We start from the raw sequence: 1,064,724 nt of genomic DNA on the forward strand, positions 1-1,064,724 counted from the left end.
GGCTATAGCTCAGGAGATCTTAGGAGCACACAGGTCGGAAGCAGGTGGAACACTGGGGTGGAAGGTGCCATGTTGCTGCTCTCCAGTCCCAGGCTTGTCACTGGCTTCATCCAAGAATGCTCTCTGAGCCGGGTGTGCGTGGTGTCTGACACTGAAGCAAGAATGTTCGCTTCTCCCACTGCCGTCCCTGTCTTCACAGAGTGTCGTCCCGGCTACTGCCTTGTATTCACTTCCCATGTAAGGCAGAAGCCCCGAAAGAGGTGGCTTGTAAGGAATGATTTCATACCACGGAGCTGTCAAAACACTGTCTTTGTGGATTTTTTTTTTTTTAAATCCAGGAGACTTGCTGCACAAATTGCATGCCATCTGACCTGCTGCTCTCCTGGGTGAGGGGGGAGCGAGGAGCATGCAGGAGGAGACTGACACTGGGCAAGAAGGAGCCCACAGAGGGATTTGGGAAGGTGCTGGCCATGAGGTGGGGCAGGGGAGGGGGATGGGGGATTCTCAGCTGAATGCAGTTTTCCTTCTGTTTTTCTCTTTGTTTCCAAATTCTTCACATTGTCTGACATACACAGCACCCCCTCTAAGGCCTGTGATGACTATTTCTAAATGCTATTGTTTTTTGTCACCTTTCTTTCAGTGCAGTTCAACAGATTTTACCCAGCTCCACCCCCAATTCAGGAACTCTGCCAAGAATTGGAATTTAACTGGTGTTAGGTGGTATCTCAATGTTGTTTTAATTTGAATCTCCCTGATGGCTAGTGATGATGAACATTTTTTCATGTGTCTGATAGCCATTTGTATGTCTTCGTTGGAGAAGTGTCTATTCATATCTTCTGCCCATTTTTTGATATGATTATCTGTCAAGCAGAGAGAGTCAAGTATCATATGGTCTCACTTATTTGTGGAGCATAACAAATAACATGGAGGACATGGGGAGATGGAGAGGAGAGGGAGTTGAGGGAAACTGGAAGGGGAGATGAACCATGAGAGACTGTGGACTCTGAAAAACAACCAGAGGGTTATGAAGGGGCGGCGGGAGGGGGTGGGGTGTGGTGGGAGGTTGAGGAACCAGGTGGTGGGTAATAGGGAGGGCACGTACTGCATGGAGCACTGGGTGTGATGCCAGAACAATGAATACTGTTATGCTGTAAATAAGCAAATAAAAATAAATAAATTAATTAAAAAAAAAAAGAATTGGAATTTAAAAGAAAATGAACTACATTCTCATGGAACTCGTAACCTAAGGAGGAAGAATGTCACACAATGCAGCTTATTAATAAAGAACTGTGAGTACAACCGAAGAATTAAGCACAGCTGGACTTACCAAATCACTATGTTGTACACCTGAGAGTAATGTCACAGAGCAAGTCAATTCAACTTCAATTAAAAAAAAAAAAAGAATTCAGCACAGGGGGCTGAGCGATGTAGGAAAAGGGAGCCTGGGGGGCCAGGGCAAGGCTTCTGAGAGGAGGCACTTCCTGAATAGGATATTTAAAGATAAGTGGGAAGTATATTTAGTATTAATAGCATTATTGATAATGATAATTGCTCTCAATGGACATATCACAAAGTGTGTATGTTGAATAACACTGCATTAATAGGACTATAACAACTGCCGAAATATGAGGGGAAATTAATGGAGTCATAATCAAGTTAGGAAACCAAGCCAATTCTCTAAATCTTTAACACATCAAATAGACAGGAACAATGGATTTTAAGGGAACGGGATAGTACAGTAAATAAAACCAATTTGCTAGACGTATATACTTTGTGCTCCACAATCTTTTTAAATGATGATATGGTATTGGAAACAACATAAAACATAATCTTACACTCTAGACATACACAGAGCTTAAATACAGTGTAAAACCTGAAATTATATTAAAACGAAATCCAAATTAAAATGAACACCTTTACAAGCTTTTGTAAATATCAATAAAACAAACAACATTCTGACACATTCAACTAAGGGCTAAAGGAGAAAATGTTGGGAATGAGGAAGCAGGCCCAACTATGGATACAATTGGCTGATATTTTAAGGGTTTCGTATATAGGTTCAGGAGGGATATTCATCTTCGTTTTCATTCTGAATAATATATGTGCTTCGTTTTGGAATCAGGACAATGCTGAATTCGTAACATGACGCAGGCTTTGTGTAAGAGTTGCATATGACTGGGATTCATTCTTCCTTGAATGCTCGATAGAATTCATGGGTGAGACCACGTGGGCCTGGTATCCATTTCTCTTGTGGAGCGTAGAGTTGCATCTTGCTTCTCCCCCAACCCCAGTCTGAGAAGCTTTGACTTTGAGCTTTGGGTCCAATTACGTTCCTTATGACTGTTCCTGCGGTTGTTAAAGCCCATAGTCTTCCTCTCCGTTTGTCACTTGTACCTACTGTTTTTGTTTTATTGTTCTTTTGTTCTCTCCTTTTTGGGAGAAGTGGGGGGAATTCGTCCCATATAATAATCTGTTTTATTTTCTCTTAACTTCTTAGCCATATCTCTTTTGTTATCTTCCAATAGTGGCTATAGGGCAACAACATGTATTTTTCACTTTCACTATCTAGTTAAATGAATATTGTGCCACTTCACACCTGAGGCTTTCCATTTCTGATGTTACAACTTTTCACGTTACTCTTCACACCTCCTACTTATCACCTTTCAAATGGAATAACTAAAGGAAAGTGTAATTTTATGTACACAATCCTTTCTTTAGTGCTACTGGGCTTGTTTATTTCTCTAGACACAGTAAGTTCCTCCTTTTGATGTCACTATTTTCATTTTAAACAGTTAATATTTATAGTTGTTATAAGTAGAAAAAATGCACATTCTTTTGTGTTAACCTGCTTATTTTCAATTTCTGTTGCCTTTTTTACTTCCTAGATATCTGGGTTTCTCTCTGATATCATTTCCTTCTGGCTTTGGGGATCGTATTTAGAATTTCTTCTATTGCTGGTCAGCTGGTCCCAAATTCTCTCACCTTTTGCTTATCAGAGGATTTCTTTATTAAACCCTCATTTTTAAAAGATGTTTTAGTTTATATAGAATGCTTGGAAGACTGGCTCCAACCACCCCTCTCCCCCGTGCTTTAAAGATGACATTCCCCTGTATTCTGGCCTCTGATCCTCACCAGAAGTTAATAGACTCATCTTTTTCTCATCTACAGAATAAGACTTTTTAGCACTGAGCACCTTCAAGATTTTGTCTTTCTCTTTGGTTTTCAGCAATTTGACTAGGATATGCACATTTCTTTGTATTTATGCTACTTACAGATCACTGAGCTTCTTATAAGTCGATGTTTTTCATCACATTTTATAACCTTTCAGTTATTGTATTTCAAGTGGGTTTTTTTTTTCCTGTATTATATTACTCTCTTCTCCTTCTGGAAATCCTACTTATGTATGTGCTGGACGATATAATATTGACCCCACATATCCTTAAGTTTCTGTTGAATTTTTTCTAAACTTTATCTCTTCTTCTGATTAGATTATTTCTTTGGCTCTGTAATCCAGGTCACTGTCTCTTCCTGCTCCACCCCCTGCCTTCTCTCTAATTGGCTAATAGAACCATTCAATGAATTTTTCATCTTAGTCAATGCCCAAATTTGTATTTGATTAATTTTTATAGTTTTCATTTTTCTATGGAGATCCCTGATATCCTCACTCAGTAAGTAATTTCTTTAAATTCTTTGAAAATATTTTCACTAGTTTTTTTTTTTAACACTTTCATAGTAGCTGCTTTAAGCTTTGGTTGTTTGCTGCTAAATCCATGTTAATGGCCACTTTGTGGTCAGTCTCTATCAACAATTCCCCCTAACTCTGTGTCATACTTTCTTGGTTCTTTTCTGCAGTCAGCATTTTTGTTACTGTAGTCTAGATGTGGCTATTTTAAGTTGTATGGACTTTGGATTCTGTTATCTTCCTCTGAAGAGTGTCCTAGTATGTAGTCTGACTTTTGGCTGCTCACCTTGGGATTGAGGAGGTCTGGTTTAGATTTTATTATGGAAGATCTGTTGAAAGCCAAATCTGTTTCCCTAGCCTCTCTAATTTGGCAAGTCTCAACCTCCAAACTCTGTCTCTTCTCAGAATCTTATTAGAGTTTGCTTTTGGACTTTGTTAGAGTTATCTAAAGTAGGTCTTGCTTTAGAGGGCAATCCTTCCTTGGGAGACAAGGCCTTTCTGGTGTCTCTGCTGGATGCCTCCAGCATCCCTGAGCACTGCTTGAACTCCAGTGTCTGGTCCATTCTCCCTCCACCCTGTAGCAGCTACATCCCCTAAGTCTCACTTAGTGCTTACAAAACCATAGCTCTTCACCAAGGATTCATGGGAACTCATGAGGAAACCTGCTCAGGTTCTACCCTCTAGTGCCTGCCTCTCAAATTCCAACACTTTTAACTTCCTCCAACCTTAATATTTGCCTTCTCTGATCAGTGGAAATGCTGCTCCCTCTTGGGCTCTAGCTCACTGCACTGCCATTAGGAAATTATCCCCCAGAAGAGACCTGAAGCCACGATGGGGTTTGCCTAATGAATATTCCTTCTTTTCCAGGTGTGGTGTTGCCCTGACTGAAAAATTACTTCATATATTTTATCCAGTTTTACGTTTGTGGCAAAAGAGATAATCTAATGCCAGTTCCTCTGTCATAATCAGAAGCAGAAGTCCCATTATTTTTATTGTGGTAAAATATATATAACATAAAATTTACCATTTTAACCTTTTTTTAAAGTGTAAAGTTTAGAAGTATTAAATATATTCACATTTTTGTGCAACCGTCACCATCATCCATCTTCAGAATATTTCCATTTTCCCAAACTGACACTCTAGACCCATTAAACACTAGCTTCCCGTTCCCTTCTCTCTCTCACCCCTGGCAACCATTATTCTACTTTATGTCTCTATGAATTTCACTACTCTAGGCACCTCATATAAATGGAATCATATAATATTTTTCCTTTTGTGACTAGATTTATTGCACTTAACATAACATTAGCCTAATGACTTCAAGGCTCATTCATGTTATAGCATATGTCAAAATTTCCTTCCTTTTTAAGGCTAAATAATATTCTACTGTATGTATAGACAACATTTTGCTTAACCATATATCTGTGGCTGGAGATTTGTGTTGCTTCCACATTTTGGCTATTTTAAATAAAGCTGTCATTTATAATATCCCAAGTACCTTTGTAATTCCTTTGAATATATACTCAGAAATGGAATTGTTAGATCATATATTAATTCTATTTTTAATTTTTTAGTAAATACCATACTGTTTTTCCATAGCAGTTACACCATTTTATATCCCCACTAGCAAAGAATAAAGGTTCAAATTCTCCACATTCTCACCAACACTAGCCAGCCTAATAGATTTGAGGTGGTATTTCATTGTGGTTTTGATTTAAATTTCCTTAATCATTAGTGATGTTCAAAGCATCTTTTTATGTTAATTGGTCATTTGTGTGTCTTCTTTGGGGAAATGTCTGTTCAAGTTCTTTGTCCATTTTTGACTTAAGCTGTTTTTAGTGGTTGAGTTGTAGTTCTTTATATATTCTGGATATCAATCCCTTATCGGAAGAAGTGCTGATTTCACACAGTAACCAAATAAATGTTTTAAAGACATTAATTATATCCTACCCTTCCTTTGCTTAAAACACTTCAGAGTTTACCTGTTGTATGTAGCATGAAAAACTTGCCATTGACTGCTAGGTCATTGTCAGAACTCTGCCTCTCTAGCATCTTATGATGATTTCTAAAATTTGTAATTAGTCTATTTGCACCTGCCAGATTCCTGGATTTCAACTGTCTTGGTGTTTCATCTGATCCATTCTTTCTTGGTTTCTAGAAGTCAGCTTAAATATCACCTTCTCAGAAGTCTTCCAGTGATTACATTATAAATGTAGCAAAAACTCTTTCCTATTATCCTCTGTCACAGATGTTATCTATTCCCTTGGTGGAACTAATCACAGGGCTAAGTGTTGTATTTCTTTTTTCATGCATTATCTATTTCTCCTGCTACCAGGAGAGATATGGACCTCCCTCACAATAATGTATGATCCAGGAAGGAAGGATGGTACATCAGCCATTCACTCTCACATCACCTTGAATAAAATGCACAGAAGCTTCAATATCCACAAATTTATTGACATTATTAACTACATTTGCAGGGCAAAAGAATCCTAATGATTCCTAAGAAAGACTTTGATAAAATTAAGCATCTATGCTTTGAAATCTAAACTTTGAAATCTGAGACCAGGCAAGGCAATGTTCTATTGCCAGTGGTACTGAATGTCAACACAGAAGTGGAACCCAACATAATTGGTGTCAAAATAAGAGCCATAAATGTTAGAAAGCAGAAAACATACTAACCAAAATTACTTCACAGTGGGATTTAGTGTTTTTCTTAACAGAATAGGTTAGAAGTTAAATGCTGTACTCTAACATTAACACACCCTGATTAGAATCCCGGTTTGCCATTTACTTGCTCTACCACCTTAGTAACCCTATCTTTCAGTCTCAGCAGCAATGAGATGCGTAATTCACAGACAGCACTCTATGCAGAGCCTAGAAACCAAGCAGGAACTTAGTTGATATGAGTGGTTATTTTTCTAAATAATGTTTCTAACATGAGATTTTGTGTGTAAGAGAAAGTCTATTAAAAACAAATAATGCCAAAAAGGAATGAATGCAGAAGAATCCTGAAATTCAGAATTGGCTATAATCCTGCTGTTCCAGTCCCTGCTTTCTTGCTGGAACCTCCTCTTTTCATCAAGGTCTCACCCTTTCTTGATGTCATTGACTCTGAAAGGTAACAGTAATCACAGAGGGAATGCTGGGGTGGAGTAAGGAGAGGACATGCTCAGCGTTATTCTGAAGCTATGGCCAGAGCTCTGGTCTGCAGCTGGGTCCTTCTACACTGTCCCCTCTGCCACCTGGCCTGTGAACTAGGAGAAGGTATTGTTCTTGCTTATCTCCTTGTCTTCGGGACCTAGTTTGTGGCCTCATGCTCCACAGATTGTGTTTGAGAAAGGAAGAGGGAATGCATGGGACAAAGGGAAGGAGGAAGGGCAAGTAGAAATTTTCACAGACCCATTCTGTCATGTCACTAGTGTTATTATATTGGGTACCTTGCCTTTTCTTCTTTAACAGCGGTTCTTAAAATAACCTAAACCTATGATCCATGAAACTGAGAAAGAAATCAAATCAGAAGTAATCTTATTCTGCTCTGACTCCCTTTTTCTATCCTCTCTGAGGCAATTGGGAACAACTGAGAGACTGTTCCGAGTGGGGAAAATTAAGTGTGTTCTGTCAGATTTTACGTGTGTAGCTTCAGGATAGGTCTGTGTTTAAAGCAAGCCTTATGGAATTTTCTGGAAAGTATTTAGGTTCAAATTTTCTCTCAATCCTTCAACATCAGGGGAACTAACCCAGTGGGTTAGTTTCTTTATTCGTGCTCTTCATCATAGGTACCTCATGTGGCTGAGGAAACACTTTTCCATCAGTCAGAGAACTAAGCAATCAGCCAGAGTCTTTGAGTCTTCAGTGACAAAATAAGACTGACTTGTTTAGATAAATTAGGTCATGGGCAAAGCCTGAATTCACATTAGTGGAGATTCCTAAGAAGATGCTTCAAAGAAACTAGTCACAAGACTTTGCTGTGAAATGGGTCCAGTCCTGTGCTCTGTTTGCTAAGTATGAGGGTGTGTGTGAGTGTGTTAGTATGCATGCGAGGCAAGGGGGGAGAGCAGTAAAAAGAGGAACATCACAGCAGAAGATGCTAACCTCTCCCTCCCTTTCTCTTCTGTATTCTTTTTAAGTTTTATTTATTTATTTTAGAGAGAGAACCTGAGTGGGAGGAACAGAGAGAGAGGGAGAGAAAGAATCTCGACTGGACCCCAACTGAGTATGGGCCTGATGTGGGGCTCCATCCCATAACCCTGAGATCATGACCTGGGCTGAAACCAAGAGTCTGACACTTAACGTCCACCCAGACAGCCCTCTCTTTCATATTCTATGTGCTATCCTAAACTATTGTGGTCTGAGATCAGCTGGAGGGGCAGCAGGCCTAGAGCTGCTCTCGTGAACTGAGGCATGCACTCCACTGAGCTGAGAATGAAAGTTCTTCCCTTGAGGGCCTTATAATGCCTCAGAGAAAAGAGCTCTAACACTACCGGTGTACACCAAGCACTGGTTAGCACCATCAGTGGACTTTGACTATACAGCCAACAATAAAGAAGGCAGAGATCTTGGGCTTTGAACTGGTCAAATGGGTGTTCTCTGGCATTAGAAACAGTTTAAACAAGTAGAAACTGGTGGAAAGAGAGGACACCTGGAGACTGAATGTAACTAATGTGCCCTTTCAGGTGGGGAGGGGAGAGCGGGTGGGTGACAGCAGGAAGGAAGCAGGCAGAGAAAGCCTGCGAGAGAAGAGATGTATAGAGAGGACTTGATCTGGATCCCCATCTTCTTAGATTTTAGAATCACTCTGCAAGTTGGAACATTTTCTTTCTTTAAACTTTTATGGCACAGTGACAGATGGTTCAGAAATGTACTTTGATTTAATTCTTTCCATGGGCCTGGATGGCAGATATTATTATTCCCATTTTACAAATAAGGAAGCAGAGGAGTTTGAAAGATGTTAAGAAAAGTGTCTATGGTCTATTACAAAATTTCTTGGTTCCCCCCCCCTTCTAATATATCACCCTGGATCTGGAAAATCCCTCCTGCTGGTAATCAGCTTGTCACGTAAACAACCTGACCTTGGTTTCCCATTCTATGAAGCATGGATATTGACCTAGGGCATCTGTGAGACCTCATCTTATGACAAATTTTCTGACAGTTCAGGCAAGGACAAGGGGAGAGGGGCTAGTTAAAATGCATGACAAATATATTCAAAAATTGAGGTTCATTTTTGTGTCCCACAAAACTGATTTGTGGTGTTCTCTGTGTAAAAGCATGGTCACTTGAATTCAGATATTAGCCCTTCAAACCTCACTTGAATTGGTACTGTATGAGCTTGCAATTTCTTTAATGTGTCTGAGCTTCAGTTTCTTAATCAACCGAATGGGGATAACTGCACTGACTTATTAAGGATTAAGGATTAAGTATTAAGGATTGAGTAATATGATATTTTCATTGCTTTGCATAAAAAGGTTACAGCCCCTTCCTCCCTCTTCTTCATGAATCTGGGTCCGTCTGTTGTTAACAAGAAAGGAGCCCCACTCTGGTTGTTTCTGCTGGCCCAGTTCTCTGTGGAAGATGAGAAGGGGATTCACCCATGCCTGCCATTCCTCAAGTCTCCAAGAGAAAGATGAACAATTCTTGCAGATGCAATCCCAGTGAGATCTGATTAGTGAGGGCCGATTTGGAATACAGGGTCCCTCTTGGTTATTGGAGAGTGACCATGTGCCCTCGGGTTTGATGCCTGGTGGAAATGTGCCAGAACAGTGGGTACCATGCAGAGCAGAAATGTTCAGAATGCCCAGGTATTTACCTTTAAGGGAGGAAGCCAGGTTGATGATGTCACAGGCTCTCATATACCACTAGAAGCCAAGCACCACTGACTGAATTATAAATGAATCAGAAATGATCACTTAGAGTCACCAAAGGTGGCAACCTCTACCTACATTCTGCCCCAGGTCGGCCATACAGATCTTTGTCCAGGGTCAAAGGGGAACGTTAAAGACTGAATGTTGGTGTGCCCCCAAATTTATATGTTGACATCCTGCAGGCTTAGAGCTCATTTCTGTCCCTGCGTCTCAACTGCTCCCCTGAGTTGGCAGTCGTTATCATGTGCCCCCTGCCTCTCCTATGAGGGTCCATGCCCCATTGCACACCATACCCTTCCTGGGGTTCCCAGCACTATAGCCTGCCTTATGCCCAATACAGACAAGGCTCTACTCCAAAAATGACAATGCCAGGAAGACACAGGAAATAACCAGGTGATAGATACTGTCCCCTGTACAGCCCATGCTATGCTCACATCTTCCACAAGAAAGTGTGACTCATGTTTCCACAAGGAACTGTGTCATAAGATACATGACTTTGGACAAGCAAAACACAGCATCAAGGGTGGAGAAGAACCCACAAGCATATCATAGGCAATTTAATTGCAGTTAAATTTATCTACAGTTAGATGCCAGAAAATGAAGATAGACCAAAAAGACAATCTCATGTAGGCCTTTTTGCCTAAGCCCCTTCAGCGCATCTCACAGCCTACCAGGATGGAGAACACAGCTGGAGGCCCAGAGCTGAGCTTCCCACATCACTGGTTCCTTCCTCTGTTGGTTCGTTTTCATCTCCTTCCCCAAAGACACACAAACAGAATCCAAAACTACTGTGACCTGAATGTGTGACATACGGTGCAATTAGTAAGAGTGCATTAAGGATCAAATTGGTCCTGTACTGGCACTTTCCAGAAAATGAGAGGGAGGAAAGACTGGGAAAACAATCACAAAGCGAGTGGCTGGAGTCCTTTGTGAACTTCTGCAGGCGGAAGCCTCTGTGGGTGAGCTCAGTCTCAAGATGCAGGGTTACATCTCGAAGAAGACATCTGTAAAATGTCACCTCCAGAAAAGGCATTTTTGGAAGGCAACTTGGTGATATGCAACCAAAATCTTAATGTCTAAAACTATTACCCTACTAGTTCCCACTCCTAGGAGTTTATGATAAGGAAACCATAAAGAAACGTAAGCTGAGATTTATTTCAACATTGATCATAACAGTGAAAACTAAAAATAACTTGAAAGAATAGAAAGATGGGAATAGTTAAGGAAATCATGGTGGAAAATTATACAACCATCAAAAATGATGTTTACAAAGTATTCTTAATAACATAAGGAGATGTTCTAGCAGAATTTTAAACCTATTGCCACATGTAAATCTAACAGTGCTATGTCATCTCAACTGTTTTATCTACCAGTTGATGGCTACATCTAGCTTAAAAACTCACTGCCAATTACATAAAAATTATAAATGGCGGTTATTACTAGATTTTGAGCTCTGAGTAAGCTAAATAGTTCTTTTGTTATTTTAAGTATCTTGCAAATGATTTATAAAAGATACATGATGCTTTGATAAACTGAAGGGAAATGCATCATGTGGGAAAAAAATGTATTTGCTGCCTTGCCTCATCCTTCTGCTACACTAAGTAAGGCTGCTTTTGCGATAAAGGGCCCTAGACTTATTCTCTATAATCAATGCCTTCCCCAGCTCCCAGAAGGAGGCTCTGATGCCCCATCATGCAGATTCTCTGAGGTTCTCTAGAAATTGCTCTTTGCTTCTCAGAGGGCCACTGGGCTCAAAGGGGGGAGTGGTCAGAGCAAGCAAGATGAGGATCAGGCAGCACTTCCTCTGGAAGTGGTTTTTATCTCAAAAGGGAAGTGAAGACTTGGGTCACACTTTCAGGCTCCTAAAACCTTGCTACTCAAAGTGTGGTCCCTGGACCAGCAACAGCATCATCCAGGAGCTTGTGAGAAGTACACATTCATGGCCCTCATCCCAGATCTACTAACCTGGAATCTGCATTTTAACAAGATCCCAGGGGCTTCTGTGCACATTAAAGTTGAGAAGTATTGTTCTATAGGATATGTTTCAAGCAATGAGATTGTACAATAAAATAAGCACAAACTGATGAGATGGGATATCTGATCCTTGTACCAGCTACAGGCATGAAAAATGATATTTTTTCCCTCTGCCCTCTTAGGTTCACTGGTTGGGGCCCTATAACTTAGACTGAAAAATATAGGTGAACAAGAAAAACAGAAGTTTATAAGCACATGAGAGTATCAGTTATGAGTAACTCAATGGCATGGTTAAGACTTGAACTTATGTAGAATCTTCACAAAAAAACAACACATTTTTGGAGAAGTAGCATGACCAGAGAAAAGGACTTGGAGCTTCTAGGGGTGGCAAACCATGGAGAAGTAAATATATGGGGGAACTAATGGTAAATAGGGGCTGGTTTGAGCCAGGTTTGTTATCTCTATTCATCTGGTGCAGTTTCTGGCCTGATTAGGGTCTAGAGTTACCTCTGATGATTAACTTCTCTCCTTCCTGGTTGGGTAAGGACACCTTTACAAATGTCTATCCTACTTTTAGGCCACAGGGGGGAAGGCAGAGAGCTTTTCTTGTACCTGTTTCTTCTCAATTGCCTTCGGTTTAATATACCAAAGTGCCAAATTTGGGAGTGGTATATTCTTCCACCCTTAACTGCTCTGGAACCAAGAAGCAGCATGACCTTGAGAAACTGGACACTCTTGACTGAGCGTTATGATGAACTCAGATCTTCGTTGCCACATCTGAAAAATGGGGATAATAAAATCTCTTTTATTTTAGGGTTTAAGAGAACTTATAGGGTTTGAGAGAACTGGATTAGGGAGCATAAAACCTCTAGGATACCACTTGGAATAGATTCAGTATTCAATAATTTTCATCATCAGTATTATGATTATACATGACAGTTATAAGGATCAAATACGATAATGAATATCCAAGGTTGCTACAGATGTAAGAAATTCATACGCAGATGTAAAGAGAAATTATTTTACAGATGTGAGGAATCAGTCTTTTTTTTTAAAGGAAATTTTTAAAGATTTTATTTATTTATTTGACAGACAGAGATTACAAGTAGACAGAGAGGCAGGCAGAGAGAGGAAGGGAAGCAGGCTCCCTGCTGGGCAGAGGGCCCGATGTGGGGCTAGGTCCCAGGACCCTGGGATCATGACCTGAGCCGAAAGCAAAGGCTTTAACCCACTGAGCCACCCAGGCGCCCCGTGAGGAATCAGTCTTATCTAGAAAGCCAGCTGGGAAATGCTAGCTCGGGAGAAAGACAGAAAATATAGGTGCACTGGAGTCCCTGAGTTTCTGGGCACCAGATCTCACAGAGGGAATCAGCAGGAGCCGGGCGGAGCCCAGCAGAATGAAAGCGCCTTAGCCATAGGGCTTCCCTCACTGTTCTCCCAGGAGGAGGATTTTTCCTTTTAGATTTCCTTATGAGGAGAGTTTAAGGAAAATTATGGTGAATTTGTCCCTGCCCATCCCTGGGGACCGTTACCAGACAATTGGCTCATCCCCAAGGCTGTGGGTGAGTAATCTTTGCAAACCTTTTCCATTTTCCAATGTGAGGAGACTCTACCTTGATGCCCTTGAACAAGAAGGAAGAAAATGTCTAGGCATTACACAGGTCTCATCAGCGGTCAAGCAAAGTGGCCAACTGTCTTGGACAGAGAATTGATAAGGGAAAACCTTTCAGAAATGGTTCAGATCAGCTCAGCCTTGAAGAAAAACAATAGGAAGTTGTCCTAGGAAGGGGGGACCGGGCTTGAAGGTAAAGAATGGAATGGGTCCAAGTTGGGAAACGTGGACAAAGATAATCCAGTTCACCTGGGGAAGGCAGAGGCCAGAGGAGAAGGGACAGAAACCCATGGGGGAAATCGCTAATTAGGGGTCTCCCTCTAGACTTGGTTCTTGACAATTGAAATAAAATTTTGATTTTATTAATCGTAATTCTGGTGGAGAAATCAATAATGAAGTAACTTGACTCTCATAAACCTGATTCTTGAAATTTAATATTCCTGTCAATGCCATGGGGACCAATAGGATGGATTTGGTTTTGCTCAGTGCTGCACCCAGAGGAGGCTGCAGATAAGCGTCTTGCCTGATCATCCTCTGACACTGCACTTGTGGTTCTCACCTTTTCCTCTCCGCTAAGGGACCATGCTTTCTCCTGGCCTCTCTCATAATGCTCTCACTGCTTTCCCTCTGTCCCTTTTTATTTGGTGTTCCCCAAGCTGAGCCAGTGTCTCCTAGAGTTCCATTATCTGTTTTCCAGCAGAGGTCGTCAACTCTAGCACCTCAAGGATTGGGGAAGGAGAATGAAGGTGTTTATGAGGCAGGCTGAGAGCCAGAGGGCCCAGCAGGTGCAGCAGGAAGGCTGCCATGCAGCTGTGCAGCTCATCTTTCTCCACTTTCCTTGGACATCTGGCAGGACTGTTTCAGGCCTAAAAACAATTTTCAGGCCTGAAGATTCCCTGCTTTTATCTTGATATGAGCTGGGCCTTCTGGGCTTCCTGGCAGTGACTGATGATCCCAGAGAACCTAGTCCCAAATTCACATATACCAAGTACACGCAGAGGTGCCCCCAGTGCTCCCATCATGTGCTCCCGACCTGTCTCTCATTTCATCCCCAGCTGCAATGGACAGTTTCACATATGCTCAGGCTCACCTTGAGGGACAGCATTCCACTTCAAGCAGGAGCCAGGCATCAGTCAGCTTTGCTTCTCGGCCAGGTCCTTGCCGGACACCACAGTTATCTGCTCAGTCTGTGTGTAAGCACAGCCAGAAGTACAATGGGATTAGGCTAACCTTTCCATCTCCTTCTCTTGCTTTGTTCCTACACATCATTCAGCCATATCTGAGCTTCTCAATACATCCCTCAGAATATCATGCTCTCAAAAGCCTATGCTTTGTCCTTTGTTTCTTCCCTTCTCCACCTGGCTGATTGCTACTCATTTTTCACAATTCAACTCATTTTGTGACTTTTCTAGAAAGCTTTTTATCCTTCACCTCCCTACTTCTCTTAAGTCCCTTCTCTGTGTTCGCGTTCTTCTTTGAATCCCACCAGCATAGAAGTACTTACCAGTTTCTCTTGTCATCAGTAAGATCTTCTTTCTCTCACATATATATATAGAAAACCCCATAAAGGACAGAAGACGTGTCCGTCATCTCTATATTTGCATTGCTAGTGTGTGACAAACAGCTGGCACTTGATAAATATTTGTCGAATGAATGAGTGCTTTGCAGTTAGGCTCAGAATCCTATTGCTGCCAAATACACCATCTTGCCTACGACCAGTGCCAAAATTAGCAAAGACTTCATGAGAATGTATTTGCCACATAGAAATCATTCAATAAATGCTTAACTCTTATTTGAGCTAGAAAAATAAAAACAGACACAAAACCCTCAAGAGAGTGAGGTAAGTGAATATAAATGCAACAGAACTGATCATAAGAGCTTTAATTATTTAATGAGTCAGAGTGTGGGTGAGTGTATGAGCAACCGCTTCATGGAACCCAGCGGGTTTCAAGAAAGGGCCAGAATTAGCTAGAGACCAATAGTATTAATTTAAGAAATATTTATGGGATGCCTAGTTTATGCCAGGTGAAATGCTTAGTAGGACTGAGCTTTTATGACAAACTATCTCAGGATTCACCAAGCTGAGAGTAAAAGAATGTGCATATTTCGTTTGAATAAAGTTTTAAAAATTTACTATCTTGAAGGTAAAATTTGAGCTCAGGGCAGTAGGAGATCCTGCCCGTGACTCGTTCTAGTTCCACCACAGGTTTTAACTGACACAGGTCACTTGTGCTTGATGCTTGTCTGCTTCAACCTAACCCTGAGTCTAACCATTAAGGATAATTGTGAAAATAAACAGGACTAACCACAGTTACGTTAAATGCAGATAGAAGAAGGAAGTGTCAAAACACTTAGGAATCTTCAGACAAAATTCTTAATTTGTTGCTACCTGGCCAAGGTCCAAAGGTAGAATTGATGTTGCCCTAGTTTTGATTTTGTAACTTCTCTTCATCATCTGCAAATGTCTGGAGCCTCAAACAGGAACGGCAGGGGTTTAGGAACCAAATTGAGTCTGCCTTTTATTTACATGTTCGTAAATAAAAAGCAAACTTAAGCAAATTGGTTTTCCTCTTGGAACCTTGGTTTATTTACCTGAAATGTGAGATAAACCGAGGGGGTCTGGCCTGGTGACAAAGATTCTTTAGATGGCCAAACTTTAGTCAGGCTTCTGAACCTTCTCCTGGCCTCATGTATATGCACTTGCTTGTAAAATCCAGTTTTAACAAGAGCCTTGCTAAATCACTTTAGCAAGAATCCCTTACCCTCTGTAACTCATCAGCCTCAGCCTCTATATCCTATCCTGCACTGGCTGTTCCCCATATCTGATCCACCTGCCCTGCCTTCAGCAAGAGTCCTGTGAGGTCCAACTAGCCAGAAACCCCTTACTCCTGAAGTTTCTTTTAAGTAATTTTCCACTGACCTCAGCCTGTTCCTTGGCTATAAATTCCCCCTTGGACATCTGTATTCAGAGTTCTGTCCAACCTCTCTCCCCATCCCCCTGCTGTAAAATCCCATTACCGTGAGCCCATGGCAATGGTCCTAAATAAAGTCAGCCTTATCATTTTGGCAAATGTCATTAGATTTTTTTTCCTTACTGTCAGACCCTGGGAGTAAGGGACTGACAAAAGTTTCCCCTTTTCCTTTCCCCAGAAGCAAGATCCCTGCTATTGGGATTCTTGACTTCACCTTTTGAGATTCTTGTGCTTTTGCTTCCTACCTGCTCCTCCAACCAAAAGTTCCATGTTAGAAAGAATAAAGAGGCACAATAATTTGGAGCCAAGGACCCAAGGGCAAGTATTCCTTGTCTCCTCTTTGTCCTTTCAAGGTATTCAGAGAAGCAAAGTTTCTTTTTTTTTCTTTCTACACCTAAATTCTTTTTTTTTTAATTTGTTTATTTTCAGCATAACGGTGTTCATTGTTTTTGCACCACACCCAGTGCTCCATGCAGTACATGCCCTCCCTATTACCCACCACCTGGTTCCTCAACCCCCCCCCCCCTTCAAAACCCTCTGGTTGTTTTTCAGAGTCCATAGTCTCTCATGGTTCATCTCCCCTTCCAGTTTCCCTCAACTCCCTCTCCTCTCCATCTCCCCATGTCCTCCGTGTTCTTTGTTATGCTCCACAAATAAGTGAGAACATATGATACTTGACTCTCTCTGCTTGACTTATTTCACTCAGCATAATCTCTTCCAGTCCCGTCCATGTTGCTACAAAAGTTGGGTATTCATCCTTTCTGATGGAAGCATAATACTCCATTGTGTATATGTACCACATCTTCCTTATCCATTCATCCGTTGAAGGGCATCTTGGTTCTTTCCACAGTTTGGCAACCGTGGCCATTGCTGCAATAAACATTGGGGTACAGATGGCCCTTCTTTTCACTACATCTGTATCTTTGGGGTAAATACCCAGCAGTGCAATTGCAGGGTCATAGGGAAGCTCTATTCTTAATTTCTTGAGGAATCTCCACACTGCAGAGAAGCAAAGTTTCTTGAGGGTACTAGCTATGACTCGGATGAGAAGGACCAGTGTCCTAGAAAGAACTGGAGATGCTGGTATTTCTGCTTTCAGTTTTGCAGAGTGAAAATATTTGAAATGCGTGTGTAAATGTCCATGCATTATTATGATTTCATACTTTATCTTCATTTCTGATTGCTATTTAATCAGCAATAGCTTGGAACACGTCAGCTTTCTGTCTCTTCCCCTGTTAAGCAGGTAATGATCTGTAAACAAAGGCTTAAAGAAGTGCTACTTAGAGGGACTTCTTCATCTTTAGGTAATATAAAGAATGTTTCCCTCCTGCAAATGAGTCCACACCCACTAATTTAGCTTTTGCTTGCAGTATATTCAGGGGCCCCATTCACTCTTCTGTGTAGAGTTTAATTACACATGAAAGAGTATGTATGAGCTCTCCCTTGCCACTGTAATAAAATGCTGCAGATTCAGCATCATAAAACAAAATTTTGTTTATTGGCTCCTGCTTCTGTAGGTCAGAAGTCTAAGAGGGTTCCTCTACGCTCTAGGCTCTGGGTCTCACCAAGGGAAAGCAAGATAGGGGCTGGAAAAGGCCCTTCCTGGAGTCTCTGGGAAAGGATCTGTTCCCAAGCTCACAGAGACTGTTGACAGAAGTCCATCCTGGCTCTCAGTCGGGGCTGCTCTCTGCTTCTGGAAGCCACCAAGTTTCCTTCTCATGAGGTCTCCTACCTCTCACTCTTCACAGCTCTCTGAATTTTCTCTCTGCTGCCAGAGAAAGGTCTATGACTTAAGGCTCATATGATTAGATCAGGTCTACCTGAATAATCTCCATTTTGCTATGTGTAGGGGCCAAGGGCAGGCCTCCTCAAAATGTGCCATGTTTGTATATTGATTATTTTAAAGAAAAGTTGCTTAAGAGACAGCCTGGATGAGGACATCCAGAGCCTCCTCTATCTCCCTTCTGGAATTAGGAAAGAAATCTCCTATGGGAAAGGTACCCTTACTAGGAGGTAAAGACACACCCTATGGCCTGAGATAGGAAATTTAGAGCCAAGAAGTCTCTTATCAAAGACCTTGGTTATTTTTACTAATTTACTCCCCTAGCCCAACCTCTGTGTAAATTCCTTATTAAGTGAAACTCCCAAGTTTCTTTTGTCTTGTCAATTCCTTGAAGATTTGTTGTCTCTTTGTCTAAAAAATATTTTAAAATGCCTGCCTTGGTCATTTCTTTAGGTCTCAGTTTCATTATTGGGCCTCCGTGTGCAAGCAATGAAACTCCAATTTTTTCTCCTGTTAGTCTGTCTTATGTCAGTTTAATTCTTCGTTAAAGAAGATCTTGAAGGGTAGAGGAAGAATTTTTACTTCTCTACATAGGTCAAGTGTGCTATATAACACACCACAGCCATGGAAATATCTCTGCACATCCACAGGTTCCAGGGATTAGGGCTTGACTGCCCTTCCTAGAACTTCTGCCTACCAGTTTTCTATTTCTATTTTCTACCATGTTTCTACAGAAGGATGGTTTTCCTCCTTGCTTCCTTTTCCATGTTCTTAAATGTTCTCAAAGAGAATACCTCACATTGCTAGATAAGAAAGACCAGAAGATTGGAGCACCTGGGTGGCTCAATTGGGTAAGTGTCTGCCTTTGGCCTTGGTCATGATCCCAGGGTCCTGGGATGGAGTCCGGCAGTGGGCTCCCCACTCAGTGGGGAGTCCGCTTGTCCTTCTCCTTGTCTCTCCTCATGCTCTCTGTCTCTCTCAAATAAATACATAAAATATTTAGAAAGAAAGAAAGAAGGGAGGGAGGAGACAAAGAAAGAGAAAGAGAGAGAAAGAAAGAATGACTAGAAGATTGAATAAAAGTGAGCAGGGCAGAGTGAGAAATCAAATAAAAAGAGATTTGCAACAATTTCTTGAGTTAACATCACAAAAATCAGAACTGGTGTGATGGAGTCGACTCAGTTTCTGAAGTACCTGGCTAACATCGAGGAGAAACATATACAAAGTCCACGTTTCCTCGGGTTGGGAAGAATCTCATGGAACCTGATGACTTAGCTGGGTTGTCTGAGGTGCTAGATTATGTATATAATGACTGACAATGCCATTTAATAGGAGTAGGTAGTCAACATTTGTCTATCAACTATTCGATCAGTTAAACAGGACCAGAGCAAAGTAAGAAAGTTCTTAATTAAAACCAGAGGTTTATTTCTTTAGGACTTGATTTATACATTTATTTTAATTATCTATTTATTTATATTTAAATATATGCCACAGTGCGCTATCATCAAAGCTTTTGAAATAGTTTGTTATAATCTTCCGTGTGCTCTGGGCAGACAAAGCCTCCCTCATGCAGACAAAATATAGCATGAAAAGTATCTAGCCTATAATTCTGACCACATGCATTCATTTCTCAGTAAATGTCCAAGGTTTACAATATGCTAGACGGTGATGTGGTTTTGGGAGACACACTGATGTGGGTTTGGGAAAGTCACCAGTGTGGGTCTGAGAGAACAACATCCAGCCTAGTCCCTGTCCTCCTGGAACTTCTATTCTAGACTTTTGTGAATGAAGTAAGTGGCCACACCGGTGCAAAGTTCAGGCCTACAGAACAGTGGCAGCTGTCAGAACTGGGTCCAAAGTAGACATGTGTCAAGTACTAGTGATCCTGTGACAGGCCCAGAGTTTGGCCAGAAAGATATTTAAAGCCAAGGCAATGTCCTTGTTATGCATGAGGAGAGGAAACCCCTGGAAACTCCAAACTTCCCCCGACCCTGCCTGGGAAGGTGATGGAATCCCACAGGAAGAGTTAACTTAGAGGCATCAAGCAGCTTTATCCAGGAAATGTAGGCACATCATATCATTCAAAGTACATAACAAAATCCGGTCTTGCCTAGGACTTTGGGTAAGATAGTGATTAGAGCACAGGGAACTAAGTGCTTCTATTTCCATTAATTTCATTAGAATGATTGATACATAGTAAAAATATGGAAAATGTCTCATCAGATTTGAGTTGCAATCAAAAGTAAAAAATAAACTTCAGGGATCTCTAAATTATACCTTATTTCCAGGGAGAAATAAACAGGTGAGCCTGAATCCCCAGAGGGTCATTGAGCAGGCTTAGAAAGCAGAGTCAATGAGAGAATTGGTCCATAAACAAACTTCAAAAATTAAATTTGACAAATCTTGGCTGATTGGGACTTGCAGATGCCAGGTGAAAGACGGGGGAACAACAGGGAAATACTACCTTGAACCTAGCACAGGAGTGAGAAGGGAAAAAACCCGTTATACCCCCAAGGAGCACATGGCTGCCCTCCTGCGTTTGGTCCGTCCCTGTGAGGGAGGTGAGAAAACCCTAATGGAGTGTCACTCCCCTGTCAGGATGGGTCTCGGGCTGCTCTCCTCCTCCAGTCCTTTTGTCCTTGAAAGCAACTGCACTGAGTGCCCCAGTCTCAGAGCTTGGAGGAAGTGGCCACTGCAGCCAGCCTGGGCTCTGGCATGGGATCGTGAACAGCCACAGAGCAAAAGGAGCTTTTACCTACCTGGTGTACACTGCACCTTACAGAGAAGATGAGGATACACCACAAACCCTCCCAGGTGGTAGAGAGTCAGTGAGTTACAGAGCTAGGATTCTAAATGAGACAATCAGATCTCAGAGGCTGGGCTCTTCCTGACTACACTATGTTGCCTCTTTCACGAAGAACACCGAGCACTGCTACAAAGGGTAGCCAGGCACATGCCATGGCAGAAATTTGGCCCTGGTGTCACCTCACCAATGAAAAAGAAGAATCATAGGCATTATACCGGTCTAATGGGACTGTGGAAGCCATGGCTCCCGCCACACTCTGCTCAAGGCTGCAAAATTGCTGAATTTTTTTCATCAGGTATTAGAAAGAACACTTCTTCTTTTGTGTGCCTTAGAGCATTTGGTCAGAGATCATCATAATTCTCTAATAACTCACATCAGTTACTATTTCACTGAAGGACAATACTGGCTAATTGCAGGATTTAGGCTCTAAGAGTGAGCATATTGAGAGAAACCACACTTCTTGAAAAGAGAGCACTGAATCAGGAATAGAGAAAAGCCCTGCCTGTGGCTAGTGTCTTCATCAGGGAGGTGGCAATCCCCAGAGAGAAGCAAGTTCTCAGAGGGCCAGCCTCCCCTGGTCAGAGCACGTGTTCTCTGACAACCACCGTGGGCACCCTGGAGGGAGCTGGGAGTCTGTGCAAAAGGCAAAAAGTAGCTGGGAGCTCTAACCATGACAATGACAGAAACGCATCTTGTCCCCATTGCTCAAGGAAGGAACACAGGCAGAGAGGAGAATGCAGAGGCCCTGGCCTTCCTGGGCTCTCTGAAGCAAGGCAGCCACACTCGGGCTATGAATGGGATTCAAGGAGAGCTCTGAAATGAAGTAGACCTGGGTTCAAACCCCAGCTCGACTCTTCCTTACATGCGTGACCTGGACCAGGTTGCTGGACTTATTGCAGACTCTTCTGCGTGGGAAGACTATTACCTAGCTCCTGGGCTGGTATAGGAATCAAATGTTACAGGGATGTTAGCCTAGCAAGTGACTGTCACTCGCACACACACCCATTCTTACTTTTGTCCACTCTAGTTTATTTTCCACACATCAGGACGACACTCAAAGGGAACTTTTAAAGTCATGGACAGGACCATGCAGTTTTCCCATTCCAGCCCTTGCATGGTTCCTCATCACCCTGAAGCAAATCCACAGGCCTCCCTGTGGTCTGCATAGCCTGTGCACAGCTGCTATTCCAATCCCATCTCATCCCCCCTCCCCTTTGCCTGATGGGCTACCGCTCCACCTATGGAATCACTGCCCTTCCCCCCACTTGCCAAGTGTGCCCCAACTGAGGGCCTTTGCACGTGCTGTTCCTTCTTACTCAATACTTTTCCTCAGATATTTACATGGCTCACTCTTTTAGTTCATCAAGGTCTCTGCTCCAAGGTCAATCTTCAGAACACTTCAGTGACTAAGCTATCAAAAATAACTACCTGTCTATGCTTAATCACCTTGCCCAATTTCATCACTTTCTTAGACATCACATTATACATTTATTTTTCACCTATTGTCTCTTTTCTGTAACACACTGTGGGTTCTGTCTTCTGTACACCAATGTCTAGTCCAGTCCAGGCAGACAGAGATAATCTATAAATGTGGGTTAGCTTTGCTCTCCTTTTATCATTCCCCACCCTCTCTCACAATGCCCTAGCCCCTAGGATCTCATTTCAGAAGACAGGACAAGCAGACTTGCATTTTCATAATTGAAGAAGCCAAGCCATCCATGATAGGACAGGGACCACCACCTTTGCCTGTGAAAAATCTGCATCAAGATTTCTTGCAGTCTACTTCCTCCTGTGTGTCCTGGCCACACAGATCTTCCTGAGCTCTATGTCCATTTCCACCAACAAGAGGAGGCAGGATGACAAAGCTTAGTCCCAGGACTGCCTGCCTCATCTTTGGGCTTCCAGTTCCTTCTCCCCATTGAGTACCCAAATGTATCAGTAAGGTCTGTAGTCTCTGGTTCATATCATTCTAGGCAACTTGTGAGCTTTATGAAGCTTTATGACACTAGATACAGAATAAATAATAATATACTGTCTGATGGTCCCTGCATGACTGCTGCTATGATGAACCATTCGGGTTCCTGAGCAAATAGAAGGGTAAACAAAGAAACAATCTGTTGTGTTGTCCCTAAAAATAAATCCAGGAACACTGAGATTCATCAAGAGTTGAAATATTTTGTTGACAAAGCCACAGCGATAATAGGTGTGTTTAAATGTGCCTCTTTTTTCACAGCGTCAATGTGCGTGTTAGCATACCTTCCTCCAGTCCTCTCAGCCATATGAAGGCAGAGGAGCCACTTGGGGCTAGGGAGAGAGCAGGTTTGGACCCCAGGTCATAGTTTGTGAGCTGAGGCAATGACTCAGATGGATTATGTCCAGGAAACTGGTTTCCTTCTGACCCCCAAAGGCCAGCAGTTGGATGTTCAGAAATGGGCAGTAATGAGAGTTTGGTCCTTTAACAGACCCTAGTCACTTTATATATCCAGGGCTATAATTCCTTCTTTTTAAACTCTTGTACATTTTAAAGGGACTTGAGGAAAGGGAGCAATCTTTTGCAGTTTTTGTCCCAGTAAGCGTAAATTGCTGAATGTCTGAATGCCTAATAGCAGCAAAACACATGGTTCCCAAGATTGGATTCTATTAAAAAACTGATGGATCTACCATAAGATTCCATTTACAGAATAACCTTGAAATGACAAAATTATAGTGATGGAGAACAGATCAGTGGTTGCCCGGGGTTAGGTATGGGGAAAAGTATGACCATTCAGAGGTAACATGAAGGAGTTTCTTCGTAGGGATGGAAGAGTTCTGTTTTGACTGAGGTGTGTTGAAATTTCATAGTACTATATACCACCTCCTCCACCATCAAAAATGATGAAAACCAAATTGGGTTTATAGTTTAATCAATAGTACTGTGCCACTGCCAACTCCCTGGTTTTGAAAATGCACAACGGTATATAAAATACTATCCCTGGGGAAAGCAGGGTGAATACACAGACACTATTCTTTTAGCAACTTCTGTGAGTTAAACTAAAGTTAGTTTAAAATAAAAAATAAAAATAAAATAAAAAAGTTAAAAAGCTGGAAAAAAACACCTGATGGCAAGTCTTCAGTTGTGTTAAGTAGAGTCAGTATGCCCCCACATCTCTCACACTGCTGTGATTCAATACCTGGTAGAGCTATTTTATGACTCTGAAAAGTAAACAGGAGCAGGTGGATTGGGAAAGAAGACCAGAATTCAAAATGCCATCAAGATAGTAGTGAGTTTACATGTTTTTTTTCCTCCAAGATCCCTTGGCCTGCATGTGATTCAAGCCGAAACCTAGCAGTGGCCATCAGCACAGAGAGACCTCTAGGAAGAGCCCTCTGGTCCTCACTCCAAGAGCTGGAAAGGGAAGGTGGAAATTGCAAAGAGAATGGGAAAATCCTCTGGAGTTTTGCTGTTGTTTTGTTTGTTCATTTTCTTTTCTCTGCCGTCTCATGCCCAGCCCCCAAACAATAATATGGTGGAAGTGGCAGAGGCAGAGGCCCCTCCAGTCAGTGGGGTTGGGACCGCAGGAGTGTAGAGTGAACCACCACTGCTTTTTCCCCCCATGTCCTCTTTCCACTTGACCCCAGACATAGTGCAGGGCAAGGAGGGAGAATAAAGCCACAGCACTTTGTCTGGGGGATAAAAAGGAGGTGCTCCAGAGGGGCCCTTTGTAATCTGTTAAAAACTGATGGATATATTGGAACCAGGAGACTATGGAGAAGGAGGATATCAAGAAAACTACCCCACAAAGTGGTATTGGAACTCCTGGGCTCACTTCACACTACACACAGACATGGATCCCATTCAACAGAGTATAAGAAAGAGTTAGAGAACTGAACTAACAAATAGATCATTGTCCATGTCCCTGACTGAATACAGGGTGCCACATACCTGGCACAATTCTGAGTAGCACTGCAAGACATTAAACACTAAACTGAGATTGGGTGCACAGACCATGGAAGGAAAGTTGAAATTCATTGTCTGTACCAAGCCAGAGCAATTAACTACTAAAAGTATAAGACCAACATTTTCCATAGAATTTAAATAAGGTCCAGAAATATATACATCATATTCAAAATACCAGAAAACAGTCCAAAACTACTTGCCTTACAAAAAAATAAAAACAAAACAGGAAAAGTTCAACTTGTATGGGAAAAAATAACCAACAAATGTCAATATGACAGTGATGTTGGAATTACCTGGAAAAGAGTACAAAAGCAGGTATTACACAAGTGATCCAATAAACAAGAGTAGACACTCCAAAAAAGGGCAAAACAGAAAGTCAGCAACGAAATAGAATATATAAAGGAGATCCAAATAGAAATTTTGGAGCTGAAATGCATGATAACCAAAACTGAAAACTCATTGGATGGACTTCATAGCAACAACAGAAACAAAACAGATTGAAAAAACAATGAATAGAGCTCCAGAGACTGTGCGACAATAACAAGAGATTAACATTAACATCCATGTCGCTGGAATGCTAAAAGTAGAGAAGTACAGTGTTGGAAAAGCATTTGAAGAAGAAAAGACTGAAAATGTCCCAATTTTGGCAAAAGATATAAAAGTCTATAGATCCAAAGTCAGTAAAACCTAAGCAGGATAAACCCAAGGAAATCCATACCTAAACATTATAATCAAACTGCTGAAAATTAAAGCAAATTTAAAAAATTATGAACGTATTAGAAGAAAACAATGCATTATCACTAAAGAAGCAATGATTTCAAATGACTGTATATTTCTCAGAAATCATGAAGGCCAGAAAGAAGTAGCACTTTTTGAATTTTTTAAAAGATTTTATTTATTTATTTGACAGAGAGAGAGAGATCACAAGCAGGCAGAGAGGCAGTGGGCGGGAGGGGGGGAAGCAGGCTCCCTGCTGAGCAGAGAGCCAGATGTGGGGCTCCATCCCAGGACCCTGAGACCATGACCTGAGCCAAAGGCAGAGGCTTAATCCACTAAGCCACCCAGGCATCCCAATTTTTTTTGGGGGGGGGGGGGCAAGTGCAGTAGTGAGAAGAGGGGAAAGAGTAGAACAGGGAGTTTGATCTATAACTGACAATGAGCAATCAGTTGAGATAACTTAATACGTTTAGACCAGCCAGAAGTACCATATTTTTTTAAATGATGAAAGAAAAGTCCTATTGACCAAGAATTCTACCTACAGTGAAATTTTCCTCTGGAGTGAAGATAAAGACAGACCCACATGAAGAAAAATTAAGACAACTTTTGTTAGCACACTTGCTTAAAAAGAATTGCTGATTCTCCAGACGGAAGAGAATTGGGGGGGGAGGGGGAGAAGAGAATTGGTATCAGAAGGAAACTTCAAACATTAGGGATGAAGGAAGAGCAACAGAAATAGTAGATATCTTGGTCAATGCAACAGACTATTATCTTCTCAAGTTCTAAAAATATATCCAGTGGTTGAAAATGAAAAATTTTAACATTGTCTAATTAGGTTTTTAATGTAAATTGTAGTAAGTAATGCAAGACTCCTATAACATAAAAGGCAGAGAGTAAAGATTCTATATGAAGACAGATTTTACAAATTCCACTTGATGTGATAAAATACTTTGGAGTCAATAAAAAATAAAGTATGCATATTGTAAATGTAAGAATTGCCACTAAAAACCTATATAAACAGATAAAGTCAAAATCACAATAGATATATTAAAATGTAATTTAGAAAACAATATTCACCCAATGACAGGGGAATGAAAAATAGAGGAAACAGTCAGAACACAGACAATCAAATAGTAGACCTAAATCTAAACTTATCAATAATTATATTAAATGCCAACAGTCTAAATATAGCAATTCAAAAGTCCATTTCAAAATGGACTTTTTAAAATGACTCAACTATATGCTGCCTACAATAAACTCACTTTAAATATAAAAAAAAGGATAAAAAGAAAGACAGTTATGTTTCATGAAAACATTAATCCAAAGAGAGCTAGAATAGCTATATTAATATGAGATGGGGGCACCAGCATGTCTCAGGTCATCATCCCGGGGTCTGTGGATCAAGCCCCACGCTGGGCTTCCTGCTCAGCAGAGAGCCTGTTTCTCCCTCTTCCTTTGCTCCTCCCCCTCACGAGTGCACTTGCACTCTCTCTCTCTTTCTCTCTCAAATAAATAAATAAAATCTTTTTAAAAAAATCAGACAAAGAAGGGGCGGGGGTGGGAGGTTGGGGGAACCAGGTGGTGGGTAATAGGGAGGGCACGTATTTCATGGAGCACTGGGTGTTATGCAAAAACAATGAATACTGTTATGCTGAAAAAAATAAATAAATTAAAAAAAAATCAGACAAAGAAGACTTTGGAATAGAGAAAGTTTCCAGGGATGGTGAGGGTCATTGCATGCTGATCAAAGATTCAATTCATGAAAAAGAAACACAATCCTACACACATATGTACCCAAGAACAGAGTCCATATGCAAAACTGACAGAAATTAAAAGAGAAATGGGAACATTCACTGTTATATTTGGATTATTCAACACATGCCCCTAAGTAATAGAACTAGAAGTCAGACTATTAGCAAGGATTGTGAAGAATTAAGCAAACCCACTAACCAACTGGATCAAAATAATGTTTATAAAACACTCCACGAAACAATAGCAGAATACACATTCTTCTTGAGTCCACATAGAACAAGCTAGTCCATATTCTGGGTAATAAAAACAAATTTCAATACATTTAAAATAATGAAATCCTAAGTATGTTTTCAGATCTTAATGAAATTAAACTACAAATCAATAACAGATAACTGGAAAATCTCCAAACACCATCAAGTAGAACACTTCTAAATAATCCATAGGTCAAAGAGGAAATCCCAAGGTAAATTAGGGAAAAAAAGTGAATTAAAAAATTAAAATACAATATCTAGAGTTTGAGGTATATTTAAACAATGCTTGGGGTGAAATTCATAGCAACAAGCTTTTATTGGAGAAAAAAAAATGTCTTGAATCAATAATCTGTGCTTTCAACATAATAAGTGAGAAAAGGAAGAGTAAAAAAAAACCTCAAAACAAGCATAAAGAAGGAAATAATAAAGAATAACATTTAATAAACTTGAAAACAAAAAATAAATAATGAAAACAAAAGTTGATTCTCTGAAAGATTAATAAAATTGGTAAACCTCTTTCAAAACTACTGAGAAAAGAAAAAGACACAAGCTACCAATCATAGCAATGAAAGAAGAATTTTCACTAAAGATACTGTAGACATTTAAAAGGATAACAACTGAATATTCTGCCTAACTCTGCACTCTGGTCAAAAATTTGCTTAAGATGGTACAATTCTTGAAAACTGTAAATTACCCAATTCACACAAGTTAAATAGGTAGTCTTATAAATATTATAGAAATGGAATAAATATTAGAGAAATGGTATTTGTAGTTTAAAAATCTTCTGAAAAAGAAATCCTCAGGTCCAGATGGTTTTACAGGTGAATTACATTAAAGATTTAAAGAATTAACACCATGTCTCTCAGATAATGGAACAAAAGGAAACATTTCATAAATCATATTATGAAGCCCACATCTCTCTGTAGCAAAACTAGACAAAAACCATAGAAAAAAAAGACAACTATAGACCAATATCCTTCTCAAAAGACTGGGATGTCTGGGTGGCTTCAGCAAAAACTGGGACAAGTTGGTAGCTCAGTCAGTTAAGCATCTGACTGCTGGTTTTGGCTCAGGTCATGAACTTAGGATAGAGTCCACTGCAGGCTCAGTGCTCAGCTCAGAGCCTGCTTGTCCCTCTCTCTCTGTTCCTCCCCCAGCCTCATAAATAAATAAAATCTTTACCAAAAAAATGCAAAAACTATCAACACAATATTACCAGATTACATGAAGTAATGTATGCATAATCATAATATACCACAACCAAGTAGGATTTATCCCAAGAGAATAAGGCTGGTATTTTAAAAGCAATCAATGTGACACACCATATTCAAAGTCCAAAGAAGAAAAGATACATTATCAGATAAACTGATGAAGGAAACTAGTTTGAAGAAATTCGGTATTAATTCATGATAAAATGTAGGAATAGAAGAGAACTGGATAAACTGGTCTTCATTGAAATGTAAAACTTCCCCCCTAAGACAGACACTGTTAAGAGAATGCAAAAAGTAAAAGACTGGGACAAGATAGTTGCCAAATACATATCCAATAAAGGGCTATGAAGAACTCTTAAAACTTTAAAGCAAGGACACAAACAGCTCAATTAAAATGGGCAAAAGATCTGAACAGAGAATTCACCAAAGAAGAAAAACAGATGGCAAATAAACATGAAAAAATGTTCAAATCACATGTCCCTAAGTATGGCAAATTAAGATAACAATAATATACCACTGTACACCCTTTAGCATAGTCTACATCTAGAACACTTGACAACATGAAACACTAGTGAGTATTCAGAACAACAGGAACTCTCAAATCATTTCTTGTAGAAATGCAAAATGATACTTGGAAGATAGTCTAGCAGTATCTTACAAAGTAAACATGGTTTTACCATACATTCCAGCAATAACTCTCCTTCCTGGCCACACAAAAACCTACACATGAATTTAATAACTGCCAAATCATGGAAGGAACCAAGATGTCTTTCAGTGGATAAATGGGTAAGTAAACTTTGGTGCACCTGGATAATGGAATATTATTCAGCATTGAAAATGAATGAGTTATCAAGCCACAGATGAAAAGACATGGATGAAAAGAATTCTCAAAGACACGGATGAACCTTAAATGCCTATTATTACGTGAAAGAAATCAGTCTGAAAAGGCCACATCTGGTATGACTCCTACCATATGACATTATGAATTTTAGGTAAAACTGTAGAGAAAAAAAGATCAGTGGTTGCTAGGGACTAAGGTATGAATAGGTAGAGCACAGGAGATTTTTAAGACAGTAAAGCTATAGTGTATGGTGAATACAAGACATTTGCGTTGGTCAAAACCCATAGAGCTTTACAACTGAAAAAGTGAATCCTAATGTAAACTATAGGATTTCATTAGTTAAAATGTATCAATATCACTTTTCAAGTCAAACAAAACTACCACATTAATATAAGATGTTGATAACTATGTATGAGGGATGGGGTAGAAGAGGGTATATGGGTGACTCTGTACCATCTGTTGAATTTTCTGCAAGGCTAAAAGTGCTCTAAAATAGTCTCTTAATTAAAAAGTCATAGAACGGTACACTAAAATAAAATCCACTTTACTATATTGATCACTTAAAAAGCAAGTTGATAATGAAAGTCATGCATTCTTTCTCTTTCACTAATTAGTGTCAGTTGGTCTCCATCTTATAAGACTCACCAGTCCCATGGAGGTTTTTCCCTTCTTCCATAGTCATTTTAGATTTTCTAGTTGATCCTTTTATTTGCTTTCTTTTGCCAAACCCACCTGACAAGTGTGCAACTATTCAACTATCTTCCTTTACCACCTCCACACAGAGGACACTGAACAGTGCTGGAGAAAGCCTCCAAAGCAGATCCTTGGGATGGTAGCCATCGCAGCATCTCTGAATTCCAGGAGGTGCCCAGTGACCAGCACTATTCAGTGTTCCTATTATATGTTTCCCATGAGATCTTTGTCCACAATGGTGATTTTAAACCTCCATTTTTCTTAAATAACTGTCCCTACCATCTTGCTTTCACTCAGCAGTTGACGTTTCATCACAAATGTAGTAAGAGTCATCACATGAGATCCACTACCAATTCCCACTGTTGAGCTGACAAAGGAAGCCCTATCCAGAATCATTGTTTCTTGTTTCTGCCTATTAAAATGAAAAGTTTGTTCCTCCAGTTCTGTCTCCTCAAAACTTCAGTCTATTAATTACTCTTCCTTCTATTATCATTCTGCTATTTTCAAAGGACCCCTCTCTGCAAGATTTTTCCTGAAAGCATTTATACATCATAAAATTTTTTTCCACTTGGGGAAAAAATCCCTCTTCAGATTAACATTAGAGCTTTTATCTTATTCTCTCTTTTCCTTATTAATATCTACCTACTGTCATTATCTCTGATTTCTCACTTTCCATTCACAGCTCAATCCAAATTATCTGGTTCTTTTCCATAAAAACTGTACTCACAAAGGTGCCAATGAACAGTTTGATGCCAGACCTAATGGACACTTTTTCATCTTTATTTTTCTTGATCTCTTCTCAGCCCTTAAAATTTTCTCCCCTTAGTTTCTGTGACTAAATGATACTCTTATTCCATGGCTCATCTTTATTTGCTTGCCTCATCACAGACTCCATTGCCGATTTTTATTCTTTTATTCTTCACTTAAACATTGGTCCTCGTACCCTACACATGGTCTCCAGACAAACTCTTTCACCCTATACATTTAATTAAGAACATTAATTTCCCTGTAGGTCTCTCTCCTGAGTTTCAGTTTTACAATCTACCTCCTACCACTTTCCTCTGCTTATATTTCCAAAAGTACCTAAAAATTAAAATATAAATCTGAAGTCATTATTCACTCTTCTTCCCTAATCATTCCTGGAATAATTATCAATCAAATGATCCAACCTGGAATCCTGGGGGGCAATCCAAACATATTTCTCTCCCCAACTCTTCATATCTGGTCAATTCCTAAGCCCTGTTTGTTCTACCACAGAAATATCTCTTGAATACTACATGTTTGTCTCCAGAGTCAATCAAACACAAGTCCCCCCACCATCATACCTCATATGAATTGAGAAACTAGTTCCTTAACTGGGATGTTGCCTTCAAATTCTTCCCCCTGCATTTTTTTTTCCACACAGGAAACCAGATAAACCAGGTTTATCTTTCTCCAAAAAGGTTCTGATCATATCCCTTCTCTGATGAAAATATTCAATAATACTTCTTGTGTTTAAACTAAAAACTCCTTACCAGAACTAAAACTCTTTCACAGTTTGACTCATCAGAAGTCTCCCAACACACTCTATTTTCCAATCAATCTCAACCATGTGCAGTTTTCAGAGCTCACTGTTCTGTCTCATGCCTCTGGGGCTTTGAAAACAGTGCCCCATTCCAGAAGACTCTGAGGTTTTTTATTTACACTAGTGTCTATGTATCCTTTATTGCTCAGTCCAGATACCACCTTCTCTAAACATTTTGTGGGGGGGATAAGGGCTGCCACAATATTTATTTCTATCAGCCCTCATCACATTATGGTATAATGATTGGTTACTTGCCTGCTCTCACACTAGTGGAACTTAAGGGCAAATTTAAAATGTTGTGTCTTATTGATGTCCGTGTTCTTGGTATCTAGCCAAGTAGATAATCAAAAATGTTTAAATAAGTTAGAAAATTGGAGGGAGGGAGGGAAGAAAGGAGAAAGGAAGGAGGGAGTGTAAGGAAGGGAAAAGAAGGAAAGAAGGAAGGAGAGAGGGAGGGGGAACTATGGGGGGACTATTCAAGTACAATCCCTCTAAATTACAGCTATGTAAGACTGCATAAATACTAACAGATACTTTATTCCTGGCATGGGATTATGGGTGATTCCCCCCCTAGTTTTGAAGCACTGTTATTTACCATTGTCACATTCCTTCTAAAATTAAAACAAAATTGGGGTGCCTGGGTGGCTCAATCCATTAAGCAGACAATTCCTAGTCTCAGCTCAGATCATGATCTCATGGTCCTGGGATAGAGCCCCATGTTGGGCCCCACACTCAGTGGGGAGTCTGCTTCAGGATTCTCTCTCTCCCTCTGCCCCTCTCCCCACTCATCTGCACACTCTCTCACTCTGTAAATAAATAAATCTTTAAAAACTAAAAAAAAAAAATTAAAATTAAAACAAAACTAATTGTCTTCTGCAGATGCCTGGCGGGTACTCTTGTTGTGTCAGAGACTGCTCTGTCCTGGCCAAGAGAATGTGAACAGTAGTGATGTGTGCCACTTCAAAGCTTAGGCCAAGAATAGCTTCCTACAGTGAACTCTGTTCTCTTTGCTATCTGGAAGGTGACTAGCAAGAACTTCAAGAACCTTAAGAAGAGAAGAACCACAGATGGAAAAATCCCAGGTCCTTGAATGATGGCTTTCAAAGCTACCCAACTAGAAACACTTTAGTGTTCTTTAAATGGGTGAGACATTTGGGTGCCTGGGTGGCTCAGTCAGGTAAGTGCCCACTCTTGATTTCAGCTCAGGTCATGATCTCAGGGTCATGAGACCCAGCCTCGCTTTGGGCTCCATGTCAGTATGGAGTGTGCTTCGGGATTCTCTCTCTCTCTCCCTCTGCCTCTCCCCCCCCCCTCACATTCACTCTCTTTCTCAAAAATAAATTAAGTCTTTTTAAAAAATAAATAAGTAAATAAATGGATGAGACATTGGTTTCTATTGCAGTGAATTATTGAGGTTTGAGATTTGATATGTATGGCAGTTAAGCTAAAGTAATACACATTGTGAACAGTTTAATATGGTCTCACTTAGATTCTGAGATCACCTTGATTCATAAATGGCTTGGTCTAGGGCATGTGAAAAATTATCACCAAACTTGATTCCTGCAGCTCTGGAATGATGGAATTAATAAATTGTTTTAAAAAGTATCTATCATAGACTAAGGAGATAACAGAGATTTTACTGTCCATCCCTTTTCATACTATCCATGAGAACCCTGAGGTGCAGAAAGGGGAAGGCTGAGCCCAGTATGGCTGGGTTAGGTCTTGCTTTCAAGTATCTCACTCACAGGTGAGAATGCCCTCTCTGGAACAACTCATACTCCACTGAGTGTCCCAGACAGTTCATGTGCTCTGGTGTTCTAAATGCAGTCCTCTCCCCTTAAACTCTAGGGACATTCCTCCTGCAACTTCCCTTGTGGTTGAGAAGGATCATTTTCCCAGATATAGAACAGTTCTTGAACCAAGAACATTGAAAGAGCTACACTTCCCTGGTAGAATGATAGAACCTTTTGAACAACCTGTCCTCAACCCCAAATACCTTTCCAACCATGGGGTAGCCATGAACTTCCTAAATCAGATGCAAAAAAAAACAAAAACAAAACCAAGACAAAACAAACCAAAAAAACCCCACATAGTATGAGGTAAAGACGAATTAATTCTTCTACATCACATTTAAGAATTCCTGTTTGACAAAAGATGCTGTAGATTTTGTTAACCAATGATGGGCTAAAAGTTTGTGGGAAAATAGAAACCCTCACCCACTTCTGGTAGAAGTAAAAAATGAGATGTTATTTGGGACTATCTGATGTAGAGCTATCTGGGAATACCAAGTGAAACTACATACGTGAACCTTCTATGATCCAGCAATACACGAAGCAACCGCCTACACAGGTCTACAAGAGGACAGGCAAAAAGGTGGAAGGGAATTATCTGTCCCTTGCTGGAAGAATAAAAGTAAAATGCGAGCGATGGACACAGTACTCAGAGACATTTAGGAAGATCTACATAGAGCTTTACAGGTAATACTAAAAATGAAACAAAACAAATCACTTTGGAATAAAGTATAAAACAAAGCAGCGTGTGTCTATAAGTTTAAATACATAGGAAACAGCAAAAAATATATACTTTTTTTCCAAGAAAGTTTGGAGTATAGAAATGTTTATATAATACAACAAAAAACCCATATACCACCACTCAGCTTAAGGAATAAAACATTATTGGTAAAATTCAACCCACATGTAGCTGAAAATTAAACCTCTAAGAACACACTCCCTCCTCCCCTGACCAGAGTTTAAAGCAAGTCTGACCTTACTGATCATTTCCATTCATGCTTCTATATTTTTACCAAATGTGTATTTGTGCAGGAGTAACACATAGTATTACTTTCCATGTTTAAAGCTTTATAAAAAAGATATCATACTATGTATATCCTTTTGAAACTAGCTTGATGTATTCCACATTACATTTAAATTTTTTCTGTTGTTCCTGGCACATCAGGTATATTCATTTTGACTGTAGAGTATTTCATTGTATAAAGGCACATATATTATTTTTCCTTGTCTTGTTGATGGGCAGATTATTTCAATACTTCTGACTTACAAATAATGTTGAAATGAACTTTTTTTTTTACACATGGGCTCACCTATGGTATAAAACTAAAACTGGAATTCCTATGGCTTTGGTATTTACATTTCCCTAGATATTGCAAATGGTTATCCCAAGTGGTAATACTGATTTGCATTCTCAGCAGCCAGGCATGAATGTACCTGTTCCTCCACATCCTTGTCAACATGTGGCACATTCAGGGACTGTTAGCTGTTGTTTTAGAACTTCATTTATCTGATGAATATGAAGCATTATCTGAGGTTGAAAATCTTGTTTTTATTACTCTTTTGGATTTGCCTTTTCATATCTTTTGTCTATTTTTCCATTTTCATCTGTTTTCTCGCTGATTTATAGTAACTTTTATATATAGGAAAAACTAGTCCTTTGTCAGTTTTATATATTGCAAATAGCTTTCTTCATCTGCGGTTTATCTTTTTAATGTGTTTACACTTTAGATACAAAAACTTTTTTAATAGTAAAACTAATCCACATTTTCCTCTATTTGTACTTTTTTATGGATTAAATAACCAACTATATTCTTTTTTTTTTTTTTGCATTTTTTTGTTGTTGTTGTTGTTTTATTTTTTTTTATTTTTTTTTCCATTTTATTTATTTTTTCAGCGTAACAGTATTCATTCTTTTTGCACAACGCCCAGTGCTCCATGCAAAACGTGCCCTCCCCATTACCCACCACCTGTTCCCCCAACCTCCCACCCCTGACCCTTCAAAACCCTCAGGTTGTTTTTCAGAGTCCATAGTCTCTTATGGTTCGCCTCCCCTCCCCAATGTCCATAGCCCGCTCCCCCTCTCCCAATCCCACCTCCTCCCAGCAACCCCCAGTTTGTTTTGTGAGATTAAGAGTCATTTATGGTTTGTCTCCCTCCCAATTTCATTTTATTTATTTTTTTCAGTGTAACAGTATTCATTCTTTTTGCACAACACCCAGTGCTCCATGCAAAACGTGCCCTCCCCATTACCCACCACCTGTTCCCCCAACCTCCCACCCCTGACCCTTCAAAACCCTCAGGTTGCCCCAACCTCCCACCCCTGACCCTTCAAAACCCTCAGGTTGTTTTTCAGAGTACATAGTCTCTTATGGTTTGCCTCCCCTCCCCAATGTCCATAGCCCGCTCCCCCTCTCCCAATCCCACCTCCCCCCAGCAACCCCCAGTTTGTTTTGTGAGATTAAGAGTCATTTATGGTTTGTCTCCCTCCAACTATATTCTTATACCAAGATCATAAAGATATTTTGCTATATTTTCTGCTAAACATTTTTGAGTTTTACTTTTCACATTTAGATTTTTTAACTGACTGGGACTGATTTGTTTTTATAGTGTGAAGATGGGCTATAATATTTTTTTCACATAAACTATTGTTCCAGAAACATTTACTGAATTAGCCTTTCTTTCCCAACTTATTTGTAAGTCAATTCTATTACATATCAATTTTCCATTCATTCGGCATGTTTCTGTTACCTACCATGTGTTTGAATATGTTTGTATAACTATATATATATATATATATATATATATGCATATATGTGTATTCTCTATTCTGTTCCCTTATTTAAGTTGATACCCCTTTTCCTGAAAATCTCAGAGCTTTAAACCTCTCTTTAAATGATATAATATTTGCTTAATCATAACATCTATCAGAGAGGATCCCTCCTCTTGTTACTCTTTTCCAAATTATTCTGATTATTCTTGGTTCTTTTGTTTTATATGTATTATATATTAACATATATAATATATTTATATATAATATATGGTATAATATATTATATAATTAATATATTATATAATAATTTATATTTTATAATAAATCATATATTATATAACTTTGTATAAATATAATATTTGATATATTTAAAATTTACAGTTATTGTTCTATTTATAATATTTAGAGTATACTCAAATTACATATACACTTTAAACTTGTAAAACCTATAAATCATATAATATTTGCATTTATATATATGTGTGTGTGTATGTATGAATCACATTGTTAATTTCTAGACAAACCAGTGTCTTAGTTTAGATTCTCTAAAAGCAGAGCCTGAGAGACGGGTTCTTGTGAGGAAAGAATGATGGGAACAAACAGGGTAAGAGACAGGTATCCCATGCAGGTAAGAGCAATTCTCCAGACAAGGGACAACTGGGAGTATTATCAGTCAACATTCATGGAGTTTAGGGATTCATCAGGCTACCAATATTATCTACTACAATCTGATCATTTTAAGCATGAATATATGCTCCCAACCATGTGATGTTTTATATATTATGGTACCTGTTCTGGGAAAAAGAAATGGAGTTAGGAATCTGTGAAATAAAAACTCAAAGACATGTTACTAAGTGAATTAATTCAATCTAAGAGACTACATACAATACATTCCAAATATATGGCATTCTGGAAAAGGCAAAAGTGTTGAGGCAGAGAACAGATTTTTGAGGGAAGTGAAAATGCTTTCTATGATACTATAATGGTGGATCCATGTCATTATATGTTTGTCTAAACCCGTAGAATATACAACATCAAGAGTGAACCCTAATGTCAACTACAGACTTTGGTTGGTCTTTATGTGTCAGTGTAGGTTTATCAGTTTTAACAAATGAACCACTCTGGTGGAGAATGTTGATAACAAGGGATGCTATGCATGAGTGGAGGCAGGGGGCTTTGGGGGATTTTGCAGTAAACTCAAAACTGCTCCAAAATTTTGAAGAAAAAAAAGGAGGAGGTTTTATACTGGGTGATTGAGTGGCGGCATTCTAGTGATGCCCATCTCTGAGTCTGAGATAGAATAAAAGACTGTAAGCAATAAATACACAATCCCTTCCCCAACCACACACTTAACACTTTAAAAACATTGATTTGCCAAAATCAAGGGAGCCTGGTGAATAGCCAAGGTCTACAATTTAGGTGATTTTTCTAAAGCTTTTGTAACTCTGTACTAATGAGTCTGTGTTCAGCCACCGTTCAGTTGTAGCTTTTAATTGCAAACTTTATAACACTCTAAATTAGGGGTGAATGAAGCCAAGTTCACTAAAACCCAATACATGTTGAAAGGCTTAAATTTTTCGCAAGTGTAGACTTATATTAAACTTCAAATTCCACATAAATTTGCATTATGGAGAAGTATAATTCTTATGTTCTGATTTATTTATACTAATTCCACAGACACATTCTTTGCTAAGTCTTTTTATATCCAAGGTGTCTTGGGAGTGGCATTTTTCTATGTCGGCTATCTTGCCAAAAGAATAAAATCATGTTACGCAATTAATTCATTTTGTCTTGTTTTCTGATCATCCAAATGTAACCCTTCATTTCTATCATATCCTCATTGACATTGTCACTCCCCTCATTTGAAACATACAAAATAATCAGACTCCAGTTCAACTTTTATAACGGTAGCCCAGAATCAGAAGTCCAGCAATATGATGGATGACTTAGTACAACCCTCTATCCCAACGAAAGACCTATTCCAAAACTTAAGAGAAAACCCAGACACAAGGAGCAAAATTAAGTAGAATTAATAATAAGCCCTTAGATATCACTGCAGAAGCCTGCAGTAAAGCATAACAGATTGAAGCCTCAGAGGGAAGATCTGGCATTTTAGTACTGTCTTAGAAACAGAATACTTGTGGGGATGCCTGGGTGGCTCAGTTGGTTAAGCGGCTGCCTGTGGCTCAGGTCACGATCCCAGAGTCCCTGCTCAGCAGGGAGCCTGCTTCTCCCTCTGCCTCTGCCTGTCACTCTGTCTGCTTGTGCTCGCTCTCTCTCTGACAAATAAATAACTAAAATCCTAAAGTTTCTCTTAAGTTTTGGAATAGGTCTTTTGTTGGGATAGAGGGTTGTACTAAGTCATCCATCATATTGCTGGACTTCTGATTCTGGGATACCTTTATAAAAGTTGAACTGGAGTCTGATTATTTTGTATGTTTCAAATGAGGGGAGTGACAATGTCAATGAGGATATGATAGAAATGAAGGGATACATTTGGATGATCAGAAAACAAGACAAAATGAATTAATTGCGTAACATGATTTTATTCTTTTGGCAAATAAATAAATAAACCGAATACTTGGCTTTGGGTTCAAATGAGTCAAGGAAAGCAAATGAGGCCTATTTCAGAATCCAAATCATGGAAGTATTGTACCTGAATGACAAGAGAAAGAGAATACCTGCCTTTTTCCCTATGGCCCTGGGAAATGAGAAGTGAGCATGCTCCTGTCTGGAGCTTTGGGTGGGTAAAAATGTCCTCTGTCTTCTATGGAAATGAAACTCATGATAATTCACAAATGAGAAAAACAAAAGTAAAATGGAAATGCTTGGAAAACTATTGAAACTCTTTGGCAAAACCAAAAGCAAAACAATTCATTTTAAGTGCTATATAAATTAGAGGGTATAAGAGGTCTCCAAACAAAAATAGTTTGTGCTGAAGATATGCTTACATAAAATAAGAAATGAGTGACCATGGGCAAGAATCAGAGACAACAAAAGTAAATTAAACCCAAAAAGAAAACACAAAAGTTAACCTTACACCAAAAGGAACAGGAGAAAGAACAAGAAAGAAACCCTAAACCCAGCAGGAGAAGAGAAATCATAAAGATCAGAGCAGAAATCAATGAAATAGAAACCAAAAAAACAATAGAAAAAAATCAATGAAACTAGGAGCTGGTTCTTTGAAAGAATAAGATTGATAAACGCATGGGGGAGGAGTCAAGATGGCGGAGAAGTAGCAGCCTGAGACTACATCAGGTAGCAGGAGATCAGCTCGATAGCTTATCTAAACATTGCAAACACCTACAAATCCAACGGGAGAGCGAAGAGAAGAAGAACAGCAACTCTAGAAACAGAAAATCAACCACTTTCTGAAAGGTAGGACTGGCGGAGAAGTGAATCTAAAACGATGGGAAGATAGACCGCGGGGGGAGGGGCCGGCTCCCGGCAAGCGGCGGAGCAATGGAGCACAAAATCAGGACTTTTAAAAGTCTGTTCCACTGAGGGACATTGCTCCAGAGGCTAAACCAGGGTGAAGCCCACGCAGGGCCAGCGTGGCCCCAGGCCCCGCAGGGTCACAGAAGGATCGGGGGTGTCAGAGTGTCGGAGAGCTCGCAGGTATTAGAACGGAGAAGCCAGCTGCAGAGACAGAGCCGAGGACTGAACTCTCAGCTCGGGGTTACCTTGAACTGGTCGCGGGCTGGGTGAGCTCGGAGCGCGGCTAGAGGCTGGGGATACGGGAGTGATTGGGTGCTGTCCTCTGGGGGCGCACTGAGGAGTGGGGCCCCAGGCTCTCGGCTCCTCCGGGCCGGAGACTGGGAGGCCGCCATTTTCATTCCCGTCCTCCGGAACTCTACGGAAAGCATTCAGGGAACAGAAGCTCCCAAAAGTGAACCCGAGCCGATTACTTAGTTCCCCGGCCGGTAAGGGCGGTGCAATCCCGCCTGGGGCAAAGACACTTGAGAGTCACTACAACAGGCTCCTCCCCCAGAAGATCAACAAAATATCCAGCCAGGACGAAGTTCATCTATCAAGGAGAAAGCAGGTTCAATTCCTAAGACAGCAGAGCAATTCCAGAGGAGGAGAAAGCAAAGCACGGAACTCATGGCTTTCTCCCCATGATTCTTTAGTCTTGCAGCTACTTCAATTTTTTTTTCTTTTTTCAATTTTTTTTTCTTTTTTCAATTTTTTTTCCTTTTTCTTTTTTCTTCTTCTGCTAAATTTTTTAAAACTCTTACCCTTTTCTTTTTAATGTTTTTTGACTAGTTCATCTAAATATATATATTTTTTCTTTCTTTTTTATATTTTTTTATTTGTTTTATTTTTTAAATTTTTTTCTTTTTTCTTTTTTTTTTTTTTCAAAACCTGTTTTTATCCCCTTTCTCCCCCCCACAATTTGGGGTCTCTTCTGATTTGGTTACAGCGCATTTTTCCGGGGTCTTTGCCACCCTTTTAGTAGTTTATTTGCTCCTTCATATCCTCTTATCTGGAAAAATGACAAGGCAGAAAAAATCACCACAAACAAAAGAACAAGAGACAGTACCGAAGGCTAGGGACCTAATCAACACAGACATTGGTAATATGTCAGATCAAGAGTTCAGAATGACGATTCTGAACATTCTAGCCGGGCTCGAAAAAGGCATGGAAGATATTAGAGAAACCCTCTCTGGAGATATTAAAGCCCTTTCTGGAGAAATTAAAGAACTAAAATCTAACCAAGTTGAAATCAAAAAAGCTATTAATGAGGTGCAATCAAAAATGGAGGCTCTCACTGCTAGGATCAATGAGGCAGAAGAAAGAATTAGTGATATAGAAGACCAAATGACAGAGAATAAGGAAGCCGAGCAAAAGAGGGACAAACAGTTACTGGACCATGAGGGGAGAATTCGAGAGATAAGTGACACCATAAGACGAAACAACATTAGAATAATTGGGATTCCAGAAGAAGAAGAAACAGAGAGGGGAGCAGAAGGTCTATTGGAGAGAATCATTGGAGAGAATTTCCCTAATATGGCAAAGGGAACAAGCATCAAAATCCAGGAGGTGCAGAGAACCCCCCTCAAAGTCAACCACAATAGGTCCACACCCCGTCACCTAATAGTAAAATTTACAAGTCTTAGTGACAAAGAGAAAATCCTGAAAGCAGCCCGAGAAAAGAAGTCTGTAACCTACAATGTTAAAAATATTAGATTGGCGGCAGACTTATCCACAGAGACCTGGCAGGCCAGAAAGAGCTGGCATGATATATTCAGAGCACTAAACGAGAAAAACATGCAGCCAAGAATACTCTATCCAGCTAGGCTATCATTGAAAATAGAAGGAGAGATCAAAAGCTTCCAGGACAAACAGAAACTGAAAGAATTTGCAAACACCAAACCAGCTCTACAGGAAATATTGAAAGGAGTCCTCTAAGCAAAGAGAGAGCCTAAAAGTAGTAGATCAGAAAGGTACAGAGACAATATACAGTAACAGTCACCTTACAGGCTAATAATGGCACTAAATTCATATCTCTCAATAGTTACCCTGAATGTTAATGGGCTAAATGCCCCAATCAAAAGACACAGGGTATCAGAATGGATAAAAAAACAAAACCCATCTATATGTTGCCTACAAGAAACTCATTTTAGACGCGAAGACACCTCCAGATTTAAAGTGAGGGGGTGGAAAACAATTTACCATGCTAATGGGCATCAGAAGAAAGCTGGGGTGGCAATCCTTATATCAGATCAATTAGATTTTAAGCCAAAGACTATAATAAGAGATGAGGAAGGACACTATATCCTACTCAAAGGGTCTGTCCAACAAGAAGATCTAACCATTTTAAATATCTATGCCCCTAACGTGGGAGCAGCCAACTATATCAACCAATTAATAACAAAATCAAAGAAACACATCAATAATAATACAATAATAGTAGGGGACTTGAACACTCCCCTCACTGAAATGGACAGATCAGCCAAGCCAAAGATCAACAAGGAAATAAAGGCCTTAAATGACACACTGGACCAGATGGACATCACAGATATATTCAGAACATTTCATCCCAAAGCAACAGAATACACATTCTTCTCTAGTGCACATGGAACCTTCTCCAGAATAGATCACATCCTGGGTCACAAATCAGGTCTCAACCGGTATCAAAAGATTAGGATCATTCCCTGCATATTTTCAGACCACAATGCTCTGAAGCTAGAACTCAATCACAAGAGGAAAGCTGGAAAGAACCCAAATACATGGAGACTAAACAGCATCCTTCTAAAGAATGAATGGGTCAACCAGGAAATTAAAGAAGAATTGAAAAAATTCATGGAAACAAATGATAATGAAAACACAACGGTTCAAAATCTGTGGGACACAGCAAAGGCAGTCCTGAGAGGAAAATATATAGCGGTACAAGCCTTTCTCACGAAACAAGAAAGGTCTCAAGTACACAACCTAACCCTACACGTAAAGGAGCTGGAGAAAGAACAAGAAAGAAACCCTAAACCCAGCAGGAGAAGAGAAATCATAAAGATCAGAGCAGAAATCAATGAAATAGAAACCAAAAAAACAATAGAAAAAATCAATGAAACTAGGAGCTGGTTCTTTGAAAGAATCAATAAGATTGATAAACCCCTGGCCAGACTCATCAAAAAGAAAAGAGAAAGGACCCAAATAAATAAAATCATGAATGAAAGAGGAGAGATCACAACTAACACCAAAGAAATACAGACAATTATAAGAACATACTATGAGCAACTCTACGCCAACAAATTGGACAATCTGGAAGAAATGGATGCATTCCTAGAGACATATAAACTACCACAACTGAACCAGGAAGAAACAGAAAACCTGAACAGGCCCATAACCAGTAAGGAGATTGAAACAGTCATCAAAAATCTCCCAACAAACAAAAGCCCAGGGCCAGACGGCTTCCCAGGGGAATTCTACCAAACATTTAAAGAAGAACTCATTCCTATTCTCCTGAAACTGTTCCAAAAAATAGAAATGGAAGGAAAACTTCCAAACTCATTTTATGAGGGCAGCATCACCTTGATCCCAAAACCAGACAAGGATCCCACCAAAAAAGAGAACTACAGACCAATATCCTTGATGAACACAGACGCAAAAATTCTCGCCAAAATACTAGCCAATAGGATTCAACAGTACATTAAAAGGATTATTCACCACGATCAAGTGGGATTTATTCCAGGGCTGCAGGGTTGGTTCAACATCCGCAAATCAATCAATGTGATAGAACACATTAATAAAAGAAAGAACAAGAACCATATGATACTCTCAATAGATGCTAAAAAAGCATTTGACAAAGTACAGCATCCCTTCCTCAATATTATCAAAGCCATCTATGAAAACCCCACCGCAAATATCATTCTCAATGGAGAAAAACTGAAAGCTTTTCCGTTAAGGTCAGGAACACGGCAGGGATGTCCATTATCACCACTGCTATTCAACATAGTACTAGAAGTCCTAGCCTCAGCAATCAGACAACAAAAAGAAATTAAAGGCATCCAAATCGGTAAAGAAGAAGTCAAACTATCACTCTTCGCAGATGATATGATACTATATGTGGAAAACCCAAAAGACTCCACTCCAAAACTGCTAGAACTTGTACAGGAATTCAGTAAAGTGTCAGGATATAAAATCAATGCACAGAAATCAGTTGCATTTCTGTGCACCAACAACAAGACTGAAGAAAGAGAAATTAAGGAGTCAATCCCATTTACAATTGTACCCAAAACTATAAGATACCTAGGAATAAACCTAACCAAAGAGACTAAGAATCTATACACAGAAAATTATAAAGTAGTCATGAAAGAAATTGAGGAAGACACCAAAAAATGGAAAAATGTTCCATGCTCCTGGATTGGAAGAATAAATATTGTGAAAATGTCTATGCTACCTAAAGCAATCTACACATTTAATGCAATCCCTATCAAAATACCATCCATTTTTTTCAAAGAAATGGAACAAATAATCCTAAAATTTATATGGAACCAGAAAAGACCTCGAATAGCCAAAGGAATATTGAAGAACAAAGCCAAAGTTGGTGGCATCACAATTCCGGACTTCAAGCTCTATTACAAAGCTGTCATCATCAAGACAGCATGGTACTGGCACAAAAACAGACACATAGACCAGTGGAACAGAATAGAGAGCCCAGAAATCGACCCTCAACTCTATGGTCAACTAATCTTCGACAAAGCAGGAAAGAATGTCCAATGGAAAAAAAGACAGCCTCTTCAATAAATGGTGCTGGGAAAATTGGACAGCCACATGCAGAAAAATGAAATTGGACCACTTCCTTACACCACACACGAAAATAGACTCCAAATGGATGAAGGACCTCAATGTGAGAAAGGAATCCATCAAAATCCTTGAGGAGAATGCAGGCAGCAACCTCTTCGACCTCAGCCGTAGCAGCATCTTCCTAGGAACAACGGCAAAGGCAAGGGAAGCAAGGGCAAAAATGAACTCTTGGGATTTCATCAAGATCAAAAGCTTTTGCACAGCAAAGGAAACAGTTAACAAAACCAAAAGACAGCTGACAGAATGGGAGAAGATATTTGCAAATGACATATCAGATAAAGGGCTAGTATCCAAAATCTATAAGGAACTTAGCAAACTCAACACCCAAAGAACAAACAATCCAATCAAGAAATGGGCAGAGGACATGAACAGACATTTCTGCAAAGAAGACATCCAGATGGCCAACAGACACATGAAAAAGTGCTCCACATCACTCGGCATCAGGGAAATACAAATCAAAACCACAATGAGATATCACCTCATACCAGTCAGAATGGCTAAAATTAACAAGTCAGGAAATGACAGATGCTGGAGAGGATGTGGAGAAAGGGGAACCCTCCTCCACTGTTGGTGGGAATGCAAGCTGGTGCAACCACTCTGGAAAACAGCATGGAGGTTCCTCAAAATATTGAAAATAGAACTACCCTATGACCCAGCAATTGCACTGGGTATTTACCCTAAAGATACAAACATAGTGATCCGAAGGGGCACGTGTACCCGAATGTTTATAGCAGCAATGTCTACAATAGCCAGACTATGGAAAGAACCTAGATGTCCATCAACAGATGAATGGATAAAGAAGATGTGGTATATATACACAATGGAATACTATGCAGCCATCAAAAGAAATGAAATCTTGCCATTTGCGACAACGTGGATGGAACTAGAGCGTATCATGCTTAGTGAAATAAGTCAATCAGAGAAAGACAACTATCATATGATCTCCCTGATATGAGGACATGGAGAAGCAACATAGGGGGGTAGGGGGATAGGAGAAGAATAAATGAAACAAGATGGGATTGGGAGGGAGACAAACCATAAATGACTCTTAATCTCACAAAACAAACTGGGGGTTGCTGGGGGGAAGTGGGATTGGGAGAGGGGGAGCGGGCTATGGACATTGGGGAGGGGAGGCGAACCATAAGAGACTATGGACTCTGAAAACAACCTGAGGGTTTTGAAGGGTCAGGGGTGGGAGGTTGGGGCAACCTGAGGGTTTTGAAGGGTCAGGGGTGGGAGGTTGGGGGAACAGGTGGTGGGTAATGGGGAGGGCACGTTTTGCATGGAGCACTGGGTGTTGTGCAAAAAGAATGAATACTGTTATGCTGAAAAAATAAATAAAATGAAAAAAAAATGAATGAACTAAGGTTTTTCATAAAACCACTGTTGGCTCTTACAAATACATTGTTGAAAAAATAAGCCAGACACAAAGAAAGTCTGTACACTTTCACTTATAAAATTTCAAAGCTGGAAGGACTAATTAGTGATGGTAAAATCCTGGATATTTGATGTATTTGCGGCAAAGAAGAGTGTAATAATTTAGAGGGGACATGCAGGAGAGTTATGGGTTTCAATTAATTCTTTATTTCTTGGCAATTATAGTGATTACACAAATATGTTCATTTATTGTTATTCACTAGTCTCTATTCTTACCATTATTTTACTTTTCTATGTTATGATCATCTTTAATTTTTGTTGTTGTTTATTATACAACAAAGTAAAAAACAATTTTTAGAATGCTACTTTTATGTAAGAATGGATGTGAAATTAATCTAGCTACATTATCTATCTACATATCACACGCACATACACACACATTTATACTGAAAAATAGAAATACTAAAAAAGAGAAGCAAAACACAGATATTATTTTTAAAAGGAAAAAAGAATTAAAATAAAAAATCTCACATTATACTTTTTACATACTTCTGGTTTTGAACCAAGTAAATGTTTTACATATTCAAAAATAGACTTTAAAAAGTAATACCTAAAATGAAAAATCAACTGAAATAGACTTTCTCCTCCTGTTAGTATTTAGGAAATTGCACAAATCCATTGTTTCTACACTACCAACCAAAACAAGCTGGCTATGCAACAAAATTAAAGTTAAAAAAAAAATCAGAAACTTGAGAATGCAAATGTACTAAATTCCAGGAAAGGATAAACACATTATAGGATAAATGAAGCTGATGGCTCATGGAGAGTTATAAAGGGGAAAATATTCTATCATGGAGGAGGTTTAGGAGAATATACAGGAACTTCTAAATATTTATTTATCTGACAAAGAGAAAGAGTGAGAGGTAGGGAAAGGGGCAGAGGGAGAGAAAGAGAATCTCAAGCAGACCCCCGCTGGACACCGAGCCCATGTGGGGTTTGCTCTCAAAACCCTGAGATCAAGACTTGAGCTGAAACCAAGAGTCAAACACTCAACTGACTGAGACATTCAGGCCCCCCAGAATATACAAAAATTTTTGACATACTTGCTATGGTTGTGAGTGGACTTGCATGGTAATTTGAAGTTCTGATCCACCTTAGCCACCATCCCACCAACCAACTCTCTGAAACTGATCTTCACTGAAGGCTCAAGGATAGCATATGAAAGGTTGGATGCAGGACAAGTGCTGGGAGATACTGCAGTAAGGTACATGGGCCCTTCCCCTGCTGCGAGACAAATACCCTCCAAGAGCAGAGGTGGGTGGGAGGGGTGAAATTAAAGGATCAAGACCAGACTTTCAAATGAAAACTTAAGGGCAGAGCAGAAAGCTAAGAGAAACTACAGCTGGGTATTTTTAGACTCCTTTATGAGTAATTGATAGAATAAGTATACAAAAGCCAGTAAAAGACAAGATGTGGAAAATGCTATCATGAAACTTGACCTAATTGACATTTATAGAAATTCTCACCTCAAAAGTGCAGATATCCCTTATTTTCAGTTGTATATGGGACAATCACCAAGGTAGACCAATATTCTAGGTCATTAAATAAGTTTCAATTAATATAAAAGGATGGAATCACACAGAGCGTATTCTCTGGCCAAAAGGATTTTAAGTTAGAAATAAACAGCATTCAGAGATCCAGGAAATCCCCAATTATGTGGCAATTTAGTAATACCACCTTAAATAACTCATGAGTCAAACAAGTTATCAAAAGAAAATTGAAAAGTATTTCAAACTGAGTGATAATGAAAACATGACATTCCTAAATGTGTAGGTTATAGCTAAAGAGGTGCTTAGAGGAAATGAAATCGCTTTAAATGACTACAATAGACAAGAAAAAAAGGGTTGAAACCAATTACTTTAGCTTCACCTTCAGAAGCTAGAAAAAAAGCAAATTCTACCAAAAGTAAGTAGAAGGAAAAAAATAAATACTGGCAGCCACTAAAATAGAAAAAAAATTATAAATACAAAAATTGATAACTCAGTGCTTTGAAAATAGTAATAAAATTAGTCAAAAATCTAGCAAGAATGGTTAAGATAAAGAGAGAAAAGAAGGGATATCGTTATAGATCTATAAAGATTTAGAAGATAATAAGGGACAAGTGTTAAGAGACTTTATGACAGTGCAATTGCAGGGTCATAGGGAATCTCTATTTTTAATTTCTTGAGGAATCTCCACACTGTTCTCCAAAGTGGCTGCACTAACTTGCATTCCCACCAGTGTAAGAGGGTTCCCCTTTCTTCACATCCTCTCCAACACACGTTGTTTCCTGTCATGCTAATTTTGGCCATTCTAACTGGTGTCAGGTGGTATCTCAATGTAGCTTTAATTTGAATCTCCCTGATGGCTAGTGATGATGAACATTTTTTCATGTGCACTGCTGGGTGTTTACCCCAAAGATACAGATGTAGTGAAAAGAAGGACCATCTGTACCCCAATGTTTATTGCAGCAATGGCCACGGTCACCAAAGTATGGAAAGAACCAAGATGCCCTTCAACGAATGAATGGACAAGGAAGATGTGGTACATATACACAATGGAGTATTATGCCTCCATCAGAAAGGATGAATACCCAACTTTTGCAGCAACATGGACGGGACTGGAAGAGATTATGCTGAGCGAAATAAGTCAAGCAGAGAGAGTCAAGTATCATATGGTCTCACTTATTTGTGGAGCATAACAAATAACATGGAGGACATGGGGAGATGGAGAGGAGAGGGAGTTGAGGGAAACTGGAAGGGGAGATGAACCATGAGAGACTATGGACTCTGAAAACATCCAGAGGGTTTTGAAGGGGCGGGGGGCTGGGAGGTTGAGGAACCAGGTGGTGGGTAATAGGGAGGGCATGTACTGCATGGAGCACTGGGTGCAGTGCAAAAACAATGAACACTGTTATGCTGAAAATAAACAAATAAAAAAAAAATCTTAAAGGGCGCCTGGGTGGCTCAGTGGGTTAAGCCACTGCCTTCGGCTCAGGTCATGATCTCGGGGTCCTGGGATCGAGTCCCGCATCGGGCTCTCTGCTCAGCAGGGAGTCTGCTTCCCTCTCTCTCTCTCTGCCTGCCTCTCTATCTACTTGTGATCTCTGTCAAATAAATAAATAAAATCTTTAAAAAAAAATCTTAAAAAAAAAAAGAGACTTTATGACAATAGATTCCTTATCATAGTTTATGGTATGGTACAAACCTCTGGAAAGGAAAACTGACCAAGGTTAAAAACAAGTAGAAATAGAAAATCTAAAAATCTAGAAATCTAAAAATCTCAATATTTATTATAAAATTATTTTTTTCATTTTAATAATTTATAACTTTATAATAATAAAAAATCTTTCCACAAAAAACAATCCAGCCCCAGATAACTTCACAACAATTCAATGAAACATCATGAGAGAAAATGCAAATTCAACATAAAATTTTTCAAAGTGCAAAGGGCAATTCCTTATATGTTTTATAAAACTGACATAATACTGATACCAATACCCACCAAAGACATAAAAGAAAAACAATTGCAGATCAATATCCTTCATGAACATGGACATAAAATACTTAATAAAATATTAGTAAATCTTTCCAGCAGTCTTTAAAAAGGATAATAAATCATCAAGTGCAATTTATCTCAGGAGTGCAAGGTTGTTTTAACATTTGAAAATCAAGCAACACAATTCACATTAATAGAATGAAGAGTGGGGGAAATGATCATTTCAGTAAATGCAGAAAAGCATTTGCTTAAATTTACCACCTCTTCATGATAATAACTCCTAGGAAGCCAAGAACAGATGAGAAATTCTGCATTCTGATAAGGCACAATTAGGCAACAAAAATAAAAACAACAACAGCAAAAAACTCACTGTAGCTATCATCATGCTTAATTGTAAAATATTGAATGATTATCCACAAAGATCAGGAAGAAGGCAAAAATATCTGCTGTCCTAATTTGTATTTAACATTTTACTGGAAGTCCAATCTAGTGAAAATAAAGGGTAGGAGGAGGTGTTGAGAGGAAGAGGAAAAGGAAAGTAAGGATTGGAACAGAAAAGGTAATATTGTTGACTTGTTTGCAGAAAATGATTTACACAATTCTCTATGGAATCTACTAAAAAAGTACCACAAGTAAAAATTAAATTTAGCATGGTCCCAAAAGGCAATGTGAATATACAATTAATTCTAATCTAGCAAATAACAATGGACAAATAAAATTAATAAAATAACAATGCCACCAAAAATATCAAACATATGTAGGAAAACTTAAAATATGTAAATTTCCTATACTACATAATATGTAATATACATGTTTCCTATACTAAAGACTACAGAAATGCACGTGGGTGGCTCAGTCAGTTAAGCAGCAGCTGCCTTTGGTTTGGGTCATGATCCTGGGGTCCTGGGATCAAGCCCCACATCAGGCTCCTTGCTCAGCAGGGAACCTGCTTCTCTCCTGCCTGCCGTTCCCTTTGCTTGTGCTTGCTCTGTCTCTCTCTCTCTTGCTCACTCACTCTGTGTCAAATAAATAAAATCTTAAAAAAAGAAAACACTAGGAACTAGAGAACATTGCAGAAAAAAATTAAAGACAAAAAATTATAGTAGAGTGAGAGAAGGGTATCTATCATATTCATAGTTTAGAAAACTCAATGTGGTTGAGATGTCAACTCTTTCCAAATGACCTAAATTCAATGTAATCTCAGTCAAAATCACTTCAGGCTTTTACTATTTATTTACTTACTTATTTCAGAAATTGGTAGTATGATTCTAAAATCAACACGGGCCCAGAATAACTAAAACAATTTTGAGAAAGAATAAAAAAATTAGAGGACTTGCAATACTAAGTTTGAAAATTACAAAAATCATGGGAGTGTATTCTTGGGATAAAGATAGACAAATAGGTCAACAGAGAAACAGGAAATGGAGCCAATAAATCAGTTGATTTTTTTACAAAGTCACTGTATTGGGTATCTATTGTTGTATTGTAAATTACCACAAAACATAGTAACTCAAAACAACAAACATATATTATCTCACAATTTTTGTGGGTTAACAATCTTGGCACTGCTAAGCTGGTTCTGGAGTGGTTCTCTCTCTGGAGTGCCAGCAAGTGTAAGTGTATTTGCAGCCTTAGTCATCTGTAGATGTTAGTGGGAAAGGATGGGATTCAAGCTCACTCATTTGGTTGTGAGCAAGATTCAATTCTCATTGTGTTGTTGGACTGAGGATTTCAGTTCCTTCCATTGGCCTCTCCAAAGAGGAGTTCTGGACACTGCAGCTTTGCTTCATCAAAGCAATAGAGGAAGCGTACCTGGGTGACTCAGTCATTAAGCACCTGCATTCGTCTCAGGTCATGATCCCAGGGTCCTGGGATTGAGCCCAACATCAGGCTCCCTGCTCTGTGGGGATCCTGCTTTTCCCTCTTCCACTCCCTCTGCTTGTGTTCCCTCTCTCGTGGTCTCTCTCTCTCTCTCTGTGTCAAATAAATAAAATCTTTAAAAAAAAAAAAAGCAAAAGAGGAGTCTCAGAGGGAGGGAGGGAGAGACCAATGATGGGCAACACTCTTACATGGCCTTACTAATCATTCTGCTATCATTTTTTGATATTTTCATTTAATTATTGACTTTTTTCATGAAGTTGTTACTGTTCTTTATGTATACTGGGTGCAAGTCTTTGTCAGCTCTGTACTATAAATAGAAACAAAATATTTTCTACCTTTGGTTTGCCTTTACATTTTATTAAGAATGTTTTTAATCAGCAGAATTCTGATGAAGTACGATTTATCCATGCAGCTTCCTTTTACGGATTTTGTTATCTGTGCCCTTTCTAAGAAATGTGTGTATACATCCATATTGCAAAGATATTCTCTTTTCTACTAAATGCTTTTTATGATTAACTTTAACATGTAGATCCTTGATCCTTCTTGAAGTAAGTTTTATGAAGTAAGAGTTGATGTTAATTTGCTTTTCCTTTATGGACGTTTCTCTCAATGGTGTTCTCACGCCAATTTTTGAAAAGATTTTCTTTTCTGTATTCTATTGATTCCATGCCAACTCTGCATGTTATTACTTATATGTGGAATCTTTAAAAAAAAAAAAAACTGAACTCATAGAAACAGTGAATAGAAACGTGATTACCAGGCCCAAGCTGGAGGTGGAGGAAATAAGGAGATGTTGGTAAAAGGGGACAAACCTTCAATTACAAAATGAGTAAGGTCTGAGGATCTAATGTATAACTTGGTAACTATATTGGTAATACTGTATCAATAATTGAAATTTACTAAGAGAGCAGCAGACTCCTCACTGAGCACAGAGTCAGACTTGGGGTCAATCCCACAACCCTGAGAGCACACCCCAGTGGAAATGAAAGAGTTTGACATTCAACTGAATGAATCACTGAGGTGTCCCTTCATGAACATTTTTTAAAGACAATTTTCTCCTTTATTGATATCCTGTTTTGTTGCTCTGTTCTTTGCTTTCTGCTCTTATTATTTTAATAATGTTATTACTATTAGTTTATGATTGATGATGATTTCTAATGAGTTGATACTTTCTACTTATTTTATTTTATTATGGTGTTAGTCACCATACAGTACATCATTAGTTTTTGATGTAGTATTCCATGATTCATTGTTTGTGCATAACACCCAGTGCTCCATGCAATACGTGCTCTCCTTAATATCCATTACCGGGCTAACCCATTCCCCCACCTCCTCCCCTCTTATACCCTGTTTTTTCTCACAGTCCATAGTCTTTCATGGTTCATCTCCCTCTCTGATTTCCCGCCTTTCATTTTTCCCTTCCTTCTCCTCATGTCCTCCATGCTATTCCTAATGTTCCACATATAAGTGAAACATATGATAATTGTCTTTCTCTGTTTACCTTATTTCACTTAGCATAATCCTTTCCAGTTCCAAACATGTCAGTGCAAATCATGGGGATTCATCCTTTCTGATGGCTGAGTAATATTCCATTGTATATATGGACCACATATTCTTTATCCATTCATTTATTAAAGGGCATCTTGGCTCCTTCCACAGTTTGGCTATCATGGACATTGCTACTATAAACATTGGCATGCATATGGCCCTTCTTTTCATGACACCTGTGTCTTTGGGGTAAATACCCAGGAGTGAAATTGCTGCGTCACATGGTAGCTCTATTTTTAACTTTTTGAGGAAACTTCACACTGTTTTCCAAAGTGGCTGCACCAACTTGCAATTCTTTCACGATTATGAAATATTCTTCTTTCTCCATAACAAGTTCCCATAACTTGAAGCCTATTTTGTCTATGATGAATATTGTCACTATATTTTTCTCAGTTATTGGTTTCATGGTATTATTTTTTTATCAATTTTTACTCAACTATCTAAGTATATTTAAATTTCATCTTTTATAGATGGTATATAGCTAAACTTTGTTGTCATTTTTAAATAGCCTAACTTGATAGGCTGTGCCTTTTAATTAAAGTGTTTCTTCAGAGGAGGAGCAAGATGGCAGAGCAGTAAGAGACCTAAATATCCTTAGGGTCTAGGAGTTCAGCTAGATAGTTATCAAACCATTCTGAACACCTACAAACTCAAAAGGAGATCGAAGAGAAGAAAAGCAGCAATTCTAAGAACAGAAAAGTGATCACTTACTGGAAGGTAGGATGCATGGAGAAATGGAGAAGTAAATTTGAGGCGACATATGGGAAGAGAGCACACGGGGGGTGGGGGAGGCGGGGAAAGGGCCAGCTCCCAGCAAGTGGTACAGCAGCGGAGCACAAAACAGGAATCTTTACTGTCAGCTCCACTGAGGGACATCACTCCAGAGTTAGCTAAGCAGGAGAGGGGGGCCTGTGGAGCCCTTGCAGGGACAGTGTGGTCTCAGGACCCACAGGGTCACAAAAAGACTGGAAGTGTCTGAGTGTGGCAGAGCGCCTAGGTATCAGAGCGGGGAAGCCAGCTGCAGAGACAGAGCTGAGGAGGGGGCTCTCAGCTCAGGGTTACCTTAAATCATGATCCGAGGCACAGTCAGGCCACTGCTCCTCCATCAGGGATCCTACAAGTGGCAGTTCCAGGGAGACTCACCTTCTTTCCCTGGGGGGAGTGGCATGGACCACGGTGCAGGAATAGGCTGGGTTTGGAGACTCCAAATGGGGCCATGCACCAGAGATAGAAATGCTTGGTTACAGGCTGGGTGAGCATGGAGCGTGGCCAGAGACCAGAGAGATGGGAGGGACTGACTGCTTTTCTCTGAGGGTGCACTGAGGCTCCTCCAGGCAGGAGATTGGGAGGCCGCCACGTTCTGAAAGCATTCAGGGAACAAAAGCACCAAGAGTGAACCTGAGCAGATTAGTTAGCCTGGTCCCTGGCAAGGGCGGTGTAATTCTGCCTCAGACAAAGACATTTGACAATTACAGCAACAGGCCCATCCCGCAGATCAGCAAGAATATCGAGCCAAGACCAAGTTCACTGATCAATGAGAACTGCAGAACTCCAGAGTTAAGGAAATGAGGTATATAGAATTTGTGGTCCCCCCCCCCCCACCATGATTCTTTAGTCTTTCAAAGTTAATTTTTTTTTTATTTTATTTTTTCTTGTTCTATTTTCTTTAATTTTTCCTCTTTCCTATTTTAACCTTTTTGAACTATTTTATCATATAAATGGCTTTTTAAAAAATCTTTTAAAATTTTCATTGCTATAGGCATATTCTATCCTTTCATTGTATTTAACCTTATTTTTTGCATACACGTAGGTTTTTCTTTCTTTAGAATTTTGGGATACAGTTTCCTCTAACAGATCAAAATATACCCTAAATCTAGCACATGGCATTGTTCTAGTCTCCAGCCTGATCACATTCTTTCCTCTTTTTTTTTCTTTTTTCAAATAACTTCTTATTGATTTCTTTTTAAGAATCATTTTAATTTTCATCTTTACAGTCATACTCCATTGCTTCATCATTTACCCTTATTTTTATTTATATATGTTTTTCATTCTTTAAAATACACCCAAAACCAAGTGTGTGGTTCTGTTCTATTCACCAGTCTAAATATATACACATATGTGTATATATATACACACATATATATAAAATATATGAGATAACAAAATACTAAAAGGGTAGCAATGACCCCAGAAAAATATATGCTAATGAAATTGGAAGAGACCTGAGACCTAAAACCAGGAGGGGGAGAGGGGAGGATTGGGGAGGAGAAAGGAGGGGGAAAAAACTAAATAAAAATAAATAAATAAAATAAAATAAAAATAAAAATAGAAATATATATATATATATTTCCCCCTCCTTTCTTCTCCTCCAACCCCCGCCCCCACCCCGAGTTTTAGGTCTCAAAGCTGTGATAACCAAGACAGCGTGGTACTTGCATAAAAACAGACACATAGACCAGTGGAACAGAGTGGAGAGCCCAGATATGGACCCTCAACTCTATGGTGAAATAATCTTTGACAAAACAGGAAAAAATATTCAATGGAAAAAAGAGAGTCTCTTCAATAAATGGTGCTGGGAAAACTGGACAGCGATATGTAGAAGAATGAAACTCGACCATTCTCTTACACCGTACACAAAGATAAACTCGAAATGGATAAAAGACCTCAACATGAGACAGGAATCTATCAGAATCCGAGAGGAGAACATAGGCAGTAACCTCTTCGATATCAGCCACAGCAACTTCTTTCAAGATATGTCTCCAAAGGCCAAGGAAACAAAAGCGAAAATGAACTTTTGGGACTTCATCATGATCAAAAGCTTCTGCACAGCAAAGGAAACAGTCAACAAAACAAAGAGGCAACCCACGGAATGGGAGAAGATATTTGCAAATGACAGTACAGACAAAAGGTTGATATCCATGATCTATAAAGAACTTCTCAAACTCAACACACACAAAACCGATAATCATATCAAAAAATGGGCAGAAGATATGAACAGACACTTCTCCAACGAAGACATACAAATGGCTATCAGACACATGAAAAAATGTTCATCGGGGCGCCTGGGTGGCTCAGTGGGTTAAGCCGCTGCCTTCGGCTCAGGTCATGATCTCGGGGTCCTGGGATCGAGTCCCGCATCGGGCTCTCTGCTCGGCAGAGAGCCTGCTTCCCTTCCTCTCTCTCTGCCTGCCTCTCTTGTGGTTTCTCTCTGTCAAATAAATAAAATCTTTAAAAAAAAAATGTTCATCATCACTAGCCATCAGGGAGATTCAAATTAAAACCACATTGAGATACCACCTGACACCAGTTAGAATGGCCAAAATTAGCAAGACAGGAAACAACGTGTGTTGGAGAGGATGTGGAGAAAGTGGAACCCTCTTACACTGTTGGTGGGAATGCAAGTTAGTGCAGCCACTTTGGAGAACAGTGTGGAGATTCCTGAAGAAATTAAGAATAGAGCTTCCCTATGACCCTGCAATTGCACTGCTGGGTATTTACCCCAAAGATACAGATGTAGTGAAAAGAAGGGCCATCTGTACCCCAATGTTTATTGCAGCAATGGTCATGGTCGCCAAACTGTGGAAAGAACCAAGATGCCCTTCAACAGATGAATGGATAAGGAAGATGTGGTACATATACACAATGGAGTATTATGCCTCCATCAGAAAGGATGAATACCCAACTTTTGTAGCAACATGGACGGGACTGGAAGAGATTATGCTGAGCGAAATAAGTCAAGCAGAGAGAGTCAAGTATCATATGGTCTCACTTATTTGTGGAACATAACAAATAACATGGAGGACATGGGGAGATGGAGAGGAGAGGGAGTTGAGGGAAACTGGAAGGGGAGATGAACCATGAGAGACTATAGACTCTGAAAAACAACCAGAGGGTTTTGAAGGGGCGGGGGAGCGGGGTGGTGGGAGGTTGAGGAACCAGGTGGTGGGTAATAGGGAGGGCACGTACTGTATGGAGCACTGGGTGTGATGCCAAAACAATGAACACTGTTATGCTGTAAATAAACAAATAAAAAAAATAAAAAATAAATAAAATTTAAATTGAATAAATAAATAAATAAAATAAAAATAAAAATAGAAAAAATATATATATATATATTTTCCCCCTCCTTTCTTCTCCTCCACCCCCCCCCCCCCCAGTTTTAGGTCTCAGGTCTCTTCCAATTTCATTAACATATAATTTTCTGGGGTGATTGCTACCCTTTTACTATTTTGTTCTCTCATTCATCTATCCTTATCTGCATAAAATGACAAGGCAGAAAAACTCACCTCACAAAAAAGAACAAGAGACCGTACCAACTGTTAGGAACTTAATGAATATGGACATTGGTATGATGTCAGAATGTTCAGAATGATGATTATCAAGATTATAGCTGGGCTAGAAAAAAGCATGGAAGATACTAGTGAATCACTTTCTGGAGAAATAAAATTCCTTTCTGGAGAAATGAAGGAACTAAAATCTAACCAAGTTGAAATCAGAAAAGCTATTAATGAGGTGCAATCGAAAATGGAGGCTCTTACTGCTAGAATAAATTAGGTGGAAGAGAGAATTAGTGACATAGAAGACCAAATTATGGAAAATTTAAAGAAGCTGAGGAAGAGAGAGATAAACAACTACTGGACCACAGAGGAGAATTCAAGATTTAAGTGCTACCATAAGATGAAACAATATTAGAATAATTGGGATCCCAGGAGAAGAAGAAAGAGGGAAAGTGGCAGAAGGCATATTGGAGGAAATTATAGCAGAGAATTTCCCTAATTTGGCAAAGGAAACAAGCATCAAAATCCAGGAGTCATAGAGAACCCCCCACAAAATCAGTGAAAATAGATCAACACCCTGTCATCTAAGACTAAAACTTATAAGTCTCAGTGACAAAGAGAAAATCCTGAAAGCAGCTCAGGATAAGGGGTCTATAACATATAATGGTAGAAATATTAGATTGGTAACATACCTATCCACAGAGACCTGGCAGGCTAGAAAGGACTGGCATGATATATTCGAAGTACTAAATGAGAAAAATATGCACCCAAGAGTACTATCTCTAGGCATGCTCCTTAATTTCTTTCTTCTGTCTTGCTGTTAGTGTGTAGAAATGCAACTGATTTCTGTGCATTGATTTCATATCCTGAAGAGGATAAGTTCTAGCAGTTTTGGAGTGCAAGCTTTTGGGTTTTCCACAAAAAGTATCATATCATCTGCAAAGAGTGAGAGTTTGACTTCTTTGCCAATTTGGATGCCTTTTATTTCTTTTTGTTGTTTGATTGTTGAGGCTAGGACTTGTAGTACTATGTTGAATAGCAGTAGTGATAATGGACAGCCCTGCTGTGTACCTGACCTTAGGGGAAAAGCTCTCTGTTTTTCCCCACTGAGAATGATTTTGAGGTATGTACCCTGAAGCAAATAATACCTTATATGTTAATAAAATTTTAAAAATTGATTAAATAACTTTGAGTAAAGAAGAAAAAATGTATTCTTCCTTTTCTAATGATTGATTTTAATTTTTCTGTCAGAATTTCAGCTATACATCTTTGTATTACATTTAGTAATTGTTCTATAAATTATAGCAAGAAAAGTTAATATTAGGGGTGCCTATATGGCTCAGTCAGTTAAGCATCTGCCTTCAACTCAGGTCATAATCTTATGGTCCTGGGATTGAGCCCCACTTTGAGCTCTTGCTCAGTGGGGAAGCCTGTTTCTCCCTCTCCCTCTGCCTGATGCTCCCCCTGCTTGTGCTCTCTCTCTATATCAAATATATAAAATCTTAAAAAAATTAAAAATAAAGTAAATATTATACAACTTTGCCATGAATATAAGAAACTAGACATAGCATAGCTTTATTTTTCATTGTCCTTTGCACTTTTATTATCATATATGTGTAATATAATACTGTATTATATACCTACATCTATATAATTGGTAAATAACTGAGCAGTAATATTTGTCACTACATGAAATTCTTTTTTCTACAAGAATATTTTACCCAAAGGATTTTGCATCCATTTGCCAATATTTGCTTCAGTAAGTTTTATATTGGGGGTTGCGAATGGATAATTTTCAAATTCTATATTGACTAGCTGTCACTCTTCCCCCCCCAAGAAACATCTCTACAGAAATTAAAAGCTAATGAATAAAAATTAGAAGATTATCATTTCAAAGATCAACATTCGCAGGTCATGTGTTCTTTTTGAGATGTCCTGTAGTAATGTTGGAGTACTATGTGTAAAGGCCAGTCTGATTGGAATTTCCTTCCTCAAATCAGTGTGGCATCTCCAGGCCTCCATGAAGTTCCAAGAGCCATGACACAGAGATATCCCATGGAGCTCTGAAGTTCCCATGAGCTGGGTCTGGGAAGGTCCCTCACTTGTTAATTCAGTTAGAAATGATTAATTTCCCAATGGAAACACTCCCAGTGAGTGGGCTTCTGGATTGCAGTGGATTAAGGTATATGTATCTCCACCTGGTTAAATGCTTGCCAAACAGCTTCTGTAAAAAGATTTCAAACCCAAAGACATCTTCTCTTCTCTGAGCTGATTATCTTCTTTCAAGCTAAGAAGCAATAATCCGTGACAAACACTCATATGCATTACTGCAGGAGATCCTATTTCATTTTATCTCTGCCTTATTGCTTGGGATAGCCAACTCTTTCCTTAACAAAAATTCCAAAAGTGATTATTTCTCCTTTGAAAGAAATACAAAATTTCAGGTCAAAAAATTCAGCTCCTTTGAGATCCATCCATCACCCTATAGCTTAGACACTTCAAATGAGAGTAACATCATCCCCAGCCATTATTCCCAGTAGCAGGGCCTCACTGGGGTAGTGGGGTAACCAACTCTAGATTTTTCACAAGTCCTGCTGGCAAGTAAATTCTTTCAGCTATGTGTAATTCCCTGTCCCTACTATCTGGCTCTCAAATGTAACTCTACCACTTCCCAGTCATAGGACTTGGGATAAACTACTTAAGACCTTGATTCATTTAACTCATTTCTTTCTTATAAAACAAGGAAAATTGTAATAATAGTACAAGAGAGTGCAGAATGAGACTGTGTAGTGCCAGCATGGTTTTGAGTGTTCCATGATTTTAGTCCCTTGTCCCTTTTCTTCCAATCCTTTTTATACCCTTGACCTCACAGTAACCACACAAGAGAGGAATCCCTCTCTCTACTTTATGTTTAAGGATGCTGAAGCTTAGAGAGATGATCCATTATAGTGACAAGCTCTTAGCTGTGCTATCATCTCTCCCTACCTTTTCCCTGAGCCTTTCATGAAATCTACATTGATGACTCATTCCTGACTCATTCTGGAATGAGGGAATCCCAGAAGTAGGGTTTTCAGTGCAAAACCATGACAGTCCTAGGCAAACTAGATGGCTGAATACCCTCAAGTCCTGCTCTTGGACTTAATTGCCATTTCTGTTTTGTTTCCTTTCCCTGCTAAGGGGATATCTCATTGATTCTATCCATTAACCCAATGAAATACTTCTGCAGGAATCTCATGTACCTTCAAACATTATATCCTTATACCATCCCTGTGTCTTTCTGGTCTTTGTCTGTCTTCTTGATTTTTCTTAGGTTCTATAAAACAAAGAGAAAGATGGATGCTATACCTCCAGTGTGTCCATCTCCTGTTAAATTCAAGGATGGCAGACCTTGAACTTTGATTTTCTTGAAACATGCCAGGGGACTTCTTAGAAACTTTGTGAATAACTATCAGCCCCAGTGAGTCTCATCCTCACTCTTCCAATAGGCTTTTGACTCTTGGACATTGAGTACCCTGCTCTTACATGCCAGACTCTCACCTTGGCCCTGGATAATCCCCACATAGGCAGTCTTTCAATCTGTAAATACATAATACTTTATGTAATTTGTTCAAAGTGCCCAGTAAGCCCTGAAAAACAAAAACACACATATACACACAAAAGAAGAAAACACACTAGCAGTCCACGAAGCATATGTGCCTTAGATTCTGTAACACCTGGATTCATTTCCCAGTTTCACCACTTTGTGTAATCTTAGGCCAGGCAATTATTTCTTCAAGTCTAGTTCTCCTTGCTGTAGGACAGGGTAATGATTAAATGATTTTCTATCAGTAATGTACTTAAAGAGTACCTGTAAGCAGTAGGCACTTACTAACTGCTAGTTTTCTTTCTTCTCTTAAGCTAGGTACCAGGACTTATCTTCCCCAGGTCTTTCAGGGTATGCTCATCACCAAGATCTGTGGGCTTTAATGGGTTGTCAGCTGGACTATAGGGGTTCCACAGGTGCTGATTTGGTTGGTTTCTACAGAAGTAACAAAAGTGACATCTTGCAGGGGCCAGACTCTCTTCATCTTCTATGCAGGACACAAGGTGACCATGCTCCTGAGAAGTACCTGGAGTCACTCTCAGGCATACCTGGGTCCTCACTGACTAAACAGTGCTGAAGGCACATGTGGGCACTAATTGAATAAAGCTTTCTCAGAATCAATATGGCTTGACTCCAAGTTAGCCAACTATTTAAATAAGCAAAAGAAAATGCTACTCGCTGGCCTCTGCTGTTTGTCTCCTAATTATGAGCATATTTGGCTGACTCAGAACCAGTTTATGTGCAGAAACCAAACAATTAAAAAGGTCCCATTACTAAAACCTGGGCATCCTTTTATGCAAATGAAGCTCTGTGATCTATATGGAATGGCAATGAACAAGCAAAGCTGTACCTTCAGTGGCACATGTACAAGCACAAGTACCTTCAGTTGCAAGGAAGTCCCAGCTGGGTTGAACCTTGGGATGCCTTTGCTATTTTTTTTGTGTGTGTGTGTGTGACATGGGGGAAACATGAGGACCATCTCTAGTCTATAACTGTGACACTCATGTTAACCCTAGAGACAAAGCAAGGATACTGTTTTCTACCCATGTGAATCATCCTTCTGGTACTCCTGGTTTCAAGTCTTCTCCACTCCCAAATCTTGTACCTCTGCATATCTTCAACTACTCACTCACAGTCACACTCTGAGGTCACATTATGATCACCATATAGTAAGAGGAAAGATACCTACCTACTCCTACAAAGCTTACCATATCCTACACTTCACGTGCATTATCACATTCGATTCTCACCGCAGGCTTTGGACATAGGAACTAATGTTATTTCTACAGATTAAACAACTGAGTTCCAAATTCACATAGCTAATAACTAAGAGACAGGACTTATACCTAGGTGCATCTAATACCACAGTATATGTTTTTATCAGTTCCTCATTGCTTCTTTTCTGCAATCTCTGATTTAACATTGCAGAATCTACCTAAAGTCTCTCTCTTCACCTATCTCAGTAAAACTGCTCTAATTTAAGCCTCACGGAGAACTCCATTCCAATGTCCTGCTTTATCTTCCCAATCCACCAATCTCAGCCCAGCTTTACTTTCTTCCCTATCAACCTGGTTATGATGTCGGTCATTTCAACTGCATGTTTACCAACTCCCTCTACTCCTCTGATCCCTTAATCTTTCTCAGCACATACTCTAATGATGTCCAGACCTGAATTAATACAACCGTCTGTTTTTCCCTCAGTCACCCTGGGGATACAGAGTGCTATTGGATAAAATCCATGACAGATGTATGAATTTAGCCATTGTTAAGCTATCAGTTTCACTCAAAAATCCTTTACCCTGCTCATGTTGGATCCCTTTCCTATTCACCACAGGGGCAACACTTAGTCTTGTCTTTATCTTCAGGCACCCCACCAGGTTCCTGACCTCATTCTCTCAGTTGATGAATAAGTAGTATGTGTCACTGAGAAAATTGAGATCATTAAGCATGAATTCCTTCCACTTTCCTCTAAAATCCCTTTACTTTCTCTATTTATGTACCCACCTGTCCCCTAGATTTCAAATATCCTAGTCTTCAGTAGGACCTCATTTTGTCAAAGAGCTCCCTGGACCCTGCTATGCCATTAAGTGTCCACTGCAGACTTATGTTTACCATCAATCATTCCATTCACTTCAGAGTCTCCTGCCATCTCCCCATGGTCCCTCTGGAAAGATAAGTCTATAGTCCCCACTCCATTCCTCATCTTAATGGAAATTATAACTTTAATAGTGCTTATCATAGCCTCCTTTTGAAAATTCCTCCTTTTGTGACTTCTATGATGATTCAATTTTTTAATCTTAGGGCAGGCTTCTCAGGGTTGTATCTTTGACCCTCTTTTCTTCTCATTTTACCTGTTCTCTCTCCTCCACTGAATATATTTTATTTACATATATATCTGAAAATACCATATATAAGCTGATGATTCCAAACCAATTTCCCAAGCCCAGACCTCAATTTAAGACAGAGATCTTCACTTACATAGCAAAAATTGTATGCCAAAAATTTAGTTTCCTGTAATTTCTATTCTAGTTAATGGCATTAAAATTGATAAAATTGCTCAAGGTCAAAACTTAAGAAGGACATTTTACTTTTTTGTATTAGATACTCCCATACACATATGCAATCAATATTAAGTCCCATTGATTTACTCTCACTCATTCATTCATTCATTCCAAAGTATTTATTTGAAGCCCCCTGCATATGAAGTAAATAATTCCACCTGCAACAATGCACAGTTCAGGGGCATCATGCATTTTGTGTTTCTCAATGATTCTGTGAGATACTATGCTACACATAGGGAATATAAGGGCATGAAATAAATGCATTCTCTCCCTTCATAATTCTTAAAATCCAATAGAATAGCATAGGCATAAATAAGGTGGCTATCAAATAAATGAGACACTGCAATAATATAACAGGAAATGATGAGTGAGCCAGAAATTGAAGAATACAGAAAGATAAGGAGTTGAATAGAGAAGGATAAAATGCCTTGGGGCACAAACACTGTGAAGCATACTTGTCACTCAAAGGTTAGTGTGGCTAAAACAGAAATTTAAGAGCCAGAGCAATAGCTGAGCAAAATGTGCAACCAGGATTTGACTGTATTTAATGGAAAGGGCATGAACACAATTAAAATCCAATAGAAAAATCTAGTTAACAGGAGGAATCCATGTATAAGAGAAAAAGAAAAATAATCTGTTTTTTAATGTTCCTGGGAGGCAGGAGCAGATGGAATCTAGTGTTCTGTAGGAGGTTTGGTTTTTGGCTCCAAAGTGAGAAGTCTCCTCTGTTATAACAAGAAAAACAAAAGGAAGAGCAGTTTGGTGGGAGATATAAATCATTTTACAGGTTTGTAATTGAGAAGACAAGGGAATTCTTCTCTGGTAACTTCTAGTTGTTTCATTTTTCCTGTAAAGTGGACATGGAGTCAAATCAGTTGAGCAAGAACTTCTGCTTCAAGGAAGATAGAGTAGATATATTTTTCCCTATTGCTCCCTCTAAATTGTATTCTACACTATACAGAACGCAAATAGAAGAAGATTCTCAAGTATGAGGAGAAGGTGGCAGACTGGGCATTAGGATGAGAAGGAACAACATAGTAGTGAGTTCCCTGTGTCTTCTTTTTGTGTTATACATTCCAGACTTGTTGCTGAAGAAGCCTGCAACCTAGACACAAATACGAGCAGACCAAAAAAAAAAAAAAAAAGCTTTCAACAAAAGCCTACTCTTTCTGTCCAAAGAACCAAGAAGTAGGTAGCCTAGCAAGACAGAAAACTATAGATAATAACTGCTCTACTATAGTAAAACCAAACTAAACCAAACCAAATAAAACAACAGAATAAAAACCAACCCTCAAAACCATGGTTTTTCCTCAACCCTTGCCAGCGAAAGTCAAATGAGGATTCTAGACTTCTATTCTTGTCAGGTTGTCTTTGACTGTTGAGTGGGGGCATATTGGAGTCTACAACTTGATTTTAAAAATACAAAAAACTACATCTAACATTACACTTAATCATCAAAGAATGAATCAGGAACAAAGTACCTTATTTAACATTGTCCTCGGTGTTCTAGCCATGCAAGAAAAGGAAATAAAGGACATACAGATTGGAAAGGAAGAAATAAAACTATCTCTATTTGAAAGTGATATGACTGCCTACCCAGACAATTTCAAGAAATCTACAAAAAACCTTCTTAGAACTAATACATGAGTTCAGCAAGGTTGTGGGATATAAAATAAACATACAAAAATCATTTTTGTATAATAGCAATGAACACATGGATATGACAATTTGAGATATAATATTATTTATTTTAGACCTAAGACACTTCAGTGTAAATATAGTAAAATATGTATAGGACTTTATGCTAAAAAAAACTACAAACTGTCCATGAAATCACAGAAGAGATAAATAAAGGGAGATACATACCATGTTCATAGGTTGGAAATCAATAAAGTAAAAATGTCAGTTCTCTCCAGATTGATATACAAGGTTAATGCAATTACTATAACATTCACAGCAAGAATTTTGTGTATGAACAAGATTGTTCTTTTTTAAAGATTATTTCTTTTTTTAAGATTTTATTTATTTATTTGACAGACAGAGATCACAAGTAGGCAGAGAGGCAGGCAGAGAGAGAGAGAGAGGGAAGCAGGCTCCCTGCTGAGCAGAGAGCCTGATGCGGGACTCGATCCCAGGACCCTGGGATCATGACCTGAGCTGAAGGCAGAGGTTTTAACCCACTGAGCCACCCAGGCGCCCCTAAAGATTATTTATTTATTTATTTATTTATTTTGAAAGAGAGAGAGAGAGAGAGCACAAGTGGGGGGGGCAGAGGGAGAAGGAGAAGCAGACTCCCCGCTGAGCAGTGTGCCTGACGGGGATTCCCAGGACCCTGAGATCATGACCCAAGCCAAAATCTGAACCACCCAGGTGCCCCTGGACAAGATTGTTCTAAATGCAATGGAAAGGCAAAGAACTGGAATACCAAAATAATTTTGAAAAAGAATGAAGGGTAATAAATTCAGCTGTCTGATTTCAAGATTTATCATATAACTACAGTAACCAAGATTATGTGATAGTGATGGAGGAATGCACATAGAGATCAGTGGGACAGAATAGAGAACTCAGAAATCACTTATATAAATATGCCCAACTAGAATTTGACAAAAGAATGAAAGTAAGCCAACAGAGGAAAAGTAACCTTTTTAACAAATAGTGATGGAACAAGCGGACATCCTCGGGCAAAAAAACAAAACTCGGGCGCCTGGGTGGCTCAGTGGGTTAAGCCGCTGCCTTCAGCTCAGGTCATGATCTCAGGGTTCTGGGATCGAGTCCCGCATCGGGCTCTCTGCTCAGCGGCGAGCCTGCTTCCCTCTCTCTCTCTCTCTGCCTGCCTCTCTGTCTACTTGTGATCTCTCTCTGTCAAATAAATAAATAAAATCTTAAAAAAAAAAAACTCAACCAAAGTCTTATACCTTATGCAAAAAGTAAGTAAACATGGATCACAAACATAAGTGTAAAATATAAAACTACAAACTAACTCATTAAAAAGAGAAAATCTTTGAGATCTAAGGCAAGGCAAAGAGCTTTTAAACTTGACTTCAAAGCTCCATACATATAAGGAAAAACTGATAAATTATACTCCAACAAAATTTTTTTTTTTAAGATTTTATTTATTTATTTGACAGACAGAGATCACAAGTAGGCAGAGAGGCAGGCAGTTAGGGAGAGAGGAGGAAGCAGGCTCCCTGCCGAGCAGAGAGCCCGATGTGGGACTCGATCCCAGGACCCTGAGATCATGACCTGAGCCGAAGGCAGAGGCTTTAAACCACTGAGCCACCCAGGCGCCCTATACTCCAACAAAATTTAAAATGTTTGCCATATGATAGACCCCACAGAGAGGATGAAAAGATAAGTGACAGGCTGGAAGAAATATTTGCAAACCTGTTGATTCAAAACCCTTTTGGGAGCTTTCCGGGTGAAGTCTATCACTGAACCCCTTACATGAGGGGCAGGAAGAAACCAAGGAAAGAGGCAGGCCACTCCAGGTTGACAAGTGGCAGTTTTAACAAGAAAAGGGAACTTACATAGGATGCTGGTCTTGTGCTGCAGCCAGACTAATGGGTCCCTTCGCCTGCCCTCCAGAATCTCAGAGTTTATAGAGAGGCCTTAATCGGGCTCAGTCGTGTATACCTTGCAGATGTTTTCAATACCACATCACTATCTCTCAAGTCTGTGCTCTTGGAGAAGTCCCTGGCAGTGGGAAAGGTAAGCAGAACCCATAGCCCAAGGACAGGGGAGGAGTGAGGGGGCCTCTAAGTGCCCAGGTCCAGCTCACAAGTCACTAGGCAGTCATGTCTTTTCAAAAACCTCTCCCAGTGAAGCCACATATCTGACAAATGACTAGTATCTAGAATATAGAAAGAACTCTCAAAACTAAACAGTAAAATAATCCAATTAGAAAACAAGCAAAAGACACAGAAATATTTCAGTAAGAGGATAATCAGATGGGAAAAAAAAAAGATGTTCAACATAACTGGCTATTAGGGAAATAAAAAGTAAAATCACAACGAGCTTTCACTACAAACCACCTCAATGACTAAAATAAAAAATAATGGCAATACCAAATGCTAGAGAGGTTGTGGAGAAACTGGATCACCTCCATATTGATGGTGGGAATGTAAAATGGTGCAGTCACTCTGGAAAGCAATGTGGCAGTTTCTTATAAAACCGACAAGTAACCATCATAGCGATTGCAATCCAGCAATTGCACTCCTGGATTTTTATTCCATAAAATGAATGCTTATGGGGCACCTAGATGGCTCAGTGGGTTAAGCCTCTGCCTTTGGCTTAGGTCGTGATTTCAGGGCCCTGGGATCGAGCCCCGCATCGGGCTCTCTACTCAGCGGGGAGCCTGCTTCTTCCTCTCTCTCTCTGTCTACTTGTGATCTCTGTCAAACAAATAAATAAAATCTTAAATAAAATGAATGTTTATGTTCACATTAAAACCTGTGCATGTATTTCTGTAGCTTGTTTATTTGTGATAGGCAAAAACTGGAGGCAACCAAAATGTCCTTCAGTGGGTGAATGTTTAAAGCAAGAGTGGGATAGGCACATCACAAAATATTACTCAGCAACCAAAAGGATAAAACTATTAATACACATAACAACTTGGGAGAATCTTCAGAGAATTATCCCGGGTGATAAAAACCAATTCCCAAAAGTTATACAACACATGATTCCACATACATAATATTCTTGACAAAATTATGGAAATGAAGAATGGATTAGTGGTTGCCAGGAGTTAAGGAGTAGCACAAGGAATGGGTGTGGCTATAAAAAATAAAATAAAAAGTCTTGTGATGGCAATGACATTCTCTATCCTAGCTAGATCGATGCCAATATCCTATGGTGATACCTTGCTGTAGTTTTGCAAGACATTATCATTAGAGAAAACTGACCAAAGGGAACCTTGGATCTTTCTGTATTCTTTTTCACAACTCTGTGTGAATCTGTAATCATCTTTAAAAAATGTTTAAAGACTTCTTTGAGAGAGAGAGTGCATGTATGAGGGGCAGAGGGAGAGACTGCCCAAACAGACCCACACTGAGCAGGGAGCTGGACATGGGACTCAGTCTCAGGAGCCATGAGATCAAGACCTGAGCTGAACCCAAGAGCCACTCAGGTGTCTCTATCTTAAAAAAAAAATTTAAGCTTAGTTTTAAAAATGTTGAGTGAGGGAGAAAAGTCACATTCATGCATTTTAAAAATTTTAAAAATATGAACAGTTTCTGGAAGAAAGTGAAGATTGCCAGAAAGTCCTGGTAGAATTTTCAGGTCTCTTTGAGACTGGGGACCATTCATTTGTGAGGACAGCAATCTGCTCAGCTGTGCTGTTTTCAGCACCTGCACTCCACTGTCTGGATGTAGGAATAGAGAAAGCAGGTGATTGGGTTTATTCAGGATATAGGTGTCACCCAACAGGTGCCACAATACCAAGAAAGGAAGGACAACTTTTCTGAAATCTATCTCTGCCCTTTCCATGCTCACGGCTGCTGCCTCCACTCAGAATCATGATCTCACTCTCTGAGCTCTGGCCAGCACCCCTTCACTATCTCACTGTCATCCTTTTCTCCATCCCACCACCTGATCTGCTGCTAGAGAGAGCGTTAGGAAAAAGTAAACTGACCCAGGTTTTGCTCTGATTAACCCTCCTAGTAGTTCACTTTACCTGGGGGACCCTTTATCAGAAGTGCAAACTAGGCTTCGGTCCTTCGGAGTTTACACCTCACTTCCTCTTCCAGGGCCTGCCCACCAGTTACCAGGGACACAGAACTCCATAGAATCCCCAGGCTCTTCTATCAGCTATTCCCTCACCAGCCTTGTTATTTAGACAGCCTGCCCTTCAAATGCTTGAGTGTTGAAGGAACAAAGCCTCTTGCAATTATGTCCCCGAAGGCCCTGATAAGTAAGTCCATGGTATTAGTCAGGATGCTCCAGAGAAACAAAAATAGGGTGTGTGTGTTGGGGGGGGGTGTACTCAGGAAGAAAGAGAGATTTATTTTAAGGAATTGGCTCAAGCATTTATGGAGGAGGCTGACAAGTATGAAATCTACAGGACAAACTAGCAGGTTAGAGATGCAGAAGAGTGGATGTTGCAACTCGAGTATGAAGGCAGAAGGGAGGTAGAGTCCTTCTTCCCTGGGGACCTCAACTGATTAGATGGGGCCTATTCTCATTATGGAAGGTAACTGATTTTTCAAAGTTTATTGATTTAAATGTTGATCTGTTCTAAAACATACCTTCACAATGACATCTAGCCTGTGTTTGACTAAATAGCTGGGAGCTGTGTGCAGGACAAGTTGACCATGAAAGTAACAAATACATCCATGGTAGCTAGAGTAGCCAGGTAATTTGTTCTTCTAATTGAAGCTGGTAATAACTTCTGAAACAATAGGCATAATCTAGGACTGTCTCTGGCAGACTAGGATGCAAGGTCATTCCCATTATAGTCTCCCTACAGTATGCTTTGATATCTTCATGGGAGTTTCTATGCATCTCTGCATCCCCAGAAGAAGCTGATGCCCTGAATGTTGTTGTGTTTTATAAAAGTTGACCGAGTTTCTTGGCCCATCCTGCTTTTTATTTATTTCTGTGGTCAGAATGGACCATGCAGTCCCTTCAGGTACATTCTCCCCATCCATCTGAGATCTCCAAGACACATATAACAAAGAATGGATTCTGCTAAGCTCTGCTAAGTCACATGTGAAATGCATCCAATAGAATATTATTTAAAAACAAGGAGAGAAGACATAATTAACCCAATTTAAGCATACTCATGTCAAATGCTCAGGTTCAAGGATAGCTGCCATTGGACTGATGGCTATTGACTCAGGGCCCTGCTCTGCTGGTCTGAGTATTATACTGAGTCTATCAGACCCTTAAAGTGGGGTCCTCTTTTGGTGTTACTGCTAGGTTTGCCCAGTCTTTGGTATGTTCCAGCTCCTCTTCCCCAGCTCCCAGTTTTCTTGCAAGGGGATTCCCCACAACTAAGAATATTTGAAGAATCCTTATGAAAGGAATCCATATGAAAGGATGCTCAAATCATATGTCATCAGGGAATTGCAAATTAAAACAAGATACTACTACATTGACCATTTGGAATGGCCAAAATGCAAAGTGTTTGGTATATCTTGGTATAAGGAGCTAATAATCACTGATATTTCAACCCAAAAGAATTGAAAATTTATGTTCACACAAAAACCTGCACACAGATGTTCATTGCAATTTTAGTCATAACCAAGCAAACACGATGTCCTTCAATAGGTGAATGAGTAAATAAACTGTAATACATGCAGGCAATGGAATATTATTCAGTGCTAGGAAGAAATGAGCTATCACATCATAAAGAGACATTGAGAAAACTTACGTATTTATTACTAAGTGAAAGAAGCCAATCTGAGAAGATATGTACTGTATAATTCCAACTATATGGCATTCTGGAAAAGGCAAAGCTATGAAGACAAGGGTTAGGGGGTGAATAGTGGGAGCACAGTCTTTGAGAGCAGTGCAATGATTATGTGATACTTTAGTGGTGGGTACATGTTATTGAACGTTTATTAAACCAGAGAATATGATCAACCCTGTTGTAAGCAATGCACATTGGGTGACAGGATGTCTCAATGTATATTCATTGATTATGACAAATGTACCACTCTAGTGTGGAGTGTTGATAGTGGAGAAGTCTGTGCATATGTGGGAACGATGAATATATGGAAACTCTACTTTCCACCCCATTTTTCTGTGAACCTAAAAGTACTCTAAAAATATAGCCTATTAAAAATAGTAATACTTACTCTAATAAGGATGAATATGTAAATATGTGACAGGTAGGAAAAGTTTTTAGAATCATAAAACAAAAAAATCACATTAAAAACATAAAAATGAAAAATATAAATAATAAAATCAGACCCATAGGTGATCTAGGATTTAGACAAAGAAAAAAATTATAATCAGTCTTCAAGACTAGCTAAAGATGGTCATTTTAAAAAAATGAAAAATGCAGCAAAAAAAAGCCTAAGGGACCTATATAGCATGATTTCTTTAAAAAAAAAAAAAAGATACAGGTTCAGGGGCACCTGGGTGGCTCAGTGTGTTAAGCCTCTGCCTTCAGATTGGGTCATGATCTCAGGGTCATGGGATTGAGCCCTGAGTCAGGCTCTCTGCTCAGCAGAGAGCCTGCTTCCCCCTCTCTCTGCCTGCCTCTCTCTCTGCCTACTTGTGATCTCTCTTTCTGTCAAATAAATAAATTTTTAAAAAATAAATAAAAATTAAAACATACAAGTTTAAATACACATAGAGCCACAGACAGAAAAGAGGGGTTGAAGTTTTACTAAAATGGATGAATGACAATAACTCATAGATTCAAAAACTTCTAAACACCAAGCATAAGAAATTTATTAAAAACCACATCTAAGAATATCATAGTAACATTGCTAAAAACCAAACACAAATAAAAATCCTAAAAGCGGCCAGAAAAGAAGACATATTATGTTCAAAGAAAAACAACAGGTAATGAAAAGAGACTTCAGCAGAAAATCTGGAAGTCAGAGGAGGACAAAAGAGTGATATTCTTAAGGTGTCAAGAGAAAATAAGAACCAACCTAGAATTCTGTACTCAGTGAAAACATCCCCTAAAAGGAAAAATAAAAGATGGCTTTCCAGGCTTCTCCCAAAAAAGGGGGTCGATAATGTCATCAACAGACCAACTGCTAAAGAAAATCTTAAGGGAATTCTTGAGGCAGAAAAAAATTTCAGAAAGAAAAGGCACAGCAAAGATTAATATATTGATAAACTCAAATAATTCCTGAGTGTATATAGCAATGATTCCATCACATCTTGTTAAAAATAAATGGAAAAATACAATAACAAAAGCTGGGAAATAGAGTGATAAATGAATTTAAAGTATTTTTAAGGTCCCAGCCTTGTCTTGGGCATAGTAAAAATACTATATCTGTTTTTAGAATATTTAGAATATTTCCTCTAAGAAATTGGAGAATATAAGAACGCATAACCCACAAGTTAACAGAGGTACGATATTGAAAAACAAAGCTTATCTTAACTACAAAGAAGGCAAAAAGGGATATAATTAACCTAGAAAAAAAGAACAAATAGAAAAAAGTAGTAAGGTTATAGATCTAACCCAAATACATCATCGATTACATTGAATGTGAATGGACTAACCACTTCAATTAAGGATTTAAGAAACTATAATAAATTAAACATGCACACACACACTTCCATCTGCTTACAGATGCCAGACCTTAAGTACAAGAACACAGAAAAGTTGAAAAGTAGGGAATGGAAAGGTGTCCATTTTCTTCAAGTTTGTTTTTGGATTCAGAGCGGTCTCAGCTAAAATTTCAAGATGATTTCTGTGGAAATGAGATGTTGATTCTAAAATTTATGTGTGAGTGCAAAGGACGTGCTTACACGTCAGTATCAAGACTGACCTCATGGTAACTAAGATAGGCCCGTATCAGTGCCAAATGGATGTATGGGCCAACAGAACAGAATATGAAAAGGGGCCAATATGTACAAGATATTTGACTTAAGATGAATGTGACCCTGCGACATTGATGGCAAAGGGACTTTTTTTTCCCCTGTGGATGGTGCTGGAATAATCAAAGATCTATATTCTAAGAATGTTTTTAACCTCTATTTCACATCATACTCACAGATCAACTCCAGGAGGGTTATAGATGTAAATGAGGAAGGCAAAACAAAAGTCAACCAAGAAAAACAAAGAACACAGAGAGAATACCTCCCTGGCCTGCATTAAGCAAACTTTCAAAACAGCACACGTCAAGCATTGAGGATAAGGGAAAAGTTGATACGTGAAACTACATTACAATGAAGAATTTCTCTTCATCAGAAGATCGCAGAAAGAGAGTGAGAAGGCAAGCTGCGGTGTGGAAGAGACACATTTCCCAGAAGCATACCTAAGGGCTCAATCTCATTACTCATCAGGAAATGCAAGTTAAGGGCACAAATACGTTCCCGCTAGAAGAGCTGAAATTAAAATATTTGACAGCACTAGCAACAGTGAGGATATGGGAACAATTGCAGCTCTCAAACATCACAGATAAAGTACATAAATCATTACCACTATTTCTGAAAACTTTTTAGCAGTGTCTACCTAAGGTCACACAGACCCAAAACCATGGCCTGACACTCCAACGGAAAAGCATACATCAATTCACCCAAAATCATGCACAAAAAACGTTCATAGAAACACGACTTAAACTAATTCAAAATGAAAACGGACCCAAAGTCTGTCACCAGTAAAATATATACATTGTGATGTCCATACAGTGAAATCCTCAACAGCAATGAAAACGAACTGCATGCAGAAACATAGATAAGTCTCTAAAGCCAATGTGGAGTGAAAAAAAAAATAGACAAAAAGAGATAATTGATTCTAAGTATATGTATTTCAAATGTATATGAAACTAGTCAGTGATTATAGAACTGATGGTCATGATGACCATTGGGGTTCTGGAGGGTTCAATCAAGAAAGTGATAATTTTCTACTCTTATTTTCGTTGGTGGCTATACAGGAGCACTCAGCTTATTAAAATTAACTGAGCCATACAGCTATGATTTCTGCATTTTTCTGCATGTATTTTATGATTTTTTTTAAAGAAAGTATGTTTAAAAATTGTGATCATCAGGCCCTTTGCAACCCTGTTTCTTACCCTAGTCATGAACACTTGCTCTGAGCCAGCCACTGAAGCTGGCACGAGGGGCTTTATTCCAAGTTTTCTTATTTCATCCTTTGAAATGGGACTACTGCCCGTATTGTATAGATTTCAAAGATGCAGAAGCTGATGTTCAGAGGGGTTAAGTGACTTACTCTTGGTCATATAGCTGGAAACTAGAAGAACCTGACTTCAAAAGTATACCTTTCTGATTCCAACATACTGATTCCATCCACAGTGGGGCTGTGGATACCCGTCTGGTGAGTGACAAAAATCAGATTTTAGGGGCACCCGTTTGGCTCAGTTGGTTACGCATCTGCCTTCAGCTCAGGTCCTGGGATCGAGCCCAGTATCAGGCTCTCTGCTCAGCAGGAAACCTGCTTCTCCCCCTTGCTCATGCTTTCTCTCTCTCTCTCTCATAAATAAAATAAAATCTTAAAAAAAAACACAGATTTTAAGCAAGATCTGTCTCATCCCCAGTTTGCAGTTATATTTGGGGGGGATCTGTTCAGAAGACTGGCCAACAACCAAGTTAGTTGTGCAGGATACAGTCACTCTGCCCTCGTTGTGAAAAGGTAAATGAGTGTTTTCTCCACATGCTCCTTATTCCACTCTGCCTACCTTTCCCCACAGGCTCACAACCCTGGATGGCTGAGCCCCAGATCTTGGGAAGTGACCCTCTGTCTGATGATTTCTCACATCCATACCTCCTGAACACACAGGCCAATTCAGGGTAGAAAGAGCACAGATTTTATTTAGACTGACGGATGATTTGGATCACCTTGAGTAAACCACTTAGTTATTCTGAGTCTCATTTTCATTTGTCAGAAAGAGATTTCATAATTTTCCAATGTAAGAAATGAATTAATTCTCCTAGGACATGATAGGCATATAACCTATGTGAATCCCTTTGCTTTCCTCTCTGGAACCCCCCCCCCCCCGTATTAAATATCTTTGATCTCTCCATCTTTGCCATACCTCCATACTAATTTCCCATCCATTTCCACCCTGCTCTGTACCCCAAGTTGGTCAGGGCAACCTGCCTAAATGGGCTCCCTTTCCTCTGCTCTTGTGATTGGCAGGAGATTGGAGGTGGGGCCGGGAGACTTCAGAGGATGCGCTCCCCCAGCTCACTCCCTGTTGGATCACTGTCGATTGCTCATTCTTGGGAAAGGGACGGACAGCCCTTCCCAACCTCCTCTCTGGCAGTGAGAAGACACGCCCCCTCCGACCTTCCTTTTTGGCTGTGAGGACTTAAGGGACCCAGCTGTTTCTGTTCCCAGGCGTTTCCATTATCCTGCAGCTTTCCATGACCTGTGGCAAGAGCACATCTTTCTGAAGAGTCCCTCTCCCCAGATTCTTCCGTTTTAGTGTGCCCTCTCTAACTGGGCAGGCAAGACCCATGTTGATTCAGCTGCCTGCTCTGCCATTTCCTCCCAAATGTGAGAAGCATCTTCTCCACGAGATAACGTAGCTTGTCCAGGCCACAAGCTGCTGACTGAGGATGATATGGCTATTGTGTGCTTCAGACTGAAGAAAGTGGCAGCAGCTAAAAATGAGGCACAGAGAGAGTAAATGTAAAATCATCTCAGCATATATACTTTGGGTCACACTAAATTTATGCATTTAATTTTTGCACAAAATGTGAGGAAGTTGGGTCTTACCTCAGAAGCAAAATGCTGTCATGCCATGAGGCCCCCTGAAGGTCTGAGGCTTTATGGAACATATCCCCAAGCCTGCCTCATCAGGGGCTCTACTAACTCTGGAGCTTCTCTGGCCCCAGAGCCTGCTTCTCCTCCTCGGCATCTCATTAGGAGCACACCTGAAAGTCAGGTGCTGGGAGGGCACGGGCTGAAGAGTTTACAACCAAAGCATGCCTCTCCAGAATGCCAGGCTAGTTTTCATTTTTTTTCTGGGAGCACTCAGAATTATTATCTGAGTGGGTCTCAGGAACAGATGGGGGTGCTGCTGACACCGTCAGCTCCCTGGGGCAGGAGTGGGAGCACTCGGCCAACATCCACGTGCTAAGGGTAGAAGTGCAAACACTGTTTCTCTCTGCCCAGGCAGGTAATTCCACCTCCTGCCCAAGCTGGAAGGACGTGAACACTTCGGAGGACATGGAAGGTTAATAGAGCCTTGCGGTTCCCGCCGAAACATGCGGTGCTGTAGGTATGCTGATCATGCCCAGAGCTGCCGTGGGCGAGAGGATATTTGCACAGGCCCCTTTCCTGCATCAGCATGGATTCTCACCATGGCTCAGGATGCAAGACTCACCTGTGGGTGAGGGGACACAGTGGAGGTTTGGAAATGATCACGGTGGGACTGTGGATACCCGTCTGGTGAGTGACAAAAAATCAGATTTTAGGAGCGCCCGTTTGGCTCAGTTGGTTACGCATCTGCCTTCAGCTCCTGGGATCGAGCCCAGTATCAGGCTCTCTTCTCAGCAGGAAACCTGCTTCTCCCTCTGCCTCCCCCTTGCTCATGCTTTCTCTCTCTCTCTCTCTCATAAATAAAATAAAATCTTAAAAAAAAAAACAGATTTTAAGCAAGATCTGTCTCATCCCCAGTTTGCACCTATTGTATGAGCACAAGACTATACATTTGACTCTACCCGCATGCAGAAGAAAGTAATTTGACCTCCACAAAGCAAAGGTAAGTAAGCATAGCCTTGCTTGTCAGGAGCCAGTGCTGGCCTTTGGGATCTGTGTAGGTTTCACAAGAGGCTCAGATGTAAGAAGAGAGGAGCTTATAAACTGGGCAAACTTCACTCTATGGATCACAGATAGCACCTGCTCCTCATTTCAAATTCGAGGTCACACAGCTAGAAAATCAGAACCAAAATATAAACCAAGTTTCACTTATTTTATTGACACTCGGTGTTTGTCTAACTTGGGGTCTAGGAGACACCAATCCCTTCCTCCTGAGCCTGCCACCCCAGGAGCCAGACCCAAGAGAACAAAGCAAGTGCAGAGGACATTGGCACCGCACTAATGCTTGCAAAGAAAGGTGTTGATACCAGGTCACAAGGTGAAGCTCGGGCTCTGTGCAGACTTCCTCGACATCCTATCCCTTCTCCACCACAGAAGCACGTCATTACACTTACCTGAGTCTCGTCGTCCTCATCAGCTACTGTGGACAGGAATAGTAGGAGCAAATGTCATGCTACAGGGAAAGCTCTGGCACATGGTAAACACTCGAGCCCTTCCAGCTTTTGTTATCGTTATTAGTTATGAGATTCTCAAAAAAGACAGAGATAGAGTTTACTATCATCAATATCCGATTGAAGCAGTGAAATTCGAAAAAGTAAAAAAACAATGAGCTCACGGTACCCCGGCCAAAACATGCCCGAAGTAGGGCTCCAGCCCAGACCTGGCCAAGTTTCAGTATCCCTTGCCTCGTCAGGGCTACCTTTCTGCACGCTAAGACATCAGCATTGGCCCATTTCCCCTGCACCCTGCAGCTTCCCTAGTGCCCTGTCGGTGGGACTTCCCTGCTTCTAGGGCGGGGGGCTCACTTGCAAAGCATTTCCCATGCTCCCTTCTCTGGCTACTGTTCTTTAATTACTGCCTCCCCCAGATAAGCACTGAAACAGGAGTGCACCTAAATACTGGCATTGACAGAATGAGACAAAGTGGCCTGACTCCCAGCTCTTCGAGGCACTGGCTTAGAGTGCTTACAAGAGAGTTTTGTTTATTTGTTTTTTTTTTTAAGATTTTATTTATTTATTTGACAGAGATCACAAGTAGGCAGAGAGGCAGGCAGAGAGAGAGGAAGGGAAGCAGGCTCCCCGCTGAGCGGGGCTCCATCCCAGGATCCTGAGGTCATGACCTGAGCCAAAGGCAGAGGCTTTAACACACTGAGCCACCCTGGTGCCCTGAGAATTTTAAGAATATGTTGGAGGGGCGCCTGTGTGGCTCAGTGGATTAAGCCGCTGCCTTCGGCTCGGGTCATGATCTCAGGGTCCTGGGATCGAGCCCCGCGTCGGACTCTCTGCTCCGCGGGGAGCCTGCTTCCTCCTCTCTCTCTGCCTGTCTCTCTGCCTACTTGTGATCTCTCTCTCTGTCAAATAAATAAATAAAATCTTTAAAAAAAAAAGAATATATTGGAAAATATGGGATTTTATTCCTATATATTCCTACATGGGAATATATCAGAAGATTTCCCTGTTCTGGAAAAAATACATACTATATACTCAGCAATATGACAAGCAGTTTTAAAGATTTTATTTATTTATTTGAGAGAGAGAGAGTGAGTGTGTGCCCGCAAGCAGGTGGTGGGGGCAGAGAGAGAAGCGAAAGGAATCTCAAGCAGATTCCCCGCTGATCCCAGAGCCCTATACAGGGCTCCATCTCATGACCCTGAGATCATGACCTGAGCAGAAACCAAGAGTCCGATGCTTAACCAACTAAACCAACCCAGGCCCCCCTTGGCAAGTAATTTTAGGAGGTTCTCAAATACCTCTGAGATCTACCCAAGGACTTCAGGGCAGGCATTCCTGCTCTGAGGGAGAATCCTGAAGTCCTTTAGGGTACTCGTCAGCCCCAGAGCTTCCCTTGGCCTGATGCACAGTTTATTGTTGGCAGAAGGAGAGGCTCTGGGGAGAGACGAGGGGAAGAGAGACCCCCAGGAGAAGCAGTCCATCTTGCCGTCTTGAGTGAACCTCACAGACCTGGATGTCCTGCCTGGCTGAGGGCGATCGCTGGGGAGCAGGTGCCTGGTCCGGGTGCTGTGGTGAAGAATGACCCTGCCAGCCCAGGCTAGCCACAGCCGATGCGGGGGTGCAAAACCAGATACTCACCAGCATGCCCCAAGGCCGCCGGAGAGGACGTAGCAGACATGGAGGCCAGGGAAGGTGGCAGTGCTGGTGGCCTTCGCTGAGGGGCAGAGAAGGCCAGCACGTGCTGGGCGGCTGGGGCCGGCCATGCTCCTGACCCAGGAGAACCAGCAGCTCTGACAGGAACACGCACTACAGAGGCAGGCAGATGGGGAGGTGTGAATCCCAGCACTATCACTTACCAGCTTGGGGACCGTGCCTTTGTGAGTCTCATTTTTCCTTCCTATACGTTTAGGATCATACGTTCTTCCTCGCAGGGCTGGTCTGAGGATGAGAGAGGGATGTAAAGGGTGTAATACAATCCCTGCACCATTATCCTTGATCAATAAACAGCTGCTGATATGAATATGATAATGGGTGTTCTAATTTAGAAAACATTATGATGCCTTGGGGAATACTCGAGACTTCTTGGCATATTTGGGGATTTGAGTGGAAAATCGGGAGGATTTCAGAGCCAGTGTTTGGTGGCAGAGGGTGGCTCATGGTGCACACACTGGCCAGAGAGAGGCCACTTTGCGGGAGACACATGACCTTCCACAGCAGCTGATGGCACCGCATCACTTGGCTGACTGTTGCTATGAGATTATGCACTGGGAAGGGCAGCTTTGAAACAGCCTCTTTCTTCCCCTGGATTCTTTTTCCATGTCTGGCCAGCGGGACTTCCTCTGCTTGCATTGCCCAAGTGTGTGGCTGCATGCTTTCCAGAACTTTATATGCCTGTGATTGAACTAATGAGTGTGCAGGGAGGGACCCCAGTGTCTGCATGTGAGCAATGTACAGGCGTACATGTGCTTGGGTATACTTACTTTGTGGGTTTGAGAAGTCTTATTGTTGGTGAATATTTTGTTTTCCTCTGAGTTTGGACACCTGGTTGCCCTGGCAACTGTATGCTTGAATCTGCCAGCAGCTGACCCTCCTTGAGACATGTTTGCTCGCTCACCCTGGCGCCCCCTCTCCCAGATCCTAGCCTTTGGTCACTGTGAATTTCCATAGCAGGAGTTTTTCTTTCTGTGGAGAGAACCTCTCCTCTCCCTGGAGTTCAGTACCCAAAGTCAAGTTCGAGGTGAAAGAATGAAAGCTGTAGGGAGGGTCTGACTGATATCACTGATAATTTTCCCTTCCTCTTTTGTAGGAGTTTTTACCTGATCTATTTGCAATTTGTGCACTTTTCTTATAACTAACCTCTCTGACTACATACCATGCAGCAGGGGAAAAGACAATAATTAAAGATATTAACATAGAAAATTGTTACCTGTTTGAAGTTTCCTGGTATGAAGGGTGAGCATAATAAGAATCAAACTGATTTCATTTATTAAAAGCAACTAATGGGGTGAAATAAAATAATGTTTTAGATATGAGAAATGTTACATCAGGAACAGAAATGTTCTCTCTTTTATTGTGTCTCTAGCAAGGAAAGGTCAGTGAAGAATTCTTGGAGCCTTTATCTATCTTTTGTTGCCGAAGCCAGGAGCACAAAACAAGGCTTTTGCTGAGACAGGTGCTAATTCATGAGCATGTACCTACGGGAGTGGAAGGTGAGTTCTTCAAGAAAGGGAACTGAAAATGCAGGCAGACAGAGGCCCATGAGTAAATAACCCCTTTGTCTCAGAAGCATAGTTCACACAGGGCCCCCACATTATCTACCAGACTTTCTTCATCTCTCTGATTATTGAAGGAGAAGACATGAGCCAGAGGTACCAACTCTCCCTTCCATGCCATCGTGGCCTTCAGACTCAGTGATCTTGTCTTCCTTTGTGTCTTTGTTCTTCTCTCAGTGCTTGAGAAGACAAGATTAAGTATGGAATTAGTTCCACCTTGGCAAGATTTGGGAAGATTTAGAATTTAGGAACTGGGCAGTTCCTTAAGAAAATGTAGCCTTTGGGAGTTCTACCCAGCTCTGTCTATTCAGATAACGTGGGAACGTCTGCTGGCTCTCTGCTTCCCGGCCTCCTAGCCTTTAGAGTTTGTACTCAGCACTGGAGATGCCTCTTGTTGGTGTGGGACCACAAGAACCAGGACCAGACGCTCTCCTCTCAGTTCTTAGAAGTTGAGATCTTGATAGTGAAAACCAAACTCCTCTTTGACCCAAGGCTGACAGTAGAGTCATTTCTCCCTGGAAGGCCTAGAAGTCAGAGGAGAACCTTGTGATGCACAAGGTGGGGCTGGGGAGCATATGAATCTGGGGGTCCAGGGCCCAGGCTGGTGATTCCAGGCAGATGGATATTCATCGAAGAATGATAACCACAGAGCCTCTGAGGGTCTGATACTGAAAAGCCAAGCTGTGACTCCCCAAAGAATGACAGCCCCTTAGCCCTGAGGCTACAGAGAAACAACTTATCTGTGGTCAGAGTGTGTGTAGGGATGAGAAGAAACAAAGCCAACTGACACTTAAGAGGTTCTTCACTCCACGAGGCCAGGGGAACACTTCTCCATGCCGTATTCTCTCCTATCAGCTTTCTAGTAACTCATGTTATACAGGAAATTGTTAGATTCACTGAAAATTAGAGTTGCTTCTCAGTCTGTCCCTCACATTGCCCCCTGGTTGATATGGGGGACTCTGGACATAGACCAGATAAGGAGAGTGTGCCTCCACACCCCAGGCCTATCTGACATCCACTTGGTCAGAGAAATTTCCCTTATGACCACCCATGCCAATGGGACAGAACTCAGCTCATGACCACAGCATGCTGGGAACAAGCAGATAGCATTTCCTCATCCCAGAGAAGAAGAGGGTAGGGAGCAAAGTCAAGTTTTATTATTAAACAACTTTAATCCAAATGCTGATTATTATTTGCAGTGTCTGAAGGCACAAAATATACCTAAAATGTATGGAATAGTCTAAACAGAGTTATAAATCCAAAGAGCAAAGCATGAAAAAAAGATACATTCTGAGCTGACACAGAAATCCGAGTTGGGAATTTTTTTTTTTTCTGGAGAACTTACTTGAATATCAATCATTTCCCCTCATGCCAAGGGTAGGAAATTTTAAAAATAACATAAACATGGTGAAGAATAACACCATAAGATGTTAAGGGTTTTTTTTTTTTTAATATAAGCAGAATACCTTTTCCTCAAAGATGTGTGTGCTCTCTTTCTCACAGGCGCACACACGCACACGCACACACACACGCACGGACACGCACGCACACACACCTGCCCTCACTCTACTGTCCCTCACACCCATTCTAAGCAAAGCTATCCAAGAAGACATCCATGGTGTACCCCAGAAGACAGATCATTCTCAGCACAAAACAGACTTGGGAGTGAGATAAGGCAGTGAGACCAGAATTTGATTAAAAAAATAGATATATATGAAAAACTGACCATCCAGGGCAAGGCCCCCAAAGTGCTGATGGAAAGAAAACGAAGCCTGCCTTCCCTCGGGGAAACCGCCGCCCACCCAGGCTTCGCTGTGCGCATGCGCCCGGCTCCTGGCTCTCCACACTCTCATTGGAGAAATGTCAATGGATCGCCTTGGTAGCGCTAATATCAGGCCATTCTCAGTATCCAGAGATAAATAACATAATTATAAACACTCTTCTCCCCGGGGTGCTTTTAGCTATGTGATGCAGCCGTTCCTTTCTGCTCAATCATGTCAGTCAGGACTTCAGGAGAGAAATCAATCCGGGGCTAGTTATCACTCTCCTAAACACAACTCTGGACCAACTCTACAAGGCTAAAAGAGATGCAGTCAATAGTCTTTGTATTTCTCCATGACCACAGATGGGCTCTCAGCTCCCTGATTACCGTCTAACCCAGAGAGGGGGTGAGGGGCAGGGAGCCCAGTCCTCTGGGCCCCCGATATGGGCTGTGTTCACCACCCTGGCAGGTTAGGAGAACAGAATCACCTTTGTCTTCAGAAGAACTGAAGTGACACAGCTCTAATTACCGGATTACCGGGAACTGCTCTGCTTCTAATAGTTCTCTGTCTGGTTCTACAGTGTAATTACCCCAGGAAAGACGGAGTGGGGGGGCGTGGCTCTCTGGTTGTTCTGGCCTCAAGGAACAGAGCTTCCCAGCAGGTTGGCCAATTCAGGGATAGTTCTGGGAATCTCAGAGACCATGTGATGCTCCCAGCCAGAGGGACCCCTGCTATGGGCTGGCTCACTGCTTGAGGGCTTCTGGTCTGGAGAAGGGGGCAAGGCAGGTGGGGAGGACTGGGTTCTGGCCATTTGGCAGACTGCTTGCAGGATTTTAGACCTGAAGACACCCTCTTACTTTTGGGGCTGCTTCCCTGGGGGATGAGTTACTTGTCTTCACATCACACCAAGTTATGCTGCTCCTTCTCTAGGAGCCAAGGCTCCTTCCTATCTGAACAAACATGGTCCCTTTGATCTATGCCCAGCACTCACCATCACCTAGATCACTGGTCTGCTCACCAGGGTGCCTCCCTCCACTTCTCCAACAGAATCCTTTGACCTGAAACTACAGGTCGCAAACCCAAGGGGATATCCTCCCTCTCCCTGGCCTCACGTCTCACCACCTCACCTGGCCCTCACACCACACCTAGCCTTTCTCTATACCCATGGACAAGGACAAGCCCACCTCTGCCAAGCCTCCAGAGCCAATGATGGGGCCTGTCTGCCTTTTTCCATATTCTATCACTTGTTGATTCTTCTAATTGAGGAAAGAAAGTAAAAAACAAGGCCAATACTATGACCCCTCTGTATGTCAGCAGTAAAGCTCTCAGAGACGGTCACCTCACTGGGGGGTGCTTCTCTTGGGCCACAGCACATGGTGTCATGTGGTAAGTCACCTACTGTCCCCTGTCCCAGGATCCTCCTAAGTTCCAGGCTGACAGGAACAGCTGATCACCCTATAGCACAGTGGCCTGGGGTCATGCCAATGCTGGCTCACTGTTGGTCTACCCAAGAGGATTAAAGAGGAACAAAGGGTCAGGAGCAGAGGAACGTGGCAGGAAACCATGGGACATGGGAACAAGCAGCATTTGGGGCTCCTCTAAAGGGAATAGCTGCTCATCTTCCCCTCTCCCCCAGCAGGAAGGGGCTCCTTATCTGATCACCCCCTCCTGCCTTCAGAAAGGCCCAGGAATAGGGGGCTTCTTTGGCACTTCAGAATGATCACAAGTAATTTGCCTTTTTATTCATATAGAACAAAATTTACAAAGTCATTCATACAGTTTTTGTGTTTTTTTTTTTTTACTGACTTCGAAAATTGGGAATATTCAAAATACACTTTTACCCCACTCCATTCTGTCATTATTTACACGTATGTACAAGAAAAATGAAAGAGTCTCTGTGTGTGTGTGTGTGCGTGAGTGTGTGTGGTTTGTGTTGTGGTTTTCCTGTATTAAAAAGCTCTGCTGGTCGGGTGGGTGGGTGGACAGGCGGCGGGGCGGGCGGCGCGGTCAGATGGAGGTGCCGTGGGAGGTGTCCAAGGCCTCTGGAAGGACGCCTCCCGGCACAGGCTGGAAGGACATGGGGATGGGGGTCTTGACTGGGCTCTGGCGGAACAGCCCCCCGTTGGGCGACCTGTGTTTGCACTGCATGGACGGCATGGTGGCGGAGCTGCTCAGGGCCAGTGGCAGGCTGCTGCCTGGCCCTGACGACAGTGTCCGGCTGGTGCCGTGGCTGCTTTGCTCGGGTAAAAAAGTGCTGACGGAGAGCTGCGTGTTCTGGTACTCTCGCGTGGGCTCCAAGGCCTGGCTTGGAGCCAGGCCTCCCATCTCCAGGGCGGAAAGCTCAATGGACGCTGGGGAAATCTGCTTGTGGGCAATGTCTTCATCCATGAGGCTGTTCATGCGCCGGTGAACCTGCTCCAAATTCACTTCTTTGTCCTGGAGGGAAAGCACAGGAAGGTCAGGCTGAGCCCTGAGATGAGCCACAGTGGGCTTTCCACCAAATCTGGGAGGCCTGGAGACCCCAGGCCTTTTCAGCCTGCGGACACTGGGTGGGCATCCCCCCAATCCTCCCACCCCCTTCACCTGGATGGCCGGCTCTCTGTTTTCTGGGGAACCAGTAGCCTAGGATACTGGCCCTGGGTAGCATAGACCCAGCAAGCAGGCCTTGGCAATGCGTGCCTCCCCTCCTCACTCTGCTTAGAACCCCTGTCATACCCAGAGGCAACCCTGTGAGAAGATGCCTTGACGAACCAGCAGAGACAGAAGGAGAATAAAGGAGTTCCCGTGGGAATAAAGGGAACTAATCCTCGAGCCCCTGGTGGGCCCCATGTATTTGCCATAGAGTTCACAATGCTCAGAAAGCCTTGTGTGATCATCCCATCACCCACAAGAGGAAGCCTGGGTTCGGGAAGATCAGTGGTCTCCCTGGAATCACAACCCTGTGAGGGGCAGCCTGGGAAGCCTGGAGTAGACAGTGAAGCCCTGGCTGCCCCTGAAAATCCGTTCTCTCTGTGCACAATGTCCAGAGATGCCAGCAAGCAGGCACGCCCCTGCCTCCAAGGCTCATGGGGCTGGTTCCTGGATGAGGAAGATGGAGGAGATGGTGAGGAAGGGGACTTCTCAGGGTTCGGGTGACTTTCCTAGTATCAAGAGGGTTGAGACCGCCAAGATGGTGACCCTCACACTTGACTCTTTCTCCATATGGTAAATGGTAGCAAGGAAATGGTTTTTGTGTGCTTAACAAATATCATTCTTTTCAAAAACCTGATGTTTTTTCTACAACATTAAAATAAATCAAGGAGACCAAACTACTTGGAGGCTCCTAAAAGACAAAGAAGATGTACTCTAGCTGTTCAGTTCGCCCAAAGAGGTGGGGCATGAGACCGGGTGTCCACAGAGAAGCCACACCAGTTCCTCGATGAAGTGCTCAAAGTTTCACTCCTATTTTCAGATGGCATGAATGCCAACATGGTAGGCAAGTGCATAGATATTGCTATGCTTCTCTGAAGTCAGACTGCTAGAGAAATGCCATGTCAAAACTCCGGTCTGAGACAGAACACTGTGGGCTGTCTAATGGTAGCATCCATTTGGTAGGAACCTGTCTTGTAGCTTGGTTAGAAATACCACACAATGGAGAAGCCCTGAATGCTTTTTCAAAAGGCAAAAGAAGGAACCATACACATTTAAGGGCCATTCCAGTGGCTGCTCTGAGCTCCTAGGAGGCTGGTGGGAGATTTTCCCCAGGAAGAGGCCACCCTGAGTAGCTGGCGTGAACACCCTTCTCTCGTGGGTGGTTAACCCCCATGAAGTCTCAACCCAGCCTTCCTCGAGCAAGGAAATTGCTTCTGCACTTTGCTCCTTATTCCCAATGCCTCCTGGTGTGGTGAAGGCAGGGCCACTGCTCTCTCCACACCTTTGCCAAGTTCATGACTGATAGACAGAGGTTGGCTTCTGTGGGACACCTGCCATCTTTCCCAGAACCGTTCCCGGAATAAGAAAACTAACAACCCCCACAAGAGAGTAAAGAACTCATCCCAGGCCAACAGCAAAGCTGAGAATAAGAAAGCCAACTGATTTCAGGATGGAAGATACCATGGGGCTTGACACTGTGTCCCAGATGGAAACATCAGAAATTGCTGGCCGGGCCCCATGGGCAGAACTAACATTCCAGGGATCTGAAGCCCCACAAGCAGAGCTCAGCTCACTGATGCTGGGAAACCAGCTTCAAGTTGAGGACACCTCGGGGTAGCAAGTGTCGTGGGTGACACTGGAAAAAGTGGCTGGAGGGGACCAGACCTTTACTCAGCCTAATTAAATGTGATGCATGGGCTGTCTTTCACAGACTCTTTAAAGTTTGTAAAAAAGACAAGATGCCAAATTCAAGTTCTCTCAACTACCTTACAGCATATCGATCCAGGTCTGTGCAACCTTGCCTTTTTCTCTGTGTTTTATCTATTGGTTTTTATTCTTGCATATGAATCTATTTTTTAATGGTTTTCTAAACTGCTATATTAGCCCCTTGTTGTTTTAGGCCACCATGGATCAATTATCTCTTCCTAAGAAGACCATGGTTTGTGTGTTTTGGGGAATTACTTCTTCCTCACCAGATAACAGTTTGGCAGGTGCCCTGCCCCACCTGTAGCTAAGATGCAGGACCATGACCAAGCAAGGACAATAGGACTGAATCTGAATCCTGAACAAAGAGATAAAAAGAGACAGAAAAGAGTTGATTATCCTTCCAATACAGTAGGAATACTTCAACAAAATTTCTGCTCCATGACCATCATATAGCTTGTCTCCCAGCTCTGTAGACAAGCCTGACCCCTGCCCCCCACCCATCCTGCTTCTCCAGTCTTCTCATGGTTGCTATCTGCTCCAGAAAAACTGCTGATACAGCACTTTCATTTGCATTGGCCGAAGTCTGTGCCATGACTATGATGGTAAATCTCCATATCTATTGGTTATTTTCATTTCAAAGTATGGGAAGGATGAAAGAAAAGTATCAGAGATCCTGGAAGCTGGGGAATTTGAGAGAGAATTTCAGACACTTCTGGGGTTTACTTATATAATCCTCCCTTCTCTTCGCAGACAGCAAAGCTTGTAGAAGGTTGGAGGAGCTGAGTGTCGCTGTTGGCAGTGCCTTCAGTTTCTACTGAAGGAAAACCAATAGCCACTGGACTTGGGATCATGAGGAGAACTGCTTAGTTACATAATCTCATCTTTTCTTCCTTTCGATTTTCTTTCCAGGGCTTTAAGGATCCTTTTGGGGATGGAAAGAAGTCAAGTTTAGGAGTGGACTAATTTGGAGGGGAAGGCAAGCATCTTGGCCCCAGCCCTGTTCACTCTGGTGGTGAGAAGAAAGCGCATGATCCTTTTTATCAGAAAAGTGTTCAGGAGGTGCTCCCCATTTTTCTGGGGTCTAGAGAAAGAGAAAGGGGGAACTTCCTGCCCAAGAAGGGCACAAGAGTCAAGAGTGGAGACCGAGTGAAAGGAGCCCTCTCTACCTAATGCCACAGACACAAAACAGAAGGAGAGCTTTGGGAGAAGACCAACCACCCAAAATCTTCTGAAGAAAAATGTGAGCAAAAGAGGTCTCTGAGATGCAGTCATTCACCAGAGAAGTATGAGGGAGAAAAGGTTCGGAGAGTAGGATTCTCAAAGTGGTTGGGTATAGGTACCAATCTAGCATGATAATCACAGCTGTGAGGACTTGGTCTGGTAATACCAAAGCATTTAGAATAAAAGCAAGCCCAGAGTGTAGGTGTGGAAACAGCCCAACTAACCCCCAAATCAGTATTTTTGGAGGAAAGAGCTTGAATAGTTTCCTAAATCTAAATAATTTTTCTCACGCCTCAAGTTAAGTAGGACAGATTAAAAAACTTCAAGAAGAACTATAAAGCTGTGCTGTGGGGATCGACTTCCAGCTGAGGTCAGTCATGAGCCCGTAACCTCTCCAGGTCAGGACCCAGAGAAAATGTCCATACCAACTGAACAGACTTCCCAGGGAAACATTTCCGCCCCAAATGCAGTCAAGTAATTCACCCTCTCTGCCCCAGAGGAACCTCACTCTATTCAAATTCGATTACTGCCAGTAGATCCAACACAAACAAACTCTGGAGGAACAAGGTGCCATCGTGAGCTGCCCATATGTGATTGTTTATCTGGACAGCAAAATGAGGAGAACTAAAGAAAATGCCTCGTGCCCCCATGAAAACACAGGCAATCTGGCTCTGAGTCAGCCACGACATCCCTTGGCTGCCTGCTTCCTCCGCCGCTGTCTAGTCCAAGTGCAAGGTGGAGAAAACCACCTTGGGTGGTAAAGCCTGGAAGCATAATCTTGGGTCACCCAGGGCCACAGATTTAGCATACATGAAGTCATTTCCAGTGGCCCCTGGCCAAGGAACGAGGAGGCGGAAATAATCCACCCACTCAAGGAAAGAGGCGACTGATTTGAATAATTATCGATATTTTAGACAAAATGGGACATTCTATTATGTTATGCAAATTCAAATAATGGACTTTTTTATGTGAACTACATCAGTTTACATCCTCATTATCTCGAGGTTTTGGTGTTCAACTGCATGGAAACTTGCTGCTGTCTTCATTAATTTACTGTAGGTAACTGACCTAGTCAAACATCCCTGAATATGACATAAAATTTACAGACTGCATTTATCCCTGAATCAGCTGAATTCTGCATTTCTCCCCTCATATTAAACATGATGACAGATGCACCAACAGAGGTGACTGGGGATCCTCTCCCAGGCATTGTCTTGCAGAGAGATAAAGTTCTGTAATTGAGCCGCTGTTCACCAATGTGGAAATAATTCAGTGTACTGGAAAACGGTAATTAACTAAACTATCATCTATGTAACAGCCAGTTACACGTGGGACTTGTTAGAACAGACTTTGTTTAGTGTCCAACGGCTTTTACTTTAAGTTGGGATGAAACAAAAATGGGATGAGGGACTTCACACCTGACTGGGATGGTTGTAGAGGTATCCTTCTGTTACCACTGAGACCACCCCGGTTGTAAATGAGACCCAACAGCTGGAAGAAATACCATCTGTATGAGCTTCTTAAGAATTACTCCAGGGCACCTAGGTGGCTCTTTAGGTTAAGTGTCTGCCTTCAGCTGGGGTCATGATTATGGGGTCATGGGGTCGAGTCCTACATGGGGCTCCCTGCTCTACAGGGAGCTTGCTTCTCCCTCTCCTCCCTGCTTGTGCTCTCTCTCTTGCTATCTCTCTCTCTCTCTCTCAGATAAATAAATAAAATCTTAAAAAAAAAAAAAAAAGAATTGCTCCAAAGACTTGCCAGCCCCAAAGGCCTAGGCTGGAGTCTGAAACTAGTGGCTGGGTAAGAGCAAAGAAGTTCAACAGCTAATGAAGTGGTCTCAAGAGATGACGGGCAGTTTTCAGAGCATCACGAGAAAGTCTTCCATTAGGCTCACTCACACATTTCACATGGGAAGGTGAAAAGAAGAGAGAGCTATTGGACACCTTCCATCAGAGGTGGTAGCAGCAGGTGTACAAAGGGGTGAACTGATGCAGGGGTGACGAGATCTGTTCAAGGTCACACAACTGCATGGTAAGTGGAGTATAAGGATCAGAGTCCAATCTACCCTGCTCCCAAACCTGGGCTCTCTCCCACTGTGCAGGCTACATGTTCCCAATTTCCCTTTGGAAGGATGGTGTAGACCCGTGGTTTTCACCCTTGGCAGGATATCAGAAGCAGGCATGGGGCTTTTAGAAATTATGGTTGTCCAGATCCACCCAACCCTACCCTTTGGGGAATGGAGCCCAAGCATCTATATTTCTAAAAAGCTCTAGGATTAATCACCTCTGATGTGCAGCCAGAACTGAAAGCCATTGATCCAGCTGCAATGATTACACAACAATTTAACATTAATAACGTTTTCTTTATAGGAGCCCAGACTGGTTCATTCATTTGATAAACACTTTTGAGCTCCTACTACCAAATGAGCTAATGTTCTTGGTAAAGCATCCATCTCGGTCCCTGGCATATAGAAGGTACTCCATACTTCAGTTAGATCCGTCACCTCGTAATGAGAGGCTCCGCTGTTGCAGGGACTGGACTAAGTGATGGGAATGCAGAGGTGGAGAAGCGCCAGCAGACTCTGACCAGGCACAGGCAGGTAAACCATTCATAACAACTTGGAATCGCAGCCAGCCTGAGTGCATATGCATGGCGGTGGTGGGGCAGGGGGACAGCCCGTGGAGGTGAGCAGGGGAGATCAGATAGAGGGGAGTGATGTCTGAACAGGTTGTGAGGTCCACATTGGTGTATGATAAGCACTCACAGCCTTCCTGCTGGGAGGCCCTGGAATAAGGGCAGCAACATACACTCACTCTTCTCCCCCTCGTGCTAAGAGGTCTGATATCGGCAGTGTAGCCATTGGGCCAGGCTTGGTTTTCAGCAAAAGAGAGAAACTGGGGTTCAGAAGATGTCAACACCTAGCTAGGAGCCAGGGTCCTGGCTCAAGAAGAAGCCCAGCTTACACCTTTCATGTGCCAAATCATCCTGAAGATGTTAGGTAAGAACCCCTGCTCCTGCACATACCCCCCCCCCCTCGCAGGGGCAGACACATCCTTTTATTCCAGTTCTGTCCCTGTAACTTCTGCCTCCTCTTTCTCCAGGGCGAAGGATGACTTCCTCCAATGTTCTTGAAGAGAATCAGGACAGGTAAGAAGATAATATGTAGCTTTCCCAGCACAGACAAGGTGCCACACGATGTGACTTGTCTTCCCCTGTGCCCATGACTGCCCATCACAAGGTCCTTGGGAGGGAGGAGCCCCCGGGCTGCCATTCACCAACGGCCCGTGGGCGGGTGCTGTTTCTGGCACTTTGCACACCTCTGTTTGTTGAACCTCAGGGCAATGCTGTGAGGCTGGCATAAAGGAAGAGGGAAAAGGTACAGGAGAGAAAATTCTCTACGTGGAGTTGAAGAAGCGTCAGAGGAGTGGAGGCAGAGAAGGGCGTGCAGCCAGAGGGAGAGCCCCTTGAAACAAATCTCCCACGAGTGCAGCCACCTGCCATGGTGCCCGACCACCCGGGCCTCGGTCAGCTCCCGTCTGCGATGGAAGCAGGGCCTGGGGGAGGGCAGGCGAGGCAGGCAGTATGAGCATTCCAAGCTCCCAGCCCTGTGACAGATGATTCATCCCTCACTCTTCATGTCATCTCCCATTTGTGCGGTTCTCATCTTTATTTCATGAATATTTTATTCTCCGAGCAATGGCTCCACTTCCCCCATAAATCTAGAGGGTGGCTCTTTACAGCAAGCACAGAGTCTGCCGCAGTCACCTGCACTGGGTAACTACATAATAGTCTGATTCCTTAGAAAAAATATGAGCCCCAATCCACATGAATATTAAGGGGTTGAGCGCACATTACTATTCTTCCTCAAGTAGGTGTCTAAAGTCTGAATCAGGCATCTCAACACAAGCCATTAAACACAACTAGAACTACACCCAAAGACAGCTTTCTGGCTCTTAAGAAATATGGCCAAGGCCTCAGAATGAAGCATTCTAAGACTAACCAGACACTCTCACCTAACTGCAAACGCTGCTCCATAAAACACAGGTAACCAGTACCACAAAGTGGTTCTGGATTAAGGATCATTATTATTTGTGAAAGATATGCTTCTAATATTGTGTTGTGTTGCCTTCCTGGTTTCTGTGATGAGGTCCCAATCACTTGGCCTCGCACTCAGATCCGTCAAGAGAAAGCCCCTGCTCCCTGGTCCAGCCTTCTCCACTCACTTCCCCTTGCTGTTGCTGACCCTCCAGTCCCCAGAGCTCCAAGTGGGGGCCGGGGGACGGGAGGCCACTTAGGACTATTTACCTCAATGCTGTTCACCTTGCCTAAACTTCCGATCTCACCTCCAGCTCTATGATCTCTACCAACCCTTTAACATTGACTTCTAACAGCTCCAAGCCCCCAAGAACACTTCACTAACCAGTACCCCCGCCATGCCAAGGCTGGGACTGGACTAAGTCTCCTAAGTCCCCGCCATGCCAAGGCTGGGCTGGGTGCACCTCAGTACATACATGGTACCTTCTGCTCACTTGAGAATGGTCCTGACCAATGAAGACTGCTTTGGTCAACCTCTCTGCTTGACACATCTGCCCCGTGATGGTGAACGCCCTGAGGACATGGGCTGTGCCCCTATAGGCATATTTATGAAAGGAAAAAGAGGAGGGAGAAATTTCATTTGAAAATCAGAAACCCACAAAAACAAGAAAAGGGGGATATTTCCTTCTTCTACCAGAAGGAGCCGGCAGAAAGAAAGGCAGCTACTATGCTTTTTAACCTGCCTCTTCGTTGGTCCTCGTTCCTACCTGGAAGCAGGTTGGTGGCAGGGGCAGAATTTCCACGTTTTCTAGGTAGGACCAATGTACTTCATCCTCTTCTCTTGTGCCTAAGGTCCTGGGCTTATGTAGAAGCCAGAGAGAAGGTAGGATGCTTTACTGGCAAGAAGAGAGCTGTTCCTCGTAGCTAGGTCATTCTTTGGTTTCCTGGTCTTTTCTCTGTGTTTTTCTCTTTCACCTCTGCCTTCTATGTCTCTCCAACAATCGATCCAAATACTTGTCCTTCTGTCTCTCTCTCTGTCTCTGTCTCTCTCTCTCTCTCTCACACACACACAGACATACACACATGGTGATTATTCATTCTGGGATGCCTAGGCTAGCCTTATCACTAAACCCTAGACAGGGGATGTAAAGGGACATGAAGACTGGAAGCAGATGAGGACACCCAATCCAGAGGAAGAAAGGCCTCTCCCTGCAGCTGGCTCATAAGGGACATTCTAGAAGGCTAAGCCTGGGCACCTGCTCTGCCCATGCCATCCCAGGTCAGCCTCTCCATGATGGTGAGATGCTCACCCAACCAGAGAGCTTCTCCTGCTCCCCTGACCCAGGGACATTTGCACAAAGGAAATCAGGCTATGGCTGATTGGGTTTGGAAAAACACCAGACCCAAACCAAACAACATGGAGCCTGGATACAATGGGATCTGGTCCTCTCTGGTCCCACTTGGAGGTAACTCCAGGGCCACCCTTCCTTGGGTGTGTACACTGATGCCTCTGTGCATATAGCCTTGGTGGTGAGAAGCAGGTTGGTAGCGAGACAGATCTGTGACCTTTCCTTAAAACTACTCATCAACATAATTCACAGGTCCTCCCCATGACTTACACACACACACACACACACACACACACACACACACACACACAAATTTCTAGTAGCAAAAGAAGCTTGGGCAGAACCATTCACCATTCCTTTCAGTGCCTTTCCCTTAAATCTCCTCACTCCTGCTTGTGGCCCAGGGGTAACAAGGAGAAGCATGAGGCCATGGAAGACCTAGGCTTTGCACTTCCTCGCAGAGAGGCACACAGAATGCAGAAGAGGAAGACGGGTGTCCCCGGAACATTTCCAACACAGATTCAAACGGCAATGTCCTTCCAGCAAAAGCTAAGTGCAATGACAGAGAGCTGGATGCCTGGTATGAATGGAGAGTCTGTCCCCCTCCCCCACCCAGCCAAGGGTTCCATGACAGACTGATGTATGGGCTGTGGCCAAGCATCCCTCCAGGCTACAGAGACGGTGGCCATGACGACGCTGCCTCTTTGGATTTGGGGCTGGTTACTTTGCTGCATCGTGTTTGAAATGTACACCTGTTTATGTCAACATGATCTGTTGATGGTAATTCAGAAGAAGCTGAGCTGTATGTAGCACACAGTGGCAGGCCTACCATGGAGTGGCTGGGCTTACGCCTCCGCGCGGGTGTGGAGATTTCTGCTGGCAGAATATCAAATAGCCAAATGGCCTGCCTTGCCACCCTCCCTTAGGGGAACTGACTCCAGGGTGTGAAGCCTTCACATTAAAAAAACAAAAAAGAGCTTGAAGAAGAGCAAAACCCCAATGGAAGGAAGTGTCGTGGGCAGAATGAGTTCATGGTCACCACAGATAAGGTGGGGAATGTGCCAGAACACGGAGTCTGGCCAGAGCCGCCATGTTCCCTGTGCTGGGCGGACCTGGAGGGGCATAGGCAAGGCTGGGCCTTATCAAGATGAGGGAGGAGAGGGAGGAAGGGAGGATGGGAGAGGCAGGGGCCGGTCCCTACTTGCATGCCAGAAGAGCAGAGCCCTGTGGCCCTTGATGGGAAAGCAAAGAGAACCAGGAAGGAATGAGGTCTCCTCTCTTACCCTACAGTTGTTCTCTCCAGGTCAGGGTGGAGGCACATGGGCGGGGCAGGGTAGGGAAGGGCCCTCTGGCGCTGCTCATGCTGCACCCGCTCTACAGATAAATACAGGACTTTAGTGGCCACGGCTGGGGCCTTGGCCCTTCAGTCAAGCATCAAAACATCCCCTCCATTTGTTCTCTTGCTTTAAAAATTGAACATAAGCAATGACACCATCCCCCCACCACACCCCCCAGTAAAACATGGCTGTCTGCACACAGGTAACTCTGGTAAGTACTAACTGGAAGAAAGCCCACCCCAGGGGATTCTCCTGCCTCTGGGCTGCAGAAGGGAGAAGCAGGACATGGGGCACGGACCTCTTTGGGGGTCTCCTGGTGGCACCGGTTGCTGTTCCACCACAACTCCAGGGCGGCCACCAGGCAGGCGAGGAGGAGGCCAATGGCCAGGATGCAGAAGACCCCCGCGAAGCTGTGCAGCTTGAGGGCTTTGCCGTCGGCCTGGGCACTGGCAGGGCTGGTGAGGTCACAGCGGCCCAGGTGAGGCCACCACTTCTGCTTGAGCACGTCGAGGTCCCCGGTGTCCTGTAGCTCCAGGATCCTGCAAGATACCAGCCATGGGAGCCATGGCCCTGGCCTCCTCGGCGCGGTCCTGGGGACCCCGGCCCCTTCCGCAGCACACTGGCCCTCCCACAGAAAATACTGAGCCATGGCAGCTCTTCTTCTGCCCCAGCTGTCCCCTTCCCCAACCCACCCTCCCCTCCACAGGCAGAGTGCTCTTCCCCCCGCACACTCCAGGTTTCTTCTCTCTCCTCCTTTAAAAGCCTCAAAGCTCCCTCCCACCCTGTCTCATTGCCAGTGGATAAACTTCAGTGGCAAAGCACATAAGGACCCTTCACATGGGATCAGGGGCAACATACAGAACTGGCTGAGGCAACACTCAGACCACGGACTTAAAAAATGCTTCCTTTCAAACTTCGATAACCACATTCTAAGTCTCTCCTACTAGGATTCACTGAATCATTCATTCATTCATTCATTGAGCATCTGCCTTAGGCTATGTATGATGTTCAGCACCGCTGGGTGAGGTCCAGAGACTTATACACGGACTTTGAAACAATAATATACAGACAGAGGCTGTGATCAATACTGTGATACGAAGATAGAGGTGCTAAGAAATGGTGCATGGGGAGGGTGGTCCAGATGGGGGTATTACAGAGAGGACCTCATCAAGGAGGTGACAGGATGAGTGCACACCTGAAGGAAGGTTAGTATCAAATAGCTCCCACTTGTCTAACACATTCTAAGTGCCAGGATATAGCCTAAACGCTTGACAAATAGTGTTTCATTCTCATGTCAACCCTTTGAGATGGTTCCTTCCATTTTTCCAGAGAAGGAAAAGGAGGCACAGGGAGGTAAAGTATCTTGCCAAGGTCAATTTGTGGTTGGCAGGGATGGCATTGAATGAGGACAGACAACAGCCATGCTTGTAAGTTTGTTCTCAGCTATGTGATCTGTATGTCTGAGATGCTACAATATGGCCAATGAGGCTCCAGAGGGGCAGTGGGGAGGAGGAGGATGGTAGGAGATGAAGACAGTAAAACAGGAAGAGCTGGGAATGTGGGCTTAGAGAAGGTGTGAGAGGAATCTAGATTCTATCCTGTTCACCAAGGTAGGGCAACCCATGCTCTTCCCTTATTCCCCATGTAGGTGTCCGGATGGTGGTTTTCCTTTGTTGTGGGATGTGATGGACTCCCTCTCTAATCCAGGGGTCTGAACAGTGAGCAAGTAGTAGCTGGCAGTCCTAGGATCCTCATAACCAAGCTTTTCCTTCTGGGGTGGGGGGTGTTTTTTCAGCCTGGTTCATAATGATACCGCTATGTGATAACACCTGCAGTGACCGCTCTGAGCCCCCCAGGTGTGCACATTTCAAGGACAGTGGTTCTTTATAGCCAGGAGAAGTTCACTTCCAACTGGCCATTTGAGCAGTTTCTGTCCTGGGCCTGTGTTGCAGGCCAGCTATGACTACAGGCTGAGGCTGAGCTCTGTGACCATGCATGAACTGTGACTGGTGGAGAGGGAAGGTGACAGCCAGGGCGGGGGTGGGGGGGTTGTCCTCTGACCTGTCAGCATCATGGGCCCAGCAGAGCATGGCCTCTGACAGGCTGTGAACAGCCTGGCTCAGGGCAAAGAGCAGGCTATGAAGGTACCAGATCTCAGCTGAGTATCACAGGACAAATGACTTGCCCCTGTTAACCTTGGCTGTATCATCATTGCAAGACAGACCCACGAGCCTTCCAGGTGAGTAAATCCTTTGGGACAGGCGCTATGTATATGGTACTCTCCATGGTTTCTCCTGAGCAATCACAGTGGCAACCCAACTTGGGCCATCCATGAATTTTTGTTGCATCAACATACAAATGAATGTATTAACTGAATCGTGAAAACTAAACAAAAATTGGTCATGGTGAGATAAGGAGATGATGTCTGTTAAGGGCCAAGGACACAAGTCGGCACAAAAGACTTAAAATGCCGCTGTGCACGTAGAGGCTTGGTGATGACACAGATCCGTGATTGACGTGTGAATCTGTGTGGTTTGGGCTTGGGATCCATATGCTGCTGAGTGCCACAGACCTCTCACATGGCGCATCCCGTGACGGACTGGGCAGTAGCAGTGTCCCACCACCACTGTGTGGCTCTGGACATGTTAGGGAAGCTGTCCACTGGCTCAGGCTGAAAGGCCATCATCTAAGTCTCCATTGGTAGGTCCGAGGAAGCTGGGTCTCCTGGCAGTTAGAGGAACCCCAGGACTGGGTGGGCAGGATCTCTGGGCTGTGAGAAGCCTCGTGGGTAGTCTCCTGGCTCGCCAAGGAGAGACAGCAGAACTTTATATATGTATTCGTATAGATTCTGCACTGATGGTCCAAACCCAGACCTGCCATCACACCAACCATGTCAGGCAACCTCTCCACTTTAGCACGCTTATTACTAAATTCGGAGATCATAATGACTCCTACCACAGAATTATTGTGACAAAATGAAAAGACGGGACACATGGCCACCCCTCAGCTCAAGATCTGGCAAGTAATCAGAGTTCCCTAAAAGCCAGTTCCAGTGGCATGGTCTGATGGCCATGTGGACCAGCAGCCCTGTCCTGTCTGGTATTGACCGACGCTGCCCTTCACTGAGAACATAGAAGGGACTGATCATTTTCCATTGTCTTGATCCTCCTAACAGTCTATAAAGTCGTTCTTATAATGTCAGTTTCACATCTTGAAGAACTGAGGCAGAATGAACATCTAGATGACTGGCCCACAGTAGCAGTCAGAAAGTGGCAATGCTGCTCTTCAGAGCTGGGTCATGCTGACCCGGGAGGCCATGCTCTTTCCAGAACATCAGATTGCTAAGTGCAGTCAGCCTGCTCTTGGAGAGTCAGGCTCTGCTTTAGGGGACCATGAGACTCTGGCCAGAGGATGGCTGTAGGGTCTGATTCCTACTCCTCCACTCACTGACTGCCGCATTAGGCAGGCTGCTAAGTTCTGCTGATGCTTGCCTTCTTCCTGCTCCTTTTAATTGTATGTATTTTTATGCCTGATATTATTCCAGGAAGAATGGAAGGCAATTTATAGGAAAACAAAGAATAAAATAAAAACAAACAAATCAAAAGGAAAATTTAAATATGTAAGCAATGGAGGAAAGATAAAACAAGTCATGGGCACCAAATGAGTCCTAGAACAAGACTAAATTAATGCACACCAGAATAATCTATACTCCTGCTTACGAGTAAGCTGGAGTGATCATAGCCGCTTCCTGAAGCCAGTCATTCTATTTTTCCAGACAGATGTAATGGCAGGTGCTTTCTTCTGGTCAATAGTTGTGGAGCCCTGCTACACAGTAGGTGCTCCATAAATGGCTCTTAAGTTGTTAAACATTTATTGAATGCCTGCTCTGCACGCCATGGTTCACAAACAGGTTACAGCACTCAACCCCCACCATACACACTTATAAGGTGTAGCATATAGACCCCGTCCTCTGCCAAAGCAAGGGAGCATATCTGTGCACAAGGAAATAGCTTAATTCACAGGTCTAAGGGAAAGAAAGTTACTGCAGTTCCAGGTAAGACTGGGAGTCTATTTCTACAAGACCTTTTTTCTGTAAATGGCATGGAGCATTGCTTTCTGGATCTGTCCCCTTCCTGCTCTCAGGCAAGATGTCCCCAACTAGGGGTACCTCACAGTTCTGTATGCACCATACAACAGAACCTCTTGAAGAACCACTGGCCATAGTAAGTTGGCAACCCAAGGTCTGAGGGTTCCCTCCAAGTAGAGACCCATCTGCCCAGGTCAGGGAGGGAGGATGCTTCTAGTGTAAGAGGGGTTGCAACAAAGAGCCAGGTGATGATAATTCTGGAGGCCAGCACAGCCCACGGGGAACATTTACTTACAGTCACAGAGCACACGGACTTCTCATGAAAGCAAAGAGTAATAACCAGATTAACCAGGAAATTGGATTAGGCACTTTTGTTTCTGGTCTACTTCTGGTGTTGGGGGAGCAGCCAACAGAGTCTCAATTGGGAGAAATTTTGAAAAGACCCTCAGGGTCAGCACTTTGATAGATAATGAACAGGCCTGCTCAAGGGCAAGCCTGAATTTTGGGACACTACACCCCCACGCCGGTCCTGGTCGACTGCCCTGTAGGGCCATACAAAGGGCATGGAATTACTTCTGCACCCAGCAAGCAGTCACAATGTTGAAAGTGACCAACCACTCTCTCCCTGCTCATCTCCTGCTCTGGGTTGTGTATCCTTAGGTTTCCTCCTGATCTGATTTGGGACTGCTGAACAATCCAGCTGGGAAACAAGCTCTCTCCTCTCTTCTCTCCAGTGTGCCAACAGTCACTTCAGCAGACTTCGGAGCTCTGTAGACAGTTCAAGTACATGGGGACCCTATGCTTCCCTCACTGGGACCCTGGGCTTCCATGACTGTGATTTGGGGGCACGTTAGGTGTCTTGGTGCTGCTGCTGGATTGACCCCCCACCCCCAGCTCCCTTACCATCTGTTCCAGAAAGCACCAGAAAGGTGCTCACAGGTTGATTCCTGAGCCTCCTGTCTCAGAAAACCAACTGGAGTACACCTCAAGAACACCAATGCAATACACATCCTAGACAGAAGTCATTCCTTCTTCATGCCTTTAATTGTAATACTTGATAAAACTCTATCCCTTCTTCTCCCTGGTCATCTCTACTCCAGGGAGCAAAGGGAGGCACAGAATGTATACTTGATTAAATTCTAGGAAAAACAAAACAAAACAAAACAAAAAAAACCACAAAAGCCTCATTTAACTTAGATAGTTCTACCCTTTTCCCCAGTTTGCAAACAAGCTACTGAATGGATAGCTCACAGGGTACCCTCTTCAGCCTATCTCTGATGGGGTTTAGGCTCAAGTGCTCATGGTCACAAAGCCCTAACCCACACCTACAAGGTAGGAGATGGAAGGCAGTAGGGATTGGAGATCTGACAGCAATGTGGGTGAAGGAGTGGGACTCAGGGATTTGTATTGTCCTCTGGACTCTGCCAGGAGCTGGCTGAGTGACCCTCTGCAAGCTTCAAGGTGTTAAACGACGAATCTCTAACCACTCTTGACCCTCCAAATAGATCATCCTAAATGATGGGATATCTGTGTTTACCAGCCAACCGGTATTGCCCCTAAGCTTGGGTACCATGCCAGTTTTTTCACTTGGATACCATTTTGGATTTTGGTGGGCCAAGGCAGAGCCTGTCCTTAGGGATTCCTCTCTGGGCTTCTTAGTCCTGTGCTTTTTACTCACCAGGATGTCACTTCATAGACATGTGTCAGCAGTGGGCCAGAGGCACAGATGTCCTTGGGAAGAGGAGCCCAGGTAGCAGACTGGCTACTGGGAAAAGGCCACTGAGCTGACCCATGCCCTCACTTCCACCTTGTCTGGTAAGGACAATACACCTAGTCAAAGACTAAGGAAAGCTTCTCTGGCAGAAGAAGTGGGGTGGTGATGACAGATTATTTTTCACAAGGAATCTGGCCAGGTGTGCAGGCTGAGCACTTGGAAACTTGATCATGCCCCGGTGTCCTGAGAAGAATAGGCTCAACAAAGGATGGACTCCCACCAGCAAATTACATGGGAAGCTAAAAAAGCCAATACATGCTAGACATGCTATTTCATTTCTGCTGTAGGGTATCCATGTGCCTTTGCTTCGGGTAGAATACCCACCCCTATTCAGTCCTCCTCCCCCACTACCCCGCCCCTTACACCTAGCATTTGCTAGTATTAATTACCAGGAAGCTGTTTTGGGGAGTATGGGAAGGAGGCAGTCATAAGCCACTGTCCACTCTGCAGGGGAAGGCAGGTCCCTTGCCTGCCCCAGCAGGTGCCATCGGCCTCCTCAGCCCACGTGCCCATGAGGACAGGGTCAATATGCTTTTCTGACCACATTTCTTTTCAGGACTCCACCTTGACTCTTCCCACATTGACTTTTCCCACTGAAAGCCAATGTTGGAAGTTCCTATTATAGTAATAAGTAATTACTGCATCCTTGTTAGATCCAATTCATTATTCACTTAATTTCAAATAACTGGGCCTATCTGGCTAACTCATACTCATCCTTTAGGCCTCAGGTGTCACCTCCTTTGGAAAGTCCTCCCTGGCCTCGCTGGGGGGCTGGGCAGTTGCTTTCCTCTGCTCTCCTCCACCTCTAGAAAATCCTCTCCATTGTACTGAACACCCCAGGCCAGCATCCTTTGCCCACATCATGGCTCCGACCGAGACTGTGCATCTTCACGGGAAGGGACCACATACTTGCTCTTCTCTATCCTGGGCTGGCATGGGACTAGATGGGGTGGGGGAAGCCGTGCTGGGACACAGTCAGGGCTGAGGAAGGTTATAATAAGAAGGTTACCCGCCAAGTCCCCCATGGCTGGCGGTGCTTACCTCTGGGAGAAGAGGTCCCTGTAGGGGCTGCCATGCTGCAGGGCGATGCCATAGCCCTTGCTGCTGACGCTGTTGCCAATGACCGTCACGGAGCAGTCATCATCCGTTAGGGCCGCGTACTCCACCACCGCCACATCCCACAGGAAGGCGTAGTTCCCCTTCTTGGCCTGAAAGACCAAAATCACCATGAAGTCAGGCAGGCTTGCAGCAGGTTTGAGTGGTGAGGACTACAATTGTGGGATTTGCAGGGCCCTTCTACATGGCCCCCTGCCCGCCAGCCAGCACAGCAAGCTCTTCTCCTATTTTCTGGCAACAAATCCTGCTGCAAGCTGATGCCACCCACTGTGCTTAGACATAAAAGGCCATGATGCTGCCTCCAGGAGCCTCCAGGGCAGCTCACGTCACACGGAGAGGTGGGGAAGGGAAGCAACAGGTGGGCTCTCCCGATAGCCTCCAGCTTGCAGTGGCAGGGACCTCGTTCTCAGATTAGCAGGCTCACCTTGGAAAGTGCAGAAAGGCTGACCCTGGGAATTGAGGTTTTCTGATCAGAGATTTAGAGGGAAACATAATAGTCCCCATTTAGTATTTGTACTTAGAACCCAACTGAACCCTGCTCCGGGTGAACAAGAAAAGCCCTAGGTTTAGTGGCCCTGAGTGGCCATGACCTAATATCTAGGTCATGAACTTGCTATGCATATTGGAAGGATCCAGGACAGAGTCCTGATCATTATGGTGTCAGGCTGCATTTCTGCTATTTGCCTTTCCCTGCTCACACCAGAGTGTCCCCATGCATACAAACATGCACAAACACATACACACATGCATACACACATTTTAAATGTACACATATCTGCATGCATGCACAGACGCAAAGGCACACAAGCATACATATACATATGTGTGGGACTGCATGCACGCACACACACACACACACACACACACACACACACACAGGAGCAGGTTTCTCTATTAAGGCAATGACTGTGGATTACTCCATCAGGAATCTGCCCGTGGGCACACTGAAGTCCCACTCCATCACACCCATCCACAGCAGACTTTCTATTTTATCCTGAGCCTTAATTCTGACTTTGCCTGGAGTTTGGGCACAGAGAAGAAATGTAAGCTGCTTCGCTTCTTGGAAAGGGATGTAAACTAGACATTGTCACTTGACCAGCTTAAAATAGAGCATAATGTTCTTAATGTAGCCCTGCACCTAGTTTTAACTCTATAATGAGCACGCGGATGCCTCTTTGCCACTTCTTCCCTCCTCCCACAGCTCACACTAGGAGCTGGAAGCCCTGAGTCTGGGCTTGGAGGCAGGCCTGAAGCACAGCATTCAAGAGGCCAATCTGGCATGCTACAAGCTTCACCATATCGTCACGGGCATCGTTCCGATCTCTCACATCAGCTCAGTCTTCATGTCCGCTGAGACTTTCCACGGAGCGCCATAGTTGCTTAGATGAAGGTAGTTGAGATTTTACTTCTTTCAGGACCCAAAGCACACATGGGTCCAAACAGGTCATTTTCTCTTCAGAAGTTTTCCATCAAAGGGATTAGTAGGTAGAGCATGGCATCCCCCCGCCCGGCAGGAAGAGGCTGCTCCTAGCCATTCCCACAGTGTGGCCCAAGGACCCTGTAAGAATTGACCCACACACCAGTGCCACCCGTGGACTCTCACATCGGGGAGCAATCCAAATAGAACATCAAAGCCTCACTCCTTGGCCAAGCCAATTTCAGAGGTCCCTAAAGGACTTTGACCCTGGTTGCAAAATTACACTCATCTCTCTCTCTCCACACGGGAAGATAACAGTCTTTGAAATTTTTTCCTGCTGGCAAACAAGTTTTCCCATGAAAAGATATAAATTTTCAACCTCTTAGTATCCGAGTTTCTCAGCAAAATGTTGACTTATGACCTAATATTTGGCTTCGGTCTGACTTTGGAGCATTTCACATCTACACTCGCAATTCAACATGACAATCAGACATTGTTATTTGTACGATTTCAAAAGGGCATGTCATGTTGAAGGAAGAATTAAGATCATGTTCGTTTCCACCTTTCAAGGGATGTTCCCAGAAGGAAAAGAAAATAAGCTGGCCTTGACTGAGTGGAAACCGACTCTGACAAAAGCTTGGCACGGCCATTCTGAGGGGGTACTTTGTTTCCTTGAGTCACAAGCATGGGTGGCTCCATATGGGGCTCAGTGATAGGTGAGCGTGGTTCCATGAAGGAAGCATTTATTATCTCATTGGCCTAAGCTGAGAAGGCAGGAAAGACACAGAAGCAATGCCAACAATGTCTCAGCTGCAAATGCCTGCACACCAGGAAGGCAGTCAAGAAAAGTGGGGAAAGTGGTTCATGTTCTTGAGCTGCCAAGTGACCCCAGACATTCAGTCTTCCCATTTGCAAACAGGGACTAAATACACTATTATGTTTCCTGTCTGCTTCAAGAAGTATGTGGCCAGTCCCAGTCTACCAGGCAATGCCAGAACAAGGAGATCTGGAGAGGCCAGTGTGCCCCATCTTGCATGCAGGCCAGTATGAAGACCCAGCAGCAATGGTGCTCCATCTTTATGAAATACTTTCCCTTCCTCACACCCCTGCCCACTTCCTCAGCACCCAAGAGCTTCCTACATGCTCCTTTTAGCCCTACACCGAGTAAAATACAACACCATAACCTTCTCTAAGCTTCCGAGGGAAATTTTTTGGATCTTACAGATGTCTCCCCATCTTCCTTGTGGGTCAGAGACCCTGTGGGTCTGTGGATCACAGACCAAAGAAGCGTTCATTGGTCTGGCTATGCTCTCGGAACTTTTCAGCTGCCAGTTATAAGGAGCCCAAACATCCCACCCATCATGGCTATGTCCCCGATAGGGACCCTCTTATCCCCATGTAAAATGAGCTACGCAAGGCTCCCACCAAATTCTAAGATATACTTCTCCCTCGTAGGGTCAGAAACAGTTTTCCATGGTCCCTTATCTACCTTCTTATTCTGTGCTGCTTATCCACAAAGCTTGGGATATTTTTTGGTGTGTGCGTGTATGTATGTATGTATACAGAAACATATGTATATGCAGAAGCATACATATACAAAAGGAAAGTAGTAGAAAACCATAGGATGGATACAATATTATTACTGTTCTGCAGATATATGAAATGTAATATGCCAAAAGTTGGATAGGATTATTACCTAACGGAGTGCTATTAGTGATTCTTAGGGCAAACTGCTTAAAGGTTCTTCTTTAAACTTGTGACACAGTCTCTGTTACCACACACCACACTGGCACCAAGTATGATCTCTGTTCCCCTGTGTGCCCTTGTCCATCAATAGAACACAGAGGCCCGGCAGAGCTCTCCAATTTCCCAGACATTACCCAAATACAACCCTTATTTTCCTGGCCTGCATCTAAACATTTTGCTTTGTTTCATTTTCCCCTTTCCCTAAAAGGAAAAGGAAAGGCACAAGGTTCAGACATGAAATGAAAAGATGTGAAGACTCAGGGACAGGAGGAAAAGAAGAGCTTCCACATTAGAGAAAGTCAAAGGCCTCTGGACTTCCATCCCCGGGATGTCAGGATAGCAGGAGGTGAACTGGCCCACCCTGACCTGTCTCCCTGAAAGCCTCTTAGCAAACAGGATCCAAGCTCTTCCCTGAAGTCTGCTCTGCCCCGTCACACACACACTGGAACACTACAGCATGGAAAAGGATGGAGACATGAGGTGTCTGGTCCCAGCACCTCAAGCACCCTCCCCAATATTTGGGAGAAGGGGATCAGCCTCTATGGCTGGAGGAAGATTGGGGCACCACAAACAAGGCCAAGAGTGAGCTGGAATATGGGATGACTCACTCTCCATTGCTCCACACTGATAATAAAATGAGATTGCTTTGCCTTTTGCTGCACCACTGATTCCACCCTTCCCAGAAGTCCCTTGGAGCACCAGCTTTCAGAGACAACAGCCTCAGATGAAGAACTTCATTGTACTCTTCTCCGCCACTCTGACTGCTTTTGGAAAGGGACAAGCAACCACTTTGTTCCCCAAAACAAGGATGCTGGTACTGCAAACATCAAACACAGATGTTATGGGAAAGGAAGCGCTGAAGGAAATCAGGTGTCTGGTGTTTGCTGTGCCCGGGACGGGGGAGGTGGAGAGTCCCTGCTTGGTGCTGGGACCTTCAGAAACCCAATTCCTTTTCCATCCTTGGTGTAAGTGTGAAGGGCCAAACATTAATCCCCTTCTACAGACAAAGAAACTGAGATTCAGGGAAAGAAAGTGAATTGCACCAAACAAACCCAGGTTACGAATGGCAGAGCCAGGTCCAGGTGAGATCCCTGTGGCTCTGGCTCCAAAGAGGCCTGGGCTCTCCTCTCTGCCCTGCTTGGACTTGGGAAGAGGATGGCTGAGGAAATTGCTCCCAGTGTCCTTGCCTGCTGATCCCATCCCTGGGCAATGTTGCTGGTGACAGAGTGCTCAGAGCTGGCCTTCTCCAGCTTTGCAAACAGAGGTGGCTTGTGGAACTGCTGAAACTCTGTGAGATGGACCTCATAGGGATCCACACTATCTGTCCTTGGATGGGGTTGTCAGGATACTGGGGACTCCTTGGACTCTTGGTTCACCACCCAGGGGCACACCCAGTGCCTCTCTTTGCATCCACCTCTCATCCCAACAAAGCAGAGCTTGGTCCTCTCAAGAGTCCCAAGTCTTAGCTCCCACGGTCTCATTCACAACCTGGAAGTGCCTTGCCATGCACAGCCTGGACCCCGGTTACAGGGACACCTGCATTATGCACTGTAGCAACTCACAAGGAGCACAGTGAAAACCCAGATCATCTGGGCAGAAAAGGAGAATTTCACAGTCTGCTGGTGGGAATGTGGGCTGGCACGATGTTTCTGGAATGGCAATTTGGTGGGGAGATTCACTTTTAAAATGTGCATACACAGCAATTGTACCCCTAGGGATTTATCCTAAGGAATTATTCAGTTTCTGAAAAGTTGTTTGTACAAAGATTTTCAGAGTCACACCGTTTAAACTAGCAAGCATTGGAAATAATCTATATGTTCAACACTTCAGAATCAACTGGGTAAATGATGGTATCAAATGATGGAATATTACATCACTGTTACAACGGAGTTTTAAGAGAGCATTGGTTGCTAAGGGAAACGGCTGTCCATGGTAAACAAGGACCAGCCTGCGTTCTCAACTCCAACTGTATCGATGTGAATCCCAGCTCCAGTGCTTGCTGGCTGTGTGACCGCAGGCAAGTTGCCTAACATCTCTGCGCCTCGGTTCTTCTGGATGCAAAATGGTCTGTACCTCACAGAATTCCAATGAGGATTAAACCCCTCAATACATGTGACGTGCTTAGGGCCTTACCTGGCACGTAGTAGAAGCTAAATAAATGGCAACCAGTATTATGTGGCGTAGTGAAAAAGAATGTTACACTAGAGTATTTGTCTTGTATATCCTTTTTCAATCTTACATAAAAATAATATTTTTATGTTTAGGAAGAATCAAAACCAAGCACCAAATACCAACAATGGTCATCTGGGGTGAGGTCATCACAGGTGACTTCTGGCAGTTTCTTTCGTTCTGCTGTGTTACCTGTTTTCTGCAGCTCAGCAAGCATTTCTTCTGTGACTGCAGCTTTCCAACAGGGAAATTTTAACAATCTGGACTCCTTCCTTCAGCACAGTGTAGTGAACAGAGTTGAGTTCTAGACATGGACAAACACAGGGCCACATCCCAGCTCTTCAGTGAACCCACAATCTTGGGGACTAATTAACGGCTTCCTAGAGGACTACACTGAGTGTGACATTATAGGCACAATACACCATTTCCGGCAATAGTGAGGGCTCAGTGCAAGCTCCGTGTCCTCCTTTCTGCAGTCCTCAGCCTGACTCAGGAGACCAATCTGTCAGCTCTTAAGGGAACATCCTTCTTCCCATGCACTCCCCCTCATCCCCTGCCAGTCATTCCTGCACCTTGACCAAGTCATCAACATGCTCTGTGGGAGCGTGTGGGGTATGTGTGTGTCTGTGAGTGTGTGTGTGTGTGTGTGTATGAACACCACAGCCCATAGGAAAGAAGTAGAGAAGTGAACTCAGGTACCAAGTGCCTGGAGAACTACAAAGGGTTTACAATAAGTAGACTATCGGCCGGTAAGGAACCTGCCTCTCCTGGTCAGAAACATGGATAGGTTGTCCCAAATGACATGCCAATGCAGGGCAGACAATCAGTAGGACTCTCAGAGCTGTTCACAAGCCAACCTCAGAAGACTGGAAGGAAACATGCCACTCAAGGAATGAGTGATCATGACCATTTGCCTGGATCAGCCCCTGGACCAGCAAAAGCAGGCAAACCAAGAAGCCTCCATGGGAGGGGAGAGGACAACTGAACATTCCCACAATTAGCATTATGCCTGCTCTTCTGAAGTGTCGATGGGGCACACAGTCAATTTGGCTCCTGGCTTCAGACTAGCATGAACAGGATGGAGCTAGATGATGAGATAACACAACAGAAGAGGCGGCAAGGCCATCTGGTACAAGGATGTCGTGTGTGTGTGTGTGTGTGTGTGTGTGTGTGTGTGTGTGTACACAAGCTCAGGTAAGAGGGCAATGCTATAGGTTTGTCATGGTGGCCCCAGTGGTGTTGTCCATTACCTGTATGAGAGGACAGGGATAAGGAAAATGTCTTGAGGCCACAACAGCATAAAATGACTCCTGATAGCCAAGCATTATGCCTGCAAGATATCTGCAATGATGGCCTGTCCCATCCTGGTATTCCTGTATCCTAGAGTAACATAGTCAGTTGTGAGGAGCATGACAAGGGTACAGAGAATGAATGGCATGTAATTCCTCAAGCTACCAATGTCCTTACTCTTACATTATCTTCTCTTTGGTTCCTTAACTTCCTTTATAGAATCTTCAGCTCCATTTCACACGGAGCAAGGCATGTTATGTCAGTGAGAGCAAGGGTCTGGACACAGGTGGGCTATGCCTTTCCCTAGTGTCTTTGGCCAGCCACCCGAAACTCTAAGCCTACATGACCTCATCTACAAGGCAGGAATTGGAAGCCCACCTCACAGGCTCATCACAGGAGCAGACAGCATGGAAGGTGTCTGATGCATTGAAGGAACTCAAACAATAAGACACTGTCCTCATGATCATGATAATCATCACCAGCATCATCATTATAGCTCAGAGTTTGGACCCTCATTAAAATGCAAATGCCTTGGGGGAAATAAGACTTGAGATCATCCTCAGTCATCAGCCTGGTAAATTAGAAGCCTGGGTCACAGTCTTGGTCCAGCCACCAACTCACTATTGATTTGTAAAAATGGAAGATGAGCCGAGATTGTCCTTAAGGTCTTCTCCGGCTTTAACATCCTCAAAGTCTATGATATAGACCAGTGGTTCTCAAAGTGTGTTCCCTGGACCTATAGCATCAACATCACTGGAGAACTTGAAATGAAATATAAATTCTCAGGGTCTATACCAGACCCACTGAAGAAGAGACTCTGGGAGTAGAGCCCAACCATCTAATAATTTCTCCAGGCAGTGCTGATGTGTGGTAAAGCTGAGAGATCGTGTGGTATAGACCTCAGTGTCAATTAATTTCTGATCTTCTCTTGAGAGTAGGTTTGCAAAGGGGAGAGTATTATGGCTCTAGGGTCTCAGGTTGGGGCCCTAAACAGGAATGGAAGTTATAGAGTTGAAAGAGCAAGACTACTGAAAACAAACACTAAAGGTAATTTATACTTTATATCTCCTTCCTGCAAAGTACTCTACATGGTGCTTTACCAACCATTCTCTTCTTAGAAAGTCCGGGATAAACTTCCATAGCACAAACTGTCAATTTCCCAAGAGGACTAAGGCTCAAAAAGGACCATGCCCAAGACCACAGAATCAGCTATTGACAGAGACTGGATGTCTCCCCAGGTCGCCTTGACTGCAAATGGCCTTCCACTCTCCCACATGAAAAGTTCTACCTCAGGAGCCCTGAAGAGTGACACAGGGCCACCTGAGCAGCTGTCTCTGTCACCATACTGATTTTTTTTTCTCTTCTGTAGCCAGATTCTGGCCAAGGTTTTGTTAAAGATGTCTGCCTCCAGCACCCGAGTTTATGGAAGCTTTACAGCTGTGTTCCCTTTTTGGGCCTCTAATACTCTGGGAGAAATAGTCTTATTTAGTGAATCATGTATTGTCTTCGTGGGAGAAGGTTTCTCACATCTCCAAGGGAGAAGGAGCTGGTTCAGTACAAAGGAGGAAGAAAAGTCCTAACTTAGAAGGATCAATGGATCCTTCCTCAAAGTCTCAAACTGCATACCATCAGCAAAACCAGGGACTTCATAAACAACCTTCCCAGCAGGGCAAAGGGACACATTGATTTTCAATGATTTGTCAGAACTTTAAATTGTCCAAGGACCATGATAAACAACAATCTAATCTGAGTTTTTCCATGGGAAATATTAAGAATGATCTAAAAGAAAGATTGAATTGGTTCGCTTAGATACAGAATAGATCACATAGAGAAAAGAATACAGAATGAAAAATGTCATCTGAGAGACTCAAGAATACATGAATTTGGGGTGCCTGGGTGGCTCAGTGGGTTAAAGCCTCTGCCTTCGGCTCAGGTCATGATACCAGGGTCCTGGGATCAATCCCTGAGTTGGGCTCTCTGCTCAGCGGGCAGCCTGTTTCTCTTCCTCTCTCTCCGCCTGCTTCTCTGCCTACTTGTGATCTCTGTCTGTCAAATAAATAAATGAAATCTTTAAAAAACAAAAATAAACAAACAAACAAAAAACATGAATTCGGGCAACACAGAGGACAAGTATGCGGTTAAACATTCTATGGAGAAGCACTGGGCTAGGACCATGCAGATACTCCCGGTGTGCACATGCGTGGGTGCTCACACACCCACAAAGGAAGGTAAGTCCCATGGCCATGCATGTCCTGTTTGCTGCCCTAGCATGATGTCTGGTATACAGTTGGTGCTGAATAAATATGCCTAAAGTGATTAGTCAAGAACTGATGGCATGAATGCTAGGATCTGGGAAGCCTGGGGTCTTGAATCAAAGCAAGTTGGGCTGGATATATCCTGTACACACAACCAGGTTTGCCCCTCTCCATCCTGTTCACGCCTCCAGAGGGTGACCTTCAGGACAGCATCAAAGGCCACCCTCGGGCCTCTAAGAGTCACTTTCTAAGGTTCAGGAATAAATCAGATATTAATACTAATAAAACAACGATCATAACAATAAACATCCCTTGTTCAAATGCACGTTCTCAAACTGAAGAGGGCATAAGAATCCCTCAGAGGGTGTGTTCAAATACAGATTAGTAATCTCCACCCTGCTCCTCTCCCTCAGTGTCTGATTTGTTAGATCGAAAGTGGGGCTCGAGAATTTCACTTCTAACATGTTCTGGACAGTGCTGACATTACCGGTGCAACAACCACACTCTGAGAACTACGTGGTTAAAATACACTCTATTAGCCGTCGCCCCCATCCTTTCACATCACCTCTAAAGTTTGTGGTAACTGCAAGAAGACCCAGGATGACGATTCTTATTTTTCAGAGGAGCTAACTTTGTTTGGGGGTTAGTTAAGTTACCAAGGTCTCCCTCTGGCACCAGAAGAATGCAAGAACCAAACCCGGTTCTTGTTAACTGAGATCCCACACTCTACTCACCACACAAACGCGGCTTTAACTAGCATTTGACTTCATTGAGACAGAGTTCAAAGGAGACCCTTGAAACTAACCCCCTGAGGCCAGGTGGCTTTGCCATCTGCAAGCCACTTCCTCTCACTGTTTCTTTAGCCATAAACGGTGTTGGGCACTGGCGACTCAGACTGTGCCTGAAGGAGACAGAAGCAGTAAAATTGTGTGTGATCATAATTAATATTAAAGACAACCCCTAAGAGTGCTGGGAGGACCTCTCTGTGGGTTTTATGTAGAAGAGTCTCATTCTCCAACCCCATTTACAGCTGAGGTATTCCTTTATGGCCTCTGCTGAAATGTCAGCCCTGAGAGAAAAAGCTCACACAATAGCCTGAAAGCACTTTGAGGAGCTACAAAAGAGGTCACACTCTGACCAAAGAGATTGAAATGGACTCCCATGCCTCACAGAACAAACTCTGAGCTCCACCTGGCAGGACGTACAGCTTTGTAAAGTCAAAGAATCAGAAAGATTCGCCACCAGAGGGGTCCGGCAGGGGCACTGCCTAATATGAGCCTGTCACATTGCCCAGGGATGCTGAACCCTTACTAGAAAGCGCAGAGCTCACTTCTCATCACTCCCTGTGTAACTAAGCTGTGGTGTGAGATCTGGGCCATACAGAATGTGTCTGAGACCTCTTCCAGACAAAGGTTCAGGAATACTAGAGATACCAAATTTCTCTGCTCAGAGTTGTCTTTACCAGGCTTCACACCATTTCTGGTTGGTTCCTTTATCTGATCCTTGGAAGGCATGAGGCATGATCTTCAGAGTTTTTACTGTTCTTATTACCGTTCCTGATTTAAATTCATCTATCCCTCATTGTTCTTCTCTATTTCTGTGTGTGTGTGTGTGTGTGTGTGTGTCTCACACACATACATAAACACATACTAAAAGTTTAAAATGTCAGGTTCAAAGCCAATCTTAATATCTCTACATTGGAAGATAAAGAGATTCTTCATTAGAGCTCTACAACCAGTGGATACCACTACTTCTACTCAAATAGGTTTTTTTAAAAGATTTTATTTATTTATCCATCAGAGAGAGAGACAGCACACAAGCAGCAGGAGCAGGAGAAGCAGGCTCTCCACTGAGCAGGGAGTTCATTGTGGGACTCGATCCCAGGACCGTGGGATTATGACCTGACCAAAGGAGACACTAACCGACTGAGCTACCCAGGAGACCTTCAAATAGGTTTTATATTATTGACGATGATAATGATGATCGTGCTGGTAATAATAGTAGTAATAATAATGAACACGTGGATGGCAGAGAAAGAGTCTGATAATCTTTGAACAAACTGTTCAACCTTTTTGTGTTTTTGTATTCCTCATTTGCAAAATGGAAATATCACAAAATGACATCAATGGTGAAGATAGAGTACAGAAGCACAATGCCACATGGAATAATTTCTTTATGAATGCTATTTTCCGCCCTCCCTTTCTCTCTTTTTGTTTCTGCACGAACAACATTATACCAACAAAATGGAAATAAAAATAAGCTAAACAAAAACTGCCAACAATCTGACTGACACAATAAATCAAAACTGTTTTCATCAGCAATCGCTTCTTGATTTTAATGTAATCAAATAACAAAACAATTCAATTCAAAATGTAAAAACTTAAATCATAAAACCCAAAGCAATAATGCTCAGTGGAACAAACAGAACAGAATCAGCCCACATTTACAGCCAGCACTAAGGTGAAGCATATCAGACCTGGGTACAAAGCAAATTATGGGGCAGAGCAAATCTGAAAAAATAAAATCAGATTTAAGGGGAGTGAACATCCTCCCACCCCTCTAATGAGGAGTTTGAAAATAATCAAAGTTAGCATGATGGCACAGATATTGGTTTGATTCCAGAGCTTACCCTACCAAATTATTAAAATCGCAAAAGAAAGTAATTGAAGAATTCATAACGAGATTTGCTTGGCAATGCTCAAAACCCAAAGCAAAGTAATTTAATAAGAGAGGCACAGTGGGGGCTTTCCTTGATCTTTGGACTGTATTATCCCAAACCAATCATCATCAAACAGAATTAAGCAGTAGGGCATTATAAAGGAGCCAACTTACTCAATTGTATGGGAACCTGCTCCAGGAGACTGACTAAGCCTCCCCCCCACCCCGGGCCCTCCCTGCCCCTCCTCACCCCTTCTTGACTTCTCCGCAACTGGGTACCAGCAATCCTGCTCATCTGTATTGAAGAAAGATGCACATGCCCACATTTCTGCACACTCTCATTTGTTATTCACTGAGCATTTGTTTGATTTTAAAGAGGATAGAAGCATATGGATGTCCATGTGCTTTGTGGCTATGCCTAGGCCCTGAGGACAGACAGAAGATTAAGACACAGGCCTGACCCTAAGAAGCCTCTGAGTATAGTGGGGGCTGAGTCAGAGTAGGGCACTAAGGATGGGGTGGCATCTGATGAAGCTGTACCCTAGGCTACATGGAATGACAAGGGAGCCTCTCGCCCTGCCCCCCCCGGGGGGGTAGGAGGACCTGGTGTTGGGGGGGGGGGTGTTGGGGGGGCCTCTGGAAGTGTGAATGCTTCTGCTAAGGCTGGAGGAATAACTAGGAATCAGCCTGGCCAACCAAGAAAGGGAATGATGCTCCAAGCAGCAGGTACCATGGGGATGTATAAAGGAGGGGAAAGGGAAAGGAAGCACTCTGGCTTCCAGATGAGCCAAAGGAAGGCAGGAGCCAAAGTTTTACTCTGATCCTGCCTCTCCCTCCATTTCTGCAATGTGCCACAAATAATGAGACAGGAGCTGGAGTGAGAAAGGTACTGAGCTCAAACCCTGGGTCTCAAACTGACTTCAAGATTGATCTCCAGGTCCCTTGTCCTCCTCGAACTTCAGTTTCCTCATTAATGAACAGGTTGTGTTAAAACATACCTGAGCTAAAGCGTGGCAGAAGCCTAACACCGCACCTGAGCCATCCTAGGTCTCTCTAAGGGTAGCCATCATGTTATATTGATCTCCTGATTATCCAAACATGGCCCGTGGAAAGAAGGAAAGCCATGGATAAAGTAAGAAAGGAAACAAAAATCCTGGGTCCTGGGATCAGGCTCCCTGTTCTCCCACTCCCCCTGCTTGTGTTCCCTCTCTCTCTGTATCAAATAAATAAATAATAAAATCTTTAATTAAAAAAATAAAACTAAATAAATAAAAATTACACACACACATATATTTGAGAAAACTTAGAAATGAAGAAGAAAATACGTCAATTATTTTACATTGATTTGATGAAATATTAGTTAGCCACTAAAATAATTTATGCATTTTTATAATAGTACTAGAAAAACCCAGGATAAAATATCTTTTCTATAACACCATAATTCTATAAAATCTTTGTAGAGATTCAAAAAAGACTAGACATAAATATACACAAGAATCCCTGGAGCCTTATTTAGGTGATGAAAAGAAGTTTGGCTGGTTCTTTTCTGCTTATTTTTTTAGGACTATTTAAGTTTTTCTTAATGGTGATATATTACATTTAAATTATAAGTATGTAACCTAAGATTCCTCTTAAAAGCTCCTATTACTTTAAACATTGGCATGGATTGGGGTATTTAACCTTAAAGCACTTGGAGTTGGGTTGGGCCACAGAGTTAAAGCATGCAAAAGAAGACGGTTCAGGTATATTATTACATGGCCAAGACACTCAGAATTAAGCCCAAGACCCCAGGGAGGGCTCTGCAGACAACAACAGTTCAGCAGGGAAAGCCTACCTTCACTTTCCTTTGAGGACACTATGCATTCAATAGAAATAAAAATGGGTTTTGTTTGCATGCGTGCCATTCAACCTTTTTTTTTTTGCCTCTCTGGTTTCCTTTATTTTTCTCTGTATTTGATTTCCTGCTTGCTACTTTTCTCTCACCTTCTCACCCTTGCATCCTCAAAACTGAAAAGGAATTGAGGCGTTTGGTTTGTAAATGTGCATTTGACAGAAGTACCTTAAGAAGCTTTCCTTGACCTCACTAGACAGAATAAATACCCACTCTCTGTCCCCATAACCTCTTCCCACATTAAACCACAGCCATTTGCTCCCCTCCAGAACTCAACAGGGACACCATAAAGACAAAGACTGAGTCTGACACTTTATATAAGTCTTGAGCTTAATGATTATAAAAATACAACACATAAAAATCCATGGGATTCAGCTAAAACAGTGCACAGAAGCAAATTTATAGCTTTAAATGCTTATGTCAGGAAAGAGTAAAATCCAATAGTCAAATTTTCAACATTTAGAAGCAAGAAGAAGTAAGAGCAAATTAAAACCAAAGTGAACAGGAGAAAAAATTTAACAAAAAATCTGAAATCAATAAACTATATAACACAGGAAAATCAATAAAGTCAAAAGTTGATGTTTTGAAAGGAAATCGATTATTGGACTAATAGATTGTGGATTAGAAGACTTAATATTGTGAAGATATCAATTTCCCCCCAAATGACCTATAGATTCAGTGTAATAGCTATTGAAATCTCAAGGATTTTTTAAGAAATTTGACAACATGATTCTAAGATTCAAATGGAAATGATCTATAATTGCCCAAATACTCTTGTAAGAGAAAAACAAAGCTGGAGAACTTACACTACCTGATTTAAGGAATTAGAATTATTATAAAGCTACAGTAATCAAGACACTTTTATACTGGTATAAGAATAGATATATAGATCAATGGAACAGAATAAAGAATCCAGAAATAGACAAAAAAATACACGGTCAGCTAATTTTCAATCAATACATCTATTCTCTTTGTTAAGTAAACACATTATTATTTTTCATCTTTTTAATAAATGATGCTAGATCAATTGGATATATGTATGGGGGGAGAAAAAGAACATGGACCACTTCTTTATTCCATATACAAAAACTAATTTGATATGCAACATAAATACAAACATAAATAGATGACATAAATGTAAAAACCTTCCAGAAGAAAATGTGCAACTTTAAGGTAGGAAACTTTCTTACATAGGACACAAATAGCATTAAAACTGTAAAAGAAAAAAACCCCTGGTACATGGGGTTTTATCAAAATCTAAAAATTCTACTCTTTAAAAAAACACCATTAAGAAAATGAATGGGCAAATTACCGACTGGAAATTATAACTGCAGTACTTCTATTTGATCAAGGACTTATATCTAGAATATATTGAAAACTCATCTAAATCTATAATGAAAAGCTGCAGTGCCCAGTAAAAATTAACAAAAGACTTGAGCACACACTGCTTGAGAGAGGCTATGTGAAACTAATGATGTACTATATGTTGGCTAATTGAATTCAAATTAAAAAAAGAGAGAGAGAGAGAGGCTATGCAGATGGCCAATAAGCACATGAAAGAGTACTAGCCATCATTAGCCACCAAAAAAGTGCCAATTAAAAAATGGGATATCCTTCACCATGTTCTCATTTTTGCCATAAGCGTCTTTGCCATAGACATCTTTGCTGAAAGCATTTCTACCGCATAGCTAATTGGCTATAAGGGAATTTTGCTGTAAAAGATAAAATAATGAAAAAGAAAAGAGGGACATTAAAAAGGACATAATGAAACATGAAAAAATTATTAAAATTAATTTCTTCCTTCATTAAGACAGATATCGGTTTTCCAAATACTAGGATGCATATTTGTAACTGAGCTTTGCACTGCATGATGAGAGCCTTCTACACTATTGTTCCTTCTTGGCAGAGTCTCACATGTCCACTGACAGATGCTCCAAAGTTCTATGGAAAATGTGGAAGAAATGCTAAAGCTGTAATGCATTTGTAACTGAGCTTTGTGATCATTGTAACTGATCTGTCATCGTTTTCTAGTGTAGTCTAGAGTGCAATCTGGCTTTACACTCCCTTATTTCACACTTCCAGTAAGTTTTATCACTGTATTTTCTATCAAGTCAACATACGGATTTATCATCATACACTATTTTAAGACCATTATCTCTACATGTTGCTGTATAGACCATTACGAGGGCTAGCTGAGATTTATATAGATCATTACGAGGGCTAGCTAAGATTTATATAGTATAAAAAAGGAAAAATTTTCAACAGAGAAGTGAAACCAGACTGTCCACCAACTATTTTAACTTTTATGGCAAAACTGCCCAACAGCCAATTAGTTACATGGCGAAAAGGTTTGCAATGAAAATGCTTGCAGCAAGATATCTGTGGCAAAACTACCTAGAACCATCCTTCACATCCACTAAATTGTCTACAGTCAAAAACACTATGACACTAAATGTTGGTTAGGATGTTCAGCAACTGGAGCTTACGAGTATGTAAGTCAGGTATTACCAGTGGGAGTATAAAATAGAGTTGGAGGTGCCTGGGGAATTCCTTGTAGAGGTAAACACACATCTACCCCATGACCCAGGAATTCCACTCTTCTATATTTGGTAAAGAAAATTGTAAACATATCTCCACAAGAGATTTTGTATAAAAATGATCATACTCGGGGCGCCTGGGTGGCTCAGTGGGTTAAGACTGCCTTCGGCTCAGGTCATGATCTCCGGGTCTTGGGATCGAGCCTCACATCAGGCTCCTTGCTCAGTGGGGAGCCTGCTTCCCACCCCTCTCTGCCTGCCTCTCTGCCTATTTGTGATCTCTGTCTGTCAAATAAATAAATAAAATCTTTTTTAAAAAAAATTATCATACAGTCTTACTCTTATTAGCCCTAAATTGGCAACAGCTGAATGTATGTCAACTGGAAAATGGATAAAGACATTGAGATTTATTCATACAATGGAATGCTACTCAAAAGGAAGGAAGAAAAAGAAGTACTGATATCCACAATTTAAATCTCATTGGTGTTTCACTGGGTGAAAGAGACAGAACACAAATATATACATTTTATATTATTCCACTTACATGAATTACAAGAACAGGTCAACTTAATCTGTGTTACTAGAAAGTTGTAAGTGGTTGCTTCTCGGGATAGGGAGTAGTATCCAGAAAGTGACATGAGAAAACTTTCCAAAATGATGAACAGTTTCTATAGCTTGTTTTGGGTGTTGATTACACAGTTGTAGATAACTGTCTAAACCTATGAAACAAACACTTAATACATGTGCATTTCATTTTATGTCAATTACACTTCACGAAAGGATTATGTACTATTTGTCTTTATTTATTTTTTATCTTCATTTCCTAACAAACAGTAGGTGCTGAGGCAGTTTGCTGATGTCTACCAAAAGACAACCTCATGTTACCATACTGGAAACTGTCTGCTTAATGCATTGATAAGCTCACAGCTAATCTGGGAAGCCCTTCTCAGACTCAAAGATAGCTCAGAAAGGTGAATTCACTTGACCAAAGACAAGCCACAGATTAAATTAAGCCAAAAGTGAGACTTCAATTCACATCTCCAAACTCCTAGGCATTAAGCTATTCAAACTACCTTTCTTGAGTGGATGAGTAAGTAAATAAGTGAACATATAAAGAGAAGAGACTTTCCAATTTGACAAATGGATACAGTGCTTTTGAGCAAGTAGGAAAGATATAGAGAAGAATAGTTATCCAATATGAGTATCTCAGAAGGAAAGAGGCATACGGAATCCCTGGTCTGCATTGACTCAGAAGCAGAGAAAGAACAAAATATGTGCCTATAAGGACAACGGCTTCTGCCAAAAGAATGTTGCTCTTTTCCTCTGCACAGGGCTGCCTAGTTTGTACCAGTCTCTTTTCCAGGGGGCCAGACCCACATCAACATTCCTTTTGATCAACCTCCCCAAATCTTCCTGATCATTGCGCCTAGCATCCCCCAAATGCAAAGGACTACCATTCCACAGGAGCTTCTTCCCCCTCCTCAGTAGGAGCATACAGCAGGCCATGAAACCAGGATGCCTCCTCACCATGCTCCTTCCAAATGAAGAGTACTGTGGGGGACCAAAGTTCCTTGTCCTCCCATGGCAGGCTACAGTCCTTCTGGGGACCCCAAGAAGGACCTACCAGCCTCAGGGTATGGCCCCCAACCCTATCCTTTTCTGTCACACAGTACAGCCCCTGACATTCAGCAAAGGGTGCATGCGAAGGAAATAACCCTTGCCACAGAGAAGAGTGCAAGGGAAGGGACAAAATGCAAGGGCTGTTGGGTGATGCCCAGTCTGGTCCAGGGCAAGCATTAGATCAGTGTGGAAATAAATAAGATTTGTGGGCCTGCTTTCTTCCTGCATTTGCATTCACACTTTATGACTTCAGCGATATTTACTGAGTGGAAAAAAACCACCTTCTGTTAGGACTGCTGGACTCAAAAGCTACTTCCCTCTGAAAAATACTGTTTCTAAATAGTTCTAAAACAAGCTACTTGTCTATTTATTCAAAGAGCTCAATGAGCTGCGAAGATTGACATTTGAACTATTAACATTGTATTCTATTTGACAATGTTATTAAACATTAGGTCTGATTTATGGAAAGTCTTAATAAATTGGCAGGCCAGGTCAGCCCCAGCACTGCACAGAAATTGGGTTACACTGGATATTACTTGATAATGTTGATCAAACTCAAGAAAAAAATTTCCACCAACATTAAAGTCTGATTTCATGTGAAATCTATTATCATAGAAATCTGAGCCACTTGCTAGCCCAGTTCTGCATCTCAAAATTTCTTTGATATTTTCAGTAGTTTGGAAACCAAAAAATAAAATCAGACTTAAGAAACCTTTGCTAGGTCATGGAAGGGCAGGTAAGGTTTTTAAAAAGGGGCTCAGGTATGTGTCTCATTACTCCGGTGTAAAAGAGGAACAGAAATAAAAACATAAAGTAAAGAGTATGCAAGGGGCAGAGGTACCATGAGGCACAGAAATGGGAGGGTTATTCCATGCGAAGAGACAAGGTGGGAATGAGCTTCGGCTTGGACTGTGCCATGACTTACTCAGGTCCATGTGACCTTGAGCAAGCCTCTTCATTTCTCTGAGGCTCAGGCCCCATTTCTACATGATATAGATAATGATAATCAAGAGATTTGTTTAGGATGAAAAGCATAATATATGTATATCACCTGGCCCAGTGCCTGGAACACAGAGACTGCTCAGCAGATTTCAGTGGGGGGGGGGGGTCGGGGGGTCTAGGCCAGGCCAGGAGCAGAGCTGGGTCCCAGCATAGTGAGGGAGAAGTCCTGGGCCACTAGAGTTAGACCTGAACAGGACAAGAAAGGGCAGTGGGTAGGCAGAACCTGTAAGCTACTGGATGGTACAAAGCTAAGATGATACAGTACTAGATACGCCAACGTGCAACTCGGTGGCCTGGAGCTAAGAAACGTGTTACTGCATGTGTCTGTGGGCTATTAGATGATGCAGGACTATGAGACGGACTCCTTACTTGATGTGCTTATAGGCACTCTTGGATGGTACAGAGCCACCACAATGAGCAACTGGATAGGTGTATGTGCCTTTAGATGATATGGACCTAGGGGTAGGATCCCTGGACCACCCATTGCTCTGGACCAGGGATCCTGAAATTTGTTCTAAAAGGGCCATATATGTTTCAGGCTTTGGGGATGATATGGTCTCTGGTACAACTACTCAACACTGCTGAAGTAGTAGGAAATACACCATAGACAGTATGTAAATGAAAGTGTGTGTCTGTGTCCCAATAAAACTTTGTTTACAAAAACAGGCCGTGCACTGGATTTAGCCCATGGACCATATTCGCCGATACTTAGTCCACTCTTTCCTCATGGCTGACAGGAGCAGGTGGCTGAGAGAAAGGCAGGCAGCCTCTTTCCTCTTTCTGAGGACCAGCACGGTTTCTTTCTTAAGAGAAGGCTATGAAGAGACAAGCCTGCAAGGGACCCCAGAGTTACTTCCCTTACCCATCCCATCAAGGGATCCATGGAGGGTAACCTGCTAACTGGTGGTACCAACTATGGCTCAGATTTACGTGTCTCTGCTCAGTCAGAGAGCAAACAGACGACTCATTTAGGGACAACCCACTATTTATTGAGACTTACTGGGTGCCAGGCAGGTCTGTTGTAAAAACCGGATGTTGTGGGCTCTTAATAAATAAGTAAAACTTCCTTTGTCTCACGAATTCCTTCTGTTCTCCTCACCAGAGCCCAGAAAGGGCTGCCCCCCTCCTTGTCTGAGGGGCCACTAGCATGAAGGCATGGGTCACCGAGGTGGGACAACCATGACATAATCCCTTTCCCTGGTTCTGAGACTGTGGAAAAGTAGTCACCTCTTGCTAAGCAATTTCCCACCTAAATTGGTTTCAGGTCATTAAAAGCTGCAGCACTCCCTAGGAAAACATAACAGCTCTCTGAGGTTACCCTCTACACCAAGCTCCTTGACTTCAGGACCAATTAGACATTGCTCCACTACCAAGCACTCTCCAGAAATGGAGCCAGAGTCACCAAAGAGTAACTGGAAATTAGAAGTGAGGTCATCCTCCCCTTGCTAAGGAAGCTTCTGGCAACGCCCCTTGGGGGCGCCCCTCCTCACCTTTGCTGAGCTGCAGGCACTGCTTAAGCATTTTTTTTGTTTGTTTGTTTGTTTATTTACAGCATAACCGTGTTCATTGTTTTGGCATCACACCCAGTGCTCCATGCAGTACGTGCCCTCCCTATTACCCACCACCTGGTTCCTCAACCTCCCACCTGCCGCCCCTTCATAACCCTCTGGTTGTTTTTCAGAGTCCATAGTCTCTCATGGTTAAGCATTTATGGGCAGGAGCTACCCCCCACCCCCAGACAGGCCCATGAAGAGGATCTGAGAGTAAATCTGAGCTCTCCTTCCAGTAAAAAAATGCAGCACACTCCATTTTCTGACAATACCATAAACTCACTTTTATGACAGTAGTTATAAAACCCTTAACATTTGTCTAGTGCTGGCAGTCGGTTTTTTTCTTAGAGATCCAAATGCAAGAGGGAGATTTGTGAGCCCAAAGCTGGTTTGGGGTTTATAAAATGAAGGTGTCATAAAAGTAACACATCCTATGTACTGAAAAGGAGATTAGATTCTGCACCCCGAAGCTTTAGGCATTTCTGAGGACTCCTTTCTTTGCATCTTCCCCTACTTAACCTTTTTTACATGGTTTTCATCATATCGCTGGAGGGTGAATGATTTCTAATGTGCCAGCGATGGACGAGGGCTAAGTAGGATGACGAGGAGATATTTCCCCAATGACCCATCTCTAGATTTATCACCCTCCAGAGGGCTCCGTGGTGGTGTCTGTTCTCTTACGGTACACCAGGAACAAGACAAGCCAGGCACATGGGAGCTTGTAAGGACAAAAAGGGCCTGGCGTCTGTGGCAGTCAAACTCTGCCTGGCTTGGTCGGGACTTATGTATTTGGAAGAGCAGGTAGGTGCACTAAGTGGGATTAATTGCAACTCTGGGTTCAGGACACCCAACCTTTGTCCAGGAATGGCCCTCTTTTTAATTAACTCATTAGTTATTTATTACAATGAGAAATGAAAAAAAAAATTTAAACCCTATGAATCTAAAGCTAGCACTGACTTTGACCTACATTCAACTGTTTGCTTCTCTCCTCCCCGTTGCTCTGCCTCTCCCATCTGCATTAACCACAATCGTGAATTTTGTACTTCATCCTTACTTTGGCTGTGTGCATGCATGTGTTTCATACATTTTAAATGGGTCCTAAGTTGTATATTGTTTTTTATTAGTTGACCCATATAAAATTGCCTTCGATCCTTTTTCAGATTCAATGTTATTCTGCTAAGATTCATTCATGCTATTACATGAAGCTGTAGGCCATTCATTTCATTGCAGGTCATATTTTTTTCACCTTGTTAAGGCTCATCGGGATTGTTTCCAGGGTTCTGACTTTATAAGCGATACTACCCTGACCTTTCTCACTTCTGAAGTGCATGCAGGAGTTTCCTTTGGGTAGATATTCAGAGTGGCCTCGCTGGGTCATAGGGTATATGAATGTTACGTTTTATAAGAGAATAGCGTACTCATTTCCAAAGTGGTTGTACTGGGTACACTCCACCTGCAATTAACCACCTGTTACTCGCGTCCTCTCCACCACCTCTCATTTTATGCCAGTCTAATTGGTGTAAAATGATATACCTTTATGGTCTTGATTTGCATATCCTACATCACTAATGATTTTGAACATCTCTTCCTATGATATCCTGGCCATATGCATTGTCTCTTCTGTGAAAGGCCTATGCAAGTCTTTTGCTCATTTTTCTGTTGAATTGTTTGAATTTTTCTTACAGATTTATAAATATTCTTCCAATAATCTTGAAATTAATCGTATCTTGGTTATAACACACTGTAAATATCCCCTCTCAGTATGTGATTTGTCTTTTTTTTCTTTAAACTGTCTTACAATGAACAGAAGTTTAATAAAGTCAAAAGATGGCTATCTTTTCCTTTATTAGAAGAACTTTTCATAGCACTGTTGCACGGAATCATCACAAGAATCCCATGTGGATGGGAGTATCTGCTCTCCATGAGGACAAAGAAAGCAGAGAGCGGAAACTCAAAACCCATTTGGCCCAGGCCTTACACTTGTAAAATGCCTTAAGTCACCTTTATATTCATTATCACCTATAGCCCCAAAGATTCACTGTCAGGGATGGAAGAAGACCCAGCAGCTGGAGGCTAGAGCGCCATCCTTTGTAATTCACTAAAACAAAGGGATTTTAATAAATCTTGTCAGGACGGGAATAATGCATTTATATTGCATTCTGTTATTTTTGTGATCACTTGGTTGTGGTATCAACCGTAACGTGTACATCCGAGGCCTTTAAGTTTCTAAGGAGACCCCCAATAGACATCTCTCAACTCTGAGAAGTTCCAGACAGGAAGAGTGGTGTGTTCAAATTCACACAGCTGGCGAGTGTGGTGCTGGGATTCACGCCCACGTGTGTCAGGCTTCGGAGCCCAGACGCTTCCTGCAGCTCAGTGCGGCTAAACAGCAAGGACAGGCCATCCTGAGCTAACTGCTCTGTGAGAACGCAAGGGGAGGGAGGAGATGCCGAGGCAGGCTGGACTGCCTGTCTGCTCAAAGAGCACATCTTTCTCACACCATTCACTGGCGACCTGAGGGACAGCAGCTACCGCAGATAAGGGTCACTGGACAGGACACCACCACCAGTTGCTTCCTTATATGACACTTGCCTTCACCCCATCATCTTCCTCCTCCTTTAAGGGCTCTGCAAGCACAAGGTGGATAAATGCCAAACACAGCCCGGAACCCCAGGCATCAGACCCTAACTAGGAGTGTGACCCCATGTCTCTGATCCTCATCTGTATAATGGGATAGTATGATTAATTCAGGTCACTGTGGGCAATTCAGTGAAATAAATGAGCAAAGTCTAACCCGCTGTTGAAGCATGAGATGATGGGTTTTCTGCCTCCTCCTTCTCTCTGGCCCTGGCTTCCTCTCACCCTGCGCTCCTTTAGGTTCCCTCACTGTGGACTCCATCCTGGGGTTGCTGCCCCTCCCAGCACTCCCCAAGCACACCTCTCTGCTGAAGCACAGTCTCACAGATATGTCAGGTCAACTGACCAGCCCTTGCTCTGGACCTTCCACCCCTTAGGTGTGGTCTTCCCATTCTAACCCCTGGGTGCCCACTGTGTGCCCGCCCTCTCCTCAACCTTGTCCCCACAGTCCCTCCACCTCTCACCTGCTCCTCGGCTTCTGCTTTGGCTGAGTATTCTCACTTGGGATGGCAGGGCCCTCTGAACCTCCATCCTACGAGCCCATGAGGAGGGAGGTCCATGCCTCGGGCTTCATCGGCCTGCTCTTCACTGACTTTTTGGAAACTCAGAAGATACCTAATGAGCAGCCCTCTCTTTCTGTTGCCAAGAATAGGCATCTTACCTAAAGAACGTGTACATCTCCTATGGACACTCACAGGCCTGTGAGAAATTTCTGTCCAACTGGCTAAAGACGGATCACCCTGTAGGTGACAGGGTGACTCAAAGGAGATGCTCTGGGAAAGTGTCCCCTACCTTGGAGATGACAGTGCCCATAGTCAGTCACAGTGCACACGCAGCCAGGTGGCCACCCGCCTACCTTCCTGATGCCTTCCGAAGGACTGGACACACAGTTGTCGGCCCCTCCGTTCTTGCTGATGGTCCGCCAGAGCTCAGCAAACGTGCTGTCTTGTTCCAGGGGGTTGGTGCCCTTGGCTCGGAAGTACTCATACACAGCAGAGTCCCGGACGGTGCCATAAGATATATCAACTTGTTTGGAGAGGTCCTGGAACGTCCTGAAAATGCAAAAAGACAGTGAAACATGGGTACCTGATACCACTGCAGGGATAAAAATGGGTTGCAAGGTTCTCCTGAGGACCAAGCCCAGCTGTGGCCCACTCTCTCCATTCTGCACTCCAAACCCCGAGTAGCTCCAGTTCCTCGGCCCAGACTGTAACTTGCCAGGGCCTAATCCTAACACAGGTATATTTTCTCAGTGTAGATTAATTCAATAAGGTTACCAAACACCTAAAATCAGCTCCTGTGCTGAGGTCAAGGGACAAAAGGATCTGTTAAGACAACATTCCTGCCCTCAGGGAGCTTATAGTCTAGCCACAGACACATACAATCACAGTGTAAGAGAACAACACGGGCGGCTGGACACTAAAAGTCTCCAACTCCAACGCCTACAGCACCAGAAGGAAACACACGTTGGTAAGACTGATGACAATGTCTAGTCTCTGCCACTGAGAACTGGCGTGGGCAGAGACACGCACTCGGGTTATGCCCGTAAAGAGGTGGGTCTCCTCCAAAGTTTGTGGCTCTTCTAGATTTCGACCCAATTGTTGCATTTTGAGCACCTCCCTCTCAATCTGTCTTCCAATAAAGAAATCTGTGTTTTTAAATGAAGTGTCTTGATTTTTAGGTGTGGGCAATTATTAAAAGATGGTAAAGATAAAACAAAGCACTTCTGAGAGCCCGGGGTTGGTTTTATGCAAAGGAGAAGCAGGTAGCTCAAGCTACATGCATGTTGAAGGGAGGGAGCACATCCAGAAGGCTCCCAAGCAGATGTCTGAGCTGGGGGTGGAGAATGAGAGTCTTCCTTGGGGTAGGGGCACTAGTCACACTGGGAAGAACCACTTGGCACAAAGCCCTCACCTGCCTTTAACAGGTACCACCTAGTTCAGTGTGCTGAGAGGATGTTATATATACACAGTCAAATGGCAAAAAGAACAAAAATCCCCCAAATGCTCAGTGGTGAGCCAGGCTCTCCCTGTCCAGGCTCCAACTTAATCACTCTTTATTCTCTTCCAGAAATCTCTTTCTCCTTTGTACCAACCAGGATCATCATCTCAGTCACCCTTTCCAGGAGATCCAATCGTCTCAACCTGATCTACACAACCCTCCATCTTCTGGTCTCATCTCCAGCTACTGCTTCTGTCTCCACGCAGCCCCAAAGCCAAGGCTGAAATGAGAAATCCCACATAGTCCCCCCTCTATAGCACCAGATCATGGTGCTTCCTCTGCCTGGAACCCCTTTATCTCACTCATCTACTTGATGGTCTTCTGCAAACACCCAGAAGATCTCAGTGCCTCCCTTCCCCATGCAAAGCCATGGCCATCGCTTTCCTCCCCATGCCATCTACACCGTGTGGTTTCTATGGCAGCATAATAGCACTGTGATTTCCGAGCAAGCATACCAGGGTGAGCAGAAGCCACATCTCTGGAGTCCAACCACCTGCCTTACGTCGTAGCTCCCCCATCGCTGACAATGCAGGACTGGCAGGTTAGCTAAACTCTCTGTGCCTCAATTTCTGAATCTCTTAGGGCAAGAAGTAAAGCTTGTGGTAGGGGGCTACTGTTATGACTAACGGAGGGGATGGGTGTTAAGCAGCTGACTCAAACTCAAGGGCCAGTCACCAGGAACAATTATTCTGCATAGTAGACTGTAAGAAGCTGGAGGGCTGGACCCAAGGTTACTTCCGGTTTGCATTGTGGTGCTGGACCCAGGGCTGACAGCCATCTTCGCAGCATGCTCACGGAAGAACCAGTGATGGCTGCTTCCTCCTGCTTTGGAGAGACACTCCGTGGAGTTCCTTTAGGCCCTGCTACATGGCCCAGAAACGGAGCTCAGTATTTGTTTCAATACATTACAGATGAAAGGAAACATAAAATAAATTCGACGAAGAAATCTTTCTAATTATTGTTCATTATTTATATCTAATTGAAGCAAGATGTTCCTTTGCTTGAAGGGCCCCAAGGGTTGTAACTCTGTCGTAATTTGCCTGTAATGAAAGGCAGGGGGATCTTTTTTCCCCACGTTTTTTATTTTTCTCATGGTAATACAAACAAACACGAGGCTTTGATGAATGGGAAACATCAGGATGAATTACACAGTTGAGTCTAAACACTGAACTGTTCTAAATTACTGCAGTTTCCATGAGTCTGGCCTGAATGCCTAACTGCCAAGGAGCTCAGCACTCCTGTTCCATCCCCACGTTTGAAATGGAGATTTCCTCTCTCCTCCTAGTAGTTATTCATGACTGTGCCTCTGGCCAGAGGCTCAGGGATCATCTCTGACAAGTAGGCAGCCCGAATGTTTATGGCTTTATGTCCAAGTCTGTCCCAGTAGACCTCATTGTTCCCACCCCCAACACCACCTCCATTCGCTGAGCCGGCCTCACGGCTCAGCCCCACGGCCTCCATATATCACCTCGCAAAGCCACGAGTCATTGCAGATGGATCTCTCCCATCTCAGATGCACACATCCTCTTTCAAGGAAAGCTTGCAAGCTCACTAACATGCCCAGCACACACTAGGTACTGCCATCATATCTGAGAGTAGATAATGCTACTAAAGGACTTGGAGGTTCAAGCAGGAGGACCCAACTATTCATATGCCAAAGCCATCATCCCCTTGGGGCACTCATTCTCTCATCAGAGGGTACAGTTTTGGAAGGGACACCGGTGGAGGAATAAAAGGGACGAGGAGAGGCCAGCCAGCTAGGCTCCAAGCCAACTCTGGCAGGCAGGGGAAGACAGATGCACACACCAGATAGGACACCTGTCCAAACAAGCCAGAGATGCTTAGCTTGGAGAAGGGAGCACCAGAACACTTAAGTTAGCATGTTTCTCCAATTAATCTCTTCAGCAGCAAGTGCTAGGAAGCGTCCACGCACCCCCACCACAGAGAGATACAGATCTGTCCGTCACAGGGCTATCTCTATAAACCTCCACCAAGCAAGCTGCCTCTGGCTGAGGTCATTCAACCAGTTACTAGTTCCATCAACAGCTCCATCGAGCAGTCACTTGGTCAGAGAGCAAGGAAGGAATGATGGGCATCCTCGTGGGGTTCATGGGGGGGGTGGATGGTCAGAGAAGTAAACCGGCAGTAATGAAACAACATGAGCAAACTGCAGGAGAGCTCTGCCTGGGGGATCCTGGAAGCATGGAGGGGGAGCAGTGGGCTAGGGCCAGAGCTACAGAAGTGCTTTGTAGAAGAGGAAATGATAAGCGGAGCTGTGAAGGATGGGTGGAGGGAGCTGGATGGAGAATCAAGGGGGAAGGTGGGCCAGCAAGACAAGATATTACCCAAGAAGGCACTGGTGGTCCCTCTGGTACACACACCATGGGGCACTTCATATCAGCTCAAATGATGGAGGTTTTTGAATCATAGAGGCGTGGATGTGAATCCTGCCTGCGAATACCTTCACTATACGAGGCAGACCTATAGTTCTCAAAGTATGGCCCTCAGAGTCCTAGCATCAGCATCCCTCAGGACTCTCGAAGAAATGCAGATTCCTGGGCCACCCAGAACTACTGAGCCAGAAACTTTGGGGTGTCACTCAGCAATCTGTGCTTTCACAGCCCTCCAGGGGATCGTGATGTGCATACAGGTTTCAGAACCACCAACTGAGGCCTTAGTTCTCTTGACTCAGAACTTTCTCATAGGTGTGGTGAAGATTAAGGATCATAGACGTATGTCCACACATAGGCAATGTTTAAAGATGCTAGCCATTCTATTAGGCTGCCAGTAAGGAGTACAAATGGTCGAAGAAGAGAACAGTGTAGAGGAGTCATCAGTGATGGGGTGGTGATGGTCATGCTTGGATAGAATCAATCAAGGACAGGCAGCTTCTCTAGACTTTCCTAGGCTCATGAGATTGAAGCCTGTCTTGGTATCTGCCCAAATGCATCCCCAGTAGGGAGCTTGTTTCTTGTTTCCATATTGTTGTCAAGGTACATGCAGATGCCTCTTCATCCGCATGCAATGGGTCACCTTGCGAACAATACATGTTTTAGGTACCTGGGAGGCCTAAAGGGACAACCTGAGGAAGTCAGAACCCAGACCGAGCATGGAGACACCAACACACCATGGGCAGGCCGTATGGACCCTTGTTTTGGGGAACCACGATGGTAACTGCCCGGCAGAGGTTTTCCTGGAAAGCAGTGAGTGCCTGGGTGGCAGAAGCTTCCAGGGAAGGATGTCTTAATGTATTTACTTTTAGTGAAGTACAGTTGACACATACTGTTACATTGGTTTCAGGTGTATGACACAGTGACTCAACAAGTTCATACATGAGGCTATGCTCAGCGCAGGTGGAGCTACCATCTGTCACCATACAATGCTTTCATGACTCCATTGTCTGTATTAGGGAAGGAAGTCTTTAAAAGCATCTTCCTAGGCTGCCCTGTCTGGGTCTGCCTTCACTAATGAAGTGTCACTTTGCAAGAATATGCACTTTGCAGCTTACCCTGTGTCCCTATAGTCTGCTGTCTATCCCCGTGCTTTTTCATCTTCTGACAACGTTTAGTGTTGGAATCCTCTGAGGGCAAAGCTTGGCCCTATCTCTAAGCTTACTACTGAGCCAATATCTTTCACTTAGTTGTGCCCTACTGAAACTGGGTTTGAGACCAAGGGGAGCTGCTCCTCTCTATCTCCTGGCTCAGACAGGTAATTTTGGGGGTCTCTCCTAGCTGAAAGCATAGCCAACTCCCACGAACACAGCAGACTGTCTTGTAAAAGGATTTCCCAAACATCCTTTGCCTCTGAGAGCAGTTTCCTCCAATTATACATGCACCTTTGACATCCCATGATGTCTCCTTTGGCTGTGGCCAAGGACAGCCTACCCAGCTCAGCACCACCTCCCTCCCGCCCCATACCTTTCTCCATAAATCAGTCTTACTATTTCCTAGATACATTTTCATTAACAAAGAGATAAATGTGTTTGCAGCATGAGAAAAATCAATAACACAGAATTTATAAATACATCTTTGCATGTTACAGAACTATTTACATTGGCAATAGAGATAAATACACTTATAGCAGGAGCAAAATCAATATACAGTATATGTAAAAGAGATTTTAACAACTGTGGGGTGGCCATAATCACAGGCCTGATAAATCTAAATTTATATAAACCTATTACTGTGCCTTAAAAAGAAGAGAAAGTACTGGAGTGACCCAAAAGGCCCGGCAGGGTGGGGATACCCACCCTCATAACAGGAAGCTGTCTGAACTACAGCCCACAGATGCCTTGACTGGGATCCCAGCAGCCTCTCTTTTCCAGCACTCCCACCTGAGTCTCTCGGAGATGGCGCTGCATGACTCATTTGGGATTGCCTGGGTGGGTTTCCACAGGCTGCTTCTGGAATCTTCCAGCATCGGTGCTCCCAGCTCCCTATTTCCCTGCCCTTCCTTGGTTTCTTCCCTAGTGCTCCCCATTGTGCCTCCAGTCTCTCTGATTCTTCTCACATGTAGTGTTCCCTTACCCAGGGCTTTGCCACATTTCCGGTTCTCTCCTCTCCCAGACCCGGCTTCTTCAAGGTGGATAGGATCTCAGGTGAAGGCTGAGACACTCCCGAGATGGCTCTTAACCTCAGGCTCTGAAAGGCTCCACAGGTGCCTTCGTTCTTTCATTCGTTCATCCCAAAACACATTTTCCTAAGCATCTGCTCATGTCAAGCACTTCTGTAGAGATATAGCAGGAACAGCACAAAGTTCCCGCTATTGTGGAGGTAGGGGGACAGCGACAAAACCACAAACAACCACGGAATGCCAGGATCCGCAAGCTTTCCGGAAAGGGAAGCGTATGCAGATGCGGACTATAAGGGCCACCTACCACTCTGGGGCATACCCCTGGGTTTTGCGCTTTTGTTTTTTTTAGACCACTTTGAAAGGCTTCAGAAAAGAAAAACAGTCTTCATTTGTAGGCTGCTAATGTGGCTTGTGGGGGCGTAGTGGGCAGACCTCTTATGTCACAGTGCTAGTGATCTAAAGTGCTATGAAGATGAATAAAGCAGAGAAAGGACGTTAGAGAACAATGGAGGAAGTGATTAGATCAAATGTGCAGGGGGGTGTTTTAGCCACTGGACTTGACACTGAGGGCATGTCCTTCTTCAGCACCTGGACGGTGCCTCTGTGGGTGGGCCTGACACCTAGAGACACAGTGTTTTCCAAGGAGCAGAGGCGGGCAGGCTCCAAGCTTGTGAGCGTCTCCTTCCCTGGGACAGTCCCCTCAATACTCCCCAGGGCCCACTGGGGAAACCTGAGAGTAGGCGACGAGGGGGAGTGGTGGTGGAATTACACAAACTCCTTTGTAGCCATCTGGTTCTGAGAGTGGCCACAGGTCTGAATCCCAGCCCTGGACAACTGTCAGGTTAAAACCTTCTGGGGACACATACACTTAGTGACCCATCGGGATAAGGGTGACATGGCCCAGGACAAGAAGACACATCCTTGGAGCACCTGGGTGTCTCAGTCATTAAGCCTCTGCCTTCAGCTCAGCTCATGATCTCGGGGTCCTGGGATCGAGCCCCGCATCGGGCTCTCTGCTCAGCAAGAAGCCTGCTTCTCCCTCTCCCACTACCCCTGCTTGTGTTCCCTCTCTCACTATGTCTTTCTCTGTCAAATAAATAAGTAAAATCTTAAAAAATGAAAAAGAGGAAGACATATCCTTATAAGATATAGGAGACCACAAAGCCCTTCTTGAATCATGAGCCCCAAGGCTGCTGGTCACAGACGGCACTCACCTCCCTCCCCACCCACCCCTACATTGTTTTCTCTCTATATTTCATTTTTTTTAATGCAATGGAAATAAAAAGATGCCCAAAATAAACTCCTATTTTTAAAAAAAAACTGTTTTGTACATAGTATATTTGCATTCTGGTAAAAAAAGTAACCATTATTAAATGTAAATAAATATAGGAACAAAAACAAGGGGAATAAGAACAGTTGTGAGACTTCCACTCTTTACAAATGTGTTTCTGTAAAATTTGCATTTTTTAATTACATTGTAAACACAGCACAAATCCTTAAAATTGAAAATCCTTCTGCTGCCCAAGTGACAGCCAGCTCTGGGCTTTGAGATCCTAGCTCTGCAGGCTCCATGTTCTCCCAGTGTCCACCCCCTCTGCCAGGTGCCCAGTGCAGCTGTGATCCACAAGGAGGAGAAAGGCTCCTGTCCTACTCCATCAGACACCGGCACTGCTGGCTAGGAGGACCAGGCTCCGAGGGGCTGTGATAGTTCCATCTTCAGGCCCCAGAATAAGACAAAAATGTCCAGTGTAATCCAGAACAGCTTGAGCCATCCTGGGCATCCAGGGTCTTAGGACTGAGGCTCCCTCACCCAGGTAGGCTGGAGTTTCTCTCACTGGTGCACGTTCTGCCTGGACTGAGCCCAGGCCTGGTGCCCTGGTGGCTGAAGTTTCTGAAAGGTGGATGTATGTGGTCATCTGTTTCTGATTGCCGAACTCAGCCCAGACCCTGGAAGTCAGCAGGGCTCAGGAACAGGACTTGAGGGAGGGGGCCGGATCAGATGATGTTGGGCCAGGTCCCAAGTCGAATCTCTGGCATGGGTCAGAGGCTGAACGGCCACATCCTCCACTAAGGCAAAACCGCGGACCTCTAATACCACTGGCAAAGGGGATGCTCAGTCTCGAAGCCTCCTGCATTCCAGATCCATCTCCTCCAGTCTCTTCTCAGGTTACTCAGCTCTCAGGCCTCTGAGCCTTCCCTCATCTCGTTATCTGTCCACCATGCTGAGTCCTGCCTTCTGCACAGGACTAAAACCTGCCTGCCCTCCGGGCTCACCTCAGCCGATGTCTCCAGTATGAAGAGCAGATCCCCACTCCCTGAGATTCAGGCCCTGTCTTTGTGCTCCCAGTATAGCCAATCCTAACTTCTACTTCCTTGGAATTCATGTGACCAGTGACATGTTGGTCTCCCTTTCCTCAGGGCTGGACTCTGTCCAGGTCTGGATCTCTGTCACTCCACATAGGGTCTGACAGAAAATAGGGGAGGGCTTTGTGCCTTCTGCAAGAATCAACTCTGGTTTAAAACAGCTCTGTTTATAGCGAATATGGTGGGGGAAAAATCCAGGCTGGAGACCAGCACGGTGATGGGTCTACCTTTAGAATCACAACCATTAACTTCAGGGGGACTGTCAACTTGCCTCACACTTCCCAACTCCCCTCCTCCACTGATGCTCCCAGTCTCTTCGATGACTCTCAGACAGTAATCCTACTTCCCGTTTCTTAGGACACTAGAAGCAATCAATAGAGAATTTTGCCTCTCTATAAAGAACTTCTTTTCCTAAAACCATGGAATACCCACTGGTCCTACTTTTTAAACTGTGGTCTGCCATTGCTCCTACTGATGTCTCAGTCTGTCTCCCAGAGCCCAGACCTCCCTACCTTCTCAGATACACTGCTCTTCCGGGAATCTCCTCTGTCTCCTACATCAGGAAATCGCTTCCCTATACGGATCATTTCCATCAGCATGAAAACACATACATATTCTATCTTGTCAAAAAAAAAAAAAAAAAACCACAAACCTTCATTCTTTGGGATCATACCCTCCTCCAACCACTCTCCAGTTCTTCCATCCTCATTCCTCATGACCCTACCTTGATCAAGTTTTCATCCCCACACTGAACTGAAGCTGTTTTTGTCAAAGTCATTAAAGATCACTCCACACTCTGCCCCAACCAGTGGAATTTGACAAACTTGAGCACTTTGTCCTTCTTGAAGTCCTTCTTTCACTTGGCTTCTGGGATATCACTCTTTCTTAGTTCTCTAACCTTGTAGGTGCTTTTTTAATCCCTCTCCTTTCTACCTCTTCTCTTCCCAGACTCTGAATCTTGGGGTGTCCCAGATTCGACCCACAGATTCCCTCTCTTCTCTAGTGACATCCCTTTCACCATGATCTGGTCAAGTCAACTGGCTGTAAAAATATCCATATGCTGATGCCTCCAATGGACCACCTCAGTCCTGACCCACCCCACCAATTCCAGGCAACTGCCCCCCCTTGACATCTCCATTTGGATGGCAATAAGTCCCAATCTCTTGAATTGTGAGCCACAGAACCCATCACCAAACCTGTTCTTCCTCACCTTTGTCCATCTCAGACAAACATTGCTCTATTTCTTGAGATGCTGTGGACAAAAGCCTGGGTATCACTGCTGATTCCTCTCTTCCTTGTATCTCTCACGTACTACCTCTGCATATTTGCTCTTTCCCACCATTGAGGGAGCTCCAGAAGCAGACTGTTTCTCATCACCTTCACCATGTACCACTCTGTGTCTCAGGTGGATACTGAGACTGTCTCCCTAATGCCCTCCCTACCTCCACTTTTCACTTTATTCCTCAGGGGGACAGGAGGAATGATTGTTTCAAAGTCTAAGTGAAATTACATCACCTATTTCTCCAAAATCCTCCAGTTGCATCCTATCTCTCAAAGAAACATCCAAATCCTCACACGGGCTGAAGAGTCCCACATGATCAGAACCCGACACCTCTACTCTTACCATGCTGGCTGTCCCTGCCTTCCCACTTCAGAGTTTCTGGAGCTGTTTTCCCCTCTACTTGATATCCTCTTCCCTCTCATCTTTAATTGGCTCACTTCTTCAGCTGTCTTAGGTCTCTGATCAAATGTCACCTTCTCTATGAGGTCTTTGCTGACAACCCTATATAAAATACCATCCTTCTTAAATTATATGATAAAAGCAAAGAAATATATCACAGGCTTTTTAATGTCAGTTCTTCCCCTAGAACGGGACTTGGTCATTTGGTTTATTGCTACATCACCCATACCCACAACTGTGTGACCAATCATCCTGGTTTGCACAAGGTAGAGAAATTTCCTGGAACATAGGACATTCAGTGCTAAAACCAGGAAAGTTCTGGCCAAACAGGGATAATTCACCTCCTTACTTGCAACAGTGCCTGGCACATAGTAGACACTTGAATAAATATGGGTTATTATGTGCATGAATAGTGTATTCATGAATTGGCTTTTCTTCTCACTTTCCCAATGTCTAGGTTGGATATTGTGTTGGAAAAGTGTTGTCTTGAGTTGACTGGTCTCCTTTCAGGACAAATGTGGATCAGTCATCTGCAGAGAAGCAGCCATAATGATAGTGTGAGAGCTTGCATAGAAGACCTGTAGCCTTGAGCCAGGAAACACAGCACAGAGCTATGTGGTCAGGGCCAGCCCAGGCACCAATCACCAAGGAACTCAGGGATGGGGCCAGGTGCTCCCCAGGCTTCCTCCTCAGGGCACTGAAGCTTCAAGATCTGGTTTCTTTGTGGATCTAACAGAAATCAGCAATAGCTGAGAGAATCCTCTGGGCCTGAACCCTCCAAGCAGCAGCTGTCTGCTTCCCCAGCCCCCATGCCCCTTGCGCTCAGTGGGAGCACAAAACAGCCTCGCCAGCCCGCAGCAGCTCTACGCCAAGAATATGGCGGACGCCCCGCTCTCAACACCCGCAAATATTTGCTGCCACAAATCAATACAAAAGCAGGATGCACCATTAACCTTTAATATATCAGTGCTGGGGCTCTTAATCCATTATGAGGCTGTCATAAATGTGACTGAAATGCAAATCAGAGCAGCAGCCCTTCGGGAGGATGTGAAGGTGCCTTCATTGCCTCCTGGCACAGCCTGCGTCCCCCTCCGCTCCAGAGAAACAGCCTGAGCCTCTTCTGTCCCTGCTGGCTTTTGTTTTCACTGTCCTTCCCTCCCTCTTCTCCTTTCTAGATGTCTGCCTGAGCCCCTCCATTATGTCAGCTTCCCAGGCAGTCCGTCACTTGATATGCCAGAAGAAAGCCGTCATAATGCTGACTTACCAACACTGTGCTAATACTTCATTTGTGATTGTTCCTTAACCTTGGCCACACTCTTACCTCAAGTTCTTATCATCTCCCCATTTTAGAGATGAGGAAATCAAGGCTCAGGGAGATTAGTAACTTAGGGAAGGCTAGAGAAGCAGCAAGTAGAAGAACTGTCTTTCCACTCAGGACTGCTTGTTCCCAAACCCATACACTTGACTGTCACCCTGCAGTGTGTCAAGCAGCCCACAGCCAAGTGTACAGGATTAGCAAGCAAACAGACACTCAGAAATATCACACGAGACCCACCGTCTGAAGGAAACTCAGAGTTACTGGAACATGCCGTTGAACCAACCGCAGCTCAGCACAGGAGAGACAGAGGAGAGGGTGGGGAAAGGTGAGGCTGAAGCTTTGACTTCAGGAGAAAATGCAAACTGATGCATAGAGGAGAGCAATGAAAGATGTTCTGTGCAAAGGTGATATTTTCAAGCCATGGATCGTTGGAGAGAGGGAAACCTCTGGGAACTACCAATAGTTTACTGTAAGGGAGCAGAAATGGTACGGTCGGACCAAGGGCACAATTACTTATAAAATATTGAGGACAGTGTCATGGGATAGAAGTTCAAAAATGATGGGAGATGAAATGCTGACGTCCCCCCAGAAGATTATAGCACCCTAGAAGGTGTGAGAGGAACAGGTGGGCGCATTCTGTACACTGGGGAGTGGGAAGTTAGAGCAGGAAGCTTTCACATGTGTTCCACAAGGCAGGGCTGAGGAGCCATGGTCAACCCCTGTGCATGTGTTTGTGCATGCATGCTTGTGCTCACATGTGTAGGGCCTGGGTGTGTGCACATACGAGTGCACGTGGAAGGACCCAGGGCAGGAAGAAGACAGGGAAGATGGAAGGGGGAAACACTGGAGGGCTGGGACGCTCAGATTATGAGATGTTGTGCCCTGTGACAGACTTTCAAGGAAAGGAGCAGTTAGGGCTTCCTCAGTGGTGGCATGGTGACCCCTTGGGAGGCAGATTTGTGTGACAGAGAAACCACAAAATGCTGGGGGTCCCAGCAGGATCCCAGCACATGAGACATCTACCCCCGACCTTGTTGATGGGCCTTGTCACAGGGCAAGAAAGCAGGGACCCGGGCCCTCCCTGCATGGGAAAGTGGGAAAGAAAATGCTAGCACATGCCCATTACCGTACAACACAAAGCCGACTACAATTGCATGTGAAGCTACAAGATGCTGGCAGTTCTGAATCGGCGTGCAGAAAAATCACGTTAACAAGGTTGAAGACTGATGGAAAGGTTAGGGAAGGGAGCTGCAAGGAGGAAGGTATACTCTATTATTGATAAGGCTTGTTTGGGGGCAGTTATGGCAGGTGCCCCTCTCTGTGCCAAGTGCCGTAGAAGGGTTGGCTCGTTTCATCTTTAGAATCAACCTTCATGATGAATTATTCATCCCACCTGGTACATAAGGAAATGATAAGGTTTTAAGGGCAAAGCTGTGATGGGGCCAGGCTGAGTTTGCTGGTCTGCCTGACGTTGACCTTTTCAGGCCTGCACCTCACAGATGCCGGAGGGGGCTTCCTGTACCAGCTCCAATCAAGGATGGTGTCTGTGCCATGGACCATTCCATCCTAGCCAGTTGTCTCTTGGACAGAAGGCTCTTCAAGTGCCATGAACAATGCCAGGTGCCAGGCACAGCACCCCAGGAACCCCACAAGACTTGGGCTGGCACTCTCTCTGGCAGGCACCCCTGAGAGCAGTGGGTGCCTTGGTCAGAGAAACGGGGCCTACATGGCATCAGCTGGATGCTGGCAGAACAGAGCATGATTCTGCTTTTTGCTTGTGATAATTATCCATCCCATTAACTTCTTAGGGTTTAGGCAGGACACTTGGGACAACACTGCCTGTGTCCAACAGTAAGCTGTCTGATGGGAACAAAACCCCCAGCTGCAGAACACAAAATAAACCACCAAGGAGCAGTTGTGGGAAAAGTATGCTGTGGCTTCCACAGCCCAGAGGACAAAGAGAAGGACACTGGCATTGAGAGGGCAACCAGACCTAGCCATGCCTCATGCTCTTCCCTCCTTATTGGATCCTCCCGACAGCCCTGGAGAAAGCTATCACAGTCCTCATTCTCAGGACCCTGAGAGGTGAACGGACTCACCCAAGAGTTAGAGACTCACACCAACTTACCCAGGACCCTCCAGTCAGCCAGCACTAGAGCTGGGCACGCAAACTCCTCCACTATGACGGCAAAGCCTGGTTCTACCCTGGTTTGTTACACTCTTGAGAAGCAGGAGCAACATGGTCCAGTTTGGTGCTACCAGATTGGAGGTCTAGAACCTGGGTTCTGGCTCTGAGGGACATCCATGGCCATGTAAGGCTGGGGTCCAGAACTCTGACATCAGAGTCACTGTGGGTGTAAATTTCACCCTACCACTTGCTAGCCCCGTGGCCCGTATCCAAGTTCAACCTCTCTGTACATCAGTTTCCTTCTTTATGCAACAGGGATGTTCACAGATTGAGTGAATTCAGGCAGTGCACTGAGAACAGTGCTGGCCCATGGGAAACACTTACTATGTGGTCACCTCCATGATCCCAATTATTCAATGAGACATGTGTGTCGTATTATCGTTATAAAATGCCAGTCTTCGTCAAATGTCCAGAAATGGAGATTTGGCTAGCCAGGGTTTGTTTGCTTTGAATTTGAATGCTTTTAATACAAGCATGCGGTCTCTGGGTCATCGCAAACCCCAGCATCTCCTTGGTCTTAAGCCCACGCTGACTTCCTTGCCTTGCCGTGTTAACATGTGTGATTGAAACCCCTGGCCAAGATGAGCTCTCAGAGCTTCCCACTGTGATATTTCAAGATTCTATGGCCTGGGTTGGCACTAAATCCTTATCTTATTTAGGATTTCTTCTTCCACAAAGCAGCACTGTGGACTGTTTTCCCTGAAACATGGCTGTTTTTCTCTGAAAATTGGAATCTCATTTTGAAGCGTCTGTCAGGACTCAGAGCTACAGCGGGGAGGATCTCACAAAGAATAGACCTTTAGCAATTAAAATTCACTCTGTCTGTATACCAGGAGCTTTGCCCCTATGGAGGGCCTGCAGCTACCTCCCCAGAATCTGGGGCTGCCAGGGCTTGCCTCCAAGATACACCAAGGCCACAGCCATACCACACCCAACAGAACAAAGCCAATTAACTCCTTTTAAAGGTCTCTGTGGGCCTCCCTGACTCTTAGCAACATAATATTGTCCCCAGAGGGCCTCGGGATAAAGGACAGGACACCAAACCCAATAAACCCAAAGCAGACCCAATCCCTTCCTCAGTAGGGCAAGAGTGTCCTTTGGCAAGAAGACTTGACAGTGAGTATTAGGAAGAAGTGGCCTTCAATCTTCAAGAGAAATGAGCTTGCCATGGGATCCCTCAAAGGACTGTTATTCAAAGTCAGTGTGCTTTCTTTGTTCCTTCAGATAGCTGGGTCTCCCTGAAATGCCTCCCTCCTGCCACGTTCACGGGGCATGGGGCCAGGCAGGACAGAGGCGGCCTCCTGTTGTCCAGGATTTAGAGCCTGGAGCACCCGGACCGAACTGTATCTGGATGTTTATGCCCAGATCAGAGGAGTCACTCAATAAACAGCGCATCTCAATTTGTTTGAGTGGATGAACGATGTACAAACCACATACCTCTGCTGCCTCATGCATGTTTCCTGTGCACCTTCTCCTCCATTCTGGAAGCTCTGGTCAGATAAACAAACAGGGGATGCTTAAAGCTCTCTCTATAAAGGCTTTGCTGAAAATAACTGTTACGGGTCTGACCAGCCAGGCTGGAAAAAGCAAAAGTAAAGAGATCAGAGTGAGGCTGATGTGAGGAGACCACCGAGTAAGAGGGGGCTTGGATGCAAGGAGGAGAGACTTCACGTGCCATCCGATTCAGCAATGGCGCCATGGGAAGGGCAGGGCCATCCAGTGGAGCCCACCTCTTCAGCCCCGCACACGGTTTACTCATCATCCCTCTTCCAGGGCTCCTCCCTCCTGATGTGTCTAACGCCAACCAGAGGCAGTCTTCCAGCTCCCTGCACACAGCACTTGTCTCCAGTAAAGAGGCCACACTCCCCCCATGCCTGAAGGAGCCATGTACTGTGTTTTTCTGATGTAGGTCTGACGGGGGACTCGGTTGACCAGAACAGAGCTGCACCCTGAGTTGTAGGAGGCATGACTCCCCGCTGCATGCGTGACAATGTTCTGAGTGGGAGGCTATGATGAGTTCTGACTATGATGCTTTTCTGGACAATACTCCGTGGCTTCCCATTTCTTTCAGAACAAAGTAGACCCTCCTAACCATGACTCCCTAAGCCTTCCAGGAGTCATGTCTATCTGGCCAGCACCTCTATACTTTCTGTCCTGGCCACACTGTTCCCCAAGCCCCTTGGGCTTTCCCTCACCTCTCGTCCTTCCTCTCTGCCCTATGTATCACTTTTCCTTCCTAAACACACAGCTATCTCCTCAGACAGTCCAGGTCTTAGGCTACATATCACTACCTCCAGGATCCCATTTAAGACTCCCTCAGTGATGGACTGAATTGTATCCCCCAAAATAGATACGGAGTCCTAACCCTCAGTACTTCAGACTGTGATCTTCTTTGGAGTTTAGAGTCTTTACAGAGGTAGTCAATTTAAATGAGGTCATTAGAATGGGCCATACTCCAAAGACTGGCATCCTACGAAAAGAGAAATTTAGACACAGACAGTCACGCACCCTGGGAGAACGCTACATGAAAATGAAGCTGAGATCGGAGTAATGAACGCATCCACCAGCCAAGAAATTCCAAAGACTTCCAGCAACCCTCCAGATGCCAAGAGAGGCACAGGACACAGGTTCTCCATCACAGTTTGGGAAGGAACCAACCCTACCAACACCTCACTTGCAGACCGCCAGCCTCCAGAACTGGGAGGCAACGAATTTCTGTTCAGTCCCCCGGTTTACAGTATGGGCAGTATAGACATACATCGTCTTATCATGCTTCACTCTACAGCTCTTTGCAGACACTGTGTGTTTTATAAACAAAGGCTCCTGGCAGCCCTGCATCACACCGGACTGTCAGCACTGTTTTCCAGCAGCACTGGCTCACTTCGTGTCTCTGTCATGTTCTGGTAATTCTCACAACATTTCGAACTTCATTAGTATTATTTCTGTTGTGGTGATCTATGATCAGTGATTTCTGATTTACTATTATAATTGTTTTGGGGTGCCACAACTGCACCCTAGAAGATGACAAACGTAATCAATAAACATGTGTGTTCTTCTGCCCCACTGACCAGTCATTCCCCCATCTCTCTCCCTGTCCCTGGGTTCCCCCATCTCTCTCCCTGTCCATGGGCTTTCCTATTTCCTGAGACACAAGATTGAAATTAAGCCTTTTCATAATCCTACAATGGCCTCTATGTGCCCAAGTGAAAGGAAGAGTCACATGTCTCTCATTTTAAATCGAAAGCTAAAAATGATTCAGTCCAGTGAGGAGAATATGTTGAAAGCTGAGATAAGCCAAAAGCTAGGCCTTTTGCACCAAACAGCCAAGCTATGAAGGTAAAGGGAAAGTTCTCAAAGGAAATTAAAAGTGCTACTCCAGTGAACACCCAAATGATAAGAAAGTGAAATAGCCTTATTGCTGATAGGGAGAAAGTTTGAGTGGTCCAGATAGAAGATCAAACCAGCCACAACATTCCCTTAAGCCAAAGCCTAAACCAGAGCAAGGCCCTAGCTCTCTTCAATTCCGTGAAGGCTGGGAGAAGGGAGGAAGTTGCAGAAGAAAGCTGGAAGCCAGCAGAGGTTGGTTCAAGAGGTTTAGGGAAAGAGGCCATCTGCATAACATAGACATGCAAGGTGATGCCGCAGGTGTGGATGGAGAAGCCGCAGCAAGGTAGCCAGAGGACCCAGCTAAGCTAATTCACGAACGTGGCTGTACCCTCAACAATAGATTTCAGTGAAGACAAAACAGCCTTCTGTCAGTGAAGATGCCTTCCAGGACTTCTGTAGCTAGAAAGAAGTCAATTCCTGGCTTCAACGCTTCAAAGGATAGGCTGACTCTCTTGTTAGGGACTAACGCCGCTAGTGACTAAGTTGAAGCCAGTGCTTATTCACCATTCCAAAAATCCTAGGGCCCTTAAGAATGATGCTAAATTTACTCTGCTTGTGCTCAATAAACGGAACAAAGCCTGAATGACTGCACATCTGTTTACAGCTCAGTTTACTGAATATTTTAAAGCAACTGTTGAGACCTATTGCTCAGAAGAAAAGATTCCTTTCAAAATATTACTGCTCACGGACAATGCATCTGGTCACTCAAGAGCTCTAATGGAGATGCGCAATGAGATTAACGTTGTTTTCACACCTGCTAACACAACATCCATTCTGTGGCCCATGGATTGAGGGATCATTTGAACCTTTAAGACTTCTTATTTAAGAAATACATTCTGTAATACATCGCTGCCATAGATAATAATTCCTCTGACCGATCTCGGCAAAGTAAATGGAAAACCTTCTGGAAAGGATTCACCGTTCTAGAGGCCATTAAGAACATTCAGGATTCATGGGTAGAGGTCAAAATACCAACATGAACCGGAGTTTGAAAGACGTTGATTCCATCCCTCATGGATGGCTTTGAGGGATTCCAGACTTTGTGAAGGAAGTAAGGGCAGATGTGGTGGAAAGAACAAAAGAACTAGAATTGGAAATGGCACCTGAAGGTGTGTCTGAACTGCTGAAAGCTCATGATAAAACCTGAACGGGTGAGGAGTTGCTTCTTGTGGATGAGCAAAACCAAGGGATTTCTTAAGATGGAAATTGCTCCTGGTGAAGATGTTGTGAAGATGATTGAAATGACAACAAAGGATTGAGAGTATTCCACAAACTTAGCTGATGAAGCAGCAGCAGGGTTTAAGAGGACTGACCCCAATTTGGAAATAAGTTATGTGGATAAAATGCTATCACAGAGCATGGCACGCTATAGAGCTATTGTTCAGGAAAGAGTTAGCTGAAGCATCAAACTTCATTGTCTTGTTTTACGAAATTGCCCCAGCCACCCCAGCCTTCGGCAGCCACGACCCCAGTCAGTCGGCCGCCATCAACACGGAGGCAAGACCCTCCACCAGCAAAAAGATTCTGATTCACTGAAAGCTCAGATGATGGTAAGAATTTTATAACAATAAGGTGGCTGGGTTATGGACATTGGGGAGGGTAAGTGCCATGGTGACTGCTGTGAATTGTGTAAGACTGAGGATTCACAGATCTGTACCCCTGAAGCAAATAATGTATTATATGTTAATAAAATAAAATTTTTAAAAAAGTATTTTTAAATTAAGGTACACACACTGTCTTTTAAGGCATAATGCTATTGCACACTTAATAGACTACCACTGTAGTGTAAACATAATTTCATATGCACTGGGAACCCCCAAAACTCATTTGATTCACTTCATTGTCGTTTTATGACAGCCTGGAACAGAACCCCCGTATGTGTGAGGTGCGCTGGGACTCGGTTATGGCAGCCCTAGGAAATGTGTATCCCTCCTGCGTGCTCTGATAATCACCAACATTTCCTCTATCACAGCTCTTTCCTCACTGTACTGTACTGAGTCACTGGTCTGTTGGCTCCTCTGAATTGACCAGGGCCACTCTACAAAGGTGGACAGCATGTTTTTCTCATTCATGTTTTTTTCTCTAGAGCCTAACACAACGCCAGGCATACAATAGGAACGCATGATCTCTTTGTTGTAGGAACGTGTGAATGAAGGAATGAGTGAGTGAATTAACAAACGTACAGCAAAACCCCTGGCTACGTGCAACTCTTAGTTCATGGTCATTGTGTCAATTACGTGGTAATATCACCGCAGTATTACCACCCACTAATACCCAGCCCAATAACTGTGTGATGAACAAGTAAATGAACAACTGTGTCAACTAACGTGTGAAGAGACCTGGGCTTTCCTGGAATGTACAAAGCACAGTTTCCCCTCTAGGAGAAGTTCATTTCTGGTGTCACGCTTCTAGAGGCGAACCTAGCCATGTGGAATAGTTGCTCCATCTTGACATGTAGCAGAGCAGGAATGCAGAGATGTGTAGATGCCCAGTGGAGAGCTCCTCCCTGGGAGGCCAAGATCACAGCCCCCTTGCACAGTCAGTATGAGAGTGCACTGGGACAAGCCTTCAGCAAGTGGAATCACCTACTATGTGTCAGGCAACAGGTCAGATCCTCATGAATCTCAAGAGAGCCAAGCATGAGCATCTCCATTTTCCTACGAGGAACCCAAGGCAAATGGGATAAGTGCCTTGTCTGTGGTCCTGCAGCTGGCAAGGGTGTGAGCAAAGATTTCATAGCAGGGCCTGACTCCAAAATGCTCTTCCCTTGGACCTGGAGGATGACTCTGAGGCTAGACTTCCATCTCAGATTTCGCAGTGTATGTTTTCAATTTTTCATCTCTTGTAATGTCTGAATGCATTCGTGTTTTTTCCTTCCACATGGATTGATGCAGCATTTTCAAAGTCCCAGCCCACCTTGGGGAACCCAAGTGATGAGCTCCTTCTTTGCTGAGAGTAGAGGGAGCAGTCACAGCTATGGGCACCCTGGAGGAGATGGCAGTGGCAGCAATACCAGAATCAAAGAAAATGAAACTTAGGAGGGCGCAACAGGTCCCCTCTCAACTTGGAGAATTTCCTCTCAACTTTCAACGTGAATACTTTGTTGAGTGGTGTCCGTCAGGAAAAGCACTGACTTTGATGCAAACAAATAGACATTTGAATCCAGACTCGGCTACAAACCAGTTGGATGGACTGGTTCTCTGCCTTGGTTTCCTTCTCTGCCCTAATAGCTCAATGTAGTGAAAATTATATGATAAAAGGCATGCCGAGTACTTAGACAACTCATAGCACATATCCATATTGTATAATGTGTATTGGGTATATATGATGTACATATATACAGAGAGAATATACAGTATATCAGATAATATCGTAAAATAATAGTAATTCTTCGATAACTAATACCCATTGATGGGAATGGAGGTGGCTGATATTTCAGTAGCCCCTTTCTCCACTGGGACCATATACTTCAGTTCCCTTCCTGCATCAGCAAACCCCAGTAGCCCAGGGCCATGCGAAGGCAGTGACCAGCCCAGAGCATGTGCTCCAAGCTCTGGGGCTCAGGATAAAAGGCATCAACACATAGATCCAAAGGCCACTAAAGGACCACTCTGGCCACATTTCTCTCCTTCTTCCCGTGACTGTAAAGGGTTACCATGGTAATTAAAGTATGAGATCCTAATTCTTATGATATTAATTAAAGTGAAAACCGCAGATGGTGTTTAATAACAACTCAGTCCCAGCAGGTTCCAGACACTTTACCTAAATCAAACATATCATAAAGTTGGCATGAGAATCACAGAGCCTAGCCCTGCCACATCTGGCCGGGGACACACGTTCTCACCTAGACTGAAAGTAACAAACCATCTCTATTACTTATGCAGATGTGGCCTTAAATTGCTTGACAGTCTGATTCCAACCCACTACCTCCTGGAGCCAAAAATAAAGGAGTATTGATTGCAGAGATTAATAATGGAGCTTAAGAAGGAAAATGGTACAAAACACCTTTTTCTCTCCTTTCGTGATATAAAAGCCTGCCACCCCTGCAACCTAATTTTGTCACCCAGCACATGGGAGTGTATTAATTAAAGTGACACCAAGGACAGGAAAATCTGAGCTCTTGGGGTGATGACTAGAAATACATAAATATGCATCTCCAGGCTGTCTTGGGAAGGGAGGCACGTGGCCGGGCAGGATCAGCATAATTTTACCATGGGGAAGGTGGAGAGAAGAGCGCGCAGCTTACCCCTGGAAGTCATGGCTCTGGTGTTGGTGACAGCTTCCCTAGACTGGACAAAGTAACTAGACAAAGAGTAACTATCTGATAAGTCCCCTTTATTGTAAGAAACTAGACCATCACTTCTGTAAATGTCCCCTGATATGGCCCAGGAAGTAGCTAATATTTATTTATTTTTTTTAAGATTTTATTTATTTATTTGACAGAGAGATCACAAGTAGGCAGAGAGGCAGGCAGAGAGAGAGGAGGAAGCAGAGAGCCCAATGCGGGACTCGATCCCAGGACCCTGAGATCATGACCTGAGCCGAAGACAGAGGCTTAACCCTCTGAGCCACCCAGGCGCCCAGAAGTAGCTAATATTTAATGGATAGGTATTATATACTCAACTAATTGTCACAATACATTGACAGAGATAGAGTGGTACCATTTTATAGATGAAGAAAATGAGGCCTAGTACGGTTACTCAGTATCTCGGCTAGGATTCAAAAGCATGCTTGGCTAAGACCACTCCCCCACACTGCTGTGTTAAGACAGGAGACATGGGAGGCCAGTGTAGAATGAACAGGCTTTATCCAGGGGAGCAGTCCTGGAAGAAGGTCAGAGCTTCCCTCTACAAGACCATCACCTGCTGTTGTCCCTCCCACCAGCAGTGGGACTCTTACTTACCAGCCAAGGAGGCCCTTCTCTAGGGAGGGACAGATACCAGCTACCTTGGAGAAATTTTTAGAGAAATATTTAGAGAAATATTTAGAGAAATATTTAGAGAAATACCAGCTACCTTGGAGAAATTTTTAGAGAAATATTTAGAGAAATACAAGATTCAGTTGGTATTAACTTAGAAGACATCAGGAGATGATGGATGATTTTAGAGATTCTTGTGTTCGCATTGTTTTATTTAGGTCAATTTCATTCTGGTTACTGAATCAGTTTTCACAGCCCACTGTGCTGTGCACCCTGATTCCCTACACTGCAAGGGATGCAACCTCAGCTTATCCTGAGCTGAGTTGGGCATCTATAAGCATCCAAAACACCTGGTCCCAACTGGACCTCACTGTGCCCACCTGACCCTGCTCTTCCCCTGTACACCTCATGTCAGGTCCAGGCATCTCTACTCCCCCATCTCAGCCTCAAGTCTGCGTTGCCCTCCCTCCTCACTTCAGCCTCTCTCCCACCTGTCACATCCCAAAAATCACAACCAAGTCAACCTCCTCCATCTCTCTTAGGTCTCTCTCCTCCTCATAATGTCATTGCCCTAAGTGAGAAAAATACAGAGAACGTTCACAGGGCTGTAGGAGAGGAGAACCAAGGAGAGGCAGAGAGGAAAAGACAGATTGAGGAGAGATGTGTCTCATTAATACAGACCTCACCCCTCCGGTATCCTTCTATGACCCCAGGTGGAGACTGACGAACTGACAAGTACCATACTCTTCTTTAACCAAAGTCTTATATATAGTATATGCTCACATTTGCTTGATTCCTCCCCTAATAAGCTATTGTTTTAAAAAAGAAGAAGAGGGGCACCTGGGTGACTCAGTGAGTTAAACCTCTGCCATCGGCTCAGGTCATGATCTCAGGGTCCTGGGATCGAGCCCTGCATCGGGCTCTCTGCTCAGCGGAAAGCCTGCTTCCCCCCTGCCCCCCTGCCTGCCTCTATGCCTACCTGTGATCACTCTCTGTCAAATAAATAAATAAAATCTTTTAAATTTTTTTTTAAATTTAAAAAGAAGAAGAGTCCATAGTCTTTTATGACTCTGAAAAACAACCTGAGGGTTTTGAAGGGTCAGGGGTGGGAAGTTGGGGGAACAGGTGGTGGGTAATAGGGAGGGCACGTTTTGCATGGAGCACTGGGTGTTGTGCAAAAACAATGAATACTGTTACGCTGAAAAAAATAAATAAAATGGAAAAAAAAATAAAATAAAATAAAAAAAAGAAGAAGAAGAAAGACAAACAAGAGAAGATTATTACTGCACAGAGCACTAGACAGTACAGGACACTGTTCTGAATATTTGCAGAACAGGTTTTAGGTAAGGTTATTCTTCCCAATTTACAAAAGAGGAATTGGAGGCCCAGAAAGTTAAGTTTCCCAAAGTCACGCATCCATTAAACACTGGGTCCAGGATGTAAGATCAGGCCCCCTGGCTCCCTAGCCTGCATTCCTAGCCATGCTTCTGTGTTTTAAGCTCCATGAAAATATTTGACAGATCTGGTTGCTTCCCGACTGCACTCCCAAAACTGAGCAGGGTGCCTGGCACCGAGGTAATCAAAAGAGCCGTCCGTGGATGAAGGGGTGAGTCCAGCCTGCCCCACTACAGTGCACATCACTACATAAACCTGTGATGGGTCAGCAACATTTTGCTCCTGGCCCTGCTGCGTGACTAGCCTTCCTTCCACTACAAAACACGAAACATCCTCCCTCCTCACCTCTCCATCAACTCAGGCTGAGCCACTGTCCTCAGTGGGAGAGTACCACCGCCATGTCCAGGCAAAGCCCAGCCCTGCAGAGATCCCATACGTCTTGCCAGCTGAGTTCTCCCCATGCTCAGAGGAGAACCCTGTGCTAACGTGCTGTGTATTTTGAATGCCATTGTTATGATATAAGGCACATTAGCCATGTGAGGGTATCAGACGTACACATGCATCCCACAGCCCATCAGACACAGGAAATGCTCTGATGCAGAGGCCCCAAGTGAAGTCCTAGACAGAGAAGTTCAGCTCCAACCCTGTCCTTTGCAGCCAAAAGTGGAAAGGGAACTAAAAGAGGCAATGCACGGAGATTACATTCACTTCTGTGTATGAGCAACAGAGTATGTGTTTATGACATTTGTGTGTGTGTGTGTGTGTGTGTGGCCACTTCTGAGTCGGTGTGTGGGGGCTGATGTGTGTCCTCTCGATGCAGAGCTCTGCAGCAGAGGCAAGAAAATGTGTCTGTTCTTGACCCTAGACTGAGGCCGGATTTTCTTAGCGTGCTGAGCCAAGAGAAGCCAATTCTGAGAAGTTCTACAGAAACTTGTTTGTAAGACCAGAGTCAGAGCTGAGTTGTTGATCAGCCCACAAACTGTTGGAGTGGGAGGATACTTTAAGAATCTTGTAAAATCCCCTCATGGTACAGACCCAGAAAAGAATAGTCACTTTTTCAAGGACACATGGCTGGGGAGGATGCCCACACCCTCAGCCCCTATTCAGGAGACTTTGTACAATGTCTGAGGGGCAACTACGGAACCTGCCACAGCTAAAAGGTAGACTTTATCCCACACTTCTGCAATGTAGTAAGAGAAGGCTTCCAAAGGAAGGCCACCAGTATTCACACTCAATGTGGCACGTCAAAGAGTCACATGGGTCACTGTGTTCTCAACCACTCATGATCCTTTCTGTGAGTCCAGAAACCAACTCATGACAGTGGACTGTGGTCTAAGGGGTCCAGATCTCAGGAGGCCAGAGAGAAAAGACTGACTGAGGATGGGAACCACAGTGGATTTGTACCTGCAAAGTCAGCTGTTCGGAAAATACCTTGAGTTAGGAATCCTCTTGATTTCCATAGGGCAACACAGGGCTAATGATAGGATTCCTGGGTCCAGGCCTCAACAAGCCTGAGGTGCTAACCAAGCTTGACTTGACGTCCATGACCAGTAACTATTTCAGGCCATAACCCACAGCCATGACGTTGTCTTCTCTTCTGGCTTCACTAAGTCTACCGCAGGTTGGGCAGAGGGAGAGGTTGGTAAGGAGTTGGGGGGTCTCCTGTTTATTGAAGACTCCCCATATTCCAGGCACTGTAAAGAGCACTTTACAGACAGCATCTCTTTTCACAATCATGGCGCCATTGGGCAGATCCAGTTTTTTAATCTGGCTCAACATTAAAAATTGTTGACTCCTCTTTCCTGCATCTCTGTGTGTTCTACTTGCCACACCTGTTCCAGCTCAGAGGTAACTTCTTCTCTTTTCCTTTCCATCCACCTTTCCAGACTGAGTGTGTGAGCTTGCCCTTATCTCTGGGCCTCTTCTCTGGATCATGTGCCATGACTGGCCTATTAGTTACAAAGCTGTGGGCTGGTGGGCTCTCCCCTTGTATTACCGAAAGGAAAATGTCTGCATCTTTCTCCACTTGGGAACACCTTCAGCATATCCTGCTGCACAACTCAAACTCAGGAAAGACGAAATTATAAAAGTCCTATTTTAAAGATTGATAAATTATAAAGGCTTATGTTCTATCTCATGTGACATTTTATAATGTTCCAGGAATCTAGATGACACTGATTGATCAAGATGACTATCCTATGAGATCAACTACCATTAATTATCCCCATTTTTTCAAATGATAAGGAAATGAAAGTTCAGAGAGGTTAAGGGTTATTCTGGATCACAGAACTGGTACTTTGTGAAATCTGCCACCCCAGTTAACACAAAAGAAGTTAAGAGTTGGCACCGTACGTTTTTCAGGTGTTACACAAATCCATCCAGAGCAGAGACTAATGGATTACCTGCCACGGACAAACCCAGTGTATGTTAATAGGATGCTCGTTCATTATTAGTGCAAATCGTAACCCGGTGCACACCAGGTCTTTCACCCCAGGAGGAGTGATATATATAGGACAAACCCTGAGCGTGGAATGAAGAAAATGTAGAGAATCGTTCTGCCTTAACTGCTGATATATTCCATTGGCGCTTATTGAAAATTATTTTTTAGAGCTCATTTCTAGGTTCATGTTCAATGTTCTATCAATGGCTTTACAGCTGTTTCGGAGGAGATAAGAGACCATCCATCAGGCTCAGTGCTGCTGGTTTGTGTCATTTCCTCCTAGGAAAATTGCCCAGAAAAAAGAGAAACCTATCTCAGGAAAAGTTTCCAGAAATTATTCACACTGTTAGAGCGTCCAGGAGGAGTCTACTGCTCGTGTCTACCCTGGGGCAGTGCAGACATGGAGAGAAATGGCTGGGAGGGAGTGATGGGAACCAGCAGAGCCAGCAACTGACCCTGCATGGACAGTCTGGCATCTGAGTGCCTCCTCCCCTTTGCCCAGTTTCTCCCAGGTCAGGGGACAATAAAGAACTTGACCTGGGGCAAATGCGGGGGTGGGGGCCCTTAACCTGACTGTTGGAGACAAGGCTGCTTTAAGGAATGACACCCATATGCGTGTGACTTGAGGGACTGCCTGATCCAGTCTTGAAGACTATGGCTCAAAATCCTTAAGGGAGATGTCTGAGAGAAGGACAAAGTAAACTAATTAAAATGCATTTTAAATCAATAAATAAAATACAATAAAATGCATTTTATGTGATGGAGAGTGAATCCCTATCCCTCTCTCCATCTTTATCTCTCCCAAACAGAGGAAGATCATAAACACAATGAAGCCAGCATTCAAACTTCGGGGATTAGAGGAATGATGTCCTTTCACTGTACAGCAGGGCCCCTGTGTAAAAACACAGAGCCAAGTGGGCATTGACAGTACAGACAAAATTGGAGGGGTCCACTGCAGGTGTGCGCTCAAGAAAGGCAGGGTCTTGACTTATGACGCCAAGTCAGAGGCCAGGGTGTGGAGTCCAGGTCAGGTGGCCGGGGAGGCACTGTGAGCATTCCAGGTACCCTGTGAGGGCTGGGACCTGTACGTGAAGCCGTGACAGGAAGCTGAAGTTCCAGGGTCAGGCCCTGGGTGCAGAATCCTGGGCTTGGTCAAAACACAACTGTCAAATTCTGTCTCCTGCCTGTGGCCAGGAGGTTTCTGCTAAGAAGGCTTCAGTGCCACAGGGGACAGCTATAACAGGAGGATTTTCATGGCAGCAAAGAACATGGGTATATGCTGAGTCCCTGCTCAGGGAAGGAAGGGCAGTCAGACCTACAGGGGACACTGTTTTTGTCCTGCCTGGATCCCATTTTGCAAGGATGTACCCATCCTTGTGTGAGTGTTGGCTGCTAATGGTCAGAAGAACTGCCCTCCCTGGAGGGTTGCAGAGGAGGTGGGAGAGGGGGTAATTTCCCTAGAAACTACCTCCTTTCCCATCTCCTCTTCAGGGGGCAGCCCACAGCCAACAACTGAATGACTTGGGACTATAAAAGGCCAGCCTCTTTGCCTGACGGTAGGACCAACTCTGTGCTCTGTGGGGGTGACTCTCACATCAAAGCTCTTGTGGGATCTGTCTGGAGCTAGTTTCCAGCTATCAGAACATCCTTCTTAGCAAGGTTTTCCTGTCCGACCCTATTTCCCTAATTCTACTTCTCTTGAGACCCTACCCTCTGACTGTCCACCCCCAACCCACCCGCTTAAACCATTTGTGCAAGAGTCCTCAACCTGTAGGGGTCTGCTTGTAGGGGTCCCAATGAGAGACAAGAGGCCTGGGGCAATGGGGTCAAACACACCACAATGAAGAAGCAGACTCCAATGAGCTTCTCTCAGCCCCAGGAAGGCAGGTAGAAGCTAGGAAGGCATATACTTCCAAGCTATAAGGCACAGAATTGAGCATGTCATAAGCACCCATTAAATCCCAGAGGCCCGACTTGATTGATAAAACTCCATATTTTCATACTGTTGGCTCTCCTCACACCGACATCTCCATTCTCCCCCAAGTCCTCTGGAGCCAGGATCCACAATGAACAATTAACTTCATTTGCTCACCAGATTCAAGCACAATTAGTCACTGAGTTCGCCATTAGTTAATGGCAGGCAGAGTTATCGGAACCATCATTTGTCTGCTTGCGGAGAAATTAAATAAATAAATAAGGCCTAGGAGAAAACCTGGCTCCACCATGGATCCTGCTTTTAGACAAGCTGAAAAACCATTTCTAGTTCTCTCTTCTGTTTGTTTGCTTCAGAGGTAGAGCTCAGTGATTCATCAGTTGCATATAACACCCAGTGCTCATTACATCATATGTCCTCCTTAAGGCCCATCACCCAGTTACCCCATCCCTCCACGCCCCTCCCCTCCAGCAACCTTCAGTTTGTTCCCTACAGTTAAGAGGGTCCCCTATAGTTTGTCCCCTTCTCTGATTTTGTCTTATTTTTTTTCCCTCCCTTCCCCTATGATCCTCTTTTTGTTTCGAGAAACCAATTCTTTAGCCCTGTGTTTGCACTGTACGTGCTAAGCCGTCCTGATGATTCTGGACTGTGTGACAAGGTCGCCTCTGGTAATCTCAGAGCAGGGCTTCCTGACCCCCGGAATAGCAGAGTCACTTCAATGTTAAGCCTGGAATCTGTTTCTAAGGCAAAAATCTCAGGAGTCAAAGAATTCAATAGGACAAAAAATAAAGTGGGTCTAGGGCAGGGGTGACGGCTATAGATGGAGTCCCTATTGGGCACTATACCCAATACCAAGTAGCCAGTAAGCAGGAGGTGGGGGGGTGCAGCCTGAGTCACCCTTGTGATTTGGGATTCGGTGTAAGAGTAAGGTCAGAAGTCAATGAGTTCCTGGATGTGTCAAGAATTGGAAACTGAAAGGGGCGCCTTGGTGGCTCAGTGGATTAAGCCGCTGCCTTCGGCTCAGGTCATGATCCCAGGGTCCTGGGATCAAGCCCCGAATCGGGCTTTCTGCTCTGTGGGGAGCCTGCTTCCTCCTCTCTCTCTGCCTGCCTCTCTGCCTACTTGTGATCTGTCAAATAAATACATAAATAAATAAAAAAGAATTGGAAACTGAAGAAGAGGGGAAGAACAGAGAGGCATTAATTCTAATGAAGGACCTACCATGTGCTAGATGCGTTCACATAGTCATCTCTATTAAACTTTTCAGCCTTATAGAGAAGGGATTCATATTTCTGTCGAAGAAAAGGAAACAGATCTGAGAAGATATAAGCCTACATCAATCAAGGCGATTTTCATCCACCATAGTTCTGTACTCAATACTTTTCCGGAATATTAGTTGGATGGGAACTTCTCCGGAGAGAATGGAGTCTTAGCTCTGACCCTGAATCTTTCCTAGGAACTGGTGTTTATGAGCTGAGCTGTGAGTGAAAAGTAGAATATTAGAGGTACATAAGCTGCAAAGAACACACCAGGAAACAGGAGCAACATGAGCAATGATGGGGTAAAGGACATGATGTACTTGAAGACTGGTGAGATTTAGAGAAGTGAGTTGATTGGGCTGCATCTTGAGACACAAAATCAAGATGCTCCAAAGCATGGGGGTGCCAGGGCCCTTTCTGACACTAAGAGATCTGGAATCTGCAGAGGGATTTAACCTGTGCAAGCAGGTTGCTGTTTCTCATTCCTCAGTGACATGGCACTCAAAGGCCAAGAACTCATTTCTCCTGCTTCTCTACCCCACTCCTGCACCCAAACTTGAAGCTGGCCAGAAACGCAAGGCCTAAGGTAGGCTTCCTGGCAAGAATGGAGTCACCTCTAATGAACTTTCCAATTGAGGCTTCTGTGGAGCAGGAGGCTCAGGGCCTGCTGAGTGCCAGGAGGAATGACCACGTTCCTACTACCAATGTGCCCTGAGACGAAAGCTCAACTGGAATGATTCAGCAGAGAAGATGTCCTGAAGGAAAAGATCAAACAAAGGCTGGACAGAACACACTCATTTGATTTCTCCTCCAGCCTCCTTCAAACATGTTCAAAGATAGTTATGAATTTAGGCTTCCCTTCTACCCTTTCTCAGCTTAGGAGCAAAAATAGTGAATGTGGACTTCTAGAAGGATGAATATCCAAGGACAGTCTTGAAACTTGGCTTTTTCTGCAGCTCGTAGCCCATGGAGAGGGCTCATCTCCTCAGGTGGTCTTTGTACCTCTATTCTCTGGTTCCCTTCTCTGCCTGAATCTCACTGTTAATCTCATTTTATCTAGTCTTACAGATTTTGCCCCTTGATGAGCCAGTTCTTCTTTCTCCTACCTCTGGTTCCTCTCAATCTAAAAGCATGTTCAGGTCTGCCTCATCCAAAAACCATAACTACAATAGCCAAATGTCCCTGGACAGCTCCCCCTCCTTACCCCCCACCCTGCCACCACTACCCCTGCAAGCTACTGCCTCCTTTCCCCTGACTCTTACCACTTGAGGTCTCAATAATGAAATATCCTCACTTCTTCAACTTTGGTTTATACTCCTTGAAATTTAAATTACACCCTTAGTATGCAACTAAATTTCTCTCTCAATGGATAAAGGAGATCGAGCTACACTCAGCCAAGTCCCACGCTGCTGCTTAATGTGCCTCATTATAGGTAATCTACACCTGCCATAAGAGAAAACAGGCTCTCAAAGAATGCAGATGACTTCATTTGCTATTTAATCCAGCATTCTTTCTAGTTTCACATGCCCCATGACATCCAGGGAGAGAACATCCTCCTGTTGGCAGCAAGGCCTAACAATCATGGCACTGGTTCTTGTGGTGGAGGGAGCATAGTCTCAAAACCCCAGAGGTAAACAGTTATCAGCCCTAGACCAACTGCCTCAACTACCCCTGCTGCATCCCCACAAAGCCTGTCCCCTAGAACACCATGGTAATCCAGGTCCCTGGGCCTCTTCCCCTACCTCCCTAACCATAGACCTCCCTCCTCTTCCTCAGACATACCTTATGTTACTGCTGTCCAAGGTCCTGTCCAAGCCCCCACTGCTTTACAATGTATAGTATCTCCATTGGAAATTCATCAACTTCCATAATGATGAGTATATGTCTTAGCAGAAGACTCTGAAGGCTCTGGGTTTAGCAGTCTCTACTTCTCCCAGATCAACCGGTGCACATTTCTAGCTATTCCTCAATCCATCCAGGATGAATCTGGGATGGCCTTTTAGAGAAGGTTAACAACTGAACTGAGTCTTAAGAAACAGATATAGATCTCAGTGCCTTGGAGAAGCAGGAGAGCAGGGCCTTCCAGGCAAAAGGAAAAGGGTGATGAGCATTGGATATAAAGCCAGGGATCCTCTGGTCTTCTAGGCAAAATCTATTACTGGCAGGGGTAGGGAAGTACATGAGGCAAACATGTTTCTAGACAAACTGCTACCAGCTATCTGAAACGTGACTAAAAGACAATCTGGTGATACAATAAAGGCAGAAAGTATCTCTAAACTAATTTTAGGATACAATGGCCAATGACACCCAGGAGTCACAGCAGTGATATTAATTCATTCCAATCCCTGCCATTGAGGCAGCTCCAACCCGCTATAATGAACAGCCTGAGAGTGTTGAGCAGGTAATGACTGTGAAGGCCAAGGGAAGTGGAGTGGGTCAGTGTGGATGGTTATAGAGGTGACATGTGGTACTGGAAAGGCAGCTTGGGCTCCACTGTATCCATAACCTTGACCACATTGGACTACATGGTGGCCTGTACTACCAACCTGTTCTTCTTTTCTATGCCTAAGCCTGTTCCTCTGGTCATTCCAGAAAGGTCTTGGATCTCCCAACAATACTGAAGGGTCAAGGTGAGGATAAGTGAGCCGAAAGGGGTAGAAGGGTAGAAAAGGTGGCAACAGATCCAGACAGTAAGGATATCTGACAAGGGCAATCTTAACACCCTTCACCCTCCTCCTCCTTCCAGGCCACAACCAGCACTGAAATTCTACCAGTCATCCTCTGCTGCATCTTCTTCTACAGGCCCTTTTTCCATTAGGGCTGAACTTGGAGACCATACCCTCAACCCTTTCCTAGTCCAGTTCACAGCTTCTCAGTCCAGGCTAGTCACAAAAACTCATCTCCCAGATGGGCCACCATGATCATGGCCAACTCCTAAAGACACTTGAGAGTCACTACAACAGGCCCCTCCCCCAGAAGATCAACAAAATATCCAGCCAGGACGAAGTTCATCTATCAAGGAGAAAGCAGGTTCAATTCCTAAGACAGCAGAGCAATTCCAGAGGAGGAGAAAGCAAAGCACGGAACTCATGGCTTTCTCCCCATGATTCTTTAGTCTTGCAGCTACTTCAAATTTTTTTTTTCTTTTTTCAATTTTTTTTCTTTTTTCTTTTTTCTTCTTCTGCTAAATTTTTCAAAACTTCTACCCTTTTCTTTTTTAACGATTTTGACTAGTTCATCTAAATATATATATTTTTTTCTTTCTTTTTTATATTTTTTTATTTGTTTTATTTTTTAAACTTTTTTCTTTTTTTTTCCTTTTTTTTTTCAGAACCTGTTTTTATCCCCTTTCTTCCCCCCACAATTAGGGGTCTCTTCTGATTTGGTTACAGCGCATTTTTCTGGGGTCTTTGCCACCCTTTTAGTAGTTTATTTGCTCCTTCATATCCTCTTATCTGGACAAAATGACAAGGCGGAAAAAATCACCACAAACAAAAGAACAAGAGACAGTACCGAAGGCTAGGGACCTAATCAACACAGACATTGGTAATATGTCAGATCAAGAGTTCAGAATGACGATTCTGAACATTCTAGCCGGGCTCAAAAAAGGCATGGAAGATATTAGAGAAACCCTCTCTGGAGATATTAAAGCCCTTTCTGGAGAAATTAAAGAACTAAAATCTAACCAAGTTGAAATCAAAAAAGCTATTAATGAGGTGCAATCAAAAATGGAGGCTCTCACTGCTAGGATCAATGAGGCAGAAGAAAGAATTAGTGATATAGAAGACCAAATGACAGAGAATAAGGAAGCCGAGCAAAAGAGGGACAAACAGCTACTAGACCATGAGGGGAGAATTCGAGAGATAAGTGACACCATAAGACGAAACAACATTAGAATAATTGGGATTCCAGAAGAAGAAGAAACAGAGAGGGGAGCAGAAGGTCTATTGGAGAGAATCATTGGAGAAAATTTCCCTAATATGGCAAAGGGAACAAACATCAAAATCCAGGAGGTGCAGAGAACCCCCCTCAAAGTCAACAACAATAGGTCCACACCCCGTCACCTAATAGTAAAATTTACAAGTCTTAGTGACAAAGAGAAAATCCTGAAAGCAGCCCGAGAAAAGAAGTCTGTAACATACAATGGTAAAAATATTAGATTGGCGGAAGACTTATCCACAGAGACCTGGCAGGCCAGAAAGAGCTGGCGTGATATATTCAGAGCACTAAACGAGAAAAACATGCAGCCAAGAATACTCTATCCAGCTAGGCTATCATTGAAAATAGAAGGAGAGATAAAAAGCTTCCAGGACAAACAGAAACTGAAAGAATTTGCAAACACCAAACCAGCTCTACAGGAAATATTGAAAGGGGTCCTCTAAGCAAAGAGAGAGCCTAAAAGTAGTAGATCAGAAAGGTACAGAGACAATATACAGTAACAGTCACCTTACAGGCTAATAATGGCACTAAATTCATATCTCTCAATAGTTACCCTGAATGTTAATGGGCTAAATGCCCCAATCAAAAGACACAGGGTATCAGAATGGATAAAAAAACAAAACCCATCAGTATGTTGCCTACAAGAAACTCATTTTAGACGCGAAGACATCTCCAGATTTAAAGTGAGGGGGTGGAAAACAATTTACCATGCTAATGGGCATCAGAAGAAAGCTGGGGTGGCAATCCTTATATCAGATCAATTAGATTTCAAGCCAAAGACTATAATAAGAGATGAGGAAGGACACTATATCCTACTCAAAGGGTCTGTCCAACAAGAAGATCTAACCATTTTAAATATCTATGCCCCTAACGTGGGAGCAGCCAACTATATCAACCAATTAATAACAAAATCAAAGAAACACATCAATAATAATACAATAATAGTAGGGGACTTTAACACTCCCCTCACTGAAATGGACAGATCAGCCAAGCCAAAGATCAACAAGGAAATAAAGGCCTTAAATGACACACTGGACCAGATGGACATCACAGATATATTCAGAACATTTCATCCCAAAGCAACAGAATACACATTCTTCTCTAGTGCACATGGAACCTTCTCCAGAATAGATCACATCCTGGGTCACAAATCAGGTCTCAACCGGTATCAAAAGATTAGGATTATTCCCTGCATATTTTCAGACCACAATGCTCTGAAGCTAGAACTCAATCACAAGAGGAAAGCTGGAAAGAACCCAAATACATGGAGACTAAACAGCATCCTTCTAAAGAATGAATGGGTTAACCAGGAAATTAAAGAAGAATTGAAAAAATTCATGGAAACAAATGATAATGAAAACACAACAGTTCAAAATCTGTGGAACACAGCAAAGGCAGTCCTGAGAGGAAAATATATAGCGGTACAAGCCTTTCTCAAGAAACAAGAAAGGTCTCAAGTACACAACCTAACCCTACACGTAAAGGAGCTGGAGAAAGAACAAGAAAGAAACCCTAAACCCAGCAGGAGAAGAGAAATCATAAAGATCAGAGCAGAAATCAATGAAATAGAAACCAAAAAAACAATAGAAAAAATCAATGAAACTAGGAGCTGGTTCTTTGAAAGAATCAATAAGATTGATAAACCCCTGGCCAGACTCATCAAAAAGAAAAGAGAAAGGACCCAAATAAATAAAATCATGAATGAAAGAGGAGAGATCACAACTAACACCAAAGAAATACAGAGAATTATAAGAACATACTATGAGCAACTCTACGCCAACAAATTGGACAATCTGGAAGAAATGGATGCATTCCTAGAGACATATAAACTACCACAACTGAACCAGGAAGAAACAGAAAACCTGAACAGGCCCATAACCAGTAAGGAGATTGAAACAGTCATCAAAAATCTCCCAACAAACAAAAGCCCAGGGCCAGACGGCTTCCCAGGGGAATTCTACCAAACATTTAAAGAAGAACTCATTCCTATTCTCCTGAAACTGTTCCAAAAAATAGAAATGGAAGGAAAACTTCCAAACTCATTTTATGAGGCCAGCATCACCTTGATCCCAAAACCAGACAAGGATCCCACCAAAAAAGAGAACTACAGACCAATATCCTTGATGAACACAGACGCAAAAATTCTCGCCAAAATACTAGCCAATAGGATTCAACAGTACATTAAAAGGATTATTCACCACGATCAAGTGGGATTTATTCCAGGGCTGCAGGGTTGGTTCAACATCCGCAAATCAATCAATGTGATACAACACATTAATAAAAGAAAGAACAAGAACCATATGATACTCTCAATCGATGCTGAAAAAGCATTTGACAAAGTACAACATCCCTTCCTGATCAAAACTCTTCAAAGTGTGGGGATAGAGGGCACATACCTCAATATTATCAAAGCCATCTATGAAAACCCCACCGCAAATATCATTCTCAATGGAGAAAAACTGAAAGCTTTTCCGTTAAGGTCAGGAACATGGCAGGGATGTCCATTATCACCACTGCTATTCAACATAGTACTAGAAGTCCTAGCCTCAGCAATCAGACAACAAAAAGAAATTAAAGGCATCCAAATCGGTAAAGAAGAAGTCAAACTATCACTCTTCGCAGATGATATGATACTATATGTGGAAAACCCAAAAGACTCCACTCCAAAACTGCTAGAACTTGTACAGGAATTCAGTAAAGTGTCAGGATATAAAATCAATGCACAGAAATCAGTTGCATTTCTGTACACCAACAACAAGACTGAAGAAAGAGAAATTAAGGAGTCAATCCCATTTACAATTGTACCCAAAACTATAAGATACCTAGGAATAAACCTAACCAAAGAGACTAAGAATCTATACACAGAAAATTATAAAGTAGTCATGAAAGAAATTGAGGAAGACACAAAAAAATGGAAAAATGTTCCATGCTCCTGGATTGGAAGAATAAATATTGTGAAAATGTCTATGCTACCTAAAGCAATCTACACATTTAATGCAATCCCTATCAAAATACCATCCATTTTTTTCAAAGAAATGGAACAAATCATCCTCAAATTTATATGGAACCAGAAAAGACCTCGAATAGCCAAAGGAATATTGAAGAACAAAGCCAAAGTTGGTGGCATCACAATTCCGGACTTCAAGCTCTATTACAAAGCTGTCATCATCAAGACAGCATGGTACTGGCACAAAAACAGACACATAGATCAGTGGAACAGAATAGAGAGCCCAGAAATCGACCCTCAACTCTATGGTCAACTCATCTTCGACAAAGCAGGAAAGAATGTCCAATGGAAAAAAGACAGCCTCTTCAATAAATGGTGCTGGGAAAATTGGACAGCCACATGCAGAAAAATGAAATTGGACCACTTCCTTACACCACACACGAAAATAGACTCCAAATGGATGAAGGACCTCAATGTGAGAAAGGAATCCATCAAAATCCTTGAGGAGAATGCAGGCAGCAACCTCTTCGACCTCAGCCGTAGCAACATCTTCCTAGGAACAACGGCAAAGGCAAGGGAAGCAAGGGCAAAAATGAACTGTTGGGATTTCATCAAGATCAAAAGCTTTTGCACAGCAAAGGAAACAGTTAACAAAACCAAAAGACAACTGACAGAATGGGAGAAGATATTTGCAAACGACATATCAGATAAAGGGCTAGTATCCAAAATCTATAAGGAACTTAGCAAACTCAACACCCAAAGAACAAACAATCCAATCAAGAAATGGGCAGAGGACATGAACAGACATTTCTGCAAAGAAGACATCCAGATGGCCAACAGACACATGAAAAAGTGCTCCACGTCACTCGCCATCAGGGAAATACAAATCAAAACCACAATGAGATATCACCTCACACCAGTCAGAATGGCTAAAATGAACAAGTCAGGAAATGACAGATGCTGGAGAGGATGTGGAGAAAGGGGAACCCTCCTCCACTGTTGGTGGGAATGCAAGCTGGTGCAACCACTCTGGAAGACAGCATGGATGTTCCTCAAAATGTTGAAAATAGAACTACCCTATGACCCAGCAATTGCACTCCTGGGTATTTACCCTAAAGATACAAACATAGTGATCCGAAGGGGCACGTGTACCTGAATGTTTATAGCAGCAATGTCTACAATAGCCAAACTATGGAAAGAACCTAGATGTCCATCAACAGATGAATGGATAAAGAAGATGTGGTATATATACACAATGGAATACTATGCAGCCATCAAAAGAAATGAAATCTTGCCATTTGCGACGACGTGGATGGAACTAGAGCGTATCATGCTTAGTGAAATAAGTCAATCGGAGAAAGACAACTATCATATGATCTCCCTGATGTGAGGACATGGAGAAGCAACATGGGGGGGTAGGAGATAGGAGAAGAATAAATGAAACAAGATGGGATTGGGAGGGAGACAAACCATAAATGACTCTTAATCTCACAAAACAAACTGGGGGTTGCTGGGGGGAGGTGGGATTGGGAGAGGGGGAGGGGGCTATGGACATTGGGGAGGGTAAGTGCTATCGTGAGTGCTGTGAAGTGTGTAAACCTGGCGATTCACAGACCTGTACCCCTGGGGATAAAAATACATTATATGTTTATTAAAAAAAAAATTGGAAGGGGAGGCAAACCATAAGAGACTATGGACTCTGAAAAACAACCTGAGGGTTTTGAAGGGTCAGGGGTGGAAGGTTGGGGGAACAGGTGGTGGGTAATGGGGAGGGCACGTTTTGCATGGAGCACTGGGTGTTGTGCAAAAAGAATGAATACTGTTACGCTGAAAAAATAAATAAAATGGAAGAAAAAAAATGATCATGGCCAACTCCTGATTGAATCCCTCATTAGCTTAGTCATTAGAGTAGAAATCTTGGATCTTGTATGCAAGGCTCTTTGTCCAGGGGCCCAGTCCAACCTCATGTTCAAATTTATTCCTCAAGCTCCCCTGTAAGCCCTGGTCTTCACCTAATCTGAACCCAGGAAGAGAGAAAAGGAGCACTGAATAGATTCTCTGGCATCTCCTTGGGGTCCAGCACTACATCCAACACTTTTAAATGCATTAGCTTTCTTCCCAGTCCAAAAAACCCTCATAAAGCAGATATCAGCACTTCCATTTATTTGTAGAAAAAGAAAAAAGGAGGAAAAGCAAGATAAGAAAACTTTAATTTCACAGGGTTTATTAATTCTTAGGGCAGCAGCTCAGACCTTGGTCTGACAGTTTCCACATCTTTGTTCCTTTTAGTCCAACCTGATGCTTCCCCTGAATACACAGTGGATTCACCCCTGCTTTTACCCAACATGCATTGCCTCTACCTAGAATGCCCTGCTGCTCACCATCACTTTCTAAATCTTAAACCTCCTTCACGGCCCAGCTCCCTTCTTGCTACTTCAGCTGAGAATAATTATTTCCCCCACACTGCCTACGGCCCACGCACCTGACACATTATTCTGGGTTGTTCCACTGGCATTTCTGCTTCTCTCCTACTTCCCATGTCAAACAACTATCTCTCTGATGCAGGGTCCCTTCCAAGGATGACAGTGGATGCTCCAATCTCCTCACACATGCTCAGCGTAGTGTTTACACAAAGCTGATGCTCAACTAGAGCTGAATGAACATTGGGGCAGCTCAGGCAATTCATTCGGAAGTGTGCTCAGTAAAATCCCTGCAAGAGGTCCTGTACTAGCAGGCATGGGGAGGGCATCCCTTTCCCTTTCTCATCATGGTCTGAGGTGGGGATGCAGTACGGAGCAACAGCTGCTGGGTGATGGTGACTAGAAAGACCAACTTGCCCTCTCAGAATCAGCGGACTTCTCTGCAGCAAGAGACAAGGATCCCAACCAAGCGTACAAGGTGAATCCCAGGACCAGCGCATCCACAAGCGTCAGGTAACAGTGAGCAAGACTCCCAGTTTCCAATCTATATCCTCTGTTTCCTCTTCAGTGAAATGGGGGAAATAAAGTACAATCCTCCCAGAGAACTATGATGATGTGATTATATTTATAAGACATCTCCTAGTGAATCTAGCACATAGTAGGTGTGCAACAATTATGTTTTATGGTTGACAAGGGTGAATATTCAACAATAGACTCTCGAAAAGGAAAGAGGAAAATTATAAGAGGAAAATTAAAGGTACATTAGCAAACATAAAAGTAAATTAATTAGTTAATAAATAATAATAAATAAGAAGCCCTGAATCATAGAGTTCACCAATTTCTGTGGTAGAGACACTCCTACGATGACCAGTTCTAAGCTAACCAAATGATATAACAGAACTATAGCTAGCCACCTCCCACACAGCCCTGCTTGTGGCTCACAAAACAAAAACAACAACAAAAACAAACATTAATTCCATTTGCCACTCCCTCCACCACCCTGTAAACACAGACGGACTTCTTTGTTAGGTGGAAAAGAAATACCATGACATCCAATGGGGTGTAAAGAGGAGACTGAGACCTCAGGCACCCTTGCCAACAGGGCTGAGGCCTCCTTCCAGACAGCCTGCACCACCTCAGCAATCCAGAGACCAGACGGGATTAGTCCCTGTGTGGGGTGTAGCCAAGTTCACGGACTATAGGTGCCTAGAAAGAACCACAAGCCTGTCTGTTCTGAGAATTCTCTTTGAAGGCTTCTTCCGGCATCCTCCAAGGAAGATGGCTCACAGCTAGAAAGCCCTTCAGAAATTTCTCAACTCTCCAAGGATATGAACATCCTGCATTTTCCTTCACGATTCATTTCTACTTTTTTCTCAGTTTGTCTCAGCCAGTCTGAGACAGTCTGGTAAAGCATCTTCTTTCTACAATCAGTACTTAAGTGGCACTTAGTTCCCATAGCAACACGTTGGGCTAGTAGCCCTCACACACCCAGCTCACCATCACCCCAGAAAAACAATTTCAACAGATATTCCTCCCATCTTTAACTGAAACCTCCTCAACAAGAGAGACCTCACTTTATACAAAGTTCTAGAGGTTGTTGTAGACATCTAGAAAAAAAAATTGAAAAACAAAATTTCACTGGGCAAAAGTGAAAGTTATCTCTTGCCATATATTTTGAAGGACATATGAGTGTCAAAACAGGGTGAAAACCAAGTCTCTCTCAATGGCAATATACAAATACCATTGGAGAGAGAACCCCCAAACCTTAAGAGAGGAATTTTTTTAAAGTTTTGATCTGACAAAGACTATGAAGGGATCTTCACAATATTATTTCACAATATTATACTTTAATAAAGGTTTGATATAGGGCCTATGAGGTGTCCTGAGGACCAGAGCGCTGAGATGTGGTGCTATAGACCTGCAAAGGTCATGAAATCAACTCTAAGTCATATGTGTTTCCTCCTTTCCTCATTAGAGGCAGCAGAAACTTGTCATACAACCCTCAGGGCTATTGCTTTTCATGACAACAGTCCAGGAACAAATGCTTGAAACTATATTAAAGTTAAAATCTGGAAACTGCCCCTAGTAAAGTCTGATGTGAGAGAAAATAGAAAACTTGAATAGCCCTACAAGTATTAAAGAAACCAAATCCATATTTTGAAATCTTCTACATTGAAAACTTGTGGCCCAGACAGCTTCACTGTAGCGTGCTACCAAATATTTAAGAACTAAATAGCTCCAGTCTTCAACAAACACCTGTACATAATTGCCAATGAAGGTTTCTTCCTGTGATCAACAGTGGCTTATTAAACCCATTTCCTCTTACTGGACACAACCAAACAGTACATCCTCTACCACTCCTGGCAGTTAGGTTGGGAGTCATCGGATTAAATTCAAATTAATGGCCTATGGGCAGAATGTTGTATAATTCCCAGAAACCACACATATAAAATGAGAGTTTTGCAATATACACATATCATGGATCTCTTAGTCATCTCTATGTAGAAAGTCCCCTGAAATATACTGGATTTGAATGAAAGCCAGAATGAACTGTATTAAGACATTTTGGCATTTGATTACTACCCCAGTAGAGCCCAGAGTAACCTGACAGATATATATATACACCCCAACACAATTTATGAAACCAGCAGAACTTTGATAATAAAATCTGACAAAGATAGTAAGAAAAGGAAAAATTATAGGTCAAACTTGATCATAAATATAGATGTAAACATCTTAAGCAAAATACCAGGAAAATGAACACGGTAATATATATTTTTAAAGATAAACATTGTAACCTAATTGGGTTTCTTTCAGAAATACAAAGTTGGCAGAGTGTTAGAAATATCAATGTAATTTCCTATTTAACACATTAAAGCAGAAAAAGAAAACCCTATGATTATCTTCATGGAGGTAGAAAAAGGATTTCATAAAATATCTCCTCATCTTAAGAAAAACAAAACAGAAACTCTAACTTCATAGGAATGAAGGAAATGTAATAATCTTTATCTGTAAAACATAACACACATCATTCTAAATTCTAAATGGACAAACACTGAAAAAGCCTTCCATCTGAGACAAGAAACAAATGAACAGGCCCACTATATTAGTCAGCTTGGGCTGCCATAACAAAATACCATAGGCCGCCTGGCTTAAGCATCAGAAGTGTATTGTCTCACAGTCCTGGAGACTGGAAGTCTGAGACCATGGTTGGGTTCTGAAGGGACACAATTCCATTCCTGGCCTGCTAAAATGAATGTCCTTATCATATACCAAATATATGTACTCTATCCCCAGAACCCCAAAAGTCTTAACTCATTTCAGGATTAAGTCTAAAGTCTACAGCCCAAAGTCTCATCTCACATCTCAATATCACCTAAATCAGATATGGGTGAGACCAAGTATGATTCATCCTGGGGCAAAATTCCTCTCCTACTGTGAACCCATGAAACCAGACAAATTATGTGCTTCCAAAATATGTGGTATGGCAGGTATAGGATTGGCATACCCATTCTAAAGGGAAAACCTGGAAGAAAGGAAGGGATGATGGGTCTTGAGCAAGTCTAATATGTAGCAAGGTAAATTCCACTAGATCTTAAGGCTCTATGGTTCAGTCCTGTAGAATCCAAGAAGTCCAAAATGACTTCCTTCATTATACTCCATGTTCTCTGTACTCTTTAGCTCAAACTGGAAATGTTTTTGCTGGTATATTCCCAATCTATTCTTGGCTTCTGCTGAGATGGCTGATTAGGTCCATGAGTCACATTCCTGATCTCTTTATTAAATGGTTGCTCAGCCACATCCTTAGTGTTCTATGTAGAATAAGCTCTCTCATTTCTGGCAATATGGACAGCCTGATAATTTTCCAAATCTCTGCGTTTTGATTCCAACAATTTCTTCTTCAATTCATCTCTTCCTTCTTGTTTTACCATAATCAGTCAGGACAAACCAAGAGGCTCCTTCAACGCTTTGCTTAGAAATCTCAGCTGGGGGTGCCTAGGTGGCTCAGTGGGTTAAGCCTCTGCCTTTGGCTCAGGTCATGGTCTCAGGGTCCTGGGATTGAGCCCCACATGGGGCTCTCTGCTCAGTGGGGATCCTGCTTCCCCTCTATCTCTGCCTACTTGTGATCTCTCTCTCTCTCTCAAATAAATAAATAAATAAAATATTTTAAAAAAGAAAGAAATCTCCTCAGCTAAATATCTATTTCATTGCTCACAAGTTTTAGCTTCATAAAACACCAGAACACAGTTCAGGCAAGTTCTTTGCCAGTTTACAAGCTGCCTTTCCTCCAGCTTCCAATAACATATTCCTTATTTTCATCTGACATCTTACCAGAATTGTCCTTAACATCTACATTTCCAGCCTGAACCTCAAAATTCTTCCAGCCTGTAACTATTACCTAGTTCCAAAACTGCTTCCGTGTGCCTACGCATTTGTTACAGTAGTACCTCACTTCTCATACCAATATCTATATTAGTCAGCTCAGATTACCATAAGTATCGACTGAATGGCTTGAAAAACAGAAATTTACTTTCTCACAGTTCTGGAGTCTGGAAGTCCAAGCTCAGGGGGTTATCATGGTCACATTTTTTTGAGGGATCTCTTCTGGCTCGTAGATAGCCACCTTCTCACTGTGTCCTCACATGTCAGAGAGATAGAGAAAGAGAGATCTCTCTTCCTCCTTTTACAAGGCCACAATACTATCAGATTAGAGCCGCATCTTTATGACCTCATTGGACCTTAATTCCCTCCTAGAGACCCCACCTCTAGATATGGTCATAATCCAGTGTAGGGCTTCAACACACATACAAATTTTGAGACGACATCATTCAGTCTATAGCACCACTAACACTGCTTTTATTCAATATTATGCTGGAGGTCCTTTTGGTCCCTTAAAGGGAAGAGGGAATAAAACTCTAAAGAATGGAAAAAATAAAATTCTGATTTTTGCATAAGTGATATGATTATGTACATAGAAATTCCAAGATAATCTATAGTTAAATTATTAGCATTAATAAGACTGCCCCCAAAATAATTAGATTTAAAAATCAATATGTGAATGAATTATTTTTCTACATACCAGCAACATAAACATTCAAAATAAAGTGAAAAATTACAAGATATTACTTAAAATGTCATGAAAATTTCAGGTACCAAGTAATAACTCTTAAAAAAGTTGTCTGTCTTTATGGCAGAATTATTATTGAGAGAAATTAAGCTGAGGGAAAAATACTTAAATAGAAAGATTACCATTACATGGGTTGTAATATTCAATATTGAGGAAAATTATGATAAATAAGAAATGGAAAGACAGATATACTATGTTCATGAGTAGAAAGGCTCATGTCATAATGAGGCCAATTATCTTGAAATTTACCTGCAAGTGTATCTACTATTTTTTGTGAAATCTAAGAAGCTGATTTAAAAATGTATATGAAAGAATAATGCCTCAAGCAGTTCTGGAAAAGAAAAGCCAAGATGAGTGTGGCAATTACAAAGGTATTATGGTGCATAAGGATAGACAGAGATCACTGGAAGAGGAAACAAAGCCCAGCAACAATCTCTAGGACATACAAAAACTTCCTACACGATAGAACAGGCACTGGAAACTAGTGGGGTTTGTCAAAACCCCTAACACTTTATAGCACAAAAAGTGAACTTTAATGCATACAAGTTTTTAAAGATTGAGCAGGATTTGAGGGGAATCCAGAAAGGAATATAAATGGCAACACAGGAATCTAACTATAATACAAATGTGTGGCACGACCTCTGAAAAGCTAGGGGAAGAATGAGCTAACCTAAGTAACTTTGGAAAAAAGTGTTTTACTAGAAATTGTAAGGCTCAAGACAAAAGGAAGAGTCCAAAAACACTGTGTTCTAGTTGATAAATTTGTCTCTCATGGGAGTATGGGTTAATAATTCTGAAACTGGTATGCACACATACCAGAGTTCCACACATAAGTAAATGAATGGTGTATAGTTGGATCCATGTTTCTGACTATTAGAGAGAGAGATTACAGAGAAGCAAAGGGAGGAAACTAGAATGAACCATGTGATACCAGATTCAAGTCAGAGACAACATGTTTAGCCTAGTAAAGGTACAGATGAAACAACTACCGATATGTGAGTTAGCACACATACAGACACCTCCTAGCTCTAACCTCCGAAAGGGTCTAGAAGTAGTGATGCCTGATAGCAATGAGCACACCCAGAGCCCATATCTTAGTTCCTAATACCATTCTTAAATAAAGGTCCTTGGATAAATCCCTGATTCTGTGACTGAGGCCAAGAATATACCAGATGATTGTGGAGCACCCCCATAATGTCAGAAAGCAAAAAAGTGCTAAGAAATCACAAGAATAGGGGCATACCAGACACAAGAGCCAACCCAAAAGACCTCCCAATGGCCAAAGCTGAAATAATTTGAGCAACAACATAAATATAGTAGTACTGGATTGTAACTTGAAGGGTAAAATATTCATGAGCCCATACTAACACAAATTAATGATTGAATGAATATATACATGGGGAGAGAAGGAATTAATCTCCCTTAAAGAACTCCGAATAACTTACGCAGATATACCCTCCTCCAGGAAGTGGAAGTGAACTCTTTGTGCTTAATGACTTGCCTCTAATGGGTAGAGTGTGGAAGAGAAAGAAAAGTAACTCCATGTTGGAGAAACCTGGTGAACCCTACTTTTGCCAGAAGAACAAAACCAAGAGCACCAGTATTAAGTAATGTCCATAGAATGTAAACATGACACGAGGTGATGAGAAGGGTATTATTCCAAAAACCCATGAAAAAAGAAATTAGACAAATCCAAACTGAGGAACATTCTATAAAATATTTGACCAGCACTCCTCCAAACTGCAAGGTCATGAAAAACAAAGTTTGAGAAACTATAATAGACCAGAAAGACAAAGGACACATGAGAACTAAATGTAACGTGATCTCCTGCATGGGATCCCGGTGCAGAAGGAGGACCCTGGGGAAAACTGTGGTATGTAGTTAACAGTAATATACTAATGTTGGATTTCAGTTGTAAGAAAATAGCATCATAATGTAAGATGTTGCCTATGGGGGAAACTGGGTAAGGAGTACACAAAAATTCTCTGCACTAGTTACGCAATTTTTACATAAATGTTAATTACTCTAAAATATTTATTTAAAAGCATGAGGGGAAAGCTTGGTGTCTGCAATAAATCGTACATCAAAATTGTTTATTCATATGGATTAAAGGATAGTCTCCAAAATAAATTCAAGATGAATAAAAAACACATTTGTGAAAACTCGATAGTGAACAATTTTTAAAGCAAATTATATGATCTGGTGTTAGGAATGATATTTGTTAAATAGCACCCTAATAGAACAAACCCCAATGGGAATAACTGATGATAAAGTTGACTATATTACTATTAAATCTTGACAGTAAAAGACACTATAAGTAAAATAAAATATAAGCCACAGACAGGAAAAAAATATTTGCACAAATGTGACAGATAAATGTATGATTGATAAGATTAAAACAAATAATCTAATCGAACAAAAGCAAAAACTATGAACAAAAGATGTACAGAAGGATAAACCTAGTGAAAACAAACCTATGGAAAAACGTTTAGCCTCCCTTATAACCAGGCAACTGCAAATTAATATAGACATAAAATATCATGTCATACCCATCAGATTTTCAAAAGTTAAAAGTATGAAGTCATCAATTATTCACAAGGTTAATAAACAATGGGTACTATTACACAGCTATTAAGAATGTAAATTGGCAAAACTGCATTAGAGAGCAATTTGGCAATAGCTAATAAAATTAAATAGGCCTACATCAATGAGCCAGCAATTCTGTTTCAAAGTTTGGATCCATAGAAATACATCCACGTGCTCGCAAAACACATACAAAAATGCAAACAGCGGGGCTGTCAATTCTGGCAAAATACTGGAAATAATCCAAATGTTAGTAGGGAGACAGGTAACATAAATATAAATATATCATACACTTACATATTAAAATTACAGATTATATATTTACATACCGAAATACTGAGTATATTAAAGATATGAAAGAGCTAAGTATTGAATATATTAAGATACTAAAAATATACTCAATATATTAAATATAATCCTATTTTTTACAGATGCATAATACATATGGTACAATTTTATTTATACAGTATATATGTGATCTTGACAGAGTCTGAATTCATTTCAATAAATGCCTCTGGATAGAAAAAAAAATAAAACTGAAGATAAGTTTGAATGTGTGTTGAATTTTCTAAAATTTGTTTCAAAAGCATAATTTAAGGGAAATTGATTAAGTAACATTGGTCACATAAATATTTGTTATATTACTTTTAAATATATCTCACAATTTAAATGTTTTGTACAAAATCCAAGGTAAATAATGAGATGTGAACAGTGATAAAAATACAAATATTGAGCAAGTGCTGAATTCATTTACCCACAGAACCAATATTTGGCAATTCTCAGCTATTGTGGTTACAGAAAAGGAATGCAAATGTCATAATTTTTTTTACAATGTAAATATATTAACTAGCAAAAATGAAAAGTAATGTTAAGGGAAATGGGAGGCAACCTGTGTATGGTAATTTCCTAGTAGAGATTCAAATAATGGAAGCAGGCATTTAAAATGTACATGAATTTCTTCAGTTTTCAGGTTTAATTGTATAACCACAGAAGAATAATTTAGAAACTAATGTTTCCTGTGATAGAAAAAAAAAGCTATCAAATTTCAGTAGTACATTTAGTTTCACTTACATTGTTTTTCCTAAAAGTAATAATAAATGTAATCATTTTACTAAAAATAGATTTGATCATATGATCTTGTTTTTTCCTACATTACCTCTCTATATCCATCTATAAAAATGCAGAGCCAGATACCTAAAATTATTTTCTCCAAATAAAGATATTGAGGGGGCACCTGGGTGGCTCAGTGGGTTAAAGCCTCTGCCTTCGGCTCAGGTCATGATCCCAGAGTCCTGGGATCGAGCCCCACATCGGGCTCTCTGCTCGGCAGGGAACCTGCTTCCTCCTCTCTCTCTGCCTGCCTCTCTGCCTAGTTGTGATTTCTCTCTGTCAAATAAATTTTTAAAATATATTTAAAAAAAGATATTGAGTATTTGAGGCAGAGGTGAAATTTTTTTCATTTTTTATTTGAATTTTTATGATAAAAATAAAAAAATATATTAAAAATACAACCATTATTATTTTAAGGCTCATAAGGCAATGAGAATTAGGTTCAACCTGCAAGAACCAGACAGTACATGAAGAGGAATTTTAAGGAAGGGACTACTAACTCAACTGGAAAAGTTCAAGAACAATCCAAGGAAGAGCAAGCTGTACCCAGACTGAGAGGAACCATCAAGTCTCCCAAAGAACTGAAGGATGGAATGTGTGGTGGGAAGTGGAGGAAAGTGAGGAAAGCAAATCTGAAAATAACTGGTTCACAGGACAGTGAAACACTTACATTTAAGAGTGTAGAGATTAAATGTTTATAGCACCAATGTTCACAAAAGGCAAGCAAAACAATGGAAAGAGGCCAGATGTCCATTGACAGATGGATAAAGAAGTAGTGTGTGTGTGTGTGTGTGTGTGTGTGTGTGTGTGTGTAATGGAATATTACTCAACCATCAAAAAGAATGAAATCTGACCATGTGCAACAAGTGGATAGAACTAGAGGGTATTATGCTAAGTGAAATAAGTCAATCAGAGAAAGAAAGCTATCATATGATTTCACTCATATGTGGAATTTAAGAAACAAAACAGAGGAGCATAGGGGAAGGGAAGGAAAAATAAAGATAAAACTGCAGAGGGAGGCACACCATAAGAGACTCTTAACTATAAGAAACAAAGTGAGGGTTGCTGTAGAGGTCGGGGTATGGAGTAACTGGGATATGGGCATTAAGGAGGGCGTTTGATGTAATGAGACCTGGGTCTTATATGCAACTGATGAATCAATGAACTCTACCTCTGAAACTAATAACAACAACAACAAAAAAGGTGTAGAGATAGATTATAGCATGTTAATGACAGTTTCAATAGAGGAAGTTGGCTATTAATACTGTATGTGCAAAGTGCTGGGAAAGTGCAGGAAGATGGGATTGTTCACTGAGTCTGCCAGATCACAGAAAGATTCACAGAGGATACAATACTTGAGTAGCTCTTGAATGGAAAATGATGAGTTTTCCAGGAAGACGAGAGGAATAAAGTATTCCAAGATGTGTTTTAAAAAAAAAAGCACAGGAAATAGACAACTTGTTGGAATTATAATATCTGTGAGGAGGAATGGAGAAGGGCAGGGACTCAGAGGCAGCAAGGTTGTAAGGTTATTCCCCCCTCTGGGGCTTTCTGAAAGAGATTTGACTGCTAGCAGCGCAACCCTAACAGACTTTCTTGCGTGCTCGGAAATGACATGAACAAATTTGCCTTTTATAAAGATACTCAGGGAGCACCTGGGTGGCTCAGTGGGTTGAGCGTCTGACCCTTAATTGTGGTTCAGGTCATGATCTCAAGGTCATGGGACTGAGCCCCATCTCAGGCTCCATGCTAGACATGGAGCCTGCTTGGGATTCTCTCTCTCCATCTGCTCCTCCCACTGTTCATACTCTCTCTCTCTCTTTCCCTAAAATAAACAAATAAATCCTTTAAAAATAAATAAGTGAAACAATAAAAAGATACCTGGAATGTACTGGTAAGAGAAAAACAGAAAAGATGGATTTAAAACATCCAAAGGCAGGGAGCAACTCATCCAGTGTCTGAGCACCTGCACCCCAAGTACAATGAAGAAGGGGAGATTTTGAGAAATATTTATGAAGAATCTAAAGGTGGCAAATGATTGCCTGTGGGAAATTGGGGCAGACTTGGCTAGGGAAAACTCTGTGACCAGGTGGACGGCGATACTCTTCAACTAATGAATAGTGTTGGTGGGATGGTTTGAGGGTCAAGCTAATGAGCTCAGTGCTGAACATGTCAAGTTTAGGTGTCTGGCCTGGACCAGGGCCACAGATATCACATCTTCGGTATTTGCTGGTAATTGAAGCCTTCAGAGTAGATAACATTGCCCAGAAAGGGCAGGGGAGTGAGCTAAGCAGTGAGCTGAATGTGTAAGCTTGGAAATCTACCATGTCAGGCATCCTCCAGCCTGTCCTGTACTTAAGTGGCTGATTATTTTTAGGCAGCCTGTCAGATTACATTTATCCGTCTGGTTGGTTCTAGCACTTTGTTCCATCTTGTTGATATCATTTAGAGTCTTGATTCTATCAGTCAACAGATTAGCCATCCCAGACCTTCCAGTATAAAATGGTTTCTCACTGGCACACACTACACTCTCATTTTCCTAATAAAATAACAGGGGTAAAATGTCACACAATCACTCAATAATGCCACTTTTTTATATGTATTTTTGGAACTGGTACCTAGAGCCTAAGAAGATAAGAGCCAGAAGTGAAAGGTCAACAGGATGATGTGTAAAGGAAAATGATTAAAAAAATGAACTGCAGGGGGAAAAAAACCGTAGTTACTCAAATGGAAATCACACTGACAATAGAGAAAACAGAATAGATGGCATGAAGGAGAAGAACATACATCAAAAGCTGCCTCTGAATCCAGAATAAAAGAACAAAGAAATGGAAGGCAAGTGAAAGGAAAATGCTAAAATTACAGAGACGAGAGATCAGAACACCACCCTCAGAATATACCAATTGCAAAGACACATGTAAATTGTATTTATAATCAAAGTATGATTGTCATTGTAACTGAAGTTACAATTGTAGTTATAATTGAAGAAAATATCCCCGAGTACAATAAACCAACAAAATATAAAAGCATGAAAATGGGGTGTCTGGGTGGCTCGGTTGGTTAAGTGGCTGTCTTTAGCTCAGGTCATGATGCCGGAGTCCCAGGGTTCTGAATTGGGCTCCCTGCTCAGTGGGGACTCTGCTTCTCCCTCTGACCCTCCGCCCTTTCATGCTCTCTCTCACTCCCTTTCTCATTCTCTCTCTCAAATAAACAAATAACATCTTTTTTTAATAACAGGCATGAAAATTGGGAGGGCTCACCACATTCGAAGGAAATCCAATGCAAAGAAACACACTACTTGTAGGCACACTAACAAAAACTTATCAAAAATCAACTACAGAAATTCAAGCTTAAAATGGGAGAAGGGTACAGAGCCAAAGGAAGAAAAATAGAGCTGGTCATTCATACCCAGTGGAGTCCTGCATGGTAGAGAATATAAACTTAGATCCAACTGGTTATCATTCATACCTAAAGAACCAGAAACCAAACACGTCTGCAGAAAAGAAAGAGTTTAGGAGAGAAAATATTTATATTCTGTTGTTGAATCACCTACTGAAAACATACTTCAACCAACCAAGAGTTAAATTGACAGTAAGAACCTAAATATAGAAAAACTGGACACAGGATGATATTTAGATTTTAAAAAACCTACCAGCAGGAGCCACACCCAGCTAATCAAAATTATCTTAAGGAGAAAGATTTTTAAGATCCACACCTATTAGAACTAGTCATGAATTGAATCTGTCATAAAATAATTACACATTGAAATATACAGTCTCTAATTTTTCTGCCTTGATTTGTATATTTGCCTTTAAAAAGTACTTATATTGTCAATAAGATTTGTATAAAATGTATTTATAAGTCCTTTAAATTGTGTATCATCTGTGAAACTGACTAGCATGTATCTGTATCTTAATCTAAGTCCTTGATGATTGTTTAATGCTATAGCTCCAAGGTCAGAACTTTATGCTACTCAACTGGGCAATCATCTGCCAAGTTAAACCAAGTATTATTAATGCTCTGGGACCAATTTTAATCAATTGTAAATCTATTTGACTATAAACCACATTTTCCATCTTATTTACAAGATTACTATGTAAACCCATCAACTCTACTGCTGAAATCAAGATATACTATGTTTATAGAGTTACTCTAATTTGCCAGTCTCATAAGCCTATCAAAAATAAACAAAAACAAATCCAAAGAGGTCAGCCTAACCCAACATGATTTTTAACTGGGGAACTGGTACTACCTCCTAGGGATCTTTCCTAGATACTCACAACTCTCCTTTCAAATAGATCATTTATAACTTTTCCCATGGTTGCACATCAAATTCACTGGCCTATCAAGTAAAAAATTTAAAAATTCAACTGTTTTTCAAATATTTAACATCACAGATAATTTGACACCATTCCCATTTTCAAATATTACAAACAGTGTACTTGAATATATTTCTGTGAGTTTCCAATGCCTTGGAATAATTATCCAACTGCATCTAGAAGGAAGATTTTAAAAGGCATCAAGGGAAAGATGAATTTATTTATTGAGGACCAACGGAGTGCCATCATCATGGTGGATTTCACGAAGCTCACTTTAATCAATATAGCACACCACTGAACTGGCAGAATTGTGTATATTTTGGAGGTGAGAAAGCTAAGGCTCTGACCCATCAAATGACCACCTAAAATCATACAGAAAGCACACCGTCATGCTTAGAACACCATTTGAATTCAGTGATTTTTATATTACAGCAGAGATTCTACTCTACTTTACAATATTAACACCACACAGTCAGTATTCCTCACCTTCTCTTTCCTTGAGACACATTTTTAATCAAAATTAGGGCTTAGAAATTCATCCTATCAAAACTTTACAACTGTTTTCTTCAGCAGGCTCCCCTGCTGCTTCAGCAGGCCCTACCCTCAAGGACAGGATGTGCCTGTTTTGTTTTACAACCCCATGTATTGCCTTCCAACTTCTATACTTGTAGCCATCTGACTCCACAGGAGAGCCCCTGGGCTGTCCCTATCCCTCCTCACTGGGATAACTTGTGATTGGACTACTACCACTTCACTGTTTAAAGACCCTTCCCTCTGAAATTTCCTATAGTCTTAGTTAACATGCGTAGCTTCTTCCTTCTTTTTCATATGTCTGGTAGGATAAATTTCAGTAAGATAGTTTCTCTTCCTCCCAAACTTCCCATTTACTTGCATTATCAACAAATCACTTTCTTTTCATAATAATTAAATTGAGAACAGCTCCACATGGTGTCAAATTTGCCATAAATATCTTGGTTATTTTCCATGATACTTGACCTTGTCTTGTTAGACACCAAAAACACCTGGGTTGTTGGATGATAAATGATTCCATACTCACTGAACACCAACAGCAATGACCACTTCATTTAAACTACCTGTTTCCACTTTGGGGATATTGGACGTGGGTGTCTTTGCACACTGGGTGGTCTCACTTTAAGTTGTTACTGGGTCCTCTCCGTAGCTCTTGAGATAGCTTCTCTGACACCCCAGATGTCCTCCATCATAGAGCACAAGCCCAATGAGGAGCTTGTTCTCAGCAGAAAACATTGTCACTGGTTTCATCAGCAGCCCACTGCAGCCTCCTTTCTCTCCACACCCATCCATTTTGTCCTCCAACTTTCAGTGCTCTTTTTTAGTATTATTTATTCTCTCACTGACTCTAGGTTACCTGGGTCTGTCAAGTTCCCTTGTTTATTCACTCATGCATTTACCCCACGTCTATTAAATTCTAGCCCAGTGCCAAGTCCTTTGCTTACTATGGAGAATTCTAATATGAATGTGATATAGTGTCCACCCTCAAAGAGCTTGTGGTCTAATTAAGAGAATAACATATAATAAGTCCATTTAATAAATCAAAGGATAGAAACACAAAGAAAACAAATAAATGAGAGTTAAAACTGAATTTAAGGAGCTCTATATAGAAAACACCATAGGAAAAAAAAAAGAAAGAAAACCATATAAGATTTTAAAAAAACAAAAGAAAACAAAATTGCAACTTGAAAAATGCAACTCTTAAACTAGCTAAGTACAGGACATATACTAAGATACCCACCAAGGCTTAACCATTTGAGGCAGAACAGAACATGCATGTAGTTAAATAAAGGTAAAGCTGGAAAGGTGGCCAAGGCCAAGTGAAGATAACATGCTAAGAAAGCTGAATTTTAACCGGAAATGTATGTGGAGCTATTTGTATGTGGCTATTTAAACACAAGGTTTTGACCAGCACTTATTGTACAAAGGTGTTTCTGCTGGCTATATAAAGAAAGGGTTGAAGAAGTGAAAAAAGGACCAAAAAAAAGGAAATCAGAAGGCTGTCGTAATAAGCTCAGTAGTCATCAGGACCTGGATATGGTACAGAGAATATAGAAATAACAACTATTCGAGAGATTCAGGAGGCAGAATGGATATCATCTATCAACAGAGTAGTCCCAGAGAATATGGAGCAGGCTGGTATTTAGAGTAATCACAATTTATGTTTAGTTAAAAATAGTATTCAAGGAAAAAGAAAGGAGGGCCAATAGGTAGAGCAGAGGAAAGTTTTAGTACAGTGAAACTATGGTATATGTGGCTATAATGGACATATGTCATTACACATTTATCCAAATCTACGGACAGTACAGCACAAGGGATGAGCCTTAAGTAAACCATGACATTCAGTTGATACGAATGTATCTGGGCTGGCTCATCAAATGCACCACACTAGCAAAAAATGTTACTAATAGAGGAAATTGGTGGGAGATAGTACAAAGGAACCCTCCATACTTCCCATTCAATTTTCCTATAAACTTGAAACTGTTCAAGAAAATAGTCTACTGTTAAAAAACAAAATAGAGGGTACAGGAAGTACCAACTTGAGACCTCCCAGGACCATGGGCATGGCACATTAGGCACATCTTTTTTTTTTTTTTTTTTTTTTAAGGTTGAGGAACCAGGTGGTGGGTAATAGGGAGGGCACGTACTGCATGGAGCACTGGGTGTGATGCCAAAACAATGAACACTGTTATGCTGTAAATAAACAAATAAAAATAAATTAATTAAAAAATATATTTTATTTACTTATTTGTCAGAGAGAGAGAGAGAGCACAAGCAGGGGAAGCTGCAGGCAGAGGGATAAGCAGCCTTGCTCCACTGAGCAAGGAGCCCAATGTGGGACTTGATCTCAGGACCCTGGGATCAGGACCTGAGCAGAGGGCAGCTGCTTAACCAACTGAGCCACACAGGCATCCCAAGGCAGGTCATCTCTCGAGCACAGTCTACAGAGTAAGTCTGGGGAAGCCCTGTCTCCATAATTCCTTAGGAGCCCAGTGTCTGCTCAGAGGGTTGGACTCCATATCTTTGAAGTTCTTTAACAGGACGCTGCAGCTGTAGATGGGACAGGGGAGGACTAGGCATGCACTCCATCACAGGAGTGGCACAGTACATTTGCCCCCGAGGAAGCCAGCTCCCTTGAATCATCTGATTTTTGTACTTATAAGCTAGAGCGTGAACACCCAATTCTACAGCCAGTTTGTGTTTACAGATGACTTAGCACAGCTATAAAGTCTGGAGGTTTTCAATTCATGAATCTCATGGTTCAAATGTGAAACAGTACACAGACCGCAAACTGCATTTCACACAATGCTAATGGATCCATGAATATAGGAGCAAAGAGGAATAAGAAGGATGAAAAAAATGCAAAAGGTGTGGAAAATCTCCAATATAACCTTTAGAAAAAGGTGTTCTGTCAACACTTTGCCCAGCAGGAGACCGATATGTATACCAGGTATAAGCATTTGCCCTCAAGATAAAAATAGAGAAAAACAAAACGGACAAAGTCAGCTCCCTCATTGCATAGGTCTAATATGCACAAAAACACATAGTTACACAATGTGATAACTGCCTAGAACGAAAAGTACTGGAGTCTATGAAGAGAAAAACAGAAAAGGGTGATTTAATTTGAGGTGTATCCAGGAAGGCCCCTCAGAGGAGATGACATTTCAGCAGAAGCTTGAAAGATGAGTCAGAGCTGACCAGGTCAAAAAGCAGAGAACAGCATTCCAAAAACATGAATTAGCTTAAGTGAGAGCCAAAGCACGAAATGACCTGTGAGCTTTGATGAGCAGACAGAGGAGCCAGGGAAGCAAGAAGACTGAGAAATTATAGGAGATAAAGTTAGGGAGGGCATGCAGAATGCCCCTACAGCTTTGTAGACAGTCCTGAAATAGTGTTGGTCTTCCAACTTTGTTCCTCATCAAAATTCTTTCCACATTCTAGACCCTTTATGTGTGTGTGTGTGTTTATGTGTATATGTGTGTATGTGTATGTGTATGTACATGTGTGTATGTGTGTGTTGGACTTTTTTTTTCCATTTTATTTATTTTTTCAGCGTAACAGTATTCATTCTTTTTGCACAACACCCAGTGCTCCATGCAAAACGTGCCCTCCCCATTACCCACCACCTGTTCCCCCAACCTCCCACCCCTGACCCTTCAAAACCCTCAGGTTGCCCCAACCTCCCACCCCTGACCCTTCAAAACCCTCAGGTTGTTTTTCAGAGTCCATAGTCTCTTATGGTTCGCCTCCCCTCCCCAATGTCCATAGCCCGCTCCCCCTCTCCCAATCCCACCTCCCCCCAGCAACCCCCAGTTTGTTTTGTGAGATTAAGAGTCATTTATGGTTTGTCTCCCTCCCAATCCCATCTTGTTTCATTTATTCTTCTCCTATCCCCCTAACCCCCCATGTTGCTTCTCCATGTCCTCATATCAGGGAGATCATATGATAGTTGTCTTTCTCCGATTGACTTATTTCACTAAGCATGATACGCTCTAGTTCCATCCACGTCGTCGCAAATGGCAAGATTTCATTTCTTTTGATGGCTGCATAGTATTCCATTGTGTATATATACCACATCTTCTTGATCCATTCATCTGTTGATGGACATCTAGGTTCTTTCCATAGTCTGGCTATTGTAGACATTGCTGCTATAAACATTCGGGTACACGTGCCCCTTCGGATCACTATGTTTGTATCTTTAGGGTAAATACCCAGTAGTGCAATTGCTGGGTCATAGGGTAGTTCTATTTTCAACATTTTGAGGAACCTCCATGCTGTTTTCCAGAGTGGTTGGACCAGCTTGCATTCCCACCAACAGTGGAGGAGGGTTCCCCTTTCTCCACATCCTCTCCAGCATCTGTCATTTCCTGACTTGTTAATTTTAGCCATTCTGACTGGTGTGAGGTGATATCTCATTGTGGTTTTGATTTTGTGTTGGACTTTTGATGGTAGTTTCATTGAATCTATAGCTTAATTAGGAAGGCCTTCTATTGCCACATTTTTGAGTATTCCAATTCCATCCATGAATATTGGACATCTGTCCATTTGTTTTTAGATCTTTAATTTCTCTCGGCAATATCCTCCAGTAATTTTTCCACTAAGGATATAATTCTTTAACATCTTTTAAAATGTATCCCTAAAAAGTTTTTGGTTTTGATGATGCTGTAATTTTTAAAAATTTTTCTTTGCCAGTTTTCAGTTGTTAGTATATAAAAATATAATTGATTTTTGTATGGTGACTTTGTTTCTTGCAAATTATAAAGATTTATTTATTAGATTTAATTTTATTAGAAGATTGTTAACATTCTCTACAAAGACTTTCATGCCATCAGAAAACAAAGACAGGGCTACTTCTCCCTTTTAAGTCTGTATACTTTTTTTTGTATACATTTTTTAAAAAAGATATTATTTATTTAATTGAGAAAGAGAGAAAACAAGAGTGGGGGGGGGTAAAGGGAGAGGGAGAAACAGACTCCCTGCTAAACAGGGAGTCCAAAAGGGCCATATCCCAGGGTGCTGGGATCATGACTTGAGCCAAAGGCAGATAGACGCTTAAATGACTGAGCCACCCAGGAGCCCCAAGTCTGTACATTTGTTATTTCTTTTATTGCTCCCTGGTCAGGCAGGGACACACACCACAATGTTGGGAAGTACAATAAAAATGTCATCATTAAGTATATTATTAGCAATCAATTCCCTAGGCCTATCAGGGTGTGGAAGTTTCCTTTTATTTACTTATTCTTAAATGATGACTGGGTGTTAAATTTTGTCAAATGCTTATCTATATCACTTGAGGTGAAGATCACATTTTTGTCCTTTATACTTTGTTAATGTGATGAATCACATTGATTGTTTCTTAAATACTGAAACAAAACTGTATCCCCGTGGAAAAAACTTTACTTGAAAACGACGTACTCTGTTTATACATTGCTGGATTCAATATGCTCCTGTGTTGTTGAGTATGTTTGTATCTAAGTTTGTGGGGGATACTGGCCAATAATTTTCTTTTCTTGTCCTATCTTTTTCAGTTTTTGATATAGAGTGATGGCAGTTTCATTAAATGAATTTAAAAACATTTCCTGCTCTTTTATTTTCTGAAAGAGCTTACTATTAGTCTCAGTTCTTTGAATGCTGGATAGATCTCACCAGTGAAGCCATCTGGGCCTGGAATTTCTTTGTGGTGAGGCTTACAAATCCACTATCTTTGATATATAGATATTCAGATTCCTATCTCTTTTCAAATCAGTTTTTATACTTGTGTTTTTCAAAAAACTGTATCCATATTCATCTAAGTTGTTTAATTTATTGGCATAAAGTTGCTAAACAACTTTCAAAATATTGCCTTATTATCTTTTTTTTTTTTTTAGATTTTATTTATTTATTTGACAGAAAGAAATCACAAGAGAGGCAGGCAGAGAGAGAGGAAGGGAAGCAGGCTCTCCGCTGAGCAGAGAGCCCGAAGTGGGACTCGATCCCAGGATCCTGGGATCATGACCTGAGCTGAAGGCAGCAGCTTAACCCACTGAGCCACCCAGGCGCCCCCCGCCTTATTATCTTTTTAATGTCCACAAGTGAAATCCCCGCTTGCATTCCTGATATTGATCATTTCAGTTTTCTTTCATTTATTTTTCTTCTTTTTTTATTTATTTTTCTTGATTAGTCTTGCTTGGGGCTTACAAACATATTAAATTTATCAAAAAACCAACTTTCGTTTTCGCTTATTTTCTATATGATCGTACATATTCCATTTCTTTCTTTAAAATTATTTTAAGTTTAGCTTATTCTTTCTTTTCTATCCTTTTAAAGGGGGAACTAAGAATCATGAATTTAAGTACTCTTTGGCTTCTTTTTTTTATGATTTTATTTATTTATTTGACAGACAGAGATCACAAGTAGGCAAAGAGGCAGGCAGAGAGAGAGGAGGAAGCAGGCTTCCTGCTAAGCAGAGAGCCTGACGTGGGGCTCAATCCCAGGACACTGGGATCATGACCTGAGCTGAAGGCAGAGGCTTTAACCCACTGAGCCACCCAGGCGCCCCTATTCTTTGGCTTCTTAATAGGAATTTAAAACCATAAACTTTCCTTTAAGCACTATTTTAGCAGTATTACACAAATTTTGATATGTTTTATTTTCATTATTAGAAATATTGTTTATATTTCTTTTGTGATTTTTTTTTCTTTAACGCATAGGTTTAGAACTACGTTATTAAATTTCACTGGGGATTTTCTAGATTGCTTGTTTTTATTATTTTCTAATTTAACTTAATTATACTGGTAGAATATACTCTGTAAGATTTTACTTTTTTGAAATTGATTGAGATTTAATGTTATGGCCCAAGAAATTATCTGTCTTGCTGGATGCTCCCTGTATACTTGAAAGAAATGTGTATTCTGCAATTGTTAGGTGTAGTATTCTATAAATGTCAACCATGTCAAGTTAGTTGATAGTGTTGTTCAGATCTTCTACAGCCTTACTGGTCTTTTGTTTACTTGAGAGGTCAATTTCTAATAGAATGAAGTTAAATTTTGAACTATTTTAGATTTTTCTGTTTCTGCCATTAGACTTGTCAAATTTTACATCATAGACTTTTTGATGCTTCCTTATTAGATGCGTACATATTTAGAATTGTTTTCCTGGTACAATTGTTCTCTTTATCATCATATACTATCCCTCTTTATTCCTTATAATACTGTATGGTATACAGCTGACCCTTAGACAACATAGGTTTGAACTGCATGGGTCCACTTATCTATGGATTTTTTTTTATAAATACAGTATAGTACTGTAAATGTATTTTCTCTTCCTTATAATTTTCTTAATAACATTTTCTTTTCTCTAGCTTACTTTATTGTAGTAATATGACATATAATACACATAACATACACAAATATGTGTTAACTGACTATGTTATCAGTAAGGCTTCTGGTCAATGGTAGGCCATTAGTAGTTAAGTTTTTGGAGAGTCAAAAGTTATATGGTGAGCCTGGTGGTGTGTATTATGGAAGGCACGTATTGCATGGAGCACTGGGTGTGGTGCATAAACAATGAATTCTGGAACATTGAAAAGAAACTTAAAAAAATAAATAATTTTTAAAAGAGCTACATGCAAATTTTTGGCTGTGCAGTGGTCAACATCCCCAACACCACGTTGGTCAAGGGTCAACTATGAGGTCTACTTAAATACTGAGATATCCTCACCAACTTTCTTTTGCTTACTGTTTGCATGGTATATCTTTTCCCTTCCCTTTTAATCTACCTGTGCCTTTAAGTTTAAAACGCTTACAGACAGCAGTTTTTTTCCTCAGGTTTTATTGTTGTTGATGTTGGAAAGTTTAGTCAGATACCTGCTACTCCATCATGACAGGTAGAAGAAGTCCCACATTCTTTTTTATGAGTACCATTAATGTACACTCCCATCCTTTCCCAGTTTGTGGTGCCCCCAAGGCAGGAACTGATGTGTAGCTTTGCCAAAATGCATTTGTTAGATGCAGCCAATCCCTTCACCTTATTAGAATTTTACAGATCATTTTTTCTAATTAAAGGCAATGCTTTCCGAACTTTAATGTAAATAGAAATCACTTGGAGACTTAAATACAAATTTTGAATCAGGAGATCTGAGATGAGACCCAGTCTGTGGGACATGGTTTGAATAGCGAGAATGTATACAGGACTTGCTAACTGGCAAAAAGTCATTCAGATCTCTGTCACAGGTGACCAACTTGAGTAACTTGATGGTGGAATGTGGTATATGAGACTGAGAAACCAGAAACAAAACAGAAACAAAAACACAACAGGATGATGGGACCAGAGGGAACCAGAGGAGTGCTAGCACCACCACCATCATTGAAATTTAATATTTAAAACTTTATCCTCAGAATAATCTGCTGAGTGAAATAAGTCAAGCAGAGAGAGTCAATTATCATATGGTTTCACTTACTTGTGGAACATAAGGAATAACGTGGAGGATACTGGGAGTTGGAGAGGAGAAATGAGTTGGGGGGAACTGGAGAGGGAGACAAACCATGAGAGACTGTGGACCCTGAGAAACAAACTGAGGGTTTTAGAGGGGAGGGGGGTTAGGTGAGCCTGGTAGTAGGTATTGAAGAGGGCACATATTGCATGGAGCACTAGGTGTGGTGCATAAACAATGAATCTTGGAACACTGAAAAAATAAAATTAAATTAAAAAAAACACTATGCTGACATATTAAAAACAAACAAACAGCTTGTGAGGTAAACTCACACCATATCCAACTGTTTATGATTCCTGTTCAATGTCTTTAAACATATATTAATTTTTAAAATGTCAACTTCACATCCAAATTAACAATAATCCATATGTAAACAACCCTTAAGTTCACTTTGCAAACAGCTTGATCCACATTGAGCTTGACCATGACTTCTTAGCTACAACACCAAAAACGTGATCAATAAAAGAAAAACTGGTAAGTTGGCTTCATTTGGCCTAATTGACAACTAGCCTGGCCCTTCATATTTTATCCACAAATATATATAATATACTTCTCATTTTATCTACAAATATATATTAAATGTAAGATAGGTCTTAGTAAAACCCATATATATTTTTCTCTTTCTCTATATTTAAAAAATATACTTAATAATTTATCAATATACAAATAAATGTAATATTTATGTATAATTACATATAAATAATACCACAAATTAATATTATAGGTATAAATAATTTATAATTAGTAAGCATTTAAAGTTCTTCCATGTCTTTCCATAACTTGATAGCTCATTTTAGTATTGAAAAATATTTCATTGTGTGGATGTACCTGAATTTATCTATTCACTTCTGGCTTCCACATTTTGGTAATTACAAGTAAAGCTGTCATAAAAATTCATGTGCAAGTTTTTGTGTAGATATGTGACTTCAATTCCTTTGGGTAAATACCAGAGTGTGACTACTGGATCATATGATAAAGGTAGGTTTAGTTTTGTAAGAAACTGTCAAACTTTCTTCCAAAGTGGTTATTTTCCATTCCTACGAGCAACAAAAGAGAGTTCTTTTTGCTCCACATCCTCACCAGTATTTGGTGCTGTCAGCGTTTTGCACTGTGGCCATCCTAAAGTCGTGGTATCTCATTGCTATTTTATTTTTTCAGTTCCCTAATGATATATCACATTAGGCATGTTTTCATATGGCTGTTTGCCATATGAAAATCTTCTGGGTGAGATACTGTTCAGATCTTTTGCCTGTTTTTAAATGGGTTATTTATTCTATTATTGTTTAATTTTAAGAGTTCTTTATAGATTTTAGATACAAATCTTTTATTTTATATGATTTTGCCAAGATTTTCTCCCAATCTCTAGCTTATCTTCTCATTCTCTTACATATCTTTGTCACAGAAGTTTTAAATTTTAGTAAAGACCAACTGTTATCAATTTTTCTTTGATCGATTGTGCTTTTGGTGTTGTCCCTAAGAAGTCATCGCCACACCCAAGGTCATCGAATCTTCAGTTTATCGTAAGACTGCAAATAATAATAAAGATATATTTTTTAAAGATTTTATTTATTTATTTGACAGACAGAGATCACAGGTAAGCAGAGAGGCAGGCAGAGAGAGAGGAAGGAAAGCAGGCTCCCCGCGGAGCAGAGAGCCCGATGTGGGGCTCGATCCCAGGACCCTGGGATCATGACCTGAGTTGAAGGCAGAGGCTTTAACCCACTGAGCCACCCAGGTGTCCCAATAATAAAGATATTTATAATAAAAAGCTTACAGCAAGTTTGTGTGAATAAAGGTCATTTTTTATGTCAAGAAGATTAGAGGGAAAATCACCTTGGGATAAATTAGATTGCTGGGGTGTTCAATCTTTTTATTTTCCCTTCTGAAATTGTATAAATGTGTGGACACAAGACAAAGCTCTTATGGAATGCCTATCTTTCCCAAGCTTAGCACAAGAATTTTTCTGTAGGAAGCATTTTCTCATTTTAGTTTACAAATTATATGTTTCCAAATTCAATGGAAAGATGAACAAACATCTTAAATATCATGATGAGGCCATTTACAACAACCTCACCATTTTACAGATAGAGAAACTAAGAATGAGAAAGGACAAGTTACTAATGTCACCGAGCCAGATGGTGACATTCCCAAAACAGAGGTCTGTTTCCTAGACTAGCATCTTCTTGCCCACATCTCTCAGTCATGCTGCTTTTCCTCAGTCCAGGACTCCAAATCTCAGAGCTATTACTTTGACTACCAAGGTCCTTGTCAACAACAATCATATCTAGATTTACATGGTCTTTTCTACATACCAGGTAAATGTTCTAAATATATGTTTGTTAATCTCCCTCAATAGTCCTATGAGATAAATACTATTCTTACTCCTACATATAGATGGGAAAAGTGAAGTACACAGAGATTAGGTAATTGCCCAAGATCATAGTAAGTGGGAGAAAGGATTTGAAGGCTGGCAATCAAGCTTCAATGTCAATGCTCATTACAACTACACTCTGTTATATCTCTTAGTCATGCCACTGTGCTTCTGCCTGCCAACACGAGCCTCTAGGCCAAATTCAATCCTTCTAAATGTGAACCCTCTGAATTCTACTCACCTAGAAGTTTTAACCAAAGCATTTCCTAAATACAGGGCATTGATGCTTATAGTGTCAAACCACCTGCCAGTGCTACCTTTTTTCAAATGCCTGTTTTCATCATGATAACAGGTAAAGATTTTTTGTAATTGTAATGGAGATAAAAAGTAATTATAAGATATGCCCCCTTCCCTGAATGGACCTCATACCTACTCCAAACAAAAGAGCTAAAAATTGCTTAAGGCAATTGTTAAGTATATGTTTGTTCTCTAAAAAAATTCAGTCTCTCTTGGATACCAACTTTCCCTATGCCTTTAAAGGAATTTATAGGTTTTAAAGACTAGGGCACTTACATGGACAGTGAATATGAACATTTATAAGGCATATTATAATCATTATTGAATGGTTTTATGTTAGTTTGAAATGTATAGGCTGAAGACCATTTGGATTAATAAGAAAGATTCATCAGTAAAGAGAGGACAGATATCCATCTTTAAGCCTTCTAGATACCTACTGAAATGACCATGTAATTTTGTAAACTACAGGGGATCACATATCATGAACCTAGGAAAGGATGCCACCCACTTATCACATATTGTGGGGAAGCAAATTAGTGAGACACAGCAAGACTCAAATTCATCTTGTATTGAAAGTGCATCATCTCACTTTATATCTACATAGACAAAGCAGTTCAAGTTATTAATAATGGAAAACCCTTGAATTACTCTAGTCTCTGCAGAATACAGTATTCAGAAACGCCAGCTCACTGGCATTTGTCTCTGACAGAAAGAAGAGCACTGCCAGGAAAAAGGTTAAAAAATACAGTGGCCTTTCTTACTGTTGTAGGGGCTGCGTCAATCAGGATTCTAGAAACAGAAACCTTATCAGGGCAAACCTCTAAAAAAGAAGTTTTCCACTAAGGCACAGGGCTTGTAATGAGAATTTACATCACAGTCTCCAGCTAAACTCAGAAGACCAGGTGAAGATCTGAGAGGATGATTCTATTTGCATCCAGGTGAACTATTAGGAGACTCAGGGAGTCTATACCTACCTGTTTATGGAAAGAGTTCTCCAGAATCAAGGTAGAGCAAACTAAACATCAAAACAACAACATGGAAGAATAAGGAAACGATTTAGCATGAAAGAAATAATGTGTAAATATATTATATTGCATCAAAGACACTAAAAACAAATTGTTTGAAAAGTATATGCTAAAGGAAATGAAGTTTTAAAAATATTTGTTTTTCTATTGGCACAATTCACTATAGTAATGACTATAACAAAAAACTAAGAATTAATTCCATAAAGAGTGGTTGAGACATGAAAGATGTATTAATGGAGTGGCAGGGAGGAAAAACTAAGGAGAAACACAAATATACAAGGACAATTTATGTATTCATTAACATTGTTAAAAAACATATGAACACTGGAGAAAGTCTAATCAGAAATTTGAAAGACAAACTAAAGTACTCTCAAAATAAAAAGAAAAAGGATAATGAATGGAAAATTATCAAAGAGAGTACAACAGACATGGAGGACTCATAGAATTAACAAATGAAAAGTTAACATTCCCCATAAATAAAAATCTTAAAAAAAAAAAAAGAAAAGTTAACATTCCTGGAAACAAGATAAAGACAAATGCAAAAGATGTAATAGATAAGGAAAGATTCAATAGATGACAAAATTATTGAGTTAATGTTATCAGGTCGTTTTTACATGTAAAAAGAATTCAGGACTCTAATCATAATGAGATGTAAGCCAACTCATTATATATTGATGGCAGTTTTAAAATTCAAAGATATTAAGGTTAATTACAAAGAAGAAAGCATAAGAAAGGAGAAGTAAAGGAGGAAGAAAAGAAAAAGGAGGGAAGAAAAAAGAAAAGGGATCAGAAGCAGAGAGAATGGGAGAAGGAAGAAGATGAGCAGGGAGATAAGGAAAAAGTGGGAAATCGTGGGAGGACAACAGGAAAAGGAAGGAAGAAGGGGGAATAGTGGGGAAGAGGAGAGGGAGAATGAAGATTGGAGGAGGAGGAGGAGAAAGGAAAAAGGAAGAAGAAAGTGACATGGAGAAGGAGGAGGTGGAGAAGAAGGAAGAGGAGAAGAATTAAAATAGAGGGAGGAAGAGAAAAGCAAGAAGACGGGCATGAAAAGAAATTAAGAATAGAGCTTCCCTATGACCCTGCAATTGCACTGCTGGATATTTACCCCAAAGATACAGATGTAGTGAAAAGAAGGGCCATCTGTACCCCAATGTTTATTGCAGCAATGGCTACGGTCACCAAACTGTGGAAAGAACCAAGATGCCCTTCAACAGATGAATGGATAAGGAAGATGAGGTACATATACACAATGGAGTATTATGCCTCCATCAGAAAGGATGAATACCCAACTTTTGTAGCAACATGGACGGGACTGGAAGAAATTATGCTGAGCGAAATAAGTCAAGCAGAGAGAGTCAAGTATCATATGGTCTCACTTATTTGTGGAGCATAACAAATAACATGGAGGACATGGGGAGATGGAGAGGAGAGGGAGTTGAGGGAAACTGGAAGGGGAGATGAACCATGAGAGACTATGGACTCTGAAAAACAACCAGAGGGTTTTGAAGGGGGGGGGGGGTGGGAGGTTGAAGAACCAAGTGGTGGGTAATAGGGAGGGCACGTACTGCATGGAGCACTGGGTGTGATGCCAAAACAATGAACACTGTTATGCTGTAAATAAACAAATAAAAAAATAATAATAAAAGGGGCGCCTGGGTGGCTCAGTGGATTAAGCCACTGCCTTCGGCTCGGGTCATGATCTCGTGGTCCTGGGATCGAGCCCCGCGTCGGGCTCTCTGCTCCGCGGGGAGCCTGCTTCCTCCTCTCTCTCTGCCTGCCTCTCTGCCTAGTTGTGATTTCTCTCTGTTAAATAAATAAAATATAAAAAAAAATAATAATAATAATAAAATTTAAAAAAGAATCATTAAAAAAAAAGAAGAGGAGGAACAAGACAAAAGAAAGGGAAGGAGAAAGGAGAAGAGGAGGGAGAAAAAGGAGATGGAGAAAAAAGGGAAAAAATAGAGGAAAGAGTGAGAACAAAAGATAGGAAAGGGAAGAGGAGGGGAGAAGAAGGAGGTGAATGACGTATTCTCATGCTTCTCTGTAGCGTTACATACAGGAAGAACAATGGGGAAATTTTATAGAATTTACTCAATAGAGCAAATTCTATACAATATTAAGGGGGAAAGTTATAACACAAGAATATTATATCCAGATCAGTTTTAACTCATGAATAAATGTAACAGAAAAAGATTCTCAGATATATTGTCTCACAAAATATACCACTCCTGCTAGGTCTATTGCTCAAATAACTACTCTAGCTGAACAAAAATTCACCAAAATAAAGATATGAACAATTGCTAAATCACAGAATAGAGGGACTTTCAACAATCACTGAAATCCCTGGAACATAGACTTTAATCCAAGTAATGACTATATATGTAGATGCGATAAAACAGAAGAATGAAAATGCCAAATACATATATGAGAGAAATCATCAAATATTAGAAGGAGGAGAAGGAAAGGAATAATAATAGTAAACTGGGCCTAAAATCTCAGATTATAATACCAAAACATGATTGAGTAGGTGGAAGGAGGGGAGGACAAAAAGATATTCCAGTATCATCTTACGTAGGGAAAGATATAAATATATGGCTTCATGCTTGATTCTGAAAGAGAAACAGCAATGCCTATATTTTTAAGCCTAAAGCCTGTATTTTTAAGCCTAAAGGTTAAAAGAGGATGCTTAACTTCCAACTGTGGTGGTGGTGAGGAGTCACAGTAATAATGGTAATAGAATGCTGAACATCATGAAAATAATTTAGAATGCATAAGTAGACATGAGAGAAGATTAAATATATTTATATTATACTACCTATCAATTGTCTGCCAATATATTGGAAACCTTAATGAAATGAACAAATTCCTAGAAACATACAATCTATATTTAAAGAATGAATCGCAATCTTTCTCAAATTCTTATCCCAAAATTTAAGAGGACAGAACACTTCTTAACTCATTCTATGAGGTCAGCATTACCCTGACACCAAAACCCCAAAAATATACTACAGGAAAAGAAAACTGCAGACCAATATTCCTGAGTAATATGGATGAAACAATCTTCAACAAAATACTAGGAAACTGAATTCAACAGCATATTTTTTAAAAATTACACACCAAGACCAACCAGTATTTATTCTTGAAACATAAGAATGGTTCAACATACAAAGATCCATTAGTATAAAATACTTTGTTACCCAAATGAAGGGGAAAAAAGCCCACATCATCATCTCAGGGCAGGAAAAGCATTTGACAAAATGCAATACACTTTCATGGTAAAAACTCAATGGACTAGGAAGGAAAGGAAACAATGTTGATATAATAAAGGCCATATATGAGAAACTCAAAGCTAACATCTTACTCAAGGCTTTTCCTCCAACGTCAGGACTAAGACAAGAATGTCCACTTTTACCACTTCCATTCAACATCGTACTGGAAGCCATAGACAATTAGGCAAGAAAAAGAAATAAAATATTTTCAAATCAGAAAGAAAGGAGTAGGGCGCCTGGGTGGCTCAGTGGGTTAAGCCGCTGCCTTCGGCTCAGGTCATGATCTCGGGGTCCTGGGATCGAGTCCCGCATCGGGCTCTCTGCTCAGCAGGGGCCTGCTTCCCTCTCTCTCTCTCTGCCTGCCTCTCTATCTACTTGTGACCTCTCTCTGTCAAATAAATAAAATTTAAAAAAAAAAAAAAGAAAGAAAGAAAGGAGTAGATGTATACCTGCTGTCAGACATCATGACCTGATAAGTAGAAAACCTTAAAACTGGACACACAAAACAATGAGAACTAACAAATAAATCAGCGAAGTTGTAGGATTAAAACAAAAATCAATGCACTAAGATCAGTTGCATTTCTATACGATAATAATGAACAATCCAGAAGGGAAATACAAAACAATTCTAGTTATAATAATATCAAAAAAATAAAATACCTAAGAATAAACTTGACTAAAAAGGCAAAGACAAGTATACTGAAAACTAAAAAATGTTTCTGAAGGAAATTAAACACACAAATAAACGGAAAGACATCTTATGTTCCTATGTTCATGGATTGAAAGACTTCATACCGTTAAGATGTCAATACTACCTAAAGCAACCTACAAATTCAATGCAGTATCTATCAAAATTCCAATTATGTTTCAAGCAGAAATAGAAAAATCTATTCTAAAATCTCCCCTACTGGGTATGGTGCATAAACAATTAATTCTGGAACACTAAAAATAAATTTAAAAAATTAAAATTAAAATTAAAAAAATAATAAAATTCCCCTTCAAGGAACCCCAAATAGCCAAAACAATTTTTGAAAAAGTATAAAGTTGGTGATCTCAAATTTCCTGAATTCAAAATATACTACAAAGCTATAGTACTCAAAATTGTGTGGTACTGATATGAAGACAGACACATAGACCAATGGAATAGAATAAAAAGCTCAGTAATACTATCCCGTATATGCTCAAATGATTTCAAACAAAGATGTTGAAACCATTCGGTGAAGAGGGGGCAGTCTTTTTAACAAATGGTGCTGGGAAAACTGGGTATCCTCATGCAAAAGAATGGGCATCTGGGTGGCTCAGTCATTTAAGCATCTGCCTTTGGCTCAGGTCATGATCCCGGATTCTCAAGAAAAGAATGAAGCAGGACCCTTAACTTACACCACATACAAAAATTAACAAGATGAATCAAAGACCTAAATGTAAGACCTAAAACTATAAAACTCCTAGAAGAAAACATATGGGAAAGGCTTTACAACATTGGATCTGGCAATAATTTCTTAGATATAACAATAAAGGCAAAGGTGACAACAAAAAATAGATAATATGGACTTCATCAAAATTAAAAACTTCTCTGTACCCAAGGATACTACCAACAGAATTAAAAGCCTACCCTTAAAGTGAGAGAAGATATTTACAAATCAATATCTGATGAGAGATTAATTCTGGAATGTACATAAAAAACTATAACTCAGTAACAAAAACAACCAACTAAAAATGGGCAAAAGACTTATATAGACATTTCTCCAAGAAGATATGCAAGTGGCCAAAAACACACGAAAAGATGCTCAACATCACTAATTATTAGGGAAATGCCAATCAAAACCAAGATGAGATACCACTTACCACCCATTAGGACAGTTATTATAAAAACAAAACAAAACAAAATAAGTTTGGGTGAGAATGTGAAGGAACTGGAATCCTTGTGAGTTATTGGTGGGAATGTGAAATTGTGGAACTGCTGTAGAATATGATAAAGTAGTTCCTGATAAAACACTAAACATAGAATTACCTTATGATACAGCAATTCCACTTCTGAGTATTTACCCAAGAGTAGTGAAAGCAGGGACTTGAACATATATCTGCACTCGTGTTTATAGCAGCATTATTAAATAGCTAAAGGATGGAAGCAACACAAGTGTCTCTCCACAGATGAATGTATAAACAAAATGTGCTATATACATACAATGGAATGTTATTTAGCTTTAAAAGGAAGGAAATTCTGACAGATGCAACAACATGGATGAAATTTTAAGACATGCTAAATGAAATAAGCAAGTCATTAAAGGACAAAAACTGTATTATTTCACTTATATAAAGTACCTAGAGACAGAAAAAAGGATGGTGGTTTCCAGAGTCTGGGGAAGTGAGGAATGGGAAATATTATTTAGACTTTCAGTTTTGCAATATGAAGTGTTGTAGAGATGGATGGTGGTAATGTTTACAGAACAATGTGAATGTACTTAATGACATTAAACTGTACACTTAAATATGATTAAATGATAAAATTTATGTTATGCATATTTTATCACAATTCAAAAATTAAAGTTGAAAACCATAAACATGCATTTTAATAATACATTCTAATAGCTAAAGTTGTTTTAAAACAATAATGAAGCTCATTCAATAAGTAAAAAAAAATAAAAAATAACAATTTAAAAATTGAATATAGAAGACTATCCATTGAATAAATTGGAGAAAAAAATTTTAATTACTTCCTAAAAAGTAAGGGATCAGACTGCTTCAGAAAGGAGTTGTTGGGGGCAGAGGTGGAGTGGAACAGAGTAATACAGGAGAAACATTTTTTAATACTATTAAAATAAAGTTGGCTAATAAGATTGTTATAAATTAAGATGTTAATTGGCATGCCTAGGGCAACCACTAAAAATATAACTTAAATATATATATAGTAAAAGAAACAACAGGGGAATTAAAATAATATACAGAACGTATCTACTTAATATTAAAAAAAAGCAGTAATGGGGGAAATGAGGAACAAAATAGGTGTAAGACACAAAGAGAACAAACAACAACATGGCAGAAGTGAGTTCTTCCTTATCACTAATTACATTATATGTAAATGGGTTAAGTGCTCCAATTAAAACAGAGATGGATAGAACAGATTAAAAAACATAATTGAACTATATGTTGTATGGAAGTGACTCACTTTAGATTCCAAGATAAATAGATTGAAAATTAAAGAATAAAAAAATATTTTGTGCAAACAATAACCAAAAGAGAACTAACCAGCTAAAGTAATCATTAATGGAAGTTTTTATAAGAGAAAAAGAAGGACATTATACAATGATAAAAAGGTCATTTGATAAGAATATAAAACACAATTAGAAACATATATATACCTAACAATAGGGTACCAAAATATATGAGTCAAAATTGATAAAATTGAAGGGAGAAATGGGCAGTTCTGAAAAAATGACTGGAGACTTTAATATCCCACATTCAATAATTGATAAACAACAACAGAAGATTAGCAAGTAAATGGAAAACATGACAACACTATAAACCAAGTAGTCTTGAAGAAGAAATAGACAATATGAATTGCCCTATAGCTATGAAAATTTTAATTATTAATTTAAAAACTCCAAGAATATAAAATCTCCTAGATGGTTGCCCTGGAGAATTATACCAAACATTTGAAGATAAATTAACACCAACTTTCTATAATCTCTCCCAGAAAATAGAAAATGAGCAAAGACTTCCTAAATCATTTTATGAAGCCAGGGTTACCCTGAAACCAAAACTAGACAGAAACCAGCACAATAAATAAAAGTGCAAATGAATATCTCTCATAAACTTAGATGCAAAAATCCTCAATCAGAGTATCAGCAAACAGAATCCAAAATATATTAAAAGAATCATAGTTCATGACCAGGTGAGATTTATTCAAGGTACACAACATTTAAAAAACAATCAGTGTACCATAAGATACTATGGACTCTGAAAAACAACCTGAGGGTTTTGAAGGGGTGGGGGGGGGGGAGGTTGGGGGAACCAGGTGGTGGGTAATAGGGAGGGCACGTATTGTGCAAAAACAATGAATACTGTTACGCTGAAAAAATAATTTAAAAAAAAACAATCAATGTAGTCTATCATATTAGTAGGCTAAAGAGGAAAAATCATATGGCCATGTCAAGCAAAGCAAAAAAAAAAAAGCGCTTGAGAAAGCCAATACCCATTCATGATAGTCTCAGCAAGTTATGATCTATTGGTTTAATGCAATTTCAACTATAATTAATGTAATTCCTATCAAAACGATGGAAAATTATTTTTTGTAAACACAGACAAGCTTATTCTAAAATTTTTGTGGAAAGATGCAGGCCGTAGAATAGTTACAACAATCTGAACAAAGAAAAAAAAATGGGAGGAATCACTCTGCCCAATATTAAGGTTTACTGTGAAGCTATAGTAACCAAGACAATGTGGTATTGCTGAAGGGATAGGCACACGGATCAATGGAACTGAATGGAAAGCTCAGAAATGGACCACATATACCCAACTGATTTCTGACAAATTACAAAAGCATCTCAATGAAGGAATGATTGCTTTCCAATAAATGATGCGAAAGCAAATGCTGGCAAAGATGCAAAGAAACTGGATCATTCCCACATCACTAGCAGTAATACAAAATGGCAGAGTCAGTCTGGAATACAGTTTGATAGTTTTCTTAGAAAGCATATTTTTTTATAAAACATGCAATTACCACATGACCCAGCAATTGCACTCTTGGATATGTATCACAAACAAACGAAAACGTGTCTTCACACCAAAACCTACACACAAATATTCATTGTGGCTTTATTCATAATTGCATAAAAGGGAAACAACCTGGATGTCCTTCAGTGTGTGAACATTTAAACAAGCTGTGGTACATGGGATACTACTAAGCAGAAAAAAGCAATGAATGACTAAGACACACACCAACCTGGATGAACCTCCAGAGAATTATGCTAAATGAAAAAGGCAATCCAAGAGCTATAATTCCATCTATATAACATACTTAAAATGACATTTTAAAGATTTTATTTATTACTTATTGATTTTACAGAGATAGAGAGAGAGAGAATGAGTGAGCAGGGGGGAGGAGCAGAGGGAGAGGGACAAGCAGACTCTACACAGAACATGAGCCTGGAGCAGGGCTCTATCCCTACAACATGGGTTAGGACTGTGTAGAATCCAATGCGCGCATGCACACACACAGACACACACACACACACACACACACAGAGAAATAAGTACAAGAGAAGAAATCTGAATAGAATCAGTCAACTGTATTAATGTTGATACCCTGGTTGGGATAAAATACTATGGTTTTGCAAAATGTAACCATTGGGAGAAACCAGTTAAAGGATATTATGAGATCTCACTGCATTATTTCTTACAAATGCATGTGAATCTATAATTATCTCAATAAAAATGCCAACTAAAAAATAAAACTGGATAACATCATACTAAATATTGAATCCTGGCCAGAGTCTGAACTCCTTTAAATAGGCTATTGGGAGCCATAGAAGCTGGTTAAGTATGGATGACCAGTTAGGGCAGTAGATAGAAAGCATCCATGTAATGATAGTGAGTATGATAAAGGAGAAATTACACAACACTATAATCAGGGATCAAGTGAGAGGTGATATTGAAGCCAATATAGTACCCAATGAAATGTAAACTATATCTGTGCCTTTCATCACTTTAGTAACCACATTTCCAATACCCTTTCACTTTGCCCAAGTTCTCTTACAATTCACACAGTTTGTGGAAATCTGCTCCAAAAAACAAAGGCATTCCCCAGTTATTTCACTATGTTGAACTCATTCTTTCATGCCATATTTTTAACACTTTGGTAAAACAAAGAAATGTTTTTATTCCCTGGCTTCAGTAATTTTATACTTTTATGAATATAAGTAAAATAAGTCTTCTAATCACTGTGATAATGACATGTTTTTAAAAATAATTTTAAGGTGTTTGAAGATATGAAAAAATACCTTAGACTTGTGGTCTTAATTAATTTTAATTTAATGTTTAGAAAATTTTGATTAAATAAGTTTGTAATCAACATTTAAATGCCTGAGGAAATTTAATTTGTTAATTTTTAATGTTTTGATTTCTTAGTCTTATAAGCAGCATTTAAATGTTCAGAGAAGTATTATTTAATTCATTTATGCATTTATATAATTGTGTATGAAGTAAACTACAAGAGGAGTGGTGCTCTTCATGCATTTAAGAGGACGATAATCAAACTGCAAATCTGGGATCTAAGTCCGTCTGCCTCCATGACACTAGGCTGCATTCTGCCTTTACAGCTTTTCGGGGCTGAATGGTCCCACACCTGGAAGGAGGAATGGATCTTACCTTATGGGGTTGTCCATCCTGGACACTGTGAGGAATGCCGCAAGATTCGCCGTGTAGGAGGAGCACACAATGAGGGTGAAGAGCCACCAGCTCCCCATCACGATGCGCATGGCCATGGAGTTCACTGAGGATTCGCCACCTACAGGAGGCCAGCAAAATGGATTGGTCCTGGGCCTCTGCTCTCCCCTGCATCACCCCTGCCCCCCCATTGCCCCACCCCAGAAATGCTCCAGCAACTCCAACCCACCGCCTGGCTTAGGGAACCACCACTGGGGTTGGGCTGGGGAGCAGGGAAGTGAGTTTGTGGCTAGTTAGCGGGGATTGTGACAATTTGGGGAAAGATTCCAAAGACCACCAGTCTTTGAAAGGGATGGAAGACCACCAAATACGAAAAATCCAGAATTGGCCTTTTAGTGGTGTGATGTTTGCCAAACACCAAGGGTAGAGTTCTGAATATCAAAATCTTCCAGTTAGAAGATTCTATCTCCCTGTGTTGCTTACTTCCAGGGCTGCAATCTGATGTAAGATCCTTTTTCAGTTTCAAGTTCATAGAGAGTAGTCTCAGGAATTCTGTAAATATAGAATTACCTCCCACCTGGAGGATTCCCTAGCTTTCTTTTAAACCTCAGAAATGAGATCTCACTTTTATTAATATTCAGCCCTCACTGGATGACTTTTTTCCTAGGATTTTCAGAAACCATTGCCTGTGACTTGCAGTCAGTAGCTGCCCCATGGAGGCCAATTATTTCTCCTTGGTCCCTTAGGTGGTAGCAGAAGAAAGCATTTCACTGACTCTTCTTATATAACCTTGCAAACAGGCAATACATGTTTTGCCATGGTGCAAACAAGGCCAACACTCACGTTAGGAACTTTGCAATTTGTTGCTTGGGTCAAAACTGCAAGATCCTCTAACTTACAAAGTGCTCTCCAGACTTCACAGAGAAAGGAGAATTTGTATCTCAAGAATGGATGGAGGGCTGCTTAGATGATTGCAAAACAATTGTGACTTTTTTTTTTCTATTAAGATTTCAAATTTAAGCAAGATTCAATTTCATCTGACAACCCCATGTGCATAACAATCAACCTAATGTGGGAGGGGAGAAAAGTACAAAGCAGAACTCCAAAGTTAATTTTATCTAAAGCGGAGAATCAGGCTTTGAAGTTGAGTTCCTTGTCACTTCATTTAATTTCTATCTGATATTACTCAGAGAAATCGGGTACAGACTGATATTAGTACTGTCCTAGAGATTAAATAAAATTGCATTTAAAATGACTTTGCCAAAACGCATCTAAGAACTCTGCCAATGGACACGTTCCTCCAGGCCCCTGGGAAGATGTGACCGCAACATCAGGAAACCAGGAACGTACCTTGCTGTACGAAGGCTCCGTAGACAATCCAGATGGCACTGTGCAAGGTGGCCGAAGCAGACGGTCGGGGCTGGGCCACACTCTGAGCCCTCACGGCCTGGATCCGGTTCAACACAAATATCAGCACGCCCACCACAGGGATGGCGGCTGCAATGCAGGCCCACACGGCAAAATCAAACGGAGCAAAAAGAGAGAAGATGCTTATTTTCTCCTCTGGCTTCTTGATTAGGATCCCCACCGAATAGTCCATGTACCGCTTGCTGAAGTCCACAACGCTCTCCCTCTCCGGGGTGATCGTGATGGCGGAAATAGCCAGGTCTGCCCTCTGAAAGGCAAAACCAACTCATCAGACAGTAGTCCTCAGCTTCCTGCTGGGGCCCACCCTGGGGCAAGGGCTGCCCTCTACCCTTTGGGTTGTTCTGTCCAGAGGAAATGGATTCAAGAGGTGACAGCCTGCGACTGACCTTGAATACTGAAAAAAAAAAAATCAACATTGTCTGTTTGAATTGTAGTTTTCCTTTACTTTCTTGTTATCCTCATAAACTTTCACTCTCTTCTTTCTTTTGCCAGTATTTCCCTCTTCCCCATCACTGGCCCCAACCAAGAAGTCCCTTCTATCTTCCTTTAGGCTTATCTGCATCCTTCTATACTGCCATCAAGCCTCTCCAAACTCTCTTTAGCCCACATGGATGTCTCCCTTTCCTGAGATGCTTTGGAAGTTATATGGTGAGTTGTACAACTACTTGAAATCTCATGAATGTCACAGTCCCTGGTTATTTTATATGCAAACTCTATGCCAGAGAGTAATATCCTCCAAGAAAAAAAGGATTATCTACTTTTCTTGACCTTCCATGGCCCTTAATTCATGGCCTCTCAAACATATGGGTCAATTCTTCATATAGTAAAGCCATGTTGGGAGGGGACTCTCTGGGCATGCCTTACTTTGACCCCAAAAGTACCTTGTAAGACTTTTGCTTTCCAAGATGGGCTTAATTTTAAAAATAGACAAAGACTCCATTAAGATGGAACTAGACCATGAGATTAACGCGGTCAAGACTGGTGGAGGTTAGGATAATTAAGACTAGATGGATAATGGTGGCAATAATAGGCCAGCAGCCCCCCCTTCGACCACAAGAGAACCAAAATATGCAATGATTATCCTGATCTTTGACTCTTGGACTTCTAAGGAGGAGATACCATCAGAACTAAGTTTATTTTAGGGGCACCTGAGTGACTCAGTCGGTTAAGCAGCTGACTCTTGGTTTTAGCTCAGATCATGATCTTGCAGTCATGGGAAAGAGCACCAAGTCGGCCTCTGTGCTCAGCATAGGGTCTGCTTCAGATTCTCTCTCCCTCTCCCTCACACTGTATGTCTCTCTCTCTCTCAAATAAACAAAATCTTAAAAAAAAATAAATTGGGAAAACATACATAAAAAGATTTTATCAGGAAAATTTTTATCAGATTTAATATGTGGGCTAGAGGGGCAGATACATTGATGTTAACTATGAAATCCAAAAAAAATAAGATAATAAACGTGAAATCCAATGACATATCTAGAGTATAAAGAAAAAATGCTGGAGGTAATGATGGTGAAGCTCTCCTATAGAATTGTCACATTTGTATCTCTGGTTGTTGCCTCTCTTTTCAAAAACTCAAGATCCAGGGATTTCTTTTTAAAGATTTGGGTCATTCGGAGCATATGTAAGGACTCAGAAGAGATCTAGTGGAACAAGATAGCTTTACAACATAGGAAGAAGGGAAAGTAATTTATGAAGCCAGGTCCAGAAGAAGGACAAAGGGACTGACTTATGACACAGGAAGAGAGGTGACCTGTAACACCAGGAAAAACACTGCCACTTCTGAACCTGGAGTATGAGCAGGTGTCTGCAGATGTGAATTTTACAGGTAGTTGAAGTAGTTATTTCAAGCCCACAAATCTTCATTTCTTTGCCTAATATAAGAGCACTTTGTTTTAATTTAGGAGAGAAGACTTTTGGGTTGCTTGAAGTGAAAAACAAACTTTGAAATAGTCTCTAAGGGACACAGCCAAGGGGTCCAACAAAGGACAAGTTAAGGAACTCGGGCTGTCTTGAAGGCCTATCTGAGTTTGGAGCCCACACACTATTCATATATCCATCTGGGCAAATTTGTGATTTTCTTCTCTAATTGTATGTAGCAACTTGGAGGTCAAAGTCAGAGGGTAGATAATATAATCAAGTCAGAGTTTCAGTACAATAAGAAACTAAGAACAAAGAGAATCACAAAAGATGAAGGGAACAGGATTATCTGGTTGAACACCGAGGGTACACCAGGCAGGAAAGTATCCAGGCAGTATCCCAAGGTCACAGAAATCTTAAAGAAAGATGAACCTCAAATACATGTGCTAAGTGGAAAGGGCCAGACACAAAAGACCACATATTGTAGGACTCCATCTACATTAAATGTTCACAAAAGCAAATCTATGGAGATAGGAAATATAGGAGTTGGAATGGGATTTCACCGTAAATAAGTATGAGGGATCTCACTGGGTTGATGGACTTATTCTAAAAGTAGATGATGATGGTTGCATAACTCAGTAGATTTCCTAAAAGTCACTGAATTGTATATTCCAAAATGGGTGAATTTTTTATATAAAGTAGTACTGCAGGAAAATTTTTTTTAAAGCTTAGGAGAAATTGGAGAGATTGTGTCTGCCTTTATGGGTTTATAAAGCAAAGGACCTGTGTTCTAGGAGCAAAGGTTCAAAAGACTCAGGACAACAGGTCATAGTCATGGAGTGGTACAGTGATGGGTACGGTGGGGAGGGGTGGTTGAAGAAAAGAGAGCTCTGGTGAGTGAAGACTGGTAACCTGTGATCTCCTTAGCTAGTTCCAAGGTCCTAACTGCCTAATGGGCGAAATTTAGATATCACCCCAGAAGCAGACTAGGGTGCCCTTCCCCATGACCCTGCTTTTGGGACCTACCTTGCTGATGAGCTCCCCGATCATCCCGTTCCAGGAGGTGTTATGGAGCTGGTGACCATACCTGCCATCAGGGGCCTGGTAAATCTCATATTTGAAGCCCAGAGCCTTGGCCAGTGCATCCAGGACATCTATAGAGAACCCTTTGTAGCGCTTGGGCTGTCCAAGGATGTTCTCAGCCACCATCACGAAAGGCTCTTCCTGAGGACAACAGAATGGATGTTCTTCAATTAAATAACAGGTTATTAACACACATGTTTCCAGGGGATTGGTGGAGTGACTAATGTGATGAATCATAGCTCTAGAATGTTTGAGAGCACAGGCATGTATTTACCCAATTTTCTCCTGGAGTCTGAATATCTCTGCCCTTTTTTTTTTTTAAAGCAGTTTATGGACACTCAGCACAGCGGATAGGAAGATCCCTCCAATCAACATATTGATGGAGGAATGGAGATTTACTTGTTATGTATGATGCTATCCCAACCTCTGCTCAGAATCCTATAGCCAGAATGACGTGATTTGTTTTCATTCCTTTATTTGTGACATTCAGGACTCTGTCCTTAGGAAATACCATAATTCTTCAGGACCCACATAAGAAATGTGGTTACTTCTCATCCAGGATAAAGAACGACAGTAAAAGCTCTATAATATTAGATTGAGAGAAGACAGTATTACATCTATCAGATTGTACTAGAAAATGGATTCTGATTCATGGGAGAAGGTCACACCGTATGTCAAAGGACAGGACATAATTAAACCTCACAATTCCCAAGCCCAAAGCCACATTCACACATTTTGTGCTGTGTCTTGTGCACTCCTGTAGGGCATGTGGTTCTCTGGAAAACACCTCAGCCTTCCCCACCACAATCGTATAAAACTGAACAAGAAGGGGGCTTTTGGCAACCAGCCCCAGAGACTAGATCTCAGTTTAACCGGGGACGTGGGGGACTATGGCATAATGCTTCTTCTGTGATGTGCACACAGGGAATGCAGGAACACTGTGACCAAAGGGTTCTACAGCCAAGGAGATGACAATGCCTGATGTGACCGAGGGGACATTTGAACCAGGTCTGACCAGTTAATAAGAGGTAAATCGAAAATGTCGCCTAGGGCCCCGAAAAGGTGAAGGAAGAAATTGATAGAAGATGATTCTAAGGTCTCTTAAAGATGTAAAAATCCATGATGCCAGGACAACCATGCAGACAAATGGCAACAAAGGGTCTTTGTTATGAAGTTTGTGTCACATGGGGCCAACAGGGGAGCCGGAAGGGTGTGTTCGGCCAAGCAACTGTCTGGGCACACTGGCTATGAGCAAAGCTCTCCTAAGGACCAGCAGTAGGTGAAGATACTGGTTATATCCAGGAACGAGTAGAGCTGTGCCTGCTTGGAAGCTTAGCCATGGTTCCAGATTGGTAATCCTCCTCTAGAGCAGCCCAGTCACCTCCCGTGGAAGGCACTGGGGCAGAATCTCCAACATTACTCTTCCTTCGTTATTTGCAAAATTATTTGCCATAACGGCCTTATGAACACTCGAGCCATGACTCAAGATCCCCTTTTCTCCAAACCCCAGCATTAAGCCAAACAGAAGCCTCTGGCTCGAAAGCCTGACTGGTAAACTCCCCAATATGCCCATGATCCTACCAAGACAGTCACCACTTTGAGAGTCAGTCCTTGGAGGCGGCTGCCCATGGGCCTCTCTTGCAGGCTGCCATTCAGACCCTTCTCTGAGTCCCACGTCGCCAGCTGTGAAGGAAAAAGGGAGTATGAGGAACAGAATGGGCACCTGTGTGCACCTCAGGAACTCGCCTCTCAAACTGGGATCCTGAAACAGGCAGCTAGGAGGACAGCAGTCCCTTAAAACTTTCAAAAGAGTAAAGGTGTGGCAGAAAGCTCCACTTGCTCCATTAGCCTGTCTGGAACTTGAGGACTTGCCACATCTTTAAAATAAAACCAATTGGTAAGAACCTGTTTCTAGGATGAATATTTCTAGTTTTACCCTGTCTACCCACTGAAGTCATGTCACTGTGTCTTCTTTCTGTAATTACTCCTTTGACTTGCCCAGGCCAGATGGCCCCTTGGGTTCACCCATTGCTGCCACCAAGGCAGAATGGGGCTCAGCAGGGAAGCGGGTAACAAAGACCCCTTTCTGTGGCTTGTCTTGCACCCTGATGCCTGCTGCAAGTGGGGTCAAGAGCTCCCTGCCTGTCTTCGCTGTAGGGCAAATTTCATAATTTTTCCTTGATATGCAGGTAAGGCCAAGACCATGCGTGCTGTGCCATATGCTCCCAGGCCTGCAGAGTCTCTCCCAGAGCCTGACGCATCTCTGAGAAGGCCCCCCAGGCTGGTTATGGAGCCCCTCTGCTAGCTCAGGAACAACAGGAGACACACATTCTCCAGACTGCTTCCCCTCGCTGCATCTCTGCAGGGCCCGGGGGGAACCACAATGAACTCCTCTGATCAATGATTCTCGATCACTAATTGGTGAAATGGAAAAAGAAAAAAAAATGCAGATATGAGCCCCCAACTCAACTTAATCAGGATCTCAGCACTTAGGCATGGAGAATTGTAATGCTTCCCCAGCGGTCCTCATTGAGAAACCCTGTTCTTCTAGGTTACTGCATATTAGATTCTCGTAGGAAGGCTTTTAAAGCATATTGGAGGTGGGGCCTCGCCCCCAGAGGTTTGAATTTAATTGGTCTATAGTGGGCTAGATAGGAATATTTCAGCTCCCCAGGTGATTCTAATGCACAGCCAGGACTGTAAACCTCTGCTATAGATTAAAGCGGGGGATCCTCAAACTGTAATATGCACACAAATTATCCAGAGATTTTATACGTACTTTCTGATTCTGGGGCCTATGATTATTCCTGTCTAACAAGCTCCCAAGTGAGGCTGCTGCTGCAGATCCAGGACCACCACTGAAGCAGACCACTGTGGGCAGCATCTACTTTTCATCGGAGAAAACCCACAATTGTCCTGCTTAGGCTGAGCAGAACTATCCCTCTGTTGGAGAAATGTCACCAGGTGCCCTAAAGAAGCCACCAATAGTGCTACCTAAGGACCAATGGCTCTTCCAGCATTGATCCCTAAGCCTTGACATCTGCAGCAAGCTCTAGGCTCTGAGCTTTGACTACCTGGAAGGTACTAGAACCCTCAGGCCTAAGGCAGGACTATCAGAATGAGGTATAAGGTTGTAGAAGCAGTTTAAAAGGAACCTAGAAACTCCAGCTATCACTTTGGATACAATACCAACTAAGACCCACTCCATCCTAAGTAATAGGATGCCTGGCAGTGATGAATGAATCATTTAGTTAAGAGCATGGCCGTGTGCTCTGAGGAGCTCCTCACAGCCACCACCAATTAATTGGAAGGGCACTGCAGGAAAGGGCAAAGTTAAAATCTGCCCAAAGTCCTGTTCAAGGACATCAAAGATGCCACACTCTGGGAACTGGCGTAGTGAGAAGGAAAGCTCATGGCTCTTTCCCCTCTGGGTCTCGGAAACAGCACTGGGACCCAGGATCAAGTCCTGCATCAGATTAAAATGCTGGTCAAAGGGAAGAGACAAACCAAGACAAAAGGTGTTGATTCCTTGTATTTTTTGGACCCTGTGACATGGACCAAGGGACTCATGTTGTGTGTTTGGGCTGCTTGCATCTTATCCCTTTAATTGGTTAGCCCAGGCATTGGAACTGCTTAACCGTGATGGGTAATCCACCACAACCCCCTGGTGGGGTGGTGTTGAAAAGGTCCCTGAACCATCCCGATGATTGACAAAGTCAAAATGAAGGCGCTCTTGTCCTCATGATGACACGCTGTTTCAGGTACCAGATATTCTGCCCTGTAGCACAGCTTGAATTCCTAACATGTGCTGCTTTAAACCTCTGTGGTGCAGGTGAAGCGGCATCTCCACTCTGTGCCAGCACCTGCCTGAGTAAGACCCAGGATGGGGCTCTGCCTGGCCCTGACCAAACAAACTTTACCCACTGTCTGTCACTGACTGTGATTGTAGTCAGTCGTGGCAATGGAGAATGGAGGCAGGAAAAACCAGTTGGGATGAAGCCCTGTCCTTGTAGAGTTTTAAGCTCAGCTGTGACACAGGCTCTGTCTCTCAACGCCTTCCCACACAACCCTCTTCTTCTTGCTCATTGCCTGGCTCAAGGCAGCAGCCCCCATGCCCCATTGATCTCATTATTCCCAGCCTCTCTCTTACAGCCTCTTCCATTGTGTTGACTTGGACCTTTATAATAAATAAACTCAAACAAGAAGGTGTTAATGAACATCTTTGAATGACTTCCCATTTCCTGCAGAATAAATCTTAACACTCTGAAGCTTGGCCTAAAAGAAAGGTCTTCCTTATGGAGATCCAAACCTGATGATCAGCCTCACTTAAGTTTACGTAGGCCCAGTCCACTCCAACCCCACCAAATCCCTCACCTCCCTCACGCACCTCACACAGCACACTTTCTCCAGTTCCCTCCAGCCTGTAATACCATCCCTCTTTGGTTGGGTCTGGTATACTTTTATTCATGTTTTGTTTAAATAAGCTTTCAATTTAGAATAGTTTTAGATTTACAGAAGAGTTGTAGAGGTTGTGCAGAATTTGCCCAATTTGGTCTACCCCCAGTTTTCTCCATTTAAGATGGTACATTGACATAATGCATTCCTCACAGCTAATGCAGTGTTTATTAGTCCCATGGCCACCATTTATACAGAGCTGAGGTAAAAATAACCTCCACTCTCTTCTATACTGGACCTTAGTCTGTGACCCTACTGTGTGTGCTACTTGGGTTTGTCACCCTGTCCCCTGAGATCAAAACCCTTCATAAACTGTCTAGAACTTCTCCCTCTTGGACTAGACCTTGCCTTGAGTATTCCCAGCTCAGGGTTTCTAACCTTGCTTTGAATACCATGTTCTCCTCTTGAAGATCAACTTACTATACCTGGTAAAGATCTGGGGAAAAAGAGAGGAACTTGAGGGTATGAAAATAGCATAAGTTTTGTAGTCAACCAACCTGTATTCTAGTTGTGTTTCCATCACTTACCTGGGTGACCTCAGAAAGCACGTTTGACCATGGTGCTTAAAATTTTGAATAAACTTGACTCCACTGAGATTCCATTTTCTTATCTAAAAAGTAAAATAAGAATACCTTCCCTGCCTACCGAACAATTAGGGGGCTATTCAAAAGAAAAAATTGCTTTGAAATAATCTGCTATAAAGCAATAATCACAGACTAAAGAAACAGGATATAAACCCATGTGTGCAATAAAAGCCTAATTATGTTTTTTTAAAAGGGTGGTGGTAAACATGGGAGGAGCTTTGTTAAAATGTAATATGTGAATATAGCCAGGTGGTGGAATTATGAATAATCATTGCAACTTCTTGACACTGTTCTGTGTTTTCAACAGGTTTTTCACTACTGTCACAGAAAGGAAAATAAGCTTTTGATGAAAATAACTAGCAGGGGTGACAAAATCCTGTCACATGCTTTGTAGGACTAAGGACTGAATAAAGGGGAGTGATCAGAGTTAAATAATCTGTTCATGTGTCATGACCAGTCTGAGAGTAAGAATCCCCAAAAATTCAGTCCTCTGGCTGCCAAGAGCTATGGCCACAGCATCCCCATCTCCTAGAAGAGCCAAATTACAGGTTCATCTAGCATGGCGTGTCCCATTCTATGATGTCTCCAGGATGATATGGGTCCCGGTACACCTGTTGGGTTTGGAGACAGGGAAGTGGCCACTGCTGAGGTCCAGCTCCATGAAGACAGGACAGTCTTTCTCCACTAATAAAGAAGAACAGTAATCCTAAGGCAAAAACCATTTAAATCAAAGTGCAAGTACATGAGAGGGGGAAAAGAAAAAATTCCTCCAAGCCTGTAATTACCTCTTTTTTTCTGGTCTGAAAGTATTGAGGACTTAAAGGTTTTTATTTTTGTGTGTTTTTGTTTTTTAATACAGACCTCTCTCCCTGGCCTTCAGGGCATCCTGTACTCTGACAGAGAAAGAAAAAATACTTCAAAGTGAAACCAAAATTCTGCCTTCAAACACATCAAAGTGCAACCATGTTCCAGGAACCAGGATCCTTGAGTTGGGCAGGGAAGTTTATTATTCCCTCACATCAGCCTCAAGCTGAGCGCCGCAGGCTGAGTGAATCCCCCCCATTTCCACAAAGCCTTGTGTTCTTGCCCAAATCTTAAGACCAGAGTAGTAACCCTTCATTTCTGAGTGAGACCATCCCTCTGAACACCTGATACATAAGACCAGAACACAGAAAAAGCACAGTCTAATAGACTCCAGTGGACATTTCTTTTCTTTCTTTCTTCTTCTCCTTTTGCTTTTTAAATGAAATAAAGCCTTTAAATGGATTCCCAAACTTGCAGCTGACCCAGATTAGGAGAGACTGTATTTGCCTTCCCTCCTGAGGGTGCCTGGTTCTCCTGGTTCGGAATGCCAAGGAAAAAGTTTCAGTCAATGAACGCCACATGAGGCTGATGGGCTTGACAAATGGGAAGCCAGAAAAACCTTTCCCCCATACGAGTCCTGACACTCAGTCATACAGCTGTAGACCATTTCATTTATATATGAGGGCGTCGATTCTGACTTCTCCTTGTATTTTGTAGACAGAATGTTGTTTATGGGATCGATGAATTTTATGACCACAGACACCCACTTTTGACAGCTGACCTGTCAAGATCAGTGCCTGAAAAACTAATTTCCAGCACGGTTAAACAAAACAAGAACTGCCACAATTTGATAAGACAGCTCTGGTTCTCATTCATCCAGGAGGTCTGCTCGACCCAGACCAGAAGCCTGGATGGAGCCAGAGGTTACAGCACAATCATCCCTAGAAAGGAGATCTATGGTTTCAAAATCTGATTATGACAAACAACTATTCAAGGGATCAGCCAATTGAAGAATAAATTTCATAAACCACTGGTCTCAGGAAAATACATTTCCCAAGTCAATCGCGATGTTCTTCATGTTAGCGTTTGAGTTGTGAGATGTGGGGATTTGGGACTCTGTGGCCCTGTCTTTAATAAATGCGGGGCCATTAACCATCAATGGGATAGATAGGCCTCCTTTGGCAGAATGGCCTTTGTGGTCTATGATCTAGTGACAGAGGTCTCTTAAACTGTCATCTCTTTTCATGGGAAGGGGGAAGGAGAGGAGAGGCAATCCAACTGCTTTACAGCCCAGAGACAGAATACGACCAGTTTCATCCATAGAGCCTCGCCAGTTTCTGGGGAGGGAGTGAGGGAACGAAAGAAGGTAAGTTTATTTAACCCCAAATCTCATATTTAACTATATCCAGCAAGACAAAAGATCAATAACCTATAGTCACATTTCACAACTAAGTGACCAACCACTTCAGTGATGAGCTTACCTCAAGAGAGCACTAAAGGCAGGAAGTGAAGTTTTGATGACCATGTCTGTCATACCTCACAGCCTTTGCTAGAGTCCAATTTGAGCCATACCCTCACTGACCAGTGACCACATTCATCTGGGCACACAAGACTTGGCTGGGATGTGGGCTTCAGTAGTGAAAGCCACAGTGGGTTTATCATCACGGCAGTGCATGGACTTTTCTAAAACAATAATCCCTCTATTAGCTTTTGTTCCATTGTCCATTTCTATAGAATAGATGGGTTCAGGGTATGTTTCAAAGGATCACATTCCTGGCTGGTTTTGGAGCCAAGGGGGCACCCACATCTTGAACCAGCCTGAGTTGGGGCATTCAGCCAGCACTGGTTTCAGATAATCAATTGCACATTTTAAGCTTTGGCTAAATGCAGAGACAACATGTTTAGACACAAAAGAGCATCTTGGAAACAGAATGTAAGAATCTGAACATAGAATATTATTTATAGCCGGGATTGCTAAAGTAAGGTCTAATTTAAAAGTTCATTTACTTGTAGCATGAACTATTTAATTGATTTTTATGTAATTGAGAATGCTGTGATATATTAATAACAATTAAAAGTTACTGATACTCATTTATTCTTCTCCTATCCCCCTACCCCCCCATGTTGCTTCTCCATGTCCTCATATCAGGGAGATCATATGATAGTTGTCTTTCTCCGATTGACTTATTTCACTAAGCATGATACGCTCTAGTTCCATCCACGTCGTCGCAAATGGCAAGATTTCATTTCTTTTGATGGCTGCATAGTATTCCATTGTGTATATATACCACATCTTCTTGATCCATTCATCTGTTGATGGACATCTAGGTTCTTTCCATAGTCTGGCTATTGTAGACATTGCTGCTATAAACATTCGGGTACACGTGCCCCTTCGGATCACTATGTTTGTATCTTTAGGGTAAATACCCAGTAGTGCAATTGCTGGGTCATAGGGTAGTTCTATTTTCAACATTTTGAGGAACCTCCATGCTGTTTTCCAGAGTGGTTGCACCAGCTTGCATTCCCACCAACAGTGGAGGAGGGTTCCCCTTTCTCCACATCCTCTCCAGCATCTGTCATTTCCTGACTTGTTAATTTTAGCCATTCTGACTGGTGTGAGGTGATATCTCATTGTGGTTTTGATTTGTATTTCCCTGATGCCGAGTTCTGTGGAGCACTTTTTCATGTGTCTGTTGGCCATCTGGATGTCTTCTTTGCAGAAATGTCTGTTCATGTCCTCTGCCCATTTCTTGATTGGGTTGTTTGTTCTTTGGGTGTTGAGTTTGCTAAGTTCCTTATAGATTTTGGATACTAGCCCTTTATCTGATATGTCGTTTGCAAATATCTTCTCCCATTCTGTCAGCTGTCTTTTGGTTTTGTTAACTGTTTCCTTTGCTGTGCAAAAGCTTTTGATCTTGATGAAATCCCAATAGTTCATTTTCGCCCTTGCTTCCCTTGCCTTTGCCGTTGTTCCTAGGAAGATGTTGCTGCGGCTGAGGTCGAAGAGGTTGCTGCCTGCGTTCTCCTCAAGGATTTTGATGGATTCCTTTCTCACATTGAGGTCCTTCATCCATTTGGAGTCTATTTTCGTGTGTGGTGTAAGGAAGTGGTCCAATTTCATTTTTCTGCATGTGGCTGTCCAATTTTCCCAGCACCATTTATTGAAGAGGCTGTCTTTTTTCCATTGGACATTCTTTCCTGCTTTGTCGAAGATTAGTTGACCATAGAGTTGAGGGTCGATTTCTGGGCTCTCTATTCTGTTCCACTGGTCTATGTGTCTGTTTTTGTGCCAGTACCATGCTGTCTTGATGATGACAGCTTTGTAATAGAGCTTGAAGTCCGGAATTGTGATGCCACCAACTTTGGCTTTCTTTTTCAATATTCCTTTGGCTATTCGAGGTCTTTTCTGGTTCCATATAAATTTTAGGATTATTTGTTCCATTTCTTTGAAAAAAATGGATGGTATTTTGATAGGGATTGCATTAAATGTGTAGATTGCTTTAGGTAGCATAGACATTTTCACAATATTTATTCTTCCAATCCAGGAGCATGGAACATTTTTCCATTTTTTTGTGTCTTCCTCAATTTCTTTCATGAGTACTTTATAATTTTCTGTGTATAGATTCTTAGTCTCTTTGGTTAGGTTTATTCCTAGGTATAGTTTTGGGTGCAATTGTAAATGGGATTGACTCCTTAATTTCTCTTTCTTCAGTCTTGTTGTTGGTGTACAGAAATGCAACTGATTTCTGTGCATTGATTTTATATCCTGACACTTTACTGAATTCCTGTCCAAGTTCTAGCAGTTTTGGAGTGGAGTCTTTTGGGTTTTCCACATATAGTATCATATCATCTGCGAAGAGTGATAGTTTGACTTCTTCTTTACCGATCTGGATGCCTTTAATTTCTTTTTGTTGTCTGATTGCTGAGGCTAGGACTTCTAGTACTATGTTGAATAGCAGTGGTGATAATGGACATCCCTGCCGTGTTCCTGACCTTAACGGAAAAGCTTTCAGTTTTTCTCCATTGAGAATGATATTTGCGGTGGGGTTTTCATAGATGGCTTTGATAATATTGAGGTATGTGCCCTCTATCCCTACACTTTGAAGAGTTTTGATCAGGAAGGGATGTTGTACTTTGTCAAATGCTTTTTCAGCATCTATTGAGAGTATCATATGGTTCTTGTTCTTTCTTTTATTAATGTGTTCTATCACATTGATTGATTTGCGGATGTTGAACCAACCCTGCAGCCCTGGAATAAATCCCACTTGATCGTGGTGAATAATCCTTTTAATGTACTGTTGAATCCTATTGGCTAGTATTTTGGCGAGAATTTTTGCGTCTGTGTTCATCAAGGATATTGGTCTGTAGTTCTCTTTTTTGGTGGGATCCTTGTCTGGTTTTGGGATCAAGGTGATGCTGGCCTCATAAAATGAGTTTGGAAGTTTTCCTTCCATTTCTATTTTTTGGAACAGTTTCAGGAGAATAGGAATGAGTTCTTCTTTAAATGTTTGGTAGAATTCCCCTGGGAAGCCGTCTGGCCCTGGGCTTTTGTTTGTTGGGAGATTTTTGATGACTGTTTCAATCTCCTTACTGGCTGTGGGCCTGTTCAGGTTTTCTATTTCTTCCTGGTTCAATTGTGGTAGTTTATATGTCTCTAGGAATGCATCCATTTCTTCCAGATTGTCAAATTTGTTGGCGTAGAGTTGCTCATAGTATGTTCTTATAATTGTCTGTATTTCTTTGGTGTTAGTTGTGATCTCTCCTCTTTCATTCATGATTTTATTTATTTGGGTCCTTTCTCTTTTCTTTTTGATGATAAACCCTAGGGGTTTATCAATCTTATTGATTCTTTCAAAGAACCAGCTCCTAGTTTCATTGATTTTTTCTATTGTTTTTTTGGTTTCTATTTCATTGATTTCTGCTCTGATCTTTATGATTTCTCTTCTCCTGCTGGGTTTAGGGTTTCTTTCTTGTTCTTTCTCCAGCTCCTTTACGTGTAGGGTTAGGTTGTGTACTTGAGGCCTTTCTTGTTTCTTGAGAAAGGCTTGTACCGCTATGTATTTTCCTCTCAGGACTGCCTTTGCTGTGTCCCACAGATTTTGAACTGTTGTGTTTTCATTATCATTTGTTTCCATGAATTTTTTCAATTCTTCTTTAATTTCCTGGTTAACCCATTCATTCTTTAGAAGGATGCTGTTTAGTCTCCATGTATTTGGGTTCTTTCCAGCTTTCCTCTTGTGATTGAGTTCTAGCTTCAGAGCATTGTGGTCTGAAAATATGCAGGGAATAATCCTAATCTTTTGATACCGGTTGAGACCTGATTTGTGACCCAGGATGTGATCTATTCTGGAGAAGGTTCCATGTGCACTAGAGAAGAATGTGTATTCTGTTGCTTTGGGATGAAATGTTCTGAATATATCTGTGATGTCCATCTGGTCCAGTGTGTCATTTAAGGCCTTTATTTCCTTGTTGATCTTTGGCTTGGATGATCTGTCCATTTCAGTGAGGGGAGTGTTAAAGTCCCCTACTATTATTGTATTATTATTGATGTGTTTCTTTGATTTTGTTATTAATTGGTTGATATAGTTGGCTGCTCCCACGTTAGGGGCATAGATATTTAAAATGGTTAGATCTTCTTGTTGGACAGACCCTTTGAGTAGGATATAGTGTCCTTCCTCATCTCTTATTATAGTCTTTGGCTTGAAATCTAATTGATCTGATATAAGGATTGCCACCCCAGCTTTCTTCTGATGCCCATTAGCATGGTAAATGGTTTTCCACCCCCTCACTTTAAATCTGGAGGTGTCTTCTCATCTAAAATGAGTTTCTTGTAGGCAACATATAGATGGGTTTTGTTTTTTTATCCATTCTGATACCCTGTGTCTTTTGATTGGGGCATTTAGCCCATTAACATTCAGGGTAACTATTGAGAGATATGAATTTAGTGCCATTATTAGCCTGTAAGGTGACTGTTACTGTATATTGTCTCTGTACCTTTCTGATCTACTACTTTTAGGCTCTCTCTTTGCTTAGAGGACCCCTTTCAATATTTCCTGTAGAGCTGGTTTGGTGTTTGCAAATTCTTTCAGTTTTTGTTTGTCCTGGAAGCTTTTGATCTCTCCTTCTATTTTCAATGATAGCCTAGCTGGATAGAGTATTCTTGGCTGCATGTTTTTCTCGTTTAGTGCTCTGAATATATCATGCTGTCCTCTGGGGGCGCACTGAGGAGTGGGGCCCCAGGCTCTCGGCTCCTCCGGGCCGGAGACTGGGAGGCTGCCATTTTCATTCCCGTCCTCCGGAACTCTACGGAAAGCGTTCAGGGAACAGAAGCTCCCAAAAGCAAACCCGAGCCGTTTACTTAGTCCGGCCACCGGTAAGGGCGGTGCAATCCCGCCTCGGGCAAAGACACTTGAGAGTCACTACAACAGGCCCCTCCCCCAGAAGATCAACAAAATATCTAGCCAGGACAAAGTTCATCTATCAAGGAGAAAGTAGGTTCAATTCCTAAGACAGCAGAGCAATTCCAGAGGAGGAGAAAGCAAAGCACGGAACTCATGGCTTTCTCCCCATGATTCTTTAGTCTTGCGGCTACTTCAATTTTTTTTTCTCTTTTTTCAATTTTTTTTTCTTTTTTCTTTTTTCTTCTTCTGCTAAATTTTTTAAAACTTTTACCCTTTTCTTTTTTAATGTTTTTTGACTAGTTCATCTAAATATATATATTTTTTCTTTCTTTTTTATATTTTTTTTATTTGTTTTATTTTTTAATTTTTTTTCTTTTTTTTTTTCCTTTTTTTTTTTTCAGAACCTGTTTTTATCCCCTTTCTCGCCCCCACAATTAGGGGTCTCTTCTGATTTGGCTACAGAGCATTTTTCTGGGGTCTTTGCCACCCTTTTAGTAGTTTATTTGCTCCTTCATATCCTCTTATCTGGACAAAATGACAAGGTGGAAAAAATCACCACAAACAAAAGAACAAGAGACAGTACCGAAGGCTAGGGACCTAATCAACACAGACATGGGTAATATGTCAGATCAAGAGTTCAGAATGACGATTCTGAACATTCTAGCCCGGCTCGAAAAAGGCATGGAAGATATTAGAGAAACCCTCTCTGGAGATATTAAAGCCCTTTCTGGAGAAATTAAAGAACTAAAATCTAACCAAGTTGAAATCAAAAAAGCTATTAATGAGGTGCAATCAAAAATGGAGGCTCTCACTGCTAGGATCAATGAGGCAGAAGAAAGAATTAGTGATATAGAAGACCAAATGACAGAGAATAAGGAAGCCAAGCAAAAGAGGGACAAACAGCTACTGGACCATGAGGGGAGAATTCGAGAGATAAGTGACACCATAAGACGAAACAACATTAGAATAATTGGGATTCCAGAAGAAGAAGAAACAGAGAGGGGAGCAGAAGGTCTATTGGAGAGAATCATTGGAGAGAATTTCCCTAATATGGCAAAGGGAACAAGCATCAAAATCCAGGAGATGCAGAGAACCCCCCTCAAAGTCAACAAGAATAGGTCCACACCCCGTCACCTAATAGTAAAATTTACAAGTCTTAGTGACAAAGAGAAAATCCTGAAAGCAGCCCGAGAAAAGAAGTCTGTAACATACAATGGTAAAAATATTAGATTGGCGGCAGACTTATCCACAGAGACCTGGCAGGCCAGAAAGAAAAATATCTCTTAAGAGCTTGTACAAGATGGCGGGGAAGTAGGAGGAGGCGCCGTTTCAACCTGTACTGTAAAGTGAGCTGATTACCTACCAAAGAACTCTGATCACCCATGAAATCATCCTGAGATCAGAATTATACATGTCTGGATCTCTACGGGGACAGAAGACACCAGTGGGCAGGTAAAGCGGAGTGGGAACGTCAAAAGATGAGAAGCCTCTCCAAGGACAGACAGGACACAAGAAATGTTCTATCCTCAATAGAGCATGGAAGAAAAGAAGTCGTAGTTATAACAGTGGATAACAAGAAAAAAAGACCGAAATTTTACCAGACTTTTAAAGGCCAAGTGATGGTAAGTTTCCCTGGGGGCCCAGACGCAAGGGAGGCCATATCCATTCATCAGTTCTTCCTCCGAATCTCCAAGGGGGTGGAATGGGAGAAACCAAAACAGCACAGAGGAACAGGGCAACCAAAAGTTATAGGACAATATGAGATATAGGTGTATCTATTATAGGACTTATATCTGCTATACCTGAATAAATCTTATAACTCAATTATAAGAAGAAGTTGCAATTTTTAAAAATAGAGAAAGGACTTATTTTTCCAAGAAATATGTGAAAGGATAATATGAACATGAAACTATAGAAGTTCAACATCATAAGTCATCAGAGAAATTCAAAATAAGACCACAAGACATACCACTAAACCTCACTAGAGTGGCGAATCAAAGACTAACCTTACCAACTGTGGGTAAAAACCTGGAATACAAAAGGTGCAGTCACACTAGAAGACAGTTTGTCAATTTCCTCTCAAGTTAAACACACACTCTACCACCCAGCAGTTCCACTCCTAGTTTCTTCCCTAGGGGAAATATAAAGTATGTCCATACGAAGGTCAGTAAGTGGGTGTCCTAGAGGCTTTATTTTTTAATGCCCCCCAAATGGAAACACTCCAAATGTGGATCATGGTGATCAGTGACTGGAGAGACAAAACGTAGCATATTTATGCCACACGTGACTACTGTTCAGCAGTAAAAAGCAACAAGCTACTGACCCACGCAACAGCATGGACACACATCACACCAAGTGAATGAAGCCAGCCACCATGATCCCATCTCCATGACTTTCTAAAAAGTCAATATTATTGGTCCTGAAAATAGATCGGCCATTGCCTGGGGCCAGGAATGGGAGGAAGGAGTTGAACCCAAAGGGGAAGAAGGGCTATGCAGAGGTAAATAAGTAGTCTATGTTGTGGTGATTATGCCACTGCATGCATTTGTCAGAGCTGATCGAATAGTGTACGTCTCCAGTGAGTGAGTTTACTGCACATAATCGCACCCAAATAGACCTGACTGACTTGTTTTATACAAATACATGTACATGCACAGGACATACACACATTGCCAGTGATTTGGAAAGGGATGAAGCCACGTGCTGGAGAGCCTAAGTCGTGGCATTACGGCGTTCATGTCCTAAGGGCATCCCCTATGATCTGCCAGCAAGGATGTGACTTTTAAAGTAAGGACGGATGGGAGGGGGATACAAACCATAAGAAACAAACTGAGAGTTTTGGGGGGGGGGAGGTTAGGTGAGCCTGATGGTGGGTATTATGGAGGGCACATATTGCATGGAGCACTGGGACTGGTGCATAAGCAATGAATTTTGGAACACTGAAAAAAAATAAAATAAAATAAATAAAGCAAGGATGGTGATAAGATACTATGACTGATGTTAGTACACTTGTGTCATCATTCTCGAACTAGCTGAAGCTAAGTAGGTATCAAGCAGGCAAGAAATTACCCATCAATCTAGAAGAACTGAATGTATCTTTATAAGGATTTAGGAAGAACAGAAGTGCAGTTTTGCCTTTGGATAGCTTCTTAGCATGTGGGGAAAAACAGATTTCCTAACATTATATGTAGTGTGATACACCTTTTTTTTTTTTTTCTCATTTTATTTATTTTTTCAGCGTAACAGTATTCATTCTTTTTGCACAACACCCAGTGCTCCATGCAAAACGTGCCCTCTCCATTACCCACCACCTGTTCCCCCAACCTCCCACCCCTGACCCTTCAAAACCCTCAGGTTGCCCCAACCTCCCACCCCTGACCCTTCAAAAGTGATACACCTTTTTAATGCTTATTTCTTTTTGTGCGATGGTATAAAAGCACGCCCAAGACAAAAAGGTGGGTTTAAGTAGCTACTTCTGGCCTTAGGTAGAGCAACGGGACTGTGGGAATGTTCATCTCTTGCACTATACTCTCCAGTAATGTTTGAAATGTTTTACAGATAGGAAGCATTGTTTGTATAATCAGAGGAAAAACAATAAGGCTACTTCCCTTTTGAAATGGCACTGCCAACTAGCTTATAACTATAATGTTGATTTTGTATCTTTAACTATTTTAGATGTATTGGTTTTGTCTCTCAAAATAAATAGTACATTCTAGCAAAGGCAGTGTCTGCAGCAAGACAAGCCAGGCTGAAATTCTGGTTCTTCCACCTTGGGTGCTGAACGTCTCTGGCAAGTGACTTGAACTGGCCATACTCTATCTCTGGCCTAAGTGTCCTCATCTGTTATTAGTTACTAATAGACATTAGTTATTGTCACTGGCAATACGTTCTTTGCTCTTGGGTTTCTACTAGGCACAGGCCCATACTAGCAGCTTAAAGAACTCTTGCCCATTAGAATTGACTAGAATCAATGGCAATATACACACTAGCTACACTATACATCATTCTGAAAGCTGACAAGATACCTTCTGACAGCCCGCGCTAGGAGACCTTGCAATATAAAAGCAGGTGTCTCTCATTATACTCTCTGGAAACTTTTAGCTCTTCCTCTCCCTACAACATTCTCTTCTTTCTTTGTTCTCTGACTCTGAATCACCCTTTAAGGGTCCTGCCTTGCACCCTACACTGAGAGTAAGTGGCTCCCTTGCTGGTAGAAATGTTTTTCATGGTACATTAAATTCGATGGCTATCTATTCACAAGTATACTATATCTCTTGTACGGCAGAGATGATCTGTTCTTCATGTCAACTCACTCAATAAAATGTTACTGGAAAAATTAATAAAATTGATCATGACCTGGGCACTCCCTCATTAACTGGTTGGAATGTCATGCTTTTCTCAAACTCAAGCTTCCAGGTATATCATATCTCTTAAGCCCTGAAAAAGGTTTTCTTAGCACTGGTTTATTTATGATGGTTGAATGTGCCTGGGCTGGATTTTTTCTTTTGCATGGTTTTGTTCTGCAAACTTACTTTAAGACTTTGAGTCATGAAAAAGTGTTAGTAAAATGAATGATTCAAGAAAACATTTTCTAAAACCCACTTTTTGTCTTCACCTCTAGACCCTTGTTACACAATGTGTGGTCCATGCCAAGTCACCCGGGAACTTGTTTAAATCCAAGAATCTTGGCACCACCCCATGTCTACTGGGTCAGTGTCTGCATTTTGATAAGAATCTTAGGTCATGCATAGGCACAGTAAAGTTTGAGAAACACAGTTTCTAGATCTTGCCATCATTATTTCTTACCTGGAATCATTATAAGCTGCTTTTTACCTAGCTCACCATTCCTCCCTGATCTGTGTGAAACTCCACACAGCAGCCAGAGTTTCCCTTTCTTTTCTTCTTTTAATTCTCCTTCTTAAAATTCTCAAGTGGTTCCCTGTTAAACTCAGAGTAAAAGCATATATCCTTTTCATGGCCTAGAAGAGTCTCTGAGACGTGGCCCATACCTGGTCTTCGTGGCCCATACCTGGTCTTCAACTTCATTTCAGGCCATGAGTCCCACTTTGCTCACTGCACCCCATAGATGGTGACCACTCTGTAATTACTCTCTCAAGCTAACATCTTTTCTGCCCCCAGAATTCTGTGTACATCCTTCGCTTCTCTGATAACTCTTTTTTTTTAATATTTATTTTTATTTGTTTATTTACAGCATAACAGTGTTCATTGTTTTGGCATCACACCCAGTGCTCCATGCAGTACGTGCCCTCCCTATTACCCACCACCTGGTTCCTCAACCTCCCACCCCCCCACTTCTCTGATAACTCTTATCTCCATCCTTCACATCCTGTAGTTGGCTCTTTCCCACCTGGCAGGTCTTATCCACTGAGTTATCCTCTCAATAAAGCCTCCCAGATCACTCTTCCTAAATTCTCAAGTGTTCAACTCTTTGCTATTTTCTTTATCACTCTCAAATGTCGTAATTTCTGAAATCACCCTCCACAATAGAAATTATGTTTGTTTTGCCTGTTTTTGCTCAGCATCACCATTAAACATCTGATACAATTTCTGGCCTACAGCGGGCTCTTGACAAGTTTTTGTTGTATAAACAAATCAATTAATAAACTAGGTTAGAGGTCAGCAAACTTTTCCAGAAAGGGCCAGACAGGAAATATTTTAATCTTCTTGGGCGATATGGTCTCTGTGGTCCATCACCCAATGGGGTGTGGTTGGAGTCCAATAATCAAAAGAAGGGGCAGGCTGGATTTGGCCAAAAAGGCTATATATACTTTACTAATCCCTAATAATTGACACCTCTATTTCTCTTATTCCCTCTATCTAGAATGTTTTCCCCTGCAACTGAACTTTTAAAAACACTATCCTTCTTTCAAGATTTAATTTATCACTTAAAAAATGTGCAATTGTCATGTTTTAATGTTTTCCCTCCAATCAAAAGTGGCAGATCCTCCTGCATCCTTAAAGCCTTACGCCTGTCCCTTTTTCACAGCACTGACTGCATTCAGGTTTCCTTGACAGTTCCTGTAGCACACTGTATTTTCTAAAGATGGTTGTGACAACATTTCCCATCCCACCCACTCTTCTACATTGTGACTTTACCACCTCCTATCAAGAAGTGAAGTTTAATTCCTCTCTTGACGTCTGGTCTGTATCTAATGCTACTCTTTGAGGTGAGGTTAAAAAAAGGCCATGAGGGGTGCCTGGGTGGCTCAGTGGGTTAAGCCGCTGCCTTCGGCTCAGGTCATGATCTCAGGGTCCTGGGATCGAGTCCCACATCGGGCTCTCTGCTCAGCGGGGAGCCTGCTTCCCTCTCTCTCTCTCTCTGCCTGCCTCTCTGTCTACTTGTGATCTCTCTCTGTCAAATAAATAAATAAAATCTTTAAAAAAAAAAAAAAAAGGCCATGAAGCTTCTACCTGCCTCTTGAGTTGCTTGCTGTAAGAAAAGGCTTTTCCACCTTGATGTTATTTACATTTGGGGCCAGATAGTTCTTTGTTGGGGGAAAGGGGATGTCCTGCGCATTTTAGGACTTTTTTAAGAAACATTCCTGACCTCTACAAACCAGATGTCACTAGTCTCTCTCCTCGTCCCAGAATAACAACCAGAAATATCTCCAGATATTGCCAAATATCCCCTGGGGGACATAACTGTCTCCCATTTAGAACCATTTATCTAGGAGAAGCCAGCTGCCATGGAAAAAGTTCAACACCCTGAAAACACATGGAGAAACCACTTGAAAAATCACATGTAGGTATTCTGGGCAACAGTTCCAAATGAATTCAGCCTTCCGGCTACCACTGCCAAAGTGCTAGACATGTGAGTGAAGCCATTTTGAACCCTTAAGATCAGCCCATCAGCCAGATAAGTAGCATCAGGTGATCTCCATTAATGTTAAAAAATAATTGCTAAGCCAAGCATTGAACAAATGTCTGACATGCAGAATACATAAGAATTTTTTTGTTTATAAAAGTAAATTTGAGGACATCTGTTATGCAGCAATAATAACTTGAACAGAATTTGGTACCCAGAAACGTGGTGTCACTACAACACACATATAAAGTATACGGAATTGGTTTTGGGGCCACATAGCAGAGGAAACCTAGAAGTGCCTTGAGGAGACTTTTAGTTGGAAACAAAATGAGCCCCACGGGGACAGATTATGAGAGTTTAAAGGAACACAAGGAAAATATTATTGGAAGCTGCAGGAAAGAATACCGTTGTAATATAGTGGCAAATATTTAGCAAAACCGTCATCCTCAAGAATAAGAAAAACAGAATATCTACTTAATAAGCTAGTAGATCTGGCTAAGAAAGTATCAGGCAAAATTTTAGAGTATTCTCTTTTCTCTTAGATGCATATAATCCTGTAAGCATAGATGCGTAGATGATTCCTAGATGAATTGGAGAAGGAATTCTGTTTTTTTTTAATTAATTAATAATTTTTTTATTTATTTCTTTTCAGTGTAACAGAATTCATTGTTTATGCACCACACCTAGTGCTCCATGCAATATGTGCCCTCTGTAATACCCACCACCTGGATCCCCCAACCTCCCACCCCCCCACCCCTTCAAAACCCTCAGATTGTTTTTCAGAGTCCATAGTCTCTCATGGTTCATCTCCCCTTCCAATTTCCCCCAACTCCCTTCTCCTCTCCATCTACTATGGAGTATTATGCCTCCATCAGAAAGGATGAATACCCAACTTTTGTATCAACATGGACAGGACTGGAAGAGATTATGCTGAGTGAAATAAGTCAAACCGAGAGAGTCCATTATCATATGGTTTCACTTATTTGTGGAGGAATTCTGTTTTCAAGCAAAATTTAGGGTAAATAGATAGAAGCCATGATTTGTTGGATTCAGAAATGGAACTTTCTCAACCCTGGGCTCTTCTAGCAGAAAATTCTAGAATAACAGAGGTGCTTGAAACAAAGAACAAATCCCAGAAAATGTGACCCCAGGAAATCAAGGGTATGACTACAATGCCCTTTCTTAAGGTCTTAGAATTACAGGAGAGCGTCTTGTAGACCTTTCTGAGAGATCAGTCTCTACAATCTGCAAGGTGTGTATCTCAGACCTTCTGTTAGACAACAGAGCTTCTGAAGCCTCATAGTAGACCATTAGGGAGCTCCAGATAGAGACTGGCCTAACTCCAAGTTGTGAGCATGGTTTTCATCTCATGTAGTGAACAGACAATAAACTTCATAAGAAGCCACATGATTTTTAAAAGAAGTGTAATGGCAGAAGCACAGGCAGCTCAGACCAAGTGGGACAGAGGGGATGCAAAAGGAAGAGAGACTGGGGTAGGAAGCAGCTATGAAAACTATACTGCTACAAACACAGTATACATTTTATGGAAATGTAAGGATGACTTAGGAGGCAGAATCAAGATTCAAAGGAGATCAAACAAAGAATCACTTCCAGGAAGTAGTCACAGGCCCTAATTAAGGAGCTAATGACATAAGCCCAGGTGGATGAGAATGGCTATGGACCAGTGAACACTCTGTGCCTCCTTTCTCCTCCCTCTCTTATGAATGGGAACGTTTATTTCAGTTATACTAATATATATAGTATATACTGATATTTCAGTTTATACTATCATGGTCTTATCTTTACATATACTGAGTGTGCAGGGTCAGATAACTTGTCTCTTTAGACTGAGGTCTTCAGATTGTGATGAACTATACTCAGAGAGCCAAATCCACGAATCTGTACCAAGGAACGTCATCCTTACTTTGACCTGATCTAGATGATAGGATCCTGGGTTTTGAGCCAATGACACAATGGAGCAAGGCTCTGGGGTCTTGAGGAAAGGAATGAGAGTATTTTTCATATAAAGGGGTGTGGATCATTGTGGCCAGAGGAAGGAATGAATCTTCCAGATGGTGTGTCCCCAGAGGAACAACCAAATCATCTTTATCATATGCTTTTCTGGAACATGGCTTCACCATTTCCTCATAAACATGTGGAGCCTAAACCCTTTCCTCTCCCTTGAGTCTTGACTTATTTCATGTGTAATTATGGTGGAACTAACACTGTGTGATTTCAGAGGCTACATTCTAAATGGCCATGCAGTAACTACTTGGTTCTGTTGTGACACTTGTGCTGGGGGAAGTCAGCTACCATGTAAGAAGTCAAGCAGCCCTGAGCACCATACAGTGAAGAGTCCACACGTAGGTGCCCTGGCAGATAGTTCTAGATGAGCTCAGCCTTCCATCATCCCCGCCACAGTGTTATATATGTGACTGAAGCCCTCTTAAGCTCCCCAACCTGGTCCATCAGCAGGCTGTGTCCAACTAAATGATCTCAGTTAATGCACAAGGAGCAAAAAGTCACACAGCCAAATTCTACCCGAAGTCTTGACCTGCAAAATCTGTGAGATACAATAGAATGATTGTTGCTTGAAGCCGCTAAATTTTGAGGTAGTTTGTTAGGCATCAATAATAACAGTTTCCCAAGCATTGTCCTCATGATCATCCTACAGGAATGGCTGGATAGCTGCTTTCTGCATTTTTACAACATCCAACAGATGGACTAATGGCATAAGGCAGGTAAACTTGCTTATACTCCACAAAGCACTGCCATGCATAATCATTCGAGGGCTACCAACACTTTCTGAGTGAAGGAGAACAGGAATTATTATCCTTGGTGTTGCCAGTGGAGAAACTGAGGCTCAGAGAAGTTACATGACTTGTTGTGGGTCTCTTAAGTAGTCTGGGGAGGCTGTAAACTCTAGACTTCTGAACCCAAGTCTACCGGACTTCTTTTGTAAAATGCTTCCTTTGTACACAGTAGGGTCTACACAAGCATTAGTCGTTTCATAAAGATAGAAAGAAAGAATGAATGTGCCCATGGCTGTTAACTTTGATGGTAATGGAATCTCATCTGGACTCTAAAGTTACTGATGAGGCACTGAACCCAGGCTTACAAAGGCTGACATCCTTGAGGTCAGCATTTTGCCAACTTCCATTCTCCTAAAAGTTTATTTGATGTTCTGGGAACCAGATCATTACACTGGATAGCCTAGAAACCTCACTGGCCTCAGACCTCGTTTTTCCTGCTCCTGGCTCTTAGCCCCATACTTTAGAGGTCTCTCCCACTGCACAGAAGGCAAATGGACTCTCATTCCATTAGCACTAGAGTCAAACAATTATTCATACCCAGAAAATGTATATTAAGAGTAGCAAGAAGAAAGCTAAAACCTACCCCTGAAAGTGACTGTATATATAACCTAGGGGTGATATTAGGAAATAGGTACCAAGAGATGGAGATTTCATGTTATGGGGGATAGTGAAAGCCTGGAGCTGCTACAAAAACCAAGCAGGGGAAGAAAGATGACTCTTTCCATTTCTAATTTTCCCTTTCATAGCCCATAATCAGAAAGTAAAATGATACTGGCTTCTATACCAATGATTCTTATTTAGATTATACATGTAACTCAGATCTGACGGTAGCCAAATAAAGAATCTTTACTTCTACAACAGTGAAAACAGAAGATGATCAGTACTTGACTTTGTAATTTGGAGGGAGCTTTGCATTTGATGAACTTCAAGGCTACATACAGGGAAATAAGTCACAGGAGTGAAAGACATCTGGCCATCTTGGCTGTGTGTGGCTGAAGGCTGCAACTGAGGGCACCTCTTTCCAGCCTCCACAGCCTCTGGACTCACAGCAAATAACTTGGTAAGGACATTTCAGAAAGGACATTTATAACTGAACTAAAAAGAATAGAATGGTATAGAATGTTCTCATGACTCCTTATTGATGGAAAGGCAGTATAGTGGATTATACTGTGGTATGGTTGAAAAACTTGCAAATCAAAGGTATGATTGCCTAGAAAATATTATATGACCTTAGTCAATAACCTTGCATACCCTCTGTCTCCTTGTCATCACCTGAAAATTGGGGGTAGGAATTTTTTTTTTTTAAAGATTTTTTTTATTTATCAGAGAGAGATCACAAGTAGGCAGAGAGGCAGGCAGAGAGAGTGAGAGGGAAGCAGGCTCCCTTCAGAGCAGAGAGCCCGACGTGGGACTCGATCCCAGGACCCTGAGATCATGACCTGAGCTGAAGGCAGCGGCTTAAACCACCGAGCCACCCAGGCACCCCGGGGGTAGGAATTTTTTATATCTACTCTCTCTCTACTAGTGAAACCATGTATGAAAAAGAGAGTTAAGAGCTATAAAATGGAACAAAAAGTTGATACTATATTAATAATACTAAAGCAATCATTATCATTAGCAGAATGAATATGGACAGACTTGAATTTGAATCCTACCTCAATCATATGCTAATTAAGATCATGAGCAAGCTACTTAACCCTTTTTAGCCTCAAGCTTTATTTTTTAAAAAAGATTTTACTTATTTATTTCAGAAAGAGAGAGTGCACAAACAGTTGGAGAGACAGACCAAGGGACAGGGAAAAGCAGGCTCTCTGTTGATTAGGGAGCTGGATGTGGGGCTCGATCCCAGGACTCTGAGATCATGACCTGAGCCGAAGGCAGAGGCTTAACCCACTGAGCCACCCAGGCGCCCCAAGCTTTACTTCTTTAAAGCTGAGGTTATAATAGCACTGATGGTAGGTTTTTATGAGTTTTAAAATCCACCAATGTCTGATCACTTCCATATTTCTATCCCTAGATCAGCATTCCTGGACTCCAGACTGCAGTGCTCAGATTTCCACTTGACATCTCCACTTAGTACCTAAGAGACAACTCAGAGTCAAAAATCTCCAAAACATAACTTTTGATCCTCAAACTCCCCAAATAAACAGCATGAGCTCATCTTTTGCTTTCTTCCTTGTGTCTGTGACAAGCACCATCATCCACCCAGTTGCTTATGCCAAAGGTGGCAGCGTCATCTTTGATTCTACTTCCCATGAAAAAGCCATCTGCTTTTGACTCTGCTTCTAAACTATATCCCAAAATTGAACCATCTCTACCGCCACCTCACAAATCTCAACCACCATTATCATTTAGATCAGTGAAAGCACTTTGTAAAATGACTGGAATCCCTATTATTCCTTAAGTTCATGGTTAGGCTCATGACCTGTTCTTATTTATCAAATATCAGTATGTTCCCCTAAATTTCTCAGTTTCATTTCAGTGAAGTCTCTGGGCCACCTCTAGGGAACATCTTCTCTATGCAGTGACTCAGGGACCCATGCATCATCTATCCTGTGATTGTACCTTCTTGGCATGTGACCTCCATGACACCAATAAAGAGATGGAAAGATAAACACACAAACAGTTATACATGCTGGACCAAAAGTAAGAATCTTTTTTGCAAACATTTCATTTGTTAGAACTCGGGCACAGAACCTCGTGACTCATGCCCGGCTTTCTGTAAGAGGCAAAATCAAGGATGACTGAAGACTGCTTAAGCAACCAACTTTGCATGACCAAGAAATAAACTTAAGATATCAAGCATCTCACAGTAACACACTCCAGCTTACCCCAACCAGAGCCCATCCTCCGCATAACAGGCAGAGTGACATTTCAGAGACATAAATGATTTCATATCACCCCTTCATTTAAAAGGCTCCCTGAGCTCCCAACTAAAATAAGATCCAAGCACCTAAGCATGACCTATTCTCCAAGATCTTGTCCTGGCTTAGTTCTCCCATAGCATCCTACCACTTCCTCCTCGTTATCTAAAACTGCCATGCTGGCCTTCTTTCTGTTTCTCAAACATTCCAAAACTATTTCTAGTTTAGAGCCTTTGTACATGTTCTTCTTCTAGAAGCATTTTTACCCTGAACTATTCTGAGTTGGCTTCTGTGCATTATTTAGTCCTCATTTCCTTGGAAGGGATTCCTTGCCACTTCTGTCCAAGCAGACTCCCCTACGAAGTCCCTCTCTATCCTGTTTTCCTAGTTCATTGCCAAAGAGTATGGATGGCTATATTGTATTATCCAACTTACCTTATTATTTAATCACTAAAATTTATATGAACGTATATAGCATATCTCCCCTTGCTCGGATATAAGCTGCATGAGGACAGAATACTTTTGCAGCAGTAGGCTCAGCACTTATTAAAGTGCTGAGCACAGAGCAGGCACTCAATAAAAGCTAATGATTATTACTAGCATTATAACAAACAACGCAGAAACATGTGCCTACTTTTATAGTTAGTTGAATTCCAACAGGAACATCTCTCCCAGTGCAGACAGGTGACTGGAGTGTGGACGTGGAAGAATCCTAACATAAGGTCATGTGCAGCCTTCCCTCACCTAAAATTCAGAGAAGGTTTGGCTCTGCTCAGAAGGACATGACTCTTGTGACCCAGTATCAAGTTTGGGCATCTCATCATCCATCATGATTGTTTGAAAGGCATGATACTCTTATGTCAAAAAAACAGGGCTTATGCCCTGGTCTTGCGGACAATGCCTTGCAACATTATTAAGAACTGAAAAGAAAGGAAGCCAGTAATTTTATGGGGGTAAAAACCCCCAATAAATAAATATTTCCACAAAAGACAATATGCAGTTACTTAATAAGCATGGGAATGTGTCCAATTTAATATCCCCCAAAAAAACCAAGTTGTAGTGATATGTTATTTCTTGCTTATAAAAACATTTTTAAATAGTAAACGAGCTGGTGCCGTTATGGTAAAATGAGTACAATCGTAATACAAGCTACATTGACACTGTGTGAAGGGTACTTGGCAGTATTCATCAAGAGCCGAACAAACATACCTCTCCACCAGTCATTTCAATTCTAGGGGACTTTCGTAGGGAAGGAGTTCTATATACGAGTGACAAGAAAAAAAAAATCCACAAACATGATCCTCAGAGAAATAAATATAATAGTGAAAATAAATAAAAATGAAAACTTTAAAAGTCCATTATATGAAGACTGTGAAGTAGTTATGGTCTGCCCCCAGGTGTAATATTATGTGGCATTAAAAGTGATTATTAGAGATTGTAATAACACTAGAAAATATGATCCTAAATGTTGGGTAGTCGTAATGAGAGAGGAAATCTTGTCACTGTTGAAGAAATATGTAGTCCGTAGAAATAGAATGTTCTGTGTCAGTGGGTTGAGGGGAAGCCCTGAGAGATAAAGGACAGGAGATGAAGCAAGGCTCTGGGTGTTTACATTCTTAGACTCTCAAGAGAGAAGGGAGCCAAGAGTGGACCAGAATCCAATTAAATGGAGCAGAAAGTCTGAATTGCAAAACCACCTCTTCTGGTTGCCGGGGTTACAGGCCTCCTTCTCTGGATAATGACATTATAAATGGGCCAAATCACATGCAAATGAAGCGAGCAGATACTGGGGAAGAGAGAGGTTGGCTCCAGGAAGCTCTGCTTTGGGACAGGTCTGGGGAAGTTTGGGAAGGGTTTGTGCAGGACACGAAAGGTGATGTTGAGAAGACACAATGGCTCATTCCACCTATGAATATGCTGCTATCCCAAAGCTGGAGAACACCAGATCTGCTGTCACTCCCACCAAGGTGGTCCCATCACAGCCTCGGTCCACACACACCTGTTGAGTCTGGTGCCTTTTGTTACAGGGAAAGGAAACCTCATCTCCTCAGAATGGTACAGCTCACTGTCCCCAGTGGTCATTGTAGATAAAGATGGGGAATCACAATTATATGATTTCAAAAGAAACAGAAAAAAGTCAGTGATGAGTTTATATTCTTATTACAACAATATATATTTAATTATATATATATGGTATGTCATATGGGGATATATATTACATAGAGAGACAGATACTGATACAAAAGTTAATAATGATTCCTTCAAGTAATGAAATTATTGCTGATTTTGTTTCTTTAGAATTCAATGCATTTTTGAAACTTTCTGTAATGAGCTTGACCGGCTTTTACAATAAGAAAAATAAACTGTAATTTTAAATTGGGCCCTGCTTTTATGGAAGAAAGCTCAGCGTTCATTGGCAGAAAAGCCCAGGAATAGCGCCATGCCAGTGACCAGCTGAAAGCTATCATCCTCACACTGACACTAGCCAGCCCACTCTGGCCGGGACTGAGCCACAGCAGCCCTCCTAAAACAGCCTTTCTTTAATTCACATTCTTTAATGAAGCTTGGAATAGACAAACTGTAGAAAGAGTCGATGTGCCCCTTGAGTGTATCTTTATGATCCTTATAATTGGTACAAGACCAAAGCACACACAATCCCAGCACTCAGGCCCTTTATGAGCTAGGATTGTTGGGAAACACAACCCAGGGCCAGCACTGAGCTCCTGCTCTTGGAGACGTACTCCAACTGGAGAAAGTCCAGAAATCTCGACCTGCAGGTGCAGGGTAAAGGTTGAGACATTTCTAACCACCTTTTCCAACGTTGGAAAGGCCCTGAAGGTAACTTCATGTCAGGGTCTCCATACTTCCTGGATGCTACTCCTTCAGTGAAAGAATGTTAACCTCAAAACAATATATGAATACTTAATTATGATGTATAAATATAATATGTATAATATACATATGTACAAACATATTGTATATATTATAAACTATATATAAAGTAGAATTCCACAAGTAGAGTTACAGATGTAATATTTATTGTCAAATGTCTTGCTGGACTTGATAGGTCATGTTATCATTAGGGAATATTTCAAGAGTCAATAAACACTTAAGGCGATGCCCATTATTAACCACTATAAATTTAATTTGTTATCATAAATACACAACTTGGAATTTTTTAAAGCCATTTCCTGTAATATCAGAATGTGCTGTCATTGTTTTCCCTTCCCATTATGGCTGACGGCAAGCTCAGCTTTAGATCTGGAAAAACAGCCACTCTGCCATTTTCATATTGTTAGCTGTGTTTGCCATATTAGTATTATCCTTAATCTGTAAATTATTAACAGGTAACTTTTAAGCCATTTTGCCCTCATTCTCTAAGGAGTGTTTTAGTTCTAAATTTGGTGTTATCCATAAATCCCTTAATGGGCAAATATGAATGACAGTATGTTATAATTTACTGAAATCAAATAAAAACTTGGGCATTCTGGCATAAACCATCTGTGTTCTGAAATCCCTCCTTTCCCCTTGGGGTTCCCCCCATTCCACAAATGAGTGTTGCTTGAAGTGTCATCCATGGAACAGCTCAGGTTCAAATGCTAGTGCCCTTCCCCCACTTACACACGTGTGATCTTGGGCAAGTAACTTAGTCTCTCTGTTCCTTCATCTGCAAAATAATCAAATAGCTAGAAGAGTGACTTAGAGGATTAAGGTCAGCTGCATATAAAATAACTGGCATATAGGAGGTACTAAACTTCTTTTTAGCACTGTTAACGATTTTTCTCAAACTGCTTGGCTGTTTCGGAATCAATCCAGTTTTCCTGGCACAGGACGGCCCTGCTGGTATTTGAAACGGCCTGATCGTGCACCTGGGAGGTTTCAGGCTTTTCTCCCCGGCAGCTCCCATGGGTCCTCATGAGGCATGTATCAGAGTGGCCCTTTGCCAAACACAATCCAATTTTACTTCACCCGTTGGTAGAGGAGCACCTAGCAAAGGACCTAGACTCCAAATCTGGTCCGATCTGGGTAGGTGTTTCATTTACATACCGCAGCCAAATAACCACCCAAAACCTGGTGGCCTAAAGCAGCTACAAATGTATTATTTCTTTTTTTTTTTTTTTTTGTAAGACTTTTTTTTTTTTTTTTCTTTAGAGCAGTTCTAGGTTCACAGCTAAATTAAAAGGGAGGCACAGAAATTTCTCATATACCCCTTGCTCCCACACATGCATACCCTCCCCCCTTATTCACATCCCCCATCAGAGCAGTGCATATGTTACAACGGATGGATCTACATCAACACATCATAAACACCCAAAGTCTGTAGTTTACTTTCGGGTTCACTCTTGGTGTTGTATATTCTGTGGGCTTGGAATGAATGTATAAAGACATTCATCCACCATTATAGTATGATATGATGGTATTTTCACTATCCTAAAAATCCTGTGTGCTCCATCGACTCTTCCCCCCCGCCCAACAATCACTGAAAACCAGTGATTTTTTTGTTTGTTTGTTTCCATACTTTGCCTTTTTCAGATCTCATATTATTTCTAACAAGTCAGTGGGCTAACAAGGCTCATTGGCTGTGTTCAGCTGGGGAACAATAGGGGGCTGGGAGCAGTGGGCCCTGCTCTCCTGTCGTTCCAACCCGGGCTCCTCCAGGGGTGGCCCACTCAGGGCAGCACCCAGGTGCACTAAGAAGCCAAGTAGCCTCCTGAGACTCTGAAACTTCTGCAATGTCACTTGAACGACTTTCTATGGGTCTCAGCATGTCACTGGCCAGTCTCGTCTCCTACGGGAGAATAAGAGACTCCCTGTCTGGAAGGGGCAGCCAAGGGCAAATGCCAAGGGCATACATACTGAACTGAGGAACCTGCCACCCTTAGCCTAACCCAGCAGGGGACGGTGACATTCTTACCCTTCAGGCTCTGGCATGTTTCTTCTGTACAGGCCCACCTGGGCACCTACTGCAGGAAGCTCAAGGCACAGCAGACCCCAAAACACACATGATGGGGGTTCTGACCCCCAGATCCCTCCAAGGACCCATCCTGGTGACCTGGACAGGGAAATTTCTGACATGACCTCACTCCAAATAATACAGGCCTCTCCCCTGGCCTGGGGCCTAGCCCCTCATCCTAAACAAGGGGATGGCATCCAGACTTCTCAGAGTCCTTCCATGCCAATGCAAGGACATACCTTCTGAGCTGGATATGCCTGGCAGAAGCTCTGAACTTCCCTTACTGTGTTGTTCTCCCTCCCACCCACTCCATCCCACTTGCCCTCGCCCCCAGCTCCGTGTACACATAAGCATCAGCCATTTGTCCATCTGTCCTATACACTGGGCTGTCTATCCCTTCTTAACTGATTGAACCAGCAAATATATAGGTTATGCCAGGCGCTGCTGATCACTGCACAAACATGAACCCCCGACTCCTCGGGACAATCTAAGGAGGTGGGTGCCACCACCAACTCCAGGTACTGTGGGGAGATGGAGGCATAAGGGGGGTGACTGCACCTTTTTGATCAAAATGTGCTCGTGGTCTTCTGGCTACTGGCACACAAACCCTTCCTGACCTCAGAGCAGGAGCTGAGGTATGAGAAACAGACGAAGCCAACAGAGGAGAAGTCTGGGGACTCTGGTTCCCCCTTCGGCAGGTGCTCCTTCACTGGCCTCCAGCCCAAAAGCCCTCTCATTCCCCTGGAGGCTTTGCTGCCCTCCTCCCTAGGAAGAACCAGACCTTCACTTAAGAGCACTTCCCTGCTCGGGACGCCTGGGTGGCTCAGTTGGTTAAGTGGCTGCCTTCGGCTCAGGTCATGATCCCAGCGTCCTGGGATCGAGTCCCACATCCGGCTCCGTGCTCGGCAGGGAGCCTGCTTCTCTCTCTGTCTCTGCCACTCTGTCTGCCTGTGCTCGCTCTTGCTCTCTCTCTCTCTGACAAATAAATAAATAAAAATCTTTTAAAAAAATAAATAAATAAAACTTAAAAAAAAAAAAAGAGCACTTCCCTGCTCATTCTCTGAAGGAAAGAGTTCATGGCCCAGCCAGAGCCCCATCCTGACACAGCCCTGCTGAGCTCTATTGATGCTGAGTGGAGCTGATGTGCATAGGTAGGGTGAGGGCAGGAAATCCTCCATCTGTCCTCTGAGGGAGCTGGCATTCACAGGAAAACAGACACAACAGTGTCTGATTAGGGAGGTGAGGAGAGGTACCAAGTCCGGGCAGTCTCACAAACTTGCAAAAGCTTCTCCAGGGTGTAGTTGCCCTTGATGTTGTAGGAAGTGGGGAGGAAGCTGAATTTGGATGCTGGTGAGATGGTGTGTCAGCCTGCCCGGGGACACAGAAGAGTGGGTACAGGAGGCAAGGCTGGGCCATGTATTATGAATGGAGGTAGAGCTGAACCAGGTTCCAATTCTAGCAGCACTCCAAACATACTGTGTTAACTTAACAAATTCTTAACTCTCCAAGCCTCAGTTTCCCTGCCTGCAAGGTGGGAGCAATCATCTCATCTGCTCTCAGATTATATGATAAGAGTGCTAAAAAGTACATCCTTGCCATTCAGGAAAGCCCATAGCACACCCCTATGCTGGGAATTATTCTAAGGGGGAATGTCAGCTCCAACCAGACCAAGAAGGCCCAGAAGGCAGGAGCTGGGGCCACTTATCACAGCGCTCCCTGCACAGCCTCATACAGACCAGTCTCCTAGGCACAGAGGAAATCCTGGAAGACGCACTCACAGAAGAAGCAGAGAATACAGTCAGAGCATATCTCTGCACCCATTCTCCTTGATTCAACTTGTGTGCATGCCACATCATTTTGGGCAAGTTCCATAACCTCTTTGTACCTCAGATTTTTTTCATCTGTAAAGTGAAGTTAATAGGTGCTTCAATTTTCTGCTGCATTGGTGAACAGTTGTAAAATCTAGTGACTTCAGACAAAAATTGTGTTCAGTTTTTGATTTGCTCATGCTTTTGCAATTTGGACAGTGTCCGGCAATAGTTCATCTCTGCTTCATGTGGCATCTGCCAGGAAAGCTCGCCGGGGTGTCAGGATCCACATCTGAGGTGGCCTTTCTCATGGGCTGCAACATGGTGGGCTTATTGGCTGGGAGCTCAGCAGGAGCTGCTGGCTGGGGCCTCAGTTTACCTCCATAGAGCCCTCCACAGAGCTTCTCCTCACTGCTGAGCACGGCGGCTCTCAGGGATGATCAGATTTCTGACAGGGCCATTGGCTTCTGCCAGAACACAGAGTAGAGGCTGATGAGTGTCATAAGGAGGCCCAGAATTGTCCCAGTGTCAGTTTTGCCATCTATTGATTAAAGCAGGTCAGAGGTCAGTTCAAGTTCAAAGGGAAGGGACAACAAAAAGGCATGAGTACCAGGAGGTGTGATTCATCAAGGACCACCAGCGTAACAGCTCACCAGAGTCCCATCTCCCTCACTGAGAGCATTAAGTGTACACCTGAACGTACAGTTCTTGGCAAGTCACAAGTGACCTGCTCGTACTGAGAGGTGGGACAGTGGAGTGTCAAAGCTAAAGAGCACAGCCAAATGGCTGGAGTCCCACTGCCCACCAGCAAGGTGACCCAAGACGTATACTTACCCCCTGGGTACCCCGAAGTCCTTATCCATAACATGTAGACAAAAACAGCACTTGCTTCCAGAACTGCTGTGAGGACTAAGTAAGTGGGTGTTTGCAAAGTGTTTAAGATGCATTTTCACACTAAAATGAACAAGCACTAGTGTTTAACAACCCTGGGGTGCTTTCCACACAGAGTGTGCACACGATAGAAGTGCTTGCTGTTATTATAATCCTGATCAGAGCCAGCTCTAATCTCAGAATCTTCCCCTGGATCAAGTCACTAGCATCAGTACCTCCCACCAAGCAAAGTGATATCCACAGATGTCTGAAGGTCAGTCAAGGTCACTGAGTGCTATTCCTGTCCTCCTGCCCACTATCCTAGTGCTCCCTGCCAGGCAGTCCAGGTTGATGGGACTTGCCCCTGGCCTGCTGCATCCTTACAACCCCAGGGCCTGGCCGAATGGCTGAATTCACCTGTTCCCGGGGAAGGACATGGAGCCCCACCCCCAGCCTGTCCCCATCACTCCGTCTTCCTCAGAAGGAATGCACTTGCTGTGTTTCTTCTTCTTCAAGAACAAGCAGCTCCCTCCTGGAATACATCTCCCTGACTTCTTCTTCACTAATCACAGCATGGAAACAACTCTGGAAAACCAGAGAGAACTGTCCTCCTGGGTGGTAAAAGGCGATTTGCTCAGTGATAGAAAAATAACATTTTTATCCAATCCATAATTAGGTCTAGGAGAAACAAATTAAATGAAGGCAAAATTATGTTTCTTTAAAGCATGAATACTGATCTGCATAATGATGTACATTTAATGGTTTTAATTTCCTAGGGAAACTATTTTTAAAATGAGTTTGCAAAATGTATTTTTCCCTTCAATTCTGTGTCTATAAAGTTAAGTCCCCAGGCCTGGTGTTGTATCTCTCCAGCCTGCAATCCTAGCTAATTAGTGATGACATTTTAAACTTAATACAACAAAACCATCTTTCACCTCTGAGGGCACCCGGCCATGCCAGGTGGAGAATTAGTGGAAGAAATTGGTCCCTAAAGCATGGTGCCTGAGGACGTGCTCTCATGCCCCAGATCCCCCACCCCTGGTCTCCTTTGGTCCCCAGGCGGTCCCCTTCTCCATGGGGGCCTTAAGAATAGCATTGGTGGTGATTATGAATCCATAAAATGCCCGGATGACATCCGGTTCTCTTAGTAGCTCTGTAGTTTACCTCTCTGGGAAGGGCTGTCCTAATAGAAAACTTAGAGACCACTGGCCCTCTCTGCCCTGCTAGTTCAGCCACAGATGAGAAACATGAACGTGTTGACCATCAACTGTTTTTGACCTACACACAAGGCAATTTTACAGGGCTCAGCTCTACCAAATGCCTACCTATGGCAAGTACTTGATACATGTCAGCTATTTTTCGTATTCTTCTTCTTATGAACTGTGTGATCTGGGAAACTCACTTATAAATTGAGACAGTAGCACCTACTTCTCAGGTTGTCGGGAGAATCAAATGAAAGTATAAGAGGTAATGTACTTAGCACTCTGCCTGACACACCAGCCAATTTCCAAGTAATTTCTTTCCCCCGCTTTGCCAATTTGGGGTTGGCTTTACTTGCTTGCTGTCAGCAAAATGGGATTAACTCCACAGAAGTCACAGCAGACTTGCATCCCTCTACCTTTAAGCCTGCTGGTGTCCCTGAAGAGCAGTTGCAACTGGTCACACCCATTGTATTAGCTAGTGAGGCAAAGGTTGATGATGATGTGTATTTGCAACGCTCTCCATGATTTCTCAAGAACCCCCTTCATAACCTTCCCACTATATCTCTCCTAAGGGCTCCACGAGGGAGGCTGTACTCCTGGGTTTCCAGTGGGGCAGCATTCTGCTTGGCTGTAGCAATTTGAGGATCATGGGCCTTGGTCAAAGACCCTACCAGGGAAAGTTGCATCTTGTGGATACCAAACCACAGCAGTGCCATCAAATCCTACCTGTGGCAGTGAGGTTCTCAGCCCAAAGCAGAGGCCGAAATTCTTTCTACAATATGGACATGTGTTTCCACTGACCACTCACATCCATGACACATGGCTTCAGCCCCACGGCATTGATAAGCTACTAAAAACACTTCTACGCTGAAGCTAAAGGTGCTCGCTTTGAGGTCCCTAATAAACTTTTGGCCAACTCTTCAAAAGATAATAGAGATTCTGAGCTCAGCTGAGCAAATAAAAAGTAACTTTTCATGAGTACCCCAGGAAGGCCAGAGCACCTGTCCTATGCTATTTTGGTTTGTCCTCTTAAGAATGTCTATGGCCAATGTTATAATCCCCACTGAGCCCCAGAGAGGCTAACCCATTAGCTCCTGTCACACATCAAGTGGAAGATCCATGTTCCAAACCCTAATAGTTTTGTCTCGAGTGTTCTAGATCACACCCCTAAAAGCTCGTTTAGGCTTCAGCACAGTTATGGATGTGTACAGAGGAAGAACTAACTTCTGTTCCTTACAGTTTTGATCATCCATTCAAACATATTTACTGAGCCCTTTCTATGAAAGTGTGGTGCTGGGGGTTTGGGGGGCTGGTGTTGAGCAAAGGGTGTGGTCACTTCCCTGACTGGGGACACCCACAGGGAACAGAAGTAAGAGGCATATGAGTTAGCAGAGGTACTGGCTATGTGGTGCGGGTCAGGGCATGGTATCCAAGCCAACCAAAAGCCATCAGGGGAAGCCCTCTGAACAAGGGACCGTGAGAGTAGGTTCTAAAGAATAACTGCTAGCTAGCTGAAGGGAAGAAACTGGGACGGGGGCCAGGAGACAGATAGGTCAGCCTCCGATACCACAAACTCTGAGAACTCTGGGACCCACACGGCCCTGGTCCGTCTGTCCTCCACGTTAGCAGCTCACTTGACTATTCCAAACTGAATTTTGCAATTCAGAAGAGGTGAGGCTACCACAAGAACACAGAACAAAAGAAATGCTTAAGACAGGGAAACATTTCTATCAGCCTACTTGAAATGTGGTTTGCTCCTCTCCAGCATGTTGAAATCATTGAAAAGCCTTTACAAATATCTCAAACATCTGCTGAGTGGGCCAAACGCCCCCTCCCCTTCACTCCACCCACCATCTCCGCATCCATCAAGCTTCACATTACATGACGTTCCATTACGACGTGCATAATTTTGCACCACGTTCCTCAATCAAGGGCCCGAGCTGGGGCAGTCTTTCCCCGACCGTCCTCTGGGCGTGCACCGTGATGCTGATGAAATGCACGTGCCTGATAATTAAATTTGGCATAATTACTTTTCCAAATGATCACTGACACTCCATTGTTCCAAAAGGATTAATCCTCAGAGCCTTCCAAACACAGTTTGTTTCCTGGATCTAAATGAGATTTCAAAGAATTTATAATAACCACCATCCCTAATGCACACTTTAATATATCCTTTATTTGATACAGTCATTTGCTGGTAAAATCCAGCTGAATTAGAATCCTCCTAGGGTGGTGAGCTACCTGTCCGCCGACGCCAGCTTCTCTGTCACAGACATTCCACCCATGAAGAGCTTCTTCACTCAAGTCACTCCCATTTCCATCCTGACGCAGGGACTGTGCCTCATTTGGCCTCTTCCTTTCTGTCTAAGCCCTGGACTGCTCCACCGGCCAGCAAGAAAGAGAACAGACTGCTTGCTCCCTTCCTTCTGGCCAAAAAAAGTTGGCTGGGCTTTGCTAGGACAGAGGGAGGGCAGAGGGGAGGAGAAGAGGACCCTCCACCCTGAGGCTATACAAACACCTGACACCAACATTGGAGCCACGTGGGAGGAGTGAGTGCCAACTATGAAACAGTGACTTGCCAGGTGCCTGAGACCCATTAGCTCACTGACGAAGCAGCACGGTCTCAGGAGACAGATCTCTCTACTCCCTCTCTAACGCATGAGGCTCCCGAGCAGCCTCACTGTTAAAACGCAGCCTAAAGTCACACACCTACTGCAGGGCAGGCTAGAATTTGCCCCTGTGCCTATGGGGCTGGAAATCACACACTCTTTCTGGAAACTGGGAAACCGCAGCAGAATGGAGAGCGTCTGAGGAGAGGGGAGTGGGTGGGCAGCAAGCTGGCAAAGCCCTCTTATGGCCAGAGCAAGAGGTGCCACCCTTCCTCACAAATTGAGACTTGACTCTCAGAGGACAGGCAAAGGGCATTGGAGTCTTGGTCTCCGTTTGCCAGTCACCCTGAGCCAGCTGCCTGTCCATAGCCCTCATCCCTCTTCCTCTGCATTCCTCCCCTCGTGTTCTCTGTGTTCTACTCCTTAAAAGAAAGGATGCTATGGTCATCTGCCCCAGGATGCCCACTGAGACAGCAGTCAGCTACCTTTTGTCTTACAAAGAGGAGAAGACACAACAATAGCTCTTTATGAGGCTGTGAGAAGGGAGGATATGGCGAGGCCCCTGGCATAGTGACATCCAACACTCCACTCTCCCATCACATCCGACAACACACCGCGATCCCCCCCACCTTCTGATTTCCATACTGCGACATATCTCACAAAACAGCTCCCAAATGCTAGGTCGATTTTTCCTAACAGTACCCATTTATCTGGTTAAGAAAACTCCAAGTGACAAAACATCACTGGCAGATACCACCAACACGGGTCTCGTTTATAATACACATTTGTAACTTCTTCACTGAAAATGGAGAGCGCAAATGGCATTCACAAGGAGATTGGGGTATTCCCGCAATTTTAAATAGCATTCCCCCGCTTCAGTCAGAATCTTCAGTATTTAGACAGATTTGAATATGTATAACATTTATTAACTGTAACATTAGCTCTGACATTTCAATTTAATCAGTGTTACTACAGACAAGTAAAGTAATTCTCTCGTACTCGTACATAAACAGTATTATCTTTTCATTTCCAAAAGGTACCATTTCGTGATCTAAGATGCTTGGGGAATAATTTCATCTCTGTGTGAGAAGGTAGATGAGGAAAATCCCGCAGTCTCTATGAGGCTGCATTTGAAGATTAAATCATACATAAATTACAGAGGAGGCCACAGAGAAGACCTCTGGAGACTGTCAGATGCTCCCACATTAGCTCTTAATAAAAGTTAAATAAATATGTTTTTTGCCCGCAGAAATCCACTGTGTTCAGGAAAAGGATGACAGGCCTCTCAAATGGGGACCCTTTCCATGAAGGGTGACAAGAGGTGATCCAAAATGCTCAATAAATCTTTCCTAGGCCAAGGGGCAGCCACATTTAATAATCAGAGAACTCGAGTGTCTCTCTACACTGCTGGGTGTCGTCCTGCCAAGTCACTGTTCTAAAGGGCAACACAGAGTCCCCTGATGAGCACTGTTCTTAGCAGGGGTCTGTCTGGCAAAACAACCCATCAAAAGGCCGAAAACAGATGCAAGGCCTTTGCCTGGCCCCACATGGCACTTTTGGGCAGCATTCACAAGCCCTCAGTAAGATCCTCCAGCGACAGAGAGAGCAAACCCAGGTGGGGAAGGCTTTCGTGGTCCCCTGAGGAGCCAGCCTTCACGGTGGAGAAACTCAGTCTCTGGGCTGCGGTAGTGATCCACAGGCATCCTAGGGCCCAGAGCAAACTAGGGTCCATGATATGGTGGGGAGAAAGAGGCAGATGAATACCCAGCCTGTGCTAAGGGGTTGCCCAAAGCCTTTGAAAATGCACTTGGGACTTGATTTCTGAATCTGCTCTAAGTTGGTAAACCTGTGCCCTCAGCTTGGCCCTCCTCCTTCTCACACTAGGTTAGTAACTTCCCTTCCCTCCCAAAAAGCAGCTGGAGTTGGGTCTTATTTTAACTGACACTTCTGGTTAATGTTAAATGTTAGGGACATAAAGGTAATTCAAGGAAAAGGGAAGAAGATTGAAAACAAAAATCAGGATTGGGGCGCCTGGGTGGCTCAGTGGATTAAGCCGCTGCCTTCGGGTCAGGTCATGATCTCAGGGTCCTGAGATCGAGCCCTGCGTCAGGCTCTCTGCTCCGCAGGGAGCCTGCTTCCTCCTCTCTCTCTGCCTGCCTCTCTGCCTACTTGTGATCTCTCTCTCTGTCAAATAAATAAAATAAAATCTTAAAAAAAAATCAGGATCTACTTGTCTGAAGGCAAGACCTTTATGGTTCTAAAATATCAAGAACAGTTTGACTATATAGCAAGCACAGATGGAGCAGGGTTTTTCTTGGTCCCACAGAGGACAAAGTAGTGGTTCAATGGTCTCTTTCAAAATGCCTGGTGTATCTTCATACGCGGTGTTTATTTAAAGCTTGTGATGTTCTGGATGCTGAACAAAGCAACGGATTTATATCTCATTAACCTGCAACCCCGTGCATTCATATTATGATGAGGCTCTCAATGTTCAAGCCGATGAGCAGAGGATCACAGATATTAAATGAGTATGGCATGGTCACACCGCCATAAATTGGGATGTGGTATCTGCTCAAATCCCCTATGGTAAAGCCCACAGAGGCATGGGGAATGATCATGGCAACCCCGTGGGAATTCTGCATGCATCAGGCTCCTCAATTAAAGGGGATTCCGTAGGCCCATGGTCCTTCTATTGCTCTGGCTATGTGCTCCCACGCCCCTTTGGTTTTATAAAATGTGCAAAAGTAAGATACTTCACTGAAATCAATTCAGACCACTTCTCCACTCCAACTCTTTTTAACCACATGTTCTTACATCTACTGCTGGTGGAGTGGCTAGGAGAAATTTAGGGAAGCCACATTTTGGTACATTTAGTTTGAGTTTAGTGGGACACATTTTTGTGGTCTAACATCACTGCTATGCAGAGTTAACTTACTATCCTCAGTCTCAGGGTGGCAATCCAGGATTTCTGGATTTCACCTGCTCTCCGACCACCAAGGTGCCCAGGTAAGGCCATGTCATAGCCATGTGTGCCTTGCAGCCCCTGCCCACTGGATGAACATGGGCATGGTAGACAAACTGGGTTTGAAATAAATCAAGTCAAAAGCTAGCCATGGAAAAATGCTCCAGATCTTATAACTCACATATAAAAACCCAAACTGGACAATAATATGACTCATGCCATACTCTGAAATGTACAGAACCACAACAATGAGATGCTACATAAAACCTTTTTTTAAAAAGTGGGAAAAGGATTATAGAACCGTGCACAAGGCAGTGTGTGTATATGGTTTTGTCATGTTTGTCAACTTTTTCATGTTTTTATAATCTGTGTGATGATTTATATTCTCAGTGTATAAATATTCAATTTCACCCTGGATTTTATCTTCATAATTTCGTGTTCTTTTCCTAAAAAAGATCCTTTGAAATGACATACCTTTCACGTCTCACATAACAGGGATCTACCCAGTCCGCAAACCTAACTAGACGTAAAGGATCTTTCCTCCACAGGTTAAGGATACATTTATGCTCCTCCTGTTTCCTGTAATCAAATCCACACATGTAACTGTCAATCCCATGAGTTCTAGGATTTCTTGATAAAGAGTATTTGGACCTTAGGGAGAACTAGGCCCTAGGTTGTGACATCAAGTCAATCTGGGCTTCTCATGCACAGTTCTTTATCTTACTGTAAAGGTTGTGACTAGTATTTCCATTTTTGGTTTGCTGTACAAATGTACAGCAAATGTACAGCCAAATTTGAAAGGTAGCTGTTGACCTCTTTTTTTTATTTTATATATGTGTCTGAGTAAAATTTATTTTACTTTAGGATAACAGTAGGAGAAATTTGCTTATTATCTAATCACTTTCATTTCTTGAACTGTACCTTGGTTTTATTTTTATTTATTTATTTTAGCAATCAGACAACAAAAAGAAAAAAAAAGGTATTCAAATTGGCAAAGCAGAAGTCAAACTCTCTCTCTTTGCAGATGACATGAAACTTTATAGGGAAAACCCAAAAGATTCCACCCCAAACTACTAGAACTCATACAGCAATTCAGTAATGTGGCAGGATACAAAATCAATGTACAGAAATCAGTTACTTTCTTATACATTAACAATGAAAATACAGAAAGGGAAATTAGAGAATCGGTTCTATTTACTGTAGCACCAAGAACCATAAGATACCTGGGAATAAACCTAACCAAAGAGGTAAAGGATCTGTACTCGAGGAACTACAGAACACTCATGAAAGAAATTGAAGAAGACACAGAAAGATGAAAAAGCATACCATGCTCATGGATTGGAAGAATAAACATTGTTAAAATGTCTATACTGCCTAGACCTAACTCTTTTAATTTACATTTCTGTGAGCCCATCCTCCTCCCCCACTACCATCCCCCACCCGCAGGCTTTAGTAATCTCTTTTCCTTCATTATGTAGGCTCATTCTTTAGCTGCTTCCTATTCTTTATTGACTGAGATTCACTAAAAGGGCAAAGAAGTTAAAAAGCATATCTATACACAATAAGCACGCTTATTTTTACAAGGGGAAATAAACTTTACATAGAAATACATCAATAGACAAACAGGACCCAGAAGTCCCGAGTCATGTACATTTTGCTGGAGTTTTCAGCTCCATGTCAATCATTCCATCAGCCAGAGTTTGGGATGGGGGATGGGAAGGGGAGGAGGTAGAGTTCCGGGACAGGACTGCTCATTCCATCCCCTGTCTTTTCATATGCTTGACAGCTGACATTTTCCTGCACCTTTATGCTCTCACTTCCCCAGTGTAGCCCTCATTCCACCTGCAAATATTTCTTTTGGCTGGCAGGACCCATTTTGTCCCAAGGCAGAATCATTTGGTAGAAATTAGCAAGTCTAGCAAGCCTGGCAAGCCACGGGTATTTGTTGAAAGTTTTCTGCTTGCAAATGGCCCTGGCTGGTACTGGTGTTGTAGGCACTGTGAAGGCACATCACACCCATAGAGCCTTTGAGTTGCTTTTCTGTAGGAAAAGAGTCTTGTTGCCAAGGGAGGCAGCCACGAAGCCTTGGAAATCCAGCAGGTGCTGGAGTTAAGAAACAAAGAACATGGAGGACATGGGGAGATGGAGAGGAGAGGGAGTTGAGGGAAACTGGAAGGGGAGATGAACCATGAGAGACTATGTACTCTGAAAAACAACCAGAGGGTTTTGAAGGGGGGGGGGGGTGGGAGGTTGGGGAACCAGGTGGTGGGTAATAGGGAGGGCACGTACTGCATGGAGCACTGGGTGTGATGCCAAAACAATGAACACTGTTATGCTGTAAACAAACAAACAAACAAAACTAATTGTCAAGAAGCACAAAGTAATCCCGGACAGAGCAGGAATGGCAAACACCAGAGACCCTAACAAAGAGATTTATCACCTTCCCAGGAAATCCTAGGCTAAAATCCATTAAGGCAGAATGAAAGCTGAGACTGTTTTGCCCTTAACCAAACCCTAAGAAAAGTGCAGAAAATATGATTATTCAATAAATGGTATTGGGACAACTGGGTGACCATCTAGAAAAATATTAAGTGGGATCCATTCTTCTCACGAGGCATGCAACACACCAGGATGAATTCCAAAAGAACCAAAGCTTTATGGAAGCTCCATTTTTAATTTCTTGAGGAATCTCCACACTGTTCTCCAGAGTGGCTGTACCAACTTGCATTCCCACCAACAGTGTAAGAGGGTTCCCCTTTCTCCACAACCTCTCCAACACACGTTGTTTCCTGTCTTGCTAATTTTGGCCATTCTAACTGGTGAAAGGTGATATCTCAATGTGGTTTTAATTTGAATCTCCCTGATGGCTAGTGATGATGAGCATTTTTTCATGTGTCTGATAGCCATTTGTATGTCTTAGTTGGAGAAGTGTCTGTTCATATCTTCTGCCCATTTTTTGATATGATTATCTGTTTTGTGTGTGTTGAGTTTGAGAAGTTCTTTATAGATCCTGGATATTAACCTTTTGTCTGTACTGTCATTTGCAAATATCTTCTCCCATTCCATGGGTTGCCTTTTTGTTTTGTTGACTGTTTCCTTTGCTGTGCAGAAGCTTTTGATCTTGATGAAGTCCCAAAAGTTAATTTTTGCTTTTGTTTCCTTGGCCTTTGGAGACATATCTTGGAAGAAGTTGCTGTGGCTGATATCGAAGAGGTTACTGCCTATGTTCTCCTCTAGGGTTCTGATAGATTCCTGTCTCACGTTGAGGTCTTTTATCCATTTCGAGTTTATCTTTGTGTACGGTATAAGAGAATGGTTGAGTTCCCTATGACCCTGCAATTGCACTACTGGGTATTTACCCCAAAGATACAGATGTAGTGAAAAGAAGAGCCATTGGTACCCCAATGTTTATAGCAGCAATGGCCACAGTCGCCAAACTGTGGAAAGAACCAAGATGCCCTTCAATGGACAAATGGATAAGGAAGATGTGGTCCATATACACAATGGAGTATTATGCCTCCATCAGAAAGGATGAATACCCAACTTTTGTAGCAACATGGACGGGACTGGAAGAGATTATGCTGAGTGAAATAAGTCAAGCAGAGAGAGTCAAGTATCATATGGTCTCACTTATTTGTGGAGCATAACAAAGAACATGGAGGACATGGGGAGATGGAGAGGAGAAGGGAGTTGTGGGAAATTGGAAGGGGAGTTGAACCATGAGAGATATGGACTCTGAAAAACAACCTGAGGGTTTTGAAGGGGCGGGGGGTGTGAGGTTGGGGAACCAGGTGGAGGGTAATAGAGAGGGCACGTATTGCATGGAGCACTGGGTGTGGTGCAAAAACAATGAGTACTGTTATGCTGGAAATAAATAAGTTAATTTTAAAAATAAATAAATAAAAGAACCAAAGCTTTAAATGTAGCAAATTGGGGCACCTGGGTGGCTCAGTCTTTAAGCGTCTACCTTTGGCTCAGGTCATGTTCCTGGGGTCCTGGGATTGAGCCTAGCATCAGGCTCCCTCCTCAGCGGGAAGCCTGCTTCTCCCTCTCCCACTCCCCCTGCTTGTGTCTCCTCTCTCGCCATGTCTCTCTGTGTCAAATGAATAAATAAAATCTTAAAAAAAAAACTAGCAAATTAAAACTGTAAAAATACTAGAAAAAAACACAGAAAATTATTTAAACCTGGATTCTATAAAGAGAAAAAAATGATAATTGGGCTACATAAAAGCCTTCCATGTGGTATGAAAGTAATAATAACAACAATAATGATGGTAATAAGTAAACTACCAATATTCCGGAGAAAATACTGGCAAAGCACAACACAAAAGGTAATCTCCTGATATATCAAAACACCTACAAATGAACAAGAATGAGACACATCAAAACCCCAATTTTTAACATGGGAAAGTGTATGAATAGCAGTTAACAGAAAATGGTACTAAAATAGTTGGAAAGATACACAGCCTTGTGGAGGATAATAAAAAACATAAATTCTAAATATTCTATGTTACAATGTTTTGCCTACCACAGTGGCAAACATCTCAGTGTTCAGTAAGGCTCTGTGTGAACAAGACTGTGAGAAAATCACTGCTTCCGTTTATTGTTGGTGGGTGGAGAATATTGACTTGACCGCTATGGAAGGCAAGTTGGCCATCTTTAGTAAAACTGCACGCATAAAAACTCTTTTCACCAGCAATCCTGTTTCCAGGTACTTCTCTTAAAGTTATTCTCACACGCTTGTGAATTAATATACGTGCAGTGTTGTTCATTCAGTGATGTTTCCAGTAGCAAAAAGATTGGAAATAGCTTAAATGTCCCTCTATTGAGTACTGGTAAAATAAATCATGCTCCATTCACTCACAGGAAAGTACTGCAGTGGTAAATAGACAAACAAAAAATTTGCTGTAAGGCCCCTACAGAAATAAATCGAGAAGTTCTTTCTGAACTAGTATGAAGAAAATTTTCACTACGTACCTTTCTAACTCCTAAAAAAAAAAAAAAAAGGATTTTTTCAGCCATGTAAATAGATGACTAATCAAATTATCTACAAAAGAAATTCTAACCTGATAAACTTTTAAAACAATATGTGCCTGAGTTCTATATCATCAGAAAAACAGTCAAATACTTTCTGTTGGTGGTGGTGTCAGTGAGGTGGCTAATTAGAACTACGGACAGAGAGCCTGAGGCGCCCCTCCTAACCTTAAGACCTCCTCGTTCCTGACCTGCTCACTCGACACTCCTGGGCCTCCCATGTTGGAGGAGCTGGTGGGTAAGGCCTTTGCTGCTCTGAGGAAGGCTGTAAAGATTTAGCAAGCAGCTCTTGACAGTACAGGCCAAGAATGAGCACTTAGCATGTATGTATGTGAAGTAAAAATTTATATTCAAAGCAATCCTGTATTATAAATAAGAAAACTGAAGCTCAGTTCAACTACGTGATTTCCTCAATAAAGGACATGGGAGACAACTGAGAGAAGATAAAATAAACAAGGTTGATAAATAAATAAGAAAAGCTTCCTCACTCTCTCCACTTAGGGGGAAAACAGAAACACGCTTTTACAAGATGAGGTCCTGGCTGTCCTGGCTGTCCTGGCTGGGACAGAAGGTCACCTCAGTAAAGCATGGGCATGAGCTGGCATGGCCTGTGCTGGGACTTTACCATACCCAGGGCCCAAGGGAAGCTGCAGAGCCACAGATGGAGGGTTTCCACCCAACAGGATGGCCACAGTCCCAACTCAGGCTGTCACACTTGGATGTGACAAGAAGAGCTAGAGGTGACTGGAGTGCCCAACACCAGGGTTCCACAGTGTCCGGGCACCTCTTTTCTCCCAGCCAGCCAACAATCTTGTTACCACTACTACCAGAAGTGCTTTGTCTACCTTCCACCTACAGTCCACTCATCATCAAACCCATTCACAGTTGTGTCTTCACAACTCCACCTGGATCCTATTGCTGTCTAATTTTATTTCTTTAAAGGTGTCATTCTCTGTCTTCATGGTTATTATAAACAGACAGAGGCACCAAAGATTGTTACAGCAGCAAATACCCAGCCTTTCATCTACTAAAGAGACTTCTTAATTGGCCGAAGCTCAGGAGAGAAGGACAAACCAACCCTAGGACTCTGCCAGTTTCAGCACTTTTTAAACCCTATCTTGCAGGCAAACTGGGGAAGCTGGTCACCATAGCACAGGGTATCACACCAGTCAGCAGTCACAGGCAGACATTTAACATCATCAGACACATGTACATGCAGAAATTTATACCTGAAATCATGGGGAATGTACTGAGGAAAGAACAAATCCATGCCCCAAATGTATTTCTGTCCACGGTCTGTCACCACCTGGGGACTCATTCATTTAACCAATTCTTGGGTGTCTACGTGCCAGGTCCGTGTTGCCCACGGGATCTACAGGAAGAGGCCATGCCTCCCGTGGAATGTCAGAGATGGGTAGACAGAGGATGAAAGCAGGCAACAATGGGATAAGGGTGATCACAGAGGAGGGAGGGGGTTTTGAGGAGCGCAGGAAACCCCAGCTCCAGCAGGAGGGGTCCGAAAGGCATGAGAATAGCTGTAAGCTCAGGCTCCTGAGATGAGCACATTTTTTAAAATTATTTACTTGTTTATTTTTAATTTGGGGGGGTGAGCACATCTGACACGCTGTTCCATCCTGTGAGGCAGGGGAACCTAGTGGGGCTCATGGGTGCGGAAGCGGGGACATGGAGTGACGGGGTGATGAGCTGATGGCTCAGGGAGGGAAGACAGGGGCACCAAGGGAATCCAAGGCAGGATGGTGGTGATAAAACCTGGCAAGGTGACTCCAGGGCCAGGTCATCAAGAATGATGTCGTTATGCACTCTTCGTATGTATCGACACACATACACGTACATACATACTTCTATACATGTGTTGCTTCTCACAGCTCGTCACTATAGGCCCTTGAGACACTGTGATGGGCAAAAATGGTACGATTTCTGACCTAAGAAAGCTCACTTTCTAGAGGATGGGAAGAACCCATAAGAAATAATTTCTGGGCACGGGGACAAGTATGCCACACGTGCCATGCTGATATTTTGGATTTTAACTTATAATCAGTAGGAAACCAAGAATTCCAAGCAAAAAGAAAGACCTTTCTTAGCATTGACCTATGTAAAGAGTCCTGAGCTGGAGACAAAGAACATGAAAGCTCCCCAAAGCTGGGGTGTGACAGGCACTAACTGGGAAGCGTGTGGAACAATCCACTATCCCCAGGGAATGGCAATATTTGGAAGGATGTGAAGGGGAAGAAAGCATCGAAGTCTGACAAGGAGCTGACTATTTAAACAGAAATGTTTTTAAGCTGTCATTCTTCAAAATGTTTTTGGCAAAGTAAGATACCTTTCTTGCTTCCTGCTGTTCCTGTAGCTGAGTTGCTGCTGGAGAAAAAGTTGGGTGGGAGAGCTCCAACACCTTTCACGTGAGGGAAACCGTTGGCTCGCCATCCGCTGGCCCAGGAGCGCCTTGTCTTGTTTGCTGCCTGGGGCAGGCATGCAAAACACATAAATGGAAACGAGTCTCGATTTCTGTTTCCCTGCTCTACTCTTTCAGAAAAATCCAAAGCCTGCCTTGGGAAAGTGCAAATGGCCTTGCCCAGTGGGAGCCTTCCTGCTTCTGCCAGGGTTTCATCCCTGTCACTGGGCTCAGGCGCTTACTCGCCATCTACCCTGTGCCAGGCCCAGCACTCCCAGCAGACACTACTCCCAGATGTTCCAGAAGGACAGAGATCAGAGATCAATAGGACAATAAACTCCCGGGGAAGTCCAGAAGGACGGGCTCAACCACTCCTCTCCCGGTCCTGCCCGCACTTTTCTGTTTTAATTAAAACATGTTGAATACCAGAAAGATTGGACAGCATTTGACAGCATTATCTGATCTATAAGCAGAAATGTGATGAGGTTAAATCAGGCCATCTAAAGAGGTCCTAACTGCCCCTTCCAGGCCTGTTCCCCTATCAGCTTGTCCTCAAGTGAGCAGACATCACCTGCAGAGATGAGGATGGAAAGGTGGGGGAAAAGTTAAATGCCAAAATGATGGGTGGCTCCATGATGCCATGGTATTCAAAGAGGTGGCCGTTTGCATCGGGACCTGCTTGGCTTTGCACACTGGAGTCTGGGGGTGATGGAAAGATGCCTGCCGGGAAGGGCAGGCTGCAGCCTTATGCAGATTCTGATTTTTATCTACCCTCTACAGGCACCAGCCCAGACTGTGTGCTCTGTTACAACTTAGATAATACCAGGTCAAGCCAAACTGGGGGAAATAAAAGGAGCAAAGCATGCTCCACCTCGTGGCATGGCACAGAATTGGGAGAGCCTCATGGGTCCCTCACCTAACCCCATCCCAAGGTCTCAGAGCACCTATGCTATTCGGGAAAGGAGAGTCTGCTAGACCCCCTCCATTCATGCTTTGTTCCCATGGGCACAGTAGCCCAAATGGACTCAAAGGCAAGGACACCAATAGCTAGGATTCTGGAACACACTGACCTTCGACTTCCAATGGATCCCTTCAGACCCAGAAACCAAGTGTGCTTGCAGGAGATGGCGGGTGAGGGCTGGAGGGAGGAGAACTACCGAGAATCAGTGTTACAGAGGGAGCAAGAGCCTGGTTCTCATGCTTCCCCACTCGGTGAAGGTCCAGTCCTTCCCAGCTACTGCTCCTTGACCCCGAGCGCATCATTTAAACTCAGCCGGTCTCAGTTCCCCCAGCAGTAAAATGCAGATGATAATCCATCCTGGGGGTAGCTGCCAGGACTGAGAGGTGGTATGTATAACGTGCCCGGCACACAGCAGGCCTGACAGGAGATTAGATGTTTCAGTGACACGCACGTGCCAACTTCCTTAACGCCCCATCTGGAGACAGACCATCTGGGTCCAGCCCCATGTGCATGCCTTTCTGAGCTGTGTGATCCTGGGAGAGCTACACCTCCCTGTGTCTCTTTTTATACAAGTGGAGGGAAGCATCAGTTCCTCCATCACAAGAGTATTGGGAAGACTCAATCAGTCGTAAAGATATAAAGTCCTTCAAAGAACTTCTGGTACTTGGTAAAGGCTTAGGAAAGGTTTGGTACTGGTATGATCTCCAGAGTATGTGGTCTTGTCTAGAGAGACCAGGATGCCCAGGATGCCCAGAGGGTGGTTCCACATGGGGACATATGTGCTCGGAACCCCAGGCAGCAAGGGAAATAAAGGATGCTCTGTATCCCAGGAAACGTTTCCTCCAGTCCCTGTGGCGTGCTGGGAGCCTCTTCTTAACACCCCAACCAGACGGGGAGATGAAAAGGTAGGTGTGCCCAGGATTAAGAGCTGGCATCCAAAACTCTCTTCTCAGATTGAGTGTGAAGGCAGCAGAACCCAATTTTACAAAATCAGTATCAGATCAAGGATGATTCTTCCTCATCTAGGAAGAAACAAAAGCTAATGCCCTTGGACTCCTAAGTCCTAGTATCATTTGGAGAACATTTTCCTCCAAATATCGAGATACCTCCACCTGCTTCTGCTACACTATGTGCACACTTCCAGCACTTCCAGAAATTAATTCTTTGTCCTCCGAAATCCATACTGTTATTTTTTTTATAGTGTGTCTCTGACAAGTGAATAATCTTTGCTTTTTTAAAATGTGGTATTACTGGAGCACTTGGGTGGCTCAGTCAGTTGAGCAGCTGTTTCTTGATTTCAGCTCAGGTTGTGATCTCAGGATCATGAGATTGAGCCCCAGGTCAGAGTTCACATTCAATGGGGAGTCCGCTTGGGATTCTCTCTCTCTCTCTCTCTCTCTGCCCTTCTCCCCACTCACGCGCTCTCTCTTTCTCCCTCAAATAAATAAATAAATCTTTAAAAAAATAAAATGTGGCATTGTTGATGACACAAGCTATAATACAGTGCTGATCAACCAGCATAAACATGTAGTTCAGATGAGAAAATGCCTACATGATGTAGTTAGTTAAGAGGCATGTTACCGAGGTATACTTTCCAACCCAGAGGGCTTGGCTCATGAAATGCTAACTCATCCCTTTCAGCCCCTTAATAAAACTCATACTGAATGAACACACACTACAAGACTGGCCTCGTAGCAGGCATTTTACACCAAGAATCATATTCCATAAGACTGTTAAGTAAATACCACTTTCTCCAATTTGCAGCAAAGAAACAGAGATTTATTGTGCATCTTAAAGAAAAAAAAAAAGCAGTGCAGACTAGTTTTCACGCAGTCAGTGACTGATCAGGCTGAGATTTGAACCCTGAAATGCCTGGTCTCAGAAGCCCTGACAAGGTCTTACAGACCTTCCTCCTCATGCTAGAGGCTAGGAATTCTCAATGGTTTAGAATGGGTTTGACCTATTTTTGTTAGTCTTTTGTCTCAAAATTAATCTTCCTCAGGGCATAAATTAGAAGTTTAATTATAATAAATCCAAATTAATATTCTTTTAAGAATTTCATGACATTTCTAAGTTAAAAAGCCAGCCAGGTCTGGGAGTCACTAGAGTGAACACAAAATGATAATGACAGCAACAATACTAATTATAACACTTAACAATTAACCTTCAGATCCGAAAGGTGCACGAACACAGTAGTCTGAATCTATATCATCACGCCAAGAAAATGCTGGAATTGTTGGCAACCAGTGTCTTTCATGAGATCTCTGTGGGATGGACTGTATTATTGTCTGCTGTCAGCTTGAAAACAGAACCTCTTCATTTGAAAAATGTTGATTAAGCCAACCAGGCTTTGTTTTAAACCTAAACAAAGCAAGCAAAAATCATAGCTTCCCTGTACACTACAATCTAGTGGAGGAAGTGAGACCAAAAATCCAGCAAAGAAATAAATAAAGAGTGTGGTAGAGGGACACCTGCATGGCTCAGTTGGTTGAGCGGCTGCCTAAGGCTCAGGTCATGATCCCAGTGTCCTGGGATCAAGTCCCACATCGGGTTCCTTGCTTGGCAGGGAGCCTGCTTCTCCCTCTGCCTGTGCTCACTCTCACTCTTCTCTCTTTCTGACAAATAAATAAATAAAATCTTTAAAAAAAAAAAAAGAGTGTGGTAGAGAGCAGGACATTTAATTTTATGTGTCAATTTGATGGGTCCACAGGGTGGCCAAATATTATTCTGGGTGTTTCTGTGGGGGTGTTTTTGGATGAGGTTCACATTTACATCTACACACTGAGTAAAGTACATTGCTCTCCCCAGTGAGATGGGCCTCATTCAATCAGTTGAAGGCCTGAATGGAACAAAAGGCCTGACCCTTCCCAGGAAGGAGAGAAGTCCTCCTGAAGCCAGACTGCCTTCAGACTGGGTCACTGGCTTTCTCCTGCCTTTGAGCTCAAAGTAAAACAGCAGCTTCTCCTGGGTCTTGAGCCTGCAAGCCTTCAGAATGCAATTATACCTTCAGGCCTCCTGACTCTCCTGCTTGCCAACTCACCCTGCAGATTTTGGGATTTGTCAGCCTCCATAATCATGTGAGCTAATTCGTGCATATAATTTGTACATATATATATATATATTTAGTAACATTTATATTTAAGATATTTAATAATTATATATATTTATATTTCTCCTATTGCTTCTGATTCTCCAGAGAGCTCTAGCAGACTAATGCAAATGGTTATATGGGAAGAGGGATAGGTAATGTTCAGGTATTAAAATTTAAAGTCAAGTGGACAAAAAAGGACCCATTGAAAAGGAGATATTTGGGGCACCCGGGTGGCTCAGTCATTTAAGCATCTGCCTTTAGCTCAAGTCATAATCTCCAGGTTGTGGGATGGAGCCCCACATCAGGCTCCCTGCTCAGCGGGGAGTCCGTTTCTCCTTCTCTCTCTCTCTGCCCCTCCCCGCCACTCATGCACGCTCTCTCTCTCAAATAAATAAAATCTTTAAAAATAAATAAATAGAAGGAAAGGAGATATTTAAGTAAAACTCTAAAGAATTTGAGGAAGGAAGCCCAATGAATATCAGAAGGAGAGCATTCCAGGCTAAAGGAACAGCAGTGCAAAAACCCTGAGGAAGTGTGTGCCCAGTGGAAGGGGCAGCAAGGAAGGGAGGGCAGCTGTAACAGAGTCAGGGAGGTCAGGGGGACAAGTCACATTGGCCTTGGGGGCCGTTCTAGATGAGATTCACATGCAAGATTCTGTGTGTGTGTGTATATGAGTGTGTGTACAGATGTAGAAACCTTTTTCCAGGAGGGACTTTGGGCAGCCTACAAAGCTAACTGCAACAGCATACATTTTCATGGGATCAAAAGAAGAAAGGAAGGAAGGATGGAAATAACCTGGAGCCAGCACCTGACCAGAAATCAAAGATGGTCTGTACCTCTCCAACATGTGAGCCCCAAATTTGCTCCCTACCTCCTAGGAAGCAGCCCAAACATGGGAATGCTGTTAGTCACCCCCCACCTCATGTCCAGAAGATATGAGGTGTGGGGTGTAATATCCAGAAGATATTGCAAACAAACTGCTCTGAGGATTATGACTATTTTTGGCATGATAATCAGGAAGAATTTCCTGGGGATCATAAGCCCAGACTCTGTGGAGAAAAAGTGGCCAGCAGCAGCAGCAGCCTCCTTGCAACGAATGTGGTGAAAGGCTTTCCAGATCCTGTTGCTCAGGTGGCAGACTACAAGGCACCCACGCCACTTCCGCCAAGTGTGGGGGGGGGGGGGCATTTAAGGGTATCACCTGCAGATGCCCGGACTGACTTCAGAGTGGATTTTATAGTATCAAGAAGAGAGGACAGACCTCTTGTCTTCATGCCATCCTGAGTGGGGATTCTTACATCTGGTTTACAGACAGAAAAAGTGAGTGTGACCTCTGGACTGGCTTGGTACTGCCCAGCAATCTTCAGGAGGACAGCTCTCTCTTGCCACTCTAGGAGCAACCTCAAAGCCTTCACAGGAAATGGAGCCAGGGAGAGATGACATCCTTCTATAGAAACCATGGGTGCTACTAGGAACAGATCTCACCTGTGCCATGAGGCAAGCCAAGGATTATCACTGGTGGGACCAGGAGTCACCTCAGGAAACTGCTGGGAATCTGCTTCAGACAAATGGGCACTCAGGGACTGATGAATGCTCCTTTCAACTAGCATGGCCAGAATCATTGCATTCAAAAAATATAAAGTCACTGCCACCAGAGACTTGTGTGAGTCGAAAGAAACCACCCCCCACCCCTGAAAAGCAGGCAGAGAGGTGCAGCCTTAGAGAAAGGACAGCCAGACCAGGACACACAGGAGACCACATTATGTGGAAGGGATTGGCTGGTTCAGGTCAGGGGTGGCCCAGCATGGAGGGGTAGGTGAGGACATTTTAAGGACAAGAACATGCAATGTTGAATTTCTGGGTGGTTTCCTGCATGGGACTGTAATGTTTCCATCATGTCTGACCTTCCCCCAAATCTGCTCCAGATGAAAAAGAGCAGGAGAACAGGTAGCAAAGAAAATAACATAAATTTTAGGAAAGTTGAAGATACATGACCTTGTCTCAGGAGGACTCTTTTGGAGGGTTTATTGTCTGACCAAGTATCTCATGGTTCAAGATGTTAACAGCATGTCAGCTCCCCGGAGCACCTGGGTGGCTCGATCACTTAAGTGTCTGACTCTTGGTTTCGGCTCAGGTTATGATAGCAGGATCCTTGGATCGAGCCCTGTGTCAGGCTTCACACATCCGCTTGAGATGCTCTCTCTCCCTCTCCCCCCGCCCCTCCCTCTGCTCTCTCTCTCTCTCACTAAAACAAGTAAAGCTTTAAGATAAAAAAATAAAATAAAATCATGTCAGGGGGCGCCTGGGTGGCTCAGTGGGTTAAGCCTCTGCCTTTGGCTCAGGTCATGATCTCAGGGTCTTGGGATCAAGCCCCACATCAGGCTCTCTGCTTAGTGGGGAGCCTGCTTCCCCCTCTCTCTGCCTGCCTCTCTGCCTACTTGTGATCTCTCTCTCTGTCAAATAAATAAATAAAATTCTTTTAAAAAAATCATGTCAGCTCCATGTTAAAGAACTCTTTGACCCTCATCTCAATAGCAGAGTTCCAGCTTCCCTATTAGTCAAACACAAGCTCTGACCTTGGTTTATATAAACCAATCCTCAAGCCCATAATCACACACCCATACCCCACAGCACCCACCTTGGATGGGGCCATGGAGGCTGATGGGAAAAGGACAGACCTCCAGAGAGAGAATCAGGCTCCCAGTGCTGGTTAGGCACCTACCCTGTGCCAGACGGCACGTGAGGCATTTGAGAAACCAGGTGTAGAGGAAGGAATCCCCATCCTCTGCAGACTTTGTGACTAGAGTGTAGCGGCCACCTCCCAGGAGCTGGAGCCAGGGGTCACTCCAGCTCTCAGGTCCAAGAGTACCCTGTCCCTGGGTTGTCACTCCTAGAGTTGATGTGACAGTCCTGCCTCTTGGCCAATGGCTCGCTGGCTCACCTAACTGCAGGTCGCTGGACTCCAGGGGTGTCCTGGGAGGGTTGTGAGGAGCTCAGAAAGGCCAAGACAGTCAGTCACCATGAGCTGTGAGGCAGCCTTGTCCCCCCTCGCCCCTCCCCACCCTCCCACCTCCCCCAGGGGCTTATTTCTATTGGCAATCTCAGTGGTGCACAGCCACATTTAGCTAAGTGGCACTAAAATAAAATGGACTGTAATTATTGTTATAGATTACAGTAATTACAGAGGGGAAAGGGCCGATTAGATTAGCACGCCCACCCCCACCAGGACCCGGCTGACAGAAAGCAGACTTGTGCATGGGGCAATGAACCTGCTGTGAGCGTTGGATGTCACTCCAGCCTCCCAGGGCCCAGGCTGCAAAGGGTAGGGAGTCTGAGGAGGGGCAGTGGGAGGGAGACGTTCTCAACCTGGACATGAACAAGCTGTTAGTGAATGAGGTCTCTCACCAGCCTGCCTACGGGACTCACCCAGCCAACAACTGCAGCCTATGTAAGGGGCAGAGCCATGGCTGGGCTTCCCTGCCCTTCTCTCCCATGGAGAGACTTTCGCCTCTGCCTCTCAGCTCTGGTCTGCCCTCTCCCATCAGGGCCACAGAGGTCTGCCTGGAGCACCAGGCCTACCAAGGGTGACTGAGAAACTAGCAAGTGACTTAGACTCTCTCTGAGCCTGCTCTTTGGTCAACGCAAAGACCATTCCCATTCATGTAATGTTGTAGTGAGATCACAGACATATAGTGTCTAGGAAAGACTGGGCCTGGCAAGGAGAAGAGCCTGGTAAATGTGACAAGTCCTTCCCATGTTCCGGCCAATGCTGAGTCCATTGGATTTACTGGTGCTGTCATCCTTGGGGCAGCCTGGCCCCCTGATCTGAACAATGCTGACCTTGGGTGGAAGACCATAGCCTACAGTGGCCTTGGCTATGAAATCGGCATTTCCCTCTGAGTAATGGCTCTACTGTCTACTTGGAGCCCATTCATAAAAGGTACTGTGGGTATGGCTACCCCTGAGAAGCTCCTGGCTTGTTTGTGGGTTCGGTACCCCCATAGGAGCTAGGATCCTGTGTTTCCCCCTTACTCATCTCTCCTATAGGAATTACAGCCTTATTTTGAATCCTGGGGTGGGATAACTGGGAGCTCATGTCATAGCTATCTCCAGCCCAATCAACCCTGATGCTCTGTCCTACTGACACCCATCCACTGATGGCCTGTGCTTCCAGGTACTTCCCACCAGAATTTCTTTCTATGCATGATACTTCTGCTTCCAGATCTGAGAAGGGGCCTTATGGCTCAGAGAATCCATTCCAAAATCACTCCCTAGGGTTTGCTCCTGCTTATGCTCTCTGGTCTCATCTCCTACTACCCCTGCAAAATACTTATCACATCATAAGTATCTGCTTACTCATCGGTCACCCTCAGGAGGCTATAAACTTCATGGAAAAAAAGTTATTTTGCCTTTAATTACCCCTTAGCAGAGTGTCTGACACACAGTAGTCTCCAATTAAGAGTTGATGAATGAATGAAAAAAAAATAAGAAAGTATTAATGCCTAGAGCTTGCCAGCCTTTAACTTTCTTCATTTACTCCTCTGTGGGGGGAAAGTTTCCTTCTGGAACACAGTCAGGAGTAGGGAGGTGCAGTGAGCCTCGCCACAACAGGCAGGTGCTCCTAGGCATTGCTACACAGTGCCCTGGCAGACACTGACCTGGGCCCAGCAGGGAAGGAAGGAAGGAGGGTGTGACAGATTACAAAGACCAGAAAGAACAAAACCAAACGGAGCTGGAAAGCACTTGAAAATCTTGGCTATGGAAGGCTTATCATAAGCCCTGGAGATGAGGTCTTAATCGATATAAGTAAACTGGCAGATCTGAGATTCCACGTGGCCTCCTCTTCCCTGTTAAGGGTGAAAACCCCAGGCTTGACATAGGGCTTGTACAAGCCTGGCTCGTGTTGCTTATCACCTCCGCTCCTTAACATTCAGCAAGAAGAACTGGATCCAACTTAAAGGCTTTCCTGAAAATCTGTAAGTTGCGACCAAGCCAGTTTCTGTTTTCAGGCTCAGTGGTTTACCTGTTGGTCTCTGCCATTGGGAGAGAAAACCAAAGTACTGCTGTGTCCATGAACTGAGACAATCCATTGTCCATGGTCACCTTGACATTCAAGCTCCCACCTGTTTCCCACTGCCACACATCTGATGGCTAGTGCTTCCAACATATTCAGCCAACCTTGACCCGGGAGCATCTGCAGCGATATAGAGCCTCAGAAGGTTAACTGCTCAGTGGAAAATCTTGGGACCCTGCCTCCCATGGAACAGATCCCACCCAAGGCGGCCTCTCTGTTTGCCCTTCACATTCTCCTGATGTCCCTGTTGGCCTCTCTCAAAGATAATATGTGAAAAGGTAAGACGGACATGGGCCTTTCTATATGATGTGATGCCCATGATCAGATCTCACTGGCAGGGGGAAGAGGCAAAGTCACTTTCTTTCATGTCCTAAATAGACTGCTGAGTTTGACCCCTTGTTCTCTATCTTGGGGACCGGGTGTCTCCCAGTAATGGGTAAGCGGACACAGTGAACTGCATGCAGTTTCTCGTCATGCAATCCTCAGAGAGACCATGAGTTAGAAACTGCTTACCATGGATACTTCTAGAACAAACCCCCTGATCACTAGGTATGACACACCTCTTAGAGGATGCCTGATTTCCTGGCCTTGGTTCTCTACTCTAATCCTTATCCCCAAATCCTCAAGTGCCCCCTTGGGCATCCAGGCTCCAATTCTAGCACCTTCCTCTTCTCCTCAGGTAGAGCCAATCCTGACCAGAGAAGATGAAGTCCTCCTGCTGAAGCATAGCTGTCCTAACCCAGCATCCATCCAGCCTGATGAGTTCCCTCTGCTTTAAGAGGCAGAACTGTTGAATCCTCCTGAGCCCCCCATGCCTCCAAGAGGACCCAAACTCTCACCTGGACTAGTCTCAGAGTCAGGCCCTCCAGCAGAAGCCCTTAGAGCCCTAGAGTCAAAACGGAAGTTGTGAAGTCAAAGACATCACTGAAGCCATACAACTTGCATCAATCCCTAGAACTCTCCAAGACTTGTCACACCTTAGACTTTTGCCTCCCCTTTCCTCTGCCTGCAGCACATTCCCCTGGCTCTTTGTGTGGTTTCCCCCTGCTCAATGTTGAGGCTTCTGTTCATATATTATATCCTCAGAAAGAACCCTGCAGAGCATGGCCCTACAACCAGCACTGCCCCATCACCACCAGAACCCCTCCCGTTTCCTTCTTAGCATTTACCACAACCTTCCATTCTTACAGTTAGGGTGCTCTTGCTATGGTTTGTCTCCCTGCTGTCCTCTCTGCAGCACCTGGCTAGCCCAGAGGAAGGTCCGTGAACATTTGTTGGCAGGTCACATGAATTTATTCTCCGATGGAAGGCAAACACTAAATGTTTCTAAATATAAGTCACTGGGGTTCCTGGGTGGCCCAGTCAGTTAAGTGACCGACTCCTGGTTTCGGCTCAGGTCCTGATCTCAGGGACGTGAGATCAAGCCCTGTGTTGGGCTCCACTCAGCATGGAGTCTACTTGAGATTCTCTCCCCTTCTCCCTCAGCCCCTTCCACTCGCGCGTGCGTTCTCTCTCTCAAATAAATAAATAAATCTTTAAAAAATAACAAAATAGGGGTGCCTGGGTGGCTCAGTGGGTTAAAGTCTCTGCCTTCAGCTCAGGTCATGATTCCAGGGTCCTAGGATCGAGTCCTGCATCGGACTCTCTGCTCTGTAGGAAGCCTGCTTCCTCCTCTCTCTCTGCCTGCTTCTCTGCCTACTTGTGATCTCTGTCTGTCAAATAAATAAATAAATAGATAAATAAATAAATAAATATCATCAACTGAAGATTTTTTAGGTCCTGAGTATCTGAGAAGGCTCATCTCCCCGGGTACCCGGTTTATTTTTGCTATAGAATCACCTGGCCCTCTGCCCAGAACTTGTTTCCTTCTTCAGTGTGGCTAGCGGCAGGCTCCCAGGTATATAAGGGGTATCTGGAGGCAAACTCTAATAACTCAACCAGCTGGGAGGGTCTGGGCTGCTTTAAAGTCTTCAGCTCAAGCCAGAACTTGCCCAGGAAATACAGCTGGACTGGAGAACGTGGGAAGTGGCAGGCAGAGGGGGCGGGGCACATGGCTTCATCTCACATTCCTGCCCTCATTTCTCTTTGCCCTGATTTCCCCCCTCCAGTTCTTGAATGGGGTGGGGGGCAGGAGGAACCAACTGCCAGTTGTACATTAATATTTCCGTAAGCTGCCACTAATCCTTTTTTGGCATGAGGCAGGATATAAATAAATAAATAAAAATACATAAATCAGCTTCATCTTCCCCCCAAAGTGCCCCCACTCCACTTGGATTTAGGTCATCCACATGCCTATGATCTATTTTCGACTTTCAGGATTCTGGCTGTGTAAGCAAGAGCCACGGAGCTGGCTCTGGGACCGAGACACCTGCCAAAGCCGACACTCGGCCGGTTCCTGCTGCTAGCACGCAGGCTGAGACCGGGGAAGTGCCAGTGTAGCCAGAGGGACAGAAAGCACACTGGGAATGGCAGCACAGCAAAGCCAGAGGAATAATCAAGGGTCACCTCTCTCCCTGGACTGGAAGAGTGGGGTTGGGATAAAGACCATCTCTGAGGGCGAGGAAGGATGGATGGCACAGCTCCTGGTGCAGCGTCTGGGACAAGGCATGGCCCCTGGTACCAAACACCTCATCTGGCGGTACGGTTGTGTTCCAGCCACCACCCTCTGAGCACGGCCTGATGGATCCCTTTGCCACAGCTAAAGCTGCAAGCACTCGGGAGTTTCACAACAGAGAGGGAGGGTGGGCGGACTTCAGACCTGCCCACCGAGTGACAGTCCCCGAGGCCCTCATGCGATCTCAGCGCCTCACAAGCAGCCAGGCACCCCGAGCTCCAGCCTCAGCCCATCCTAAACAACCCCACCCTGTGGCAGAACGAGCTGAAATGCAAAGCTTTCCTCCACCGCAGGAATACAGTCCATGTGCACAAGCGTGGTTTCCAAGAGTCCGAGTGGTCTGGGTAGGCTGCTCTGCCGCCTCACCCACCCCAACGAGCCGCTGGTTCTGTGAGGCGGCACCCACCTGCCTTGTGCCTCTTGGGCATTCATACCTGCTCTGCCATCTGTACAGAGGCCTCTCCCTCCGGCAGAACCTTGCCTGAATCTGCACCAGGACTCTTGGCTTAGATGTTACTTTGTCCAGAAGCTTTTCCTGAGGCCACCCCCCACCTCACCCCCCAGCCAGGCTAGGACCACTGTTGTGTGTTTGGTCCTCCCTGCCCTCCTGCAGCCACAGCCTTCAGAGCACCACTGAAAATGTCCCCTGGATGGGGGAAGGACCACCCCCTAAATGTGGGAGGGTAAGGCTCTGTCTCCTTTTGTCCCCTGTCATTTCCCCAGCAGCTAACCCCATGACTGGCACATAGCAGGAACTCAATAAAAATACATGGGGCAGAAGAATGATGGAATGAGGTGACAGTCCGCCAAGCACCAGCACTTTGTCACTAGGCAATTGTCCTCAAGAGACCCGGCTCTACATTCACGGGCCATTTCAGGCCTTCAAAGGGGGAAACTGGCAAGAAACAAACAAGGTCTATGTCTATGAGGAAACAGCAAGACGGAGAAATTACGGGGGAGAAGACCTGGGAAGAATGGAAGCTCTGTCAGAAGGAATGGACTAGCTGGCCAGAGGGGAGGGCAGCAGGTGAGACCAGGTGGGGAGGGTCCAAACGCCCTGAGGAAGAGGACCAGGACACGCTGGATGCTCCTGTCTGAACCTATCACCTGAGACCAGGAGACACCCTGCAGGAGTGGCCAGGTGCTTCGTCCAACCCGCCTTCTGGCTTGGTCAGGCACACACAGGGACACAATGCCCTGCCCAATGACTAGACATCCAGAGGCTGAGAATGGAGGTGGCTGCAGAGAGACACCCAGCTTTAAAGGAGTCAGGCACCTTGTCACTTTAAGGGGCACCTGGCTTGTCATTTCTCCTCCTCAAATCCCTCCTTCCTCCCCCTACCTACTGCCCTGAACCAAGCCCTCATCATGGCCTGGACAGAGCCTTCCACCACCCAGTTCCTGTTCTCCTGTTAGGGAAGCCTTCTGAGGTGTCAGCCACATCCTAGCATGTCTTAAGCACCAGTGAGAAGCTCACTTGGCTGTGGCCCTGGTCTTCCTGAGGGCCTGGGGGAAGTGGGGGAAACATGCTTTATTGCCCTCATAATCTGCTTCCCTTCTAACCCTGCCTTTCTCAGACACAATGAGGGACCTTCACCTCCAGAAACTCCAAACCACAGTGACCAGACAATACCTGCTGGGTGGTGGCCTCTGAGTAAAGAGACAGGCATTAATGAGCAGAACATGGGTTTCCCCACACAAGGGCTACATCACTGAAGAGGTCAGACCACACACAACACAACAGGGCACAAGCAGGGGAACAGCCATGCTGTGGTCTCTCCCAGCCTCAGCCAGGACAGACGCCTCAAGATGAGGTGGGACGAAGGAGTTGAGGGCAGAGAGCTCAAGTCCTACCAAGGAGAATGTAGACTGGAAAGCAATTTTCTGAAAGTCCCTTCAAATTCTGAATCCTGAAAACGGTGGAGAAACACATGCCTTGGACAAGTGAGCCCAAAGTCTATGAGAGGGATCACCAGTTCCCATGGAGATGGAGGACTGCCCCCTTCCTCTCTCCCCAGCCCTGATCCCTCCCCTCACTCCCTACAGGGAGCCAGCGCTCCTCAAAGATGGGCAACAACCAGAAAGAAAGATGCACAGAATTTCCCCTGACGTGGGTAGAGGGGCAGGCATGGGGAAGAAAGGAACACCTAAAAGAGCAGACGATGAAAATGTGCAATCCACCAGAAGGGATATCCCTTAGAGAGAGGGAAAAAAGATGAAGGGTTCAGACAGATATTCTCCCAGTCTCTGAAAGGGAAAGAAATCTGAGAGACAAGATTTCAAAGAAGAGAGATTCTAAAACAACGGACAAAGACAATGAAAAATGGTGGGGCTGGAGAAAGAGAAGGTGGGAGACCCTGGGTCCTCTGTGCAGGGGCCGCAGACAGAAAGCTGGCATGGTGGGGGGGCGGCAGCACCAGGCAGGAGGGGCGCTGGGGGGTCCCGGACAAGCTTGCCGGCCAGTCAGAGAGGACAAGCACATTCACGGACAAGGGTGTAACTCAAATTCTCTGTGGTCTTCCGGCCGAGCCGCAGAGCGTGCCTTTCCCCAAGCCATCCTTCCTCGGGCCTGGGCCCTCGGCCTCTCTGGAACGGCTGCCCGGCCCACCGGATGACCCTGTCCCCACCGTCAGTGCCACGTTGACGTGCAAAGCTCCTGAGGGCTGCCGTGGGAGAAACACGCCTTCTCTGTCAGTTCTGAAATGCAGACAGTGTTGTCCCTGTCTCTGGATGATGCCACAAGACTCCGGGCCTCAAATAAATCTTGTATTGATATTTCCACCAGTGGAGGGAGCCCTGGCGAGGTGCCTTTCAATATTTTTTAAATGATTTTTCCTCTTGGCTGTACTTCATAGTAAGTCATCAGACACTGAAAGCCAGAATCCTCTTTCTTGCTGAAATGATTTGTTCTCTGGCAGGATGCAGGGTTTATTAGTCTGGAATACAGCTCACGATCCAAGCTGAGAGTTGCCGAAGGCCTTGGGCGCCGTCTCCCCCTGCCCTCCTCCCGGTGCAGTCCAAGCACAGCGACTGCGACAGCTCTGTCTGGGCACCCAGATCCGTGGGGCAGGGTCCGAGGCAGGGTCACCCCAGTGCCTCCTCCATGGAAGTCGCCCTTTTCCACTCAAAATGGAAGCTCCTCCCCATGACACCCAAACGGCATGGCAGGAAAGAACACCCCAGAGTTCCACAGGGGGAGCTACAGCAATGTACCTAATGTACCTTCTACAAAATCACACCAGAGTGGGGGCTCCTGAGGGAGCAGCCCAGCAAAGCACAGAGCAATTCAGGTCCTACCTACAACCTGATTTAGTCAGATGCCTACCTGGGGGCTCCACTACAATTCTGGGTCTCATAGTGGCCCCACTTAAGGCAGGCATCCAGCAGGAAGAACTACTTGTGGACAGGGGTGTTTCCCATAGGTCAGGATGTTCAGGTTTCTGGGAGCCCTGGCACCGCCGAGTCCTACACCCCCGAGGATGGTCAAGGTGCTCCCTTTCTTTCCACCACCTTCAAACAAGGTAAGTGTGGATGGGTTGCGTGCCTGATGCTCAGACGTACTAAGAAGGAACTCCGTGTTGGCATCTTCTGGGTGATGCAGGAGGAAAGCCCATTGTGCCTCACTCCTGGCTTTAACAGGCACTGAATTGAGCACCTTACCCTGAGTGGGAGCCACCAAGCACCCACATGGCCTGACACAGGTGTTAAGAGGCTTCCAAAAGGCTTTCAAGATCAAGGATATGAGATTGTCCAGCTTGGATCCAAATATGCAAATCCCTCTATCGTGACAGAAAGGAAAATGCTGTGTTGTGTGTTATTTGTGTGGTGCAGTCTTAAATCTGCCCTCATCTTTATTACTGGTTTTAGAAACCAGTGACTACTTTAAAATCCGGTTAAGGCTCAGAATTACAGAAACTTAGAACTGGAAGGCCCTTTGGATGACAGAGAGTCAAAAATCCCATGGGCAACAAAAATCCCCTCCATAGCATCTGGACTCCACTTGAATCACCCCAGTGATGGGGCACACTCACTACTTCACAAGGCAGCCTATGATATCTATCTTCTGACAGCTCTGTTAGAAACTTACTTTAGTTGAAAGCTGTCTTCCTACAAGCTCTTCCTTCTGGAACAACACAGAGCACACCCCCACTCTTCTAGAAGACATACTGTCCTGACTACTTCTAGGGTCCTGTGTGCTTTTAGGAGGCAAGGTCTCAATTATCCAAGGTCACTAGTCCTCCCAAGCAGCCCTCAAGTGCCACCTCCCTTCTTGGATTCCTTCAAACCTTTCAAGGTTTTCCAGTCTCCCCTGCTAGAGCTTTCCTCTGTACTCAAAACATCTCTCTCTCAGACTATCTCAGTGGCCACCTTCCCTCCCCTCATGACTCCAGGCCCTCTTCTCCTGACCCCTCACTGCACAGAGTGATCTTTCCACAATGAAACCTAGCTATTATATAGCAGGTAATCTGCACAGAGCTCAGAAGATATGCCAGGCACTGGGCTAGGCCCACACAACCTTAGGTACACCTTACAAATAGTCCCCATTTAACAAGTGAAGAAAAGGACCTTTACCACATCTCTAAGAGGCTTTCTCAAGTTTAAACGTCTGGCAAATGCCAGATATTAGAGCTCAGCTCAAGTGTCCCTGGCACAGAGTGGCCACTTTCTTTCTTTTTCTTTTTTTTTTTTTTTTTTTGTGACAGAGTGGCCACTTTCTGTATGTAGTTCTGTATGTAGTTCAGCCCCCAGAAGATGGGCCTTCACAGCCCCTCCAGATCCATTTTCCATCTTTGGGCTTCCTTTCCTCAAGGTTCTGGGTCTGGCCACTCTGAGTGCACTGACCCCCAGAAGAACCAACTATCAGCACTTGCTTTGTGTCACGAGCTGTCTCCTCCTGGTCTCTCCTCCCCCGGCCGGGAATCCGCAGCCTGCCACCAGCTGGCAACTCCTGTCCAGCCAGCAGTGCAGCGGTGTGCTCTTCAATCTGATCTGCACCTTGACTAATCACTTCCTCTTCCGGGGTCTCCTACCCCAGACCCCAGCCACATGCCAGCCCACTGTCTGTTCGCTTAGCTGTCCCCATTCCAGATGTTGGGCCCTTGGAGTCAACATCTCTATCTTATTGGTAACATCACTCACAGAATCTAGCATGGGCCCAGAAGGTCTGTGAAGAAGCCAGGGAAGGAATCTAGTCCTGCTTCTAGACCGCCAGTGGTCACAGACATTCTCCAACCCTAGTGCCGGACCCTAGTGCAGGGTGCCATAGTCCAGCTTTCCGGTTTTACCAATCGATATGAACTTTGTCCCAGGTGCAACATGTTCTAGACACCCCGCAGGTGGGAACTACTGCTACTATTGCCAAGAAAACAAAGTTCCAGGCAGATAAGGACGAACCTATGAAAAATCAGAGCATGATTACACTGGGAGACAACCCATGGTATGAGGAAAAACCCAGGGGTCCTAGGTTGGAAGACTGAAACCAGCATTTGCCAAGCAAACTCTACAGAGCAGTCCTCAAACAGTACTAGATTCGATGGCGAAGGGTGGCGGCGGCAGCAGTAACAAAGAAAGTCCTCTAATAAATCAACTTGGGAAGAAAAAAAAATGGCTCCAGCAAAAATTAAACAGATTTCTTTACTACAGACTTTTAATATGCTAACGTGTGCTGTGAATCATCATAAGATAGATCTAACATATAGCATTCCTCATACTCCGTTTTCCCTGGAGCCCCCTCCTTTGGGAAGCATCTTCTTGAAGTACTGTTGCTCAGAACAGACTCTTGGAAATGACGTATTAATCTCTCTGTCAGGACAGGTGTTTCAATGGATTGTTTTTATCCAAATGAAGGCTGTAGATTTTTCCCCTGCTGAGGTTATTTCGTTAGCCTCCCCGAGTCTGCCATAATGATTTGAATATCAGCTCTGTCACCCATCATTTTAGGTACTTAACGTGATCAGTAACTTAATCATTTACATGATTTATAATATCGTAGGACAAGAACAAGCATAGCTATTCCATCCCTGAGACGGAATCTCAGAGTGTCAGTGCTTATGGAAGAAAACCCATGTCAGGCAGAGAGTGTTTTCAAGCTCATGCCTACAATAAAGTCAATCATGAGTTTCTTAATTCTTTTTTTTTTAAAGATTTTATTTATTTATTTGACAGAGAGATCACAAGTAGGCAGAGAGGCAGGTGGGGTGAGGGATGGGAAGCAGGCTCCCTGCTGAGCAGAGAGCCCTACTCAGGGCTCGATCCCAGGACCCTGAGATCATGACCTAAGCCGAAAGCAGAGGCTTAACCCACTGAGCCACCCAGGAGTCCCGAGTTTCTTAATTCTTAAGCATGCTTTTAACCCTGCCCCTCAATGACAGCCAATGACATCACACCAGAAATACTCAACAGAGGAGGCATCCTCGATGCCCAGCCTTCCCAGAGCATAAGCATTAGAGTACCTAAAGGATGGATACATTGAAGAACTTTCAGATAATCTACTAAATGTGCTGGTTCTCTAATGGGGCTTAAGTAGTGGCAAGTTCAAAGTTTTATTTCTAAACAAGTGTCTGGGGTGCAGTCAGTCCTTGCCACTGGGTGCCAATAGAACCCCGTGCTGTGAAAGCAGCTGAGCCAGAGATAAGACCGTGCATTTGCCTGCTGTAATCATGAGGCAACATAGCCGTGCCCTTGAGGTCAGACACTCATGGAGATGCATAAAGCTAGCGTACTTCCAACTGATTGCCTGCCCTGCCCCCAAAGAGACAGCAAATTCAATGTGGATTATTTACCAACCTCTTGCACTATTTCGGTAGGTCTCTGATTTAAAATGGCAGATGGCATATTCTCCCCCAACTTCTAACTAAAATATTTATAAAGATACAAGAATGATTTTTTAAGAAATCAAGGAAAAAAGAGGAGGACAATACTGGCAACCATCCTATTGTAAATACTGGGGAAATTGCCATTGAATATAAGGTTGTGGGATATGAATGGGGAAATAATAATCAGTGCACCACCTGTACTCTTCTGCAAAAGATAGGACAGCCTCACCTTTCTGAAACATCATCAGCGGATATTCTTTTTTAAAATTTTTTTAAATTTATTTCTTATTTTTTTGTAAACATATAATGTGTTTTTATCTCCAGGGGATATTCTAACGTTACCCTCCCCTTCTGCACTTGCCCTTGAGATTGGAGCCCAGGGTCTATGCTAACTTGAAGAGTATGCATCAGTTCCCAGTGCTTCCTGCTCCTGGGCAGCCAGATGACTTCCTGGATCTCCCCCCACTTGTGACAGCAAAGGTTCCCAAAAAGTATTCTACAGAACATCCATCGTATAAGGTACAGCTCAAAGAGCTTCAGCTAGCCCCATCCCAAGGAGCTACAGTGCCATTAAAGACTCTCAGAAGTCATTCAGTAAAAAATCTTTTATAGTTTTGTTTCATTCAATATTTCTTAAATACATTTGGATACATGACATTTTTACTTTTCACATAACGTCTATACACATTCAGAAGAACTACTGTCCCCCAAACATACTTTCAGAAAATGCTCTAAATTCATTCAGGAAAAACAACTGCCAGAGAACTACAGGGCAAGAAGTGGAGAAGAAATGGAACAGGTGAGGATACACTGAATCCTGGGAAATGTAGTCCCCACTAGCAAAGCTCATTTGGCCAAGACACTTTCAGAAAGAATCTTAACATCTTACAGCAGGCATTATAGTAGTTTCCTGAGTAATCTATTTCCACCGCTGGAGAAAATAGCCATAGACAGAACAATGTACAATGTAGCAAACAACATTTGCAAAATAATTCAGAGGATATTTCTCTTTTTATGAAACTGTTAGAAAGAACTAAAAAAAGAAAATGAGCTAAGACAAAAAAGTCACAGGAAGAGACACAAATATAAAACCTGAGCTTAAGAAGGGAGTTGGTGAATTAAAGAAGGAAGGGCTGCAAATAAAACCAAACCTCTAATTTCCAAGTTCAAGTCTACATTGGGATCAATGAAGCAAAGACAGAGTTGGTGAGGTGACACCTCGTCTTCCTGGCAATGTGAGAGACAGCAATGACAAGGGCTCAAATGAAAAGTATGGGAGGACAGAGAATGGGGAGCAACACCAGAATTGCAGAAGACTCTTGGGAAATAGATGTACAAGCCAGCAAACACACACACAACTTAACAAAACCAAAGAAGACACAAAGAAATGGTTTCTGAGTTTTAAGTGAATCAACAGTAAATCAAAGGAACTTATAATGTTCAAAACAAAATCATTTCAAATAAATCAAGATATATTCTGGTAAAAAAATACTTTAATTGAAGAAAGGATATATGCTACAACAAACTTACAGAAAAAAATTACACTGACTAAAATCAGTGTGATTTCAGACTTCTCCTTTCTTACATTATAAACGAAAAAAGAAGTGTTGTCTTCAGCTTGTGTAATAACACAAGAAGTGCGTTATAGGTTAAGAAGGGCAGTGCCAGATAGTAAAGGCTCAGAAATTAATAAAAAGGGACATACTTGGAAAAATCACATGAATATATAATCCAGCCACCTGAGAGAGATAACATAGTACAGAAATCAAGCACAGTAGAGAAATCAAGACTGGCAAATCACAGACGAAAAATGATGACACTGCACACTGAAATTACTTAAGCACATAGTTTATCTACTTTAAATTGAATCTTTGCATTTCTGATAGTTACATGCCAATCTGCAGCTTTCCTCCCCCATGTAGGTAGAATATCAAAAAACAACAAACAACCGCTATTAAGTGCCCTCTTTGGGAAACAGGAAAGCAGGGTCTAGGATGGTAGTAGAAGCCCCGTGAGCCGGGCGTCTGCCTTTGGCTCAGGTCATGATTCTGGCTTCCTGGAATCGAGTCCCACACAGGGCTCCCTGCTCAACGGGAAGCCTGCTTCTCCCTCTCCCACTCCCCAAGCTTGTGTCCCCTCTCTGTCTTTCTCTGCCAAATAAATAGATAAAATCTTTAAGAAAAGAAGGAGGAGGAAGAAGAAGCACCACCACCACCACCCTGGGTCACACTGGGCACCCCAGAAAAGGCAAGGAGAAGAGCAAAGGAAGAAACAGAAAAAAAGTCTGTGGGTGAGAACATGAAGTATGTGGAGGAGGAAATAATGAAGAAACTCTGGAGACACATTTTCTAAGACTTTAATAAAGATCCTGAATGACCCTGGAGTGAAAGCACCACAGGATGGCATATATGAAAATAAGAAAATGTAAGAATAGATATTATAATGAAATTGAAGAATACCCAAAACAAAGGAAAATCTTCAAATTGTTTCCTGAAAGAACAGATAACCTATGAGAACCACTAGACATCAGAATTCTCGGCAGCAACACTGGCTCATGAGACAATAGAGTCTCTTTTTCGAGGCTTTGAAACAATGGAACATTAAATCTCGAATTTTATATCCAGCCAAATTGCCTTTCAAATGTCATAAAGTAACTGTCAGACATACAAAGCTTCATTAGGCTTGTCACACAAAGGGACATTTTTAAAAGACTGTGAGAAAGTATTCAAACAAGAAAAGAAACACATCTAGCATGTTCTAAGAGATTCATAAAGAAGGGGAGAAAAATACCTATAAAGTTGCCTTTTGTATTCAAAGGACTAAGAGTACCCCCAAAAGAAAAAAACAAAGTAGATTCATAAGAAACCAAAATGAAAATTCTAGAAAATAACAAGATGATGTGGGCAATGGGAGAAAGTAATGGTACATTTTTATCATTTGGGAAAGGCAGAAGATATATTAAAAGGCAGAAAAAGATGGATAATTTAAATCAAATCTTCAAATGATAGGAAAATTCAAAAGACACAGAGAGGTTAAAAGAAAAAGGATGAGAAAAAAATATACCATGCAATATTAATTAAGAAAAAATATAAAAATAATATCAGACGCAAAAACATTAAGGCAGAAATATAAAGAATACAGAGAATCACTACAAAATGTTAAAGACCTTAATCAAGAAGATCTGTCTACATAAATATGTACCTAATAATTAGCCTCAAAATGTATAAAGTGAACATACACAGGACTGCAAAGAGAAATGTAAAAGTCTAGTAACATAGTGATTAATTTCTAAGAAGCTACTTCAATCACTGGTCAAGCGGACCAAATAATTACCAAAGATATAGAAGATGTGAACAGTATGATTTAATAAACATATAATTATGCACTGGATAATTTAAAAATACATTCTTCTCAGATACATTATGGGACATTGTAAAAACCAACTACATAACATGAACAAATTATGTTTTTTGCTAAAAGTTACAAATAATAAAAACATAAGATATTCCTGTATGTGTATGTGCATATATGTACACACATATGTGTGTATGTGTGTGTGTGTATAAAATTTAAATACTTCTAAGTAACTCAGAGATCATAAAAAATTTATAATGGATAGCTCAAAACCACAGAGCACTAAATATTAATAAAATAACCATCAGCACTACCACATAACAAAATTTATAGAATGTAGCAAAAGTGGTAATTTGAGGAAAATATATAGTTTCCAATTCTTATATTAGAAGGGGAACAAGACCTAAACATTAAGAAAGAGGATAACAATAATTCTCAAAATACATAAGAAAGGAGATAAAGGTAAGAACAGAAAAGGACAAAAGATTTGCTTACTAAAAAATTATTTTTATATAACTATTTGCCACATACTGTTTTAAGTGTCTTACATTTTAGTAACTCATCCTTATAACAGCCATATTATTTAGGAAAAGATGGAAACTGAAGCACAGAGAGCTTAAGTAATTTACACAAAACCACACAATTAATAATCACTGTAGCTAGAATCTGACTATAAATTTTGGGCTATTTGCTTTGTTAAAATAGAGAGAATGAAATCAAGGATGAAATCTATTTTTTTAAGGAGTAACAAAACAGGATTCTTGGATTATTAATTTTTAGAGAAAAAGTTACAAATAAAAAATATCATGAATGAGGGGCACCTGGGTGGCTCAGTTAGTTAAGTGTCCAGCTCTTGATTTCTGCTCAGATTATGATCCAGGGTCATGAGATCAAGCCCCATGTCAGGCTTGGTGTGGAGTCTGCTTAAAATTCTCTCTCTTCTTCTGTCCCTCCCCCCACCCACATACATGCACACACTCTCTCAATTACTAATATAGCAGAGATTTAAAATATGAGAATATTAACTCTTTTACACTAATAACTTCTAAAAATTTTAGAAATATATTTGTTAAACTAAATAACTAATAACTAAAATATATTAAAACTAATACATAAATGAGCCAAGAAGAAATAATACATGATAATTTCTATAGCTTTTCAAGAAATTTTAAAGCAGTAATTTATATTTTACCCACAAATAATCTCTTGGCATCTTTACAAGCAACCTATAGTAAATTTATAGAGAATATATTCTTTAAAGAATCCTAAGAAGGAGGAGCAGACCTAAATCACCTTCTGGTCCACTATAATTCTGATCCCCAAATATACAAAAATAGTACTAGAAAATGTCACCAAACCATTTCATTCATAAACATAGGTGCAAAAAATCTAAACAAAAATATCTGAAACAAAGTTCTAAACAGCTAATGGAAAAAACCCATGTTCTTACCTCACAGAGGCAGAAAAAGCTCTCCATAATACTCAATATCTATTCATGACGAAAATCATGATATATTAAGAAAAGTTCTTTAATCTGATAAAAGGTATCTGCAAAGTACATTTAATAAACATAATCCCAAATGGGGAAATAGTAAAGCAATTACTTTAAAATCAGAAAGACAAGAGGATACTCACTATTACCAAATCCATTCAACATTATACTAGAGGTTATAGAATATACAATAAGAGAAATTTGGAAAAAAAAAAAAAAAAGACTTAAGGATTATAGAGGAGGAAATAAGAGTCATTATTTTTAGATTACATGTTCATATATATATAAAACAAAATAATCTTGAGAAAAATTACTAGCTATAATAGATGGGTTTAGCAAGAAGAATGATTATAAAATCTATTCATCTAAAGTCAATTGTATGTCTATGCACCAAACAATTAGAAAAAAATATCTTTAAAGGACAGCATTTATAATAGCAGATAATTCTAACAAAATATTTACATGATCCATATGAAGAAAATTATAAAAAATTACTGAAGGTCATTAAGGAACTGAAAAAATGAACAGTTAACCCATGTTGAAGGAAAGACAGACATAAAATGGTGAAGATATCAATTCTCCCCAGGTTGATCCATACAGGCAAAGAAATGCTAACCAAAAAAGCAGTATTTTCCAAGGTACTTGAAAGAATAAAGAGCTAAGAATACCTAAGAAATTTCTCAAGAACTGAGAGAAAGGACCCAACTTAACAGATAGTATAATCCATGTAACATATTATTAGGCCATAGAAATTATGAGAGCTCAGTATTAGCGCAAGGATAAATTAATTGGCCAATGGAATAGTATAGAAAGCCCAGAAACAGACCCACATATATATGGAAATTTGTCATGGGGGAAGAGCAGGCATGATAATTCATTAAGGAAAGTACTAGTCAATAAATGGAACTGGGGTAAGTGATTGTCCATAACTTAAAAAAAATTATATCTAACTTACATTATGCACAAAAATCACTTCCTGATAGATTCAGACCTTAAGTTTAAAAGAAAAACATCTGAACTTTAATAAGAAGTGCTGTTAATCCCAGTCATAACAGAGTAATCAGTATCACGATAGCCCTAGAAGCTCAGACTTAACAGGGTCAGGGTTTGGTTCATACCACTAACTTCACGTTAGTTAGGAATAAATAACTAAAAAATTGCACTAAATAATAGGAAACAACTATTTTAAGTCTTTAGTAAGAGGCAGTGCAGGACTGTGACCCTTGAGAGAAAAGAGAAAGATGAAGAGAGCTTTATAGCCTCACCAGAATCCCAAGCAGGGTAAATACACACACACACACACACACACACACACACACACACACCACCAAGGCACATTATAATCCAACTACTAAAATAAAGAGAAAAGCTGCAAAAAGAATGAATACTGTTACACTGAAAAAATAAATAAAATGAAAAAAAAATAAGAAAAAAAATAAAGAGAAAAGCTTAAAAATCAGGCAGAGAAAAAATACTGTTTAGAGTAGAAAAAAAAACATATAAAATGTACTACAGACTTTTTACCAACTATAATATGAGCCAAAAGATAATGAAACAAAACGGTGAAAAATTTTTTTTAATTATCAATACGCAGCAAAAACAAAATCCTTTTAGAAAAAAGAAAACATATTTACAGACGATGAAATTCCCAACAAAAACTTTTAAAGGAAGATTTTCAGGCTGCTGGAAAGTAATATCACAAGGAAACGTAGATCTATCCAATCAATAAAGAGTGAAGGAAATTGTATATATAAAATGGATTTTTAAATTTTTTTCATTTTTAAGAAACATTTTTAAAAAAGACATTTGAGTGTGTAAAACAAAATTAATAACACTAAACTGTGGCCTTAAAATGTAAGTAAAAACAAAATCAGTGATAATAAAATATGGGATACTGGAAGTTGAAAGTATACTATCCTAAGATTCTTATTTACACATGACTTGGTATATTATTTGAAGGTAGAAGGTGATAAAATAAAAAATAGTTATGATAAACCTTATAACAAGCACTAAAATACATTTAAAAATTAAAGACATGGGGTGCCTGGGTGGCTCAGTGGGTTAAAGCCTCTGCCTTCAGCTCAGGTCATGATCCAGGCATCCTGGGATCCAGCCAGCCCTGCATCTGGCTCTCTGCTCAGCAGGGATCCTGCTTCCTCCTCTCTCTCTGTCTGCCTCTCTGCCCACTTGTGATCTCTGTCTGTCAAATAAATAAATAAAATCTTTAAAAGATATTAAAGACATGTATCTAATAAACCAATAGAGAAGATAAAAGGGAATACTAGACATAATACAAAAGAAGATAGTAAAAGAGAAAGAAACAACAAAAAATCCAGATGATACAAATAGACAAAGAGCAGACTTACAGACCTAGATCTAAGCATATAAATACTTACAGCAAATGCAAACAAAATACAAACACACATAACAGGTAAAGATTATTGTAACGGATATTTTTAAGCCAAGTTCGTTGTCTATGTGTTTACCTGTAAAGAAACAGGTTAAAAATAAAAGGATGAAAAAAGACAGGCACAGAAACTCTAGCCACACACAGAAACGGTGTGGTGGCTATATTAATATCTGAACAAGTATTCTGAAAGCAAGAAATAAAGACTCCTTTTCTTCCTTCCCCTCCTTTTCCCTTCCCTTTCCTTCCTTCCTTTTTTGCTTACTTTCCTTCCTTCTCTTTAACTCTTTGTGTCCAAGGACCAGCAAGGGAAAAGAGAAGACAGGAAGCTTACTGGGAGGGTATAACCCTATTTACATAGTCGGGGCTGGGAGAAAAGCCTGTGTTCTATCTGGGTGTCTCTTGGTGCTGCCTTGATCAAGTAAGAATGAATTACAAAGTACAGTTACCCAGCCTGAGAAGTATTATCCCTAGAAGCTCACACTTACCAGGGTCAGTGTTTGGTTCATACCACTAGATAAACGAGGAAGCCCAGCAGAGGTGATATCTGAGGGCAATGAGAATTAGAGTGGATCAAGAAGTCAGGGGATGAGCACCAGTGTATAAGGTCTTTTATAATAATATAAGAAGGGCATCTGGGTGGTTCAGTCCAAATCTTGATTTCAGCTCAGGTCATGATCTCAGGGTTGAGAGATCCAGCCCCACAGTGGATGCCGGGTGTGGCACCTGCTCCAAGAGTCTCTCTCCCTCACCCTCTGCCCCTCCCCCCTCCAAAAATAAAATAAAAGTAATAATTCATCTATGTATGTACCAAAAATGACAGAAAATTCTAATATTCTTTTCTCAGCAATTGATATGTAAAAAATATCAGTAACTATACAGAAGGCTGGAACATCACTATGTACAAACTTCACCTAACCGGCATTTATGGAACACACATCTAACCACTACAGTACAAAAGAAGTACTACTCACCTACATGAACTCTTATTCTTCCATCAGACAAGTTTCAATAAGTTTAAAAGGAAGAAAATCATACACACAATATTCCATAACCGAAACAAAATCAGTTAAAAAATTAGTAACAAAATATTCGAAATATGTTCTAAATAATGAAAATGTTCAAATACACAAATAAATAAATGATGGGTCAAAAAATAATGGTGAAAATTAGAAAACATTTTGAACTAAAACACAATGCACACCCAAATATATCAAAGTTTACGGGAAACTTAGCAAAAAATGACAGTCCTAAGTACACATTTCTAAAAAGAAAAAGGCATACGACCCAAGCTTTTGTTTAGGAGATGAAAAGAAGATCAAATTAAAATAAAGCAGAATAGAATTAAGAGAATATTAAAAGGGGAAATACATGAAATTGAAAAAATGGGGAAAATAGTGATGTCATAAATTGGTTCTTGAAAATGTCAATGAAAAGTGACAAAACACTTTTTGGACTGATCAAGTGGAAAAAGAAAATGAAGGAAAGCATAAGTTACCAATTTAGGGAGCAAAGGAGGGGACACGACTACCGATACTACAGAGAGAAAAAGAGTGGAGAAATGTTAAAAATGAGATATGTCAATAAGTCTGAAAGCCTATATGAAATGGAAAAAAAAAAAAGATTTGAGATTGAAATGACCAAAGCTGACACTAGAAGAAAGGGGAATTCTAAATAGGCCTATAACTATTAAAGAAATTGAATTCATAATTTGAAAGTTTCCCACAAAGAAAACTGCAGAACTAGATGGTTTTATCAAACACCCATTTGAAGAAGAAGAAAAAAATACCAATCTCACACAAACAATTTTAGACAACAAGAGGATACTTTCTAGCTCATTTCATATGGTCAGCATTATTCTTATTTTAATACTAAAGACATTACAAGATATAAAAATGATAGATCCACATCGCTCATAAAAGTAAATCAAATCCACTTTAAAAGGGTACATCGTGACCATGGGGGAATTTATCTTAGAAGTGCAAGGTTGTCTTACCATTCAAAATCAATCCATATAATCCATCACATTAATAGAATAAAGCCACAAATTAACATAATAATCACAATAGTTTCATTAAAAAACTTGATTACATTCAAAGCTTATTTACGATAAAATCTCAGCAAAGTAGGAAGTGGATAAGAGCATGTTCAAAAAATTTTCATCTCACCAAAAAAAAAAAAAAAAAAATTTTCATCTCACATTTTACTTTATGGTAAGAGTCTGAATGCTTCCCCACTAAGATCACGACAAGGAAAAGATATCAACTTTCACCAAGTCTTTTCTTTCTTCTTTTCTTTTTTTTAAAGATTTTATTTATTTGACAGAGAGAGAGAGAGAGAGAGAGAGAACACACAAGTGGGGGTGAGGGTGTGGAGGGAGAGAGGGAGAGGGAGAAGTAGGCTCCGGGCTGAGCATGGAGCCTGATGGAGGACTCAATCCCAGGACCCTGGGGTCATGATCTGAGCCAAAAGCAGATGCTTAACCCACTGAGCCACCCAAGTGCCCCTCACCATGTCTTTTCAACATATTATTAGAGGTATAAAAGGAAAAGTGGAGAAAAAAAGAATGAAAAGAGGAAAAAGAGAGGAGGGAGGAGGAAGGGAGGTAGAAAGAAGAAGACTTCCTTTTTTGGTCATGTATATAGAAATCTAGGAAAAAACTATTTGATCTAAGATATAATTTTAATAAGATCTTTGGGTACAATGTCAAAATGTAAAAATCTAGTGTATTTCTACATACCAGCAATTACAAATCAGAAAATGAAATTTAAACATAACATTTGAAACTGTACAACATATAAAATACATAATGATATGTTAAATAAAATATATGCAAGACCTATACATTAAAAATTATACAATATTGCTGAGAGAAATAAAACCTAAGTTAATGGAAAGGTTGCTATGTTCACGGATGAAATACTCAACATTGTTAAGATGTCTAATAAACCTCATATGGATCAAAAGTTTTGACAGTCCTTCAAAATATCCCAGCAGGTAGTTTGAGAAATTGACAGTATAATTCTAAAGAAATTATGTGATTCTAAGAATTTACTTTTTTTTTTAAGAGAGAGAGAGAGCATGCACAAGTGTGGGAAGGGACAAAGGGAGTAGAAGAGAGAGAATCTCAAGCAGTCTCCATGCTCAGTGTGGAACCCAAGATGGGACTCTATCCCATAATCCTGAGATCACAACCTGAGCAGATCACAAGACTTTGACACTCCACAAACTGAGCTATCCAGGCACCCCTGTGATTCTAAAAATTAAAAGGACCTAAAATAGAAAAAGTAATTTTTACCTAGGAGAACAAAAGTAGACAATTTTTTATTACTTAATTTCAAGATTTACTATAAAGTTTCAGTAATGAAGTGTGATATTAGCATAGAGACAGATATAGAGAAAATGAAGCAGAAGAGAGAGTACAGAAAAAAGATCCCATATACATGCTCAACTGATTTGCAACAGAGATGCCAAAGTAATTCATTAGGGCAGCTTTCAACTGTTAGATAGCATATGTAAATAAATAACAAACTTGATGCCTACCTCACACCATATGCAAAACAATAATTCAAAATGGATCACAGACAGAAGAGTAAGACCTAAAACCATAAATCCTCTAGATGAAAATCCAGGGGACAATACTTGTAGTTTTGTGGCAGGCAAAGATTTGTTTATATATATATCAAACAAAAGATACTGGTCATTTAAAAAAAAAGATAACTTGGATTGCGTAACTATTAAACACTTACAGCCTTTAAAGAACACCATTAAGGAAATAAAAAGAGAATATATTGATTAGAATATATCTATATTTATATCTATATCAACAAATGACTGGTATCCAGAATATTAGAGAAATCATACAACACAACAAAAGGAGACAAGCAACCCAATATTCTAAACGGGCAAAAAATATGAATAGATACTTCAGAAAAGAACACATTAGGAATTGCAAAGAAGTACATAAAAAGGTGCTCAACATCATTGGTTATTACAGAAGAGGAATTTGAAAAGAGAGGTACCGGGGCACCTGAGTGGCTCAGTGGGTTAAAGCCTCTGCCTTCGGCTCAGGTCATGATCTCAGGGTCCTGGGATCGAGCCCCGCATCGGGCTCTCTGCTCCGCAGGGAGCCTGCTTCCTCCTCTCTCTCTGCCTGCCTCTCTGCCTGCTTGTGATTTCTCTCTGTCAAATAAATAAAATAAAATAAAAAAAAAAAAGAAAAGAGAGGTACCACCGCACAACTGCTAGAATGACAAAAATTTAGTAGCCATACGAAGTTTTAGCAAAATGAGGAGCAATTTGAACTTTCACACATTGTCATGGTATTGCAAAATGGTATAATCAATTTGGAAAACAGTTTGGTAGTTTCTTATAAAGCTAGACACACAATTGCCATACCCCTAGATATTTACATAAGAGAAATAAAAGTTTAAGTTCACATCCATGTGATAAATTGTATGTGAATGTTCTTAGTAGCTGTATTCATGATCCAAAATTGGAAAGACTCTGAATGTCCATTAAATTGTGCTTATATTCATATGATGAAACGCAATTCATCAATAAAAAGGAACAAACTACTCATATACAAAACTACATAGAAAAACTCAAAAACATTAGGCTAAGAACATTGATAAAAATGATGACTATGCACTTTATTTACATGTTCCAGAATAGACACAACTATTCTGTAGTGACAGACATGAGATCAACATTTGTATTCAACAGAGGCGGACACTGAATTCAAAGGGGCATGGGACTGTTCCACTCCTTCAACAGAGTGGTGAATATCTGGATGAACACTTCTATCATCCCTCATCCAACTGTCCAACTAAAATGGGTGCATTTTATTGTTTGCAAATTGTATCTCAATAAAATTTAAAAAGCTTTTTCTTGAAAATACCTTTTTACCTTCGATTTAGACAAAAAGTACTAATTTTAGGGCCGCCTGCATGGCACAGTTAGTTAAGCATGAGACTTTTGGTTTCTGCTCAGGTCAAGATCTCAGGGTTGTGAGATCAAGCCCTGCATGGAGCTCCGCACTCAACATGAAGTCTGCTTGAGATCTCTCTCTCCCTTTGCCCCTCCCTTCCATGTGTGAATGCACACTCTCTCTCTCTTTCAAATAAATAAATACATATATATTTTTTTTATTTTTAATTTTAAATTTAAATTTTAAATTTTAAAAGTAAAGAGAAATCAATCTCACTAAGAATTTATTATTTTAAAGATACCTTAAAGAGGTGGAGGAAAATGTGGCACCTGAGAGGAGCAATCGGTCAAGCATGCCTGACTCTTGGTTTCGGCTCAGGTCATCATCTCATGGTCAGGGGATCAAGCCTGATGTTGTGCTCCTGGCCCCAGCATGAAGTCAGCTTGAGATTCTCTCTCCCTCTCCCTCCTGCTCATGCTCTCTCTCTTAAATAAATAAATCTTTTTTTTTTTTTTTAAGAGAGGATGGAGGGAAAAAAACCCTGATACAAATCATGGATGATAGGTGCATGACTGAAAGCCAGAAAGTTGTAAGCTCCAGGAACAACTGAAAAACACTGGAGAACAAGGTACTTAATAGTGAGAAAGTCAGAAATAATCCAATAATCTATAATAAAGAGAAAAAATGAGAAATAAACATTAATAGGAAATATGAATGCTAAATAAATGTGATGAGATGCTCATTCTTTACAGTGATCCGCAATATACAAATCAAGATCAAAATATGCCCCTATTTTACAGTCTTAACTGGCAAAAGTAAGAAGTCAAAAAAATAGTAAGGGGTGAAGAAGATGTGGATCAAAGGGCTATCATATACATTGCCGGTGGTATAAATTAATACAACAACTTTGGAAAATAAACTATTGTCATAAGTTGGTTTTTAAGTTGATCATTCATAACCCAGCAATTCCATGTCTATACACAGTCAAGGGAAGCTCTTACATCTAAACACATGCATGCCAAATAATGCTCCTAACAGTAAGGTTTATAAGAAGGAACAAAAACAACTAGAAATAAATCAAGAGTCCATGTTCAGGAAAATAGATAAAAAAAAATCATATACCCAGAAAATAAAATATTAGACATCCCTAAAAAGTAAACAACTTGGCTACATATAACAAACTTCATTACCATAATGTTGAATTTAAAAGTTAAGTTGTATACAACAGGAAACCATATAGACAACAAGGTATAAAACACCATACCCTTATTGGAAAGTTCAAAACTATTGAAGCTGAACAACCTGTCAAGTTGGGGTGGGGGGGCATGAGTAAATATGTGGAAGAATCATAAAATAACATAACTTACCATAGTAAGCAACTATAAAACTTATTCGAATGTATAAAATAATTGTTTTTAGGCCTTTATATATCAACCAATACGAGACTGCATTTGAGATAATGAAAAAAACATGAGAAGAGCCTGATAGTCACACTAGATCTACTTACCTGAAGACACTGTTAATCCATTTTCCGTGGAAATCAAACAACAGCATGGAACGGCAGCCTCACCAGATGGAGGGAACACTTTGTGGTACGGAGGTAAAATAAAATTCTCAAGTGTGTTAAGAGAGGGAAAGAAGCTGAAGTGAGAAAGTACAAAATATCTCTGTAAAGGTTATCCACAAGTTCTTAGATCACTCCTAAAATGTGTATCTAGCTTGCAAAGAAGCAAAGAGGATGTGATTGACCCACTGGGAGGATGGAGAAATGAGCAGATATTTCAGAGGATATAAAATGCTAGAGATGGGGTGCCTGGGTGGCTCAGTGAGTTAAGCCTCTGCCTTTGGCTCAGGTCATGGTCTCAGGGTCCTGGGATCAAGCCCTGCACTGGGCCCTCTGCTCGGCAGAGGAAGAGCCTGCTTCCCCCTCTCTCTCTGCCTGCCTCTCTGCCTACTTGTGATCTCTGTCTGTCAAATAAATAAATAAAATATTAAAAATAAAATAAAATAAAATGCTAGAGACGTGTTAAACTGTAGGCTAAAAACTTGAGTTTCAGTATCTTGATGAATACCAGTCACTTTCAACTGAAACCCCAGGAGGCCATGTCCTAAGTTTAAGAATCCTGTTACAAGAGTGAGGGAAAGACCTCCAATAGAATCACTGTAACTCAGTCACTCAGGCATCTGCCTGCAACTCAGGTCATGATACCAAGGTCCTGGGATGGATCCCCGCATCAGGATCCCTGCTCAGTGGAGAGTCTGTTTTTCCTTCTCCCTTCCCCTACTCATGCTTGCTTTCTCTCTCTCTCACTCTTTATCTCAAATAAATAAGTAAAATCTAAAAAAGAACCACTGTAACAAATTCTAAAACCAAACCTCAATAGTATCAAGATGATTTGTTAGTAACTCAGATGTTCTTGAGCACAGCACTTCACAATCATCAGAGAAACATAATATAAACTACACCCTACAAATATCTCCCACAGCTGAGGATAAAACAAAAATTATTACTATACATGTCTAATTTTTTTAAAAAAATTAATCGAGGGATAAAACAGCTAATAAAATTAAATCATTAGTAGATGAATATTGGTGATAACAGACCAAGATTTAAAAATGAACAGTAAATCTAGGTCACATCTATATGTTAAGAAAAACAGAAGAAATGAGAAAGAACCTGGATATAAATTTGAAATTTTTTGCATGGATAATTTGAACCCATAAAAAAGAATTATAAAGACAGTCATGAACTGTAAAACAAAAATGTAAAATTAGACATTCACTGAATCAGTGTAAAAACAGGACCCAAGAGAAGATGGGACTATTTAACTCAGAGACATGTTTATACCCAATATTCAAATGAAGCTCAGAGAGTGGAAAAAAAGAGGGAAATATAGTACAGAAGATGTGGGTTCTTGTTAACCATGTCTAATAAATGTTTAATTGTCTGAAAAAGGGAGCCAAAGTGTCACAAGCAATATTAAAAGAAATAAAGGCTGAGAATTTCCCAAATCTAATGAAATACATCAAACCATTGACTCAACAAATAGAGCAGGATAAAGTGGGGGGGGGGGAACTATACCTACCTAGATGCATTACACTCAAACTTCTGAAAATCGAAGACAGAGAAAATCTTAAAAGCAACTTGGAGGGTGCCTGGGTGGCTCAGTGGTTTAAGCCGCTGCCTTCGGCTCGGGTCATGATCTCAGGGTCCTGGGATCGAGTCCCGCGTCGGGCTCTCTCTGCTCAGCAGGGAGCCTGCTTCCCTCTCACTCTCTCTGCCTGCCTCTCTGCCTACTTGTATCTCTCTCTGTCAAATAAATAAATAAAATCTTTAAAAAAAAAAAAAAAAAAAGCAACTTGGAAATACACACACACACATGCACGCACACACACGCACACACATGCACGCACGCACACACACATACACACGCGCACACACACACACACACTCTCCCTGAAGAGGTGTAAGACTGATGACTGACTTTTCAAAATAAAATCTAGGTAGAAAAAAGACTAATGAGATTACATTTGTAAAGTATTTTTTAAAATAACTGGAAACTTGAATTTGGTACCCAGTGAAAATACACTTCAAGAAATGATGGCGAGGTACTTTGTGATAATGGCCATGAAATAAAGTGGTTGTAGAAACCCTCTTATAGATAGCAATTTGAAGCATTTTTATTTTTTATTTTCTTTTCTTAATTTATTTAAAATACATATGACTGGAGTTCTAGTTCTGCAATGTTGCCATAAATCTACTATAGCCCATAACTCCTGCTTGATGGAACTCTAATTTCTAGAGAAAATGCAGAAAACAATTACCTGAGGACTCCAACGGGTGACAAAATATGTAGGCAGAATGTGAACGGGAATAAAAACTTAGAGAAGCAAACTATACACAGATGAATTTCCCTCCCCCCACCCCATACAGACATAGACAAACATGTAGCCTAGACACAGATAGAGATATATGTTATATTAATTGCATGTGTATGCATGTGCATAAAATTATATATATTTCTCTCCCCTCTATTCCTGCTCCATTTTACCCCTAAGAGAGTCCTTACTATGATCAGTGTGGTGGTGACAGCAGTGATACCTAAAGGCAGCATGGAAACCCATCACTGCTCTAGAGTTAGTGAACCTGAACATAGACGAAACAAAAATTATTCAACCCGAAAAACAAATAGGGGCAGAAAAGGTTGAAAAGGAAAGAGCCTGGAAACCTGTTGGACATTAGAAATATCCATATTGATATATGTGCTGTTGGAACCCTAGAAGGAAAGAAAAAGTTTTTCTCCCAACACATACACAAAATATCTAAAGTAATAACTGCAGAAAATTTCCTAATATTGGTAAAAGAGACAGTTACAATTTCAAGACACTCAATAAACTCCTAAAAAGCATATACACAAAGAAAACTGCTTAGATGCATCTTAAACAGGTTCCTGAAAACAAAAGGAAAAAAAAATTGAAAGCAGCCAGAGGAAAACAGCACATTATATACAAGGGAATCAGGAGTGGGATGACCATGGATTTCTCCCAGAGAATGCAGAGGCCAGGATAAAAAAACTATCAACTTAAAATTCTTTACAAAGTTAAAATATCCTTCAGGAATAAAGAAGAATTAAAATCTCAGAAAAAGAAAGACTAGGAGAATTTTTTGCCAGCAGACCTGCACTACATATAAACAATGCTAAAGGAATCATTTCAGGCTAAAAGAAAACAATTTCAAAGGGAAACATGGCTCTTTGGGGGTAAAGGAGAATAAAACAAGTGGTAAATATCTCAAGACTTTTTTCCCCCACCTGAAGTACTCTTAAATGTGTATGGCTGCTAAAATTCAAAAGTCATTATATTGTATGGGAGGGTTACCAACGTATGCAAATATATGTGACACCTGTAACACAAAGTAAACTAAAGATAAACTGAGAGAGTCATAGGAACCTATATGTTACAACCTATATGTTACAGTTTATGTAACACAGAACAGTATTAACTCAAAAAGTAAACTGTGAGATACAGATAGATACAGATACAGACCTATAGATATATAGAGCAATATATCCCTAAATAAGGCCCCTAAATATTGATACAAAGAGCTAACCCCCAGAATCAAATAAATAAACTAAAATGGAACATTAAAAATATTCAAATATATAATCCAAAAGAAGGGAAGAAAGGGGGCACAAAATACCAAGATAAAACGAGAATAAAATAACTAACAAACTTGTAGACATAAATCCAATTCTATCAATAATTAGCTAAGGTGGAAATGGTCTGAAAACGTCAATTTAACAGCAGATATTGACAGGGTGGACAAAAAGTAAGACTCTACGATGAGCTCCCCATAGAAGTTATAATTAAAACAAAAATGCTAGACAAATTGAAAATAAATGGATGGATAATGGCAAAACTTATCAAGTTTTATGGAAGGTAGCCAAAGCAGTGCTTATGGGGAAATATATAGCATTAAAAGCTCGTAGTAGAGAAAGACTAAAGACATAAAATAGGTAATCTAATTTTTCACCTTAGAGGAGAAGAGCAAATTAAACCCAAAACAAACAAAAGAAGGTAAATAATAAATATAAGAGAAATAATCATTGAATTTGAAAAACAGAAAAACAATAGAGAGAAATCAATGAAACCCAAAGTAGGCTTTTGAAAAACTCAGGCTTTTGATAAAATTAGTCAGACTGAAGAAGAAATAATGACACAAATCACCAATATCCTCAGTGAAAATGAGCTATCACTACAGACTTTAAAATAACAAGTAAATATTATAAATAATTATATGCTCATAAATTAAACAACTTAAGTAGGGAGGACCAGTTCCTTGAAAGGCATAAACTACCCTAATCCACTCATGAAGGAATAGATAACCAGAATATCCTGAATATCAATATATATTTCAAAGATTTTATTTACTTATTCGAGAGTGAGAGAGCAGAGGGGAGCAGAGGGAGAGGGAGAAGCAGACTCCCCGCTGAGCTGGGAGCCCAACACAGGGCTTGATCCCAGAACCCCAAGATCATGACCTAAGACGAAGGCAGAAACTTACCTGAGCCATCCAGGAACCCTTTGAAAGGATTTTTAATGACAAATTTTATGTGTTTAATATATATTTGGGGGGGTACCTGGTGGCTCAGTCAGTTAAGCATCTGCCTTTGGCTTAGGTCATGATCCCAGGGTACTAGGATCTAGCCCCACCTCCAGTATTCTGTTTAGCAGGGAGCCTGCTTCTCCCCTCTCCCTGTCTGCTGCTCCCCCTACTTGTGCCCATTCTTTTTCTGTCAAATAAATAAATAAAATCTTTAACGAAAAGGAAAAAAAAAAACTTTCAAAAAAGAAAATTTCAGGCATCGATGATTTCATTGATGAAATCCACCAAACACTTCAGGAAGAAATAATCACTACTTTACACAATCTCTTCCAGAAAATAGGAGGGAGCACTTACGTGTATATAATATAAAAATATCGATTGTACAAACTGAATAGTAATAACTTACGGGGTTTAAAAACTACACGTAGATTCAACAGTTATAAAATAGAAAATAAAATAATATTTTTAAAATAAACCACATAAACGTTTTTTAAAAATTAAAAATAAAAATAAACCAGATCAAGGCAAAAAAAGAGAGAGAGAGAAGAGAAAAAAAAGAATATGAAGCATGTGGATCGAATAGAAAATGAATAGGAAAATGATGACCATACACGCAAAGAGATTAGCCATTACTTGGAATGTAAACAGACAAAATATCACCCATCAAAAACCTAGATTGTAGTGTACTAAGAAGGTTATTAGTAGCTTTAAACGAAAAGAAGAAAACCAAAAAATACTTTATGTAACCAAACATATCAAGAAGCCACTGAAAAGAATAGCATATCACAGTAACATAAGTACAACTAGAAGCCTTGGACATGATGCAGGAGAACACAAAAGGAGACCTCTGAAAGATGGAGAGATGAAGGCACATGGGCTAGGGAACTCAGGACTGGAAGCACAGAGTGGCAGAGGGTCTTTTGGTCCCCAACCAACAGAAGAAAGCATCTCAGGCCTGGAATTGGGAACTCCTAATCTAGCAATTGGAGGTAGCCCAAGGATGTTCATGCTTCCCCAGCCAGTCCAATCCAGAAACACTGGCCAGGGAACCCCCCAGGAGCTCCTCAGCAACAAATGGCATAGCCTAGACAATCCTTCTCTTCCACGTTAGCCTGAGCCTCCCCTGAAGCACTGTGAGACACAGTTGGGCAGTTGGGCAAAAGTAACAGGGGTGATTCCACCAGTGCCTGTTCCATGAGGCATCTTTGTCCCTATAGGCCTGAGAATGCCCTCCTCCACTGACAGCCACCAGGTGGCATCAAAAGGGTAAATCCTCCCACAGTCAGGGCTCAACCAGGGAGGCACCCTCATTTCCCCAGAGGCAGGGCAATCTGACCACAAATGTCTAGCCTGAGAAGTGGTCCTCAGCTTCATAGGCCAGAGACTCCCTTCCTTCAACAAGAGGTACCAGGTGACTCATCCAGAGAAACCCATTCGCTTTCCCCCAAAAGCACCAGATAAATTAAGTAGACCAAATACTATCAACTCTTAAAATTAAGTAGTCATTGGAAGCATAGGAGAGAAAAGTAGGACAGACGTTTGTGCCAAAACTGAAGAGGGGGACTCCTTAGTAAAATAAAAGATTTAAATGGAACATGGCCTTGTAAGATAATTACCACAATGTTCAAAATATAATAAAAAAAAATTATCCATCATACCAAGAACCATGAAAATCACAAATTGGATGAGAAAAAAATAACTAATGCTAAGACCAAGATGATGAGATGTTAGAATTATTTGATAAGGATTTTAAATGTCATCATAAAAATGTTGCAACAAGCAATTACAAATTCTCTTGAAACAAATGAAAAAAAAAGTAGAAAAGCTCAGCAAAGAGAATACAAAATAGAATGAAAAAGAAATCATGGAACTGAAACAAATATAATAAAAATTTAAAAACCCATTGGATGGAATCAATCATTGAATTTAAATGACAGAAAACAGAATCAGCAACTGGAGAACAGAGCAATGAAATTTCCTCAGCATGAGTGGCAGAGAGAACACCGACTGCAAAAGAGATGAATAGGACCTCTGCTAGGGACTTGAGGGACAAAAGACCTCAACTTCATTCCACTGGAATCCTGGAAGGAGAAAAGAAAGAATGGGGCTGAAGAAGTATTGTTAGTAATTTCTTGAATTTCATGAAAGACATATAAACCTATAAATTCAAGAACACAGAAACTGCCAAGAGAATGAATTCAAAGAAATCTACATCAAGAGGCATCATAATAAAACTTCTGAAAACTAAAGATGAAAAAAAATTTTTTTTTACGCATCCAGAGAAAAACCATCCAGAAGAAAAGCAATTAAATGACATTGACTTTCTCGTCTGAAATCACGGAGGCCAATAGAGGATGGCACAACATTTCTCCACTTCTCAGTTCTCGGGAGGGAAAAAAAGAACTCTCATCCACAAATTACGTTTCTGGCAAAACTACCCTTCGAGGATGAAGAGGGAAATAAAGATATGATCCAATGAAGGGAAACTAAAAGATGTATGGCTAGCAGATCCTTAAAGATTGCCAAAGGAAGTTTATTTTAGAATTACAGAATATTCAGAATTACAGAATTTAGAATTTAGAATATTTAGAATTACAGAATAATTCTTGCATCGGAAATATGAGAGAAGAGGAAAAAAAGAGCAATCATAGGAATATATACAATAGACTGTCTTCCCCATGAGTTTTATAAATCATATTTGATGATTAAAGGATAAATTACAACACCAGCTAAGAAGCAAAACAATGATATTTATAAGTGAAGAAGGAGCCTACTTGTGATCTCTGTCTGTCAAATAAATAAATAAAATCTTTAAAAAAAGAAAAAAAAGTGAAGAAGGAAAAGCCATTTAAATGAAAGTCAGATTTCCAGACATCACTTGATGTGACAAAATGTTGATATGCGTAGACTCTGATAAGTCACATATGTTTATCATAACTCCCAGAGCAAACACACACAGATATAAGTACAAATGAAATTGAGGAAATCTAAAACTGAATCAGATTCATTAACTCTATCAGTATCAATATCCTCATTGTGTTACTGTACACAAGTATTATAAGGCGCCGCCACTGCGAGAAACTTAATAAAGGCTGTCCTGGATCTCTGGATTTTTCTCTATTATTTCTTACAAGGGATGGTGAATTATTGCTAATCTCTGAATAAAAGTTTAATTTAAAGAATATTCTGAAAAAAAAAAGAGAAATCAGAAGGTATCAACCTTTCCGAATACTGGAACATATTGTAAAATAGTACGAATCAAAACAGCAAGGTGTAGAACTGATCCAGAGAAGAGAAATAATGAGTGGCCTCAAAAAGTCAAAAAAAGCTCTTGGGGCTCAGACCTAGGTTGAGGCGACATGGCTAAACGCACCAAGAAGGTCGGAATACCCAACTTTTGTAGCAACATGGACGGGACTGGAAGACATTATGCTGAGCGAAATAAGTCAAGCAGAGAGAGTCAAGTATCATATGGTCTCACTTATTTGTGGAGCATAACAAATAACATGGAGGACATGGGGAGATGGAGAGGAGAGGGAGTTGAGGGAAACTGGAAGGGGAGATGAACCATGAGAGACTATAGACTCTGAAAAACAACCAGAGGGTTTTGAAGGGGCGGGGGAGCGGGGTGGTGGGAGGTTGAGGAACCAGGTGGTGGGTAATAGGGAGGGCACGTACTGTATGGAGCACTGGGTGTGATGCCAAAACAATGAACACTGTTATGCTGTAAATAAACAAATAAAAAAAAAAAAAAAAAAGAAGGTCGGAATCGTGGGCAAATGCAGGACCCGTTATGGTGCCTCCCTCAGGAAGATGGTGAAGAAGGTTGAGATAAGCCAGCACGCCAGGTACACTTGCTCCTTCTGTGGCAAAACCAAGATGAAAAGACGAGCTGTGGGGATCTGGCACTGTGGCTCCTGCATGAAAACCGTCGCTGGTGGCTCCTGGACCTACAACACCACTTCTCCCGTCACAGTAAAGTCTGCCATCAGAAGACTGAAGGAGTTGAAAGACCAGTAGAAGCGCCATCATTTGAAACATTGCTAGCTTATAACAAATGGGTTAATTTGTGTAACAAAATTATTTTGGCTTGTTAAATTTATTAATTAGATCTTTCAATTTATGTTGCATTAATTTTGCATTCTCAGAACACTTGGAAATTAAAAATCCTTCTAATTTTTGTTGGGGAAAAAAAAGTAAAAAAAAAAAATCAGTCAGTGTAACTTACCACATTTACAGGAGAAAGTTAAAATAGAAATTATATAATTATCTTGACAGTTGCAAAAGAACCTTTGACTGAATTAATATTCCTTTTTTTTAAAAGATTTTATTTATTTATTCAAGAGATCACAAACAGACAGAGAAGCAGGCAGAGAGAGAGGGGGAAGCAGGCTCCCCGCTGAGCAGAGAGCCGGACTTGGGGCTCGATCCCAGGACCCTGGGATCATGACCTGAGCCGAAGGCAGAGGCTTAACCCACTGAGCCACCCAGGTGCCTCTTAATACTCCTTTTTGACAAAACTGTTAGCAAAGCATGAACTCGGGAATTTTCTCAATATTAAAACAAGCGCATACCAAAAATATGTAGCAAACATAATGCAAAATTGTGCATTATAAAAAGGCTGTCCTCTGAGATCAAGAAAAGGACAAGAATGCCCACTATCACTACATTTATTCAACTTGAATTAAAGACCCTAAGTAGTGCAATAAGGAAAGAGAAAGGAATAAAAGGCATAAAAATGGGAAAGAAAAAATCAAACTCCCATTCTTCATATATGATATGACTATGTATGTAGAAAATCTTAAGAATCTACAGGTGAACTATTAGAATAAATCAGTGAATAGTTCACTAAAAGCAAGTTTAATATGCAAAACCAATAACAGTTCTATATACATACAACAAACAAGTAAAAAATATTTTGAATATATACTATTTGTAATATAATCACAAATAATAACGTATTGGGGGAAAAAATCAAACAAAAGTTACTCAAGATCTCTAAGTAAAAACCACAAAATTTCCTGTGAGCAACTGAAGAAGATCTAAATAAATTGAGGGGTATAGTATGTTCACACACTCAATGTTGGTAAGATGTTAATTCTCCCTAAATTGATCTGAAGTCCATGCAATCTCAATCAAAATTTCAGGGTTTCTTTGCAGAAAATAAAAATCGAATTTTAGAATGTATGAAGAAATTCAAAGGGCCAAGAATAGTCAAGTCTATCTTGAAAAAAAAGAGAAAGCTAGAGGACTTCCATTATCAGCACTCAAGAGCTATTATAAAACTATGATTGTTGGGGCACTTGGATTGCTCGGCCAGTTACATGTCCAACTCTTGATTTCAGCTCAGGTCAAGATCTCAGGATCATGGGATTGAGCCCCACATTGGGCTCAGTGCTGGGCATGGAGTCATGCTTAAGATTCTCTCCCTCTGCCTCCTCCACCCCTTCCCACCCTTGCTTGCATGCTCTCTCTCTCAAAAGCAAAACAAAACAAAAAGAAAAAACGTTGATTGTTAGAATGGTATGATACTGGTACACATACAAATGGCCAAATGAAATGGAAGAGGATGTCCAAAACCAGACCCACAACATACAGTTACCTGACCTCTGAGAAAGGGAGTATGATAAAGCAGTAGGGAAAAGAGTTTATTCTTTCAATAAATAGTATTGGGTCAATCAAATACCTATATTTTTTTAATGCATCTTGCCTCCAAACACACATTACACAGAGATCACTTCCAGATGTTATGCAGACACAAATGAGCAGTGTAAAACAAGAAAACATAGGATGACAGCTTCGTGTTCTTAAATAGGTACACACTTTTTTTAAACAGCACACCAAATTTAATAAACAAATAGATTTTTAAGTGGTAAATTGGATAAAATGAACTACATTAAAATTCAGGATTTCTGTTCATTAGAAGATGTCATTAAGAGCAAGAAAGATACAAGGCACAGTGTGTGAGAACAATGCCAATATATATATATATATATATACATATATTTGCGGAGGACATATATCTGGTTCACCTACAAATTACTAAGAAAAAGGCCAAAAGCCAAATTTTTTTTAAAAAGTCATTTAGACTTAAACAGGCACCTCACAAAGATCTCCAAATGACCAAGAAAAACATGAAAAGGAGCTCCACATCATTAACCATCATGGAAATGAAACCACCACAGTGAGAAACCATTACCCACCCACCAGTATGGCCAGCCTGTAAAAAGACTAACAACCCGTGTTAGTTCGCGGAGGGTCAGTGAAGCACAACCACAGCTTTTAGGAACCACCTCCAGGAATAAAACTGCTAACGAGCCCTTTAGATAAATGTTTGCGGGATCTGTTAATCATACGCATGCCTTCTGGCCTAGTAATTCCACTCTCAGGGATATACCCAACAGAAAGACATATATATGTCCCCCTAAAAGATGTATCTAAGAATGTTTGTAGCCATGTTATTGGTGAGAGACAAAATCTGCAAACAGCTCCAGTGCCTTCAACAACAGAATTCCTAAACCCAGCGTGAAATAGTCTTAGGAGGCATATTATACATCAACATATATTAATCATGTCTTTTTAGTTTCTGTATTTCTGAAGCTTTGCCACCTAGGGTCCTGCTAATCCTTGAAGAGAAACTGCTCCTCCCAGGGCTGACCAATACCCAGGGAACATAAATGACTCTCCCGCAGGAGTGCCTTTCATATGCAAACTAACCAATCCAGAGCCCGCCACCCCCCCACCCCCAACCACCTGCTTTATGGAGCTCTTCCACTCTGAGCTACTATTCCTCTGCCCGCATCCTTGGGGGAGATAGCTGACAACCAGGAGCAGCCCCTACACCCCAGAGCCCACTGACATTGTGTCAGTTCAAACTACCAATCCTGAGCCTGCTTCCTCTGCCTCACCTATTTGTTCCTGCAAGAACCACAATAAAAGCTCTTTCTCCTGCCTGCTCTGGGGCCTGACTCACTCTGGTGCTTCTCTTTGCAGCCCTGTGTGGTATGTGGGGCAAGCGCCCAACTCTTGGGAACTGTAACAAACTGTCTTTTCAGTGGTAGGCATCTCTCTGGATCTGTTGTCCTCACCATACCGGGATAATAATAAAACCTACATTTTAGAACACAGTAAGAATGAATGAACTAAAGTACATACAACAGTAATCATGAATATCACAAACATGATGTTGAGCAAAAGAAAGCAGATACAACAGTGTGTGTAGTGCGTGCATTAGAGGTCAACAGTGTTTCTGCTGGTGGGTGTCGTGACGGGAAGAGGGCACAGGGGTGACCCCTGGAGTCACTTATGATGCCTTGTTTCTCGATGTGGGTGTAGATTTGCATGGGTGGGTTCTCTTTTTGAAAATGCACTGTGAGGGGCGCCTGGGTGGCTCAGTGGGTTAATGCCTCTGCCTTCAGCTCAGGTCATGATCTAGGTGTCCTGGGGTGGAGCCCCTCATTGGACTCTCTGCTCAGCAGGGAGCGTGCTTCCCTTCCTCTCTCTATTCCTGCCTCTCTGCCTACTTGTGATCTCTGTCAAATAAATAAATAAAGTCTAAAAAAAAAATGAAAGAAAAGAAAATATAGGGGCGCCTGGGTGGCTCAGTGGATTAAGCCGCTGCCTTCGGCTCAGGTCATGATCTCAGGGTCCTGGGATCGAGCCCCACATCGGGCTCTCTGCTCGGCAGGGAGCCTGCTTCCTCCTCTCTCTCTGCCTGCCTCTCTGCCTACTTGTGATCTCTCTCTGTCAAATAAATCTTAAAAAAAAAAAAAAAAAAAGAAAAGAAAATATACCGATTTACTGACAGTTTAGGCACTTTTCTGTACAAGTGTTACATGTCAGTTTACATTAGAAAAACCACCAAGATTCAGCAGCAACTATATTCAGGATAAAATAGAGAGCATTCCAAAATGGGAAAGAATAAATTATCTGATGCCTCCTATAATAAGTTTAAAAATTAACAATAAAACAAACACTAGGCAGCAGGGAGACAGAAAGAAAAACAAATCAATTAATTACAGAAACATAAAATACAACAAAATTGATTAAGCAAATTAGACCTAGTTCTTTGAAAAAAATCAATAAAAAAAAAAACTTCTGTCTAGTCTAATCAAGCAATAAAGGGAGACAACACAAATACACAAGAGTAGCAATGAAAAGAGAAATATTTCAACGGACAGATACTTTGAAAATTTGCAAAAACGATACAGAGCTTTAGTCATGAATTTGAAAATGCCAGGGTTATACAAGATTTTCTATAAAGTAGATTACAAAAAATTACTCAAGGAAATGTAGAAACCAGGAAAGAGAATTTCCAAGATATCAAAGTAATAGCTCCAAGACCAACAACCAGCCCAGGCAATTTTACAAGTTAAATTATTTCCAACTTTCAAGAGCTCTGTCCCTACAAGTACAAAAGAATGAGTGATTCTCTATCCATGGTAAGCAGGGAGTACAAGCCTCATACAACTTGAACACAAGCATCCGAGAGGGAAGCTATAGGTCAATGTCACATATATGTAGGTGGAAAACCTCAACTGTCACAATAAAAAAGCAAAAGCATGGCTCCGTAAAAACGAGCAGCCAGGCTCAACTCCCAGGAAAGGTCTCCTCGTTTGTAAAAAGGAAGAAACGCACAGCAAGAGACGACCTTCTTCTCTCACTTGCTACTGTCTTTCTGGGTATGATGGCTAGAATCACCACAGCCATCCTGAAATTAGAAGAGAGCTCAGACTATGCCCTGAGCACAGCCAAGTAGGAAGATTAAAAAGACCCAAGCCTTTGATCTAAGCACAGAATTCTGCCTTGGCCAACTCTGGAACCATCCTAGCTCCAGACTTCTTTTCATGTGAGATAATAAGACTTCTTTATTGTTTAATCCACTCAAGATGAACATTCTGTTACTTGCAGATGAGTACATTTTAAAAGTGTACAAAGACTGATTAAATTTCAGTTGAGAGGGGAAAAAAAAGAAGAGTCTAAGAATGTTTTAAAAATCAATGGCGGATATGGGAAATTTAGCAGGGCATAGGGTAGAAGTGATGTTCAAGCCAACAGTGAAAGGGAAGATTCCTGGATAGTAGAAACCAATATTGAAAAACGTAAAAGCTAGGTCATCACGTCACAGTTCATCCCAAATCAGTCCCAAGGAGATGGCAGATTATACTGAAATAAAATCAAACCATAAAAATACTAGAAGAAAGTATGGATGAATAGTCTCTACTTTGTGAACTGGGTATGACTTTCTTAAAAAAAATACAAATACTAAATTGTTAGATGTCCCTGTGTGAAATTAGTTTCTTCAAAGGCAAACAATTTATGGGAACAAAATATCTGACACAGATAACTATCAATTCCCTTCTGAAAGACAGTTTATAGGAGGTGACAAGAAAAACTTCATCCCCAATATAAAAGAGCAAAGGACCTGAGATGTAATTTACAAAATGTGAAATATAACTGACCAATGACTGCATTTTTAAATGCACAATCCCATAAGAAATGCAAATTTTTCAACATTATGTTTCCATATTGCTACCAAAGTAGCAAAAATGTTTAATATAACACACAATGTTTTGAGCACAGGATGTAATAGAGACTTCCCTATACTACTGGTGGATATGCAAATTGTTATATCTTTCTATAATCAATTTGAAAAATGGGTGTCAACAATATAAAGAACTGTAAAAAAATTATTATCCTTGGTTTGGTAATTCACTTCTTAAAAAAATAGAAGGAAATATAGATAAAATAAAATTGTATATATTTTGGATGTTCATTACTACATTATTACATCATAATATGGTGTAAATGCAAAACATTCATCATATAGGAAGATAAACTAAGTTGGCTTCCTGTAAACTGAGTAATGTATTTCCATTAAAAATAAGAGTAAAGAATAAAAGAAGGAAAAGTGCTCCCAATACAGCATTAAGTGGAAAGTCAGGATATAAAAATGTATGCACAATAAGTAGCAATTTGATAAATAAACATATCACTTTCTCTACCCTCATGTACAGAGCAAGGGAAAAAAGAAACAAAAATAAAGAAAGAAGGAAGGTAAATGCACCAGAAATGCTAACAGTATTTATTCCTTGGTTCAGAGATTATGGCTGACTTTTATATTCTTCTTTTCATTTATCTATATTTTCTAATGGTTCTACCCTAAATGAGCATGTATTGATGCTATCTTCAAAATGAAGTGATAAACGTACTTAAAATGAAACACTTAATTGTATCTTTTCCTTATCCCTTTACCCAGAGGAAGCAGCAGGGTTTGTTTTGGTTCTCGGCTCTATCAAACGCAGTTCTGCACAAGGGTTCGGAACGGTTGACATTTTACTTGGGAAATATGCTGCAAGAATGCTAATCCACGAAGAGACTGAAGTTTATTTCTCTTCCGTGACTCACTGTGCACAGCTGGGAGCCTCTATCAGAGCTGCTTAATAGAGACACTGCACAATACTCCCGCTGGATTCTCCCAGCCCCACCACTGCCCACCTCCCCTCCTTCATTGCAAAATCTACCATGCAGCTCCGGGCACCAGCTGCTGGAGACCCCAGGTAAAGGATTCCTCCTGTGCTCTAAGTGGCAGCGCCTACTTCATCACCAGGGCTATCTTGTCTGCTGGCTGGTGCCTTTTCCACCTGGCCTCACAGCTTAGAACTTCTGAACCCTGAGAATGCGGGAAGATTTGTAAGACAGTGTAGCAGACCTGGGCAAGAATGTTAATGATGTACTTTCAAGCCCCGGGAGGGCCGGGGTCCTATGGCATGACAATCACTACATGATGAGCAATTATTGCTCTATGAATTATCAGCAACCACAAGGCCTTCCCAGGGACATGACATCAAGGAGGGCACTTGATTCCTGTCCAAAGCCAGCTTTCATGAAGAATGGAAATTGACAAAGACAGAAGAAGCATCTTAAACTGGTTAAAGGAGAATGAAGCCCTCCCACTTCTTGGTCGTGGCTGGAATGGGGAGGCCGAGCCAAGGGCCATGGTGGGACTTCAGCAGGCTCCAACAGGAATGGACTCTGAGGCCCTACTGCAGGCTCTGTAGGGGCAGGCAGAGTGGGGTGATAGGAGGATGGGGTGAAAAGTGGGCTGCCTGGAGTTGGGGTCATGGAACTGCATTGCCCTGAGCTCAGAAAGAAGGCTCCAGGCCCCACACATCACCCTCAGGAAATCTGCCTTCCAGCCCAGGCACAGATACATGCTTGTTGGTGCCACATAACTGAGTCATTCCGATCTCTGAGCCTCAGTTTGCCATGTGGAACTGCTCAGAAAACCACAGAAATACTGAGATGGGGGAGATGGTGCAGAAAGCCTCAGGACCCTCTACCCCAATTTCCCATCTATCTCAACCACTGCATGTTGGCTTCTACAACTGTTTAATGTGTCTGGGTTCCAATAAGATTCTGCTGGAACAGATTTTCCAGGACCAAAGAAAAGCTTGAAGACTCCAGACTAAATTCCTCAGTCTCTGGGTTGGAACTGGATTCTACTCTATCAGAAACAGTCCTGTTCTCTCACCACACCAGAGTGTTCTTTGCCCTAGAACACCAACACATAGAGCAAATTCATAGGCTTTCCCGATGCTTCCCACCACTCCCCGCCCCCTAATCCTGGCCAAGGAGACAGGCCACTCTCCACTAAGCCAGTAAATCAGGTGGATAGCGCCCATGGGAAATGAGGTTCAAAGGGCCTGTGGGCAGCTGGCAGTCTCCCCAGGGTGTCAGTGTAACAGGCACTCTTCATTGGTAGAAGGGAAAGAGTCTCCCACATCAGTATCACTAGGATAGAAAAGCGCAGATATCTTCAGTAATCATGTCATGGAAAAACGTTTCTGCAGGGCTGTAGCAGGTGTTATACTCCAGGCAACTCATGCTTGTGGGAAAGGAAAAACAAACAAACAAACAAACAAACAAAAGAAAGAAAGCAAAACGACAACCATGTTTTCCTTCTTCCTTTAATCACACCAAAACAGTCCTAAAAACAAAATTTCATCAGAGGCCACGTTCCCAGCACACTCTCCCACTGGGTCTTTATAGAGAGTGGCTACGTGCTCCCATGCGTGAAGGCGGAGTGGGCACTGCGCAGGCACACAGAGCCTCCCTCCTGTCTCTGGCCTCAGGCTTCGGTAGTGGGGTTCAGGGCACTTCAAGGTGGAAGGCCACATTCTAAGCCTGCCTCCATGTCTCTGCTTTTACACAGTCCGAAGTAGAGGTACACACCCTGCAGTAGGGGTACAGCTCTGCCTGGCAGAAGCTGATGGCCTGCACCACACAGGACAGCACTCACTGCCAAGAGTGGCATCGGGGTCATCATACCGACGGACCCCTTGATTCAACCAGGAGGCTCGCAGTATCTGCACCTCCCATCTGAGAAAATGAAGGTTCGGGGAAGGGAAGTGGCTGCAAAATCTCAGGAGAGGCAGGAGTGACACAAAATCCCCCAATCAGTGAGGCAACAGACTTGTAAGGCACCATTGCTTACAAGTAGGAGCTCCACAGTTCCTGCTCTGCTCCCTTCTGTCCACTGCAAATCAGCTTTCCATGCCCCCACCTTCGGAAACCTCCATCCAGGGGGCTTCCAACAATCCCACCCCAGCTCATGTTATCCACTAAGGACATTTGCCTAGGTAAGGCCATGGGACTCCCCTTCACAGATTTCTGTCTGAGCACAGAGAAAACCGAGAAGAAATTTGTGGAGCTCTGATGGTAACAAGCACACACCTCCAGGACAAATGTCAGGCCAAGTCCTGTGGGAGCTTGACGTGACTATGCAGCAAAGCCTGCCCCCCGTGAGGCTGCCTGATGACCACCCGTACCAGGCAGCTCCAAGCAGAACACAGAGATGATTGATATTTTGCCTGGACTTACACAGCGGGCTGGTGACATAGACCTTTGATCTTGCCATCCAGCACTCCCTCAACAAGAATGCACTTCCTGGATGAGATAATTGAATTAGCATTTGTCCCGCACCCTGCAGCTCGAGGCAATCACCTATTCCTTCCACCCCCTGAAGGGGCTGAGTAATCCACGGTCTCTTGATGCCACTTCATCTAAAACGTCTGGGTGACTCACCCCTCCCTGCCATTCCCCCAAGAGTATATTTACTTTAAGAAAACATCCATTTGCTCCCTAATTTAAACAATTCCTCTTGGTTTAAATCTTAAGCTACTTGCTTTTTGTTTTTGTGTGCCTGTGTTTGTTTGCTGTAGTTGTTTTTAATCTTATATATACATATGTAAACTTATACCTACATAGACATATATATACATATGTCTACATATAGAATAAAGAGAGATTATAAGAGGCCACATAATATATAATATACAGAAGTTATATTATATATGCCTATTATATATATATAATAGAGAGAGATTAGGAAATGCACATATATCAAGACCTAGATCATCTCTGTAGAAAACCCCTGACCCTGCTCCAGCATGACAGCATCTAGCAATCTGCCCAGTCAGCTCCTTTCACCATTCAGAAGTGGGTGTGGCCAGAGAGATCCTATTGGGGGACAGTCATCAGAGGTGCCCCTGCCTCCTTAGCATGAATGATCTTTGCACTGCCCTTGTGTGCTTCAGCATCCTAACCCTGCCCTCAAAGTCGGGTGCTCACCCTAAACTTTACTTTTAGGTCACCCCAATTTCCCGGCCCTATCCTTCACAGCCCCATCTTCCACCGGGACCGTATAGCTCAGTCCTGCTTTCAAAGGCCGCCCTAGACCTGTGACACTGTGTCCCAACTCCCTCACCTGGCTTTATCCCGAAGCCTCCCAGACCTTGCTTGATTGCACCATGGGCCTGAATAACAAATATTTGCTATGGTAAATCCTATTCCCTGCTTTCCAGATAACTTCTCCTCAACAGAGATAAGCTGCCAGGCAGACAGATAACAACTGGGATATGCAGTTATTAAGGTCAGATTTTAAAATGACAAAAGGATACGCTTTAAAATAAAGCCCACTTGAAAATCAGCTTCCCTTCTAACTCAATTACATTCAGGCCTCCTGCACTCCGAAGCTCCTTACACAGAGAGATTCCAGCTCCTATTGGCTTCGGGGTATTGGATGAGCATTGCCATGGCAACAGGGAAGGCCCAGACACCTGAAACAGGAAGTGGAGGACACAGTGCCTCTTGCCCTCTCAGGCACCTGGAGTGGTCAGCGGGTGGGGGGGGGGGGCCTAGCAGGCGGGGACCCCCACCGACAAGATTCTCACCTACTGTGGGACATTGTTGTTGGAGCTGAGCTGAAAGAAGGGGGTTGGGGGCAGCAAGGGAGCCAGCAGGCAGGGCCTGAGTGTCTCTAGCCTCTGAGGATCACTGGGGGATGAAAGCAAGCACGGTGGCAAATGTGACTAGTTGCCTCGGCAGGTAGCTACACTCTGCAATCCCTTTGGTATCAGGGTGACTAAAGTGGCTTCCTGATTCTCATTGCTCCTTACCAGGTGGGAGTCCCAACACAAGCTGATTTCTGTTGTGGTCCTGAACAACAAAGACCAATGCTGACCCCCCATTCCTGGTCCCCCATCAAACTTCCCAGCTTTGGGCATCCCTAAGAGACATCACGAGGGCTCCCTGATGCCCTTGACATTGCACATCCCACCTCGGCCCTCCGGGGTATTACACCATAGTTGCCAACACCCTTTACGATGCCACAAACTAACCTCCAAAACATCACCCAACCTGGCGTGGCATCACAACCAATTATTCAACCTCCCATTATTTATAGGACCAACCAGTGACTCCACCTTCTGTCGTAAAATAAGCTGAAGCTCCCCAACTCTCACATCCCACATGGACCCCCGGCCATACCAGTCCCTCTGTGGGAAACTGGTCTTCTTCCCATGTGATAAAGGATGACCACCCCAAGCACATTCGCCAGCCCTCACACCCTCGGCCACTCCACACATGCATCCTTCTACCTGCTCCTCAAGGAGTATAGCCAAAGAAGTCTGTCACCCAGATTTGCAACCTATCAAGAGCGTGTTAGCATTTCCTGCCTCTCCACTGCCCAGCCAATGCCCAAAGCCAGGCTAGAGGCCTCTTTGTTAAAGGTTTATCCTGCCCCAGTAAGAGTTCACTGTGTCCTTCTTCTCTTGGGCACTGATTAGTAGAGATGCCCTCCTTTAAATTGTATAGAAATGCATGTGTATGAGTGTGTCTGTGTGTGATAATAGTAGCCCATGCCTGAGTGTATGGCAATCAGTTAATGCCCCAACAAACACATGCGCCTTCTGTGTGGGCCATTCCTGGGAATGCATCTAAGCCAGCTGCATGACCGAGCCTTGCAACCCCACCATCCATTCCACACAGGCTCAAAGTGACCAAATCTGGGGTTCTTGGATAACTGTTCCAATACCTTCCTTGCTATCCTCCCTTTAACTTTGGGGGTTCCAACTCTGGGCAAAGGCTGCCTCCTCCACCCCCAAGTCTTCAGTCCTGAAAATCCTTCATAGGAAGAGAGAGGAAGAGGCAAAGTATTACTGGAAAGAGACCCAGGTCTGCCACTCTCATTAGCACCAAATAAAACAGCCAAACCCCACCCTGAGCTATACAGCTTGTCTACCTCTCCCTTCTCCCCCCAACTAGGCTCCACCCTTCCCTGCTTCTCACCCTCCTTGTGGTTCATTTTTCTGTTCATGGCTTTGTCTCGCTCTTAGATCTAGGGGACACTGGCTGTAACCTCAGACTCCTGCCTCAGCCACAGTTACACCTGTCCCACAGTTGGGCTGATCTCAGCCACTCGGGGAAAACACTACACCCCTTCCAGTCTCAGCCTAGGCCTGCTTGGTTGGCTGCCCAAGGCTAAATAGCAGGACCAGGTGGTGCCCCCTGCTGTACTCAGAGACTGAATCAGTAGAACTTCCTGACTGAAAAACTCTCTGAGCCTTCTCCACACTGTGCCCCATAAACACCAACATAAATGGTAGCATTGTCAGAGAGAGACAGGAAGAGGGGACATTGGTGGTGGTTAACACCTGCTCCTAACACAGAGCCAGGGGCACCACTGCAGGAAAAGAGGCAGGTGGGGGCCCTAAGACTTACCTTACGCATGTCTTTGCCAAAGGTCTCACTGTAGGTTGTGCCGAGGATTTCAAACTGGACGTAGGGATTCGAACTGTCCTCCCGAAACTCCATCACCCCCGTGAGACCAGTGATGTGGCCCTGCAGAAGAGAAGGAAAGCTCACTGAGGAGAATCTAGGATGGAATCCCCATGACAAGGAGAAAGAGGAAGTCCCCACGAATGGGATGATCAAGGTCTTGAGGACGCACTGGACAGGCTGTAATGAGGACAAGGCTGCTATCAGTTCTACAGCCCCAGAGTAAGATCAACACTTCCCAGACGTCTGCTCACAAGGGAAATTTTGAAGGCTTGTACTTGATATTCATATGGGCAGTATGATAAGAGCACCTGCTCCTTCCCACGTATCATGCTAGCCATGAGATCAAAGGATGACAGCTTTGTTTCTACCCTCCTAGAGCTCACAGTCTTCCCTTGCCATCTGCACCAGGAGTCACCTTAGCCTGAGCCAAGGGGGTGGGGGTCAAAGGTCAACAGAGCCACATCAGACATAAGGCGGTAAGTTACAGAGCAGCAAGCCTATGCTCTGAAGGCCAATACTAGCTCAAGTCCTGGCTTTGCTGCTTGTGCCACCTTGGGCAAGCCATCTCCCATCATCTCCAGCCTGGAGTTAATAAGTTCCGCATCACAGAGCCTGCAAGGTTTGAAGGATGCAATGTGTATGAATCACGGTGTCCAGCACAGATGGGACGTGGTGGGTGTGGAAGTCCTGCCCTTCTCTCTGGCCATGCACTGCTCCATAGAGCAGGTGGCAGAGAGGCCGAGGGAGGCTGTGGTGAGTTCCCTTTCTCTTCAAGCCTAGGGTGGGGGTGTCATCCAGCCTCGATCTCCCATAGACTGTGAGCCGGGGGAGTCCCAGAGCCTGAGCTGGCCAGAGAGGTGCCCCAGCTCTGGCTCAGGCTGCAGTAAATTCAACCAACACAGAATATGCTCAGTGCTAATGCCACCAAGCACCATTTACTGTGCCTGCAACTCCTAGCACCGTAGATTTTCCTAAATGCTCTTCTGAAGCCTCATGAAGCCAACTCACTCTAACAAGTCTGTGATTACCCAATTTACTCCAAATCCAGCCCTTCAAGTTGATGCCATGCCTCAGTGTGTGCAATACATCATCAATGCAGAACACATGTGCGCGCACACACACACACACACACACACACACCAACTAAGGTCTTGGCAATCAGCACACACACTGCTGACTGAGACAGCCTCTCTTAGGAACAATGGCCATCTGACACACATAAGCTGGGCAGTTGCCTCGGTTGTTTGCTTACTTGTGAACTTAGGCAAGTTACTTAACCTCTCTAAGTCCAATCTCCTTGTAGAAAAACAAACAATAACAATAATAATAATATATATATATATCCATGAAGCCCAGTTCACCAGCCTTTAACGCTGGGAAAGGAAGAGTGGCACGGAAAGAGGCCTGGGAGAGGCCTGGGAGAGGCCTGCAGGAGCAAACACGCAAAAAAGTTAAGCTTTAGAGCACTTGCTCAAGGGGGTGGGGAAGTGTCTGTGCACAAAGAAGGGCCTATCTTCAGCCTTCGCCCAGTTTGGGTGTCCCCTTACACACACCTTTTTTATTGTGTCCAGCATGGACCTCCCTCCATTCCATGGCTTGGTGGACTTGCGTATACAATTCAGGCTTGCCATGCTGTGCCATTTCCGGTCCTCCAGCTTCCGGTGGAAGGCATTTGCCAACATCAGGACACTGTCATACAGGTAGAGGTTGGAGATCTGCAAACACAAAGGCAGTGAAACCCTTTCCACTGATGCATTTTCGGAAATGGGAGAAACCAGCAGAGGGTCTGGGTGATCCAGGGGGCCAACACTAACAAGTGGTGCCCAGTATGTAGACCACAGTCTCCTAGCTTCATTCAAAAATCAGGCCAGGCAGTGGAGTCCTAAGTAGAATAAGAGCTAGCTCTGCTTCAGGAACTAGAGTGGGCAGTGGATCTGTACAACACTAGGAGAACCAGCATGGTCAGCACCACGGTTGAGACTTATACACGGGCTTTGTGCAAGATTGCAAGGGGATGTCCTGCTCAGGTAACACAGGATAGGGGAAGGATGGGCAGAAATCTTGGTCTCAAAGGATTCATAGGATAAAGGATGGGGAGCATTACAGGGAGGCAGCATTAGGCCAAGGCACGAAGGTACAAAGGAGCAGGGTCAGGTAGGGCAGGATCTAGCAGCACTATCTATGAAAAATTTTAGGCTTTGAAATTTTAGGCTATGAAAAATGTATCTATGAAAAATTTTAGGCTTTATGGACCTTCCAGTCTCTTTCACGGGGCTCAATTTTGCTGTTACAGCAGGAAAGCAGCCACAGACAACACATAAACAAGGGATGTGCCAATAAATCTTTATTAAAAAATAAAGACTTAGATAAAATTAGATTTAAAAAAATAGGCAATGAGCTGGATCCAGCCCAAGGACCACAAGTGGCCAAGCCCTGGGTTAGAGGGACTGAATCCAGTACCAAATGTCTGCAACCATGGGTAGCGCAGAGAGGAAGTGGGATCAAGAGGGAGGCATGGATCAGGGATCTAGCCATGTTGAGCCTTGTGGGTCATGCCACAGAGTAACAACATAGGTGACTTTGGGAGAAGGATGCCATTGGCGAATCTGTGTCCAGAAGTCAGATCTGTGTCTTGGAAAGATCGCTCTGGTCCCCAGATGGGTAAAGAGTGGCCTGAGTGACACTGGCAGCTTATGGTAATGGAGATTCTGAGCCCGCAGAGCCTGCCCTGCAGGGACATCACTGCCAGCCCAGGATACACTTGGGGATTGCAACTGTGCACATATGAGAAGTACCCCATGCTGAGCCACTACAGAGAGATGGCTCACAGAAGACACCTCAGAACTCCCAAGAGCATGAGTGTTGGGGAGACACTGGGACAACAGTGAGGAGAACATGACCATCACGCTGGTATCCAGGGATGAGACAGATCTGGCTCACCGTCCTAACAGCAACTCAACACCCTGATGTGCTTGAGCCTGAACACCAGCATCCACCCTCTCAGGGGCCCCTCCAGAGCCCTCTGCAGGAAGGAAGGCAACCTGGTACTTCTTCTCGTCAGCCCACTCCTCCAAGGGGAGGTCATGGAGCACAAACGGAGGAGAGTGTAAGGGGAGGGGGTGGGAAGGAGGGGATGTCTGCCTCTGTTCAGGTGTGTGGTCCCTCCTGGTCACTGTTGCACAAACAACCAACAGCCGAAGTGGGTCAAGGGGATGAGTCTCTGCACACCTAAGCAGCAAGATTTCTGCTAAAAATATTTCAGGAAAACAAAATCACTGGATATAAATAGGAGAATGTGTCAACCTCACAGGACTCCTGGGAGAATCAAATAAGATCCTTGGGCTGCAGGAAGAACCCCTACTGTCACCCAGCCTTACCTCTCACCACTCCCCAGGCTGGCCCTCACACCCCTGGTACCTACACACCTTGCTCTCCACCTGCAATTTCTTGCCTCACGTGTCTTGGGCTGGGTGCCCCCAAAGCAGAGCTCCAGAAAAGAGCTGGGGTAGCATGGAATGTCCCCTGCAACTGACATAGTGCAGGACCTCAAACCATCTGCTCCATGCTTCATCTTGACTGTCCAGCAACTCACGCTAACTGCCTGGGGCATTCCCGCCACCGCACGTCAAGCAGAGCTGACCACTTCTGCAGGTGTTCACATGTCCTGGCCTTGCCTGCAGAGCCCTGTCTTAAGCACGTGCAACCTGCATCCTTACAGTGGCCACAGAGATGTGGGTCACGAAGGCCTGTGGAAGAAGAGGGTGGGGGATGGACAGGCGATGTTTCAGATGTGGCAGGAGTGTGCGGGAGTGTGCCTAGATGACATGGACACTGTCAACTTAGCTAGGCCTCAGGCCTAGGGGAAGCAGGTGTGTCAGTGGTCGGTGTCCTGTTCCAGAGCCCTGTGGTACACAGGGGCTTGCCTGACAGCAGAAAGCAGTCATTTCCATCACCGAGAACCCACCTCCTGTCCTACAGGGAACCCCTGAACTGGGTCTCCTAGTCCTCGAGCCCTGGGGGTACATTTGCTCCATAAGAAAGACTAACCCACTCTCTGTGCTTGTCAGATCCCCCCTCTCAGGAGCTCCTACCACTGCAGAATGATTGCTGACAAGTCCACCTCCCTTCTGGAATACAAACTCATAATGAGACGTTTTTACAGGACAATGTCAGCCACTTAGAGTTAGCTCGGTTTATTTTATTTTTTCCAAAAGAATAATTCAAAGTGGAGAGTCCTTCATAATGTGAAGATTTCTCTTCTCAAGACATTCATGGGGTTCCCAGGCACCCACTCCTAGCTGACGGCATTCAAGCAACTGACACTCTTTGACCCATATTCCGTCTCATGCACATGCACGTACCACTTGGGACAGCACCGCCCCAGCCATGGCCCAGACCAGCACCCAACGGAATATCCCTTTTTACCTCCAGCACTTCTGTTCACAATGAATTAAGGTACTTAACGAGTGTATGAATGCAGAGAGGCTGGCAACGAAGAGGCAAAAACAGGATGTGACTCAGAAAGGCCAGAGGAAGCCCTCGGTCCTTCCACAAGTATGTCTGCTGGGAAGGGTGACCACATTTCAGGTCAAAGGAAAAAACTTTCAGTTTAAAGGCTTCAGCAATTCTCTTTTCCGGGTAGATATATCTGGAAATGTTATAGATATAACTTACACATATATACATACATGCATGAATACATATATATACACATACACATATGTATATACATATATCGATAAATGTGCACATATTCATATATAACTTGTAAATAACTTTTATATATGAAACTTTTATGTGTGTGTGTGTGTGTGTATAACTTTTCTTACCATCTCTAACCACAGAATCCAGCACCAACCATATGGTTGGAATATGGTTGGTGCTTAATGCATACTTGATGGGTGGATGGATGGAGGGATAAATGGATAGATGGATTGGGGGATGGGTAGGTGGGAGTGAGGAGGGGCAGATGGATGGAAGGATGGAGGGGGAGATGGATGGATGGACAGATAGATGGGTGAATGGAGGATGTATATCTTGCTAAGAGGATAAACACTGATCTTGGTTCCCAAAAAGAGAGAACAGTAGAAGAAGAGACGGGCCACCTCTACTTTGACTTGGGAGAGAACTTCCTTTGTTCAAACACAACTTGCTTCTCATCTACAGCCTACTCAGAATGTCTTCTTGATCCCCACTTGGAGCTCCACATCCTCTTACTCCTGTCCCTTCTCCTGGTTAGATGCTATGTCAGTACTCCTCCCTACTGTAGGCAGACACTAACACCCTGTGTTGATCCGTGGCCCTGTCTTTCCTGTCCTACCTCAGCATCCTCCCAATTAGGTGATTTGCCAGGTTTACTGGTGGGGACACCAAGGGAGGGCACTACCCTTACAGTCCAGTTGTTTGCAGACTGGAGATGGGACCTTTGGGGGAAAGATCAAGAGCAGGTAGTAGAAAGGCAGCCTCTGCTTGGGGCTTCATCTGGGTCATGACAAACATAAAGCAAGACTTTTCTCAGGGGAGGTGGGTGGAGACCAAGTGTCAAGGGATGGTCATGATGGGCGTCAAACCAAGAAAAGTGGTCTGGAAGGAGAGAGACTCCTAGCTACATGAACACTCACTCATAGTTGGGCTCAAGGGGTTAACAGACCAAGCTGAGTTCCAGGCCACAGGAGCAGAGAAAAGGGTCCTGGTTGGAAGGAATCCTTGTCTCTTTCCCTCACTTCTCAGTTAAGGTACAGCACAGAGCTCATTCACAGAAGAGAGACAAGCAGAGAAGGGACTGTCGTTATTTAAACCCTCATCCCCTCTGGATGGCCTAGGGACATTACAGCACAAAAGTGACAAGGAAGCAAAACCAAAAAAAATAAATAAATAAATAAAAAGCATTTCAGGTGAAAGCAGGCATGAGAAGCAGAAGACAGACTGAAGTTTGAAGCCAAGGACATGGTAGAGTAAAGACCTGGATGCAAAGCAAAAGGCCTGGAACCAGGTCAGAGATGCCAGAGGGAGTAAAGTCAGAGGAAGACAAGAGCCAGAGCCACGCAAGGGGCCTGAGGCTGGAGCCTGTGGCCTCCACTCTAAGTGGGGACAGAGCTGGAACGGAGGCCAGCTAATTCATTTCCCCACCTGAGAGATACATGCCCGATTCCTCTTTCAATGTCACACCGTACGACTCTGACTCAACTCTGTGTGCAGCCTAGCCAGGTGGCCTGGTAGGAAGAGCAAGAGCTTTGGATTCATCCCAGCCTGGGCCAGCTTTGCTCATTGCCATTCATTCTTCTAGTGCATGGACCTAGCAAGTGTTCAGTACATGCTTCCTCAACCGGTGACTTGAATCTTGCACTCACTTACAAAGTCACGTTAAACAAGCCATTTAATGCTCTAGATTCATCTCAAGGACAATCAAATCCAATAAGATCACTGTCCCCGGAGAGGTGCGGTGGGGGTGGTCCGAACTTACTTCCCCGAGAACTGCGGATAGCAGTACTCCCATGTGCCACGCTCTCTGGGGGCAGCTTTATTTATGGAAGAAAGGCAAGGGGGAATGAAGGATCTACACAGGCTCCTGACTTTGATGTGGATGGTCTGAGAGCTCCTCCAGCATGTGCCCGTCTCTGAGCCTAGCACAGGTCTGGTACACTGAAGCCTCGGGACTACTGGGAAACCAAACTTGTTCTGCCAACACCATTTACCCTCTCCCCCAGGGCCCACTGGTCTGAAAGCTGCTTAAGGGTGAGCAGGAGTCATATCTGGATTTTGCAGCTGGTGACTGGGAAGTCTGAGCGAGGATCCCCTTGAGCATTATGTGCCCAGCTCGGCCTGAAAGCAGCTTGCCTGGACCCGTGTTCCTGGTCTCCTCCTGCCCCAGCAGCGAGGTACAGCTGTCACAGTCCCCGGGTCTGAGCCAGGCCTTCTGGGGCTGCACGGGCTGAAGTGATGCAGAACTGCCTGTCACGGGAAAGGCTACTTCTCTACCCTCAGGGAGTTCCAGAAAAGGTACCAACATAGGAAGGCCCAGAGTGGGGGCCTCACGATGCCCTGACTCAGAGTCCTGAAAGGGAGGTGGCTTGGCCCATTACAGGGGAAGGTCTGACATTGGCACTGCAGGGCTGGCTCAGCCACAGGAGCCTTCTGCAGCCCACCCTGCCATGAGACCACCCAGGTGGGCAGGAGAAAAGCGGAGGCAGGCAAGTATGCCTAGAACAGGGGCAGCTACAGCCCAACCCTGTAGGAACCTCCTTGTTCTATACTCTATCACCTGTTACCTGTTACCTGCTCCTGACCAGACTTAGGGGCTTCAATCCCAAGGAAGCTTCCTTATGTCCTCTCTATGTGGTGACTTCCCACAACCACAGCATGGTTCAGGTGCCCTCATTTCTCCCTAGAGAAACAGCAACCACTGCTTACCTTGTCTCCCAGCCCACCCACCCAAGCCCCCTCCTCCTTAGTACCCTGGCGGCTACCCTCGGCCCTGACTGAACTCCAACACTTCTCACCTCCTCCCCCACCTTTTAGGGTTCAGACACTGAACATGACCCCTGCTTTCCTGGGCCTCTGAGTTTCTGTATATGCCATTTTGTTCTAACCTGTCCATGCTGCGAAGAGAGATGAAATTTCCCCATTGATTTAGAGCTTGTGGGAATTAAGACAGAGCATTTGTGAAATGTCTAAAATAGGAAGTGGCACATAATGAGTGCATAAGGAGTGTTTGTAGAATTAGTGAATGCTAAATGACTAGATTTAAGTCTGTTCTTTAAAAAAAAAAAAAAAAAAAAACGCCAAGGTAAAGACATATCAAGGTATTTGAAAAGAGAATGCTTCCTAGAATATGACTGACAGAGGACAGAGGCCACACTGGGAAAAGGGTATATGTTCCACGGAATGATATGTTCCATGGGAAGTGTCCATCTCCAGTCAGAATCTGGGCATTTCCAGGAGACTAGGGAGCAGGTAGGGGCAGGGATCACGGCAAGGCTTGCATTTCCAAAGCCAATAACCTGTGCAGGAAGTGGGTCCTCAGGAGGGAAATGGGAAAGGTGAGGACACATGTCTGGGAGGTAGAGGACAGAAATTGGCCAGGAGCTCTTGACGAGGGCCTGCAAGTTCTTAAGAAACCCAGGTAGACTCTCCTGGCTGCTGGATAACCAAAGACCAATCACATGAAGCCAACCGAGGACTCAAGATGGAAAAACAGATTTCATTTTTTTAAGAGTTAGCACCAGAATCCCCACTACATCAGTAACTACATTTTATTTAGGAAACTACCTGCGTCAGCAGGAACAAAGGCTACCAGTGAAACCATTAAGTTGATCTTCATGAAAAAATGAGAATTTACTCTGGAGTCAAGACCCAGAGAGAGAAAATAGAGGACAGATAGGAAGGCCAGCAGGAAAGAGAGGATAGAGCCTGAGGGGGAGGGGACAAGCAGGGAACGTTCCCCAGCAGGAGGGGACTTAGGACCTCACAGGCTGTCTGTGCCACTACAATGCCAATGCCCCACCCTGGCCCCTACCATACGTGACAGCGTCTTTGAGACTTGGATTTGTGCGTGAAGCCAAGAAAGGCACTGATTTTGCATCTGGGTCAGCACTGAGTGAGGTGCAGGCCATCCCCTCCGAAGCCTGGATGATCTATTTACTTACCTGACTCCCCAGAAGCAGGATTAGGGCCAGGAGAAATGAAAATATAAGCTTCCCCAGCAATCCCCCTTCCCTGGGAAATACGCTAAGCTCTTCAGGAAAGCTATCCTCTCCTGATCCCATCAGGACCCCAGCAGGGGGAAACCTGTGCCCACCACCCTCAGACTGGAAGGGAGAGACCCCTGAGGGACAATGGCCCCGCTGTGAAGCCCGCTCTCGGGAGACGTTTCCCTGTAGCAAATCTGAGGGTGCTCCAGCCTTGTCTCCACGCCAGGGCCCAGGGAATTGTGCCTGAATTATCAAGAGAAGAAACATGCCTGAAGGCAAAGGAAGATGAATGGCAGGCCAGGGTCACAGCCACACAAGCCAGGTCCATCTTGACACCAGACCATTATCCCCCCAACGCCGGAGAGAGAAACCTCAGAGATGTTTTCATTAAGAAAGTCTGCATTTCCTCCAGGCTCCTAAGGAGCCCAGTTTCCTCTTCCCTCCATCATTAATCAAGCCAAGGGGACTGTTCAGGGAGACCTCACAGGGGCAAACAGCAGGAACTAACGTCTGACCAGATCCTCAAACAGGCTCTGGTCATCCAGCAAAGTCAGACAAGCAGCCAGCAGAGGGTCCTGCTGGGAGGACAAGCTGACGCCCAGATGTCACAGGTTGAGAAATCCATCCCCAGGCAAGGTCTTTCGGGCCAACTGCTGCCAGCCTGCCCATCCTGAGAGAGGCCACCACAGCCCAGGCTGAGGAGGGAGCAGAAAGCAAAGGGGATGGGGCAGAGGGCAAAGGGGATGGGGAGCTCTGCTCACCACCCAAGCCCAGGGGATGGCAGCGTAGGGAGAGGCATTGGTCCATACCTGAGGCTCTCTGGGCTCCAGATGCGCAGGTGGCCATGTGTGGCCAGGACAGCAGCTGGTTGCAGCCAGAGAGACCATCTGTGTGACTGTCTCTGACAACGGCAGTGAGGATCATGCTTCACCGTGCACCCGACAGGTCTCCTGACCGACGGTTGCTCTATGTTCCCTCTGAGGGTTTAGGGTGAAAAATGGAAAGCACTGAAAGTGACATGAAGTCCAAGATAGCTATGGTGTGGGGTAGCTCACTGTCACTCCAGAGGAAAGGCTTCTACTGGCAGACTGGCAAACAACTTGTAGCCAGAGAATAATCCAGAGAGCCCTAAAGAAATAGGGACAGGTGGGGAGGGGGAGTTTTGAAATATTTTCATAGACTCAGCGAGAGAAGAGTGAATCCATCTATCAAGTCACTGGATACTTTAAAAATGCCCTAAGAGGAGAAATTCCAACCTGAGGGGGCATTTATAATAATACCGCATTAGCCCCCGTAGCTTAAGCCACTGAGCCACCCAGGAGCCCCGCCCCCATAGCTTAATTCAAGAATCAGGCTCCACACTGACCAGATGACACAGCTCCTATCACGTGCCTGTTCCCCTTTGAAAAACCATTTGAATATAAATGGGGTCACAATGTGACAATATATCTGTTAGCTCCATTGCAGCCCTGAAGTCACCAGACAGCACGTTCTGAAGACGGAGTACTTTCTAGATTCTCCTCTGAGCAAGGCTGTCTATGAAATCTTAGCAAAGTCTCAAGGTTCTTAGAGACTAGTTATCACTTTTATTACTGGCCGAGTCAGACAGGCCCTAAACTAACTTGTCAGGAAAATAAGAATGAGAAATACCCAAATGAGACAGTGCTTTGTAGGGGAAAATAGACAAGAGCACACGGGTGAATACAATGCTTTTGGAGCTCCGATAAGTCACTTACTTAGGTATTTTTCCTCCAAGGGTCTTTCTTTGTAATAAATAGGAACCAAATTGATTTGCTGTAAGAGGGCTGGCTTTGGGTCTGGAGCACAGGAAACCCTGACCACAGGCCTAATAGAAGAAAATAGGGTTTCTGAGCCCAGCTCAGTGGAGGAGCCACGAGACAGATGATCTGGTAAAAACTTCCCATTCATGATGGTCCTCAGGAAAACTTCTAACCCAGAGTTATTGTCCTAAGATTAGCAGCCGTCTGGGGGAAGAACGAAAAGAGGGACTTGAGAACTCCACTTCCAAAAGGATTTTCATTAATTCCATCAAGACAAAGTTAATAATCCATGACATAAATGTTTTATTTTTTCTTGAGTTAGTTGTTCTAAACATGTTAGAGTCTTCTCAATAAATCTCACAGCTAGAGGCTAGTAGAAATTAGTTTGTTTTCTATACTGTCATTAAGAAATAAAGAAGTGGTAATAGCTACTAAGGAAACTCAAAGAGAATGGCTTGTAAATGAATCTAGGAGTTGGGCCGGATGAGGAAGTAAATCCACATTTCCCTCTCCTCACACCCCCACTCAAGGCAGAGGCAACAAATAGAGACAGATTTCCTTTAATAAAGTGCTTTATTTATAGATATATAAGGAGACTTCTAGAAACAGTTTAACTTGTGTTAAGACCTGCATCATTAACAGATCTAGCCCATCAGTCCTTATGGAGGGTCTCCAACAAGCAGGTTGGGAGGGCTGAGTGGGTCTCCCGGACATGGCCTCTCCTCCCCGACGCCAGGCAGCTCTGATGGAGCGCCTGCGCGAGTGGTGCGGACAGTAAGTGGTACATGAAGCCCGAGACGCGAGATGGGGCCAGACTGGGGAACTGCTCTCCCACCGGCTGTGATGCATTTAAAGAGCTTGCTCAGAAAGACAAGTGGACTATACCTTCCAAAAAAAAATGAGGCCATGGTCAGCCTTTCAGCAGACACTGAACACATCTGACCACCTCCTCTATAGTGACACAGTTAACAGCTCAATCTTGTTCTAGATGTTTCCTGTATGCTCCCTCATTTAATTTTCATTATGTCTCTGAGGGATAGACATTTTCCTTCCAGTTTACAGAACAGGAAACTGAGGCACACAATGACAAATAAATAACAATAATGAAATAATTCATTAGTACCTAGAGTTACTGGGATTTGAACCGAGGGGATGCGGCTCTTGTGCTCCTGCTGCTACTGCTACTACTAGTAGTACTATTACTGCACTGATACTGCTACTACTACTTCTGCTACTACTAGTAGCACTGTTACTGTACTGCTACTACTATTACTGCTATCGTTGCTGCTGCTATTACTACTAGCATTGTTACTACAGAATGCTACTGCTACTGCTGCTGTACCGCTACTACTGCTACTATTACTACTGTCACAGCTGCTACTACTGCTACTACTAGTACTGTTATTGCACGGCTACTACTACTACTGTTACTAGTGCTGCTACTGCTACTACTAACAGCACTGTTACTGCACAGCTACTATTATTACTACTAGTACTGTTACTGTACTGTTACTACTGCTAGTGTTACTGCTGTTACTATTACTACTGTCACTACTACTAAAACTGCTGCTGCTACTACCATCACTACTGACTACTGTTGCTACTAATAGTACAGTTACTGCACTCCTACTACTACTACTGCGATTATTGCCACTGTTACTGCTAGTCCCCCTGCCACAAGATCCCTGTGATGTGCCTCTTCCATCCTGCTCTTGATGTAGGGCCTGGGTGTCAGCAGGAATAGACAAAGGCAGACAGAATGGTCAGGTTTCTAAGTCTGATATTGCCTTTACCACATTTGATGATAACGAGCCACACATCTCAGAGCTATGCCTCTGTTTACCCTCTTAAAGTCTATGGGTCATTTTAGTAGGCCCTCCACCAGATGTCTCATCCGTCCTACCAATCTCCTCTGCTCTCCTGTCCTCCAGGATGCATTCTTTGCATCTAGTGTGTCTGACGTGCCACTAAAGAACCCAACAGCACCGTTTAGTACATAATATGACAGGTGATCAGAGGCCTTGATGAGAAGTACTCCCCCTCTCCTGCTGCCCACAGTGCATGCCACACAGACTTGAGTCCTGTAAGGGGCCCCTTCTGGCTCCTCAAAGAGAAGGAGTGCAGTGTGACCAGGCAAGAACCGGAAAAAGTGATGGGGCAAAGGGGTGGGGTGGGGGCAAGGCTGGAGAGGGATTCAGACCTTCAAGGGGTGAAAGCCTGGGGAGAACAGCCTGGGAGTAAGACCCTCCCAGGGTCTGGCCACACAAAGAATGACAGGATCCCCTCACCCTCCTACCCCAGGTGAGGACACAGTGTTGGGCACACACTGTCTGAGCCGCATCATCTCACCCTACTCCAATCCACCGAATCAGTAGGGGTGGTAAACAGAGGCCCAGAGAGGGGGACTTACTTGGTCCTACTTCTTCTAAGCTCTAGAAAGGAGGAAGGTAGAGCAGCCCAGCAGCACCCAAAAATATAAAATCTTGTATGAAGCACATTCTACCCCTGGCCCATATGCCCAGGGCTCTTGAGTCCACAGGCCCTGCAGGGGCCTTTGTCCACTCCCTTGGCTGATCCTTCACCACCTTAGGAAGCCCTCAAACATTGTGGTGGCTTCCTGGACCAGTGTATATGGGAGTAGTGGGAATTACTCCAGCTAAAATCTGTGTCTGCTATGTTTCCTCATCAACCAAGAATATATTTCTAGTGTTTACCATCTGTTGGGGCACATTTCCTTCCCCCGTCCCTAAACGTAAGATTACAGAATGGATTGGATGCTTTGGTAGATTCCACAGGACCCAGCCCACTCCAGAGATTCTAATCATCCCCCTCCCCAAAATGTGTGCCCCCGGTAAGGTAATACCAAAATGTCCTGGGACAGAATGGATACTCAGGCAGCAGACACAGCATGTCTGTCCTGAACCCTGATTTCTACTCCTCAGGCCTGGCTGGGTAGAGGAGGTACAATTATTTTCAAACACTGAATGCAAGCATATCACATGCACAAATTTCTGGGCAATTGTTGCAAACCCAGTTGGGGGAAATTTCCTTCTGTTATGGGTCAGCAACCCAGCATCAAATGAAAGTTTCCTTTAAGTTTTTATTTATTTGAGAGAAAGAGCATGAGTGTGAGGGAGAGGGAGAGAGCATCTAAAGTAGACTCTGCACTACGCACAGAGCCCAACATGGAGCTCAGTCCCACAACCACAAGATCATGATGTGAGCTGAAACCAAGAGTTGGACACTTCACCGACTGAACCACCCAGGTGACCCCATATGAAAGTTTTCTTATACACAACATTCTTAATGAAGAAGTGGATTCTGGGCTGCCAGAGGACAGTCTTCACCATGCTTCATCATTATTCCCAAACACTCAGAGAGAAAACCACCTCTTCCAATAGGTACACAACCCCACATCCTCCTCCCTGGCCCCAGGAGAAGCTAACACTGATTGCATGTATGGTACAAGGTGTGGCAGAAGCACTGTCCAGAAACATCGGACCTGTTGCCTTGGAAGGAATGCAACACCTAGGCAAGTCAAGGTCCTACCTTTTGCCTCTCCCTCTTCAGCTGGGACTCCGGCACTGTCATAGTTGACCTAAACACTAGCCCTCAGCGGATGAGCTGGGGTAGTCTCCAGTTGATTCACAGGACCTATTTCTGTATTATTGACTTCCCACAGGGAAGACCCTAAAACAGACTCCCCATCCCCAATCCTGCCAAGCAAACCCACCACCCACAAAGTAGTCAGCACAGAAGCCTAAGACACAGTGATCGCTTTCGTCCCTGAACATGTAACTTTTAAATACAAGAGACACCCAGTGAGCTAATAGGCCCTGTCTGCTGACAACAGGCATAATTGCCTGCTAACGCTGCTCAGAGGCACTGCCCAATTGACTGGTTTCAATTTCAGCAAATGACAGGGTTCTAGCAATTAAAGTTGGTGGGAAACAGTGCTCAGCTGAAGCTGAGGCATATCTTTGCCCCTCGCCTGCAGCAGGCCAAGGGCACAGGTGAGACCCCTTTCTGGAGGGAGGTTGGGAGGGGAGCACTGACCTGCAGCATCTGGAGGTAGCCTTCCTGGGGGTCACAGAGCAGGGAGGAAATGCGGTGGTTGTTCCTCATGCATTTCTGGTTGTCCTTTGCAGATGGGAAAATCTGCCGAACCACGGTCATCCGGCCAAGGGCGCTGTGCACCAGATCCAGGATCTCCGGGTCGCTGATTTCCTAGGAAGACAACCAGACTCAGGCTCACCATTGATTCACCAACCGTGTCTGCAAAAGGCCCCTCGGGAGGTATCGATGGCCAACCTCCCCAGCAGCTGGTGCTGAAGAGGTCAAGGGCTTGGGCCCACGTCACACAGTCCATTAGTTGGTTATTTATAAACAACACTCGCTAACCCTAAAATGCAAATAAGATTATTCAACAGCTTTCCTGCAGGCCAGAAAAAGATATCTGACCGCCAAACCACCATGCCTTGGCTTCCTTGGGGTCAAGCTCTGAAGAATCCATCCTGCTGAATGTCATAGTAGGCAGCCGCTGGAAGTCAAAGCTACATTTCCTATTGGGGGTCATCATCTACCTGAGAGAAACAAACCTGATTTTGGCCAAAATGCAATTAAGTTTTCCTTAATTCAATTAGATTTGCTTTTTTTTTTTTTTCTTAAGGTCTTTCAAATTTTGAAAATATACCCACTCATTCCTTGCATAAAACCTACCCAGCATCTCCTATGTGGTTTCTTCTGTACTGAGCACTGGGGAGATGACCTTGAATGAGTCAGGCCTAACCCCACCCAGTAAAGTTTCCAGTCTGCATAGCATGAAATATGCAAGTGCCACCATAAGGAAATCTAGGGGCCAAGGAAACCCACTGTGCTTCCATGGTGGACATCTACACTCATTATCTCATTTATTATCTGCTCACGACTGCAAAAGTTCTGTGAGATAAATCCCATTATTACCCCATTTTCACTGAGCATTTGAAAGCAGAGAAACAGCAAAGGCAGCAGACCACAGGGAGCTCCTTCCAGGAAGGGCTTCGAAGAGGAATTAGCACTGACCCTGAACCTGAAGGATGAACTTGTTAGGCAAAGTGCTGAAGTGTTATGTGGGGCCAGGGGGATGCAGAGCTGAGTTGCTGGGAGTGCTGAAGACCGAGGCTTGGGGGGTGGGAGGACACGACAGGGCACCCCGTGGCACAGGATTTCCAGCAGAGGCAGCAGGGCCCATGAAGTCCCCTGTCCTCCAACCCCTACCCATGGCTTCCCAGGCAGAAAGGAGGAGTGGTCAGGGGCAGCCACAGAGCTGTGGTGGGGCGGGGTCCTCATACTCAGCCAAGGGCAATGAGAAGCCCTGGAAAGGTTTAGGTACAAAGCGGGGCTACTCAGCTATGCTAAGTTTTTCTTAACAAAAGCCTGTGTCTGCTTGCCTTAGGGAGAGACCTGATGGCAAGACAGTAACCAAACTGCTTCAAGGCTAGAAGCAACCCAGCAATGACAAACAATACAAACTAACAGAAATCAAGGGTTCGGGAGGAGGAGTCAGGTTCAGAAAAGTGCTTGTTTACTGTCTCTCAAATGTGGCTAAATCGGTGGTTGGTTGTAAGTCAAGATTTTGACTGTGAATAACTTATGTCTTAAAATAGGTTTTAAATCTTCCTCCTTGCAGATGATACATTCTAGCTTTGAGATGATGAACTGGTATAAATGAAGGTAAGAAGATTAGAAATCAGTGATCCGGGCTTTCAGATCACTTACACCAGAACACAACATGTTGAAGGGTGAGCTGTTAACGTATCTATTCCAGGAACTGTCTTAGGAACCTGATGTGAGCGTGAAGACTGGCCCGTTGAAACCATATGCAGATCTGGGAGAAAGGGAAACAGTAAGACTTGAATCCTTTCAGATAGCTCCCAGAGATGTGGAATTGCAGTAATCTTAAAAAAAATTAAAAATAAAAATAAAATAAAGTGAATCTGGGCTAGAACCACTAAACGTTGTATTGCAAACAAAAGACTGTTGAGGGAAAGGTGATCAACAGACGGGAGATGGGGAAAGGGCAAAGTGTTTGCATCTGAGGACTACCAGAATGTGCCCAGAACGAGCTAGGCTTCAGTAAACCGAGCAGAGGTAGAGACCATAGCTGAGCAGGATGTTTGCGCTCTGCTCTTAGCGGCCCTCCTAGCAGAGGCCCTGCCCTGAGCATAGGCCAGTGGGGTGAGGGAAACCACATTCTGATCTAACAGTAAGTAGGACTGTGGGAAAGGGCAAGGATGGACTAGCTAGCTCTCCTTGGACAAGGAATATAGAGGATTGGGAGGGGAATTCTGTGAAGACAGGAAGAACATAATTTGAACTATGCATAAGAGGGTTCACCAGAGCCCCACACCTTGGAGAGGAAATGGGGAGGTTACAAACCTTTTGTTTTTCTCACTTACTCCTAATGGCAGAGCCACTATAAACGCTCTTTGATTAAACCTTTCCTGCATTCTCAACTTCCTGGCTTGTCAGTGGCACAAGCCCTCCCCACTGCATCCAGAGCAGGACCCTGGAACTCTGTAGGGAGCCTGACTTCCAGGGTGCACAGTACCTTTCTGGAAAGCACAGCCATCATCTTTCTTAGCAACCTGCAGTAGAACCTGGGGTGAGTGTATAGTGAGCCAAGGGCAGCCACAACCTAAACAGTATGTTGGGGGGCAGGAGGACGGCTTTTCCCCTGCCCCCAGCTGCTGTGGTCCCGATGCTGTTCCTTCTCCGTTCTGCCTGCCCAGAACTCCTTGCAAACTTGGCACAGCTCAATCCAACCCATTAGCTGCATTAGTGAGGATCTCTACACACCCCGTTCCTGTGGCCCAGTTCTCATCCACTCACTCTGGGTTCAAGCACATACACTGTCTCCCAGTGCAGTCCTCCCTGATCCCTGCACTTCTGGGCCCATCCTTAGCCTCCAGTACAGAAATAGTTGCAATCAGAATCTATGAATCCACAGAAACAATTCCCTCAGATCCCTTGGGAACAATGAAAAAGGGTCACCTCTTCTACCAGGGATGTGTCCTTCCCCTTGGAAAATTCCAACCCTGCATCATCAGTCAGTTCCAGGAGCTCTGTGCCAGGCCCTCTCCTATGCTGTTGGTCCCCCTGGGTCCGTTCAGTATCACAGGGCTACACACAGGGATCCACGTACTCCTTGCTTGCTGTAGGCGCTGTCTCCAGGCTTCCCACCAGGTCAGTCTCTGGACCCATGTAAAGACATGCAACTTCTGGGCTTTCCTATGGATGCAGAGGGCAATTCAAGCAGCCAATTTATTCCACGCATTTGGAGAACAAACTCTCCCTTTGTCCCAGTTGACTATTCCTTCCAGAGAGCACTGCTGATGAGCAGCAGAAGAAAGACAATGTGTATACACCATGTGACCTGCACTACCCTCACTAAAGTCAGAGACTCTGCAGTGGCAGCAATAATGTGTCATACCCAGATGCCGACCGGGACGCACAGGCTTGAAATAAATCTTGCTTTTATGACTTTGTAAGCTCATACTGTGAAATAGATCTTAGGCACAAACATCACATTAAGTATGAATAATAAAAGGATCAGCGGGTCTTCTATCAAGCTGAGAAATAAAGTATATCCTGCATCTTGGTTGGCTGCCTCCTCCCCAAATACTTACACCTTCCTCCTCACCAGCAGCTAACTTCATCACGCTATGAGTTATGTATGTAGCCCAAATAATGTATAACTTTGTCTTCTACATTTTGTTGAGCTTCGTGCAAGCTAAAATGTTGGCAGTCGTGTTCCTCAAACTTTGCTGTGCATCTGCATCACCTTGGGAACTTGATAAAATATAGAGAGGTCTAACCCCGTTCCACTTTATCAAGCAAAGCCTCTGTGTTCTCCATGAGCTCCCCAGATAATTCCAATACTCATGAACATTGAACACTTTTGTAATCTGTCCAGGTGATGGGGGTACTGCTTAGTTTACTTCTTCATACAACTGTACCCCATTTCCCAGTATGATTATGCCACCATTTACATACCCTGGTGTTCCTTCCCATTGGAATTTTTTTATTTGCTATTATAAAGCTTCTGTGCACATTTTTCTTGTGCATATGAGTTGGTGCACTTGTGTAAGAAGTTCTCTAGGGTATATACCTTGAATCAGAATTCCTCGATAGGAGAATATGAATATGTTCAAATACACGAAGGAATGACAAATTTCCAAAGTGATCGTACCAATTTATGATCATGTGTGGTAAAGAGAGCTCCAACACCCTTGCATGCACCTGACATTATTGTAGGACTTCCTAATATTTGTCAACCTGGTGAGTAGGAACTGGTACATTATTGGATTTGATTCCACTTCTCTAATTCTTAATAGAGTTAAATATCTTTCATGTATCTATGTATGAATCATTTCTGTTTCCTTTCTTGCATTTGTGTTTTTCTTCAATTTCTATTGGGTTGGGTCCCTTGTATATTGATTTGTGAGAACTTTTTAAAAAAATTCTAGATAATTCTTCACCACATGTCATAAATATCTTCTCTACTTTCTAGAATGTTTGGTAGAACTGGCCTATAAACTCTTCTAACCTGGTGTTTTCTCTGTAGGAAGATTCTTATTACTGATTAAATTTCTTTTTTTTTTTTATAGGGATTTTGCTTGTTTCTCCTTCTTTGCCCAAAGTCATTTTTTCTTCTAAAAATTCACCTGTGTTGTCCAGACTTTCCAGTTGATTGGCCTATGTGTTTCACAATGTCTCTCTACTTCTTCACCTTCTCTAATGCATCTAAAGCTACCTGCTCTCATATACTATTAACAATATTTATTTGTGCCCTCTCTCTTATTTTGATACTAGAAATTTATTTTATAAATATTTTTTTCTTTTAAGATTCATTTGAGAGACAGAGGGAGAGAGAGGAGGGTGGAGGGAGGCACAGTGGGAGAGGGAGGGAGAGAATCCCAAGCAGACTCTGCACAGAGCACGGAGCCCAACACAGGGCTTGATACCACAACTCTGAGACCGCTATCCAAGCTGAAACCAAGAGTCAGACACCCAACCAACTCAGCCCTAGGTGCCCATAAATCCTTTTCAAAAAGTAAGTTTTGGCTTAACTGATTCTCTCTTACAAGTTTCTATGGTTTTCTATTTCATTAATTTTTACACTTATCTTTATTATTTGTCTATTGTCTTTGGATTTATTAGGTAGCTATTTTCCCAGCTTTTTAGGTATGAAGCTCGGCTGTAGAATCTTACACCTTTTGTCTTTTCTAAGAAAGTAAAAACAAGAAATCTACACCCAACCATTGCTTTAGCTGTGTCCCACAAATTATACATATAAATTGTACCACTCTTTTTAAAAATCCCATTTTGATTTATATTTGACCCATAAGTAATTTAGTATGGATTTTTCAAAAACTTCCTAGCATGAGGGTATTCTTCGTATCTTTCTATTGATTTCTAACTTAAACACACTGTGACCTGAGAACATGGATTGTATAAAGGTAATCCTTTAAAATGTATTGAGCTCCGCTTTGTGGCTTATCATGTGGTTAGTCTGCGTGAATGTTTCATGTGCATTAACTGTCCCGATGTTGTGGGTTTCAGTGGCCTACTTTTAGGTCCATCAGATTAGGAATTAGTCTATTTCTGTCTGAATTCAGTCGATATTTTCAAAAATTCAAAAACCGTATTTTCAGTGTTTTATTAGTTACACACATGTGGAGGACTATAACTCCTTGCTGAATTGAATCTTTTACCATTATTTAGATATCCCCCTTATTTCTAGTAATTCATCTTGCCTCCCACTGTATTGTGTCCAATATTAATGCAGCGACACTAGCTTTATTTTATTACTAGCTGCCTGCTCTAACTTCTTCTGTCTCTTTGCCATCCATCTTTCTCTGTCTCACACTTTAGTTGGAGACTATGAGAAGCAAAATACACTCACATGGTTTTTATATCCATCTCTGACTTTTTAGTAGAAATCTTAATCTATTTATATTGGACTATGATTACCTACACCTACATTGATTTCTATCATATTGTTTCTATAACATAGCTTCCTGTTTTCTTTTTCTTTTTTTTTACTTCCCTTTGGAATGACTTTTCTTCCTATTTTCATTATTTTACCCTCTTTTGGAAGTTATATTGTTTACGTTATTCTTTTCTTGGTTATCTCTGATACTTTAAAATGCATATGAAACAAAGCATGAAGTGAATCCATATTCCTACTCTCTTCTCCAGCATTTCTTTCTTTTTTTTTTTTTTAAGATTTTATTTATTTATTTGAGAGACAGAGATCACACGCAGGCAGAGAGGCAGGCAGAGAGAAAGGAAGAGAAGCAGGCTCCCCGCTGTGCAGAGAACCCAATGTGGGACTCCATCCCAGGACCCTGAGATCATGACCCGAGCTGAAGTCAGAGGCTTAACCCACTGAGCCACCCAGGCACCCCCCAGCATTTATTTCTAATCACCATCATCCCAACTAATGTGATAACAATATCCAGTATTGTAGTTCTATTTTTCTTTAGGCCTTCCTAAGACATAAAGGTCCTAGTACTTTGTGGAGTTAATATTTTTCCATTTAACCAAGACTTATCAGTGTATTTGTTAGGCATTCTTTTCTGGACTCATGCACTCCTGAGGTACATCATTTAGAATTTCCTTTAATGTCATTCTGTGAGTGATACACTTAGTTTTGGTGTGCTGGAAAGTGTCTTTTTTAATATTACTCTTAAAAGATAAAAGTCTACGTTGACAACTAGTTTCTCTTAGCACACTAAATTTTCTATGACACTGTCTTCTGGCCTCCATTTTGTCCCCTCTGTCAGTTTCCTCTGGCTGCAATAACAAATTACCACAGATTCCGTGGCATAGAACAACAACTGTATTCTGTCCTAGTTCTGAAGGCCAGAAGTCCAGAGTCAGTCTCCATAGGCTGGAACTGGATGTTGGCAGGGATGCACTCCTTTCAGAGGCTCTAAGGGAGACGGTTCCTTGTCTCTCATATCTTCTGGTGGCTGCCAGTCTATCTTGGCATAATTATAGTCACATCACTCTAAGCTCTTCCTCTGTGACCATACTGCCTTCTCTTCTCTTAAATCTCCCTTTGCCTCCTTTTATAAGAACACTTGAAATTGGATTTAGGGCCCACCCAGATAACCTAAGATAATCTCCCCACCTCAAGATCATTAATTTAATCACTTTGGCAAAATCTCTTCTGCCACATAAGGTAACACAGGTTCCAGGGATTGGGCTCTGGGTATCTTTGGGTGCTATTATGCAGCCCACTAACTCCAGGTATTAGGAATCTGTTTAACTGCCATTTCTTTGAAGAAGACCTGTGTTTGCTCCCTGGATGCTCTCTAGATTTTTCTTTGTCTTTGGCGTTCTGCAGTATCATGCTAAAAGAGGTCTCTCGGTATAGATTTTTTATTTTTACTTTTATCCTTAGGTCTCCTAGATCTGGGGTTTGGTTTCTTTCAACAATTTCAGAGAATTCTAGAATATACTGTTTTTCATATTATTTCTTCCCCATCATCTCCTATTTCCTTCTAGAAGTTCAGTGTTATCCTCTCTTCCATGTGCCATCACCTCCCTTTCACATTTTCCATCCCTTTGTATCTCTGGGTTGCCTTCTAAATAATCTCTTCACATTTTCCCAGTCACAATTCTCTCTCTATATGTGTCCACTTTGGTAGTTAACTTATCCTTTAAATTTTTTAACTTCAATGATTAGGTTTTTAATTGCCAGAAGCTATTTATTTCTCAATTTTCTTCATTTTTAAATGGCTTTTATTCCTTGCTTATATTTTCCAGCATCTCTTTATCTTTTTTAACATATCTAAGCATGCTTATTTAATTGTCCATGTCAGATAATTCTAATATCTACAGTTCATTTCAGATCTGATTAAACTGTCCCCCCTGCCCCCCACCCCCAGCTCTCAGTCCTTCCTTCCTTCCTCCTTTCATCCCTCTTTCCCTCTTTCTTTCTTTCTTTCTTTCTTTCTTTCTTTCCCTTTTACTTTCCTTTTTTCATTCCTTCCTCTCCCTTTCTTGTGTATACTCTTATTTCCCTCAGAACTTCCTTATGAGTCCCTTGAAGTCTGACTCAAATTTGTATTACTTCAGGGAATATTTGTGCTCGCTTCTACAACCTACCTAGGAGCATTACCAATCTATAACCCCAGAAGTTAATATTAAACTTTCATCTGAGCTTCATTAGGCACCACAGGTAGTATGACTTGGGTCATAAACCTTCAGGGCCTCATCAATTCTCAAGAAAACCTACCCCCTCTCTGCAACTCCAAGATCAAGAGAGAACATTTTTCTTGCCATTCCCTTCTGCACAGTGAGTTCATTTCTAGTTAACCTTTATACCGAGAATCTAAGTTTCTAGCTTTATGACAAAAGTCTCTCATTAAGCCTCACATCTGATTGGTCCCCACAAAGAGAGAAGATTAAAAGCTCAAGGTTTCTACAGTTTGGCCAATAGATTCAAGGCAAAAACTAAATCGGAACTCACGTATTTCCCAAAGTTTCCATTTTCACTTTATATCTGGCCTCTGTGGACATGGCTTTTGACTGCTAAGTGACCATTTAAAAGTATTTTTAAAGTATACTATAGTATACTATACCCAGGTTTTTTATTCTTTTCCATTTGGGAGTGTCATCCAGACTAATTACTCCTCCACAAATACAGACTATTAATCCTCTTATTTAGAATATTCTTCCTTTAGCATATGACCCCATTATTTTCCTGGGACACACACCTATCTCCCAAACTCTTCATGTCTTTTGGCTCTGTGACTAACTAAATTATCATGCTACAATTTCTATTTGCTTCATCGGACTGCCTTTCCCTAAGTTCATTGTCATTAATATCAGAAGGAAGGCTATTTCTGAGAGGCCCAAGAGAAGTATGTACAGCCTTCTCCTTTTGGTAAAATCCCAATTGTATTCTTCAGTTATCTCCCAGTTGTGTGTCCAAAGAGGTAAACATTCTACAGGTTCCAAATTATTTCATCTCTTACTCCAGAAATATCCCCCCTGAAATATTCTATTACCTTGCCCTCCTACAATCTAATAGCTTCTCCCCATAAATCCTCTCTCATCAATACTGCTCACTCAAAAGATCATCTCTGTGAAAGATGATGGTGTCTTAGACTGGGGTTGTTGCAAATGGATCATCTTTAGATAGAGCCGAAATGCAGAACCTAGAGCACATGTTGATTGACTGATGAGACTGGAACAGAGCGATGGCAAAGTATCACTGAATCCTTTCTCAATGTAAGAAATACTTGTAGTTTGATAACAAAAATACTGTAACAACTAAAACAAGTAGAGAAGAAAACAGGGATAGAATTCCCAGGGAACATCCATTCTTCTAGTCATTGGGATGGGGAGCGGAGGGCGGCAGGAGACTCTTATGCCTTGTAGCATTCTTAAAGGAAGATTTCTATGAAAGAAATAAAATGTGAGACCGAATAATAAAAAAGCTCACTCCATCTAATTTTGTACTGAACATGTACACTGAAACTTAGACCATCTTCATTTTGGGTCAGATAAATTATCAGGAAACCTCTACGAATCTCCATGTACAAAGAGCTAAGACTAAAGAAAAGTCAGACAAATTCTAAAGAAAAGCCAATGCTCCCATCCTCTCAGGTGTTACTTAATCCCCTAGTTGAAAGCCAAACTGTTCTTCTTAGAGAACACAATAAGGAACAGAATAAGACCTGACTGCCTCCATTCAGAAGCAATGTGTGTCTTCAGGTAGGGCCTCTAGCGGGCTTCAAGGGAGGCTCACCATTCCAAAAAATGTTAAGAATTTAAGTATGTGTACATTTGCCTGTAGAGAAAGCCTGTGAGCTGTATTCGATTTTCCACGAAGCCTTTGACCCCAAAAAGCTGACAAAAACCAATACTGAGTTCAGTAATGGTTTTAAAAGTTCTGCTTATCACTAACCATGAGAAGAATGAAAATAATGAGGACAACGTCAACAGGATAACTGGGAGACGCACGAGTTGTCGTGTCTGTCCCACTCAGCTGCTTCTTCCTCACTTCCACTCTGGCCTCCGAGGTAATAACAATGACAAAAAAAAGTACAACCAGAGGCAATGGGATTTGTGTGAGGTACTCCTATGCAGCTGTGAAAATCACTGGATACACCTATAGTACTGCATTATTACCTGTACCACGCAGATACTAGAGGTAAGGAAAACAGACACCTGTTTCTCTTGAGACCTCGAATACAGGACATGTATAATAGAGACATGTGCAACAGTAAAAAGGGATGTGGAGGACATACACCAGCTTCAGGACAGTGGCTGCCACTGTGGAAATAGAGGGGGCTGGCAAACCGATTTGCTGACAGTCTTACCCCTCCTCTTCTATACTATGTGAACAGGTGCCCTTCCCTCCACCTTGGGATTTGAGATGGTGGGATATATCCCTTGGACCCAGAACCACAGGTGCATCCTGCTTGGTTGAAGCCAACCTGGGTGGTCCTACTACCCCAGGCAGTTCGAAGAGAAGGTTCACAACTCTATTTCTGTTCGTTGAGATGTGAAAGGGTTCTCTTAGAAGAATTCTGAGAAGGTTTGCTCAATCCTAAGATGACCACCAAGAAAACATGGCACCTTTCTACCTCTGGAGGCTTGAGTCATGGGGGAACTTCCACTTGATGGCAGTCTGAGCACACAGAACACAATAGATAGACCAAGGATCCCAGAGGAAACTAGTTAGCGGCTATATTACCCTGCCCTATGACCTCATGGCCTACCTCTGAGCCTTCTCTATGGTGAGATGATAAACTGAAGGAAATGATGATGATCACTGAGATAAACTGAGATGATCACTGAAGGAAACTGGGTTCATATTTTTCTGTTACTTGTAAAAAAAACAAAAAACAAAAAAAAAATCTGGCTGACACAGAATTTAATGGGACTAAACGTAAGCAGGTACAAAACAGACTTTAATTATATCTGAAATGGTCAGCCTCTTAAAAACTGAGATCTCAAATATGGCAAAGTTTGAACAGTGGACATGTAGGGGTTTGTGATGTCATGCCCTACAGCTTCTATGCCTCTTGGAAATTTTTGTTTAAAATAGAGAGAATCACTGCAGAAGTCTTACTCCATGTCTGTTGAAGCAGCAGAGAGGTTAAATTTTCATAATGAGGAGAATCTTCAAAACAGCAATTAACATGGTAAGGATCTCCTTTTTCTAAATATACACTTTGGCAAATCCAATGCAAAACTCATGAACAAGTAAGTTTCTGTCTGATCTTTAAGACTTCAGTAAAATTTCAGAACTTTCTGGTATCGGGAAAATATTATTAAACATTTATACAGAGCTCTAAACTCATATAGGTCTGTGAAATCACATTATTAGTCATTTCCTTTTATTCTTTACAAAGGCCTAGATCTATCAAATATCTGTGTGATACCAGCATTATTTCATCTCTGGAGAAATAATAAAGTTTATTTCCCTTCTAACAACCATGGTTCCACTAATCTAAAGTTGATGATAGTAAGGAAACTTCACAGACAAACATAGACTGAGAGAAAAAAGGAGGATTCAATGAAGTCATGATGGAAGATTTCCTCCCAACCAAGTCAACAGACTCATTAGAATATCTGCTGCACTCAGATCCCTATGGAACACTGAAGGCCAGGAAAGCCAAGGCTCCATAGAGACCAGAACATCCCAGTGAGAAAGAGAGTGTGGGAGGAAGCTGTCAAAGCTTGGTGCTGGTTACAACTGCAGGACAGAAAAAGTGGCAGGAAGGCACTTTCTTTCTTTTTTCTTTTTCAAGATTTTATTTATTTGTCAGAGAGAGAGAGCACAAGTCCGGGAACCTGCAGGCAGAGGGAGAAGCAGGCTCGACAGTCCCAGGACCCTGAGATCAGGACCCAAGCCAAAGGCAGCTGCTTAACCGACCGAGCCACCCCCGTGTCCCAGGAAGGCACTTCCTGAGTTGTGGTTCTGACCAGAGACACCCCGTCTCATTCATCACCCCCTGGAAGCTCATGGGGTATGCATGAGTCTCCCTGTTTTACCTGGGATGTAGGAAATTGCCATAGAGGATGACTTTGCTCCCCAGAGTATGGTCCATGGGCCAACAGCATCAGCATCACCTCTGAGTTTGTTAAAAAATGCAGAATCTCAGGCTTCCCCCTGGTCCTATCTAATCAAAATTTGCATTTTGACCAATAGGCACACTCAAATTTCAGAAGCACTGGTCTAGGGTATTATGCAGTGAAATGAAGAGATTATAGGATCTGGAATCCAGTGGGTTTGGGTTCCAGTCCTGGCTTCTCTTCCTGGCTGCATAACCTGGACAAGGCATTTAATTCCTTTAAGTGTCATCTGTAATTGGGTAGCAGTACTTCCCAGGGTTTTGACTGCATTCAGTGACTTTAATGCAATGGGATTCAATGTGTCCAGTACAGAGTCTTGCGGTGAGCACTCCTTATCCTTCTAACTCAGAAGCTAAAGCTCTTCATACATCCTTTGAGGTCCAGCAAAATGTTGGCCACAGCCTGGCCTCAGGGCAAGCCAGAGCAGCCATCTTTCTGCCCTTTTCCACACCATGCCTAACGCACAGCCCTAAGGGAGCTCACAGCAGACCATCTCAATCTGCATGTAGCTTTTTCCTGTTCCTCATCTCCAAGAGACCCCGTGGTATACTTGACTCCCTGCCAAGACATCAAACCAGGACTCAACCATCCTATCATTAAATAAAATGGCCCATTAATTGAAAATTGGCATGGCTTCCTTCATTTTGATAAGTGACACAAATGGGTTCTGCTCACAGTAAAGCCAGCATTCTGCCTGCCCTTTTTTACCCAGAACTGCCCATGGTACAGGTGGCAGAGCTGTCCCCACCTCCTCCATCACAGTCCATTCCCCCGAGTGGCCCAGTCAGACCAGCTAGCAGTGAGCAGCTGGCCCTATTTCCTAAAGACCCACACCTGGCCATGACCACAGGGTGAAACAGATGTCCCCTCAGGCCCTCCCCAGGCCTGCTGCCTTACAGGAGAATCTGCTATCTCGTCCAGAAAGCCCAAACAAGTCCCCTGGGGTTTTGCATATTTAGTGGCTCTTTTATTCTATTTCATTTAATTGAGCTTTTATTTCATCACATTTTATTCTATTATATTTGACCATGAGCACAAGGTGGACATCTGTCCTCCAATGAGCCAGGGGACCCACACATGTCCCCAGCATTTACGGGAGACAGTCGGTGAAGTTCCTCTGGCTGTGAGTTATTTATGGATGACGGCTGGGCTGGAGTGGGTTGTCAGCGGGATTTACACTCTCCTTCTCTCCTCTCCTTTCTTCCTTATCTTTTACGTTCACTTTCTCCTTTCCCATTTCTACTCCCTCCCTTGGATCTCACTCTTCCTCCCTCCCTCTTTTCCTTGCCCCATCTTCTTTGGCCTTCCTGCTCCCAGTAAGCTTGCAAGTTCTGAATTCTCACACCCCCACGTCATGCCCCTCCACTCAGGTAGTTTTCCTTCATTCCAAGGTCTCTGAACATCCAAGGTAGGTCAAAGCAGTACCCAGAAGTGGGTCAGTGATAGCTAACCTACCCCCATATCCAGATGTGATAAACCTGAAATATGCTCTAAGTTGGACCAGAAATATATTCTTCTGCAGGTCTGGGCCTGAGTATTAAAAGCACTAATGCAGCCACTTTGGAAAACAGTGTGGAGATTCCTCAAGAAATTAAAAATAGAGCTTCCCTATGACCCTGAAATTGCACTACTGGGTATTTACCCCAAAGATACAGATGTAATAAAAGGAAGGGCCATCTGTACCCCAATGTTTATAGCAGCAATGGCCACGGTCACCAAACTGTGGAAAGAACCAAGATGCCCTTCAACGGACGAATGGATAGGGAAGATGTGGTCCATATACACGATGGAGTATTATGCCTCCATCAGAAAGGATGAATACCCAACTTTTGTAGCAACGTGGACGGGACTGGAAGAGATAATGCTGAGTGAAATAAGTCAAGCAGAGAGAGTCAAGTATCATATGGTTTCACTTATTTGTGGAGCATAACAAAGAATATGGAAGACATGGGGAGATGGAGAGGAGAAGGGAGTTGAGGGAAATTGGAAGGGGAGATGAACCATGAGAGACTATGGACTCTGAAAAACAACCTGAGGGTTTTGAAGGGGCAGGGGATGGGAGGTTGGGGGAACCAGGTGGTAGGCATTAGGGAGGGCACATATTGCATGGAGCACTGGGTGTGTTGCAAAAAACAATGAATATTGTTATACTGAAAAGAAATAATAAATAAATAAATAAATAAATGAAATCTCAAAAAAAAAGCACTAATAACTGTAGGAACAAGCTAAACATAGGTTTGTCTGCCACTTGGAGGGAAGGGCAGTAGTGTAGGGTGTACACAGTTCAAAGACTCAGGCAGAGTCTGAGGAAGACTGGTCCAGGTAACAAGGCTCTACAGTCACGGTCAGAAAAGAACTTCATGCAATCTTATGAGCCCAGTAGAACACTACAGAACTCACCTGAAAAAGGAGTCTCAAGAGCTGAATAAGGTAATTCCATTTACTCAGATCCAACATCCCTAAGGATCCTCTAGCCCTTTATTATATATCCACAACCCTGATTCAAATCTGGGGCTACTGTGAATTCTGTGTTCCTTGTACAACCAGAAAAAAACTGCAGGTGTAATCCATTGCTCCATCTATGCTGGGCTTGGAACCAGAACCAGCTCCTTGAGGGCAAGGCGTATGTTTCTTATATTCTCTTGTCTTTCTACTATTGAGCACCAGGCCTGGTAAATACTTTAGAACAAAGAAGGGTAGAGAAGGAGAAAGGATTGAAGAAGGAAAAGAGAGAGGAAGAGAGAAAGGGAGCAAAGGGCAGATGGAGTTCTTTAGAATTCCACACCCAAAAAAAGGTGAACCCCCAAAATTTTAATATTTGAAATTCTGACCTAAATAATTCTATAACATAAAGCCAATGTTCTTCATTCTGCTGTTAAATTTTTTAAAGCTGATCAGAACTTCAATTTGCAGCTTACTCCCAGGCAGATATTCAAACAGAAAAATAAATATAATAGCAAATGATCCTTCACGGCACTCATTTGCTTGCTTGCTACAAACCACTTTAATTATTTTGTTTGCAATACCTATTTATTTGTCTCAGGAGAATATTTAAATCTGCTTTTATTTGTGCGCAACTATCCCGACCACTAGCAAAATGAGACCTTATGTTTCACATTAACACTTCATGGTTTTTTAATCCCCAAGGAACTGGCAGAAAATTATAATTTTTAATTGCATTATAATTTAAAATCCTGAAATATTGTTTTTAAAATTTCCAAATAGGATGTTAAAATAAAATTGCATGACCCAGAGCCTGAAGTGGAAGACTCTGAAATTCATAGTTTCATGTTTATCATATCAAAACCCTTATATTTGAATTGGATCCAGTTGTGTAGACTCAAGTGTAAAGATCTGAGAATATAAATTCAGAGGAGTATAAGATATAGAGCATGGTAATTAACTGTATAAATTCTGACCATGATGGACTCATAGGGACTGAAATAACCATTTACCTTAAAAAACAAGACATATGATAGGGCAGTTTTCAGGCATTAGACAACAGGCATAGCTGAGAAGTGATACCCAAGAGAAAAGAAATAAATGAAGTAAGTGTGAACTTAACATTAATAGGCTTTCCAGTTGGCAACAGAGGAAGGGGAAACCTAGGCAAAACCTAATGTTTCCATGAGTTGAAGAGAATTTGGGTTTTGAGGAAGCCAACACAGTTGCAATTCATAAGGCAGAATTCCAGAGAAGAGAGAGCTACAAAAAAAATGCCCTCCAGAAATCTACTGAAAGTTCCCTTTAAGTCTTTAGCAGTGTATTGATTAGTGCATGTGAGTAAAGTAACTTTGTATCTAAGGAAAGAACCACCAGGAAGGATGAGGTTTACCAACCCTCCATAATGGGTCAAATTAGCAACAGACTAAAACTGGTTTTGACCTAACAAAGCTTCTGAGAAAGTCTGAAAAAATCAAAATGCTCCAAAATAACTTAACTCTGTCCAAGGGGGGAGAATCAGAGGAACGAAGTATTTAAATGAAGAATCAAGCACCAAGCTATATAAATTCACAATGTCTGGCATCCTATCTAAAATTACCAGGCATGCAAAGAAACAGGAAAATGCTATCTATAATGAGAAGAAGAATCAATCAATGGAAACAGACCCAGAAATAATACAGCTGGCAGAATTAGTAGAACAGGACATTAAAACAGATATTATAAATAGTATAAACACACACCATATGCTCAAGAACGTAAAGTATGTACATGATAGGGAGAAAAATAAAAGACACAAATTGAATCTCTACAAATAAAATATGCAATGTCTGTGATGAAAATTACTCTAGATGAAATCAACAGCAGATTAGAAGAAAAATAAATGAACCTGAAAGTATCAAAACAAAAAGTCCCAAAATGAATCACAGAGAAAGAAAAAAAAAGACTGAGAAAAAGCGAGAGTATTAGTGAGCAGGGGAACAATTTCAAGCAACCTAATATACATGTTATTTAAATCCATGAAAGGGAAGGATAGAAAAAATATTGGAAGAAATAATGGTCAAACAATTTCTAAATTTGATGACATCCACACCCAAGTATACAATCAGAGAGAAAGAAAAATCTTATAAGCAACCATAGGAAAAAGATCCAGTATGCAGAGAAAACTAAAGAATGACAGCTGATCTCCCATCAGGAACAAAGTGAACCATAAGTCACTAAAATGACATCTTTAAGGAATGAAAAACAAAAGGTGGAAATTTATTACAAGCATATCAGAACTATAGGAAACTTAGATGTAATGGACAGCTTCCTTGAAAGATGTAAACTACCAAACCTCACTTAGGGAAAACAAAGATAAGCTAATTATCCTTATTTCTACTAAAGTAGCTGAATTTGTTGTTAGAAATCTTTGCATCGTGGAGATGGGTGGATATGTAGGGAAATTTTCAGGGCCTGATATCTTCACTTATGAATTCTACATATGTTTAAGGAAGATATATCAATACTACAAAAATTCCTTCAGAAAACTGAAGAGAAGAAAGCACATTCTTATTCCAGGAGGTCAGTACTACCCTAATAACAAAACCAGACAAAGAGTTTACAAGATGAGAAAACTACAAACTAACATCCCTCATGAACATAGATACAAAACTTCCTTAAAATATATTAGCTAATGGGGCGCCTGGGTGGCTCAGTGGGTTAAAGCCTCTGCCTTCAGCTCAAGTCATGATCCCAGAGTCCTGGGATCGAGCACCGCATCGGGCTCTCTGCTCAGCGGGAAGCCTGTTTCCTCCTCTCTCTCTCTCTCTCTCTCTCTCTCTCTGCCTGCCTCTCTGCCTACTTGTGATCTGTCTGTCAAATAAATAAAATCTTAAAAAAAAAAAAGATATATTAGCTAATACTTTAGCTAAGTGTAAATTCAACAACTCCAAACAAAACAAAATAAAACCCAGCAACATCATGATCAAGTGGGATTCATCTCAGGACTGTAAAGTTGGTTTCACACTTGAAAATGAATCGATTTAGTACTCCATAGCAACAGAATACAAAAAAGGAAAACCATGTGAATACATCAATAGATGCATAAAAAACATTTGACAAAATCCAATTACTAATTCTATTACAAATGCTCAGTAAGCCAAGGATAAAAGAAAACTTCTTCAACCTGATTAAGAGTATCAATGATGAACTTATTTGTAACATCATAAATAATGGCAGGAAGCTGAAGTTATCCCCCTAAAATCAGGAAAAAAACAAAGATGTGCACTCTTATTACTTCTCTTCAACATTGCTCTGGAGGTTCTAGCCAGTGCAATAAGGCAAGAAAAAGAAATCAAAGAGATCTGGATTAGAAAGGAAGAAATACAACTGTCTTTATTCACATGTAACATGACTGTAGAGCAAGTCTCAGTAAATCTGCAAATAAAGCCATTAAAACTAATATGTAAGTTTAGCAAGATTGTGAGATATAAGGTCAATATTCAAAAATTATTTGTATTTTCTACACACTAGCAACAAACAACTGTAAACTTAAATTGAAAAAGCAGCACCATTTACAATCGTATCAAAAATATTAGAAATGTAAGGATGAATTTAATAAGACCTATTCATTTAACACTGCAGAACACTGCTGAAAATAATTAAGGAGGATATACATAAATGAAAAGATAAGCCTTGTTCAAGGATCAGAAGACTCAATATTGTGAAGCTCTCAATTCTCCCTCAGATTATCTCTAGATTCAATACAAATGAAATTAAAATCCTAGCAGGCCTTTTCCTAAAATCTGTATGGAAATGCAGGGCCAGAACTAAGCTGTGGTGCTTGTACAAACTTAAGGGTGAATTCCTTCCTAAATTTTGTGCCTTAGGTGCCTTGCTTGTCTCATTCTAGTCCCAGCACTATAAAAATGTGAAGGATATAGAAGGCTTTATGCAAATTTTTAAAGAAGGAAAAGGTGGAAAATTTACTCCACTTGATTTCAGAAAGCTACTGTTATGAAGAAAGTGCGGCACTGACGATAAGATAGACATATAGGTCAATGAAACAGAAGAGAGAATCTAGGAATAGATCCAAACATTGAATGCCAATTGATATTCTACAAATGATCCAAAGGGGAAAGAAGATTATTTTCAACAAATGGTGGGAAACAATTAAATATTCATCCACAGAAATAAATCAAAGCAAAGCAAAAATTAGTCTCAACCCTTACCACAAAAATTAACCATCACTCTACATTAACGACATGAATGCATCTCAAAATTATGATGAGTGAAAATAGCTAGAAAGAGAGTATGTACTGGATGATTAAATTAATATAAAGTCCTCAAAATGCAAAGTAATCTACACTGACAGAAAATATATCAAATGTTGCCTGGGATTGCAGTGGATAAAGAGAAACTGGTTACGTGGGGACATCTTTTGTGGGTAATAGAAAGGTGCATTATCATAACCGTGATCATAGTTTCACAAGTGTATGTCAAAACTACAAATCAGGGCATATGAGTCAATTAAGTGGCTGCCTTCAACTCAGGTAATGATCCTAGGGTCCTAGAATCAAGTCCTGCATCGGGCTCCCTGTTCAGCAGAGCCTACTTCACCCTTTGTCTTCTTCTCCCCCTGCTTGTGCTCTCTTTCTCTCGTGCTCTTTCCCTGTCAAATAAATAAATAAAATCTTTAAAAAAAAAAACTCCAAATCATAACCCATTAAATTGTGTGGTATTTTTAATGTCAATTATACTTTATATTAATATTTTAATATTCTCACCTACAAGGAGGCTATAAACAACAAGAGCAACAACAACAATCAGAAGAGTCAAAATTGAGGGAAAGAGGATTTAGTGAGGAACATTTCTTTGAGGAGGAAAAGAGAACATGGACATGCTTCCACTCCCCATAAGAGAAAGGAGGGTGTTTGCTCCCTCATTAGAAGTCTTCTTGGAGAGGCTTCCCTGGAGCCATTGACAAATACCACAAAACAGAGCCAGGGCCTTCCATAAGCTTCTCTGCGTTGTATCATAAAAACTACTTTATGAGCCTACTATGGGCCCACTGGCATTGCTCATTCCCTTCTACTGGATACAAATTAGAGAAAGTGTCATGTCTTTCTGTGTATTAGCTATGGTTAATAGAAAACTTGATGTCACTTTAAGTTGCAAAAACCAGTTTTGATTCAGGAATTAAAATGCTCTAACCCAATATAAGAATTGGAAGACCAATTTTGACCCTTAAAATACATAAATGAGCCTGTATCTCCCTTTAATGTAGGAGTAGGCTGGCTCAAAGGCAGCACCACATTGAACAAGATCAATATGAGCCTGGGGCACCTGGGGGGCTCAGTTGACTGAATGTCCAATGCAGGTGGTGGTCTCATGGTTGTGGGATCAAGCCCCATGTTGGGCTTGCTCAGTGCGGAGCCTGCTTCAGATTCTCTTTCCCTCTCCCGTTCATTCATTCCTTCTCTCTCTCTCTCTCTCAAATAAATAAAATCTTTAAAAAAATCAATGTGAGCTGAAAATTCCTGCTTGTCTTTATATGGTGGTGATACCTTAGACCTTCCCTGACCCTCAAGTTTGTACTCTTGACTCCAGTGTTAGTAATAGCTGTCTCAGAAGGTCATGGTAAGGATCCAGTCACATAAAAAAGGATGAATACATCTGCACAAAGGACATGAGCAGCTAAATCACAAAATTAGAAACAAGTATGATCAAAAAATTTATGTTCAAAGTGTTTGGCTTGGCTAATAAGCAAAGAAATACAAATGAACACAATGCAGTGAGCCTTTTTATCTATAATATTGGTAAAGATGACAAATGGTTATATTCATGTTCACAAGACACAAGAGTGGGATGAGACAGAGTACTCTGATGAAAGGGGCTCAGGCTCCTTGAGAGTCCTCAAACCTTGGAACAGTACTTTCACCATCACTAGGAATCAGACACATCAGACCCAGGTACAAGTACGTCAATTGCAGCGTTATTTACAACAGCATTAATTACCCTAAGTTTCCAAAAATGGAGATGATTTGCATAAATTATGATTCTTCCAAATGACAGACTACTACAAGACCATTAAATATTATTCCCCATGCTGGCTACTGACATGATAAAATGAATTACACATTATTAATTGAAAGCAGTAGGATACAAAACACAACAGAGAAACCTCAATTTGGCAAAATAAACTACATATATAAGGCGACTGGAAAGGATAATTTATTAGAACGTTAATCTGTCTTCTGTTTTACTATTGTAGAAGAGTCACCAAAAAAAGAGCAATTTTCCACTGCTTTCCTTCTATCCCTCCCCCTCTCTCACTACCATGCATGTGCCCATATACACACACAGAAGCAAGCAACACCCTATGCACTAGGAAGTTTATGCTCTTCTTTCTCCCAAGATACTTTCTTTCCACAAATACGTGAACGTGGCAGTGATATTGGTGGGGGAAGCCTCTGTGGCTTAGGGTATGGGAGTGGTCAAAGTGGCTTGAGCCAGGAAACTTCCTGTTGAGATGGGAAGGAGACAGAAGAGGGGTTTGTGGGTCTACCCATCCCGATACACATTAATCCAAGGTAGGGTGTCAGAAAGGAGTAGCTGGTAGTCACTTTTTTTTTTTAAAGATTTTATTTATTTATTTGACAGACGGAGATCACAAGTAGGCAGAGAAGAAGCAGGCAGAGAAAGAGGAGGAAGCAGGCTCCCTGCTGAGCAGAGAGCCCAATGCGGGGCTCGATCCCAGGACCTTGGGATCATGACCTGAGCTGAAGGCAGAGGCTTTAACCCACTGGGCCACCCAGGCACCCCTAGCTGGTAGTCATAGTCACTTAGGAAGGCTGTGCTCAATGCATGAGGTCTTTCACACCCAGAAAAGGGGAAAAAATCACCATGCCCAGGCTTGAGACCTTAAGTGTTGGAACTTCCTGAGTATCATCTACAGAGATTTTCTATGATTAATACTGACAGTACAGAATCCAGGGACCTTTGCATGATCTTCATGTGGGCAAGGAGGGAGATACCTGTTATAAATGGGTTCAAATTTCTCACTTTGAAAATTCTCACTTTGAATGGGTTCTCAAATTTCTCTCAAAATCCCTTTAAGTGGGATTTCATGGATAAATATAATTTGTTTTGAAATAACATCTACAAGGCTCCAAAGCAGGGCCTGCACACAGTAGGTACTCAAATGTAAGTTTCCCTGCTTTTGAAGGTAACAACCCGGTTCACTGTTCTTGCAATGCCCCAGAGCAAATAAGCAGAGATCTAAGAGTAAAGAAGAGGCCATTAAGACCCCCACTAGCCTCAGAAGGTGGGCTCTTCCCCAGTTCTTGCCCAGGAGCCCCACTCTGCACCTGACCAGGGAGCAGTACCAGGCACAGGGAGCACCTGACGCAGTCCCTCGTCACTTCTGCAGCCAACAAGCCAGTCTGCAAGGCTACAGGAAACCACATCCTAGTTCTGGTCACTGACAAATAAAGGGTTTCTTCACTCCCCTTTCTGAATCTTGACAGTATTCATTTGGGATTCTCCAACAGCTTTAAGACACAGGTGGCCCCAGTGCACAGAACACCCTCCGGTTTGAGACAGTGGGAGAAATAACCCAAACCAAGCCTCCAGTCTCTATGAGCCCTCAAACATTATTTAAGACACTTCAGGAGAAGTTTCTCTGGTCTGAATTGTCTCTGGCCTCCACCTCTGCTTACACACTCTGGTTCTGAAAACACCCTCCTGCCAAGGGCCTGTGAGGCCCCACGCTGCGCAATGGGAGCAGCCCTTTGCGTGCACACATGCGCACACGTGCTAACTTCTCGCCTCTCCGTGTGGTACATGGTGATTATCCAGCCTGGCAAAGGAGGTGTAATAACAGGGTAGAAGGCACAGATAATAGGATCTTTCTGGCACAAGTACTGAGTTCATCAGAATCCATCAGAACCCATTTGTGGGAAAAGCAATGATAGGAATGCACAAGGGTAAACACTAACCTTTAGTTTTCAGATACATTTGCTGCACGCAGTAATTAAAGCTATTTTTAAAACTCCCTAAGTGTCAGCACTCCCTTTCCCAAGCATCCTTCTGTCAAAACTGTGCAAAACGACAATGTACTTGTTGGGGACAATTGACTCACATCTAAAACATGGAGTCTGATTCCACACCACTGGTAGGAATCTGGATGCGCTCTTCTGTCTGCAGGGAGCTTGAACTTGGTTGCAAATCACAGAGGATCTGGAGTGGCCTCTACAAGCATTGCCTAGCTGCTGTAGGTCAGTGATCCATGAGCACACTTTTCTCCCCCATGATACCATAAATTCTCTGAAGGTGAGGAGCGTATCTCTCCAAGGTGTATGGGCATCCCCAGCGCCTCACAGGTATTTGGTACATGCATGAGAAATGAATTACAGATTGGCAAGAGTTGCAAATTTTGGTAGGGAGACAGGACATGGGGGTAAGAGCTAAGGACCACCGAAGAATCACAGCCCGAGTTCTTTGGGGTGTCTGGAATAAAGAAAGGTATGGAAGCAATTCATAGGTGTTGCAAAGTGAGGGGAGGGTCATTTGGGCTGAGTCTTAAAGGGAGAACTAGAGCCCCAGCAAGCCAAACAATGGTTAGAAATATTATAACTCAGGCTCACCTCAATGATGAGTCAAGCCATGTCTCCATCCCCTGGCACTACTCATAAAGTCATGCACTGACCTGGTACATATTTCCTTGATTAAATTCCAAGGATGAACTTTCCCACAGGACAGTAGTGATTTGGTAAGAGGAACTTTCCTTCAAGAGTGCTTGCTATAGGCCAGACCCCTGTGATGGGTCACTTGGGGTGAGTTATCTCATTTAATCTGCACACCTGTCTTAAGAGGTAGCTATCAGGAACTCTATTGAGCAGATGAAGAAAATAAGGCTCAAGGAAGGAAGTAAAACATTTTGTCCAGAGTCAAAGAGGTATCCATGGTGACTGATCTAAAACATGATGGTACGTCACTGTTCTCTAATACCGTCCCAAACCCATCAGTGCAGCTCTAAGCACCCTTCCCACGGTGCTTTGAAGAAGGCCAGAGAAGGATGTCTCACAATGACGATTTCCTCATATATTACCACAAGTGTTAAATTTCACAGATTCCTTTTGGGCTAAGAAAGGAAAATAGATTCACTCTGAGTAGAAAGCGGAAGTACATTTCTAGTAAATATGGTTTGTTCCCTTCAAATACTACTCATGGGACTTGTATTAGCTTAATCTTGTGGGTTTTTTTAGGAGACTTTCATCATTTCCACAGAAGGTCTAGGAAAACAAGGTGCTAATATGTAAAATCACCTAAAGGGAAGAACTCTAATAATAAACAATAAAAGTTTTATAATAAGACTTTCTACCACTTCCAAATGATGAAAACATTCAAATATGACTGGTGTTCAGTCATGCAGCCATGCATTTAGTGTTTAGTTAGTGCTAAGTATAATGCGGGAAGGTAAGGAAGAAGCAGCATGGCAGAGGGTATATATTTCTTAAATTTGGAGTCACCCACCCCTAAGTTCAAATCCTGACTCTGTCACTTCCTAAGTGACACTGAAAAGTCAACCCATCTCTCTGGCCCCCGTTTCCTTATCTGTAAAATGGAATAATACAGGTTAAGTACCTGGGGACTTGGTTCTCCAACTCCTTCCTACCTTTAACCCCCTATGTCATCACATCCTCATGACAGCAGCACTTGACACCAGTGGTCTCTCCCTCCACTTAGAAACGGTTTCTTCAGGGGTGCCCGGGTGGCACAGACAGTTAAGCCTCTGACTTGATTTCAGCTCAGGTCATGATCTCAGGATCATGAGATCGAGCCCCACATCAGGCTCCACGCTCAGTGCACGGTGCTTAAGATTCTCTCTCCCTCTCCCTCTGCCCCTTTTGCTTCTGCTCTCTTTCTCTTTCTCCCTTTCTCAAATAAAGAAAATCTTTACAAAAAGAAAAAAGGAAGGAAGGAAGGAAGAAATGGTTTCTTCATTTGGCTTCTAGATGAAGAAGCCATACCTACTTATCATAGCAATACTCACATGAAATGTAAATTATGTAAGCACTGCAATTAAAAGGCCGAGTGTTATAACAGATAAAATAGCAAGATCCAAATATGAATGGCCTTCAAGAAACATGTTGTATTTTAAACACAAAGAAACAAGTAGGTTAAAAGTAAAAGAATGGAAAAAGATTTATTAGGCTAACACTAGTCAAAATAAATCTGTAATAGCTGCAGTAACATCAAATTACATTTCAGAGTGGAGAACATTTCAGAGCAGAAGTATAAAGAAGGTCATTTTGTAATGATAACAGATCAATTAATCAACAGGACATAAAAGTCTAAACATTTATGCCTCTTGTAACAAAGTTTCAAAATACATTAAGCTACAACTGCAAGGAGAAATGGGCAAATTCACAATTAAAGTTGAATATTTTGATACTCCTCTCTCAATAATTGATAGAACAAGTAGACAAAAAAATCAAGGATACAAAAGACATAAACAACCCTACCAACTAAATTGACCTAATTGGCATTTATAGAACATTCCACACAACAATAGATAACACATCTTTTTCAAGTGCACATAAAACATTTATCTGGGAAGACAATATACTAGACTATCAAGTAAGTCTCAATAAATTTTAAAAGATGACAGTAATAGAAACTATGTTTTTTGGCAATAATGAAACTGAATTAAAAATCAATAAGAGGGCGCCTGGGTGGCTCAGTGGGTTAAGCCGCTGCCTTCGGCTCAGGTCATGATCTCAGGGTCTTGGGATCAAGTCCCACATCGGGCTCTCTGCTCGGCAGGGAGCCTGCTTCCCTCTCTCTCTCTCTGCCTGCCTCTCTGTCTGCTTGTGATCTCTCTCTGTCAAATAAATAAATAAAATCTTTAAAAAAAATCAATAAGAGAAAGATCCTTTAAAAATCCCCAAATATTCGGAAACTAAACAATATACTTCTAAACAACCCATGGATCAAAGAGGAAACCAAAAGATAACACGGAGAATACTTTAAACTGAATAACAGTGAAAACACAACATAACAAAATTTGGGGGATGCCATTAAATCACTTGAGGGGAAGTTAATAGCACTGAAGAAAAAGTTCTCAAATCGATGATCTCAGCTTCCCTCCCCCCTAAGAAAAATACAGACATAGATGGCAAATAGATGCAAGAAAAGATGCTCGGCATCATGAATCCTTAGGGAAATTAAAATTACAATGATAATGAGGAACCATTACATACCAGTCCAATGGCTAATATCAAAAACCTGATCAAACCAACTACTTAACACAATGTGGAGCCATTGGAATTCTCACCCAACCTGAAAGTTTCTTAAAAAGTTAAACATACATCTACCACATGGTCCAGCAATTTCACTTGTAAATATGTACCCAAGAAAAATGAAAGTAAATGTCCATAAAAGGCCTGTGGATGGACATTGATTACAGCCTTATTTGTAACCACTAAAAATCTAGAACAACCCCAATGTCCATCGATGAATAAATAGATATTCAAATTGTGATGTATCCATACATTTGGATATCCTTCATCAATTAAGAAAAGGAACTACTGGTATATACTGCAATATGGGTGAATCTTAAAATAATTACCTGGATGGAAATAGCCACAGCAAAACAAAAAAAAAAAGTACATACTGCATGATTCCATATACATAAAACTCTCGAAAATATAAATAATCTATAGCGCTGGGAACAGATCAGTAATTGTCTGGTGAGTGGGAGATGAAGGGGCTGGGGGTGGGATTACCAAGGGGCAGAAGAATACTTTCTGGACATGTTCACTATCTTCCTTGTGGTCACAGCTCATGGCGCACTCATATGTCAAACGTCAACTGTACATTAAATATGTGCATTTACTGTATGTGAATTAAACCTCAATAAAGCTGTACACTTTTAAGTAAAAAAAAAAAAAAAAATAGATGAAGGGAGTGATGCTGGAAAAACAGTGCCAGAACTGCAATGTCTGATAAATGGCGACTCCTACTCTCTGCTCCAGGTTTCCAGCTGGGGCTACAGAGGTGGGTGGGATGCGGTCCCTGTCCTCCAGGGCTCCTCAGTGGGGCTGAAGAGACAAACAATCAGCTCAATTACAACAAACATAATTGGTTTGGAGTGTTACTAAATTAAATTTGTAGACAGTAAATGGTACAGGGACTTAATATCCAAACAGAATTGGAGTCTTCAAAATGAAAGGAAGAAAAAAAATTAAATCTTTTCCCGACCTCTCTCTGTGTCCCAAATAAAGATTTCTTAAAGCTATTTGACTCTGCATTCATATCATGGTCTTTCTTCTTGTTTTCTTCAATTAGTGCATTAGCATTTCCTTCCCCCACATTATTCGTGTGTAGCCTAATCTCATTTTCATGTGCTTTAACTCAGTGTGTGTTGGGGGCAGGGTAGGAGATTTGGAAGTCTGGACTGACATTCATTCTCTGGACCATTGAGGGAAATCCCCTCTGGGCCAGGTCAAGGTCTGCACCTGGAGGATCCTCACGGAGTAGATGTTGGTGGCAAATCAGTGAAAGCAACAAGGTGGGAGCTGAAGCTCGAGGGTCAACAACACAAGGGCATTCCAGACAAAGGCTGGCTGGAGAGGTCCTGACACTGGGATGACCCCACATGTCAGGTACTGGCGGCGATCTCTAAGGATACACTCAGGGCAGCTCTGTATGACAAGGGAGGGCAGAAACTAAGATCAGGGAGGGCTCTGGGGTCGACTCCTGAACAACATCATGAGTCACATGGAGGAATGAACTCGATACTGTGGGCCCTGACACTCCACTGCCTTCCAATGACCCATTCAAGAGCAGAGGGGAGCACATCAAGAGAAAAAGCCCAAGTGTGTTTGGAACAAAAGCATATGCAGCCGAAAGAGTGCACAGCCTCAACCCTGGAAAGCAAGGCCTGCCTCTGAGACTGAAGAGGCCTGCAGGAGACACCTGTCGCTCACTCTTGAACTTGAGCTTAGCCACCCTCTTTGACCACAGAAGCCTTTTTCCACAAAGCACCTAGAGATTAGCAGAACATATGTTCCCAAATGCAATTTGGAGACTGCTGTAGGAACCCGGCCAACATTTCCTCTGCCTTTCTCCTTGGCTGCTCTGTCATTGGCTAATGGCCTGGACCGGGGGCTGGGGGGAGCACCTCAAAGGAAGAGCTTGTACCCCATGGGACACGCAAGCACAGGGAAAGGGGGTGCTGTCAACTGTAGCTCACAGAGCATGATGATGGCTTTCTGCGTCTGTAAAGGGTTGGAATGGTTATAAATGCTCTTCTCCCACACACAGGCAGTTAGACAAGCAGAGTGAAGGTGAGGAAGCAGGAAGCAGACCAGCAGCAGGAGGAGCCTGTGTGTGAGTCCCTCGTGTTGGAAACTCTAGGAAGCCTGAGGGAAAGGAGGTACACTTACAGGCTGCTCAGGGAATCAGGCACATGTACCAAAGTCCCAATGTATCATAACTGGGCCAAGGAGGGCACAACGGTAGGAGAATGAATAATGGGGAAATCCAGGAAGACCATCTGGCAAAGGAGAGGTTTAGCAGACCCCTGCAGGAAAGGTAAGTCCTTGGCAATCAGCAACTCAGGAAGAGCATGCCAGGAAAAAGCAAAATCTAGAGCCAGGAGAAGAAAATAAATATAGGAAATAAGTCACTCATCTACTTGCAGGGATGAGCCACAGGAGTGAGAGAAGGGTAAGAAGTAAATGAGGGTGCACAGGTGTGTGTGGTCAGAGTCATCCTGGACAGGTTCTGAGGCAGGGTCTATGATGTTGGTTTTTCTCCACTGCGTAGAGGGCCAACCAGAAGATGTGGAGGGGTCCCTGCCTCCTGGGACTGGAATCCTGAGTGAGAACCGGATATGGGGCATTGATGAGTTTAGAGGAAGACACACTGAGCTAGAGGTGGTCAAGAGGCTTCCAAGCAGCTGACTCCAGAAGGCATCTGGATCTCTGGGTCTGGAGCTCAGAGGCAAGGTCTGGAATGAACATGAGATGTGGGGGTCATTGACCTTTGCTGGAAATGGGGCAGGGGTGTGAGGGGCCTCCCACCTCTGTCTCTTCCACAGACCACAGCTCAGAGCCTCACTCAATGAGAAATCTAAGCACAAGGGTTACGTATGAGCTTCTGCAGTACTTTCTAAACATTTGCAACCGTTTCCATCAAAACATGCTTTGGTCCCATGTCTGGAAGAATCAGTCTAACAATCTGAGCTGTTCAGCAACAAACAGAGCACCAGAGTCCCAATCAAGCTTAGTTCTGGAAGAGTCTGGAAATTTGTATATATACTCCATAAAAGAATTTCCCCCAAAAGGTTCCCAAGAGACAGATCCTCGTGGAGAGGCCATTCCCCTCTGCACCCCGACTCCACCTGGCATTGAGGACACCTGTCCTAAGCACTGGCTCACCTGGGATCTGCTGAAAGGCAGATGGAGAGGAAGTATGCCAGAGCAGCAAGAGAAGAGGTTCCAGAAACTGGCTAGCTCATCCACGGTCAAGTCTGACTAGTTCTCAACTGGCAGCTTCTAATGAATGTCACAGAGTGGTCCCCTCCATCCCTGAGCCTTCAGTTTAATTTTAATTAATTTAATTTAAATTAAATTTAAATTTAAATTAATTAATTTAAATTAATTTTAATTTTTTTAATTTTTCCCTACTTTGGCTTTCCTCAAAGGCCTCCTGGGAAATGCTCTTCAAAGAACTTGCTCTACCCTACGTATATTGACTTACCTTCAACCAAAGCTTTCTAAGAATACACTCCTTGCATGGGACACTGGGAATTCAGTGACGAGCTGAATTCTGGCCATGTCTTCAAGGGACTCGTGACCTAGTAGCCACCTTGATGAGTGGTTCACTCAGCTTTCCACGGTTCTTTCAAATCCCTACCCTCTTCCAAGCTAACATATGATTCAACCAATCAATAAAAATATAGTTTATAACGAAAAGCACATCTGCTTGCTAGTATCCCCACAATCAAACCCAGAGACCTGCAGAAACTAGACACTGTCAGTGAGGCTCATATACTCACAAGCCTTTCTCTGCATCCAATTACCCACTCTCCAAATGAAACAGACCTCAAACATACAACACCAATACTCACCAGTGAAGGGGTAGATATATTAAGAAAACCACCCCGTTAAGGAAAAAAAACAAAACAAAAACAAAACAAAACAAAAGGCCTGTGTCATTGAGTGTTTATCTTGAATACAGGAAAACACATTAAGTGAGTCAGATACAGAGGGAGAAACTGGAGGACAGAGTTTATGAGGAATGAGAGAAGCTGGAGCAGAGCTGGGGACCACAGGGCAGGCCTTCCCAGAGAAAGATGTGGAACCAATAGGCATAAAACTGACCCTGTCAGACAAACTGAACTTCTTCCAGAAAGTGGGAGCAGTTCAAGAAATGAGAAGATGGGGCCCTAGGAGAGGTTCTGAATTCTGGAGACCATGTTGGAACCACGAAGGACTTCCCCTACTTCTCTTCTTTCCGCCTTATTTTACCTATCATGTATGACAAACAGAAAAGCAACTGGGAAAATTTGTCCATGGCTCTGTATTTAGAAAGAGCCCAGAATGATAAGACTATCAACTGTCATGAGAATAACAGGACTCTTATTTCCAGTAGGGCTAGACTGTAACAGGAAAGGCAAGTTCTGAATATGGCTGTATCCTGACGATACGTCTACACGCAATTAAGAGAACATCTTGGTCATTAACCAGAGACCACACTGGGGTCCAAGGGTCCAAGCTTTATAGGGGGAACCAAACTTCAGATCATAGACTTCAAGAATGTCCATGAGCTGACAAGAAAGCAAGGAGTGTCTTCATCAGTGGCATACCTGAGCCCTACCTGCTGGCCTTACAGAATCAGACCCCAAACACGAGTTAAGGATCTCAGTCAGAACCTCGTGCATGATGACGTCCTTCAGCAGAAAGGGCTTGGGAGTCAGAAAGTCTTCCTACAGAGTCCCAAATGCACCACTGAATAATTGTATGACCTCGGGAAAATGATTTAACCTCTTGAGCCTGCCCTTTCCCATCCGTAAAATGGGTATGATAACCACTGTTATACAGGGTTGTCGTTGAGGACAAACATAAAATGCCCTGACAAGTGCCTGGCACATAATGGGTGATCACGATAGAGTAGGCGATATCCTTCACTCTCAAGAGGAAGAGCCTCCCCATAGAAAAGGAAGCCGAGAAGCAGGGGAGGTCACTTCTGGAGGAGGACACACGTAGCCAAGGGAGTCACATAGCAATCCTCTTGGGTGAGGCTGTTCCAGTGTGGCTGACATCCGTGTCCACACCTGACCCTTCCTGGTAACCCTTCCTGGTAACCCTTCCTGGTGTCCAGCTGCCCCAGCAATGCCCTTGCGGGCATGTCATCACAAGTCATGCCTAAGTTACCCTCAGCCCTGAAGAAGGAATCAGGAGGGACAGAGGGCCCTGGAGAGGGTCAGATGCAGGGAAGGAAAAAAATGCAAGTTAGAAACATAAAAGTAGAGCCCTTTTTGAAGACTGGCAACAGAGAAACACTGGCTATCCAGTTTGGAGGAGTCACCATAAAACAGCAGCCAGCACCAGACATTTGCCCGAAGAGGCACATGGAATGCTCCCTTCTCTGGGACAAAGGAACCCAGACTTGGAGAAACCTGGAGAGAAGCTGGTGAAGCCCAGAGGATCAGAACTTCCCCAGGACCCAGGAGCACTCCACCAGGCTCTGAAGAATAGGTCGGTGGCCACCACGTCCCTGCTCATTAGGAGCACAACTATCCACAACCCGAGGTAAATGGACGGTTACCTTGCATGTCTCCAACTGGCCTGGCTTGAAGAGCTAATAAGATGTGAATTTATGGAGAAGAGCCATGAAAAGTAGGCCTTGCAAGAGTTACTATCTGATACTACCTGCAAAATTATTAAAATAAGCCACCCAGAACTCTTTCAACCATAGAGCACTGAGCTAATGAAGAAACACACATCATAAAAGAATAAATTGCCTACATAATAAACTTTGCATCTCCTTGAATGAGCCCATCAGAAATTGATCAGTTAATTTAGGAGCAGCTGAGGGCCCAAGGCCTGCTGAAAGGGGCACCAGGAACTACCGTCTAGAATCAGCTCTGTTAACAGCACTCTGGGGTCACACAGGCTGCCCTGGTGGTGTTTCCCAAATGGGCATGTGGGCACAGGGGGTTCTTGAGGAGAGCCAGGGCAGGTGGTCACAGGCCAGTCGCATGTCATGCCCATAGCATGGAGGAGGCCAGGGCCAGTCACAGGGCACTGATGAAGAACAGACCAGGCCACAGTGAACTATCGGTGCTCCCCTTCCTCCCAGGGCCCAAAGCAGTGGGATGGCCTGTCATAGAAGACGCTTTCCATTTACCTCCTTTAAATGGCTATACAGATTCCTGCCCCCTCCAGCTGCACACGGGTGTGTGCATGCACAGACACACTCATGTACATGTCCGTATACGTGCTCACACACAGGCTGACACACATGTGCTCACACACTCTCACACCCATGCACTCTTATGCATACACACACTCACCCAGGTAACACACACACCTGCTACCTTCTGCATGAAATTCAGCTTCCTCTGCCCCACTCTGAGCCCCATTTTCTAACCTGCCCTAATTGCTCCAGTCCCTGATCCCTGACCGGCTGCCTTCCCCCACTTTGCATACCCCATGCCTGAAGCCACTGCCCTTCAGCTTCTGCCTTCTTCATGTACTCCAGTCTCGACTCCTTCTCTGGTTCCCACCTGCTCCAGGTGAGCATCTCGGCAGGTCACATCCAATTCTCTGAACCCCTGTGTCCTACAGTGGAGCCCTGGAATTCACTCCAGCACCCCAGGGCAGAATTGGGCCCCACGGCATCCCTCTGAGCTTTCCCAAGGGGAAGGGGGCTCAGTGCATGCTGTGCCCCTCGGCCTTCTGGGGTTCTTACCTCATTCACAAAGACCCAGTGGCTGTCCTTGGAAGCCAGGTTGGTCTCCACGGCCTGCAGAGAGAAAAAGTAAACAAACATGAACAGAAGCAAGCCAGAAGCTGGCAGACACGCAGGATGATTGCCGAGACGGGGTTTGATAAACATTGCTCTTCGAGATTTTTTTCTTTGCAAAACATGCTATCCCCTGGGGTCAGCTCTGGCTGCCTTAGTTACAAGAGGCATCATTTGAACACAGACATCTGATTTCCTGCTGTTCTTCCAAGCTCTCGTGCACCAGAAGCACGTCAGAAGCTCCAGTTCCTGCAGGCATCCCAAGGCCACCACAGGTTGGGGCATTCCTCCCCTCTCCTGGAGAGCACTTTTCTAGAGGGGAGCTTGAGGGATGATTCTCATGACTGCCAGAGGATAGAGCATCAGGAATCTGGAATGAGGGATGTATTTCAGCTCATCCAGCCATGCTGAACAACACCTGGGACTCAGAGGTACCTCTGCTGGGGCTCAGAGCTGCCTTTAGTTCTAAAGAACCACAAAAGACCCATAGAACTGACTCTTTCTTGTCTCTGTCTCTTTCTTGACAACTCCCCCATCATTCTCTCTTCCAGCACTTTGTTCTATTTATTGATCGCACTTCCAATTCTGGTGCGTGAATAGTTAGCAGCCTATCTATTTCATATTGCAGATCTCCTTCACCAAGTTGGGGTGTCCGCATCTTGGGTGGTCACGGTTCTGTCCCAGAACCTTACACTATAACCAGCACATAGTGTTCAATATACGAATTGAATACTGCTGTCGAACACACGAAGGAAGCGTAAGAGGGCAAGGGAGATAGGACCCCACTTTTTGTTTCTCAGGTGTTTTATGGGTGCTTTTACCCCCCTTTATTTGGAAATCCAGCAGATTGAAAGAAGAGAAAGAACTGGTCATTGTCAAACATGTCCCGTAAGAATTCTCCCAGTTAGCATGTGTCAAGGATTTGCTGAGTGCCAGGCACTGTGCCAAGTCATCTAGGAACCCAGAGAGAGCTATCAGATTGTTGTCCTCTGTGTGTGTGTGTGTGTGTGTGTGTGTGTGTGTGTGTACTTTTGTGATGTAATTTTTATTACTTTTTTTATTTGCAAAAATATAAAAAAATGTTCAAAATCATCCCATAACCCTGCCCCATTTTTAAAAACATGCTAAATTGGTGAAAATGCCCCATTTATCCCTTTGCATTCATCCTCCAGAGGTTGTCCGAGGTGTCCCTTTCCAGAAGGCTGTGGTACATATCTACATGCACCTATCAGGCACGTGCTTCTATTAAACTGGAATCATGACCTACACATCAGGTTGCATCTGTCTTTTTTTTACTTATCAGTGTATCAAGACTATCTTTACTCATCAGTACACAGAGATATGACTCATTCTTCTTAACCATGAGGCACAGAGGGGTAAAGAGCCTGCCTGTACCAGCGACCCAGCTATATGTGGGAGCTAGATCGTTGCACTGCCGGTGCACGGGGCTTCTGTTAGGACGCCATCTACATGGAGAATGAATCGGTCTGCTGACCAAGACAGCAAGCATGTGGAAAGAGAGCCCGTGGGAGTGCCCCAGCCAGCTCCAGTAGCCCAGTCCTTCACAGATAGCTCCCATGTGGCACCGAGGTGGACAGAGGATTCTTTCTGGACCATCTGTGGGGGAGGACATGAATTGTCCTTCTCCAGAATTGAGAGGGTGCTGGCCCCTATGAAGACAGATGAGGAGGGGAGTCTACACTGGGCTGGAAGGGGACTCCCTTCACTGGCTGTCCTTTAGCCACTCCAGTCTCTGTTCAGCTATAAAAAAATAGATAACGCTGGCTTCCTCTCTCCTGCCAATATCTTCAGTCCTCAAACTCAAGAAGCAGTAAATACAGAAAATGGAATGGCATCCATCCCAGTCCCAAGCCTTTCCCACAAAGCAGAGGCAGGAAGTGGTCATCCCCACCCTTTGCAGTTTCCACCCTTATTCATTGACTCGCCCACATGCTTGGATCCTGAAAATCTTCTCTAGCCACACAAGTCCTCCTCCTCATGAGCCATGCCCCCTCGAAACACTCTCTTCCTCAGGATAAATGAGTTATGTCTAAGAATGCCTAGGCTGCTCCGTCCCCTACCCCAGGGAGAAGGCTCCAAGTGTTCTCTCTCCTGTACGTGGAAGAAAGGAACTCCAGAGATGCCAAGCCCTGTGGAGCCACGTCCTGAAGATGCTTTCTCCCCAATTCTACTCACTCTATACACCAGCCTCCCTTCCCCAGAAGCTATGAGGACTTCAGGCCAGCCGCCTTCTAAGGTGCCTCAGACCCTCAGATGAGGGGAAGAGAGAGCACCTCCAGATGCAGTCCCAGCCACCCAGCTCAAAGCCTCCCCACACAGACCTTCAGGAATGTCTTCAGAAGCCCGGAGTCCTGGGGAGGAGGTGTGGACGGGAGATGTGGACACAGGGTGCTCTGGGAATGTGCTGCAGCACTCTGCTGGGCTCTGGCTTGCCCCCATTGCCAACACCTCAGCATTCCCTTAATGCTCACATGGAGGACACCAGCGACACGCTCAACAGATCTGTATAGGACATAGCGCTGGGAGTGTGTCATTATATCTCAGAAAGCTAGAACATTGAACTGATTCTAAAGAGAGGCAGCTTAACAAGGCTGAGCTCAAAGCCCTTGGTTTCCAGGAACAGAAGGGCATCTGGGGAGATGAGACTTGGAAGTCACACTGCCGAGTAAGGAGCCCTGGAAAGGCAGGGGCTGGTCATTCACTACTGGGCCACCACACTGCAGACAGGATTTGGTCATGGAGTGCGGCGGGGAAAGTACAGGCACCTCTAGGCACATGAAGCACTGTCGTGTTCAAGAGAGAATGAGCTGCTCTTGGTGGGCTCTCAGAGTTGGTTTAGGACCAAGGTCTCCAGGAACCAGGGAGGGAGGTATCAGCTCGATAGAAGACAGAACTTTCTGACTTTCCGAGTGGTTCAAGATGGAACGGGCTGCTTCGGGAGCAGTAAAGTCTCATGGAGGGGATGTGCCAGAAGGAAGGTGAATAGCATGTCCCTGAAAGGACTTAAGTATCAGCAGGAAGGCTGACCATGGGTGAGGGGCAAGACTCCCTCAACACAGCCGTTCTGAAGCAATGATTGGAAAGTCTGGCTGCATGTAGGAACCTGTTAAAAATGCAGACCTTGGGGCCCCACTCCTTGGGGTCCCAGTACACAGGGAATAGCGATCTGCCTGAGGTCCTGTGTTATTTCAGAGTTCCCAACCTGACTCTTGGCTTCCGCAGCTGGGAGCCCTGCTCCAGAATGTTTAGTTCCGCGAATCTGAAGGTAGAGGTGCACCTGTGCGGGGTGACCAGTCCTCTGTTACCCAAGAAAGCCCACCGTGCAGAGGACATGACACAGTTGCTGGGAAGTCCCAGGGAACAGGTGGGACCCTGGCTCCTCTCAGGAGTTGTCCCACCTGGTCTCAGACGCACGCATGAAAGATATTGATGGAGAGAATTGATCAGAAAACCCCATAGGACAACTGGCCAACTTTCTTGTCCTACTTTCCTCACCAATTAAGCTCTGTTAATTTGTTAAGCCTCTTCTCCCCCACACAGAGATAAATAGCGCTTGGCTGCAGCCTTTTCCGAAGGATGCAATTTACACAGAAGCTGGGCTAGATAGAAAGGAGAAGCTACTGCAGATTTAGAAGGAACACCTCTCTCCAACCCCCACCCACCCACTAGTTACTGGAGAGCTGCCAGCTCCATGGGAAGAGCCCTAAATGCTCACAGCACAGTGGGCAGTGTCCCTCCCAGCACCTCTAATTCCCCATCTAAGTGCCATCCTTCCGTCTTCCTCCCCAGCCATGTCTGCGGCAGGTGCAGCCAAGCCCTCTCTTCCATGGCAGAGCCAGTGGGGTCAGGGGGAAGCAGGCAGGCAGAATGTGTTCGAATCCTAGTTCTGGCACAGCTTAGCTGTGGGCTCCTGCGTGAGCTACTCCGCCACCCTGAGCGGCAGCTCCATGCGTGTAAGGTGTTCCAATGCCAACAGGGCTCTCGATGCTCTGCCCACATTCCCCCCGAATTCCATTAGGGTTTCTGAGCACACTGGCTCCCTGTGTGTGTTCACGCCCAGCACCAGGCACCCGTGGCTCGGGCTGCTGGAACCCTGCACAGCTCTCACGCTGCCTGGGAATTTACACCCCTAATGGAGGACTGAGAGCGTCACATATACAGATCCCAGCTGCCCCGTTCCCAGATGGGGACTGCTCCACATGTGAGTGCCACCGGGTCCAGAATCTGTCCGTGCAACCACGCCCAAACTGCGTCACTTGCAGGCACACCAACTCTGGCTTCCTTCGTTTCCCTGTCCCACATTCCCACTCCCTTGCTGCCTTTCCTTTTCTTTTCTTCCTTTAATTCCCCTGGGAACACTGCTTAATAAATCATTGTCACACAAATCCTTGCCTCAGAGTCCGCTTCCGGGAACCCAACCGGAGACAAACACCTCCCACCCTGGGGTTATCATGGGAATGAAATGAAATTACATGTGAGGCTCCTGGCCCAGAAAGGAGCTCACTATAGATAAGCAGTGAACATGAAGGTCCTTCCCATTCCTTCCACTCAAGAGTCTCCAGCCTGCTCATCATTCAGTGGCTTCTTGAATGGGTAGACGTACATAGTCTCATCCACTCCGTCCTTCACTCCTTCAACAGACTGTGCCTGCCTCACACCAGCTACTGTCCTACCTCTCTGGAAGGCAGGTGTGAGCCAAGAGCCTTGTCCATGGAATCATGGAGCCAACAGTGCCAAGACGACTGACAATAAACACAACATGGCCAGAGTGATGAGTGCTGTCTCCGCTATGAGTCCACAGACCCTTCGAGGCAACACAATGTGGGGCTCCCTTCACGCTGGCACCACAGCAGGTCTGCTCTGTAGCACTATTAGCATGAGCAGAGAAGCACTGAGCTAACCAGGCAGATAGAGGGCGGCCCTCCCTTCCATGGGTGGGGAAGGGAGTGCAGCTGGCCTTCTGGCCACGGTGGGCTCCAGTCACTTGCCTCCAGCAAGTAGGGAGGTTGCATTCCTGCAGTTGGGTTTCTCTACCAGAGCTGGGCACCATGGCCACGGGACAACTCTCAAAACAATGCGGTGACAGGTGACAGAGTCCTGAGCAACTGCAGGTTCTCTACCTAAACCCCGCAGGAGGCAGGAACCACGTCTCGGTAGACCCAAACTGGCAACACTGGTTAAGTTGCTGCTGTGAGTCTTGCAAGGCTTTACCAAACCATCAGTGACCGGCTCCCCAGCTCTTGTGTCCATCAGTAGATTGGCCAACAGAGAACTTTAGAAGAAGAGCTGAGAAGGTGGAAACTTATGAAGGTTCAGCTGATTCCTATTTGAGCCCCTTTTCTTTGTTTTTTTTTTAATATTTTATTTATTTGACAGAGAGAAATCACAATTAGGCAGAGAGGCAGGCAAAGAGAGAGGAGGAAGCAGGTTCCCTGCGGAGCAGAGAGCCCGATACGGGGCTCGATCCCAGGACCCTGGGATCATGACCTGAGCCGAAGGCAGAGGCTTTAACCCACTGAGCCACCCAGGTGCCCCTTGAGCCCCCTTTCAATAGGAGACCCAGGGAGCTTACTGTGGCACGCAGCCCATAGAAAGGGCTGGGATGGTGGACACAGGTTGCCAGTGGTGACGGCATCCCTTCCAGAGGCAGAGCTAGGTGTCTACACTTGTCTGACACCCATACACCAGCACACAGAAAGACATCGGTTACAGCTGACATCGGTTAAGGGAGTGCAAGGCAGCTGTCCTTCCCAAACCTGGGGAAGGGAATACGTCTCCTTCTGCAGGAGCAGCAGCCCCTGTCTAAACCTCCGGCCAAGTGCAGTTTTCCCATGGCCAAGTGCATCACAGAGCTGGAATATAAGTGACACAGGACACTAACATGCCCTCCTGCAGGCGCCCTGGGGGCCAGGGGACATTTGGATCCCATCCTGGCTCCTCAGCCACCCTGATTCCACAGCTTCCATAGAGAAGTAGGTGCAGCTCCTAGCTCCCCAAAGCTTAGACAGAAAGCAGCTCCTAGTGCTGACAGGAATGGTAGATGCAGGGTGGCTTGCCTGGACAGGATGGGAGAGTCCCCTTGGCCATATGGAGGTGGAGATCAGCTCTAATATCCAAATGCCTAAAAAGAGGCCAAGAAGACAGTTGTTCTTAGCAACTGCAGGAAGTGCCTCCAGCCTGGTCTCCAGCCTCTGTTCTAAGCCATTCACCCAGGACCGAGTCTGAGCCATCTCCTTTGGTCAAGCACCCCTCCAGATACTTCAATACTCCATTTCCCCCACTCCAAACACACACACACCTCCCTTTACTCACACAGCCTACTGACTCAGGCAGCATTCTCCTTCCCATCCCATGGACGGGGAGCCAGGACCTATATCTGGCCTCGCAGCTCACCCAGGGCCCTCCGCTAGTACTTGGCAGGAGCTGGATTTGAACTTGGGTCTGTCTGTCTCCAAAGGTTGAGTTCTTTTCTCTCGGTCATGCTGTTCCTCAAAAGGCCTCAACAGCTGTCAGGGCAAGCAAGCAAGCCTTCAGGCCTGGGCCCAGCCCTTGACACAATAGGGACAAAATTATCTTTTTTCTCATAGCGGAGAAAATGCCTTGACGAGCAACAATGCCTTCCTTCTCCAGGTTAACTTGTACTCATCAGCCTGAGACCATTATGCCACTTGCATTTCTTAAGCATGAGCCCGTTTCACTTTATCTTGGCCTAAAGGAACCACAAGGGGAGTGGAAAAAAACCTCCACATGGAAGCCTTCCAGCGGCATCGCGGAGGATTTATTCCACAAAGTGCAAATGCCACCAATTATTTATGTATGTGTTAATTGTTGGCCACTTCTCTAGGCACCCCCCAACACTGGGAGCCTGAAAGAATGAAAACTTGTCGACAATTAGCATCTTTTAAAAATCCCAACTCGTAACATTTCAGAGCATTCCCCCCATGGAGCGCAGAGCTGGCATTTTCCCAAGGATGGGTAGTACACTAACTTTAAAGACCCACCACAGTCTTTGCAACAGCATGCTATTTAGGAACAATTCTCTCTGTACTTGTCACGCCTCTGGAGAGTGAAGGAGGGTGGTGCCCCGGATCTGCAAAGAAGGGGAGTCGCTGGCCACAAGATCATGGGTGATCGAGGAGCCCCTTTATAAGGAAATCAGCAAAGCAGCCGCCATGCTCAGGCCTCCAAGTTCAGAAGCAATAGCACAGAACCACAAGGAAACCCATAAAGGACAGCTATCACTGAACTATGTCTGGTCATTCTGGGCTTCCGAGAGGCCTGCCTCCCCGAAAAAAGGGCCTGAGATTCTGGCCCAGCTCCTTCTCCTGTTTACCTTAGCCCTATCTCCTTGTTCTCACTGGAAAATGCCTTAATGTTCTCCCCAAGCTGATGGCTCCTACTGCGGGCCCATCCTTACTTCTAGGTCCCACCAGGGAATCTTGACCTGTATGTGGGTTTCCTTTCCTATTTCTTGTCCCAGGCTCTTCCCAAGAAACAACCCCTTGTGACTAAGCATGTGTCATGTGTTCCTACCTCACCCCAACTCTGCTGGAGTTTTCCTTGAAGCCAAGGGCCCTGGCCCCCAGCGGGAGCAGGAACCACAGTGCCCTGAGCACACGGACATGCCACTTAGCATGTGAGTATTGGTGGGCAGGTTGGCTGCTGGAGGATGGTGGAGACGGGGGCATGGCGCCCAGCCACATAAGGCCATCTGGGGAAGAAAGTGTGGCAGAACTCAGCCTGTGTCGCTTCCAAACACAGCTCCGGGGACACTAAGAGGGCCTTGCCCGAGGGGAATGGGAGCCTGCTGTCATGACTTCAGGGAAGGTGCTGGCTAGAAAAGGCTGGAGGGAAGGACCATCTGTAGACTGGGAGCAATTGCTGGCACTTTCTGAACACCTCCTCTCCCCAGACCCTGAGGGAAGCCCTGCATACAGTGAGTCCTCACGACGAGCTGCTGAAAGAGGCTTCTGATCTGAGCAGCCAGATGGGGAGACCTGCCCAAAGGCTGCCTCCAAGTCAGTGTCACCGAGGCACACAGCTAGCCCCTCTAGTGTGTGTCATGCCAACATGAAGACAAACCCATTCTGCTTACTTCTGGGGATGTTTCACACAAATGCGAGAGCCAAGCTGGGAGACAATACAGAGAGTGAGGAAGCCTGGGTAGAACATCTGAGAAGACACAGGGATTTCTGCAAAGTTCAGTCCCAGATTCTATAGTTTCCTGCCACCCCGTCCCACACCACCCCTCTAAACCCTGGGATCAGGCAGTCCTCTAGTTATCTGTGGGGAAGAGCCCTCACTAAGGCCTATTCTAGATACCCTTCCCCACATAGCACCTGGCAGACAATGAGCAGACATGGAGCTCTGAAAGATGTCTATGGAGTCAATGAATGGGTGGGCCCACAATCCTTCGTATTTCCCCAAAGCTGAGAATGACAAAGGCCAGGAGCATAAAAAGGAAGCCCCAAATAGTCAGAGGGGTACTGACATGCAGGTTACTCTTCCTTTTCTCTTCCCTTAGTACTGCCTTCACAGAAACCCATACACACAGGACCTGTGTCCTTGTTTTGCACAGTTTGGATACACTCTTGATTTCTGGTTAACACTGTGCTGTGCAAAGTACTGCCTGTATTGGAGAATAGCACCCTTTTTCGACACATCTGAAAGAAGGTGCAATGAAACAAAGTGAACTTGAAAGGTGGATAAATGCAAGACATCGTGACCTTTGGAAGTTGATGGAAACATGATCAAATTTTAGAGCCTTGCTATGGGGATATAATTGTGTCTTCATTTGTGCTGAGCGACAGAACTCCTGAGGCAAGCTCCCATATATTCTGCTTAACAACACGGTAAGTTCCAGACTAGTCTGGTCAATCAGCAGCATTTTAAAAGATATTACCATAATACTGGCGAGAGGGTATACATCCTTAGGCGGTTTTTTTTTTTTTTTTTACACTGCCTTTGATCTCAGACAAACTATTACATTGTTAGTGAAAAAAAAAAAGCATGCATAATTGACTAGACACATGTAAAAATCTGATAGAACTGAACAATTTTTAGTCAATCATTAGACCTCCCTGGCCTGGGTCCTCGCTGCTGATCAAGTCTGAGATAAACAGCTCTTTCCAGCCGCCTTCCCACTCTGTGCGGAGGGCAGGAGTGCCAGCCCACAGCCTCTGGGGATGAAGATTCATTACAGATCATTTGTGGATCCTTCAGATGAAATAGAGACAGGCTCCAGGGCTGTGCTGGAAGTGCAATTTACTGTGATAAAAAGTGAGAATGTGCTACATGCGGACAATTTACGAGGAAGCGTTAATATCAGCAGAAAAATGAAATGGAGTCTGCTCACAGGCACGACCTGTTTAATAAGGGCAACTTGGAGAAGTAAAGCCAGGCGCTGCCGATGAGTAGCAAATGATGGATACTCGGATTTTAATAAGTGGTCCATAATTTCCCTGCCATCTGGAGGGCACGGACGCCCAGTAAGGCCCTCTGTGTTCTATCCACTCTCACAGACTCCCAGGCTTTGTCCTGCTGGGAGGCGACAGGAGCAGGTTTTCTGTCAGATCTTCTGTCATGCAAAAGAAAGGTGTTCCTGCCATTGGCTGCACGGACACTGTGGCACCATTTCTTTCGAGAACCGAGATGCACAATAGAACAAATCACTTCTGAGCTTATTTACGCTCTGGTTTGGAGAGAACAGCCACCAGCCTCTGCAGCGGGTTGTGCATAATCTCACGACACGGTCCCCCAGAGGCCAAGGGACACAGCTCTTGGGTGGCAGGTGGCTGCGCTGAGCCATTTCTCATACAACCTGCTATTCTGCTCCAGCTTCAAGTGATTTTCAGATATAAGCAAAGCAAAGTTCAAAACTGATTTAAAATGTTTTCTTCTCCCTCCCATGAGTATTTGGACGTTCATGCTAGAATCTGAGACGGCACTGCCGGCATCCAAAGACTGGCTCTGGGGACTCACGGCATCAGAGGCTGCAGAAGGAAGGGAAGGCGTGGGGACCATCTGGGGCAGAAAACTCCCTCCCAGGGCTGCTGGGTCACATAAGGCCCCACCGGCCTGCCGTCTCGTGTGGCTCAGACCCAGAGACCGGACCCACAGCACATATCCACCGGGAGAAGATTTACACTCCCGGGCTACTCATTTAAAGCATCAACGTTCAAGGTTAATGCCGTGACCCCTTCAAATCCTGCCAGGCAAGCGGCTTTTGCACACGGATCTAATTCCTTTTCTCAACCTAAATTGTTTTTAAAAGATGGAAGCGTTTGAATTCTTTTTAAGGCAATAAAGTTGAAAGTAGCAATTCTTTACCAAGCTGATAAGAGCTGCTGGGTGTAATTTGTATTCTTTTTTATGAGCCTGACTTTTTAGAGAATGGAATAGAAAGAAAAATATCTTCTTTTCAGTTCTGGAGACAAGAGGTGCTTCTTCCTCAGGGTGCTGGGGAGGAGCTCTCTGGCTTGGCAATTGTCAGGAAACAAGTCCCTGATTTGTGACATGGGAAAGTCAGGGAGGTGCCCTGCACAGGAAATGGGGCATGAAGCGTATCTCGACATTCTCGCCCCACTTAAAGTGATTCAGAGAGGCCATGGGTGGGACTGTGAGGTCCTGGGAGTAAGGAGAGGCTATTGAAAATTCAGTGAAAAGAGAAAGGGGAGGGTCTATAATCTTTAGAATCCACAATATAAACTGTTATACCAGCTTTGAGACAGCTTCTCTCCAAGTACAATGCATCTGTGCTGTTGGGTCCCAGACCTGGGCATGGCCAAGAACCTCATTTTTGCCCAAACTCCTCTGGGCCCAACAATCAAGTTCAAGTCACAGAACTCTACATTCAGTGGCTACAAGTCTACATTTGACAAAGAAGCCAAATAAATACACTTTGCTGCAGGGGTGTGGCTGACCTGTCCCACCTCCACTCTCAGGACCAGCACAAAGCCGTTGGAAAGGCCCTAGGCATTGAATGGCATTGCTTGAAGAGAAAACTGGGAGCACAGGGCTTCTAGGCTCAGTATCTGGAGTAGAAAAAGCAGTGACAAAACTCACCATAACCATGTCCTACACTTGTCTTAGAGCTGTAGGTCGGAAGCGTCACACTAGTTTCATCTACTTTGATGATCTTGGTGACAGACATGAAGGCAGGAAGCGACGTTTTCTGGCCCCCAGGGCAACGTTAAGCCTTGAACTTCCCCAAAACTTCCATCTGTGTGTGCATGTGTTCACACACACATATATATACATACACACACATTCCACTTCATACACCTTTGTAGGGGGATGTGGGGCACAAATAAAGAAAAACATCAATGAATCAACAAACACAAAATGCCCAGGACAGCCCTTATCACATCTCTCTCAAATTCCTACCTCAGATTCACACTCGTCTTTCTAGCTTTCGTGACCAGATTTTCCAGATGGCCTCCCAGGTGCTTATTCCAAAATGTAAATTCTCTATTGATAGTAGCACTATTTCTTGCAACAAATCCTGAAAATGACCCTTTCTGATCCCCTTGAAAAGAAGAGGAAAGCAAACCAGGAAATGACTGACTACCCAGCTCTTTGGGTTCACAGACAAACAGCATCATCTCTGTCTGGACTGGGAACCCAGAAGTCCAGCCTAACTAACAACGGAAGGAGACAGAACACTTCTGCAATAGCCACCTGTCCCACCAGATCCAGAGAATGAGGAGCTCGTGATGGTCTCAGGCCCTTCCCTGTGGTCATTCAGTATAGACTTGATGCTTCTTGACTCTATGCTCCCTGGGACCAGGTTGGCCATAGCCCTGGGGGAAGGCCAAGTGCCAACTAGTGTTGGTCTGGGCTCAGGGAAAGGACTAGAGGCCTCAAGCTAGAAAGGGACATTGCCCCATACGCTTCCTGAGGAATTTGCCTGATCTAGAGAAACAGCAAGGCAGGAGGGAGGCCCAAAGGAGAAAAACAGGCTGCTTGGACCCGTCCACTTCAGAGAATCATGGAATTAAAAAGTCAAAGAAGCAGGTGTCAACCTCAAGAAAATCCATGACCAGTGGTGCGAGAGACAACAGCAGGATCCACCCACCCACTGAAAATCCGTGGACCTGGCATCCTACTAGATGCCAGGTGCTATGAGCAATCTGGACAAGGAAGTAAGGAAGTCTGGGGCCCTATCCTAAGGCGACTCCGGCCTACTTAGAGAGACAGTTCCACACAGAGAGAATATTGTACAGGATAAAAGGAGAACATGCAGTGATCAGGGAATGTTCAGTGAACGAGGAGCCAGGTACCAACTCCCTCCTGGAGAGTGGAAGTCCCCATGTTGGGGGTGAGCAGTGGCGGGGCAGCCGAGCATTCCAGTCTGAGGAGACAGCATGTGTAAGCCTGGAGGCAAGAAAGGACATTAGGTTAGGGAGTGGTGGCTGAGATACATCTTCACATCTTATGAATAAAGATTGGATCCTAAAATCAATTATACTCAAAATTAGCCACAAAGACTTCTTAGCTCATGGATAAAGTGTACTACAGAAAATATAATTTGTGTAAAGAATCCTGGATCTGTTCCTCTGACCTTTACTAATCAATGTTTCTCTATGGTCTGCAATTAGAGCTTCATTTTCTTCCCTGAGTGTATTGACAAAACCATCACCCACTTGCCTAGCTCCTGAAAGCCATGCTCCCTATCCTATCCTGTCAGATCACTATTCTATCCAGTCAGTCACGGACCGGACAGTTTTGGAACCTCTTCCTGCCTCGCAGGGAAGGGTATGGTCAGACCCACATTCTGGAGAGGTCAGGCTGGCCATGTGGAGAAGCCCTTGAGACCATGCACACATTCTTGCCAGCACATTCTCTACCATGTCAAGCTTTACCATGTCCATTGCCTATTGACGAGGCCAATGTGGCATTGTCTGGCCTACGTTCCTATCAACTGGAGTTGAATCTGCACACGAAGCATTCCCACTACTGGTCATTCTGTGACTCAGAACCAAAGGTGAGAGGGTCAGTAGCATGAGGAATGAGCTAGGAGCTGAAATACTGCCAGGTCCCGAACAACAGGGCCTACGCCAGGGAGCCGAGCTTTTATCTTGTAAATCAGGAGCCCCCAGATTATGTACTGTGGGATAGAAGAGTCTTAGGAGTTGCTAAGAATTCTCCAATTTAAGAAAAAAAAATCTATGCTCAGGAAGTCTGAGGTATACCGACTGCACCCTGGAGAATCACGGAGGGCACGAACAGAAATGTTGTTGGAATGTGACAGGCTACCTTGTGGATCATCCAGATTCGTGTGTCGAAGTCCCAATCCCCAGTACCTCAGAATATAACTGTCTTGGAGATAAGGTATTTAAAGTGGAGATTAAGTTAAAATGAGGCCATTAGGGTGGGCCTAATAAAATGTGGCTGGTGTTCTTATAAGAAAAGAGTAAGAGACACCAGGGATAAGAGATACCTAGAGAAAAGGCCATGTGAGGACACAATGGGATGGCAGCCATCTACCAAGCAGGAAGAGAGGCCTCAAAAGAAACCAAAACTGCTGACACCTTGATCTTGGATGTCTGGACTCCAGAACCATGAAACGATACATTTCTGTGGTTAAAACCCCCAGTCCATGGTACTTTCTTAGAGCATTCCTAGCAAACTAGTACAGGGGATGCTAAAGGTTCTCGTAAGATCAAGCAAACAAACTGTGGTCAGAAAGTTTGAGATAAAATGCATTTATATCCCCACCTTGAAGAACCACGAAGCACACTAACAGAAAAGTTCTCCTGTCACAGAAAATCATCAAACTTGGCTGAACCCCATGTTTATCAATCTATCTCCCCAGAACAATAAATTTCCTCATTCAAGGAACACACGGATATTTCACAGGACACTAAGGTGGCAACAGAACAAGGTGGGGTAAATGGTAGTCCAGGCCTCGGGGGCCCAGGAGAGGACATGCAGATGGGAAGGATCTGGTCCATCTGGATTCCAGATGGGCCAGACTGGCCACATGGAGGAGAAGGTCACAAGAACAAGAAATGCAGGGAATCAGCCAGGAAGCAGTTCCAGTGGTCCAGAAAAGTGGCAGTGAGGGCCAGAACAGAGTGAGGTCACCAGGTTGGAGAGGACAGGATGGAGTATGAAATGTTTAGAAGGAAAACATTAATAGGATATGGTCATCCGCTGGAAAGTGAGTGAAGTGTGAAGGACAAAAAAGAAATCTGACATGACAGCTAGATGCGATCGCATAAAAGCAGAAGGTGGAGTGGGCTCAGTGAGGAAGATGAATTCAGGCGTAACATCCTGGACAGTGGGAAGTCGGAGAGGCAAGTCCTAGAAGTCTGGGAGAGATAGGTGATCATGGGAGTGAACAGGGGTAAGCCAAGGGCTTACGCCAGGCAAAAGGTGAAGGTGCACAGGACAAGGCAGATGACACAGTATCGAGTTAATCTAGATACCCCATCCTCCAGTGTAAGAACCAGCAGTGGCTGGCTTGATCTACAGACACATTCAAGTGGCTCCAGCCATAGGACCAGTAATCTGTGGAGGCTGGGGCCCAGGTAGGCATAGCAGGAGGACAGGAACTTCTTCACCTTCGCCTTTGGACCACTACTGCTTCTACTGGTGCCAGCCAACCACCACCTTCTTGGAGAGTACATGGCACACACCCAGCTGTGCCACTTTCAACCGCCAAGAATGTATTTTCTTTTAATTACGAGTTACACACATGTGCGCACGCACACACACACACATGCATACACACACACACGCACTCCTCTACCTTCCCTCTACACCCTGCACTGATCCAGAGGGTTCTAAACATAACTGGAAGACTTTCCGTTATCCTTATAAATTTCATGCTGTTGGAGTCAGTCTGCCACTCTATCCAAACTGTTCGGACCACTTTGGAACTTCTTCCTGATTCTTCATGGTGGATTTATTAAAGGGGGGAATTTTATCAGGCTAGCCTCATGGTGGTCAGGGAAGGGAGACATTCTATGTGAAGGAGACCTGGGTCCTAGTTTTTGCTTTTCCTGCACCTTATTTAACTTCTCTGGGGTTCATTTTCTTCATCTGAAAAGTCTGAGAGAGAGACAAGAGTGATGGTTGGTTCTCAGTATATTCTAAGATTCAGTGAGCAGGTTCCCAGTGGTTTGGGGAGCTCAGCAGTTTGGAAGAAGAGAAAAGAGTTATCCCATATGGGAGTCAGAGACAGCTGTAGGGTCTTGGCCACCCAATATCAGAACACTATTGATTTGTGGACACTCCCATCGTATGTGTCTTGGCCAGAGGGAAGGTGTTGCAAAGGAAGGAGAAGGTCCCTCTCCCCAGCCTACACAGGCCAGCACAGGACCGAAGCTTAACACAGTGAATTCCTCTGAGTTGTGAGAAAGTGACCCAAAGATCTAATTGAAAAACTAATCCTAGCAATGAAGGTAGTGTTACATGAGTCCAATGATGGTGTCTTATCCAGCCTTAGAAGTGACACTGGCCATGTCCCAGCTCTGACTTCCCAACCTCCTGCCCACCTTTGTGGGCTGCCCACTAGCACCTGAATACATTCCTTTCATTTCCTATTAACTCCATTTTAAAATGTTTTACAAGCAATAGGGAAAATAATGCTTATTTTTAACATCTGAATATCAAATACTAGTAAGACCAACATGCTAAATAAGAACATAATCAAATTTTTAAGGGAAAAGAAATGGAGTAATTTCAAAGCACAGTGAGGCAACAATAAACCACAGTTTATAAACCTATTATTCTATACAAAATCATACTTTAAAATCAAGTGGTATTAAAAGCCTTCCATTGACAGCAGCTCCTGGCCCTAACCCTGCTCCCAGTCCTGCCCTCCAGAAGCAAACACTTGTAACTCTTTTAGCTATGTCTTGGAGACTGACTTCCATATTTTTCGATCTTACGTTCACACAGTTTTACTTGGTTGCTTAGTTTTAGACATCAGCATTATCCATTATCCTCCTGATATGGGAATGAGGACTTACCTTCTAATATAACCCTTCATCCTTTCATTTCCTGTCCCAATATCCCCCATCTACTTGTATCACAATTTTTCAATAAAAACTGTTGACGCCATTCAGACAATGGATACTCTTCCCTACTAAGCCAAGTAGTAGACTATGATTTTTATTTCCTTGCTTATATAACTTCCACTTCTCTTGGGTCAACAATTGCCTCGATTTGTATTTATTTATACAAGTGCTATATTACATGTGTCCAAATGCTCAACAACATAAAATAGTCTTTCAGTTTCCTTACCCCTCAGAGACGGCCAGTCAGAGCCCTGTCTCCCCGGCTCCTATGTGGAAGTTTGGTCTCAGGTTGAGTGACCAGGCAGTCTGGAATCTCTGTGCCTCTTACTGTTTACTTCTTCTTGTTTCTTTTCTTTTTCTTTTTTTTTTTTTTTTTTTGGCTTTTATTTTTCTGAAGCTCATCCTAGAGTATCTTCCTAAGAAAATATATATGAGGTGTAAATTTCTTAATCTTTGCCTCTACAGAATTTTCAAAAATTTTTGCTGCCATAGGGGCACCTGGGTGGCTCAGTAGGTCAAGCCTTTGGCTCAGGTCATGATCTCAGGGTCCTGGGATTGAGCCCTGTGGTCCTCTAGCTCCCTGCTCAGTGGGGAGTCTCCTTCTCCCTCTCCCTGTGCCCCTCCCCCCACCCATGCTCTCTCTCTCTCAAATAAATAAATAGCACCTTTAAAACAAATGTTGCTGCCATATTGATTGTTCCACTTAGTACCCATAGACTATGGCAGTCCGAATTCTTCCACAGAAAGTGTTTCTCCAGTATCTTCTAGCATCCAGTGTTATTCTTAAGCCTCTTAATTCCATTCCAATTCCTCTCATTTCTGTTCCTCTAATGTCACCTGCTCTTCATTCTCCCCCTCCTCCTGTTCTTCTCTCTCCCTCTGCCTCCCCGTCTCTCCCTGGTCTTCTGACACTTGTCATTGCACTCCTTAGATATGTGGGTTCTTTCCACTTATTTTGGCTAAGAGCTAAATGGTTGGTAGAACTGTTTAGTTTGGAGACATGGGTCCTTTAGCTCTGAGACACATTCTTGTTTGTTTCTTTGACATTTGCTCTTTCTCCACTGTTTTCTGTTCTCTCTTCAGAATTTCTCTCAGAAGAATACTGAACTTCTTGGATGAAGTCACTCATTTTTGTCAACTTTTCTCTCTCATTTTATACGACTTTACCCTCAGTTTTATTTTCCTCAATTTTTTCTAATTCTTCAATTGGATTTTTACAATTGCAGTTGCCGCATTTTTTAAATTTTCAGCTACCATTTTGTGTTCTCTATTCTTTATCATAGTGTCCCTATTCATGTGTTAAGGATATAATTTTTTAAAATCTTTTTGAGATTATCAGTGATATGGCATTTGATGTTCAGTTCCCTAAACTAAATTTGTCCTGGATTCCTTTTTTATGTTTATTTTGTATTTTTTCATCCCTATAAGTTCCTCAAATGCATAATGATCTATAGCTGTGCTCTTATATTTTTCTTTGGGTTTCTTTGTTTTGGCTTTTTTTTTTTTTTTTAAGAGAGGGAGTGGGAGAGGCAGAGGGAGATGGAAATATTGAATCCCACGCAGGCTCCATGCCCAGCAAGGAGCCCAATACAGGGCTGAATCTCACAACCCTGAGATCATGAGTTGAGCCAAAATTCAGAATCAGCTGCTTAACCAACTGAACCGCCCAGGCATTCAAAATGTCCTGACTGGCATGGGTCCCGCTTGAGCATGGATGGATTGGTGGGCTTCCTTGCCCTTGCATTGGAAGACCCACCTCTCTTCTCTACAATCTCAGCTCTTTGAGGTCCTTTCTCCAGAATTGTTCAGTTTCTCCAGAAAAGATTCTTTGAACATTCTGCTTGAATGGTATATTCCAGCTGCTGGCATTCTGAGAACAGGACAGGCAAAAGAAGTAGATGTCCCAACTAAGCATCATGCAAATCTCTGTTGAATTTTCCCTGGTTTCTGCTACCTGCTTCATCCCCACCTTCTGGGGTCTCTGGGTGCCGAGGCTCTCAGGACTGGGAAAACCAGCTCATTTCCCTACATCTCTATTATCAGGCACTGAAGTTGTAATATCCTTACTCTGTTGAACCACCTAATTTCTTCTTTTCTAGAAACTAGCCCCAAGCTCTCACCCACGGTTGTCTCTTCTCATGTACTCTTCAATCTTGTTGGTTTATAACATTTAACTTTACCGTCATTTAGAATTGTTTAGAGGAAAGAGGGGAAGAACATGTCTAATTGTCTCATTAGTCAAAAACTCATTAATCAGAAGTTGATCAGAAGTCAGTAAATTCCCTTTGTGCTCAAGCTAGCTAGAGTACGTGCTTATGGGTTACTGAGACCACTGATGGATACAAAAGGCTGAAGGGGGACACAATAGGGACGGGTGTGCCCTATGCCAGGGCTGAGGGAGAAGGGCAACTCCCAGGCAAAACCAGAAAGAAAGGGAATATTGTTTTCCTTCACCAATCTTAAAACCTAGCAGAGAACCCAAACTCCAAAACTTCTCATAAGAATACATTTCTGTAAGCTTTGCGGTGGTGAGGTTGCCTGCCCAGACTTTGGGGTGAGAGAGGGATGGCTGCCTTCTCTACTTCAATCTACAGCCCTTGGAAGCTGTTTGGGATGGTGTGTTCTTTGGGAGAACATGCAGCTACAGGTATGATTTCACAGAGAATTCTTGATCAAACCCACAGCCCATTTTAGGCTTGAGCTCTGTTTATCACTCTAGAGGGGAAGGATGTCGGATTCTTATCTGACAACTTCATCCTACAGCCCATTTAAATGAACAGGCTACCCAGGGTAAGATGAGGTAAAGATCCATCAGCAACCTCATGATTGACATTGTATCAATGGACGTGCATGAGGTTTGGGGATTTATAATAGCCTGTTCAAAGAAATAGTTCAAACATACTGGCTCACTTTGATCAACACATCCCTCTAGAAGGAGGACTGATCTAAAAATCTACAGATACAGGGATCCAGGCTCCTTCAACAAAAATCCAGGCTGAGGGTTTCCTAGGCATCCTGCCCTTGGTGAGGGTGAGCCTGGGGCAACAAGGGAAGCCAAACATGTCTCTTTCCCCAGTCAGACCAGGTTCTGTTAGGAGGTGCGAGAGGAGAAACAGATAAAGTGTCTTGTTTGTGGACAAGCGAGCTGTCCAGTGAGCCTCTGGCAGGGAAGTGAGAGCAGGCTAGAGGAGTAGGAAAGGCTTCATGATTGGGCTGGGCTAGAAGGGTGAGGAGGTTTAGAGAGACTTGAAGGAAGAAGAAGGTCATTAAAATCCTGGGTAGGAAGAGTAAGGATGAGCAAAACTGTGAAGGCAAGAGAGCAAAACATCCCTCAGCTCTCAAAAATAACAAGTATAGGGGTGCTTGGGTGGCTCAGTGGGTTAAGCCTCTGCCTTAGGCTCAGGTCATGATCTCGGGGTCCTGGGATCAAGCCCCACATCAGGCTCTCCACTCAGCAGGGAGCCTGCTTCCCCCTCTCTCTGCCTGCCTCTCTTCCCACTTGTGATCTCTGTCAAATAAATAAATAAAATCTTAAAAAAAAAAAAACAAGTATAGAGACAAATCCCTCTGAATCCCAAGTGCCTACAGTATGCCCCTAAATAGTGGGTGGAAATGTCCTTAGTGGCAAGGATGGGAAACACCAAAAAATCCACAGTAGAGAAAGCTGTTCACCTAGAGCTGTTCAACCAAGATGGCAGGTCAGAGCTAGAGCCTGGGCCACTCAGTCTCGGAGAGTCTAGAATCTCGTGTAGAATCCCCAGGACCGTGACTGTTCAGGAGTGTGTGTATGTGTTCCTTCAGGGTTAAGGTTTCTCTGCAAAGCCTAAACTTACAGCTTCTTCTTTTATTCTAGCACACAATATACTATACATTAACAAAATCATGTTTTTCTCAACAAAACCACCTCACATATCACTTTCTGTACAAGTATGATAAAAAGTATTTAAAATTTCCCCCCAATCCTTCTTAGTAAAATACCTGTGTGTCTTTCTGAACAGAAAACGGAGTTAGTATAAACAGGACAGTGAAAATCTCCTCCTGGATGCACACCAGCAGATGGGAAGTCAGGAAGGCCCAGGCCTGGCTCCAAGCCCCAGGCAGTCTACCTGCTGGAGGAAGGCCTTGTGGGAGGAGCATGCAGGGAGGTCCTACACCTCTAGGCTCAAGTTGGTGGACACTGACCCCTCCCCACAAATGAGCCCTAAGGACCTTGGTTGGGATAAATCCATCTGGGAACTTTCAGACCCCCTGAGATTTCCTAGCTATTTTGATCAAGATGAATTCTAAAGTGAGTTCATATCATAAAGAAAAATGCCGGGTGTAGACTTCAGAGAAGTGAGTTTCGTAAGGTCTAGAACAGTAGATTCTTGCATAGAACGTGCACTAACCACATGGCAGTTCCCAGCCAAGCATTATAGATAGATAACCTCACTGAATCTTTACAACAGCCACCACATGGGGTGGGGGGTAGGTACAGCACCATCAACCCTATCATTAAAGACGAGACTGTAGAGGCTGCAGATGTTATGTTACTCGCCCTAGTTCACACAGAAAATAAGAGACTGAGCCAGGAGAAGATCCAAAGTCTGCTCCTAGCCAAAGATTTCTCAAGTGTCTCCTGAGGGAAACTGAGGCAAGGGGACACGGCACCTGAAGAAGGCTGGAAAGCCTCAGAGATGGAGTTCCAACCTGGGAATCATGAAATCCTTCCACAAGCATGCCCCAGTGTGGCTGGACAGGGAACTCTGAGAAGGTCACATAGGGCTGTCCGACCTCTAAACAGAGACGGCCTGGAAAGCCAACAAGCACAGATTGTCAGCCTGGTTCCCTAGGCACAGAAGCTGCTCTTGAGTGACCAACAAGCAGCCTGTGCGCCAGGCCCAGTGTGGACCACAGCTCAGCCCATCTGTTGGCTAACCCTGGTAGAAGAGCTGCTGGGACATCAAAGACACCAGTCATCAGAGCCAATTACACATGTAGGAATATCAACGCACCAGGCATTGTACTACGTGCATTCCATATATCAATTCCCTTAATTCCCCCAGCAATCCTATGAGGTTAAGTGCTTTTATTAGCCCCATATTACAGATGAACAAACTGAGGCACAAGTAATTCTTTAACTCTCCATGGTAGCAGATCTAAATACTGATAGAGGCCCTAATTTGAACCCAGCAATCAGGTGTCAAAGCCCAGATTCTAACCACTCTCTGTACCACCTCTCCTTAAGCCAAGAAGCCAAGAACTATTCTGCGTTTTGGCATACCTAATCAATATCCATGAAGGCCTACAACAGCCAAAGTCACTGTGTGAGCTGGGAATACACCATAACTGTGCCATGCCTACCTTTCAGGATCTCACTGCCTTTAGCACAGACCCATAAGCAGCTATTATGAGGTAGGAGGTCTCCAGAGGGGAGAAGTTCACAGGGCATCCAGGGAGCACACAGCAGGGCCTCGAACTTGACCTCAAGGAATCAGGGAAGGTTCCTTAGAGCAGATGATGCTTGAGTTGTATCTTAAAAATGAAGTAGCAGCTAGCAGGCAAGGCAACCTAAGAAACACATTTTAATTCTTCTAAAGCTTTTAAGCTCTACCTTGTGCCAAATCAAATCCCTAGGAAGCCCCAAGTCTGAATGATATCATTTCAGCTTTCCACAGGAAAATTTGCACTGAACTAGAATATCACATTGTTTATGCCTTTGGCTTTCAGCCAGGGCTGATATAAGAAGCAGTCATATGAATCACATTTGCATTGTTTGTAAAACTGCTAGCAAAGACACTATCCATTATGTTGTTCTATGTCCCTTATCTATAGACTGATGTGATAAATGCCTCCCAAAGCACTAAACTAAAAAATAAGATACAGAATAGAAACCTCTCTCCCCATGGACTGGTATTCTTCTTTGTAGTAAACACTGTGGGTTATACATTCTACCCGATTTTGTCATCGTCTTGCCTACCAGGAAGCTCAGAATGGAGGTCTATACTGTGAGTTTCCTTCAGCCTATGTCTTCTGGCCCTTGATTACTTGGCTTTTAACACTGTACCTTCATTTTAATGGATTAATTTAATTTTATTTTAAGGGTTTTTATTATAAGGATGATGTTATATTAGACACCATACTGTACATCATTAGTTTTTGATGTAGTATTCCATGATTTAAGGTTTTATATCTTTTGTAACTAGACCTCTAGTTATCAACACTACTGTTACACAGTTTGGTGTATGGAAAACAGTTTTGCAGGCTTACTGGACACTCAAGGCCCCTGCTCACCAACTTGCTGGTACCTACAATTTCCCATTATTTATTTTCTTCAAGACCTGAGTGTCTCTCCATACCCAGAAGGGATGGGTCTAGATCTACAGTCAAAGATGAAAGGTCCATGAGCCAAAATGGCCCCCACCCGCTGCCTGCAGGATCTGTGACATGGCATCTGCTCTCAGAATAGAAGGAAGGGTTGGACGTCACACCTCTGCAGGTATGAGCCTCTCCTGGACATCAAGAAAACCCTGAGGACATGTTTCTCTGGAATGCCAAGCATCAGGGTCAGCTGCTGAGTGCATGTGAGATAACTCTGGTGAAAAGGTATATGTGGCCCTCTTTCACAACATCTGTGTGTGCCCACACGTGTGTCTGTGTCTGTGCCTACCAAATCCACACTAACCCTTCTCCTCCGTTTTAGCATGACCAAGGCCTCTTTGATCCCCATTCACAAAACGAGGTTTATATGAAGCATCACAAGGATGATACCTATGAAGCATCTGGTATCAGCCGGCCCTTAATAAAGATTTTCTCTATTTGTTCTCTCCATGCTAGACTGCAGTCTCTGGTCTCCAGGAAGATGAGGACTATCACTGACTGTTTTAATCCCCAGTGCCTAATGCAAATCCTGGCCTGTAAAAGCAACCACACACCCATGCTGAGAACACAGTGCTCTGTTGATAAATATTGCTGGAATAAATCAATGACAGCAAACAAAAGATCTGAACAGATGACATGATATATAGCTGCGTTGCAAATTTACTCCTTTACTCAGTGTGTAAAGATAACATAGCCTCTTTTTCTCCAGAATGTTCCTCACAATTCTCCATCCCCGCCCTTGAGCACCAGGGAAACTGAAGGGTCCATATACATGTTTCTAGTATTTTATATTCAACTGTCTCTTGTGGATGTCTTCTAGATATCCTCTCCTTGGCCCTGCTCTGGATTTTCATGACCTAGTGGTATGAAGTCTCCTGGAAAGGAGTATTCTCCTCTGATCCATCTCATCAGGTCTAGTTTCTGTTCCCTCAACCTACGTGCTGGTCTCATTGGCGAGGCTGGTGGTCAGTTTCCCGGCTGGGTGAAGACCTGGTGGTCTTGCCAGACTGACTTGGCTCCCATGACATTCAGACTTCTCTAGAATTTCTGCCATGTCCTCCCTTTGATCACAGATTACCTAGTCTTGCCCCTGCAAAAGGACATTTCATCCTTCTCCATGGCAATTCTGAACCCAGCTGTCTTCTACCCTTCCCAGAAGATATTAGGAAGTGGTCAGATCCCTTGTCTCCTCTACATACCTCCTGGCCTGGCACTGGATACTTGGAAGGATGAACAGACCTAGGGCATAGTGTATGTTCCTTGCATCTTATGCACGCATGCCTCAAGAGTCTGTTCTTTACCCATCTGGTCTTTACCCCCCACTTCTAGGACTGTGCTGGGGACATAGTGGGCACTATAGAGTCCTGTTTAACTGAAGAGAGCTGTCTGGACCCCAGTGCAGCTGAACTGATTTGAAGTGGATATGGTTCACTCCTTATTTCTGAGTTCGTGTTCATGAAAACTGGACCTTTTGAAAACTGGCTCACAGACTCTATTCAAGAGAAGAACTTGACTTTGGTTTGAGAGAAAAAGCTGACATTCAATATATTTAGTGAGCTATTTTGAGGTTCAATTAAAAAAAACATCTAGTTAAAAGACAGTCTGCTTGAAAATGACATTAATAAAATCTCTTCTGGGACTAAGTTTTAAGAGTAGTTTAGTAAGTTCCTTTTGATTCACATTTGTTTTTTGGACCAATGGAATTTAATTTTATAAATTAAAACAATGCTTTGGTTGCCTAGAAGTGGCCATTCCCCAGGTTTCCAGACATGAGCCAGCGCAACCCTGGAGCACAGACTTGGAGAGATTCAGCGAGCCCACACCCCATCTGCTTCACCCAGACGCTTCCTTGGTCTCTTATCGGCAGTCTCAAGTACGTTGGATTCACACAGCAAGCTTTAAAAATATATACATGCATCCAGGCTCCAACTCTTTGGAGTTAATTAACCCAAGTGTGGTCTGAGCAAGCACTAGCACTTTGAGAGGAGAGCAGGAATGTTAGAGACAGACGAGCATTAGGAAGCAACAGGAAGTGAAAAGTGCCCACTCTCTCACACACACACACAAAACAGATGCAGGAAGTCAAACCGTAGAGCATTCGCTACAGGGACAAAAACAGGTGCCCTCTGACTGGCCCCTGTATCTGTAATTGGTATCAGGAAACCAAAACTGATATTCAAAACGCTGACCTATAATTATAAAAACTTGGTCGCCATAGTGAAGGTACTGGCCAGCCCCTGGCCCATCTCAGTCTTTCTTACCTTCCATAAGGCTTCAGCCCAGTGGTTAGCCTGACTGTACTGTTATGGCCCACTGTTCATGGTGGGGGAGGAGGGTCTCCCCTCAAAACTGAGATGTTTTTCTTAAAGATTTCATTTATTTATTTGACAGAGAGAGATCACAAGTAGGCAGAGCAGCAGACAGAGAGCGGGGGGAAGCAGGCTCCCCGCTGAGCAGAGAGCCCGATGTGGGGCTCGATCCCAGGACCCTGAGATCATGACTGGAGCCAAAGGCAGAGGCTTAACCCACTGAGCCACCCAGGTGCTCCAAAATTGTGAGATTTTGATGGCAAAGGCTGAGGCTGATAAAGTTCTTTAACACCATCACCTAGTCCAGTGGGCCTCAACCAGGAGCAATTATGATTCCCCCCCCCCAAGAATATCTGGAAATATTGGGAGATTTTTTTGGTTGTCACAACTTGGGGAGGGGGATGCAAACTGGCAGCTAGTGGGTAGAAGGCAGGCATGGGGCTAGACATCCTATAATGCCCAGGGCAGTCCACCACAAAGAATTATCATGTCCAAAATGTCAATAGTACCTAGGCTGAGAAACCCTAGTTTAGTCCAACAGTAGACAGAGTGACACCAAATATCAGAAAGATATTCCCATCCAGAACTTTCTTCTCCCCGCTGCCTCCCCACAAAAAAGAAGTTTCTTCTTCCCATACATATGCATCATCCAGATAAGGCCAATGTGATCTATCACATTGCCAGATTCATTAGCTATCTGGTCTCAATTCGACAAGATTTTGAACTTAGTATGTTAACCAGCAGAGTTTCTTCAGGAGGTCTGAAGGCCTCCATTCCAGGGATGCTCCCAAACTCTTGCCAGAGGAAATGTGGAAGGGAAAGACTGTCTCCTTAGGGCTGGTTCTCCAGGAAAACCCACCTGCATTAAAGAGGAAAACATCCGAGCATGTGTCCCTATGTAGGGTGCCATACTAAGGGAATGATTTAGGTCACACTTGAGACCCGCCTCCCGCCCCCCCCCCCCCACTGGATCACCAGCATCTAAATACTCAGGTGGGATGGAACTCCACCCTCTACCCCTACCCTGACCCTCAATACAGCAAGTATTCTTTAATTTTTCATATTATAGATTCTAAATTTAGAAGAACAAGGAGAGAAAGTGTTATTTTTATTTGAGCATTTTCTCTATGCTACCTGATGTTTTATATGGCTTCGCTCTTTAAATAGCTCAAAGCAACCCTATGGGGTAGTTTCTACTATTATACCTATTATACAAATGAGAAATGGGAAGCTCAGACACATGATAATATGCCATGATACAACACAGCCAGGATTTCACTGCAGGGAGAGTAAGTAAACACATTGAAAATGTACAAAAGCCTCTCCAGTTATGACCCATAACATTTGGAAGGTCCAAGTGGTTGTAAGCAACCCAGTCCCCCATGGGACATCACCTGTAACAATGTAGCAACAGTGGGGAAATAGGCCAGAAACCAATTTTGTTAGGCCCCAGTGGGACAATCAGAGATAGTCAGTTAACCTTTGACTCAAAAAGCTTTAAAAAATTAAAATGTGCTAATGCCAGCAATAAAAAATACTCTCATACTGAACCCCACCCCTCCCCCTGTTCGTGCTCACTCTCTCCCTGTCCCAAATAGATAAATAAATAAATACAATCTTTTAAAAAGATAAGAAAAGGCTAATGTGGGAGATTGCCAACCTTGACCACAGGACTCCCCCCACCCATCAGGAGATGGAGTCTTTTTCTGTGTCCCTGGCCCCACCTCCAGCCCCCTGGCCACACAACTTGGTTTGGCCAATGGGAAACTAACATATAATGCAAGCAAAGAAAAGTACTTGGTACTGGGGCTTGCCCTGTGTTGCTGCTCCAAAGGACCCAGCCCACAGCCACCCTGTGGCTCAGGCTATTCTGATGGATGATGAGAGACACATGGCCCACTCATCTCCTCACCCTAGGCAATGACTAGTAACTGCCAAGCACCAGAGCTGCCTAACTGACCAACTGCTAACCAAAGACCCCCGAGAGGGCTGAGCCAAGACCAGTAGTAGAAACTGAACTCAGCCCATACTGCTGACCCATGGAATCATAACCTAAATAAATAGCTGTTGCTTTGGGTCACCAAGTTTTGGGGTGGTTCATTATGCAGCAAAAGCTAACAAAAGCAGCTAATAAATAAAATGTTCAAATTCACAAGCAGCCAGTTTAAAGCAGAACATCATTTTTTTACCCATCAAATTGACAAAAATGAAGAAGAATGGTAACTTCAGTTCAGGCAAGGATGTGAAGAAATAAATATTTTCATTCATTGCTGACAAGAGTGTAAATTGCTGCAAACTTATTTGAGAAGTAATGTGGCAATACAGATTAAAACTGAAAATACATGTACCCTTTGGCCACTTCTGGGGAATTTATCTTCCAGGGAAAAAAAAATGTGTAAGAATATTTATTGGAGCACTCTTTGCATGGGGGGGGGGGGAATCATCACAGAAAGAAGGAAAGAAGAAGGGATAGAGAAGAAGAGAGTGAAGGACAGAAACAAGGAAAGGAAAGAAATCCAGGGAAAACATGTGTATCTATCAATAGGAAACTGTTTAATAAAATGCAAGGCATGCATCTTATGGATTATCATATAAATATTAAAGGAATGAATTCAAGCTATAGCTACTAATTTGGAGGAATGAATTTTATTTACTATTATATTTTTTAAAGCAGCTTACAATGTAAAGGATATAATTCTATTTTTCTAAAATAAAAAAAGATGATATATGTGTACAAGCTTTAGCAGAATACTATTGACAGGCTTTCATTTCACTAATTCCTTTATGCAGTGGCCCCCCCTAAGACATGAAAATAATGTATGCCACAGCAGATCATAGAAACAGAGGTCAATTCATGGCTTTTAAGTTTCAGATTTTGAGGTCCTCATCTAAACCATGACTACTAACATCTTAACTGTGTACATGTATCAGTAAAACCTTTGAAGCAGGTGCCCCATTGTATGTGTATTAGGTATTTTAAAATTAGGTACATGAATTAGAGTATAAAACTATGCATAAATATGAATATTCAAAAGAGAGATAAAAAGGGAAATAAACTATTTTAAATAAGTTATATTCTTATATATAGTACATTCATAGTACAAAATTGTCCTGCTATTACTAAAAACATATCCTCAATCATAAACAATTACTAATGTAATTGAAAATGCTTTACTGTTTTTGTTAAAGATTTGCTTATTTGAGAGAAGGGCAGAGGGAGAGAATCTTCAGGTAGACTCCTCGCTGAGCACAGAGCCTGATGCAGGGCTCCATCTCACAACCCATGAGATCATGACCTGAACTGAAACCATGAGTTGGACTCAACCGACTGAGCCATCCAGGTACCCCAAAATGCTTTACTTTTTAAAAATACCTTGGTTTAACATTTTGTGATACAGTAATTCAAAGTCCTAATTCCACCTTCCATTTAATGTAGTACATGATTTTAATGGTTAATGTAACTGAAAGCAGTAACTTGCAGAGTTTCATATGCCAAAGGGAAGAAGTTCATTTTTGGTAGTATTGGTTGCTTAGTCTCAGCCACCAAAAATTATGCCCAAAGTTGGCTAATACATTTTCTTCTTCCTATATGTTACTCATTTCTTCTTGCAAAGGCTTCAGAACACACTGAAATTTCATGTTTGTAGGAAATCATTTCAAAACACATTGAAACTTTCACTTTGGAAGATTTTTATATATGGGTTAGAAAATACTGTTTCCTGCGATTTTTTTTGTTTTCAGTTGGCAGACCTGAGAGGGGGGTTTTAAATTATTCTTTGTGAATGACATATGTTGCTTTCAGCAACAACAATAACAAAATAATAGAAATATTTCCAAACATTCATTTTCAAAATGCTCAAGAGCAAGAGTTTCTTTCAAAAAGCAATTACTTCCTCATGCATTGTTAAAACAGGATCTCCCATTGAAGGAACAGATTAAATATGTTTAATTTTTCAAGAATAGCTTCCAGGTAGCATTCAACTAATTCTGTCATCTCAAAGAGAGGTCAGTAAACGTGAATGTCTGTCATCTTGGGAAACAAGAAATATCTTAACATCAATCTCAACAAGTCTTTTAAACACTTTGCCATAAGATCATCACTGAAGCCCTGCATATTGCCAAAGATTTCAAAATTTCTCCCCATTTCATTACAAAGTACTGTAAAGAATTCTACCTTTTAAAGGTCTTGTTTTTAGCAAAACAATCAATGAATGGTATCCCACGGCAGGTCAAATGGAATGCGAGACCCTGAAGACACAGATGGGTGTGGCTGCCGCTCCAAACACTCCTCACTGTGCACTCTGTCCACTCCATTTGGCCCAAGCACCAACTCAATATCAAATATTTGGGAAGTTTAATTCCTTTGTTTTTTAATTAAAGTGAAGTTTTGGGGGCACCTGGGCAGTTCGGTCGGTTAGGCATTTGACTTCAACTCAGGTCATGATCTCAGGGTCCTAGGATTGAGCTCGTGTTGGGCTCCCTGCTCAGCGTGGAGTCTGCTTCTCTCTCCCTCTCCCCCCGCTCATGCTTGCTCTCACTCTCTCTCTCTCTGTCTCTCAAATAAATAAGTAAAATCTTAAAAAAAAAAAAGAAGTTTTAATATTTTCCTCCCATACCGCAGAAAATCAATTGTACAATCCACTTTTTAAGAAGATTTATTTATTTATTTTAGGGGGTGGAGGGGCAGAGGGAGAGGGAGCAGACTCTGTGCTGAGTGCAGAGCCCGACAAGGGCTCGATCCCATAACCCCAAGATCACAACCTGAGCCGAAACCAAGAGTTGAACCTCCAACAACTGTGCTACCCAGGCACCTCTGTACAACCCACTTTGGAGAGCACTGCTTTAAATAGCCCCTCTGGAAAAATACTTTCTGTGCCACAAGCAGATAAAAACACCTCACGGAGGCAAGAAGAGATGGCATGAGGCCCTTGAGCAACAGAGTCCAATGAAGTGGGTGATGGGTGTGCTGCGCCAGCTCCCTGGGCCCTGGCACCCAGCCCAAAGCCAGCCCTGGGGAAGAACACTGAGGGTACTGGCCAATCCCAGATGACTCTGAGTAAAGGAAAGCTGCCCTTTGATTTCACTGGGAGGCTAGGACATCAAGAAGCCTAGTGTTCCCAGACATCAGGAAGGTCGGTGTGAGACAGAACCGCACACCCTCTCCCCAGGGTGGCACCTGGAGCTGCCTGGTGACCTGAAAGTTGTGGAAGACAATATCCCAGATGCAGATGAGAAGGGCACAACGTGTCACCAGCTCAAAACGTGGGACTGGGAATACATTAGGAGAGATGAGAGGCAGTAAATTCTGGAAGGACAGGTGCATAGGCTCAGATGAAAAAGGCAGATGATGAGCCTGGACCAGAGCCATCTGCACCATCAATACCCCTCCTCCACCACCATTTCCTCCTCCAGTCAGAGCAAGGGGGGAACTCAACATGGCTATGACCCCTTCCTCTGCCCCCAGAAGTTCAAGGTAAAAATTAAGGATGTCTATAGACACAGAGAGTGACACTGTGTTCACCTAGGAATCTGTGGTTTGAGATGAATACGCCCTATGCGTGTCAGACATCCGTACTTACACAGAGAGGTACGGGGGCAAGTTCAGCAGGCTGGGATTGGAGGGTGGCATACAGTGGGGCTGGAGTCACTGATTTATGCTTCTTTACACTGTTTTCCTGGTCCTGATAGCCATTTATAACTTTGTAATGCCGATAAAATATAATTAAAAATATATATGGAGAGCGGTTACCTACAGGCTGGCTGATTTTGTGAGGGAAGCTGTGCTCCGAGATTCCTCCCTGAGCCCCAGCAGAGGTGCTGAGGTAGTCTATGGCTCGCCCCTGCAGCCCCGACCGAGCAGCACTGTGTGGGGAGCTGGGCGGTGGCTTCAGCGATGCTGTTCTACAGGCAGATGTACAAGGAACAGCACGCAGATGCCTCAGTCAACCGCACGGAATTTTCTCCCAAACGCTTTCTACAGAGAAAACCACTACGTGTGCCGAAGAGGAGAACTTGGACTTATGCCGAACGTATAAAGAACGGCCTCCTGTGACCTTGTTCTGGTTTCCTTTCGCATGTCAGCCAGACATCACGGGAGAGCATCTCGGAGATGTCGCAGAAGAACGGGCTAATGGTGAACAGCTCTGGGGACAATGAACAACCTTATGTAAGTCTGCTTTCCTGAAGAAAATTTTGAAAATGGTATCACTTTGCTGTGTCAAAAGAGACTCTGGCCTGGGAAGAAAGGAAACTGGCCTAAATGCAGTGTGGTATCCCGGGTGGGCTGCTGGGCCAGGAAAAGGACATAAGTGGAAAAACCAGTGAAACCCAAATAAAGTCTGGGGTTTAATAAACGGTCATGTGCCAAAGCTAATTTCTCTGTTTTGACAAATGTACCCTGGTAATGTAAGATTGATGAGATTAGATAATTAACAACAGGGGGAACTGGGTAACGGGAGATGTGAGAACTCGCTGTACTATGTTTAATGATCAAAACTTATTCCAAAATAAAGCTTAGTCTTAAAAAAGAGAAGTTGTCAAAGAGTAGAAGCAGACCGTGGGCTAGATGGGGGGTGGGCAGTAAGGAGGGCACTTGTGATGGGCACTGGGTGTTGTAAGGACGTGATGAATCACTAAATTCTACTCCTGAAACCAACATTACACAAGATGCTAACTAACCAGAATTTAAATAAAAACTTAAAAAAGAAGAAGACGAAGATGAGGTGGCCGAAGATAAACTGATGAACTAGTTGGTTCTACAGCAGGTCTTTCTTTTTCCCAGAGGCATTAACTCATGTACACATCTCACATGTTTTTTACAAAATTCTACTGGAATCACAAGGATATGAGAGATCATTTGTTTGTCTACGACTAAATCTAGCATTAAGATAACCCTGTCTTTCAGGGAGACTTGCAATAGTCATTAACATTGTATGGCACAGGATGAGGGCTATAAATTGGCATGGAAATTTAAAGCAGGTCATGTATAATGTACATTATACATGGGATGGTAGTTTCGCCTCTGAGGCAGCCTATGTTAAATCATGGCTCTGTGAACTGAATACCAGTTTATTAAAACAAACAAAAGAAGTTGCAGCTGTCTTGTTGACACGGAATACTTTAAATAAAAACATGTGTTTTATGGGAAAAATTTTGTAGGTAACAAACCCCCTCCAAATCCCTCGACCATTCTGAAAGGTAATATGATAGCGCCTTGTCTTTTTTTTTTCCTTAAAGATTTTATTTATTTATTTATTTGACACACACACAGAGAGAGAGAGATCACAAGTAAGCAGGCAGAGAGAGAGGAGGAAGCAGGCTCCCCGCTGAGCCGGAAGCTGGATGTGGGCTCGATCCCAGGACCCTGAGATCATGACCTGAGCCGAAGGCAGAGGCTTAACCCACTGAGCCACCCAGGCGTCCCGATAGTGCCTTGTCTTAATTTATATTATTATTATTTTTATGATCAGGAAATGTATCCAAGACAAGAAGCTTTGAGCCCATACAGAACTGGAGGCAAGTGGAGCCATGCGTACACAAGGCCTAACTCTGGGCAGAGAGGACAAAGGGACAGCCCTCTCTGTGAGAACAGAAGAGATGTCTAGGAAGGCAGGGAGCGATGCCAGCTCTTCTTCAGTAGCAGAACACTAACATCAGAAATATGCTTTTATAGTCTTATCATAAAAATAACTACTATTGGGGCATTGGGTGCTTAGCAGGTTAAGCATTCGACTCTTGATTTCTGCTCGGGTCACAAAATTGAGCCCCATGTCTGGCTCCATGCTGGGTGTGGAGCCTGCTTATGATTCTCTCTTTCCCTCTCCCTCTGGCCTTCCCCACTGCTCATGCATGCCCTCTCTCTAATAATAATTATTATTACTATTAAAATAATAATATTTATAAAAATTCCAAACAAGTGTTAATTTTAAACTCCTTTCTATCCCCTAATCTCATTTCCCAGAAGAAACCGCTAATAACTGCACACTTTTGGGCATCCATCTAGACCCTTTCTATGCATATGTAAAGATACAAAGATAATCACAGGTATGGGATCATATACGCAATGCATGCTGTTGTATTCACTTTTTTTTCATGAAACAGATCACGGACGTTTTCCCACCCTTTGTGTACATAGGTGTAAGTCATTCTTTTGAGAAGCTGCGTTGTGTTCCATTTTATGGATAAATTTAAATTATTTATCCACTCTCCTATTGATTTTCATTTACAGTGCTTCCAGTTTCTTGCTATTATAGATGATGCTGCCACATTGTTTGTGCTCTAATGAGCACAGTCTTTACATCAAGCCCTCTGAGCTTCCATGTACTTTCAAAGACTAACTCTGTGGTTTTAGACAAATTATTGAACCTCCTTGAAACTCAGTGCCCTCATTTTAATTGGAGATAATATCTACCTTATAGGGAGGTTGTGTGGATTAAATGAGTTTATGTTAATGAGTGAAACTGAATGAAAGAAAATGTCTGGGTAGTTTCCCTGTGTGTGTGTCTATGGATGGAGAGAGCGAGAGAGAGACAGAAGGATACAGAGAGAAAAATTAATGGCCAACGGATGGATGGATGGATGGATGGATGGTGAGACAAATAAGCAGAGAGATGGATAGACCCTTGTCATTAAGGAAGACTTGCAAGAATTATAACTCACTCACAGGACATGGGGGGAATTTCAATGATCCATAAACTTAAGTTTCAGGGTGCCTGGGTGACTCAGGTTACGTGTATACCTTCGGCTTAGGTCATGATCCCAAGGTCCTGGGATTCAGCACTGCTGAGCTGGGAGCTTGCTTCTCCCTCTCCCCTTCCTCCCTGCTCCTTCTCTCTCTCTCTGTCAAATAAATAAAATCTTTAAAAAAAAAAAAAGATAAACTTAAGTTCCTTCTTTTACCACTCACAGAAATAGGGAGTTGACAAAACACAGAAGCAAGAGGGGATTTAAATCATCTAAGGTATCTGCTTGAAGGGCTGTTACACCAAGAGTAGCGATGAGATGCCTGGAAGTGACAGTCACCCACCTCAGAGCGTAGAGGAAGTGGTGGGGGAGACGGCACTCTTCTGGATCTGAGAAGTGGTTCAGGAAATAGGAATGGCAAGAACATTGAGAAAAAGTGGCCCTGTCATTTTAACAGCATGTGTGAGCCAGGGAGGGTAAAACTCTATATAATCGCAAATGTAGCCCAGACTTCAGCCAGAGGGATTGTAAAACACCTAGAGAAAAACAAGACTAAGACTCTTAAAAATGAGACAGCTTCAGATGTGGGAGGCTCCCAGAATCCAAATCTGACTGGACTATAATAAATAGTCCTAGCAAGGAGCAGAAGAGGGGAATATCTCAAAAGGGGGAATATCTCAAAATATTTAAAAGCAGGAATATAGCCTAGCAACCACCTTTGATTCATCCTCTAATTTAATCAGTTCTCAAATCCCATAAACCTTATGCCTCGTACAAGCGTCCTGCTGTAGTGAACTTCCTGAACCCACTGTTGACCATGCCAGGCCCCATATTCCTCTGTGATTTACAGAATGAAGTCTGAAGTCCTGGCCTGGCATTCAGAATCCTCCTAAATCTGGTCCCAGCCTGATTTGTACCACTTCCCTCCCTCCACATACCCCCTCACTCTGATCACTCCAGTGCACAGAGCCCCCTTCTGTGGTAATCACTGCCTGACTTGTGCCCTGGGCCTGGAGTATATGTGGTAGACACCTAGAGTTTGGGGCCTACCTAGCACCCCCATTCCAACTGGAAATGGTCCCTATGACTTCATCTGGTCCTGAGCAAATGCCACTCCGAAGATCCTACTCGAGCTGGCCACTGGAGGATTCCAACCATAGAACAGAAACTCACAGAATAGAAACATAACCAAAGCCAGACCAAGCCCAGCCTTTCTAAGAGTGATGACAGATGAATGTGGGAACAGATTCAGCTACTACATTCCTTGGGATGAAAAGCCATTAAGGGCGCCTGGGTGGCTCAGTGGATTAAGCCGCTGCCTTCGGCTCAGGTCATGATCTCAGGGTCCTGGGATCAAGCCCCGCATCGGGCTCTCTGCTCCGCAGGGAGCCTGCTTCCTCCTCTCTCTCTGCCTGCCTCTCTGCCTACTTGTGATCTCTGTCTGTCAAATAAATAAATAAAATCTTTAAAAAAATAAAAATAAAATGTGGGCCGGGGCTACCAACCACCATCCTACACCCACCTTGGGTAAAACTGGGTCCCTGAGCTCCATAAGGATGGGGGGGTGGGGTCTGTCTGGCACCCAGTGCATGCTTATTTGTTCAACGAGTGAATGTAACCAGATCAAACAGACCAGCACACAAATAATAGGACAGATTCCTGAACAGGTGCCCTTAGGACCCACCAATTAAGTGCATTCACATGTTCCATTTCTGCATTTCTGTATACACTAATTTGAGCTGGACTTCTGTCACATATAACCAAAAGACCCTCCCTGATACATGCTCAAAAGCTCAAACTTCTCTAGATTTTTTCATATGCCAGTTCTCTCATGCAGTCTTCCAAGATGCTCCCAGATCAAGGTACCCTCTAGGCCTTTTTTTTTTTTTTCAAAGATTTATTTATTTGACAGATAGAGACCACAAGTAGGCAGAGAGGCAGGCAGAGAGAGAGAGAGATGGAAGCAGGCTTCCAGCTAAGCAGAGAGCCCGACGCGGGGCTCGATCCCAGAACCCTGGGATCATGACCGGAGCTGAAGGCAGAGGCCTTAACCCGCTGAGCCATCCAGGTGCACCCCCTCTAGGCCTTTAAACTGCAATCTCACACTATTGAAACATTTGGGATTTTCTACCTTGAGCTAAGGCTCTTTTCTTGACACAGCTGCAGCAGATGGCCATGGTGTCCCACCTACACACACCCCAGAATCCCTTCTACTGGTCCAGCTGCTATGAGCCTGCCCCAGAGGCTACAGGTGCCAGGCTAAAGGCTCAGACCTACAACATTCCCCAGGGGACAACTGAAGGCCTAAGGTGCTTAGGAGTTAGTTATCTCTAGGGCTACATCCCAGGGCTCACTGGCTGGAGAACCAAAGTTGGCTCTCACACCCCAAGGTGACACTCCACAGCACCATTCATGCTCCAGGGGTCACCATCTTCTCCCGAGCCCCACCCCCTCCTCTATGCCCTCCCTCCTTCAGAACATCTCCCCTCCCCACTAAATAAAGCACTCAGGTACGTAATACCATATGATAATTGACTCTCTCTGCTTGACTTATTTCACTTACTTGTGGAGCATAAGGAATAACACAGAGGACATTGGGAGATGCAGAGAAGTGAGTTGGGGGAAAGTTGGGGGAAACTGTAGGTGGAGATGAACCATGAGAGACTGTGGACTCTGAGAAACAAACTGAGGGTTCGGGAGGGAAAGGAGATAGGGGGTTGGGTGAGCCTGGTGGTGGGTATTAAGGAGGGCACGTATTGCATGGAGCACTGGGTGTGGTGCATAAAGAGTGAATGCTGGAACACTGAAAAGAAATAAAATAAAATAAAATGAAAAAATAAATAAAAAATAAAGCACTCAGGGATCTGCCAACCCCGTTGTGCATTTAAAGAATACAATCCAAGGTAACATCCCATCTCCCCAACAAATCTCTTAACAACAAGCTGAACGTCAACCCCCTTCCCTCTCTTGCAGCGCAGAGCTTTCGCGGAACCGTGAAGCCCAAACACCAGGGGTTGTGTGAACGAGGCAAGAGGGAGCACTAAGTGGAGTTAACAATCTTGAGTAAACGAGGAGGAGTCAGCCCATGGCAGCGGCATGGCCTAAACCCGCCCACGCACCACCAGAAGGAAGCAAGCTTTCTAGAGCGGGCGGAAATTTCAAATCAACTCCGAGAACAACGGAAAATGGCCTTTTTAAAAGCTCTATCCAGAGGGAAACCGAGACAAATGTACTGTTTTAGAAATTCTTCTTTTCTTTCACTGATCCTTTTCAGTGTTTCGTAAATCTCCCAATTCAAGTGAACTCCCGAGGCGCGTGAATTCCCCAGTTAATCCGTGATGAAATGGGCCCTTGGGTATCCGGTGGTATCCCGCCGCAAGGCCTCCAGCACTTGCACGACACCCGGTTTCTCGGGAGCTCTGATCTCCTCCAGTCAGTACTTACCTCCCCCTCCAAATAAGGTCTCTGCCACCTAAATAAATAAATAACGGAGGTCTTGTGCACTGAACTGTATCATTGTGCTGTGGGCTCTCTGATATGCATTTTCCCCTGCACTGAGCTGAGCTATCATCTTGAGACAACTGCATAGCTTATAGGATATTTTGTAAGAAGAAACTTCCAGATACGTAAAATTGAAAAAGACTTGGGGGACTGGGGGGGGGGAGATCCCTGAGCTCTGGAGTACTCCTGGCTTCCCAACATTAAACTTTTAGCATGTACCTTTCTCCCTTGCCTTAGACCCTGTGGACATTGAAGTCTTTAACCAGGAATGCCTGGGTGGCTCAGTGGGTTAAGCCTCTGCTTTCAGATCAGGTTGAGATCTCCAGGTCCTGGGACTGAGCCCCATGTTGGGCTCCCTGCTCAGCCAGCAGTCTGCTTCTCTCTCTCTCTCTCCCTCTGCTTGTGCATGCATGCTCTCTCTCATGAATAAATAAAATCTTTAAAAAAGGAAAATCTTCAACCATGTCACATCTCTCTAGTTAGGGACATCGATAATATCCATGAAGACACAGCCATGCTGTCTTCCTGCTTCCCAGGAAAACACATGCACAATCTCACGGAAATCTTCACACAGAAACATCATACTCTTTGGTTTTAATATTCATCAGCGCCTTCTCCACCCAGAATTCCTAATTCTCAGTGTGGGACAATGTTTTCCTATTAAACATTTTCCCCTAAGCCTCATTACCTCTCTGTGGTAGAAGATCACTGTGGTGCTTTGGCTGTCTTTGCAGGAAAGGAAATTAATTTACAAAAGAGGGAAAATAATTTGCAAATAACAAATTCTTCTGAACTTGGGGCTTTGGCACTTCACAACCAAGTCAGATAGAAGGGGGTGTGAGGACTGCTCCACAAATTAGAGAACCGCTGAATCTGACCCAGAATTAACAAGTGTACAAAATGGAGGCAAGGAGGAGAGCCAGTGGGAAGCCCCAGCCCCAGAAAACCAGGCCATGAAAGGCCATTAATGAAGATAATAATTGGTACTCTCAGGATATTCAATTAAATACAAATGTTAACAGAAGAAACTGTACTTCCACTGTAAATCAGTGGATGCCAATCATTTTATCTCAAACAAGTACACCAAGGGATTATAAACATCACTGCTCCTTATTCTGTGCCCTATTTAACAGGCTGAGAGTAACCGATAGTAATGGGAAATCTTAGGAAATTAAGTCTACATGAAAATGTAAGTCATAAACACAGAAAATACAAATGACCTTTTCATCAGCACTCCTGGCAGGCCAAAAAAAAAAAAAATCTTTATATCTTTTTATTATAAAAGAAAGAAATCAGCTCACCAAGTACAAAGAGTTGGCCCTGATTACATTTGAGAAATCCGTCCTCAAATTGACAACATCTCACTACGCCATGCAGCTCTTTTGATAAACTCCGTACTCTAACAGGGGCAGAAAATAAAATCTGGTGATATTCATCCCAACATCAGCCTCCCAGGTCCTCACAAACTTGCTGAACTGTGTTAAACCCCCAAAATGCAGATCAAGGGAGTAAATTACGTTAAGGAGTGTTGAAGTGTTGTGAACTCAGACACTTACTAATTGTGTGATCTACAAGAAGTCTCTTAGTCCCTCTGAGCCACAGTTCCCCAAGGTGTCGTTGTGAATCTTAAATGAGGTCCTGGATACAAAGTGTCAAACCTGTTGCAGATGCTCGAAAATGTTAGGTTTTTTTCCCTTTCTAGCACATCCTCCAGAACAGGTGTCAAAGATTGGAGTCTACAGGTACAAGTATACCCAAATGCTCCTACATATGACTGGGGTGGGGGTGGGGGCTCAGCCCCGCCCCCCCGGGTGGAGCATGCCCATGATGGAGGGAGAGGGCAGCTGACTGCTCCCAGTAACTCAGGGCTTCAGACAATAAGCTGCTGGGGGTTGAAGGAGAGAATCCATCACCCTGTCCCTCGGATGGTGCAGAAGGAACTTGCTCACCCAGCAGGAACTGGGACGATGGAAGCTTCTGTGACCTTGCCCCAGTCCCATTTCACAGGGACTAGTGGCAGCATCAAGGAGGTGAACCTCTAGCCATGAGCAAGCAACATATGGTGAAACCAAGAGGACCCTGGGAATCTGCATCTCAGTTGCTAGCCTGTAGCCATTCGAGGATTGGAAGGCTGCATGCAACAGCCTCCTTGAGGGGTACAACTAATGAAATCAGTGGAGAAGGGCCCGGCAGGCCCTCTACCTGGCCCTCTGCCTAGAAGGGTCTCTGTGTTCAGGGCAGGAAGAGCAGGGTCTAGGAACATAAACTCATTAAGCGATTGTTCTGTCGAAAGACGTGAGCAGAAAAGAAAAGTGTTCCCAGGTCTCCAGTTTTGCCCAGCTCTAGCCAGCTCCTAAAAGTGTCCAGTGGGGCAGAAAGGTCTCTATAGGCAGACAGGTGGAGGCTTTGTATACACACCCCCCTCCCCGATTCCTTCATTCAGCCCACCCATTAGTTAATGGCTTTACTGGGCATCCTACATCCCAGGCAATTTGCCCCATCTGCAGTAGCACAGCACACAGAGTACTGCCAACCTGTCCCTGAGTCCTCTCCCTCTCACCACCCCCACCGCACCCATATGCTGTCGGACCCCCCAGGGAGCTCCTCCAACTCGACTTCCACAAGAGGGCCTGCTGGCCAGCCTCCAGGTGTCGTGGGCCGCCAGGCCATTCCTAATTCTCGGCGTAATAAGGAAACTGGGATCAGACATGCAGTTCTTGTGAGCTTGACTAACTTGATTCACTTCCAGATACCCAGCAGAACTGAGTTTCTATCCTGGTCTTCAAAGTCAGGACCACAGTCCAGACATGGTTACCTAGGACACATGCTACTTGGTATACTGGACAGCCTCGCTACCAGCCAGACATCTCATCCTTTCTCCCTTCAACACCTGTTATGCTCATGTTCCATTATACACGTATTTTTTTCTCATTTTAATTTTAACCAAAATAACTTTCCTGAATCAGACAGTAAGCTACTGTCTCAAAGGATCTCTTTCAGCCAGACAAATCCTGAGCTCCAGAAGTCCAGAGCAAGGTCCTTACCACTGGGCACTGCTGACCACCTGAGCCTCTATTCGGCTGTGCCAACTCCCTTCCCATACAATTCCTATTCCAGCAAGTTCCTTCTAGCGCACCCCTCCCGATACTCTTCCCAGACACTCACGAGCGGCTAATGCTCATTCTTTCAAGGTTCAGGAGCAGGTGTGCAACTTCCATACGTTACATAAATGTCACGTATTAAGAAAGTATCAAATAGATGCCCCGGATTTCGGTTTTCAAATGCGAGCAGATGGGGATTAAGTGCAGTTTTGACCCTGAGAGGCCATCTTAGCCTCGTCTGTGTCCACACATGTGGTCTGATTACCATAAGCTGCCCAAACCTTTGCTGGTAGCCCCGAAGCAGCCCCCATGCAGGCCAGCACTCGACGGACGAACACAGGCAGGTCGATCGAGCTGGGCGCAAACTGCCCTTCTCACATTGGTGAGGTCAGTGCAGAACAGGGTGGGAACAAGAAGCATCAGTTTGAAAAGGGTCCAGGAAGCTACCATGACTACTGGGCTTTTTAGGGCAAGCAACAGAAATTAATTCTAATTAAAGTTGGGGAATTATTGGAAGGAATCTGGGAGCTCACAGAATCACTGCCAAAGGCTGGCAAATGAAGCTGGGATGTAAGGCAGCTCCAGTGGATTGAAGAGCAAACTATGGAAATGGCCTTCGGAGTAGGAAGAGTGTGACCAGTCTGTCCCCAGCCCCATGCCCCCAGATGAAGGAACCCTAGCTGGGTCTTCGGTCCTCCAATTTTCCAAGCCCCACAGAAAGTATGTGATCAGCCAGGTTAGATCTTAGTGCTCCTTCTGGTTGTCCTAGGCAGTGAGATGAAATATTGGGGCTTTCTGGCATCTATCAGTGGAAAATAACCGCCGCCCCCCAGACTCTATGTAGTGGCAAGTGGCAGCTCTCCAAAAGGAAATCAGAGAGCTACGGGAAAGAGGAAATGATGAATATGCCCCCCATTGAAAATGAAGACAAGAGAGTCCTGACACCCAGAACTCACCTGGCAGAGTCACACCCTGCTTCGGACACCCTGCCTCACAGCCCCCAAGCCTGCCGTGCAGACTGCTGTCTCCCAGCACCCATCCTAAAGGTCGGCCGTGCTTGCCCTGGCAAATGCTTCCCCAGAGCTGGAGAGATGAGGGATTAATGGGAAGGCAGCAAGGCTGGGGATGTCTTTTCTATCTGATCAGGTGAAACTGTCACTCAGGCAGCTTTGCACACTCAGCAGTCACCTGCCATGGTGAGACCAGCTGGAAACAGGAACCTTGCCCCAAACGGAAGATTACAATTTTGGATTAAAGTGAAAATGGAACATGAGAGGTCAGGCAAAGCACTAGCTAGTCAAGCTCATGATGGCAGAACCCAGCCAGGGGATAACTCAGGTAAACCCCACAGTTGTGGGGCCAGCGTGCTCAGGACAGGCCAACAGATACACTCCCAGATCCCACGCAACTCCTGCGTGGACAGGACACAGTCTGAATGATACTTCCTTGGGTGACTATGCTTTGCTGATAGTCTCTCACTGGAGCATTTTCTCCTCAGAGGCAGGGACACACCCCTCGCCGGTCTTTGCTCCTACAAATGTCCCCAGTGCTTAGCATCTGATCCACAGAAGTAGGAACTTGGGAAACATGTGTTGAATAAAAAAATGAATGAATAAATGAATGGACAAACTGAGCCTGACTTGCTTGGGTTCCATAGCCCCATTATCCATGGATCACTCCTATCTCAACTGGCCAAGGTTCTATAGAAAATGCCAACTCTTTTCAATTGTGCAGCAGCAATTCTAAACATGGCTTGAAGGGGTGGGATAGAAAACATGTGTGCTGCTGCGGGCAAATCAGATTCTATTGGGGGAGGGGGTTGTTACCAGCTACCTTCCCGCCCCCACCAGGAGCCTGGTACACTGAACTTGAGCACGTACAATAGGTAATACGGCACCCATCTGCTGCTCCAAAACCCCTTGATGAGCCCCGTGGTGGTTAATTTTATGTGTCAACTTAACTAGGTCATGGGCACCCAGACATTTGGTCAATGGTTATTCTGGGTGTGCCCATGAGGGTGTTTCTGGATGAGATTAGCATTTTTTTAATTAAATATTTTATTTATTTATTTGACAGAGATCACATGTCGGCAGAGAGGCAGGCAGAGAGAGAGAGGGGGGAAGCAGGTTCCCAGCTGAGCTGAGATCCCGATGCGGGGCTCGATCCCAGGACCCTGAGATCATGATCTGAGCTGAAGGCAGAGGCTTAACCCACTGAGCCACCCAGGCACCCCTAAGATTAGCATTTGACTCAATAGACTGAGTAAAGTCAATTGACTCCCCTAATGTTGGTGGGCCTAGTCCAATCAGTTGAAGATGAACTGGAACTAAAAGGCTGGGTGAGAGGGAATTCCTCCTGCCTGGCTGTATCAGCTGGGATATTGGTTTTTTCCAGGCTTCGAACTTGAACTGAACATCAGCTCTTTCTGGGTTTCCAGTCTGTTGGCTTTCACACTGGAATTTGTCCCCTGGCTCTCCTTGAATCCCAGGCCTTTGGCCTCAGGCTGGAATTACATCATTGGCTCTCCTGGTTAGCTTGCTAACTATAATTGGGTAAGCCAATTCCTCACATAATCGGGTAAACCAATTCCTCACAATAAATCTCTTTATACATGTATATGCATCCTATTAACTCTGTTTTGGGAGAACCTTAATACAGTACCCCTCAGTAACACTCTTGGTGACACTAGACCCTCCCCTGGGAAGCCCTGGGCCTCATGATAATCCAGCAGATAAAGAAGAGGGGAGCTGTGGCACCGCAGGGGGTCCCCAGGGACACTGCCCACTGCTTTGCCTGCACCAGCTTTGAGGTGTGCAGGTCACAGAGTTGACACGCGTATACACCTGTGCACCCATCACTATAATCATCACTCTGCACAGTTCCCTGCACCCTGCCTAGTGAGCTCCCAACCTACCTCACCCTGGGAAACCAGGAAACAGCACCATAGATCAGATTAGTATTTTCTAGGGTTTCACATGCATGGAATTATACATACACCCGGCTTCCTTTGTTCACCATAATGTGATGTGGGAAACAAAGGCAAAAGAAAAATTAAATTTCCTTACTATGTATAGCCCACTAACAGGTCCTTGAAATAGGCAGAGTACATTCCTCTAGAAACTCAACTGCTTTGATGTTAATACTTTGCTAAGGCCAAAAGGCAATTTTAGCCTGACCCCCAAGATCCTATAAGTCTACTTTAACATATAAAATTGCTTTGGAAACTTCCTTTAGCTTTACCACCAACCCCCTAAGATACATGTTACCAATCATCCCCCAAGCATATGACCAACAAACATACATCTGAAGGGTCTCATGACTAAGGTTTTATTAGGTGGTAATAAATGGCTTTTTCCTAACAACAGCTAGCACCTCAAGGTCCTGGAAACCTTGCTTTCAGAATTCCTTAGAGATCTATGCTGTCCCTAACCCACCCCCATATAATGGGCCACTCCTCATGACTCCATGGTAGCTCTTTCTGCCCATGGGTCCTGTCCCTGTGCTTTATGCACCAAAGACATCTCAAGAATTCTTTTTTGGCCATCAGCTTTGAACCCCAACATCTTTCCTGCATCGTAATGTTCTCGAGATTCATCTTCATCATTATGTATCAATAAGTTGTTTTCTTTTACTACTGTTTCGTTCTCTGGTATCTGAATACCTCCCCATTTCTTTCATCTCGTCACCTGTTGATGGGTATTTGGATTATTTCTGGGTTTTTCTATTGTGATTAAACCTGCTCGAAACATGCACGTCCGAGTCTTTGTGTGAGTCTATGTTTTTACTTCTTCTGAGTAAATATTTAGGTGCAGAACGGTAGCTCCTAAGGTAAATTTACACTTAACTTAATAAGAGGTGGACAATTATCACCACTGCTATTCAACATAGTACTAGAAGTCCTAGCCTCAGCAATCAGACAACAAAAAGAAATTAAAGGCATCCAAATTGGTAAAGAAGAAGTCAAACTATCACTCTTCGCAGATGATATGACACTATATGTGGAAAACCCAAAAGACTCCACTCCAAAACTGCTAGAACTTGTACAGGAATTCAGTAAAGTGTCAGGATATAAAATCAATGCACAGAAATCAGTTGCATTTCTGTACACCAACAACAAGACTGAAGAAAGAGAAATTAAGGAGTCAATCCCATTTACAATTGTACCCAAAACTATAAGATACCTAGGAATAAACCTAACCAAAGAGACTAAGAATCTATACACAGAAAATTATAAAGTACTCATGAAAGAAATTGAGGAAGACACAAAAAAAAATGGAAAAATGTTCCATGCTCCTGGATTGGAAGAATAAATATTGTGAAAATGTCTATGCTACCTAAAGCAATCTACACATTCAATGCAATCCCTATCAAAATGCCATCCATTTTTTTCAAAGAAATGGAACAAATAATCCTAAAATTTATATGGAACCAGAAAAGACCTCGAATAGCCAAAGGAATATTGAAAAAGAAAGCCAACGTTGGTGGCATCACAATTCCGGACTTCAAGCTCTATTACAAAGCTGTCATCATCCAGACAGCATGGTACTGGCACAAAAACAGACACATCGATCAGTGGAACAGAATAGAGAGCCCAGAAATTGACCCTCAACTCTATGGTCAACTAATCTTCGACAAAGCAGGAAAGAATGTCCAATGGAAAAAAGACTGCCTCTTCAATAAATGGTGCTGGGAAAATTGGACAGCCACATGCAGAAAAATGAAATTGGACCACTTCCTTACACCACACACGAAAATAGACTCCAAATGGATGAAGGACCTCAATGTGAGAAAGGAATCCATCAAAATCCTTGAGGAGAACGCAGGCAGCAACCTCTTCGACCTCAGCCATAGCAACATCTTCCTAGGAACAACGGCAAAGGCAAGGGAAGCGAGGGCAAAAATGAACTCTTGGGATTTCATCAAGATCAAAAGCTTTTGCACAGCAAAGGAAACAGTTAACAAAACCAAAAGACAACTGACAGAATGGGAGAAGATATTTGCAAACGACATATCAGATAAAGGGCTAGTATCCAAAATCTATAAGGAACTTAGCAAACTCAACACCCAAAGAACAAACAATCCAATCAAGAAATGGGCAGAGGACATGAACAGACATTTCTGCAAAGAAGACATCCAGATGGCCAACAGACACATGAAAAAGTGCTCCACAGAACTCGGCATCAGGGAAATACAAATCAAAACCACAATGAGATATCACCTCACACCAGTCAGAATGGCTAAAATTAACAAGTCAGGAAATGACAGATGCTGGCGAGGATGTGGAGAAAGGGGAACCCTCCTCCACTGTTGGTGGGAATGCAAGCTGGTGCAACCACTCTGGAAAACAGCATGGAGGTTCCTCAAAAGGTTGAAAATAGAACTACCCTATGACCCAGCAATTGCACTACTGGGTATTTACCCTAAAGATACAAACATAGTGATCCGAAGGGGCACGTGTACCCGAATGTTTATAGCAGCAATGTCTACAATAGCCAGACTATGGAAAGAACCTAGATGTCCATCAATAGATGAATGGATCAAGAAGATGTCGTATATATACACAATGGAATACTATGCAGCCATCAAAAGAAATGAAATCATGCCATTTGCGACGACATGGATGGAACTAGAGCGTATCATGCTTAGTGAAATAAATCAATCGGAGAAAGACAACTATCATATGATCTCCCTGATATGAGGACATGGAGAAGCAACATGGGGGGGTAGGGGGATAGGAGAAGAATAAATGAAACAAGATGGGATTGGGAGGGAGACAAACCATAAATGACTCTTAATCTCACAAAACAAACTGGGGGTTGCTGGGGGGAGGTGGGATTGGGAGAGGGGGAGGGGGCTATGGACATTGGGGAGGGTATGTGCTATCGTGAGTGCTGTGAAGTGTGTAAACCTGGCGATTCACAAACCTGTACCCCGGGGATAAAAATACATTATATGTTCATTAAAAAAAAAAATTTGGAAGGGGAGGCGAACCATAAGAGACTATGGACTCTGAAAAACAATCTGAGGGTTTTGAAGGGTCAGGGGTGGGAGGTTGGGGGAACAGGTGGTGGGTAATAGGGAGGGCACATTTTGCATGGAGCACTGGGTGTTGTGCAAAAACAATGAATACTGTTACGCTGAAAAAATAAATAAAATGGAAAAAAAAAATAAAAATTAAAAAAAAAAATAAGCGGTGTACAGATTATTTACCAAAGTGATATAGCACCATCTTCTACTCCCAGGAGCAAAGTTTTCCTCTCACTCTGCCCCCACAGACATGCGGTGAGGTACTCATGCGGGGCCTACAGGATACGGGGGCCAGAAGACACTGTGACAGTATCACAATATGGCGGGCCCTCCCGGCCAGGTCTGGAGCCCCTCCCTGCTGACATGTTCCCTGGCCTTCAGTTTTGCTCTCTCCTCTGTACCTCGGTGTTCACAGTGACCCACATGTACTCACACAGCACTGGCCATGCTGGGGAGGGAGAGCACTTTATGCTTTTACCCAGACAAGGGCTCGAGGACAGGGCTCCATTCTATATACCTCGGTATTTCTTCCCTCCTGACCTCCAATCCCCGGGAATCTTGCACCACGTATGTTGATGAATGACCAAATGAATAAACAGAGTCTGGTTTAAGACCTTCTATCTCCATGCCCACCTCACTCAGTGGAACCACTGTTTTCTCTATGTGGGCACATGATTTGAGCATTGACCTCTCTTGGGGAAAAAATATTTATCTCGGTCTTCTGAGAAGAAAGCCAAAACTGATATTGACCACTTGGGGAGAGAGAAGGGGCTTCTGCAGCATTCCCTACTAACCCTTGCCTTGATTCTGAGGACTGACAGAGGGAGCTCCCTCCCCCAGGTGGAGCTCTTCTTTCTACACATACAGTCTTTGCTTCCACACTGAAAACAGCTCTCCTGGGTGGCTGTCCTGGTCCTGGGAGTGAAGGATTCCAGAGATGGGTCTTGTGAATCTCAGGCAAGGTCCCTACCTTGGTTAGTGGCAAGACCATTCTACACCTGTGTTTTCTCCTCTGGAAAGAACAGACTGGTGATAACACATTCACAGCATCACTCTGAGGCGAGAATGAGATCATGGAGATGATAGTGCTCTGAAAACACTAAATTACTCCCCAAATGTTAGGCCCTGTTATCATGCAGCACTGGGTTCTCCTCACACAGCCTGCCCACTGGCACCACCAGGCTCATTAGCTGTGCTGAACAAATCTTCATGTATCTGTCAGCCTAGAAGCTATGAACAGACCCATTGTCAGCATCTGTCCGTGGCCTTGTATGATGAGCACCGTCAGGTCCAGACCAGTTAAGGCAGTTTCCCACCACTGGGGCTCTGAGGCCAAAGGAAGCATGTGCTCCAAGGTCTCAGACCCCAGGACCCATGGGTTACACCTGGGTTACTCCTCCTTTCCTTCCTTCCTTCCTCCCTTCCTTCTTTCCTTCCTTCCGACTTTCCCCAATGTTCTCTCCCAGCACCCACAGATTTACATTATGGGCTACAAAGACACTTAGTATCTGGTGACTGGACCTGGGCGGTCCTCCCTATAGCCTTCTCTGCCGGTTTCCACTTTGCTTCAGTTAAGGAGTCAACTTGAAGCTTCCTGTCTCTCATATCAGAAAAAGCCCCCACTCAGCAGAGTGGCACTACCAGGTGCCGGGCAAACTACATGACTGTTCAAAAGCTACATTTACCGATGATGTCCAGGGAAGTTAAATTGCATTGAGCCGTATTAGCTCCCCAAATAGGGAGGGAGGGAAGAATACACCATCCCAGTGTTGTTGTTTGGGCCTCTAGGCATACTGCGGGCTCTCAGCAGGGATTCTGAAAAGCAAAATGAGGGCTCCAGAGAAACCATGGTGCATCAGGGGCCATCCTTGCTCCAGGGAGAGTAGGTGTCTCAAGCACTGAAGAGGACCATGACATCTCATGCCTAACTAGTCTGCAAGGGCCCAGTCCCAGAAGGTGGCCACAGTCCTGCTAAGCATGCAGAAACAAATATGGGAACCCTAGTTCAGTAAGCCCTTCCTCCCAAGTCAGCACAGACCTCACAAGCTCCTGGAGGGAAAGAGTCAACAGACACTGGGAGAGGGGCCAAAGTCTCACATGACTTCAGCAGATGAACAGAAAAAAGATGGAAGATGCAAGTAGGGAGTGGATAAGTTGGCACTGACCATCCTGAGTCAAGAGGTTGGAGCTCCTTGCTCAGTATGCAATCACAATGCTGCCTACTCTTGGCATATCGATCACTGGATTCCAGGGACACAGTCTGTGGACTCTTAGCTCTTTGGAGTGAAGACTCTAGGCACACTGATCAGGCTTGGGGGGTACTAAACCGGGAGAGGGATTTAGAAACTGATGGACTCACTCAGCACTAGCCTGCCAGATTCCCTTTTGCTCCCAAACAACTAGTACCCACCCTTGCTTGGTTCAACACGCAATTGTGAAGCCCTGCTTGGGGGAGGCCAGCAGTACAGCTTGCAGGTTTCAGTGATGGTTCCTATGCTTATGTCACTCATAATTTACAAGGAAAGATAGGCACATAAGTAGATAGTTTAAAATATTATACTAAGTGCTTCACAGCAGATAAAAGGTACATTCTGTGTGAGCCTAAGAAGAGATGCCCAACCCAGCCAGGGGAATCTGGAAGAAAGATCTGTGTTGCTGATGCCTGAGATGAACAGTGTTTCTCCTCTCTTCATTTCCACTGTTAACTGTATTGTGGATTCTGAAGCATATCTCTGAAGGTAGTTCAAACACAGAGTCTATGGCACTCTTCATTTGGAACAAGCTACATCTTTCAGACACAAAGTGATCCTTCTGATCTTTTCCTCCACATGCAACCAGGTCCCAGGCCCTATGGATTTGATTACTCAATTTCTCCCTCCACTTTGACCCTTTCTTCCCTAGTCCACTGCCACTGTCTTAATCCCAGGTGCTGGTCATCACTTCTCTACTTCATTTGCATGGCAATTATACTACAAACAGCTATATTGGATAAAGTTTTTGTAATACTGAAATTAAACTACTATTTTAACTGTTTTATTTAACTGTTTTAAGTTTAAATGTTAATGTAATCCTCAATCACTAAGAAAAATAAATAAAAAAATAAAAAAATAAAAGAAACAACAGAATTAAGAAGCTACACTAAAAAATATCTACTTAATGCAAAATAAGGCAGTAATGGAGGAATAGAAGAACAAAGACATAAGAACAAAGGCATATAGACAACAAATGGCAAAAATGGAAGATGCAAATTATAGTTCATCAGTAATTATATTAAGTGTAAATGAATCAAATACTCCAAAGGCAAAGATTGGGATTTATAATTTTTTTTTAAATACAACCAGATACAGTCTACAAGAAATACACTTTAGATTCAAAGATATAATAGGTAAAAAGTAAAAGATGGGAAAAGTTGTACCATGGGAACATTAACCCAAGAGACTAATATCAGACATAATAGGCTTTTTTTTTTTAAAGATTTTATTTATTTATTTGACAGAGAGATCACAAGTAGTCAGAGAGGCAGGCAGAGACAGAGAGAGAGAGGAGAAAGCAGGCTCTCTGCAGAGCAGAGCCTGATGTGGGACTCGATCCCAGGACTCTGAGATCATGACCTGAGTCGAAGGCAGAGGCTTAACCCACTGAGCCACCCAGGCGCCCCAGACATAATAGGCTTTAAGATAAAAGTGTTAACATAGATAAAGAGGGATACTTTATAATGATAAAATTGTTGATCCATCAAGAAGAAAAGTAATTATCTCTAATTGCATTAGATACATAATTCTAATTCTAATTGTATTACATATATATTGTATCTAGTTATATATATACACATACATATATAATATACATGCTATATAGGGGATATATACATGTAAAAACAGAGCCCCCAAAGCACATGAAACAAAAACTGACAAAATTGAAAGCAGAACTAGATCACTGAACAGTAATAACTTAAAACTATAATACCTCATTTTCAATAACTGATGGAACAACAAAGCAGAAGGTCAACAATGAAACAGATCTGAGCTACACTATGAACCAACTAGACCTAACAGACTTCTATAGAACACTCTATTTGAAAAAAGAAGCATACACATTCTTCTCATGCACACATGGAACATTCCTCCAGGATAGATCATCTGCTATGTCATTTAACATCTGGCCTCAGTGAAATTAAATTAAAAATCTAGAACACAGGGGGTGCCTGGCTGTCTCAGTCAGGAGAGCATGCAACTCTTGATCTTGAGGTTGTTAGTTCAAGCCCCAAGTTGGGTGTAGAGATTACTTTAAAACAAAATCTTTTAAAAAAAGAAAAGAAATCCAGAACAGAAGGCAATGTTAGAAATCCATGAATGTATGAAAATTAGACAACACACTCCTCAATAACCTCAATTTCATCTTTTTCCAAAGAAGAAATCACTAAGGAAAATTTAAAATACTCTGAGACAAATGGAAAAAAAAAAAACAAACCCTACAACATACCAAAACATGGCATGCAGTGAAAGCATTGCTTAGAGGCAGATTTGTAGCAGTAAACACCCCTATTTAAAAAAAAAAAATCTCAAGTCAGCAATCTAACTTCCCCCCTTAGGTAACTATTAAAAAAAAGAAAGAAAACTAAACACAAAACAAGCAAAAGGAAAGAAATAATAAAGCTTACAGTGAAAATATATGAAAAAGAAAATAGAAAAACAATAGAGAAAACAGTAAAAAAAAAGTTAGTTATTTGACAAGATCCACAAAATCAACAAAGCTTTAGCTACACTGATCAGGGGAAAAGGACAGAAGATTCAAATCAGTAGGATCAAGAATGAGAGGACATTAATATCAACCTTACAAAAATTAAAAGAACTACAAGAGAATACTATGAATAATTGTATTATCAACAAATTATATAATTTTGGTGACACAAATTATTGAAACTGTCTCAAGAAGAAATGGAATGTCAAAATAGACTTATAACCAGTAAGGAAATTGAATTAGTAATTTTAAAACTTCCCACAAAGAAAAGCCAAGACCCAGATGTCTTCACTGGCAAATTTTTATTTAAAGAAGAACTAACATCAAGCTTTCACAAATTCTCCCCTACCCACTCACTCCCCCCAAAAAGAGGAATATTTCCCAACTCATTGTGTAAGGCTAGTATTACCCTGATACCAAAATTAGGAAAAAAAAAAAAAAAAAAAAAAAGAAAATCACAGATCAACATCCCTTATGACTGCAGACACAAAAAATAGCAAACTAAGCATATAAAAAGGATTATACACAATGATCAAGGACATTTATTCCAGGAATGCAAGATTTGTTTAACATCTGAAAATCAGTCAATGTAATACACTGTATTAACACATAAAGGAAAAATCCATATGATTATCTCCATTGAGCAGAAAAAGCATTTGAAAAACTCCAGCACCCTTTCATGATAAAACACTCAACAAATTAGGAATAGAAGCAAACTTTCTCAACCTGAATAAGGGCATCTATGAAAAACCCACAGCTAACACACTCAACGATGAAAGAATGTTTTCCCTCTAAGATGAACATAACAAGGATGAATATCCACCAACAAACCTCACTTCTACTCAACATTGTACTGGACTTTCTAATCATGCCAATCAGGTAAGCAAAGAAATTAAAAGGCACCTAGAAGTGGGAAAGAAAAAGTAAACCTATCTCTTTTGGCAGATACTAAGAACTTGTCTCTAGATAACATACACACACATTAATAGAGTTAAAAAGTATAAAATATATATTTAAATATATATATGGTTTTTATATATAATAAAACCATAAAATATACTTTAAAATATATACATAATATATAATAAAAATATAATGATTTTTAGTTATCTGGGAAACAGAAATTTTCCTGTGAGAATTGAGGCACAGTGGAACACCACTACATTGCCTTCCAAAGACCTAAAATTAAAAAGACTGACAACACAAGGTATTGATGAGAATGTAGTAGAATGTAGCTGAAACTTTCATACATTGTTTGTGGGAGTATGAACTCCTGCAACCCTCTGGCATGAAGAGGGGCTGCATCTTCTAAAGTTAGACATATTCCTATTTATAATACTAGTCTCATTCCTAAATGCACATCGGAGTGAAATAGACATATGTCCACCAAAGATATGGAAAAGAACACTCAGAGCAGACTTGTTCATAATATCACAAAATTAGAAATAACTCAAATGTCCGTCAACTAGGAAATTGATAAATAAATTGTGGTATATTCATACAATAGAATTCTACACAGCAACAAACACCAGATAGAGAGAACAACATGGAATAGTCTCAAGACATTATATGACATGACAGAAGTCAGACATAAAAAGTACAGTCTGTATGATTTTGATTACATGAAATTCAGGCAAAACTGAATTGATGGTGACCAAAATTAGTGGTTACCACCTGGTGAGAAATAGATGAGAGCTGGACTAGAACATGATGGAAGCTTCTGGAATACCATTATGTTCTGTATCTTGATCCAGATGCTAGTTACACAGGAGTGTATATCTTTAAAAATAAATCAAGCTGTGCACTTAAAATCAATGTTTTTATGCACTTTACCAAACTGTGATTTAAAAGGTTTTTTGATGACACTATCAAAAATAAAATTAAAATATATTAAATAATACCAAACAATATAAATTATTTTAAAAACTGTATCCAGGACTCTACCTGAGTCTGCCTCAGCACCAGCACACATTCTGTGCCCCTGACCCCGGGGCCTCAGGCTGGGTGTCTCAAAAAAAGCAGACAAGGATCTCCTAAGCATTTTTTTACAGACTCAAAATGTTGATGGCCCCTAGCAAATTCCCTTACACTAAAATTTCCAAGTCCCTTTTTCCCCATGCACAGCTAGGGCCTATTGTCCACATTCTGTCCTTTGCATCTTTAAAACATTTTTAATGTTATTATTATTACTTGTTACTGCAAGATGTAACAACCCTAATGGAAATCAGATGCAACCGGAAAGAGGAAAACTTCCCAGAGGCCAGCCCACAAATTGTCATGTTCCAGAGCCCCTAGCCCTGTCCACTCACATATTTAATTTTTATGTACTTAGAATCACCTCACAGATACAAATCTGCTATTCTTTTTTATTTTTTTTCCATTTTATTTATTTTTTCAGCGTAACAGTATTCATTGTTTTTGCACAACACCCAGTGCTCCATGCAAAATGTGCCCTCCCTATTACCCACCACCTGTTCCCCCAACCTCCCACCCCTGACCCTTCAAAACCCTCAGATTGTTTTTCAGAGTCCATAGTCTCTTATGGTTCGCCTCCCCTTCCAAATTTTTTTTTTTAATGAACATATAATGTATTTTTATCCCCGGGGTACAGGTTTGTGAATCGCCAGGTTTACACACTTCACAGCACTCACGATAGCACATACCCTCCCCAATGTCCATAGCCCCCTCCCCCTCTCCCAATCCCACCTCCCCCCAGCAACCCCCAGTTTGTTTTGTGAGATTAAGAGTCATTTATGGTTTGTCTCCCTCCCAATCCCATCTTGTTTCATTTATTCTTCTCCTATCCCCCTACCCCCCCATGTTGTTTCTCCATGTCCTCATATCAGGGAGATCATATGATAGTTGCCTTTCTCCGATTGACTTATTTCACTAAGCATGATACACTCTAGTTCCATCCACATCGTCGCAAATGGCAAGATTTCATTTCTTTTGATGGCTGCATAGTATTCCATTGTGTATATATACGACATCTTCTTGATCCATTCATCTATTGATGGACATCTAGGTTCTTTCCATAGTTTGGCTATTGTAGACATTGCTGCTATAAACATTCGGGTACACGTGCCCCTTCGGATCACTATGTTTGTATCTTTAGGGTAAATACCCAGTAGTGCAATTGCTGGGTCATAGGGTAGTTCTATTTTCAACCTTTTGAGGAACCTCCATGCTGTTTTCCAGAGTGGTTGCACCAGCTTGCATTCCCACCAACAGTGGAGGAGGGTTCCCCTTTCTCCACATCCTCTCCAGCATCTGTCATTTCCTGACTTGTTAATTTTAGCCATTCTGACTGGTGTGAGGTGATATCTCATTGTGGTTTTGATTTGTATTTCCCTGATGCCGAGTTCTGTGGAGCACTTTTTCATGTGTCTGTTGGCCATCTGGATGTCTTCTTTGCAGAAATGTCTGTTCATGTCCTCTGCCCATTTCTTGATTGGATTGTTTGTTCTTTGGGTGTTGAGTTTGCTGAGTTCCTTATAGATTTTGGATACTAGCCCTTTATCTGATATGTCGTTTGCAAATATCTTCTCCCATTCTGTCAGTTGTCTTTTGGTTTTGTTAACTGTTTCCTTTGCTGTGCAAAAGCTTTTGATCTTGATGAAATCCCAAGAGTTCATTTTTGCCCTCGCTTCCCTTGCCTTTGCCGTTGTTCCTAGGAAGATGTTGCTATGGCTGAGGTCGAAGAGGTTGCTGCCTGCGTTCTCCTCAAGGATTTTGATGGATTCCTTTCTCACATTGAGGTCCTTCATCCATTTGGAGTCTATTTTCGTGTGTGGTGTAAGGAAGTGGTCCAATTTCATTTTTCTGCATGTGGCTGTCCAATTTTCCCAGCACCATTTATTGAAGAGGCTGTCTTTTTTCCATTGGACATTCTTTCCGGCTTTGTCGAAGATTAGTTGACCATAGAGTTGAGGGTCAATTTCTGGGCTCTCTATTCTGTTCCACTGATCGATGTGTCTGTTTTTGTGCCAGTACCATGCTGTCTTGATGATGACAGCTTTGTAATAGAGCTTGAAGTCCGGAATTGTGATGCCACCAACGTTGGCTTTCTTTTTCAATATTCCTTTGGCTATTCGAGGTCTTTTCTGGTTCCATATAAATTTTAGGATATCTGCTATTCTTTTTTAAATATACCTACTGTTACATCATAAATATTCTCCATAGTCTTTATAATTATCATTTTTATTGTCTGCAGAATAGTCTGTCGTGTGGCTACACCCATAATTTTCTTAGCTACTCCCTGAATTGAATATTGAGGTTGTTTCCAATTTTTCAGGCTGATAGATAGCACTACCTTGAAATGCTTATATATTCACGTATTTCTCATTTAAATTATACCATTAGGTTAACTTCTTAGAAGCAATATTATTGGGTCAAAAGGTATGATTCTAGGTATGTTTTGCAAAATGGTTTCCTAACTGACATGACCACCAACAATGTATAAACATAGTTTTATCACAACCTTGATAGCATTATTGAAACTTTCAATCACATGCAATAGGTAAAAGATTATTTCATAAGTTTCATTTTATTTCATTTCATTTCATTTCATTTTATTTCATTTCATTTCATTTTATGATTCTGTGATTACTCCAGTCGTTGTCCTTCCTCCCATGTGTGTTCTGAAATGCTGGTATCTGATACAGGGCCAGGTACAAAGGAAAAGTTTGATAAACATCTTTTGAAGGGAACTCAACTCTATTTCTTCTGGTGTCAACTGTTCATTCATGCCTTTTGTTCATTTTTATTTTTTTGAAGATTTTATTTATTTTTGAGAGAGAGCACAAGTGGGGGGAGGTGCAGAGGGAGGAGAAGACTCCCCGCTGAGCAGGGAGCCTGATGTGGGACTTGATCCCAGGACCACGGGATCATGACTTGAGCTGAAGGTAGACATTTAACCAACTGAGCCCCCCAGGTGCTCCCTTTTGGCCCATTTTAAAATCTAAGTTCTAATGCATGCCTCACTGATTTGAAAGAGGCAAAGTAAATATTTCTGTCTTGTCATATCTGTAATATTTGCTACTCGGCCTTCTGTTATTTTTCTTTCTTTTTTTTTAAAGGAAGTTTTAAGTTTAGGGGTGCCTGGGTGGCTCATTCTGTTAAGCATCCAACTCTTAATTTCGGCTCAGGTCATGATCTCAGATTGCCCAGTATGCGGTTCTGCACTGAGATTGAGTCTGCTTGGGATTCTCTCTTCCTCTCTCTCTCTGCCCCTCTCCCCACACTCATTCTCTTTCTCGCTCTAAAAATAAATAAATAAACAAATAAAAGAGGTTTTAAATTTTTATGAAGTTGTGTCTATACTAGACCCTCGGACAACATGGGTTTGAGCTACATAGGCCTGCTTATATTTTATATGTGGATTTTTTCCCAACAAATACAGTATAGGACTATAAACGTACTTTCTCTCCTTATGGTTTCTTAACAACATTTTTTTTCCTCTAGCTTCCTTTATGCTAAGAATACAGCATAGGGTACCTGTAATCTACAGACTACATGTTAATCAACTGGCTTCCAGTGAACAGTAGGCTATTGGCAGCCGAGTTTTAGGGCAGTCGAAAGTAAATGCAGATTTTGGGGCTCCTGGGTGGCTCAGTTGGTTAAGCTTCTGCCTTCGGCTCAAGTTATGATCCCAGGGTCCTGGGATTAAGCCCCATATCAGGCTCCCTGCTCAGCAGGGAGTCTGCTTCTGCCCCTGCCTGCCGCTTCCCTTGCTGTGGTCCCCCTCTTTCTCAAATAAATAAAATCTTTTTAAAAAAAGAAAAAGAAGGAAATTTTTTAAAAAATTGTAAGTTAAATGCAGATTCTTGACACCACATGGGTGGGGGGTTGCTGCCTAACCCCCACACTGTTCAAGAGTTAATTGTTTACCTTTGTAATATTTTTTAGTCACTTTAAATTTTAGGAAATTATCTGAAAAATCTTACGGCCTATCTTTTGCTCATGTCCCAGGATTATTTTTCCTACTTAATTCCTTAATAGAACCATTATTTATTGTTGGCTCATGATGAGGTATATAGCTTTTTTCCACCCCAAATAAATAATAATTTCTGCTAAACCCATTTATTCAACAATCCTTGCTTTTGCCATAGCGTCTGATCCCTCCTTTGTCTTTTATTAAATTATTTTATATAGGATTTCCTTCAGACTTTGTTGTTGCTGTAAATCTGTTTTGCAATCTGTAATTCTGGTCCCCTTCATTACTTCCTGTTTTCTGAGTATTTTTATATTAACTAGCTTTTCCTTTCCAGTCCAATTTTCTAATTATTTGGTACATGTCCGATAAAAATAACTGATTGGGATTTTGATAGAGATTGAATGATATTATAAATTGAAAAAAGATTTTTTTTTGTATTTAGCCAAAACATGATATCTGGGAATATTGTAAGTCTCCTCCATTATTCTTCCCTATTTCTCTCAATAAAATATGGTGAACTGCCAAAGAACATGGGCTCTGGAGTGGGTTATCTGGGTTTGAATGCCAGGTCATCTACAAAGTGGAGCTATGTATCAGTCAGCATTACTAAGTGACAACCAGAAATCGCCTGTGGCGTAAGACTTTGAGGACATATTTCTCCCACTGGCAGGTCTCTGGGTCTGTGCCTGTTCTCTATGCCTTGTTCTTGTGCTCAGGTGGGAGTGCAGTGAGTGAGTCCATGGGGCGTGTCCTTCCTGTTGTGGTCAGAAGTGGGGGACAGGTACAAACATGCCTTGCTACTGAAGGCCTAGGCTCTGAACTTACACATTCACTTTTGCCCACATGACAGGGGCCAAAGCAAGTTCATGGCCAGGTGCAGTATGGATGGTGCATGGAAGTAAACTCATTGATGGGTATTTAGGGATGGGAATGAATGTTTGCTGCACAATAATTTCATGTACTATACCATATGACATAGGGAGATTTACTTAAAACCCAAGGTTCAATTTCTTTTTTCTTTTTTTTTCTTTTCTTTTCTTTTCTTTTTTTTTTTTTTGTAAAACAGAGATTATCACCCTACCAACCCATGGGGCTACCCTAAGGACTAAATGGGATAATGTCTAGAAACCACTCAGCATCATGGCTCTTGAGTAAGAGAACTCAATAAATGTCAAGTATTATTACCATTTTTAATTCTAGACCAAATAATGCGATTGATCTTTCGAACCCCTGGGAGACTTTCTGTCTTTCCATATTTCAGATTTTATCTTGTTACCTCTGACACATTGTTCCAGTCATTGGAGATATTTGGAATCATTAGCTATCAAGTAAATGAGCAAATTCTGAAAGCACCACACCACACAGGTTCCCATATATTCTTTTTTTTTTCTTATTTTTTTATAAACATATAATGTATTTTTATCCCCAGGGGTACAGGTCTGTGAATCGCCAGGTCTACACACTTCACAGCACTCAGGTTCCCATATATTCTTACGTGGCAGGTTTGTATGGGACGGATGAAACAGCCTTCCCTCTTGACCTACCTTTATTTGCATGTTCGATCTCTGTGCCACAGCTCCTCACAGACTATGGACGTGTTAAAGGAGAAAGGGCCAGTGCTGAAGCCCTCTTCTGATTGACATTGATCAGTGGATCGATAACCTCTGGATACATGTTTAAAGTTACACATCAATCTCACTGTCCTGCTTAAAATTCTGTGTTTCCCTGTTTTCTCTAGAAGGGCTCTATCCTGGGCCTCCTACAAACCACTCCTATTATGCCATATCCTGAGTATGAATTTCTCCAAAATCTCTGTGTATGGTTCAGCGGGTTTATTCCGACATTCCCTGTCTTTGCTAGAGGCATCCATAATTATGTGCCCACGTTCAGGTCAGAGTCTTTGCAGCCTGAAGAGCCATCTTCCCTTATTTTGACGAAAACACTGGGATTTCTTTGGGATGTTTGAAATCCTCCTTATCAAGGTATAAGGTTAGAGCACGTGCTTGTCCAGCCTTCCTTTCCTGGCTTTGGCAATGGAAAGGTCATCTGGGACGTCTGTCACAAAGTTCCCCTCTCTTTCACTCTACCAAACAGTTCCTCCACATTGGCCACATTTAGGGCCAAGGTAGCAACGGCCCTCATCAAATCCTCTGTCATATGGGAAATAAAAGTGTCAAAAAGCTGTCAGATGCTCAGTGACACCTAGCAGAAGGATAATCTGTGACTGGGATCAGCTTAGGGGTCAGCCTAGATTTTCAAAGGGAAGAAGCTAACTGACCTCCATGCAGACAGTGAGCTGGGGCTGGTTTGTAGAAGGCTGGCCTGCAACCCCAGACTCCAAGGACTGACTTTTCCTGGTCCACACTGGTGGTCAGTTTGGGTCTCCAAGTGGCCTTGTTTCAACCAAGCTCCCACAAGGCAGGAGACCACCCAAACGATGATCAAGAAAATCAGTGCCTGAGGCCAACCTCTCACGTAGGGCATTTGCCCAAAAACTGGGTTAATTTGTGTCCCCCCCCCCCCCCACAAAAAAAAAACTGTAGTGATTTTTTTCTTGCAACACAGATTTCACCTAAAAGAAAAATATTAACATGACCACTGGGTTGGCGAGTGCGGTCTCATAGACACTAACGCTTCAGTGCTGTGTGTCTCGTCCTTCTTCGAATCCAAACATGACTGTGGTCCTCACTGCCCTTTTTCTCATTAATATAAAAGCACTTATTTTCTCTAATTTGATTATTGGGTTTTTGTTCTGTTTTCAAGTAAAAACAAAATGACCATCGATCAAACTGTGATCATTTCCTGCAGTGATTAATCTGTCCGTAAGGCCGTGTTCGGCTGAGCACTTTGATCCACGTTAATCATGAGTCGGGACCCTGCTCCGTCTAGAGTGGCCGGCAGTAAAACGAGTTGGAGTCTCTGCCCCAAGGAGTGGGAATGCCTGACTAAGGGAAGGCAGTGAGGACTATCGCTCAGCAGACCCACGCCTGGCTCTCTTCGGAGACCATGGGGCCAGCTACTGCCTCCTTGTCTGAGAAAACTGACCGCAGCCAGCTAGCCTCCCTGTCCCTTGCCGCCCCTTGCCCTGCCCTGTGTGTGCACAACAGAGAGGGTGCTTGCCTGCCAAGCCGATTCCCAGGACACAGAGTCCTCCTGTGTCCCAGTGTCCCTACAGCAGCTGCTTCGTCAGCCATCGCCCCATCTCCTCTCTGTGTATGCCCTGCAAACTTCTGCCTTCAGTCCTGACAGTCTTCAAAAGCCCCAGATGACAGGCAAAACCAAAAATCCCGGAGTTGCCTGGGACTCAGGAAAATATAGCACACTGGCATGGTTTGCTTCAACCATAATGGGAACAGATCTGGGAACCGTGGGACCGTAAGGAATCCGAAATCATCCAATGAACCATTCTCCCTCTCCTGCCCCTTATGGAAGGCACTTAGGGAGGACTTATTTCTCAGCAGCAGGCACTGGCCCATGAATTCCTATGTGGTCTTTTCCCTGACAAAGCCCAGCTCCCGGGGGTGGAGGGGAGATGAAGCCCATAAACCCCGGGTAGAAGCCAAGGGCGCTTGAAGCCTGGCCCACATTCTGCTTGCACCTTTGGTTTGGGAGTCAGTCCCTTCACTGTGCATGTAGCTGATGTCCACATTGTAGCGCTAATATAGCTTGAAGGAGAGTAGAGTCATAGAAATGCTTGGAAAAAAGTGAGTGACAGACATATATAGTGGGTGGTGGAAAAGGTTTTTCTTCCCCTCCCCAGCTGATTGTGGTGACAATGCAGATGTTGGAGGCAACAGAGGCTCTGCCCCAGCCAGATTATGTGGAGAGGAGTGAGGGGAACTTGCAGGAAGAGCCCACAGAGACAGGTAAGCCCTGTGCCAGCCGAGGGTCACACCCCATCTAAACGTACTCCAATGCAGCCTGTAAAAAACACTGTGTTGGCCACACACACATCCCCGAGCAGAAGGCAACACCAGGCAGAGAGTTTCCAATTCTACAGAAAAGAAAAATCTGGAAAACAAGGGAATAATAATAGCTATGGGATATTCCTAGCAATGTAAAGTGACTGGGTCAGAGCAAGGCCCCCACACAGACTCACTAAGCCTGGAAGCTCTCACATTTGCACACCCACACTCACGGCTGCCCCCTCGGGACGCAGTACTGTGAGGTGATCTCCTTTGGTCCCTGGATTAGATGACGGACCCTCAAATCCCAGGTAGAAACACCGGGCCCAACTCTACATGGCAAAACCCACTACCTCCTGAAGACCCTCCACCGAAAGTGAAATCCTAACCACTGTTCAAACAGATGGGCAAGGGTGAACCTCAGGATGCCCTCGGGGGCCACCCCCAGGAGCCCAGCTGCTGCCTGGCCCGGCCAGCATGCTGGAGGTTGGGCATGATGGCAGACAGGACAACCGATGGCCATGGCAGGGCCTTTCTGAGAATGCCCAGGTCAAGCTGGACCCAAGGGCCAAAGGGGCCAGGGAACTTATTCAGCTTCCTGAAAGCATTTCGCTAACCTTCTGGAGCTTCCTCAGATACCTGGGGTTATCCTTTTAATTCTTGCTCATGATAGAAAATAAAGCCATAAACAAGTAGTGCAGAGATGGGCATGTTTCCAGGCCAAGCTGCGTCTTCCCCACTCACCCTGTGGTCAAAGAAATATCCCTGAAGCCACATTGCTGGGGTTCAGCCTCAACCCCATACAAGCTGCTGGGGCTACTCCACTCATCTCTGACCAGCTGCCCGACCAGAGGACACAGAAGTGCTGGTCAAAGTCCGAAAACATATTGCATTGGCTTATAAACGTTTTCTCAAAGGAACTGGGATAGCCTGCCACAAAGAACTTATTTAATCAACAGATACAACATAAATAAAGCATAAGAAATTAGAATGGGAGAAAAAGGGAATACAATTGTACAAACATAAGAATTAATGGTCTCGACTTTCCTGATGGTGAGAACAAGAAACAGAAATACATTTAGTTACATGTATCACATGTATCACAATGCCAGGGAGGACAAAACAGACGTTCACTAAATTCTGAAAGATATCCCTCCGAGTTCTGTAGTGGACAATGCCTTCCAGGGAAAAGCAAACTACCAACTGGGAATGCCATGAGACCCTTGACATATAGCACCACCCCAGCAGGAGCTCGTGAGAACACGACCAGTATGGAAGGGGTGCTGAGGAGTGGGCTGGCCAAGCCCAGCTCTGTTTACCCCCTGGCCATCCTGTGCCCAGCTGATACAGGCAGCCTTGTTTATGCACATCCTGCCTGCATCCTTACAGTGACCCTGCAAGGACAGGGTTCCACTTCATTGATTTAAAAAAAAAAGGGGGGGGGACCTCAAAGTGTAAGCATCTTCGCCAAGTTCAAGTCAGTGAGTGACAGGTGCATTCTCTGATTGCCATGTCCAACCTCTTCCTCCTACGCCTGAATGAGTAACAGTGCCAGCCACCACTGTGTAGGGGACTCTAAAGGAGCTTATGGGGACATACTGAAGGCCAAGTGCAGAGCTTTCGGATGGACTGGTTCTTCCATGAACGGATCTGAGGACTAAAGGTACAAAGGCACAGAAGGAGGCTTGTGTGAGACCTGCGCTCTGCAGCCCACCCTCTCCACATCCCAGATATGCATCAGCACCACCCAGAAAAACCCCACCCACCACATCTGCACCTGTGAGAATGCGACCCGGGTGCTGATGGTTTGTAGGCCCCCAAGTTTCTCTACAAAGAGACAAGAAAGTATTCATTGGTTACTGTAACAAAGTACCCCAGACTGGGTGGCTGAAGAAACAGAAATTTATTCTCTCCCAGTTCTAGAAAACAGAAGTTCAAGATCAAGGCCTTAGCAGGGTCAGTCCCTCCAAGGGCTGGGAGGGTAAGATCTGTTCCAGGCCTTTCTCCTTGGCTTGTGGATGGTGTCTCCTCCCTGTGTCTTCACATCGTCTTCCCTCTGTGCATGTTTGTCTCTGTGTCCAAATCTCTCCTTTTTTATAAGGATACTAGACACCCTATAATGATCCCATATAGGTCACCCTAATGGCCCCATCTTAACTTGATTATCTACAAAGCCCCTATTTCCAAATAAGGTCATATGCTCCAGTACTGGAGTTAGGACACCAACAGATCCTTTTTGAGGGGACACAACTCAACTCATAACCAAGGACTACAGCATGGATAGCCTCTGTTGACAGACACTGGTCCACAGGGGTCAGGATGGGGCCAGGAGGCCAGGCCTCCTGCCAGGTTCCAGGTCTACCCACCAGCCTACACCAAGCCACCTTTGTCTGTTGTCAAAATGATCTCAATAGCCTCCTCCCTGGTCTTCAATAGTCCACAATTGTCACCTGCATCCAGGCTCCATGGAGCAGCCAGAATGAACTTTTTGATCAAACATAAATCTCATAATAGCCATCACTGCTCAAAAGCCCTCAGTGGCCACCCATTAGTCTCGGGGTACAGACCAAAGCCACTCCATCCTAGTTACATTCCAAACCCCGGACCAGGTCCTAGAATACTCTTCCTAGAATACATTCCAAACCCCGGACCAGGTCCTAGAATACTCTTCCAGATCTGGTCACAATTATGTTCCTCCACCATCAGATCCCAGCTCAGAGATCTTCTCTCCAAGGGTCCAGTACCATCCCACAGCCGCCAGCCTGAGAGCGTCAGTCTGTTTTGCTCACCCCTGGATCCTCAGCATCCAGAACATGCCCAGGAAGGCATTGCTCATTATCCGTTAAGTGAAGACAAAGTGTGGAAGTGGCATTCAAGTGTATTATCCCAGATGACCTTCTCTCCTTCTGAGAATGTTTCTTAAATCCTTACCATGCATGAGGCACCTCACTAGGAGCTTTAGATACAAAAAGAACCTTTATTTCCAGATAATAGATGAGGATACTGAATTTCTGAGACGAGGTGACTGTCCAAAGCTACACAGCTAGCACATTGGATGCCTGACCCTGAGTCAACCACAGAGCTCTACTGGCTCTCCAAGCTGGTAGTTAATGCAGAACAGCTTGGATTCCTCCTTCGGTAGCTCATCTCTGGCTGTTTCTTGGCCAGCAGACAAACCTCTGCTCCACGTTCTCTGTGGAAAAACACCCTGGTGTTCCCATCCAGAAGTCATGGGGCAGAAGGCTGATAAGAGAGTAATAAAAAGCCAAGAGTGCTGGCCATGCCCAAGCAGGATAGAAAAGGTAGGCTGCCTCCTAAAGGCCTCATCATGAATGGAGCCCTGGATCCCAAGTCCCCGGATGAGGCATCAGATGTGACTTCCATTGCCTATAGGGTAGGAACTTGGGGAAGTTACACAGCTTCCTTTAACCCCACTTTCCTCCCCTGTAAAATGCAAGAGAGTATTTCCATGAGAACTCGGGACACCAGAGACATCTCGCTTGATGCTGGCCACCAAGGGCACACAGGAAATGACAGCTGTCTCTTCCTTCCTCTGGGGTAAGTTATAGCTCAAGCAACCCCAGTGTGGAGGGGCCAGGAGCTCCCACAAAGCCATGGGACCAGGGGCCATGTGGGCTAGATCTCAGTACAACACCGTCTGATGGCAGCGCATGAGTGCCGAGAATTAAGAACTACCTGACGGGCTGCATGTTCTGGTTTAGTCCCTGGAAGAAACGAACGCCACGGCCAAACATGAGGAACATGTCTCTCCACACCTGGACAGGAATGACCCATGTTTCTGCAAGGCACACCTTTGGTCAGACACGAGCTCTATTTTTTGGTTCAAGTTTTCCTCCATTTTCTGCCTTGAAATGTGCAGGCAAGGGATATGAGCCACAGTCGCTCCAGGGAAAAAGCCTCACGAGTTATCAGCCTTTGTGAAAGGGAACCTGGAAGCATCTGGTTACCAAGGCTGCCGATTTCACAAGGGCTTCATGGCCTATCCAGCTTTAAATGGGGACGCAGCAGCCACCAGGAACCTTGGTAAAGGCTCCTTCATGCCAGTCTCCTTCAAATGATGCCAAAGTTCCTCCAAGCTCTGCTTCTTGCCTGGGATCCCTGGCAGACCAGTGTCCTTGTGCACAGATGTCCACATTTGGATGTTTTGTCTGAAAGACCTGAGGTTTTATTTCCTTAACTCACAGTCCATGTTCTACCCCCACCCATCATCCCTTCATTCAATGAGTCCTTCCTTCACCAAATGCCTTCGGTGCACCAGGCACCATTGCCAGCATAGAGGATACAATGGGAACAAGAAAGACAAAGCCCCTTTCATTGCAATCTGGTAGGAGAGAGGCAATCAAGTGACCTTCACACTAACGTGTGCTGTATTATGGGGTCATGGCAAACACTACAGAATAAAGCAGGGCGAGGGCCAGAGGAGAACAGGGAGTCAGGGACAAGGAAGGGCAGTCAGGGACAGCCTCTCTGAGGAGGCAGCAGTACACAGAGGTCCCAAAAAGATAATGAAATGAACCTGAGGCCACCTGAGGGAAAGAGCAATCCAATTAAAGGAGACAGCCAGTGTAAAGGTCGTGAGGTGGGAGTTTGATTGGCATATGTGAGAACCAAAAAAAGGGGACCACGTAAGCACAGGATATAGAAGTCAGAGAGAGACAAGGCCAGAGGGAGTGGCAGCCATTTTGTGAGAGCCTTGGCTGTGATGAAAAGGACTGGATCTTATTCTGAGTGAGGATGGACATCACTGGAAGCATTTTGAGCAAAAATCGATCTGGGTTATATTTAAGAAAGTCAGTTCAGGTGTTCTATGGAAAACTGTCTGTAGTCACATGGTGAGTGTGGCCACCCCTGAGGACTCCTGTGGCTGTGGTCAGTCAGTGATAGCTGAGTGTGGCAGAGACAGTACTGCCGGCAGGGAGGAGAGGAGCTGGCTCCTGGGGCGCCGAGCCTTGGCAGCTGAGTGATTTCAGTCAAGTCAGTGGCTTCTCGTAGCCTCTGTCAGCCTCTGGACAATCCCATGACCACATAGGTTCCCAATGGGAAAGCTATGAGGTAACAGATGTAACCAGCTTTGCATAGCACCTGGCTCCTATCAGGACCCTCCTTCTGCCTCCACTACTGTCTCTACATTTTGAGAAAAATGCCTCCCCACAGTGGCTGCTGCTGCTGGAAAGTACTCCCTCACAGGAGGCTGGAGCCTTTCAGCAAAAGCAACCCATGGACAAATATCAGAAAACTCAAGAATCTCTTATATCAGGACCTAAAATCCACCATGACAAAGAGTCTGCACTTGCATGGCTCCCTAAAAATCTGTTAGAAACACACAAAGCATTTGAGTCTCTCTGTGATTGAATCGATTAGCCAACCTGAAGCCCAGAATAACACAGATTCCCAGAGGCAGGCTGCCCTCAGAGAAGGAGGAGCTGTCCAAGCGGGAGTGGGTGCTGACTATGACCTGGACATGGCCTCCAGGGGAGCAAGGGGGCAGTCCCTCTCCTGCACCCACCACCCTGCCTGAAGTGAGTGTGAGTACCCAACTTCTGTTGAGTTGGTAAGTGAGGAAAAGGAACCTCTCCCCACATGCTGCTCAGCACTGGGCATGGGGTAGGACCCCACTCAACCAGGGAAGCTGGGGGAGCCACATGCAGAAGGCAGAGAGGAAAGGACAGAGCAGGGCACACATGTGAATTCACCTGGTGGGACTGAGCTGTGTGCCCCAGCTGCTGGGCCCCAGCCCTCCATGTGCTGTAATCCCCGAGTTCACTGTGGAGCACTGCCTAGGAAATGAGCCCAGTTCATTTTCACGGATGCCCTCTAAGATGGGCAGGGCAGAAATGATGATCCCATGTTAAAGAAGAGAGAACCGAGGCTCAGAGACCCCTCTCTGTGGAGACGTGCACAGGACGGACCTCCTTCGGAGACCACTCAAGAGTCCCAGCTGCCCACCTCTCCTGGCCTGAACCCGGCCTTTCTCTTCACCTCTTCCATGACCTTGCAGTCATCCCCCTCCTTGACCAAACAAGGAGGCCCCAGCACGTCCCCCTGGCTTCCTTCCTGCCCTGCTCATCTTCCTTTGAGCTTCTTGCCAGTGACTCCCTCCTAGGCCCCTAATAGATGCCTTTTGCCCACGGCTCCCCACCTGATGGCCTCAGAAAACACCTGGGACCAGTCAATGTGGAACAAGGTAGAAATACGAGTTCCCCTCCTTCCTACAGACTCACCATACCCAGCCTAAGCCCAAACCTGGTTGGTCTAATCCACCCACCACCTTAACACCTGGCACCAAGGCACAAGCCGCTGATGCCAAGAAGGAAGCCCAGGTGCTGAGGGGTTCTGGGGAGGAGAGCCACCCCCACCTGCTGAGCCTTCCTTCCCACCACTACAGGCAGGTGAGATGGGCCTGGTCCAGAACCTGGAGCAGAAGGGGGGTCGGCAGGACCCATGAAAAGCCCTCAGAAGCCCGGGTCTTGCCCAGACCCCAGCACATGCCAGGCACTGGAAAGAAGCATCAGAGCCAGAAAGTCCACAGAAGCTGTCAGACCTGTCATGTTACAGGAAGTGAAATCAAGGCCGGGAAAGGGGAAGGGGAGTGTTGTGGGTCAGCAGCAGACTCAGGACCCCTCGTACTCCCGACAAAGAATACCTCCTACTCGCAGCCCCCCATATTGCAAGCAGCCCAAATTTAAAGGAAAAAACCCTGAAAGGTAATGAAGTTGTCTTAGACTACCTTTGTCTTAAAGGCACTTGCCTGCTGATGGCTAGCCCAGAATGTTCCCAAATGAGATGCCCTGGAGAATCCTTGCTGGGCACTGAAGTAGTCAGTCCAAGGGAAAAAAAAAAAAAGATAATACAGGCTATTGTTTGAGGCCCTTGTCTGTTGGGGAAATAGCATGAATTGCAGAGGTGGGGTTATAGGGGCGGGGGGCGTCTGGGGAGCACAGGGTGTACAGCAGCATGGGGAGCTCAGCATCGCCGCCAAATCCTGTACAGCCCACCCCACCCGCCAGTCACACTGGCAGAAGAAAATGGTCTGCCAGGGTCTGTCAGGGCCCTGCCCGTGGACTTCAGAAGTGGGCAGGGATGCCAGGGCCTCCTGAAACGTGCCCCAGCTCCTCGGTCAGCTCGGCCCACATCTGCACCTGAATCGAACCCATGTGCAATATTCATTTACTCAAGTGTTTTCAGAGTACTAAGCCCAAACCAATATTCTAGGTGCTGAAGATTCGGCAAGGGACAGCACAGATAAAACTTCCTTCTCTCAGAGCTTCCCTGTGAGTGGGAAAAAGACCAACATAGCCCCTTTGCTCCTTTCATTCTAGGGAGCTGGAATTCCACCCACTCCCCTGCTCAGCACCCTAACCCAGAGCAGCTTTATTCCAGCATGGCTGCATCTCCCAGCTATGGGTGCCAATTCCAAGGGAGGACCATCAACCTGAGCTCCAGGATGACGTAGAACTTCCCTCCCTGCCCCCAACCCAACCACTCCAGCCAGCTAGGGCCAGTCACCGGGGGTTGGGGGGCGGGGGCAGGCAGGACACCATAGCAGGCACCTGGGCAGTCACTCAATGCCCAGAGCTGTCCCCGGCTGCCTGGCCCTCCAGCCCAGCAAACCCGAGTAGTCTCTAGAAACCCACCCTGGATGAGGTTGTGTCCCACCTTCTAAAGACTTTCTGAAAGTCAGATCTTCCTTCTCAGTCTTCTGCACTCACATGAGGCCTCATTTCTGGCCTTCCAGCCTCACCTGCCTCCTCCCAGCCTCCATGTCTCCTCTTAACCTCATCTCCCTCCTCCCAGCTTTATGTTTTCTCCTAGCCTCCCTGCTTCCTCCCAACCTCCCTGCCTCCTCCCAGACTCCCTGCCTCCTCTCAGCCTCATCTGCCTCCTCCCAGCCTCCCTGCCTCCTCTCAGCCTCCTCTCCCTCCTCCCAGACTCCCTGCCTCCTCTCAGCCTCATCTCCCTCCTCCCAGACTCCCTGCCTCCTCTCAGCCACCCCCCTCTTCCCAGCCTCCCTGCCTCCTCTCAGCCTCATCTCCCTCCTCCCAGCCTCCCTACCTCCTCTCAGCCTCATCTCCCTCCTCCCAGCCTCCGTGACTCCTCTCAGCATCTCCCTCCTCCCAGCCTCCCTGCCTCCTCCCAGCCTCCCTGCCTCCTCTCAGCCTCACCTCCCTCTTCCCAGCCTCCCTACCTCCTCTCAGCCTCATCTCCCTCCTCCCAGACTCCCTGCCTCCTCTCAGCCACCCCCCTCTTCCCAGCCTCCCTGCCTCCTCTCAGCCTCATCTCCCTCCTCCCAGCCTCCATGCCTCCTCTCAGCCTCATCTTCCTCCTCCAGCCTCCCTGCCTCCTCTCAGCTTCATCTCCCTCCTCCAGCCTCCCTGCCTCCTCTCAGCCTCACCTCCCTCTTCCCAGCCTCCCTGCCTCCTCTCAGCCTCATCTCCCTCCTACCAGCCTCCATGCCTCCTCTCAGCCTCATCTTCCTCCTCCAGCCTCCCTGCCTCCTCTCAGCCTCACCTCCTTCTTCCCAGCCTCCCTGTCTCCTCTCAGTCTCACCTCCCTCTTCCCAACCTCTCCTCACCCAGCTCTTTCTCCCTCTAGGCCTCCATTTCTTCCACCTGGATCCAGGATGCTCCTCTCATATCACTGCTGGGGTCAAGCATTCTTACCCTCCAGCTCCAACTATAAGAGATACTTCCTCAGGGGCCTTCCCAGACCTTGAATCTGGATTAGATCTCTAATACCACCACATCTCATCTTAATACACTTGACTTTTCCTTCGTGGTCATTGTGACTTGTACTATTTTATGGAACTGAGCAATTATTTGCCTGATGTCTTCCTCCCTTACCCACTGAGAACTCCTTGAAGGGAAGTAAAAAGCTGAGTCTCTTCACCAGCAAATCCCTTCCACCTAACACAGACTGTGAATAGAGGTCCCTGTGAGGAGTTTGAGTTTTATTTTAACACAAAACCTTTGAAAAGTCTTACACAGGAGGGGATGAGGTCACTTTTATTGTCGTTGACTTACTGAACAACACAAACCCAGGAGAATAAAAATATTAAAAGTTCCTTTTCCTTTGGTCCTTCTCCTTAGTTCCAGAATAACACCCAAAACTTTAAGTTGCTTTTAATTATCAAGAGGTCCAGGCTTATTTTAGCCCTTTAGTGCCTTCCTCCACCATCCCTCAAGCCATGGTGAATCTTTGTCCTGGGGGAGGAAGTATAACTTCCAAGAGATTCTTTTCACATCCCTCCCTCCTCTTCAGGCCTCCCCTCCTCTGGCCCATGGGGGCAGGGGGCAAGTACAGAGATATGCCCAGCCTTGTCTGAGGTGTCTGATCATCTGTCAGTGAGGTGAGGTGCCTCTGGTTTCCCTCTGGCTGGATCCAGTTCCTTATGTTGGCAGGGTCGGGGGCACTGTGAGGAATGTGGAGAGTGACGAAAAGGAGGATCAGGGATGATTTCTGTTTTAGCCTCAAACATCTAGGTGGTCGTGGAGACATTTTGTGAGGTGGGGTCCTGAGGGAAGAGGAGGCTGGACAATTCCCTCTGGGGTGTGTTAAGGCCACGGTGTGGGGGAAACATGCCAACAGATGTCAAGACCCAGAGGAAAAATCTGGGCTAGAGACCAGCACTGGGGGTGGTTTGATGTGTCAATGTGCAAAGCCCCTGGGACAGATGAGGTCTCCAAGAAAGAAGAAGAGAGGAAAGAGAAGTGGCACAGCCCTGTCCCTTGGGGACTGCCAGAAGTTCGGGTTTGGACAGGAGACAGGGAGCCCAGGAAGCAGGAGGGTACAACTAATGACAACAGTGTGAAGACCAGAGAAGGGACTGTGTCACAGATGTGGCGCTCAACCTTGTCAAGTATTATAGGGAGGGCATGGAAGAGGGCAGCCAGCTCCAGGTCTATGAAGATGGCTGGCCTTGACAAAGGAGTTTCAGGGAAGGGAGGGTAACATCAGTAGACACACCGTGGTGAGCTACAATGTGGACAGGTGGGGAAGAAACAGAGATGAGAGAAACAGGGCAGTAGCTGGAGGGGAGTGTGGAAAAATGGGTAGGGGTTTTGCGGTTTCGTTTTTTTGAAAGAAGACTCTAAACAAGTTTCTAGGCAGAGCAGTGGCAAAGGAGTGGAGAGAGAGAGAGGTGTAAGGGAAGAAGGAGGTGTGAAAAGGGGAAAGACAAAGTCCTGGGAAAGGGAAAGGCTTGGATCCAAGCCCAGGGCAGGAAGTGGTTCTTGCAAGAGGAGAGACACCTGCTTCCTCGGGAGCAACGGGACCTGGTCACAAGCCGAAGGATGCAGACACAGGTGGGGGTTTAACTTTGGAGTCTGGAGATGAAAGGGTTCCTAGATGATGGCTAAGAAATGAGAAGGGCGGAGGATGGGGGATTGAGAGATGACAAAGTATGTATGACACGGAGGTTTCAGGAGGTCAAGTGAACAATGTAGAGATGAGAGCTGAACACCGGCAAGTCAAGCCCGCCACCTGGCTCTCCTCTCCATGGAGTTCTGAGCACCTGTGTGGGGTTCAAGGTGGCCACCAAGTTCAGCTCCTGTTGGAGGTTCACCTGATGAATATCACAAAGGAAAGGGAACAGGGGAATTGGGCAGGCAAGGAAAGGATCATTATGGAACAAAATTGTGAAGCTTAACTCAAAAGACATGAAGACGAGGGTTTTGTGGAAGAATGTGGGGGTTAGAGGTCTCACTATTCCAGCGGAAGAACTGGCAGTGGTTGGAGAACAGTAGGTTGTGCCTGTGATTTCAGATATGGGGTATCTGTTGCCAGTGGTCTTGTCTAGAGTATGAGATCCGTGAAGCTAGAAGGCTCAGGTAAGTGGGCGAAGTCTAACCGGAGATGAAGAAGTTACAGAACCAAATGGCTGAAATGTGAAAGTCATCAGAAATGAGGCAGATCTGGAATAGAGAGAGTAAGCACAAGCAGAATAAGACCTTCAACTTGACAGGCTGTCTCCAGAGGACAAGCAGGTGTCCGTTAAGGTAAGTAGGGAAAGAGAAGAGGAGGAAGTCGGGGGGGGGGGGGTGCCAGCCCCAGGGTGGCACCTGCCAAGCAAGAGGAAGAGTGGGGGAGGGGACAACAGGTGGAGCTTGTACAGGCTTGGGGACAGCTGTGACTGGTCAGCAGAATGGCAGGACGGAAAGTAAAAGATGCACAGAGGAGGTGGGACAGTTCAGTAGCCGACATTCCCCAGGACTCTGGTTGATGGTGTGGTGAATCCAAGGACACTACCTCTATGGGTGACTCTCTGTTCAAAGGTCAACTTTCTTTATATTTTCACCAGCATTTTCAAAGGACAAGCATGTATCCTCATCAAGGAAAGTTAGGGAGAGAATATTGGAAACGTACTGGTTCCAGGATATGTATATTTATGCCCACTTAATATTCTGACACATCTATGGAGAAAATATTAGTGTTCCACTTTACACACGAGAACAAGGTTCAGAGAAATTAGGTACCTCACCCAGGGCCCCCACCTACCAAGGAATAGAAGACAAGGGAGGAGAAGGAAATGATGAGACGTAGTATTATTTAGATTTATTTAGAACTTATTATGGCAGGCCTACGGCTAATTGCTTTTAAGCGCATTGTAAATTCTATGATATACCCATTTTATAGATGATATAATTGTGACTTAGAGAGTAATGAGACTTGCCCAAAGTCAAAGGCAGACACCCCTATCTGTTGTTGGACATGATGTCTCAACCCACAGAAAACGTGCTCTAAGCTCCGTCAGGCAGCGGTCCCATCAAGAGAGCAGCTTAAATACAGAGCAGGTGTCCCTGCAATGGAGATGAACACCACATCTTTTTTTTTTTATTTTTTTTTATTTTTTTTTATTTACAGCATAACAGTGTTCATTGTTTTGGCATCACACCCAGTGCTCCATGCAGTACGTGCCCTCCCTATTACCCACCACCTGGTTCCTCAACCTCCCACCCCACCCCCACCCCCCTGCCGCCCCTTCATAACCCTCTGGTTGTTTTTCAGAGTCCATAGTCTCTCATGGTTCATCTCCCCTTCCAGTTTCCCTCAACTCCCTCTCCTCTCCATCTCCCCATGTCCTCCATGTTATTTGTTATGCTCCACAAATAAGTGAGACCATATGATACTTGACTCTCTCTACTTGACTTATTTCGCTCAGCATAATTTCTTCCAGTCCCGTCCATGTTGCTACAAAAGTTGGGTATTCGTCCTTTCTGATGGAGGCATAATACTCCATTGTGTATATGGACCACATCTTCCTTATCCATTCATCCGTTGAAGGGCATCTTGGTTCTTTCCACAGTTTGGCGACCGTAGCCATTGCTGCAATAAACATTGGGGTACATATGGCCCTTCTTTTCACTACATCTGTATCTTTGGGGTAAATACCCAGCAGTGCAATTGCAGGGTCATAGGGAAGCTCTATTTTTAATTTCTTCAGGAATCTCCACACTGTTCTCCAAAGTGGCTGCACTAACTTGCATTACCACCAACAGTGTAAGAGGGTTCCCTTTTCTCCACATCCTCTCCAACACACGTTGTTTCCTGTCTTGCTAATTTTGGCCATTCTAATTGGTGTTAGGTGGTATCTCAATGTTGTTTTAATTTGAATCTCCCTGATGGCTAGTGATGATGAACATTTTTTCATGTGTCTGATAGCCATTTGTATGTCTTCATTGGAGAAGTGTCTGTTCATATCTTCTGCCCATTTTTTGATATGATTATCGGTTTTGTGTGTGTTGAGTTTGAGAAGTTCTTTATAGATCCTGGATATCAACCTTTTGTCTGTACTGTCATTTGCAAATATCTTCTCCCATTCCGTGGGTTGCCTCTTTGTTTTGTTGACTATTTCCTTTGCTGTGCAGAAGCTTTTGATCTTGATGAAGTCCCAAAAGTTCATTTTTGCTTTTGTTTCCTTGGCCTTTGGAGACATATCTTGAAAGAAGTTGCTGTGGCTGATATCGAAGAGGTTACTGCCTATGTTCTCCTCTAGGATTCTGATAGATTCCTGTCTCACGTTGAGGTCTTTTATCCATTTCGAGTTTATCTTTGTGTACGGTGTAAGAGAATGGTCAAGTTTCATTCTTCTACATATCGCTGTCCAGTTTTCCCAGCACCATTTATTGAAGAGACTGTCTTTTTTCCATTGAATATTTTTTCCTGTTTTGTCGAAGATTATTTGACCATAGAGTTGAGGGTCCATATCTGGGCTCTCCACTCTGTTCCACTGGTCTATGTGTCTGTTTTTATGCCAGTACCACGCTGTCTTGGTGATCACAGCTTTGTAGTAAAGCTTGAAATCGGGTAACGTGATGCCGCCAGTTTTGTTTTTGTTTTTCAACATTTCCTTAGCAATTCGGGGTCTCTTCTGGCTCCATACAAATTTTAGGATTATTTGCTCCAGCTCTTTGAAAAATATCGGTGGAATTTTGATCGGAATGGCATTAAAAGTATAGATTGCTCTAGGCAGTATAGACATTTTAACAATGTTTATTCTTCCAATCCAAGAGCATGGAACAGTCTTCCATCTTTGTGTCTTCTTCAATTTCTTTCATGAGTGTTCTGTAGTTCCTCGAGTACAGGTCCTTTACTTCTTTGGTTAGGTTTATGCCCAGGTATCTTATGGTTCTTGGTGCTATAGTAAATGGAATCGATTCTCTAATTTCCCTTTCTGTATTTTCATTGTTGGTGTATAAGAAAGCCACTGATTTCTGTACATTGACTTTGTATCCTGCCACGTTACTGAATTGCTGTATGAGTTCTAGTAGTTTGGGGGTGGAGTCTTTGGGGTTTTCCATATAAAGAATCATGTCATCTGCGAAGAGAGAGAGTTTGACTTCTTCCTTGCCAATTTGGATACCTTTTATTTCTCTTTGTTGTCTGATTGCCGTTGCTAGAACTTCTAATACTATGTTGAACAAGAGTGGTGAGAGTGGGCATCCTTGTCGTGTTCCTGATCTCAACGGGAAGGCTGCAAGCTTTTTCCCATTGAAGATGATATTTGCTGTGGGTCTTTCATAGATAGATTTTATGAAGTTCAGGAATGTTCCCTCTATCCCTATACTTTGAAGCGTTTTCAGCAGGAACGGATGCTGGATTTTGTCAAATGCTTTTTCTGCATCAATTGAGAGGACCATGTGGTTCTTCTCTCTTCTCTTATTGATGTGTTCTATCACACTGATTGATTTGCGAATGTTGAACCAACCTTGCAACCCAGGGATGAATCCCACCTGGTCATGGTGGATAATCTTTTTAATGTGCTGCTGGATCCTGTTTGCTAGGATCTTGTTGAGAATCTTTGCATCCATATTCATCAGTGATATTGGTCTGAAATTCTCCTTTTTGGTAGGGTCTTTGCCTGGTTTGGGGATCAGGGTAATGCTGGCTTCATAAAAAGAGTCTGGAAGTTTTCCTTCTGCTTCAATTTTTTGGAACAGCTTCAGGAGAATTGGTGTTATTTCTTCTTTGAAAGTTTGGTAGAATTCCCCAGGGAATCCGTCAGGTCCTGGGCTCTTGTTTTTTGGGAGGTTTTTGATCACTGCTTCAATCTCATTACTAGATATCGGTCTATTCAGGTTGTCAATTTCTTTCTGGTTCAATTTTGGGAGTTTGTAGCTTTCCAGGAATGCATCCATTTCATCTAGGTTGCTTAGCTTATTGACATATAACTGTTGGTAATAATTTCTGATGATTGTTTCTATTTCCTTGGTGTTAGTTGTGATCTCTCCCTTTTCATTCATAATTTTATTAATTTGGGCTTTCTCTCTTTTCTTTTGGATTAGTGTGGCCAATGGTTTATCGATCTTATTGATTCTTTCAAAAAACCAGCTTCTAGTTTCATTGATACGTTCTACTGTATCTCTCGTTTCTACCTCATCGATCTCTGCTCTAATCTTGATTATTTCCCTTCTTGCATGTGGAGTTGGTTTGATTTGTTGTTGATTCTCCAGTTCTTTAAGGTGTAGAGACAGCTGGTGTATTCTGGATTTTTCAATGTTTTTGAGGGAGGCTTGGATGGCTATGTATTTCCCCCTTAGAACCGCCTTTGCTGTATCCCATAGGTTTTGGACCGAGGTGTCTTCATTCTCATTGGTTTTCATGAATTGTTTAAGTTCGTCTTTGATCTCCTGGTTGATCCAAGCATTCTTAAGCAAGGTGGTCTTTAGCTTCCAGGTGTTTGAGTTCCTTCTGAACTTTTCCTTGTGATTGAGCTCCAGTTTCAAAGCATTGTGATCAGAGAATATGCAGGGAATAATGTCAGTCTTTTGGTATCGGTTGAGTCCTGCTTTGTGACCCAGTATGTGGTCTATTCTGGAGAAGGTTCCATGTGCACTTGAGAAGAATGAATATTCTGTTGTTTTAGGGTGGAATGTTCTGTATACGTCGATGAGGTCCATCTGGTCCAATGTTTCATTCAATGCTCTTATTTCTTTATTAATTTTCTGCTTCGATGATCTGTCTATTTCTGAGAGAGGCGTATTAAGATCTCCTACTATTATTGTATTCGTATCAATATGACTCTTTATCTTGATTAATAGTTTTCTTATGTAATTGGGTGCTCCCATATTGGGGGCATAGATATTCACAATTGTTAGATCGTCTTGGCGGATAGTCCCTTTAAGAATTATGTAGTGTCCTTCTGTATCTCTGACTACAGTCTTTAGTTTAAAATCTAATTTATCTGATATGAGAATCGCTACTCCGGCCTTCTTTTGAGGCGAACACCACATTTTTTAACCTCATTGGATTCTGGCCCTGCTGAGTCACCCTCCAGGATGAATCAGCTAATCAGGCATGTCCTGGGCCAGGGGCTGTAAGCTGTTTCCACTTTTCCAACAACAGGAAAGAAAAATGATTAAACCAGACCCAGAAAGAGGCTCGACTCAAGGCCCCCATATAGCTCTTCCAGCCAAAAACCAGACCCTCCATCTGGGTTTACCGATGGAGGGTCTTTTGTTCAGTGATCCACAGTCAGGCAGCCTGGCCCCACTGGGAAAGCCATGAGGATTGTAGCGACGGTGACTGTAAGCAGACAGTGGTAAGGCAGGGTGGATTCCTGGGGAAAAAGTTGCAGGACTGACATTGCCTGAAATCCAGCGGATAACTGCCCAGAACTGCAATGTCTATACTTGGCATCTCGGCCCTGAAATTGCATACCTGGAATCAGAAGTTAAGGACCACAAGAGCCTCAGCTCTCCACTTCTGTATCACTATAAAACTGACCCACCCTGAGATGCTGGGAGAAGACATAGAGGCTTTTTTTGGGTATAGCATCATTCATGCATTTCATCTACTGGTGATCTATTGGCTGCTCAGCCCATGAGCACACGTCTGCAAGTGGACTGATGCGGGGGTTACCCCAATGGAAACCTTATCTCCAGGAGCCCAGGCAGGATTAGGAGTGGTGGCCTCTTATTTCAATGAAAGAACCTTCTAGAAAAGAATTCCCTACTTCTTTTTTTAAATTTTACTTTATTTTATTTTTTATTTTTATTTTATTTTTATTTTTTCAGTGTTCCAAGTTTCATTGCTTCCAGTCCTCCAAGTAATCCGTACCCTGCTTAATACCCACCATCAGGCTCACCCATTCCCTCAGCCCCCTCCCTTCCAAAATCCTCAGTTTGTTTCTCAGAGTCCACAGTCTCTCATGGTTCATCTCCCCCTCTGTTTTCCCCCAATTCACTTTTCCTTTCCAAGAATTCCCTACTTCTAAACATAGTTTGAAAGTTCTTGGAGCAGGGGGGAAAAAAGTACCTAATCTTGAACTGTTATTAAGAAGACAGTATCTTCAACCAAATGCCATTGGGCTTATCTTTTTTAACATTTGCCAGCCACAACCTGGTTGAAACAGATGCAAATGTACAACTAACCTTTACAGATCCTGCTTGGTTTTGTAGACTTACTACAAATGTTTCAAAAGCAGATGTTTGTGTTTTAGATTCTTTTTATGTATTTTCATGTTAGACTTGAGGTTTTATCTTATAAAGACCCCAAAAGTCTGGAACAACACTGGAACCTTATCTCCAGGTGCCCAGGCAGGATTAGGAGTGGTGGCCTCTGATTTCAATGAAAGAAAATTCTAGACAAGAGCTCCCTACTTCTTTTTTAAAAATAGAATCCTGTACCCATAGAAAATAATGGTGCACCCATAGGAAATTGAGGCTTCACATATAACAACTTAATACAGAAGCATCATCTAGGAACAAAGTAGTTCTCTGGTATGATGAGCCAATTCTTTGATTTGCCCTCGGTCAGCTATCTCATATTTTGTCTCTGGGTATACCAAGTGTTCTAAGAGCATCTGGCTAGTGGAGCAGTCCCCAACTAGTAAGCTGGATGCCCTGCTCTCCATCTGTTGGCTCAGTTTTCATTTCCAGGGACTTTACCACCATGGCTCAACTCTTCAAGGGTCTCTGACTTAGAGGCAAGGAATGGTTGTGAATCCCACAACATAGTTACAACATAGTTGTAACAGAACCCTCTGTTACAACTCTGTTAACAGAGGGTTCTGTTACAACTATGCAAGGGAAAAAAACATTCCACAGCTGATTTAGAGGTACACATCTGGTTAAGAAGCACTGATAGGACATGATGGAATAATCACACCCCACCATGATTCTCCCCCCTGAATTCAGTCATAAAACAAACCTGGACAGAATGCATGAAGCAGCTATTAGAGGAACCTGAAAAACAAATAGTGGCAGGCAGGGAAGGGAAGAGGACAAGAATTTGGAGTTCTACTAAACTGGCTTGAAGTTCACCAAGTTTTATCTTCTGCTCCTCTTGCCATGTATCCCTGGAGACGGGTACACCTGCAAAAGTGGACAGCAGGGCAAGATCACAAAAGCCACAGTTATCTGGCTGAAGGACCATCAAAGGAGATTCCTGGGAACAGGACAGGACTGAAGACATCACACAGGGGGAGGAGCTTGGGAAAGCAGCTTCATCAAGTTGTTTATAAACTTCTAGACATATCCCTGAGTTGCTCATACATGAATAAGATCCTGGCAGGATATTAAAAAAACAAAAAACAAAAAACTGTGAGGCTAAAATTTAGACAAGTTACCATCCAGGTTTCAGACTGATCCCCAGTAAAAAGAGCACTGCAAATGTTTTGAAAATTAAACTGATATTAGAAACAATCCACAGGCAACACACCAGAACTTGTAGCCTTAACCTAACCTCCTAAAACAAAAATATCAATATCCTATGAGATCAAGAGTCTCATAACATAATATTCAAAGTGTCCGAGATAAAATCCAAAAATTCTCAGAATAAGAACCCACAAAATCTCAACTCATATCAAAAACAAAAACAAAACAAAAGGGCACTAACACCAAGATGAGATGTTGAAATGTTCTAGCAAAGGCTTTAAAGTGACTATCTAAAATATATTCCAACAAAAAATTGTGAATACTCTAAAAACAAACAGAAAAAATAAAAAATCTTGGCAAAGAAATAGAAGTGGTAGTGAAAAACCAAACAGAGAGTTTAAGCTGAAATATACAGTAACATTAAAAAAAAAAAAACAACACCTCATTGGATTAGTCAATAGCAGAAATGAAGATAATAGAGGACTCAATAAATTTGAAGATAACATCAATAGATATTATATAATCAGAATAAGAGAAAGAAATCAGGTATAAAAAAATAACAGAGACTCAAGGATCTATGCCATAAAAACAAAATATCACCCTGGGACTCTGAAATATGAAAACAAAAAACTTAGAAGAATAATGACTGAAAACTTCTCAAATTCAGTGAAAGAGAAAAACTTGTAGATCCAAGTCCAGTATAGATTGAACAGGATAAACCAAAAGAAAACCATGTTCAAACACATCATAGTGAAATTGTTTAAAACTAGGCATAAAGAGAAAATCTTAAAAACAATAATGTTTATAAATAATAGACTATTCTCCCCTTGAGTTCTTTAAGACATGTTTGCAGGATAAAAGAAAAAAACATAGTCTGGTGGGGTTTTTAATGTGTATATACATGAGACAATTGTAGGGGCATCTGGGTGGCTCAGCTGCTTAAGCATCTGCCTTCGGCTCAGGTCATGATCTTAGAGTCCTGGGTTCAAGCCCTATATCGGGCTCTGTACTCAGCAGGGAGTCTGCTTCTCCCTCTCCCCCTGCTCATGCTCTCTCTCTCTAAAATAAATAATTAAAATCTTAAAAAATAATAATTATTATAACATAAACTGGGGGAGAGTAAAAAGAACTAAGTGCTGGTAAGATTTATACATTCTCTTAAAGTAATAAAATACTGATTCTTAGCATACAATGAAAAAATAAATATGTATACTTTCACCTCTAAGACAACCATTATACAAAATGATCGAAGAAATACAGTGAAGACCCATATATCCAAAAGAAATACTAAAAAATATTCATATAACTAAAAAAGAGGTAGGAAAAAGAAAAGAGAATAACGAAAAACAGAAGAAACAAAACAAATAAACAGAAATGGAAGATTTAAGTCAAAGATGCCAACAAATGCATTAAATGTAAATGCCATAAACATGTACATCAAAAGACAGATGATTAGAATGAATTTTTTTGCAAAAACACCCAAACTGCCTACAAAAAACTCACTTCAGATATAATGATATAAGATTAAAGATAAAAGGTTGGAAAAAATATCATGTAAACATAACCAAATGAAAGCTGGAGCAGCTATATTAATATCAGACAAAAAAGACATCAAAGCAAAGAAAATTAGCATAAAGAGAAACAGTATTTAATAATGAATTCTCCCCTATCAATCTTAAATGCGTATGCATCTAAAAACAGAAAGTCAAAATTGGAAGAAAAAAAAACCAGGAGGAACTGAAACAAGAAATAAACAAATTCATAATTATAAAGATTTCAACACAACTTTCTCAGTAATAGAATTAACAGATATTCCAAAAAGAAATAGAAGAACTAGACAGCCCCAACAATCTATTAGATCTTATAAACATTTACAGAACACTTCGCTCAACAATGGAATACCTTGATTATCAAGTGCACATGGAATGTGCCCCAAGAAACATCATATATCATATCATAAAGAAGTCTTTAAAAATTTAAAATATTTGAATCATAAAAAGGGTTTCTGACCATAATGGAATTAAACTAGAAGATTGAGTATCAGAAAAATAACAAAGAAAATCTCAAGATACTTGAATACTTATAAATAATCCATAGTCAAAGAGAAAATCTAAAGAAAAATTTAAAAATATTCTGAACTAAACAAAAATTTGACATTTTATAATTTGTGAAATGCAAGTAAAAAGCAGTGCTTAGAGAAAAACTGTAGCATTGAAATACTTATATTAAAAAGAAGAAAGAACTCAAAACAATAATCTAAGCTTCCATCTTAAGAAACTAGAAAAGGAAGAACATATTAAACCCAAAGCAAGTACAAGGCAGGAAATAAAAAGATAACATCAGAAATCAAAGAAATTGAAAACATAAAAACAACAGATAAAATAAATAGAACCAAAACAAGTTCTTTCAGGAGAACAACAAAATTGATAAACCTCTGGAAAGACTAACAAATAAAAAAGAGAGCAAGGACACAAACCACCGATGTCGGAAGTGTAAGAAGAGATGTCACAGATATTAAAAGGAAAATAAAGGAATAAAATCATAAACCCATAAAATCAGCAGCTTAGATGACACAGAGCAATTACTTAAAAAACACACAAAAAAACAAAAATCATCCAAGATAAAACCAATAACCTGAATAGTACAATAAGTACTAAATAAATTCAATGCATAATTAGACGCCTTCCCCAAAAAAACTTCAGTCAAATGATCTTATTGGAAAATTCTACTAAACATAATTAGACGCCTTCTCAAAAACTATCTTCAGTCAGATGATTTTATTGGAAAATTCTACTAAACATTTAAAGAAAAAACAAAACTAATTTTAAACAATCTCACAGAGAGAGAAAAAGAAGTGTACACTCTACGTATTTTGTAAAGCCACTCACAGAAAAGAAGTGTACACTCTACGTATTTTGTAAAGCCAGCATTCCCCTATTACCAAAACCAAAGACAGTACAAAAACATAATACTGCAGATCAATATTCCTCAACAACATAGATTTTAATGAAACAGAAATAAGTAATCTACCTGAAAAAAGGGTTCAAAGTAATGGTCATAAAGATGGCCACCAAACCTGGGAGAAGAATGAATGAACACAGTGAACAAAGAAATATAAAATATTTGAAAGTATGAAACAGAAAATAGAGAGCTGAAGAATACAATTCAATAATTGAATTCAGTTCAATAGTTGAACTGAAAAATACACTAGAGGGTTTCAACAGCAGACTAGATGAAGAAGAATGTATCAATGACCCAGAAGACAGGTCAGTGGAACTCATACAAATAGAAGAGCAATGAGAAAAAATAATTTTAAAAAGTAAAGATAGTTTAAGAGACCTATGGAAAAACAACAGCATTGTAAATGTCCCAGGAGAAAAAAAGGGAGAGAAAGGGGGAGAAAATGTACTTAATGGACTTATAGAACTAATGTCAAAAATATTTCCTAACCTGGAGAAGGAAACAGACATCCAAATCCAGGAAGCACAGAGAGATCCAAAAAAGATGAACCCAAAAAGATCCATACTAAGATACATTATAATTAAAATGTCAAAAGATAAAGAGAGATAACAGCAGCAAGAGAAAAACAACTTGTTACATACAAGAGAACCCCTGTACAACCATTAGCTGATTTTTTCAATAGAAACTTTGCATGACATATTCAAAGTCCTAAAAGGAAAAAACTTCCAACCAGGAATACTCTACTCAGCAAGGCTATCATTCAAAATTGAAAAAGAGATAAAAGGTTTTCCAGACAAGCAAAAGCTAGAAGAGTTCACCACTAAATCAGCCTTATAAGAAATGTTAAAGAGACTTCTTTAAGCAGAGAAAGTAAAAACTAGTAACAAGAACATATGAAAGTAAAAAATCTCACTGTTAAATGCAAATACATATAAAGGTTGTGGATTAACAACTTATAAAACTAGTATAAAGGTTAAAAAACAAAAGTAGTGGGGCGCCTGGGTGGCTCAGTGGTTTAAATCTCTGCCTTCGGCTCAGGTCATGACCTCAGGGTCCTGGGATCGAGCCCCGCATCAGGCTCTCTACTCAGGGGGGAGCCTGTTTCTCCCTCTCTCTCTTCCTGCCTCTCTGCCTACTTGTGACCTCTCTCTCTGTCAAATAAATAAAGAAAATATTTTTTTTAAAAGTAGTGAAATTAACTATAACTACAACTAGTTAAAGGATACACACAAAAAAGATGTAAAATATGACATCAAAAACATAAACTGTGGGGGGGGGGTGAAAATGTAGAGGTTTTTTTAAGTTGCTATCAACTTAAGGTATTATTAACTCATATATATGGGCTGTCATATATAAATCTCATATAAATCTCATGGTAAGCACAGAGCAAAAACCTATATAGTAAATACACTAAAGATATTGAGAAAGAAATCTAAACACAACACTTAAAAAGTCATCATCAACAAGGAAAGAGAGCAAGAGAAGAAAGGAATAAAGAGGAACTACAACTACATACAAAAACAGGCAGAAAACAATTAACAGAATGGCAATAAGTACATATCTATCAATAATTACTTTAAATGTAAATGGACTAAATTTTGAAATCAAAAGATATGAGTTGCTAAATGGATAAGAAAACAAAACTCATCTATATGTTGCCTATAAGAGACTCATTTCAGATCTAAGCACACACAGAAACTAAAAGTGAATGATGGAAAAAGTATTCTATACAAATGGAAACAAAAAGAAATTTGGTGCAGCTATAATTACACCAGACAAAATGACTTTAAAACAAAAATTGTAATAAAAGACAGAGAATGGTATTACATAATGATAAAGGTGTCAGTCCAACAAGAGGCTATGACACTTGCAAATATTTATGCACACAACGTAAGAGCACCTCAATATTTAAAGCAAGTATTAACAGACATGAAGGGAGAAATTGACATTAATACAATAATACTATGGGACTTTAATAACCCATTTACACCAATGGATAGGTCATCCAGAAAGAAAATCAATAAGGAAACATCAACCTTAAATAACACATTAGACCAGATGAATTTAATAAATATGTATGGAATATGCCACCCAATAGCGGTAGAATATATACTCTTCCCAAGTGTACATGGAACATTCTCCATGGGAAACCACATGTTAGGCCACAAAACAAGTTTCAATATATTTAAGAAAACTGAAATCATATCAAACATCTCTTAAAACCATGATGGCATGAAACAAGAAATCAACTGCAAGAAGAATAGCGGAAAAATCACAAATACATGGAGATCAAACAACTGAACAACCAATGAGTCAATGAAGAAATGAAGAACTAAAAGCAGAAATAAGAAAATACCTTGAGACAAATGAAAATGGAAATACAATACAAAAGCTATAGAAGGTAGCAAAAGTGATTTTAGGTGGTAAATTCATAGCAACACAAGCCTATCTGAAGAAACAAGAAAAATCTCAAATAAACTATCTAACTTTACACCTAAAGAAACTAAAAAAAAGAACAAATGAAGCCAAAAGGTGGTAAAAGAAAGGAAATAATAAAGATCAGAGAGGAAATAAATGAAATAGAGACTAAAAACAAACAGAAAAGACCAATGAAATTAAAATCTGGTTCTTTGGAAAGATAAACAAAATTGACAGACCAGTAACTGACTTACCAAGAAAAAAAAAAAGGAGGACTCAAACAAAATAAAAATGAAAGAGAAGTTAAAACTGATACCACAGAAATGCAAATTATCGTGATCACTATGAACAAGTATATGCCAACAAAATAGACACTCTAGAAGAAACAGATAAATTCCTAGAAACATGCAATCTTCCAAAACTGAATCATGAAGAAATAGAAAAGCTGAATAGACAGATTACCAGTAAAAGACTAAAAAAAAAAAAAAATCAACAACCTCCCAACAAACAAAAGCCCAGGACCAGACAGGTTCACTGGTGAATTCTACCAAACATTCAAAGATTCAAAATACCTATTCTTCTCAAACTCATTCCAAAACACTGAATAGAAAGGAATGCTACCAAACTCACTTTACAAGGCCAGCATTACCCTGATACCAACAACAGACAAACATATTAAAAAAAAAAAAAAAAGACAGTTACAAGCCAATACCTGACCTGATAGGTATAGATATAAAATTCCTCAACAAAATATTAGCAAACCCAATTCAATAATTAAATACAAGGATCATACCCTATGTTCAAGTGGGATTTATTCCAGGATGCAAGGATGGTTCAACATCCACAAATCAATCATGATACTCCACATTAACAGAATGAAGATACAAACTATATGATGATCTCAATAGGTTTAGATAAAGTATTTGACAAAATTTGACATCCATTTAAGTAAAAATACTCAGTGAATTAAATATAGAGGGAATGTACCTCAACTAATAAAGGCCATATATGACAAACCCATAGCTAATATCATATTTAATGGTAAAAAGATAAAAGTTTTTCCTCTAAGATCAGGAACAAGAAAGGATGCCCAGTCTCACTACTTTTATTCAACATAGTTTTGAAAACCCCTGTCATGACAATAAGACAAAAAAAAAGAAAGAAAGAAAGAAAGAAAGAAAGAAAGAAAGAAAGAAAAGAAAATGCATCCAAATTGGAAAGGAAGAAGTAAAATATCAGTATTTGCAGAAGACATAACACTGTATATAGAAAATCCTAAAGACTCCACCAAAAAATTGTGAGAACTAATAGATGAAATTGGTAAAGTTGCAGGATACAAGATCAATATGCAGAAATCTATTGTGTTCCTATATACTAATAGCAAACAATCAGAGACAGAAATTACAAAAATAATGTCATTTCTTATTGCATCAAAGGGAATTAAATACCTAGGAATAAACTTAACCAAGGAAGTGAAAGACTTAAACACTGAAAACTGTAACACATTTATGAAAGACATAGAAGAAGCACAAATAAATGGCAATATATTCTGTGCTCATGGATGGGAAGAATTATTATTTTCAAAATGTCCATAGTGCTCAAAGCAATCTAGAGACTCAATGCAATTCCTATCAAAATTCCAATAACATTTTTTCACGAAATTAGAATAATTTGAAAATTTATATGGAACCACAAAAGATCCTGAATAGCCAAAGCAATCTTGAAAAAAAAAAAGAAAAGAAAAGAGCTGGTGATATCACACTTCGTAATTTCACACTATACTACAATCCTACAGTAATCAAAACAGTATGATATTGGCATAACAACAGACACATAGATAAATGGAACAGAATAGAGAGCCTGGAAATAAATCCATGCTTATATAGTCAAATGATTAATGACAAAGCAGCCAAGGATACAAAATGGAGAAAGGACATTCTTCAATAAATGATGTTGGAAAAACTGGGCAACCACGTGCAAAAGAATGGAAAGAGACCAATGTCTTAAATCATACATAAAAATAAACTCACATGGATCAAAGACTTGAATTTAAGCCAGGAAACCATAAAACTCCTAGAAGAAAACATAGGCAGTAACCTCCTTGACATTGGTCTTAATGGTTTTGTTTTTTTTTTTTTTAATCTGACTCTGAAAATAAAGGTAACAAAAGCCAAAATAAACAAGTGCAACTATATCAAACTAAGAGCTTTTTCACAGTAAAGGAAAGCATCAACAGATTGAAAAATCAACCTGCAGAATAGGAGAATTTATTTGTAAATCATATATCTGATAAGGGGTTAATAACCAAAATATATAAAGAATCCAAATACCTGAAACTAATATAACACTGTATGTTAACTATACTGGAATTAAAATAAAAAAAGAAAAAGAAGGAAAGAAGGAAGGAAGGAAGGACTCATATAAGGGAGGACTCAACTTATAGCAAAAAAAAACAAAACAAAACAAAACAAAAAGCACCTGATTTTAAAATGGGCAAAAGATCTAAATAAACACTTTTCCAAAGAAGACATCCAGATGAGCAACAGATATGAAAGATGTTCAACATCACTATCAGGGAAATATAAGTCAAAACCACTCTGAGATATCACCTCATACTTGTTAGAATGGCTATGACCAAAGAGACAAAAGATAACAAGTGTTGAAGAAGATATGGAGAAAAGGGAACCCTCATACACTGTTGGTAGGAATGCAGATTAGTATATCTACTATAGAAAACATAGATCTACTATATGATTCAGCTACTCCCCTTCCAGGTATTTATCTGAAGAAAATGGAAACACTGATTCAAGAAGAGACCTGCATCCTTCTGTGCATTGCAGCATTCCTCACAATAGCCAGTATATGGAAACAGTCCAAGTGTCCACTGATGGGTGAATGGATAAAGAAGGTGTGATATGTATGTACAATGGAATACTCAGCCATAAAAAGGAAACATTACTATTTGCAACAATATGGATAGACCTTGAAGTTTTTTGCTAAGTGAAATAAGTCAGACAGGGAAATATAAATACAGTATGATTTCACTTACATGAGGAATCTAAAGAACAAAACAAAACTCATATATACAAAGAACAGATTTTTCCCAACAGGTGGTTGGGAGGTGGGCAAAAAAGTTAAAGGAGGTCAACTGTATGGTGATGGATGGCAACTAGACTTATTGTGATCATTACTTTGTACTACACACAAATGGCAAATTATTATGTTTTATACCTAAAACTAATATAATGCCATGTACCAATTTTACCTCAATAACAAAAAAATTAAAGCACGTGGATTAGAAAGGAAGAAATAAAACTGACCTGTTCAAAACCAAAAAGATTTTCTATGTAGAAAACCCCAATTAATCTACCAAACAATTCCTAGAATCAAATATTAAGTGCCTCAAAGTTGGAGAGTACAACATCAACACACAAAAAAATCAATAGTATTTCTATATACCAGCAATGTAGAATTGAAAAACAAAATTTAAAAAGAATACTATTTACAATAGTTCCCCCCAAAGAAATAAATTATAAAGCTAATATAACTTATGAAAGATCACACAAAACACTAAAACAAGAAATCAAAGACCTAAATAAATGGAAGGATAAACTGTGTCCACAGATGGGGAGATGGGGAGACTCAACATAACAGTGATGCTAATTCTCCCCAAATGGGTCCACAGATTTAAGGTAATTTTGATCAAAATCCCAGAAGGATTTTTTAAATATAGACAAGTTGTTTCTAAAATGAACATGGAAAGGAAAAGAATTAGAATAGTTAAAACAATTTTCAAAAAGAAGTTGAAAGAGGGGCGCCTGGGTGGCTCAGTGGGTTAAGCCATTGCCTTCGGCTCAGGTCATGATCTCGGGGTCCTGGGATCGAGTCCCGCATCGGGCTCTCTGCTCAGCAGGGAGCCTGCTTCCCTCTCTCTCTCTGCCTGCCTCTCTGCCTGCTTGTGATCTGTGTCTGTCAAATAAATAAATAAAATCTTTAAAAAAAAAAAAAGAAAAAAAAAGATTAAAAAAAAAGAAGTTGAAAGAATCATTCTATCCAATTTTACGACTTACTATAGAGCCATAATAATCAAGACAACATATTAATAAGGGGATAGACAAGTAGATTAGTGGAACAGGGCAGAGTCTAGAAGCAAAGCCACATAAATATGGCCAACTGATTTTAACATTGCAAAAGCAGTTCCATGCAGAAAAGATAGTCTTTTCAATAAATAGTGTAAAAACAACTATACATCCAAAAACAACCAACCAAACAACCTTGAACTAAGCTTTACAACTTACACAAAAGCTTACTCAAAATGGATCGACCATTCTGGAAAAATCTGGCTGTTTTAATAAAGTCAAATATACACTTACCATACGATCTAGCAAAACTGCTCCTGGGTATTTATCCCAGAGGAATGAAATCTTCAGACAAAAATGTAAACACAAGAGTTCTTAGAATCACTATTCATAGTCACCAAAAACTGGAAACAAGCCCAAACCTTCTTCAGCAGGTGAATGGATCAACACCATGGTTGATCCAATAAAATACTATTCTGCATTAAAATGAGTGAACTATTGACACACCCACAGATGAATCTCAGAGCTGTTATTCTGAGTAAAAGAAGCCAGTTTCAAAAGTTGACACACTGTCTGATTCCATTTATATGACAGTCTTGAAATTATGAAACTATCATGGTGGAGAGCAGGTCAGGGGTTAGGAATGCTGGGACCATAAAGGAACAGCATGAAGGAGATTTCTGATGGGACTGTTACGTATCCTGATTGGGGTGGTGACTCCATGAATCTCCACAAGTGCTGAGATTCAGAGAACTATAAAAAAATAAATAAATAAAATAAAATCCCAACAAGAAACATGACACAAATGGGATGGGGCACCGTAGCAGACCTCAATCAGTCCCCAAGGCTCTGCATGACAGCTTCTCAAGTTGAAAACTTACAAATAAGATAAGAGACGCATTGGAAACCAGAAGACGCAGAAAGAGATTGACAACGCACCGAAGAGACAGATGTTGGCCCTTGAGCATCTCCCCTGACTTCACATCCAAGCTGCCTCCTCCCAAGCCTGGAACACCATTCAGTCACTCCCTCCTCCCCTCGCCGAACACCGTGAGTCCTGAGAGCACTCTTCCTCAAATTTGACTCTCTACAGAGCCAGAAAAGGTTTCCTAAGGGAATTTGACCTTGCAGCAGAAGGGCACCCATTACAAATGCAGAGATGCAGTGTCTGTGGTATCTGTGATAGAGCTGTATGACTCAGCAGAGAACACTCCAGAAAGTTCCCTTATCATCTGTGGGATACATGTCTGACAATTAGCAGGACTGTTGAGACGACAGGTGCATCAACCCTGTTTGTTTGCTGGGGCTGTTGTTACAAGGTACTACCAGTTGGGTGGTTTAAAACACAGCAATGTATTCTCTCACACTTCTGGAAACCAGAAGTCCGACATTGAGGTCTTGGCAGGGCCATGCTCTGTCCAAAGCCCCTAGAGAAGGATCCTGCCTTGCCTCTTCCAGTTTGTGGTAGCCTCAGGCATTCCATGGCTGGTGGCCATGTGACTCCTGATCTCTGCCTCCATCTTCCTATGGTGCCTTCCCACTGTGTCTGTGTCGTCATATGACATTCTCCTCTCTGTGTGTGTCTGAATTTCCCTCTTCTTACAAGGACCCCAGTCATATCGGATTAAGACATCCCCTAATTAGATCTCATTTTAATTTGATCACATCTGCAAGGGCTCTAATTCCATATAAGGTCACTTTCACAGGTACAAGGAATTAGAACATCCACATACCTTTTGGGCCAATACAGTTCAACCTACACCATCAGAATTCCATGGAAAACGCGAAAGGCAAGATACAACAGTAGCACCGGCATTCATTTGTGTTAAGTACTAATAGCAATCGATCCTAAGGAGACTGACTGGCATTAAGCGTCTGCTCTCCTTTACCCTGAATCGCCTTTTCGAATTACTCGGAAAAACAAAGCCTCCCATGAGCTGTATGTTTTTCTAAAATGCAGGCTGCACCTCTTTTTAAAGTTTTCAAGCCAGCCCTCATGGATGTAAAATTTAATGATTTTTTGCACTTGCTTCTGCTGTGTTTCGATTTCCCAAGTCTCAGCAAAATCCTTATTTAACCGCTTGGCCTTTTCACAAAATTATCATGGTACTTACTGGGCCTGGGAGGGATATAAACAAACTTCTCTCCCCTTACAGCCCCCCAGGCTCGGCCACGTGTTCTAGGCAGAAGGAGCCATGCTTACCGCTGTGTTCTTTTGTTTGAAGGTACTATGTCAAACTAGGCATACATGAAAATGTGCAGTTTAAAATATGCACTACACAGAAACGAAAGTGACATTTCAAAACTACGGTTAGCGAGGATCCTTGGACCTTCCTCCCTTGGTTTAGATATGCACCTGGTAGACACTCACTGAGCACACTCTACGCTCTGCATCCCATGTCATACTAGAGGTACTAAGTCAAATAGGACAAGCCATAACACTGAAGAAAATGCAGTGTTTTAAGTGTATTCATGGGGTTAACACAAGGTACCTCAGGATCTTGGGGCTGCTCCCAACTCCTCCCAAGAGTAAAGGGTGACTGTCCTTCAACCAGTTTGATCCATTTCCCCAAGTCAATGGCAAACCCACAAGGACAAAAAATTCTTCCCTTCCTTCAGTCTCCCCTGACTGATGCAGCCCAGAATCAAACCAGCTCAGAACCTCAAGGGCAACCAGAGGCACCTGACACATTCATTTGACAAATGGAAGTGTACAGGGACACCTGGCTAGCTCAGTAAGTCGAGGATGTGACTCTTGATCTTGGGGTCATGAGTTCAAGCCTCACATTGGGTATAGAGATCACTTTGAAAAAAAATGGATGCCACACTTGGCGTCAGACAGTGGAGCTACAGGAAGAGGACTGCAGGGCAGCTGCCCTCCTTGAGCCATTGTCTAGCAAAGACTGGCTCCTAGGAAGCTGGGGAGCTGGGAAAATGGGGAGCCCTTGGCACATCAGCTGGCTGAGAGAGCCCGCAAGGCAGCCGACAGCTGCTCGTCCAGATATAGCCTTGCTGTCCTGAGAACATGTCAGCTTCTTATTCAAAAACAAGAAATATTTTTAATTCTCTGGCACTTGTGCCCCACTTAGAATTATTACTTCAGTCACTAATCAGGGGAGCCCAACTGCTCCAGACGCCTGAGAGCTCAGGCAGCTTGCCAAAGGTACAAAGGCTACCAGCAGCCAGCAGGACAGGGGGCAGTTGGCTCGCACAGACCCGGTGGGCCTGACCCCCTCCCAGTCTCCAGCAGTGGGCCCAGTATGAGGAGAAGCCCGCCATAGCAGACCCTGAAGAGGAGAGTGGCTCTCTTTCTCTAAGACTTTGGAACCCAGTGGCCAATGAGTCTCTGAGAAGATGTTCAAACACTTGCAAAGAGGGAGAAGTACATTATAACAAGGCACTGCTTAGACCCACCTGACAGGCAAGGACTCTGAAGTCTAACAAGAGCAACCAAGTATTGGGCAGGACGTGGAGAACAAAGCACAGCTAGCCTGGAGAGCCCCTTGGCAGTACCCAGGGAACCTTCCAGCACGGATGCCCTATGGGGCATCTCCCCACAGATGGCACAAGGAAAGTCATAGGACACATTCATTGTAGCACTGCTTGTTACAATAGAACCTCAGATGCTCCTCAGCATCTGGCAGGAGAGGAACGGGAAGGTAAGCCAGTCAACATCCAAAGGATTCCAATCAGCTGTTCAAATCTCCGTACATTTGGGTTTGTTAGATCAAGAAAACATAGTGCTGAGTGACAAAACAAAGCAAGTAAGAGAATATTATGTACACTAGGACACCACCATCTATCACTTGAAACAGAAAACACTGCTCTATCTTGTTAATGAAGGCGTAGTCAAAATGTGGAAAAAATAAGTGCCAAATTAGATGCCTGGTTTAGGACAATGCTGCATTTGAGCAAGGAAAGAAACAGAGGAGGCTTCAACTGGAGATTCCTTTTTATTTAAAAACTGGAATCAAACACATCATATCATAATGGTGAGATTTATGAAACTTGGGAGGTGAGTGAGAGAAATAGCCATGTGTCAGGCACTGATCTGTCTTTACACACCTTTCAACATTTAATCCTTGCTATACCTCTGCGACAGAAAAGCAGTAGGCACTCCCATTTCATGATGGGACAACCGAGACACTGAAAGACTAAGCAATTTTCCCAAACTCCAACATCTGGGATTTAAACTCAGGCCATCTAGCCCAGAATCTGTGCTCTTAACCACTCTGGAATTCTGATTCTGTGGACTGGACATGCAGATATATTACAAATCTCCCTGAAGTTTAAATACGTTTGAAAAATTTCCTAATTATCAAAGAAGAGCTAGAAGGGCTACAAGAAAGAACTTCCCAAAGTCCCTGGGTGACGGTTAATTTTATGTGTCAACTTGTCTGGATCACAGGGGCCAGACATTGAGTCAAATATGATTTTGGATGTTTCTGTGAGGATGTTTTTGAATGATATTTACATTTACATCAGTGGACTTTAGGAAAAGCAGATTGCCTTTCATAATCTGAATGGGCCTCATCCAATCAGTTCGAGACCCAACTAGAACCGAAGGCTGGCTTCCCCCAAGCAAGAGGAACTTGTCCAGCAGACGGCCTTCAGATGGGTTCTGCAGCAGCAGCTCTCCCTGGGGTTCCACCCTGCAGACTTTGGGTTTGCCAGCTTCCATAATGGCGTGAGCTGATTCTTTAAATCTCTCTCTCTCCAGATAGACAGATACACAGTGCATAAAATATATATATACACTCATATGTATGCACGTGGGTGTGTGTGCATCCTACTGGTGTTGTTTCTGTGGTGAACCCACAGTCCCTCCAGCCCTTGCCTAGCAGAATGTGGTACAGCTGTCAAAGGACAGATGGAAAGAGGCCTGGCTGGGTTGCTCCTACACCTTCCTGTCTGGATCTTGACAGAAAAAACCCTAAAGAAGTCATTAATTATCAGAACATCACACTCCAAGGTAGCTATTGTTAATCCCATCTTAAAGGAGGAAAATAGGCTCAGAGGAGCTAAATAGCTTGCCAAGTTCCTCCACCAGGCAAGGACAAAGCACATTGTCCTAAAGCATTCAGCAAGGGTTATCTGTGGGTGCAACTTGATTCTGCCAATGATCAAACACCAATAAGGCAAATGTCCAGAATCCTAAGAGTTGACCAGTTTGGGTACTAGGGCCACTGATGTGAATACCCTTCTCACTGCAGAAGACCTTATGTTTCCCCCACAGCTCCAGCCAACCAATCACAATGACTCTGCCTGGTGTTCCCTGGACACCTTCCTCCCCCCAGGACATACATTTTTGTATATTTTCCATTGGCCAGCTCTACTCAGAAAGTTCTTGTTAAATGGATAAGTACTTGTAAAGTAAGGCAAAGCTTACAGATACCCTCCTCCCCAAGATGGGGCTTCCCTTAAGACAGTAAGGAGAGAAACCAAGGACAAGGGTGAAAGTTATTGGGGAATGTACTGTTTAATCAGGTGGATTATATAGCAGGTAGAAGAGAGTGTGTTTGTTTGAAATATCTAATAACAAAGCACAAGATACCTATATTACAAGAAAATAGCAAAGAGAAGTGAAAAAAACTATAGAAATCATTATTAAATTAACTGCCAATTTCAGATAAGGGACCACATGCTTTGGTCAAAATCCTGACAGAGGATACAGAGATGGCTCCAGTAGACATACCCAGAATCCTCGGGGTCAGACAACCACTACCACCTAGTAATGTTGAGTAACTGAGCAGACACTGAATTAAAACAATATACTATACAGAAAGGTATAATTACGGGGCCTAGCTCCTGTAAGGTCTATGGAGGAACAGAAGAGGACTTCTCATAGCAGGCAGGAGAAATTCTGCAACACAAGGTCCTGTCTGATCTCTGAAAACCTTAAACAAATGAAGATACATACCACACTCATGGATAGAAATAAATACGGTTATGTAGATGTAAATTCTTCCCAAATTTATCTGTATATTTAAATCAAATTTATTCAAGATTCCAACAGTACTTTCAGGGACACTAACAAACTTATTCTAAAGTTTACCCAGGAGAATAAAGAACAATGAAGAGCCAATACGCTTCTGAGAAAGAAGACCAATGAGGAGAGGATTGTTTTACTACGTCTCAAGGATTATTATGAAGCCATAGGGATTAAGATGTTATAGAACTAGTGCAGTAACAGATAAATTAACCAATAGAACAGAATACAAAACCCTGAAACAGATGCTAAAGTTACATGAAAATTGTCTAGATGACAGAAGTGGCAGGTCAGGTCATGGAACACAGTCAATGAAGAGACAGAAAATATGGTTGTCCACTTAGGGAAAAAGTAAACTTCAATTCCTAACTCACTCCAAACATAATAATTAACTATAGTTGGATTAAGAACTTAAATGATAAAAGTCAACTTTAACCCTTTTATATAGCTAAATATCTTTCTGATCCAGGGATGAAAAAGACTTCTTAAAAGAAAAAAAGTCCACAAAATAAATGGTTGATAAATGTTGATGATATCCAAATTAAGAATTTATCAATGAAAACTTTGAATATCAATGAAAACTTTGAAGACAATAAAAAGGCAAATAGGAAAATAATATTTGTAACAGCATCACTGGCAATGGATTATCATCAGTAATAAAGAACTACAAAAAGGATCTTCAGAACCGATAGTGAAAGGATTAAAAGACATAAACAGGCAGTTCACAGAAGAGTAAACACCTGTGAAAAATAGAACTGTAAGATCTTTACTCTCCTTGGTGATCTTTATTATGCTAATAATGACCATAATAAAATAACCACATTACATACATTCTCTCCACACAGATTAAGAAGCCTCCATGTGTTGCAGAGTATGCGAAAAAAGAGTATCTCCTATTCATCACTGGTAGGAGAGTAAATTGATACTGTCAGTTTAGAAAATAATTCGTAATTTTCATGTAAAATTAAACTTTCAGTCGCCGACAATCTAGCAATACCACTCCAAGAGAAACTTGGACATGTAGAGCAGGAAATATGCACAAGAATGTTCATAGCAGCACAGTTCACAATAGCAAAATCTTGGCATCATGCCTAATGCCCATCAACAGGAGAATGGATTAAAAAGGAGACACCATTCACAATAGCATCCCATTGTAATGTATAGTACTAGAATGTTATGTAATGAACCCTGGCTACACACAGTAATAATGAGAGCGTGTCATAGACCAGAGATTATGATTAAGCCAATTCTGAGGTTCGAAATACAAATGAGAAGAAGTAGAAAAAAAAATTTTAGAAGGCCACCTTTCTGTGGTCAGACAAATGCTGTGATCTCATCCTTGCAAGGGATCTAAATGTTTATTCCAGGAGAATTTTTTAACAGCAAGTCCCTTCTGACATTCTTCAAACCAATACCATAAGTGAAATTTCTATGCCAGCATCCCAGAGTGAGATAAATTGGGATTTAAATGGCAGAGGACGGGGGGCTTAGCTGCAGCCATTTTTATTTATGCATGCATTCAGGCAGAGCGAAGAGAGAATGCTACAACCTGGATGGTAAAAGTGAACAGGAACATCAAGCTACAGAACTGGGGAAGGAAATGGTTTCTAATCAGTCTGTCTGATGGAACCGATTGCCTGAGATAAAGCCAGGCCACGCTCTTGAAGATGGATAATCGGAACTTTATTGGACAAATGAAACAGCAGTGATAAAAGAGGTAACCTTGTTGCCAAGAAGGAAGGTAAATAGAGCTGGAAGAATGGCAAAAGCTGCTGTTAGATTCTTGCAAGCACTGTTTATGCTCCTCCCTGGCAAAGGCTTTCTCACTTTCCTAAAAAACTTTACAGAGCCAGGGACATGGACACATTACCTAATCCAATCTCAGCTGAGGTCTGTAAACTGCCTAAATTATCTGTGTCAGACGTGACAATTGACAAAAAAAGGAATACACCCGAAAAGCTGGACCACAACCATAGCAGATAAATGAGCATGAAGGTTAAAGGGCTGAAAACCCATGTCTCAAGGGTCTCCAGTGGCTGTCACCAAAGTGTTACCTCTTTCCACTTCCTTCCCTCCAGACAGTTGTTTCAAACCAACAATTACCTCATCCAGTTTTGACCAGGCACAGAATAGGATCCAGAACAGAAAGAGCCTCACTACTGCCAAACATCCATTTAGAGTCAAGTCTAGGTCACTTCTTGGCGCAAACTCTTCCTCCTCCAGGAAGCCATCCATGATTGCCCCTGAAACCTTTGAAGGGCCTCCTACCCAAATGACAACAGTATCAGTACTGTGTCAATTCTGGCACTTAGACAATAAGCAATCATTAGAATGGTATCATGATGTTATTAATTCATTAGACAAATAATACCTTTAGATATTACCATGTGCCGGACGGTGTGCTGAGAACTGGGAATGTAGCAGTAAATAAACAGGACACCTGCTGTCTGGGAGCTACTTGGTAGCAAGGGAAAAAAGCCCTTCACCAGATAGTCGTAATACTGTCAAAATTATAAATCAAACTAAGGGCAATGAAGGGCAGACAGGGTGCTGAGGGACCAGATCATGCTGGCAGCAGTGGGAGTGAGATCAGGAAGTAATGTCTAAATTGCTTTTGAAAGACAAAAAGAAGTAATCTGTTGAAGGAGTGTGCGTGTGTTTGCGTGCGTGTGTGCACACACATGTGTGTTTAAGTGGAGGAGCAAATAAGGCAGAGGAAAGAAGTGCACCATTAGATGGTAGATGGACTATAGAGGCCACATTCAAGATTCCCATGTGTCCATTAAGAGGTGAGTGGATAAAGAAAATGTGTGTGTACACACACACACACACACATATTTGTGTGTATGTATGTACATACATATATACACACAAACATATTCAGTGGACTATTACTCAGCCATAAAAAAATGGAGTCTTGCCATTTGCAACAACATGGATGGACCTAGAGGGTATAATGCTAAGGGAAACATGTCTGTCAAAGACAAATACCATATGATTTCACTCATAAGTGTAATTTAAGAAACAAAACAAGCAAATGCACAAGCAAACACTCTTAAGTACAGAGAACAAACTGGTGTTTTCCAGAGGGGAGGAGCAGTGTGGGGGATGGGCAAAACAGATGAAGGGGATTAAGAGGACACTTACTGTGATGAGCACTGGGAAATGTATGGAATATTTGAATCCCTATACTATACACCTCAAACTAATTTGACATTGTATGTTAACTATACTTGAATGGAAAAAAAAAAAAAGAAAAGATTCAGGTCTTTACCCAAATCCAGCAGAAATCTTAAAAAGAACTTGGGGCAGGAATCAGTAGGTGTTGGAAATTACTTTTTCATTTTGCCTTTTGGAAAAAAAAAAAAACACTCGTAATAAAAATTAAAGCTGGTCACAGTGAATATGTGGGAATAAGTTAATAGTCTATTATGATAAGAAATAATGGATGATATCTGGGACTATATTCTGGCCCCATTGGGGGCTACCGTAATGAAAATCTTATTAGGATTCAGGAATGAGGAACAGAAAATGAATACTTCGTAGTGCTAAAATAACTCATTAATTATCACCTGTGATCATTTGAAATAAAATATCTGCAGATTGGGAACTCCATGAGGTGAGGGATTTTTCTCGGTTATTTTTTTTATCCTTTGCTGTATCCTAATACCTAGAATAATACCTAATAAACAATAGATATTCATTAAATATTTGTTGGATGGATAGATGGATGGACAGCTGGATGGCAATGGAATGAGTTATAGTGGCCATCTCTAACTGTACTGTATAAATGGAAGACAGGGAAAGAAAAACTCAGATCTCTGCATTTTAGGCCCTAGAAGTGCTGAATTATAGTAAAGTTGTATTCACAACCTAACCAAGTCTCTTAGACTAAAGTTGAGGCATTGACTGGGAAACAGGAGGGAGCTGAGAATAAAAATGGATATTAATGGGAGAGTATAAGGCAGCTCAGAGTGGCCTCACTACCCCCAACCTTGCTGGCCCCCAGTGCAGGCTGAAGCTACCTCTCCTCCCTTCCCTGTTGGCACAGTCCTTCTTTGTTTGAAGACTCAAAACTCCCTTCATTGTGGCTTCTACTTTGAAACAAGAAACTCATTTTCATTGTATCCTAACATCACTCCAAACTATCTTTCTCTATATATTTCTCTCTCTCTCTCTCTCTCACACTCACACACACACACACATACATACACACACACACACTTCATTGTCTCTACATCTGTAATGAGAGTATTATCCCAGCATCTCCCCGAGGACCAATTACAAAGTTAAGCCTGGGGCAGAAGCCTCACTCATACAAAAAAATAATAGCAGGACTTGGCTAATTTACTCCAGGAATATATGTATAGGAATGGGCCCTGAGAGGACTACACCAAAAAGAGGAGAATATAATCTCAGACCAGACAGAAATCACTGATATGGAGCCTTGCCAGATTTCTAAATGCAGTGTCCTCCCTCAAGCAGCTGGGAGTGGTTCTCATCTCTTGCTCAGCTATTTAATGGAAATCTAAACTCAACAGTGATCTGCTCTAAATGAACTTGAGATGCCAGAACTTCTTTGACATCATGTAGATGAAATAGTCCGAAGACCACAGAAGACTGAGATCCATTTAACATACACTATCTCCCCCTACTCATCCTTAACCACATTTCCAAATGCCAGTCCCTCCTCCAAGTGCTGATACGTGCAAAGGTGAGGGAAGCGCCAGCATTTTGGGAAAACATTTCAGTGCCTGGTCTCTATAGGCTAGAAAGTACTTGTTCAACAGCAAAGAAGTTGTGGGCCCCTGATTTCAACAGAAGGGCAGAGACCAAGTGCCAGCACCCAAACACCCAGGGTCAGGTGAGCAGGGCGACTCAAAGAAGAATGGGTCCGCACAGGGGCACCTGGGTGGCTCAGTGGGTTAAGCCTTTGCCTTCGGCTCAGGTCATGATCTCAGGGTCCTGGAATCGAGCCCCGCATCAGGATCTCTGCTCAGCAGGGAGCCTGCTTCCTCCTCTCTCTCTGCCTGCCTCTCTGCCTGCTTGTGATCTCTCTGTCAAATAAATAAATAACAAATCTTAAAAAAAAACAAAAAGAATGGGTCAGCATAATGTTCTCACCCACAGGGATCGCTGAGGGTGATTAACTGACACTGAGGTCCCAAAAATAAAAGTAAACAGGTGACCCACTAAGTTCTTACTTAATATGTATAACTGAGAGGGAAAAAGAGGCCTTGTTTAAGTCATCAAGATGAAAAGATACACTATTTTCATCCAATCTCCAAACCCTGAGGTCCCTGAATAACCCTGAACCCTTTAAATGAAAAAAAGCCCTAAACCCTCCCTCGAGCATCACAGTTAAATACTGTGAACAGAATGTTCTCAGCCTTTCTCAAAGGGATGTGAAACTACTTATCAAGACCACTTCGCACTGGTGGACAGGAAATACCATGACCCTCTGAGTATCCGTGAACGCTGGATCTTGGCTCATCCTAATTCCTAGAAGCCTGGCACATCACTGGGGCATCCGTCAGAGTGGGGGCTAATGGAAGTCAAATGAAAAATCGAGTGTTGACCCAAGTCAGCCTCATAGAACATCCAAGGGACCCCAGACCTACTCAATGGCTGTCTCCCCACTTCCAGAGTGAAGGTTTGAAAAACCTATCTTCAGCCATCTAGTGAACTTCCTAATTGACTCCCTGGAAATTGACTAAGGGCTAATAAGGCAGAAAGGGCACAAGTGGAAGATATTTCCCTCTCCCTGCCAAAATTAGAAAACAAAAGCACTACTACCTCCCTAGGGAAATCAAAGAACTTAGCATCATTATTAAATATTTGAAAGGCGCAAAGCGGAGGCGCCCAATCACATCCTTGTATAACTTTCTAGGTTGTCAGATTCAAAAGTTAATGAGTCCTATGCAGTAACAGTGGATTATCATGAACTTAATCAGTGGTAACTCCCAATTTGTATCTGATATGTCCCTGATATGGCCTTCTTATTGGATCAAATCAATACAGACTCTAGCAACTGGTACACAGTTATTGATCTGTCAGTATATTTTTTCCTCTATCCCAACAAACAAAAACTGCTAGAAGCAGTGAGCTTTCTCCAGGCAGATATGACAATAAAACTTCACTGTCCTACCTGAGGGTCAAATCAGCTTTCTGGCTCTAAACCACAAGGTCCACATGAATTTGACTCCAACCATCTAATAGGACATCATGGTACCCAAGACTTGGGTGACATCATGCTGATAGGATATAGGAGCATACATTAACAGGTATCAGGTGTGTCTACAAATAAATATATAAATGTATGCAATATATATAAATCTGGTAAAAATTAACTTCTATGAAAGTATAGGAACTTGAAAACTTGGTCAAGGTTTTTGGAGTCCTAGTGCTCTGGGGTCTTTCAGAGTATGCTCTACGAAATCAAGGACAAGATGTCGCTCCTTGTATCCCGTGTTATTAAGAAAGAGGCACAACACTACATGGGTCTCTTCGGATTTTGGAGGCAACAGATTCTATATTTAACTATACCATTCCCATCTGCTCCCTGGAGGAGTTGAAATTCTGACAACTTTGGGTAGAGACCCCAAAAACAGTAGACTCTCTGCCTTGTCCCTGCTGCAGTGCACATAGCCATGAGACTCAGCTCTCCTAGCTCAGGATTCAAAGTAGCTGCAGGAACTGAGGATGCTGGGTGAGCCCACAGGAGTAAAGCAGGCCTCCACATCCACCCACATGCCTGCAGCAAGGTCTTCTCATTTGTTGTCCTCTCTGTTCAGAATACCCTTTCCCAGTAATCCAAATAGCTCACTTCTCCATCCTTTATGTCTTTGCTCAAATTCCATCCTCCCAGTAATCCCTTCCCTTCCCACCATATTTAAAGCGGAATCTCTCTTAACAATTTACATCTCCTTTACCCGTATTTACCATAGAACTTACCATCACATAACATACTATAGCCTTACTTATTTTATTGAGGGCCCATCTCCCCAAAGTTTCACCCCAGCAGGAATTCTTGTGTTTTGTTCACTGTGAATTGCCAGGTTTACACACTTCAAAGCACTCACCACAGCACATACCCTCCCCAATGTCCATAACCCCACCACCCTCTCCCTAACCCCTCCCCCCAGCACTCCTCAGTTTATATTGTGAGATTAAGAGTCTCTTATGGTTTGTCTCCCTCCCGATCCCATCTTGTTTCATTTAGGAATTCTTATGTTTTGTTCACTGTCCCAAGCCTCTAAAATCGAGACAGTCCCATAGCTATTCAAAAATAGATGTGGAATAAATGTTTGTGGGTATCAGGCAGCTAGACAGGTGTAATGTAGTGACCATGTGGCTTTGTTTTGGCTGCCCAGTGACCTTTGGAGGAAATTCAACCAGAGCTTTAGTCTTTCTGGAAGAAAAAGTCACTCCTCAAAGGTTGTTGAATGAGGCTAGATATTTCTCTTCCAACGTCCTGGCAGCTACAGTAGAAAGGGGAAACTGGATATCTTGCCCAACCCTTCAACTCTGAGGAGAGTACACAAAGAAGTCTAAGAGATATGGGCACCATGACTGTGCAATCACAAGTGCCCCCGTGGTGGTGGTGGCAGAGCAGAAGTGGCAGCCGGAGTTCAGCAATGGCCCCAACCCCTCACCAAGGCGTCACTGAATGTGTGTCCTCCCTATGTTCTCTGCAGTTCACATTCCCTCGGTTGGTGCCCATTCCCTTAATCAGATTTTCCAGATTTCTCATCAATTCTACGAGCTGCCTAATAGCCTAACAATTCACTTTCACTATTTAGGATAGCTGGAGCTGACTGTTTGCAAATCAAATGTACCCCGAAGGTACTAGAAGTGAGGGAAAGGGCAGTGTCAAGGTTATGGCCAGCAAGTAGGAGGTGGGATGGAATAGTTTCAGAGGTTGCTTAGGACCCAGTTGCCATGGAGGTAGGAAACCAAGAGGCTGAGGAGAGGATCACCAGGAAAGGTCAAGGAAATAAGAGGTCATAGAGTTGAAGGATCACCACATGGTCAGCGAAGTCACCCAGCAGTATGTCTAGACTGGGACTGGAGAAGGAACACAGTTATCCAGCGGCTAAAGTCTTACATGAATGAGAGGAAATAAACAGTGAGTGAGTGAAATTGTCAGATTGGCCCCGAAGGCAGCTGATCTTACAGGAGTATCAGAGCTCTCCGTTCCTGAATCCCAAGGGTCTAGAATAGCACATGTGTGCTAAGGAGTCCTAGGAAGCCAGCCTTCTGCATGTTTAACCCCAGGAGTAAGAGTGATATATAGGAGTTCACCTCTCTGACTCCTCTCGAAGGTGTGCATGTGTGTATATAGATTTTTCTGTCTTGTTCACTCTTTTTATGGTTTATTTTTTAATTATCATTTTACTTTTTAATTAAGTTTGTAATAGTTAACATGCCATTTATCTTCGTTGCCACTGTGCAGTACAGTGATTCCACAGTTCTCTGCATTACTCAAGGCTCATTGCAACGGGTGTCCTCTAAACCCCCTTCACCTCTTTCTCCCCATCAGATTGTTCTCTATAGGTAAGAGTCTATTTCTTGGTGTGTCTCCTTTTTTTTCCTCTTTGTTAATTTTGTTTCTCAAATTCCACATATCAGTGAATTCATATGGTACTTGTCTTTCTCTTATTTCACTGAGCACTGTACTCTCTACCTCCATCCATGTTGTTGCAAAGAGAAAATTTGTATTCTTTTTTGTGGCTGAATAATATTCCATCACACACACACACACACACACACACACACACACCTGTTTTATACATTCGTCTATGGCTGGACATTTGGGCAGCTTCCATACTTTGGTTATTGTAAATGATGCTGAAATGAACACAGGGGTGCATATATCCCTCCAAATTAGTGTTTTTGTATTCTCTGAGTAAGTACCCAGTAGTGCAATTCCTGGATCATAGGGTAGATCTATTTTTAACTTTCTGAGGAACCTCCATACTGTTCTCCAGAGTGGCTGCACCAGTTTGCCTTCCCACCAACAGTGCAAGAGATTTCTTTTTTCTCCACATCCTGGCCAACACCTGTTGTTTCTTGTGTTGTTGATTTTAGCCATTCTGACTGCTATGAGGTGATATCTCATTACCATCTTGATTTGTACTTCCTTGATCATGAGCGATGTTGAGCTCTTTTCATATGTCTGGTGGTCATCTGTTTTCTTTGGAGAAATGGCTGTTCATGTCATCATTTTTTTTTTAAAGATTTTATTTATTTATTTGACAGAGAGAGAGATCACAAGTAGATAGAGAGGCAGGCACAGAGAGAGAGAGAGAGGGAAGCAGGCTCCCTGCTGAGCAGAGAGCCCGATGCGGGACTCGATCCCAGCACCCTGGGATCATGACCTGAGCCGAAGGCAGCGGCTTAACCCACTGAGCCACCCAGGCGCCCCACATGTCATCATTTTTTAATGGATTATTCAATTTTTAGTTGTATCAGTTCTTTATATATTTTGGATACTGATCCTTTATCAGATGTGTCATTTGCAAATATCTTGTCCCATTCTGTTCACCTTTTAGTTTTGTTGATCATTTCCTTCACTGTGCAGAAGTTTTTTTTATTTTCATGTAGTCTCAATAATCTACTTTTGCTTTTATTTCTCTTGCCTCTGGAGACACATGTTGCCTCTAGAGAAAAATGTTGTTACAACCTATATTAGTGACATTACTGCCTGAGCTTGGCTCTAGGATTCTCTTGTTCACTCTTATCACTACGGGCCTAGAAACAGTGCCTGGCACAGAGCACGTCCCTACTAAATACTTATGGAATAAATGAATGAACTTAAATTTTTCCTTCCTCCATTTCACGTCTTTCCTGATACTGTGATACTTTATTTTTGAGTCTCTCAAGAATAGCTGGTTATATACCTTGGTCTCTTTCTCTGTCAGAGCCTTGGCTACCATTTCTAAACTCATCTCCTCTGTTATGTATAGTATCCTGTCTCCCCACCAAACAGTGAGCACCTTGATGGCCAGAACCGTGTGGCAGAGAGATCACAGACTTGAGAGTTGAGACATCATTTCTCACACTCAGCATCCACAGAACAAGGCTGCTCTGATGAGGGGTAATACCAATCTTGAGTCCAATGCTGGCTCATTCATTCACTCAACAAACCTTTACTGAGTGTTACTACCTGGCCATATTCTCCTGGGCCTGGATCTTAGAAAGTGTCCAAAACCCCAAGTAGAGGTCATGCACATAACAATGGAGATCAAAGGGTATAGAAAAAAAAAATTGGACTTGCTGACTTGGTATTTCTGGGTACAAATTCTACCCCCACAATTACTTGTGAGACACTAAGCAAATGTCCAAACCTCTCTGAGCTCAGTTTCCTCATTTATCCATGAAGATAACTAAATCTGAAAGTCCTGGCTTGCGGATAAGTATCGAGAGAAATCTATCACCTTCCTTGTTCTCCTGCCCCTTCCTCTGCGTCTCTCATTACGATGAATCCATGGCTGGGTATTCAGCCAGTGCTCATAATAGGAACTGATGCCAAAGGCTGGGATGAAGGGTCCTATGTCAGATTTTGGGGACCACTGACCCAGTCCCCACCACTGCCTCACCTTCTACAGCAACACTCTCACTCGTCAGTCTGCAGAGGCAGGACTGGGCACCAGACCACCCATTGCCCCAGCCGTGTCTGCAGAAGCCAGGCTTTGCCAGCCGCTTTCTCTGTAGCCCTTGAGCAGGCACACCTGGGTCACTGTCCAATGTCAGTCCATGTGGCTGTGTTGGTCCTGGTGTCCCCAGAACAAGGATCAGACATGGATGGCAAACATCCAGTCCAGAGAACTGCGCTCTCAGGTTGACAACTCAAACATCCTTCCAAGCTTGAGTCATTTGAATCAATGTAGCCAGTCTTGACAATTGAGAATGTTTGGGTAGCTAAGCAGGCCACCGTGGCAAGAAAAGCTGCATGGAGATTCCAAGTGAGGAAGATGAGAAAGAGGTAGGGAGGATGCCAGTCCTTTGTGGACTTTGGAAATCTTTCAAGAGAGAAGGAAGGAGAAGGACAGGGAAGACATTGGCACACCACCCAGTGCTTGAACCAGACATCATCCCACCTCCCCGTAGGCCTGCTAGACCCATGCTCTGCAAAGAGACTCTTCCGGGCATCTCACCCCCAGCTCCGAGGTGCTTTGCTGGCCTCACCTCTCTGAGAAAGGGGGACCAGTCTGGGGCAATGGGCACATCCAGGCAGAATGATCCCAATGTGTAAATTCAGGGGTCATATGGCTCTGGGCCATCCACCTTGGCCACAGGACTTCTCATGAGTTCCTTTCCACATGAGCTATACCCAAATCCTAGATCAGAACTTCTCCCTGGGACACACTAAAACTGCCCCAGCTTGGTCACAGTTCTGTGACCACCTATGGTGGATACAAGTGAAGGGGTGACCTGCTCTCTGGCCCCCACAACTCTGGAGGTGGGGGACAAGACAGGCCCATGGGAAGCCATCAGCAGATGTGATAAGACAGACAGCACTCCATGACAAAGTGTCTGGGGGAACTCTACCTACTCACATACACAGCCTTCTCAGCCCGCATGATAGCATGCCTCTCCCTCCAGCAAGTCCTGAGTTCTTTACTAAGGCTCCAATGTCAAGAGCAAGCAGCTGGCCATGTGACTGCAGGTATCCATGTCTTTTGCTGGGCTCAGACTCCCCTTCCAGAGCAGCAGAGGCTGTTCCTTTTCCAACCTCTGGGGAGCATCCATGGGCCCACCAGCTCTGCTCAGACAGCCAGAATGCTGGGGTTACAGACATGCCCCAAGACTTACCACAGGGGGGCTCTGGTCTGTCTCCCCATCCTGTCAGAGGCTGCACGGCAGAAGTCTGCTGTGGGTTCCACAGTGTCCACCAGCCACAGACCCAGGGTTCTGACACCATCCACAAAATACGTCCCCTCCTTCCTCATGACGCAACCAGATACTCTTCTGCATGTGGGAGACCCCAAGAGAGCATGTACATCTAGTCCACAGAGGACCACCTCCAAAAGACCCTCAAGATGTGGGGTGAGGAGTTTGCAAACCCCAAACTAGAATTAGACCTAATACTGGATGCCCGACTGCAGGGGCGATCTCAGACACTGGGGCCCTTACTGGACACAAAGGGGCCTTGGGAAGGTGGAGCCTTTTCTCTGCAATGAGAATGCTGGGATGGACATGAGCTGCTTGAGCCACAGGCCTGGCAGGTCCCTGGGAGGCCCCTGAGGGACACATATGGACCAGGTGTGGCTTCTGCACTGCAAAGGAGCCTGGGAGCCTCAGCACACCTCCCGCCCCCAGTGCTGACGATCACCAGTCTTGCCTCCCAGCCGCCTCTCCCTCCAAGCTGCCCTGTGCACAGACAGCTCCCACGGGCACCATAACAGCAAGCCCCCCAATGCTTCAGTCACAGGGCTCTCATGGGATAGTCACAGCTTCCTTGTAAGGAAGGAGACACCAACCTTGGGCTCCTGTGGGATTTGGGGTCGGGGTGGTGCGTCAGGACCCAGGAGGCTTCCCCTTTTTGGGCTCATGACCCCAACCCCACTCCAACCTGCTTACTCCAACTCAGTTAGGTAAGCAGGTGGCCTCTGTACTCTGAATTTTCAGTGAGGAAAAGTAGTTCCCATGCACAGAACACCCTTGCCAGGCCCTTGTCAGACTGTCCACCTGATCCTCCCAGAAACTGCTCAGGAGAGGTCAGCGTTCAGGTGCAGAACAGACATGTGACCTGCTTTGAGCCACACCCTAGTGTCGTCATTCATAAATAGCACAGAACTCCAACAGAGATCTGCCTGACTCCAGGTCAGGTCTGCAGGGCCCAGAAGAAAGCAGAGGCACATTTGCTCAGGGCCATGGGACATCCTGGATGGGCCTCTTAGGTGGGCAGGCCAAGGATCATGATGCCCGAGCCGAGCTCCCACCCACTGACAGCCCAGGGCCCCACTGGCCCCATCCCCTTACAGAGGAGGAACAGCAGTCCCAAATACACAGAAGGCTCAGAAATGCCCAACCCAGAACAAACTAGCTCTCCTCTAACTGTCCTACCACTGGCGGAAACATGACAGACCTCATATATCACCTAAAACCAAACTCTATTTGTACCCATTTATAATACAAACATGTCTCAGGTGTAACATCAAGGGAGCTCATTTAGCATTCTGCACACGCCCCTCCAAGAGCTGGCGACGCACCGGCAGAGGTCAGACAGCACACATCACTTAGGAGCAAACTTCTTCCAATGTGACAGAGAAAATCAGCTGACTATCGATGGCTGGATGGGTGGTTGGGGAGGGTGTTGCCCCCTCCCACATCTGTAAAGTGACAGACAGGAGCGAGGATGGAGCCTGGCACAGGCGAGGACCCTAAGTTGAGCCAAGCACTCCCATCCCCCGTAATTGGCAGGATGGCTCCAGGCTGCCAACGTGGACAGACCAGCCCATGCAGAACGAGCAGCCTGCCCACTCAGCTCCAGGCTGCGGGCCCCTTGGTGGTCGTGGATATGGCCCCAGGCACAGCCTGTAGGATCCAGGGGGCTCTAACTGAACTGAGGTCAAATCTTTGCCGAGAGACGTTGTTGTCATCTCTTGCCTTCCCTAGGTCTCCCTTTCCAGCCTATTAAAGTTAAGGTAGGTATGTGAACATGACTGTGTGTGGGAAGAAGTAACAGGGAGGGGAAAAGATAAAGAGCTTTGTAACCCACCATCATAAACTCAGGAATTCCATCCCTGTCAGATTGCAAAGTCCTAAAGCACTGTATCATTTCAGCCAGCCCCACCAGCCCGGCATGCCAAGGCAGCAAGCACAGCCAGGCCTCTCCAGGGAGGTAGGAAATCCCCCATTCCCCACGGGAACAGCATCCTCCTGGCTTCTTATCGGTTTGGTGATGGTGGCAACTAACTCTGGTGCCTTTTGTTAAAGAGAGGCCGTCCAGTGAACATGCAAACAGAAAGTACAAAAATCCTAAGACCGATGAATGTTCCTAAGAGGACACACAGCGATGAGGAAACTGGTATTAGCAACCCCCAAGAACACTTGAGGACCACGTTCAAGGTGTTCCCATCCATTCTGATTCTCTAGCCCAGGCCAGTCTGCCCAGGAGGAGGATCAAAGTGGTGGAAAGCAGCTCTCCAATGCAAAGGCGGCATCGTGATCAAAGTGGGAGAATCCGCTTGTAATTGTGGGGTTTCATTTGAGGCCTTGATCTCCAAAATGGAGGCCAGCCAAATTAAAAAAAGGTATTCTCTTCCTTTCTGGGACTTTCTGGGTTTCTTGGTGAGTCTCTCAGAAGAGACTCCTTGATGGGCAGGCGGCTGCTGTCCGCAGCTCAGCCTGTGCTGCGTGATGGGCAGCCTTGGGACACTCGGGTGAGACGCTTTGATGAGCAGGGGCCTTCCCCAGTTCGTAGGGATTGATTGAGCAAATTTCTTTCTCCCCAAAAAAGAAAACTGATGGCACTCTGAGATGTCTGCTTTTTTTTAATTTATTTTTTGTTTGTCTTACTCTTCTGCTTTAAGCCTTTTTTTATAGACTCTATTCTTTAGAAAAGTTTTAAGTTCACAGCAAAACTGAAAGGAAGGTACAGAGATCCCCCTTATATCCCCTGCCCACCCCCTGCTAAATCCTTCCCCACTATCACCATCCCCCACCAGAGTGGTCCATTTGTTATAGCTGAGGAGTCAACACTGATCCACAGCAATCACCCAAACTCCATAATTTACATTATAGTTGGCGTCTGTTTCAGACCTGCAAATCTGTCTCATTCACCCCCCCTAGCAAACGCTCCAGGTGAAGCCATGGGCTTCTCAGACCAGTGGCTGAGTCAGGCCTCTGTGATTTTCTAGTTTTCTATTAAATACCTTAAAAAGATAAGCAATGGGTGAGATTAATTTTAATAATAGATTTTCTTTAGCCCAATGTATCCAAAATATCAACATCGCCACATGCAATACAAAAATTATTAATGAGATAGTTTACATTTGTACTGAATCTTTTTTTTTAAGATCTTATTTACTTATTTATTCATTTGAAACAGAGAGAGAGAGCTCAAGCCGGAAGACAGGCAGAGACACAGAATCTCAAGCAGACTCCTCACTGAGCACAGAGCCTGACACAGGGCTCAATCTCGTGACCCTGAGATTACGACATGAGCGAAAACCAAGAGTCAGACCCTCAACTGACAACATCACCCAGGTGCCCCTATACCAAATCTTCTAAAGTGATGTATATTTTAAACTTACAGCACATCTCAATCTTAAATATTACATTTTCATAAGAAATACTTGATCTAATTTTAGATTTCATCGCATTTGTCCTGGAAATGTAGAGTCACATAATTAGGTTGGTCCAAACATACTTAATTTTTCTAATGCCTACTTTGAATAAGATTTTTTCATTTAAATTAATTAAAATTAAATATTATTAAAAGCTTTGGTGCTCAAGTTGCACTAGCCACATTTCATGTACTCAGAAGCCACACGTGGCTGGTGGCTCATGTTGGACAGGGCAGAACTATAGAGTTCTTCCAGGGAGGCCCACAAGTTGACCGATGTTGGCTTCCGCCCTCAACAGTCATTATTCCATGACCCCGAAGTTGATTGAAGGTGTAAAAATGAAGACAGATCTGAAGTTCTTTCTTTCTCATGCTCTCTTTGAGGCGCTAGTTCAAGACTATGAGTCTACTGGGGAATGAGTGGTATTACAAACACCTTTTTCAAGACCAACAGAGACCGGGCCCAAACCATGACCACATGTTGGGGAGGCCCACAGGAGATTTTAACCACTGCCTCCTGGGCAACTCAGCTCCAGCTCTCCTGGCCTCCTGTCTAACCCTGGGGACTCAGAGGTTCCCCAGAACCCTGCACTGCCACCTGCCCCTCTGTCCCCCTGGTCTCCCCTGCCCAGCTGAGGGATATGGACAACAGTCCCAGCTCCCCTCCCACGAATGTCTCACTTGTTCCAAAGGTGAAATGTGTGCTCCAAAAAAGGCTGGAGAAACAAGTCAAGTCAGAACAATAGTTGCCCCCACGATCCACAAGAGCAGCGAAGCTGGCCTGCAAATTCCCCGTGTCCTCCACTCTGCTGTCAGCACCAGTGACGCCCCTCAATGAACACTCGCAACTCCACAAGCTCAGGGCTGGTATGATCCCATTTTGCAGAGTGACCTTCTCCTCCACTGCCTCTGCCCAGGCCATCTGCCCAGGCTCTCTCCCTAGGTCATTTTCCTTCTAGATTCTCTCTCTAAGCAACCTATTCCACACACACTGTTCCTAACGCCCAGGCCTCCAGTCCAGTACAAACCCCTCTCTTGAACACCATTTCTTTACTACCATCCACTTACTAAAATTACCTACATGCATAGCCCATGCAAACAGCACATGCTCAAAAGGCCTAAGGCTCGGCTCACCCAGTCCCCATGGCCAACACCTTCTTCCTCCCCTTGGATTCTCCACAAATCCCATACAGTTGACACAGCCACACAGGCCTCATCCCAGCCTCTGTCTTCTGCCCCATCTGTCTCCTACTGAAGTCAATTATAAGTACCCCCTGCCCATGATTCAAATTAGCTCCCCTTCCTACCCCTATGCTGTATGTTTGAAGGGCCTCACCGGCCCTCATTTAGATAACAGGGGGAAAAAATGTAAAAATATAAACAACTATACACACACACACACACACACACACACACAAAATAATCACAAGCACATCTGAATGCCTAGCACACAGTGACTGAGTACTCATTGATTGTGCCGAATTAATGCCTTCCTCTTCATTCCATCCTCTACAGCCTCTGTGAACCAAGTCCAGCCCGTTAGGTCTCCAGGGCTTGCAGATGGTGTGAGAGCTGTCCGGTTTCCCTGTCAAGGGCCCCCACCCTCCATCAGAGGCTTGGTGAGGAGGTAGGTGTCCACACTCTGACCACGCACAGCCATGGACCGGGGGAACAACAGCCGGCATGGTCAGTCTGGGATGAGTCTCCCCCACCTCCCACCCCCACATTCTCAGACAGGTGAGCAGAGATAGCACTACCTGAAGACATCCTGTGGAGTCATTTTCTTGCTCTGCCTGTGCCAGGCCTCTCCCACTCTCCCCCAGCTGTCTGGTGAAAACAACCCATTTAAACATCTCCGAAGTGACGGTGAGAGGCAGGATAACAAGGTAGCCAGTGCAGGGCCCCTGGGCAGCATCCCTGTGTGGGCAGAACAGAGTGCATGGGCCTCTCCGCAGCTCTCATCTGTCACACATCAAGTAAGAAAAGATCTATTTTTTCCCCAGGCAGCATGCCTACAACTTCAATTGGCCCAAAATATGCTTGGCTAAATTTGCTTGTGTGATGCTCCAAATGGTACACAGTGTTCTATAAGAAGGAGTGAGAACCCTCAGCACAACATGGTGGGAGCTGGGCTTCCTCAAGGTGAGTAGTTCTGAGCCAGGTGCGGGGCTCCTGCCAGGAAATGCCGTCCTCCCACCGCCCCCATTCAGAGACTCGCTTCTCTGGCTGGCTGCAGTCAGATGTCCTTCTGGCCACCATGCTGCTTCCCAGCCCAGCAGCCTTGCAGTGACCCAGCAAAGCCGGAACGCCTCTCCTCTCTGCTCCTAGAGGTCTCTGGTTTAAACACCTAGCCCAACCTCCTCACTCATTGCCTGTCCAGGGATGCGGGAGGCTGCTGGCTCCCCAGCACAGGGAGACACCCCCCATCTGCCAAGGTGTAAACCAGGGAAACACCCAAACATGTCATCGGAGGCTCAGGGCTCTTGACACCAGGCTAAATCCAGGCCTGGGGGGTTAGCAATGTCAGTCCCCGTGAGCAGAAACCTGAAACAGCACCAATGTTTTAAACACAGAGCATGGGATGAGAGGGGCTCCACATGCAAAAATGTGTCCCCAAGTGGCCAGCAGCATCTAGGGAGAGGCTGCCCTAATGGAAGGAGACAGCCACAGAGCAGCGTGTCCTTGACTCAGGGCTGGACTCAAATCCCAGCTGCCTTGACCAACTTTGTAACCTGGGGACTCAGTTTCCAATCCCTGAGCTGTAGCTCTTCAGCTCTTGGCCAGCAATGGGACCACCTCTCCAATTTGAAGGGGGAGTGGAAAATAAAATGTATACAGTGTACTTAGTGCCTGGCACATAGAAGGTCCTCAAAAACATGAATCCGGGCAGTTCTCCTGTGTCCAGCTGATGGCAGGGCCAGCCCTATAGGAGAGATGGTTGCCTTCTGTTCTGCCACTCAGCAATGGTGCCCTTGACATCACCCAGCTCCAGTGAGGAGACCAAGCAGCCTCCTCATTAGAATTAGCTTCCCCCTGGTAGCCTTCTCATCGTCATGGCCACAGTCATGGGCCCCACCCATTGGGCATCACTAGACACACCAAGTTCTTTCCAAATGGTATCACTTTGGCTTCCACCACAACCCTAGGAGAGGACCCTGTCTATCTTCATTTTACACAAAATTGACCCTTGGAGAGGGTGAGTATTTCCCTCAAGTGTCACATACACAACCAGGAAGTGGCAGAGCTGCATTACAAACCCAGAGCAGACCCTGATGTCTCTGTTCTGTGCCATGTCAGCAAAAGGAGCCCACGCCACTCAGCCAGGCTGAGCCCAGCACATGCTCGGCTCCTCTCTGGAAATGACCCAGGACTTGAGCTAACCTCCAATAGTACCTTGGCCCATCCACCCCACTGCCCAGGGCTCTAAGAAAACTGAATGTCAAGTCTGTAAGCCTGAAAGCCAAACCCCCTGGCCTGGGGAACGTGTCTCTGAGCCTTCTGCCTCAGGATCTGGTCCCTCGGCACCCTGGAGCCGCCAGCCAGCTCATCTCCCGGGCTCCGCTAACACCCAGCTCTCTGCTACAGTGGGACCCTCCATGTGCTCCTCCCAGGCCCACGACTGGTGCCAGCACACCTATCACAAGCCCATCTCAGCCCAGAGTTTGATGACAATTAGCTCAAAATAACATATGTGCAACATCTATATTATTGCATAATTTATAGACATTTCACGTTGTTTGTGGGGGACATATGCACTACAGTGCCAGTTATTTGCATATAAATGGTGGGTTACAGACATCGCTTATGTTCCATAGGTAATATCCAAAACACACGCACACATTGCTCTTACGAGAGCTGAAATTTGCTCGCTTTCTGCCACAACTTGAAGTGCCCTGATCCTTCAACAGTTTGTTAATTTTAAAATTTACAATACCAAATTGTCCATCTCCGAACACAGAAATGATTTTCAACAGCTTGATGGGCTGTGGCTGCCAAGGATCAGGGAAAAGGAGGATGACAGTTTCAAGAAGCTTTGCCTCTGAGAAGGTAGAAGTTCACATTGTGAAAACTACTCATGTTAATGGTTGTCAAAGAGAAAGCCATTCCCCCAATCCAGTTCACAATCAACTGCTAAGTTAACAACCTCAATGATAAAAAAAAAAAAAAGTGCAGGGGTTCCTGCCCTCTGCCAGAGGTCAGACACTACACTAGGCATAGGGAGCCAGAAGCAAGCCCGAGGCGAGAGCCCACACAGATTTAGCGCAGAACCCAGCATACAGTAGATGCTCAATAAACAGCAATGACTATGATTTGCCTGTGGCAGCAAGTTCAGCCCTAAAGCAGATGTGGATACGGGCTGGGCTTAAATGTCAACTCAGCGCGCAATGGCTCTGTGACCTGAGGAAAGGAAAGTCACCAGCTCAGTCTCAGCTTCCTGGTCTGTAAACTGGGACCAAGGCCTCTGCCCTTGTAGACATGACATGAAGATGAGGAAATGGCATATCCAATGTGTGCTGCCCTGTGTATGGCCCACGGAAGGGCCGTGAGAGGCAGAGAAGAGAGCCCCATGCAGAGGACACCCAGGGAAAGTTATTTTTTTGACCAAGGTAAAATATACATAATGAAAAATTCACGGCTGTAGCCATTCTGAAGTGTACGAGTTCATGGCACTTAGTACATTCATAGTATTGTGCAACCATCCCCTGTATCTAGTTCCAGAACATCTGTATCCTCCCAAAAGGAAACCCAGGGCTCATGAGCTGTCACCCTCTATTTCCTCCTCCCCAAGCCCCGACAACCACCATTGTACTTGCCTTTTGATGCCCAGCTTCTTCCACGGAGCATCTGAAATTTTTTCAGGTTCACCCAAGTTGTACCCCAATCAGCACTCACTCTTTTTTATGGCTGACTAATATTCCATTGTCTGGATCTACCACACTCTATCTCTTCAGCCACTGATGGACATCTGGGTCGTTTCCACCTTGGGGCTATCATGACTAGTGCCGCTAGGAAAGTGTATCTGGTTTTAATGGTGGGACCAATATGGCTTCAATTTCAGGGTGCTGTGTCCATTCACTCACGTCAATCCTACCTATCACCCTTACGCAGTCTGGAGCTGCTCCTCCCAGTGTCTCTGTGAAGCCAAGACTTCAGGTGAAGCCAGCTACTGACGGCTTCTCTATTGTACACAGCCTTTGTTCTGCACCCCCATCAGCAACCACTTTGTGCTTCCTAACTGATTTATGGACCTAAAATCCACCCTCGCATCACCATCACATTACAGATGTAATGTACACATTACACCATCACATTACAGAAACGGTTCAGTGTGAACTTGTGGTTCTCGCCATCGTGAATTTCTTGTGGGCTGCACACAGATGGAGAAAGAGGAGGAACACGGAGCGAGCACGAGTTGGTACCAGGCGCTCTGTTGGCGCCCTTCTCTGATGGGGTCCTCACTCCCACTCTCTGAGCTAGGAGTTCCCAGCCCTGTCACATGAATGAGAACACTCAGACTCAAAGAGATGGAGGGACTCATCTCCAATCACGCTGCTTAGGAGAGGCTGGGCGAGCATTCAGCCCCCAGGTGTGTTTGGCTCCAAAGCTGCCCCCCAAATACCAGGCAGTGCTTCCTGGGCGGAGTGATTATTAACAAAGGGCTGGCTTAGTGGGCCCCTCTCTTCCTATCTGTTCACTCTTTGCTCCCTCAAACTGAACCACCACTGCATCTCTGTGGATAGACAAGGCTCCTGTCCTTATCTGCTGGGTCTGGGGGATATTCAACCCCATTCATTCTGGGAAAGTAATGCAATTTTATACACTAGCAAGGTTACAGAACCGGGACCCTGAACCAAAAGCTAAGAGGTGCCCAGGTCTCTGGAGCATCCTGAGTGATTGTCTGACTTCAAGTGAGCCAGTCCCCCAGACCAGGCCTCATGACCAAAGCAGGTATCTGTTGTCTGTCCCATAATGGCCTAGAAGTGGTTAAAATTGTCTTTCGATATTGGTATCTTTAGCTATTTGTGTGCATAGTCACATGGAAGAGGTGAGCCTGAATCCCGGAGAAGGGGAGCGTGTGAGGTTTACTTAGCAGAAACAAGGTGATCAGAACAGCCAGAGCTCCCCTTAGGACCACCTTCAGCCAACACCCAGGGCCCTGGGAGCATCCATTGTCTCTGAAAGGCCAATGGGTAGAAGGATTTCAGGGGCCATGGGAAAGGGGGTGGTATCCATCTCAAATGACAGCCTTGTAATATCTGCATCACCATGATTGAAATACCCATACTTTTTAGAAAATGTCCCAGTCTTTCTATTAGGAGACTTCCAAATTGAGATATTCAAAGGTCAAAATGTTCCCATGAATTCTCAGGGGTGAGAGGCAGGAAAGCCAGCTGCTTTAGGCTCCTGCCTTCATTTCTTAAAATAGTCCTTCCACTACCGTCCCCAGACCTCTTCTCTTCTCGACCTTCACTCCCTCCCCCAAGGTCGGCCTCACCTAGTATCCTGGCTTTTCATGTCTGTAGTATTAAGTGCTGAAGTTCAATCTGCAGGCCCGACCTCTCCTTCACCCCAACTCAGTAAATCCACCTGCCTCCTCCAAGCCTCCAAATGGATGTCTAAGTTGTGTCTCAAATTTAGCATGTCCCAAAAAAACTGGTTTTCACATCCCCCCCCCCAAAACCTACTCCTGTGCAGTCCTCCTCACCCCAGGTACGGCCACACCATTCTTCTTATTGCTAGAGCCCAGAGGCGATACCCTCATCCTTGGCTCCTCTTTCTCTTTCCCTCCAAGACTCATCCACACTGCTGGCAAATCTATCAATCTGCCTTCAAAACACATCCAGAGTTGGACCACTTTCCAGGTTTCCCACCTCAATCCTCTGCCCATCCCCACCCAAAGTCCCTAACACCTCTGCCTGGATTGTTTCAATAGTATCCTAAGAGTTCTTCCTCCCTCTCTCCCACTACAGTCTGTTCTTCCCCATGTACCTGCTCAAAACCCTCTAACAGCTTCCGTCCTGGAGTAAAATCCAATCTCCTTACCAAGCCCATATGTTTCTACCTGACCTGCTGACAAGCTGCTTTTCTGACCACAGCTCACCACCCAACTGTCTCCAGTTTCTTGAACATGACAAAGACACCCTTGCTCTGAGTCTCTGCACCTGCCATCTCTTTTGGACCTCTGCTCAAATGCCCCCACATCAGAGGGGCCTCCCGACCCTCCCCTCTGAAATGGGAACATCACCCCTTTCTTTTCCCCTTACCCACCTTTATTTTCCTTCACTGTATGTCTCTTACATATTTATTGGTCATCTGGTTGTTGCCTGTTTCCTTTCACCAGAACGTAAGTACCACAATAAAGGGGGGCTTAGTCTGGCTCGCCACCATATCTCACTGACTGGCATATAGTAGGTGCTCATTAAATATTTGTAGACGGGGGAACAAGGAAGGCAGCAAGTGGGGGGGGGGACTTTATATACTCAGCAAGGTTATAGAACCGGGGTCCTAGCAAAAGATCTAGAAGCCCCGGGCTCCCATGTGCCCTGATCTACTGTGTGACTTCAGGTGAGCCAGACTACTGAATAGGCCCCAATCTTCCTCCCAACAAAATGAATATCTGTTGTCCGCCCTGAAATGTTTTAGGGATGATGAGACTCATTTTCGGATACTAGTATCTTTACCAGTCATGGAAATTTAAGCCCAGAAATGTAAGCTTCACCCAAATTCCTCCAGCTAGAAAGTAGAAAATCCAGAATGTGAGCCCAGATTGTGGTGCTGTATAACCTTTACTCTTTCTTCAATAATGAATTGCATCTTTGGGCCACATTCTTTGTAGAAATTGAAATCACCATCCTGAGTCAAGCAGAGCTGGAGACAGATAACATTTCCAAGAAAAATGTGAAAAATAAATGTTATGGTAACAAATTGCCCATGATCTAATTATCATCATCAAACATTTATTAAGGGCCCATGAGCACATGGTGCCCTGCTTGGCAGGCTCCTCAGAAGGACAGAGAAAACTAGAACAGCAGACAATAGGAGGCCATTAATATGAATGATGCTTCAGCCTCTGTCCTGCCCATGGGCTGGGGAAGAAAGCAGAGAGTCAAAGGCTAGGAACTGGGTGTGGACAAGATGGGAACTGCACTACTTTAAAAAAAAAAAAAAAAAAAAATCTAAGTCTGCATGGAAAGCTCCTGAAGCCCTTATAAGAAGACAGCAGCCCTGTCCTACAGAAGCATGGACTGGAGGACAGCCCCAAGCTGAAGGGTCACCCAAGCCTGCTCAGTGAGGGGCTGGAGCTCCAGACTGGACCGTCCAGCAGAAAAGTGAAGGAGATAACTCTCTCCCATTACACCCAGAGAACCAACAGCCCACTGGGGGTCCCTCCAGGTGAAAATGGTAATCACCCCCATCACAGCAACATGTGCGGAACGCCTACCATCTCCACTCCAGTATTAAGATGTGCTGACTACACGTCCTCTGAGAGAGGCGTCACCCACTACCACCTTACCCCGACTCTCCCTACAGAACATGCACAATCCATTCTAGGCTTGAAATCATCCGGAAGAGTTTTCAGGAGACAGGCTTATTCAAATTTACAACTTCGGAGTTATAAGTTAGCTTGTATTAAGCAAACGTACCCTTCAGAGTAATCAAACAGAAAGCCCAAGGCTCCTGCTATGTGTGTTAATATTTGATTTTTTTAACGAGGTACTTATGTGCGTGCTAACACAGCTAATGGCATTGAGGTAACAGCTGTCCTTCCGAGTTGCCCAGGAAAAGTGAGGGCTTTGAAGCTGAACTGAGTTTTAAATTCTATGGGTGTGTGTGAGTGTGAATGTGTAAAATATGGGTTATATAAATATCTTTAAACAGGATATGTATTTTATAAACAAATTAACCAAAGGTAGGCTTAGCATGGGACAGAGAGAGAGAGGAATGCTCCTCCCACCCAAGCTACTAACGGCAGGTGTTCTGCTGAGCCCCCTTCACAGACATCACTTCACAGAACCCTCACAGAGCCCTGCTGGATAGCATTGTCTCCATTTCAGAGGTGAGGGAAATGAAGGCTCTGAAAGCTTCCATAACTTGCCCACAGTCCCTCCAATCTCAAATGCAAAGTCACTCAAATCCATTTCTGACTAGATCCAAAGCAAACATTCTTTTCAGGATACCACACTGCTTCCCAGGAACCAGCTGAAGTTTCACTTTCTGATAAGGTGCCCTCCGCTGGGCTCCCACAGCATCTGGAAGGTCCCCTGGGATTACAACTATCTGTTACCGTTACAACTATCTGTTTTCTCTTCGGTCTCCTTTACTGGACTGTGAGTTTCTGAGAACAAGGGCCTTGTCTATCTTTTCACATTTGTATCCCCAACTGTGCCTGCATGGAAGGACAGAGAGACAGGTGAGTGGGAGGAGGGGATGATGGATGGATGGATGCATGCATGGATGGATGGATGGATGGATGGACTGATGGGCAGACAGGTGCACGGATAGACCATCGGGCAGGTAAGCAGATGGGTGGCTGGATGGCTGAAGAGATGGGTGGGTGGACAGATGCATGGAATCATAGGGCTATGTGAGTCTAGGTTCTAGCCTTTGGGAATCATGGTTATTTGCTCAGGAGCCTTTTGGGGGCTGCGCCACATTGGACAAGGGCCTCTCTCCCTGGCCAATCAAAGGACAGTGACCATAGCCACTTTTTACCAGCCCCTTTTATTTTATCTACTCTAATCTAGTAGGTCTGTTATCCCTCCATCAGAGCTGATGATGAGATTTCACCTAACAGCCCTGGGATGGATTTCTCTGGACAGGGAAGCTCTCTGCTAATAGATGCTATTCTTATTCATAGAGGTTTCTAATCCCCCTCCTTAGTCATGCTGAATTATTTGCCTCAATGATATCCTGCAGGATTGAGTTCCAAAGGTTGATTAATTGCATGTTGCCAAAAAAGGGGTTCCCGCGTCTATTTTAAATGTGCAGCCTTTTAATTTCATCAAGTGTCCTCTTGACTATGAAAGCACTGAAGATGCGAGGGTGCTGGGCAGGATACAGCGCCAGCCGGGTGCCTCTAAAGTCCCAGCAGAGGAGGCCCCAGCCTGGCAAGCGCAGTGAATGGGGTCCAGTGTCAAGAGCTGGCAGTATAGAGTGGGTTTAGGAGGTGTTCCTGGGGTCCCTCTCTCAGAGCTGAACTTTTTGTGCACCCAACACTCATTTTAGTGAGGATCCATTAGCTGCCAGGCCTTGGGCTAGGCACCACATATGCCCAGATGAACAAACAGACATGGTCCATGAGGCAGACAAACAATGAACATCAAAAAAATAAATGTTTATAACATTATATATAGCATAAACACATAAATATTAATAAATAGATATTTATAAGCTGACCTACACACTCCCCAGGAAAACAGCAGGTGCTTTGATAGACTAAGATGGGAGTGGCCATATATAGGGGAATATCAGAAAACTGACATCATCAGAAACTTGGAGCCTCAGGCCAAAGCTTTGGAGAGCCTCCTGCAGTCTACCCCAGGTGGCTGGCTGGAACCTCTAAAGGCAGGACTGTGGAGACACCTTACCAAATGTATTACAATTAGTTTAGGGAAAAAAGTGCAGAAGGGGATGGGATCAGCTTGGAATATAGCGAGGAAAGTTCCAAGAGGCAGAAGTTGGCAGCACCCACACAGGTACTATCAGAGAAAGGGTACCCAGGGCCCCAGACATGAGCCCCGGGCTCTGGGGCAGACAGGTCCTAGGTGGTGGTTCGGACAGACAACACTCCCCCTGTGAGTGGCTCTCCATAAGGGCAGGGCATACAGGTGTTTGCGGTCCCAGGAATTCTAGCCTGGAGTCACACATGGGTTTCCTTGGCTGGAGGTCTCCTTGCTGGGAGTTGCTCTAACAAAATCAGGCTTCTAAGAATTCAATCCAAAGACCCACACCTGCACTCTAGTGAATCTTCCCCAAAATGCCACCCCCCTGTAAGTCTTGAAAGCTGGTCTCTGGCACTCTGAGCACATCCCTATTCACCTCGGGCCTGTCACCTCCAGCCCCAAGAAGGCCCAGACAGAGGTACACAGCCAGTGCTGTGGAAAGCCAGGACACTCCCCTGTGGCCAGCAGATGCGCATGGGACATAAGCCAATTCAGCTTTCCAGTACCCAGTGGGTTTGGAAACCAAGGGCTTTGGACCCATCCCGTGAGCCCCACTCAGAACACTGCAAGCCAGGTAGAAGCATCCAGCAGCTGACAAACAGGGGGCCCTGTACTGCCCACTCATGGGACTGGAACAGCCCGGGGAAGCATGGAACCCAGGAGGACTGCTGGCCTTACAGGGCACGGGGAACATGAGCTGTGATACACACTTCTGATATAGGTAACCCAGATGGCAGGCCCTGGCCTTCTGTAGCCTGGAGGGAACGTTCCATTCTCCCACACCCTGCCACTTCCCATTTAGTGGTTCGAACAATGTGGGCTACATTACAAATCAAAATAAGCAACATTGCATTTTATAATTAGCCACAAGTTGACAAATTAATTAGTACAGCAGCACAGTGTGTGCCCTAAAGCATGGCTTACTATATTTTGCTTCGAGAATATATGTCTCAAATTACAGATGTATTATTAAAAGAACTTATGCAATCAGAATGAATTCTAAAGGTGCCCTTTCGGTACCACTTTCTGGGACAGAACGGGGGGTACAAGGCAGCCAGAAATATCATCAAACCTGCCACCCAAGCTTCGAACTACAACAGTGTTTGCAAAGATTTACTGTCTTTCCTGGAAAGGGAACAAAGGCTGTCAAGGACCAAGACTTGGCCTCTGGAAGACAGTTAATAACAATCAGTTACTTGAGGCAATGTAAAGTAAGGAATGCTGAGCCTCGGGGGCCCAGTGATGGAAGGCATCAGGCTGTGGGGCCAGAATCCTGACTCAGCCATCTGTGAGCTGTGCGGTGTCAGACAGGTTTCTCGTCCAGAAATGGCTACGGTAATAATACCTGCCTTCTAGGCTTGCTGTGAGGACTGATGTGTTCGTTCATGCCAAGTGCTTACACCAGGGCCTGGCCCCTACAAAGAGGGGGCCCTTTCACTGGAAAACCCAGAGGGTCATCTTAGCCTTGTGGGCTGGTGACCTAGATGCCTCCTTCTTTCCTCCAGGGACAGTCCAAAGCCTGTGCTTAGCCTTATTCATTCAGAAACTCAAACAACAAGTTTGAGGGAACACCAATGGATGTTTCCTGAAATGGGTGTACTTACCAGAAGGCCAATAAAAAAAAAAATGGCAGTGATAGCTACAACCAGTGATGGGCTGGTTAGTGTAGAACGACGAGCTCTAAGGTGGTAGGGGATGGAGGGGAGGGGGAATCCCCGTGTCGTAGGCTTTGCCAGGCTATAAATTCTCCCACCATAACCACTTCCACCGATATCATTGAACATGACAGAGCTGGGGGCAGATACATACAGTCAACTCCCCTGAGCAGGTAGCAAGCTGGCCCAGCATACCAGCAGCTAAAACTGAGCCTGGGACTGCAGTCTTGCCTCCACAAGACTAGCTGCCTCCTTTCTGGGAAGCAGATCCCCTGGGCTGCTCAGAAGCCACAGGTGAGTCATGGGAACAAGTGGACTTAGCCCAATGCACAGTTCTCAGCAGAGCTGATGGGCTTGCAGATGAGCCTGGAAGCCCACTGGCCGCAGTGGGACGGCACCACCAGCAAAGCCACAGTCCTGCAAGCCCAGGGGTCCCCCTCCCCCACCTGCACTGTGTTTAGATGGATGTGGACACTGACCCCTGCAACTCTGCTTTGCCTTTGCCTCTGGGAGGACCAAGCTCCACTTCTCAGTCCTTCTGAATGTCCCATTTTGTCCTAACACCAAAGCCATCCCTTTCTCTCACACGTGTCCGCACAGACCTATTTTATGTTGGCTGAAGTGGTAACTCTCAGAAGAGGGTCTGATTGCTCGTATCTCCTAGCTTGTGCAGTAGGGGGCTCACTGCACGACAGCTGGATTTGTAACTCCAAATTGTACTCAAAGTCATTGTTATCCTCGAGGTGACAAACCAAGCAATTAACAAGTCCCATTATTTTTTGCTTTCTAAGTGGCATTGAAATCTATCCTCACACTCCATCTCTACCACGACTTCCTTCCCTTAGAGCCTCATCATCTTTTGCCAAGACTACTCAATTATCCCCAAGCTAATCACTTTTCTTTAATCTCACTTCTTCCTGTCCTTGCCTCCTCTACTCAACTAGAAAGAGTATTCAAAATGGCAATCTGACTTTGTCACTCCCCACTCATAAGATATGCACAGTCATTTCCCTGTACCCCCCCCCAACCCCTGCCCTCAACTTTGGTACTTCTGGACCCTATGCCAGACCCCATGACAGTCTGCAACTCTGGCTTGGCATATGCAGTTCCTTCCACTTGAAGTTCCCTTCCCCACCCCTCCTGGACCACCTGGACAACTTCTCCTCACCCTTCAAAACCCCTTTCTGAGTTCTTCCAGTCAATGTTAATAAATCATGTGAGAAACAGCTTACTCGCTTTCACTGTGTTTGTCCAAGAATCTAAAGAAGAAATTTCATCCCTCAATGTATTAGGGGAAAAGCTACTATTTTTCCTTTCACTTCTCCTTGCCCCTCCTTTTAGGAAGGGGGAGGTTTAACCTGCTGGGTAAGGGGGCCAAGAGCTCGATGCCCATTGGCTCACTTACGTCTAGTGACGAACAAGGGTGAGTAGAAGGGTGAGGACCAAGGCCCAGGCCAGCTGCCCCAGCAGTCACCTGCCTGGAGGCTGGAGCTCCAGACAGACTGTCCCTGTGTGTAGGGTCAATTAACGTATTTGGGGGGAAGATAGCAGAAAGTCCATTTTGACCTCAGCTCTAAAACAGGTCCTTTATTCAACAATAAAACATGTTATTTTTATCCTTGTCTGACTCTTCTATTTGGTTCTCAATCATGCGGGACTCAAAGAAGACTCAAGTAGGAATAATTAGCCTGCTGAACCCAGAACTTGAGTGGCAGGAAGAGATCTGTATTCAGAGTAGTAAATATCTGCTAATGTGTCAGTCTCACCCAGTAGACATGAGTCCCAGGAGGGCAGAGGCTGCATCTTTTCTTTACTGAATGGAATGCACCCAAAAAGCACAGAGTACCCATCCCCTCTCAGGCAGGGCATCAACTGTCACAGGACCTGAATGCGTAGGAAGAGCCGGGCCAAGATGGCCTCTGGGCTGTAAGACCCAAGGCTCCAGCCATGCAAGCCAGGGATGCCCTTGCCACGGAGGAATCCAGAAGTGGCTCCCAGCCCACTTTCTCCATGGGTCTGCATCCCTCTACCTCCTCCTCTGTTGCTTGGTCCCTTCTCACTCTGCCACTCTGTCACTCGCTGCACATCTGTGACATGGCTGCCCACTGGTGCTGGGATATCAACCATACCTGGATCTCAGAGGTAGAGGGGTCGTGTTCCATCCACTCAGCCACACAGAGACCACCCAGAATACCTCAGACCAGCAGTGTCTAGGGCAGATCTGCTGAAATCTGCTCCTACAAATGAACCCAGGATGTCAGGAGTAGGACAAAGCCTTGGGCCCTTGTGAGGTCCTCTACAAGGCCTGAAGTCTTGCAAACACCACAGCAGCAAGAGAGAACGTCCACCTGCTTACACCAGCACTATGAACAGGGGCTCAGAGAGAAACAAGGGTCTTTGAGGTACAAGTCCATGAGCCGTAGCCTATCCCATGACCCAGAGGGAAGAGGTTGACTTTATTTATAAACTTCCCTGGCCAGTGTTGTTTATGAGGTGGCAACATAAAATAGGGTAGAAAGGGGTACCTGGTAGTTTGCTTTCCCTGGTGGAGCCAGCTGGGGAGTCCATCTGAGACAGCCTGGCTCTCTGAGAGAGTATGGGCTCTGCGTTCCTACTTCCTGGGTTCAAATCCCAGCTCTCCTCTCTACTTCATCCTAGCTGGGCCACCTGGATCAGTCTCTTGACTATATCAAACCTCAGTTTCCCAATCTATAAAATCTTCTCTGTTACTCACAGTCATTGAGAGGTGTAACAGGGAGCACAAATGTCAATTTCATGGCCCAAGAATCACTCCTTAAATCCCACAGTTATTAGCTTTGCTATCTTAAGGGAATGTGAGAGTGGAGCTGTCTGCTGGAGTTCTGATGAAGCCCCACCTCTATTTCCACCATTTTTCAGCTGGGGTGTTAATGCCTCACATAGCCTGTCACTGGGGGAGAGCCCGTCAGGCCCTCCCACCTGGGTAAGTGAGCCCTCCACTCTAGTTCCAGCCCCATCCTGGGGACCACTCCAAGGAGACCAAGCAAAGCCAATCATCTTGCCCAGTGGCAGCCCCTCCAAGCAGTCTCCACCCTGGAACAGGGACATGTCCATCAGCCCCTCAGACACTCTGGATCTATGCAATAGGGAAACTGTATCGGCACTGGAGGGAGCCTAGGAGTGCTTCAGTCCATCCTATAAGTGCTATGGAAGCACAGAAGTTCATCTAACCTTCCTTCCAGAAGACTGTCTCCAGCCCCCCTGAGTCAGACAGGATGGTTTGTCTCTATGCTTGGAGTCTTTCCTCAGCCAGAGGAGGTCAGCCTGGCCTGGCCATCAGGGCTCTGGACTCCCAGACACCACACTTGTGGCCCACACAGCTTCTGGTAGAAAAGTGGGAGCCTCTCTGAGAGGCACAGTCACCTCTGGGTGCAGAGCTGGGCCAACATGCCTAAAGGAAGGGGAGAGGGAAGAGCTCAACCAGGAAAGGTAAAGCCCCACCTGTGCAGGAGTCTAGGACCAAGGCAAGGAGAAGCCCCTGGGGAGCTTGAATGTCTTCCCAGTGGTCTGAGAAGGTTCTAGAAGCTGGAGTTAAACAGCAGGAGATATTGCCTAAACTAAAGCAGCAGGCTAACAGCAAACTCGGGTTCCACAGGGTTGCCTCCGAAGAACTCCTTGGGAACCCAGGGACCGCCAAGGAGCAGGAGGTGATCCTGACTTTCCTACACCATCCAAGCCCTGATCAAAGCATCTTCCTCTTCCCCTTTGAGCTGCTCAGAAAGCTCAAGATGCCAGCACACAGATAAGAAGTCCTGAGAAGCCAACACAACGTTCCAACACAGTGTGGCATTACCTGGAACTCCCGACCAGAAAATGCCCTCCCTCAGCTCTGGCCCTTTGTCCCAGGAACCCAGCAGGGCCTCTCCCAGACTCTGCCTTCTCTACACACCCTGAACCCTCCACCCCTCCAGCTCCCTCAGAAAACACAAAGAATCTGAGGACCGAAAATAAGAAATGCACACCCTCTCCATCCTGATGGTCTTCCTCACAGCCAGAGGGTGGGGCCACACATAGAGGGTGCCGGGGAGCCCAAGGCAGGCCTTCCCTGGGAGTGTGACCTGAAGGCTCTGCTGCAGACCCCTTGCCCATGGCCCGCTGGCCCCCGCCCTCATTACCAACTGGCCGGCGCCTGGAGGCCCAGGAAAGGGCACAGGTGGGCAGGCTGCAGGCTGTAGGTGACCTACCTCGGTTCTGCATCCAGCTGGAGCTTCAATTTGAACTCTGGCAAATTCACAGCTCAAGTGAATTTAATAAAACCCCCTCCAGAAATGTACACTGCATCATAAATAACCCAACGGCCGGATTTTTGACCACCCTTACAAAAATAATTTCTTCTTACATCTTCCGTTTCTGTTTCCCAAATGTCAGTCCTTATCCTGAATTTCACCCATCTAGGAAAACTTCTACTTCCTGGAACCTGAAATAACTGGAGTTTTACCTGCAAGGTGAATTACCCCATGTGATATGCACCTATGGGATTTTAAATTTCAGTGGGAATTAATGCATGACAACAGAAACCAAAAACAAAACATTTTAATATGATAATTGAAGACTTACTGAACACCACCGACAGCACACGTTTAACATTAAGAAAACAACTTATAATATATTCTCAGATTATATCAGTTTCACATCTGTTTTCCGTAGTCGACAAAAGAAACAACAGCCAGGCTCTAATACAGAGACACTGTTCAACGCGGTCAAGGTCAAGAACTGAACGATGCTTTGCTCAGTCTCCACACCTAGTGCCTACCAAGTGCCGGGCACATACTAAATGCCATATCAATGTTTACCAAACAAGGGACTGAAGAAATTCATGGCATTCCAATGCATCGAGTGTTTGACGTTCAAGTCCCAGGTAAACACCCACACAACCTGCCTCCTTCCGCTATTCAGTTATCCTCACGTGTACCCTTGTAAACCTGCATTGGCCTATTTCTGACATGCCAGTGAGTGATTTTAACATTGATTATGTTTTAATTGCCGGTTGTTCTGCAGAGCGAGGAATGCCTGAAACACTACTGGTCTACAGAGGACATATGATTGCTTAGAAAATAAGAACTAGGTGTTCATAAAGGCAATGGTATCCTCACATCCTGCTTTTGTCTGTTGCATATCCACTGAGAGCTACTGCAGACCACCCAATTTTTCCACCATCTGACACCTCACTTCCTATCACAGACCTTACTAAAGGGGAAAAAAAAAACCTACTAATTGCATCACAGAGGTGCTATCACAGGGTCCCCCAGGAAAGTCCTAATTCCCTGAAATGTGCACAAGTAACATAGGGCAGGGAGGAGCGGAATGTGAGTGATTTCCAGACTTTCAGGGAGCCTCCTGCAAATCACACACATTCCTCAGCCAAAAAGGAAGTCAAAACCCTTTGCTCTTGGGTGGAACTTGGAAGTTTATTTTGACAAGTTGTCTCATACAGGTCAAAAGTCCATTTCATTTACACTGCCGAACCGGTTGCTGCAGCACAGAGCCTGGCCCCGTGCACAACGTCCCGGGGCCCTGTGTCAATGTCAGACACAATCATGTCAATTTCTCCCATGTTCATTCTTCAAAGGTTTACCTGGCAGGCCCTCCTCTCCACGATGGGACAGAAGGGCTTACAAGTCCTTGCTTTCACGGATCCTGTAGTCTGATGGAAATTATTTCAACATGGATAACATTGACGGAGTGCTCATCATGGGCCAGGTACTGTTCTTGGAGCTCTATTTGTATTAACTCATTTAATCCACAAGCAACCCAATGTGGGTAGATTCTGTCATTCTCTCCATTTTGCCATGTGGAGAAACTGAGGCACAGAGAGGCTAAGTAACTTGCCCAAGGCCACACAACAGTTCATAGCAGAGCTGGGATTCAAACCCGACTTTTCACCTCTAGAGTCCCTACTTGCGATCACTGCAACCGTGTGATGTGGGCCGAGGTCTGGATGTACTGGGGTAACCCCAGCTACATGTTCTCCCATAGTTATGCAGAGCCAAATGAACTTATAATGTGGGGATCAATGAGTGCTCAATACGTAAGGAGGTGGGGAAAATTGTCTTGATGGGTTAGACTGGGATTTTTCACAGGGACAGAACTATCTACCGAAGACAGATTTTGACATTTGTTTAGGGCAACAGACAAGCGACATAAAGCCCAAGTGTTGACTGTCCCAAGCATCACAGATGTCTGTAAAATAGAGAAGAGTGTGGGGCTCCTGGGACACAACCTGAGGGGACAAAAGACATGCAGGGAGGGAGGAAGGAGAGCACAAGATGACAGGAGGAAGGTTAGGCTGACCTCCTCAGGATGCCCCTCCTACAAATCTTGAGGAAAGCTGACCAATGTCATGACTGATCAGTGTGATGATTGTTCACTGGTATGAGGATTGTTCTGTTCGGTGTTGGAAGCACAGAAGGGCTAAGGTTCCAATGGAGAGGCCACAGGTGCTGAAATCGTGGCTCACAGACAAAGGAGGCCAGCAAATTATAAACTCTTGGTGATGTGATGAGCTTTGGACTTTCACTGGCCGTGGACTTGGATACCTTGGTCTCAAGACACAAAGTGGCCCATGACTATGTTCTTGATTATAGCCAGCATGATCACATCAGATGAGACAGCCAAGAATTTCTCTTTTCATTCTCTTCTTAGAGTTTATCTCCCCAAAGAGTTGGTCTGATAAAAAATCATAGTGGGGACACCGAAGTGACTTAGTCAGTTTAAGCATCTGCCTTCAGCTCAGGTCATGATCCCAAGGTCCTGGGATCAAGTCCTAGTCAGGCTCCTTGCTCAGTAGGGAGCCTGCTTCTCCCTCTGGCTACCACTCCCCCTGCTTGTGCTCACTCTCTCTCTCTCTCTCTCTGACAAATAAATAAAATCTTTTTTAAAAATCATACTTAATAGTTAAACCCTAAACTCACCTTGATCCACCTAGACTGGTCTGCCCATGACAATGAAGGAGGAAAGAGGGATCCTTATCCTGATAAGTGACGTTGACAGTGAAGGAAATGCCATTTGCTCATCCCTGAAAATCACGCCCATAAAACTCCCAATCATTGATCACTTACATGCACTTACATGTATGCCTTGAATCCCTGCAGTAAGGCTGCAAATGCCTAGACACAGAAGACACGGAGGCTCAGCGAGGTCAAATTATTGCTGAGGCCCCCAAGGGTAGCAAGCCATCAATCGGGCGTACCACCCAAATCTGTCCGTTCAACGGCATAGGCCACATGCTGTCCCCACTCATGCTTCCCTCCAGATGGGCCCCTGGAACGGTGGTCGCCGACTTCGCCACAGCTCAAGCATCAGAACAAAGGACTGCCTCAAAACTAATTAGCTGCTCATATTCAAAACCCATTAATCTTAGTTAAGCTCACTGAAGCCTCACCCTCAGCGACTAAAAATACCAAACCTGAATTTGTCATCAAAGACAACTCCGCAGCAGGAAGGCCACTTGTCGAAATAACTTGGGCTTCCGGAGCTACCTGGGCCCTGGCAATCGAGAAGGGAGCGTGGCGACAGGCTGCGCAGTAACCCAGGAGCGTGGAGCCTAGCCAAGCCCCGAGTGCACGGACCCGAGCCGGGTGCACATTATTAAAACATAAGCTGAAAATCACTTATTCTGCATTAGGTGATTGATAGTGTGAGCCCTTTCCTAGGACATGGTGGCAGCCCTGTGAGACAATGCAATTACTCCCAGCCAACAGAGATGTTCAGGGACTCATTAGTACCCAAGGCAGTGTGCACGATTTCATGGTTAATGAGGACTTTTGGGGGGGAGCCCCGCTATATCACCCAGCCCTGAATAGAGTTCTAACCCCTCCTCTTGCCTTTACATTGCGATGAAGTCAACTTTAAGGGGGTGGGAGGTGTTTCAAAGTGGCTCTGGGCTAATTAGACTCCAGCACTGATTGCTGGAGATGATTTTTGTGGTAATCCTGGACTAGCCCAACTCGTGGAGGCCTCTGAGCCACACTCGACGCCCTCTGTAGTACAGCAGAAGAGCTGGAGACGTGGTTTCCAGGGAGAAAAATGACTTTTAATCAAGCCTGGGAAATGGAATTACATGTGTAATTAGATAGAAACAGCCACAAAACCACAAGCAAGGGAGAGCGCTGTAATACTGAGCTTCCGTTAGCCACAGCCAGCGAGAACTTAGGCATAAACTATGCTGATGAAAGCATTTGGATTTTCGTTCTCTGGCTGACCGGAACTTCCCAGGAGGAAAATAATGGTTGCTTTGTCCTCGTTGGAAACACCCCATGTGGCGACGCGGTGGCTGCAGTCCCTTTGTCGCTCCTGGTTTTTGCTTTCTTGGCGCCCCCCCCAATCACCCACCCACCCCCGACCTCAAGCTTATTATCATCTCCAGATAAATAAATACACGTGTGGGTTTTCCTCACTTGGGAAAGCAAACCCCAAATGCCTAGTGAAAGAGATAAACTCTTCTGAGGCTCTGGGATCAGAGGTCACCAGTTAAGGGCTCTATGTGGCATTCATTTCATTTCAAGTTCATTGGCATATGAAGCAGAGTGACATTTTTTCCTTAATAGATACTGACTTCTTTGACCTCTGAAGGATCGCTTGAGTGCCAATCTTAGGCAAAAGTAGGACAGAAAAGCAGCCACTGCCTGAGATCATGAGTCTATTAACACAATTGCTTTCCTTGGAGCTTTGCAAACCTCACAGGGTCCTCTGAGAGAAAAAGCACTAAAACCCCAACCACACCACAGAATACTGTAGGTCAGCGAGACTGATGGGGTAGGCCAGAGCTGCTGCTCCAGGCCCAGATGCAGAGGCACAACAAGACTGGGAAACACAACCATTCCAAGGAAAAGTGGGGCTAGGTCTGCAGCCTGGGCTCCAGACCCCGTGCACAGGATCAAGGGCACAGGGGAGCTCCCACCTGCTACCAAAGGCCTCTCCCCTCCCAAGCCAGGAACCCCAGTGAGCGCTGGTGCATAGAAATGTCATTTGGGAGAGGACAAAGGAGAATGTGAATGGTGGATCTGTGCCCTGAAGCCACAAAAGCTCTTTACTCATGACATATCATGCTGGAGACTCGCCTTGTTCGTAAAGTCAAGAAATACTACGACCACGATGACCATGGGGCACTGCGGGACGTGTGGAAAGTGGACCAGCTGGAGCGCCCTGCAGGCTTGGGTACACATCTTTTATCCCTCCTCTGCTCTGAGACTCGGTCTCCTCTCTAAGACAGAAAGTGACTCACCTCACAGAATTAGTGTAAGAACTGAAAATAGAAATAAAGATTCCTTCTATATATGTCAAGCTTCGCTCGCGCCAGTCACCTTGCGGACGCAGCCTCACTCTGGTCATTCTGTGAGCTTGACATTACTATTATCCCTATTCTACAGGTGGGAAGCCAAGGTTCGAGGAAGTTATGCAAAAAAAGAGAGAGACAGAGAATGAGAGAGAGAAGTTAGGCAACCTTGGCCAGGAGCCATTACTCAGTAAATGGCAGAGCTGAGACAGGAAGCCGGTGTGCTGACAGCAGGCCAGGGACGTACCACCACCACGTGATGCTAAGTGAACGAGTGGATGGCAGGCCCGCAGCAGGTTCCCATGCGGCATCCCCACCTCGCTGCCCCTGCCCCCACCCATAGACAGATCTGACTCAGGAGAGTGGTGGGGAGGTTTTCTCCTGCACATCGCATCAGTCCACATCAAACTGGATCCCGTTGCATCTGACCCAACATTCCAGCCACACATGTATTTACAGCCCATAGAATTTCCTTCTTAAAGGCATTATTCCTGAATAAGGAGGGCCACTAGTCGGGAGGGAGCTACTGTACAGTTCAGAAAAGCCTGGCCCGATGGTGAGATTGGAGGACTGAGACAGAAGGCAGAAAACAAGTCTCGTATTATAAGCCAAGGACGGATACACTCAATGCCTGGGTAAGGTAGAGACTACTTCTCACCAGCATTGAGAAAACCGAGCCATTAGGTAGCAGTGAGGACCCCACTAGAATTGGGGTGGCCCCAGATGTGATGTATTCTCCTAAACACCAGGCCTGTTGTTGGGCATGGCTGTGTGGCTTTGGCTTTGACTGCCACCCTAGGAATCTTACTTGTCCAAGTCTTTAAGAAGCACAAAATTCAGGGCGCCTGGGTGGCTCAGTGGGTTAAAGCCTCTGCCTTCGGCTCAGGTCATGATCTCAGGGTCCTGGAATCGAGCCCCGCATTGGGCTCTCTGCTTGGCAGGGAGCCTTCTCCCCCCATCTCTGCCTGCCTCTCTGCCTACCTGTGATCTCTGTTTGTGAAATAAATAAATAAAAACTTTAAAAATTAAAAAAAATTAAAAACTAGAAAAAAGAAGCACAAAATTCTTCTTGAAACACATTTGGGCCCTGCCTTCAGCTCCACCCATGGGCTTCCCCTTCCCCTTCTCAAGCCCGTCATGACCACCTCATCCCCTTACATCACACAGAGCATCCACACTGGCCCTTCCATGGCTGGTTTTAAAAGGTGAGACGTTCTCTCACCATTCCCCCAGAGCCCATGCAGGTGTATTAAGCACTCGCCAGAGCTCAATTTAAAGGGTCTGCTTATGCAATCCTGTCAAAATCTGCCAGGCAGTGGGGAGAGGACAGGATCGACGCACACAAAAATCCGAATGCATCCCCACAAGACTCAGCCAGCTCTGATTTCACAGATAGCACACATCCAGGGATCACTGAAAATTCAAGTCAATAAATGTATGAGGGGTGACCATGTGACAGGTTGGGAGTGAGGCTTTATAAGAAATGTCTGTTTCTGAGTATTTCCTTAAGCTTTTAAAAATGAAACACATTTTCTCCCCAACTGGTAAAATTGATTTAGACCATGCAGTGCTCAGAAGTTTCAGTAAATAGGGGCACCTGGGTGGCTCAGTGGGTTAAGCCGCTGCCTTCGGCTCAGGTCATGATCTCAGGGTCCTGGGATCGAGCCCCACATTGGGTTCTCTGCTCGGCAGGGAGCCTGCATCCCCCTCTCTCTCTGCCTGCCTCTCTACTTGTGATCTCTCTCTCTCTCTCTCTCAAATAAATAAATAAAAAAAAAAAACCTTTAAAAAGAAGTTTCAGTAAATAAGTAACTTTATAAATTTTGAACATTTATTTCTTTCGGAATGGGTGGGAAAAACCTTTTAAATGTGTAAACATGGCCAAGACTCCACAAGAGTTCTGTGAAACAAACGAGAAAATGCTGATCTACTTCTGGTAAGCAAAAAAGGAGAAAAGTTGGTAATATATCAGGAAATCAACCTAAAAAGGTAAGTAATTCTCATCTACACACAAAAAAATGACTAATTATAAAGACTCAGGAAGGAAAAAAAAAGAGATTCACAAACCAAGGTGGACAATAGCATATCTAGGAATACATTGAACTAGAAATGCCTTACATTTGTATGAAGAAAACATTGAAACAGTACCAAAGGATGCAAAGGAAGGCTTGAAGAACAAGGAAAGGCATGCCATTTTCTTGAGCAGGACTCAACATCACAAGATTTGGATTCTCCCTAAGTTTGTTTACATGCTGAAAGCAATCCCAATTCTATGTCCATAGGCTGTTTTTCTGACACTAAACAAGCTGATTTTAAAGTTCAAAAGAAAAAAGAACAAGAGAAGAGTTCTGAAAAAACTAAAGGAATAATAATGATGATATCAGGAGGCCCAGTGAGACCTAATTCTACAAGGTATGAAAATAAACACCTAAGAAAGCATCGCTAAGGGACACTTGAGTGGCTCAGTCAGTTAAGGCTCTATTTTCGGCTCAGGTCATGATCCCAGGGTCCTGTGATTGAGTCTGATGGTGGAGGGCTTCCTGCTCTGTGGGGAGTCTGCTTCTCCCACTGCCCCTCCATCCTACTTATGCGTTTTTTTTTCTCTCTCTCTCTCTCACAAAGACACACACTCTCTCTCTCAAATAAATAAATAAAAATTTAAAAAAAGAAGAAAGAAAGCATTGCTAAAATAGTGTAGTACAGACATGCAGAAGACCATAGGAAAGACTGATGAAACAGAATAGAATTTCCAGAAACAGATAAAATTATACACAGGATTTTGGTATATCATAAAGGTGCTATCGCAAATCAATGAGAAAAAGATAAGATTTTCAGTAAAACTGAGCCATTTTTTAAATGGATCTTAGATTTAAGTGTTTAAAATGGAACCATAAAAGTACTCATAAGAAAAATAGAGAAAATCCTTCCTAGCTTTGTACAGGGGTGTATTTTCCTAGGAACAAAAATCAGAAGCCATAAAAGATTGAAAATTTGACTACAGAAATCAAAAATTTCATCATGAAAAAAGCAAAGTAAAAACAACAGTGAACTCCGTGGAGTATTTTCAACTCATGTCAAAGATCGGGGCAGGGGGGAAAAATCCTTCATATAAAGAGCTTCCCGAAACTACCAGAAAAGTAAGCAAAGTATATGATTCACAGAAAATGAGATACAGACAACTCCTGAGCACGTGAAAATATGCTTAATCTCACTCAAAATAGAAATGCAAATCAAAACTCTGCTCTCATACTATTTTTAATCCATCAGATTGGCAAAAATCCAAAAGTTGGATAACGTACTCTGTTGGCCAAACTAGGGGAAAACAGGCCCACTTATTCTTTGCTGGTGAGACTGTAAATTGACATAACCCTTCTGGAAAGGAGTTTTGCAATATCTATAAAAATTACAAATGCAAAAATCCTTTTACTCTGCAATTCCATTTTTAGGATTTTATCTGATACTTGCAAAAATACAAACTGACCTAATTACAAGATTAGACTTTGCGGCACTGTTTTTCACAGCAAAAGATTGGCTAGAACCACGGTGTTATCATTAGGAAGCTGGTCAAGTAGGTTATGGCACATCCATACATTAAAATACTGTGCAGTCGGGGAAGATGATAGGAAAGTCCTTTATATACTAACACAGAAATATCTCTATACTTTTTTATAAGTAAAAAAAGCAAAATGTGGAACAGGTATACACATAGAATGTCCCGATTTGCATAGGAAGGTGGGGAGGGGAATGTGCATTTGTGTTCATTATCTGCTTATAATTCATAGTGAAAATCTGGAAGGACCCCTTCCCAAAATTAATAATGTATTTATCTGAGGGACTGGGAAGGAATGGAGCAAAATGGAGCTTAGAAGAATTTTTGCTCCATGCCTTTTACAAAAACTGTTCATTTCTGAACCATGGGGATGCATTCTTTCCTCAAAAACTAAATAAACATGTTAAAGTCATTTTTTTAAAAAGAAAAATAAATGTTAATGGAATAAATCATAGAGTCTGCAAAAATAGAGTGGCACTCCAGAACTACAGAGATAGAGAACATGTGGGGAGTGGCGGGGGGTGGGGGGGAGAGAAAAGCGAACTCTGCAGGACCAAAAAGTCAGAAGAGCCCAATGCAAATAATGTGAACAGGACATGAGAAGTATGCACCCCTCGTGTTTCTGAACTATTCAGATACTTTGTATAAAACTTACATCCATGTCTGCATCTATATATTTCATAATTCAAAGCATTTTAAGGAGCAATGAATGCCCTTTGCCCCCAGCAGCTGTACATCTAGAAATCTTTTTCAAGGAAATCATTAAGAATGTGCTCAAAGACTTCGGTACAGAGCTGTATCTCACTCTCAAAGGCTCTACAATAGATGATTTGTTAAATAAATCATGCCCTCCTATACTATGGAATGCCAAGCAGGCACCAAATTTATGCCAGAGAGTATTTGGTGATACTGAAAGATGTTTACTCTCTGCTGGCAAAGATATACACTAAAATAGTCACTGTGGTTATCTCTGATAGTATTATAGATGACTTTTATTCTTTCTGCATATTAATACTTTCTAATTTTTCTACAATGAATATGTATTACTTGTGTAATAAAAAACAAATAAAAGTTATTTAAAAGAGGGGGAAAAGGAAAGTGCCACTTAGTTGACTGATATCCAAGAGAGCTGTTCTAATGGTTACCGCTTGTCTAGAGTCTCTGCTCCAATATTTTTCAAATTGCGCTAGACTGAAATCCAAAAGCTTTTCTCAGGGCTGCAAAGGGGGGGGGAGGTGATGCAGGATGCTCTGCTCCACAGCCAGGCCCTCCCCTACACACACACACACACACACACTCACTCAGAGCATCTCCACTGTTACAAGTTTTATAGAGACACTTTCTGCCTAAGATTTAACTTGAATAACAGAGCCTGCAGATAAAAAACACAGATACACTGCCCCATGAAGCTCTGTCCTTATACCGCATCTGAGCACCAAGAAACCACTTAACTGTCATTACCCCTGAAAAAGACTTCTCGGAACTGAGGTAATGAGTTTCAAGGGCTTTTATCCTGGGCAGATGAAAGCATGAGTAAAGGCCCAGAGGTGTGATTCAATGGGACTCACTGGGAGGAGTGGGTGGGCTTGTCTGCCATCAAGAGCGCAGATGGGGGGCCCCAGCAGGCAGGGGAGACCACAGTGGGCACCTGAGCAGCATAGAAGTACTGAGCAAGGGCCACCGTCCCTCCCCTCAGCAGGCACCAGAGCACACTGTGGGTCAGTCTTTGAGAATACGCTGAGTCACATCTCCCATCCAGGATGCTGGAGAGTCAGACTCGAGCAGGCCTTCCCCAACTCTAGAAGAAAGCCAAAGGCAACTTCCAGGAGAGGGCTGCCCGCTTACCCACAGCCTTTCTCCTCACGAGTGTGAGGAGGGAGCAGTGCGCCCTGCAAAAGCCGAGCTCGGATGGACCCCTCACTTTGGCCCCTGGCTGTACTAAGTGGCTGAGCCCGTAGTCATTCTGAAAAGTCATCCATCTAATAATAATATAATAGCAGCTCTCAGGCAACGTGTTTCCACTATTTATCAGGCACTAGGCTATCACCAACAATTGTATTTGAGCCTAACAGCAAGGGTAAGAGGCACCATAGAAGGCTCACGGTGAAAACGGCCCTACGTCTCCACTCCTTCCTCTATCTGCAACTCTTTGCCATGTGACTTTGAAACTCCTCCCATCATCAGTTGGAGTCTAGTTTTCATCCCTTGACTCTGGGCAGACATTGTGACTTTCATGGCTAAAGAAGTCAGGAAGTGCCGATTCTAAGCCTGGGCCTCAAGAGCCCACTTCCATTCGCTTCCACTCATTCTCTCGGAATCCTGACACTTTCCGGAGAACAAGCCTAGGCTAGCCTGCTGGAGGATGAGAAACCATGCAGAAAAGAGCTGTCCCCGCCGAGGCCACCCTTCCAGCCAGGGCCCAGCTGACCACAGATGTGGGTGAACCCATTCAAGACCAGCCAAGAGGAGCCCAGATCAGCAGACCTACTCAGCAAGACCTGCAGACGCACGAAGAATAACAGGTGGCTGTCCTTTTATACTGCTACATTAGGAGAGAGTTTATTTTACTGTATTACTGTGGCCACAGATCACTCGGTACAGGTGAGGACCATCATTGATGCCAAACTCGAGTTGAGAACTGAGAAATATTCCTGTTATGGAATGAATGCCGGTGTCCCCTCAAAATTCATGTTAAGCCCTAATCCTCAAAATGTTGGTATTTACCGATGGGGCCTTTGGGAGTTAGCATTAAGTGAGGTCCTGAAGGTGGAGCCCTGGTCTAATGGGATTACTGCCCTTATAAGAAGAAACACCAAGAGCTAGCACCCTCTCTCTCCCTCACACTTTCCCCACCCCTAACTCCCTCCACCCACTATGGGAGCTCCCAGCAAGAAGTCAGAGGTCTACAAGCCAAGAAAAGGGCCCTCTCCAGAACTCAACCATGCTGGCACCCCGATCCTGGACTTCAGCCTCCAGAACTGTGAAAAAATAAATTTCTATGTCTATGCCCCCCAGCCTGTGGGATTTTGTTACAGGAGCCTGGCCAAATCTCGCAGATAGTAGGCGACAGAGTAAGGAGCCAAAGCCCGCACTCTGAACGAAGAGTCCAGGATTTCCTGCCCAGCCGTGGGGCTGTGACCAGAGCGGGAGGACCCCAATTCCAGAGAATTTCTCTGCCATATCCACAGGGCTGCTCTCTGCCTTGAGATCTCCTAGAATCCTAAATGTCCTAGCCACATGGAATTGCAAGGCTGGAAACAGACCTGGAGGATATTAACTCCAACTGCCTGGCCGCATAGATGATGACTCTGAGGACCAGGTGATCTAAATGAATGGTTCAAGGTCAGACTACAGGTAAAGGCAAAGAAAAGGCTAAAGCAAAGTTCTTTGAGCTCCCAGGGGAGTTCTCACTTGTCCACACTGGGCTGACCTGCGTGTCCAGGAGTAATTTACATAAGGAAGGGCTGTCCTTCAGGAATTCTCATCTTGCTCCCAACCCCCGTGCCCCAAGTGTCCCAGTCTTGAGCTCCCGGAGCCAGAACTCCTGGAAGCTACTCATAAATTCCTATCCAATCTAGCCCCTTCCCCAGACTCTTCTCCGCAAATCAGCCTGCTGAGCCATGCAGTTGACACAGCACAGGCAGATGGTAGGGCCTAGGTGCCTGTTGGACATCCAAGGAAATGAAGCTGCTTCAGCCCACCAGCATCATAAAGGCAGCAGTACCCTGTGCCCATGTAAGGGACAGGGTGCTTGGGTCACCCTCACCGCTTCTCCAAGGGCACATGGAAATCTTGTAGCGGAGACTGCAGTTTGTGTAGGCAGTTCGGCTGTTGCCATGCATATGGTGGTCTGGCAGCTACTTCCAAGATCTTGCAAACCACACAGCAATCAGGAGCCCCTAGGAACTGGGGCCCATCTGCTGTGCAAAGATAGAGTTTCATTTCACATGCCACGAAGCATCAGAGGATACTGTGTGCTTCCCTCTGAGCTGGAGCACTGCCCCAGCCTTTAGGCTTTGGTGGAACCCTAGGAGAAGGTGAAGTTCACTCAGCACACAGGCAAAGAGCTGTTGTCTCTGGGGCTCTGTGGACACCAATGAACAAGATATGGCTCTGGTCCTCAAGAGCCCCCAGTCAAGTAGTGAGGGTCCTATGGAGGTTTATACAGTTGTAGGCATGAACAGACAGCAACTAATTCTGCTCTGGATGGAGAGAGGGCAGGAAGTGCCTTCAAGAAGGTTTTTGGGGGGCACTTGGCTGGCTCAGTTGGTAGAGCATATGACTCTTGATCTCAGGGCTATGAGTTCACATCCTACATTGGGCATGGAGCTGACTTAATAGAAAAGAGGAAAGAAGAGGAGAGGACAGGACAGGACAGGACAAGACAGGAGAGGAGAGGAGAGGAGAGGGGAGAGAGAAGAGGAGAAGATGGGAGGGGATGGGACAGGACAGGAGGGGAGAGGTGGGGGGAGAGGAAAAAGAAAGGAAAGGAAAGGAAAAGAAAACAAGGAAAGGAGAGAGAAAGAAAGAAGAAGGAAGAAAAGGAAGGAAGGAAAAGAAAGAAAGAAGGAAAAGGGAGGGAGGGAAAGAGGAAGAAAAGCAGGGAGGTAGGCATTAGGGGAGGACATGACCTTTGGGCGAGGCCTTCAAGGAGATCTTTCTTGCCATCACTTCTCGAGATTGCCCAGGGGCTGTGTAGGATTCAGTTCAGGAATGACATAGTGAGAACTCTGTCTCCTATGTTCCCCAAATATTGACCTCCTATATGTACTAAGCTCTCCAGAATCTGGACTCACCTTCCCCTTCAAGGACCAACAAAATGGCTGGGATTCCCAGTCTACTTACTGTCACTATGCTGCTTACAACCACACCATGCTTTCCCTTTTTTTGTTAAATGAAGATTACAGTCTTCAGCAGGTCACAGGAACCGGCCCACTCCATAGTGTTCAGTCTCAGCTGCCCTCGCTGGGTTCCCAGCATCGTGGCTTTCTTTTGTTTCCTCAAGGAACACCCTCGAGGGACACACCACAGGACTTGGCACACATGCTTCCCCTGCCCTTCGGTCTCAGCACAAGGGTCACTTCACCAGGAGAGTCTCCCCTGACCCTCCAGCTCCAGTCAGCTTCCTCAGATTTACTCCCCCTAAGAACCACGCCCGTTTCTTTCATTGTACTGTCACGCATCTTGAAGTTATATTCCTGTCACAATTGCTAACTTAATGTCTGTCTTTCCCACTAATCAGTAAACTTCATGGCATAGAATCAGACCTGCTTTTGCTTACATTTGTATGTGGAATCTAACACAGTGCAGGCATATGGTATATATTCAACAGATACTCGTTCAACAGATGGGTGGGTGGATGGATGGATAGATGGATGGACAGAAGGACAGACGGATGGATGAACACTGCAAGAATTCTAACTGGGAGGGCGCCTGGGTGGCTCAGTGGGTTAAAGCCTCTGCCTTTGGCTCAGGTCATGATCCCAGGGTCCTGGGATCGAGCCCCACATGGGGCTCTCTGCTCAGCAGGGAGCCTGCTTTCCTTCCTCTCTCTCTGCCTGCCTCTCTGCCTACCTGCGATCTCTGTCTGTCAAATAAATAAATAAATAATCTTAAAAAAAAAAAAAAAAAGAATTCTAACTGGGAGTTCTGCTCTAGGCATGGAAGATCCATGATGTCTTAGGTTGGGTATCCCCAAAAGCAGATGCCAGGACAAAAACTTGAGTATAAGTCAATTTATTGAGGCTGTAAAACCAGGAAGAATTGCTAGGATGGGGAAGAGAGACAGGGAAAGAAGGGAAAGGGAAGGGAAGGAAGCATAAACGAGACCCCTGGACTAGAGGGCTGGGGGCAAAGGGAGGAAGAGAGAGAGAGGTTGATGGAGCACCTGTGTGCATGACGGGTCAGATGGGCCAAAGGAAGAAATCGCCCATTTCTACTTGGTTTTCTACTTGATTTCTGGTGATTCCAGCCCCAAGTTCTAAGCTTGCTGACATGAGAGCTATCAGGTCCAATCTCTCTGTTTCTACTACTGGTTCCCATGAGCACACAATTCCAGGTGCTCCAATACAAGGACCTTTTTAAAGAACTCTCAGCTCCTGGCTCCCTGCAATACCAAAATTGGCTGACTACACTGAAAGATCCAATTCATTCCTTCCAGAGGAAGAAGTGGCTCCTTCTAGGGAGACCATGACCCACAGGGGAGGCTCCAGGCATCCATGTGCCTTTATTTTCCAAGACCATCGTATGTATGCAAAATGACAGAAACCAAATCTGCCAGTCAGTGTTTGGGACCCAGAAAGCAGGTCACACTTTTACAAATAGCCCTCTTCCTCCTTCAAACTTCTTAATCTGCAAGCACCATTTCCTTAGCCAAATGTCCAGCAAATGCCTTGGGCACTGCCTCTGTGTCCCGCACTGCATGGAACAGGAAGGACAGCTGTGAAGGCAGAGTGCATGTTTCTGTCCTGGAGAAGGTTCTAGCACAAGGGAGAGGAGAGGCATTCATCAACCACCAAATTACATGTTCAGTTACCACCTGGGAAGGAAGGTATTCAGCCTTATGAAAGCATAACACAGGGCAGGGCACAGAGGGGACTGATCTCATCTAGAGGTAGGGATGCCTCCATAAGGAAGATTCACCATCCAATCAATGTAGGCATTCATGAGAAGGAACAGAAGAAAGCAGGCATGGCAGAGGGAACAGCCTGTGCAAAGCCCTTTGATGGGAGGATCACGACAAAGTGGACAATAATGAAGGCAGGTGTGGTGTGAGACAAAGAAAGCAGGGGAAGCAGGTGTGGCCAGTGCAGGGCCTGAGCCCCCTTGTGCAGGATGATGTCAAAGGATCCTGCTTCTAGGCCACCTGGCAACCTCATGGGTAAGAGAGGGTAGGCAAAGGTGAGGCAGGACAGATGGAGTGGGACCCAGGGCAAGCGGGAAAGAACGGCGTTTCCCGAGCACGTCCTACATGTCTGGCACTGTGCCACACTCAAGTATCTATGAAATCCTCAGACTTGTCCATTCGTTCAATTCGACAAATAGCTATCGAGCCACTGCTTTTCTCCATGGGCAAGTAGAAGGCAACAGTGATTTTTTTTTTTCCCCCAAAATCATCCTTCAAAAAATGAGTGAGTGAACTTACACTCAAATTCCAGATGAGCCCTCTCCTATTCAAGGGCAGCTCTCATTTACTTTATTTTCAACAACAAAGTACTGTTTGGGGAAAAGACATTAGCCTGAAATGAACTCAATCAATGCTAGTTTGGGATGCCTATAGGAAGCTGCCTGATGGAATCGTTAAAAAAAAAAGAGGCAGAGATATTTAACCCTACTTAATAATTATTCCTGAGTAGGACCTTAGAATCGTAAGCTGGGGATACTGTTCTAAACACGCCTCTTACAAATCACTTTCAAAAGCAAAGACCATATGCAGTGTTATTGTGGAGATCATGATCATGGATATACCCACAGAACAAGTTGGGGGGAGGGCAGGTTAAAAAAAAAAAAAAAAAAAACCACCCTCCTAATGTTATGCAAACGAATGTGCATGGCTTAGGATAAAATTTCCAGGGGCAGCATTTTACACAGATCCACAAAGTGGTGCTCTCAAACAGCTAGGACAGAAGCAGAGATCTCTGTGGCCCAGAAAACTGGGTTAGTCGCTCCTTACAGTGGCTCCGGCAATGACAGAATCACGGCAGCCCAAGAGGCCCGAGGAAGCTCTGAATAAAACCATCCCATGAAATGTGAGAGGAGGAAGAAAGCAGTATTTCTAAATTAACAGACTATTTTACATAACATGTGAGTTTAAATATGTATGTGTAACTAACTTAATGAATCCAATGCTACAAATAGACATCGGACCCTTTGATCTACCTCGCAAAAAGTTTACATGTTCAACGTCAAGTTGATCCTCTCCCCTAAGTACAGCATCTTCTCACTGCAAAAATGCAAAAAAGCACTTTCTTTTTTTTAATTAATTTATATTTTTTTAATTTCTTTTCAGCATAACAGTGTTCATTGTTTTTGCACCACACCCAGTGCTCCATGCAACACGTGCCCTCACTAATACCTACCACCTTATTCCCCCAACCTCCCACCCCCCCCCCCCCGCCCCTTCTAGATCCTCAGGTTGTTTTTCAGAGTCCATAGTCTCTCATGGTTCACCTCCCCTTCCAATTTCCCTCAACTCCCTTCTCCTCTCCATCTCCCCATGTCCTCCATGTTATTTGTTATGCTCCACAAATAAGTGAAACCATATGATACTTGACTCTCTCTGCTTGACTTATTTCACTCAGCATAATCTCTTCCAGTCCCGTCCATGTTGCTGCAAAAGTTGGGTATTCATCCTTTCTGATGGAGGCATAATACTCCATCGTGTATATGGACCACATCTTCCTTATCCATTCGTCCGTTGCAGGGCATCTTGGTTCTTTCCACAGTTTGGCGACCGTAGCCATTGCTGCAATAAACATTGGGGTACAGATGGCCCTTCTTTTCACTACATCTGTATATTTGGAGTAAATACCCAGTAGTGCAATTACAGGGTCATAGGGAAGCTCTATTTTTAATTTCTTCAGGAATCTCCACACTGTTCAAAGTGGCTGCACCAGCTTGCATTCCCACCAACAGTGTAAGAGAGTTCCCCTTTCTCCATATCCTCTCCAACACATGTTGTTTCCTGCCTTGCTAATTTTGGCCATTCTAACTGGTGTGAGGTGGTATCTCAATGTGGTTTTAATTTGAATCTCCCTGATGGCTAGTGATGATGAACATTTTTTCATGTGTCTGATAGCCATTTGTATGTCTTCACTGGAAAAGTGTTTGTTCATATCTTCTGCTCACTTTTTTGATATGATTATCTGTTTTGTGTGTGTTGAGCTTGAGGAGTTCTTTATAGATCCTGGATATCAACCTTTTGTCTGTACTGTCATTTGCAGTGTGGTACTGGCATAAAAACAGACACATAGACCAGTGGAACAGAGTAGAGAGCCCAGATATGGACCCTCAACTCTATGGTCAAATAATCTTCGACAAAACAGGAAAAAATATACAGTGGAAAAAAGACACTCTCTTCAATAAATGGTGCTGGGAAAACTGGACAGCTATATGTAGAAGAATGAAACTCGACCATTCTCTTACACCGTACACAAAGATAAACTCGAAATGGATAAAAGACCTCAACGTGAGACAGGAATCCATCAGAATCCTAGAGGAGAACATAGGCAGTAACCTCTTCGATATCAGCCACAGCAACTTCTTCCAAGATATGCCTCCAAAAGCAAAGGAAACAAAAGCGAAAATAAACTTTTGGGACTTCATCAAGATCAAAAGCTTCTGCACAGCAAAGGAAACAGTCAATAAAACAAAGAGGCAACCCATGGAATGGGAGAAGATATTTGCAAAAAAGCACTTTCTATTAGGAATGGAGTTGTTGTCTCTCCCAGCAGGGATGGAACTAGCCTCAGGGGATGGAGGTGAAAATGCCCAATTCTACCCACGGGATGGAAGTGGCCCAGCCAGCCAGACACCCCATCTGCATACCCAGACTTCGCAGGGAGCAAATCTTCATTTCCTAATGAGGGATCGGGTCCAGAGAGGTCCTGGAGCTGACCTGCTCAAGAGCACAGGCACAGAGGGCAAAGCAGGACTGTAGGCCAGTCTGCTCCACTCTGAAATCTTGTCACCTAATTGCTCCCCCACTCAGGACCTATAGCTTCATTGATGCAACTTCCTGTATGGGCACAGGAAGAACACTCCAGAGCTCAGGGTAAACAAAACCGCTAGCTGTTGTCTCCGTCCTCCCGAGAATGTGACATCCAGTCCAGGCTCAAGAGCCTTGGGTCGAAGCCCCTCAAGTTCCTTGGATCCTCCTGGACTAACTTTTTTTTTTTTTTTTAAGATTTTATTTATTTATTTGACAGAGATCACAAGTAGGCAGAAAGGCAGTCCGAGAGAGAGGGGGAAAGCAGGCTCCCTGCTGAGCAGAGAGCCCAATGTAGGGCTCCATCCCAGGACCCTGAGATCATGACCCAAGCTGAAGGCTGAGGCTTATCCCACTGAGCCACCCAGGCACCTCTTAGACTAACTTTTGAACCTGTCCTCTGTCTGCTTGGTACTGGCATAAAAACAGACACATAGACCAGTGCAGACACTTTGCAGCATGGTACTGGCCTAAAAACAGACACACAGACCAGTGGAACAGAGTAGAGAGCCCAGATATGGACCCTCAACTCTATGGTCAAATAATCTTCGACAAAACAGGAAAAAATATACAGTGGAAGCTCTCTCCTTTATAAAGTTCAAAGTCCTGTGTACAGCCTGTGCTAACAGAGTCAGAAGATGAGTGAGCTGAGCTCTCACCTCTTAGCCACCAAGAGATCAATGAGCCCTTCCCAAACCATTCCCAAAGCCCCCAAGGGAAGGGGCAGAGCAGCAGTCCACTCTGTAGGACCCCCAGGCCTCCCCCTGCTGTCTGTGTCTTCCTTCTATTGGGCTGCATGGTACAGAGCCATCCAGCTTCAAGAGATGGAGGAGGGAGGAAGGAGTAGCACCAGGATGGCCCCGTACTGATCAACTACAACCCGTGGACCTATTATTATCATAAAGCTTTATTAGAACACATGCACACCCCTTCCTTTATGAGTTTTCTGTGGCTATTTTCAGGCTACAGGAGAGAGTTGAGTGGACACAACGGAGACCACAGGGGCTTCCAACCAGTGATATTTACTACCCAGTTCTTTAAGAAAGAGTCTGCTGGCCCTGGGTTTTTTCCTTTAGCTTAGTTATATATTTACATTTTCTACCCCAATAATGTATAATCTTCTAAAAAGCACATAACCTGGAAAAATAATCTATTGGATCTATTGGCATATTTACAGTAAAAACAATTTCACTAATACTCATAATGATCTTCCTCCATTCCACAACTGAGGAGCCAGATTTGAGAAATTTCTAGCGATCTACCCAAAGTCACACAGCAAGTGGTGCAGGTGAGACTCCCAACCGGGGTCCTTCTGACCCAAGACCTTCTCAGAACCACAGTGGAAGAAAAGCCCTAGTCTCTTCTCCTCAGAAGACAGGGACAACGTGCCCCTCGCTAAGGAGCATCGCCACCACAAACCCACAGCCCCTCCGCCCAGAAACCAGCCTTGATAGGAAGCATCTCTCAGAGGTACAAGTCTTCAGAATTCTGCATGGGGCTCAGAGTCCACGGGGCCTACCTCAGCCTGGCAGGACCACTGTGGTGGGCACGGAGCTGCTCCCGCTACCCCAAGGTGCAGAGGCACTGAGGTCAGCAGGAAAAGTCAGCCATGCTGAGGTCAGAGACCAAATCAGAACCTCCCCAGAGCCCGGGGCTCTTCCGGCCTTCTACCTTCTCCTCTGGCTCCACCTACCCCCTCCCACCCTTCCCCAGGCATCCGCCCAGGGCACCAGCTCATCAGAAGGCTCTGCATTTCTCCACTCAAGGTGTTTGCACAAGAGGTCCCCCTCGCATGACAAGGGCTTTCCTACCCCAGCCACCTGAAAAATTCCTATTCCTCCAAAGGTCACAAACTAAAATCTCATGGAGGCTACAGATGTGTTTTCTCAGACTCAGGGAAAATTGTAAAACTAAGGACATGGAATGTAAACACTTTGAGATTCCCAGTCTTCCCAGACCAAATGAAAGATCTAGTAACACTCATCCCACATTCCCACATGGCAAACACAGGCTGTGGCTGAGGAGCGGCTGTTCTCCTGATGGGGCGCGTGCTTCCCCAGGCAGCCCCGGAGCCCACCTGTGCCCATGTCTATTTAAGATCACAATCCCTGCATGCAGTGCTCTGGTCCAGTGGTTCTCAGAGTGTGCCCGGGGGCATCAGCATCCCCTGGAAACTTGCTAGGAAGGCAGACTCTCCAGCCTCATCCTAGACCTACTGAATCAGAAACTCCAAGGGCAAGGCCCAGCCATCCATGCTGTACCAAGCAATCCAGGGGACTCTGATGATCACTCAGATCTGAGAATCTCTGCTCTAGCATCACAGGATCTCACGCAAGCATCCAGCTTGTGTCTTCCACCTGCCTTCCCCACCCCCGACCTCTACCCTTCCATCCTCAGTTACAGCAAAGTTTAGTCCTGTGTTGGCACAAGACCACACGACTGCCGCTCTGTCACAGACACCCACCCTCGCCCCTGCCCGTTCACCTGCCCATCTTCTGACCCTGTGAAATGCTTTTCAGTGAGGACTATCATGATCCCTCCCTAGCACAGAGCCAGGCCCCCAAGAGGAACTGAGGGACTTCTCCAGAATAAAATCCATTCATTTGGTGATATTTATGTCCCCCTAAGTCATTGAAGCAAGAGTGACCCTGAGGCAGCCTCCACCCTCCTCTGATAGACAAGGATATCGAGAAGCCAATGCTTGCCGCTCCAGGAGAAGGGCTATCTCAGCAGAAGATGAAGTAATTCCTATTCACAGCATCTGTTAATCACTCAAGATCCTTCTAGATTCAAGGGGCTATAGAATTAAAGGTGTTATTAATGAATCCATACAGACTAGGAGGCAGTTCTGAATAGCAGCCCTCCTTCCTAACAATGCCTTCTCCTGCAAGTTAATCCCCTTCCATTATTTCAAATTCTTCAAGTGCTAGAGAAGTCATGTAGGTTGTTTTCCGAACAGTCACTTAGCTGACAAGCATTTTCTAATTGACAGAACACTCTGAAAAGACAGATTGGGGGGGTTGGGGAGAGGTATTAGATGGAGCAATTTCCCACACACAGCAGGAGGCTAAGTTGACTGAAATGTAAGATTTTGGAAGAAGAGTTATTCATCATACCCCTCAACCCCGCAGCTCCTTCTTGATGTGAGGAATTCCGAGATGTTCCTCCATGAGTGGCTCTGATCCAAAGACTAAAGATGTACCCAGAGGGACTGAATGTTTCCCACAAGCTCAAACCCAAGCCAAGAATTAAAATCCGAAGCAAAAATAAAAATTGGTACTAGTAGTTCAGTGGCTAAGATGTGTCTAGAACTTTCCAATAGGCTATGTGCCAGGCGGGGGAGTTACACTTATCCCTATTCTCCAGATAAGAAGACTGAGGAATGCACTCAAGTTCGCAGAGGGTGTACGTGGTAGGGCTGAGGTCAGACACACGTTTCCTTAACTTGAGAGGCTCTGTGCATTCTTTCCTGTTATTTGGCCACCTCCCCCTGCCCCCTTTAAGGAAATGCACCTGCAAAATGGCGATGGGCTCAGATGGCAAATACCCTGAGCCATACATCAGAACCTTTTGGGCAAGGCCCGAGGCTTTTTGCAGGCTGCTGTCACATCTCCTGGATGCCGCCGGCCTAACCTATCAATCAGCCCTCCTTGAGTATCACGTGGACCTGATGCATTACCCGCCCCCCTCTGGCCCTCAAACCATGCGTGCCTTGAACAGCTAATGAGGCATGCAGGATAGCTCTACATCTAATGTTTTCAGATTTCCCGGAGTGAGATAATGCCACTGAAGAGGGAGTGTACCCTGCTTCGTCCCAAGCACTGATAAGGTGTTAATAAACCTTAGCAAATGCTGTTTAGAGACGGCTCCAGGAGCACAGAGGCACTGGAGGGTTGGCAATTAAAGCCAGGGAGCTTCTCAATTTGGAATTGATTCCCAGCTGCTGCAGAAAGCCTCTCCAGCGGCCTAGAGCTGCCCCACAGGTCCAGCAGCCCCAACACTTGTCCAAGGCGTGGGGTCTGAGCTTGCAGCAAAGGACAGACAGTGCAAACAAAGAGGGCCTCACAGGCCTCACCCCATAAGACCGGAGAAATCGACACACATCCCTCACACCCCAGGTAACTGTTCGGTATTGGGTCTCCAGGAATGTAGTTAAAACTTTCTCAAACATACTTAACATTTATAGCTGATAGGAAAACTCTCAGGATAAAAAGTTTCAGAATAGGCCAGGGGAATGTAGAAGATGCTGCTGGTTCCATGCCCAGATCCCTCTTACCAGCTGGTGTGCCCATCCCCAGCTGCTGTTCGTGCAGGCTCTGCCTTGATCAGAAATGCTGGGGGGTTACCTCTTCCTTCTGGAGGTGGCCTGCAGCCAGTGAGTGACTACGATGGGATACCAAAGTCCAGACCTTCTGCCTGAAGTTGGGATAACTTTGGTAAAATTCCCACTCCAGGAATCCCCGGCTTTGCCGAGCTTCTCCTCTGCTTTATCCCGCTTCCTTTACACCCTGAAGGATCTTACCTGAGAACTGTCCCAGAATACCTCACTCGCATAGCGCCGGGCTCTGCTTCCAGGAAACCAGACTTAGCCAGAGGATGGGTGATAGGTGAGAACTGCTAATTTCTAAGCACTCTGTTAGACATTTCCCACATGTGATTTCATGAGCCTTCCTCAGTCACCTTGTGAGGTATGGGAGATCATCGCCATTCCCAGAGAAGGAAACTGAGACTCTGAGTGGGACAGTGTCTTGGCCAAGGTCACACAGCACCTAAATGGTGTAGGTGAGATGGATGCTGAAGTCACAGCAAGTCTGTTTCCATGACACCATGTCACTTCCCCACGTTTACTATGAGCTGCACAACGTCAGAAGAGAGGATGGGGTTTATAAGACACTTTCGGATCGGCAAAGGTCCATAAGGCCAGCAGGAAGAAAGAAAACCAACCCACACCGAGCTGAGGTGCTCAGATCACCATTCCATATACTCTCCTTCACCCCCAGCGGAACCTACGCATATTGCCTGGCAAGAAACTCATCACTCACCACCTCTCTGATTCACAATGGTAAAGCACATCCTACATTTTAATTTAGCATATGCATATTTCACTGGTCATGGATTGAAGCAAATGTTTCCACTTTGGGTTCTCGCCTAGAGGAGCTAATAGTTTCCATAAAGGTAACAAAGACTTCTGCCAGCAACTGTGGCTTCTGATATTGTCACACACTCCAGCTTAATTAAAACGTGCTCTGTGAGGAACATCTCAGGAGAGGCAACCTGTTCAGATCGTGTCACCCAAGGATACCATCTTTCCTACGAAGAAGTAGGTAGCCTAACTGCAATCCAAACAAACCAACAGTGAAATGTGTCACTTCTGTGTAGGTATGAATTACTGGCCCAGGGACTTCCTAGCTGACAGGCAGAATGCTGTGAGGAGTCAGGAGTGGGGTGGGAAGCCCCTTTCTCAAAGACTCGCCATTCTGCAGCCACACACCCTGTCCCTGGTGTGTGGCAAGTCCTGGTTCCCACGGCCATAATCTGAAACTCCAATCGGGTCTGCGGTCCCTTTGCCTCTGGCTTGATTTGACCTGAAAGTCTCCTGCAGGGAGAGTGTGTGCAGCCAGCTGGGGGAGGCTGGGCTGGTGGGGGGAGGGGAAATCAGGAGGGGACTGAGACTGATGCATGTATGCACTCTCCCTACTGAGAGCTGCAGGCAGGAGGGGGCTCCACTCACCCGGGCCAGGTTCACAGTCACACCTGCTGCTCCAGACACAGAGATGGCTGTCCGGTACACTTGGCCCCAGATGTGAGCAGAATTCTAAGTAGTCCCCAGCCTTCAGGTGTGGGGGGCGCTCTAGAACACAGGACTAGGCCCTGAGAGCACTGCATTTGAGAGCATTTCCCTCCCTGACAGAGGCCCCAAAGAGCCAAGAAACTTCCTCAGCAAGACCATGCTGAATCCCATTTTCAGTGGAGAAAATGTCCAGGAAGTTACAAAGCAAGCTGGTCCAGCCCTCCCTGTCTTCATTTTCTCTTGGCCAGAACACTTTTCTGTGCCTTAGTCGGGGTCCAATGGAGAGATAAGATTATCCCTAGTGCAGAAAGCCCAGAAGCTCAAGTGACAGGTGGGTATGTGAGGCGAGTGAGACCGTTTGCTCTTGACCATAGAGAGACAGGGATGCCCACAAGGAAACTCGTGGGTCCTGATAGGGTGCCTGCCAAGGGGGACAAGCCTGTAGAAGGAAAGGAGCCATTGCAGCCCTGCCTGCTCTCGCTTTGGAGCCAGAGCCACTCGCTGTCAGAAGGTATGTAGAATGGAAACCAGGTTATCAGCCCCAGGAATGCCAGCATTTTTGTTAATGTTTCATGCACCCCATGCTTAATTCATTATTTCCCCTCAAAGTTCAGAAATGTTGTTGGAAGTTCAGTTCTTTCTTGGCCAGTCTAACCAGAGGGATATCAAGCACACAGGCTTGAAAGACAGCATTGTGCAGCTGAGAATGGCCATTGCCAGCATTCCTGGGAGCAGTAGAGACCAAAGCAAGAGCCCCTGATGGGAGCAGAGGTGGACTTTACGGTCCATCCCCTTTACCTGGCCCTCATGAAGAGTCTCCTTCCAAAACCAAATCTTTCCAGGGTGGCTATTTCTTCCCAGCATAGCCCTTTGAGCCTAGCGTATGCTCAAACTAAGGTAATTGTCTCAAACTCTGGCCTGGCCAGGCTGGGATGGGCATAGGATCCAGAGCCCTTCCTACCTGTTCCCAGCAAAGCCCCCCAGAAGCCCCATCCCAGGAATCCTTGCCCCACTTGGTGTTGGCCCAGAACAGAGAGAAAGAAATCCTGCAAGGTGCTCAGCTCCCTTTTCTCCACAGAGGACATTAGAAAGCATTTGTCAGCCTTCCTGGAACTCCCAGAACTTCCTGTAACTCCCAGGAAAGATGGCAACGCCGTTTCTGCCCACGCATCTCCCATCAAACCTTCACTGACTCTTTCAGGCACTGAACCAGGTACTGCTAATGCAGACTAATCTCTGCATTAGCAGGAGATCAGACTTTGTTCTTACCTTGGAGGAGCTCTGGGCTAATACAGGGGACCCAATATGTCAGGGAGAGGGAAATGTCAGAGAAGGGTGGAGAACCACCATAGGCCCCTCTCTGTCCACCTAAAGCCATCAAGGAGGGAGCAGCCCGGGTCCCTGCATCCCCAGGGGCCTGTTTCTGCACATTGTCACTCAATTCTAAGTTGGTACATTACAGGTAAATTTGAAAACTCAAGGTGGACTCTGGGTATGTGGCCCTGGGCTTACCCGTCCTGTGTATCACATTAACTTGTACGAATGTTTTTAATAGCCCTTTGCTTAACTTCAATGTTTATACTGAGCAGGAATAAACTCAAATGGAGCATCTCCCAGTAGGACCCATGGCCAGCCTGTTCTGAATAGGCTCCTCCCTGGGAGAGGAGAGAAAGGTACCCCCTGTCCTGGAAACGGGGGGCAGAGTTCCCGTGCTGCTCAGAATATCCACCCGGCATACATGCCCAAAGTTCAAATGCAGCAGCTGGTGGCACAAGGACTCGGGTCCTGGCTCTGGCAGCCATGCTGTGACAACTCAGCAACTTACCCTCTCTAAGTCTCAGGCCCTTCATGTGAAAAACGGGGTCCATAAGACTCTCTAGGCTCGGCTGTGGAGGTGGGGAGGAAGCTCCGCAAATGGAAACTCAGACGACAGTCTCTAAAAGCAACACTCTTCTTCAATTCCAAGCCATTTCCTTATTCTCGTTTTACTCTCATTCCATTAAACTCACACAGGTTACGCTGGACTAAACGAAGATTGACATCTTTCTCTCTACAGGTTATGATAAACATTTTCTGAGCACAATTATATGCTGAGTTCTGCGCTAAATGTGTGAAGGGGATGGGGCAAGGACTCCATGGAGAGACAGGATGCTGTGAATCCTTGAGGAGCTCCTCCTTGAGGAGCTCATGGTCTCCTCAGAGAGAGAGAGAGAGATACTCTGAAGCAATCCACAGTGTTAATACAAGATGGTGGCCGGAAAAGACAGGGAAGCCCAGGTTGCCATGAGAGGAGCCAGTGGGCCTGGTGTGTAGGACAGGCTCCTTCTCTCCTAGAGGCAGAGGACCTGAGCAGATGCTGAAGGATGTGAAGAAATGGTGAGGGAGTGGAGGCAGAGGGACCACAAGAGCAGAGGCCAGGAGAGAAGAGGGTGCTGAGGACAGGACCATGGGTCATTTGGTGTTGCTGGCAGAGAAGGGGAAGGTAAGAGCAATGGGGGGTGACAGAGAAAGGGTTGGCAGCTCTTTGAGGGCCCCATTGGGGCCAAAGGAACAGGACATTATTCTGGGGCAGTGGGGAACCACGGAAGGGTTTTACGCAGAGGAATGACAGATAAGTCTTACATTTTAGAATTTCAAGTTTAAGAGCGAGTCCAGCAACAATCCATAGCTCAGCCACCTTCCCTCCAAAAATATCTATGACGACTGAGACCAAGATAAAAATGGTAAACTAAGATTTATCACTAATCTAGGGCCAGATGCCAGGAGAAACTTCTGCAATTTGTTACCTCTAAGTTGCTAAAAGAAGACTCATGGGCAAGACATCGCCCAGTCATTTTTCAGGCCAGTGGATTTGTTTTTTCCTTAGCTAGTACCAGGCATTCCTTCATCTTAGCCAGAGGAATCAATACCTTCTCTCTCTCTCTCTCCATATCTCTCTCTCTCTCTCTCTCTGTATATGCGTGTATGTTTTCTATTGAGTAAAGAAATAAAGGCACGTTTTGGGAAACATAGGTCCATTTGTTTAAATAGCATAGGTAATTAAAGACAATACCGTAGAGATAAAATAAGATGTATTCATTCCAAATTACTAAGGAAAGTAATCACCAGTGGAAGTTCAAATCACATATCACACTATAAAACCAGAAGAAATAGCAAACCAACAAAAATGTAAAACAAAATGTCAGAAGGAAAACCAAATCTGTCTTTTAGGATGACAAACATAAATAAGTTCTCAAGCTGAGTCAAGAACGAAAACCCAAACACACACCACGAAGGACCCACACTGAAAACAAAGCCGCTGTGCCATGATTGGTGTGGCGAGCTTACCTTACACCGAACTCTTGTCTGTGTATTTTCATCAAACTATCCACACTCTTCGTGGTCTCAAACCTCAGTCTACACTTCGCTAGTGCAGAAAAACAACCACCCCGCTTGCCCTCACTTCACCCCCACTATAGCAGCTGGTGGAACAGGCACAATCCTGTCCAGCACATCACTGTGTCTACATAGCATGCATGTGAGATGAAATTTTTTTTATTTTATTTTCTCATCTACCCAATGTCAAAGCCACAATATTTGGAAACACCCCACTAGCTGTTGGAATTTTCCCTTCCTTTTTTTTTTTTTTTTTTTAAGATTTATGTATCTATTTGTGTGGGGGGGAGAGAGAAAGAGAACACATGCATGGCAGCAGGGAGAGGGGCAGGAGAGGGAGAGAGAATTTCAAGCAGACTCCCCACTGAGCGTGAAGCCCAATACAGGGCTCAATGTCATGACCCTGAGACCATGACCTTAACCGAAATCAAGAGCCAGGCACTTAACCAAGTGCCCTGAGCCACCCAGGCACCCTAGAATTTTCCCTTCTTATCCAGATGTGTGGTTTTGTGAATCTTGAGACTAAGAAACAGAGACCAACAGCTCCGTTCACATTTCCTACTGGTAACGTATTAGTAAAGGAAATCAAGTGCAGGCGCAGTCTGTAGGTCCATTCCTCACCAAACTATTACTTCCCTTCAGTCTTAGAAAAGCACACCACTTTCACAATATGAAGATAGCTGAGCAGTCCAATTGTCAAAACACAGTAGAGAAAACAAATCCCCCCCGACCTCCTGAATCCTACAGAGCACCTTCAGGGAAGGGCATGGGTTTTATTAAAATCTGGGGGGCTCAGTCGGTGAGGCAGCCACCTCTTGATTTCGGCTCAGGTCATGACCTCAGGATCCTGGGAAAGAGCCCCGAGTCAGGCTCCATGCTCAGCAGGTGTCTGCTTGTGGATTCTCTCCCTCTCCCACTACCCCCCCCCCATTCCATCTCTATCTCTAAAATAAATAAGTAAATCTTTAAAAATAAAATGAAACCTCAGCTCGCAGCACAGTGATGGGGCAGGAGACAGCTCCACCATTCTTGATGTAGGGTTGAATGAATGAATGAATGAATGAATGAATGATGGAAAGAGTGTTGCTATGTCAGTGTTGGAGGGGAGGGGTGAAGACTGAATATTGTTGTCTTTGATACACGAATGGGGTCCAATAAACGTATGACTGACTGAACCAGGGTAGGAATGATGAATTGAATGGGTAGATAACTAAGCAGTATGTGTCTGTTGAATTAATGACTAAAATACATACAATGAAGGAGTGAGCTTCAACTGGACCATAACAGCCCACGGTGAGAGGACGAGAGGCCCTGGCTCAGCTCAGTCACCACAGTCCTCACAGAAGGCTCCTCACACACCACCACTCCCCTGCCACCTTGACTCAGTGACAGTGCTTGCAGCCTGTGATGGGCTGAACTGTGTCCCCCAAGAATGTGTATGTTGGAGTCCTAACTCCAGCTCTTCCAAGTATGACCTTATTTGGAAATAGAGTCTTTACAGAGATAATCAAGTTAAAATGAAGTCATTAGGGAGATAAGATTGGAATATGGCCAGTGTCCTTATAGAAAGGTGAAATGTGGAGATAGACATGTACATAGGGAGAACACAGGAAGAAGACAGAGATCAGAAATGCTTCCAAGAGTCAAGAATGGCCAGACACCATCGGCAAACCACCAGAAGCCAGGAGAGGCAAGGGGCAGATTCTCCCTCACTGCGCTCAGGAGGAAACAACTCCTCAACACCTTGATCTTGGACATCCAGACATCAGAGCAGCAAGACGACCAATTTCTGTTGTGCAAGCCATCCCATTTGTGGCACAGCAGCCCTAACCAACTAATACACAGCCACAGTGAGATTCTCCTCAGGACCAGGAAGCGCTGATGGCTGCCATGACACCAGCAGGGTGGACAGCTTGTTTTGGAGAAAGTGTCCACAGGGAGAGGCAGGCACATGGCAGCTCCTGAGGGAAAACACCGCAGATCCCTCCACTCGTTCACCAAGAAGGAAAACACGCATCCAGGTGAGGTTGACCAGGAATTGGAATACATTCAAAGGAACCAGAATGTGAAGGGCACCATTACATAGCTGGAGAAAGTCCTGCTGCCCACGCTGCCCGCCCCAGCCCTCCCTGTCCTGCTGTAACTGCTGACGTCTCCACAGTCCCCACAGAGCCAAGCAAGTAAAAGCCAAAACTGTTACCTCCAATTCCTGTTACCTCCAATTCCCGTGCCTCCAATTCCTGCCCCAGGCCTGGCACTTAGTAGGTTTCCATAAAGTTTTGAAGGACAGACAGAAGCACGAGGGAAAGGCTCAGGGAAACTAAACCAAAATGGCTCCCGGTTCCCAGAGAAGGCCCCGCTGCATTTCTCAGCATGGTCTCTGCCACTACAAGGGTGTGAGAGATGACATTAGGTGGTATATAGGCAGACATCTTTAATAGTTACACATTTTATTCTAGTTAGTTTAAATTGGGAAACCATTCACTGCTAGCATTTCATGTCCATGATTTCACAGAAATTATTTCTGAAGATGAGGCAACACTGAAGAAGTAAATTGGTTTAAAGAAAAATGGTACCTAATGAACAAGAAATGGCAAATTGTGAAAGTCAGTCACGAATCCCTGGGGTTCGGGCCCACTGGACTGGGGTCCCTGAAGCTCTGACACCATAAGTCAACAGCCCGGCCAGACCTGGCGCATTCATCAGGGTTCTCAGAGAAACGCAAGCAACTCCTCATCCCAGTCTCCAGAGCCTTTTCCTGACCTGGTGGCCACCAACTTTTTCACATGAAGCCTCCTGATGCAGTAACTGTAAACCACGCTGCTCCGCCAGGCTGCTGCCTACAGTCCCTGGCCACCATGTCCTTGCACATCCTGGAATGCCCTTCCCCCTTCTCATGCTGCCCCATCCAACCCTTATTATCTGGGACCCCTGTTCCGTGACGCGTTCCCTGCTCCCCACAGACAGAATCATGTCTCTTATTTTCTACGTCTCCATCTGCAAGGACCTGCAGTAAAAAGACACACTGTGTGACTATGATTGGTGATCTGTGCATACGTTAAGAGAGGAAGGAGGAATCTGTCCCCACCCTCATTGGACCATTGACTGAACCATCTCCGTTTGTAGACTGAACATTCCTTGAGGCCTTCTGGGGACATATATTGGGAAACAAATGTCAGGAGATGAAGTTGGTGAATGAACGGCTAGAAGGCAGACCAATAATGGATGGGAAGAAACGCTGGCATCAGAGCCGCCCACGCACACACCTCTGCATGGACACGGCATGACAAGCACAATGGCTTCCTTGGCCTGTCCTACACAGCAAGCCCAGAGAGCTTCCGTTCCAAAGCTCATCCAGAAGGTTCCTCGGAGGCTGCCCCAGGGGCTTGCAGCCATAGCCAGCCCGGCAGCTTTAATGCTCAAGGGCTCTCTAAGAAACGGATTAAAGAGGGATCTGGGCACGCCAGGGCTAGCACTCATCTCTCCCTTGGCAGACCTGACCAGGAGCACCCACAGGCCATCTCCGAGGAAAGGCATTGGGCTTGATTTTCAACTCCATGGCTAGCCAAGGGCAGCGATCACACAGCTCATCTTTCCCAAAGGCCGGTAGACTGTGATGCCTCTGAGGATATGCTCAGCAAAGCTCTGGAACGGATTGAACGGGAAACACAATCAATCCTTTCCTGCCTGGGCTCTGTGCCTTCTCTTAGTTTCCTGCTTGATCATTGCCAAACCCCCTAAGTGTAAAACCTGTAAACCAGAAATGTCCCCCTTGTGGATGGTCAGCAGCTTGTCACCCTGGGCACAGTCGGGAGATGGAGCAGGTGTTTCCCCCACGTGTAGCAGTTTCTCCACATAACGCCTCTCTCCTTGCTGGCTTCCCTCTCACTCCCTCCTCTTCCCCCTGTCATGTAAATCAGGGCTCACACCTTCTTTCTCCAAAGACTTGAAAGCCTTGCCTCATGTCCTCTGTCTCCCCTGAACAAGGGATCAGATACCGGATTGATCTGGGAACACGCCTCTCTGCCTGCAACACCATCCCATTCCACTAGTCACGGAGCCATGGGCATGACTCAGGGTCATGGCTGGCTGGGCAGCAGGAGCTGTGCATGGGAGCTTGGGAGAGGCAGGCAGCCTCCTCTACGGGGAGCCAGCAAAGCCTTCCTCGTGCAGTCTGCCTGGACCAGACCATGGGTCGGGACCCATATGCACTAGGGTCCACCTCCAGCCCAAGCAGAGGTGGCCTCCAGAGCAGGGGCGACCCCAGGGGACCACAGCCCAGGAAACTGCATGACAGGCCAGCGGCTGCAGTGCCCATCACTGGCATGAAGGGACTTCTCTGCTCAGCGACTCCCACTCCCTCACAGGCCCACAGCGTGTATTTCCGAGAAATGAGGGGGAGATGTGGGCCCTTCGTTTCCAGGAAGCCCCATTAACAGCCTCAACAGCTCAGGCCAAATCATGGGGACCGTCCAGGGTGAGCTGGTGAATTACTCAGCCCTGTTTCGGCAGTGGCCTGGATGAGGGCTGATTATCCTCCAAACACAGATCTGAAAAGGAATTTCTGAAGTCAGCCTCCTTCTCCCTGACGGAGGTTGTGTGCTTGGGGCGGATGGGGGCCAGGGCTGCCTGCGAGTGGCTGGGGCTCCGCACTATTGATGATTTAATCATCCGTTTTTCTCTGGGGCTTATTCCATGGCTCAGCCAAATCAAGGGCTGGGGCACTGGGCTGGAGGGAATAAGGCATCCATCAGACCAGGAAATGAGGGAGAAAGAAGAAAGGAAAGAAATCAGGGTCCAAAGGGGAAGATGTGGGAAAGCCTGGACTCCAAACCCCAGCACCACCGATGAGTGCCCTTGACCATGCCATTCAACCTGTCTGACCCTTTGTTTCCTCCTCTGTAGGTGGTGATAAATAGCATCTCCACTGTGGGCTCGTTTTCAGGATCGAATGACTTAATGATGCGAAGCATCTGGCACATAGTAGGCCCTCAATAAAGACAGTCACGCCCCCTACCCCGCAACTAAAAGTCATAGAGAAAGTTAACACCCACTCTGTTTGAAGTGGATGCTATTTCTTTTCTGTATATTTTGGCTGAGCTCCTTGGCAGTGGGCGTTGAGGGCAGGAAGAGGAGAAGCAGCCAGTAAAGTAAACCAAAGAGTAAGTTTCCCAAAGTCTAAGTAAGGAAGGGTTCCCTGGGGCAAGAGGGTACATGGCAGAGCCAAAGATTATGGAGAGGCAGAGTCAGAAGCAGCCCTGGGAAGAACCTGGGCTCAAGCCCACAGAGGGCACTGGTGACCACATAGGAGCAGTGCCTGGGATGGCGGGCATTGCCTGATTGCCAAGTGTCTGAGCTTGGGTCCCCAGAAGCAAACTCTGAGACAAGGGCTCAAGTGCAAGGAGTTAATCCGGGAGGCTCAGAGAATATCAGTAGGGGGTACAGAAAGGAAGAGAACCAATAACAGGGGTTACTAGGTGACTCCCACAAAGAGACTAGTGCGTCTTCCTGCAGGGAACTGAGCAGCAGTGTTGGCCTTGGAATTATGCCCTCCCCACCCCGCTGTGGGACAAGAGATGGAGGAGCTATACACCACTCCCGTCCACCAATTCAGGGCAGCTCTCAGGCACTTCCTGCCTTCCTGCCTTCCATGAGAGCAAGTGGTGGGGGTATAGCTCAGTGGTAGAGCATTTGACTGCATGAGAGCAAGTGGAAAAGCCCTCAGGCACAGAGTCCCAGGAAGTGGGAGGATCTGAGGGGTGTGGCTCAGTCCCCCCCAAATCCCAGTATCTGCCACATAGGAGCTCCATGAGACAGCAGGAGGACAGGAGCTGCAAAGAGCACAGATGACTATTTCTGTACTGTTGTGCTTAACAAGGGACAGAGAAATGGGGCAGCAGATGAATGTGGGGTGCACAGAGGACCATGCAACGGTAGGAAGCGTCACAGCATGCTCCTGCTCAAGAGCTGGTAGATATGGCCTGGAAAGGAAACAGTAACAATGCAAGAAGAGTTCCACCCTGAGCAGGTGTCAGAGAATGGTTTCCAGGATCCAAGGAGAGGTACTGCAGAATTCATGCACAGCATCAGGAGAGGCTCACAGTCACTGACAAGGGAAGCCGGAGAGCATGGCAGAGCGTGCACAGATCCGCTCTGTCTTCACCCCTCCTGTTTTCTCAGTTGATTTGAAAAGCACTGTCATTATGTTTATTTCAGCTAAGTTCACAATTGCTCAAACCGGAAAGCAACCAAGATAGGCTTTGGTAGGTACATGCATAAATAAGCTGTGGTATGTCCAGACGGTGGACTATTACTCAGTCCTAAAGAGAAATGAACTCTCAAGCCTTGAAAAGACGTGGAGGAAATTAAATGCATATTACCAAGTTTGTTATTACCAAAAAGCCAATCTGAAAAGGCTACACTACTGTGGCATTCCAACTCCATGGTATCCTAGAAAAGGCAAAACTATGGAGACTATAAAAAGATCAGTGGTTATCAGGGATGAGGGGGAGAGAAGGATGGATAAGTGGCGCACAGGATTTTTAGGTCAGTGAAACTAGGCTGTATGATACTACAGGGGTGGATCTCTGTCACTATACATTTATCCAAACCCATAAACATGCAATACAAAGAGAGAACCCTAATGTCAGTGGGGGACTTTGGTTAATAATAATGTTTCAATACTGGCTCATCAGTTGTAACAAATGTACCCAACTGATGCAGGATATTAACAAGGGAAGATGGGAAGGAGAGTGAGGGGGTAGATGGAACTTTTGTACTTTTGAATTTTTCTGTAAACCTAGAACTGTTCAAAAAGTAACATCTATTAATTTTTAAAAAAGAAAAAAAACTCAGCAAAAAATAAGTACAGAAAAAGGAGTTTTAGAGAGATGAGGAGAGGGAACATGTGAAATATTTATCTAGGAAAGTGGGAATGAACGGCCTAGGGCGAGGTGGTAGGATGGCCAGGCGGCATGGAGGGTCTAGAGGACGTGGGCAGCCAGGTCACAGAGGAACCAGCTCCAGCCCTGTTGTGTGTTCTTCTCCAACCAGCTGCCGTGACAGGTGCACAGTGGGATGGGAGCTGGGTTTAACCAGGACCTGGTTCTCCTGGTTCTCCTAGGCAAGCCAGCCTCTTCAGATATGCTTTGCTCCCATCCTCGTCATCTCTCACTGGGACCACCATCATCCACTTCCCCGCCCATGACACGCCAGTCCATCATCAACATCTCTGCCAGAGGGAGCTTCAAAGAAAACTCATCCAAGAGGGTCACGTCCCATCTTCACCATCTCTGCTGGTGCCCAGTTGCCTTACAGGATAAACACCAGACTCCTTCCTACATGACACTCACAGGAACCTTCAGCAACTCCCCCCGCCCCCAGGTCCAAGCAGTCTCTCCTGTCACATCTCCCCAGCCTCCCCCACACCCTCTGCTGAACCAAACCAGGACTCTGCTTTTGCACACACACTGTCCCCTCTGCACACCCTGTCCTTCCCTCTTTCTTTGCTTTTATCCTCAACCTCCAGCTTATGTGATCACCCTCCCCGCTGCAGTCGTTCCACAAAATGCCCGGGGAGAGTCTGTGCAAGCAGCCGTCTGTGCTCTCCTAGTTCTGGGCCGCTCTTTCTATTCCTGCTTCTACGATGGTGCAATGGAAGGGCTCGTCTGCCTCTCTGCTCCACTAGACCAGGAGCTTCTGGGGGTGGAAGACATTACATTATTCATCTTGTCACCACACCCAGCATAAAGCCAGACACATTGTGGGCGCTCAGGAAAGTTTGTGGAATGACTGAGTGAATGTAAATGGACGGAAATACCACCGGGACCACCTCCCACCCAAACTTGAAATGAAAAGCGGCATTTGCTTCTTCTCTTGAACATTACGTTCTCATTTCTAAAACATCACTTGCTGGGAGCTGCCTACGCTGAGAAGGGCACAGGGGCTACCGTGGGGCTTGGTCCAGAGCAAGCGACAGGCTGGGAGCTCTGCGGCCATCTCCACTCTGCTGAGCCCAGTGGAGTTCTGTTTCTGTCACCTTAAGCACCATTGTGAGGCCACGGCTGCGTCAAGGGTGCCAAGGGTTTCCATAGGGCTAACACACAGTACGGCCTACTTACTGCCGCTTAACTTAACTCCCTTCCTCACGGTAATGGGACAATTCTTTTCAAAAAGTCTGCTCTTTAAATCTCGTTTCAGGAGCAGTCATTCCCCCGGGGGCTAAGGATAGCTCCAACTTATACTGCTTTTTCAAGGGAGATAGTGAAAGGCCATCCTCCCTTCACACCCAAGTCTCTTGGCCATCCTGAGAAATGAGGGCGTTGCCACTAAATCACCAGGAATAGAAGTTCTGTCATTGTCTTCATCGCTGGGAAGAAGAATGATAAATCTGCCACCACTAGCATCAGGAATCGGGCCACCTTGGCCAACACCGCTAATGACCTCCACTCAGCACATGCATCTCGTGCAGCTGTCTGCCTCATACCCACCTCTGTGCACGCCAACTCCAGTTCAGCTCACAGTAGGTTGTGATTCTGTGTTCTCAGCTATGAGGCTCTGTGGCAGCACTGGGCCACTTTCTAGGATTGTGTCAGAACCCATGAAAAGCTCTTGTGGTGTCCTGGGTCCAGCAGCCCCAGGGGAGGGGACCAGGCTCTTCTCCCTATATCTGGAGTCCTTGCTATCAGACCCTGGGGACCAGCCTGGTTCTTGTGTTAGGCATTCATTCCACAAAAATGTCCTGAGCACCTCCTGTTGGTCAGGCCCTGACATGACAGGGAGAATAGCACTGGATATCCCAGCATGTTTCCTCTAGAAGCTTACCCACCATCGAGGGAAGAAATGTGCACACAATTTCTTGTTCCCTTCATAATGAAGGGAAGCACAGGAGGTCAAGGGAATATGGAGGACAGGCCCCTGACCAGGTTGGAAGCATCAGGGAAGACTTCTTGGAAGAGGTGATGGCTGATCTGTGTCTTAAAAAGTGAAGAGGCCTTAGAGCTACCCTATGACTCAACAATTGCACTAGTGGATATTTACCCCAAAGATACAGAAGTAATGAAAAGAAGGGCCACCTGTACCCCAATGTTCATAGCAGCAATGTCCACAAGAGCCAAAATGTGGAAAGAGCCAAGATGCCCTTCAAAAGACCAACAGATAAAGAAGATGTGGTCCATATACAGAATGGAATATTACTCAGCCATCAGAAAGGATGAATACCCAACATTTGCATCAACATGGACAGCACTGGAGAAGATTATGCTGAGTGAAATAAGTGAAACAGAGAAAGTCAATTATCGTATGGTTTCACTTACTTGTGGGGCATAAGGAATAGCATGGAGGACATTAGAAGAAGGGGAAAATGAAGGGGGAGAAATTGGAGGGGGAGACGAACCATGAGAGACTATAGACTCCGGATGGGTGAGCCTGGTGATGGGTATTGAGGAGGGCATGGATTACATACAGCAATGGGTGTTATACACAAACAATGAATCATAGAACACCACAGCAAAGACTAGTGATGTACTGTATGGTGACTAACATAACACAATCAAAGAAATAATAATTAATTAATTAATTAAAGTTTTTTTTTTTTTTTTTAAGTGAAGAGACCTACTGTTTTGGCTACTATCAAAATAAAACAAGCACTGGTGAGGATGTAGAGAAACTGTAACCCTCGTGCACTGTTGGTGAGAATGTAAATCGGCACAGCCATCATGGAAAACAGGATGGCAGTCCCTCAAAAAGCTAAAAATAGAACTACCCTATGAGACAGCAGTTTCACACCTGGGTATTGTCTAAAAGGGCTGGAAGCAGGGTCTCAAAGAGATGTCTGTACATCCATGTTTATAGCAGCATTGCTCACAAGAGCCAAAGGACGGATAACCCACACTTCTGTCAGTGGATGAATGAACACAATGTGGCATCTACGTACAACAGAATATTCTTCAGCCTTAAAAATGAGGGAAATTCAGACACAGGCCCCAACACGGATGAACCTGGAGAGTGTGATGCTCAGTCCACAGTCACAATAAGAGATAAGGTACTCAACCAAACTCTGATCCCACTGATACGAGGTACCGAGAGTAGTCAAATCCACAGAGAGAGAAATTAGAGAGGTGACTGCCAGAGCCTGGAGAAGAGGGAACGGGGCGTTAATGGTTAACGGACGTAGAGTTACAGCAGGGAAGAGGAAGAAGTTCTGGGGATGGATGGTGGTGATGGCTGCACAGCCACAGGAATGTACTTAACATCACTGACCCATACACTTAAAAATGGTTAAAATGCCAAAATTTTGTTACGTACACTTTACCACAATTTAAAAAATAAATCAAGAGGCTCCTGCATGGCTCAGTCGGTTAAGCCTCTGCCTTCGGTTCAGGTCATGATCCGAAGGTCCTGGGATCGAGTCCCACATGGGGCTCCCTGCTCAGCAGGGAGTCTGCTCCTCCCTCTAACCTTCCTCTCAGCTCATGCTCTCTCTCTCATAAATTTTAAAATCTTGAAAAAGAATCCATCAGTCAACAAAAACAAAGAGGAGTCTCCAGGAAATAGTGTTTCTGTTAGAAGCCCTGTGATAACTTGCTCACTGCATCTAAGAAACTCAGAGTTAGAAGAGGAACACCTACCCTTGGGGTGAGCAGGAGCACCCTGCAGGGACAGCTGTCCACGAGCCTTGAGGGTTCTCAGTTTGTTCTCCTGGGTTTTGGGGGCTCATCCAGCCCTGCAGTGTGTGCTCATCTATGCACATCTGGCCCCCCACAGAGGTTCTGCCCTGCTTTGCCCCTGGCACAGACCTTACCATACCAGCCCCAAGGAGGACATTGTGCCACCTAACAGTGAGAAGTTACAAGATAACTAGAGGTACAGGCAGGTGTTAGAAACCACTGAAACCAAGAATAAACCCAGAAACACACCTAGGGCAAGGTAAGGAGAGGAAAGCTGCTGGGGCCTGCCTGGGAAGTGCGTGCCTCAGCCCACAGTAGCCCAGGAGAGCTACGCTCCTCAGGAGTTAAAGGGAATGCCCTCCTCCATACCCAGACAGACAAAGCCAATAGAGCAGAGTCTTCCCATAGAGCAAATGGAGAATTACAGGGAACATCTGACATCCTCCTGGTTGCTTGGCCACCCAAGAAGGCCAATGGCACTGTCACCTCCACCCAGCGGTCTCCATGTCTTTCGGGTCCCAGCACTGCACAGAACTTCTACGTGGAGAGAGGAAAGGTGCCCCATGAAGCCTGCTGACCACACATTCCGAGGCACTAGGCTAGCATGGGCCGGGGAACAGGAAGGCTTCTGACATCTCTGAGTATGATGCCCTGCGAGCAGAACCCAAGCCTGGCCCATGGCCATCAGGACACCCACGTTGGGCATGGGCCGGTGCCCTGACTCGCCTCAACCCATTGACTCTCCAGCTCTCCGTGCCCCAGCCCCAATGGGGTTGTTCCTGTTCCTCACCTATGGAGCCCCACAGCCTCTGCACCGGGCGTCCCCTCCTCCAGGAATGCTTCTGCTGGATCCCGGGACTGCCTGGTGCTCATCCTTCAGACTTTACTTCAAGTATCACTGCCTCTGAGGGTCCCTTTTTCTCCACATCCTCACCAACACCTGTTATTCCTTGTCTCTCTGATTCTAGCCTTTCTGACAGGGGTGAGGTGATAGCTCACGGAGGTTTGGGTTTGATTTCCCTCATGATGAGGGATACTGTGCATCTTTTCATGAGTCTGTTGGCCATCTGGATGTCTTCTTTGGAAAAAAAAAATATCTATTCACATCCTCTGACCATTTTTTTAATTAGATTCTTTGGGGGTTTTTGATGTTGAGTTGTGGAAGTTCTTAATATATTCCAGAATTAACCCCTCATCAGATAGATCATTTGCAAATATCTTCTCCCATTCAGTAGGTTGCTTTTTTTTTGTTGGTGGTGGTTTCCTTCACTGTGGAAACACTTTTCATCTCAGTATTGTCCCAACAGTTTATTTTTGCTTTTGCCTGAGGAGACAGATCTAGAAAAATGTTGCTGCAGCCAATCTCAGAGAAATTACTGCTTGTGCTCTCTTCTAGGATTTTTATGGTTGCAGGTTTGACATTTAGGTCCCAATATAGTCTTTCCTTCTGTATATGGTGTACATAAGTGGCCTAGTTTCATTGCTTTGCATGTAGCTGTCCAGTCGTCCCAGCACCATTTATTGAAGAGACTTTTTTCCCCATTGTATATTCTTGCCTCTTTTGTTGTATATGAATTGGGCATTTACGTTTGGGTTTATTTCTGGGCACTCTGTTCTGTTCCATTGATCTACGTGTCTACTTTTGTGCCTATACCGTACTGTTTTGCCTACTATAACTTTGTAGTATATCTTAAAACCTGAAATTGTGATACCTCCAGCTTTGTTCTTCTTTCTCAAGGTTGCTTTGGCCATTTGGAATCTTATGAACTCTCATACACTGTTGGTGGGAATGCAAAGTGGTGTAGCCACTGTGGAAAACAGTATGGAGATTCCCCCCCCCAAAAAATTAATAGAAATACCATTAGATGGTATTAGAAATACCAATAGAAATACCAGTAATTCCATTACTGGGTATTTATCCACAGAAAGTAAAAACACCAATTCAAAAAGATATCTGCACCCCTATATTTCCTGCAGCATTATTTATAATAGCCAAGATATGGAAGCAACCCAAATGTCCAGCAACAGATAAATGGATAAAGAAAATGTACTATATACGATGGAATATTACACAGCCATAAAAAAAGAATGCAATCTTGATATCTGTGACAATGTGGGTGACCTAGAGGGTATTATACTAAGTGAAATAAGTCAGTCAGAGAAAGACAAATACTATACGATTTCACTCATAAGTGGAATCCAAAAAAACAAAACAAGTGAATAAATAAACAAAAAGCAAAATCAGACCTGTTAATATAGAGAATAAACTGATGGTTACCAGAGGAAAGGGGATGTAAGGGACATGCAAAATGAGAGAAGGGGAGTGGGAGATACAGGCGTCCAGTTATAAAATGAGTAAGACACAGGAATGAAAGGTGCAGCCTAGGGAATGTCAATGATGCTGTAACAGCATCACATAGTGACAGCCAGTGCCTACACTTGTGGTGAGCACAGAGTAATGTATAAAGCTGCTGAATCACTATGTTGTACACTGCAATTAATGTAACAGTGTGTGCCAACTATTCATACGTACATAGATATGTACATACATAAAATGTCACCACCTCTGAGAGGCCCTCCCTGACCACCTAGCTATTCTCTCTGATATCCCCTGCTCCTTCCCTCCACAGAGCTCATCACTCTCCTTAATTATCTGTCCCACATACATTGTCTCTCTTTACTCACTCACTTGTTTAGTTTTTCTCCTCCTACTAGCATACAGCTCCATGACGGCTGGGGTCTTGCCTATCACTTTTGGCCTAGCACCCAGTTTGAGTACTGAGCATGCAGAAGTCAAAAATATTTGCAGAATTCATGAACAAATGGATATTATCTACCAAGCACTTTTGCACGACATCTTATTTGACCTATCTGGTTATTGCTGTAAGATGGGAATTACTGTCCCCACCTTATAGATGAGAAAAGTGAGCCTCAGGAGACTGCAGGCCAGTCACACAGTGAGGCAGTGGCAGGGCCAGGCGTCAAAGCTACAACTGTTTGAAGGTCCTATGGATTCCAGAAAGACAAAAGCAGCAAATGAAAGAGTGTGTAAGTGAGCATGGGTGCGGATGTGTGTGTGTGTGTGTGTGTGTGTACCTATGCTCCTAGGCCTGGACATGGCTCCATCCCACAGGACCAGGACCTTTTGGAAGAAAGAAAGCTCATCTTTTTCATATTTCTGTGTCCATAACACTCCATAGGACCTTCAAATGAGCTTCAGTAAAAACTTACTAAACTGTGACAAACTCAAGAGCTGCGTGCATGTGAGCGATCATTGTTGAAAGTTCCTTTGTTTTTCTGCATGTATGTCAGGGGGAATGAGAGCACCTGAGTCCATAAAGACGAGATTAGCAAGAGTTAAGGGTTAAAAAAATGAATGTACTTACACAGAGACTGGGAGGCATGGAATCAACACAATCTTATGTCTCTTCAGTGGCTCTACACACATCCTATCTGGGCCTCTCTATCCAGCCTCCTATGTCACTCTGTACTAGAAGATGAAGTGTGTGTTGGTGTGAGCATGTGTGTCTGTATGAGTGGAGTCTTGTATGTGGAGCTGGGGTGTCTGTGCATGTGTGTCTGTGGACCTGGGTGTGAGAGATTGCTGGAACTATGGCTATGAATCTACATGCCAGTGTGTGTGTGTTTCCTGCCTCCCCTTACACATTGTAAAGTCCAGACAAAAGAGAGACCAGGTGGGCTCTTTCACTGTTTTCCATCACTGGCTACTTCCTGGGTGTCCAATAAGCACAACTGATTAATTGGTTAATTAACAGCAGATGAGGGCAGGGCTCGCCCTTCGCCCTTCCCCGCGGCCTTGGAGAGTCACAGTGAGTCAGCCCACACTCCTCCCCCCAACACACATATGGCCCAGCTCCCTCCACCCCCCTGGACCACTGATACTATCCCCACCCTCACACATTCCCAAGGGTCTGCTCCAGAAGGTGGTGCAATCACCAGGTCTCGGGTCTCGTTCAGGACCCAGGAAGAGGCCAGTCCTCCCTGCCCCCTACACCCTCCATCCACTCATGCAGGGCACGTCCTGCGGTCAGTGCAGAAGGAGGAACTGTCTGCAGGGTCCACAACACTGGCTGCCTCTGTCCTCTCCAACAACCGCGGACTGTTCCAACCCCATGAACGCTTCCGTGGCTTTGTCTCCATTAAAGGCACAATCTTGCTCAACCAATTAATGGAGCACCTTCTCTCCCACAATTCTTAAATTTCCCCAGAGCCAAATGTAAAGTGTATACAATTACACAGCTCACAGTTTGATAAAGGAAGGCTGACATCTTTAATAATTCTCAATGAAAGAACATCCTGCAAAGGAATTGTTTAATTAAAACACAACAATGGAATAAAAAGCAAATAAAAAGGAAAAAAGAGCAAGATCACAACTGTTCATTTAGAACTAAATAAATATCCTCCACTTGAGATTCCTTAAATACTTTCTTAAAGTCCAGATATACTCGTTTAGCATGCAAATGAATGCTAGCATTAAACATGCCTGAAACATGAACAACTGTACTTTGACTAACTTTGTAACTCCCCATTTAAAGAAGAGCAGACATGTCCCAAGGAACACCAGAATTCTAGCTCTGAAGCAGTGACTGTGCTTCTCCAGGACAACTTTGGGAAACTGGGGGAATTTGAGCTCAACAAAAAGATGCTTTAATAGTTGAGGGCAGGGACTTCTCAGTTGCTCAGTTGGTTAAGCATCAGCCTTCGACTCAGGTCATGATCCTGGGGTCCTGGGATCGAGTCCCACATCAGGCTCCCTGCTCAGTGGGAAGCTTGCTTCTCCCTCTGCCAGCTGTTCCCCCTGCTTGTGTTCCCTCTCTGACAAATAAATAAAACCTTAAAAAAAAAAAAAAAGGTGAGGGCAGGCTGGAGTGCAAAACTCTGCTTCAGGAAAATGGAGTAGATGTACAGCTCCTTTTTCTTCCCAGTAAGTACAAGTAAAAGCCCCAAACATTATACAAAAACCATTTCAAACGAGTCTGAGCTGGAAAAAAAAGGTAAACCAGTTAGGGACCATGGGACCTAAGGAACATGGTGACTAGATCCCCAGGTGTTTGGTTTTCTTTTCTCTTCATATGTTCTAGACTTGGAGCTGAAAAGGTGGCAACCCAAAAACACCAAAAGGCACCAGAAAGGGGGGCGGGGAGGAACTTTTTCTAGCCAAAGTTCCAGGAAATGAATGGACAGCTTACTTTTGGACAATAACCTCTCTACTCCAACCAAACACCACAGAACTTGGTGTGGTCCCAAACTCAGCCACACCAGCAAAGGCGCAGTGGACGCTCCAGACTTCTACCTTCACAGGCTCTAACAAGCTTCCTTCCCCTGAGCAAGATGATGTCAGAGGAAGCTTGGCTGTGAATCAGCACTCTCATCCCACCCAGAGATAAAAAGGCCACTGTCCTCTCTACCTGTGTAGGCCATGTGGGACCTCAGGAACATGGTGTTGAGATTCCCAGGTTTTCTGCCTAGAAGTGACAAGAATCCTCCACCTTAGGTGTCAACAGAGGCCAGGAGGGGATCCTAGACTTTACCCTCCCTTGGCAGTAATGAGACAACAACCCCCTCCCCAGGGGATTGTCAGAAGAAACCAGTGAAAACAGAAGTTTTAAGTAAGACCTAGAGCCTCACAACACAATACCCAAAAATGTCCAGGATTCAAGTGAACATCACTATTCATACCAAGAACCAGGAAGAACTCCAAGTGAATGAAAAAAGACAAGCAACAGATTCCAACAGTAAGATGATGGAAATGTTTATAACAATCTGGCAGAGATTTTAAAGTAGCCATCATACAAATGCTTCAATGGACAATTGCAAATATACTTGAAACAAATGAAAAAACAAAAAGTCTCAGCAAAAAAAATAGGAGATATTAAGATGAACCAAATGGAAATTTTTGAACCAAAACATACAATAAGTGAAAAATAAAGCTCAGGGGAGGGGATCAACAGCAGAATGGAGGGAAGAGGGTAAATAATCAGTGATCTGAAAGATAGAACAACAGAAATCACGCAATCTAAACAACAGAGATAAGATGAACTGGAAAAAAAAAAGTGAACATAGCTTCAGGGACTTGAGGGACTACTAAAAAAGAATTCTAATATTTGAGTCATCAGAATCCTAGAAGTAGAGAAGAAAGAGGGTGGGGTTGTAAACATGCTTGGAGAAATAATGGCTGAAAACTTCTCAAATTGGGCAAAAGACGTAAATCTACAGATTCAAAAATATGAGTGAACCTCAAAGGAAAAACAAAAAGAAATCCATATCAAGACACATCAGCGTCAAACTTCCAAAAATTAAAGACAAAGAAAAAATTCTTTAAAGCAGCAAGAGATTTTAAAAAGTAGCTTTTCTACGGGGAGAAAGCAATTCAAATGATGGTATATTTCTCATCAGAATCATGCAGGTCCTAAGGAATTGACACAATATTTTTCAAGTGCTGGAAGAAAAGACCTATCACCCAGAATCCTATATCCAGTAAAAATATCCTTCAGGAGGGAAACTGGAAGGGGAGATGAACCATGAGAGACTATGGACTCTGAAAAACAACCAGAGGGTTTTGGTGGCGGGGGGGTGGGAGGTTGAGGAACCAGGTGGTGGGTAATAGGGAGGGCACATACTGCATGGAGCACTGGGTGTGGTGCAAAAACGATGAATACTGTTATGCTGAAAATAAACAAATAAAAAAAAATATCCTTCAGGAGGGGCACCTCAGTGGCTCAGAGGGTTAGGCCTCTGCCTTCAGCTCAGGTCATGGTCTTGGGGTCCTGGGATTGAGCCCCACATCGGGCTCTCTGCTTGGCAGGGAGCCTGCTTCCCCCTCTCTCTATCTGCCTCTCTGCCTACTTATGATCTCTGTCTGTCAAATAAATAAATAAAAATGTTAAAAAAAAAAAGACTTCAAATCTGCCTTTAAAAAAAAATATCCTTCAGGAATGATGAGAAAGTAAGGATAGTCTCATGTGAAAAAACAAAAGAACATGTTGCCAGCAGACCTTTTTTTTTTCCATATTATTTTATTTCTTTTCATTCCAAAATTCATTGTTTATGCACCACACCCAGTGCTCCATGCAATACATGCCCTCCATAATACCCACCAGCAGACCTATCTTAATGGCTAAAGGAAGTTCTCCAAACAGAAAGGAAAAGATAAAATACCTTGGAATATCACAAAGGAGAAAAGAACAGGGCAAGCAAAAACATAGGTTGATACAGGACACTTTCCTTCTCCTCTTTAGCTTTCTACATTATGTTTGAAGGTTGAATAAAACCTATAGCACTGTCTAATGTGATTCTAAACGTAAGTAGCATAAATATGTAAGATAAGATATATTATATATAACAAACGGGAAGGGTGAAAAAATAAAGAGAGGCTTCTGCACTTCATCTGAACTGGTAAAATGCCAGTAGCATCACATTGTGACAAGATTGTGTGTGTGTGTGTCTTAGAGAAAGAGTCATACTTAGAGAAACCACTTTCACAATGAGGCAGAGATACACATAAAACTTCTACAGATTAATAAAAATGGAATTCTAAAACATGTTCGAGTAATCCAGAGGGAGGCCAGAAAAAAGAAACAGAGAACCAAGCAAAACAAACAAAACAATAAATAAGATGGCAGACTTATGCTGAAATAGATCAATAACGACATTAAATGCAAATGGTCTAAATATAACAACTAAAAGACAGAGACTGGCAGAGGGGATTAAAAATTATAAGTAACTATATGCTGTCTACAACAAATTCAGGTTTGTTATAGGAACATCATTCCAGTATAACAATACAGAAGTTGAAAGTAAAGGAATGGGAAAAGCCATCACACCACCAAAAGAAGGCAGGAGCCAGGGAACCTGGGTGGCTCAGTTGGTTAAGCATCTGACTCTTCATTTTGGCTTCATTTCTAGGATCTCAGGGTCCTGGGATCAGACCCAAGCTCCATGCTGAGCAGGGAGTCTGCTTCTCTCCCTCCCTCTCCTGCTGCCCCCCACCACCACTCACAAGCACCCTCACTCTCTCTCTCTCTGAAATCAATAAACTTTTTAAAAAATATAAATAAGTAAATAAAAGAAGGCAGGAGTGGTAACATTAATATCAGATGAAATAGACTTCAGAACAAAGAAAATTGCCAGAGACAGAAGGGACATTACATGATAATAAAAAGGGTCAAACAACCAAGAAAACAAGGCAATCCTTAATGCGTATGCACCGACCAACAACCTTTTGTAAAGAAAAATTGGTAGAACTGAAAGGATAAGTATTTGTACCCACAATTATAGGTGGAACCGTCATCTCTCTCAACAACTGACAGAACTAGATAGAAAATTAGCACAAATATAGAAGTACCTAACACTGCCATCCGCCATATACATATACATATAGATACATATATATGTATATATATATTTATAGAACATTCCACTCAATAAAAGGAAAATACACGTTTTTCAAGTCCCCAGAGAACATCTACCAAGATAAACCATATTCTGAGCCACAAAACAAGTATCAATAAATTTAAAAAATTGAAATTTTATAGAGTGCATTCTCTAACCATCACTGAATCAAACTAGAAATAAATAACAGAAAAATAACAGTAAAATCTCCAAACACTGGGAAATCAAACAGCACACTACAAAGTAGTCTATGGGTCAAAGAGAAGATCTCAAGGAAAACCAAAAATACAGTTAACTGAATGAAAAGGAAAATACAATATCCAAATGTGTGGGACACAGTTAAAGTAATAATGAGAGTAAAACATATACTGCTAAAAAATACATATTAGGAAAAGGAAAAGCCTCAAATCAATAAAGTAAGCTCCCACCTCAAGTCTCGAAAGAATATAAATAAATCGGAAACAAGTAGAAGGAAGTAAATAATAAAGATAAAACCCAAAATCAATGAAACTAAAAAAAACAGAAAAAAAGTAGAAAGGATAAATTTTTTAAAAAGTTAGTTCTTTGAAAAGATCAATAAAATTGACAAACCTCTAGCAAGACTGACAAAGAAAAAAGCGAGACACAAACTACCAACATCAGCAATGATACAGGGAATATTGTTGTAGGCCTGCAGACAAACAAAGGATAAAAAGGGAATCCTGTGAACAACTCTACAGGTCGAAATTTGACCACTTAGATGAAATGGTCAAATTCCTTAAAAAAAAAAAAACAAAAAACAACAACAACAACAAAAAACTCTTACCCAATATGGAATGGACAATCTTATAACCATTAAGACACTGAATTCATAACCTTAAACCCCGCAAAAAAGAAATCTCTAGACCCAAATGTTTTCACTGAAGAATTCTATCATTCTATCACATGCCTAAAAATGAATACTAATTCTATACAATCTCTTCCAAAAAATAAAAGAGGGGAAGTATTTCCCAATTCATTTTACAATGTTGGTATCACCCTGATACCGAACCAAACAAAGACCACAGAAAAGAAGAAAACATGGGGCACCTGGGTGGCCCAGTCATTAAGCATATGCCTTGGGCTCAGATTTGAAAGGTCCCTGGGTCTTTCACAGAGAGTATGTTTTTCATTTTGATGAAGTCCAATTTATTAATTTTTAGTTTTATGGATCACATTTCTGGTATCATGTCTAAGAATTCGCTGCCTTGATCTCCCCCCTGAAGGTTTTCTCCTATTTCTTTTTCCTAAAACTTTTATAGCTTTAGGGTTACATTTAAGATTGGGATCTACATGGAGTTAATTTTTATATATTATGCAAGACTTGGTTTGAGGTCAATTTTTTAATTTAAATTTTTGTTTTACCCATGGATGTCCATTTACTCCAGCAGAGATTTAAATAAATGGAGAGACATATCGTGTCTCTGGGTCCTGGGATCAAGCCCCACATCGGGCTCCCTGCTCAGCAGGAAGCGTGCTTCTCCCTCTCCCACTCCCCCTGCTTGGGTTCCCTCTCTTGCTGTATCTCTGTTTGTCAAATAAATAAATAAAATATTTATTTCAGAAGAAAATATTAGACCAATATCAACAATGCATACAGGTGCATAAATCCTTAGCAAACTATTAGCAAATGGAATCCAGTAATATATAAAAAGGACTACACAAGACAAAGTAGGGCTTTTTCCAGGAATGAAAGGATGTTTCAATATTTGAAAATCAATCAACGTAATAATCCACCATATTAACAGGCAAGAAGAAGAAAGGTCGTGTGTTCATATCCATCAGAGCAGAAAGGGCATTTCACAACTTTGAATATCCATTCATGATAAAAACTTAACAGCAAAATGAATAGAGGGAACTTCCTTAACTTGACAAAGAGCATCTACCAAAAAAACCTACTGCTAACGTCATAACTAATAGTGAGTGGGAAAAGACTGAATGCTCTCCTCTTTCATTTCCTCCTTCTTTGATGGGGAACAAAGCAAGAATATCTGTTCTTACTACTCTTATGCAACTTAATATAGGAGGTTTCAGCTACTGCAATAAAGCACAAAATGGAAATGAAAAGCTTACAGATGGGAAGGGTAGAAATAAAACTGCTCCGATTTGCACACGACACGATTGTAAAGAAAAATCACAAGGTATCTAGAAAAGAACTTTTAGAAATAATAAATGAGTTTAGCAAGGCCACATGATACAAAGTACACACACAAAAATCAACTATATTTTTATATACTACAATGAACATATGGACACTAAAATTAGGAAAACAATACCATTTACAATGGCAAGAAATATCTCAAAGTAAATCTGAACAACACATGTATAGGACTTGTGTGCTGAGAACTACTAGATGCTGATGAAAGAAATAAAAGGAGAGAGATTTTTTAAAAATGGAGAGACATATTATGTTTATCGATTGGAAGACTCAACAGAGCAAAGATATCAATTCTACCCAAATTGACATACAAGGTTAAGTAATCCCTCACAAAATCTCAGCAAGATTTTCCCAGATACAGAGGAGACTAATCTAGAAGACAAAAGAACTAGCATAGGTAAAACAATGGGGGGGGTGGTAAGAAGAATAGACTGGGAAGAATCAGCCTACTCAATTTTGAGACTGATTATAGGGCTACAGTCATCAAGATTGTGTGGTATTGGTGGCGGTAGAAACACACAGATCAATGTACAAAACACAGAGGCCAGAAATAGACCCATACAAATATGCCAGGTCTTTAGCAGAAGAGCAAAGTAATTTGATGGGGGAAGAATGGCCTTTTTAACAAATACTGCTGGAGTAAATGGACATCCATGGGTAAAAAAAATTTTTTAATTAAAAAATTAACCTCAAACCAAGTCTTGCATAATATATAAAAATTAACTCCATGTAGATCCCAATCTTAAATGTTAATCCTAAAGCTATAAAAGTTTTAGGAAAAAGAAATAGGAGAAAACCTTCAGGGTGGAGGTCAAGGCAGCAAATTCTTAGACATGACACTAAAAATGTGATCCATAAAACTAAAAATTAATAAGTTGGACTTCATCAAAATGAAAAACATACTCTCTGTGAAAGATCCAGGGACCCTTCAAGCTACAAAGGGATGAAAAACAAACTAGACTGGGAGAAAATATTTAAGACCACATATCTGACAAGGAATATAAAGAAATCCCAAAACTCAACAGTAAAAAAGAAAAAAAAATACAATTAGAAAGTGGACCAAAGATATGAAGACCCATTTCATGGCAAATAAGCACAGGAAAGATGTTCAACATCATTAGCCACTAGGGAGACGTAAGTTAAAGCCACAATGATCTGGGATGCCTGGGTGGCTCAGTGGGTTAAAGCCTCTGCCTTCGGCTCAGGTCATGATCTCAGGGTCCTGGAATCGAGCCCCGCTTCAGGCTCTATGCTCAGCAGGGAGCCTGCTTACCCCCACCCACACCCCCATCTGCCTCTCTGCCTACTTGTGATCTCTGTCAAATAAATAAAATCTTTTTAAAAAGAAAGCCACAATGATCTATTGTCATGTACCTACTAGAATGGCTAAAATTTTAAAAATAGTGACAACATCTTCCGGAGGATGAGGATAAACCAGATCATTCATACATTGCTGGCGGGAATAAAAAAAATGCAACAACCATTCTGGAAAACAGTTTGGCAGTTTCTTAACAACAACAACAACAACAAAACGCAACAACCCTATGACCTAGCAGTGGCACTCCTAAGTATTTGTCTCAGAGAAGTGAAGATATGTTTGCACAGAAACTTACACCTGAATGTTTATAGCAGCCCTATTCATAGGGGCCAAAAACTGGGTAAAAGAGAAGAGTATCTCTTAATGAGTGACTAGTCAGACACATCATGGTACGTCATGCCACGTGATACTACTCAGCCACAGAAAGGAATGGACTATGGGGGCGCCTGGGTGGCTCGGTCAGTTCAGCATCCAGCTCTTGGTTTTGGCTAAGGTCATGACTTCATGGGTCATGAGATTGCACCTGGACTGGGCTCCCGGCTCAGCTCAGAGTCTGCTTGAAATTGTCTCTCCTTCTCCCTCTACCCCTCCCCACTCCTGCCCTCTTCCTCTCTCTCTCAAAATAAATAAATCTTTTTTAAAAGGTGGGGGGAGGGAATGAACTATGGATACATCCAAAAATCTCCAGGGCATTAGGCTGAGTTATGAAAGTTAATTCCATAGGCTACGTGCTGAACAATTCCATTTATTTAACATGCTTAAAATGACAAAATTACAGATACAGAGAGTGGATCTGTGGTTTCCAGGGGTTAAAGAGAGATGGGGCTGGGAGGGAAGTGGGGGTGGCCATAAATGGCAACACAAGGGACCCTTGTCGGGATGGGAATGTTCTGTACCTTGACTGTATCAATGTCAAAATCCCAGTTGTGATAGTTTTACAAGTTGTTACCATGGGGGAGAAACTGGATAAAGGTACAATGGATCTTTCTGTATTATTTTTTATACCTGTTTGTGAATCTATAACTATCTTAAAACAACTTGTTTAATAAAAAAGTTGAAGGCAGAGAAAAGTCCAGCATCCAGGATGTCAAGCGCCCCTAAAGATCACCTGTATGAGCCCCCCAGGAACTGCAGAAACAAGTAGCCCAGCTCCTGAGTTTAAGGGGCTCACGGCCCTAAAAGAAGGGAGAAGGAATGAAAGCAGGATTGTCCTCCCAGAAGAACACTCCTCTGAGGTGCCCAGATGGCAGAGGAAATGCTCCATAGCATCCCATGATGGCCACTGATGGCAGGATCATGACTTCAAAGCTGGGTAACTCTGGAAAGTACCATCCAGCCCAGCTGAAAGCTTGCCCAGCAAGCCTCTTGTCCAAGGTACATTCTGGGGAACTCTAGGTCTACAAGATACTCTGAGTGGGGAAAGATCCAATAGTCAAATCAGTTTGGGAACCATTGCATTTTGCATGCCCTTCTTGATAATTCATACTGTAAATCAGCATATTAAAGGCACTGAAAAGTCCTACCATAATCTGTTTAACTTTGTTCAAGCCAACCTTTTACAACTTGATTGGCCAGAGAACTCTATTGCCGTGCAAATTCTTTTTAAATCACAAAGACCACACTTTGAAAAATGAGGATCTACCCCCTTCCACTGGATTCAAGAGACCCAAAAGAATGGTCACTGGTTTCTGCTTGAACATATGTGGCAATGAGGAACTCCATCTTACTATGCAGCCCTTTCTACTAGTGGACAGTACAATGCATGTGGATCAAAGAGCAAAGGCTCTAGAGAAAAACAATCGTGAACCTGGATTTGGCCATGCTACAAGAAGGAGCTGTGGGGCTGTGGGCAAATGGCATAAACCCTCTGTTCCCTCATTTATAAACTGGAGCTAATAACACATGTTCCACTCCCTTTGCAGAGGCAATGGGAGAGCAAGAGGGAGGGAACCATCGTATTTTGTATGCCCCTCTTGAAAATAATGCATGTTTCACATGGTAGGGATGAGGATTCACTACTAACAATAATGATAATACCAACTTCTATTGATGACTTACTATGGGCCAGGAGCGTGCTGGATGATCTCCCACCCTAAGGGCAGACATTCCATGGTTAGAGAGGAAGCAGAGACTAGGAAATGGTAAAGAACTCCCTGAGGTTACCATCAGCACTGGTTCATGGCTGCACTGAAAACTGAACACAGACCCATCCAACACCAATATTTGTGCTCTTCAACAGGATGGACACTAAGCACCCATCGCGCAGTGGATACTCCACAAACATTCTGTCCTTCCTACTTCTCACTTGCCAAAGCCCCATTAAGAATGCAGTTCCTGGACACTGTACCTTGGTGTGGCCTGGTCAGCCCAATAGCACTGGGGCTCTCATCAGCCAATGGTGCCTCAGCCCCACTGAGCTTCCGTGCAACCTCCCATGGCTGTCCCAGGAAGGATCTACCCTAGCCTTTGTCCCATAGTGTGGCGGTCACACTGTTGACCAGAAATCCAAGACCCAGTTTGGGGGCTATAACAATTAGTGCCAAATGAACACTCTAGTTGTTCTCTCTTTATGGAAGTAGGTCTTAATCAGCTTGGGCTGCTATAACAAAATAGCCTGGCTGGGTGGCTATTAAATAACAGGCATCCATTTCAAACAGTTCTGGAGGCTAGGAAGTACAAGATCAAGGTGTCAACAGAGTCAGTTCCTGGTGAGAGCTCTCTTCCTAACTTACAGATGGTTGCCTTCTTGCACCCTCCTATGGCAGAATGAAACAGCTCTCTAGTCTCCTCTTCTGGTAAGAACAACAATCCCAACACAGGGCTCCATCCTCATGACCTCATCCCAACCTAATTATTCCCAAAAGTCCCACCTCCAATGCTGTAACACTTGGGTTAAGTCTTCAACATATGAATTGGGGTGGGGGAGGGGGAGGAATACAACCACTCCATCCATAGTAGGGTGCTTGATTTGAGAGAGAAGGAGAGAGCACAAGTGAGAGGAGCAGCGGGAGAGAGAAAATCTCAAGCAGACTCTAAGCTGAGCACAGAGCCCGATGCAAGGCTGGATCCCAAGACCCTGAGATCACGACCTGAGCGGAAAATAAGAGACAGACGCCTATGGACATTGGGGAGGGGAGGCGAACCATAAGAGACTATGTACTCTGAAAAACAACCTGAGGGTTTTGAAGGGTCAGGGGTGGGAGGTTGGGGGAACAGGTGGTGGGTAATGGGGAGGGCACGTTTTGCATGGAGCACTGGGTGTTGTGCAAAAAGAATGAATACTGTTACACTGAAAAAATAAATAAAATGAAAAAAAAAAAAAATAAGAGACAGACGCTCACTGATTGGTCCATATAGGCTTCCCCACAGCTGGCTGTTTCTAAAGGACAGAGTCTCAGGAGTAAATCAACAGATAGGAGAATGTTTCATTATAATATTGCTAAATTGCCATCCAAATGAACAGATGCACACTTAATGGCATACTCTTAATACATAATCTTAATAGCAATTATCTCTGAAGGGCGGGAAACAAGTCTTGTTCACTTTCAGTTGCATGGGGATTGATCATGGTTGAAATGTATATAACTGTCTTTTAAGTTTATAAGGAGAAAAAAAATATTCAAGTTATTTTGGGGGGGGTGGATGGGAGGGAGAAAGTGATAAACCAAATGAGAAACAAAACCAAAAAATTCCAGACGTGAAGAAAATGAAATCAAGTGGTTACTCTCTGGCATGGCTCATCATCAGAAACCATCCCTTGGCTTTCGACAGAATGAATTCTAGATGGATTCTAGAATCCATCTGGAAACTAAGAAGGCAGTTTCTTCACCTGGCTTTGCTGACCTTGACATTTCTATTCCAGCAGCATCCAAATCTCCATTTACCCAGCCAAGTCAGTGTAGCTCCTATGCTGTTTGCTCCTCTGTGAAAGGGGCGCAGGCTTACTACTAAAAAAAATAATTGTAAATCCCCATTCTCCTTCCACTCTGATCCAACCACCATCACCACCATTTTTGTTTTACTGACTTCCAGATTTGGTTCTAGGCAACGATGCTCAGGGTAACTTAGGTGTTCGTAATAAGATGATACAATCTTGTGGCTTGCTTTTTCCCTCACAGCCTATGTGCTCATCTGCAACCTGGCAAACAGTCACGGAATGGCCACAGGCACGCTACTCCATCATGTGGCTATGCCACACTTTCTGGAACCACTGTCCTAATGTCGCTCTTTAGATTATCACCAATTTTTTATTCAGCTGTGTTGAATGACATCACCCAGGAAGCTTTCTGTGTAATTAGGATCATCCCTTAGGAGAGATTCCTAGAACTGGGATTTTCAGATCAAATAATATAAACATTTTTATAGTTCCAGATACTCATTACTAAATATCTTCCAGAAAGTCTTCACCAGCATACAGTAGGAGAGGTGAGGGTTCATTTTACCAGTCTTGCCAGCACGGGGTGTTCTGTAATTGAGTGGTGAAAAATGGCATCTTGTCTCAATTTGCTTTGCTTTGATTACAACTGAGGTTTTAGTGGTTTTCCATATGTTTGTTAACAAGCTGCATTTTCTCTTGTGATTTGTTTGATCATGTTCTTTGCACATTTGCCTACTAAGGATGATCAGTATCATATTTTAATTTCTCTAAATTCTCTTTGTCACACTCCTGCTGCGACTCCCGTTTGCTGACTGCTCTTGGTGCCCATTTGCCATCATAATATGTATGAAATTTTAGATCTATGAGGCACTCAACACAAGCACTCTGGTTTGACTTGCACAATAGCCCTATTTGTAGGACTAAAGGGCTTTGGAATCCCCACTTTACAAAGCAGAAACCAGAGGTCCAAAGTGATGGGATGGGCTTCCCTAGATCACACAACCTCTAACTAGCAGGGCTGGGACCAGTAATGTCCTTCAATTTCAGGAGAAAAGGTGGCACAGTGCTATGAGTCCAGGTCTATAAATCTGCACCACCTTGGACAAGTACAGACTCTCAAAGCCCCAGGGATAACAGCAGCTATTTCCCCTAAGGGCAAGGGAAAGGGTCAAATGGGATCGTGGGTGTGCGAAGCTAAGCACAGTTTCTGGCTCACCATAACTGCTCTATAAATCATTCATGTCACACACAGCTGCCAATGCTGTTGGGGCCACTCTGCTCAGCCCCAGGAAAACAATGATGAGCAGGAGTTCGAAGTCTGGCAGGGAAAACAAACAGACACACTGCTAACTGCCAATCCACGTGGCAGGGCCCTCACAAAAGCATGAACAAGGCACTGATCGGGCACAACCCAGACCCCCGTCCCCTCGGCAGGGCGGAATCCATAACTCAAGGTCAAATTCATCCTCCTGAAGTTTCACATTTGAACAGTTTGGCTCCTCCAGCCCATCGTTGTCTATGAGGGGTCATCAGACCAAACAGAATGACTCTCATAAATTTTTACGTGTCCCATCCATCATGCCCTCCCTCCATGACTCTGCTCTGAGCCAGCAGAGCCTACATTTTGCCTGATAATACGCGTCTATGATTCTTTCTGCCCAGAGACCCAGTTACCCATCTTCAGGGTCTGACTGCTTCCGAATCTGTCCCTCTGGGGTCTCAGTCCCATACTGCACCCGGCTCCTGGGGAGCCAGGAGGGATACCTGGGCTGACCTTCAATAGCACTGAGGGACTAGGCTCTAATCTGGTCACTTCTTCTCACTACACAGGGACTCTGATGCAAGGAAAGGGGCCAGAACCCAGTAACTGATATAAAGCGACGTAGGGAGGCAGCAGAGCATTTAGAGAAACAGGTGAGCTTGAACTTCCTGTCAAAGAGATCCTGGCTGGCCAGGTGACTCAGGACAAATGGCAGTCTCTCCATGCCTCAGTGTCTTATCTCTGAAACCAGAACTAATAACAGATCTGGCTTCAAACGTCTATCAGGCAAATTATTGCATTCGTGTGCGTGACTGAGGCCCCACTGTTCCAACATCATTCAAACTGTAGAGTAGAGCCCTCAATTACTGCGTACTTCCTGCGTGCAGGACTATGGTTTAAGCATATCTCATATATCATCTTAATAATTTCTTAGCATAACCCCATTCAATCATTTCACCAAATATTTAGTGAGCATTTTTCATGGTGCTGGAGACACACCAGTGAGTGAAATGGACAAATATCCCTGCTCTGATGAAATACACATTCCTGTAAGACAGAAAATAAATAAGATAAATAAGCAAAATGCATGAGAAGCTACACTGTCCCAAGTGTGGAGGAGAGGAGGACTCACTAATGTCAAGTTGGGGGAGTTGAATTTTAATAGGTTGGCCAGGGAAGGACTTGCGGGGAAGGTGACGGTGAGAGTTTGGATTATTGGTAATACACTCCCTCCTCGACCACACAGGTGGTATAGACAGCCTAATTCCACTTCTCCGGCAAATGGTTTCTTAACAGACATGACACAAGCAAAAGCCTAAAATATGTCTGTGCAGGCACTTGCCTTCTCATGTGTCTGCCTTGGCCAAGAGAGGCATTTGTTGGTGGCTACTGCTCCTCTCCCTTGGGCTCCAGATGAGATGCCAAGAAGCAGATCCACAGTAGGGAGGAGAGCCTACCAAGCCCAGCCTAGCTCAGCCAGCCCAGCCAGGCTGCAGGGATGCATGAGATGCTGGATCTCAGTGAGATCTGGGCTTATTTGTTACACAGTGTTATGTGACTGGTAGAGGAATTTTAAGTAAAGACCTTAAGGAAGAGAGAGAAGGAGTCATGTGACCATCTGCAAGAAGACTGCTCCAAAAATTGAGGAAAGCCGGAGGAGAGGCCCACCTGCCACATTCAAGGGATAGCAAAGAGGCCTACATGCCTGGAATGGAGAGAGTAAGGACAAGGGCACTAAGAAATGAGGTCAAAGAACAATAAATGACTAGATCAAGTAAGACTTTAGAGGTTGGGTGGGCAGGTAATTTATCTTCCAAACCAAAACACATTTTTTAGAATGAAGTATAATTTGCATATGGTTAAATACATTCTTTCTGCACAATTGTATTTGTTTGATTATCTTAGCTGCATAACCAATACCATAATGAAGACACAGAGCGCTTCCATCCCCCGCAGAAATTCCCCGTGCCTCTTGCAGTCTACTCCCCCTAGCCCTGACAAACACTGAACAGCTATCTGTCCCTACAGTCCTGCCTGCTTCCAAACACCATTAAATGGGTTCTTGGAGTACAAAGACCTTTTGAGTCTGGCTTCTCCCACTTGTCATACGCTTTTGAGAATCATCCCATGTTACTGTGTGTATCAGCAGTTTGTTCCTTTTCGGTGCTGAATGAGAGTCCATTGTATGGATATACCACAGTTTGTAATCCATTCACCAGCTAAAGGACATATGGGTGATTTCCAGTCTGGGACTTTTATGAATACAGCTGCTACAAGACCGAGAGTGAGTAATTGTTCTGAGAAAGAGGTGTGAATGGAGGCCATCCTATGCAGACCAGAAAGGGTGTTCACCCCACTTGGGCCAAGGTAGGGACTCTGGTGGTCACCTCTGTGAAGTGGGGAGCTATGGGAAGAGTCTAAGCAGAGAAATGACGTGGTGAGAGGACATTCTAGCAGGATCACTCTGGCTACAGGAGGCAAGGGCAGAAGCAGGAAGGCCAGTTATGAACCTATTGCTGGAACGCTGGTGGCTTAGACCAGGGAGTTGGCCATCCCAGTGGCCTAGAATCATTAGATTCCGGATACCCTGAACACAGAGCTGCCAGAGTTGTTGCTGGACTAATTATGAGATGTGAGAAAAGGGGGCATCAAAGACAAGACCAGGATTTTTGACCTGAGCAACTGGAAAAAAAAAAAAAAGTGATTGACCCATTGTGCAGAGAAGCCCCTATCCCCCAGGCACAGAGAGGAGAAAACCTTTGCTCATAGCCCCCATCAACAGCATAAAGCCAGGACTGGGATTCCAGCAGCCAGCAGCTTGGCATCACCACACCACTGGCCTTAAGACAAAGAGATGCATAAACAATGAATTTTGGAACAATGAAAAAAATTAAAATTTAATTTAATTTTAAAAAAAAGACAAAGAGAGAAGCAAGCATTCCCCTCCTAAGTAGAAATCACACCATGGGAGAAATTATCATGAACCCGATAGACAAAACTGCCCCAGTCGAGGAATGGTCATTCATGGGGGAGCTGACATGAAGTCCCAAGGGAGGGAACTGGGCCTTCCTCCGAAATGTTCACCCTGAGTATACAATGCCCAGGGATGGGAAGGGGGGCCAGAGTACAAAGCGAGCACCGACAGACAGGAGGGACTAGCCACCCTGGCCACACTCCACACTCAGCCCACCGAGTGGGTGTGCATCACAGGGGAGGACAGCTGGGGAACAGGCAGCACTGGGGCCAGCCGCCACTCTGCCCCCAAGGCCACCCAGAGCCAGAGGTCTGGAGCTTCTGAGGCCAGAGGCTGGAGCTGCCCCTGAATGTCCTACAGGAACCAGGTGGGAACTCTGGACCCCCCAGCCATTCCATGTGAGCCATTCCACATGAAGCAGGGCATAGCCCAACCTGCCTGCAGGCCTCAGCTCAGTGCCGGGAACTAGATTCACAATTTGCTACCTACAGAGACCCTACCACACTCCCAGCCATGGGCTCCCATCCTGGCTCATGTGCCCAGGCTCCCAAGGACGAGCATCAGCCATGGTGGCCGGAAGACATGCAGCAGAGACAGGATCCTGACTGCTGAGCGTGTAACACCTTCCAGGAGCGGATATAGAGCCTCACATTCTTCCCAGCCAGAGTTCTTAAGAAAGCATATGTCCTCCAGCAAGGGTAGCAAAACAGAGGGCAGAGTCACCCTGATACACCACCCACCTCCCCACACCTCAACCATGTCACCGGGAGGCAGAAAATCATTACTAAGCACTGTTGGGTTGAGCCCTGTCCACTTGGAAATAAATTAGCCATCCAGTGATGGATGCTGGACACATCCCTCAGCATTCCCACCTCCACCTCCGGACATTTATCACAATGTCCATCCTGAACCTCAGAAGGATGGTTCCTTCCGCCATACTTCCCTTGTAAGCATCACCCAATGGTGTGGCTCTCAAGGTCTATTCCGGACACACACACACACACACACACACACACACACACACACAGATCTGTAGAGAGATAGGTTAAGCCCATTCCCCTGGGGAAGATACCCTCCCACTGCCTCACTGACCCTTCAGTATCACAGAGTGAGCAAAGCAGACTTGGAGACACATGAACCCAGATTCAAATCCCAAACCCATCACTCACCAGCTGTACAACTGTGTGCAGGTTACCTAACCCCCAAGTCTTAGCTTCCTCACCTGTAAGATGTCTCTCTTGGGCTATAAGACACGAATGTGCTCATGTATAAACCTGCTGCACAGGCAGTAAGTGCTTGTTCTTCTTGCAAAGCTGCCGCCAGCCCAGCTCAGGATCCAGGGTGCACCTGCAGCTGAGTCCACCCCACACCTGTGGGCCTCTTCGGCTCTGCAGGCAAGGCCTCCCCCAGTGCAGACTTAACCTGCACGCCTCATGCCCACTTGCTTGATGGCAGCCTAGGATCCTCTCCTGGGGTGCAGGTCTCCGCCACAAAGACAGCCCAGGCAAGGGCACACCACCTCCACCCACTCATTATGTCCCAAGGACACCAGGCCCAGCCCTAGCTGGAAGCAGCAGGCAGACAGGGAGAGCCAGTTCATTTTTATCCAGAGAACAGTTCATGCCATACAGCAAAGGCAACCCTCATCAGACCAAAGCCAGGAGTGATCTATGCCTTCTTTTGGGGGACCCCCCACCCCATGCCCCCAGGGCCACAGGCTCTACCTCTGTCCTTTGCTTTCAGACACACGCCTGCACCCAGGCTTGCACCATACAGCTGACATTGAGCCCCAGTGTCTTACTCTCATGACACTCCAGAGCTTGAGATGAGGCATTGGGTCCTTCCATGTAGCCGGCCGCCGGTCAGCATGCTGGACAGCTGTGAGATGGGGAGGATAGGAGGGCAGAAGGTGCAAAGCAGAGGCTGGGAAGTGAACAAGACCCACAGCAGGTGACAGGGCTATGACAGGTACCTCCATGCGCCTCCGTCTGCTGCTCAGATTAATTTACCTGACGAATCAATCCTGCCCACTTCTGACTCCATGATTTATCCACATAATGACACCCAAGTTCTTGAAAAACAATTGTGAGTTACAGTAGCTCTGAACTTCTGGATAAGAGTATCACCACCTTCTTTCCCAGAAAGGTGAAGGAGTACCTTCAATTCAATGGGCTATGTTTTCACAAAAAGTATTACCCCAAATGCCTGGGAAGTAACCCGAAGGATAGGGGCACTGGGGTAGCTTCCGGATGCCCAAGGGGTCCATGAGGGAAGGAGGACCATTGCCAAGTCCACCACAGTGTGTGCCCATTGTCCAGGTGAGACAACTGAGACCCAAGGGCACTGAATGCTCTGCCTGACGTCCACCGTCACACTTGGTCAGAGACATGTCCTCGGTTTTGTGTGTCACTGCTCCATGCTGCCTCCCAAAAGCATCACAGATTTGCTCACTGGCCTTGACTACTGAGGCTCACGCTCAGCGCTCACGCTTGAGACATAACCTCCCCAGGCACACAGTCAGACTATGTGGGGAATGTTTCCTTCAAGGGAACCAGAGTGTAAGGGGCCAAGTGCCCCTTCCCAGTGGTGTCCTGGGCACACAGAGCCTTCCTTCCTCATTCAGCATGCACTCAGTAAGACCCTTCTGCATGCCAGACACCCAGGCTGGCACCATGGGGAGAAAGGCAACCACACTCCCCCTCTCCTGTGCAGATAGAACCCAGTGGGCAAGACTGAGGTTTGTCAAATAATTATATGACTGATATATGACCACAGAGGGAATCATGCACTCTCAAGGAAAAGCACAAGGAGCCATGAGCATGTCCAACCGGACTGGATTCCATGGGGTGCCCAGAAAAGGCTACCCTGAGGAGCAGCCACCAAGCTGGGAGAGAAAGGATGATGGGGATTATCAAGGTATGCAGAGGGTGCACAGAGCAATGGGGGCTGCTCCAGGAAGAGGAAGCCAGTGTGAGAAGATTCTGGAAAGGCTAGTTTTCTCATTTGGGAAAGGAAAGTGATGCTACCCACAGCTGAGTATGGTAGCCAAGACAAAAATGATGCCCGTCCAGGAGCCTAGCACCCTCAGCTTTCTGACCCACCCCTGGAAATTTCCCACCAGCAATAATCCAAGGCAAAAAATACAACATGACACATGATGATTGTTGCTGAAACACTGTCCAAAAAGACTGACTGAAGAATTGGAAACAGGCACAATGTCCAATAACAGGAAACATTAGGTGGGTTATGGAACATCAATTCTTCATCTCAATGCAATCATTACAAATGATCATTAGGAAGGCTTTGCAGCAACACAGGAAATGTTTACGCCAGGATGTTAGGTCAAAAAAGCAGAACACAAAATTGCATCTAGATTATGAGTATCTCTATTTAAAATAGGTACGCATACGGCCAGAGAACACAGAAAATGAAAACAGCGACTGGGCTAGGCAGTGAGGTTATGAAAGTCTTCCTGATGTTGTCAGAGTGGTTTTAAAATAAGCAAAATAGATGTTAGGGTATGAAGAAGGACCTGCCTGCAGGTGTGAGGATGGGAGAAGGGACCTGCCTGCAGGTGTGAGGATGGGAAGAAGGACCTGCCTGCAGGTATGAGGATGGGAGGAGGGACCTGTGTTCAGGTGTGGAGATGGAGAAGGAACCTGCATTCAGGTGTGAGCATGGAAGGAGGGACCTGCCTGCAGGAGTGGGGTTGGGCAGAAACAGACATGAGTTCAAGTTAAAGCTCTATTCCTGGGGTACACACTTGGGCCAAGTCGTTTACTTCTGATTCCTGCTCACTGATGAGCTGAGGACGGGGGTGTCTCAGTGGGACCAGAGGGCATGTCTAGGGATGCACTGGAGCAGGATGGAAGGTTTGAATGGCAGAGGCAAGAGGCAGAGCAGAGCTGGGGCTGGGCAAGCTCCAGGATGAAGTCATAGGAGCTGGCAGCTAAGACAGGATGCAAGTAAAAAATGTCAAGGCACATAGAGGAGAAGCAGAAAATGAACTGGAGGTGGCAACAAGAGAAGGAAAGGGGTGAGGTTACGGGAGAAGGTTTCCAGGTCAAGAAAACCCATACCTCTGGTGGGCTGGGCTCTAACCTGCCTATGGAAACCCCAAACCCTGGCAAGGTTACATAACCTCTTTCCATCTCAGTTTCCCAAGTAAAATGGGGATAAATTTAAAACCCTACCTCCTGGAATTGAGGGGATTCAATGAGACAAGACACAATAAATGTTCAGAAAGCACCTGGCCTATGATAAGCCTCAGCAAGAATTAGCTGTTATTACTGCCTGCCTGGAACGGAGCTTTGTCTACCAAATTGCTCTGTTATTCTCTCTGGGACTGGGAACTTCCATGAGCAAAGATGTGTATACATGCACATATGTGTAAGCATACACATATGTGTTCATGCATGGTATGCATCCATACAATGCCGGCATGCACACATCTAAGTACACATGTGTGCATGCCTGGTAGGCCTATAGGCACACGTGCACACGTGTGTGCAGACATAATGTGCATACACACGAGCACACACACGCACATGTGCACACCTGCAGGGACCTAGCTCAGTCCCCACTGAGGAGGGAGGTGCTGGGGTGGACCAGCACCAGGCTCATTCCCCAGCATTCCCCCCACCACTCCCCAGGGTTGTTTACATTTTCTTATTTGCCTTATTTCTAGTCTTTCTGATTTCCCACATTCTTTGATTTCTCCATCCTGTGTTTAACAGGGGAGGTCTTTGATCACTTTCAAAATCCTATCAGCACTCTTTGGAAAAGGCGCACTCATCAGAGGGCCCAGGGTGCCTAGGAGTCTGCCCATGGTTCTGTGTGATGACTTGGGTTCCCTGAGTTGTTTCTGTGTAGCCCCTGCTGCTTTCCCCTGCCCCTCCCTGGACCGCCTTCCTCTTGGAGCCCCTTCCTTCCCTGCGTGCCACTGCCCAGGTCCCCACTCTGGCCAGCCCTGCCGGCCTCCCACCTTCAAGACCAACAGGTCATTCCACTTTCTCTTCTCATCCTTTTCTTCAGCTTTTCTCCTGGCCCTTTTCTAAGCAAACATCCTTCCAGCTGTGGCTATAGATTGAATATTTTTCACAGCATGTATCTGCCTTCCTATTTCTCCTGCTTCGAGGTGGTTTCCTTCCTCTGTAATTCCAAACAACTGTTCCCTTAACTCCAGCCAGGGCCTCGGTCTGGCAGTTAGCAGGAGCTGGTGAACAAAGTGGGGAAGGAACAAATCCGACGTGCACCAAGAAATAGAGAGACATTGCGTGTTCAGGGATGAAGATGCCCTCACCCCGCCTCCCAGGCCTGAGCACAGCTTAGAAAGCTCTCAGCAAAGAGCTCAGGCTCCCAACACACAGGGCCTCATTAACCTGCTCCAGACGACAGAAGCCTCTGTCATCACGCCTAGGGACAATGACTCCCCTCAAGGTCACAGTGACCACAAAAGTTCAAGGCTCTCCCGAGGCCCATCCCAGCTCCCTCCCACACACAACTCCATAGAAGGACAATCACACTTACTACTTTGTGTCCCAATGCCAGACGGGCCCTAACGCCATAGCCTAGCTGTGGACAGTAAGGCCTGCACATAGTATGACCGAACCTCAGCCTGAGGGCTCCCTCTTACTTGGAGGCCTTATGTTGAGGCCTGGGCCTTGGGCCTATCTAAAAGCTCCGTAGGTACCTCTGATGTACGGATGGGTAGAGATCACTGGGCTTCCAAGAGCAGGTACTCTGGATCTGGATGGCTGGGATCCAAACCCTACTTCCACAAACGGCCTCCAGCAAGTTACTGGCCTCGCCAAGCCTTGGAGTCCTCAGCTATCAAAAGGAGAATCAAAACAGCACTTCCAGCAGATAAAGAAGAAAATGCATGTAAAGAGCCTAGCACAAAGTAAGCATTCAATAAATATTTAATATAATCATTCTTAACTCACCCCTGGGTCATCCCACCCAGGTCCAATTCCCTCCCCCATTCGATGCACTTCTGCAAAGGGCTTTTCAGAGGGAAATCCAAAGCCATCCAGAGTCCATCTCTGGGTTTGAGCTGACTGCTCCCAGCAGTGGGAAAGATGGTCTGACTCACAGTACCTGCCACAGGGCTCTTGAAACACCCCACAACAGCAACCACCTACTGGGGAAGAGGGTACCCTTGCCTAAAGGGGGATAAGCAGTAGGCTGGGCACTAGCCTTAATGCCAGCAGTGACTTCTGCTAGACTCCTAGTCTCACTGCCCAGAAGCCCAAGGTTCCCTGCGGTGCCCCTAGGGTACGAAAGGGACAGCCATAACAGAAGCAGGCTTAGAGCTCCTCGTTGGTTCTCGTGGCCATACCACTTGCTCACCCTCCCCAAGTGGCATTGAGAAAAGAGCTAGCCTCATTACCTTCCATCTGAACAAAACTCTGCAAGAGTCATCCAGATGGGGTGGGCACCTCAAGAGGAGCCAGCAGACCCTCAGGCTCAGAGCGTCCCTGTAGGTGACAACGCCAAGAAAGGATCAACACAATAATCAGATATAACCACAAAACAAAATTCTTCACTTCTTCATTCATTTGTTCAGTGAGTAAACAGTTAGAAGAGGCTCCTCGGTACCAGGCAAGGGGCTGGAGTGAGGAATTCAGAAACAAAGCGGACTTGGTGTATCAGTTAGCTGTCGTCACAATAACATTGCGTAATGAACCACCCAAAAACTCAGGGGCTATGATCCCCCTCACTATCTCTCACAGACATGTAGCCTGGAGGGGGAAGATGTGTTTCTCACTGCAGTTTATGTGTCAGTCAGTTCAGTGGCTCTGCTCTGACTCCCCTTTCTCATCCTCCTGGGGCCAGTGGGTGATCTGGAGCTTGGCCTTTGTCTTCTTGGTAGCAGCTCAGGAAGAGAGATGGAAACGTGCAGTGTCTCTTAAGGCCCAAGCTCAGAACTCAGGCTCAGAACCCAGGCTCACAACACATTGTTACCTCTGCCCACACGGGGCTGCCACAAAACAAGTTGTGCGGCCAAACCCAAAGGTAAGACACAGGGAGGGATAATTTACCACCATCCCGGAGGCCACAGCAAGGGTATGAGGAAGAACTGAGGGTAACCATTCCATGGGCCGCACCCAGTCTCTGCTCCTCCAGACTTCCTGTCAGCCTGCACGGAGAGGGCAATGTATCGAGAATAACTGAAACACATGTGGCCAATCATGGGGGTCATTCGGGACCTGGAGCCTTCTAACCTGAAGGACACCTGTCCTCTCTCATTCCACCTCTGAGCCATCCTGTAAGTAGGACCAGGCAGTCCCCATCCCATTTGACAGGTGGAGAATAGGCAGCCTGAAGGGATGAGGGCTCGCCCAAGACACATGCAACTGCTCGGTTCTCCACTATTATTTGCAATTAGTGAACGTGTTACTTGGTAAAGGAAGTGGATCTGGTGTGCAGAGCTTCCTAGGCTAACAGAAACCAAGCTGGACTAGTCCAATCACTCATGCCACTTAAGGAGATCAAAGAATTCAAATGGATGGGAAGAAGCCCTGGTGACCAGGCACCACCTTAATCCGCAGGAAGGCACCATTTTGGGAAAGAAAACAGAAATTCTGGAGCACCTTCCTTGTTCTGGGCATGTTATAGATGTTGTCTCTTCAAATTCGCCCAAGAGCCCTTTGAGGTGCTGTGAGGAGCTAGCTCCATGGGATGGGTGAGGAAATGGCCAAACATACACACCAAAGTCCTTGCCCGAAGTCCCACAGCTGGTGAATGGCGGCAGGGGGACTCTTTCTGTCGCAAGACCTGAGTTGTCCCTAAATGCCTTAGATGACTCCACACGAGAGCCGTCTGCGTCGGCCCAGGCAAGGACAGGGTACAGGCGAGGCCAACAGAGAACAGATGGGCTTGCCAAGAACCCTCACGCACGTCCACAGGATGAGGGGTGGCCCAGCTCCCACTCACAACTTCCTGGAACCGAGCTCATTGGCCAGTTGTGGGGACAGGCATTCTCTTCCCAGCTCCTCAAGTGAACATCTGTTTTTCTCAAAGCTGTGAATGTCACGTCAAGAATTTCCAATTACCTTCCCCTTGGTTTTATTTAGCATCAGTGTATTGGAGGCATAATTAGTCTGAGATGAAAACCTGTATTGTTCCCTTCTCCTCTGCAATAAAATAGGTTTCCAAATGTGCTAACAGAGAGGATCCTTCTCCAAAAATGACAAACAGCGAGTGAAGGATGAAAGCAGGAGTGAAATACAGATTGATGACAACCGCGGCTGAGCTGGGGCGGGCGTGGGGGACGTGGTGGCGGGATCTGCCACAGAGCTCCTGCTTCAAATCTCACCTCCTCCTTGTCTCCTCGTGAGGATGGGTCTTTTCCACAACATAAAAGTGGTGCTGATGGAGATGAAAGACCAATTTCCACTGATACGTTTTCTAATGATCCCTCATCAGAAAGAAAGCTCCTCTGGGGATTGCGGACATGAACGTATCATCAGAATTCTTCTTCCCAGTCCCAGTCATGCTCAGAGCCCGGGGATCTGGCTGAGGTGTGGGCTTCACATCGGCTCACCCAAAATTCTACACAAGTAGAAAACACCCGTAGAGTTTGGGTTCGAGGTACCATGACTCAGAGGCTCTCACTGACGCAAAGTCTTGCAAGAGACTAGACCTTTTGGCCTCTGATTTGTCCAGTGCTTGTCCAAGCAAGTCTTCAAGGGTCCTACTCATGCCATGTCTGCAATGACATGCATTCTCCTCCCATTCCTGCCTTCTTACAGCCCATCCCCACAGAATAGCCAGAGGGATCACAAAAGGGGACACAGGTCATGTCATGGCCCTATAAACATCCTCCATTGATTCCCCATTGCCCCAAAAATAAAACCCCGCTCCTCACTGGGCTGCAGACCACAGGTGGCCTACCCCCACACACATCTCTCACCAACTGTCCCCCTCTCCCCACCTCACACTAAGATCCAGCCATAGAGGCTTTCTCTTTCTACACTTCCAACCAGCCAGCCTATACTCCCACCTTGGGACCTTGGCAAATGGCCACAGTCTCCCTTACAAAAGCAAAGGCTTTCACAGGCCTGACTCTACCAATCGGGTCTCAGCTCAAAAAGCAGAGAGAATGGCCATGCAGTGTAACGTGGCTCCAGTCACTCCTTACCACCTTGTCCCATGGTGGTTCCCGTGGAACCCTTCACCTTTGATGTCGCCTTGCTTTTGTTCCTTCCCCGTGCACTCACAGTGTGGGTGCATGTGACACACAGGAGGTACTGAATTAGTACTGATGGACTCAAAATCAGGGAGGGAGCTGGTGGGATCTGGCTTATCAAGATCTCACCAGCATGCTATCTTCAGATGCTGAGGGGCTCACGTGGGGAAAGAAAAGAAAAGTTCCCCTCTAGCCCCAGAACGTGGATCCAGGACTAACTGGTAGAAGCCATGAGACAGATCTACTTAATGTTCTGCCTGACATGAGGCAGAAGTTTTCTCACTGTCAAGCTACCCAATGACAGAATAGGTTCGGTTAGTAGATGAGTTCCCCATCTCTGGAGGCATGTAAGTAGAGGCCACTGGTGGAGCCCACAGACTGGGAAAATGAGCATCCTTCTAATTTCTGAGTCCATGAGCCATAACCAGTATCCCCTGTGGTTTCTTCTATCTCAGTCCTATTCACCCCGCCAGATTGCAATCCTCTGAGCATGGACAGAGACTTGCCCTCTGGCACGGCCCCACAGCACTCACACAGGGCAGGACCATGGTAAGGGACGGAGCACACATGTCCACCAGACATGGAGGGCAGCAGATGTGCCCAGCATCCTGGAAGTGAAGGCAGGAGGCACTAGGCAGGGCCAACTCCATGTGGCCCCAAATGGAGGCAGGCACCTTCCTGACGGAAGTGAGCGTGGAGCCTCCAGCTCCCACCTGGGACACAAGCCCGGAGAGGGAACAGGGAAGGCGGTGGAAGAGGCGACAGTCACGGAATGCCACAACGTGCACTCTGATCACTTACCTCCGTCAGTCCTCCCCACAGCCTATGAGGGGGTGACAGGACTTCCAACCCACGGATCATGAAACCAAGGCTCAGAAAGGCTAAGCTGCTTGTCCAAGTCTAACAGGGCATCTGAGGGGCGAGGGGCTGAGCTCAGATCTAACAGATGCCACAGCCTACGTCCCTGTCACCTGACCCCCAATGGATCAGTTACTTCCCTTCCAATCAGACCTGTCCAGTTGGAAACATTCTCAAGTCACGCTGCCTCCTCCGCTCCCCATCTTCTGAGACACTGGGGCTTCTTACATCCCCGCAGGTTGAGCTCCTCTGAACTACACTCGGCTCCCTGTTCAACCACCCAGCCCTGGGCCCATTCAGAGAGAAGCTGCTAGAAAGAGCGTATTTCCACAACCCCTCCTCCCAGCCAGGTGCAGGCACAGAGTCCCCTGGGCATCCCACGGTCTCCTTCCCATCACCCGGCACAGGTGCTCACGGACTGCCAAAGAACCACAGCAGGACAAAGTCACAACTGAATTCCCCCCTCCCAGCCCACTCATGGAATCCAGTCACGGCCCCTTACCTTCTCCACTTCCTTGGGCTTCCTAGGATGTTCCTGAGCTTTTGTGAGGGACACAAGACAAAGCCAGAAAGAAGGACAGAAGGGGAAGGGAAGCAAGAGCACAGGTGCACGATGTGACCTCTCTGGAGGGTTTAGGGAGACCGTGTCTAGGAAGAGACAAGAGGCGAAGGGACAGACACAGAAGGCAGATTCGAAGCCCTGCTGCTGTGAATTATGAATGGGATCCTCCGAAGGTTGTCAAAGGATACCAGCGGAGACCTGCTAGGCCCATTACGTTTCCTGGTTTTCTTCCTAATGTGACTTTACTGAGACTGGGCTGTGCGACAACACCCGTTTCATTTGGATCACAAAGGAACAAAAGACTATCTCCTGGGACAGTACCTAGGACTTACTGTGTTGGATGTATTTAGAATTAGTCATACAAAGCAGCTTAGCTCTTTTTCCATCTCACAGCCAATTGCCCCCCACACCACTCCCTGCAAAAAAAAAAAAAAGCTTTTAAATGAAAATTCTGAAACTGTGTTTATTTTAGTACTCAACTAGGAAAGAATCTGCAAATGTATGTAAATACATTTAATAAAATGTTTGGGCCATGTTAAAAAAAAATTTGCAGTGGATGAATAGATGAATCCATGAATGAGAACCCCAAGGTCACTGTTGAGCTCATAATGTCTTAAGTCCTCCCTGCCTATGTTTGAGATGGTAACAGCTAACACTTCCTAGGTGAAGGTTTGCTCAGTATGGGACACCTTTGTACATGTAGCAAGTTTAATCTTGACAACCATCCTCGAAGTAGGTAATAGCAAGACCTGCGTTTTGCAGGTGAGACAGTCTCCTTAGGTCCCACCATTAGCGAGCAGTAGAGCCAGAATTCCAACTCAAGAAGACGGCTCCAAACCCGTTTGCTTATAACCTCTGCTAACCTGTGCGGAGATCCAACTTGCTTGCCTTACAGACCCAGCTACATCCCCACACAGGGTGAGCCCCATCCCAGCCCCTCCCGGAGGAAGGACCCTGCGGGCTGTTACCATGAGAAGCTAAAACATGTGTATATCTTCTAACAGCTTCAGGATAAATGGCAGAAAAACCAATCAAATTCAGTTGTTGCCTCCCTGGCTAGAATCAATAAGTACTCACAAAATTTTATTTCGTAGAAACACAAAAAAAAAACAAGAGGAAAAATGGGTGTTTGGAAAGGACTGAGCCTCCAAGATTGAAGCCGAGGCATGTCTGTAATGCCTCTCCCCCCAGAATCTATTGTGCAAATGCCCCAAAGCAACAATGCTGTTCTCTTTCCTTCTCCCCAAAAAAGTACTTAGGGAAGAGCCCCAAGGTCAACACTGTGCTTGTGGGTTTAGCTTGAAGTGAACTAAGTTGGATTGAATGGCCTTCTCTACTTTGTGGGGAGAGGAGCAGCACAGATAGGCCACATGGCTGGGGGCTACGGCTCACAGAGAGGAGGCTGAGCCTCACTCACTTGGGAGGTCCAGCCAGTGGCTCATGTCATCCATCCACCAGCCATCAGAATGTCCCCTGGAGCTAGACTCAGAGGTGCCCAGGTGGCCTAAAGAATGAAAGAATGATGTGCAAGAAAACTTGGGGTCTTCTCCTACCACTCTGACACCATCAAACCCTCCAGCCACAGCCACAGCCAGCTAATGTTCCCTTGAGAGAGAGAACTGGAATCTCCTGTGCCAAAGAATTCCAAATAATTTATAGAGATATTCCACCTTCAAGAAGGTATGACATAACCCCCTATTCCTTCTGAAGTGTGGGCTGCACAGAGTGATATCTTTCCAAAGAGAACAGTACAGAAAAGGGAAAGCATAATCTTAAAGCAGACAAACTTGACCAACTCTACCTCAGTCAGTGGTCAAGGTCAACATCAGTGGTGATCAGTCATGTTGATAGCACAAACTTGATAGGAAGTGATGAGAATGGCAGTTTACCTCTGTGGTCTTCCCGAAATCCGTAATCCCAGTCTAATCATGAGAAAACATCAGATAAATCCCAATTGAGGGGTATTTTCCAAAATACCTGACCAGGACTCCTCAAAACCGTTAAGGTCGCCAAAAGCAAGGAACGTCTGAGAAACTGTCGCAACCAAGCAGGGCCTAAGGTGACAGGATGACTAATGTATTGTGGGGTCCTGAATGGGATCCTGGAGCAGAGAAAGCACAGTAGGTAAAAACAAAGGAAATCTGAATAAAGCCTGAACTTTAGTTAACAAAAAATGTATCAGTAACATCATGAATGCTGACACATGTACTATACTAACGTAAATGCACAGATGGGGGGAGACAGGGCATGGTGTATACGCAAACTCTCTGCGCCATCTTTGCAATTTGTCTGGAAATCAAAGACTATTCTAAAATTAAAAGTTTATTTTTAAGGATTGGACTCTCGTCCTGAGTTCTAGAGACTATGCTTCCAAAACAGTCCTCAAAAGTGTTTCCTTCTCCCCAGTAATCCCCGACTTCCTCAGTGCTACGTTAACACTCACCCAAATATTGGCACCACTCCTCCTTGCTGGCCCCAGGCCCGCCATCCAATCCATCACGCTCCCTGAGGCCACTCAGAGCTTTGGCAACTCAGAGGTGCGGAGGCACACTCACGTGGCAATGGCTCCCTCTGTCTTCAGGATTGCTCTTGGTCCCTAGCATGGAATGGGGTGTCCTTTCATAGCCTTGCCCCTACTCCTCCTTGACATCCCTCTTTTTTTTTTTTTAAGCATTGCCTTTTTTTAATTGAAGTATAGCCAACACATGTTACATTAGTTTCAGGTGTACAACACAGTGAGTCAGGAACTCAATAAGTTATGCTAAGCTCACAACGTAGCCTCCATCTGTCATTGCACAAAGCTATTATAATACCATTGACCATGCTCCCTATGCTGTACCTTTTATCCTCATGATTTATTCATTCTGTAACTGGAAGCTGGTACCTCCGACTCTCCTTCACCCCTTTTGCCCATTCCCCTGACCCCCCCCACCCGTCTGGTAACCATCAGTTGTATGTACAGGTCTCTTTCTGCTACTTTTGTTTTGTTTTATTTTTTAGCTTCTACATATAAATGAAATCATATAACATTTGTCTTTCTCTATCTGACTTATTTCATGTAGCATAATACCCTCTAGCTCCATCCATGTTGTTGCAAAGGGCAAGATTTCATTCTCTTTCATCGCTGAGTAATATTCCATCACACACACACACACACACACCCTCCTACCTCACATCCTCTTTACCCATTCATCTGCCAATGGACACTCTGGTTGCTTCCATATCTTGGCTATTGTAAATAATGCAGCAATAAGCATGGGGTGCATATATCTCTTCGAATTATTTTTGTTTTCCTTGGGTAAATACCCAGTAGTGCAATTATTTCTATCCCTAATTTCTTTGAGGAAACTCCATACAATTTTTCACAGTGGCTACACCAGTTTGCATTCCCACCGACAATGCACAAGGGTTTCTTTATTCTCCACATCATCAGCAACATTTATTTCTGGGCTTTTTGAGTCTAGCCCTTCTGACAGGTGTGAAGTGATACTTCATTGTGATTTTGATTTGCATTTCCCTGCTGATCGGTAATGTTGAACATCTTTTCGTGTGTCTGTTGGCCATCTGGATGTCTTCTTTGGAAAAATATCTATTCAGGACCTCTGCCCATTTTTAAATTGGATTATTTGGTGGTTTTTTTTTTTTTTTTTTCTGTATTGAGTTGTATAAGTTCTTTATTTGTTTTGGACATAAACTCCTTAGGAGATATACCATTTGCAAACATCTTCTCTTGTTCAGCAAATTACCTTTTTGTTTTGCTGATGGTCTCCTTTGCGATGCTTTTACATGCCTCTCTCCATGGTTCCATAGCAAAACTCTATGGCTTTCTCAAAAAAACAAAACAAAACAACAACAACAAAAACACCTGCTCCTCCAGCTCTCCTATGCCCCCGCCTTCCACATTTCTGCGTTTGCTGGTCCCTCCCCTGGGATGGCCCCTCCGTCCCTGTTTTCCCCATTGACTTGTGCCTGTTCTTCAAGACTTAGCTCAGACAGGGCTTTCTTCAGAAAGCCTTCCTTCACCCCAGGATGGATGTGTTGGCTTTGGTGGGCACCCCAATCACCCCTACCTTACAGCTACCCCCCACTGTTGAAGGCTGCCTACTGGCCATGAGCCCAGGCACAAGGCTCTCACCGCACATCTCTGGTACGATCTCTACCAAATGCTTATTTAATGATGAGTAAGTCCCTACAGGAAAAAGACAAGGTGAAAAATCATAAGCAGCAATCCAGACCTTTTGTTCCTAGGTATTAAATTACAAATGCTACTCTTCAGAACTCCATTATTCTCACTAGAGTCCCATATAACCACATTCCATTATATGGCAATGTAACGGATTACTAGATTTAATTATAACAGGATAATTAATGTCAAGGTATTGCCCATTTGGATATAAATATTAAATATTACCTTCAGTGTAACTATTCTCTAACTGTGTGTTTATAGTGCTTAGAAACACCAGTTTTTGATGAGAAGTGCCTCTGTTGTGAGGGAAGTGACATCAAGGAGAACACCAGGTTTGCAGGCTGCCAACTGTCCTCGAGGCGGCATGCCTCCTTCCTGGCTTGAGGTTGGGCTCCCAGCATCCCTGACCCTGAAGTGGGTTCCATGTTTCACACACCCCCGTGCAGCCCACCTATCTTACCTCACTCTAGCTAGGCCGAGGTCCTTAGGTAGAGGAATTTCTCAAGGGATCTGCACAGGCCCGTTGGGAGGTCCCTGAATCACATATCCCTTCATGACCTCATTTTCCCACCAAAACGAGGAAGAAGAGCAACCACAAGAAGTAAGGGACTCTCAGAGGCGATGATAAGGCAGAGACAGCACAGCCCAAGTCAGGGAGTTGCTAAGTTTGCTGTGGAATAGGAAGGCCCCACCTTTGGATTCCATCCTTCCAGCATACCCTCTCCTCCAGCCACCTCACAGACTGGCTGGGGCTCCTGCCTTACATGATTGGGATTTCATTCTGTGCCTTGATAAAAACACAGCCTCCTGTCAGTCATCTTTAGGCTACTCTCAAATGGCATGCCATGAGCCAACCGGAGGATGCAGTACCCCACCCTAGCCCTCTGTCACCCTGAATCCAGCCTAAGCCTCCTCTAGATTTCTGGACCACTTATACCAGAGCCCTGGGCAGCCATATAAGAAATCCTGCCACCCTAAGGCCACCCTGCTGTGAGGAAGCTCAAACCAGCCTATTCAGACAAACCATGTGAAGAGGGAGAGATGCCCAGCTGGTCTCCAGCTTCTCCGACCCCTCGCTCCCCCAAGATCCTGCCCCCATATAAGACTGACCACAACTGCATGCCAGACTCAGAGCCAAAAGCACCCAGCCGAGCCCTTACCAAAATTAGGACCCACAGAAAACATGAGAGATAATAAAATGAATTTTGTTTTAAGCCACTAAGTTTTGGGGTGGTTTATCCCACAGCAGTAGATAACCAGACCAAAGGTACAACCTCAGAGCCACAGTAGCTCTCAGATCCTTCTTGACCGAGAGCCAACTTGACTGCAGTTTCCTACATAGCTTTGGTCCTGCTGTAAGACAGAGGATGTTCTGTCCCCTCCCCAATGTGCTGATGCTCCTGGTGCAAACACCTCCCTGACACAGTTACGCAGACCCCACAAACACAGGAATGACCAGGCCCCTTTAACCCCACACAGCAAGGGCTCCTTGCCCCTAACCTCACTCTCAGTCATCAATGCAGAAACAAAATAAAAATTGCCTTTGAACACGCTGTGATGGGGTCAAACCTCTGGGTTACTCATGTCTCCAAGTAAGACAAAGATAATGCCAAAAACAGTGATTCAAATGAGAAGCACAAGCTGCATCATCGCCATCATCATCATCACTATCACGGTCAACTTCATCATCATACCCATTATCTTCCTTGCCATCCTCACTGTCAGTATCCCCATCATCACCGTCATCATCATCATCATCATCACCATAACTGTCACCATCATAGCCATCATCAGCATCATCACTGTCCTCACACCACTCCCCCATCATCATCACCAACACAGCCATCATCACCCTTGCCACCACCACCATCACCACAGTAATACCAGGAATGTGTACTGAGTACCCACCATGTAGTAGAAATTTGTCTGCCATCTTGTCAAATTCTCATCACATCCTCATGATGTAGTTCAGCCTACGTGCTACCAGCCCCACCTTAGAGATGAGAAGACATCTCTAAGTCTTCTTAGTTGGTGCAGTTTTATAATTTGCCCACAGCCATCAGCCATAAGGGCAGTGCTAGGATTCGAACCTCAAATGCACTAACTCCAAAGGCCATGCACCATCTTACCTCCCCTGGCTCCTCTCCCCTCAAGGCCATTCCACGGCTTCTCATCCTAAGTTTCTTTAGAAATATTCCACTGGATGGGGCACCTGGATGGGCATCTGACTCTTGATTTTGGCTCGGGTCATGATGTCAGGATCATGAGATCGAGCCCCATGTTGGGCTCCACACTTACTGTGGAGTCGACTTAGGATTCTCTCTCTCTCCTTATCCCTCTGTCTCTCCCCCACTCAAGGAAAAAAAAAGAAAAGAAGTATTCCACTGGAAACCCCAAGTCCCCAAGTACAGTACAACCTCGTAGTGCCTTAGTCTCTGCTCCTGGAAAACGGGAGTGGTGACAACAGCCTAGCTCTGGACTGAGCATCTGACCAGAGTGAGGGACACCGTGCCGCGGGAGGGAACAGGACTCAGTCATTCACTCTAGGTCAGACAATACTGGGCAGTTGTCCCATACATTGCCTATTTTGAACTTCACCACAACACTGGGGTAAGCAAGCAGAAGCTTCCCCATTTTGTCAGTGAGCTCAGATTCAGAGAGTGAGCCCAACTGTGTAATTTCCAAGCCCTTACTCCTTCTGTTGCCCCAAATGTTCTCCGAACTTGAGGACAGGTCCCACGTGCTACACACCAAAGCCCCGACCTGACCCCAGTGGGAGAAGCAGAGCTGTTTTCTGCACATTCTTTTAGAGCCACTAATGAGCCAGGGATGTGTTTGTTCTGCATTTCCCAGGGCAGGTAGCCATTCTGAGTGGGGCTCTTTTCTCCCTGAAAGAAACGGCAGACACGCGGAAGAGAGACGCACAGCCCTGGACCAGATTGTCCCTGTTCAGCCTCTCCCTGGCTCCAGAGCCCAGTCTGGGTGCCCAGCTAGCTTATTATGCAACTTCCCTTCTTTTGGAAGCTAAAACTTGCCAGATTTGAAAGGACACCTCCTTTCACAGAAAGAAAAAGTTATGATTTTTTTTTTAAGTGGCCACTGAATTAAATGTGCAAACAGCATTCCCCATTACACAGAAAAAAGGAGTTTTTCCCACCTTTTATTTGCCTCTTCAGTTTCCCACTATACCTAGGCTATAGTCGTGTCCCCTGATGGGACTATGGGGCCGGCCCTGTGGGCTAACCCTGGGGGTCTGAGCACCTGGAGAGCAGCAGTTGGATGTGGAAGGGAACAGTGGGGGATGGGTGGGAGGCCAGGCTGAGCAGCCTGGAGTGCTTGGTCCCAGCCCACTGCAGCCCTTCAGCATCCTCCCCCGCGGGCCTGGCAGCCGTTGAGTCTGGAGTCCAAAACTCAGCCTCGAGGCAGCAGAGCCAAGGGACCCAGACCATGTGCCATGCCAGGCCTGCCTACCCGCCCCTAACACTGCAAGTCCCCCAGGGTCTGGAATGAGTGGCAGGAATACGATTGGAATCCAGTGGGTCACAGCAGAAGGGGCACTACCCAAGTCTATCCTGTTATAAGGGGAAAGCGACAATCCAAACCCAAAAAGTAGAGGTCACAGCTGTGGCCACAAAGTCATGGCCTAGAACCTACAGGGGATGCTGAGAGGCAGATAGGGGAGGTGGGGGAAGAGGAGCCCCATTTGGGAGCAGCAAAGGGTGGGATGGGTGGAGGGGGAGTTCCACTTCACTGTCTCCCACTGCACTGGTAGCAGGGGGCATCTCACAAGCCCCAAAGCGTCATTGTGGAAGCAGGCGGACAAGCTGGGAAACATGAGCAAACTGTCCCCTGTCATAGGCACACACAGCACACAAACATACGGCAGTCCAAATGTGTTTACGTATTGGCACACGTGCAAACGAAAGGAGGCCCACAGGGGCCGAGGCCTGCACTGGGCTCAGCCAGACGCCCACTAGGGATCTGAGAAAAGTGAGTCGTGGTCAGGTTAGCTGTTGCTGCTGCTCGCGTGAATTCCCTGGTGAAGAACAGAGGAAAGATGGTTCTGTAAAGTGTGTGTCCTCTCAGCCCTTCCAGAAGGAGAGTCCTTGGAGCAGCAAGGCTATCAGGCCCATTGTCACACACATTAATAAAATGCAAAGTCTTTAGGCTGACTGCTTGCACCCAGCAGGAAGCCGCCATGGGGGGCTGCCAGGGGGCTGCGCTTATCCCTGAGAACTCCCTGAGTGAGATGTGAAGCCCGGCCCTGCCTGATTTCCCACAGCAGGGGACCAAACAGAGAGCTCCAAATGGGGCCACGCACCCAGGGCCCCCTGCCCTCCCTGTGGCCCCAGCAAGAAGAGGGTGCAGAAGGAGCACCTCACCCTGAGTAGCCCTACTCAGCTCCCCAAACATCGGCTCCCTGTGGCCTGACAACTATGATCTACCATCTCCTTAGACCTTCCATGTCCCTGAGCTACTTCCTGTCAGAGCAAAAGAATGGCAGAGAGGACACCCTCAGCCCGGTGCCTTTCCAGATCTTGCTGGAAAGATTACACTGAAACCAAGTCCACAAAGTCCTACAGTGGCTGAAGAGGTCTTCTGGACTCTGACCTCAGGTCCCTCCCCACGTTCCTTTCCCACCACTCTCCCCTGACTCACCCTGCATCAGGCACCCCTTCCTCCCCCATGGATCCTCCAGCATGCCAAGCTCATTCCACCCTCAAGACGCTTGCACATGCTTTTCCATCTTCTGAAATTGCTCTATAGCCAGAACTTTCTTGATGGGTTCCATCATGCTCTTCTGGTCTCTCTGCAAACACCTGGGCACACCATCCCTGACCACATCTAAAATGACATCCCCACCAAACCAATATCTTCTTACTTTGCTTTGCTTTCTTCAAGGAGGTTATCACTACCTCAATCACTTGGACGTTATTCATTTATCAATTTAGTGACAACCCCCGACTCCACCAGAATGTCAACTCCTTGAAGTCAGGGACCTTGTCTGTCTCAGCCACTTGGTGTCCCCAGTACCCCGAATAGGGCCTGATTCACATTGGCTCCTCAATGAACATCTGTTCCATTAGAAGACGTGCAAACTGAGACTTGGACAGGCACTAGTCTGTAGGTGGCAGCGTCCCAGGCAAGCATGGCCTGGGCTGGGCTCGGATACTTACTTCCTTGGGCTGTAGGCTCACTGCCTGTTCTTCTAAACCATATTTCACATCCAAGAAGGGACCAACCTCACCTCTCAGGTGCTTCCCCAGTGCTCAGAAAGGGCCCAGCAGAGGAGCTCAGTGAATTACCAAGTGCATTAGTCAGGCCTTTAAGAAATTGTCCAGTTCCCTTTATCAGACTCAGTAGCTCTCTGCAGCCCTGGAAAGCTAGAACACCCCTGAACGGAGAGCTACCCACCCTGGGACAAGGAATGAGCAGCACCACTGTGGAGCCCCATGAAGGACACAGGCCAAACTCAATGGTGACCCTCTGTCTAGAAAACTGACCTCCACATGCTTAAAGACCAAGACCTTCCTGTAAATACAAAGAAGGGTGCTAAGGCAGTTCAGCAACACCCTGGCACCGACCAGCAAGGATAAGAACACTGGCTGCACGGACAATAAGGGGGGCCTGGAGGATCCAGGAGAGAAACAGGAACACTGCACGAAGAATGATTGCTGGCACCTAGTGAGCAAACCCTGGAAAAAGAGAACGGGGCTCGCTTCGTGCCATTCCCATATTTAATATGCTTAAGTTGACAGCATATAAGCCATAAATCAGATGTTTCTACTCAACGGTCTGCAAGCTGTGTCAGCCCCACCCCAGGCAGAGCTGGCCAACAGAGAGCTTAGAATTGCTGTCATTAGTTGCCAACACTTAAAAATGAAGAGATTTCACAGAAAAGTCCAGATTTCTGGCTCCTTCTGAGACACAGAACGCACTGGCCATACCAGGCCTTCACGCGGGAAGCTCAGTGGGGCCTGCCTAACTGTGCCCTTCAGGGAAGGATGGGCCCCCCCAGGCACCCACAGTTACTATACAGCTGGCCCTTTTCACAGCCCACCTGCTCTGCCCTGCACTATCCCTGCCTGCATGTCGTGGGCCTTCCGATCTGTGACTTGGCTGTACCTGGCAAGCATTCCAAAGGGATGCTTTAGCCATTCTTATCTGATCCTCTGGTTGTCTTCTAAAGCCCCAGGTTACACAACAGCCAAGAGTGGTCCACATAGTTACGTGGACTGGATGGACCCATGTGGCCGCTGCAGAGCAGCAAGAGAACGGCAGACACACTGCTCCCTTGCCCACCCCCTGGGCCGTGCTAGCCACAGAGTTGTCTCCAACTGGGTGCTCGTGGCTGGGCTCCTTGTTCTCTTGCTCATAGTTCTTCCCAAGTCCAGTTAAGCTTGGTAGCTCTTTCAGAGCAGAGCCTGGGTCTTTACCTACCAAAGAACCCAGTGCAAGGGGTCCAGGGAGAGGGCCCCGTTCGTTGTGTCTTGCTGAGAGCTGCCACCCGACAGGCTGTGAAAGGAGAGTTTCTCTTTCCAAAAGTAACTTTGCAGGCAGAATGCACCAACAGCTCTTCCTCCTCCAGTGAGCCCAGCCACCAGCGGCCCTGAGAAGCCACCAGCCACTGTGCATGCTTGGACAGGCAAGCAAGAGCCCAGATGGGAGGTGCCCTGGGCGCTCCTTCCTGCTCCTGGGCAGGACCTGCACGTGCCCAGCCAGCACAGGGAGCCTGTGCGGGAGAGAGGGGCACTGAGAGTCCCCCTGCTTCCCCACCCCACCCCCACCCCGTAATCTGACATCTCCCCCGCTGAGCGCTGGGATGAGAGGCCAGGCCTCAATCCCAGCTGCACTGGCTGAGGGCCGTGAGCACCTTGTCACGTTTTGCTAGCCCCATCCCCTACCACCTGGGGTGTACCCTGCACCCGGTTTTCCTCACCTGGCTCCGGAAGCTATACTTTCCTACAGAGACCGCGCAAGGTGCCTTCCCACGGGGCTGGCCAAAGCACAGCTCCTCAGACCCATTACCACATCTGCCCTTGACCTGGCAGCGGCCCAGGCTGGTTCCACGATCTCAGCCAGACACTCTCCACAGACGCCGTAACAAAGCCACATTCACAGAGTACAGCCCTGGGGCTTTATCTCATTTAAACCCCACCGCAACCCTCAGGGAAAGGAGTATTATCCCAGTCTGCAGACCAGTAAACAGGCTCAAAAGGACGTCCCAGCAGTGAGCAGGGGGCTGTGTGTCTTGCTGTTCCAGAGGCAATCCCCCATCTCCGTGCTGACAGCAGCCCTCACCCCTGAGGAATGGCCCCCACCGAAGCGGCTGAAGTGCTCAGATTCCCTCTGCAAGGAAATGAATCTGTGCGGTGTGGGAAGGAGGAGGGCGAAAAAGAGGACACACTCAGGTCTTCTGCCCCATCCCTTGTTGCCAAAATTAAAGTGGTTCCCGTCCCGCCATCTGGTGGGAATCCAATCTCTGCCCTCCACACCTGTCAGCACACCAGGCCTTTGTGGCCGGAGCTGGGGCTCCATCGACGTGTGTTTTCCTCGACAACCCACTCCCATCTGGTTCTTTTCTCCACACCTCCACACGGCTCTGTCACAGCAACTTCTTTCTCTGCAATCTCCATGGCTGCAATCGTGCCCTTGTCCCTGGCTTTCTCACCCTGACGTCACTTATGGACGCAGACACTGAAGACACACAAGGAACACACCGTGGGGACGGAGATGCCACAGCAAACAGTGGAGAAATGAGCATTAGACACACCTGTTAATAGTTCATCAACCATGCCCACTTCTCCCTTTGGTGAGCTGACCCAGCAGCAGGTCACGACGACAATCCCTAATGTTAACCACCAGCGTGTTTCAAAATTTGGAACGTCGACCTTGCCGGGAGTCAAGAAGATTTTTCATTGTTCTTGCTGCTCTAAGTGCTCCATATCCTTAAATTTTCTAAGACTTATCTGTCTCCCTATCTACACAACAGTTACTGGGGACCTCGGATGGCTGGCCCTAGGAAGGAGAGAAAAGAGGAAAGCTGTACTCCAGAATATTTCCCATGCTTAATTCTTAGAGGAACTTGGGGGGTCAAGTATCATTTTCAATCCACCGTACAGATGGGGAAGCAAAACTCAGAAAAGCTCCATGGTGAGGACATCGGACCTGACCCAGTCTGTCTGCAACTTGGCCCCACTGACCACCCAGCAGAAGGGTTAAGGCTCTCTGGTGACCTTGGGGCATGGAAGCTGCTCTTCTGGTTACTGAGGAGGGAGTTAGAAGCAGCCTGCGCGTCCCCTCACACTCTCTGCAGGTGTGGTGGCAGAGACAGGACCGTGGAGTCCAGGGGATGCTCTCTCAAAGGTGCCCAGTCCATGGGGCACCTGGGTGGCTCAGTGGGCTAAGCTTCTGCCTTCAGCTCAGGTCATGATCTCAGGGTCCTGGAATCGAGCCCTGCATCGGGCTCTCTGCTCAGCAGGGAGCCTGCTTCCTCCTCTTTCTCTGCCTGCCTCTCTGCCTGCTTGTGATCTCTCTCTCTGTGTCAAATACATAAATAAAATCTTTTAAAAAATTAAAAATTTAAAAATTTTTTAAAAAGGTGCCCAGTCCACCTTCCTGATATCCCACCTGCTCCTCAATGGCAAAGTCCATCAGATGCACCGTTTGTCATGTTCTAGGAGGAAAATGGGCTTCCCTTGATCTGTCAAGACAACAAGCTTCCCCTCCTCCTAAAGCCATGTAGTGAAGCAGAGCCAGGCTGTGAGTCAGGAAGTTCTGAACTCACATCCCAGCTGTGTCACTAGACCTGGGAGCATGAGCAGGTCCCTAAACCCCCGGGTTCCAACACTCTGTAATAGCCCCTCCTTCCCAGCATTGGAAAGATGAGGCAAATCAGTGGGTCAGCATAAGCATTCTTTTTTTTTTTTTAAGATTTTATTTATTTACTTGACAGACAGAGATCACAAGTAGGCAGAGCAGCAGGCAGAGAGAAAGAGGGAAGCAGGCCCCCCGCTGAGCAGAGAGCCTGATGTGGGACTCGATCCCAGGACCCTGAGATCATGACCTGAGCCGAAGGCAGCGGCTTAACCCACTGAGCCACCCAGGTGCCCCCCAGCATAAGCATTCTTGATAAATAAAGGCCTGTTCCATCTCTCCCTCTGGTCCACAATCCTTTCCTCACCACTTTCACCCCAAGTTGAGCCAGGTTGAAACAGAGTAGGAGAAAGGAGACGCGTGGCTCCCCATCACCCACAGAGCCAGGGGACACCTGCTTGCTCCTAGGAAGCTCATCTGCACAATGGGGTGGGGCAGACAGATTACAAAAATGACCCCAAGTCCTCACTCTGTAGTGTACCTACCACCCCCTTTGCAAAGTGACTTTGCACTTCCCCCATGAGGGGTTTCCCGGGAGCTCTCTCCCATTGCCCTTAAATCTGGGCTGACCTCTTGGCTGGCTTAGGCCAAGAGACCTACAGAAGCAACAATGCACCGGGTCTGAGCCCTGGCTTCGAGTAGCCCAAAGCCCTCATATCTGCCTTCTTGGAACTCTGCTGCTCTCACAGGAGTAAGTGTGGGCCAGCGTGTGTGACGATGAGAGACCCGCAGCCTGGTCACCCTGTCACCCTAACTTATAGCCAGCCAACCACTCTCCTAACCAGCCGGTTCCAGCCACACAGTCATCTGACCACAGAGGCATCCGCAAGCTCAGACGAGATCGGTTGCATAGTACCCAGGTCTGCTGACTATGAGGCTGATGAGTAACAACAAAGGCTCATTGTTTCACGACACCAAGTTTCGAGTTCCGGAAGGGTTTGTTACACTGCTCCAGCTCACGGATGCAGAGGCCTTCTCTCCTCCCAGCTGCCTGGCAGCTTGGGCACAAGTGGCAGGTGACCGAGGCCAAGTTCTTGCCGGCACTGACCGAAGCTCCCATTTGGGAGTGTGCAGAGGATGGCAATAGATGTGGGCTGTACGGCACAGATCGCTGCTGGGAGATGAATCCACGCAACTGGGATAACCTTGCCTCACCTCTGCCTCCCCTCTGCCTCTCTTGATGCAGCTCAGCCTTCCTCTGGCTTCCCGCAGCGCTGGGGAGAGTCTGCTGCTGCTTCCCTGCTGGGCTACCCGCTCAGCCCTTCAGTCAACAAATGGGCTGACTCACCACCTCAGGGGAGGCCCCCACAACCTGAGAACCCTCGGGGATCCGGGAGCAGAAGGGTAACTGAGTCATTCCACGGCCGCAGGCTGCTTCCCTCCGTAAATGCCTACTTCTCAAGGGTGCTGGCTTCCTACTGCTAATAAGCCACAGAGGCGCCCACAGGGAGGAAGTGACATTGTGCTGGCTATTTAACAGCCCACGAAGGAAGGGAAGAACACCAGGTGTCTCCAGGCCCATGCTTTAGGTTCACGATCTCACTCTTTGACCCCAGGAAGGAGCAGACAGTCCTCCCAGGCAGCCGAGGAAGACCTTCCTGAGCCCCAGGAATGGGTGGCATGATTCAAAAGTCAACTCAAAATAGAAACAGCCCTCAACCAGAAAACAAACACCAGTAAGACCCAGCCACAGGCAAGCATTTTTGCTTGATGTGGGCTTGCATGCTCCTTGGAAATATTAAAAATCAAACATGAAGTTCTTCCAAAACACCAGCTTACTCAGGTGCCCCTGCTTTGGCCAGAGCACTAGGAATATATTTGGTCTGCCCACTGGGGGACGCACCTTCTAGAAAACATTTGCGTGTGCACAACAGAGGTCAACGCTCCTGGGATTCCACACTTCATTCACCCGTGTGCCAACCATCAACCACAGGCTCTGAAAAGGAGATTCACAAAGATGAACCTGTCCCAGCTCCTGCCCTCACACGTTCCTAAGTCCCATGGGGAGGGAAGTACAAAGAGTCACCACACAAGTGTTGGGTACGATGCAGACCTAGAGATGACAGGGGCAATGGAGGTGTGCTCAGAATGTGGCATGTCCCACAGGGAAGGAACCCATGAAGGCCTCCCCAGCATGCATGGGGATTTGCAAGGATTGAGGGCAATGAGGACAGAGAAGGAAGGGGACAGTAGCCATACAGAGTCTCTGCTCCCTTCCCATCTCAGCCAGGCCTGAAGTCTTGGTTGCCTTGAGCATCCCTTGAGCTCTGAACCTACCAGAACAAACTCAACATAATATCTCTTCCTCATGAGCTCATGTCTAAGAATTTCTAAGGGGAAAAAATGAATTTCTCAGACTCCTAGCACATTTTCTGAAGTACTAAGGCTTTAAAATCTGTAAACAGTAGGATATAATTAAATGCAAATGCAGGGCCACATTTAAAAATTAATCTTCTATAATTAATTAGTAATTTAAAATATTCTGGTAAATGATACTTAAATGGCACAGAATTATCCTAGCTCTGAGTGATAAAGTCGCCTGCTGAAGATTTACCATGTTGGAGCAAGAAATATTTGCATATATCATGTGGGACAACAGAACACTGACATTACTTAATCTTCCTTTGCAATAAATGTACTAAAAAGCAAGTCTTTATATTCAAATTGCGGGAGGAAACTCACTCACTGCAGCAAACTCTGAGAAGCAATTGATTTGAAGCCAGGAACTAACCCAAGTTGTGCTCCCAGTAAGGACTGAACTGGCCTCCAGCCACACTCCTTGCCTGGGAAACCAGTCTGGGCAGGGGTGAGGAGGGATAGCGTGAGTGGCCCTTTCCACCTCTGTTCCTTCTATTCACCTATTCCTCCCAATCTGGGTGAAAGGGGACCCCACTCTCAGAGCAATGAGGAGCTGTCCTATCCCTAAGCTGTTCCCCTCACTATTTTTTCTCCCATCCTTCTTGCTGCCATAAAGAGATCACGGAGACCCGTCTAACTACAAAGGTAATGGTCACCTGCTGCGACCATCACGTGGTAACAGCCATGCCCAACATTGCAATGCCTTCCCCAGCTGCTTTGATACTAGCAGTGCCTTTATCCTGGTGTGCGTGTATGTGTGTGTGTGTGCATAGTTATGTCTAGATCTGCACAGTGGGGGGGGGGCACAAGGGAGGGAGGTTGCTCCTATTAGACTGTGCTCATCTGAGGGTGTGTTTGTATCAGCTTGTGTGGCTGTCCAGCAGTATCACTGTATCAACCTGTGTGCATGTGTGTGTGTATGTGTGTGTGCACATGTCCAGTCTCCCACACCGGCCTACACTGCTGTTTATCATCAATCCTCTCCCAAGACACTCACCTCTCTACACACTGCTCTCCCCTATACTGTACCAAAGCTGGGCCTGGGCATGTCCTCAGCCACAGGAGCAGCCATTCTTTTGCTGGCCCACTCAGGCCAAAGGCAGGGTTCTTACACAAACTCAAGCCTTGCTAAAGGCAGATGTTTTAAGGCTAAGGCCCTTGCTGACAAGCTGACCAACCACTTGAAGACAAGCTAAAAGGCAATCAAGGCACACATGAGAAAACCTAGCTTCGAGCTCTTTCTATCGGAGGGAAGAAATACAAATTTCCTTGCCTTTTTTCCCTCAGCAGCCATCGTAGGCCAGCCTTGTGCTGCTCTTGGAGGATACAAAGGTGGACGCATCCAGTCCCTGTCCACGAGGCGCTCACTTTCCCGTGGGACAGACACGCTGCCCAATATCCAAGGGTGCCCTGATGGTGCACGGTTTCTGGGCCCCAGCAGGCTGCTCTGTCTGCCTCGGGAACTGGGAACAAGGAGTGGCAACTCTTCTCCATCAAGTACCTAAGTGTTTCAAATAGTTAAGTTTTCTACTCTTTCCAGCAAAACAAAAGAGAGAGAGGGAAGGGACAGGAGGAAACAAAGAGGATACAAAAAGGAAAGAGGGAAGCCTAAGTCTGAATAGAGACAGGGGCACTGAAATGACAAGTGAGAGTCCTGGAGCACCCCCCACCCCAAGCCCAGAGGAGTCCTCATGGATGAGAGACCTGGGGCGTGCCCGTTCAGCCAGCCACTGGGAATGCCCAGCAGGATGAGGGTCATGATGTGTAGCCACAATATTTCACATCTTGTCAGGTCTCCAGGAGGGGACACCACCTCTGTGTCCCCAACCATATCAAGATATGGTTCCTGGTCTATAGTAGACACCCAATCTGTCCTAAACAGATGGGTGTTTAGGTGGGAGGATGGATAGATGGATGGAAGGACAGATCAACGGATGGATGCATGGACTTACAGAAGGACATATGGACAGATGATGGACAGATGGAGGGAATCTGCTCCAGGAAGAAGAGATGACACCCGGGGCCAAAACTGAGTGTGCACTGGAGGTCTCTCCATCAAATCTGGCCTGAAGGAGAAAGAACAGTAAGACATACATAACCCTCAGCACTGGGGCCATACAGAGCGCTCAGTGAGCTTCTTAGCTTCAACGACCCCAAAAGGGGCCCCAAGAACAAACTGATCCTGAAGGTCAGACTCTCCACCGTGGATTAGGGACCGCTTCCTGCTGATACCACAGCCTGAGCCCCAGCCACTCCCCACCCGGGACACCCACTGTGGCAACACAAGAGTCCCTGAATATTCTCCAGACCCCTTCTCCCAGCCCCCGCCTTGGCCATGGGGTTAATGAAGTTCATTCCTGTAGACCCAGCCCCAGTGTCACCCACTCCTGGAAGCATCCCTGACCCTCTGGCCACCCCCATTTCTCCCTGGCCAGAGGCACTGCTCCACCCTTGGCACTCTCCCAGAACCTGGTCCACACTCTGTTCTGACAGGCAAAGGGGTTTGTTTACATGTCCATCCTCCCCATTAAGCTGGGAGCCCCACGTGAACAGGGACAATAGCCTCAGTGTCCCACACAGAATCTGGCACACCATTGGGGCTCATTAAATACTGGTAAAATGGAAGAAGAAACCTGGGAGCAGAGGGGGAAGGTTCCAACGGCCACAGACAGGATTCCCAGGCAAAGCCTCTGTCCCTCTTCCCCTCTCACGACTCCCACAGCCCTGGAGTGAGGACAGCACACACCCCTAGCCCTAGCTCCCCTGTCCAGTGATTCAAGCTGACAAGCTACATGAGGAGGGCGTCATAGTGCATATCATCGCCTACTGATGCGCCACCTAGCAGTGATCTGGAAACAAACCAGGCCCAGCTGCGGATAGAATGTGTTCAACTCACTTCCTGGTTGGGATGATTAGAGAGCACTACCTACCCTTACTTGGACCTCTACTGCCAAGCCCAGAGCACAGGAGGCCCGGCTGGAGGAAGGATTCTCTATGTCCTGTGCCCTCACCTGTGCCCGAGGCCACCCCACGGTGGGCTCCCAGTCCAGGACCAGCATGCTGTCACCCCTGAGCCCAGTCTCCCCAAGGGGAGTCTTTTAGAGATAACGCACATATGTGGTGGTTGTTTAGACTAGGATGAAATGATCTCAGGGCAGGGATTGTGGATTGGAGACTGAACTGTGGAAGGTGAGGGGATCCTGTAGAAGGACATATTATCTGAGCCCACGCCCCACCCCACCCAGTGCCTCAGCCTGCTTTCACCCCTGCCACCCACCCACCACCAAGGCCAGACTCCCCAAACCCTCAGGCAGGATGGCCCCCCATCAAGAGAGATCCCAGAGAGGCTGGTAGTGCAGGGGCCCCCGGGCTGAGTCCCCACAGTGAGTGCACGCATCCTGGACACTGGACAGAGAAGCAGCCCCAGTGTAGCATGGGGACACCTGGCACTTCCCAGGTAGCCAAGTCTGTGCCATCCAGAACTTGTCACTAAAGAGAGTGAAAGTGCCAGTCTTGCCAACAGATTCCCATGTGGCAACGTGTACGAGATTTGAGCAGCAGCACCGTCTTCCTCCCTCCTCCCATCAGCTGGGCTTTCTGGGTGGGCAAGGGAGAAGTTACAGCGGGGGGAAGAATGTACCCCACTCCCAACGCAGCTCACACACGCAGTCCTGATTGGGTACCAAAGCCACCTGTCATCAGTAGCAGTAGGGCTCTGAGGCCATTCGCTGGCCCAAAACAGTGTTTTGAGTTTCATAAAATTCAGGACATGTCCTGGCAGTGGATCAGCCTTGTGCACACCCTCTGTCCTTGTCCCAAAAAAGGAGAGGTTGGGTCATTCTGCTGGTAAAGCCCAGGCAGTACCTCCAGGCAGTGGATGAAGCTTTTGTGCTGGGATGGCGTGCCCAGGTCCCTCCCGGGGGACCTCCTGGGCTATCCAGCCATCCAGATCCCACAGCTTGCCAGAGTCCAGAAACCCCTCCCATACCCTGTTTAGTACATACACTAAAATTCTTGGAGCATAAGCGCCCTGAATACCTCTGCCAGCCTGTGGACGGAGGCTGCTGAACCATGTCCTGCCGCGTGAAGGTAGCACACCCCATCTGCCCACCACCATCATCAGCACAGCAACATGGCAGCCGGAGACTCTGGAGTGGGTCACGTCTGGACTTAACTCCTGCTGAGTCCCCCTGGTGGCTACCCACGGGACCTGAAGCAAGAGGGAACTTCCTCGACTTTAGCTGCCTTGTGTGCAAAGTGTGAAAGCACACAAAACACCCACACTGGGTACCCAGGACATGACACACCCCGCCACCCAGCCACCCACCCCGACAGGAAATCAAACACCAGGACTCTGACCAGCTAGAGCTGAGGGCACAAAGCCCAGGTGCCGTCCTCCCCTATAGTCTCTGGCCACCCCTCCCAGGGGCTTGCCACTCTTGCCCAACACTGAGAGTGGCCACTCCCGGGGCGTCTAGGCGGCTCAGTGGGTTAAGCCACTGCCTTCGGCTCAAGTCATGATCTCAGGGTCCTGGGATCGAGCCCCACATCGGGCTCTCTGCTCAGCAGGGAGCCTGCTTCCTCCTCCTTCTCTGCCTGCCTCTCTGCCTACTTGCGATCTCTGTCAAATAAATAAATAATATCTTTAAAAGAAAAAAAAAAAAAAAAACAGTGGCCACTCCCAGGTTGCCCGCAGCAACCCAGCAAGGCAGGGGGCGGGGGACGGGGATCAAGAAGGCTCCAGGCCCAAGCCAAGCCAAGTATTTCCAACACTGCAGGAGTTTGCATAATGAACCACTTGGAAATAGTATCTTTAGGCCAGTCTTGTTTACGTGTTAAATCCTTGCAGGGCCTAGAAACAGAGCATGGGCTGAATTCATCTAGAAGGGAAACAATGAATATGTAAGTGGAAGAGAACAGATGTTTCCCGAGAAGCTATGTACCACAGGCTTCATCTGGCCTCTTGCCTCCTTCCTCCCTCCTTTACAGATGAAGAAGCTGAGGTCACACAGGGGAGGCAAAGCAGCCAAGGTCACAGCAACAGGAAGTGGAGGAACCTGGACTTGCCCCCAAATCTGTCGAACTCCAAAGCCAATATTCTTCCCACTCCGAAGCTTCACGCTGGGACAGCAGCAAGGCAGAAAGGAAGCAAGGACAGGAGGCAAGGAACGGGCAAGAAGAGAGATGGAGAAGGCCGGCGACCAGATTAGCAGACACCATCACTGGGGCCGGCCCCGGCCCAGGGAATTTAGCAAGGAGAAAAGCCTTCCCATGAGCAGACACTGGCGCACACGCTGCTGGGGACATTCTGAGAAAGCCGGACACATTAGTGCTGCTAATCCTAGGCTGCCCATTACTGGCCTGAATCACTTCCTACAGGGAAACGTGTTCCAGAGAAAATGCCGAGTGCCGACAGGACATCACAGGCTGGCTGACCACCGGCGTGAGCCTGGGCCTGATTAGCCAAGGGCCGCAGGACTGCCAGCCAATGTGCCAAATTAAGCGTTCCGAATTTTAAGTTCCCCAGCAGTGGGCTTCGTGCTGGTTCCTGATATATAAGGTAGCATTTTGAGTAATAATTAATTAGAGGAGAAAGCGGAATAAGCAACCAAAGTACATCAAATGGAATTAGTATAATTCTGCCTTTCTCTTCATTTTCCTTTCAATCAGAGAAAGTCAAGTAGGTGACTGGGGTTGGAGAGGAAATCGCAAACCGCATTGGGCCACCCCTGCTCCCAGGCTCACCACGCCCCCAGCACACACCCCCTCCCCCGGACTCCCCCACGAAAACCAACCCAGGCCAGAGAGGGACCTGCCAACTCCAGCTCGTCACCGTCCTGCCATCAGACCATCAGGGCTGCCAGCATAAGCCAGCTCAGAACGTATTTCTAGTTGTCTATTCTCAACTAAATTACTAAATTCTAAATTCTTTGTTACTAAATTCTTTGTTAAACTGATGGGCCCTGTCTTCCTTGGGAGGCCCTAACCCTTAAAAAGGCATTAAAAAAAAAAAAATCACTGGTTAGCTTAGGTACCAAAAACATCAGCCTGTGCACCAAGTATCATTTGCTAACGTGCAACCGACACCTCCCCAGGTGCTAGCAAATACCAAAGGCAGAGCTGCCCACCTCTGCAGAAACCTGAAAAATTCACTTTATCCCTAGAGGCTTACACCTGCCAACAAAGAGGGGAAATTTAGAACAACAAAAAACAACAAAACAAAGAAACAACAGCCCAAGTTTGGCCTCCAAAATCTCTGGCAGTCACCTATAAATAGGCTTCCTGCCAGCTGCTCCCAGCCCCTCACTGTCCAGGTAGGCCTGGGGTAACCTGCTGGGGACCAGCTAGGTGCCAAGCTGTACTCGGGATCTAACTCTTTCTGGCTTGTGCCAAACACCCAGCACCTAGGAGTCCCCACACCCATTTTGGCCATGCATGAACGGACGGCACCTGTGGTCCACCGTGGCACCCTGGGCAGAGCCTCCTGCGGCCCAGGCCCCACCACCTACCTCGTTGATGAAGGAGTGAGCCCCCTGTGGGCTGAGCAGGAGGATGGCGCGGCGTAGCGTGTCTCGGTAGCGGTTCAGCTCCTCCGTCTTCATGGTGGTGAAGAGGCTGGTGAACACGTGGCTAATGTTCTTGTCCACCTTTTGTAAAGAGACATCAAGGCCCAGCCGCGAGGCCTGATCCAGAAAGCTTTGGAGCCCACGGATATCTGAGCAGCAGAGAAAGGGGAGGAAAGAAGGATCTTTAAGCAGGAAGGATCTAACCCCAACGCCCCCCACTAGCTACGGGCCACTGCCATAAGCCAGGGCACACATCTGCCTCAGTGACCCCTGAACAGAAGTGGGAAAACATCAACACATCTATTTGGTGGCAGCGTCCAGCCCCAGGCAAAGAGTTTCCCACCATGAGGAATATGCCCTTTGTTCCAACAGTTCCTGTGGCCAGGAAGCCCTTTGTGATGACCTCTCTTTCTCTCCCCACTGCTTCCACCCAATGAGAATGAAACTTCTGACAACTGTCCTCGAGGCTCTCTGCGGTGGTGGTCCCTGACCCTGGACCCAGTTCCCTGCACCTTCCTCTGTGCTCAGGGCCTAGCAGGTGAGCTACCAGTGGCCCTGCTCCAATCCCATGACTCCAATCCAACCTTGGCCCAGATCCAATCCCATGACTGAAACCTCGCCCTCACACCTCAGCCCTGAGGCTTGGGACCTCCAGCGGCCTGATTTCCCCAGATGGAACCCTCTTTCACTCTCTTTCCTGCTGGGGTGACGGCCCAAATCCAACCTGAACTTCACACCCTGACTGGTTCAGGGGTGAGAACATGGTCCAAGATGGTCCACTGACCACCATCCTCAGACTCTGGAGGAGCACTTGGGAGAGAGTCCTTCTTTTTCCTCTGTGTCACTAAGCGGTCAGGATGTAAGGCAAGAAGGGAGCAGGGGAGCTTGAATAATTTATAGGGAATGAGCATTCAGAAGGTGCTCGGGGCCCAGCTCTACCACATATTAATGCAAGCCCACTCTGTGAGCATCAAGATGCTGACTTTTTTTCATTTTATTTTTAACGAGGGCCCAAATCTTCTCTCAGCCCTGCATGAGCCATCTGTCTGCTCCAAAGGGAGACCTCCCCAAGACTGGAGCCAACTCTGAGGCAAGCAGGTATGAAAGTGACACCTGGTTTCAGTGACGTCAGTGAAGCCTCAGTGCATTTGTAAGTCTGGCTTCTCTTGGATTTTTCTATGAGCCAAAGAATGCCCTTTCCTGCCTGAGCCAACTGGAGCAGGATTTCTGTTACTTTCTACCCAAAGTCTCAACCCAGAGGCCATGTTATCAAAGTCTGGGATGTTTCCTTCATCTGCCCATATGTGTATTCCAGCTCCCAAAGACACACTTGTACCAAGTAGCCCTCTTTCAAGGATACTTTGGGCCTGCCCATGCCACACAAGCTGCTCTCTCCCAGCCCATGGGCTGCCACAGGCATGCCCTGGCCCATCCAGTCCCCCAAAATCAAATTCACAGTAAACGCTGTTATTTCAACCAGACTGCTTTTGCCAACCCATTTCTCTCCCAGACTTTCATTTCATGCCCATTCCATACACTTCCTGAGTGTTCCAGGCACCGCGCACACTGCTGTAGTGGGCCCTCAGCTGCCCACCTCGCCAGGATGGCAGGCTCACCAGTAAGTCTAGTCCCAGCTGGACATAACAAGAGCGGTCAAGGAAAACCAAACACAGTGCGAGGGAGGAGAGCAGAGGGCACGGCAGCACTGGAGTGCTGGGGGAAAACATGCAGGGGGCCTGTTTCCCACCGGGGGAAGTTGTAGAATATGCTTTGAGCGCTAGCTGTGGATTCCAACACTCAGAATTTAGGATGGTTCCTTAAACACTTGGGCAAATCTTCCAACCACTCTGTGCCTCCATTTGCTCATCTGTAAACTGGGCATCAAACTTTCCATGCCCAGCGTGGAGCCTGATGTGGGGATGGATCTCACGACCCTGAGGTCACGACCTGAGCTGAAGTCAAGAGTCGGACACTCAACTGAGTGACCCAGGCACTCCCATATGGGGCTATTTTTAAGACAGAAGCCCTGTTTTTTCACGGAAACAGTCATAAGGTATACAAGATACAGGCGTCTGATAAGCTCACTCTGTCGATCATTGCTGAGGAACAAACCGACCCCAGACTTAACGACCTAGACCAATAGTCATTTATTATTTGTTGAGTCTGTAGATCAACTGGCAGTTCTGTTCTAGGCTCACCCGTGCCCCTGGAGGCAGCTGACATATGACTGGAGGCCTGCCTGATGGTCCACACGTGTCCACGTCCCTCTGGCAGGCCAGCCCAGGAATGTTCCCATGGTGGGGGCAGAATGCACAGACATCTACTCAGATCTCTGCTGACACCAAGTCACAACCATCTCGTAGGTCAAAGGAGGTCACGTGTCCCAGAGCAGGAGCTCAAACGGTCTTCAAAGGGACACGGCAAGAGGCATGGGAGTAGGGAGGCTATTACAAGGGACCTGAAGGCAGCTAATCCCCCATATTTGGGAAAACCATTCACACCACACTGGTTAACAGCTTCTCAGGCAGTACCAGGCACTTGAACTTTCTGCAAGGATCCATCATACATGATGTACACCTGCCCAGTATGATAGTCACTAGCCAGATGTGGTGGCTGGGTACCTAAAATGTGACTAGTGTGAGTGAGAAACGGAGGTGTCATTTTATTTAATTTTGATGAATTGAAGTTTAAATGTAAACAGCCATATGTGGCTAGTGGCTGCTGTACTAGGGAGCCCAGATCGAGGGGGAGGCCATCCTGGGCACAGATGGAAAGCTGCTGCAAGCCCAACAGAGGAGGGGCTGCTGGGCATGGGTGTCTGCTTGGCGCTGAGATGTTCAAGCGTATTACTGGCAGGTGTGAGTTGTGCTGTGCTCGGGAGAGGGGGTTGACACCAGCTCTGAGTTGCTTTAGTTGGGGGTCCCCTCCCCCTGTCGCACTTCTGTCCCCCAAGCCATCCATGCATGTCTGCTCTGCTGTTCCCTCTGTTTGGCTAGAAAGCTCTGAAGAACCTCTCCAATCTTTCAAGGCTTTGGGGTAACAGGTCTCTAGGGGCCCGAGCAGGCTGTGGGGACGGCAGAGCCTCTCTGGGAATCCGAGGGGTGTTGACAGTCAGGGGCCTGTGTCGGGGGAGCCTCTGGTGTTATGGGCAGGACCTACTTTGCAGCTTCAGGGGAGGGAGAGCCAGGTGGGGGCTTGGTGGAGAAAGCCTGTCCTGCTGTTCTGTACCTGGGACCTTTTCCTGTCTGACTCTGTAGGCAGAGCCACAGAGACCCCTGTGAGCTGCCAGGCAAGCAGCTCTGGGAAAACGTCTGTGTGCCATGGGCCAGGTCGCCAATGGGTGAAGCTGGCTGAGGTCAGGGCTGCACTTGAATACCGGTGCCATGGGACTGAATCTTGGTCATGCATTTGCCATCCCTCGAAGGTTGCTCAGGGCTCTCACCACGGTGCCCTCCCCATCCCCATGAGCTACTAGGAGGTTGGGTCTCTGGGCCTCGCACACAAGGAGCCCCACACACAGCTCCCCCATGGCACCGCCCACGTGGGCCTGAGCAGGAGCCAGTTTGGGCAAGGTCACTGGTGGCCAGTGAGGCCCCGTCCCTTCACGCAGACACCCACGGTCCTCATTGCCCTGCGGCTTTGATCTGACCCAGATCTGAGCACGGCTGACAGGACGGTGAGAGCTGACTGGAACAGGCATGAAGGGGACATCTACAAGCTCCTACTTCTCTTCAGGCACCTCACAAGAACATCACGAGTCCCTAAAGTGGCCGAGATGAGCCACGTCTGCAGGGGCATGCTTGCTGTGCCTTCCCCCAAACACGTGCACACGGAGGACTCCCGTGTCACTCTGTGACTGGCCCCTCGCTGCCTGAGTCTGACCGGCTCCAGGGATCTCACACATCCTGCTGGCATGGCGGTCCTCCCAAACTGGGGGAGAAGTCCCCTGAGGTCCCCTCCCTGAGGTCGCCCTGCCTAAAATAGGATGGTCTTACTTTCCCAGGGGAAAGGAGGCGCCATGGCATGCAGGTCACTGCCTGGGACCCACAATACACAAACAGGCACACACGGAGAACACAAGCCATCAGAGCTCCCCCCATCCTAGTAGCTGCTCTGTCTCTCCCTTCTGGTCTGGGAAGCCCCTGATGGGACTGAGCCATCAGAGAGAGTTTAAGCTCCCTATCAGCAGCTGGCTCCCCACACCTGGAGGGAGCAATACGGTCTGAAGGCATTGCTCCCAAGGGACCGGGCCCTGGCTACAACCGCCGGCTTCCACTGAGCTGAAAAGGTCAGCTCTCAGCCTCCAAAGCTCTTATTTGGCTGCACGGGGTGGGCTGGAGGCAGAGTAACAGTGAAGAGCTCATGCTAACTTTGCAGCCCTCCTGGCATTCCCCAGGAATGGGCCCAGGAAGACCACTTCTCCAACAAAAGAGAAGTGATGGGGCTTGCAACGACCTTTACCCCCTTCTCCCTCAAGAAATCCAGCTATCTATTGCCACTCCCCAGGAAGAAAGATTTCTCCAAGAAGGTAGACTAGGGACAGAGCTGACGCTACTCCCATGGGCAGCAGAATGGGCACCCCAGCAGCCCCTTGGCCCCCATGGAATTCTGGGCCTTGGCCCAAGCCCTCCTCTACAAGCATCTTGTGCATCCTAGTAACCCAGCCGAGGCACCCCTGCTGGTGCAGCTCCCCCAACCAGACCCAATCCCACTGGGAAAGGAGCTGATGGCATCACATCCCCAGCCCCAACCCAGGAAGAGCAGGAGGAGACAAATGGCCCACAGCTCTCCAAGGCTGCAAGGGGAGGCATGAGCCACGGAAAAGGGCATTAGTCATACTTGGGGACAGGGAGAGGCTCCCAGGAGAGATATCCTGCTCCCCAGAGAAAAGCAGCAGTTCAGGGAACATGGGCAATGTGATATGATGGTACCCAGCACAGGCCTCAGCTTCCCTGGTCCACCCTCTGAGCCCTCAAGGGATCTGTTTTCCAGAAATCTAACACCCGAACCTAACAAAGCCTTATTATTCCTTCCTTCTTCTCTCCTATATTCACTGAGAGCTTTCTCTGTGTTGGTCCCTCTCCAAGGTTCTGGGAACTGAGAATGACTGAGCCTATGGTGCTCCTACTGTCACAGAACTTCCATTTCAGGAGTTGGAGAACAGAACAGAACAAATAAACACCATGCTACATAGAGCATTTCCAACAGTGATAAGAGCTCTGAAGAAAAGATGTTGGGCTAGAGGAACCTGCAGAAGGTAGGGGTGGGAAAAACCTTTGTGAGGAGTGTCCATGGGAAGAAGTCAGCTCTAGAAACCTCTCAGAGAAGAACACAGAAGACAGAAGAAATGGCACGTAGAAAGTTCCAGAATGAGGCATCCGTGACACCAAAGGAAGAAGACCTCACTCACCCCCATGATGGGGACCAGGAATAGCAAAGACCAAGCAGCCTGAACTGTGGAGCTGTGAGGGAAGGAAGCTGGAGTCCATGGGTACCAGGGAGTGCCTAGCACAAGTGGAGGAGGGAAGGACACAGGTCCCAGGTTCCCGAGCCCTGGACCTCCACCCCCAGTAGACCAGCTTCCTAACTCAAGGCCCAAGCACTCAAGGCCCAAGCACCCTATGGCACTTCCTCACCACTCACCTCTCCGCCCACGGCCACCCACACCATGCTGCTCTAAAACTCATGCCAAAGTCATCAACAAATAGGGGTCCTCCTCTCTCTTCATTCTTCATGAGTTCTCTGGCATACCCAGCCCAAGACCACCGGTCCTCGAAGGTCTCTCCTCCCTGAGCCTCCAGACAGTATGTGTTCCTTCTGCTCCTGTTCCCCAGTCCCCCTTACTCTCATCCTCCTCTGCCCCGCAAACACACACACTCCTGTCCCATTCCCAGCTACTCCTGGGCTCCCCTCTGGCATGGCCCAATGGTCAGTCAGGCAGGAAGAACATCAACACTGACCCTAGCTCATCTCCACGACCCCCTCCCAGGTTCAGGCACCATCAGTGCCTCACTGGGACTTCTGTCACAGCTTCCCCTGAGGTCCCCCTGACTCTGGGGTCCTCCCCTCTAATGCCTTCTGCCAGGATGGCTTCTAAGTTCATCTGTTCACAATAGAGCCCTCCTCTAAAACTTTCCATAAATAACACAAGTCTATTTTAAAGTTGCCAAGACATGAACATCCTCAAAAACATCAATCAATCACAAACAAACTAGATACCTTCTAGAGACTTTATTATCATACATAAATAAACTTCATACATCTTAGCCCATACATAAGGGGCTATCTGGCCCTAAGAGCTTTGTCTATTTTGCTTTTGTATCTCCAGCACCTACTCTTGCCATCACCACCACCAGAAACCATGCACCTGAATTCCAGAAGGAGAAGTAGCTCTTTGACCCTCCCCGGACATCCCCCCCCCACACACACACGCACGCACACACACAAGCACGCATGTATGTACCACATATACAACCCACGTACACACAAATGCACACACACCACGCCACAAACACTCATACCCCACACACATACCCAAAAGTGCATAACCTCTACCTGGATGCTCCCAATCTGAAATTTACACAGCCCCACCCCCACATCAAGACCCAGCTGAAGTCACACCTCCCTTCAAGCCCTCTCAGGGTTTCAAAATTCACAGACATGGGAAGCGGGAACTAGGTCTTTCCTCGTTCCTCTCTCCAATCCCCAGGCTCAGTGCCTAGCACAGGGTCAGGGACAGCAAAAGTGTGTGAAATCAAACCTAACCAACGAAGTGAGAGTCCGCCTGAAACCCAACATGACTTCAGCAACTGCGCATTGTCATGTATTTGATGGAAGCAGGGCCGTTCCAGGCAAGGAATTGAAATCCGCAAAAGTTTTTTTTTCAAAATCTAAGGCTATACCTGTGGCTATCCCACTACTCCTGAAAGAAAAAAAAGGAAAAAAAAAAAAACCAGAATAGTCATGGGTATTTTAAATACTTTCTTTGTGAAAAGTAATTGAAACGAAAGAACACATTTCAAATTGCTTCCCCTACTATTTTCAATTTCCGAGAAAGGTCCAAGCACTGAGAGTACTTACGAAGACTATCTTACCATCTGTAATACACATATACGTATAAGGCTGCTAACTCACACCCAGGAGAAGTTCACAGCTAGAAGTGTTTAGGGATTACTGGCAAATTTTCCGTAAGCTGAGACACAACTTTGATTCTAGGGACTTTTTTAAAAACTTCTTTCTTATCTGGCCCCCAAATAGACATTTCAAATTTCTTCTAAGATATAGTTTATCCTAAGTTCACTCCCAAGACCCCTGCCCAGGCTCCTCTCCTCATTCATTGTCCCTCCCTCTCCCCACTACCAACCCAAAATGCCACCCGCCATCTTTGTCTCAGGCACAGAAGAGCTACAGAAATGGCTGTAATGGAGACCGGGACTTCAGGTGAGGGAGCATCCAATGTTTCCAAGAGAAAAGATCACAAAGATCTACTGGCTGTGGCTCCAGTGAGAAGTAATACCCCTTCCCTTCCCTCCAAATCCACTGGGGGCCTCCCCCAGCTGCCCAGTTACGCATTTCCTGCCTGCCTGCCTGCCTTCCTCCCTCCATCCCTCCCTCTCTCCAGCCATCCATCCCTTTTCTCTCTTTCCTTCCATCCCTCCTCCCTCCCTCTCTCCTTACATCCCTCCCCCCTCTTTTCCTTCCCTCCCCTCCCTCCCTCCTTGCATCCTTCCTTTTCATCCTGTCTTTCTTCCATCCTCAAATATTTCCTGAGTGCCGTTCTAGGCCAGGCCAGAGCTGGTCACCGGAGCAACAGCATTATAACACTTCACAGCCCCGTCCTCAAGAAGCACTCAGTCCTGCAGCTAAGACTGAGCCAGAAGCAGAACGTGGCTCCCCTCCTCCATTTACTGAGCATCTCCGACGACATGCCAGAATGTGTTCCGTTTGCAGACTGCATTTCATGGATGAATTAATTCATTGCAGTCGATCTATGTAGGTGTGATTTTAAAAAAAAAAATCTCCATGGGAGTCAGGCAGGCACAAAGCAGGCCCTCAAGAGTTCAGCAAAGGGAGGAAGTGGAGGTGGCACACCCAGCCAGCTCTCAGTAGAACAGGAAGCAGCAGGTCTGTCCCCATCATGGGGTGATGATGTCCCTGACAGCAGACACCCCCAGGGCCCAGGCAGGGGCCAGCTTTCAGGGAGCAGGAAGACAGTCACATGGCGTCCCACAGTCCTCAGCAGCACAATGCCACCACTCCCTGCCTTCTTGCTGAGGGTCTTGTGTGGGATGCAGACCCTCCCCACCCCACCCCTCCTCCTGGTCACAATCTCAAGGGCCCAGACACCAGTCATAGCCTATCTGGCCCCAGGAGTCCTCCAGAGTGACCTCTCATCCCCAAGCCCCCCAAAATGCACAGCTTCCTATATTAAACATGACTTTTATTTTCTGTATTCTGATGCTGTGACACCCAGGGCCTTGCTGACCCCAGAGGGACCACCCCTTGCAGGGTGAGCCAATCCCTAGGGGTAGGAATCCAACCTTCCATGTGCAAACCTGCCCCTCCACAGCCCAAACCCAACACCTCCTCCATCAGGTTCTCACACTTTGGGTGCTCTAGTCACCCCAGAACCAGGTACCAGAAGACCAGAGACAGCCCTGTGCCCCAGAGTCTGCTGAACTTACTCAAATGTGCTAATCCTAAACCCCTTTACTCCATCTCACCCTTCTTTTCCTATGGAAGTCCTATGAGGGGCTCCTGCCCACAGCTCCCCTTCTCCCTCTGCCTCCTGAGCACCCCAGGTGCTGCCCTTGGTGACCCCCATGGCACAGTGTGCCACCACCTCCAGGGAACTGTGATCTCCCTTTCAACAGCTGTCATTGGCATTTGTTGGCCTCGCCACACCTGAATAATAATACAACACCCGCTCCAGACTGGATCCCAGGTACAGCTTGGGGACAGACACAGAGAAGCAGCCCCATTGGCTACACTCCCCCAGGAACACAGAATAAGCACAGGTCTGGGTTCCAATCCCACCACACACTAGCCAGGCAAGCTCCAGCAGCCCCTCCCTGAACCTATGTCTTCATCTGTAGAACAGAGCCAACCCCACCCTCCTCATAGGAGCACCAAGGTCCTCGGGTAAGGGGCGTGCATTACTGTGGGTACGTGCAACACAGATATGCAGTGGCTGTCTGCTGCCTTCCAACCGCCTCATCAGCACCAGGAATGCCCCCAAAAGGGTTCCCAAATGAACAAATCATCCCTCCTGCCCTAGAGACTCATCAAGAAGGGAGGCGCCATTTGGACGGCATAAAGGAGAGCTGAAAGGCTCAGCTCTCCCTTCTGCGGTAATTCCAAAGTTGTCAAATGGCTGAAGGAAAAGGTCTGCCAGTGAGCGTTCTCTGAGAAAGAGATCAAATTTCTGCCCATGAGAGGGGCCCGTGATATCGAAGAGCCTTCAGCTCCAACAGGTTTCAGAACCAGCCAGGAAGCCATCCAACAGCAGACGCCAGAAAGGGGAATGGGTGTTCTGGATAAATCCTGGAGAGCTTATCCATGGGGCGTGTGCACACACGTGGAATTGCAGACACAGGGGTCCATGAGCGAGCCCTACCCACACCTCTCGCCTGGGCCCCAGCAACGGAGGGCAGCACCCATTTCTCACCAAGCTCTGTTCCTTCCCATTTGAAAAACAAATATAAGGGAAAAACATTTTAAATAATCAGGCTGGAAGATCGAGATTAAAAACAATTTAAAATAAACATCTACTCTGGCACTTTGGAAAAAACATACCACGCTGCATTAAGTGCTTTGAATTAAGTAAATTACACCAAGTAACTAATTTGCATAATGATCAAAATTTGCATTTTACACATGTTATGATGAAAATGGGTTTATAAAATAATTCTTCACCAACTTCTGCTCCAAGTTCAGTTCCAGTATGTGGATAAAATTCTGTTGGTGCTGATCTGCTACTGTCTTTCATGTTTCAAATCTCTGGCTCCTTCAGTATTTTTTTATAATCTGGCAGGTCCCTTATTCCCCCTGTAGTAAATAGTCCCTTTGATTTGCAATCCCCTTCCATCAGCTGAGTGAGGTCATATTTTTAAAGAATCCGTAATAAGCTAATCATTCTTAGAATTTTCACAAATAAAGTTTGATGTTCCTGTCACTTTTTACTTACAAGGTATTTGCTATGGATTTTAGCAGTTCTCCTTAAAGATTTGTAGGGCTGGTTTGCAAAGTCCTGCACTTTTTCAGGGTAAGGCATTTCTCAACAGGCTTCTTTCTGGAGCCAACAGGTGCATTGGAGGGAAGCAAAACCCCACGGGACATATCCACAGAGGGCTGAGCACAAGGCCCTCAACAGACTGGCTGCCAGCCTCAATAGGCCGCTCCATATCTTCAGGTCCCTAGGACCTGAGAGACAGGCCCAGAGCAATAACTCCCTTTCCCAGAGCCACTGGACACTTAGATGCTTCGTGTCTTTTCTCCTCCACAGCCTGTAAGGAAGGCGTAACTATCCCATTTCATAGATGAGAAAACTGAAGCCAGGGAAGTTGGGTCCCTCCAGCAACACCACACGGCCCACAAAAGGAACAGCCTACATCGGGGCTTTGAGAAAGTTCTGGATATTTTCCTGGACTTCTCTCCAATTTAAGTAGGATCCCAAAGCAAATCTAGGAAATTTTACTTCCAAATGTTGACCTAGGGTTAAGGCCACAGAGAAAAGTCCTGCCACGGTGTGGCGGGATGGCTGCCGCATGCAACAAAGATGACGTAACAGCACGTGCCGATTAGGATCGAACTTGGTGCCAGGCACAACACTAAACATCCTGCGTGTATTGTCTCTTGATCACCATGAGGCCCTGATGTCATCCAGCCAGTCAGAGGGAAGACTAGGGTTCAAATCCAGGCCTCTCTCCTGACATACACCAAGCAGTCAGAGATGCTTGGAGAGGGATGAGAAGGAGGCAGAGCAGTGCCCCCAGCTTTGTGCAGATGCTGGGCTGGGTGCCTGACACATGCTTCACCAGCTTGTGCCCATTTCACAGATAAGTTCTAGGCTCAGAACAGGGCTGAGATTCAATTCCAGATTCATTTACTGTCAGAGGCTGTCTTCTCTGTGCCACACCAGGTCATGGGACCTACTGGGAGAGGCCAGAGCCTCCCCCAACCCCAGCCAGGCCTACAGAACAGCCACCCAAGGCACATAGAGCTTCAGAGAGACCACACAGCATGCTGGTCAGGTGCCAGGGTCTAGCTTTTAAGAAGGGCAAGAAGTGAAAATGGGATGCATGACATACCCGCTGTTAATCTGCAATCAGTATTAATAACCAGCATTACACAGTGAAACGCGGCATCTTCATTTATTCAGCAGCCTCAACCAGGACCAGCAGCAGCCTCCCACCTCCCTGTGACAGGGCTGTGGGGCTGGTCCCCACATGCACCTCGCTCTCTCAGGCTTTCTCCAAGCTTGAGTCTGGTGCCCACACCTTGCCATGCCCACTGTGAAGGCTAGAGAAGTGGAGAAGACAAGGAGCTCAATGGAATCAGACTAGTGATGCTCAAAGATGAGCTAGGACCCATGGAAAGTCCCAACGAAGGAGCCACTTTGCCTCGACTGTTGTCTGGGGGATGAAGGGCCTCCAGCAAACCTTCAGAGAGTCCAACACAGAGGCTGAACTGCAGGATGCCAGTGGACTTTTCTGTGTTGACAAGAGAGGGAAAAGTACTCCGGGCCAAAAGGACAACAGGGTCAAAGGCCTCACAGAACCTAACAGCCCACCTGCAGGGCCTGTTGATGGCTCTGTGTGGCCGGGACAGGCACGTGGCCTTGTGTGTCCCCAAGGAGAGTGGCCATCATGACATTCTTGAGACTGGCCAGAAAGCAGTAGGAAGAGCAGGAAGGCCTGCAGGTCAACTGAGACCAGGGCCTGTGGCCCCAGCTACACCAACTCCAGCCCTCCTGCCCACTCCATGCCACATCTCTGGGGCACAGGAAGGACCAAGGGGTGGCAGAGTCAGCCCTGGAGTTAGTCCAGAGCCCCAGTGTGCATCTGAGTGCCCTTCCTGGCTAGAGCCCCATGGCCTGAGCAGCCTCTATACCTCTCTTGGGGGGGCCTTTTCAAGGCAGGGCTGTGGCTCCCACACAGGAGAAGGAGATGGGCCCTGGGGTCCGACATCAGGAGACAGACCCATCCATGACTTGGATCTGTCTCCTCGGCTCTCGGAGCCTCAGGTGCACCCTCTGTAAAATGGGCAGGACGACAACTCCGATGTGGTACTGTCGTGGGGAGCAAAGGGATGACAAACACAAAGCACTGGGGCAAAGTCCAAGTGTGGGGAAGGCTGGGCACGAGGAGCCCACCTGTCTGGTGACACCCACCCCCACCTTCACCCAACTCCCCCCCTCCCCACCAACCCCAGCGCAGGAAGCCTCAGTCTTCAGGGCTCTCTGTTGACCTTATGATAAATGCTCTTTTACTTACTTATTTAATTTACATAATTACTCTCTGATATTTACTCAGATTTAATTTGTTTCCTTTGGAACTTGCCTTTGAAGAAGCAGCGCCAACCAGAGCCAGGAGGGAAGTACAGCCAGGGGCCCATGGACGCCACCATCCGGCTCCAGGGGCCTCCAAATGCCGCCTCTGCAGAAGGACCCAGCTCTGCCCGGACGCTGGCACCATGCACAGAGCCTCACAGCTCCCTAGGCCAGATGGGGCCAGGCTATGGTGGACTGCTGCCCCCGAAGCAAGAGGGAAGGGCACAGAAACACCTGTCGCAGGAACAACTGTCTGGCCCCAGAGCAAAATGTGGGCGGTGCCAGGCAGGAGGGCAGGAGGCTCTGCTCAGAGAGTGCTGGGCAAGGCGCTGAGCTAGAGTCAGGGGGCAGTGGGGGCACAGATGGCCCCGCCAGGGCCCTCTTGGTGCAGACAGATTAGGTCCCAGGGTGCCATGCAGAGGAAGCATGACTCCAAGGCAGGGCAGAGCACAGAGGGCAGTGTAGACAAAGCACAGGGTGGAAGAAAGGGTTTGATTTTCAAAAATTCATTTGGCAGTTCTGGAAGAGAGGGCATGACCTGGAGGGCAGAGGTCCAGAGCCCATCGAAAGCCCATGCCATGGCCCAGGCAGGACCCAATGGAGCCTGAATATGACTGGGGCAGCAGAATAGAGAGGAGGGCCTGTGGCTGCAGAGAAGGAAGTCAAGGGAGGAATAAGGGGTGGAACAGCCCAGAGGAAACCTGCTGGGGCTGGCGGATAGGCAGCAAATGGACAGGAACATGAGGGAGGTGGGCAGAGAGGACAGGAGGCTCAACCCTGGCCAGACGGCCATGCACAGACCCTCGCCTCTGCTGGGTATGCAGAAACCCCTCCCTTCCTTCCCCCTGCGCCGCGCACACACACACACACTCTCACATACACTTGATGTGCACAGTCATGATCAGGTGCACTCACATTTGGACTCATACCTTCATGCACACACCTGCTCTCACACGTAGACTCACTTGCAGGCGCACGCATTCGCTCACACACAGGCTCACTCGCACTGGGGTGCTGGAACCAGCTACTGCCCCCTCATGAGAGCCTGCCTGTAGTTAAATTTTCGATTGTGTGAGCCAGGTATTAAACACAGCCACTACTGATTAAATGATGCAAACTTATAATTGAGCAAATTATATTACAAACCGAACTGATGACTACACAAGCTCATGACTTCCTAATTCTTTACTGTGTTTTAGTATTACCTACACTCCTGGCGCCTGTGATACTTGAACATAAGGCATTCCGAACTCAACGCTCCATGACACCAAGACACACAGAATCGCGTCGCGGGGGCATTGACACCCCAGAAACCAGCAGAGCGGTAAATCAGAGCTTCCTGTTTTCTCAGAGAGTGGCTTGGTAAGCTCTGAGCAGCACAGCCCTGCTCACCCAGCTCACACTCACTTGGCCCACTCACCAGCACGTGTACTCCCACACCTCCACCCACACTTCCCATTCACACATACACTCCCACCCACACCCGCTCCCACAGCAGTACTCGACACACACAGACACGAGCACACGCATGCAGGTATACACACTCACACACACAGGGCACTCCCCACCTTGTCCACACACACCAGCACATCATCTCCCCTAGTGTCACTTGTGGAAGGTCAGAAACCATGCCTACACCCACGCCCACGCGAGAACAGAGGCTGCTCTGGGGATGAAGGAACAGCAGACCCTACATCCCTAACCTCCCCCAGCCTCTATGGGCCAGGAGCAGATGTCCCCAGAAGGGACACCTTCTGGGGGCATCTGCTCCATGAGCTGTGACCCCTTCATGCCACCTGGCAAGCAGAGGTTCGGCAGCTCACTCTGGTGCCTCACTTTAGTGACTACTAGCAAGATGATGGTATCACCAACTTATGGTCAGGGGAAGTGCAAGGAGGGATGGCATGGCCAGATACCCCAACCCAGTCAGCCAGACCATTCTGGGAGCAAATGCAAGGGGCCAGGGCCCTCTGTAGCCCCACATAACCCCGCTTGCAAAACACACCTGCCAAATCCCAAAATTAAACCCACATCTATATTAATTAAGAGCCAGCATCCGCAGGCCTGATAGGACTGTCGGCCCATCTATCACAAACTCGTTAACTCCCGCCAGGGCCTCTTAGGCCAGATTACAAATGGGATTCAGAGTGGGGGCCAGGGGAGGCAAGGTATTATCCTGAAATATAACTTGAACTTTCCTTCCAAAATACCATCCTCGGGCTGGTCCATCGCACTTCCGCACCCACTAGGGGCCCACCACAGGCAAGGGCTAGACCACTGGGTCATCCATCACCAGCTGCCAGAAGGCCCTGGAAATGGCAGGGCAGCTCTAGAGCTCCAAGGAGGATGGGGACGATGGGACTAACAGTATGATCAATGCCAGTGGCACAGGCCACAACAGTGGGAACATGGCTGCCAGGGTCAATGCCAACTCCGCTCTTCTTCCCAAGAATAAACCTCTCCGCACCGGGAGTGCTGGATGGAGAGGAGGGGAGCGAAGCCCCAGCCGTGGAGCACCCTCTGTGTGTGATCCCCACACGCTCCTGTCCATGCTCTCCTCACAGCCAGTCTGTGAAGGTAGCAGTAGATTTCCTGGTTTACAGATGAGAAACCTGGAACCCAGAGAGTTCTGGGTTACTTCTGTCACTCAAGTAAGAGAGGCAGACCCAGGCAGATCTGACTATACCCCACTCTGCTACCTCCAGGAGAGTGAACACAATGGAACCAGGATCCCCAAGGACCACAGTCCATGCAAGTCCCATTCTCCTGAAGACCTGTGACTTCCACCTGACCATGGACTGGCCTCAATATCTAAGGGGGTCCCTCCCAGCAGCAGCAGGTGTCTCTGGCCAGTGACTCAGGATCTTATGCACCAGCGTGTCCTGAGCACCACACACAGTGCTTGCCGGGGAAGAGCAGCTCCGTGAAGCCACATGGGGAAAATGTATGAATTAACTCACGAAAGGCCATTCTCCATCCAAAGGTGGATGCGAGGTCCAACAAGACCCCCCTGGATCATGGCAGAAGCCCATGCTGGAGCTGGATGGTGAAGTCAGAGTGGAAGGACTGGCAGGGCTGCCACTGGAGACTGCCTATGCCATCCTCTCCTGGAGCAGCAACCAACTGGAGGGCACTGCTATCATTAGTCCCATTTTATAGATGGCGAAACTGAGACTCAAGAGAGGTTAAGTGCTAGAGCCATGATTCCAAAGTCTCTGCCCTTAGCCTCTGCTTTACAGGGACCTGTCTGCTATGCAAAAGCCCTTCGTTATTGATAGCCTCCTTGGCCTTCCAGGCCAATAATCAAAAACAAACCCACACTGTGCCCAGTGTCCTCCTCCCAGGCCAGTACCACAGGCTGGACTGTGCCCTGAGGCTAGGGACTGCCCCACACTGGCCCTGGAACCTGGCCACCCAAGCCTGAGCTGAAGGTGCAGCTCCTACATTACCAGGCCCCACCGGGCCAGCTCAGCGGCCAGCCTGCCCTTCTCTGCAGCCATGGCCATGCAACCTCTACTCGGGACAGTAAACAGGCTCTTTCATAACCCACAGCTGCCTTTTCCCCAGCTTTGCAAGGGCAACTGGAGATGCACGTTCTGATTCTGAGTCAGAGTTTTCATGGCGATCATAGTGATTTTCAGTTTAGGAGGAAATGAGCACCCCAGAAAGCATTTAGAATTAATCCTACCATTCTGGAATAGCAGTAAAACTCTGTTAGAGATGAAATATTTGCAGTTTTTCACAAGCCCTGTCACCAGGAGAAGAGAGTGATCCAATTGTCTACTGGCTGGCACAGGTTCCTGGGGGCAGTCGGAAGTGTCAAAGGTCCTGCAAAGCTCCCTCTGTTCATGGTCACTGCCTGCCCCTTCCCTCCGACTGCATACGTCAGAATGAGCGAGGGACAAGTTAACAGTCCCCAGGAGTCTCTTGTGGGAGAGAGCTGGAGACTGCAGGAGGGAGGAGAGCCATTTGTCTCCTACAGGGCGCAGCTGTGCGCCCTAGAGGAAGGACTAAGGTCCTGCTGCAAAGACTGCTGGCCTGGGGAAGACAGGAAGGCAGACAGGGAAACATCACAAAATGAGGATAGTGCAAGGCGTTCTAGCACTTCCAAGTCTGCTGATGGGTAGGAACAAGCCCCCCAGACACCAAGCTCTGGACCTCAGGCTCCTCCTGGAAGTCAGGAGATCAAAAACCCTAAGATGCTATGCGTCTGCTGGCCTACTAGCTCCTTGGCTATCAAAAGGTCAGGACCAGCCCAAGATGCAGGAAGGAGAGGGAGAGAGGGGCTCTAAGGCAATGGTGTTGTAAGTATAGCACCTACAGCCATGGGGAGACTAGCTGTCCACGGAGCCTCCGTTTTGCCGAAATCTAAGAGTCGGCCTCTGTCCAGGGTCCTGACTAGCCTCCCCTCTCTCCTAGATGATACCACCCAGTCCTGTGGCTTCAAATAGCAGCCGCACCTGATGGATAGCATTGCCCTGGACTCGGTCAGGGTTTCCAGACTCCTTTCTCCACTTGGAAACAGGCAGTTCAAACAAAATCCAGCCCAGAGTGGACCTCTCGATTTTTTCCACCAACCATCCCAATATCACAACCACCCAGCAGCTCAGTCCGGAAGTCTGGGAGTCTCCCCCTTTCCTCACTCCTCACCTATAATCCACAAGATACTTGAAACCCAGCTTCTCCTCTGCCTGGCTGGTCCACGCCACCACCTCTCACAGACACTGTTCTCCCAGCCTCCTACAGGGCCTCCCCGCCTCTACACCACAGACATGGACAGTGGTTTTTCTCAAAGCATGAAGCAGACATGTTGCTGCCTGGCTCAAAAACCCACCAGTGGCCTGACAGTATGCTTACAACGAAATCCCAAGTCCTCACCCAGGACCTGAGAAGCTCCATAGGGCACAGCCCCTGACCCAATCTCCTACCGAGCTTCCTTCTCTACCCCATTCCCTGCCTGCAGCCACGCAGACCTCCTCTCTCCTTGCTGAACACTCAGGGCTTCCTGCCACCTCAGGGACTTCACAACTGCTATTCCCTCATCTGGAAAGCCCTTCCCAGTTTTTCTCTTACTGCCCCCTTCAAAGCACCGTGGTACCGATTCCTATGTCCCTTCCTGGGAGGGGTCTTCCTGGAGCTGCAGGGGGGCCCCTCTCCTGCTCACCTGTGACTCTGCCACATCCCTGCCCTCTTTTCATGACACCTAGCCTCTCCTAAGATGATCATCTTCACTAGTCAGTCCTCATGTCCTGTCTGCCACTGTGTCCCCAGGACCCAGCGCAGTGCCTGGCACAGAGCAGACACTTGACAGGGCATTAACAGAAAGCCCAGGTAAAAGTGAGGGGCAGCATCTGCTGTGGGAAGAGCCCAGGTTTGGAACTCGGCTACTCTGGGTTGGAAATCAGCTCAGCTCGGCCCCTCCTGGCCATGTGATCTTCAAACCTTTCAAAGCAGCAATTTTGTCATCTATAAGATGAGAATCAGGATATCTTGAGGAGTTGATGCCGGGATTAAATGAGATAGCAAGTGTAAGATGCTTGGAACGAACTGAGCCAACAGTCACTATTTTTATTAGTGACAATAACAGCAGATGTGAAAACACCTACGTGAAAGTGGGAATTGGAAAAATGGCATGTGAGCGGGGAAAGAGGAAAGACGTGGAGATACACTGGGTATCCACCACATTGCCGACACTCTGCTGGCCTGGGAGAATCACCCAGATGAACAGGCGTGAGCAGTGCCCTCAAGCGGCTGGGGTTGGGGCAGAAGCCAGATGGGAAAATGCTCAGTCCCGGGGCCAGGGTACTAACTACTTCAGAGCTACGCAAGTAGGGAGGAGGGGAAGGCGTGGGTGCACAGCTGGCTGTCTGTCACATGCATATTCCTCTCCTTCTGGAAACGTCTTCCAGCCCTTGTTCTGGGGACTGTCTCCTTACTCCACCCCAGTCCTGCAGTTCTAATGGAAGCTGCCATTCAGAGCCCCCCGCTCTCCACACACTGGGTCAAGAGCCAGCAGTTCTCTCCTGATCCAGGCCAGGCAGAAACAGTCCATCCCCAACTTTTTGCAAGCAGAACTGAGAGAAGAGGGGTAAGCGTTGTAATGACAAAGCTTACCACATGGGCTCAGGAGGTGAGAGATGCCATGTTTCTTGCCATATGGAGGAAGTAAGGCTGAGGGGATTAGGCAGTGTACAGATGGAGAAGCAAAGGGAAAAGGTGGGGAGAAAGCCCTGGCCACAGGGAAAAAAAAAAAAAAAAATCTGGCTTCTGCAATCATGGGAGCCAGCAAGTCTGAAATACATAGGGCAGACAGCTGGCTGGAAATCCTCAGGTAGGAGCAAGGCAGCAGTACTGAAGCAGAATTTCTTCTTCCTTGTGGAAAGTTGTGGTCTTAAGGCTTCACAACTGATTGGACGAGGCCCACCCTCTCCTCTTTTATTTGAAGTCATCTGAGGGTAGACATTAATTCCATCTACAGAATCCCTTCAACAGAGACACTTACATGAGTGTCTGTCTCTGCTAGTTGACACATGAATCAAACCATGCCAGGCTTTCAGAAGAATGTCTTTGGGGAGGTAGGGAGGCCAGTAAATACCAAAGACACTTTCCAGACACTGGCTCCCAGGGCATATGGGTGCTTGGAGAAGGGTCAGGACTGTGGGAGAAGGAGCCAGGTTCCTCCTTACCTGGTGTGGATGGGGGACATGACTGGGAAGGAACCAAAGCAAGGAAAGACTGAAATGTCAAGAAACAGAGAAATTGATATGAGGGCAAAGCCCCCAAATGGAGCCAAGAGGATGAGAGGCAGCAGGTTCTCTCAGGATCCACTGCATGAAGGTGACGGCCAAAATCTTCACAAGCAGCCCAGCTCAGATACAGATGCTGGCCTGTCAGATCTGCTCCAAAGACTTACCACACCCTGCAAGGAGATCCAATCACCCCAGCATGGGGACAAGGACACAGAAGTCCAGACACACTGAGTGATGTCATCAGAGCTCCCACCACTGAGAAGCAGGGCTGTGGACCTTGATATAAGAGGGAAGGTGGAGCGGGTGGGGCAGATTCTAGGGGTTGCCTCCTACTTCTTGTTGGGACCCCTAGAAGCGCCCCCCACAGGGTAGCCAGCTGTAAGATCCTCTGCCTTCTCTCCTGCTGAACTGGAATAAAGGGGAGCTCACCCTGATTGAGGCCCTAGGCCCTGGAGCTTCAGAAATCTCTCCCAAGGAAGAAGCATTCCACACAGATCGGAGCGGGACTCCATGCCCTGCAGGCACCCTGTCAGACAGCCTGGACGCACAGCAGGTCCTTCAAGGAACCCAGTGTCCCAGTTTAGAGGCCACATGGCAAGGAGATGACCAAGACCTGCCATGTTCAATGCTCTTCTCCTCAAAGCCACTAGTGGTGTTCCACCCGCATAAATTCCTCCCACAGCTCAGAGTCGGGATGTGTCCCCGTGATCTGAGTCCTCAGGCTACCTCTGTTGTCCCCATGGAAGAAAGGAGGCAAAAAGGCCAGGGAGTGAACGTGAGGTTTCCCTGTTTAAGCTGGCATCTACTCCATTTACACACGTGAGTTGAGAGCAGGCAGTCAGGAAAGGCGTCCACTATCATCCTCTATTAGCAGTGGTGAGGAGAAGCATCCTGGGGCTGTGCACCGTGGACAGGCTCCGAGGGGTTGTATCTCAACCATTGGGTAACCTGTCTCTGTGTGACTCCCAGCTGCACCCAGAGGCCAGCCGAGTGTCTCCCCCAGAGGGACGCTGTGGCTCCCAGAGCATGGACCAGGAGAGGCTAATAGCAACAGTCATCCCCAGGGGTTCATCCAAAGCAGACAGCATTCTTGGGACTTTGTACTGTGTCATGTCATACGACCCCCAATTTATCCAGTGAGCTAAAGCAAATGCAGCTCACCAGTTCTCCCTCTGTCAGATTTGTCCCCTGGATACAGCCCTGCTCACCAGCCTCAAGGCCCCCTAGTTCCTGTCCATTCCTGAGCCTGAGCTGGAGCCTGAATGTGCTGACCAAAGAAAGGCCTGGCCTTGGAAGTCAGACAGCCCGGGCCTCAATCTTGGCCTCACCATCTAGCAGCTAAGGTGCCTCTAACCTCTCTGAGCCTCAGTTTCCCTACCACTCAATCCACTGATTAAAATGAAAGAGGGAATCACATTATGGGGTGATTGGGAAGATTAAGTGAAAAATGTCAAGCAGATCGTGCTGGTGCCCAAGAAACAGCAGCTACAATGGCCATCTTCAGAAATTCCCTACCCCAGATGCACCTGCCTCCTGATCCCACCCAGAAAGGCAGATAGGACTCGCTCCTGCCTTTTTGGACTTTCACAGGCTCCCCCAGTCCTGACCTTTCCAAAGTCTCTCTGACCTGTAGGACTCAGCTCCAGCTCCACCTGAGATGACAGAAAGGAGCAACTGTGCTAAGTTGCAGAGATACAAGAGAGACGGGAAACTATCCAAGCAAATACAAAGCAAAAATCAGGGTGCTCTTTCTCCCAGGCAGGCTGCAAGCCACAGGAGGATGGGGCATGGGTGATCCTCCAAGCACCACAAGCCACACGTGACCACAGACCCCTTAAATGGCTAATCCCATTGAGAAAGCCTGTGAGTGTAAAACAGACATCAAATTTCAAAGACTGAGTACAAAACAAAGAATATAAAATATTTAATTACAAATTTTTTCTGTTGATTACATGTTGGAACAACAATAATGAACTAAATAAATGCACTGAGCTAAATAAAGTATATTAAATAGATTTCACCTGGATCATTTTACTTTTCCAATTTTAAATTATACACGTGGTTCACATTATATTTCTGTTAGACATCATTAGGCCACAGCCTTGTCTGCTCCACAGGACACCGTCTTACTCAGCAGAGCTGGCTGGCATGCTTGGAAGAGAGCAGGGCGGCAGAATAACTAAGTCAGACAGGGTTCACCATCACGCTCCACCCCCGACCTTGGACACTTGGCTGAATCTCTCTCTGCCTCTGTTCTTCATCTATAAAATGAAGATAATAAACAGTGGTAAGCTCCTAGGATTCTCAGGGGAATTAAATGAAGTATCATCCACACAAAGCAGGTAGATAAGTACCTGGCATACTAAATACTGAATCGGCTCTACCACCATCACTATCAACACCATCACCGTCAACACTAGCACCCTCACCACCACTATCACCACCAGCACCATCATCATCACCATCACCATCATCACCACCATCATCACCAGTACCACCACCACCACCACCACCACCATCATCATCATCATCACCACCACCACCATCATCATCATCACCACCACCACCATCATCATCATCATCACCACCACCACCATCATCATCATCACCACCAACACCACCACCACCATCATCATCATCACCACCACCACCACCACCATCATCATCATCCCAGCACCAGCACCATCACAAGAACCATGTATGCCAAAGCATACTTGTCCATCCCCATATGGACATCAACCTCTAAACTAGGATACTGGGCCAGGTTGGGTCCGATTTCCATCCTGAGGCCCCATAATAGGCACATGTGATACCAGTCTTTATGGAAGTCCCTGGCCCGAGGGCAATGTCCACCATGTGCCTATCCTCCACCCCTGTTGGGTGAACTTCCCCAAAGCACACATTCCATCTCAGCCAGGTGGAATGCCCAGTATGGTCCACATCACCCATCCTCTCCCAACCGCCACGCCTTCTGCAGGCCAACACTAGCATGACCACTCTCAAGTTACTCTCAGGGAAGGATGACATGAACGGTCTATACAACCATGCCACCAGGAAGGATGTTCAATGTGTACCTTCTGCCATCCAGATGGAAAGGAAGATGGAGGCATACTCAACAAAGGGCCTGAAGGCTGAGTAGACACGAGCCAACAACCTGCTAGTGATCACCACTCTCCAGCCTGAATACCTGCCCAGAACTCTGCTCGAGATGTGTCGAGCAGAGAGAAGCTCATCAGTAGCAAGCCCCAGCATTACAAGGACAAGAAAGGCCCCCCGCACGCACTGAGGGTCTGCTGTGTGCCAGGAACCAGGCCCTCCCCATCCAAAACAATCCTTCCAGGTAGGAATAAGCACCCTCATTTTCTAGATCAGTAGCCTGAGGCTCAGAGAGGTGAAGTAAGTTGCCCAGGGTCACACAGGGCATAAGTGGGGAAGCAAGGAATGGACTTTAGGGGAGTGCAGCTCATAAGCTGTTCTCTTAGAATCATAAAGCCTACTGTCAGAGTACACATCACACACTGAGAATCAAAGCCTCTCATTCTTAGAGGCCGAAAGCCTTCATGCATCTCTTGACATCTGTTTGGAAGTTCTTCTCAATACTCAAGAACCAGGGAATTCTTGTTAAGAAGTATTTGCCCAGCTGGCTCTCAGGAAAGCTGTGCCTCCATCACGGGCCTCCCACTTCTCAGCTGTCACTACCAGCAACGACAGTCTGACTGTGTGAAACCTGAAGAAAGCTACAACCATGCAAAAGCCCCCTTACCCACATGAACCAGTAACCTGGAGAACCTGGTATGAGCCATGCCCTTTGCAGTTCGAGAAGGCACGAGAAAGCAAGCTGATACCAGGGAGCGTCAGGAAAGAAAAACAAATTCTGGCACATTCAGTCTGACATCCTGGCACATTCAGGTGGCTCAGGAAACGTGGGGATTTTTATGCTGGGATTTCTGAAGCTGCGTAGGGCTGGTGGCCTAAGAGGGAAGTAGGGACACTTGGAGAAGTGACTGTCTGAGAAGCCGAGTCAGGACAGGCAGTGACCGGAAGGAACAGCATCTGTGAAATTCTCACTCTGTTCCAGCTGTGGGGGCAAGTGGTTGACATACATTTCTCCACTGAGCACTCCCCATTCCCAAGAGAAATGCCGTCAGCCCATTACACACATGAGAACACGGAGGCTCCAGCAGAGCACTGAGCCGGAGAGAAGCTCCATGGCTAAGGCTGGGACCCTGAGGGAGGGCCGTTCTGGGCATGAGTGCTTGAAAGGAAAGCTCAGAAGGAACTGTCTTTGCATCGGCCAGAACCTGCCTTCCCAAACATGCTCTTGGCAGGGCGTTCATCGAAGGAGGCAGTGATGACCGCCACCCTCTCCCTGGCTGATTTGCCCACAACAAGGCTTGCAAGCAGGTGCTGTTGGTCACAAAGGAACCGAATCGCAGAGAGGGCCGGGGGTGGAGGGATGGCTAATAACATCTCTATCCACTTGGAAACCAAGAGGAAAATGAAACAGAAATTACATCCACCTCCTTCCTGCTAAAACCAAATCAATAGAGAAGGCAGGAAAACAAGTGTGTTTTATTTTCTACGAACTTCCAATTGTCACACTCTGTTTACAGGAGGAAAATGCTGGCGGCCACTCAGGAACTTTTCTCGTGGCAGCTGGCTGGAAAGGGACCTGTTCTGGGGAGCGGCAAGACTGAGAACTCGCAGGGAGGCTGGGCCTGGGTGGCTCTGAGGGTGCCAGTAGCACCCTCATTGAAATTCAGTGTGGGATAAATGCACGTGTTCTGGTGCTGGCGATTTACACCGATTGATCCCGGGGTCCTGGGTGGCAAGGCCCAAGGAGGTAAAAAGGAAGAGGTGCGGCCATCACAGGGAGGAACAGACCCAGGAACAGAGACAGGAAAGGGCGAAATCACAAGCCGTCTTCACCGTGTCCCTGCTGAGGCCCAGGAGCAGGCCTGGGTGCACCTGTAGCTGGGGACCAAGAGCCCAGTCAGCCGGCTTCCAGCTGCTGCCCCTTCAAGATGCCATGAAGCCAGAAGTGTCACCAGGGCTAGAAGGGATGGGAGTATCCAGCGCACCCCTCCTCAATGTTCCTACTCAAATGTCATAAGGGATCGGCATGTTTGGGGGCCCATCCTGCTTCCTGCTGGGAGAGGACCAGAGATAGAGGCCAGTGAACTCTGTTTGGCAGGAAGGGGAAAAGGCAGATGCACGGGCTCTGATCCTCCCCAGCTTCTCCACCACCCATGGCCTCGGGTCCATCTAGCCTGCAGAACAGTCACTGTCTGAGCCAGGGGTAGCTGGGGTCCACCAGGAGTGGAACCAGCGTGGAACAGCGCAGAGAGTCTCAGTCTCGGACCCCTCCTCCAAGTTTCAGTTGGTCAACTACCTTTCAGTCCAGGATGCCAGCTCCTGTCTCTGCAGACTTCACCACCGGCTTAGGGCTGACAAGTCAGCAGTGTCTTTAAGGTATGCGGTGAGGGGTGTGCCATGGGGCCTATGCTCAGAGGACCACTGTCCCCAACTGCCCCGAGCAATGCTGCCCAACTCAAAGGTAAGATGGGCCACGGAGAGCCTCGTCTCAGCCAGGGGAGATGGAGCAGCAGCTCTACCCAGGACAGCCCACGGGCTTCAGAGGCAAGCGCCTGGCCAGGCTCCACGGCTCCCAGCCCCCACCCCACCCCACCCTGCCACATTGTTCTGAGTGGCTTCAGCCTGCCCCAGAAAGGTCCAGCATGAGTAAAAGCCCAGGGACCCCGGCCCACTGTCAACCCATGGAGCCACTCCCTGTCCCTCGTGCCTCTCTTTCCCAGCCTCCCGCTTCTCTGCTCCTCAACCTCAGCCCCCATGTCTTCCTCCAGACCCTGTATTCCAATGTCCTACTGGGCACAGGAGGCTCTGGCTCAGCAACCTCTCCTGAGTCGGAGCTCTGGAATCCCTCACGCTCATGTCCACACAGCTGTGGGTGAGACACATGCCATGCCCCCAGCCAGGCTGCCCAGCTGGGAGAGAAAGCCCCAAGCCCCACCGCCCTGCTTGTCGCAGTCCATCTGGGCCTCTGACGTGCAAGGCATGGCCCTGAAGGCATTCCCTCGGTGTTGGGACAGGGGTCAGAGGCTACTCCTGCAGAAAGATAAAGCCAGGGGAAACTATGTCTTCTCCCGGCCACCTGCCCAGGCCCCAGGCCCACACCACACCGAAAACAAGTCACCTGAGAAGTCACCTGGGCTATGCTCTGGAGCCCCAGGCACACCATCAATGCTCAATTAGCAATTCCACTGACCCAGGACAAACTAATCTCTCCCCCAGCTCTCACAAGCCATGTTCCTTCCTCTCCCTCCCCCGAGGAGCTAGTGTCCCCAGAAGCTGCTCCTGGTGCCCTGCAGGGGGCAGGGACGGCCAGAAAGACCCAGGCCAGCCAGGGCTGATGGAACCCCACAGAACTACCAAGAAGACCCAGCCCCAGTGTGGGTCAGGGGGCAGAGTCCCTCTCCCCTGTCGCAAGTCTGAGGCCTGCCCTCAGCAGGCTCCCCTGGGGCTACCCAGGCTGAATGCAGAAAGGAGACTGGGATCAAGAGGGATGCGGATTCTGCATTCACATTCCAAGGAGAGATTGCTGCTTTCCTCAGACACTCATGATGGGTCGGCCCCCAGGCCTGACAGCTTCCTCTGGGACCCTCGTCAGCCTGTTCTGCTCTCCCAGCCCCAGCCCCAGCCCCACCCCTGCTCTGGCTCACAAGGTTTCCACACTCCTATGTGCATACCTGCTCAGCTGGCCTTTGGGGCTGAGCCTGCCTTTCTCTGCTAAAGGTCAGCCTCATCTCATCTGCTCCCCCCCAGCCCTGAGCCCCAAGACTACCACACCCCTGCTCTGCCAGGAAGCCCGGCACCAAGGAAATGCGCATCCTCAGCAGGGCAAGCGGGGACCGGAGCCAGCACCTGCCTTGCCCCAAGCCTTCCTACTCCACACTGCTTAATCCGCACCACTCCACAGCTGGACAACCTTTCAAAGACAAGGGAAGCAAGGTTCCCAGAGGTAAAGTGGTGGGCCCCACACGCCTCAGCCTGGTCTGTACGCACACCTAGGAACCGGGGGTGGGGGGCACATGCTAACTTAGAGCTTCCCTCACAAACCTGGTGGGGCAGCTTCCTGTTGATAGCCGGATCCTGGGGAATATCCACAGGGCAGGCAGAGCCCCGTGCTACCCCCATGGACCCAGAGCTCCGAACTAGCTTGCTTCCATCATCAAGGTCTCCCCATAAAATATTTCAAGAGCGTCTAAGCAAATGCCCTTTCCTCCCCATCACCCAGACCCATCCTCACCTTCGCCAGGACTCAGGGGAGCTTCAGCCTCACTTCCCCGCAGCCTCCCTAGCCCCCTGCCCCCAAGCCTATGTGTGCTTGCACAACACACAGCCTCCCCACGTAACACCCTCACCCACCCACCAACACACACCCAGCGCTCCACATCCAAACACACTCCCCGCCTTTATGCTTATGAAAAATTCCTCCCCAAGACCCTTCTCATGCACAGCAAACCCTGTGATTCCAAAGCCTGCATCTGTAGAACGAGGAATGGAAATTGGGTTTGCCCTCCCAGAGGCCCTACCTAATAAGTAAGCTCCTGGAAACAAAAAATTAGGCTTACGTTTACGTTTCTGTGCTACAGCCCTTCTCTCCTGGTCATCCAACTACCTTTGCTTTTAAGGGATATACAGTCTGCAGGTTGCTGGTTACCTGGCCCTGCCCTCACCTGGAAGACTCACTCAGGAGAGGAGGAAGAGGGCGCCACACCTGCTGAGTCCTTGCTCAGTGGGAGGGACCGTGACAGCCACCCAACTGCGGTCTCTTACTCAACCTTCTTCCTGGGAAGTTAGAGCAACCCAGCTAACTGGCCAAGAGGATGAGGAGCAGACAGGATGAAGGGGGCCCTGGGACCCCAGCTGGAGGCTGACTGCCTGCACAGGGTCACCCCACTGTCCACCTGAGAAGGTGCTGGTGTGGCGGGAAAGGGTCTCCCGATTGAAGACCCTGCACCACCGCACCAGCTGGCCCCACGCCCAGCCCAGGCCAACCATGGAGACAAACCCCAGTGGCACTTTTGTGGCCGCACCAGGCCAGGAAGAGTGGGAGGGGCCGTGGGAGCTCAGCGAATAGATTATCCGCTTCAATTATTTTATCTAACGATGACATTTGTACTGTAAAAGTCAGCACAAAAATCAATGAGTTTTAAAGGACAAAATCTGGGGGGAGGCTCCAGGCCAGTGACCTGGAACAGCAGCCCAGGAACCAGGAGGAAAAAGTCTCAGAACTAGGCAGGGACGGTGGGGGGCAGGGGGGAGGGCATCTCCCAAGACGCCAGAACATGGGTAGGCCCACTCCCATCAGCCCTCTGTAGAAGAAAACAGAAAGGCTGGTGCTGAGCCTCAGCCCCTGACCCTCAGCTTATGAAAAACATGTACTAGAGTGGCCCCTGTCCAGGCACCCAGCTCAACACAAGCACAGAGAGCACATCCTGCCCTCGCCTGGCACGGGGGAGGAGACCCATGCGTCATTAGACCGACAATGGCACAACCACAGACTTACATTACAATCACACAACAGCAAGTCTGCCCGCCAGAGGATCAGGGAAGGCTTCCAGAGAAATGCCTTTAAGCTGAGGCTTGGAGGAGGGGCAGGCAGGGCGGTGGGGGTGGGTGGGGTACCAGGAGGAAGAGCATTGAGGCAGATGAAGAGCAAGAACAAAGGCTGCGAGCTCAGTTACGTCAAGGACCTGAGAGAACCCCCTTCCTCCAGGCCCCCGATCCACATGATTTGGCCCCTCCCTTTGGGCCCCAAGGGCTAAAGGATGAAGGTGGGTGTGCAGCCTTCCTCCCCGAACGTCAGCAGCAGCGGGAGGCCACGTAGGAAGTGGTGAAGCATGTCTCAGACCAGAAGGCACACCTGGGACGCAAAGCCAGAGAGAAGGAGCAAAGAACAGTGGACAGAAGCATGTGAATGGTAACAAGTGGCAATCCAGGAGCCCAAAGATGGGCGGGGGAAGGCTGCCTTCAGCTGGCTACTCTGTTTCCAGAGGCAGACTGTGCTCAGGGCAGGACACACGGCCACAGAGCAGATAGCCAGGCTCTCCACCGGCGGGCTGTGCACATTTCCTGCTCTCCTCTATTATGCCCTGAGGGTGGTGGGCACAAGGTGAGGGGGCAGGGAACCCTGGGACTCTGTCACACAGGCAGGTTGTGGTATCATTCATGCTCAAGCTTTGTGTAAGGAATGCCTGAGAAGCCCTATTTCTGTATGAAGGATCAGGTCCAGGCTACACCAAGGAGAAGGAAAACAGAGCTATGGGCTCTGCAGGACCAAGAGGCAGAAGGGTGATGCTGTTTGCTGGAGATGCAGAGCCTCTGGCCAGACCCTGAGAGGCAAGGGCTAAGACAGTTAGCACCTGCTGGAGCCTGGGGGCTGAGAAGGCGCCTGGGGCTGGAACAGTTTACAAAGAGACAGACGTGCTTTGGAGACTTGGGTTAGGTTTAAGGTTGGGACTGGGGCTGATCTGGGGATAGGGACAGAATAAGTGTTGAGCAAGGTGAGTGGAATCCCTTCCTTTATTCTCAAACACTAAGTGACAGTCTATCCCATAGACCTCCTTGTCCTAAGGGTGCATTGGAGGAGGAAGCTCGGGGTGGTTTCCATCGCAAGGCAGGCGGGGCTGTGAGTAGCTGATCGTCCCAGGAAGTGACCCCCAAGCAGGCCCCTGGGATTCATGAGGTGAGACGCACCTCCCTGCTCATACCCCCAGAAATCCTGAGCAGTACCATGGCTCCCATCACACCCAGATGAGGTCTGAGTCATGCTGGCTGGACATCAGAGCCCAGGGAAATGCCAGGATGCTGAGGACACAAGAAAACGTTTCATGGTTTGCTATTGCCTGAGCCAACCTCGACCCATGGCTGGCCTCCATCACAGGAGATGTATCGTGCTCAGCTGTGCTTCTGGTCCCTGTCATCATGTAGCACCATTTACTGAGCCTTGGGTCAACTTCACCAGCACCTTACATACGGGTTTTCACTTAGTTCTCCCGAGAACTCTGTATGAGCTCTGTGAGTGTCCCATTCTGCAGATGAGCACACTGAGGTTCGGAGAGCATATGTCACTTAGCACAGTCCTGTGGCTGGGAACTGTCACAGGATGGGCCTGCAGCCAGGATGGCCAATGGCTAGCTCACAGAAGCTGCCTTGGGTGACATTTAGAGTTTAGGTGAGAACAAATATGCTATCTTTGCCTTCCCAACCCAGAAGGTTATGTGTGACCAGAATACAGTTTCCATCAGTCCCCGCAGCCAAATCAAAGTCTTTGCTGGGCAGTCTCTGCTTCCACACTGTTTGTGGCAGGGTTGGTCGTACCCTACACCCAGTATCTCCTCACTTCCCGATGAAGCCTCAGCCACGCCCCCAACCTGACGTCCTGAGTTCTCAAGCTCAGAACCTGTGGGGAGAGAGGAGCTGCCACATGGGTGGCAGGAGGGAAGAGGGTTTCTCTGGAGCATCTCTCCAGTTCTGCCCAACAAGCTGGGACTGGACTATCCCCATGCGGTACTCACCAAAGGCAGGCTCCACACCACTGTCCCCGTTTTACAGATGAGGAAACTGAGGCTCTCCTACCATGTCCTCCTCACAGCCAGAGCAGAGTCAACCCTCACCAATCCGTTCTTTAGCCTGTGCCTTTGGGACACAGAAGAGGGCTGGCTGAGCAATGGGCATGGGTTGGACCAGATACAGTCTGGGCATCCTGTCTGTGCATCTGTGAAACCGAAGACACTGTCTTCAGGGGAGGAGAGATTCAGGGCTGAACCACTGGGACCAAAGGAAAGTGTCCCACTAGACCCACCATGGATTCTCAGGGAAGGAAGGAGCATAAGAAGCCATGTGCACCCCACAGCTTCTCAGCATGCAGTTTAGGGTCAAGAGCTGTCTGAGTCCAGTGAGGGCAAGAGGAGAAGGGAGCAGTCAGGGCAGGCTGCCTGGAAGAGGCACACATAGGCATCAATGGTTTGAAATCCCTCATAGGCATGAGTGCAGTCCAAGAGGTCCAGATTCTACAAGAGGCGCCAGCAGGCAAGATCAGCCTGCACATGGGTGGGTCTTGGTTCCCCTGCCTCAGGCGGCGTGCTGACTATGGAGAAAGAACACGGGCCTTTAGGCCCAAATATTTCCCCCAGCATTTATGGGCTGTGTGACCTGGAACTGAACCACTTGGAGCCTCAGTTTGTACTTCTGAGAAATGGGCACCATGACCTGTACCTCACCAGGCTGGCGTGCAGAGCAAATGAGACGATGCAGGCTAGGTAAAGTAAGTTGTTCCTGCCTTCATCCATCACACAGAGTTGGGCAGCCCCTGCCTCAGTGGGAGTCTGTGTTCCCCTAGGGTGTGTCCGAGCCTGGGAGTGAGACACCTCACCTTTGGTCCCAAGAGAACTGCCAGCACCGTAAGAGCCTGCTGTTCATGCAACGGCTGAGACATGCCCCCTCCCCGACCCCTGCCCTGCAAACACGGCAGGATCCCAGCCAACTACCACTCCTCCTGTGAAGCTGTCCTTCCTCACACGCTCCAGCCCTGAAGCAGCCCCGGCCAAACCAGGGGAGAGCGGCAGGCTAGCACTGCTGGGGGGACAGAACACACACTGACACGCAGAGGTACTCATTCGCATGACTTACACACATGCACACACACACACACTCACACACTCACATGACTCACTCACACACACGCCTTACTGAAGTACTGGACCTTCTGCTAAGCCCATCCACGCAGCCCTGTGGGATGGGGCAGAGGGACCTGGGCAAGGTGTGCATCAGAGTGCAGTGACTGAGGAGCATGGTCCCAAGTCCACAGCCCAAAGCAAGAGGTAAGTTCAGCTCTACCCTGGGGGAGGGGAGGTCAAGCTGGGAGGGGGAGCACAGGCTCACCATCCCCAGATCCCCACCCTAATGTGCCTGGCTGCGCAGGGCTGCTGAATGCCCAGACACTTCAGGGAGGCTGCGGGACGTGGGCTCCGATGTGGGAGGTGTCTTCCGTGCAGCGATCCAGGCCAGCCCACCACGTGCGCTAGACCTGCCTGCCTAAAGGGCCTGAGTCAGACCCATGGGTTCAGTCACAGTAGACCCAAAGGGCCAGGTGGCCTCTGGAAACATGGCTCTGACAAAGCCAAGTTCCCAGTCCTGCACTGACACAGAGCCTGGATAGGCGTGCAGGGACACAAGCACTCGGGGGCTAGTCTAGCCATTTTGCGACCCCAGGGGCAGGTGCGTGCTGGTGAAGATACAACAGCGGGTTCTCTGAAAGTCAATAAAAAGATAGGTGATAGATCCATAAATAAATAGATGATAGATAGATCGATAGACAACAAGCCCTCGATTTGCCATGTTTGCCGACTTCCTTGGTGTAAGTACTTCTACTATGATCCAATTCAAGCTACCAAAATGACATCACTGAGCACAAGTTAGGAAGCCAGCTGGTGTGAGACACTCCCTGCACACCCCTGCCCCGGGGGGCATCTGCTTGGGCCTGTTTCTATTTCAGAGGTGTGGCCTTGGGCCTGTTTCTATTTCAGAGGTGTGGTGGGGAAGCCAACAAGAAGAAAACAGGGATGCTAAAGAGCCACCAGTAAGGTCTGGTGATGGAGCAAGTCAGAGACATGTAGAATTCCTCCAGAAGTTTCCCAGCAGAGATCCAGGAAGGAATTTCTGGAACACATCCCCTCCCACACAGCGGAAAGGTTCCTGTTCTTGAGTCAAGCCCCCCCCCCCCAACATCCTACGGGGGAACTGCCTGCAGATGCCATACCTCCCAAAGATTTGCTGTCAGCGAGGTCAGTGAGAGCAGGCTGGGGAGGAGGGAAGCAGGGGAGGGGGCCCGCTCAGGCACCTGACCCTTCAGGCTGAAAGCATTGCTGGGGCTCTCGGGGGCACGCGTTTCCCACCATCCTTAATGAAAAGCAAAGTTCCTGCCTCTTCCAGGAAGTCCCCTAGGACTCAAGGGAATCGAAGAGCCAGGGGGCGATGACATCCAAGCCAGCACTCAGCACCCCAGGATTGGGCTTCTGCACTGACCCACCCAGAAACACTCACTCCCCTCACTGCTACCTGAGCCAGAGGCCCCCCATGTGGCTCTACCCTGGGCTCCAGCACCCACCATCTATAAGGCCTGGACACATCCCCCCAGCTTCAGTTTACGCCCCTGGAAAGGGGGACTATAACAGGCCTCCTCTCCAGAGTGAAGAGTGACCAAGCACCGGGCCTGGGTCCTGAGGTCCCTCTCCCAGGAGAGGGCCACACCCTGTCCTTTAATGAATGGACCTGCTCTGCCCCTGGGGCTGCTCTGCTCCAAAAGGATACACACACCTCTGCTCCCCCAGGGGCAGGCGAACCACAGGGAAGCAATCAGCGGAGGGCCCAAAGCCCCGCAAAACCCTCCCGCTGTCACACGTGCGCACATGCTCTGAGCGCAGGAGGACAAGTCCCTGACATGTGTGGTTGACAAAGGAGGCAGAGTCCTGCCCGAGGATGTGTCAGAGCAGAAGGGAAGCTATTTTGGTCCATGTTCTGGAAGCTGAATGGATTACTGGACCCGGGCTTCCGTCTATTTTCAGTCGAAAGCCAGTTTTAAACGGCATGTTTACTCACAGGTTTCGCTCGACACACAAGTCAGGAGAAATGTTTACCCTCCGTACTTCCGCCCCCTACTAATTAAGTACACTTGATTTTCCTGCCTTCAGACCTCCCATTTGGCGTGTCTTCCCTCAGAGGCGGTGGTTCTCAAACTCTGCGGCATGTCTGAATCACCCAGAAGCTTCTACTAATCTCTGTACCATGTACCAGTGACCCCAGAGCCCCTAGAGGCAGGCCTCAGGCCTCAGGGTGTTTTCAAATCTCCCCAAGTGATTCCAACATGCAACCATGAGGGGAAGCAGGCTTTGACCCTGGTAGGGCAGCCAAAGGTTAAACTAACAGGATAGTACCCCTTGCTTCATACTCCAAGGAATGACCAGAGCAGGGACCTGGGACAGCAGAAGGTGCTGAGACCTTCCATGCTGAGCCCAGGGGTTTTTGGTCGGCAAGCCTGGAACCTGGAAACGCCAGCATCGGGACCAATTCTGCAGGTCAGGTGTCTCTGTCTCTCACCACAGTTTAGTCAATTAAGGAATTATTGAAGGAAGAGAGAGAAATTAGGAGATGGTGAATCAATTAGATTAACTACAAATTAGCGTTTTATCTGTTAATGGAGGTGAGAATCTAAAGCTGTACCAAGAATCAGAGGTTCCCCTAAGTTCTGCCACCTGAAAAACTTGGGTACGGAATACAGGACAGCCTAAGGACAGAGGTAGGAAGGGGGATGGGACCAAAAAAATACCGCACTGCCCAGACACTGCCCAACGTGTTTTTCGAGCATCTTTAAAGACACATCTTTTTTAATGACCAAAATTGTGGAGGGATATGAATAATCTATTTTAGGGATGCTTAGAAGGCTTTTAATTCCAGACCAGAAAAAGATGGTCATTAAAACCTTGAGATGGTAATTCTACCTGAACCACTGACTTTCAGAGCTTTCATAGCATGATACATATTAAACACTTCAGAAATGAAATCCTAGAGGAAAATGTGCCCCCCCACACGATAATTTCAGTAAAGCACTTAGAATTAGAAAACCTCCATGATGTGCCAGGCCCTCTTCTAAATACTTTACCCGTAGCATGTTATTTTAGCCTTAACTCTGTGATGTGGGCGCTTTTTTTCAAACAGCTTTATTGGTATATAATTCACATGCCACAAAACTCAAGCATTATATGTGTACAAGTCAATGTTTTTTTAATTATACTCAAGAGTTAGGCAGCCATCCCCACAAACTAATTTTAGAACATCCCATCACCTTAAAAAGAAACCTCGGGTCCATTGGTAGCCACTCCCTGTTGTGCTCTGAATGTTTGTACCCCACCCCACCCCCATAATTCTTATGTTGAAATCCTAATGTGATGGCTTTGGGAGGTGCTCAGGTCATGAGAGTGGTGCCCTCCTGTGAGATCAGTGTTGGGAGGTCCTTAAGTCTTAAGGTTGGAGCCCTCCTATGAGGGGACCCCACAGAGCTCCCTACCCTCCTCCACCATGTGAGGACATCACGGGAAGTTGGTAGTCTCCGACACAGATGAGGGCCTTCACCAGACACTGAATCTGCTGGCACTATGATCCCAGACTCCCCAGCTTCCAGAACCATGAGAACAAAATGTTTGCTGCTTGTAAGTCATCCCGTCTACCACACTTTTACAGTGGCCTGAAATGACTGGGACACTCCTCATATCCCTCACCTCTACCCCAGCCCCTGACAACTTTGAATTTCCACTTTCAATCTCCATAGATTTTTGCTATTTTGGACATTTTGTATAAACACAATGACACAATAAGTGGTCTTTCATGACTATCTTCTTTCACTTAATATAATGCACTCAAGTTTCACCCACATTATAGCATTTATCAGTACTTTAGTCCTTTTTGTAGCTGAATAGTATTCCACTGTATGGGTATACAGTAGTTGCTATCATAATCCTCCCCCTTGCAGAGGGGAGTTACTGACCAAGGTCACTGTGCAGAGCAGACAGTCTGCCTCCAGAGTCTACACTTAAACCGCTTAAGCCTCCCACCATAAGTGCTGACCTATTTAAACCCATGGTATGATTCATTTTCCCACAAAAAATAACAGGACTATATTATATGCAAGTAATTTTGCAGAAGTATCCAGGGCTAAAAGCAAGCTGTCTAGGAAACACGATTGATAGTTTCCTGTTCTCATTAATATTTTCTCATTACTTATCCATTCATCCTGCCATCTGCTCCTCTCTAGCAGGGAAGTGATAACAGCACCTAAGATTCCAAAAAAGTTAAGGTATAAAAACTAAAACAAAAAACAAACAATATTCTTTGCAAAATTAGAGAAAAACTGCCATCATGTGATTTTATTTTACTGCATATTATAGAAAATTTCAAACTCTAAGAAAGTGTAATGAACCCCCAGGTCCTTATCACTCAGGGTCAAGTCCTATCATGTATAACTTACCCCCCCCCCAAAATTATTTTGAAAAAGATCTCCAACACCATATCCTTCACAGGCAAACATTTCAATTATCTCTCTAAAAGACAAGGGATTTTTTTTAAATCTATAAACACAACACCATGCGTATGCCTGAAAAAATAGTTTTTCAATTCAGTATTCAAATTGCCCATAAGCAATGTTTGTACAGTTTTTTCAAATCAGGAGCCTGATAAAGTCCAAGACATGCAGCCAATTGCTGAACAGATCTCGGGTCACCTCTGTCTCTACTTTGCCCCCTCCGTCTCCTTTTGCTCCAAAAGCGGCATACCAGTGTTCCCCAGGGCCTCAGAGAGTCGTGAGAGGTTACCTGAAGATGTGCATGTGAATGTGGGTATGTGGGTATAGGGTACACACATCTGGATACGCATACAGATACAGGGCTCAGCATCTCGATCTGGTTGTTCCCTATGTATTCCTCTCCCCCTCTGCTTACTCCCTTACTCCCAGGGAGCATTTCCTCCACTTCCCTACCCCACCAAAGCAGGGGGAGAAAAAAAAAAAAACCTCAAAGATAGTACCGCCCTACATTTGAGAAGATTCACGGCTAGTTTTTCGTTTCTCACTTCTGAGATTCTAGATGGATCCAGCTTGGGGGAGAGTAAAAGCAAAGGCCAAATGAAACTAAAAAAGCAAATTGGAAAGAGAGGGAATAGAGGATCAGGCAAAACTCGCATTAAGAGGGATCAGGAGAGAGACGAAGAGATTTGGAGAGGCTCACGAAGGCAGGCTCTCCCCTCCCCACTGGCTCACCACCCACAGACCACCCATCCTTCAGCCATCCTGCACACTCGAGAACCCCCCCAGAGGGTAAGGGTCTGAGATGCCCTGTGTGGGGATGGGGGACCTGCCCAAGGTAGACCAGAGCTGCTGGCAGGGGCAAGTGGTGGCCGTACTGCCATCGTTATGTGTAACACACGAGCAGGAACGGACATGGAGATGGAGACAGACCTCACCCTAACAAACAGCGATTAAGCACCTTTTCTGTCAAACACTAGAGACACAGAGATAAGGAAATGATGGATGTAGATGGACAAATCAATATACTCATAGATGCAGAGGGATGGGATGACCCATACTTTCTTGGTGGCCGTCCACACAGGCACTTGCATACGTATGCACATGCGCAAACGAGCTGGAAGGACCTAGGGATGGACACTGAGTATGCTGGCCCAGGAGGAGGGGGTGCCTGAGTCACTTCCTGTCCAGAGCACCCACCCCCCTCACCCTGCCTCCTGTCCTCTCCACCTCAGACCCCAGGGGGATACTGTCTCATGCCCTCCCAAGCTCCCAGCCTTTGCATGCCTCCTCTGCCCTGACTAAAGCCTTCTGACATCCCTATACACACACACACACACACACACACACACACACACACACACACCCACACACACCTCTAAAGGACTCAGGACCCACCCTATGGGGATCCGAGGACCCTCAGCCCACCTGGGTCCCAGTGTCAGATCTTCCTGGCATGCAGCATCATATTATGGCAGGAACCTGAGTGTTTTGCCACTAAATAGCTAAGACCTTAGGAGCATTCTGTAATTCTGCTCAGCCTCAGTTAGTTCCTCAACTATAAAATGGACTCAATAATTCTTGCCTAAATGAAAAACAGACCAGGTGCAAGAAATCCTTGTTGAATGAATGGGTGGATGCACAAATAATCCACCCAAGAGAGAGGCACATAAGTAATAGCGGTGCGTTCCCTTCCCCGGCTGATCTGGCATAGATATGGTGTGACAGCCCTGCTAAGCGGGCTCTGGCCCGGTCCCCACATTGCCCCCACCTCCCATAATGGGACTGCCATCTTGTCTTGCTCTGCCTACTTCCCACCCTGGCACACACACTGCTAACCAGCTCCTGAACTTGGCTCTGACTTGTCCCCTAATTATTTTCAACCTTCTTCAACAGGAGCTGGTAGCCCAAATGTAACCCCAGCCTCAGTCTCTGGACTACTCTCTGCTAGTTCCCCCATCAGCCTGGATATCTGTGAACCCCACTCCAAATGCTACCACCTCTTGGATATCAGGCACACCACTTGTTCTCAAGCAAACCACAGTCAAACCTGCCACGGGTGCCACCCATCCACCCCCTTGCCTGCTCTGATGCCCTATTACCAGAGCTATGTTGCCTATCCCTGGACCCAGCACTGCTCCGCCCTGCACCTGCTCATGCCGGGAGTCCTGGCAGTCATGACTATGACACTGAGACAGTGGGGAAAGGACAGCCCTGAAGATCTCTCCAGTGCTGAGATCATTGGCACCAGCTGGTTAATGGTGCTGGAGAAGCCAGACGAGGCTCATCTCACTTATGACATACACATCTTGAGTACCAGCTCCCATCCCCTCCAGACAACTTAAGGGCATCACACAACCAACTGTCCCTTCTCTCCTGTATGCAGCATGCTCTTTGCAGAGGCACTAGCTCAAAACACAGACACATCATCATGTCTCCTGTCTTTATAAAATCATACCTCCCTTGACACCACCATTCCTCTATGATTTTGTTCCCCTTTACAAGGAGATGTCCATAAAAGGTGTCTACACCTGCTGGCCCCACTTCCTGTCTTCCCATTCTCTCTTGAACCCACTTCCATCAGCTTTGGCCCCACCAACCCCCTGCAACAGCTCTTGCCAAGGATGTCAAGGACCTCCCTGCTGTAAATCCAACAGTCAACATTCACCCCTCTTCCTCTTCAACCCACCTGCCACTGGATGAGCACCTTTGGATGGTGCTCATCCCATGCTCCCCTGAAATGCCTTCTTGGTCTCTCCTCCAGTTTTCCTCCTTCTTTCTTGGCTGCTTTTTTCTCCGCCTCTTTGGCTGGTTTTTAGTGGCACCATCTGACACACTGACTTGTTTATCTACTCTCCACATTTCCCCACTAGACTGGAGGCTCTATGAGATCACATACATTACCATATCCCCAATGCCTAGAACCGTGCCTGGCATATACTGGGTGTTTGATAAACATCTGTGAATGAGCACCTTCAGGGAGAAAGAACTACCATTCTTGAGGACCAACATGTGCCAAGTCCTGGGCCAGATGCTGGGGATACAGAGGTAAACAAAGCAAGGTTCCTGCCTTCAAATGTCACATGCTGGGAAGAAAGGGTAAGAGGACAGTAGAAAATGGAAACAAATTAAATATAGCACAGTGTTAGAAGCAATATAGTAATCGTCGAGAAAAAGGCGAAAGAAGAAAAGCAGAAAAAGCACAGGGGAGAGTAGATCTAGCATTACCAAGAACAACAGAGAAGATGTTCTCTGTGCTGGATCTTGAAGCCCTATTAAGTTCACTGGATTATAAAGTGAAAGGAAAGGATTCCTAGGCAGAAAGATGGGCATATGCAAAGGACCTGTGGCATGAAAAGATGGAGGCATGAGTAGGGAGCAGGGTGCCGTGGAGAATAGAAGGTTGGGAAGGGTCTTACATGTCATACTGCAAACCTAAACTTGATCCTGAGTCAAGAGAGAGCCACCAAAGATTTTCCAGCTTGGATCTGACCAATCAGATTCATCTTCCCAAGTCCCCTCTCTAGGCCATAGGAGTGGATCAGAGAGAGAAAATACCAGCCAAGGAACTGTTGACAGGTCACTGTCATACTGATCTAGGTAAGAAATGATGAGGGTATGCAAGGATGGGGATGGAGAAAAGATAGAGTCAAGGATGCTCAGATAGTTCTGATGACCAGCCAGCAGGGTGCCATGACAGGAAGTAAGGAATATCATCCAGGTGACAGGGGTGCCACCTGCCAAGCCAGAAGGGGACCAGATCTGGAGGAGAAACAGTGAGTTCAGTCCCAGGCACACAGGGCAGAGCCTCCATCGTGTCCCTGTCTGGTGGTTTGTGCCTATAAACAGGAAACATGGCCATTCCGCCGTCCCCCACCCAGCCTTCATGGAGAAAGATGAGCCCGTCTTCTAGAACAGTAAGAAAAGCCCAAGGAAGGAAAATGCTGTGTCTGCTCCTGAAGAACTCATTTGTTTTAAATACGCAATGAGAAGGGTTATTTAAACCAGTTATAGTGCATTTTCTTTTCCCTACTCCCTCCAATTACAGCTGGTTTCTGAGCCACCCCATGGGAAAATCTGGCCCAGCAGCCAACTTACTTCTCTGGTGGCTTGAAGAAGAGGAGTGTGTGTGTGTGTCAAAGAGAGAGACAGACAAAGGGGGAGAGACAGAGAGGGAGACGGAGGAGACACAGAGGAAGAAAAACAGGGAGGACTCCAGTCCATCCTGATGAAAAACGTGCTGCCTCCAGGAAAAGACTGTGTCTCAGCCTTGAGGAGCACAGTGTGTGACAGAAAGGTTTTCGGGGAGGAGGCCTGTGCCTTCCTGTAAACTTTCCTGATGTTTCATTTCAAAAATCAAGTCAACTCAACAAAAACCGAATCTTTTCCCAAAATCAGTTCCCCTCAGGACAAGGTCATGTGACCAGTTCTCCTAGTGGCCAACTCACCAGAAGCCAAATCACAAAATCCCCAAAGGGCAATAGTGAGGATTTTAGCATCATCTTGCCCCTTTTCCCACCCATCATTTGCATACAAACCAGCAGGGGAGGGATGGGCAGGAGGACGAAAGCAAAACTTGGCAAAACCTCTTCAAGCATTCACCAAACTGGTTATCCAGTGACTTGCTCTGAGGGCAAACTGGCCTGGCTTTTGACAAATTGGTGCAAGGCCCCTGGGGAGCCCAGCCAGGGGGTGCCCATCCACGCCTGAGAACTCTGACCACGGGCCATGAGGCTGCGGCTGGTGAGCCCCACAAAGGGTTTCGGGCAACTGCCCCGGAGGGCAGACCCATGAGACACCTCACTCCCACATGCCTGCCTCCAGGTGACCCACATGCAGCTTGTTCCTCAGAACCATTTCTCTACAAGATGGACCAGGGGCCCCTTAAATGAAGCAGCCCCTCGGTCCACCTTTGGAGTCTGGGAACCACAGCCAGGCCTTTCTAGGCCTTTCTGACTTTGAGAGACTGTTTTCTCTCCCCTCCCCAACGGACCTTCCTTCCAGCAGACACTTTCTCCCCAGCATCCCAGCTTAATTCTGAGTGGAGATCCTAAAAAATCAGTGCCATGACAAGGAAAGCCTCAAAACATTTTCTAATGGGGAGGATTTTCACTTCAACTTTGAGCTGAGGGCCTTGACCTTGGGTGGGCAAGCAGAGGCTGCAGGGTCTGGTCCATCCTCAGGTCCTACTCCAGCCCTACACTCCTCGGCCAGTCCAGGGTCCCAGTCTGGCCAGACCAGAGAAAGTAATGGAAAGCACAAGGGTTCATCAGATCAAGCTGGGAGGCTACCAGTCTCCAGAAACTCTGACCCCTCCCTCTCCAACCTTCTCACTCTAGGGACCCAGCAGAACACTTAGCCATTCAGATTCACTCAGGCTGTCCCTGAGGATATGTAGGCCACCCCAACTGAGGCTACCTCCTCTGATTCTTACCACAGCCTAAGCAAGAATCACTTCCATCCTTAGCTTTCAAGGGAGAAAACTGGTTCAGAAAGTATCCCTCTCTTGCTTGAAGTTACATAATTTGTAAGTAGAGATCCACAGTATAATTTTGCATTTCACCTGTCCTAACAGATGATGGTATTTTGTGGAACCCCAAAGTCCCTTCTGGCCCTTGGGTCCCCTGGTCACTGCTCCAACTGGCCATGGGACTGTGTCCCTCCATCTATGTGAACGTCTTTACAAAGCCCGAAGTCATAGCTCACATAAACCCTCCCCTGCCCATCCATCATCAACAGCAGCAGATGACCCCACGGCCCAAACCAGTGAATCATGTCTAAACGTTGGCTAGGATCACAGCCACCTTAATCAGGAGAGTCTGACAGTGAAAAGTCACCACACAACCATCCCCAGACAAGCCTCCAGGGGACCATGAGGAAGCCCATCTTTCCTCATCCAGCCCCATCCAGATCCCTCTGCTGCATAAGGCAGGGAGTGTCCCAGGCTCTGGGTCCAGAGAGACTCCCCAAAGGATCAGCACCACTCTTCAAGACATAGGCATCCCTAAGAAAATAGAGTGCCATCAACTTGAAACGGGCAATGCTGTGTGGGGCCTACTGGGGCAAGACAGAGCAAGAACAGGGCTAGACAAAGGAAGGGTGCCCAGGTGGGCACCAAAAGTGAGGTGACCCGCCATCAAGCCAGTGAAAGGGAGGATCCAGCTGGCACATGGGAAGGAGACCCAGAGAACATGAGGGCTGGCACCATGAGAAGGGTCTTGGAGGGATCATCTCAATTACTTCTCTCCTCAATCACACAAGCAGATGTCCCTTCCCCCATTTTACTGACAAACTGAATGGAGTCTCCAGATGATCAAGCAGCTGCCTGGAGTCAGGCTTGGTCTTATTCTCTGTGGGGAAAGTGACTCTGAGTTTCCAGAGGCTGTCCTCAGAGTGCTTCATATTGACCATATCCCAAACATAATGAGAACCTTTGGTCTGCTAAGCACAGAAGTCCTGTCCTAGGGTCACAAGGGCAAGGACCATTTGAGGGACCAAAATTATTAATACCATGTGCTCCCTGCTCCAAGCTGAACTGGGACAAAGGCATGGGCAGCAGGAAGCCTTACAGGAGGAAGCCCATGTGCACCCACTCCTGAGCGTCCCCCCACATACTCCATAAAAGGCCCCATCTCCTTCAGGGCTCCAGGCAGGAACAAGGCAGCTACCAGAGTCTTCTCCACCGCTCAAGGACAGGCTCTGAAATTGGGCAGTGCAAGTCATCTGAGATTGGGATGAAGTCACCAGAAGTGCTCCCCAGGGTGCCTGCAGCACCCCCTGAGAGGGGCCTAGGCAACCTGGGGCCAGACCACAGAGGTCACGGGCCCTGGCGGGGACCTGGTGAGCTCAGAACAGACTAACCTGGAAGATTCAGGGTGGTGCTGAGGTCCAAGGCAGGCGGGGGTGCTGGTCCTCGCTTGGATGCCAGCCATGTGGAGGGCAGCTAGGCCCAGAGCTTGCTCCCTCAGGCACACAGGCCATGGGCAGGATGATCTTTGATGCTCAGACTTGGTGCCAGGGGGCTCCTGACCAGCCTTTGCTGAACTGGACCAGAACAGGTTTCTGATCATGGCCCACTTCCTGTGCCCTAGGTACCCACGGGCACCTGCAAACCTACACACCCTAGGCTCCATCCAGCACCAGCACGCTGCTTTGACAAAGAAATAAAAATAAAAATAAAAACGCTCTTCATCTTCTCTCAGGTCTTCTGAACATTTTGTTCTAGAGAAAATGTCCTGAGATGCTAAACACCACATGGCAACAGACATTCCATGGCTCCCTGGGACCCTCAAGCCAAAAGAAATTCAGGCTGTGACCTACCAGTGAGAAGTGCCCTGGACCTGGGGACCTGCCACTTTGGGGAGGCTTCCAGGGGAGGCCAACAGGAGCCTCGTACATCAAGGTCATGTGTACCAACACCACAAAAAAGTCATGAACTCATGGCCACAGACATCCTCCCCGCAGCTCTGGGAAATGTGTGCCGGGCATTGGCAAGAGGTTCAGCGATGAGGAGCTGGCTGTCTGCATCCAGCACAACTCTGCCCAGACTGCCTGGCTGGGGACGAGGAGGGGAGAGAGAGGCTGGCCTTGGTGGTGCAACTGCGGGAGGCCCCAGCGGCTGAAGGGCAACACCCAGAATGGGGCTCAAGCGACTTACGGATACCTGGAATGGTCCCTATAGTTTCCATCATTTCCCAGCAGAGCTGCAGGGGCAGGACACATTCCCTATGCCCCAAGCCTCAGCCCTAAGGGGGCTTACTTCCGATGTATTTAGCTACCAGCACCTGCCAATATAACCAGCACACAAGGGCCCCCACTGCAGCCACCACCTTCCAGCGCTGGGCAGCCAGGCTGGGGGACGGCAGAGCTGAAGAGCCCCGCATCCAGCTGCCCGTGGAGCCCTGGCCACTGCCACTCAGAAAGGCAGATAAGCGGATTCCCTTGTACAATGATGTGGACCCAGGGAGGGAGGCAACAGCTCAAAGCCCTACTAGCAGAAAGGCAGGCAGGTTTCTCTGGGAGTGAGCTGACTTGGTGAGAACAGAAGGAAACAGTCATGGTGGGTCCAGGAGAGGGTGAGGGAAGGACCCCTGTGCCCCTGGATAGGAGGGGCACTAGAGAATTAGAGTAACAAGCCTACTCTTCTTTAGAATGTGGACACTTGAAGCATTTGGAGAAAACTATGGACTTTTCTCAGAGAAAAAGCAGAAAATGCACGTGCAAGAACACATATACATAGGCATACTTTTCCATACAATTTCAAGGAGCTCATGGAGGCTATGAACCCAGGAAGAGAAACTTGGAATGAGAGGAAGTCCTATATATTTTGTGCATTAGTAAGAACAGTATTATTAGTCACTTACTTATTCTCTGTCTTTTGTTTTTCTCTGTCTTACTTATTCTCTGTCTATTACTTCCTTACTTACTTATTCTCTGTCTCCTACATTAAGCTATGAGCACCATGAGGGCAGGAACATTGACTCAGTCGTTCTCTGAATCCCCAGGACCTAAAACAGAGCTAGGCATACAGAAGGCACATAATAAATACTTGCTGGATGAACAAATGGATCTAGAAATTTGTGCTTTGGCACTTAGAAGCTGCTATGGCCTTGCTCCCATTAATTGGGACAAACCACGGAAAAGAGGTGGACTTCCTTATGAACTTGACCCAGCTGCCTCACACTCCCCAGGCCCGACACTAGACCCTGGCATCAATTCCACATCAACTTCCAAAGAAGCAGAGGGTCCTGGAACTCAGGGCTAGCCTTCCCCGTTGGGATTCTGGGGTGAGACATTGGGGCATGCAGAATTCCAGGGTCTGCAGTCGCTTCCCAGAAGCCTGGCCATGCAGAGGCTGCCCACGGGCCCCGGAGCCTCGCCTGTGCACCTCTGCCTCTGGGCCTCGTGACTGCAAGGCAGGGATGGGGGTTCCACACCGCTCACCATTGATCTCCACTAATGAATTTCTTTGTGGAAAGGAACAAACTGCTCCACAGTGAAACCAGCCAAGGCCGCCCCAGCGCGGCAGCCCGGTGTCTCGGGCATGCTAATTACCGCACTGTCTGAGTACATCTGATCGGCTCCCCCCGGCACTGTTCCATAACCGACATGCTAATCTGTCCCCACCTGATGGCTTCCAAGCAGGCCAGAGGCTTACTAATCAACCCTAATGTGGACAGTTGAGAAAGGAAGAAAATTATAACACTGAGATTAAACACTGTGATGTCAGCTCCTAGAAGATCGTGATTCACTTAGCTTCCTGGGTAGTGCATTTCAAGGCCTATTAGCTGAGATCGCTCACTGCATTCAGGGCCCCAGATACAATCCTGACTGTTCCACCCTTTCTCTCCCATGTGTGACAGAATTCCAGCAAGCCAGCATGACTCACTTATGTGGGGGATGTCATACAGATGGATTATCAAACTAACACATCTTTGGAAACCATAAGGGCGTGCGATTGTTTGAATGAGTTCAGCCATGGTGGTTTCTTTGGCATGGAGACAGAACCCCTGTGACAGGCAGCATGGTATCTGGAAAGGGCAATGGAATTTGTTTAACAGCTTTATTGAAGTGTAATTGATATGCAATAAGTTGCAAATAGAACCATGTACCAGCTGAAACACTTCTGACATAGGTATCACCCCAACCAGGACGGTGAATCAAGGTCAAGATCCCCAAGGTTTCCTTGTGCCCCTCACCGATCCTTCACACCCACCCTGTCCCCAAGCAACCCCTGATATACTTCCGTCACTACGGGTTAGTCTGCAAGTTTTAGAGTTTAATAGAAATGGAATCATTCAGTATGTATTCTTTTATGTCTTCTTTCACTTAATCTAGTCATTCTGAAAATTCCTCCATGCTGTTGCTTTTACCAATAATTGTCTCCATTTCATTGCCAAGTACCTCCACTCTACAGATGTGCCAAATGTGTGGCCCGCCACTTGTTGATGGACCTTTCTGTTGTTTTCCCTGTGGGGCTACTACAAACGAAGTTCCTCTAGAGGTCTTTGTGTGGACATATGTTTGCATTCCCCTTGGGTGAATACCTTTTGAGTACAACGGCTAATACAGTTGGTGTAGGCTAACTGTTTGAGAAGCTGCCAAACACTTGCTCCAAAGGGACTGTGCCATTTTAAATTTCCACCAGCAGGTATAAGAATGCCAGTTGCTCTGAACCTCACTAACGGTTTATATTATCCTCCTTTTTAAATTTGAATCACTCTAATAGGGATATGGTAGCTTTTAGTTGTGGTTTTAATTTGCATTTCCCCAATCACCAAGAAGCATCTTTCCATGGGCCTGTTTGCCATCCATATATCTTCTTTTGTAAAGTGTCTATTCAAATATCATGCCTGTTCTTCATTGTGGTGTTTTAAGTTTTAAGAGTTTTAAGAGTTCTTTACATTCCATGTGTGATCCCTTCATCAGATATGTGATTCGTAAATATTTTCTCCCAGACTGTGGCTCGATTTTTTATTCTCTTCAAAGTGCCCCTCAAAGACGTTAATTCTTAAAGAGGTCTTAGAGAGCTCTTAATTCATAAAGAGGTCTTAATTTTCATGAAATCAGGCTTATCAATTTTTCCTTCTTTCATAGATTGTGCTTTTGGTGTTGTATCTAAGAAATCTGTGCCTAACCCAAGGCCATGACAATTTTCTACTGTGCTTTCTCATAGAAGCTTTATAGATTCGGGTTTTTCACATTGCAATCCACTTCTTTACTTGTTTTTGTCTTGTTTTTTTTTAATAGTACATGGTATGGATTGAAGTTTCTTTCTTTGCATGTAGATATTTGCTTGTTCCAGCACCATTTGTTGAACAAAATATAGTTTCTCCATTGAGTTACCTTTGTCCCTCTGTTGAAAATCAATCATCTAGATATGCAGGAGTCTATTTCTGTGTTCTCCATTCTGTTCTAGGGGTCTACCTGACGATGTTTACATCAGAAACACACTGTCTTCATTACTGTAGCTTTTTTAATGTTGTGAAATCATGGAGTTAGTCCTTTTCAAAGTGGTGTTGGCTATTCTAGGTACTTTGCATCTCCCTATGAATATTAAAATCAGTTTGTCAACTTCTACTCCACAAAAAAGCATGCTGGGATTTTTATTGGGATGCATTGAATCCATAGAGTATTTTGAGAAGGACTGATACTTTAATACTAATGAGTCTTCCAATCCATGAACACAATGTATCTCTCCATTTATTTAGGTCCTCCAGTATCTTTTGGTAGTGTCACATAGTTCTCAGTGTCCAGGTCTTGTTGATTTTTGTCAGACTGATCCCTAAGGATTTCACAATTTTTATGCTATTAAATGGTATGGTTTTTATTTTGACTGCAATTATACATTGCTAGTATATAGATACAATTGATTTTTATTTATTGAATTTACATCACAATGTTGCTAAACTCACTTGTTATTTCCAGTAGCTTTTTTTACAGATCATATTGAATTTTGCACATAGGGGATCATGTCATGAGTAAATAAAAAGTTTTAGTGTTTCCTTCCTAATCTAGATTTTTTTTTTTTTTTTTTGGCCTAATTCCACTGGCTAAAACCTCAGGTACAATGTTGAATAGATGTGATGAGAGTGAACATCTCCATCTTGTTCCTGATCTTAAGGAAACAGTATTCAGTCTTTTGCCATTAAATATATTGTTAGTCATAAATGCCTTTTATAAGGTAGCGAAGGTCCCTTCTGTCCCTAGGTTGCTGGGTGTTTTAATAGAACAAGATGTTGGATTTTGTGAAATGCTTTTTTTCTGAAACATAATCACATGATTTTTCTTTTAAAATCTATAGTCACAGGGAATCAGATCCATTGAATTTTGAGTGCTAAAGCAAGCTTGCATCATTGGCTAAATAAGCTCCACTTGGTCATAATGTATCATCCCTTTTCTATGCTCTTGATAATATTCTGTTGAGGTTTTTTACAGGTCTGTGTTTATGAAGGATATTGGCTAAGTTTGGTTTTTGTTGTTTTTTTTTGTTGTTGTTGTTCTTATTTTTGTAATGTTGTCTGTTTTGGTATTAGGATTATACTGATCTCACAGCAGGAGTTGGGAAGCATTCCCTTCTCTTCAATTTTCTGGAAGACCGTATAAAATTGATAATACTTTCTTCTCAAATATAGAGCAGAATTCAACAGTGAAACCATCCTGCTCTAGAGTTTTCTTTCTCAGAGTCTTTTTAACTACATATTTGATTTCCTTATCAGGTATAGGGCTGTTCAAATTTCCTATTCTTACAGGTGCTTTAGTAGTTTGTGTCTTTCAAGAAATGTATTCATTTCAGCTTGTTTGTCACATATGTTGGCATGAAGTTTTTCACAATATTCTCTTGATATTCTTTTCATGCCTGTAGAATCTGTAGTAATGTCACTTTTCTCATTCCTGATGCTGTTAATTTGTGTTTTCTTTCTTTTTTTATTTTCTTGACCTGTCTGTCTAGATGTTTATCCATTTTATCTTCACAAAGAACCAGCATTTGGTTTCATTTATTTTTCTCTATTGTTTTTCTGTTTTCTATATTTCCACTTTGATCTTCTTTTTTTCTTCTACTCATTTCAAATTTCATTTGCTCTTCTAATTTCTAGCTTCTTAGGTGGAAGGTGAGATAACTGACTGAGACTTTTCTGCCTTTCTAGGAGGCAAAGGAACTTGAAGCCAAATAGCCATCGGTTTTTGTGACTTCTGGTTGCATGAACTCAGTCTAGTTAAATAACTGTCTGCACCTCAGTTTTCTCATCTGGAAAAGGGGACCACTGTACCTACCTTTCAAAGCTGTTAAGACAATTCACTGAGATCAGATTTTATACCCAAGATCAAATTTTAAACCTAATCCTAGCACAGTACGTGTTCAATATACGCTTCTTCCTTTCCTATCACAAGCAATCACCCCCATCACTTCCTTGGGTGACACCTACGGGCATAGAAGTACCCCAAGCCCCAGATACAGAAATCGACGTAGCCACAAAGTCCAGCAGATCTGACAGATTCATTCACAGATTGCAGAGACTAACTCCCAAGCAGAACCACCTGTTCCTATGGATTAACTTCAGAGGTACAACCAGAAACCCAGAGATGGCTTTTCCAAGACACCAGGGATCTTAGTGGGCATCCCAGAGGATAACCAAGAAATGGCATCTCCAGGCCCCTTCCAACTTAACCTTAGCATTTGAACCCTCAACTAACAAATCCTCCAAGAACACAGATCCACATGGGTTGTAGTAGGAAAAATATGATCTGGATCTATGACCTCGGACAAGTTACTTAACCTTCCCGAGACTCAATTTTATCACTGGCAAAATCTGAGACATAGATTGAATGTCTTACCCTAGTTCACATGCGCTACAGAGGATGGACTCAGACAGGCTGCATGAGAGCCCTGAGTGCTAAACCACCATCCAGCACTGCTAATTATACTATCCTCCCAGGGTTTTGTGAGATTTAACGAATATATCCCAGGAGCCAGCACTGAACTAGGCCAGGAAATGTGAGATCCCTGGGAGCAGCCAGCGGACGGGGGAGCCCCAGGTAGAACAGGTGACGTTCTTGGCAGCTGCACAGGTGCAGAGAAGCTCTGGAGCCACTCTTGGGGCTGCCCTAGTTCTAGGCGGGTATTTATTCTGCAGGAAACATGCCGTCTGCTCAGGCTGAGCTGAGCCTGGAGCTGACTTGCACCAGGAATTGGCCATTATTGGTTCATTTCCATATGGCAGCTTCATGGGTAAATTAATTCCAGAAGTGCCCATCACCCACTTCTAAGAGCTTCTCCTTTGCGGCTGCTACGTAAGACATAAAAGTAGAGATGTCAGAGGCCCAGGAAGCATCCTCAGTACTACTAGTGCCAGGGAAATGAGTCTCAGAAGAAGAGTTCCGGGTGCCTGGGTGTCAGAGTGGGTTAAGCCTCTGCCTTCAGCTCAGGTCATGATCTCAGGGTCCTGGGATCGAGTACCACATCAGGCTCTCTGCTCAGCAGGGAGCCTTCTTCCCTTCCTCTCTCTCTGCCTGCCTGTCTACTTGTGATCTCTGTCTGTCAAATAAATAAACAAAATCTTTAAAAAATAAAAAAAAAATTTAATTAATAAAATATTTTTTTAAAAAGAAGAAGAAGAAGAAGAGTTCTGCCCATAGCCCAGTGGTTGGTGATGGCAGGCCTAGGGGGAAACCAGGGTCTCTAGGCTTTTGCCCTGCCCTGCCCTTCCCATCCTTTGCAGGCCATAGGAGGACAGATCCTCAAAGAGCACTGATGAGTGACACATCCACACTCAACGTGGCATACATGACAAAATAAATGTTAGAGGGAACGTGTGTGGTACCCGTCCTCCCAACACACAAACAGGACAGAGGAACCTGGGGCTGTCGCACACAGAGATACCTCAAGAAAATACTGGTGGGGCCCCCTGGGCAGGAAGGGAACGGAGTACCATGGGAGGGCATTCGAAAGAGAAATTTGTTTTTTATTTTATACACGCCAGTGTTGTTTATACCTTTACAAAAGTCAGAAAATACATATTCTTTTTACCAGAGAAAACCATTTACCTCTAGGAGCCACTGAGAGCTCGTGCTTTGGTGCTTGGGTGAGGGGAGAGCTTGCAGCTGAGGTCACCTTCCAGGCCGCAGAGAGCTGAGCCAGACCCAGACATGGCCTCAGCTGTGGGGAGGGAGACAGAAGGGAACTCAGGGGGACAAGAACACTGGCGGTGAGGCCCCCACTTGGGACCTCAGCAGGCTGGGCACTGATTTCTTTCTCTCTCTCTCTCTCTCTCTTTCTCTTTCCTTTGGCATGAGTGAGTCACTGCCCTTCCAAGCTGGCAGTGAGACCCTCAGGGAGCATCTGATGGCCCCCTCCCGCTCCCCCCACCTTAACCAATCTGCTTCCAGTTCCTGTCCTTCTCCCTCTCTCTCTCTCTCTCTCTCTCTCTCACACACACACACACACACACACACACAGAGTGCACTGAAATTATGACTGTATATACCTCTGACCATGAACCCGCATTAGCTCCAAGAGCAGGATTTCCTCACTTCAGCACTACTGCCATTTTGAGCCAGAAAGTTCTTTGCTGTCAGGGGCTATCCTGGGAAGAGCAGCACTGGATGTTTAGCAGTATCCTTGACCCCCACCACTAGCACTCCTCCCCAAACTGTCTCCAGGCACAAGCTAATGGCCCACTAAGAACCCCTGCCCTACAGGATAAAGACCAAACTTCTAGCTTTCCAGGCCCTTCCAATTTACCTGCAAGCCTACCTAACTTTGTCTCCCACAACTCCCAGACTCAGACAGTTCATGCTTGTCTATACTCAGACCGACCCCTCCTGGAGCACCCTTGTCTCCATCTACCCAGATTCTCCCTCGCTGTCAGGGTCCAGCAAGGGTCCCACAGGAAGCCTCCTCGTGATTCAGACCCCCATCTTATCAGCATAAACTAGGCCCTTCATAATTCTCTGGTCACCTTCTTGTCCCCACCCCAAGCAGATAATAAATACTGGGGAGTGGGACATGTGGTGTAGCACTAGGCTGGCTTTCCAGAATAAAAAGCCGATGTGTGTAGCACTTGCTGGTTTCCACGGTGTTAACACTCACACGTGGCCAACTTCTGCTACCAAAGTGTTGTCACTGGCAAGAGGTGGCCCAGTGGTTCTTGTAAGTCCACGCACACAGGTTTCAGGGCACCACGCTCGCTGGCCGTGTCCCCACAACACACGTGGGGGTCCAAGAAGCCTGGCTGTGTCAGGAGAGGCCCGGCCAGCATCCATGGCCACAGCCTGGCTTTGTGGCCCGGTCTTGTGACCACAGTGGCAATTCACTGCAGTTCTGAAGAGATGCAAGGTGGTCCCGTCAGCAGGAAAGCCTCTCCTGCAGTCCCTGTCCCCAGTACTAGGCTGCCCCTGGCATACCAGCCCTGTCCCGCAGGTCCGAATGGCCCCTCACACACACTTCGATCTCCGCTCCCGAGCAGGCCAGGATAGCCGGAAGTCCACAGGGAGAATTTGACCTTGGGCTGCCCTGTGCCCTCCAGGGAGACTTTGTGCCCATGCGGAAGGAGGCAAATTTATCTATCTTTCTCAGTGACTGATAGTGATATTCACCTGTGCCTCTGACTCTAATTGCCCCAGGCACCTGAGATGCATGTGTGTGCCCATGCATGTTTGTGTGTGTGCATGTGTGTGCGTGCACGTGTGCATGTGTGTGTGTGCATACCTCCAGGCCTCCAGATCTCTGATCCTTTTATTTCCATTCCATCTAACTCATTTCTACAATAAGCATTAGCTCAGTGCCTCCTCCCTGCTCCAGCCTCCTGGGGTAGGTCCCCACTCCCACCGGGCAATCCTGTCTCCAGGACCATCTCTCCCATTTTCCCTTAGCCCTGGGACTCCTGGTACCTTCCTATGGTTGTTAGTCTGGAATGTTTCCACTTCACCCGTGACGACACCTGTCAGGTCGTTTCCCGTGTTAAACACCCTCGTCTAAGGAAGGCTGAGTGGGCTGTGTCTCCCTGACCTAGTACGTTCTGTGTAACCGGGACATGAGGAGTCTCGAGGGAATGATGAAGCGAGGAGGTGAGGGACAGACCCTGAAGGCCCCAGGGGCCCTCTGAAGGGACCTGAACTTGACCCTTGAAGAAAACAGGGGGCCACTGTCTGGGTCTAGGCAGAGAAAGCAGTAAACTCAGTGACTTTGGTGGCAGAGTGAGGGATGAATGGATGTCTTCCAAAATGGATAACAAGCAAATGCAGACACACACACACGCACACACGGGCTCCCAAGAGACCCCTTTCTCTTCAATACCCTCCGAAAGCAATGTAGACGAAGGTGGAAACAACCCAAATGTCCACTGACGGAGCAATGGACAAACAGAACGTAGTATATACACACAATGGAACCTTGTGCAGCCTTAAAAAGGAAGGAAACCCTGGCACCCGCTATGACACAGAGGAAGCCTGACGACACTGTGCTGTAAGATACGCCAATCCCAGGACCATAAATACTGCTCAATCCCAGCTGTGTAAGGGCCCCAGAGCAATCACCAACCCGGAGACAGACAGGGTGGTGGCCAGGGGCTGGGGGCGGGAGTTAGTGTTCACTGGGGACAGAGTTTCAATTCTACAAGAGGAAAAGGGCGTGGCAATGGACAGGGTGATGCCCTGTGCTGCCCAATGCTGGGAATGTACTAAACGCTGCTGGACTACACGCTTATAAATGGCTACCATGTAGGGGCGCCTGGGTGACTCAGTTGGTTAAGTTCAGGTCATGATCCCAAGATCCTGGGATCACACATCAGGGTCCCCCCTCAATGGAAAGCCTGCTTCTCCCTCTCCCTCTGCCTACCACTCACCTGGCTAATGCCCGCTTTCTCTCTATCAAATAAATAAATAAAAATCTTTTAAAATGGCTACAGTGTAACTTTTATATTGTGTGTGTTTTACCACGATAAAAAAAAATGGGAAAAAAAAAGGCAAAGTGGGAAGTTCTGTGTTGAGAGATGAAGTAGAGACCTAGTGGAGGGTGGGGGGTGGGGAGCACCTCGATTAATAATGACTTGTCACCCAAAGACTTGCCCCATCTGCGGTAGATTAGAGATAAGGACCCCTCCTGCCACAGTGCCCTGGAGGACCCCGGGAGAGGGGAGCAGCCCCTTCTAGCCCAGACCAGCTCTGACAGTCAGACAGTTCCTGATTCCTATACCACCTCTCCTGACCAGGGCCACTAAGAGGGGGTTGGACCCCTCAGCTCACATCAGCCCTACCCCAGCCCCCTCTACGACTCCTCCCAAGAGCTTGGGGTCCCTCCTCATTGAGCACATGTCAGCCTGAACTCATCAGTACCAGACAGGTGTGATCCCTTCAGAACAGGCCACACCACAGGGACCATCCCCCCCGCCACTGCCTACCCCCCCGGCTCCATTCCCAAATCATTTCTCAGGAGAGCTGCAGCTGACCTCCAAGGGCCCCTGCTTCAGTTCCTCTGGTTCTCTGACTTTGGATTTTGCCCCTGAATTTCTGCCTAATATCACATTTCTCCTCAGCAACATGGCAGCCAAGAATTTATCTTCCTCCCAGCCATCAAAAAACCAGGGACCAGAACAAGGTCTGTTCTCCTCCGAAAACACTTCTCTTCCTGCCTGCCTTATTTTGGTACCTGGTACCTCACCACTATCCTTCTAGCTTCCTCACTGGAAAGCAGAGTCCCCTGTAACTCAGCAACTCTGCTTTCTAGCAATCCATCCCACAGAAATACACAGACACGTGAACGAAGCTGTAGGCTCGACACGGGGCTGCGTGCAAGTGCACAGTCTCAAGAAACCACCTAGATGAGGAAATGGAACAATAAACCAATAAACCATCCACCTGGCAGAACGCGTGGGGAGGACAGCGAGGGAGAGCTCCAAAGCACCCCAAAAACAAAGCTCGGTCCAAAACAATACAGGAAGCATGACCCTGCTTCTGCTTTTGAAAACAACCATGCATGTGAACGTGAATGTCTGCACGTCCATGTGACATGTCCAGGAAAGTCCCCTCCTTACCTCTAGAGAGGAGGGCAGGGAGAGGGAGAAGGTGCATATAATTTTCCCCTTGCTATCTCTGTTGCTTGCATTTTTTCCAGCAAGAACATACCCATTTCATGTGTTACTGACATAATAAATTATTGCAAAGAAAAAAATCATAAAGAAAAAGAAAGCAGAGTGGTCTGCCGCTCCACGTTTCCTCACTACCCTTAGGATTCACAGACCCTCCGCCACCTGGCCGGGCTCTCCATGTCGCCGTCCCTGATCCCAGAGATGAGACTCCAGCCAGGTATAATTTAGGCCAGCCCAGAACATCTCTGCTTTCTCTTAGCCCACGTCCCACACCTGCCCACCCACCCTCACCCCTGCTCACTCCACCCAGACTCAACTCAAACTCCGTAAGTCCTCCCAGGCTCTGCCAGGCAGGAAGATCTCACTGCCTGAAACTCAAATCGCCCTCATAGCTTGGCCTCCGTCACGAGCTTCGTTCCCGCTCAGGCCAAGGGGGGGAAGGCCACACCTGCCTCGCTCATCTCCAGCTCCCCACGGCCTCACACAGCACCTGGCTTTCAGTGGGCATCTGTCCAATGGGACCAGACTGACTGGATACAAGAGGCCACACTCTAAGCAACCTGAAATGCCAGAACAGGCAGCCATAGGTTCATTGATGTCTTCCAAGGCCAGCCTACAGGAAGCTCCATGAGGCAGTCTGACTCCTGCTCTCTGGGCCCTCCCGCGCCTCTGAAAATGGGACCCCCACCCCCAGGCCATGAGAGAGTTACCCTCCACCATCAGCAAGCGGTGCTCTGCTGAGAGACAGCCAAACAAAAACCGCCTCTACATGTGTGTTATTTAACATGGAGCCCGAGCTGCCCCCCACCCCCACCCCCACCCCCACTGCTGTCCTGGTCTCGATGGCACAGATCGCGTTCCTCTGGGGTAATTCTTCGCGGGGCCCTGGAAGCCTGGTCCCTCCCAGGAGTCTGCCGCCCTGCTTCTTTCTTCTCTAGGACTCGAGGATCCTACACGCTGTGGCTTCCTCCCCCCCCCCCGGCTGCCAGGGGAATGTGATCGCGGTGGTCCCTGCCACCCTCCCCGCCAGCACAGCCGTGGTGGCCTTGCCTTGACTTTCTAACTGCCACTTTCTCCACATCAGCATCTGGGGGCCTCATTAGAAGCCTCTGCAAACCCGCTCCGGATGTGAGCAGGAAATAAACAAACAAATAAGCAAGCAAGCGCGCAGACAAGGCAAGCAGAAACAATTAAACCGAAAATCGAACGACAGCACGCAGGCCCATGTGGGGAAGGGTCAGCGGCAGCATGGAGGCCCTCACAGGCACCCCATCCAGCCCCTTGGAAGGTGACTTCCAGCAAGGAACTGGATAAACACAGGCCTGGAGAGGAGAGGTCCTGCTGCCCACAGGGAAAGGGCATGGCAGGCGTGACCCTTAGCTTCTCGTCCTGCGTGGCCTCGTCACCTCCCCCAGAGCCTCCAGTGGGAAACATGGGGTCGGCAGCTGCCACCAGAATCAAAACTCCCAGGCTTCTGCCCACACCGGAGAGCTGGCCGCACAACGCGATGTCATCTTCTTCATCTCTGCTCCAGGCGGAGGCCACGAGAGAGGCCAGCACACCCTGCTCTGTCCTGGGTCCCAAGGAGGAGCAGGAAAAGTGAGAAGTGGTCTAGGGCCACAGGGAGCTGGATCCCTCAGACCCAGCATTTCATTCCAACCTCCCCAGAAGCCTCTGAGGTAAGTATCTTTATGAGACCCTCTACTGAAGGGAGAAAACTAAGGACGCAAAAGGTTTGTCAGTGTACCCAGAGATAAGTCAGAAGAAGGCTGAGGCAAGAAGGGCAGCCAAGTCCTCCAGCAGGCTCACCCCAAAACCACAGCAGCCACTCCCGCCTTCACTGTGATACGAACACACGCTCCTCCTGGGAAACTGCAGGGAGAACTTTCCCGTGAACGGAGCCTGTCTGAACTCTCCTCAGACCCTGGGCCCTGGATATAGAGGCTCTCCCTACACACTCGCCAAGGAGGAAAGTGCTGGCAGAAACTTGGGGGGCCGCACACACAGGTTCACTGCTGGGAGTGGAGGAAGGGGGATCTTTGACTTTGTACATCTCTGGAATCCGTACAAATGATGAACACTGGTGTAACTAGAATCTTATACAGGCTCCAGTTACGGAATGAATAAGTCACAGGGATGAAAGGTACAGCACAGGGAATATAGTCAGTAGTATTCTGAGAGTGTTGTAGATGACAGACAGGAGCCACACCAGCAAGCACAGTATAACATACAGAGTTGTCCAATCACTCTGCCGCACACCTGAAATGAATGCAATGTTGTGAATCAATGATAAGTCAATTAAAAAAAAAACTCAAAGAAACAAATGTTTCCTGGAAGAATAAAGGGGCAATGAAATCCCCCAAAATACAGCTTCTTTCATTCGCTCACTCATTGAATATTTATTGAACACCTACTATGTCCCAGGTGCCATTCTAAATGCTGGGTATGCAGCATCAGTCAACAAAACAGACAAAATCCCTGCCTATGTGGAACTCATATTCTCGTTGGGGAAAGACAACACCAAAAAAAATAAGTAAGGGGCAGTGAATTTAATGAAAACAAGTAAGGCAGGAAGGGAAAGGGGTACCAAGAGGAAAAGGAGTGCTGTCTTCAAAAGAGTTGGGGAGGGAAGGCAGATGGGGTTGAATCCAGGCTCTGCAGGTGAGGAAGCAGCCTGCAGACATCTAATGTGTCTGTGGGAGGAGTGTCCCAGCAGAGGTAACAGCCAGCACAAAGGTCCTGAGGCCAGATGCACCTGGCATGTTCGAACAGCAGCAAGGAACTGGTAGGGGAATCGATGGGCGTGGAGAGCAAGTGCCCCTGACAGGGGGCAGGCCTGAAGGCCACTGTAAGGGCAGTAGCTGTTATTCCAGCACAAAATGGAAAGCCTCAGTGACCACAGTGGACCTTTGGGTTAACATCTGAGGTTCCCTCAGGACACTTCACAGGGGAATTCCTTAGGGTGCCCCCCCCCAGCACCTTCCTGCCTCCTGAGAACTCCAAGGGGAAGGCTGTTCCGAAGGCTGTCTCAGAGATCCTCTCTGGACACAAGCCATGTAAGACCCACAGGCCTTCCTCCCACAGAGCCCCGCTACTACCTCCACCCAGCCAGGTCAGTGCTGAGCACCAGGCAAGAGAAACCCACTTCCCAGGCCTGCAAAAAGGGCTTCTGCAGAGCTGGGTGGGCTCCACTGAGACCCCCTTGCAAAAGGCAAAGAAAAACTTTTAAAGCAGAAGGTCTTTGCCCCACTATAGTGTGCTGAGCGAGTGCCCAAGGCCAGGCTCGTCCACCAGCCCGGAAAGGAGGTGCTGCTCTATGCATCCTAGAGACAGGAAAACCAAGGCTCCAAAGGGTACACGGCTCACCCGGGATGCAGCAAGCAGTGCAATGGGGACTTGAACCTAGCTCTTCCTGACACAGAGGCCTGCGTTCATAATGACCACCAATACCACTTCCCAAGGAGGTGCGAGCCATCGTTTAGCAAGGGATGAGAAGCCTTCTCTGGCCAGCGAGCAGATGGTCAGGGCTCTCAGCCCTGCTGGAGATGGCTTTGGCCCGAATGCCCGCCACGGCTGCCAAAGGGCTTCCCGGCCTCACCCTGTCATTCCCCTGCCATCCATGCCTCCCTGGCCCGCTCCCTCTCTCCCAGCCAGGCACAGAGACCCTCTGGGTCCCTGTGAACCCTCTTAAGGAACAGAGGCAGCTAGAGGGAAGCTGCGCACAGGTCCCAGGGCTGAAGCGACCGGGCCCAGGGGCAGGTGACCTACAATTCTCTCTTTTCAAAACCGATGCTGCTTTTCTGGGCAGAGTTTCTCAGCTCCACCAGGCTCTGTGGCACACGTCTGTCAAACCATCAAAGAGCACACAGCAGATGAGTGTATTTTATTGCCTGCCAATTACACCTCAATATAGTTCATTACCAGGAAATGAAGGCACTCTCTTGACATGGCTCCTAGTAGGAAACAGGCAAGCTCTTCCTGACAGAAGGGCAGGAGATGGTTCTGTTGAGACCCAGAAGAGGACACAGGATCTCATTTCACTAAGGAAGGGCAGAGGGATCCAATCTGAGCCAACGGCCTTCCCAGATGTTGGGGCCACATCACGTGGTGCCCTCCCTGAAATCCTGGTATTTAACAACAAAACCTGTTCCCTCTTTTATGCTGGGGACAATGGGCTCAGGGAAAACAGAGAATCAGGGTCAGCTGGAAAGGGATGGCAATGAGGCCCTATCTGTCTTCAAGGGGACACCGTCGCATGTGTGGGAGAGGAAAGCACAGATCTGCTGAGTTCTTGCTGTGGCCAAGCTGATGGGCCCCAGCTGCACAAGGGGGTTAGATGTGGGGGCCAGTGCAGCCTTGCTTTCCCGTCCCTTATTCAGGCCTTTATCGGGCATCTCCTCCCGTCCCCAGACACACTCTGGAATCTGGCGGAGGACTGAGGGAAACTCAGGGTTTATGAACTTTAATCTTCTAGGGAATGCTACAATTAACATGCCCCAAAGTACAGTTGCTTTGTAATTAGATGGAAGAACAAAACCTAAAACACTCGTCCTGCTAAAGTTATTGTCGAACTTCTTGGTAGGTTTCCTAGCAATTAAACTCACTTACTCATCTCATCTAGAAAAAGCATTTATTACTTCGATTTAAACTAATGCCATAATGATACGATGTGTGTTATTAATGAGATCCTCCCCGCTGCAGTTCTATCATCTGGCCTGCTTTGCCAGGGGCCGGAAAGAAGACGTTGTTGGCACAGAGCATTAAAATAGCATTTGATCCAAATGATTGTTTCTTCTGGGAAGTTTCACATCGGAAAGACGCGGGGTAAGGCCCAATGGCTGATGGAGGTTTGCCATGGGAACCAGTCAGGCCATCCGACTGAGGTGTGATGACTCATGAGAGCCACCTGGGATCACGCAGTGAGTGTCCCCTGCAGGTGAGACAGCTGACCCCCAAACTCCATCTCCCCACATACCAAGAACAGAACCCAAATGCGATCCAGGTCTCAGAACAAGCCACAGCAGAGATCACCAGCTCAGAGGCCAAGAGACAACAGGCAGCAATGGGGCCAGAGCTGGCCGCAGTTCCTGAGGAATTATGTCTGACCAAGCACGCAGCAGGTATCAGCTAATTTAATCCACACACTGACCCTATCAGACAGGGATCATTATTTTATCCCCATCTGACACACGAAGAGACGACTGCTCGACAAGGTGGAGGGATATACCCAGTGTCACACAGCTAGAGAGACAGAGCCAGGATCCAGCCCAGGCAGACTGCCCCGAAGCACTACACTCAAGGTCATCCTGAGCCAGAGTAGAGGAGCAGACAGCTGAACCTCTTGTGGACCCACACGCAGTCCTACCGGGGAGGAATGCCGACTACCACCACTCCTGGTTCCCACACCGGGCTTCTTATGATCACACAGACCACTCGCTGTGGTCCAGGACCTCTGCTGAGTACTTATTTGTATAGCTTATGAATTCCCATCCCAGCTCCAGAGATGGGACCAGAAGCTCCGAGAAGTCGCCGTGGGCTGTAAGAAGGCAGGGGGAGCAACCCACACTCTCTTTTTTATTTCTTTATTTTTTGCACTTGGCACAAAACTCAAAAGGTATTTTTTTTTTAATGCAGTGAAAAATACATCTCCCGTGCCTGTCCCAAGTCATTGTGTTTCTCTCCCTAAAACAGCATTTCCTTATACCAACTGTGTATGTTCTCAAACACACACACACACACACACACACACACACACACACACACACACACACACAAGCTTGGCTTGACACAGAGCAACACTCCACATCCCAGTTCTCGCTTTGCTTTTATCAACTAACAGTTCCAAGTGTTAGAACTACTCCCTCTGAGTACATAAAGAACCGGTTGTAAATTACATATATATATCATAATATATTAACCAATTTGCTGAAGATGGGCATTTAGGTTGTTGGCCAGTTCTGCTATTGCCAACAATGCTACAATAAATCTTTGTGATTAAGAAGAGAGTCTACCTGCAGTGTTCACCATGAGGACCCAGAGGCTGTGTGTGAGCAGAGCTGTGTTATGAGCTTCAGGACTCAGACCTGGCCTGCCCCCCATTCCTCGGCCATCTGACCTAGAGGAAGCCTCTGTACCTCTCTGAGCCTGCTCCCTTACCTGTAAAACAGGAATAGTACCAACGCACCTGGAAGAACGGCCATGAGATGCTGTGAGCTGCTGTCCCTGACATAGGACATTGTGGTTAGCCAGAGCAAGGACTGAGAAGGCATGTGCTGTTTCTCACTGACACCTCAGTCACCTGGGAAGTGCAGGTTCTGCCTTTGGCTTGAACTCCAGGCCTTGAGTTTATCCTCAGTCAGATCACATTTCCTCTCCATGCAGTACTTCCTTCCCTTTTATAAGCAGTCAGTGAGCCTGGACATAGGCAGCTCCTCAGTGAGCCTCTCAGGCCTGCCAGGCCTACAATCCAGCCTCACTCCTGGCCACGGCCCATGATCCAGCCATATGCTCTTTCCCTTCTCCACTGCCCCCAGGCCTTCCAGCATACTCTTCTCTCTGCCTGGGACACTCTTCTACCCTCCTCCCCCCTTACCCTTTGCTTTCCTAACTTGTAATAGTCCTCATTCAGGTCCTTGTCACCTCCTCCAGGAAGCTTTCCCTAACTACCTTGCCACAGGCTATGGAATGCCCACCAAGAAAAAGACTGGCTTGGAGCCCATAGCAGAGTCATGAGAGGAATGTCAGGCCACAGCTTTAGGGAGAGGTGGTCTAGCATCAGGAGCTGTGCATGTCCAGTGCTAGGGCCTAGCTGTGGACACCCAGCCTATAGGGGAACATCTGTCCTCAGTGCAGAGAGTGAAGTTTGGGCCAGAGAATATGACATTTGTGTGGGGAAAGACTTCTTAAACGATATGAAAAAGAGCTAACCATACAAAAGATGAATAAATCTGACAACAATATAGTATAGAACGTCTGTGCATTAAGGCAGACTGAAAAAAGCTATCAGCCACACTTAAAAAAAGAAAAGCCTCAATTTTGAAATGGGCAAAAATTTAAAATGGTAAATAGGCATTTCATAGAAAATAAAAATACCCCATAAAGATACAAAAAGGCACTCAACTTCATCTGCTATCAAGAAAATGTAAAAATCATAGCAAGATACCATTTCACATGAAAATCTTAAAAGTGAAAAGACTACCAGGTGTTAGTGAGGTTGCAGTATGTTGCAGATGACAGTATAAACAGTAGAAATGTTCTAGAAAACAATCTGGAATGACTTACTAAAGTGAAACATGCCAGACCAAATACTCCAGCAATTCTGCTCCTTGGGAGAGACCCCAAAAAAACTCTTGCACATATGAACTGGGGCAGTCATGGTAGGAAACAGGACAGAAGTTCCTCAAAAAGTTAAAAATCGAACTACCATAGGGCACCTGGGTGGCTCAATCAGTTGAGCATCTGACTCTTGATCTCAGCTCAGGTCTTAAGCTCGGAGTCATGAGTTCACTGGGCAGAGTCCACTTTTAAAAAAATTTTTAAAAAAAGCAACTACCCTGGATCTAGTAATCACATGACTGAGTATTTACCCAAAGAAGATAAGAACACTAATTTAAAAGGATACATGCAACTCTATGTTTAATGCAGCATTATTTACAATAGCCAAGATATGGAAGCAACCCATACGTCCATCCATTGATGAATGGATAAAGATGTACTATATACATATAATGGAATATTGCTCAGCCATAAAAATGAAATCTTGCTGTTTGCAATAACATGAATGGAGCCACAGAGTATAATGCAAAGTAAAACAATTCAGTCAGAGAAAGACAAATACCATAGGATTTCATGTGTGGGATTTAAGAAACAAAACAAATGAGCAAAGGGGAAAAAAGGAAAGAGACAAGCCAAGAAGTAGACTTTTTCTACCTTTTAGAGAGAGACGGAGAGGGAGAGCATGAGCAGGTGGGAGGGTAGAGCAAAAAGGAGAAGTAGGCTCCCCACTGAGCACCTAGCCTAACATGGGGCTTGATCTGAGAACCCTGGGATCATGACCTGAGCCGGAGGCAGATGCTCAACCGACTGAGCCACCCAGGTGCCCCAAGAAACAGACTTTTAACTAGAGAGAACAAAATTCTGGTTACTGGAAGGAGGTGGGTGAGAGGGGATGGGTGAAGTAGGTGACGGGGATTAAGGAGTGCACGTGTCATGAGAAGCACCAGGTGATCAGAACAAAAACTCGAAAGAAAGAAAAAAGAGAGAGAGAAAGAAAGAAAAAGAAATTTGAAATTTAAACTTTAAAAAAGAAATTTAAATGTTCAAAAGTTTTAGGGGCACCTGGGTGGCTCAGAGGGTTAAGCCTCTACCTTCGGCTCAGGTCATGATCTCAGGGTCCTGGGATTGAGCCCCACATCGGGCTCTCTGCTCAGCAGGGAGCCTGCTTCCCTTCCTCTCTCTCTGCCTGCCTCTGCCTACTTGTGATCTCTCTCTCTGTCAAATAAATAAATTTTAAAAAACCTTAAAAAAATGTTCATAAGTTTAAAAAAAAAGTCTTGAACACAAACCTCAAAAGACAAATACAAGAATGTTCTAATGAGCGTTATTTATAATAGCAAAAACCTAGAAATAACCCAAATACCCATAACACTAAAACAGATAATAAATCAGATGATGCTATGCAACCATAAGAAATGACGGATAACACACCCTGAATCAGATGCATGGATCTCAAAAACCTAATTCTGAGTGAAAAAAGCAGTCACGGAAGTGCACAGAAGTGTGACCCCATATATTTAAGGTTCACTAACAGGCCAAACTGCGTGCTCTATCTGGCAGGGTACATGTCTGTGTGACAAGCCAGCAAGGAGAGCAAGGACCGGGTTCATACGCCGTCAGGATCATGGTCACATCCCCTCAGCAAGGGAGGATGTAAGAGCAATGGGACACACGGGGCTGTTTTGCATTCCTTTACACCAGTATGAGTTCACAGGAGTTTATCTTCTTATCATTCTTTTAATTTGACATCTACATTATTATCATGTTTGACTTTTAATTATTTTAATAGTTTAAAAACCAGCGCACATTGGTGATAGTTACTCATGCAGATCCTGACCCATCTCTGGCCTGCAGGTTGGCCCAGGAGCCCAGGGAAAACCACTGCACCCTTGGGGATACGGTGGAGGAAAGAGTCCTGGGATCCCGTCTTCACACCCCAGCCTGGGGCAGCCTTGGCCAACTTTCTGTTTCTTCATCTATAATAAAGAAATGTTGTGGTGGGGACTCTGAATATTTGTTGAATGAATGAGTCAGTGATTTCTAAGATTCCTTCCCGACTACCGCCCTCATCCCAGTGTACTCACTAGGGAGAAATTGTGGCTGTAGCTTCTGGCACCCAACTCCCCCGACACACAAATGAATATCCCAGAATTTGAAGTGGCACGTCAGAAAGTTCTCTGTTCTGTTCTATCCAAACTTTTGGTATTTTCATGTTACAAATTTTTCTCTCCCAAATGTCAGCTTCTCTTCTATTTTCCCTTTTGCTGTCACAACAAGCATACAAGTAATTTCGATGGAATTTTACCAAATGGCACATCTTACGTTTTGTAAACTGTATACACGCAAACTCCTCTCGCACCCCTCTGCCAAGTTCTGTCTTGGGGCTCAGTGATTCGGCTCCTTTGACCCTCGACTCCTGACTCCAATGCCCAGTCCTCAGGTTCCACCAAAAGCAGGTCATTCCTGGGTTGAGAAGGAGGCTGAGGGGCGAGCAGGGAAGAATCAGGCCTCCGCCAGCATGGGAGGGACTTTCCATGCGACATTCACTCACGTCCTGAGCACACCAGCCTTGGGATGCCAAGTCCATTCCAAAGCACTCTTCCCTCCTTCTTGGCATCAATTCTGCCTGGCTGGGGACAGGGAAAGGAAGCTGAAGCATAGCAAGCCCCAGATTACAGAAATAGGATGGTGCCTTGGCAAAGTGCATGGGCATTCAGGTCAAAAAGAACCTCTCCCAGCCTCATGTACTTTACCTGTCAAATGCCAACAATAATCCCACCTCAGAGAGTCACGGAATGGCTTTAACATATATATGCATATAATATACATTTAATATATGTAAAGATACTTGTAGATCAGCATCAAAAAAAAAAGTCATCATATCCCCAAACCCCTTCTGTTTGACTTTGGAAGGAATAAAATAGTCTTTACACTCAATTTGCTTTTTAATTGGGCTCATCTGCAGCACGTGGTGCAGTGGTGGGGTGGAGGAGGGGCCCTAAGGAGTTCTGGAGGCACCATTTGTTTTGGGCATATCAGCAGCCTGAGTCTACCCACTGCTCTCAGACAAGCCAACATCAGCCATGCTGAGAAGACACCCACACCCCGCCCTCGGGGGGGCTGCATGTACCGTAGCACAGAGCACATGGCTTTCCACCACCTTGGCCAACCTAACACAAGGCAGGGGGCAAAACAGGCCAGAAACCAGACAGGCAGGAGGGGCACAGCCAGGACAAGTGGTGGGAGTCAGAGTGGTTAAAGTCTACACAGACTAGCTTGGGGGCATGGCCTTGGAGGCTGTCAGATCAGGGGACTGACGTCCAGGGCCCATAAAGACAGGAGGTCTGGCACAGAATCCAATGAAAGAGCTTTGGTCTCCAGAAAGCCTAAAGCCAAACGGATCAGCACCCAAGACAGCGACAATCCAATGTATAGCAGTGCCCAGGTGTTCCATTAACCCCCAGCACCCACAGCAGAATCAGCAAACACGTCAGGATGCCGCCAGCCCCTCCCCTGTAGCACGGAAATTTCATGGAGCAACCACGGCATTTTCTGTTGCTGAGCCAATACAGCCTCAGCATCCCTCTCAACACAGCATTCGAGGTTCGACCAGTTACCTGTCTGCTAGAGGAAAGCTATTGGTCACCCTATGTCTTTTTGGAATCACTGATAAAGTCCAGGCTGGTTGAAAACTAACTTCAAGGAACCCCTGGGTGTCTTAGTCAATTAAGCGTCTGCTTTCGGCTCAGGTCATGTTCCCAGGGGTTCCTGGGATTGAACCCCTCTTCACACTCCCTGCTCGCGGGGGAGCTTGCTTCCCACTCTCCCTCTGCCCCTCCCCCTGCTCATCTCTCTCTTTCTCAAATAAATAAATAAAATCCTTAAGAAAGAAAGAAAGAAAGAAAGAGAGAGAGAAAGAAAGAAAAGGAGAGAGAGAAAACTAAGTTCAACCCCACCAAAGGTAGCAAAAGCGTCCACGTCAGAAAAGGGGGCACACCTTTTGGTTTGACTGGAGGTTCTGGGTCAGAGAGGAGAGGAAAGGGGCAGGGCAATATATCTGCAGAATGGAACATCCTAGCCCACCTCCCCAACGTCAGAGGTGAGACTATCAGGTGCCTTGTCTTTCTTCCCATTCTTCCTTTGTCTTATGTGAAAATTGTGTGAAAACCCCATATCCTCATAAGTGGACTCATTCACACAGTGACAATTTCTTGGGCCCTTCTCTGTGCAAGGGATGGTGCTAAGCAGCAGGCACACAGCAGTGAACAGTAAGTGGCCCACTCTCCTGGAGCTTACAGCCTGGTGTGACAGTCAGTGCTCAGCAGCAATCAGCCCTCGTGAGTGGGTCAGAACAAGCTGAGAGCAGGCTGAGCGGGGGAGACGTGTGTCTGTGAGAGCAGCTCCCAGGAAAGAAGGGAAGCTTCAGACAGGTAAAGATCGGGGCTCGTCTCCTCAGGGTCTTGATCCCTGAGCTGACTTAGGGTAAGGGGTACAATAATACAAAAACGCATATTTTGAGCAAGTGCCATCAGGTGTCATTCATCAGGTACAAGAATTACAGGAGCCCAGGCAGGGTGGGCAGGCCACAGAGCTGCTCCCTGCGCTCCTGTGGCTAGAGTTCCCGCCCCCCAGGCCTTGGGGAGAACGAAGGCTTGAAGAATTTCTACAGACCACAGCACAAGGAGAGCAAAGATGTCAGAAGAAGGGAGCCGGAGGGCGTGCGGACCCAGTCCCACAGCACCCAGCCCTGGCGGTGTCCACCGGCCAGCCACAGAACACACTGGATGCCCAGGTTGAAACATCAGTAGGAGAGATTCTTGGGGAAGGCTGAGCCCCTGAGAGGTGCCCTGTGAGCTCCTCCAACACCCCCCCACCACACCCCGCACAGTGCCAGGGATTGAATGCAGGTGGGAAGGAGAGGCCAGGTGCCGGCCAGTGTCAGTTCAAGCGCCCGGAGCCTCGGGTCACCCTTGTCTCTATCACCACCTCATCTTCATTTCGGCCCAGTGACTGTTTGCTCTTCCAATTCCTTCTGGAAGACTCCAAACAGCGTATTTGCTCAAGCACTGAAGACAACATTCCAGTCTTAGAGCAGCGGAGTATTTAGGCAAATGCTAACATATGCCGGCTTCTCTTCCTAGTTACATTCTTGGCAAAGGAATGATTTCACCAAGAGACGAGGCAAAACTTTCGAGGGCCCACCCACGGCACCCTGGCCCCAGCCACCGCCAACACTTACCAGCAACCCCCACCCTTTAAAGACACGTAATGTGAGTGGTGGTGGCTATGTAAAGGGGGCACAGGGATCCTGCTGAGGGCACCACCCTTTGTCCCGACTCCAGCCACATGAATGTACCCATGATAAAGCTAAACAGGTGTGAACATGCACACGCAAGTGTCTGCAAACTGGAGAAGTGTGGAAAGGTCTCGGGATCGCACCAACGTCAAGCCCTCCTTGTGGTATCATGTAAGTTACACTACACACTGCCCACGGCGAACCTGGGTGACAGGTGCACGGGATCTCTCTGGACCATTTCTCATAACTGCATAAGAATCTCAGTTATCTCAAAATTAAAAGTCTTTTTTAAAAAAACACACAACATGGAAACCATTTCATCTTGGGACTAGGACTGGCCTGTTTTCACAGGGCAGCCATAAGAACACCTAAAATTATTTCTCCAAAGCCCATTTTTTGTGCATTTTTAACCAATAAATTTTATTTTTTCTCATCTTGGAAGTCTTCAGAAAAGCCATGTCCAGCCATAACCCCATGATCTCAGCCTGGTCCCATGACCCTGGGGGTTCCCCGCCCCTGCCCTCTGCCCCCGCCTGAGACCCTGACACTGAGGGGAGACCAGGGAGCTGGGAGGGTCAGGTGACTGTCCAGCGTGAGGGACGGTCTTTGAAGAGGGGTCTTCTGAAAGGACCGTGCTGGCCAGCCTGCATCGCTACCTATGTGCAGCCCTTCAGATCCCTGCCAGCAGTTTATTAATATTTTATTGAAAACTCTAAGATGATTCAAACTTCAGCTGTCATGATAAGGTGTTGTTGCTAGGCAACATTCGTGCCTGTCTACAGATCTGCTTTTGCAGCTCTCCCCCCATTTGCAAAGCTCAAGGCTGAGCCCCACCAACCCCAAGACCCACTCCACCCAGACCACCCACCGCCGTGTACTGGGTACACGGGTAGCCCACCCTGAAGTTCTCAGCCGCCACAGCAGTGGCCTGGCTGGAGGGTCTCCCAGAGCCCAAGGTGCCTCCCAGGAGCCCCAGAGCGAACCCCGGCCCCCAACTCACCATACTCACTGTCATAGAACATGACAAACTTCTGCCAGCGCAGCTCTGTCACCAGCCTGAGCATGACGTCGTTGAGGCGCACAGGCGGTCTGGAGGCCAGCGTGTAGGCCTCCCCGTCGGGGCTGGGATTCAGGTGGCAGGCAGTGCGCGGAGACCCTCCGGGGTTGCGCTGGACAAAGAGGTGTGGGATGTGCATTGCATCTGTGAGGGACTGCAGGGCGTTGGCAGACGCACAGCCGGTGGACGTGACCAAGGCCAGAATCCCCTGGGTCATGAGGTCACAGGCTGGGAAGAGAGGGGAGAGAGAAGGAGAGGTCAGCCTGGAGACAAAGCTGCACTGACTTTGATTCGCAGGGCCCAGGCCTGGCAGCTGGTGCCCAGGGGGACCCCCAGGAAATGCTGCCTCCCTCCAGAGACTGGGAACCACCCCCAGGCCAGGCCAGCAAGCAGCTCTCACATGCGAAGTCCTACTAAGACTTTCAGGGCTCCTGCCAACTAGATGTTCTTATACCCATTCCGCAGCTGAGTAAATGAAGTAAATGGAGGCCAGGAGAAGGCAAAATCATTTGATGTGGGCTACTCAAGGAGGGATGACAGGACAAGAATCCAACCCACATCTGCTTTGAGACACCCATCAGAGCTGTTCCATTAGCCAGCCATTCTGTTTTCCACCTGGGTTGTGAGCCCTTTAAGAGCCAAGAACACGTTTTGTTGATCTGTGTATCTCTGAGGCCAAGACATGGGCCATGAATATACTGTGTGCTCCATGATTATTGGCTGAACTGAACTGATGGGGGCTGAAGGGAATGAATTACATCAGAAAGTCAGGGAGACACTTACCCCAGAGGACTCAGGTTGCAGGCCAAAAGAAAGAAAGAAAGAAACCCTAGGTCTTCTAGCCAAGTCCACTTGATTTCTATTATAAAATACTGGGTCAAACCCCAGATGAAACAGGTGCTTCCAGAAGCCCAGGATTATTCAAAAGCCAGCTGATAATCACAAAGGAAGATGCTGCTAGGCAGAGGTGGTGATGGAGGGAGGCGCCAGCAGCCAGGGCCAGGACCGTGGCACGGCACGGCTCATCTTCACGCGTCATCCAGAAACCGCAAGGGACGCCCCTTTTAGCCACACACTTGCATCTTTTAGGGACATCAGACCAATTAATAGAAAGATGCCCATCCCGACACTGCAACCCACTGCACCAGTTTGGAAGCAAACATTTATTAATAATGCTTATGTGACGGAGGAATGTGGGAAAGCAGATGCAACTTCAAAACACAGCCTGTGAATGTCAGCAGGCCATCTGCTGCAGACGGCAGACTTCTGAACAACTTTGACAATGCGGTTGTTGCGGTGGAGGGCCTTTGGGTTTATGTAATGTCTCAGACGAGGCTGAGAGAAGGAGACCAGGAGCAGGGGAAACAAGCCCAAGGGGAAACAAGCAGCAGGGACTGGGGGAGGAGACGCCAATGCGTCTTGAACCTTCACACTCACTCCTCAAGACTCCACATCGCCAGTCTGGATAAGGAACTCCCATCTCAGGCTCCCCCGGCACCCTGTACTTCCCCCATCCCGGCACAATGCATGGCTGGTGTAACTCTCTGTCTCCCCTACTGGACCACAAACTCCAGGAGGCCATGGGCTACACCCGTCCTGCACACCATCCTTCCCTAGACACAATCCATTCCCCAGCGAAGACCAGTGCAAGAATACAGTAAGCCTTAACATTTTTACGCCCTCGGGTCAATAATTCTACTCTAGGCACTATCCAAAGTATAGGAATGGCTTGAGATCCCCAAACACTCAGAGGTATTGATCCTTACTCTCAAAATATCTCTCACAATCTAAAAGATGCAAATAAGGAAGTGCTTAGGAAAAATGCTCCATTTGTTGAAAGCATATGTAGCCTTTAAAATTACTTATGAAAATAATACAATAACATGGGAAAGCACTTGCCATAAAAAAGTTATGTGAAAATAATACAAAATTGTACGTATTTTATTGTATCAATTAAATAAAATAACACACATGAAAGAAAGACCTGAAGAGAATTTTGCAAAATGCTGAAAGTGACTGCATTTTAGAAGAGGCCTAAACTGATTTTCCATCTTTTCTCTATTTTGCCAAAAATTTGAATCATGAACAGATAATTCTTTGAGAAAAGGAAAATCATCTTCCGGTGATGGGTAAGTAGTGAAGCCATGTAGGAGGAGGGACTACTTTGTGAGAATTTTCTCCATGCCAAATACTGTTGAGTACTTTGTGTATTTCGTTGTCACGACACCTGTGTTTAGCAGGTGGCATTGTGTCCATTTTCCAGATAATAGGCTGGGAGGAAAAAACAAGCGATAAGGGACAGGGCTGAACTGAGACACAATCCAGTTTTAAAAAGACTTCTGAGAAGCAGCGAAGTGACAACCGCGGGGCACAAAATTATATGCTCCCCAGGACTACAGCTAGGTAAAAAGCATGCTTGGGGAAAAGGCAAGAGAAATCACCAAAAGGCAGGAGAAAAGCAAGGTGCTGTGATGCTGAATGGATTCCTCTTTATTCTCTTGTACCTACTTTCTTCATTCCCAATACACCTAATTTCTAACTCTAAGTAATCACACAAAATGACCTGACATCACTGGGATATAAGGCTGTCCAGACACCCAGCCCAGGACACCCATGATGGTGCTCATTTCAGCTGTCACCCACCCCATCCAACTCCCTCCCGGTCACCACCTGACTTCTGGGGGCAAACCCTGTACCCGCTCCATACACACTGGAGTCTGAAGTCTCTGAACCTCTCTGAGCCTCAGTTTCCCCACCTGGGCATGCATCCCACTGCTCCCTACAGCCTGGTTCCTTCCTTCCTGCGCGTTTCATACATACACTCAGTTCCCGCTCCCCTCACTATGTGCAAAGCCCTGCACTGCGTACTGGAGGGGAGTAAAGAGCAAGAGGACATCAAGCCCCGACTTTGAGGAGTCTGGACCCACCCAGAAGACAGACAGCACAATTCAGCCCATGAGGAAGGAGAGATGAAGAGAGGGGTGACATCAGGGCCTCGAAGAAAGAGGATTTAGGCCAGCATGAGAGAGGGGTGCAGTGGGACAAAGACAGGGGCCAGGCAGCAGGAACATGCTCAGGAAACAACTGCCTGACCAGTCACCTTGCCCCATCCTGCTGGTAGCCAGGAACACCAACCTCTTGGCTGGACCTGGGCTCACCAGGGCAGTGGAAGACACCCTATAATCTAACCACAGGTCTGGTTAAGGATCCTCCGGTCAGCAGTCTGTGGCTTCAGGCATGTTTCCTTCCTGAGCCCCCATTTCCTATTAAATGAGGATAAGAATCTCTCCCCAGCAGAGTTCCAGCAGCACTGACTTAAAACATGAATGGCAAATCCCAGCCCCTGCCATACACAAGAAAGAAGTTAAACAGGTATCAGTTTCCTGCCACTCTCCTTGGGCACACTCATCACCCCATCAATATCCCCACCCAAGTCACGCCCAGGATCCCAAGAAAGAGTAGTTAAGAAAGAGAGGGACCGCACCCCTGCTGATGACAGCCCTCCTTGCAGAGGTGGGCCTGGCTGTCCTGCCCCTGGGACGGCCACCTGCAGCACCACGCAAGCTCCTCAAGCCGCCAGCCGCCGGGACAGGGCGGGTGATTAAGGCTGGAAGCCTCTCCCAGGCACTAATGGAGAGGCCCGATGCAAGTCAATTTCCAATCCGTTGTGAATGGCCTGCTAATTGGGGCACTGTTGAAATGATGGTTATTTAGAGGCTCCTAACATAAAAATAATATGATCAAAATACATCAGCTCAAAGCCAAATCAGCTATTAGCTTAAGCAAGGTTGTGTGCTCATTCCTGGGACAGGACGTTATACAACTCATACCCACACTGTAGAGAGAGATGCTGAAGCCCAGTGCCAGGGTCCCCCCGCCGGGGTCTGAATCTGAGCCCTGCCACATACATGCTGTGGGTCCTTGGACAGTGCTGGCCCTCTCTGGGCCTCTGTCAGATAAAGACGATGGCACCCACCTCCCAGAGCTGTTGTGCACGTTCCAAGAAGGGTCTCGGTGTGTGAAGAACCATTTGCACTGTCTGACACCCAGTAGGGATGCAGAAGCCACCAGAGTCATTGCCTCTCCTACTTGGAGGTGTTTCTGTGGCTCGCTACAAGATAGAGCCTTTGTTACCATTCTTTGCCTCCAATATCATGTGGTCATAAAGCGGCTCTCTCGCTTGATTGCAAGAATGCAGGCTTGATGGCTTGATAAGGGCACCCTGAGAGTGGCTCATCAGCTGGGAAAGCAAGAAGCAGAGATGAATGTGATCAGCTTCCAGCCCCCTCCCCACGCTTGGCAGCCTGGGAGAGCAGAGGGTCTCTGTAAAGGTCTGTGCACTGCCCAGTGGCTTCCCAGGAACTGGGGGAAAGAAAGTGCTCAGGGCTTGAGCTTGGGCCCAAAGGAGAGGACCCACGAGCTCTGCCAGGATTCCAGGACAGCCCCACAATCCCATTCCCGCCAGTGTCCCCTGAGACGCCATCCTGCTGATCCAGGCTTTCCCGACACGAGACCCTAGAGGTAGGACATGTCAGGCATGGCACTGGCCACATCATGGGACAGATGGGCTCTCTGTAACTCCCATCCCACCTGAGCTTTCTGATCTCCTGGTGAGAAAACTGAAGCACAGAGAGGATTGGCCTTTCAGCCAGGGCCACACAGCCAGAGAACAACCAGCAAAGAGAGCATCAGAAGCAGATGACCAGAAGCCGCTAGAGCCAGTCCTGGAAGACACAGTGGCCAGTAGGGGACAGGGCCCAGGATTCCTGGGCTGCTGCGGCCCCACACTTCCCTGGAAAGAAACTCTGAGGGCAGCTCCACACTGAGCGCAGGCCCTGAGGAAGGAGCTGGCAAGTGGGCACGAGGCCTCTGTCGGCTGATAGCAAACCCTTGGCTTTATCAAGTCACTAGGTGCCTGCAGTGGACGCTGTTGGTGAGACAGGTGCTCCTAGACACTGAGGTCACTCCAGGCACCAAGACTCATGGGGGCAAGCAATAGCCCCAGAGGACTTGTGCTGGAAGAGACCACCCAGAAATGATGTTGCCCACAGCCACCCAGGCCGCCCCTCCACCAGACACCCGCCCTCAGCCGCAGCACATTCACACCTGCTCCTTCTGGAAGACCAGATGTGGTCCTGGTATGGTGGAATCCACCATGTGGGCCCTGCACTTCTGAGGACAAGGTCCTCTAACCTCCTGTGCTAACTGGCCTCTGTCGCCCCTCCAAGAATCCCACATTTTCCAGGTGGACAAGGCAAAAGAGGCCACTCCACCTGGGTCGAAGCAGACATGCCCAGGGCAGCCTGACAAAACTCTGCTTGTCTCAGCAGGCAACAGAAGGGAAAGCCAGGCTCTGGGCAGCCCGGGGCTTAGCCCTGCCCTCCAGAAGGAACAGTCTGTCTCTCACAGGGGGTCCAGCACCTCTGCCTGCCCCTTAAGTGGGGCTCCCAGCGACAACTCGTTATTCTAATCTTCTTAACAGCCATGAGCACTCACCCTCCCCAGAGCCACCCTCATTATCTGTGCCCTTCCTTTACTCCTTTCAGCTGGCACCGGCTTTATTAATATTTGAATTCTAATGGCTAACGCTTTAAATTAAGGTAGCATTTATAAATACTTTATAGTCAATGAATAATTGACCAAATTTAGTATTGTCATAACTCATAGTAAATTATTGATCTACGGAAGAATAAATATTTTTTCATGTTTTATTAAGACACTTAAAAAGGTAAACAAAACCACGGAATGGGGGGGAAAGGGTGGCAGCACCAGACAAAGGCAGAGGTTAGAGCTCTGGTCCTACAGGATGCTGACCCTGTCCTCGCTGCTCACAAGCAAAGGACACCCCAAAGGAGAGTCAGCAGGGCCTCACCTCCTGCCCTCCGGTGGATCCTGTCCCATAGACCTGCTTAAATCATGCACTCCCAGCAGCTTCCACCTGCCGTCACTCCCCGCTCCTCTCAGCTCAGCGTCTGTCCAGTCATCATTCCGGCTGTGTCCAGCTGTCATTCCAGCCGTCATTCCAGCCACTCTCCTGCAAACAACCTCATGCCCCCCTCTCTCCTTAGGTAGCACAGCTGCTGAAATCCCCAGCGAGAATCACCCCGGCTGGTCAAACTGCCCTCCCCCTTCTCCATGGCTGTGAGCAAACAGTGGAGAGCCAGAGAGACCCATGCACCCAGCAAGGTGGTTACCCTGGTCACCAGTCTCAGCAAACGGCGCATCCCTATCTACCACGTGTTCTTAACCCTTCTCTCTCCCTGACTCTCTGCATACAAGCCATCACCAAATCCTGGGTATTTTACATAATATGTAAATAAGTCTTGGGTCTGTCAACTTCCCTCCATCACCTTGGTTTAAACCACCATGACAACCCCCACTTCGACCTACCTCCAACCTCCCCGCTGATCCATTTCGGGCCTTCCACTCTACACGCCACAGTGCAATGGCCTTCATGGAACACCAAGGAAGCTGTGCTTCCCTGCTTACTGTCCACGTTAACTTCCCTCTGGCTTTAAAATAAGAGCAACGCTCCCAACCAGACCTGTGAGCCCACACCCATACCCTGTGTCCCAGGCAGCGGCCTTCGTGCCCTAACTCAGGTGCTCCAAGCTCTCCCTGCTTCTAGATCTCCACAAACCTCCCTCGGTCTGCAGAGCTCCCCCTGCAGCTGGTGGCTGGCTCCCCTCCTTCTGGGTTTCTGTGGGTAACCGTCACACCCACGAGAGAACTCTCCAAGACCTCTAGCTTCCCTTACTGCACTTTGCCTGCATACCATCCACTGACATTTGCAACTGTGGACTACGTTGTGTGGCCACCGCCAGGCATCGCATTCTCTGACCCATGAGCCCATGGGCAAAAGCGCGGGCATTCCGCTTACCCTCTGAGCCACTGGCCCAGCGCCCAGCACGGCACAGCAGAGCAACAAGCTGTTTAAGACTCCCACAACTCCGCAAGAGAAGCACTACTGGCATCCACAGTTCGTTGGTGAGACAGAGCTTTCAAACCTGCCAAGGCGCCCAGATACTCATGTCCTCCCAAAAGGGAAGCCACATCCCAAAATCTGGAGAGTCTTAGAGTAAGGAGAGCTTCACCCAGCGCTTAGACGGTACCAAGGGGACAGTGAGAGAGAAGTCAGCGGAGGCCCCAAAGCACCTCCAGGCTGGGAGCTCCCATGCCCCTGCAGTCTCCCGGCCCACCCAGCCCAGGGGCCCAACAGGAGCAGCTCCGGAGGGTCCCCCTGGATGCTGGAGTGTAGACTGAGGCAAGCGAGCAGCTGGTGCAGGCAGGACACAGGGAGCAGAGCAGGAGGGTGGAGAAGAGCTGGCAGGACCATGCCAATCTCTAGGGCCTCATCCTTATGCCAATTAATGAATCAAAACTGATTCCGTGCTCCCACAGACTGGAAACACAGGGAACATGGGGTGGGATCGTGTTGCCTTATTTATAGCTCTCCAGCTCCTCGTTAATGACTTTTACTGCTCCGCCAATGGAACGCCGGGCTCCCGGGCTGGATTCACACAAAGCCTACACTGTGGAAGTTAAATCAGGACAGTGACAAGTCCTGAGAGACTCAGAGAACCTCGAAAGCAGCAGTGCACCCAGGGGCCTCCTGTAGCTCTCTCCGCAATCCGAGCCCAGAGCTCTATTCCTGGGCTACCCCCTCCTAACCCTGCCTCTGAATGCCACTCCCTACTCCTGCCCACATCCCTCATCAGCCTACTGGTCTCCCTGCCTCCCAGCATTTCTTTCTCTAACCCACTTTGCAGACCAAAGTTCAACAACCAAGCATGCTCCCCAAAATTCCTGCCGTGCTCCCCATCACCTGGGAGTCAAAGTCCAGTTTGTGAGATGTCCCCAGGATCCCCCAACTCCACACACCAGCATGGCACCCCTCTCTTGTCCAACATGCCCCCAGCTCTGTGCTCATATCACCATGCCCCTCTCCCAATTTCTACCTTCACACGTGCAGATTCCTTTTTCTCAAAATGCCTTCCTCCACCACTAAACTCTTCTTCCTCCTCCAAGATCCATCCCAAGTGCCTCTTCCTCTATGGAACTTTCCTTGACTTCCCCATGCTAAGAAAAATTAATCCTCCCTTTCCCTGGAAGTCAGAGTATTTTAGCCTCTCTATCAAGTCTGTATTACTGGACTTCATGCTTAATTCCTAAGGTCCCAAGAAAAGCGAAACTCAAAATTGAGTTTCACAGCTTTCTGCAGGTCCAGGCTGAGGGCCTGATACGGAGATGATCAGAAGATGTTCAGGGCAGGAAGGAGGAAGTGAACGCACAGATGCCTAGGGACAAAGAGCTGGAATGTCAGCGCCCCAAGGTGAACGAGTCCCCCGCAGAATCTGTGGATGGGACACATGTCAGGAACGGGGCAACAGCAAAGTGTGTCTCATCCTGGCGCAGGCCTAGCCCTAGGTAGCACAGGGAAACTAAGATTATGGGCTCTGGGGTCTCCTGGACTTGGCTCCAGAATCTAATTCCAGCAGAGATGAGCCGGGGGCCAAGGGACACTCACTTCCTCTAACTATGCCCAAGAAGGAGAGACGGTATGGGGGTGGGAAAAGGACAGTGAGAACTGTGGAGGAAGCAAGGGTGCTGTCTGGGAGCCGACGAGGCAAGGGAGAGACGCACCCAGATCTGAGGAGCGCCAGCTCCCAGGGCCTCGGAGGTGGGACAGCTCAGGGCCTGAGCCCAGGTGGCAGTCTGGCTCAGAGAAGACAGCAGGGGACAGCTGGTGGCCCAGGGAGCCATCTGGGGAGCTCAGTGTTCCCAGGACATGCACTCAGGGACAAGGGGAATCCTGTGTGGCCGCAGCTAGGACAAGCTTGGATACCCCAAGATAGTCAAGATGGCGTTTTCACCTTTAGAGCCAGAGGGACTGGGGGTGAGGACACAGCCACTCTGCTGCTCTGGACGATGGGAGCCATACACAGATGGCTACCAGGTGCCATAGGGGGCCCCGGCCCATCTGCCTCATCGCTGAACCCATGGTTCCCCTGGGAAGCGGGTACTGCTACCCCACTCTTGACAGGAGGAGAGAGCCAATATCAGGATGTTGCCCGAAGTCACAAGGGAGCCTGGATTCAAACCCCGAGCTGCCTCTGACACAAGGGAGCCTGGATTCAAACCCCGAGCTGCCTCTGACCCAGGAGAGAGGCAGGGCGCCAGCTAGAGCTATGTGCCCTCAAGCAAGTCACTTCAGCTGGGCTGAGACTCAGCCCTCACTTACCAACAGGCTAATAATTGTCCCCACCTCTAGGGCTGCTGGGAAGATGGAATGAGCCAAAGGCCAAGGCTGGATGTATGCCAAGAGGCCAGATCCCAGAGCCTGACCTCAGCCCTCCCCACATCCCTGGGCTGCCCAAGGTCAGCTCACATGTGCCTCTCTCCTCCCTCCACCTGCATGTGTCTCCCCAAAGCCAAGGCCATCCCATCACCAGGCCCGCCCGGCTTGAGTGCTCCTGCCAGGCCTAGCGTAGCCCTCTCAGATGAGGAACAGAGACCCAGGGAGGCTGCTGGATCTCCCTTCCCTTTTCAACCTATGTCTGACTTTTCTAGCTGTCTCTGGCCATCTCTCTCATTCCCCTGTTGTTGCTTCTCACTTTCTGAGCCTTAGCCTAAGTTCTCCCTCAGAGTGCATGCGTGCGCGTGTGCATGTGCGTGTGTGTGTGAATCTCTCTCCCCCACCCGCCTATGCCCTCTCTCCCTAGTAGGGCTGACTGCCCCAGAGGGACAGAGCCTCATGTCTATGCCTTGACTCCCAATCTCCACCCCGGGTGCAAGCTGGCCCACGGATACCCGCCAGCTAGGCCCTGAGCTCCCCATTTCCTCTGACCAAAAGAGTTTAGTGTCCCAGGAGCAAGCGTCACCTCTCAGCCAGGGCCCCTTCCAGAAATCTGGGAGGGTGCAGAAACGTCCCCATCCTGCCTCGCTCCAGCTCTGAGACCCCATGCTATTCCTGCGGCTTGGCCTCCCGGGAGGCTTCCGGGAGGCAACGTCTGGGCTCTGAGGCACAAAGCAGGAATACCAGAGGCTCTGCTGTGTCAGGCTCACATCTCCATCACCTGTGCTCCCCTGGTAGAAACTCAGCATTCCAGACTCAGTTCAAGTGCTTCTTCCTCTCCAGAGGACTTGTTCCCCAGTCAGGACACCACAGGCCCTGCTTTACACACAAGTACAGTCAGAGCACACCATTGTTTGTTCACAGGTCTCTGTCACACCCTGGACTGAGTCCCCTAAGGACCTCTCCGTCCCTGGCTCCAAGTCTGAGACGGACACCCGGAGAGGCCTCGGGGAGCAGGCAACAACAGACCAATTTTGGATGGTCATATGCTGGCCCTGGCCTACCCCCCACCACAGGGGCAGCCCAAGATGGCACTCTCACTCAGGACAACAGGTTGTCATGCCCCGTGGGTCTGTCTCTAGGGTGAATGTCCACAGGGACACCCACACAAACCCCACAAGCCCGAGCAGGCCAGGCATGCATGGGATCCAGCCCACTGTGCTATGCCCTGGCCTATCTCCCAATGGAGCCCGGCCCTGAAGCACTGGCCAAAGCCTCCCCAGTGGGCAGAGATAGCCCCTCCTCAAGGGGAGGATCCCCACCACTGGACCCCAACTTCTGGGCTTTGCTGACCCAGGGAAGCCCTTCGTCCATCTTGCCACGTTCCCTGACTCTATAACTGGGAGGCCGCACCCGCCCTCCGGAAGGAAGCCTTGAGCTCAACATTGCCACCTGCACGATGTCCCTCAAACAGGGTGTGTGGAACCCCCTTTAGGTGCCAACCCTTCACAGCCCCACCCCGGCCCTCATTCTGCTCAGCCTAGGTGCCCCCCACTTCTAGCTATCATCCAGCCCCCACGCCTTACAGCCAGACCCAGGGAAAAGGCCAGCAAGGCTAGCCCCCTCACGCCTCTCACCCCTCTGCACACAGTTCCCCACAGCCCTCAGCACACAGCACCCAGGGTGAGGGCAAGAGCAGGGATCTGGGACCCAGCCAGGGAGGTAGCTGTGGCAGATGGGGCTGAGCACACCCCTGGAGCCCTGCCGTGCTCTCCACATCTTTGTCATGCTCTCTGCGTGGAGCAGTCCCAGCAGGCTGGTGGCCACACTTACTGGTCCAAACCCACAGCTGACTGTGAACACAACAGTGGGGTGGGAGGGAACGACCCCCAGATTCCTGACCTGTGTCTTACAAATGAACTTTGCTCCATTCAGCCCATGACTCCTCCCACGAGGCAGCAGCCACAAAACCCGAGCCTTAGCCTGTCACTTAGCATCCGGGAGCCTGGGCCAGTCCCTTTATAGGACATCGATGTATTATTTTTTAAAGGAGGAGGACAAGGAGGAATGGGTCACAGCACCCGCATTACACACAAGACGTAAAAATAAAGCCTCTAGCACGAAATACATCTTGAATCAATTCTACGATGCTAATTCCTTCCCCTTGGGAAGCGTCTGTTCCCACATTCATCATTCAGTCACTTATCAGGTGCTCAGCACCCTCCCTCCCAGCTCCTTTTCAACCAAGCACACACTGGTGCAGAGGACATCCAATGACATAGGGGAAGGTGGCAGGCCACTGTCCAGCCCACTGGGGGCTGAAACAAAAATGAAGCACTCCGTCCCTCCCAGACAGATGGAACAGCCCACGGTAAGATCACAGGTTCCAGAGCTGAACTGCCCACACGCACATCCCTGCTCTGTGCCTTCAGCTCCGGGTAGCTTTGGGCACGTCTTGCCCTCTCCATGCCCCACCTTAAAATTGGCCTTACCATAGCGATTTCAAATCAGATAAATGCATTTAACCAAGCAAACAAAACCCACAGTGCCTACGTCATAGGATACGAATAAGCCTCAAATGAGTTCGAACCCAGAAAGCATTCAGCCGCGCCAGTGACTACGACTAACTGAGCGCCTGCATGAGGAGTGAGCTAAGACCAGGGAAGAAAGCAGCCCAGCCAGGTCCAAAAACAGGCTGCTGGTGAGGGCCCAAGGCCACCCTGGGCCCACCTGTGCATCTCCCCAGCAGGGGGGCCCAGGTGCAGTTCTGCTGGCTGGGGCTGAGTGGGGCAGCATCCAGCTGAAGTTCTACCTGCCAAAGCCTGCAGCTGCTTCTCTCATTCACCGCGAGGCCCTGCATGGCCTTGACGTCTATCACCTCATTATCATCCTAACAGCCGTCATGACAACACAGAGCCTCCAACACCGAAGAGGAAGAGTCAGTGCTACTCTGCTCCCAGCAGCCGCCACCTGACAGTCTCTCAAGAAAAGGGGTTGGTGCTGGTGCTGGCCCCGCCCCCCAGGGCAGCTTTTCCGGCTGTACCAGCACAGCCTCCCAAGGGAACCGAGGCAAAGCCCTCAGGACACAGGCCAGGCCTGCTGAACCAGGTCACAGGAGGCTCACTCCTGATATGCGAGAGTGAAAGCCCAGCTGGTCCGGGGACGTTAGGCATCTTGGCTCCCAGGTGCTTTGAAGCAGACTGGGAGAGAAATCAGAAATCTCCTGCAGCCAGCAGGGATGAGAGGGGATCCTTGCCAGTGATAATGAAAATTTTCACAGTAGCAGATGCTTGGAGAAAATTGAAAAACAATACAACAAAATTCACAAACCAGAAAGGAACTTAAGAGAAAACCAATCAGCGGGGCTCAGTTTTCCCACTGGCACCTTTCCCACCATGAGAAGACCGATTGGGAACCAGATCTTCCCTACTGGGCCATCAAATTGCCCCCCCCCAGCCCTACGACAAGTCTCTCCAAGCACCTACCATGCACCCACGCCAGGAGCAATGAGATGATGCAGGTCCGGGCCCAGGTTCTAGAAACGCCATGTGGAGAGGGTACTGGAGCACGGGCCGGGATGCTGGGACTCAGTGTCCCTGGAAGGATGTCAGGTGAGAGAAGCATGGCCGTGAAGTCACGTAGCCTGGGATGACAAGGGGGCTTCACAGAGGACAGAGCCGCGGATGCTGGGACAGAATGCAAATAAAAGGGGGACCAAGAGAAAGAGAGCAGCTAGGCCCCTGGCAGCATGGCATGAGCCAAGGCAGGCACATGGGTGGCATCAGTGGACCTACCAGGAGTGAGGGGGACATAGGATGGGGGGTTCAGAGCGGAGGTCTTGCCTGCTCAGATGCTGGACTTTGTTTTGATTCCACGAAGAAGACTTGGAGGGCTCCTGGGCACAGGCAAGGCCAGCTCAGAGCTTGCCTTTGGAAAAATGGCCCCAGAGAGGACGCAGCAAGAGGACTCGAGGCCTAAGCTGACTCCTCCTGCTCCTTGTCCTGCCAGGCCCAGGGCTGGGGAGTGCAGGTGCAGGAGGCAGTGAGGACTGTCAGGGCCCTTACAGGTCAGGGGATAAAGTCAGCTAGAAGCACAGAATGGGGGGGCAAGCAAGGAGGCAGACCCCAAGCCCAGGCTTCCTCCCCCCCAGCCCCCAGAGCGAGCAGGACTAGTGGCACATGGCCTGACATCCCCCACAACCCAGAAGAGAAGCGCCATACTCCCCTCTACAGAGGGGACAGCTGAGGCTTGGCAACGTGAAGTCTCTTGCCAGGTACAACCCACCCCCTGGATAGTATGAGACCAAGAACTCAGGCCTCCAGAGAGGCACAAGCTGCCCACCCAAGCCTGGGCTGAGGGTCCAAGGGGCAGGGCTGGATGGGAGCTGGTGCCTTCCAGCCATAAAGGGAGTAAGGCCAGCCATTCGGCCTGCGGTCAGCATCTGCGATGCCCCGGGAGGCTCAAGAGAGCTCTAGGAGAGAGGACAGAATGCCAGGGAAGGAGCTGGAAGAGGAGAGTGGATGAGCTGGGAAAGGAACAGTGGGCCCCTCCCCCACCTCTGCCCCTAATGGAAAACCCCATGGAGGCCACTGGAGGCACAGGCTGAGCCCGAGGGATGCAGACACCCCAGAGCAGCTGACAGCCAGGGGGAGAGAGGAGAGCCGACCTCACCACATGGGGCATGGGCGCTCGAGGTAGACCCTCAGTGCAGGGGGCCCGTCACTCGGACTGATCACCTCTCAGATCGCTGAGAGGAACACAGGGTGTAAGCCTGGGCAGAGCTGCATCATGAAACTCTCCAAGTCTGAGCGGGCACTCGAGTACACGAGCCTTTCCCTGGAGCCCAGCTCAAGGGGAGCAGGTACCCCCTTCCTCCCCTTCAACCAAGCAGAAGGTGGCAGTGCCAGGAGCACACAGAGAGAACAGCGCTATCACCAGTCGGGGGTATACATGAGGCCGCTTCCATCTGCAGGGCAAGCTCAGCTGGCACAGGCCCCCTGTGTGAGCTGCTGCTGGCCACATGTTCCTGTGAGGCAGGTCTGCTTCTGGAGCGTGCTACGGTGCAGCAAACTGGGGCAGAGAGGCTCCGAAAACAGGTGAGAATTGCCCTCCCTTCTCCAAAAAACCAACAAAATATGTGCTCACTGTGACTTGCACTCCCTCCGGGTATTTTCTGGCTATGAAAGGGCTCCACAGAGATGGCCAGGCCTAGAAGTCTCCATAGACTTAAGTCTGGCCCAACTCTGGCCCTGCCCTAGCCGTGGAAGGCGCCCCCCCCCACTCCCGCCCAGACAAATTTGCTAGACAGAGACAAGGAGACAAAGGGGTGGGAGGTTGCAGCCCCCATTGCTCATGCCGGAAGAGGAATGGGGAGCTGCAGGGCTGGGGCTCAGTCCCCCCAAAGGCCCCGCCCAGCAAGCACGCACGCACCCATATGGCCTTGCACATGCACACAGGCTCCTCTGCACTGAGTTCCCAGGCGGTGCAGGCAGCCCCACACCCCAGACCCCTAACTGGGCATGGAAGATGCTGGGAGGTTCTGGAGCTATCTGAACTCTGTGGTCTGCCTCAGCACTATCTCTCCTCAGCAGGGACCTCCACCCCAAGGAAGGGCAGTCCCACACTTGGGCAAGTGTGCTCTTTCCACAGGCCCACACAAGAGGACAGCCTTCTGCCAGGCCTGAGACTGCTCTCCAAAATGTGGCTGACGTGGCATGGGAGCCAGTGACAGCCACACACCGAGTCCCCTCACAGAGACACAGTGATACTGTGGGCAAAATGGGCCGAGGAAAAGACCTAACTTGCTGAGCAAACCACTCTGCTCATGGCAGCATCCCTTAGGGATCTCACTGGATTTGCCTGACAATTCTGAGGTAAGGATTATTGTCAACATTTTTCCAATGAGGACACTGAGGCTCAGAGAGCCACGTCACTTGCCCAAGGTCACACAGCAAAAGACAATGGAGCCTGAGTTCAAACTCAAGTAGGCTGACTTTGCTGATCGTGCTGTTCCCACACTCCCAACAACCCCAGTGATACAGGTGAAGACCAAGGACCAACAGGTGAAGACCAAGAACCAGCGGGTAAAGACCAACAACCAGCAAGCAGTAGACTGATGTTCAAAGTCACCTAAAAAAATGAAATTAGGAAAACCTTCCTGCTCTCATTCCAAGCACATGTCCCACAGACTGCGCTCCATCTTCCCTACTTCCCCCTCTTCCTGAACACCCAGATTCCCACCCTCTCACACACCCCCCAACACTCCCAACATACCCAGGCGAACAAATCTACTTCCTGCATCTATTTAAACCATTGGTTGAAGGAAGGTATTCCTGCTCGAGACTAAGCATCAGCACCTACCTGGGCAGAGCCTCACTAGAAAGGAGCACAACTCCCCACCCCAGCTGCCCGTGCCCCCACACAGATAACAGGAAGATGATCTCTATACCTCAGAGCCTAGAAATGTGCGGAGGGCGATACAAGAAGCTGTGGGCACTAGGACGCTGCAGACTATCCCAGCCATGATCAGACCCATGGTCACCCTGCCCCACCAGCCCAGCCCGGGCCCTCCCAGCGTGGCTGCTTCTGCTCTGAAACGACCCTGTGGTGGCGGGGTGTGACACACAAATAGGTCAGACACAGCCCTTTCGTCCCAAAGATCCCACCCCCAGGTTGTACCTGACCCCATGCCTCCGCCATGCCCCAGGGGCCCTGACCTCACCTGGGGAGACAACAAGCTGACATCCATTATGCACCCAAGGTGTACTCCCTCAACACAGCCAGCCAGAGCACTAGCCAACGTCATACCAACACCCAAGCCTGTCCCCCTCCCCTTGCTCCTTGAGCTCAGCTCAAGCATGATCCCCTCTAGGAAGCCTCCTGGGACCTTCTTACCTCCCACCACACACACACAGCCCAGCACCTGTCGTTCTGAATGATTGCCCTCTGTCTTGGCCACCAAACTGTGAGCTGTCACTCTGAATGATCACCCTGTCTCGGCCACCAAACTGTCGAGGTCACTGCAGGATCACCGAGGTGCCGGTGCCTGGGGACTGTTTTTTGAAGGAGAGAATTAAACTGTTGCATTAGATCCAGTGGGGGTGCGGAAGACTAGCCGCACACACTGAGTATCGCTTCTGCCCTACGGAGCTGGCGCTCAGGCTTTCCAAACGAGGGTCCTGGTGGGGAGCACAGGGGATGAAGAAGGGGGTGCCATCTCCCAGTCCCTTCCACAGCTCCAGTGGATGAGCTGGATGTGTCCTGTGACTTGGCCAGGGCTCCAGGTAAGCCCCAAACCAGAGATCCCAGCAACGCTCATGGGCTCCCCTCTCTCCTGCATCTCTGCAGCCGAGGCAGAGGCAAGAGTGGCCTCCCACAAGCCGGCACAACATCTTTCAGCCTTAAACGGTTGATTTCTTGAATGGTTGTTAGAAGGATGTAAGACCAAGGGAGGCACCGTGCAAGGCTGAGAATTACAAATATTTATAGTGCCTACATATATTCATATTCGGATGAGGACTATATTATTGCTCAGGGCAATCTGTACTCTCCGTAGAAGCACTGCTTCTCGCAAGGAAGGAGGGCCGACAACTGGCTGTGGCCTGGAGGCAGCAGAGTCCAAGCCATCCTGCACCCCCCACCCCCCAGGCATGCAAGGCGGTGCCTGCTCTGAAGCAGTGACAAGAAGGTCGAGGGGCCCTAGGCTGTCAGGGAGAGACACAGAACCGTGCTAAAGAATCCATTTTCAGGGGTGCCTGGGTGGCTCAGTTGTTAAGCGTCTGCCTTTGGCTCAGGTCATGATCCCAGGGTCCTGAGATCGAGCCCCACATCATGCTCCCCGCTCAGTGGGGAGCCTGCTTCTCCCTCTCCCTCAGCCTGATGCTCCCTCTGCTTGTGTACTCTGTGTGTGTGTGTGTCAAATAAATAAATAAAATCTTTTAAAAAAAATCCATTTTCAGGGTGTGGAAGTCCCACACCTCTTTGAATGACAGGACCCTTTATTAAAATTCAAAAATGGCCCAGGCCTGAGGTAGTTGTACTTGAAGTACTTTAAGTATCCATGGATAGAGAACATTCCTTGGCACCATCCTTGGCACCGACCTTGGCACCATCGCAGCCACGGGTGGGCTAGGGTGAGTCTGGGAGGACTCAGGGACTCACATGCCCTTTCTACAGACCTGTAGGAGGGCAGCTGGGCTCACAGATAGAAACACCAGGAACAGGAGAGGGTGTGGATAAAGAGAAGAATCACATTACAGGCATCCCAGAAGACTCCCAGAGTCGTGCACAGGGAACGAGGGAATCACTCTGCTCCTTCCCATGCATCCTTGGCCATCACACACACATACACACACACACACACACACACACACACACACACACACACACACACACACACCTCACGCACATGCAAAGCAATTGGAAGAGCCACCACTCCCTGGAGCTACGGGCAGAGCCCACTCAGCACACCCAGCCACTCTCTCTGCTCCCCAGAAGAGGTGGGGTATTTGCAGCAGCAGGAGGAACCCCAGGGGTCCAACCCAGCCTCCTCTCTCCTGCCTTCCAGAAGCACCTCAGGGAGCAGTCTCAGCAGAGAGTGACCAGACCTCACCTCTCCCACAACCAGTGCGGAGTTCAGCCAGCCCATGGCATTAATTAGGAAACAGGATACCAGAGGTCACCGAGAGAGAGAACCATGGAGAACTGCCGGCCCTCAGCCTTGCCCTTTTCCCTGTTTGATGCTGTGTGCCCCGCCCATGCAGGCTGCAGTGCCACAGTTCATCCCTGTCGGGGTTTCCAAACATCCAGGGCAGAGGCTGCCCCGAGCTGTGTTTAGGGAGCTCCTGGGAAATAGGCCCCAGCACATGCAGACCTGCCAGGATGTGCCTCCCCTGGCTGCCTATGGGCCCAAGTGTGGCCACGGTGGGTCCTCCTCCCAGTGGGGGAGAGGAGTGACAGGAGGGACTCAGCACAGGGGAACACAGAACTGGGAGGAGGTGTGGTCGAGCAAAAGAGGTCACAGGACAGTGGCACCCCATCCACTCTAAGGGCCCCCCCAGGGTAGAGGCTGGGTCTCAGGCACCTCAGAAGTCCTCAATCCTGAAACTAAGAACTCCCGCAGAGGTAGCCAGCCAGAAGTTTGGCCTGCATTCTTTGATGAGAGGAGAGAGGGGGCCCCAGCACCAGGAAGGGAGCAGGGCTGTGAAGCAAAGCTCATGATCCTTCTTTCATCTTCCTGCCTCCAGCCTTGCCCCTCTGGCCCATTCCTCACCCAAGCAATCATCCTGAAACCCTGCTTCAGGCCCTCAAGGACACCCATCCCTATCAGACCTGCCACGCCAAGGCCAGGCCCAACATCCTGGTGAGCTCATTCAGCTCTCTACTCCTGTCCCCAACACTAGCCCCAGCCTCATGCTGCCGCACACAGGTGACTTCCTGCTCTCTGCTGCCGTTCTCCCCACCTCTTAGCCTTCGGTCATGCTGGCCCTCCACATGGAGGGCTGTCAGCCCACATCCCACCCATGAAGTCCCTGCTTGGTCCCTAAGACGCAGCTCCAGCATAGGGCACCCCCCAAGGTAAGCCAGTGCTCCTGGGGCGGCCGTGCTCCCCTCCATCATGGAGCCTCGGTGCATTAACCCCAACACTAGACTGGGAGCCAAGGGAGGGCCTAGGAATTGGGTCCCAGCATGGTTCCTGGCATATGGTGGATAAACACTGAACCATGAGGGACAGAGAAAATGAATGACAACAGAGAATGGATGGATGGATGGATAGACGGATGGACAGATGGATGCATGCCTGGAGGGACTGGTAGATGGACAGGTGGATGGGTAGATGGGTGAGTAAAAGGGAGGGGAAATGCAGACAACCAGGGGAAGGCTGACCTTGCTCTGGCCTTGGCCCCCCACCCTCACTCCACACTGCCAGAGCACAAAGGCACTTAGAAGGATTAAGGCTCCTTGATACAATTGGAGCGGCTGGAAATAGCTCTGTGCAGCCTGCAGACGCTGCCTCCCAGCAATCAGCCTCAATCAACACCCACCTGTCCCTGCTGCCAGTTAATTCCACCTGACACCCTGGCCAGGAAGCTCGAAGCCGCCAGGTGTCGGGCCCATATGAGGGATTGCAGGAGCTGGATACACTCAGCCAAGGCCAGAGCAAAGTCACCCTCCTGGGTCCCCAGTGCCCTATAGGGACAATAGTATCCATGAGCTGCAGCTCAGTGCAGAGCTTAGAGACCTCAGGAGACCATACACACAGCCCCCCACCACCAAGAGACCTGGGTCAGTCACAGGAAATAAACATGGCAGTCCCCTTCTGCTCCAGCCACTCTCCTCGCAAATTTCTGACATAATTCATGGCTCTGAAGATTTGGTACCCCAAGGAGGGACTTTGAAGGGCTTCAGATACGGAATATGGGGTATCGTCAACCCCCCAAAATAACAATGGCATCCTGATGACTATGCAAGGGAGTGAGGGAGAGGGGTACATCCCCTCCAGATCCTCTACATGCCCAAGGGTGCCCCAGGCAAGAGTGGGGAGCATGGACACAACTGGCACACCCAGTGGGAAGGGGCCACCTTGGTCCAAAGGGGGCTTCTGTGCCTTGAAACAGGCACGAAGTGAAACTCAGGAAAGGGTCCCCTTGTGATCTCCTCTGGGCCTGCTACTTTGTAACACCCCTCCTGGCCCTCTAGACCCCCTGCCTCTCCAGTCATATATCTTCCATGCCTCCCACCATAACCCACTCAGCCCCAGCAAGTGCATGGGGCCAACATGGCCAGTGCCCCTCCTCCCTGGCCAGAAGGGAAGCCCCCCAACATACCAGGAACCACACAAAGAGTGGGTAAGCTTCTGAGGAAGGACAGGGGAGTCCGGCTGCCAAGTTCAAAGACAAGCTCTGCCACTTCATGAGCTGTGTGACCTCGGGCAAGACACAGAACTGTTCTGTGCCTAATTTCCACACCAGCAAAATGGGCAAATACTAGAACCACATCACAGAACTGAGTAAATATAGACAGTCCCCAACTTACAATGATGGGACTTAACAATGTTTCTAATTTTGCAATGGTGTGAAAGCAATAAGCATTCAAGAGCAACCTTACTTTGCATTTTGATCTCCCCCCAGGCAGACAATATGTGGTATGATACTCTCCGGTAATGCTGGGCAGGGGCCAGAAGCCTCGACTCCCAGTCAGCCGCAGGAACATGAGGGAAGCACCCGATACCTTTAAACCATTCTGGTTTTCACTCTCAGTCCACTCTTCAATAAATGACAGGGGATGTTCAGCACTTTATGATAAAACGGGCTTTGTGAGGGGCACCTGGGTGGCTCAGTCAGTTGAGCGTCTGACTCTTGATTTCGGCTCAGATCATGATCTCCAGGTCGTGAGATCAAGCCCCGTGTCGGGCTCTGCGCTCAACGGTGTGTCTGCCAGAGAGTCTCTCTCCCTTGCCCTCTAACCCTCCCCCACTCGCATGCTTGTGGCTCTCTCTCTCTCAAATAAATAAATCAATCTATAAAAATAAAATGAAAGAGGCTTGTTAGATGATTTTGCCCAACTATAGGCTAATGTGAGCATTCTGAGCACATTTAAGGTAGGCTAGGCTAAGCTATGATGCTTGGTAGGTTAAGAGTATTAAATGCATTTCAGCTTAAGATATTGTCAACTTACGATGGGTTTACCAAGAGGTAACCCTGTTGTAAATCGAAGATCTGTAGTACGAAGGGCTAAGAACAGAGCCTGACTGTCAGGGTATCCTCCGTGTACTTCAGCTATGACCTAGATGGGGCAGCGTGGGGCACTTCTGAGAGCAAGTGGACTCCGTCACTCTATCCCATGGAAGCTTAATTCCTAAGTTGGTTTGCTATGCCCAGAGCACACAACTACCCAAATGTCTCACACCTCTGGCTGTTGCTGCCTGGGGTCATGGGATCTCCTGGACCCTGCCTGAGAGACTCCAGGTCACACTCTGCTTGCACCCCACCCATTCCCCAATCCCTGTACCCTCCAGGAAGGCTGCCCAGACAGGGCAGAAGAGGAAGGCTCTGTGCTCTCCCTGAAAGCATGGTCAAGGCAAAGGGCAGGGGCTACAGAGGCAGGCCAGTCCTCCCACTAGGGCCCTGGCACCTGCCGCAGCCTTGTCCAAAGCCTCCCCTTCACTGAGTCTGGCCTGGACACCTCTTCTCCAGAGGCCTTCCCTGCCCTGGCCCCAGTCTAGGCGGTCAGTGTCCTCAGGAGGATGTAGCCACCACACACATTGCCCTGTTCTCAGGGCACTCTCTCAGCATCTGACCACACCTATCTGGCTCACCTGGGCATCCCCACGGCAGACCCGATGGGTATCTGTGGGCAGAAAAAATGACCATCGGGAAGTTATGGAGCAACACCCTCCAGGCATCCTGAGCTCCTGGAGCCCAGTTAATGTAAGGGGCAGGCACCTCCCCTCTGCCTCAGCCTTCCTGCCCATCTCGCCCACCCACCCCTTCACACAGTCCAACCTGTCCCTAAACCTGGCTCCAGCCTCTGCCTGCCTTGGCCCTACAGTTCCTGCCCCATCCCAGAGCCTCCGCTCACCTCACCACCGCCCTGGGCTGAGACATTGTAAGAGTGACAGAGGACAGAGCCACCACTGGTCCCCACCGGTCTCTGGTCATACTCAGGACCACCTGTGGGAATTTTTAGTACAATGTCCATTTCACAGATGAGGAAATGAAGCACCGAATAGGGAAAAGAACATCAGGAATTCCCGCGCCACCTCTCCCAGATTCCTCACCACTTCCAGAAGCCACTCAGCTACATGATACACAACACAAGACAGAGACAGCAGACAGAGCTCTTACGGCTTCTCCTGATCAATTCTGGGTGAGTCACCATCCCCACCGAGCCCAGAGCAAGGAAGTATGCATTCCCTTCTGTCTCCACACCTGAACCACCTCACCTTTCAAGATTTTATAATTTTGTATGCCCTGTTACACCAGTCTGCAGAACTCTCCCTTGGGCCACTATAAACTCCTACTTGTACTTTAAGAATTTACTCAGCTGTCACCTCATCCAGGAAGTCTTCCCTGGTTTCTCCCAGTTCCTTTCTGTGTGCCCAGAGCTGCCTCCCCACTCCGGCCTGTGAGCTTCTCCAGATAGGGCCATGTCCAAGCCATCTATTCATCTTCTGCCCAGGGTTGGCAGGAAGGAGCCCCAGCAGATGGCCTCCTCCCAGGGATGGGTACAGGAATAAGGCACGCTCACCACTGCCCTGCAGTGTGGATGTGACGGGCCCCAGGTGGCCCTGAATCTACCCAAGCTGCCATCCCAGGTTCCCTGAGACTGACCTGAGGACCAGGCATCTCAGCACTGGGCTCTTTCTGGGGTCGCTAAACACAACCCTGGTTCCAGCAAACCTGGAAACCTGTGGTGACAGCTGGGGAAAAGCGACCTGCCTAGCCAGGCTTCCAGAAGGGACCTGTGATGTATATTTTGCAAATGGCAGGAGACACGTGTGTCAGAAAATTGTCTACGATCAATTTAAATTCCAAATGGAAATGGTTGGTTTGCTGAAGTTCCTGTTAATTTGCCTGAAAATCTGAAGAGAGTGTCTCCTGGAGGGTGACAGAGGGTCTGGGGCTGATTTCTACAAAAATCACAGACATCCTCCCGACCCCCAAGTGCTCAGGGCACAACCATTCTGCCTGGGAAGCAGGGCCCGGTCATTCTGCACCCAGGATAGAGGGTCCGGTTTTGATGACCCCTGAACCAGCAGGCCCCCGATACCCCAGTTCCATTGCCACCCTGCAAACCCTTAAGCCTCGACCCAGAAGCAGGCTGAGACTAGGCCAGCCCAGGGGTCCCACTGCTCAACCATTCTCTCACGCCCCAGGTACCCACAGGACCATACCACAGGCAGGTGTCCAAGTAGTGCCACACCTGAAGTTTTGCATGAACGACACAATTGGATCTTGGTGTCTTTCCGGCCGAGGTTTTCCCATCTGACGAAATGGGAAGAATCACCTTTCCAACTCTTCCAACTCTGTCCCCAAAGCACATCTGCAGGGCGCCTGGGTGGCTCAGATGGTTAAGCGTCTGACTTTTGGATTCAGCTCGGGTTGCAATCTCAGGATCCTGGGATCAAGCTCCAAGTGGGGCTCCATGCTCAGTGCAGAGTTTGCTTAGGACTTAGGACTCTCTCTCTCCCATTCTCTCAAATAAATAAATAAATTTTTAAAAAGCATATCTGCTTGCACGGGAGGGAGGAGAGGGTGAGCAGCTATCATGAGCCACCCACGGGGGTCAGCAGACAGCCAACACTGCTCCAGCCCCTATAGCCTGTGCAGTAACACCCTCCCCCACAACCTGCATTTGCCGGTCTGCAACCAAGAAGGCAGGCACTCAATCACCCCAACTCCCCATGACCGGCACCCAGAAGGCGCTAAGCAAATGCTCCTGCAATGGGAGATAGAGTGAGTGTTGTCCCGAACTGCACATGCTCCCCCATGCACCCGCACCGATAACTCTTCTCCCTCCCGAGGACTGGGGTTGGGTGCCCTAATCTCATCGCACTTGGAGACTAGAGAGAAGGGGGGAAAAGATGGAGAAAGAGGTCACGGGAGCCCCCAATCCTGACTCCCCTTCCCTGGAAAAATGCACAACGGAAGGCCAGGAAAGGCCCCCAGAGTGACACAGAGCCGCCATCCTACTGGGGCCATGAGAACGAGAACCCAAGCAGCTCCAGTCCTGCAAACACAGGAGCCCTGCTCCCTTAGGAACTGGTACACGGAGGAGTCTCCAGCTGGTGACCGCTGGGCATCTCTCTGAGCCTTGCTTTTCCAGTCTCTGTCATGGGGATGGAGTTGGTGTAAAGACTCAGTGATGCTTCCCAAGCCCGGAGCGTGCACAGTGCCAGGCAAGGTCAAGGCAGGACATGGTACACCCTCACCCCCTGCCGTGCTCCATGTCCTGCCCACGCACCCCAGTGGCCCAGGGGGACAAATCAGGCCAGCCTCCTCCTAAGGAGAGAGACATGGAGAAGCAGTTGGAATACGAGGAGGGAGAGGGTTTAGTAAAGGGAAGTAGAGAACAGTATATTACAAATGCCCATTTTTAACTTTTTCTCAGAGAATAAAGAATGCTTAGCAGGGCTCAGAGTGAGGCTTCCTTTTCAGGGTATTAACAATTTGTATTTTTCATTATCCATCCTCCTCATAGTCCTTTGCAGGGAGGGGAAGTCTATAAATATTTTTTTTTTTTTTTTAAGAAACGATTGCATTTTGATGAACTCAGCTAAGGGAATGCTTTGCATATGAATGGGAACTGATTAGCCCAACACTTTTCCACAGCCAGTGGCCTCCAACTTCAAGCTTTCCAGAGTTAAAAAGTTGAAGCAGCCACATTTATGTGGCTGCTCTAATAAAAAAATCATGCAGCATTTATTATTAATGCTCGGCTCTGATAAATATCCTCATCTAAAATTCTTCACTTGCTGGAACCCTTCAGTATAATTTCTCCGGATAACCAGAGGAGCACTTCCGCCAGACTTCGCAGAGGCCCGTGGTGTCTGTTGGTGGCAGGGGGACAGGAAGCAGGACCAACTAAGCGGCAGGCAGTGAGGTTGGGGTGGGAGCACAACAGCCCCGGCCCCTGGAGAGGGAAATGCGTCAGCCTCAGAGAAGCTCTCGCTCCGCTCTCACTGCCCTGTCCAGGTCCAGCACCGTGAATGAGAAGACGGACAGTCAGATAAATACCCACAGGAGATGGCTGGGAAGAGAGATGTAGGGTTTCTATCATCTGGAGGCATTTGCTAACTGACACCTGTCATCCCCGGAATCATACTGTGGTGTGGCAGTCATTCTCTGAGTGAGCCGGGCTCCCAATCCCGCCAGCTCCCAGTGTTGGGGATCTGAGTGTCATAGCTGCCCCCTTCTCCAGCAAACAGTCCTTACCTGAGGGAGCCACCTTGCCCAGAGCTGACTACCTCACTTCCCACCTGAGGGTAGCTCACACCCAGTGACCGACAGTCAAGGAAGTAGAGAAGGTGGCCTCCTCCTTACCTCCAGGGGAAACAACCCTATGTCCCAGAGTCCCTAGACACGGTCAGGCTAGACTTACATGACACCACAACCTTACTTGGCTCTCTCCCCTTCTCTAACCTGCTTCTCTAAAAAGAAAAAAAAAAAGGTTTCATTTGAGAGAGAGATAGCATGAGCCAGGGCAGGGGGCAATGCAGAAGGAGAGGAAGAAGCAGACTCCTCACAGAGCAAGGAGCCTGGAGCGGGACTCGATCCCAGGACCCTAAGATTATGACCTAAGCTGAAAGCAGACACTTAGCTGCCTGAGCCACCCAGGTGCCCCTAACCTGCTTCTTTCAATAAACCACAAACACCAACCCATGTCCCAGACTCCGTTCCTAGGGAGCGGGAGCAGAGATGACATGCCCTCCCTCTGGAGCCACTCGTGTGCTCTGGAAGGCTAACCACTGAGGACAGCATCACAGGGACGTCCTGTCCTCTGCCTTCCTTCAGAATTTGGTCAAGGGGATCCAGGGTGAGGGGAGAGAGGTAAGGTTTCTCCTCAATCCCTCCTGGCTTGGGTGGCAGTGGCCACCTCTGTACTGTAGCCACTGTCCCCTCCCTGGGCTCCCACTGGCCTAGGGAAGGTAACAGCTCCCTGGGAGCACGAACTCGGGTTCTTCACCAAATCTGCTTGTCTCCTTCACCTTGTCCTTGTTAAGACTCAGTTCATTACCTGAGCTCCGGGTATGCTTTGAGCACACCCTCCTTTTCCTGCTAGCCTTTGACTGGTACAGAAGCAAAGTCCCAGCCTCCCTTGTCTTCTCAATGTAAAATAGGAGGTTTCATCAAAAGAAAGAGAAATATGTGGCTCTCAGGGTTATTGAGAATCTCCCCCAATCCCCACTTCGGCTCCCAGCTAATTTACCCTACACAGAGCACAGCTCTCTGCACTATATAATGGGCCCTCCTCCCCAGAGGGGCCATAAGAATGAGAGCCAAGCAAAGGAATGGAATTTTCCAAACTCCCCAAGAGCATCCAGACCCACGGAAGTGTGCCTGCACCTTCAGCTTGCGCGCTCTGTAGTAACTAACAATTTAGGAAGATGCGATGTGAAGCCGCGGATTAAAATTTCATGCATTTTGCTTCAAAAATCTATAAAAACTAAGTTTTTCAGAAGAAAAAAGAAAACCTTTTCTCCAAGCAACACAGAAGGCAAGCCGTGGCCCAAACCCTCCCCTGGCTGGTATTTCGGCGTAAATCTTTAATTTCATTTGCTGCTCTGTCCTCTGACCCCAGCAGTATTCCATAAATATTTAGGCAGCAAGCACCAGGCTTGTTTTCCACTTCGTAATGCTAATGATGGGAACCGGGAGGGTAAGAAAGCAGCCTCTATGGTCCTGGGCCCATCAGCAAAATACAACAGGCCTCCTCAAGGCCCAGGGAGCCACAGGCTTCCTTAAGGAACCCACAGGAGCACTGACGGCAGAGTCCCTGGCCCCATCGATAGCACTAGAGACACGTTGAAGGGAGGGAGCTGCGGCGGCGAAGAGAACAGAATGCGATGCAGATAGACTTCAGAGAGGACCCAGAGCTGCTGGGCCAGCCCCTCCAGCCTCCCCACTTCCAAGCCCAGACCCTTACCCACCTCTGCACACACACACATCCCTGAAAATCTGGGCCTTCCAGAAGGCACTTCCCAACTTCCCAGTCCTTCACCAACTGCCAAATATAATTGTAATCTCACCTGCGGCCCCCTCCCCCCACCACAAAGGCCAGGCAGACAGATCTCAGCTCCTACCCAGGCTCACTGCTCTGTCTCTACCTGGCACTGGGGGGCCAGAAGCCAGGGCTCTGCAGAATGGAAGACTTAGTTTGAATTCTGTCTTGGCCACCTGCAAACTGTATGGTCTTCAGCAAGATTCTGTTTAACGTTCACGCGGTATAATTTACATACCAAGAAATTCACCCACATTAAGTGTGCAGTTCCTTGAGTGTTAGCAAATGTATACCGTTCTGCAACCATGGGGACTATCCAGTTCTCAAACACTTCCATCACCCCCAGAAAGTTCCCACATGCCTGTCTGCAGTCAATCCTTGCTTCCAGCCCCAGCCCCAAGCAACCAGGAGTCTGCTTTCTGCCTCCACAGTTATGCCTTTTCAAGAAGTATCACATACAGGGAATCTACAGTCGTCTTCTGTGCCTGGCTTTTTTCACTTCGAATAAAGCTTCTGAGGTTCATCTGCGTTGCAGTGAGTCTCCGTGTTTCATTCCATTTTATTGCCAAATGGTATTCCAACGAAGAGATATACCCAGTTTTGCTTACTGCTCACCGGTTGATGGACATTTGAGCTGTTTCCAGTTTGGAACTATCATAAATAACATTGCTATGAACATTCTTGTACAAGTCTCTGTATGAACAGATGTTGCCACTTCTCTTATGAGAATTGCTAGGAGTAGAATTGCTGAATAATATGGTTAAGTGTATGTTTATCTTTCTTTTTTAAATTTTATTTATTTATTTGAGGGGGGCGGGAAGAGAGAGTGTCGGGGGTGGGGGGGGAGCAGGGGGAGAGGAACAAGCGGACTCCACGCCAAGAGCAGAGACTGACGTAGGACTCAATCCCATGACCCTGCGATCATGACCTGAGCTGAAATCAAGACTCAGATGCCTAACTCACTGAGCCACCCAGGTGCCCCAAGTATATGTTTATCTTTTTAAGAAACTATCACAGTGGGGCGCCTGGGTGGCTCAGTGGGTTAAGCCGCTGCCTTCGGCTCAGGTCATGATCTCAGGGTCCTGGGATCGAGTCCCGCATCGGGCTCTCTGCTCAGCAGGGAGCCTGCTTCCCTCTCTCTCTCTGTGCCTGCCTCTCTATCTACTTGTGATCTCTCTCTGTCAAATAAATAAATAAAAATCTTTAAAAAAAAAAAAAAAAAGAAACTATCACAGTGTTTAACATTTAACAGCAGCGGGTGAGGGTTCCAGGGGCTCTGTATCCTCACAACACTTGTTAACGTCTTTATAACAGCCATCCTAGCAGGTGTGACGTGGCATCTCATGTTTGATTTGCATTTCCCTGAGGACTAATGATGTTGAGCATCTTTTCCTACATTTATTTGCAATCTGTGTCTATTCTTTGGTGAAGGATTCATTCAAATCTTTTGCCTATTTGGTACTGGGTGGACTGTCTTCTTGAGTTGTAAGAGCTCTTTATATATTCTGGATACAAATTGATGATAAGTGATTTGTAAATATTTCCCCTTAGGTAGTAAATACCAACCTCTTAATTTCTTCGTTTGCAAAATGGAGTTCATCATAACACCCTGCCGAAGAGCAGAGACCATGTGTATCGAGTGGGGGCATGAGGCCTACCACAAAGTAGGTCTTCAATAAGACATCCCATTTCCAGACAAGGAAACTGAGGCTCAGAACGTGGCACGGCATCTGAAGCCCACATCTGGGGAGAGGCAGGCCCAGGACACCTGGCTTCAGGACCTGGGTCCCCATCCTGTCCACCACCCACACACAGCCCGCTACAACACAGAACCTTGTCTGGGACTGTGCCGGGTTCACTGAGGGGTTCCGGGGGCCATGGTGGGTGGGGGCGGGGGGTCCGGAGAGAGAGCAAAGGAGGTCAGTCAGTGAGCACATGGGAAGCTGACCCAGAGCAAGACCTTAGGGACACAGTATGTGAGACTGGAGAGAAGACATGCCCCAGGGCCCGGCCTCCTCACAGAGGGAGTGGCCAGTCATGCTCTAGGGCCCCAAAGGCACACACAGGACCCAAGAAAAGTGGATTTGAGCTCCTGATGAGGACAGATCAACGGTCCACCTGTGGGATGTGCTCCCTGGCAGAGAGCCAGAGCAGCCTCGGCACCATGGGGGGCCACACACAGGCCCAGAAGCTGGGGGGTGGGGGGATGCTTCTCTAGCACTCTCCACCTTTGAGTCAATGCTTGGGATCCCCGAGGTGCCAGCACACAGCAGAGTAGCACCCAGAATGTCCCAGCACTGCAGCCACAGCATCAAGGCCACCCCCAAGCCATGACTCACCTGTGCCCATCTCCAGGCCTTCATTCTCCAGAGGCAGCAGAGTGGGAGCCCCAGACCAGCCTCAGAGAGCCTGAAGCACAGAAGAGCAGGAGGGCCAGGTGTGAAGCAGTCCCCACCACCCGGACAGGCATGGAAGATGTCCTCCCTTCCCCTGAGCACCCTCAAGCGCCACTTGCTAGGCAGAGTCTGAGCCTCTGAGAAGGCCTCTCAGGCCCCTGAGGGGCTGCAGCCTGAGTGGACGCTCTCTCTTTCCAGGCACACATGAGGAGACAGTCTGATGCTCGAGCCCAGGCAATGAGGCTTTGGGAAGAGGCCACCACCTAGCTGAGTGGGTGACCGTCACCCACACTCCTGAAAGGGGTCCAAGACTTGTGTTTCAAGCCATGGCCCACCCGGTGAGCCCCATTCACTTGCTGACCACTGTCATGCTCCTGATCTCTCAGCCCCCTGCCCCGGGCCTGGCAGCTCCCCACTCCTCTCACTTGTTCCGGGGCCCTGAACCACGTTCGGCCGGCAGCTACTCTGACTCTTCTTGGTAACTCCAGCCCCCACTCCAACCCTTCCACAGAAAGGCTCTGACCCCTGCCTGGCCCTGCACTGGGACCCCTTTGTCCCAGGAAGCTTAGAAATGAGGCATCCTTAGGGCCCCCCCAACAGCCCAGGCACAGTCTGGGCAGCACCCCAGCCAGACAGAGCACCACCATCAGCCTGCACCCTCCCCAGTGGGCAACCAGGGTCCCCAAGTCTTGGCTAGCCCACACTTCCCTCAAGCAGGCCTCCTTCACCTCTCTCTGACCATGAGGGAGTTAATAGCACTGACTTAATCGCAGACTTTGCATCTTTTTCCCCACTTTTTTGTTCAATTAATTATTGCAATATCAATAGATCTTTAATTTTCTCATCGGTGCCTAATGGGAATAAGTTTCAATTCCACAATATAATTAATTAGATATGAGTACGCAAGCACAAGGTCCTACTCGAAGTCCCACTAGGACAAACTCCCGGCTGCGGCCCTTCAGCAGACAGATGTCCTGCCAGGAGCCTGAGGACACATGGCCCAGCCTGGCCCGAGAAGTGACAGGAGCTGCCCCAACCTGACCTGGCCAGAGCCCGGGGAGTTGAGCAGATCCTGCTTGCCAGCACCCACACTGGGCCCCTGGACAAGGGGATCAAGCAGCCCCTGCACCCAGGGAGGGTTCTGCCTCGAGGGCTCACATGGGAAAGATCACAGAGACATGACACGAACAAATGGAGACGGCAGTGCTAACTGAATTACATGAATCCATTGGAGGATCCAATACGTGCCAAGCCCTGTGCCAGGTTCTGGTGACACGGTGGAGTCTGATGGAGGCAACGACCCCACTTGGCAGAGGTTGGGGGTTTCTAGAAGCATGATTCAGCTGAAAGACTGAGCTGGATTCACCACGTAAAGAACAGGGTCAGGCATCCCAGGCAGAAAGGACAGTGTATAAGAGGGCTTGGAGATAGAAGTACCGTGTGGTCCAAGGAACTGCGGTCAGTTTTAGATCCCAGGGGGAGTATCTGGGGCCCATACAATGCCAAGAAGGGCATGGAGGGACAAGACTTCTTCCCCACCCCAACCTCAGTCCCTGAGAACTTGGGGAATTAGGCCAAAGATCAACCAGGCAGGGGGGCTGACACGCTTCCACTTCCAGGAGGGAACGGAGATGGAGGGAAGACGTAGGAGTGGAAGTCTCCAGAGCTGCCTGCTGGAGGAAGGGGGACACCCCATGGGAAGCCTCCCCCTGGGAGGCCCTGGCTCAGCCCCACTTGGATAGCTTCTGCAAGTCCATATGGCTAAGACACCTGACAGTGGGGGCCCAGGCCTAGAAGCCCCCAGTAAGAGAAGTGGTCCATGCCAGCCCCAAGACCTCGGCACCAGCACCAGGCCCCCTCTTCCCAGAGGACCCTCTGGGAGCACATACTCGCCATCCCTCACCCCCCAATAATCAGACCCTTCTGTGTGCCTGATACAGGGTTAACTGTTTCACATGGATAGACCCACCTCTCCAAGTGATGACACCCCAGGTCACAGCCCAGGAAGCCCAAGAGAAGAAAGGTGACTTGCTCCCAGTCACAATGACAACCAGCTGGGCAGGGATCTAACCCTGACCATGGATGAACAGATGGACACAGCCTCTCCTCCAGCCCCTCACCCAGCCTTCCCACAGCCCTGCACACACTCCCCACTCCGCTGGCACAGCCTGGGATGAGGCTCCAGCTCCTTGTGCCTCAACTATAAAGGAGGGTCCGAAGGGAACCCACTTGCCAGGACAGGGGTGAGAATGTCATTCCAGGGGCAGTGCCTGGCCACAGCACAAGCACAGTGCATGTCACCTGTCATTCTCGGTGCCCATGCTGCTATGATGGACGCTGTGTTTCATTGCAAGGATGCTGGACGTTGTGTTTCATAGCAAGGATGCTGTTGTGTTGTATTTCATAACAAGGATGCTGGCACAGGTGTGGGGCCATCAGGGATAGGCACCAACCCCAAGGAAGAGGAGGAGGACTGGCATGACAGACCAGAGCTCAATGGGACAGGTGTCCACCGGGGGAGGATGGAGCAGGAGCCAGGTGTCCTCTGATGAAGCCTCCGAGAGGTCCGTTCCTCCCGAGCCTCCCTGCCACAGACAGGCCTTCGAACCTGCCAGCCTCTACCTGCCCTTCCCCACTCATCCACATGGCCCCCAAGCCACCCGGCGAACGAGGTCTGTGTGCCAGGTGCTGGAGACCGCTCAGCTCCTCAGACCACCCTGTGAGCTAGGCCACGCCAACCCCATTTTACAGATGAAGAACCTGGGTAAAGAAACAAAATGGTAATGAAAAGAGCTAAGACTTGTTGAATGCCTGCTCTACGCCGGGCTCTGGACAAAGAGCTTCAGTTGCATGCTTTCCCTGAATTCTCAAAACCAGCCTCTGAGCTGGAAATTGTTGCTACCAGTTTGCAGATGGGGAAACTGAGGCTTGGAGATAAGAGTTATTCGCCCAAAGTGGTACGGATAGTCAGCAACGGATGTGGGATTCCCCCCAGCAAGCCCTTCTCTCTCCCACAGCAGCCCCGGCCCCCCGCCACATGTAGGCACAGGTGCCAGGATGGAGCAGGGCCCCCCCCCATCCCTTAGGGCATCGGATGCAGTCTTTCCTCAGCCCTCACCGCCATCCCATCCACACACACACGCACACATGCACACACAGCTCCTCCCCTCCTCTCCATGTCTCTGTTCCCCAACTGGAGGCATAACTAGGGAGAGCACCGGATGGCGAGTCTAGGACAGGGAATTTTTCTAGACCAACCCCTACCAATCACCAACAGCAACCCCTCCCAGAAGACGGTAACTACCCGGGAACCCCCGGCAATGTCAGTAATCCCATCATAGCCCCCCAAGTGACAAAATGGGGTCTCTTCTAGGGGCCAACGTGGGGCTCAGCAGGGCCAAGGCAGCCCCCCGCCCCCTGAGAAGCCCAGGCACACATGGCAGAACAAGAACCAAAATCTGGTAGAGAGACACGCGGTTTTGAGCCCTTATTTCTGCACCAGGCTGCTACAGATTAAATTGGGGATAATGTCCCCCATCTAGGAAAGGGATTCGATGCAGCTTAACATCGTCTACGGAGCCGCACCACTATGCTAAGCAGCTCGGCTGGGGGAGGGGCATGGAGGGCTGCACCGCAGCTTCATTCATCATGCCTGGCAGCAGGCACTCAGCCAGCCAGACCACCGCAGCTCCAGGGGGAGACCGTGGGGAGACGATGCACGTGGCACCTTTCCCTGCTCCTGGATGGACAAACAGACGAAGGCAGCTAGGGCTCCCTCCCTAGTCCCACAGGCCCAGAGAGGCAGCCACAGTGAGAGCCTGTGTTTCAAGACACCATTTCTGAGAGCCGGATCCGAGCTCGTACTCAGATATCCTCCGAGATGTAAATTATGTGGGTTGAACTAATGAGCTATATATGTATCTTTCATCCCCTAATTAACTGTGGTTTAATGAATTTCTCAGCGCATTGCTGCCAGAATAGCCTTGCAGCCCAAAAGATTTTTTCCCCTCCATTTCAGGTAAATATTTAAACACCCCAAATTAAAGAGGGCACCCGGGCCCAAAATTGGAGGTTTGATGCTACCCGGAGTAATTAGACCCCTGTCTCATTGATTCAGCAGTTTCATTTCTTCCTTTCTCTTCCAGAGGCAACAGCAGGGACTTCGGGCACTAGGAATGGGGCCTGGTGCAGACCAATGGGCCTGTCCACCCTCCTCTACTGGAAGCCCCTCTCCCAGGCTCTTCGAGGCTGGCTCCCGCTCTCCTACCTCCCCAGGGGAAGGGGCCAGGACATACCACCCACCCGCCATCCTGGGTTGGCACAGAAGCCCTCAGGGCAAGGGGGACCATAACTGGCCGAGTGTCCTGGGAAGGAAGGACGCTGCCCACACAGGGACGCTGCCCACGCAGCAGAGGTTCCCCTCGCTGACATCCCCACTGTCCACCACCCAGTGCCCCTGGATCCCAGAGCCCACTCCCCCCTCAGACGGCCAACTATTCCCAAGGCTCACTATCGTTATTATCAGAATTCCTATTATCATTAGCTTTACTTTACTACTTATCACCGACATGTGTCAGGCATTTAAGGCACTGTAATCTGGGATCCAAGTCTGGCCAGAACCATCCTACCCCGGACCTTGGGCTCCGGGCCAGTGAGGGAGGCAGAGGATGCTCGGCCCACCCCCCTTCACTGGCCCTGCTACTTCCTGCCCCCTGTCGCCCAGCTCCAGATTAGAGCCCCTCAAGCAAAGCCGAAGGCCCCTGGGAAGCCCGGGGTACTGAGGGCCTGGTGTGAGCCTATCTCCTCACTCCCCTATGGCCTCCCTTGTGCCAGGGACATGTGTCTGAGACCTGAGAGAAGCTCAGCAGGGGCGAGGCACCAACCACAACCAGAAGCAGCAGGCAAGGCAGTTCCTGATGATGACTCTGCTGGCTCCTGGGACCCCAAACCCAGCCACCCACAGGCCGGCTCACAGAGCAAAGGAGTAGGACCCTGGAAGGAGCTGAAGGTCAGTCCAGCTACACAGGGCTACGAAGCAGAGGTTCCCCTCGCTGACATCCCCACTGTCCACCCAGTGCCCCTGTTCCAGCCCCCAGGCCCCACCTACCCCAGACTTCTCCCTCCTGCCAGGGATGCGACAGCCCAAATCTCCCCCAGTCACCACTGCCCAGAGCCCCTTCCCACCTCATGCACCCTGCACCGGAGTCCCCCTCATCCTCCTGACTCCACCTGAAAGCTTATTCCAGGCATTGGAGTCACCTCAGCTACTTCTCCACAGCCACACACACCCCCAGGGCTCCCCCTCCAGTGCAGGCTCCTGCCCATCCCTCCAGCCAGCCCAGCGCACAGAGTCTTTGCCAGTAACCGGTGTCAGGAGTCCACCTGTGCAGAACCCTGACGCAGACCACCATGCCCGTGACAGCCTCGGGTCACTAACTGAGACCTCCCAAAAGTCCCACGAGGGTGACTGATGGCCCCTCTGCACAGACAAGGAAAGGACCCTGCTCTCCAAATGCAGACAGGACCCATCTACTTTAGTGTCCCCAGTACCTGGCACTCGGCCTGAAACACTGTAGGTGTCCATAAATACTAGTCGGCTGGATGATGGGATAGACAGATGGACACACAGACAGATGAATGGATGGGTGGATTTATGGATGAATGGATAGATGGACAGATGGATGGGTGGAAGGAGGTAAGAACAGGGGGATGGACAGACAGAGAGACAGATAGATAAACTCTCAAACTAATCACTAAAAAGAGACCCCAGCCAGTCTCTCAAGTCCAAAGGGTTGGCTATACACTGTCTCCAAGGACAGCAGGCCAGGAACAGAGGCCCTGGGGCTCCAGGAAAGGGCCAAGACTGGAGGGTCTGCCATTTCTCTCCAAAGTGGTGGAACCAAGATGGGAGAGGAGCTAGAGTCCAAAGTGGAGAAGGGGAGTGACCTAGGAATCTCGGAACCAGTAGCACCAGGCAGAGCAGAGACCAGCATAGGCCAGGCCCCAGGAGGCCCTGAGGAGCACCAAGCTATGAGCTGGAGAGAGGGGATAAGGCAGAACTCCACCCTTGAGCAAACCTGGCAGAGTCTGAAAGGACCAACATGGGCCAAATGCGAGGCCCTTGAAACCCCTAGCATGCATCGGTAGCTATGTCTACCCATCTCCAGGCATCCAGGCCAGACCAGAATGTGGTCCTGACCGCTCTACCAGCTAAAGGCCAACACAACCTGGCCAGTGGAGGGACACTGTCCCAGGGCCCAGGTGAGGTCAGCATTAGCCTGGCGGGGGGGCAAGTGGTATCCATCCTGGACAGAGCTGGAGCTCCTCCTCTAAGCGGAACAAGAGCCAAAGGGGCCTGGGCATCAATCTGTACACCTTTTCTGGGGCCTATGAAATGAACCCTTGGACTCAAGGAATGCCCATAGAGGGGGCTGCCCTTGCCTCCTACTGCCTCCCACTTCCTCAGGAATACACAGAATTTCCATCCATGCTTATTAAGCTCTCCCAAAACCCACAAGCAAAGTCTAGAGATAGCACAGAAAGAGTGGCTTCAGAGACAAAGGCACTAATGAGGTGGCTTCTGCCAGCAAGCAATCACTTTCACCCACCAACACTCTGCCACCGACGGGGGAGCAGGGGGGTTGAGCACTAACACCTCACCTGGGGCAGGTGGGTGGCCTATTTACAGACATGCCACACCAAACTGGGAGGAAGAGAGCTAGTGGGGGGGGGGGGGACTGATGCCTGGATTGGTGGAAAAAACATTATAGGAATCAACAAGAAATGACCATGAGTTTCAGAATTAGCAGGTTTGGAAGAAGTGCCAACTTTCTGCTCCAGTCATATAACCTGGAATAAATCAGTCCCTCTGGGCCTCAGCCTCCATCTGTAACCCGGGTGTGACAATCCCCATCTCCCAGTTTCTGTCAGGATTGAAGCTGGAGAAAGCACATCAGTTCACAGTGTCCTGGCACGCTGCAGGCACAGGGAGAAGGAGCCACACCTACCCTCCCTTTCCCGGGAGAAGGTACTGACCTCCCTGGGACCCGTCCTCGCCCTAGTCTGCAGGAGGAACCAAGACCAGAAGGGGGCTGATGCTTGCACTTACTCTGGGGCAGAGCAGCACACAGGGTCCCCAGAAAACCCTCCTATCCCCACTTTCCCCTTCAGATGGAAAAAGGGTCCTTAGGAGATGGAGGGGCTCCCAGAGGGCTCCTTCCTGACAGTAGGACCTGGGCAATGGGGTGAAGACTGGGAAGCAGAAGAGGACCCAGCACATGGCCACCACAGGCCAGCGGGGGCTGCCACCAGTCCTACCTTCAAGACTCCCTCTAGAGCAGAGTTAGAACTTCCCCCCACTCCATGGCTCCACCTTACCCCTTCCCAGTCTGAACACAGACCTGACTGTGCTCCTTGCCCAGCCCTTAGACCAAAGGTCAAAGTTCACACCCTCCCATGAGGGTCTTGCCTACCACCCAGGCTCTTCTCCCACCCTCCACCTCCATTCTCCACTGATCCTGACCCGCATCTCTTCCTCCACCCTCTCCGCGGCCAGGGACAGAGAGCCGTTCTCTACGGAGGGGACTGCCTGGGACTCCTTTTCCTCAACCACCGTGCTATGGAGCCAATGCCTTCTTTCATTTCCGACTCATGCCAGTGCCCCCTCCTTGAGAAAATCTCCAATCGCCACCCAATTACAGGGCCTCCGGGTCAACTTACATGAGTTCACTTGTATGTCTGTCTCTCCACAATAGACGCTTCTAATTCTCAGTTACATAAGGCCCTCCTCAATGTTTGATGAGTGGATGCACCTCTGGATAACTGGATGGATGGAAGGATGGATGGATGGATGGATAGATGGACGGACGAAGAGATGAATGAATGATTGCATAAGATGGATGAATCATTCCAACAAGAAAGCCACATGAAGAAGATGCAAAGCCAATATGGACATTGTCTCCAGGGGCCAAGACTCCCTCCACGCAGTGGGGCTCCACCAGAGGGTGAATACGGCGCATGTCCCTCTGTTCACAGCATTCAGGGCAGCCCTACCCAGGAGCAAAGGGCTGGACAAGGTGACCCCTCCAGCATCACCTCATCAGTAAGCTTTCCCCTCCTGCTGCCTTTCCACGATCACTTGCTCAGTGCACAGGCCTTCCAGAAGGGTGGGGTGGGGAGGCCTCAGCACTGGGGCATCTTCGTGGGCAGAGGGAAATGCTGTCAACAAGCAGCAGGCTCATGCAAGTGTGCAGCACCTCGGTTTCACAAAGGGACATTCCAGAGGCCCGTCCAAGGGCCATTTTAAAACTGTGTATTTCCACTCAATGTGACAAAATCACAACAAACTACACACAGTCTTGGGGCTACTCCTGCACCTGTCATTGAAAGGCCCCTCACCTCCACCAGGAGCTGGTGCCCCCCAGCCTCAAAGGGCTACCCCACAGCTCTTTTTGGAAAATCCTAAATGTGCAACCTTCCGTTCAGCTCCCTGTAATGTCAGGCCCCAGACAGAGAGGCCTGTGGGTCTAGAGTTGGGTCAGCACTGCCACCTGAATGCACTCAATCCATGAGCAGGAAGGCAGCACAGGAGGCCCCCTCCAAAGGCCTCACACATTGGAATCTGCCTGCCGATCACTGCCAGCGGGAGTCAGAGGCAGGCGAGGCGGCAGCTGGAGTGAACAGGCTCTCGATGACCTGGCGGCCTCTGTGGTCACTCAACAGTAGCATCGGGACTCAGGGAGCACGGACGCCGGGCACAGACGTGGATCCCTCCCAGCCACCTGTGCATGCAGCCGACAGCTCCGGGCACCTGCCCAGGCTCCTCTAGGTCCAGCTGAGCTGAGGGCTGTGCTGCAAAGCTTTGTGAACCGAACCAAACCTCCTGCAGAAGCATCCTGATGGGTGCTCTCATTTCCTAAACAAGGTGCCTCCAGCAAGACCTGAGGCAGCCTGTGCAGGTTAGTGTGCTGCTTCGTGTCGTTTCTACTCCACTCCAGGAGTCCCTGCTTTAAACACGGGGAAACACAGGCTCTGAGCTGACCCAAAGTGGCCCTGCAACTAAGTGGCAGAGCCAGGTCCAGAGTCCGGGTCCTGCTGACCCCCAAGGGCCCAATGGCCTCTGAAGCAGTCATGAGCCCAAGGGGAGGCAGATGTTGGGCTTGGTCCAAGAAGACTTTTGCCATTGTGCCCTAACCTGGAGGCCCTGCCTTCAGCCCCAGGCTGCCCAGGTCCATCACATCCACTCAGACCTTGCAGTGAATGGCACCTTCCCCTTGGGCCCACTGGGACTTCCCTGGGCAGCTCACCTAGCTCCCTTCTCCAGCTTCTTCCTGCCCCAGCACTCGAGGTCCCCTCCATCAGAACACCCAGCACACTGCACCATCACGATTACTGACAGGGCTGTGGGAATGGATCCAGAAGGTGCAAGAAGAAATGGTTGAACAAATGACTATGTGGTTTAGCACCCACTCACTTTGGTGTGCGAATTCTTCCTGAATCCAGGAACAGCAAGGAAACGTGTCTTCCCCTAACAAGCGGCAGTCAAAGACCTCCACTTTCCTAGGCCCAAGGCGCTCAGCAGCTATTATCTGTGTTGGTAGCCAAGTGACACCGTCTGACGCCCACCATGGACAGGAGGTGGAAGGGTGTATTTACATAGTTTGTGATCCCTGAAATAACATTACATCTCCAGACGCCTCCAGCTGCGTGTGAGCTCCTGGTGCACAGTCTGAATTACCTCCACGATGATTTCATGCTGAATTTGCTGAGTCTCCGAGCAGAGTCATAAATGTAAAGGAGGAGCGTTTCTCTGGGCCTTCACCACATCTTTCATCCAGAAAATAAGTGGTGATAATATTTGTAATATGTTTACTGACAGGACCAGGGGCTCTGTGCAGATAACTCTTTTATGACACAAAGTACTTAACTAAGATGGAAAATGGCATTACTCATGTTAAATTCAAAATGAGCATTTTGTCCCAGATTGCTAGAAACCCAGTAAATGTCATTAGCTATCTGAGGTTACAGTGAAATCCGAAAGGGTTACTCTTTGGTAATTACATTTACGGTAGCTATAGAAACAAGGGACATCAGACTAAGCTGGCTGACAGTTCTGTCTTTTCCCCCCAAGAATGGCTCATCTGCATGTTGTCGTCTCCAAAGACTAGGCTCCAAATCATGCATCTCGGCAACTTGCTCTTGGGGAACTGTTTTCCCCACAGGCACCAGACTGGAGCCCCAGGACACCGGCTGCTGTGATTCTCGATTGGAAACTAATGATAAAAGACAGAGATGAGGAAGGAAGCTCTTCCTGTGGCTTCTGCATTGAAATGTGCCTCCTGAACGTGTGCGGGAAGTTGTGCTTCCTGGGGTCCTCCTTCTGTGGCAGATGCATTATTTATGGCCAGCGTGCTCTGGTGCAAAGCTCTTCTGCCCCTCCACCCAAGAGCCCCACACTGCCCTGGGGCAAGTTCCAGCCTGACCTTGACACCCTTAACACCCTTCCCTCCAAGACCAAGAAACACTCCCATCTGAAAGGAGGCCTCAGAGCTCCACTGGCCTTCTCAGACCCATCTATGCCATAGACAGGACCTGAAGTGACGTCAGGAAAGGGGAAATGAGAGGGCAGGAAGCCACACTTGGGAGCTGGAGGGCGCTTCAGCCTCAGGGGCAAATGAGAGCGATGGAAGGACCCTATTTGCCAACTAGAAGGACCAGCACCTTCCCTTGTTGCCTATAACTGCCAACACCTTCCCCTCACATCTCTGACAAGGCACCACCTTCTCGTCTTCTGTGTGTGACCCCTGACGGCTTCCCCAGCACCTGGTAGCCTGATACCTTCCCTGTCCAGCCACACATAAAGCCACCGGCTTTCCTGGTCACCCAGGAACACCTTCGGTTGCCGCCTGTCGCAGCTAGCACCCTCCTTTGTCGTCTACACCTACAGCCAAGAGCTTTCCTCCTTAGCTGATACCAGGCAACACCTTCCAGCACCTAGAGGTGTGACCAGAAACCCCTTTCCTTGCAACTGGGTGGCAACCAGCACCTTCCCTCATCACCTGTGACAGGCAACCTCTTCCCTCAGCATCTTTGACAAACATGGGCTTCTCACAGCCTCTGTGTGGCAGGCAACACCAGCCCTCACCAGATGATGCCTGTCTGTCCTCATCACCTAGAAGCACCAGGATCTCCCCCAGTCGTCTTCCTCTAGGCCAACAGTTCTCCAAGTGTGATCCTGAGACCCACAGCATGAGCATCTCCTGGGAACTTGTTTGCATTCCATGTCCCACCCAAACCTAATGATTTGGAAACCTGGGAGGTGGGGCCCTGCAATTGGTGTTTTTGAGCAAGATTTCCAGGTGATTGTCATGCATATGAAATTTGAGAACCACAGTGGCTGCTCTTTAAAGTCACCTGGGGAGCGTTCAAACACCCTGATACCCAGGTGGCACCCCCAGAATGCAGAGGCCCCGGTGTCACAGATTGTACAAGTTCCGGGAAGGGGGGTGGGGGAGTTCTATGTGCAGCTGGGGCTGAGAGCCAGGCTCTGGCCCAGTAGGCATCTCCAGAATGGCAGAGAGGGCCCAGCAAGCTCCCAGCTGTGCTGCTGGCAGAGCCACCTAGAGACTGGCCGTCACCTGTCTGATGTCCAACAGCTGCCTCCAGGCTGCAAAAGTGCCCGGGTACCAGAGTTCCTGACAGCAGACCTGCCCAGACCCATGCTTGCTACGGCTCCCTGCCAGGTGTCCCGGAGCTACCCAGGGACCCTGCTGGCTGTGCCTGCGGGAGTGCTGCTCATCACCTCCCTGCCCACTGCCTGCACTGACAACGGAAAGCCTCAAGGACCCAGATTAAGGACCAGCCCCCAGGGCAGGCTGCAGGAGGGAACCCACCCACTGGGACAAATCCTGCTCAGGCCTGGACCCCAAAACCCAAGACAAGGCCTGCCCTCAGCACCCAACATCTCTCCCTAATGCTCCCCACAGCATCTCCAGCCCCAGGAGCCCTCTACCCACCAGAATGTCACCCCACTGTGATCCCTGCCCTCTGCTTCCTGAGAAATCACGATTCTTTGAGAAAGGCCTAGAAGAATACAAGCCAGTGCAACCCCAATTGGTTAAAGTGTAGGTGGGTATTTTTTTTTCTTTTCTTTCATTTTCAAAGACTCTGTCATATAATTATTATATTGTTTATACTTTAAAATGAATGATTAAAACAAATTTTCTCTAAACCTCATTGCCTAGGTCAATGTCACACATGCACAGGCACACACCTGCCCCCTTCAGGAACACGATCCCTTGGCGCCCCACTCTTGGGATGTTGCCATCTGTGTGCACACCCATCTGGGCTCTGAGCACCCGTGGCTCAGGAGGCCCTCCTCCTGCTGCCGTCACCAGCCCTCTTGCCCAGTGCCCAGCTTTGGCCTCAGAGGAATCCCACACTGTTCCTAAGCATCCTGGGCTATTCTCCGCACTGACCCCACAGGAGTTTAACTTGGTCCCGTTGGGCAGAGACCCTGGAAGACCCCCTGTGTCTGCTCACCTGTGCTGGGTGGGGTCGGCAGGGGTACACATAACTCAAGAGGAGTTTGAGGGCGCTCGTCTCAGAGGCTCAGCCCAGCACACACTCCATCTCAGCACTTCGCATCCCACACACCCCTGAGCACCACACCCCCTGCCGCAGGGTGCACAGGACAGCCAGTCATCAGAGCTCCTGGAGAAACAGGATCATTCAGATTGCAACCCTGCCTTCCCTTCAGAAGCATGACTGTGACAGAAACTTCAGCTTTTCAGAAGTGAACACTGGCCCACAAGTCCCCAGGTGTATCTGCTTGAATTCTGTCTGTATGTCTTGCTCAGGACAGCCCTGGGCAGAGGGACAATTCCAGGAGTATCTACCAAACCCCTTCCACTCCTGGGAGGCTCTCTCTGCTCTTCTGCTCTCTCTTGTCCGGCCAAGGCAGGGGCTCTGTTCCTATGGCACATGATTTGCCAAAATCAAACGTCATCATATCCCCACAAGTCAGTAATTAAACTCAATAGTAATTAAAACTCAATAATTAAACTCACCGCATCGACAAGAGAATCCATAGTTGACAACAGACAAAGAAGCCCACCCTCAATTCCAGAGAACCAGCTCCCAAGCAAATATTTCATTCATAGGAGCTGGGGAGACATTGAAAAGTGATGGGGAGTGGCACCACATGGAGGTTAGGGAGCACTTTTATAGAAGCACGTGCCATCACAGCCTCACATGGCCAGCTGCTTCATCCACCTGCACCCCCAATCCACCCTGGTCCGTACTCCGTGAGGCCGGCCTCCAGGGATTCCATCCTGAGCTCCCTGGTCCCCTGGCTCCTCCTTCAGCCATCGGGAGGCATCAGCAGGCAGAGAGCTGAGCTGGACCCACATTTGCAATGGCTATGTTCCCCCATATGAGGACACAGCTCCCATCAGGCAACTTTTCCCTTCCCGCTGCTTCCTTCTCGGGGGCTCAGGAACACTGCCCCTTCTTCCCCTGCCCTTTCTCAGCCCACAGATGGTGCACTCCCCAGAATCCTGGTCCCTGAGTGGTTCCTTTTCATTCAGCTCTGTTCAGTGACCCCTGGGAATGTGTGATCAGTTTCTCGCCCATCACTGGCTGATTTACCTGAAGAATCTGCACCTTTAGGCTTTAGAGTTGGGTTTCAGCGAAGCATTTTGGACCCTTCTCTGAGATGGGCCATGTGCCCATACCATCAGGTGGATGCAGAGATTAACCAGGTCCAAAATAGGATGATTCATAACAATCAACAAAGTGTCTCTAGTGATACGTCTAAGGGCTCTGTCCGCAGATCTGTCCATTCAACTTTTATGAGGGATTTGGCAGAGGATATTGATTGCTCCTGACCCCACTGCAGGGCTAGTTAATATACCGAATGGCAGTGTTGGTATCTAAAAAGGTTTCAGCCATCTGAAACAATGGGCCATATTCAGCAAAATATAGCTCAAAAAGAGACAGCAGTTTAGAAGTTTAGAAGGCCAAAGGCATAAGAGAAAGGAAAGACTCCGTGAAAAGCTTTTGGAAGACACGCTTAAGCTGAATATGAGCCAACGGACTGATGAGGTCACTTCTGGAATTAGCAGCGTGACACCCAGGATAAGAAGTAAGCGGGATGCCTGGGTGGCTCAGTGGGTTAAGCCTCTGCCTTCAGCTCAGGTCATGATCTCAGGGTCCTGGGATTGAGCCCCCAGCTAGGCTCTCTGCTCAGCGGGGAGCCTGCTTCCCTTCCTCTCTCTCTACCTGCCTCTCTGCCTGCTTGTGATCTCTGTCAAATAAATAAATAAAACCTTAAAAAAAAAAAAAAAAGGAAGGAAGGGACCCCACACCCCTACCCGCCCCCCAGCTTAATAACCTGACAGATGGCAGCTTAGAGCTGAGTTCCACTCTGGGTTCTAATCCAGTAGAGACGGTGGTACGACGGGGAAGGCTTGGAAGGGGAAAGCCAGGCCAGGTGTGCAGGACACAGAAACTCATCACAAGCTGTGGCTGAGGAGACAAGAGAAAAGCCTGGCAAGAGGCCAGCCAAGGGAGAAGGTCACATGAGAGCCAGCTCCAGACACCTAAAGGGATTATCTCCAGGAAGATAAAGAACAGGGAAGCAGTGCCAAGGGCTCTCTCTCTCTGATCCAATTAAAACTGTCTGCAATCACTGAAAAAAAAGAGCGCGAGCAGCACCAACAGTGACAAGCCGAAAACGTGCCCAGCTTCAAACTACACACTTCCCACCACGAGTCAGGGCTCTGGGTGGGTGTCCAGGCTTACAACCTGTCTTTCCACCCCAAGGAGGCCACCAAATCCCTCAGCAACGCAGGAAGGAAAAACAGAGAAAACACAAAGATAAATAAATAGGTAAAGGAAGTAAAATCTCTGCAGTCTAATAGAGAAAGAAAGAAAGGAAGCAAGGAAAGAAGGAAGGGGGGGGAGAGAGAGAGAAGAAGGAAGGAAGGGAGGGAAAGAAAGCAGGGCAATGTCAGAGGGATGGCCAACTCTAAAACAGATGCATACACTGAGCATAATAAGAGTTTGGAAAAATGCTACCAGTTGTTTTCAAAGAGAACAAGAAATATATCAACAGAATAACAGAGTTATAAACAAAATTAATACTTCCATACAAATCAGTGGGTGCCAGAGAGGAGGTCAGTAGGGGGAATGGGTGAAATAGATAGAGGAGATTAAGAGGTACAATCTTACAGTTATCAAATAAATAAGCCATGGAGAGGAAAAGGTCAGCATAGGGAATAGACAATAATACAGCAATAACGTATGGTGACAGACGGTGACTATACTTACAGTGGTGAGCACTGAGTCATGTACAGGATTATTGAGGCAAAATATGGTATACCTTAAACTAATATAACACTATATGTTATCTGTACTGCAATAAAAATGTTTTTTTAATTAATATCTCTATGCCTCTAATGAGAATGCTTTTGGAAACAGTAAAAAAACAGAAACAGCACTGCAACACATTGTACCCGTAAAACAAAAAATATATTTGAGATCATTCATATTAGTATCGTATTAGTCAGTTTAAGTTAAGATATGCTGTCATAATAAGCAACCCCCAAATCTCAGTGGCTTACATCAACAAGAGGTTATTTTCCCCTCAGGCTCCATGTTTATTGCTGGTTGGTCACAGCTCTGTTCTATGGCATATTTATTCAGGATGAGGAAGCAGCCCCAATCCCTCATGGCAGAAGGGAAACCAAATACACCAGAGCCATGTGATGGCTCTTAAAGCTTCCATTTGGAGGAGGCTTAAGACACCCTCACCCCTATTTCATTGGCCCAAGCAAGTCACATGGCCAGGGAGGACACCATCAGAGCAGCCCGCACAACCCCCCACTGAGAAAAGTAGTGAATATTTTGAACAATAAGACAGTCTACCACCATACCCAGGACACGGAATAATTGAGTGGAAATTTTCTTTAATGGGAAAAATGATAAGCATTAAGAGAAAATGCTAGAAGAACCCAAATGCAGGTGCTTGGGTTCCCGAAGAACACATAAGAAACCGACAGCAGCTATCTTCCTAAGCCTATCATCAGAAGAGTTCCCAGAGGGGCGCCTGGGTGGCTCGGTGGGTTAGGGCCTCTGCCTTCGGCTCAGGTCGTGATCTCAGGGTCCTGGGATCGAGCCCCACATCGGGCTCTCTGCTCTGCGGGGAGCCTGCTTCCTCCACTCTCTCTGCCTGCCTGCCTCTCTGCCTACTTGTGATCTCTGTCAGGTAAATAAATAAAATCTTAAAAAAAAAAAAAAAAAAAAAAAAGAAGAGTTCCCAGAGCTGAACAAAGAACCGATATTAGAAATCAGAGGGACACACCTGCTTAAGGAAAAGTCTATACACAGAGAGGAATGCTAAGTTTCATGGATGAATAATGTTTAAATTTCCAAGAAAAAGAGGGGGTTATTCTTTTTTTTTTTTTTTTAAGATTTTATTTATTTATTTGACAGACAGAGATCACAAGCAGGCAGAGAGGCAGGCAGAGAGAGAGGAAGGGAAGCAGACTCCCTGCCAAGCAGAAGCCCGATGCGGGGCTTGATCCCAGGACCCTGGGATCATGACCCGAGCCAAAAGCAAAGGCTTTAACCCACTGAGCCACCCAGGTGCACCGAGAGGGGGATATTCTTGATGAGGGAAAGGGTACATCTGTGGGCTTCCAGAGGTAGGTGCCAACAGGGGAAGTCTGTCCCATGTGCTCCACAGCTACACCCTCAAAGCCCCGAGAGAAGCCCTAAGAACACAGACATGCTCCCTTCAACAAGCTCTGACCCTGCCAATGGGCAGATGGCCAGGCCACCCCAGAGGTACAGACACCACACTGGCTGCTTCCAGACCTCAACAGCATTTTCCTTTCCTCTTGCTCATAAATCTGGATCTGCCCATGTTCGCTGAGGACAGTCTCGTGCCCAATCTTGCTCAGATGTGTCTGTAAATTATCTGCATGCAGAAAACAAAATGTCTCTGAAAGGTTAAAAAACGATAAAAAATCACATCAATGTATAGTACAGATAAAATTACATAAATAAAAATATTAATAGATGAATTATAAAGAAAAACAGGGGAAACACGGGCACCACCAACATGGGGGTGAAAGTTTCAAATCAGAAAAAAAGTTAATGACTTGAAATTTAAGGAAGCCGAGAGCCAGCTGGAATTGCATCCCTAATCGTTCACATCTGTGCAGGGGCACATACAGGAGAGGGGGGCAGACAAGAGAAAGAGAGGGGGGCAGACAAGAGAAAGAGAGGGAGGCAGAGGTACAGAGGAAGGAGAAGGATGGGAAGAATCCAGTAAGGGACATCAAGCATGTGGAGAAAGCTTGTTAAGGACCATGTCCTGACCTCCATCCAGGGCAGGCTCCAAACAGTTTCCAAGAAGTTCCTTAAAGCCCCCCAAGAGGGTTCCTCCAGTGGAGATGGATGTGGGAAGCACCTGACCCCCTAGCTCCTGGAGAAGCTGGCCAAGCTAGGACTTCCCTCTGCGATTCCTTTCTGCGGGAGCATGTGAGAACCCAGGCTGTGGTTTCTCCCTGTGAATTAATGTGCTGGCGTGAATTCAGCCAAAATCAGTGTCTCCTGAGCTTCTTAGTGTGAGTCCCACCTAGTCCTCAGACAACTATGAGTCTGTCCCCTGACCCCCACAGCCTATGGAGTGGCCTGGGCAACAACCATGCTTCTCTCCTATGCCCCGTTCTCTGTTCTTCCTTCCACAGGGAAACTCAAGCCCAGCCAACGTGACTCCTTGCCCCGTTGGAGCCAGCATTTCTAAGTACCATGTGCCAGATGCTAAGCTCCATGCTGTGGACATAACTTCAAGATCATCCTTTCACCAACTTTTACAGCCAGCGGGGACCAGGATCACCCCCATTTTAGAAAGGAAGGAAGCAAGGCTCAGAGAAGTTAGGTAAGTCTCCGAAGGTCACAGAGCCGGTGACAGAACAAAACTCAGAAGCTGGGTCTGCCTCAGAGGCCTGAGCTTTCCCACAAGAGAAGTGCCTGGCTTCCCTTCCTTATCCCAGCATCTCTAATGGTCCCTGCAGCCCATGTCAGCCTGGACCCAGTAGGGTCTTCAGGAACTCACCGTCTCAGTGGGGACACAGACAAACACACTGGAAAGAACGACACCAATAGGTGACACCACAGAAGGTTCAAGGTGAGGCAAGAGAGTGCTGTAGGGAGTTAGGCCGGCGGAACGAGTGAGTGAGGGGAGGTGGGAGCTGCCCCTCCAGAAAATGGAAAATCACCAGTCAGCCCCGCTTCCCCAGAGCCTGCTTGGGAATGTGATAACCATGATAACAGACACGGACAGTGATGGAAAGCGAGCTTCCCAGAGGAGGCCCCCACAGCCAGACTCCACAATTACCGGCAGCTCACCGGCAGCTCTGGAGGCGACAAGACAGACAGTTCCTTTACTTGCGATGCAGGAAATGTTTTGTGTTTTCTGCTTCGGCTTTAATTCTGAGCTAAACAAAGACCCGGTGGGTGGGAAAAGGAGTGCTGCCCAGGGAGCCCACTCCATGCCTCCCAAACAAGGTTCCAAAACCAGCGGAAGAGCAGGAGCTGGGACTAGGGCTGGAAGGGAGATGGCTGCCATGCTGGGAAGGGGCCAGGGCCTCCAGCCTATGCCCTGGGGAGCAACACACCCAGCCACTTCGCAAGCCCCACGACAGCCCAGGATCTATGCTTGAAGGCTTCCTCCTCACAACCCTGCAAGGTGGTGTGAGTATCATCCCAATTTTGTGCAGGAGGAGACAGGCTCACACGGAGTATGTGACTTGCAGCATCACGGGACAGAGTCAAGTTCCAACCCTCCCTGTCAGAACCCAGAGTTCTATGTTGGTAGGGCTCACGGGACCCTAGCAAAGAGGCAGGTCAGACAGGGCCTGCCAGTCTGGGAAGAGGGTGCACAACCAGCCACTGTCCGTTCTCTGGATGAGATGTGAAAGCGCTAGCACCAAGCCCGGCACTGGGTAAGTGCTCAGTAACCGCCAGGACTCAGAAGACTGAAAGATCCATGAGGGCAGGGACCTCATCTGCTTTGCCCACCAGGGACACCAGCACCCGAAGGGTGCTCAAGGACCCTGCTGGGAGATGCTCCATCAGCGACTAGGGATCCATGCCCTAATGGATGCCCCATGGTCTGCGGCAGGCTTTGCTCACCAAAACCAAACCCCGGACATATTTGAAACATTTCTTTTCTAAACTCAGGGCTGGAACAGTCAGAAACTCTGGTGCAGCAGGCAAGGAATGGGGAAAGGGCATGACACAGGAGGGAGAAGACAGAGCAAGACGCAGGCAGCCCCCTGCCCCAAAGGCCAGATTCTGCCACATGCAACCCAACTTTGAGGGCCCTGGGCAGGCGGCACATGTAAGTAGCCCCAGGGCCATGTATGCATCCAAAGAGCCACCAGCACACTGGTCAGCCCTGCTCTCCAGTCCAACTCCCAGAAGCCACCACATGGCCGCCCTGCTCACCATTCCATCATCAGAGACCAGCCCAAGACCTAGTACACAGTAGGCATTTTGTAAATATCTGTTACAGAACATGAATACCCGAAGAGCCTACAGTGTGCTGGGCACTGCTCCAGGAGCTTCCCTCTTCATTATCAGTCTTGCAAAGGGAAAGCACTATCCCAGGCTCAGCAGGTGGCAAACGTGAGGCTCAGAGCGAAAGCATTTGCCTAGAGTAACACAGCTAGGAGGTGACAGCAATGAGTCTGGCTTTAGCCTGTGCTCTTTCTACTGCCACAGGTGGCTTCTAGGAGGAGGAAGAAGAGGGAGACAGGGGCTTTTCTGGAACAGAAAGCAGTTACTCTCCCCTGAGCAGCTTCTCGGAGCCCTGCTCCTACTGAGCCCAGGGTAGCCAGTGCGGCAGCTCCAAATCTGCCAAAATTTACCCCAGGCCAAAGTTAAGCCTCCCCTGAGATTCTGGTCCCACCCAGCCAGGAGACAGCCAGGCACTGGGCTGACGTTGGGGAGCCAGGAGAGGGGGCCTTGTTTGCCCAGCCACCTTGAGGAGCTTGGATCCTTCAGCCCACCCCCCTGGTCCATGTCAGGGGATCAAGACCCAGCAGCAGGCGCCTCCAGAGTCCCCAAACCTCCCCTCCGCTAAGGCATCAAGCGCCCATTAAGCAGGAGGAGGAGTCTTAGCGGAGCTCCGCCCATAGCTCTGCCCCCCAAAGGTAGGCGGAGGCAGCAGCTGGCGCTGTCCAGAGTACCTGCACTCCCAGACAGCATTGTTTCATTACTCCTCCCCACCCCGGGTGGGAGGAGCCGTTATCTCCCTCTCACGGATAACTAGAGCTCAGGAAAGTTAAATGACTTGCCAGGAACGTACAGCTGGTGAGGCGACGTACAAACCCAGGGCGTGAAACGCAAAGCCCTAAAAACCACAGCTCAGCACAGCCTCTCAACGCGCCCCAGCTGAACCGCATTCCTCGGGTGACTCTCGATATTGTGCACACAACTGCTGGCCAGCTCCTTCCCCTTCCCCCAAGCCACAGAGGCTGGCTACGGAGAGCCCCGGAGCCCGAGCCCCTGGGGCTGGTACCCTCGCTCCGGCAGGAAGCGCCCTTCGCGCCGCGTTCCCAGGCCCGCACCGTCCCCCCTCCCCTCTCCCCAACATCCCACCCCCCACCCCTGGCGAGCCGAGCCGCGAGCATAGGCTGCATTTGTGGGAAACCGGGGCTCAGCGCTCGGAGAGGGAGGCAATTTATTCTGGAGAAAACATCTTTGTTCTGCGAGTGAAGGGGAGCCATTTCCAACAATTTAATGCTCTGTTCACGGGCCCGGGTGCTGGGGTTGCAGCGCGAGGCTTGTTCTTCGAGGCAGAGCAGCACATAATGAGGCTTCTCACTGCCGCTCCCCGCCATCCTGCCAAAAACCAGAACGGTTATTTATCCATTAATCTGACATTACACCCCCTGCATTTTATCTGCTTAAATAAATTTGGTAGTTAGAGTGTGTGCCTGGCGGAGAAACTCCCGCATTCAATTTCCGACGCGCCAACGCGTGCAACGTTGCCATTATAAACTCGCCTTTGACGTCGCAGGGCCTCGGCGGTCCCAGCAGCGAGGATAGGCCTCTCCTATCCTCTCCTATCCTCCTATCCCAGCTAGGCGAGAGGCAGACCCCAAGGGGCAGGTCTCCAGAGACTGTCCCCTGAGCCTGCAACAACTAAGTTAATTACCTGCTGGGTCCTCCTTCTACCAGGAGACCCGCCACCTCCTTCTGTTACCTACTGGCGTAGGGAACAGGGGAACACCTCGAATCTAGACCCCACTGCCTAGGCTGGAATCCTGGCTGTGCCACTCAGAAGCTGTGTTACCTTGAAATGTCACCACCTTTCTGTGTCTCCGTTTTACCACCTCCTTCTTAGGGCTACTGTGAGAAATAAAAGAGTTAATATTTGCGTAAGTGCTTGGAACAGTGCCTGGCACATAGTAAATGTACAATAAAAATAAAAAATAAAAATTGATTTAAAATATATATAAATGTTTTGGGGCGCCTGGGTGGCTCAGGGGGTTGAAGCCTCTGCCTTCGGCCCAGGTCATGGTCTCAGGGTCCTGGGATCGAGCCCTGCATCGGGCTCCTTGTTCAGCGGGGAGCCTGCTTCCCCCCTCTCTCTCTCCACCTGCCTCTCTGCCTACTTGTGATTTCTGTCTGTCAAATAAATAAATAAAATCTTTTTTAAAAATAAATAAAATATATATAATGTTTAAAATCCACAAGTGTGTGTAAGCAGAGCTTTGGAGATGAGCTTGACCACTGGGACCTAAATGTGTCCTGAATTCAAGAGAGGGGGCATGGAGCAGCGACCTGCTCCCCTTACTTCACCCACTCTACCCATTTCACTCAGTTAAGAGTAGTCATAGTCAGGAGGGGTCATGGAATACTTCATTTGAACAAAGGGTCCCACTTCTTAAAAACATCTGAAGTCCCTTTGTCTATTCCATGGCTTGCATTTTACAGAGGAAAAATTTGGAAGCCAGAGAGGGGTAGGGACTTGTCCAGGTCTCAGCAAGTTCACAGCAGAACTAGAAGCAGAATCCAGGCCTTCTATGCCCCAGGCCCAGTTCCTGGTTTAGGGTGTTTTGGTTTTGGTTTTTTCCCTGCAGCATGAGACCTCCTGCCCATCTACCTCATTTTCAGTAAGGATCTCACCAACCTCTCTATGTAATGCCAGGTCAGGATGCCCCATGATGATGCCCAGCTGGGCACCCTCCTCTCCCAACCCAGGAGCTGCAGCATCACCCCACCCTGCAACTAAGAGCCTAGTCCAATTTGCAGGTGAAACCCCATACCCTCAGGCTTTAACATCCCGTACCCCAGAGACTGGCAGCCCCCTACCCATGTGTCCCTCATTTCTCATTTCTGTTCATCCTCTGCAGCATCTCCCTGGCCTAGAAACTTGCTGGAATTTCCTACCTGTCCTCTCTATAACTCATCTGCCCCTTGGGGATGCCTTGTACCCTCATTGCCAGGGCTGGGTCTGTGCCCTATCCTGCAGGCTGGAACCCAGCACTGGGTGACACCTGGACCCTGATGCAAACCCCCACACTGACCCCCACCACAGAGCTTTGGATGCGGGCCCCACAGATGCAGCAGTGGTCAGTGCACACCCAGCCTGAGCTCACCACACCCCTCTGGGGGCTCTCCCCAGCCAGGTCCATTCCCTGAACACCCCTCAGAAGGCTGGCAGCTCCACCCGGAGGACACTTCCACAATCTTCTTGCAGGAGAGGCTGGCCCAAGGCCCCACGCAGACTGTTGAGGTGAGTGAGGAGCGACGTGGTGAGTCTGTCACCAGAGAGAGGAGTTGTGTCCCACGCAGGAGCCGCTCTGCCCAGGCAGCTGCAGGCCCAGCCCCTGCCTCCTTCCAAGCAACAAAGAGGCAGGCATGCGGGCAGACAGACGCCCAACACAGAGACCTCCCACTCGATTGCTGTGTCACTACTTGCCCCCTCTTCCCCAACCTCCCAGATGAGGAAGCCCCTTCCTGCCTCCTAAGCTGCCTCCTAACCTCCAGGAAACCCCCTGATCATTGCTATCCATTACAGAGACCTACTGACACCTCAACTAGCCCAGCCCTTTTCTTCCTAGCTACATTTAAGAAATTAAAAGTGCTGGAGGCAAGAGGAGACACCCCTGGCCACACACTGGGGCTGCTCCCAGCTCCCAGTAGGCATGTGCTCCTGGACTTCCCCTGTTTGAGCAAAGTCTCATCTCAGATAACTGTCCTCACCAGCCTCCTACTTTACTTCCCTGACTGCTCCACCTCTTTTGACTCAGGTCCCCCTCAAGCTCATGGGCACCCCTGATCAATGCTGCTCCTGGGAAAGTGATCTGAGTCCTGAATCACAGCAGCTTCTGATCCCTCCAGCCCTGTCCCCTGAGAACCGGTGCCAGGCACTGTGCCAAGTGCTCCAAAGTCTAAGACTTAGAGAGGTACGCCCCTTCCATTTCACAGATGAGGACACAGGCTTGCCCGGGCACAGAGCTTCTAAGTGGCCCAGGCTGAATTTAAACCCAGATGTGTCTGAATCCAGAGCCCCAAGTCTCACCACCAGGCCTGCCCATGGGTAGCCCACCCACAGACCTATTCTTGCCCCGTGAGTGAAATAAGACACTGAGTCTAACTCCCACAGCCTCAGATGATGGAGGAGAGCTGGGCCCTGAGGGCCATGTGTTCTGTGGGTTCTGACTGGGGTCTGTCTTCCTTCAGTGCCACTAAGACTCACCTGTCATTGGCAACGAATGGAAATCAGCATTTTACAGTAATAAAAGGCTGCTCCTGGTTAGACATCAAACGAATCAATCTTCTCTGACAGTTAATTTTCATTTTGCAACTTTCCCTGGTGACAACGGGAAGTAATGACCCTGAGCATCTGCAAAGTCGCAGGGAGAAGCAGCCCAGCCTCCCACACCCCTGGCTTCTGGTTGCTGGGGCTCAGCCCCTCCCCCTCCATGCTGGCTAATCAACAGCTCCCTGCCCCCACCCCCTAACTCCCTTACCCTATCCCCAGGCCCCCAGGCCACATAGATACCTCTCTGCCCAGGAACCCCTCACAGAGGCTCAAGCCTAAACTGCCTTCCTGGGGCCCAGAGACCAGAAACAGACATGGCAGAGCTCAAACACAAAGCCTCTGGAACAGCCGCTGAGAGCTCCCTCATCCTCACTGATCCCCCCTCGCCACACTATTAGTGATCCTCTCCCAATATCCCCATCATCACAGACTCCCCAGCATACCTCTGGCCTCAGCTGTGACCCCAGGACCTGCCATCAACCCCCAAGGCATGGCAACAATGATCCTCTTGGGAAGTTCCCCAAGCATACCCTTTTCCCTCCCCCAGGCCCCACCACACAGCATTCACATACAGGGCACCCCTGACAGGCCCTCAATATCATCAACAACCCCAATACCACATCCAACCCCCAAATGCACCTCACAGATTCCCAGCACTCCCACACAGCCGGGAAGCCCCTAAATCTGACCTACGCCTTCCGCATCTGAGCATGAAGGCGGGGCAGAGCAGATGAGATGGAGCCTTCTGCAGGGGAGGCCCTCTGCCCCACTCTCCCAACCCCCAACCTCTGAGGGGCTATCAGCTGAGCTCCCTGTCCCCATGCATTTCGCCACAGCCCACTCCTCACCTGCTAATTGAGAGGAGGGAAAGACCAGCTCATCCTTAGACTGGGGCTCCCTGGCAGGCTCCAAAGGCAAATGCAGCAGCTCTCCCTGGCTCAGGAAACCCTCTAGGGCTCCCCTGCACCCTGGGACTCACAGTCATGAGGAAGCTTAAGTTCATGGAAGGGTGGTCCAATGACCCTCACCCTTTCCAGCAAGGCTATGGCACCAGGGACTGGAACTCCTCCATCCCTCCACTTCGCAAAAATGCTCCTTTCCTAGCACCCCCCATACCCCACTCACAGAGCTCCTGACCTCAGGAACAACATTAACCACCATTCAGTGAGTGCTCCTGTGTGCACAGCACCGTGCCAGCCAGGCTGTCTGTTCATCACGGGGCCACGTCAGCCCCACGTCACCGCATGGATTCCAGCCCTGGTACAGTGCTTGCACGTGGCAGACGGCACTAAGAATTTATTGAATAAATGATCAGACAGGGGGCTTTCCACCTCTGCTCTCATGAAATACCTCAACCACCCTGCAAGCCAGGTATTATCTCAATTTAAGGAAATAGAGAGAAGACCAAGGGGCCTAAGCTCACATGACAATTGTCAGAGGAGCCTCTGCTCGGCTCTGACCCACAGAGAGCGTCCCTCCACAAGGAAGGCATGGAAAGGCAGCTCAACACAGCCCTGCCCAGCTCAGGACAGAGCTCTGCTCCAGGCACGCTAAGTCCCCATTTCTTGCTGACACCAAACCACAACTCCAGGAAGTGCAGGCAGCAGCCCCTGCATCTCCCTGGCAACCTAGGAGCTTTTGTTCTCCAAGAATGAAGCTGATTCATCCCCACTCGCCACCCCAGGGTGAACGGCAGGGGTTGCCAGCAAAAGCTAGCAAGGTCTAGACCCCTGCTGCAGCCAGGAACATCCAGGCTGAGCCCATGGCTGATGCATGCAAGGTGCCTAGCTGGGCTTTCGAAGCAAGGGTGCCCAGTGCTCTCCATACACACTGGCCAGAGCCCCGTCACCAGGGCTCAGCAGGCGGACAGCATAAACTGAGAAAGCCTCACCCCCCAGGCCTCCCATTGCTTCAGCCCCTTCCTCTTCACCACAATCCCATAGGACCCTGGGGCTCCAAACACACAACCCACTGGCCTTCATCCAGCACCATGTTCGTGGCTCTGGTTCCATGCCTTTGCACACCTGTTCCTCAGACTACAAAGCCCCTTCATTTCTTGTCCCTTGCTAGGGATTTCTCATCCTTGAACTGGAGGCTCTGATGTGGTCTCCCCCCCACCTCCAGCAATTCTCCGTGAGCAAAATGTGTCACAGGTCTTGGGTACCCCACAGCCCTGTGCTCTTCCACGGGCATCTCTTTCTTGGGGTTGTGACCACCCTCCACTAGAGGGTGAGCTCCTGAAGGCAGAGAGCTGGGCAGCTCCAACTCCAGCCTGGGGTGAGGAAGCACCCCCAGGAGCTCTGAAAGTCATCAGAGAGTGGAACCGAGGAGCCACTGGAGACTGTTGCCATTGGAGATGCTCCCCCACACCACTGTCAAGCCTGGCCAGTGACCTACTCGGGCCTATGAAATGGAAGCGGGTTGGGACATGCGGAACTCTGAGCTGGTTTGTGCTTCTCTACCCGTATCATGAAAGGCATGGCGGAGAGTGGTGGCATCTCAGCCTGATTCCTGAAGTGAGGAGGATGATGATAGGCTAGCAGCACCCTCAGGCCAGCCTGATGGACATGTAGCCTGTGTGAGATATCAGTCACCAGGATTGGAGGCTGTTGTCACTGTCACCCAGGCTGGCCTATTCTGACAATGCAAGGAAGGAGCAAAGAAATGCCACATGCACCTGCCCAGGACAGTACAGGTGCCGGGACTCTGCAGGCTGCCGTGAACGTGCCCCTAGCTGGCTTTCTAACTAGGCCTATTGCATGATGATGACCCCAAACCAAATTTCCAGAACAGGAACAGAACCTATGGGGCACATTAAAAGGATTGAGGTTTGGAGGCTGACAGATTTGAGCTCATATCCAAGCTAAGACATTTCCATGACCTTGAACAAGTCCTTTCACCTCTGTGAACCTTAGCTTTCTTATCAAAAAGTCAATACCTACCCCCAAGGGCACTCTTAAGATGTCAGGAGGACAAACTGTGTGTCAAGGGCCAGGCACACTGGGAGTCTTCCATCACTCATACATGCCAGTCCATCAAATTAGCTCCAAGGTCCCTGAGGAGGGGAGGAGCAGGATAACTCCATCCAGCCAACTTAGGATGGGCTCTGAGATGATGTCCTCTGTAACCTATGCAGGGCACAGAGAGGTCCCAGGCTCCTGGGATGCTGACCTCACTGAGGTCGCCAAGCCGATGCTCCAGCTTATATCACCATTGCCACCCCACACACATGCACGCAAAGGGCAGCATTCTGAGAAATCCCATTTCTGCCTCCTCTGGGGCACCTGGGCCCTGGCCTGCATTGACCCTTTGTTCATTAGGGCTTCCCTGTCTTGGTCCTCAGTCCTTCTTCTCTTCCTCCCTGACCACAGCTGGCCCTTTCCTCAGGCTCAACTCTGAAGCAGAAGGCTCTTTTGAGGCAGGATGGCAGCAATGTTCTAGAGATGGAGGTTACATCCTGTTGCTTCCTGTTGTTCTTCTGGGCCTTCAGACTTGTCTGATGGAGGGGATCAAGAGGGAGTGACTCTGAATGAAGAAGGGGTCCACAGGAGCCAGAAATGGCATCTCTCAGAATGCAGAAAGCCACCACAGCTCCTGTCTGGGAAGGCTCCAACGCTGATGGGCATAGAGACTTGGAACCCATGTGGAAATGCCCATCAGAACATCACACTATGCAAAGACACTAACAGGACTCATTTGCACAGACATGGGGACCCCATTTGCTGATCACTTCTTAGGTTTTAGGCACCCTGATGGGTGACTTACATGTACATCCCATGAAAATCCTACAAGATGCCTGCCATTATCCCATTTTATTGTGCAAGGGGGCACTACAGCTTCCTGCAGAGGAAAGACCAAGGAGGCTCACATGTGAGTCTCAAGCTCCTTCCTACAGACACCTCACAAAATTAACCATCCTCTTCTCTTTTTTTTTTTTAAGATTTTTATTTTTTATTTTTATTTGACAGAGAGAGATCACAAGTAGATAGAGAGGCAGGCAGAGAGAGAGAGAGAGGGAAGCAGGCTCCCTGCTGAGCAGAGAGCCCGATGTGGGACTCGATCCCAGGACCCCGAGATCATGACCTGAGCCGAAGGCAGCGGCTTAACCCACTGAGCCACCCAGGCGCCCCCCATCCTCTTCTCTTAATGGCTGAACAAATCTATCCTGATTTGTAGGCTTTCCTGGAACTGCATTTATAATTGCATTCAGTGAAAAATGTTTTAAATGAATCTAATTCTTCATAGTTTGGAAACATGAAACATCTGCTTTGTCTCAGCAACTGTACCTCTTGATTAAAACAACTATAAACCATTTCTCCTGCTCCTTCAAATCATGGGCTCCTTGAAGGCAGGGGCTGCTAGGAATTATTCTCCCCAATACCCACAGGAGCCTGGAAAGAGTATTGGTCAGTGGCAGATTAAAACATTAAATTGTCCCTCCTCATCTCATTCCAACAATTGCCTCCTCTCCACCATCCCTTGCATCTTCATCTTCTCCATTCCCCCCGTCATTAAATAAACTCAAATTATCCATATTTTAAAAAACAACTCAGACTTCGGCTTCTGACCAAGATGGAGTAAAAGGCACCAGATTTACCCTCCTTCCTGAAACAACCCCCCAAAATGGTAAAGTATATGAAATGATGGTTTTCAAGATACTGGAGATGAGACAACAAAGGACAGTGATCCCTGAAGGACTAAAATAAAAAAGATGAGCCCTGCGATTGCCTCAGCCTACTGCCTTAAGTTTCCAGAACAACAGTGGCGGGGGTTGGGGGGAGGGGGAACACAGGCAGAGTCCAGCAGATGCCCTGAGCTGAGGATTTGAATCTGAGCATTGAGGGAGATAGAGGCAGCCAGAGTATCAAGACAGAGTACCAAAGAGAGATGTACACTAGGAGAGAAATCTGGAGATTTTTCAAAAGATCCCGCTGAAGTATTCAACAGAGGTGATCTTTTCCAAGGTCAGGAAAAGATCCACTCCAAAAGATTTGAGGGACTAGTACTTCAAATAGGGCCAAGAACAGTGCCATTTTCAACCAGAATCTCATGATCCACTTTGTGTAGATTACATTAAAAGTTCCCGCCCCAGCTGTCACAGCTGTGATCCTGCCTAACAAGTGGTAAAAGCAAGACTCAAAAGGATCAACTGTTTCCAAATAACTTAACCACATCACAGAATAAAGCTCAAGAATATTTCTAGGAATACAAAAATATCCATCACAATATCTATAACCCAATCAAAACTCAGGATTTTTTTAAAAGAAGCAGGAAAATACAGCTGACCCTTGAGCAACATGAGGGTTAGAGGAGCCGATCCCTGTGCAGTCAAAAATTCATATATAACTTTTTATTTCCCCAAAACTTTACTGCTAATAGTCTACCGTTGACTAGAAGCCTCACCAATAACTTAAACAGTTGATTAACCATATTGTGTGTTATATGCATTATATACTCTGTTCTTACAATAAAGTAAGCTAGAGAGAAATATTATTCTAAAATCATGAAAATACTTTAACAGAACTGTAGTATATTTATTGGGGAAAAAATCCATGAATAAGTGGATCCATGGAGTTCAAACCCATGTTGTTCAAGGGTAAACTATACTACCCATAGGAAAAGAAAATCAATCAATCCAAACCAAACCAGCACTGGCAAAGATGTCAGAGTTAGCAGATGATGATATTAAAACAGTTCTTATTACTATATGCCATATGTTCAAAAGTTAAACAAAGACATGAAAGATTGAAAAGAAGATGCAAATTAGAATTCTAGAGAGAAAAACTGAATTGTATGAGATTAAAAAATAAACTGAACTGGATTAGCACCAGATGAGATGTAGCAGAAAAAAAAGAACTTAAAAAGATGGTAAAACAAAGTATCCAAAATGAAATACAGAAAAGAGGGAAAAGAAAGAAAGAGAGGGAGGGAGGGAGGAAGAAAAAGAGAAAGAAGGAAGGAAAGAAGGAAGACAGGGAGGGAGGGAGGGATGAAGGAAGGGAGGAAAGAAGGAAGAATAAAGAAAAGTATAGTGAGCTGTGGGGCAACTTTAGATGGTCTAACATATGTGTAACTTAAGTTGCAGAGCAGGAGGAGAAGAAAATATGTTCATAGAAATAATTCATGAAAAATTTCCAAGTTTTATGGAAACTATAAACCCACAGATCTAAGAATCTTAAGAAATCCCAAGCACAAGAAACATGAAGAAGAAAACTACATCAAGGCATATCATAATTGAAATGCTCAAAATTGGAATACAGACAAAAATCATTAAAGCAGCCAAAGAAATAAGACATGTTATTACAGAGGAACAAGATAAAGATGACAATATATTTATTATCAGACATGCAATGTCTGATAATGCAAAAGAGAATGCAATGCAAAAGAGAACACAATGGAGCAACAACTTTAAGGTACTGAAAGAGAAAAACTATGAACCTAGATTTTTATACCCAACAAAAATATCTTCCAAAAAATGAAGGTTGAGCAAATAGCAGCAGAGGAAGCAGCTTTAAGCTCTCATATCCACAAGAGAAAAATTAAAGCATGTGCACATGCATATATGCACACACACAAACACACACACACAGCAGAAATAGCCAGAAACAACTTTGTCAGAACTCTAGAAAAGAGTCAAAGGTTTACAGAGCCAAGAGAATAGTTAATTTAAAAAAAGGGGGGGGGGACTCAAAAACAATAGGAAAGCATTGTGACATTTTTACTTGACCTGCTCCACTCAATCTCCAGCATGACAGCAGTCTTGAAGTGGTGACAGCCCATGTTCCCAGTTAGAACCCTTAATCCCAAATTCCAGAGAAAGCAGAACAGACCTTATTCACAAATTATTTTGTATGTCTGTAATAGGCTGTCCAGGGACTACCTGAAGGACTGATGCAAGGCACTTATCTATATGTTGCAACTCTGAACTTAAACCAAAAACTCGTAGGCATTAGTTGAAATGCTGCAAAAATGTAAAAAATGTCCAAGTTTGGGAAAGGAAGAGAATCCGATCTCTCAGCTCCAGCTGAAAACCAACAAGAAAACCTAAATTTTCATTTAAATATTGAGTAATTAGAGACACCGAAGAAGCAAGATGTTCATTAAGCTACCCAATTATCATAATAATTGTGTTGTGCTTTCATTTTATTTTTGAAAAAAATAACAAACATAAACACAAATATTCTCCTAGGAATGTACTGCACTCTATTTATAAATACAAATTTTCAAACTTGAATTGAGATTGACATAATAGAACAAATATAAATAAATGTTCAGTTAAAACCACAAAAGGCAGGGATGCCTCAGTGGCTCAGCTGGTTAAGCATCTGACTCTTTATCGGGATCATGATCTCAGGGTCATGAGATCAAGTTCCGTGTCCAGCTCCCTGCTGAGTATGGAGCCCAGTTGGGATTCTCTCTCCCTCTACCTCTGCCCTTCCCCTGCCCCTTGCTTGTGCTCTCTCCCTCTCTCTTTCAAAAAACAAACAAACAGACAGACAAAACAAAAACAAAAACAAAAAACAAAACACACAAAAGGCAGAAAAAGAGTAGAAGATCGAAACAGGAGCAAAGAACAAGGGCAACAAACACAAAGCAGTAACAAATACGATATTATTCCAACTATATCAACAATCACTTTGAATCTCAGTGGTCTAAATGCACCAGTTAATAGACAGAGATTGTCAGAATGGATCAAAAAACATGACCCAACTATAAGCTGTCCATAAGAAGTCCACTTGAAATACAAAGACATGTATAGGTCAAAAGAAAACAGACAGAGAAAAATGCACTGTGTTAATACTTATCAGGAGAAAGCAGGAGGGACTATATTAATTTCAGACAGAGCAAAAGTGAAACTAACTGGGGTGCCTGGGTGGCTCAGTGGGTTAAGCCGCTGCCTTCGGCTCAGGTCATGATCTCGGGGTCCTGGGATCGAGTCCCACATCGGGCTCTCTGCTCAGCAGGGAGCCTGCTTCCCTCTCTCTCTCTCTGCCTGCCTCTCTGCCTACTTGTGATCTCTCTCTGTCAAATAAATAAATAAAAAATCTTTAAAAAAAAAATAGTGAAACTAACTAAAAATATCAGGGATAAAAAAAGGTATGCATAATGATAAAGAGGTCAATTCTCCAAGAAGACATATCAATTTTAATGCGCATGCACCTAACAACAGAACATCAAACTACAGGAAACAAAAACTGATAGAACTGTATGGAGAAGTAGATGAATCCACTATCATAGTTGGAGACTTCAACACCCCTCACTCAAAAAATGGACAGACCTAGCAGGCAGAAAATCAATAAGAATATAGTTGGATTCAGCAACACCATCAGTCAACTGGATTTAATTGACATCTATTGACTACTTCATCCAACAACAGAACACACATTTTTCTCAAGCTCACAGAGAATCTTCAAGATAGACCACATTTTCAGCCACAGAACACACTAACAAATTTAAAAGGAGAGAAATCATGCAATTTCTGCTCTGAGACCATAATGGAATTAAACTAGAAACCAGTAAAAGATAGCTGGAAAATCCCACGTACTTGTAGATTAAACAACATACTTCTAAATAACACGGTCAATATTTTGAATTAAATAAAAATGAAAGCACAATTTATCAAAATTTGTGGGATGCAGGGAAAACAGTGCTTAGAGGGAAATTTATAGCACTCAATGCATAAATTAAAAAAGAAGAAAGACCTAAAGTCAATAACCTAAGCTTCACTTTAGGAAACTAAAAGTAGGGCACATTAATTTTAAACCAAGCAGAAGAATATAATTAATAAGAATTAGAACAGAAATCAATGAAATTGAAAAGAAGAAATCAATAATGAAAATCAACAATACCAAAGCTAGTTCTTTGAAAAGAAGGAATAAAATAAAATCTGTAAGCCTCACCTACACAGATTTAGAAAAAAAAGGATTAGGCCCAAATTACTAATACCAGAAATAAAAGAGTGGACATCATTATCAATCCCATGGAAATTAAGGAAATAATAAGGAACACTATGAACAAGTCTGATAACCCTGATGAAATGGACCAATTCCTTGAAAGACAACCCCCCACAGGAAGAAACAGATGATCTGATTAGGTCTATATCTATTAAAGAAATTGAGTCAATAGTTAATAACCTTACAAAATAGAAAGTACCAGGCCTATATGGGTTCACTGCTGAATTCTACCAAACATAAAGAAATAAATTACACCACTTCTCAACTATCTCTTTCAGAAGACGGCAGCAGAGGGAATACTTCCTAACTCATTCTAATGAGGCCAGCATTGCCCTAATATCAAAACCAGACAAAGACTTTATGAAAAAATAAAACTACAGATCAATATGTCTCCTGAACATAGATGCAAACCACCCCCCCAACAAATTAGCACATCACATGCAACAATGTATAAAAAGAATCATACCCCATGATGAACTGGGACTTATCCAAGGTATGGAAGGCTAGTTTGACATTAAAAAAATCAATAAGCATGGGGTGCCTGGGTGGCTCCGTGGGTTAAAGCCTCTGCCTTCGGCTCAGGTCATGATCCCAGGATCCTGGGATCGAGCCCCGCATCGGGCTTTCTGCTCAGTGGGGAGCCTGCTTCCCCCATCTCTCTGCCTGCCTCTCTGCCTACTTGTGATCTGTGTCTGTCAAATAAATAAATAAAATCTTTTTAAAAAAATCAATAAGCATAATCCATCATATCAAGAGACTAAAAAAGAAAATCACATGATCACATCAACTGCAGAAAAAGCATATGACAATATTCAACAACCATTTGTAATAAAAAAAAAATTCTCAACAAACTTAGAAGGGAGCTTCTTTAATGCAATAAGGACTGTCTACAAAAAAACCTACAGCTAACATCAAACTCAAAGCTTTCACACTAAGATCAGGTACAAGGCAAGGATGTTTTCTCTCATCAATCCTTTCAACATCATAGTGAGAACCCTCACTAAAATGTCAAAATGCAAGAAAAGGATATAAAAGGTATACAGATTAGGAAGGAAGACATAGGGATGCCTGGGTGGCTCAGTGGGTTAAGCCTCTGCCTTTGGCTCAGGTCAAGATCTCAGGGTCCTGGGATTGGGCCCCACATCGGGCTCTCTGCTCAGCGGGGAGGCTGCTTCCCTTCCTCTCTCTCTGCCTGCCTCTCTGCCTACTTGTGAACTCTGTCAAATAAATAAATAAAACCTTTAAAAAAAAAAAAAAGGAAGGAAGACATAAAAACAGTCTTTATTCACAGATAGCATAACCAACTATGTAGAAAAAATCCAAAATAACTGACAAAAAAAAACTCCTGGAACTAATAAATGATAACAGTAAGGTTGCTAGATATAAGTTTAATACACAAAAGCCCATTGCTTTCCCATATACCAACAATGAACATGAGAATTTGAAATTGAAAACTTAATACCATTCATATTAGCACCCAAAGAAATGCTTAGGTATAAACCTAATAGAAATATATTATCAGATCTTTATGAGGAAAACTACAAATTTCTGATGAACAAAATGAAAGAACTAAATATAGAGAGAGATTTTCCATATTCATGGGTAGGAAAGCTCAATATTGTCAAGATATCCATTCTTCCCAAATTGCTCTATAAGATTCAATGCAATCCTAATAAAAATCCCAGGAGCTATTTTATGAATATTGACAAACGGTTTCTAAAGTGTACATAGAGGGGCAAAAGCTGCAGAACAGCCAACACAGCACTGAAGGACGAACAAAGCTGGAGAATGAACACTACATGACTTCAAGACTTACTAAAAAACTACAGTAATCAAGACAGGGTGGTACTGGCAAAAGAACAGACAAATAGGTCAACAGAACAGAGAGTCCAGAAGTAGTCCCATATAAGTGTAATCAACTGATCTTTGACAAAGGAGCAGAGGCTCTATGGTGGAGCAAAGACTGTTTCTTCAACAATTGGAAATCCACATGCAAACAAGTGAATCTAGACACAGACTTTACACCCTTCACAAAAATTAACTCAAAATGTACATTAGACTTAAATGTAAAACACAAAACCATAATACTCCTAGAAGACAAAATGGGAAAAAATGTAGATGACCTTGGGTATAGATTCTTTTGTAGATACAACACTAAAAATATGATCCACGAAAGAAGTAACTGATAAGCTGGACTTCATCAAATAATTAAAATCTTCTGTTCCCAATGGAATACTATGAAGCCATCAAAAGAAATGAAATCTTGCCATTTGCAATGACGCGGATGAAACTAGAGGGTATCATGTTTAGTGAAATAAGTCAATCAGAGAAAGACAATTATCATATGATCTCCCTGATATGAAGAAGTTGAGAGGCAATGTGGAGGGTGTGGGGGGTAGGAAAAGAATAAATGAAACAAGATGGGATTGAGAGGGAGACAAACCATAAGAGACTCTCAATCTCACAAAACAAACTGAGGGCTGCCAGGGGGAGGGGGGGAGGGAGAGGAGGGTAGGATGGGATTATGGATATTGGGGAAAGTATGCGCTATGGTGGGTGTTGTGAAGTGTGTAAGTCTGATGATTCACAGACCTGTACCCCTGGGGCTAATAATACATCATATGTTAATAAAAAATAAATAAATAAAAAATAATAAAAAAATCTTCTGTTCTGTGAAAGATAGTAACAAGAGAATTAGAGGAAAAGCTACAGACCAGGAGAAAATACTTGCAAGAGACACATGTGACAAAGGACAGTTATCTAACGCATACAAAGAACTCTTAAAACTCAATAAAAAGAAAACAAGCAACTCAATTTTAAAAATTGGCCAAAGGGGCGCCTGTGTGGCTCAGTGGGTTAAAGCCTCTGCCTTCGGCTCAGGTCATGATCCCAGGGTTCTAGGCTTGAGCCCCGCATCGGGCTCTCTGCTCGGTGGGAGCCTGCTTCCCTTCCTCTCTCTGCCTGCCTCTCTGCCTACTTGTGATCTCTCTCTGTGTGTCAAATAAATAAATAAAATCTTTAAAAATAAAAATTGGCCAAAGACCTTCCTAGAAACCTCACTTAAGAAGGCATACAGATGGCAAATAGGCATATGAAAAGATGGTCCACATCAGCTACCATTAGAGAAGTGCAAATTAAAACAACAATGAAATACCACTACATACCTATTAAAATGGCCAAAATATGAAAACACAGACAATAGCAAATTCTGACAAGGATGCAGAACAGCAGGAATTCTCCTATAATGCCTGGGGGAATGCAAAATGGTACAACCACATTGGAAGACTCTTTGGAGGTTTCTTACAAACTAAACATACTCTTACTATACAATCCAGCGATCACACTCCTTGGCATTTACTCAAAGGAGTTAAAAAGTTATATCCATACAAAAACCTGAGCAAGGATGTTTACAGTAATTTAATTCCTAATTTCCAAAACTTCGAAGCAACCAAAATGTCCTTCAGTGGGTGAATGGATAAGTAAACGGTGGTACATCCAGACAATGGAATAGTATTTAGTGCTACAAATAAATGAGCTATCAAGCCATGAAAAGATATGAAGGAACCTTTGATGTGGAAAACAGAGGCAGAAGAAAATCATTAAAATTCCTCACCTACTGACAAGCCCTTGAAACAGACAGAGTGGCTCTCCCCTGGGGACTTAACTGCCCTCACCTTGAGGTTTTGCTAAGGACAATCCTAGCCTGACCGACCCCCTACTCCAACAGGTCCAACCAGGATCCTTTAAGTCTACTTTAACAATTCCTTTAGGAAACTTTCTCTCTAAACCTCCAAGATAGTGTCAACAATCATTCCCAAGCATATGACCCGCTGATATACATCTAAAGGGTCTCACGAGAAGATTTTTATTACTGGTAATAAATAACCTTTCTCCCAACAATAGCCAGCCCCTCAAGGTCCTGGAGACCTTGCTTCCAAAATTCCTTAGAGACTTACATCATCCATAATCCCCTTTGTCCTCACCCACCACCAAGTCCACCCCTATTCTGCCTTTAAAAACTCTGACTATAGGGGTGCCTGGGTGGCTCAGTGGTTTAAAGCCTCTGCCTTCGGCTCAGGTCCTGATCCCAGGGTCCTGGGATCGAGCCCCACATCGGGCTCTCTGCTCAGTGAGGAGCATGTTTCTCCCTCTCTCTCTGCCTGCCTCTCTGCCTACTTGTGACCTCTCTCTGTCAAATAAATAAATAAAATATTAAAAAAAAAAAAAACCTGACTGTAATCTGGTTCGGAGTCCAAGTCCCCACTCTGCTGTGTTAGGTATACTTGGGCCCAAGCTTAAGCTTGTCAAATAAACCCTCGTGTGATTGCATCGTGTTGGCTCTTTGGTGGTCTCTCGGACATGAAAACTTGGGCATAACAACCTTTAAAACATTTTAGAGGCATAGCTAAGATGATTACAGGTTGGTGCCAAACTACCGCAGAAAGCAAACATCACTCTAAAGCAAATCAAATGACCTTTTTGGTTTCCCAGTGCTCATAAAAGTTATGTTTATACAAAACTGTAGTTTACTAAGTGTAGCAAAGCATTATGTCTAAAAAAACACAATGTACATACCTTAATTTAAAGATACTTTATTGCTAAAAAAAAAAAATGCTAAACATCATCTTAGCTTTCAGCAAGTCATAATCTTTGTGCTGGTGGAGAGTCTTGCCTCAAGGCAGATGGCTGCTGACTGATCAGGGCGGTGGCAGCCGAAGACAGAGGTGGCTTTGGCAATTTCTTAAAATAAGATAATGATGAAGTTTGCCACAATTGATTCTTCCCTTCACAAACAATTTTTCTGTACATGTGATGCTGTTTGCTAGCATTCTGCCCACAGCAGAACTTCTTTCCAAATTGGAGTCAATCTTCTCCAAACTGCCACTGCTTTATCAACTAAGTTTAGATAATATTCGAAATTCTTTGTTACATTTTCAACAGTCTTCGCAGCACCTTTTTTTTTTTTAAGATTTTATTTATTTAGTTGACAGAGAGAGATCACAAGCAGGCAGAGAGGCAGGCAGAGAGAGAGGGAAGCAGGCTCCCTGCCGAGCAGAGAGCCCGGTGTGGGGCTCGATCCCAGGACCCTGGGATCATGACCTGAGCCAAAGGCAGAGGCTTTAACCCACTGAGCCACCCAGGCGCCCCTCTTCACAGCATCTTCACCAGGAACAGATCCCACCTCTATAAGCCACTTTCCTTGCTCAACCGTAAGAGAAACAAATCCTCATCCGTTAGTTTTATCATGAGACTGCAGCAATTCAGATATAATAATAATGAAAAAGTTTGAAATATTGTGAGAATTACCAAAATGTGATACAGAGACACAAAATGAGCAAATGCTGTTGGGAAAATAACACCAATAGACTTGTTCAACACAAGGTTGCCACAAACCTTCAATTTGTTTAAAAAAAAAAAAAAGGCATTATCTGTGATGTGATGCTCAATAAAGCAAAACACAAAATCTGCCTGTACTAAGTGAAAAGCCAATCTGAAAAGGCTACATACTGTACAACTCCAACTACATGACATTTCTAAAAAGGCAAAACTATAGAGAAAATAAAAAGATTAGTGTTTGCCAGAGGTGGGAGTGAAGAGATGAGTAGGAAGAACACAGAGAATTTTTAGGGCAGTGGAAATACTTTGTATACTATAGTACCTGATGTAACATCATAATGATTGTGTATGTCATTACACATTTGTCCAAACCCAAAGAATGTACAACACCAAGAGTGAATCCTAAGTTGAACTACAGATTTGGGGTAGTTATAACATGTCTGTGTGGGTGCATCCTCAGTTAAACAAACAATTATCATTCTGGCATTCTGGTAAGTAATGTTGATAACAGAGGAGGCTGAGCACATGTGAAGGCAGAGGTATATGGGAATTCTCTGTACCTCTGTCTGAATTTTGCTTTAAACCTGACTGCTCTTAGATTACCTGGGTGGCTCAGTGGGTTAAGCATCTACCTTCAGCTCAGGTTATGATCCCGGGGTCCTGAGATGGAGCCCCACATCAGATTCCCTGCTCCGTGGTGGCAGGGGGTTGGGGGAAGAGGCTTGCTTTTCCCTTTCCCTCTCCCTGCCACTCCCCCTGTTTGTTCTCTTTCTCTGTCAAATAAATCAATAAAATCTTAAAAAAAAAAAAAGAAAGAAAAGAGAAAAAAACTAAGACTGCTCTTTTAAAAAAAAGACTTTTAAAAAAGAGCAAATTGAATCCAAAGTATGCAGAAAAAAAGGAAATAATAAAGTTCAGGTCAAAAATTACTGAAACTGAAAACAAATAGGGGAAATCAATGAAACCAAAACCTAACTTTTTTAGATCACTAATAAGGACAAACCTCTAGCCACACTAATCAGGATAAAGCCAGAAGATACAAATTACCAATGTCAAGAATGAGAAGTGCCATAACTATAGATTCCACAGATATTAAATGGATAATAAGGGAATATTTGTGAACGGCAATAAATTCAGCAACATAGATGAAATGGACCAATTTGAAATATATAAACTAGTAAAGCTCATTCAAGAAAAAACAGATAACCTAAACAGCCTTAAAGTGCATTGAAGAAATGGAATTTGTAGTTTAAAAACTTCCAACAAAGAAAACTCTAGACCCCAATGGCTTCACTGGTGCATTCTGTCAAACATTTAAGAAAGAAATGATACCAATACTACATGGACTCTTCCAGAAAATTTTAAAGGAATGAATATTCCCCAATTCATTCTACTAAGCCAAAATCACCCCGGTAACAAATTACCCTGACAACCCCGAAGACATTGTAAGAAAAAAGAATGAACTATACTAATATCCTTCATGAATACAGATTTTTTAAATTCAGCAATGAAGTCCAACAATATATAAAAATGATAATAAATCATGATTAAGTGGGATTTAATCTCAGGAATGTAAAAGTAATTTAATATTTAAAAATCAACTGATATAATTTACCATACTAATATTTTATATATATATAATATATACATATAATATGCATATATTCAAACAGTCATCCTAATAAAAACTCTCAGAAAACTATACAGAGAAGGAAACCAGACTTGATAAAGGACATCTACAAAAAACCTATAACTAACATCATACTTAATGGTGGTTCAAAAAAAAAAAAAAAAAAACAACCCTGAATGATTTCCTGCTGGGATCAAGAGAAAGACAAGGATGTTCACTCTCAGCACTTTTATTTAACATTTAAAAAAAATAATTTTTAACAGAAGTTCGAGTTATTGCAATAAGGCAAGAAAATGAAATAAAATATATCCAGATTGGAGAAAACTAAAACTGCTTTTATTCACAGACAATGTGATCATTTATGTAGAAAATTGGATGGGATGCACACAAACACACACACACACCTAAAACTAAATGAGTTTAGCAACATTGCTAGATATAAGATAAATATACAAGATACAAACTATATCAACATACCAGCGATGAGAAATTACAAGTTGAAATATTTAAAAATACAATGATTCACTATTTGCATCAAAAACATGATTTAGAGACCAATCTAACAAAAGTTCTACCATGACAACCTCCTTCTTCCTTCTTTTCCCTCCTCTACTTGCTGCTCCTTCAATGATTCCCTGCTCTTCCACTTCAGGAGCAGGGTCAAGGCCAAACTCAACAACTCCTCAATATGGCCAGCAAACTCAGAACATCAATGTTACTGATGCAATGAGACTTTTAACAGTTTACATGGGGATCAGTCTTCATGATAAGAATCTTTATGAAAACCAGAGGAGCAAAGCTCTTCTCTCTCAGTCATGGGTAACCTGCATTGTAATGGGCTGGTGGCTCTACCTGTGTCCCTTCTCTCTCGTCTTAATTTATTTTACAAAAGTTCTCCTCTTATCCCCCGACCCAATATGAAACCAGTCCAGACAATCACAGCTTTCAAGGCTGTGACCTGGCCCCAACCTACCTTTCCAACATTATTCCACCTTCACTGGCCCTTCCACCAGCTAAACTGATTGACTACTCCCCATACATTCCCCACAGTGTCCCTTGTCAGTGCATAAAATTTTCAAGAATTTTCTTTCACCTCTCCCCTTGGATGGTCCCCACTCCATTCTCAATTACTCTTCCTTCTGTTCACGTGCAGGTTCTCCCCAGGACTCAGAGACCAGCTGAAAATGCCTCTTCCTTCAAGAAGCCTTTACTGACTACCAGCCAAGGGAATCATGCTTCCTCTGAGCCCCAAGGGCACTGTGTCCCCCAACCAAGGCCAAGAGCCCTTTACCTTTTGTATGGGTTTCTTGTCTGATCCTTGTACTGATAATTCAATAGACAAAGGCAGAGACTGGCTCACCCCTACAATCCCTAAAGCCCCTCCAACAGGGCCTGGCACAGACAGAAGAAACCATCAGTAAGTGCTGGAAGGAAAGAAGGTAGGTAGCTTCTTCTGGGAGGAAGAAAATGAAACACTTGAATAAAGAGAGGTAGAAATTGTGAAGGGAGGGGACCTGACGTTCATCTTGTTCCTGGCACTGAACTGCTGGGATTACAGAAGTTGAGGTACATGGAGGAGCTGCACCCATCATAGCCAGGAGCTCCTAATGGGTTATGAGGTGCAACAAGGAGGGCAGGCTGTTCAGGGAGAACTTCTCACCATGGCTGTGCTAGACTGGAGGGAAACTATGCCATTTCATGTTTCTTCGTCTACTCTCCTTGCCTGCTCACAAGCCAGGTGGTTTGGCTTCATGCAGGCCTTTTCAGAGTTCATCTCCAAAATTCAACACAAAAAACTATCATGAAAAGTGACTTTGTCTTTAATGAGATTTCCCAGACTCAAGAGAGTCATGCCCAGCAGCTAGAGGGAGGAAGCAGCAGGGACTCTAGGCTCCCTGCTATCTACATGTCACCAGTCTGAGGCCTGGGACCAGTAGTCTTATGCCTTAACTGGGCATGAGAATCAGCTGGGGCCATTTTTTTTTAAGATATTATTTATTTATTTGATAGACAGAGATCACAAGTAGTCAGAGAGGCAGGCAGAGAGAGAGGAAGAAGCAGGCTCCCTGGTGAGCAGAGAGCCCAATGCGGGGCTGGATCCCAGGACCCTGAGATCATGACATGAGCTGAAGGCAGAGGCTTTAACCCACTGAGCCACCCAGGCACCCCAGCTGGGGCCATTTTAAAAATATATAAATTGCCCATGTCTGACCTCCAGAAGTGGAACGGCAATTTGATCAGAGCTTGGCCCACGTGTGACCACATCTTAAAATCTCCCATAGTGATTCTCCTGGGCAGCCAGGTTCAGGAGCTGGGCCAGCCTACAGGTGCCTAGGGAGGGCACCTGCCCCTATCTGTATGATTTGCTTAAACACCACTCCACCCTAGACCCCTAAGGGAAAAGCAGGATAGCCTAGTGGTACAGAAAGACACTAGCCATAATTCACCTAGGTGTGCATCCCAACCCTACAGAGTAGGACCTTGCAGAGTGACTCTACCATTTAAAATCTTGGTTTATTCATAGACAAATTAAGAAAAACAATCCTTGGGGCACCTGAGTGGTTCAGATTGGTTGGTTGAGTGTCCGACTCTTGATTCTGGCTCAGGTCATGGTCTCAGGGTTCTGGGACAGAGCCAATGTTGGGCTTTTGGCAATTGTCTGCTTGAGTGTTTTCTTCCTCCTCTCCCTCTGCCCCCACCCCTCTAAAATAAACAAATAAATCCGAAAAAGAAAGAACGAGAGAAAGAAAGATAGAAAACAATCCTCACCTTGCATTGTTGCTAGGCAAATTAAATGGAAAGGTATAGTTCAAGAACCCCACAGGGACCCTAGAACACAGCACATGTTCAAGCAGTGCCCTCACACTGTCAGTTTAGTCTCTAAAGTAGAGGCAGAGGGCCAGGTGTCCCTTTTTCTTCCTGGGTGACATTGGTGAGTCACTGGACCTCCCTGGGCTTCGGCTGCCTTATCTGTAAAATGGAGATAACTACAGGCAATAGCTGAGCCTTTCTTTTCTCTTCTTCTTTTTCTTTTCCTTTTTTCTTTCTTTCCTTTTTTTTTTTTTAAGATTTTATTTATTTATTTGACAGACAGAGATCACAGATAGGCAGAGAAACAGGAGGAAGCAGGCACCCTACTGAGCAGAGAGCCTGATGCAGGGCTCGATCCAGGACCCTGGGATCATGACCTAAACCAAAGGCAGAGGCTTAACCCACTGAGCCACCCAGCCACCCTTCTCCTTTTTCTTCTTCTTATTATTACCATCATCATCATCATTATTTGAGACTCTCTTATTCACTCCATCAGGGGACTCAGACACAGAGAGCCTTTGGGCATAGCCCTTTCATGGGGTCTGGGTGCTGGCTGGACCCATCCACACAGGGGACCTATGGCCCATCTCAGACAGCAGTTCAAAGAGTAGACTCTGTCAACAAGCTCTTAAATTCCTCCCAGTGGAGGGAGAAAAGAGACTGTACCTGGAGAAGTTTCATGCATAATTAAGGCGTCACCATGAACAGCAACAAAACTATTTAGGTCAGGGGGAATGCAAGGATGGGCACAGAGGGATCTTTCCAGACAGCTGCTGTGACTTCATATCCCCAGACACACCCCAATCCAGACGTCTTGGTCCTTCCATCTTCCCCATCATCTCACCAGTCCCCAAGCCTTCCATGGAGGATCCCTTCCCAGGACCTCTGAGCTCGCCTCACCCCATTGCCATGGCCTCATATCAGTCATCATCTCCCACCCAGGTGTCGAAACCAAAGCTGCCTCCAGCCCACTCTCCACCCTCAACAAGCAGGATCCTCCTAAAATTCAAGTCTGTTCATATTACTCTTCTGCCTAGAATCACTCAGCAGCAACACATTTGGCTGCAGTGGCATGAAGCATGCTCCGTGATCAGGGTCAGACCCCTGCCTCCCAGCCCACCCTCACCTCTTCCACCCCCCACACCATACTGAACTGCCTGCACTTCCTCTAAGACACTAGCATCCTCCATCCTGGTCAGCTCTGGGTCTTTCCATGCTGCTCGTTGGCTGGGATGCCCTCTCCCAACCTGTGTGCCTACCCCCATTCCTCCAAGGCTCTGCTTTGTCACCACTTCCACCAGGAAGCCTTGCCTGAAGACCCTCCCCAGGCTGGGTCAGGAAACCTCTGGGCCAGCCCAGTCCCTATGCTTTCACTTCAGTTGCGCTGTTCAAAAAGGTGGGAGAGAACTTGGACCCTCCGAAAGCCAGGGAGGACTCAGACCCTCTCAAGGCCAAGTCCAAGGCTTTCTCTCCATTTGGCTCATCACACGGGGCAGTTACCCATAGAGTCTAGCCCCCTGCCTGGTCTATGGAAAGACTTCAACAGAGTTGAGCCAATTTTAATGGAAGCTGCCTAGTTAGACAAAGAGCACTAGGCTTGAGCACTAGGTTAGAACACGCGGTAGTTCTACTGATTGCCCATATCTCACACACGTACACACACACACGTGCACATGCACCCTCGCCCTGGGACATACACCTGCATACACAAACGTGCACACACACACACACACACACACACACACACACACACACGCCTGTGCCTCTATTACGACCACTACATTTCAGTTACAGACGGAGAACCCTCCAGCAGCTCAGCTCCCTTCTAACCAGGTTCTGCTTCATGGAAACACAGAGAAATCAGGAGGCTCGGTCTGCAAGCCCAAGAAACCCCAACTGCTCCTCTTTAAACAACCCAAGAACACCAGCTGGTGCAACAGCATCCACTTCCACCACTGCTGAGCTGAGACTGCCCTACCCACTGCTGGAAAAAAGCAGCCCTTCTGCCAGCTCCCGTGGAGGGCGGGTGGTATAAGAAAGCCACCAAGCACCATCACACACCAGAGCCACTAGGACAGAGCAGACATGAGTGATGATGTGGGCCCTGCAGGTCACCCTCCAGCATGGTCCAATAGGGAATAAATGGGGCCAGCAGGGCAAGCAGGAAAACCAAGCAAACTCCCCAAGAAGAAACGGATGCTATGGAGGAGGCCAGACATGGCCCCAGTCTGCTGTCAGGCACCAACATCTCAGGTCAGAGTCCAAGGAAAGGGCAGCATCACGGCAGAGGGCTGAGATCAGATGGCAGAGCAGGGCCAGGCAGGCATGGTGGTACAGGGAAGCAGAGCAGACCAGCGGCCCTCGGGTGACCCCAAGGTGACCCGGGACAGCCTGATCGCTCACACCTACACAATAGGGACAAGAGCCACGGAGGGTGCAAGGAGTCCCTGCCTATGTTTGCACCCAGCCCCATGCGCTGACAGCTCGCCCTCTGTGGTGAGGACAGGAGAGAACCTGGTCCTCCCGAGGGTTAGGGACCTTTGCCTCTGCCTCTCCCAGGCCCAAGGAAGAGTCCCGAGTGCTCCTGCCCACTCCTGCACACACCTCCCCTGGCCCCTCATGAGGCCCTGTGTCCCCTAAGCCAGGGCCCTGCTGCCATCGGGATGTCACGTGGGCTTCACGCACTGTCCCCGCCTGCCTGCAGGGGAGTCCCCGGGAGGTGCTGGCAGGATTAGTCCATGAACCATGCTTGCAGAGAAACCCAATGCCGGCTTGCTTGCCTAAACCAAATGCAACATTCTTAATGACCCCCATAGGGGAGGCAGTCAGGGAGACTTCAGACAGAGACAAAAGGAGCAGCTTCTCACAAACCTGCTGCTCAAATGCCCAGGCCCAGGGTCCCTGTTGAGCACGTTAGAGAGAAGGGAAACCAGGGACCCGGTAGGTCGGGCCTGGGAGTGGGGGGCAGTGCAGGCTGGGGAGGAGGCAGAGGTCAGTAGAGGGTGAGCGTGCTTGCAGGCCCTCAAAGAGACCTAGTCCTGTGCTCCTGCACTTGGCCTTCGGTTAATAATAATTATTAAGTCTGCTCCCACATGCACGGCATCACCACATGCCAGCCCTGCTCTGAGACAGGTCGCTGCGGGTGTAGGTGTAGGTACCAGGTCAGAGAGGTATGAGCATAGACACAGGCACACATTGGCCACAGCTGGAGGGACAGGTGTCCATATACAGAGGTACAGAGAGAGGCATAGAGGCTCAGTCTCAATCCTCACCACAACTCTGTAGAACAGATGCTCCGTAGCCCCATTTTACAGAGGAGGACACAGGGCTGGCAGTGAGCTTGGGCTACCACCCAGCAGTGACTCTAGGATCTTGGCCCCCATCAAAGACCTAGGAAAGACACCTCAGGGAGCAGCCTGAATGCCTCCATAGCTGCATGGCCCAGGGGACAGATCGAGGCAGTCACCACTGGTCTGTCACCGTTTAAGATTCCTGCACCAGATATCAGACCCTCCCCTGCCTTTTTACCAGGTTTGAAGAAACCACCTTGCGGGCTCCACAAGGTGCCGGCTTCAGCCCACAAGTGAGACCACAGCTGCAGAGTGGGAGTTTGCTGCAGGCATGCCCCCCACAGAGGGCAGGGAGGGAATGCTTCTTAGTAGCTCAGCATATGCTTAAGATCCTGGAAGCAGATCAAAAGACCTGGGATGAAATCACAGCCCTGCCGGGCATCCGCGATGTGCCCGAGAGTCACCTGATGTCTCACCTCGCTTCCTTGTCTGTGCGGCGGGGGTGACAGCAGCAGCTCCGCCACACGACGGAATCGGCAGAGTCCTCTGCTCGGGGCCCAGCACCCCACGAATGCCCCATCAGTGTTGCCTGTTCTCCTTGTGATTGGAAAGCAGTCAGTATCCATGTGGAAAACCAGAGCAGGAAAAATTAGGCCTCCAGGAGCCCCTCTGCAGCAGGAAGCCCCTAGCATGGGGCCACCATGTCCCAGGCCCCGGGCCACAGACATGGCCACATGTGTTAGCGGAGCAGGACTGAGTTACCACTCTGCGCAGGGGCTGGAAGGCTCCACAGAGCAGGACCCTCAAGGATGAGAAGCTGGAACCCAGAAGGATGCACAGAACGGGCCTGGAGGTAAGGAAGGAGCTGGTATGCCTGGGGCACAGGAGACACAGTGGCAAGGAAAGAAGGCCAGACGCAAGGCAGAGGCCGCACCAGAAGCTGGAACTAGAAAGGGTCACCAAATTCTCCCAGTTATTCCTCAGGACCTGGCCAGGTCATTCACTGATTCACCCCTAAATGACACGTCAGTGCCCAGCTCAGAGCAAGAGATTGTTAAGGGCTGTTAAGGGCGAGTCCAGAGCACTGTGGTTCGTCCCAAGTAACTGATCACTCCATTAAATAGCAACTACTGTTGTTCTAGTAACAAGTGCTTTTTGCAACAGAGAAAAAAATGCAAATGAACGACTGTTCGCTGGTGGTTCATTTGGGCTGTGTGGACTGTGCCAGGACCAAACGGGAGCAGGCTCACGAGTCGGCTCGTCCTGAGGACACAACGCTCAGGCAGACGTGTGACACTTCAGGGTCCCCTCCCACCGCTGCCCAGGCCTCTGACTAGGACCAGCTGGCCCATCGGAGAGACCACAGAGCAGAGCCGGCCAACCCCCTCTGCAGAGGCTGCCCAAGCGGGCTGGCGGCCCCTCCTGGTCTGCCCAGCACAGCCAGCTGCCCTTGTTGTCGGGCATAATTATTAATAGCACCAGCTTTCACTTTCATCAGTTTCCAGGTTTGGGTGATAGCTGGCGTGATCAAGCTCACTTTGGAGACATCGGCGTTTAGCTCAGAACTCAGCTGCCCTGAGATTTTCTGAGGTTACCCAGACACCCAAGACAGAGGGTCCAGATCCACAGGGAGTGCACACAGACTCCAGAAAATTCCTCCTCAGAACCTCGCTGAGGCGGGGCTGCTCTAACATCTGCCCTACACAAGCCCAGGGCCACCTCGTCCCCAGTGACTGCTTCATCCCTGCCAGGTCCTGCCTCCACCAATGGTGCTGGTTGCTGAGTCATGCAGTTGCCTCCTGGGGAAAAGCCCCCTGCCCCGGGCTGTGCTCTCTGCAGCCTGAAGATGGTCTTTGGGATGCCAGGCCACACACAGAGGCAGCCCCAAGTGGTGTGGTCTGCGCCAACGGTGGTGGAGGACAGAACTCTGACTGGCCATGGGGCTGCATCCAGCCCAGGTCGGAATCCCACCACCCCTGCAGCTCCCTGCCAGGCCAGAGCTGGGCTCAGCAGCAAACACCAAGAGACCTCAATGTCTCCTGCACAATAACCCCCTCAGCTGAAAGCACCAGGCACGGCCTGCCAAGAACTGTGCTCCAGGAGGTTAAGAGAGCCCATTGTCTCCAGTTAGGACTTTACAAGGATAACAATGGCGCCTTTCGTTTGGAGAGTGTGTGTCATTTACATATCTGAGGGAGGAGGTTCTCTCCAGCTACATTCAGCGCAAGACAGGGGTAAGATGCCCATGAGGGAGGCTTTTATGGGGCACTGTTATCCCAGTATGTGATCACCATTCACTTGAGGAACTTGCTCTCAATCGCCTCAGAAACTGGAAACCAGGCAGAGCCTCAGGAGGACCCAGATCCTATCAGGCACCCATACTGGCCCTTCAGGTGCCTCTGAAGAAAAGCACCTTGGCTGTATCACCGCCCCCCCCCCCACAAGAGGGCACCTTGGTCTTCCGGTTCCTTCTCAAACTCCCCTGCAACCGTGACCACCCTGAGTCCCAAGATGGCAGCACATGAACAGCCGGGTCACTTCACTAGGGCCTTTTTCAAGAGTCATGAATGACAGGCAGGGCAGATGCCAGGATGCCTGCTCAGCCCGCCTCCCCACTCAGCAGCAAGAGCCAGCCCACACCAACCCCCCAGGTATCCCTTACGTCTGCCCTAGCTTAGATGGGCACAGAAACATGCCCTGCCCCACACCGTTGGGGCCCACCTTCACTAGATCTACAAGCTTCACAGGTGAACTCATCAGTCTGCGTCACTCAAGGTCAGCAGGGAGAGAGGCCAACAGACCCCACCATGTTGACTGGGAGAAGTACAATCCATGAGGCCCAAAGCGTCCTCTACCCTCAAACTGTCTGACAAAGATCAATCAGCACCCACGAACAGAAGCCCCAGCCCTGGAGAAACAGAGCTCCCAAGCATGCAGCTGTGGGAGCAAGACAGGAAGGTCTCATGGGACCACTGCTAGCACTACCATCACTTGCACGTGACTCCCTGATAAAGAGAACATTAATGGGCTGAACCATCCAAAATTTACAATCCCCTCACTCACCTTTGTTGCCCTTAGTGATTCAGGACAGACCAAAATCAAGCTCTCCTCCCTCAGCCTCTTCCACCCTGCCTCTATGGACCCAGGCCTACCCAAACCAACCCAGTCTCCGAATTGTTGCTGGCTTCATCTCTCTAGGCACAACTCTGATCCCCTCAGTTTCTTGCTGACCAACCTCTGATGGCTTCTATACGGCCATCCCCTGCCCAGGCTCCTGTCCCCCACTGTCTTCTGCAGGGCCACACACCTCTACCCCTAGTCCAAGGCTTTCAGTGGGCTGGTCCCACTCTCCTAGTCAGCGGTGGCCCACCCCAACCACAGTGCCACCTGTCCTCCTTGAATGGTTGAGAGATGGGCTGGTGACCCAAGCTTAGCCAACACAATATCCCCAGAGCCTGTGCCGGCTGAGTCTCACCTGCTGTGAGACTATGGACACCAAAGACCAGATAAGCTGGAGCATCTGGTGATCATCTTCGTCACCACGTGGGGTGGTGCCAGGTGCCAGGGCATTCCTAGCCGTTAAGACAGTTGAGAGGAGAGGCAAGACACACAGAAAGAGTGAGGAGGAGAAAGCAAGGGCCTTAAGGATAATATTTAACCCCTGGATCCAGCCAAACCTGAAGCTGGACATATTCTTGAACCACCCAGTCTTTAAAACCTTTCCTTTTTTTAACTTACACCAGTTTAACTTGGATTTCTGTCACTTTTAACTAAAACAGTCCTGATGAGTGCAGCTTCCCATGACTCCAGAAGGAAGTGGACCCCATGACAGATAAATAATTATCCTGAACTGGATGCCTGAAACAATGAAAAGAAACCGCAAACTGTTCTTTGGAGCACTGAAGAGGGAGCATACACTCTGTCTGAGAGCTGTGGGTTACTCCACAACATCCAAGGTATTTCTCTCTTTTTATAAGATTTTATTTATTTATGAGAGAGACAGCAGGGGAAGGAGAAGAGGGAGAGGATCAAGAAGACTCCATGATGAACACAGAGCCCTATGTGCGGCTGGATCTCAGGACCCCAAGATCATGACCTGAGCTAAAACCAAGAGCCAGGTGCTTAACCAACTAAGCCACAGTTATCTCTTAAAGGATATTCCAGGTAAAGAAACAGCAAAGACAAAGCGTGAAAGGCCACAAGAAGCATGTCAGGGAAACAGGAAGTAGTATCATGGGGCGAGGCAAGGGGCAATTGTGGGAAGTACCAATACTTCACTTCTCAGAAAACAAAGGGAAAACCTGCCATCGTATCACACTCCATCCCTGAAGCCCAAGCCAGAGAGAGGAGCCCTGGAAAGAAAGCACCCCAGGGAGGGCAGTGAGATCCTGATCGTACAGTTCCCAATCCAGCAAAGCACAGGAAAGAGCAACAAATGTGCCAGTCCCTAGGAGTCTCACAGGACCAGGAGAGCTCATAAACATCACGGGAGTCCCAGCCCCCTGCTCCCAGCAGCTCAGAGCCCACCAGGAGTGTAGCCACTCCAGGCCATGTGCATGAAGCTCAGTGACAAACCAGCGAAGAGCACAGGTGCAGGGAGGGTGGGAAGGGAGGCACAGGAGTCTCCAGGTCCACAACCTACACAGGCAGGTCAGAATGGAAGAAGCTGAGAACCCGGGTCCCCACTCCCAGGCTCCACCCACTCTACAGCCCCTGGCCAGGCCCAAGGCTTGGCCAAGAGACAGCATCAGAGGCTAGTTGGAGGAAGGGCAGCTGAGGAGCCCAAAGACAGCAGGAGTCACCCCCAGGGAAGGCATAGGCTGAACTGAGGACCAGGCCTCCCCAGACAGCACCAGCTCACCTCACAGCAGACTGCTCAGCACCAGCCCTGACTCAGCCCAGGGACACAGGACAATAATCCCACTCACCCTGTGGGTCTTAGTGTGGGCCATCCTCCTCCAGAAAGCCCTCCTGACACTCCCTCCTAGGTGAGGGACCGTTCTGGGCTGCCGTTTGTGACCCCAGCCCCTGTGTTCATCTCACCTGCTGCGGGGATCAGTGAAGTCCTGGGTTTCTGTTTCCATGCCCATCACCTCTCCAGACTGAGCTCCGTGGGAACAAAGATGGCGTCCAGCTCATCCCCATATCTGGAGCAAAGCACTGTTTGATAATGCCAGTGCCACCCCCCGAGCCCGTGAAGTATAGACACAGCATATACTGAGGTCCTTTGGGAGAGGGCCGTGATGCGGGCAGGGGGGCGGGGGGGACACGGGGGGGGCGGGGGGCGGGAGGGTGGTGAGCATGCTGAGCTGATTTGATAGAGAAAACCCAGGACAATGATCCCATCAGGGCTCCACAACTAGAAGGACTCAAACCCAGGTCAGAGCGTCCTTCTCCCCTTCACTATCATCATCATCCAGGGTCTAGGCTGCCAAGCCTGGAAACTAGAGCAGAGCGGGAGGGCTGTGGTGCCCACACACCGTACGGGGAGCCTCTGGCTTCCCCTACACAGATACCCCTCACTGCTCTGGCAGGCGCGGGGGAAGCAGAGCTGCAGGCCTATCCAGGGAAGGAAGCGGACCCCTAGCTCACTCAGGGGCACCACGCCCCCCCAACTCTGCCCCTGGCCTTGCTGCGGGGACGGTGGTGCCTCCACAGGCCCCCAGCTGCAGGGAGCTCTTTGGCTGCTCATCCGCAAGCTCCGTTTCCAGATGCACAAGAGTGCCAGAGTGGCAAGAAAAATGCATCCCCGTGTCGCCCTGCAGCCACACGCCCCAGGGAAGCATCAACGTGCCAGGAAGAAAGGCTCTGCTCTCAGGATGCCAGAGCCACTGTGCTTGTGGGTCACTCACGGTGAGCGTTGAGCGTGGGCTCCTCCTTGGACCTCAAGAGAAACAGAAACCTGCTCCTCCCAGGGTTGAAGAGGGAGCCTATCTGTGCCCAGGGCCATCCCTTCACCCCACTCCCTCCTGCCTCTCCTGGAGGATGAGGTGTTTCTGTGAGTGTGTGTGTGCAGGGACGGCTGCGTGAGTGTGTAGTGAGCATGGGTGTGGGTGAGTGTGGGGATGAGTGCGAGTGTATGAGTATGTATGTGTATGAGTGTATGAGTGTGTATAAGAGGCGGATGGGGACAGACAAATGAACTTGGTGAAAGAGGGCACACAGGGCCTGGGCTCTAAGAAAATCACCGGCCTAAGGACCCAGTGGCCTGGCCACGAGTCGCCCCTGTTGCAGGGAACTTCCCGGAAACCGCTCCCACTCCTGGCAGGGTGCTCAGCCCAGAACAGGTCCAGAGGTTGTGAAAAGGGCCCCAAGGCCCAAGTTCTCGTAGATACTCAGCCTTTCGTACAGCCACGCACACACAGCCCCCTTTCAAGGCTGCTGCATGGCTCCTGGGGGCTCACATGCAGGCACCAGCAGCCAGGGAAAAAGAAGCAGCAGCTCCAACCCCCCATGTCCTGCCCCGACCCCCAACAGGCAGGCACCCCTGAGGCCTAGTTGCCCTGGCCCCACAGCCGCCCTCAAGAGCTTGCTCACAAAGCCCCACAGGAACTCTTCAGAGCCAGCAAATGCCTGGGGAATCGGGGTGGGCATAAAAGAAGAGTCATTTGATTTGATTACTTGGCTCTGCCAAACAGAGCCATTTACATGTTAAAGACTTTTTTCTTTTATTGTTATTATTCTGTATACTACATTTCAAACAAAAACCCCAAACCAGCGCTCCTCTGTATTTTCCACAAAGCAAGCTGTTGTTCGCTGCCCCAGGCCCCAGGTTCAGGGGTGTGGCCCCACAGGAGTGGGGACAGTGAGCATTCACAGAGCAGAAGGGTTGGCAATACGGACTCCATCTCTGGTCCTCCATCTTGTTCGTGTTTGCTCAATGACCTCTCTCAGGGCTACATGTTCTGGGCCTGTTCTCGGCCTCTTGGAGATTATCAGACGTACTCCAGAAATGCCCGCCAAGGCCAGGACAGGGGGACGCTTTGCTTTGGCTTCCCAGGAATCTGTTAGAGACAACACTGTCTTTCCCCTTCCTGATGCATAGGTGGTGTCCCAAGATCTAATTGAAGGTCATCTGTCAATCAGGTTCATGCAAGCCCTTTGAGGTGCAAGTGCATCATTGCAATGCCCTTCTTCATGTCCCCTCACTCTAGGAAATCTGTGGACTAAGGTCTGGATTTTGTGGAGAAATAATTATGCAGCAGCCACAGATCATCCTCCGCCCGCTCTCCCCTGTCCATAAGGGACCCTGAATAAAATTCCATGTAAATTGTGCAGAGTGGCCTGCTTTGTTCTCTTGTCTCAACGTGCCTTTGCAGTTTGGAGGACACTTTACACACCCCACCAGCCGCCTTCTCCCAAACCTGCATCCCATCAAGCTTTCAGAATGAAGATGCTGCCCTTAGGAGGAGGGTCATCATCAGCCATGCAGAAGGCGGGACCCACCTGGGCAGTGCAAGGACGCGGGTGGGGTGGAAGGCATTCACTCATCCCTCATTCGTCCCACAGACATCAGCAGCACTCACTCTGGTCCGGGCGCTGTGCTGGGATAAGCCAATCCACACTGGAAGAGCATCTCTGATGCCCCAGACTTGCACTACAGTCAAGACAGTGGAAAATGACCAAGCAGATTATAGAATCATTGGTGGTCCCAGTCTGGGTAAAACTAAATCAGTGAAGGGCATCTTGTAAGCCAATGGTAGAGGAGCACTGAAAGGGGCTAGGAATTCTTCCGAAGGGATACTTGACCAGGGCTCAGTGGGCAAGGCAGGAGCCTTCAGAGCTCTGGGAAGAACAGGTGGGACAGAGGTCCTGGGGGGGGGGGGACTCTGTCCTCAAGGGGGAGTCACCCCGTGCTCAAGGACAGCAAGGAGCAGTGTAGCGAGCCGGATAGAGGCAGAGAGGCGGAGCTGCACAGGGCCTGACCCCACCATCACCAGATTTTGCCCTGTGAGATGGGAAACCACCAGGGGTTTTGATCAGAGGAGTGGGGAGATGTGAGTTGTTCATACCAGCATTATTCCAGCTGCTGCTGTGATGCACACAGACTGAAGGGGGAAAGACAGAAGCTGGGAGGGATGGAATCTGATGAGAATCTGGGTGAGAGATGGTGGTGGCTCAGAGCAGAGCCACAGCTGTGGGGCAGTAAGTGGCACCAGCGGGAAGGATGGGTGGCCAGGGCACCAGGAAAAGAGGAGAGTGAGGGGGACCCCTTTGGGCCTGAGCACTGGGAACAATGAGCAGATAGAGAGGATCTGGGGATCCTGCCTGGGCTGAAGAACCCTGCACCTCAGAGAAGCCTATTAGCCACCAAGTGGGCAACCGAGCCATCCAAGTGGCAAAATAGGCTGGAACTGAGGACAGAGGCCAGCGGAATGGGACACTTAAGAGTCACTCGTGTGACTCTGAGCAGAGTCTGGTCTGGTCTAGTCCTGTCTACCAGGGAAGAGGAGTGTAACTGGAGAAGCAAGACGTTCAAGGTCTGAGGTATGGGACAGCACAATGTGTAGCGGCAGGAAGGTGAGAAGGACCCAACAGTAGCACCTGGAAGGTGGTCAGAGAGCTGGGAGGAGGGAGCCTGCTGTTCTGAGCCCAGTGGAAAGGAGCAGGGCAGCATCGGGAGTCCCCCGTGCTATCAGTGGGTCAGGGAAGAGGACTGAGGTGATGGGTCACTGGACAGGGAGACCTGGACGTCCCTGGGAGCAGTTCTGCCGGCGTCCTGAGGTCATGCTCAACCATGGGATTCAGGAGCGAGTGGAGGAGAAGGCATTGAAGGCTGAGCCTACAGATCGGCAGTAAAGGCATAGGCAATGGGGCAGTAATGGAGAGGGAGAGATGCCAAGCAAGGAACTTCCCGAGGCAGGAGAGAGCCCAGAGTCCTGGTGAGCTAACAGGAATGATGTACACTCCATGAAGGAGAAAAGGGAGAACTTCTGGCGAGGGTCTTGAGTGAGCCAGAGGGACCTCGTGCCGAGGGGAGGGCACAGTCATCAGAGGGATTCAGAGCACTGTCCAGAGCGCAGTCTGGTGGGGGTGCTGATATGGCAGTGAGCACGGGATGATTCTATTCCTTGGGCTTCTCTTTGCTCGATGAAATATATAGGAAGCAGGTCTTCTGCTAGTGGGAGGTGGGCAGCCCACAGGAGATAACAGGTGTTTGAGGGTCTGCAAAGGGAAGAGAAGGAAAGTCAAGGGCAATGGCAGAGTGAATGGACTACAGAAATGCACTGTGGTGCAGCCGGCATGCACAGGGGTCCCCTGAAGCTGGCACGGGCGAGACTGGTAAGCATGGATGTCCATGCCAGGAGTATTGGGGTGGGGCTTTGCCCAGTGATGACATCACTTCTGAGCTTGTCTTGTTCATCGGCGTCCCCCTTACCTAACAACACTCTTCAGACACTCACCAAACGTTTGAGAGAAGGAACGATCAGGCAGGGAGATATGCCAATAAGATGATTACTATGCCCAACCTGCACCAAAGCCAGAGATCTGGAAAGTAGCCTGTTCATCTGGACCGTGGAAGGCAATTTCGATCAGTGGATCCCAAAGTCACCTCCCCTTTCTCTCCTGCAGACTGTGCTTCTGACTCCTGGCTCCTCCTGTTTCCAGGGAGGTTCATGGAGCTGGGTTGGCCTCGCCCTGGCAAGTCTTACTGGGAACCAAGTGGCCTCCCCAGTGCTCACTCCACCAGCCACACATTAATCACAGCACCTTCCACACCACAGCCAGCAGCCACAGCCTGTCTCCCACACCCTGTACACTCCTCAGGATGGCTAAGAACCCACATTCGGTCCCCATGGTTCATCACTACATGCAATCACTAACCAAACTCTTCAGCAAGAGGGGAAAATGCTTCTGATAAAATATAGGAGAAGCCACGGGATGTAAAATGGGTCACCACTGAGGTTATAGCTGTGCACATCTGTTTGCAGATAAGTTCTAGGAGGAGCCACAAAAAAATTAACATCATTTGCCTGTTAAAATGGTGAGATTGTGGGGTGCCTGGGTGGCTCAGTTGTTAAGCGTCTGCCTTTGGTCATGATCCCAGGGTCCTGGGATTGAAACTCGCATTGCTTCTCCCTCTTGTGTTCCCTTTCTTACTGTGTCTCTCTCTGTCAAATAAATAAAATCTTAAAAAAAAAAAAGGTGAGAATGTGGGTTACTACTCTGAGTTCTGCAATTGTTGTTACCATTTAGGTTATACAGTAAATAAAAAGCATGATCTTTTAAACTGAATTATTCTACTACTGTATTCTAGACAGGCATAAATCTAAAATAAAGCAAAAGGGGAACCCATTCACAGAAGCAACAAAGAATATAACTATTTAGATATAAACTTAACAAGAGATGTGCATGACCTACTAAAGAAAACTAGCAAACTTTACTGGGAGTTATAAAAGATATATTTGAATTTGATTTGAATAAATACAGAAAACAACCATTCCCATGACTTTGTTATAAAAATGTCAAATTTCCCAAGAGTTAATTTATAAATTTAATTCAATCCCAATCAAAATCTCAAAAGGATTTCCTAAAGGAATTAAATAAAATTATTATAAAATCATTTTGAAAATAAACAGATGAGACCATTAAATAAAATTCTGTAAAGGAAAAAAATGAGAGGAAACTACATGTAAAAATATATTATGAGGCAATAACAATTAAAGTACTATATAACTGGCACAAATACAGAAATATGGATCTGAACCTTAAAATCCAGAAATAGACCAAACTGTATGATAATGTAATATACCATGAGGTGGACATCACCAAACAATGGAGAAAGAAATTCTTAATTAATAAACTGTGCTGTGATAACTGGAAAGTTTCAAGGAAAAGCAATTAATTCAGAAACACACTTTACCTCTTACACCAAAAAATAAAGCCTGGCAGGATTAAAGAGGCAAATGGAGAAGTCAAATGAAAGTAAAACTTAGCAGAAAATAATTGATCTGTTCACACTGATAAAAGGAAATAGCCCCAAAAAGTAACAGATTCAACACCATAAAAGTACAAAAGCTTTGTAGAAATGGAACAAGATAACTTAAAATTAAAACAGTCCCAGAAAAATATTTGCAGCACGGTATCAGGCTGAGTGTTGATATGCCGTAACAGGAAAAGTTCACACAAATCGGCATGAAACCTTGGAGACGCCAACAGATGAATGGGCTGGACAGAAATGCATGCAAATCGCTAAGCTAAACACAAGTAAGAAGAAAGGCTCCAGCTCCTGGTAATCAAGTAGGAAGTCATTCCACGTCTATTAAAATAGCAGTAAAGAACAACAAAGGTTTGTCAGCGCAGCGCCAAATGCTTGTTGTGTTAGAGTAAAACGGATGGGGAAACGGTCCTTCCTGAAAACAGCACGGCATCACGACTCCAAGTACCATGAACATGCCCATACTCTCAGACCCAGTAGTCACACTTTTTCTGGGAAAACATTGAGAAGGAATAGGGTGACTTCAAGACGGTCAGCATGGCACGATACATAATATCCAGAAACCGGAAACAGTCCCAGCAAGCAAAGCTTCTCACAAAGGGGCATATTTAAATAAATTCAAGAGCCACTTTAATGGCCAATGTACGCAGCCCCCGAAATGATAATTAGCAAAACTGTAGCTACAGTGAAAAATGTTTACAGTATAATAAGGAAAGCTGTGACCAACACTGAAGTTGAGTTATGATTAAAAATATATCTACGGACCAAGGGCTGGAAGGGAATAGAGAAAATGAACACAGAGCTATGTATGGGGGGTTAGTTCTATTATTCCCACTCTAGGGTAATAGCATTTCTGTGTGTTATGTAAAGACTTGGACACAGGAATCTCTTTGGCTAGGTGGTCAGCCTCACCTGACGTTCGTCCCTGAGCTCCAAAAACCAAGGGCTGGGGCTGAGGGGTCATGTTGCCCCCTGGTCATTCTCTGTCAGGACCCGGGGCCCATCAGGTCCAGCCTGCCCAGGCTCCATGGGAGCGCCACACCTCTGCCAGGGTTTACCTGGAATGCCTTAAACACCCTTCCCAACTCCCTAGAAAAATTCACCTTCAGGATTCATCCTAAAACATGCTCCATGAACATTCTCCAGCATACACATACCTGTACCATACACAAACTCCACCACATCGCACCTACAATTATCCTGGACACAGAGAGACCAGCAGATCTGTGTCCTGCCCCTGCTTAGCCTGGGGGGCTCCCTGAGGGCAGTGGTTCCATCCAGTTTGCCTTCAGAGGCCCAGCACTGAGCTCTGACCAGGCACAGAAGAGACATCAGCAAAGGGCCACTCATCCTTCACGCGTCGCAAGCCTCCAACATTATACCAAGCCCCAGAGGACACATGGAAAAGTACACAGAAGGAGCAAAAAGCACCCCACCTTCTAGAAGATCACAAACTAGCTGGAAAGGAAAGGCAGCTCCCATCTGTGGGGCACTGTGGGGTAATGTCCATGCTTTATCCCACGACCTCCTCACCCGACCCTATATGGGAGAAACTCTCACCAATTCAATAGCTCAGGGAAGTAAAGTCACACAGCCAGGAAGTGAACACAAGTCTGTTGATCCAAAGCTTATGCCTTTGTCCTCCAACCTCACTCAGCCTATCTGTCCCGGAGCTGACCTGCAGGACAGGGACTGGCTTTCCACACGAGCAAGAAGAACCCAGCAACATTTTGTTAATGTAGATTGTGAGGGCTCAGCAGAAAGCCAGCAGACTCGCTACAGTTTGTCCCTGCCCCCCACCAAAGCCCAGGCTGAGGCTGCCAACTATGCTGCCGGCCCCAGAGAAACTCTGCTTCTCACTGACAGTCGCAGCATCGATGGCCATCCCAACCGGATCATGGGACAGACCTATGAGGGCAAGAAATGCTGGCAGCACTAACTAACCTCTGCCTGGGTTGGTCAAGTTTCTGCCTGGACCCAGCCAGACAGGATATGTAAGGGGGTTCAACAGTCTCCCACTAACAAGTCATGTTTATTGCAACCTCAGAATATAACCTATTTTTGGAAATAGAGTGTTTGCAGATGTACTTGGTTAAGTTGAGGTCATACTGGATTCAGGTTGACCCTAAATCCTTATATAGCTCAGGGTCTTTATGAGAAGAGGAGAGCACACCCAGAAACTCAGAAAGGGAAGGTCTCGTGACAATGGAGGTAGAGACCAGAAGGAGGTACCTACCAGCCATGGAACGCCAAAGGGTGCCAGAAGCCACCAGAAGCTAGGAATCGAGAGGCAAGGAAGGATTCTTCCCTCAAGCCTTCAGAGGGAGCACGGCCCTGCTGACACCTTGATTTCAGACTTCTAGCCTCCAACACTGGGAGAAGAATGAATTTCTGTTATTTTAAGCCACCCAATTTGTGGCAATTAGATACGGCAGCTCAAGGAAGATGGAACAGGATAGCGCCCCAGTCCACCTGGAAAAAACCTTTCTTCATATGGAATACTCTAGAGGCTCCAGCCCCTGGCCAGGTCCTACCCCGGAGCCACACAGACCAGCCTCTTCAAAGTCCCACCAGAACCATCAAACACTTACCTATGAACCTGGAGTAATTTGCGGTGAAGCCTCTAAGGCCCTGGGACTCCAAGGAAAGCATTTGCCTGGGCTCCACCCCAGGGGAGCCAAACATGACCCCCGGACCCCCAAACCTCCCCCTCTCTGCCTGGGCAATGGGCTTGGAGCACAGCATGGATGGGGCCCAGGAGGTCTGAGTCAGGAGAAGAAGACAGGAGAAGACAGACACACAGCATCATGGGGCACAAGAAGAGCAGGAGCTTTGGAAGCAGGTGGACTGAGTTCAAATTCCACTTCCATCAATTACAGCCAAGTAGTCTTAGAGAAATCGCTGAAACCGGGTAGTCTTAGAGAAATCGTGTAAGAGTGGGATGCACGGCATTCCTGCTCTCCTCCATGGCTGGTCCATTCTGTAGAGCTGAAATATGTGTGTGCGGCCTGGAGAGTCTGCTCACCCTCCAAGGAAGGGGAAGGGAATAAATTCTTATAAGAAAAGTAAAACAATCCCCACCCCCACAAGCACAGAAAAGAGGCAGCTGAGCCCGTCCGCCAAGGAGGCCAAAACACAGGTCACAGAGAAGCTCAAAGAGGACCCAGGGGCCACGATGCCCCAGTGTGGCCATGCTGGCTGAGGCCCTAGTCAACTCTGGCTCAGGGCAGCTCACTGACTTTCTGCTTCAGGTTGCACTGGAAAAAAACCCAAAATCAATCAGCCCCATCTATCTGTATCTGCCACTGACACCCTTCATTTCCATTCATTTTCCTTCCTGTTGTGCTAATGGTGTGTGGCTAAGCCACTGTATAAAAGAAGATATAAAATTATACGGCATTATCTTTCCCCTGAGCGTGAGCACATGTGCTTTTTCTCTCCAGCTCTTCTGACTCTTTGGAGAGGGGAGTGGACACAAATCTCACCCAGATTTAGACCCATTTCTCAAGGGGCCACTGGTCCAGCAGATGGGCCCTCAGACACACAGCACCATTCTAACCCATATCCCTACTTTCCCAAGGAAAGGAGCAGCACAGGCCCCAGAGGAGCAGCAGGTGCCTGGGAAGGAGAGAGCCAGCACATCAGCCCCTGGTCTTGCCTTGCCTCTGGGCAGTGTTGGCCTAAACTGCTGGCACCATGGGTTCCTGTGGTTGATGCCAGGGTCCCCGACCATAATCAGGCTCTCCACCCTTCCTGAGGCCTCAATACTACTCAAGGAGCTGCTGCTTGGATTCAACAGCTGAACCCATTCTGAAGTCTCTCGTTGTTCTGGACCTGAAGGAGCCTCTTAAGCCATCGAGGCTGCCCTCACCCCCCCAAAAATGGGCTTCCAATTCAGAGTATGGTTCATCACCTCTGTCCCGAGTTGAGCATCCTGACTGGTCCCAACTCCGCTTTGTTGTCCTACTGAAAGCCTCACCTCTCCCTACATGGCTTTCTTTGAACTTTCACTTCTCTCCCAGCATCTAGGAGGGACCATGGCCACCGAGGGTCCCAGCAGGCGGATCGCAGACACAAACAGCAGTGCCTGTGATCAAGTTCTTCCTTGGACTCACTCCACAGAGGCAAACACACCTCCTTGGGAAACACGAGCAAAAGGTGATGGTCCTCACCCTGCACAGACACTTCTGTGGGTGAGGAGATAAGGACAAAAAGAGGATCTGGGGACAGCTCTGATGTCCCTCAAGAGTTTGAGAAGTACACCAGATTGTCTTTCATGAGTGAAAACTTCTAAGACGCCTTTGAGAATCGTATGCAGTTAATGAATCCTTTCCCCACCTCCCCAGAAGTGTGCACTCACATCCAACAGCACTTACCTACAATACCAAGTGATCAAGGTCCCTTTGATGTCCAACCATGACTCCCACTGAAAGGCGTTTTCACATACCTCTTAATAAGATAAAATATGAAGCATGCAGAATGCCCAGTGATATATTCTCATGACATATGTCGTATGGGCAGTGCACTCACCTCCAGACCTAACTTCCAGTTTCCAGGCAATACAGGGGGTAGATGAACAAAGGAAATGACACCTTGAGGAAGCAACCAGTTAGAGGCAGAAGAAACATTCTACAGGACAACTTACCCACACTCTACAAGTCAATGTCATAGGAAAGAAATAGGGGGGCTTGTTCTAGACTTTTGTTGCTCCAAGTGTATTCCATGGACTGTCTGCAGCATCACTGAAGAATCTGTTAAGAATTTGTTACAGAGTTCATTAAAGATCAATTCTTGATTTGGGGGTGTGAGCCTGAGCCCCACATCAAGTGTAGAGACTGCTTAAATAAATCAATACACAAACTTGAAAAAAAAAAAAAAGAAAGAAGAAGAGTTTGTTAGGCATGAAGAAGCTTGGGCCCTTCACCAACGCCCAAATCAGACTCTGCATTGTAACAAGAACTCCCAATGACTGTATGTACACGTGAAAGTCTGACAAGCACTAGTCTAAATAAGAAGACGATTAGGAGAAATAACAACCAATGGCAACACGTAGTCCTTGACTGAATACTGACTTCAACCAATCAGCTGTAAGAGAAACTTTGGGGGCAACATTCCATGAATATGGAATGTTAGATTTTAATAAGAAATTATTATTATCCCGCTAGACATGATAATGGTGTTGTGATTATGTGGGAAAATGTCCTTAGATTTTTAGGGATATGTACTTAAGTATTTAGGAGTGAAATGTCATGATGTCTGTAATTTACTTTTAAAATAGTTCAACAAAAAAATAAATAAGGCAGATACAGCAAAACAGCCACAATGGTTAAATCTAGTGATGGCTGTGTGGGTGCCCATTATACTATTCTAATACTTCTCCATGTGTATAAAAAATTTGTATAATAAAAATTAGAAATAATCTTTTACTTCATTAAAGAGATTTTTCTAAACAAAAAGTAGAGCATGCTCAGGTAGGTGCATGCTTGGGTGATTTCCCTTCTTGGTAGGGATTAGGCTCAGCAGGTAGGCAGTGAGTGGGGAAGGGACAGGCAACAGGCAAACACATGTTTCTTGAGCATCTACTACACACTAGGCACAAGAGTAGTGGGTATTTGTTTCCCTCATTTATCTTCACATCACCCCACAAGGTTGACCTTCTTAGCCCCATTTTACAGATAAGGAAACTGAGCTAGCTGCCTACTGGACCCCACAACACACAGCTGGTGGGGACTGGAGTCAGGATTTTGGTGACAGCCCCTGTCCTCCCCACCTGATTTCACAGGCTTCCAGAAGCCTCACCTGGACTCCCTTCTGGCCACTGCAGTGCTGCCAGGAAGGGCAAGAAGGCTCATCCTGAGCTGTTCCTACCTACACTGGTGCCTTTGTGGATACTGACTCCTAGCCCCACCTCTGCACCATGTCCCCTGGTTAATTGACTTCATGACTGCTGACCTTTTGAAGACCCAGCAAATTTTCTCCTTTTAGTCTCAAATCATTTCTTCTTCTTACGTTGCTCTTTTCCATCTCCAGCCTTCCCTCTGGCTGGATGTTTGCACAGGGTAGCCATTGGCTATGCCATGGGAAGAGGCGATGCTAAGTGTTCTCAAACACCCTTCCCCAGAAGGCTGGGAGATCCCCTGACCCTGGAGGTGACCCTCCCTCCTCTCACCTCCTTCAGAAGAGGTACTGAGAGGGTCCCCAGGGCCCAGTTCCCAGCGTACGCCACTCCACTTTTCTATACTGCCTATATGACCCAACTCCTCAATAACCTGCTTCAAAATGAACCAAGACAAAAGGAGGGCATGCACAGGAACTGACTAAGATGAGGAAGACATCAGCAGAAAGAATTCTTCACCCCTTCTTACACTTGAACTCAAGCTTCACGTGTCCCAGCATTTGGCTCATTTCTGTACCCCTAGGTCTGCTACTAGAGTCCCACAGAGGGTTCCACCCACTCCTGAACCCCTGAGATGGATCCAGCAGGCACATTCTGAGCCCTGCAGAGCTATGCCTACTTCCCCCAACCCAGATGGCATGACAGATGCCAGAGTGGCAGGCAGAGGCCCCCAAAAGCAGGAAGAGAAATTTGGAGAAAGCTAACACTGTGCCTGGCCCTGCCACATCTGTGATCTCAAGATCCAGCTCTCTTGGAACATACAATCTATTGTGTACATTTGGCAAACAGGAAAAATAAAAAAGGAATGAGATGTCTTGCTGTCATTGTCAAGAAAGTGGGGAGGCAGAGATCAGAATCCAGACAGGCAGACTAAAAATCCACACACTTTCCATGGTCAGGGGGTATGGTACTCAGATTGGAAACTCTGGGATCAAAACATGGACTACAGGAGCATTTTTAAGCCACTGGATGGCACTGTCCCTGTCTGTGATGGCTACTTTTGTGTGTCAACTTAGCTAGGCTATGGTGACCGGTTCTTGTGTCAAACACAGGAGTCTACATGTTGCTGTATTTAGATATGACTAGCATTTAAATCAGTAGACTTTCATTCGGAGAAAGACAATTATCATATGATCTCACTCATATGTGGAATTTAAGAAACAAAATAGAGGATCATAGGGGAAGAGAGGAAGAAATAAAGCAAGATGAAATCAGAGAGTGAGACAAACCATAAGAGACGCTTAATCATAGGAAACTGAGGGCTGCTGGAGGGTAGAGAGGGTAGAGAGGTGGAGTAACTGGGTGATGGACATTAAGGAGGACATGTGATGTGTTATATATAGCACTGGGTGTTATATATGATTGATGAATCATTGACCTCTACATCTGAAACTAATAATACATTATATGTTTTATTTACATTTATATTTATATATTTTTATATTATATATAATACATTATATGTTGACTAACTGAATTTCCAGTAAAAAATAAAAATTTAAAAAACAAAATAAATCAGGAGACTTGAGTAAAGCAAATTATCCTCCATATTATGGGTGGGCCTCATCTAATCAGTTGAAGGCCTTAAGAGAAAAGACTGAGTGAGGTCTTTCCAAAGCTTCAGACTTGAGTCTGCCTTTGGATTCAAGACTGCGACATCAACCCGCCCCTGGGTCTCTAGCCTGCTGGCCAAGTCTGAACATTTTGGATTTGCCAGCACCCACAATCACATGAGCCAGTTCCTTAAAATAAATCTCTCTCCCACTCTCACTTGCTCTACTTCTGTCGCTTGTCTCTCTATGTCTCTGTCTCTGTGTCTCACTTCGTCTCTCAACAGATGATAAGAGAGAGAGAAATATGCATGCCTATTGGTTCTGTTCCTCTGGAGAATCTAGACTAATAGACCACTTCCTGGAAAAAAAGCCCTCCCTCAAGATCCTGCCACTGGTCAGGAGTCAGCAGGGATGCTGAAGGGCATGCAGAGAAACAGAGCCTGTGTCTCCTCAGATGTGTGCCCCATAAACCTTGCTTTATTTCTCTTAAAGTGACTGGAAAGTGGCAGGGCTAAGGATTGATCTTGGCTTTATGATTGTATAAAACTCAAAAGAGCTGTTAGTTTATAACCATGGGGTTCTCAGCCCTCCCTCCCATCCCTCATTTCCTCCTGCCTCCAGAAGCAACATAATATCTAGCATCTATATCAGAGGCTCCAAAGCAGCCTTCTACTTCTGTAGGAGGGGAAGAAGAAGGGGATGTGCCCCCACAGCTGAGAGCACCTCTGCACAGAGAAGTTCCTCTGTTCAGCCTCTCCATGCAGAGAGAAGAGGGTGGGGGGTCCTCAGTAGTCCTGGCATCAGCTCCCAGAAACTATGAGAACTGGGAATTCCAGTGAGGTCTCCCCCCAAGGCCAGACTACCATGGCTGCCCTGGGGCTTCAGAAAGGAGGATCATACAATGTCTTGGATGCTCTGGGAAGGGAGGGTTGAGACTTCCACTGGACGCTTTCTATACTTTGTCTCTAATCTTCACAATGACTCTACAAGCTAAGCAACACTGTCTCCTTTTACATTTGAGGAACAAACCTCAACAAGAACTGTCACAAGCTCTCTTTCCAAAGACCTTGTAACCAGATGGTAAGCAGCCAGGTTTACAAGTTAATGTTTTGACTTCAAAATGCATGCTCCTCCAGCCCAAATCCTTCTATCAACACTTGGGGGTGATCAGTGTCCCAACATTTACCCTGCCCACATTTTTTTTTAAAGATTTTATTTCATTTATTTGACAGAGAGAGAGATCACAAGTAAGCAGAGAGGCAGGCAGAGAGAGAGAGAGAGGAGGAAGCAGGCTCCCCGCGGAGCAAAGAGCCCGATGCGGGGCTCGATCCCTGGACCCTGAGATCATGACCTGAGCCAAAGGCAGCGGCTTAATCCACTGAGCCACCCAGGCGCCCCCCCTGCCCACATTTTTAAATGATCCTTCCTCAGATGTGTCTCAGTCAAGGAAAATGTTGACTCTACCTGTCAGTGAATGTAGAGAAGAGGAAATGACTTCAGGGATCATCTCACTTAGACCCTTTCAGCAAGTCTTTAGATACCCTGGGATCCTAGCCTCTACTTCAAAGCTTGAAAGGAAAAGTCTTTCACCCCAGTAAGTCCAATTGGGGGCCTCTCCTGCTATAGCCCTGACCCCAGTTGACCCCTGCTTTGGCCCTGAATCGCACAAGATCTGTGAGTGTTAACACACCCTGGTGGATTGATTAGGGTTCTCTTGAGCCAAGGCCAATAGAGAAAGCTCTTTGCTTGAGTAACCTTCCCCATTCACCATCCTCTGATGGATTTAAAATAGACCCTAATCACATTTGGCACTCCCTTATCTGCTTCTAGGAGACTTACAAGTCACAAGGAAAGACAGCGATGTTATCAAACATGTAACAATCTGGGCTCAGAAGACAAAGGGTCTCCTAGATGTTAAGACCCTCTATATTGGGGTGCCTGCCTTTGGCAGAAGCCTTTGCCTTCGGCTCAGGTCATGATCTCAGGGTCCTGGGGTCGAGCCCTGCATCGGACTCCCTGCTCAGTGGGGAGCCTGCTTCCCCCTCTCTCTCTGCCTGCCTCTCTGCCTCTTTGTCTGTCAAATAAATAAATAACAAAATCTTAAAAAAAAAAAAAAGACCCTCTGTATCTGAGCTCAATTCCCCCCATTCTCTCTACAGCCCTTGCATTGAGTCTGGATCCCAGAAGCCAAATGTCAAAGTAATGAAGAAAAGAAAGAAAGAGAAAGGAAGAAAGGAGGAAAGGAGGAAAGGAAGAAAGGAAGAAAGAAAGAAAGAAAGAAAGAAAGAAAGAAAGAAAGAGTTGGCCACACTGTTTCTATGGTCAGGATGTGGGGTGTTCTCAGATTTGAGCATCCTGAATGTAAACATGGACTAAAGGAGCATTTTTTTTTTAAGATTTTTTTTTAAAGATTTTATCTTTTTACTTGACAGACAGAAATCACAAGTAGGAAGACAAGCAGGCAGAGAGAGAGGGAAGCAGGCTCCCTGCTAAGCAGAGAACCCGATGTGGGACTCAATCCCAGGACCCTGGGATCATGACCAGAGCTGAAGGCAGAGGCTTTAACCCACTGAGCCATCCAGGCACCCCTAAAGGAGCATTTTTAAGCCACTGGATGACACTGTCCCAACTGTGGAGACTAATTTTATGTGTCACTTTGGCCAGGCCACAGTGTCCCATTGTTTGGCCAAACACAGTCTAGATGTTGGAGGAACAGAGAGGGATAGGGAGGAAGGAGGTCCATTTCCCAGGCCAGAAGACAAGGGCCTCCCCTGACACAGAGATCCAAAGACCGAAAGGCATATAACATAAAGAGATCCAGGGTCCCCTAACAATAAAAGTCCCAGAGAGGGGACAGAGCACTCAGGCTGAACTCTGGCGTCAGAGTTCTACCTCAGAAGTGCTTGAGACAATGGAGCCGCCCTGGCGCTATCCAAGGTGCTGACCTGCCCTCCTGCCCTGTGCTTCGAAGAGCATGAGGATGGGAAGAAACCTTCTTTAACCCCACACCTTACTGCTACCTTGGTGTGAATTCTGCTGTCCAGAATTCAGGTGCCAGGTCTTCCCTCACTTTCTGCCACCCTGCCCTTCTTTTGTACTCTCCCTAAACACCTACCTCTCCACAGCTAGACCCTGCCCCAGAAGCAGCTCACCTTTAGCTTCATGGAACCATGAACTGAGGCTACCTCTGAGTGACCAGCTGGGTTCCTCCGCACCCCGCCCCCAGACCTGAACTAGGGCTCATCATACTTTGGAGTGAGGCCCTGACACTTGGCAGTGACCCCAGAATCTGTGGATTTTTGGTTCAAGCGAGCTATTCCTCCTATATATTCTGTCAAGTTAGGGAGTCTATGCCAAAATGTATTAGTGGAATAAGAACACAAAACACCCAGTCTCAAGTCATAAATCCTCCTGTAGGGGGTGTGGATCAAAAGAGAAATCTGCTGGAAATGGAAAAGGTATTAGGTTCTATAGCAAGTATATAAAATTTTCTTGGTTAGAGGGATTCTAAACGTAGAATTATTTCATTATTTATGTTTGGAAATACTCCATATTTTATGTTAAGAGGATGTTGATACAGTAAATTAGTGGATTTAGGAGAACTTGTCTTAGAACTTAGGATTTATAAAGTCACAGAAGAGATAAGGGGTGGGAAGTTGCAGAGCATTAATTTTCTTAAGATCACAAGAGTGAGGTGAGCCCTAAACACAGCTGGATTTGACAAAGTAAAAAAAGAGGAGCAGCTGATACTGAAACCTGCAGCCCCAAAAGGGGCCCCGCCTCATGCTAATGAATGATAATTAACAAAGCCATAGTAAATGCAGTAACCAACAGCATTTGGTCCTCTAAAAAATTACCCTGGAGGAGCTGCTAGGATGGAGTTCGGAGGTGTCAAGATCACCACGGTTATCCATAAAGGAATCAACTAAGCCTGTGTTCTAGAGAGTTCTGGGCATGGTACCTGTCTGTCATGTCCCTATGGGCATGGTTTTAACCATTAGAGAATCAGAGATATCCACACTACATCATCTGTTCTATCCACAGCACCCCTACCTGTAAGGAACCCTGGACTGGAAACGGCAGCATTTATTTCCCTGGCAACTCTTATGAGGGGCCTGAATTACCAGCATTGTAGCCTCTGGCCTCCATAGTTAGTGCCATCAAAGAATCCACCCAAGGGAAGTCCAATAAGTGGAATGGAATCAATATCCTTCCTTCCGAAACATATCTGTGCAATTTGCACATTAAGGTTACACTGAAATTCCTCTTGCAAAGCCCCCTTGGTAGGGGAGACCATCCTCTCCATGGGTCTTGAAGCCCATCCTCAATGAGCTCAGCCTCTAAAACCTTGCCTTCTGTCCCACACCTGCGAAATGCACAAATCCAAGACTGAACCAACTCCACTCTATCTCCCCAACCCTATCTTCTGGGAACTCACAGCCAGATGTGTTCAAGCCCACCACCACCACCCCCAGGTCCCAGCTGGCTGGCCTGAGGCTACCTGCCAGGGTCAGAGCTTCAGCTCTACCACTGGGACTGCTTCAGATTGCTTCTATTATCACCCAAACCAGAACCCGGTGCACATGGCGGTGCCTCCTCCCCATCTTCCTCTCCTAATGGCTCCATCCTGACTCAGAGCAATTCCATGGCAGCCCTCACCTCCTTCTTTCCCCACCCTCAAGCCAAGAACCTTCTAACCAGGCCCACGGCCACTAATGAATTCTCACTGCAAAGAGACACAGCCCAATGCCCCAAATCTTCCCATGCCCTTCCCAACATGCTTCATAGGACAGCGCCACAGGTGCTCTGCATGTACTTGGACTTGGCACCTCCTGCCAAGCACTCTCACTGTGGCCAGCATCTACAGTGGGTGTTTTCCAGGCCCTGGGTAGGGCACAGTGGTAGGAACAGGGCTCCATCTACTCACAGACTGCCTGATTCCACCAAGGAGCCTCGAGTCCTGAGGACCCCAATCACAGTTTGATGCAGCAGCCAGCCCTGCTCTTTCAGGGAACCCAGACATTCAAATGATGTGCAGAAGGGTATATGTGGGTCCAGAATCCATGTTTCCCACTGCCTAGTTTGTGGTTTCTGCAAAGAGGCTGGAAATTCCAGAAGAGGCCATTGATCCCACTCAGACCCAGCCAGACACACCTGCTGCCCTTCTGTCTTCTTGTCCCGGAAACTCCACGTGCACTCCAGTTGGCTAGGGCCTGAAATGTTCCCAAATTTATTTTTGGAGCTTCCAAAAAGCCAAAGTCAGAGGAATTTACAATTTGGCCCACTCTGTTAATACTGTGCAGTGGTCTGCAGAGTCATAGCCTGCTACCTCTAAGCCCAGATCTCTCTGTCTCAGACAGCAGAGGCTACAGGACAGGGAGCATGATGGATTTCCAGCCGGTCCATCCTAAAAGAGCCCATGGATCAAGATGGAGAAGGAGGAACAAGAAAAGGAGGCAAGGAAGAGGAAGGCACAGCAGTGAAGGAGGAAAAGGAGAAGGGTTAGGAGGGACAGACCAATGTTTTCTGAGCACATCCTCTGTGCCAGCCAGGAGCTAAGACATCATGTATTGCTATCTTGTTCAATCCCATGAGAGCCTGTTAGGCCTGTTAGGTATTATTCCCTGTTTACTAATGATGAAACCAAGACTCAGAGAGGTTAAGAAATGTCCTTAAAATCACACAGCCAGTTTAGTGCAAACTCAGACTGCCTAATGTGAAAGCCAACCTCTCTCTACTGTATCATGCAGTTTCCAAGAGGCAGTGAGAGAAACCCCTGGGGCAGCTGGGAGAGCTGGTCACAGCAGATGGGGGTCACCCACAGGTTTGTTCCCACAGTGTTCCATTGTATCATGCATGGGGTATGACCCCCCTTCACAACCAGACTTCTCTCCATCAAAGCCTAAGGGTGTTACTGGTTCCCATACAGACCTCTCCCCTCCAGCCAGGCAGGGCAAATACCTAGACCACACCTTTCTAATTCAACACTAGAGAGGTGTCAGAAGCTTTCTAGCTCCTGAGAATACTGGGCCACCAGAGTGAAAAAATGCACCTTGATCTCTCTCTCTCTCTCCCTCTCTCCCCATCTCTCCACCCCTCCAACTGAGCTCAGGTTCAGAAGCTAAGTCAAAAACCCACTAGCAGCACTAAAACCACTATCTATTTTAATTAGCGGGTTTTAAAACCCAAGGGTCTCCAGTTCTGAGGGTCCCCAGTGGCTCAGCCCAGGGTACCTTCCCCATGTGGCTGGAAGGGGGGGAGCCCAGAGCCTCCCTTGGAGCTGGCCTCTGCGTCCCAGCACTTGTAATTTGCGCAAAGTGCCTCCTGACTGAGTGCCAGCACGCAAGCTCTTTCTGCTGACAGCGGCACTTTGGTGAAGTTCAGCCGGCCTTGGCTACCGTTAAGTTAAATGTGAACGAAAACAAATAAAGCTATCTCCAAATGTTTCCAGGTGGTTTAGCTCCGTCAAGCCCAGATGACATCAGAGTCATTTCACTTTCTAAACAGAAATTCCCCAACCTGGAGAAATGCCTTTCCAGGGCAGTGCTCAACAGGGAATGGAAGAAAAGCACTTCATGCCACCCCCCCATCAAGTGCACTGTCCCTTTCTCTGCTGGAGCTCATGACAAGAGCGCCCACTGGTCCCCTCCCAAGGAGCAGATTCACCCTCTATTAGTCAGTCAGCCAAGGGGAAGGGATTGCTTTCCTTTCCTTCCCAGCTGCCTCTCTGAAGTCTCAGTCAGACTCAGGCGGTGCATTCAGAGGCAGTGATCTGGCCTCTCCACAGACCATAGAAGGGCCACTGCCTCAGCCCTCGGACCCCAAGGGCCAGGCTCAGCCCTGAAGCAGGAGATGGAAAGAGCTGGCCTGCAGGAAGGGCCACAAGAGGCAGATTTGAATCCTGGCTCTGTCACTTGCCAGCTCTGCAACCTGGACAAGATGCTTCCCCTTTCTGGGCCTGGAGGGCACTGTGGGTCACGTGTCACAAGGTGAATAGGGAGACTGAGCTCTCTATAAATGGTAAGGTGCTATTGTGAATGCGGACCACAGTGACCAGTGCCCAGGGTTGCACCCCTGGCAGTAGGGATGTGGCAAATAACTCCCCATGACAACTTGAGCAATGGCCCACCCCTGTTGGCCTCCCATTCAGAGGAGCAGTGGGACCTCCAAGCAGCTCCACAGGACAGGAAACCCAGATAGAGGGTGCCAAAGTCAGGGGCTCTGCCCTAGTACCACCAGTGGTACAGGACAAGCAATGGGCTCAGCAGCATGGGCTCCAGGGCTGAAGGAGAAGCCAGAGACAGGGCAGAGCCAGGAGGAGGCACTTCCTGTACAAGGAACCAGTGCTGAGGCTGGGCAGCCTGGGGAGGCCACAAGGACCTGGGGCTTAGCGTGCTCTCTTTAACACCCTTGCCATTACTAACACAGTGATTATCCTGACAGCAGCCATTAGCCAGCACCAACCACGAGTCAGGCTTCTCATGTGTACTTTCTCAGGCCATCCTCATGACAACCATGAGACACTAACAGATGAGGACACCGAGGTTCTGAGAGGCTCCACAGCAGCCCCAAGTCACTCAGCTACTAGGGGGTAGAGCCAGAATTAGAACCCAGGCCATCCCACCTTGCCCAGCTCTTGGGTCTCAAGCTGAGGTTATGAATGGTTGTGTGATGACTGGAGGACTCTCCAGGCTCTGGGAGTCCCTGCTCAGGTCTTCTGTCCCCCACTGTCTCGGTGGGCACAGGCACCGTAAGAGCCACGTTAGAGCCTCCTTCCCCAGGTCTCCATGGCAGGGAGGTCTCTCCACTAGAGGTGCGCTGCAGCAGGACCTGGCACTGGAGGTAAAGATGTCCCAGGACCGGGCTGCATCCTGGGTCTTGCACATCCCCCACCCCCACATGTTACCCAGCTCCCCCCCCCCCCACTGCCATCACATCCGGACCCCCAGTCCAGGTTCCAGGTTCCAGAACCTCAGTGTCAACGCCTAGGAAATTCCCGGGACAGGAACAGCCTACTCCAGGCTGGGGAGCCAGTGAGAGCTGGGCTGTCCCCCAGCTGGGGCATCCCGCTCCCCCTATGTCCCCACGGACTCGTGCTCCTGGTGGCTGGCTCCCTGATGGACAGCCGGGCCTGCCAGCGCTTGTTGTTTCTGCTAAACTTGCTGCTATTACAACGAAACCCCTGTATTTCTTGCAAACAATTTTCCCCTTTGCAATCTCATAAATTAATTCCTTCCTTTCAAGCTGACTGGTTTCCTGCTAATCTAACCACTAACCTATCACCATCCGTAAACTAAATGATCCGTAAACATTCTCACATCTCTAGCCTAATGCACTAAAATTACTTTTCTGTTTTTCCTCCTTTCTCTTTCTTTGCTAAAGCCAGTTCAGGTCCAGCTTCCTCTCTCCTTCCTCCCAAACATGGGGGCTTCCTGCTCTTGGCTCCTGAAGCTCCATTCCTCACCCCTCGGGCTCCTCCACCATGAGGTGGCGCTGGCTGTTGCAGCTGGTGCCCAGGGTCTAAATGATGAGGACTCCCCAGGCGTGGAAACAGCCTGGAGGTGGGTCAGAGACTAGGGTTCCTCCTATCCCTGGGTGCCTACGTCCGGCGGTTGTCTGTTCCCCCAGCCCCTCAAGAAGGGATGGGCTGTGCCCCAAGGGCCCAGTCTGGGAAGACATCAGAGGAAACCATGAGCTGGCCCAGAGACAGAGGCAAAGAAGCTTTAGGAGTTCTGGGGACATTTTCGGCCAAGCCTGGGAAGTCCTGACAGGGTGCCCTTGGCATGAAAGGGTCGGTGGGCTGCAGGAAGCACCTGCTGCTCAGCAGAAGACCTCCGAGGAGGCAACTCTCTGAAGGCAGCACCTCTTATGAAGCTGCTTGGACCACTGGGCCCATACTCCCTCCTCCAGCACTTCTCCCAGGTATGCCAGCTGCCCAACTCGCTGTGCTTAGCCAGAATATGGTGCTGCCATTCCATAGCTCTGCCCTGTCCCCTAAGACCTGGTATAGGAACATCAGAAAGGCCTTGTGGGCATGGAGACCACACAGAGGACCCAGGGACCCACAGCTGAACTGACAAGTCCCTGTGTCTGTTCACTCCATATGGAGCACTCCCACCTTCTGCCTCAGCCTGCAGTTAGGGCCCCCCACCCAATCTGTCCTCCCAGACCCACTGCTGATCTGATCCCACAATGAGGTCTCTAGCTCAGAGCTGCCAGCCTCTGCCAGGTCTCCAGGCTCTGCCCGTGTTACACGGCACGACCTTGAGCCAGCCACTCACCCTCCCTCAGCTCTGTCTCCTCCTCTGTGGGGCCAATACCACCTCAGCCATCATGAGGATGAAATGGGCAATGTGTGCAAAGTTTACAGGACCTGATTCCAATTCCAGTAAGCAAAGGTCCTGCCCTCCCCTCAGCCTTTGTCCCCCAGGCCCTGTGTCACAGCTGTCACCTTGTCACCCAGGCCAGACACAGCTACATCCCAGGCAGGGTCTCCAGACTCCAGACGACCACATCCACCAAGGAAGGATGGCTGAGGCCACAGGGAGGAGAGACTTGCGGAGCAGAAACCTGACCTGGGTGTCCCATGGAGGGGTGCAGGGCTACTTCCCCTAGTGTGTCTGAGGCTGGCAACTCCTCCCAGAACCCCTATAACCTCTCTGGGTCCCATAAGGAGCCTTGACTTTTGCGTATCTGACTGAAGCTTAATTTTATATTATTTATTGTTTATTTCTATTATTTAGTCTCATCGCAAACCCAATCTGCCTCCCACCCAGCAATGTGTCCTTGCACTAACTACCCACCTGTAGATCCATCCTTCCATTCACCCTACTCTCCATCCACCCATCTTCCCACCCACATGCACGTAGATCCTTACCTATCCATCTTCTCCTTCAGCCACTCATATATCTCCCTCCAATCATCCAGCCATCTATCTATTCCCATCTATACTCCATCAGCCCACCCAGCCATTCCCATCCTCTGATCCATCCAACCATCCACCCATCCAACTCCAATCCCCATCAATCTTCCCACTGACCAGCCGCCCACCCAGCCAGCTGGGCATGAACTCAATTAACCATTAATCCATACATACACACATACAACTACTATCTTTCTAAATGCCATCTACCAACTCTATCCACTCATCCATCTAACCCCCATCTACCTATCCATCCATCTACACACCTACCCGTCCATGATTATCCACCCACCTACACACCCAGCCTACCTCCTTTCCCTGGTTCTTCTCCTAAGACTGAACAAACGTGTCATAGAATGCAACATGGGGGTTAGCAATGGCCACAGGCCCAGCCCATGGCAACCCTATCCACTCTGGTCAATACTGGGAACCCTGATTCAGTCAACACCCCTCACAACCATTAGGCACTACACTCTGGGGAGTCTTCTCTGATCCCCCAGGAAAATTCTGTGCCTCCAACACGTCCTGTAAGGACCACACTGGGCCCACTCTGCATCCTATCCACACATTCCCATAAGCCAGGACTGCCAGCTGCTTCATGTCAGGGACTTCGGAGCCCTGACTTGCAAGTGAGTCAGATCATATGTCACTGTGCCTTCCAGAGTCTCCAGAGCCATGTGGCCACAGGTGGCAGGCCGGCCTGGCCCCTGAGGCTCTTCACTCTCCTGAAACCAGGTGGAAGAAACTTTCCTCAGCACTGAACCCAGAGGCCCCTCAAAACTGCCCTCAGCCAAGTCAGAACAGCACAGGCAAGACCTTCAGGTTTGGTAGGGCTGGACCCTACACAAGACAGGCATACAGAATACAGCCTAGAATGATCCAGCGGTGAGTGTGTAAAACCCGAGGGCTCCTGGACACCAGCCTTCTGTTGCTCCACGGTCATCTTGTTGACATTGCTCAGACATGTGTAATTCCTCCACTACTAACCTGTTCCTCCTCCAGGTAAGGCCGTGTCTCGGTCTTGTGGAGCTTTCTCTGAGGCAGGGCCACGCTGGATTTCAGAATAGCCTACTCCAACCCAGCGCTCCTCACACTAGAGTGTGCACGGAACCATAAGAATGACCTTGGCAAAAATCCCAGGTCCTTCCCCAAGAGACGTGATGGGGTTGGTGGGCACAAGAGGCTGGTGATTCTAATACCGGTGGCCCCAGGGGCTGTCACCAAAGAACTATACATCTAAATCCCCTCTGGAGAGAACTGCCTGAGTCCCCACCCTCACTTCCATCCAGAAGGCAGACCCCCACCCTCTGCACCAACCTCCCTCCCCGGGCTCTCAGTCAAGGCCTTAGGGCTCAGCCCAAGTGTGCATAGCTGCCCCTTTGTGCTGACTTCCCCATTCCATAATTCTGAACACTGGGCTTGCAGCTCACTGCTCAGGCCAGGCCGTGCCTTGCCCTGCAGTGCTCAGACCCCTGAATCCAGAACTTTCTCCACCCAGGCCTACATGCTCCTGCCTGTGAGGCTGGCCTACCCACAAGCCCCCCCACACCACACACCCGCCCCCCCCCCCCCCAGGAAGAAGACAGCCTCTGCAGAAGAGAGGGATGCAGCGAGCGTGTGCTCTGTGGCCTGTGAGCTTCTGCCGGTGTTATGAATGACCCAAGGAGAAAGCACTTATAGAAATTATGACAAATAGCTTGACAGTGTTTTCAATTATCCACAATTACATCTCACCTTCTGAAAATGGGTTCTCCACGCTGCCATTTTTCTCAGGGGCACCCATCTGGCATTCTCACACTCTGCCCTAGCTGGGATGGCAAGGAGTGGTGAGCAGGCTACATGCATCAGGAGCCCTGCACCCAGTGATCTCAGCCAGTGCTCCTGGCTAGGCCACGAGCACAAGTGGGCCCCCTTCCTGGGCTTGGTCTTAGGGAAAAGGAGGCTAAGTGATACCTCCTGGGCTGTGTCCATTTAGTTCATACAGTCTGAAAGGCCAAGCTGGGCTGCCCAAGTGAAAAGGAAAGACCCCAGGTGCTTAGCAGACCTCACCCCACTGCCGCCTGCTCGTCAATGCACTGATAAGGCTGTAGCCCACCTCAACATAGGCAGGGACTAGTACTGACTCAGCACTTAAGTACCGGAGCCAAGTGCAGCTGCTCAGCCCCCACTGCTGCAGGCCCCGGGGGACACTCTGCAAGAGTGAAGAACCCAAGGGCAGAGGTGTCTTTAACAGGCACCCCTAGACCTTCTGGTGGTCTTAGCCTCCTTCCAGCTTATCCTCTAGCAAGGCACCCCAGTCTCTCTCTTGGACCATGAGGGACTCAACCTTTCACTATTCTGTGAATAGATTCTGACCCCTCTCTCCAGCTATCCCCATTATTCCTCAGCAAACGTAGAGGGCTGGGGCTCCCCATAGTGCCATACCGCCTATTAAGAGTCAGCACAGTCAGGCATCAGTAGGCCCCCCTCAGGGTGAGACAGGCAAGAGGCAGGGACTTTGGGCCCAAGGGAAACACTGGAACTAAGCAGCCAACCCCCAAGCTGTCCACCACAGTCCCTCCCCATTACGGAACAAGGCTGACCCCAAAACCCATGTCTCATTCTGGTTTTCATTCTACACATTTCAGTCACTTAATCTGGACATGGTCACAGCCCCAGCTGCCACACAGAAGCTGTGCCAGGACTGGAAAATACCTCCTCTGTCCCCAGTCAAGCTCCGTGCTCTGCTTCCAGGGTGACTTCAAGGCCCCTGTCCTCCACCTGCCAGGGCCAGCCACACCCAGGACCACCAGGTTGGCAAGATGCAGGTAAAGTTCACATTATTGCTCCCTCCTACTGTGAAAATCCCACTTCCAGTATCCTAGGGGTGTTTAGGGACTGTCCCCAGAGAACCCAACCAGGCCAGGCCTAGCATCCTCCCTTGTCCATCCCCTGCTGGGACACATCTGAGCCAAGAGGCTGAGTCTGAGATCATGGGCAGAAGAAGAGAGTGTGGGAGAAAAAAGAACTCATTTTTCCTAAGGCCCTATCATGGGCAGGACCACTTGCTAGACACTCTCATTCACTCACTTATTCATTCATTCAACTGAGCACCTACTGTGTACCAAGCACTTGGGATTCATCTGAGAATCAAACAGATTTAGAACCCTATCCTCATGGAGTTTGCATTCTAGAACAAAAGAGGGTGTAAAAATATATCTAACTAAGAACCCATATATAAAATAGTGTGTTACAGGTTATAAGTGTTCCATGGAAAAATCAGGAGAAAGGAAATAGGAACTGGGCCTGGGTGGCTCAGTGGGTTGAGCCGCTGCCTTCGGCTCGGGTCATGGTCTCGGGAACCTGGGATCGAGTCCCGCGTCGGGCTCTCTGCTCAGCGGGGAGCCTGCTTCCCTCTCTCTCTCTCTCTCTGCCTGCCTCTCTGCCAACTTGTGATCTCTCTCTGCCAAATGGGTGAATAAAATCTTAAAAAAAAAAAAAAAACCTAAATGAAAATAGAGGATTAGGGTAGCTCTCCCCAAGAAGAGAAGATGGGAAGAGAAACCATGAGAGTAAGGGTCTTGAAAAGGGCACTGCAGGCACAAGGAACAGGCAGGGCAAAGGCTGGACCTGCCTGGGTGCCTGAGGCGCAAGGAGAAGGCTAGTCTGACAGGAGTGAAGAGAGCACAGGTACAAGTGGTAACAGGACCTCATGGGCTTGAACTCCAAAGGAACTGGAGGGAGCCTTGGCAGAAGAACGATGTGATGTGCCTTCCGGTTTTTTAGTTTGTTTTGTTTTACTGTCTTAAAGTATTTTTATTTAAGTAACACACTTGAATACTAGTATGTAATGGCTGGCAGAAAAACTAATGTTTAAACTGATTTTCCCCCAGGATATAAGGACGTGCAGGGTTACTGAACATGACTCTGATGTCAATCGCATTCTTGCTCTGTTTTGAGGATGAATTTTTTTTTTAATTGAAGCACAGCTGACACAGTTATGCTATTTTCAGGTTACAACATAGAGATACAACAATCACGTACATTACGTAACGCCCACCATAAAATGTAGCCACCATCTGTCACCATACAAGTTATTACATTATTATTCACTATATCCCCTGTGCTCTTCATCCCATGACTCATTCATGCCATAACTGGAAGCCTGTACCTCTTGATCCCCTTTACCTATCTCACCCATCCTCCCCTCCTTCCCTCCAGCAGCCATCAGCTTGTTCTCTGTACTTAGGATTCTGTTTCCGTGCCTGCCTTTGTTTTAAAGGCTCTCTATGACAAGTAGGCTGAGAAGAAAAGCCCAGAGACCAGACAGACCTATCAACCTCACCAAACTCAGTACAGATCAGGGAGGACTGCAATAACAGGGGCCAAGTCTCAAAGAGGTTAAGGAGCTGAACCCAGATCATTCAGCCAGAATCACAGAGCCAGGAATCCAATATGGGTCCCAGCTTATTGCCTCTGGGACCCTGCAAAGGCTATCTGCCTTGCTACTGGCCCAGCCCGCCATATTCCCCCGGGCAGCCCCTATACCGGGCCAGAGGGAACATGACGCTTGAAGGAGCTGAGTTCCGTGGTCCCTTCCAGGTCTGCTCTGGGTGAGCCCAGGGGTGAGGAGTGGGAGCTTATGGTTCTCCCTCTCTCTCCTCCCCGTCTCTCACCAAGGCCCTGGGGGCCTCAGACTGTCCTCACCAACCCCCTCAATTCCATGGCTAAAGCATCCAACCTGCCAAGAAGCACTCATGTGAGCTATGACTCTGGACAAAGAGCCTCCATTTCCCCATCTACACTACAGTCATGATAACAGCTCCCTCAGAAGATTCTTGAGACTGTGTGGGAGGCGGGAAGACTTGGGGCCTGCAGAGTTGCTGAGGAGGACAGCGACTGTGGCAAAGACGCTGCTGATAGCTTTCACGGACACTACATGGAAGCTTTCATGGAAGCTACAGGGTTACCTTCCCCTCCCCCAGGCTCTATCAATTTCCTTCAGAGGGTCAGACATTAAAGCACGAACTGCAGTGAGAAGCAGCTGTACAAGGAGCCCCCTCTTTCCTCAGCGACAGAAGCAGCAGTGATCAAGCAACAAAAATGCATGTTCAAACCACAGCCCTCACTGTCACCATCCCCATCCTAGGCGCAGGGCATCCCAGGGTCACCCGCCACACCCAGGCCCCATGATCCACATGGCAATACCTCTAGCAGAGGCAGGAGGAACAGAGCAGGCAGCACGATAAAACTCAAGGTATAGATTACCATAAAGCGAGTTTTTGAGCACAAACTTTCAAACCAGCCCTCCTGGGAACGAGATTCCACTTCATTTGGCTCTGGTTCTGAGATAAATCTTTAAGCAAATGATGATAGCAGAGTCTCCAGGAAAAGCCCTTCTTTCTGCCCACAAATGAAGAGGGATTCCCAGGCCACCTCCTGGAGGAGCACGGCTGATTCCCAAACAGGGGCTGGGAGGGTGGGGAGTGGGGTTCCCTGGGTGGAAGGGGGACAGAGTGGGTATTGTAAAACACACACTGACAACACAGATGAACCCTGAAAACATGCTAAATGAATAAACCAATCACAAAAGGACAAATACTGTACAATCCCACTTACATGAGGCACCTGGGGTAGTCAAAATCAGACATTAGAATGGTGGTTGCCACAGGCTACAAGAACAGTGAATGGAAAGCTGTTTCCTAGGCACGAAAATGATGATGTCCCTCTGAGGGCTCTATCTTAGGAAAATACCAATCTTCCTTGACTTACATGGTGGGGTCACATCCCAATAAACCCATTTTTAAGTTGAAAATACCTTAAGCTTTTAATACACTTAACTAATACACAAGAGTTCATAGCTTAGCCTAGCCTACCTTAAATGTGCTCAGAACACTTACATTAGCCTATAGTTGGGCAAAGTCATCTCACACGAAGCCTATTTTATAATACAGTGCTGAGTACCTCCAGTAATTTATTGACTACCAGACTGAAAGTGAAAAGTGGAATGGTTTGTGTGGCTGACTAGGAGCCGAGGCTATGGCCACTGCCCGGCATCACAAGTGTGCTGTACTACATGCCACTAGCCCAAGAGAAGATCAAAATTCGAAGTGCAGTTTCTACTGAATGCTGATTGCTTTTGCACCATCATAAAATCAAACAGTTGTTAAGTCAAACCATTACTAAGTCAGGGACTGTGTGTAGTCCCAAATGTGGACAAAGTTTTGGGTACAAGATGTGCATTGCTACATTTTTTTTTTTTGTTATAGTAAAATACTGGGAAAAAAGGGAAATGTTTGAGTCAATTAAGGTATAGCCACGAAAAGAAATATTATGTAGTCATTGAAACAGTGATTACTTTTAGTGACCTGGGAAATAATCACCATTTCACAGTAATTATAAGGAAGGAACTGTAAGCAACATCCTGAGACCCTTCTGGTACAAGGTCATCCACAAAAAAAAGAACAGGGACTGGATCAAAAGGGTAGCTGAACATGTTTAGCCTCTTTCCTTCCCAACACAAAACCCTTAAAACGACATAAAAGGTAAATAATTTTTTAAAAATCTGTAACAGTGCTAGGAGACATGAATGGGGTTCTTAATAGGGCAGAAATCATGAGGAATCTCTGAAAGGCCAAAGGCTAATGGGTTCAGATTGGAAACGGCCCCAAAGCCCAAAGACACCTAAGAGATAGCTGCCATGGAGGTGTCAGCTCTGAGCCAGGAAGCTGAGGATATGGAGGCATGGAAGAAATCCCTGATCAAATCTGAGAGTGTATTAAAAAAAAAAAAAAGGAAACATTCGAGATTGGTGATGGTGGGGTCTTGGGAGAAGCATCCAGGTGCCCCTTCCCCATCGTGCAAAGCAGAGAACTATAAAAGTGACTGCCCATAGGAGCAAGAAGAAGGAGTGCTTGAATCCCAGGGAGCAGGGAGCCCTAGAGTGGCACCAACATTCAGGAGGCATCCATCCCAGACACTAGAATCCAGCACCACCATTGCAGCCACCCAGGGACTCAACCCAGCACCCAATTGCTGAGACTGGGTTCAGCCTCACAGAGAGACCAGCAGGACATTTCAAACCCAAAGAGAGCACAACCCAGAACTATCCACCTATATCTGAAAGAGGCACCCCAAATTTCAGCACTTACCAGAACTAACACCTGAGGATATAGAGACATTAAGGCAGACAGAATTACACTTTAGAATAAGAACACCCACAGTGGCAGGAGAGACTATCACGTCCATTAAAAAAAAGAAGAAGAATGAACTAGATCTGGGAACCAAACACTTCATTGTTAAAATATAAAAACGGGCTGAATAGCAGCATGGAGCATCTGAAGATCAAACGACTGACCTGCAGACCAAGACAGTAATTTAGACAGTGGCATAAAACTCAGTGATGGAAAGGATGAAAGGAAAGGAAAGGGAATCGGGTGGTATAGGTCCAACCACCACCTAAAATTCCTAAAAAGAATTCTCAGGAGAGATCTGGGAGAACACAGGCAATCAGTAAAATAAATAACCTCATAAAGACACAATCCTCACTTTGAAAGAACTCATCACATGCAAAGTGAGAGTCTGTAAAAAGGCAATATTTAGGCACAAAGTAGTGAAATTTCAGACTCAAGGGAAAAAGGAAAAATGCCAAATGCTTCCAGGGAAGAAACAACACAGATTGCCTACAGCAAACACAAGTCAGAGTGATTGGTGTCGACTTTGTGAAATCCAGCCAGTGGGGTGTAGACCGTACGACACTTTCTTAGCTGTGGGGCTCCTCCTCAGTCTGTCTCACTTTCCCCGTCCACTGTATGGGAACAGTTGACATCAGAATTACGTGGGTTAACATGCGTAAAGCCCTGCCGCGGGACGCCCGCTATGTGAGGCTTAGCTCTTAGTGTTATGCGAACACCAGACACACACAAGCCAGTGAGACAGCATCTCAGAAGACACGCTGAAGGAAGAAATGACATAAACCTTGAAAACTCAGGCTTTAGAAAGAAAGCAGGAATTTTCTGGCACGTGAGGACATAGCAAGTTCATCTCTCACAAACCCTCTTGGAAAGAATTACCAAATGGTATGCTCCAGCAACCACAAAAATGAGTCCAGATAAAGAACACATGACTGGTTGCCAGGGGCTGGGGAAGAGAGGAACCAGGAGTGACTGCTAATGAGAAAGGGGTTCCTTTGGGAGATGATGAAAAAGTTCTGGAATCAGACAGTAGTAATGGCTGTAGAGCACTGCAAATACACTAGAAATTACTGAATTGTACACCTTAAAATGGTTAAAATCATGATTTCTGTTATGTGAATTTTGCCTCAACAATAACAACAAAATGAATCCAATAACAGGATGTGGAATACAAAAGCAGCATTGAGAAAATTTTTTAATTTATTGTTAAAACCATTTATTGGCTATTACTAAAATTTGAAACAAAAATCCCAGTTGGTCTCTTTTTTTTTCTTTCTTTTTTTTTTTTTTTTTTGTTTATTTACAGCATAACAGTGTTCATTGTTTTGGCATCACACCCAGTGCTCCATGCAGTACGTGCCCTCCCTATTACCCACAACCTGGTTCCTCAACCTCCCACCCCCCCCCCCCCCGCCCCTTCAAAACCCTCTGGTTGTTTTTCAGAATCCAGAGTCTCTCATGGTTCATCTCCCCTTCCAGTTTCCCTCAACTCCCTCTCCTCTCCATCTCCCCATGTCCTCCATGTTATTTGTTATGCTCCACAAATAAGTGAGACCATATGATACTTGACTCTCTCTGCTTGACTTATTTCGCTCAGCATAATCTCTTCCAGTCCCGTCCTTGTTGCTACAAAAGTTGGGTATTCATCCTTTCTGATGGAGGCATAATACTCCATTGTGTATATGTACCACATCTTCCTTATCCATTCATCCGTTGAAGGGCATCTTGGTTCTTTCCACAGTTTGGCGACCGTAGCCATTGCTGCAATAAACATTGGGGTACAGATGGCCCTTCTTTTCACTACATCTGTATCTTTGGGGTAAATACCCAGCAGTGCAATTGCAGGGTCATAGGGAAGCTCTATTCTTAATTTCTTCAGAAATCTCCACACTGTTCTCCAAAGTGGCTGCACTAACTTGCATTCCCACCAACAGTGTAAGAGGGTTCCCCTTTCTCCACATCCTCTCCAACACACGTTGTTTCCTGTCTTGCTAATTTTGGCCATTCTAACTGGTGTCAGGTGGTATCTCAATGTTGTTTTAATTTGAATCTCCCTGATGGCTAGTGATGATGAACATTTTTTCATGTGTCTGATAGCCATTTGCATGTCTTCGTTGGAGAAGTGTCTGTTCATATCTTCTGCCCATTTTTTGATATGATTATCTGTTTTGTGTGTGTTGAGTTTGAGAAGTTCTTTATAGATCCTGGATATCAGCCCTTTGTCTGTACTGTCATTTGCAAATATCTTCTCCCATTCCGTGGGTTGCCTTTTTGTTTTGTTGACTGTTTTCTTTGCTGTGCAGAAGCTTTTGATCTTGATGAAGTCCCAAAAGTTCATTTTCGCTTTTGTTTCCTTGGCCTTTGGAGACATATCTTGAAAGAAGTTGCTGTGGCTGATATCGAAGAGGTTAATGCCTATGTTCTCCTCTAGGATTCTGATAGATTCCTGTCTCATATTGAGGTTTTTATCCATTTCGAGTTTATCTTTGTGTACGGTGTAAGAGAATGGTCGAGTTTTATTCTTCTACATATCGCTGTCCATTTTTTTTTTAAGATTTTTTTTTTTATTTATTTATTTGACAGAGAGGTCACAAGCAGGCAGAGAGGCAGGCAGAGAGAGAGAGGGAAGCAGGCTCTCTGCCGAACAGAGAGCCTGATGTGGGGCTCGATCCCAGGACCCTGAGATTATGACCCAAGCTGAAGGCAGAGGCTTAACCCACTGAGCCACCCAGGCGCCCCTCAGTTGGTCTCATTTTTAAGTGGTGAAAAGATTCAGGTGTGGAAGCGTTAAGGCATATTAAAGTTCATGATTTGAAAAAAAAATAAAAAGTAAAAAAATAAAGTTCTTGATTTCTTCAGGAAGACAATGGACCTACTGATTATGTGCTGAGAGACAAATATGAGCCTAAAGATATCTTTAAAACATAAGTAAGCATGAGAAAACAAAAATGTAATATATTCATGAACCTGAGCAGATGGCTCTCCACTGGGAACAGAGGGAAGGGGGCTTGTGGGGTTGTCACAGTGACAGGCAGGGGTCTACTCTAATTCAGTGTCCAGAGCCAAGAACACTAAATGTCCTCCAAAAAAGGGGAAGAGTGCCACATCCCAAAAGATAGTCCTACCGAAAATGACAGCAGCGTTCCTACTGAGAACATTGCTTTAAGGAACAAAAACTGGGACAAGAAAAATCCAATCACACCGAACAAAAGGCAAGAAAGGGGGAAAACTGCACATGAAAGCATAGTAAATGAAAAACACAAAGTAAGATGGCAAGAAAAAGTCCAAGTGCATCAGTCATCTCATTAAATGTAAACAGGGTAGATGGGCCTCATACCTCAATAAACGAACCAGATTTTTTTTAATTATTTTTGCAAAAGATACCAAGAGGAACTTCCAGAAAGGTTGAAAATAACAGGCTGAGAAAGGCAATCAAGTAACGGATAAGCCAGAAAAAGAAGGTATTTATCAGATAAAATGGAATTCAAGGTGGAAAGCACTCAAAGAAATAGCCAGGGAAATTTCATACTGATAAGAGATAAAAGCCACACCAAAAATAAATAAGCAGTTGCAACATTTTATGAACTTTACGACACAACTTCAACATAAATAAGGCCCAAATGACAATAATTAAAGAGGATACTGACAAATCCACAAACATAAAGGAGACTTTGACATATTCATTTCTGATTCAGCAGGCAAAAAACAATATGGAAGATTTGCATATCTCACCTGTAAGTTTACCAAATAATATTTATTTATTAAATACTTAAATTATGTTCCAGCTTCTGTTTTACAGTTTTGTAGATATTAACAAATTTAATCCTTCCATAAGACTACAAAGTTGGCACTACATGTTGTCCATCTCACACACAATGAAACTGATGCCCAGTCACCTGCAAATCATCATGCAGCCAGTAGGAGGAAGGTTGGGACCCAGATCTGCCCTAATCTGCTCTCAACTCACACTTCCACGCTTTCTCATGGGACCCAAGAGAGATAGCACCAATCTCTTCCATGCACACCCAGCTCTCCAACATGAAAATCTGGGTGAAATCCTAAAGGAGAAATTATTCAGAAACCCACTGTACGTTAACTGAGTCCAATAAAATAAGATTAGGAATTAACAATAAAAGAAACTACCCCCCCATCTATCTACTTACAAAATTTAAAGCATTCCTTTTTTTTTTTTTTCCATAACTGCTGGCTTATGAAATCATGACCAAAAAAAGATTCCAAAGTATTTAGAAGTGAATTTGAATCAGGGCACCTATGGTATTTAACCAAATAGTATTCTTAGTAAAATCCTTGATCACTCTTGGTAAAGAAGGGACCAAGAGAACTACTCTAAGCAAATAAAGGCCATCTCCTAGAAACCTACAGCAAGCATCATACTTAATTGTGAAACTTTAGAATATTCTACCACTATCAGTTCTAGACAATGTGATTACACCTGAAAAAGAAATACGGATAAACCTTGCAAAGGCATACAAAATTGGCATGACTTGCAGAAAATATGAGCATCTACCTATAAGCTCCAAGAAAATTGGCTTATAAACTGTTAGAATTCCTATGAAAGTTCAACATAACTCCCAGATTTTTAAAAAAAAAATCCATATGCAAAAATCAATAGCTTCTGTGTATGCCAGCATTCCCAATTAGAAAATGTAATCCAAAAGTAAGCTCATTCATATTAGGGAAAAAAAAAATCTATAAAATCCCTGGGGCTAAACCTAATAAGAAATGTGCAAGACTTATATGAAGAAAAGGACAAACTTTACTAAAAGCATTTAAAAGACTGCAGCTAAGTGGAGAGACGCACTCTGCCTCTGGATGGTAAGTATTGGTATGTGAAAATGACAAGCTCTTACTTTATTAACCTATATATTTAAAGCACTCGGTGACAGACACGCCGTTTCATTTATAACTGCTGACACTGGTGGGTGACAAGTAGATGATGATCGTTTATAAGAACTGCATTCATTTTCTTTAAATTTTTTTTTTTTTTTTTTTTTTTTATATTTTATTTATTTGACAGAGAGAAATCACAACTAGGCAGAGAGGCAGGCAGAGAGAGAGGAGGAAGCAGGCTCCCTGTGGAGCAGAGAGCCCGATGCGGGGCTCGATCCCAGGACCCTGGGATCATGACCTGAGCCGAAGGCAGAGGCTTTAACCCACTGAGCCACCCAGGCGCCCCTACATTCATTTTCTGAGCATTTATTTACTTAATCAAATGTTTGAAAGTTCTAAGAAGGGTGAAATGGTCTGAACCATATGAACAAACACTGAGAAATCAGAGGAGAGCATTAATGAAATAGAGAAAGGCAATCCAAATAGACCAGGAGATGAAAATTAAAATCTAGGGCCACGATGACACCAAAGGGCATAAAAGAAAGAGAAGAAGGATTGGCCATTGGAAGAGCTGTCATGGCACACTAGTGGCCCATGCAAATGGCAGTGCCAGGCTCCAGTTACAGATAAGCTGAAAGTTCTGGGGACACACAGAACAGGGGAGGCATCTTCAAGACTGCAGGCACATCACGGGTTCCATGGGAGGCAGGAATCAAGTACATGCCAGACTCCCAGCAGGCAAACAGCAAAGTGGGGAGCCCCAAAACAAGAACACATTTTTAAAATAATTTGGTTTCAGGGTCATCCTGAAAAAATTAATATCTCTATTGGGCACATTTACATTTCTGTTACAGCTTGGTGCTGTTTTTATTTTGAATTAGTGATGAAGATAGGGCAGCCTGAAATCCCAGTGTTTAGAGATTCCAAATGTCTCACTATAACCCCACATACACACTAGTTTTCTCTGCCTAGTTACTCTGCCTACGGCTGGAGACCCCACGCTTCAATAACAGTACTTTTTTTTTTTTTTAACAACAGTACCTTAAAGAACGTATGCAAACAGCAAGAGAGTGTAGCAAATCCACATGAGAACAATGGCCGCCCATGTATTAGTGGACCCCGATCAAGCCATCGCTGGCAGTATTGTGTCCTGGAGTGGTACGTACTGCTCTTTCAAAGATTTCCTCATTGAGCCTATGAAGTATTTTTATCCGAGGACAGTGCCTTAGCTAACGGTGTTTGCAATGACCTATTTGGATAAATAAATTTAAGTGATAATATTTTTATTAACAAGGGCTACCAGAATGGCATATGTCATATACATAGTATAAAAAGACTCATGGTAATTAGAGAATTGCAAATTAAAGTAGCAATGCAGGACCACGTGTTAGCCATCAGATCAGCAAAACTGAAAAGGCTGGTAATATCAAGTGTTGGCAAGAATGTGAGGAAGTTGGTGCTCTTCTCACACTGTCGAGGGGGAGTGCAAATTGATTCATTCAGCTTTCTAGAGTGCAATCTGGCAAGAGCTATTGAAAAATGTAATTGTGCACGCCATTCAGCCAACCAACTCTACATCCTGGAATCTACCTAGACTAATACTCATAGGCATGTGTAAGAATTTTAATCACAATATGGTTTGTAATTATGAAAAATCAGAAAAAACTAAATATTTATTAACAGAGAAACATGTTATGAGATTCTGTTTAAAAAGTGATAGATTTATATGAAATAACATGGTGAGCTCACCAAGACATATCAGAGAATGAAAATGAGCAAGGTACAGTAAAATATGGGTAGTCAGCATTATTTACATACTCAAAATACACAGAACTAAATTCTGTGGTTATCCCTGCTTTCCAAAAGTTCCCGTATCACTTCTATTTTGCCAAAGACCTACATTACTATGGTAACAGCTTTTTCTTTTTTCTTTTGTAAAAGTGAAAAATCCTCTTCTGGTTCCTTTCGCTTAGCATAACAGATACTAATGTAGGTCTTTCATAAAAAGGGAAGTGGTGTCATTCGAACTTTTGGAAAGCAGGCGATCCTCTTTGCTTTATGCCATTTTGGCCTGTGAAAGGTTTCATAGAAATGTTCTACCTGTATGCCATTTTGTGTGTACATAAATGTGAGCAGCAAGAGAAAGTTCTGGAAGGATACAGAGCAAACTGATTTCAGTTTTCCCTCTGAGGAGGTAAACAGGACTTCTATTTCTTTTCATTATTCTTAACTCTTTTATAATGAGATGTATCTGTGTATTATTTCTGACATTTAAAGAAACAGATTGTTTTTTTTTTGTTTTTTTTTTTAAGATTTTATTTATTTATTTGACAGACAGAGATCACAAGTAGGCAGAGAGGCAGGCAGAGAGAGAGGAGGAAGCAGGCTCCTTGCGGAGCAGAGAGCCCAACGCGGGGCTCGATCCCAGGACCCTGGGATCATGACCTGAGCCAAAGGCAGAGGCTTTAACCCACTGAGCCACCCAGGCGCCCCAAGAAACAGATTGTTAAGGTTGAAAACCAAACCAAGTGAAGAGTATGAGCTCAACCATATGAGAAGGAAAGGTTGCAAAGACTGAGGCCAGAGATGTGAACAGCAGTTCTCTGCATAGTTGGGGTCCTGGCAACATTTATCTACCTTCTTGTGCTTTTCATCAGGTCCCAATTTTTTTTTGAAGCTTACGTACTGCTTTTACAACCAGAAATTTCTGGAAACATTTTTTTTAAAGATTCTATTTATTTATTTGACAGAGAGAGACAGCAAGAGAGGGAGTGGGAGAGGGAGAAGCGGCTTCCCGCTGAGCAGGGAGCTGGATGAGGGGCTCGAGTCCAGGACCCTGGGATCATGACCTGAGCCAAAGGCAGACACTCAATGACTGAGCCACCCAGATGTCCCTCCAGAAACATTTTTATGTTCAAATGGCCAGTGTCCCATTGCTCACACTAGGAAAGATTCCCCATGGTTGTCTGAGAACATTCTGAGAATTAACTTGGGGTCTAGAGCACCAGAACTCTCTGCCCCTGTCCTGGTACCCTTGGACTTGCCATTTCTGTGGGCCAAGAGACAAGGGACTCAGGGACTCGCTGCGAGAGGCCCTTTAGCTCTGTTTATGGCCCTCTCCAGGACCCCTGGCTCTCTTCTCACCCCCAGCCCTTTACCTGCCCTTGGGCCCAGAACCTCCCTCTGCTGCCAAGTGCTTCCAAGAGAATAGGGCTTGAGATTCGGACAATGAACTACAGACCCCCAAGGCTGTGAGGATAGGGTGCCTCCCCTCCCAGAAGTCCTGCCACCCTAGGATGGCTGGACAAATCCAAGAAACCCCAACTAAAGAAAGAAAAGCATGGGCATGGAGTCCTCAGCAACTATCTAACCCCTTCTTCTTCCATGTGTGGGGACAGACGCAACAATCTCTCCCCACCCTCTGAAATGAAATAAGAAGGTGGCTGCCTGGCTCCCCTGCCCTCCCTAGCCCTGCCAGCCTCATCCGTGCATGCCACCTGTGGCAGGACCCACCAGGCTGCCTGAGCACCTCATCCCCCGCTGCAGCCCTATCACATCCCCAAGCACCCCCAACCATGTCAGGACTTCAAGGACCCGCTGGAGCAAGTGAACATGCTGTGGTTATAGCGTGCCACCAACCCCTAAGAAGCCAGGGGTCTGTGGCCCACGTGGCTAGAAGGCAAGTACCCTCACATGTCACTATGGAAATGGGAAGGAGGGAAGACAGTTGGTGTCCAAGAATCAGAGCCTACGGGTTGCCTTCCCCGGGTAGAATTTTGGGCAAGAGACGCCCTGCCTTCCAGTCAGAGGAGAAGGGCAGGCCTCGGGGAGTGAATTACCACATCTGGCAATAAGAGAATGGCCCAAATGACCTTCCGCACCTGCACGCCACCTTGTGTGCCCATCCCCTATTCGGCCGATCCCAGCTGCAGAATCCCAGGGAACGAGTCCCTGCCGGGGTCTCGCTGTTCAACCCAGCATTCCAGTCTCCTCTTTGGACGGCTCGGGATTCAAGCCCAAGGACCCAGAGTCTTGAACTTGCTGGAGAAGTTGGAGGCCGCGTCCTCCAGTGCCGTCAGCCACATCAGGGCTTAGCAGCCATGTCATCAAGGGCTCCTCACGCCCTTGCATTCAGCTCCACAGCCCGAGCTTGCGGCCTCCTCCCCCAATCCAGACCCCACAGGACCGCCTCCATGCTGCCCCCTCCTGATACACTGGGCCGGACAGCAGGCCTCGCCCTCCCTTCCCATTGCCTCTCCCTGAATCTCCAGCCCCATCCCAGGGGCAATCAGGCATCACAGCCCCTATTATGGCTCTGTCTGTGAGCTCCCTCAGGACAGAGGTCCTCTGATTCCTCAGAGTCCCCAGCCCCCAGGGAGAGGCTCAGTAAATGTCAAGAGTGAACCAGGAACCCAGAGCTTCCCTCTGACCCCAGACTCATCATTCTCATCTGGTGGGGTTGTATACACACTCCTGCCCTCCTGGAGCCCTTCCTCCCCCAGCTCTCCATCGTGCCCAGCAGAGATCCTCAGGCAGGCCCAGAACACCTCCGGCCAAGGGCAGGAGGTGCTGCCCGGCCCCCGGCTGGCAGCACTCCCAGGAGTGCTCCCCCAGCTCCCCCGGCCCACGCCTCCTGCACAAGTTCACCCACAGCCTGGGACTCAAGCAGAGCCCTGGAGAGTGCATAGCCTCGGCCATACCTGCTCCCCAGCCTTGACTGAGCTGACTAAGGCAGAGACTGGTAGGGTCCCCCACAGGGCTGAGCCACAAGGAAAGCCTGGACAGTCCTCCCAGCTTGTGCAAAGCCACATAGCCAGAAAGAGGAGACTGGAAATGAATTCTGGTGTGGCACCTGGTAAAGCCCAGGGGAGGCCAGGTGCAGGGTTTTCTGAAAAACAGAAGCAGGACACCTGGCCAGGGCTGGACCCACAAGGACAGGGAGGCTCCCACATGTCAAGCATGCCCGCTAAATGCCCAGCACCATCCTGGAAGGGGCCGGTCACCACATCCATGTCCCGGCATGGAAACTGAGGCTCAGAGGACGGGAGGACCAGTGCAAGGCCACACAGCAGAGGGACAGACTCTCAGGGCCCTGAAGGCAGGACCACTGACCTATAACGCCTGCTCACTGTGATAAGCACAGAAGGAAGAAGAGAAGAAAAACAGGGCAGCAGGAAGGGAAGACAGGCTGTGTGTCCTGGGCTGGGGCTCGAACCCAGGCCTCCTGCGAGGATGCCCCATCACAGAAGGGCTGCAAGCGTGGACAGGCGGGGGAGGCTGTGGCCTGCGGGGGGCAGGGGGTGGGGGGAGCAGGCCAGAAGATGATCACTGTCAACAGTGCAAAACTGCAGGCTTGGCTTGTCCTGGTGGGATGTACTACAAAGGCCACCTCTCCCCAGCCCCCACCCTCACCTCTCCAGCTGCCAAAGCACTGTGGCCTCTTTAAGCACTTCTCCAAATTCCCACTGAGCATTTTGGTCATGCTGGGTGCTCCAGAGTGTGGTGAGAAGCACACCCAGAGCCACCCGGACAGGGTCTCCCACCCTGGTCACTGCTAACTGAGCTGAGCAGCTCCATGAATAGCTAGAAGGGGTGGCTCAGGGGCTCAGTTGCCACGGTGGTGCCACCATGACACCCGTTCCCCGCCACCCCAAGGGAGGTGAGCAAGGTGCCCACAGCACCATTTGAAATTTCACAGCTGAATTAACACTGCTACACATTCCCAGTGGTCCTCCAGACAGGCAGGGCTTGGGGGATGGGGGTGGGGAGATGGGAGACAGAGACCTCCAGGCTCTCTGCGGTGTGACCTCTGGACCCCAGGAGCAGGTAAAAGAGGAGCCCAGACTCGAGGGTGACCAGACCTGGGTCCCCAACTCACTGTCATTTCTACTGCAGCTCTGTTCCCCAGTTTCCTCGTCCGCAGACAAAGCTGTCCTGGGCCATAAATACACTAGCGCTTGTAAGGCACCTGGCACAGATCGAACAGGGCACTACCCTTTCTTCAAAGAGACAGGTGTCCAGCCCACTGTCTTGGCTACTGTGGGGTACGAAGAGCTGAATCACACACAGGTCCACTGCCCGGAACACAGGCCATCTTCTCCACTGGGGCTGACACAGCAGTCCCTGGCTGTAAGGGACAGAGCAGACGGAGACTGGGGGACCTGGAGGCAGACCCACAACACCAGAGCCACCTACACATGGCAGAACATGTGAACTCCAGACCATTCACTTCAGAAATGGAAAAACTGGGGGCGCCTGGGTGGCTCAGTGGGTTAAAGCCTCTGCCTTCGGCTCAGGTCATGATCCCAGGGTCCTGGGATCGAACCCCGCATCAAGCCCCACATCGGGCTCTCTGCTCCGCAGGGAGCCTGCTTCCTCCTCTCTCTCTGCCTGCCTCTCTGCCTAGTTGTTGATTTCTCTCTGTCAAATAAATAAAATATATTAAAAAAAAAAAAAAAGAAATGGAAAAACTGGAGACCAAGGGTAGTGTGACTTCCCCGAGGTCACGCAGCAAGCCAGTGGCAGGGCAGGGCATGGAGATGGCTGTCTCTGGCCTCCCTGACCCTCTAGGGTGGATTGGCTCCCTCACAGACCTCCCCTGTCCTTCTAGAATCAAGAAGGACTTCCCGCCTGAGGAGAGGGGGCCACTCAGGTGAAGGATGGGTAAGAACAGCCCATGGAGAGGAGAGGGAGGCATTCCAGGAGAAAAAATGATGGACAAAAGCTAATAAGTGAAAAGCAGCAAGGGGTTGTGGGGTCTGGGAAAACTTGGCTAGGGATCTCCTTCTGTCTCCTTTGACCCCATGTGTGGTGGACACTGCGCCCTAGATGCCTCTTCTGGGGGGAAGGACTCCTGAGATACAGCTTTCAGATGCTCTTCGCTGTCAGCCCCAAAGGGGACCTCCCCAGCTGATGAGAAATCCCACGCCCCTAAGCCATGTCCTGTTCCTGAGGTGGCTGCCCCAGGGCTGAGCAGCAAGGGGCATGAAGGGCCCATCCCTCCCTCCCGGTGTCAGAACACCTCTGAAGGGGGCACCTGGGTGGCTCAGCGGGTTAAGTCTCTGTCTTCGGCTCAGGTTTCAATATTTTATTCAAGTTTTACTTTAAGTGATGTTAATTACAGCATTTGAAGGGGAGGATCTAATTCCACACAAAATGGAAGACTTTAAAATGTACCCATTAAACGGCTAAAAAATAAACTGAGTGGCGAGTCCCGCATCGGGCTCTCTGCTTGGCAGGGAGCCTGCTTCCTCCTCTCTCTCTCTCTGCCTGCCTCTCTGCCTACTTGTGATCTCTGTCAAATAAATAAATAAAACCTTAAAAAAAAAAAAAAAAAAAGAACATCTCTGAAGGGTCATCACATCCCACCACCTTTCTGTGCTCCTCCCTGACTCCCCATCTCAAGGATGGCAACCCTTAGAGGACTGAGCCCAGACTCATCCTTCACCCTGACCCTCCCCTTCTCTTACCCCAGTACCCAGAATCCAACCTCCATGCTCCTGCCCCCACCTTCACAAGCCCCTCCTCACTGCATAATCAGCCTCTCTGTCCTACCTTCTACCATCGAAGGCGATCTCTCAGAAACACAAATCTCATCGCGTCACCCCAGCAACTCTCGGCAATCAGGCTGAGATCCAGCTCCTACCCTCAGGACACCACTTACCACTCAAATCCCCAGCCTCTTCTCCTAGACCTTCCCTCATGCCAGAGATCCAGCAAACTATCAGGCATTCCTCGCATGACCCATACAGCTTCCCATCTCTGCTTAGAATGCCAACCCCCATCACCATTACCTATCCTTAACTTTAGACAATTTGGCCAACTCCTATTCATACTTCGAAACCCCAAATCAAGTGCCCTCCAGGAAGCCTTCCCTGACATCACTAGAGAGCAAAAATTCTCCCTAGTCTATGCCACTTCTATAATAATTTTCCATTAATTCCCTGAACTATAATTATTTGTTTCTCACATCTATCCACCCTCCCCCACCAGACTGGGAGCATGTTGAGGGAAGGAACTGTACCACAGTCATTCTGGAACCCCCTGCATTTAGCGCAGCGCCTCCCTTACAGCAAGCTCTCTATAAATGTTTGCAAAGTATAACTGAATGAATAAATGAATAAATCCACTCTAGCTTTGGATGCCAGCCACCTCCTGGACCCTCCCCCCGCCCTCCCCTTTACCCCTCCCACCTCTCTCTTCCCTCCCCTCTATTCTTTTCTCATATTGTGCTCAGCCTGTCTGGGGCAGGACCCTCACCTACTACATCACTTAGGGCAAAGGCTGCTTCCACCTCCCCTTTGCCCCCTGCCCTTCTGGCTCCCTCCCAGCCCTTCTAGCCCATCCATCTGCTTGACTAATGAACAGAACAACCTGTGCTCCTTTTTCCAGGGAATGTGCCTGCCTTAAACTGCTTTGAAGAGCACAGCACCTGCTCACATATCAATTAAAATTATAATTAGGTGGTGAGAGTATATAATTAAAATAACACGTTCCATCTCTTTCATTTACTGCTGCTGCTGGCTGTCAGGATGAAGTGAACCAGTTCTTCAGAGAAGGGTGGGAGCAGGAATCACTCCTGTCTCTGAACATACCATGCTTCCCTTCCTGGTGTCTCTTCTCATACAGGAAGTAGATTCCTAAGGCTGCCCTAGCCACCCTGAGAAGTATCTTCTGTCACTTACTCAGCCCTTACACGCTCCCTGTACCTCAATACGTAGGGCTTATACCACATGTCATGCCTTTGTACATGGAGGCCTATCTGCCTAGAATGCCCTTCTCCCATTGTATGTATTAGAAACTCCTATTCATTCTTCAAAACCCAGTTTTGATTTTCACCTGGGCTGGATTATGGGAACACAAGGAGGATAGATGCAGTAGCTACCTCAAGGCACACACATTGCTGCACAGGATGGTTCCCATGTTCCAGAAAAGTACCATGAGGCTCTCTGATCCTGCCGCATGACTGGGAGGATAAAGGATGGGGTTAGGTCTGCTGAAACTCCCAGGCCCTCAGTCCCTTCCCACATAGGTAGCTGCGGGGACATCTTATCCAGAACACAAGCCTGTGAAATCCACTGCCATCCCAGGCTGGTTAATGGCAGCGACAGGTAAAACTGTCAAATGGTGGATCCCGCTAACAAGAACAGGAGTGTGGCTTGGGAAGAGCCATTTGCTCTCTAACAGTGCCATGCAGAGATCTCCCCAGCCAGGAACTGTGCCCAGCACCCAGCACACCCTGCTACAATATTTATGAAGTCCTGTTTTGGCAGTGCATAGGGGAAATCACTCCTTGCCTTTTCAAAATTAAACATATTTTAACTTTCATTGCTATAACCATTAAAATCCGAGTGTCATGGCTACTCTCAGCTCCACCAGGCTGATTTGTGGGCAGCAGGGGCCTGCCTTGTCCCTCTGCCTCCTTTGGGACACCGAGGCAGGGAGAGACTCATGGTTGTTGAGCACTTCGCAGGTACAGAGCACTCCGTGGGGTATTTTACATATGCTGCCTTGGCGTTTCCAAAATGGGTTGTGCGAAGCAGCAATTATGCAGGATGTTATTAAGTGCTCTGCCAAAGAAAGTTCACTTTCAACTGAGCCTGCAAATGCTGAGTTCACAAAAGTTAACAGGCTTCTCTACTGCAGGACTTCTCAGAGCCTTAAATACGCCAGTGCATATGGTGAGATGTCTTCAAGAGACGCATCCAGCTGGGTCACAATGTATGCAGCCACAGAGCCTGTTTCTCCCACAATAGTTTATAGAACTAGTTGAGCAGGACTCAATTTGGGAAATGCTGCTGCTCCGTTTTATTCCTAACCAGCCCCAGAAAGTAGCTATGGCTGTGCGCATCTTAGAAAAACGACACACGTTCATGAGGTCTCTCCCATTGACCGCTGTATCCCCAGCACCCAGCACAGAGACCCCCCACTCCGCAGGCCCGACACAAGAATGGGAGCTATGTGAAGAGATTCCTAGTGAGGGGCACACAGGGGAAAGCAGGGACAGCCCTCTAGAACTATCTGACTCCCAGCTCCTTGCACTTTCCAGGGCCACCTCTCCAAAGATGACAGAGGGCTCCCTCCCCTCTTTCCCCACCCCAGTTGGAGGGCTATGAAGATAAGATAGGACAGAGGTACAGGAACCTTGTCTGCCTCTGGCCCAGGGCAAACTGAGGGAGGCCTCCCCCCATTTGGCTGAGCGTGGTTTCCAGGAGTCCTCGCCAGTCAGTGGAGGGACAGGAACCTAGAAGTCATATAAACATCGCACCTGTTGATCACAAATATCAGCCCTCATTTTGAGTCAGGAAAGCAGCAGGGGCTGCTCCAACTTTCTGAAGGCTTTCTTGGCCATAGACAACTTCAAGTTAAGCTCCTAGGACTTTGCTCATTGGACCTTAAGTCCAGTGCCATGTGCGAGAAGGAGATCTGTCTCATCACGCTCACAATAAAATGTACACATGCGCACATTAGAAAACACTAATGGAGATCAGGATGGCAGATGCAGATGCTGAAGGGCACTATCATCATCCCTGGCTCCTAATCCCAGCCAAGCACGCATTTAGGCATCAGAAAGGGTTTGGTGGCTGAACAGAGAACTGTAACACGTCAGGGACAGGAGGGCAGGGAGTGAGGAGCTCTGGGAACATCAGTGTTCCTGAGCAGAATCCCAGTCTGCAGAGCCTACCAGCCCAGGTGTTCTTCTAGAGCCCAAGAAGGCAGCTAAAGAAGACATCCTAGTCTCTCCACGGCCTGGCCTCCCCACTAGGACATCCCCACTGGGACAACTAGGGCTGCTTGCCACCCACCCAGCTCCATGCCTTCTCAGACATGGACCAGCTCCCCCACCCACCATTCCCTGGATGCCTGGAGCCCCGTGGTGTTCCTGCCCAATGCAGCCTCAGGGCTGGCTTTCATAATAGGTACTAAAGTGTGATGATTAGACGACAAACCTCATTTGCCAGGAGGCAACATGCAAAGTCATAACCAGGCCTGGCTCCATGGGACCATGGCTACAAATTATTTCTGACAGTTTTCTTTCCTTTTGAGTATGGCTCATTGATCTGTACACACTCTAGAAAGACCCTATCAGGGGCACCTGGGTGGCTCAGTGGGTTAAGCCGCTGCCTTCGGCTCAGGTCATGATCTCAGGGTCCTGGGATCGAGCCCCGCGTCGGGCTCTCTGCTCAGCAGGGAGCCTGCTTCCCCCTCTCTCTCTGCCTGACTCTCTGCCTACTTGTGATCTCTCTCTGTCAAATCAATAAATAAAATCTTAAAAAAAAAAAAAAAAAAAGAAAGAAAGACCCTATCATACACCATAGCTGACTTCCTGGCCCACTCCAGCTCACTGATCAGTCCGAAAACAGACTGACCACAAGCCCAGCCACCAAGAATGTAGCCCAGCACCAGCTGGAGAGACCCCCAGCGAGCACACCCACCCCTCCAACCCACGTTTTGAGCAGGACAGGACCAGAGACTACCTCATGGTATGGCAGGAGCTGGGGCCTCTGATACTTGACCTGTGTGCCAAGAAGCCTATGGCAAGGGCATCTCCCTAGGGACACTGTCCTATAAGGGACAGGCAGTTCCGATCACAGCTGGGCCTCAGCTATAACATCACAGAATCCCGTCTGAGGGAGACACTGATCCACTTTGAGACCCTACCTGAAGCTGTAAATATAGCAGGTGCTGTCCTGAGCTAAGGGAACTCCTCCGCAGCAGGGGAAACCCAGGCCAGCCCTCAAAACAGCACAGCGAGAACAACAGAGTCCCTTAAGGAGTGCTCCTCCTCATGGAACTGCTCCTGGTAGCAGCGGGGCAAGTTACAGTTCTGAATGACCAGCACATTTATTTACTCAGTTTATTCTGCTAACAGCCATTCCCCCCTTTGGGTACTTTTTTTTCTAATTCTATCCAGTCTTGGAGAAGAGCTAATCATGGCTAATCAATAACATACCACGGGGCGCCTGGGTGGCTCGGTGGATTGAAGCCTCTGCCTTCGGCTCAGGTCATGATCTAAGGGTCCTGGGATCGAGCCCTGCCTCGGGCTCTCTGCTCAGCGAGGAGCCTGCTTCCTCCTCTCTCTCTGCCTGTCTCTCTGCCTACTTGTGATCTCTGTCTGGCAAATAAATAAATAAAATCTTTAAAAAAAAAAAAAAAAATATATATATATATATATATATATATATATGTGTGTGTGTGTGTGTGTGTGTGTGTATATATATACCCACATCGGTGGTAACACCGATTGGTTCATGGGCGAGCACATGACTCAGGCTGAGCCAATCACAATGCTTCCAGCCTTAATAGACCTGATAGGCTCATGGATGGGCACGCGACCCCAGCTAGGCCAATCAGATTCCTCTGAGGTCCTCTCCTTCAGAATGGGGAGAAAATAGGTCTCTTAACCTCTGACATTTTTGCTAAGGAAGAAGAGTGACCTCCATGTAGGGTGGAGAAAACCTGGCCAAAAGAATGAAGTCAGAGAGAGCCCATATCAAAGCCCAAGACCAACCGTTCCTGAGTCCCTTTTGGAAAGGCCAGGGTGAGCTGGATTCTTGTCTCCTACAACAGAAGGAGCTCTGACCAGTATTCATTTAGGAAGCTTGCTGCTCCCTCCCATGATCAGGGGTCTCCCTGCCATCAGAACTCCATTATGATGCCCACCCCAGCACCTACGGGGTGCCTCCCCTGTTCTACTCCAAGTGCAGCCCAACCCTGAAAGTCCAGAACTGCAGGCCTCCCTCACTGGCCCCAGGACCACTAGTATGAGAACTTTCAACTCTGTCCTACTCCCCTGTTACTTTGCCTGGCACAGCTCTGACCTTGCCCGCCCCCCTCTCCTTTGCTCCGCCAGGAGTTCCTAAAGCTCTGAGGCCGGGTCAGTCGCCTCTGTGTTCCCCATAGCAGACAGCACACAATAGGCACCTGGTTTGTGCTTGCATAGGGATGGGGATGGGGCCACCTTCAGTGGGCACCTCCTAGCATCCTGTGTCCACTTAAATTCAAACGAATCGCCTGAGTGCCGGGTGCTATGTTTATCCCCATTTTATAGATGAGGAGAATGATGCTTAGGGAACTTAAATAAGTTACTCAAGATCAAAAGCTGGTAAGTGGAAGAGCTGGGGTTCAGATCTAGCTGGCCTGCCTCCAAAGTGCTGTCTCTCACCCCCTCTCCACTAAACAAAGAGCTCCATCCGTGCATCTGCCATGTCCACTGCCCTCCCCAGCACCCAACAGTGCCTGGCCCAGACCCGACACCAGTAAACACCTGCGGGAGTGAAGGTGCCCCCCTCTTCTGCCAGGAGGACAACACGTGGGCATCTCCTAGGAGCCTCCCAGGGGTCCTGCTCTCCAGAGAAAAGCCCCCTGGGAGGAGCTACAGGGGAAAGCAGTGGGGGGAAGGAGGAGGCAAAGTGAGGAAAGAGAGAAGCCTCCAAGGCTGGCAAGGGTCAGGCCAGGACACCTCAGAGCCCTGTGCATGGGTGGGGGGAGCCCAAAGCTGGGGTGAATGAGGGCTGGGACGGTCACACACTGTGCTTGGGATGGACTCAGTGACTACCCAGTGCTGGCTCCAACCACATGAATTAACGTCCTGCTCTCAGGCATGCGGTAATTCCCACTGCACTCTGAGGCTGAGCCAGGCAGGCAGAACTATGCCGCAAGCTGTACATGGGGGAAAAGTTCTCCTGCTGAGGAGGAGGGCCTGGAGCTGGCCCTTGGGGATGGCCACACGGAGCACCCTGATGAGCAGTGATGAGGCCAGCCACACCTCGCCGAGGAGCCAAGAGAACTTAAGAGGGAGCAAGTAGGGGAGGAGGAAGGCTGGGAGTCAGCAGACCCCAGGCAACCTCAAGAGGGACGTGACCTGAGGAGGGAGGTGCCAAGGAGCCACGTTGGGGGCAGGGGGGTGCTCTGAGAGATCACAGGACAATGTCCTGCACCAGGGTCTGGCAACCAGCTCAGACGTATTCAGTCCTTCATGCAACCAGCACTGACAGTGCCTGCTAGGTGTCAGGCGCTGTCCCAAGATAGGGACCCAAAAGACAGCAACCCCGGCCTTCCTGAAGCTTCCATTTGGGATGCAGGTGGACCAACAAAAAGAAGGTCATTCATCTAGATGAATGGTCTATTACAAGGACATGAACACTACAGAGGAAAACAGGGCAATGTAGGGAGTGTGGGGGTCGAGGGGACGGGAACAGAATGAAATTCTGAAGAGGGTGTCAGGGAAGAGTTCTTCGAGGTGCTGACATTCTAAGCAGTGCTGGTGGGCAGGGGATGGAAGGAGTGAGCCTCACAGAGATTTCAAGGGAGAGTGCCTCAAGGCAGCAGCAGGAAGGTTCCAGGGGTCATGGGTCAAGAGTGGAATGGAAACCACACCTGATTCAGACAACCCACCAACTGAGAGCGCGGGAATGGCTTAGTGAGACCTGCATGGGAAGCGGAGCCCCAGACCACCACAAAGTCAGTCATTAACTCCAGGGGAAACGAAATGTGCACAGGAAAGGCAGAGGCTTCCCCAGCTCAGTTCTGCCCTGTTGGCATGGCCTAAGGCTGCAAACCAGAAGGAGCAACGCAGCTGGGAGGAGAGATGGGGGGTATGCGGGCACAGAGGGAGAAAGAGCCTGGGATTCTCTCCTCTGGGGCAAGGAGCCCATGCCCAGAAAGCCAAGGGGTGCAAGCCAAGCCAGCTGAAGGAAAGTATGCAGGTCAACATCGAACATCCACTAACAGGCAGGGCTGCCACGGGCAGGGGACAATGCAGGGAAGGGAGCTGCTGTCTTCTAAACATTGTGGAACTCAACTCTTTCAACTTTCTGCATGTATAATTTTGATTTAAAAAAAAAAAATGAGGGAAGGAGAAAGGAAGAAAAAGAGTGGCCAAGAACTCCCTGCACCCTGGACTTCCAGGGCAGCCACAAGCTTGCAGGCGAGGATGAGAGCTGCTGGGGTGAAGACTGGCGGCTAGGGAGGCTCCTTGGAGGAGGTGGCCCCGAGGAATGCATGGACGATGCCCATGAAGGAAGGAGAAAGCCAGAGCTCTTGGCCTCCCAAAGCCCATCCCAGGCCCATCTTTTAATGTGAGCCCTAAAACACAAGAATAAAGGGAGCACAGTGCTCTAGGGATAGAGAGAAAATCCTGCTGCTGACACACAGATCCTGAGGACGTGCTGGCAGATTCCCCGGGCCTCACTGCCCGACTAAACTGGCCAGAAGGACAGCAGAGAAGCCAGGGCTGATAGCCCATGTCAGCCACACCCCTAGGCACCCAGAGGCTCTGGGCACTGCCGCTACACTCCCCCAACACATTTCCAGAGGGGCCTGCTCAGGGTAATACTTCACCTGATGGAGCTTACAGATGACATTTCTGCAGCCAATGAGAGTGGGCAGCCCTCCGCTGCAGGGCTCCCAGCCCCCAGCCCTCCCTCAGCCTGAGTATTCCCTTAGTTTCCAGAGCTCCTCTGCTCTTCACCAGCTGTAAATAATGCACTGCCAGAGACCACGTATGAAACCTCAGCCACATCTTAGCAACACGTGGTCTCTTGCTGTAAGCTCGGCATTTACATCTATGCATATGACGACAAGAGGGTGCCCCTCTTCCCAGGGCTGCCCACCAGGAGAGTGGGGAACTGGGCTGAGTTTCTGGGCTGGGGCTGACTTCAAAAGCATGGTCCTAGGATTCTGTAACAAGATCCCTTAGCCTGAAGCATCGGGGCTGGGTGGCTTCCCAACTGGGTCTCCAGGCTAGACGGTCCTATATCTGCAGTTCTTATTCTGAGCTGATAGAGAGGTCTGGACCCTGGGGTTTTGCCATGGTAATTTTTAACTCGGGATGCCATGCTAGGATTTCTGAGTCTAGCAAAAGGGTCAAGGGTGTCAATTCTAGAAGATCTATCATGGGACAGAAGGAGGTGCTAATAAGCTTGCGGTTCCAGGCTGTGGGGCTGAGAGGAGTTGCTCTGTGCTTTTCCAGTGGAGGGGCTGTGGGTGAGGGGCAGATGGACCTACCCAGTCTTGCCCACCCCTGCCTACTCCTGAACCCATGGGGAGATGGTGGCCTTTCCCCCATACCACTAAAAGACCCTTAGCCAAGGGGGCCCCAAACTCAGTGCCCATGTATTCCAGGAGACGGGACAAGAAGGGAGGTCTGGAGAAGGAGGGGTTCTCACTGCCCTCACACTGGAAGGCATACCCCCCCGAGATTTCGGGAGAGGCACCACTGAACAAATCGCCACAGCCAGCATCAGGAACAGAGAGGGCAGCAACCCACAAAAGACACACAGCACTTCCAGCTGATCCCAGATACTGATCCCAGTCATCATAACCAAGGAGGTTGAACCCCACTCCTCACAATGTGCACACATGTGTGTGTGTATACACACACACACACAACATCCCACTGGGTCCCCAGCCAATGGCCATCAGAACCAAGAGTCTTTTCTGCCAACCTGATTAGCGTGACTGGAGCAGCTTCACCCAGTTAAGAAGCCTGCTGAGCCAAGGCTGGGCCCCAGTACCTGCCCACGGGAGTCCTGAGACAGGGCCAGGCCCCCCAGACAGAGTAGGAAGGACAAGGCTGAGGGACATCCTGGGTCTGGAGAACAGAAGATGTTCTCCAGGAAGCCCTAGGCATCCTAGCTCACCTTCTTGCCAGGGGCGGCCTAAGTCAGACCTCAGAGCAGGCACCCTCTTCCATCTTTAGCATCAGCGGGGAGCAAGTCCTGAGTGCTGGCAGTCCTGCGGGCACCCTGATCCAAGGAAGCACTGACCACTGGAGAGAGGTCTTATTTGAGAGTCATACACAGAATGTTTGTTTCTCTGGAAAGTGCCAGCTCTTTAAGAAAAAAGATCATGGCCTCTCTTGTTGTATATCCCCAGATCCAGGGCCAAGCCTACAGAAGGAACTCAGGAAGTGAATGAATGAATGAATGTACATTTTCTTTCTAATATCTTCACTGAAGGGTCAACCGAGAAATTTATCGGAATGTTCTCTCTGCTGTAGTCACAGCAACACTGATAGCTCCATACATCATTTGTGCTCTTAAAACCTTGTTCCGGTGATAGGGAGGTGCCCTGAATTCCATCCAGGATTTGGGCTGCAGACACTTATGCACCTTCTTCTAAGGTGACAGAATCTCCCAATACTCATCAGAAGCTACCTCACAGCTAATTCTCTGAATTTCTATATATAAAGTAAATCATTTAACAAAAAAATCTGTATCTACAGTGTATGGAACAAAGAGATTTCAAAGCCCATTAACTCACAGAGATGGTATGTTACTGGGAGAATATGGGCTGTATAATTAAAAACAATTTAAATCCGATTATAAAAAGACAGTGGGCTTTACTGTCTGCCACCATCTCATTAATGGAAAGAAAACCAGTATCTTGAGGTTTTTTTTTTAAATTACTGTAAAATTACGAATTAGAACACGCACGTACCACCGCTCTACTGCTTCACGTTACTGATAAGATAAGCTGAAATATTCCTTGCAGAGAAATATTCCTCACAGACAGCATAAGCCCTCCTCAGCTCAGAGCTCACTCGGCCGGGGGGCACATGGCGTCTGGTGGCTGAGGCATCCGAGGCAGGGAAGGAGACCATCGTGGAGACAGTCGATGTGAGGGTGGGTCCCTTCTGGGGACCCCAGTTCCAGTGTTTAGTGATGCCTGGTTCTCGTTGTCCTCTCTCTTCTGAACTCCAGGGCCCAGCATCTAAGGAGGGGAAACCAAGGGACTGGGGGAACATGCCCACATCTATGATAAAGGAAATGAGTGGTGGTAAGCACCCCACTAACTCACCTACTATGAGCCAGGAAAGCATCCAGGTGGGTCTGCCAGCCCTCAGCACGTCCATGATTAAGGGCTGGTGTTGATTGGCTGGTTCTGGCTGCAGGGAAGCGCCATCCATGAAGCTCTTAGAGAATACTGGGGCCTGTGCCCTTCTCAGGCTTGGGGAATCAGGATCTCTGGGGGTGGACTCTGGGTACGGACACTTGTCTGAGATTCCGGAGGGTGGGAACTCCGGTCTCCTGTGCTTACACATCCCTAGCATAGTAGCAAGCACAGGGTCAACCCTTGGTAGACATGGAAGCAAGAAAGGAAAGGGCACCTCTTGTGTGGACGTCCTCTTTCTATATCATTCCTCTGGACTTCATAATCAATCCTTCAATGTAGATGGTGAGTATCGCCACTTTAAATATGGGGAGCCAGAAGCTAAGAAACCTAAGGGAAAGTGCCACGGATCACAAGCCAACGAGAAACACAGGAGGAATTCAAGCCTAACTGGGTTACTGTCTAGTGTCAAAGGCCATTCTGAAACTTCCCATTATCCTTCCCTCCTCCCTCCAACTCGGTCATTCAGAATTGGCCAGGGGCCTTCATGTGCCCCATGCTAAGCCAGAGGCTGGGGGAGGAACAGGGACAAACCAGAGCCAGGTGCTGGGCTGTCCGTGTCTAGTGATGCCATAAAGCACTGGGGAGAGATCAGGGCACCGAATCCTCCTACACCAGCCCCTTCCCCTCTTGGGACCAAAGTACAATTGCGGGATATGATTTCAGCAAGTCCCTAACCTGAGGCCTGAAATCTCACCATCAGGTCATTCTAAGAAGTCTGCAGAATCAGAGTATCTAGACAACTTCTCTGGCCCAGGTCACATCCCCTTAGCCCACCTCTAAACTGTTGATGTGGTGACTGGCTGCAGACAGGTGTGATAAGGCAGCACTTTGCCTCCCCTGCACTGGGCCCCCCACCGGCACCACCTGAGGCACCCATAGAGCCCACCCAGCCAAGCAGCTGTACCCCACCCCGACCACGGGGGGGGGGGGGGGGCGGGTGGCTTGTGGGTAAACACTCCCCTGTCCCTTCACTGGGGGGACAATCCAAGAGCTAGTCTACATGGCTCAGTTGGGGATGGTCCCGATGGGGAGGAGGCTCAGTTGCCCAGGCAGTGACTAGCTCAAACTAGCTCTCCCTCCTTCCCTGGTTCACACTTTCCATCCCTTTCGATCACATTCCACAGCACACTGCTGAGCAGCTGCCTTTGTCTCAGGCTCTGGTTTGGTCTTGGGCTGGGCTGCCTCGGGCTTTGACATCTGCGAAATGCAGGTACTCTTGTCATCAACAGTAGATGTCACCAAGAAAGGCCCAGCTTGGAGTGACAGGAGCAGAGAAGCCTGGGACTACCTCACCTTCCAGCAGGAATTTGGGGCTCTGGGCCAGGAGCCAGGTGGCATTCCTAGAACAGCCTAGCAACCTGCCCCTCCTCCCCCCACCCCCCAACTCCACTCCATGGGTGACCAAGCAATTGTGGGCACAGAAAACAGGAGCCAGGATATAGGGAAGGGCCACACTATGCAGAAACCCTGTAATCTCTAACAATGGCTCACTCCGTATCTGGGATCCTCAAGGACAAGCCCCCATCCTCAGCCCCTGAGACCAAAGCACAGAGGCCTACAAGGGAACTGACGGTTCCCTTGTGTTGCCCATCCTCATGGATCGCTCCCCTCACGGCTCAAGGCCTAGATCTAAATGTATGGCTCTGGGACCCAGTGTCTACAGCCTACACCCGCTGCCTGCCCCAAGAGCTCAACCCCCAGAGCCTGGCCCACTTCTGCCAGGACCACAGAGAGGAAGCTCTAAGACCCCTGTAAACCTTATCAGGCTCTCAGTATCCTCCTCCTCCTCTTATGCCCAACAACCCTATCAGCTCCTTGATCCCACCCTTTCACACTTCTGAGCCTTTGCTCAAGCTCTTCCACCCCCCTGGAATGCCTGCCTCCCTCTCTTCAAACCCCCACTCCCTACTTAAGACTTGGCTCAGGAGTCACCTCTTCAGACAGTCTCCTGTGGTTGCTCCCAAGCCCAGGCTAGGTTTGGCTCCACATCGGTGCCTCCCTGGGCTGGCTATGTTCTCTTGTCCCATAGATTACGTTCCAAACCCTCATGTCTGTCCCTGCCACTCCAGCTCTGTGGCTGCCATAGGCAGGATGGGCAGTGTGGAGTGCCGGGCCTTCATGGCTGGACATAGCCTGCCCGAGCTCTCCCAGAGAATGGACTTGGTGGGGCTGGCCCACCCCACACCTCAAAAGGAGGCTCTTATTTCTTCCTCGACCCCCACCACCTGCTTTCTCCAGCTGAAGTTAATAACTTTAAAGTAATTAAGTCCAACAAACTGTAACCGATTAAGTAGGGACTGGCAGCGGCTGACAGAGCTGCACGGCCTCACCTCTGCCTGGGCCTGTATGTGGAGGGCAGCGGGGCGAGGGCCTGATCTCAGGCCCAGCCTCCAGGGGCCTGACCACCCTATGGCAGAGATAAACCTCTCCACGCATCCAGCCGCCTAATGAGACTGTCAGGGGACCTCTTAACAAGATTACGCAGGGCCGGAGCTCTGCCTCACCGTGTGTGGAAGGATTTTATTCAATTAGTCATTCAGAGGGGGCAGACTCCGCCCAGGACACTGCAGGAGGCCTTGCCAGTAAGGCAGTCCCCCGCCCTCCACACAACTCCCAGTTCTGCTGTGGTGACCCAGACTCCGGGGGCAATGTCCTCACTGTGCAGAAGGATGAGCAGAGCCAGTCCGGGGCATGGGGCAAGGCCAGATATCTAGCTGCCAGCCCAGGGCTCCTTCCCTCCCTTAGAGGGAGCTCTCAGGGCTGGCCACAAATGGGTCATTTGTAAAAGGGAGCAAAAACCCCAGGTCACAATTGGTGTGGAGATAGAAAAGACTAAATGGGTAGGCAAGGTTGAGTTTAGGGCCAAAGGCATGGCTTGTGGACTACATAAAAAGTGGGGGTCACATGTGTAAGGCCAAGACCTAGTACCCTGCCCCCTCCTACAGAAAGGGTGTTCACATCACACCCAGTGGAAGGGAGAGGTCCATGGTCATCCCAGGAGCTGCAAGAGCCCAAGGAGCAATGAGCTCTACCTCCTGGGAATAAGGTCCTGCCTCCTGTCAAGACTTGGCAGTGCCAAGGGAGGCCCAGGTCACATCATGCCCAGAGGGATCCTCAGGACACTGGGGATAAGGGGGCTCAGGTCTCAGACCCCCCCTCCTACCTTCCCATTCCCCAGCCCTGACCCCACCAGGTTGGCCCCCACTCTTTTGTCACTGCCCAAAACCCATGCACAGATCACTCTGTCTTCCATGTCTGAAACACCTGCCATCCACTCTCAAAGGCCCCTGGCCCTGAGGCCAGGACAAGAGCCCCTCCCTCAGGAAACCTTCCTGGACTGCTCAGCCACTAGCCTCCTCTCCTTCCTCATCTACCCGTGGACATGCCACAGAGCTCAGACTCTGGATTCTTCCTCTCAAAACCCCACCTGCCCCAAGGAGAGGTTTCCAGTCAGCATGGTCTGGGATCTCTTGATGTCCACTGTGTGGCTCCAGGTCTTCCAGTCCAATCTCAAGTGCCCTGTGGGCAGGAAGCCTCTCAGGGCAACAAAGACAAAATGTGAGGGCATGCTACTGTGGGCCCAGCATCCTTTCTCCGCTCCAGGTGACACTACCATGTCTGCTTGACCAACTTTCACTCCTCCCCCAGGGGTTGAGGCAGTCCCAGTCCTGGCCTATCAAGGCTTCCCACTCCTCTGGCACAGGACTGAATCCCAGAGGAGCCTACCCCCATGCCAGTCCAATGAGTGGCAATCCTGGGACGCTTTTGAGACTCTTGTTAAGCAAACCCCTCTTCCCATGGGGAGAGACGGTGGGGCTAGGTGGATGGGACATCAGCCTGCAGCAGCCCAGGGACACTGAGTGAATGGGGCTGCTTAGGAAGGGAGCCTGCCCTGGGGAAAGGAGGGGCCAGGATACAGGGATGGAAGCAGAGTCCCAAGGATACCACTGGAGCCCCTGGATCCAACCATGACTGAAGTTACACAACCTCTGGCCTGTGCCCTACTTGCTTTGGCCAGTGCAGGGGTTTCTGACACCCACATGATTAACGTGACTAATACAGAGAGTGATTTCAGACCCTCAACAGGTTTCCCTAATAGGAAGTTAGGGTGTAGTTTTTCAATGGTCCAGCTTAGAATTGCTTGGGGACAAACAATGCTTGGGGACAAAATGCTTTGGGGACAAAAATGCTTGGGGACAACAACTTCCTCCCAGGCCACAAGAGGCAGAAACTCTCCCCAGAGCCCAGGGCCCCGTGGCTTAGCCACCTTGCCACAGTCCCAGCAGGGTCCTCAGACCACACCTCCAGCAGGCCCCCCGACAGGCTCCCCCAGGGAGGGGCTCTGTGGGGAGATGCTCTCTGGATGCACCTGGGACTCAGCCAGTCTGCAGGTGTGCGTTTATGAGCTCACCGGGACACACACGAACGCACTCCGGTGTGTGTCTGCAGGCCCACGTGTGTAAGTGCGCGGGGACGGTCAGAGAGCAGCTCCACAAACCCTGCTACAGCTGTGCATGCGCCTGGGAATCCTGAGAGGCCAAGTTCACAGGCAGGACACGCTGGGAGGTGTAGACAGGCGGCAGCAGACGGGGGCCCCAGCTGAAGGAGCAGAGCAGTAAAGGAAGGTTTTCTGAAGAACCTCCCAAGCTGAGACTGCGAGTGGATGGCGAGATGGAGGCACAGGGGCAAGCAGGTGGCTGCAGTCAGGGGAGAGCCACGGTCGCTCCGCTGGCCCAGTGAGGGCACCGGGATGTGCAGCAGGGACAAGGCTGGAACCCCCGGCTGAGGCTAGAGCACAAGGACCCAAATGCTGAGCACAGACATCATCCCGCAGGCAGGGGGGCCCGGGGGCCTGGCCAGACATGAGCACCAGGAAGGTGCCCTGGTGGCTCTGAGAGGACCGCTGGGCAGGGGCCCACCTGCTGGGTACGGGTACCTGGGCTGGCATGCTCACTGAACGTCTGTGAGCATGTGCAATGTCCCAGTAGCAAGGGCAGGGCCTGGCAAGCACTTGGTCCCCATCTAGCTGCATCTCCCCTGGAGCACTCCCCAGGATGGATCAGTGGGTGCTGATACTCATCACAAACCCGCTGCCCGCCTTTTAATGAAGTTAATTTTCTTGGCAGGAGCTAAGTAGCCTAACACAGTCAGACCCCCTGAGCGGCACTCGGGCAGGCTTCTCCTGATGAGGTTTTGATCATTAACAACAGATCTTCAAAGCCCCTCGGGCCCTGCTCACCAGGCAGCTTCTGGTTCCTGCTTCCTCAGAGCCAGTGTGGCAGTGGTGGCAGCTGCGTCCTTGCAAATGCGGCCTGCTTACCAGTTCCTGGAGCGCCCACCAAGGGGGTCGGCACTGCCCCTCCCCGCCAAGCTCAGAGCTGCTGCAACCCCACACCCCAGCCCCTGGCCCCAGACCTACAGTTCCTCTTCCCTCCCACAGCCCCTTCTCTTGCCTGAGCCTGGAACAGGCAGTGGTTAGGACAATATCGCCATCTGCATTTCTCACACGTGGAGACTGAGGCCAGAGTGAATGGGCTCTCCAGCCCACCAGAGGATCCGTAGGTGGGAGACAGGAATGAAGACCTAGGTTCTGGCTCAGACCCCACACCCTGAGAGCCACTGGGCAACAGAGCCCCCTAGGGCCAGCACCTAGAGCCCAGGGAGAGCTTCTGCTTCCCGGGTGTAGCCCTTCTCCCTCTTTCTCTCCCCTCTCCTCACCCTCCCCACCCTCTCCCAGCCCCACAGACACACCTCAGTCCCATAGAACGGGGCGGGGCGGGGGGGCATGGCCCTGAGCCCCTGCCAGAGCAGCTCAGTGGGAAAATGCCTTCCCAAGACAGGGCCTCCCAAACTCTCTCCCACTCTAGGTGGCAAGCATGAGAAACCCCCTCATTGTGATTGTACCCTTTGCACTAGGCCTCCAAACACCCCATGAAAGTGCCCATGGCTAGGGGAGACTATGCCGTCGGGGAAGATCTTTGAATCCAGAAGCTGACCATGAGGGAAGGGGCAGCACAAGTAAACGCAACACGTCTCAGGGCCCCACATCCACAGGACCCTTCACAACTCAATAGTGAAGGAAGGACTGTGAGCTTGTGAGGGTCTCAGACAGCAGAGGTCCCATGTATTTGTCCATCCCATCACCCATTCAGGGCTTGTACGGAGCACCCATGACTAGTCACGCACCAGGCTTGGCTCTGGGACCTCATCAGTGAACAAGACAGACACTTCCTTGCCCTCATAGACCTGATGATGCTCTGAAATACATTAACATAACTGCTAGTGGTGGGGGGGGGCATACAAAGAAGAAAGCTTTGTGGCCCTACTTGGAGCCAAAGGGAGCCTCTCCACGGAGGTGAGATCTGAGGCACACCTAAAGGCACAGAAGGAGGCTGTCATTCAAAGAGCCTTCCAGATGATAGAAACAAACATGTGCAAAGGCCCTGGGGTAGGAGTGTGCTTTACCTGTTAGGGAGACAGAAAGCCAACATGGCTAAAGCAGATAGGCGAAGAAGAGTACAGAGGTGAAGCAGTTGAGGTCAGCTCTTGTCAGGGTACTCAGGGGCTTGCATCTCCGGCAAGGGTTCCAAGCACAGCAGGGAGCGTGGAAGGGTTTCAGCTGGAGAAGAAGGTAAGTGGATTTTTTTTTTTTTTTTTTTTTTTTTTTTTTTTTTTTTCAAATAACTCTGGCTGCCACATGGACAGCAGCCTACAGGGGAGGACAGAGGAGGGAGCAGTGAGCAAGTGACTGCGGGGATCCAGGCCGAGATGGCAGTGGAGGTGGAGAGAATCCACAGACGGGGGATAAAGGCAGGGCTATGTGCATACTGGAGTGTGCATACTGGAGGCTAGGCGAGGAATCGGAGACAGCTGGCTGAGATACCAAGCCTTCACATTTCCAAAGCAACCCCTGCTTAGCTTCGCTCCTTATATAATTCCCATTGCCGCCTGGGTTGTCCTGAAGATGATGGTGAATGATGCACATCCAGCCCGGGGCACAGACAGCAGGCATCGCCAGGTACCCCTGCTTCTTATCAGGCCATCACCAGGCGCCTAGAGGAGAACGAACGTTGCCAAGCCCGTCAATTCCTTCCCCTGCACAACCCAGAAGCCTTCGAGGCTTCTCTAGTGAAGGGAGGAGACACCCCAAAAGCCCCAGGTCTTCAGGCTCCAGCACTCTGTGATTCCATGAAGTCCGCACAGGAGAATAAATGCATGGGCTGACACAGTGCCTGTGAGTGCGCCAAGTGCAGAAAGGCAGCTGGCTAGTGCTGTGTTAGTGATCCTGCCTGATGAGACCCTGTGTCACAGGGGTGCTGGTCAGTGACCCAGGGTCAAGTGACAGAGCAGAATGGGGAGCCACTGCTGAGTGTTTCTGAGGTGGGTGAAGGCAGAAGAGCCCCCCTACGAGCTGGCCTGGGCTGGGAGGGAGAGCGAATCCTTGGGAAACATGAGTGAAACTCACAAGGCTCTGAGCAAACTGGACTTGAGTCGGTTGAAAGTGGCGCGCTGGGATCAGTAGCCAAGTGCACAAGCTCCAGGTGGGGGTCTCTGATGTGTTACCCTTTCCTGGGCAAAAGCCCTGGGGCTGGGGAACCAAAGGTTCACCCAGAGCCCTGGCAGGAGGCAGTGCCGACGGCCTCCATCCACTCGCATCCATTCAAACCAGCAGAGCCTCCGGAGCAAACAGTGACTGTCCCTCTCCCTCTGTGCAGGGCAGACAGCGTGAGGACCGTGCCAATGGCTCCTGTTTGCTGAGCACCTGCGCAGTGCCCGGCACAGCTAAGTTCTCAATGGTAGTTATTTCACTTGGTCCTTAAGACAGCCTGTGACGGGAAGTGCCATTGTCCCCATTTTGCAGGGAGGAACGCTGAAGGTGGCCAGCTCTGTGGAGGCACCTCAGGGATGCCGTGTGATAAGAAGGACGGTGATAAGTGGGTATGTCCAAAAGAGAAGCAGGTGGGAAATCACCAGGCTCTAGGATGTGCAGCTGGACATCTTCGGGGGGGGGGCAGTGGCTGTCTTTCAACACTTCAAGGACTGTGGGGTGCAGAAAGCCTCAGCTCAGCACAAAGGACAGTCCCAGATCAGAATCAGGGGCCTCAGAAGTACAGACGTCATCTGACATATGTGGCCCTGAGGCCATGAGGCCCCGGGAGGGGCGGGAGTTGGGCCAGTCCTTGGGCTGTCCGCTTGGGCTGCCCTAACGAAGTCCCACAGACTGGGCAGCTCTAACAGCAGACATTGATTTCTAGCACTCTGGAGGCTAGGACGTCCGAGGGGCTGGCAGATTCAGCTCTTGGTAACAGAGCCCTCTTTCTGGCTTTTAGATGGCCGCTTTCTTGCTTTATCCTCATGTGGAAGAGAGGGAGAGAGAGCAAGTTCTCTGGTTTCTTCTTACACCTGATCGCACCATGAGGCCCCACCCTCAAGATCTCATCTCAACCTAATCACCTCCCAAAAACTCTACTTCCAAATACCATCACACTGGGGGGAAAGGTTTCAGTAGATGAATCTTGGGGCTGGCGGGGGATGAGGAGTCCAGGCAGTTCCCAACACCTCCAGACCTTTCCTGGCCTTGGCTTTATGTGCCCCCCCTCCCCCCGCCAGCTCTGGATACTAGAACCCTCTGCTATCTGCTGACCCACATGGCTAGGACCCCAGGAGGGCCACTCCCTGGGCTATGCAGGTGGGCTGGCTTCCACCCTCACACCTCTGATATAGTGCCAAGGTGCCACAATGGATGCCAAAGATGGGGAAGGGCACGGCCTGCTACCCACAGCCTCCTCCTGACCTTAGCCAAGTCAAGTGGCCACAACCACAATGACCATCCACTGGGTAATCTCCAAGGGGCCCAGGGACAGGACCCCATATCTGCATCCAGGAACGTCCCCCAACAGGGAGGGGGAAATAATATTTGTTGAACATTCCCCATGAATGTCCCTGTCTTAAAGCTGAGGTTATAACAGGGTATGAAAGAAACCTAGTCCCTCCCCCACAGCCCAGCATCTCCAGGAGACAGCCCCAAACACAGGACTGTGGGGACATGTGGCAGGGCCTTCCTCCTCAGGGCTCTAGGAGCACCCCCCCAGGGATGCCGCATCTAAATCAAGACCTGCAGGAAAGCCAGGAGGGTGTCAAAGAGGGCTGGGACTAGAGAGGCTTCAGGCAGCAGCTGGAACCACTGGCTCTCTCCACAGATCATGCCCAGGCAGCGTGGGGTCTGCAACACACACACACACACGTACTCACACACTCACTTGTGCATGTATCCTTACATGCACACATCTGCATATACACATGTGTATGTGTTCACACTCACCCACACATGCACACACTTGCATATACACACATACCCCTTGCACACGCATGTGCATACACAGGGCGGGGGGCTCTGCCTAGATTCCATGCAATGCCCGAGGACCTCATCGGCACTGCCCTCCACCCAAAGCAAGGCCTCTGGGCCTGCCTGTCCCTGGAAGAACACTGGCTGGAGGCTCCCTATGCAGCCCCAGCTCAGCGCTGTGAGCCACGCAGTGCCATGGGCCAGCCCTTGGGAGCCTTCATCAGGCACACAGGAGAAGCCCCGAGCCAGCCCTGAGCTGAGGCTCCAGCTGGGGGCTCAGTGACTTGGAGAGACGTACCCTCAGGCTGGCAGCCTACAGGCCGCAGGGGGGCCCACAGGGTTGTTTGGACCACAAGAACCCTGAGGAGAGGCAAGTGAGGGCAGGTGCCCTGGGAGCCAACGGGGACTGAGAAGAAGCAGCATCTGATGTCGCAGCCACAACAAGGAAGGCGGCAGAACCTAGCTCTGAGCTAAGTCAGGGTCACCTCAGCTCCTGGCACCAGCCCCTAAATGGATACTGCCAAGACAAACACAGGGAGCCTAGATCAGGGCCTAGAAAATGGCCCTCCCTTTCTTGCTGTGCCTCTGGGCCCTCAAACGAAAGGACAGAAGAAAGCCTCCTGCCCCAGTCCGGGAGCACAGGCGAGGTAAGCCCTCAAGACTGAGCAGGAAGAATTCATGGGAAGGAGACAGCCTGGCAGGCCAGACCAGGCCAAGGACAGGTCTGCAGGGGTTCGGGCCATGTGGGGTCAGCAAACGGACTGGCTAAGCCAGAAGCTTCAGCCACGGCGGGAACAGGGATGGTGTCCAGCCAGCAAGGCCCACGTCTCTGCCCTGAAAGGGGGGTTGTTAGCACCCAGGTAGGCCCAGAAACCAAGGGGTGCCATGTACCCTTGGCAGGGGTCCAGGAGGACAGAACAAATGGTGGCCAGGACACAGGGAAAACAAACTCCTACTGAGTATCCAGTGTGCACCCCCCACACACTTAACCCCAGCACAAGGCTGAGCAGACCTCTGCTGGGCACCCCACGGGCCACGGCTGGCAGAAAGCCTCCTTCCTGCCAGGCACACATCACCTCTCTAGACCTAGCAACACAATGCCAAGGAAGCCCCACTTCACAGACGTTGAAACGGAGGCTCAGAGAGGGCAAGTGACCATTCAAGACCACACAGCTGATCAGTCACAGAGCTGGGGTTTGAACCTGGACCTGCCTGACCCCTTTCCACCCACACAGAGCAAGCAGGCTGGGCCAGGCAGGCTGGATTCTGGCCACTCTGTGCGCTCCGAACAGCGAGGCTACAGCTAGATACAATCGTGTGTGACGACAGTCTGCAGGGTCCCCCAGCTCCGGCCCACATAGATGGCTCCAGCTAGCCTCCACGGGGGCCATGTGGTCAACACCAATCTATTTCCCTGCCCTTCTGGGACACCCAGAAAGGCCAGACTGAACCCCAAGAGCTGCAGGAAGTGGAAGGGAGCCAAGAGCCCCTTGGGACCACTCAGGTTGCCAACAGAACCACCATCCCCACCTCTCTGCTTGGGCGTTTCCTCAACTGACCCTCAAGCTGTCTTCTCTATTGTCATTCCCATCTGCCAGTTGAGGACACTGAAGTAACCTGCCCGGCATCAAACCGCAGAGCAGGGACAAGAGCCTCAGTCCATGAGTGAAAGCACAAGGCTCCTTCTGCCCCCACCTTGGCTTCTGAGCAGCACATCCATTCCCATGTGGAGGAGGAGGAGGGCCAGGCTGAGCACTGGCCAGAAACAGGCTCAGGGGCAGTGCGTCTGGCTGCCACAGCCTGTGACCAGCGAAGGACTGGTGTGCAGGAGACATCACTGGCCAGGGTCTGGCTGCAGGAGGGGTTGCAGCCTGGGCTAAGGACCACCCTGGGACCCCAGTGGGCAGTGCCTGGCTTCACCCCCTGGGAGCCTGGCTCGCCCACAGCATGGACCCAGAAACAAATAGAAACAGGCCATCTAATCACCACCCAGCTATCCTGCCTGTGCTTCAGGCCCAGAAGGGAGAATCATGGGTCTTTCTCTTCCCAGCCCATGGCCATCGGCCAGAAGACTGAGTGTTCATAGGTTGGAAGGAAGGTCTTTAGAGAACCCAGCTGATGGGATACTGGGCACAGACCCAGCTGCCTTCCTGGGTCCCATGCCTATCAGGAAGGCCAGACCCCAGAGAAAGGGGCTGTCGCAGGTCAGCCAATGCCAGCGATGAGTCTCTGCCCTAGCCCAAAGATGTAGCGAGAGAGAGCCGCTGCCATGGGGGAAGACTGGATGAAGGGGGCCTGGGACAGAGGCAGGGGGATTCTGTGAGAGGAACAGCACCACAGGGAGCGCGGCCGAAGCCACAGGCAGCACTGACTGCTGAAGTCTGGCTGCAGGAGCTCCCTGGGGTGGGCCCGGCCATGACCAACTTCACCTGACCACTTAGGAAGCAGTTAGCCCAAGTCTTCTGAGGCTGAGCCTATCCCATCCATAGCTCACAGAGGACAAGGTTGGTAGACACAAGACTGGCTCTCTTTTCAGAGTCCAGTAGGGGCTGGGAACCCAGGGTTCCTGATTTCCCCCATACACACCAAAGCCCAGAGCTGTCCAGAACAGAGGGACAAGTAAATGAGTGGGCAGAGGAGAAGTAATGGGAGCCACAGCTTTGGCCCAACCAGGATCCAGTACCCAAAAGTGTTCTGGGCTTTTTGTTTCTTTGTTGTTGCTTTAAGGAGTCATCAAGGAAATGGGAGGACTGTTTTGACATGAATAAGTATTTCTGTCATTCACCAAATATTTCTAGTTGTCCCTCCTTTGGGCACATAGTAGGACTGTGCTTCTTGGACCACTTAAGACTAGCTGGAACCACATGACTGGTTTTGGCCAATAAACTGTAGCCAGAAGTGACACGTGTCCCCTCAAGGCTGAGACCCCCAGAGCTCTCTTTCAATGTGGCATAGCAACTGGCAATATTCAAGCTGAGTGGCCACCATGAGCCAAACTCCACAGTGACCACTGATGGACGTGCAACATGAGCAGGAGATAAATTGTTGTCATGTTAAGCCACCGAAATGTTGGGATTGTTTGTTACTACAGCATAATCTAGCCTTCCTAGCTGATACAAGGGAACTACAAAACAAAACCAGGAGGCAGGGACCTGGGTAGCCAAGTCTAAAAAAAGACTCCCATCCAGGCATCAGACTGGGCTCTAAGTGGTTTAGAAATAAGCAATACACACTAAATGTTCCAAGTTTTTAGGTGACAGCATGTTCTAGCAGCAAAAAGTCCAGGTAAAGAAGCAAGACAGCTACAAAGCAAGGGGATTTTTGACCTCACAACTACGAGAATTTGGAAAGAATCTATCTGCCCTTATAAGATACAGCTCTGGGTTCCAGGGACAGTCTTAGCTATCCTCCACAAGAAACCTGGAGAAATGGCCCCAACATGCTGCTCCAGATAGGAAGGTTGTCAAAGTTCCCAGGTCACCAGGAAAGGGAATTGCAGCAGCTTGGAGGCAGCAGGAGGACAGGTGTCTCGCGAGGACCCACGTGCCTCCTACCCACACACCTGACAAGTGCCCATCTATTCACTGCCCATTAAGTCCAACCTCCCAATCTGGGGGGTAAAGCCATGGCTGCAGGGATACTAAAAGGAAGCCTCTAGAACCCCAAACATGAGGATATGGGTGCAGCAGGAGTACAATCTATAAAGCGAGTGTGTATATGTGTGTGTGCGTGCACATGTTTGCACACCCAGGAATGAGCCTAGAATGAAGTAGAGTGCTGGAGTCTGGGAACCCAGCTGAGGGAGGAGGGCAGCCACTCCTTTATTTACGGCTCACAGACTAGTGAGCAATCCAGAGGGGGGGACTAGATGGTTCCCTGCCCCCAGCCTCCTTCTAGGGAGGAGTGATACCCGCCTGCAGCCACAGCCATATTCCAGCATGAAACCTTGCTAACAGCAGCCCCCATGAGGCCAGGAAGAGTGCCATGCAGCAGCCAAGAAAGACAGACTCTGCTAAGGCCCTGGCTGGGGCTCTAGTTGGGCACAGCAGATGATGGGAGGAGTGGGGAGAGTCTGGAGAATCTGCCCAGACAGAAAAGGAGGTACAGGTGGTGGTAGGTGCATGGGCCTTACAGTCTGCCTTTGCAGAAAGCAGATTCCTCTGGGAACCTCCTAGTCACCAGCAGTTTTCAGGCCCAGCGAAGGATGCCGATGCCTCACCGAAGAGCACAGGTAAGTCTGCGGAGGCCCACAGGCTCACAGAGTGAGCTTGGGAGATGTGGACACACAGCCATATGTCCCACGTGTCTCCAGTGGGTCTGGCAAAGACGAGGCGAGGCCACCCAGTCCACAGGAGAGCAGACCACCATGGGGACTGATGGGGAAGATGGGGAAGAGGGGACAATGTGCGCTGGCAGTGACAGGCACTGACAGGTGTGCCAACGCACCCTCGAGGATGCCCGCATCCTAATCGCTGCAACTTTGGCCGTGTTAGGCTTTGTGTCAGAGAATTAAGGCTGCAGAGGGAATTAAGGTTGCTCATCAGCTAACTGTAAGGTAGAGAGGCGATCCCGGATTATCCAGGTGGGCCCAGTGAAATTACAACGGTCCTGCAGAGAAGGAGGACGAAAAGTCAGAGACGGAGAAGGAGATGGGAGGACAGAGGCGAGATCGGGGTTACGCCCTGAGAGGGACCCCATCCACCAACCCTGGCAGAAGACAGAGGAAAGGGTCCAGGAGCTGCGGAGGGTAGAAAGCCTCTGGAAACTGAAAAGGCAAGAGAATGGATCCTCTCCTAGAGCCTTCAGAAGGAATCAGCACCGCTGACACCTGGCTTTTAGTCCAGAGAGACCTGTATCAGGCTTCTGACCTGCAGAATTGTGAGATGATAAATCTCTGTTTCCAACCAGCTAAATTTGTGGCAAAATGCTTTTCAGCTCCCGGGGAAAATTAATACAGCCGAGTGGATGGGAAGGATGGCATGGGCCTACAGGCATCTTTTCAGTGTCACTAACATCACATCAGGAGAACCAATAGAGCCCCTCCTGGACAGAAGGGAATCTCCCAGCTGGTATAAAAGATTCGGCCTCGGGGGCGCCTGGGTGGCTCAGTGGTTTAGGCCGCTGCCTTCGGCTCAGGTCATGATCTCAGGGTCCTGGGATCGAGTCTCACATTGGGCTCTCTGCTCAGCAGGGAGCCTGCTTCCCTCTCACTCTCTCTGCCTGCCTCTCTGCCTACTTGTAATCTCTCTCTGTCAAATAAATAAATAAAATCTTAAAAAAAAAAAAAAAGATTCGGCCTCACTGGCCACATCCTTCTGAATGGAAGCCAAGGAAGATTCCAGAGGCATCAAAGCTCCAATGGAGACCTTCTAGCAGAATGCGCAGATATCAGCAGGCACATGAGGGGCAGGGTGACCCCAGGAGGGACCATCAGATAGGCACCAACAAGCTCACTGTGTTTTATTTTCATTTGACTTCACTCTCTCATTGTTTTAGTCTACAAACACCAAGCTATACTTGTGTAATTTTTACCCTGTCTTCCTAAAACACTTTTGTGCTTATTGTAACTAAAAGGAATATTGTCTCACATGTTTCTTTTTCCTTCCTCTTCCCTAAACTGTTATCTTTCCACTCTATGACAGATATGTCTACAGTATAACCAATAACCCAAGTCTTTTACTTACAGTACAAGATAACACTGTGGACAGAGAAGACTCCTGTTCGGCTGGTTCTTTTATGCATTTACACATTTATATAATCTTCCCCTTCAGCAAACACTTTAGAACAATATGAAATTTTTTTATTTGACAAATTAGTATTTCTCCTGGTACCCAGAAGCAAAATTGTCACTGACTGTTAAGATGGACTTTGCCAACTAATTCCAAGACACAACATTTTAAATATCACTCTGGTGTCGGCGCTTGCTAACTTTAAATCCTCATCAAACGCATTTTATTAAATGCGACCCATTCTTTTACATCAACTGACCAAGTGTCTCCAAAGGTGGTTTGTCGGGAACTTGTACAAAATCATCCTGAAGAAACTGAATCGAAGCAGAGTCTCTTATTCTCTTCAGTGACACTTAAGCATATCTCAGCATGTAAATGATTCCATTTAAAAATAAGTTATCTTGAATATCATAAAATACATGCAGCCGCTAAGAGTAGCGTTTACACATACTTTGCAACAATTTCAGAAAAAGCCAGTAAGATGCTAAATGAAGAAAAAAAAAAAAAAAACAGGCTATCCAGCTGAACAGAATGGGAGCTCTCAGCACTTACAAAATATACAAAATACAGTGAGTGAAAAAAAGACTAGAAGGAACTAACTGAAATTCTGAACAATTTCTCTTCTGCCTCGTGATGCTTTTCTGTACCTTCCATATTTTATATAATGAGCATGCATAGCCTTTTCCTTTTCTACATTTTTTAATTGATTCATGCTCACTGTAGCGATGCATTTCTTTTATAATGGGGGGGCGAGTTTAGCAAAACGCTGAAAATGAAAAGGTCAGTGAGAGTCTGCTCTCAAGGAATTCACCAGTTTAAGAAACGATGCCACTGAAAATATCACCAGCCTCAAGAGAAGCTGACGGATTCACAGTTGGGTCAAGGGACAAAGAGGGAATTCATGTTTACCAAACACCTACCACAGGCCTTCTGCAGACAATTTACACATGTCTGATCTCATTTAATCCTCACGAGAACCCCACTTGCCTGGTACTATATGTTTGGTCCCTTTTAACAGATACATGAACAGAAGTTCAAAGCAGAGCTAGGACGCCCCCCTGGAACCACACTACACATGAGGCAAGACGAATGTGAACCTGGTTGCTTGGGCTCCAGCAACCAAGCTTTGTCCCTGTATGGTCCTGTCACTTGGGCCAAAGTGGGAACGGCATCACCTCAATCCCAAACCCACTGGGGGTCCATGGGGAGCTTGTCCAGTCCACAATGGAGACTGAACCTCAGTGTGCCTTTGTCCTCCATCCATATTTGCTCTCCACCAAGAAGTCCTTTCCTTTCCCACCCAAACTTACCACCCACGGCCAGGTGCAATGACTGCCCAAGCCCAGGAGAGAGAGAAGATACCCACCAAGCAGGACCATGCCACAGGAATGACAGCATCCCAGAGCACAGAAGGAAGGACATGCAGAGAGCTGCTGCCCAGCTGAGCCCCAGGCTAGGGAGAAGGAGCCTCTGAGCACTGCTCTGCTATCCATGAGGCCCTCGAGGGGCTGGCTGCTACTGTCCCTTGTAGACATCCAAGGGTCGTGCAAGGTCACAGGATAACCATATTGATTTCTGCCCACGCAGCTCATCAGTTGAAAGCACGTACCAGCCTTAACCAGCACACACACCCCGAGCAGCAGGAAGCCCAGCAACACCTGGTCAGGATCCTTCTACCTGGATGGCATCAGATGTCCCTCAGTCACCAGAATCCAACTCCCTACTTCTGGATGGATACACATACTCCCTCTCACACCCTTTGAGACAGTCAGCCTGCCATCCCTTCAGCCTGAGACCTTTTTCCAATCATAAAAATAGAGAAACTGAGACCCAGAAAAGCAAGCTGTCAACCAGAAAAAGCCCCTGTATGGAGCCCTGTTGCTCCAGGACACAGGTGCACTGGGGCCTGAAGGTTGAATGGCCCACAGGTGGGTTTCATTTGGCTTGTACTGTGTTTTTAAATAGCTCGATTAGTTGACAACAGTTAGATTGTGCAGATTTGGGGCTCCTCTCAAAAAAAAAAAAAAAAAACGCACACCTATAACATTGGGATTTTCATTCCCAAATGGAAAAATCGTCTAAAGCTATATAACAGCTGCTCCTTTTAACAGCGTTGACCTCTCCAGACCCCATGCTCCAGGCCCTGCAGAGTCCAGCTGCCTGGTTGGCCGATGTGTGTTACCTGCCTAAGATTGTAACCCTGGGCAAGAGCATTATCTTCACTCCCTGGGGACCTGCTGATTGGGGGAGGGGGCGCGGGGTTAGGCATCATGAATGAGCATGGAGTACTCCACAGGGCAGAGGGGAATTCAAAGGACACAAAGTATGTCAACAGGGGACGTGGAAGAGCGGAAACGGCAGGTGGAAAACACAGGCAGGATCTCCACCACGATGTGAGCACCTGAAAGCAAGAAACACATGTGTCCACCTGTGTCCTCAACTCCCAAGCACAAAGAATGACTGACCACAGAGACAAATGTATGGAAACAGTGTCAAGGGAGCAGAAGGCACTGTAAAAATTGTGACATGTAAGGGGATAAGTCTGTGTCACGCCCCCCCCCCATTCCCATCCCAGGTAGTATCATTCCTGCCTAAGGAAGGCCCCACTCTCCATGGCTGGAGCCCACACCAAGCACCTGCAAGGAGGTGTGAGGGGGGCACACAGAAAAGAAGTCCTGGGGTGGGTCATGTGGGGGCAGGGACTGCTGGTAGGCCACTCAGACACCAAAGTTCGGGGATTCCCCATACCTCAGTGGATATCGGACAACGGAATCTGCCGAGGCTAGAAGCACCAAACCCCATGATAGGCAATACCAGCCTCACCCCTCTAGCAGCTACTCCAAAAACATACTCAGAACTCCAGGTCTGTACTCCCACCCCAAGACATCCTTGGGCCTTCAGAGCTCACAGGTGGGCCTTCCCCTCCTCTGCTGCATCCAAGAAAAGGAGACTCCCAAAGATCTCCTTCTAGCACAAAGTTCTCCCCAGAAAAAGCTTTGACCTTCTGGACACAGAGCAGAGTCTTCACTGAACCATCCTACCCTTGCAGGTACCCAGGAACCCAGCAGCCAGCATATAACCCAAAGGCAGCAGAAGAGCTCTGCACTCAATGGTTAGGGGAATGGGGGTGGGACATGGGGGAGCTGGCCTGGAACCCTGAACCTGCCCACTTCCTCCCAATACCCACTGTCCTGTCAGTCCCTCATGGGAGGAATCCCTGCATCCCCTGCCACCAGCTGGGCCCCCTACCCTCACACTCTGGGGCAAGGGCCTGTGAGTCAACCCAGGAATGTGGGGAGCAAGGCAGAGGAGAGGAAAATATACCTGGGCTAGGCAGATGCCCGGAGTGTGGAAAGAGCCCTAAGCCTGACCAGGAAGGCGGCTGGCAGTATGCGGGAGGAACTCGGGTTCCAGAACCCAGCCTTGAGCCAGGTGACACGGAAGAGGAAAAGAGACAAAGGGGGAAAGAAGCTGCCGTGGCAGCGAACGCTCGCGCTGCGCACCTGTTGCCCCCGCCGGTGGGTCCGACCGACCTCCCGGACTGGAGCGGAGGCGGAGGCGGCGGCTGGCGCAGGCTCGGACTACGATTCCCCGAAGCCGGACTGGCCCAGCTCCTCTCCTTTCCTGGTCAAACAGCGCCCACCTCCGGCCCAGGCGACAGCGCCTCTGCCCGCGGCAGGGACAGCGAGAGAGAAACCAGCTCCTCCAAGCCGGGAGGAGGAGCACAGCACAGACACGCGGGGCCGAGGCACTGACTGGCCGCGGGGCGAGAAATGCCGGGCGTATCGGGTTGTGCTGTGAAGAGGGGAGACCGCGGGCTCACGCGCCAGGCACTTCTCGCTTGGGGATGAGGAGGGACCCAGACCTTCGAGGTCGCGGCGGTGCACCGACGCAGGTACCCGGCACGCAGACACGCCCACCCACAAACACTCGAGAAACAAAGACGGCCCTGAGTCACACATGCCTGCGCGGGCAGCGCGGGGCGCACACAGGCACCCACCGAGCTAGAAGAGAACCAATCCAGCCCGCGACTCGCCCCGCAAGGAGCCTAGCTCGCGGCGCTCACAAGCGAGGCTCGGGCTCCCAGGCGCAGAGCACTCCCGGCGCCACCGCTTGGTGGGTCGGAGAGGACGCGTGCACCAAGCGTGGCACCACGGCTGCCCCAACGCACAGGGGGCTCCGGGCGGCCGAACCCGTCGCAACTCCGTGGGTCTCCACGCCGCCTGGCAGAGGGCGGCCCTGTTACCCTTGGGCGCCTCGGCCGCTCACCTTCCTGCACCGCCTGGAACGGGTTGTTGGCCTCGATGACCTTGATGGAGTAGGTGATCTTCTCACTCTGCAGGATGTCATCGTTGAGGCTCAGGTCGGATACAGCCAGCTGGAACACCCTGTCGTCCTTGGCCGCGTTCTCCTCGAAGATGGCACCTGCAGGAGAGGAGGGGTCAAGACCTGGCCGAAAGAGGAGCGCTCCCTCCCCACCCCACCCCCACCCTAGTCTTGGCCCTCAGGTCTCGGTGTTGGCAGGTTAGCTGGTTGTCTGGTGGGAGTTTCAGACCGGGGTTTCAGCTTCACAGGCTAGTTTACGGTTTTCTTAGACCAACCAGAACAGGAATGTGTTCCGCACACACAGCGCACTTGTGCACACAGTTTACATGAGTTACTCATGCACATTGCACATGCTGCCAGGTCACACACGTGTTTTGCAACCAAGCTACCTCGTGTCCGGGCCATACCAACACACAACGAACTGAGCCAAGATGGGTGGCCTCAAGCAGCACCCAAATGCCCTGATACCGCCCCATAAATCCCATCGCAGGAGCCAGAAAGTTCCCCTGCAGGGCAATGTCCCCATCCCCAATCCCAGAATGGAATGATGACTTCCTTCTGCTCTGAGATTCTCCCTTTGAGAGAAGCTGAGCATGCAGGTCCCAGTGAGTTTGCTGCACCTGCGGGCAGGTCAGTCCCAGCCTGGCTCCCTAAGCATCACCTCCTGCTCTCCATCCTCCCCGCTTCTTCTTCCTGTGTGTATGTGGTAGGAAAGGAAACTGGACCCTAGACCCCTTGTCTTCAGACCCAGCAGTGCTGAGGAGCTCATAGGATACCGCTCCTGAAAGGGCCTTCTAGAACCGCGAACATCTCCAGGGCAGCCTCCGGCTGGCCCTTTACGCGCCTTAGCACGGCCTTGGCCGTCTCTGCGCTTCCAGCTGAGATCGGTCCGATTCGCCAGAGCCTGGTCCTGCAGCCTGGGCAACTCAAGAGTCCTCCCCCACCCTCGCCAGGCCCCGAGGGTCCCCACGGTCCCAGGGCTGGGCCCGATGATCCCCGGAGCTCAGGACCAGGCGGGAGGAGGGAGGCCCGGGTTCCACGTTACACCCAGAGCCGCAATGCTGACCGCGAGACCCGAGCCCCCCTCCCCCCGAGTGGGAAGCAGGTTTGGCGGCCGGCCCCGGCGGGGTGGGGGTGGGGGTGGGGGTGGGGGTTGCAGCTCACCAAGTCCAGACCTAGTCCCTCACCACCACTCTCCACCCCCAACTCCCTCCCCCCCACCCTGCCTGTCCCATCATCCCTGCCTTCTCACACCTCCCAACCCCCAGTTTCTCTGTGCTCCCTGGTCTTTCCCAACTTCCGGAAAGGCGACTGCAGAGGGGCTCCCCCAAAGCAACTGCTCGCAGGCCCCCCAACCCGGCCTAACTTCCTGGGATTCCTCCCCTGTTGCCACTAACTCCCACACGCTCCCCCTCCGGGCGCCCCCTCCCCCTCTCCTCTATCTCATCTTCTCTCCCGGTTCTCTCCCTCCATCCATCTCTTCCCGCTCAGCGCGCGCACACACACTCCTCCCCACCCCCCGCCGCCCACGCTTCTTCCCCCGGCTCCCACCACCTGGACCGTCTGCCGGCCCCCAAGACTTGGACCACGGGAAACTCTGGGACTGTCCAAGATTGGGCTGCAGTCGCCACAACCAGATACACAAACACCCACACATATACCGAGAGATACACAAACACACCGGGGAAACAGGCAGACACTGTGTCCACTCTAACAGGCTGACAGTCGTGCACACACCAACACAGGCTCAGATGGACACACACATCCCAACGCCCTCTCGCAGTGACACCAACACGGTGCCAGGCGCACACACAGTGATACACGCTGACAACACCCACCCACCCACATTCACACACGGTTCCGGTCGGGCCTCTTTGATCCTGCCCTGCCAACTTGGCGAGACCCAGGGTTGTGTCCGCCCCCTACCCACCGCTGCTCGGAGCACGCCGACGGCCCAGCCAGGGGCGCGGGTCTGGACGCGCGTCCGGCCCCGGGTTCCCCGCAGCCGCGGCCCTAAGTGTCGGCAAAGGCCGCAGGGATTGGAGCCCCGGGGAGCGGCGAAGAGCCCGCGGGAGCGCGGCGCGGCCCATGCACAGCTCCTCCGCGGGGCGGCGCGGCGCGGCCCTTCGGGGGAGCACCGCCCGCCGAGCCCCTCGGCCCGGGGAACCGCCAAGTTTGGACGCCGCGCACCCCCCACGCCGTTGGGGCCTCGGCCCGACCGCCCGCCGCGCTCACCGATGTGGATGATGGAGTCGGCCCGCACCGACACGCACTGGCATATCCAGGGGAGAAGCCACAGCGTCAGCGCTTCCATGTCCCCCGGGCGCGCGGCTCATCCGCCCGGGCCCGGGGCGAGGCCGAGGGCAGCGCGGAGCGGGGAGGCGCCGGTCCGGGTGCAGTCCCGGGCCGCTCCCCGGGAGAGCCGAGCCCGCCCGTGCGTCTTCTCCCGCGCGCCCACCCCTGCGCCCTGCGCCCGCCCCAGCCCAGCCCAGCCCAGCCCAGCGCGGTCGGGCTCCCGCTCCCGCTCCGGTGGCGGCTGCGGCGGCGCTGGCAGCCCGAGCCGAGGCCGGTGAGGCGGGGGCGGCCCGCGGCGGCAGCGGCGGCGCTTCCCGCGGCTTGGGCGGCTTCGGAGGCGGTGACGGCGGCGGCCGGGCCGGCGCGGCGGCTCCGGGCTGGCTGTGTGTCTGAGCCCCGGTGAGGAGCGAACTGCGGAGGACGCCCCCTCCCCTCCCCCTCCCCCTCGGCTCCGCTCCCCCTCCCCTCCCTGCCCGCCTCCCTCCCCTCCGCCCTCCTCTCGGCCACGTGACTGCGGAGCCTCAGCCTCGCCGCGCGGCGCTAGCCCGCTCGCTGCTCGGAGGGGGCGCCCGGTACTCGGCGCTCCGGGTCCGGCGCACACTCGGGGGCCGGCATGGCAGCGGGGACCAGCCGAATCTGCGGTGCGCAGACACTTGGCGGCCCTGGGTCTTGTGCCCACCGTTCTCCGGGGGCGGGAGGATGGAGAAGGGTCGGCCACCGACTGCCCTCGGGGGATCCCGGAGCGCCAGCCGACCTCAGCCGCCGAGCGTCTCGTGCCATGCACCCAGCCTCGGGCAGAGAGCCCCTAGCTGAGCCGCACTAGGGGTAGCCGAGAGAGAGACGGAGCGGGGCGCTGAGCCAGGAGCCGGGATGCAAGGGGAGCCAAAGGGGACCGGACGCGGCCAAGCGTCGCGGAGCAGAACCTGGGCCGCGGCTCGAACCCTAGCTAGCCGTGCGGACCTCGGCAGGCGCCCATCCCCCGCGTTCAGCCGGGAGTCGGGCAGGAGGCTCGGACTCTGAAGCCTAATTCATGGCCGGAAACCGGCGCAGCCGTGACCGCGGCGCCTGGACGTGAGGAGCCTTCCAAGCGGCCGGCGTACTCAGACTCCCACTCTGCACGGAGCTTTCACGCGCGAGCCCGGGCGGAGAGCCCGCTCCTGGCGGCCAGCGCCGAACCGAGGTCTCTCCGCTGCCTGGCGAATGCCTCCGGCCGGCCACCACCAGATAAAGCTTTAACCGGTCGGCTCAAGCCTGGGAGGAGGTGGCAAGCCGGACGCGCAGCTCCCGCACCCCCAAGTCCCAGACGGACTGGGATCCACGTGGCATATTCAAGATTTCGGGGACGCAGCTGAGCCTTCCGGGACCCCGATTCCGCGGAAGCTCGGTCTGGGCGCGCCTGGCAGAGCCTCGTGTAAGGGGCCTCTCTAGAAAGCCTGGGAACATCCCTTGGCTGTAGTCCGCCCGCGGAAAGGTTCCTGCTATTCCTTGCGCTGGGCTTGAGGGACTTGGAGAGGCTTAGCAACAGACCTTGCCTGGAACTCCCTGCGCAGTGGGAGAGGTGGACACCTAAACAGATCATTAGAAGATGTGGCGAGGACCCTGAATGAGCCATGCATGCGCTTGGCCAAGCATGGGAGGAAGAGCCAGAGATGGCTTCCTGGAGGAGGTGACAATTCTAAAAGCTTAGTGGGGTTGCCAAGGGAGAAGGAATAGAGGCCTTCAGGCATTTAACGCTGGTTATCCAGCCAAGGCAGGAAGATAATGAATTTAGTGTGTGTGTGCATGCGTGTGTGTGTCTCAAGCTGCCAACCACGGAGGAGTCATTGACAAATGTTACTTTGGAAAGGTGGGGGAGGTGGCTGTGCAGAGAGGGCCAAGTACAAGCTTGGAGAGCAATGAGGCAACACTTGCAGTGGCTGATGGGGCTGATTCACCTGGGGGTGGGGGGCAGCCTGGTGGAGAGGAGAAGCTGGGTTGGAGAACAAGCAGGGAGCCACTTGAGCAGGCAAGGTGGCTTCCAGGTGGAGGGGCCCCTGGGCAAGGAGAGAAGAATGACTATGCCTGCAGGAGACTGGGCTTGGGAGCTGGGTATAGTGCCCACATAAATGCACTTCGCCAAGAAAATTTATCTTTAGGGCCTTGAGTTATAAAACATGCCTCCCAGTCTCTCCAACACCTCTCCCCATCCTCATTCTCTCAAAATCCTACCATTCATTGACCAAAAAGTTATAGAAAGAAGAGAAACAAAGGGTAGATTTTTTTTTTAATGTAACAATTTGGTTCCTATGGGACTGCCTCTACCTTGTAAAGATAGTGGGTGTGATCTCCAATAGGGGCTCAAATCTGAGGTCAAGAGTCATAGGGTTAGGGACCACCAAACTCACTTGTTTGGGCCTCCGCAGTGTGTTGGTAAAATATGTGATGTTTCTAACTTAGTTAGAAGTTTTCTTGATGTATCTTGTGCTAAGGCTGAGCTAGCATGATTGCAGCAGGACAATCCTCAAGAGCCCCCCCTAAAATATTAAGAAAACAACCTACCAACCCATACAGTTTTGTTTTGTTTTGTTTTTTAAGATTTGATTTACTTATTTGACAGAGAGAGAGACAGCGAGAGAGGGAACACATGCAGGGGGAGAGGGAGAAGCAGGCTTCCTGCTGAGCAGGGAGCCTGATGCGGGGCTCAATCCCAGGACCGTGGGATCAGGACCTGAGCTGAAGGCAGATGCTTAACAACTGAGCCACCCAGGCACCCCCAACCCATACAGTTTTGAAGAGACTTCTACCAGTTTTTAGTTTGGATGATGATAAGGTCCCTCTGGTTTGGGACCTGGGGGTTGTGACTCCAGTTGGAATCCTCTGGAAGCTGTTGGCCCTGGGCACTCTCCCCTCCTGTCCTAGGTACCCCCTTCCCCTCTACTTCCCACAGCATGGGTTCCTTCACCATCCCTGATGCTCATCTTCTGGTGCTCAAACTCCTGCACTATCTAGACTAGAATGGCCTGGGTTGTGCTTGCCTGGCCACAAGGGGAACTCTGCATAGGTCACATTTCTCCTGGAACTGCGAGGCAGGCCCAGAGATCACTTGACCCTGTGCACACCCACCTCTAGGCAATACTTTTAATCTTCCCTGCCACCCGAGTTTGGGATTGTTGGGTTCCGGGAACACTGGCTATTATAGGGCTTTATCAGGCTCATCAAACTTTTTTTTTTTTCATCAAACTCTTAATTACTTATTGATCCCTACCAGCCCAGTCCCTTTAAGCCCTGATAACCTCTGGAACTACAAAAGCTGCCTTCCCAAAACCAGGCTCCTGAGGAAGCAACTTTACTTCATGAGCAAGTTCACCCCTACTGTGAAAACTTGGCTGAAGAAGATAGATTGGCGAACTTGGGTCATATGATGCATACCCATTTCACAGAGAGGAAAACTGAGGCTCAGTGAGAGGAGTGACTGACTTGCCCAAGGCACCAGGCCAGTTGCTGGCAGACCCAGGACTCAGTTTTCTTGGTTTGCTCCTAACTACACAAGGATGTGTTCACAGAAATTAAAACTGAGTCCAAAAAAAATCCTTTTGCACAGAGTTCAGCCAGTAGAGGTGACTACTTTTACTAAAAATATCTCCTGCTATACTGATTCTAACTACATTTCTTTACCATTTACCACATGTGGGCACTGTACCCGGCACCCTACATCTTACCTGTGAGGTAGCATTCCCATTTTTGCGTGCAAGGAAATAAAGAAGGATGCAAAAGTTTACTGCTGAAGCTACAGATGAAATGTCAAGGCAAAGAGAAAGGCCACGGTGGTCCACTAAGAAGCCACAATCATCGTAACTTAAAGCTTTGTCATTCCAGAAAGGCAGACCTCTCCCTTCTCAGCCAACTTCTTTCTCACCCCAGCTAACAACTGTACAAAGGAAGGGCCAGCTGGAATCCTGACTCTCCCAGGTGTCTCTCCCTGGCACAATCCCTGAGAAGCTGCGTGTTCTGTGCAGATCCACCACCGCCCAACCCCCGCAGAGGTGCCCCTGCCCAACCATGTTTCCTCCTAGGCACGTGATTCTGTACCTTAAAAACTGCCTTCCACTCTCCCTCCAGCATGGAGCTCACCTGGGGTTTCAAGGACAGTTCAGCCTAGGCCCTCCTGGAAGCTTACTGCTGGCAAGAAAGACCAAGGCCCGGCCATTCTCTGCAGGCTTTGGCACAGAAGACAAGGTCTCCCAAGTACACTAGGAGGGGGCCAACCCATGTCCTGAGGTCATCTCCCCGGGGTGGGGCCAGCCAGCATCTTAAAGGACCAGGCTTGGACCCCTGCAGCCTGAGTTCCAGGCTGGGCCCTCCCCATGCACTCCAGGAAACCCACTCTCTGTCAGGATTCTGAGCTCACAAAGCCTCACTGCCCCCTGGTCCCTCTTAACCCACTGGGTTTTTCTTTTTTAAAAAAACACCTTGGGCGCCTGGGTGGCTCAGTGGGTTAAGCCTCTGCTTTCGGCTCAGGTCATGATCTGAAGGTCCTGGGTCTCAGCCCCACATCAGGCCCTCTGCTCAGCGGGGAGCCTGCTTGCCCCTCTCTCTCTGTGTACTTGTGATCTCTGTCTGTCAAGTAAATAAATTTTTAAAAAATCTTAAAAAAAAACAAACCTTTATTTATTGCTTATCCCCCCCCCTTCCCTCTTTTGTGCCTTTGGCCCCCCCATCATGTATCAATTGTCCATCTCTCCTTTGTCTTCCTTGCCCCTTCTTGCCTACCTCTCTCATCTCATTTTCACTGTTTTTCAGCTTGTATTTATTTTATTTGATCTCCTTTTATATTACCATATTTTTTATTTTATTTTTACTCTTGGGTAGCCTCATGGGTTTTTACTTTCAATTTCCCAAGCTGGCAATCTTTTGCATCTCTCATTTTATTATCTGAGCCTTCTATGCATTTGGTCTATGGTTTTCCTGAGGTTGAGGGTGGGAGAGTGCAGCCACCTAGCAGGACCCACTGGTGTGCCCCAGACCCCCCATACTCAGCTGCTGCACCTTTTCCAAGTACCCTCACTGCCCCACTGCCGATGGCACAGTGCAGGTGCCCATGGCTGGCAGCCAGGGTAGGGGAGGTCTTAGCTTGCTGGAGCCCTGCCCCGTGAGGAAGAAGAAAACCACACACAGTATGTCCTCCCCTTATATTTGCAGGGTAAGGACCCCTCTTTATCCCCATTATACAGTCAGGAAACTGGGGCCAAGATGAGTGTGCTCAGTTTACCCAAAATCAAGGTATCCAAAAAGTTTCCTGTGTGAAAAGTTGCTTCTTTCAAAAGAAAACAAACTGGACCATAGAGGTCTGGTCCCTGGACCCAGGCTCTCCAGGCAGGGCAGGGTAGCAGAACCAAACCCCAGCTCAGGCCCATCTGGGACTCTCAGACTGACACCCAGGGCTCCTCTTGGCCCCCTGGCAGGCCAGCAGGGTCCATCCTTTCCTTAGGCCCCTCAGAAGCTCAGAGAAGGCAGGGCAAAGTCTGCACCAAGGCATTACCTGTTGCCAAGGGAGAGCAAAGGGAAGGAAGGCAGGCTCCCAGGAAGGAGCCCTATGACCTGTCACCTTAGTCCCAGGCCTTGGGGCAGCATGACGCCCAAGCTCCTCCCAAGCACTGGTTCCCCAGGTGTGTGTCCACAGCCCGGATCTAGGAGCTTCCTCAGAGGAGGCTTAGGGCCTCTGGGGTTCTAGACCCACCCCACTTCCTACATCTTGCTTGTGGGTGCTCTGTCCATTACGTGTGAGGAAAGCATTCTGCAGCTGAGAGTCTAAGTGTGAAAACCACCAGCCAAGGAGTCTCTCCCTGAGCACAAAGCCCCTGCCATGTTGCTGTTGGAGTCCCTGCTTCCCAGCTACAAGGCCTGGGGAGGCATTCCCCTTCTTTCCCCAGGCCCTGAGCCCTGGTTCTTCTATATTTGGGGGAGCTCCCAATTCCTCAGGTGGGACCAAGCAACATGGAAGAACCCCCTGGCCTGTCTGTCCATCCCACGAGCCAAGCTCATCCTTTCATCAGCTACTGTCCAGGGCTCCAGATCCAGAACATGGAGATCCACAGATGCCCCTCACCCCTCCCGCCACTGCCCAGGGCTCCTCCTGCTGCTGCACTCTGCTGCAGTGAGCTCCATGCAGGTGGGGCTGAGACCATGAGCTGAGTTAAGGAAAAAGGTACACATTTCAAGCAGAGAAAACAGCAAGAGGGAGAATAGAGAAAGAAGCATATAAGGAAAGCAGAGGGGAGAGGAACATGAAGGAGGAGTTGGTGGATTGTCAGAGTGGCCCTGGTGGGAGACACTGAGGCCAGTCTCACTCATTCCCAGAGCAGCATCTCTACAGAGCAGCACACTGGGGTGACTCCATGGCCAGAAAGGTGTCAACTACTGTGTCTTCAGTGGACATCCTGGGGAAGCCAGAAGGCCACTGATCTGCAGTGGAGAGTCAAGACTGAGGTGTGAATGAGGCCCTTGTCTCCCTGGCTGCCAGGGAGCTCACAGGAAGCTCTTCAATCCTGGCTCTGCAAAGGACATGCCGTGTCAGTCAGACGTCCTCCTGAGGGATAGGGCTGCAGGTGTTCACAGATGATGTGAGGCTCCCTAGACCCCTGTCCTGGCCTGCTCTGCATCTGCGATGGGGTCCCCAAGTATCAACCTACACACAGGTTTGGAGACTGGGAGCTACACAATGAAGACCCCAGCCACTTTGTTAAATGAATGTGAGAGGCCCACCCTCATCCCACCTCATCCTATCCTAAGCCAGGTACAGCCCAGCAGTTCCCACCAACCTGGGCCTGCTGTCTCTCAGAGCTGGGCCCCGCATTTTTCCCTGCAGAGCAGGGATTAGGGAAAATGCATCTGCCTAGAGCCCTGGTTCATCTGGCAGATAAGTCCTTCCCCCAACCAGGCATCCTGCTAGAAACAACCCCCAGCAGATCAGATCACCCTGCTTATGGACACACCTATTTCCATGAGGAGGTTTTCTGGCCTGTAAACCTCTCCTTTTATCCGGAGATGAAATGAAATTGTGATTGATTTTTTCCTAGTCTGGTTGTCATGACGCATTTAGCACCCTGTAAATCCGAAGGATGAAGGTGCTACCTCCCAGGGATGTTCCTGGGGACTTGGCTTGGAGCAGGGGCTGCCCAGTGTGACTCTGGATGAGACAGGGAGATGGCCCGGGTCCTGGATCCACTGCTAATGTGCTGTGCCACCTTGAGCAAGGTCCCTAACTTCCCAGAGACTCATCGAGAAAATAGAGAGCCCCAGGGTTTTGGTGGGGAAACAAGAGAGGGAGTAGGAGGGTGCAGAAGTCCCAGGGGGAGGCTCCCAGGGGAAGAAGGGAGAATGCATGTGTCTATGTGTCTAACACTTGCCACATTCCAGGCCTGGGCACAGCAGCACTACACAGAGGGGCGCCCACAATGCAAGAAGGAGAAGCAGGTAGAGATGGGGACAAGGGTCTGCAGATCAGAGGCCCTCAGGTCTATGCCTCCCGGGTATTCTTTAAATGTCTCCAGGATCAGGACAGGTGGATGATCAAAGAGGGGGGAGGAGAAGCTGCCCTAGGAGATGAGAACAGTCCTTGAGGTCAGAGGGGCAGGGCAGGGCAGAGCTCTGAGAGAGGCCCAGTCCTTCTGCTTATGTGGTTGGTGATCATCACCAGCCCTTGTGAGAACGTGCTTCTCATCCCCAATCTACAGATGAGATCACTGAAGCTCAGAGCAGTAAAGTGTCTGGACAGTGAATGAATAGATGGGATAGGCTGAAAAGGTATCCACATTCTAATCCTCAGAATCTGTAAATGTGACCTTCTTTGGAAAAAGTGTCTTTGCAGGTCTGACTAAGTTAAGGACTCAATGGGAGGAGATTGTCCTGGATTGTTTGGGTGGACACTAACTGCCATCACAAGGGTCTTTGTAAGAGAGACACAGAGGAAGACACAGACTGAAGAGCGACAAGTGGGGAGAGCTAGGGCAGGCCAGCAAGGCAATTAGCAGTACCCAGCAGCCCTCACTGGGGCAGCCCCAGACCTTCACTGCACTGCCTGTTCTCTGAGCTGCCCTCGCGGGAGGGGGCCCCAAAACCAAAGGTCAAGGATGGGAATGGGGGGAGAGGCCTCAGGGGCCCAGCTGCTGCTGCCTTGCTCTGTTCTCGCATCCCCTGCAGCAATCCACAGCACCCTAGTTCTTACAACATAAAGAGCCCTTTTCTTCTCTATGCAAAACTTGTTTTAGTGTCTGCTTTGACTTAGAAAATGCCAGAACACACGGAGAAGAAAATTAAGTCACTGGTAACATCACCTCTGTGTTCTTCCGCACCTTCCTTCAGCTAGGGGCAGGGGTGTGACTCCTTCTGACCAATGCAACACCGGCTGGTGCTCGGCTCCTGGGTAATAAAAACGCAGCGCCTCCAGAGGAGAGAGATTTTGCTCTCCCCGCCCCCCACCCCCAACCTGGTAGATGTGGGTGGGAGATCCAGAACACAGGCTGCCATCTTCTGATCTTGAGAAGCCACGTGTGGGACTGACAGCGCACCCAGGAGGGCAGAACCACCAGATTGAAATAGTAGGCTTTTCCAGCTTCCGACACACGAGACAGTTAACTTTCCACTACTCGAGCTACTGCAGTGAAGTTTCCAGTTATTTGTAACACAAATCATTACTGATACTGCGAACCAAACATAGCCATTGTTGACATCATGGTATTTTCCCCTGTGCTTTTTTCTATTCAGATTTTTTTTTTAATAAAAGCAGACAAAAGTACCACTACTGGAAATCTTAATTTTTGCTTAGTTTACCTTGTTTATATTTGTATTCTCAGTATCTAGAACAATGTCTGGCGTGTCTGGATATTCAATAAATTTTAGTTAAATCAATGAATTAATGAGTGAACAAACATTCTAATATGAGCACTTCCCCCTACCATGCAACTTTTTTCTGAAAACATGAATTTTTTTTAAGAATTTATTCATTTACTTGACAGAGAGAGAGAGGTCAAGCAGGGGGGTGGGCAGGGAGACGGAGAGGGAGCAGCAGTCTCCCCACAGAATAAGGAGCCCAATGTGTTGCTCCATCCCAGGACCCTGGGATCATGACCTGAGCCGAAGGCAGATGCGTAACTGACTGAGCCACCCAGACACCTGAAAACATGATTTTTAATGGCTGATTGCAGTTCTATTTCACGAATCTTTCATACTTTATTTAACCAGTCACTTGCAGTTGGACATTTTTTCCCACTTTTACCATTCTAAACATTGCAACTGTAAAAATACTTATACAGATATATCCAGCTTTTATGCAATTATTTTTGAGGATAAATGCCTAGAAAGGTTATGCATAATTTAAATCTCTTAATATGTATTTCCAAAATTGCCCTCAAAACCCATTTTTTAAAACCAACTTACATTTCCATGAACAATTCATGAAAATGTTTATCTGTACCTTCACAACACTGGGTATTGTTAATTTCTAATGGTTTGCTCATTTGGCAAGTGAAAAGTTGTGTCTTTTCTGTGTGAAAAGTCATTTTAATGAGCATTTCCTGATCACTGGGGTCACTGAGTGTTCTTTGCCAGTTTGTGGCTCTTTGACAGGTCTTTTCCTGTCCCAGGTTCCTAAAGAAGGTGAACTTTAGAGGTGTGTGACCATAGATGGTGGGGGGAGGGGTCCCCTCCACCAGTGTTCAAGTCCCCTCCACCAGTGTTCAAGTCCCCTCAGGAATTATGGAGAAAGGCAGCCAAGGGCTAGACCCCTGGAATCCTTGAGGCTCCGGGATGGGAATCATTCACCCGACACCTTCCTTTACTCATGCCAGGCCACTCCTGTGGTTCACTACTAAGCCCCATGGCGGGGCAGACAGGAGTCCTGGTGTGAGGTGTGTCCCTGGCACAGGCAGGGACAGGACTGCTGTTGGGGGCTGGCAGGGGCCAAGGGAATCTGATGCCAGGCCCTGAGAGACTTAGGAGGCTGCTGAGATCTTCTGAGAAGCATAAGCTGGGTTAGAAGATGGGCAGAGGAGCATTCCAGGAAGCACAAGCAAAGACGCTGTGCAGGTTCAAGAGTGGCCTGTGCTCATGTCCAGATCAACCCTCTCTTGGGGACCACACAGCCAGCCACAGACTGAAGCAGAAACCAATGTATCCAGCCTCCTGGCCACACTCTCCCTCAATTGGTCACACTTGCCAGATAACCCTGGGCCTGATGCCCGTCCATCTACTCCCTAAGGAAAGCCATGGTGGAGGTTAAAACATCTCCTGCCCATTTCTCTGGACCCAGCCTGGGCCAAGCCCTGCGACACTGCACTGTTATTCCCACTTCACAGATGGGAGATGGTCCACGGAGTCAAGAGCACGCTGGAGCGCCTCCACGTTGCACAGGGGCAAAGGAAGAAGTAAATACGTCGCGGGGGACAAAAGCCTCGCGGAGGGGGAGGCAGGACACCAGGCAGGAAGAGGAGCCCGGGCCGGTAGAGACCGAAGTCTCTGCGCTCCCCTGCATGCGGTGCAGAGACAGAGGGGGCCGTGCTCCCAGCTTCCCAGGTGGGACCTACTGCGCCGCCCGGAGGCAGCCGTGGTGCAATGCTGCCCCCTGCCGGCGTCAGGGGGAGCACGCCTGGCTGCACCCCGCGGTAGGCGGCAGGAGTGAGGGGGGCCCTGGCTCAGGCGTATAGGTGCCTTGAGCTGGAGAGGAAGAGCAGGGGGCACCTGGGCTGTTGGTAGGAAGCTAGACAGCTCCTAGTCTCATTGAACATAACAATAATCTCTAACATTTACTATGATCCAGGCACTGTTCTGATACTTTACACAGAATCCAAGAAAATAACCTGGGTCCCTGGAGTCCTAAGCTACCCAAGATCCAGAGCAGGAAGGAGGCCCAGACAGGACTTTGGGAAGAGCACTGCGCACAGCGTCTCTCCTGCAGCTGGAGGTTCTGGCTCTCATACTTTCTCACCCTGGTTACTGCAAAAGCTTTAAGCTCAGGTCTCTCTAAACTATAGATCGAATAATGAATGACATCCGGCTTAAAACCCTTTACAACTCAACAACAAAAAACCAAAAACCTATTACAAAATGGGAAAAGGGGGCGCCTGGGTGGCTCAGTGGGTTAAAGCCTCTGCCTTCAGCTCGGGTCATGACCCCAGAGTCCTGGATAGAGCCCGGAGTCAGGCCCTCTGCTCAGCAGGGAACCTGCTTCCTCCTCTCTCTCTGCCTTCCTCTCTGCCTACTTGTGATCTCTGTCTGTCAAATAAATAAATAAAATCTTTAAAGAAAATGGGAAAAGGCCTTAAATAGGTATTTCTCCAAAGATACACAAATGGCCAATAAGCATCTGAAAAGATGCTCAACAGCTTTAGTCATTAAGGAAATGCAAATCAAAGACACAAGGAGATAACACCTCCCGCGGGTAGGATCAAAAAAATTTTTTAAAATAACATGTGTTAGCAAGGATGTGAAGTAATCAGAACCTTTGTGGGTCGTTGGTGGGAAGGTAAAAAGGTGCATCACATTGGAAAATAGTATGGCAGGTCCTCAAAAATTAAAAACAGAAATTACCACAGGGGCGCCTCTGTGGCTCAGTCAGTTGAGCATCTGACTTGTGATTTCAGCTCAGGTCATGATCTCAGGGTCGTGGGTTTGAGCCCCATGTTGTTGGGCTCCTGTTCAGTGGGGAGTCTGCTGGAGATTCTTTTTCTCCCTCTGCCCTCCCCCTGCTCGCATGGTCTTTCTCTGTTCTTGCTCTCAAATAAATTTTTAAAAAAATACAATTGCCACACAAGAAAAAACTTTGTAATTACGTGTGGTGATGGATGTTAACTAGACTTATTGTGATCATTTTGAACCATTATGTTGCACACCTGAGACTAATATAATGCTATATGTCAATTATTAATTAATTAATCAATCTTAATTTTAAAAATCTTAGCAAAATACAAGCTAAAAAAAAAAAAGGTTTCCATGTGATCCAGGAATTCCACTTCCGGGTATATAACAAAAAGAACTGAAAACATCATCTCAAAGAGATGTTTGTATATTAATGTTCATAGCATTCACAATAGCCAAACGGAGGAAACAACCCAAGTGTCCATCAATTTATACACCAAGTGTCCATCAATTGGATAAACCAAATGTGGTATATACATAAAATAGAATATTATTCAGCCTTAAAATGGAGGGAAACTCTGACACACAGGATGGATGAACCCTAATGACATTATGCTAAGTGAATAAGCCAGTCACAAAAAGACAAACATTATATAATACCACTTAAATGAGCTTCCTAGGGCACCTGGGTGGCTCAGTGGGTTAAAGCCTCTGTCTTCAGCTCAGGTCATGATCCCAGGGTCCTGGGATCGAGCCCCACATCGGGCTCTCTGCTCTGCGGAGAGCCTGCTTCCTCCTGTCTCTCTGCCTGTCTCCCTGCTTACTTGTGATCTCTGTCAAATAAATAAATAAAATCTTTTAAAAATTAAAAAAATAAAAATTAAAAAAATGAGCTTACTAGAAGAGTCAAATTCATAGGACAGAAGTAGAATGCTGGTTCCCTGGGTTTGGGGGGAGGGAGGATGGGGAGCTGCCTAATAGATACAGAGTTTCCATTTGGGAAGATCAAAAAGTTCCAGGTAAATGTACAATTCTGCTGTTCTGTGATGGTTGTTTTACTCAAAATGGATTTGAAATTTTTAAAAATTTTTTATATTTAATCATAAAAAATGTTGGGTTTCTAAGATTTATTCATTTTAGAGAGAGAGAGCAAGCACATCAGCATGGGGAGGAGCAGAGGGAGAGAGAATCCCAAGCCAATTCCACTGAATGCAGAGTCCAACATGGGCCTCGATCCCACAACCCCAAGATCTGGATCTGACCCGAAATCAAGAGTCAGATGCCTAACGGCTGAGCCACCCAAGCACCCCAAAATGATTTTTAATGTCTGTAAATATGAAACACATAACTGAACTATCTAGATAGTATTTCAATCCAGTATATCTAAGTAACATGAATGTTCTGAAAGATAACCTCATGCTAAAATAAATTATATTTCTTACCACTAGTAAACATAATAGCAACATTTTTTTAAAAGCTCCATTTGGGGGTGCCTAGTGGCTCAATTGGTTAAGTGCCCAACTCTTAGTTTGGGCTCAGGTCATGATCTCTAAATTATGAGATCAAACCCCACATCAGGCTCCACACTCAGGAGGGAGTCTGCTGGAGATTCTCTCTTCTTTTGGCTGCCCTAAAATAAATAAATAATTTTTAAAAATAAAATTGAATAAATAAAAATACGATTAAAAATACAATAAAAACCTCCATTTGTTTTGTGTGTTCCACATCTGATTGAGATCACATGGTATTTGTCTTTCTTGAACTTGTTTCATTTAGCTTGATACTCTCCAGTTCCATCCATGTTAATGCAGATGGCAAGACTTCATTATTTTTTAAGATTGTATTTATTTATTTTTATTTGACAGAGATCACAAGTAGGCAGAGAGGCAGGCAGGGGGGTGGGGAGGCAGGCCCCCTGCTGAGCAGAGAGCCCAATATGGGGCTCCATCTGGGATCATGACCTGAGCCAAAGGCAGAGACTTTAACCCACTGAGCCACACAGGTGCCCCAAGATTTCATTGTTTTTTATGGCCAAATTATATTCCATTATATGTAATGGAATATATATATGTAGGAGATGTGATATATATATATATATATATATATATATCCATTCATCAGTTGATGGTCATTTGAGCTGCTTCCATAGGTTAGCTATTATAAATAATGCTGCAATAAATATAGGGGTGCATTTATCCCTTTGAATTAGTGTTTTTGTATTTTTTAGGTAAATATCCAGTCGTGCAATCCTTAGATCATAGGGTAATTCTATTTTTAACTTTCTGAGAAAACTCCATACCGTTTTTTTTTTAAGATTTTATTTATTTATTTATTTATTTGACAGAGATGACAACGAGGTAGAGAGGAAGTTAGAGAGAGAGGAGGAAGCAGGCTCCCCGCTGAGGAGAGAGCCCGACGTGGGGCTCGATCTGGGACCATGACCTGAGCCGAAGGCAGAGGCTTTAACCCACTGAGCCACCCGGGTGTCCCTCCATACCGTTTTCCATCGGTTTGGCTGCACCAGATTACATTCTCACTAACAATCCAAGAGGGCTCCTTTTTCTCCACATTCTCACCAACACTTGTTTCTCGTGTTGAGTCTAGCCATTCTGACAGGTGTGATGTGTTACCTCATTATACTTCTGGTTTGCATTTCCCTGACAATGAGTGATGTCACGCACCTTTTCATGTGTCTGCTGACCATCTGACCATCTGCCTGTCTTCTCCGGAGAAATGTCTGTTCACATCTTTGTCCATTTTTAATTGGATTATTTGTTTAGTGGATGTTAAGTTGTGTAAATTCTTTATATTGGATACTGACCATTTATCAGATATGTCATTTGCAAATGTCTTCTCCCATTCAGTAGGTTGTCTTTTCATTTTGTTAAAGGTTTCCATTGCTGTGCAGAAGCTTTTTATTTTGATGTAGCACCAACGGTTTATTTTTGTTTTTGTTTCCCTTGACTCAGGCGACATATCTGGGAAAATATTGCTACAGCCAATGTCAGAGGCCTTACTGCCCGTGCTCTGTTCTAGGATTTTTATAGTTTCAGGTCTCACATTTAGGACTTTAATCCATTTTTTACCTATTTTTGTATATTATGTACGAAAGTGGTCCAATTTCATTCATTTGCACGTGGCAGTTTTCCCAGCACCATTGCTGAAGAGGCTGTCTTTTTCCCCTTGCACATCCTTGCCTTTGTCAAAGATTAATTGACTATGTGATCGTGGGTTTGTTCCTGGGCTTTCTACCGTGCTCTATTGATCTATGTGTCTATTTTTGTGCCAGTACCATACTCTTTTGATTACTACAGTTTTGTGGTATAACTTGAAACCTGGAACTGTGATACCTCTGTCTTCATTTTTCAAGATTATGGTTCCTATTCTGGCTCTTCTGTGGTTCTATACAAATTTCAGGATTATTTTTTCCAGTTCTTTGAAAAACGCTGTCAGTTTTTTTTTATAGGAATTGCATTAAATCTGTACGTATCTTTGGATAGTATGGCTATTTTAACAATATTTGTTCCTCCAATCCATGAGCATGGAACACCTTTCCTTTGTGCCATCATCAATTTTTCTCATCAATGTTTTATAGTTTTCAGAGTACAGGTCTCTCACCTCCTTGGTTCAGTTTTTCCCTGGGTATCTTATTATTTTTGGTGCAATTGCAAATGAGATTGTTTTCCTAATTTCTCTTTCTATGACCTCATTATTGGTGTATAGAAACGCAACAGATTTCTGTCCATTGATTTTGTATCCTGTGACTTTAATGAATTCATATCAGCTCTAATGGTTTTTTGCTGAAGTCTAGGGTTTTCTTTTCTTTCTTTCTTTCTTTTTTTTTAAGATTTTATTTATTCAACAGACAGAGAGATCACAGGTAGGCAGAGAAGCAAGCGGTGGGGGGGAGTGGGGGGGAGTAGTCTCCCCACTGAGAAGAGCCAGATGCAGGACTTGATCCCAGAACCCTGAGATCATGACCTGAGCAGAAAGCAGAGGCTTAACCCACTGAGCCACCCAGGCACCCTTCTTTACAGTTTTCTATATAAAGTAGCATGTTATTTGCAAATACTGAAGGTTGAACTTCCTTACCAGTTTGGGTGCCTATTACTTCTTTTTCCTATCTGATTGCTGTGGCCAGGACTTCCAGTACTACATTGAATAAAAGTGATGAGAGTGTATATCTTTGTCTTGTTCCTGATCTTAGAGGAAAATCTTTCAGTTTTTTCCCATTAAGGATGATGTTGGCTGTGGGGTTTTTACATATGGTCTTTATTATGTTGAGGTATGTTCCCCCTAAACATACTTTGCTGAGGGTTTTTATCATGAATGCATGTTGTACTTTGTCAAATGCTTTTTCTGCATTTATTGAAATGATCACATGGTTCTTATCCTTTTTCTTATTGATATGATGTATCACATTGATTGATTTGCAAACACTGAACCACCCTTGTAGCCCAGGAATAAATACCACTTGGTTGGTGGTAAATTGTTTTTTAAATGTATTATTGGGTTCTGTTTGCAAATATTTTGTTGAAGATATTTGCTTCTATGTTCATCAGAGATATTGGCCTGTAGGACTTTTTTTGGTAGCATCTTTATCTGATTTTGGTATCAAGGTAGTGCAAGCCTTGTAAAATTATTTTAGAACTTTTCCTTCCTCTTCTATTTTTTGGAATTGTTTTAAAACAATGGGTATTAACTCCTCTTTATTTTTTTTTAAGGTTTTTTAAATTTATCTGACAGAGAGAGATACAGTGAGAGAGGGAACACAAGCAGGGGGAGTGAGAGAGGGAGAAGCAGGCTTCCAGCCAAGCAGGGAGCCTGATGCAGGGCTCCATCTGAGGATCCTTGGATCATGACTGAGCCTAAGGCAGATGTGTAACGACTGAGCCTCCCAGGCACCCCTATTAACTCTTTTTTAAATGTTTGGTAGAATTCACCTGTGAAGCCATCTGGTCCTGGACTTTTGTTTGTTGGGAGTTTTTTAATTACTGATTCAATTTTTCATTGCTAGTAATCAGTCTGCTCAAATTTTCTATTTCTTCCTGATTCAATTTTGGGAGGTTATATGTTTCTAGGAATTTATCCATTCCTTCTCTGTTCAATTTTTTGGCATATAATTTTTCATAATATTCTAATACTTATATTTCTGCAACATCACTTGTTGTTTCTCCTCTTTCATTTCTGACTTTGTTTATTTCAGTCTTTTTTTTTTTTTTTGATGAGTCTAGCTAAGGGTTTCTCAATTTTACTGATCTTTTCAAAGAAACTGCTCCTGGTTTCATTGATTTGTTCTATTTTTAAGTTTTTATTTCATTTATTTCTGCTCTGATCTGTATTATTTCCTTCCTTCTTTTTCTTCTTCTTTTTCTAGCTCTTTTAGGTATAAGGTTATGTTGTTTGAGATTTTTCTTGCTTCTTGAGGTAGACATGTATTGTTATAAACTTCCCTCTTAGAACAGCTTTTTTTGCATAGCAAACATTTTGGACCATTGTGTGTTCATTTTCATTTGTATATTTTTTAAAAGATTTTATTTATTTGAGAGAGAGTGTGAGAGAGAGAGAATGAGTAGGGAGAGCGGCAGAGGGAGAGGGAAAAGCTGACTCCCTGCAAAGCAGGGAGCCTGAGGTGGGCTCAGGTCATGATCCCAGGGTCCTGGGGTCGAGTCCAGCATCAGGGTCCCTGCTCAGCGGGGAGTCTGCTTCTCCCTCTGCCCCTCCACCTGCTTGTGCTCTCTCTCTTATAAATAAAAATAAAATCTTGAAAGAAAGAAAGAGTGGAAAGAAGGAAGATGGAATCCAATTCCCCTTCCCTTGAATCTGAGCTGGCCTTAGTGATTCATTGACGAATATTAAGTAAATTCTACACCCAGTGTGGGGCTTGAATTCACAGCCCCAAGATCAGGAGCTGCATGCTCTACCAATGAAGCAGGCATTTGACAAATCGAACACAGCTGAGATATGCAAGCTTCGGTCAGAAGAAGCCTTGCCATTTCCACCACGCCTCTTACAATGCTTGCTCGTGGGGGTGGACAGCAAGAAGTGATAAAAGGGTACAAATTCTCGGTTTCAAGATTAATAAGATCTAAGGATGTAATGTATGACATGTTGACTATAGTTAATAACACTGTATTGTATAATTAAAATTCCATCAAAGTGAGGGACACCTGGGTGGCTTAGTCTGTTAAGCATCTGCCTCTGACTCAGGTCATGAACCCAGGGTTCTGGGATCGAGTCCTGCATCGGGCTCCCTGCTCAGGAGGGAGCCTGCTTCTCCCTCTGCCTGTCTCTCCCCCTGCTTGTGCTCTCTATCTCTTTCTCTTTCTGGCAAATAAGTAAATAAAAATCTTTAAAACAAATTTGATAAGAGTAGAAATTAAATGTTCTCACACAAAAAAGTAAATATGCACAATGATGGATGTGTTAATTAACTCAGGGGGAAACCTTTCACAATGTACACATGTATCAAACCATCACATTATGCACTTCAAATATCTCACAGGGGGGAACTGACTAATTCACAGAATGGTCAAATCATTGTGTTGTACACCTGAAACTAATGTATCATTGCATGTAACAGTACATCAATAAATATATAGATTAATAAATATCTTACAATTTTACTTGTCAATTAGACCTCAATAAAACTGGAGAGGAAATTAAATTAGGTTTTTAAAAACCGAATGAAGTTGAACAACAACCAAACATAGTTTAGGAATGCATTTAGGTGATAAAGCTTTTTTTAAAACTATTATCAGTGAACCCAGAACGATGGTTATATCTAAGAAAGGATTCTGATTGGTGAGGAACACTGGAAAGATTTTTTAGGGTGTTAATAATGTCCCTTTTTTGCCCTAGGTGATGGTTACATAGGTACTTTATTCATAAAATAGTACATGCGTGCTTTGCGTAGTTTTCTATAAATATATTTCACAAGTTAATTTGTGGTGAGGGTAGAGCGGGGAGAACTTTCCCAAGCTCCCACCCAGCTGCACCTGGGCACAAATAATCTGTTCTCTCTCTCTTCTTACTGTGAATAAAGCTCACTCACTGGTAGAAAGTCAAGCTCTCACCACAGTACATTGCTCCAGCAACTCCCCCCGCCCACCCCTACCTCAGTATGTTTATCTCTCCATTGGAACTGGGTGTCTTTCATCTCCCTCCAGCTACGACCCCATCTCTCTCCTTCTCTTTAAAGCAAACACTGTCAGAGGTTTGTCTAGACTTACCTCCAGCTGCTCTCTCCTGACTCTAAAGCCCACATCGACCAGGCTTTTCCCCCATCATACACCCAAACTACTCTGTTAAGGTCACCAATGGCCTCCATGATGCTAAATCCAGTGGTCACCTCTCAGGCCTCATGTTGCCCCACCAGCATTTGGTAGAGTTGTCCATCCCCTTCCCTATGAAGCACTCTTTTCACTTGGCTTTGCTCCCCCCTTTCCTGGTTTTTCTCTCACCACCCTGACTGTTCCTCATCTCTACATCATGACTCCCAAATATTGATTTCCAGTCTCACTCTCCTATGAACACCTGTCTCTTTTAACCAATCAGCATCAAACCAGCATCACCACTGAGAGGTCAAGATTCAGTTCTTTTTTTTTTTTTTTAAGATTTTATTTATTTATTTGAGAGAGAGAGACAGTGAGAGAGAGCATGAGTGAGGAGAAGGTCAGAGGGAGAAGCAGACTCCCCGTGGAGCTGGGAGTCCGATGTGGGACTCGATCCCGAGACTCCGGGATCATGACCTGAGCCAAAGGCAGTCGTCCAACCAACTGAGCTACCCAGGCGTCCCTCAAGATTCAGTTCTAACTGGCCATGCCCAAAGGTGAGTTCCTCATCTCCTCGCCCCCAAACCTGCTTCTCCTACAGCCTTCCCCATCCCAGGTAATTCCATCCTTGCTGATGGTTAGAAACTTGTGATTTTCCCTCAAACCCCAAATCCAATCCAATAGGAAATCCTATCCTCTCTAGCTTCAACTTAGATCTGGAATCCAGCCAGCCCTCCCCCCTCCGCCACTACCACAGGGATCTCCTGACATGGCAATAGCCCCTAACTGGTCCCACTACCCCTCTCTTGTGCCCTGCACTGTGTTCTCAACAGCAGCAGCCACAGAGATTCAGTTATTTTGTGTCAATCCTGTTCCTCCAGGGCGGAGAGTGCTCTCTCTCTCTCCCTCCCCGCACCTTTCCCTTTCTACCCCTTTCAGAGAAAAAGCCTCACAAGGATTTCCAATCTGGCACCATCCCAGGTGCCCCTCCCCCCCCCCCAGCAGCCTGGTCTATTCGAATTCCTTGAACACACCTGTGCACTTGCTGTTTGCTCTACGCACGTGCTCTTCCCCCAGATATCTACCTCTTCAAGTTTTAATCACCTGTCCGCTCTCAGGGAGGTCTTTCCCAAATCACCCTTTTAAAATTTACAACCCTCTTTTCCAAAGTCCCTATCCTCCTTCCTCCCCTTCCCGCTTCATTCCCCCACACCACCCCAGGACTTACCATTAAAGATTTAAAAAAAAAAAAAAGATTTATTTATTTATTTTGTGGGGCGCGGGGGAAGGGGCAGAAGGAGAGGGAAAGAGAGAAACTGAGCGCAAAGCCCCGCGAGGGGCTCCATCTCACGACCCTGAGACCATGCCCTGCGCCGAAATCAAGAATCAGAGGTTCCACGGACTGAGCCACCCAGGTGCCCCAACATGCTATGGTTTTTAAACCCTATTTGTTAATTATCAGTCCCACTGTAAGCTCCAAGAGGACAGGTTTTTTGTGGGTTTTATTCATTGTGGTATTCCCAGTGCCTGGAATAGTGCCTGGCACATAAAAAGGGTCAGCCATCGTTTATCAAAAGAATAAAGGTGATATGCACAAGCTGCACAGTAAAGCAGCAGGAGTGAGGATTTGCATCCATCACCAACGGAGGGAAGACCACCTGGTTAACAACCTCGGAAACCGAAGGGGCGGGGCCTGAGATGGGGCGGGTCCATGTCGGGAAGCCCCGCCCTCCAGCTCAGAGCTTGATTTTCCCCCAGCTGGGTTTGGTGGAATTCTCCAGATTCCTCGTGGAAAGCCAGCTGTGTGACGGCCCGAGGAACATGGGGGCGACTCTTGTTCTGGGGTAGGGGCAGCGCCAGGCCTTTCAGGGCCTGGTGGAAGGACCAGAAACCATATCTGCCGCTACCGCCCGGGGGCGACAGAGCCCGCTGAGCGCACCTGGGCTGGTGGCGGCCGACGGAGCCCTGGGACTCAGCTCCTGAGGTCTCTGGGAGCCGCAGCCCCCCACCCCTTCTTCGTCCGAGACTGAAGGTGTTCGGGACCCTGCACTCAGTCATGGAGGAGGAACTGCGGACCCCAGGCGGAGGGACTGAAACCTCAGCACTGGAGCTGAAACCTGAAGGATGTCATTATCCAGGTAAAGAGCAAACCGGAGTTGAGTCTGGAGTCTGGAGTCTGGGAGGTTTGAAGCTGGGAACCGGGACGCTCTCTGGGAGAGCAGACGGAGCCAGTGAGCGGAGCAAGGCAAGGAGGGCTGCTGGGAAAAGAGATTCGAGGTCTAGCTGAGGATTTGGGCTTTTTCCCGAAGTGTCACTAATAATTCTACTGTTTGTTAGAGTGACAGGATCGAATTTGTCTTTTAAACGTCCTAGAGTCACTTGACGATCTCATTTACTGCTGCCTTTATGTTCCTGTCTGTAAGTGCCTCTCCCCAAAACTCAGGCTGACTGTAACATCAGACGTTTCTGGGGATGGCAGCCTGCCTCCTATCCCTGTGCCACCCTCTGTGCCCAGCCAAAGACGCTGACTCTGCCGCCCTTAGTACCCGGAGAAGGCAGCAGCCTCACTGCCTCCCAGCACTGAGCTTGTCAGACTGTCTGGTTTTGTAATATCAGCTCCAGCTACCTGCATGGGCTTGAGCAAGGTTTTGTGCCTCGGTTTCCTTGTCTGTGAAACGGGAATGATATCTATGTCTATGATTGTGGCAAAGCCCTTAAAACAGTGCCCCGCCTATTGTAAAAGTTTTGCTATTTGGTTAGGAAGAACCGTGACGGGGTCAGGGGGAGGGGAACATGTCCCTTGGAGCGGTTCCAACAGCAGTTCCAGTTTCTTCAACAAGCTCTCCATCACCAGACTTTAGGAGTAACAGTGGTCTCTCTTGCCACCCCCACCTTACTCCCTGAGAAAGCCGCCAGGTGGCGCTGTCACACTGGCAGCTGGCGCTCCTCTGCGCGGTCAGGCTGGGAGGCCAAGCGGGCGTCAGAACACCTGGGAGCTTGGATAATATCCGCGACCCCGCATCCTGCGGGCTCGGACGCCATCGGCCTGGGCCTTGGCACTGATTGAGTCCCAGGCGACTGTAGTGCGCCGCTAGAGCTAGGAAGCTCTGGTCTAGGGAGGTCGGGCCGAGAGCGAAGCCAGCAAGACCTGAGCAGTGGTGGAGGAGGGCAGGATGTGGTGCGAGCGTTCAGCTCGGGAGGAAGGCCAAGGGAGCGACTGAGACTCCCGCCCTGGGGCGGCGGCAAGTCCAGGAGCGCGCCGCACCGCGAACACTGGAAAGAGGCCCGCGCGCGGGCTGTGGGAAATCTGGGACTGCAGGGCTTGGACGTGGTCCCCAGAGGTTACGGGGGACTTTGGCCGACAGGACGCTGGGTGCAGATGCCAAAACCAGAGAGCAGCGGCACCTGGGGAGACAGGAGAGGAGGGAGAGCAGGGCTCTCTTCTAAGCGTCTCTTAGAAGCTTGTAGGCGCAAAGAAGGGGAGGCAGCCGGCTGCAGCTGGAGGCAGATGTAGTCAAGGAAAGTTAGGCCAGTTTTCTCTCTAGGGAGGGGTCTCCTGGACTTGTCGGGTGCCGCGGGAAGCCTCCGGGAGAAAGAGGAGGGAAGGCGGGGGCGTGGAAGCGTGGAGACCCGGGAGCGAGGCCGAGCGCTGTGGGCCCCTCGTGGAAAGAAGTTGTGCAGCACCATAGCTTTGGGATGTAGGATCGGTTAATGGGTTAAGTATTGCGCTGTAAGCCCTTTCTACACTTTGCTGTACGTCATTTCCATTAACGAGGTATATTTCGGTTTCATGTGTTTTACATAAATTATGATAATTTGCCTATCACGTTGCAGCTTGCACTTTCCTCGCAGTGTTTTTGATATTTAAATACGTTGCAGGTGGAGCTCTTTCTCCCAGGCTTGGCGGCTTCTCTGCAGGCAATTCCAGAGTTCTCTTACCCGTTCCCTTTCCGAGATCAGAGTTGAGTCATTTCCATCCACTTTTCTAGGATTATCACCAGTGACTCAGTAAACCTCTTGGTGCGCGTGTCCTAATGAACGTGGGAAAGGGCTTCTCTAGAGCAAACACTTACGAATGTCTCCTTCGTGCGTGTGCAGAGACCTAAGTAGGACTGGCAAGTTGCTCTCCAAGTGAGCCACTCGTTTATATTCCTCCCAGCAAAGTCTCAAGTTCCTGAGTCCATCACAGTCTTCCCAGCACAGTGTATTATCAGGGTTCTTAATTTTTTGCAAAATTTATGAGTGTAAAAGTATATATCTCATTTTTTAAATTATTGTTTCCCCGTTATTAGTAAGGTGGAGAGTCTTCATAGCCAATCATATTTTCTCCTTAAGGAAATGCCCATTCTTATCCCTCGTGTATTTTTGATTGAGTTGCTTATCTTTTTCTTACTATTTTGTGGAAGTTTGTCATATGTAGGCTAACTCAATTATACACATTGGAAATACCTTCTCCTACCCTGTATCTTACCTTTTCTCTTTGTTGTTGGTTTATAAATTTAATATCAAATTTATCATTATTTATCATTATTATCTTACCTTTTCTCTTTGTTGTTGGTTTATAAATTTAATATCAAATTTATCATTATTTATCATTATTATCTTACCTTTTCTCTTTGTTGTTGGTTTATAAATTTAGTATCAAATTTATCATTATTTTATTGTATCTTGCTCTTCCTTACCTCTAATGTCATAAGAAACAGTCTTGTGTATTTATTTATTTATTTAGAGTGGGGCGTGGGGAGGAGCAGCGGGAGAGGGAAAGAGAGAATCTTCAGCAGGCTCCATGCCCAGTGTGGGGTTCAGTCTCACAACCCTGAGATCATGACCTGAGCTGAAATCAAGAGTCAGACACTTAAGTGGTTGAACCATCCAGACACACTTCATTTCTGTATTTCTTTTTTTTTAAAAGATTTTATTTATTTATTTGACAGATAGAGATCACAAGTAGGGAGAGAGGCAGGCAGAGAGAGAGAGAGGAGGAAGCAGGCTCCCTGCCAAGCAGAGAGCCCGATGCGGGGCTCGATCCCAGGATCCTGGGATCATGACCTGAGCGAAAGGCAGAGGCTTTAACCCACTGAGCCACCCAGGCGCCCCCATTTCTGTATTTCTTACAAAACATTTTACAATTCTCCTTTTCATGGTTAGGCTTTGAATCCATCTGGAAATTTCCCTGTAAATACTACTTTAATGCCACAAGTGTTGCTATGCCGTGCTGTCCGTGTAGTGTAGTTTCTGTGTTTCAGTAGGCTCCATACCCAGCGTGGTGCCATCGTGGCCAGAACTTAGGACCCTGAGATCACAACCTGAGCTGAGATCAAGGGTGGGACTTAACCGACTGAGCCACCCAGCTGCCCCAGCAAAGTTTAGTTTTAAATGTTTTCCTAATACCCATTATTTCTGTTTTGACCCCGAGATTAGAGAGGACTAAGCTTCTTTAAATATAAGTATACTTGACATACAATGTTACATTACTTTCAAATATATAGAATTGTTGACTCACTAGTTGTATATTACTCCGTGCTCACCACAATTAGTCCCCATCTGTCACCATACAGCATTAACACAGTATCATTGACTGTATGCTGTACTTTTTATCCCCGTAAGTTATTTATTTTAGAAAGGGAAGTTAGTATCTTTTTTTTCTTTTTTAGATTTTTATTTATTTATTTATTTGACAGAGAGAGATCACAAGTAGACAGAGAGGCAGGCAGAGAGAGAAGCAGGCTCCCTGCTGAGCAGAGAGCCCAATGCGGGACTCCATCCCAGGACCCTGAGATCATGACCTGAGCCGAAGGCAGCGGCTCAACCCACTGAGCCACCCAGGCGCCCCGGAAGTTAGTATCTTTTAATTCCCTTCAACTGTTTCACCAACCCCCCACCCCACCTCTCTCCCCTCTGGCAACCACTAGTTTTCCCTCCCTGCTAATGAATTTATTTTTGGTGGGGTTTTTGGGGATAGGGGGTGGTTTTGTTCAGTTTTGGTGTTTTGTTCATATACTGTTTTTTAGATTTCACATATAAGTGAAATCGTACGGTATTTCTCTTTCTCTGTCTGACTTATTTCATTTAACATTACCCTCTAGGTGTGTTTATGCTATTGCCAACGATAGGACCTCATTCTTTATTGTGACTAAGTAATATTCCATTGTGTATAGGTACCATGTTTTCTCTTAAGATTTATTTTCTTAAGTGGTGTTAATTTTTTAAATTTATTTAGGGGCACCTGGGTGGCTCAGTGGGTTAAAGCCTCTGCCTTCGGCTCAGGTCATGATCCCAGGGTCTTGGGATCGAGCCCCACATCAGGTTCTCTGCTCAGCAAGGAGCCTGCTTCCCTCCTCTCTCTCTGCCTGCCTCTCTGCCTACTTATGATCTCTGTCAAATAAATAAATAAAATCTTTAAAAAAAAAGGTTACAAAGGATATCTTTGTCTTGGCCCTGATCTTAAAGGTCTCCGTATTTTCCCAATAAGCATCATATCACTCTGCTCAGTGGGGAGCCTGCTTCCTCCTCTGTCTCTGCCTACTTGTGATCTCTGTCAAATACATAAATATTTTTTTAAATATTTTATTTATTTATTTGATGGAGAGAAACACAGAAAGAGAAGAAACACAAGCAGGGTGAGTGGGAGAGGGAGAAGCAGGCTTCCCGCTGAGCAGGGAGCCCCATGTGGGGCTTGATCCCAGGACCCCAGGATCATGACCTGAGGCAAAGGCACTGCTTAACAACTGAGGCTCCCAGGTGCCCCAAGATTTATTTTTGTTTTTGAGAGAGAAAACACGCATGCATGTGGGCAAGGGGAGGGGAAGAGGGAGACAGAATCTCCAGCAGACTCCCTACTGCACATAGAGCCCCATGCAGGGCTAGAACTCAGGACCACGAGATCAGACCTGAACTGAAACCATGAGTCAGACTAACTGAATGAGCCACCCAAACACCTCCATACCACATCTTCTTTATCCATTCATCCATCACAGGACAATTAGGTTACTTGGCTATAGTAAATAGTATTGCAGTAAATATATGGGTACATTTATCTTTTCAAGTTAGTGTTTTCATTTTCTTTGGATAAATACTCAATAATGGAATTACTGGATTTTTTGATATTTCTAACTCTGAGGAGCCACCATACTGTTCTCCAAGTAATTGTACCAACTTACGTTGCCACCAACAGTGCACAAGGGCTATTTTTCTCTGCATCCTTGCCAGCTCTTGCTTTTTGTGGTCTTTTTGATACTGGCCAGTCTGACTGGTGTGAGGTAGTATCTTCTTGTGGTTTGGGTTTGCATTTCCCTGATGATGAGTGCTGTTGAACAACTTTTCACATACATGCTGGCTATCTGTATGTCTTCTTTGGAATAATGTCTGTTCAGGCCCTCTGCCCACTTTTAATTGGATTGTTTATTTTAATCTATGTGTGTGCACTGGAGGGGGAGTGGTGTTAACTTCTGTGAGTTCTTTATATATTTTGGTTATTAACCTCTTATTGGATATGTCATTTGCAAATATCTTCTCCCATTACCTGGATAGTCTTTTCATTTGTCAACGAGTTTCATTGCTGTACAGAAGCTTTTATTTTTATGTAGTCCCAGTAGTTTATTTTTGCTTTTTTGTTTCCTTTACCCAGGGAAACATAGCCTGAAAAATGTTGTTATGACCAGTGTTAAAAGTTTACTTCCTGGGGCAGCTGGGTGGCTCAGTTGGTTAAGCATCTGCCTTCAGTTCAGGTTCTGCATCAGGCTCCCTGGTCAGCAGGGAGTCTACTTCTCCCTCTGCTGTACTCTCTCTCTGTCAAACAAATAAAATATATTTTTTAAAAAGTTTACTTCCTTTCCTTTATTTTGGGAGTTTTATGGTTTCTGGTCTCGCATTTAGGTCCATAGCCGTGTTTAATTGTTTTCATTTATGGTGTAGGAAAGTGTTCCAGGTCTGTTGTTTTGCATTTAGCTGACCAGTTTTCACTGCACCATTTATTGGAGAGACAGTCTTTTTTCCATTTTAATTCTCACCTCTTTTGTCATACATTTAGTGATCATATAAGCATGGGTTTATTTGGGGGCTTTCTATTCTGTTCCATTGATCTAGATGTCTATTTTTGTGTTCCATACTGTTGGGATTAGTATAGCTTTGTAATGTATCTTGAAACCTGGCATTGAGATACCTCCAGCTTTATTCTTCTTTCTCAAGATTGCTTTGGCTACCGGGAGTCCTTGGTGGTTCCATGCAAATTTTAGGATGATTTGTTCTAGTCTGTGAAATATGCCATTGGTATTTTGGGGATTGCATTGAATCTGTAGATTACTTTGTATAGTATGGACGTCTTAACAGTATTAATTCTCCAGTCCATGAGCATGGCATACCTTTCTATGTATGTAGTCTTTGATTTCTTTCATCAGTATCTGCTAGTTTTCAGAGTACAGGTCTTTCACTTCCTTGGTTAATCTTATTCCTACATGTTTTATTCTTTGTGCAATTGTAAATGGCATTGTCTTCTTAATTCCCCTTTCTACTCCTTTGTTAGAAGTTTATAGAAATCGTTTATCTTTATATTAGTTTTATATCTGCAACTTTACTGCATTCATGTATCACTTCCAACAGGTTTTGGTTTTGTGGAGTCTTTCGGACTTTCTATAGGTAATACGTCACTTGCAAATAGTGACAGTTCAACTTCTTAACCAATTTGAATGCCTTTTTCTTGTCTGATTGCCATGCCAAGGTCTTCCAGTATGATGTTGAATCAAAATGGTGAGTGTGGTGGGGCACCTGGGTGGCTCAGTGGGTTAAAGCCTCTGCCTTCGGCTCAGGTCATGATCTCAGGGTCCTGGGATCGAGCCCCGCATCAGGTTCTCTGCTCAGCTAGGAGCCTGCTTCCCCCCTCTCTCTCTCTGCCTGCCTCTCTGCCTACTTATGATCTCTGTCAAATAAATAAAATCTTAAAAAAAAAAAAAAAAGGTGAACGTGGATATCTTTGTCTTGGCCCTGGTCTTAAAGGTCTCTGTATTTTCCCAATAAGCATAATATCACTGTGCATTCATCCTGTATGGCCTTTTTTTTTTTTTTCCTGTATCGCCTTTTTTATGTTGAGTCATGTCCCATCTAAACCCACTGCTATGAGAAGTTTTATCATAAATGGATGTTGAATTTTATCACATTCTATTTCTGCATCTATTGAGATGATTATGGTTTTTATTCTCTGTTTTGTTAATGTGATGTATCACGCTGATCAATTTGCAGACATTGAACCATCCTTGCATCCCTGGAATAAATCCCATTTAACCTTGGTGAATGATCCTTTTATTGTATTGTTGATTTATTACAACACATTGTAATGGATTGTATTCAGTTTGCTAATATTTTGTTATGGGTTTTTGCATCTATGTTCATGAGAGATTGACCTGTAGTTTTCTTGCAGTGGTTTTGTATGGTTTTGGTATTATGGTAATGCTGGCCTTAAAGAATGAATTTGAAGTTTTCCTTATTCTTCTATTTTTTGAAATAGTTGTAAAGAACAGTTAATGCTGTACTTCTCAATATTTGGTAGACTTCACCTGGGAAGCCATCTGGTCCCAGTATTTGTTTGTTGGGAATTTTTTGATTACCAGTTCAATTTCATTACTAGAAATTAGTGTGTTCATATCTCATATTACTTCCTAATTCTGTTTTGGAATATTGCGTATTTCTAGGAATTTATTCACTGCTTCTTCATTGTCCAATTTGTTGGCATATAATTTTTCATTGTACTCTACTTTAATGTTTTCAGCCATTTCTTCTCCTTTTTTATTCCTGATTATATTTAAGTCTTCTCTCCTTTTTTTCTTGGATTCTGGCCAGAGGTTGAAACAATTTTCTTTGTTTTTGAAGAACCAGCTCTTGGTATCATTGATCCTTCCTAATGATTTTTGTTTTGTTTGTTTTTTGGTCTCTATTTGATTTTTTTTCCACTCTGATCTTTACTATTTTCTTCCTTCTCCTAACTTTGGACTCTGTTTATTTTTTTTTCTAGTTCCTTCAGGTATAAGGTTAGATTGTTTATTTGAGATTTTTTTCTTGTTTCTTGAGGTAGGCTTGTATTGCTATCAACTACCCTCTTAGAACTGCATCCCAAGCATTTTGAACTGTTGTTTCCATTTTTATTTCTCTCCAGGTTTCTTGTTTTTGTAATTTGTTTCTAGTTTCATACTGCTGTGGATGGGAAAGATGCTCAACATGATTTCAGTCTTCTCAAATTTTTGGAAAATTGTTCTATGGCTCAACATATCTATGGAAAATATTCCATGTGCACTTAAAAAAAAAAAAAAGCATAGTCCACTGGTATTTTGGATGGAATGTTCTGTGTATATCAGTTAAGTCCATGTGGTCTAATATGTCGTTCAAAGCTACTTTGCTTATTACTTTTCTGTGTGGATGATTCTATCCATTGATGAAATTGGGGTGTTAAAATTCCCTGGTATTATTGTGTTATTCTCAGTTTCTTCCTTTATGTCTGTTAGCATTTGATTCGTGTATTTTTGTGCTCCTATGTTGGGTGCATAGATAATTACAATTGTTATATCCTCTCATTGGATTGATTCCCCTTCATCATTATGTAATTCCCCTCTTTGTCTCTTGTTACAGTCTTTATTTTGAAGTCTATTCTGTCTATGTATATATTGCAACCCCAGGTTCTGTTGTTTCCATTTACATGGGATATCTTTCTATTCTTTTACTTCCAGTCCGTATGTGTCTTTAGGTCTGAAGCGAGACTCTTGTTGGCAATGTGTAGATGAATCTTGGCATTTTTTAATCTATGTCATCCCCCTTTGTCTTTTGTTTGAAGCATTTAGTCCATTTACATTCAAAGTAATTATTGGTATGTATGTACTTACTGACATTTTGTTACTTGTTTTGCGGTTGTTTTTGTTCTTCTCTGTTCCTTTATTCTCTTTCTTCTCTCACAGTTTGTTGGCTTTCTTTAGTGATAGATTTGAATTCCTTTCTTTATTTTTTTATATCTCTTATCAGTTTTTGATTTGTGATTACCATTAGATTTATATTAACATCTTCTGCATATAGCAATCTACATTAAGTTGATGGTCCCTTAAGTTTGAACCCATTCTTTTTTCTTTTTTTTGAGATTTTATTTATTTATTTGACAGATAGAGATCACAAGTAGGCAGAGAGGCAGGCAGAGAGAGAGAAAGGAGGAAGCAGGCTCCCTGCTGGGCAGAGAGCCAAATGCGAGGCTTGATCCCAGGACCCTGGAACCATGACCTGAGCTGAAAGCAGAGACTTTAACACACTGAGCCACCCAGGTGCCCCAGTTTGAACCCATTCTAAAAGGACTAATTTTTTACTCCTTTCCCTGTCCACCTGTTAGGTATGTAGTGTCATACTCTACCTCCTTTTATTCTGTAAAACCTCTGACTGATATTTATAGACATACCTAATTTTATTGCTTTGTGCTTCCTACTTACTCCTACTTCTGCTCTTTTCTTTCCACTCAGAGTCCCCTTTAACATTTCTTATAGAGCTGGTTTAGTTGTCATGAATTCCTTTATCTTTTGTTTGTGTGAGAAACCCTTTATCTCTCCTTTTATTTTGAATGATAGCTTTGATAGAGTATTCTTGGTTGCACCTTTTTTCCTTTCAGCCCTTTGAATATACCCTGCTACTCCCTTCCGGCCTATAAAGTTTCTGCTGAAAAATCAGCTGATAGCTTTATGGGGTTTCCCTTGTATATAACTGTTTTCTTTTCTCTTGCTGCTTTAAAATTTTTCTTTTTTTAAAAAAAGATTTTATTTATTTATTTGACAGATAGAGATAGGCAGAGAGGCAGGCAGAGAGAGAGGGGGAAGCAGGCTCCCTGCTGAGCAGAGAGCCCGATGCGGGGCTCGATCCCAGGACCCTGGGATCATGACCTGAGCCGAAGGCAGAGGCTTTAACCCACTGAGCCACCCAGGCGCCCCCTAAATTTTTCTTTTTCACTACTTTTTGCCATTTTAATTACTGTGTGTCTTGCTGTGGACTTCCTTGAGTTGATTTTTGTTGAGGACTCTTTGCCTCCTGGATCTGGATTTCTGTTTCCTTCCCCAGATTCAGGAAGTTTTCAGCTATTATTTCTGTCCCCTTTTTGTTCTTCCCTTTCTAAGATCCTTGGATGCCAATATGACTATGTTTGATGGTATCACTGAATTCCCTTAATCTTTCTCATTTTTTATTATTTTTTCTTTCTCCTGTTCAGCTTTATTGCTTTCAATTACCCTGAACTACTTAAATAAAAGCTCATAACTCATTTACTCTGGCCTCCAAGTCACTGATCCATTCTGCTTCCTCTAGTCTGCTTTTTACTTTCTGTAGTGTATTTTTAATTTCAGTGATTGAGTTCTCCATCTGATTGCTTCTTATGTTTTCTGTCTCTTTGTTGGAGTCTCACTAAGGTTCTCAACTCTCGAGTCCAATGATTATTTTTATGATCAATACTTTAAATTCTGTCAGGCTATTACTTATCAGTCCAGCCATCTGCAATGGTCTTTGCCTATTATGGGCAGGGTTTGATCTCTATGTTGTTAGTGGGCTGGTCATGGATCACTGTAGGCTTGAGTTGGGTCAAACTTGGCATTCAGCCTAGCTGCAGTAACACCAAACTGCAGGGTATTCTCCCTGTGTTGTCCAAGAAGCATTCATTGATGGGTGGGGCCTGCAGTCAGACCCAATGTCTGGTCATAGCCCATGGTTAGGGCCACAGTCTGACTGGTATGTGTGATTATCTTCCTTTCTCCCTGGGCCAGGAGTCACTTAGAGTGGTGCTGAGCCCTGTAGGGACTGCTTGCACAGTGGCACACTTTTTACACCACTTTGGAAAACTGCTGAAGCCAGGTTGGAGGGGGCAGTCCATCAGAGAACATGGGAGTGGGACACACAGTTAGTGAGCTAGGTAGAGAATGTTTGAGCTGTGCTGGTTCCCACAGATGTCCATGTATCTAAGCTAGGGGACAGAGGAGGGAAATGGCCCCCACCATACATCTCCCAAGGATCCCTATCCCTCCAGCTCATGCTCTGAGATTAGTAAACAAATCTCCCTCCCATATACCCCAGGCATTTTTCAAACTGCTGCTTCTATACTGTATCTCAGCAGGGCTGTTTGCTATGCTGTCTCTTTAAGGGTAGGGACTCTGTTTCCCAATACTCTCTAGCTCTCCCAGAGCAGAGCCTGCTAATTTCTAAAAATTTATTTTATTTGAGTGAGAGAGAGAAAGCACGAGTAGGGGGAGGGACAAAGGGAAAGAATCTTCAAGCAGACTCCCTGCTGAGTGTAGAGCCTAACACAGGGACTGATCCCATGACCCATGAGACCATGAGCTGAGCTGAAACCAAGAGTTGCACACTTAACCAAGTAAGCCATCCAGGTACTCTAAGCCTGAAGATTTTTAAAGTTCCAGGTATTAAGCCCCACTAACTGATGAAGTTAGCTCCCCCTGGTTTTCAAAGTCAAATGTTATGGGGATTCATCTTCTCAGTGTATATGCCCCTTGTCTGGTGTGGGGTCTGCTCCTCTCCCCTCTCTGTGCCTGCTGCATCCCTCCCTCCTGCAGACAGTCCAATAGACCAGTTTGACTTCTGACCACATCCCTGCCCTTCCTACGCTATTTAATGTGGTCTCTTCTCTATATTTAGCCGTGGAGAGTCTATTCTGCTGGATTTTGGGCCAAAATTTCTGGGTTATTTACACTGATGTGGATGTTATCTAGTTGAATCTGTGGGACAAGACGAGCTTAGGGACCTCCTACTCTGCCATCTTCCCTGGAAGATGATTCAGTGATTTTATTTTTTTTTAAAGATTTTATTTATTTGACAGACAGAGATCACAAGTAGGGAGAGAGGCAGGCAGAGAGAGAGAGAGGAGGAAGCAGGCTCCCTGCCAAGCAGAGAGCCCGATGCGGGGCTCGATCCTAGGACCCCGGGATCATGACCTGAGCGAAAGGCAGCGGCTTTAACCCACTGAGCCACCCAGGCGCCCCGATTCAGTGATTTTATTTCAGTGATTTTATTTCAGCTGTTCTATTTCTTCAGTTCTGGTTGATTTTTTAATTATATTTCCTTTTAAAAAATTTTTAAAAACTTATTAAGTAGGCTTGATACCCAATGCGAGGTTTGAAGTCATGACCCTAAGATGAAGAGTCTCATGCTCTACTGACTGAGCCAGCTGGGTGCTCCTTTTTTATGTTCTCTATCTCTTTGTTGAGTTCTCACTGAGTTTATCCACTCTTCTCTCAAGTCCAGGGAGCATCTTTATGACATTACTCTTTATCATGTAGATTACTTATCTCTATTTTGTTTAGTTTTTGTTTTGTTTTGTTTACTAGGGTTTTGTCTTGTTGTTTCCTCTGGAACATATTCATCTGGTCTCATTTTGTCTGACTTCCTGTGTTTGTTTCTGTGTATTAGGTAGGTGGGCTGTGTTTTCTGGTCTTGAAGGTATTGGCCTTCTGTAGAGTCCTGTGGATTCCAGTAGCACAGTTCCCCCCGTCACCAGAACCAGGCACTCCAGAGGTGTCCCTTCTGTGTGAACCCACCTGTTATAACAGCTGTGGGGGCACTAGGAGGTGGGGCTAGATCCTTTATCCTTAAGGCAGAAGTCACTTTGGTGGGGCGCCAATCCCAGCTAGGGTTGCCCTCCAGCTGTGGCAAGGTGGTGGTTGCTTTATGGGGACATCAGTTCCATTTGAGACTGTCCACCAGGTGTGGCAGCATGGGAGCCCCTTTGGACAGACACCTGTTGTGGTGGGCAGGTTGGGGAGAATAGATTTGAAGAAGCACTGCAGGGCAGGGCAAGCAGTCCTAGCAAGGTAGTGTCAGAACTGGTACCCACCAGCATTATGCCAGCGAGGCTGAAGGAGTGCAAGAAAAATGTCCATTCTCAGCATAAGTTCATATAGGTCCTTGCCGTTTCAGCACATCTTATAATTGGTCAGCAAATCTCCTTCCTGTATAGTCCAGATGCTTTGCAAACTGCTGCCTCCGTGTTGAGTCTTGAGTGAGTCATATTGTTCCCATAGCCTTCTGCTCTCCCAGAGTTAAATCCCTCTGGTTTTCAATGCCGGACACTGGGGCGTTTGTCTTCCCACCGCAGATCCCCAGGACCAGGCGTGTTCAATTTGGGGCTTAAAGCCCTCGCTCTTCAGAGAGGATCTCTACTGTGATATCTTAAGGGCTACCACACCAGGGATTTGGTTCCTGACATCGTCCCTGGCCCTCCTATTCTTCTTGGTTTTTTTTCTTTCTATCTTTAGCCATGGAAGAGCTGTTCTGCTAGTCTTCAGATCATTCTAGAATAAATTGTACTCTATGCGTTTGCAGCCTTGATGTGCGCATGGGAGGAGGTAAGCTCAGCATCTTCTGGCTTTGTCACCTTCCCCTCTCTGGATATACATTTTTTAGTATCCCAGTGTATGAGAGCTTTTACAACTTCATATTTTTAATTTTTATTGGCATTGCTGCATGATATAAATCCCTTGGGATTTATTGAGATTTGCTTGGTCAGGGAGTATACGATGAATTTTTATGTTTCATGAGGGTTCTATATTATATGGCTATTTTATAGTGATTGTCCTTAAACTTTGAATATGTACACTTAGCAAAGCCTAAAATTAATCTGTATTTCTAGCTTCCTCCTACACAATACAAAGGCTTGAAGAAAGCTTTAATTTCAGTACTCCTCTCACATATTGTTTTTGTCTGGCATTCTCATTCCCACTTTTTTTTGACTGTGAAACAACAATAAAAGGAGTAGTAGTAAAATAACTGGCTAATTTAGAAGGTATAGAAATGAAATAGAACTAGAAATGCTAAACAGAGATAATATGTGAGTAAGGAATTATTTTTGTGCCTTCTAAATGAGTTACTCTTACTAATTCTATTATTTTATACAGTCAATGACTATTTGGTCTTAGACTGGCATTCACCCATTCCTTGCCCTCTGTGTTTCTCACACCCCCTCATCCTTTCCGGGATTCATCAACTTCTTCCTTCAATATATCCTTTCACACTCTCAGGGAGAATCTGAGAGTGGCAAACTCCATCTTTCCTTGTCTGAAAATGTTCTTATTATGCCCTTACTCTTGAATGATCTTTTTATTTTCCACCACTTCCTCTCTCTACAGCCTGCAGCATTCTGGTCTCCTAATTCTCTCTTCAATCATGATTAACCTGGTATCTAACCCACCCAGCAGCGTTCTCATTTCCATGGCTTTTCTGGGTTTCAGAGGAGGGTTTTAGAAATTCTTTTCTTGTTGTTTTATTTTTCTGTTTTCCTCTTGTTTTTCCACATTATCTTATTCACTTATGGCTTCATTGCAATCTTTTAAGTCTTTAACCTAAAAGATTTAGAGCAATTTATTGCATAGTTTTATCAGATTATTCTATTTCCCAAAATTTAGGGGCTTCTAATCCTCCCTCTTGCCATTTTGTTGAATGGGTTTCAATCAGAAAATGATATTGAATTTTCGCAAATGCATTTTTAGGCCCCAGGGAGGTGAACATATTGTATTCTTCTTAAATATTATTTCCTTAATGTTCTTCCTGACACACAGACTTCACTTATCACCCTAGTTGAAATAAAATGCTCCCCACCTCCTTCCTCCTGTTTTATTTATATCCATAACGCTTCTCAGACACTAGCTATCCAAATCCCAGGCTTGTCTTATTCCTCTGGGCTGCTATAACAAAATACCACAGACTGGGTGGCATATAAACAAAAAAAAATGTATTTTTCACAGTTTTAGAGGCTCAGAGATCCAAAATCAAGATGCTTACAGATTTGGCTTCTGGCGAAGGCCCATTTTCTGGCGTACAGAGAGCCCTCTCTTTGCTGTGCACTCACATGGTGGAAGGGGCAATGCAGCTTTCCCAGGCCTCTTTTGAGCCCACTCATAATCTTGTCACTTCCCAAAGGCCCCTCATTCTTCTATCATCACCATAGGGGTTAGGATGTCAACATATGAATTTGGGGGGACATAAACCTTCAGTCCATAACCCAGGCCTAGGAATGTTTCCCCCTCAGAGGAGTCTTTTCCTTACCCAGAGCCCAGACAATAAAGCTTCCTGAAGAGCAGAATGTTTTCTAGTCAATCTCCCACCAGGGGCACAAACCACCCAGGTACGTGGCTGTGTGCATATCTCCATCCCTAATCCCTGTCTCCTCTCCTGTCTCAAGGCAGTGAAACCCAGTCACATGGCTCCATAGACCGATAGCAGGTCCCCCACCCTGGCTGCTGCAATACTGGGTCACAAACTTGCACCCTGGTTTTTCCCTTTCCTCTTCACTGAAGGGGCCTTTGCTTTTCCCTCTTCTGCGCTTGGCCAGGCCATCACATGTATGGGTGTTTGTGGCACATGGGTGTTGGGACTGTCTTGCCTGGACTAGGACCTGTTACATCCCTCATAGTTGCAAGGCCCCTTTTTAACAATGGGAACACACCTAGGCTTTGAGCAGACAACAGTGTGTTTTTCATTTTTTTTTCATTTTTTAAAAAAGATTTTATTTATTTGACAGACAGAGATCACAAGTAGGCAGAGAGGCAGGCAGAGAGAGAGAGGAGGAAGCAGGCTCCCTGCTGAGCAGAGAGCCCGATGAGGGACTCGATCCCAGGACCCTGGAAACATGACCTGAGCTAAAGGCGAAGGCTTTAACCCACTGAGCCACCCAGGCACCCTAAGGTATCCTTTTAAAAATATGAGAATTCGGGGCGCCTGGGTGGCTCAGTGGATTAAGCCGCTGCCTTTGGCTCAGGACATGATCGCAGGGTCCTGGGATCGAGCCCCGCATCGGGCTCTCTGCTCTGCAGCGAGACTGCTTCCTCCTCTCTCTCTGCCTGCCTCTCTGCCTACTTGTGATCTCTCTCTCTGTCAAATAAATAAATAAAATCTTTAAAAAAAAAATATGAGAATTCTTGGGGTGGGGGTGCCTGGGTGGCGCGGTCAGTTAAGCATCTGCCTTTGGCTCAGATCATGATCCCAGGGTCCTGGGATTAAGGCCCTGCATCGGGCTCCCTGCTCAGCCAGGAGTCTGCTTCTCCCTCTGCCTCTCTCCACTGCTTGTGCTTGCTTGTGCCCTCTCCCTCTCATATAAATAAATGAAAATCTTAAAAAAAGAACAAACAAACAACAACCAAAAAAACTTCTTGGGATACCTGGGTGGCTCAGTCGGTTGAGCATCCGACTCTTGATTTCAGCTCAGGTCACAATTTTGTGGTCGTGAGATCCAGTCTGCTTATCCCTCTTCCTCTGTTCTTCCCCCAGTGTGCGCTCACACGCTTGAGCTCTCTCTCTCTCAAATAAATAAATGGATAAAATCTCTTAAAAATGCATAAGAATTATGGGAAGATGGCTATGGTAATGGAACATAGTTTTGTACCTTCCAGAGTTCCCACATAAACTCAGAGTGGTAAGATATTAAAACCAAAACCATGGACAGTCATTACCAAACTACATGATCAGGTTTCCCCCGTCACCACAAAATAGAAGTGGGTGGAAACAGCCATGAGACCTGTCCTCCATCACCATGAGTACTGGGGAAAGCAGAAGGAAGCAGTAGGGTAACTAGACAGCAGAGGGCCCTGCCCACTCTCAGTATAGGAGCAGAATGAGCCCCCACCCACTCCTGGCAGGAGAGTGCCTCCCTGGCACAGCATAGAGGCAGAGTAAGGCCTTGCAGCTGACCCTGGGAGGGCTGGGCTCACTCCACCAGTGAGTAAGGTAGGGGTATCCAGTAAGGTCTGAAGGTCTGTGAATTCTCCCTGCCTGAGCTCCTTTGGCAGCAGACTCCACAATGAACAGCCACTGGTAGGAGTGGAATCAAAATTAAGTAGGATGGGAACAGTAAAGACAAAAAGGGGTGCCTGGGTGCTCAGTGGGTTAAAGTCTCTGCCCTTGACTTGGGTCGTGGTCTCAGGGTCCTGGGATGGAGCCCCACATCAGGCTCTCTGCTCAGCGGGGAGCCTGCTTCCCCCTCTCTCTCTGCCTGCCTCTCTGCCTACTTGTGATTTCTTTCTCTTTGTGTCAAATAAGTAAAATAAAATCTTTAAAAAAAAAAAAAAAAAAGAGGGGCGCCTGGGTGGCTCAGTGGGTTAAGCCGCTGCCTTCGGCTCGGGTCATGATCTCGGGGTCCTGGGATCGAGTCCCGCATCGGGCTCTCTGCTCAGCAGGGAGCCTGCTTCCCTTCCTCTCTCTCTGTCTGCCTCTCTGCCTACTTGTGATCTCTCTCTATCAATTAAAATAAATAAAATCTTTAAAAAAAAAAAAAGAAAAATCTCCAGCTTCAGGCTGGAACCAGAGTGAGGTGAGAAAAACAAGGTTTTAGGGAGTATCAAACAATTCAATAATCAAGGTAAATGAGATTTTACTGCAGCAGTTTTTTAAAAAGCGAATTTAATGCCAAAAACTCTTGATGAGCAAAATATCAAACTTTTATATCAGGAGAGAACCATTCACAGCCCTGTGCTGAGCCTGATAGCCTGAGGCCAAGGGGGGAAATCAGTAATACTGACCCTGCCTTTATTCTAGAGTTCTAGAAAAACATACCACAGCCCCCTGAGGAAGACCCAAAGAGCCATCTTCAGAACCAAGATAACTGAAGAGACATTGCAGTAAGGGTTGGTGGTGAGCAGGAACTTGCAGTATTAAAATTCAGTGAGCGTTAAAAAGGAGAGATTATATTATGTAATGGTTCTGTGTTCTGAGAATGGAGATATGTACAAAGGAAGAAAAATGGATGGAATTTAAATATTGTGCAAAAAAAATATTTTAACTGTTTTCAGAAGTCTAACTAGTTCTGGTATTTTTTTTTCTAGGATATTTATTTTTTAAATTGAGGTACAATTGACATATTTCAGGTATACAACATGATGATATGATATTTGTATATATTGTAAAATGAACACTACAGTGAGTCTAGTTAACATCCATTACCAAACATAGTTACAAAAATTTTTTATCTTGTGATGAGCACTTTTTTCTAATCAATATATATTATTAGTTTCAGAAGTGAGAACTCTTAATATCTACTCTCAACATCTTTCAAATATGAAAAACAGTATTAATAACTGTACTCAATGCTGTACATTATATGCCTATGACTTACTTATTTTATAAATGGGTGTTTGAACCTTTTGACCACCTTCACCCATTTTACCCAGACACCTCCCACCTCTGGTACCACCAATCTGTTCCCTGTATCTATGAGCTTTGTGTTCTATTTTGTTTTATTTAGATGCCACATATAAGCGAGATAGTATGGTGTTTGTTTTTCTCTGTCTTATTTCACTTAGCATAATGCCCTCAAAGTCCATCTATGTTATAACAAATGGCAAGATTTCATTCTTTTTTACAGCTGAATGATATTCCTGTGTGTGTATGTGTGTCTGTGTGTCTGTGTGTATCACCATTTTTGTAATCCATTCATCCATTTGTGAACACTCAGGTGGCTTCCATATCTTGGCTATTATAAATAATATTGTAGTGAACATGAGGGTGCAGATTTCATTTTGAGTTAGTGTTTTTGTTTTCTTCAGAATAAAAACCCAGAAGTAGAATTTTTGGATCATATGATAATTCTATTTTTAATTTTTTGAGGAACCTCCATACTGTTTTCCTTTGTGGCTGTACCAATTTACGTTCTCACCAACTGTGCACAAGGACTCTCTTTTCTCCACATCCCAACATTTACTGTTTGTCTTTTTGATAGTAGCTATTCTAACAGGTGTGATGGAACAGCTCATTATGGTTTTCTTTTTAAAGATTTTTATTTATTTATTTGGCAGAGATCACAAGTAGGCAGAGAGGCAGGCAGAGAAAGAGGAGGAAGCAGGCTCTCTGCCGAGCAGAAAGCCTGATGGGGGGATCCATCCCAGGACCTTGGGATCATGACCCAAGCCGAAGGCAGAGGCTTTAATCCACTGAGCCACCCAGGTGCCCCTCATTATGGTTTTCATTTGTATTCCCTGATGATGAATAATGTTGAGCATATTTTCATGTGTCTGTTGGCCATCTGTGTGTCTTTTTTGGGAAAATGTCTATTATTCAGATCTTCTTCCCATTAACTGATTTTTTTTTTTTTTTTTTTTTTTTTTTTTGCTATTGAGTTGTATGAATTCTTTATATATGATGAAGAATAACCACTTACCAGACACATCATTCGCAAGTATTTTCTCCTGGTCAGCAGGTTACGTCTTCATTTTGTCGATGGTTTCCTTTGCCATGCAGAAGCTTTTTAGTTTGATGTAGTCCCACTTGTTTATTTTTGTTTTTATTTCCTTTGGTTTAGGAGTCAGATTCAAAAAATCTTCACTGAGGCTGACATCCTGGAGCTTATGGCCTACATTTTCCTCTCAGAGTTGTATGGTTTTAGGTCTTACATTCTAGTCTTTAATCTACTTTGAGTTCATTTTTGTGTGTGGTGTAAGACAGTGTCCACTTTCATTTTCTTATGTGTGGCTATTCAGTATTCTCAACAGCAATTAAAGTGACTGTCCTTTTCCATTTTATGTTCTTGACATCTTTGTTGTAAATTAATTGTCTATATATGCATGGGTTTATATCTGGGCTTCCTTTTCTGTTCCACTGAAGTAAGTACCTGTTTTAATGCCAGTGCCATATCGTTTTAACTACTGAAGCTTTGTGGTATAGTTTGAAATTAGGGAGAATGTTTCCTCCAGCTTTGTTCCTCTTTCTCAAGACTGCTTTGGCCATTCAGAGTGTTCTGTGGTCCCTACAAATGTTAGGATTTATTTGTTCTGTGGGGGAAAAAAATGCCAGTAGAGTTTGGTTAGGGATTGCATTGAATCTGTAGATTTCTCTGGGTAGAATGAACATTCTAACAATATTCTTCCAATCTAAGTGCATGGAATATCTTTTGAGTTATTTGGGACTTCTTTAATTTCTTTCATCTGTGTCTTCTGTGGTATTATTGATATTGTTATTCTGAACCCATGTGTGCGTAAGTTGAGATAAAAAACAAGCCACTCAATGGATATTCTAATTCAATTATTCACTGTGTTCTTGAGAACCAGGTTTCCCAGTGTGGAGGAAAGGAAATATAGATAGAAGAGTTTAAGTAAAAACCCTAGTGTCCTCAGTTGGAATTGGATGGAGTAGCATAAACTCCCAGAGTATCTTATCACATATGTCATTTCTAGCTTTTCCCGCTGGAATAAAAAAAAAAAAAAACAAAACCTAGAAATGATCAACCCAGAAGTGAGGAGGATTCCTAACATCCCAGTTGTGGTCTTTACTATTATTTTCCACTAAAAGAAATCAGGGCTTCTTGGAGAAATGGCTGACTCTAGTCTTGGGCAGAAAATAAACAAGATGAGCGGAAAACTTCTTGCCAAACCAGATAGATGGCAAGGAAATACTCAGCCTACAAAGGTCTTGTCAGAAGGACTTAGGAGTTGACCTGAAGAGGCTCCAACTGGCTGAAGATGGGACATTTTGAACATTAATAATGATAGTAACTGCGGTGTATTGAAATCCATCAAAAATGTTTAAATCCTTAACTTTTTCATGGTTTTTAAGACTTATTTATTTATTTATTTATTTGAGAGCATGAGCAGGGGGAGGGGCTGAGGGAGAGACTCTTCAAGCACACTCCCTGCCCATGGGGGGCTCCATCTCACCACCCATGGGATCATGACTTGAGCCAAATCAAGAGATAGAGGCTTAACTGACTGAGCCACCCAGGCACAGCTCTCATGATATTTTTAAAAACTAACTTATCATCAATGGAGGATGACAGTGTAGCAATTGATTATCTAGAGGTGCTTGGGTGGCTCTACCCATTAAGCATCTACTTTTGGCTCAGGTCATGATCCCTGGGTCCTGGGATCAAGCCTTGAGTTGGGCTCTCAGTTCACCTGGCATCTGCTTCTCCCTCTCCCTCTGTGATCTCTCTAGCTTTTGCTGTCTCTCAAATAAATAAATAAAATCTTGAAAGAAAGGAGAAAGGAAGAATGAGAAAGTGGGCAAATAAATGAAAAGGAACAAGCATCTATCCTGCCTCTCCTTTATAAACTGTTTCATTAGGTAACCAAATAGTGGATGGTTGAATAGTGAAGGGAAGTGGCCTTATAAAACCAATCCAGCTCCTAAATGAAAAAGAAATGATGTAATTAGAATTTCAGTATTTTCCACAACGAGTTAATGTAAGCATTGGATAGTTGAATATCATCTCTGCTAACACCTTGGAAAAAGCTAGACAAGCAGACTTTGTGTGCCCCTGATGAATGAGCACATCAACACCTAGAATATCATCAGAAATCTCTGATGTTGAGTCTGACGGAGCCTCTGGATCCAGGGGTCAGTTGGCAGGAGCTGTAGGGAGCAGAGTGAGGTGCCGAACTGGACGGAGAATGCAATCTGCAAACTCCGGCCTGGAGCACTCTGCAGGGGGAATGGCTCACTATCTTCCACACCTCGTAAAGAGAAGAGAGATGGAGAAGGAACCTGCAGATTCAAAGGCCTTAAAGACATATGAGCAAGACAATCTCTAGCTTCTAGAGAGGCACACAGGAATGACTTAAAAAAAAAACTATAAGGAAACTCAAGGAGAGTAACCACTGTAAAAGTCAGGACAGCGGGTACTTTTGGAAGGAGGAGACCGTTGAGATCGGGATGGGGCCTCAGGCAGGTATGCAGGAGAGACTGGAAAAGTGCTATTTCTTGGCCTGGGCGGTGATGGCAAGGTTGTTCCCTGTATTATAATTTACTAAGCTTCACTGTATATTGGGGACTGGACGCAGACTGAGAACGGATAACGCCAGCATCTCATGTCTGAGCCCACAGAGGCAGAGAGGAAAGGAAGGCTCCCGGGCCTCTATTCGCCGCCGGGTTTGGGAACGTGTCTCGGACTCACTGCAGGGGGCGCTGCAGGCACGCCGGGACCGAGGCCTGCACCCCGGTTCTGGGAGCGGGTCCAGGGACGCTCCGAGGCCTCTCTCCCCCGTCGGAACTAGAAGGAGAAGGAAACGAGGGGAAGGCTCGCAGGGAGCGGAATCGGGAGGGCTGCGGGGATCCAGGGCGGGCGGGCAGGCCCGGGCGTGCGGACTGGGAGAACCAGCCCCGCAGACGGCGTCGGGAGCAGGCGGCCCTCCCCGCGCGGCTGGCCTGGCGGCTCCTTTGGTGGCCTGAGTTTGTTGCTCACAGAAAGCGCTGACTTCCCGGGTGCGGCTTGGGCCCCCCACACCCTCACCCTTCAGGCCGGGAGGGAGGATGGAAGCCGGGGCTGCTGGTGCCGGGAGTGAGGAGGGCGGGGTTGGGGCTGCTGGCGGGAGCGCTGGCTGGGCCCAGCTTCCCCTTCGCACGCCCACTTGGCGGATTGAGAGCGGGAGGCGGCCTGCGTGCTGGAGCCGGGGTGCCAGTGCCTCCAAAGTCCGCTGGAGCCAGCCCCCTGGAGAGCGGCGGGAGGCGGTGCCCACGCCGAGATCGCAGGCTGACCGCCTACTCCCGCAAGCGGGGACACCGGCGACCCCTGGCCAGCGCCGCCCCAGGATGCTGGCAAGACCCCAGGAGAGGACAGAGAAGGACGGAGGACAGGTGCGAGGCCTAAGGCCTTGGTCCGCCCCCTCCAGCCCCCGCCTCCCCTCCGGGCAGCCCACAGGTGGCACGGACCTCCCGGGGACTCCAATGACACCGCTGGGACCTGAGCTAAGCGGGGCTTCGGGCGGCCACGCCATCCTCCACTAGCCTGCCAGCGTAGCGCCGTGCCGGGATGTAGAGCCGAGCCGGGATGGGTGCTGGACTAGGAGCCCAAGCCCCAATCCCCCACCCCCGCAATTTCCTGCCGTCGTTGCCGCTCCTGGACAGGTTTGAGCTGGTCTCCCAAGAGGTTGCAACTCAGGATTGCTGGGGATGGGCCAACGGGAGGGGAAGACACACCATTGCCCTTGGGCAGTGAAGTGCCCTAGAAAAAGAAACAGCCCGACCTGGTACCTGGGATTCTCCCCACCCTACCCTGGTCGCCCTTCAACCCCGCATCCTTCCCTCCTCCTTCCACTTGAACCTCTGTCCTCAACTCTCTTCCGTGCCCTTCCTCCCAGGACAGCTCTGCAGTCCCAGGACTGTGCCTTCCATAGCTTCCGTCACCACTGCCCTGGACCCCCAGATCGGCTTCCGTCTCCTGAATCCACCTTCGACTGGGGGTGGGAGAGTAGGTTCTAAGAGCTGGGGAAGAGTCCCTGGGCAAGACAGACCCGGTCCCTTCTCTGCTGTGGCCTCCAGTCAGTGCGGGAAACGGCAGAAATGGGCATATGTGCTTCTGTGTCAGCCGGCGACAGGTGCCTTGAAAACAAGTTAACTGGGGCAAGAGGGACGGGGAGAGGCGTTGCAGGTGGAGAAGGCTTCTGCCAAGGGACAGGGACAGCCCCACTTTCCACTGCTTGTCCTTTTCTACCTTGTGAATGTTGGCCTAGTTCATCTCTCTCTTCTAAATATGTGAGGAGGAAATAGTTCAAAACAAGCAACAATAAGGAAGATGGGGGAGGAGCATCATCAATACATAAAATAGGATGTAATTTTTTTTTTTAGAGAGGTAAACTTAATTTCTTTAGAAAACCTTTTTCCGAGGCCAGGAGACAGCCCTGATGGGTATCAAGGTCACTCTGAGGAGAGGAACCAGGTTAGAAAAGGGAGTCAGTGGGACTCCAGCATTATCACTGTGTTTTGGTTTTTTAATTAAAAAGTTAAAATTTTTAAAATGTTTAAAATTACAGTAAGTATAGGGGCGCCTTGTGGCTCAGTGGTTAAGCACCCGACTCTTGATTTTGTCTCAGGTCAGGATCTCAGGGTTGTGAGATCAGACCCTGTGTTAGGCTCACATTGAGCAGGGAATCTACTTGAGACTTTCTCTCTCTCTCTACCTTCCCCCCACTCAAGCTTTCAATAAATAAGTCAATCTTTAAAAAAAAAAAAAATACAGTAAGGATAAATATCCAGTAGGGAAACTTGAAGGGAAAAAGAAAGGCATTTATCCTGAAGAAGAATCCCTGAGGACCATGGGCATGGTAGGCCTACAGGTGCTTTTGAGGAAAGGGTGTGGGCAGAAGCTTCCTGATGAGAGGTGGCTTCACCAATAGGCGGAGAGGCAGATGTTCCCAGTGGCCTCTGAAGTAGGAGCAGAGGGACCCACAGATGGAGCAAAGGAGTCATAGTAGAGCACAGGAGTTGTGGGAATAGCAGGCCTGCTGGCAGGGGATCCATGTGCATGTGCTGCTGAGGGCTGGTCACCACTGCTGAGTGTGTCCTGACTTCCCTGTGTCTCCATACCTAAGGGACCTGAGAGGGTGTGGTCCTCCTCCTGAGAGGACTTAAGGAGCATGGACCCACAGGTGGAGGACAGGAGCAGGGACTCCTGGGGAGCCGAATGTGGGTACACTGAGGCCCAAAGCAAATAGGATTTTTCACTGTGTGGGTCAGTCGTAGCTGAGAGGTAGAATACGTTTGAGAGGCAGTGAAAGCCAATTGTATGGCCCCTTGAAGGCCAAGCAAGGTGAGGTGTTCAGACGTCCAGACAGGCTGGGCAGCCAAAACTGGTTATTAGGTAGGGCGGGGGCAGTTTCAGAGCAAGGCTGCAATTGGAGGCATCTGGAAGCCAGGGAAGATGGTTGCCTAAGGGCGAGCCTAGAGACTGCTTTGCCACCAGCAGGAGAGCCGGAGGGGCACATGAGAAGGACCTGAGTGAGTGCTGGGGATGGGAAAGCAGTGGTCAGTGTGACAGACACTGTGGAGGCCAGCGTCCTAGGGAATGATCTGGGAGGAGATGTGGGTCAGACTTGTTTGACCATGTGGAGAAGCCCACTCAGACTACCAGTATGGGGGAAAGGGGAATTTTCTGCACGGCAGAAATGAAGCAGAGCCAGGCCTCATGGGCATGAGCCTGGGATCTGGGAATCCTTAAGATCCAAGGAGGCAGCTCCTTGCATGTATGTAGGGTCTGGGTATCTCCTTTCTGTGACTCTGCCTGTGCTCCATGGTTCAAGGTTTCTGCTCCCTGTAACTTTATCCTGCAGTGATTCAGGGTTGCCATGACCAATTCTGACTTCTCATCTCTGTGGTTTAGAAGTTCCCATGCTCCATACTTTTGAACACAGGTTGAGGTCGTGACATTAGAATAGCTGGCCAGCATTGAGCCACATGCACATTAGGTCATACGTCCACTCTTGGCTGAGGTTACCCAAGGCTGCCCCTTCCTGAGCTTTGGCAAAGCAGATTAGGTCAGAAGCTGAATGACATGTCTCATAGAGATGACAGAGAGAAGCAATCAAAGACAACAGCAGGGACAGTCCATTGTTACTGGAAAATGTTGCTGTATTTCACTGAAAGGAAAGCATAAAGAGGACCATTTGATGAAGTTCAACACCAGATCAAAGTTTAAAAAGAATCCACATCAGATATTACTGTCATGAGAAAATGTTAAAATTATTTTAAAACTGAGACCATAGGGGCACCTGGATGGCTCAGTTAAGCGTCTGCCGTAAACTCAGGTCATGATCCCAAGGTCCTGCGATTGAGTCCCTCATCAGGCTCCCTGCTCAGTGGGAAGCCTACTTCTCCTTCTCTGCCTCCCCTCCTCCTACTCATGCTGTCTCACTCTCTCTCTCGAATAAATCTTTTAAAAAGATAAAATATAAAACTAGAAATATAGAAAGGACGACCATAGTCAATCACCACTTCTATTCAATGTTATATTGGTGATCCTAGCCAGTGCAGTAAGAGAAGAAAAAGAAAATGTATTTTAAAAGGGTGAAATCAAACTTTCATTGCACAGGTAATATTACTGTCTAATGTAAAACAAAACAAAATTTCATAGAAAAATTATTGTAGTAAGAGGTTATATAAAAAAAACAATCACATTTCTAGGTACCCATAGCAGTTAGAAAACATCTCAAAAATAACACCATTTCCATTAGAACAAAAAAAATACAAAATAATTATGGGAAAACCTTACAAAAGACTTGCGGCATCAATATGGGAAAAAATGTAAGGCCTCTTGTAACACATAAAAGACCTAAATATAAGAATATGCCATGTTCTTAGGAAAACTCAATATTTAAAGAGGCCCATTTCCCCCAAATTGATTATAAAGTCAATGTAATCCTAAACAGAACTCCAACCGGGTCTTTTTGAGGACCTAGACTAGCATATTCTGAAATTTACCTGGAAATGCAAAGGCCTAAGAAGAGTCAAAGTAACCAAGACATAGGGAGGAGGCAAATGAAGGATCTGTTCCAACAGGTATCAGTATTTATTGTAAGGCTTCCATACTAAAAGAGTGTGGCGTGAGCAGAAGGATCAAGAAAAGCTAATGGAACAGATAAAGAACCCAGAATCAGCCTCAGAAGAGTATGAAACTTTAGCATATGACAAAAGTGACATTGAAGACTCTTAGTTTCCTCTTGCTGCTGCAACAAATTGTCCCACATTTAGAAGCTTAAAGCAACACTAACTGATTGTCGGAAGGGCTCTGGAGGTCAGAGTTCTCAGTGTGTCCACAAGGCTGTGTTCCTTTTAGAGGCTGTAAGGAAGATACATCTTTTCTAGCTTCTAGAGGCTGCCACATCCCTTGGGTCGTGACCCCTTTTTCTTTCTTCAAAGTGCAGCACTCCAGTGTCTGACCAAGTCTAACTCCTCCCCTCTTATGAGGACCCTCCTGACTACATTGGTCTCACTCACATAATGCAAGATAATCACCCCTTCTCACGATTCTTCACCATACCTGCCAAGTTCCTTCTGCCATAGAAGGTAATGTATCCGAAGGTTTCAAGGATTGAGAAGAAGACATCTTTGGAGAACCAGTATTCAGCCTCTCACAAAGACCAACAGAGTAGGGAGAGAAATAGTGCTGACATGGGGTGCCTGGGTGGCTCAGTCGTTAAGAATCTGTACTCGACTCAGGTCATGATCCCAGGGCCCTGGAATCTAGCCCCTCATCAGGCTCCCTGCTTGGTGGGAAGCCTGCTTCTCCCTCCCCCACTCTCCCTGCTTGTGTTCCCTCTCTCACTGTGTCTTTCTCTGTCAAATAAATAAATAAAATCTTAAAAAAAAAAAAAAAGGAAAAGAAATAATGCTGAAATAATTGGTTGTTCATATGGGAAAAACAAAATTGACATTAATAACACAAAATCAACCCCAACTAGATTACACACTTAAATGTGGAAAGAGGGGCTCCTGAGTGGCTCAGTCAGTTGAACATGGCAGACTCTTGGTTTCGACGCAGCTGACGATCTCATGGGTTGGGAGATCAAGTCTGGGAGATCAAGTCCTTTGTGAGGCTGAGCACTTAGCGGAGAGTCTCCTTAAAGACTCTCTTGGCCCCTCCCCCACATGTGTGTGCACACTCTCTCTCCCTCTCTCTAAAATCTTTTTTTTTTAATGTGAAAAGGGAAATTTAATGTTTTTAGAAGACAATATAGGAGAATATCTTGATCAACTTGGGTAGAGAAGGATTTACAGACATACCTTCTCCTGCCGTGCGCCTTGCTTTACTGTGCTTTGCAGAAATTGTGTTTTTTACAAATTGACACTTTTTGGCAGTCCTGCACCCAGCATGTCTATGGCAATTTTCCCAAGAGCATTTGCTCACTTTGTGTCTCTGTGTCACGTTTTAGTAATTCTTACAGTCCTTCAAATCTTTTCACTATTATATTGTGATGATATGTGTTCGGTGATCTTTGCTGTTACTATAACCAGTTTGGGTTGTCACAACTGCGTCCACCCGAGGCAGGAAACTTAATTGATAAATGTTGTGTGTTTTCTGACTGTTCCACTTACTGACCATTCCCCCATCTTTTCCCTCTCCCTGGGCTTCCCTGTTCCTTGAGACACAGCAATATTGAAATTAAGCCAATTAATAACCCTATAGTGGCCTCTAAGTGTCAAGGGAAAGAGTCACGTGTGTCACACTTTGGGTCAGAAGCTGGCAATGACTTAGCTTAGTTGAGGAAGGCATGTCAAAAGCTGAGATCACCCAAAGGTTAGGCCTCTTGTGCCAGAGAGCCAGGTGTCACTGCAAAGGCAAAGTTTGTGAAGGAAATTTAAAGTGCCACTCCAGTGAGCAGAAATGATAAGGAAGTGAAACAGCCTTACTGCTGATAGGGAGAAAGTTTGAGCAGTCTGGAGAGAAGATCCAACCAGCCACAACATTCCGTTAAGCCAAAGCCTAATCCAGAGCAAGGCCCTAGCTTTCTTCAATTCCGTGAGGGCTGGGAGAAGTGAGGAAGCTGCAGAAGGGAAGCCGGAAGCCCGCAGAGGCTGGTTCACCAAGTTTAAGGAAAGAGGCCGTCTGCATAACATAGACGTGCAAGGTCTCAAGTTACCCAGAAGATCCAGCTGAGATAATTAATCAAGATAGCTACACGCAACAACAGATTTTCAATGCAGAGGAAACAGCCTTACAGTGGAAGTGGAAGAAGATGTTTCTAGGACTTTCAGAGCTAGAGAGAAGACAATGCCTGGCTTCAAAGGACAGGCTGACTGTCTTCATAGCTTCCTAATAATACAGCTGCTGACTTGGAGTTGAAGCCAATGCTCATTAGCCATCCTGAAAATCCTAGGGCTTTTCAGGATTCCGTTAGATCCACTCTGCTTGTGCTCTATAAATGGAAGAACAAAATCTAGTAATAACACATCTGTTTACAACAGGATTTACTGACTATTTTAAGCCCACTGTTGAGACCTACTGCTCAGAAAAAATTCCTTTCAAAGATATGGTCACCCAAGAGCCCTGATGATGGATGGTGAGATGAATGTTGTTTTCATGTCACTAACACAGCACCCATTATGCAGTCTGAGGACAACGCAGTCATTTTAACTTTCAAGTCTTGTTATTTAAGAAATACGTTTCCATAAGGCTCTAGCTGCCATAGATAGTTATTCCTCCAATGGCTTTGGGGAAAGTACATTGAAAATCTATTGCAAAGGATTCACCACTCTAGAAGCCATTAAAAATATTTGTGATTAGGGGCACCTGGGTGGCTCAGTGGGTTAAGCATCTGCCTTCAGCTCAGGTCATGATCTCAGGGTCCTGGGATTGAGCTCCATGTCAGGCTGCCTGCTCAGTGGAAAGTCTGCTTCTCCCTGCTCTCTTTCACTCTCTCTCTCTCAAATAAGTAATATTTTTTAAAAAAATTCATGACTCATGGGAAGCAGTCTAAATATCAACATTCACAGGACTTTGAAAGAAGTGGATTCCAACCCTCATGGATGACTTTGAGGAGTCAAGACTTCAGAGGAGGAAGTATCTGCAGATGGGGTGGCAACAGCAAGAGAAACTAGAATCAGAAGTAGAGGGGTGCCTGGGTGGCTCAGTGGGTTAAGCATCTGCCTTCAGCTCAGGTCATGATCCCAGGGTCCTGAGATCCAGCCCTGCATCGGGCTCTCTGCTCAGCAGGGAGCCTGCTTCCTCCTCTCTCTGCCTGCCCCTCTCCCTACTTGTGCTCTCTGTCTGTCAAATAAATAAACAAATAATCTTAAAAAAAAAGTGGAACCCGAAGATGAGCCTGGATTGTGGCAACCTCCTGATCAGAACCTCCTGATCAGACTTGAACAGATGAGGAGCTGCTTCTCATGAATTAGCCAAGCACGTGGTTTCTTGAGACAGAAACTTAGTTGATAAAGCAGCAGCAGGGTTTAAGAGAATTGACTCCAACTTCGAAAGGAGTCCTGCAGTGGGTAACATGCTATCAAACAGCACCGCACGCCACAGAGAAACTGTGAAAGGAGGTGTCAGTCATTGCAGCAAACTTCATTGTTGTCTTATTTTAAGAAATTGCCCCAGCCACCCCAGCCTTCAGCAGCCACCATACAGGTTAGTCAGCAGCCATCAGTGTTGAGGTAGACCCTCAACAAGCAGAAAGATTATGATTTGCTGAGAGCAAGTATGAAGTATCTCTTAATGTATGTACATTTTTTAGACACAATACTATTATACCTAGTGGTCTATAGTATAGTAGGAACGTATCTTTAAATGCACTGGGAACCAAAAAAATTCATTTGACTCACTTTATTGTGGCAGTCTTGAACTGAGCCCACATCTCCGAAGTATGCCTGTGTTCAACAATATTAAAAAGTTATAATCATAAAAGATTAAGAAATACAATTATATTAAAATTAAGAATGTCTGTGTGTTGGAAGACACTGTAAAGAAAACAAAAATTCTACCCCCAAAGTGGGAGAAGATATTCACCACATACATAACCAACAAAGGAACAGTACTGAGGACAAATGACTATAACGCCAGTAAGGAAAAGATAAACAACCCAGCAGAAATATGGACATGAGACCGGTGGTCCACAAATACACTCCAGGTCACTAGTCATGAGGAAAATGGAGGTTAAGATGACAAGACAACAGGGTACCTTGTTGGCTCAGTTGGTAGAGCATGTGACTCTTGATCTCAGGATCATGAGTTCAAGCCCCATGTTAGGCGTAGACCTTACTTGAGATTTTTAAAAATAAAAAATAAGGGGTGCCTGGGTGGCTCATTCAGTTAAGTGGCTGACTCTTGATCTCAGCTCGGGTCTTGATCTCGGGGTTTGGGTTCAAACTCTGCATTGGGCTCCATGCTGGCCATGGAGCCTACTCAAAAAACAAAATCAGAGAATATTTCTTTAAAAGATGATGAAATGGCATTTTATACCCACAAAATTAGGAAAAAATTAATATCTGATAGTTCAAAGTGTTGAGGGAAACATGGGGCAGTGGGAGCAACTTTAACTGTAAGGGGAAGTATAAATTGGTACAACCATCTGGAAAACATTCAGAGACATTTGGAAATCCACTCTAGAAAATTCAGTGTTTTTGTAAAACCAGTATGTACACATCCTATGGGCAGGATTTTCCATTCCTAGGGATATACTTTAGAGAAACTCTTGCTTGGGTTAATAAGATATTTGCAAGATGGATGACAACAGCTTTTTTTTGAAATTAAAAAGGAATCCTGAGAACAACCCATATTTGCACAGATGTGCTAATGCACAGATGTGAAAAATCCATGTAGTAGACTATCATCCAGCTGTGGGAATGGACCTACACCTATCTGTAGCAATAAAGAATCCTAGAAGCAAAAAGGGAGTGGAAGATGAGAAAGCCTCAGAAGGCAAACAAACAAACAAACAAAAAAACCAAACATACACACTATAAGATACTATTTTTATAAATCTCAAAAACAAGCAAAACTGAGCAACATGTTGTTTAGAGACAGATTCATACTAGGTAACACTATTTTTTAAAGCATGGAAAGGGTAGCAGTAGTTCTTTCTGAAGAAGCAGTTCCCATAAGGAAGGGAAGGCTGCGCCAAAGCAGGGCTCAGGTTCTACTTTGGGGCTGGTTTATAAGTACTCATTTTATTGTCATTATAATGTACATAGACATGATATAGTTTTTAAAATCCTGGATCGGGGGCACCTGGGTGGCTCAGTGGGTTAAAGCCTCTGCCTTCGGCTCGGGTCATGATCCCAGCGTCCTGGGATCGAGCCCCACATCGGGCTCTCTGCTCCACGGGGAGCCTGCTTCCTCCTCTCTCTCTGCCTGCCTCTCTGCCTAGTTGTGATTTCTCTCTGTCAAATAAATAAAATATTTTAAATAAAAAAAATAAAATCCTGGATCATTAAAATTAGATGCTTGTGTTAAGCAAAAGCCCTCCCTAAGAGGCAAGCCAGCAACTGGGAGAATGGATTCACATGCATTTATCTCACAGAAGAGACCTACAAATCAAGAAAAGGGCAAACAACTCAGTTGGAAAATGGGCAAAGGACTTGAGGCGAATATCCAGGTGGCCAGTAAGCACGCGAAGAAAACATGTTCAACCTCACCACCCATGGGGGAATTGCAAATTAAAACCTCAGTGAGATACTGCTCTGGACCAGACCGGACTAAGCTCTGACAAGGATGCGTCGTACCCAGAAACTCTTTCATCAACAGAGGGAGAGTAATTTGGTTTACCCACATCACAGAACTGTTGGGCATTATCTACTAAAGTGGACCCAACGCCTGCCCTTGTGACCCAGCAGTTTCACTGCTAGATATTTACCCAAGGGAACTGAACGCGTGTGCCCACAAAAGACATGCATGAGAGTGTTCATGGCAGCTTTATTCATCATAGCCCCACACTGGAAACAACCGCCATGTTCATTAACAAGGTAAAGAAATCGTGGCCTATTCATACAATAAAAAAGATGACTTTTACATCTTTTTTGTGATGACCGATACAACACCACAGATGAATCTCTGACATTATGGTGAGCAAAGAAGTCCAGTGCATACATACGTGTAATTCTGTATGTATATGAAGTTCAAGGCCAGGTCAGTTAATCCAGGAAGACAGAAGTCAGAATAGTGGTTATCTCGTGGTGCCTCGGAAATTCACGCGGGAACCTCTTGGAATGATGGAAATATTCTGGATTTGATCAGAGTGGTAGTCTCATGGTGTTTACATAGGCAAACAATTACAATTTGTATATTCTGTGTAAAGGTTGTACTTTAAAAAAAAAAAAAAGCCTCTAGTGCCTCCTTCCAACCAGGTTCCTCTTCTCCGCGTGCTCTGCATGGGAATTCTGGAACCCTTGACACTTTGTCTGAGGAAAACCACTGCAACAGACAGTGACCAAGCACAGCAAGGACACTGAGCATTATTAGGGGCACAGAAAAGGCTCACAAGATAAATAAGAAATCAGCTGACGCCCTGAGAGGAGAGTATTTTGCTAATGAAATGGAGATAAGCAGAATGGGATAGCAGACTGCCTCAGGAATTCATTTGTTTATTCAACAAAGACTTTTTGAACTTCTGCCACTGGCGCACACCATACAAAGTTCTCAAAGAATCAGGCCACCTTCTTCGGCCCTCAGCCACAGAGCTGGCTTGACCTTCCCCTTCATGATGACGCTGCTCCCTGTCTCCCCTCCACTCTCTCACCTTTTCACCCTCTTCTCTGGGCCTGGTACACCTCATGAGTTTAACTCGCTGGGATGCAGCCTTGGCCGATGAATCTATGCATCTTTCAGTTTAGGCTCTTCCTGATAAGTGTCTGTCTGAGCTACAACTGTGTAGCAAAGTACCCCAGAACTTAGTGACTCCTGACAATAGTCATTGTATCTGCCCTGAGTCTGTGGGTCAGGGATCTGAGCCAGACTCCATGGGCATGGCTTCTTCTTCACAGGTGTCCCTCTGGGCAGCTCCTGTAGGACTTCCCTCCTCTTAACAAAGCCGACTCATTAGGAATTACTTTAACACCTCAGCTCCTTGTCCACTGAGCTCTTAAAAGGTGTGGATAATGACTGCCATAATCCCTAACACAAATATAAACAAATGCTAGCCAGAGCCTTGGGCTTTGCACGGGCATCAGATGTCCTCGGTGTTTCTAAACAACCATGCTTCAGGAAACAAAGAAACTGTCCATTCTACAATTAGGAGACAAAGACTGGTCTAAAAATATTTCCTTTTCTTTCTTTTAAGGAAGAGAAGAAACTTTATCTTGGGTAAACCCCAGATTGAATAATTAAGTCAAGTCCTTTCCCTTGATACCATTCCCCACCCTGTACCCAGCTTCTTCTTCAATTTCTCTTCAGGTTAGATCTTCATAAAAATCAAAGTGTCAGTACAAATGTAGGTGGAGCAAAACAACTAAATGTCAAAGCTGCACAGATAAAATACCTCCATCGGCCTTCTGATCCTGCAGATTATTTCAGGAAACGCCCACAGAGCTCAGAGAGGAAGTGCCTGCACGGAGCAGAGCACAGAGCCAGGCCGCGCCCGCCATTACAGGACAGGTTTGGAGAACTGGGTCACCGCCCTGAGTGAGCCCTTCTCGAGGCCGGAGTTTCCACATTGGCTGTGTGGCCATTAACGAGACAGTGCACATGAAGTCCCCACACCCTGCAGAGCCCCTCATAGGTGTCCAGTAAACACTGGCTGCTACCGGGACGGCTGGTAGCTGGCTCTGCCCACTTGATCAGCCAACATAGACCCAGGCCCTGGGCCATCTCCACTAGGCACTGACTTTTGCAAAGGAGTGGTTCATTTCCTACTACACAAGATAGTACATACCTGTGGCTCCCACTCCCTCCACACCGCAGCCAACAATACATCACTGGCAAGTCATTTTACCGGGTAAAAGATTGGATTAAAAAATATTGCATTAATAAATAACTTTTTTTTTTTAAAGATTTATTTTTTTGACAGATAGAGATTACAAGTAGGCAGAGAGGCAGGCAGAGAGAGAGAGAGAGGAGGAAGCAGGCTCCCAGCCAAGCAGAGAGCCCGATGCGGGGCTCAATCCCAGGACCCTGGGATCATGACCTGAGCCGAATGCAGAGGCTTTAACCCGCTGAGCCACCCAGGCGCCCCTAAATAACTCTTTAGCTTGCAGGCAAGGCCCAAAGTAGATCTCCTTTTTTTTTCTTCTCTTATTTTTTCCCTTTTCTTCTTTTTCTTTTTAAATGAAGCTCTACACTCCATGTGGGGCTTGAACTCACAACCCGGAGATCAAGAGCTGCATGCTCTACCGACTGAGCCAGCCAGACGCTACCTCCCTCCTCCTTTATTCTTTTAACTTCACATTGCCTTAAAAATTAGTTTAAAGATAGCTTGTTTACACTTCATGACCTCCTCAAGCACAGATCACCTTAAAAATTAGTTTAAAGAGGGGTGCCTGGGTGGCTCAGTGGGTTGGGCCTCTGCCTTCGGCTCGGGTCGTGGTCTCAGGGTCCTGGGATCAAGCCCCGCATCGGGCTCTCTGCTCAGCGGGGTGCCTGCTTCCTCCTCTCTCTCTGCCTGCCTCTCTGCCTGCCTGTGATCTCTCTCTGTCAAATAAATTAAAAATTATAAAAAAAAATTAGTTTAAAGATAGCTTGTTTACGCTTTATGACCTCCTCAAGCATAGATCCAGAATTGTAGAACTGACACATCAGCTCTTCTGGAAGCATCTAAAACTTGAAAGCTGTGTTAGGCACATCCTAGATGCTCAGTAAACATTAGCAGTTTATATTAAAAATTATCCGCCAGGGGCACCTGGCTGGCTCAGTTGGTTAAGGGTCCGACTCATAGCTTTGGCTTGGGTCATGATCTCCGGGTCATGAGATCAAGTCCCACATTGGGCTCTGTGCTCACACAGAGTCTACTTGAGACTTTTTCCTCCCTCTGCCCACCCCCCACCGTGAAAATAAATAAATAAATAAATACATACAGACATAATGAACTCTTTTTTAAAAAAAAAATATCCTCCAAAATAGCATTCTAGGTTGGAAGGGAAAATGAGGCAGTACGGAAAAATAGCAAATGCCTTAAATAGATGGTTTACTTTACTCTATTTTAGTTTCTCTTGTATGTGATTTTGCTATGTCACTCCTAAAACCCTAAAAATCAATGTTGTATCTAATATTAGTCCACTGAGACTATTTCTGGCTGAACATGGTAGATTGTGCAGTAACTTGCGCTCATGAATTCAGAAACTGTTGAGCGATCCAAAGGTTAAAGGCAGGATGTGGTTTACACAGGGTCTGGTGTATACATAGTGAGAGTTCGGTGCAGGTGGGCTGTTTTTACAAAGATATGCCTATGTTTTCCCCTTGATGACAGCAACAGGAAAACTTGGAGTAGTGACACATGCCTAAGTATCGTTGGCTTTGTAGGATTTTATTTTCTGTGATATGCTCTATAGCTAGAGTCCTGACTATAGTACTGAAACCCTGACCCCTTTTACTTTTTTTTTTCAGTTTAGTCACTAAAAATTATTTGATGCTCCCCGTGGCCAATCATGCAAGAATTCATGCTTGAGTACTTTAGAAACTGTTCCATGGTCTGCAGGTTCGACTCAGGATGTGGTTTCCACCCTGAAGCCAGCCTCAGCTGCCACTCACTTTACTTTCATAATTTAGGCTTTCTCCCTCCCGAAGTAATACGTGTATGTGCCTTTAAAAGTCAAGAATGCAGGGGCGCCTGGGTGGCTCAGTGGGTTAAGCCGCTGCCTTCAGCTCAGGTCATGATCTCAGGGTCCTAGGATCGAGTCCCGCGTCTGGCTCTCCGTTCAGCGGAGAGCCTGCTTCCCTTCCTCTCTCTCTGCCTGCCTCTCTTGTGATTTCTCTCCGTCAAATAAATAAATAAAATCTTAAAAAAAAAAAAAAAGTCAAGAATGCACAATGAGGGGTGCCTGGGTGGCTCAGTGGATTAAAGCCTCTGCCTTCGGCTCAGGTCATGATCCCAGGGTCCTGGGATGGAGCCCCACATTGGGCTCTCTGCTCTGCAGGGAGCCTGCTTCCTCCTCTCTCTCTGCCTGCCTCCTCCTCTCTCTCTGCCTGCCTCTCTGCCTAGTTGTGATTTCTCTCTGTCAAATAAATAAAATATTAAAAAAAAAAAAAAAGAATGCACAATGAGGGGAGCCCGGCTGGCTCAGTTGGTGGAGCGAGCGACTTCTCATTTCTGGGTCCTGAGTTCAAGCCCCACCGTGGGTGTAGAGATTGCTTAAAAATAAAATCTTTTTTTTTTTTTTTTTAAGTTTTATAGTGGAAATCTTACAATGAAAAAAATAATAGTTCCTTTGGTTCTCCTCCAATGCACCCTGAGCCTGGCCCCCAGAAGCACCTACTTCCAGCTCTTCTAGCTATTTCTTGGGCCTGTCCCTTCTGTATTTCTGGGTGATGGGCTTATACTGCTATTTCTTGATTTTCTCATTGACTGGCTACCCTGGAAGTCTAGGATTTCTCTCTCCTGTGCCTCCCCCTCCACAAACCTACCCTCCCAACATACCTAGATCACAGGTTTGAGGGAAATCAGTATTCAGTATTCACTTCCATGTGAATATTACTCCCAGATGAGCCATATATCATATATACGGTACCACGGTTGCACTTCTCCTATGCAACTTTTTCTTATCTCTATATTAGTAAGTAACTTGTACGCTAAACATCTCGGGTTCATCCCACATTGCCAATGGACATGTAAATTGCTTCTCAAAACATTCAAACCAATGAGGTGTCCTATCAGCCAAATTTTTCTTTCTTAACTGTGTCCTTCCTGGAGTCCTCCTGCTTCTAATTACTCTCATCCTTTGAATGTTAAGGGGTTTCTTCCCTGCTGTAAGAAATCAGAATTTTTTTTAGAAATTGGTCAAGATAAAAATAAAACCATTATTTTAAGCTAGTTTCATCAGGTCCCTGAGCATTCAAACATGAATAAGTCTTGCTTCCTGCTCTCAACATGTTCAGTTTGGACCAAGAAAGCCATGAAATGGAAAGATCCAGGGACACTTAGAACACAGGGACTAGAGTGAGAGGGCACCCCACAGAGGACAGCAAGGTATTCTGAGGCCCCTGCCTTTGGAATCAGGCAGAGCTGGGTTTATATCCTGATTCAGCCTCCTCTGGGACCTCTGTTCACCACCTACCCTCCCGGAGCCTTGATGTATTTCTCTGTGAATTAGATGCCACCTCCCCCCACCCCCACCAAGATGTGGCAGAGATGATGTCAGAGAAGAGACACATGAAAGCACTGGACCCTTGAAAGGGCTCTTCAACCTCAGCAGTCATAGAAAAACCCACCAAATAGAATCCAGGGGTTATTTACATACCTTAGGATTTACGATCATATTTTTTTAAACTAAAAGGTCTTTTTAAAAAGATTTTATTTATTTATTTGACAGAGAGAAAGAAATCACAAGTAGGCAGGTGGGTGGAGGGGGAAGCAGGCTCCCTGTTGAGCAGAGAGCCCAATATGGGGCTCGATCCCAGGACCCTGAGATCATGACCTGAGCTGAAGGCAGTGGCTTAACCAACTGAGCCACCCAGGTGCCCCTCGGATTTATGTTCATATTAATTGCATACAGTAATCGTCCTCCCATAAATCACCATAATATTTTTTGCCCTTTTGCAGTTTTGTAACTAGGGGAAAGAAAAGATGAATTTTGCTGGAAGATAATGACTTCATTTCCATGTATGCCCATTTCAGACTTCAACTCAAGTTTTGTAGGTCAGAAATTCCTTGCAAGTGGTTGTGAGAAAAATCCCCCTAGTTTAAAAAAAAAAAAAAATCTGATGTTTCATATTCTAAGAGAAGTATACACTTCTTTTTAAAGATTTTTTATTTTTAAGTAATCTCTACACCCAATGTGGGTCTTGAACCCACAACCCCAAGATCAAGAAGTGCCCACTGTACTGACCCAGCCAGCCAGGTGCCCTGAGAAGTATATACTTTCCATCAACTGTCCTTAGTATCACTTGAAACTAAAGGGGCAGTTTTAAAAGTGTGACGATCCTACAGCAACTCTCTCAGCATGGCTCTCCATCAGAGGGCCGGGCTCCGGCTGCTCACGCTCCTGCTTTTCCTCCCAAAGTCTTGGTCGTTTGTCAGCAAACAGTGGTCATCTTCTCATCATATCTTCCACAGAGTTACTTTGAGTTACGTCCCTGCTCCTCATGCTTTCAAACACTTAAATACCATCAAGTGTACTCTCTTTTCAATAGTGTTTGCTCTTTTCCAGGAGAGTTTTAAAGGATCAAGACATTCATAAAAAGAACAAGAACTATTCCCAATGTTGCATTTATCTATTAATATCATGCTTGTTGAAATATGCCTTACAAAAAAAAAAAAAAAAAGAAATATGCCTTACATGTCAGCCCCTCAGGAACGCTTAGTTGCAGAAAACACATTAATATTTACCACCTGCCCCGGCATTAAATGACGATCTACTCCCACAAAGGTCAAGTTTCCGCTGTGAGCTATTAGGACAGTTTTTTGGGTTTTTTTTTGTTTTTTGGTTTTTTTTAGATTTTTATTTATTTATTTGACAGACAGAGATCACAAGTAGGCAGAGAGGCAGGCAGAGAGAGGAGGAAGCAGGCTCCCCGCAGAGCAGAGAGCCCAATGCGGGGCCCGATCCCAGGACTCCAGGATCATGACCTGAGCCAAAGGCAGAGGCTCTAATCCACTGAGCCACCCAGGTGGCATGCTGGGATACTCTTGAATGTAACCAGATCATTTGGGCAGGGCTGAATATGTAGCATTCTCTGCGGACAGCTACAAAGTAGCAAGGCCAATAATACCAACATTTTATCTGTTCACTGGATTTTCTGTCCTAAAATTTAATTTTCAATACATATGAAATGAACATATTCACATTAAAAAGATATCAAATCAATACAGATGACACAAAGTTCACCTTGATGACTCCCTCATCTCATCTTCCCCCAGAAATAATCACTGCTCTCAGTTGGCTCTATAGCCCCCGAGAACTTTTCTATCTATGCACTCATAAGCATAGAGAAATATTATGTAAACATATACTTGGACTGATTATTATACACAGTGCATAGTACTATGAACTTAGCTTTCCTCCCTAACAGTATGACGTTAAGTTCTTGTCAGCACAAGAACAATGTATGATATTTCAGCAATTCCCCTACTAGGGGACATTCAGGCAATTTTTGTTTTTGTTTTTTTAACATAATGTATTATTTGTTTCAGGGTACAGGTCTGTGATTCATCAGTCTTACACAATACACAGTGCTCATCATAGCACATACCCTCCCCGATGTCCATCACCCACCTACCCCATCCCTCCCACCCCTCTCCCCTCCAGCAACCCTCAGTTCGTTTCCTGAGATTAAGAGTCTCTTATGGTTTGTCTAGCTCTCTGGTTTCATCTTGTTTCAATTTTTCCCTCCCTTCCCCTATGATCCTCTGCCTTGTTTCTCAAATTCCTCATATCAGAGAGAGCATATGATAATTGTCTTTCTCTGATTGACTTATTTCACTCAGCATGATACCCTCTAGTTCCATCCACGCCATTGCAAATGGCAAGATTTCGGGGGTTTGATGGCTGCATAGTATTCCATTGTATATATATATACCACATCTTCTTTATCCATTCATCTGTTGATGGACATCTAGGTTTTTCCATAGTTTGACTATTGTGGACATTGCTGCTATAAACATTGGGTGCACGTGTCCCTTCAGATCACTCTATTTGTATCATTAGGGTAAATACTTAGTGCAATTGCTGGGTCGTAGGGTAGCTCTATTTTCAACTTTTTGAGGAACCTCCATACTGTTTTCCAGAGTGGCTGCACCAGCTTGCATTCCCACCAACAGTATAGGAGGGTTCCCCTTTCTCTGCATCCTCGCCAACACCTGTCATTTCCTGACTTGTTAATTTTAGCCATCCTGACTGGTGATTCCGTTTTGATCTTTGACTATTCCGATGTTGTAGAAAACCACTCAGTCCGTGTGTAGAAAACCACACAAAGAGTGAAAACCATTCAGTCTTTGTGTACGGTGCAAGTGGTTTTTTTTAGTGGATTTCTAGAAATAAAATTTTTGGATCAAAGATCTATATCTTTAAAATTTCAATAGACCCCATTAAAAATTTTATTCTCGGGGCGCCTGGGTGGCTCAGTGGGCTATAAGCCTCTCCCTTCGGCTCAGGTCATGATCCCAGGATCCTGGGATCGAGCCCCACATCAGGCTCCTGCTCCGCGGGGAGCCTGCTTCCTCCTCTCTCTCTGCCTGCCGCTCTGCCTAGTTGTGATTTCTCTCTGTCAAATAAATAAAAAATAAAAAATAATAAAAAATAATTTATTCTCACACCCACAGTATTATGAATGTGGACCTGTGGACCTACATCCTTAAAGAATTGGTGATATCAATCTTTACAGTGTTTGTGATGTGTGAGAAATTACTGCAGGCCATTAATTGAAAAAAAATACTGATTGGGTGCCTACTATGTGTTTTTCCATCACTGTTCTGGGCACTGGAATTTAGTAGAAATGAAAGAGACCAGTTCCCACTTTTCATGAAGCTTGCATGCTAGTAGGGGGAGAGAGATGATAATAAAAATATATTTGGCAGTGAGAAAAGGTGGTGAGAAATAGTTGGATTCCAGATACATTTGAAGATGAAGATGAGAGGATAATGGATAAATTCAATGTAAAGCTGGTGGAAGGGTCCAAATTATTCCAAGTTCGGAGCATAAGAGTTCAATGAAAGGAAATGAGATATGAAAGTCGGATGGGGTAAGTACAGCTTGGGGACGAGGAAGGATGCAGAGTTCACTGTAGACATTATTCATGAGATGCCTATTAGATGTCCAATGGGAGGGGTGAATAGGTATCTGGATTTATACGTTAGGGAAAGGTTAGGATCGAAGAATAGGGAAAGGAAAGGATCGAAGAAGAGTCATCAACACGTAGATGATACTCAAAGCCATGAATTTGGATAAGATCCCCCAAAAGTGTGGGTGAATAGAGAGCCAAGGACTCAGGAAGCGTCTGTACAGGCATCCCAATTGGTGTTTGCCCTAATATAAATTCAACTTGTAAGGTATTACCATTTTTGTATTTTGCTAGAATCAGCTCACTAATATTTTATTTACCTTTTCACATCCAAAAAACCTGAGATAATTTTTCTTATAATGTCCTTGTCAGGTTTTGATATTATGGACAAACTAATCCCATAAAAGTGCTTGGTTGGGAAGTGTTTCCTTTTTTTTTTTTTTTCCCTATTCCCTTAAAGCATTTGTGTAAGACTATTGTTATTTTTTTCTTAAAATGCTAAAAAGTCATCAGTAAAGGGAAATGGGCCTGGTGTTTTCTTTATAGGAAGTTGTATTATTTTTAATAGACTGATTGAGGTATACTTGATGTACTATAATCTATAATTCTATAATAAACTACATTTATTTAAGGCATAAGATTTGATAGGTTTTTACACAGGTAAAACCCATGAAACCACCACCACAATAAAAAAGAATGAGTATATAGATCACCCCAGAAGTTGTCTCATGCTCCCTGGGAATCCCTCCCTCATGCTGTTCTCCCTTACAAACCCAGACAGTCATTGATAGGTGTATTCTCTTTCCTTAAAGCTCTGTTGAAATCTCTTGCCCATTTGTTCTTGAGTTATCTCTTTTCTTCCTGAGTCTTCAGAGTTCTTTATACATTCTGGATACTAATCTTTTATCTGATGAGATTTGCAAATGTTTTCTCCCAGTCTGCACTTCATGTGTTGGTTCTCTGAGCTATGTGCTTCTAAGAACTAAAGTTCTTAGGACAGCTAGCTGGCTGACTTAGTTGGAAGAATGTGAGACTCTTGATCTCGGGGTTATGATTTTGAACCCCACACTGGGTGTAGAGATTACTAAAAAAGACTAACTAAGAGGTGCCTGGGTAGCTCTGTGGGTTAAGCCTCTGCCTTTGGCTCAGGTCATGATCTCAGGGTCCTGGGACTGAGCCCCACATTGGTCTCTCTGCTCATTGGTGAGCCTGATTCTCCCTCTTTCTCTGCCTGCTTCTCTGCCTACTTGTGCTCTCTCTCTGTCAAATAAAATCTTAAAAAAAAAAAAAGGAATAAACTTTAAGAACAGAAGTTCTTAATTTTTATAAAGTCTATCTTATCAATTTATCATTACAATTATGGAAATTAATACTCATTTATTTTGAAATCATATTATTAGGTAAAACCAGTTTTGTAATTTTTGTATCTTCCTTGTAAATTGACCATTTTATCATTAGGAAATGACAATCTAATGCTTATGACCTAGTATTTGTTTGCCTTAAAGTTTCACTGATACTTCTTCTGGACGAGCAAACCCCTCAGGGCAACAGTGATTGTGAGTGCTGGCTTCTTCCTCCTCACCTTTGCTCAGGCCAAATAATGTCTTATGGTGTCACCTCTTCAATTCTTTGGTAAAAAGATTTTTTTTAAAGATTTTATTTATTTACTTGACAGAGAGATAGCACAAGTAGGCAGAGAGGCAGGCAGAGAGAGAGGGAGAAGCAGGCTCCCTCCTGAGCAGGGAGCCTGATGCTGGGCTCGATCCCAAGACCCTGAGATCATGACTTGAGACAAAGGCAGCCGCTTAACCGATTGAGCCACCCAGGTGCCCAAAAAGATTATTTTTTTGAGAGAGAAAGAGAGAGTGAGCATGTACATGAGAGTGGGGAGTTGGGGGTGCAATGGGAGAGGGAGAAAATCTTAAGCAGGCTTCATGCCCAGCAAGAAGCAGAGAGGGGGCTTGATCTCATGACCCTGAGATCATGACGTGAGCTGAAACCAAGAGTCTGACTCAACTGACTGAGCCACCCATGCACCCTTCCTTTTATTTCTAAAAAATCATCTGTGGGTATTTGGATTTTCTTTTTTTTAAATGATTTTATTTATTTATTCAAGAAAGAGAGTATGAGCAGGGAGGGGATGGGCAGAGGGAGAGAGAGAAGCAGGCTCCCCACTGGTGACTTCAATGGTGACTGTTTCATTCATCCCCCACCCACCCACCTTCCCTCTGATAACCAACAGTTCTTTGTATTTAAGTGTCTGGTTTTGTTTTGTTTTTAAGGATTCTACATGTAAGTGAGATCATATGTCATTTGACTTTCTCTGATTTATTTCACTTGGCATAACACCCTCTAAGTCCATCCATGTTGCTACAAATGGCAAGAGCCCATTCTTCTTTATGGCCACGTAATATTCCATTGTATGTATTTACCACAATTTATTTAGACATTCATCTATCAGTGGATATTTGGATTGCTTCCATGTGTTGGCTATTGTAAATAATGCTGCAGGCAATATAGAAGTATGCTATCTTTCTGAATGTGTTTTCATTTTGGGGGGTAAATACCCAGTAGTAGAATTACTGTATCCTGTGGTACTTATATTTTTAACTTTTTTTTAAAGATTTTATTTATTGGGGTGCCTGGGTGGCTCAGTCGGTTAAGTGTCTGCCTTTGACTCAGGTCATGATCTCAGAGTTCTGGAATCAAGACCTGCATCGGGCTCCCTGCTCTGCAGGAAGCCCGCTTCTCCCTCCCACATGCCCCCTGCTTGTGTTCCCTTTCTTGCTGTCTCTCTCTCTCTCTCTCTCTCTCTCTCTGTCAAATAAATAAATAAATAAATAAACAAATAAATAAATAAATAAATGCTTTTAATATATTTATTTATTTATTTATTTGACAGACAGAGATCACAAGTAGGCAGAGAAGCAGGCAGAGAGAGATGGGGAAGCAGGCTCCCGGCTGAGCAGAGAGTCAGATGTGGGGCTCAATCCTAGAACCCTGAGATCATGACCTGAACCAAAGGCAGAGGCTTTAACCCACTGAGCCACCCAGGTGCCCTAAATAAAAGCTTTTTAAAAAAGATTTTATTTATTTATTTGAGAGCCAGAGAAAGAGAGCACAAACAGGAGGAGGGGCAGAGGGAAAGGGAGAAGCAGGCTTCCCGCTGAACAGGGAGCCCAATGCGGGGCTTGATCCCAGAACCCTGAGATCAGGGCCCAAGCCAAAGACAGACGCTTAACTGACTGAGCCACCCACCCAGGTGCCCCTATTTTTAATTTTTTTGAGGAAACTCCACACTGTTTTCTGCAATGGCTACACCAGTTTACATTTCCACCAGTAGTGCAAAGGGTTTTTTTTCCTCCATATCTTCACCAACACTTGTTATTTCTTGTCCTCTGATTCTAGCTAGTCTGACAGGGATATCTTCTTGTGATTTGGATTCGCATTTCTCTGGCAATCAGTGATGTTGAGAATACTGTCATGTGTCTGTTGGCCATCTGTATGTCTTCTCTGGAAAAATGACTATTCAGGTCCTTTGTCCATTTTTAAATCAGCTTTTTTGTTTCTTTGGTGTTGATTTGTGTAAGTTCTTTATATATTTTGGATATTAGCCCCTTATCAGATATATCATTTGCAAATATCTTTTCCCATTCAGTAGGTTGGCTGCTCCTTATGATAATGGTTTCCTTTCCAGTGAAAAGGCTTTTTAACTGTAGTCTCAATAGTTTATTTTTGTTTTTCTTTCCCTTGCCCAAGGAGACATATCTAGAAAAATGTTGCTAAAGCCAATGTCAGAGAAATTAATGCCTGTGTTTCCTTCTAGGAGTTTTATGGTTTCAGGTCTCAAGTTTATGTGTTTAATCCATTTCGAGTTTATTTTTGTGTATAGTGTAAGGAAGTGGTCCAGGTTCATTTTTTTGCATGTATCTGTACAGTTTTTTCCAGCACCAGTTATTGAAGAGACTGTGTCTTTTTCCCATTGGATGTTCTTGCCTCCTTTGTTATAGATTAATTGACTATGTAAATGTGGGTCTATTTCTGGGCTCTCTATTCTGTTGCATTGATCTATGTGTCTGTCTGTATGCCAGTACCCCACTGTTTTGATTACTGAATCTTTATAGTAATCTCAAATATACTTGTACGCTTGATCTTTGCCTAAAGGTCAAGAAGTAATCAAAATCTGGGATTATGATACCTCCAGCTTTGTTGTTTTTTCTCAAGATTGCTTAGGCTATTTGAAGTCTTTGTGGTTCCATACAAATTTTTAGTATTTTTGTTCTAGTTAAATGAAAAAAGCTGTTCGTATTTTGATAGCAATTTCATTGAATCTGTAGATTGCTTTGAGGACTATGGACTTCTTAACAATGTTAATTCTTCCAATGCATAATCATGGAACATCTCCCCATTTGCTTGTGTCAATTTCCTTCATCAGTATCTTTTAGCTTTCAGAGTACAGGTCTTTCACCACCTTGGTTATCTTTATTCCTAGGTGTTTTATTATTCTTGGTACAATTGTAAATGGGATTGCTTTCTTGATTTCTCTTTCTGTGACTTTGTAATTAGTGTATAGCAATGCAACAGCTTTCTGTATATTAATTTTGCATCCTACAAATTTACTGTATTCATTCATCAGTTCTGGAGGTTTTTTTGGTGGAGTCTTTAGTGTTTTCTATTATAAAGTATCATGTCATCTGCAAAAAGTAACAGTTTCACCTCTTTCTGGAAAAAATGAGTGCTTTTTATTTCTTTTCCTTGTCTGATTGCTGCAGCTAGGTCTCCCACTATCCTGTTAAATAAAAGTGGTTACAGTGTACATCCCTATCGTGTTCCTGATCCCCATTAAGTATGATGTTAGCCAGTGATTATAGATTATTTTATTTTGCTTGTCTTCATCTTTTGACTTCTTCAAAATCAGAATTTATTTCTTGTGTTATTAAAAATATTAAAAATTAAAAATTAAAATTTTAAAAAGCATGATGTTAGCTCTGGGTTTTTCATATATGTCCTTGATTGTGTTGAGATATGTTCCCTCTAAACCTATTTGCTGAGAGTTTTTATCATGAATGGATGTTGTATTTTGTCAAATGCTGTTTTATGGATCTATTGGGATGATTGTCTGGTTTTTATCCTTTCTCCTGTTAATGCAGTGTATCATGTTGATTGTAAATATTGAACTACCCTTGCATTCCTGGAATAAATCCTACTTGATCATGGTGAATAATTTTTTAAATGTATTATTGGATTCTGTTTGCTAACATGTTGTGAGAATTTTTCATCTATGTTCACCAAAGATATTGACCTGTAGTTTTCTTTTTTTGTAGCATCTTTGACTAGTTTTGCTATCAGGGTAATGCTGGCCTTAAAGAATGAATTTGGAAATTCTCCTTCCTCTTGCATTTTTAAAAAAAGATTTTATTTATTTATTTGACAGAGAGAGAGATCACAAGTAGGCAGAGCAGCAGGCAGGCGGGGTGCGGGGTGGGGAAAGCAAGCTTCCTGCTGAGCAGGGAGCCCGACTCGGGGCTCGATCCCAGGACCCTGAGACCACGAACCAAGCAGAAGGCAGAGGCCCAACCCAGTGATCCACCCAGGCGCCCCCCCCTCTTACATTTTTTTGGAATAGTTTGAGTAGGCATTAACTCAGGGCACCTGGGTGGCTCAGTCAGTGGAGCCTCTGAATCTTGATAGCAGCTCAGGTCATGATCTCATGGGTCATGAGCCCCTCGGTGGGCTCCATGCTTAGAGGGGAGCATGCTTGAGATTCTCTCCTTCCCCCTCTGCCCCTCCCCAAACTTGCCCATGTGCTCATGCTCTCTCTCTCTCTCTTAAATAAATAATAAATAAATGTTTGGTAGGATTTGCCTGTGAAGATATCTGGTCCTGGTTTTGATTACAGACTCATTTACATTGCTGGCATTCAGTCTGTTCAAATTTTCTATTTCTTCCTGACTGTTTTGGTAGTCTGTAGGTTTCTAGGGATTTATCCATTTCTTCTATATTGTTCAATTTGTTGGCATATAATTTTTCATAATATCCTCTTATATTCCTTTATAGTCCTGTGGTATTGGTTGTTATTTCTTCTCCATATGTGATTTTATTTATTCAAGTCCTCTTTTTTCTTGATGAATCAAGCAAAAGGTTACTCAGTTTTATCTTTGTTGTTGTTGTTCTTTTTTTTAAATTTTTTATTAACGTAATGTAGTATTAGCCCCAGGGGTACGGTCTGTGAATCACCAGGTTTACATACTTCACAGCACTCACCATAGCACATACCCTCCCCAATGTCCATAACGCAACCACCCTCTCCCTCCCCGCTCCCGCAGCACTCCTCAGTTTGTTTTGTGAGATTAAGAGTCTCTTATGGTTTGTCTCCCTCCCGATCTCATCTTGTTTCATTTTTTCCTTCCCTACCCCCTAAACCCCACACATTGCCTCTCAGATTCTTCATATCAGGGAGATCATATGATAATTGTCTTTCTCTGATTGACTTATTTCACTCAGCATAATACCCTCTAGTTCCAACCACGTCATTGCAAATGGCAAGATTTCATTACTTTTGATGGCTGCATAGTATTCCGTTATATATATATCCCACATCTTTATCCATTCATCTGTTGGTGGACATCTAGGTTCTTTCCATAGTTTGCTATTGTGGACATTGCTGCTATAAACACTGGGGTACAGGTATCCCTTCGGATCACTACATTTGTATCTTTAGGCTAAATACTCGTAGTGCGATTGCTGGGTCATAGGGTAGCTCTATTTTCAACTTTTTGAGGAACCTCCATGCTGTTTTCCAGAGTGGTTGCACCAGCTTGCATTCCCACCAACAGTGTAGGAGGGTTCCCCTTTCTCCGCATCCTTGCCAACACCTGTCGTTTCCTGACTTGTTAATTTTAGCCATTCTGACTGGTGTGAGGTGGTATCTCATTGTGGTTTTGATTTGTATTTCTCTGATGCCGAGTGATGTGGAGCACTTTTTCATGTGTCTGTTGGCCATCTGGATGTCTTCTTTGCAGAAATGTCTGTTCATGTCCTCTGTCCATTTCTTGATTGGATAATTTGTTCTTTGAGTGTTGAGTTTGATAAGTTCTTTTAGATTTTGGATACTAGCCCTTTATCTGATACGTCATTTGCAAATATCTTCTCCCATTCTGTCAGTTGTCTTTTGGTTTGGTTGACTGTTTCCTTTGATGTGCAAAAGCTTTTGACCTTGATGAAGTCCCAATAGTCATTTTTGCCCTTGCTTCCCTTGCCTTTGGTGATTTTCCTAGGAAGTTGCTGTGGCTGAGGTCGAAGAGGTTGCTGCCTGTGTTCTCCTTTTTAATTTCTTTTCAACATAACAGTGTTCATTGTTTTTGCACCACACCCAGTGCTCCATGCAACACGTTCTCTCACTAATACCCACCACCTTGTTCCCCCAACCTCCCACCCCGTGCCCCTTCTAGACCCTCAGGTTTTTCAGAGTCCATAGTCTCTCATGGTTCACCTCCCCTTCCAATTTCCCTCAACTCCCTTCTCCTCTCCATCTCCCCATGTCCTCCATGTTATTTGTTATGCTCCACAAATAAGTGAAACCATATGATACTTGACTCTCTCTGCTTGACATATTTCACTCAGCATAATCTCTTCCAGTCCCGTCCATGTTGCTACAAAAGTTGGGTATTCATCTTTTCTGATAGAGGTATAATACTCCATCATGTACATGGACCACATCTTCCTTATCCATTCATCTGTTGAAGGGCATCTTGGTTCTTTGCACAGTTTGGCGACCGTGACCAATGCTGCTATGAACATTGGGGTACAGATGGCCCTTCTTTTCACTACATCTGTATCTTTGGGGTAAATACCCAGTAGTGCAATTTCAGGGTCATAGGGAAGCTCTATTTTTAATTTCTTGATGAATCTCCACACTGTTCTCCAGAGCGGCTGTACCAGCTTGCATTCCCACCAACAGTGTAAGAGGGTTCCCCTTTCTCCACATCCTCTCCAACACATGTTGTTTCCTGTCTTGCTAATTTTGGCCATGAGCTGATATCTCAATGTGGTTTTAATTTGAATCTCCCTGATGGCTAGGGATGATGAACATTTTTCATGTGTCTGATAGCCATTTGTATGTCTTCATTGGAACAGTGTCTGTTCATATCTTCTGCCCATTTTTTGATATGATTATCTGTTTTGTGTGTGTTGAGTTTGAGGAGTTCGTTATAGATCCTGGATATCAACCTTTTGTCTGTACTGTCATTTGCAAATATCTTCTCCCATTCCGTGAGTTGCCTCTTTGTTTTGTTGACTGTTTCCTTTGCTGTGCAGAAGCTTTTGATGTTGATGAAGTCCCAAAAGTGCATTTTCGCTTTTGTTTCCTTTGCTTTTGGAGACATATCTTGGAAGAAGTTGCTGTGGCTGATATCGAAGAGGTTACTGCCTATGTTCTCCTCTAGGGTTCTGATAGATTCCTGTCTCACGTTGAGGTCTTTTATCCATTTCGAGTTTATCTTTGTGTACGGTGTAAGAGAATGGTCGAGTTTCATTCTTCTACATATTGCTGTCCAGTTTTCCTAGCACCATTTATTGAAGAGACTGTCTTTTTCCCACTGTATATTTTTTCCTGTTTTGTCGAAGATTATTTCACCATAGAGTTGAGGGTCCATATCTGGGATCTCTACTCTGTTCCACTGGTCTATGTGTCTATTTTTATGCCAGTACCACGCTGTCTTGGTGATCACAGCTTTGTAGTAAAGCTTGAAATGAGGTAACGCGATGCTGCCAATTTTATTTTTGTTTTTCAACATTTCCTTAGCAATTCAGGGTTTCTTCTGATTCCATACAAATTTTAGGATTATTTGCTCTAGCTCTTTGAAAAATACCAGTGGAATTTTGGCCGGAATGGCATTAAAAGTATTGATTGCCCTAGGCAGTATAGACATTTTAACAATGTTTATTCTTCCTATCCAAGAGCATGGAATGGTCTTCCATCTTTTTGTGTCTTCTTCAATTTCTTTCATGAGTGTTCTATAATTCCTTGAGTACAGATCCTTTACCTCTTTGGTTAGGTTTATTCCCAGGTATCTTATGGTTCTTGGTGCTATAGTAAATGGAATCGATTCTCTAATTTCCTTTTCTGTATTTTCATTGTTAGTGTATAAGAAAGCCCCTGACTTCTGTACATTGACTTTGTATCCTGCCACGTTACTGAATTGCTGTATGAGTTCTAGTAGTTTGGGGGTGGAGTCTTTGGGGTTTTCCATATAAAGAATCATGTCATCTGTAAAGAGAGAGAGTTTGACTTCTTCACTGCCAATTTGGATACCTTTTATTTCTCTTTGTTGTCTGACTGCCTTTGCTAGGACTTCTAATACTATGTTGAACAAGAGTGGTGAGAGTGGGCATCCTTGTGTGTTCCTGATCTCAATGGGAAGGCTGCAAGCTTTTTCCCTTTGAGGATGATATTTGCTGTGGGTCTTTCATAGATAGATTTTATGAAGTTCAGGAATGTTCCCTCTATTCCTATACTTTGAAGTGTTTTAATCAGGAACGGATGCTGGATTTTGTCAAATACTTTTTCTGCATCAATTGAGAGGACCATGTGGTTTTTCTCTCTTCTCTTATTGATTTGTTCTATCACTCTGATTGATTTTCAAATGTTGAACCCTCCTTGTGACCCAGGGATGAATCCCACCTGGTCATGGTGGATAAATTTTTAATGTACTGTTGGATCCTGTTTGCTAGGATCTTGTTGAGAAACTTAGCATCCATATTCATCAGTGATATTGGTCTGAAATTCTCCTTTTTGGTAGGGTCTTTGCCTGGTTTGGGGATCAGGGTAATACTGGCTTCATAAAGAGTCTGGAAGTTTTCCTTCTGCTTTAATTTTTTGAAACAGCTTCAGGAGAATAGGTGTTATTTCTTCTTTGAAATTCTGGTAGAATTCCCCAGGGAATCCGTCAGGTCCTGGGCTCTTGTTTTTTGGGGAGGTTTTTGATCACTGCTTCCATCTCGTTACTAGATATTGGTCTATTCAGGTTGTCAATTTCTTCCTGGTTCAATTTTGGGAGTTTATAGCTTTCCAGGAATGCATCCATTTCATCTAGGTTGCTTAGCTTATTGGCATATAACTGTTTATAATAACTTCTGATGATTATTTCTACTTCCTTGGTGTTAGTTGTGATCTCTCCCTTTTCATTCATAATTTTATTAATTTGGGCCTTCTCTCTTTTCTTTTGGATTAGTGTGGCCAATGGTTTATCGATCTTATTGATTCTTTAAAAAAAAAACAGCTTCTAGTTTCATTGATACGTTCTACTGTATCTCTGGTTTCTACCTCGTTGATCTCTGCTCTAATCTTGATTATTTCCCTTCTTATGTGTGGAGTTGGTTTGATTTGTTGTTGGTTCTCCAGTTCTTTAAGGTGTAGAGACAGCTGGTGTACTCTGGATTTTTCAATTTTTTTTGAGGGAGGCTTGGATGGCTATGTATTTCCCCCTTAGTGCTGCCTTTGCTGTATCCCATTGGTTTTGAACTAAAGTGTCTTCATTCTCGTTGGTTTCCATGAATTGTTTAAGTTCTTCTTTGATCTCCTGGTTGATCCAAGCATTCTTAAGCGAGGTGGTCGTTAGCCTCCAGGTGTTTGAGTTCCTTCTGAACTTTTCCTTGTGATTGAGCTCCAGTTTCAAAGCATTGTGATCTGATAATATGAAGGGAATAATGTCAGTCTTTTGGTATTGGTTGAGTCCTGATTTGTGACCCAGTATGTGATCTATTCTGGAGAAGGTTCCATGTGCACTTGAGAAGAATGAGTATTCTGTTGTTTTAGGGTGGAATGTTCTGTATATATCTATGAGGTCCATCTGGTCCAATGTGTCATTCAATGCTTTTATTTCTTTATTGATTTTCTGTTTGGATGATCTGTCTATTACTGAGAGAAGCGTGTTAAGATCTCCTATTATTGTATTCATATCGATATGACTCTTTATCTTGATTAATAGTTTTCTTATGTAATTGGCTGCTCCCATATTGGGGGCATAGATATTTACAATTGTTAGATCATCTTGGTGGATAGTCCCTTTAAGAATTATGTAGTGTCGGGGCACCTGGGTGGCTCAGTGGATTAAAGCCTCTGCCTTCAGCTCAGGTCATGATCCCAGGGTCCTGGGATTGAGCCCCGCATCGGGCTCTCTGCTCAGCAGGGAGCCTGCTTCCCCCTCTCTCTGTCTCTACCTGCCTCTTTGCCCACTTGTGATCTTTGTCTATCAAATAAATGAATAAAATCTTTAAAAAAATTATGTAGTGTCCTTCTGTATCTCTGACTACAGTCTTTAGTTTAAAATCTATTTTATCTGATATGAGAATCGCTACCCCGGCCTTCTTTTGAGGCCCACTGCCATGAAAGATGCTTCTCCATCCCTTCACTTTCAGTCTGGGTGTATCTTTAGGTTCAAAATGGGTCTCTTGCAGACAACATATGGATGGGCCCTGTCGTTTTATCCAATCTGCAACCCTGTGTCGTTTTATGGGCGCATTTAGGCCATTCACATTGAGAGTGATTGATAGATACATTTTTATTGACATCGTGTTACCTTTGAAGTCTTTCTTTCTATAGATTATCTCTGTATTTCTGTTCAATGATATTTTTAGGATTTTTTCTCTTTTATAGAAGCCCCCTTTAAAATTTCTTGTAGTGTTGGCTTGGTGGTTGCATAGTCTTTTAAGCCTTGCCGGTCTTGGAAACTCTTTATCTCTCCATCCATTTTGAATGTCAATCTTGCTGGATAAAGTATTCTTGGCTGCATGTTCTTCTCATTTAGTACCCTGAATATATCTTGCCAGCCCTTTCTGGCTTGCCAGGTCTCTGTGGACAGGTCTGACGTTATTCTGATGGGCTTTCCTCTGTAGGTAAGGAGCCTCTTTGTCCTAGCAGCTTTCAAGAGATTGTATCTACAATTATGATTTTTCAATTTTACTATAAAGTGCCTTGATGTTTTTTTAGAATTTATAATCTTGGGGGGAGACCGTTCTGCCTCTAGTACATGAACGCTGGTTCCATTCGCGAGATTGGGAAAATTTTCATGTAGAACTTTTTCCACTATATCTTCTAGACTTCTTTCTTTCTCCTCCCCTTCAGAGATTCCAATAATTCTGACGTTGGAATGTTTCATGGCATCGTTTATTTCCCTGATTCTATTTTCATGGCTTCTAAGCTGTTTGTTCCAGGCTTCCTCCTGATCCTTTCTATCTGTTTGTCCTCCAAATCACTAATTCTATCTTCTGTCTCAGTTACCCTAGCTTTTAGAGAATTTAGATTAGATTGGAACTCATTGAGAGCATTTTGAACATCATCCCTGGTGGCTTTCAGTTCTGCCCTAACATTGTGAACATCATCCCTGGTGGCTTTCAGTTCTGCCTTAATCAATTCCGTTTGGTCATCCATGGCTTTCTCCAACCTAGCTATTGCCTGGATAATTGTTAGCCTGAATTCCTTTTCCAACATATTGTCTATGTCGATAGCCATTAGCTCTGTTGCAGAAGGCCCATCCTCTGTATCTTTCTTCTGTTGGGCATTCCTTCTCCTAGTCATTTTGGTGAGAGATGACTGAATGGTTGTAGCTGGATGTATTGACTGTGGTGCAGTCAAGGTGCACCCTGGAACGCTTCTGTGCAATCAGGATTCTCCACCCAAACAAGAGAAAAAAGAAAAGAAAAAGAAAAAAAAAAAGAAAGAGAAAAAGAGAGAGAGACAGGAAAAAAAGGGAAGATAAAAGAGAATGCTCAGCCCAAATGGTCTCCAAGGTAAGATTTATGAAGTATACAAGCAAAAACAGACAAACAAAAAGACTGATAAAAGGGGCACCTGGGTGGCTCGGTGGGTTAAGGCCTCTGCCTTCAGCTCAGGTCATGATCTCAGGGTCCTGGGATCGAGCTCCGCATCGGGCTCTCTGCTCAACATGGAGCCTGCTTCCCTTCCTCTCTCTCTGCCTGCCTCTCTGCCTGCTTGTGATCTCTGTCTGTCAAGTAAATGAATAAAATCTTTAAAAAAAAAAAAGACTGATAAAAGTATATGACAAGAGAAAAAATATATATATATATAAGCAAAAAAAGGAAGAACCTTGTTAAAAAGAACCCCAAGTATAAGATTTATATACTATCAGGACAAACACAAATACACAGAAACACTGGTGGAAGAAAGATGGGAGAGTGGTTATAAATTCTCAGTGTGGGCGGGGAAGGTTATTTTGAGTCTTCCTGGATGTATCCTGATATCTTTGTTAAGGGACTCAACTTTCCTAAGATAAAGAGAGATTAAAAATTGGTTTACCAAAAAAAAAAAAAAAATGGTTTACCTATACGGGTAGCATTCATTGGGGAGAGGGGGTTACCTTGAAGTTTAACTCTATATGAATATTAGAAAATAAAAATATAAAAAAGAATAAACTAAGCTAAACTAAAATTTTTTTTAAAATTTAAAAAATAGGAAAGCAAAAGAAAAACACGGGTGTATGTATCAGAAAGTTCAGGTTAGAAGGTTATTATGGAATTTGATGTACTGGACATCTTACTGTGATGGCAAATAGGTTAAAAAAATTATCTATATATAAAAAAAAAGATGAACCAGAATAGTGGGAACGAGTTAAAAATAAAAGTTGTATCTATGAAGTAGTGGTGGTGGTTCTCTTGTCTTTTTTTTTTTTTTTCTTCCTTCCTGGTTGGTTTTCTGGGGGAGGGGCCTGCCACGTGGGTTTTCAGTCAAAGATGTTCCCGGAGTTAAGTCCTCCCGCCCCCCCACCCCCCCCCCACCTCCCCCCACCCCCGTTAAGGGGGTGGGCTCTGAGCAAACCGGTTTTTCAGGCTTTTGTTCTCTGGAGGGTTTTATGTTTGTTTGTTCATTTTGTTGTTGTGTTTTGTTTTGTTTTTCTCGCCTTGACAGTTTTTGATGGCTTTTGAAGGTTTAGAGGAAAGCAAACTGCACCCCAACCTACCTCTCAGAAGCCACAGATTGCTCCCCATGGGTGTTGCAGAGCTGCTGGCAGAGCAGGTTCTGAGTCGCGGTCCCTGGGGGTGCAGGATCTATCTCCTCCTTGTACCCAAAACCTGGGCAGCTCCAGACCGCCTGAGAGGTTCCAAGCAGCGATCGCACACTGAGATTTTCTGCTGGCACGGGCTGGGAGTGCCTGGTCTTTCAGGTCTGAGAGCACTGGGTCGCGTGCACCAGGTCTAAGAGCACTGGGCTGGCATGCACCTCTCCCAGGGGAGGGTGTGGGGCGCGCGCCGTCTCAGGTTCTGCCATCTGGCGAGGCCCCCAGCCCCTCACAGGAGCACGACCCCCGCATTCTCAGGCACACTGGCAGCTCAGGGACCAAGACCTGGTTTCTCAGCCGCACTCTCTCTGGCTCAGCGCCAGGGGAGGCTGTCCTGGGTCGGGGACTTAAGCCCCTTTCCCTAACCACCCCAATTCCCACAATTCCCCCGGCCCCCGTGATCTTTTGCTCTTTTTGAGTGCTTTCAACCAGGGTCCAAGTTAATGCTGGTCCCCAGTCACAGGGCACTCTCGTATTGGGGTATTACTTTCCAATCGGTCGCCTCTGGTGGCTCCCTCCCCCTTTTGTTTAACTTCCAATATCAGTCCGATGTTCCCACTCCGCTTTACCTGCCACTGGCATCTTCTGCCCCTGTAGAGATCCAGATGTGTATAATTCTGATCTCAGGCTGATTTCATGGGTGATCGGAGTTCTTTGGTAGGTAATCAGCTCACTGTAGGGTACAGGTTGAAACGGCGCCTCCTCCTACTTCCCCGCCATCTTGTCTTCCTCCTCCTCAAGGATTTTGATAGATTCCTTTCTCACATTGAGGTCTTTCATCCATTTGGAGTTTATTTTTGTGTGTGGTATAAGGAAATGATCCAGTTTCATTTTTCTGCATGTGGCTGTACAATTTTCCCAACACCATTTTTTCCACTGGACATTCTTTCATGCTTTGTCGAAGATTAGTTGACCATAGACTTTTCTGGGCTCCCTATTCTGTTCCATTGATCTATGTGTCTGTTTTTATGCCAGTACCATACTGTTTTGATGATGACAATTTTGTAATAGAGCTTGAAGTCTGGAATTGTGATGCCACCAACTTTAGCTTTCTTTTTCAACATTTCTCTGGCTATTCGAGGTCTTTTCTGGTTCCATATAAGTTTTAGGATTATTTGTTCCATTTTTGAAAAAAAAAATTGATGGTGTTTTGATAGGGATTGCATTAAATGTGTAGATTGCTTTAGGTAACATACACATTTTCACAATATTTGTTCTTCCAATCCATGAGCATGGAACCTTTTTCCATTTCTTTGAGTCTTCTTCAGTTTTTTTCATGAGTACTTTATAATTTTCGGAGTACAGATTCTTTGCCTCTTTGGTTAGGTTTATTCCTAGGTATCTTATGGTTTGGGGTGCAATTATAAAGGTGATTGACTCCTTAATTTCTCTTTCTTCTGTCTTGTTGTAGGCATATAGAAATGCACCTGATTTCTGTGCATTGATTTTATATCCTGACTCTTTACTGAATTCCTGTACAAGTTCTAGCAGATTTGGAGTGGAGTCTTTTGGGTTTTCCACATAAAGTGATAGTTTGACTTCTTTGCCGATTTGGATGCCTTTAATTTCTTTTTGTTGCTTGATTGCTGAGGCTAGGACGTCTAGTACTATGTTGAATAGCAGTGGTGATAATGGACATCCCTGCCGTGTTCCTGACCTTAGCGGAAAAGCTCTCAGTTTTTCTCCATTGATGATGATATTTGCTGTGAGTTTGTCATAGATGGCTTTGATACTGAGATATGTGCCCTCTATCCCTACACTTTGAAGAGTTTTGATCAAGAAAGGTTGCTGTACTTTGTCAAATGCTTTTTCAGCATGTATTGAGAATCTCATATGGTTTTTGTTCTTTCTTTTGTTAATGTATTATATCACATTGATTGATTTGTGAATGTTGAACCAACCTTGCAGCCCTGGAATAAATCCCACTTGGTAGTGGTGAATAATCCTTTTAATGTAATGTTGGATCCTATTGGCTAGTATTTTGGTGAGAATTTTTGCATCTGTGTTCATCAAGGATATTGGTCTGTAATTCTCTTTTTTGATGGGGTCTTTGTTTTGGGATCAAGGTAATGCTGGCCTCATAAAATGAGTTTGAAAAATTTCCTTCTATTTCTATTTTTTGGAACAGCTTCAGGAGAATAGGTATTAATTCTTCTTTAAATTCTTGGTAGAATTCCCCTGGGAAGCTGTCTGGCCCTGGGCTCTTGTTTGTTGGGAGATTTTTGATGACTGCTTCAATCTCCTTACTGGTTATGTGTTTGTTCAGGTTTTCTATTTCTTCCTGGTTCAGTTTTGATAGTTTTCAGTTTTATCTTTTCAGAGAACAAACTCAGAGATTCATTGACCTTTTCTGTTTTTTTAAAAGTCTCTATTTCAGGGGCACCTGGGTGTCTCAATCAGAGCCAGAAGTGGCCACCCACCTCTGTTTGGGCTCCAGCAGTGACTTTGGGGATGTGGGACTGAGACCTATGGCAAGCACCGTTTTAAGCTCTGTGCTTAGCGCAGAGTCTGCTTGAAATTCTATCCCTCTCTCTCTACCCTTCCTACACCCCCCATTCTCTCTTTCTAAAATAAATAAATCTTTTTAATTAATTAAAATAAAAGTCTCTATTTCAGGGACACCTTTCTGGCTCAGTTGGTAGAGCATACAACTCTTAACCTCAGAGTCCTGAGCTCAGGTTCCATGTTGGACATTGAGCCTACTTAAAATTAAAAAATAAAATTAAACCATAATTAAAGTCTGTTTCATTTCTCTCTCCTCTAATCTTTCAGTTAATTTTTTTTTTTTTTTAAGGATTTGTTTATTTGAGAGAGAGAGAGAGAGAAAGAAAGAGAGAGGACATGTGGGAGGGTCAGAGGGAAAGGGATATAGAATCCGAGGCAGACTCCATGCTGAGTCTAGAGCCTGATGCAGGGCTCCATCTCATGACCCTAAGATCACAACCTGAGCTTAAACCATGAATCAGTTGCTTCATTGACTGCACCACCCAGGTGTCACTCTTTTTTTTTTTTAAATTTTTATTTTTATTTTAAGTAGGCTCCACACCCAATGTGGGGCTTGAACTGAGGACGCTGAGATTAAGAGTCACACACTCCACTGACTGAGCCAGCTGGGTGCCCTCTAGTGTAAGCTATTGTTAATAGCTATCAACATTTCTTTTTACAATTTTTTCCATGGAATGTTTTAATTTCTCCTGGAGAACATGGAAATGCTGGGTTGGGGGACAGCTCTATCTTTTACAATGAATTGCAAAAGTTTTTCCAAAAAGGTGTTATTTTACATTCCCACAACATTAACAGTTTCAATTGTTTTTTTTCTTCAAGATTTTAATTATTCATTTGAGAGAGACAGAGTAACAGAGAGCACAGGTGTGGAGGAGAAGCTGGCTCCCCCAAGTAGGGAGCCTGACATGGGGCTCCATCCCAGGACCCTGAGATCATGATCCAAGCCAAAGGCAGATACTTAATGTATTGAGTCACCCAGGTGCCCTTAAATTGCTTGTGTCAGCATTTAGTATTAACATATTTCAAATTGTCTGTTCTACTGAACATAAGTATATCTTCTAATTTAGAGTTCCATTTCCATGATGACTAATGTGTTTATTGGTTATTCATGTTATCCTTTGTGAGGTACCTATTCAGGATTTTAGCCCATTTTAAAATTGGATTGTTTGCTTATTATTGAGTTGCAATTCTTTATATATTCTGGACACAAATCCTTCATCAAGCACACAATTTTTTATTATTTTCTCCAAGTCTGAGGTTTGCTTTTTCATTTTCTTAATGGTATCTTTTGAAAAACGAGTTTTTTATTTGGATGAAATCTAATCCATTGTTTCCTTTACTGGTTATCTGATGCCAATCCCCAAATGATGAGTATATCCTTCATACTTTGTTCTAACAACTTTAGGGTTTTTGCTTTCACACTTACATATATGATCTGTTATTTTGTGTTTGGCATGAGGTGTAGGGGGTCAGAGTTTTTTGTTATTTTTGTTTTAATAGGTATCCTGTTGTCTCAGAACCATGTGTTAAAAAAATACTTTCTAGGGGCACCTGGGTGGCTCAGTGGGTTAAAGCCAGGGTCCTGGAATTGAGCCCCACATCAGGCTCTCTGCTCAGCGGGGAGTCTGCTTCCCTCTCTCTCTCTGCCTGCCTCTCTGCCTACTTGTGATCTCTGTCAAATAAATAAATAAAATCTTTTAAAAAAATACTTTCTGGGGGGCGCCTGGCTGGCTCAGTGGGTTAAAGCCTCTGCCTTCGGCACAGGTCATGATCCCAGAGTCCTGGGATCAAGCCCCACATCAGGCTCTCTGCTCAGTGGGGAGCCTGCTTCCTCCTCTCTCTCTGCCTGTCTCTCTGCCTGCTTGTGATCTCTGTCTGTCAAATAAATAAATAAAATCTTTAAAAAAAAAAATACTTTCTGGGAACCCTCCTACACTGTTGGTGGGAATGCAAGCTGGTGCAACCACTCTGGAAAACAGCATGGAGGTTCCTCAAAATGTTGAAACTAGAACTACCCTATGACCCAGCAATTGCACTACTGGGTATTTACCCTAAAGATAGAAACAAAGTGATCCGAAGGGGCACGTGCACCCGAATGTTTATAGCAGCAATGTCTAAATAGCCAAACTATGGAAAGAACCTAGATGTCCATCAACAGATGAATGGATAAAGAAGATGTGGTATATATACACAATGGAATACTATGCAGCCATCAAAAGAAATGAAATCTTGCCATTTGCGATGACGTGGATGGAACTAGAGGGTATCATGCTTAGTGAAATAAGTCAATCGGAGAAAGACAGCTATCATATGATCTCCCTGATATGAGGACGTGGAGATGCAACATGGGGGGTTAGGGGGATAGGAGAATAAGTGAAACAAGATGGGATTGGGAGGGAGACAAACCATAAGTGACTCTTAATCTCACAAAACAAACTGGGGGTTGCTGGGGGGAGGTGGGGTTGGGAGAGGGGGAGGGAGTTATGGACATTGGGGAGGGTATGTGCTATGGTGAGTGCTGTGAAGTGTGTAAACCTGGCGATTCACAGACCTGTACCCCTGGGGATAAAAATACATTATATGTTTATAAAAATATAAGAAACAAATTAAAATGTTAAAAACTTTCTACATAAAATTACTTTGGTACCTCTGCCAAAAATCAATTGACCATATACCTGTGTGTAGGTGTACATCTTTTTTTTACTTATTTTTTTCTCCTTATGCTAATATCAGCTTTCAACTACTGTAGTTTTGTAATGAGACTGAGCTCAATAGTGTGTATCATCCAGCTTTGTTAAAAGATTATTTTGACTTCTTTAGGTCCTTTGCATTTCCATGTGAATTTTAAATTTATTTGCTCTTGCTATTTGTTTCCTATTTATCTTGGGATTTTTTTGGTTTACTCTTCTCACCTTTTTTTGGTTAACCAAAAATATTTGGTGTATCTCAGTGTTCCATTTTTATTCTTGTAAGCAGCTCTACCCTATATGTTTCTGCATTGTTTTTTACTGGATGCTGTAGGGATTATAACATCCATCTCTAATTTATTATAATTTACTAAGTAATAAACTACTATAAGATTTATGAACCTCCCAATAATATAGTTCCATTGAGCCACACCCTCTGTAATACAACTCTAGGTAACAGGTTCTTTTAGGTAACTGAAAACTAGGTAGTACACTGATAGAGTTTTCTGTTTTTGCTCCTTAATTCAATACATACCATCAATACAATACAATAAATACCTTTGGAGTATTTAAATTGCACAGAGGCTAAGGAAATAGAGGTTTGACCAAAACACTTATTAAAATTCTTTGTTCAGTTTAAAGATTTTCTAGGGGTGCCTAGCTGGTTTAGTTGGAAGAGCATGCAACCTTAAAGGTCAGGAGTTTGAGCCCCATGTGGGTATAGAGATTACTAAAAAAAAATAAATTTTAAAAATAAAGATTTTCTAGGTCAAGTTATTAATCTATGCATCCAATATCAGAAGACCATTAACAGACAGTGAATTGTGCAAACCTCTTCCGGTCCTTCCTTCCAATGTAAGAAAACTGGAGGGACATGTTTGGGAACATTTTAATAATCACTCAAGTTTGTTTCATTTTCTCCCTGCTTTAGTCACTACCAAGATATTAACAATTCTGAAAGTAATTTTAGAGACTTGCAGTTAAAGGGATCCAAACCCAATGGCCTCAGCAATATGAAAGTCATTATCTCAGATGTCTGAAATAGTCACGGTAGTCTACTCCATTGTTTAGAACATTTTAATTTCCTGAAAGTGTGCGAACAGAACTGTTTGGTGAAAGCTCCCATTTACTTGGATCTACGTTTGGAACACAGTGTGCTACTGCTTCACATGCAGTTTCACTGAGTCTTCCCAACCCTGAAGCAAGCAGGAGCCCCATCCTCTAGCTGAGTAAGTAGAATAAAAGTCTGGGAAATTGCTCAAACATACATTAGCACTTGGTTTCCAAATGTATGTATATGGTTTAGGTCTTTCTAGATCCACAGTCTGCACTCTTAAAGAGGGTTATACACTGTTTATGGCTGGAAAGGGTAAAGTGGATGGGAACTCACAGAAGATATCCTTTAACCTAGTTTTGTGATTAAAAGCAGTGATGAGGGGCACCTGGGTGGCTCAGTGGTTTAAGCCGCTACCTTCGGCTCAGGTCATGATCTCAGGGTCCTGGGATCGAGCCCCGCATCGGGCAGGGAGCCTGCTTCCTCCTCTCTCTCTGCCTGCCTCTCTGCCTACTTGTGATCTCTCTCTCTCACTGTCAAATAAATAAAATAAAATCTTAAAAAAATAAAATAAAATAAAATAAAAGCAGTGATGAGAGGTTGAGGGATCCACTTGTATTCCAGGCAGGAATACAAGTCTTGTCTTCTGACAAGAAGAAAACTGAAAAACTAAAAAGCAACTGTAAAAAAGTAAAAACAAAGAAGTTTTGGGTCATACTCAGGCAAAAAGACTAAGGCAACTAAAACGTATCAAGGGCATAACTATACAAGCAGAAAGTCAGCATCCTCAATGAACCTACGTTTCTGAGAATTGACATTACATTTAGAGAAGCATTAAGAACATGGAGAAGTAATAAAATGGAAAAAATAAAACATGGAGAAGTACATAATGTTTAACAAAAACTGGTTTTTATGTGTATGTTGAAGGGAGAGTCACGTAACACATCATGTTTCCCCTTAGTCAACTGTATCAAATTCATGAGACTTCTTCCTCCAAAACAGTTCAATAGATTTATGTTAAAGACAACATGTGTATTGAAAGTAGCAATTTTATTTGAGTTAAAATTATTTACAAAAACCCAAAGACATACTTCATGAAACTGGTACAAACTATTTTTTTCCTGCCGTTGGCTTTTGCTCCAAAGATCACAGCTGAGAAATACTGTATAAAATAAAAATAGGATTGGATTCAGAAAAGTACTCTACTGTTCTAATTTCCAATTGGTAGTATTTACAGAAATATTTACAATGGAAAAAAAGGTTACTTTAAAACTTTAATTTGCAAGTCAGCCTCAAGTACCCTAAAATGCAGAGTTCTCTGAGGGTTAAAAACACACAAATGCACTGCAGCTGGTGAGGTGATTTCTCCCCCACCACTCCCCACCAAAGTCTGCATCTCTATCAGTGCTTGACAATTAGTTATTATTTAAAAAACAAAACAAAACAAAAAACTGTTAAACACTGAGGTAAATCAATTCTCAAATGATTACCAGTGTAACAGAAAACTGTAGCTCGCCCTGATTGTTCTCATCCAAACATTTTGTAATATTCTTTACCAACTGTCACGTCAGTTTTTACCAAAAATCTTTCCTCTTCCTAAATCCAATGATTAATAAATATCAATGCACTTTAAAATTATTAAACAAAATATATCTAATTCAATTTTATGAATATCATTTATTGATATACTTTTAAAAGTTTGCTAAGCTAGCTTTTATACTCAGGGCAAATAAAACCTCAATCTTTCCCAAGTTACACTGGCTAACTATGCTGTTAAAAGGTGATGGGTGGGGGTTGGGTGGGTAGGAGGAAGAAAACAATTTGCCTGGAATCAGTTACTTCCTTATAGATTTCCCAACAATCTGCATTATCAAAAATAGGAAGACAATAGAAGGCAGCCACTGCATTTAAAAAACATTACAGCTGGCACTGATACAAGAGCCCCGATTTGTCACTTTATACAAGGAAATAACAAAGTCTAAATGAGTAACAGTTAGACTTTAAGCTATTTTCCTCAATACACACCAAACTAATATTTTTTATGGCTTCAAGTTTTACAAATCCACTGAAGAAACATGATATAACTACCTGAAAGGTATTTAAAAGTATTAATGAACGAAATTTCTGGAAAGCCTGTATTCAGGCCCAATCAACAACAAAAAAAAGTTTAACCAGTGGACTGAATAATAATTAATACAAATATTTGCAATGTGAAATTAAATATGTGTTTTGTGTGTTCCATGACTGTTTTCCAAACACATTGTTCTATGAACTAAGAATCTGAATGAAAAAAAGGATATTCTCTGAACCAGCAATTTAAGGCTTTGCGTTTATGCATTTGATCCTGTCACTCTATAGAAGAATATACACATTATCTGGAAACATGAATTCCACATTGGTGTTTTAGCTTCCTTATATGACTGTACTGAACATTAGAAAATATATCTAGAGAGTCCTCCCTCAAAACTTAATGTTTCAAGAGCCTCCTCTAGCATTGAGCTGAAACTACCCTGGGTTTGTCTATCTTGCTTCATCCTTTAACAGGGCACATCATCTTACATAATATTCCATCAAGCTGTTGTCGGTTTTCTTGTGTCTACGGCTACGATTCATCATGGTATGATAATATGGTTATGGTCTCAAAAGTGAAAAATAGTTCAACAACCCAAACCAAATCAAAAATAAAAAAATATACTATTAATCCCTTGTGTCTTTGGATTCCATCTAATTTTAAATATAAACAGTAGTTCAGGGAACAACAACGAAAAAAAATTCACAAAATTATTAAAAGCTTTATTTACGATTGGAATCATTCAACAAAAAAGCAAAAGCAAATGAGCCTGAAAAAGGAACTAAGCTGTTGTCTAGAATGTCCTCAAAACATTCGATACCTCAGTAGCTAAGCTGCCTTTGCACCTGGCTGGCATGACAACAGTGGCTCAACATACACAGCAGTTGCACTAAGAGCAGCACAAATTTTCCCCTTAGAACTTGCCCAGAATAAAGCAAGAGAACAAGGGGAGAGTATAAACTCTGCCAAAGTTAAGTGTATTTAAATACTGCATGGAATTGTTAACAGCCTGAACCTTTTCCCTCATTTTTGATAGTTGCAGATTGATGTAGTAACTGTCATTTAGCAAATGCAGAATGCATGACGAAGAAATCAGGTGGCCTTAAAAATCCAAACATGAATGATACTGATGAATGTTCTTGGTATATCTTCAAGGACTTCTTTCATGACTTTTCTTTGTCTAAGAATAGCTCCAGCATTACCGAGCACCTGAAGCAAAGGTAAAGCAGCTAGCAATGTTCCAAGTATTCGATCACTCTAGAGATAGATTTCTGGCCTGTGGTTCCAACAGCACACTGAAGGGAGCGTGGAGAGGAGAAAGAGGAAGTAACAGTTAATATTTAACAAGTTTTAACAAGCATCAAATCAAAGCTTAAGTTTTTTAGCTTCACTAAACTGAACACTACAAATCAAAACACTAAGATTAAACGGTGGCTTTGATAATTGCTAATTATTATGGCCAAATATATTGCTATTCTATTATCTTAGAACACATCACAAGAAAATCCCTTTTTGGTTCTAGTCATGAGGGCCATACAGGATTTTCATTTCTACGGTCATTAATGCATCATATTTATGACCACAGAAACTGCAACAGAAGCTACTTACAGTAAGATTCATGAAGCTCAGGAATTTTTTGAGCATCTCTGTCATTATTGAAAAATCCCCTTCTGGCAGATACTCTCGCACAGTGGTCACATTGATCTGAGAAAAAAGATCAAAGATATATTGGTCAGGTGGCAGAAAACAGGAGTTTCCACCCTGCGCTCTGTTGTTGGTTTTGGCACATACCTTCTTCCAAACTTCTACAAGGTCCTTGACCTCCTTGTTTAATATGCCGTTGCCTTTTCCACCCCCCTAAACTCTGCTTTTGTGTGTGTGTATGTGTGCATTCCCTATTCCATCCCATGCTCAGAAAGGTAGAACTGGCAAAAGCTACACCTGTATCCATATTTACTTTTGTAAGTATACAGAAAAATGCCTGAAAAAATAAAATGCACTGCTGAGTATATGTGTGTTGGGCTGGGAAGCAATGTCAAGAAAATAAGGGGGAAATTGAGAATGTACTCTGGTGCTTATGGAGTAATAAAAATCCTCATGTTCCGATGTAGGCTGGGAATTAACCAGATCTTTCCAAAGATAACCTTGTTTCATGAGAGAATGTTATCAATGCCAGCAGAGGACATTACTATATACACACACATATATAAAATCAATCTAAGCCACCCAAGCATCCCTCCCTCTCTCCCTTTTAAGACTTTTTTTTTTTTTAAGATTTTATTTATTTATTTGACAGAGAGAGCACAAGTAGGCAGAGAGAGAGGAGGAAGCAGGCTCCCTGCGGAGCAGAAAGCCCGATGTGGGGCTCAATCCCAGGACCCTGAGATCATGACCTGAGCCGAAGGCAGCGGCTTGATCCACTGAGCCACCCAGGCGCCCCCCTCTCTCCCTTTTTAAAAAAAATTTTTTGTCAGTCTAATTTTGAAATGATAAAATAGTACGAAACAGTTTCAGAAAAGATCTGATGAATGTTACAAAGTAACCATATGCTAAATTATGCAACATCAATCACTAGAGTGGTGAATGTTATAAGGGCAATCCCAATGGAAACTACACAGCTAAAGGAAAGCTGGGTTTAAGAATGTCTAAACAATTCCAGGAAGATAGCATGATGGTAGGAAGAGCAGTAGCTTCAGTGGCTACAAAAGCCGCTCAGTAGAGAAGTGCATTGCTATGATACAAAATAAATGAACAGACTCAAGGTTTTGAGTGAAACCCTCAATAGTCAAACCCTTTTCTATCAATATTCTCTACAGAATCCAACATACTGTGGCTGGGGCATGGGAAGGAGAGCCATAGCATGTATTTTTAAACAGAGAATGGCAGGTACAAAAAGCAAAAATGAGAGGGGCTCTTTCAGAAAAGTGTAAAACTCAATCTTGGATATTTGAGTTTGAGCCCCACATTGGGTGGAGAGATTGCTTAAATAAACTTAAAGAAAAAAAGAAATGGCATGGCTTATCTGGGAAATTTAGAAAATACCCAATGGGTATGACAGATTTAGAAAAAGCAGAAGCAGTTTTAACAAGTTTTACTTATAGCAGTAAACAAAGTCCTGATTCCCTAAATGATAGTAAACCAAAAAAGATTGGTAAAGGGGCGCCTGGGTGGCTCAGTGGGTTAAGCCGCTGCCTTCGGCTCGGGTCGTGATCTCAGGGTCCTGGGATCGAGCCCCGCATCGGGCTCTCTGCTCAGCGAGAGGCCTGCTTCCTCCTCTCTCTCTCTGCCTGCCTCTCTGCCTACTTGTGATCTCTCTCTGTGTGTCAGATAAATAAATAAAATCTTAAAAAAAAAAAAAGATTGGTAAAGAGTAGTGATCAGATGTGCTCTTTGGGAAGTTAGCTGTGGTGGCATTGTCCAAGATTTCAGGAATGGAGTCAAGAGAGCAGAAAAGACAAAGACCAGTGAGGAGACTGACCACTGCAATGCACCAGATGAATGTCATTAAGGGCAATCCCGATGGAAACTATACAGCTTCCATGGTGCAATGGAAGATGACCCAATCCCCTGGGCTTCCATTAAGCAGCCTTTACTATAGTACCATGACCTGCTTTCTCATCTCTCTTCCACTTACACATTCAGCAAACCAATTTCCTTTACATTTTATGTATCACCCAGTTTTGGGGGGGGGGGGGGGCAGGTAATCATAATGACCCCCACAAGGCAATAATGACATCTAGAGTTCTATGAATTCACAACATTGCCCAACTTAAGGACCTTATGATCTCTTTAGAGAAAATACCGATGAATAGGTACATGACATTTACATGACAAAAATGGCCAAAGATAAATCACATGTGCCAGTATAAGTTAATGTCTACACCCATTATTTAAAAAAGAACATAACTGAAACGAGGGTGTGTGCAAAATAGAATACCTAAAAAATCATTAAATAATATGCCCATTGTTTTTTGGAGATATGCCTCTCCCTCTTTCCCTTTGCTTGATGCATGTTTCTCATTTGCCCTTAAAATCTCTGAATTTAAGGAAATAAGGAAAAGGACTGAGCTGAAAAGATTTCAGGAAAGGGGATAAAGATCCTGCAGGGCCTCCACAGCAATGATGAGAACTTTGGTCTTGTTCTTGAAAGCCATGGTGCCAGCAAGGGCCACAATGGAGCAGGCTACTATGCATTTATATCAGAACTTGACTGTAATACAAATATGGAAGAGACAGGGAGTCAGGAAAAAAAAAAAAAAAAAAAACGAAAACAAAAAACACAAAAGAGAAGCTAACCCTTTCACTACAGAATAGACTTCCATTCTTGCCTCCTGAATGCCCTTGGCTCCCAAGGAAAAGAATCTCCTTTTTTTTTTTGAACCTCCTTTTCATTTTAAAAAATTTGGCTCTTCTACTAGACCTTTCCCTTAAGAATTCCTCCCAATGACTGTCCCAACAGTCAGAACCCTCTGCTTCCGTGCTGACTCAGCCCCACCAACTGGACACTAATACTTCCAGTTAAATCATCATAATCTAAATCTTTAGTAATCCTATTTTCCTTGCCGGTTCAAACAAAAGTCACGTGAGCCAATGCTGGCCAAGATTAGGGGAAGTCTACTTGGTACAGTGGGTGTGGAGCGATCCCGGGGGGGGGGGGGGGGGGGGGGGGGGGGGGGGGGCATGGCTCTTAAAAAGAAAACAGACATGAAGAGGCCACCTTCTTCTGTTGGACATTATTTAACTAGAAGAGACATGCAGCCAGAGCCAGCACGGGGCCAGGAGAGACCTACCACAAGACAACATGCAGAGAACAGTAGGGTTTAAAGACAGCACATAATATCACTGAGACTATACTTTCCCACCTTAAGCCAGCTGAGCATAGGTTTTATATTATGCTTTTAGTTCAATGAAAGCCATGTAAATCAATTCATTCATCACTCAAAAACTTTCTCATTAAACTTCTGTTTTGGAATGTACCTTTAAAATCATGAAATTAAAAAAATAAACAATTATAAAAAAGTTTACCAAATATTTGAAAGTTTTAACATGAGGGGGGAAAATACAATAATACATAAGTTAATTAGGTGATGGTACAAGGCAATCTTTTTAAGACACATAAAACAATACTGAACTCTTACTTACTGGACTCTCCTGGCAGAGACACCCAAGAAGTAGTGCTGTGTATGAGGCCACAATGCAATCCTCCATGTGTTTGCCAGCATGCTGAAGGGCTGAGAATATTTAAACACAAAACTGTAACAGTTTATCACCAAAACCAAACAACAACAAAAAAACAACCCTACCCAGAACACCAACAATTCTGTTAGTTATCTTTTCTTCAGAACTCCTTAAACATTGATAGACAGTGCTAGGAAAATGGGATATCCACAAATTAACAAAAAATTACGCAAATGGAAGAGGGACCTTAATATAAGCACAAATACCATAAAACTCTTTGACAAAAATAAAGGACTAAATCTTTATGACCTCAGGAAACAGCTTCTTAGATAACACCCCAAAATCAAATGTGACAAACTCAGATAAACTGAACATCAAACTTAAAAATTTCATGTTTCAAAAGACACCATCAAGAAAGTGAAAAGGCAATGGAGATATGTAAATGAGCAAAAAGCCCGTGAAAACATGCTTGACACTATTTATTCAACAGGGAACTGCAAATCAAGTGACATATACCTTCACAGCCACTAGGATGGCTAAAATAAAAAAGACAAATAACTATTTGTAAGGATTTGGAGAAACCAGAACCCTTATACATGGGCAGTAGGAATGTAAAATGAAGCCGTTATTTTTGAAAAGAACATGGTGGTTCCTTAAAATATTAAACACTGAGTTAACAAATAATCCAGCACTTTCACCCAAGAGAAGTAAAAATATATGTTCATACAAAAACTTGTACATGAATGCTATGTCACAGCAGCATCATTCTTAAGAGCCACGGGTGGACACAACCAGAACATGCATCAACTGATAACTAGATAAAGTGTGGTACACACCTACAATGGAGTTTTGGCTATGAAAAGGAATTAAGTACTAATAACATGTTACAATATGACTGAACCTTGAAAACATTAGGCTAAGTGAAAGAAGCCAGTCACAAAAGGCTACATATTATTACATTTACATGAAATGTTCAGAAAATGCAAATCTAGAGATAGAATTAGTGGTTGCCACTGGCTGGGGAGGGAAGAACAGAGGGTAATGGCTGCTAAATGGGTATAGGGATTCTTTTGGGGGTGATGAAAATGTTCTGAAATTACACAGTGGTGATGGGGTGCACAACCTTGTGAATGTACTGAAAACTACTCAATTATTCACTTTAAAAAGGTGAATTTTACCTTGTTACATGCTGAACTATGACCCCACTCCTTGCATATGTTGAGCTCCTAACCCCCAGTACCTCAGGACACAACTATACTTGGATAGAGTGTTTATAAAGAAGTAGTTTAAATGAGGTCACTGGGGTGGAAGCCCACTCTGTCTGCCATCCTCATAACAGGAAATTAGAAAGAATATATACAAAGAGGGAAGACTATCTAAAAATATAGGCAAGAGATGGTCATCTACAATCCAAGCTTGGAGAGTCAAGCCTGAGACCAACCCTGACATCTGGATCCTTCAGAACTGTGAGGAACCCACGCCTGTTGTTTAAGCCACTCAGTCTACAGTACTTCATTACAGCAGTCCTGACAAGCTAACAGTTACCCCAACAGAGCCGTTATTAAAAAAGACTGCTAAGCAAACAAAAATATTATGCCAAAAGAAACATTAACACTTAGTGAGAAAACAGAACAGCAATTTCTTACAATATCAGAACTTAATGCCATTAGTGGAAAAGTGGGCATAAGAGAACAAGACTAGGCTCAGAAATAGACATTTGCTGTGACTTGCTTCCTAGCTTGGTTGAGGCTAAACATTATTCAATCTCATAACCTGGGTGACAAATGACTATCCTGCAGTACTTGCATAAACAGTAAATCCAATACCACTTGCTGACAAGAGATAATAAATGTAACATCTCTGTCAGTGTTATTCCTTACTGTGCTTCCAAGCCACGACATACCATTTGAGAACTATTACTGTAGTGTATGATAATAGATCTCAATTTATAAAGTGAGGCTCATACAAGAATCAAAATTTCAAAACTCAAAACTGTAAAAACCTTAGGAGTCCTATTGTTCAACCACTCTCTTTTGGGGTGATTAAAGAAAGGCTAGAGCAGGAAGAAAAGGCAGACCTTTCCTGCACTGCACGTGTGCCTTCCTCACTGCTAGGAAGCCAGCAAAAAACTCCTATGAGCACTGAAATACTAAAGCTTGTCTACACTGAACTAGAGAGGCCATAAAATAATAGCAAAATTATAACACATGAATTAAAAATGTTTCAGAAGGAGAAAACATTCTGAATTTGAATACACGATTTAAAATAAATGTACCTTTATTGAGGTCAAGTTCATCATCTTCCTCCTCCTTCTTATGTTTCTCTTCCGTACCATCAGTCTTTTCAGTTGATACCCACTGTATTTCTCCACTTGTCTCTTGCCACTCTCCACTCTTATCATGCTGAGTGGTGGGAGCATCTTTGATCAATTCGTCTGTTTTACTTTCTGCCAACTGGGCTGCTCGTTCTCGCTCAAGGAATAGCTGATAAAAATTATTTTTGAAGGTCATTAAAAGAACATCAAGCAAAATGTATGCACCCAAATATAAAGTTATGTTTGCCTTTAAGATCACTAACCCTAAGAAGCATGCTGTCTGGTTAAAAGGGGTAAGTTAGGGGCACCTGGGTGGCTCAATGTTTTAAGCCTCTGACTTTGGCTCGGGCTGTGGTTTCAGGGTCCTGGGATCAAGCCCTGCATTGGGCTCTCTGCTCAGCGGGTAGCCTGCTTCCCTGTCTCTCTCTGCCTGCTTGTGCTCTCTCTCTGTCAAATAAATAAATGAAATCTTTAAAAAAATTTTAAAAATTAAAAAAAAAACAAAAGGGGTAAAGTTAATAATAGGAACTTTTGCTCTACAACTGAAGGCAAAAAGGAAAGTATAAATGCTACTGGGATTCAATCAAGTAAACTAAATATATCTACTAATGATACAGGCATTCTGTTTATAAGAATGCAAATCTCAACACCTGCCTTAAATTGCATAATAATGACAGGATAATTTAAGCAAAAAATACCAACTTGATATACAGCAAAATTTTTTTTTTTAAGATTTTATTTATTTATTTGACAGACAGAGATCACAAGCAGGCAGAGAGACAGGCAGAGAGACAGGAAGAAGCAGGCTCCCTGCAGAGCAGAGAGCCCGATGTGGGGCTCGATCCCAGAACCCTGGGATCATGACCTGAGCCGAAGGCAGAGGCTTTAACCCACTGAGCCACCCAGGCGCCCCTGTACAGCAAATTTCTTAAGCCTGAGCAAACTGAATAAATTAAGAAAGAAAGGACACTAAATAAAACTAAGTAATAATGGGGAAAGCAACATGGCCTCTGTAGAAAGAAATTTAAAGAGTGGGTTTAAAATCTGCCTTCAGCTTGGGTCATGACCCCAAGGTCCTAGGATCAAGTCCCACACCAGGCTCCTTGCTCAGCAGGGAACCTGTTCTCCCTCTGGGTGCCACTGGCTCCCCCTGCCTGTGCGTGAGTGCTCTCTGACAAATAAAATCTTAATAAAAAAAAGATTCTGTCTCTCCCTCTGCCCCTCCCTGCCATCTGCCCTGCAGGCTTAGCTTACTTCTTTGCTCTCTCATAGTCAGATATTTAAAAAAAAAAATAAAGAGATAAACAAGCACCAGTAAAAATAAAAAGTAAAAGGTCTCAAGAGGACTCAGAACTGGACTTCAACTAGTATTATTAACAATGGAAGTACACAATGAAAACTAAGTTAAATGGGAAACACCAAATTCCTTGCTTTCATGTACTTTATTTTCCTTGTGCTGGTACAGAGATGAATGTATAGAAAGCATTTACTTATATGATTTGGGAAAAACTCCAAGTTATTAAAAACTACCACCAGCAAATCAAATGCCAAGTAGATCTCAAAAATTTGCTTGAGTATAGACAACAGTGGTATATAAACTTTAATACCCCTAAAAAAATAAAATTTGAGTTTTATATAAAAGTGGTATTAAAATTTCTTAAAATTTAAGGGGGCGCCTGGGTGGCTCAGTGGGTTATGCCACTGCCTTCGGCTCAGGTCATGATCTCGGGGTCCTGGGATCGAGTCCCGCATCGGGCTCTCTGCTCAGCAGGGAGCCTGCTTCCCTCTCTCTCTCTCTCTCTGCCTGCCTCTCTGCCGACTTGTGATCTCTCTCTCTGCCAAATAAATAAATAAATAATAATAATAAATAAAATAAATAAAATAAAACATTTTTATTTCATTTGTCAGAGACAGCACACACAAGCAGGGGAACAGGAAGGCACAGGGAGAAGCAGGTTACCCACTGAGGGAGGAGCCCAATGGTGGACTGATCCCAGGACCCTGGGATCATGACCTGAACTAAAGGGAGATGCTCAATCGACTGAGCCACCTAGGATTCCCTCAATTTTTATTTTTTAAGTTACTTTTTTAAGTGTTTAATAATTTATCAGTTTCTTATAACATCTGAGACATCAAGTTTTAAATACATATTGATACAATTCTTTTTCTTAAAAGATTTTATTCATGTATTCAAGAGAAAGCTCGAGGTCAGGGGGTGGGCAGAGGGAAAGGGAGAAGCAGGCTCTCCACTGAATAGGGAGCCCAATGCTGGGGTCCATCCCAGGACTCTGGGATCATGACCTGAGCCAAAGGCAGATACTTAACTGACTAAACCACACAGGTGCCCCCTGACACTTTTTTTTTTTTTTTTTAATTTGATAGAGAGAGATCACAAGTAGGTAGAGAGGCAGGCAGAGAGAAAGGAGGAAGCAGGCTCCCCGCTGTGCAGAAAGCCCCATGCGGGGCTCGATCCCAGGACCCTGAGATCAAGACCTGAGCTGAAGGCAGAAACTTAACCCACTGAGTCACCCAGGTGCCCCCCGGTACAATTCTTAAGCCAGGAAATTACTCTACAGATATACTTTGAAAAGTATTCCCTCGCCCAGGAAATGGGAAAGTTATGGCCCAACATTTAGGAACACAAAGTACTAGACACAGATCAGACCAGGAAGTAAATGCTTGAAGGACCTGAACTGGATAGGATTGGGGCTGGGTCTTCATTCCTAATTTGTTTATTAAAAATCTTCTGAGGGGCACCTGGGTGGCTCAGTCGTTAAACATCTGCCTTTGGCTCAGGTCATGATATCAGGGTGCTAAGATTGAGTCCCCCATCAGGCTTTCTGCTGAGCAGGAAGCCTGCTTCTCCCTCTCCCACTCCCCTTGCTTGTGTTCCCTCTCTCGATGGCTGTTAGTAAGTAAAATCTTTAAAAAAAAATCTTTTAGGGTGCCTGGGTGGTTCAGTGGGTTAAAGCCTCTACCTTAGGCTCGGGTCATGATCCCAGGGTCCTGGGATCGAGCCCCACATTGGGCTCTCTGCTCTGCGGGGAGCCTGCTTCCTCCTCTCCTTCTGCCTGCCTCTCTGCCTACTTGTGATCTCTATCAAATAAATAAATATAATCTTTAAAAAAAAATCTTTTGATTCATCAACAGATACGCCTTGTATCTGCTTTTCACTAACAATGCAAGGAGTGATTATTATTACAGTTGAACTGTCAGTGGAGTAAAGTAAGGAAGGGTATAAATTCTAACCCAGTGTGCCTCTCAGTGAAGTGATAAGGGTGAGAGAGGGACAGACAGACGGACGGACACGGACACACACACACACACACACACAGAGGGAGGAGAGAGGGAGAGGCAGGGAAAGGTGCAACTGATGAAGAAGTTGGACAATCCACAAACTGAAGGTGTCAGCTTGTTTTGAAGTTGTTACTTACCTGCACTAAAGCCTGAACGGCATGAATTTGTCCAGCTATCCTTAAACTATCATCTCCTTCTCCACTACAGAAGGAAGAATCAAAAGAACATGATGTTTCCATGTTGACAAGACAGTGCCGATTCCGAGCACTATATTCCACTAGATTTATTAGTAGACCCAAGCCCTACAAAAATTAAAATATGCATATTACCACAGGTGAGAATTAAAAGCACATCAACATAATACATGTAACTTCAGCTGACAGCTAGAAACTTAATGTTCTACTACCCACTAAATGGTTAAAAATCAGTATGTAAGATAATGGTCTTCCCAATGATTTCACCGCCTCTTAAAAATCATTAATTTTAGTTCTTATACTTTTAATTTTTGCACAGAACCCTTCACAGCTCTCTTTTGTACATTAAGGTATGTTCACAAGGAATCCAGTGAAATCCACAATACATCAAATAGTTGGTTCTTAAACCCAAAACCAAGAAGTTTTTATCAACTCAATAGGTCAAATACTGCTTTCTGAAATAGTCACTCCAACTCACCAGCACTCGAATATCAAATCTCTGCTCCTGAGGTAGGTACTTTGGAACCTGAAGCACACAGTTCATTGCTGTGCCAATCAAGCCATCCTGTTCTCCTGTTTTGGTGCTGCCCCACTCTGAAATAAGAAATGTTAACAATGTGAAAATTGTTACTGATTCTTCTATGTGACACTAATAACCAATATTCATTAACATAGAAGCTAAAAGTTAGAAACATGTAGGTACTTCTTTTTTTTAAGACTTTTTTTTTTTTTTTTTAAAGATTTTATTTATTTGACAGAGATCACAAGTAGGCATAAAGGCAGGCAGAGAGCGGGGGAAGCAGGCTCCCCACCGTGCAGGGAGTCTGATGTGGGGCTCAATCCCAGGACCGAGATCATGACCAAACCAAAGACAGAGGCTTAACCCACTGAGCCACCCAGGCGCCCCAGAACTTTTTATTTGAGAGAAAGAGAGAGAGAGAGAAAACAAGTGAGCAGAGCAGCAGGCAGAGGGAGACGGAGAAGCAGGCTCCCCATGGAGCAGGGAGCCCAATGCGGAGCTTGATCCCAGGACCCAGGAATCATGACCTGAGCAGAAGGCGGCTGCCCAACCAACTGGGCTCCCAGGTGCCTCCGTATAGCTACCAGGCTGGTCCTAAAAATATTAACCCTCAAAGTAGTTACATGTATACATAAGTAAGTGAATTATACGATGGCAATTTAAAAATCACTACATTAAGAAACAAGGGGAATAATTTGTTTTTACATGTAATATACAAGCTTTCAGTGAGAATACATGTAGAAAATTAAATTACTTACCATTATCATTAGTTAAATTGAGCAACACCCCGATGATGGCCCTCATGCAGTCTTCTACGGCTTTGCCCACATGGTTGGTTACATTCTGGTGAGGCAGAGGCTTACTGTCAGGTAAGCATATACTGTTCTCAGCACGGTTATACTGCTGAATCAATCCTTCACAATGCTGTAATGCTCTTAAGAGAAAACAAAATATAGACTATTATGCTAAACAAAATTAGTTATACTAAGAATTTCTATTTACTTGGACCTTAACATTTTAAATCTCTCATAAATGCTGCAAAGTTAATTTCTCTTTCTACTCCAGAAGTATAATGTATTAACTACTTAGTCATATACCAAATGTGTCTAATAACACACTAAGTGCTAGATTTTGTTTTGAGAAAACTTGATAATTTTAATTTTTCTAAGGAAAGTTAAAATTATAAACTCAATGCAGAAGTTTACATCTATACTACTTAAAGTTGTTCCCATTTTACCAATCTCTCCAACAAAACAGACCTACCACCATCCCTCCCCACATAAGATAAAACCTGTAAGAACTGACACTGGACATTTCTGATTTCATTCAGATGTTTTTCATTTAAGATGCAAGCTCTTAGCAGGTACAGAGTATTATTTATGTTAATAATGCTTAATAAATAACCATAAATAGATGGTATTAAATACTTCATCAACATTAGAGCTAATCATGTTTTTTAACATGACATGGTCCTTTAACTGACATGTCTCCTGGCAGCCACATAGGATATCAGCTACATCCCAAGGATTCTCAAGATGCTATCCAAAATAACAAGGAAATATAATCCTTAAGTGACTCTAGTATTTCTGAAGCCTCTCTTTAAATCACCAGATCCATTAATTTAAAAAAGTCTATGAGACACGAAGCTGACTCAGTCAGATGATTCCTTATGTACTATATACACCATACAAATCCCTTAAAGAAAACTGCACTACATCTAATCCCTCTCCAGCCTCTCCTTAAAATGTACCATATGTTTAGGAAGGTGTTTCTCATGTCTAATATAACTTGGGTGTTTAGATATTTGAAGATGTTAGCCAGAAGTAACATGCTGTTATTGTTAACTACCTTTAGTAGTAATGAACTAAATCACAGTCTGAGTTGGTAAATGTGGGGAGAATAACAGGGGTGTATCATTTTAATCTTTCAATATGCTCTCTCTGCATTTATCAGGGTCCTACTGAAAAGTTCAAAGAGCCAGAGGAGTGATATTTCACAAACATCCAATTCTGACCTCCACTGCCACTTCTAAAATATCTGACAGAAAATTCCTATTTATGATGAAACAGATGAAAACTGTCATATTAAATACCTCCTTTTGTTTCTTTTTTTTTTTAAGATTTTATTTATTTGACAGAGAGACAAGCAGGGAGAGCAGGTGGCAGAGAGAGGCAGAAGCAGGCTCCTACTGAGCAGAGAGCCTGATGTGGGGCTTGATCCCAGGACCCTGAGATCATGACATGAGCCAAAGGCAGATGCTCATCTGACTGAGCCACCCAGGCGCCCCTACCTCCTTCTGGAAAACAACTGTCAGGGGTCATAAAGTATATGAGAGACATTTTTAAAGAAATAAATTGATTTAACTTGCAAATTCTTGGTAAGGGAGGATAAAACTCTGGTATCAAACAACAAGAATACATGACTTAAGGGCACTAACTGTGATAGAAAATTTACAAATATAAGGCAAAAAAGGAGAGGGGAAACATACAGATCTATTAAAAACTAAAGACTACCAGAGATTTGAGACTACTGGAAACCTGAATACTGACTGGCATATAATATTAAGCAATCAATAATTTATAAGGCATGAAAATGGTATTGTGGTCGCATCTTTTAAGAGTCCTATTTTGGGGCACCTGGTGGCTCAGTGGGTTAAGCCTCTGCCTTTGGCACAGGTCATGATCTCAGGGTCCTAGGATCGGGCCCTGCACTGGGCTCTCTGCTCAGCAGGGAGCTTGCTTCCCCCCGCCCCCTCTGCCTGCCTCTCTGATTACTTGTTATCTGTCAAATAAATAAATAAAATCTTTAAAATAAAAAAATAGTCTTCTTTTTAAGAGATTATATATACTCAAGTACTTAATGAGTTACATAAAATCTGTAATTTGCTTCAAAATAATATAGGAAGGTTATGAACAGGGTTACAGATGGAAACAGACCGGCCATGGGTGGTGATTATTCAAGCTGAATGGCATGTACATCAGGATTTATCATACTATTTTGTCTATGTTTGAAATGTACCAAAATAAGGGATTAAAAAAACCGATGAAGCTGAGTCAGGCTACAGTGGCCTTCTGATATTATTCCAAGGACTTTGGATACACATTCAAAGACAATAAGAAATCAGAGATTTGGCATTTGGGATTATTTTTAAAAAGTTAAGCTGCTGTGGTATTGTGTTGGACAGGCTGGAAGCCAGAGAACTAGGGCAGAAATATCAAGAACTAGGATGGAGATACCAGGAAGAACCTGTTGTACTAAGTTCGAGCCAAGGCTGGGGACAGAACTGGAAATTTTACATGAACTAAGGTGATAGCATTAGCCTGATGTCGTGCAAATTGGGCAGAGAGAGTGAAATAGGGGGACCTGAACGGAGATCTGGAAAAATAGGTATGAAGGACAGGAGAGGGTTAGTTTAGAAAAGGTCATTTACAATAAAAATAAGGACTAACACTTAGTTCTTACTAGGCTAAGAACTGTTTAGGCCTTTACATATATAAATACCTTAATAGGTACTTTACACAATATATGAGACATTTAAACATCATTAAAAATATTTTAAAATACATAAAATTACACATACACATAATATTTAACAAACATATCTTTTAACATTGTGTATATAGTTTAACACATATTAGCATATATATAATCTCTTTATTGTGACAACAACCTCAGGTAGTTAAATGTAATTATTATCCCCTTCTGAAGAACTTGTAGCAAGTGAATGACTTGCCCTAGGTGCCAGGGCTGGAGTCATGAAGGTGGGATCCACATTTACTCATTCTGGCTCCAGAATGTATACTCCTAACTTTTATACTATACTGTACTACTTCCAGTTCCCAGAACTTGACAGAAGTATTTTATGAAGGAAGGCGAAGCAATCATATTTTGTTTATGGTCAACTCAAATGCTTTAATATCATGATGTATATTTTTTAAAAATTTATTCATTTTAGAAAGAGAGCGAGAGAGCAAGCACACAGCAGGAGGAGCAAAGGGAAAGAGAAAGAAAAATCTCAAACAGATATCCTGCTGAGTGTGGAGCCCAACAATGGGCCTCGATCTCATGACCCTGACCAGAAACTAAGAGTTACATACTTAATCAACTGCACCGCCCAGGCACCCCAATAAATAGCATAATTATTTAAGTAAAACTTACTTAGCCGAAGAAACAATGAGTTGTGAATCTTTATATGCTATCAAGTAGCTTTGATTCTCTGGATTATGCACTGTTACCTAAAAGGGAAAAATTTGAAATAATTGTGGCAATCCATAATTTTCATTCATTCACATACAATATATATTCTTTGTACTATTAAAGACAAAGATACGAAAGAATCTAAGGGAATAACCAACATGTTCCAGATTTAAAATACAAGAGTTACTCCTTTATTACAAAATTTAAAAGCACTGTCATAATTGCTTGCTTGTAAGTAACACATTCTGCACTACATATTCACTGTCATGAATTACCAATCACTCTGAATGTCAGAAAACAGCAGTTTCTAACTTAGAAACTAATAAAGTCCTAAGTGGATTCGTTTAGAATAAAACAATGGTATCTGTTTAAGGCACTTGAAGCACTCTAAAAGCTAGAAAGAACAATTTTCAATTCTGTCTTTTCAGAAACTTTTAATTCACACTAGATTATTTTCCCAAAGATGTTTCAAAAAGTACATCACTAATCCAATCTGATCAATACACAATCTACTCATTCTGAAACACACCCGAAGCATAACTTGTAACCTACACTGAACTAGGTTAAATCATTCATTAAAGTCAAATTAACAAATATACTTACGGCACACACAGTTCAAGAGTATCATTCCTCAAAGCCAAATATTATCATAAGCTGTGATTATAAACCATGTGACCCAAATAGCTAAATCAAGGAAATCCTTACTAATTAAAAAACAAAACCTGGGGGCGCCTGGGTGGCTCAGTGGGTTAAGCCTCTGCCTTCGGCTCAGGTCATGATCCCAGGGTCCTGGGATCGAGCCCCACATCGGGCTCTCTGCTCCGCAGGGAGCCTGCTCCCTCCTCTCTCTGCCTGCCTCTCTGCCTAGTTGTGATTTCTCTCTGTCAAATAAATAAAATATTTTAAAAAAACAAAAAAAAAAACAAAACAAAAAAAAACAAAACCTGACATCTCTTAACTATCATTTCCCACAAACAAGTTAATATATTTAAGAATTCCACATTAAGGAAAGAACAATAACCTTTTGAAATAAAAACAAACTTGACATGCAAGGTTTCCCAAAGAGTGACGATACACATAAACTAAACTGATTAGTTAACTTGTTCATTAACAGTGGCTGCTTAATTGGTGTAACAATTTCAATTTGGATTAACAAAAGTAAAACTTTGGGGATATTTAATGTAAAATATGACAGTCTCCCACACACAATCATAATTAAATTAAATAACTGTCCCAACATAGTTGTCCACGTTTATACTTACACTTTCTAAAACTCGTAAACATCTCTCTGCTCCCCATAATGAGGCTACCAGTTTCTCTTCATCTTCATCTCTACTTAAATGATCCACACATTCTTTCACTAGGAGAAACGAAATGGATATAAAATTAGCAGGTCTCATCACCTCAATATCTATCCCCTTAGCTAACACTAAAAGCCATCTGTTCACACACGAGTACGCTGGAACCTCTCTGAACATTATTTATTCTAAGTTTTATAAAACTCTGTGATATTGAAATACATGAGCCTTTTATTATAATTATTTCCATAATTCTCCAGTATCAAAGTGCTAATGGCCTTTCCTTTAAAAGTTCAAGATTTGCAAGATGCTCCTAAAAGAAGATCTTTTTAAATTGATGCAATAAATTTTTGAAGTAGGTACACAGAATATTTTCTTCAGGTTAAAATTAGCACATAAAAATATTACACACGTTTATGTCATACCTTTATCTACAATATGATCCAGACCACCCAAAAGCCGGAGTTCTTCTTTAAACCAATCTCCTGCTCGTTTAGAAGTAAGGGAAAGCAAGGTCTCCATAGCTAAATGCCCAGTCTAAAAATGAGAGGCATCATTAATAAATATTGACTCTTAACAATAATCCTGAGGCAACACTTCTAAGAGACTGTTTTTTTGGAAAAGTTCACTGCATGCTACCAGCCCAGAGTATTCTTTATAATACAGAAGGTGCTTTTATAAGTAAAACTGAACTAATTTCTAACAAATAGATTTTAAGTTAAATATTTTTAACCACCAGCTTGTTTTCACAGAGAAAATCCTTATTAAAAGTCTACCATTTGTCAATTCAATAAAATAAATGGTGGTACTGTTATTTCTTTGGTATAGAGGCACAGATAGGACTGCTGAATCAAAGTACATATATATGAACTATAAATCACTATACTAGATTAATTCATCACAAAGGCTGTAACAATTATTCCAGGAGCAAAGTGTGCATATACCAGTGGCCCTGAATCCTTAAAAGCACTAGTTATCACTTTACATTTTTGCCAAAGGGTTAAAAAAAAGATATCTTATTGCTTTGGTTTGAATTTTTCCAAACTACAGGAAACTTGTACATTTTTTCCCACATATTTATAAGCTAACTGTATTCCTCCAAGTGAGTCCCCCGTCCATTATTCTTTACTTTCCTTGCAAAGTTCCTTGTTTTTCTTCTTCTTAGTCCATATATTTCCTTACCTATTCTGAATAAAAATCCTGTTACTTTCAGGGTTTCAGATAAGTCTTAAACTTTATATGCAGTGTTGGCAACTTGGATACACATCATGTGGCTATCATGACAAAATTATATATAAATAATGATTGAGGGGACCACCACTAGAAGCAGCACAGAACAGTAAAGGTCAAAGTTACAACTGGACTAGAGTTTTTCTTTCTCTTGATTTGCCTTTAATCGTTATTTTTCTCTCCTACTGTGTTTCCTTTTAAAAGCATGGGACACCCTCCAACAAAGAACAATCTGGTTGCTGCTGCAATAAGGAATATCAGCATAACAAAATTAGAAGGCTGATAAGACCTGGTTTTCTTTCCAAAGCTTCTTTCCTTTCAAAGATACAAGTTTACATTAAGTCCTCCTGGCCTATCTAGAACTGAAGATTGATACTGAGAAGTAAAAAAAAACAAACCCAAAAACAAAACAGAGCTTACCAGCAAAACTCTTAGTATTACAGATTTAGAAGAAATCTAGACTATGTTAGTCTATTCCTTACCAAAAAAAAAAAAAAGTTGATGTACAAGGTGACAAATAAAGAACTAGAAATCATCACTACAGAAAGATTCCATTTTGCCCAATTCTTTTTCTAAATCCCTGAAAAAGTAATTTAATAAGATCAATTCAGGTATATTAGCTCAAGACTCACCATAGTAATAAAGCTGAAGCCTAATGAGGCTTTCTTTGTTAAAGAAGAAAGGGGACAGTGATTTGAAATTAATATAGCAAAAAATCTTAAATTTGTATGCTAAAAAGGGACTTTAATTTGTCTTCTGTCAGCATAAAAAGGACTGTGTGATGTTTTAGGCTATATTCATAAAGCCTACTTATAAGCTGGCAATTAAAAATAGCCTACAATTCAAATATTTTATATGAAAACTGGAATAGTTCTCAAAGAGTTAAAGCACAAATCACTAATCAGAATACTAATGAGCAATTGTTAACTCTCAGTCACATGAATTATATATGAAAACACTATAATATTTTAAATTATCTTCCCATGGCACATCAGGAATAACAATGTATTTCAAGGAAGAAGTAATTAATAAAAGTCTAAAACTAACTTTGTACAGTGATTGTAGAGGGACAATCACTGAACAAAACAATGTCTATTGTAAGATTTAAAACAAATACAATATTCAAGACTAGCTGAAGCTGGGAGGAAAAGAGGCATCCTAAAATTAGCAACTGTGTTCTGGTTTTAATCATGTAAGTAAATGACTTAACATGCTGTAAGAAAGTTACTATACTGTTATTTACCACCCTAATAAATTTATCAAACCACAGAGAAAATTCAATGGACAACTATATATATTTAACAGCAAACGCCTAGAAAGAATCTATAAATGTTGAACAACATAGGAAACCCCTGCAAAAAAGGTATACTTATTCAACGATGCAGCAAATAAAAATTATCTCAAATTTATTCTTTTGTATCATTAAAAAATCTGTATATGCTGTAAAAATGTTAAAATAAATTACAAAATATATTTACAAATATATTTTAATTACAAATATATTTTAAACACAGTATATACAAATAGTCTGGTGAGGTATAATCTGACCATCTATCCACCATCTGAGCCTAGCAGCTATTTTTCCAACTTTAATGTACTGAATACATTCAATTCTGCATCTTGCCTTTTAATGTTAACCTGCTTTCCCCTCAAGCCCCACTTTACACAAATATCCTATTCTATCTTAATTAAACAGAGCAATACCCCTAAGTCACAGTTGGCGAGCACAAAGCATTCTGTAATTTTTGAGGTAAATGCTGCAGTTTTCAGTGTAGTAGGTAATAGAAAAAACAATGTTTATACAGTTTTGATACTGGAAATATCTGAAAGTCAGGTTATATATAAACAAATAATTGTATTTTTTCAAAATGACAAGACCAATTGTCTTCTCTGGTCTGTAACCTGTAGGGATATGACTGATTCTATAAGTAAAAAAAGCCAGAGGAAAGGAAAACTGGAATCAACCAGAAACAACACAGTCATCTTAAACTTTAGGAGTTGTGCTGAACCTCAGAGTTACTACTGGCCATGACCCCAATATTATGATAGCCATTGCTGCAGGGAAGGCAGGTAGTGCCTAGGAAACTTCCTTCTGAGTCTTGGGCCCTTGAAGAGTTAATCAGACACCTTGAGATACTCTGGAGTTAAGTGAATACTCATTTAAATGGCCCTCGCAAATCCTCTGAATCTTTATTCCTGACGCCTACACACACACACACACACACCCCCCCCCAAGGAGAAAGGATAGCAGTAGAAAATTTGGCAAAAAATCTAAATATAGATGGACTACAGGAATTTCAGACACGGAACAGAATTATCCTCAGAGCTGAACCTTAGAAGAACTTGCCCAATTGTTGACCAAGAGGTTAAATGATTTCTCCAAAGTCATACACCTGCTATGACTAATGTAAAACTTTCTGAAAGTAATTTTCATTTTACAGTAGAAAGAAGAAACCCACCGTTATATTTTCTAGATCAAGATGTTTGTTGTGTACTGTTTCACAGAGCCTTCGAATTTTTTCTTTGATTTTGTTCATGTCTTTTTCATTCAAGAGCTTAGCTGAAGAAGCATCTTGTTCCAGTTCTAGAAGTCGAATCATGAGATCTAGGCTAGCTCTATCAAGATCCATGTTCAAGCGATCTCTACTCAGTATGTACATGAGGGCAGCTGTACAAAGGGACAGATTCTTCAAAAGACAAAAATAAAAGTTAATGTGAGCAACTGGTGACAATTTCAGTTAGTATGACTGTTCTGACATTTGTTCACATGTTGGAAGGCTTGAACATGTTTCATTCAGTGAAAATCACCCCCCTTTGAATACTCTAGGAAAATATCCATTATATAAAGCTCTGTTACGTAAAATTTTCCTTTCTAGAGATGTTCCCCATAACAATGCTGCAAACTAGAAGAATGTGAGTGGAATTACATATTTCTTTAGCCATTCTGTGATAAGAGTTTAAAGAACATTTTTTCTAGCTATGCATACACACACATAAAACCGTATTTTACACTATATTTCATTTTATTCTTTATAATTGATAAAGTTGAATTTCAATTCTAAATCGGTAATATGTATCTTAAAATCAGCATCAGACACAGCTTTTTTTTTTTTCAATAAAATAAACAACTGAGTTTGTGTCAGAAATACAAAGCTGGGATGCTCAAATAAACATATTTAGATTCATTTCTTTAAAATAAATCCATCAGATCTGAATGAACCAATTTTTTAAAAAACCATTAATATAATGTACTCTTAAAATCATTTAGATAGGGGGCGCCTGAATGGCTCAGTTGGTTAAGTGTCTGCCTTCAGCTTAGGTCATGATCTCAGGGTCCTGGGATAGAGTCCTGCACTGGGCTCCCTGTTCAGTGGAAAGTCTTGCTTCTTCCTCTACCCTTCCCCATCCCTGCTCGTGATCTCTCTCTCAAATAAATAAAATCTTAAAAAAAAAAATCATTTAGGTAAGATAGATAGAATACTCTGCTTATAGTACTAAAATCCAGGGTACTGAGGTGATATATTTTAGGTGAACATTACATAACAAAATAGTCTATGTTGGGATAATCCAACATTTGGAATATCTTGTACTTAACACTTATTTCAATGCACAGAAATATAAATATCTAAAGATCTTTTAAAAAAGATTTGTTTGAGAGAGAGAGAGCGAGAACAAGCAGGAGGGGGAAAGGGAGAAAGAATCTCAAGCGGACTCCATGCTGAGTACAGAGCAAACACCAAGAGTTGGATGCTTTTTTTTTTTTTTTTTTTTTTTTTAAAGATTTTATTTATTTATTTGACAGAGAGAAATCACAAGTAGGCAGAGAGGTAGGCAGAGAGAGTGAGAAGGAAGCAGGCTCCCTGCCAAGCAGAGAGCCCGATGCGGGACTCGATCCCAGGATCCCGAGATCATGACCTGAGCCGAAGGCAGCAGCTTAAACCACTGAGCCACCCAGGCGCCCCCAAGAGTTGGATGCTTAAGTGAGTGCACCACCCAGGTGCCCCTAAAGATTTAAACTCTGAATCCACCAACATGGAAAATTTTCAGACTAGGTGACTAATTAAATGCTTACAAAGCAAATTATTTTTGGAAATTATGATGTCACAGTACAGGCCTTAGGAGATCCACTGCCCCCAAGAGCACACACTAATGCCTTGGTCCTTTCCTAACTGTAATAAAGCAAATTAATTCTTAAGTCTCTTCTCTTCCCCCTCATTGCTCTGTATCGGATACAACTTGGCAATGGAATTATCCTCACTCAGGGTTAAGTACACTGCTTTCAATTTCAGAAGATTCAGTGCCTGAATCTGCCTGGGTGGCTGATTTGGTTAAGCATCTGCTTTCGGCTCAGGTCATGATCCCATAGTTTTGGGATCGAGCCCCACATCGGGCTTCCTGCTGGGTGGGGAGTCTGCTTCTCCCACTGCCCCTCACCCTACTCGTACTCTTTCTCTCTCTCAAGTAAGTTAAAAAAAAAAAAAAAGAATTAGAAGGAAAAGAAGATGATTCAGTATTAGACTGTGTCATCTAATCTGCATTTGGAACATAATTTCCTTAAACAAAAATATAATAAAGTCATCTGAAAATACCACTATTGATAATGGTTAGTACTGATTTTTTTAAAGATTTTATTTATTTGACAGAGAGAGACATAGCAAGAGAGGGAACACAAGCAGAGGGACTAGGATTGGGAGAAGCAGGCTTCCCACTGAGCAGGGAGCCCAATGCAGGGCTCAATCCCAGGAACCTGAGATCACGACTTGAGCCAAAGGCAGACGCTTAATGACTAAGTCACCCAGGTGCCCCAGTAATAAACCTGACTTTTATTACAGATACTTGATTTTTAAGAGATTAGGGTCAAAGTCATAATGAAAATGAGAATTTTGTTTCTTTTCACAATGGGCCAGAACTAGATTCAACATCCAAACAAAAAGATTTTTAAAATCCTAATTTCAAACTATTTTTTCATGCTATTAATATCAACGAGTAAAAAGGTTTTTTTTTTTTTTTTTTGGTTTTCTGTTTTTTTTTTTTTTTTTTTTTAAGTAGGCTCCATGCCCAGCATGAACTCACTTGAACTCACAACCCTGAAATCAAGACCTGAACTGAGATCCAGAGTCATTTATACTTAACCAACTGAGCACCCAGATGCCCCTAAAAGATTTTTTTTAGCACTTTATAATTTGAGGAACTCAATGTTCACAGAATTAAATATCCGTATGGTATGGTATGTTAGGTGTGGTAACTGATGTTTTTAATGGTGTAAATTGACAATAATATTAAGAGAAAGAAGTGTCATGAGAAAATAACCTTGAATAATGTATTAAAAGCAAAAACTTCTGGCATTAACCTCTATATATTTAGCAAATAACACTCAACCCATAATTAGGAAATATTCACATATGAATATCCAATGAAGATATTTTTCAATAGCCAAATACACAAATTTTTTAAAAAGAAGTCTACTTCTTTTTGTAACCATGAACTAGCATATTTAAATATGGGGGGAAGATAGAGAAACTCAAGCAGACTCCCTGCTGAATGCAAGTCCCATGCAGGGCTCCATTCCACGACCCTAAGATAATGATCCAAGCCGAAATCAAGGGTCAGGCACTTAACTCACTGAGCCACCCAGGTGCCCCCAAATACACTATAAATTTTAAATAATGCTTCCTAATCCCAGAAACTTAAGAATACCTGATGGTGCTGGGAATCATCCAAGGTTTTAAAGACCATTGCTACCATTCCATGTGCTCTCAGGTGCATTCGAAAACTGGGCATGGCACATTTAGTAGCCAAGCTAATAACACTAGGATAAAACAGACTACATTAGGGAGGGGACTGAAAATAGTCAGTGCATTAGTTTTTTGTTTATGCAATACCAAAACAAGCAATTTGGGAAGGGTGCGGGAGTGTCAACCCACTGCCCATATGGATCACAATATTAAAACGCACGCTCAAACTGAATTATTAAAAATCTGTTGACGCACAGTGATTATTAGTATAAATATAAATAACACATAATCATTTTTGATGTAGTCTTTATACCACTACTGCATTCAAAAGCAGAAAGTCTCAGCTACCTTTCATAATGCTTCTGATACATGAAGACTACAGATAACATTTGATTGGATATATTCCAACTGACTGGATAATTCAATCAAATTAAGATAATTCAATCCACTATAGTATGCAAAAGATGAACCAAATCAAAATGTGCTTAAATCAAACATATTTATCACTGGTCTGAAATTTGGGGCTGAAAAAGAACTTAAAAGATTTGTTAGTGTAACACTTCTTTTCATCTGTAAAGTGAAATCTATACTATGCTAAGGAGCTACAATCATCCAACTTTCCTTTGTCCATGTAGAATCAAGTCCCTTAAAAGAAATCAACCACACTGTAACTTATTTCCACCGGCTATAAACTACAGTCATGATAACAAAATCAAATCAAATAAAAAATAATCAAAATAAACAAAATGTTTGGCTCTATCTGGCTGGAAATTTCAGTAAGATAGAGGATGCATACATTTATCAAATATAAAAATAAGATCTCACCTAAGGCAACGTGTGTTTAGAGGCTGAGTGCTCTTTAAGCCACTTAACAGGTATTCAATATCATCAGTGAACTCTTGATTTTCACCAAATTCCACAACATCATTGAAATGCTTCACATGCTGAACAACAGTATACAACTGCCAAGAAAAAATAAGTCCACTTCTTTGTAACCATAAACTAGTATATTTAAATCTATGGGCTTGCAGTACTTCATTTAGAAGTGTATAAAACAGTTCATTATATGGTAACTAAAAGGAAAGTTTTAAAAACATTAGAACTAGGAAAGGTAAGTTCGTGGATATCTGTTCAAGACATTAAAAGGCTAAATATTACATACAAAAATCTATCCACGTGCAGTAAAACTGTATATGGCTGCTTACTTCTTTGTCTTCTTTTCTGCATTTCAGTGCAGTAACTATATCTTGGTAGGGCTGAGTAGGTATTGTCACAGTTTTTATCACTTTGGGTGGTGGTGCAGGAGTCTTAAAAACTCCATCATCTTTTTGATTTGGTTCCTTTGAAGACAGCCTCACCTATTAATAAAGGTATTAAATTATTGTTCTAAATAAATATATAAAAATAGTAACAGCTCATCTACCTAACAAATTTGGCTTAAAAAAAAAAAAAAAGGGCAGGGAGAGGCCTCTGAAATGTTATAAGGGCTACTTAAAATTCTATGCACTACTAGGTAAGACTCACAAAAGAACCACTCAGGAATTCCTTCTGGTCTTTTTTAACCTCACATTTCATACATAGTTTGTTTTTTGTCTCCAAGACCACGAGAAGGAATAAAGAACCACAATTACACACATAAATAGCATTGATAAAAAGTTAGGAACAGGACAAGAAAACCACAACAGATAGACAAGAGAACTTTTAAAGTAGAGAATCTATAATTTGGGGTATAAATAAATAGCCATAATAAAAGCTTGATATATAATTAGTAATATACACAATAATGATCTTATACTAGTAAATGGAGTTTAATATATTCAACTTTAAGAACACAGGTAACTGTAATCATAGTATCTTAGAAAGATCTCTATCCCTAATTTTTTTGTTATTATAAAGAATTCATTACTTGACAGCTCCAGATGACTGAGGTGTTACCATTAACTTCAAGTATTAATCTATGGTCCTCCCAGTTACTCTGAAGAAAATAATCTGATAAGAATCTTTTTCAAACGTGCTTTGAATTGAAAGCTATTACTGGAATGCAGGAAAAAGTTCTCTCTGAAATTAATTACTCAAAGTAATTTCAAACTAACCATTTTGCTACTCTAAGATCTTTGTAGGATATAATTTATAATATAGCTCTTAATAGCTAATATAAACTTCAAATATGGAATAATTTACCCATAAAACACTAAATATAGTAATTCCAATGTGGGTCAGAAGTAAAATGATCCAGTATTTTTTAAGGCTTTTATCTATAAACTAGTAGCACCAGAATTTCAATAATCCTGTCTACAATCCTCACTTTTCCAAAGAATTAAACTGAAGCTGCTCAATTTTAGTGAGGAAGACCGAAAATAAACTGTTATGGTCAAAGATTTTCAAATTGTGAATAAAGACAGCAACGGCTTAAACAAAAACGAAGTTAAAAAGTACAGTTCACTTACTGTGGCACTCTGAGGTTTTACTACTGGTGGCCCAGGTAGCTCTTCTGAGTCTGGATGGTTCCAATGTCTGGCATTATATACAGCTTTTGTAGGAGACTAAAGAAATAAGAAAAAGATCAACTGTTTCCTTATTTTGCATCCTTAAAAAAGTGTCACATTTAATAAAAATCATAAAGAATAACTTAAATACATAAACATGTATCCTAGAGAGAGCAGGATAGACAATACCTGACTTGTATTCCCACTGTGCTCCCAAGCCTATGGAAGTCACTGTGGTATTCAGCCACAAAATCAACAATTAGTGCTGTGGGCAACTATTACCAATCTGTACTAACTTACTAATCAATATAGTTAATTCAACATATATTTTATTCCTAATACTACTGATTCATGCTGCATATTCTTCCAACCATGAAAATAAGGCAGCCTATGGAAAGTATAAAGGTCCATAAATATTTTTAAGTGAAACTTTCGGAACCAGAGGACTACCATTACTAAGAAGTTTTCAAAGTTTAAAAAAAGTAGTTATGGAATACAGACCATATATTAGATAACACAGGGGAATCTAAAGCAGTACTATTTAATAACATGTATTATTTCTGCAGCAAAATGTATTCTTATTCATATGAAGTGGGATAAAGATGTAATAAACTGCTCCACCTCAGTTCAGGTCAGTGTGCTGACAAACCATTTAATTTAATATAAATTTAATGAAAATAATTTTCAGTTCTGGGCGCCTGGGTGGCTCAGTCAGTTAAGCATAACTAAGTAACTTAACTCAAGACAGTTAAGATCAAGACCTCAGCTCAGGTCTTGATCCCAGAGTCCTGGGATGGAGTCCCATATTAGGCTCTCTGCTTCTCCCTCTCCACCCCACTCATTCTAATAAATAAATAAATATATTTTTAAAAAAATAATAAAAAGGTGTATGGAGAGATAACTTAAAAAAATGATTTTAACACTGAATTTCAAACTGAGAAAAAAGACACAAAAGCCCCTATAATCAAATCCAAAGAATTAAATCTCTATAAAAAGCACAAAAACCTCACTTTCAAAAGAAGACTGAGGCTGAGAACATTTTTTCCATCCTTTACAAAAGTCATGTTAAATTTTGTCCTTTAAGCTTCATATAAATGATTTGATCTCCTTAGAGATTTTGTTTATAAGAATATAATAAACGACACACTTTCAGTACTACATACAAAAAGTAAGAGTACAAGTGGGGAAACATACTTCAAGACAGGCCAAGTCTACATCTATAAAGTAACCATCTTCCCTTACTAGCCACAGTGAACTCACCTAACTGGAATTAAACATCAAAGTGATCTTTTTTCAAGTGTTACCTTTAAAATAACCATGTTGTGACATCAAGAATAGAGTCTGAGCTCCACAAGAACTGGTTTATTAAAAGATAAAGCTTAGGGGCGCCTGGGTGGCTCAGTGGGTTAAAGCCTCTGCCTTCCGCTCAGGTCATGATCTAAGGGTCCTGGGATCGAGCCCTGCATGGGGCTCTCTGCTCAGCGGGGAGCCTGCTTCCTCCTCTCTGCCTACTTGTGATCTCTGTCAAGTAAGTAAATAAAATCTTTAAAAAATAAAAATAAAAGATAAAAGCTTAAATGGATTTGTATATTAAATATGTTAGAAAAATCTTAACACTAAAAGAAATCCTACTGTGAAAGTAGGAGCATAAAGTCTCTCACTTGTATTATATATATAAACCCATTATTCTTATATACCAGGTTTGCATAAAGTGAGGAGACACTGGTAATCTAAAGCAATTTATACACCAGGCAATGACCTGATCAAGCCTCTTAAGGCACAGCCACAAAGACTAGACTCAAAATAAATTTTAAAACCTAGCTCCCTATTCCTTACTGTTTTTCTCTCAAACATCAGCTATATAATCCCTATGACTGCTAGCTGTTAGATACCTCACTTAAGCAACTTTTAATATTCAAAACACACTCATGAGCCCAGGAAGATCAAGACATTTGAAAAGAACAGGTGCCTCAAAGCTCAAGTGCTTTCCTTCTTTTTAAAAAACACTGATATGGGGCGCCTGGGTGGCTCAATGGGTTAAGCCTCTACCTTCAGCTCAGGTCATGATCTCAGGGCTCTCTACTCAGCGGGGAGCCTGTTTCCCCTTCTCTCTCTGCCTGCCTTTCTGCCAACTGTGCTCTGTCAAATAAATAAAATCTTTAAAAAGAATAAAAAATAAACAAAAATAAAAAGCACTGATACAGCGCCGCTGGGTGCCTCAGTTGGTTAAGCATCTGCCTTCAGCTCAGGTCATGACCTCAGGGCCCTGGGAATGAGTCCTAAGGCTCCCTACTCATCAGGGAGTCTGCTTCTGCCTTTTCCTCTCCCACACTTCCCCATTCGTTCTCTCTCAAATAAATAAAAACCTTAAAAAAATTAAAACTAAAAAGCATTGATGGTGGAGACACACACACACACACAAAACTGATGTCCCATAATAATCTTAGATAAGAAGAAGTTTATCTGATTCCACAGGTAACAAAATGCCAGAGCAAGCCATGGGTCTAAATTAAATAGACCGCCTTCCGGTTAACTGTGAATGGCAATACACCTAACAAAGCAGATTTAGAAACCAGATGGTGTGTATTAAAATCCAGATAAACCCTGAGTTCTATACTTGTTACTCAACATTTTACTCATCTGTAAAGTGTGGTTAATAATAGTACCTACTACAAAGGATTGTTGTGAGAATTAAATGAATATATGTAAAACGCTTAGAAGAGTGCCTAAAAGAGTATGTACTCTACAAGTATTAACTATTATGGGTAATACTACCACTAATAGTTACGTAATGATGTGTAATTCTGAGTCTAGCACCTTCACAAGAAACTAGAGTATGTGGTCTACTGCAATAAGCAAATGAAATAACTGACATAAAAACAAGCTGTTAGGAAGTATTATTATTTTAAAAATCAGACGGGGATACATTGTTCTAACTCATTTCAAAAGTCTTTGCCCAAAATATTATCATTGATGAGTATAGATGGAAAAAATCCTCGAGGGCGCCTGGGTGGCTCAGTGGATTAAGCCGCCGCCTTCAGCTCAGGTCATGATCTCAGGGTCCTGGGATCGAGTCCCACATCGGGCTCTCTGCTCAGCGGGGAGCCTGCTTCTCCCTCTCTCTCTACCTGCCTCTCTTGTGATTTCTCTCTGTCAAATAAATAAAATCTTAAAAAAAAAAAAAGAAAAAGAAAAAATCCTCAAGAAAATACTAGAAAACTGAATTCAGTAACACAATGAAAGGATTATACACCATAACCAAGCGGGATTTATCACTGGGATGCAAGGATAATTTAAGATGAAAATCAACCCATGTGATACATCACATTAACAGAGCGGACGAAATTCTGTCCATCATGACAACTGGATTTAAAAAAAGGATTTGAAAAAAATTCAACACACTTTCATAATAAAAATAACCAACAAACTAGGAATACGAGGAAATTACCTAAACATAATAAAGGTCATATATTAAACCAGAACTAATATCATACTCAACAGTGAAAAACTGAAAGCTTTTTCTTTAAGATCAGTAACAAGGCAATGATGGCCACTCTCAACACTTTAACATAGTACTAGACATATCAACAAAAGTAATTAGGCAAGAAATAAAAGGTATCCAAACTGGAAAAGAAATAAAATTTTATCAGTTCACAATGATATGATCATGTATATAGAAAACTCGATTCCACCAAAAAACCCCATTAGAATATAGTTACTAAAGTTGTAGGATACAAAAATCAATTGCATTTCTATACAACTAACAAAGAAGAATCCAAAAAGGAAATGAAAAAAAAAAAAAAATCCCATTTACAATAGCATCAAAAGCAAAACAAGAAAGAAACCTTGACAATAAACTTAACTAAGGAAGCAAGATTATATACGCTGACAGGTACAAAACACTGTTGAAAAAGATTAAAAGGTGAAAAAAAATAAATGGGAAGACATCTCATGTTCATGGATTATAAGACTTAATATTGTTAAAATGGCCATACTTCCCAACGGATCTATAGAATCAATGCAATTCCTATCAAAATCCCAATGGTACTCTTTACAGAAAGAAAAAAAAAAATGAACCTAAAATCCATATGGAATCACAAATGACACTGGGGCGGGGGGGGGGGGGGGGGGCGCCGAACTGCCAAAACAATCCTCACAAAAAAAAAACTAGAGGCCTACACTTCTTGGCTTCAAAACACCTTATAAAGCAACAGTAATCAAAACAGTAGGGTAGGGGCGCCTGGGTGGCTCAGTGGGTTAAGCCTCTGCTTTCGGCTCTGGTCACGATCTCAGGGTCCTGGGATCGAGCTCTGCATCCGGCTCTCTGCTTGGCAGGGAGCCTGCCTCGCCACCTCTCTCTGCCTGCCTCTCTGTCTGAGATCTTGTGATCTCTCTCTCCTTGTCAAATAAATAAAATCTTAAGAAAAAAAAAAAAAACAGGGGCGCCTGGAGTCGAGCTCCACACTGGGCTGTCTGCTCAGTGGGGAGCCTGCTTCCCCACCCCCTCTGCCTGCCTCTGTCTACTTGTGATCTCTGTCAAATAAATAAATAAAATCTTAAAAAACAAAACCAACAACAAACAGTAGGGTATTCACATAAACAGATCTCGAGACTAATGGAACAAAACAGAGAGCCCTGAAACAAATCCACATATATCTGGTGGAATGATCTTCACCAACGGTGCTAAAACTACACAATGGGGTCATCTCTTCCTCACGTGGTGCCGGGAAAACCAGTATCACATGCAGAAAAATAAAACTGGACACCATACACAAAATCCATCTTACACCATACAGAAAAATCAACTCAAAATGGATTAAGGATTTAAACATAAAAGACCTGAAACTGTGAAACACCTTGAAAAAACATGGGAGAAAAGTTATATTAACAGTAGTCTTAACAATGACTTCTTGCATATGACACCAAAAGCACAGGCAAATGCACACATAGACATCAAGCTAAAAAGTTTGCAAAGCAGAGGAAACAAGTAAATAGGCAACCTACAAATGGGAGAAACATTTGAAAATGATATATTTAATAAGGGGTCACTATCCACAGTATAAAAGGAACACCTACTATTCAATAATAGCAAAACAAAAACAAAAAAATGATTAAGAAATAGACAAAGGGGGACGCCTGGGTGGCTCAGTGGGTTAAGCCGCTGCCTTCGGCTCGGGTCATGATCTCGGGGTCCTGGGATCGAGTCCCCCATTGGGCTCTCTGCTCAGCAGGGAGACTGCTTCCCTCCCTCTCTCTGCCTGCCTCTCTGTCTACTTGTGATCTCCCTCTGTCAAATAAATAAATAAAATCTTAATAAAATAATAAAATAAAAAGAAATAGACAAAGGACTTGAAAAGAAATTTTTTCAAAAAAGGCATACAAAGGGGGCGTCTGCGTGGCTCAGTAGGTTAAAGCCTCTGCCTTCGGCTTCGGTCATGATCCCAGGGTTCTGGGATCCAGCCCTGCATTGTGCTCTCTGCTCAGCAGGGAGCCTGCTTCTACCCCCCCCCCACTTGTGATCTCTACCTGTCAAAGACATAAATAAAAATTAAAAAAAAAAAAAAAAAAAAAAAGGACATACAAAGAACCACAGGTATATGAAAAGATGCCTGACATCAGTAATCATAAGTGACATGTAAATCAAGGGGCCCCTGGGTGGGTCAGTAGGCACCCTGTTCAGCAGGGAGTCTGCTTCTCCCTCTCCCTTTGACTCTCCCCTCAGCTTTTGCTCTCTCTCTCTCAAATGAATTAAAAAAAAAAAAAAAAAAAAAAAAAGGATGGAGTGCCTGGGTGGCTCAGTAGGTTAAGCATCTGCCTTTGGCTCAGGTCATGTTCCCAGGGTCCTGGGATCGAGCCCCACGTCCGGACTTTTCAATGGGGAGCTTGCTTCTCCCTGTGCCTGCTGTTCCCCCTACTTGTGCTCTGTCAAATACATAAAATCTTAAAAAAAAAAAAGTGAAATGCAAGTCAAAATCATAATGAAATATCACTTAGACCCATTAGAATAGTCACTATCAAAAAGAACAGAAAATAATGAAGTGTTGGGAAGGATACAGAAAAATTGGAAATCATGTTACACTGCTGGCAGGAATTTAAATGGTACAGCCATTACGGAAAACAGCACAGAGGCTCCTCAAAAAAGAATACTCCTATGAGCCAGCAATTCTACTCCTGGGTATTCATAAAAAATCAATCAATCAATCAGGATCCTGAAGAAATATCTGCATTTTCATGGTCACTGCAGCATTATTCACAACAGCCAAGAGGTGGAAATAACCAACTATTCAAACCACAAATGGACAGGGGCACTTGACTGGCTCTGTCAGTAAAGCATGTGACTCGATCTCAGGACTCTAAATTTGAATCTCACATTGGGTCCAGAGATTAATGTAAAAAAACAAAACAAAACAAAAAAACGAGGCACCTCACAGTGGGGTAAACATCCGACTTCAGCTCATGTCATGATCTCGGGGTCCTGGGATCAAGGCCCACATCCGGCTCCCTGCACAACAAGGAGTCTGTTTCTTCCTCTGCCCACTCCTACCAGCTTGTGCTCATATGTTTGCTCCCTCTTTCTCAAATAAATACATAAAATCTTCTTCAAAAATCTTAAAAAAGGGGCGCCTGGGTGGCTCAGTGGATTAAGCCGCTGCCTTCGGCTCAGGTCATGATCTCAGGGTCCTGGGATCGAGCCCCGCATTGGGTTCTCTGCTCCGCAGCGAGCCTGCTTCCTCCTCTCTCTCTGCCTGCCTCTCTGCCTACTTGTGATCTCTCTCTCTGTCAAATAAATAAATAAAATCTTAAAAAAAAAAAATCTTAAAAAAGATAAATGGATAAAGAAAATGTAATATGTCTATGCAATAGACTATTCTGCCATAAAATAGAAGGAAATCCTATCACGTGCTACAACATGGATAAACCTGTAGGATGTTATGCTAAATGAAGTAAACTAATCACAGGACTAATACAAAGTGATTCCACTTATAGGAGAAACTCATAAAAACAGACAGCAGGGTAATTGCCAGGGGGTTGGGGGAAAGGGTAAATAGGGGGCTGCTGCTATTCAATGCATATAGAAAAAAATCATGCAACAGGAAAAAGTTCTAGAGATTGGTTGTGCAATACTGTGCTTACAGTTAACAATAGTGTACTGTACACACAGAAATTTCCTAAGGGGGGGAGATTCCATGTTTTGTTTTTTATCACAATAAATTCTTTTTCAAAAAGCCCTTAAAGCCTAACAGTATACAAAATAACCAAATAACTTATGTTAGAAGGACATATTCAATGAACTTTCTGTTTACTCTGTTGAACAAAGCAATTTAGTAATACTGTTATTTTAAACAGTATTGATGTTTTACCACTTTAATGCTTATCTAAAAGAGAGTCAATTCAATTAAAACTTTTCCTTGACTATTACTTCAAGTTCTACATGGTTAATATAGTGTTTATTATAAGGAGGGGGAGGAGATGAAGATAAATCCTACTATCTAAAGATTAAAATGAAAAATAACACCTAGGGGTCACCTGGGTGGCTCAGTGGGTTAAAGCCTCTGCCTTCAGCTCAGGTCATGATCCCAAGGGTCCTGAGATCGAGCCCCGCATCGGGCTCTCTGCTCAGCAGGGAGCCTGCTTCCTCCTCTCTCTCTCTCTGCCTGCCTCTGCCTACTTGTGATCTCTGTCTGTCGAATAAATAAAATCTTAAAAAAAAACAAAAACAAAAAAAACACCTGGATGTGGTGTGCACACAGATACCCAAGGGGCGTGCGGGTGGTTAAAGATGACAATGATGGACTCGAGCTCTTTCTAAAAATCATTCCAAATTCACATGCACCTAAGTGAATTGTGTATGGAGAATACACAAAAATACTGCGCTACATGCTAGTGAAAGTGACTGTGTACAGAGTAATCAACTTTTCATGGAAGATGAAAATTAACCTTTATCATGCAGCAACCTAGCTAAGTTTTAACCAGGTGATTCTGACTGTATCATTACACTAGGCTTACCTTTAATGTTAATTTTATTCTGATTTAAAAAGGAGACATATCATATCAACCAAATTCCTTTTAAGTTTTTTTTGAAAAAGATTTTATTTATTGGGGCGCCCGGGTGGCTCAGTGGGTTAAGGCCTCTGCCTTAGGCTCAGATCATGATCCCAGGGTCCTGGGATCGAGCCCCACGTCCTGCTCACTGCTCAGCGGGGAGCCTGCTTACTCCTCTCTGCCTGCTTGTGATCTCTGTCAAATAAATAAATAAAATCTTAAAAAAAAAAAAAGATTTTATTTATTTATTTGATAGAGATTAGAAGTAGTCAAGAGAGGCAGGCAGGGAGAGAGGAGGAAACAGGCTCCCCGCTGAGCAGAGAGCCTGATGCGGGGCTGGATCTCAGGACCCTGAGACCATAACCTGAGCCAAAGGCAGAGGCTTTAACCCACTGAGCCACCCAGACGCCCCTCCTTTTAAGAATTTTTTTTCTTTTAAAATTTTTATTTATTTGACAGAAACACAGCGAGAGAGGGAACACAGGCAGGGGGCATTGGAGAGGGAGTAGCAGGCTTTCCACTGAGCAGGGAGCCTGGATGCTGGGCTTGATCCCAGAACGCTGGGATCGTGATCTAAGCGAAAGGCACACGCTTAACAACTGAGTCACCCAGGCGCCCCATTAACCAAATCCCTTAATTTTTCCCGGTGTTAAAATATTTGTGGATTCTGTTTGCTCTAATCTAATCTAATCAGAAGAGTACTTAGAACAAAAAAAGTAAGAAAGCTCCCTATAACAACATTCTAAAATCTGGAATTATTTTGGCATATTTCAGTTCTAATCTTAAACATATTATTCTCTTCAATTCTCGGGGGGGGGTGACAAACAAGAAAAACCCCAAGTACAGCACTCTACTACAGCTAAAGGTAAAACATGCCAGTAACAGACGTATGGAGCATTTATCCATGACAGAGAACCCAGTTTTCTATGAGAACAATGAATAAAATTGGGGTTTTTACAATTTTAATATTTTATTTATTTATTTGACAGAGAGAGAGGTCAGAAGTAGGCAGAGAGGCAAACAGAGAGAGAGGGAGAAACAGGCTCCTCACTAAGCAGAGAGCCCAATGCGGGGCTCGATCCCAGGACCCTGAGATCATGACCTGAGCCGAAGGCAGAGGCTTAAACCACTGAGCCACCCAGGCGCCCCGGGTTTTTACAATTTTAATGCCAAGTCCATGCTTAACAGATTGGCTTACTGAATCATAATAAAACAAAGGAAAGAAGAATTGGTTCACCAAAAGCTACGAAGAAATGACAATATTATGCTATCTTTCACTGAACTGGCTCCTAAAAGGGGAAAAAAAAAAACTGGAATAACTGCTTTTAGGCCATATGAATTTTTTTTTAACGTACCGAATTTACTTCTGAGTTTTAAAGAAAACTATGTACTAAATGAGATAAATATAGTAAGCTGATTAGAATTCATCTAGCATTACCCACACAAGGATAACATGAGAAGAGAATAGCACTCTTACCAGTAATTCAATCAACATGCTGTACAACTAAATGAGTTATGAAAGAAATGGTTAATGTGGCTACATTGAGACACAAGCTATTGCAGTGATGACAATGAGACCTGTAACAATTTCTGTTAGGCTCACAGAGTAGAGTGGAAGTAATAACTTTTCAGTACTATAAACAATTAAGAAATATACTTCTAGATCATTTGCCAAAATAGCCATCAGTGTATTTGTACAATTTGACTTTTAGGGCCCTAACGAAATTGGATCCCAAAGATTATAGGTGTAGAATTTTTTTTTTTTTTTTTTTTTTAGGTGTAGAATTTTTGAAGTATGTCTATATTCAAGTACAGATTAAAGAAGCCCAACCAAAACAACTCTGGACTGACAGCAACAACTGGACTGAACAAATAAAGTTCTTTTTAAAAGGGCTATTTTGAAGATTATGATTCAAACTTTGGAGGAACTATGGTGATAAGCAGCGGAAGGAATCACATGTAAAATTCCTTAAATAAAAATTTATTGACTTAAAAAGTTACAAGGAGTTTTTAAAAAGATGGGTAGCAGAAGCAGAGGGAGTTTGAGGGAGAAAGTTTTACCAAGATTAGGATAACTTCTAGCTCTTTAGAGCTTTCTTTTAAGCATAATTATATTTTTACCACCCTATGTGGTACATAGGGTGTACCTCAAATTGTACCACCCTATGACCAAAAAACCCCTTAAAATTTTTAATAATTTGTTAAATATTCAAACTATTAAATTATTTAAGGGAAAAATGCAGACATCCCTAAACTAAAATCTAGAATGTACTGCTAAAAACAAGACATTTAGAATAGGTTAATACAGAACAGATTAATACAGAGCACTACACAGAGAATGTAATCCACATGTACAAGAGACAAAGAGCAGAAAATCTTTTCTGCCTTAAGTTAAAGTCCACAAGTAAACCTTTTAAAGAAATGGTGCTATTTTTATGAAAAAATTGTTAATTCCTATCTACATGAAGAACAATGCATACTACCATTCAGTTTGTGAACATAACTTCAAAGTATTTTGGTAGCAATGATTTTATAGATGCAGGCCACTGCCACATAAGAATTTGAAGTAACATAATTTGAGTATAAACTGTAAAATATCCAGATAATAAGGCATATATTCAATACTTGACACTTTATGACTCAGCCTACAATTCAACTATCAAAAATACTAGAATATGCATGCAACTAATGAACTGTTGATCACTACATCAAAAACTAATGATGTATTTTATGTTGGCTAACTGAACACAATAAAATAAATAAATAGACAGGGCGCCTGGGTGGCTCAGTGGGTTAAAGCCTCTGCCTTCAGCTCAGGTCATGATCCCAGGACCCTGGGATCAAGTCCAACACTGGGCTCCTCCCAGGGAGCCTGCTTTTCCCTATGTTTGCCCCTCCCCCTGCTTGTGCTCACACTCTGACAAATGAATAAATAAAATCTTTAAAAACACACACACACACACTAAAAAGGAAACACAGAAAGAATAAAGCAGAAAACAGTGAAGTTGGTTCCCTACAAGAGGTAGGTGATGGGCTGGAACATATCTCAATGAAGTGACTCTTCCCTGAACTTTACGTATATTTGTGACTTTGGGAAGCATATTAATGTTGTAAATATGCAAAAAAACAAATCAGTAAGAATGGAAGGGGAAAAAACCTATAACTGAAAGCAAGCCAGAACAAATAAACCAATTCATAATTCAAATGAACAGCAAACACTTAAGAAAAGACAGAAAGACTAAGAGGCACACAGACATAAGCAATCTAAGCAACTTATGAACACACCATTTCACTTGATACTCTCAGTGGGTAGCAGCATAAGGTGGAGCAAGTGCAGGATTGCAAAAAAAAAAAAAGAATAAAACAAATGAAATCCAGAACATATTAGATTTATTATAATAGAATGGACAAAGCAATTCTCTTAACTATTTTAGGTGTATTATAGGTGAGGAAACACGATGTTGCTGATGTCAAGATTAAGAGAGAAGGCAAAAAGAATCTTGTAGAGGTAGTTTAGCATTAGAGATAGTGTGAACTCATAATTTCTACAACAGATATGTGCATATGCAGAAACGTATACATGTTGTGATTTATATGCATATATATACATTTCTCCTACTCCATCTGCTAAAAGGGCCAAGAAGCAATGAGCACATCCAGTACCCAGATCCTGGTCTCTAAATACCATACCCCCAGAAAATGGGGTCTCATCAGAGGATAGGCATGATTCCAAGTCTAGAACAGAGGTACAAGATGAACCTGGAACACTGTGTTCTGCCAGAAAATAAGGAAGTGCTTACAGAAGATGGCATGTCATGGGTACAAGAGAGCCAGCATTTAGAGGCCAAATCAGGCAATTCAGCTCCAAAATAAGTAATGAATTATGAATCATTAAAAAAGAGAGGGAGGAACCTCTAGGTGGCTCAGTTGGTTAAGCATCTGACTCTTGATTTTGACTCAGGTAATGATCTTGGGGTTGTGGGATCGAGCCCTGCTTTTGGCTCCATGCTCAGCACAGAGTCTGCTTGAGACTCCCTCTGCCCCTCTCTCCAATAAATAAAATCTTTAAAAAAGAGAGATTCATCAGTCCATACTGATAAAAGAAAAATTAAAAATGGGAAGAAGGGTGGGTTCATGCCTATAGAAGTGTTGAGAACTGGTGAATGTGGAGGGAGTCTGAGAAATGGGAATTCATTATTTTGCAACCAGCACAGTTGATATGTAAAAGTATAGTGTAATGAAAAAAGGGGTATTGGAATAGTATTAAAATATCTCTTCAAAGACTGCTTTTTAGTTACAAAGGAAAAAAACAGTTATTATACAGTGGAGGAACAGACAACCCCTTGACTGATGATCATAATGAACATCCTCCAGATGTGATACACTAAAAAGAATAAATCATCACTTACACAGTATCCAGCCCTAGAATAACTCGAATCCAATCAAAAGAAATCTGAAATTAAACCAAAATGAGGCACCTTATTTTAAGGGGCTAGGGGATGTCAATGTTATAAAACACAAAGACTATGGAAATATTCCAGATTAGAGGAGATTAAAGAGGTACAACAACTAAATAAAATACTTCACCTTGGACTGGATCCTGTACCAGAAGAGGAGAAAACGCTACAAAGGACATTACTGTGTCAAGTGACAAAACTGAAAACAAAAGATTGGGTAAAAATACTGGAACCATGTTAAATTTATTGCAGTTTGTTTACGACAGATGGGGACCTGTAACTGACTAGGAAATACACACTATATTTAAGGGTAAAAGGCTATGATATATGCAACATACCTTTAAATATTCAGGGAAAAAAAAATCAAGTATGCATGTATGTGGGTAAACACACACACAAAGAGAATGAATAAATGAAAAAACAAATGTTAAGATAATCAGGATAAGAAGTGTTCTCTGTATTATTTTATTTTTGCAACTCTTCTGTAATTTTGAAAATACTTCCAAATAAAAACTAAATTCTTGGAGCTCTTGGTTGGCTCAGTCGGTGTCTGTCCTGAGATCATATCATGATCCCAGAGTGCAAGGATCAAGCCCAGAGTCTGGCTCCTTGCTCAGAGGGCAGTCTGCTTCTCCCTCTGACCCTACCCGCTTCTCATCCTTTCCCTCTCTCCCACACTCTCTCTCAAATAAATCTTTAAAAAATAATAAAAATAAAAATTTCTATTCTTTTAGAAAACATAACTTAGAAAAGACAGAAATCTTTTATCATTCTATCAGTTAATATTTTAATTTCCATGAAGCAACTATATCAAATGCAGACAAGATTTTAATAAGTAAGAAACCGGGGCACCTGGGTGGCTCCGTTGGTTAAGATTCTGCCTTTGGCTCAGGTCATGACCCTAGGGTCCTGGGATTAAGTCCCAGCATTGGACTCCCTGCTCAGCAGGGGAATCTGCTTGTCCCTTGCTCTACATCCCTGCTTATGCTGCTCTCTCTCCTTCTCAATAAAGTCTTAAGAGGAAAGGAAAGGAGAGAGGGAGGGAGGGTGGGAGGAAGAAAGGAAGGAAAAAAAGAAGGAAAGAAAGAAAGAAGCCAAAAAGTAATAAAAAAATGAATATAATCATTATATGTATGTATGTATATAATGTATGGCCAATTTTGCAAGTGGGAAGTGTTAAGAACATCCTTTATTTATAAGCTGAAATTAAATACTGCTAATAATCTATCAAAAACAAATGAAAGAAAAATTTGATTTTTTTTTTTAAAAGATTTTATTTATTTATTTGACAGCGAGAGAGAGATCACAAGTAGGCAGAGGGAGAGAGAGAGGGAAGCAGGCTCCCTGCTGAGCAGAGATCCCGATATGGGACTCGATCCCAGGACTCTGAGATCATGACCTGAGCCGAAGGCAGCGGCTTAACCCACTGAACCACCCAGGCGCCCAAAATTTGATTTTTTAAAACTAATTTCTACACCCAATGTGGGGCTCAAACTCATGACCAAGAGTCCTATGCTATTCCAACTAAGCCAGCCAGGCACCCCAACAAATGAAAAGTTTAATAGCAATACTTACTTGGTTGAGATACAGAAAAAAATTAAAACATAACCCATATGTGACCTGCGTGACAAGGGTTTTCTATTTTTTTTTTTTAAAGATTTTATTTATTTATTTGACAGAGATCACAAGTAGGCAGAGAAGCAGGCAGAGAGAGAGGAGGAAGCAGGCTCCCTGCTGAGCAGAGAGCCCGATGCGGGGCTCGATCCCAGCACCCTGGGATCATGACCTGAGCTGAAGGCAGAGGCTTTAACCCACTGAGCCACCCAGGCGCCCCGGGTTTTCTATTTTTAATGGTCCTTCCTAAAAAGTAAAGGGGCCACTGTCAACCATTTCTGCCCGGGCTTTTAAGAATCTCAAGGTTCTATTTGCGGTACGCCTAGGAAATCCATCACAAAAAAAAGGCTTGAATTCTGATTTCACCTCCTTCTACTCCTTACAGTTTCTTTCTATCTTTTAAGATTTTATTTATTTATTTCACAGAGAGAGAGATCATAAGTAGGCAGAGAGGCAGGGGCGGGGTGGGGGGAGCAGCTCCTCGCTGAGCAGAGAGCCTGATGCAGGGCTCAATCCCAGAACCCTGAGACCATGACCTGAGCCAAAGGCAGAGGCTTAACCCACTGAGCCACCCAGGTGCCACCTCATTACTGTTTCTTAACATAGTTTCCTCATTTATTTTTAATCTGGTTTTGGTAGAACCAAATATCCATTTCTCAAATATTTTTTATATGGGCAATATAGAAATCATAACTAAGCATATACAGACAAAATTATATTTCAATTTTAAAATGAAATTCCAGATTAAGTCAAGTTAAAAGTACGGAGAGAAGAGAAGAGAACAATAGAAACAAATATGGATCATTAGTTTTGGAGGAAATCCTTATATTCTTAAGTCCTCATGAAGGAAAAAAATTTTTACAAATTTTATAGGCTTACGAATCATTAAATATTAAAGATATATTTACTACTAAATATTCTTTGCTAAAAGATACCTCCAAGAATCCCAAAAATAAACATTATGAACTCTATGTCTCATACACTGAGAATGTGAAGGTAAACAAAAACACAGTCACCATCCTCCAAAAATTACACATCTTATGTTAATTTGTAGTCATCATTAATATGAAGTCATCAGAGTATCAAGAAAACAAAGTTGGGGCCCCTGGGTGGCTCAGTGGGTTAAGCCGCTGCCTTCGGCTCGGGTAATGATCTCAGGGTCCTGGGATCGAGTCCCGCGTCGGGCTCTCTGCTCAGCAGCAAGCCTGCTTCCCTCTCTCTCTCTCTGCCTGCCTCTCTGCCAAACAAATAAATAAAATCTTAAAAAAAAAAAAAAAAAAAGAAAAGAAAAGAAAGTCTAGGGGCACCTGGGGAGCTCAGTCGGTTAGGCACCTGACATTGATTACAGCTCATGGCATGATCTTAGGGTACTGGGATGGAGCCCCATGTCACACTCCACACTCAGTGGAATCTATTTGAGATTCTCTCTCTCCCTCTGTTCACTGCACCCCACTCGCATGCATGCACTCTCTCTAAAATAGATAAGTCTTTAAAAAAAAAAAAAAAAAGGAAAAGAAAGTTTAGTGAGTTTTCTGGATTTCTGAATCCTGAGAAATTCTAAATAAAATGTGTTACAAAATGGAAAAGCAGGGGCACCTGTGTGGCTCAGTGGATTAAAATTCTGCCTTTGGCTCAGGTCATGATCCTGGGGTCCTGGATTGAGCCCTGCTATCAGGCTCCCTGCTCAGTGGGGAGTCTGCTTTGTCCTCTACTCCTTCCCCCTATTTGTGATATCTCTCCCTCTCAAATAAATTAAATATAAACTTTTAAAAAATGGAAAAACAAATTCCAAAAAATAAGTACCCTAATAAATGCAAGTATATACTCTTTGGCAAAGTGTCAAATATATGTCAAAGTTCTCAGGCTCTTGATTAACCTATGGCTTCATTGCCTCATTTCAAACTTCCATTTTCTGGGAAATCAGTTATAAAAAATATTTTGAACTGTCAAACGTTAAAGGCACCTGAATTAAAGAAAATGAAAAAGATTAATAGTACTTCCATTCCTTATTAAAATCCTTCCAGGGGTCCCTACGTGGCTCAGCTGGTTAAGCCTCTGAGTCTTGATTTCTGCTCAGGTTATGATTCCAGGGTTGTGAGACAGAGCCCTGTATCAGGCTCCACACTCAGCAGGGAGTCTGTTTGAGGTTCTCTCCCCCCCTCCCTCTCTGCCCCTCTCTACGGTTCACGGGCACACATCCTCTAATAAATCAATCCATCTTTTTTAAAAAAAGATTTTATTTACTTATTTGAGAGACAGCGCGCACAAGCATGTACAAGCTGGGTTAGAGGGAGGGAGAAGCAGACTCCCCACTGAGCAGGGAGCCCAACGTGGGGCTGGATCCTAGGACCCCAAGACCATGACCTAAGCCCAAGGCAGATGCTTACCTGACTGAGCCACCCAGGCACTCCAATAACTAAATCTTTAAAAGAAAAAAAATCCTTAAAAAAAAAAAAAAAAGCTAAGAAAATACCTCCTAAGAATTAATCAAGAAAATAATTAATCAAGAAACTAATTCCCAAAGACTTGGGAAAAAGACTTTTCCCAAGTCTTTACATTATTCGGATCAACAATTTAAGTACCTCATTTACTATTTAAGTTAAATTCTATCTATATAAAAAGCTGACAGGGGGCTCCTGGGTGGCTCAGTTGGTTGAGCGCCTGACTTCAGCTCATTATGATCTCAGGGTCCTGGGACTGAAACCCACGTATGGCTCTGCACTCAGCTGAGACTCTGCTTGTTCCTCTCTCTCTCTCTCCCTCTCCCCCCCACTTGTGTTCTCTGTATCTCTCTTTTTCAAATAAAATCTTTAAAAACCAAAACAAAAGATGACAGATGCTTCTGCTTTGAAATAAACACACTTGAGGAAATATTAAAGACTACCCAGAAATTTCCACAGGAGGAAAAACATTCTTCCTCACCAGCCTTTTAAAGACACATTCTTTTTTTATTTTCCAGCAGCAAGCACAGTGAAAACCAAGTAGTATACATTGAATAAAAACAGGGACGCCTGGGTGGCTCAGTCAGTAAAGCGTTTGCCTTCAACTCGGACCCTGATCTCAGGGTCCTGGGATTGAGTCCAACATGGGGCTCCTTGCTCAGCAGGAGCCTGCTTCTCCCTCTGCTTGTGCTCTCTCTGACAAATAAAACCTTGAAAAAGACAAAAAAACTCACAAAGAAAAGCCAACTAAAACTGAGCCTCTTCCAAACCCCAGATCAGCAAGAATATGCTCAAGGTTCAACAACTCTCTGTACCAGTAACTGAGGAGCTAGCTATAAATGGGTAGCTGTGGCCTTTTACTTGCATAATTTGGGCAGTTTCAATAGCAAACCAATAGAAACTCCCCCGCTCCCCCCCCCCAGGCTTCACAGGTTATCTCGGGTTTCTAGTCCAAGAGATGTAGTAAATTTCACACTGCCATCTTGATGACTAGATCCCAGGATGGTCAGTGGGTAAAAAAATAGGACGAAAAAATAAGCTGCTTCATGAGAATGAGTTATGCTAAAGAAGGATACTGTGGGGGCGCCTGGGTGGCTCAGTGGATTAAGCCGCTGCCTTCGGCTCGGGTCATGATCTCAGGGGTCCTGGGATCGAGCCCCGCATCGGGCTCTCTGCTCTCCAGGGAGCCTGCTTCCTCCTCTCTCTCTGCCTGCCTCTCCGCCTACTTGTGACCTCTCTCTCTGTCAAATAAATAAATAAAATCTTTAAAAAAAAAAAAGGGGGGGGGTGGGAGGTTGGGGGAACAGGTGGTGGGTAATAGGGAGGGCACGTTTTGCATGGAGCACTGGGTTTTGTGCAAAAACAATGAATACTGTTACGCTGAAAAAATAAATAAAATGGAAAAAAATCAAAAAAAAAAAAAAAAGAAGGATACTGTGAAGGAACATCTGCTCTCGGGTAGGAGCTGGAACTACTTGTCCTTTAAAATCTCTTTAATTATAGGGCGCCTGGGTGGCTCAGTGGGTTAAGGCCTCTGCCTTCCGCTCAAGTCATGATCTCAGGGTCCTGGGATCAAGTTCCGCATCAGGCTCTCTGCACAGGAGGGAGCCTGTTTCCTTCTCTCTCTCTCTGCCTACTTGTGATCTCTCTCTGTCAAATAAGTAAATAAAATCTTTAAAATCTCTTTAATTGTAAGGCTTTGTTTTTAAGGTATACAACCCATATAAATTCATTTTATGAAACAAAAAAATGAGTTTATAAAACTATAAGGTTATACTTAACTTTAAAACTGCGGCTTTATGTAATCTTAATACAACTAATATTTAACCATGATTTACAGTGATAATCTAATTTTAATTCAATTATCCAGAAGCCCACTAACCAGTGTCATACTGAATGAAAGAAAGGAAGAAAAAAATAAATAAATAAAGCCCAGAATGTTCCCTGAGAGTCAGACAAAAGATAGTGCCAGATGGGCCCAACACTAAACTACAGGAAAATTATAAAAATGAAAATATAAGTATTTGAGAATTGAAACGGAGACTGACAAATAAGGTTGGTTTCATCAGTGACCCAGCAGCAATCTTAACTAGCAAAATAAGATGGCCAAAGTCCCAGATAATATATAACCCTCCAAGCACTGAAGGTTAAGATGATTACACAGATAACACCTTAAGAAAGAGAGCAGAAAGTCAGCAGCTGAATGGAAACCTAGAAATCAAATAAAAAGCAGGGAAGGCAAAAGAAATGATCTAAGTGTATCAGCACATATATGACAACCACAAATAACAATTCAGGGAAACTATACCTAGCTATCAAAAATAGGGAGCATTTTTTACTTTTTTTTTTTTTTTTAAAGACTTTTTATTTATTTGAGAGAGAACACAAGCAGGGAGAGCAGCAAGTAGTGGGAGAAGCTGGCTCCCTGCTGAGCAAGGAGTCTTGCAGGACTCAATCCAGGACCTTGGGATCAGGACCCTAAGATCATGACCCAAGCTGAAGGCAGAAGCTTAACGGACTGGGCCACCCAGGCACCCTAGGATGGCATTTTTTAAAGAGGAATAAAATATTTTCAAGAAAAACAGGCATCAAAATTGCCAAATGACCAATAAAAACCATATAGTGATACAGGCATTTTGTTTTTATGATTTTATTTATTTGACAGAGAGAGACAGCGAGAGAGGGAATACAAGCAGAGGGAATGGGAGAGGAAGAAGCAGGCTTCCCCCCGAGCAGGGAGCCTAATATGGGGCTTAAGTCCAGGATGCTGGGATCACAACCTGGGCCGAAGGCAAAGGCTTAACCCAATGGGCCACCCAGGCACCCCGAGAAACAGGCATTTAAATACATATATGTCCCAACCTAATCCCTCAAACTCTTATCTTTAATTTTCTCCCTAGCAAATTACAACTTTTCTGACTAATCATTTCACTGTTTTGTTTTTTTTTTAAAAGATTTTATTTATTTAAGAGAGAAGGAGAAAGAAAGTGCAGGGGAAGGAGCAGAGGGGGAGGGATAAGCAGACTCCATGCTGAGCACAGAGCCCAACATGAAACTTGATCTCACAACCCTGAGATCATGACCTGAGCCAAAATCAAGAGTCAGGATGCTTAACCGACTGAGCTACCTAGGTACCCTCTCTATATTCTTACCAGAAGTTTTCCTCACCCTTCTCATCTTGCTGCCACATGTGTTCCCCTAGACAACCCTTGATCCTATTATGAACAACCCTTTTCTGTATCCCTGGTTATGTGCTGGGGAAGATTATTAGAGCAGCATGCTTTAAAAAGTTAATGTTTTCTACCATGGAGAGGTTGGGAGAGGGAAGAGGGACCTCTTGGCTAGTTGCACTAAAACTGAGATGGCCTGTGTGGTGAGGAAACTGGGTATATACATGAGGATTGAAAAAATAAATATACAGAGGATAATGGAACCAGAACTCTCACTATCAGCAAAGTGAAAATGTGGAAAGGCTAGAATAAAACATGGTGCTGAACTTGAATTAGAGGTTATCAGTGTGAATTCATGGTTCTAAATATAGATACAAAATATGTGTGTGTGTGAAACATGCATAAATTTACATACTTCCTAGCTCTGTGAACTCAAAGAAGGCCTAGAAGCAATGACAATGTAGAATAAGTGACCATACCTAGTCACCAGACCTTCATTTCTTTGTTTTTAAATTTTTAAAAGCTTTAGTTATTCAAGTCTTCTCTATGCCCAACGTGGTGCTCAAACTCAGGACCCCAGACCTTTATTTCTAAATATCATTTTCCACTAAAAGAAAACAGGGGTCCTTAGATAAATGCTTGATTCCAGGGCTGGGAAGGTATATGATGAGTACCGAACATTTCAGTATGCCATTAAGTAAAGAAATTCAAGAACTGGACGCATCAAAAGGCAGTTTGAAGAAACATCCAAATGCCAAATCTAAGAAACCTGGACACTGAAAGAACGACAGTATTATCATTTAATAATATTTAACAAATGATTGAATAAAACAGGAATCCATGTTTATAGAGATAAAGAAATGATATATAAATATAAACATATAAACACACACAGTCTTACAGAGAAAAAGATCCACCTTAAAGTAGAAGGCCAACTGCTAATAACTGCAGAAAGAATGACATAATTAGGAAAAAACATCCAACAACCATCATAGTAAAAAACTGATTTGGGCAAGAATGCTAAAACTAGGGGCACCTGGGTGGCTCAGTGGGTTAAGGCCTCTGCCTTCAGCTCAGGTCATGATCCCAGGGTCCTGGGATCGAGCCCCGCATCGGGCTCTCTGCTCTGTGGGGAGCCTGCTTCCTCGTCTCTCTCTGCCTGCCTCTCTGCCTAGTTGTGATTTCTCTCTGTCAAATAAATAAAATATTTAAAAAAAAAAAAAAAGAATGCTAAAACTAGTGGGTGAAACTTTGAAGAAAGCTGAGGAACTTGACAGACACCAAGGGATCAGTTAACATCAAAAGTAATGGTACAAAGTGGCAACTGTGTGCCACCTGATATGATGCAATGAGAACGCAGCATCTCTTCTGTGGTACTTCCACAGAATACATATAACCTAAATCATACACATATTGAGGGACAACTTCAAATACCAGCAGATCCTAACCCTTTAAAGATGTCAAAGTCATGGAAAGACCAGAAAAGACACAGATGTTCCACACTGAAGGAGAGTTGAGACTTGTCACAATTAAACACAACATGTGATTCTGGACTAGAGCACGGTCTCTTTATTTGGGAGAGAGGAGAGTATCTTATGCCATAAAACCATTATTGAAGCAATTGGTAAAATATGAATGGGATCTATGGCCTAGACTATTTTATCAATGTCAAACCCATTTCTTGTGTTGATGGGAATGCTGCTCCTGTAGAGTAAAGTGCTCTTGTGTTCAGAAAGTACAGACTAAGAGATTTTGGAGTAATGGGCATCAAGTCTGCAAAGTGATTCTCAAGACACACAAACACACCAATGAATGGGAGGGAAGTCCACTTTGACCCCCACAAGACATTCATAGACATTTCTGGTTGAAGCAACTGGTGGTGGGGTTTTTTGGGGGGTTAGGGGGAGCAAGTTCTACTAGCATCTAACAGGTAGAGGCCACATGTGTTGCTAAATATTCTCCATTTTACAAGGGCCAACCCCACAATAAAGATTTATTCAGTCCAAAATATCTACAGTATTGGGGCTAAGAAAGCCTGACAGGTAGGGAAGGAAACTCTTGCCACCCCAAGCCAAGGGCTACTTCTTCGCACAGAAAGGAGGTCATTAGTGTCTTTAAATCTAATGAGATTAGAGAAGACCTAGATACTCCCACTGACCTATCAGCAACATGATGCTGTTTCTATTATAATGGAGAACTAGAACAACTGCTGAGAACATTTCCTACACCCACATACTTAACCCCCCTTCTTTTTTTCTCTGGAGATTTGGGGGTAACCTACATAAAAATTCCTTTGAGAAATGAGCTTATCTTTTTTTTTTTTTTTTTTGGACAGATAACCTAAGTCCTAATTTCTTATATATAAAACATCTATCATTTCCATTATATTAATTTATATATATCATTTAAATGCTTAAAATTTTAACCTATTTATTTCCTCTATTCCTTTACATTCATCAAAACTCAATAGGCAAAATTTCTTTTTCTGTTTCTCAATGGCTTTCTGAAGTAGTCTTTTAGTGTCTTAAAGGCAAATGGATGACCTATTTCCTCTGAGCTATCTTATACTGCTTAACTTCTTGTTGCTCTCTTCCTGAAGTAGGCTTCTAAATTCTTTACCTAGATATTTCTGTGAGGGTACATATCTTCCACGGGATCTAAAACATTATTATTTTTATTAAAGTACAAAAACACTTGGGTCAAAGTTTCATTTTTGAAAATTACTCACCCACCTAAATATTATTAATATATGTAAAGAAATTCTAATAAATTCTCACTTAAAATATTTTGGCAAATATTTCAGTAGGAGGTTAAAAAGGAAACTGAAACACTTAAGTGTTTTCTTCAGGGAATAAAATGTTATTTAGGACTTTGGTTTTAAGGCAGGGCTTTACCCATAATTACATGTTTCAAAGAAGTTCAATTTCATAGCTCTTTTGGTTTTATAAATTAGCATTTTCTTATTTTTCTCCGACATTAGCCAACACCAGTAAATAGGTCTTCTGCCTACTAGGTTATATGACCTAATTTACTTTAGGACAGAGAAACTGCTTCATAATCGGGTCAAGTACATGTACACTGCTGCCTTCTAAGCCACATTAGTAGCAAAGAAGTGACTCCAATATTTAAGTTTAAAACTAAGCTAAAAACCTGAACACAGGGATGCCTGGGTGACAGTTGGTTAAGCGGCTGCCTTCCGCTCGGGTCATGATCCCAGCATCCTGGGATCGAGTCCCACATTGGGCTCCTTGCTCAGCAGGGAGCCTGCTTCTCCCTCTGCCTCTGCCTGTGCTCATTCTCTCTGACAAATAAATAAATAAAATCTTTATTTAAAAAAAAAAACACAAAAACCTGAACACAAATGAATACAAATGGATGTAAATGAGTATCAATTAACATAAGCACATAAGTACTTAAAAATTTGTGAACACATTACTATGACTTCATCCTCACTGAAATAATCTAAAGACCAAAAAACTGGAAAAACTTAAAATTCACTCAGTGTACTTATTGTTCATAATAATACTATATTGGGACACCTGGGTGGCTCAGTTGGTTAAGCGTCTGCCTTCAGCTCAGGTCATGATCCCAGAGTTCTGGGATCCAGTTTGACATTGGGCTCCTTGCTCAGTGGAAGCCTGCTTCTCCCTCTCCCTGCTGCACCCTCTGCTTGTGCTCTCAATCTCTAACAAATAAGCAAGATCTTAAAAACATTATAATAATATTGGTATTGCAATTTTGAGAGTAATATATACTATAAGATAAAGCAAGAAAACTAGTATAAAATTCTGTAATCTTAAATTTGAAACTACCAAAATGAACTCACAATTTATTTTTCAACATGTTTCATAGTTCTGTCCAACAAAAGAGCCTAAAAGCAATGAACACACTTAGCATCCAGATCTGGGTTTCTAAATACTATTCCCACCAAAAGAACCAAGGATCCTTACATAAATGAATGCCTCCATGACTGAAACAGGTAAAATACAAGATGAGTCCCAGTCATCTTTTGTGCAGAAAGCAAGGGAAATACTCAAAGATGATGGGGTTGGGCCATGTGGCTGGCTCAGGTGGTGGAGCAAGCAACTCTTGATCTCAGCCACAGTTATGAGTTCAAGCCTCATGCCAGGTGTAGGTGTTACTTAAAAAAATAAAATCTTAGAATAAAAGATGATGAAGTTATAGCAAAAGGACACAAGAGATAAAAGGCTCACACAGGCCCAGCTTACTGTAGATACTTTTTTTTTCCAGAGTGAGAACATGCCTGTGTGTGCTCAGGGGTTGGGAAGAGGCGTGGAGGGGAGGGAGCAAGAGAATCTCAAGCAGGTTCCATGCCCAGTATGGATCCTGACATGGGACTCCATCTCAGGACCCTAACATCACGACCAGAGCTGAAATCAAGAATTGGACCCCTAACCAACTGAACCACCTAGGAGCTCCTCTAAATACATTTAAAAAGCAAAAAGTATTGAGTCTATACTATCGGAAAGAGGAAGAGAGAGTGCAAGGTAGTGGGGAAAGGAGAAAGAAAACTATTTGCAGAATCCCAGTTTTTAAATGCAGAAGAAAGAGCCATTAGAAAACTCACCCTTAAAAAAAGAAAACTCACCTTTCTACAACTGTCAGTGTAATAAATGATGCAGACAAAGATCAACAATGGATGCTAAAATGATGAAGTGAAACAGTAACGGGGAACTGGATATTTAGATGGTACCAAAGTAGCACCCAGAAGCTTACTTACTAAATTACAAAAGGAAAACTATACCTTTATTGGACAGCTGGTGATCACAACATTCATTTGGAAGTCAAACAATATTAAGAGCAGAATTACCAGGTGTTACGTAGCTTTGTAAAGCAACATACAATTATCACTTTGACTTATTCTTGCCAAAACGTTTAACCTGAACCTAATCAAGCTTGTAGACCTAATTTCCAGTGTTCTATGTCACTATATTACTTTATTTTTTTAAAGATTTTATTTAGTTATTTGATGGAGAGAGCGAGCTCACAAGCACAAGCGGGGTGGAGAGAGGGAGAAGCAGGCTCCCCACTCAGCAGGGAGCTTGAAGCAGGGCTTGATACCAGGACACTGGGATCACGACCTGAGCCAAAGGCAGACAGTCAAATGAACCACCCAGGTGCCCACTGCTATACTACTTCAATACAATAATTACCTAAAGGATGTCATCAGGAAAAAAAAATCAGACAAACTGTGAATGTGGAAAATTCTACAAAACTATGATCAGGAGCTCTTTATTTATTTATTTATTTTTTAAATTTATTTACTTGACAAAGACACAGCAAGAGAGGGAACATAAGCAAGGGGAGTGGGATCATCACCTAAGCCGAAGGCAGACGCTTAACTGAGCCACCCAGGTGCCCCTGATGAACTCTTTAAATAAAATCAGTGCCACAAGAATTTTCAAAAGACTAAGGGACTGTTCAAGACTCTAGATGTAACAACTGGGGCGCCTGGGTGGCTCAGTGGGTTAAAGCCTCTGCCTTCGGCTCAGGTCATGGTCCCAGGGTCCTGGGATCGAGCCCCACATCAGGCTCTCTGCTCCGCAGGGAGCCTGCTTCCTCCTCTCTCTCTGCCTAGTTGTGATTTCTGTCAAATAAAAAAAAAAAAAAAAAAAAAGACTCTAGATGTAACAACTAAATGATTATGGTTTGGAAGAAAAATAAAAACACTAAAAGACAATTCAGAGATAGATAGCTGGGGTAAACAGAATATGGACTAGACATCAAATAGTATCAAAGAACAGCTAATGTTTTTAAGAACTATAATCATATAACCACGGCTAGGTATGTATGTTTAACAAACGCATGCTTGGGGCATCTGGCTGGCTCAGTAGATGGGGCATGGGACTCTTGATCTTGAGGTCATGAGTTTAAGCCCCACAGTGGGTATAGAGACTGCTTAAAAATAAAATCTTAATTAAAAAAAAAAAGAAGAAATGTATGTTATCCATAACTCTACAACTGACCAACTAACTTTTTTTTATTTTTTTTTTTTAAAGATTTTATTTATTTATTTGACAGACAGAGATCACAAGTAGGCAGAGAGGCAGGCAGAGAGAGAGGGGGAAGCAGGCTCCCCGCTGAACAGAGAGCCCGATGTGGGGCTCAATCCCAGGACCCTGAGACCATGACCTGAGCTGAAGGCTGAGGCTTAATCCTCTGAGCCACCCAGGCGCCCCGTCAACTAACTTTTAAATAAGAAAAAAATTATGTATGTGGTAGGGGGAGGAGATCACATATATGCCATTACATCAAAATAATAACTTGGAATCGATCTATGAAGAGGAATATGGGTATTCATCAAACTGATGTTTTACATTTTCTTTGTATTTTGCTTTTTCATAATAAAAAGTTGAGAGGGAAGAAAACAAAGCAAAATGTTATAAATCAGCAGTTCTCAAACTGTATGCTGGGGACCCATGAAACTCTTCCAACTATTTCACAATAATAATATGTTATTTGCCTTTTTCACTGTGCTATCATTCGTACAGATGATGCAAAAGCAATCAATAATGGATAAAGCTCCACAGATACAAATGTTGTAATCCGAAGGGATACCTGCACCCCAGTGTTTATAGCAACAATGTCCACAATAGCCAAACTACTGAAAGAGCCCAGATGTCCACTGACAGATGAATGGATAAAGATGTGGTACATATATACAATGGAGTATTTCGCAGCTATCAAAAAAAATGAAACCTTGCCATTTGCAACCATGTGGATGGAACCAGAAGGTATTACATTAAGCAAAATAATCAGAGAAAGACAGTTATCATATGACCTCACTGATACATGGAATTTGAGAAACAAGGCAGAGGATCGTAGAGGAAGAGAGGAAAAAATGAAACAGGATGAAACCAGAGAGGGAGACAAACCATAAGAGACTACTAATCTCAGGAAACAAACAGAGAGCTGCTGGGGTAGAGGGAGATGGGAGGGATACAGTGGCTGGGTGACGGACATTGGGGAATGTATGTGTTGTGGTGAGCACTGTATATTGTGTAAGACTGATGAATCACAGACCTGTACCCCTGAAATACATAATACAATATATGTTAATAATTTTTGAAAAGCTTTTTTTAGGGGCACCTGGGTGGCTCAGTTGGTTAAGCAACTGCCTTCAGCTTAGGTCACGATCCTGGAGTCCCAGCATCAAGTCTCTCAGCAGGGAGGGAGTCACTTCTCCCCTCTGACCCTCTTCTTTCTCATGCTCTCTGTCTCTCACTCTCTAATAAATATTTTTTTAAAAAGCATTTTTAAAAATTTTTTTAAAAAATAGGTAAAGCTGTTGGTCACTTAGCATGAATCAAGATAGGGAGGTCCAAACTGTGTAAGTAGCCATATTCTTTACTGCCATACACTTCACAGTTTAAAAAATAAACTACCAGGTTTTATTTTTTTTTAAGATTTTATTTATTTATTTGACCGACAGAGATCACAAGCAGGCAGAGAGGCAGGCAGAGAGAGAAGGGGAAGCAGGATCCCCACAGAGCAGAGAAACCAACGTGGGGCTCAATCCCAGGATCCTGGGATCATGACCTGAGCTGAAGGCAGAGGCTTTAACCCACTGACCCACCCAGGCACCCAAACTACCAGTTTCATATAAGAAAAAGCCCTTGGGGTGCCATATGCCATACACAATTCCACACAAACAAAACCCCTCACCCAAGCATTAAAGACTACAATCTAGTGGTGCCTGGGTGGCTCAGTGGGTTTAAGCCTCTATCTTTGGCTCAGGTCATGATCCCGGGTCCTGGGATGGAGCCCCACATCGGGCTCTTTGCTCTGCGGGGAGCCTGCTTTCTCCTCTCTCTCTCTGCCTGCCTCTCTGCCTACTTGTAATCTTTGTTAAATAAAATATTTTAAAAAATATTAAAAAAAAAAATTCAACTCTTATATATCCGAAAGTACTGAAAGCAGGGGCTCAAACAGCCAAAAGGTGAAAACAACCCTAATGATGAATAAACAAAATGTGGTATATACAAAGTGTCCTTCTAAAAGACGACACAGGGAAAGAGGGAGAAGAAGGCCATGTGACAGAGTAGATACTACAAGTTACTCAGCACGAGCCAAGGAAGACCTGGAACCACCAGAAGCTGAAAGAGGCAAGGAAGGATTTCCCCCTAGAGGCTTTAAGAAAGCACAGCCTTCCCAACATCTTAATTTTGGATTTCTGGCATGTAGAACTGTGACAGAATAAATATGCTTTAAGTCAGCCAGTTTATGGCTTAAACTAACACAAACAGTAACTTTCAATATATTTATATCACCTTATCACCTAATAGAGGAGTTACCAATGGATGGCAGAGTCTGATCTTCTCACCAATAAAATGCCCTTGAACTACAGCACATACAGTATATACACACAATGTAATGTTTTTTGGCCATAAAAAAGGAATAAAATTTGGTATGTGTTATAATACAGATGGACCCCGACAACATATGCTAAATGGAATAAGCCAGACACAAAAAGGTTAAGTATTTTACGATTCCACTTATATGAGGTAACCAGAATAGGCAAATTCACAGAGACAAATAGTAAGAGTGTTTACCAGGAGTTGGAGCTGGGAGGACACAGGGGCAGTTATTTTTTAATGGGTACAGTGTTTTTGCTGGAGATGGTATGTTTTGTATAAGATAATGGGATGGTTACAAAACACCATGAATGTATTTAATATTACTGAACTGTACATATAATAAAAACTATGTTAGGTATTTTTTGTACACTTCAAAAAATGGTTACATGTAAAAAATTGACTTATATCCCTTGGAAGATAAATAGATAAATTTACTAGTAATTTTCAAATTAAAAACAGACAAAATTTGTTAGTAATTTTCAAATTAAAAAAGTAAGAGTTGCACCCCTCCCCCCAATAATAAATAAGTAATACAAATCACAGATAATGCTTTACTTACCCGTTTGGGACCACTAAAAATCTTTCTGGTGTTTTCCTTTGATTTATCTCCTTGTTTATTTGGGGGCTTCTTCAGACTTTCAGGCACTCCAGGCAAGTCCTCTGTAAAATCCAAGTTTTCTGAAAAGGCAATCAAAACTAGCTAGCTTTCTAATACTTCCAATTATCTACCAAACAACCTATGAACATTTGGGGGAGAGGCATATTCTGAGGGGGAAAAAAATAAAAGGAATAAAAGCACCACTCAGTTGACAAAATACTAACAGTATAAAGTTTCATTTTTTACCATTCTCACCCTCCCTACTCAAGAAGAAAATCAGAAACCTAGTTACTGTGTGTGTGCTTCAGTTTTATTTTGTGTAAATGGCAAAATCAATTCTTTCCTAAAATAATTGTTGGTATCTATGGACTCTTTGACATTAAAATGGTCTAGTTTAAATACACGCACACACAGTATAAGGTGGTATTCACCTTTAACATTTTTCTAGAACTTAAGTATAATGAATCATGCTGGCCTCCACAGAATGTCTGCTTACATCTACAAAAACCACATTAAAAAGAAAAAAAGATAGCTATCCTTGGCAACAGATGGAAAATGACCCCAGTACAATGTAGCTCAATGACTTGTGGGTCTTCAAAAAAAAAAATAACCAAAGAATTAGATTAATTCCTAAATGGTTATACTTAAAGGAGAAAAACAGGAGGGCTTTTTGCTAGCCCAACCCTTAAAAATGTTTGCTATTTTATACATCATATTAACACCCAAATTCCAACTTTGGGTATATCAATCAAATGGTCTCTAATTTTTAAATTTTATTTAGTAGCAACATGAAGTTTATGAAAGCGGCGCCTAATGATTTCACATTTCAACGCTTAAAAAGTTATATGACCTCAAAATATAAATTTCTGCCACAGATTTTCAATTGCTGATTAAGATAACTTGCCATCAAGGTTAGCAGTAAGAACTAAGTAAACTGCAGGGAGACAGGAGCTCAGGTTTCATACATTATTACTTATCATCCTCCTGAGAAAACAACTGTAAAGCTGTCTGCCCAGTCAGATCACATGTGACTAGCAAGGCTGCTGCAACTTCAGTTCTCCAAAAGAAATTCAAGACAGCACTAGATGAATTCTGACAATACTCTTATTTATTTTTGCAGTGGGAAGTAAGAAGTGAGCCTCAGGGACTATTCCTATATAATTCTAGTTTTAAAGACTGACTCTAATCTAACAAAACTAACTTTAAGCCAAATACAACAAAAGTAGGTAGTCTCAAGTATGACTTATTATGTACAAGTGAATCTGTATGTAAGAATACTATCAAAATTCTAACTCACCATAATGACATTTCTTATATGACTTAATAAGACAAAAGCTTTATTAAGTAAACTAATACAGAAAAACTATGTATTTGGTTAAATATATATAAATATAGCCCCTATATCCCAGAGGCTTTCACTTACTCTTCCTCACTCATCAATCAATCCACTTCACAAAGCCCTTGTCTGGCAATGACTTAATAGCAAAGCTATCGTACTTCTTTTGTCTCTCACAGTAGACTATCAACTCCTTGAGAGCCTCTAGTCATTACTGGCCCTACAACCTAAGAGACAAATTAAATGTCACCGTTAAGATGGAATAAATACTTAACCAGCACTTTTCAATTTTATTAAATCAACTCAAGAGGATGATTTTTAAGATTAAGACTTAAGATTCCTTGAGAATGTTTTAAACATTTGTTAGTTGATTAGTTTTAAGACAACTACAAAGGCTTTTCATCAATTTTAATTTTCTAATTTTTCCCTACCTACAAACCATCTATTATCAGTGTAGTTCTAAATATCCAAATCTATTATCCATCTATTATCAGTGTAGTTCTAAATCCAAAATCTACCCTAAGTCTCTATTGGATTTTCAAAGCTGAAACATTAAGATGTCTAGAACCCCTATACACACACTCTTAAAAATTCTCAAGTGCTAACAGCAGAATTAAAACAGAAACAAAAAGACTCCAATCTATAAATCAATCCTTACAATGTGGAACTTTATTAACATTTAAAATGTTATGCCTCTGGATAAAATGCTGTACTTGTACCTCAGGTAATCTGTGGTCCTACATAGTATTTCTATTAAAATTGAACATAACAAGTTAAAATTAAGTATCTAGGCAGAAGCTAAGTAACTGCTGATTTAAACCTGAAAAGCATTTATCTATAATTTTTCTTAAAGTCTTACCTGTATTATTAGCACTAGACTGACTGTCCTGGGAATTATCATTGCTTTCAGGAGGAGGCTGCAAGGAGGGGGATGGAGCTGTTTTAGTTCTTTTTTTGCTTGTCTTTCTTTCTACTTGACAGTCCTCTTCATCATCATCTTCACTTTCACTAAGATCATCAAACCCAAAATACTTAATTTTGTAATTAGAACTCCCAGAGCCTCCTTCATCACCTCCTGTCTCATCATGATCTTCAAAACCAAAAAATTCAAGTTTAACATCCTTTTTAGATTTAGTATTACTAGGTCGAAATCTAGTAGTGGTCTTAGAAGTTGCAATATCTGCCTTTTTTCTTAGACGGCCAGCTTCTCCCAAATCTGCAGGGGTCGTTGCAGTGAACTCATCCATGCTACGTTCCATAGTATCCTGTATGGTAACATTACAAACTGACAAGCAAGATGGATGTAAAACAGTGTAATCTCTAGTCCGTCCAACCGTCCCTCTAAAACTGGTCCCAGAACTTACACTGCCTTTCTTTGCCTGATTCAGGCCATCTTTATTTGATTCACTGTTTGCTTTGGCTAAGGCCTGACTGGTGCCGTCCATTAGCTTATCAAAATTTGATGCTCCTTGTGAGGATTTTGCTTTATTGGCCCTACAGTACGTCCTACAGTTGCTTGGCCTAAGAACACTTTGCACGATGTCTTCCTCAATGGCTTCATTTAGATTTTCCAACCGGTTTTTAAAATCCTCATCCTTCATCTCCAAAAGAGGATCACTATCCAAACTTAAAATACAATCTTCTGATCTGATATCTTCAAAATCATTATCCCATTCATATAAACCAGTTCTTACAGATCCCTTAATCGGAGATATTTCTGATGGAGATTCTGATCTTTTTCCAAGTTGGGAATTCCAAGTATCATTTGTTTCCTTGATTTCATCAGCTTTGTATCCAGAAGCTACAGTTGTTTCTGCACTGGGTTTCTTTGTACTATCTTCAGCATTTTTGTAAATATGGTGACTATTCTTTTCATATTCTTCACTAAAATTCTCCACTTTATCTGTAAAAATTAAAAATAAGGATAAAAAGATAAGTTACATCAATGTAAATGTTAACAAATGGGAATATCTAGCTAATTAAGAATACAGAATCAATCTTAAAATAACTAGAGTAATGTTAAATTATGAAGAAACTGATGAATGTTTACATATCTGACATTTCCCCTTCCACCTTTTTTATTTGGGTGGGGGAAAGGAGGTGAGGAAGAGGGAGAGAATCCTAAGCAGGCTAACACCCAGCACGGAGGCCTGCATAGGCTCGATCTCACAACTCTGAGGATCGTGACCTGAGCCAAAATTAAGAGTTGGACACTTAAGTGACTGAGCCATGTAAGGCTTTGCAGAGAGCTCTCATGTCTTTTAATGACCTCTCCCTAGTCATTCAAGTCCCTTAAATTAGTTAAAATTAATTCAAGAGGGGCACCTGGGTGGCTCAGTGGGTTAAAGCCTCTGCCTTCAGCTCAGGTCATGATTGCAGAGTCCTGGAGCCCCACATCAGGTTTCTGCTTGGCAGGGAGCCTGCTCCCCCCACCCCACCCCCACCCCGCCTGTCTCTCTGCCTACTTATGATCTCTCTCTCTGTCACATAAATAAATAAAATCTTTTAAAAAAATTAATTCAAAAGATTTCAACAGTGTTAAGCAACAAGATCAATTCAGAATTAAATGACTCAGCCAAATCTTCTCAGCAGTATTATAGGTTTTGCAAATAAAAATCCGTAAATTGAGATTTATTTAGTATATCTAAATAGTGTAACACAGGGGCCACCTGGGTGGCTCAGCCAATTAAGCATCTGCTTTTGGCTCAGATCATGATCTCAGGGTCCTGGAATCAAAGTCCCCCCTGGGCTCCCTGCTCAGCAGGGAGTCTGCTTCTCCCTCTCCCTCTGCTTGTATGCTCTCTCTCCCTCAAATAAATAAATAAAACATTTAAAAAAAAAGTATAACACAATAAATGACAACATTCTGGCAATGTGTTTCTCTGGGGTAAGGATGCCCATAAGGCATGCCAGCTCTGTCAAGAAACCTGTCTCAAGGTCAGGTTTCTTTTGCTATTTCTGCTTTCTACTCTTTCTCCTAATCCTAAACGCCATATACATATAACTTCAAAGATTTTTTTTCTTTTTTAACAGTAGCTCTGGTGCCTAAGTGACTACAGTGGCTTATTTATGCATATCAGTAAGTAGCAAACCTTAAACTTCCTATTCATGTTGTACTTGGGGAATTCATTTTTGCTATCTTTAATTTTTATCATCAGAAACTTTTTTTTTTTAAGATTTTATTTATTTGTTAGAGAGAGAGCAAGCAAGCACAGACAGAGTGGCAGGTAGAGGCAGAGGGAGAAGCAGGCTCCCTGCTGAGCAAGGAGCCCGCTGTGGGACTCGATCCCAGGACGCTGGGATCACAACCTGAGCAGAAGGCAGTCGCCTAACCAACTGAGCCACCCAGGTGTCCCCATCAGAAACATTTTTTGTTAACCTTTCTAAATGAGAGATGGAAATATGATTTAAACTGGTATTATGATTAATTCTCCCAGCACTCAGTGGTAGAAAAAACTGGCAAAATGTTTATGCCAAACAATAAAAGTATTTAAAAAGTGCACTTACATTTAAGAAAAGCCAATTACAGATCTCAATTAACAAGCCATCAAGTATTAGCAAAGGGATGATTACATAAATTCAATGCACGATTTTTTTTAAAAAATTTTATTTATTTATTTGACAGAGATCACAAGTAGGCAGAGAGGCAGACAGAGAGAGAGGGGGAAGCAGGCTTCCTGCTGAGCAGAGAGCCTGATGCGGGGCTGGATCCCAGGACCCCGAGATCATGACCTGAGCCGAAGGCAGAGGCCTAACCCACTGAGCCACCCAGGCACCCCCAATGCACAATTTTTATTACTACCTAATGGGTTTAAACATAATTTAACTTGTTAGATTTATACTTACCTACCTTTAGAAGGCATCTAATACCTGTTTTATTCTTAGATATTTCCCAGCAGAAGGAACTACAGTTTTCATTATCTCAGAAGTACCAATCGCTAAGCCTAAAATGCTGAAAAGCTAAAAATTAAAAGCTAATTCTGACAGCTGATACTTTAAAAGAGAAAGAATCAAAGCCAAGATTAAAGCCAAGATTAAAAACAAACGGGAAAATATACCACCACTGTTTTCACTAACAAGTGGAAAGAGCACTGGTAGTGGAGTCTGGAAACTTGTGTTGCCCTGGCTAAACTAGCTCTCTAGAGCCCAGGCAAGACCCCTAACTTCGGGAGTTTCCCTGAGGGCTTCAATTTCTCTCAAAAAGGGAAGCCACTGACCTAGACTACATTACAGAATTACTGAAGGAATTATTTCCTAATAAATAGCTTATGGGAGTACTCATATATTTAGCTACACAAAGGTCTGTGAGAGGTCATTAAATGGTATATCACATGATTTTTTTTTTTTTTTTTTAAGAGGGAGGTGGAGAGAAGTGGGACAGAGGGAGAGGGAGAGAATCCTAAAAAGAGGCTCCACACCCAGCTGGAGGCCTGGGCTCAACCTCATAATTCCGAGATCACAACCTGAGCAGAAATTAAGAGTCGATGCTTCACCAACTGAGCCACCCAGGCATCACTTTCATAACTGCAGAACATTCTACTGTCTTAATGTCACAAAATTTATTTAGGCTGTATCTAATTGTTTATGTAATAAGTATCTTTCTGACTTAAAAAGTTTCTGTGAACAATAAATGTTAGTATCCCTATTTTTAAAAAACTACTTCAGGGGGCGCCTGGGTGGCTCAGTGGTTTAAGCCGCTGCCTTCGGCTCAGGTCATGATCTCAGGGTCCTGGGATCGAGTCCCACGTCCGGCTCTCTGCTCTGAAGGGAGCCTGCTTCCCTCTCACTCTCTCTGCCTTCCTCTCTGCCTACTTGTGATCTCTCTCTGTCAAATAAATAAATAAAATCTTTAAAAAAAAAAAAAAAAAAAACCTACTTCAGGGGTGCCTTGGTGGCTCAGATGGTTAAGCGTCTGCCTTCAGCTCAGGTCATGATCCCAGGGTCCTGGATCAAGCCTCACATCAAGCTCCCTGGCGGGGAGCCTGTTACCCCCTCTCCCTCTAATGCTCCCCCTGCTTGTGCTCTCTTGCTTTATCAAGTAAATAAATAAAATCTTAAAAAAAAAAACAACAAAAAAAACCTACTTCAAGTTTCACTTTTATTACTCCCATCTCTCCTACAATCAGAGAGAATACATGTTGTTACTATAACATGTATTTATTCCCATAAATAAGCTATCTTTCATATGCCTAACTTGTTGTGAGCTTACACATAATCTATTTTAAGTACAAAAAGTAATAAAGACTCCTATGGAAAATATTCTCACTGAAAGTTATAAATTGGGGCACCTGGATGGCTCAGTTGGTTAACCACCAGACTCTTTGGTTTTGGCTCAGGTCAGGACCTCAGGGTATTGGGATCAAGCCAGATCAATTCTACGCTCAGGGCAGTCTGCTAATCCTTCCCCCACCCTGCTCATGTTGTTCTCTCTCAAATAAATATATAAAACCTTTTAAAATAAATAAAAGTTGGGGCGCCTGGGTGGCTCAGTGGGTTAAGCCTCTGCCTTTGGCTCAGGTCATGGTCTCAGGGTCAGGGATCAAGCCCCACATCAGGCTCCATGCTCTGTGAGCCTGCTTCTCTCTCTCTCTCTCCCTGCTCCCCTTGCTGGGCTCTCTGTGTCAAATAAATAAATAAAACCTTAAAAGAAAAAAAAAATTAACTACATAAACAGAAATGTATTCCTAGCTAAGTTTAGGAGTTAAGTGAATATGTGCCAACTGTGCCACTTTCAGGCTAAAATGAGGCCTTAAGAAGTTCAGGCCATTTCTTTAGCAAAACAGTGAACAAGATCTTTCTGAAGGGCAAGTTGAACAGATAAAAGACAATATATTTAAGCGTATTTTACAGGATACAGCATCACATGAATGCAAATTATCATAGGTATTAACACTTTGCCACAACACAGGACCTATTTTTTTATATTTTTGTAATTTTTTAGCAAAACTTTTCTTAGTGGGCTCTAATGTGTAAGTTCATCAATACTCCCTTGTGTGTCCTGTGTCTACCTGCTTCATACAAGGAATCTAAAACCACATTCTAAGGCTTACTGTTCCTCAAGCCAGAGGGTCAAGACTGGATGTGCAGAAAGTTCTCAATTCAAGACTTAATCAGCATCATCTGCTATTAGATACTTAATAAATGCCTTTTAACATCACTGGATTTTATTTTTAAAATGTATTCATTTAAGTAATCTCTACACCCAATGCGGGGCTCCAACTTACAACCCCAAGATCAGGAGTCATACACTCTTCCGACCAAGCCAGTCAGGTGCCCCAACATCACTAGATTATATCTAGTATCACTAGATACTCAATCTTTTATACGTTAGGTAAGGAGGGAATTTATCTTAATGAAGAAAACTACATGGAATTTGAGAAGCATAGGGTTAAACCACACAGCTAAACCAATAACTAGATATTTTAAAATTTGGCAAGCCATATTCTTTCTCTAGGACTCATACTGCTTATCTAAAACACAGTAAGCAACCTCACATAAAAGATTAATTAAATGATCATTATTCCCTTAAGGATTCTTAAGTCTGAAGGGAAATGGATAATTCTCTTAAAAACACTAATATCCAAGTACTTACAATAATAGTATATATAGTTTTATAAAGGAAAAAAATAGGTGGGATGATTTAAGGCTTCTGTGAATATACTTTCTGAAGTATTTAAGAAGTTGGGAAGTAAGTTTGAGCAGAGATTTATGAATGGGTTTCACAGGTTCTTTATACTTTGTGAACTGTATGAAAATGTGCACACATTTTTCAGGGATAGTATGTATAGTTTCAGCAAGTTTTCAAACTAAAATATATTTTTATTGGTTTAAAGGACAAACAGAAGGAGCAAAACATATGCAGGACATCAGTGTGTGTTGATTGTGGAAGTTTGAATCTATGCAAAGACAAATTATTCAATAAAGGGTACTGAAACATGGGGGAAATAAAGTTGACTTTTTTTTTAACCTCAAATATTAAAATATATTCTAGATTAAGACTTGAATACAGAAAATGAAACTAAACACATATTATAAAATAAATTTTAAAGAATACGTTACCCTGGAATGGGGAAGTTCTTTCTCAGATACAAAGCTCATAATCCATATTAATTTACATACAATCTAAAATTTCAGCATGTTAAAGTTAAAGGAAACAATAAAATCTGAAAAATGTAAGTGTACCTATTATTACCAAAAATGGGGTTAATTTCCTTAATTTAAAAAGAACTCCTATAGGGGTCGCTGGGTGGCTCAGATGGTTACGCGTCTGCCTTCTGCTTGGGTCATGATCCCGGAGTCCTGGGATCAAGCCCTGTGTCAGGGTCCCTGCTCAGAGAGGAGTCTACTTGTCCCTCTTCCTCTGTCTTGCTCGTGCTCTCACTCTCTCTCTCTAAATAAAATCTTTAAAAAAATAAATAAAAGGAACTCTACACATCCAGATGCATTAGAGACCTAAATATGGAGAAAATGCAAAGTTTTTTTTAGTATACAGGAGTATATCTTTATGACCTCAGGCAGGGAAAATTTTCTTCAACAAGATACAAAAAACATTAACCATACAGGAAGAAAATTTTAATTTTATCAAAATTAAATCTGTCCATAAAACAACACTATTTAAGAGAACTACCTGCTCCTGTGCACAGGCTTTCTCTCTAAAATAAATAAATCTTTCAAATAAATAAAATAATTATCAGCAATCCCACATGGTTCAGCATAACAGACACATGTATAGCAACATCACTGCAAAACAATGAAATGTAAATATTCATTAGCAGGCCAGACAATAAAGTGGTCTGCTTATACAAATAAATACTTCAGGGGCGCATGGGTGGCTCAGTGGGTTAAAGCCTCTGCCTTCAGCTCAGGTCATGATTCCAGGGTCCTGGGATCGAGCCTCGCATTGGGCTCCCTGCTCAGCAGGGAGCCTGCTTCCTCCTCTCCCTCTGCCTGTCTCTCTGCCTACTTATGATCTCTGTGTGTCAAATAAATAAAATCTTTAAAACAAAAATACATCAGAGCAACAAAAATAAAACTATACTTCTGTAGGAGCATATCTTAGTATAACCACTACAAAGGATAATTTGGTAATATCTTTCATTTTTTAATTTTTTTTAAGATCTTATTTATTTATTTGACAGAGAGAGAGAGAGAGAGAAAAAGAGTGCTAGCGCATGCGCACAAGTAGGGAGAGCAAGGCAGAGGGAGAGGGAGAAGCCAGCTCTCCACTGAGCAGGGAGCCTGATGTGGGGCTCAGTTCCACGACCCTGAGATCAGGGCCTGAGGTGAAGACAGACGCTTAACCGACTGAGCCACCCAGGTGCGCAGTAGTAGCTTTTAAAATTAAAAATCTACACGTTAAAGAAATGAACTTACCATAGAGCCAGCAGTTTTATTTATAACTATTTACTCTATAAATAATAAGCACGAAACAAAGTAAGTAACAAGGAAACTCACTACAACTTTCCTGGTTTTTGCCTTCATAAACAATACAAACACCTATCAATAAAGAACTAAATTATCATACAGTCACATATCTAAATACTATGTAGTTATTTAAAAAGAATGAGGCAGATCTACATTATGTACAGATAAGGTTGCCCTGAGGGATGGGGATGATGGAAAAGACTTTCCTGTCTGTCGAATTGTATACTGTCTAAAAATAGGCTGTTCAAAAGTTTAAAACATAATAATAACTGGCAAAGGTACATATTATATACCTTAAAGACTGACAAAAGTACAGGGCGCCTGGATGGCTCAGTTAAGCGTAATGATCTCAAGGTCCTGATTGGGTCGACTGCTTAAAATTCTCTCTCCCTTTCCTGCCCCCCACAAAAAGAGTAACAATGGTATCAGACACAGGGCTGGATCCCACTACCCCAAGATCAGACACCCAACCAACTATGCCACTCGGGTATCCCTGGAATCCTTATCTTTTAAATAATTATATTTATGGGGCGCCTGGGTGGCTCAGTGGGTTAAAGCCTCTGCCTTCAGCTCAGGTCATGATCCCAGGTCCTGGGATCAAGCCTCACATCGGGCTCTCTGCTCAGCATGGAGCCTGCTTCCTCCTCTCTCTCTGCCTACTTGTGATCTCTGTCAAATAAATAAATAAATATTAAAAAAAAAAAGAATTATATTTATGTAGGGAATTTGCTTCAAAATAATCCATTATAAAAAGAGAGAAGGTAGGGATAAAAATAAGACAAGACTGACTATGAATTGTTTACTGAAGCTACATAACAGACACATCTGCGTAACTGTATGCTAGTTGCTATAGACTAGTAACATATATATACACATATATATACATATATACAACATATATACTTCTTCCACCATCTTATAAGAAAGTAAAGATATTTCCTTTTACTTTCACCAAACACATCATTACACAGGTGAGAAAAAAGAGGTTCAGAGAAGCCAATGACAGCAACAGTTATCAACTAAGCCAATGTCCAAAAGACCTCATAAAAAAGCTCAGTTCTATTACATTAAACTACCTAGAGGGACAGTCGCTAAAAACTGCAATACTGGGCATGGACCCTGCTTGGGATTCTCTCCCTCCCTCCCTCTCCCTTTGCCCACCCCCGCCCCCACCCGGGCAAACAAGACTTGCTCCACCTCTCTCTCCTAAAAAAAAAAAGAAGAAAAGAAAAGGAAAAAAGTACACAATGTTATATGTTAATTATATCTCAATAAAACTGAGGGAAAAACAAAGTTGAACTATATTTATACTTACTAAGCCCTAAGTATATGTCCCATACTGTTATAAATACTTTCTACATATAAATTCATTTAAATACTCTCTACATATTAATTCATTTGACTAATAGCAACCATGTGAGGTAGGCACTATTATTACAAGTTCATAAGACTTTATAAACAATTACAACACCCAAAAGCTCTGAAAACTAAGTTTTCTCATAATACATTCTGAAGCAAAACCTGACCTCACCTAAGTGAGACTATTCAAATAAATAAAAATACTTTGGAATGTATTTTCTTTTTCTGAACAACATGGTCTTCGATTAGAGTGCCACCTCAGACTCTGATAGGCAATATTAATGTAAAATATATACACTTCCTATATTCCAAAATCATCCTAAATTCCAAGACAAATCTGGCCCCAAAGGTTTCATATAGGGAAATGTGAACCTGTACCCCATTTTGCAAATTTAATATAACAGATATAAGTAAGTTACTAGTTGATAGTCATAGAGTTATTAAGTGGTAGTTGAAAAATAAAGCAACTTAAAAAAGAGAACAAAAATACGAAAGCAACCCAAGTCTCTATCAACAATGACCCATTTAAGGAATTTACAGCACATAGATACTGACATAACCATGCAGCAGTATTTTTCTTTTAAGCCCTAACCCTAAAACATACAGCATTCATATTTGATAAATTACACACTAATAATTGTGCTAATAATATACGAGAATTTTTAAATACCTAGAGCATGACAATCACAGAGAATTCTTAGAAGTTTAAGTAGATATACATTTTTATACAAAGAATCATGAAAAGGATGACCATTAAAAGGCTAAGCATAAGTATGTTCATAAGGATAAAATTCTGAAGGGGAGGTGGTAAAGAAATATCATTTCAAAAGAGAAAAGGAGTACTGTAAATCATCTGGCTGTTAAAAAAAGAACTTGTTCTTTTAGTATTTTTTAATATATGAAGTAAACAGTAAATAATTACAGCATTGCAAGTAACAAAGAGATTATGATAAAAGGCAAGAGAGCAGTTATTCTGGGGCTGAAGGAAAGGACAGATGGAAGAGATTCTTGAGTGGTTGCCAAAACTCTATTTCTTAATGTGGGTGCTGGTCATAAGGGCGTTGCTCTCATAATTCATTAAACTAAGCATATTGTTATACATTACATTGTGTGGTTTTCTGTATCTGTGTTTTATTTTACAATAAAAAGGTTAAAAAAAAAATCACTGATACCCTGAATGTTAGTTTTATTTTAAAACTGTATTATTTTATAGGAAATTATACCCTTTGCAACCATTTAAATTTATGATCAATGTTTTCATGACCAGCGATCCCCTCCTAGGTACTTATCCAAGAGAAATGAGGACATATGTCTAACAAAAACCTAAATGTGAGTTTATAGCAGCTTCACTCATAACTGCCCCAAACTGAAAACAATCTAAATGTCCTCCAACTAATGAATGAATTACAGTACATATATAACAGAATACTACTCAGCAATTAAAAAGGAATGAACTACTATTACATGGAACAGTCTTTAAAAGCATTATGCTAACTCAAAGACACCAGACTGATAAGGCTATATACCGCATGATTCCATGTATAGGACATTCTGAAAAAGATAAAAACCACAGAGACATAAAACAGATCAGTGAATGCCAGGGGCTGGAAGTAAGAGAAGGAACGAACCAAAAAGGAGCATGAAGGAACTTTCGAGATAACAGAAATATTCTGTTATCTTGGTAATAATTACACAAATGTATATATTTCCACAGAACTTAGCAGTTTTGTTTTAAGATATTACATCAAGTATTTTCCACGTGTCCTGCCAGATCCATTCTCCACCCTGGTCTTAGCCCTCTCAGGAGGCTGACCAGTATCAAAGTTCCCTTACTTCTTCTACTGGGTTCTACCCATGAGGACCCCCAGCAGGACAAAGGAGGGAAGGAGGAAATTTAGGTTCAGGTACATTACCCCTCCAGCACTTTGCTTATGAAGCCCCTCAACAGAAGGATACTGTTCCTCTTAAGGTGGCTTCCACTATAAGGCTCAGATGATTTCTTGTCCCTGTGAAAATGGGTGATAATAGCTTCACTGCCGCTAACCAAGCCTACACCATTTTTTGTGCTTTCCCTAACATTCTCCCCACACCTTTCTAAATAGCTCCTTTATATTTTCCTGATGTTAGCCTAATTAGGACATGCGACCTATTTCCAGTGGGAACCTTGACTGATAAATCAAGACTAGAACTTAAAAAAATATATGGGGAGGGGTGCCTGGGTGGCTCAGTGAGTTAAGCATCCAGCTCTTCGTTTTGGCTCCGGTCATGATATCATGGGTCCTGGGCTGCATTAGGCTCCATGATCAGCAGGGAGTCGGCTTGAAGATTCTTTCCCTTTGTCCCTTCCCACCATGTGCACACACGTACACACTCTGTCCTCTCTCTCTCTCAGTAAATCTTTTACATATATAGGGTTCAAAAACTGCTATAGGAAAATTTGGTTTTAAAGTATGCTTCTCACCTCTTTCTCTGCGTCATGATCCAAAACGTAAACACATCTTGTGATCTACCTTCTCCTGAATGTTAATACTCAAAATGTATCTGTACTTCTTTCCAATTTCATAATCCAAAAATAAGCACCACCACCACCCAAACCCTTATGTCTAAAGCATGCAGGCTTTGGTGATCAGGACACTCACATATACCTGGGGATTCATTCCCTCAACCGATTCTGTGCCCTGACTACACATGCCTGTTCTTCTGCAGCCCCTTTAAGTATCTGAGAGTAAGATACTTTGGGGTCACAGGTATGCTAGCTCCCCAGAGCCTGTTTATAAAATTATTACTCCACCCTCTTATAAAAGCCCATTCTTTTGAGGCTTGGGCCACTTAGCTAGTTACCCTCTAATCTTCCTCTTACCTGTCATCTAACAACCTCTTATTCTTCATTTAAGGGTTTTACACAGGGTTTATAACCTACCTCTCATGCCAGTCTTGCTACCATGCTGAATTCCACCAAATCCCAATCTCCTGACCTCACAGTTCTTTAACCTTCTCCCATCTGTAGTCTTCTACATTCCAGCTCAGGCACCAATTCTCAGGTTCATGAAGCAACTTGTCATGTCCCAGAAAGCTTCACCTCTTAAATATTAAAATCAGATTGGATAGGGGCGCCTGGGTGGCTCAGTGGGTTAAGCCGCTGCCTTCGGCTCAGGTCATGATCTCAGGGTCCTGGGATCGAGTCCCGCATCGGGCTCTCTGCTCAGCAGGGAGCCTGCTTCCCTCTCCCTCTCTCTCTCTCTCTCTGCCTGCCTCTCTATCTACTTGTGATCTCTCTCTGTCAAATAAATAAAATACTTAAAAAAAAAAAAATCAGATTGGATAGTTTTGGGTATCTTTGTGGTCGTAGGTTGTGACTGAGAGGTGAAGCCACTTCTATCCAAAGTGGCTTCACATCTCAATCACAGCCTACCAACTATCCAACCTGTTCTAGTAACCCCATTCTTGACTTCTATTTAATAAGACTCTTAGTATACTGACCCCTCTTCCCTCCTTTCTCCTATCCACCAGCCTTGCCCAGATCCTAAACATTTTAAATTCTACAGTCCATCATTTCAGTCACTCTCTGGACAATACCCTAAATTCTTCCTTCTCTATCTGTTCACACCATATCTTGTTAGACAAAAATGACAATCCAGGATAATCTAATTTTCCTTTCCAATATTCTACATTCTGTGCAGGTTCATGGCTAAAGGTGGGAGGAGGGGCACAAACATAATGAGTAAGTTAGAAACCTTGAGTTTCTAATGATACTATCTTCACTAAGGTCTTATTAATATCCAAAATTGTCTCTATATAGCTTCTTCCTTCCATTTTCTGCAACATCAATTTAAACCCTTTGTTCCTTCCTTCACTCCAGCCCCTGCATTTCTTGTCCTTCTTTCCCACTTCCAGAGATAACCTCTTCTATCATTTCATGGGGGAAAAAATGCTTTCCTCCATAAGCCACCTTATCTTCCACCTCTCAGGAAGCTCACATTCTCAACCATCTTTCCTCCTGTCCAGAAAACGCAGCATCCTTCTCCCAAGACCACTCTCCCCCCTGTGCTTTGAAGCCTATGTTCTAAGGCTCTTCCATGCAATCAAACCTTGCAGAACCCCTCATCACCTCCTAAGTTTTCAAAACCTCTCTTCTCCCCATCTAACATCTTTAACGAGTCTGTACATTCTTGCTACCTCATACCCTCACTATGTACTCACTACTCAGACTGTTTCAACCCAAGCTGCATACTCCAATGACAGCTTTGTGGTCCTGATAACATTCCAATTCAGTTGATCCTTCATCAACACCTTTTTGCTGGCTTCCATAAAATAGCACTGACTCAATGTGCCTACTGATGCTCTGCTCTTATTCAATTTCCTTATCTAGTTTTTCTTCTCTCCATCAAGTATTACAAGTTCTTCACAGCACAGTGCTTTTTCCTTACATTCTCAATAACTTCATGTAATCCTGTAATCTCAAGTAACATTCATTCATTCATTCATTCACTATTTACTTTAAGTAGGCTCCACACACAAGCAGGGAGCCCAACACGAGGCTTGAACTCATGACCTTGAAATCAAGACCTGAGCTGACAGAGGCAGACTTTAACTAAGCCACCCAGGCGCCACCTCAAACAACATTTATATGCTGAATCTCAAATGTATTATCTCCAACCAAGACTTCTTATCTAAGTTCCATACTAGCATACCCTATCCCTCACAAATACCTCAAATTCAATGTGCATAAACCTGAACTGATGAACTTGCCCTCAGAATGTCCCTTTATCTCAGAGAATGACATTACCATTTGCTCAGGTGCTCACATTAAATACTGAGAATCACTTTTAACGTCTCCTTCTTCCTTACTGCCCATGCTACTAAGCTGTCACTTTTCTCCTTGCTCAGTACAGCAGAAGGTCTCAAGTTAAATGTGAGCCTTGCCCCTACCCTGCACTCAGACCAGTAAATAGGCTATTATACAATTTCACAGGACCCTATATTTTTCTTTCCACTTCTAAAGTTAGTTTATTGGGGCACTGGGTGGCTCAGGTGGTTGAGCAGCTGCCTTCAGCTCAGGTCATACTCTCAAGGTCGTGGGATGGAGCCCTGCACCAGGCTCCCTGGCAGGGAGCCAGCTTCTCCCTCTCCTCCTGCTCACACTATTTCCATCTCAAATGAATAAATAAAATCTTTTTCAAATGAATAAAAAATAGGGGTGCCTGGGTGACTCAGTTGGTTAACCGACTGCCTTCGGCTCAGGTCATGATCCCGGAGTCCTGAGATCGAGTACTACATGGGGCTCCCAGCTCCGTGGGGAGTCGACTTCTCCACCTGACCGTTTAAGTAATCTCTACACCCAATATGGCACATGAACTCAGTTCCCAAGATCCAGAATCACATGGCTCTTCTGACTCAGCCAACCAGGCATCTCAGATCCTTCTATCTTTCTGTAATTTTCAGCACACTTCTTATTCTGTCTTCAATCTACTACCTTGCCCACTAAAATGTGAATAAGACAAGATCTTGTTCGTTGGCATAAATGAGCACTCAGCATAGAGGACACTAAAATAGCTGAATGGTTGGAAGGCAGGCATTCCCCCAGACCTTCCTATGAACAAATTTATCCTCCTCTACCATCAGGGCTCTCAAAAAGTTGTGGACTGCTTCCTGGAGTCAGAGACTGGACCAGAAAAATATATGTATCGTCTGGCTCTAAATTCTAAAAATATGGCATATGGAAAATCTCTGAAAAGCATCAAGTATTATACAAATGTGTTGGTCATTGTTTTAAAAGCAGTTACTTATTGGGACGCCTGGGTGGCTCAGTTGGTTAAGCAGCTACCTTCGGCTCAGGTCATGATCCCAGCGTCCTGGGATCGAGTCCCACATCGGGCTCCTTGCTTGGCAGGGAGCCTGCTTCTCCCTCTGCCTTTACCTGCCACTCTGTCTGCCTGTGCTTGCTCTCTCACTCTCTCTCTCTCTCTGACAAATAAATAAATAAAATCTTTAAAAAAAAAAAAAAAAGCAGTTACTTATTATTATCAGCGGCAATCAAGAGTTCCATTCCCAGAGGGCAGAGATTATGCTTATAGTTTCTATGTACTACCCTCCCATGGCTGGTATTCAACCTGGATCCAAGAAGAAACGTGTTAGTGGTCTACTGCACTTTTGTTATTTGCTCAGACCCTGAAAATAATTCTCCTTTTACTAAGAAAATATTTTACAAGAAATTAAAGTTCTGGAGCACCTAGATGGCTCAGTCGGAAGAGCATGCCACTCTTAATCTCAGGGTTGTGAGTTCAAGCTCCATGCTGGGTATAGAGATTACTAGAAAAGTTAATAAACTATAAACAAACAAACATACAAACAACAACAACAACAAAAAACAGGGCACCTGGGTGACTCAGTTGGTTAAGCAACTGCCCTTTATTTTTTTAAAGATTTATTTATTTATTTATTTGACAGAGAGAGAGATCACAAGTAGATAGAGAGGCAGGCAGAGAGAGAGAGGGAAGCAGGCTCCCTGCTGAGCAGAGAGCCCGATGCGGGACTCGATCCCAGGACCCCGAGATCATGACCTGAGCCAAAGGCAGCGGCTTAACCCACTGAGCCACCCAGGCGCCCAAGCAACTGCCTTTGACCCAGGTTATGATCCTGGAGTCCCAGGATAGAGTCCCGCATCAGGCTCCCTGCTCAGTCTGCGCCTCCCTCTGACCTCTCCCCTCTCAAACTCTCGGTCTTTCATTCTCTCTCTCTCTCAAATAAATAAATAAAATCTTAAAAATAAAATTCTACTTTAGAACAAAATAAGCAAAATTTGTCTTTCAGAATTTGCATACTGAATTTCCATTTGTATATAACAAAAAAAAAGAAGATACTTATTACTTATAAAAATAAGGTCAGTTTTATGCACTAAGTATTATAATTACTTAGGCCATAATTCTTATTAAAATTATTTAATTAGCGATGAGAGAATCCATAATATGTTCCCATCAGTTATTTCCAACATCAAGATAAAAATGACTGTGCAGTGACACTATTATTTTTTTAAAGATTTATTTATTTGGGAGAGAGAGAGAAAGTGCACAAGTTAGGAGGGAGGGGCAGAGGGAGAGAGAGACTCTCCAGCAGACTCCTTGTTGAGGAGTCCAATGCAGGGCTTGCTCTGAGCCAAAATCAGGGGTCACCTCACTGAGAGCCACCTAGGCGCCCCAGTGACATGTTATTTTATTTTTATCAACATATAAAGTATTACTTGTTTCAGGCATGCAGGCTGACATATTTTAAATATAAGTCTTTAAATATGATATTATGTTCATTCATGAAAAGAACACTGTGGATGTCTTTCAGATCTTCTACTAGTAATTCAAATTATTCACTGAACTGTGCTTTACCCTCTATAAAATGGAAATAAAGCCTGGCTTACATAATTGTGATTAAGGGTCAACTGATACATAAAGGGCTCAAAATAAAGTAGGCGCTAAATAAATAATAGGTCTCTTATCTACTTCCCCTAAAAGAATTTTAGGTGCACCTGGGTGGCTCAGATGGTTAACCATTTGCCTTTGGCTTGGGTTATGATTTCCAGGTCCTGGGACTGAGCCCCATGTCAGGTTCCCAGCTCAGCAGAGAGTCTGCATCTTGTCCCTCTCCCACCCTGCTTGTGCTCTCTCTCTCTCTCTCAAATGAATAAATGTTTGAAAAACAGAATTTTAGGTACAACTTAAATATATTCTAAACAAATATATTCGTACCTAAATGAAAGCTAGGAACTGTTTGTGATACTATACTTTCAGAATTCTTTAATAATCCTCATTAGACACCTATACTTTATCCAATAAGCAGATGAAAATCTCATCTCACCTCACGAGTTCCTGGCCTACTTTAAGCTTTCAGGAATAGAATAATGCATCCCTTTCTAAAAATCATCTCCAGTTCCAAATCAAAGTTCTTAAATTCCTGACAACAACATCCATCTAACATACAAACACTCAGTACAGCTTTAAGCAAATGGAAAAAAAAAAAAATGTATTGGCTACGAAACCAGTCATGCAAATTAAGAGCCTATGCAGTAGTTATCTCAATATTTGGCAGGATGTGTAGACTGAATCCCAGCTGGCTGGCAAGGAAAGTGTGCCAAGTAGAAATATAAGTCTTTGCATACTTTATTCTAAAGTCCTGATTAAAAACCTGTAGCAGAAAGCACAAAGATGGAAAATGGAAACAGGCTCATACAAAAGGCAAGAGAAGCCTTCTTGTGACCCTAATACACACAGCCCTGGATTCTACACTTTAAAGAACATTACACAACCTCATAATTATAAGGGCAAACATTTAGGTTCTACTAAGGGCCATTTTTAAGCAGCACACCTGTTTGAAAACTCACTTTAATAACAATTACAACTTAAGTATTTGTGTATAAAACACAAATCCTGAATGCATTGAAATAATCCAGGGAGGGGTACCTAGGTGGCTCAGAGGGTTGGGCCTCTGCCTTCAGGGTCCCAGGGAGCCCCACATGAGCAGAGAGCCTGCTTACCCCTCTCTCTGCCTACTTGTGACCTACTTGCGATACTTGTGTCGAATAAATAAATAAAACTTAAAAAAAAATAAAATAAAATAATAATAATAATAATCCAGGGAGGGGTGCCTGGATGGCTCAGCTAGTAAAGCATCTGCCTTTGGCTTGGGTCATGATCTCAGGGTCCTGAAATAGAGGCCGAGGTGAGGCTCCCTGCTCAGCGGGGGCTTCTCTTCTCTCCCTTTGGCGGGTGGGTGCTCACTCTCTCTAATAGTAAAATCTTTAAAAAATAACAAAAATAAAAATAATAGGGGCGCCTGGGTGGCTCAGTGGGTTAAAGCCTCTGCCTTCAGCTCAGGTCATGATCCCAGGGTCCTGGGATCGAGCCCCACATCGGGCTCTCTGCTCCGCGGGGAGCCTTCTTCCTCCTCTCTCTCTGCCTGCCTCTCTGCCTAGTTGTGATTTCTCTCTGTCAAATAAATAAAATATTAATAATAATAATAATAATCCAGGAAGGAAGGCTTAGGTAGTTCGGTAGGTTAAGTGTCTGACTCTTGATTTCAGCTCAAGTTATCCCAGTGTCATGAATCAAACCCCACATTGGGCTCTGTGCTCAGCAGGGACAGCAGGGAGTCTGCTTCTCTCCCTATCACCCTTCCCACCCCCTCCCCCTAATAAATATATAAATCTTTAAAATAATCCAGGGAGTATAGGATGGAAAGTAGAGTGAGTGTGGAGCAAATGGGGCATAGAGCGACAGAGGAAGAGGGAGAAGCAGACTCCCCACTGAGCACGGAGCCCAACCTGGGGCTCCATCTCAGGATCTTAAGATCATGACCTGGGCCAAAGGCAGAACCTTAACCTACTGAGCCACCCAGATGCCCTTAAGTTTTCTGTTTTTAAATGAAAAGTTAGGACACTTGGCACCTGGGTGCCTCCATTGTTGGGCATCTGCCTTCAGCTCAAGTCATGATCCTGAGGTCCTGGGATCGAGTCCCACGTCAGACTCCCTGCTCAGCAGGGAGCCTGCTTTTCCCTTTCCCACCCCCCCTGCTTGTGTTACCTCTCTGGCGCTCTCTCTCTCTCTCTCTCTCTCTCTCTGTTAAATAAATAAATAAATAAAATCTTTTTGGGGAAAAAAAAAAAAAAGAAAGAAAAGTTAGGACATTTGAGCAACTCAACCATTCCTTGCAGTTCTCATTCAGTCTGTAATCTTGCTTCTAGTTGTCTTTCTCATCAAACCTTTATTTGGAAAACAGCAACAATAATAAATTTCATCATGACCTCATTCCGCACTTCCTCTCCAAATAAGCCACAGGTTTTAAAAGTACTCCCTGGTATGAAATATTATAATATATATATGAAAAAATTTTACCAGTAGCTAAAAAATTAACCACATATTCCCCTACAGAGAAAGATACGCACCGTAAACTTAATGCTAAAAGAAATGATACAGTAAATCTGAACCCTTTTCACCGATGTGATATAATTCTACAGTGAAAATGGTCTGAATTCCACGGGAAGGAATTTAGCTAGTACACTTTGAACAAACTTTATCTCGAAATTTCTCAAAGGCTCTTGAATAAAATGACCTGCAAGGGAGTTCTGAGACATTATATGTACAGTTTTATCTTGAGTCCAAAATTTTGTCATTCTCAAGGATCTTTAATTCAAAAAAGGCTAGGAATCACTTTAGATTTATGAAGACTCCATCAAAAATTTAAGTTTGGGGGGGCGCCTGGGTGGCTCAGTGGATTGAGCCGCTGCCTTCGGCTCGGGTCATGATCTCAGGGTCCTGGGATCGAGCCCCACGTCGGGCTCTCTGCTCCGCAGGAGCCTGCTTCCTCCTCTTTCTCTGCCTGCCTCTCTGCCTGCTTGTGATCTCTCTCTGTCAAATAAATAAAATAAAATCTTTAAAAAAAAAAAAATTTAAGTTTGGGTTTCTAAACTTCAACTAAAACCAAAGGCTTTTTAAAGGATAGTAAAGACAGTAACAATCTGACAGACACAGTAAGAATAGAGTCTAGAAACAGGGAAATGCCCAAATGTTAGAGGGTAGGAGCAAAGAAAAGGAAGGTCATAATGTACACAAGTATTTCCAAAACTATAATCAACTTATAAACATACAAACCTATAAATGGTTTTTAAGAACTTAGAATAAGACTACCGTAAGAACTAAAAGCATTCCTTCAAAGTTCCCTTCTTACCCTACAGGGGCTGCCAGGGTTGCTGCAGCTCTGAGTGGTCAAAGGAAAAGAGAGGAAAAAAAATATTCACAGAGCTACCCCATGCCCTTTCCACTAAGAATACCTCGTGAAGAAGGAAGAGGGACAAGATGTTCTTAAACATCTATTTATCTGTATTTTAGTACACATTTTCTCCTCATGAAACCATTATAATGTTGTCTGGGCTCCCAGTCAGGCCACAGTATCAGCAGCAGAACTATAATTTAGCTATATCAGACTGGGAAACTAGTATCTCATTTCTACAGAAAACTCTTTCCAGTTCCCACCTAACAACTTCATATGGTGGTATGGACAGATACAGACCTAACATCAGCAAAACCATAAAAGCAACTACCATCTGTGTACATTTAATTTCTAAGTTCGTATTGTGCCTCTACCTAAACATTCATCCTGCTGTTATCCTCTCCCTGCCAGTGACACCCTGCTCTCAAAAAGATAGCACCTGGAAAAGCTGTGTCTGCCTTCCTTGACCAGTTTTGTCACTTCCTCAGCCTCATCTTCCTTCCTCCAGGCTATGTGACCCACACGGTGAATGAACTATCAGAGGACAAGACACAGCAGTAAGAACACTGGATAACTGAAGTGGAACAGCACTCCCACAGCCACAGTGGAGGGCACACAGTATGTGCTCAACGTGTTAAAAAATCAGTAAGTGAATCTCACTCCAGTTGTGCCACTACCCAACCTTGGATAGTCACTTGACCTCTTTGAGCCTCATCTATAAAGTAAGTAGACCTGAGTTAGTTTATTTTGGTTTAACAGTCCTATGATTATAGTTTTTAGGAGCTGATCTGAGAAACAGTTTTTAAGCTGTTTTTTTCTTTTTCTTTTTTTTTTTTTTTAAAAGATTTATTTATTTGACAGATAGAGACCACAAGTAGGCAGAGAGGCAGGCAGAGAGAGAGAGACAGCGGAGGAAGCAGGCTCCCAGCCAAGCAGAGAGCCCGAAGCGGGGCTCGATCCCAGGACCCTGGGATCATGACCTGAGCTGAAGGCAGAGGCTTTAACCCGCTGAGCCACCCAGGAGCCCCTAAGCTGTTTTTTTAAATGAAAGTTTATCCTAACCTTAAGTTTTAAACAATGCTTCAGAAGAAAATGTGGGCAAAGCATAAGGACAGCCAAATCAGAATTAACTGGGAGAATCAAGGGAATGACAATAACAGCTGGCTCGTCCTCTCCTCCAAGGGTGAAAAAAAGAGTGAAAAATGTTCAGCATTTTTAGTAAAACTATGCAAGGCAAAGTCTTTTATTATACTGTTCTGAGGCACTTATATTAAGCCTCAAGGACAAACTCTTCTTAAGTTCTTAAGAATTCAGTACTAGGAAAAGTTTTGTCTTTACTTCCTTTCAAAATATGAGATCTCTATAATCTTTTGTATCCCCAAACTTTGCCAGAAGTTGAAATCTAAGGTCTGTTTTCAACTACAGTGCCATCCATCCTTGTCCTGTTGCTAATAAAGCAAGCATGCTCTCTCCTGCTACCTCCAATCTCAGTTCTTTGGTCTTTTAATTAATTGTACTTTTACCACTTACTCTAAATCTCAAATCTTTTACAAAAGATTTGTAGGGGTAAAACGGACAAAATATATTGTTTTCTGAATGAATACTAGATGCCAGATTTACAAATTAACACCTTAAAAATACAACTGGTTTTGTGGATTAAAATCTATTAATACAAGTTGCTAACCAAACTCCAAACAAATCTCAAATTGCAATGAAGTTCAATTCTTCAATGTTTCCACAATACCTCCCTAATCTTTCTAAACTAGTTTTGAAGGAAAGCCTAACACTCCTAAACTTAATCCTCAGTGTATATGCTCATCCAATTTCCATTATCAGTAACAACACAAATCCTCCACAGTAACAGAAATGAGATACTGTGTGATGCTAACCCAACAAAGAGAGATGTTTTTTGCTGGAAATGGAGTTCCGGATATAAGAAAAACTGTTCGCAAAATGTACCATGAGTAACAGCCTGGAAACATTAATATCCAAATTGCTTAAGTAAAACTTCAACCCCCAACTGGTTTCTTTAAAGTTGTTAAGTCTCTTCTACTAAATTACCTATAGTCCCCATTAACCACAAATGCATAAAGAAAACACAAGAAGCATAGTATTTTAGAATTCAAAGTATTTAACTAAGTCGTTTACACAAAGCTCTTCTGGCTCAGAATAAAGAAATTCAAAACTTACCTGAAGTCATTAATTTAGCACAGGTACTTTTGCTTGCATCATCTTCTAAGATTCGGTTTGTGCTCTTTTCTTTCCCAATCAAAGTTTCTTCCAAATGTAAGCATTTATCAGATGCAACACTGTCTTCACCCACTGCATGACTAATTTTGCTATTAGCTTCAAGTACAGAAGTGACCTCTTCCAGCTGAGCAGCTTCACTAGATTCTGAATAAGTGGAACCCTTACCCTGGGCTAAATTCTTTGAAGAAACTGGTAGAGACTCATCATCACTATCAAATCCAAAAGGATCTCCAGTATTTTCTTCTTCCACTTTAGGTTTCTTCGGAATTTCTTGGATATCTGGTTTGAAATTGGGCCTCTTCTGCCCTAATTTAGCCATAAATGTGGTCTCTCCCCATTTTGTGCTAAGGGTGGTCCGTTTGTTGGAAAAGACTTCATCAAATTTTGAACTGCCATTTCCTCCTTTCCTACTGTATGTTTTCCCAAATCTGGATGTCATTTTGACACCTGTTTCATATTCTCTGTGGAAAAAAAAAAAGAATATATATAATCACCAAAATCGTAACAAATATTAACACTGAATATAAAAGTAAGAACCAGGGATTCTCCCCATGGGGCTTTTTAAAACTGAAGATACAAACCTGTAAAAATGGTTAAATACATATGGGGAGGGCATATAAAGAAAGGGGTTCATTTTTTATTCTACAGATTTCCAGATCTCAATTTCCTTATTTCAGTGAGTACATATTCACAAACTACTTACAAAGTAAGCGAGTATAAAAACTAATAACCAACTTATCCCCAAAACCAACTTAAGAGCAGAACATCAATTTTTTTAGGTTTCAAATGAATCTATGCACTATCCTTATAAATACAAGTTACCTTTACAAAAATAATCTGAATAGGTTATTACTCCTAATATAAAATCTTAAGACACAAAATGTTGATTTTTTTCAGGATTTCAGAAATATCAAATAATTGACTAAATTAGGTCTTTGAAACTTCAGAGCATTTATTCAACTGAAGGGGGAAAAGTCAGAAAAATGGTAATATTTTCTCACGTATTAGAATCTAAAGTTGTTTTTTTTTTTAAGATTTTATTTATTTGACAGAGAGAAAGATCACAAGTAGGCAGAGAGGCAGACAGGGGGAGAAGCAGGCTCCCTGCTGAGGGGAGAGCCTAATGTGGGGCTTGATCCCAGAACCCTGAGACCAGGACCTAAGGCCAAGGCAGAGGCTTAACCCACTGAGCCACCGAGGCACCCCAGAACTTATAGCTTTTAAAACAATCTTAAAGGTTCTGATTCTTGGTCTAATGTCAGTTGAACTGCAACTTGACAAATATTCTCTAGTTGGTCATCTTCCTGCGCACAAGAAACCATACTTATTCTATCTTCTTTGTCCCTATAGTGCTGTGCTCCTTTGCTGAGTTATGTTTTCCTGAAGCTGGTGAACTCCAGCATACTAGACTGCTCTGATTATTAAACGAAGCAAAAGAAACATATAACTTTATTTTCCTCTCTGCTTTATAAAAGATAAATGTACTCATCTGATGTGCCTACATAATAACTACTATGAGAAAAAAAATTTAGGACGGTAAACGAGGAGTAAAACGTTTTTAAAGCAAATTACAGTCCTTTTTAAACACTATCAATTCTTAACCATTTCCTACACTTTAACATTCTAAAGTTTAAATATCGATATATCAAATATATCTGGAAATAAAGAACTGTCTAGATTTTGAAAAGAAAATCTTCATATCTTGAAATTTAAAATACAACAACTGTAAAGACATTTGTCTTCTGCTTTTGAATACGTTTTGGTCTACATTTTAAACACATTTTCCTCTACTAACTTAAATTCTTACAACTTACATCACTATAAACTTAGTTTTATATATATACAGTAGAGATTTTCCTCTCATTTTTGGTTAGAAACCAATTCTATTTTGACAAAGTAACTGTTTGGTCATCATACAGCTCTCCATTAAGAAAAAATAGTGTGAAGACCTTTTAATATGACAGAAAACCTTTTCCTAAGATCTATTTCCCATCTACTGTAGATTTACACTAAAGAATCATTCTTTCCTGTTGCATACAGCCTAAACAAAACTAAGTATATCTGGCAGCTCTAAGAACAGAATAAAGTCATTTCATTCCTCCAAGAATATAAAGCCCCGATCCACACACCTACATTTACACATACACCAACAAAGCTGGAACATTTTGTATACAATTACATGGTAGCAATCACCTAAAAATGTCAACTAAAGGCCAAACCAAAAATCTAGACTTGAACTCCTTTGGGCCCTGGAGGAAAACGGTCCTGGAACCACAAAGCATTCACTGTTTAAAGTTGAAAGTCTGCAAACACTTGGTATAAAGGAATTAACTATATTAAGCGATAAGAAAATAATGCTTATGTTTTTTAAGAGTCCATGTCTCTTATAAATATATACCAAAATACTACTGAAAAAACGTCAGCAATTCTCTAGCTTTAAAGGATGTGGAACAGAAAGCATGTAAATGAGAAATATTTGGTTAAGAATAACTAACTATTGAATCTGAACGATTAATATACGGGTGCTCATTACATAATACCCCCTACTTTTGACTTCCTTTAGAGTTTTCCATATCTTTTTGGAAAAGTCACTAAACAGACAACTGTGATGGCATTATCTACGTCTAGAGTGCAAAGTAGGTATAAATTCAAGTAAGTGTGCAGGCACAGTTGACATTGTATTTTAAGTATTTCTCAAATACACAGGCGTCTTGTTCAGGTTTCAAACTCCAAAGACTTTCCTAATAAAAAAGGAAAGAATGATTCACAACTAAGTCTTTTTCGGTCGCTGGGCCCTTGCTTCTGCCCAAAGCCAGGTCGAATTTTTAGGAAAGTGCGCTGGGATGAGAAGTCCTCACAGTTAACCCTCAACCAAGTGCAGCGTCTTTAGGATCCCCAAGGGCTTAGAGGCTTCCACTAAGAAGTGAAAGCCGGAAAGGGCGAAGCTAACCACCCAGAAATCCTCACCTGGGGGCGGTCGGTGCACCGGGAGGTAGCGGGGAGAGGCGGCCCCCTCCGGCTGGAAGCTCACGCAACTTTTCTCCTTCCCACCCCCACCCCCACCGCCAGGAACGGGATGTAGCTTCCGACGCCCCGGAAGCCTCTGCCACTGAATCCCCAAGGCAGTGTAAGGCCTCGGTGGCGGCCAGGGGCGGAGAAAAGACGGCGAAGGACTCAGGGCTGAAACCAACGCACTTGACCGCGCTTGGGGAGGGAAGTAAATCAGAAACCGCCCGGAAGAAACTCAGAAAAAGGAAAAATAAGAGAGGAAAAAGAGAGTTCCTCGTGTCGTTTCCCTGCCCAACTTCCTCAGAGGTTGTGTGGGTGAAACAGCGAGACTTCCAGACCCCTAACTCCCCCACCCTCCCTGACTCGCTCCGGGCCTAGGCAGCCGCCCGAGACCTCACTTACCCTCGGCGCCTGGCGGGTGCTTTGGCCTCGGGCCGCCTCCGCCTCTCCTGCTCCCAAAGGCCCACGGACGGGCGCGGGAGCCCCGCGCGGGAGAACAGGGGCGGCTTGTGCGCGAAGAGAGGCAAGGGGCTCCGCCACCGTCAGAACCCGCGACTCTGCTCTGGGTAAATAGGAAACCCGGTGGAGGAGGGGGGAGGAGCGGCGGCACCGCAACTTCCCTCCCCGCCTTGAGCGCCGCCGGCCGGGCCCGGGCCTAGGCCTCCCTGGCCGCCGCCGCTGGAGCCGATACCGGAGTCTGCTACGTGCCGCCGCTAGGCCACCACCGCCTCCTGCGCCGCCGCTTCCGCCGGTGAATGGTCAGCGCTGGAGTTTGAACAGGGCCCTGAACCATCTCAACGCCATTTGCGCTCCCGGCCCCCACCTCCTTCCTCCAACAGCCGCTCGCTCCGTCACTCCGCTTCCCACAGGCCCCGCGCGGCCGTCCGACCCCACAGCCAATCGCGCGGCAGGTTACTCAAACCGCCGCGCAGGCGCCGCTCCCCGCATGCTCCGGCGCCCGCCATTGGTCCGGCCGCGGCGCCCGACGGGAGTTGTAGTCCCGGTCCGCGAGGTCCCTGTACTCGGAGCGGGGCGCGGGAGGTGGTGGCGGGAGGAACGGTCGTGGCGGGTCTGACCCGCCCGGGCTCGGGAGCCAGTTTCAGCTCCCGGCCCCGTCGGGAGACCCAGGTGCTGCGGGGGAGGGCCGGGGGCTCAGTGCAGGCAGCTGTGTCAATCGTTTCCCCCCCAGGGACACGCCGGTGTCTAGGGAGGATGGGTTGTGCAGCTGCGCCAGGCCTGCTGGGGCCGCGGCCCGGGAGTGGGGAGGCGGGGAGCTGAAGGCTCGGAACCGCCCTCAGCCCGGCCTGGCCGATGCTCGCCCAGCGCAGGTAACGACTGCGGGAACCGGGAAGCCCGGAGCGCTGGGCACGTAACGCCGCGAATGATGTCGGCTCCAGCTCTTAAATGCTCCCCCTCCGACTCCTCGGCCCGTACGTTCATAGTTCTCGCGTCTCTCCCGCACCGATTAAAACTGACCCCGAGAATACTGGCTGATGTTAAGGAATTATCGTTAACCTTGTTGGGTGTGATAACGATAATGCGGTTATGTAAGAACCAATAATAATAATAATAATAAAAAGACTTAAGTTTTGATGGGTAAAATGATTTCGAGTCTGGTATTTACTTGAAAGTAACTCCTACAAATACCGGGCGAAGGGGAATGAAACAAACCAACGGGGTGATTTTCCGTTGTCGCGTGATACGTACACAAGGGCTCATTATTCCAGGCTCTCTAATGTTTCTGAAATTTTCCATAATGAAAAGTTTAGAGAAATGAACCAGTGATTGCCTCTGGGGAGGACAGGGAGGTGGGAGATGAAAGGGGGAAAATTATTTACACTGTACGCTCTTGTGCTGTTTGGGTTCTTTTTCCAAATCAATGTATTACCTATTCAGAAAGTTGGAAATTTGGGGGTTTTCTGTCTTTCTTTCTTTCTTTTTTTAAGCTTCAGTGGGAAAACAGCCTTCTAAAAAAAAAGTAGCGCAATCAGTTTTTGTTAAGAGGTAAGTGATTCATCTGGCCGGGACAGCCCAGTTGTTGGGTGGGTAGTTAATGGAGATACACCTGGGAAATTAGAAAACTAATCGGTTCTAGTGAAAACCCCGCCCCTTCTTCCACAAAAGGATAATTTGCTTTAAATGCGCCCAGAAGTTACCAAATTCCTCCAATATATTCAGGAAACTCCGAATAAAGAAAAAAATAGTTCAGAGATTCTGCAGCCCTTCCCAGTGGGAAGTTAAGGTGGATTTTAGCAGGCTGACTTGTTTGACTTTTGCAATACTGCTTGCAAAATTTATATTCTGACATTTACAATTTCCCAAATATCACAACAGTACTTTCTCTTGATTGTTTCAAAATAAATCAACTTTTGATAGCCTTTGTGACTGGAAGTTATAACAGGTCTGCATATTCCACTGTGGGCAGTATGTGCATGACTTGTATTTGGGTCAGTTTTGTCTTTTTTTAAAAAAATCAGAATAGGATCTTATTTTATCTGTTTGTTTAGAGATTGCGAGCAGAGCAGAGGTGCTAGCTGCACTTACTATAATTATTTAGATGACAGAGTGGTGGGTGCTAATTAAGGGGTAATTATCATCAGAGGCAAAGGCTAAGATCAAAAAGCCGAAAGTGGCGGAGAGACAATTGCAGGATCTTCCTGCAGAAGTGGTGTGTGAACCCTCCTGGACCAAAGGATGTATTCTTTATGATCTGGCCTGGTTACTTGGCTGGGTCAGTGACTCCACATGAGGGTTAAGTAGTAGAGTTAATTTTTTTTTTTTTAATAGAGTTAATTTTTTATAGACAGAGACAATCCATGGAACCCATTTAGGGGCTTTTTGTGCAGTAAGTGTGTTTCCGTAGCATTAAATTCTTGCCACTCAAAGAGTGATCCCAGGTCAGCACCGTGGCATAAGCTGGAAGCTTGTTGGGAATACAGAATTCCTGTCCCCAACTCCACTGAATCAGAATTGGTGCTTTTAACAGGATTCCCCAGGTAACTGGTTCACACAGCAAAGGTGGACAAGCCCTATTTTTTTCAAGGATACCTATAGGTATATCTAACTCTTATCTTTTTTGTTAAGATGGAGGAAGGAAGGAAGAGACCATTAAGAACCTATTATACAACAGATATGATGCCAGGTTCTTCATTTGCATCCCTGCTTGTTATCCCTGTTTTACTGGTGAGGAAATTGAGAGGTTGGCATTTGCTCAAGGTATGGTAACTAATGAGGAAGTCATACATTTTCCTTTTTTCTTAAGATTTATTTGTCAGCAAGAGAGCACACAAGCTGAGGAAGTGACAGGCAGAGGGACAAGCAGCCTCCCCGCTGAGCAAGGACCCTCCCCCTTTCCGGCCCCCGTGAGAGGCTCCATCCCAGGACCCCAGGATCATGACCTGAGCTGAAAGCAGATGCTCAACCAACTGAGCCACCCAGCCGTCCCCAAACATTTTCTGAAACATTGGATACCCATTATTACTTACAGATACTGTGGAATCTAGTAGAAAATGGTACAGGATTTGAAAAGTGGAAAACAGTGCATGTGTGTTTAGTATGTGGAAGCTTAGTATGTTAATCCTGAACAGAGCTGTGCTCCAGCTCTCTGCTCTCCTTTAGTGCCTCACACTAAAGACTGCCTGTCCTAGGGCCCCTCCTGGAGGAAGTTCAGATTGGGCCTTTAGGGAGCTCCATTCAGGTGGACTAGTACTTTGCTTCAGCCGAAAAAAGAAAATCCTGCAAAGAAAACTACTAGAAGAAACTTTCCTGCCATTGTTGTCTTTGTTGTAGCCCAAACACAGGAATTATCAGAACTAGAGTTGCTAAATAGAGCTGTATAATCTTTTTCTGATAATAGGTAATAAAATGTATCCCAATTTACAGAATTCAGAGAACTAGAAGTCAGAAATTACCACATTGGTTACAGGAAATTTTTCCTTATCTTATGATGGGGAATAAAATTATAAATCATATACTTGCACGTTGTAGTGGTGTGTTACAGTGCCCTACAAGAATAAGGGCCAGGCCCTGCCCTTACCTCCTTGACACTCCCAACCCTTCTCTCTTTTCAGTTAATCTATTCCCACCCCCTCCCCCAGCCTATGTTCCTGAAATTATAATACCCAGGGTGCCTGTGGGTACCCAGGCCTGTGGCTCAGTTGGTTAGGTTAAGCATCTGCCTTGGACTCTGGTCAAGATCCCTGGGTCTTGGGATTCAGCACCCACCCGACTCCCCACCCTCCCACCACCGCTGGGCTCCCTGCTCAGCGGAGGAGCCGACTCCCTCTCCCTCTCTGTGCCTCCTGCCTGCTTGTGCTCTCAAATAAATAAAAGTCTTTAAAAAAATAAAAATAAGGGGCGCCTGGGTGGCTCAGTGGGTTAAGCCTCTGCCTTCAGCTCAGGTCACAAGCTCAGGGTCCTGGGATGGAGCCCCACATCAGGATCTCTGCTCAGCAGGGAGCCTGCTTCCTTCTCTCTCTCTGCCTCTCTGCCTACTTGTGATCGATCTATCTGTCAAATGAATAAATAAAATCTTTTTTATAAAAAAAATAAATAAAAATAAAAAATAAATTGTAACATTGTAACACCCCAGTCCAAAAATGTTCATTATTTCTACTTTATTTTTCTTCAGGGCATTTATCTCATCTAGTACATCACATGTTTTTGTGTTTATATTATATATTTATCTTCCCTATGAGGGGAGGGATTATTATCTCCTGCTAAAACCTTAGCACATAGAAGAGTGCGTAGCACATAGTAGGTGCTCAACAAATACTTATTTAAATGTTCCCATTTATTTCCTTCTTTCATGTAAGATTGTATCTTGAAAGGAAAGAGACTTGAAACTGACAATAGTTTCCTATAACTGGTAGCACCATAAATAGTTGACTGGGTTTTCCCAAGGTGGGGGAGAATGCTTTCTGGAGTTATCTTTTGTTCTTGCTTTGGATAGGTTTTCATTCTGAGAATTGAGAAGATGAATATTACTATAATCACAATTACCTTGTTTTCCAGCATAATTGGAGTAAGTTCTCCGGAGATGGTGACATCCTTTGGGGAATAAGCTGCTGTCTAGGTAGTTGAAAGGCAAAGCAAGGAGAATTCCCTGGGGACATATTGCCTGACAAGGATTGGTACCCAGCAACCTCTAAAACTCTGGCTACCTGACCCTCATCTCCAAACAGCCACTTTCCCCTGGGGCCCTCACCCCTAATGCTCTACGGTATCCTTCCTCCCCCACCCCCACCCCCACCAAAAACCCTCCTGGTACTTCCTATCATCAAGAGTAAAACCCAAAATCATCTTGTGGCCTATAAAGCCATGGGTGATTGGGCCCCAATACTCCTATCCCTTCCCACCTTACCAAGCCTGCCTCTATCTACTGCTAGAACCTGCCAAACTAGCTCCTGCCTTCAGGCCTCTGTCCCGCCCCCCCCCTCCACATGTCCTGAAGATAAGTACCTGACTCACTCACTCACCTCTTGGGCCTCCACTTAGGTGTTTTCTCAGTAGTGCCTACCCTAACTGTGCTATTTTAGTTAAATCCCTAACCCTGTCAGCCAAGCACTCCATATTCCCTTTTCCCTATTGTTTTTCTTCATGGTAAAATAATAAAATAAATAAATAAATAACCTATCTTCATTTTTATATTTTCAGGATATTTTATTGGGCACATAGAAATTTGGAATTTTTTTTTATAACTTCCTGGTGGAATTGAAAGCTTTTTAAGTAATATAGAAGATCAATCACAAAAATCACCTGAATTTTCCATCCCTCCCTGTAGGCACACCTTTTGTAGTGTGACTTTGCAGCTCCTCGAAGAATCTGGGCTGTGACTTGTAACTTGGGTTGGCCCAAAGAACATGGCAGAAGAGATACAGCTCTGAGCTTGAGTCTTACGAAAACTTGAACGATTCCACATTCTCTCTTGGATCCCTGCCTCCACAAGGAGAGCAGGCCTGGGCTAGCCTGCTGAAGGAGGAGAAGCCACATGGAAAAGAGCTGAGGTCATCGTACACCAGTCAACAGCCAGCAGACCCCAAACATGCAAGCCAAGCCAGGATTAGCATAGCCACCTACCTGACCTGCAGCTGCCCACAGATGCCTGTGTGAGCCCACCTGGGGCCAGACCAACTGCCCAGATGACTTTGGACTCATGAGCAATAATAAATAGTTATTATGTTAAGCCTCTGCATTTGAGTGGGTTGTTACACTGCATTATTGTGGCAATAGATAATTGATGGTTAATGACCCTCCTTTGGTTCTCAGCCTCAGAAAAGCTTTCCTGACTACCCTGGCAAACTAGCTCAGCTTCCCAGTCTATAATACCATAGACTAACACATCACTCTCCAAAATGATTTGTTTACTTCTTTGTTATGGGTTTCCCATACCAGACTGTCCTTACATGTAAGGACAGAGGGCTTGTCCATTTTCTTCCCTGCTCAATGTTCTCAGTACCAGCACAGTACTGCTCTGTTCTGCTTCATGTCCCCTGAGCACTGAAAATGTGGCCAGTCCAAGTAGAGATGTACTGAAAATATAAAATACACACTGGAGTGCCTGGGTGGCTCAGTCCTTAAGTATCTGCCTTTAGCCCAGGTCATGATCCCAGGGTCCTGGAATCAGGCTCTCTGCTCAGTGAGGAGCCTACTTCCTCCTCTCTCTCTGCCTGCCTCTCTGCCTACTTGTGATCTCTGTCTGTCAAATAAAAATCTTAAAAAAAAAAAAGTAGCTCCATAATTTTTACACTGATTAAATACTGAACTGATAATATTTTTAATATATCAAGTAGAATATGTTATCAAAATTAATTTTATCTATTTCTTTTTGCCTTTTTTAAAGTGGCTACTAGAAAAGCAAGTTTGTAACCTTGACCACAATTATTCTTTTTTTTTTTTTTAAGATTTTATGTATTTATTTGAGATACAACAAGAGCGAGAATGAGAGAGAGGGAGAACAAACTGCGGGAGCAGCAGGCAGAGGAGGAAGCAGGCTCTCCATGAGCAGGGAGCCTGATGCAGGGCTTGATTCCAGGACTCCAGGATCATGACCTGAGCTGAAGGAAGACACTTAACTACTGAGCCACCCAGTACCCCCTTGATTATATTTCTATCAGACAGTACTGATACAGAATTTCAACAGATATTTACCAAAGAAAAAGATTTTTTAAAAGGCTTACTGAGGATGCCTGGGTGGCTCAGTTGGTTAGTGTCTGCCTTCAGCTAAGGTCAGGATCCCAGGGTCCTGGCATAGAGTCCCAAGTCAGGCATCTGGCTCCTTGCTTGGCAGGAAGCCTGCTTCTCTCACTGCCTGTTGTTCCCTTGCTTGTGCTCTCTCTCTCTCTCTCTGATAAATAAATAAATAACTTACTGAAAGAAATGACCTATATTAAGCCACAAAAAGACATATAAGAACCATAAATACATATTGCTAAGAGAAAGCCAGTTTGAAAAGTCCATGTACTATATGATGTTTTGCAAAAGGCAACACTGTAGCAGTTGGTGGTTGCCAAGGGCTTACAGCAGCAAGGGGGGGAGTAATGAATAGGTGAAGTGCAGGGGAATTTTGGGGGGGATGAAACGCTTCTGTCTGATACCATAATTGTACATACATGATATTCATTTGTCAAAACCCATAGAAGTGTACAAGACAAAGAATGAAGCCTAATGTAAACTATGGACTTTAGTTAACACATCATTTTGAGGGGCGCCTGGGTAGCTCAGTGGGTTAAAGCCTCAGGGTCCTTGGATCAAGCCAGGCACCCCATCGGGCTCTCTGCCCAGCAGGGAGCCTGCTTCCTCCTCTCTCTGCCTGCCTCTCTGCCTACTTGTGATCTTCGTCTGACAAATAAATAAAATCTTTGAAAAAGAATACATCATTTTGACACTATAGCAAATACACCTCACCAATTCAAGACAGTAATAATAAACTATGGGAAGGGGAGGGAGTATATGGGAATTCTCTGTATTACATGCTCCATTTTTCTGCGAACATAAAACAACTATAATTTTTTAAAAATCTATTTTAAAAAATAACTTCCCCCTTGCACAGCTACCAAAATGATTTAAAACATAAATTTAACACACCACTTTCCTCTTTTAAAAAAAATTCGGTGTCTACCAGTATAAGTTCACAACCACTGGGATTGGCTTTGGTGTTTGTAGTTGTTGCCACTTTACCTCTCCCCATTTTCCAATTCATCTCTTCTCCAGCTAAACCAGACTAAACCAATGGTCTCGGGCCTCCACTGCCTAACTCATGCAGCCCCTCAACCTGGAAAGTCCTCTCCCTCCCCACTTGTGGAACCCAGTGAATCATACACCCTTGCATATAGTCAGTCATCCTCTGTTCCTTGTTTCTATAAATTCTAAATTAAAAGTAGGTACAGAGGCTCCTGGGTGGCTCAGTTGGTCAAGCATCTGCCTTCAGCTCAGGTCATGATTCCGGGGTCCTGGAATGGAGCCCTATGTTGGGCTCACTGCTTGGCCCAGAGCCTGCTTCTCCCTCTGCCTCTCCTTCTGCCAGTCCCCCCGCCCTCAGCACATGCTCACACTCATGTATGCGCTCTCTCCCTTTCTCTCTCAAATAAATAAAATCTTTTCTAAAATAAATAAATAAAAGTAGATACAGAAAACTGGACATATGGAGGTTTGGTCATTTGGAGCTCTGTGCCTCTTTCTAAATAAGTTTGGAAAATGGATATGGAAATGTTGAAAAAGAAGTCTGATAGCCACACACAGGCTAGGGATTGATATCCTTGAGATGGAAACAGTGGGAGCAGAACAAGGCTATTTAATGTCAGTGAAGATCCCTTGGGCTCATCTCCCAGGCAAGAGGTGGTGGGATACCATGCTGGGAGCATGATCCATCCCAGCAGTAAGGTGGTGTTAGCTGACTGCCTGTCTCCAGTGATAGGAGACAGGCTGCTAGGCTGTCACCTGCTCTGAAAGCCAATCTGCCCCTCACTGCCTCTCACTGAAGCCAGGATGCCAGGGTGAGTCAATTTCAAATATTTCACTTCCAGGCCAGATAACAGCATGGCAGTGAGCGCTCCCTCTCCACCTTCATACAGTGGAGCCTCAGCAGAATGTGTGAGAAGGCTTCTGGGTGCTGAGTTTACTTGCAGATTTCCCCACATCTCCTCCTTTCCAGGAATGTTCTATTTCTTTCATTTTTTTATTTTACTTTATTATTATTGGATTTTAAGTAGGCTCCACGCTGGGCTCTAACACAGGGGTTGAACTCACAACCCTGAGATTGAGAGTCAGCCGCTTAACCAACTGTGCCACCCAGGCATCCCAGGAAGGTTCTATTTCTAACCACTCTGCCAATGGGAAACTTATGGAATACTGAGCAAAGATAAATGACTCGCCCAAGGTCATTCAGCTACTTAACAGGTGACTGTTTTTCTCCATAGGTCACAGGCATGAAGCATATGTTACCCTGGGTCTTTAACATTGCGCCAGGTAGAGGAATCCTATTCTTTTGCTGTCCTTTGCAGCCGGAGGACATCCAGGCCTGACTGGAGGAGTAAGGATCTGTTTGAGTCCTCAGGGATGTTTACAGGAAGAGACCAGGTTGGAGTCAGAATGGTCTCGTGCCTGCAGGGAATGTGTGATGAACCTGGGAGATCATGTATCTTGTGAGCACTGACGGTAGAGGGGCAGGGCAGATGGGTGTTTACAAAGCCAGACGTATGTACTAATCCGGGGCCAAAGCACCTTGTCCTAACCAGGTGGTGTACAATCTCTTCCCACCCTGTCCATTGGGTCCTCTGCCAGCATCCAGATGCTATCCAGAGTGGTGATCTTCTATTATAAGCTGTTCTTCCTCCCTTCTCTGTATCACTCAGCTGGGCCAGGGAATCCACAACTGGCACCTGGGGCAGAGAAAATGCGGGAATTGGGATTTTAAAGAAATGCTTAGGAATAACCTGGGCTGGTATTTCTTCAGGTGACAATTCCGGCCTTTGGGTGGGCAGGAGGGTAAACCTCCCCCTCTCAGTAAGCCTCCCCCTCTCTATATCCCCCCCCCAACAGGCTGGCCCATAGTTTGGGCGATTGGGCAGCTCTGAAAATTCCCTGGGCTGAGGGGCCTCTCCCAGGGGAATGGGAAAGAATTCTTTCCTTTGTGTGACTTGCTTCATTATGTATGAGTGTTGCTGGCTCCCATGGTTGAAAAATGATCGTTCCTTTATTAGGTTTTCCCAGCTTGAGGCAAAAGCTTTTGGAAGACCAGGCTGTGCCTGGGAGGATTTAGCGGATTAAAGAATACTGAAGTTGGGGAATTGTGGGGACCTGGCTGCGTTCCAGGAGCACAATGGTGCCTCGCTCACCTCCATAGCCCTCCCCGGCACACACAGTTCCCGTGGCACGTGGAGTCAGACCTGTACCATTGGGACCCCAAATCCCGTGAGGACACATGCCCCATTTTGCTGTCACCCGCAATGACAGGTGGAGAATACATGATGTCCCCGCACTAGAAAGAGCAAGTTGATGCCTTGTGTCGTCCCAGCTTACTTACTCCATGTGAAGAGCTTCGAACAGTGTGCATGGCCGCGTGTCAGCCCTCCCGAAGTGACCGCGGGTACTATTATCATCGCTAGCAGCTGGGCTGGGCAAGGAATCCGACTTGGTAACATTTTGGCGATAACCCTGACAAACTATCGAATGTGGACAGGGAAACTCACGCCAAGACTTTTGAAAAGCACCGGCTACGACACCCCTCTGGGTCCTCCGCAGGCGCGATAGCCGAGTATGTTATGCTCAGGCCGACCGGCCAGAGACACCCAACCTCGCGGTGGTCAGGGCTACCCGAGGACACCTGGAACCCTAGCGGCCGCTTGGCGGTGGAACTGAGGGCGGGGCTCCTCCTAGGAGGACCTGGGCGGGGCCTGGCCTTGGCTCGGTCCGAGCGCGGCCCCGTCTGCTCTCCACCTGCGACCTGGATTCCGCAGTGCCAGGCGGGGAGCGGAAGGCAGTGCAGCCGGGGCCCTCAGTCTGGACGGTGCTAATAAGGGTCTCTCTTTGGGAAAACTTCTCCAAATCCTGGAATCCGTGCACAAAGCAGTCTTTTTAAAGCGAGTAGCCGGGGCTGTGTAATAATTTACCCGCGTTTGTCTACGCCCACCTGCCTGTCTCTTTCAGACCTACAAATGTTTACCCTGTTCCCACCCAAGTCAAATGCCGGTTTGTTTATTAATCCCAGAGGTTTCAGCAGCCTTTCAGTGAGACAACCCTGCCCAAAAGGAAGCTTCGAGACATTAACATTTCAAATGAAAGAGCTAGGGAGTTGTGGGGGTGGGGAGCGGAGTGGGGGCAGGTACCTTCAACAGCTTCTACCCCGGGCTCCTCTTTGCCTGGGGGCGGGACCTGATATTTACAAGACAGAAGGCTCCGCTTGGGGCCGCCTTTGTTGTGCGAATGACCTCGCGGGCACTTCCTGGACTGATCGATGGCCCGGGGACTAAGCGAGGCAGTGCGGCTTCTGCCCAGGGAGCGGAAGTGGAGTGATGAGCAAAGGCCGGTCAAAGAGCTGCACCCGCCCAAGAGCGCGTGGGGGCTGCCTTCCCCCGAGCGCACCCGCTCTGCTGTCCCGCGCGGTGCTCTAGAGTCGTTGGGGAACCTCTAGCGGCGGCGGGATTGGCCCGTCCACCCTCACCTGGGCTTTGATCTCTTTATCTGAGATTTCTGAGTCCAAAAGGGTTTGGCCGGCCCTGCGCCTGCCCGGATGGTGTGGACACCCGGCACCGTCACGCCTCCCGCCTTCTAAGTCCTATCCGGGTTCGGCCTGTGAAGCTCCCGGGAGGAAGTGTGGGCGCTAACCCGCGGTCAGGAGCCTGAGGCCGCCTCGTGGCGCCTTACGAGCTGTAGTGCCCACCCAGCCAGGCCTCGCGCTACCCCGGACTTTGCTGCCAGGTGCACGGTTCCTGCCAGTCTTTGCGGCGCTCAGGTCTCCCGCGCTCACTTATTCATTGCTTCCTCTGTCTTGCTGAAGCTGACATAACCAACCTCAGGCTTCGGAGATCGGAACCTCTTCTCCGACCCCAAATTCCTTGGTTACCCCTAATAGCACTCTACGATGAAGTTGTAATCGCACCTGTAATAGCTGTGCGCCCTTGGCTTCCCCAGGCCTTGGCTTCCCTCTGTCCAGGACCCAGGGTCCAGGATCCCGGGTCTCGCCTACAGAAAAAATGTGTGCACCCAGTCTCCCGTCCTCAACCCAGGCTGTGCATCCCTCCTCTGGAATCTCAGAGGTACCTCTCAGAGGACACTTGGGGTTGTGGAAAGGGAATGACACGTCAGTTTTGGTAAAGTGAGGGCAATTCATACCAATCCCTCTCCCCCTCGAAAGGGTTTGAGGTGGCAGCTGTGAGTTAGGGGCCATGCCACTGCGTGCTCTGTGGATAAACTGCAAGGTCTGATTGCAGGCAGCTTCTGCTTTATCTCAGTCTGCCCAGAAGCTGCGGTGGGTCTCCTGACGTCGCAGAGACTCTCCAGCAGTGTCAGCCTTTGAGAAAAGCATATGCTCTGTTAACTCTGTGCCCTGAAAAATGCCCTTGCTCTCCCAATTCCGCGCCCGGTTTCAGACTCCAGGCCATGAAATTTGTCCAGGCTCAGGTTTAAGAACCCTGTTCCAAAAAAAAAAAAAAAAAAAAAAGAACCCTGTTCCAGAACCTCCCAGGCTCCAGTTACCTGCTTAGCCTCCTTTCTCCTGGGGAGCTGGCTTACTTGTTCTTCCTCAGCAGGTATCTGGGCTGTGCAGCTTCAGTGTTTTTGTTAGCTGCCTGCAAGAGTGCCCCTATTTGAAGTTCTTTCCCCAAGCTCTCCACCCTCCATCAGAGCCAGGCACCCCTCCCAACTACACACCTCCCAACTACTCTAGCAACTGGTTGAACCTTCTGACCTGGAGCCTGCCGCTCCAGATTTTGTCTTGCTTGGGTTTGTCTCAGTCCCCATGACTGACATCAGCTGGGACAGGACCTTAACATAGCTCTTCTCTGTACCCTCTCCATTCTCTTAGCCTAGCCCACTTTCAGAGTTTATCAAGTTGCACAGGCGACTTTAGGACCTATGTGATAATATCACCTGCAAAATAATCTCTCAAATGTTGCTTAAGTGCCACCAAGGAAGGTATAAAAATCCACTCCCCGCTCCCGACCAAAGGCACAAGGAATATGTTTTCTTAAAAAGTTTATTTAAGATTTTATTATTTGACAGAGAGAGACACAGGGAGAGAGGGAACACAAGCAGGGGGAGTGGAAGAGGCTTCCTTCTGCTGAGCAGGAAGCTGGATGCAGGGCTCCATCTTGGGACCCTGGGATCATGACCTGAGCCAAAGGCAGACACTTAATAACTGAGCCACCCAGGCACCCCAAGAGTCTCATGCTCTCCCAACTGAACCAGCCAGGCTCCCTGGCACACAGAATAAATTTTTTTTTTAAAGATTTTATTTATTTATTTGACAGAGAGGCCACAAGTAAGCAGAGAGGCAGGCAGAGAAAGAGGGGGATGGAGGCTCCCCGCTGTGCAGAGAGCCCGATGAGGGACTCAATCCCAGGACCCTGAGATCATGACCTGAGCCGAAGGCAGAGGCTTAACCCACTGAGCCAACCAGGCGCCTCACATGGAATAAATTAAGCTTCCGAAACTGCAGGGGATTCTTTTGCTTAGGACAAGCAGCAGGGCTGGAGAACTATGTCAGGCATCCCACAGTGAGGGATTGCAAATACTCTGTGGGCTGCTCTGAACTCAGTGCAGTGGAACCACCAGCAGGTGCCGACGGAGGGAGGACTCCTGTGGGCCAGGCAGCAGGTTGGTTAGAGGTACCAAGAGCATGTCAGCCATGGCCTCTGCTCTGAAGCACCACTTCCCCAGCTGCTCTCAAGGCTCCACTGTTGGTCCAGCTCCTCCCCACTGTATTAGTTTCTTCTTCCTCTAGGAACACTTTCCTCCCTTTGGGCACTCACTACACTATTACTTGTTTGTTTTACCCCCAGAGCCAGGCTGGTCCCCACCTAAAGGAAGGCCATGAAGCAAGTGATGGTAGGACAGCCTCCAACTCTGACTCTCACAGGACAGCCAGGAAGGGGAAGGGATTCCAAGGTTGAGTGTAGCAATCTGGGGAGGCTGACGCTGGAGAACTAACATAAAAATTTTTTAAAAAGATTTTACTCATTTATTTGAGAAAGAGCTCACTCGAGCAAGAGAGGCACAAGCAGGAGGAGCAGCAGAGGAAGAGGGAGAAGCAGATTTCCCACTGAGCAGGGAGCTAGATGCGTGGCTCAACCCCAGGACCCTGGGATCATGACTTGGGTCAAAGGCAGCTGCTTAAACAACTGAGACACCCAGGCACGCCCAACAGATTTTTTTTATTTGGTTTTTTTTTTTTTTTTTTTTTTTTTTTTTGGTAGTGTAGTAGAATATAAAAATTACCTAACCCTCAATCTTGGTTTCATATACCATTCCGCACTAAAAGGAACCAGGGACCATTGGCGAAATGGCTGATTCTAAGACTGAAACAAGAAATGTGCAAGATAATGTAACCCAACCAACATGAGTTTGCTCCGGGGTGAGTCAGAAAGTGTACCTGATTGAGTTGTTGCCCAAAAAAACCCTTTTAGGGGCACCTGGGTGGCTCAGTTGGTTAAGCGTCTGCCTTCTGGTCAGGTCATGATCCCAGAGTCCTGGGATGGAGTCCCACAATGGGCTTCCTGCTCAGCGGGGAGCCTGCTTCTCCCCCTGCTTGCCCTCCCTCTGCTTGTACTCTCTCTCTCTCTCAAGTAAATAAATAAAATCTAAAAACAAAAACAAAAACAACCCTTTTATTTGCAGGAAGTAAGGAGATCACGGGGAATGGCTTCCAAGGCTGTGACTCCCAGAGCAAGGGTGAATGGATTCCTTTTATTTAGGGTTAGGATGAATATTTAAATAGGGAAGTCTTTTTTTTTTTTTAAATATTTTATTTATTTATTTGACAGAGAGAGATCACAAGTAGATAGAGAGGCAGGCAGAGAGAGAGAGAGGGAAGCAGGCTCCCTGCTGAGCAGAGAGCCCGATGCAGGACTTGATCCCAGGACCCCGAGATCATGACCTGAGTGGAAGGCAGTGGTTTAACCCACTGAGCCACCCAGGCACCCTAAATAGGGAAGTCTTGTTATCTCATGTAGAGACAGGCATAAAGTTGTGTATGTGTCTTTTTTTTTTTTTTTAAGATTTTATTTATTTGTCAGAGAGAGAGCACAAGCAGGGGGAGCAGCAGGCAGAGGGAGAGGGAGAAACAGGCTCCCTGCTGAGCAAGGAGCTGATGTGGAACTCTATCCAGGACCCTGGGATCATGACCTGAGCTGAAGGCAGATGCTTAACCATCTAACTGTCTAAATCACCCAGGTGCCCATGCATGATTCTTTTTTTTTTTAAAGATTTTATTCATTTATTTGACAGAGAGAGAGAGAGATCACAAGTAGGCAGAGAGGCAGGCAGAGAGAGAGGAGGAAGCAGGCTCCCTGCTGTGCAGAGAGCCCTATGCGGGGCTCAATCCCAGGACCCTGAGATCATGACCTGAGCCGAAGGCAGCGGCTTAATCCACTGAGCCACCCAGGCGCCCCCCATGCATGATTCTTAAGGAAACATTGTATGTTATGCAAATGAGGCTTGTGCTCCTCCTTGGGAGGAGCAATTTTAGTATTATAATGACAGAAAGGTAGTTGTCCATCATTCTACATGTCACTCCATGGTCCATCTGCACAAGTGTGAGTCCAGGGTTGAGTTCAACTTGGTCTGAGTGGACTGGGTGGGGTAGGGGTCTTGTCAAGGTCGTTGTTGTGGCTCTAGGGGTAGGTTCACTTGCCATTTGCCTGAGTTAAGAGGTAAGTAAGAAAGAAGAGTTTAAGGAAAAACATGAGACATAGGTCAGTGAGTACGAGCAGGTGGGCAGTAGAGGTCAGGTCTTGGGGTCTAGCTGGTGACAATAAGCCCGGAGCATCCTGTGGAGCCAGAAAGTAAGGAAGTACTGAAAAACAAACTCCCACAATGCTGGGGGGTGTCAAAGGGACACAGAAGCCAACTGTAAGAGCTCCTAGGGGCACCTGGGTGGTTCAGTGGGTTAAGCCTCTGCCTTCAGCTCAGGTCATGATCTCAGGGTCCTGGGATTGAGCCCCGCATAGGGCTCTCTGCACAGCAGGGAGCCTGCTTCCTCCTCTCTCTCTCTTTCTGTCTGCCTCTCTGCCTTCTTGTGATCTCTCTCTGTGTCAAATAAATAAATAAAATCTTAAAGAAGAAGAAGAAGAAGAAGAGCTCCTAATGGCTAAAACTGGAGCAATCGCAGCAATATGAATAGTATTGGGTTATAACCCAAAATATAAAGCATATATCCATGAATCATACTGATGGAAGGGATGGAAAAGATAAATAAAATGGAAAAGAAGGGACAAGTCTCCCATGCAGAAGAATTCCAAATAATGTATGTTGCTGGTGTGAACGAGCTGAACCTTACAATTCCTTTTGCATATGACGTTGCTCCTGAGTTTTCTAATGTAATTTGACCTTTGGGCATGCTGGGTTTTACCTCCAGTTCAGTGGTAGTTCTCAGTCTCGGCTGCAAGTTAGAATCTCTTTGGGAGCTGCTAAGACCCAAACTAAATTAGACCCCAGACCAATTAAATCAAAATTTCTGGGCATGCAATCCAGAGATCCAGTGAGTCTGAAGATTCTGTCGGTGATTCCAGTGGGCAACCAAGGTTGAGAGCCACAGTTCCTGTGGTAGGCCTGGAGCCAGCACCTGTGAGGTTGGCTTCCTTTTGCAAGGGGTCCTTTACAAGACCCCTTCCTTTTTGTGGTTAGGAGTACTGTAATCCTCACTGGACGCGTGAGAAGCCTGTTCTTCCCTCATCACTGCGGTAAGTTTCACCTAAGAAACGGTGGGGCTGGGGCACCTGGGTGGCTCAGTCAGTTGAGCATCTGCCTTTGACTCAGGTCATGATCCCAGGGTCCTGAGATCAAGGCCCACTATTGGACTCTCTGTGTGGCAGAGAGCCTGCTTCTCCCTCTCCCTCTGACTACTTGTGCCTGCTTGTGCGCGCTCTCTGTGTAATAAATAAATAAATATCCTCAACTGAATGACAAAAGAGAAGAAAATTATTTGAGGGACTATTTATTCCAGCTCTCCCATGGGTGGGTACACAATTAGCAGCATTATGCTAAAGAGAGGGTTAATGCTTATTATATCTGGGGTGCCTTCCACGAATTGAGTTTGCCGGGGGTTTTCCGGCCAATTCTCATGAACTTTCTGCCCAAATCAGCATTGGGCAGTGATTCGGACCGCATTGTCCCTTGTGGACAGGAGAAATTTCTCCTGGGTGCTTGTCGTGCCGACTGGGATACGGGCGGAGATTGTGCCGTCTGGGATACGGGCGGAGATTATGCTGACCGACTGAGGGCCCCTGCGCACTTGAGCTTTCCTGAAGCAGAGCTGAGGTAGGGCTTGTGGCTGGGCGTCAGCCTCCGACTTTTTGGCCTGGTATAGCACCAAATGTTGGGGAGGCCTCAGTTTCGGCATGAATGTTTCTCTCACTCTGAGGGATTTGCGCAGATCTGAAAGGCACTGTAGGGTTAGGGTTAGGGCCTAGGGGCATGGCAGACACAATCTGCAGGTACTGAGGCAGGTTCCCTTATGGGCTGAGTCAAGAATGGGGGTCAAGTGGCACTTCAAGCTCTGGGTTTTGTTGTCGTGTAGGCTGTCTGCAGTGAGGGTGGCCTCAGGAATGCATGTGGGTCTCGCGGTCTGAGGGTTCTGGGTAGCTCTGAACCGAAGGGTTTCCTCCTGGATGGCAGGCGGAGTCCTTAGGTATGGCTCAAGGGTTCCCAATCTGGAGGGCTTGTTGGCTTGGATGCCTGAAAACACAAACTAGGGTTTCGGTTAGGGATTAGGGGTATCTAGGCCTGATCTTCCGGTGCTGAGGTGAGAATCCTGGGGGCTGTGTCGAGCACAGGGGTCAGGAAGGACGTCAGGCTGTGAGTTTGTGACTGGGGGGCCATTGAGGTGTCCTCAGGGAGGCATGTGGGTTGTTCCATTCCTAGATTTCTACATAGCTTCGAATGGCACGGTTTCCTCCTGGGTGGCAGGCAGACTTGTGGGGTGTGGCCTACAGGTCCCAATCTGGAAGGACAGTGCCAATGTGGCTTTAGACCTGTGGAGGATTTGGGAGCTGCATTAGGAGTCTGTGGAAGGCCTGGCAGTGCCGATTCACGCCACTGGAGGGCGTGGTGAGCTGTGGTGCCAGAGAGCATGGCAGCGGTGGCAATGCTGCTTGCCACCACTGGAGGCAGTGGCGAGCTGCCGTGGGAAATACACCGAAGAGGAGTCAGTGCAGCCTGCTGGCTCTGAGGTCAGTAGTGAGGTGCTGTGTGAGAGACCCTGAAATGTGAGGCACTGCAGCTTGTTTTTACAGGACAGAGTGTTGAGCTGAAGACTCTCTGTTTCCGCAGGCTCAAGAGTGATGGTTACAACCGCTGGAGCCAGGCCTCCACTCAGCACTGTGCCCGGTTGCCCCAGGTTGGATGGGAATGTGCTGTCAGGATGCTACAGGTGGGTCCTCCCAGTGGGGGTCTGGAGCCGGGGGAACCAAACTCGACCCTGGTGCCTTTGGAACTGAGGAGTTGAGTGTTTGTTTGGAAGAGTCTATTTGCTTCTCCAAAAAGGAAAAAGAAACTGGCTGGCTTTAGAAGGAAGTGAATTACCACTTCAGAAACAAGCATGTGTGTCTCCTTCTCCCAGGAATCGGAGTAGGTGTGTAGGCTTTAGGTGGGAGGTGCCTGCTTATGCCCACTTGATAACCCTTCTTCACTCTGGCTCCACGAGACCTGAAGTTTGGAAATCAGCGTCTGAGTCAGTCATGCAGCTGACGTCAGCATGCCACGACGTCAGCATTCAGAGAAAACAACAGGCATGTGGGGCACAGTGACACATCCATGCCAGCATGGGAGGTAAAACTTCTCTTTCACCCCAAACATCCTGGGTTTTCTCTCATCTCTAGTGGAGCCCAAAAGTCACACTAACGGAGCTGTCAGCAATGGAGAGTGGGAGCTAGAGTTCCTGAGTTTCCCTGCACAGAGCACTTGGCAGGGGATCTCGTTTTCTCTGTTTATTTCTGGCTCATAAAGGTATTTGGAACATCTCTTTCCTAGGCAATCCCTTGGATTTGAAAGGGAAGATGAGATGGATTCGGTGTGTGTTTTGAACCTAGAATGCGTTCCTTCATGTAACAGTGTTGATTCCATGGGTCCTAGGCTGTGGTGGCATGGCCAGCATCTAGAGTGAAGTGGCTGTTTGTGGTCTGATAGAGGCTTGGATGATGGCTTCTCCTTTGTCCAAGGTGATGTATCCTAATGGATTCATCTTTTTCATCCAAAGAGTTCTGATCATCAAAGACGCTGATTTCCAAACTTCAGGAGGGCAGAGGGAACATTCAAAAGGATTCCAAGGGGCCTTGGACGATTGAAAAGGGAAGCTTGACTTTCTAGTTTCACTCAGTGGACCATCTAGAGAGTTGGCCATGGCATCCTTTCTCTACAGTTTCATGGGTGGTGAAGTCAGGAGAGTCTTTGGGAATTCCACTGGATAGAGCCATTCCGATGGCTTCACAGGGCATGGCATCAGGAACCCTGGGGTGAATTTCTGGGACTGCTTGCAGGACACTGGCTGAGTCATGTTATCCCCCAGGTTCTCTGTTTCCTCCTTAGGAAGTTGCTGGCAGGGAATATTCTGCTTAAAGCGGAACACTCCTGCACTGTCGGTGGGCATGTGGGTTGTTGCAGCCACTCTGGAAAAGAGCATGGTGGTTCCTCCAAAAGCTAAGAACTGAACAACCTTAGGATGCAGGAGTTGCCCCCTTAGGTATTTCCCTAACGGGCACAAAAATGCACATTCAATGGGGTACAAGCACCGTAATACGGACACCAGCATTATCAACCATAGCAAAATGATGGAGAGAGTCCCAATGTCCATTCAATGATGATATATATATATATATATATATATATATATATATATAATCTCCCACATATTCTTAATGGAATAGTAGCCAGGTTCAGAAAGAATGAAATCTTAGGGGCGCCTGGGTGGCTCAGTGGGTTGGGGCCTCTGCCTTCGGCTCGGGTCATGATCCCGGGGTCCTGGGATCGAGCCCCACATCGGGCTCTCTGCTCCGCAGGGAGCCTGCTTCCTCCTCTCTCTCTGCCTGCCTCTCCACCTAGTTGTGATTTCTCTCTGTCAAATAAATAAAATATTAAAAAAAAAAAGAATGAAATCGTACCATTTGCAAGGATGTGGATGGATCTAGAGTGGATTTAGCTAAGCAAAATCGGTAAGAAAGACCCATAGCCTATAATTTGACTTCTGTGGAATTTCAGAAAGAAAACAGATAAACTTAGTGAGGGGAGAAAGATAGGTCAATGAGGAAAGAGACTCAAACTTAGAACACCAACTGAAGGTGGCTAGAGAGCAGGGGTGTGGAGGGGAAGGGTTCAATGGGTGACGGCTATTAGGGAGAGTACTTGTTGTGATGAGCTCTGGCTGTTCTATGCAGGCAAGGAATCATGAAATCCTATCCCTGAAGCAAAGGAATGAACACTGCATGGAAACAAATTGGAATGGAAGTCAAGAGGGGAAAGAAGAAGACCATGTTCTACTTCATGACGAGTGAGGTAAAAATGGAGGGATTTTCGCTGTCCTGTTATGTCGATGATCATTATCAAACACACTGTGGTAGGATACACTAGTTTCTGTTTGCATAAGGGGCCCTCAGAAAGCTCCCAGGAAAGACTCAGATGTCAGAGCATGTCCAGGTTCCATTGATATGTTCGTTCAAGTCTGCCCAGGTACAAAGGTAAGTGGAAAGAAATATGGCAGAAGAGGAAAGGAGGTGTTAAGCATTCAGGAGGTAGCCTTCCCCCTTTCTCATGAAAGCCTTAGGCCAGTGTAAATTGAGAAGAAGGAGAGGAGATCCTAGAGCTTTGTGGCAAGCAGGGGAGTTCCAGGTCTTCCTAGAGCTGACAGATGTCCCTGAGGAGAGCTGAGCTAGGGCCATGGCAGGCCCGAACGGCTGGTCTAGAGGTGGGAACCCTGGAGCTGAGTTGAGGTTGGAGGTCAGACAGCACATAGGCTCGGGGGTGGGGGGGGTGGCTGCAGAACGTGGGGAAGAACTCATGGGGAAATGCAGATTTCTCTGGCTGTAACAGTTCCATGCAACTCCAAACAGACTGGTTTCCTGCTGGGTGGCAGGTGGACTCCTACAGTGTGACTCCATGATTCCCACTGAGAGGGCTTGGGGGACAGGCCCCTATAGAAGGAAGCCTGAAAACACAACTTAGGGTTAGGGTTATGACCTTGGGGAATGGCAGTGCCAATCTGCCAGCGATGATGTGGGCTCCTCTCCGGACTGAGTTGAGGGAATGTGTCCCGCAGTGTGGCAGAATAGGGGTTTCTGGCCAGGGGAGCCACTGAGGGAGGGGTGGTTTAGAAGATACACAGGTTTCCTCCTCTCTAAAGGCACTGTGGAGCTCCAAATGGAATGCTTTGCCCCCCCGCATGGCAGTCGTTTTCCAGGGTGGTATCAGACTTTTTGGTCAGCTATGGTGCCGAAGGTTGGGGATGGCCTCAGTGGGGGTATGAAGGTTTCTCTCCCTCTGAGGCTTTTGCGCAGCTCTGAAAGGCACCGTTTCCACCTGGGTGGCAGGTGGATTAGTGGCGTGGAACTTAGGGTTCAACAATCGAAAGGCTTGAGGGACAGGACCCTGGTAATGGAAGACTGAAAACCAGGCAAGGGGTACGGCCCTGGCTTAGGGGCATGGCAGGCCCCATCTGCCAGTGCCAGAGAAGCGACACCTGGAGGGAGGAGCAGGAGACATAGGCCTTGCCTGCGCCAGATGCACCGAAGGTTTTCTGGCAGGATTGGAGCCCCGGCCACTCAGAATCAAGGGCCAGGCCCAGGGGGTGGCCCTGCAGACATGCGGCACCCAAAACAAGTTCGCCAGGGGTTTTCTGGCCAATTCTCACGAGCGTTCTGCCCAAATCGGCATCGATTTGGGCAGAACGCTCGTGAGAATTGGCCGGTGTTGGGCAGCCCTGCAGACCACCCTGACCCCCGAGGCCGAGGGCCCTTTCTTGCTCGGGGCATGTAGCGGCCACCAGGAAAATGCGCCTAGACGACGCAGCCCATGCAGGGACCCTGGCACAGGGGAGCTTTCCCAGAGCAGAGTTGACGGAGGGGTTGTGGCCGGGCATCCGCCACTGACTTTTTGGGCTGCTGGGGCGCCGAAGGTTGGGGCTGGCCTCCGTGGGGGCCTGAAGGTTTCTCTCACTCCCAGGCTTTTCTGCAGCTCCGAAAGGCACCGTTTGGGCCGGGGTGGCAGGCGGACTCGTGGGGCGGGACTCGGGGTTCCCCAACAGGAGGGCCCAAGGGACAGGACCCTGGAAACGGGAGGCTGCAAAAGCAGGCGAGGGTTCGTGCCCGGGCCTCGGGGCAGGCCTGGCCCCATCTGCCAGCACCAGGGAGGGGACCCCGGAGGCCGAGGAGCAGGAGGCATTGGTGTCGCCTGCTCCTGACTCCAGGAGGGCTAGATGGCGGGGTTCAAGCCGCTACCTCTCGGGATCCCAGGCCAGGCCCAGGGGACGGCCCTGCTGATGTGTGGCACCAGAAGCGAGATCGCCAAGGGTTTTCCCACCAGTTCTCATGAGCATTCTGCCGAAATCGGCATCGATTTAGGCAGAACGCTCATGAGAATGGGCCGGAGTTGGGCGGCCCAGCAGACCGCCCTGTCCCCAGTGGCCAAGGGGCCTTTCTCATTCGGGGGAATGTCACCACCACCCGGAAAAGTGTGGAGATGGCGTGGCCCACCTGGGGGTCCCAGAGCAGGCGAGCTATCCCGGAGCAGAGTTGAGGGAGGGGTTGTGGCAGGGCATCCACCTCCGACTTTTTGGGCGGCTGGGGCGCCTAGGGATGGGGCTGGCCTCCTTGGGGACCCGAAGGTTTCTCTCACTCTGAGGCTTTTCCGGAGCTCCAAAAGACACCATTTCCAACAGGGTGGCTGGGGACTGTGGTGCGGTACTCGGGGCTCCCCAAATGGAAGGCCTGAGGGACAGGACCCTGGAAATGGGAGGCTGCAAAGCAGGCGAGGGTTAGGGCCCGGGTCTAGAGGCAGGCCAGGCCCCATCTGCCAGCGCCAGGGAGGGGACCCCAGGAGACCGAGGAGCAGAAGGCGACGGCCTCGCCTGTGCCTGACTCTGGGAGGCCTGTCTGGTGGGGTTCGAGCCGCGAGCGTTCGAGATCCCGGGCCAAGCCCAGGGCACGGCCCTGCAGACGTCTGGCATCCGAAGAGAGTTCGCCGGGGGTTTTCGGGCCAATTCTCACGAGCATTCTGCCCAAATCGGCATCAAATTGGACAGAATGGTGGTGAGAATTGGCAGGCATTTGGCGGCCCTGCGGACCGCTATGTCCCACGTGGCTGAGAGCACTTTCTCACTTGGGGCATGTTGAGGCCGCACAGAAAAAGCGTGGCTGACCCGGGGGCCTCCACACAGGCGAGCTCTCCGGGAGCAGAGTTGAGGGAGGGGTTGTGACCCGGCGTCCACCTCCAAGTTTTCAGGCCGCTGGGGTGCAGAAGGTTGAGGATGGCCTCAGTGGGGGCCCGAAATTTTCTCTCACTCGGAGGTTTGTCTGCAGCTCCGAAAGGTAACGTTACTGCCGGGGCAGTCAGGGCGGCGTTTTCCGGCCAATTCTCACGAGCATTTTGCCCGGGGAAGAACGCTGGAGAGAATTGGCCGGACAACACCCGGTGCACTCGCTTCAGGCGCTGAACATCTGCAGGACCGACCCCTGGGCCTGGCACAGGATCACAAGTGGTCGCGTCCGAACCCGCCAGAAAGCCCTCCCGGAGTCAGGCACAGGCGAGGCCGAGCCTCCTGCTCCTCAGGCTCCAAGGGTCACCTCCCAGGCGTTGGCCTAAGGGGCCCAGCCTGCCCTGGGGCCCGGGCATGAAGCCTTGCTTGCTTTCTCAGCCTTCCGCTTCCAGGGTCCTGTCCCACAGTGCCGCCAACTGGGGAACCCTGCGTCCAGCGAAAAGAGTCCCCCTACCACCCTGGTGCCATCGGTGCCTCTCGGAGCTGTGGACAAGCCTCTGAACGATAGATTCACTCGTGCCCCCACGGAGGCCAGCCCCATCCTTGGGTGCCCCAGCCACCCAAAAATTCGGAGGTGGATGCCCGGCCACAACCCTTCCCTCAACTCTGCTCCGGGAAATTTGCCCTGTGCTGGGGCCCCCGCATGGGCTGCGTCGTCTTGGTGCGTTTTCCAGGTGGCCGCCACATGTCCCGTGCGAGAAAGGGCCCTCGGCCACGTGGGACAGGGTGGTCCATGGGCCACACAACGCCGGCCAATTATCAGGAGCGTTCTGCCCAAATCAATGCCAATTTTGGCTGATTGCTCGTGAGAACTGGCCGGACAACGCTCGGCAAACTCACTTCGGGTTCTGCACGTCTACAGGGCCGCCCCCTGGGCCTGGCCCTGGATGCCGAATGGTCCCGTCCGAATCCCGCCAGAAAGCCCTCCCGGAGTCAGGACCAGGTGAGGCTGATGCCTCCTGCTCCTCAGCCTCCGGGGGTCCCCTCACCGACACTGGCAGATTGAGGTGGGACAACCCCGAGGCCCGTGCACGAACCCTCGCCTGCTCTCTCAGCCTTCCGTGTCCAGGTTCCTGTCCCTCGGGGTGTCCACCTGGGGAACCCTGCATCATGCGCAGGCTAGGCCGATTGCTCTGGCTGCTTAGCCACTGGAGAGCCCCTCACTATCGCTGTCAGAATGGATCAGCCCTGCACAAGTCCCGGGCCGAACCCTAGCCTGCTTTCATTGCCTTTCTTTTCCAGGGTTCTTTCCCTTGAGCCCTCCAACTGGGGGACGCTGAGTGCCGCGCCACAAGTCCCACAGCCACCCAGACAGAAAGTGTGACTTTCCCAGCTGCGGAAAAGCCTTGTAGCGAGAGAAAACTTCGTGCCCCCACTGAGGCCAGCCCCAACCTTGGGGCCACAGGGACCCGAAATGTAGGAGAGGAAGCCTGGCCACAACCCCTCCCTCAACTCTGCTCCTGGAAAGCTTCCCTGGGCCAGTGCCTCCACACAGGCCGCATAATCTCGGTGCTTCTTCTGTGTGGCCGCGACATGTCCGGAGCGAGAAAGGGCCCACCGCCACCAGGGACAGGGCGGTCCACAGGCTGCCCAATGCCGGCTGATTCTGACGAGCATTCTGCCCAAATCGATGCCAATTTTTGCAGAACGCTCTTGAGAATTGGCCCGAAAATGCCCGGTGAACTTGCTTCAGGTGCTGCTTGTCTCCAGGGATGCCCCTTGTGCCTGCCCCTATATCCTGAGTGTTCGTGCCTCGAACCCCGCCAGATATTCATCCATGAGTCTGGGGCAGTGTTGCCAAATGCCAGGTAATTCTCATGAGCATTCTTTACGTGCCTCCTGATTCCAGCCCTCAACTCAGTCCTTGGACAAGCCCATAGCTTTTGACAGATCCCAAATAAATTTTCCCTTAGAAATAACCCTAACCCTAACACCTAACCCTAACAACCACAGAGCCATTGAAACCAGCATGCTCGCGTGAGGCCTTCCCGACTTCTTTGCACATCAAGGCCAAAAATACAGGGTCTGAAGAGCCTGCTGTGTCCCGCCCTCCACTCAGCCTTAGGATGAGTCGATATCTGTGTCTCCAGAACCCACATCCCTTGTCCCTACGTCATAACCCTAACCCGAAACCTAACCCTAACTCTTAACCCTAACCCTAATTCTAACCCTATCCCCTAACCCCTAACACTAATGCTAACCCTAAAACCCTCAGATTGGTAGAAATCAGCATGCTCCTCTGAGGCCAATCCCGCCATCTTTACCCCACCAGGCCAAAAACCAGAGACCTGAGGAGTCTCCTGAGTCCTGCACTCAACTCAGTCCATGCGTGAACCCATATCTGTGCTGTCCGATCCAACATGCCTTGTCCCTAAGACATAACCCTAACCCTAAGCCTAACACTCACCCTAATACTAACCCTAGCCCAGGTTGTGTGTTCAGGCATCTGTTCTCCAATGCCTGGTCCCAAAACCCCCATATGGGATACCCTGAGATGCACCCCATCATTGCTCTTTATCCCGTGAGGAAACCTTGCCATTTAGCAATGTGCTATACCTGCAGAGCGGGAGAAACCTGCAGACCTCCCTGAGGTCACCCCACCTCTGGTGTCCCCAAAGACCAGGAACCAGGTGTCTCATGGTCCTGCAGACAGGTGCCCTCAACTCAGGCATCAGGGTGGGTCACCACAGCGCCAGCGGATCTGGGCTGCCATGCCCTATGACCTAACCCTAACCCTAGGTTGAGTGTTCAGGCTTCTGTCCCCAGAGGTCTTGCTCCCTACCCTCCAGACTGGGGACCCCGTATTCACAATGCAGGACTCGCCTGCACAATGCAGGCTGCCACCCACGAGGAAACTGGACCACATGGCCCTGTGCAGAACCCTCCTAGCGTAAGAAACCTCCATGCCCCCTAAATTCACCCACACCTTCCAAGGACCCCCACACCAAAATTCTGGAGCTTGACGGGCCGCCAGACCAATGCCCTCACCTCACCCCTCCGGAGAGCCTGAGACTGAACTGGCACATCAGGCCTGCCATACTCCCAGGACCAAACCCTAACCCTAGTTTAGGTGGACAGGCTCTGGACCCCAGAGGCCTGATACTCAATTCCTCCCATGGATGGGAGCATCAGACTGAAGGCAGGACTTAGCCTCTCAGCCAGGAGGAGACTGTTTCATTTCCTGCTATCTAACACTCTCAGAGACATAGAAACCAGCATGCTCCTCTGAGGACATTCCCACCATCTTGACTCCTTCAGGCCAAAAACCCAGGGACTGAGGAGCCTCCTGAGTAACGCCCTCAACTCAGCCTTAAGGTGAGTCAGTATTTGTGTTTCCAGATCCGACATGCCTTGTCCCTAGACACAACCCTAACCCTAATCCTAACCCTAAACCTAATCTCTAACCGCACCCCTAACCCCTAACCCCAAAACCCTAACCCTAATGATAACCATAACACCCTCAAATGGGTAGAAACTAGCATGATCCCCTGAGGCCACTGACGCCATCTTTGCACCTCCAGGCCCAAAACCCAGGGCCTGAGGAGCATCCGGAATCCCGCCCTCAACTCAGCCCTTGGGTGAGTCCATATCTGTGCTGGCAGATCCAACATGCCTTGTCCCTAAGACATAACCCTAACCCTCAACCTAACCTTAACCCTAATACTAACCCTAGCCAAGGTTGTGTGTTCAGGCATCCGTCATCCGTCGCCTGGTTCCCAAAAGGCCCAGATGGGGGACCTCTGAGCTGAACCTCATAATTGCGCCTGACCCCAGGAGGAAACCCTGCCCTTTAGAAATGTGCTGAACCCGCAGAGTGGAAGAAACCTGCATGCCTCCCAGAGGGCATCCCCACTTCCGGCGCCCCCAAGGACCAGGAACCAGGGGTCCCACAATCCTGCAGACACGTGCCCTCAACTCACGTATCGGGATGGGTCACCACAGCGCCGGCAGATCGGGGCTGCCATGCCTGTACGACCTAACCCTAACCCTAGGATTCCGTCCCCAGAGGCCTGACACCCAATTCCTCCCATGGATGGGAGCATCAGACTGACGGAAGTTCTTAGCCTCTCAGCCAGTAGGAGACGGATTCATTTGGTGCTCTATAACACACTCAGAGCCATAGTAACCAGCCATGGTCCCCTGAGGCCATTGCCACCATCTTTGCCCCTCCAGGCAAAAAACCCAGGGACTGAGACGACTCCAGAGTCCCACCCTCAACTCAGCTCTTGTGTGAGCCCATATCTGTTCTGGCCCATTTGACATGCCTTGTTCCTAGGACATAACCCTAACATGAATACTAACCCTAACTCTAATACTAACCCTATCCCAGTTTGTGTGTTCAGGCATCCGTCCTCCAAAGTTGGTCCCTAATCCCCCAGATAGGGGACCCCTGAGCTGCAACCCGTATTGCGCCTGATAGCAGGAGGAAACCCTTCCATTTAGAAATGTGATGAACCCACAGAGCGGGAGAAACCTGCATGCCTCCCAGAGGCCAACCCCACTTCCGGCGCCCCCACGACAGGAATAAGGAGTCTCACAGTCCTGCATACACACGCCCTCAACTCAGTCATTGCGCCAATAGATCAGGACTGCCATGATCCTATTACCTAACCCTAAACCTAGGTTAGGAGTTCAGGCTTCAGTCCCCAGAGGACTGGCACCCTAGGCCACCAGACTGGGGACCCCGTATTCCCAACGCAGGACTCTGGCTGCCACCCATGACGAAACTGGACCACATTGCCCTGTGCAGAGCACTCCTGGCCAGAGAAACCTCCATGCCCCCTAAAGTCACCACATCTTCCAAGGACCCCCAAACCACAATCCCGGAGCCTGACGGGCCGCCAGAGCAATGCCCTCAACTCAGCCCTCCAGAGAGCCCGAGTCCATACGGGCACATCAGGCTTGCCATTCTCTCAGGACCAAACCCTAACCCTAGGTTGGGTGTTCAGGCTCTGGACTCCAGAGGCCTGACACCCAATTTCTCCCATGGATGGGAACATCAGACTGACGACAGGACTCAGCCTCTCAGCCAGGAAGAGTCCATTTCATTTGGTACTCTCTAACACCCTCAGAGCTGGAGAAACCGGCCATACTCCTCTGAGGCCACTGACACCATCTTTGCCCTCCAGGCCACAAACCCAGAGCCTGAGGAGCCTCCGGAGTCCCACCCTCAACTAAGCCCTTGGGTGAGCTGATATCTGTGCTCGCAGATCCGACAGGCCTTGTCCCTAAGACATAACCCTAACACTAGGACTAATCCTAACCCTAATACTAACCCTATCCCAGGTTGTGTATTCAGGCTTCTGTCCTTGACGCTTGATCCCCAAAACCCCCAGATGGGGGACCACTGAGCTGCAACCCATAATTGCGCCTGAGCCCATGAGAAAACCCTGCCGTTTAGAAATGTGCTGAACCCACATAGCGGGAGAAACCTGCATGCCTCCCTGAGGCCACCCCCACTATTAGCGACCACAAGGACCAGAAACCAGGAGTCTCATGGTCCTGCAGATACGCGCCCTCAACTCAGTCACCGGGAAGTGTCACCACAGCGCCGGCAGATTGGGACTGCCATGCCCCTACAACCTAACACTAACCCTAGGTTGGGTGGTCAGGCTTCCGTCCCCAGAGGCCTGGCTCCCTAGCCCTCCAGACTGGGGACCCTGTATTCCCAACACAGGATTCTGGGTGCCACCCACGACAAAACTGGACCACGAGGCCCTGTGCAGACTCTCCTGGCCGGGGAAACCTCCATGCCCCCTAAAGCCACCCACACATTCCGAGGACCCCCACACCACAATTCGGGGCCTGACAGGCCGCCAGAGCAAGGCCCTCAACTCAGCCCTCTGGAGAACCAGAGTCCGTACCAGCATATCAGGCCTGCCATTCTTCCAGGACCAAATCTGAACCCTAGGTTGGTTGTTTAGGCTCTGGACCTCTGAGGCCTGACCCCCAATTCCTCCCGTGGATGGGAGCATCAGACTGACAACAGGGCTCAGCCTCTCAGCCAGGAGGAGACCATTTCATCTGGTGCTTTCTAATACCCTCAGAGTCATAGAAACCGGCCATGCTGCCCTGAGGCCATTCCCGCCATCTTTGCCCCTCCAGGCCAGAAACCCAGGGCCTGGGGAGACTCTGGACTCTAGCTCTTCACTCAGCCCTTCGGTGAGCCAATATCTGTGCTGGCAGATCCGAAATGCCTTGTCCCTAAGACATAACCCTAATGCTAAGACTAACTATAACCCTCATAATAAACCTAGACATGGTTGTGTGTTCAGGCATCCGCCCTCCGACGCCTGGTCCCCAAAATGCCCAGATGGGGGACCCCTGAGCTGCACCCCATAATGGTGCCTGAAATCAGGAGGAAACACTGCCATTTAGAAATGTACTGAACCCGCAGAGCAAGAGAAACCTGCATGCCTCCCAGAATGTACCCCAACTTCTGGCGCCCCAACCACCAGGAACCAGGAGTCTCACGGTCCTGCAGACCCGTGCCCTCAACTCAGGCATCAGAAAGGTTCACCACAGCACCAGCAGATCGAGGTGGCCATGCCCCTACAACCTAACACTAACCCTAGGTTGGGCGTTCAGGCTTCCGTCCCCAGAGGCCTGGCTCCCTAGCCCTCCAGACTGGGGACCCCTTTTCCCAATGCAGGTCTCTGGCTGCCACCCACAACAAAACTGGAACACATTGCCCTGTGCAGAACTCTCCTGGCTGGGGAATATTCCATGCCCCCTAAAGACACACACACCTTCCAAGGACACCCACACCACAATCCCGGAGCCTGATGAGCCGCCAGAGCAATGCCCTCAACTCAGCCCTCCAGAGAGCCTGAATCCGCACTGGCACATCATGCCTGCCATTCTCCCAGGACCAAACCCGAACTCTAGGTTGGGTCTTCAGGTTCTGGACCCCAGAGGCCTGACACCCAATTCCTCCCATGGATGGGAGCATCAGACTGACAGCAGGACTCAGACTCTCAGCCAGGAGAAGACAGTATCCTTTGGTACTCTCTAACACCCTCAGAGCCATAGAAACCGGCCATGATCCCCTGAGTTCACTGCCGCCATCTTTGCCCCTCCAGGCCAAAAATCCAGGGCCTGAGGAGCCCCCGGAGTCCTGCCCTCAACTCAGCCCTTGGTTGAGCCCATATCTGTTTTGGCACATCCGACATGCCCCATCCTTAAGATAAAACCCTAACACTAAGCCTAACTGTAACCCTAATACTAACACTAGCCCAGGTTTTGTGTTCAGGTGTCCATCTTCTGAAGCCTAGTCCCCAAACCCAAGATGGGGAACCCCTAAGCTGCACCCCATAATTGCGCCTGATCCCAGGAGGAAACCCTGCCATTTAGAAATGTGCTGAACGCACAGAGCAGGAGAAACCTGCATGCCTCCCTGAGGCCACCCCCATGACCAGCGCCCCCAAAGACAAGGAAGCAGAAATCTCGTGGTCATGCAGACACGCACCCTCAACTCAGGCATCGGGAAGGGTCACAACAGCACCGGCAGATCGGGCCTGACATGTCCCTAGGACATAACCCTAACCCTAGGTTGGGTGTTCAGGCTTCCGTCCCCAGAGGCCTGGCTCCCTAGCCCTCCAGACTAGGGACCCTGTATTCCCAATGCAGGATTTTGGCTGCCACCCACAACAAAACTGGACCACATCGCCCCGTGCAGAACGCTCCTGGCTGGGGAAACCTCCATGCCCCCTAAAGCCACACACACCTTCCAAGGACCCACACACCACAATATCAGATCCTGACGGGCTGCCAGAGTAATGCCCTCAACTCAGTCTTCCGGGGACCCTGAGTCCGCACTGGCACATCAGGCCTGCCACTCTCTCAGGACCAAACCCTAACCCTAGGTTGGGTGTTCAGGCTCTGGATCTCTGAGGCCTGACCCCCAATTCCTCCCATGGATGGGAGCATCAGACTGATGGCTAGAATAGCCTCTCAGCCAGGTTAAGGCCATTTCATTCAGTGCTCTCTAGCATCCTCAGAGCCATAGAAACCGGCATGCTCCCCTGAGGCCATTGCCGCCATCTTTGTCCCTAGGCCTGAGGAGCCTCCAGAATCCCGCCCTCAACTCAGCCCTTGGGTGAGCCTATATGTGGGCTGGCAGATCTGACATGCCTTGTCCCTACGTATCCCTAACCCTAACCCCGAAATCTAACCCTAACCCTCCAGACTGGGGGTTCCAAAGCCACACCACAAGACTCTGCCTGCACTCCAGAAAGAGAGGTGTATGAGCACCTAAACACACTCTCACAATCGGCAGCGCGTCGGACATAATGCTGGTTTCTGCCACAAAGCCAGATGCGTGTCGTCCACTCAGACCTGAGGGTGCCCGCCTCAACACCAGCATATCGTAGCTGCCATGCCCCTAGGCCTTAACCCTAACCCTAGGCTGGGTGTACAGGCTTGTATACCCAGAGGCCTAGCCCCCAAACCCACCAGACTGGGGATGCATGAGACTCACTCTGGCAGTTGGCCGGCTGCCTATGGTGTTACAGCGCCATTTGGAGTTACTCAGACCTCAGAGCAGGAGATAACTTCATGCCCACCAAGGCAAGCTCCAGCATCTGAGCCCCTCCTGAACACAAACCCAGATCCAAACGAGCCACCTATCACCCGCCCTCAACTCAGCCCCCGGGGAGCCTGCCTCAACACTGGCAGATCAGGCCTCTCATGCCCCAAGACCCTAAACCTAGTTTGGGTTTTCAGGCTTCCATCCCAAGAGGCTTAGCCACCAAGCCCCCTGGATTAAGGACCCCTGAGCAACACTGCAGGACTCCAACTGCCACGCAAGATGAAACCTTGCAGTTTGGAGCTGCTGAACACTCAGAGGGGGAGAAACCTCTAAGTGGCCCCCTAAAGCCACTCCAGCAGGCACATGCGAGGTCAATGCCTCCCACTACTCAGCCCCCCGGGGTGTCCGAAACTGCGCTGGGGGATCAGACCTGCCATGCCCCTAGGCCCTCATCCTAACACTTGTTTGGGTTTTCAGCCTTTTCTTCCCAGGGGCCTGTCCCTCGAGTCCTCCAGATAGGGGGCCCTGAACCACACCCCATTACTCCGCCTGCCACCCAGACAGAAACCATGTCATTTGAAGCTGCAAACAACCCTTAGAGCAGGAGAAAAGGCATGCCCCTCATGAGGCCATCCACATTCGGCTCAACATTGGGCCAGAAACACAGAGGTTGATGCCCAGTCATACCCGCTGCTTAACTCTGCCCCTGGAAAGCTCCCTGCAGAGTGGGCCCAACTCATGTTCCCAGGTGGCCACGTCACACACCTAGTGAGAAAGTGCTGTAGACCGCGGGCACCAGTGTGGCCTGAATTGCCACCCAATGACAGCAATTTTTATGAGCTTTCTGCACAAATCAATGACAATTTGGGCAGAAAGCGCTTGAGAACTGGCCAGGAAAACCCCAGTGAACTCGATTCCTGCAGTGCCTGTCTGCAGGGCCTCTGCCTGGGCCTAGCCTGTGATCCCGAGTGGTCGAGTCCCCAACCCTGCAAGAAAGCCCTCTACTATCCAGGCACATGCGAGGCCAATGCCTCCCCCTACTCAGCCCATGGGGTGCCCGCCTTGGCACTGGCAGGTCAGATCTGTCATGCCCCTAGGCCCTGGACCCATAGCTCAGTTTGGTTTTCAGCCTTCCATCCCCAGGAGCCTATCCCCCGAGCCCTCAAGATTGGGGACCCTGGAGCTATACCCCAGGAGTCCGCCAGCCACACAAGAGGAAACCGTGCCATTTGGACCTGTACAGAACCCTCAGACCGGGAGAAATCCGCATTCCTCCCTGAGGCTAACCCCTCCTCTGGCGGCCACCCCTGGCCACAAAAACCGGAGTCTGATGCACTGCCTGACCCCCATCCTTGACTCAGCACTCCCGGAATCCCACCTCAGTGCCACCAGATTGGACCGACCATGCCCCTAGGCCCTAACCCTAACCCTACTTTGGTTTTCAGACTTCTGTCCCCAGAGACCTGGCCCCCAAGCCCTCCAGGTTGGGGACCCCTGAGCCATACCCTAGGACTATGCCTACCACCCAGGAGGAAACCGTGCCACTCATAGTTGTGCAAAACCCTCAGAGCAGGAGATACCTGCATATCCCCCCTGAAGCCACCCCCACCATCGGCACCCCAATGGGCAACAAACACAGAGGGTGACACTCAGCCAGACACCCTACTTCAACTCTGCCCCTGGAAAGCTCCCCTGCACGGGGGCCTTCAGGGGAGTCGCGTGGGCCTGTCCTGTGTTCTGGAATGACCACGACACCACCTAGTGAGAAAGAGCTGTAGACTGCGGGTGCCACCATGGCCCAACTCGCTGCCCAACCACAATATCAATTTGGGCAGAAAGCATATGAGAATTGGACACAAAGAAACCCGGTGAACTTGCTTCTGGCGGCGCAGGCCCACAGGGCTGTTGCCTGGGCCTGGTCCAGGGTCCCGAAGGCCGCAGCCTGAACCCTGAGAGATAGCCCCTATGAGCCAGGCATATGGGTGGCCAATCCCTCCCACTACTCACTCCCCTGGGGTGCCCACCCCAGGTGAACTGGCAGTTCGGCCTGCCGGACCCCTAGGACCTCGTACTAACCCTCAGTTTGCTTTTGACACTTCCCTCTCCAGGCACCTGTCCCCCAAGCCCTCAAATTTGGGGATGCCTGAGCCATGCAGCAGGAGTATACCTGGCACCCAGGAGAAAACCATGCCATTCAGAGTTGCTCAAAACTCTCAGACTGGGAAAAACCCACATGCCTCCCTGAGTCCACTCCTACTTCTGAGGGCCCCTCAGTCACAAAACACAGAGCTTGACACACTGCCTGTCACCCATCCTTGACTCAGCCAAATGGGGATCCTGCCTCAGTGCTAAAAGATTGGGCCTGCCATGCTCCTAGGCCCTAACCTTAACCCTAGTTTGGCTTTTCAGGCTTCCATCCCCAGAGACCTGGCCCCCAAGCCCTCCAGATTGGGGAACCCTGAGCCACAACCCAGGACTCCGCCTGCCACACAGGAGGAAACCGTGCTATTCAGAGCTGCACAAAACCCATAGAGCAGGAGAAACCTGCATGACTCCCTGAAGCCACCCCAACATTTGTTGCCCCACCGGGCCACAAACATGGAGGCTGATGTTCAGCAAGACACCCTGACTCAGCACAGATCCCGGGAAGTTCCACTGGGTGGGGGCTCTTGGGGGAGCCACGTGGGCCCAGCCAGTGTTCCCGGATGGCCAGGACAAACACCTAGCGAGAAACTGCTCTAGACCGTGGGCGCCAGCACAGCCCAAATCGCCGCCCAATGCTGGCCAATTCTCATAAGCTTTCTGCTCAAATCGATACTGATTTAGGCAGAAAGCTCATGAGAATTGTTCAGAAAACCCCCAGCGAACTAGCTGGCAGTGGCACAGGCCACCAGAGGGCCGCAGCCTGGGCCTGCCCTTGAATCCTGAGTGGTCGCGGCCTGAACCCTGTGATATAGCCCTCTATGAGCCAGGGCCACGCGCAGCCTACCCCGCCTGCTATTCAGACCCATGGGGTGCTTGCCCCAGTGCTGTTGGATCAGGCCTGCCAGGCCCCTAGGCCCTCGCCCTAAGCCTCCTTTGGATTTTCAGTCTTTGGACCCTGGGACCTGTCCCCTGAGTGCTCCAGATTGGGGACCACACCCCAGGAGTCTGCCTGCCACCCAGAAGGATACCGTGGCCTTTGGAGCTTCGCAGAGCCCTCAGACTGGGAGAAAACCGCATGCATCCCTGAGGCCACCCTCACCTCTGGTGGCCTGCCCCATCCACAAAACCTGGAGTCTGACACGCCGCTTGACCTTCATCCTCAACTCACCCCTCCCCCCCGGGAATCCCGCCTCAGAGTTGGCTGATCAGGCCTGTCATTCCCCTAGGCCCTAACAGCAACCATAGGGTGGGTTCTCAGGCTTCTGTCCCCATCCAGATTGAGGACCCCTGAGCCACCCTCCAGGCCTCCGCCTGCCACCAGGAGGAAACCGTGCCATTACCAGCTGACCAAAAGCCTCAGAGCAGGAGAAACCTGCATGTCCACATGAGAACTCTCCCACATTGTGCAGCTCCCCAGTTACAAACCCAGAGCCTGATGCACTGCCTGACCCCCATCCTCGACTCAGCCCCTCAGGGAACCCACCTCAGCACCAGCAGTTCTGGCCTGCCATGCCACTAGCTCATCTCTCCTCAGCAACCCCGTCAGCTCTAGGCAAACCTAGAACTCCCCTGTCTGAGGCAAAGCTCTGGGATCCCCCCTCCTTCTTCTCAATTTACAATGGCCCAGGCGTTCACGAGAAAGGGGGAAGGCTACCTCCTGAATGCTTAACACCTCCTTTCCTCTTCTGCCATATTTCTCTCCACTTACCTTTGTACCTGGGCAGACTGGAACGAACATATCAATGGAACCTGGACATGCTCTGACATCTGAGTCTTTCCTGGGAGCTTTCTGAGGGCCCCTTATGCAAACAGAAACTAGTGTATCCTACCACAGTGTGTTTGATAATGATCATCGACATAACAGGACAGCGAAAATCCCTCCATTTTTACCTCACTCGTCATGAAGTAGAACATGGTCTTCTTCTTTCCCCTCTTGACTTCCATTCCAATTTGTTTCCATGCAGTGTTCATTCCTTTGCTTCAGGGGTAGGATTTCATGATTCCTTGCCTGCATAGAACAGCCAGAGCTCATCACAACAAGTACTCTCCCTAATAGCCGTCACCCATTGAACACTTCCCCCCACACCCCTGCCCTCTAGCAACCCTCGGTTTGTGCTCTAAGGCTGAGACTGTTCCCTCATTGGCCCATCTTTCTCCACTCACTATGTTCATCTGTTTTCTTTCTGAAATTCCATAGGAGTCAAATCATAGGCCATTGGTCTTTTTGCTTACCTTAATCCACTCTAGATCCTTCCACATCCTTGCTGATGGCAAGATTTCATTCTTTTTGAGGCTGGGTCCTATTCCATTGGATAGATAGATAGATAGAGAGATCTCTCACATCTTTTTTCTCCATTCATCAGTGAATGGACATTGGGACTCCCTCCATTGTTTTGCTATTGTTGATAATGCTGCTATAAACATCATGGTGCTTGTACCCCATTGAATGTGCATTTTTGTGTCCTTTGGATAAATACCTAGGAGTGCAATTGCTGGGTCCTAGGATTGTTCAGATTTTAGCTTTTGGAGGAACATCCATTCTCTTTCCCAAAGAGGCTGCAACAACCTGCATGCCCATCGACAGTGCAGGGGGGTTCTGTTTTAAGCAAAACGTTACCTGCCTGCAATTCCCTAGGAGGAAATGGAAAACCTGTTGGATAACCTGACTCACCGAGTGTCAGGCAAGCAGCCACAGAAATTCACCCCAGGGTTCCTGACGCCAAGCCCCTTAAAGCCACCAGAATGCCTCTATCCAGGGGAATTCCTAAAGACTCTCCTTCTGACTTCACCACCCATGAAACTGCAGAGAAAATATGGCTGTCCAACTATATAGATGGTCCATTTAGTGAAACTAGAAGGTCAAGCTTCCCTTTGAAATCATCCAAGCCTCCTCGGAATCATTTTGAATGTTCCCCCTGCCTTCACTAGAACTCTTTCGATGGAAAGGTGAATCCATTAGGATACGTCACCTTTGACAAAGGAAAAGACATCATCCAAGTCACTATCTGACCTCAAACAGCTACCTCACTCTAGATGCCCGCCATTCCATCACAGCCTAGGCCCAATGGAATAAGCACTGTTAGATGAAGGAACACATTCTATGTTCAAAACACACACTGAGTCAATCTCATCTGTGATTCATGAACTGGCATGAGTCTCCTAATGCAGCTCACAATGCCTCACAGGTCTCAAGCCACAATGGCACTGTCCCTCCAGACTGGGGACCCCTGAGACAGACTACAGGACTACGCTTGCCACCAAGGATGAGACTGCGGCTTTTGGAGCTGCGCAAAACCCTCAGAGCAGGAAAAACTGCATGCCTCCTGAGGCCATCACCACTTTCAGAGCCCTCACAGGCCACAAAACCAGTGCCTGGTGTTCACTCTGACCCCTATCCTCAACTCTGCCCTCATCAGTGTGGGCTCTCAGGGACCCATGCGGGCCCAGCCCATGGTCACGGGTGGCTGCTATGTGAACCTAGCAACGAAGCAATCCAAACACTAGGAGCACAGGTGACCATAATCACTCCACAATGCTGGCCAATTCTCACAAAATTTCTGCCCAAATCGATATTGATTTGGGCAGAAATCTCATGTGAATTGGCCAGAAATTTCCTTTGAACTCACATCCAGAGGCGGGAGCCCTCAGAGGAGCTGCCTGGATCTGGGCCATTGTCCCCAGGGGTTGCAGCCCAAACCTCGCCAGAAAGAGCACTAAACTCCAGATGCACATGTGCTCGGAATTGCCCGAGAACGCTGGCAGTCCTGGCCTCTACTCTACCCCTGGGGGGCCAGCCTCAGCACCGGAAGAATGGGTGTGCCATGCCCCTAGGACCTAAACCTCACCCTAGGTTGGGTGTTCAGGCTTACATCCCCAAAGGCCTGGTCCCCAAGCCCTCCAGATTGGGAACCCCAGAGCTGCACCCCAGGACTCCACTGCCGCAAAGGAGGAAACAGTACTGTTTTGAGCTGCAGAAAACCCTCAGATGGGGAGAAACCTTCATACCGTCCTGAGGCCACCCTCACCTTCAGCACCCAAACGGGCCACAAACTTGGAGCCTCATTCTCAGCCTGAGACCCTCCCTCAACTCTACCCCCGGAAATCTCCCGTCAGCTGGGGCCCTCAGGGGAGCCGTGTGGGACCAGTCCAACACAACACCAGTTGTGATGGTCGCAACATCCACCTAGGAGAAAGCACTCTAAACAGCGGGTGTCAGTGCATCCCAAATTGCCGCCCAATTCTCATGAACTTCTTGCCCAACTCAATATCCATTTGGGCATAAAGCTCGTGAGAATTGGCCAGAAAACCCCCAGTGAAACGGCTTCTGGAGGCATGGACCTGCAGGATAGCCACTGGGCTTGGCCCATGATCTCAAGTGGTCGCGGCCCAAACCCCATGAGAAAGCAGTCTAAAATCCAGGTGCAAACATGGCCAAACCCTCACTCTACTCAGCCCCCTGGAGTACCAGTCTCAGCAATTTCAGATCAGGCCTGCCATGCCCCAGACCCTAACCCTAACCCTAGGTTGGGTTTTCAGGCTTCCATCTGCAAGGGTCTATCCCCCAAGACCTCCAGATTGAGGACCCCAGAGCCACACCCCAGGAATCCACTTGCTTCCCAGATGGAAACTGTGCCATTGGAGCTGCTCCCAACCCTCAGAGCAGGAGAAACCTGCATGCTTCCCTGAGGCCACGCCCACCTTTGGTGGCCCCCACGGTTACCAACCCAGAGACTGAGGCACTGCATGATGCCCTCCCTCAACTCAGCCCACCAGGGAGCCTGCCTCAGCACCAGAAGATCTGGCCTGCAATGCCCTTAGGCCCTAACCCTAAACGTAGTTTGGGTTTTCAGGATTCCACCCTAAAGGCCTGGCCCCAAAGTCCCCCAGATTAAGGACCTCTGAGTAACACCCCAGAATTCAGACCACAATGTGGTTGCAAACCAGACCATTTGGAGCTGTGCTGAACTCTCAGAGTGGGAGAAACTTGCAAGCCCTTGTAAAGACAACACCACCTTCGGTGGCACCCCAGCCACAAAAACGGACTCTGATGCAATGACTGGCAAATCCTCAACTTGGCCCTGAGCAGAGAATGCCTCAGAAATGGCAGATCAGACCTGCCATGCCCCTAGGCGCTAAGCCTAAACCTAGGTGAGGTGTACAGGCTACCAAGCCCAGAGGCCTGGACTGCAAACCAGCCAGATTGGGGACCCCTGAGACTCACACCAGAATTCTGCCTCCCACTGAGGGCACAATTCTGCTGCTTGGAGCTGCACAGAACCCTCAGAATGGGAGAAATATGTATGACCCCCTGAGGTCACCCCAGCTTCTGTGGAACCCCTGGACACAAACCTGGAATCTGATGCACCTCCAGACATGTGCCCTCAATTCAGCCCACCAGAGAACCTGCCTCAGCATCAACAGATTGATCCTGCCATGCCCCTAGGCCCAAACCCTAATCCTAGTTTGGGTTTTCAGACTTCATCCCAAAAGACCTGGCCCCTAAACCAGCTTCATTAAGGACCCCTGAGTGATGCCCCAGGATTCAGCCTCCCATGTGGTAGGAAGCTGTGCCATTTGAAGCTGCACAGAACCCTCAGAGAGGGAGAAACCTGCATACCCCACTAAAGTGACCCCCCCACCATCTGCAGCCCCCCTGGCCACAAACCCAGATACTGAGGCACCGCCTGACTTGGGCCCTCAACTCAGCTGCAAGGGGATCGTGCCTCAGTGCTCGCAGATCAGGCCTGCCATCCCCCTAGGTCCTAACCCTAACCCTAGGTGGGGTGTATAGTCTTCTGCACCCAGAGGCCTGGTCCTTAAGTCCACCAGACTGAGGATGCCTGATACCCATGCTGGGACTCTGCCTGCCACGCAGGGCACAGCTGTGCTGTTTGGAGCTGCACTGAACCCTCAGAGCTGAAGAAACCCCCATGCACCCCTGAAGTCACCCCCAGGTTATGCGAACGCCTGGACACAAACCCAAAGGCTAATGCCCTGTCTGACACCTGACCTCAACTCAGCACACCAGGGCGCCTGCCTCAGCACTGGCATATCAGGTCTACCATGCCCTTAGGCCTTAACCCTATCCATAATTTGGGTTTTCAGGCTTCCATCCCAAGAGGCCTGACCTGAAGACCCCAAGATTAAAGACCCCTGAGTGACACCCCAGGACTCCGCCCACCATGCAGGAGAAAACCATGCTGTTTGCAGCTGTGCCGAATCCTCAGAGTGGGAGAAGCCTGGATGTGCCACCTGAGGCCACCTTCCCCCACCTTCTGCGCACCATTGGGCCACAAATGCGGAGGCTGATAGTCAGCCTGCCTACCACCCAGGAGGAAACCGTGCCATTTGAAGCTGAGTAGAACACTCAGAGTAGGAGAAATTGCATGCCTCCCTGAGCACAACCCCCTCCTTCAGCGGCCTCCTGACCACAAACCTGGACCTTGTCGTGCCACCTGACACCTACCCTCAATTCAGCCACCGGGGATCCCTCCTCAGTGCCAGCAAATTGGGTCTGCCATGCCCCTGGCCCTAATCTTAACCCTAGGTTGGGTTTTCAGTCTTCATCCCCAGAGGCTGGGCCCCCAATTCCTCCATATTTGGACCCCCGTGCCACAACCCAGGACTCCGTCTTCTACCCAGGAGGAAACCATTCTGTTTGGAGTTGCACAGAACCCTCAGAATGGGAGAAACCTGCCTGCCCCCTGAAGCCACCTCTACCTTCGGCAGCCCCCCAGGCACAAACCCAGAGTGTAATGCACCACCTGACCCTGGCCCTCAACTCAGTGACCCAGACATCCCGCCTCAGCACCAGCAGATCCGGCCAGCCATGCCCCTGTGCTCTATCCCTAGCCCTAGGATGTGTTTTCAGTCTTCTGTCCTCTGAAGATCGACACCAAAGCCCCACTGATGGGTTACACCTCAACTATACCAGAGTATTTCGTGGCCCACTGAGGCTATCCCACTTTCAGCAACCCCCTGTACACTACCTGGATCCTAACACTCACACTGACCCACATCCTCAAATTTGCTCCCCAGGTCGCTCCTTTCTGGGTGGCATATTGAGCCTGACATGACCCTCAGCCCTAACCTAAACTTAGGTGCATTTTCTGTCTTGTAGCCCCAGAATACAGGTACCAAAGCCCCACATATGTGGACCCCTGAGAAATGCCAGAGGACTCCACCGTCTACCCAGAAGGAACCAGTAGAATTGGAACTCTGCCAAGGACTCAGAGCAGAAGAAATCTGCCTGTGCCCCCTATGGCCACCCCCATCTTCTGTAGCCCCATGGACACCAATCCAGAGCCTGACTCAGCCTGACCCATGTTCTCCACTCAGTCCTCTTGAGAGCTCTGCACAGCACCAGCAGATCAGGCCTGTCATGTTCCTGGGACCTAACCCTAACACTAGGTTGGGTTTTCAGGCTTCTGTCCCCAGAGGACTGGTGCCCGAGTCCCACGGTTGGGGACATGTGAGAATATCTGAGATGTCTGCCTGCAACCCAGAATGAAACCATACCATTTGGAACTCTGCAAAGGAATCTGAGCAGGAGAAATCTGCCATGCACCACTGAGTTCAGCCAGAGTCAGCAGCTCCCTGGACACAAACCTGAACCTGACACTCACTCTATCCATCACTCTATACTCAGCACTCTGGATAGCTTGCCACACCACCATCAGATTGGGCCTGCCATGCTCCTAACCCCTAAAGGAAGCTTAGTTTGTGTTCTGAGCATTCCATTCCTACGGGGCCTGGCCTCCTGCCCCAGGGACCGGGGTCACCTTAGCCATACCACAGGACTGAGCCTAACACACAGGAGGAAAGCGTGCCATGTATACCTCTAGAAAGTATTCAAAGCAGGAGAAAATGCCTGCCCATCTGAGCCTATCCCAGCAAACCCCCACTTTCAGTGGCCTCTAGGCCACAAACCCTGTGCCTGACCTGTACCAGAACACTCATCCTTAATTCCTGCCTCTAGGAACCACACACACTGTCAGCTGTTCAGGCCTGCAATGCCCCTTGACCCTAACTCTATCCCTAGGTTGGGTTCTCAGGTATCTGTCCCTTAAGGGTGGGCTCCAAAGCCCCAGGATTTGGGGATGCCTGAGCAATACCAGAGGACTCAGCCTCCCACCCAGAAGGAAATCTTTCCATAATGGACTCCAATAAGTATATAGGTCAGTAGAAATCTGAAGGCCCATCTGTTTCCATCCCAGTGAACTGCCACTTTCAAGGGCTAATGGACTGAAACCCTGAGCCGGACACTCACCCTAACCTATGCCCTCAACTCAGCCCTCCATGATGCTCACCACACGGTTAGCAGTTCAGACCTTCCATGCTCCTAGGTCCTAACCATAACCCTATTTGTCGTTCTAAGAGGTCCATCTGTAGAGGCCTGGCTCCCAAGACCCAGGTATTGGGAACACTTGAACAAAACCAGAGGATCAGCCTGCCACACAAAAGGAAACTCCCTTTTTTACTCTAGACTGGATTCAGAGCATGAGAAATCTGAATGCAAACTTGAGACAATGTCGGTGAACCTACACTTTCATCCACCCTCTGAACACAATCCCTGAGCTTGATACACACCCTAAAACTCCATTTTAACTCAGACCTTGTGAAGATCTCCACAGTTCTGGCTGATTGCATCTTCCAGGCTTCAGGGCCTTAACCCAATGTAAGGTCTAGACATGGGTGAAAATATAAAAGACATTTCTCCAGTGATGACAGATATGTGACCAACACATACATGTATAAATGTTCCATATCACATGGCTTCTGGGAAATACAAATCTAAACCACACTGAGATGTCCTATCACACCAGGCAGAATGTCTAAAATTAACAGGACATGAAATCACAAATGTTGGTGAGGATGCAGAGAATGGAGAAGCCTCCTACACTCCTGGTGGGAATGCATACTGTTACTCTCTGGAAGACAGTATGGGGTTTCCTCAAGAAGTTAAAAGTAAAGTTACCCTAAAACACAGCAATTGCACTACAGGGCTTTTACCACAAGAACAGAGATGTAGTGAAAAGAACAGGCACCTGGACCCCAGTGTTCATTGCAACAATATCCACTATAGCTAAACTATGGAAAGAACCCAGATATCTATGGACAGAGGAATGGATAAAGAAGATGTGGTCATATATTCAATGGAATATTACTCAGCCATCAGAATATGAATACTTATCATCACATCAACCTGGATGGGTCTGGAAGATATTATGCTGAATAAAATATGTCAATGAAAGAAACACAATTATCACATGATTTCACTCATAGGTGAAATATCAGAAACAGGGCAGAGAGCCATAGGGAAAGGAAGTGAAAAAGAATGGGAAGTCATCAGAGATGGGGAAAAAACCATGATAGACTCTTAACTATAGCAACAAACTGAGGGTTGCTGGAAGGGAGGTGGGGGTGGGGGGAGGGTAACTGGGTGATAGGCATTAAGGAGGGCACGTGATGCAATGAGCACTTGGTGTTATACACACCTGATATATTATTTAACACTACATCTGAAACTGATGTTGTATGATAAGTTGGCTAATTGAATTTAAATTATAATTTAATGAAAGAACTCAAAGAAGCTACCCTAACAATTTCTATGGAATCACAAAAGATACTGAACAACCAACACAATGTTACGAAGAAAAACAAAGCTAGAGGAGTCACAATTCCATATTTCAAATTATAGTACAAAGCTACAGTCATCCTAACAGTATGGGACTGGCGCAAAAATACACACAGCGACCAAGGGAACAGAATAGAAGCTCAGAGATAAACCCACAATCATGTGCCCGATTAATCTTCTGCAAAACAGGCAAAAATATTAAAAGGGAAAAGGACAGTTTCTACAACAAATGGTGTTGGGAAAACTGGACAGCTATGCACAAAATAATGAAATTAGACTGCTTTCTTACACTAGATGGACAAATAAAACAGTTTCAAGACCTCAATGTGAGACCTGAAATGATAAAAATCCTACAAGAGGGCACAGACAGTAACTTCTCTGACATGAACCATACATTTTCTAGACATGCCTCCTAAGGCAAAGGAAACAAAAGCAAAAATAAACTACTGGAACTACATCAATATAAAAACTTACCGCACAGCAGAACAACAATGAAAATGTAATAAATAGAAGACAACCTACTCAATGGGAGAAGATGTTTGCAAATATCATGTGCAATAAAGGGGTAGTGTCCAAAATATGTAGAACTGATACAACATAACACCCAAAAACCAAATAATCCAGTTAAAAAATAGAAGACATGAACAGACATTTCTCCAAAGAAGAAATACAGATGGACAATAGTCACATGAAAAGATGTTCACCATCACCCATCAACAGGAAAATTCAAATGAAAAGTTCCATGAGATATTACCTCATACTATAAGAAGGGATAACAGCACCAGCACAAGAAAACAGATGTTGGGAGGATGTGGGTAAAAGGGAACCCTCTTGCACTGTTGGAGGGAATGCAAGCTGCTGCAACCACTGTGGAAAACAGTATGACTGTTCCTCAAAATGTTAAATATAGAACTACCTTATGATCCAGCAATCACAGTACCGGGTGTTTACCCAAAGAATATGAGAACAATAACTCAAAAGGATACATGTGCCCCTATGTTTCTTGCAACATTATTTACAATATTACAGTGTGGAAGCAATCCAAGTATTTCTTGATAATTTGATAAATGAGATGATACATGTATACACACACACACAATTTTCCACACAAAACAGTGGAAAATTATTCAGCCATAAAAAGAATGAAATCTTGTCATTTGCAGACACATGGATGGAGCTAGAGAGTACTATCCTAAGTGAAATCAGTCAGTCGGAGAAAGACAAATGCCTTTTAATGTCACTCTTACATGGAATTTAAGAAATGAACATACATAAATAAAGGAGAAAGAAGATACAAAACAAAATACCGACTCTGCGGTTACCGGAGTGGAAGTGGATGGAGGGATGAGTGAAATAGATGACGGGGACTAAGAGTACACTTTTCTCGACGTCTGCTGAGTAATATATAGAATCACTGAATCACTATATTGTACACCTGAAGCTAATATACCACTATATGTTAATTCTCCCTGAATTAAAATAAACAATAAAAAAGTTTTTTTCTTTCAGTAAACTATTTGAAAAAGCTTTTGCTCTGCAATGTTCATAAGACTTACTTGAGAGTATTTCCTGTGCAATAATTATTCACTCTATGCCCGGAATTCAAATTTCACTGAATTCTTATACTTTTCCTGTTAACTGTAGCCCACAGGAGCCATGGTTCCTTTCCATCCGGGGTCAGCACCGATGCTTTCAAGAGTATAAGTAGAGACGGATGTCACTTAACTGTCCAGAAAGCTATTATTGTTTCTGTTTTCATGTGAGATTGTCATAGAGTATGGGACAGATTTGAGAGGTTTGTTATACACCCTGGATCTTTAATTCAGTAGTCATTACCTGGATCTGTTTGGCTGATAAGTTCCTGTGGATGGGCTTGCTTCCAAGCATATACATGGAAGACAAATGTGTGTGGGCTTGATGTGGGACAGGAAGAGGACCAAGTACAGACAAGGGTACAATCACTGCCCTGATCTAGGAATGGCCATGGAGTGGGTATGGGAGGCAGAAGCAACAGGAAACCACTAAGGTCACCAGCTGAAAGCAGGGAGCCCAGGTCATGGGATCTTGAGATGCAGGGCTTGGCGTCTGTTCTGAGCTACCTCTGGGCAGGAAGGGAGGAAGGCATGAGAAGGAGAAATTGCCTGCACCTGGCCCATGCCAGCTTCCCACCACTACTGGTACACATCAGTCTACACAGCTGACCGAGATTGGGCTCAAGATGGGCTGTCTTGGGGCCCTCAACCCTCAGTGGGGCAGATGGCTCCAGGGCTCAGGGACATGCTGAGGGAGATGGGAAGGAGGGCTCCCCCTCCCAGGTCATCCCTTCCTTGAGCAGGCAGCCCTCTGGGACTGCTAAAAACCCACTGACAGTTTTGAAAGACATGCCATGGATGAACTAAGTCATTGAGAAATATAAAACAATATTCATTTTTAAGTTCAGAGCTGTCGGCTCATGAAGTGAGAAGATCTTCCCTGAGGAAGACTGAGGGGAGGGCAGGTGAGGCTGAAAAGAGAGATGTGGCTTTCTTGATTGGGGACCTGCAGCCCCCTTCCAGGGCAAGGTATTGTCTTCACCTCACACGGGATCCATGGAAGTGTTCCATCAAATTCTGGTGGTGGTCCAGTGCAACCCTCGTGCTTGGCCAGAAACTGCTGTCTATCTGTTGCCACACAACTCAACAGACAAGAGTGTGTCCCTGAATTCCACAGGATCTTATGAGACAGATTAACAGACCCCACTACCCCACCCACCACCAACACCCAGTGGGTCAATCAGGACCTCGTCTATTGTCATGAAGCTCACCATGATCTGTTTCTGTCACTTTCAAAGAAAGTTCTGTTCCCGCACAATACCGTACATCCTGGTTGCTGATCTGGGGCCATGCCGTGAACCCACGTGGCACCTTTCTGGCAGAGAAGGCCAACCCTGCACCTCATAGAAAATATTTCTAATATTTCTAATGAAGTGCGAATCCATCAGGAATACAGTGTGAATGGTGGTACACTGCTGCATGGTAGTCAGTAATTCTTTTTTTTTTTTTTTTAAGATTTTATTTATTTATTAGTCAGAGAGAGAGAAGAGCACAGGCAGACAGAGAGGCAGGCAGAGGCAGAGGGCGAAGCAGGCTCCCTGCCGAGCAAGGAGCCCAATGTGGGGGACTCGATCCCAGGATGCTAGGATCATGACCTGAGCCTAAGGCAGCCACTCAACCAACTGAGCCACCCAAGCGTCCCGGTAGTCAGTAACTCTAACAAGGGTTGACCACCCCCCACCATCTCACAAAACCTTCCACTGTATGAAAATCATTCTCTGCCCTCCGAAAAAAAGCCCAGTAAACAAACCTTTATCCTGAATGCTCCCTTCACCTTCTGATTCAAATCTTGTCCAACCACAATGGTATGAAACTAGAAATCAGTCACAAGAAGAAAATGGGACAGTAAAAAATATGTAGAGATTTAACAACATGCTACTAAACTAACAACAGTCAAAGAAGAAATCATAAGAAATTTTAAAAGTACCTTGAGACAAATAAAAGAACCTACAAAAACTTACGAGATGCAGCAAAATTAGTTCTAAGGGGGAAATTCATAGAAATTCAGGTCCTCATCAATCCACAAGAAAGCTCTCCTATAAACATTATAATTTTCCATGAGAAAGAAGTATTTTAAAAAAGTGAAGCCCCGGGGCACCTGGGTGGCTCAGTGGGTTAAGCCTCTGCCTTCAGCTCAGGTCATGATCCCAGGGTCCTGGGATCGAGCCCCACATCGGGCTTTCTGCTCAGCGGGAAGCCTGCTCCCCTGCCCCCTGCCTGCCCCCTGCTTACTTGTGCTCTCTCTCACTCTGTCAAATAAATAAATAAAATCTTTAAAAAAAAAAAAAAGTGAAGCCCCAAATCAGTAGGAATAAGGAAATAGCAAAAAGGAATGTGAAAATAAATACAATGGTGACTAAAAAGACAAAAGATCAATGAATATAAGAGCTGCCTTTGTTGGAAAGATAAACAGAGCTAACAAACTTTTAGCTAGAGTCATCAAGAAAGAGAGAGGGCTCAAATACAATCAGAAAAGAAAGATGATTAATTCCTGTCTCACACCAAAATCCTAGAGAACACAGGCAGCAACCTCTTCAACCTCCAACACAGCAACTTATTTCAAGACACGTCTCTAAAGGCAAGGGAAACAAAAGCAAAAATGAACTTTCAGTACTTCATCAAGATGAAAAGCTTGAAAACAAGCAACAAAACAAAAGCAACCTGTAGAACGGGAGAAGACATTTGCAAATGCTATTATAGTTAAAGGTCTGGTATCCAAGATTTACACAGAATTTCTCAAACTCAACACCTAAAAAACAAAGAGTCCACTCAAAAAATGGGCAGAAGACATAAAAAGACACTTCTCCAAAAAAGACACACAAATGGCTAACAGAACACATGAAAAAATTCTCCACATTACTTGCCATCAGGGAAATAAAAATCAAAACCACAATGAGACACCACTTTACACCAGTTAGAATGGCAAAAATTAAAAGACAGGGAACAACAAATGTTGATGAGGATGTGAAACATCTTACACAACAGTAGAAGAGGGAACCCTCCTGCACTGTTGGTTGGAATGCAAGCTGGCACAGTCACTCTGAAAACCAGTATGGAGTTTCCTGAAGACATTAAAAAGAAAGCTACCCTGTGACCCACCAATTGCACTCCTGGATATTCACCATACGGAATTGTTAAAACGAAGAGGCACATGCACCCCAGTGTTCATAGCAGCAATGTCCACAATAGTCAAACTGTGGAAGGAGCTGAGATGTCCTTCAACAGATGAATGTATAAAGAAGATGTGGTTCAGGGGCCCCTGGGTGACTCAGTGGGTTAAGCCTCTGCCTTCGGCTCAGGTCATGATCTCAGGTTCCTGGGATCGAGCCCTGCATAGGGCTCTCTGCCTACTTGTGATCTCTCTCTCTCTCTCTCTCTCTCTCTGTGTCAAATAAATAAATAAAATCCTTTAAAAAAAAGAAAAAGATGTGGTTCATATATACAATGGAATATTACTCAGCCATCAGAAACAATGAACACTTACCATTTGCATTGACATGAATGGAACTGGAGGGGATTATGCTAAGTGAAATAAGTCAATCAGAGAAAGACAGTTATCATATGATTTCCCTCATATGTGGAATATAAGGAATAACACAGAGGATCATAGGGACAGGGTGGGAAACCTGAATGGGAAGATATCTGAGAGGGAGAAAAACCATATGAGACTCTTGACTCTGGGAAACAAATTGAGGGTTGCTGAAAGGGAAGTGGGTGGGGGGATGGGATAACTGGGTGATGGGCATTAAAGAGGGCATGTGTGGTGATAAGCACTGGCTGTTATACTCTATGAATCATTTAAGTAATTATATCATTAATAATGAATCATTGAACATTACATCAAAAACTAATGATGTACTATACCTTGACTAATTGAATTTAAATTAAAAAAAATGAGAAACTTTATAGGGCGCCTGGGTGGCTCAGTGGGTTAAGCCGCTGCCTTCGGCTCAGGTCATGATCTCAGGGTCCTGGGATCGAGTCCCACATCGGGCTCTCTGCTCAGCAGGGAGCCTGCTTCCCTCTCTCTCTCTCTGCCTGCCTCTCTGCCTACTTGTGATCTCTCTCTCTCAAATAAATAAATAAAAAAATCTTAAAAAAAAAATAAAAATAAAAAAAATAAATAAATGAGAAACTTTAAATAAAGGAACAAAAGATGATCCATTACAATGAATACCACAAAAATACCAAAGGTCATAAGAGTATTATGAGCATGTAGAGGCCAATACACTGGACAACCAAGAAGAAATGGATAAGTCCTTACCAACAACCTAGAAAGACTGAACCAGGAAAGAAAAAAATCTGAAAAGACTGATGACTAGTAAAAAGATTGATTTGATAATCAAAAACCACCCAAGAAATAGATGTCCAAGGCCAAACATTTCCACTGAGGGGTTCAGCCAGACAGTAGAAGAAGTAATACAAATCCTTCTCAAACTCTTTAAAAAATAGGAGAGGAGGGCATCTGTTCAATCTCATTTTATGAAGCAAGCATTTCCTGCTACCAAAACAATTCAAGAAAAGGATTCAAGAAACACTACAAGAAAAGGAAACGCCAATATCCCTCATGAACATAGATGTAAAAATCCTCAAGAAATTAATCAGCAAACTGAATTCAACAATACACCAGGAGAATCACACAACATGATCCAGTGGGATTTATTCCAGTGATGCAAGGACGATTCCACATCTGCACATCCACCAATGGGATATACCACCTTAACAAAATAAAAGATAAAATCATATGATTGTTACAATAGATGCAGAAAGAACTTCTCACAAGATTAAATATGCATTTATGATAAAACCCTAAACCACCTGGGTATTAGGGGAACATACCTCAACACAACAAAGGCTCTACATGTTGCATGGAGGACTGGGTGTGGTGTATAAACAATGAATTCTGGAACACTGAAAAGACATTTTTAAAATAAATAAATCAATATTTTTTTTAAAAGGCCCTATATGAAAAGCCCACAGCTGACACCACACTCAAGAGTGAAAAGCTGAAAACTTTTCCACAAAGATCAAGAACAAGACAAAGATAGAGGCTCACTCTCACCACTTTCATTCAACATAGCACTGAAAGTCCTAAACAAAACATTTAGACAAAAATTGATATGAAATCCAAATAGGAAAAGAAAACAGTCACTATTTGCAGATGACATGATACTATATATAGAAATCCTTAAAGATTCCACAAAAAAAAAAAAAAAACCTGTTAGGGAAAACAAATTCAGTAAAGCTGCAGGATACAAAGTTGGCATACAGAAACCTGTTGCATTTCTTCTTTTAGAAGATTTAATTTATTTATTTGATAGAGGAAGCACGAGCACAAGCAGGGTGAGCAGCAGAGGGAGAGAGAAAGGCAGGCTCCCCACTGAGCAGGGAGCCTGATCAGGGGCTCCATCCCAGGACCCCAGAATCATGACCTGACCTGAAGGCAGATGCTTTACCAATGGAGTCACCCAGGTACCCCAACTTGTTGTGTTTCTATATACTGAAGACAAACTTTCACAAAGAGAAACTAAGAAAGCAATGCCATTTACAATTGCATGGAGAAAAAATATCTAGGAATAAGAGTAACCAAGAATTAGAAAGACCTGAGACACTGAACACATTGTGGAAAATAAAGGAAGTACATGTGTGTTGGGGTGGGGAGGAATATGTGGGTCAAAGAAATGGAAGATGACACAAATAAACAGAAGCATGTACCATGCTCATTAACTGGAAAAGTTAATAATGTTAACATGTTCATCATACCCAAAGCAATCTACAGATGTGATGAAATCCCTATCCAAATCCCAATGACATTATTCAAAGAAATAGAAGACAGTTCTAAAATTCATACGATTTCACAAAAGACCCCAAATACCCAGAGCAATCTGGAGAAAGAAAGCTGCAGTCGCCACACTCCCAGATTTCAAGCTAGAATACAAAGTTATGATCATCAAAACAGTATGGTACTGGCATAAAAACACACACAGGGAATAGAATAGAACAAAATAGAAATCTCAGAAACTAACCCGCACATATATGGTCTTAACTTACAACACAGGAGCAGAAAATGTACAATGTGGAAAGGACTGTCTCTTCAGTGAATGATACTGAGAAAACTGAACACTATATGCAGAGGAATGTAACTAGATCACAACACCGAACACAGAAATTTTAAATGGATGAATGAATTGAACATAAGATCTGAATCCATAAACCTACAAGAAAAAAACACAGGGAGTAAGTTTCTCAACATTGGTTTTGGCAGTCTTCAGATCAGATACCAAAAGCAAAGGAAACAAAGGCAAAAATAAGCAAGTGGAATGACATCAAACTGAGATCTTCTTCACGGCAAAATAAACCATCAAAAACTTAAAAGGCAACCTACCCAAATGACAAAAAAATCTGTAAATCATATGCGTGAGAAGAGGCTAATATCCAAAACACACAAAACACACATACAAATCTAAACAAAAACAAAATAAAAAATGGGGAGAATATGTGAATAGATACTTTCCAGTGATACCATACAGTGGCCAACAGACACAGAAAAAGTTGTTCAACATCACTAATCATCATCAGGGAACTGTAAGTCAACAGGAGTCAGCTGTCACAACTGTCGGAACGACAATTGTCCCAGAGATGGATACCAGGTGTGGTCATGCATGTGGAGATGAGGAGACCCTATGGCCTGTTGGTGGGAATATAAATTGGTGCAGCCACAGTGGCAAACAGTATGGAGGTTCCTGAAAATAATAAACACAACTACCATGAGGCCCAGTAATTGCTCTATCGAATATTTTTTGGAGAACGCAAAAACACTCCCTCAAAAAGAGAGATGCACTCCCAAGTTCACTGGAGCATCATTCACAATAACCAGACATAGAAACATAAACCTTGAGAGCATTATGCTAAGCAACTTAAACACAGACTGACAAACACCAGATGCTCTCATGTCCATTCCACATGGAAACAAAAACATAATGAACACATACATACTGAAAACAAATCAGTGGTTGCCAGATTCTGGGAAGCAGGGGGTGGGGTGGTGGGAAACAGATGATGGCGGTCAAAGGCACAATGTTTGAGTGATAAAATCTGCAGGTCATGGAAAGTTCTGTGTAACATGGAGACTAAAGCTAACCCTGCAGGAGAGGTAAAGGTTCCCCTGCTCTTTGAAAGTATGGTTTTGCTAGGAAACCTTTCACAGCAGAAATTGTGTAAAGACGGAATTACCATTAAATTATACAGAAAAATTAGTGAACATGATCAGACTCCAAAAATTTCTTCTCACTTCGGGTGCCGCATGTCAGGCCACCCCCTGGGCCTGGCCCAGGATCCCGAGTGGTCACGGCTTGATCGCTGTCAGAAAGCCCTCCGTGAGTCAGATGCAGGCGAGGCCAACGCCTCCTGCTCCTCAGCCTCTGGGGGTCCCCTCCCTGGCACTGGCAGATGGGGCCTGCCCTGGCCCTAGGCCTGGGCCTGAACCCCCACCTGCTTTTTCAGCCTTCAGTTTCTAGAAGGAGAGTCTTTGGGAATTTCCCTGGATAAAGGCAATCTGGTGGCTTCAAGGGACTTGTCGTCAGGAACGCTGGGTACCTGTGGCGGCACCACAGGCCATAAAGCTGGTTTTGCGAAGCTGCTGGACACGTGCCCTGAACTCAGCCCTGAGGGGAGCCCATCTCAGTACCAGCAGATTGGGCCTGCCGTGACCCTCGACCCTAACCCTAACCCTAGGTGGGGTGTACAGCCTTCTATGCTCAGAGGCCTTTACTCCAAGCCCATCAGACTGGGGATGCCTGAGACTCACACCAGCACTCCGCCGGCCTCCTAGGGCAAAATGGTGCCATTTGGAACTGTGCAGGAACCTCAGAGCAGGAGAAAGCTGCATGCCCCCCGAGGACACAAGCAGCTTCTTTGCCCCCCCAGACACAAACCCAGACCCCAACTCCTGCCTGATTCCTGCCCTCCATTCAGCCTACCCAGGAGACCGCCTCAATTCCAGCAGATCGGGCCTGCCATGTCCCTAGGCCTTAACTCTAACCCTAGTTTGGATTTTCGGCTTCCATTTCAAGAGGCCTGGCCCCCACACCCCGAGGCTTAAGGACTTCTGAGCAACACCACAGGATACAGCCTGTCACATGAGTGGAAACCTTGTGGTTTGGAGCTGCAATGAACCTCAGAGGGGGAGAAAAATGCATGCCACCCTAAAGCCACCCCGAACATCGGCAGCCCCTCTGGCCATAGAGCTGGATTCCATCCCACCACCAAATGCATACCCTCAACTCAGCCCATAGGAGATCCCGCCTCAGCACTGGCAGATCTGGCCTGCCATGCCCCTAGGCCCTACCCCTACCCCTAGTTTGGGTTTTCAGGCTTCCATTCTGAGGGTCCAGGCAACAAAGCCCCCGGATTAAGGAACTTTGACATACACCCCAGGACTCCACTTGCCACACAGTAGGAACCTGTGCCATTTGGAGTTGGGCTGAACCCTCAGAGGGGGAGAAACCTGCCCTCTAAAGGTACTCCCACCATTTGCGGGCCCCCTGGCCATAAAACCGGATTCTGCTGAGCTGCCGGACGCATGCCTTCAACTCAGCCCTGATGGGACCCCGCCTCAACATCAGCAGATCGGGCCACTATGCCCCTAGGCCCTTACTAGAACCCCTTGTTTAGGTTTTCAGGCTTCCATCCCAGGGGGCCTGGCCCCCACGTCCCCCAGATTAAGGACCGCTGAGCGACACCACAGGACTCCACCTGCCACACAGGAGGAAACCCTGTGGTTTGGAGCTGTGCTGAACCCTCAGAAGAGGAGAAATCTGCAAGCCCCCCTAATGCCACCCCCACCATGAGTCACCCCCATGGCCATAAAACCGGATTCTGCTTGGATGCCAGATCTATGGCCTCAACTTGGCCCTCAGGGGAGCCCGCATCAGCACCAGCACATCAGGCCTGCCATGCCCTTAGGCCCTAACCCAGGCATTCATGAGAAAGGGGAAGGTTACCTCCTGAATGCTTAATACTTCCTTTCCTCTTCTCCCATATTTCTCTCCACTTACCTTTGTACCTGGGCAAACTGAAAGTAACATAACAATGGAACATGGACATGCTCTGAGATCTAAATCTTTCATGGCAGCTTTCTGAGGGCTCCTTATGCAATAGGAAACTAGTGTATCCTGCCACAGAGTGTTTCAAAATAATCAGCTACAGAACAGGAGAGCAAAAGTCATTCCAGTTTTACCTCAGTCTTCATGAAGTAGAACATGGTCTTCTTCTTTTCTTCATTGACTTCAATTCCAATTCGTTTCCATGCAGTGTTCATTCCTTTGCTTCAGGGGTAGGATTTTATGATTCCTCACCTGCACAGAACACCCAGAGCTCATCACAGCAAGTACCCTCCCTAATAGCTGTCATCCATTTAACCCTTCCCCCCACACCCCTGCCCTCTAGCAACCCTCGGTTTGTGCTCTAGGTTAGAGTCTGTTTCCTCATTGGTCTTTCTCCCCTCACTATGTTCATCTATTTTCTTTCTGAAATTCCACAGAAGTAAAGTTAAAGGATATTGGTCTTTTCTTACTGATTTTGCTTAGCTAAATCCACTTTAGATCCATCCACATCCTTGCAGATGGTAAGATTTCATGCTTTCTGGACCTGGCTCCTGTTCCATTAATAATATGTGGGAGATTAGATATCTATGTTCATATATATATATATATATATATATATATTTCTATAGGTCATCCGCAAATGGATATTGGGACTCCCTCCATTGTTTCGCTATGGTTGATAATGCTGGTGTCCATATCACGGTGCTTGTACCCCCACTGAATGTGCATTTTTGTGCCCTTTAGGGAAATACCTAGGAGGGCAACTGCTGGATCCTAGGGTTGTTCAGATTTTAGCTTTTGGAGGAACCACCATGCTCTTTTCCAGAGTGGCTGCAACAACCTGCATGCCCACCGACAGTGCAGGAGGGTTCCGCTGGAAGGAGAACATTCCCTGCCAGCAATTTCCTGAGGAGGAAACAGAAAACCTGGGGGATAACATGACTCAGCCAGCATCTGGCAAGCAGCCCCAGAAATTCGCCCCAGGGTTCCTGACGCCATGCCCTGGGAAGCCATCAGAATGCCTCTATCCGGTGGAATTCCCAAAGACTCTCCTTCTGACTTCACCACCCCTGAAACTGCAGAGAAAGGATGCCATGACCAACTCTGATAAGTTCCTCTGGGAGGGGTGGGGTCAATCTAAGTTCACTGCATAAACACAAAATGACTCCCTCCCTAAGCCCTAACCCAAATCCTAGGTTGTGTTTTCAGACTTCCGTGCCCAAAGACATGGCCAACAATCCCTCCAGATTGGGAACCCCTGAGACATGACCAAGGACTCCACCTACCACCCAGGAGAAAACCATGCCGTTCGCAGTTACCCAGAACCCTCAGACCAGGAGAAACCTACATGCATTCCAGAGGCCACCCTCACCTCTGATGGCCCACATGGCAACAAAACCCAGAGATTGACATACGGCTTGACTCCTGTCCTTGACTCAGTCCATGGGGGATCCCGCCTCAGCAATGACAGATTGGGCCTGCCATGCCCCTAGGCCCTAATTCCACATTGGCTTTTCAGGCTTCTGTCCCCAGAGACCTGGCCCCCAAGCCCTCCAGATTGGGGACACATGAGACACACCCCAGGACTCTGGCTGCCACCCAGGAAGAAAGTGTGCCATTAGGAGCTGCACAAAACCCACAGAGCAGGAGAAACCTGCATGCCTCGCTAAACCTACCCCCACCATTGGTGCCCCTCCCCGCCCCCACCATGAAGCCGGATTCTGCCATGCCACCAGACACATACCCTCAACTCAGCCCTGAGGGGAGCCCACCTCAGCATTGTCAGATAGGGCCTGCCATGCCCCTAGGCCCTAAGCCTAACCCTAGGTCAGGTGTACAGGCTTCTGTGCCCAGAGGGCTGGCTCCCAAGCCTACCAGATTAGGGACATCTGAAACTCACGCCAGCACACTGCCAGCTGCCTAGGGTGAAATTGTGCCATTTGGACCTGCGCAGAAAACTCAGAGCAGGAGAAAACTGTATGACCCTGGGCCACCCCCACCATTTGCGCACGCCCTAGACACAAACCAGAATTCCAGTACACAGCCTGACAACCACCCTCAACTCAGCCACCAGGGATCCAGTCTCAGCACCGGAAGATCGACCCTGCCATGCCCCTAGGCCCTAACCCTGGTTTGGTTTTCAGGCTTCCATCCCAAGAGGCCAGGCCCCCAAGCCTCCTGCATTAAGGATCCCTGAGTGAGAACCCAGGACTCCACCCACCATGCAGGAGGAAACGTTGCAATATGGAGCTGCTCCAAACCTTCAGAGGAGGAGAAACCTGCATTGACTAGAAAGCCAAGCTTCCCTTTTCAATCGTCCAAGCCTCCTTGGAATCCTTTTGAATGTTCCCTCTGCCCTCCTGAAGTTTGGAAATCAGCGTCTTTGATGATCAGAACTCTTTGGATGAAAAAGATGAATCCATTAGGATACATCACCTTGGACAAAGGAGAAGCCATCATCCAAGCCTCTATCAGACCACAAACAGCCACCTCACTCTAGATGCTGGCCATGCCACCACAGCCTAGGACCCATGGAATCAACACTGTTACATGAAGGAACACATTCTAGGTCCCAAACACACACCGAGTCCATCTCATCTTCCATTTCGAATCCAAGGGATTGCCTAGGAAAGAGATGTTCCAAATACCTTTGTGAGCCAGAAATAAGCAGAGAAAATGAGATCCCCTGCCAGGTGCTCCCTGCAAGGAAACTCAGGAACCCTAGCACCCACTCTCCATTGCTGACAGCTGCGTTCGTGTGACTCTCTGGCTCCCCTGGAGATGAGAGAAAACCCAGGATGTTTGGGGTGAAAGAGAAGTTTTACCTCCCATGCTGGCATGGATGTGTCACTGTGCCCCACATGCCTGCTGTTTTCTCTGAATGCTGACATCCTGGGACAAGCTGCGTGACGGATTCAGACGCTGATTTCTGAACTTCAGGTCTCGTGGAGCCAGAGTGAAGAAGGGTGGTCAGGTGTGGATACGTAGGTGCCTCCCACCTAAAGCCTACACATCTGCTCTGATTCCTGGGAGAAGGAGAGACAGATGCTTGTTTCTTAGTGGTCATTCACTTCCTTCTAAAGCCAGCCAATGCCCTTGTCCTTTTTGGAGAAGCAAATAGACTCTTCCAAACAGACACTCAACTCCTCGGTTCCAAAGGCACCATGGGTCGAGTTTGGTTCCCCCGGCTCCAGACCCCCACTGGGAGGACCCACCTGTATCATCCTGACTGCACATTCCCATCCAAACTGGGGCAATGGGGCACAGTGCTGACTGAGTGGGGTCCTGGCTCCAGCAATTCTTACCACCACTCTTGAACCTGGGGAAACAGAGTCTTCAGCTCAACGCTCTGTTCTTTAAAAACAAGCTGCAGTGCCTCACGCATCCGGGTCTCTCACCCAGCACCTCACCACTGCTCTCAGAGCCAGCAGGCTGCAAAGACTCCCCTTCTGGTGTGTTTGCCACGGCAGCTCGCCACTGTCTTCAGTGGCGGCAAGCAGCATTGCACCCTACGATGCTCTCGCCCAGCCCAGCTCACCGCTCCCTCCAGTGGCGTGAATAGGCACTACAGGGCCTTCCAAAGATTCTTAAGCAGCTCCCAAATGCTCCACAAGTCTTTAGACGCAGGCGAAGTCCCTCCAGATTGAGACCTCTAGGCCAACTCCGTGAGTCCACAGGCCGCCCAATCGGAGACGGTGCCTTTCAGACTGCGGAAAATGCTGGGAGCAGGAGAAATCTTTGTGGCCCCATTGAGGCCAGCACCAACTATCAGAGCCCCAGCAACCCGAAAACTCGGAGGCGGACGCCTGGCACAACCTCTCCCTCAACTCTGCTCTGGGAAAGCTTGCCTGTGCCGGGGTCCCCGACTGGCCCGCGTCGTTGCGGCCAGTTATCCAGGTGGCTGCGACATGCCCCAAGCGAGAAAGGGCCGTCGGCCACGGGGGACAGGGCCGTCTACAGGGCAGCCCAGTGCTGGCCAATTCTCACAAGCGTTCTGCCCAAATTGATGCCAATTTGGGCAGAACGCTTGTGAGAATTGGCCAGAAAACGCCTGGAGAAGTCGCTTCGGGCACCGCGGGTCTGCAGGGCCGCCCCCTGGGCCTGGCCAGGGATCCCGAGTGGTCGGGTCGAAGCCCGCCAGAAAGCCCTCCGTGAGTGCAGGCGAGGCCAACGCCTCCTGCTCCTCAGCCTCCGGGAGTCCCCTCCGTGGTACTGGCAGATGGGGCTGGGACAGCCCCAAGGCCCGGGCATGAACACTCGCCTGCTCTCTCAGTCTTCCATGTCCAGGGTCCTGTCCCTCGGGGCCTCCAACTGCGGAACCCTGAGTCCCGCGCCACGAGTCCCCCTACCACCTGGGCGCCATCGGTGCCTTTCAGAGCTGCGGACAAGCCTCCGAGAGAGAGATACATTCGTGCCACTCCTGAGGGCAGCCCCATCCTTGGGCGCCCCAGCCGCCCAAAAAGTCGGAGGCAGACGCCCAGCCACAACCCCTCCCTCAAATCTGCTCCAGGAAAGCTCCCCTAAGCTGGGGCGCCCGCGTGGGCCGCGTCCTCTCGGCGCGTTTTCCAGATGGCGCAGGGCTGCCCAACGCTGGCCAATTCTCACAAGCGTTCTGCCCATATCGATGCCAATTTGGGCAGAATGCTCGTGAGAACTGGCTGGAAAACCCTGGCGAACTCACTTTGGGCACCGCACGTCTTCAGGGCCGCCCCTGGGCCTGGCCCAGGATCCCGTGTTGTCACTTCCGAACCCCGCCAGAAAGCCCTCCGTGAGTCAAGCACAGGCAAGGCCGACGCTTCCTGCTCCTCAGGCTCCGGAGGTCCCCTCCATGGAGCTGGCAATTGGGGCCGGGAAAGCCCCGAGGCCCGGGCACAAACACTCGCCTGCTCTCTCAGCCTTCTGTTTCTAGGGTCCTGTCCCTCGGGGCCTCCAACTGCGGAACCCAGACTCCCATGCCACAAGTCCTCCTACCACCCCAGTGCCATTGGTGCCTCTTGGAGCTGCGGACAAGCCTCCGAGCGAGAGATACATTCGTGCCCCCAATGAGGCCAGCCCCATCCTTGGGTGCCCCAGCCACCGGAAAAGTAGGAGGCGGATGCCCGGCCACAACCCCTCCCTCAACTCTTCTCTGGGAAAGCTCCCCTGTGCTGGGGGCCCTGCGTGGGCCATGTCGTCTTGACGCGTTTTCCGGGTGGCCGCGACGTGCCCCGAGTGAGAAAGGGCCCTCAGCCACTGGGGACAGGGTGGTCCACAGGGCTGCCCAAGGCCAGCCAATTCTCACGAGCGTTCTGCCCAAATCAGGATCGATTAGGGCAGAACGCTGGTGAGAATTCACTGGAACACGCCTGGCAAACTCGCTTCGAGCCTCACACCTCTGCAGGGCCACCGCCTAGGCCTGGCCCGGGTTTGCGAGTTGTCGAGTCCAAACCCCACCAGAAAGTCCTTCGTGAGTCAGGGACAGGGGAGGCTGATGCCTCCTGCTCCTCAGCCTCTGGGGATCCCTTCCCTGATGCTGGCAGATGGCGCCCCCCCCCCCCCCGCCCCGAAGCCTGGGTACGAACACTTGCCTGCTTTCTCAGCCTTCTGTTTCCAGGGTCCTGTCCCTCGGGACCTCCAACTGGGGAACCCTGAGTCCCGCGCCACGACTCCCCCTACCACCCCGGGGTAAACGGTGACTTTCAGAGCTGCAGAGAAGCCTAGGAGGGAGAGAAACTTTCGTGCCCCCACTGAGACCAGCCCCAGCCTTGGGCACCTCAGCGGTCCAAAAATTCAGAGACGGACACCCGGACACAACCCCTCCCTCAACTCTGCTCCAGGAAAGCTCACCTGCGCCGGGGCCCCCGGGTGGGCCGGGTGGTCTCGGCACATTTTCTGGGTGGCCGCAACATGCCCCCAGCGAGAAAGGGCCCTTGGCCATGGGGACCAGGGCGGCCCATAGGGCCACGCAACGCCAGCCAATTCTCACAAAGCCAGAAGGTAGACCCCACTCAAGTGTCCATCAACAGATGAATGGATAAGGAAGTTGTGATACATTTATGCTACAAAATATTATTCAGCCTTAAAAAAGAGATTCTGATATATGGATGAACCTTGAAAACATTACACTAAGTGAAATAAGCCAGATTAAAAAAAAAAACAACCCACAAAGGTATTGTAGGATTCTGCTTATGTGAGGTATGTAGAACAGGCAAAATCATAGAGACAGAAAATAGAATGGAGGTGCTAGGGGCGCCTGGGTGGCTCAGTGGATTAAGCCGCTGCCTTCGGCTCAGGTCATGATCTCAGGGTCCTAGGATTGAGCCCCGCATCGGGCTCTCTGCTCAGCGGGGAGCCTGCTTCCCTTCCTCTCTCTCTGCCTGCCTCTCTGCCTACTTGTGATCTCTGTCTGTCAAATAAATAAATAAGATCTTTAAAAAAAAAAAAAAAGAATGGAGGTGCTAGGGTTGGAGGGAGGGAAGAGCGTGAAGGTATTGTGCAGTGGGTGTGGGGTTTCTGTTTGGAATGACAAAGGAGTTCTCAGCAGGGATAGTGGCAGCTGCTGAACAACATTGTGAATGTGCTTAACACCACTGAGATGTATACTTAACAATGGTTAAAAATGATAAATGTTTGATAATATAATGATAATTAAAAAACAAAAGTGAGGGGCGCCTGGGTGGCTCAGTGGGTTAAGCCTCTGCCTTAGGCTTGGGTCATGATCCCAGGGTCCTGGGATGGAGCCCGGAGTCAGGCTCTCTGTTCTCTGGGGAGCCTACCCCCCCCCCACCGCCGCCTACTTGTGATCTGTGTCTCTCTGTCAAATAAATAAATAAAATCTTAAAAAAAATAAAAAACAAGAAATAAAAATGATAAAAATGATAAATAAAATGATAAATGATAAAAATTTTAAAAAGATAAAAAATAAAATGATAAATAAATAACATATATTTTATTACAATACAAAAGACATGTAGACCCAAATGAAAGAAAAAAAATAGTTATAAATCCCTTTATTGAAGTATTATTTTGGTTTTCAGAGGAGTGAATTGAGATGCACATATTTAATTTACTTCTGTATCTGTTCGGTGAACATGTGTAAAATTAATAAATGAATCAGATCTAAGAGAAGTCTTTCTGGATATATACAGAGGAGCAATCACACATACCTTCACCCCTGCAGTCCTTTGTCCCATCTGTCTTTTAAGTTCAGAAGTGCCATATGAACTGATGATCATTATTTTTTTAATTAAAGGTTTTATTTATTTATTTGACAAAGAGAAACAGCGAGAGAGGGAACACAAGCAGGGAGAGAGAGAGGGAGAAGCAGGCTCCTTACTGAGCAAGGAGCCTGAAGCAGGGTTCTATCCTAGGACCCTAGGATCATGATTGGAGAGGAAGGCAGATGCTTAACAAATGAGCCATCCAGGGGCACCTGGATAGCTCAGTGGGTTAAGCCTCTGCCTTCGGCTCGGGTCGTGGTCTCAGGGTCCTGGGATCGAGTCCCGCATCAGGCTCTCTGTTCAGCGGGGAGCCTGCTTCCCCCTCTCTCTGCCTACTTGTGATCTCTCTCTGTCAAATAAATAAGATCTTTAAAAACAAACAAATGAGCCATCCAGGTGCCACAAATGATCATTATTTAAATAAAAAAATCATACAGTTCAGGGCACCTGGGTGGCTCTGTCAAACATCTGACTTCGACTCAGGTCATGATCTTGGGGTCCTAGGATCAAGCTCTGTGTTGGGTTCCCTGCTCAGTGGGGAGTTTGCTTCTCCCTCTCCTTCTGCCTGCTGCTCCCTCTGTTTGTGCTCTCTCTCTCAAATAAATATATAAATAAAATCTTTTAAAAACATCCGATTTCAGACTGTAACTATGTGGCAGAAAGTTCCCTCTCACAGATTCTCTGTCCTACTTCAAGTTTTTACCTCCTATCGCTAATTAGTTAAAACCATTACCTGTGTGTAGCTGCCAACCTCTCCCAGACGGCCTTAGACCCAACTTGACCCCAGGACCTGGGACCAGCAGCCTGTTCTCAGGAAAGCCTCTTGTGTTCTCCGGTCTGACTGCCACCCCCACTGCTGCCCTGTAATACGCACACACGCACACGCACGTACGCACACGCACATACGCTTGCACGCAGTTATGGGACTGCTTTACCCTCTTCCCCATTTGTTTTTTGCCAAAGTAAAGGTCTGGAGATGCTGGCTGGATTGTTGGTTCCCATATTTTCTCTGACTTCCACCTAGAGAACCCCCTAATGCAGAGTCAGTTTCTGCAAGCAACAAAAGCCAATTCTGACAGATGTAAGGAAAATGGAATGCACAGAATGAATCGAAGGAGACTTGGAGACACAGGCCTGGGAAATAGGCATGGCCGAGGGAAGCCATACAGCCAGAAAGGAAGCAACAGTTGATGCTGTAAAATGAAACCAGAGCTGGGGAAGGAGACCCCTGCTGCATCTGTGTGGTCAGTCAGCATGGGGTGTGGGACCCCTGGACCTCCTGTTAGCCCTGGACACCTTTGCTGTCCCAGGATGTGGATGGTGCCCTCGCTATTGCTGATGACCTAGAGAGGATTCTGGATACCATTAGCTCCCACTTCAGGTTCTGGGGAGGATGCAGCTGATTAGCTACTGATCGTGTGTCAGATGAGTCTATGTCCTATGTGCAAAGGAAGCTGGAAAAGAGAGTATCTGGCCTTTATGGCTTCCATAGTGGAAAATGATCATCTCTGCCTTCCACCAAGAGTCATAAACAAGTTCATATGCTTGGCAGCCTTAAAAGAAAGTCAAAGCTCTCTTTGACCCATCTTCACCTAGATTTCTCCCAGCCTGTGTTACTGGGCTAGTCACTACCCAGACATTACGTTTCCTTGCAATGCATCATAGAGTTCCAGAAGATTTAAAGAAAAAAAAAATTTTTTTAAGCAACTGAAAAATGACCTCTGATGTTGGCAATGAGTGATGCTTGCGTGGATGGAGATGGCTGTGTGGGTGTATAAAATAATTTTTTTGCATCCTTACCAGATTTGATGATACCATTGTTGTTCGGTTTTTGTAATTTACTTTTTCATAAAGGTAACACTTCCCTCAAATATCAAAACAGTATTAAAAAGTTCACGCTTAAAAGTCTTGGTTGCGCTTAAGCCCCGATCCAGCCCATTATCTCCCCACCTGCTTTCTCCTTTTTCTTTTTAAGATTTTTAATTTATTTATTAGAGAGAGAGAGTATGAGCAGGGGGAGGGGCAGTGGAGAGGGAGAAGCAGACTCCCCGCTGAGCATGGAGCCTGATAAGAGGCTTGATCCTAGGATCCTGGGATCATCACCTGAGATGAAGGCAGACACTTAACTGACTGAGCTACCCAGGTGCTCCACCCCACCTGCCTTCTATGGAGAACCACTTTCTTTTATTTCTTTGTTGCGAATCCTTCCAGTGGTTGTTTATGCAAGTAAAAGTAAATATAGGATGTAGTATACAGAATGGTGACTACAGCTAATAATATTGTATTGCATATTGGGCAATTATTAAGAGAGTAGATCGTAGAAGTTCCCATCATGGGGCACCTGGGTGCTACAGTCGGTTGAGTCTCCAACTCTTGGTTTCTGCTTGGGTGGTCATCCCAGGGTGCTAGAATCAAGCCCAGCTTCCGGCTCTGTGCTCAGTGTACAATCTGCTTGAGTTTCTCCCTCCCTCTCCCTCTGCCCCTTCCCCTGCCATCCCTCCACACAAGCGCTCTCTCTCTCAAATTAGTAAATAAATCTTGGGGCGCCTGGGTAGTTCAGTGGGTTAAAGCCTCTGCCTTTGGCTCAGGTTATGATCTCACAGTCTCGGGATCAAGCCCCACATCGGGCTCTCTGCTTGGCAGGGAGCCTGCTTCCCTCTCTATCTCTGCCTGCCTCTCAGCCTGCTTGTGATCTCTCTCTCTGTCAAATAAATAAATAAAATCTTTAAAAAAAATAAGTAAATAAATCTTAAAAAAAAAGTTCCAATCACAAGACAAATAGTTTTGTAACTATATGTGCTGATGGATGTTAACTAGACTTACTGTGATGATCACTTTGCAATATGTAAAATATTAAATCATTATTTTGTACACCTGAAACTAAAATAGTATATAGAGGGAGAGGGACAAGAAGACTCTCTGCTGAGCATGGAGCCCCATTCGGGGCTCAATGCCAGGACCTGAGATCATGACCTGAGCCAAAGGCAGATGCTCAACCAACTGAGCCACCGAGGTTCTTCTTTCCCTTTTATTTTCCTCAAAGATTTTATTTATTTATTTGATAGAGACACAGCAAGAGAGGGAACACAAGCAGGGGGAGTGGGAGATAAGGAAACAGCCTTCCCACTGAGCAGGGAGCCTGATGCAGGGCTCCATCCCAGGACCCTGGCATCATAACCTGAGTTGAAGGCAGACATTTAATGACTGAGCCACCCAGGCCCCCATCCTCCCCCTATTTCTTTTTCTTTCTTTTTTTTTTCATCCAAAAGAAGCCATAACTTTATTAATGATAGAAACAGTACAAATTTCAAACCAAGCTGTAGTTTATTCTTTTGAAACACCAAAAAAGTCCTCATTTTCAGATGGTTACATTGTTAATTCCATAATAACATTTACAATATCATTACTGTTGTTCTTCAGGGCTCCGACTGCCTTTGCTCTTGACACATTTGCTTGTGACATGACCAATTCTATGTCCTTAACCTCTACACCGGTTTCATCAACCTCTTCCTCTTCACTCTCCTTTTGTACAGTTGGAGTCTGTGTGTTTTCTTGAATGTTTGAGACAGCTTCACCTTGAACTCTGAATTTCTCAGCAGCCCAGTTGTGCTTGCTGAGATAAATCCTCGATCTTGGCTTCCCCAAAAACTATGTAGGTATCTGAAGCTGGGTTCTTGTAGACATCTGGTTTTGTGATGACAAAGAGAACATTCTTAGATTTCCGGATAGTGACTCTTGTAACCCCTGTAACCTGTTGAAGACCCAGTTTGGACATAGCCTTCCATGCCTTCTTTTCACTCCAGCTCTCTTTTGCTTTACTGACTGGTTCTTCATCAATTTCAGCAGCTGCTGCCAGCTGGGCTTGCTGTGTGGTTGCCTGTGTGGAATCCTGTTCCTCAAGCTCTGGTACTGATTCATCACTGTTAGATTCTGTTCCAGACCCTGTCTCAGCCTGGGGCTGTGGGCAACTCCTGTTCTGTAGCAGGGACAGTTTCTGTGGCTTCACCAGGCATTTTGTGAGGGGGACGCTGAACCAAGATGGCAGCAGAAAGAGAGCGAGCAAGAGCGTGACCCATGCCTGTTGCAGAAGCCTCCCCCCTTTTCTTACAAAAACAGGTAGGATTTATTTACACTATTCTGTTTTTGTCTTTTCTTTTTCATTTTATTTTTAAAAATTGAGATAGTTGACATATAATTAGTTTCAGGTGTACATTGTAGTGAGTCGATATTTGTATGTATTGTGAAGTGATCACAGTAAGTCCAGTTACCATCCATCACCACACATAGTTACAGATTTTTTGTGTGTGATGACAATTTTAAGATTGACTTTCTTAGCAACTTCTAATACAATACAGTATTATTAATTCTAGCCATCATGCTGCACATCTTCTCCCCAGGACTTGTCTTATGATGGGGAATTTATACCTTTCAACCCCCTTCACTTATCTCACCTCCCTCCCCAACCCCTACCTCTGGCAACCACTAATCTGTTCTCTGTATCTGTGAGTTTGAGTTTGTTTTGTTTTGTTGTTTAGCTTCCACTTATAAATGAAATCATATAGTATTTGTCTTTATCTATTTGACATTTCATTTAGTATGATGTCTTCAAGTTCCATCCATGTTGTTGATGGCAAATGGCAAGACTTTTTTCTTTTTTATGACTAAATAATATTCCATTATTTATATCACATTTTGTTTATCCATTCTTCTATTGATGAACACTTAGCTTGCTTCCATGTCTTGGCTATTGTAAGTAATGCTGCAATGAACATGAGAGTGCATGTGTCTTTCAAGTTAGTGTTTTTGTTACCTTCAGATAAATTTACCAAAATGGAATTATTGGATCATATGGTAGTTCTATTTTTAATTTTTTGAGGAACTTCCATACTGTTTTCCCTAGTGACCATAGGAATGTATATTCCCACCAACAGTGCCTGTATGTTCCCTTTTCTCTACATGCTTGCCAACACTTGTTATTTGTTGTCTTTTTGATAATAACCAGGTATAAGGGGGATATCTCATTATGGTTTTGATTTGCCTTTTCCTATTGATAAGTGATTTTGAGCATCTTTTCTTTTTTTTAAAGATGTTATTTATTTATTTGAGAGAGAGAGAAAGAACAAGCAGAGGGTGGAGCAGAGGGACAGAGAAAGTAGGAGAGGCAGACTCCCTGCTGAGCCCAAAGCCTGGTGCCGGGCTTGATCTCAGGACCCCAAGATCATGACCTGAGCTAAAGTTAGACACTCAGCCAACTAAGCCACCCAGGTGCCCCGATTTAGGGGATCTTTTCACATACCTGTTTGTCATCTGTATGTCTTCTTTGGAAAAATGCCTATTCAATTCCTCTGCCCATTTCCTAACTAGATTGTTTTTTGTTATTCAGTTGTAGAGTTCTTTGCATATTTTGGATATTTACCCCTTATCAGAGGTTATGTATATACATTAGAATAAAATCATATACATAAATTATTTGAAAGTTTTTACCCTTATTTAGTAAACCGTCTTTTCATTTTTATAAAAAAGTTGTTTGTTTATTTGACAGAGAGAAAGAAAGGACAAAAACAGGAGGAGAGGGAAAAGCAAGTTCCCCACTGAGCAAGGAGCCCAATGTGGGGCTCCAGATCCCAGGATCTGGAGATCATGACCTGAGCCAAAGGCAGATGCTTAACTAACTGAGCCACCCAGGTGCTCCTGTCTTTTTGTCCAGTTGATTTCCTTTGCTGTGCAGAAGCTTATAGATTGATGTAGTCTCACATGTTTATTTTTGTTTTTGTTGCTCTTGGTGTCAAATCCAGAAAATGATTGCCAGGACCAATGTCAAGTTGCTTACCCCCTGTATTTTTTTCCTAGGAGTTCTACGGTTTCATGCCTTGCATTCAAATCTTCAATCCATTTTGGGTTAATTTTTGTGTATGGTATAAGATTCTGAGCCAGTTTCCTTCTTTGGCATGTAGCTGTCCAGTTTTCCCAAGACTGTTCATTGAGATAAGGATTTCTGTGAAAGCGTTCCATTTGGGAAGGGATTCCCAGAAATGCTAGTAAGGGGGTGGGAAAGTGGGAAGGAAGTCAATACGGGGTATGTTGCCAAGCAGGTTACCATTGCAGGCATCTGGAGGTCAGTCCCACTACAGAACTCTGGGAAGCCAGTGTAGAATGCCTGCTGCAGTGTTTCCCCCTGAGGTCTGAGAGTGCGGGGGGTATTTATAGAGCAGCTACTGCCTGTGATTAAGTAGAGTGCTGCTACCTGGAGGGATTAGCTCTCTGTCACTACCGGACTGTTTTGAAGGCAGCGTGGTTTCCAGCAGCCAGAAAGTGCTGTCAGGCAATTATCTACAGCTGCTAGCATTCAGAAGTCAGGCCCATGTGCAATGAAATGATAAAGGTTAAGAGGGGACAGGCAGGGTATTGACGGTGTTTGTTACAGAAAAATACAGGATACCAACATAGCTCTGCCTGAAGATCCTTGGGGCAGAGAGTATGGCTGCCAGAAAGAACAAAACAAAGCAAAGCTCATTATGAAACATCTAGTTGAAGAGATGGGAACATGTGCTTCTGCCTGTGTGATCCTGGCCAGGATCCCTATACTTTGGGGGGTTCAAGGTACCCATGTATAAGACTGAGATGATACAATTGGGTTCCTCCCTGACCTGTAGGAAAGTAGATAACTCATAAAATGCTCAAAGATTCAGGGGTTGGAATATTCATTTTCTCCCCAATTGGAAATCCTATTTTTTTTTTAGCTGATCATAATACTAAGAAATATTATAGAAGTTTTTTTTTTAAATCCAGATGTGAACAAGACAATTTATTACTTTTATTTTCTTTTTTAAAAAGATTTTATTTATTTGGGGGGGGGAGAGAACACAAGTCAGGGGAGGGGGAGAGGAAGAGGGAGAAGCAGGCTCACCGCTGAGCAGGGAACCCAATACAGGGCTCAATCCCAGGACCCCAGGATCAGGACCCAAGCCAAAGGCAAACACTGAACTGACTAAGCCACCCAGACACCCTGAGAACAGGAAAATTTAAATCCATCCCAAAGGTAGTCAATCACAGAAATTTAACCTGTGTAACTTTCCAGGTGTTCAATGTATATATAGATTCATATGTTTCCATAGAACTCATAGGGACCAGACTAGTTTTTAATCTGCTTTCCTTTTTTACTTGACAGTATTTTGAGAACATCTTGGCGTATATCAAGAGGTACGGATTTACCTTATACTTTTTAATTGTCTCATGGACTATTGTATGGTTAAGCAATAGTTTAACCAAGCTACTTTTTTGGGGAGGGGGTGTTGTTGCTTTGAACTGTACTGGTGGGTGGTAGTAATGACTAGAGAGGTGACAGTGGACAGCAGGGCTAAGCCCATTCTTTGGCTCTAGGCTGCTCTGACGTCCCAGCTTCTGGGCCCCCATGCTCTAAGGTACCTTAAAGATGACAGGGATACTGACTTTTTAAAAAAAGATTTTATTTATTTATTTGACAGAGAGAGAGAGATCACAAGTAGGCATAGAAGCAGGCGGGGTGGGGGGCAGGATCCCCGCTGAGCAGAGAGCCTGATGTGGGTCTCAATCCCAGGACCCTATGACCATGACCTGAGCTGAAGGCAGAGGCTTTAACCCACTGAGGCACCCAGGTACCCAGGGATAGTGACTTCTGGTGAATAGGTGGCTGGCCTTGGAATTGGCACCTCTAGCGTGAGCCTGCCCTCAGGGAATGGAGAGGGGGAGACCAGGGTGGGGTCCACAGTAGGGAGGAGCATGTATTTTTTCTTTTCTTTTTTTTTAATTACGTTAAGTTAGTCACCATACAGTACATCATTAGTTTTTAATGTAGTGTTCCATGATTCATTAGTTGCCTAGAACACCCAGTGCTCATCACAATGTGTGTCCTCCTTACTAACCATCACCCAGCTACCCCAACCCCTAACCTTCTTCCCTCTGAAACACTGCTGGTGGGAATGAGAGCTGGTGCAGCCACTTTGGAAAACAGTATGGAGGTTCCTCAAAAAGTTAAAAATAGAGCTACCCTATGACCCAGCAATTGCACTACTAGCTAGGTATTTACCCCAAAGATAAGGTTTGGTGAAAAGAGGGGCCATATACACCCCCAATATTCATAGCAGCAATGGCCACAATAGTCAAACTGTGGAAAGAGCCTCGGTGTCCTTCAACTGATGGATGGATAAAGACGAGGTTCATACATACAATGGAATATTACTCAGCCATTACCCACGATTTGCATGCTCCTGAATGAACCCAGGAGATTATGCTAAGTGAAGTAAGTCAAGCAGAGAAAGACAATTATCATCTGGTTTCACTCATATGTGGAACAGAAGGAATAGAACAGAGGACAAAAGGAGAATGAAGGGAAAACTGAAGGGGGCAGGGATCAGAGAGGGAGACAAACAATGAGAGACTATGGGCTCCAGGAAAGGAACTGAAGGTTTCAGAGGGGAGGGGGGTGGGGGGATGGGATGTGGAGCAAAGTGTATTTTCTAGTGAGGCACCGCGAGATGTAGCCATGCTCCTTCTGCCTCTCGCCATGCTTGCGGGTGATTGCCACCACGCAGTCGTTGGTCTTGACCGTCAACTCCTGGGTGAGAAGCGGTGGACGTCCAGGAACACGCCAGCAGTTGACCTTCTGCGGAATCTCTGAGCCGCGCTTCGGAGCTGCGGGCAGAGCCCAGGGCTACAGGCCTGGGCGGGCACTGTGGCAGGGCAGAGCCCTCCAGCGCGACCCGGGCAGGCGCACATAGCCCCGCCAGGTGCTGTGGCCGAACCACACACTGCGTGCCCACCTGGGGCAGCCGGACCAGCCTGAGGACCTATCCAAGAAGGGGCTGTGTGCCGGGTACCAGTCACAGAGAGGGTCCCAGCTGGGGCTCCGGAGGAGGGAGAGGGGCACTCGGCGCTCGGTCGGGCTAGCTCGGCTCCCAACGTCTGGCTGAGGCTTGGAGAAGTCCCAATCTGCTCTTGAGGGACTTTTATGCTTTTTTCCAGTTTTTCTATAATAAATTTCCTATACTAGATAAAGCTACAACGAAAATCCTTGTACATCTGTCCGTTTAGTTGAGCAGATGTTTCCATAGGGTACATTTGGAGAAGTGGAATTGCTTATCAGAGCATACACACTGAAACATTTTGAAACTATTCTCAGTTGTATCAGATTATACGCATAGTCATAAAAGGTGAGGGACAGTTTCACCTAACACTGGGCATTTCTTAACCTTTTTGAATTGTATTTTTCGTGTCTTTTACCACTCATTTTTTAAAAATTTAGTTTACGTATGTTCTTTTTGTGTTGAGGATAATACATGACCAAGGTACTGACAATGTCGAAGTCAACCGTAAGCTCTGATTGATGGGAAGACCAGATACAATATCACTTGCTCTAAATTACAGATCTAAAATGTGTAAAAGGAAACCAGGGGTGCTAGGATACTCTGCAAAGAGATTAGAAGCATTCTGCAAGACAGTTGAGGAATAGAGAACTTCTCATGTCCCTCAAAAGCCTCTTCTGGGACATATAGTTGCAGATAATAAATCTGTGTCTGTGGGCGTCACATCATACCTTCTGAGAACTCAATCACTCTTCCTCCAAGGCCAGTTTTCTGTGCATAAAGCTGGAGCTTTCTGTACCTAGTCTAGTGTGTGCTGACTTCTCGTCAGTTTGGGGATGTAATTACATACCTTCTGACTGTGGTGTTGTACTCCAAACCCTGGGCCAAGAGCACTTCTTGATTTATTGCTGCATGATTCTTTATACTTTAAAAAAGTAACAGATTAGGAGCAAATGGACAAAAGCAGAGGAGAGGGTGGGACTGGAAGGACTTTATCTCCCTTAATCCCCATTACCTCTCCCCAGGCTTCCTCTCTTCCCTTTCATCATTATTCAAATAATTACATAAAATTTATGTTGTTTGCAGTGAAATGTGCGTATAAAAGCATCTTTGGAAAACTGTAATTTAACGGAACTGTAATACACTTTTTAATGAAAAGGATGTGCATGTTATGCACTTTGCTATGCAAAGCCCCTTGTGCCTCTTCTGGAATCCTCACTAGATGGAAGGGAATAATCTCTCTAAAAGGTTACCTGGGTTCCCCTGTTCGAGCTGGACAGGTTTGGCTCTGGGGCTGGATGCCGGTAGAAGGGAGTGTAGGGAGGAGCCTCTTCCCTGACAAACAGTGGGTGTCTCCAAGTGCCTTATCACCTCTTATCAGCTTCATTTGTAAATTACAAAAGGAGGTGGGGAGTATCTGGGTGAAATAGTAATGTCTGCACTGGCCTGGAGCACTGAGCACCCTTGCTGGTCCCCGGATTCCTATGGTGGTGGGGGGTGGGCGGGTTGGGGGATAAGGGACACAACGGGCACCCCCTTCTGATGGTTGTGCGTATGGACCAGAGTCAGGCTGAGGCCTTGCCCACCATCCAGGGTTTGAAGTCAGTAGTCTCAAACTTGCCAGTCCGTTACTACTTGTGTTTTGTTTTAGGAAGCTCATTTCAGTTCAACTGTTTCCATGTGGATTTCAACACCATAATAAGTTAACTTCTGAATAGGAAATTTGAAAACAGTCTTTGTTCCATCTTTAAGATTTTAATGAAAACATATATACCAGATATTAAATTGTTTCCTTGCTGCAAAGTTCTGCTTTAATTAAATTTTATAGACTTTGTGGAGATGGACTGTTCTCCGAGGACAAATAGATACAATCTGGTTTTCTATTGGGTCCTGCCCAGGCCTGAAGGGAGCCAAGGGAGTTCTCCTCCCCAGTGGCCCCACCTCCAAAAAGACCAGGGCAGCAGGAAACAGCATGAGTAGTTCTTGATGCTCTTTGGCTTATTTTTTCCCCGCTCTGTGGCTTCCGACTAAACTTTTTCATTTTTCAACATATTTGTGCATATGAAAGATCCCTTGTACACAAACAGTCACGGAGGCCAGAGGGCTGTGGTGTCTGAACCCGGATCCTGCAGCAAGATGGGACCAGTAGTGGAACTGGAGGCTGAGCCCAGAAAAGCACAGCAAGAGGACAGGATGCCAGTAGTCTTCTGCTCCTGCCAGGATCTTCCAGCACTTTCTAGTCGTGGGAGCACCAGGGGCCTCACCACATCTCTGAGCTAAGTGCTCCATGGACACAAAGAGCACCTGAGTTTGTTGGTGCTGAAACCCTGCGCACAGATGCCCATCCTTCCTCACCTGTGCCAGGTGCCCGCAGCCCCCAGCTCCCTACCTGCATTCCTTGCTGGGAGTCCATGAACCTCCCCCGTCCCCATCTGTGCGGCGTGCCCTGGGAGTCAGCACCATCACAGCCAGACTGTCCTAGAATGGCCAATTCCACATCAAGGCTCAAGTTCCTCCTCCTTCCCTGAGCCCCACAGCTGGAATGGGTTGTTGGAGCAATTAATTCATTATCCATGTGTTTATCTGTCCCACCATGGGCTCACGGGTGGCAGGAACCATTTCTTGTACTTCTTTGTAACCACAATGCCCAGCGCATTAGGGCGGGTATGGTATTCCCAGTCCTTTTTGTGGCCAGTCTCCCCCTGGGTGCTGTTCCCTCTCTGAGGAGTCGCAGTGCCACCCAGTGGCAGGCTGGATGTACTGAGGCTGCTCCCGAGGGCCCTTCCGCCCTACCCCGTGCTGGTGAGGGTTCTTACAGCAGGCTTTGAAGGTGACCAGAGGTGACAGGGTGGATCCCTTGGGCACAGGGCCTTCCTGTACTCCACAGTCAAGGTCAAAATGGGGGTGGGACAGTGGGCCAGGTTGTACTGTTACAAGTCCATTCTGACCCTCTGGGGGCCCAGGCCTTCTGATCTCAGAAGAGGATGCTGTTTTCCCTCCCTGAACAGTCCCCACCCTCAAGTACCCCTCCCCCTTTTTCCTGATTGACAAGACTCTTAGTTACATGATAAGGCTTCCCTGATCAGGAAAATAGGTAAGAGCTGAATTCCAGAGAAGAAGGAGTGATTTGCCTTTGAGAGAGGGAGGAGTAACTCTAGGACAATGGGAAGGGACATTCCATTTCCCTAGGAAGGATGTATCTGTTATAGGGTGAAGCCAGGAGCAGAGACACCTTGGGAAAAGGGGTACCAGCACAGTTGGTTCTAGGAGAGAATGGGACTACCCTGGTGTCCGTAGCTTCTGAGCCTGGGTATGGCTTCTCAGACTGGCAAGAACTGATAAGAAACACTGCAGCAAGTATTACAGATGACCCTGCAGACAAGGAGGAAAGTCATCTTTGATGAAAGATGCCAAGATCTTGGGGGCAATAGGGACCCTGAGCAGCCGAAAAATGTTAAACCTTTGATTCATAATATAACCTACAGAAACTAAAAGTCTAAATACATGTAAATTTCCTAATTCCGAATGATTCTTCAAAGCTATCTTCTTCATCTAATCTGTTTTTAGACCCATATCTTGAGTTCTTAATTTGTGCCATTATATTTATTGGCTTTTGAATCTTCAATTTATGGTGGTTGTTCTTTAAGATTTTATTTTATTCTATTTTATATTTTATTTTAAAAAGATTTTATTTATTTATTTGAGAGACAGAGAGAGAGCATGAGCAGGGGGAGGGAGAGGAGGACTCCCTGCTGAGCAGGGAACCTGGGGCCCAATCCCAGAACCCTGAGATCATGACCTGAACCAATGGCAGACACTTAACCAACTGAGCTACCAAGTGCCCAAGACTTTATTTTTTTATTTTAATTTTAATTTTTTTTTAATTTTACTAACATATATGTATTATTTGCTTCAGAGGTACAGGTCTGTGAATCATCAGTCTTCCACAATTCACAGCACTCACAATAGTCAAGATTTCATTTATTTATTTATTTATTTATTTATTTAGCTTTTTGACAGAGATTCAGCGAGAGAGGGAACACAAGCAGGGGGAGTGGGAAAGAAAGAAGCAGGCTTCCCACCAAGCAGGGAGCCCAGTGTGGTGCTCGATCTCAGGACCAAAGGATCATGACTGGAGCTGAAGGCACACGCTCAACAACTGAGCTATCCAGGTGATGAAGTTCTAGAACCTAGGTGAGGTTCGGTGGGCTGAGGTCCGGAGCCGATGACCAAGAAAGAATTCTTGAGACATCTTTGGTGCAAAATGGTAGTTTATTAAAGCACGGGGACAGGACCCGTGGGCAGGAAGAGCTGCTGCCCGGGGTAGTGAGGGATGGCAGGTTATGTACCCTGCGGTTGGGGGAAGGTGAGGGGAAGAGAGGTTTCAATGGAGTTTTCATATGCTAAAGAGGGCCTACAAGGTGCTGGGAGTATCCCGGAGGTCTTCAGGCTTGATCAATGTTGTCTTTTGGCAAGCTATTAACATCAAGATAGTTGGGAGATTCCTGTCTTGCAGGCAAGTTAGCTGTTTGTTTCTTGTTTATGGCGGTCAGGGGTGCCAGAGGAATGTTACACACACTACTGAGGGGAGTGAATGGAGAGGGGGTGCAAGGTGCCAGCTTTTGCTTTTCCTCAGCCAGTCTCCTGCTCCCTCATCACGGGCACCCTAAGACTTTATTTTAAAGTAACCTCCCCACCCAACATTGGGTTTGTACTCACAATCTTGAGATCAAGAATTCACTTTGTACTGACTCAGCCAGCCAGGCACCCCAATTTCTGTTTTGTTTCGTTTCCAATTTTGTATCAAAAGTTCAATTTGTATTGACTACTGACCATACTAAGATTTTTTTTTCTGATTTATGTCTAATGACCCCACTGTCTGGACTGTTGGAAGTCTATTGTCTAGTGTTTACGCTGGCTCTTATTCTTATTTTGTCTCCTTCCATGTCTGATTATCTTTGATTGTGTGCTGAAAACTCTACTTGAAAAATTTGTTGGAGTGATGTTAAGACTAGGATAATATCATCTTCTTACAGAATGGGTTTCCATTGACTTTGGCAAATGTGAGGGGCCCTACTAGCAAACCAGAAGCCCCACAAGCATTTTCAGTGCTTGAGATTTTTCTGAATCACCCAGAGTACTTGAAATTGAGCTGAAGCACAGGAGAAAGCTAGTTTATTTTCAGATTACTCCTACTCCAGGGTGCAGCCACTCAGGATTACAGTCCTGAGCTTGGAGTGGTTTTCCAGGACTGACTCTGCCTTGAAAAGCCTGAGATTCTAACATACATGACCTTAGCTCCCTCAGCTTTTTAGCTACTATGCTGATTGCAAAAGTGGCCCCCAAACTGAGTTCCCCTCTCTGGCTGTTCACTTTTTCTGAGCAATTGTCTCTTGCCAATGATTGGCAAGGTGATTCTTTGTTACTTGTTAGCATTTTTCTGTTTTTAGGAGAAAGCTTTTTATAGTTCATATGAATTATTTTAGTTGTCTTCTATAGGAGGTTAGTTCTGAATTATTTAGTTCACTATTTCTGAAAGTGAGAGTTCTTCACTTGGTTTAAAATCATGTAATAGCTTGGTACTTCTTTAGAGGATTGAGGAATGCAAGAGGCCTAATAGCACAGATTATCTGCAATCATATATTAGACACCAAAATACAATGATTTTTTTAAAAAAGATTTTATTTATTTATTTGACAGACAGAGATCACAAGTAGGCAGAGAGGCAGGCAGAGAAAGAGGGGGAAGCAGGCTCCCCACTGAGCAGGGAGCCAATGTGGGGCTCGATCTCAGGACCCCAAGACCATGACCTGGGCTGAAGGCAGAGGTTTAACCCACTGAGCCACCCAGGCACCCTACAATGATTTTTAAAAATGTTTATTTTAATACCAGTATAATTAACATATAGTGTTGTATTAGTTTTAGTTGTACAATATGGTGATTCAGCAATTCTCGGGTTGCCTGGGTGGCTCAGTCAGCTAAGCGGCTGCCTTCCGCACAGGTCATGATTGGGCTCCTTGCTCAGTAGGGAGCCTGCTTTTCCCTCTGCTCCTCCCCTTGCTCATGCTATCTCTCTCTCTTGTCTGAAATAAATAAAATCTTAAAAAGAAACTTATATAAAAAACAATTCTGTACATCACTTAGCACTCAACGTCATGAGTGTCTTCTTAATTCCCTTTGCCTATTTCCCCCATTCCCCCCCCCCATCTCCCCTCTGGTAACCATCAGTTTGTTCTCTATAGTCAAGAGACTATTTTTTTGGTTTGTCTCTTTTTTCTTTGTTTGTTTGTCAAAATAGAATGACTTTTGAGTACTTTTCTTGTAATTCAATACTGTGGCTGGCACTGAAAATTACATATAAGCATTTGTTCCAGCATTTCTCATCCTAGAAAGCTGGTCTATGGAAATTTTAATCGTGGCTGTTTGGAATTATTCATTTATGAGGAAATTTATAATAGAATCATTGATAATAGAGAACTAGTTAAACAAATTATGTTGCTTCTTTAGGATAGGATATTGTGCAACCACTAATAATGTGGTGTAATACCTAATGGCATCAACAACTAGTCACATCATATGAGAAGTGAAACTAGTTAATAGCAACATGATTTTTTATACATTTTTTATATTTTATACATTTTATACATTTTTACACATTTACATATACTAGAAATATCACTGAAAAAATATATATTTTTAAGGATCTTATTTTTTTATTTGACAGAGAGAGACACAGTCAGAAAGGGAACACAAGCAGGGGGAGTGAGAGAGGGAGAAACAGGTTTTCCGCTGAGCAGGGAGCTCGATCTCAGGACCCTGGGATCATGACCTGAGTCGAAGGCAGACGCTTAATGACTGAGCCACCCAGGCACCCTGAAAAAAAATATTTTTAAAGATTTTATTTATATTTACCTTACATGGAGAGGTAGCACAAATGGGGGAGCAGCAGGAAGAGGGAGAGGGAGAAGCAGGCTCCCATCAAGCGAGGAGTCAGATGTGGGACTCAATCCCAGAACCCTGGGATCATGACCTGAGCCGAAGGCAGTCGTTTAACTGGCTGAGCCACCCGGATGCCCCATCACTGAAAATATATTCACTAAAATGGTAACAGTGGTTATGTTGGGATGGTGAGATGACTAGTAAATTTACCCACTGGTTTTGGCTTTTTTATATTTTTGTAATTTCCTAAAATGAACATTTATTATTTTTATAACAAAAGTTGAATTATAAAATAAAATACCATAAATAAAATCAAATGTTTTTAATATGTTGCACTGAAATTTTTTTCTACCCAAATAATACACAATTCAGATTTGAGCAGTCTTTGTGAATATCTAGTACATGTCAGCTTCTTTTTTTTTTTTTTAAGATTTTATTTATTTATTTGACAGACAGAGATCACAAGTAGGCAGAGAGGCAGGCAGGGAGAGAGGGGGAAGCAGGCTCCCTGTTAAGAAGAGAGCCCAATGGGGGCTCAATCCCAGGACTCTGGGATCATGACCTGAGCCCAAGGCAGAGGCTTTAACCCACTGAGCCACCCAGGTGCCCCGCTTGTCAGTTTCTTTTATACATATAGTTTCACTAATGCTTTTAAGGGTCCAGGAGTCAATCACAAACAGTAAAGAAATGTAGGCGCGAAGCAGTCTGAGCTCTGTTCAAAAAGAAACCAAGTGGAGAGATTGACAGATGCAAAATAAATGGTATGATTTTCATAGTTAGCCAATGTCTCCAATGTACTAAAGACCAGGTAATGGACACTGTAGTTTACCCTAGTAGAACAGATGTTGAATTATGAAAATTATATAAATACCATAAAAATGGAAGATATGAAAATAGAAAAATAACAGCAATATTCCTATACTCTCCTGCAGCAACAGTAAACATATTAGAATATTCAGGCACTTGGATTATTGATTCCAACCACCTGCTCTCTTCCCTGTAAGAGGATTATAGGTGTAATCTGCAGTGTCTTCCTGAAGGTAGAGTGTACTTCCTAACCCATTGTCAATATGACTGCTTTGGACAGTGGAACTTGAGAGGACTTATAGTTACCACAGTTAAGCAGAAACTTTAAGAGCCATTAGATGATTCAACTCTGTCTCTTGCTTGTTTCCCTTCACAGTAAAAATGGCATATCCTCAATAGGGGGTTGATCCTTCAGGTTGGTTCTGGAATGAGAAGTTACAAGAAGCAGAGCCATCCTAGATAGAAACATGCAATGTGAATGAGAAACGCATATTGTTGTAAGTCACTGAGATTAGGGGAGGAGGCGTGTTTGTTACCACACCAAAGCTAACTAATACATCATTTCCTCAAAAATACAATGACAACTCTCTGAACTGAACTGTATTTTTAAAAAGATTTTTAATTTATTTTATTTGAGAGAGAGAGAGAGAGAGACAGAGCAAGTACAGGAGGGAAGGGCAAAGGGAGAGGGTGAGAGGGAACCTTAAGAAGGCTTGATGCGGGGCATGATCTCATGACCTGAGGTCATGACCTGAGTTGAAATCAAGAGTCAGATGCTCAACCAAGAGCTACCCAGGAGTTCCAGGATTGATTGATTGATTGATTTTTTCTTTTTAAAGATTTTATTTATTTATTTGGCAGAAATAGAGTATAAGCAGGGGAGCAGCAGAGGGAGAGGGAGAAGCAGGTTCCCCACTGAACTGGGAGCCGAGTACAGGGCTCGATCCAGGACTCTGGGATCATGACCTGAGCCGCAGGCAGACACTTAACCTACTGAGCCACCCAGGCACCCCACATTTCTTATTTTTAAGTAATCTCTACACCCACTGTGAGGTCTGAACTTACAACCTCGGGACTGAGTCACAGGCTCCACTGACTAAGCCAGCCAGGTGCCCCTTAACTGAACTGAATTGAACTGACTTTCTAGATTGACATGAGTTCTCTTTTCCTTCTTTAACACACACACACACACACACACACACACACACTGACAATGCCCACGGCACACACTGAATATCCCAGGCTGGTGGGCCACTTCCAGCCTGAGCTCAACTTTGCCTCATTAACCAACCAAGTGATCCAAATCAAGACAGAGGAGAAGGCTGTCGTAGAAACTAGTGTGAGGTTCTGCCATGGGTGGCTGTGACTCAGGGTCACATAGCTGTCAGGAGAGAGCGCCAAAGACCAAACTCTAGCTTTACCATATAGTAAGTATGAGACCTTGGTCTCATTACTACCACAGACAACCAACATCGAGAGTTACTCATTTTCAAAGACTCTTTCAGAGAAGACTAAATAGAAATCTAGACCTGAGTCAGCTCTCCCACAGTCATTAGCACCAAGATGGCCCCCAACACAAGGTCTTCCATTAAGCCTGAGTGTGTTCCATCAAAGAGCTGCCAGGGCGAAGAGACCCCAGGTGGGGGAGGAGGAGTCCAACTCTCCGCTCTTCATAGATATTCCTGCAGAAAATGTTTGCCAGTGGTGTCTGCTCAGCATGTGAGTGCAGCAAGTGACCGTCAATGCCCCTGCCAGCTCTGTGGCTCTTCGTCAGTCAGGAGGCTATGCTGCTACCATTGGACCAAGTCTGTGCTTCAAACTGGGAAGATCAGTCAGTGGTCATGCTGGCTGCAGCAGATAAGACAAGAAAAACAATCTGATCAATGACGGGCAGGTGGAGCCCACTGAGAGGTACTTGGCTAGCACCACAGCTGAGGAGACCACCCTGGCTGTTCTAGAGCAGCACAAGGGGTCCCCGTACTCCCTCTTTCCTGACCACTGCGTGGAAAAGTACTTTGACCAGGTGGACATCTCCCGTGGTTTGGATTGGCCCCTGGACCACAACATCTTCTATGACATTGACAGTCTGTCTTGCTCCATGGGCGCCTTTGACTAGGACAGGCAGATGGGAAAGATCTACCGAAGTGTCCACAAGGTGGAGAAGAAGATGAACCCCAGACGGAATGTGCCTTAGTGCTGAGGAGGAGCTCGGGGGGGCCAGTTACAATGGAGGAAGAGTGAAGTTACCTGTTGCTAAAACAACTTCATTTTGCTTCATTTGCTACTCGGAAATGTCTGTGACCAGTACCCAGGATGGAAGGGACCCCAAGGGTCTTCTGCTGCAGGCTGAAGCTAGTGGAATTTTCAAGATGCCTAGTGTGGGGGTCAAAGGAATTCCTCCCTACCTCTATGCAGGCTGAGTGGCAGGCCTTCTTTCCTACTGGAAGAACTTTTTTTAAAAAAAAGATCTTATTTATATATTTGACAGAGAGCGAGCACAGCAGGGGGAGTGGCAGAGGGAGAGGGAGAAGCAGACTCCCCTCTGAGCAGGGAGCCCGATGTGGGGCTCGATCCCAGGATCCCAGGACCATGACTTGAGCTGAAGGCAGACGCTTAACCGACTGAGCCACCCCGGTGTCCCTATTTACAATTTTTAAATGGTAGAGCATTTTAGTAAGGGGTGACAGGGGGTTTTGATAACACACAACACCTTCTGCCAAGGTATTACAGAAATGTAAACAATTGGTCGACTGTCAACCAGCCTCTTGATATTTTGCAACTGCTAGAAAGGGAAGGCAAGGAACTCTATCTGTTCTGCATTCCATTATTATTATACATGCCTAAAGCTTCAAAAAACTAATACATAATGGCCTAGTTAAAAAAAAAAGAATAGTCTAGTCCTTAAAAGCCTCTCATATTATAGGATGTTCTCTAAATTACCTCAGTGTGAAAAACAAACTTCTGAAGACATTTTATTTTTTATTTTTTTATTTTTTTAAAGATTTTATTTATTTATTTGACAGACAGAGATCACAAGTAGGCAAAGAGACAGGCAGAGAGAGAGGCAGAGAGAGAAAAGGGAGGAAGCAGGCTCCCCGCTGAGCAGAGAGCCCGATGCTGGGCTCAATCCCAGGACCCTGGGATCATGACCTGAGCTGAAGGCAGAGGCTTTAACCCACTGAGCCACCCAGGCACCCCAGACATTTTATTTTTTAAAATGAAAGCCGTCATGCTTAAAAATAGAGAGATTATAATCATCCCTCAAGTACTCATCACACAGCTTGACCAATTATTAACTGTGGCCAATCTTTTTCCCCCCAACACACACACACACACACACACACACACACACACACACACACACACACTCTTCCTCTCTGTTTTCTCCCCAACCTCTGCTGCTGGATTATCTTAAACTAAGTTCTAGACATTATGTATCTAGAAGAAAAGGACTCTTTCTTTTAAAATTTTTTTTTCTTATTTAAGTAATCTCTACATCCACATGGGTCTCGAACTCACCACCCAGAGATCAAGAGTCACATGTTCTTCTGACTGAGCCAGCCAGGCATCCCAGAAAATGACGCTTTTAACACAAACACCGTACTATCATCTCATCTTTGAAAAAACAATCTAATATCCAGTCGAGGATCAGATTTCCCTGATTGTCCCCAATGTTTGTTTCAGTAACACATTACATTCTGTTAACAGGACTCTTAACATTGCTCTTAATCTCTTGAAGTTTCTCTATTTTTAAAGAAATATTTTATTTATTTATTTATTTATTTGACAGAGAGAGCCAGTGAGAGAGGGAACACAAGCAGGGGGAGTGGGAAACAGAGAACCAGGCTTCCCATCTAGTAGAGAGCCTGATGCAGGCCTTGATCCGGGACCCTGAGATCATTACCTTAGCTGAAGGCAGATGCTTAACGACTAAGCCACCCAGGCGCCCCTACTTTTTTTTTTTTTTAACCTAAGAAACCAGTATGGATCCTTTGTCCACTACCGAATCAGTTGTGAGCATGTCCCAAGTCCCAGGGCCATCTGCTTTTCCCACCCGTTAGCAGACAGGGCCTTGGGTGTTCCCCTGGCATTATAGCAGCATCACACCTCCGCAGAATTGTCAAGCGGACCCCCATTTCCACCTACGATAAGTGCACCACATGCAAACCGATTTCCTTGAGATCTTCTTGATGGTAAGTAGGGAATTGAAATTCTTGAGGCTTCTTGGTTTTGTTCTCAAGAAATGAGTTTTTTAAGAAACCTGTTGGATGACTCACCAAGAGGCTCTAGGGGACATAAAAACTGGGGTTGTTTCACAACAAGTGGAACATTTACAGATTGAGATACTACTTTATAAAATATGCATTTAAAAATATGAATAGCTGGGGCGCCTGGGTGGCTCAGCGGGTTAAAGCCTCTGCCTTCAGCTCAGGTCATGATCCCGGGGTCCTGGAATCGAGCCCCGCATCAGGCTCTCTGCTTAGCTGGGAGCCTGCTTCCTCCTCTCTCTCTGCCTGCCTCTCTGCCTACTTGTAATCTCTATCTGTCAAATAAATAAATCTTTAAAAAAATATATGAATAGCTAAATTAATAAACTAGATAAACAGACACAACTATTTCTTCTACATCTCAAAAATTTTACATTTTGTGGGGGGCACCTGGATGTCTCAGTCTTTGGATGTCTGCTTTTGGCTCAGGTCATGATCCAGGGTCCTAGGATCAAGTCTCACATGGGGCTCCTCACTCAGCAGGGAGCCTGTGTCTGCCTCTGCCTGCTGTTCTCCCTGCTTGTATTCCTTCTCTTGTGGTCTCTGTCGAATAAATAAATAGGATCTTTAAAATTAACAAAACAAAACACTTGTCTTTATAAAAAATACATTTTCATGAACAAAAGCTGGAAAATTTGATATTTTGATAAGGAGTTGCCACATTTTGGGTTGTATATGGTGCTTTTTCAGTTACAAAAGGAGACTCATTTCCTGAGAAGACCCTGACTCCCCTTGTCCTTCCACATTTTATTTTATTTTTCACTTTGTGAAGTCAGTCCTCTTTCCATGTTTCTTGTTTAGGTTTCCCATTTTGACCACACAGAGAACTTTCTGAATATGCTCTGGATTTCGTCCCTGGTTATTGATCCTCCTCATGTACCTCCAGCTGTGTCCCCTTTCACCTGAGGTTCTGCTGGCTTCTTGCTGATATGCTTCCCCTGTGTGAGGTTTATACACACTCCATGACCCATGGGAGCAATCGCTTGAGTGCAGAAGATGAGGCAAACACAGCTCCAACGACCTCCAACACTGGGAGTTAATTTCCCTTGGCCAGGAGGGGTAATCCAGTGGCTTCTCCCTGGCAGTTCTTATGAAGATAGACTTATTCTTTAAGCCCACAGCAGCTCTGTGGCAGCAGGCCATCCGTTCCAACCACACATTCAGAAACTGGGGACATAATCCTGATGATGGCTGCTTACAGCGCCTGTTGAAGACTCTGATGCTGGTAAGGCCCTGATTGGTGGGCCAAGTTGGTGGCCTGAGTATCAAGGAATAAGTTCCATCTTAGAGGGAGGGTCCATGGTAACTGAAAGTTTGGGGGGATTCCTTTTTTTAAAAAAGATTTTATTTATTTGGCAGAGGAGAGATCACAAATAGGCAGAGACAGGCAGAAAGAGGGGGAAGCAGGCTCCCTGCTGAGCAGAGAGCCCGATGCTGGGCTCAATCCCAGGACCCTGGGATCATGACCTGAGCTGAAGGCAGAGGCTTTAACCCACTGAGCCACCCAGGCGCCCAGGGGGGAATTCCTCTTTACCTGGCGTACTTACCTGGCAAAATCACCACAGGTTCCTTGGTGAAAGACAGGGAAGAAGGTACATAGTATACTGTTGTGGTTTGAAAGTTGGTCAAGGGCCTCTTAAATCTGGAAAGGGTCCCACCTGGGGTTGCAACTCTAGCAAAGTCAGGCCTCTAGTCACGAGACCTAGAGCACACGTATAGTTCATATGCACTTGGATGATGCTTTGATCAAATATTTCCTGCTCTCTACCTTAGGGAACCTGATTGTTTGCACTTCTCTTCGTACTACCTGGCTACTTCTGACCAATCAGTTCTGATCAGAGGATGTGTGCCACTTCAGGACCAGAACATCTAATTGCCAATTTGTCACCTTCCAGAACAATCCATCTGCTCGTGAGTCTGGCCATGTTCAAGACCATGACTGGCCCAGCCGCCTAGATTCCAGAGCAAGAAAGTCCAGGGAAAGGGTCCCAGCAACCAGCAACAGACATAGAGCACGAACAAGGAAGAAAGATTTGCTCTTGTATGTTATTAAGATTTTGACATAATCCTAGCAGAGTTTGTTTTGGGTTTTGTTGTTTTTGTTGCTACTCAAAAAGCTTCAGTTTTAAATTTAGCTTTCTGACTCAGATCTTGTGCCTTCAACACTTTCACAATCATTTTCTGCATCTCAGGGAGGAAAGCATGTCACACATACACAGCATGCAAGGAACCACCATAGGCCCTGCTGACATTTTGTTTGTTATTTATTTTGTTATAATTTTTTATTAACATATAGCATATTATTTGCTTCAGGGTACAGGTCTGTGAATCATCAGTCTTACACAATTCACAGCACTTACCATAGCACATACGCTCCCCAGTGTCCATCACCCAGCCACCCTATCCCTCCCCGCCCGCCCAGCAACCCTCAGTTTGTTTCCTGAGATTAAGAGTCTCTGTTTTTTTGTTTTAGGTAAGCTCATAAGAACTGTAGGTCTTGGGGCACCTGGGTGGCTCAGTGGGTTAAAGCCTCTGCCTTTGGCTCAGGTCATGATCTCGTCGGGCTCTCCACTCGGCGGGGAGCCTGCTTCCCTTCCTCTCTCTCTCTGCCTGCCTCTCTGCCTACTTGTGATCTCTGTCAAATAAATAAAGTCTTAAAAAAAAAAAAAAGAACTGTAGGTCTTGCAGCACAAACTCCTCAAAGTTGGCCTAGGCACACACTACATGAAGATTTTGGTGCTTTCCCAATCTTCCTGGTACGAAGGTTAATGATTCTGTTACCAGGGGTTCAGGATAGCCTCATTTTGTCAGAGATTGTCTTTTTTTTTTTTTTTAAGATTTTATTTATTTATTTGACAGAGAGATCATAAGTAGGCAGAGAGGCAGGCAGAGAGAGAGAGAGAGAGGGAAGCAGGCTTCCTGCTGAGTAGAGAGCCCAATGTGGGGCTCGATCCCATGAGATCATGACCTGAGCCAAAGGCAGGGGCTTAACCCACTGAGCTACCCAGGCGCCCCCAGAGACTGTCTTGTAGGACAGCTTATAACAGTACATCAAACACCGGGCCATTCCGAATGCCTGTTGACACCGTCCCCAGAAGAGAGTTAGCATACTTTGATTGACATGGAAACTGAAGTTAAGAGATGAAGTCTGCCTTAACAAAAACCTGATTTTTGTAGGAGTCAACTGAGGGAGGAATAAAGCTGATTTGTGAAGCTGTTCCACACTGATGCAATTGAGAAAACCATTACCTATAAGTACTTGGGAGGTAGGTCATGAACCTAGTAAGCTTGTGAGCTGGTAAACTTATAGCTCCAGAAGACTCTAAAAAACCAAATATTAGTAGTTTGTGTTGGTTGGTGTTGACTGCATATGGCAAGAAACTTCAAGAAAGAGACATACTCAGGAAATAATGGACTAATTTACTGTCACTGGGGATGGAAGGGAATAGAGAGGACTTTAACAGTCTTGTTTCCATCCTAAGCCTCTCCCTTTGGCTTGTAGATGGACCATCATCTCCCCTTTGTTTTTATGAGGCCTTTCCTCTGTGTGTTTCTGTGTCCTAATTGTATCTTCTTATATAGACACTAGTCATACTGGACTAGAGTCTGCCCCAATGACCTCATTTACCCTTAATTGTCTCTCTCTCTCTCTCTCTCTTTCTCTCTTTTTAAAAGATTTATTTATTGGGGTGCCTGGGTGGTTCAGTGGGTTAAGCCTCTGCCTTCGGCTCAGGTCATGATCTCAGGATCATGGGATCAAGCCCGGCATCGGGCTCTCTGCTAGCAGGGAGCCTGCTTCCCTCTCTCTCTCTCTGCCTGCCTCTCTGCCTACTTGTGATCTCTGTCAAATAAATAAATAAAATCTTTTTAAAAAGATTTTATTTATTTATTTGAGAGAGAGAGAGAGCACGCATGAGCAGGGGGAGGGGCAGAGAGAGAGGGAGAGAGAAAGAATCTCAAGCAGACTTTCTGCTGAGTGGAGAATTGAACATGGGGCTCAATCTCACAACCCTGAGATTATGTCCTGAACTGAAATCAAGACTTGTATGGTGGGCACCTGGGTGGCTCAGTCATTAAGTGTCTGCCTTCAGCTCATGTCATGATCCCAGGGTCTTGGGATGGAGTCCCACGTTGGGCTCCCTCCTCCTCAGGAAGCCTGCCTCTCCCTCTCCTACCAACCTTGCTTGTTTTCCCTCTCTTGCTGTGTCTCTCTGTCAATTAAATAAACAAAATCTTTAAAAAAAAAAAAAAAGAGTTTTATGCTTAACTGACTGAACCACCCAGTTTCCCCTTAATTATCTCCTTAAAGACCCTAACTCCAGGGTGCCTGGCTGGCTCAGTTGGAAGAACATGTGACTCTTAATCTCAGGGTTGTGAGATTGAGCCCCATGTTGGGGAAAGAGATTACTTAAATAAATAAAACTTAAAAAAAAAAAGACCCTGTCTCCAAATAGTCTGAGGTCCTGTGGGTTAGGACTTGAACATATGAATTTGGGGCAAGGGTGGCACAATTCTGCCCACAGTGCCCCCCCACCAAGCTTGATGGGTTCAAGGTACCTGGGATTAAATAGATAGATGGAGATGAGAAGAAAGAACTGTGGGAATGCATTTGCAAGTAAAGCTCATCAGAATAAAATTGTTTAGAATGATAATGAAATTTCATTCCCTGTCTCCGGTAGTACTCCTTGCCTCAAAGTATAATCTGATAATAGTATAGCCCTATCAGATTTTGTACTAGTGTTTTTATTATTTATATATTAATTTATTTGAGAGGGGGAGGGGGTAGAGGGAAAGGGAGGGAGAGAATCTTAAGCAGGCTTCACACCCAACATGGAGCCCAACATGGGGCTTGATCTCATGACCCTGAGATCATGACCTGAGCCAAAATCAAGAGTCAGACACTTAACTGATTAAGCCACCCAGGCGCCCCTCTCTCTCTTTCTTTCTGTCTATCTATCTATCAATCATCTATCTATTTAAAGTAGGCTCCATGCCCAATGTGGGGTTTGAATTCATGATCGTGAGATTGAGACTCATATGTTTTACCAGCTGAGCCAGCCAGGCATCCCTTACCCTTTGCCTTTTAAATTAATTTGATTTAATGGTTTTTATTTGTGTAATTTTTATGTGGTTGAGTTTAAGTACTCCATCTTGCTATTTATCATTTGTCCTATTTGTTCTTTATATCCCCTCTCTTGGCTTCTTTTGGGTCAACAGAAACTTTTTTTAAGATTTTATTTATTTATTTATTTGAGAGAGAGAAAGTGTGTGCTCAAGTTCTTGAGCATCTAGAGAGAGGGTCGGTGGGGAAGGGAGAGAATCTCAAGCTAACTCCCAGCCAAGCTTGGAGCCCACCCCAGGGCTCAACGCCAGGACCCTGAGGTCATGACCTGAGCCTAAACCAAGAGTTGAACACTCAGCCAACTGAGCCACCCACATGCCCCACCAAGAATATTTTTTAGAATTGTATTTCTTCTCCTTTTTTGGCATTTTAACCTAGAGCTCTTTGCACTGTAGTTTGGTAGTTGCTCTAAAGATTATAATATGCAAACTTAATCTATCAAGTCACTGAAATTCTGCAATACAGTATTTTGGATACTGTTTATGTTTAGTTTTAGAATTTGCATTTGATTTCTTTCTTAGAATTTCCACCCCTCTCCTGAAATTCCCATCTCTTCTCTCCTTATGTTTATCTTTTCCATACATTCTTCAGTGTATTTAGGATACTTATATTTAAATCCTTGTCTCCTAGTTTCAACATCTGTATTATCTGTATGCTCCCCATGACCATTTCCCTCTATGAGTCACATTTTCCCACTTTTCAGCATAGCCAGAAAATTCTTACTGGCTTCTGAATATTGTGGTTGATACAATTTAGAGACCCTAGATTTCATTATCTTCCACTTACAAATGTCAAGTTTTGTTCTTGAAGGAACCACAGGCAGATCATTTTGAGCCTAGCATGGCTTGGTTTTCAACTTTTTAGAATGGCTCTATTTCAATTTTGCACTTTGTCCTAGGGTGTAGTCCTTGGTTCCAGGAAGTGGGTCTTTCTTTTAAGGTGTGGATCTTCTGGGGTTTCAAAGCCAGAATGTTTACCAGACTTTTCTAACTCGACAGGATTTGAGCTCCAAATTTTTGTTTCTCTAGCATTGAACAAAAGTTGAATTCCATTGAACTTGTTCCTTCCTCTGGCTTCCTTGGAGTCCTGCCCTGTACATGTGCAGTCAGGGGTCAGCCAAGGATTTCAGAGGAGTTTGTGCACAGATCTTGGGGTTCTCCCTCTGGTGTGCCCTTCTTTCTGGGGTTCCCCCCTCAATGTTAGAAGCTCTTAGCTCCCTAACCTCTGATTCCTCAGCCAGGTACACTGGCTTCTTTCTGCTTGAGATCTATCCCCATCCTCTCCTCACCCACACTTATTCCACCCCAGCCCCCCCACTGCACAGACTGAGTGACCTGGGAGAAAAGCTGAGTGAATGGGGATCTCACTCCACATTTTCCCCTTTTTTCAAGGATCATATCCTCCCCAGTTTCTGCCTACTTCTGTTTGCTCTCAAATGCTTTCAGACAGTTGGCTTTCAAAAAATATTTTGTCCAGGGGCGCCTGGGTGGCTCAGTGGGTTAAGCCGCTGCCTTCGGCTCAGGTCATGATCTCAGGGTCCTTGGATTGAGTCCCGCATCGGGCTCTCTGCTCAGCAGGGAGCCTGCTTCCCTCTCTCTCTCTCTGCCTGCCTCTCTATCTACTTGTGATCTCTCTCTGTCAAATAAATAAATAAAATCTTTAAAAAAAATATTTTGTCCAGAATTTAGAATTGTTATCAGCAAGACAGTTGCCTGATACAAGCCACCATTACTAATTAGAAATGGAAACTCCTGAAGAGTTTTAAGGCTGCTCATTTTTTTTTTTTTAAACACTTATTTATCTTGACAATTGTGCAGCCTGACCTGGGGCTCGATTTCACAACCCTGAGATCACAACCTGAGCTGAAACCAAAAGTCGGATGCTCAACTGACTGTCCCACCCAGGCACCTCCAAAAAGATACTCTTGCATAATTTTTTGGTTGGTTTGATTTTGCTATTTTGGTATGGTTAATTTTTTTAAAGATTTTATTTTTAAGTAATCTCTACACTCCCAGCGTGAGGCTTGCGAACCCACAACACTGAGATCAAGATTCACAGGCTCCACTGACTGAGCCAGCCAGGCGCCCCATGGCTGATTTTTTTAAACCATTAAATCTTTCCTCTAAGATTTGCTCTGAGATTTTTTGAAAGTGACATATCTTTTTTAAATGGGTCAAAATCACCTATTTAGATGTTTAACATTATTTATTGAATAATCTATCCTCTTTCCAGAGTTTAAAAGTGTTGCCCTGTCACGTCTACAGGACCAGATGTGGGTCTGTTTCTAGTCTCTGTTCTGGTTTCTGTTCCATTGATCTCTTTACCCCTGTCCTAGTCTCATAATATTTTGTTACTGTAATTTTCTGGTATATATTTTATTTATATCTGACAAGACCAGGACTTTTCCTGGGTTTTTTTCCCCCCAAATTTCTGTTTTGATGTATTTCTTCCTGCGGATGACATTTTACAGTTGATCCCTTGGGTTATAAAAACTACATTTGAGTTTGTTTCTGCTGAAGCGGTTTAGGCAGTAAAGCCTCTCCAGTGGGGCTGTTACTCTTCTAAGGCACCTGCTCACCTTGCTTACCTGAGGAGGGGCAGGCTCCAAGGGCCTGGGGTCGCTGAGCTTGGACAAACGCGTGGGTCTGGCTAGAGTGGAACCTCGGCAGCGCCTGAGGTTGCCATGAGGCCTGGGTGGCCATTGGTGGCCTTCCCTAAGGGCTGCTCTCCCACTGCAGCCAGGAGGGTCTGGAGATGGATGGGAGCGGGACTCCTGCATCCTTGTGCACACGCAGGGTGTCCTCTCAAGGTCCTGGCCGCCGCTCCTCGTTAGCGCCGCATCTGGGCGGTCACCCTCTGCTCCGGGGAGGCTGAAGTCTGGGCAGCGGTGGCACTGGCCACTGGTATCATCATAAGCGTAGATACATGGATGGATGAAACAATTAATTAGAGAACCCGGAAATGCATTGCAGCACCCATGAGCATACAACATATAACTCAGGTGGTAGTTCATTGTAGCGGGAACAGAAAAGTGTATTTAGTAAGTAGGACTGGCACAATGCCTAGCTATATGAACGGAAATGATCAAGCACCATCCACATTTGCTCCTGGAACAATTAGTTCCAGTTCCGTGGACTACATGGGAGGAATGGCTGAGCCAGCCAGGTGGGATACCACTGCTGTCCAGGTGGGCTTGTTCAGTGGCCTGCCAGGCCCTCTGTTTCTCATTGAGGTTGCAGCAGTGACTCGGTAGGCATGACCCTACTCCGGAGGGCCTCCCCTGTGTGGGCAGGGAGGGGCAGCACAATGAGGTAAGGTCTATAATGGAGGATTTTGTAACATATATGGAGAGGGAGGGACAGAGTTGCCTGTCAAGAGATATGTGATCTGATTTTGTTTTAGTTTTTTTTTTTTTTTTTTAGAGATGGGGGAGGAGCAGAGGGAGACAGGCAAACAGGCTCCATGCCAAGTGCAGAGCCCGATGTAGGGCTCGATCTCATGACCCTGAGATCATGACCTGGGTTGAAACCAAGAGTCAGAAGCTTAACCATTGCTGAGGCTGAATAAGGGTGAGTCCATCTCAGGGGCTCCTGACGCTGCTTCTCAGTGACTGTCTTACTGGCATCCAGCCCCCAAAGCAGACCTATCAGAACCACCTGGGAGCGGCCTGGAGGGATCCAGCGGGGATCCAAGGGAGGGCCTGACCAGGCAGTGGGAGTCCGGGGAGAGCTGACTGTCCCCCCAGTCTGTCATCTGCAGTTCCCTCCTTAATGGGAGTTCCCTCCTTAATGGGAGCCAGAAGGTCCAAGAGAGGGCACCCTGGCCTCCAGCCAGACTTGCTGTCCCTGACTTGGAGCCTGACTTGGTCTGTGCAGGTGTTACAGGGGCTGGTTCTGTAACCTGCCAGGGATCCATGGGTGTGGCCTGCTCGGGTGAGGTGGGAAGAAGGCCATCCCGGGAGCTCCAGACTGGTCTGACTGCGTGCTTGTTTTCATCAGTGGGCAGAATTTCTACGTACTTTTGTGTTTTCCATTAAATGATAGGAGCCGGCAGAGTCTGCTTCAGCCCCACTTCCTCCAGGAAGGACATCCTGGTCTCTTCATTTGGGTCACCGTCCTCTGTAGGTCTCTGGCTGGTATGACCCACAGCTATTTGGGTTGTATTAGTCTTATCTCCTCAGTTCAACTTTTGCTGTCAGCCCCGGATGGAGGCTCAGTTGGTGCTCTGCAGGGGTGGTCGGGAGTCAGGGACAGATTCTAGGCTGTTCCATAGAATTTGTCTATAGAGTATGGTGGGGAGTATGAGGAACACAACTAGTGATCAGGACTGGGAAGCATGGGGGAAGGTGGGGGGCACACAGTAGCTGTCCTAAGAAACAGGTCTGTATTGGTGCCAATGCACAGGGACCAGTGGGGTGAGTGTCCCTGGGAGGCGCTGGGGCACTGTTGGCTGAGTGGCTCCCAGAAAGCCACAGTCTGGAAAATACAACAGCTCTGGCCTCTGACCCTCCTAGTTAGGGTCACCAGAAACTGAGTCAGAAAGCCTGGTATTCCTGTCCTCTGGAAGAATGCTTTCCTATGTCAGGTCTTATTACCCAGACCAGGTGCCCCACTGGTTTTCTCATCACAGCACACAGAAGATCTGCTAATCACTGGAGGACACACTGAGGTAAAAGTGATGAGACTTTGTAGGGAGCCCGAGGGGACAGCTGAGGGTCTCAGGCCACACCTTCTTCCAGAGGGCAGAGGAACTTGAGCTTCCCATAGCCCACTTTGGGAAGCTCAGGGCTAATGGTGCAGGCAGAGAGTCCCCTCTGCTCCCACGGCTCCCTCACCCAGCCTCCTGTCAGGCATGTGATACGTAGCTAGCTTTCTCTCTGTAGAGCATAGTTACACCCTGGCACCATTTGCCAAGGAGAACCCAGGTCACTGGGAGGAGTGATGGGAGCTCCCCAAGACTTTAACCACACTCTACCACAGACAAGTCCAGGCTGGCGTATGGTGGCAGAGGGGGAGCATTCATACAACTGGGTGGTGAAGTTCTATCTGTTTATTTTTTAAGTGCAATATTGTTTCTATTACATTCTATTTGGTTCTTTGAGAGCATCTCAATGCATCTCCAGTATATTACCTTTGCCATATAATACACAGCAGAGAGGTTCCTGACCAGTCCCCAGGTGGGGTAGGGCTTGTAGCAGAAAACAACTAAAATGTCAAATTGTATTAAACATCCTCTACTTGTCAGTGGAGATGGTCATGATTTTTCTCCTTTGAACAATCAATATGTCTGTTCTATTAATCAATTTCTTAATATTATATCTATCTATGTAGTTCAGATAGAAACCACACTTTATCATGGTATATTACTTCTTGATGTGCTGTTAGATTCCATTGGTTTCTTGCTTTGCTATTCGTAAGTGCCATGAGGACTTAGTTTTCTTATATTTGCTGAGTCTTGGCTTAGAAAGAATGCAGGAGGTTCTGGTGTTTATAGGAAATTATAAACCTAACTAGCTACTGAAATAAGGAAGGACAGACAAAACCACAGCCTCCACAGACCCCTCCCTTAACCTCCTTCCAGTGTGGTAACCACTGTGCTTGACTTCCCCAGATTTACCCTCCCAGCTACCGGAGGATTCATCTAAGTTAGTGCTGTCCAGAGGAACTTTCTTCAATGATGCAAATGTTCTATCCTATGTGTTGTCCCTTACATTACCCACAAGCCACATGTGGCTACTGAACAAAATGTGACTGGTGCAACTGAAGAAATGAATTTTTCATTTGATTTCTATTTTAATATTTCTATTTAATTTCAATAGCTCTATGTGGTCTCAAGGCTACCACAGTAGACAGATCTAAGCCAATTATGGTCCTCACGCCATTTTCCTCACTAGCAGTTGGCTTAGGAATGGGCAGTTTATCCTATCTTAAGGGAAGACTAGGTAGGACCACCCTAATATGAGAAAATCCCTTTTCTTCCTCGGGGTGTCATTTCTGAAAGCGACCCTTGCATCCCTTAGGCTTGGATCACACACCAGTAAATGAGGCCATTTTAGTCTAAGCTGAAAATGATGTCCAACGCAGAAGAAGGCACAGCGAGGTGCCTCCACACAAAAGTGGAGATGGGGTCCTGGTGGGCAGGGACTGTAGCCTCTGGTTTTGTTTACCCTTTCCTGTGTAACAAGCTACCACAGAGCCTAGAGGTTTCAACCAACAACCACTTTCTTCTGTCTCACAGTTCTGTAGGTCAGGAATCGGGGCAGGGCTCTGCTGCAAGATGTTTGCGCCAGACACGAACTGAGGTCACTCAGGGCTACCTGGCTGGCAGATGGCAAGGTCCAAGGTCGTGTCCCTCAGGTGCCTGGAGCCTAGCCAGGATGGCTGGAAGTCCGAGTGCTGCTGGGCTGTGAACTGAAGCTGACTGATGAGGCTTTTCCAGTGAGGCAGCTCCAGGCATCAGGCTTCCTATAAGGCAACCAGAGCTCCCCACACACAGTGTTCTAAGACACAGGAAGTGGAAGCTTCCAGCCTCTTAAGGCCTGGGCACAGTCTGGTAGAGCAGGACTCCCTCCATATTCTACTGGTTAAAGCAGTCACAGAGTCTGCCGAGATTCAAGGGGCAGGGACACATCTCACCTCTCAAGGGGAAGAGTGTCAAAGAATTGGAGGCCATCTTGAATCCACCACACCAGCAATGCCTACTGTGGACACCCTTTTGAGTCAGGGCAGCCGGAACCATGTGAGTCACATTCTCAACCTGAATATGTCTCTTCTTCAAAATGTCCATCTTGCCCTCTGGGCCATGGAAGGATCTGGGTAGTGTGCTCCAACTCCTTAAGGCTGCCCACCTCAGCTACTCACCACTCCCCTTCTGGCCTACCATCCCCCACTCTGTGGTTTCAGGCCCTTCCCAGGCACTTCCCAGAACCTCCCCATGTGATCCAGGAGTTACAGAACCTGAGTGGGGTGGGGCCAGACACCCAGCTCTGACAGAGGGTTGTCTTTTTCTCCCACAGCGGCTGAGAATGTCTTAATGTTAGACCCAGTCTGTGCATCTCCCTGGATTTACTTGATCGTTGTCTGTCTGATATTACAGGTGAGCCTTCTGGAGGACCACCTGGTACCACCACATCTTTGAGGCACAGGGAAGGTCTGGATCTTCATCAGAGGGAGTGTGATGAGCTGGGCACAGCCTTGTAAAGCAGGCCATATCTGCCTAGTGCCCTCCCTGAGCTCCTGGCTCTGTGGCATCTCTACCCTCACATTCTTGCTGCTTGTCTCTTCTTCTTGTCCTGGAGCTTGTCCCTACTGGGATGCAAGCAACTGCAGACCCACTGGGCAGCTGTGCATGCGTTTTGGCCTGCGGAGCTGTGGACCACGAGACAGCAATGGTGTGGGCCGCTGGCTTCAGTCCCCTGGCTGGCCTGCCCACAGGCAGCAGCTCGTGCCAAAGCACGCCACCACGGCCCTGGGATTCAGTTCTTCTGGTTCCTACTGGGGCTGCGAGGGCCACCAGACCTAAGAGCAGGGCTAGAGAGGCCCCAGGTGCAGGCATCCAGTAAACTCAGCAACTAGGAGATGTGAGTGTGTTTCCTCCTTTTTTTCCCTGAGGCCAATTCCTTGACATCATGGTAGTTCATGCAGCTTTCCTTAGACGTCTTTCGCAGCTGAACAATCACTGTGCCTGTTACAGTGCTGTGTTCGCTTCAGTCAGCCCTCCCTTAGGCCTTCCCTCTCCTTTGCTTGCCTCACTCTTGCTTCGCTGGGATTCACTCCTTAAAAAGTGTTAGCATCTAAGCTTTTGCCTCAGATTCTGCTTCCCAGGGAATGCAAGCTAAGACAAGGCTCATTCTTCATGCTTGGTGTCACAAACATCCTGTGACATCAGTTCTGATCAACCAAAGTCACTTAGCACCTCCTCCTGTCTGCTGGGCACCAGGAGAGACCTTGGGGACATGGCGGCCAACACAGCAGGCATAGTCCTGACATCTAGAGCCCCTGAGGTGGGGGGGTGCCAAGGGAGATGAGGGGGACAAATATCCCACTGTATAGTAGAAAAAGAGAGAGTAGGAAGGGCCAGTCCTAGAAGACTTAGGCCTTAACGTCTATTGGTGTTCAATTCTAAAACCTGTAAGCAGGGGAAAGGGAGGTATGGCTAGAGTCATTACAAATTCTGTCTGCCAGATAATCTCCTTCCTGAAAGCCTGCAAGAGTGGGTGGGCTGCAGGGCTGGCCAGGTGAGTACCAGGGTCCCAGCAGTCATCTGAGAAGATGCTGGCCAAGGCTCTTGTGTCACCTTGTGGCCAGCTTGAGCACACAGGCTGGAGGACAGGATGTTCTGGATGACTGGTGAGAGAATGACAAATCTGGAAGGTTTAAACTTCAAAGGGAGGAGACCCTCCCTATCCCCTCCGAGGGTGGACTGGAAGTTGGGAATCCATGTGTAATGACCTCTGACTTTCCTTCCCACTCTGGGATTTGGTGACTCACTGATCTCTAGTCTTTTGGAGAATTTCATTCTAGTTGCTTGTTCAATGCAGCAGGCATTTTTGGTGCTCTGCCCAGGACTTATGGCCACCGTTCCCCAATCCTGTGGACCGACCCACCCCCTTCTAAGTGCTGGCATCTGAAAGTTCTTCACCCTGGAGGGAACTGGAAATGCTAGGGTGTTTAGGTACCTGTGGGGTAACCTATAGCAAAGAATTGCTAGCTCAGACACCCTGTCTTGAGGTTGGATTAAATCCCAAGTGTAGCTTACACCCCAGAGTTCCCAGCAGCATCAGGTAGAGACTAGGACTTTGCCTGACATGGCACCTTTGGCTGCCTTTCCCATTCCCTACTCTGCTCACATTACTTCCAGGTCTAGCTGAGCCCTTCCCACCCTGACATTTCACTGTTCTTGAATTTGAAGTCCGAGGAATTCCATATGCATGGGCCCTCAAGAGCTGGTCAAGAGTGCCCCTGCTCCTGGGGCTCTCTGCAGGTGGATAGGGGGCAGGATCTAGTGGCTGGCATGATGATGTGAGGACCTAGGGTACAGCAGCCACAGTCCTTCCTCTTGTGCAGTTGCAAGGGTATAGGAAGGAGGTTGCAGGGTATCCTTCCCTGGGCTTCACCTGGGTCAGCCTACCCAAACGGAGCACTGTTGTGTGGTTTCATTCAGAGCACAGTGTGGCTGAGGCCAGGCCCGAGACCAGGGCAGAGGGGGAGGAATAGGAATGTGAGGGTAGGTGGTTCCTCAATGGACCTCCCAGAGAGCTCTTGCTGCTGTGGGCCTCACTGAGGCAAGCAAGTGCTCAGGTAAGTACCTCCATCCTTTTGGGGGTGCCTGAGGCCCAGCTCTGAGGATAGGCTTCCTCACTCCTAAAACCAGTTTCCTCTTCAAAGCCTAGCCCTGCCCCAGCTCCTACAGACTCTGTCTTTGTGTCCTCTGTAGATACTGGACCCAGGAGGCCCAGGGGAGAGCCTCGTCCCAATTGTGGGGCTCAGACGTGCCTGAGAACCCAGGCTCCCTGGATTCTAGTCTCTTCCAGGAGCACTAACCAGAGGTAGGAACAGCAAAATCTGTAATGGAGAGAAGTTCAGACCAGCTATCTACCATGAGATTGAAAACAACATAGTTAGGGGTCCCCAGGCCTGGATTCTTTCTCATGGGGACACATCAGTTTTATGTGACAAGTCTAAAGATCAGAAACCTGAACCTAAGGGCACTCCAGCCCAGGGCTGGGCTGCTGGGGAGAGGGATTTAAAGTCCTATTATGCTTGTCAATTAGACCTGGGGTTGGCATGGGGGAGGGGCATATCTTTAAAACTTTTAGGTTTTTAGGCTCAGGATTCTGTAAAATCAAATACTGTTTTTCCTTCAAGTCCCCACATTAAGGCAATTTGTTCTCATTTGTGCTTTTCTGTTCAGTGCAGTCCAGGCTGGAGCTGCACACAGGGGTGGCCATGCTGGGCATTGCGCTGGAGAGGGGAAGCTGGAGACGGTGGGGGAGGCCAACCCTCAGAACAGAGGTTCAGATCCTTGACCAGGCCTGTACCCCAGAATCCCGCTATAGAAACTTTGGGAAAATAAGCCTCCAGAAGGACCACTGTGATGTACAAAGATGCTTCTGGAGAGGCTTCCAAGTCATGGGTGGCAATAGTCAATTAAAATGTCTTCATAGATATTCTCTTCCCCAGTAACTAATGAAGTGAGCTAGAAAATATATAATAAAACCCCAGCCTTTTGAATAATTCATCAACCATCTTTAGAAGCCAGGGCAGAGTACAGATGTCCTAGCACAGATGGGCAGTGCCTCAGTACGGTGCTCCGGTGCCTTTTGCCAATTCCTGCTTCCACTTGTGCCCTCACGACCTACAGAGAAGGGGAAGAACATAAAACACCCAACCTGGAAGGGCACCTCGGAGCAGAAAGCAAACCGGAACTTCCGATCAAGATGGCGGATGGAACACTGTATCTGGATTGGCTATCTCTCCAAAACTTGCATGAAAGTCACAGTAAGTGGACATTTGAAAGGCAGAGACCCCCAAAGATGGGGAGAACAGCGGAGGAAGCCACAACTATCTGGAACCTAGACACAGGAAGATGAGTGGAAACTGACTCAGTAACCCCGAGAAAGCCAGGTCTTAAACCGGCAATGGGAACCACCATGAACCACCCATAATCACTTGATTACATGGTAGGAGCCACCAAAGGCTTTGCAGTGGGCAGAACCAGGTACCTGGGAAGAGGTGGGGGGAGGAAAGAGGTCTGCAGGAGGAGTGTTAGGAAGCCCTAGATGGTGTTAGGAGCCCTTGGCAACCTCCCCACTCTGCACAGCTGTCTCCCCATCATGGTGGAAGAGTGCAGGGTCTCCCCTGGAGTGGGTGAGTGGGGGAAGTCTCCGCACTGGGGGATGGGCATCGGGCGAAAGTACTGGACTTGGAGGTACTGAACCATAACAGGCAGCTAAGTGAATACTGAGATACCTCTCTCCCCAAGCAGCCCTCTTCTCAAGTCCTCTCTGGGAAAACTAGCCAGATCTACCTCTGAGAAGTAAGGGTAAGGAGACTAACGCAGCCCCCAGATTCTTAGAAGGAAAAACACAAGCATACCTTCCTGCAAACATGGTGGCTCACTGGGGAAGGGGTGCAGGGGACAGCTTGTGTTCCTCTGAGGTGGCTTGGAGGGCTGTCAAGCAGCTCTGTGACATTTTTTTCCAGATTGTGGGGCCCCTAAGCCTCTTGACTTCTGTTTTGGGGCTTTAACCAACAACAGGAAAAGTCTCCTTCTACCTCCTTCTAAACAAGATTCAGCAGCATAGGGGTGCCTGGGTGGCTCAGTGGTTTAAGCCTCTGCCTTCGGCTCAGGTCATGATCTCAGGGTCCTGGGATCGAGCCCCGCATCGGGCTCTCGGTTCAGTGAGGAGCCTGTTTCTCCCTCTCTCTCTGCCTGCCTCTCTGACTACTTGTGACTTCTCTCTCTCTGTCAAATAAATAAAATATATATAAAAAAAAAGATTCAGCAGCATAAGCCTTTTGTTTACAAATATGGAGATAGCTAGCAGAAGAAATTTTAAGAGATTGAAAATGGTTGCTTCCAGGATATTTATTTTTTTTAGTAGGCTCCATGCCCATTGCAGAGCCCAACACGGGGCCCAAACTCATGACCCTGAGATCAAGACCTGAGCTGAGATCAAGAGTCTGATGCTTAACTAACGGAGCCACCCAGGCGCCCCATGATTTCATTTTTAAAGGATGTGCTGGTATCAATTAGATTGCACAAATAAAAACTACAAAACAATCCCAGGAATTCCCTTGCCCTGGCCTGTCCTCAGAGATTTGTGGGGCAGAGGGAGCCCTCACTCTTCAAATATGTCACACGGTTGCTCACGCGGCCACTGTGGCACACACAGAGCCCCAAGTGGGGACAATGGGGACAAGTGGGGAGAGGTGGCCAGAGGAGCTGCTGTGAAGTCATAGGCTTCCCGGCCCTTGCGGGGGAAGCTGTGAAGTTTTCGCTTTCAGAACCAGGATTCTGAGAAGCTTTTAGATGATGAGGAAAAAAGTAGAGTCCCTGGTGGCAACCACTGCCTCTCCGAGTGAGAAGAGCAGAGGGGTGGGCCAGGCTGGACGGTCCATGCTCTGGGGCGTGAGTGTGGGCCTCCAGCTCCTCTGTGTCCACAGGCAGCAAAGGGAGCAGCTCCAGGCTCTACCAGTCAGTCCTGCACCGGGGTCCCACTTCTTATTCTCCACATCATCTCCCTGCTCTGTCTGGCTCTCTCCCCAAGGCTTAGTAGCTTCCTGGACCTGTGGCGAAGGCTGCTTCTGGTTCTCCGGTGAGGCACTGCTCTGAGCACAGCGCACTGGGTCCAAGTCTGTCTCGGGGGCAGCTGCCACACACTGGGTCCCCTCTCCTCTGGGTGGCCGAGGCCTCCTGCACACTTGTCCCCATGGGGTGTTGGTCAGCTCTGCTGGCTCCAAGGAATCGAAGTTTATCTGCAGAAAGAGGCAGGCAGGACTTATGATCGGGTGTCAAGGTTCAGGGATTGGGATGGATGGTGGGGCCTCAAGGCCAGGCAGCTCTTGCCAGATGCTGGCTGCCTCCAGGGACCTAGGCAAAGCTAAACAACGAGATCTGAAGGATCCAGGGGCTTGTCAGTGTCTCCTGGTGTCTCCCGGTTCCTAAAGACCTCCAGGCCATCTTTGTGAGGTACCCAGGGGAGGCCACTGGCAGCCCCCTACAATTGTGGCCACAGCTTGATCTCAGAAAACCTGCCTCAACTTCTACTCCATGGTTCTTTTTTTTTTTTAAATATTTTATTTATTTATTTGACAGAGAGAGAGATCACAAGTAGATAGAGAGGCAGGCAGAGAGAGAAAAAGGGTTCCTGCTGAGCAGAGAGCCCGATGCGGGACTCGATCCCAGGACCCTGGGATCATGACCTGAGCCGAAGGCAGTGGCTTAACCCACTGAGCCAACCAGGCGCCCTCTACTCCATGGTTCTTTTTTTTTTTTTTTTAATTTTTTTTTTCCCATTACTCCATGGTTCTTAACCTTCATGCCAGCGACCCCTTTGGAGCCTTGTGCAGCCTCTAGGGTCCTTTCCAGGAGCATTGCATAAAATGAATGCATGAAATAAAATACGCAGGATTACAAAGGAAACAGACGCCAGTGAAATATGACCGCTAATATAGTAAATAAATTTGTGATGGGGTTACATGCATGGTTCTTCATTAACAGGTTAACAAGATCTGGTGGCAGGTGTATGCAGGGTCTATAATTCTGAAGTGGTGAAGACGAAAACCAATATTGTGCCATTGCACAACAGTCCTACCGCCACAGAAAAGCAGCAGTGATTTCCCCTGGTGACACTGGTGAATCACAGACCATATTACTGTGGGGTTTTGTCCATGCTCATAATAAAGGAAAATGTTCAATTTCGGCTAGAGATTCATGCAAACAGTATCATTTGTTTCTCACCCAAGTTCAAGGATGCCCTGAAGTCTCCCTGCAGACCCCCGGCTAAGAACCCTGCCTCTTCCACCTGGCTTCTGAAGTTCACAGCTCTGCTCGTCACAGCCCTCATCACTGGTTCCTCTCATGTGCCCCTCTGCGCTTGGGCACCAAGCACCAGACCCCTCATTACCAGCCCTTTCCCCTACTTTACAGGGGCTCAGGCAGGTCTAGTTGGAGCCTGAATTTGGACCTTGGCAGGGCGAAGAAGGTGGAGGAGTCCAGTCCTGGCACAGGCTACCAACAGGCTGCAAAGCCACAGCCCCGTACGGAACAGACAGAGCTGGAGCTGAGGGGACTGGAGGTAATGGCGGGTGGGGGCACAGGGCCCGCCTCTGAGTCCAGGTCTGTGTCTGGAAGGCATTAGCATAAAGATGGAGGTCGGGCGCCTAAGACATTGTGTTAGGCGGTGTTTTTTTTAAATCCCAGTGCCGGGGCCCCTGGGTGGCTCAGTCAATTAAGCGTCAGCCTTTGGCTCAGGTCATGCTCTCAGGAGCCTGGGACTGAGCCCTGTCTTGGGCTCCCTGCTCAACAGGGAGTCTGCTTCTCCCTCTCCATTTGTCCCTCTGCTCCCCCTCCTACTCTCTCTTTCCCTCTCTGTCATATAAATAAATAAAATCTCTAAAAAGATAAAATAAAATAAAAGTCCCAGTGCCTAGATCATACCCTAGAACAACTGAATCAGACTCTTTGGGAGGTGGGCTCCAGGTGACATAATTTTTTAAGCTCCCTGATGATTCCAGAGTGCCTTGAGGGCTGGGTGTGAAGGCAAGGGACAGAGTGGTGGACAGGAAGAGAGATGAAAGAGGCCCCAGAGGCTCACAGAGCTCCATCTGTGAGCTGACTGGGAGCTCTGTCCAGAGCCCCAATTGGCCCAAGTTGGGAAGGAAGGATGGGAGAGAAGACTGAAAAGCCCCAACAGAAGAGGGTGCCAGACACCGCTAGTCCCTGACTTTGGCTGCCTGAAACTGCCAGCAGGTCCTGGAGTTAGCCAGTCTTCTAAGGAGAGAAAATGAGCACCTTCTGTCCCAACCCACTGCCCTGCAAAGAGCCAACCTCCATATTCCCTGTGGGTGAAAAAGCTGGGGCCTTGGACAGTGGGGCTGGCTGTTCATGGGCAGGGAGCTCACACTCACACCAGGAGCTCACTTCCCCTCTCTGGGAAAAGGGATGTGGTCCCCACACCTGCCTTGCCACCTTCTGTGCATCTCCTCCCTGACCTCAAGGGCCCCAGGAGGGGCCCTTCCTGCCGCAGAGTTGACTGTGATCCTGACAAGACCTGCCATAGCCATCCCAATCCCTCTGCAATCAGCTAAAAGGATTAGGGGCTCACATTGCTGAAGACTGCTGTGTTCCAAGTACATGAGTCATTTCTCTTGTCAAATTAAACCATTGCCTCTAATGAAGTATCCTGGTCTCCATTCCATAGACAAGGAAGGAGACTCGGCAAGACGGAGTCACCCAAGGTCACACAGCTCCACAGGGGGCACAGTCCTGGCTGACCCCAGTGTCCTTGTGGGGTGGGGTGGGCATTTGTGCTGTGCAAACCTCACAGCCCCGAGGTGAAGCCAGGACTTGCCCTCTCCTGCTTCGGCGGCCCTGCAAAGCTACCAGGTCCACGGTCAACATCAAAGACAGAGCCAATTCAAGTTCAGGCTTTGCATTCGGAAGTCTTCCAGGTCCACTCATGCAGTGCTCAGAAATCTGTCGGTTTATGGGGTACTTTATTCACTGAGAATGAACCCAGACATGTGTCCCGTGCTAAAACTGCCCTCTTTATGAAGTGCATCTCTGTGGTTCGTGTAGGTTTTCCATCCTGCCCCATCGTGTCCTCTATGAGCTGTCAAAAATCGCTCTGGGCTGTTAGAAATCAAAGCGGATGCTTTCCTCCCTTCCTCTCCCCCTCAGACACATGCTCTGCTTGGTAAGGAAGAGCTCAGGAAGTGAAAACACAGTGAGGAAGAAAACCGTTGTTCCTGCTACTCCAGCATGGTACCCAAAGGTCAAAAAACAGTATATCGTCCCCAGGTGGTTCACGCGGCTCTCTGCAGGCATCAGCTAGAGTGCTGCATGAGTCCCCAGGAAATGTCAAAGGCTCTAAGGAATCAGTCTTGTGGTTGAAACCCAGTAGCAAGTTCTTGCTTTCCACGGGCCGGGCCTGCCCAAGGGACATGACTCTTTGGGGTGTGCAATCAGTTTTGGAGTTAAAAAGTTCCTGGGGCACCCACATGGCTGAGTCGGCTGAGTGCCCAAATCTTGATTTCGGCCCGGGGCGTGTTCTCAGGGTCATGGGATCGAGCCAGGCCTGTATCAGGCTCTGAGCTCAAAACGGAGTCTGCTTGGGATTCTCTCTCTCTCTCTCTCCCTCTGCGTCTCCCATTGCTTGTGCGAGTGCTCTCTAAATAAATACACAAATAAATAAAATCTTTTTTTTAAAGGTTCAGTTTTTTTGGCCTTACTCATATTTCCCTTGACTTTCTGTTTCCCTATTCCTCTCTTGCACCTGTTAACTGGCCCTGACTCCCCTAGACAGATGCTTCCAGCTAAGGGGAGGAAAAAGCTAATTTCTGGAGTCACCAGACTCTGTGTGTGTGTGTGTGTGTGTGTGAGAGAGAGAGAGAACAAGAGAGAAAGAGAGAGAGACTGTGACATTCCCCTCCTGATAACATAGCAAATGTGCCCAGGACAGCCACTCTAGCTGATGCTAACCCAGGGCCGGGCACACTGTAGTCACTTAATAAATGCATGGTCCTTGGATGGTACCAAGTTGGAGCCCAAGCTCCCCAGACTGACGTGACACACGTGGATCAGGAAGGATGGGGCTAGAAAACACTGAAGGCCCCGGATCTGGACCCCAGGCCGGGGATGTAGGTGTCAGTAGGTAGCAAACCCAGGAGCCACCGTAGGTGCTCCTTTGAGGACAGGAAAGGGGCCCGCAGTGCTGTGGAAACTCTGTCCCACGGCTGTAGTCCGGCGAGTCCCCCTCTCAGCTATCATAGGGTGCACAGAAGGCACCTCCTCCATTCTGGGGGAGTAAGTGTGGGAGGAGTGACAAAAATGTGGGCCACAGGGACCTAAAGACCCTTGGATGCCTCTGGGGACATTAGCAGGGCCACTGGGCTACTCGGCTGCCTCCCAAGAGGCAGGCCTACGTTGGTGGTGGGGCAGCGGTGGGGGAGGGGGCATCTGGATGGCATTCAGAGCAGGTAAGTAGACAGGTATATCTGCCGCTCCGCAGCTGAAGACAGCCTAAGAGCAAGATTTTCCAAATTTCCGAGTTTATGTCCCCCACCCCCACCCCGTGCTGTAGGATGGTGGGCCCTATCCTGACAGGGTTTGCCTGGAACCCAGCAGGTTCCAGGAGAGGAGGCGCCCAGGTGAGCCGCTGGCTCGGTGCCTGCGGGAATGTGCTCATTAAGACATTTAATATTCCCCTGGCAATAGCTTCTGGGAGTTTCCCAGGAGTCTCTGGGTAACCAGATAGCCCTGACCAGCCTCAGGACGTGGAAAGTGATCCGTAGCCATGGAGAGGCTGGGAATGGTGTGGGAGTGGCAGTATAGTGCTGCCTGCTAGGCTAGGTCACAGGGACCTGGCTCCCTGGACACTGGTGCTGTGGCCAGAAAGACAGAAACGCAGGGGCCATGGGCCTGCCCTCCTGGCTTTTCTAGCAGCTTTTTTTTTTTTTTTTTTTTTAAATTTCAGAGAGCAAGCACAAGCAGAGAGAACAGCAGGCAGAGGGAGAAACGGGCTCCCTAATGAGCAAGGAGCCCGCCACGGGACTCATTCCCAGGACCCTGGGATCATGACCTGAGCTGAAGACAGACCGACTGAGCCACCCAGGGGCCCCTCTATCAGCTTTTCTTATAAGAGCTTTCAGGACTTCTCTACGCTGGATGGGAATTCTGGGACTCAGAAATAAGTAAAGTTGGCATCAGGGCCCCATGGACAGTGTCCACGCCCTTGGCTGATTCTAGCCCCCCAACCAGTGTGGGTTGTGTTGTCTGATGACCCACGAGTGAGGGGTGCATAACCGCTGGCTGTTCTAACAAAACATACCATACCCCCGCCTCCCCGGCCCCTCAGCTGTGCAGACACCCAGGGCGGCTCTCAGGCCTCCTGCTTCTTATGTCCCCAGAACTCCCCTGAGGGTGAGGGGCCTGGAGAGCTTTCCCCACCTGCAGCCGTGCCAGTGAGGTGCGAGGAGCAGACAGCACAGAGATTAGGCGAGGGTTCTGGGTACCACAGTGCACACTCAGATCTCCCAGCTCTGTGTATGTGCAAGCAGAGGGCATGAGCATGATGGCCCATAGACTCCTAGGCCGGGCTGGATGGCAGGGTGGCCTGGGCTGGTTCAGGGGAACCCAGAGGCTGGCCAGGCAGACAGCTGCCACCACTATCCAGCCAAGGCTCAGGCCATGCTGCCACAAGCAGCCTCTGGGGAGGGGGGTCACAAGGAATCAAGGAGCTAGAGCACCTGCAGGTGAACTGGGAGGGCCAATCTGCTGGCCAGGGGGTTGGGGTGGCACCCAAACCATCTACTGGCCATGGTGGCAGGTTGGGGGCGGGGTGGAGGATGAGAAACTGTGTGCACCATTGCCCTTCCCTACTCTGTTCTCTGTGCCAGGGAACCAAGTTGCTCAACCCCTCCTATCTCTGGCTTCCAGGCAGCTTTGGCCATTGGGAGGGAAGAGCAGAAGACAGGAGGCCAAACAGGAGACGGTGGGAGCACACGGCTCACGCTCTGCTCACCATGGCAACCCTGTCGGCCACCATGTCCCCACCGAGGCTCCGGCTCCCACCTATGAGCAGCCTCTCTCTGCGGCAGCCTGCTGGACATCTGTAGCCCCTGGAATCCCAGGACCCCCTTCCTCCTCTGTCCTTCCAGCCTCAGACTTGGCAGAGTGTCCTGCTCTTGCTAATCCCTGGGTTGCCTCAGTGTCCCCCTCAGGGCCACTTCTACCACCGGTTGCTTGGACAGCACTTCGAGAAGCAAGGACCAAGGAGATTTTTATTTTCCTGAAAGGACGTGCAGGCACTCCGCTGGACAGTGGGTTACAGAGATGAAGCACATAGATCTATTTGTGACCCAGGGAGGGGAGAGGACACAATCAGATGACGATCACTATAAATGACACTATTAGTGAGTCCTCCACAGGACGGACAGGAGGCTGCAAACAGCTGGATCCTCAGGACGGCTTCGTTGACACCTTGATGAGGTGGTGTTTGAGCTGAGACCTTGAGAAGGGGTGAAGGACGGTTTCAAGAGCAATGCATGAGCGGAAGCTGGGTGACAGACTGGGACTGGGCATGTCCTACAAGCGAAGGGGGGGCCAGCTTGGCTGGAGCACAGTGAGGACGCCTTGGAGAGTGAGCTCAGAAGCTCAGGGACCAAGCTAGCTCCTCCTCCCCAGCAAGAGGGTCTGCACCTGAACTCAACTCCCCGTGTGATCAGCTCCCCTTTCCCCGATGTCCTGAATCCAGCTCCCAGGAGGGTCTTAGGGTGCCAGCAGCTGGCCTTCTCAGAAGCTTCCCGGCTTAGCAGGCAGCCGCACTCAGACTGCCTGGTACTGGAACTCAGCCGCTCCTTCCTGAAAACAGGGCTGTTCTGGAACATGCATCCAAAAGGGGCAGTAGCAGGGTGTGGTGACCGCCTGGCCCGTATGCATGTACACTGAGGCAGTGGGTGAGAGCAGGCCTCTTCTTGCTGATGCTGAAGGGTTAGTTTCCTCAACAAAATCCATGGACATTGTGTTATTTTCCTTTACCTCCTCTCCAAACCGAGTCTTTGTCCATGTCTCAAGAGCGATGGAAGCCACCAAAGGGTTAAGTATGGGGTCATCTGACTCCTCGTTTCCAAATGACTTTAGGGCTGCAGTGTGAAGAATGAGCGGTAAGGCAGGGACAAGAGAAGAGGGGAGGCCATGAAGAGAGAAGCCATGTAGGGGGATGGCAACTTGTTATCAGCTCAGGGGGCCGGGGGACATAGAAGTCCTCAGAGCCAGAGGCTGGGCTTCAACATCCGCCTGCCCTTGGCTGCTGGACTGGGAGAGGAAGACATGCCATCCAAGGGAGTGGGCACTAGCCAGGATGGGACCTGGGAGGGGTTGGAGACCCCCCTCTCTGTTTGTCCCTGTGCTGATTTCTGGGCGGAGCGGGGCACCTGAGACTGTTGACAGGAAGGCCAGGATGGGCCTGGAGAGGCTGGGCCCCCCTCTGAGCCAGGCCTGGATAGAGACCTGACGGTCAGGGCAGAGCCGGGAGCAGAAGTGTGGCTCAGAGGTGGGAATGCAGCAGTGTACCTGCAAGGTCTGAGGAGACGGATGGAAGGTCAAGGGCTTCCCCACTTCAGACCCGTGACTTATAACTCGGACAACTTGGGCAGTGGTGTGCCCACCGGGGACAGTTAAACATGGTGTCCTCGGATGCTGGGCTGCCCATGTAGCTCTCCTGACTCAGCCTGGACTGCAGGCTCCGAGCAGAGGAGAAGTTGAGCACAGAGGTATGGAGCATGATGGTCGTCGGGGGCCTCCCCTGAAGGGTCGCAACACAGGATGAGGGGATGGAACCTCTCAGCATCACTTCCAAGGGGGCTATATGTCAGTCACGGAGAAGGGCAATATAAAAGGATTCAATTCCTTGGGCCTTTGGGAGTTGCTCTGAGGACTGTGTTGCCCTGGGCGTGGTCCCTTCTCTTCTGTCCACCCAACAAACCCCTCTGAGAGCTCCTGGTCCTAGCTACTTCACTGCATTCTCTCCTAGTTTTCAGGTTGGAGAGGGAGAGAGGACATTGAATGGGACTTCATGTCAGCTCAGAGATGCTCCCAGCGGCAATCAGTAGGGAAAGCCTTATATTCAAAAGCCAGCAGCTGGTAAGTCCACACTGGGGTTACAGGAAGAAGCAAAGCTAGGGTCCAGCCTCACCCAGCACCCTAGGTGAGCCTCTGTGAGCTAAGACCTGAAATGGAAGGTGTCAGGAGGAAGTGTGTCTGAACCGTGAGTTAACGCCTGTTGGGAAGTGCAGCTTCTCTCTCTGAGTGTGGGTGCTCCCAATCTGGGGCTCAAAAGGAACTGTTTGTAAAGACCGGGGGCTGTCCTGTAGCAAGAGATGGTGTGTGTCTCCACTCCAGGGTTCCACAAACCTCTGCACTGTCTCAAGACACGCTCCAAGGTAGAACATTCTGGAAGCCGAGGGGCCCCCCTGTGAAGACTGCTCAGCTGCCATTTCCTCCAGCTCTGCGACTCTTCACTTCCTTCCCGCTGTCTCTTGCAAGACTGGATGGAGGTGCAGGCCTGGGGACACCTCCCCCCCTGACGTTCACTCATCTCAGCCAGGCCTGAGTTCCCAGGTCTCTACCTGCTTTGCACGTGGTGGTTTTTAAACATCTCTATACTTCATGGGCTCCTGGATGGCTCAGTGGGTTAAAGCCTCTGCCTTCAGCTCAGGTCATGGTCTCAGGGTCCTGGGATCAAGGCCCACGTCGGGCTCTCTGCTCAGCAGGAAGCCTGCTTCCTCCTGCCTCTCTGCCTACTTGTGATCTCTCTCTGTGTCAAATAAATTTTTTTAAAAAATCTTTAAACATCTTTATATTTCAGGCCAC

The 1,064,724-nt window shown here is 45.5% G+C and overlaps 3 protein-coding genes and 3 pseudogenes across 5 annotated transcripts; 2 read left to right on the plus strand and 4 right to left on the minus strand.

Annotated features, from left to right (window-relative positions):
• Window positions 1–84,121: 84,121 nt before the first annotated feature.
• GRID1 (glutamate ionotropic receptor delta type subunit 1) lies at window positions 84,122–789,307 on the minus strand. Of its 2 annotated transcripts, XM_046026169.1 has the most exons (17): window positions 789,093–789,307; window positions 786,801–786,956; window positions 633,887–634,171; window positions 566,220–566,425; window positions 349,420–349,473; window positions 316,924–317,094; window positions 303,950–304,111; window positions 302,337–302,456; window positions 204,413–204,514; window positions 202,775–202,972; window positions 199,811–200,135; window positions 198,443–198,581; window positions 125,068–125,263; window positions 101,365–101,531; window positions 94,761–95,001; window positions 94,409–94,499; window positions 84,537–84,618 (listed from the first exon to the last, which is right to left on the minus strand). In XM_046026169.1, the coding sequence occupies exons 1-16, from the start codon at window positions 789,169–789,171 to the stop codon at window positions 94,410–94,412; spliced, it is 2,691 nt and encodes an 896-aa protein (XP_045882125.1). In that variant the 5' UTR covers window positions 789,172–789,307; the 3' UTR covers window positions 84,537–84,618; window position 94,409. The 2 variants fall into 2 exon arrangements, with proteins under 2 accessions (XP_045882124.1, XP_045882125.1); XM_046026168.1 differs by lacking the exon at window positions 94,409–94,499 and having other exon boundaries at window positions 84,122–84,618.
• Window positions 289,619–290,296, plus strand: LOC123954864 (60S ribosomal protein L37a-like). Its single transcript, XM_046026170.1, has 2 exons — window positions 289,619–289,654; window positions 290,037–290,296. Exons 1-2 carry the CDS (start codon window positions 289,634–289,636, stop codon window positions 290,292–290,294), a joined length of 279 nt encoding a protein of 92 aa, XP_045882126.1. The 5' UTR covers window positions 289,619–289,633; the 3' UTR covers window positions 290,295–290,296.
• Window positions 789,308–872,451: 83,144 nt separating the features above from the next.
• On the minus strand, window positions 872,452–956,629 carry WAPL (WAPL cohesin release factor). 2 transcript variants are annotated; one of them, XM_046027194.1, is made up of 19 exons: window positions 956,174–956,629; window positions 952,703–953,223; window positions 930,837–931,880; window positions 928,603–928,703; window positions 899,902–899,997; window positions 898,660–898,812; window positions 898,280–898,416; window positions 897,417–897,528; window positions 894,179–894,406; window positions 890,915–891,026; window positions 890,454–890,551; window positions 889,153–889,229; window positions 885,753–885,928; window positions 884,953–885,068; window positions 884,418–884,582; window positions 880,945–881,152; window positions 878,634–878,722; window positions 875,100–875,195; window positions 872,452–874,786 (listed from the first exon to the last, which is right to left on the minus strand). In XM_046027194.1, the coding sequence occupies exons 2-19, from the start codon at window positions 953,199–953,201 to the stop codon at window positions 874,721–874,723; spliced, it is 3,573 nt and encodes a 1,190-aa protein (XP_045883150.1). In that variant the 5' UTR covers window positions 953,202–953,223; window positions 956,174–956,629; the 3' UTR covers window positions 872,452–874,720. The 2 variants fall into 2 exon arrangements, with proteins under 2 accessions (XP_045883150.1, XP_045883149.1); XM_046027193.1 differs by having other exon boundaries at window positions 928,603–928,721.
• Window positions 956,630–1,021,009: 64,380 nt separating this feature from the next.
• Window positions 1,021,010–1,021,665, minus strand: LOC123955464 (annotated as a pseudogene).
• A 3,257-nt stretch (window positions 1,021,666–1,024,922) lies between these two features.
• LOC123955041 lies at window positions 1,024,923–1,028,905 on the minus strand (annotated as a pseudogene).
• A 6,896-nt stretch (window positions 1,028,906–1,035,801) lies between these two features.
• Window positions 1,035,802–1,036,658, plus strand: LOC123955042 (annotated as a pseudogene).
• The last annotated feature ends 28,066 nt before the right edge of the window (window positions 1,036,659–1,064,724 follow it).

Source organism: Meles meles, chromosome 13, assembly GCF_922984935.1.
Source record: "Meles meles chromosome 13, mMelMel3.1 paternal haplotype, whole genome shotgun sequence".
In the NCBI taxonomy this organism is placed as follows: Eukaryota; Metazoa; Chordata; class Mammalia; order Carnivora; family Mustelidae; genus Meles; species Meles meles.

What these genes read in the sequence shown, in the direction of transcription:
- LOC123954864 (XM_046026170.1), top strand. Translation starts at nt 289,634, where the DNA reads ATGGCTAAACGCACCAAGAAG. An exon ending in TGGCTAAACGCACCAAGAAG is followed by an intron (nt 289,655 to 290,036) that starts GTCGGAATACCC and finishes AAAAAAAAGAAG; the next exon opens with GTCGGAATCGTGGGCAAATG.
- GRID1 (XM_046026168.1), bottom strand. Translation starts at nt 789,171, where the DNA reads ATGGAAGCGCTGACGCTGTGGCTTCTCCCCTGGATATGCCAGTGCGTG. An exon ending in TGCTGGACACAATAAAAAAG is followed by an intron (nt 302,457 to 303,949) that starts GTGTGTGTAAGG and finishes TCTCTTCTGCAG; the next exon opens with GGCCACATCACTGGTCTCAC. An exon ending in TCGGGGAGCTCATCAGCAAG is followed by an intron (nt 200,136 to 202,774) that starts GTAGGTCCCAAA and finishes TTTGCCTTTCAG; the next exon opens with AGGGCAGACCTGGCTATTTC.
- WAPL (XM_046027193.1), bottom strand. Translation starts at nt 953,201, where the DNA reads ATGACATCCAGATTTGGGAAAACATACAGTAGGAAAGGAGGAAATGGC. An exon ending in GGATCATATTGTAGATAAAG is followed by an intron (nt 890,552 to 890,914) that starts GTATGACATAAA and finishes CGTTTCTCCTAG; the next exon opens with TGAAAGAATGTGTGGATCAT. An exon ending in CCGTTCAGGCTTTAGTGCAG is followed by an intron (nt 881,153 to 884,417) that starts GTAAGTAACAAC and finishes AATTTTTATCAG; the next exon opens with CTATTCCTTGAGCGAGAACG.